A 1,153,433-nucleotide genomic window follows, 5' to 3' on the forward strand; every position below is an offset into this window, starting at 1 on the left:
TAAACCAAGACAAGTACTGCAATCAATTTTCTAAACAGGGAAGATCATTCTTAAAGCATACCACAGCAATAACACAGGCGCAACTATTCCCAGAAAACTCAGCGACATCCAGGAGTCATCTCAGAGTGAGGCTAAGCTTAGTTAAAAAATGAAAATGGGCATGGCCAAGATGGTTGCGGTATTGGAGCACCTTTCTGCAGCTCCACTGTCCATTTCTGCCAGCTCCCTGCCCTACTAGCAGCAGCAAGCAACTATCCTGCCCTCTTTAACTCACTGACTGTGGAGGGCACTAGGGGTGCAAAACTGAAAGAGAGAGCAAAGCAAAAGCCCTATGCACCCTGGGTAATGAGCCTTTGCCTAATGTAGAGAGAGCCACTGCCAGGGGATATAGTCGGACTGAGCCCTGAGAAGAGCCGGACTAGACCTGACTCACCCCAAAGTTTTGCCCTGAGACCTGCAGTAGATAGACAGCTTCCCTCCCAGAGTGTTCAGGGGTTCTCACATCCAATGATTTCTGGGCTAAATCACAGAGGGGCCAGCACTCACCAGTAGAGGACTTTGTGGATCCTGATACACATTTAATCCATTTGCAATGGGGATCCTATCACCAGAAGATAGCCCAGACGTCTACCACACCTGACAGCATCTGTGGGGCACATCAAAGTGAAAATGGAAACACAGCAGGCTAAAAAAGACCCCACCCTCAAAGACATGTTATGTAAAGCGTCCTAAAAAAAAACAGACACAAGAAGATAACCCTCACCTAGAGACCGAACGACCCCCAACATGCAACCCTAAGGTCAGATCATGCGGAATCCGAGGTACCAATGACTCGTAAATTTGTTGAGATGCTATTTGGTCAACTCAGGGTTAACATTGCATCTCTCCGAGATGACATTGCAACTGAACTTAAAGAAGTTAAAAGATGTGGTGGAGCCATGTCACCGGGTGGCCACCATGGAAACCACCAGAGATGCTAATGAAGAAGAGCTTGACTAATATATATTGGAACAACTGGAACTCAGAGCCCATAACATGGAATTACAGATCCACTGGGAGGATCTAGAAAATCGGTCAAGCAGGTCTCCAATAATAGTATCAAAGGCGACTCTCTTCTGGCTGACTCTGGTGATCTCGAAGTGTACATGCATCGCCTCTTCTGCTATATACTCCCAGAACTGGAAAGGACAGACATTGTTCTCGACCGCCCTCACAGAGTGGGGTGGTCACCCACAGTATCCGGCACTACAGAAGACATTCTTACCTGTGTTCACCATTATTGGCAGAAAGAAGCCATCGTGGTGGTGGTGCATGACCCTTTCACATTTGATGGAGTACAAATATGGCTCTACCAAGACCTTTCTTCCATCACACTTTTTCTCATGATTTCACTCAGTCAAGCCCACCACCATATTCCTCCATTTGCACGGTACCAAATAGACGTTGGGTCAACTCTTCTGCAAGATCTTTGTGTGGAACAATGAAACCCACATGATTCATACTATCAACGAGACCAGAGATATTCTGGGTTTAAACAAGCCCATAATAGAAGCGCCCCAACATGATCAACCCTGAGAAATGGCATCCAGACAACTAGGAGTCAAACAGGATTGTCACACTTTCAGGTGAAACCCATGCAAGTCAACAACAGACGAAAGCCAACTATAGGGTTCAGCACTCCTGCAGCAACTACAACATCATGATTCAAAGCACACTCAGAACTCGGACTGATTAGTCAGTCACCTTGCCCAATATGCCTCAGAAGGTCGGGTGGCTCACCTGAGCAAAAACTACGGTTGTATTTGAAAGTCCTGGGGCATAGACATTCTTCCACTCTATGTATCAATGGAACTGCAGAGCTCTCCACATAAATGCCATTCCTGACCTACTACCATACCCCGAAGCCACAGACTCCCACTAAGAACAGGGATCGCTCCCATGGAGGGAGTAGTTGAGTTCTATGTTCTCCCACCAGTTATTTCCTCTTCTCCACCATCAAACAGACCCCTAGATACACTCCTCACCACACAACCCAATGGGGCAACAACACACAGCACGTTACTGTCCCTCCCTCACCCTCAAATTGGGCAGCCGAACACACCACTACATATAAGGGTAAGATATTGGGCCTTAATGTCTGAGACCTAAATGCTCCTGCAAAACATCTGATGATTCTATCCTTGATATGATATTCTGATTGCTACATTTGTCATCTCAAGAGACACACCTCATGAAGAAAGCCTGGTTGTGTGTGAAGTTCCATTGGTTCGCGAAACAATGCTTCTCCTCAGGACCAAACAAGAGTGTGCGAGTGGCCAATTTGCTGGCTACTAAATTCCAGGAACAAGTCACACGGACACAACCTGCACTGCCCGGGACACTGCTGTCACTCCTAGCTCTTCCCCCAAAGGAGGCTCCAATATCTATCACTCCAGCTCTTCCCCCAAAGGAGGCTCCAATATCTATCACAAGACTTTCCTGCTCGAAATACCTCCAAGTTCTGCGTCTAATGAAACAGGAGCCCACACGTGACCACCGAGATGGAAAGAGACTTTCGTATGCCTGACGGTCCACTTAACCATGCTTAGTGACACTGAGCAATTAACAGCTGTTTCCCTTAAGTGGCGGATACCACTTTTCTCTCTGTTTGGGCTTTCCCTATGTTATCCCACTCCCATCCTTCTAGTTTTGTGGAGATAATTAATCCCTCTTCAGACCACCCTTTTACCCTAATTAACCCCTCCATTTTATGTGCCTCACCGGCTTATGGATGTAGGTATGAGTTTTTGACTAAACCGCATAAATAAAAAGATTTGCACTATAAAATAAATCACAAAGGTCCATACACTAAATTCGAAACAAGTAAAAAAATAGATACATCATGCATCTTCCAGGCACAGGACAACAGCATGAAGTGTTAGATCACTATAGATAAAGGAACAGTAGGAATTAGTCCTGAAGTGACTAGTTTAAGAATAAAACTTTACCACTTCACCCATATAAAAACCAGAAAAAAAGGAAACATAATCAGCCATTGATGGAGAGGAGGGTTTTCCGTAAATAAACCTGCTCGGATTAAACCTCCCATTGTGGGAAAATCCTTACCAAAGTTTTGAAAATAACCGAAAAAGTGTTTGCTAATTTAGTTTGGAGAACGAAAAATAAGAAAGGGGATAAAGACAATGGGTTTAAATAGGCCATAAATGATTCCTGCATGGAAAGTCAGCAAAAGAAAGGGCAAAATGATATTTTTCATGAGAAAATGTGAAATGAGAAACATGTTCTTTTATGGTTTTATTGAGCAATATTAATTACATAGAATAATAGTTTTAAATGATTGCATTTTAATAGACTAATGAAATATTGAAATGAAAAATGAAATGGAGCTTTTATTTTGAGGAAATAACCGAATCTGTTTGTTTCTCCTAGAGAAAACTGCACGTTTTACAAAAAAGACCTCCAGCTGACTTTAGGGTGAATTTGCTTTAAAACTTAGAAATGCAGAAAAATGTGCTTTATTCTTTACAAATGACTATTGCCTGAAGCAAAATATTAGTTTTGTGGACAACTGTGTTAAGAAATGTTACAAACTTTGTTTGAATGTCTGCCTGTCGAGGAAGAACAACAATTTGATTTCCTCTGCTGAAGGTTGATTATGACAGCATGAATCTAAACAAAGAACTTTTGAGAGAAAAGAGCAACAGAAGTGGTGTGACTTGACACCCTATGCTTCTAGACCAATGAGGGAGGGACTTTTCCACATTTTGTTACCAAAAAGTAGAGATGGACTTTAATTTTAGGGTATAACTATTAATGATAGATTCCATGTTTGGTAAGAACGTGGTGAGAGAGACTGAGAGACATTCATGTGAGCTGTTTCTCTGAGATCCTTTAGCTGATGCTGTCTGTAAGCTGACTTCTTATCTTTTTTCTCCTCATACCTTATGAGGATTGCCCCTGCTTTCCCTTCCGGCTGGAGGGTTAGAATTTTCAACTATTAGCACACTGTGCTATAGATTATTTAGGTTCATATGAGATTCTATAATTGCATTGATCTTATGAAAATGCTCTTTTGTCTCTTACTCAATTCTCAACTCATGCTCCTTAAATGAGATGCGATTGTGAATTACTGATTTGTGTTCTCTTGTGTGATGATTCTAATTCGATACTGTGCCTGTGTTTGACCATTTCATATGCTTTACAAAGAATAATAGATTAAAGCAAAGTAACAGAGAAACTGAGTCTGTCATTATTAAATATTGTAAGTAATGAGATCTATTATAGTTGTATATAGTGTGGTTTGAAAAATATTCCCTTTGTTCTAAGTCCTCATGAGGGGGATATTCATTTTGATATTTTGCCACATCCCTGCCAAATCTCCAACCTGTCGGAGGACCTGATGTTGATATGGGCCAAAATTCAGTCTTATGTATTAGAGATTTATAGGCTGATTCAGCCTGTGGTGTAAAAATTACACACTCTGCAATAATTAGCCAAACCCCATTTTTCCACTGTGCCACATGCTATCGCTATGAACCACTGTGCTACAGTTTCCCAAAGCGACAGGCCAGGTACACTGAGCTGTGAAGTAGGAGTTACTGATGCAATCCCTATAGAAAGGATGGAGTTAATTCATCTTGGAACAAGAAGTGCCAAAAAGTATGACAAATAGTCTCTGTGTGTCAGTCACCAGGAGCCGCCTGACCTAACAGCAGGAACGTTGATTATCAGCACTGGTGGACAGGCAACCATCCAGATGTTAAAGTAAAAACGTCCACATATTTGATGCCAACCCCACTTCACACACTCACACACATTTGCATGCAGAAACATGAGCACAGGTGCTTATCACACCACTCCTTACTGATTAACTTAATCTAGTAGATAATTAAGTGAAAAGGTGGCAGGATCAATTACTATTTTAAATAGGAAAATAATCCATCTCGCTACCAGCTCATGGCAACAACAGACTCTGTGGTAATTCCAGGAGAGGAGTACATGCCATGTGCAGGATTCTACCACAGAGACAACAAAGAAGACAGACTACACAAATACAAACTTCAGAAAGGCCACAATCGTTTCAGTGATCTATCAAGGTATAAGGAAGACTCACTACATGATAAGCACCACTCCATTGCCATACTGGAGACTACCTCTGTTGAACAGGCTTTCACTAAGCAATAACAAGAGCACACAATCCTCAGCCCAAAACAGAATCTACATGTAGACAAGGTAAAATCAACTGATTACGAAATGATACAAGGGGACATCTTGCTCTAGTGATGGGAATGTTTAGGCCCTTTTAAAGGGTTTCCAAAATACATGTGTGTGCCTTTGTACAGGTCTGAACAATCCTGAGTTACGTATGACAAACTACTCACGGGCACAAAGAGTACCTGGAGTGGACGCCTTCAATGATACCCTGTTTGAAAGAATGATGTATCCACTGTCCAACTTAGAGCAGGCTGCAAAATCACCTGAATGTCAATTGGTGACTGTAAAAGATGTCTGCTGGTTCCTAGCCTGACTGTCCTAGTCTGCCCAGAAAACACCATCCTACTGCACTAAACCAGTGATGGCCAATCCCATCGCTGCAATCACATCCTCTTTACATTTTACCTGGCGCGGTCTTTACTCTCATAACACCTTGAGTTCAGTTTCACTGTGGGGACTGTAATTTGACTTCTTCCTAAAACTGTGTACATGTCTGCATAGGGGCTTAACATTTGACCAGTCTGAAGGAATGAATCCACTCTGTTTACCTCGGTAGCCTGGAAACGGCATGTATACTCCCTCTCACTGCTCCACGGTGAAGTGTGGAATTAAGGCCTGACATTATCTTTGATGAAACCGCAACCAGAGCAAGTCTTAAGGAATTGATAAGAAAAGTGGCACTCAAAAGAGACGTATATTTTTCACAACAAACTGTAAGAGATAGCATGGGAGGGAACAAGATAGGGGCTGTTTCTTTAAGAGAGTGACAAACCATTGGACCAATGCTAATATACAACTCTAGATACATGAATCTATAGAGTGTTAAGGAGTACTAAGATAGGGCCTCATTCAAGAAAAGCCTGGACAAATCACAGTCCTACCTAAAAGAAGATTTGAATGTTGAAGTGCAACCTGAAGCACCAATAACTCTTCGGCTCCTATGACGACTGAGGTGCCTCCATGGAAGGACACTGTCCATTCGATAATAGTTTTATTCAGTCCTGCTCCCTGTGGGAGCTCCCTACTCCACCTGTAGGTTCTTCACCTTACCCTCTTTATACATGCTGGCATGCTTGCTTGATTGCCTGCATTGGCATTGAAAGGCCACATGACTAATAATAAGCCACCTCCTAGTGCCTAGAAGTTCTTCCTCTGGCTTGAGATCTGTCATTGTGGCCTAGGTGGAGTCAGTGCAGAGTTTGACCCAGACAGAGATACCCTGTCTCCCTCAGTGTTTGCATTTCTCAGAAAGAAATCTTGCAGCATGGCCTTCGAAGTGAAACACCAGAGAAAATGAAAGATAACCTAGACTGCAGTTGTGTAAAGCCTTTTCCTCCACACACATTTCTTTCAACTGAGATTCTGATTCAGAGCTCCGCCCATTTGTGTTCACATCCACACTGGACATGTTCCATCTGACAGCCCTGGCATCTTGGACCAAAATAAAAAAACAAACGAAGTTCCCAAATCCCATTCACACTCCATGGTGTGAAGCCATGCTTCATATAGATGTAATGATGTGCTGCTGTTGACGTATCACCCTTGCTAACACACATAAAGCCCCGTAAAACACCAGGGTCTGCGTTCCTGGCATCGAAAGGACATTAAACTAGCCAATAAAAGCAGAAAAAGGTGTTGCAATGCACTGCAGATCTTATGTGCTGCGCATTTATAGAAGTCTTGATGCCAACATCAGCACCTGAAGTGTTCATGGAGGAAAGCTTTGAAGCCCCCAAATCTCGGCTCCTATTTAAAATGTACATTGATCCACTACAACGCGAATTTCTTTATTCCATGCAAGGTTGTAATTCTGTAGTGTACATTGTATTATTTTCCTAAGATGTACCCATGCAACTGTTTCGTAATAAACACGAAGTCCCAGATTTCCTTTCACACACTGGCACTAATCCTTTCACTCGCCCATGAGCCTCCATATGAAAGATTTCTTGTATCTGTAAGCTGCTGTGTTTATGGATTTTGTTCAACACAGAGTTTGTGAGCCATGCTCTATTGTTCAATTTAAAGAATAAATGCCAGAGGAAGAAAAGCGTAAAACATCATAGCTTTAGTAGGCTTCAAACATTAATTGTAAGTGGAATATTTGGCATGTGTCATGTGTTTCATATCAGGAATCGTTTTGAAACTTGAGCTGTCACTGCAGCCATTCATAGCAATCATAAAAACTGGGCTGGTGTGTGTAGATATGGGTTGAATATCTCAAATGGGTACGTACATCTCCCGAAATATGTCAATGTTCATAGGTAGCTAAAGTTAAAACAGCTGCAAAACGATGTTCTTATAGAAAGTTTGTATCTGCAAATATAACACTCTAAAACTGTTTTAAACATGTAAGAGAAGTCGATAAGGACGCGAAGGAACAAGCTTTATGGAGCAGTGTGGAAAAAGGTTATATCTAGGGGATTGGTGTGCCTTCCACCGCAGCGCATACTTTTTGGTTTTTTTTTTTTACATCTTATGAGGGCCCGTAAACTTGCACCAACCCCCGAGATTTGTAGTGGAAACATCTCTGCCTGCTATGACGTCAGTATTGTTAACAAGCGCACCGGCTTGTGCGCCCAGGTCTACGGGAGGATGCACGCACACTCTTTGTGGTTTCGATCAAACGATGGAAACGCTCCCGAGACTGCTTGCAACAGACATATTAATAAAGCATTCATATCACAAATGTGTTTATTCGCTAATTATTCGGCAGTCTTCCTCTATTAATCGAATCTAGTCGAAGTAGACGGTATCTGTCAAAAAGGCACATTTAGAATTCTTAAGTTGCCTAAAGTAAAACGTGAATAGAAAAGTGCCCACTTTAAAACCCTATTTCAGTTTCATCTTCATTATGGATGATTTGCAATATGAATCCAATGATGCTCAGCTTTAGGGGCATATTATCAGGAAACGGCGTTAAAATTATCGCCGCTTTTTAGCGGTAGACAACTGCCACTAAACCGACGATAATGGGCTTGATAATATGCCTTTGAGAATTCCCATAGAAGCCCATGTTCTGGTGTGAACATGGGCTTTTATTGGAATTCTCTGCGGCATATTATCAAGCCCTTTATCGCAGCTTTAGCAGCAGTTTTCTGCCGCTAAAGCGGCAATAATTTTAACGCTGTTTCTTGATAATATGCCCCTCACTCCTCTTCTTCTCATTCATGACCTTTCTCCCTATTCTTATCTTTGCACAGCCCAGGAGCATTTTGGTCTCACTGTGTTTTCATTGATGGCATGCATCCTTCACTGTTGAAATCAGACATTGCACTGCAGTGCACCTAATCTGTGGGACTATTTCCTATCCTTCTGTATATCACTATGGTCCCTCTTGCTTCCTTCTCCCCAATGCCTCTAGGTATAAAAAAAAATTCCCTACCCCCAGCATCCAATTGTCCCCCACCTCTTCCTTGCGCGCTCATAGCGCCATCCTTGCGACACCATGGATGCGTCTTATTTACTGTACGATGCTCCATGTTGTAAAGATTTACTAATATGTCAGTATTCCTGACGTATTAGTAGGTGCAAAATTGATGCATTGCTGGAGTGTGTCTGAAAAGAGGCACAACTCCAGCAATGTGTCCTTTAATAGGGGCCTGTGTCAGACTTAAGCCTGCTCTGAATCAGGCATATGGATTTGACAGAGTGGCGCCCTAGAAGTGTTGCAGTGATCCACTTCTACAACCCTTTTTTTGCGTGGGAATGCCCACCCTGGATAGATTATACCTGACGCAGGTATATGGTAGCGCAGGGGTTTACAAAGTGACGCAACTGCTCAGATGCATCACTTTGTAAATATGTCGCAGTGTGGAACATATTTTAGGCCACCAGGCCGTCACAAAAAGTGACGCACCGGCGGTGCAAGGGACTCATAAATAGGCCCCTAAGGAGCACCCCATCTAGGGAGTTGAAGTGTTGAAAGCTCGGCGTTGTGGTACGCTATGTTTTAGAAAGCCATAAGAACTGCGATACAAACTCAAATGTTAGATTTCCCTGACCCAAGGCTGCACCTTGCTGAGACATTTTCTTAGTATATATTTCAGTGCTTGCCTTCATTAGGTGATACGCAGTGGGTTGAAGGGGGTCTGCAACCTTTTGTACTGTGCTACTTTCTATTTCTCCACAGAACAAAATTTTTCCTCGCTTCTGATTGCACATGTTCCAAATACCACCAACCCACAGCAGAAGATGCAGCCTAAATGACGAGAAGGGAAGAGACTTCGGGCCCGATTCACAGAACTAACTTAAGACAAAATCCTAAACTTACTACTTTTGGTATTCACAGAAGGCATTTAGTAGTAGTAAAGTTAGGATTTTGTCTTAAGTTTGACTTAAGACAAACTTAAAACAGACTTAAGACAAACTTAAGACAGACTTAAGACAGACATAAGACAAACTTAAGACAAACTTAAGACAGGCCTAAAACAGACTTAAGACAGACTTAAGTTAGGATTTTGTCTTAAGTTTGTCTTAAGTCTGTCTTAAGTTTGTTTTACGTCAAATTTAAGACAAAATCCTAACTTTACTACTACTAAATGCCTTCTGTGAATACCAAAATTAGTAAGTTTAGGATTTTGCCTTAAGTTACTTCTGTGAATCGGCCCCTTCCATCCTCTGTGGTAGTGGAATCCGTGGGGAGCACCGGTGTGTGGCGCTCACTTGACCAGAAATTTGCATGCACCCTATTAATAAGTAATGTGTGGTTTATTTAATTTAATGTAAAACTATTGCCGACAAGTAACGTCACAGCAGAGTGGGGTGGGATGTAACAATATATTTCTAGCACACAGTGTTAAATCATCTATTATAGGCGCTTGAAGTTGGCTTGCTACATTAGTCACTACAACAATTCTCTAATGATATAATGTTGGTAAACAAAAGAACGGTGTTTATGAAGTGCTTGCTATACCTGATGTTCAGTTAAGGATATTTTGATCTTTTTTTGCGGCCCAGAAAAGCCAAAAGAAGTTGAAAGCAAGGATTCAGTAGTCCCTGCACAATGTTTAAACTATTGCTTCAAGCTACTGAGCCTCGGAAGGAGTTTTAAAGTGATGACATTTCTCCCTTGGTAACAACCTCCTTCCAAAAATGAAACAAGCCGTCTGTGAAAAGAAACATTGACAATGCCAATAATGCCATGGATCTACTGGTTTTTCCAGTGCTTGATCATAGGGTGGAAAGATGCTTTTTACACCACATAATTTTCCGACTGTAGGAGGAATGTCTGGACACGCCTCTGTTAGATGTATCTTTGTCATTAATAGAAAGTAAGTCCAGTACCAGTGACGTCTTGCAGATATCCGCAGATAACACAGCCAACTCGAGCAGAAATAAAAAGAAAAAGTAAGTCAAGCGTCACAGGATATATATAAACTAATAGATTAGTTAACGCAGGAGGGTGGTGATTTCTAGCAAACACTTTCAGGGCTTAAACTCCCCCCTCCCTCCAACTAAACATACTTTGAGGTACCTTACTAAACGTCTCTCGGGTCAAGTCAGTTATTAAAAAATCCTGATGGCCGAGAGTCCTGAGAGGGATGAAGATTCATTCTGGGCAAGACAGTCTTCCAATTACCCCATCCCCATGTCAGTTTTACCTATAAAGGGGCATATTATCAAGGACAGCGTTAAAATTATCGCCGGTTTAGCAGCAGAAAACTGCCGCTAAAGCGGCGATAATGGGCTTGATAATATGCCCTAGAGAATTCCAATAGAAACCCATGTTCACACCAGAACATGGACTTCTATTGGAATTATCAAGGGCATATTATCAATCCCATTATCGCCGCTTTAGCTGCATTTTTCTGCAGCTAAACCGGCGATAATTTTTAATGCCGTCCTTGATAATATGCCCCTTAGTCTTTGCTTTTCGAGTTCACAGACCTTTGGCTGTGATGACCATAGTTGGTTGTCTCTAGACATGAGCAAAATAAGAAATTGCAGAACAATAGTTTGGTGAAGCCACCAAAAGTGGTCCTCAGAGCTATTTTCTCTGAATGCTGTGCCGAGAGAGAGAGAGAGAGAGAGAGAGAGAGAGAGAGAGAGTGTGTGAGTATTTGGAGTTATGGTTTACCACAAGGCAATAGATCTGCCCTAGATGCTGTCACTTCACAGCTTAAAGTCTAAGAAAAAGAGAAAAAGATAAGTGCTGTTGAACCAACCACAAAGCACAAAACATCTTCTAACATTTTTTCCCACGGTAGATGGTATTCCTGCTCATGATGTTAATAACAATATGTGCTTATCTGTGGGGAGATAGGAATGAGAAATGAGTGTGGAGTAGAAGTGTAGTTGTAAAATAGAGGGATTCTGTTTCGTACTTGGCATTACATTGGGACTTCCAGGAACAGATCATTGTGCATTGTGGAGAGGATACCTTCACTAAAAGTTAGACTGAGGCATGATTCAGTTCCACCTCCAGAAAGAGCCTTTGCCACACATGTCCTGGAATATATCTCCTTTCCCCATCTGCTCTCATCATGTCTTTTTTGTTTTAGGGCTTCCATGGTTTCTACCTCTTCTCCCAACGCATTGACGAGGTCTGCCCTTGCCTGCCATATGGCTGCCGTCTTAGTTCCATTGAGAGTGTTTGGAGGCAGACCATGTAGTTAATGACTAGTAATTAGCAACAACAATGGTAATTACAAAGTCTATCTCCCCCCCAATAAAGTTATTGGGACTGGCTGTGTTATAGAGGCTGGAACAGTAGTATAGCCTTCTGAAAGTCACACATACCGAAGGGAAGAGGAGAGAGGCTAGCGTGTGGTGTGTTAATGTATGTCCAGTATGTCTGATTGACGTAAGATGAATGATGTTTGCATATACATTCCATTCCAAGTTTTCCATACTTGAGTTGGAGATCTCTGCCAGTCATAAAGTTACTAGCAGTTTCTTTAAGGGTGTAATTAATTTTTAAGAGTCTTCACCGCCTTAGATATGTGGAAGAAAACACATAAATCATATCACTACTCTTAATTTTTACCTACAATCAGTGAATACCATTGAAGCAGAGATCTCCGCCCAGGTGAAAGTAGATCTCCGTACATAGGCTTCCCTCTGTGATTTCTAACCATAGACTCAATTGATTTACCTCTACATTTTACCATCATATTTAGCTATAGCGTTTGCTTAGTGTGACAGGCTATCAAATCTGTAAATGCTATTGTGACTGTCAAGCTTCATTAACAGGTCCTGTAGAAGTTTACACCTCACTATGTCTCAACCAGAGAGAGCCCTTCACTCAGTGACTGTCCGTCAAATCAGCCAATACTCTTTAAAGAGGCTGAAAAACAGAGGCAGTTTACCTGATGTTTAAGAACCTAGACTCTGGAAGGAATGCACCCGGCCCGAAATTGTGGTCAGGTTCCAGGAAAGAAATGAAATTATTATTATTATTATTATTATTATTATTATTATTATTATTAGGACTTGTATCGCGCAACGAATCATCCATGCAGGGATCTCTCGGCGCTTTTGGTGGCACAGTGCTAGCGGCTATGACAGAGTTACGGCTTTAGAACAGCCACGTTTTTAACAGCTTCTTGAATCGTCCCAGACTGGAGCAGGCACGCAGCTCATCAGGCAGACGGTTCCAGTGAAGAGGGGCTAGATATGAAAATACGCGTCCTCCCATTTTGGCCTTCCTGATTTTACATGAGAGAAGCAGATTCCAATTGCTAGATCTTAGTGAGCGTGCAGGTATATAGACTATTATTTTTGTCCTTAAATAGAGCGGGCCTGTCCCCTGCCGTTCTCTAAACACCATCACCAGGAGTTTAAACACTGCTCTCTTCCTCATAGGCAACCAGTGCAGCTGTTGCAAAAAGAGAGCAGGAGGGGTTCTCCCTGGTTTGTTAAGGACCAGTCATGCCGCTGTATTTTGCACTACTTGTAGTCTCACCGCTAGGTCCTTCCTGATTCCTACTAGTAGCGCATTGCCATAATCTATTCTACTGACTAGTAAAGCCTGTACTAAGGTCTTTCTGGCCTCCACAGTGATCCATGGGAAGATCTTCCTCAGCATCCATATGATACCAAAGCAGGTTCATGATACTAATTTCACCAGTTCCGATGGCCACCAGTCAGAGGACCATATCTCCGTAGCCTTCCCAAACAGGAGGATCTCCATTTTATTGGAGTTTAACTGCAAGAAATTCTCGCTCATCCAGGTAGCGATTTTCAACATACAGGCCTTAAGCTTAGCTCTCGTTTCCGCTGGGTCCGTCTAGATGGGGATTATCACCTGCGTGTGATCCGCATACGAGATTGTCTCAAAGCCACAGGATTTAATGATGGTGGCCAGCGGAGCCATACAGATGTTGAATAAGGTGGGACTTAAGATAGAGGCCAGCTGGACGCCCTTGTCTACTGCCGTAGTCTGAGAGACAAATGTGTCTAATTGGACACATTGAGTTCTGTTGTTAAGAAAGCTGCATGTGAACTATTCATACTTGTTAACTGAAGTGAACTGAGAAGAGTGATCACGGCTGGAGAATGTAAAACATTTTCATGATTATCTGCCTAAAACTAATGTCGCAATGCTTCTATCTTGCTATATTTTTCATCCCACTATCATTTTATAAATTCTCATAGCAAACAAACAAATAAATGAATACATAAATACACACATGAATGAATCAATTAATAAATAAATAATGTAATGAATAAATGATCTGCTATCTTTCCGGGGACTGAGCTGATTGGTCTACACCTCAAGCAGAATAGTCCAATGATATATGGGCAATGCAGGTTAAGGCAGTAGTCAATTACCTTTTTTATCACTACACAGTGACGGTGAACAAGAAGCTTTCAGAGCTCATTCAAGGGAAAGACATCTGTTGGCCTACATGGTAAAGGTTTTGTTGTCGATTGCTTTGGGTAGAGTGTCGAGGAGAGAAAAGGGCACCACTCTTCTATCAATACTTCAACAAAAACTTAAAATATGTTTGTCAAAGGTTCCCCATTGGTCTACAAACTGAGTGCAACAGATAGACCTTAAACAGACAGGAAGAACTGAAGGAGGATAGGAAATGAGTTGGCTCTAGAATAGCTTTCTGAGGCCGGAACAAATTACTTGACCCACAAGCAGCATCAGGCCACCATTCTTTACTTGGCTCTATGTGTATCAGCAATATCAGGCTGTCTATCACAAAAGCAGAATGGGTTCTAAAAACATCTGCCTGGACTGCAGCTATGATATGAACCACATTAAAAATGTCACCCAAGATCAGTCTAATGGAAAACAACAGATCAGGTCTGAATGCTGAGCAATAAGGCACAAGTACCCATAGTTATCAAAGTTGTAGCAAACATGGCCCAACCAGGTACCATATGTCTAACTCTATAGGTTGCTATACAAAATAAGAAAAGGAATGGAGGTGAATGTAGTAGTGGCTTTAATGGACTCGGGCCATATGCAACTTTACAGTTGGGAACTGGTACTGAGGCTAGGCATCACCACGCAATGAAAGGAAGCTGTTGACCAGATACAAGTTGTGATTCTGACAAGCCTTATGTCTTGTCTATTTACACATTTAACAGATCCTTTGGTTATGACATTTTTGGGCATCATTTCAACATCATTGAGGCCCCAAAACTTTAGCTCATGCTGGATTTTTCCTGGCCTAATCCGAACATCAATGGGAAGTAGGGCTTTTTAACCATGTCTTCTTTGTACGGTTTGATGTGCATTCAGATTTCAGTGGATATAGACACCCCATATTTGCAACGTCACCTTAACAGTACATATAGAGCAAGATGTGCTGTTGGCCATGGTCACTAAGGTCTAGCATATCTATTTGGATGCCATATAACTGCTACATTAATTTGGTTCCAGAAGCATTCATAAATACATTCTGACAGAGAGTGCTATCTGGATATGTGCCTGGCCAACGGCTTCTTATAGGTTTCATAATCAGCAGCAATGTCAGTAACCTTCTTTATGCCCAAGAACGTAGGAGAGTGAAGGAAATATATAGATTACTGTGTCCTCCATCGTATTATATTGAGAGTACCTTTGCCTTTCCTGAAAAAATGATTAACTTCTGACATGCTTTTGCAACATGTACATTCTATGTGGAAGCCAAAGCCTCAACCCTGGCTTTTGGGAGATTTTGTCTCAGAGGCACCCGTTCATCGGACAACTGCATCCAGTAGGGTAATTTAGGTGATCCTGCATGATTAAGTAAAGGTATGTGTGCATCTGGATCCAGCTAGGACCAGCATCAGTGAAAAGCCATACCACCAAAGGAGGCTGGTCCTGTCCATGCAGTGACTACCTAAGAAGGCATTTAATTTCACATATGACTATAACTTTGATGTCCACTCAGAAGCAGTGAGAACATTGGATGTCATAGGATTTGGTTGCAAACCTTACAAACTCTGTAGACCAATATTTATCAAATGTGATATATGCACATGGACCAAAGGTGATAATACCCCGTGGCATAGTAACAAATCCATTGGGTTCCTTAGAGCTCAGCCTATTCTGCCCTATGTTTCATGTACCATTTGTTCTGAGCTTATTTTAGATTTACCCTTAAGCCATGGTTACAACACCATCAACACAAACAGTGGTTGTGTGCTTACATTAGCGGCTTGCAGGGAATGAGGGTGGAGGGATGGGGGGACAAAATATTTAAAAATACCACTTATCTCTTCCACCGGCCACATCTCTCCTCTGCTTCTCCTGTGAGTCCCGGAACCTGTAAACATTCAGGCTCCCCATAGCCAATCACAGTGCAGCAATGCAGCTTTGTGATTGGCTCCCCTAAGCCAATCACGATGCTGCAATGCAGCGTTGTGAATGGTCTGAGCGCTGTAGTTCGGAGCTCAGATGCCGACTGGGGACCTGGTCATGTCCTCCACCAGGCTGTGTAATGTAGCCTGGTGGGGAACATGCAAAGTGTGCATGACTGTTTGGCCAGGCCAAGACGGCCGGCTAAGCAGTCATGCCCACTTGGAGTGGGCAAACCACTCCTCCCCCTGTGACTCTAGCCCTGACCCTGCCCTTAACCTGAGAAAAATAAAATGATAATGACTACGCTATTATCATTTAAATTTTCCTGCTCAAAGAGCGACGCCTCTCCACCTTTGCGGAGGAGCCGCCACTGTGTCCTTATCGTCTTAGCACGAGTATTGCAATTCTCCACATTGTGAAAAATAGTGGTTGCTATCAATTACTGATCACTCACAGAGTGCATAGTGTGTCCAGTGAGAGCTCTGGGCTGCATATGCATTTCAAATTTAAAACTGTTGTGCTTTATTTGACTTCCACAATTACATTGGTTATAGTTTTACAGCGCACATATTTACATGTTTTAAAGTGCTATTGAGTGCTGATCTTTTTATTAAAAAGAATATCTCTGACTGGATATTCCAACTACCTTCGCTCTCATGACTGCTAGAGCTAGGCTGTCCCAGCAAATTGGGGAAACTATTTGGCAATCGGTCGGCTTCACAATAGTGTCAGCTCACCACTGTCACCATCTGTTGGTAAGGCAGACATCTTTGTGTGTATACCATTTGATGCATTTGTTGCAATGAATTGACCAATATACAAGTATCAGATATGCTCACAGGACCTGGAGGAACTCAACAGTGGGTAGATAGCTAAAGGTGGATACTGTGTAGTGTTTGCTTTCAAAATGGATAATCGATTCAAAAGCATCTGGACCCCAAATGACCATTCTAAGGAAACACCAACAGATATTCAGTACAGTCTGCTTTGAAAACATGTCTTCGACTAACTCTGCAAAATACAAAAGGGTTGAAATTAGATTGCCATTCATTGTAAATAACACACGTACAAATACATTCCCAAATCTATATATGGATTGTGGAAATGTGAAGCTGTGGCATAAAGGGTAAAAAAGAATGAGTGTACACCACATACTCCTCACTGGGATCTGTAGGTACTGTTCTTGACCGTTTTCAAGTACTCATGTCACTCCTTTTAATTGATCTGCTCTATGAAGACTGAAGGGATAGCTTTGCATTTGTTTATAATATCATTTATATAGCACAAAGCTGGGTGGGAAACAATGGAGCCCTGTACCTATATAAGGGGTCTCAGAGATAGCTAAATGTTGAGCACCTTAAATGCGGATTTACACATTTGAATTAGCTTACATTCCAATATACATATTTACAATTTAAGGCATATAGGGCCCAATTCACAGAACTAACTTAAGACAAAATCCTAAACTTACTTCCAGTTTGGTATTCACAGAAGGCACTTACTCATTTTGGTATTCACAGAAGACACTTACTCATTTCGGTATTCACAGAAGTTAGGAGTCCTAACTTTAGGACTCCTAAATGCCTTCTGTGAATACCGAAAGTCTTAAAATTAGGATTTTTCTCAGTTTAGTAGTAGTATAGTTAGGACTCCTATCTTTAGGACTCCTAAATGCCTTCTGTGAATACCGAAAGTCTTAAAATTAGGATTTTTCTCAATTTAGTAGTCCTAAGTTTAGGACTCCTAAATTTAGGACTCCAAAATGCCTTCTGTGAATACCGAAAGCCTTAAAATTAGGATTTTTCTCAGTTTAGCAGTCCTAAGGTTAGGACTCCTAACTTTACAACTACTAAACTGAGAAAAATCCTAATTTTAAGGCTTTCGGTATTCACAGAAGGCATTTAGGAGTCCTAAAGTTAGGAGTCCTAAATTTAGGACTACTAAATTGAGAAAAATCCTAATTTTAAGACTTTCGGTATTCACAGAAGGCATTTAGGAGTCCTAAAATTAGGAGTCCTAAATTTAGGACTACTAAATTGAGACAAATCCTAATTTTAAGACTTTCGGTATTCACAGAAGGCATTTAGGAGTCCTAAAGTTAGGAGTCCTAACTATACTACTACTACTGAACTGAGAAAAATCCTAATTTTAGGACTTTTGGTATTCTCAGAAGGCATTTAGGAGTCCTAAAGTTAGGACTCCTAACTTCTGTGAATACCGAAATGAGTAAGTGCCTTCTGTGAATACCAAAATGAGTAAGTGCCTTCTGTGAATACCAAAATGGTAGTAAGTTTAGGATTTTGTCTTAAGTTAGTTCTGTGAATCGGGCCCTCAGAGAATAAATGTTTGCCCAGTATTACAAAGGCATGGGCTGAATCTACTTTTACCATGTACCTTGCACAAAAATCTTTATTTCCTCAGGTTTACCTAGGACCAGGAGGTAAACGGAGCTTAAGAGGTTTGTGGTGCAATGAAGTGGTTTTGTTTGTAAGGTCACACATATTTTTCCATGTCTAGATAGATGTTAGAAGATTCTGGATTGTTGTTGTTTTCCATACACCACTGAAGTACACTTCCATATTCTCTAGAAAGTTATTAGCGAAACAAAGATATGCATTGAGTTTTCTTTCCCTGTTTTGAAACAGTACATCTTCCAAAACACATAAACCAATTTTTTTTAACAGAAGTGATTAGGGTTGTGACACTTACAATTTCTCTTTTTTGTTGTTAGTCTAGCACTTATGGTAATATGAATCAATGTGTAATTTTCTGTGGTCTGATGAGGAGGGACAGCTACTGTGAATTTTATTAAAGTCTGAAAAGCACTCAAAACATTTGCCTGTTCAGACTCTGAGCATTGTTTTTTGTGAATCGTGATTTTTGTGACCAGCTGGCTATTATTTAATTAAACTCTTTGTCTGTAATGAGTGATTACTTTAAATCATTTACAAGAAGGAACATCTATAATGCAGCATAAAAACCAAAATTCAAGTATTGTGATTTTAAAACCAGTTAATGAAAATCGATGCAAAAGCTGTATATAAAATAATTTTAAGACAATATAAAAGAACATGACATTTAAGACCCAATCAAAATTGGCTGCTTATATGTGTGTGCAAAGGCATGCTATGTTCATTAAACTCATTACTCGTGCTAAAACAATTTTATTGCATTTAACTCACAGTTTGGTGTATTGGGTCAGTATGTAGTCTACTGACATTAGAGCGGTGATTTTGCTCACTGGTGTTTAGAATTTCAACTCTCTGTGTGCTGGGGATGGTTTATATAAAATCTAATCAGAAATGGCCTTTGAATTGATGAGCTGCGTTAACCCAGCTCTGGTAATCGCAGACATTTTCCAGGGAAGGCAGGCGTGGAGCATGGGCTGTATATTCCAAGTGAGTCTATCAGTACTGAGAATCTCTGTCTGCTGCAGCAAATGGAGAGGTCTGCAGGTTTTCCTTTGAAATACATATTTGAAATATAAAATACCTCGAACATAAACAGTAGCAACCTTTCTTGGAGAGAGATGAAAAGGCCCAAAGTCTGTATGCGTCACGTGCCAGGGTTGTGGTTACATTCTGGATTGCACTGTGAACCCCTCGAGGGTAAGCATCAGAGTAACTGGTAAACCAGGAGACGAAGGGCGGGATCGCGAGGCTTGCGGGCCGCGGTATCGAAAGTGCAACGCATATGGGGGGTGGGGGGGGGGGGAGGGGTTGGTCTACAGTCAAGCCAACCTTCATAAATCTGGGCCTCCTGCACTTTTCTAATTCATTTTCAGAACACATTCAGTTTGTATGAGAGGTCCTCATTTGCTGTTCAAGTGTTTCCAGCACATTCACAGCAGCCTGCTCTCCCCATGAATGCAGTGCTAAATCCGACCTATCAATATATTTTATGTATGGCAAATAGGGAAGGTGAATAAGACATAAAATAACAACTTTGTTAACCACAGGACCATTTTTGAATGTGTATATTGTCTTTGAAAAAGAGAGATGTGGGGGGGGGGGGGGTTGGGTGGCTATATATATAGCTTAACTACTGTTTCCTTATGCCAGTAATCAATTTTCACTAGTTACCTTCATTTAGAGACCCAGGCAATCTCAGGTGATGTAGTCTTCGCTGCATTGAGTATACATTCACCAGTGTGTGAATATTCGCTATGCCTCTACATAAAGAGTGAAAAAGTACAATGGCCTGATGTAGGGTTTTGGTGGATATAGTTTAGGAAATAACGCCAGAATGAAGCAATGGTGGTTATGAGAGAGAATTTATTATGATGAGCATGCAAAAAATCAGTGCAGTAGAGAGCAGAGCACATGTAGATGTAGGGATCTTGCTGTGTTGAGGGAGGTTTCATGAATATGGTCACCACCAAACCCTTGGTGCAGTGAGTCATTAAATATATCAAGAATATTGTATTCTATGCCAGGATGGGACAGATGGCACTGCCCTTGCCCTTTTTAGATATATTATCTGGACGGAACAGGACTATAATCTTCAGGGTTCAATTAAGCACAGTCTAGTCTAAATAAAATTGAGAATCATGATGATTGTTCACTGAATGTTCAGAAACTGTCCACCAACTCTAAGGTAGCAGGTTAAATTCTAACTCTCTCAGCCACAGAGAGGCTCTTGGCTTTGGAAATAATTAAGCTGAAGTTGGAGCCTTTTAAATGTGTAGATCTGGAGCAGTTCTGTATCAAACCAGCATTGGAGAGATTATAAACTTGTAACTTGCATTCAGATCAGAGGGTTACTGTGGTCCAAGAAAGCACTGTGTTGGAAAAGTAAGATGTGTATTGACTTGGTGATTGCAGTATTCCACAAAGTGCTTGTTGTTGCTGAGGAAGGGTGGTGGATGGTATATGATATTTGCTAGGGTGACAGTAAAGGGGGAGGTTTTATTCTCAACCACAAGGCATTGAAATGAAGTAAAGGTTTGGGACTACTCATTTGCCCTTTTGGAGTCTTAGACGTGTCAAAGATTGGATCAGTAGGACGTTCTGAAGGAGTTTTAAGGGATGAGATATCCTCTACATTTATGTAACATACCTCAACCCTATCACGGACAGCCAAGTGTGTTTCTCTATTCCTATTAGGCCACGAAGATTAGCAGGAAGATGGTATATTGGAATCAGCTGTGTTTAATGGTTAATATACACAAAGGATCAGACGGTGGCTGTGTAGGTTTACACTAGCTCCAGCTTAAGAGAGAGTTCCAGAGGAGAGGAGCCTATCCATATTTATTCTTATGGGGCATGTAATGTTAGGGGTGGATATTAGTAGTAGGTTCATCTATATTTAATACTTGGTGTGTGGAAGGGGTTGACAGAATTTGAACAGGGATTTACTAGCTCCAACTTCAGAGAAGGCAGAAGAGTGAGGCATGGTGGTCTTCCAACTGCCCTATTATCCAAAGGCAGTCTGGCCGCACTAGGACCACTGCAACTGCCAGGGATCAGAGATCCCTGGCAGTGGTGTGGAGGTCTTGAGGCGGCAATATGCTTGAGCATATTACGAGTTTCCTCACGCCACACTTTTCATGGCAGTGTGACCGCCATGAAAAGTCTGGGCGGTGAGGAAACAAAGGGGGACCTACAGGGCCCCCTTGTGCCTCTGTGCCATGGGCTGCATGCAGGAGGCACATGCTGTGCCCCCCTGTGTGCATGTACCACCCCATACCTGCTCGACATGGACTGCAGCGGTCTATGCCGTGCAGGTACAGATTTTAACACTCCCATTGCTGTGCCTATTTCATATGCACCACCATGGGAACGCCAAAAGACCACCGGCCAGACAGGAAAAAACTCCTAATCTGCCGGGAGGATCAACCATGGGAAGTGATGCGAAATTCCACTCCTGCACCGCCAAACTCATAATGAAGACCTTAATCATTAAGTTAACTCTGCATTTGAGTTTTCTACCATTCAAAAGCATTCAGAAACATCATTTCATTCTCTTGTTACAATATTGAGTTGACATGGACTTTTATTGAAGATTTAAATACCTCAGTTCTTCACTTCTGTGCCCTGGGTCATAAATCTGACTCCAGCACTGCTCATTATCAACCCCTGCAATCTGCAGCCTGAGCCTAATAATTTAAAATAAACACAGCCTTCCTTTAACTTTAAAAGGAAAATGTGACCATGTGTCTATTTAAAAAGGAACTCACGGCTATAAGCTACTCTGAAGGTGTCTGTAAGTTACTGGTACTTTGCGTTCCACCAGTTGAAGGCACCTACCGTAGACTCTAAATGGGGATTTAAATTAATCTACTCTGGTGTTTACAAACACAGAGAGAGATTTAAAAAACATATTTTACCTGTTGGTCCTATCTATGAAGAGCCATTAAAAATAGAGGGCCCGATTCACAGAACTAACTTAAGACAAAATCCTAAACTTACTACTTTTGGTATTCACAGAAGTTAGGATTTTGTCTTAAGTTTGTTTTAAGACTAACTTAAGACAGACTTAAGACAGTCTTAAGACAGACTTAAGACAGACTTAAGTTAGGATTTTGTCTTAAGTTTGTCTTAAGTCTGTCTTAAGACAAACTTAAGACAAAATCCTAACTTCTGTGAATACCAAAAGTAGTAAGTTTAGGATTTTGTCGTAAGTTAGTTCTGTGAATCGGCCCCCTTGTTCCCATTTTTTGTAAACTTGTAGCGTTCTGTGTGGTGCAGACGTTCCACAGAGCAATTGCTTAAAAATGTTTTACAAGGATTCCATGTTCCTATAGGTGAAATCTCAGGCACACTCCTGGGCTTTTCATGGGAGTATTTTTTGTTGTATCCCATCAGTAAGTGTGAGCAGATCACAGGTCAGCTGTCCTGCTCCGGTTATTCTTTATAATCTCACTATGCTTTGACAGGCATGCTTGGGGAGAGCTACTTTGGATGTAAAATTAGTGCTTTTTTGGAATTCATTACCCTCTGCAATTCAGGGCACTGCAGTTTTAGACGGGCTGTTATGACCTGGCTCTTTAAGAGAGGTTACATGTGATCCTTTCATTTTATATAGCTGGTTCACTGGGAGTCCCATCCTGCACTTTGACGTAACCTATGGGCAGAGCAGTACACAATTCCCAGATAAGATGACATAAAATAGGATGAAATAACATAATATAAAATAACATAAGAACACGTTTTATTTACTGAGATGTTGTCTTCTACAGAATAGTTTCCTAGTCAACCTTCCATTCTGTAATATTTTTCTAACTTGCAAGAATTGATTTTACAGATTTTTAGATACCCTTAAGTAGAATTGACTGTGTTTAATTTTTACTCATTGTAGTATACATCAGCTAATGATATATATTCTGTTTGTGCCAATTAGGGCTTTGGCATGTGCAGCAAATGAAACTAAATAATTCCCTAACATGACATTTTGTTCTGTTTGTGTAAAAAAAGCCTTAGTAGATAATAATTCAAAGATGATAATTCAAAGCAAAAAAGAGTAAGGTGTGGTAGCCTGCTTAAACTCTTAGGGGCATATTCTCAAGGACTCACCGCCGATTTAGTGGCACTTTTCCACCACGAAAGAGGCAATAGATTTATCGCCCTATTCACAAGCCTGTGCTAACAGCCGACATCGTCAGTTTACCTGTGATAGCTGCCTCTAAAAACAGCGACAACTGACACTAATCATATGCAGAGTAGGCGTTCCCGACCAAAAACTCACGATAACACCAGTTTGCGATATTCTCAACGACCAGCCAGATCGGCGATGTGGTCCAAAAACAAGCGATATTGCACATTAGTAGCAGGGACTTAAGACCTGCTTTTTTCTGGTCTTAAGTAGGACAAAAACCTGCAGTAGAAAGGAAGCCCAGCCCAGAGCCACATCTGAAGACCAACAGATGCCATGGAGCTACTAATCATGCAGCTTGGAGACCCAAGAGGGCCACAAGACCCACCGCCACTAGCAGGACCACCCCCCCGGACTACCACTGAGGCAGCGCAGAACAAGACAGCGGACCTTCCGAAAACGCACCAGCCTCAGAGACTTAACACCAGAGGATGTCATTGCCCACTACAGGCTCAAAAGGACAACCATCCTCCACATCCTGACCCACATTGCCCACAGGCTGACGGTACCAACACAGCAGCCAACCAACATCCATACGCAGACAAAGCTGCTGGCTGTGCTGCACTTGTTGGCCTCTGGTACCTTCCAACCAACAACTGCCAGAGTCGGAGGAGTCTCACAGCCAGCCCTATCAAAGTTCCTCACACCTGTCTTGGATGCCATCATCAGCTTGATTCCCCAGCACCTTCCCTTCCCCCAAACTGCACAGGAACAGCTGGAGACCAAGCAAGGCTTCTACGCCATAGCTGGCTTACCTCACATGTTGAGGGCAATTGACTGCACACATGTCCTACTTGAGCCCCCTGCCGACAATGCACATAATTACCGCAACAGAAAGCACACGCATTCCATCAATGTGCACGCAGTAGTGGACTACGGGGGACTTTTCACCAATGTCGTCGCCAACTTCCCAGGCAGTGTGCATGATTCCTACATCTTACGACAGTCCATCATCAACCAGCGCTTTCAGGATGGCACCTATGGAAATGGACTGCTCGTTGGTAAGTACCAACGGAACACACCACACACCTCAACTCCACAATCATACAACTCACAACTGTGGGAATGCACATGTAACAAAATCACATACAACATGCCAAACAACATGCCCACCTACCAGACACGACAACACAAGTAACTGTGGTAACAGGGGCCAGACATGTAGACAACCCTTCCACAAAGGCAAGGCCCCTCTGCCACACAATTGCAGAATGTAGGGAGAGGTGGGAACCAAGAATGTATGAAAGAGGCAAGTGACCCATGAATAAGAATGTGCACGATGCCAAGTGTGGCGGTGATGTGGGGGACAGTCTTGAGTATGCAGAGCACAGACATGTCCATGTGGACATATACTGCTGGTGTCTGTAGTGCTGTGGACAGTGAATGCAACCATGTTACATCAGGCAGTGGGGAAGACCTTGGCCATGTAGCTATGTCACCCCCCTTGCAAGCATAAGCGTAGTGGGCTGGGCCGGCATACGCCAGTCCAACATAGGAGTGTGAATAAATAGCCCAGTGCTCTGGACATGGTTCACTTCCGGGATGGCCACCAAAGTAACTACGGCGTGTGTCTCTGTGTTCGCCATATCCTTCCCATAGGCCTACGCACACGTGGCCGACCACCTTCAACAGACAAATCTACAGCGGCAACGAGGTGGCTACATCAAACGCCACCCGGCGCACATCTCATCATCGCCAGCAGGGGCTTGTCTGCCAGGGCAGCGCCCCTCACCCTGCCACGATGCCGCCACCGTGATCAGAGGTGCCTGCGCGTTCCTGTGCACTTACTGCACCCCAGCCCGCTGGTCCCCAGACCCGTCTGGCGCCCAGCGGTGATTGCCTGCGCACCCAGGCCTCACTGCTCACCTGCCGCCATGGCGTGTCTCCAAGAGGAGCCACCACGTGCAGGTGCAATCTTCAAGCCCGAGGCCCTTGAACTTGGCAGCCTCCTCTGCCAATCAATGGATTCCGCGCAACAGGCCCCCAGCGCACCCAGCGGCACCGCACCGTGGAGTTCTGTGTCTGCTGACTACTCCCTTCGACCTAGACTGCGGTCCAGCAGGTCTCAGTCAAATCCATTCCAGTCTGGCCCAACAGGCCTACTGCATCATCGCAGGCTGCACACCCGCTCAGCTCTTCAGGTGGGTCTAACTCAGTGCACCACAAGTCATCGCCACATGGCGGTAGGCCCATGCCAGACGCAGTGCCTCAGGTGCCACTACCTCAGTTCACAGCAAGTCACCGTCCAGCTTCCAGGCCACTGCATCATCGCAGGCTGCACACCCGCTCAGCCCTTCGGGTGGGACTAGTTTAGTGCACCACAAGTCATCATCCCGTGGGGCTACCCCACAAGACCACCTCCAGCAGCCAACAGCATGTCCTCGGTAACGCCACTGGAGCCCTTCACAGTCACGGGGCCACCCCCGTCCCAGGCAGGCTGCTGGAAAGCCTGGGTGGATCGTCTGGAGACGTGTTCCGAAGTGGATGACATCCCAGCGCCGCGGCGGCGGCCCACTGGTAGACGTGTGAGGAGTGTGAAAAAATGGCCCGGGGCTCTGGGCATGGTTCAGTTCTGGGCTCAGGGTGTAGTTCAGTTCATGCTGGCCAAAACATGTGACTATGGCGTGTGTCTCTGTTGTAGTGTCTGCGCCACCCGGCACTTAATCGACAATGTTGCAATGTAGCATGCACCCGGAGGGCAGGCTCACCGGAATGGATAAATAAAGGAGCACTAGACCGCTTGGGGTCTTGGCTCATACATGCCAACTGTTGTGTGTGTTCTTCATTGCCGCAGCATAAGCCAAAGGCCTAGCCTCAATTGCAGAACGAGTTCAGCCAGGCCTGAACTCCACATCTGTGTCTGCCCTATTCTTACCATAGGCTTACATACACGTGGCCGCCCACCTTCAACGGCCAACATTACAGTGTTGTTGTCAGGCTTGCGGACATGCGCAGACAGGCATGACAATGGTGTGCCTTAGGAGTGCAAGTGATGCACCATGCAGTGCACACAAGTAAATAGACTCGGGGGGAGGGAGGAGCAGCTGTCAGGCTACGTAATACACATTGATCCCGCAGGTTTGCCAGAAGCAATACATGGCAAACATGAATCCCAAAGTCACACAAATCACACTCCACACAACTTGTGAGTCTGCCAACACAGCATGCAGAACCACCAATTTACACTAATCTCACTTACCTCTCACAGGTGATCAAGGATATGCACTCTGCCCGTGGAGGATGACATCCTTCCGAGCCCCGAACCCCCCGGGTCAGAGGCAGTACAATGTGGCCCACAAACGCACCAGGGGCATTGTTGAGCGCACATTTGGAGTGTTGAAGTCACGTTTGTAGTGCCTGGACATCACAGGTGGAAGACTCCTGTACAGCCCAGAAATAGTGTGCAAGATGAACATTGCATGTTGTGTATTGCACAACATATGTGTACTCACCAATGCTCCATGGATCCAAGTGCCAGATGCACCGGACGATGATGAGGAAGATGAGGCAGGTGGACCACAGCCCACTGCAGCTGCTGCAGGAATAGCCCAAAGGAACACAATCATTAACAATTTCTTCGCATGAGCACGTCACATTGTGACTGTCCCTAGCAATCATGGAACAGTACAAAATAACCACATGAACAGCGTGTGCAAATAAATTAATTGCAACACACATTCCCTGTGTGCATGTCAGTCCTCTGCATTAGCACATCACTCTGACAAGTGTCAGTGCAACATTAAGTGCTAACAATCTCACAAATAGCAAATAGATGGTGGGGAAGTCACCTCTGTGCCGAGAGGCTGTTTAGGGTGTCACGTATTCAAAATGCCATTTCAGGGTGTCAAATGTGGTACGTAATCTCACTAATCAGCGTATCACATGTGTACAAAAACATGGACATAAGGGGGATGACGTCAGGGGGTAGTTTGTGCACGTGAATGAGTCAGAGTGTTACCTGCTCCTTTACGGATGTCATGTGGTACACACTCAGCCACTTCAGTGTGGTGGCGTGCACCATGTCATGATAATTGGACTGCAGCCATGCTAATCGTCATGCAGTGTCACTTGCATTGTCAGTGTATCTCATGGACCCGCAGCTTTGCTGGGTTCAGCACATGTGCATGGGTTTGTTGTGAGATTAGTGATGTGTGGGGAGGGCCCCCTCTGGGCACATTGTCAATGGGGGCTCACTTGCTGTTTCTATGTGTGCTGCAATATGCCAAGGAGATCAGGGACATGATCTATAGTCATTGTGGGTGTGCACTGTGCTATACTTAATTGTGCATGTGTGTCATTGTGCCCATCTCCCCCCGTCCCCCAAGTCCCTGGTCGTTACTCACCCTGTTGCTGTTGGGTCAGGTCATGCTGAGCAGTGTCCGGTCCCCCAACTCCTGCCACCGTCTCCCCACTGATGACTGTGGACACCATTTCCTCCATCTCATCCAGCTCCTGCTGTGGCGCTGTCCTCCCACATTCAGTCTGCATCTCTGCTTTCCGGTTGTTAGCAAGTTTCAGTTTGGTTTTGCGCTTCACATCATTCCAGCGCTTCTTGGCACTTCACTCCGATTGCATTCACCTTGGCCAAGATGGACTGCCATATTGCATTTGTAGTTACCAATGACACAGTGGAGGTGATGAACAGTTGTTGGTGGTGTTCTATCACCTCCGTAATCAGATTCTTGTTTTCCTGCGGACTGAATTGTGGGTTCCTCTTCTTCTTCTCCTTGCCCTTCTCCTTCCCCGAGGTCCCTGACTGGCCGCCGCGGGGTTTGTGGCGTTCTGGTTGGCCTCTGTAGTTGCTCCAGCTTCCTCCATGGTGCTTCTCAGTTGTTTGGGTTTTGTTTTTATTTCTTTTAATTTTCCAGCTTTTATGGTGATTTTTCCCGCCTGACTTGGGAATAGCAAGCCTCGCGCTGCTTATCGCTGTCATTTTTATCGCTGTTGGGCCCATCGCATCTTTTTTCATGTTTGGGTTTCCTTTTTTATCGGCGTCTCGGTAATTTTAACGTGGACATTTGATGCGTTATTGGGGACCTATCGCCTGTTGCCAGCGTGTTGAGAATACGCCGTTAACACGGCATTTGTTTCCCGCGATAGACAGCGTTATGTAAAGTTGCTTTAACCTAGGTTGGCGATAATTATCGCCCATTCTTGAGAATATCCCCCTTATTCTTTCACGTCTATGGGTAACCCTGTGCTATTTTAATACCTTAATGGTTACAGAATCCCGGAAAAGTGTGAGTAAAAATCTGGTCATTTTGCATACCCATATTTCAAAACGCAAAAAGAACATTTGACCATTTGGCTTAAAAAAATATGCAGAGCTCCTACAAAATGCCTTACGTCTGTGGATTCCTTTCTCTCTGAAAATCATCTACTTTCATTAAAATGAGTTACCGACTGCAGACAGGCAGCCTATTCACATTTATCTGTTAAGATCGGTATATTTCATTAAAATGAATTATAGAATGAACGCATGGATTTTCTTTTCAATTAACTATATACGAGAACAACCATTCCATTTCTTTTTATGCTCGAATTTAGAAACAGAGGCTCCATCTACGTGTTCTAAATGTATTTCAATGAGGTCATATCATGAAAAATAGCAGTAAACTATCAGCAAAGTAAAACTGAACTCTCTTTTGTGGAAAAAAAGACTTGCTATTCCAGTATAGCATAATTGACCTATAATGAGATGAATACATTGGCGACTGTAGAGATGCTGACTAATTATTTATTTTTTTTAAACATTTTTTAAATTTGGAAAATACTAACCGAGTAGTTCCCCTCTGCATGCTGTGCCAGTCTCCAAGAGCAATTACTTTGAAATGACTTGTATTCACGTTTTTACAAATACATTTTAGACAAGAGCGTGCACTTAAAGCTTTCAATTTGAAATGTGTAAATGAGTGTAGTGAGGATTTCAGAAATGGGTGAGTGTTTGCCCTGGCGTTAGCATTTCCCAGACCCAATTGAAACCTCTGATTGTGTGCCCGCAGCTTAAGTCTAAATACAAACAGAAGCTGGCTAAGCATAACTTGTAGGGATAAGCATATCATTGAATAGTCTACGAGAACTGGAGCTAGAGGGGTGTTATGGGAAGAATCTATGAAATGCTGCTTCTGTGACATTCAACCTGTGGGTGTCACGTGCATCTCATATTTGTGTCCCCTATGTAACCGATGGATCGGCCAGTCCACTAGATAGAAAGCCCTGGGAAATAGTATTTCCTTCCGTACAGCTGGTTTCGTTGTTTTTGCAGCACAGTCTGCACTTATCAGACTTGTACATAATTATGTCAACATGCCATGTTTACGAAAGCATAGAGTTAAGCACTATTACTGCACATTTGTCTTCTACGCGTAGGGAAATCTGAGTCGAGTTCTCTGCACATGTAGATTTCTGCCTCAGTGTTATTCTCCAGTTCTGGGCAGAGATTTCTGCCCAGTAGTAGGATCACATTTCCAATGTTTTACATGATGAGCTGAAGACAGTTACTACTAAATATATGACTGAAATGTACTACCAATAACTTCACAACTGGATTTTACGCCTACGCCTGTGAACATAGTTCTTGGTAGCAGAGGTCTCCACCTATGCTATATAGAGCTACAAACTAATAAATAGTGACAGACACCTGATTGACCCTAGCAACACCTAAAAAAAGCTCAGAACCTGGATTTTAACTTGTTTCCCTTAGACTCTGTCCAAGCGAAACCAACAGTAGCAAAAACATGCTACAGTTGCCTAAAGTAATTTTTTTAGATGATTTTATTTGAGTTTTTTATACTTTTTAAAACTATTCTAATAATGTGATTTATATGGTTATCTGCAATGTCTAAAGTTATAGGTGCATTTTTATTTATGTTTTGTGCTAGTAGTGTTATTCCCTGCCTTCATTGATTTGTATGTGTTTGCATTGTCATATGTGGGAGTGGACATATGTGATGTGTCGCTTACTTCAAGACTTGACTCGAGTAGATTTAACCCTGTTTAGGTTATAGTACTAGTGAAGTAGATGTGGAGTAGCTTTACTGAATAGCAACTGATTTACCTTTTGTACGTGTGATTTTGTATTTACATGTCCATTCTTGAGCCCTCCTCATTTTTCCCTCCCATTTAGTAGCAGATACTCTATGTTATCCAGGCATCTTCCATTGCCCCTCCCACATTTATACCAAAAACGTAGACCAAGGTGGGTGGATGGTGGGGAAATCAAAATGTAAGAGATAAGATAAAATAAAAGACAAGGTAAGATAAAAGAGGTGAAGGTGATGATCTGAGAACCCAATTCACAAAAGCACCCATGAGTAGGTGACATAGGGGCATATTATCAAGCACGGCGTTAAAATTATCTAAAGCGGCGATAATGTGCTTGATAATATGCCCTGGAGAAATTCCAATAGAAGCCCATGTTGACACCAGAACATGGGCTTCTATGGGAATTCTCAAAGGCATATTACCAACCCCATTGTCGCCGCTTTAGCGGCCGTTTTCTGCCGCTAAAGCGGCGATAATTTTATCGCCGTTTCTTGATAATATGCCCCATAGTTTGTTGTACGTCTTCGTATACTCATAAATGTCTTAATGAATTGGCCACAAAATGTCTAACCTCAACTTCGAAAACTACAATTACATTAAGATCTATCTGAATTTGTTTTTGCATTCAGAAATTATTCTTTTTATAGCATTTTTTATTTGAGGAGAATTTAAACCAAAAAACACATGCTTTCAACAAAAACAAAAAAACTTTTCAATCATCAGCCATAATTATTATGGATTACAAATCACAGAAGGGGTACAATTATGGACCATAGCTAACTATTATTTCTAATCAAAATAAATAACTTCCAAAAAAGAAAATCAATCAATCAATCAGGGGTTTATAAAGCACGCTACACATCCGTGAGGGTCTCAAGGCGCTGCGGGGGGGAGGGAAGCTCCGGATCAGTCGAAGAGCCAGTTCTTGAGGTCCTTCCTGAAGGTGCGCAGGGTTTGCGAGCGTCTGATGTTAACGGGGAGCTCGTTCCAGGTCTTGGCTGTGATGTAGGAGAAAGCTCTCCTACCTGTTCTGCTTCTGTGGATGTGGGGACCTCTGCAAGAGCGAGGTCGGCGGAGTGGAGGTTCCTCTTGGGTATGTGGAAGGATAGTCTCTTGTTGATGTATTTGGGACCGATGTTGTTGAGGGCTTTGTAGGCATGGGTGAGGAGTTTGAAGGTGACCCTCTTCTCAACAGGGAGCCAGTGGAGGTCTCGATGGTGTCGGGTCATGTGTTCGTGGCATGGGGTCCTGAGGACGAGTCTGGCGGCGGCATTTTGGATGGTCTGGAGTCTGTGTAGGAGAGATCTGTTAATTCCGGCGTATAGGGTGTTGCCGTAGTCCAGTCTGCTGGTTATGAGTGCGTGGGTGACAGTCTTTCTGCAGTCGGGGGGATCCATTTGAAGGTCTTGCGGAGGATGCGCAGGCAGTTGAAGCTAGTGGAAGCGACGGCGTTGACCTGGCGGTTCATGGAGAGGGAGGAGTCGAGGAGGATACCAAGGTTGCGTGCGTGGTCTGTAAGGGTGGGTGGGTTTCCTAAGGCGGAGGGCCACCAAAAGTTGTCCCAGGCAGAGTTGCAAGGTCCGAGGACGATGACCTCAGTTTTTTCAGAGTTGAGCTTGAGGCATACCCTCCTGGAAGCAGAGTCTGGTGTCTACAGGGTTCTTCGTGAGTGAGAGGATGAGTTGGGTGTTGTCTGCATAGGATATGATGCTGAGTCCATGCTGTCTGACGATGGCGGCGAGGGGGGCCTACTTAAGTGTAGAAGATCTAAAGAACAAAAATTCATTACTAAGGCTCCTTAAGAATATAGTAATGTGCATATGCAGACTAGAGTAGAATAATATTCATTATTACGGTTCTTGATAATATAATAAAGTGCATAGACAGATTAAATTGAAACCGGATACCAATATCCCTGATGATCATGTTACATAATGAAATGCAAATGACCTCAGCAATAAAGTGCAATAAGACAGCAATAATTTTCAATAACAATTAATTGGGTCATCCACTCAACCCTGTGGCATAGTAGAAAAATACTGTAACCCAGCCCTTGAAGACATGGAGCAAGATGCACCTCAAGGGTATCTTAAACTATCCTGAAACAGAGAGCTCTGACTTTCAATTAGATTGAGATAGTGCCAAGAGGCATTGAATCTCTTTAAGGCCCCTACCATCTTTGCATAGGCTTCCTCAAACTGCATTGTTCTCATTATTTTATTCAGCCATTCTTGATATGCTGGGATCCTGCAGGTTCGCCGCAATTGCAGAACCAGAGAGCGGGCCATAGTAAAAACAACTGATAAGAACCTCTGTCCTGATTTTGCTATGATTGAGGATTGACCTTTCTTTAAAAGACCATAAAGTAGAAAGACAGGCTCCAAATCAATTGTTAACTCCAGGGCCAAGCTTAAAACAGAAGACAGTTGCTGTCAAAAGGAAATTAACATACGGCAAGAGTAAAACGTGTGAAGAAACCCCCCCTTTGCCCTGGTGCTTCCAACAAAAACAACAGTTACCAAGCGATGGAAACATTCTGTTCAGAGCTGCTGGAATGTAGTAGGCCATACAAAGAGAAAGGAACAACATCCGTTTGAAGTTAGCTGCACTTCAACGACTTATGGACTAAGAATTATATGGTCTGCCAATCCTCCTCTGAAAAATGGTAATGTGTTTTTAACCGGATTTTATCTGAAAATTCTTAATCACGTTCTGTTGCACCCCTAAATTCCGTAATAGCTTATACCAGTTCCCTATCCTAACCATCTTCGACTCAAAAAAAGCACGAAGTGTAGGATGAATATCAAGGCTAGGATCCAAGTGTTGAGCCCTGATAAAGGATGTGATCTGATGATAACCCAGGAAAAGCCGCTGCCCGAGTTCACCAAACCAAGTAGAAATCTCCTGCCATGTCATCCATCTGCCCTGAAGGAAAAAAATGGCAGCTGCCTAAATCTGAGAAGACATAATTAGCATGATATGTGCTCAAAAGTCTGACACTTAAATCTAGCTAAACCTTATATCTTTTTTGGGGGAAATTTGGGAACCTTAATCAAAACTGGCAGTTGAGTTCTGGCATCCTGCATCATTTTAGCCAAAAGAAAACATCCATTGTGCCTCTGCCATCCAAGACCCTTGCGTACAACTCAAAAAGGGCTGTCCGGTAGTAGCTTTGAAAACGGGAACAATCCAGCCCTCCTTGTAAGGTATTCAGCTGGAGGGTGATGTATTTAACCCTAGATGCTTTACTGTTCCAGATGAACTGCCTAAAAAGTACATCCAATTCAACAAAATAACTTCTATTTACATTATTGAGAAACAACTACAGTGGGATAAGAGATATCTTTATAAGAACCACCCTGCCCACCAGGGTCAAGGAGAGCAGTCCCTTTGTTTTGTAAAACATTGGGAGGTAATTTAGTTGAAAAATCTTGGAATAATCATCAGTGAAGAATACCCCCCAGATATCGAATCAGAGTCTGGGCTCTGACCTGTAGATGCAAAAGGCCGGGAGTGCATCAACAGGAGAATTGAAAAGCAGAACCTACGTTTTCTTTGAATTGATCTTGTAACCCCTGATATCTTTTAAATCAATCAAATTCATCAACAAACTACTGAATATTGCCCTTTTCTGGCTTCAGATACATAATAACATAATCTTCAAACATATTAAGCTTGGTCATACCCAGGAGAGGGGCCTCAATAGCCTGGGAAGCCTTAATCCTAATAGCAAATTCAGAATTCATTCTGAAGTTTTGACAGAAAGAAGCAAGCTGATCCACAGCCCTTATGGAGTATTCAGGGATTCTCACTATCCTTATGAACAAAAGAGGTACTTTACCAGAGCTATAATGTATTCTCTAAAAACGCAGCTGTATAAAACAAATGCTAAACAAAATAATCCAGGTATATCAGGCAATCCAAAGCAATGATTTGTTTAGGCTTTGGCAAATGATTATGGCAAGCACAATGGTACATGAATCTGAAAATTGTGAAATAATACTGCAATTGGGAAGTGCAGTAGGTACAAAAAATTAAATGGGTGCAATTCGGTTTACATTACTATAATTGAATGAGGCAATACATTCTGCATCATGCAGATAAAGAGGAAATTGCCTCTTAAGATTGTTTTGTGAAGGAAGGTAACCTTTCTACAGAAAAGCAATCCTGCTCTTAGTGCAGGCACTCTTGCACCATTGTTTTAAGTGTGGCCAGCTCTGGAGCTAGGCAGCCTCAAGTATGCCAGCATAGGTAGAGAGATGAAGAGCATCATATTTTAGTAGATATGGAGCTCTGCAGGTCCCCACCATTCATGCAACACAGCACAGCAACTTACCTTGCTGCACTGTGTTGTAAGAACTTTTAGTAACTATGCCTCTAAATTTTCTGCCTATGGATGTCCCTTATGCAGGAGGACATTGTGTGCAAGATCATCTTGAGGGAAGCCACTGCAACCACTGTCCTTTGATAGGCCGGTAGGTTTGTTCAAGACATCTCAATATGAGTATTGTGGTCAGCACCCAGGGCCTTGGGTGAAGACAGTAGAGCTTGGGAGCAGTGGCGGCTCCTCCGCTAAGGTGGAGGAGTGTCACCCCACTGCTTTTAAGCAGCGTCACTAAAGGAAAAATAAAATGATAATAACTCTAAGTTATTATAATTTAATGTTTTCCTTGTTGCAGCAGGTTTGTGGGTGGGACGGGGCATGGCTGCTCTGCTGACAGAGTAGGGTAGGGGAAGAGTGGCTTGCACTTCCTAAAGTGCGCATGAATGTTTGACCGGACCTCTGGGGCCGACCAAATATTCATGCGCACTTTGCATGTTCTGCACCCAGGCTGCATTACAGCACGGGTGGAGTACATGCCCAAGACTCCATTCCGCGGATGAGCGCTGAACAATGGCGCTCAGACCAATCGCAATGCTGCATTGCAGCACTGAGATTGGCTATGGGGAACTTTGTTGCTTACCAATCACAACTCTGCATTGCAGCGCTGTGATTGGCTCAGGGGAGCCTGGGTGCTTCCTGGGTTCTCTGTTCCGGAGATGACAATGGAGAGAGGGGCGAGACCGGCGAGATGGTACTTTTTTTATTCTTTACCCCCTCTCCCGGCTCCCCCTGTGCCCCGCCCCCGATCTGTGCCAGCCGCCTCTGCTTGGGAGCAGCAGAGATGAGTCCAGGGGACAGGTGGGTGATAATTCACCAGCCAGGGCCAGGAACAGTAAACTGGAAACTGCTGCTGCAACAAAAGGGAGCTGGAATTGTACCATTAACAAGAAAGCGAGCTTTACATTTTGTCAAAGTTGCAAATTTTATTTTTAGCAAAATCCAAGTTTGACACAAAGCTAAGAAGAGCTCCACCTTTGGCAATTGGTGACAAACTAATAATACATTTAATTACAGATGAAAGTAATGACGCACCATTTATGTCTCATGTGAAAGAAAAAAATCTGCTGTTTAATAACACATTTTCTACCTAATCTGCCATCTTCATGAGGTAGTTATATCAACACTTTCGACAATTAAGTGCAGCCTACATTTTCCAGTTTCTGAAAGCCAAACGGCTATCTTGAAGTAGTTAAATAGGTGTCAGATCTGAGAAAAAATAACAAAAGCCAGAGTGGTTGAAAACTTCAAAGTGTGACCTTATCGAATAGCTGGAGGAAATGGCGAGACGTTCATTGTGCTATCTCAATAAATCAGCAAAACTGACAGCACAATTCATAGAGGCTGTCACCTCATCGGTTCTTTGAAAGAGGACGTTGCTTGCTTTCACATTTCATTATTTCTGATTTGTTGAAAGATGATCACAGTGCACCCAAGACATGCCTGACCCATCTCTGCTCTTGAAGTCGCTGAGCTGTAACTCATTTATCACACTCCATGCAGACAACTTCAAGTGCTCCCAAGTGCAGAGCAAGGTAGAGGGAGAACTGTGAATACCTGGTGATCTTAGCACTAGAAAGATCATAAGAAATGATTGCATTTATATCCAACCTTCTCAACTGACCTTTCACTGAGAAACACAAAAATGCCTCATCTTTCCAGTCCTGTGTAATCATTTTTAAAGTGTTAAATATTGAAACAAGGTGTTATCATTCCTACTATAGACATTATTAAAGTAACAATCCAAGTTTTCGCATCTTCGCCCACAAATACTATATTTTATTATATGCTATGAAGGGGAAAAAAAATAATGTTTGTACGATTAGAATTATTTTTAAAAAATTATTGCATGTCTTCTAATGGAATCAGTTCCCCAGGCCCTCAAATGAGCTATCATGAAACTTCCCCTAAAGAACCAAGCTGGGGCATGAGGGACGTTCGGTTATACAAGTGTGGTTACAAGAGCTTCTCTGTGGTCCTGAAACATTTTAGTTGGGCGGACGGCTAGTTGTATCTACTCAGTAAAACAGTAGTAGTGAGCAGTCCCCTGTGGCTGATGACTGAATCAGTCAAATTATTTTAAGTGGATGTGCGGATTTGTGCAATCAGCAAATTCACAAAGGGATTTTCCGGCGGCGCAAGGGCCCTCATTAATGAGGCCCCTTGCGCTGACGGAATGTCACTTTTTGTGACGTTCCTTGGTGCAGGAGTCTGCTCCATATTTACGTGGAAGCCCTAAGCCACTTTATTTGGCTTAATACTGTCTTATATAAATATGGCTCTCTTTAACACAGTTTCCTGCCTTAAAGGGGTGTGGAATGGGTGGTGCCGGGGGTGTTCCCAGCAACATCCATGGCTTTTTGACACTGCCCCAGATTTATGAGAAATCGTAAATCTGAGGCAGCACCAAAAACTGACGCCTCCCCACAGGAGGCGTAAGGGAGGCACAATAAGGAGAAATATCTTTATTTCTCCTCTTATCTTTATTCCTCCTTGATTTTCATTTTTGTATGTGTGCTGCATTCTGCAGCACACATCGAAAGAGGAAAAAGCCTCTTCTGATTGTTATTTGGGCAGGAACGTTTCCCTTCCTGCACAGAAATAATCATCCCTGCAATGCAGGCACCCTTGCACCATGGTGCAAAGGTGCCTGCGTTGGCGCACGGCAGCCCATTATGCACCAACGCAGGGGAAAAGGGCAGGTATGCGCCGTATCTGATAAATACGGCGCATTCCTGCCCTTTTCTTTTACCGTAGGGCAGCGAAGCAGGAAGGCCTTAGGCACTGCCCTACGGTAAAACCTCATGAATGAGGCCCTCAATACAATGGGATTCATCACCATATTTTAAAGCACATAGGGCCTGATGTATCAATGGGCGTTACCCATTCTGTGTTTATGTGAAAATGTGTTGATAAATCAGGCCCATAGTTCGTACATTTTTGATAACTACACAATATGTTTTTAAATGAAAATCTGAAGAAGAGCTCATCAAGTCATCAAATATGTTGATTTGCGTTTCCCAAAGCACCTCCTCAAAACCAATAGGGCCCAGGTTGTATAACTTTTATAATGTTGACATATACAAAGTTGGTGAAGTTCGATACTGACATTTTTTTTTAAACTTCGGCAGATTAGTAGCTTCGCAAATTGTGAATTAAAAAGTGGATAACAATGTTATAAAATACTCAGGAATCCTAAGCGATGTTGTGCGGGTAAGGACAAGCACTGTGACTTCAAGGCTTTCAGAATCTGGTGCCATCTCGGCCAAAGATGGCTTCTTTCATACGCATGCGGACAGTGTGTGTAATAGTGAGGTATCTCTGTTTCACAGAATAATGCACCACAAATGCTTGGCCCCCAAATCATGTACTCACTTGCTCCAGTCTGTAATTTTTGCACATGCAATGCATGAGTAGCTTGGGTCACTCGAAATCTGTGTGCTTGGCAGCCTTAATGATAATCTACTCTTACCAATAATTAATTCAGCCTGGAAGCAAAACGTAAGGTATCGCTGATGCCAAATAAATATTCAGTACTTGATGTTGCTGCTGTTCCATCCTACTTTTTATGTTTACCATTATGCAATAAATTGTCTTTGGAGGTATTCCCCACAAAGATAAAAGAAAGCATATTCTGAATTAGTTCACGTGCACATTTTGCAATATTTGCATAGCATGTGAATGGATATTTTATGCATCTGCATCTGACACAAAAATGTGTTAAGCACCCGGAAAACTGTGCACCACGGGTGGTATGGAAAAGCAATGATCATCAAAGTATGTTGCTTTATGCAAGTAAAGAAACCACTTAAGTCACAGATCCTGCACCCTGACTGCCTTGAAGCTGCTATCGATGGCATTTTGCATTTCAATGTCATTTTTTAAACAGAATCTGCTGAAACAAAGTGCATATCTAGCCCAGGGTTAGTTTGGTTTTCTATGGTTTTGTTTGCTGAGCTGGATAGCTATTATGAGCCCTGCATTCTTTGTTGTCTTGTGGGGTAATCTGAATGTGTATTAAAGTGGTAGAGTGTAGTACTTTAGTTCAGTGAAGATGTAGATGAGAACCTCTTACACAGGCCAATGCCTGTGATGTCACATTAGAAAATTGAAGTTGATAAAATTACTATTTTCCAAGGTGAGAAAAAAGATACCGTGAGCTGTGGAGAGACCCAAAAAGGTTGAAACGAAAAGTTGTCAGAAGAATCTTCAGAGGAGATAATTTTACAGGAATGAAGGACAAGGTAATAAATTATTTATCTGAGACCCCTCCTTCGCTTGATTATCATGGTCCCAACGCCAAAACGTAAGAACCACTCCTTGGAGTATTGAAGCACTGTTGACAATAGGTCAATGTCAGGATGACTAGCAATGGAATCATCCACTACCATGGAAAATGGGAATTGAACACTTTAGTAAAATAGGAATAGAACACTTTAGTAAAGAGTTCTTCTGGATGACCCTCTTGTACAAAACACAGTCATGGAAACTGTAGACTAGACCTCTGGAGACTGGGAGACACAGTGACGCAGGGCTAGCCCTACATTCACGGCATCATTTTTAGATTACACAAGGCGGGGCAGTTTACAACTTCATGGCTAGGGGAGGTAGCTTCACTGTAATAAGCTGTTGTACTGTGTGCCTGGGAGCAGATGGTTCGCTCTTCCGATTCGAATTAGTCTGCACCCATTTGCCTACCTTCAATTAGTTTTGCTCGGTCTTCTGGTTCCCATGACTTGTATTGCTTTCTAATGAGAGTACCAGAACACTTCCTTGGTTGATGGAAATCTAGTGTCTTTCCTTGTGACATCATATCTTCAAATATTCTGCTTATCTTAATTGTAGTTCGATTCTGGGGCTGAATTCTGGAAGCCCAGGATTAACCACAGCTCACGTTCTTGAACTGTTGGTACTTGTTTATCTGTATCTACCCATCAGGGGCGTAGCTTAGGACTGTGCTACACCCCCCTATTAAATGTATTTTGTGATAAAGTGTTGGGTTAAGGGGCTTTCAGTCGGGTATGGTGAGGTGTTTGTCGGATTTCACCATGAAGTTTTATACACATAGACCAAAACGAATACACACTCCCTCTTTCTGTCTGGAAAGAATGAACAAATGTTGGTTATTTTACTAAGTAATGTGCTTTCTCTCACTTAGTACCCCTAATATTCCTCCCTTATCCCCCTTTCCGCTGCCCCTTAAGCCCCCCTTGTGTGCCCTACTTGTTGTATAATGTATTTTAACATTATGTGCCAGAGTGATGGTTGAGAAATCTGAAGCGCACCCCATCCCCCCCCCCCAATCTTACTGACCAAGCTACGCCCCTGCTATCCATATTTTTGAGCTCTTGTGGCTGGTATTGCTAATTCAATACACTGCTATATTTGTATTTACATGAACATATGACACTCCCATGTGTCAATCGCCTGGCTCCCCAGAAAGATGCACTACCAGTCCAATATCAGACGCCTAACCAAAGGTTCCAGAAAAAGAACCAGTTGTCTTTTTCTTTTTCTTTCCCCTTACCCTTTCTGTAGCCTTTTTACCCCAAAGTGCACACTGGGGGCTGTTGCAACAAGAGTTGACTATCTTAGAGAGAGTGGAGTTGCATTGAAGTGCGGCTCGTCTTTGGTTTAATGCAACAGTAAATGTTTCTGGGTGAATTCTGTGGATCCTAATAAGTGTCAATATCTCATAAGCCTCCCCCTTGTTGACTGTGACTTCCAGCAGACATGATAGATGGACAAGTGTGTCAATGAAGGCTGAGTTCTTCCTGCTAGGTATCAGTATACCACAGCATCTGATGCAGAGACATGGCTGAAGCAACAAATAGTCTCTTCCATAACCGACAATGGTGTAAAAGGGTCTCCCACTGTTTAGTAAGGTGCAGATTAGAAAGCATCAATAGATAAAGGATTCTATAATGTCCTACATAGCACTGTTGCTAGAAGAAATACTCGGGGAAAGCTGAAGACACTGAATAGAGGCACCATCACTGAGGGATGTTTAGAATAATGCTGCCCTCATTAGAGTAAAGGAAATCTAATGATGACAAAGGACAGAACCCAGCCTGGGTTCCAGGAGTTTTTGCTGTCACAGAACTTTGCACCAGGGTGCAGTGAGAGATCTGGGATTTGGTGGAGAGAAATCCTGGGCATAGAGTCTAAATCAGGCTCAGGGAAACAAACTGTGTTCAGTTCCAAGCAGCATTTAAAAATCCCCAAGTGGCATTTCCCAATCCTGTGCATGAGAGGCAAACCCTGAGAGTGAAAGATCCTGTCGAGACAAAATTAAATGGATGAATTACAACCTGTCACCATAGACCCAGTGCCAAACAAAACGTCTGGTGTCAAGATTTCAAATCAGGTAACATCAGTCCACCATAATAGTGACATTAGCGTATGCATAGGACTGTGTATCACAGGGAATAATATGCATAACATTTCACTTTAAAGCACAGAGACTTCTCAATGGGAACACTTGCATGTAGGATTAAATCTGTCACAGCTTTAACCACAAACCACCGGGGACAGATCACAATCTTTGGAGACATTTCACAAAAGCTTTAATGAGTGCAGGAAGGAGTACTATAGGAGTCATCTTTTATGTACTCCTCCATCCCCCATTAGTAAATGTGCATTGGAAGCACTGTGCTTTTTATTTGTACTAATGGTATATGAATATTCCCTGAATATTTCCAGTTGAGTTCCACTTTCAATGTTTTAGGGCAGAGTCAAGAAAGTATGTAGGAGGATGTAAAAGAGTTTTACAGGAGTGCTACTTTTCGTACTCCAAAATGCCCTTGTGATTACTTACTATGTGTTCTGTCACACACAGTCCATTGATCAAGTCCAAAAATGAGGCATGAGACTAAAGCTGCTGCGGTTAGCTGTGTAAAAATGTACATAGGACATTTTCCTATGGAAACATGGGAAGACCACTTCCTGGGTGTAGTTGGTCTACAAGAGTGGTGTCTTGTTAAGCATAATAATGGAACAGAAAATCCTATCATTGGATTTCTATTGCAGACAGCTCACACAGCACTGTAGCAAAAGGGTGTTGTAAGATCTGCACACTGATACGTATGGTGGCGTCTTTATTTTCTTCCAGTCCTTGCATTCTCAGAGGCAGGGCCAGGATGATTCTGAAAAATAGTGTCAATTTGAGAATCAACTATCTCTCAAAACAGTATCCACACCTTCAGAAACACTCTGTAGTGACCAATCAACATTGTCATGTAGAGAGCGTAACTGGTCGGCTGTGATGAAGCAACATTGCTCTATGTTGTGAGAAATATCTACTGGAAAACAAAATAAGAAATTCTTTTTCATTTTTTTATTTAATATATTTAATGACTTTTCACCCTTGTGATTATACAAAGCATTAACATTAATAGGCAAAACCAGCAGAGACATATCCCAATTCATCAATATAAGCATATTGAGTAAAAATCATGATACTGAATATTACATATTTTAGCAAACATATTATCTCTTCTCCTGAGCCCTCATTAATAACAGACCAAGGTACCAACTAATCCTGAAACATATAGAGATATATCTCTATACAGCGCATAAAGTGCTAAGTGCAAATACATCCGCATAATATCTAAAAAACCCATATCATTAAAGATCTGTAACAGATTTATACCAAGAGAACTATTTTCTTTACATTTGTTAAAGTGCCATATGAAAGTGTGAGTGCCTGGAAGAAGACGAAGAAAGAGAATACCCAAAATAGGGAATCTAAAAATATATGTATATTAAACAATGAATACATTTAGTGGAACATGCTAATATCTAATACCCCATACAGCTCACAATAGGCTAGCCTAGAACCCACGTACATTTCAGCCTCTTAATAAACTTTTAAATTCTCCATCCACTTGGTAACTGTAGGCCAGAACCAATCCCCCCAGAATTTCTTCTTAAGGCCCTTAATGTTAATTAAACTATTTTCAATATTATATATTGCCATACATCTGGATCTCCACAGTGCAAATGTAGGAGGCTCTGGTTTCAGCCAATCTGACGCAATGCACAGTGGTGCTACAGCTGTAGCAATAAAAATCAAATATGATTCTTTCTTTACTATCACATTATTTTCTGTGCTATTTACCAACCCTAATAGCATCATTGAAGAAGTAAGACAAATCTGCCTTTTGGTGACATGGCTTATAAATTCCTCCATCTCATGTAGCAGGGATTTTAACTTCGGACATGAAAAGAACATATGTACAATATCTGCCTGATCTGAGCCACACCCCCTTCCCACTTGGAAATTTTAGCCAGGACGTAATATAGGTTGAAAATTGTCTTAAAATACTGTCTCCTCAGACTTGTAGTTAAATACACCTTGTCACAACTGTTACAAAGACTCTTGGAGGCATACCCAATCCTTTTCGAGCTGTTTCCAATTCTTGCTTTTATAAGCATCTCTCCTGTCTTGCTGATATCCTTCATTGTGCTGCCTTACCGATCCAACACCCAGCCCCTGTGTTCCCCCCACCTTCTTTGTCCCCCTCAGGATCCCCATCCTCCCTCTGTCTGTAGCTCCCCCTCTGCCCCTTACTACTCCTAGAGGCTAAAGGACCGAGTAGGTCCCTTCGCGATGGTGTGCACTCCCCCCATCCGCGACCCCCTAACTTAGTTTAGCTTATTCCCCCCCAAAGAAAGAGAAACCTCCCCATTCCCTAACACTAAAACCACATCCATTACAAACCACAGAGACGAAGTAATGTCATCTCATTCTGACATGTTAATAGTTCATCTAGTTCATCCAAGGATCAACATCTCCAAAAATTCCATTGTCTTGATTTCCGACGTAAATAAGTAAGACTTATCTTTAAAAATCGCTTTCAGGTTAGCCGGATTTAATAAAAAGGCTTGAGCCCTTTTGGATTGACACAGTGGTATCAACTGTCGGAGTCACCATCTCCTTTACATCATGAAGTGGCAATCATCCGGCCTGACAAAAAAATCATGCCTCTTGCAGACCTTTTCCAATCCGGACAAGCCAGATCATAGAGAGCCTGACGAAGCAAGAAATTGCCTAGACAGATCAGTACTGCCCTCAGTTTCAGAGCTCCTTGCTCACCACTAGTTTTGTTTAAATCGGAATGTATCCGCTCTCTGCACTTCCACATCCCTGTTCCAATTGGAGAGCACTGAAAAGGCTTCTTTAAAACGCTACACAATAAACCTATGGGCATCCACACCCTTCAACTCTTCCAGAATGCCCAAAACTCTCACGTTATTCTGCTGCAGTCTGTTTTCAAAGTCCTTGAGTTTCCATTGTGTGTCATTAACTTGAGTTTCCGACATTCTATTTGCTTCCTTCTGTGCTACTAGGTCACTTTCTATTGTTGACATTCTGTTCTCTGTCTCTCCAATTCTTTCCACAATTTCTGTACATGATTTTGCAACTCACACAATGACACCCTGCATTTTTCAACATGCAGATTGCATTTTCTGACTCTCTGCTCTTGTCTCATCCTGATGTATCATAATACTTTGATAGATTGTATTTAACAAAATTATCATGAGAGATCTCCCTCCCATCTAAAGACGTTGCCTACAAACTAGGAGTTCAAGCGTAATCCCAAAGTAGCTTCTTCGCCTGTCAACTGGCTTCATCCTGTTGTACTTCCATCTTTTTCCCCTTCTTAATAGTGCCTGCCGTAACCAAGCCTATTGAACCTATTTGAGGGGTTTGTCTTTCTTCCACTATTCACATCACTCAATATGCTGCCCAGTAAACTCTCCCTGGTAGGCTGACCTAATGAGTCTGACTCTTCTTCCCCAGAGATGCTCGACTAGTCAGATAGCGAAAAAAAATTATCTCCTGAGTTCACTTCTGCCTGCTCAGTTACAACCTGATGTTGTTCTGCCTCATCTGTAGTTTATTTCTTAGTAATGGTGATTCTGCTCTTTATACTCTGGAGAGTGATGTTAGCACTTTTAGTCTACAGAGCCCGCCCCCCCCAGACCATCATCGCCTTACTCAGTAACCTCCTCTCCCAACATAGTCATTTGGGGGGCATGCAATATCATGGGTAATCCTACTGTAGCAGAAATATTAGTCTCAACGTCAGCACCCCTCCTTGCTGTTTCCTCACCCATTAACTGATTTTTATTTAGTACTCACGTCCTGTGCAATTCCAGTTTGAGGCTCTGAGGCTCCATTATTTAGTGACACTTCAGGGGTTCCAATAGGAGCTTTGACTATGACGTCTTCATTGGGTAGAGATTTCTTTTAAAACTTCGCCATCGAGTTTGCAGAGTTTGCAACAACAAGCTTTTTTATATCCCCTGACTTTGCAGGCATCTTTGAGACGCAGTCATCTCCAACTTTCTTCACCTCGGTTTGCCCTGATTGTCAAAATCCTGCCTCTGCACCTGACCGGCGCTGTGAGTCCCCAGGGCATTCGAGGTCTTGGGAGGCATTTCAGCAGCTCCACGCACAGAGTGACGCCCGGCCTTCAGAGACACCCAGCAAACTGCTCCAAGAACCAGCAGCCAGGCAGCGTGTTCCACCAGCGTCATACCCCTCACCGTCCGCTGCCTTACCTCCCATGAGAAATACAGCGGCCCAGCCTCCCAGAATCCTTCGGCCCTGTCAGTGTGCAAGGATGGGTAGGCCCTCCGATAGAAGCCCAGAAAGGGACGAGCACAGAACAACCAGGTTCACACAGCCGTCATCTTGTCCTATCGCATTATATTATTTGTCAAAGGCTGCCCTGTATTCAAATTTTAAAAGCCTGGGAAAATGTTTTTGCTTGGTAACTAAATTTGTCTTTTTACCATTGTCTCTTACTGCATTATTTAGATGTGGCCTCCTAACCCAGACATAATATTCTTTTGGTACTTAACGCGGTAAAGAGGTTGCCAACTTAAAAGGGTCTGACATAAAATGCTACAACATATCCCCTTATGATCTCACAAGTATAGGAAGAACTTTAAGCCTTATTTTTCACTTCTCTAATATCTTTCAAACGGATCACAGCAGCACAGCAGTGCCGAGTGTGGCCTTCCACAGAGCTTCATGTTTGACCCTTACTTCAGTCTGCGCCACACCTGCCCGTTATCATTGAACATTACCAGACCTGTCACTCCTGGGCCAGATGTGACGCACATTAACAATGCAACAACATCAAACAACACGCGCCTCCGGTTGTTGCCCTCATCCTGCACGGCGGAGAGCACGTGAAACAGGATATTTATCGCCAGGAGAAGGCTCCAAGCCTTTCAGCGCAAAGCTCGGGGAAAAAAAAGTATCACTCACCCCTGTTCAGACGTTCCCAGCTGAGCCAGAAAGCACGGCCCGGGCCGGCACTTGCTGCTGTGTGCCGCTGCTGTGACGTTCCCGGCGCACGTGCTTGCATAACTGCGCATTAATAAACTCAACTCAGGAAGGAGGGCACCTAGGCCGATCGCTTTGAAGAAAGTTCAACCTAGTCGGTGGAAAGGCGATGGAAATAACGGGTTTTTGGTAGAAGGACCGGAAAGGCATTTCTGAAATGAAACGTCCTCCGCTGATGTGAACGGAAGCGTGTGTCATACAAACCTGTCACTCGGGCATGCCCTGGCCTGGGAGTCCGGGGCTAGGCTCGCACTTTTAAAACTCATTGGTCCGTGGACTGCTTTTCAATGCACCTTACTGCTGCCTCCTTGCTCGAGTCCCGGACTTCAGCATGCTCTTCAGCCCTGTTCCTTTTCTTTCATTTATTATCATAGCAGTGACTAGAAACCTGTCTTAAGCTTTAGGAATTCAGTAATGTATTAATTAATTTGTTATATTCAACATGGATTCGTAGCTGCCAAGTTTCCAGGTCCATGCATGACTGGCTTCTCAGCAGCACAAGGTTTTTGTTGGCCTTCCGGGGCCTGCACTCCTGATTTTACAATGAGACAATTAAGACTGCACGTTTTAGAATGTGAGAACACAAAGGCGGCATAGAGGAGCCTGCTATGCATGGGCATAGGAAACTTGGCAATGATGGCAGGATTGTGACCAATCAGTGCACCTGAATTCCTGGAAACGGCATATGACACCTTATGTTGTTGTGTTACACATCCATTACAGATATATTTCATAAAACTGGGAGCAAACTGATTACTCGACCTGTGGAACCAGTGAGCGGCTCGACGCTAGAGTGGTTTGACTTTGAACATACGCTCCTGAAGAAGGTATTATCTTGCGCATTACTACAAAGAAACACGCTTGTGAAGAGTGACGAACACCTAAAAACATTAGAAAAAACGTGTGAGATGCTCATCAGATCAAAAAAAAAAAGCCCAATAACAAATGAATGCATGGCGTCTGCTGAAAATTGTGAACAGAGAGAAAAATACAAAATTCTAGGACCTGGTTAGATTGGGGTGCGAGGGCTAAAAAATAACTTGGCAACGGGGATTAAATGACGGGGATTAACTGCACCTATCGGACGAATCTTTTTGTCTCCTTGTGCCAACAAAAAAAAAACATTAAAGTTGTGGACATGGCAGACAGAGATATGTATGCCTTAGCTTAGACCATCCAAACTCGAATTCTGCATTCAAGCAAGACAGTCTCACATGAAAAGCATTACTCTTGTTTCATTTGACCCCTGCTCTGAACCACCGAAATTTCCGGAAGAAGAACTATATGGGGCGATCCTAAGAAAGAAACCCAAGAAGGAACCAGGCCAGAATGAGGTGCCCTCTGTTCAAAGACAAGGGGATACTTTCTGACTTCCAAGTAGGTTTCTGGAAGAGACTGATAGCAGTTGACCAGGCTATGAGACGTTACCCAAATGTGTGACCTACACTCTAATAAAGAAGTCCTCCTTATTTGTGGTCAGTTTTAAATCAGCGTTTGACTCAGGGACAGGAATTTACTGAGGGTCATCTTACGAGTACTGGGAAACTAACATCTGCCACGTGGAATTTATACCATAGGAACAGAGCAAGAGTTTGTTATGACACCAGAGGCAAGTACACCCCAAGATAAATATTGAACAAATAGTTAAACAAAGCTGTGCACTTGCAGCCCATCTTTCAACCATTTTATCAAAGACATCGGCAAAAAACATATTGACCTGGATCTTGATGTCCTTAAATTAGGTGGATAGAAGATGCACATATTACTATTCGCCGATAACAGTCTGTGAGAAATTGGGTTGTGGTTCAGGAGGTGGGAGCCCATCTCAGGGAACAGCCACAATCCTTGTCAGAGTGAACCACAAAAGTCACTGAATTACCCTGTACCTTACCATGTGGTCTCTTGGCACCAAAGCAGTCAGGATTAACTTAAGAGGCAATGCGTAAAGTATTTATGCAGCACACAAAAAGTAATAAAGTGAAAACACAAGACAAGAAGATCCTGCATGAATTTAGAAAAATAGAGTAAAATGTAATAAATTATTTTCCACCAAAATGACACAATTCCAATCTGTTGAATCAGGGATATGCAATTTCAAAGATTTAAGTTAAATATAGCTCTTTAAACCACAAAGTGCCACTCACAGTGATCTGGTCGCGCGAGACCAGGTGAAAGCCACAAGTTCAGGCTGACAGGGATGGAGCATGGGCCGGATACGCGGACCAGGTTAGTATCACTGAAAACATGACCTTTTAAAGTTCAGTCCGAAGAGGTCCACTTGCGGTGGAGGAAGCCATGAAGAGTAGGGAGAGCGTCATGGATAGTTGTCTGTGTAGCATGAAGACCAGCCTGGGCATTGCGGATGGTAGTCGCTCTAGCGCAAAGATCCTGTTGGGCATCAAAGAGGGTTGTTGCTGAAGCTTTGCTTTGGTGGTCGCCACGGGCTGTTGATGCTGTAGCTGAAGTCAGATCTTCCAATGAAATGAAATGAAATGAAATGAAATGAAATGAAAACAATATTTAATAAAGCGCACTGCTACCAAGCGGTTTCCTGGCGCTGGGGGACCTGGGTCAGAACTCACAGAGGGAGACACAGGGGACCTAAGAGGGAAAAGCCAAAGAGAAGAGAAAAGTTTTTAAGGCTTTACGGAAATGGCTGAAAATAGGAATGGAGCGAAGATGAAGTGGAAGACTATTCCAGAACTGGGGAGCTAAGACGGAAAGACGAGTTCCCCCGGATCTGGACTTGCGGAAGCGGGGGATGTGAAGGAGAGAGAGAGAGGAAGAGCGGAGAGTGCGACTAGGAGCATAGGAAGAAATAAGGGAGGTGATATAAGCAGGGGCAGAACGGGAGTGGGCGCGAAAGGCAAAGCAAGCAAGTTTGAAGAGGGATCTGAAGCGAATGGGGAGCCAGTGAAGGGATTTCAAAACCGGGGTGATGTGAGAGAATTTGGGAAGGGAGAGAATGAGACGGGCAGCCTGATTTTGAATGGCCTGTAAACGTCGGGATTCGTGGGAGGGGATACCCACGTACAGGCCATTGCCATAGTCGAGGCGTGAGATGACTAAAGCCAAGACTATGGATTTAAGCGCGTCGGTGGTGAAAAAGCGTGATATTTTCCGAATAAGACGGAGGGAAAGGAAACATGAAGACACAACAGAGCTGATCTGGCTGTGCATGGTTAAGTCAGAGCTGACTTTGATACCAAGGGTACGGACAGAAGAAGAGGGCGTGGGGGGGGGGCCAAAAGAGGGGGGCCAATGTGCAGGGGACCAAGGGTTAGAGGGACCACCCGTGAGGACAAGTTCCGTCTTATCGGGGTTGAGCTTAAGATGGTTGGCGCTCATCCATTCCGAAATAAAGATAAGGGTGGAACTGAACTTGGGAATAGAATCAGGAGAAGAAGACAGATCAAAGACAAGCTGGAGATCATCTGCGTAATTGTATACAGAGATCCCCTGCTTGAGAAGAGAAGAAACAAGGGGACAGATATACAGGTTAAAGAGGAGAGGGGAAAGAGAGGAACCCTGAGGAACACCACAAGTGACCGAGCAGGAAGGGGCAGAGAAACCGGAAAGATGAACAGCCTGATGCCTATCCTGGAGAAAGGATGCAAGCCAGGAAAGGGCCACACCCCGAATGCCCGCTGCGCAGACACGGTCAAGAAGAATGGAATGATCGACCGTGTCAAACGCAGCGGACAAGTCGAGAAGCACCAAGGCTTGGGGAAGATTAACGTCTGCCTTGCCCTTGAGTTCATCTAAGACCGCTAGAACCACCGCTTCTGTAGAATGGCCAGGGCGGAAGCCCGCCTGATGGGAGGCTAAAAGGCCATTATCCTCAATGTATGAGGAGAGGCAGGAGGTGACGTGGGTCTCTAAGATTTTACCCAGGTAGGGAAGAAGGGAAATGGGACGGAAATTAACTGGGAGGGAAGGATCTAGACCAGGTTTTTTTAGAATAGGAAAGACAACAGCAGATTTAAAGGAAGAAGGGACAGCACCAAAAGCCAGTGAGGAGTTGAGAAAAGAGAGGGGGGGACCAGGACAGTTAGTGAAGAGGATTTTGAGGATCCGTGCAGGAACACCGTCCAAAGGAGAACCAGATTTAACTTTAGACAGGTAGTTGTGAAACAAGTCAAGGGAGATAGGGGGGAAAATGTCGAAGGAAGAAGAAGGGAGGGTAGCAGAGCTGGTGAGGGTAGGCTGAGGCACAGTAGGAATGTCGGCTTTAATTTTCGCAATCTTGTCAATAAAAAAGTTATTAAGTGACAGACAAAAGGATTGGGAGGGAACCAGGCTGGGGGTGGAGCGATCAGAAGTAGCATGATTGCGAACCAAAGAGAAGATTTCACGAGGTTTATTCACGGAGAGCGATACTCTCTCCGTGAAGTAAGAAGATTTGGCATTAAGGACTGCTTTTTTGTAGTTGGTAAGGAGTTGTCTGTACTGAGCTCGCAAAGGAGGGGAATACTGACGTCTCCAAAGGCGTTCCGCCCGTCTGAGGTCAAGTTTTAGTGCCTTGAGCTCAGTGGAGAACCATTTGTGCGCGTCGTGTGGACGAACCGCTTTGATCTTTTTAAGCGGGGCCACACGGTCACACGAAGCAGCAAGCCATGTACTTATGGCTTTGGCCTGAGATTCAAGGGGGAGACAAGTGAGATCAGGAGCAGAGGATACCAGAGAGAGTGAAAGGGAATCAAGATCGGTATGGTTCCAGTTGCGGGCTAAAAGGTTTTTAGGGGGAGAGGGTTTGACAACCATACCTAAGTGAACAGAAAAGGAAATAATAGAGTGATCAGACCAGATACAGGGAGAGATGGAGGGAGGTAAAGCAAGGGGGCAAGAAGACCAAATTTGGTCAAGTATATGACCATGCACATGGGTCGGGACTGTAACATAAGAGGTAAGATTCAGACATTGAAGAGTGGCAGAGAAGTCTTTTGAAGAGAGGTCTTCCTTAGGGTCTCCTGGCCAGAAGTTGAAATCTCCAAGAAGGAGCACAGAGGAGTTGTTGACCACAAGAGTGGCCAGCAACTCCTGGATGGAGGCTACAAAGGAAGGCATCGATTGAGGGGGGCGATAGACAAGAACCACAGTGAGGGGAGAAGGAAGGTTGAGGGAGCGGGCCACCAAGTAGTCCACGTTAGGAATGAGGGGGTAAGGGAGGAGCTGAAATTTAAGTGACGACCGGACAATCATCGCCACCCCCCCGCCGACCTTGCCATCCGGGCGGTCAGCTCGGAGAGCATAGTAGGTGTCAGGGAGGATGGCTAGCAGATCAGGAAGGGAGTCAGAAGTGAACCAGGTTTCGGTCAGAAATAAAAAGTCTGGAAAATCAGTGGTTAGAAGATTAAAAAGAGCTATCTGGTGTTTAACTGCGGACCGGGTGTTAAGTAGGTAGGCAGAAGCAACCGTAGGGGCCAGAGGGGAACAAGTAACCGGGGGAGAAATAGGGGGGGGAGGAGGGGAATCGGGAAAAACAAGAGTCGGGCTGAGTAAAGAAGAAGAAAGAATACCAAGTGATTGTAGGTGATGGAGGGGGAGAGGGGTAGGAGAGGAAAAGACCGATAATGCATTGAGTTGGGCAGCAGTGTAGACCAGGCGTGAAGCAGAGTGGGTGGCCCCTGGTCCCGGCCCGTCGCGGACGGGTGCAGACGGGCTTAACTTAGGCGCAACTTCGGCGCGCCTTCGTCGCGCCCGCTGCGCCCGCCCGCTGCGCCGTCGGAAGACAGGAACAGTTATATGGGGACGACACATGGAGGGGGAGGGACAAAGGGCGTGGCAGGAGGGAGGAGCCAAAAGCGCTGCAGCGCCGAGAACAGACCCGCCCAAGATGGAGGAGCCGCCCGTCCCCTCCGAGAGTCAGCGAGGAGGGGGCGATCAGCGGCGGCGGTCTGGTCTCTGGTCGCGTGCAGGGCGGAGACAGCCAGGAGGGATCCAAGCGCCGGGATCGGGGCGCAGTGCAGGTGAGTAAGTGGGTGATTTAAAAAAGCAAAACAAAGTTGCTTTGAAAGTCTCGTTGCTCCCGGAGTCGCCTCGGGAGATCGCAGCAGGTCGGAGAGCCCAGGTGAGTGAGCTCCTTAAGAGCTAAACCAAGGGGGAGGAGCCAAAAGCGCTGCAGCGCCGAGAACAGACCCGCCCAAGATGGAGGAGCCGCCCGTCCCCTCCGAGAGTCAGCGAGGAGGGGGCGATCAGCGGCGGCGGTCTGGTCTCTGGTCGCGTGCAGGGCGGAGACAGCCAGGAGGGATCCAAGCGCCGGGATCGGGGCGCAGTGCAGGTGAGTAAGTGGGTGATTTAAAAAAGCAAAACAAAGTTGCTTTGAAAGTCTCGTTGCTCCCGGAGTCGCCTCGGGAGATCGCAGCAGGTCGGAGAGCCCAGGTGAGTGAGCTCCTTAAGAGCTAAACCAAGGGGGAGGAGCCAAAAGCGCTGCAGCGCCGAGAACAGACCCGCCCAAGATGGAGGAGCCGCCCGTCCCCTCCGAGAGTCAGCGAGGAGGGGGCGATCAGCGGCGGCGGTCTGGTCTCTGGTCGCGTGCAGGGCGGAGACAGCCAGGAGGGATCCAAGCGCCGGGATCGGGGCGCAGTGCAGGTGAGTAAGTGGGTGATTTAAAAAAGCAAAACAAAGTTGCTTTGAAAGTCTCGTTGCTCCCGGAGTCGCCTCGGGAGATCGCAGCAGGTCCATTGCCAGTGGTCACTGGTAGTTGCTGTATTTATTTATTTATTATTTATTTTGCGATTTGTAAAGCGCCTGGTGACCCGTAGGCATCCCCGCGCTGTAAATCTGTGGAGACCGAGAGAGGGGGAGAGGGGAAAAACTATTTGGGGAAAAGGAAGGTTTTTAGTTTTTTTCGAAAGAGGGCGTGACAGGGTTCCATGCGCAAACTGCGTGGAAGTGAGTTCCATCCTGCGGAAGCTTTGACCGAGAAGCGTCGACCACCGGTGCGAGCCTTCCTGAACTTAGGGACCGTGGCCAGATGTTCGCCGTCAGAGCGAAGGGGTCTGGGGGCTTTGTAGGGGATGACCATGTCTTTCAGGGCGGCTGGGCCAACACCGTTGACGAGTTTATGGGTGGTGCACAGGGCCTTAAACTCCACTCTCTGGCGAACAGGAAGCCAGTGTAGAGCCATAAGAGCAGGCCTGGCTGAGGCTCTGGGTGGAAGGTTCATAATGAGCCTCGCCGCCGCATTTTGGGTGCGTTGGAGTTTTGCCAAGGTGAATTCAGGTGCGCCGAGGTAGACGGCGTTGCTATAGTCGAGCCGGGCTAAGATGAGCCCCTGAACCAGTAGTTTCCTGGATAGGGGGGGGGGGGTGGGAGGATCTTGCGAATAGATCGCAGGAGGCCAAAGCATGTTCCAGCTGTTTTGGCTGCCTGAGTCTTCATAGTGAGGTCAGGTTCCAGCCATACTCCTAGTGTTTTAATTTCTTTTTTTGGTGTAGGGATGTCACCAAAAGCGTCCGGCCAGACTGATGTTGGGATCGAAGTCCATTTATTGCCCAAGAGCATGATTTCGGTTTTTGCACCATTCAGCTTCAGGGAGGAATCGCACATCCAGGTGTGAATATCCTGGAGACAGTTCAATAGGCTGTCTGGGTGGTTATCCAGGTGGGAAAGAGAGACAACGAGTTGAGTGTCATCTGCATAATTTACTATTTTTATCCCGTACGGGGTCACGACATCTTCAAGGGGGGCCATGTAAACATTAAACAGGGTGGGACTAAGCGATGACCCCTGGGGAACACCACTCGTGAGTGGTAGTGGGTCCGAACGTGAGTTGCCGTCCCACACCTGAAATGAACGGCCGGATAAGAAGGAGTCGAACCATGCGCGTGCAGTTCCCACAATTCCTGCCCTGGCCAGGCGATGTAGAAGGACACGGTGGTTCACCGTATCGAAGGCGGCACTGAGATCCAGGAGGATCACTGCCACTGATCCTCCTGAATCCAGGATACACCTTGCCTCCTCGATGACGGAGAGGAGGGCAGTGTCCGTGCCATGGCCGGGACGGAATTCTGTTTGGGATGGACGTAGAAGTTTGTTCGCCTCAAGGAATTGGGATAATTGCGCATTCACTAATTTCTCAGCCATCTTGCTGATACATGGAAGAAGCGAGATGGGTCTGTAGTTGGCCAAGTCGTCCGGGTTCAGTTGGGGCTTTTTCAGCAGAGCCTTGACAACATCATTCTTCCAGTTGGGAGGCACCGTGCCTTGGAAGAGAGAGGTATTGATGAGATCCCTGATGGTGGGGGCTAAGCTGGGAGACACGGTTTTTAAGACTCTAACCGGGGCCGGGTCAAGGGGGGATCCGCTTTTCATTTTGGCCAAAGTGGAAATTACATCGGTAAGGGAAACTGCTCTAAAAGTGGACAGCAGTGGGCTGTTAGTGCATGCCTCTATATCCGTGTGATTATGTGGGCTGGTAGTTGGAAGGGAGTCCAGTATCCGTTAGATTTTGGAGTCGAAATAGGTGGCCAGGTCCTTACTTCTATCCGGAGGGGGGGAGTGAGAAGAGGGTGCCATTGGGATATTGAGTAGTTCTTTAACTATAAGGTATGATTCTTTTGACGAATTAGTGGCATTTTTTATTCTATTGTCATAGAATACGGCTTTAGCTAGCTTTAGGGCAGATTTGTAGCGTCTTACCGAGCTGTGGTACATGTCCTTATTACTATGGAGCCAGTCTTTTCTCCACAGTCTCTCAGCCTTTTTACACTCTTTGCGGAGAGCTCTGAGTTCAGTGTTGTACCATGGGGCATGGCCCCTTATCCTATTTTTGTTCTCACGTTGTTTTATGGGAATAATACTATCGAGGGAAGAAGAGATCCAATCTCTAAACTGAATATCAGCGGTGGAAGGATCATCCGTGAGAGTGGGGGTCGTGGAGTCCAGGGCTTTGGACCAGTCCTCCGCTGAGAGTCTGGCCCACGATCTGTCCCTAGTGTAAGTAGTAGGCTTTTGGGGTTTCCTAAATGCCCCTGGTAGGTGTGTCGTGACCAGGAAATGGTCCGTCCACGGGAGTGTTAGGGCATTTATGAATTGGAGAGAAGGAATGTTGGAAAACACTGGATCAAGCAAGTGCCCTTTCGTATGCGTGGCTCCGGTATTGGCAAGGAGGAGGCCATGGGCCGCCAGGTCGCAGATTAGGTCGGATGCCCCTGTGTCTAGTGGGTCATCGAAGTGTATGTTTAGGTCTCCTGTTATTAAGAAGTTGGGTGTCAGATGGGCCGAGGATGAGACGGCTTCCAGAAGGGCGGCAGAAAAGGGGCCGAAATGCCCGGGGGGCCGATACACCAGGAGGCCTGACAGGGAGCTAGTCGGGGATAGCTGGATCGTGAAGAGGCAGCTTTCTGACTCCTGGCTCTGAATCTCACTGGTTCGACAGGCGAAGTGGTCCCGATAGATGATGGCTAGTCCACCTCCTCTACCTAAGGGGCGGGGTTGGGACATAATAAGGAAGCCCGGGGGTAAAGCCAAAACTATGTCCGAGTTAGAATGCCCAGTGATCCACGTTTCGGTAAGGAAAAGTATGTCCAGATCAAGGTCGACAATAAGATGATTAATGAGCAGGGCGTGCTTGGGAAGCGATCTGCAATTAAGTGTCGATATTTTAAGGCCTGGGGGTGGAACAGAAAGTTTGTGAAGGAGTAGCTTTTCTGGTTTACAGATATTACAGCTAGTAAAATGACCATTGGGATCGTGCATTACGTGACATGTGCTGTATTTAGTGGGTCTGAGACTAAGAAGATCTCGACGAGAGTAGCTTACTCTTGTGGCGGTAGGGTCCGGCATAGAGTCTGGCCCTAGGCCCGGTCGTGCGCGGACGGGCGCAGGCGGGCTTGCCTTAGGCGCGCCTTCGGCGCGCAGACGGCGCTCCCGCTGCGCTCGTCCGCTGCGCTGGTATGGCCGACACATTTGAGGAGGAGGGGGATGGGCGTGGCCTCGCAGTGGGCGTGTCTACCCTTCGAGCCGCGATGGCGGGTGGAGGGGAGTTTCCATGTCTCAGCGGTCAATCGGCTGTATCAGGGGGATTTCAGGAAGCCTGCTAGGCGCTAGTAGCGAGCGCTTTAGGTGCAGGTGAGTGAGTTTTAAAAACAGTGAAAGTGATAAGCTTTTTTTTAAAAACACAGAAATACAAACAATCCTCCGGCTTCCGCCTCAGAGGTTGACAAGATTGTAGCAGCGCTAGTGATCAGCGGTTATATACTACAATGAGTGAGCGTGGCCTCGAAGTGGGCGTGTCTACCCTTCGAGCCACGATGGCGGGTGGAGGGGAGTTTCCCTGTCTCAGCGGTCAATCGGCTGTGTCAGGGGGATTTCAGGAAGCCTGCTAGGCGCTAGTAGCGAGCGCTTTAGGTGCAGGTGAGTGAGTTTTAAAAACAGTGAAAGTGATAAGCTTTTTTTTAAAAACACAGAAATACAAACAATCCTCCGGCTTCCGCCTCAGAGGTCGACAAGATTGCATGAAGATTCAAGTCCACTGGAGCTTCGTGTTTGTGATCGGTGTGGAAAGCAAGATCTTGGGGCAAATGAGCCTGTTCGAGGCCGTGAAGAGCACAAACTTCAGAATTTCTTTGTTTCTTTTAGGAGGAGCTCTACTGATGCCAAAGAAGGGTCCAGGACCTGAGGAGCACATCTTGAGGACCTAGAACTCACTTCAGCAGAGGCCAGCAGGGCTCAGGCAGGTGCAGTTGTAGGTTCAAGCAGGTCCAGTACAGCAGGTCAGCTGGGCATTTACAGGAAGGCATCTGGAGCATGTTGCGTCCTTGTAACTAAGAACAGGAGGTCAGTTAGCTTACCATTGGAATCAATTGTTGGGCGTTTACAGGGAGGAAACTGGAGCATGTTGCATCCTTGTAACTAAGAACAGGAGGTCAGTTAGCTGACCATTGGAATCAATTCAGCCTGGGATCAATGGTGCAGGTCTAGTCTTTCTCCTCAGACAGCAGGACAGGCCTCAAGCAGCAGGGTAGACCTCTGGCAGCAAGGAAGTCCTTCCTCTGTACTATCTACATGTCCAGGAGTGGACTGAAGAGTGGGTCTGAGAGTCCCCTTTTTATACCTGGTGCCCACATTGAAGTGGAAGAAAATGCCTGCATTTTCCACCTGCAGAGGTGTCTAAAATGTCCTGCCTCCCTGTCCTGATCCCAGTCTGTCTGCAGGCACAATAGGCTAGGGAAATGTCCTTTGTGTGGGAGCTAAGGAATTGTCTCTGAAGTGCAACTGTACCAGGTGACAGCTCCAGGCCCTTATCAAGTCAGGATTGCCCATCCTGCCAACACCCAGACCCTCTATTGTGTGGCTGTTTGAGTCTAATACACAAAGACCAACTGCCAACTACACATAGTCATGTGACCCAGGAACAGGCTGCAGGCACCAAATGGTAAAGGCATGAAAATGACAACATTCTAAACGTGGCATTTTCAGAATTACAATCCGGCTTTACCTTTAAAGAGGATTTCACAATGCAATTCCTTAGACACCAAGCTTGATATTCCTACCTATTGCCAACCAAAAGGTATCACTTATTCATTGTAATAAGGTAAAACAATGTGTAGGATTTGCAATAGTGAAAAATGAATTTGGGAGCTTTTCACCACCAGGACAAGTAAAAGTGCATGTCCAACTTTTTAAAAACAGTGCACCCTAACCTATCTTTGGTTAGGGCCTACCATATGGGTGACTTATATGTATTAAAAATAGGTTTAGGCCTGGCAGAATGTTTAGTATATCAGGTCGAAATGGCAGTTTAAACCTGCACATAGAGTTGCAACGGCAGGCCTGAGACAGGTGTAAAAAGGCTATTCAAATGGGTGGCATAATAAGTGTTGTAGGGCCACTAGTAGTATTTAATTTACCGGCCCTGGGTACATGTAGTACAACTTTATTAGGGCATTACAAGTAAATTAAACATGCCAATTGGGTGTAAGCCAATTTTACCGTGTTTCTAGGAAAGAGCACACACACTTTAGGACTGGTTAGCAGTGGTAAAGTGCACTACTGTCCAATTCCCAGTGGGTGTGCTCTGACCCTACAAAATATAGAAATTGTCTAATCCCTGATTGGATTATTTAGTTTTACTCTAAGGCCATAGCATATGGTGCTGAAATATACCCATGAGATGAAAAGTAAAATGTCATCCATGGACTTCAGCATTTATTGTGCCATCCGCTGGTGTGTTCCAAAAAAAAACATAGCTTCAGGCCTATCATTGTAGCCTGACAGCTGCAGTGGAAAACCTGCATTTCAGACTGTTAAAACAACCATTTTTTCAAATTTAGAAACTCCCTTATAAATATTACTAAGTCAGCCCTAAGCACTGCTCAATTGGAGAAAGAATTTCTGCCGGTGCCACAAACTCTGCTCAAAAGCCAGCGTCCGGCACTGTTATATGTCAGCACAACCAATACCCAGGCTACTAGTCTTGAATCAACTTCAGGCATTTTTAATCCACTGCCATACATTCCCTACACCTTTATCTCACTATTGGGGGTTCCTGGTTTGTCCCTTTATGACAGTCTTTTGTCTTTCTCTTTCTCCATCTTTTTGTTTTGTGTGTTTTTCCCTCTATTGCTCTTGGTAAATGTCTGAAAAGGAAAAATAAGAGCCAGTCCCCATAAATGAGTGGTGGTGGCCCCCACCAGCAACCACTGGCTCAAATTAAGCACTAGCCCTATGTAAGCTTTGTAGCCTACAAATTAAGGTGCATGGTATTTAAAAGTGGGACATGTAAAACAGTAATGTTATCATGTCTGTGCACTGAAATTGGTCTAAAATCTATTTTCACTGTGGTAGGCCTATCTGTTCTATGCAGAAAACCGGAATACAGATTAAAATACTAATACTGCTATCTTGGAGTGCCACAAGCTATAACAATAATAAAATCTATATTTTTTAATAATTATTAAAAAGCCAATTTAATGATAAAATCTGATTTTTAATAAATATTATGGCTAAGTAACTTTTAGAAAGTTTCCTTTTACCTTCTTAACCTGTCAGAAGACTAATTATCATAAGCCTCAGCCAGCTCCTTGTGCTCAAGCTCAGGAATAGGTGTGAAATGCCTCTCAGGAGAAAACAGCAGACTGACTTGAATGGTGAGGGATGACACCTCTAAACTCAACAAAATATTCAGAGTAAGGGCTACGGTCATGCTATTGACACCACACTCAAATCCTGCCTGACAGGTCTCTTGATCCTCATATACCATTTGGGCTGAGAGTGTCTAAGTGCTCCCCCTGAGGTCCTCAGGGATTTTGAAGTGTACTGTTGTGCTGTTTGGGCAACAAAAGAAGTTGTGGAGCTTCAAAATATTTGTTCCAGAGCTTCAGGAGGACTGTACACGAAACGTATTTGACCGGCAGTTTCACAGAGTCAGATTGAATTTCAGGTTTGTCCTGCACAGTGAAGAGCTTTTCTTCAGAAAATCGAAAAAGTCCCTTTTCAGATTGTGACTTAGAAACGTTTTTGAGTTTTCCTACTTTTAGGCCCTAGCAGTTCCAATCTCCATAGTGCATCCTACCCGCACTCCATTTCGGTCAGCCTTAAACATTGTCTAGGTCTCAGTCTACCACTATCATTGACAACCATTGGTGCTTTTAGAGCTATTTACACTTAAAACTTAAAAAAATACTATCTCCGGTTCCCCTTATTGGATTTTTCTTGTTCTGGTGTCATTTTACTAATTGCATTTCTCTCTATTTTTTTAATTTGATTCTAGTATGTTTTTGCATTTTAACTTCTAAATGCTTTACATATTTTCTCTATGTTCAGCCTGTCTGCTCTGTGTGACAGCTAACAGGGGTTAAGATAATATTAATAATAATAATAATAATAATAATAATATAGCTGAGGTTTAAATTACTAAAACACTTTCTCTGGACCTAACAAGATAGTGACTGTATTACTTGTGGTGGAGACCCATCCATCCTAACTAATAAACCACTTTCTTACACAGCTGACTATCACTTTTCTATACTATAATTTAGCAATTTCAGAGTTCCAGTAGTTGTATTTTGTATTCTGACAAATAAATCCTGAAATCCATACAGCATGTTGCTTTATATTGAAGAATGCTGTATTTAGGAACCCATATACAGGTGGTAGAAAAATATAGGGACAGATTTATATCGGACTTGCGCCACTTTTACGCCGCCGTTGCGTCACTTTTGTGACGCAGCGGCGGCGTAAACCCTGCGCCATGTTGCGCCCCATTTACAACGTGACGCATCTAGGGAGATGCGTCACGTTGTAAAGCTTGCGCCACATGTGGGCGTACCTGCACAGGGGGGGGGCGTTCCGGCGCAGGAACGCCTCCTAAAAGTGGCTGAGTGAAATCTACAAGATTTCACTCAGTCACTTTTGAGCCCATGCTGCGTCAAAACCCTGCGCCTGCTTGAAGCAGGCGTAAGGATTGACGCAGCATTGTAACCATAGGGCCCCCCAGAGCATTGCTGGAGCTGCGTCGCGCTTGTGACGCAACTCCAGCAATGCGCCACTTTTACGGCACAGATGCGTCACGCATCTGTGCCGTTTTTGCCCCATGGTGCGCCGCATTGTAAATGCGGCGCATCCATGGTGGCGGAGCTGTGGCGCACAATAACTGGCGCATCCCTGCTGATATGCAGGGATGCGCCAGTCGTCATAAATCTGCCCCATATTTTTCATATTAAAAGTTTTGTGTTTATATCAACATAAACAATAAAGGTAACACGCAAAAGTACTGATTGTGTATTATTCACATTTAGATTGACTGCAGCTAATGTAGACCTGTGTTTTAAATGGCTTACAACTGGATGCCATCTTGCATCACAAAAAATATCTTTCTTTTTTTTAAGAGAAGCTGTGTCTGCATTAACAACGTAAGTGTGACCTTGTTCCTCTTCTCATGTGAAATATTTTTATTTTGCACAATAACTGTAGAATTTCCTAAGAAGCTGCCACTGGATGAGCTTGGTAAGATGCATTTCATTCTGTTGCTGATAACTGTTAGTTTGAGGGATGCTTTGAGTAGCTTAATTGTATATGAGCTTGAGAAAATAAAGAGTCTTTGTTATTTGTGTTTGCCTTAACTTGATTGGCTCCTTCTTTGGGAACCATGTGTAGGTGTGTCAAATGTTAGAATTTGTGATTTAAACTGATATGGTGTAGATGAGAATCAGAATCCCTATTTTCCGACATACTAGCAGAACCTTTCCATGACTTAGCAGAGTAGGGTGCTCTGTTTATGAAGGAACTGAATTTATTTCCTTTTCATAGACAGCTTTATCATAGTTTGTCTTTGCTTTCATGACTTTTGAACTCTTTTAAACTGTATATTGACTAATCTATTCATGTATTGTTTATTGATTTATCAGTAATTTGATGATTTGAATTTGTAACTTTGCTAGTCATTTAATAAACCTTTATTGCTTGAAACATAACCATTCTCTGTCTTCCTTGTAGAGCCTAATGTGTTTCATGTTATTGAAATGCATTGAATTTTGATGATAAGCCTCAGTTGGAAACAAATATATATCCAACAGCGCTTCATGGACTCAGAATTTGCACCAGAATTTACACTAGAAAGCGCTCCAGCACAGGTACAGGATAAAAACACAGATAGCAGGTATAAAGCCCTGCATTGTGTTTTGATTAGGTCACTCTAGTTGTTCAGTTCAGCACCAGGGAGAATCTGTTCATGGTTGCTAAGGGATGACTTGAGCAGAATCAAAGAAAAAGACAATGGGCATGATTACGATGGCCATCACGTGAGTGTCCGAACACCATTGCCGCAGGAATGGAACCACCCAACATGTAGTCTGCATGTCCACCGGCCAAATTACGATGCGGCCGCCATATAGGTGGTCAGAAAAATGCTTTTTTCATTGTGGCTTGTGCAGTGGTCCAAAAAAGGACCGCAGCACAAGCCACAATGAAAAAAGGAATTTTTAAACATCCATGCACTGTTTGGTAGGCATCATGTGGTGCCTGGCACACCATGCATGGATGTTTGGGGGGTCGCCTCATGTGCCCCGTGGTCGATTAGCCGAGGCCCACAGGGCATGGGGGCCCTGCTAGTGGCCCCCAAAGTCTCTTTCCTTCTGCCTTTACATTAAAGGCAGAGAAAAAGGGAGATTGTGATCCCACAGCAGTGCTTCTGCAGGCACCACCACCATTGTAGAGATTACGGTCCGACCGATGCCCTGACAGTCTCCTTGTCGGAGCCATTGGTCTGTCCCTCTGACCGCTGTGCTCTGACCGACCACATCATAATGCGGTGGTCGGACCGCTATCCTGCCTGCCGGCTGGACCGTCACCGATGGCCTGTCGGTGGCCGTCCACCCGACATCCTAATCGGGGCCATTGTCTCCAATGAAGCCTTATCTGTATTTTGTCAATGAAAAAGTTGTACATTTCCAGCAAATGTAAGATAAGAATTGCAAGCGTTTTATATCCGAGAAAATTGGAAGAACTACTAGCTCACCACGGAAGAGAATTTCAAGCATCATTATACTGGCAAATGGCATGAGGCTAATGCAAAATGTACAGACTCCCTAAATGTGCTTGTTTATAATGTAGGGCAGAGGAGACCGTGAAGGTATTTAGAGTGCATTGCATGTTAAAAGTCTCTTTAATATAGTCAGGAGCAGATAAACACCAACATAAAAAAAGTACTGTATAGGTAATGTAAACGGAGGCAACAAAATAAATACGCATATATTTTAACTACAATTATACCATTTGATGGAATTAATTCAGAATTTACAGATATAAATGTGTTGGGCCTCTATGTCTGTCATGATTAAGAGATGAGAAGACAGAGAATACTGAAGGGATGGAGGGAAGCTAGCATTTAAACAAAGAGCTTGTTATGTACTATGGTTCATGTGGCTTCTGAATTGCAGAAAGGCCATATACGTCTGGCCCGAAGGATTGTGACAAAGTTGCGAGAATCCATATTCGGAAGACAGCAGTTACTCCAAATGCATATCTTACGCAGAGGGTAGAATGGCCTTACAAGAGGAGATAAAATGCAATCAAGTAGACTTGGGGATATGAAGAAAAGGGTGGAAGCAGAAGCACAACACAATATTGAGAGGGGGGACAGGGAGCAAATTAGAAAGGAGTAGGTCCAGTACCGGTGCTCCGAAGGATATACGTTATACTCAGTGCGAGGTAGCCGTTCCTATAAGAAGATGATAGACAACCTATTCTGGTTGGTTAGCGGTGTTGATGTGGTCTCCAGAAGTAGACTAAGTCGGGTCTAAATGAGGATAGGGGGATTCCTCCTTTTGGAATTAGTGACCTCACACACTCTTGCGAGTGTCTTGCTTCATCATTGGGCTTAGCTTCTCATGGGGTGGCACTGCTGTCCCCCACGGGCCCCGCTGAAGGGCTCTTTGTCAGCGTTCTTTTGAAGGAGGTGCCACAGTTGAGCATGTGGGTCTATCTAAATGAGTGAGTGAATAAAATTACCTTCACGGTACCCAGAAACAAGTTTTAATCAAGGGTCCGGAAGATAAGGTTAAAAGACAACGGAAAGGAGACTATCCTTAAGGCAAATGTTGCGGAGGGACAAGTATATTCCTGCTGCTCTCAATCTGAAAAAGTGAGTAAAAAGTGCAATTTGGTCAACATGTTTTGCGCATTGTGTGGGTACTTAGTGGATCCAAGTACGCTTCGTCAGGAAAGAAGAGACATGGGATTCAGGGAAAGACACCCTATAGTCCCACCATTCATACACTGAGGTGTAGTGCGTCTTAGAGCTATGAGGAACGTCTTAATCGTGTTCCTTAATCCTGACCTGCTGGAGAAACAGAGAGGAGACACACAAAGAACAAGACAAAAAAATTGTAAAAACATTGCAAACATTCGCGCATTCGCTAAAGGTAGAATGCTTTCATGGTATTTCACATAGCCATATAGATTATCTGGCATGCTCAGTGTGGCATGCCTTAATAGTCATGCTCTAGCATTTGTATGCGTGGCAGAAAACAAAACGCAAGTACGACTGGTGCAAATGAATTCCCACAGGCAGGGTGTCACCTACAGCTGACAACGTCATAGATGACTCATTTTTACATGCATGTATCGAAAGTGAATAACCCAGGATTTGTGCTCGAAGTCTAAAGTATCAGGTGGCAATAAATACGAAAAATAGGCAACAGTGCCTATGTGCTCGTGTCAGTCCATTAGCCAAATCAGCAAAGATGAGACTATTGTATCAATCAAGTGAGTCTTTTGAATGGTAAAACCAGTGAGCCGCTTTTTATGCAAACAATAAATGTAAAAAAACAGTGGTTGACCGCCTACCCCTCTAGTCGAAGGATTGCTCTCACCGGCAACCATTGCGGTCATAAAGAGAGAGTTCTGTGGGTGTGGTAAGGAGAATAAAAAATTGCGTAAGCTCGTGGTATCTTGAGTACCATCTTTTTAAGCAAGTACTTGTGTCCATTATGGAGAGCAGCCGGAGTATACTTATATTAAGCCTCTTCACTTACAGCCTGTGTCCTGCCCTGCCGTTCGTAGTAGCTGGTAACGTTTAGTGAGCCTGCACACTTAGTTATAGCGTGTTTACCTCTGGGTATCGGGGGTTGGGTGTGGGCATATGCCATGAAATGGCAGGACGGTGAAGCGTCTTGATAGTCATGTAATAGTGGTAGCCATATTGTAGAGGGTGGTTTTGGTGATAGTACCACAAACCACCTCAGAATGTACAGTGAGAGTGCCCTCATGGTGGTAAAGCGTTTCGCTCATTTATTAGGGTTGTGATTGCTAGTAATCACGGTAAATACCTATAATGGTGAATTCATCCCCTTTTTTGAATTTGGGGGCCCAAATGATAATACATAAATATATATAAATAAATGGTGGGTGAACAGCCCGGGGTATCGTATGAGTCAAAGCGATTCTCACTGAGATGGAAGATCGCTAGTAAATAAATGGCAAACCCTGTGGGCGATCACACAGATTGTTGTGTGGGCACAAACATTCATTTGAAAAAGGGAAAGGGAACATCTTTTTTTGCAACAGTTTCATCATGGGACAGTGGTGTCTGTATCGCGCTCGGGAGGCAGCTGTACAGATGCCCATTATGTTAGCTGCACATCTTGTCGCAAGCACCCTTGTTCATGTGAGCCCATGAGTGTGGGGATCCCAACATCTGTAATGTAGTGATGTCGAATTAATTGAAAATAAAGCCTGGCGATTTTGAGTCTTATCATGTCGGGCTGGTACTCGATAGTACATAACTGGCCATGAGGTGGATACATTATTTGTCTGACAGATATGGTAATGCTATTTTCTGCTATTATCCCCTAATGAGTCATATGATTTATGACATCAATTCCGCCCATGGTATCTCATCATTCAGGCCCCCTCTATTGCTTTTTAACCGAAAAACCCACCGTTGTTGTTACCTGAATAGTGTGTTAGTAGCCCAGTGTGGATTTGATTCTATGATTGTCCACATCAGGCTGTCAGGGGGGTGTTTTTTCTCAAGAAAATGACTTAGTAGTCTGGTACTGGTTTTTCTGCAACGTATAGTGCTTTTGTGTTCTTCTATACAAATCTTACCGGGTCTGGTAGTCATCCCCACATCCCTCATCTCGCAGGGGCAGGTGATAAGGTATATGCAATTTTTGTTATTGCAGTTCGTATGGCGTTTCTGATGTCAAAGTCTGGTCAGACCTAGGTCTATCTGTTTGGATGTTGTTGTCATGGGACACACGGGGCAGGTACCGCAGGGGTGGTGTCCTTCTACGGGTGGTAGAGCCCATAAGGTTGGCTGTTTGGGGATGGTCGGTTTAGGACGTGTGTGGACCAAAATGTCATTTAAATTCAGAGTGCGTCTAAATGCAAAGAGAGAGGGTGGGCCTGGGGTAACCTCCCTGTTTCTAGGATCCTCCAGTGTTTCCTGATGACTTTTTGAATCCTGTTAGAGTTAGGAGTGAACGTTGTTACGCAGGTAAGTGACTCTGTCTCTGGCTTTTCCTTCACCTCCAAAAGTGCCTCCCTATGATTATCTCTAGCCCTTTTGTGTGCCTGTAGAATGATCTTCTTTGGGTAATGTCGTACTGCCAAGTTATCTCGCTGAGTGTATTGCAGTTTCTGCAGAGTCGCAAAAAGTTGCCCACCAGGAGATTGTTCCTTAGTGCCTTCGGGTGGTGGCTCTCATACATAAGGAGACTGTTCCTATCTGTAGGTGTTTTGTAAGTCATAGTCAATAGTACCCTATCCTGTAAGGAGATGAGGAGGTCTAGGAAAGGGGTGCTTTCCTGTGATCTGGTGCCTGTCAACTTCAGATAGGGGTCTAAGGTATTTATCCAATCACAGAAAGTTTTGCACTGTTCTCCATCCCCTCTCCAGAAGAGAAGGATGTGGTAGATGTATCATCGCCACATCAAAATGTTGATTTTGTGTGGATTGTTCTCCCCTAGAATGAATTTTTCTTCAAAATTGGCTATGTATAGGCAGGCCAGGCTCAGCGCGAAGGTGCTCCCCATGCTGGTGCCTTGTATCTGGTGGTATAACTGCATGTGGAAGGCAAAATAGTTTTCTTTCAAGGCTATGGAAGCACAGTCACAGATGAATGAGATGGGTGTCTTGTAGGGCCAAGGGTTAGTGCTTTGTAATATTGTTTCCAATACTTCTAGTGTGAAGTCTTGGGGAATGTTTGTGTAGAGCACCTCTATGTCTAAGGGCACTAGGAAGTCGATTGTTTCTGGTCCTGGGAAATTTGCAATGGATTTAAAACCTCTGTGGTGTCCCTGAGATAGGTACGTGTCTTGTGACTAGAGGACGGGGGAAAAAGTCGCAGAACTTGCTCAGTGGTTCCAGCAGCGAGACGATGCCAGATACAATGGGGCGTCCTGGAGGTGGGTTCGTCCCCTTATGGATCTTTGGTAACATGTAGAAATAAGGGGTCCGAGGGTCATCATTGATCAAAAAGGCAGCTTCTTGCGAGGAAATCCATCCTTCGGTCTCTGCTTCAGATACAAGGCTCTTGATCCTCGTCGTCAGATGAGCTGATGGATCTTCATCAATGTGACAATAGTATTTCTTATCCGTCAGTTGGCGGAGGCACTCCGCATCATATGTGCCCACATCCTGGATAACTATGGCACCGCCTTTGTCGGCTGGTTTGAGGATGATGGTGGGATCTTCAGTGATAGTTTTCAGTAAATTCCTTTCTTCTCTCGACATATTATCGAAAGGGCGCTTGCTCGTGATATCCAGGACATCCTTCAGGATGGCTTGCTCAAAGGTGAGTACCTCGTTTGGTGTAATGGCGGCTGTAGGTGTGAACTTGGGTTTCTTCCTGAGACCTGTCCCAGTGGTGGGGTTCTCCAGTTTGTCTTGGAAAAAGGCCTTCAGTCTCACCTTCCGGATTAATTGGTGGAGTTCCTGGTGAAGTCTGAAGAAGTCCTCAGAGGGGGTCGATACAAAACCCAGGCCTTTCTCCAAGAGCCTGTCTCACCCTCGATCAGAGGTCTAGAGGACAAATTCACCACTAGTGTTTTTGCCCTGACGTTTTGCTCCGTAGGGTCATCGGTTCCGGATCTTGCCAATGGACGTTCTTGGGCCCTCCTCTTGTTCTGCCTCTTGCTTTGCCCCTCCCTCTGTTGAAAAAAGGGGTGTTCGGAAATTGTTAGTATTGAGGTGTCTGAAGAAGATGTCCTGGTGGCATATTCCACATTGGGTGGGGTCCCATCCACTGTCCTGGGTACATTGGTGGTTGAAATGGAAGCGATGGGAAATTCTGAAATAGAGGTGGCGGTTGTTGTCACTGACCTCCTCTGGATTGTGATGTATAATTCCTGCCTTCATAGCTGGAGTCGCTGCTTGTCAACCCTGACCTCTTGGAATGATTGCTGCTGCCCTCATCAGATGCCGTCTCATAATTCTGAAAGACGTAATCGTCTTTCGTGAGCAGATAGACTTTCTCTTGATCAAAGCGTTTAACATCCTTCTGGAGTCTAGTGATCTTCTGTTTAGTTAAGAACTCCTTTTGGTCATTCATTTCCTCATTTATCTCTGCCAGTCATGACTTAAATGCTGAGATAGAGATGCCTGTTTTTAGCCCATTTTCAGCTTAGGTGATCTGAATCAGAAGTTCATCTGATAAACGTTTGGCTGTGTTGATGATTAATACGAGCCAATCTCGTGTGCATTTCCAGGCTATTTTTGACCATTCCCTGCAAAAGGTCAGATATTCTAAAAATATCCTTGGTGTCAAAGTAAGCAGGAGGCCATTGGGTGCTATATTGGCCCTAAGGTTCTCTGTCATGATTATCCCATGTAGGGCTGTCTTAATCTGCTGCTTTCTAAGGGCTTGTAGTGCTCGCCAGTCATCAGTTTTACTGCCTGTTGCTGCGCTACCGTCCCCTGCTAGGAGTGAAGGTGCCCTCAAAATTTCCGCCACTGTTTCATCATCGAAGCTAAGGCCTGGGTTATCCATTCTATGAAACAGAGATGTGCCTGAGTGATACCCACTAAGAAGGATGTAGGGGTATGTGTTTTTGTGGTGGAGAGAGAAGTTAAAGAGGAAAATAGAGATAGATAATGTCCCATGGCTGGCTGCCGTACAGAATCGCAACACAATATTGAGAGGGGGGACAGCGAGCAAATTAGAAAGGAGTAGGTCCAGTACCGATGCTCCCAAGGATATATGTTATACTCACTGCGAGTATCACTGTAGGAACATGTTGACCAAATTGCACTTTTTACTCACTATTTTGGATTGAGAGCAGTAGGAATATTCTTGTCCCTCCGCTACATTTGCCTTAAAGATAGTCTCCTCTCTGTTGTCTTTTGACCTTATCTTCCGGACCCTTGATTAAAACTTGTTTCTGGGTACCGTGAAGGTAATTTTATTCACTCACTCATTTAGATAGACCCACATGCACAACTGTGACACCTCCTTCAAAAGAACTCCGACAAAGAGCCCTCTTGCAGGGCCTGTGGGGGACAGCAGCACCACCCCCACAAAGAGCTAAGCCCAATAAAGAGTCAAGACACTTTGCAGCAGAGCAGCACAGCAGTCCTTCTTCTGAGTCTTCTACAGGTCCAGACGTGATCTGAAGAGTTGGGTCTGAAGAAGGTCCACTACTTATATCTGGTGCCCAGTTTGAAGTGGGAGGAGCCCTCCCTATACAAAGAAATTTGCTGCCACTCTGCCCTCCCTAAGCTTCTCTGGGGTTACAGAAGGCTAGTGCGAAACCCTTTGTGAGTGTGCTAAGGCAAAGCCTTTGTGATGTGCAAATGTGATAGCTCCTCCACTTCTGGGTGATGCATCACTTTGCTACAGTGATGCCTCACCTCCTTTGTGCAACGGATCATCCCCCGAGCGCCAATGTGCCAACAACCTTCAAAGCAGTAAGGAACCAACGCATCTCATGCCTTCGCAATGCCTCACCTCCTCTGCACATCAGACCGTCTTTGACTTTTGATGCATTCAAGGTACTGTACCGGGGTCTGTGTGACTTGTGTAGCCGGCTCACGCTCCATCATAGTTGGACTGTCCTAATCAAGCATGACTAGATAGCCTCAGTTGAAGTTATTGTTTTCTAAGCACTGCATTTTGATTTAATCTGAAAAAAATATCTTTACCTGTGTATTTGGATTTTCATCATCTTGGTCTAGTTTTATTGCGATAAATATAGGCTATTTTTATAAACTGGTGTGGAGTACTTTTGTGGTGTCTTCAGTGGGTTACTGAGTGTGTGTTTACACAAATACTTTACACATTGCCTCTTTTGTTTAGCCTATCTGCTCTGAGCCAAGTTACCAGAGGGTGAGCACAGGTAAACTTAGTGTGTACAACACTTACCTTGACTAGAGTAAGGGTCCCTACTTGCAACTAGAGACCCCGTTTCTAAAACTGGGTGTTTATAAGTGCGTGTGAGACCACATGCGGTAGGCCTTTACACTATTTGCAGCAGGAAGAGACTGATGAGTGTTTTGTTCTGGTGGAGAAGACGTTATAACACGGTTAAAAACCAATTTGCATACCGAGCAGTGGTAGTGACCAGGATTACTGTTAAAATCATGGCAATTACAAGAAGCATGCTCGCTGTCATTGTAAAGTTCAAGGAGAGCTTACCTTGAGTATCAAAATAGAGAAACTGCCAGTGGTCCTGGTGCAGGGCCCATTCTTGCCACTGCAGGTGCAGACAGTTCTGCCTTTGGCACGCCACTGGCACGTCGCTGCATGGAGGCACTACAGGGTCCTTTAGAAGGGCTGATATCAAGGGGGACAGGGCATGGCCAAGCTTCTGAGGTGCAATGAGATGCTTCAGAGGATATCTAAAACAGGGAGGAGAAAGAACCAGACCAAACGGGGTCCAGCAACCCCCTTCCCACAAAACAGACTCCCCTGCAGGTGAGAAATACTGTTAACTTAAAGCAAATTAACACAAAAAGGGAGAAACAGAACGAAAAGCATAACACCATTAAAACAAGGTGATAACGCCTTACCACATAGCGCAAATACTTAGGAGCCAGGCACCTCCTAATATGGCCACTGTGAGATCCTACAAGGAAAATCACTTGCAGTGAATGTGGGTTGTAGTTGGAATGCTCTGCGGATGAGCTAAATGGTCCTTTAAAAGGCCCGGCATCAAGGAGGGGTGTGGCCAAGCTTCTGAGGTGCAATGAGATACTTTGAAGGATATCTAAAACAGGGACGAGAAAGAAACAGACCAAACTGGGGTCTGCAACCCCCTTCCCAACAAACAGGCTCTCCTGAAGGTGAAAAATACTGGTAACTGAAAAGCAAACTAATATAAAAGGGAGAGACAGAACGAAAAGCATAAAACCATTAAAACAAGACAATAAAGTCTTTCCACACTGCGCAAATACTGAGGAGCCAGGCATCTCAATATAGCCCCTGCAAGAGCCTACAAGGATTGTAGGTTGTGGTCGGAACCTCTGGATGTGGGTAGTGGTTGGAACCTGTGGATACCTGCTGTTTGTAAATGAGACACTTTAAAATGGGAGAAAATGTGCATGATGAGTTTTATGGAATCCACATCAACATAAAGTTAACTTTTCAGTTTAATGTTCTCCCATTTCAAAAGGTTGCATTTACTCAGCAGGCATCTTGCTCCCAGTGACTGATAGACACTGTGTCATATTTATAACTGAAAAATTACAGCCATTGTTTTAAGTAGGAGAAATTTAAAGTACAGAAAAATGTTCCACATTATGAAACATTTTTACACAACATTTTTCAGCACTTTAAATTTGTCCCATTTAAAAAAATGGGTGTATGTTTGAGTCATACATGTAACAGTGCCACATATTGCGAAAGGTATGTCCTATGCCACCAATGCATACAACACAGATTCTCATTCACCAATACACATATATCTCATTCATACGCACACATGTTCATAATCCCCCAAAGACCACGCTCTCACTGACACACATGGCAATCCTCTGTTAGTGGCACTAGTCAAAGTATTTTGCTCAAAATCTAGGGCCCGATTCACAGAACTAACTTAAGACAAGATCCTAAACTTACTACCATTTTGGTATTTACAGAAGGCACTTACTCATTTTGGTATTCACAGAAGGAACTTACTCAGCAATGAGTAAGTTCCTTCTGTGAATTACCAAAATGAGTAAGTTACTCAAAATGAGAGAGTTACTAAAAATTAGTAAGTTACTCATTTTGGTATTCACAGAAGGCACTTACTCATCAATGAGTAAGTGCCTTCTGTGAATACCAAAATGAGTAAGTTACTCAAAATGAGTAAGTTACTCATTTTGGTATTCACAGAAGGCACTTACTCATCGATGAGTGCCTTCTGTGAATACCAAAATGAGCAAGTGCCTTCTGTGAATACCAAAATGGTAGTAAGTTTAGGATTTTGTCTTAAGTTAGTTCTGTGAATCGGGCCCCTTGTCTTTGGCTCCCTAGACGTTAGGCTCAGATTAGATGAATCTTGGTGTGGGGTTTTCTGTTAATATTGCCCAAGCGCTTGTCCTTCAGTAGCTCAGAATGATTTTCTCTGATCAGAAGTAGCTCTCACTCTAGAAAAGGTTTGAGACCCCTGGTTTAAGGTATACAATGTTTCTATTTAGCTTATAGTTTTAAATACTTCTAGTAACAGCATGCTTATTTCCTGTATATACTTTTCTGAAGACTCTCTTTAGTAATTATACTGAAGATAGCTTTATTGCTATTGCATCTCGGGTTCAGAAGCACTTTCAAAAACCATTTAACAACTATATAACAAATAAAGAAACTAATCTTATATTTCTTTGTACCTAAGCCAAAGTACACCTTTGCCTGCTTTGTTTTTGTTCCTACAGCAATGGTTCAGAAGATTTTATTCTTGCCTATTTGCACAGCTATCACATGATATTGCATATTACTGCTTTATTTCCCTCACTGCCTGCTCTTCTCTTGATATTGTCGTTTTATTGTCCTGTTCATAATGTACATCTGAAGCCTCAACTAAGTAGCATTCAGACTCTTGCATTGGCCTAGGTTGTAATCAACACAAATTTCAAATTTAAAAAACAAATGCTATTGACAGCAAGCCCTAGACATGAAAAATGTGTTGGGATACTCAATTTCAATTACACTTACTGGCAAAAGTAAATCATCTTGGGTTATCTGACAAAATATCGCTGACACAAATAACTGTGAAAAAACATTCTACAAATATTGTGTGAGGTCTCAAATGTTGACTACAGTTTGTTTCTAAAATCAGAAGTGTTGAAAACTAAAATAATGAAAACCGCGAGAGTGTTGAAAAAAGGGTAAATAAATCAAAATATAACTATTAAACACTATGGGCCCGATTCACAGAACTAATTTAAGACAAAATCCTAAACTTACTACCATTTTGATATTCACAGAAGGCACTTACTCATTTTGGTATTCGCAGAAGGCACTTACTCATTTCGGTATTCACAAAAGTTAGGAGTCCTAACTTTAGGACTCCTAAATGCCTTCTGTGAATACCGAAAGTCTTAAAATTAGGATTTTTCTCAGTTTAGTAGTAGTATAGTTAGGAGTCCTAATTTTAGGACTCGTAAATGCCTTCTGTGAATACCCAAAGTCTTAAAATTAGGATTTTTCTCAATTTAGTAGTAGTAAAGTTAGGACTCCTAACTTTAGGACTCTTAAATGCCTTCTGTGAATCCCGAAAGCCTTAAAATTAGGATTTTTCTCAGTTTAGTAGTAGTATAGTTAGGAGTCCTAACTTTAGGACTCCTAATCTGAGAAAAATCCTAATTTTAAGGCTTTCGGTATTCACAGAAGGCATTTAGGAGTCCTAAAGTTAGGACTCCTAACTTCTGTGAATACCGAAGTGAGTAAGTGTCTTCTGTGAATACCAAAATGAGTAAGTGCCTTCTGTGAATACGAAAATGGTAGTAAGTTTAGGATTTTGTCTTAAGTTAGTTCTGTGAATCGGGCCCTATATTAACTTTAAACATTGTATTATATTAAAACCTCTATTAATATAAAAATTTCATAAAAATGTACACCTTACACATATAATATGAAAGTATATGCTACAAAATATTAGCATGAAAATAAGAAATATATACAATACGAAATAAAATGTGTACTAAAATAAAATAATATAACAATGCTTATAAAAATGTATTATAATAGCACTAGACATTAAAGATTTTAAGAAATGTATACATTCACAAAATAGGAACTAAATAAAAATAAAAGACAAAAATATATGTATATATAAAAATACTTAAAAACTCAAAGAAAAAATAGACTTTGAGTGATAGAATTCACTACTGCCACTGCAATGTGACCAACAGTAGGAAAATTGTTTTACTTTGAAGGTGTCAGATATATTATTCACACTCCAACCTAAAAACATTAGGGAAAGTGTTGGACTTTGGAGGGGTTGAATTTACTATTCTCTCTCCAACCTAAGCAGTGAAAAGGAAATTGTTTGACTTTGGGGAGGGGTGGGTGGGTTGGAATTACTGTTACCACTCCTGCCAAGCAACAGTACAGAAAGTGTTGGACTTTGGAGAGGATGTATTTATTATTTCCGTTCCAACCTAAGCAACAGTATGGAAAGTGTTGGACTTTGGAGGGGTCAGATTTACTATTCCCACTCCAAACTAAACAGCAGCATAGAGAAAACTTGACTTTGAAGGGGTTGGATTTACTATTCACTCCAACCTAAGCAACAGTAGGGAAAGCATTGTACTTTGAAGGGTCAGATTTACTATTCCATCTCCCTTATTATGGAATCAAATGGGAAAGTGTTGGGATTTGGAGTAGTCTGAGTTACAATTCCCACTCAAGTCTAAGCAAGAAAAGGGAACATGTTGGACTTTGGAGGCGTTAGATTTACTATTTCTTCTCCAGCCTAAGCAATGGTAGCAAAAAAGTTGGACTTTGCAGGGTTCATATTTGCTATTTCCATTCCAAAATTAAACACAAAAATGTAAACTGTATAACTACCTAGATATATATAAAAAATAATTTCAACTAATATATATATTTTTTTTAAATTGAAATTATATACATTATTAACAATTTTAAAAAAGTAAGCAATTTACATATTATTATTAGTTAACTTATTTTAAAAATAACGTTTAGAAAATTATTAAAAAAATAAAAAATATCAGAAACATGGTAGGAGGGCAATTTTGCCCTGAGCAAAGGTGAACAACTGATAGCAGCAGGTACCTACACGTGTCATAATTTAACAAATTCTCAAAAATCTCATAAGCACCCATGTTAACAAATTAACATTTTTCAACAGTGATTCTTTTGTGTTCCATCATTGAGCAGATCACCAGGAGGGACAGTGCTTGAGTGCTGCACAAGCATTTGTTGCCTTTACATGGGCACTATTTATTAACTCTATTTTTGGGACAACTGTGACTAAATTGTTAGAGATAATACTCTAGGACTCCAATGAGCATCATACTTTGAACTATTCAGATATTTCAAACCACATTTCACCAAATCAAGAATATTCAAAATAAGCTGAACTGGGCTCAATGAAAACTTTATACAGTAGAAATGTATCTGCAAAACATGTAGTGGCTGTGGTTCTGCTCAATAATGGAATACAAATTAACTAAATCCTAATCTGAAAGTATCCACTATCACTTCCATTTCATATCAGGCAGTTGAAATTTATATATTGGCAATGTAATGTGAAGCATATTTTTATAGTTTTTACACTATATGGGACACTATTATGTATGATATAATAAATGTTTTGTAAATACATTTGATGTTTCAAGTGTGATATGTTGTTATAAACATTGTATCAATCGGGAGCGCTAGGTGGCGCCTGACCGTCATGGAAGCCTTTCACTGAGGCTCCCGGCATCGGTCCCCGCAAATCCTGCGGACTGAACTGCCCTGGCCGGCTCGCTCGGAGTGCGGGGGCCTGTGAAGCTGCCCTGCTGCCCCACACTGAATCCTGGGGCGCTGCGGGCATTGGGAGCCTGCCTAGCCGTCGCGGAACCGGACCGACGGCGGAAAGTGGCGGCTGTGGAGCCGCGGCTCGGGCGATCTGGGAAATTTAGCCCGCGGCGCCCACGAGGGGCGCAGGCCTGATCCTGCTGAAGTTGAAGATGCGGCGGCCGCGGGGCTGCCGCGGGTGCTCCTGGCGCTGGCCGGTTGCTGCCCTGCTCCGCTGATGATATCCGGAGCCCCGGGAGTGCTGAGACGAACCCCCCCAAGCGGCACAGAGCGGCAAATCAGGCAGTGAGTGCGGCTGGCTGCGACCGCTTCACCGGGGCAACTGTGGGGTTGGCTGTGAAGGGGAGTCCCCCCCCCATCGGACCGTGTGTCGGCGGTCGGGGGGCCCGGGCCCCCAGCCCCCCCCTTCTCCCTCCCCTCTCCTCCTGGCTGCAGCGCGGAACCAGCGCCATCGGCCCAAGACTGACTGCGGACTCCGGGTGCAGGGGGGCCTTCCCTGATTCGGGCCGCATATCGGCGGCCGGGGGGTGTGTGTGCTGTCCCCCCCTCTCCCCCCCTCTCCATCGCTTGGGCTCCCGGCTGAGGACCCCGACGAGTGGCACCGTGCCCCCCCCCTGGGGACCGCGGGGCGACTGAACTGGCGAACTGTCCCCTTGGAGAGGTGGGCTGCGACGGAGGTTGCGGCCTTGCGACTACCGGCTGGGGGGGCCCGAGTGGTGGACCAGTGGCCTGGAACTGGGAACTACATTGCTGGACCTCGCTTTGTTGAGGGGAGCCTGCGGGCGCCCCTGCGACCAGGGGTTGGACGGGCGGTCCCGCTGAGATGCCCGGCGGGGCTTGACCATTGAGGCTGGTGCTACCCAGCCGTTTCCAGCCACGGGACCTCCCGGCCGGGCCTCCTGCTGGTCCCGCGGCAGCCCGACCGCCCGTTGCAGTCCCGCAGGTGTATCGCCCGCCCGTTGCCCTCCTCCGCTGACGGCCGCCCCAGAAATGGGTAAGGACAGGGCCGCCAAGCCGGCGTCCGGGGCCACCCAAACCAGGATGGACAAATTCACGACCTCCGACAAGGGGCCCGGCGCCACGGGCGAACAGGTCCCGGCCCCCGCTGCAGACCTAGCTGCCATCCTGAAGGCCATCAACTCATCCCGCGCCTCACTCGAGGGCATGGTGGGAGAGGTCAAAGTGGACGTCGCTCTTCTCCGGCAGGATCTGAGGAATGCCACCGCCTGCATTTCGGAAGCCGAGTCCCGGATATCCACGGCTGAGGATGACATCCGCCATCTACAAGATCAGGTTCGGGAGCTGACCACCCACTCTAAGGAGTTACACCGCCGGGTCGAGGATGCAGAAAACCGCGCTCGGCGCAGCAACCTGCGCTTAGTGGGATTCCCGGAGGGAGTTGAATCGGGCCGGGCGGACGACTTCATGGAGCGCTGGTTCCGGTCCTGGATGCCGGCGGACAGCCTGTCGGCCTCGTTCGTGGTGAAGAGAGCCCACCGCTCCCTGGCCCCCAGGCCCCCCGGGGCACCACCCCGGCCATTCATCCTCAAGCTCCTAAATTTCCGTGACCGAGATGCCATTCTCCGCGAAGCCCGGCGCACGGACGCCCTCCACTACCAGAACCACAAAATCATGGTATTCCCGGACTACACCCGCGAAGTCCAAGAGCTGCGTCGCTCCTACACTGAAGTGAAACAAAAGCTGCGCTCCCTGGGACTCCAATACCAGCTCCAGTTCCCGGCCCGCCTCCGGGTCGTCTTCCAGCAAAAGACTCTTTTCTTCGATACCCCGCGGGCGGCCTGGACCTGGTTGACGGAGGACCACCCCCTGCAACGCTCTGGGCGCGGATCGCCTCCGGGTGCGCGGGGAGACGGGGGAGACCCCGGACATCGAAGACCCGTCGGCGGCATCGCACATTACCCCGGGAGCGCACAGCGGGGGAGGCGATCACCACGCGCTCTGGGGGACGGACACACCAGGGATCGAGAACCTCCTCTGCCTCCTCGGCCGCACACGCCAGTCCCGTGGCGGATGGGCGGCGGGCCGCGTCACCCCGGCTCACGGGCCCTGCAACCCACCCGGCCGAGTTGGTGGACACTTCGGACCTCTCTCGCAGCCCTAACATTTGACTTTCTTTGCCTCTTTTTGGGGAGGGGGGTGGGAGGTGCCTGGGCGGGGGGTGGAATGCTCCGTTGTCAGTGTTGCTCTTGGCCAGGGCAGGTAAATCAGGCTTGATTTTGATGTATCAGGGGTCCACTAGCGCTCAAGCCCAAGCGTTTTAGTTTGGTAGTTCTTCCATTTGGTTCGGGCGACAGATGCTTCCGTTTTCGAAGTATAGGGTGGGGGGTGGGGGGTTGGGGTTGGTTTGGGGTTGTTTCTTCCTCGTTGGGGAGATTTTGTTGGTGGGGGATGACTCCCTCTTATTTGTTGTGCTAAGGTATCATGTACTGCTTGTCCTCCTCTCTCACCCGATGCTCCGCTGTCCTTCCTCTCTAGGAGCCTGCTCAGAAGCGCCTCCACTGGCCCCCTCTTCTGTCCTCGACTATGGATGACCCACCTGTCCCTAGGGCCGCCATGCGCATACTTTCCTGGAACATCAATGGTCTTCTGGACCGTTTCAAACGCATGGCGGTCCTCAAATATGCACAACGTGCAGAGATCGATGTGCTCCTCCTCCAGGAGACTCACCTGTTGGGTAACAACTGCCCCTTCCTTGGCCGTTACGGTTATGACAGGGTATGGCATTCAGGTTTTGCACGGGGATCCCGGGGGGTGGCCATATTGCTTCGCAAGTCCTTCCCCTTTGTCCTGACCCGGGTGCTATTGGACCCCCAGGGTATGGTAGTGGTGGTATGTGGCACTCTGGAGGGGCGACCCCTTACCCTGATGTCCCTCTACGCGGCGCCGTCCCTCCTGCCGTCGGCCCTCTCCCACGCAGCGGGTGTCCTCCCGACACTCCCCGCGGGTGCCCTCATTCTCGGCGGGGACTTCAACGCTGTCTACTCGCCCCACCTGGATTCGACGGGTCCGGTCTCCTTGACCCGCGTCGCCCATGCAAAACAGCTCTCATCCTGGGCGGAATCACAGGGCCTCTGCGATGTCTGGAGGATCTGGCACCCGCAGACGCGCCAATACACCCACACGTCGGCGGCCCATCACTCCCATGCCCGGATCGACCTCATCTTCGTACCCTCCACCGATTGCGTGGGGGTGCGGGACGTACGCATTCTCCCGAGGGGCCTTTCGGACCACTCGCCAGTGCTCCTTGCTCTCGGCCCCCCCCCCTCTCTGCCCGTCCGATGTGGCGTTTGAACGCCTGGTTCCTCCACGACAAGGCTTTTCGGAAGGCGGTCGGGGGCGAGATAGCCGACTACTACTCTCATAATGAGGGCTCTGTCATCTCCCCTGCCGTCCTGTGGGAGGCCGGCAAGGCGACTGTTCGGGGTGCCGCTAAAGGGCTTCTGCAACGCCAACGGCGGGCTCAATCCCAGAAGCTCGCGGAATGCGAGGCCCATGCCTTGGAACTGGAGCGTAGTCTGGGGGACTTAGATGATGCCGCACGGTCTCGTCGCTTGGCCTTCCTGCGGGAAGAAATTCGCCTACACTCCCTGGAGGCGGCGAAGATTCTATGGCGCTCCTCGATGGCCCGGGTGTACGGTTGGGGAGACAAAAACGGCACTCTTCTCCACCGCCTGGCGACCTATCCCCGGGCGGGCAGGATCATTTCAGCCATCGCGGACCCTGCTGGTGGCGTCCACACGGCCTCGGTGGCGATAGCCCAGGCGTTCGCTGCCTATTATTCCCAGCTGTACCGTCTCCGGCCGTCCACGCTCTCCCTAGAGGAGTTGCTGGGGACGGGCGGGGCGATGCTTGCGCGGCTGCAGCCTGAGGTTTCTGAGACCCTTGATTCGCGGATCGAGCTGCAGGAGATTGAGGAGGCGATCGGCTGCCTGGCACCTGGGAAGACCCCGGGACCCGACGGGTTCCCCCAGGAGTACTACGCTCACTATCGTGAGACTCTGGCCCGAGGCTTCGGGACCTCTTTGCGGCCGTGGTGGAGACGGGTTCGTTCCGGCCCGAAACGGACACAGCAACCATAGTTGCCCTCCCCAAGACACAGCCTCCCTCGCGGTCCTGCTCCGACTACCGGCCGATATCCCTTATTAACACCGAACTCAAAATCTATGCCACGGTCCTGGCACAGCGGTTACGCCCATCGCTCGCCTCCCTGGTCCACCCGGATCAATGTGGCTTTATGCCGGAGCGGGGGACCAGACACTGCCTGCGGCGCCTCCACCTCGCGATGGCGCACCGCGGCCGCCTTTCCCCCTATCTGGCCCTCCTCTTGGTCGACTTTGAAAAGGCCTTCAATTCCGTGGGATGGGCGTACTTAGGTGACGTCCTGGAGCGTATGGGCTTCGGTCCCCGGTTCCGTGCCATGGTCATGGTCCTATATGCGCACCCGCGGGCCCATGTGTTGGTCAATGGGGCTCTATCTCGCCCGTTTCCCATAGGTCGGGGGACGCGCCAGGGATGTCCGCTCTCGCCCCTCCTTTTCGCTCTGGCGATGGAACCCCTGGCGGTGCTGATCCGCGCGGATCCTGTTCTTCGCGGATGGGAATGGCCAGATGTGGCCCCCGACAAGATCGCCCTATACGCGGACGATGTCCTCCTCTATCTTTCGGACCCAGCGACCTCGGGACCCCAGGTCCGCCGGATCCTCCATCGGTTTGGCCAAGCGTCGGGTCTTCATCTGAACCCCAAAAAATCCGTTCTAGTCCCGCTACACCCGTCGCGGGAATGTTTCGACTGGCAATCGGATATTCCCCTCCGGAGACTCTCCTTTAAGTACCTGGGGATTTGGGTCACCCTCCTCCCGGAACTCTGCTGGGCCCTCAATGTGGCTCCAGTAGTCAACAAAACCAGATCAGATATGCTCCGGTGGCAGTCCCTCCCATTGAATCCGCTAGGGAGAGTCGCTCTATATAAGATGATGATCCTCCCCAAGTTTCTTTACATGCTACAAAACACTCCATGCCCTTTTCCGCGCCCGTGGTTCCGAGAATTGGATAAAATGGTGACCAAATTCCTCTGGGGCGGCGGTAGGCCTCGGCTGGCCTTGGATCGATGCAGGGTCCCCTCCTATGACGGCGGCCTGAGCATGACTAACCTCTATCTTTATTATCTGGCCACCCAGTTACTGGTGATCCATGACTGGTTCTCGGGGGGCTGGGGCGACCCGGCTTATCGACTCGAGGTGCGCTGCCTCGGGTTCTCCTCCATCCAAAACATGCTCTATGGCACAACGGTCCCCCTGTCACTCCCCGACGTCGTGCGGGCTTCCTTTCTCGCGTGGCGCGCGGCCCTGCGGCACACTAGATGGTCGGGGACGTCCACGCAACTCACTCCGCTTTGGCACGGGACATGGCTGCGGGAGGTGGTGGGACTGGCGGGCTTTCGGCAGTGGGATCTTCTTGGTATCTCCTGTCTGGGCGATTTATGGCGTGGGAGCCGCATGTGTTCCTTCCAGGAGCTTCAGACCCGCTTCTCGCTGCAGCCCTCCCACTTCTACCGCTACCTTCAATTGCGCCACGCGGTCCGGGCTCACGTCCCTCTAGACTCCAGACTGCCTTCCCATAGCCCACCTGAGGCTCAGGTGATGTTGGGGTATCTGGGGAAGGGGGGTATATCCCGCATTTATAAATCCCTGATCAACAATACCCCGGTGGACTGGAGCGGGCTCAAACAGCGATGGGAGGCCTGGGTGGGACCCCTGGATGAGGCGGACTGGAGGGACGCCCTTATGGGCCCTCGGTCGCTTACCACCTCCGCTAGGCTGCGGCTCATCCAAATCTATTACCTCCACACTGCCTATCTGACTCCGGACCGCCTGTATCGGGCGGGCCTCCGTGTGGACGCATCCTGCACTCGTTGTGGGGTGGCTCCGGCGGATTTTTTCCACATGGTGTGGTCTTGTTCCCGTCTAGAGGACTACTGGGCAGCGATCGAAGCCGAGCTAGCGGAGGTCCTGGGATGGGAGGTTCCCCACGAGCCTAGAATGGCCCTGCTGGGCATCATGGACGGGATGGACGGGTCCCGTAACGAGAAGTACTTCCTCGCCACTGCCCTTATGGTGGCTAAGAGAGATATAGCGGCAGTGTGGTCACAGCCGGACCCGCCCAGAGTGGCTACCTGGAGTAGAGGGGTGGATTGGTGTGCGGCCCAGGAGCGGTCGTTATATGCTGCACGGGGCTGCCCCAAAAAATTCCGCAAGATATGGGGGAAATGGCTGGGGGGCCTGGTTTGAAGGGTGGGGGCGCAGAGGGTGGGGACGGAGGATGGGGGAGGGTGGGAGGGTCTTTGCAACTGTTTATTGATGCTTCCCCGATTGAAGTTACTGATGCCTTGTTCAATGCACTGCTGTATATCATTCTTGATACTGTTCTTTATGCCGCAAAACACAATAAAAATTTGTTTATCAAAAAAAAAACATTGTATCAATCAATCAATATTTATAAAGTGTGGCTAATCACCCGAGAGGGTCCCGAGGCGCTGGTGTTGCTAACTGCTACGTGCTGTCCTGCTCATTCGATCAGCCAGGTCTTGAGTCCTTTCCTGAATTCCTGGAGCAATGAGGCAGTCCTGAGGTGTAGGGGAAGATTGTTCCAAGTTTTTGCCGCCAGATGTGAGAATGAACGTCCCCCTCTGTTGCTACGGCAGATCCAGGGTGTGTCCTCAAGGAAGGGGGGGGCACATCGCAGGTGTCTGGTCAGTTGATAGAAGGTCATGGGTTTCTTGATGTATGCTTGTCCTTCATTGTGTAGGGATTTGTATGCATGGGTCAACATTCGAATATGCACAAACACTGTCAGTATACAAGAAACTGGTTATAGAGGAAAAAAGTAAATATTTTACAACAAAAATCTTGGAGGCTAAGAATTCCTGCAAGAAGCTTTTTGCTACAGTAAAAAAACGACTCAATCTAAAAGCCAAAATTCGAACGGCTAGTAGCCCTGAATTCTGCAATATACTGGGACAGTTTTTCATAAATAAAGTTGAGACAGTGTACAAAACCTTCAAGGATAGCACACACTCCTCCTCTAAGCTTAATAAGTTAGGGTCAGATACCTGCACATTCGGTACAGGTTTCTCCTTTCCTTCTCCCATGGTGGAACAGATTATTCAAGTGGTGTAGACAACTAAGTCAGGAGCCCCGTCAGATCCTTGTCCCCCTAAAGTTTTCCATTTATTCCCAGAATTACTAAGTGAACAATTAAGTCTAGTGTTAACTGAGATGATTCAGTCAGGCCTTTTCCCAGATGCCTGGAAAACAGCCTCAGTCCTGCCTCTGTTAAAAAAAACTAACCTTGAACCTAAGGAGCCCAGTAGCTACCATCCGATTTCTAGGATTCCTTTCCCGTCTAAGGTACTGGAGAAATTGCTTAATACACAGCTTACAACTTTTATCTCCGCTGGGGACCTCCTGGACCATTCACAATATGGTTTCAGGGAAGGTCACGGAACAGAGACTGTTCTGGTCATGGTGGCAGAGGAACTCAGGATAATACTGGATGCAGGGGGGAAGGCCACCTTGATTTTGTTAGATCTATGGCAGCCTTCGACTCAGTGAACCATGAAATACTAACTGGCAGACTAGCGGAGCTGGGGATTCAAGATACCACCCTCACTCTACTGTCATCCTACCTAACCGATAGAACTTTGTCAGTAAAACTGGGAGACTCAGCTTCCAAGTCCTTCAGACTGCCGTGTGGTGTGCTACAAGGCTCCTCATTGAGCCCCACACTTTTTAATATTCATGTGGCTCCTTTAGCCTCGATCATTAGGCAGTGTGGTTTTTCGGTGGTCTCCTATGCTGATGACATCCAGGTGGTGGTATCAGTCTCAAATAACGTGAAGGAGACAGCTGATCGTTTTAATTACTACATGACTCAGGTAAACACATGGATGCAGACCAACTGCCTGAAATTGAAAAGTGAAAAAAACTGAAGTCATGTTGCTAGGATTTCAATTCTTCCTTTTGGTCTCCTAGATGGTGGCCTGCCTATCTGGGCCAATGCCCAATCCCAGTCCCTAAGGTTAAGAACCTAGGTGTTGTCTTTGATGACAAATTGACATTTGATAGTCAGATCAAAAAGCTTTCCTCCACCATTTGGCGTATTTTAAAGACGATCAGGAAAATCAGTCCATTCATCCCCCCCGATGCATTAAAAACACTTGTTACAGCCTTGGCCCTCTCCAGACTGGACTGTGGCAATGCCCGATATTTGGGGATCCAATCCCAGTATTTACTAAAACTGCAGCAATTGCAGAATGCTGCAGCCAGATTAATACTGGATATCCCCAAATATGAGCCAGTCTCCCACAGATTAAGAGCCCTCCACTGGCTTCCAGTGGACAAGAGGATTACATTCAATTACAATGCCTTGCCTTTAAAGCTCTACATGGTAAAGGGCCACAGTATCTGTGGACGCACTTGAAATGGTATGTGCCAGCCAGAAATTTAAGATCAACCCATTTAAAACTGCTACAAACACACAAGTTCAAGCAGGTACGCTGGGGGGGGAAAGAAGTTTCCTACTAGGGACAGCTAAAACTTGGAACCTCCTTCCAATCTCAATAAAGAGCAGCACTTTGCATATGTCTTTTAGAAGAGCGCTGAAAACCTTGCTCTTCTCCAACCTATTCAGCCTGAACCTCATATCAGCATCACTCGGTCTTGCCAACTCTAGCTCCAAGATGCCCTTGGGCATTCGTGCGCTATACAAATTTATTAATCAAATAAAATCAAATATTGAACTGGCACCTCTTCTGTATTGAGGTGCAGTATGATGTGGGTTCATCTGGGGAGGTCGAGGATGAGTCTTGCCACTGAGTTTTGTATTGTTTGTAGTCACTTCAGGAGAACTGTGGCGATTCCTATATAGAGTATGTACCCTTAGTCTAGTCAGCTGGTGACAAGAGCCTGTGTAATGGTCCTTCTGGTGTTTACTACGAGCCACCTGAAAACCTTTCAGAACAAGTGTAGGGTATCGAAGCAGGCGGATGAGACTGTGCTTGCCTGTTTGTTTATAGATAGCTTGCTGTCCAAGATGATAGTGAGGTTGCAGGTGTGGACTGTTGGGGTGGGGGATAGGCTGAGCCCAGCAGGCCACCATGTGTTGTTCCATGGCAAGGAATTGCTCCCAAAGATGAGGACTTCCGTCTTCTCCCAGTTGAGCTTGAGAGAGTTGTCCTTCATCGAGTTGTAGAAATTCATCATTCATCTGTGAAAGTTGGTTCTGGTGGTTGAGGATGTCTTTTGACAGCTAGAGGGTGAGCTGGGTGTAGGAGATTATGTTGAGTCCTTGTGATCTCAAAGTGTAGGCCAGGGGGGTCATGTATGTGTTGAAGAGGACAGGGCTGAGGGATGATCTTTGGTAGACCTTGAAGTGATTGGTGGGAGATGGATTTTCTGGGTTCTTCCAGTGTGGTATGAGGTGATCTATTTGAGGGTATCCCCCTGGATTCTGATGTGTTGAAGTCTGTTGATCAAGATATGATGGGAGATGGGTGGAGGTGGCTGCCAGGTCCTGGAGGATGAGGGCTGCTGTTTTGTTGTGGTCCAGCAGTGCCCTGATGTCATTGTGGATGTGATTAGGGCTGTCTCAGTGCTGTGGTTGGCTCGAAATACAGATTGAGAGGGGTCTAGGAGGTTGTTATGTTCCAGGTATTTGGTGACTTGCTGGCAGATTGCCTTCTCAAAAACCTTCACTGGAAAGGGGAGCAGGGAGATGTGTTGGTAGTTCTTCGATTCTGCTGGGTCGGCAGATGTTTTTTTCAGACGGGCTCACTTCAGCATGTTTCCAGTCCTCAGGGAAGGAGGCTGAGGTGATGGAGGGGTACAGGACTTTTTTGAGCTTGTCGCCAATCGTTTTGACCCGAGGTTGATGATGTGATGGGGACACGGGTCTGTGGGTGCTCCTGAGAGCACAGAGTTCATGATGGCGATTCTGGCTTGCATTGGGAGAGGGCCCCAATGCGTGAGCCGGTGTTCGGGATTTGTGTGCATGGGTATGAGCAGGCTGATACTGTTAGTGGCGAGGGGTTGGGGCTTGAAGTTTATGTAAGTGACTGAGATCTTGTCATGGAAGAAGTCTGCAAGCATGTCACACAGTTCTTTGAAGGGGCAATGCCGAACTCGGTGGCTGTGGGGTTGGAGAACTCCTTCACGATGGTGAATAGCTCCTTGCTTGTGGTTTGTTTTGGCTGCTATGTGCTATAATCTATTGTTGTTGTTGTACATCTTTCTCATTACTGTCCTGTCCCTTGCTGCTCAGCCATGAGTGATGTCACTTGGAATGTTGGTGTGTGGGACTGGAGGAGTTGGCAGTTGGAAGAGATGGGCTGAGCAGCAGGGAGGCTGCTCCTGGTGGGGCTCATATAGGATCTTAGCAGAGGCCTTTCTGGTGTCTTACTTGGACTTTGTAACTTATGGAATAAACCTTTAACCTGTTCTAAGCCACCTGTCTACGAGACATCCTTGATTATTACACTGGCGACGATTTGGTGGAACTAACGCGTGTGCTGGATTATGCTTTATGAAGCTTAAAGGAACTTCAAGAGAAATTGCGTGTTTTGTGGAAGCTGACACTCAAGAGCCCCACCAGTGACCACTCCATCGGTCGCCCTAATATGTGAGTGCCAGTTTATTTTGGAACTTTATGTAAAGAGCCTACATGTTGAGGGAGGATGGCTGTGGATACCTTTTCATGCCCTGCTGTCCTTTAAGAGTTCGCAGTAGTAACAAGTGTTTGGAAATTGGCACCTGCGATGCATGCTGGGCCAGCAACCCTGTGATCTGTAACTATTAGAAAAACAGAGACTATTATTTCTTTTAAACCTGGAGAGAGGCTGCTGAGGTGAAAGGAAATCGGCACCACACACGCTAAGGAATTAGCAGCTGCGACATGTGCTGTAAGCTGTAATGATTTTACACTGGCAGCGTGTGTTTTAGTATACTGGGAGGATCTTTTGCGCACAAAAGAGGACTGTTGTGGTGTTGGGTGCGACCTGTTTCAAGCGTTGCTGTGGAGAGACTGACTAACTTTAATGCGAGTCTTTCTACTGACACTCCTTTGTCGGGGGCATAAGTCGAGCCCCAAGGAGTGTTTGCCTGAACTTTGATGTCATTGAGCACAGAGCGCTGGCAGCATTGGCAACTTGGATGACTTTGGGGATGTAAAGATCGGTTTTTGATGCCGTTTAATTTGAGTTGAACTTGGACAGGATTGTAGCCGTTACGAGCGCGCAGACCTCTTTCATTTAAATGAAAATAGAGCACGAGCGCTTACCTGTTCTGTACACGCGCGGCTTCTGATGATCACGTCTTTACTGGTTTTCTGCCCTGCGTCTACACGTTTGAATGCACGAACGTGCCGGCAACCACCCGGCTTACCGTTGTATTGCGTGCCACCATTTTGTACAAGCTACTGCTTTGCCAATCGAGCATCGTTTTCTCGGTGCAGTTAGGGATTTTCGAGCAGCGTTCCAGCCTTGCCAACCACGTTTCTTCAGTGTCCGATTATGGAGTGCATGCGCGGTGCACACCTTCGTTTCCATAGCTGATCTCTGCTCTGTTGGAGCACTTGCGCATGTGTAGGGAAAGAGGTGTTCACTTTTGTTAAAGCTGCAGATCTTTGTCAACTGTCAACTACGTTTTTTTTAATGGGAACTTTCTAGTCATGTGTCTTGAAACACACGGAGGACACTGGATCTTGCCTGCAGTTTGGGTGGTTATGAATGGTAGTGCGCATCTTGGACGAAGACAAGGACAAGGACTTCACTTTGGGTGAGGACTTCGGGTGAGAGATCGCTCACCGGAGTCAAGAATTTCTTGTTTACTTCTTCACATTGCTTCTATTATTATGCATGCCCTTGTTTTTGTGTGTGTGTGCTCTTGACAGTGTTTTGGTCTTATTCGTGATTGGGCAACCTCTACTACTGCACTGTGTACCCTTCTTCACTGCACTGTGTACCCTTCATGCTTTGGTTTGGTGATTGAATTCACTCATGGGGGAGTTGTATGGGCGGTGAGTGTCCCAATTATGTTCCACAGGGTGGTGTACATCCTGTCACGTGCTGGTTGTGGAGCGGTAAATGCCTGTTCTGGATCTTGGGGGGATGTTTCCCTATTACTGTGATTTGAGTCATGGAGTACATTGGGGAGGTTCCCTATTACAGAGTCTTTGGGAGGTGTTTTTCCCCTATAGGGTGACGTAGTTCCCCTATTTCTGAGGTTATGGGAGGTGTTTTCCCCTATAGGGAGGTGTTTTCCCCTATTTCTGTGTTTGGTATCATAGGGAGGTTTATTTTCCCTATTTCGGAGACTTTTGGGAGGTGTTTTTCCCCTATAGGGTGATGTTGTTCCCCTATTACAGTGTTGGAGTTCATAGGGAGGTGCGTTTCCCTATTTCAATGTTCTTTGTGTCTAAGGGAGGTGTTTTCCCCTATAGGGAGATGTTGTTCCCCTATTACAGTGTTGGAGTTCATAGGGAGGTGCGTTTCCCTATTTCAATGTTCTTTGTGTCTAAGGGAGGTGTTTTCCCCTATAGGGAGGTGTTTCCCCTATTACAGTGTTGGAGTTCATAGGGAGGTGCGTTTCCCTATTTCAATGTTATATGTGTCTAAGGGAGGTGTTTTCCCCTATAGGGAGGTGTTTTCCCCTATTACTGTGTTGGAGTTCATAGGGAGGTGCGTTTCCCTATTTCAATGTTATATGTTCTAGTGTGTACCATCTAATTTGTTTCTCTGGGGAGGGGGATGGTGTTCATCATTCTTTTGTTATTGTTATTTTCTTGCGACTATTTGCTGATTTGATGTATAATTATTTGCTTAATGTTCTTCCTTTTTGATTTTGTGCTATCTTGATTCAATGCATATCTTTTGCTTGTTTTTCTAAGGAAGGGAGATGTGCTATAATCTATTGTTGTTGTTGTACATCTTTCTCATTACTGTCCTGTCCCTTGCTGCTCAGCCATGAGTGATGTCACTTGGAATGTTGGTGTGTGGGACTGGAGGAGTTGGCAGTTGGAAGAGATGGGCTGAGCAGCAGGGAGGCTGCTCCTGGTGGGGCTCAGATAGGATCTTAGCAGAGGCCTTTCTGGTGTCTTACTTGGACTTTGTAACTTATGGAATAAACCTTTAACCTGTTCTAAGCCACCTGTCTACGAGACATCCTTGATTATTACACTATGCTAGGGTGTTCTTATTTTCTTTCAAGAGGAGGTGGTAGTGTTTGAATGCTGTCTTGAAGGTGGTGCGGTCTCTTGTCTCTTTGCTGGTGCTACTCCCTTTCTAGTTGTCAGCAGTTGCATTTGGTGGATTTAAGCTCCAGGGTTAACCAGCTGTCCCTTCTGGTAGATCCTTTGGATTTGGCTGGCTTGGTGGGGGTGATTTAGTCGGTGCATTCTGTGATCCACTGGGCAAAATTCTGCGCAGCCTTTTCTGAGTTGGATGTTGTCTCTGGGAGGTTGGAGTTCACAGTGTTGTTCCCCTGATATATTTGTCTATTTTCTGTGAATGGAGCTGGGTGCATGGTGCCAGTGTTGTTCGGTCCTGAGTTGGTGAAGTGGACGCTGTAATGTTTGGTCCAGGTGAGCTGTCAAGGAATGCATGCCTAATTTGGGATATATAGCCACAATCCATGTATGGTGGTAGTAATTACATTATGTGACCCCTTCCCCATGGGTTTGCCATGTAAGGCCGTCATTACAAGTAGCAGCGAATGGCAGCAAATATTTCATATATAAAACTATCTGCAGCCACTGTGGCGGGGGTGGTATCTATGCCATACTAATGCACTGACTCTCAGCCATTCCATCTAAAAGAGTCTGGTTTAGAGGTGGGAAGGAGTGGAATATCAGCAAGCAAGATGGATCTTCTGTCCATCATCCTCTACAACACCCTAATGGGAGTGTGATGGAAGGCAGTGAGTGGAATGGTAAAAGCCAAAGTTACAATCAGGATTCCCCATTTTGTGGCCTTGACAGGATCAGTGTGTTACTGACCACCCAATCTAGTGTGACCTATCTCACACCATTTCCAATAGTGGGTACTCTGTCCATGAACAACATGTAAGACTATTGCCACCATAATTTTTCCTTGAAGCAACTCCAAAGGTGGGGTAGGAAGTTACTTTGAGGGAAAATACCTGTCAAGGCAGGAGAAAAGGCTAAGCTTTTGAGACAGGCTGCTGCTGATGTGATTGAGACCATGTCCTAACAAGATCAGGGATTTGGCAGCCAATATGAAGAATGCTAAATAAAGTTGCAAATAGGTCCCTAAAACTTGATCTGTAGAGTTGAATTGCAATGAAAATCTTCTATTTGTTAAATCTTGAGGCTACATCATTGTTGGAGTTTCATCTACAAAAGGCATAATATAGTGACGTAAATATTGCAAGAGGATTCTACTTCATATTTACTATTTGCTCCAGATATTTGAGGATTTTCCACTCCCAGGGGACTTTACATCTGGCCCCTTAGATGTTTTTTCAAAGATCTATATCTTGAGCGTTTAAAAAAAAAAACTAATGCAAATTTAGACCACACCCTGCCGGATGTCTACATAAAGCACTCCAAAGGCAAGTGCATGTGATCAACATTGCAGACAGCTGAGGAAATCACCTTTGAAGTGGGGGAAATGAAGGAGAATTCAACTACTGTTTCTGTAGCATATCACTAACAGTATGCTTGAACACAGAGCAATTTAAAACACAAATACAGACAGTGCTGTCCCTTTCCAAGCCTAACAGTTACAGAGGAAATCATCATACTTAAACACACCAATATTGAACTCCTGGCTCACTACAATTTATTTTCTAAAGAGCCATGTTTTCAATATCATATGCCAAGGGCACTTACCACAACCTTAATGAATGGACATCTAATTTCACAACCAGGCAAGATGTCAGTTCCCATCACCCTTACTTTGACATAGCAAATCTATGTTGTTTTCTGAATGTTTTATGTATGAGCTACTTTGATTTATGAATGTGATTGCTCTCTTGTGGAATCATTTAGAACATTCCAAATAACTGGGTCTCAGACCTCATGCATTAATGATAATCTCAATTCATTGGCTTCCACGCTTCACTTGCTTCTTATCCTACACGAGCTATAGCTAGATGACGACATCTAAATCAAATACCACATGCCTCAGCATTTTAAGCCACACAATGTATTTTAAGGGTTTGTGGTGGCATGCTTGTTATAAGTAGCATTGGAAAATGCTCTAACACTTAAATTTCAACAATCACTGAGTAATATCGTTTTCCAGCTCTAAAGAAAAGTAGCCCGGTGCCTGGGTAGGAAACCTTCTAGAAGCATTGCTTTTTTTTCATTGATGATTAGGTTTGTTTTCAAAATCCACAAAGCTGATTTAAATGTTTGTGTCACAGTATACCATGAAAGAGGCATGTCTGACACAAACAGACACAATGCACCCTACTGCAATCAATGGGAAGTCCCTACGGCAACTACAAAGTTGCACCTGTCCTGGGGGCAGTGCGTTAGTAAAAGATGTAGTGGTTGCTTGAAGCAGCTGCTCCATTTTACTGTGAAGGTGGCACCTGCTTGCACTTCAAAGGGCGATGCCTGGTGGGGTCTTGGGACCCCATTCACTACCTCCAAAACCCTACTTTCAGGAGCTGCACTAATAAGCCCCTCCTATTTGTGGTACACTGCCTGTGCACCTCCTGAAGACCTCTTTGCCACTGCACCTGCGCCCCTAATATGGCATGGGAGCAGAGGTAAAGTGTTTCCCTCAATTGTCTGGTGCAGCGTGCACATGCAAATTAGGGAAAGCCCACTTAAGATAGCAACGGCTCTGTGAGAAATTGGGTTGTTGGTTGACTGGCGTGTGAGCCCTGGTCAAGCAACAGCCACTGTGCCTTCAGGGTGAAGCACAAAAAGTCACTAAATTAGATTGTTCTTAACCCTGGGTAGCTTAACACAAAAATCAGTCAGGTTTAAGTTATAGGCAATGTGTAAAGTATTTATGCAGCACACAAACAGTAATAGCATGAAATCACAGCATAAGAAAACTCCCAAATCAATTTAGAAAAATAGAGTACATTTTAATAAATTATTTGACACCAAAATAAAAACATTTCAATCTTTAGAACCGGAGTTATGATTTTTTAAAGTTTTAAGTGAAATCTAGTGCCTAAAGATAAAAGCCCCAACCATGGGCATATGGGTGCGTGAGACCGTGTCAAATTCAGAAGTAAAGGTCGTCTGCGATGGAGCACGGTTTGGATACAAGAATTGGAGTGGGCCCGGCAGCAATTCCCTTTAGACTTAAACGTTTTTGGGAGGAAAAATGTCTGAGAAGGTAGAATTACAGCAGGGCAAGGCTGAAGGAGTGTCGAAGAGAAAGCGTTGTATCGGAGAGCCATGGAATTAAGCCACACTGAAAATGTTTACCTTCGGACTTTGCCACTGAGTTGAAAATCTCTAGTAAGACGAAGCAGAAGGAGGTAGCCGAAGACAATTTGACAAGGCATGATATACCTTTGGAGAAGGACCACTGAAATGAATTTGCTGCTGAGGAGAAGAATGTAGTGGGAGAAGCTGCAAAGTCAATCTGACGGTGATACATCTGGGGCAGGTTTGCCCCGGTTTCCGTCTTGTTTTTCAGAGCACTTTTTGGCTACATTATGCCTAAGTCCTCAGTTTTGTAAAATGGCCATCTGGGCACCGTTAAGACCACATGCAAGGGTTAAGGAGTGGATATAGACCTCTAGGGGGTTTAGGACTCACTCAGGCTCAGTCCAGATTTGGGTTCAAGATGGTGGGGGCCTGTTATGCCCCTGTGGCTCTGAACAGGAGGTCAGCAAACTGGCTCATGGATACACTTCTGGCAGTGTGTGAGTCTCTCAGTGGATCTGTGAATGGGTGTGTGAGTGTCTGAGAGGATCTGTGAGTGGTTGTGTGAGTATCTGAGTGGGTCTGTGAGTGGGTGTGTATGTCTCTGAGTGGGTCTGTGAGTGGGGGCAAGAGTGACTGGGTGGGTCTGTGAGTGGGTGTATGAGTCTCTGAGTGGGTGTGTGAGTCTCTGAGTGGGTCTGTGAGTGTGTGTGAGTCTCTCAGTGGGTCTGCAAGTGGGTGCATGAATGCTTGAATAGATCTTTGAGTGGGTGCATGAGCGTCTGAGTGGGGCTGTCAGTGGGTGCAAGACTCTGAGTGGGTCTGTCAGTGTGTACTTGAGTGTGTGAGTAGGCACGGTTACAAACAAAATGGGTTTTACGATTAAATAAAACCATTCTCAGTACAAAAACAAAGAAAGTATACTTACAAAAACATTCGCTACTGGAAGTGTACATAGACTCTTCTATGTGACCTCTCACAAGGAGTGGTGAGAGCAGCCCTTCACAAGAGTCGATGCCCCCTCACCTGCCAGGTAAGATGCGCTGATGCTATTCCATAGTATTCAAGTGCAGCCTTGTGCACCGCACAGCACACAGAGACTTCTCTTTGGAATGACAATTCTCTTTACCACCAACAAGTCATAGACACTCACCGCTAACAGTCATGTGGGTCCTCCAAAGGAAAATAATGAATGATCCATTCCAAAAGTATTGCTCCTTTCATTCATTGAGTGCAGTATAGTAATACTTAGAATATGTGTATGCATATGGTATTAAAGCAGGGGACACCGTCATTGACAACACTGAAAGGTATAAACAAAAAATGTCCATTTGTGGTAGCAATTACCTCCCATTTCTTCAGATCACCTTACTAAATGGGCAACCCTTCAACGTTTGGAAAAATGTGTTGTGTGCTCGACTCGTTTTGGGTGAGCTATCTTGCCCTAGTGCCAAGAAGCCCTTAGGTACGTGGGGCTTATACATACTTACACTCACTCCTTTCATGCAGTTAGCTACTATTCATCTCAAACTTAACTCCAGAGTTGCAGTCACGAAAATAATAGAAAAACAAGACAAATAGCTACAATATTTGTCACATTCATCTGGCTGTATCTATGTAGACAATTGTAATTATAGAACCCTGTTGCTGCAGTTTTAATTTTTCATAACAGTAACTCTAAGGCCGGCTAATCTAATTCTGTTTAACCAATTAGGACCATAAACACAAGGCGCTAATTTTTCGTCATTAGACAGTGTAGCATCAGAGCTGCCAGTTAGAGGGTCAATATTGATAGGGGATAAAGGGGACTATCTTTGGCTAGGGTGGTGTTTGTTCGATGTTACCTCCCCTACAGCTCCCCAACAGAGTTTACTGGTTGCTTGTTTACGGCTATTAGAAACATATAGGGCTCTGTGCAATGTATCCTACATACACTGCTGAGACTTTGGGTGACAACATAACCTCTCTCCCCCCTGAACATTTGCGCAATTATTTGCAGAGGTAAATGGGTAGCTTTGCACATTGTACAATATTGCACTCATTAGGTGTGGTCTGAGTTGAGTCTGCTCGCTATTGTTAAACAGATGTGCAAACTGACTTGGGACCCCTTCAACATTTGGGCCACTGTCTTGCTTATAGCGTTTTGAGTGCAAGTTTGCAGTCACTTGCAGGCACAACGCTGTCTTCTCGGGTGACTCTCGTATTCAAGTGTTTAGGAACACCAGTATTGGAAAACAAGCCATACATTTGCCGGCCTTTTTAACGTCAGTGATGTGTACAGCAGTTGCATGGTCTGGCAGCTGTGCGCGGCTGAGAGTGTGCTGAGCTACACAGCCCCAGTTGGAGGGGGAAACCGAAAGTGAAAGCACAGATGCTGCTTAAAACATGAGCACAGACCCTCACACACTCTAGACAACAGAGTGAACGGTCGCTATCTGGCAACCACTCAGCACTGTACCCTGCGCTACACCAGATGGTGCCCACACAAACAATTTTGCCCTGGGGAGGTGGTGGTCCCCAGGCCTGGGGAGGTCCACGCAGCCCACCCCATAATACAATAATAAGCCTGGGGAGATGGTGGTCCACAGCACAATACTAAGCCCTAGGAGGCGGGCTCAGTGCACCCATCCTTTTTTTAAAAAAAGCCTGCATGCCACAGTACCTGGCCCACTCAGGGGCTACAATGTAAACAAGATCAGGAGTCCATACTTAATTTCTTTTTTTTGTTGAATTTTCACAGGCATTGTGGATCCAAAAATAAATGCTTTTTGACTCTACCAAGGTCCTAGGCAGACCTCGTGGCCAGAACTGGAGGGTCAGGGTATTTTCTTTTTTTCAAATGTTTTTTCGGAGACTCGACTGAAGTTGAGTACCAAGATGGATGCCAACACTTCCTCATTAAAGTGTTGGCAGCTAATCAAATCTTAGCATGAGATTGGAAGGGTTCATGGAACCTTCGCCCCTCAAGATATACAAATTTGAAGTTTATTTAATATCTCCAAAACTACCAAATGCATTTACACTAAATAACAAGACCAAAAACTTCCTTTTGCCAAATATGGTGCAATTCTGTCCAGGAGTTCGGGCTGTCGTCCTCTTACAAATCCCAATGGGAATTAACATTTGAAAAACACTTTTTTTAACCCCCTTTTTCTTGAACCCGCTTGACAGATCGCCCCTAAACTTCCCAAGTACAACACGAATCACCAGCATACTTTTTTGGGAACAGTAGTCAAAAATATATGTAAATTTACATACCTGAATGCGTGTCCACATTCTTAAAGATACCCTGGCGATTGTTAGTACCTGCAACATTATATTGAACCTTATCTCAAAAGCCAACATTCGATGCTTGGAAATAAATACTTATCTTCAATTATACAAAATGTTGTGCATCTATCCCAACTGTAAAACTTCGTAAAATATTTAGAGTGCCGAGTCAGTTGCTATGGCAATTAATCAACCTTAGCCCGCTGGTCTGTATCTATGGTGTGGGTTTCTTGTTCTGTTAATTCTCATCTCACAAGAACACTTTTGCCAATGCTGCAAAAGAACATCTGTCTTTTTATAGGGCTGCTGTATGGCATCTGTAAGCTCGTATCTATCTGATTCTTTATTGTATGATTCAAGCAAACAGCATCCTTCACGATGAGTTCACAGCCACATGTGGCCACATTGTTATGTTCTGCATTGTCCACATCACCGGTGAATTTTAATTACGATACATTTCAAGGGACGGCAGAAACTGTATCAAGTTTAGGGAATAAATGCCAGATCTATTTCGAACTTATTCAGTTATCCTCTTATATGAAAAATAAAACATAATTGGCTAACTAGACGAGCAACGTCCCATAGCTCTTTCATCATGAAGCAATCTGCAATAAGCAACTTCTGTGCCAGCACATCCATTTTCTCTAGAAAAGAACTGATGCTCTATTCACTGGTTTGATCAAGAGCCATTGTTATTAGGGACTTGACAGACGCTGAGCAGCACTCACAAAATGCATCAGTATGTCGAGCCATGATTTGATCATTAGAAGCCATATTGGATCCGGCTCCTAAAGTTTAAAATGACATAAATGGTCTTTTGTATGCTCATTGCTTCAGAATACGATAATCTTGCTAGGTCCTTAAATGTCCAGCATAATATTCTTTTTTTAAACATGATTTTATTTAAAACGGTAAAACATATGGGAGGATAAAACAGTACATGTGTCCCTCGTGGAAGTATCCATAAAGGCAATATACCCCCTGTTCCATTGCATTCAATATATCCAGCATATTATTAAGAAACTGTGGGGCAGATTTACAAGCCCCTTGCCCCACTTTTGCATCACTTTTACCATAGAAAAGTGACGCAAAAGTGGCGCAAGGGGCTTGTGACACTTTTGTGAGGCAGCGGCGGCGTAAACAATGCGCCACTATGCGACATATTTACAACGTGATGCATCTAGTGAGATGCGTCACGTTGTAAAGCCCTGCGCTACATTATACCTGCGTCAGGTATAATGTATGCAGGGTGGGCGTTCCCTCGCAAGGAAGCCCCATAAAAGTGACGCAGTGAAATCTACAAGATTTCACTTCGTCACTTTTACGTCCCCGCAGCATCAGATCCTTAAGCCTGCTTGAAGCAGGCGTAAGGAGGGATGCAGCATATAAGGTATGGGGCACCCCTGAGCAGTGCTGGAGTTGCGTTGCGCTTGCGACACATCTCCAGCACTGTGTCACCCTTACGGCGACAGATGCGTCACGCATCTGTCTAACCGTGCGCCATGGTGCGCCGTATTGTAAATGCGGTGCATCCATGGTGCCGCAAGGGGGTTTTTGAGTCACACAAAATAACTGGCGCATCCCTGCTAATATGCAGGGATGCACCAGTTATTGTAAATCTGCCCCTGTGAGTTCCATTTTAAGAGAGACTTACCAGAACTATCCCAGTGGCATTGCACCAATATCCCACCAGAAAAGTGCTAGAGGTAATATGAGGAGATGAACCGAAAGCCTCTGTTTTGTGAACAATAGCTACCTTCACACATATGTTGTGCTACAAGACTTTGTTAAGCTGGTTCGAATATGGTTGCCTGGGACACACTGACATGTCATGAGCACCACTGCACTCCGGCAGAGGCTCAGAGACCTAGAGAGACCAGACAGAATACCCTTCCTGCATCCTTCTGTTGTGGAATACTCATTCCATGTACTCCTTTGCAAAGTAGGGATAAAGTAGTGCTATACCCCAACAAATAACCTCTTGACTCAAATGCCACGGAGTGCAAAGGGTCTTGATGTGCGGCCTACAACTTTGCTTAAGTGTTCGCCATAGCATGATGAGCAGTCATAGCTTAGCCTATTGCCAACAAACTCTGTAAGGTACAACGACGATTCCCTTGTCTTCATTCACCTATGCGTTCCATCGGTTTTTCATGAACATGAAGAGCTAACGCAAAACCTTGCAAGCAGCGCCCTGTTGGGTACTCGTTCACCTTTGTGATGCCTATGGTTCTGTCCTTGGTGAGCCCCGTAGCCAAAATGGTGCTGGGTGACTTTTGTGCAAAAATGCTCCTGTTTCATCATGTTGCTGGACATCTGTGGAGCTCCTCTAGGTGACATCCTGTTTCTCCTTTAATGGCAATACTTGACCTTCACCTGCACAATCCTGCTGCGGCATTGTGCTTGGACACAAAGGCCCGCATGCATCAAGCTAATTTGTGATCGCAAACGCTGTGAATCGCTAAAAAAGGCCATTTGCGATCACAAAATTGCTTGTTCCTATGCATAAAGCCAAATTGCAGAATATCACAACTTTTCACTAAATTTGCGATTACCTAAATACTGAATCTGTATAGCGATTCCTTAGTAGGTAATCGCTAATAAGAAATCGCAAAATCCAATGCAACAACAATTCGCAAATACAGAATCAGTTAAAATTCGCTATTTGCATTTCTTAAATAAGAACAAATCCTATCAGGTGGTAAACATTTCACATTAAAAAAATCAGGTGTTAAACATCAGCAAACTACTTAAACAGTCCTAGAATGCATCAGAATGTTTCACAATGGCAGCGCTCTTCCTCATGGCGAGAAGGATGAGGCTAAAAGCAGCAGCACAGAGAAGAAGGAGGATACAGGATAGTGCGACACTTTGCTAGGGCAGACGGAGGAAGAGATTTATGATAAATATAGGCTGAATGCTGCCACAATTTTAGATCTCATTGCTGAGTTAGACCCAATACTGCAGCGTCAGACTCACAGGACACATGCCATCCCCACCCATGTGCAAGTCCTGTGTTCACTGCATCTCCTAGCTTCAGGGACCTTCCAGGGAGTAATTGATGCAGCTGGAGGTTTCTCTGAAAGAGCCCTATCACGCTTTTTTAAGTCTTTCCTAAATGCAATGTTGCAGAGGATACACCACCACATTAGGTTCCCCTACAACACCACAGGAATTGCTGCAAACTAAATTAGATTTTTATCAGGTTGCACAATTTCAACATGTCATTGGTTAAATTGATGAGACGCATGTACCCATATGTCCCCCCTCAGTGAATGAGTATATCTACCGAAACCGGAAATCTTACCATTCACTGAACATTCAAGTAATCTTCAACTCAAAAACAATAATCAAAGACATAGTGGCTAGTTACCCTGGCAGTGCACGTGACTCCTATATCTTCCGGCATAGTGGCATACACAGACGTCTACTTGCCGGTCAATTTGGAGAAGGATATTTTCTGGCTAAACAGATATAATACTGTCTTGCACACCTGTCCGCCATGGTGACACATAGCAGTGACTAATGTATATTTATTTTTAACATCCTGTAGGTGTTAGCGCATACGCTGTGAGGCCTTTCATCCTCACTCCATATCTGAACCCTTCTGCACCAATGGAGCAGCGATACAATGAGGCACACATCTCTACACGCAATGTGATTGAAAGGACATTTGGTATACTTAAATTAAGGTTTTGCGTCCTCCACAAAACCAGTGGTGCTTTACAGTATAGGCCGGAGACTTGCTCTAAAATAGTCGCCACATGTGCAATATTGCACAACATAGCCACTAATAGGGGCATTCCCCTGGAAGACTCTGATAGCGAGGCTGAACTAGACATACAGCCAAGACAACCACCCCAAGGGGCATGCAGTCCAAATGCAGCAGAGGGGAGACAGAGACGGGCAGAAATCACGCAAAATTACTTTTAAGGTAGGTAATCACAAACCAACACAGTATTTGCTCAAAGGTTTATTGTGAGAATTCTGTGGTTGTGTTAATACACACATACCATGTGCAGACACGTGCAGTGTGGGTACAGACAATTAAATGTCATTGCCTTGGCACATGACCTTAAGTGTGAACTATTTACAAGATTCTGGTTACCGCACCAGAATTGAACCTGTCCAAATGTGTATTTCTTCCTGCCATGCACTCCTGTGGCCCTTTCAGTAGGCTCAGCTATAGCCCTAACTGAGCCTTCTGTGCCTGCGTAACTCCTGGTACTGGCCTCCTGGTATGTGTCACAGGTTCCAGTAGGCTGCTAAGGCTGGAGGCCTTCTCACTGTCCCCCTGCATGCACGTAGTTTCCACTAGCTGCTGCAGTCTGGAGTTGTTTCACTGCATTGGTGACCTGGATGAGGCCCGTGGCTACATCCCAGCAGCAGTGGCGCATCTCCACCTGCATGCTGACAGCACGCCTGGAAAGCTGAGCTGTAGTAGTACTCAGCCTATGTATTGCTCTGGTGTAACTGTGCATGCGCCCCATTGAATTGTGATGCCTCCTGCCATGTGAGGCATGCTCAGCCTGGATGACCCTGCACATATCTTGTATGGCTGTTGCAACACTGTCTAGTTTTTCGGTTTTCGCCCTGTGCCCTTCAACTACCGCAGTTGTTAGCTCTCTCAGGCAGTCTTGTATGTCCCCCATGTGTGTTGCCATTGTCCCCAGTTGGCCCTGCATGATCCTCATATACCTTCCTTGCAGGTGCTGGACCCTCAGCATCTTGGCCTCAAGCCCACTGCAGGCAGGTGCACCATTGTCCTCCGCAGACGACAGGATTGCCCTGGGCCTTTGCCTGCGGAACTGCATGGAACAGCACCGCATTGTTACCTCTGGTGGTGGTGGTGTTGTATGGGCAAGCTGCTGTGTGGGAGCTCCTTTTTGGCTGTCTTCATCACTCTCCAATTCAGCCAGTGGTTGGACTATTCGCCTGCGCCGATTGGGAGCAGGCATGGGTGAGGATGCTAGCAGTTCTGGTCCCTCATCAGGCTGTTGCATTGGCCCCTCTGACTGGTGGTCGTCAGCCACGTCACTGTCCTGTGCTGCATCTGTGATTTTAAACAGTGCAAGTTCAGTTACTTTTTTGTTTGCACGTTTGTAACATAGCGCATGCAAAAGTGTAATAAATTAACTTATGTAATGTACAAAGTCTACTTTAGTCACTTCCTTGCTGTACTCTGCTGCAGTAAAGCTGTTTTTGTCCCACCATGCATTGCAGTTACATTGGTCTGTATACAACTCCCACAATGCATTTGGGTGTTGCAAGTAAAAGGTGGACTGGACCCAGGTGTGCTACACTACGCAGGGTATGCATTTGGGGCTGTTTTAGTTACATTTGACATTGAAATATGTTTAGCTGTGGTCTTACTGTGGGAGGTACCCGCATGTTCAGAGGTGTTGATCTATGTAATCCCAACAACTTCCCTGGCTGCAGTGTGGATTCCACCATGTCTTCCAATGGGATGCTTGGTCGTTAGTTAGATGGTCCCCCTCCAGTTGTTTTAGCAGCAGCTAGCCTTTCAGCCACCGTATCTTTAGCTGGCTGCGCAGGTTGTACCATCTTTTGCGCAGGTCTGAGATTGCACACTGTGTTACCCCCACATAATTGACCTTGGCTTGGTTTTCCAGATAAAACTTTTCTTTTGACGGACTCAGCAACCTGTAGAGATGGTTTCCCAAATAGCCGGTCATGGTTCAACACCACTTCCTCAGTGAGGATTTCAAGTTGCCTTTCACTGAATTGTATCTTTCTCTTCCGGCCTTCTCCTTTATTTTTCTCTATTTTCTGTGGCCATGCTGTTGTTTCCTCACAGCTTCTGCTCAAAAAATAGTTTCTTCCAGATGAGCGCCACCGGTCTTCCTCCTCCTCAGACTCTCCCTGTGAACAGGTGTGTGCATTCAGCGAATCACTTCATGGTTGTGATGTCATCACAATGCAGCAATATGGGTAAATCGCAATTAGCGATTCTGTAATTGCGAAATTGCTATTACCGATTCGATAAACAGGAAATTGCTATTGATGATAGCGATTTTTACCAATTCGCAAACCTTTACCGATTTTATTGATGCATTGAGTTTAGCGATTTCGTAATAGCGATTTCTTATTAATCGCTATTAAGGAATCTCTAAATCTGTTTTTGATGTATGTGCTCCATAATTTGTTGCAGAAGTTGTTCCATATGGTGGCTTCTGGAAGCCTTTCCGATTGACTGCATCTGTTTGGTAAGGAAAGCGCTTAACATGAGCTGGTAGTTGCAGGTGGGGCCCACCGGCACTCGTTTGTGGGTACTGGCACCAATTTTTCCTCAACAGACTTTGATCCAGACCTCAAGAGAAAAAGACAAAGTAGAAAGAGAAAGACAGAAAATCTATTCCAAAGAGAGATAGAAGTGATGAAAGAGAGCCTGCAATTGTGAGATAAAGATGCAGGGAGAGTCTGCTGGTTGGCTAAAGAAGCATGAGATGGAATCACGATTATTCAGTCTTGTCATTCTGCATCCTGACCTTTGATAGAGCCGGCTGTAGGCTTCTTAAAAGTTTAAGGACCAGCACGTATTCTTTCACAAATTACACTGGTTGAGGATGACTAGTTCTTCTCTGGGAAGCCTGACATATTGCAAGTTCTTAATTCTCTGTGCCTGATATAGATTTTGTGTGCAATCACTCATTTGTTATTGCCAGTGGAGCTGACACCACTAATGTTAGCTTTTGTGATAGTGATGACTTGAGTTTACCTCCGCATGGACACTGTAGTTGGGCTTTTAGCTATTGTACTGTTCTTTGATGTTCTGAGTGCAGTGGCAGCATAGGGAATTTCACCTCTTTCAATCAAAAGGGTCCCTAGATCCAGGGGGCTTCTCCATGATCAAGAGATCTTGGAGCCTGCAGCTTGCACGAGAGGCAAGCTGGGAGCATTCACCTTATACCTTGTTCACTACCCCAGTTGCACACACTGTACTAGTGAATTGTTAGTTATTTTGGTTATTCTGTTATAGCAATATTTATTCAGTGTGACAGTTTTTTATTGCTATTTTCGTGGTGAACATATGCCATTGGGGGCACATGAATCGATATGAAATAAGCCCAATTTTTCCTTCAGCCAGCACTGTCTGGGTGTTTGAGATTTTCAGTTACTTTGAGTATCCTATTCTGATCTGGGCCTTTACTTCTTCCTGAGGTGTCTCACTTTATGAGTTTTTTTGGGAGACCTCCCCATGATAATGCTGCATTTTAAATAATTAGCAAGGGGAGGAGCCAAGCACTGGACCAAGATGGCCACGTGAAACCTCGGCTCCGCCACTACCATCCCCTAATCCTAATATCCGACAAATTATCCTGCCTTTGAGGATCGGCAACCACGAGTGAGGAGAGAGCAGTGCCGATTGCTGAAATTCCGGTTTCCAAACATCGCCGTAAACCTAAGCTACGTACCCCGCATAATTGGGCCTGGTCACGGGAGTGCAGCCGGGGACTGGATTGCTGCAATAGCCGACCGGAAGTGTACCGACATCGACGGACTAGACCGGAGGTCATCGGTAGCGCTGGAATCGCTGCCCGACATCTGGTCAAGCCCCTGTGGTGCCACGAGAGAGACACCCCACCCGCACTTGCGCCCGCTTCCCTCGGGGGGACAGGTGTGGAGAGAGGCTCCGGAGACGCCGCATCGCCAGCACTGGTGGCGCTACTTTGAGGAGGCCGGAGCGCTGCGGGACCACAGGCGGAGCGGGGGTGAGTTATGTTATGTTATGTTATATTATTTACTTTTATTACGCGCACAGATACTCGAAGGAGTGTCCCGGCGCGGTTCAGGGCAGGACAGAATTAAGACCCAAACCTAAGAGAAGAGATAAGTTTTTAGCAGTTTCTTAAAAACCCCAGTATCTTCAACAATTCGGAGAGAGAGGGGGAGCGCATTCCAGGTCCGAGCAGCAAACACAACCAGGGAAGCGCCTTCATAAGCCTGAGAGAGGACGACCTCAAGTGACGCCCCGGTATGTAAAAAGAGAACCGTTTTTGAAGGTAGCCCGGCCCCCGACCGTGCAGGGCGCGGTGAGCAAGGGTTAGAGATTTGAAAGCTATCCGGGCCCTAACCGGTAGCCAGTGAAGGGAGCGACGGTAACCATGAACACTCTGCCTGTGACCCAGCCCACCCAGCATGCGGACAGCCGCATTCTGGGTGACTTGAAGTTTATTGAGTGCATAAGCTGGGAGCCCAGCATAGAGGGCATTGGCATAGTCCAAACGAGACAGAATAAGAGCCCGGACCACAGATTCCCTAGCCGCTTGAGGCAGCAGCGGAAGGAATCTTCTCAAAATTTTGAGGAGACCGAAGCAACAACCTGTTAGACGAGTAACCTGGCTAGAAAAGGAAAGATTACTGTCAAAATAGATGCCAAGGTTCTTTGCGGTCTGACTGTTTGAAACAGGTAGTGGGAACTCAGGAGGCCAGATGGACTCTTTGAATCCTGAGGAGAAGTCACCAAACATCAAAACCTTGGATTTATCCTCATTGCATTTTAAATGTGCCGACGCCATCCATTCAAAGACCGAGGAAAGGCACCTCTGCACATGGACCACCGAGGAGCCCTGTTTGTCCCAAGTGAACAGAAGTTGCGTATCGTCGGCGTAGGCAATGACCTTAGCCCCCAACCCCTCTGCTAGAGAGACCAGAGGAGTAAGATAGATATTGAACAGGAGGGGGCTAAGGGACGAACTCTGGGGAACACCTGTGCCAACTTGAAGAGGAGATGAGGCCGCCGGGGGTATCCAGACTTGCTGGTAGCGGCCATCCAGAAAGGATTTAATCCAGCCCCAAACCGCGCCCGACACACCAATCTTCGAGAGTCTGTCAAGCAGCAGTGAGTGGGGGACAGTATCAAAAGCCGCCGACAGGTCAAGTAGCACAAGGGCAGCCTTCCCGCCGGCGTCTAGACACTCCCGTATGGCTTCAGAGATTTCCAGAAGAGCACCTTCCGTACTGAAGGAGGGGCGGAAACCCGATTGGGCAGGGTGAAGAAGATCCGCACTCTCAACAAACTCCGACAGCTGTCTATCTTCTCACAGACCTTAGACAAGCTGGGGAGAAGAGAAATGGGTCTGTAATTACCCGGCACTGAAGGATCGAGAGTCGATTTCTTCAGTAGGGGGAGTATTTTGGCCTGCTTCCAAGAGCTAGGAACCCTGCCATCCTGCAGGGATAAGTTAATAATAAAATTAACTTCCTCATTCACTGTTTCTGCCACCGAAGCCAGGAGTCTTGCAGAGCAAGGATCGTCCGGAGAACCAGACTTCAGACCCTGAAGAATTCTCAGAGTGCACGACAGATCCACCGGAGAGAAATTAGACAGGGAATGAATGGTAGGCAGTACAGCAGGAGTGGTATGAGAGGAGACAGAAGGACCCAAGGGCCCAGTAGAAGCAGGCGGGGCAGAAAAGCTGCCCTGTATCTTTAGAATCTTGTCCCGGAAGAATATAGAGAGCGTCTCGCACCAAGCAGTGGTTGCTGGTAGGATGCAGCTCTGCGCCGCAGGGGACAGAAAACTTTGGACGATAGAAAAAATTTATTTCGAGTTATTCTTGGCTTGATCAATCCAAGTGGCGAAGAAAGCCCTTTTGGCAGAGGAGATTGCCTTATAGTAGGTTTTTTGACCCAACCTAAGCTGCCTCTTTGCTGACGGGCAGTAGTTACTAAGACGCCAGGAGCACTCCAATTTCTTACAGCCCTGTTTGAGGAGACGCAGATCCTCCGTAAACCAAGGCTTGGAGGGAGATGCCCTTGACTGTCTAGCCGAGGTAGGTATGGCAATGGCTGACCAAGAGCCCAGAAGCCAGCTGGAAAAGGCAGCAAGACACTGATCAAGGTCTTGTGACAGAAGCGGCCTATTGGCCGCCAGCGCCCTGGCAAAAAGTAGGGGGTCAACCTTCTTAAACGCTGGTTTGTGACTGACCATTGTACTGACACCGGGCGGGGTCACTACCCATGAAAAGGGAATTAGATAATGATCAGACCAAGGGACAGGGAGTGGAGCTTTGACAGAGATAGGGAAGTTGGAAAAGATAGGATCAAGAATATGGCCACGAAGATGAGTAGCCTGGTCGACCCATTGAGAGAGCTGCGCAGATTGGCAAATATCAAGAAAATCACGTGTGTCCTTTGAGTTATTTTGGTCAAGATGAATATTGATATTGCCTAGAATCACATAGTGGGAAAACTGTAGGGCTCTCATGGAGACCGCCTCCACACAGGCCTGAAGGAAAGCATGGGCTACTCCCGGCGGACGATAAATCAAGGACCCACCAAGAGAAAAATGGGCCGAGCAGCGGATATTAAAATCCAGAACTTCACAACCCTCCCACGTCCTGAGAGAGCACTTATCCAGCGCCCATGTCTCTTTAAAAATAACAGCCAACCCCCCACCTCTCCCTGTAGTCCGATCTAATCTGCTGATTTTGTACCCCAAAGGGATGGCCAAGGTGGCGATTGGGTCAGAGGAATTGTCAAGCCAGGTCTCCGTGACAAATAAAAAGTCCAAAGCTTTATCGTCCAGTAGCTCAAACACCTCTGAGTGGTGCTTTTTCAGAGAGCGCACATTGAGTAGCGCCGCCGAAATAACAGGGGAGTTAGATATTTTAGTGTCAGCAGCGACACCCAACTCAAGGCGAAAGCCACAAGCCCCACACACAAAGTCTCGAGTTCCAAACAGGTTAAGAAACAAATGCGGGTTACAGGACGAACTCCGCATCTGGATAAGACACTCACGTGAGTAGGACCGGTGGCGAGAATCAACCTCCCTGAAATGGGCAGCATAACTGGCCCCGGCTCCCGTCGGGCTGCTGACGGGCGCAGACGGGCTTGCCTAAGGCGCGCCTTCGGCGCGCCAGCGGCGCACCCGCTGCGCTCGTCCGCTGCGCGAACGTGAAGCGTGCATTTAAATAGAGCCGGTGGTGGGGAGACTAGAGTGCCTTCAAAACAAAATGGCGCCTAGTTCTGTCCCAGTGGAAGTGAGGAAGCTCACCAGCAGCGAGGAATACGAGTTTAAAGTGCCCCAGACTGTATTTCTATCACAAGTGTGCAAATGTGCAAATTACAACTTAACACAGTTAAAACACCAATAAAAATGAGCAAGCATATGAAACACGATAAAAAAGCAGCAGAACAGCGATTTGTTTTGGCAGGTGAGCAAAATTCTATCAGCCCTTAAGAACCTGCGAACGTGCAGCGTGCATTTAAATAGAGCCGGTGGTGGGGAGACTAGAGCGCCTTCAAAACAAAATGGCGCCTAGTTCTGTCCCAGCGGAAGTGAGTGACTCTGGGTCCCCCCTCCCCCCCGGCAAGACTGATAATCTGTAGTGCGGCCACGATCAGAGGCCTTCCTGTGTCCCGAGGTGCCGGCTGACCGGCAGCTATTGCTTAAGAGATCAACCCAATAATCGGCAACATGTTCCCTCAGGGCTGATACCTTGCTGTAGAAATGTTTTAAAGAAATCTAAATGAAGCACATTTTCTGTGCTGGCCAATACTTTGTCTACAGTACCACATTGCGTAGCCTCGGAGGGAGGTGCTAAAGTTGAGGGGCGGCTGGGACGTGAACCGTGAAACTTAAGCTGGCGGACCCCTACCTTACACAGGAGTTGTGGCCCCCAGGACCCCCCCCGCCTCCACATTGGCATTGCCCAGAATTATCTACCCGGAGCCTGCGGGCTGGGATTGGGGTAGCTGCAGCAGAGATCTGGGCTCAGCCAGAGGGTTCGGGGTGAACAAAGGACCCCCATCTTACATGGCCATCGGCAAAGGACTTGGGCCTCCCGCATATTGTCGAGCTGACTGATCCTGCCAGTCAGGTCGCCGCACGGAGGGCCTCCCTCATTATCGCTGGCATTCAGCCGTCGTGGCAAGATACTTACGCAGGTGCCACTGGAATACTTAGCGTTCCAGCCTACAAATGGTGAACACATCAGACGCAGATAAGACCCAGCCTAGGATGACCAAGAGTATGAGACTGGTCCAGACTAACAAATTGGATCGTTATACCCAGCCCAAGGGTTCGCCGATGGATACCCACCACGCTCCTACGGTAGGGGGAGATTCTGCGAGCCCCACGTCAGAACTGACATTATATGATGTAATGGCGGCCATAGACGGGGTCAAGTTGTCACTAGGGAACAAGCTGAAGTTACTGGAAAATAAACTGGACATGGTCTCCATTGAGGTGAACCTTATCCGAGCGGACCTTACAAAGGTCAATGAAAAAGTGAAATCCCTGGACATAAAGACAGCCAGTCTTACAGACGATGTGTCGAAGCTACAGCAGGAAGTACGCAACCTCAAATTCTCCTGTGATACGGCCGAACGGAAGTTGGACGACTATGAAGGGAAATCAAGACGCAACAACATTCTCATCCTGGGAGTGCCCGAAAAATCAGAAGGGCCAGCCCCATATCTCTTCATAGAGGAACTTATCTTAACACATCTTAAACCAAAGGGCCTAGGTAAATTCTTCACTATTGAACGCGCACATAGGGTCCCAGGAGGGTGACCAAAGCCATCGCACTATGATTGCACGGGTCCTAAACTTCAGGGACAGAGACGCTATCCTACAAGCTGCCCGAGCGGCGCCCCCATTGCGCTATGAGAATGCTACACTCTCCTTCTTCCCCGACTTCATGCAGTTGGTGCAGTAACAACGCAGGAACTTCCTCGCCGTCAGAAAGAAACTCAGAGACAAAGGTCTTAAGTACGCCATGATGTTTGCGGCGCGTTTGCGGGTTGAGATGGGGGGAGGGTGTGGTTTTTTGACAATCCCAAAGTGGCATCTGACTGGCTGGACAGCCGTCCTCCCAGTGAGTTTGAGACACGTGACCAAGGCGGAGACCAAGCGACACCGGACCGCGATTGAGGTTCAGCGACCAGGCCTGCAGACAGTATGAACATGGTCAGGTACAGGGGTCAGGATCCCCACGGTTGAACATAAAGTCTCAACATGTTATGGTACTTTAGACTTGCATTTTCAGATCCTCAGGGGATAATTAATATGGGTGGAGAAGGGATTGGGGACGGAGGGTGGGAGCGCAGGCATTCCTCCTCTTTACTACCTTTATTTATCTATTAGTATAAGTGTGTAGGGCGACAGGCACTCTGCCAGTCTGTTATGAGCAGATACCGCAAGCAGGGGTGCAGGGAGGGGGGGAAGTTGGGAAGGGTATGTATTGGTTTTTAATTTTGTAGTTGAATTGTTTGCTGTTTTGATTTTTTCGACACCATCAATGATACCAGCAGCGTTAGAGTGACTCATACAGAGACATAATGATGAGCGGTGAACAGGTATCAGGGGTTAGTTTACTCAGTTGGAATGTGAATGGACTGGGGTACAAAATAAAGAGAGGTATGGTCAACCAGTTTATTAGACAACACGCCCCTGACGTGATCCTCCTACAAGAAACACACCTTATTGGAAACAAATGCATGGCCTTACATAGAGGAGGGTATAAGCTTGTGGCACACGCAGGCTTAACCTCTGGATCACGAGGGGTAGGAATACTAATCAAAAACTCATTCCCTTTCACAATACAGGTCACATGGCCCGAAAAAAGGGGTAGATATATAGGGGTCTTGGGCCAGTGGGAAGGGAAGACAGCCACATTTGTCTCAGTATACGTACCACCTGGTCTACAAACCGAAACGTTCAAAGACATGGGCTCGAGTTTCTTGTCATTTCCACTGGGAATCCTGATCTTTGGTGGTGACTTCAATGCAGTGATGGCCGGAGACCTTGACCGACATCTGCCACGTGCAATTAGACCCGCTCAGAAGTGGCTGCCTGACTTTTTAGGTACAGTGGGGATGGTAGACGGCTGGCGAATACATAACGCAGATAAAATACAATTCACCCATGTATCTGGTGCACATCAAAGTTTGTCACGAATAGACTATATCCTTGTCCCGGCGGCACAGGCTCATGCTATCCGCGAAATGCATCATCTGGGACGGGGCATCTCCGATCACTCCCCTGTGTGGCTGAGAATGGACTTTGAACACCGTAGCATTGGCAGGGTAGCCCCTATTAATCCGTGGTATTTGAAAGACCCGGCTACCCGGAAAATTATCGGCAAAGCCACTGATAATTACTTTCAAGAAAATGAGGGTACGGTTGATTCCGCACAGAGTCTATGGGATGCATATAAAAGAGTTATTCGGGGTGAAACCCTCTCGCTGATAGCGGGGAAAAAGCGGGAAAGGCATGCAGAACTTGAAAGAGCAGAGGAGGACGTGATAAAGTCAGAAGAGGACTTAGCCCAAGCAGTGACCCCAGAAGGACTTCATCTCCTGAGGTTACGGCAAGATAAGTTCAACAGTATTTACGGCAAGATGAGTTCAACATTACTGCCAGAGATAGAGCCTAAGCGCAGAGTAGAGAGGTCCAGGGCAGAATCTATGAACAAGGGGACAAGGCAGGTAAGCTGATAGCATGGCTAGATAGGCGGGAATGGGCTTCAAGACTGGTGCCTGAGATACAGGGGAAAGACTCCAGTCCCATAACAGACCCGCAGGCCGAAGCAGACACGTTTGCAGACTATTTTAGCACAGTGTATAGTACGAACGGCAAGTTCTCCGAAGTAGAAAATAGCGAGATGCTAAGAAATATTAGACTTCCCACGCTCTCAGACGAAAACAGGGACTAGCTGGAGTCGCCGCTGACAGATGATGAGGTGGCGCAGGCGATCAGGGGTGTAAATTCAGGCAAGGCCACGGGGCCCAACGGAATACCCATTGAACTGTATAAACTCAGGCCTAATAAACTTGCCCCCTACTTCCGTTCCATGTTGGAGGAGAGTAGAAAGAAGGGACTGCTCCCATATGACCAACGGGTGGCTAACATTGTAGTCATCTATAAGGAAGGTAAACTCAGAACCAGCTGCGCCTCCTACAGGCCCATATCACTCCTAAATGTGGAGCCCAAAGAACTAGCAAAATTACTAGCGACTCGGCTGATTAAAGTCATCAACACTCTAGTCCACCCAGATCAGTCGAGCTTTATGCCCCATCATAATACGGCGCTTAACCTGCGTAGACTGCATGGAGTACTGAGTAGAACACCCACCATACTGGAACCGGCAGCTCTATTATCCTTAGACGCCACTATGGCATTCAACTTGGTTGAGTGGCCCTATCTCTTTGCAGTACTGGACAGACTGGGATTTGGCCCAGATTTTACAGGTTGGATTCGCCTCCTGTACTCCAGCCTGACGGCTCGGGTGGTAGTAAACAATCGTAAATCCCCAGACTTCCAACTGAGCAGGGGCACTAGGCAGGGATGCCCCCTGTCTCCGCTCCTCTTTGCACTGGCATTGGAGCCACTGGCAGCCTGGGTCAGGCAAGACATATCCATCCGTGGAATGCGATGGTCACAGGACTGGGAGGACAAGGCCTCCCTATATGCAGACGACATTATTCTTTACTTAACTAACCCAAGAGCGTCACTGATCTGCCTCCTAGATGTGCTGGCGACATTCGGAAGATACTCCGGATTCGCTATCAACTGGTCCAAATCAGTAATTTACGTCCTTCTGGGCGACCCACCTGTCATACCACGACGTTGCCCGATTCAGATCGCATCTGACGGTTTCCGATATCTCGGTATATATGTGTCACTGGATTCGAAACTTCGCTTCACCCGGAACCTAGAACCACCCTTACAAAGACTTAAGAAAGATGTAGCACACTGGAGATCCCTTCCTCTTTCCATGTTAGGTAGGGCGGTCCTTTTTAAGATGATGGCTTTGCCTCGTTTCTTACACGCGCTCCAGAATGCAATAGACCCGGTTCCAGCGTCCTATTTCAGAGAGATTGAGAGTCTCCAGAGGCAGCTCCTCTGGGATGGCAGGCCCCGAATGGCATTCTCAAAGTTGACTCTTAATTGGTACGATGGGGTAATAGGTCTTCCCGACCTAAAGAAATATTATTGGGCATCTCAACTTGCAGCTATATACCATGGTATCTGCGGTCATCCGGATGATCCCGGATGCGCCATGGATAGGTGGCTACTCCCAGGGGGAGACTATACCAGGGCGTTATATGCCAAATCCCGTAGATTCCCACTGACGGGTCCAACAGCACATGCCGTCCAGATTTGGCATACAGTCAATAGGCACCTGAAATGGGAGAGTAAACTTTCTCTAGCCACACCACTGTGGAGCTTGGAGAAACTGGGGAACTCTGGAAATCCAGAGGTTTTGACAAATGGGACCTTATAGGGATCTCGCAAATCAAAGATATCTGTATGAAGGAACAGTTCAGCCTTTTGCATCGCTTAAAATACAGTACAGCTTAGCAGACACCGAATATTACCGTTACCTCCAAGTCCACCATGCGTTACTCACTCAGATCCCTAGGGATATGACACTGCCAGAGGACTCCCACGGGAGGATAGGGTGCTGGACGGACATCTCCCAGAGAAGACCATCTCCCTAATATATAGGAAGTTGATCAACAATATGGAAGATCCATTACTGACCCTTAAGGGAAAATGGAATATTGACGGGTTAGAACTTGACGAGGAGGACTGGCAGGAGGCGATTTCTTTCCCATGAGTGGTCGCAAATTGCAATCCAGGCCAGGCTGAGACTAGTGCAGCTTAAAATGCTGCATAGGACCTATGTAACGGGACCCTGCCTGGTTTGAATACGACAGACAGAAAGCGGAGAGTGCAGAAGGGGATGTGGGGAACTGGGAACATTCATCCACATACTGTGGCATTGTCACCAGATACAATCGTATTGGAGGGACATACATCACATGCTGCGGACAGTATTAGGGGTGGACATGCCGCCAGAAGCGCGAAGGTGCATACTGAATGTCTGGGAACCCACGGATCTTAACACCTACACTACGCAATGGGCAACATTGGCGTACATGAAAGCAAAAAGGAAAATCACGCAGCTCTTGGGCGCTAGTCAGCCGCCTCAGGTGGGGAGGTGGAAGGAAGATCTAGACTGGTGCATGTACCGGGAAAAATCAGTCTACGTGGTGAGAGGTTGCCCTGGGAAATGGAATAAGTTATAGGGAGCTTGGAACTGCTACAGAGGCAACATCTGTCCCCCGCCTGCTCGGCAGAATGACACAGACAATCACGGAACCCCTTGATTTACGCAACATGATATCTGTAATGTAATTTGGAATGTGTATAATATCACTGAGAAATGATACAGTCGCCTGATTGTAATTAATTGATGTGTTTTGGTCGAACTGTTCAAATAAAAAGAAATATTAAAAAAAGAAAAAAAAATAGCAAACATATTTGGATCCATGCTCAGCTATGATGGACAGGGATACAAGTGTTGCCCTGAGTTAATCAAGGAAGTATCTTGTTGTAGGGCTTGCTGGGTCACACTGGGGCATTCCTCTTTCTGTGATGCCTGCACTTTAAGTGGCCAGCCGGGGTATATTGAGACACTCTAGGTTTTCATAATGACCAATTTAAAGGTGCATTGGGTGTGCAGTTGTTGCATGAGAATCTGTTGGTAATTATGCTTAGATTCGGTTCAGATATGCTGTCCATCATGTTTGCTGCCCCCAATTCTTTTTCTGTCTGAGCATGCTGTGTTCTCATTCATAAAGTGGTGAATTGTTGAAGGGGCACTTGCTCGGTTTTGCTCGGTGTCAAGCCTCTAGTCTGCACACATTGCAATTTATCCAGTTGCGCTACTGCATCTATTTGGCAGTTCTTTACAGTGTCATCACGAGCAGCTCCTGTTGGCAGTGTGTTTGAGCTGCGCTGGAGCTTTCTTTCTCTGACCACGGAATGTTCACCTGCATATGACGAGAGGTGTTGTCACATTGGGAATTTTTTGACTATGTTCATTGCAATTCCACTTGCTACTGGTATGCACACATTGCACTTAATCCTATTGTCTTTTTGCAGTTTTACAGGAGTTGTTTTCAGGGAAGTCGCAAGGCTGCCTTTGTGCCCGGACAATGATTGGGGAGGACAAAGTAAGATGATGGTTGAAATCTGTAAGTACTTAGGCGACACTATCTAATCATCTGTTACGCATGTTCCTGGGGACTGCAGTGGGTATCGGACCCCTCTCTCAAAGCGCTAAGAGACCTGATGGTGATTATGCGCTATAGAAGTAGCAGTTAACATCAACATTAACATTCAGTGGTAGGTTGCAGGTTTATCTGTTCAATACTCACATTTATGTGTGTTGGCCTAGCATGCAGGATCAACAGTGAGATGGTGGTGTATATGCTCTTCCACTGCTGTGTGTGTGTTTGTGTGTGTTTTTGAGTCATACATGAGTTCTTGCTCATATTTTTTCTCAGAACTGTTTTGATTATATCATATTCTTCAGTTTTCTCCAGTATGTGGGCTACGTACAGCAGTCTGACTGAGATTTTCTGCCTTTGGTGCCTTATGCATGTGTCCACATGAATGTCCGCATCAATGGCTTTCTCTCTTTTATTAAACAAACATGCTGTAGTGTGATTTTTTGGCATTGCTTCCGACATTGCATTCTGATGATACTATGTGCATACGTGCGTGCGTTTGTGAGTGTGTGTGTGCGCATTGACTTTCTTTGCCTGTTGTATTTTGTTTCCCAGAACATATTGTAGTGTCATGAGACTATGTGTGCTAGGACCCTTGCAGTTCTGGGCAGACTCAACAGAAGAATTACATAACTTGTTGGGAGGTGTAAAGGTGTGGTTATTAATGGCTATGATGTAATGAGAGTGCAGTGTGTGATTGTATGATGAGGAATAAAGACGTTTGTTACAGAGCTCCGTTTGTGGCATATTCATTTGCATGCTCCAGGGCTGAACAGGAAGCTACATCTGGTGATGAGAGTGGGATACATACTTCAAAGAAACGAGACTGTTCTACCTGAGATTTTGCAATGGTACAGCAAACTGCTTGTGCTTGCCACGTGCACTCCAAGTCAATGCAAAGAAGTTTGAAATGGGTGTATGCAGAGTCGAAGCTCTTCTCCAGCTTAGTCTTGGCCATTGAAGAAATTGAAGGCCCTACAGAGGAGCACACTTGAAAAGCCCACCAGATGCTGCTGGTATGGCTGAAAAAAGATATTGTGCTGCACCATAACACAGTTTAATCATCAATATGAAGCGAAACCCTAAAGGCAGCCACAACCAGGTACTATGCAAAAATCAAAAGGCGGTGATGACCAAGTGCAAGAAACAAAAAACCTTACTTCCTCATAAGAAAGAAGATGGTGCCTTACAACCTTCGATCGAGCAAGATGACCCAAGTGCAAGAACACCATTGCTTGCAAAAGTGCCAGGTACGGGTAAATAGCAACCATTGTCCAAACAGCATATACTCTCGATGGCAGTAGAAAAGAGCGTGAAATATGATGCAGCTGTGTTCCTAAAACAACCACCACCTTACGATATGGCCAGGAAGAAGGATATTGGCTCCAGGTGGACTGCATAGATCAAGTCGGTCGATGACTTGATAGATGCCCTAGAAGAAATAGATGATTAGAAAATCATTACGTCTTTAAAGAACCTTGCTTGTGATGGAATAAAAGAAGTGCTGAAGAAAATCTTGCAGACTGATGCAATATCACACCCGTCAGATCAAAAAAGCATTGGGAACCAAGTTCAATCTGATGCCAAATGTTGACTATGAAAGGTATATTTTCAATCATGAGAGACAGCAAGCTTGGGAAACAATGTATGAGTTTGTTGAGACACTTTAGTGAATGCAATGATGACTAAGCCACGCACCTTACAGCCATCAATGGTTGTCTTTCAGTCTCATTAGAAGACGCATGTTGAGAAAGACAATCATTTTGGAGAAAGTGCTAATGACTGCGAGGGCAGAAGAACAAGCAGATCAACAGGCCACTGATATGGAAGCTAGAATGGTGCAAGGTGAATCAATATTGATCATGATAAGCAGGCACCAGGTAGATGCACGCAAGTCGACATCTACAGAAAAGAAAAAGTTGTGTTTCTAATGTGGGTTTTTATTTCCCCATTAAGGTAAACGTCAACCATGGGATAGACATGCAAAGGCTGTGGGAAAGAAAAAGACTTTGTAATTTTCTGCAAAATGAAAGAGAAACCAAATGCATCACAGCGAGAAGAGAAAATGTGCGACAGAAGGTTCCAGAACCATTCTGGCCACATCCACAAGGCCAAAAAGCAACATCGGTTATGACAGGTAGAAACCAGACAAAGTCGATCATCATCAGGTTCATTATACAAAGGCTCTTCAATGTCATTATCAAGCACCAGTGAATAAGGTGGAAGGTATTGACCGAGGAACAACAGGCACATGTAGGTTTGGCTGTTTGCAAGGAAGAAAATAGACAAAAGCAAACCACCAAACTAAACAACTGATTTGCTTTGGACAATGCCTCAAAATTACAATAAAATGCAATTGTTGCCCCACACCTCTATCATATACAGTGGTGCAACAGTTAACATCATGCCAGTTGAGAAATTCATAGCCTGTCTTATGTGCCATGCCTCAACCTGTCAAACATGAAGGCTTACATGTGGGCTACTTCTAAATCTTTGCAGAGTCAAGGGTCATTCACAGCAACAATGCGACATGAAGCAGTATCAGTGCAAGCGCCAATTTATTTTCTTCAAGGAAATTTGTCCAGTACATGCCTACACAGTTTTGCCACTGCTGCTGACATGGGACTGATATCTCTCAATTTCAACCTCCACACTCAATATGAAATTGTGAGTTAGTTCCTGCCATTGTTTCATGGCCTAGGAAGGCTTAAGGCAATGAAAGTGCAACTTCATATTAATGAGGACATTCGCCCTGTTGCCCAGTGGCATCGCAGAGACGCTTTTCACTTCTAAGAAGCCGTTGAGAAAGAACTAGAAACACTATTGAAGCAGGACATTATTGAGCGCACAAGCAGTCCTACGCCATGGGTCATGCCCATAGAGGTGGTGCCAAAAAAGGACAGTGTAGGTGCAGTGGGCATCTGTGTTGATTTGCGCCAACCTAAAAAAGCAATCGTGAGAGAAAGACATCCTAGTCCACACAGAATGGACATGATCATGCAACTGAACGGTGGCAAATTCTTCTCCCATCTTGATCTGAACAAAGGATACCATCAACTCAAGTTGGAAGAGAACTGTAGGTACATCACTACTTTTTCGACTCATTTTTGTTCAGATACAAAAGGTTTAGTTTTGGAGAACCATCAGCTGCAGAAATATTTCAGGATGTTATACATCGAATTATTCAACCAGTCATGCATGCTTTTAATTACAGTGATGACATACTGGTATTTGGAGCAACACAAAAGGAGCATGACAAGGCTTGTACACAAGTGTGCCAGTTACTTGTTACTGCAGGTTTCAATCTGAAAGCAGCAAAGTGTGAGTTTCACAAGACCAGACTAAAATTATTTGTGCACATATTCTCTGATGGGGGAATGACTTCTGAACCAGATAAAGTGCAAGCACTGTCAGCTGCTTGCCCCCCACAAGATGTCACCATGCTGCAAGCCATCTTAGGCATGGCCAGTTATTGCTCAAGTTACATTTGTGGCTTTGCTACTGTGACTGTCCCATTCAGAGACTTGAAAAAATGAAATGTCCCTTTCCAATAGTCTGCTGCATGTGATCAAAGTTTCAAAAGAATAAAACATGCAATTGAGAATGCAACCGAGATGGTCTATTTTGACCTCAAGTTACCTACTGAGATCACAGTAGATGCGAGCCTGGCGGGGCTGGGGAAAATCTTTGCTCAACATAATGGTCATCCGAATGCTCAGAGACACATTGTGGCTTATGCCAGTCGAAGCCTGTCTGACACAGAACAAGCCTAGTCGCAGCCGTACAATGAGAGTCTGGCTTTAGTGTGGGCCTGTGAACATTTTCATGTGTTTCTATACAGTAAATGTTTCACTATCATAACAGAATGCCAAGGTTTACTCACCATTTTTGGAAACCCGAAAGCCACGATGCCCCAATGCAGTGAGAGGTGGGGGTTGCAACTTCAACAGTATGACTATACAATTGTACACACAAGCCGGGTAAAGATCAGAACCCTGCTGATTACTTTTCACGAGTATGCTACAGCTTCACAGTTTGACATCCAAAATGGCTGAGGAATACATGAACTTAATTGTGAGGTCCAGCACACCAGCAGCCCCATCCATTGAACAGATTATTGCTGCTACTAATGCTGATAAGAACGTGCTTATCCTCAAGGACATAATTTCACTTATATCCTGGAAGACGAGTGTCTGGCCTTTTGCTGATGATGCTAAATTAAAAAAATTGCACAGGATGAACTGTCTGTGACCAGGGAAGGTGTTGTATTGAGAGGCTGGAGAATTGTCATGCCTGAGAGCTTAAGACAGCAAGTCATTTAACTAGCCCATGAAGGACATCGTGGCATTGTGGCCACCAAAAGAACCCTAAGAGATCGAGTGTTGTTCCCAGGCCTAGAGGAGCAAGTGGCACAAGAACTAACAGAGGGCCATCCTTGCAACTGCCTTTCCTCTAAAGTAATGCAGCATCATTTGACAATGCTTGGGAAAGAGTTGCAGTTGATTTCTTTGGGCCCTTAGGAAACGGACATCACCTTTAGTAGTCATTCTTGAGTATTCCTGCTTTCCTTTAGTAGAAGAGTTATCATCAACAATCTATGACAAGGTCATCGAGCGGCTGGATGATATCTTTGCAGTGTGGGGTAGCTCTGCCAATCTCAAATCTGACAATGGTCCACCATTCAATAGCAGAGAATTCAAAGAGTTTCTAGTCAGACTAAATGCCAAGCATCAAAAGAGTACACCTCTGTGGCCCAAAGCCAATGGTGTTGTGGAATGATTCATTGCCTCCCTCAAAAGAGTAATTCAATGAGTATAAATGGAGGAAATAAAGTTAGGTGTGGGGTGTGGTCTGGCCACGCAGGAAGATGGCCGCCTGAACGCCGAGCCCTGCTGTGGGTGGAACTCCGGACAGAGGCGACGCTCTCCACAACGTGCCTAGGATACCGGTGCCGACGAATTTGATCAGCGGAATGTGGCGGCAGTGGCTGGGCTGATTTTTACGAGTCTCTGTACTCGCTAAGTGCCCATATTTAGTACCGCGGTCTTCTCCACACAAGACGCTCACTCGGCCTTTCATGTCAGCTGAATCCCTGGCTCTTGCGTAGCTGGTGCGCGCCATTTTCTCTTCATTAGGAGCCCTTCTCACCATGAGTACAGCTGAAAGCACGGCACGCTCTTTGGCTCCCGTTCCTCACCGCATCCTGGTAAGGCCTCTTCACAGATTTATTTGCACATTATTGTGCTGCTCATGGCCAGCTACCACATGCCTTTCTGGAAGCTTTCATACATTACTTCTTGCCAGTAACTTTAAACATGGATCATTTTCTTCAATGTGCACGCCTTTCTTTAGCTTGTATACATCATTTTAAATAAATGCTCCTCCTGCATTATTTTATTAACTGTGCTACTCATGGTGCCTCCTGAAGTGACTCACTAATTTCAAATGCCACCAACTCCTATCCTGAGGTGTCTTTTTTTTCAGCTATTTACAATCAAATTTTTGTGACGTATTTTTCATATTGTCTTCTCATGTGGTTTCTTCTAATACAATGCGCAACATACTGTCAGCCATTCGGTACCTACAAAGTGAAGATACGCTGATTTTGCATATACGCTCTACCCCTGTCGCTGAGAAGCTCTGGGGATTTTTCCTCTTTCAGGAAGGAACTAAAAACATATCTTTTCCCTAGGTCAGATTAATTCCTTGTTATTGTTTCGTGTGTTGTCAGTATAATGTCTAAGCGCCAGGATACCCTTCGGGTGACAGTCTGCGCTATACAAATACGCGATACATACATACATACATACATACAGTTACCCTTGCCTGTGATTTCCAGGATTTTCTGAATTTGTCACAGATTACTGTCTCATTAATGTTATCTTCCTGACTTCTTTCAAATACACATACTTAATTTGTCAGACTTCTTCACTGTTATAATCCAGATGAGAGATCTCGTGCTACTACTATTAATATTATATTAACCTCTTCAGTGCCCATGACGAGATAGTCTCGTCATGGAGCACGGTTGCGCTGTGCCCATGACGAGACTATCTCGTCATGAACCCCGCCCGCTAATGTAACGCCCGGCACAGGGCGGGGAAAGGGCGGGGCACTGAAGGGGTTAATATACAACAGGCAATCTCCAAAATGCCTAATAATAAGAGTCAAAGCAAAACTCCCAAGCAACCCCTCTTTGCAGAAGTTCTTAAACAATCGCAAAGTGTTGCAACAAAAGCCTCAGCCTCATCTATGTCTAATCCGTCTTTGGCCACCTCCTCTGCAGTGTCAGGAGAAACTATGGATTGTATTTTACAAGAAATATCAAATATCAGTTGTCGTTTGACAGATATGGACATTAATATTTCCTCTCTTGCCGCAGAGGCCAAATCCATCCGAGCAGAGATTGTACAATTTAACACTAAGGGGTCGATTCCGATCCTGTATTTTTTTTTTTCGTACGACTCGTATCTGTAATTTTTTCCGTACGAATCGTACAAGTTCCGTCCGACCCGTGAAGTACGATTCGTACGGGAAAAATACATACGGATCGGCCCGATCCGTACAAATCGGATTGGGAAAAGTTGTACGAGACGGACCCGGACACTTTTCCGTACAAATCGTAAAAATACAGTCCGACCGTACAAGTACGATCTGGACCGGCTTTCCGATTTCCGATCCGTACGGAAAACGTCCCCTACACGGGGAATAACTTTACCCGCTACGAAGCGAACTTTGTACGACTCGTATCCCGGGAAAAGTTGTTCCCGGGGTGCGAGTCATACAGGGGTACGAGTCATACAGGCACCCCCATGCATATGTATGCACCTTAAAACAACATCGCGTATGTATGCACTGTACATACGCAATGTTGGTGTACGCACCGTGCATACACATTGTTGGTGTACGCACGATCAATACGCAATGTTGGGGTACGCACCGTACATACACAACGTATGGCGGTGTATGCCTGTGCGACTCGTACCCCTGTACGAGTCGCACCCCTGGGAACGTGTCGGAGTACGACTCGTACCGCGGAGAACGTCGCGTATGACCGAGTCAGACACAAAAAAAACAGACGCAAATACAACGAAACAAGTCGTACTGAACCACGGACACTGTAAAACAACACAAGGAGGGTCTATTCAACTCGCACAACACCACAAAACACGTCTACAGTGCACAAAACATGGAAATGACTGACCTGGCCACATCCAAACAGGCAAACAGAGGGGCAAACTCACAACCACCTCTTATAACACACCCACCAAAAATTCAAACTGAGGCCCACCCACAAATGGACCAATAAAAAGGGCCCACACACTCAAACCATGAGCCTTTGCAACAGACTCACTGCAGCTAGAGAGCACCCACCAACAACTGCATCCATCCACCTTAACATATACACCTTCACACAACCTCCTTCACACATACCCCCTCTTCACATTCCGACCCACACCTTCACATTCAGTCCCACACACCCACAACCATCCACACCCTCACCCCACACCATGCCCACAGACAAGAATCCAAAGTTCAAAAGGGAGGAGCTGGAGATCCTTGTCAATGAAGTCATCAGAGTCGAGCCACAGCTGTTTGGAACATTGGTCAGACAGACCAGCGTAGGCGAAAAATCACACCTGTGGCAGAGGATCGTCGATAGGGTGAATGCTGTTGCACCCATCAGAAGGACCAGGACTGAATGCCAAGCCAGGTGGTACGATCTGCGGAGGTCAGTCAAGCGAAAAATGAATGACGACTACGCCCAGAGCAACATCACTGGAGGTGGTGGGCCCCGCAGACAAGTACATTTCCATCCCTGGGAGGAGAAGGTGATGGCCCTGCTTCCGCCGGTGGGAGTACATGGACTTCAAGGACTTCCAGAGCCTGGTGAGTACACAAACAACTTATGTAACATGGGGGTAATGGCATCCACACCCCAACTACACAAAATGCACACAACTACCCCCAAGCCCTCACCGGCCAGAACCACAGTAAAAAACAACGCTAATGCCACTAACATGTGTATGCCCCATTGAGAAAGCAAGGCCATGCTATGTCCCATGCTACACGAAGCACTAACCCAAGAATGGATGTCCGGTATGCTGGGAGGGTGGGTGTCACAAAACGCATTGTTGAACTCCAAATCAGACACAATTGCCCTCATCCCATATGGCCCAGGTACATACCCATGCACCATGTGCAATGCACAGGGACTGGGAGAGTACTGACAAGATAGCTGACACTTGGCCCTGATGTAGGCAGCACATGGCCCTCCTGTGACCAGTGCAAACACAAACACCAAGACAACAAGGTCAGATATCTAGGACAGGAACTCACACTCACTGTCATGGCAGCATGCTCCATGGGGGGACAGCTACATCACCTGGGAGCCCCAGTGCCAAATCACACTACACCCACCAGCAGGCCCTGTCACACACACCCCTTACACAAGCAGACAGCCCCGGGACAGGCAATGAATGTACCCACTGTCACAATGGACACGTAACACATCAAGACCAATACATAGCCGAAAACGCATCCAAGCCAAAAATCTACATGTCAAAGACTCAGGAGAACATATCAATCTGTCCCCCGCAACATACCCATCCACAAGTGAACAGTGAGGAGAATGCTAGGCACATACAACTACCTGGAGGAACACTGCCAACTTGAATGTGTATGAAACATGGATGTTGCATGAAACAGCATTAACATTGTCTGTCTCTCACACACAGGGCAACGTGATGAATCTCCCCCCAACAATGGGGGTGAAGAATCACAGTCCCAGGCTCGGGAGGAACCTGATCCCACTGGCAGCGGCGCCTCTCAACACTCCGCGGATGACCCCGACCGACCTGGACCCTCTGTTGTCCAAGCCCCTGCAGCACCTGATTCAGGAACATCTGTGCCAACCACCACCCCCATTCCTGCCACATCCCAGGAGGCACCGAGGAGCCGTGCCCGCAGTGAAGAACTGAGCCAGTCTGACCAGGAGGGAGAAGGTGCGCCGGGCACCCAGGAGGAGGCAGACAACACCGCCACTGCCATCCTTCAGGTGTCCCGTAGACCCGATGTGCCAACAACGGCAGCCCAGGCTCGTGTTGGCAGGGGTGGTGGGAGTGTAGGCAGGCAGAGGCGAGAACCTGACCAGCCAGCTGAAGGGACCGGTATGTCACACATAGACAACATCATGGACGCATACCGGCGTGACACCAGGGAGTTCAGCCAGGTAGTGGGAACCCTCACAGAGATAAAGGGGACCATCACAGAGATGAAGAACCAGCAGGCCGAGCAACACGCCAGTCAACAAGAACACCAAGGACGGATAGAGGCAAGACTGGTTGAGCTCCTGGCGGTGCAAAGGGACATAAGCCATTCACTCCGTCAGATCGCCGACAACATGGGCAACCCTCCCTGTGCCACCAGACGAAGACCATCAGCAGCCACAGGGAGGGAGGAGGAGGAGGATTCGTCCGACGGAGCGTCCCAAGCATCGTCAAGGCCTGCATCTGAGGGTCCCCCGAGGAAGGTGGGTCATCCACGGAAAAGACCGTGAGAGGCAGCGGCCCATCCACATCTCCCAGGTCACCTGGCCTGGCACCTGGCCTTCGTGTGCGACAGCATCACCTCATTGACTTACATTATCTGCCACATGGACTTGCTGGTCACAGTCTGACCAATGATGCCAAACACTGTGGTCTGGACTCTGGTGACTTCAAATGCCAAGGATCCCATCTCCCCCTGTGAACTTTGGATTCTATGGTCCCTGTATTGCACCTTTTTCTTTGCACAAATCACGCCCCGACCTATAATACAAAAAAGAATGTTGCAGTCATTTAGCATGAGTCCACAACATACGTGTGCGGATATGTCAAAGTATGCCTGAGTGTGGAACTAACTCCAGCCATCCATACACTGGAATCTGAGTCCGCTCGAGGACACACATGGGTCACAATGTACCATCAAATACAGACATGGAGCCCAATACTCACCCGTGATGGCCTCAAGCTGCTGAGGGGGGCTTGCAATACTGCTCGGACAGACCAATTTGGAAGAGTATCATGAAGGCGTAGAGGTCATGGGTCATGTGGAGGTGCCCGGGGAGGGAGTCCCAGGTCTGTGTGGCGTGGTGGGAGAACTATCTCCTGCATGCAGTTGTTCTGTGGATGTGATGAATGGTGGCCAAGGCAAGGTTGGCTGCACGGAGTTGGGCCAATGTGGTGTTGGATGACAGACGTCCAAGGTCGGTTTTGGGTCTGGGGTTGTGGACTGCCTCCTGAGTGTGGTTGAGGAGTCTGAAGGTGATCCTGCAGCAGACAGTGAGCCATTGTAGCTATCTCAGGTGGACAGTGATGTGGCTGGGGCGGGGGATGTTGAAGATGAGGTGTGCGGATGCACCCTGGATGTGGACCAGTTCTCCTGCAGTTTTGCTGTTGTTCCTCCATAGAGGGCGGTGATGTAGTTGACCCGGCTGGTGTCATGGACCTGGGGGACGGTCTGTCTTGCCTTGGAGTGGATCTATCTGTGGATCATTTGCAGCATGCGGAGGGTGTTGCAGCATGAGGTACAGATGGTGTTGAGTTGCATGGTAATTGTGAGCGATGAGTCCATGATGAACACCAGCTTGCGTGCGTGGCCACTGGGTGCTGGTGCGGTGCCCAGGCCGGTGGGACACAAGGAGTTGACCCAGCCATAAGGGGACAATCCTCAGATGATGACCTCAGTCCTGTCCAACTCCAGCCTCAGGTGGCTGATGTTCAGCCATTCGTCAACGGATCACATGACTTCTTGAAGGTTGGATCTGGCAATGGCTGGGTCTTTGTTGAGGGTGAGGAGCAGCTGGGTGTCAATGGCATACAAGATGATGATGAGGTCGTGTGCGCATGTGATGGTGGAGAGGGTGGTCATGGAGACATTGAAGAGCGTGACGCTGAGAGATGAGCCCTGGGGCATGGGCCAGATGACCCCAGTGTACTACATGCTGAAGGGTGGAGGCCGACTCCCTGGGCCTTGCTGGTGAGCTACTTGTTGATTTAATCCTGGGCCCTCCTCTGGATACCAGTGTTGGAGATGTGTGAGCTGACAGTGTGGTAGCACATGGTGTAGAATGCCATTGAGAGGTCAAGGGGGGTGGTCTCACCATTGTTGAGCAGGGCAAAGTTGTCGTTGGTGGTGGCAATGATGACAGTTGCAGTGGTGTGATTACTGTGGAAGATGGTCTGGTGCCGGTTGCCTGGAGCTGTTTGCGTGGAGGAAGTTTGTCAGTTGCTCGTTGAGTGTCTTCCTGATGACATTTGCTGGGTAGGGAAGCAGGGTGATGTTCCAGGAGATCCTGCGGTACTGCCGTCCGTTGTTTAAGAAGGGCCTGGGTCTCTGCATGCCTCCAGCTCCCATGGAATGTGGCAAACTCAAAGGAGACAATCATGACATGCTGGACGTGGGCTTCAAGGATGGGGAATGATGTGGTTGAGATGTTGTGTGGGAAGGGGCCTGATGGAGAGCCAGAGTGGATTGTGCACATGAGCCAGGTGGTGTATTTGCTGCTGACGGGAGTCCAGAACCTGAGGGGGGTTTGTCCCACGGATAATAGTGCTGTTTGCCTCTGTGTGCCAAGGCTGTTGTGTATGTCCATGAGCTTGCAGTGGTAGAAAGTTGCAAGGGATTTCATCTGCCTTGCAAGGGTGGGGTGTCTTTTGGATGGAGAGCTGCTGTCAGTTCACTCACAATGCTGATGAGCTCCTTGATGTCGTGTGTTTTGGTGCCTCGGCCCTATCTGAAGGATCTCCACTTGTCCTTGCTGATGATATGGTGATGGCTGTGTGTTGCGTTTTCCAGGGCTGTAAGGTAACTGATGGTTCTTTGTGTTGCAAGGTTTGCACAAGAGTACGGCTAGATCTGTATGAGTCCAGTAGGTCTGCCTTGTCCCAGGTTGCTTAACTGTTGTTGTGCTTCACAGGAAAGTTCGTCAATGTGGCAAGATTGTTGGATCAGTTGCTGATCCAGTGTGTGAGGTTGCAGGGTGTGGCGGTGGTGTTGGTTCGAGTGTCCCACACAGCTTGTCTGTGGTGACTTACATAAAGCATCTTTGGGGGATCGGTAGCGGGGTGTGGGGCAGTGTGTTGCTTGTCGGAAACGTGGATGCAAATGTTGATGGACCAATGATGGATGGTGGTGTGGTTCTCCTCCAGCAAGAAGTTACTGGCCCCCGGCCACATGTAGCCTGTGGAGGTGAGGGCGTGCATGCAGATGTACTTGTTGATGGCTTAGCCGAATTGTGGATGTAGGCCTGGAGATCTGTAGATGAGTGTTACTCTGAGGGTTGCCAGGGGGTTGGTGCGAAACAGGATTTGTGACTCTGAGGGTGTACTTGTGAATAAATTGCAATTCATCCTCCGGGATTGTTGGTGCTGTCCCTGCGGTTGATCTTCTATCCGTCTGAGATGGCAATGAAGAAGTTGTGTGCTGCTTTTATCCAGGTTACTGTCATGAAGGTGATGTGTGGGGCTGTTGTGTTGAGGAGGTAACAGAGTCCAATGGCGTGCTGGTGGACGGAGCAGGTGTGGAGTAGGAAGCACATGACCTGGTTGTTCTGACAGGGTCTGGTAGGCGGGGCAGCGCTGTGTAGGCAGTTGGAGTTGCACACTCAGCATGCGAAGGTGTCGTGTGTACGCTTAGGGGTTGCCTGATAGCAGGCAGTTGATTGTCTGGTGGACATTGCTTGGAGGGTGGCTGCAGCCTGAGCCTGTTGTGTGACGTGGGTCATGCAAGGACCAGAGGGTCGTGCACTGTGCACTTTGCAGGCGCAGCCGGTCCTGCCTTTGGCACGGCGTTGGTGCAACAGTGGCACAGACAAGCTGCTGGCTGCATTAGGAATGGGTGGAGGGGGGAAGGGAGGAGCATTTTGGAGGCGTGTGGGTTGCAGAATCAGGGCACTCGGTGGGGCGGTGCCGCAGGTGAGGCAGCAGCAGGCAGAAGGGGTGAGAAACTAGGCAAAAAGTACCACACAAAGACAAGGAGGTCAGAAATGCACAGTGCAACAGATGTATATAAAGGAAGGAGTGTCAGGTTACTCATGGGTCACTCCGAGAAAATGTATGAACAATCACCAAAAATGACGGCCACAGGATCAGGCAACAAAATGCGGAGCTGCGCACAGGAGACACACCGTCAGCAGGCGTTGACGTCCCGTTGTGGGGAGCAACCTGCACAAATACATACACAACCAGGTACTTCATGCACAATAGAGATTATTAGCCATGAAGAACTGCAAGCATGTTGCCGAAGTACACATACACTCATATGCTCATTCTTTGACAATTATGCCATAGATGACGCATGCAAACTGGCAAGAGATCTGCAGTGACAGAGATGAGGCACTTTGGATTGTGGTGAACACCTTTATTACACAAACTCACACAAAGGGAAATGCATCCATATGAACAGACTAACAGGTCAGTTGACATAACATGTGGGACATACGCTGGACCCCCCCTTCACAACACGGATGTTGTAAATCCCAATGAACTGGCACACAAGTTAAGGGGATGAGCCAAACACATCCTGCTGCACACGGAGAGGCTGCAATTCCCAATAGATCCTGTTGTTGTGATGTCCCACACTATGTCCACCCGTAGCATCCGCAGTGTTTCAGAGGCAAGGTTTACACACATTGATGCCTTCATCAGACTCCACACTCCACTACTGATGACTGTCAAGAAGGGTGACTATCATGTCATGGGAGTGATGCTACATGTTATATGCTCCATGGTGAGAAGACATGTATGCATGGTACCACAACATGCACAGAAGCAGTCCCCACACATTCCCAACCCGTACCACCACAAAAAAGCCTTGCTGCAATCCTTACCCAAATTTCCACATGGAACGCTGATTCAGCACACGTTGCAATCTCATGAGGAATAGCAGGAGTACAAAGATGACACGAGCAGACAACAGGCGCAAAAACCTGGGAATGACAGACACACTAGAAGTCACTTAAAACAATTCTCGCCGCACACGTGGTCATTTACGAAACATGAACAATGTTGGACACATGCAAATTTCAAAGAAAGTCTCTCCGCAAAACTGTGTGGCATGACATCATCACTCGAGTGACACATCAGAACACACATCAAAGTCACTTTGCATTCAGTCAGCTGGACACACACATTGCAACACATGCCACTCAATGCTACAAGCTTGCACACTCATACCCAGTGACTCACCATTATGAGAAGAAGTTGTGTATGAGCTGACTCCGGATATCCTCCTCCTTCTCATCACTTGCCTCGTGACCAAGCCCTTGATCCTCCACGGGTGGATGTTCCTGCTCATCCAGATCCAGGATGAGTGGCACTGCCTTCTCAACTGCCATGTTGTGCAGCATGCAGCACATGATGAAGATTTTGCAGACCTTCTCCGGTGCATATGGGAGGGACCCGCCTGTCTTGTCAAGGCACCGGAATCGGCTCTTCAGGAGGCCAAACGTCCTCTCAATCACTCGCCTGGTCTGCCCGTGTGCATTGTTGTACCGGTGATATGCAGCTATTTTTGGGTTGTGGAGAGGTGTCAGTAGCCATGGCATGTTGGAATATCCAGAGTCCCCTACATGGAAACATCATGTAAATAAGTGGGTCAAGAGATGCCGTAAGAGCCAAAGATACCGGAACACACAGGACAAACAGTATACCCACCAACAAGACATGCTCGTTCGTTGTGCAGCCGCAGCATCATTTGTGGCACCCTGCTACGCCTCATGATGTAGGCACCGTGTGCTGATCCTGGAAAACGTACACAGACATGGGAAATCAGCATGTTAGCAAGACACACCACAAGGGCATTTATTGAGTGGTAATGTTTTCGGTTGCGATAGGCATGCTCCTGTGCCTGTGGTGGTACCAAAGCCACATGTGTCCCATAAATGGACCCAATGACATGGGGCATCCTTCCCAGGGCATAGAAATTGCCCTTGACATCTGTCAACTCCTCAGGAGTAGGAAATTTGATGAATTCATCAAGGTGCTCCAACATGGCTGCCAAAACATCACGCCAGACACAGCTGAACATTGTCTGTGACATCCCAACATCAGCTATGGTCAATTGAAACGTACCTGTGGCAAAAAAATGTAGGGCTGCCATCACCTTCATCTTGGGGGTCAGCACAGTAGGATACCTGTGTCGCGGTTGGAGGTGTGGTGCCAGCTTGTTAGTCAAGTCTTTAATCAACTGTCGAGTGAATCTGTAACGTCGGATGCAGGTACGTTCCCTCATGGCAGCCAAGTCTGGCATTGGTCTTGGGACAGGCGGTGCCCTGCAGGACATTGTTTGGAATAATGAAGATTGAGAGTCTGCCAACATCAATGTCAATGAACATAGCACATGCGAAACTGCTACTAAACATCAGGTAACTATGGAGTCTGGTGTATGCAATACATCCAGGACACATATGCCAGCTTGCTGGCACTCCTACGAAAAGCCAGATATACCTGTTGATTGTCAAGTCTACATGACATGCCCTGAAATGAGCTGGGGGCCAGTCTGAGTGAACAGCCAGAGATATCACGGAGTGACACACATCCACATAGCTGCATTGGAAGGATGTCATCTCATCCAGACAGCTGACTGCAAGGCACACACACAGGTCACATGGAATGTCAAATGTACATATCAAACACATAGCAATGAAGGGGTACACGTGATAACCAAAAAACACAGCCACTGAGACGACGCAGACATGTATGCCTGGGAAAATATGATGTCCGATGCACAAAGACCCTACAGCCGTGGGAATCCACATGTGGCATGGTGTGCGTAGATGTGTGCCATGCCTATCTCCACACAGACCCATGTTGGATGGACCAACAGCAGATGCAGTTGACGGAACACTAACAGCAAGCTCATGGGAACACATGACACACACCTGACATAGTCACATAGGGGCACGCTGATTGTGACATGTCAGTTGATAGAGTGTCCCTCTCCCTGGCATCAGGAGACAGGTGCGGGTGTTGATGACTGTGCCATCTCACTGCTGCTGTGCATGACACAGTTGGACTACAGACACACATGTGGCAAGTGTCAAGGTGATGTGTGCCATATAGTTCCCCATCACACATGACATGTGTCCACAGGTCATCACACATCAATTGTGCAAATAGATGAGATGACCTGTGCAATATCTCTGGCTGCCACACCTAGGGCCTGCACATGAAAGTATGCAATGACAAGTACTTGATGGACATCCTTGTGCGACTCGTAGCCCTCCATTCCTGGCATGTGTACGCCCCGTATCACCATTGTAAGCATGTGAAACACACCGTCCCCACGCATTCATTGCGTGTGTATGCATCATATCACTATTGTACTGGTGCCGTACGGGTACGTGTGAAATGCACTGTCCCCCCGCCTTCATTGCGTGTGTATGCATCGTATAACTATTGTACTGGTGCCGTACGGTACGTGTGAAACGCACCGTCCCCCCGCATTCATTGCATGTGTACGCATCGTCGTACGGGTACGTGTGAAACGCACCGTCCCCCTGCATTCATTGCGTGTGTACGCATCGTATCACTATTGTACTGGTGCCGTATGGGTACGTGTGAAACGCACCGTCCCCTCGCCTTCATTGCATGTGTACGCATCGTCGTACGGGTACATGTGAAACGCACCGTCCCCCAACCTTCATTGCGTGTGTACGCATCGTATCACTATTGTACTGGTGCCATACGGGTACGTGTGAAATGCACCGTACCCCCCGCATTCATTGCGTGCGTACGCATCGTATCACTATTGTACTGGTGCCATACGGGTACGTGTGAAACGCACCGTACACGTCCACTTCCGTTGTTGCGGTACGCAGGGGTTGCTGGACACGCCCCCCCAAGTGACCAGACCCTGGTGGTAATGTATGGGCTCCATATTATAGGTTTGGCTTTGGGTATGGGGTATGTTTCCTGGCCCTCACCCCCACCCTAGCCCCTCGGTGTTGTTCTCACCTTCTGCGGAGTGTACGTCGGTTTCGGTGCACCAGGTCGTAGGCTAAGAGGACCGGGATGACACGTACGATGGGGTTCATGGCGTGTACATCGCGTACCGGGGCTCCGTTTGTAGGACTCTGCTTTTACGGCTGTTTTTGGCTCCCGTAAGAAAAAAGCCGTACAGAGTGCCGTAGGGATGAATCGTACTTGGCAGGGCCGGAAACCGCTGCTTAAATACGTACGGACATCGCGTACAGGCTGTTCCGGATCCGATTCGTTGTTGTTTTTTTACCCGTACGGTCTTTTGCACGATTCGTACAGAAAGGGGCTTTCTGTATGAATCGTACTTCCTAGGTTGTAAGGAAAGTTTACCGGGTACAAGTCGTACGGAGAAAACGCTCCATACAACAATTCGTACAGCCTTTTTACAGGATTGGAATCGACCCCTAAGACGGATGAACTAGACCAACGCTTATCAGTGGAAGAATCCAAACTTAACTCCACATAAAGCAAAGATCAGGATCTCTTGCTTCTTCGCAGTAAGTTAGTTGATTTAGAAGACCGTAGCCAAAGAGACAATGTCCGTTTTTTTGGGTTTCCTGAAAAGGTCAGAATGCCAGACTCTTCTTATATAATGTTCTTCCCAAGTTCCTGGGCATCTCCTTCAGTCCACCGCTTGAAATTCAGCATGCTCACCGAATCAGTGCTCCACGTACTGATTCAGATTCTCAACCTCTCATTGCTTTCTTCTTGAGGCCTGAGCAAGTACGACAAATATTAATGGCAGCACGCACACAAGGTTCATATATCTAGTCTGGCCATGAAATCCGCATTGCAGCTGACTTTTCGCGAGAAACTAATGAAAGGACAAAGGCTTTCCTATCCATGAGGCCACAGTTGCGGAAAATGGACATCAAATATGGCTTGTTTGACCCTGCACGTTTTTGCATCACCAAAAATGGCGAATCCAAAGACTTTTACAATCCTGAAGACTTACAACACTTTCTAGATGCACAACGCATTCAGGACATGGACGTACAATATACCCCCATTGAACAGTCTTCCCATGGTTCTCAACATTCTCCTCAACTATCAAAATACCCGGCGACATAACACTAGTGAAGTTCATCATCGAGGCAGAGACATTGAACGATCAATCCGTAGTCATGAAGACAAAATCTCTGCCCTTCAGTCAGTATCTACCTTCACGCAAGATCTGCATAGAAAAATCCAGATCTCCCCTAAAATCTGCTTCAGATGGAGAATGAGCTTCCTATTATTTATATTTTGCTACAATTATGATTGATGGTTCATATTCTCTTTGCAGCCTTTTTTTTCTAGCTCTTCACTTCAGAGTTTACCTCATGTAGCGGATTTGTTTTCTGCCTTATTCACATAACTGTTTCTCAACTTAGTATGGTTACAGGTTTACTTATATATGTCATTTATTGCAATGTACTATCAGATTTTACCTAAGGTAAGATCTATTCTACTTGATATTCAGTAATCTGATTTATTGTTTAACTTTCAACATGCAATTTATCTACTCCTCTTTATGTTTTAGAATCATAGGGATTTTACTATATCCTTTCACGTTTTATTAGTTTTGATCTTTCCCTTTTTATAAGAAAATATTAAATAGGTTATTATAATATATTAGATAATATTTCTATTTATTAATGTATTTGTCCGTCCTATTATTTATTTAATAATATTTATATTTACATTTGTATCTAAATTTATACTATTATTCTTAACACAATGCGTATTTATTATCTACTGTATCTTATTTATAGTTATACATCATTACTCACTTTTTTCCATACTCTGTGCTTCTGTTATTTGATTATTGAATTTATATATATCTGGTGTCTCACTATCTATCCTGTCTGGCAATTCTTCTTCTTCACTTCTTTCACCCATTTTTCTATTTCTATTTATTTCTAAGTTTATATTATTATTCTTAATCCAAACATATTTATTGCTTGTGGTATCATATTTATCGTTGTAAATTATTAGTCAATTGTTTGACATTCTCTGTTTGTACTTTTACATTAATAAGCTCATGCATCTTTCTAATGTATATTTATATATTCTATTAGCACTTGTCCTCTTCTTTTACAGATGCTTTCCCTTCACTATATTCAATACTATTTATTATCTACTGGCGGTCACCAGTAGATAGTTATAGTTAGGACCTATTTTCCATAGGAAATCCGCAACATTCTATTCCCAATAAGTCTGGCGCCGGTTGATGAATCCTCGCGAAATTTTCCAAACTTTTGGCCAGCTCCGCTCCTACCCTAGACGTTTCGTGGTGATTCGTCAAGTGGGGGCCGAGAAAAAAGGGGGGGCCCAAAACGCGTTTTTCCCATGCAATTTCCCATAGGATCTGTTGTCGCAGCTACAGCCCGAACCGCTGAACGGAATGACACCAAATTTGGCAAAGAGGTAGTCCTCAGTTCAGACTTGTGCCTTTTGCATAAATGGTGTGAATCCGGTCAGCAGTTCCTGAGAAAATTAGAGTTAAAAGTACATATATATCTATGGCCGGGGAGGATCCGCACACCCTACCCACACCGTAAGCGCACCCTACTAGAACCGAGCGCGCACCCTCCCGATCGCGTGCTGAATGCTAATTGGCTGTCGAGTGTCTGTCTACATTCGAAACCAGGAACTGTTGGTGGCCATTTTCTGCCTCGGTAGAAGCGAGGCTGAAGAAGCAAGGGGAATAAGTGTGTAAAACATAAAAAGGGGGCAGAGTGGAAATACTCTGACCCTCTAGAGGTGCTTAGGGGGTCCCAGAAGGACCCCCTGGGGCCCCCTTTTTTTTTTTACGGCAAAATGCGGACGGTGCGCACATCCTATCGCGTTTGGTGCACGGATCCTCTCGCGTTGGGTGCGTGGAGCCAAGGAATTTTTTTTTTTAAAAAGACAAGAAATCATTGCTACACTGAAAGGTAGGGTGTATATTTCTGTTTTTTAAAGGTATGATTCTTATTGGTTAACAAAAACTGATTTTAAGGAACATTAAATATGATAAGCTGATATGTTGAAAAGTCAAGCACACTTGCTGTCTTGTTTAGCAACACTGTGTGCTGAACTTGTGACCTGTGTGCTTAGTGCAGAGTTCTATGACCTGTTTCTATGGTAACAGGCAGAAGGCAGAACCACTGTGAGAGAAGCATTTGGTAACATCGTGTATTTGCTGACAGATAACTGTTTTAAACCCTGTCTTGTTGTCAAGTTTTAGTAGCATTAGAAGGCAGTTTTTGCTTATGGTTTGATTAAATGAGTCAGGCTTTGACACAAAAGTGCAGTCCTGAAATATGTAGATTTTGTGCAGTTCCATTACCACTTCCACTGTAGTGAATGATTTTTGGTAAACTCCTAGGTATAGTGGTTGTTGTCTAGAATCACACTGTGAGTCTATGTGCATTTTGGAACCACTGTGAGAGAAGCATTTGGTAACATTGTATATTTGGTGACAGATAACTATTTTAAAACCTGTCATGTTGTCAAGTTTTAGTAGCATTAGAAGCCAGTCTTTGCTTATGCATTGATAAAATGAGTCATGCTTTGACACTAATGTGCTGTACTTTAATATGTAGATTGTGTGTAGTCTTCTTACCCCTTGCACAGTAGTGAATGAGTTTTGGTAAGCTGCTAGGGATACTGTTGCTTGTCTAGAATCACACTGTGAGTCTGTGTGCATTTGGGAACCACTGTGAGAGAAGCATTTGGTAACATAGTGTATTTGCTGACAGATAATTGTTTTGAAACCTGTCTTGTTGTCAAGTTTTAGTAGCATTAGAAGCCAGTTTTTGCTTATGCTTTGATTAAATGAGTCAGGCTTTGACACAAAAGTGCAGTCCTGAAATATGTAGATTGTGTGCAGATCCCTTATCACTCCCACAGTAGTGAATGATTTTTGGTAAACTCCTAGGTATAGTGGTTTTTGTCTAGAATCACACTGTGAGTCTGTGTGCATTTGGGAACCACTGTGAGAGAAGCATTTGGTAACATCGTGTATTTTCTGGCAGATAACTCTTTTAAAACCTGTCATGTTGTCAAGTTTTAGTAGCATTAGAAGCCAGTCTTTGCTTATGCGTTGATTAAATGAGTCATGCTTTGACACTAATGTGCTGTACTTAAATATGTAGATTGTGTGCAGTACCCTTACCTCTTCTAGACTAGTGAATGAGTTTTGGTAAACTCCTAGGATAGTGTTGCTTGTCTAAATTCACACTGTGAGTCTGTGTGCATTTGGGTAAGGATTGTGATAGAAGCATTTGGTAACATCGTGTATTTGCTGACAGATAACTGTTTTAAAACCGGTCATGTTGTCAAGTTTTAGTAGCTTTAGAAGCTATTCTTTGCTTATGCATTGATAAAATGAGTCAGGGTACCATTCTCTTCACTGTGCCAGAACTGAAAATGTAAAAGTTTTACCCAGGCACTGTCCTAGCAGTAGTCTGATGATTCAGTCAGTTTCCAAGTACTCATGTTGTGAACCATACATTACCACATAGACTGCTTCAAATGTCTATGCAGTATGCATGCAGTTTTCTAACATACTATACACTTGTCTTTCACATCTTCAATTCCCTAGTCAGTATCCATACAGTCCAGCAAACATCCTGTCACTCCCTTTGCACTCCTCTAGTGACCCATTCAGTACCAAGTACTAATCCATTTACTGTGTCAAAAGCCAACGACTTATAAATTCACCCAGGCACTCTGCTGTACTCTAATCATTCCGTCAGTTCCCAAGTACTCATGCAGTGAGCCAGGCCTTAGAACATAGACTGCTTCAAATGCCTATTCACTATGCATGCAGTCATCTAACCACCTACACAGTTGTCTTTCACACCTTCAATTCCCCAGTCAGTATTCATACACTTCTAGCAAACACCCTGTTAGTAACCCAGTGTGTCTCCTTTTAGTACTGTAATCATTCAGTCAGTTAGCATGTAGTCTTTTAGTGAGGTAGGCTTTAGGGCATGAACTGCTTCAAAGTAGTATGCACTATGCATGTAGTGTTTTAACCATCGTCACACTTGTGGTTCAGGGCTATAGTTTCTTAGTCAGTTTTTCTATAAAATGTGTTTGTACAGTAATGGAATAGTATACATTTGAAAGTTATTAATATACATTTATTTGTGATTCTTTTTTACAGATACAGAACAGGAGTGTTTCTCATCCGTTTGCACTCTTCTCGTGCAAGATTGTTTGGATGAAGGGTCCTTAGGTATTTCATCATACTTGCTGTGCCGTACGAGTATTTCTTGTTAGGATACCCTTGCAACAGAACTCTTTTGCAAATCTTGCACGTGACCAAGGTGGCATTGCCCCTCGGGAAAAGTAAAAAATTTCCACACCACTGAAGAAAAACGTTGTGGGCGTGGTGCGTCCTCCAAAAATTCATCCTTAGATTCGGTGAATATTTTAAAGCGACAACATTTACAGTTTTTGTAAGTTAAACTTATACATTTTCTAGCCGTAAGCATTTTATATATCTGTGATTTGTATCTTGTGGTATTTTTGCTGGGAATAGCATGTTGTTTTTTTTTTAACAATCTTTCTGATTGTTTTTTTTTTTGCCCGCTGTCAAGTGATGAGTGCGATTGAAATCACTATTTTTAGTGAAATTCAATATATTCTGAGAACAGCAAAAAAGGCAAACAAATTACTTTGTGGAAATGATGCTGTGTTGTAAAAAATGTATTATTACATGTTATAATTTATTTTTCCTTTCCTTTCACAGATCCAAATTTAAAAATAAGCAATTTAGATTGCAATGAAAATCTGAAAAAAATGTATACCATTTTTTATTGCTATTACTGTGAAGGTAAGTTTAACTAAGTCTCAATATGCAGAATGAGGAGGTCTGCAAGAAGCTACAAAGTTGAAACACGTTTCTAAAAACACTCTGTTTATACTTATGTAGTTTTGAAATCTGACCATAATCAGATATCATGTGACGTGCAAAAAAAGAGATTTGAGGGGTTCATAATATTTCCCATTGTAGCTATTGAAGGACCGCAATCATTTCAATAATTCTTCCTTGAACATTTTTGCAGACAAAACTCTGTGCTTACCTTCTATCATTCGCAAGGAATTTTAAAACTGGAAATATGTCACTTTTTGTAACATAGTTATTGCGCAAGACACTCTTTCATATTTACAAAGAGAGGAAAAGGCACTCTGTGCATTTTTTATGCTCCATGTAAATACAACCTCATTATGCACACCAGTTTGCGTTGAAAGGGTGTTCTATAAGTGTTGTTGTGCATGATTGCACTGAATACTCATAGAACAAGACTCATGTCTAGATTTGTCAGAAATCATAAATCTCGATATGTGTGTAAATGCTGCACCATTCTAAAATTGGTGTAGGAAAGCACAACAAGGAGAATTGTTTTCATTTCTCCACATTTTAATATCTTCAATGCATGCTACAATGCTCAGCATATATTGAAGGAGAAAAATGCCTTTACTGATTGTTTTTGTGCAGGAAGGTGTGTCTTCCTGCATAAAAACAAACAGCTCATGACACAGATATCCTTGCACTATGGTGCAAGGGTGCCTGTGTCACCACATGGCTGCAGTTTAAGCAGCCGTGCAGAGAGAAGCATAGATTTGCAACATATTTATGTACATATGTTGCATCCCTATGCTTCGGAAGTACTACAGCACACTGTAGTTAAAGAGGTTACTGTGTGATGCTGCAGCACTTCCTCATAGTTCTGCACTTATACAGTCACCATACGCTCCTAATGCATTCATTCACTCAATTACGTACTACACATAAATTCATCTAAACTTTCACACACTAACAAAGAAATGTAGCTCCTTTTTAAACCAGGAAAGTTAGTTCTTACAAGAACTTTTTTTTTCTTCTTTCTTCTTTTATATTTTTTGGGGGGTTTTCTGAACAATTTTTAATTTTTTGGGGTTTTTCTGCAAAAAAAAAACAAAAAACAAAACAGGAGGAACCAAACAATGAACTTCAGGGAACAATAAAAAAACAAAACAAAAACTAGGAAATGTGACTTTCTTGCCGGCGGCAGATCGGATCGATCGACTGCTCACCGTAACACAAAGTCGCATTGCACTTAGTGCAGAGCACTTTAAATATTGAAATTGAGGACGGATGTCCAAGTTTTGGGCTGATGGATGCACTCTTGAGATGCTCGGCTGCGATGAGGTGGAAGGAGCAGGAGTGTTTCTCATCCGTTTGCACTGTTCTCGTGCAAGATTGTTCGGATGATGAGTCCTTACGTGCTTCATCATACTCGCCGTGCCGCACAAGTATTTCTTGTTAGGATCCCCTCGCGACAGCACTCTTTTGCAAATCTTGCACGTGACCAAGGTGGCATTGGTCTTTGTTTGGCCCTCGGGAAAAGTAAAAAATGTCCACACCACAGAGGAAAAACATGGTGTGGGTGGTGCCTCCTCAAAAATTCATCCTCAGATGAATGAGGAGATGCAGGTGATACCTGCTGCCCTGAAGCCATTTTTAGTTGGAAAAAGTTAGAGATAAGTGTAAACTTAGTCTAAAAAATCTTCTTCTCTGCAAAGAGATGCTCCTCCAAAGAAGGTGAAAGAAGAATGATTGAATTGGGTGGGGTCTTTCAATAGTTAGAACAGGAAGTGTAATGAAACAATCAAATCTCTTTTTTTGCAGGTCACATGGGATCCGCGCACCGTGCGCTTACGCATCATGCAACCAGCGCGCATCCGCGAAATTCAATTAAAAAAAAATATAGGATTACATGTAAAAATATATTACTTTTAAGACTAGTTTAGAGTTTGTCTTCAATTAATATTCACATGAAATACATATATATGTTTTTTTAAATGTTATATATTTCGTGGGATCCGCGCACCTACCGCGTCATAGACGCAGATGACGCATCGCGGAACCGCGTAAACGTTGCGTTATATACATCGAATGTGTCGCGTATAGGGTGGGAGTCGCGTATCGGTCGCATTGCGATCGCGCACTAAACACGTACCCAACACATACCATGCGCGGATGCTAACGCGTAGGGATTGAGAACGGTGCGCATAGGGTGCGCGGATCCAAAAACATGGAAAAAAATATATAAAATAAAGTTTTAAACATATAGTTAAAAAAATATTTTGAAAAATATAAAAAAATATGTTTGAAAACCCCATTAAATTCAAATATTATTTTTTAATTTTTAAAAGAATTAATTGAAAAAATAAGTTTAAAACATGGTGATAAAAAAGTATTTTAAAAAAAACATAATTAATGAAATTGACACACTGAATTTGAAAAATATAGAAATCCAATCAAAATCATTAAACATGATATCTTTAGAGATAAGTTATAGATAGGAATTAACATTTAAAAAACCTTTCAAATTCACTGAAAAAACCATAGTTTTCATGCATGTTATAGTTAGGAATTGGCATTTAAAAAAACCTTAGAAATTCACTGAAAAAAAGCTGGACATTTCCCTCGTACAAAACCCTAGAAATTCCCCTGTTATAGTTAGTTCAGCTAACTATAACTCGCGCCCCCGCAATGCACTGCTGATGACGTCACATATTACATCACTCATGGCATGGTCAGTGACATCACTGATGACATCACTGATTACATCTCAAATGACATCACTGATGACATCACTGATGACGTCAACCATGTGATAAATTAGTGCATCTTTTCACACCCTAATATAACCTTTGATACACCGACTTAAAATTTCAGATGGCCATTTTGAAAACCATAGATACTCCAATACCAATAACTACATACCCACTCATTGACTCTTAGGTCTACATACACCTCCACTCACTCACCTGTACAGTCACTCATACTTACAGTCACTCCATACAAGACTATCATATGCATTTATACACCTATATAGACACTCACATACCGCCAATCATCCATTGAAGTACTGACACACCTAGTCAGTTGGGCAAATAATTAAACACAGTCCAATTTACTAACCTATACCGTTAAACACACTCAAGTTCACTTACTCATAAAAATACTAACAAATTCTGACACTCTTATACAATTACTAATACAAGCACACACTCATCCATACAGCCACTCCCGCAATCACACTCTCACATATAGATAGTTATATACTCTTACACACATATACACTGCATTTCACATATGTAGTTACTGACACATGTACAACTGAGATATACATTCAATCACTAACACACTCATACATACACTCACCCAACCATACAGTCCATCACAGTTGCACTCTTAAAACCATGCACCCATAGAATCACCCACTCACACATCTAGGCACAGAGTCACACACACCCTACCCACACAAACACTCAGGCACCCATACAGATACTCAGACAACCAATCAATAACCCATATAGACACTCATATAGCTATTCACAAAACCATGCAGCCACTTGTACACCAACACACAGACACATACAGACATTCACACAGTTTAGTCACTAGTCTGCAGTAAGATACATTTAATGACTCACTTATAGAGTCAGTTACGCACCTAGAAAATCACCCATTCACCCATTCACACACTTATACACCCACTCATTCTTCCATAGGCCTTTCACTATAAATATATAAAACATATTTAAACTTTTCAGAAAAACCCACATTCACTGGATGATGTCATCAGTGATGTCATCAGTGATGTCATTTGAGATGTCATCAGTGATGTCATGAGTGATGTCACTGAACATGTCATGAGTGATGTAATATGTGACATCATCAGCAGTGCATTGCGGGGGCGCGAGTTATAGTTTGCTGAACTAACTATAACAGGGGAATTTCTAGGGTTTTGTACGAGGGAAATGTCCAGCTAACTATAACACCCCTGAAACCTATGGTTTTTTCAGTGAATATATATATTTGTATTTACTTTTCTCTTACTATCTTTAATATTTATATATTTACTGTTCAATATATGCTATTCCCAGTTGCCAATATTTAGTAACTTGTTTTATATTATTGATCATATTTAGATAATATTGAACTCTATGTATTCTGTCAATCTTTGTCTCTTCCTTTCAGCAATCATTCTTATACATGCTTGGCTCTTTACATCTTCTTTACACACACTTGGCTCTTTAGATCTTTACTTTATTTTTCTATACAATCCTCATTGAGTCTCAACCCTCCTGATGGGGTTCTTACCCATGGTGGTGAGCCCAGACCCGCGGCTAACGTTTTAAATTTCTTGTTTTTCTTTACACTTTCCATTTTCAAATTCCTTTCTGTTTATCTGTCTTATTTCTGTCATCTTTCTCTTTGAAATTTTCTTCTACTAAATCTTATTATTTAACAAGTTATTTTAATAGTATTCTCTTATCTTCCTTTTCCCCCACAACACACTATACTATTTATCTTGACTATTGCTTCTTTCTTCTTGACTGTTCCCTAATACCAACATTATTTCATTTTGACATTACTTCAGCATGACGAGCACTCACCCTCTGTGTACCATTACATGGAATGTCCATGGCCTCCCCCACCACATTAAAAGGAAGAAAGTACTCTCTTATCTCCAATCCAAACACGTAGATGTGGCTCTATTACAAGAAACTCATTTAGATACGCTAGAATCTGATAAACTCTGCAGGGACTGGGTGGGAAAGGTCATCCACAGCAGCATCCGCAAAGGTGATCCCACAGATGCTAGTCCGATCCGCAAATGTGGAGTTGCAATCCTTATTCGCAAATCACTTCCAGTCATGGTATCCAAAACATGGTCAGATCCTGATGGCAGCTATGTGTTTGCTAAAATGCGTATTGGGAATTCTTACATCTACCTAGGATCAGTTTACGCTCCGACTGGATCTAAAAAATCATTCTTCCTCCAGTTGAACCATCTCCTAACAGAGATTGATGCCTCACAATATCTCATTGGTGGGGACTGGAATCTGGTACGAGGCACAATTCTAGACAAAAAAGGCTTGTTAGATAAAGGAAATGCAGCAGATAGAGATTAGATGATATGATTTCAGGCAATGGATTAGTTGATCATTGGCGTCTTAGTCATCCAACAGACACAGAATACACACTCTTTTCTCCCACCCATGGCACATTTTCTCGCTTAGATTACTTTATGACATCACATGAGGCGGTTCAATTGGTCACAGAGTCTCACATCTTAGAAGCAGCTTTGTCCGATCACTCCCCTGTCCTTCTGTCTCTTGAACTAGGACATTCTCGGCCAGGGCGCAAACCATGGCCTATGAACATACACCGGCAAAGGACTCCCAAGGATATACTTCAACTGCAATCTCATCTACAAGATTACCTTTCCATTAATTAGGGCTCTGTAACTTCCAATAGGATTATGTGGGCTGCGACTAAAACCACTATTAGAGGTCAGTTAATGCGTGATGCAGCACTCGCTAATAAGCAGAATGCTGCGTGACAAATAGAGCTAGAACATGACATTCAATCTTATTCTTGCATATACACATCATCTCCAACCTTGCAGAATCGAAATTTAATGGAGCAAGCACATATGGCTTTAAACAGCCTGTTTACCTCCAAAGCTGCACATGCTCTGCAGAGAATGAAGGGGTGACATTACGAACAGGGAGAAAAGGCAGGGAGATTGTTAGCTGCACAATTACGTCAGAGGGAGGCAGCCATGGCCATTCCAGCTATTCGATCAGCACAAGGTGACATACTCATGAGACCTCAAGAGATCTTCAACGAATTAGCCTCTTTTTACCAATCCCTTTATACTCCAGGCACCAAATAGATCTAGATAAGATGTCTTCTTTCCTCGCAGGAGTGACCCTTCCCCACCTCTCTGATGAGGGTAGAGCCCTACTAGAAGGTGGAATTACCAAGGATGAAATTTCTAGAGCCATTACTGCCCTACCTCACCACAAGGCTCCCGGGGAAGATGGATTTCCTGCTGAATTCTACCAATGGGCAGGGCACAATATTATTGATACATTACATGCTGCATTTCAGGAGGCAGATAGTGAATCCTCATTGGATCCTCTTTCTAACAAGGCAGTCATCGGCGTGTACCCAAACCTGGTAAAGATTCTCTGCTATGCAGTAGTTATCGTCCCATATCGTTATTAAACTGTGATATCAAAATATTAGGCAGCATCCTAGCAACCCGCCTCCGTTAAGTTTTACCCTCTCTGATACACCACACCCAAGTGGGCTTTGTCCCGGGAAGTTCCTCTCGACATCATCTACGTATATTAGCCCATACATTGTGGTCTGCTAGACACCTCTCAGAGGATGCTTTAGCCCTCTCACTTGACGCAGAAAAAGCGTTTGATCGCATTGAATGGGAGTACCTTTTTACAATAATGCAACGTTTTGGGTTAGGCGATTAATTTATAACTAAAGTACGTTTATTATATGACAATCCTTCTGCTCAAGTGAATTGCAGTGGTTTTCTAACTGAAACATTTTCGATTCAGAGTGGAACGCGCCAGGGTTGCCCTCTACTCCCCCTTCTTTTTCTTTTAGCAATGGAGCCATTAGCTGCCACAATTCGTCAATATGCTGAAATCGCAGGTGTTCCCCTTCCAATTGGACACTCTAAAATCTACTTATATGCAGATGGTATCCTACTTACTCTTAAAAATCTTCCTCGTTCTCTTCCATCCCACTTCGAATCATTGATGACTTATCTTCGTTCTCAGGTTATAAAATTTACTGGGACAAGACTGAGGCACTACCCATCTCTAATGTAACTATGATGGCAGCTATATGGCTTTCCTTTTCATTGGCAGTCTTCATGCCTTAAGTGTCTAGGAACGTTAGTCAATATGGGCATGGATAACATGGTTACAGGCAATTTAGCGCCTTTGCTTTCTCTAATACAGCGTGACTTTGACAAATGGAAGGCTGTGGGGCTATCTCTTTGGGGAAGAGTCCAAGCTATTAAAATAGTTACTCTTCTGCGTTTCATATATATTTTAGCTCCCTCTTCAGATCCCTTTATCTACGCTTCGATCAATAGATTCCAAGATCAAGACTTTTATATGGGGTTCAGCTAGGCCTCGCCTTGCAATGGCAAAATTAAAAGCCCATTAATTATATGGAGGAATGGGTCTCCCATGGATGTATGACGTTACAACGCATACATTTACATCGCGGTACATTACATCGCGGTTTTTACAACGCAAGTCGTTACAACGACTTGCGTTGGAGGGCGCTGGACTTAGGAGTAGTATAATTTACTATTCCAACTCCAGTCTACGTACAGTAGGGAAGGTGTTGGATAGTAAATTATACTATTCCTTGTCCTAGAGCGCCATCTAGCGCAAGTCATTGTAACGACTTGCGTAGTAAAAACCGCGATGTAATGGCATCGCGTTGTAAAAGTTGCGTCGTAAAGGTTGTTTACTGTCTCCCATCCATTGAACACTATTCCCTCCCATTGCACATCTCCCAATTCTCTTATTTTTTACCAGGAATCAAAGACATTCAAAATGGGTTTATATAGAGCGCCATCTTTTATCCATGGATTCAGGTCTCTCTCTTCTATATGGCAGCGGCACTAGTCGTTCTGATCCCAAAAACCAAATTTTATCAGCTATGCATAAATCTTGGCAAAGAGGACATTGTTTGTTAGATTCAAACTCACGTATTCACATCAAGGCTCCCCTGTGGAATAATTCGGGCATACGAATTAATGGTCGTACATTATCTTAGCCTTTGTGTCTAGCAGCGGGCATCCACTCTCCAGATCAACTTCTTCATAATGGCGATTTGAAACCCTTCTCACAATTAAGGGAGGAATTTAATCTCCCTTTACAACATTCTTTTAAATACCTCCAACTCCAACAATGTTTGAAAAAACATTTAGGGTCACCCCCTTGGCTGCTTCAAATGTCTCCAATCTTATCCTATTTAACCATATGGGGAGGCATAAAGGAGTGACTTCTGGCCTTTATAAAACCTTTACGCTTCACCTTTTCCCACAAACCCTCTCTCATAGTCTTCAACTTAAATGACAATCCCGTTTATCAATCCCTTATACAGCTACTAAATGGGAACAGATACTGGAGGGTTTGCATAAAGGAGTCCGTGAAGCTAGACTTAAATTTTGTCTGTTTAAAATTCTCCATGATTGGCATTGGTCACCGGTCAAATTGCATAAAGCTGGTTTACTTTCGCACATTGATTGTTGGAGTTGTTCCATTTCTGGTTGTGACACAACTCATATTATTTGCGAATCCCCAAAAATACAACCTTTTTAGAATTACGTTGGTAAAACCTTACATTTTACAATGCTCCTATACCTACCATTCACATCTGCTAACATTCTTTTACATGATTTATGTTACTCTCCAAAACTTTCTAAACCACAACTTTGTCTCTTCCACACTGCTTTGGCTACAGCCAAAATTTGTATCTTACGTCATTGGAAGTCATTTCCACCCTCACAGGAAGAATGGTTAGTGGCAATGATACAGACAGCTTCATTGGAAGTCATCATCTCCACCCTCACAGGAAGAATGGTTAGTGGCAATGATACAGACAGCTTCACATGAACGAACAATCTATAGCATTCAGGATCAAGCTGATATGTTTCTCCAGACCTGGTCTCCTTTTCTAAAAGCCAAAGTTGATGATATTGATGACACTGACAACTCCTCTGTTTCGCCTAATCCACCCAGTCCAATAGACTAATTCATTGCTTTACATCTTTGTACATTAAGTTTTTCCCATTATTATTCGCTTTATTTCTTTCTTTTTCACATATTCTTTTATCATACTTTTCCTTCCTTTCTGTTCTTTTTCTCTTCTTCTTCGGACTCTGGCTTCACTTCTTCACATTATTCTTTAAGTTTTCTATTTTCTTCTTATCTTCTTTTCTTTCCTTTTTCCCTCCCTTACATTTTTCCAAATTTATTGTATCCTAAACTTTTGTGAGGTGAGTATTTTCTATAATAACTCATCACTATTATTATTATGATGGTCTCATGTATAGTCATTATCTCATTTATATTTGATCTATATATAGTTCATCAGTTAAATATGCTTTATCAATTTCATATTTATGTCATTTTTCACTATTTATCTATTTATTTATTTAATTATCTATTTACAATATGCCTATTTATATATTCCATATTTATATGTTAATTTTCATCAGCAAATGCTATTTATCCAATGTTACACTTCATTTTTATATTATTTCTAAAGTATTTATTATCAATTTATTGTTGTTCCTTCATCTTGGTTATTACCATGTATTTTATTGTAAAACTCAATTAAACATTTCAACACAAAAAGAAATCAAGTCAGGTCAGGCCCTGTATCAAGCCCTCCATGCTTATCGGTCAACTCTTCACTCCACAACTGGTGAGAGTCCTGCCACCTTTCTATTTGGGAGAGCCATCGGAACCAAACTGCCACAGTGGACAGTAGACCAATCCTTGAATACTGATGAGGTTCATGTCTCAAATACTTGTCAATAATGCAAGATGAAAACATATGCCTATTGTACTTGAAGAGATCAGGAAACAGTCTTCGATGAAGGTGCCTTTTTCCTGGTCAAGCAAAAACGAATACGGAAAACAGGATACTGTTTGCTGTCGATTCTCTGAGGGTTGTGATGAGCAAAGGACATATGGTGACGGCACATCATCCTGGAAAGTCCATCACATGGGACTTGTCACACTTTAAGCATCTATTTCGATGTTTGTCAACTCCTGCAATCATGAATGAGGCGATCCCGCCTAACAGTCCAGATCAAGCACCAGAACCTGTATCATTGGTGCACAATAAGAGTGTATCTCAACCATCTCATACCACTCAATCTGGTGCGAGCGCCTCAACAACTTATTGAAGAAATATAATGTGACTCATGTTTGTAGTTTTTATTTAACAAAGGGAGAGATGTCGTGTATGTGCGCTAGGACCCTTGAAGTTCTGGACGGACGCAACAGAGGAATTACGTAACTTGCTGGGAGATGTTAAGGTGTCGTTATTAACAGTTATGACATATTGAGAGGGTAGTGTGTGATCGTATGCTGAGGAATAATAACGTCTGTTACAGAGCTCCATGTGTGGCATATTTATTCGTATCCTTCCAGACTAGGGAAGACGCTACACACATGATCATGTTGGTGTGTGTATGCCCATACATGGTGAGAGTTGTGTGGGCATACTGCCCTTGTTTTAAATGTTGTTTAGTACTTTGTTTGATGTTTGCATGGGTCTTGCCAACATTGGTTTGCTTCATTACCAAAACTGTGTTTTTCTACTATAGCAGTTATTTTACTGTGATTATCTTCTACTAGCCTTTCTGAAATGTTTTCAAATTTTAGGGAGATATATGAATTTATTTAGATTTTGAGAGGGAAACAGGAATCACATGAATACATACTAATGGTGCACATCTGAGACGCTTGTTTTTGTAAGTTGAAAAAGGTTTTAAAATAATACAAGATAAAAAATCAGCAAAAATCAAATTTGTTTGAAATAATCTGTCTCCATTTTGTTTTCATTGCAAGAGGAATCACCAGCAAATTTGTGGTAAATTTTTATTGCCCACAATGTTTTGTGAATGCGGCAAACTTGACAACCTCGTGAAGTTACGAATTATGTCACTTTCACAAACATTTGACACAAGATTACTATTTTGGACATATATGAAGCATGCCTTTGTTCTGGTAATTTGACCAGCATTTCAAATTTGATTCTGGAAGTTTTCTTATTTATTTTATTAAAGGTTGATTTATAGCATAAACCTAGCCCCCGGCAGAGGCTTAAAGTTGTATATCAATCAATCAATCAATCATCGTACTTATAAAGCGCGCTACTTACCCGTGAGGGTCTCAAGGTGCTGAGGGGGGGTGCCGCTACTGTTCGAAGAGCCAGGTCTTGAGAAGTCTTCTAAAGGTGAGCAGGTCTTGGGTCTGTTGTAGGTGGGTAGGGAGGGTGTTCCAAGTTTTGGCGGCGAGGAAGGAGAAGGATCTGCTGCCAGAGGTCGTTCATTGGAGGCGGGGGACGGCGGCGAGGGCGAGGCTGGTGGAGCAGAGCTGGCGGGTGGGGTGTAGAAGCTGAGTCTGCTGTTGAGGTAGGCTGGTCCGGTGTTGTGGAGTGCTTTGTGAGCGTGAGTGAGCATCTTGAAGGTGATCCTCTTGTCGACGGGGAGCCAGTGTAGGTCTCTCAGGTGGGAGATGATGTGGCTGCGGCGGGGGACGTTGAGGATCAGTCGGGCGGAGGCATGTTGGATGCGTTGCAGTCGTCGCAGGTGTTTGGCCGGGATTCCTGCGTAGAGTGCGTTGCTGTAGTCCAACCTGCTGCTGATGAGGGCCTGTGTCACCGTTCTTCTTGTCTCGGTGGGGATTAACTTGTAGATCCTGCGGAGCATGCGGACGGTGTTGTAGCAGGAGGAGGAGACGGTGTTGACCTGTTTCGACATGGAGAAGGAGGAGTCGAGGATGATTCCTAGGTTATGTGTGTGGTCGGTGGGTGTCGGTGCTGTTCCCAGCGTGGTCAGCCACCAGGAGTCGTCCCAGGCTGAGGGGGTGGATCCGAGGATGAGGACCTCCGTCTTGTCCGAGTTCAGCTTCAGTCGGCTGCCTCTCATCCATTCGGCGACGGCCTTCATTCCCTCGTGGAGGTTGGTTTTGGCAGTGTGCGGGTCCTTGGTGAGGAAGAGGATGAGCTGGGTGTCGTCGGCGTAGGAGATGATGTTGAGGTCGTGCTGGCGGACGACATGAGCGAGGGGGGCCATGTAGACGTTGAACAGCATCGGGCTGAGGGATGAGCCCTGGGGTACGCCGCAGATGTCGGTGGCTTCGGAGCAGAAGGGGGGAGGCGGACGCTCTGGGTTCTGCCGGAGAGGAAGGATGTGGTCCAGTCCAGGGCCTTCTCTTGGATTCCGGCTTCTTGGAGGCGTGTCTTTAGTGTGCGGTGGCAGACCATGTCGAAGGCGGCTGACAGGTCCAGGAGGATGAGGGCTGATGTTTCGCTGTTGTCTTGTTGGATCCTGAAGTCGTCTGTGGCTGCGATGAGGGCTGTCTCGGTGGTGTGGTTTTTTCGGAATCCGGACTGGGATGGGTCTAGAATGTTGTTGTCCTCGAGGTAGCGGGCCAGTTGCGTGTTGATGATTTTCTCGATGACCTTCGCCGGGAATGGGAGCAGGGAGATGGGCCGGAAATTCTTGAGGTCCTTGAGGTCCGCCTTGGGCTTCTTGAGAAGGGCGTTAATTTCGGCGTGCTTCCAGCTTTCCGGGAATGTAGCTGTCTCGAAGGAGATGTTGATTACTTTCCGTAGTTGGGGTGCGATGGCTGTGTCTGCTTTGTTGAATATGTGGTGTGGGCAGGGGTCTGACGGTGATCCTGACTGGATAGAGTTCATGATCTTGCGAGTTTCGTCATTGTAGATGTTGGTCCAGGAGGTCAGGCGGTTGATGTGGATGGTGTTCGTAGGGGGGGTGGAGTCTGACGATTTCGAGGTGGTTGTGGTGGTGTTGAAGCTGTCGTGGATGTCAGAGATCTTGCAGTGGAAGAAGGTCGCCAGCGAGTAACACAGTTCTTGTGAGGGCGGGATGTCGTTGGCGTTGGCGCTGGGGTTGGAGAGTTCCTTCACGATGCTGAAGGGCTCTTTGCTGTTGTGTGTGTTGTTGTTCAGGCGGGCTTTGAAGGAGGACCTCTTGGCTAATCTGATGAGATAGTGATGTCTGCGGGTGGCATCCTTGTGGGCTGCGTGGCTGTCCGGTGTTCGTTTGTGGAGCCATTTCTTCTCCAATTTCCGGCATGGTCGTTTGGAAGTCTGTAGTTCTTCAGTGAACCAGGTGGCTTTCTTGCTGGTGCAGCTGTTGGAGGGTTTCTTGAGCAGGGCGAGGGTGTTGGTGCAGTCGTTGATCCACTGTCTGAGGTTGCAGGCGGCAGCGCCTGGGTTGGTGAGGTCGGTGGGTGGGTTCTGGGCGAGGGTGGTGGCCAGCTGGTCTTCGGTGACTTTGTTCCAGCAGTGGCAGGGCAGCTGTTGGGTGTGGTGGTGCGTGGTGGGTTTCTTGTATGTGAAATGGATGCAGCGGTGATCCGTCCAGTGGAGTTCGGTGGTGTGGTCGAAGGAGACGTGGTTGCTTGTGGAGAAGATGGGGTCAAGCGTGTGGCCGGCGGCGTGGGTGGGAGTGGTGACGAGTTGTTTGAGGCCGAGATTGGCGAGGTTGTCGATCAGGGTGGCGGAGTTGGCGTTGTTGTTGTTCTCGAGGTGGAAGTTCAGGTCCCCGAGGAGGATGTAGTCCGTGGGGGCGAGTGCATGGGTGCTGACGAGGTCGGCGATGGAGTGGCTGAACTGTGGTTGGGGTCCTGGAGGTCTGTAGACTAGTGTTCCTCTGAGGGTGGTGTTGGGGTCGGTGTGGGAACCAGACTACGAAAACTGGGAAGTTTGTTTGAGAAATTGGGTATGTCACAGGAAAGGCTTATTTTCTTGCTTTTTTCTCCTTTGTGAACCTCAACAGGTTTTTGCTGTGAGTGATGCAGTTGTCATCAGAGAGCGAGGGTTCTTCAGAAAGATAGTTCACTTTGTGGGTATGTGTGATCTTGTAAATGATATAGAGTGATTTTAACTTGGTGTATGTTGAGAGAGGTCATTGAAGATCCTTGAAAGTTTAGGTTGATGTGCTTATAATTGAGTTGGCCAGTGGTGAGCATGGCAGACGAATGGGTGATTGCTAAGGAGGAGGTGATAATGGAGGATTGGAAAGAGGTAAGTTACTTACATCAATGTGAGGATTGATAAGTGCTTGTACTGTAATTGAACTGAAAGGTGTGGTTTGGAAGGAGTTTTAGAATCTTTGCAAGGGTACCAAGATACAGGTATCAAGCCATCCTTGCTGTCTCCCTAGTATGTTCTTTAAAATAAAGGCAGGCATCCCTGTAGTTGGTCAGAGACTTGGAATTGGTGTAGTGATAGGGGCACCGCTAGATTCATATGAATAAATATTTATATATTTAACAGCTGGAGCTTGCATGGATGAGGTGCTGTGGGTGGATAACTAGATACACTAAACAGGTGCATGGATTGATGAGTGGAAACAAACTTTGCAGTGCTGCATATAAAAAAGTAGAATTTCAAATGAATGTCCTCTTTTGCTTGTCTAAAAGGGAGAGGGGCAAATTGTATAGTCTGTCATTTGAAATTTTGCACTGTCAAAAGATGGAGCAAGCTGTTTTCACTACATTGTTTAGTGTGTACATAGTTTACACAGCATCGGTCATATTTACAAGCCCCTAGCGTCATCACAATGTCACTTTTAGTGGAAGTTGTGGTGATAGGGGCTTTGCCCTATTTACAAGGCAGTGTTAAGCCATTTAATGTGGATTAAAGCTGCCGTAAATAAGGCACCGTTTCACACTGTACTTAGCGTGAAAGTGGAGAGCAATGGGTGTTGTGGTGGGCGTTCCACCACAACACCCATTGATTTTGACGCTGCCCCCTATTTACAAGGGTGGTGTAAGTAGGAGGCAGCGCCAATATTAAACAGGTCTTAAATTAAACAGGCGAAACGAGGAGAAATGCTTGAGGAGAAATGCTTTATTTCTCCTCCTTTTTGCTGTTTCCATGTGTGCTGCTTTGTGCAGCATGCATGGAAACAGCAAAACGCCAATGACTGTTTATGTTCTGGAAGGTCTCCCTTCTTACACATAAACAATCATTACAAAAACTACCATTTTGTAACTTCTATGTGTGCTGCATTAACCAGCGCACATAAAAGTTACAAAACGCCATTTAAAGATTGTTTATGTACATGAAGGGAGACCTTCCAGCACATAAACCATTTTCTCCTCAATGCAAACACCCTTGCACTATGGCGCTAGGCAGATAAATTTAGTGCCAGTGGTGGGAAAAACGCAAGGCCGCACCATATTCTGGTAATTATGGTGCATTTCTGCATTTCTAAAGTGACAGTAGGTGTTGTTAGCCTTCTTGGCTTAACGACATGCTTCGCCACTTTGGTGCCGATTCCGATACGGGTCTGAAAGCTCTCCGACCGAGCCGGATCCGGAGTGTTTTCCGACCGAGCCGGAGTCCTGCAGTCCGACCAAGCGAGTATGATGTGGCCCTATGCTGCCGGACTCGGTTCGGTCGGACTCCCTTAGGAGTCAAAGGGAGCCGGTCGTACGGCGCGTACATGGGCTCCCATTGACTGAATGGGTACGTCTTGAGAAAGGGCGCCCACTACAGTGGGTATGCGTCGGTGCCATCCACACCATACATGCCTGTGTTGGGGGGGCCCTTGGGTCTCCCCTGTGTCTGGGTCGTAGGGCTGCGGGTGACAGGGGGTCTGACATGGACCCCCAAAGGCAACCACCCAGGCGTTTTGTGAGCCGGACACTACGGCTCGCACAGGCTGTCCGACGCGTGCATCGTACTGACTTGGTCTTAAATCGCATCCATTGCACGCCACAGATAGCTTATGACCGAGACGTACGGAGCGGTTCGGACCCGGAAACGACTAGGTCGGTGAATTTCACGTGGCTCGCATCGTACTTGCTTGCACGTACAGCTGTACGAGTCGGGCGGAAAACACGCGTACGGCTCGTAGTTTTTCCGGCCGGATCGCGTTCGGTGCCCTTCCGACCCGGATCGGAATCGGCCCCTTAGTTGTAAATATGCCCCTATGTGCTTATTGAGTTTACATAGTATTACATGTTGAAAAACATTTTCCATTTTTCAAATATAAAAGTTGAGGTAAGGTTTCTGGCAGCACAATCTATTTTTTTCATTTGTCTAGCAGAATAGTCAAAATTAACATGCTCTGTTTTCTCACATAAACAAATTATTTGTAAAAATAAAATATTTGTTAACCACAAATACATGTAAAGAATGTGCTGTATATGTTTATTTATAAGTTTGCAATAACAGTGCACTATTGATAACAAATATGTATTATTTCACTATACAGCTAAAGCCTGAATATAATATTCAATGAGAGAGCCCGGTAAAAATTATCAATGGCTTTCATAATATTCTATTGGTTAGTTTTAACGCCATCTACCAAAGGTGTTCTGTAAACTGATCTACTGATATGCAATGTTTTCCATGAAAAAAAAAATGTATTCTAATATTATCCAGCAATAATGTCATCCCTAAAAACGGGTAAGATCTAAAACATATTGTTAGGGAAACCTTCAGGGTTGAGTGAGAAGAACGCCCAACTGATAGACATTTCAAAGGATACTGCAAAATCAGCGGCGTGATACCACCTGCAAACTTCCCTGTTTGCACAGGGTGGCCGGGAGTACTGCAGAAAAGCTGGCAGTTAATACTTCGAATAGCAAGTCACACAAGAAACCTCAGGACACGAGGCCCCCAGGACACATCACATCAAATAGAAGGAAAGATGAAGAATCAAAAATACATGAAATTATGTCGGTCCCCATCTCGCCCCACTGCGGTCTATTGGTAAAAGGAGCAGAAGCGAGGAATCCAAGTTAATCATTGTCACTAAGATGGCCCGTTAGAGATCCCTCAGCAGCACGGGAGTCTTTTGCTCTTTTCCCACCAACATGCTTGGCAAACTTCAAGGCGGATTTCGCATCTGTGAAATAGTGAGCAGTGCCATCATGTGAAACCTTCAACTTAGCGGGATATAGCAGGGAGTAAGGAATCTGTGCCTGCATGAGAATACGCTTGGTGGGGAGGAATTCTCGATGTGTCGCTTGCACTGCTGGGGTGAAGTCGGGATAAAATGAGATGGTGTTGCCTTTATGCGAGATTTGGCCTTTTTCTCTAGCCAAGCGCAAAATGAGATCCCTGTCCTGATAGTTCAACAACGTTGCTAGGATTGGTCTGAGAGTCGCGCCAACAGGAGGTTTCGGCCCCAGAGATCTATGCGCTCTCTCCACCACAAACACTGATGACAAATGAGGATCGAAGAGCTCGTGCAGTAGATCTGACACGAAGGTCTCCATTTTGGAAATGGCGATGGTTTTCGGGATACCTGTAATGCAGAGATTTTTCTTCCTAGACCTTGCCTCCAAATCAGCATTCTTGGCCCTGATGATTCCCAGCAGTTTATCCATATGTAACAATTGCTCTTTTGTGTCCACCTGAAATTCATGGAATTCCGTTTGCCGATTCTCAAGGACATCCAGTCGGGTTTCATGTGTCACCACTTGTATCTTGACAGATTCCAGTTGCGCAGTTAAAGTTTCCAATTTAGTGTCTATGTTGCGCAGGCTGGAGCGCATCTCCAACATAAGGGTGCGTAGATCTTCCCCATGATCTTCCGTCAACGATTCATGTTGACCGTACCCCTGAGCATCCGAGTCGGGTTCCATGTGCCTCGTGGAGCATTTGTTCTCAAAGGTCAATTTAGGCTGCTTGGCATCTTGCTTGCCCATTTTGACAGCCACAGGTAAGTTCCACAAAACAAGGCGATGGTCGCACTCTGGTTAGTTCAACATCGCGAATCACAGCCGGATGTAGTGCTACGGAATTGACCCAGGACACCGTGCCCTCCGGACCGCCAATGTAGCTCCACACCCCACAACGCCCGTCAGGGGCCTCCGAGGGCAGGACAGGAGAAGCACCCCAGGTGGAACGGATCCGGGCCAAGCCTCACAGCAGCCAGCTGAGGTGAAACGCAAAATGCGCAGTGGACAGGGCAGGGATCTAAGCTCCTAGGAAGCGCAATTTACTGGGAACGCCGCTCTGTGTCACCATGCTGGGCTCTTCCCACCTCTCCAGCTTCGCGCACTGGCGCTCTGTAGTACAGCAACTCCTTAGTATACGTGCAATCTGCAACGATGACAAATGCGTCTCACAAGCCTCGGCAGTGTCAGTCGCACCCAAGCCACGGCCGCCAAGATCGTGATTCCAAAATGGTGGATGGGCCCAACAGTGGGGACAATGAGCACAGAGGGTCTCTGTGAAAGTGGGTGGTACACCACGCAGGATTCACCCCTCTTCTGTATGCTCCCTGCAGTTTTGCACTCACCCACAGGTCCACTGCATCCCCACAAGCAGCAGCGAGAGCAACGCGACACAGATGCTCCGGCCGTCCAGCCGCACACAACCTCCAGCTGACGATATCCCGATCTCAAAATGGCAGCCACGGCCATTGGGATAGTGAGCTCTGGGTCCCTGCACACACCACCCCACGACCCTCAGGCACACTGCAGCTCACCGCATCAAAGTATGCTCTGGCAATGTGTCGAATCTGCTGGAGAAATGTAGCCAGGAATATCGCAGCAACACAGCCAGAATATGGCCCGATGCCCATCAGCAGCCACAGGCTCGATTTCCAGAGTTACCCGGCCGCTGTGGGAGGGTAGGTTCGTCAGACCTCCCGCGGCTCTGCAGATTGCCGTCCAGCTCGGTCCTGAAGCATGCCCAAGCCGCAGGAGCACCAGCAATTGGATCCCGTCAAGCTCTGCCACCCGAGGAGCGTTAGTAGGTGCTGCAGCAGCTCTCTTTTTCCAGGATTGTTGAAGGATTTTGCCCCGGCCGGCGGATGTCGCTCACAGAGTGGCCATTCCGCAGCACAGCAAACCACGCCCCCCTTAAACAACAGGGTTCAGATGCACAATAGTTGGCACTATTATTTACACGTTAGTATGAAAATATTCTTTACCACTTCACATGAGTCTAATGATTAGGTCACACCCATTTCCTTTCTGTCAGGAAAGTTGCCAATGATTACAGAACAAGCAAACTGGTGAGTACCAACCAGTAGCTCCATAGGTGGTGCTTACATGAGGCACTTTCAAAGTTTTCTCACACTTTTTCTCTTTTGGTGGGGTGAGATCTGTTGGAGATGGTTAATTTTTATGGTTTAAATCTTTTTAATGAAACAACTGCCAATGGAGTTATCTGATACGCGGAAGTCAGAGCACTACATGTGGGTTACGCAGAGCCCAGGAGCATGCAATTGGCACATACAATAGCATAGAAAATCAAAAAGTAGTCAACAATAACAACCTCACCTCCCTCCCAAAAGAGAGGAAAAGAAGGGAAAAAGGAAAAGAAAAAAGAGCCCCACTCACCTACACCCTGTCCACTACAGACTGAATATCACTACTCGACGTAAGGTGGCACCATTAAGGCCGATCCTGCTGGATAGTCATATCTAGAGGGGCTAGCCGTATGAGGCAGACAAATCTGGGGCATGTTAACTCCCGGAATTCTTGGGCTAGGAGAGTCAGGAATGGCTGCCTGAGCTCACTAAATGTCGAACCCTTCCCTGCCAGAGTAAGCAAAATCTTCTACATCCCCAGTATGTGCCACATCCGCTGGAGCCAACCTGTGTGTGTGGGGATCCGAGTGGACCTCCAGTGTGTGAGTATATTTTGAGTCGCCATACCCAGTGACATCGCTATGTGTCACCCTCTCCTAGACTTTAAGGGATATGTAAGTGGATTCGGAACACCTAGGAGGACATAGGTGGGGAACCCGCGGAGTTCCATATCAAGGTGCTCGTCATTGTCGTCTAGGATTTGAGACCAATTGTGTTGTAAGTGCTCACACTTCAGAGAAGATGGACTAATGTTCCTTTCTTCCCACATCTCCCCCAACAGTCTGGACTTTGTGTGTGGTCAGCCTGGTGAAGTCGCTCAGGAGTGTAATACCAGTAGTACACTAGTTTGGTTATAGTTTCAGTGAGGCCCGTGTGGCTCGCGGGGTGACGTGCCCTGTAGCAAGGCCCCCTCCCAATCTTTGGTGCTTAGATCTCGGCTGAGATCCTTCTCCCAGCGCACACGGCCAGCGTGGTATGCGTGTGTGTGTCGTGAAAAAAGCATTTTGTATAGATCCGAGATCAGTTTCTTATCGGAGGGCCATCGTTCGTAAGGGGTGAGATGTCTTTGCACCTGAGGGTTGATGTCCAGATGCAGAGCCCAATGTCGCAGCTGTAAATAATAAAACCTTTCTGACTCAGGAAGGTCATAGTCAGATTGTAGCTGAGTGAAGGGGATAATGCCATTTGCATCAAATAATTTACCCAATGCGCGGCACCCTGCTGCCCTTCACATCGAAAAGGACGTCTCGCCCACACCAGGACTGAAGTCGGAATTGTCAAAGAGTGATGTGAGAGGGGAGGGGGAAGTCGTCAAGCCGTGCCTCCTGTTAGTCTGGTCCCATATAGATAGTTTGGGGCATGTGACTTGTGAGGCATAGAGGTTGGGTGGTCTCTACGATCTCCTAAGGAAGAGGATCTTCATAAGAGGAGTGCCCGCGACAGCACAGTCCTGGAAGAGCCAATGCGTCTCCGATGCAGTGCAACTCCACTCGACCAAGTGCCGTTATTATGCAGCTTTGTAGCAGAGTGTAATATCCGGGATACCGAGGCCACCTTCATTGGGTGGTAAAGTGCAAACGACCCTCTTCAGTCTCGGTTTGCGACCCTGCCAGATGAAAAGAGAGAGCTCCGATTGTACCCAGCTTAACCAACCGGTGGGGGGGCTGCAAAGGAAGTGTCTGGAAGAGGTACAGGATTGTAGGGAGTATTGTCATTTTGATGGCAGCTATATGCCCTAGCCAAGAAATAGGGTAGTGTTTCCAGCTCTGCAAGTCCATGCGGATTTGAGTGTGTAATTTAGCATAGTTGACCGCCGTCATAACCTGTAACATAGGAGCCAAATGGATCCTCAAGTAAGGGACCATCCCATCAGACCATTGTATAGGGTGCCGACTTTGGAGCGACGCCAACGTCTGAGGCGAAAGTGAGAGATTCAAAGCAGTGGATTTTGCAATAATCACTTTGAACCCAGAGGCCCTCACGAAGGAGTCTAACTCCCCCAAGACGGCAGTCACTGGGTTTGATAGGCTGACGAGAATGACGTCTGTGTACAGACTAATAGTGTGTACGTCGCCCCGAAGCGGATACCCGTGAATTTTGGGTGCTCCTGAACTCTCCGCGCCATTGGCTCCATATACATGGTGAAGAGCAAGGCCGACAAAGGACACCCCTGCTGTGTGCCTCTACTAACGGGGAATGGAGCTGAGGTGTGGCCATTGACCCTTACCGAAGCTGTAGGAGAGCGGTAGCAGTTGAGAATATGCGTCCTCATCTTTAAACCTAAGCCTATGCGAATCATCACTCATTCTTAGTAGGGCCAATGAATGCGATTGAACGCCTTTTCGGCATCAATAGTGAGTACCATGTAATCCCCTGGAATGCGCAATGCCTTTTCTATGGAATGCAGAACCCTCTTGGTCTTATCACTGGTCTGCCATTGAGGAATGAACCTCGCCTGGTCAGGGTCTATTAGCCCCGGCATATAGGGTGCCAGCTGAGCCACCAGAATCCCGGTGTAGAGCTTAAAATCAATGTTTAGTAGGGAAATAGACCTATAAGCCCCACAGCTAGTCTTGTCTTTGGTTTAGTGATGACTACAATCGCAGCCTCCAGTATTGACGGAGGGGATCACACCTAAAGTCGCAAAGGAGTTAAATAGCCTGATAAGTAGTGGGACCAGCGTGGAGCAGAATTGTTTGTAAAAGGCTGCTGTGTAGCCATCTGGGCCAGGGGATTTACCTATTTGCAAGGCGGCACGGGGTCCTCAGTGCTAGGCTCAGCAGATTGCGTCTCCTCATGCGTTTGTGGGGCTTGGCCGCTCCACGCTCCACCACAGTTTCGGGACTTGAAGACGCCCTCTGGACATGCCCCGGGTCGCTAGGGGCAACGCTGCGACCATTCACCCTTTTTCTGCACGTTTGAAGGTGGTAGACGGCCTAGGGCCAGTGCTTCAGCAGACGGCCGGCGGGAGAGACGGAAGGACGAGTACTATCTCACCGCCACCTTGGCCACGCCCCGATGGTTAATTTTTAAATGAGGAACACCTAGAGGTAGGCATTACTAGATAATTCAGCATAGCCTTACCTGTGGAGTATCTAAATGCCCATCATATATAACTTATAGAGAATATGATGTGTTCCAGATAACCAGGTTATTTGTGTAGGATTTAAAGGTGTGACAACTGGCCCTTTGTTAAGGAACCGGCATTGAAATAAGCTAAATGCTGAAACGTGTCTGCCTGGTCACAATGAATTACAGCTTTGTGCCTTTAAGAGTGCTTCGAATTTTGTTTCCACATTTCTCTTGTGAAGGTCACATTCACCACGGAGGCACCCGTCCAAAAGCTGTTCAGCAGTATTAGTGACATTTGGATATGTATATATATCACACAATATATATTGCATACATGAAAAAAGGATAATAAAACTGAAAGATTACTGACAAAATTTAAATACATCTCTGTGTAGTCTTTTTTCTTTCTACAGATTTCACCTAATGTTTCATTGAAATAAAGTGCTTAAATGTCTTATATAAAGTGTAATGACATTACAACAATTAGCTCAGTTCACAATCCATCATTTCCAAAAATGGCATCCATGATTTGATACATCATACCATTTCTCACACATTTCTCTAGTTACAATTCTGTTACCTCTCCATGATATTTGGAATTTATTTCTTCACACCATGTATACCTTAACATCTATTCTTAGAGCCCAAGTGAGTAACATTATCAGATGGGCATCAGAAATCGTAGCTTTTAATTCATAATTTTTATGATGTTCAATTATTTACCAGAGTCTCACAAAATACAACGAGAAGGATAACCCCACAAAATCTATAATTCTATTACATTATGTACTAGTCTGGCCAATATCTCCTTATTTAATTTATGAAACCATTTTGTCCTATTTCTTCTTCAGCACTTTGTGTCCCTCAGCAATTGTTGCCTAAGTGGACAGGTGTTTGAAACAACACTGATTAATCTTGGGCAACCCCTCTTCCCTAGAGAACTTATCATGTGAGACCAAAAGAAAAATCTACCACAATAGAAAAGAGTACATAAAGGAAAATCAGTATAAAAACAATTCTCAACAAAAGGTCTCCCTTCATCAGTGACTTGCGGAAAGGAACCACTTACTAAATACTCATTTTGCTATACTCCTAGATGTACCGCTAATTACTCACTCATGTTAAGGCTACCTGGTTCTATGATTTCAAAGTTAATTATATATTCAGACTCCAGTCTACGAAGACTTAAACATTGGGCACTCCCTCTCAGATGTTTCCTGACTTTATCCAAACCATAATATCTCATGAGCATCCAGTGTCCCTGATATCTCTCCTGAAAGTGACAGGCAACTGTATACTTGGGGACATTGTTTTTGATGGCCCTCACATGTTCTAGAATATGCTTCTTGACTTGAAAAAAAGTGCTGTCAATATATTTCCCAAACTGTATTCCAAACAGAGGTTCGTGAGCTAAAATAACAAACTACAATAAAATATAGACAGAAGGAAATTGAGCAAAAGAAAGAGAAAAACCAGTGTTGACTAAATTTCACAATAACCATGAACCACAATTATCTCAAAGGATAATATTTAATGTAGGTTCAATTAAATAAAAAAAGAACAAAATGTTGATGGCGCTCATACAGTTCCACAAACAATGATAAAAGTGTGAACACTGACAAGTGTAAACTGAACAAACAGTGGCAGAGAAAAAACATAACAAAACAACAAAGATACAATATCACAATTGTGTCCTCTCTTATTTAGGCCACGTTTTAAGCGTCGACGCCGTTTCGACCCACGGGTATTTTTGGGGTCATCTTCAGGACAGAGACTTCAAATATAAGAGCGTCCACTTTCTTTTCTACAAAAATGAAATATATACATGGGTTTGCAATAGATAATGTAAAATTATGCTCAGCACCGAATGTGTGACAAAAAGGTCAGAATTGGTGATTAAAAAAGAAGAACTGTAAAAGGAAACCAAAAAAAACAAAAATTCCAGAGATGGTGAAATAAGTCCGAAAACTGTGAGTGGAATGACAATATTATAAAAGAGGCTAAACAATCACCTCAATGGATCTCCACAATGTACCCGAAGGAGGTGTATTGGGCAATAATGCCAGAATTTAGGGGGAGATCCAAACTGTCAAGAAATAAAATACTTGCATAAATGCAAAAATAGCAAAGAGCTTAAGATGAATTCTCGCCTTGATTTAGGATTAAAAAATGGGAAACCCACATACCTGTCGGTATGCCAAAGGCAGTCACAAGACGTTACTTAAACATAAATCAAAGGGGATGAGCCGACTAGGGTTATGGGATCCGAAAGAGTATCCAGATAATGGTATAACCAACTATCTTGTGGCAGAATCACGGTAGAGGTGAACAATTCAATTACTGCAGAGAAATAAATAATAAAGCAATCAAAGGAAATTCTCTGAGACAAATGTTCACTCCCAATCAATAAACAATGAGCAAAATGAAATCCTCATATCGGAATGGCACCCCTTGTTGTATTTCCTATGGCAGAGACTCTCAATACAATATACAACATAGTCTGTTTTCCAAGAGATATATTTCCTGATTTCGTGGGGTTTGTTTCAGAATGAGAAATCATAGAATCTTCTGCTTGAACTGTATTTGCACGCTTTGCAACTATTACAGGGAAGGAAACCCATGAGTTGTTTGCCTAGCCTTGGGCTCTGCGTTCTCACCTGAAAATGGCCTCGAAATGCTATATCTTTGGTGTTTGCGCTTCTGCGGTATGTGATACTCGGTGTTTCCCCTATGTATGTGCCTTAATTCTCTCTTCACTATTAAGGAATTCCCAGTTCCTTGCTAAAATGTTGATTACCTTTTCATATTCGGTATTGAAGGTCGTAATGACCCTAATTTTATTTGAATTTCCCTCCCCTTCTTCTAAGGAATTATCTTCTGACTTCCAGGTCCATACAATAGTCCCTCTCTGTCAATCACTTGAATACTTTCTATTGCCTTCATAAGAATATTACTTGAATATCCCATGGCCTAAACCTTTCTACCAGGTCCCTTAGCCTCTATGAACTTCTGATTTGTGCTACAATTTCGTTTCAGTCTCACCAGTTTCCCATGGGGGATATTTCACTTCATGTGACTCAGATGGCTACTAGAAGTATGCAATACTGAGTTCCCTGCTGTTTCCTTCATATAGAGGGAAGTGGTTAATCTATCTCTCTCTACCTCTATGTGAATATCAAGTAAATCAATCATTGTCTTGCTGAAGGACATTGTAAAACTTTAAATTGAGGTTGTTTTTGTTTAGACAATCTAGGAGATTGCGGTTCCTCATCTGTTCTCTCCCAGATCGAAAAAAGGTCATACATGTAGCCACATTACTTTTTTCTTGGAACCCATGCCTCCCGGGGACCATGGACACGTGTTCATCCCACCAGCCCATAACCAAATTGGCATAGCTGGGGTGAAAATAGGTGCCAATGGAAGTCCCATGGATCTGTATATACATGACTCCATTGCATAGATAAACATTTTTTTATCCAGACAAAATGTTGTCATATCAATCAGCATCTTATTGTGCTCCAACAAGTTCAACGGTCTTGCTCTCAAACAGTGTTCTACTGCCTTTAATCAATCCTTATGTTGGATTCTCGTGTACAGCGATTGCATATCTAGAGTCACCAATGTATAAGTTGACTTCCAGGGTAGATCGTTGATTTAGTTCGGAAAGTCTGTGTTGCCCATAGATATGATGGTAGTGTCTCTAAAAATGGGAATAAGAAATGATCAATGTAAATCAATTTCCTTTCCAATCACGGATACAATTGGCCGCCCTAGTGGTCTTTCGGAAGCAAACATAAAGTAGGGACAATTGGAGGACCTTTCTTAAAAACTGATATTCTTCATATTCAAGTATTCCATCATCCTTCCAAGTCAACAACATGTCATGACATTTTTTAATAAGTTTCTTATGATAGTTCCTTTCTACCAACTGATAACAGGTATTTTTCTCTAGTTGTCATTGAGCTTCCTCTATATACAGCTGCCTGCTCCAAAGTACTACATTGCATCCCTTATCAGATGGTCTGATGACACAATCATCTCTCACATCCAACTGTCGTAGGGGTTTAAATTGGGACCAAGTCAAATTCCATTGTTGTTTCTGTCATTTAAATGTTTGTCTCCGAAGGTGTTTTAACTGTTTAATAGATATTTCCTGGAATACATTGATTGCATCATGGGATAGCGTTAAAACATAACTGGATTTAGGATTAACATCTGTTTTGCTACTAAAGTTTGTTCTTAGGCCCATTTCATTGAGGGTCCTGATCATTTGTTTAGTGCATCCAAATCTAAATTCTCCATTGTGTTGCTATCCATGTTCATGTCATTCATATATATATATATTTCAAGAAAGCAGCTGAAGTGAGCGGCAAATTTGTTTTGAAAATGTTGTGAAGATTTATCAAATGGCACCAAAGTTATTGGCAAATCAAAAAACGCTTTTCATATGGAAACTAGGTCCTAACTATTACAACCTACTGACAGCTGTGTTACATTTACTATTCCCACTTCAGTCTGTACAACAGTAGGAAAAGCATTGGACTTTGAAGGTGTAAGATTTACTTTTACTACTCCATTCCGTGTGACAGTAGAGAAAGTGTTGGACATCGGAGGGGTTAAATTTACTATTCCCACTCCAGTTTGTGCAACAGTAGGGTAACCATTGGACTTCGGTGGGGTTACATTTACTATTCCCACTCCAGTCTGTGCAACAATAGGGAAAGTATTGGACTTTGGAGGGGTAAGATTTACTATTCCCACTCCAGTCTGTGCAACAGTAGAGAATGTATTGGACTTCGGAGGGGTAACAATTACTATTCCCACTCCATTCTGTGCAAAACTAGGGAAAGCATTGGACTTCTGAGGACTTATATTTACTTGTCTAAGCAACAGTAGAGAAAGTACTTCACTTCAAAACAGTACATATTTGAATAACCTTATTAATTTGGAACAAATACAAAACTTTTAATATGAATATTATCAATTAACCACCCAAAAAGTTATATAAATAAAAAATCAAAACACAATTAAACAATTTACATATTTATTAAACAATTCAATAATGAATTATCAATTTAAAAGAAAAAGTTATTTATTTATTACTTAAATAACTTCCCACACTACACCCTTACAAACATGGAAGCCCATACTTAAAATATAATAAAAAAATAAGCATATACAATTTACATAATTGATAATCCATTAATTAGCAATTAGTAATTGTTTGTTAATTAATTATTGCTTAATTATGGTCCCACCTTATACCCCTACCCCAACAACCCTAGCAACCTGCAACTAAAATATAACTAAAATAAAATACATAATGTACATGATTAATTATCAATCAAATAATAATTAATAAATAATTAATTGTCAGTTAATTATAACTTAACTAACTTCCCACCATATATCCCTACATACCCAACAATCCACACCTTAAATATAACTAAAATTTAAAGTCATTATATAATTTACATAAGTAATAATCCACTAAATAATTAATAATATATTAATAAATAATAATTAATTACATCTTAATTAACTACTAGCAACCCACTGCAACACTATATATTAATATTAGTAATTATATAAAAAATTATATATCACTTAAAATTGCAAACTATATTCACAAATAGTATTAACATTTATACAAAGAATAAAAACACATACAATTAGTATAACAATATTTTTTACAACTATATTATTGAAAACGGTATTTGCAACAACAATATTCTTAACAATGATATTGTTTACCTGAAAAAAAAGATTATCTTGACAACGCTATTTCTGCCCAACAATATTTTTGTATCACTATATTCCTTTCCGATATTTCTGTCTCCCGATATTCACAACTATATATTTTGTCCAAATACCAATCTACCAGCGATATTAGAAAGGGAGTAGTCACTGAAAAGAGACGAGGCAGCCTCCTAAGAAAGAATACAGTGGCCCAACAAAATAAAGGTCGGCAAGATGCTAAGCAAATTAAGGTGTAGGTGCACTGGTGACAAATGGCTTGCTGGCCACCCTCCTCCCAGTCTGGGAGCCGATCTTAATGTCCATCTATGCAGGTTGTTTCTGCACAGGGATGGTACCTGGAAGCTGGTGTAGGTCTATTTTGGTACCAAAACACAAGAAGGGAAGCCTGGACACCTGGGAAATTATCACATGATAGCAATATTAGATGTTGAGGGGAAATGCTGTGCCTGGCTAGTAAATGAGGAGCTGGAAGCATGGGCCACTGAGAAACAGCTGATGCCATGGTTCCAATCAAGACACAGCGCCATCGAGGATAATTTGCTCACTACGTCTTGTTTTATAGATAATGCCTCTCGACCAAAATCTATGCCTCTCTATGCAACCTTCCTTGACTTTACGAAGGCCTTTGACAATGTACTAGGAGGCACGTTATGGGCAAAATTAAACAGCCGGGGGATTCCCCCCAGCTATTTAAAGCAATTGAGTTACTGTACTGCGAGACATGGGTGAAGAATAAATTATCAACAAAATTGCTACAGATAAAGCCCTTAAACAAGGACGTATTATTGTGCCTCTGCGATTTAATCTCTATATGATAGACTTGGAAAGTAATCTGGTCAGTCCCAGGTCGAGCCTCACAGCACTTAGCAACCCGAAAAGTCCACATTTTTCAATATGCTGATTACAAGGTTATCCTAGATCATACTTGCATAGGCTGACAGCGATAACCTAACACCCTTCCCTGCTATTTTACAGAGAATGCCATCATGATCAACCTAATCAAACCAAAAATATGATGTTTGGTAGGAAACTGATAAAAAGGGCCAGTCACATTAAAGGATCACACCTACAGTGGGTGAAAAGCTTTAAAAACCTGTGAAAGTACATGGACAGAAGGAGCAGCAGAGAGGTACAAGAAGAAGCTTTAAAGACAGTGACTAAGCACATGATGTGCAAAATGTGGTGTCTAAAAAAGAACTTGGCTTGCCTAAATCTTGGAGCACTATTAACAGTCGTCAAACATAAAAGGATGCCCGCACTCTCATATAGAGCCGTAATGTTTAAAGACCAACTATTTGACTTCCTGGATAAAGAGCAATTTGTGGAATATTGTCACCTGTTTCCCGGATTGCATCAGTCAAGTACAAATTAGACTGGAAAGTTCGGGCTGGACTGTTCCCATGGGGAACAAGGTCACGGCTGATTTGCAAATGGCTGGGTTCAAAGTGGAATGGCGTGGCAAGCAAAATAATGATGGATTAAACCCAGATCTGTGGGTGAATGTTTGACAATGTTTAACATTCAGTCCATCATCTTTTTGTGTTGCATTTTCACCCTAAGTGGGAAAGGTATGCCCAGATGTGGGTTCCGTGTTCGCTGCACCACTGGTTTCAAGCTAGCCTGACAGATGAGGGCGAAGCCCCAAAACCGGTCCCAGGATGCTTGTTTTCCGGTTCAGGTAGGACGTGGCCTGGCAGTTTGGGCTGAACTGTTCCCATGGGGAACAGGGTCAAGGCTGATTTGCATATGGCTGGGTCCTAACTGGACTGGGGTGGCAAGCACAATACCAATGGATTAAACTCAGATCTGTGACTCGGGGTGAATGTTTGAAAATGTTCAACATTCCGTCTATCATCTGTTTAGGTTGCGTTTTCACCCTAAGTGGGAAGGGTATGCCCAGACGTGTGTACCGTGCTTGCTACACCACCAGTTTCAAGCTAGCCTGGTGTGGCAAGCAAAATAAGGTTGGATTAAACCCAGATCTGTGACTGGGGGTGAATGTTTGACAATGTTCAACATTCCGTCCATCATCTTTTTGTGTTGCATTTTCACCCTAAGTGGGAAAGGTATGCCCAGATGTGGGTTCTGTGCTCGCTACGCCACTGGTTTCAAGGAAGCCTGGCTGACGAGAGGTCATGCCTCGAAACCGGTCCCAGGATGTTTGTTTTCTGGTCCATGGAAGACCTGGCCAGGCAGTTCGGCCTGGACTGTTCCCACGGGAACGGGGTCAAGGCTCATTTGCATATGCCTGGGTCCAAACAGGCATGGCGTGGTGAGCAAAGTAACAATGGATTAAACCCAGATCTGTAACTAGGGACGAATGTTTGACAATGTTCAACATTCTGTCCATCATCTTTTTGTGTGAAATTTAACCTCCCCAAAACAGGATTTGGTTTTACACGCCAAATTCATATTGCATTACTTAAAATTATAGTCAGCAAAAATCAGTACAATGAAACAACTCTTGAGGAAGAAATTACAGGAGCTGAACTCTGAATGGAGATCTCTTTAAACAAAGTCTATCAAAATTGTGAAAGCAGAAAATCTCCTCAAAGCAAATCTACTGAGTGAAGTTATAGCAAAACTGATACTGAAGGAAGCAAAAATTATATTGGTGGATCAAAGTTTGCGGAAGTTAAAGTAACAAGGCACACAGCAGTTGGGAAGCAGAGGTCTACACTTCAGACTCCTTGACAGCCCATTTGAATCTGCCTCTCCACAACATGGCAAAGTATGAACTTGTGAGGCTGCATTGTTATGTTATGTTAATCAGAACTTTTAGAGCGCTTGTTCACCAACAGGTTTCTTGGCGCTGGAATTTCCATTTGGGGTTACTAGTTAGAAAGGTCCAGGTCTAGCTATAGGCTTGGGTGAAGAGCCAAGTCTTCAGCATCTTCCTAAAGTGAAGGAGGTCTGACTCTAGTCTCCGTGGGGGTGGCAGAGCATTCCAGAATTTGGATCCTCGTATTGAGAAGCGTGATCCTCCTATTCAATTGCGTCTAAAGTCCGGTACCTCCAATAGATTCATGTGCATGGATCTTAAGGTGCGCTGGGGGGGTGTACCTTTGGATTTTTGAGGATATGTACTTGTGGCCAGTCCCGTGTAAAGCTTTAACCAGAATGCAGCCAGTTTTAAACATGGCGCGCTGCTCCACTGGGAGCCAGTGCAGCTCTTTGAGCAGTGGTTTGATACCACTAAGATGTTACTGGTATGGACGCCGGAAAGGAGAAACGTGCCACCAATGTAGACTGTGTGCTAACTCTGAGGAATCCCTGCTGCATGTAATGTGCATTTGCGAAAGGCTAAAAACCCTGAGGCATTATTAGTTACATCAAATTTTCTGACTTCTGAATATCAGATCATACATTCTCTGTTTAAAAGGAGAATGGTGTCAGCACTAAAGGCCGTTTTCTACGATTAATGAAAATGGTTGTAGTACATCATCAACAGGCAGCAAATACAGTCCTGTAACATAAGTTACCTTAACAAGCCTAAAAGATCTAAGAAGATAGAAACTAAGAAATACTGATACTGGATCTCATCCTGGTGTGCTAAGCACTTTTCTTTGTAAACAGCTAGAGACTGTTGTTTTGGGACTGCATACGCGCTTGGGGGGGGGGGCAAATGCAATAATGGTAATTATACAATCTTAAGTAACAGTCATATCAGATGGTTGGTTTTTTAAATTGGGTTTTTAATGTCTTTTAAATGCAAAGTCTGGGATCTGCCCTGCATTATTAAGTTTCTCAGGCGAGGAAGGGTTATGTGCATCAAGGTCAACATGTCCCATACCCTGGATGGCCAGTTCTTCGCAGACCTTGAGGAGATTCGGTGTCACAAAGGAAATGTAGAAACAACATTTAAAGATAGGGCACATAGGTTTTTCTGATTATTTGGGGGTGGGTTTGGGAGGGATGTGAGGTTTTGGATGGGAATGTGTTTGATGTAGTGATTTTAACTATTCAAACATTTTTAATATATTTGAATTTCCAGTGAACAATGGTTTAGCATGGTTCACCAATTAATTTCATTTATTTGTGCTTTGATTAAAACATATTTCTGTAAGAAAGAGAGCAGCAAAAATTGTTCTCTCCTCTTTCACAAGCACACTGTTTCTCTAATGTGGCAGCTGTTTATGCTGTTGAGAATTTAATTTTTTTTCCAGCATTTTTGTATTCAATACACAAAATGCATGCTTATGTTGGCATTATTATTATGCAATTCATGTTGCAACAGAAGTGAACAAATTCAGGCAAACTGTTTTATAGGTTAGACACTAAGGGGCCAATTATAATGTCGGTTGGAAAGGCTCTTAATTGTATTCGGTTTGTCCGACTCCGATTCGGAACCTGCTTTTCCGACCGACTCGGGCACATTTACAAATTACCGGGTACGATGGGTCAGACTTTGTGACTCGGTTCCGAATAGCATTCGCAGTAACTGAGTCAGTCGAAGCCGACTCATACAGGTCTACAGACCTTGTTTCCGAACGAGCGATTACGATGTCGGATTCGGACAGCCTTTCTGAACCGGTTGTTCCAACATGGATCGGCTGCCGGAATCTGACTTTAGGGGCCCGTAGCAGGCCCCCCTTCATCCAGGGGTCTCCAAATGGGGCCCATAGAGGTACCCCTGGGTCCCCCTTTCCAAGCATGCACACTGTGGCAGGCACCATCAGGTGCCCGCCACAGGATGCACGATTTTCCGCAAGCATCCCTTTCTTCAATGGGAGCCAGTGTTGTTGGTCAGAACACAGGCTCCCATTGAAGTCAATGGAAGTCCGACCGAACGTTGTTCGGAACCATCGTAATCAGTCGGTGGGACTCCCTGAATCCGAATCGATCGGAAACCATTCCGAGACCGATTCGGTCAGAATGCTTTTCGACCAACATCTCAATCAGCCCTTAAATGTGTTTCTAAAAAACAGTCTACTGTTAATTCTGCCATTAGGCCTTCTTACAGTTAAATCATTTTACAAATAGTTTTCACTCTGAAAAGAAACAAAGTGAAATAATTAAGCCCATCAAATTGTGCTAAGTAAATTGTACAACACTCTTCATTCTTAATTTGTAATTGAATCAGTGTTGGGCCCAAAGCTCTTTTCTGATACCTGCTGCCAATACTTTTAAATGTTGGCACACCGAAAACCAAGGCTGCAGAAGTCTTGAATTGACCTCATAACTCTTCCATCCACTATCAGACACGCTCTACTCCTTTATCTCACTCGTGCAGGTTCTCGCTTTCTCCCTTTGCTATGGTTTTTCCTTCTTTCTCTCCCTACTTCATTCCCCTTTGTGTGGTTTTCGCATTCTTACTTGCGGTCAATGTCTGATGAGAAAAAATAAGTGCTGGTCCCCAAAAGGAGTACCGGTGGACCCCAACAGCAACCACCGACTCAAATTAAGAACTGAAGAGCAATAATTAGCAATTACAGTTATTTCCCAACTCCTTCATGCTGACCAACCAGCAGCAGCTAATTTCAATGCATTTATTATTGAACACAAAAAGCAATCAACATTAGTGATTAGATGCAGCCGCGGCTCGTCCATATGGGCAAATGGGCCACACACCCTCAACTTTTCCAGAGAAGAAGAGTGTCTGTCAGGCTGAGCAATCGTCAGCCTGAAATACACTCTGCTTGTTCAGGTCAGGCAGCCAGGAGCTAGACATCCCCTAAATGCACAGGCTCTGGCTGCCTGAGCTGAACTTTGCCAGGCTGAGGATTTCACAGCCCTGTGGGCGTGACCTTCTCAGCCTTTCAAAAGTGCCTCAAGGCCATCCCTCTCATGATTAGGGAAAGTGTCACTGATTGCCTCAGACCTGGGCACTTTGGTTTTAAGCCCTGAAGTGCCCTGGGCTGAGTGTCAATCAGTGACACCTCGTCACAGAGTGCGGTGCGGTCAACACTGTCATTGACCCTCTCCTACTCTGTGACGAGTGAGGGACTGTTGCCTTCCCTCATTGGCTGACCTAAGGTCAACCAAGGAGGTAAGGCAGCAATCCTAACCCTCATGTGACGTACGAGGCATTCCACTCAAGGGCTGCAGGACAGGAAAGTTTTATGTTTTTTAATGTTTGCTTGGAATATGAGTGCGCTGTGAACTTTCAATGAAAAACAGAAGTATATAAGTTGTTGAATATAGTGCAGCATCTCTTCCGGGACTGGTATGTTACTGCCAATATCATTTAATTTTGTCATTCAACCTACTTGATGAAGTGCACGTGATATTAATTCCAGCTTTCTACGTGCATTACCTCGACCCAAGGGGAAATGTTTAAAAGCAATGCTATTTGCAAACATCCTTGATTTGGGACCAGTGTTTTCCTTCCAGCTGAATCCCACTGTATTAGCTCATTGCTCTAGATGAGGCCCAAAGATTTGTGCAGTTTATTTATATTATAAGCATATTGATTACCTGACAGATGAATGAAATGCATTCGTTGAAATTTAATTGACCATATTTTATTGCCGCAGTGTTGCTCACTGAAGGGATTAATGACAAATTATGACACATTTTCCCCACTGGACACATAGAGATCTTGAGCATTAATCTTTCCAAATTAACCCAAAAGGAATTTTGAGCCTCACAGTGCCCTACAGCAGTGATGTTATACAGTTTCACCTGTACCGGCCACACAGACATGAACATGTTGTGCTCGTCCTGGAAACATCACTACTTTGCTGTCAGTTTTTGGACCCTGCTGGTATTTTATGGAACAACAGAAGCGATTTCCTCTTTCATTTCTTTGGAAACTGTTGTCATTTCGAGGGCAAAGGATGTCAAGATCGTTGGGCGCTGATGCATTCTCCCAGCACAGAGGAACAGCTTTCTTCAGCCCCGCTTCTCTCAATAAAAATAGATATTGGTTACTCACAAATGCAGAAAATGTATTCTGTGTCTCAGACACTGAGTGCCTGAGACGGCCGGACATTTTAAATACACTGTAAAGGAATGGTATATTTCAGTAGTGTGAGTTTTTACAGGATTCCTATGTATAAGGAACATAAGAATGAATGCAGGAAAAATGTGCCTGCGAAAGTTTACTTATATAATGCTAATCTATATCAAAATTAGACAAAATTAACCCTTACATCACCTGAGCCTAATTCGCGCATATCATGAAATATGTAGACAAGTGAAGTAGCTGCCTGGTACATGACTTTATTAAAAGATAGAGGGGAAATAAGACAGTGCAAGACATAGGGGCATATTATCAAGCCAGGCGATAACATTATCGCCGCTTTAGCGGCAGAAAACTGCCGCTAAAACGGCGATAATGGGCTTGATAATATGCTCTATGGAATTCCAACTGAAGCCCATGTGAGACGTCTTTCACATCTAACATGGGCTTCAATTGGAATTCTCTGCGGCATATTATCAAGCCCAATATCGCCGTTTTAGCGGACGTTTTCTGCCGCTAAAGCGGCGATACTTTTATCGCCTGGCTTGATAGTATGCCCCAAGGTGTTGTGAGGCTCTCACTTCTAATTTGATGCACAAATAGACGTGCAAATGTGCTTTACTACTTTTGGAAAGTGCATGTTCCTTGGAACACGGTGATACTTTTTGAACACTATAATTTAAGAATAACCTGGAAAGTTGAGACGCCATTAGTTTTAGCACATATGCATAGGCTGTCATAAGAAGGGAGTGCCAGTGGGCTGAAAGCAAAAAATAACAGATCGGATCCGAGCTGAGCCGCTGCCTGTGAATCATCCCTGGAGGGCCGCGGTAGAGGACTGTTAATCATGCTCCCCTGGGAGCTGCCGCAGCCACCTCTGTTGGCCATAAAAACATAGTAAATCCATCCCAGGGATCCAGTGGCAGGGAGAGTAAGCACATCTGCAGATAGTTTTTGTCTTCCTTTCTTTTTCACTTTCAGGTTATGAGAAATGCTACCTATGAAAATGTCACTTTCATTAGCAGGGAAGAAGTATACAAAAACATATCTCCCCCATGAAGCCTGCACAGAAAACTCTGTTAGAGGGAGACTGGGAAGTGGGGAAAAAGACGCTCAGCAGTACAGGATAATTTACATTTCTGGAAGGAGTGAAGACATCATTTGTAAAATATTCACCCCTCTGTGGTCTGGTGACCTTCTCTCCAAGAATAACAGGGTTCTGACTAGACATGCATTACATCACTGCGGACATGTACCACGACCATGCTGTATAAATCAACATCCACAGATCCAGATCTAGAAGGCTTCAGAAATGGGACGTAACTCAAGGGTTACGCTGACCCGAGCAACAACAAACACTGAAACAAGCACAAGGAAGTTACATTTCACAAAATACAGCAGCCCCTGAACAAAGAGCCCTCGTAAGGATCTGACTTGCAAGCCAACACTTCTAGAATATATTATATCAAATAACTGACTTTGAAATCCCCAAAGTAAACTTTCCTACTATAAAGGTGAAAAAATTAACATTTTGGGGATAATTATGATGACGGAAGGACTACCACCGCCATCACCATGCTCATTACGACCGACAAATTAGGATGGCGGTGGGGATCGCGGCGGACGCAAATTCCGTTTGCTGCTTTTCCCTTGGAGGCAATCGCACCGATTGCCTGGTGGACGGTGCAGGACCCCTGAAATGGTGGCGGTGTCTAGCAGGCACCGTCCACCAGATGAGGATGTGGGTTCAGGATTCAGGAAGGCCTTTCCATGGTGGCGATGCCGCCATGGAAAGGCTGGCGGGGATTGGGTTTGGTGGCCCGTTTGGGGACACCCCCTGCATTTCCATGCACCAAGTGGCAGGCACCACGTGGTGCCTGCCAAGCGGTGCAGGGAAATGCGGTGCAAGCCCTTTAAACATTACGGACAGTGCTGCAGCCAGCAGCACTGCCCGCAATGTTAAAAGCACAGGATGCGCCCACCAGTATGGCAGGCGCATACTAATCGCAGTGGTGGGACCGCCGCATGTCTGGCGGCCAGTCCAAAACATCGCTACGGCGCCATCGTAATCAGCCCCTTTGTTCCAAACTAGGTGCTGCATTTTATATTATTAATTTCAGTTAATACTGAAAGTCCAGTGGAGTAGTCTGTAAGGTAGAAGTACATCACCTTAAGTTAGTCTGATGACATTATTTCCACACTAGTGCAGGCCAAGCAGCATGTAATGTGTAAGCAGGGCAAACAGAAAGCTATATGGTGCTTATTTACAAGCCCCTTGCACCGCCGGCGCGTCACGTCACGTCACGCACCGGCAGCGGAACCTGCTGCGTAATATATTCAAGCACACGTTAAGCCACCCTGCCTGGCTTTACATGTGCTCGTAACTATCGCTCCTTTTCATGTTAGGGGCGTAACATGGGTGTTGCTGTGGGTGTTCCCACGCAACACCCTTGTCCACTGATACATTTACCAGATTTGCGAGCAATCAGAAACCTGGAAATGCATCAGAATGCTACACCACCCCAGGAGTGCCGTTGAGAGATGCAACAAGAAGAAATGTTTTCATTTCTCCCTGTTGTATTCCTATTTCAATGCATGCTGCATTCTACAGCATGCATTGAAGGGAGGAAATCACCTCAATTGATTGTTTTTGTGCAGGAAGTTGCCCCTTTCTGCACAAAAGCAATCTCACCACGAAGCAGGTATGCTTGCACCACGGTGCAAGGGTGCCAGAGCTGGCGCATGGCAGCAGTTTGTGTGCCAGAGCAGGGAAAAGCACAGAGATGCGACATATTGTTGTAAATATGTCACATCCCTGTGCCTCGAAACTAATGCAGTACTGCACAGCAAAATGACTTGCGGCACTGCGCTGCATTTGTTTCTTGTAAATAGGGCCCTATGTTTCCTCCATGACGATTAAACACTTGCATGATAAAATGTTAATCAAGCATTTGTTCATGTGTCAGTCAGTGATATGTTTCTATCGTGCAATCTTTTTACAGATTACACACTAGATATTTGTATTATCAATGCTTTTCTAGTGCTTTCGTAACACTATACAATAATATATTGCAAAAAGTGTAATTTTGTTCTATCATATATAAGAAAACCTCAGTTTGTAACCCTAAGGGTCTGATTACAAGTGTGCTGTAAAATATCCTTTCACGTAGGAACCACTATTGAAACTGACATACACAGTATTAGCAGGATGATTAATGATCACATCCTTCCTTAAACTTCGACAGGTCATACCTGCTGAAATTTAACAAGGTGAACAGGCCTGTTATTTACTGAGACATGCTGATTGTGGTGCATTAAGCAATAGGCAATAGTGATCACATCTGATAAATTTCAAACATCTGGGTCGGAGTTTATGGAAGGCAATAATTATTGCACCCGACACAAGCCACTTATAATTATTTCGTTAGTGTCTACTTTCACATATCAATTCAAGACTGACTCATATCAGAAAACAGAATATCAGGGAATCGATTGATATCCACCCAGCAATTATTATCCAGTTACATTTTAGATCAACAACTATAAAACAAAATTTCCTGAGGACTGCTTGGTTCTCTAACTAATCTCACTCATTGTCTTCATCAGGAGGTTTAAGCACTCCAGTTGGGTGGCAAAGTCTCTCCACGTCTGAATTTCACACTGAACATTGGGCATTCTGAATGACCTACAAAACGTTTTGGCCACGAGTACATCTCTAGAGGCAATTTGGTCACTCAGGCCCCTAATTATCATGGGTTTGTGTCTTGCTTGTGCCACTTAAGAGGGTGCAAGAGTGACCCAAACCTTGAATGATATTTACCAAGCCACGCAGGCACACCTTGTGTGGCCCTGCGTGGCTTGGTAAATGTGGAGTATGCCTCGCTGCTTTGCGTTACTTTGTCCCAGGGAGGCATTACATAGGTGGAGCTTGGGTGTTCCCACACACCCAACCATGTATTTTGGCACATTTCCAGGTTTCTTCTTTTCACAAAAGGAGAGTGAGAGAAAAAGCAAACCAGTTGCGCTCTCCCAAGGAATCTTTTTATCACTAAAGGCAACTGTTATTTAACTGATATCCCACAAGGGTATACAGTTATACCGAGAAGCCCGTTGTTGTATCACCAGACCTCTGGATATCTTATATATTGAGGTATTCACTTAGTCGGGTAGAATATCCAAGATATTGAAGAAGACGCCTCACTCACTAATAGTGACATGCTTCATCATAGGCGTTTTCTCCACACCCAGATAAGGTGGTACTATCTGGGCGGACTCAACCAAAGGTGTTTTAGGAGTTCTTATATAAGATAATAACTGGTTAAGCAGGGAACCAGATGTTGTGATATATTAAAAATACCTACAGGTATACCCCGCTCAAATATTTTATTATTGGGGTACTTGTGGTATCATTAAAATCATGTCCTGGGGTTCTTTTGAAAATAATTTTTCAAATGTACCCTCATTAAAGTGCCAACATGTTTCGGCCCACGTTGCTAGCCCTATTGGGTCTGGGGCCTTCGTCAGGGCTTTGTTGTTCTGTTCCTTACTTTAAGGTCCCTGCCTTGTGTTTACACAATTATTTCATGCATACCAATCATGAGGCTTAATGCACTCACCTAAACTCTTGCACCCAATCTCCAGTAGATTTTCTACTGGTTGATGCTAATTAGCATCATGCCGGTCTAGTGTGTCACGGTAGCGTCCTGTAGTCACACATTCATCAAGGATCTGCCACCGCATATAAACCTGCTAGACACACCGCCTGCCGTCGGGCGTCTAAACGTCTAGCAGGTTTATACGCGGTGGCGGATCCTTGACGAATGTGTGACTACAGGACGCTACCGTGACACACTAGACCGGCATGATGCTAATTAGCATCAACCAGTAGAAAATCTACTGGAGATCGGGTGCAAGAGTTTAGGTGAGTGCATTAAGCCTCATGATTGGTATGCATGAAATAATTGTGTAAACACAAGGCAGAAACCTGCATTGGAACCATCATACACCGTACCAAACACGAAGATTAACTGGGAACATTAGGTTGAGGTAAAGAGGCGGGGAGGAGGGAAGCAGCTAGGGAATACATTTGTACAGGAGGGTAGAACATCTGGTAGAATTATAGTCCCGAAGAGGTCAGAAGAGGAAACGGTTCCCAGGTCACAGGATATCATATTTTAAGATATGGGCAAATCCTAACCCTAAAGTCGGAAATTATATTATTTCCCAGTGCTGTACCTCTTGACTGTGAATACAAAGAAAATAGAATCCTTTATGTTTAAACCTTGCTGTAGTCTCCTTCATATTGCACCATTTGTAGAGAAAGGTATTTTAGGTTATCTGGTGTACAAGATTGTGTAGAGTCAGATAAAATTATTTGAAAGAGTTACTGCTTATTTGTAAACTGTAAAATGTCACAGTTTTATTATCAGCCTTCATCTGACTTCTGGAAACTAGTTAAGATGTATTCTTGCTACAGTACATTTGTATTTATTGTACAACATCATTGTACTTAGATACAAAATAAGTTGTGTCTTACAGCATAGAAACCATTAGCAGGTTGAGCTTTGAATTTAATGGAATAGACACCATGGTGAATATCTTGTGATAATTAAAATAAAAAAATCCCTTATATAGATCTTTATACCACTGTTTCGCTGCTGTTAAGCACTATTTATAAGAGGTGAGACAATTCCTCAATGTATTGGTTCTCAGAACCACATTCAGAGAGATACAAGGCAAGCAGGAGCTACTGGGCCCAACGATGGTGGTTGTGGCCTTTTACTTTCAATGTTTCGGGTCCGAACCTACTATGGGTCCTTAGCAACTGGACCAAGTAGCCCTCCAACACTTGACTTTCAGTGGTAGCATGGGTCGAGCAGTCCAAGGATTCTTGGGGGAAAGTAGGCACAAGGAGAACACAGGCTTAAGACTCAAAATGCAGACAGCAACCCCCATAAATGAATATCCAGCCAGATACTAGCTTTTATGATAAAAAAAAGGATTCATATATGAGAACAAAGTGAAATACGACCTACACAAACGATAAACACACCCATCCTAAGGCTGGGACTCTACTGTTGTGGGGTCAGAGTCCGGAGTACCACTTCCCTGTCCACTGGCAGTAATTATTTCCTATTTATGATAGGCAACATTCAGGTTACGCCACTCTACAAGTTTGAGCCTTCAAATTTCTACTATGTCTTTTTAGAATTCAAATTGTGCATGATCATTATGAGGCAGAGCAAGTTCCTCTGGTCTCTCTGGACAGGGGATCATTCTTACCCACTCCCCGGCGGAATTCAGCACTCCAACATTTTGGTATACTAGAGTGTATGTCAGTGTTGAGTGGTAGTTGCATTGCTGCAAGCCAGGTGGCTGGTATTTTGCAGTGATCCTTCGGATGATATGGCAAGTTCCTTTAATTTAGCTGGATGTCATGTGCAGTCACTCGTCTTTTAATGCTTCAGTCAGGGCTCTGGACGCATGGGTCTGAATCTGCTGGTTCCTCTTGGTCACATGATACGCCTGCCGACTGCCCTTGTTCTTGACATATGGTGCACTTGGGCTACGGTCCTAGCTGTTTATGGTGGCTTTATCTGGCATACAGCTTCATAACCTGTAGTCTGCACATGAGCAACGGTCCAATTACTGCAACAGCAGCTTTCTTCACATCAGCACCTTCTGGCATATGGGGTCATGACTTTAGTTTGCACATGGGCAATGGCCCGATCTGTGCAATAGTCACTTTCACTCTTTCCCCAGTTCATTAAGGTGATCCACTCACCAGGATCCCCCACTGGACTTGGCTCCATCAAGGCCTCTTCCTCACAGAGTACTCTTGTCTCTGCTGGCAGGTACTGGTACTCCAGGTTTTAGGGCATGTGGTCTTGATTTCCCTGGGTGATAGCCCCTCAACCAGCTGAGAGACTGGCAGACTTTAATCTCCAGCCCTGGTCACACAAGGCAGAGCTCTTGCTGTGCTCCTTCACAGCAAAGTACAGCCCAAGCTAGCAGCTTGACGTTTGACAATTTAGGAGCTTCCAGCTCCTCTCTTTAAATTCATTTCCAGACACAAATGTGATTTAGGGTTTCATGTCTCATGTACAGAAGGCTCCAGCTTTGAAGTGCCAACTCCTCTGTCCTGTCTGTTGCCCAGGAAGCAGTCTGCTACAGCTTGAGCAAATCCAACTCAGATATTCCCACAACACAGGCCATAGGAGTTACTTGTGGATCCGACCTAAATGTCAGCCTCACTGATAACTGCCTCACAAAAGGTTAAAAGGCACCCAGCACTACTCTTTAGTATTCCCTTTTCCACCTCATTACCTTTCTGAGATGTGCCCAAGACCCACTGACAAGTGATCTTTACAGGATCAAGGAGACCTTATGAAGTGCACAAGAGAGTCTGGCTCGCCCATTCTCCACCCAGCTCTCAGGAATGTACAATTCCACAAATCTGTCTGGGGTGGGGTCCTCCACATGCCTTCCTCACAGGCTTCCATGTATTGTACCAATCAAAGCATACATCACTGCATGCACACACACACACTGCATAGCTCTACATGCTAACACCATGTAGTCTGTGGGAGAGTTAAGCACACAGCAGCAGAACGTTACATAAATTGGCCGGTATGCCCCACACCAGATATGCAGTTTAAAAGGCCTATTCACACTACAGATCGTTACTTCTAAAACACGGTCTGCTGCCACCAGCCACCTGTGTGCTTGTGCTACTTAACTCTTTATTATGGCAGTAGCCCTTTACCACTTATAAGGGTTTTGGGCCCCGGTCCCAGTTTAAGGAAGATCGCAATCCGTGAGGCAGGTCTAGGTCATGGCACACACCCATGATCTGTGTTCACTCAAGACCAAAACCAAGACCAAAAACCAGCACCAGGGATCCAGATATCATTGTAGCCGGGGCACTCATGGCAGGGGTGCATATCTGTCACCATGCAAAGGACCTTTTTGTCCCAGCAATGGTACTCTATTTGTTGACTGTGGAATAATGGAAGGCTAAGACTAAGGCTTTGCAGAAAACGGGCACACAATTTGCAGATGGATGCCCCCTTTAGTCTGACATTGTCTTGGATCTTTAAATCAAGCTTCTAGCATGGGCGTAACACAGGCCCCTATAACCCCCGCGGTGCGGGGGGGCCAAGCTGCAGGGGGCCCCTCAGCACTGTACTCAGGCGTGAGAGCTCTGGATTAAACCTGTAGCCGGGCCCCTCTGTCTACCTTGCAGGGGGGCCCCCTCAACTTTTGTTATGCCACTGGCTTCTAGACACATCATAATACTATATTGACATATATGCATTTTGTTGTTTAGCGCCTGGAGTGGGTGCCACAGTAGCAACATAATATCTTCATATGTGTTTAATGTCTTATTTTACCAAACACATATCAACATATATTTTATCATTTTGAAGGAGTCTCTGTGAGTGTATTTTGTTACCTTATAGAGAAATGTATATTTCTCCTGATAAAAAGATCCTTTAGGGTATGATTCATATTATTTTCCTGATTCAAGGAGTCTGATTTTCAAAGGTTCATTATTTTATGTTGATACCTTTGTTTTAAGCCTATTTAAATAGACTACGTAATCAGGATGCCAAACGTACTTATTAAAATGAACAGAACAAAAACATGAACCTGGTTGAAACTTAAAAAACTGCAGCTCAAAACACTACACAGTGGATCAATAGGTAGCTGAAGATACGCAGCTGAATACTATACGATTTTGAACTTACCTCTACCGCATTCAGGCTCACTTATGCTTGTTCCAGTTCTGGATGTCTGCCAGAAACCCAGCTCGTCCTACCATCCAGTGCATGGTGAGTGCTTGTCAGGCTGGCAGATTTCAGCCTCACAGAAACTCATCACGCCTCAATTAGGCTTCTAGGTACTTTACATGTGCTTATGCACAGGCACTAAGCACCCAGGGTTTGCAGTGTTGATGATCTCAAAGCCCTGAGGGCAGTGACATCATCCGCCCAGCAAAATCCTGCCAGGATACTCCCCCAATAACAACTGGGCACCTCACTTAAAAAAGGCAGCCCTGGGAGCTTTAGATTTCAGCCCTGAAATATCGATTCCTGTCAGTCAGTGAAGTCTCACATCACCCTTTCTCAACTCGTCAGCACTGGTGGGGAGAGCAAGTCTCAATGATATCTCCCCAGTCTGTGACAAGTCAGGAAAGGTTCTCCTCTCATTGGCTAATGCTTGTCAACATTAGCCAATCAGAGGAGGCAGTGGGGCTTTCGCATTTCTATTGCCTTTGGCTGCCTGAAGCATCCAGCTCCCTCTGGGGCCATCTTCCTTCTCCCTCCCACCACCTGCTGTTCCAGCCTTTCCATCACGTACGCCAGTTAAGTACCTAATGAATGTTTGGGTGGTATGTCCGTTTGCATGAGTGTAGTTGCGCACTTCTGCTTGGGAATGGGGAGTGTGAGTATATGTTTGCGTATGGGTGGGTGTGAAAATGTGCGTGCTTGTGGACGCAAGTATATGAACATATGTGTCACCCCACAACTTCCAGAATTAAGCAGCAGCCACTGCGTTAACCTCAAGCTAAATCCTAAAAGAATAGATGTGTTCTTTTCTCCTCTGATTCAAAACTAACTGTCTGACATCACCCTATAATAATCCTAACCTGTTATTCATGTTTGATGTTCAGTCAGCCTTTTACGAATTGAACCTCTGAAAGAAGACAGAGCAATTTATTATACCAACTTCCACTTAAATTACCAGATTTATAAAGCAAGGCTTACCACCTGTGATGGTATCCAGGCACTGTCCATGGGCATAGGGGGATTAAACGATTTGCCCAGAATCACAGGATGTTGAGTCCACGCTGAGACTCGAACCAGGATCCGTAGCTCCCAAGGCAGCAATTCTGACCGCTGCCCCAAGGGCAGGACTGGGAACACAAACCAGCCCTGAAAATTCAGGCAGACCTGCCCTGGGGGTGTAGGGAGGAGCTGATATTGCAGCACTGCTGCAAAACCGCCCCCCCCTTAATAAAAACGGCCCCATACCGCTCCAAAACTGGCCCCCACCTTTCCAGCCCAACGGGAAAAAGCTTGATGTCTGCTACGGCCAGTCCTGCCCTGGCAGCACCACATCCTCTCCCTATCACAGCAGGTTCTTTTGCTGCCCCACAACAACGCAGGCATCGCAGACACTGCCCCAAACAACTATGCAGAAGGGGGTCTTCCAGACTGATGCTCACCTAAACATTGTTCAAAGAAATTCTAATCACATCAGTTCACTGTAAGAGATGTGCATTTCCTCCTACACCTAGTTTAAAACGGAATGTAACATTGATGAATTAATTTCAATTTCAGGAAAAATTTAAAACATTCTTGTTCTTGCAATTCTTTCCACATTCGCAGCCTGGCGCTTCTGCTGGATGGTCACACGTACAATGTATTCACCCTCTATAAGTAGTACCTGCCAAATATATTTCAACACTTCATCAAGCTCAGTGGAAAGTAAATGACTTTAGGGTGTTCTTCTCTTGCTATATATTAGTGTTGCATTAGGGATAAATTGTAAACTTGACATAGTACATCTCTGGAGTGTAGTTGTGTCGTGGTTTGCAAAGTACATTTTGCCATACTATTGCCAAGCAAAATGTTATTCTGCATTTGCTAAATGGAGTAAATAATTGTTAAAAAACATAGGGGCATGTAAGCAGCCTCATTGTTCTGTGCACATTTGGCTAACATTGAGCCAGAAGTACAAATCCCTTTTGTTATCACAAAGCCTGTGATTCACAAACTGACTTAGTTTGTAACTTAAAAAAGATCTTTTTTTCAATATACAAATTTCGTACAGGAGGGAACACTTTCTAAATTCCGGATAGAGGTTGCAGTCACAAACCATGGATCAGTTAACCACCATCGAATTATGCACTAACTCATTGGGAATTATGTTGACAGACTCACGGGTACAGGCAATGTTTTCTCCCCATCCCCTTGCCCACCCGCCCCTTTTTTTTTTATTGTATAAAACAAAGCAGTGCAATTCCAGCATTGATTACCTGTACATACATTCCAAACATACATTATAAATGCTAATTTGATCAACAGAAGACAACCGAGTAATACATTATGCACAATAACCAAGAAATCATAAATTAGAGAGAAGCCTAATATGACACATAATTGTTTAGGCTTGGCTTAAGGAGGAAATTTCAGTTTGTGAAAAGCATGCAATACAGGAGGAAAAATGGCCTCAGATCCTTTTCCCTTTGTTTCTGCCTTTTCAGCCTCTACTTTAATAAAGTGCCTTTTTTAAATTAAATATGTGTAAAAATCGTCCCTTCCACTGCTGGAAGGTTGGAGGTTGAGGATCAAGCCAAGCTGAAGCAACACATAACGTAAGTACTGCCATAGCTATAAAAATTAGTTCTTCCCCTTCATTGTCTGCTGAGTCATATACCCCTAATAACATCAACTGTGGTGTCCAAGGGACATCAACATTAAGAATCTGTTGTAAAAAACTTGTAATTTCACGACCGATAGATTCTATACAGGTACAAGTGGCAAAGATATGCACTAAATCAACCCCAAATATTGAGCATCTGAAACAAGAGGTCCCCTCAGTACGACCCCATTTAACACTTTTCGCAGGTGTGATATATAAATCGAATAAGGTCTTAAAATGTTGAGCCTGCGGATTGGCAGAGCACAGTACAGTGTCCCACAGTTCTAATGATCTCATAAAGCAAGAATGCTCGACTCCCAAACTATCCTGTTATTTCAGACTATGTTTATTCAAATCATCTGGCACACCTTCCTGCAAACATCTATATATTTGTGTAATTGAGAGTCTGGTATTACTAGTTAGTAATTCCATCAAAGGTACTTGTACAAACCCTGCCACACCTCCTGCTTTTTAAAGCATAAAATCTCTCAACTGTAAAAATAAAAAAAAATCCCGGAGGCCAACACCAAACCTTTCTCTAACTACTTCAAATGATGTTATGTGATCCCCAGCTAATAGATCCCCTATCCTGTATATACCGCTCTAACCCCACCTTGCCAGACATGTATCTTGTAATGCCCTGAGCAATTGGTCATTCCCGATTCTCGAAGAATACCGATTGAACCTACCTACCCCGAGTTTCTTCCTTATGCCTACCAGTTGCGGAAGGCAGCAATCAATACCTTGAAGCGCGTTTTCTTAAAGTAACTCGCTTCATAAAATTTCAGGAGACAACCATTAGCCCGAGTGCCTATCAGTAGTTCATATATCATTGGTACTTGTCCAGGATCCCCCCTGTCCATTTCCTTGACTCCAAAGAGAGGCCAGTAGTATTGTAATGAAGCCGCTAAATAGTATAGCTTAAAAGACGGGAGCCCCCATCCTCCTCTATCCCTGGGAAGGGAGCGGTATATATTCACTCTCCTAGTCCTCTGATAGCACCAAATAAACCTAGCGACCTCCTTCTCTATTTGCTTAAACCAAAAATGATGAATTTCCAAAGGAATTGCACGAAAAATATACAAAAGTTTTGGCAGGATCATCATTTTAATGAGATTACATCTCCCTACTATTGACAGTTTCAGATTGTCCCAACGTTGAAGATCGTTTTTAATTTTCCCCATTATAGGGGTGATATTTAAGTCCACTATATCATCAACATTAGCCATGATGGTTATGCCTAGGTAAACCGCTTTTTCAACAGTTCTATCCTCCATACCTGTAACAAACCTATTTGTCACGATCTGCAGTTTAGCTTTATTTAATAAAAAGCCCTATTGGGTCCCAAAGCTTTTAGCAATACTTTCAACCGTTGTCATTGCGCGGTCTGGGTCAGATGGAATGATAGCCACGTCATCAGCGTAAGCCAATAGCTTGGTGTCACCGCCTTGCAGACTGACCGGAATAATTTCTGAGAAGGCCTCCAGATGCCTAATAAGGGGGTCTAGATAAAGGGCAAACAATAAGGGGGAAGCAGGACAGCCCTGTCTTGTTCTCCTGCTGATTGAGAAATGAGCCATCTCTACCCCCATAATTCGTAATCTTGCTACAGGGTTAGCGTATAAGACCAGTATTGCTTTCACAAATAGTTCCCCTAGGCCGCAAGCCTTAAGGGTCTGCCATAATAATTTCCATGACACCCTGTTGAAGGCCTTCTCTGCATCTAAAAAAGCTACCCCATAGGTTTAGCAGCGATCTCAGTAGCATCAAAGAGAGTAATTAACCTCCTAACATGATCTACAGTCCCTCTTCCTTGTATAAAAACGTGCAGCCATACTGAAACAAGATGGTGCATCACAGAGTTCAGACGTGAGGCAAAAATCTTAGAATAAAGCTTAGCATCGCTATTTAACAGCGTTATAGGCCTATATGTGCCTAAGTGTGTTGGATCTTTACATTTTTTAGAAAGATGACGCTGTTCGCAATACCCCAAGAACCCGGTGGTGTGGCCCCTTCCTTGATCTCCTGAAATAAACTAAGCATAGGAAGATATATCTCACAGACAAAAACTTTGTAAAACTCTATAGGAATGCAGTCAGTTCCCGATGCCTTGCCCGTTGGGAGGGCTTGTAAGGCATTATATAACTCCTGCTGTGTAATTTCTGCCCCAAGCCGGGCAGCCTCCTCCTGTGGGACCCTTCCAGTTGGTTCAAACTCCTGTACTTCCAGATTTGATAAGTGACCTTCACCAGATGAAACTGAATACAGGTCTTCATAAAATTCTCTAAAAGCCTTTCTAATCTCAGCAGGCTTTGTCACGACTTTACTTTCTAATCCGGTCTATATTTCCTGCTGAAGCCTGCTGTCTAGTCCTGATTGCCAGTAATCTGCCCACCGTCTCGCTATAGTCATAGCAATCCTGCTGCTTAGCTCAATATTTTCTTGCAAGTCTCTCAGTATTAAAATTGTTCAGGCAGGCTTTAGTGATGTTAATAGAACTCAGGATTCTTGACACTTCCCCACCACATGACACAGTACTAATCAATTTTGTTTCTAGTCGGGCAAGCTTTTGATAAAACAGTTTGATCTGTTCTGCCTCTTTTTTTCGCTCACTCAAACAGTATTGCAAGATCTCACCTCTCGCTGCCGCTTTAAAAGCATCCCAGACCATACCTGGAGGGGCACTACCACTATTATTATAAAAACACTCCCTGATCCAGTCCTTCATATATCCAATACATTTTTGATCTGTGAGCAAAGCCCTCTCAAAAGTCCATCTAGAATATTTCTTTCATATGCCTTTTACTGAAACCTCTAGGACTATCGGGTTATGATTGGACATAACTCTGGGGAAGAGTTGAATTCATGCCTCTTTGAGTATACATGGCGAGGTTAAAAAATAGTCCAGTCTAGCAAACTTGCCATGTGGGGCTGAATAAAAAGTATAACTGGGCTCAGGAGCTCTAAGTTTAGGCCAAACATCTACCAAACCGATATCCATTACAAGATTTTTAAGCACCCTCATCGAATATGGCTTCCGCCCTTTACTAGTGGTCCTGCCTGTTCCCAGAGTGTCTCTGGACCCATTGAGATTCAGGTCCGCACACACCACAAACGGGGCTGGCCAAGATGGTAATTCATTGGCCAAAAAACAGAGTAGCCCTGGGTCATCTAAAACAGGAGCGTAAACTGTACATAATGTAAAAGAACCAGTTATATGCTTAAATTCCAATAATACCCATCTACCATTCATATCGACCGCTTTCCTGCCAGGGTTAATAACACTGCCTTTAATAAGAACTGCAACTCCCTTAGTCTTCACATCTTGTGTAGTGCATGCTGCTACCTTCAGCCCCAGGGAATTAAGTAAGTTGCTATCGTTCCTGGCAATGTGAGTCTCCTGCAGACAATAGATTTCTGCCTTTAATACCTTGAGATCTTCATGTATCCTCCTCCTCTTGGCCCCATCATTGAGCCCACATATGTTAATAGATGCAATACGAACTTTAGCCATGGTTCCCCATAAAAATTGCTTCCAGCTGTTCTACCATATCTGAATTAATACACATATTGTACTGTTCCTGCAAACCTTATTGAATAGCCTTCCTACCGAACTGCTCTCTGACCGTTAGTAACCTTATTAAATAATACCCATAATATACTTCTCTCTTCCGCTGCAATTTACACTTCACGTTGTCACCATACCCCCCTGTCCTATCCCCCCGCCACCCTTTCTCCACCCCCCTCCCCTACCTCTAGAGACAGCCAGACGAAGAAAGGTCTGCGTGATGGAGACAGGAAAAAAACATCACAGCGCTCCTCCCCCAAAGCTCCCTCCGCACTTTATTAAACCCAAAGTGTCGATAAGAGAAAAGGAGGGAAGAGAGAGAAACAAAGGGGAGAAAAAGAAACACATGGTGGGTGAAATGCATATATAACCTTTTACTAATGTCAGGAAGAAAAAGAAAAAAAAACATTTTCATATAAATTAACCCCACAGTTACATTGAAACCTCAGACATTTCTTTTATCTGACCGGATTTGATCTAGGTACTCTCTAGCTTGAATTTCTGAGGTGAAAAAGTTAACCTCCCCTCTTACGATTGTCTTCAGTCTAGCAGGGAAGAGTAAAAAGGCCTCAAACCCAGCATCCTGAAAGGGCTTGATCATTTGCCGGAGTTGCCATCTACGCTCTACGGTAACATGACAAAAATCTGGGCGTACAAAAAAAGAGGACTCTTTATGTTGCCGTCTGGCCTCGGGTCGGGCTTTTTCAAAAATAGCCTGTCTAAGCATGTAATTACCAAAAAAGACTAATATGGCCCTTGGTTGGGTTGTGTCTCTGCCAGAGTTTATATGTGTGGTGAAGGGGGACCTGTGGACCCTCTGGACGGACTTCCAGCTCCCATTTCCACCCTGTAAGCTCAGGGAAGGATTCTTTAAGGAGATTTGAAATGAAGGAACGTATGTCCTCCCTTTCCAGGCCTTCTTTTATCCCTAAGAAGCGGAGGTTATTCCTCCTCATACGGTTCTCCATATCCTCAAGCTTCTACATAGCATCGGTGAGGTGAGCATCATGGGTTTTAGTATCCTCTTTAATGTCAGACAACTCCTTTTCGACCACCATTGTTCTCTCTTCCAGAAAGGTCATCCGCTCGCCAATCTCCACACAGGTTTTTCCGACTTTACGTATCGCCCCCTCTGTTTTTTTAGAAGCCTGCCTTGCTTTTTTTCCATCAGCCCGAGTCTCAGCACGATGTTCTGTTATAGTATCCAATATCATACTCAATGCAGAATTCATATCTGTTATCCCCTTTGCCTGAGATGCACCAGTGGGAGATTACGTCTGTTCAGTTGTCGAAGCCATTGGGCTGGTTATCCTTGTGTGTGAGTAGTCCCACTTCAAACCTGAGCGCCTTCCTTTATTTTTCTGGATCTCAATACACCCTTCACCCCCCTTAAGATTCGTCCGAGATTTCTGTCGCTTCTGTGCTATTTCTGGTGCTTCAAAAAAGCTGGAGCCGGACGAAGACAAGCTATCGTCAAGTTTACTGTGGTCTGATTCGGTTACACCTGATAGTGACTCCTCAGTAAGGGAATAAAACGTATCTGTTCCATCAGAGATTATATCTCCTGCTGCCTGAAACAGATCTTCGGGACCTATAACAGCTCCCATCCCCCGGAAGCCTCGTCAATTGTTGGCCCACAGGTTTGGGGGTCAGTCATAGCCTCATTATCATCCTTTCTGCTGTCGCCAGGTTCTGTGTCTTTTTCTGTTTCTTTTCCTGTTTCTCTTTCCTTACGAACATCTTTATTATTCCTGGAAATCTCATCCTGTGTTTCCACGTATACAAAGTTTTCACCCATAACATCCACCGGATCTCTGCTCAGATTGTGGACAGCCATTTCTGAGGCTAAATTGTACAGGGGTTCTATTATATGCTCCAGAATACCATCTCCAGGTTTTTTTAAGAATTCGGTAATAGCAGGTTGAGGTGGTATAGAAAGTGTATTTATCTTGTCCCCTACAGAGGCAGCCCCCCCTTCTTCGGAAGCTTTTGTATTCATCCCTTTCCACCACGCAACACGCTGTCTGAATCCTCCGTCTCCCAACCCCTCCACTCTCTGCTTGTTTTTTGACGTTGCGAGGCTCATTTGGTTTGCCTGCCAAAGCACAAGTGCTTTAGGGGGAGTCCAGACTGTTATCTTGGGGCAGATGTATTTGTGGTGAATTTTGCCGCTTCCTTCATTTGCTTTGCCGATTTGGGTGGCATCCTCTCAAACACCAAATTATATCTTGTTATGATGCAGGAGTTCTATAGAGACAGCCTATGTTCCACTTTGACTGCAATTCTTGCCAGCGCCCACCAGGTGGAGCACACTGATCTTGCTGCTCTCACCAGCCTCTCACTGCCGCCCTTACCGCCTCTATGCACGCAGAAGTCCGTTATCCCAGCTGGTGTTGCAGTCCCAAATCACCTACTCAGTTCCAGTCCCAGCCAGGACATCCGTGTAAGCTCTGAGCGCCGACGAGGCAGCTCCAGACAGAATCACCAAGTCCGCAAAGCCCAGGTGAGTGCACTCGATTATGCTCGACAGCACGCGGAACACAAAGCGCGGAGCGGGGAGAGGAGCTGCTGCTGCAGTGATCACGCTGCAGCCATCTTGCCTAAAAAAAGACAAAAACCCCGCCCCTGATGTCTTCCCAAACAAGAAAAAAGCATTGGCAAAGCCTAAAGCTATGGAATTGGCCGCAACTCTTTTGGCAAATCTTGTTTTGTTTTGGTATGGTTTTTGCAAAATGTATTGTTTGGGAAGCTGCCGAGCCATCATCAGTCTAAACAAAAACATTGGTGATGTTTTGTTCTAAAAATTGCCATAGTACTCCCTGGCACTATAGAGAACTACTTTGCGTTTTGATGTAGTCCTTGTGAAAGGGCAGCAAGTCGGAACTCATAGTGAAGTCAGCCAATGGCTGAAATGGGCTGATACATTGCCTTTTGATGTATGCTTGAGTGGGTGGATGAAAACTTAAGCTAAAACTCCTAAAGGTAACTATGTTATACACATAATTTTAGTAAAAGAAAAAGGTCTCAGCAAAAAGTCTCGTCTCGCCTAACACAGACTTAAAAAGCCACTCGGTCTGGCATTAGCTGCCAGACTCTTGCCTTTGGGTAGGAAAGAAAGAAAAGAAAGAAAGAAAGAAAGAAAGAAAGAAAGAAAGAAAGAAAGAAAGAAAGAAAGAAAGAAAGAAAGAAGAGGAAGGTCAGAAAGAAAAAGAAAAGATTCAAAAATTTAAAGGGGGAAGAAACAAGGATAGAAAGAAAGAGAGGGAGAGTAAGGCATGAAAGAAAGAAAGAAAATAGTGGAAGAATGGCTCAAAAGAAAGGAAGGAAGGGGAGGAAGGCAAGAAAGAAAGAAAGAAAGAAAGAAAGAAAGAAAGAAAGAAAGAAAGAAAGAAAGGAAGAAAAAAGAGGGAATGAAAGAAAATAGAAAGAAGGAAAGAAAAAAAGGAAAGAAGAAAAAGAAAGAAAGAAGAAAGAGGAGAAAGAAAGAAAGGCAGGGCTGTAAAGATAGAGCATACATTCAGTGTTCATGTGAGCTCCTGGTATGGTGTGAAAAAGTAGCAGCTAGATAAGAAAAGGCTACTTCAAAAGGAATTTTCATCATATTTGGCAAGAGATAGGACCTGAAAAGCTGGAATTTGCCCTCTACATCTATATAGTAGAAAGTGTCCCGCTATAAAATCAGGTTCTACAATCAAAGGCAACCCTAAAGTAGTAATAGAGTAAAATCAAAAACACAGATGGGAACTACCTTGTGTGGGGATGTAGTCCATGTGAAGGGGATAAATGTGGTCACTCAAAGTGAATTAGGCCTGTTGCTGAGGTATGCTGATCCATTGCCCCATGCTGTATACTGTACTGAGAGGAAGCTAAATGTGAATGATACAAGATCAAACCAATGGATGAAGAGAAGTGGCTAAAAGCCTCTTTATGTACGAATGCTATACATAAACCTTTAGTAAAATAAAAAAGATCTTGGCTAACCTCATACTCAAATATGTTTTGTTTTTAAGCAGTTCATTTCCCTGCACATGGGCTAAAAATAGTTTTCTGCTTGGAACTGCAAATTCAGAGACGGAGATCTGTTGTTTCATACAGCCTTTCAGTCAATCACAGGAGGTTGGAAATTGTGACCTGTGAAATACATTTTCTTTACCCAGATCTCTTTCAAACCCATCTGAATATACAATTTGCAATGTGACTTATTCATACATAGGTTGCCTCACAAAACTGCATTCCTGTTCAGTGTTTAATTTCCAAACTCTAGCTTGCTAATAGGGATAGTACATCTTACCCAAAACGATACCGTATACAAGCTCAGGCATGTAGTTTCACTCACCAACTTAACACTCATCCGATCAGAACCATGGTGCACATTTTAGTACACCTTTTCTAGATATCTCTGACTCCTTCCATTTTCTGGTATATAGGTTTAGTTGCAAAAACATTTATAAAATTCCTGTTGTATACAAAATTACTTATGTTTACAAATGCACCATGGACCTTGTTGTTGCTGTTTAATGCAATTCATTGGTTTCAATTCATTTTTATTGAAGAAAAATAAATTCCCTTGCCTTTTTAGAGTTTACATACAAGATTGCAGCAGTATTGGACACTCTTGGTTGCAAATACACATAAATCTACATACATACATACATACATATGCCTACATACATACATAGATACATACATACATATATAAACTTAACATACAAAAGAGTGACAGTTTACTCGGTCCCGTTCAGCCATTTGCTGTTAGCGTTTTAGAGATGTTGCCTTTGGCTGGGTGGGATATCCTTAAAAACAAACAACAAATAATAAAGTGATTGAAAGAATGCTTCAATTAATCCAGCCACTGGCGATCACACGGAACTATAGTGTAGTTCCTACATCGCTGATAGGCTCTGCGCATTGGAATAATATACACTATAGATTTGACATAGGACTGAGGTCAGTATGTCTCTATCGAGTACAGTAAACTTAATTACTTGTGTGTGCCAGCTAACTCAGAGGTCACTAGAAACTTCTTGAATATACAAGAAGGTATTCGTTTTTGACAACCTCATAAACATGATAACTTTGTTTCCCTTAGAGTCGGAACAATCTCAGAACCGTGGAAACAATAGATAACAGTTTCACTGTCAATTGTGCATGCTTCGTTTCTACAGAATTGCACAGAAATAGAGAGACGGGCGTTTCAATAAAAAAGGGTTTATTGAACAGTCTTATTTCTCATGCAAGAGATAAGAACTGCTACAATCGAAAGACAGGCTGTAAAGTACAATATGTACAGAGTTAGCAGTAAGATAAAATAATACTGCAATTGCATGGTTTGTAGTTATGCCATATATTAATTAAAATACATACATAAATAACACAGGCTAAAATGTGGATACTCATCTGGTGCTTCTAAATAGTTCTACCCCAGTGTACCTAACCTAAGTGAGGATGAGGTAAGAAGTAGGTGCTGGTTTCTAAAGTATAGCTAGCTGTAGCTGTAGTTTTTTCAAGAGTTTCCAAAAATGTCTCTAAGTTCTAGTCTGCTCCATACCTTAGAATGTACGAGGTTGGAATCTCTTTCTGGGACTCGATATCTAACACCCCGCAAAGGGAGTCAGAAACGCTGGAGCTGGATTCTCTGCCAGGAGGATGACAGCGTCTGGTCAGTGCATCAGGCTGGAACTTGATCTCCTTCCGAACTTGCTGTGGCGAACCGCAAGTAGGCAGTCGAGCTGGACCGTACCGGTACCGTGGTTTGCCAGGGCAAGTGCAGGTATTTATACCGTGAAGGTGTTTAGGAATACCTGTATTGACGTAAAAGTCGGGCATCGTAACATCATGAATGAACCCCTAAGGAATAGATGTTCATGCATAATAAATGAGTTCATGGAGAAATCAATATCCAAGCAAGGGAAATTCCTAAAGGCTTAAGAGTCTGGTTTTCCAAGAACTCGTTGTGATGTGGATTGACGGATTGTAGGAGACCATGCCTGTATTTGGATAGCATGGACAATGCCTAAATAAGCGCTGGATTTTCTATGCCTAAATTAGGGCAATATGAATTGTACCTATATAAGGGCATAAATCGGGAAACCTATATACAGAATCTAAATCTACACACAACACCCACTCCAGTTTCGTATGAACGACATTACTAAATCCTAAACATACTAAACATGTCTAAAAGAGAATATCGCATGATAATCGAAAACTTGCTAAAACATATCTAAAAACATATGTCCTAAAAATGCATTACAAACCCATTGCTATGCATAAGGTGCTGTACATATTAAAAGCAATGTTTCATTCTTAGTATATGCGTGCATTGAAAATGCCAACAAGAATGAACCAGAAATATATCAATTGTTGATGTGACAAGGTGGCATAATGTCCCTGGAGGTTTTTCAAAGAATTCTGTTCTCTATGAATAGTTCTACTATAAGCAAATTACTGTGCCAAAAAATGAAACAATTAAAATTTGGAGAGAAAAAATTAATCATAGGAAAAAAGTTCCAAAGTTAGTCCCTTGTCAGAAAAGAATGAAGGCCAAATTCAGAGTCTCATTGGAACACTGTGTGCCTGAATCAAAAGTCAGTGTGTGGATCTGGAGAAAACATGAAATCTTCTAATCCTGTAGACAAAAAGTCGTCCACCGTTGTAGGTGAAAGTTGGAATACCTCGTGTAGAAGATTAACTGCACATAGATGCGAACTATCGCCTTCAGCATTGGTTGCATCAGCAATGTTTGAATCGGATGTTACCTGCCTGCCTGTTGTTTCCCCCGTACCTCAGCAGTAGCAATTTGAGTCTGTAAGATCTCAATGAATGCCGTCATCAGGATTGGTAGCCACTGGGGACAACACAGAGCATGGGCCGTTACCGGGTCCAGCAGAGTATCGATATCCGTAGGCATGACAGATGGGAGTGTTAGACAGATGTCTAGCATGCATTCTTCACTGCAGAGCAGGCAGCATAGAACAGGTAAGATGCAATCTTGCCAGATTGGTCTAAATGACTGAAAACATGTGGTGTTTAATTCTCGAAGACGAGGTAAACCCAAAATTTGCAGTCACAACACTTCATCTCCAAAAGAGCTCTCTCCATGGTGAGTTGGGTGTCGATGGTGAGTTGGCTTGCCATATCGTAGCAGTAGGAGCAAAAATAGGATCCCTGCAACGAGTGCTAAAAGGAGCAGCAGTCTGCCAAACACAGAGTGCACAAAGTTTGGAAAAATTCCGAGGACTGCCTGAAAAGGTGCTAACAGTCCCGCACACACGTTCTTAAATGCATGTATAATACCGATCATATCAGACATGTTTAAGATACAACCTAACATTTCTGAGAAATGTACAGGGCAGTTTGTATACAAAAGGGTATGTATCTCCGCAGAAGTCCTTGCAACTTGTAGATCATAGGTTTCTTTGACCGAGGTCAGTGGCACTGTTTCCTGTAAAAGAATGGCCTTCATTCTGCTTAGAGTATCAATTTGTATAGAAGAGATGTTCAGTGAAGGCCACAAAGGCGACTCCCTGACTGTGTCTATTTGTGGAAACAGAACTTGCATTCAGAAAGTGACCCTGGATGTAACCATAACTAGATATGGAATACCTGGCAACATGCCACAGCAGCTGAGATCATTCAACATAATGTAACTCCCTTGAGAAAGTTGGCCAAAAATTGGATTAATCACTGCAGCCGGTGAACTTTGCAGGTGACAGGATAAGTTTGTAGTGGAACCATCACAGGCCCCGTGTAAGTTAATACCCTGACAAAGGAGAGAACTGCTTAGTGTGTGTTCACAGTTTTCACCGTTAAGAAACACTTCACGTTCCCCACTCCAACATCTAAGTGTGTAAGGTAAATCCCAGGATGTCTTGATGTATCCTTTACCCAACATTTCATATTTGCCAACTGGTATATGTTTTAGGCAATATTGAAAATGGAAAGTTGTAACAGGCAGAGTGATTTTACCATGTATGATCCACTCAGTAGCTGGTTTTTCTGCCACTGTGAATGGTAATTTTTCCAGTTTTTCAATGCTCAGCATAGTGTAGTCTGCTCCCCTTTGTGCCAGTCTGATCTGTTTATCAGTGAGATTGAATTCTGAAAACAGTGACGTAGTGTGATTAAACGCCAAGGCACATAGCCTGCACGCAAGTTTTGTAGCATCCAGCCTAATAGCATGATAGAACGTAGCTGAGACTGACCATGTTGCAACATGACCAAGTCTTGTTCCATGATGTCTATGACAGAAGACACAATGCTGTCCAATGAATATATTCTGAACGACAGAGTTGTTAACCCATTGTCTACTACAGAGAGACTTTTCTCTAAATTAATACGATCAATTTCTCGTAATCGTTCTGCAGTCTCTGCTTGGGTAACCTTCCATGCTTCATTATAAGCAGCGTAGATACCAGCATATATGAAACGTTTTTGATGCAGTTTTCTTAGTCCTAGCAAGAATTCCCTAAGGTCTGTGCCTTCTTGAAGGAAAGTTAAGTGTTCTTTTACATCCTTCAGTGTAGCTTTCTGTAGCCAATCAAGGCAAAGTTTCCCTACACTGTATGTTGTTACTACCCCTGGATGCTGTCTTTGAACATAGTGTGGGTCTGGCCTATTGATAGTGAAACCCAGTGTTTTGTTCAGGAATCGATCTTGACAGTTATCCGTGTCTGTGGGCCAGAGCAACCATTTTTTCCATTTTGGATCTGATCTGTTGTGATGCAAAATATTATGTACGTCGACCTACCCCCGTGTAGTGCTATTACTTGCAGTTATAGGTATGGTCGGTGTGTTCATGTCTTTGATCTTGGCTAATCCAAGGCAAGACGTTTTTTGGACAGTGTCATTCAAAAACATAATTTGCTCAGGGATGATACAGGCTCTAAATAAAGCTTCTACCCCCGTACTTGCCAATCTTTTGTACCCCAGACAGTTTTTGTCTCAATGTTATCTTTCCGAAAGTCAAAACCTTGTCTAGACAGTTGGGCAATAAAGGCTGCAGAATAAATCTGTTTTGTGTTAGTTAACATATTTTTCGTTCCTGTCTTGTTCACATTTTTAAAGTAAAACGTTTCTGGATTAGACAAATTGTAGCCTGAAAAATATGGAAATTTCATTGCAAAACTTTTTGAACTACCCTTTGGAGGTGTAGGACAATGTTCCCATTGGTTATATATAAATAAATTTCTAGGTGTCCCAGATTTATGCACGAAATGATGACCATAGTGGTTATAACAATACATTTGTTCATAGTCTGATGAACCCTCTAAATATTCATGATTTGTGAATACAGTAGACATCTCTAGATCAGACATCATGTTATTAACAGTCTCGAAGTCCTGATCATCAGAAAAGGTACTAGAGGTAATAAAGTCACTTAAAAAAATCTTAAATAAATGTGGAATCTTCAAAAGCTCCGATGGGCCAAAAATGTCATGTTCAGTTTTATCCCAAACTATACCCTCTGGTATAGGAACGGCTGTGATATTCACTGCTGACAAGTCTCTTGCTTCATGATGGGATGAATTGTGTGGCTGGAAAAGTAAGTTCACTCTTTTACTTGCTGTGTCCATTTGAAGATATCTTCCATTTATGAGCATACCCAGAGTTATTACCAGAGCTAACCAAAGTAGAAAGAAGAATATTCCCAAAACAATCAATAGTTCAATCCATGGTGAAACCAGATAAGTCTTTTTCAGGAGATGAATAAAGTATGTTGCTTGTTCTTTGAAAGTTCTTTGTGCTGGTGTCGTTTCAGGTTCGCTGGGATCCTCAGAAAACGTATCAAAGTTCATGAAATAGCCAGAGGCAGTTCTGTCAATGGTTGGAATTGCATCAGCATTTGTTGAATTCACTGGAACCAGTTGATCACTTGTTACTTCGTTGTAGACGTGTATCAGGACGAACTGTTATTTGGGTTTCAAGAGGGACAAGTTCCATAGCTTTGTTGCTTAGTCCTTCATTTCTCACTGCAGAATCTTCAAAGGTGATGAATCTCTCAGTTTGAACCTCTTGGATTGCAGCTAGAGGAGTGCGGCTGCTACATTGGTGGAGTTCACTTGGCCTACTGCTTAGTATCGGCCACATAGTGTGGTTTGATCAGGTCGATGGACACAAATCTTTTCTCCTTTTTACCAGCAAGGGGCGGCAGTAGTACTGTTCTTGATCCATGGATTGCTAGGACAGGTACTGGTTGTCTGTAAGAAGGCCCAAATTCCTTCTTGTCCGCGATCTTTCTCTGACTAGATCACCAAGCTTTAGGATCCAGACAGGTCTTGCTGGGACAGCTGGTTTTTCCCCAGTGATGGTTGGCTTCAGGAGCACGTTGCTTTGTTTCGTTCTTAGTTCATTTAAATCCTGTAAAACAGCCAAACAATCTTTGATATCAAATTTCTTATTTTCCACCACTGTGCCTTGCATATCAAGGTCCGGTACCAAAATTCTAGTTCCAAATAGAACTTCATATGGAGTGACACACCCTAGAGAACTTCTTGGCAAGTTATTAAGTGCGCGCTGGACTCCATAAAGGTGTTTGGCCCACCCATCACCCAAACCTAATACCCTAGCTGTTATAGACTGCTTTATGTCCCGGTTTTTTCTTTCCACAACAGAATTTCCCTCAGGATGGAATGAAGAAGAATACCGCAATGCTACGCCCAAACTGGCCATGGCTTCTTTGTAAGATCGAGAGCTAAACGCAGGACCCAGGTCAGAATGTAGTGTGCCAATTGCGTATGTGCCGATAAAGACTCGCAAATCTTTTATAACAGTTCGATCGTCAGCCGAGCGCTGATGCCACACCCATAGGAACCTTGATTTAGTGTTCATGGGATTGCATTTGCCCAAGAGGACGCCTGCACAGAGATAGTCTAATACTGTCTAATAATGGTGTCTGAACTGGGCTGGCTATGTTGTAGTCCGGTATCTGGCGGCGTTCTGTACTACGATCTCTATTGCAGTCTATGCAGTTATTGATGAAGATATGAATCAGTGTATAATATTCATTGTAAGATTGAACACAGTAAAAAGAATCGCACACTATGAGTGTGGGGAATTCCCGATCCGTGTTTTCAAGTGCCATCTTGAATGCCTGTAGTTCAGCTCACTAGAGATTGCCTTTTTGTGACCATTTGTCTGAATTTGCCATCGCGCATACGACCTTTAACGATCGCTCATGCTGCACTGTAAACTTGTTTACTCTCCGTAGCGGGTTGTGCAGATCAGTCAGTATAAATTATAAATTCGTACTGATCAAGAGGGAGAATTTCAATAGGCAGAAGACATTCGTGTTCGTATTGCAGCAATGCTTGTGTTTTTAAATAAGGATCAAAAACATATTCAACATCAGTTGCAGCAAGTGAATTAACCCATTGTATCCATCTCGGATGTAAAGCTTTTGCATTCGGAATGCTAGCTTTAGTAACTGTCTCTAAGGCTGGTACAGGAGTCACGACCTTAATGCGTTTCCCCTGTGCTAGGGCTCTTTCTTTTGCTACAGCGGTTTGAACTGCTGTCAGAATCTTTTCTGTAGAAGTGAATTTCATTTCTGCTTGTGTATACAAGTGTGATTTGTATGCAATTGGTACTTTTTCACGTCCACTAAAAGTTAAGTAGGTGAATTCGCATTGACCCGAAATGATTCGGATCACTAAGTTGCGTACGTTTACGCGTGTTTGCAAGTGTTTAGTTGCTAACATGTCTGTTTGACGTGAACGCAGAATTTCTGTGTGTTCTTGTGTCCAAGTTATGGCTTTGAAATCTGGTTTGATTAATTTGTAGAGAGGTTTAACCCTCTCTGCGTAGTTTAGAATGTATGTTCTTCCAAAATTCAGTAAACCTAGAATCGACTAAGTTTTTCAGCGTTTTTGGAGGTTCGAGCAGCGCACACTTTTCTAAAAAGTTGGCTGCCAGGCTTTTGCCTTCAATTGAAAATCCATATCCTAGGAAAAGGACGTCAGAGGCGAACCCCAATATAATGGTGTTCACCCTGTTCAAGTGTCTGTCCAGGTCATCGTCTGTCAGATAGATACCATCGGCATATGACAATGCCTCGTCATCATAAATTTGTAGTAACACTGTTACCCATGCTGAGAATAACCCCGGGCTGTTTTTGAACCCCTGTGGCAGTCGACAAAATTGACACTGAGTCCCCATTATTGAGAAAGCGGTCAAATATCTACTTTCAGATGCAATATTTTGACAAAAGAAACCATTTGAAATGTCTAATGTGGTTTTGTACTTTTTACGCACAATGTTATTCATTAATGCTGTACTGTGTGCATTTTGCACTGCAAACGTTTTACAACATGAGTTTAGGTGTCTGTAATCCAAAACTAGACGATATGTATTGTCTGGTTTGGAAACAGGAAACAAAGGATTGTTCATTGATGAGGTGCATGTTTCAATCACCCCCTGGTACTCAAGTTGATCTAAGATCTCCCTGACTTGTTTTTTAGCTTCTTGCTTAATTGGATACTGCCTTTGTGCAGTTGGTTGATTTTTTAACTGGATTTTGTGGTGAGGTGAGTCCTCATCCCATCCTACATGATTTTTGTATAATGCTAGGGTTTGGGCCACTGCCCATTTCCTGGCATGAGTATATTTTAAATGAACTGGAACTTGGTTAGAGAAGGCTGGCATAATGATGTCTTCACCATGTGGGCACTTCCTGACAAATTCTGGTGGCCAGTCTTGTTCTGCTAGAAGTATATCATAACCCTTTGAAAGTCGCTCCCAAAAGAGTGCTTTAACTTTTCTTGGTGTGTCTCCCTCCATCCCGAGTGTTATTTCATATAACCTATGCAGAGAACTAACCCTGGTGTCTGCAGTTTCAACTTCAATGTCCTCATTCATGTCCACTGTCTCCAGAAGCCCCTTCAGGTTCTGGCGAGCTACTGTAACTTCTGCTGCACTGTCCAACATTGTCTGAGCCCATTCTCCGTTCTTGAGTTGGGTTCTCAGAATCCTCGGCATGTCTGATCTTCAGACCTGCTACCTTCTTCTTGGAGAATTTAGGTTTTTGTTTGTTTTTCTGAATGTGTTGATCGTCTTTGGACTTCACGCGTTCTTCTTTGTTCTCTGACCGTCTTCTTTAGGATGTCTGTGATGATATATGAAAGGTGCGAGAGGAAAGTGTATCAGTATCTTGATACCTGTCAGGTTTTCTCAAATTATCCCTATTCCTGAGGTTATACCTCCTTTCAGAGGGCTCCTTTTGAGGAGACCTACCTCGGGATTGAGAATCTTTTTCTTTTGAATGTTGTTTGTTATTTTCCCACTTCTTTTTAGAATGGGTAGGATTGTTTTTAGTAAAGCCCTTTTCAGGACTTTCAGACAGTTGTGGTTTAACTAGTTTCCCTCCCAAACTGTCTCGGCCTAATTCTTCATAGGATTTTTCAATTATTCTGGCTAGTCCTTGTGGTTATACTGTTACATCAATGTCCCTTAATTTCTGGCAGATTACCACTGATGCTGCTTCTCCTTTAATATTAGATAATATTATTGTTGAGACCTGGTCGAAATTTTTAAGTAACTTCATACCTAAATTCAGAGCAGGCTCTGCCCCGTATTCGTTTTGAATCTGTTTCAGGACATCAGGTATTACCACCATGGACGGAACACCATGTGTTTTTGTGTAGATTGCAGCAAAGATGGTGCCCCAAGTGGTGCAGTCTTCCAGATGTGGTGTGATCCCCATCGGTAAACAGATTGTTAGAATTCTGTGTTTCTCATAAGGGCTAGTATTAGGAAATACTGCTTCGATTTGAGTAATTTTTTTAGCTATATAGAACGGAATTTGTTCACATTTTGTGGGCATTTTACCCATAACTGCGTGTAAAGTCTGTGGAGTGATTTTTAGTGTATTTCCCTGATGAGGGGCTGGATTTTGAATGGTTAATGGTGGTTGGACTGTGAAAGTCTGCATGACATATTGAACTAATTGTCTGTAGATTTTGATTAGCTCCTTGATTTGAGCTAGTAATTCTACGTCTGACATTTCTTCAATGTCTGGATGAGGTGTGTAGCCGGCTAAAATCGGCCATGTTGCTCCTGGTCTACCTAGTGGACCGAGCATGGTAATGTGATTGTAATGTTTTAGGGCACCTTTAAACCAGAGCTCATGCTCCTGGTATGTGAGTGGAATTTCAATATCCTCGAGAGGAATATATTCCTCAGGTGGTTCATCTTCTTTGTAGAAGTGAAACAAGTGTGTTACTGGATTTGATTCTGGGAATACTATCCATGAATAGAATACCTCTGTCTGGTGAGATTCATGTGCCTCTATAACAAAAACTGCTCTACCACCTCTTGGTGTTAGGCCATGTTTTATAAGTTTTAGAGTGATGGCTCCCCTTAAATTTGGATGGATGTTTATAGCATCCTCGTCAATTTTTTGAAAACCTGTACGATTAAAAGCTGCTGCAACTTGGTCGTCTACAGCCCCACCGGTCACGGTGTTTGTGCTGTTTTCGGTCATTGTTTAATGAAAGTTTCAGAGAAAGTTTCAAGGGAACAAAGATAAGGTGCACAATATTTTGGAACACTGTATCCTTCAACGTTGAACAAATCAAACAGCTAATACATAGGATTTTCGTCCTACTCAGCTTTGGCGGATACTATCCCTACCCACTCCAGACGTCTTATGGAGTATTATGAGTAGGGGTCTCTGAGAAAAGCACGACTGAGTTACTCCAGTATCTAGCGTTAAATTAGTGCCTTACCAAACCGTTGTGCACCATGTAGTGTTGTTCCTATATCCCTGATAGGCTCTGTGCATTGGAATAATATACACTATAGATTTGACATAGGACTGAGGTCGGTATGCCTCTATCGAGTACATTAAACTTAATTACTTGTGTGTGCCAGCTAACTCAGAGGTCACTAGACACTTCTCGAATATACTAAGCCTGGGCAAAGCACTACGCTACGCTCGCGTAGTTTGCCAAGTTCGCGCTACTTCGCACTACGCGAACTGCACGTAGCACAGTGCGAATACGCGTAGCGTAGTGTTGCGTAGTGCTGCGGTCATTTTTTGCTTGCTCGCGGGCCTCAACGTCAAGTTGGTGACCGCGAGCAAGCAAAATGACATCCCGGCGTGACTTTTTCCTTGTTCGCGATCAGCAACATCAAGTTGGCGATCGCGAGCATGGAAAATAAACCTCCCGGCGAGATTCCAAACGCGAGGAGGTCAGGTTTCTCATTGCGAGTGGTCGCGTATGCTCGCGATGAGAAACTACCAGTTCGCGTTGAGAAAGCTGCCGCTTGAGTAAAAATCTACTCGAGCAGCAGAAAACTACAGCTCGCACTGTGCAAGATGCCATTTTCAATGATTGCACAGTGCCGGTTGCTTGTCCGCACTGTGCAATCATTGAAAACGACATCTGGCACAGTGCGAACAAGGTACTACGCAGTTCGCGAAGTGCTACGCGTAGCTCGCGTAGTGCGAACTGCACTTTGCGTAGCTTCGCGAAGTGCTACTTCGCGAAATACGCCCAGGGTTAGAATATACAAGAAGGGATTCGTTTCTGACAACCGCATAAACATGACAACTTTGTTTCCATTAGAGTCGGAACAATCTCAGAACCGTGGAAACAATAGATTGAACAGTCTTATTTCTCATGCAAGAGATATGAACTGCTACAATCGTAAGACAGGCTGCGAAGTACAATATGTACAGAGATAGCAGTAAGATAAAATAATACTGCAATAGCATGGTTTGTAGCTATGATATATATTAATTAAAATACATACATAAATAACACAGGCTAAAATGTGGATACTCATCTGGTGCTTCCAAATAGTTCTACCCCAGTGTACCTAACCTAAGTGTAGTACGAGGTAAGAAGTAGGTGCTGGTTTCTAAAGTATAGCTAGCTATAGCTATAGTTTTGCCAAGAGTTGCCAAAAGTTTCTTTAAGTTCTAGTCTGCTCCATACCTTAGAATGTGCGAGGTTGGAATCTCTTTCCGGGACTTGATATCTAACACCCCGCAAGGGGAGTCAGAAACACTGAAGCTGGATTCTCTGCGAGGAGGATGACCGCGTCTGGTCAGTGCATCAGGCTGGAACTCGATCTCCTTCCGAACTTGCCGTGGTGAATCGCAAGTAGGCAGTCGAGCTGGACCGTACCGGAACCGTGGTTTGCCAGGGCAAGTGCAGGTATATTTATACCTTGAAGGTGTTTAGGAATGCCTGTATTGACGTAAAAGTCGGGCATCGGAATGTCATGAATGAACCCCTAAGGAATAGATGTTCATGCATAATAAATGAGTTCTTGGAGAAATCAATATCCAAGCAAGAGACATTCCTAAAGGCTTAAGAGTCTTGTTTTCCAAGAACTCGTTGTGACGTGGATTGATGGATGTAGGAGACCATGTCTGTATTTGGATAGCATGGACAATGCATAAATAAGGGCTGTATTTGCTATGCCTAAATAAGGGCAATATGAATTGTACCTATATAAGGGCATAAATCGGGAAACCTATGTACGGAATCTATATCTACACACAACAGAACCACATTCCAGTCAGTCGTTTTTCACCACTAGGCCATTCTGTACCTACACCAGCCATTTAAGTCATGTCATTTCATGGATGGCCGCATGGGATTTTAAGTAGTACCCTATAGTAACCTTCTCCACTGTTCTACCGCCCTGTGATTAGCTCAATGTCCTGTCCTGCCCTATATACCAGAGGTCTTCAAACTGTGGGGCGCGACCCCCTGGGGGTCGTTGCTATGTTCCTTAGGGGGGCGCAAATGGCTTTGTAAATTCTTGTAAATGAAGATGGCCTGGAAGTGTAACTTTCTTTATTTATCGTGTTTCCAGGCTATCTTCATTTACAACCAGCAGGAAAAGGGCATATCAAATGATGGCAACTGTTATTCTTGGTGCTATGGTGGCTGGTTCAAAGATGTGGCTAGGTGGCTATAAAGGAAAAGAACAACATTTCCTGTAAGTATTTTGTTGATTTTTCACATATAGCTAGCTGCATTTAAATTAATGCACATACCATAGATGAAAAATAAATTCAAATTAAAGTAATCTCTGGGAACGTTTTCTTTAATGTTATCAAACCTCAATTCATGAATGCGATCACTACAGTTGTCTATGAAACCAGAGAATCACACAATTGAATCCTGCTTGGCATAGTGTGGAATCCTGACTTTTGTATTTATAATGCTGTGAAGTCCCTGCCGGTAACATCAAGCACTTTGAATATGCAAGTCATGGTTTTAAAATTGTATTATACACTGTTTAAGCAAGGCTGCTGGAATTATGCGGCGGGAATGATGAAATTATGTAGTAGGGTTGACTAAATTATGCTGCGGAAAAAAAAGCCAACACATGCGGCTTAACGCAGTACTTTTTGTGATAGTGTTTCTTCATTATTTTATCAATTTTACACATGCCAGCACTGAGTGGGTAAATGTTTCACCTCAATATTGCCAGATTAGAAACAAATTCAGCAATAAGCAACAGAAAGCTGATTGTCAACCTTTGCTATGTGCCTTCCACGTCATGGCAACATGTGCTGTTGCCTTTTTAGTAACTTTTGATCCATTTGAGCTAGAAACCTATTTTTGTTTCTTAAAACCTGTAGAGTATGCAGCAGATGGTGAATTATGTGGCATGTGGATTTTCAATGGATATCACTACCATTAGTGCAGCAGGCTCAGTGGCACTAGGGCTGTGCACCCCAATTTTGCCCGTGTTACTAGCAAAATGGTGGATGGGAACCCTTTTATCCTGGTAAGCATTAGGGCCCTAATTACCCTTGCTGGTGCAAGATGTTGGATATACTCCCTTTTCTTTTTAACACAAAGGGGCAGACAACCTGCTTTGGACCTCACGTCTAGGAGTGATGGACCAGTGGAGAGATGGGGCAGAGTAGTAGGTATCATTTGTGCCGCAGATGCAGTGGCAGGGGGCACCAGGTGTGTGAGGCATCAAATAAATGCAAATTAGTATTATTTTACTGTCTTTTCTTGATTATGTTGGAGCCCACCATTGTTACTATTATGTTGTCTGTGTGGCTTTGGGCCTTGGATCAATGGACGAAGAGAAGGGACAATTTAATCAAGGAAGACACATTAGCTTAGGCCTCAGAGAGATGACAGAGTGGGTAAAGGGGCAAGATTGAGGACCATTTTTTCAATAAGGGGCAGAGAAGACCGCCACTTCACAAGGCAGTTGATCTCCTTACTAAAGCACATGCAATGGCCCTCAGGCCCAGGGGTGAGAGGCCCACTGCAAAACAATTATGACAGCCTTCATTTATAAAAGATGCTCTTAGGCTTTTCTTCCTGGCACTAGAGGTGAGGGCACCCTTGCTGCAAAGTGCTGGACAACATGCCAGAGCTCATTTTATTCTGAAAGGGACAGAGAATCTGTTCTAAGATTCTAATGATGGCCATGCATGGAAGGGAAGAGGTGAAAGAGGCAGAGCACACAGTCTGCTACTCAAGGCTGCAGCTGTCATTAATGCAACAGGTACAGTTGCATTGGGTCTCAGGAGTGTGAGGAGCTCACAACACCCCAAGTATCAGGAGTTGTGTTATTGCTTGATATACTTGCTCTTTTACATGGGTCACATTTAGGGGCCGATTACGATGTCGGTTGGAAAGGCTCTGAATCGGATTTGGGTCTGCTGAATCCGATTCGGAACCCATCTTTCAGACCGATTTGGAAAGCTTTCCGACTGACCGATTACGATAGTCGGAAATCGTTTGGACTTTCCGAGTCGGTTCTGACTTGGTTCCAAATGGCATATGGAGAAACGGAGTCTGTCAGAGGCGACTTGTACAGGTCTACGGACCACATTTCTGACTGAGTGATTACGATGTCGGATTCGTACAGCCTTTCCGAATCGGTTGTTCTGACAGGGATTGGCTGTCAGAATCTGACTTTGAGGGCCAGTAACAGGCCCTCCTTCTACCAGAGCCTTCATAATTGGGCTGATGGGGGTACCCAGGGACCCCCCTTCCAACCATGCACAGTGTGGAAGGCACCAAAGTGTGCCCGCCACAGGGTGCACAATTGTCCTCAGCCACCCCTTTCTTCCATGGGAGCCTGTGTATTCGGTCGAACCACAGGCTCCCATTGAAGTCAATGGGAGTCCAACCAAATCATATTTGGAAGCCTTGTAATCGGTCCGTTGGACTCCCTGAATCAGATTCAGTCAAAAACCATTCTGAGACTGATTGGTCATAATGCTCTCTGACTGCCTTGGTAATCGGCCCCTGAGTGTGGATTATCGGTTACAGAAAAAGTACTCCTGAAATGGTAATCCCACCCCCTGCACTCGTCTTGGATCTTTCCACTCCCCCAAGTACTGACAAAGTTTTGGTGGGGGGCCCGATCTGAAAACATTTTGCTCAGGGCGCGAGGGGGGCTCACAGCAAAAACCTCTCCAATGCAGAATGTGGCCAATCACTATTTGCTGCCCCCCGGCGCCATCCACTATGTTGCTTTTTCTTCTGCTTTACCAATACTTGTTAAAATGTTTCACAACCATTGGAAAAGCCAAACCATTCCAAACTGCACACTGTGCATGTGTGCATACATGACAGACACTGTGTCATGAAGTCTCAAAATCCATGACAAACCTCATTAAAAGTTGGCTACTGTGCATGCATGTACATTCACGGTGGTCATCTTGGCATGAAGTTTCAAAAAGCACATTCACAGTGTCCATCTTGAAATGGAGTTTAAAGAAAAATAATAAACGTGTAAATTTAAAGAATTGGGAGCATGGGATGTGGTCTGAGAATATGTATTCATAAATATGATAGTAAAAAGATAAGAATTGTTGAAGGTGTATTCAGTTGCCTGCTGCTCCCTATTTGTATTTATGTATTTTGCAAGCAAATAAAGTACCAGTAAGGCACTGATGCCTATGTGTTCTTCTTCAATAGCTCCAAGTATGGGACGAGTATGGGATCTTGATTCCACTGTTTCTTCTCCGATTACCAAGTGCAAGCTCGGCTGCTGAAAAGGCGACCAGTGGCATCAATGAAAAAGTGCTTCGCCCCCGCATCTCTTCCGAGCTTTTCCGTAGTGTAGGTTGCAGTCTGCAAGACAGAGGCTCCTAAGTTGGATGAGAAAGCAACTTATTTTTATATGGATTGATGGAAACCAGCTTTGGCATGTGTCCCTTCCAAGCAGGCTTCTAATTACATGAGTGAGCACTCCTGCACTTAAAAGCCCTGAGTGTCAGCACATCCTTATATTAAGGTGTGCCTATGTGTCATCAGTGCAAAAAGGTGAATATACATCAACAAACATCCTTAGCACAGGCAAAAGACAAGTACTCGAATCGGTTTGAAGAACTTTACTTGCAGTGTTTGGGGTAAGATGTGCTAATTGCAGTGGTACACAGAGATTGTGGTACTGTAGAACCTCATTATTGGAGGACTGGGAGCAGCTGGCGAGTTTAGACTTTATACTTTAAAAAACAAAGAGCATGGCAATATATATATATATATATAAGTATATATATATATACACACATATGTAGATATAACACCATAAAAAACGTATTACGAAAAACGAAGTAATGCAAAATTGTTTACATAAAACTTACTTTGAAAATTGAAACAAAAAATGTATATGAAAGCAATCAGAAGAACGAAATAAAAATATTTGACCCCAAGAGGTACAATTCACTATTCTCCATCCATATTGAGCAATAGCAGGGAAAGTGTTATCTTTCAGGGTTCAAATTTAATAATCCCCCTTCAACTAAGAAAAAGTAGGGAAAATATTGGATTGTGGACGCATAAAATTTAACATTCCTACTACAATTTGAAGAAAGGTTTGGAAAATGTAGGTGATGAGAAGGGTCACATTTCCTATTCCCACTGAAAAGTATGCAAAAGTAGAGAAAGTATTGGACTTTGGAGAGTTAGAGTTAATCTTCCCACTCCAACATACGCAAAAGTAGGGAAAGTGTTGAATTTTTGAGCATTCTGACTTACTACTCCCACTCTAACGTAATCAACAGTAGGGACGTTTTTGGGCTTTGGTGGGATCAGATTTACTATTCTCACTCTAATCTGAGCAACAGTAGGAACAGTGTGAGACTGTGGAGGGATCAAATTTACTATTGCCAATCCAATCTGAGCAACAGTACAGATGTGTTGGAGAAAGCATAGAAAACACATTTAAAAGAATGCATTTAGGACCACATGTACGTTCGTTAGAATTTGCTAGCTCCTAATTGTGATTCATGTGAATCGCAATAAGGAAATCGCACTTTCAAATGTACGAAACTCAAGTGGGTTACAAATAGACCTACCTCATTAATATTCATGAGATAGGTTGCAATTTGAGACCCATTGGGAATCGCTAAAAACACAGGGATGGTGCCCTGCTGGGGACAGTAGACCACCATTGTCTGTGTTTGCTTTTAAATAAAGCAATGTTTGTTTTTAGATGCAGCCTGTTTTCCTTAAAGGAAAATGGGCTGGGTTTCAAAAAGAAAAATAATTCATTTCAGTTTCATTTGAAAAATGTTTTGCATGCATTCCCAAAGAGGAAGGGGTCCCTGTGGACCTCTTCCCATTTGTGAATGGATTACCAACCAATTGCATATGGTGGTAAAAAAGCAAATGTTTTGCGACCGCATTTCAGTCGCAAAACATTTGTATATGGCACAGTGAGTCGATATTAGGAAGGGATGTCCTTAACACGCCCCTTCTAATACCTGATCACAAAACCCAAATTGTGGTTTAGGCTTTGTATGCCAAAAAATCTTTTTGAATAGGCAAACGGTTTGTGACTATGAAAAAGGTTTGCACATGTGGCCCATAGTCAGAAAATGTTTAAAAAATAAGGTGAAATTAAAAAATATATTTATTAAAAATAAATTGCACAAATATTTCAAAATATTTTAAATACGTACACTTCCCAACCTACTACCTTAAGATATAAGCACCAATTAAATAAAAAAAATATATATCAAGAATGAAAAATTATTAATTAAATGAATGATTAAATTAAATAAATTAAAATCATTAATAAATATAAAATTAAGTACATTTAATAATTAAACAAACTGCTCAATCAATTCACCAATTTTCAAAATAAACAATAATTAAAATATCAATTAATCAATTAATGTATGCACATTATTACAAATAACAAATACATTGCATAAAAAGGTATTTATTATCCATAGTAAAACAAATATTTTTCTAATGCTACAAGTGTATAATATTAAAATATTCTGAAGTATGAAAACAAAAAGAGGAGGACTGTGTTGAGAAATATATTACTGCATTACAAAAACTTAGTAGTAGCTAAAAAAAACATTCCCTAGTTTGTATTGAAGTGATTAGCAAAGAGAATAAAAATGCCCATCAGAGAAAATTAGCAACCTGCATAGGTGGTTGAAAAGAAATAAGTAACCACCAGTTAAAAAGTAGCAACACATTTAATAGAGCATGCTTCTGGTGAGGAGAAAAAGGACACTTGGCAAAAAAGAATGAATTTCCTGAGATAAAAGCCACATGCAAGATTTGCAAAAGGAGGGGAGACAATGGCAAGTGTTCTTGTAGTTCACAGGCAAACAGAAGAGTTAATAATCCTAATGATGTATTTGTTCATCATGATGGAGTAGTGAAGTTCAGCAAGCCAAATCAGGTAGTAAGGATAGGTGGAGAGCAAGAATCCTGTTTGATTTGGAGCATGACACACACTTGTAGTGTACACATGTTTCTGGGAGAAGACTGGAATGAAGGTGAAGGTGATTTCACCTGCAGTTTACCACATAAGCCCAGGTGCACCACACATCAATTTCAATACAACTAGAGCAATTATATAGTCCGTATCCAATACTGAGGCTTAAAAAAAAAAAAATCTTTTTTATTCCAATTTCAGTAGTTTTAAAACGAAGTCAAAAACATGATTTTTCAAAATGATACAGCCTTTTTCACACTGATACTGCCGACGTGTTTCGTCCTTATACAGGACTTTTCAGGGCACCGAAAAATTAAATGGATCAATCTCATCAAGAGGGAAGCCAATGAGTAGCCGGATCCATAGCCTATGGGTCGTTCCCCATCACGGTTATTCAATATAAAATATGCACACCGACTTCATCATAACCATGAAGAGATAAGAGGATCTGCTAATCCAGGATAACAGGTAGGTCCAATACTAAGACGCAGATGACCAAAATAATGTATAAAAGGGGATCACATCCAAAATGGTCGATATTACAATTAAATATTAGCCAAGAGTACAGGTTCCTTGTCGTGAAGGGAATCTGCCAAGAGTATAAAAGGAGGCCACGGATTGGGCAAGCATCAACACAAGGCTGTTATAAGCCTAAATAATGTCGACCTATGGAGTTACATGAAGCATCGTGCCGTAGGCCACAACAAGGTTAGAGGATGGTCCAAACTGCATCACTTCAAATAAAATGTTGCGTAAATAATCAAGGAACCAATGGCCGAAATGAGGCTGTCGTGGTATCGCCAAATGCCAAGCGCCACGGCAGAAGAGACGTAGGAAAACCCCAGGAAAGCACCTGCATTATGAGGTAAAACTTGTAGGGCTCTATGAAATAATTATACAGCTCAAGAGAAGGAACAAAAAAATCTCAGTTTTTGTCCTGACAAATGGAAACTCTACGCTCAGTTTGCCACACCAAACGTTAATAGGAATCACCCTCAATCCTACGGCAAAACCACAGATATAGCTGCATTCCATAAATCTCCAAGGGGCAAACTTTACAAGGAAAATTCCTCTGGTATTCAAAAACAGTTTGGGGTGTCTCTAGGGTTATGTTCATGAAATTAAACTAAAGGGGGGAGACACACCAACCATCAGTAAAGTGACAAACTTTCCATTGAATGTGAGGCGCAGGCTGAAAGTAGAACTAGATAAGCTATATAGGGTAGATATAATGGAGTGAGTAGAGGCCATTGAATGGCTAGCATCTCTAATTGGGGCCCATAAGCTAGGGGGCAATATCAGACTCTGCATAGACCTTAGATGGTAAACAAGAATGTCATAGACTGATACACCCTTCCAACAAATCTAATGGTGATAATAACTTTACTGAGAGGAACCCAAGTCTTTACAACTCTAGAATTGATGTGCATTTACTACCAGATTTTAACACATGAAAAATCAAGGGCCTGGATAGCGTCATTGACCCATTTGGCACATAAGGGTTTATAAGTGTACCATTTAGCTTGATAACAGGGCGTCCATATTCCAAAGAATCTTGGAGATTTACTATTAGGACATTGAGAAAGTCCAAATGATCCAGGATGATGTGCTCATAGCGGGGAAATACGAAGGAGAATATGATCGGAAAATGAGAGTAAGAATAGATATTTACAAAGATGTGGACTGACATCAAAGGCAAAGAACTGCTGTTTTACCAAAGACAGGATGAATATTTAGGGCATTTGATCGAGGGTGAAGGAATTAAGCCCAAGGAGTGTCAGATTTCTTCAGTTGATAAGCTAGTCCCAGGAATAACAAGGAGCGTTTTACTTTTATGGGATGAGCATGTTTATAGCAGATTAGTGAAAGATTTCACAGCTGAAACAGCAAACATGAAACTTCTGTTTTAGAAATGGGTACAGTTTGTATGGTACAAAGACTGTGAGAATGAATTTATTAACAGCAAAAATTCAAAATTTAAGAAATGCACCCAGACTGCAGTCTTTTGCCCCAGTAAACAAGGACAACCGATGCCAGAAACAGGAGACTGAGGACATGAAAATATATGACATGACAAATGGATGTTAACAAAAAGAAGAATCAGTGCAAGAGATGCAGAGAGATGAGGTGCTGACAGGGGTGAGGAAGGTTATAGAGGATGGATTGGCTAGACATTTTAAGATGAGTACAAGGTTGGAAGGATCTCAGTTATTTCCAGGTTAAATAAACCCAGACATGAACATAAGCAGAGTTCTTACATCAAGTCTAAAGTCTGAAATACCAGATAATGAGGAGCAGTTAACCTTAAGGGAAATTAAGGATTTTTAAAGTGATGAGGAACTGAGCACAAACAACTGGGTCTCTCTAATTCAGAAAAGAACAGAATGGTAGAGAGGTTCAACTTTACTCTCAAGAAGAGAATCCTGCTGGCAAAATACAATGGAATGTGTTGGAAGTCAATACAATAAACTCTGGCCATACAGAGTAACACCTCACAGAATCAGACCCCATTCAAACTATTCAAATGCAGAAGGCCTAATTGTTCCATTTCTCCAGTGTGAAGAGTAAAATAAAAGTTGACAACTGAGGGGAATTGAATTAGCATGGATAGCAAGAGAAATAAATAGGCAGAAAGAGAGGAAGTTTTCACTCATGCAAGGCCGGACAGTGGTAAAGGCAGCCAGCGATGAAGTAGATCAAATAGAGGCACCAGTGGTTCATACGCATTTCTCCAAATTGACACAACCTTTGCAAAAAAGAGAAGTCCAGGGCAATACTGCGAAGACTCGGAATGAAAGGATCTGAAATCTTAGTGGGGTGGAGAAGAGGAAATTGGATGGATGGAGATTAAGAAATGTACAATGGGGAGAAGGACTCATCAAGGAGAACTCATACAAGATCTAAGTACCTGGTTAATTATGTAAGTTGACCAGTGTATGCCCATGGGTAGGTCCATTTCCTTTCCAAGGAACCTATTTGACGCCATGGATTTATAGTGTTAAAATGTAACAAACATATAGGTTCCTATTACGATGTTGGGTGGACTTGCGACCGCCCTACACCGTCTCGGAAAGTGGACTGACCAACCTCCGGTCGGTGGTCCAGACCGCCTGATTAGGATGCGACCGAACACTGTTCGGTTGCATTGCGATATTTTCCTATGGGAGCATGTGTTACGGCCATAAACTGGCCGTAGAACATGCTCCCATAGGGAAAAGGGAGGTAGTGTTAATCCCTGCAACCCGTAGCAGGCATCTTGAGGTGCCTGCCACGGGGTGCAGGGATTAATAACTCGGCCCCAACCAGATGTCACAAAGGAAAAAGGGCCCAGCTGGGGGCCTCAAATACGCTCTCCGACAGGTTTTCCATGTCGAAAAGGCTGGCATGGAAACCCTGCTGAAAACTGTGCATCGTAATCCGGATGGCGTAAACCGCCATCCATTTGGATTCTGGACCGATTCTGTCTGGCCGGCAGCCTCAATGAGCCCACTGGAAGCCAGCTGGAATGACAGGCTAGTTACAATTCTGACTAAATCAAAATCAGCCAGTCAGAACTGAAACTGACGATGTTGGTCGGATGCCTCATGACTAAGGGTGGGCGGAATTTGCTTAGTCGCGTTACGCAAAGTTCCGCGAAACAGTAAAAAATCTCAGCGAGCACGCGGAAATTCCACAAACACGCTGAATATCTCGCGGGGAAATATCTCGCTAATGGGCAGGGCCATCTTGTTTTTCACTAGTCCCACCTATTTGCGATGCTTATTTCCTGTTCCGGGTCGCGTATTGCGTGCTCCCGCCCGTTCGCGATGAGTATTTTCAGTTCGGGAACGCGTATTACGTGTTCGCGATGCTTTTTGCGTGCTTGCTGGGGAAATATCACACGAACTTGCCCATGCGGACGCAATGGGCGTGGCCATCTTGTTTTTCACTCTATTACTATGCTTCTGGGCCTGCTTTTCTATCCTCCCTCTATCTTTGCAATCCTTTGTTTCTGTACACTTTTTTAATATCTTTCTTATTATCTATCTCTCTTTTTTCCTGATTCTATATTTTGACTTTTTTCTACTTTTTGTGACTTTTTTACGACTTTTTCTCTCTTTTTCTATAACTTGCTTTTTTCATTTCTTTTACTTACTTTTCGAATTCCTCCCTTTTCTTTTCCGCCCCAGAGTCCCAGAACCATGGACAAGGGTGTGGGTAAACCGAAGGGCAAAGGCAAGGTTGCTGGTGCTCACAGCCGCAGCCGCGACCGCCTTCCCTGCGGAATGCGGCGCCCACACGGGGTGCAGGCACAGGCCTTATTTAGTGAGGGGGATGTGGCAGCACTTGTTTTTTTGTACAGCGCCACCTCCCCTTAACCCTGGCAGCAGACAGCAGGCCTGGGTCCGGGTACGGGCTCCGGGAGCATCGCCAGCGGTGGGGAAAGGTGCGCCGGGCAGTGTTTCGCTGCTCTAGGTCAGGCGCACCCCTAAACAGCTGATGCACCTGTGGCCCGATATCTTGGACCGGGAGCAGGACCTGCTGGACCGGCTAGGAGTGGAGGTCCCGGGGATTGGTGAGTAGCTATTTAATGTTACTACTTTGTGTCCTTCTGCTCTGTGTTATATATTGCGAATATATTTTTTTCCCAAACAGCAAGAATGCTGCTGTTTAAAATGCAGGTAAATTAGCTCGGCGCTACTAATCTTACTTGTTTGCAAATTTGCGCTCGCTTACCATGATTATGTAATAGTTTACTTTAGAGAACTTAAGTTAGGTAATGCTAGAGATTCTCTTGTCCTTCCTTTGTCCTCCTGCCACGAAGAAGAGATAGTGGTGGATTGATAGGTTTAGTTACTTATTCGTAGGTAAATTTTTAGTGGTCTGCTTGACGCATCCTCTGTCATGTCACCTGTTGCTGAGTGCTGCTTACCCCAGTCCTTAGTAGAACCTTTTGTAGTTTGTTTAGTGAGTGGTAATAGGCTTATCACTAACAGAACATCAGCAGCAACCAACCAAGAATTTGGTGTATGCTAAAAGGTATGCATGTGTCCCCAATCTATTCATTTTTGAAGAAATAAATAAATGGAAATTCAGACTTAGTGAACAATTGGCCCGTCTGGAATAGGTGGGCTAGGTCAGGTGGTACTTAGGCTTAGGCTTAGTTAGTATTCTGGAATCACTGGATTAGTGTTAATAAATAATAACAAGACGGACCATGAATCCCGCAATACTAGTGGACCAGATTAGATAGGTCAATTTTATTGCAATTGTTGTTTCCATAAATGTTTTTGGGAGCGTTTTTTAAAATATTGTATTTGTTTCACACCAATCATCCATGTTTGTCTCTTTCTTTCTTACATCTTTCATGACCAGCACCCATGGGCAAAAAGACGGGGTCGGAGTCAGCGGGACCGGGAGCTGGAGAAGATGCCTCCCAGGGCCATGGACGCTCCTCTACCAAGGGCTAGGCTGCTGGCCCCTCTAAGTCCTCCTGTTGTTAATATTAAAAATTATACTTCCCTAACGTTTACTGCACCTTATTTTTTCCAAACTATTATTTCGATTTCCTAATTTTATTTTTTCCAAAACCATTTTCGATCTAGACAATCAGTTTCTAAATTCTTGTTATCCCTGCCTCTAACTGCCTCTGCTATGACTCTCTGTACTACTACTGTTAGTCTGTCTGTAGCTAAGCTTGCCCAGGTGACCGACTAGCTATAGTGTCTCCTTAGCCCCCCGAACCCTCCGAAGATAGTGATATCCAATGATTAGACAACCCACAACATAACACTACACTCCCGACCTCCCACACTCGTTTAAGTCCACAACAAATACCACAGAGTCTATGTACGTTTAAAAGGTTTATTTTCAACTAACAACAAGCTCTGTCCGTTGTTCTATAATGCAGTGTACGAGCCAGCACCAACAGCAAAATGCATAAGATTAAAATTTAAAACAATACACATTGTTACAACTACAAGTCCATAGAAGAAAAAAGGGGAAATCAATCATGATGATAACTGAACAGTGGTGGAAGAACCACCCTCCCCTATAAAATTATAAATGAAGATCTCGGAGCCAATTCTGGGGGACCCCTCACCTTGGAAGAATCTAGAAGTACTGGTTACATCATAAGCTCTGCAAAGCTCTGGTTCGTAGAAGGAAATCTTCTGTCTGTTATGAGAAATATGGTGCGCGTTAGTATTGCAAGCATTTCTCAGTTGTGCCAAAAGTGTAGCATGTTATGGCTAAGCAATACGGACTGACCACTAAAACTCCATAACAAAGTGACTTGTTTTTGCGACCTTGTACTCAGCGCTCAGACAGTAGCAGTACAATGTGAGCTCATGTCGGCTCAAAGGCATCTTACACAACAAGCTAAGAGGTAACTTGCACAAAAATAAAAGACACAAAGCTAAAATGGTTGCATGACTCAGGCTAACTTAGCAAAGACTAGAATGACCCTAGGGACCATGACACTACTAGTGTCTACTGTACTACTGTAAATAAAACTAACGTGTGTCTGCGTCATGACTCGAGTATGTTGGTCTTGGGCGAAAGCTGACTGAGCTTGCATGCCCGCTACAACAAGGTTACGTAATTTCACTAAACAAGAGAGAAGAAGAAGACTGGTGTACTGTGTACTTGAGTCCATAGTGCTAGTATAATGTATATATAAACTCCCATAAATGTTAGAGGCCAAGGAAGTGAGAGGATAGATACATACCACAAATGTTATGTACTGTGCTTGCTAGTGCTACTGTGCCACTATGTGAATTAATTTTGTGTTACTGTTTTGCTAAGAGTATTTGTTACAACAATAGTATTTTTTTCTTTCTTGATATAGCTCCTCCTTCCCAAGCAAAACTAACCAGGAAGGAGTTGGCAGCCATGGCCCAGCGCCAGAAGCTGGAGGCCATCTGCAAAGAATACTGGTGGCTGGTGGTTCTGGTGGAGGAGGAGGAGGAGGAGGAGGTGGCAGCAGCTGCAGCCTCCTCTAATGCCCCGGGCCCCAGCCAGGCCCCTCCAGTGTTACGGCGCCGCCATCTGCCAATCGCCCGCACTTCGATATCTAGCGCTGCTGCCCCCCCCTGTGAATGCAATTGTCGCGCATTGAAGTGCCGTGTGGCCCGCCTAGTGGAGAAAATTAAGGTCCTGGAGAGGCGAGCCCGTCGATGATTTGTGAACTTGTGACCCTGTTGGACTGACTCTTTTTTATTGCTTCTTTTAGTGGGTGGGAATTGGGCATTGGGGTTTATATTTATAATGGACATGGACATGGTTTGACTTTTTGGTTTCGGACATTGGTTGGGGTTAGGGAGAGGGGTGGGTCAGGTGTTGTTTTTAGGATTTTATACATAGTTTATTTTTGTTAGGGGATTAAACTATATTTATACTTTACATATGATGTTGTTAATGTTTTGTGGGTGGGGTTACAGTTTTACGTCACACTGCTTTCTTATCTGCTGCAGGGCAGGGCCACAGCCAGTGTTTGATTTAAATAATCGTCTGACTTTGTAAGACACAAACAGATAGATGTGGTACCCCTCACTGAGTAACTTGTCCTACTAGTACTGTCAGTCTCTCCTCCTAGTCTATGCATTCTGCAACTGGACTCAAGGGGTGTGCGAACTAATGAAAACATTTCCATTATTAATTATTCCTCCCTCAAACTTCTACTCTTACCTGTGCTTGATGTTTAACTTAGGCACAGCGATGGCTGCATTGGTGATGATAATGGTTTGCTTTCCCAACATGCCATGGTTGTGGTGTTAGTAGTAGACACTGACCGTAGCATTTGCAAAAAAAGAAAATGAGAGTCGGTTGCCTGAGAGAGACTGTGGGAGGGGTAGTAGAACGAAGTACAGTGCAGACATCACTGCCAAACAATAATATACAAAAATAAAATAAAACATAATGGTGGGGGGGATAGCCCTTGTACAACCAGTTACAAATTGTAGTTGTGTCGAGTCACTCGACTAGGGCTACACTTGACACAAGCGTAACCTTTAGTGCTGTGTAGGAGGATGACAAATCCAATCCATGCTGGCAATTAATGATGATGGATTAGTTTCCTTTGGGAAAAAAAATTACCTTGCAAATACACTGACCATGGGTGGGCAAGCAGAAGAAGATCCTCGCCCTGCCTTGAAATTGAATTAGTGTTGCTTTCGCCACATCCGCCCCAGCAAGCGTGTGATCAATTATTGGTTTACATTCAATTTAGTCACACCTCAATAAATCACACAGCCCGGGCGAAGAGGGTTAGGGTTTGATGAATGGTTGGGAAGGGGGTTTTGGGGAAAGATTTGACAGAGAAAAACACTACGCATGGACAAACAACAAAACACAATCTTGGCAGACGACCATATCCATAAATCTGTTAAGGGAGAAAAAGGAAATGCATGCATGATGATGATATTGATAACTTGATGGTTAATGATAAGTAGTACTTACTAACTACTACTAGACAGTCAGACAGTAGTACACAGCAGCAGTATATTATGCAATGTGGCTGTGTCTTGCCTGTCTGCCCTCAGAGAGACCCAAATTACATACAGTTTCTGTTCTGTTGTACCGGGTTTACTTTTAAAGATAGCAAAGAAAATTAAAAAACAGCTATAAGGATGAATTATAAGAAGCAGAGAGCAAACATTAATAATAACAACACACAGTCGTAATGATTGAGGATAAAAAATGAATCGAATTATTTAAAAGATGAAGAATGTTGATACTGTTACTGTATGATGTTATCCTGGTCAAATTGGGGAGTTGCATCTCGGCATTCCTCTTGGTCCTCCCTTTCATGGACACTCTGTCCATCAATCTTGGGTGACTCCACTGCCTGCCTGGTGTATGTGGATTGGTAAAGTAAATGTGAGTTGTTTTTCCCAGTATAGCACAGGGTAAGGTCCGGCCTGTAATTGTAGATGGAAAAACAAAAGGGATATTGAAAAATCAAGGAGAAAATTAATACATAAATTACGGTAGAGAGTAACAAGAACACTTTCAGTGGTGGCATGGATAAGATACATCATGTCTACTCTGTTTCCAGCATTAACCTACAACAACAACAACAGGACAGAGCAGGCCCACGGCACCCGTGACCCATACTCCATTTAGCGTACATTTTTTGACAGAGGCAGACAAAGCACATACACAGCAACATAGCATCTTACAAATTAAGTGACTAAATCAATGCACCGCTGTCAGTCATACCACTACGCTTGACTCTACTCCACCACTACACAGACATGTAGGTCTGCTGTGGTTGTTGTTGACTTGTTTACCTTTTATGCCACTCATGAAACGCCCTGACTTATTCCATCAATTCTCTCTGATCCTACTGAGTGACTGCGAAGATATTATGTCACTGTGGTCATCATCATGGTGTTGTCCAACTCAGTGTGCAGTGTACAGAGTGAGTCAACAGTCCATATTCAAAATGCAATGGATTGGCCTGCAGTAGAAGTACAATTTTTATATTAAAAAACAAGAAGGGAAACATTGACTTGAGTTACTTTTAGTGTAGATTAAATAATAGTACACAATGAATTCACTTCATGCACAACAAACAACAACAACACAAATCACTCAGTCAGCGTCCAATGCATGCCATCATTCATTACCTGTTTCTTCTCATCTTAAGTTAATAAGGGGCAGTCTCTCTCGGCTCGGAAAGGAGGATAGCTATAGTAGTCATCTCATGTTCCACTTCTTTTGGAGGAACTCAACGAGGCAACATTTTCTTTTTTCTTCTATTGTACATCCAATCATCATCTGGCTATAGGGAAATGGATTTAGATCGAGTCAGGAGGATGGAGAAGCAGGACTCGGAGGAGTGGACTTCAGTGAAATACAGACAGCTGCAACTGCAATATGGCAATAAAAAGACTACAAAACGGTGGAGATGGATTTGTTGTGATTCGAAGTTTCTAACCAGAAAGACACCACACACAAATAAAAGTAAATAAGGGAGGAAGAAAGTAAGAGGTTCAAGCCTAGTTGTCAGGGAAGTATAGCTTGTCCTCAAACTCTGGGGGTTCAACCAGAAGTAGGTAATCATTATCTAACACACTACTTCCGTCACCTAAGTTGCTGTCCTCATCTTCCTGTGTTGATTTATGTATTGCGTAATTTGGTGGTATAAAGTGCAGATTCATTTTGATCATGGTTAACCTCTCCACGTTTTTTGGGCGAGAGACTGGTTCTTTTCACTGTTACAATGGCACCAGCAGCACTGAAAACACGTTCAGAAGAGACACTTGCGACAGGGCAAGCCAGATAGTTTATCGCCAGCCTGCTCAGCACTGGCCATTGGTTCCTTTTCCCATACCAGTACCGCAATGGGTTTTGATCAATGTAGACCTCTATTGGGTCATCCAGATAAGCCTGGACCATCTGCTCAATGTTCAGGGGTGCTACAGTTTCTGTGGCCTCTTTTTTCTTTGCATCAGCACTGGACCTAGGAAGTCCTTGCTGTAAATACCAATCCTGTGCAGATTTTACTGGGGCTGATGATCCGGTTCTTGCTGTTGTTGTCGATAGTGTTGGTGACCGCTCTGAGCCAAACGCACTGCCCTCAGGCCCTGAAGTGGAACTTGACGCCGGATGCCCTGCTGCAGTACTTGTTGTGGGTTTGAGTAGCGGGCCTTTAATTGCCAACCGTTCATTTTCAAAGTGACTGGCTACCTCAGCTATCCAACTTTTGTACCGGGCAACGGCCACTTCTAAAAAAGAATTTAATGTCTTACTGTTCAGTGCCGATTTATACCGTGGATCCAGAATTGTGGCACAAATGTAATGTTGTTCTGACACAAGCTTAGTTTGCACCCTTGTATATTCAGCTAAGTGACGGGATATGCTCTCCACCAACTCATATGCTTTTTTTCCTCCACACCTCTGTACGCTTCAGGCACCTCCTTCAGTTGTTGCTGTAGCATGTGCAACAATGGGATAGCTTGGCCCATAGTACAGTCCTCCTTGCTGACTTCACGTGTTAAGACCTCGAAAGGAAGAAGCATCTCTGTGAGGCATTTAACTAGGCACCATTGGTCCATCTGAAGGGTCATGCCTTTCGCAGTAGCATACCCTCTTTGCATGACATATTCACTGATTGGTCTGTACTGCTCAAACAGACGGTCAAGAATGTAATAAGTTGAGTTCCAACGTGTTGCCACCTCCTGGATGAGTGCTTTGACTGGCATTCTATACTCACGTTGAATGATCCTCAGCTGATTCCGGGTTTTAAAAGAATGGCTGAAATGTGTACATATTCTTTGGCAGGTGGTCAGTAAGTTGTTGATTATGGCTTCTTTTTTCAGAAAGTCTTGAACAATAATGTTAATGCAGTGCGCCAAACATGGGACCCTGAAATAGGCACCATCCTCCATGGCCTTAAGTACATTACTTCCATTCTCGGTGGCAACAAAACCAATGCTAAGTCCTCTTGGGCGCAGCCATTCAAAGACCTTGCTGTTAAACTCTTCCAAAATGTTTGCAGCAGTATGAGATTTCTCCATGGCGAACATGGCTACAGTTGCATGTTTCCGAATAGCATTAAAAATCTCAGCAGTGTCAACAAGACCTGCTTCAGATATCTTTTCTCTAACCCCCACAAAAGAGATCCAGTGTGCAGTGATGCACATGTAATCAGTGGCTTGGCAACTGGTCCACATGTCTGTCTGTTGTCAGGTGGATATTGTGAACAGCACTCTGTTGCAAAGCTTGTCCATGCAATTCCAGCACATCGTGATGTAGTGCTGGAACAGCAACCCTGGCGAAACAGGACCGGCTGGGATCCTTCCATTTAGGGCAGATGGCTGATACAAATTCAAGGAAACCCACCCCTCCCACAAAAAAAGGGAGAATGTCCAGCGCTAACATTTTAGCCAGCTTCGCATTGTACCAAACATGCCGTTGGGTGGTTGTGTTCGTACTTCCCCTCCGACCTAAGCATGCTGTCAATGGTAGGCTGGAATATTTTTCTTTGTGGTGCAGCTGTCTTCTTGAACCCAGTTAGGCTCAACAATGCACTTTTTTTCATTGCAATACTCTGTTGCCTTGGTGTCTCAGTCCGACTCTTACTACGGTGCCACTGAAATGTTGCTGAGGATGTGGGCGGTACCACTACACTGCTGGGGACAGGGCTAGAAATGTTTCCCTCTTGTTCACCTTCCACCGCGATCATATCTTCTTCTACTTCTTCATCCCCACCAACAGCTATGGGTGCAGTTTTACTTTTTTGTTAGTGAAGTAGGTGAGCCTCCCACTGGATGATGTGGTGTTTTATGAGATGACTTTTCAAATAATAACCCTTAATATGAATAAGCAAGATATGTATGTATTGATTAATTTCCATAACAACGTACAGAAGGAATATCTGGTGGATGTACTAAAACAACTTAGAAATGTTTTGCTAGAAATCCAGAATAACTGTATTCAAAACATACTATTTGTGTGTGGGGGGGGACTTTAATTTATCCCTATGTGAAAAAAAATGATACTTTAACATGTGGCCTAATTGACGAGAACAACAGTAACCTACCCCATTTTCCCCATACAATTAATGGTGATTGTCTAAATGAGACGTTATTTGTTTTGGAAATTGGCTTTGCGAATTAACTGTCCTTCCCACCAATCCCATTTAGTCAGACTTTTAATGGCAGAGGAGCAAGCACCTTTATAGATTTCATCTTATTATCCAATTGGTACGCCTCCCGCCTGCTGCATTTTTGTACTCATAAAAACGCTATCAGCGACCATTTTCCAATAAGCGTGTCACTGTCCTGTCTGTACAAGATTAGCAGAAGTAAGAGTAAGAGGATGTATGGGTTAAAAAATGTGGAAATTGATAAAACAAACAGGTATTCCTTAAAATGGAATCAAGTTGAACCACAGGAGTTTACTAAAGTAGTGGTCAAAAAATCTTTAACCTGCATTATGAAGTGTTTAGATCCCTTAACTCCATATCATGAAGTCTTAAGAAGCTATGGGGAGATAACTAACGAACTTAAGGAAACCCTGAGAATCCAACTAAAACATAGGAAAGATAAGTGCAAGGGATGGTTCAATAAGAACTGTATAAAAGCATATGCTGATCTAAAATTAGCACTACAGAAAAAGGATAGGGATAGATTGGAGGTCAGACAGCTCAGAAAGGCATACAACCAGGCAGTGAAACTAAGAAAAAGTGAACTAAAAAAAGAAATTTGGGAGGAGCTACATAAAAGCTGTATTAACAAAGATAGCACCACATTTTGGCGAATGGTTAAATTCCCTTTTCTCATAGCAGCTGAGGAAACACTGTCAATAGAAATTGCTATAGACGAAAGACACTGGGTGGAACATTTTTCCCAGATCTTTGGTCTGGATATTGAGGAGAATCCCACGATGGAAGGCAAGGCTAACATCAGTTCCAGTGCCAGTTTGATAGATTTCCCTATAGCCCTTGACGTCACCTTAACAGAGGTCGAGCTCGCCCTTAAGGCCAGTAAAGGGAGAAAGGCTCCAGGACCCGATGGGGTCCCAGTCGATCTCTTTAGATACAACACTGATCTATGAACCCCAATACTAACGAGGGTGTTAGAATCTTCCTGTACAATCGGGCTTATTGAATCATGGTCGGAGTCTATTTTGGTCCCGATATTCAAGAAGGGAGACCGACAGAACCCGGCCTGTTACCGCCCCATTTGATTGTTAGATTCATTGGGCAAAGTGGCAGGCCGTATAGTCCTAAACCGTCTCCAACAGTGGGCAGAGGACAATAATGTACTGTCTGATCTCCAGTTTGGATTTAGGGATGGATTGGGTACCATCGAGCAAGGCCTTAACCTGATTCTCCTCATGGGAAAATATGTAAATGCAAAAGGGGGAAAATTGTACATGGCTTTCGTCGATCTAACAGCCATATTCGACTGTGTAAGCCATGTCAAACTATGGAGGACTCTGGAAGTAATGTGAGTGGAGACCCCCATAATTAACTTCTTAAGAGAACTCTATGGAAACGCGACTGCCAGGGTGCGGTTTGGCAAAAATGGGGAGTATACGGGCCGTTCAAAGTAGAGAGGGGGGTTAGGCAGGGTTGCGTGCTGGCACCCTTCCTTTTTACACTTTATATAAACGGTCTGGAACAAGCTATGTTGGAAGGGTGTCAGAATGTACCACTTTTGCAAAAACGCCCAATACCTGCCCTACTCTAAGCGGACGACGCCGTAATTATGGCTCGGACATCGATAGGGTTACAACGCGCCCTCAATATTTACCATAAATACATGGTAAACTTAGGATTAAAAATAAACATCAAGAAAACTTTTGTAATGAGCTGTATAACAGGTGGTAATAAGCAGAAGGATATCGTCATTGAAAATACAAGGGTGGAGTTTACCAAAAGTTATCCTTACTTCGGTATCTTAATTGAAAATAAAGGCTTATGGCGCCACGCCATAAAAGTCAAGAAGTTATTATTTATGAGGACAACGACAGCTTTGGTTAATTTCTCACAGAGGTTGGGCAAGAGACCCCCGATGGAGATGCTCCAAATATATCAAGCTAAATGTGTCAGTACAGCGATATACGGGGCAGGAGTTTGGGGATATGGAGCTGTGGACGAACTTCAGAAAGTTGAGAATGCCTTCTTAAGGTATTTATTGGCAGTCCCACAAGGCACCTCAACGTTTTTGTGCCACATGGAACTGTGAGTACCCTATGTCACAGACACAATAAAAGTTCAACCGGTTCTATTATGGCACAGTATTTGGTCATGTCCAAAAACATCTTTTAACCGGATGGTGTTGAAAGATCTCTTAGGCCTTGAGAATTTTCTTAAGATTGGGTGGCTCAAGTATGTAAAACATTTCCTGTCGGATTTGGAGCTATTAAATTATTATAAAAGTCCTATTTTGTTAGCTCAAATCCCAAGGAAAACTTTTAAAAAACAATGCATGAGTCACATGGAGGAGCTTAGATTTGCCGTAGAGGCAACCAAGCGAACAGTACAAAATAATTTATTGATGCAAACTAACCTTAGCATTCAACCCTACCTAACATTTATTTTAAGCGGGCATGATAGATTCGTGCTAACATGCTTTAGGCTAAATGTATTTCATCGCTTGGTCAGCTTCCCAAAAATGAACGATTGGGCCAAAGATTTACCAAATTGCCCCTGTGACGAGGTATCACCCCAAACGTCGATGCATGTGGTCCTGTTCTGTAAATATTATAAAGAACTAAGAAAAAAATGGATCAAACCTATTTTACAAATCTGGGTCATGAGACAACGCCGCCCAGCCTATCTTGCATTGCAATGTTTAGACGCAGAATGCTTTACGAGAAATATTGCACAATTTTTGAAAACTAGCATTAGGCACAGAAAATATCTTTGAAAAATGTTTTTTACTATGAAATTTGTATAATGAATACGTTTTTTTATCTTTTATTAGATTTACTTAAAACTTCCTGCTGGCTCATGGTGCTCAATAAGGAAATTATGGATTTGCTTATTGTATTGTATTTTTAAATTCTAACGTATAATGAGATTGGAAAATTGTTTTTAATTATTGTTTTAAATTGTACTTTTATGGTTTTTCTCTACCATCACATGAAAACCAAATAAAGATAATTTTGATTGATTTGATTCAGATGACTTGTTTGGCTTCTGGTACGATAGTTTGCACCAAGCTTACCCCGCCTAACAGCTTGTCGACAAATTGAGCATATAGCAATGTTCTCCTCCGTACTGCTAGCCGAAAAGAAGTCCCAAACTGGGGAGGTGTACTTTCTGGTGCTGTTAGAGGTGCCACTTTCAATGCCAGATGAACTGGAGGGTGGGCGTGGAATTTGACTCTGTGCACTTACAGTACCATTACCTACTGAGGTGGTGGTTGAGCTTGATGTAGGTCCCTGCCGGGCCTTAGCAAGTGCAAATATGGAAGCTGGAGGTGTTGTTACCTGTTTTTGTGGTACCCGTGCTACATCCCTTGCAGCGATTTTGGATAGGGTAGTAATGTTGGTCTCCATCTCCTCTGGGCTGGGAGTGGTGTTCATGATTACTGGCTTGTCATCATCATCATCCCCCTCTTCTACATCTGCCTCCATAACTCTAAGGCCTTCTGGAACCTTCCTTTTCACTAGCCTTGTCTTGTGGCGTGCATCACTCTCAGACTGAGCTGGTGGATTCCAAGTGGCATCTAGATCATCAGAAGCAGGGCTTGAAGAAGAAGATGGACTAACCCTCCTTTTCCTTGCTGGGGATCTGGAAGACAATGGATCTTCTGAAAGAGTGGCTTGCTTCTCTTCATCTGCAGGAAGCTCGATTTCCTGAAGTGCCCCTACTTCAGAAGGAACAACTACTTTTGTGGGCTGTTGTTGCGGCTGTTGTTGCGGCTGTTGTGGCGGCTGTTGTGGTGGCAGTTGTGGCGGCTGTTGTTGCGGCTGTTGTTGCCCACTTATCTGCTGAGTTTCCACCTTCGTTGATTGGGTACTACTTTGCGATAATGAAATTTCAACATCATTGCTCGTTAGCAGACTGGCTACCTCTGCGACACTCATGGACACTAGGTTGGTGGGGTGGGCCCGCGGATGCGGAGGTGCTGCTCCCAGCTTGGTCTCCAGACACCGCTGCTGCAGGCGTACTTTTTTGTTTCCCAAAAAACTTCGTGGGTGCCACTTCCTTCTTCTGTTCCTTCTTCTCACTGGCAACTTTCTTGGTACTGGAGGACCTGGTAACTTTCTTTGGGGCTATGTCATTCAGATGTCAGCAGGACGCTGTTGCACCAGTTGCAGAGATGTCTATGGCCACACGCCATGTGACGTTGTGCGCAGCAGGACTTCTGTCTGGCAGTACAACGGGTGACGATTACACCTCCTCCTCTGTATTTTTGTGCACCTAAAAGCAAAGAAGCCAGGAGAAGAACATCAGTGAAATGTTGCATTTGTTGTTGTGGTTCAATTACTACTAGCACAAACAAACAAATATAATATATAACTTAGTATGTGGTGGTCACACATGTTAGTGTTATATTATTAAATGTTATTAACTCTATAGCCATTTGTGAGACTTTGACAACAAGGGATTTCATGGTATACTGTGTACACTCAGGAAGGATAGGAAAGAAGAAGAACTAAAACAAAAAGTGGAACCTGTTTGTTTGGCATTAAATTATTTGCTCATCACGTCATTGAGGGAACTGCAGCTGGCAAAGGGGATGGATGTAAGCAGTAAGCCAAGAGGAGCATAGGTAAGACATGCAGTCATATATGGCAAAAGCAGCACACTACTAAAGTACCACCACAAAATGGCCACCAGCCACATGGACACTCACAGTCACAAGCAACAATCAGGAGGCCTGGAAAACAATGAACTGAAAAAGGCCTGTAATAGCCAAGCAAAGGAGGCATGCTAAACAACACAGCTTTAATGCACAAATGCAAAAACAAAAATCCACAGAGCTAAACAAGGTGTGCAAGGTACACAACACAACACACCACACATACACAACAAAGGCATTTATTTAACACACACCCAAAAACTGAAATACCCTCAAAAATACACATTTTGCAATTCAATCCAATGCCATCCATGCCCTAAATGATGTTTAAAATAAATTCAACATACACCAAAGGAACAGTTGTTTTATCATGCACCCACCATGACTAGCTCTGGGCCTACTGGCTACCCAAAATATATTTTTTTTTAAATGCTGAAAAGTACCAAAATTGTAGTTGCAGCAACTGCAATGACCCAATCACACAAACAACAACACCAACGTACTTGTAAAATCTCAAATCCAAAAGTCCTCAAATCCAATGATATATGATGCAGCAGACACAAAGAGTGATCCTTCCAGCTCCAAATCCAAATGAAAAATGAACAGGAGATGGACAAAGCACTGGGAGGAGCCTGCTGGGCAGGAACAGTAAGTTGGAAAATCTGTGGCACTACCTTCCTCTCCCAAAAAAAGTGTTTTTAAAAAAAGGACTGCTTGCACAAAAAAGTACAACCAAATGTCAATCTGAGGAGTTTTTTTCATCTAAATCATCATTTTAGAGAAGGTTTTATGCTGCTCGAGACATTATTCTTCTCAAGATTGCAAATTTTGGGTGTTCTGCATCGCGAGCTTCACCAAACTGCCCCCAGATGTCCGATGGTGCATCCGAATGACGTGTTTGCGAACGCATACTCTCGCTGTGTCCGTTGGCACAGCGAATGACGCGGGATAGCGCAGCCGGCTACCAAAATTGCGTGCACAAAAAACGCATTTTTAAAGCGCGAACAAGGCAATAATTCAGCAACGCCGCGGATCGTGGAATTTTTGGTAATTCCGCGTTCTCCGCGGAACGCGAAATTGCCAAAAATCCGCCAATTCCGCAAGCGGAGCGGATTTTACCGCCCAGGGTTACTTATGACTGACATTGTAATTGGCCTCTTAGTGTGGCAGTTTAATTCGTAAGGCTATATATGAATATATTCTCAAAGTATCTATATGCTGTTTGGTAAAAAAAAAGGGAGATATGTGATATTTACTGTTTCCAAGGAACCTATTTGATTCCATATATATAAATTGTTAAAATTTAACGAACAAATAGTGTGGTAGTTTAATTCTTGAGACTATATATTCATATATTCTCAAAGCAGCTTTACGTTCTTTGGTAAAAAAGGGATATATTTGATATCTATTGTTCCAGTAAAGGAAACATGGATTGTGAGGTGAGAATATGTATTCTTGAAAAGAGCAGTTTGAGGAAGAGAATCTATAAAGGTGGATCCAGTTCCCTGCTGCTCCTTATATACATGTGGATTGTCAGTAAAAAAATGACTTGTAATCCATTGATGCACATGCGATCTTCTTCAAAACTCTATTACAAGATGGCAAATCCAATTGGTCAGAACCTGATATTAGTTTTATTCTCGAACTTGTGATAAGAGTTACTAAACATCTGTTGGCAGGGAGTTTCAAAGAGGAGATCATAAAAGGTGAAATTATCAGAACTTGGAGGCTGCCCAGAGCAGCACAGATGCCATAGAAGATTATAGCAATAGTTAATTATGTAGGTTGTTCCTGGTGGTGGGAACTGGTACTCATTTTTAAGGACTGAGACATAATTTTAATCTTTAAACTCTGAAGAGGAGCATGAGAAACATAAAATATAGATAAAGAAGAGGGAAGTACAGATGGTGAAATCATGGCAAGGGGAGAAAGCAGGATTGAGAAAAACCATGCTAGGTCTAAGTTTAGGAAACGGGAAATGGTGATTTTTTTTATATAGCGCGAACTTGACCCGAATCAGGTATCAGAGCACTTTACATAGCACCAGTTACGTTACATGAGAACACAAATTCATTTTTGTTAGGCACGGAGAGATTAAGTGATTTGCCCAGAATCACAGGATGTTCAGCGTCATTGCCGAGACTTGAACCCCGTTCCCCAGAATCGAGGTCGACCGCCCTAGCCGTTAGGCCAACTCCTCCCCCTATAGTGGAAGTAAGAAATGTGAAGTGGAATCAAAACTAGGAGTCCTTGCTATTCAGCCATTGGCATTTGGCAGCATCGGTGGTCAATCAATCAATCAATCAATCAAACAATCAAAAAGTCTATAAAGCCATCAATCAATTAATCAATCAGGGTTTATAAAGCACAGCTAATCACCCGATAGGGTATCCAGGCGCTTGCAGGTCCTGGAGGCTTATTTGAACAGTCAGGTCTTGAGGGCCATTCGGAATTCTGGAAGTGAGGTGATGGTCCGAAAGTGCGTAAGGAGGCTGTTCCAGGGATTTTCTATGATGTGGGAGAAGGAGCGTTCTCCACTTCTGCTTTAGTAGATTTGGGAAGTTTGGGCAAATGAAAGGGAGGCAGAGTGTTGACGGGTCCATGGTAGTGTGGATCCTTGTGTGCATAGGTTCTCAGCTTGAATTGACATCTCTTCTGTATGGGGAGCCAGCGGAGATGCCTAAGGTGGGGTGTGATGTAGGTTCATCAGGGATGGTCGAGTATGAGTCTGGCTGCAACGTTCTGTATGGCCTGAAGTCTGTGTAGGATGTGTGCATTGATTCCTATGTAGAGGGCGTTGCTGTAGTCCAGTCGGCTGGTGATGAGGGACTGTGTCACAGTGCGTCTTGTGTGTAGGGCTGTTCACTTGAAGATCTTACGTAGCATTTGTGTAGCGAGGGGGAGCAGGCAGAGAAGACAGTGTTGATCTGTGATTTCATGGTGAGCTTGTTGATGATGATTCTGAGGTTTCTGGTGTGGTCGGAGGGAGTGGCTGCGGGTCCTAGGTCTAATTGGCTGACAGGAGGCGTTATATGTGTTGCTGCTTTTGCCAAAGATCAGTACTTCCGTCTTGCCTGTGCTCAGCTGCAGGCAGTTGTTCTTCATTCAGTCGGCGACGTTTGTTATGCATCTATGGAAGTTGGTTCTGGTGGTGGTGGAGTCATATATGAGTTAAAGAGGGTGGGAATGAGGAATGAACCTTGGGGGGCATCGAGGGTGATCTCCTTGGGTTCAGAGGTGAAAGTGGGAGGTGGATCTCTGGGTTCTTCTGGTGAGGAAGGAGGTGAATAATCTGAGCGGGTCCCCTTGGATGCCAAATTGGTAGAGTCTTTTAATCAGCGTGTGGTGGGATATGGTGTCGAAGGCTGCCGAGAGGTGGAGGAAGATCAAAGTTGCCGTTTCACTTCGGTCGAGGAGGATTCTTGGTAAGGAATCTTTTTGAATCCTGAATTTCTGTGGCCTAGATCCTAATATAGGCTGTTAATGATGACTGCAGTCTGGGGTGTCATATAACCCATAAGAATATTAATTGTCTAAAAGTTTCATGTTTTATGCATCTTTGGTGTTTTTTCGATGCAGCCAGTAGTGCTTTTGTATCATGATTAGGTGAATAGATGTTTCCTTGAAATATCTGCATATTTTTATGAATTTAAATGTGAGTTATGGATGTGGATTGAAGTGCTAAAGATGTCCTTTGTCTGGGTATCTCCTCAATTAGTGCCTTTGCATCCAGTATTGTACATTTTTCACTAATGTTCTCTTTTGAGAAGCATGTTTCTGAGCCTGTGATTTTGAGAAGCTTTCATGGGATCGTTTTGCTGAGTTAAAATGTTGTAAAACTGGAAAGTTATTATTTTTTTCTATAAAATTTAGGAACCGTCACCTCTGTTCCTATTTTGTGAGGTTTGTGCGCATTTTAAATGTGCATACTTATGTGTAAGTGTCTGCAAGATTCTGTGTTCTGTAGTCCTGGAGTCTGAAGATATTTGTCCATTACCATCTCTTCTTTGCTGCAAATGTCCCATGGATACTGATTGCAACACAGCTGCTGGCATACTCTTAGTTATTTGCACTAACATCCCTTTCCTGGAAGATTGATGTATACACCTGGTGTGTTAAATATAGTTGTGATGTTGAATTTGTTTTAGTTATTATTAATTTTTATTTTCCAGCATTTTATATTGCATATTTTGCAGATCCCCTCAAATGGTTAAAGATCTAAGAGAGACGGGAAAATCTAACCTGTGGGGAAATAAACAGATTTTCACACGCTTGTGGATAGGGAGAAAATCTTCAATGTCGGGTGGATACTAGGAGAGAGCGCTCTGGTTCGAGGCACCTCAATAAATTTCTTGCTACAAAAATTGGAGATCTTGAAGGATGTAGCACCAACCCGGTTCTTATTAGAAGGTCTGCTGTGTTTAGGTAAATTAGTTTCGTAAGATAGTTTAGGGCATTTCTGTGAAAAGACTTGTGGAAGGATGAGATGGGGGACTTTGAACTACCATTTCTATGTGTCTAGGAGCCAGTGCCATTGTTTTGTATTCATTGTAGGGCCAGTTTTTATTAATCTTGTGTTCAGAAACTAAAGATGAACCTTGCAACAAGCTTTTGAATACCTGGATATTTTCGAATTTTTGTACAATTACATTCTACTTAAATATTATTGTAGTGCGATGAGAAGTGTATTTCTGTTTGTGGAACTAATCTGTAGTAAATGCAGGAGAGAGGTTTTGTTGCATGGAATTTCCCGGAGATGTTGGCACATTGATTTTGGCATCAGCTGATATGGGGATCCAAGTTCCTTTTAATTTTTTTAAAACTTTTTTTTGCATAATGCTCAGGCAGAGAAAAACAATATTATAGAAAATGATTTGAATTAAGGGGCGTCTGCTAGAACATCTATTTGTTAAGATTTCTGCTTTTACAACATTGAAAGAATCATATTGGCACTCATCCAAGGGAAGGGGGGGTTCTATATGCTGGTCTGTGCTGTCTCCAAGAAGTCGCACACTGAGCTGAGTATCATCATTGTGAATAAACACAACATCAGAAGTCCAAAACACTTCTCCAGTGTGTACCTGTAAAACAGAATGGCACCTCGATGAACAATACATTTTAGCAGAGTTGAATGATCTGAGAGGTCTTCTGCATTGTATGGAAGTGGAGCTAAAACTCAGACCATCTCTTACCATGAACGACACTCTAGACAGAGACTGTAAATGGTGAAGAAAAACCTTGTGGCTCAGATTGTTGCCTAATGTCGAACAAAAGAGTAACATTCAGAATGCAAATCCATTGTGACAGTGAGACTTCACATGTAGTTTAAAATGGAAATTTTGCCAAGAATTGCGAATTATGCTAACGATCACGAAAAGCATTTCATTATTGGAGAAAGGAATGCTAGTGAAGTGTGTCTCTTTATGTGATTACATGTCAATCTAGCCTAAAATGCAATCTGGTAGGGTTTGTAGGGCCGGGTCTGACGGGTCATTGTGTGGGAATTTTTTTGGGTGGTTTTGTGACTTTTTTGTGGTCTGGTAGACCAGTTGTTACTGTTGACCCTTCCTACCATTATCGGCTGCAAGCGCAAATGTCACACCTTGAAAAATACCGATACAGTGTGTCTTTAGGTTAAAACTGCCCCAATTTTTAGGTCTCGGCTGTCGAAAGCAGCACATGCGCTGCTCTCGGCATGCGAGAACTTCTTGGAATCAATACAGATTCCAAAGCTCTCGGAGGCGGAGTTGAAGCCCCGCCCATCTTCCTCATTGGCTGGCTTCATCCTGCATGCAAAACGGAGGCTCAGGATTGAGAAGGAGGCTGTTTAGTCCCGCCCTGTTGCCGCCTTGTCTCCTTTTAGCCCCGCCCACCGGGATTGGATCTCTCACTCACGGCCTCACACACGCTCCTTCATTAGCTGGGATGCACTATGTTTCAATTTGGTGCCGCTGCACAATGCGACGCTTTGTCCACTCTCGCTTCGCTCTGCTGCAACAGACTCATACATATTTAATAACAAGCTGGCGGGTAATGTGAATAATGGAACAACTTCCATCACTTTCACTCAGCGCCCAAGCCAGGGAAGCCTGAAATAGTGCGCTCTATGCAATCTGGTGTCTCACAACACAACTTTACCCAAGAATGCAAAGCTACGGAAGCAGACTCTTCGGAAAACAAGATTAGAAAAGCAATGCATTGGTAAAAGCAAGAAAAAAAGAAAAATATGTTTGTGCGATGTTGCATCAGATTGGCAAACTGCCAGTGCTTACGCCGAAAAAGTAGGTTGCTGAACTCAAATAGGGCGCCGATTTACAGTGGTGAAGATATAACACAAGTACTGCTACATTTGTACGAAATTAGCTGAAATTCATTTACCTGTCAAGAGTTTTTCATTTCTTTGCTACTTTACCCCCTATTTGTTGCAGAAAAATGTACCCAAGCTCAGCACTCTAGCCGTAATACCATTCTATAAATGCGTTTAAAATGGCTATGAGGCACAGTAATAACAAAAATACTAAGAATTTGTTTTCATGGTGCTATACTGCCATTCTTTGGTTTCTATGCACTATAAATATATTTTTTTACTATTCCCGGTTTCATAGTACCCATAAGGTGCCATGGAGGCCACTAACAGGATATTGTGTGTGAAAAAATGCTGAAATTATCTTTCCATGGACGAGCAAAGCCTGCTGCAGCTCCGGAGGTAGAGCGGGGAGCCACTGTCCTCTTTCACCTGGATCATCGCTCATGCCCCCCTCCCTCCCCCCGCTGAGCCGTGGAACCAAGGGGCCACGGGCTTCTGCAAGAGGGCCTTGAGGGGTTAGGAAGCACCCATCGGCCAAGCGTTTCGGTAGCGCCGCATTCACTAATTCATTGGTCTCTTGGCGCTAGCGGGCAGATTGTTGCGTTCAGTTTCAGGGTGATTTCCGATAGAAGGGTATCTGGTATGCGGGTATCGGAGAGGGGAGCTATTTTGTGTTTTTTTTTGCTATGGGTGTATCATAAGGGAGGAAGAGTTCTAGACCACCCCCTTACCGGTGTAATGCAACAGTGTGGCAGTTGTGGGAATTCTAGCAGGCCTTTGTGTGGGTGAGAGGTATTGTGTTATTTCCTACCCTGAAATATCACATCACATCCAGTACTCCATAGTAGAGAGTTTATTTTATATTGTCAATGTCTCTCCCCTCTCTCTCTCTCTCTCTCTCTCTCTCTCTCACACACTCAGTGTCTCTCCCACTCACTCTTTCAGACACTCTCTCTCTCTTGCTCATTCACTCTCTCTCTCTCTCACTCATTCACTCTAGTCCACTCTTCCCACTCACCTCTCTCTCTCTCACTCTTTGCCACTTTCTCACTCCCTCTATCCCACTCACCCCCTCTTTCTCTCTCACACATACCCTCTCACACTCTCTCTTTCTCACTCTCTCCCACTTTGTCTCTCACTCTCCCACTCACCCTCTCTCTCCCACTCACTCTCTCTCCCACTTACTCTGTCTCACTTTCACACTCTCTCTCACACACACTCTCTCTCACACTCGCTCTCTTTCTCTCTTTTACACTCTCTCTTTCACTCTCTCTCACTTTCTAACACCATCTCTCCCTCTCTCTCTCACTCGCTCTCACTCACTCACCCTCTCTCACTCACTCTCTCTCCCACTCACTTTCTCACACTCTCTTGCCTACTCTCTCACACTCACTCACTCACTCACTCACTCACTCACTCACTCACTCTCTCTCTTCTCTCACTCTCTCTCTCACTCTCCCTCACTCTCTCTCTCTCTTCTCTCACTCTCTCTCTCTCAGTCACCTCTCTCACTCTTTCACACTCTTTCACACTCTCTCACTCACTCTCTCCCACTGACCCCCTCTCTCTCTCATTCTCTCACCCCCTCTCCCTCTCTCTCTCTCTCTCACACACACACCTCACTCTCACACTCTCACACTCTCTCACTCTCTCTGTCTCCCACGCACCCTCTCTCTCTTTCTGTGTCTCTATCACTCTCTCATACTCTGTCTCTCACTCATTCTCTCTCACTCTCTCTTCCTCTCACTCTCTCACGCTCTCTTCCACTCACTCTCACTCTCTCTCACTTTCTCACACTCTCTCACTGTCTCACTCACTCTCTCTCTTTCTCTCTCTCCCCCTCACTGTCACACTCTCTCCTCTCACACTTGCTCTCTTTCTCTCTCTCCCACTCTCTCTCTCTCCCACTTTCACACACCCTCTCCCTCTCTCTCATTTACTGACCCTCTCTCATTCACCCACTCTCTCACAATGTCTCTCTCTTTCTCACTCTCCCTCCCTCATTTTAACACTCACTCTCACTCTTTCACACTCGCTTGTTGGTTTACTTTGAGGGTGCGATGCACACTGAGAACCTCGGCACAGTGGTTGTTACTTACGGAATTTGGTCGTTTGCCATCTTGTACCAGGAGGTAGACCATTCCCACATACAAGCGGGGAAGCAATGACCCCATTGTAGGCCTTCATTTGTAAAACTGACCCGTGAATAAATGCAGGTGATGCTCTGAGCTGCCCTGCTGAAGGATCTCTGGGGCCTCCTTGCTGCCATGTAGACACCGGCGTGCCCTTGGCGTGCCAAAAGCAACTGCTTAGGAAACGGTGTTTATGGTTAGCCGATCAGAAATTAAGCCAAGGCACCACAGAACTATTCAAATAATGCGTGGTTTTTATACCGGACTCCACATACCGTATGCCTCTTTGCACTTAATAAACGTGAATGTTGGCCCAGGTAATAGTACTTGTTTTGTCGACCTCCGAAGGAAGAATTGAAATATTTGCTCTGTTAGGATTCCCATCTGTGATTGCAGCGCTCGGTGGGGACCGGATCAGGTTCTTCCCGATTTGATGTGGGTTTCAGTGTACTTAGTAGTATGACATCTCATTGCCAGCATAGAGTATCAGTGGAGGAATGCATAATTGTTAAAGAATTTTTTTTTAAAGACAAAAAGCGAGTCGTTTCACTTATAGATCTCAGGTTTTGAATTAAAATCTACAGTGGCATTGTAGTGTCTGAGGGCCTACGGCTCCACTGACAGGTTGATAGCTATGGCAATACTCTGGTATTAAAATAAGAAGAAAATACATCACATTTTGTTTTTCTAAATCAAAAAGCAAGTTCCTTTTGTATTTTATGTCGGATTACTTTATTGGCATTTTAAAACATACTACATTATACAGTGCAGTACCTGCAGTAAGGAGTCTCTTGGCAACAAGAATATGCCGATATTTTAAATGCAATAGGACTTGCCTTTCATTAAGTTAAAGCCATTTGCTTTGTTATACAATACCATTAGCAAAGTAAATGGCTTTAACTTAATCAAAGGCAAGACCTATTGCATTTTCAATGCTTGTTTAATGTGGGACACTTTTCTTAGCATTCTGATTCGCTAAAGGGGGCCACTTTTATTTGTGTGCCGGGCCTATTTTTTGCCCCAGTCAAACCCTAGGTGATAACGATGTGTATCAAAAGATATTTTCTGAAGCCACTTTCACTTTCTGCTTTATGGATTTTAATCATGGATTTGTAGCCATCATGAGTAAAAAGCTTAATTTGTGGTCTGAGTGTGCTATATAACCAAGTCTCTCTGAAATTAAGGATGGTGCATACTTGATTTATGAGTAAGACATAAATCAGTTTAGCTATGATACTTAACTCAATACGTGTTTTGGTGGTCCCGGGAAAAAGTGCAATATAAAGGTTGTGAAAGATGTGAGTGGCTAAGGTGAAGGCAAACTTGTGAGAAGCGACTATTTACAATAGGTCGATGAATTTACATTAGGATGGTTGAACATGTTCAAGAATTCACAAGTATTTGTTTCTGCATAATTCCTATTGATCGCAGTCCACTGGATACAGTGGAGGGTTATGACTGGCAGGCTACAGACTATAAGCACAATACCCAAACAGAACAATATAATTTGAGATATTCCTCCTCAGTGCCTTGTGGTTTCTCTTTTTGGATAACACAGCACTGCTTTTTCACTGCATCCATAAGTATGGTATTTTACTTTGACTACCTTATGATGTATGTGAGTGTGTTATCGTCAATTTGTGCATAGCACTGGAGAGTACAAACTATTATTCAGTGCATTTACCCAAGTAGGCATTGATGAGGTTGATGTCTCTGTCAATGAATGAATTCATATTACTTTAATGACTGGTTCAACCTTGTACATACCTATCGCTGTTTAAGCCTCTTTCTCTCTTTTTTGACTCGATTACCTCAAATCAAATCAAAACAAAGCTTTATTCGATTTCTGTTTAGAGAATCATAAAATCACACATAAATTCAATAGACATCATTTCATTACATCACAAATTGTCTTGACAAATGAGGTCACTTGTTTGCACCCCCTTTACATAATTAAATTGTTGGACAATTTGACTGTCACATTACAATTGATTCCCTACATTTTACTACACTTTTTAAAAATATTAATAAAATCCACGTTATATATTCATTTTCTAAAAACTGTAACACTAAAAAGGCAGGACGACACAGTCTAAAACCAATCTTTTTTGAAAGTGGTAAAATCCTTTTTTTTCTTTGTGCATTATAAAATTTACAAAAAAGAACAGGTGGAGTGGAGTTTGCTCTGAACAATCATCACAGGGGCATAGTTGCATAACTCTTGTCCAATCATTCATGTTTGGGAAACTGGCTATTCTGTGTAGTATCCCAAATCTAAATCTTGTCAGTAGTAGTCTGTTGGAAGTACCACAGACGAGAGTAAGATACGGTTGAATGCTGTGAGTGATTAGGATCGTTTGATTATACAACACTGTAGGCTTTGATATTTCTTCTGTTAATCTAAGTGATTCAAGTAGGGACATGCCTTTTGCTTTCAAGATTCTTCTTGTCGATCTACTAATTTTGCTTGGCTCATTATAAAACTCTGAGTGGCCTAAATCATGCATAAGGTCCCGCACATACTTTAGCCATGTAATTTGTAAAACACCTTCCTAATTAAAAACATCTTTTAAAATTTCCCAATTAAGGTTGGTTTCTGCAGATGTCAATATCCTGTGCCATAACACGATTGATTCCACTTTAATAAGTTCTGCGATGTTTGGGACCCCCAATTCAGAATGACAGACATATGAGGAGGTACTGCCCGGGTCTGTCAACATATATCTTAAAAACACATTTTCAATGACTTGTAAAGATTAAAAATCATTATGTCCCCATACCCCTACACCATACATTGCCGTCGAAACACACTTGGCCCTGTAGATCTGTAATAGTTCTGGAGGAGGCCTCCTGCCCAGTTTTTTCGAAAAATTAACTAGGGCGGGAGTAGTTTTCATAAAAGCAAGTTTTCTGGCTTGCACCGCTTGAGTCCATGTAGCATTATGGTTGAATAAGATGCCCAGGTAACTAAATCTATTTATAAAATCTTTTTTTTGTTTATCAATATACATATCTCTGCATTTATGGCTACTAGAGCCGCATCTCATAACAAAGGTTTTTGTTGTATTTACCCACAGCCCCAAGTCATGCATAAAAGCCACACAACTATTTAATATTCTTTGTAGGCCCACTTGGGTGCAAGACATAAGAGCGGCGTCATCCGCATACAGTAATGCAGGTATGGGCAGTCCTTCTTTTTGGGGGAGATCTTGGCATGTATTCGTCATCGCTTGGCCCAACCCATTTATATAAAGATTAAAAAGGAAGGGGGGCCAGCACGCAACCTTGCTTTACACCCTTGTTAATTTGAAAGAGAACTGTACATTCTCCGTTTGCACCGTATCACACCCTAGCCTTAGCGTTCATGTACAGTTGTCTTAAAAAGAGGATGATGATGGGCTCAACTCCTAATTCCTGAAGGACCCTCCACAGCTTGTCATGCCTCACGCAGTCAAAGGCTGCAGTGAGGTCAACAAAGGCTACGAACAACCTGCCCTTCATTGCAAGGGTATACTTCCCTATGATAATATTCAGGTTTAAACTTTGTTCAACAGTTCCTAGCCCCTTGCAAAAGCCAAACTATAATTCAGAAATAATCTTATTTTCCTCAGCCCAATCCTGTAGTCTTTCAAGCACAAATATGCCCGAATACTTTCGCCAGCGAATCTAACAGCGATATTGGTCGATAACAGGCAGGATCTTGATGATTTCCTTCTTTAAAAATAGGTACTAAAATTGATTCATACCACGTCTCTATAATCTGGAAAGCGCAATTTGCTGTAATTACCTAAGTTAACAGCGGGCCCCATAGCGCTATGTTATTTTTAAATCAGTTTACAGGGATCCCATCTGGCCCAGAGGCCTTCCCACCCATACTTGCTATGATTGCCCGATCGATTGACTTCATCCAGGGTTACCTAGAGGTCGATTGGGATTGTTAATGGTGCCATATCCTCGTCACCTGATGGTTGAGTTTCTAAAATATTAGCACTCTCACTACTGTTAAATGTATTTGAGAGGTGCTCTACCCAATGCTCCTCTGTTATTGCAATTTCAATGGATGGAGCATCCCCTGTTCCAGGAAAGGGGTCTTCACAGCCCTCCAGAGGACCGCACCATCTTTAGACACCAAGGCCTCGTACAGCACCGTCCAAAGCTGGCCTCTCAAGCTCCGCCTTGCGTAGCTTAAGTGCATTTTTATAGGCCCTCCTTGTCTGTCTTATGTCAAGCAGATTTCTAGGGATTTTATAGGTTTCATATTTTAGCTTGGCATAAGCCAGTGTACACTTTGTGTCAAACCACCCTTTTGTGTTCCTGTTAGGGTTTCTATTTTGTAAAAATAAGGCCTCTCTTATAGATCCTGTAATATGCTGGAAAGAGGTCAAAACTACATCATGTGTGGCGTTATCATCTAGACTGGCCGCAATGGCAGATTTACTCCTAATCACAACTTTCTTTGTAATTTCTCGGGGATCCACCCTCGACCAGTGCAGGGAATTACCGTTCATTCTATTTATTGATAACTTTGAGGAAAGTGAGTGTGAGAGGGAAACACTCTGTGGAAAATGATCACTCAAAGTGATGTCCTGAGTTTCAAATGACTTCACTAAGTTTGAGTATCTATTTGATATCAGAATGTTATCTATTATTGTAAAACATCCTCTGCCATTAAAGGTATTTTTAAAGGGAGCAGGTGTAACACATATCTCATCAGCAAAACCAAGGTTGTGTTAAAAGCTTCCCCGTATTGTGAATGTGGGAAGTGGGTGTCACTATTCCCCTTTTAGGTTGTAAGACCGCATACTTCCCTCCCGTTGTTTGGACACAGTGCAGTGTTAAAATCGCACATCCCCTTACCTTTCACTTTGGATAGACTTCAGATCATTGTCTAGTATTTTCAGGATCCTCCCAATCTGATCAGGCAGGGCATCAATACAACACAATGCTTGTTATCAATATACAATATCATCACTTGGTAATATAATTCAACACATTTCAATTCTATTTTTCTTACATTTACCATGTTGGATATATAAATAGACAAGCCCCCCTTTGCCTTCCTATGGCTCCCTGCCACAGCCGCAGTGTAAAAAGTTCAGTAACCATTAATATGGACAGCCTCCCTTACCTACCAATCTGCACATCTATTGGCCTGGAAGTCATGACTGTCAGCATTTAGAATCACTCAAAAATCAAACAAATTTTAGTTTTATTCATATTTAAAGATAAATACAGATTGTAAAATAGATAGTTTTCTGTCTGTTTTTAACTGTAAAAATAGAAAACTGGAAGCCTTAATTATTATACATCTGGAATTGTATGCAGAAAGTATCAAATTCTGCATGTAATTCTCCATTATCCAAGTGACAACTTGGAACAGAATGTATTTGCCACACGAGGTAACTACTGAACCCCATTACGGCCAACTCATCATAATCAAGGCTTAAGTAGGTGTACTTGGCAGTAATTGATACATGGTTCACAAATCCCTAATAAATACAAATTGTTTGGGTGAACTTGGCATTTAGGAAATTGAATGCACTTGCAAATGTACATGAATTGAAAGGTGGATAAAGCAGGAGGCCCTTCGATTTCTCAGAATATTGCAGAGCCCTGGGCACTACGTATGTCTAAAGCCATATATTTGCTCTCATAATAGATGAGATAAAGTACTTCCTGCTGTACATTATAAAGATATTGCAAGTCACCAAGGAGTTCAATGACCATTTAGGGGAAAATAACCAAAGGCCAAGTTCCGTTATAAAGTTATGGAACGCCAAGTTGACTTTTAATATCCTGATCATGTGGTGCAGGGAGTACCTTTTTTTCCTAATAATGTATGGTCACACCATCACCTTCCCACAAACCACTTAAATCCTTAAAGTGTAGCTTTTTCATATGAAAGTGAGAGCATGTTTGCAAATACGAAGTCTCTAGAATCTCTAATGCAGAATTAAACACATCAAAAAGTTTTTGTTGCAAAAAGGTGTAAGAAGTTAAATGCAAGTTATTTATTTTAAAAAAAGATGCAGTAGAAACTTGCAGAAAGATTCCAACTTTTCTAAAAAATAAACATGTTGCCATAAATATCTCCATGCTTCTTGTCAGTGTACAGGTAGGAAAACACAGTGGAAGAAAGAAAAGCAACCTTCAATTTTTATTCTTTAAACAGCTGCTTGAACTATGCTCCTTGACCTGACCTGCCTTTCCCCTCTGCTGCTGACTCTGGCAGCAGGAATTGTAAAGTCAAAACTCAACTTGAGTAAATTATTATTGTTATGTTCTGACATAATTTCTTTATAATAGGGTAACTGAGTGTGTCACAAGTTACCTACTATAAAGAAATAAAAGACATGTTTTTATGGAGGGATTGCAGAATCCCATGTATTATATGGGAAATCATTTTTGTCAGTCTCTAATTTTTTCTCTGGAATGGATTTTGTATCACATTCCTTCTGAAAGGGGTCATCATCACTTACTGCTCTTTCAATAAAAAAATTCCTTCTGTCATTAATAAGCCTTATGTAAAAGAATCGTAACAACAGTATTGAAATTAAATATAAAAAGACTACAGTTAGGATCTATGGTAATTCAAAGTTGCTTTGTACAGGCTGTCGCTATCTGCACTTCCATGCTCTGGTTCTGAAGTGACGATTGGAGTCGATGCATCGATGTTTTGAATGCAGCACCACTATCACTTTCAAGGGTCCAGGACTAGGTTTGGCACCACTTGGCAGGTGGAAACTTACAGCAGAGTAGCACAGGTGCTGGTAGCAAGATGCATGTGAAGTCTTTGATGGCCCTGAGATTTCCAACAGGAGGCAAGCCCTTGGAGAAACTTAAGAAAGCAGGATGCAGAGAGCAAAGTGCAGTCCTCTCACTCCCAGGCAAGAAGTAGCAGACAGCAGACCAACACAGCAAAGCAAGCAGAAAAGTGGCAGTCCCTCCTAGCAGTCAACAGCTTTTCTTCCTGGCAGAATGTCCTCAGACGAGAAGTGTTTCTCTACTGTTATGTTGTCAGAGGTCCAATACATATACCCATTTTGGCCTTTAGAGTAGGGAGACTTCAAAGAAAGGTCTTTGTAATGCACAAGACCCTGCCCTTCCTGGCCATGACTCCAGACACACTACAGCGGGTATGCAGTTCTTTATGTGGGGACAGGCACAGCCCTACTCAGGTACAAGTGTCAACTCCTACCACCCCTTTAGCACAGGAAGACAAATCAGCCTGGCGATGGGCCATCGGGATATGCATGGCACACCTTAGCTCACTTTTGTGTGACTGTCTAGAGTGAATTCACAACTGTCATCCAACCCAGATGTGTATTCTAGGGACAGACAGAGGCACTGAATGGTTAAGGTGAGGAAATGCCAACTGTCTAAAAAGGGCCTTTTCAGACCTACAATTTAAAAAGTAACTTCACTAAAAGATGCTTTTTTAAATTGTGAGTCCAGGGACACCAAACTCTGATTTTCTATCATCTCCCAAATGGAAGATAACTGTGTGAAACGTTACAGGGCAGCTCCAATGCTAACCTATGGGAGAGATGCGCCTTGTTGTCGTGAAAAGAGAATTTAGCATTTTTTCACCACCAGGACATGTAACACTTAAAAGCACAAATCCCAACTTTTAAAAACCCAGCACCCAGCCACTGGGGCTACCTAGGGACTACCTTAGGGGTACCTTACATGTAGTAAAAGGGAAGGTTTGGGGCCAGGCAAGTAGATGACTTGCCGGGTCGACATGGTAGTTAAAAACTGTGCACGCAAGCTCTGCATTGGCAGGACTGAGACACGTTTGGAGGGCTACTTGTGTGGGTGGCACAATCAGTGCTGCAGGCCCACTAGTACAAAAAGAATAATTGATGGACGGAATGCTGAACAATGTCAAACATTCACCACCAGTACAAAGATCTGGGCCTAAATGCATCATTTATCTGCTCACCATGCCATTCCAGTTTGGAATCAGCCACATGCAAATCAATCTTAACACTGGAACTAAACTGGGGAGGCATGGCAAGCATAAAAACGATGGATCAAACCCAGATTCGTGACTGGGGTGAATGTTTCATTTGTTCAGCATTCCGTCTATCATCTGTTCTTTTTGCTTTTGCTGCCCTAAGTGGGAAGGATATGCCAAGATTTGGGTTCCAGGCTCACTGTGCCTCTGGATTCAAGCTAGCCTGGGTGATGAGTGGTGATACCCGAAACCGGTCCCAGGATGTTTGTTCCCGGTCCAGGGAGGACCTGGCCTTGCAGCTCAGGTTGGACTGTTCCCAAGGGGAGCAGGGTCAAGACTGATTTGCATATGGTGGGGTCAAAACTGAGTGTAGTGTGGGGATAATAAAAATGGAATAAACCCAGTTCTGTGACTGAGGGTGAATGATTGTTTTTTTCACCATTCCACCCATTCTTTTTTGTTTTTGTCACCCTAAGTGGGAAGGGCATGCCCAGATGCAGTAGCAGCCCGTGCAGGTAAGTGCGGTGAGGCAGGGTGGAGCAGGGTAGGGGTGGAGGGTGAAAGTGACAAAAGACAGGATAGGGAATGTATAATAAATAAATAAATAAATAAAACACTTACCTTGTGCTCGCCGCATCGTCGACTTTTAGACCACTGTATGAGGTCGGCCCACAATGGAGATATTTGATTTTTGCCCCTCGGCTTCTTCTATAAACCTTTGCCCCCTCTTGTGGATTGGTGTTCTGGCAGGAAAGAGTTACCTAGATCAATGGCATCAAGTTCAGGGGCGGCGGGTTTGTATTGCCACTTACATGCATCCCATCTAACTCTCAGCAACAGGTTTGAGCCCCTGTCTGGTTTGGAAGTACAGAATTGAGTGGGTCAGGAGGTGCTTCCACCTTTTTCACAACCTTCCCCTAGTTTATCTAACTCCATCGCCGACTTTTAGACCACTGTATGAGGTCGGCCCACAATGGAGATATTTGATTTTTGCCCCTCGGCTTCTTCTATAAACCTTTGCCCCCTCTTGTGGATTGGTGTTCTGGCAGGAAAGAGTTACCTAGATCAATGGCATCAAGTTCAGGGGCGGCGGGTTTGTATTGCCACTTACATGCATCCCATCTAACTCTCAGCAACAGGTTTGAGCCCCTGTCTGGTTTGGAAGTACAGAATTGAGTGGGTCAGAAGGTTCTTCCACCTTTTTCACAACCTTCCCCTAGTTTATCTAACTCCATCGACATAGATGACAACTTATTTAAGGTTCTGAGTTGTAATATCGCTGGCATTAAAGGGAAGTTGGGAAATAGTGAGTGTGCTGAATTCCTTACCCGAAAAAACAAAATTATTTGTCTCCAAGAGACATGCATCCAGAAGGATTCCTTGTTTTAAATAGTTATGCCACATTTATGTCCCCTAATCTGCCTTCTCATCATGGAAAATCCAAGGGCGGGCTTGTTACCTTTATCAGAACTAGTCTCACTTGTAATATCAAGGCAATTGATAGCCCCTTTCAGTCTATTTTAGGTATCCTCCTGACTTTTTCTAACGATTTGAGGTTTTTAGTGATCAATTTTTATCTTTCTCCTCAGGGAGAGCCTATTCTGATAAGGGAGCTTACCCACTTTCTTATCTTATATGATGCTTGGTTTCCTAGCTTTACAGTGTACATTTTGATTGCTTTCTTTATGGAGATTTGTCTTTCAACGACATCCCTGTAACAGGTGATCAGACTCATCTAAAGCATACACCTGTGGGGGAGACACTTAAGAACTTGTTTGTAGAATACTCCGAGGTGAATCTTCTCAATTGCTGAGACACCTGCTCATCTGTGCAGGCACCACCGGTCAAAGGGTCTGATATTCATTCTTCTATAATTGATGATATATTTGTCTTGAATTGCTTATTTAGTTCCTTAGTTGACTTTCAAATCTTTTGGCTTATCTTAAGTGGCCAAAACCCTGTATTGGCTACATTTAGTTGAACTTCTGACAAGGCAGGGTTGGTTGTTCCCTTCCAGTAACCTGTTTATCCGGTAACACAGGGTCACAGTGGGCAAAGGTGGTTCCCTATGATTTTTATCTTTCCTTGCCCTCTTCCTGTGGTCAGGATGTTAGCATCTGTCTGTATGAGGGGGCCTCACCAACTTATATTTTGAAAGCTTTTAATGACGTCGCTGAGCATATCAAAATTTACCTTACAGCCTCCGCAAGAGCTCACCCAGTATCACTGACTAAATGGTTTGATAGGGCTTGTTATAAGTCTCAGAGTTGCCTTTTGGCTACACTGCATAGACAACCATATGATGTGGAGGAAATTAAGAGGGCCAGGTCTGCATGTCATGCTGCCTGTTGTAAGAGGAAGAAGTCTCTAAAGGGGGAGTTGTGGGACAAGTTATTGGGCTTGAGCCCTGCGTGAGAGCACAGCGTTTTGGAGGGTGGTCAATCACCCTATTTTCTCTTCTGACATGGTTAGTGGGTAGGCTCTGACTATTTCCCCTCAGACATGGTCGGAACACTTTGAGGCAATCTCTGAATTAGAATCTGGTCATCAGGATGTGCCTAGGGATTAGGAGATTGCAGGCCTTTGCCTGCATCTTGAGGAGGTTAAAAAGCTATCTCGTCCCTGTGAGAAGGCAAGACCCCAGTGTTTAACTACATTTCGGTAGACTCATTTAAGACACAGGTGGATCTTTAGGCCCTCCTGCTGACTCAACACTTCAATGCAGCTTTAAGAGGGGGGATCCTCTCTAGCTTGAAATATTCTGTTATGGTTCCGATTTTTAAAAGGAGTAATAGACCTGACCCTGCTTGCTATCACCCCATTTCATTGGTGGTTAGCGAGGTTAAAGTTCTAGGCAAGGGCCTGCTGGACCGCTTGTGCACTTTGGCATCTGATAGGAACATTCTCTCCAAAGTCCAATATGGATTTCAGACAGAGAGAGGCACAGTGGACCAGTCACCAAATTTGTATCTGTTGATCACCAAGTCCACTGGGGCAAGGGAGGGGCCAGTCCATTTGCCTCCATGGACCTAAGCTTGGCCTTTGACAGAGTCAATAGTTCTAAGCTCTGGGCCACGCTTAGGCCCATGGGGTCGATCCACCCCTGCTGTCCTTCATGCTTTTATCCATGAAGGATTACCTGCCTCCGTTAGATATGGGTCAGAAGGGGAATGTACCCTGCCCTTGGAGTTGAAGAGAGGGGTGCGTCAGGGATGCATCTTGGCACCTTCCCTCTTTGATTTTTATATCAGTTGCTTGGAGTTGGCCCTGTTGGATTAGGGGGTTGATGAGCCAACTGTGGGTGGGTGTCGTCTGCCTGTTCTTTTATAAGCAGATGACGCTGTCCTTATGGCCCGTACAGCCAAAGGCCTCCAGCATTTATTAGATCTTTTTGTCACATACATGGATGGCCTTGACCTCACGACCAATTACGCCAAGTCACACATTATGGTGGTGAGCCTAGGAACACCAAAACAGACATTTTACAGTGTAGGGCCATCTTTTCAGCAGGGTTGATAATTGTTCTTACCTGGGGATACTTCTGGATTCCCGTCTTTCCTGGAAACCCCTTTTAAAGAAAAATTCTTCCAGATTTAAAGAGGTGGTTAGTTAGGTTGGCATCTTAGCTAAACGTTTGGGTCGACCAACGTTAAGGCGATGATTAAAGTCTTTAGGGGCAAGTATGTGCTGTCAGCATGTTATGGTTGTGAAATTCGGGGCCATGTTTCTGCATCCCAGCTTCAGGTGGTTGAAAATTCATTTTTGAGAAGCCTGCTTAAAGTACCAGCTAGCACTGCTTCAGACATTCTGCAAGAGGAAGTGGGCATGGGATGTATTTCAGACTTGATTAGATTTTGCGCTTAGCTATTCTCGCTGTATATTTGTGTAAAGGAGTACCAATCTCTTAATAGGATCACTATACAAGACTGTTTGGCCCTTGATGGTAGGTTGAACATGCCCTGGTTTCCCTATGTTAGGCGGGTGTTTAAGTCATTTGGTCGCCCTGTGTTGTTTACGCTCCCAGACGTTATAGTTAGGAGGGACATTCCATGGATCAAACAGGCCTTTTATGACATGGTGGCGGCAGATCGAGAGGCTAGGACCTTTTTGAAGCGCTCTGTTCATCATTTTGTAATGATAACGTCAGTTCCTGGGGGGGAACCATATTTGGCTTTGGAGATGTCTAATTTCCATCGCAGAATGTTAACTTAACCCCTTCAGCGCGACGCGGATTACCGCGCCGTGCTGAAGGTTCGTTGCGCGGGTGGGGTTGTGACGGAGCGGTTCTGTCATCCGCACAGCGCGACCGATGCGCACGACAGAACCGCTCCGTCATGCGCATCGAAAGGGTTAATTTAAATTTAATCATTTTTTGTCAACTCTTCTTGCCCTAAGAATCTTGGTGTAAAGTTTCAGAACCCTCAGCCTATATTTGCGACAACATCTCCGTTCCTGACACATTTCATATCGTCATGGTCTGTCCAATTTTTAGCCATTTTAGGCATGGATTTATTCGCCCACTCCTCCTATCCATGAATTTTACACAAGTGAGACCTGCCTTTCTTTTCTTGCAGCTGCTAAAATCCCCCACCATTTGCTTTTATCTGATTTGTTTTTTATCTGGGGTCATTCAGGGGCTAAGATTTCCATTGACTTTTGGTGTTTTATGCTGTGTTTAATAAGTCAGTTATTTACTCTTCAGCTGACTTCTAATGTTTTTATTAATGTTTTTGTGTTTTTTTTAGATGGTTTTTATGCATCTGAAGTTTTGGAACTTGCTGCTACGAGTTTTTATTATTTTTTATATTGTGTGCTTTTATGATTTTCTTGAAAAATTAAATAGAGTTATTCAATTCAATTCTATGACTGGACATGAGAAGGTGCAGTTATTGTGGATCCCACGAGTGACTGGGATGAGGCTACAAGCACGACTGTACCCTTTGTGTGTTCGTTTCTTTGGAAGAGCGCCTGTAAGTTCAGTAAATAGGCATTTAAACATTACAACCACCTTACAAGAAATTTGCATATCTTGCAATAAGTGCATATTAAGTTGCCTTTCATCGGGAAAATAATCTATTGGTGCCTTGATGTAAGATGAGGATCTAAGACTTTGCACTTAGTAACCCAGCATTCTGTCACTGTTTCTCTCATTTTTGTTCCATCTATGTGAGGTACTTTTTGAAGGCATTACCCAAAACACACACACAGTGCCCTGTGCAGCTCTGGGTTCATTCAAACCCCTGATGGTAACTGCCTTCATATAATGTATTTATTTATTTACAAATAACACGTGAACTCTGAATGGCCACAAAAGAAACTGCGAGGCATAATTAAGTATTTTCGTGAAGTATAACCTGAAGAAGTGTGTTATTTCCTAAAAAGAAGGAGGTTAGGATTTAGTTATATGTAGTCCAGAATAAAGTTCCGCACTCCAGGAGCTAGGCATGGGAATGCATGTTTTGTTTTTGTTCTTTTTTGGCTTTGAAATTTCAAGAATCAGACAATCTCTGTCTTGCTCCCTCTCCATCTCTCTCTACCTCTTGTTTTTCATTGACTGTCCATGAGTTTCTGTTCATTCTTAAGAAGTAGCGACTGAAGACGCTTTAGGGAAGGGGGAAATATGATCAGGTTTGTTCTTGTCTGTAACTAGGCGAGCAGCCTCGTGTAATTAGGCTCAAAGAGGTGCAGTGTTAGATTTTACAAGTTCTGCTAGAATGCCATTCCCTCCAACTAGATGAGTAAGTTTCAGAGCCTGCATAGCTAAACTAAAGTCTGTGGGGGGATAGTATGTTTTAGTTTTCTGAGCGGGTGGAGTTGATAGGATGTTGATATAGTTGAATTAGCATTGTGGTCATCTTAGAGTGATGTTCGTGTCAAACATGTAGCCAGTTGACTCTTCACATGGAGCAAGGAATGGGTAGATCCCTAAAGGATGAAGAGCGGCCAGCAAATTCTGGAGAGGGAGAGGTTTTTTAGTCGAGAATAAGGTAGGAGAAACAATTTGGCCTTTTGAGGGTTCAGTTCAAGTGAGAGTGATCGCATCCACTTTTCTAGGTTAGAGTGGGAGGGCTTTAGAAGTAAAATGTTGGATAGGTCAGACAGTTGTGTATGCATCCTTTATGCAAAATACTGCAATCAACTTTACAATAGCCACTCAAAACTTTCTTAATTTTCAAGAGAAATTGAATGCTGAAAAAACAAAATATTTCACATAACTGTCCAATCAAGACACTGTGCTCCCTCTCGAGTCTGCCCAAAGAATACAGACCGCACTTCTTCACTACTCTCAACCCCACAGCACAATCCATCCACTTCCATCTCAGATACCAACTCTCCCATTCCTGTCTCAACAAACTCTGCATACTGCTTTCCCTTCTCTAGAAAAGGAATTTCCCATACTTTCCACTTTAAAAATTGAACTTGCCTATACATTAACCAGCAACCTATAACTACTCATTAGCAAGCCTACCAATTCATATGCATCCAAATCAAACACACTACATCTATTGCCTGGTCTAGTACAGCCACCTCAATATGGAACAATAACTGTTTAGTATCATGCCACCTATCATGTACTGCACACACCAACATCTTACCTCTTCACCCGATCTAACACCATTATGCAATGAAGAATCTAACACACAACTAACATGATTAGCAACATTAATTTCACTCAGGCTAATTCCCAACCCATTCCCACCAGCAGCAACATGCAATTTATCCACAAGCTGAAGACACAACAAGGACAAGAAGCATCAAAGGCACTGCAAAAGATTCTCTTGTTTTATCACACTCACATTTCACAAAACAACCATCTCAGACGCACTTGCACTCATCTCCAAGATATACCTTTCTTTCTTTCTTTGATCTTTATTTCGACTTCATAGAGTTCTAAAAGAAATACAGTACAAATACAAACAAAATATTACATAATAAGAAAACATCTTTAGTTAAAAATGGATACATCATTTACAGAAGTATTTGCCGCATATGAGAACTTCATATAATGCAATTAAAATTTCAATTCGTCAGAAAAGTTCTTCTAATGTTCCATACAGCCGCTAAATACTTACTGACAGCAAATACAGTAAGAGGGGATAAATCAGATTTCAACAGTCGGTAGGCATCCAAATGGTGCCTAAAACCCCAATTTCTGCAGATGGGAGTAATCCACTTTTTCCTAGATTTCGCGTAAGATGGACAAAAAAACATTAAATGAATGTCATTCTCCGGCTCGTTGGTACAAGCTGGACAGTTTTTTAAAGTGGGCGGGTGCCATTTACTGGTAAGGGCTCTAATTGGCAATGCATTGTGTCTCCATTGGAGAAATAGTTTTCTGAGACCAGTGGGGTTAATATCATCCAAAACTGTCTCCAGCTTATAGTAATCCTTCATTGTTAAGAAGGTGTTAGACATTGGCCCCAGTGTATCACTTACTAAAGAAGCAGTCAAATTGCTGTCGTAATATATTGCAACCAAATCTTTACGGGATATAGTACTGCAGGCCTCTTGCGGATTTGTCCACAGGGCCAATAGACCCAACCCCGATAATTCGTCCTTTATGTACTTGAGCCATGGAATATTGCGTAAGGCTGAGTGTTGGTATAGTTCCATAAATTCAGACCTGTAACTCCAAAGTTCAGGGGTTGTCAAAAGTTGCCTCCAGAAAGTTAGGGGCTTCACACCTAATTCCTCCTTTATTGATTTCAATCCCATGTCAAGCCTAAGGGGGAGAAGTGGTGTGCTCGATGGTAGAGCGGCCAAGTTCCGTAGGAACTTGTTTTCCGTGGCGACAATTTCAGGGGCGCATTTGTTGCCCCACAGTTCACCACCATATGTTACAGCCCCACGCGCCTGTATTTTATAAATTTCAAGTGACGGACCAATGGGATGTGTCATGGATTCATTCCATAAATTCAGGATACCCCCCACCTTTTGAGTTAGCTTTAAATTTGATTTTGTCTGATGATGGGACCATGTCAACTTTTCATTCAGGGTCTGTCCCAAGTACTCGAAAGTATGGACTCTCTCAAGACTAATACCATTGATAATCGGGTTGGGTCGAGAAGACCTGGGGGTTTGAAGATCATGAATTTTGTCTTGGCCGTGTTGATCTCTAGCCCCCGGTCAGCACAAAAAGAGGCGAAACCATCCAGGACTCTTTGGACCCCCATAGGAGTCTTAGCAAGAAGCAAGGTATCGTCAGCAAACATGATAGCTGAGATGCCTATACCAGCGAGTCGTGGGGCGTCTCTATTTGGTACATCGTTCAGATGGGAAATGAGGCCATTTACATAGAGGCAAAACAGGGTCGGAGCCAGAACGCACCCCTGCCTTACCCCTCTTTCAACAGGAAAACTAGATGATAAGCCGCCTTCTCTTCCACATCTGACCCTTGCAAAATTATTAGTGTGGAGACGCACTATAATCTGCAAAAGAGGACCTGGGAGGCCTAATTCCTGTAACACAGTCCAGAGTTTTGTGCGTGGGACCAAGTCGAAGGCCGCACGTAGGTCAACAAAGACAGTGTAAATGGATCCCCCCTCCACCTTGACTGTCTTCCAGAAGAGCATGCATAATCTAAAAATCTGGTCAGTTGTTGAAACGCTCTTTCTGAATCCAGCCTGATAGTGGCTCAGAATCTCAGAATCCTCCATCGAGTCCACAATGCGATCTAAAATCAGCCTTGAAAAGAGTTTCTGAGCAACATCTATCAGACTGATAGGCCTATAATTACCAGGGAGCAGAGGGGACCCTTTTTTAAAAATAGGCACAACTTCTGCGCCCAGCCATGTAGAAGGAACTGGCATACCCCCAAGGATTGCATTAAATAATGTTGTGAGGTATGGTGCCCAGACTCTGGGTTCGTGTTTGTACAAATCGCCAGTGACCCCATCCAAGCCCGGTGCTTTGCCCGCAGGAAGCGTAGATATAGCAAGTTGAACCTCGCTCAAGGTGAAATTAACCTGCTCTTGGCCAACAGCGACGGACGGAAGAGCCTCGAATACAGGGGAGACCCCCCTATAGAGAGTACTGAAGTGTTCTTCCCAAATTTCAGAAGCAATATTTGGTTTTACTGCTGCGTCAGGTTCGGCTGTGCCAGTAGACACAATCAGCCAGAATCTCTGTGAGTCTCTGGAATGAAGGGCCGAAGTTAGCCTGACCCAATTTTCAGAAGCCCACTCTAGTTTAGCATGATGTATAAGGAACCTGTAAATCCATCTTTTATGTTGGATATCCTCCCTACAAGCTTTCTTTTTTATTGCATCCAACAAATCACTCTTGGCCGATCTACATGCCCTGTTATACCATAGGGGCCGACTACTGGTCCTTTTCATACAGGGGACAGTTGGGTTGAATATACCAAATAAGGTAGAAAATAATTCTTTATTAACCTTGGCCAATTTTCCACAGTAATCAGGGAAGGAGTGCTGCTCCGTAAGTTTTACTACATCATCCAGTGCTAGGCCGACCGTCGCATAGACTTGAGATAGTTCTCCTTGATTGCCAGTCAATTTAACCCATTTAATTCTACGTTTATTGTTAGTCAAAGTAGCTCTGTTTGATGCCTCCAAATTGGGTAGTGTCAATGAATCACCAGGACACAAACCCGATAAAGAAACATCCAATATCAGGGGATTATGATCACTCTCCCCCCTAGAGACCACCTGAAAATCAGATACTCTGTTCCACTCCTTACACTGGACAAAAATATAGTCAAGTCTAGCCTCCCTCCCCGGCTTATTAAACGTGGGCCTTGGGGGATTATCCGAAATTGTTCGTCCATTACAGGCCCTGATCGAATGGGCCATCGTCAAGGAAGTGATTTGAACAGCCAGGGGGGCCCAGGACCTGACCATTGGGCCGGCGACCTGTGGGATGTTCCAAATTTCATCCTCCTCTTGATTTATTTGGTCCACCAACCCCTGGGGTGGTTCAAAATGAGAATTGAGATCGCCGGCTATAAGAAGCATTGTACCCTCAGGGATCATGGTTAAGACATTAGATAAAACATCAATCACCCGAGATTCCGCACATAGATTCACGGGCCTAGCATACACATTGATCACCGCTAACTTGGTACCTAAGCGCCAGTCCAATAACAAGCAAAGAATGTCCTCAGACCCGGTTTCTAAGATCGTAGCACTGCAGCCCAAGTGAGTGGCGACCCAAATAGTTAGACCTCCTGAGGGACGGCCTCTGCCTCCCCACACAGCCGGAATTGTAAAAGAGGCAAAGCCCACTCGATGGTATTCTTGCCTTGCCCATGTCTCTTGGAAACAGCATATGTGGTGGAGGTCTATAAAAGATCCCCATAAAGGGCAATCAAGCTTACTAGCTAGACCGGCTATGTTCCACGAGAGAACTTTGTGTGTAGGTGGACAATTTATAATAGCATCAGAGTTTTTACACGCAGATGGTTCACACAAATTCAACGAAGCAGTAGAAGGAGCAGCAGAAAGGGCAAGGCAAGGAGACTGCTGTTTGGAAAATGACAGTGCCTCAATAGGGAAATTGGGAGTGGCGTCCCCCCACTCAGTCAGTCGACCTCTTCAAGACAGGCATACCTATTATTGCACAGATAATCGCCACGTAAGGGCACACCAAGACGAATGTGCCTCTGTCTTCCTCTAAACGAGCTGGATCCAACCCTAGTCCAGTTTCCATCCATCTCAGCCTGAGGAAAGATATTAATTGGAGGGTAGAAAAAGGACAGTGGTAAGGGTTTAATAGAAGTGACACCAGTATTACCGGGCCAGTTACAGATATAAGATGCAATCTGAGGATTGCTAAAGTTCACCAAGATACAGTCACCCTTAGTTTTCTTTATAGTACTTCCCAACCATGGAACCCTCCTAACCATTAGAACCTCAGAACTAATATTTGGGGGAAGAGGCCTATGCGTGTTGAGCCAGCTAGTCACTTTGTTTTTAAGAGAGGCATAGGTTTCTGACTCGGGGTTAGTGAGCTCTGGAACACCACTTAGGATTATAACGTAGGGTGCAGCTTTGGGGGGAAGATTAATTACATTTTTCCAATTTACACTAGCCGCATCTAAATGGGTGCGGTCACCTGGGTCCCTAGAAGTTCGCCCTACTTCTATTTGGTTTAAATTAGGTGCTCCAGTAGGGTTCCTGGTTGGAATTGGTGATTGACTTTGAGCAGATAGAGGGATAGAGGAAATGGGAAGGGAGGAATTGGATGTGAGTGGTGAGATTCTAGGTGGGAGGGGATCCGTTCTGGGAGGGAGGTTTGTCGTGGCTACAGGTGTGGGAAAAGAAGGGGGTTGAAAATCACTCGTGCTCGTCACGGGTGCATTATGAGTTTTACCACTACTCCCTAGTGGGTTACCTGAGGCAGAAATAGCCCTTTCTATTTCTTTGAGCCTTAGATCAATAGCATCAAACCTAGCCAGCAAACGAGTTAAAAATCCCTTAAGAACATTATTTAGAGTATCTATAAAACGGGCGTTCCCCCCATCAGGCCCTTCATCCCGATCTGAGGCTAGTGGGAGAGGCTCGGGTTGGAAAGAGATTAACACTGGGGATGAGTTGGATGTCACCCTAATATCTGGAGCTGGCCTAGTGAGGGTTGTGATGAGTGTGTTTGGGATGTTATTATGAGAGCAATCCAATCTGGCTTTTTTCCCTCGTTTGGAGTTCCCCTCACGTTTTCTTTTGGGGACTGCACCCTGATGTGGCGGATGAGCAGAGGTCAAGCTTGGGTCGGATAATATTTCGTGCGAGGATGGGGGTATGCACTCAGGAATAGATTGAAGTGTATCTCTGCATGAAGAAGTACTAGACCTAAGGTCTTGTAAAACAGATTCAATTGTTTGATCGATACTGTCCATGAGAGCTACGTGTGAGTCATCCAGATTGGAAGGAGACCTAACAGATGCTAGTAAACCAAGCGAAGACCTCCTAGTACTAGTAATCCTGTCAGATAGGCGCCTTTCTAACATGTTCAGCTCGCCTTGTACAACGGAATTCGCCCTAATAATAAAACTGTCCAAAGTACCAGATACGAAAGGTTGTACTCTTGTGAGTTTGCTTCGGGTATCCATATTAACAGTCTTCTGGCGACACACCAACAGCAATGTTAGAGAGCCAAGAGACGGGGCCCGGTCCGGGCTTGGCCGTGCTTGAACGGGCTTAAACGGGCCCGCCCTTTGCCCGGGCTTCGCCCCGGTCTGCGCCCCGCTCGCGTCCCGCGATGATAGGCGTGACTTATGTAACGGGAGAAGGTGGGGCCGGGAAGAGGAACCAGGTGCGGTGTGCGAGTACCTGGCAAGGCACCCTGGTCCTCGCAGTCCCAGCGACGATGGCAGCCTTTGGGGTTGAGTAGCGCTATGAAGATTGTCCCAGCAGCTCCTCCAGGGCGAAAAACAGCTTAAAAGGATTTAAAAGTAAAGGCACCACAATCACCACAATCACCTCACCTAACCCTTTTAAACTACTCAAAGAATATTTGTCCAGGAAAGTGACTTCTTAGTCAAATGGATTGCACTACAAACCTCGCCTCTGCATCATTAATTTAGGCAGATATCACCCATTCCAGCACACTTTGCACACTCCAACCTACTCAGCTACCTCACTTCCAACTGCACCAAACTCAAATCATACCTCAAACACCTCCTGCGCCTGGCACTCTTGTTCCTCCACACACCATCTTTTCTATATAAACTGTCTGGAGATTAAGGCATGATCAATGTGCAAGAACAGATAAAATATATTTGTCCTAGTAACTGACAACCAAACAGACCTATTTTTTGTTACTGTAACATGTCTGGGAAATGATATGGCACTAGTATTCCATGGGACAATCCAACCAGAATATCAAAGCCATATGCAGAGTCAACAAGGCAAATCTGTAATAGGCCTAGCAATGATATTCATGGAATCAACCACCAAAATCGAAGACGTGCCTACCGGGATATGAATCAGTACCCATTGCAAAACATACATTGGGCATGGTGTTCAGCAATCCACAATGTATCAAAATCAAAGAGATTGACACTGACCTCTGTTCAATGCAGCGGTCACCACCTCATTAGTTTCATTCATGTGATTCCATAAAAGACCTGGGGCAAGCCTCCTTCAATCTCAACAATCTACATGCAATGGAAAAAAACTAAACATTCAAGTACTGGAAGGTCACCTGAGAGCAATTCCAAACCCTGAACAAAAAAATGTTGTAGAAAAATTGTGATTGGATAACACAGGCATTTGTCACCATTAATGAACTGCAAAATAAAGAATAAAAAACCCAACTATGAAATGCCAATGGTACAAATACAAAAGTTTACTAAGCAAACTACCCCTCCAAAATCCCAACAACTTTTATAATACCAGTATCAAAAAAGCAAAATGATGTTACTATTCAAACATTGCACTACTCAAAAGTAAATGAAGTCCACAAAATCAGAATTACACAGCCCAAAATGAACCGCTGTGACTACGCATTAAAGCAAAATGTATATGCAGATCACTTTGTCATCAAACTCAAATCATTAGCTCTCTGGCTCTGAAACAAGACAAATCGCCATCAAGCCAAACTACAGAAGAATCACACCAAGGAGAACGTCCACAATATTAAATTCCAAGAATTCCATGACCTGGTGAAAGTCATTAGGCCTGCCAGCTGACCCTTAGTCCCATGCCCACCAAAAACATTCAAAAGGTTCTACTACCCATTATGTCAACTTTCATCATGACATTGAAATTTGTAACAAGTGGAATATTACTTTAAATTATTCCATTACTATTTCTCCTGGATAAATTATAACAATCAATTTTTGTACATAAACAGGCTTGTTCATGGAAAATGTAGTTTCGCCTACACAAGTGACAAATAGCTTTTGCCAACTGTTCAAGGTGGTTAAATTATTTTCTTTAATATTTAATATGCCCCACTTGTTCACATTAAGCACCAATCCCGATGGGGGCACTTTGGGTTAAAGTAATGAATATATTAAAGTTGGGTTCCACTTTGCAAGCTATTTTTCCTTGTCAGGTGTCATTTTAGTGGTTTAGGGTATTCACTGAAGGCCTACACTTTAGTAATATATGTGTTGGTGTAAATACACATTTGCAGCCCACATGCAAGATTATTTCCCATGCCACTGGTCCACTTCCCGCACAATCTTTCCATGGCCTTATTGGAAAGTTAAATAACCAATTGGGTGTAACCATTCAAATGTACAGGTTTACGGGCATAGAACATGCACTCTGACACTGAATGGCAATGTCACAGTGAGCAGCATCATCACACCAGCAAAAAAGGTACTATAAAAAAGCTAAATGCATGGAGAGACTGTGCACAAAAAACAAATTGTTGCACATCTTTTAACAGCATTATAAATGAATCTAGCAAAGGTCTTAATTAATGATTTGCATGGAGCTGGGTGGGTGCAAATTCCACACTTGTATCTAATGCTATCTTGCAGTAGCACCCCTCCAGTACTGCATGCATTTATGAGCTCAGACCAGTAGAATAGGGAATAACTGGGTCATGTTCGCTCTATACAAAACTTTATAAATAAATAAATAAACTTTGTGAACCCTAATTTACTGGCCAATTTATAGGACAGTATTACTTTTCCATGGGGTTTAATGCACACATTTGCCACATGCCCTCAGTGGGTGGTCAATGTGTGGTGGGCGGTGGAAGGCACAGAGTTGAGGAATGAGGTGGGGAGGGTGATAAGGGGAGAATGTGGGCTGGCAGGTTATTCCATGTTCCTCCTATGCATGGCCTGAGGATTGGATGGGACCATGGAAGCCGTTTGGGCTGTATGCAGACATCTCCTGAGGCTTGAGCCGGGAGATCGAGGCTGCCGCGCTGTGCGAGGTGTATTGTGTATTATCATTACGAATTTAGGTGGCATTTTATCTGTTTTATTTAGAATCTTAACTTGTTTTAACCTATTCCTCCTGTTGAATTCCATGCTGAATATACCTTAAATACATCTAATTTTAAAGCACTTTGCACTTTGGGGCGATTCTTACCGTTCATTTCTCCCTGCACACGACTCCCTGCATTGTGGTCTGCATTTCCCTGCCCGCCCGCCCGCCATCTTGGTGGTAATACGAGGAGCAGTCTAGCGTCTGCTCCTCGCACACTATTTAGTGGGCCATGGCGCAAGCGCGCAGCGGATGCACGCAGCGGGCGCGCCAAAGGCGCGCCAAAGGCAAGCCCGTCTGCGCCCGTCCGCGCCGGGACGCCGCCAGGCGCCTGGGACCCTGCCTCTGTTACAGACAACCCTAGTAAGTGTATATTAGTACTTAGTGGCGCTGCTCTTAGATCCATCTGTGCTAGGTCACCGGCAACTAGCTTGTCCTGCCACAACACGGTACCCCATCCTCTTGAAGGACCCTTTTCCTGCATACACTGCAGATTTCAGAGTAACTGGGAAGCGGAGACCCCTGGAAATACTCCCCCAGGACATATCCCTGGGCAGTATTATACCAGGCCCCCTGTGTTCCCAGACACAAGCAGGATCAGTAATAGTTATACACCGCCCCCTAACAACTTTCGGCTCAACCACTGGAAGGGCTTTCTAAGTAACGTGAGATCGCTCCCTAAACACTCATCTGAGATATGGGATTTACTCACGACTGACATGCCTGATGTGGGTTTCTTGACTGAAACCTGGCTGAAACCCACCAGTGGTCCAGACATTAAGATTGCTATTCCTGATGGTTACAGGATTCTGCGCCTCGACAGGCCGCTGAAAACCGGGGGGGGGGGTTGCAATTCTTCATAATGATCGCGTAAAACTTTCTATCTTAGATCAACGCACCAATACCCAAATTGAAATTTTGATCTTTAAGATGGAAATGGTCACCCATGACTCTTGGAGGGGGGCATTGGTCTATCGCCCTCCTGGCCCTATAAAGGACTTTTCCGCTCAATTAATGGAATTAATTGCCCCCCATATGATTGCGACGGAGAATTTCCTATTATTAGGCGATTTTAATATACATAGTGAGAATCTTTTGCTGCCCGAAATAGCAGCCTTTATTTCTGACATGGCTACCCTGCACCTTATTAAAAAAAACGAGGGTCCCACACATACGGCCGGGCATACCATAGACATTATTTTTTCTAATTCAGACCGGCTTATTTGTAAAACCCCTCGCTCATTGTGCTGGACCGACCATGCCCTTATCAATTTTCACGTGCAGCACCCCCCTACGTCTTCTACTACGGCAGCACACATTCAATTTCCCTATAGACAATGGTCTAAAATCAACCCGGAGTCCTTTGCATTAGTCTTTACACCTCCTAGGTTTCCTCCGACCAATAATACAGAAGATAATCTTACTCTTTTTAACACCACTGTTTTATTGGCTATCAACTCAATCGCCCCTGAAAAAATTTGCTCTAAAGCCCCCAGGAATAATTTGGCGGTGTGGTGCACCCCAGAATTGCGTACAACGAAAAGTAAATGCAAAAATCTTGAAAGAAAGTGGCGACGCACCAACTTAGACAATGACAAAGCAAATTTTAGAGCAGCGTTATCGCTCTATCACAAAGAAATTAAACAAGCACGCAGAATATATATAGCTGCGCAACTAAGGTTAGCAGGTAATGCGCCGAAAATCCTTCACCAAATCTTGCAAGACTTCACTTGCCCTAAAGCCTGTGATCTGGACAACTTGCATTCCCAATCTCTTTGTAATAAAATTAGCTCCTTTCTCATTCAAAAAATTGACACCATCTATGATAAATTTGCTAATATCTGTCACTCCTCAATGTCTGATGACATTGTAAAATCCTATACCGTCAACCCCTCACCTCTGCTATCCTTTCCCCCCTCCTACGGGAGGAGAACACTACATTATTACGCAATGTCACATCTGGCTCTCCCGTAGATGTTATGCCTGCAAGATTAGGAGCGTCTCTTGCGCACGCACTTGCGGACTCTGCCACCACGCTGTTTAACTCCTCTTTAAGTAAGGGGTTAGTTCCCCTTTCTTGGAAAGCTGCACAGGTTATACCACTTCGTAAAAACAACAAGCTTCCCATGGATGATCTCGCCAACCTTCGCCCTATCTCCCTCCTCCCCTATTTGAGCAAGGTCCTCGAGAAATATGTGAATAAACACATCTCGAACCATATCGAAACAACTGGCTACCTGGATCCGTCACAATCAGGATTCCGTGCAAATTATAGCACTGAGACTGCCTTGGTTGCTGTAACCGACTGTATTAGATGGACGTTAGATCAGGGACAATCTGCCATCTTGGTCCTCCTAGATCTCTCTGCCGCGTTCGATACGGTCGACCATCGGACCTTGCTCGAAAGATTAAGAGGGGCAGGACTAGGAGGTATGGCGTTTAGCTGGGTAACCAGCTTCCTTACTGACCGTACACAAACCTTGAACCTTGGCCCTTTTCGCTCTACCACCGAGTGCTTGACCAAGGGTGTGCCACAGGGCTCATGTTTGAGCCCTACGCTGTTCAATATCTATGTGGCCCCCCTTGCCTCTCTTCTAAGATCTCTTGGGTTCATCCCCATATCTTACGCGGATGACACTCAACTTATTTTCCCATTTGATAAATCCTCACCGACTGCTCAAACCTGTTTTTCCCAAGGTATGTTGGCCATCTCGGAGTGGATGAGCAGTAATTTCTTACAGCTGAATGCCAGTAAAATAGAGATCATTCTTTATGGAGACGCCACCATCTTGTGGTCACCAACCTGGTAGCCTACTGAGTTGGGGCCCGTTCCATCGCCTAAGCTCACAGTAAAAAATCTTGGCGTTCGCTTCGATCAGGCCTTGTCCATGAAGGATCATGTCTCTTACACCGTCAGCACATGTTTCTTCACTCTGCGCCTTCTGAAGAAAGCTTTGCCATATCTTCCAGACCTTTTCCGTAGGACACTGGTCCAGGCCCTGGTATTAAACAAGCTGGATTACTGTAATGCACTAATGGTCGCTGCTAACGAATCTGCTTTTAACCGTCTGCAAGTGGTGCAAAACACCGCAGCACGACTGGTCACCAAAGCTCCAAGCAGATCTGCCTCTATCCCGTTGCTTCGGCAACTGCATTGGTTACCAGTGAGGAAACGAGTCAAGTTCAAACTTTGCTGCCTGACCCACAAAGCATTGTGGGGTCCCGGCCCTTCTTATCTGACTGAAAGGATCCACCTGTACATCCCCAACCGCGATCTGAGGTCTGGATCTAAATCGCTGTTACTCATTCCGAGGATTAAGAGAACGCGACTGGGAGGCAGATCTTTCTCCTACCAAGCTCCTTTGGTATGGAATCAACTGCCCCTCCCGCTCAGACAGTGTTCCGACTATCTTGGGTTCAGAAAGATTCTTAAGACCACTCTCTTCTCGGAATGATAATACCTCATCACATTAGCACAGGGTGGCCAGCGCTGAGAGACCCCTTCGGGGGTGATTCACGCGCTTTATAAACTATTTAACATAACATAACATAACATATCCCATGGTGATTTTACATGGCCAGGGTTGCAGTTGGCAAAATTAGGTCTTTTGTTCCTGCGCCCAGTAAATGGGGGTGCACCCGGCACATCTGGGCGCAGAGACACCGGAACGCAAACAATTGTGGAGAGCAGAAATCAACATGGATATCCCACTCGGCACACTTTGTAAGCCGGCCAAAGTGTGATGTTCTAACTATCGTGGTGCTGCAAGCATGCCCAAGGCAATAAAGCCTTCTGTGCTTGACTGGTTACACAAGTCCAAAATAAACTAAACTAATTCATAATGTCCACTACACACATATTTGAAAAAATCGAGGATGACAGAAAGAATCAGGTTCACTAGTGCTGTTAATCTTCAAATATCAAACTAACTACATCAACTCAATTGACACACGAATGCAAGTTGACTGTGTGGGGCCCCAGAGTTTGAATATTTTACGAGATTTTCATTGAAACTCCTTAAATATTTTGGAAGGCGTTTAATACAAAGCTTGATAATAGTTTTCACATGGAGCAAAAAAAGCAAAATGAAAAATCTTGGCATGTATTACAACCTTCGCTCATCTCCAAAGCGTTTTGGGGGCTTTGGGGGCTGTCAGTCTGTTCATATTTATCGTAATTTGTGTCCTCTGTGACTGTATTAGGACTACAGATGTGTTTCAAGGCTACGAGAGCAACTTCGGTCCATATTTTAATTTCTTTTCCATTTAAATGCATGAGTATTGGATTTCATTCAGGCCTGTGCCATTAATAATCAGCAGCCAGCTTGTAATTCAGGCTGCCCGGTGCATTCAAAGGCTGTCCGCTTCAGCCCTGTAAAGCCCGCGTGAGATTTCCAGGCTGCCAACAATAGCTGCCCAATTAGCATGTGTATGGACCCAGACATTGCAGCCAGCTGACACGGGAGATGCCTGGCCGTGGCAGGACTTTATATTGCACTGCTCGTGTGGAGTCCAGGAGCCCTATAAAAATTCCAACAAAAGATTCCATTTTAAACTTTCTTTGGTGGGGCATGGTATGTGGCCTATAGGGCGGTAGCAGTGTAGCATTATATTGCACCAATGAACGTTCCATACTTCGAACGAATGCTTCTCTCACAGACCATGAGGCACTGTATGGAAAAACTGCTCACAAAAGCCTGTATGGTGAAAATAGCAATTTGCACAGGTCCAGGAGTAGAAAAATGTTAAGAAAAGAAAGACGAACCAAAATAACAGAGTTGGGTTACATAAACTACTAAAATGGTGGTAAATTGTAAAGATGTGCTATTTACCGGTGCCTATCGTCAGTGATACTATGCTCTATTTTTCTACAGAGGCCTCTATTTAGGTTGTATCGGATTTTGAGAATAGCTGTGCCCCACAATAGTTTGTGTAAGGATCTATATTAGCTAATGTGTGAAGTTTACCTCACATGGTAATGACAGTATGATTAAGTCCGAACCTTCTCAATAAATTTCAGCAGGTCAAGCCTGTGCAAATTTACTGGGGAAAAACTGCCCAGTTAATACCAGGGCATGCAGATTTTGGTGCCGTAAACAATAAATACTCCATATTATGTCACAAGTTTTGGGCAAAATTTAGAACAGGTACTATTCAATACACCCAATAAATTCCGTAACTTACAGTTTCAATATTTATTGGGCATAATAAATATTGCATCCTAGACCGGGTAAATACTAATCGAGACAAAAGTGTGCTATTGTGTATAAAAAAAATGGTGCTTTTATTCGTTCAAACTCTGACCTTACTACTCCTAAACTGAGAAAAATCCTAACTTTAAGACTTTCGGTATTCACAGAAGGCATATAGGAGTCCTAAAGTTAGGACTCCTAACTTCTGTGAATACCGAAATGAGTAAGTGCCTTCTCCGAATACCAAAATGAGTAAGTGCCTTCTCCGAATACCAAAATGAGTAAGTGCCTTCTGTGAATACCAAAATGGTAGTAAGTTTAGGATTTTGTTTTAAGTTAGTTCTGTGAATTGGGCCCATAGATCAGAGAAATACACATAGAGGCTCATGTTGAGCTAACACCACAGCCTTCTCTGTTGTGGGGAATATACCACTGTGCCCAAATATAAATTTTACTAGGTGCGGGAATGCACCCGATAAAAAAAGAATTACAAACCACATGTAGGACCCAGTGAATGTGCCCTAAATGTTATTCCCACTTCTGAGACTGAAAACGTGTGATCTTAGACAAATGAGAGGAAATGCCAGCTGGAATCTTCATCTTCAGCCCCAGTATCTACCTCACTAATCATCTCGCATTTTATGTGAAGGCTCTACGTTAATACTGTCGACGAAACACGTGTTGGCTGAACTATTTCATATTGGCTGTGTAAATTCTACTATGGCTGGATTATAACTTATTGTCTGTGGGAATTTTACTACTGATTTCATGTCAAGATATATGAACAACATTTCCTTTGGCTTGAACTGATTAATTGGATTAAAGTGTATCAGCTATTGGATGAAATATTTGACTTTGTTCAACTAGAGTGTGCTCAGATTATCTGTATATTACTGTTAGTACATAGATTGGTTTGTCAAGTATCATACTGGTCACAAATTTTGACCAGTAGTTTATGACCACATCTGGACAGTAGCAGCTGCTACTGGACCTGGGTGGTGGGGCGGGTGGGGGTGGGGAAGAGGGAGAGATGACTTTTTTTTTTAAACCACTTACCAGTAAGGGCCGGCCGCTGCCTCTCCTCCGTCCTCCGTCCTCTTCCTTCTCTTCCTGCAGTTTCGTCCGGCAGCAGGAAACACCGGGGTTCCCAAGCTCCCCATATCCAATCAAAAGGCTGCAATGCAGGGGCGTAACACAGGCCCCTGCATCCCCCGCGGTGCTGGGGGGCCACCGAACTGCAGGGGGCCCCCTCAGCACAGTACTCAGGCCTGAGCCTCCCGATTAATTCGGGAGCAGGGGCCCCTCCGTGCACATACACTTTCGTTACACCACTGCTGCAATGCAGCATTGTGATTGGTCTGAGCACAGTGGTTCGGCACTCAGACAGGGAATGAGAGGCTTTGCATATTCCTCACCAAGCTGTGTATGCAGCCTGGTGGGGAAGATGCAAAGGGCGCAGGGCTGTTTTGCCAGCCCAAGAGGGCCGGCCAATGAGTTGTGCGCACTTAGGGAGTGTAAACCACTCCTCCCCCTGCTCTGGCCAGCCCCGCCCGGCCCTGAGAGCCACTGATGAAATATGAAAACTAAAATGATAATATCAGTAGTTATTATCATTGTATTTTTCCTTTTGTTCAGTGGGGGGATGCTCTCCCGCCGTAAGGAAGGAGCTGCCACTGCGTCTGGCCCTAAAATCCATCTGTAACTGGTCAGCAGGAATCTCCGTCAGGTTTCAATGCTGTGGTAATTTCCCAAAACATTTTATTTATACTTTTGTTTTTCAACAACACGCTTGTGATCAAGTTGCTTTCTGCACACGATTCATCTAGATGCAAATCATCGCTCATATCAAGTCTTCACTTTGTCTCTGAGTGATAAAAAGAGCTAGAACTCGAGTCATTTCTTTTGAAAGGATCAGTGTCAACACTGCACTTATGCCAGGAATGGTTCCGCTTTAAGCAGTCAAAGCCCTGGCCTGCTTTAAATGCTGGGGAAGTATTCGAGAATTCACTCTGCACTTGGAGGGGCTGGCAGCGCCTCAGAGCAGCTGCACACATTACTAACCCCAAATAAGCCAGTGTATAGCGCAGGCTGAAATAATAAACTGTCTTCAGTGACTCCATTCACAGGCGACATCATTAATGAGTTTGATTTAAGCGCGCGGTATTTTGTTATGCTAATGGCGCGCGGCTCTATAGGACTGCACTCCGCAAACAGCCTGGGATGTTTATGGCTTCGGACCAGGTTGTTTGGTGGACTTTGCTATTTTCTCACCAAAGATGATTTCTCTGTGCGTCAGTGCCATTTCTTATAAACTCTGCCTCTTCGAAAGGCGCTGTAACGCGCCTATAGTACAATAACACACACAGACACCCTCTCCTGTGGCTGCACAAGGCTGGGAAAGTGAAATACTTTATATCCTGCTCCTGTAAGCAGTTGACACGCAGCAGCGGGGTCACTTGACAGGAAATAGCTTCTCCCTGAGTGGAACTGTTCCACAATTGCTTTCTTTTCATTGCTCAGCCTATAGCGAGCAAGTGAGCTGTGCCCACTAATTTCTAAAACTAGTAAGTGTGAATTCCTCAAAGGAGTGGACTGCTATCTGCGTCCATTTTGAGAGCACTCCCGGGCCCTTCCAAGTTGGCAAACTTCCGCTATCGGGTATGCTTTGCAGGTGCGGTTTGTCAAGCTTGTCTTTTGATTACTACGGATTATTTTTAGTGAACAAAATAAATCACATTTTTTCTCCATGCTTAAGAAAGAGGCATTCCTGTCCCATGGCTCAGTGGTACTCATATTAGCACTCTCATGAGGATTAACTGCCTTTTGAGGTTCAGATTGGGGCCTGCAGATCTTAACAGCAAACCTTCAAATCATATGTGATTACACTGACTCTCTTTCTGTCTCTGTTTACCACTGAATGGAAGAAATTCGGAAACAAATAAGAACATGGGTGGGCAACGGAAATCAAAATGCATTAGCCATTTAACAGCTTCCAACCAGCAATAATAGTCACAGTGCAATCCGCGACAATGTAGTGTAGTGAGAGTTTACGAGAGTGACTGAAAAGGCGCGCACAAACAATCAATTCCCCGTGTTCCACACTGGCTTATGCATGGTGTCAGTCTGGATAGGGTTTGCATCTTAAACCAAATAGAGTTTGTTTGACTGGATATCTGAACTTCCATGAGACGTAGGACTATATAGGGGCCTATAAAGATCTTGAAGGAGTAGATGGAATCTGGGACTTTTCATTGTTTCCGTTCCTGTATTTCAAATTTGATTGCTGTTCTATCTGTTTCCTCACTCATTTGCCTTAAGTGCACAGTACTGTATAATATTACTCACTTTAAAAGGTTGCATTGTTTGTACTCATTTCACATCTTGTTTACCATACCTATTGTGATCACAGTTTTTCGACTTAAACACATACACACACACAGCACCCCACTTTCCCTTTGCTGTTTTTGCTGCATGTGGGTGCCTATAAGCAAGTCAGACGTACACACTTGTGCCACCAAACAGTTACCAATGCAGCGGCACAGCTCATAACAACTACACACACATCCAACAAAGAAAAGAAACAGAGTACCTTGCTTACATCAAACAGAGCACTGAATGTCTGAGAGATATACAGGTGGCTATCACCATGCTCAGGTCCTACTATGACATTCCACAAATCAACATCCAATCATGCACACTGCGCAGAACTACCAACATACATTCAACAAAGCCCACGTATGCTACATGGTCAACTATTACTATATCCAACAGCACTTGCCATCAAGAATCAGCACGTGCACATGCACGCAAATGCGCATACACCAGCCGCGGTCCGTGCAGGTAAGCGTGGTAGGGCGGGGCAGTGTGGGAGGGAGGTGAGTCGACAGGCGATGGAATAGGGAGAATTAAATAAATAAATAAATTCTATTCCATCTTCTGTCGACATCCTCCCGCCGCACCCCGCTGCCCCGCCACGCTTATCTGCATGGACCACTGCTGACATACACGGACACAGATAGACACAGACGCACACACACATTTACTTGCTGGTCACAGGGCATGTCAATTGACCTATAGGAAGTCTAAGCAAGTGACAAAGCTCTCTGCCCCAAACACTTGAACACCAGACTCACACAGTGTTCAATGATTAAGACCCAACCACCACACAAAGAATATAAATAAAAAGCACGCTCCACCAAGAAACACTACAAGGATCTCTCTCCACTGGGCAATGGACATGCCTATCTATGTGCATAATGAGCAAACAACAGAAAAGATCATACATCAACAGGTCAATGGATAAGCCATAGCAACCGCGATGAGAATATAACCAGTGCCAAAACACACCCTCAAAAGCTCAATCAGACTCTAATCAGTGATGGTACGCAGAAACCATTGGGAAGCTAAAGGCCACCCCCATGTCAACATGTCAGGTATACAAATGCTGATAACATGGTATAACTTGTTAAGTAAAACTTAACATGTCCAAATTGTACATGAAGGACGAGACTCAAGAATCCGTGTTTAGTATATCACTTGGATATTAAATGTCAGACACAGGTAATTTACTTTCCAAAGTCTTAGAGAGCTAAAATGACAGTGATCTTTGCCATGTACCCCTGGAAAAAGGGGAAATCTTTTCTGATGCCCATACAAAGTGCAGAGTGACATCTGGTTGCAATGAAACTGCTTCATCTTGATGGACAAGTTCACAGGGACCAATTTAGAGTTTGGCCTGGGTCCCGGTGTCTGTCAGCGTGGTAGAGGATATTATGTACACCACACTGGATAGAGTCTGTCCACCATATTTAGAGACCACCGTTACTGTGGGTCCCCTAAAGACACTGGAATTCTGGTGCTTGGCTGCCACGTTTCAGGTAGCTGTGCATCAAACGTGTCTTTCAAAAATAAATTCCAAAAGTGGGGGTTTGTTTTCGAAACTAAAAAACTGATGACCCCCACACCCTGGGAGTTTTCTTCCAAGGTGTGCGAGTCGTTTTTTTTCTGTGCAGTACCACCATGTTTTTATGGCAGTAACAGACAGAAAAAACCATCAGATCATTAGCTCTAAATAGAGTGGGTGGTCTAACGTTCTTAGTCTGACGGATCCTACTGTCATCCTGTTGGAGTAAAATTTATGACGGCAGATCCAGTAGGGGCACTGCTGTTGGAAATATGATGGTCTACCCGACTTTAAATATATCAGGTGGATTGAGGGTGTGGTGGACTGAGTACTATAATACATTTGTGATAGAGTACCATGTTGTGCTAAACTCTAAAGTGGATGCATAATCAGCAAAGAGACGAAAAATAATACAAAATATAAAAATAATATCACAATATATTCACTGTTCTAAACAGGTTGCATGTATTCATTCTCATGGGTAACTTTTTTTTGCTCTTCATATTAAAATACCAGTAAATAAAAATCTGTGATTCATGGCTCAAGTGACATCACCCACATCTGACTTTTAATAATAAGGTCAATTCAGAAGATCTATACACTCTCTTCAACGAATTAGCAGCACAAAATATGTTTAATATCTCAAAGCATTTCAAACATACCATTTAAAAATTAAACTGTACTTACAACAGTCACCTGGTCAAAAGAAACATTTTTGATAAGCTTCATAACCCAAATATGTAATTAAATAAGGCCTCCACCAAACTTCACATGTCGAGTAGAAAAGGAGAGAATGGATGGAAAGAGGCAGAGAGAGGAAGGAAGAGGGCTGGTTTGAACATTTTTGGCAGGGGTGCTTTTGGTTCCCTGTCCAACTTTGACGTTTGTATCTTTAGAACAATCTTTTACTCAAAATCCATAATTATTTCCTTCGATCCTCAGACCAGCGCCTACCCTCTTTACCTCATATCAGTCGACCAGGACTTCTTGACCCAAGACTGGGCAACTAAACATTCCAAAGTGTCGTCCACTTGGCCTCCAATGCTGATTTAAGACAACAAGTAGATGTGTGAAGAATTCTATAGGTTTTAACATGTATTTGAGCTTTAATGTTCTGCAAAATATTTGTGCTTTACCTACGATTGTGTTCGCACTGTGAGTGATGTTTGTCACAATTAGATGTCGCCGGCTGCTGATGCGAGTGTCAGTGTGCTACTGATGGAAAATGAGAGGCGTATATGCCAGTAGTAACCTGTGGATGAGTCAGACTCTGCATCTAGCTGCATCTGAAACAGACGATAACTCTTCTGCGACAAAATCTTACTTTTTTAGGAATCATTACATACACAGGAAAAGTAACTGTACCTGTCCCTTGTCCTACTTTTTTAGGAAACATCAGAAACACAGGAAAAGTAACTTTACCTGTCCTATGTGTCAAGGATGTTATTGTAGGTCACATTAGACCAGTGTTTCTTAACCTGTGGTACGAGGACACCTGGGGATCCGCAAGGCCTAATCACGAGTGCACAACTGTTTCACAAATTTAAATAATACTAAAATTCATAAATTGATAAACTATATACAAATAAAGAAGCAACATTTAAAATGTGAAGCATTTTTTATATCTGATTGTGAATTAAACAAAATACTTCAATGTTTGAGCATTTTTTGGTGCATACAGTTTTTTTATTTTTGTGTATTGTTGTGAGGTTCAAATCACAGAAATTGCTTTGATGGAGGATCCCTAGCAGATTCCAGTAATGATTCAGCGGGGGTCTCTGGATTCCAGTAATGATTCAGTGGGGGTCTCTGGATTCCAATAATGATTCAGTGGGGGTCTCTGGAATCCAGTAATGATTCAGCGGGGGTCCGCCGCTTTAGCCCACTTTCTTCCATCATGCGGAGTACCTGCAGGATGTGCTACAACTGTTCATGGGAGGGTGTACCACAGTGGTGTTGCAGATGCTTCACCCGAATCACATCAACTTTTATGTTGAGGTTGGGCTCAGGAAGAAGGGTTACATCCTTCTGTTTTAACAATCTCAGTGTCAGACATATCTTGCTGCTGCAGCTTGCATTGTTCTGGTAAATAACGTTTTTCCTATGAGAAGTGTTAATATTCACCCATTAGCTATGGGAGGCTGGCATTCACATTAGAAAAGCTATCTATGAGATACCACCCATGGGGTGGTTAAACCCTTGATTGACAACAAGAAAAAAAGTCAGAAAGTCAGGAACGAGATTTTTTTCTTCTGCTAAGTGGTGCCATCAGCCATTCACGGGTTTCAGCCAATAGAATGTTGCATTGTGGAGCTTGGAGTTTTGTTTTTAACCAGGCTATTATGGACTCAGAACTCAAGCATGCAAAGTGCCATTGGCTAAAATGCTTGAATTGGCCTAAGTTGTTATACATGACATTGAGCCCTGTGGCTGCTATATCTGAAACCTTAACAACATTGTCTAATACATTTCAAAAATAGCTTATTTCATGCTTCAAACCAAAAGTAAATTATGTTCAGATGTTTTGTGAGAGCTAACTCTTTTATTGACATCACGCATTAAAAAAAAACATTGGCAAAGGAATTTTTTTTATCTTTTGTGTAGTGGAAAGTTATATACCAAGCTTCAAAGCATAAAAAGGTACAACATGGTTAGTAGCAACACACCCTTACCTACCTCAAAATATAAGTAAAGACAAGTGGCAGTAGCAGGATGAACAGCACAGGCTTCTCTACCGCATACCCACCAGATGCAAGACAAGTAGCTAACACACTCAAGAGGGAGGGAGAGCAGTGAAGGACTGTTGTACACTCCATAAATAACGCAACGCTCCTGGGAGAAAATATAATCAATGCATGTACTCAAGTAGGATGTAAACCCACACCTGCCTAGTGTAGATCCTTCATCAGTGGGTTCCACTTCTAACACTGGGATGCATCTATGACTACTAATACTCACTGGTTGTACAGTCTTCTAGCTTTGGGTTGCCTAGCGGTGAGAATACCCCTAAGGTTGATATTTATTTTCCCACTTTGTTAAACTCTCAGACCTAGATTGAAATAGTGTGTGAGTGACCTAAAAAGGATTTTACTAATGATAGTCTGCTAGAAAATTAACATTAAAAGATTCTGCTTCTCTTTTTTTCCTACATGTTTCGGTATTTTAATATGCCCCTATAGGGTAAGGTGCCATCATTAGAACCATTAGTTTCTGTAACTCAGTCAAATATTGTGAAACAGTGCATGGTTCATAGGGCATGTTATGTTAGTGCATTTAATATACCATTTTATATGAGATAAGACAGAACAAAAGCAGTGGAAACACCCTTTTTCATAAAACAGGTACATCTAGTGCAGAAACATTGGAAGCTACCCTTCTTCAAAGGACAGGTACAGCTAGGACAGCAGCACAAACTTTAATTCACAAGAAATGTGCAAATCGGCCAGCAGCAGGCTAAGCTTTGCTTTGTCACAGAACAGGTATGCCGTAACAAGAGCAAAGCTAGCTTTCCTCTCTCAAAGAAGGCAGCAGGCGCAATCTTCAATTTTTCACAAAACAGATTCAGGATGGAAGACTAGCACAAGCTTTCAACACTCGCAGAACATGGACTGTTGAGGAATGAGTAACATGGAGGTTACAGACGGGTCTTAGGAGCCAGTCTGTGGCGTACTAGTGAGACATGTTGTTCATGCTGATTCTTTGATTCTCAACATATTGAGTAGTAAACATAAACCAGTAAGAAATTATTATTTGATGAAGCCAAGCCAAAACTGAAGTGACTATATCATACGGAAGCAAGCCTCTTCAAAAAGGTCTTGAATGTGTTTGCACTAGGCACATGGTCCTACTGAAAATGTTGCACCTGTTAAAAATATTTAGGGGTACTGATACAGTGGACAGCTAGCAGTATGAAGGAAGAGGTCACTAGGAAGGAGTTACTTTGTGTTTTTAGACTGTGGGTCACTGTTTTTAGACTCTGACCCACATTATCTTAATATGCTGAGTAACTTCAATGCACATTTGATTTTCTCTAAGTAGTTTCAAGTAACAAGATGAAACAAGAGAGTTGTGTCTATGGCTTGGTGAGAGAAGGTTTTGTACCTAAGGATGAAAACTTGCCTTTTTTTATATGCTATAGCTGATAAATAGTGAAGGCACTGTGCATATGGTGAGAACTAGTGTGTGTGTATTTATTAATCTTGCTGTTTTGACTTCAGCTTGTCCCGGGTCCAGTAGAGATTCAATAAGTGTGACGTTTTGTCTGCTTTTACTGATCTGTACCCAGCATCTGATCTATTGGGCGTTTTTTCCTGATACCGAGGTTGCAAATTAGAAGTTGACAAGGCTTCACAAGGATTAGTCAAGGCGAGCAGAGAAAAAGAAATGAAGATTGATAGATGTAAACATTAGGAGTTTAGCCCATCTTGAAAAAGGAATCTGTCTTCATCCGCAAACAGTCCTTATTAGTGGATTGCTCCCTTTCCTGCACAGCTCAGCCTGGTTACAAATGATAGAACCTTTGGTGTAGCACTCTCTTTTAGGTAAATCAAAAGACAAATAAGTCCTGAGTCTGATTACAAAGTGGATTCAATTGTCCACAACATTCCCATCTGAAAAACATCTCAAGTTGAAATCTTCTTTTCTCATGAACAGAAGGAGTCCAGAAAGTTTGTTCATTCCATTGTTGATTTATTGGTTGTGTGATTCAGCAAACATAAGCCGACACGTGTTTCGTCTTAATCAAGCAGACTTTTTCAAGGCAATTAAAAAATTCTGGTTTTCTAAGGAATCCCTGGCCTTTCGGTACTGCTAACCCGATACATCAAATTCCCAAAGTGGCGAGCGTTTTTAAATATGTAAAAACTCCAACTCATAGATCCTAAAAAAACATGTTTGTAAGTCTGTTATTGAGTCCTTTAACACCTGGCATAAAATCCATACACGCACAAGAAATGTAGTTGTAGGCACAGCGCTGAGTAAGAGTCCTTGATAAGCCTCCTCTCCGACTAGAGCTTTTACAATCATACCATGACGCGAATCAAAACGGTCAGCCTGGTAGCTGCTGCCCACGTTGCTGCTGCTGACCCTCTGGTAAGGAGTTTGAGGCCCTCCTCCAACCATAGGCTCCCACCTGCACCTCATCCCTGGTCATCTAGTGGTAGAGCGTCACTGCACTGCTGCTGGGCTGCCTTCTGTCTCTCTTTTTCTTCTTTTTTCTGCCTTTTGCTACTTTTTGTGATCTGCCTTTTTTGCATTTTCTGATCCTTTTTCTCTCCCTCTTGCACTTTTCTTTTCTCCTTTGCTTTGCCGCTCTTTCCCCTATCGCTGCAATCCCCCATGGCCCCATCCCCCTCCAATGACTTTTTCCCGTTCCCCACATTTCCCGCCTCCCAGCTGTCCAGCCCCCCGCACACTACTTAATGAGGCCACTGCGAGCTAAAGCCAAGCCCATCTGCACCCGTCCATGCATGGCCGCAACCACTGACACTAACCCTGGTTCTCATACCTTCCACTGATACGAAGCCAGCACCCTTCTCACCCTCAACACAGGATGCCACCCTGGCTGCCACCTCGCACCACCGAAGGACACCCAAGGATCCTTCAACTGCTGAAACTGCAGCTACACCCTCACTCACCTCCACACTCCAGCTCCTCTCGCCGCCTAGCCGACCAACAGTGCACCCGACCAACTCAGCTGCATCCTCAACATGTGCTCCCTAAACAAACACACCACAGAAATGTGGGACCTCCTCGACTCCGTCTCTCCATGCATCGCCTTCCTCACGGAAACCTGGACTAAACCCATCTCTGGCCTGGAAATCGCAACCGCCGTCCCCAATGGCTACAAAATCACCTGCAAGCTCCGTGCCGACCGACCAGGAGGAAGCATCGCCTTCATCCACAAGAACACCCGCTGAATACCCATTCGGACGACCCAACGACAACCATGGAACACCTACACTTCCAGATCCAGACCGACTCCAATTCTATCCTCAATGGCACCCTCATCGACAGGCCTCCTGGCCCCGCCTGCCCTTCACATATGCCACCGTCAACTTCATCGCACCCCAGGCTCTTGCATCCACCGATTACATCCTACTTGGCGACCTTAACATTTACCTGGACAACCCCAGTAACCGGAACACCGCATCCCTTTTGGAGAACCTCGCCAATATCAGACTCAAGCAGCCAGTCACCATTCCGACCCTCGCAGCGAGACATACGCCTACCACCACACCACTGAGCTTCTCTGGACCGACCGACACTGCGGGCACATCGCCTTCACCACAACCACCGTACACCACTGCCCTCACCGCCCCCCTATCATAGCTGGAACAAGGTCAACAAAGAACATCTCACTGCCTTTCCCAGGATTACCACATCGCCAACATCAGCCAATGCTTGCACCTCAGCATGCAACCTCCACTGATGGATCTCCAACTGCGCCAACACTCTGGCACCACTCAAGAAGGCCCCCAGCAAGAAACTCTCCAAAAAAGCAAGCTGGTTCACTCCCGCACTCCAAGAATCCAGACGCAACTGTAGGGGAATCAAGAAGAGATGGAGGAACAACAAAACCCTGGAAACCCACTCAACCATCAAAACCGCCATCACCGCACACCACCTCCCCAAAACCACAAAGAAAACAGCCCTCCAAGACCGAATTAATGCCAATGCACACAACAGCAAAGAACTCTTTGCCATCATCAAGGAGTTTGCCAGGCCCAATAGTGAGAGCACAAACGTCTCACCCTCCCCATACCTCTGCAATAAATTCTGCACCTTCTTTCACCACAATATCAGGCAGATCTATGACAATTTTGACACCCAAGACCCTCCCACCATGCCCGACGCCACCGCACCCCAACAGATCCTGATCAACTGGACTGTGCTCACCACAGATGATACACTCAAGACCATGAAGAGTATCCATTCGGGAGCCCTCTTGGACCCTTGCCCGTACCACATCTTCCATATAGCAGCCACCCCTATTGCTCCAACGCTACGCCACACCATCAACTGCTCCATCGAGATCGCCACCTTCCCCAATGACTGAAAACACGCCAAGATCAACCCCCTGCTGAAGAAGCCATCCGCTGACCTGACAGACCTCAAGAACTTCAGACTCATCTCTCTGCTCCCCTTCCCAACCAAGGTCATCAAGGAGGCCATCAACGCCCAACTCTCTGAGTTCATCAAAGTGAACCACATCCTGGACATCTCCCAATGCGGCTTCCAAAGTAAATACAACACCGAGACTGAACTCCTTGCCACCACCGACCACATCCGCTTCCTCCTTGACCGGGGCGGTTCCGCAGCCCTCCTGCTGGACCTCTCGGCCACCTTCGATATCATCTCCCACTGCACCCTAATCACGAGACTCCACATCGCCGGCATCTGCAGCAAGGCCCTGCACTGGATCCACCCCTTTCTCACCAGACAGACACAGAAAGTGAGACTACCTTGATTCCCGTCAGAACCCACAGAGATCAACTGCGAAGTGCCCCAGGGCTCCTCCCTGAGCCCCAGCCTTGTCAACGTCTACATGGCCCCCCTCGCTGCCATTGTAAGGAACCATGGACTCAACATCGTCTCCTACACCAATGACACCCAGCTGATCCTCTCCCTCACCAACAAACCCACAGGCACCAAAATCCACTTCCACAGTGGGATGAAGGCAATGGCCACCTAGATGAAAGATAGTTGCCTCAAACCCAAATCTACTCATCTTGGAACCCCCCCCCCTCAACTTGGGATGACTCCTGGTGTACCACTGCATTGGGAACCCCCTCCACCCCCACAGACCACACACGTAACCTCGGCATCATACTGGACTCCTTGCTCACAAAGAAAATGCCAAATCAATGCTGTATCCTCATTATGCTTCCACACGCTCCACCTTCTTTGAAAGACATTCTGATGGATCCCCACCAAATCCAGAAAGACGGTCATCCACACACTCATCACCAGCAGACTCAACTATGGTAAGGCACTCTACACCGGCGTGCTCCCAGAAACTGCTCAGAAAACGACAGAACGTTCAAAATACTGCAGCGAGACTGGTCCGCAACATCCCCAGCCACAGCCACATCACCGAACACCTGCAAGAACTACACTGGCTCCAAGTCAACGGAAGAATCACCTTCAAGCTCCTCACACATGCCTACAAAGCCCTCCACAACACAGGACTAGTATATCTGAAACACTGCCTCCACGTAGCCACCAGACACCTTCAGTCCACCCAACTGGCCCTGGCCACTGTCCCACTGATCCACAAGACCAGAACCGGAGGAAGCTCCTTCTCCTACCTCACTGCCAAGACCTGGAACACCCTGCCTCCCCACTCAGGCAATCTGTGTCGCTAACCCAATTCAGAGGGATCTCAATACTTGGCTTTTCTACTGAACCCCTGCGCCCAGACGGATCAGCAGCCTCCCTCAGCACCTTGAGACCCTTACAGGTGAGTAGCCATGTTATAGAAGCCCCTGATTGATTGAAGCCCTGATTGTAATTATTGCCTTGTAATTGCAGGGTGAAGTAGAGGGGAAAAAGAGAAGGGTTGGGGCTGGGCAAAGGGGAATCTGCGGATGATACATATAGTGTGACACTGAGGTAGCCTTTAATTAATTCTCCATGCAGTATTTGAAGACACCATAACATTTCATATTCAACTTTCACAATACATATTTTTAAAGCAGAACTGAAACCTGATCAGTGCCAATGAGCAATCTTGGCCTGACATGGGACCTGAGATCGAAATGCATTAAAATCAAGTATGGGAACTGTGATGCTGCATGCAATGGGGGAGGGGTGAGTGAACATAGTGGCAGGGTCAAAGGCAGAACTAAATAAACAATATATTCTGTAACTTTTTTTTAGCCTTTCACCTTCAGATAACTATATATAAAATGCAGTGGAGAATAGAGACTTGTGTATGCTTAGTGCTACGAGGTCCCGGTCTTTGACAGAAAGCACTATGAATATGTAAGTCATTATTTTATACTTGCATTACACTCATTATAAGATAGGCTGCTTCAAAATTCCCCAAAAGGTTTAAGATAAACAAGTGCTTCTGATAGAGCATGGATGTTATCTTTCGTCTATCTCTATGAATTCACCCTAGAAAAATTATTTGTGACATTTATTTTCGAACACGACAATTGTGTGTTGGTTACCACGTTTAAGAAAACACACACATGAAATTTAATTTAGGTACTGCATCGTAAAAGCAAGCAGAATGTTAGATGTAGGATTGTGATGACATTTAACTCTAGACAAACTAAAGTGAAGTTTAACAAATGTATTGATACATTTTTCTTTACGCATAAATGAATGTAATAAACAAACGACAACATAGAAAACTCGTTGAAAAGAATAAAAAACTGTAATGTGTTATGAACATGGTTGTTAACATTAAAACGTGTAATAACTAACTCTGACAATCAAGAGAAAATAGATGCTATAATGTTTGCGTTATGAAAAAGTTTATTCTAAATGTGATTTTAAATCTTGGGTGATGTATTAACCTATTATGTAAAAATGGAAATTGACAAATAGAATGAGAAATGGAAATGAAGAGTGAACATTTTTTTTAGGGGTACTTTATACTTACATGATGTAGATGTGAATCATTAATTTGCCCAGCTGGAGAACTAATGCATGGTTATCAATAACATGAATTTCATATTTTAGAATAAATTCATTGTGCACAAACTGTGTTTCATGAAGGTCTCAAAACTTTCTTTTCTTCCCTAGCATGAACTTATGAACTGAAAAGTCTGAAGCCTATGGAAACCTTTTGTAAAGTTTCTACTTGTGCTCTGATACTCAATAATTTCTTTCACGTTTGTATCTCACTTGACTGGACTTGCAACAACATTGTTACTTCCTAGAGCATATGCTTGGGAAAGAACTGACAAAGGATGAGAGCATGGACTCATCTATTTCCTAAATGGCACAACCAATCGCATGACTAAAGTACAGTGTTCTTAAGGAAATGCAAAGTAATGGATTACTTAATTCTTCCGGATTTGCATACTTTTTACCCACTACACCATTTCATCCTACTGAAACTGACCAATAGGACAGAGTGGTCTGACCAAATTGGGTATGTCAAGGGTGTAAACCAGGAATCGATGGAGTATAATTGCCCAAAGTGCAGACAGGGGCGGTTCTTATATTGTCCACCTTCTCAACCCACCTTGTGGTACAGAGACTGATAATTTGAACTTCCAGAATGAATTACTGCGTTTGCTGCCGGCTGGTATGCTTGCCTAGTGGAATCTTTCCGGCAGGAAGGTTTCCGACAACAGCTGTGGCATTGACGCTGAAGTGCAGACAGGTGCAGTCAAATTCTGTCCATGAATTATAATTGGTCATTTGGCGATCACTGAACTTTCGTCTTCAGGGTTTGTATGAGGGATGTTTGCTTTAAAAGGACTCATTTCTTATGATACAATAAACCTCAGCTGAGGAGCATAACTCCCTTCAAACTGAATTTCACAGCTTTGCTAATGCTTATTAAATCCTTTCAAGTCGTAAATTAGATTGGCATGCAAATTATTTAAATTTGATAAAGATATCAACTGAGATAAACTACTCTGCTGATTCTGTTTCATTCATTTGTTGTGGTCAATTTATCTGTTTCCAAGTTTACTGAACTAAAGCTAGTTTTAGGCTGAGAAAACCCCTTCAGTAATGAATGAAGGCTAACAATTATCTTATTCCAGGTTCTTTTATGATAATTGTTCATCCCCAAATATTCTAGTCCCTTTCAGCACAGAACAAGAGCCAAACGAGGACCTAGTGAGATTAATGTGGTAGCTGAGGTTATTCTGTGATAAACATCTTCATCATTTGAAATAAAAATTCATGAGGCCCAATAGGTTTACACTACAACACTTCCAAAATATAGATTTTAGTAATACCCAGTCCGTAGGTAGTGCAATTCTACTTTTGCAACTGTCTTTTAAAAGCACTCACTTTACAGCTCAGCCAGTTACTCCCTTGCAGTACTACTGAAAAAGAATAAATTTGTGCTAATGAAAAGACATATACATTTGCATTCTGTTCAGGGTGATTACATCATCATTTATTCAATCCAATACTGCTGTTTCGTTTCCAAAATACCTTTGGAACAGGTGTGGTTTTGATCTTTTCATTTTCAGCACAGTTCACTATGTCTCCTTTGTATACAAGAGAACATTGTTAATAGTTGAATTGACTTCAAAGGGGTAGCTTTAAAAAAAGCTTGAAAGGCATTTAGGAAAATTGGAAATGTTTCCAGTTTGACTTAGAAAAAATGGCGTCTTAATTTCATGGGGTCGCCATCACTCGATGGAACGGGTTTGACGTGCAAGAAGTGTTCCAGACTGCCGTCAAAGAGCTCGGTGAAGGCCGGGCACGCTGTGAGCAACAGAGGCCCTCTCAGCACCTTCAGATGCGGAACACGATGTGAAACATGCTGCTCGGCGCCCGGTAGGGACCCAGCGCTTTCCCCCGTGTTCTCTTTCAAGTTTTAATTGTATGCATGCAGCGCAGAGGAAACTGTTGGCAAGGCGGCCCCTGCTCCCGACCCGGTTTTAATTACACTGGGCGTGTTTTAGCAGGCACGTCTCATTTCGGCACCGACAGAGGGCTGTTGCAGGTGCACATAATCGGCAATCATGACCACTTTTTGAAGTGATGCATTATTCCTGCGGAGTCCTGTTACCCAAGGGGCGCGGGAAATTGGCAAAGTCCTTTAAGGAGCTCCTTAAAACTACCAACCATTTTGTCTTGCAAAAAAGCTATTTATTTGTTGCACCCAGTACGAAGTAAAGTGCGCTTTGTTTTACTCAAGGGGTTAGGACGAGAACGATTTGACGTGTCAGAGGCAACATTGGTAGGTAGATGGGTGTCTGAGACCGAGGCAAAAAGTGTACACAAAATAGAAAAAATAAAAAAAATAAAAGTATGCGCAAGCGGAGTGACGCACTGTATGAATACACTTGTAATGAGAACGACTGAAACACATCTATGTTGCATTTTTTTCGTTTGGCACAGTGGCAGCTTATCACACTAACTGAAAACTATTCAAGTGGTTTAACAGAATGCAATTTGCATCCTTGCTTTGCCGAATAAATCCTAATATTGCTTTGCATGCATGTTGATGTGTTCAATTGGTGCAAGGATGCAGTATAAAATCATAAACCTAAATCTAGTGCGTAATTTGTAAACGAATTTGTCCTGGGACCCACATTTTTCTTAAAAACACACCGGAGCCTCTGCTGAGTGTCGTAGGTTCCTTTCGATCCCTACTTTTTCCCCTTACCACTTTTTTTCAGTCTTTTTCTTCCTCCTTCTTTCATCCTTTGCTGCTTTTCTCTCTCTTGTTTTAGGTCAAAGTCTGATGATTAAAAATGAGTCCCAGACCCCCAAAAGGGTGCCAGTGGGCTTCACCTGAATCCCCCTGCTCAAAATATGCACTGCATAAATGAGTGCACCGCCATCTTTGCATCTCCGTTGCCCAACATAAAAAGATGCAGCTGCTGTTCTCGTTGAGATCCTTTTATCATTTCAGTAGCAGTAACATGTCTATCTGGAAGTCTGTCTCTGAGCGGGGATGAATGGTGCCTGTTGACTGCCATTTACTAAAAAGCATGAACCTGGCAGGCAGAGAACTAGATTGTGATGGCTGCTAGTGGTCCTGTGAGACTGCTACTCAGATGGGTGTGGGAGTGCTGACTTCTAGTGTGTGAGGCGTGTAAGAAAGTGCCTGATAGTGTGTGTGTGAGGACAGAGAGTTCTCCCGGTATTTAGGGTGTTTGGGTTTTTTCACTATAAGGGCTATTATACCAGGTCCATTTGTGTTTTACCTGAGCCCATGGCTGAACATATACTATGTACTTATTTATTGACAGACAAGTCTTACTCTTGAATGAATGCACAGGAGTCAGTTTGAAGTGGAGTCCACTTTGTCTGCCTGTGAGCAATGATGCAGAACAAAGATTGGGGGTGGTTGGTGAATGACCCAGGTGGTTAACCAGTGACTGTTGGCAATCCACCCCTCCCCCCAACCTCTGCTGCATGGATCACTGCATGGATCACTGAACCTCACATCATCAGTGCAACTGGTTGTGTTTACTGGCATCACCAAGAACCAGTTACACCAGTGAACAGTCTCAGCACCACCCCCGCATGAGCCCTAAATGCTTGCAGATCCTGCCACTCTGCTCCAGGACTCTTTCTCTGGCTTCACATGAAGAACTATGAAGCAGTTTAAAGCAGCTGCTTACCAGGCTAATGCTGGTCTCACTGCACTAAACCCAAAGCTACTCCAACTCCCCTTTGTGTACTCTCACACAGTGCACATGTGCAGCAAAATGCTTTCAAGAACAGGGGACATGTGCAGCACCATTAGCTTAGCAGGACTTCTCGGTTCACCACCACAAATGATCACTCTACTGCTCATGTGCCAAAATGGATGTTTATTCACTAAAGAGTCCCACAAAAGCTAAACCAGCATGGCACAGAATACTCTCCAATCACTTTGTAAGCGACGTATCTCTCCTCAATGCGCTGCCCTTCTTTTCAAATTTCCTGCAGGGAGTGACTGGCGATACCCTCCCTCCATGAGGTTACCCATAATAGATGTGCTGCCCACTGCTTCCCCCCTGCCATAGCCCTGGAACAGTGTCAGGATATGAAAGTAAGGAGACTCTCCCCTTTCCAATGGTACCCTTCCCTAGTGGATCCCTGCTTGGGGATTGCTGCAAGAGGGCGTTCCCCTAGATGGGATCCACCACTAGACACCAGCGAGGGAGGACTGGCCCCTTGGACAAGAGTCTGTGCTCCCCCTTACTTTCTGTGGCATAAATTCAGTATTTCTGCCCTCCCGGGGGGAAGAAAGCACACTATGCTCCAGGGATTATTATTTATTTTTTAATATGTAGCGGGGGGTGATGGACAAAATGGGCATGCCAATGCCCCTACCCCCCAAACAAAAAAGGGACAGTCTTTTTGCTCCCTGGGGGCAGTTCAGGGTTATTAATCACGATCTGCCCCCCAGAAGTGCAGAAATCCCAGCAGACACCATTTTATATAAAAGAGGGGTGAGGGCTGTGTAAAATGGGCATGGCCATGCACCCACCCCTCATAAATGGGGACTGAAGTCTTTCTGCTTCCCCAACAGGGCAGGTGAGTCAATAGCTTCTGATCTGCCCCTCAGGGGACAGAAAGCCTATTAGGCACCGGGGATTATCTTTTTTCTTAGTGAAGGAGTGGGCTCCCCAGAATGGGAATGCCAATGCCCCCCCAAAAGGGACTATTACTTTTTGCCCCTGGGGGCATATGGGTGCAATAGCTCCCGATCTGCCCCCCTGGGGGTCAGAAAAGCCCACCAGGCACTATTTTTATTCTTAGTGTAGGGGTGGGGGCTACCTAGAATGGGCATGCTAATGCCCCCACTTTCCCCCCGAAAATGGGCACAGTCTTTCTGCCCCCAGGGAGATATGGGTGCAATAACCCCAATCTTCCCTCCCAGGGGGTCCAAAAGCCCACTAGGCACCAGGGACTATTTTTTTCTTTGTGCAGGGTTGGGGGCTGCCCTAAAGGGGCATGCCAGTGCCACACCCCAAAACAAATGGGCATAGTCTTTCGGCCCACCGTGGGCAAATTCTGGTTATTATACCAGATCTGTCCCCCGGGTGGGGGCAGAAAGCCCACTAGGCCCCATTGATATGTTATTGGGCATGTCAGGAAGTGGCCCCATAGTCCAGGGTCACTCCTATTTTATTAGGCACACATTTTAGCCGTTTCTGCCCCTCTTGGCGGCAGATCAGTGATATTTGTAGGCTCACTGCCCCAAGGGGGCAGAAACCACTAGATAACAGGGAAAGTTTTGTGAATGTGTGCGAACTGGAGTTCGGCTGACGATCTGCATATACTGACTTTTGGCTGGCTATGGGTGTATTGGCAATTTGCTGGCGGTGTGTATGGACTTCCGATTGGCTGGCGGTGTGTGTGGACTAGAGCTTGGTGATGGTGTGTATAGACTGGTGCTTGCCTGGAGATGTGCATGGACTGGTGCTTGGCTGGTGGTATGCATGGACTTGTGCTTGGCTGGCAGTGTGCGAGGATTTGCTTTGTCTGCCGTTGTGCGTGGATGGCACTTGGCTGGCAATGTGCGTGAACTGGCACTTGGCTGTCAATGTGTGTGGACTGTCGCTTGGATGGTGGTGTGGCTTCCATGGATCTCCCAACACTGTCTTACCCAGAATCCTCTGCAAACCTCAACTTTAACTAAAAAGTCACAGTTTCCTCACATGTCTGTATGGGAAAGTTGAATGATCACAGCACAGGCACAAATTTCTTACCACCCCTTGATCTCCTGATAAAAATGATACCTCACTTGTGTGGGTTCCCAAAATCCACTTTCACTCCGCAGATTGCAACATTACCTCCGGAAGTTGTCACTTTCGAACAGACAGTCATTCATGATTTTGAGAATCTGCAGAGGCAGGCAACAGGACCCTTCATAAATCTGAGTAACATGGAAAAATATGCATTGAGACAACTAAAGGAAAATTAATAAATCATCATCAAACCAGCCGACAAAGGGGGAGCCATCATCATCTTGAACAAGACTACATACACGGATGAATGCAGGCATCTTCTTTCAGATGAAAGAAACTACAGGATCCTGGGGAAGGACCCTACGGTTGACATTGCTAATGAAATTGTGACCCTTCTGGAGGAGAGCGTAGCCAATAACTGGATCTCCAAACACGAGGCGGATTATCTGATCAGAGACCAACCAACAACAACGTATTTTTGCATATTGCGCAAGATACACAAACCCACACTGTAAGAAAGTGGCTTTGTATATACTGTTCCCAAATAGGCACAGAGTCCACAGTCCCCAGAGGTTTGGCAGAGGCTAAAGTTAGATATTACCTTACTCTCTAAAGTGGTAGCTTGGTCGAGCCGTACGGCAGTATCAGAGGACAGTGTAAAACACTTGTTGTACACACTCAGTCAGCAAATGGTCCCACACACTCAAGACCTGAACTCTAGGCCAATGGTTTGTATATAAAAATATATAGTAGTTTTATTTTAGAACCAACAATAGATATCAAAATATACTTTCTCAGAATGAGATGTTTTAGTTAAATACTTTTCAATAGGCAATAGACTTTTGAATGCAATAGTTACAGTTGTTGCAATAGGCAACACAATTTCAAACACAATAATACATTGAGCACAAAGGGAATGTCTAGTTAAATGCAATAGATTACTTTTTGGATTACTTTTCTTACCACAGGACTGGATCCTAGATTCAGTCCTGGGACATCACCTTTAAACAGTTGAGTTAAACGTTTTGGTTACAGTCGTGATTTTTAAGGAATATTATTGTATTTTAAAAGTTGACACTTAGAAACTTTTTCACATAGAATCACCAATGTTATCCTATGGGAGGAAATTCACTTAGCAGGTAACTGGGGCATCTTCTGTAAACAGTTGAAAGAATGGCTTTTTTTTTATACAGGCGATTTTTAACGAATATTTGTAAGTTCGCAAAATCGACACTTAGAAGAATTTCTGGCAAAAACCAGGCAATGTTATCCTATGGAGGAGAATCAAGTTATTGGTAAGTACGGTTGTAATTACTTTGCAGCGTCAGTGCTGGGCACCAAAGATCCAGTACTGGGATCACTCCTGATAACAGGTGAGTAAATTTGTTTTCGTAATTCGGCTGATTTTATATGAATATTTTAAAGTTTCAAAACTCGACACACAAGAATTTCCAAGTGAAACCAGTCAATGTGACCCTATAAAAGAAAAGTGAGTTATCGGCTTATAGGTAAGTACTCGACTGGCAGAGTTAAAGTTCTGGGGATAGACTCAGGGGTCTCCCAGGGTTGGGTAAGTACAGTTGTTACACCCTCAGCGGCACAGGTGCAGCTTGGTGCAGAGTGAGTTAGGCCCAATGTTATCCTATGGGAGGCAGGGGGCCTTTGGTTGGTGGCTGCTGGCTAGCAGGGCACGCGGCTGCGGGAGCTGGGCTCCTGGTCACTTGCTCAGGGCAAATGGGGAAGTAGAGTTTGCACTGCCAAGGGCACTCGGGAGGCTGGGTGCAGGGTGCTTTTGAGCCGTCTGGCGCTCAATGGATTTCAATGGAGAAGCTCAAGAACGAACAAAGGCTGCAAGCTCGGGGACGAAGATTCTTCAGGTGCGACCACCACTTCGAGAGGTAAGTTGGGTAGTTGGAGGATAGGTAGGCACCCAGGAGTTGGGTACAGGGGGCCGCAGGGCGCCGGGTGCAGGGGTGCCTTTTGGCGTCGGGAAATCTTACCCTCAGCTGGTCGCGGTTCGAGGGGTCCCTGGTTCTGAGGCTGCAGGCGTCGTCAGGAGCTTCGAGGTGGGTCCTTGGGTGCTGGATTCAGGGTCACAGTCACCGGGGGGACGTCCTCGTGGTCTTTGTTCACTCCAGCACAGGCCAGGCTTGGCGGGTGCAGAGTGTGCAGGGTTCGCGGTTCCTGGCTGATGCCAGGGGCTTGTTACTTGCTTTGAGCAGTACCACTGCTCGTGGGAGTCCCAGGTAGTTAGAGTCACAAGGCAGTCAGGTCCTCCGGGGTTTTTGTGGTTGCAGACCACTGGAGACGCTGGGGTTTAGCAGGAGCAGGTTCGAGGGTCGACAGGCCTGTAGGGCTGGGGCCAAATCAGTTGGTGTCTTCTTCTTGTTAGCATCTGCACAGCAGGTCTTCTTGCTTCTTGATCTTCTTTCTTGTTTTGGAATCTGGATCTGAGGAAGGAAGGTTCAGGGTGCCCCTAAATACTAAATTTAGGGGCGTTACAGGTAGGTAAAGGGCAGGGATCAATGGGTTCCATCCCTGGGGTGGGTACACTCCCTACCCTGCCACTCTCCTCTGGGAGGGGGGTTGTAGTCTAGTCCTGATTGGGCAGGGCTTCCCATCTTCAAGATGGCAAGAGCCCGGAGATGTGTTTCACCTCGTCTCCCCACCTGAGGCGTGGGGTTGGCAGAGGCTGGCACACCCCCTTTCCTTCGTTGGGGTTTCCGGCCAGTCTTCCCGCCAGAGTGCGGGTCAGAACCGGTAGGGGCCAGTTGCTGAGTACAGCAAGTGGCGTGGAGAAGCTCACAAAGGCGCCATGCCTTTGAAGCTTCTCCTGCCCATCCTGGGGGAGGAGACCTAGCACCTTGCCCAGGATGTGCATTGTTGAAGGCCCAGGAGAGGGGATGGCTCTCTGCCCAGGGGTCCAGCAACATGTCTGCTGTGTGGCAGCCTAGGCAGTCTCTCAGACAAGACGTGGAATGTAGGTTAGGTTCAGGGGGCATCTCTAAGATGCCCTCTGTCGTGCATTGTACATTAAATCCCACACTGGCATCAGTGCGGGTTTAATGTGCTGAGAGGTTTGATATCAAACATCTCAGTCTTCAGTGTAGCCATCATGGTGCTGTGGAGTTCGTGTTGACGATCTCCCAGCACCATATACTCTTAAATGGCAGCACTGCACTTACAGTGCCCAGGAATGGACCTGGGTACTGTAGGGGCACAGGGCTCATGCACCTGTACCCACACCACTGGCATAGGGCACACAGCTAGAAGGGTGGCTGATGTATGTCAGGGCAGCGTGTGTTGTGGGCATGGCACACAGGGATGTGTGCCATGTCGACTCTCTGTTTAGTTCTGTACCCAGACACTCAGCCTGCAAGGGCAGTGTGTGTGTGTGTCAGGGTACAGGGCCTCTAAGGGTTGCACAATAAGTGCTGCAGCCCTAAGGTGCCTTCTCTGGTCACAAGGCCCTCGGTACCTAGTGTACCATTTACCAGGGGCTGACATGTGGCCAGAGATGCCAATTGGGTTTAGGCTTCAACACAGTTTTAGGGAAGGAACATAGGCCCTGGGTACCCGATTGGCAGGAGCCCAGGGCACACTCAGTCAAAGTACATCAGCAATTCAGCAAAAAGTGGGGACATACCATGCAAGAAAGATGGCACTTTCTCACACACACGTCCCCCCCAGGCAGGGCGATAGTGTCAGGGATCGGCTCCATATTGCAACCCCCTCACAGTTTTGGGATCATCTCCTGAAACTACTCATACAGAAATTTCCAGCTTATCTTCAGGACACACGGGACATCCTAAACTTGATAAAAGAGATTGAGTTTGACCCCAACGGTGGACCTAGAGGCACTGTACACAAATATACCACAAAGAGAAACCCTGCGGGTCTTGGAAGATATCCTGTTTGAAGTGGAATGGCCGTACCAGACCCCCAGAGCCGTCATCCTCAATCTGGCAGAGATTGCATTAACAAGGAACTTCTTCGAGTTTGATGGGACGTTGTACTTACAAACCCATGGGACTTCCATGGGAGGTACGTTAACCCTGAATCTGGCTGGACTATACGTTGGGTCTTTTGAGAAAACAATGATCTTCAATGAAAGGAGTCACTGGTCACACAACATTAGGCTATGGCAGAGATTCATAGATGATGTGCTGGTGATATGGAGTGGGGACGAACATTCAGTCACCTCATTCCTGGAATGGCTCAACAACTAGATCTTCTATTACATTTCACGTCCACAATCTCCACAACGAAATTACCATTTCTGGATCTGGTCATAGAACCCAGAAACAGGAAGCTCTCAACCAGGGTCTACCATAAACCAACGGATAAAAACTCACTGCCGGCCTTTGATAGCTTCTATCCAAAACCCCTTATTGAAAACCTCCCGGTAGGGCAATTCTTTAGACTCAGACGCAACTGCACAGACCGGATGTCCTTTAACGAAGAAGCGGGCTTCTTAACGAAGAAACTGTACCAGGGAGGATACCCAAAATGGGCAATCGGAAAGGCCAAAAACAGAGCAGCCAATACCAACAGGGATAATCTTCTTGAAAAGGTGGAAAAACCTACAAAGAATAAACCAGTATGTGTCACTACCTTTAATACTGCCTCGCACCACATCAAACAACTCATATTAAAAAATTGGTGCATACTTAACGAATTGCAACTCTGAATGGGTCATTAACCTGATTACATGCCCATGTAAAAAACAATACATAGGCATGACTACCAGAAAAGTCAAGACAAGCATAATGGAACATAGGAGCACAATTAGGTGCCAGAAATCAAACACACGATTGACAACACATTACTTGGAGCAGCATCACACCACAGATGACATAGCTTGGACTGTGATTGAAAAACCTAGACTTGATTTAAACCAATGCGACAAAATGAGGGCACTATTGCCTAGGGAGCATAAGTGGGTCTATAGACTCAAAAGCCACATCATGGGGCTAAATGATGACATACCCTGAAATGCCCTAAATAGTTTAAACTCTCACTATTAAAATTCCACCCCAGGGGGGCACATACTGGGTACGTTACAGATTTAATGTGGCATTTTATTATTCACACACCATTACCTACACTCGTGGGAGCCCTACATCCACTTTACATACTTATTAGTTTAGTGGATTAACGGACAATGTCTCCACATATACACATATATATATACTGATAGACCCCTGCGTTTATATCCATACACAATTAAGAGGGAAATGTAGCCCTTATAAACAATGACGGAATATGAGCGTCTAGTGGTCTACGACAGTACCCAAAATAACAATCACTATGTGTTTCAAAACATCACCTGTAATATAAATATAAAACTATTAAGGGGAAATGGCTCTGAGTGACTAGACAGGAATATGCACGAAACTATAATGAAGGATATGTGTGCAGAATAAAAAATGCCTGTTTTATTGATTGGAAGAAAAAAAGCTGGAATACAAACTCTAGTTCCTATGGACATGCATAGATGCTAACATGCCCATGCGTGTAGATTACGCAGTGAGCCACGCCCCCACACATGACGGGAAGTACAGTTGAGAAAAAGAAGCTCGCCCGCCCGCGATCGCCGGTAATCTACACTGCTGAATCGGGGAATCCTTGGGCAAAGCACCTACCTTGAGGAATTAAGGAGCAGGGGGGAGGGGCCCAGGAACATTGACGGATACCTGGGTCCGGTAGGCTTCCACTTAAAATGCACCCCTGCAAAATCCTTGAGGGTACCGAAGAGTGTTGCACACTGGCATGATCGAGCAAGGGTGAAATAAAACAAATACAGGCACCTTAATAGCATGATATGTGACCGAATAATGCTTAACTCTTCGGAGCATGATATGTAGTAATGTGTCCATGGACATCTAGGTCCCTTCTCTCACATTCCACGATCAGTGTACTTACTCAATAGGGTTCCTAGTAGCAATCTGAAATACATTAATCGACCGGGTCCGACTCAAAAGTACAATTTGAGGAATGGCTTTTTAACCATTGGATTTTTTGTTCTTTTACCTGTTTCCGCTAGTTTTTGACTATAGGGGGGCTCTCTCTCGTTCACACCAGTTTTGGCTTATTTGTTTATGAAACTCGGTGAGTTGAACGTTCTACTTCAGAGTGTGGATGAGTGAAGCTGATATGATAAGTACTCCTGTCCAGCAACGTATAACTACCTGCGGTTATATATTTATAAGGTAGACTTACCATATGTATGATTGCATTGCCAGAGTATGGACAAGCATGGAGAGTATAGGACAAACAATGGCCATACGGTATTCACTCTGTGGTACAAGCGAGCGAAAACTAGCACTGTGAGTATAAATGGTTGAAATTCCACGTGCGAGTAATTAGTCTCTGGCTTGTTCTCTTCCTTTCCTGTACAATGAGAGCAAGTTACGTAGGGGCACCCTTGCCTTGGGAAGGACTCGTTCCAAGAAATACCACATCTGGGTATTTAGGGATATATAACTCCACTGGAATCAAAAAAGGTCCTGACAAATGCCGGTGTGACCTATAACTGCTGGCACATACACAACAGAAACATGTTGATGATTTGGCAGCAAGGAGAGGTGTAGGAATTCCTTACTCTTTCCTGTCACCACCATGCTTTACTTTCTTTATCCTGGCTGGAGGGTCCAAAATAAAATTTTGAGCTGTGACACTTCCGAGCTAGTTTTAACTTGCACTGCACTTTATTTTCGGTGATCCCATCATAATTTGGCATTATATGTTTGTACATCTTACATGTGTGTATTGTCTTCCCCTCCCTTTTGCTCCACCCCAGGCATTGATCTGCGCAGGGGTATGTGGTAGCAAAGCCCGATGATGAAGCATTTCACAACTCTGTGAGTGAGGGCAGTATTTTCACACTGTGCACGTGCCTCCACCGATATTTCTCCTCGTTTTTATACTCTCTACTCCTCTTTGTGTGTATATGTCCAAAGCAGAGTCAGCCTAAAAACATATTTTAAAAATCTGCCCTAATGGACACATTGTGGTGCCCCTTAAATCTCTACATGATTTTGGGCTCTTCCCTGTCACAGGCACTTGGCCCACCCACATAAATGAGGTATCAGGTTTATCAGGAGACCGTGGGAAATGCTGGGCAATAGGAAATTTGTGCCGGCACATTGATCCCACACAGAAATGTGAAGAAAATGTGATGTTTTTAGCTAAATTTGAGGTTTGCAGAGGATTCTGGGTAAGAAAATGTTGGGGAATCTGCACAAGCTACACCCTACTCGACTCTCCTGAGAGTCTGGTTTTCATAAATGTCTTGGTTTGGTAGATTTCCCTAGATGGCCACCAACTCCAGGAACAAAAACCCAGGTGCCCCCCTATTGATCACAAAACAACCTCTTTTTCCAAAGGGGGCTCCTGCGTTTTGGTCCTGGACGCGGTGGCGAGGACTTTTCCCAGGATTTTGTAGTCAGTCCCAAGAATGGCAATGAGTCAGTAGGATTCTAGGAGTGTAGGATCCCTGTCTGATTTGGTGCTAGAAAGCAGGAGAGATATCTGTAGTGATTTCAGAAGCACACCGGTGTGGTGGACAGCTTAGAACATCTCCGTGAGACGGTGTGCTAAGAGCAAGGAGAAAGAGGCACAGTACTCCAGGGGTAGTCTTTCAAGGCTGGGGTGTTTTGTTATGAGTTCCATCGTGGATCGTTTGTGCTACCCCAGGTGTTGTAATGGGGGTATCCAAGGCTAAACTGGTGGTGGCGGGGATGAATGGGAGGGTCACTTCTACCAAAATGGCACTCGTTGCTCTCGGTGAGACATCTGAGGGAATTTCCATAGCATCTCATCCTGGGATCGGATTACGGTAGCTGAGCATTAGCGGATTTCCTTAATTGGGCCAGCAGTGACTTCCTGCCGGATTAGCCAGTCGAGTAATCACCCGGATTTATCTCCTTCTATGTGCACTTTGGCTGCATGGGCCATGAAGTTGAACCATCTTAGGTGTTTGAGAAGAGTGGTATAGGTGGTTTTCGCTGCTATGTAGGCTGGGGTAACCGCAGGATCATGGTCAGCCCTCTTCCCCAGGTCAGCAATATGACATTCAGTCTCCGCTATCTACCTACCTAGTATCCTTAAAACTCCCACTATCTCCTGTATACAGGCTCACCTCCCCACTGCCTTGAAACCATCCCACTCTAATGTGCTAGTGGTGGCTGTATTATAGTTTTCAGTGAAAAAATGCAGAATGTGTGTCTCCTGCAATGCATGGAAGTCTGGATAATCCTGGCAGTCATGGGTTAGGCGCCACGTCATAGTCGGGGGATGCGGTGGAAGCCATCTCAGGTCCACCATGTGGGCGTCATTGTTTGAGACAATACGCCCGAGGTAATCCGAGTGTCGTATGAGGGGTATCACAATGTTAGAGCACAGGAAATGGTCCAGTCGGATTAACAGATTATGGAGTATAGACTGGAAAGAGTAGAGTTTAGCTGTGTAATGCAGTGATCTCCAAGCGTCTACTAGGACGATGTGCCCAACTTTGGAGTCAGTCAGCCTGTGCATGGGGGGAGCGTGACAACAGGGGTTAGATCTGTCCATACCTGGGTCTAGCACACAGTTATGATCGCCTCCAAGGATCCATGGTACCTGAGTTTTGTGGGCTATTTCAACAGAGAGAGCATCCCAGATGGTCCTCTGCTCTGTTTTGGGTGTGTAGATGCTACCTGTGAGTATGGGTCAGCCATCCAGGTGTACACAATAGCACCAGTTTCCTGAAAGGGGACGCTAATTCTGATCCATATCAGGGCTCCACTTGCATATGCGAAGTAGGTTGTAGCATGTACTGTGCCCCACCATAGTTTACATAGTTGCTCCAGTTCTTTGTCTGTCATGTGAGATACCTGTCGAATGACTATGTGAGCCTGTTGACTCTTGACATACTAGAAGACTGTGTACCATTTTCTGGCTGTGTACACTCTTTGCACATTTAGGGAAAGGAATCTAATGTCAGTTTTTGGGGCCATGACGTTGGTGATAAGTTATGCCAAAGGGGTGCTTTAGAAAAGCATGCACGGGGACCCCCACACCATTCAGATTGACCAGCTCAAGCCATGCTAAGTGTATAAGGTATGACTGCCTCAGTTAAGTGTGAGGGAGAAGGGGGAGGTAAATGAACTAGGCAAAATGTGGGGGAAACAACATGAAGAGCCTACCACAACCAGTAATACGCCCAAACTAAGAATAGTTAAAATCAATTTTTAAAATTATGAGGGGCGTGACCTAGTCCAAAGTGGTGGCATAGCATCCAACGTGCCCTGTGTATCAAAAAAGGAAGTGTGGCAGACCCAGCAAGGCTAGAAGTAGTTTAAGAAAGTAACCGTAGATTGATCAGTGGGCCTGATAGGTGTGTTGTGGCAGGGTACTATAGGTGTAGTGGAAGTCATTAGGACGGACGCAACTGCAGCAGGGTGGATGGGTGCCAGGATCATGCTGGTGCCTGCGCGCATGGGGACTTGTATGTTTCACTGAGCGCTATAAGAATCTGTGTATGAATGCAGGGGTGCATAGTGCAGGTTAGAGATATGTAGTGTCTGAAGTAGGTGGGGGCAGAGAAAAATCAGACAAGGTTATCTGCTGGTTGTGGGGTCACCAGTGGGAGAGTCTGTGATTTTTAGTGTGTAACATCGGAAGCAATGGATTCATCTTTGGACAAAGGGATGAGCGGGCCGTTCTCATTGTCTGTAGCCACTGCAGCAGTTCCCTAATTGGCTGCTGCTTGTAAGGTTCCCCTACAGTCCTCAATGATCTGTTCAAGAGTGGGGGAAGAGGTCATAAAGGGACGGGGAGCAATTTCCACACATGCCCTGCCCCTGCAGTGCCAACGCTAGCATGGTGGGTTTGGGGAGGACCAAATTGTTTCTTACAAAGGCCTCCATTGTATTGTTCTGCTCATTCACAGACGTCTTTAGGATCTGTGAAGAATGTGGAGGTCGAATTCGAGATGATCTTAAGGCAAGCAGGGAATAGCAGTGAGCACTGGACTCCCAGCTGGCATAGGTGGAATTTGACTTCTGTGAAGGAGGCTCAATGGCGATGTACTTTGCGCACGTAGTCCAGGAACAGCATAGCTTAGCACGGTCGGACCAGATGTGCCCTCTTTATAGAGTAAAGAGGGGTGAATTACATTGGTCCGGTGAATGCCTTAACCCAAGATTCCAGGTAGGAGAGGGGGTCTTGTCCCTCCACTCCCTCCTGCAGGCCCAAAATTTGCAGTTAATTCTTCAAGATTATCCCTCTGTGTCCTCCACCCGGTTTTCAAGTTGCTGGACTCTGGCCAGTAAGCCATGGATCACCGCTTGGTTGTCTGTCACCAAAGGTTGCAAGGTAAACAGGGTCTATTCTCCATCAGGCACCTTAACTGCTAGCTTGCGATGGTTGTCAAACAAGAACTTCAGGCTCATATTTACAAGAAACTGGCAGAGCGCAGTGTTACACCAAAGTTGGTAATGCCATGCTCTGACAGTTTCAAAATGCAGGGACGTGCCTTATTCACAAGAATTCGGCACCCCCTGCCTTACCGCTACTGCAAAAAAATCTGCCTAGCACCAGCGCAGGCACACTAGCGCCATTTTGCTAGGGTGCCTGCGATGCATGGGTAATTGTTTATGTGCAGGACACCTTCCTACACATAAACAATCTTTACAGGAGATTTGCACTTTCTATGTGTGCTGCAGAATGCAGCGCACATGGATAGAGCAAAATACTAGGGGAAATAAAACATTTCTCCTCATATCGTCTGTTTAATACCAGGTATTCCCTGGCGGTATTTTTGGTGCTGATCCATACCTTGTAAATATGGGGCAGCTTTAAAAATCAACGGGTGTTGCGGTGGAAAACCACTGCAACACCCATGGTACACCCCTTTCACTCTAAGTTTTGTGTGAATAGGGGCATTATTTACAAGGCGGCGTTAAGCTACGTTAAGTGGCTTAACGCCGCCTTGTAAATAAGGCAAAGGAGTTATCGCCACCAGAACGTTGGAAAAAGTGACGCTCTGGTGGCATTAAATCCTTGTAAATATTCCCCTCAGCTTGCCAGTCAGTGTTCCAAATCTGGTTTCCATATAGACCCTGGAGTGTTCAATGGCTGCCAATACCTTATTGAGCTTGTCTGTTATGGAGAGAGACGGGGTGGCTCCCGGTAGTTGAATGTCCAGTATGATGACGGGTGGAATGGCTGTGGGCAGTGGCTCAGGCATGGGACAGCACAGCCAACCCATTGTCTATGTTGTTGTAAGGTGTGTGAATTGGCCAGCGAGTCAAGGAAGGCCACAGAGAGTTTTTGGAGGGAGAACCGGAACCTCTCCGGTAGGCCCGGTATCTTGCTTTAATTTCCCAATTTGGCTGCAGAGAAGGGGAGGTCTCCCCATCGTACTGTCGAGCTGGGGGTAGTCAGACGAGCTGTCCCGTGCAAAGGACCGTTTCTCAGATGAGGGAGGATTGAGAGAGCTGCAACTCCCTCGACTGGTCATTGATTCTCTGGCTTCTCTACAGGCATCCATCAGATGTACAGGATAAGGTCAGTGTCGATCAATGGCCCATAGCACAGTCCCCCACACACTCAAATCTGGGCACACCAACGTGGGGGGAAGGGGTACAAAGATGCATAGACGAGAGCAGTCTCAGGCTGCCCCAGGTTGCCTCTGCATGTGAGGCAGTGATACAACACATGGCACCCCATTGAGACCCAGTTCACGCAGGAGAGGGGTTGGGGAGGGAGATTCCAAGAGGTTAAAGCCAGCTGCTAAACTGGGGACTGGGCGAAGTTCAAGTGTAAGTGTCTGCAGGCCTATTTCTCACTGGGGCCAGTTATGGAGGTATGCAGACCTTCAATTGGGAGCTGAATACCCTGCAGGGGCCGGTCGCTTCAGCCATGTGCTTCAGGTCTGCAGGATGGCACCGGGGAGCACCGTCATCTGCTCCGCACCTCCTGTGTCCTACGGAACTTGCTGGCAAGAGAGCAACAAGTAGGGCTGGGGAGAGGCAGACACGTTCTGTTCTGATAAGAGTTCAGGTCCCCAGGCCTGGCTCCATCCGACACATGCTAGCCGCTCAGCACGTGACCTGGTTGGGAACAGCATGTGGCTCACCTCGCAGGAGCCAGTCTCCAGACTACATGTGCGGTGGTGTGACGTGGCGGGTCAGGTCCAGTGTGCAGTGAAGGAGTCCAGGGTTTGTCCTTGGACTCCACGTTAGCCACAGTGCTCCAGCGTGGGTAGGACAGCAGCAGACCCTGAGAAAGCTGGGAGACATCTGGATATGGGACAGCAGGCCCCAGTATTGAGGGGCGGCCAGCGGCCGTCAGAGGACGCCGATAGGGCCAGGATAATTTCAGATTTGTGCTGGTTGGCAGGTGGAGTGCTGTTGAGACACGTCCTCCATCTTGGCTGTCTTGCCAATGCCCCCATAAAATTGCCAAAAACAGGAAACTTACACAAAAGTATAAGTTTACCTTTGTGAATCAATCCGCATTTGAGAGATGTGGCCTTCAGAAGTGGAAACAATATTTCAGGTGATGCGTCCAGAACTGGTGTTGAATTTGAGATAAGGTCTGAGAAAAGAACACCATACTCCAGATATGATCTCTAAAAGTAACATGAATACTTCGGGTAAGGCATCAACAACTTGTTAAATTATTGTAAGTATTCACACCACAAAACACTCCAAATGGCACCTCTTGTACTGAGTACAAAGGCCTTGAATACCAGTGCAAGGTATTTAACCATTATTTATCACAAGAGATACATATTAATAGCTGGAGGATCATTATCAGCTAACATCTATTACACATTTTCATTCCGAAAATAGGAACAATGAGACTATAGTCTCTCCAGGCAACCCTTGTCCAACTTTGTTTCCTTCCATAGGCAAATTACTAAGAAAACTGATCTTTACTTTTGCATAAAAGACCATGCTCCTATACCTTAAGCAAAATGGCTTCAGATTGGGCTATAGCACTAAAATGGTAGTGGGATCTTTGCTGCATGATCTTTGCAGGCTGTTCGATAGTGGTGCTGTTGGAATACTGCCATCAATAGATTTGTCAGTTTAACACAATTGATCATACTGAAAATTGATCAGGAACAAAAGAGTAGAATAGACAGTTTTTTTCAGATCATTTTTAGGTGTTAAACATCAGTCAGTTACTGTGCTTCTATTTACATCACAGTCCGGAAAGCTCATATTTAGTGGCCCGGAGGGATATATTGTTCCCATACCTTACATGCATCTTCTGAAAACACTGCTGTATCTTGCAGGGGTCTAATTTTACATGTATGCTGATGACATACAGCTGCACATTGGACAGTCACTAAGCCTAGAGACTAAGGGGAGGGCAAACCCAGGTACATTTTACTCTAGTCTACTGCCTTTTCCTCTCCAGGTGGTGGAGGTCCAGTCATTTTATCTAACTCAATTTGTCTAAAACAGGCTGACTGATGACCACCTAGGATGGTTGTCAACCTTTATTTTACAGGTTATTAGATCTGGAGTCATTACATTGCGGTCACTACTTAGGGAGTATCTATATCGCAACTTGTCTGATAAGCCAAATGGATCCCCAATCTGCTCTGAGTACCATCTGCCCGTCATGCCTGCAGGCAGAAGAATCTTTGGTTCATTCTATCTTCCTCTGCCCTGACTATGTTCAGCCCAGAAAAACATGGATTATTCTAATTACTAAACAGCTCAGTTGTGGACAGCTTCATGTAGCCCTTAGGCTCCTTCGCTCAGAGCATATTCTGTCAGTCATTTGCCCAGTTGCTAAATTCCAACACTGGAGCTAGAGCATTAGAAGTAAAACGCCAGGGTGATCTCTTTTTACTAGGTAATCCTCCGAGCGTAGGTTTACTCCCTCTAGATTGCTTATTTTCTGTGTGAATTGTTAAGGATTCCACATTATTTGTACTGTATTCTTAACAATGTTATCCTGGTTTTCTTGTATTTTAAGCATTTGCTTTGTTTTTACCTACAGCTATTAGTCTGTCTTGCAATAGCACTTTTTTAAAAAACTTTTGCCATATGGTGCCTAGCAAATACACTCACTTATGCCGAAATCGTGGAAAGCCCTTTGGCTCTTCTGGTAGGGTTGCAAGGGCCTTAATCATGTGATTGCTTTCTATCTATAATTTTCCTTGAATTGTCTTCATATAGTGTGGATAGCTGATAACTATGTGTGCATATATAGCTGTTTATTTTAATATATGTTACATCTTATTATCATGTAGTGACTGCAACCTTTCGCAAAGAGCACACGGGCACAGACCACAGCAGCAGGTGAAATCCAGAGTTTATTTACAAGCCAAGAATGGTCCACATGACGCGTTTCGGCCGCCGACCTGCGGTCTTGATCACATAAACACGCTACGTGCAAGTAGCAACTTAAATAGGCAGGTAAGTGAAAGGTGTTGCAATGTGTAGTAAAACATAAAAAGTAAAAGTGCTTTACGGTAATGTAATAGTATATAAACAGTGACAGTGCACTGTTTACTGTAATTGTACTGTAATTTTATGACAGTTTTGAGGCAGTGACTGTCTAGATTACTGGTTTGCCGTGATGCCAGGAGTAGTAAACCAAAGGCTGGCTGCTTCGTTGCCCTTAGAAATGGTAGAGTTATGTGGTATGGTCCCTGGATATAGAGGAGAACAGACTCACTGAGACAGCGGATAGAAGTGAGAGCAGACTCACGGAGACAACGTGGTGTAGAAAAGAAAAAGAAATAGTGAAAGGTAGGATAAGTTTTTTGAAAAAAGATAATGGTGAATATCGCTCGTATAATAAATGCAGTATGATGTGCACTCCTAGTTGGCAGTGCGCTTCTGAGACCCACAGTGGTAAATGTCAGATGCCCGATATCTGCGTATTACGTAACCATAAAGGATAGGGCATTTGAACACAGATGTCTCGGCACCCCAGGCAAACTCGGTGATATGGACTGCTATGAGCGAGGAAGGAAAAAAGTTTAAGATAGCAAGTGTGTTGAAGTAACATAGATAAAAGTAGCAGCACGATATTTTGGGTCTCTGAATGAATACCGTAATCGTATCTGGTTATCCGTCGCTACAGAGTCCATCCATATATCGGCTTATAAACAATTCTAAGGTACGTCTGCCTAACATTTAGTCTGTTCCTGAACCTTAGTCTAGAGGCGGCTGAGTTTTTATATATTTCTTATTTACCTACTTAAACATTTATTTATTTGTTCCTAGGTTCGGGGGTTATCACTTTAGGTATCCTCTTATCTTTAAGCAAACCACCGCAACTGTATCTGGTTATCTGACGCTACAGAATCTCTAAACATACCGAAACGCATCGAAATTTTTCCTCCATGTAAGTGGATTGGTAGATATAATTGTGACATCTCACATTAAGCTAAACATTTTCACCATATCAACTATTCAGAGTATTTGGTTTCATCCTTTTCATCTCTTTTGGAATTTTCAGTACCAATGTTCATCCCTGCTGATATTCCACATTGGAAAACTGTTGGGTGATTTCACGTAATCTTATAAACATAAAATCACCGGAGGCAAAGAACGTTCACCCAACAGTAAGTGCATTTCATTGCTTATATATCCCCCATCTCTTTTCGTTATTAGACACATCATTGGGTATTTTTACCTTATCTAATTATCTATATCGCTTATGCAGTAAGCTTTCCTTGTACCTGCTCTATCCTACTACCCTATCGGAGAAAACTAGATTCAAAGTTCCATTACAAAGTCCTAATCAAATAAGTGAGTAAAATGACACTGCACTATTGGTCGCTATGTGCTTGTTGAGACGGGGTTTTTGAGACTTTCAATTTGACCTGCATAAGATATAAGTAATGTATATATCGTTGGTGTGTTGTTGTGTGTTGTCTTTTGATGTAGTAAATGGCCATTGCTTTTTCAATTTGACAATTATGTATTAACTTATGTCTTTAAAAAAATTAAATAATATGATGATTTTCCTTATGTCTTCTTCATTTGTATTAATAAGCAGTATATGGCACTAACCGTAATAAATGTTCTTTATGTACTATATGTATATATGTATATAATTTTATATAGTTGTCTATAAAATTGTAAAAAAGAGTATAAATATCTATAACCTAGGTGTATATGTATTATAATGATAAAAAAGTAACCCCTACTGCATATTTTGTTTATATATCTCATACAGCTTTAAGCAATAGACGGTTTCCTGACGAAGGCTGTATAGCCGAAACGCGCGTAGTGTTCCATCTACCGCCTTGCTTGTTCTTCATCTACCGCACTGCTCCGATCAACCTTATACCTATATTGTTTATATAATTGCCCAAACAATATGTACTGTATGTAAAATAGTAACAAAAATGAATGATGGATAAAAAATGAAAAGATCAATATTAAATATATTTTTTCATAATCAATACGTGTGTGTGTAAGAAAATATTTCATTTTCGTATCACTTTTCGATAGTTTATGGTCAGTTCTTTACTATACACCTAGTTATGTACATTCACTTGCTATAATCATTTATCTAAATAGCTCTTCTCCCTACATATAGCAAGTCTATTAGTCTAGTAGGGGTCCCCTTTTTTCCAAATAGTAAATCTCGTAGCCTGTCTATGAGGGAAGTTCTATGTTTGTCTCTAGAATTCTTATGTTAGTTATCTGTATCGAGTTGCGGTTAGTACCTATACTTGCCATCTAATTGTTGTGCCATATGTGGTTTGTCACCAATTGATATCTGTCAATATAAAGAATTTAGGTCATAGATATCTGTTATATACACTTTTTGTAGCACGTCTAGTTGCATTATATATTTCACTTTATATGTTATATCTTTGATTTATGGTATTATTTTTGTTGTTTATTTAGGTTTTTTTTAAAGTCTCTTTACTCTTATCTACTTGCTGGTACCTACCCTGCAGGTAATTTTTGCCACTCTTCAAACTAACATGTCTAATCTGAAAACCTTCGGGTTTTCTGATGATGACTTTGTATCTATGGTAGGAGCCGCCATTAATTTTGATAACAGACCCTTGTCTAATTCTAACCATAATGATGATCTTCAAAAATTGCTTGCACTTAAAAAGAAAACTAAAAGGATTGAACTCCATGGCCAATTTATGTTAGAATATTTACGGGCTGGAATTATTCCAACCGGACTACAGATCAAGAACGTCCCAGGTCTGTTTGTCCAAATTAAAGAATTTCTGGAAAAATGGTCCCTCATTGCCAACCGATGCTCAAGGGATCTGATGATGCTAATAGTCGAGACGGCTAAGGAAATATTTTTACAGTTACTTAACGAAATATCAGAACTAAGAATAAAATTAAATCCACAACAGCGATTGAGGATGCTAAAAAGAAACTTGAGGAACTGGATGCTGAATTAAGTTCTTATAACGATTACCTTCTGAAGCGTAAAACAGACAAGCTAAAAAAAGATGTGAGGAATTTTAACAAAGAATACATATATCCATATCTTGCAGATGGCTATTATTCCCAATTAGATTTGTCCGGACCAGATGTTAATCCCTATCAACAACAGTATAGATCATTCAACAAAAAAGTCACCAATTTCTCGGACACAACAGACTCTGATAGTGAGGGTATAATATCGCCATCTGAAAATAGAGGTAATAGCTATAGTCCACGATATAATCAAGGTTATCGCACTTTTTTAGGGAGACGAAACCAGAGCAGAGGCAATTGGCGCCCCCGATATCAGCCGCACTACCAACAACAGTATCAACCTCCACAACAATATCAACAACAGTATCAACCTTGTGTACAATACCAGACACCATTTCGTGGCCATCAACCAGCGAACCAGAACCAATACCTAGAAACCCGGAACGCTCGGTATTGGAAACAATGAAAGATATCCCCATCTTTAACTTAAGTACCAGTACCCTTAGCCAAGCATCCTATACTCTCTTATCTAAAGGATTATCGTTTGTGCCACATTCAGGCCTTAACAAATTTGAGCTTTTCAATGACTTAATGTCTTTCTTTCGAAAAATTTGTCTAAAATGTTTTTTTTCAAACACAGAAATTGCGGTTTTTGACATTAACCGTTCAGGACTGGCGCCGAAATCAACATTCACCCCCACTCTAGAACAGATTGCCCCAGAGGTGAGCATTTTTGAGCAAGTAGTTTTTAACAAACTCACTACTGCTACCAAATATGTTCCTAGAACACCCTATAACATCTCAGTTGTAGAATATGAAGCCCTCAATTTGTTAAAAAACTCCCCTGAAATAACGATTAAAAGCTGTGATAAGGGAGGAGGGATAGTTATACTAGACACAGCTAAGTACACTGACAAAATTGAGGATATGCTCATGGACAATAGGTTTTACACCAAAATAACAAGAAATCCTACTCAAACGGTAAAGAATAAAATCTATAAATTAACTGCAAGAGCCTTACAACATGGTCACATCTGTGAAAAAGAGTTTCACTATCTCAATATAAACAACCCTAGAATGGCTAGTCTTTATGGTACCCCCAAGGTACACAAGAATGAGGTGGATCCCCCGTTTCGGCCAATTGTCACCTCAATTGGATCCATCACTGAGCCTATTTCTAAATATTTAGATGCAATTCTACGACCATCTATACATAAAATTCCTGGATATGTTCTAGATACCCGCCAGATAATCAATCTCATGGAAGGCACTCCGTTCAATTCTAAAAGACAATGGCTTGTCACATTAGATGTGGAAAGTTTGTATACAAACATACCATGTGATGGAGCTATTGAAGCTGTTGAATGGTTTATTGATCTTTATGACATCGAATGCAATACAGAGTTCATCATCAATTGCCTTAAAATCATCCTCCATGAAAATACCTTTGAATTTCAAGGCGAGCTATATAGACAAATAAAAGGAGTAAGTATGGGCGCATCTTGCGCCCCTACAATAGCTAACATTTATATGTCTAAATTCGAACAACAATTTATTTTTAATGAAGTAGCGCCTTTCTTTGAATCTATATTACACTGGTCTCGGTATATAGATGATATTGTGTTCATATGGGATGACAATGAAGACACTTTGGTTGAATTCATCACATGGTTGAACCTTTGTGACCCTAATCTCAAATTTTCATCCCATGTCAGCAATACTCATGTAGAGTTTTTGGACATTCTTATTAAGCATGATCATGGCCAGCTATATGTAGATTTGTTTGTAAAACCCACTGCTCGCAATACTTTGTTGCATTACCAAAGCTTTCATCCAACCAAACAGAAAAGTAGCATCCCCTTTGGCCAGTTCTTTCGCCTTAGGCGCAACTGTACTAAAGTAGAGGATTACGATGTAAAAGCAACTGAAATGAAAAGGAAGTTCCTTGATAGAGGTTACCCTCACAGAACCATACGAGAATCCTATAAACGTGCTAGGTTTTATGATCGCCAGCACTTGCTGCAAGACAATAGTCGAAAAAAAGAAGCAAATCTGGTATTTGTAACACGACATTCACTACTAAATGAGCAGATCCGCCAAATCATTTGCTCTAACTGGTATCTGCTCAACATTAATAAAACTAAAGCTGATATAGTGGAAAAACCTCTTTTTGCCTACCGAAAAAATAAAAATCTCAAAGATCTTATTGTAAGATCTCGCATGCCCATTAAGAAACAGCCAATACAGAGAAGTATTGATGACATGCTACCTATTCAGGGCAACTACAAATGTGGTACATGTATAGTGTGCCCTTTTGCAATTGAATCCAAAGAACTCCTTTTCAATGAACGAAACATCATAGTTAAGGGAATGTACAATTGTAAAACTAAAAACATCATCTACTTACTAATATGCCCATGCAACAAAGGCTATGTGGGTGAGACCTCCAGATCTCTTAACACCAGACTGACTGAACATAGATCTGCAATCAGAAACAAAAAAATAACCTCTCCTATGGTTGTGCATTTTCTAGAGAATAACCACAATGCGGATAATATTCGTTGGTTTATCTTGGAAAAAATCATAAATAAAGAAGGACTTTGCTCGGAAAAAATCAGAAAAAAACGTGAAGTTTTTTGGATATTCTATCTGGACACAGTCAAAAAGGGACTGAATTTGGAGATACCGTGGGATCAGGCTATCATCTAAACATAGGCTCTGGCCCTTTATAGATATCGTCTTGGTCATAGTATCTATGCTGGCTTACTTTTCTACTATAGCAGGCGTTTGCTTACATCGCCTTTAGGGTTTTCTTGAGTCAATGGGTCTCTGAATTCCTACTGAAAGCTCTGATAAACATTTTTTCTTCTTTTTATTCTTTCTCCCCTTTTTTTCTAGATGCTACCAATACTAACCGATACCTGATAGTAAGCAATTTGCTTATTTTGGCTACATGTGGTCCGACATTATTAAAACTATCTTCTTACATTGGGCTAGGTTTTGCTCCATGTTAATATGGCGCTGTGTTTTGTAAAACATTTGTCTGTTTCGATTGTGGCTGGTATGAGTATTATACCTATCTATATTTGGAGACTTCAACAGTGGCTCTATGTATACCTCCTTACCTTTATATTTATATCTATCTAGTGCCTATTTGATCCCACTTGATTCTTTTGTGGGCCGTATCTTATATATCTGTTCCTGTTTTATTCACTAACTAACGCCTATATCTTCTCTACGTGACACCGTATGTCCGTTTTCTGTTTCCATTACCCAGTCCAGTGGATACGGTCTACCCCTCTGGACTCTATGGTATCTCTGTTGTTTTTGGCGCGTGATTTAAACTTAGACGCCTATAAAAGACTTTTACATAACCTCACCTTCTAGTAGAGAATTTCTCTCATACTGAGCGGCGCTGTCCGTATATCAACTCGGAATCTACTTGAGGTACGTTTGCTTAATACAGAATTTAGCTATATCTCCAGAATAGATACGGCCCACTCCCATACCCATTTACTTATATATATATTATGTTTTTATGTTTTTGAATTCAGGCGGCAATATTTGCATTATCCTGCTCTTCGCCTATAAAAAGAACCGCATTTGACCGGCCACCGCTACAGAGCCCTGAATCTTATCAGTACTCTCTATATATTGGCCCATAAACAATTCTAAGGTACGTCTGCCTAACATTTAGTTTGTTTCTAAACCTTAGTCAAGAGACGGCTGAGTTTATATATTTTTCATTTACTTACTTAAACATCCATTTGTTTCTAGGTTTGGGGGCTATCATTATATGTATCCTCCTTTCTTTAAACCAACTACCGTAATCGTATCTGGTTATCCGTCGCTACAGAGTCCATCCATATATCGGCTTATAAACAATTCTAAGGTACGTCTGCCTAACATTTAGTCTGTTCCTGAACCTTAGTCTAGAGGCGGCTGAGTTTTTATATATTTCTTATTTACCTACTTAAACATTTATTTATTTGTTCCTAGGGTCGGGGGTTATCACTTTAGGTATCCTCTTATCTTTAAGCAAACCACCGCAACTGTATCTGGTTATCTGACGCTACAGAATCTCTAAACATACCGAAACGCATCGAAATTTTTCTTCCATGTAAGTGGATTGGTAGATATAATTGTGACATCTCACATTAAGCTAAACATTTTCACCATATCAACTATTCAGAGTATTTGGTTTCATCCTTTTCATCTCTTTTGGAATTTTCAGTACCAATGTTCATCCCTGCTGATATTCCACATTGGAAAACTGTTGGGTGATTTCACGTAATCTTATAAACATAAGATCACCGGCAGCAAAGAACGTTCACCCAACAGTAAGTGCATTTCATTGCTTATATATCCCCCATCTCTTTTCGTTATTAGACACATCATTGGGTATTTTTACCTTATCTAATTATCTATATTTCTCTATATGTCTTTATCTATCGCTTATGCAGTAAGCTTTCCTTGTACCTGCTCTATCCTACTACCCTATCGGAGAAAACTAGATTCGAAGTTCCATTACAAAGTCCTATACTCTAATCAAATAAGTGAGTAAAATGACACTGCACTATTGGTCGCTATGTGCTTGTTGAGACGGGGTTTTTGAGACTTTCAATTTGACCTGCATAAGATATAAGTAATGTATATATCGTTGGTGTGTTGTTGTGTGTTGTCTTTTGATGTAGTAAATGGCCATTGCTTTTTCAATTTGACAATTATGTATTAACTTATGTCTTTAAAAAAACTAAATAATATGATGATTTTCCTTATGTCTTCTTCATTTGTATTAATAAGCAGTATATGGCACTAACCGTAATAAATGTTCTTTATGTACTATATGTATATATGTATATAATTTTATATAGTTGTCTATAAAATTGTAAAAAAGAGTACAAATATCTATAACCTAGGTGTATATGTATTATAATGATAAAAAAGTAACCCCTACTGCATATTTTGTTTATATATCTCATACAGCTTTAAGCAATAGACGGTTTCCTGACGAAGGCTGTATAGCCGAAACGCGCGTAGTGTTCCATCTACAGCCTTGCTTGTTCTTCATCTACCGCACTGCTCCGATCAACCCTATACCTATATTGTTTATATAATTGCCCAAACAATATGTACTGTATGTAAAATAGTAACAAAAATGAATGATGGATAAAAAATGAAAAAATCAATATTAAATATATTTTTTCATAATCAATACCTGTGTGTGTAAGAAAATATTTCATTTTCGTATCACTTTTCGATAGTTTATGGTCAGTTCTTTACTATACACCTAGTTATGTACATTCACTTGCTATAATCATTTATCTAAATAGCTCTTCTCCCTACATATAGCAAGTCTATTAGTCTAGTAGGGGTCCCCTTTTTTCCAAATAGTGAATACCGCATAGTGAAATGTGAGCCAAGATGAAGGGCTGTGTTGGGAAAACCGATAGGTGTCCTAATGGGGTAGTTTAAATACTATGCAGCCAAGACGTGCCTCTTTGATTACCGTAAGAAATTGTGCGTGAATAAGTAAAAAGATGGTGCAACATATTATGGTGTGACATATAAGTGTGATGCGAAGTGTTCGAAGGTATATATATCATAAAATAAAAATAGAACATGTAATCGAGTTCAAAATTGAACATCGTTCAGAAACCCAGTTGGATTTCTAAATAGAAAATAAACTAGTGTAAAAGATTGCACCGCTAGGTTCGAATAGTGTCAGCATAATGCTTAAGAAGACATGACTCCATAGTGGAGGGGAAAGTCAAAACACAGGTGCGTTGAATAGTCGGAGGTAGGACAGACAGAACATGGATAGATAAAGAAAAACGAGATAGAGAAATATTGAAAATATGGTAAAAAACAGAGTACAGTAGTGGAAATAATGACTGTCAGTAGATTATCTGGTGACAAATGATATAAAAATCATAGTGGAGCAGGACACCTATAGTTAGAGAGGGGAGCAAAGGGGCACCTTATGCAGATGGTGTAGCATATAGCAGAGCAAAGTACATAGACAGAGATAACTGAAGACATTTCAAAGATAATTGTACAGGTCATCACTACTATTCAATCCATAAGGAACCTTGGTGTCGAGCTCAAGGATGTATCGACTTTCAAGTTGTCTCAATTTCTTTTCTCGGTTACCTCCGCGTCTAAGGGTTGGCATATTGTCTATCACAAAATACTGTAGGTGATCAAGGTTGTTGTTGTGTTTCTCTCTGAAATGTCTAGCCACAGGATAGTTAGGGTCGCTAATAACAATCGCTCTAAGATGTTGTAGAATCCTAACATGTACTTGGAGCTTGGTACTGCCTACATAAATAAGATTGCAGCTACATCGGAGGATGTAGACAGCGAAGTCAGTTCTACAAGTGTACTTATGTTGTAAGGTGATAGGCTTATTACAAAATTTGGCAGTGACTTGGGTAGTGTTGACGCCAAATTTGCAGGCTCTACATGAATTACACTTGTGGAAGCCCTTAACGTCAGAGAGCCAGTTAGATTTAATCCTGACCTCTGGGCTACTCCTGACAAGAGCATCTCTCATAGAGAATGCTTTGCGGTATGTGACAGTAGGTCTGTTGGCAATCATAGGGCCCAGAACTGGATCAGTTTTGACAATGCAGCAAAGTCGGTTAACTATGGGCTTAATTGCTTGTTCCTATCTGCTGTATGTGATAATTAAATGGGTGTCTACAGTGCCCTTACCGTCATCATCAGTATTGACATAGTTGCTGTCTGGATCAGTGATAAGGTTGGGAGCCAAGAGTGTGATTCTGGGTATTGCATTGGCCCTGGTTCTGGCTTTGTGGAGTAATGCTGGGCTGTAGCCCCTAGCTACAAAACGAGCGTGTGTCTCATCCTGATAGAACCTAAGGTCACATTCTGTGCTGCAGATTCTCCTCAACCGAAGCATCTCCCCATAAGGTATGCTAGCTATGAGATGTTTGGGGTGATAGCTAGTGGCATGGAGTGTGGAGTTGCCTGCGGTGAAGTTTAGAATGTATTTCACCATTCTCAATGTACACAGTAACATCAAGGAAATCTATTGCACTGGCGCTGATGTTGGCATTGAATTCTAGGTTAACGATGTTGCAGTTAATGGATTTGACAAACTCTTGGGCACTCTCAATGGAACCATTCCATACAACAAAAGCATCGTCAATGTAGCGGAGCCAACTAACAATACTGGTTCTCCATGCTTCCTTGTGGTCGACCATGAGTACCTGTTCCTCCCACCAACCTACGTGCAAACACGCATAGCTGGGAGAGAAACAGGCACCCATGGCAACACCACGCATTTGTTGGTATACAGTTCTGTCAAACATAAAATAATTATTGTTCAGGCACCATTCGATCATGAACAATAGTAGATCATTGTGACGGTGGTGTTTAATGGGGGGTCACTGTAAAAAATATTCACATGCCTATAGTCCATCACAATGGTTAATACTTGTGTACAGGGATGTAATATCCATAGATATTAAGATGAAGTTATGAGACCACTGTATGCCCATAATTTTGTTGAGAAAGTCACTCGTATCACGCAGGTATGAAGGCAATGCTATCACAAGATCTTGTAAAAAGAAATCTACGTATCTGAACATGTTCTCACAAAAGCTATTACATGCTGAAATGATGGAGCGCACAGGTATGGGTGAGGTGCCTTTGTGGACTTTCGGTAGAAAGTAAAGAACAGGCATAGTTGGGGTCTCATGGTGGAGAAAGGAGAATTCATCTTTACTAATCAGCCCCTCCATCTTATAGCTGTGGAGTTTCTTTTTAAGTGTGGCTCTGCTTTTATTGTATTCCAATAAAGTACTTTCTTTGTAGCATGTGATGTCACTGAGGTGTCTTTGTGCTTCAACGAGGTACTGTTGTTTTGGCCACAAGACAATGTTGCCTCCTTTGTCGGATTTATTCACGATTATTTGGTTGTTGTTAAGTAGCTTTGTGATGAGGCCAAATAAGTGTCTATTCCGGTTGTTAGAACTTTTGTGTTTGCTTTTGTGACGACATTGTTGAAAGTATCAATCGCATCCTTTGGCATCATAGGTGTAAATGTGGAAGGGGGCTTGAATGGAATGGTTATCATGGCAGCAGTGTTTACTCCTTCATCACGCAGGAGCTGGGTGGTAGTAACAGGAGAATGTACAGATTCCAATTCACTCATAGTTCTGATAGTATCAATGTCAGAGACGATGAGGTTGCTGCATGTGTTAGTTGTGGCAGGCGTGACAGTGGTTAGAGCAGTGTTGGCGTGCTTGGTCTTAAAGAATTTGATCAACTTGAGTTTTCTTATGAATTTGTAGATATCTACAGATGTCTTGCTGTAGTTGAAACTACTTTCCACACAGTATGTAAGACCCAAAGAGAGGAGCTGAGTCTCTGCTTTCGTGAGAACAGTGTCGGTCAAATTGATGACTGTATTAGCATTGTCCTTCATTATCGCCGCCAGTTGTTCTGTCTCATGTTGCTGTTTGGCCTTGGATCTTTTTTGTTTCCTCCTTTCACGCCTTCTTCTGTTGTGCCTGTGTCTTGTTTCTTTTGCGGTCGCGGGCGCAGTGTTTGGCGCCGATCCAGTCTTAAAAAATCAAGCTCTTCGGCTAAAGAGAAATTATTGGCGGTTGTTTGTCCGTGAGTTGGTGGTTCACGTCCATCCTCTGAGTCAGTACCACTGCCCATTGCAGAGCTCAGATCGGACAAAGATGAGGCATCTTTCATCACGTTACTGGCTTGTGCCTCGTGCATGGATGCAGTAGGTTTATTGATCCATAGGCGTTTTGCAGTGTCAAACTTACGCGCAAAAGTGAAGATTTGCCTGGTCTCATAATCTGATTTGTCCCGGGCAAACCTAAACGCTTTTCTTGTTTTGATATTTTCTTCTTGTTTCTTTAGTCTTGCAGTGATTTCATCGCGTCCCTTAGTACTAAGGTATTGATGATTGGATTTGTCATATATATTACCTACTGGCGGTCGCCAGTAGGTAGTTATAGTTAGGACCAAGTTTCCATAGGAAAAATATTTTTTGTTTTGCTTATAACTTTGTCGTTGTTTGATGAATCTTCATGACATTTTCCAAACTAATTCTTTGTTCATATCAGCTCCTATGTTGGAAGTTTGGGGATGATTCATTCAGGGGGGGCCGAGAAAAAAGGGGGGTCCTAAAACGTGGTTTCTCCATGCAATTTCCATATGAAACTTTAGGCAAGGCTACAGGTCGACGTGTGAATGGAATTACCCCAAATTTGGTCTTGGTCTAGAAAGCACGCTTTTGTTTATTTGGTGTAAATCCGTTCAGGAGTTTTTGAGAAATATCGAAATTTACAGATATCGATACAAGCGGTTGCAACTAGGAAGTGTTGGCAGCCATTTTGTGATTCCGTTGAAGCGAGTAAGGGGAAAAATAGGGCGAAAAGAGTAGGAAAGAGGAGGCTAGGAGCGCTGTGAGCTCTGTGGTGTGGTTAGGGTGTGCTACACAGGGAGTGTGAAGCGATGTATTCACCCCTACTGGTGTGAAAGTGCTGTTTTGCCCAGAGTGAGATGATGCTGAGGTGAGGTGCCAGTACACTCGGGGATGAAACCGTGAGCTGATTGCTGTAAACTGATGTGCTCTGGGTGCTGTAGGATACTGGCCGCTGTAGCATAGCTGTGCAAGTGGTGTTAGTATGGGTTTAGAGTTTAGCGGTGTGAGCTCTGTGGGGTGGTTAGGGGGTGCTATACAGGGAGTGTGAAGTGAAGCATTCACCTCTAGCAGTGTGAAAGTGCTGTTTTGACCAAAGTGAGATGGTGCTGAGGTGAGGTGCCAGTACACACGGGGATGAAACCATGAGCTGAGTGCTGTAAATGGATGTGCTCTGGGTGCTGTAGCATACTGGCCACTGTAGCATAGCTGTGCAAGTGGTATTAGTATGGGTTTAGACCATAGCGGTAGTGGGAAGCAAACTACTCACCCCTACCGGTCTGAAGACTCAAATGGAGTGTTTTAGCAAGCAGGAATAAAGAAATAATCGTGAAAATATAATGCAGAATCTTGCAATGCCACAGAAGCCAAATGGTGAAATCAGGTGCGTTTAAGAAAGTGGCTGTGTGGGATAAAGCGATGGAGTCTGCAAGTTATATAAAAAGTGTCTTTATTTAAGTGCCATAAATGGACCCACTGGTGCAAGAGCTAAGGCATCCAGCTGAGGCAAACTACAACAGCTTCTGCTGTATTCAAAGCTAAGCTTCTGCATCAGTCAATTCCACATTACATGTTACAGTTCCATGTGACATAAACAACACCTATTAGACATGAATGACTGTAAATTGTAGAATGAAAATAAAGGTAGGATACGTTTACCACACTGTGCCAACCAGTTCCAAAAACAATGCTGTGTTTTTTTATCTTGATCGCCAGTTCGTGAGCAGAGGCTGAGAATGAGATAATTTGTGTGAAAGGGCTTTGTGGCTAAGAGGCAGGCAGAGAGATGTGTGTACAAAGAATAGATATGGTTTCAAAATGGATGTTGGGTTTAGGCTAATTTAGCAAGTAAGTAGTGTATTTACATAGGCCATACTTCATCCATCCCTGGTTAGTGTGGAGACGTAAGTGCCAATAATGAAAACAGAGTTCAAATGCCTAACCATACTTAAAAAGTTATTATATGACAATAGTTCAATTGAAGTGTATTAAAAAATTTAATAGGAAAAAGTCAAAAAAGTTGGAAAAAATCAATCAAAGAATAAAGTGAATTTCTTACAAGTCTTGGAGATTGCAGTCCAGAAGTTCTTCAGCGGCTTGAGATGCGTAATATTCCAAGAGGCGATTGTTGCCATCGTGTGAGAAAAGCAAAGCAATCCAATTCATATCCTCAAAGGGACAGTAATGTTCCTCAAATGTTGGAGCGGCAATTTGAATTGGCAGGCAATCTGCGATGTTGTCAAAGGTCACACGTTGCAGGAGATCTTTCGCGGCTGCGCAGAAATCCCATTCCGCCAGGATACCTTTTTGCGTTGCATCCGCCATTGCTCCACTGGTCGAACAATCAAGTTAATGATTTTCAAGATACTCCATTACGTGCTGGATATTGGGAGCGTTTGCTGGGATGTTGGCAAGGCATAGATCCATTCGCCAGTTGATTGGGCAAGTTTTGCAATAAGAGGATGGTTGCACGCAGATTGTATATGTGTAAATAAATGTCATGTTGTAGCTGGCTTCGATAATAGATAGAGGCAGGCAGCCGAAAAGTTGTTAAATTTTTCACGGTTTAGATGCAGCTTCGCGTAGAGGCGTATTCTCTCAGACATGCTTGTTACCACAGGGAGCGTAGCCATTTTTAACAAGCTATAATAGTAGTAGGATGGCCGCAAACAGAGCGATAATTATGGGCACTGTTGCTGTTATTCCAGAGATGATCGAATTAATGAAGTGTGCCAGACCTTAAATGTCAAATGTGTTGAAAATTGTGTAACAATTCACAAAGTGTAATGGGAGGTTCGTATTTAAAAGAGAGTGTATTTTACTTGAAGTTCGTGCTATCTGCATTCGATAAATTACTTTTGGAGAAGTGAGGGACACTTCTGTTTGAAACAAAAGCGCTTTCAGTTTGCTCCGTTTAATAAAATCTGTTTTCAAAGTAGGTATTGAAGTCAAGTTGATCTTTGGGAGTTACTTTGTGTGGGTGGGACTAGAGATTGCCAGAGGAAGTTATCCGGTTTGAAACAGTAAGGACATACGGTATGCCAGCTCACATTGCGTATCAGTCCATGTTATTAAGAACCAGATAACTGCCGTTAGAAAGCTGTGTGAACGTTGGTCTGATTGTGGGAGTTGGCGTGCACTTAAGAAAGCACGCAAGATTGGGGGCTGTAAGCTAAGAAGCGTCGTGCAGTTGGACATTCTTGCATAGTAATGAATGATTGCCATTGTGGTCCCACTTTTCACCTGTGAGAAAAACTTTGGTATCCTCTTTAAGACAGCGATATGTAAATGGCAGAAACCACTGGTCATGAATAAACGCGCTACCTTATATAATCACATACAACATGGCAAACAATATGTACAGCTAGCAGACACAACAACACTACGTACTGTGGGAACCGTGGCTAGCCATGTACACAAACCAAACATAGCACCTCTGCCACACAATGTATAATGTGGGGAGAAATGGGAGCAAAGTATGTGCGAAGGTGGCAAGTGATTCTCGATGATAAAAGTATACAATGCAAAGTGTTGAGGGGATGTGCCGGACAGACTTGAGTATGCAGAGCACAGACATGTACATGTCAACATACACTGATGGTCTATTGAGTGAAGTGGACAGTGGACGCAACCATGATAGTACAGTCAGTAGGGAAGATTATGAAAACATAACATGTACGTGTCCCCTCCCCCCCCAAATCTTTAGCGTAGTGGGCTGGCTCGGCGAACGCAAGGCTAGCGTAGGGGTATGAATAAAAGGCACGTCTGGGTGTGGTTCTCTTCCGGAATGCTGAACATGTCTGTCAGGTCTGCGCAGCCTACACTGCCACAAGGCTGATGCTGTGAGCGAAGGTGGCTGCGGGAATAATGCTCTCAGCCTGCTGCTACCCAGAAACCGTCATGGCCGCTGCGACGCACATATGCCCCACAGTTCACCTTTCGACACCGTCGTATGTGAAAGAGGGCCCATCATGTGCTGGCGGAAGTTCCTAGGCCAAGGTCTGGGAGCTGGGAAGGTTTCTGAGATCAACGCTGGCTACCGCGACACAGGCAGACAGCGCCCATCCTGAGGCCCAGCACCGTGGAGTGCTCTGTATACTACTAACACATGTACCAACAGTGGAAAGGTGTCTTGATCCCACAATGGACGATGTTAGAACTGCATCTGAGAGTGCAGATGAAGGTACTCCTTTCGACCAGCTGTAACCAACTCTAGGTCCCAACAGTGGAACGGTGTCTTGATCCCACAGTGGACGATGTTAGAACTACATCTGAGAGTGGAGATGAAGGTACTCCCTTCGACCAGGTGCAAGCATCTCTAGGTCCCAACAGTAGAATGGTGTCTTGATCCCAGAATGGACGATGTCCGATATTACCTGCTGCTTGGTCTTCACAGAACTCCCTCCGTTGAGGTGAATCAGACTCTGTGCATCCGTAGCTAAGTGCTGCACATGATCATTGGCCTTGGCTGACTGCAGTCGCTGGAGTATACCACGGTACAGCAGGTCTGAAGAGTGAAACGGGGTCTTGATTCCACAATGTACGAGGTTAGAACTGCATCTGAGAGTGGAGATGAAGGTACTCCCTTCTAACAGGTGCAACCAACTCTACGTCCCAACAGTGGAACGGTGTCTTGATCCAAAAATGGACGATGTACGATATTACGTGCTGCTTGATTTTCACAGAACTCCCTCCGCTGAGGTGCATCAGACTCTGTGCTTCCGTAGCTAACTGCTGCACATGATTATTGGGCTTTGCTGACTGCAGTCGGTGGAGTACACCGTGGTACAGCAGGTCGGAACAGTGAAACGGGGTCTTGATTCTGTGATTGAGGATGTCAGAAGTTAAAGTTTAGGATGATTTGTGTGTACCCCCTCCAATCAGGTGCAACCAACTGCGTGCTTCCGAATCCAATGGCACGTGGCAGTGAGGCATTAATGACCACTGCCTCTGGCCTACACTGCGGTCAGCAGGGTTCACAATTCAGATTGAGTGGTGATTGTTGAATTACAGAATCCAGTAGGCAACTAACTACAATTTCTATTGAAATATACACAATAGCCTTTTAGTATTCTTGCTTGAAGAAGTTTTTTAAGATGACTTATAGGTCTAGTACAATGACCAAATTCTTCTTGGTAGTGGTAAAGAACACTAAATAACAGTGTACACAGTGGACAGCAGAGATCGCAATTCGAATTGTTTTGATTTATTTATTGCAGAGTTTTGTGTAATTTATGTTGTATTTTGTGAAGAGGACGTGAGAAAAAGTACTCATGGAAGACTGTGCTCACTACTGCCTTCAATTTACACTGCAGACAGCCGTGTTCACAATTCAGATTGAGTCGCTATTTTAGATGATGCAGTCCTGTAGGCAAAAGACATTGCTCCAGTGCGCTCTGTCCGCACCACGCATACGCATCATCACAGGGTCCGCATACGGTTTTTGTTGCTTCGCGTATGGCAAACTGGGCAGCTCAAGTCAACGCCACGTGGCTGTGGGTCCTTGCTGACTGCTCTCTGGCCTACACTGCAGACAGCAGTGTTTACAATTCTGATTGAATCGCTATTGCAGATGATGTAGTGTTGTAGGCAACAGACATTGCTCCAGTGCGTTCTGTCCTCCCCATGCATACGCATCATCACAGGGTCCACACGCTGTTTTTGTTGCTTCGGTAACGGCAATCAGGACAGGTCAAGTCAACGTCACGTGGCTGTGGGCCCTTGCTGACCGCTCTCTGGCCTACACTGCAGACAGAAGTGTTTACAATTCAGATCGAGTCGCTATTGCAGATGATGTAGTGTTGTAGGCAAAAGACATTGCTCCTAGTACGGCCCGCCGGCAGCACGCATCATCGCTGGCTGTGCACATGCTGAATGCTTTTGATGTGGCTATCTGAGTGCACTAGAACTGATGGACCCTTTATGATACAATCTTTTTGTGTATTATTTCAGATCTACTGCCTGTTTCTTAGTATACCACAAGTTATGGTTCTTTTACGATAGAATCTTTTCTGTATTATTTCACATCTAGTGTCTCTACCTTACTGCAGCACAAACTATTGACCCTTTTATTATTGAATCTCTGTGTGTGATCCGATGATTACTGTTGTAGTTGATGCTAGCAGCAACCATTCCCTGAGGGCTGGTTCACACTCACCCCACATGCATCCAGCACAGACGTCACTGGATATGTGACCCTGGTAATAAAAAAAAGAGTCGAGCGCATGTGCCCGTACCCACTTCGACTATCTATCTGTATCCGTGTGTTCATTATCTATGCATGATACTGCCCCTGGGCCGTACCACATTACATTGTGCTGTGGACAGCGTATGCAACATGTTACCTCTGGCAGTGGGGAAAAGTTCTGTTATGTAGCTTTTAGATGCATGGCTATCACAGGTGGAAGGCTACTTTACAGAGCATGAATATTGATGAAGATGATGGTTGCATGTTGTGTGTAGTGTCAGATATGTGTACATAGCAAAAAGTTTTCAAAAAAGCTCTGTAAGCAGAAGAGGAGTCTCTCATCAAACGCTGTAGAGAGAATGGCTAAAATGGGTGGGGTCCTCCAACTGTTACAATGGGAAATGTTATGAACCAATCAAATGCTTTTCTTTAAGGTCACATGGCAATCGCGCACCGAGCTCGTAAGGAGGCCGCAACCTACACGATTCTGAAAATAATACCATAATATAAGTTTATTACAGTTAGAAATAAATAAATGTTTAAAATATTTTAGATTATCGCTTGTTCTCATATACACTTTCAACTTATTTAGCTATAGTTTTGACACGAAAACAAAATGAGGGAATGGCATTCCCGGCACGACACCATACATCTATGACGTAACACAGGGCCTGGCAGTGTGCACTCGATGCATACACAACGCGCAGCGGGCGTGACCCCATACGTACCCACCGGATACCAAAGTAGCAGCTGGCGCGACCAAATACATATATGATGTTACACGGGACGCAGTGCCATGAACCCGTCGGATACGAAATGTGCATCCTTTACAAGTTTAGCAATATGGCGGATAGGATTCGCGTGCTGATGGAGCTTGGTACACTACCGGTACAGGACTTCAGTTTGCTTTAGAAAAGAAAAAAAACGATATCCATACTTTTTTTTGAAGATGTAAAACATTACATATTTTTCACACAAAAAAAGGATAATAGAGTTCCAAAATATTACAAAGAAAATAGAAAAAATGTAGGTTTTATAGATAATAAAATATGAAATTAACATTTAAAAAACCTTTGAAATTCACTGAAAAAACCATAGGTTTTACAGATGTTATAGTTAGGAATTAGCATATAAAAAACCTTAGAAATTCACTGAAAAAAACATAGGTTTCAGGGACGTTATAGTTAGTTGGACATTTGACTCATATAAAACCAGAGAAATTCGCTAGTTATAGTTAGTTGATCTAACTATAACGCGCGCGCCCGCAATGCACTGGTGATGACGTCACATATTACATCACTCATGACATGGTCAGTGACATCCCTGATGACATCACTGATGACATCTTGAATGACATCACTGATGACATCACTGATGACATCATCCACGTGAAAATCTGATGCACCTCATCAGACCCTAATATATTAGTTGATACACCCACTGTAAAATAGAGACTACAATTTACAAAACCATGAACACACCAATACCAGTTAGTACATATCCACTCACTAATTCCTAGGTCTACACACACATCCATTCATTCACCCATACAGTCACTCATACATACAGTCAGCCATCAATACAGCATTATCATATCCAGTCACATATCTATACAGACACTCATACACCGCCTCTCAATGATAGAGTTATTCACACATGTAGTCAGTAATGGAAATAATCAATCACAGTTTTATTTACTCACCTGTACAGTTACGCATATACCACCTCATTTATTTAAACATATACTAACACATACTTCCACTCTAATACAAGCACACACTGATCCATACAGGCACTCTCACAATCACTCAGTCTCACATATAGTCATTTATACACTCCAACACTAATATATACTGCCTTTCACATATGCAGTTACTTGCACATGTACCACTGAGGCATCCATTCACTCACCAATACACTCATACACACACTCACCAAGCCATACAACCCTTCACAGATATAGACTTGAACACATATACCCAGTGAATTATCCACTCACACATCTATGCACAGAGTCACACCCCCACCCATCCACACAGACACTCAGGCACCCATACAGATACTCAGACAACCAATCAATACCCATATAGATCCTCATTTAACTGCTAACCAACGCACGCAATCGCTTACCCACCAGCTGACAACCTAAACTGTGTGAATGTCTGTATCAGTCGCTAACACGTGCATTAAGTAAGACACAATTAATCACTCAGTTATACAGTTAGTTACACACCTGCTTAATCATCCATCCTGACTCTTATACACTCATTTATTCTTCAAAACGCCTTGACATATGTATATATAAAACATATTTACATTTTATAGAAACACATAGTCACTGGATGATGTCATCAGTGATGTCATTTGAGATGTCATGAGTGATGTCATCAGTGTTGTCACTTACCATGTCATGAGTGTTGTAATATGTAAAGTCATCACCAGTGCATTGCGGGCGCACGAGTTATAGTTAGCTCAACTAACTATAACGGGCGAATTTCTCTGGTTTTATATGAGTCAAATGTCCAACTAACTATAACGTCCCTGAAACCTATAGTTTTTTCAGTGAATTTCTAAGGTTTTTTAAATGCTAATTCCTAACTATAATGTCTGTAAAACCTATGGTTTTTTCAGTGAATACATATATATCCATATTTCACTGTGGCTGTTGCCAATGTGTATTTATATGTGAATCAGAGTTTCCATAACAAGAGCGTTTTTTGATTGGCTAATAACTTTGGCACCGTTTGACGAATTTTCATGCAACTTAAAAAAAAATGTATCGACCTCAGCTCCTTTCTGTAACGTTTTGGGATGATCCATCCTGAGGGGTCTGAGAAGAGGGAGGGGTCCCCAAACACATTTTCCCCATGCAGTTTCCTAAAGAAAAATTGAACATTGATAATTTGGCAAATTTATCATTACCTTCTATATGATGTCAACAATGCCATTCAAATATCAAGAATCACATCAGTAAATACTAAATATAAAAATATGGGAAGCTGTATGGGTGGAAAGTTCTGGACTTACGGCGCTACAGTTGTTAGGGCCCAATTTTATATGTGGCACAATCCTCGTAAATGGCTTCACCCAAGAGTCATTGAAAAGGTAAGGTTAGGAAACGGTGGAGGGTGGTGCCTTCTTAATTGGTCCACGTCAGTGGATAATCAACATCAAGAACATTGCTCAGAATGAAATTACTTGTGTTGTTTTTATTTCTGGCAGACAAAACAGGTATAAATTGTGAGAGGAAAAGCAACAAGCCGACACGTGTTTCGCCCTAGTGGCCCATTGGCCTTGGGCTTTTTCAAGGCGGTTTTCAGTAAATAACAAGGTCTTCCTGCGGATGAAATAGATGAGTCTCTGCGGTCTCAGGGAAATCGGAGGAATGAGCTGTCAGAAAGGTTCCTTTCTGACAGCTCATTCCTCCGATTTCCCTGAGACCGCAGAGACTCATCTATTTCATCCGCAGGAAGACCTTGTTATTTACTGAAAACCGCCTTGAAAAAGCCCAAGGCCAATGGGCCACTAGGGCGAAACACGTGTCGGCTTGTTGCTTTTCCTCTAACAATTTATACCTGTTTTGTCTGCCAGAAATAAAAACAACACAAGTAATTTCATTCTGAGCAATGTTCTTGATGTTGATTATCCACTGACGTGGACCAATTAAGAAGGCACCACCCTCCACCGTTTCCTAACTAAATATAAAAAGAAAGGAGTTTTGCTCTTTACTTAACCTCAAAGAAATAACCTGGATGTTATTTTGAAGATAATATATACACTGTTTCTGACTAACCTATACCCTTACATACAGTTCAATATGATGTGTGAACCTACCTTATGGTTTCATCTGATAATGACTCTTACTAATTTGTGTTAATAAATCTTCGGATATTTAATATGCACCAATGTGTGCAATAGACTTAGTTGGAGTCGATGCTTGACATCTACAGTGTCATATCAATGTAAACTGGTTTTCAAGACAAGTTGCATATGTATTCTTTATTCACTTGGGCAATGTCAATATGGCGCTTATTTGTGTTTTAACTAATCCCAATTTGCAGAGAATTAATTTTTTTAAGACCTATAATCAAATGTATTACACTGATATGTACTATACTTTATTATTATCTATTTGAAACATAATAATTTCAAGATGACTCCAGTAGTCCAACTGTAGTTGAAATAATCTGCCACATTGTGTCTGTTGTTTATGTTTTTATGTCAAATCTAATAGTGATGCACTTTAAATTGAATGAATTTTATATGACTGACACTCGTGCCAAAGGCATTTACCGAAACGTTCGGTGTAGGGTGTTCTTCCTACTCATTGAATTTCTTGCATAAACAATATTGTGAGTGTGCTGCTGTTGGATGCTTGGTACCCACTGTGGCCCTTCTGTGTGGTACCATGGTTCCAATTTGGTTTAGCAATACAGAATAGCTTAAAAAAAAGTTTGAAGCATCTGGTCATAGATCAGGCCTAGAAGCCAACCGCCATTGTGCAGGCTATAGGTTGTGAGCAGTGGGGGTTGACTGCCTGCAGTGGGTTAGGTGCAGGTCCAACCCCCTGATGGTTACCACTGATGGCTTTGTGCCACTGAGTGGGGGTTGGCTGTCCACAGTAGAATGAGTGGGGGTTGGCTTTCTGATGATGGTTGTGTGTAGGCTGCCTACAAACATCCGGAACAGGACCTGCACCCTGTACCAGACCTCCACTTGTGACCTCCAATCTGCCATAGACGGCCAACCCACAACTGCGATGGCCTTTTGCCATGCACAGTGGGGAAGTTGGGGTTGGGGGGACCTGCGGCCATACCCCTTCTGTTCATGGCCATTGGCCGTGCACAGCTGGAGTTCAGCCACCTGCAGGATTTTGGATGCATGTCACCTACAGAGATTGAGTCCCGGGCCTGGCACGAGGCCAAGCAGTGGAGGCAAACTCCCGCAGCCCACAACTGAATGCTCTGTACAGTCGGGGGACTGGCAACAGCGTGTTGGGCAGGTCATCAGAGAGCACATGCTCAATTTAGAATTAGATCAAAACCTACAGAAATGTAATAATAATAATAATAAAGATACTTGTAGAATGCACAGCTACCCCAGATGGGGTGTCCCGGCGCTAGTGTGGACAGTAGGGATAGTGGTCAGTATACCTTTAGTCATTAAGGCTAAAGAGCCAGGTTTTCAAGGCCTTTTTAAATTCCTGTTCGAACTGCAATGGGCGCAATTGAAGAGGTAGGTTATTCCAGCATTTAGAGGTCCCCACCTCGAATGTCCTTCCCCTCATTCTGGCTTTTGTGAATCGGGTGGTTGTAAGGTATCGTTTATAGTTAGACCTAAGAGATCTGTTCTGCTGGTAAGGAGGAAGTCTCCGCCTCAAGTAGTTGTGCTCCCTACCTTGGAATGCCCGAAAGGCCAACATAAGGGTCTTAAATTCGATGCGCTTGTCCACAGGTACCCAATGCAGCTGTCTCAGGTACGGGGAAATACGTTTGCAAAGAGGGATGGAATTAACCGCCCAGGCCTAGTAAACATCAGTTGAGTGTCGTCGGCATAAGATATCACCTTGATCCCAGTGTCAGCGATAAGCTCCGCAAGCGGAGTCAAATAGATGTTGAAAAGTAGCAGGCTCAAGGCCAATCCCTGTGGTACCCCCACTTTAATGGTTTCGCGGGGGAGGTGAAAGGATGGATCGAGACCTGTGGTTCCTGGCCATGTAGGTGAGACGCGATCCAGTCATGTGCTGTCCCCTGGATGCCAACTAGCTTAAGGCGATCCAGTAAGATGGAATGGGACACCGTGTCAAATGCTGCTGACAGGTCGAGAAGCACCAACATGACCGCACAGCCCCCATCCACTGTCCATCGAATGGCATCTGCCATCTCAATCAGCACTGTTTCTGTACTGAAGCCAGGGTGGAAGCCGGACTGGGATTCATGCAGTACACCAATGGACTCAATAACAGCTGCCAGCTGCTGGTGAGCTAGCTTCTCTAATACTTTAGCAGGTCAGCATTGACTTTCTTTAAGATCCCCTGTCTAAGCGAAGAATTCCAGATGGAGTTCAGAGGGGGGCTGAGCAACTCAGCCAAGGCACAATATTGTTTCGCTGGCCAGGGATCACCAGGTGACCCGGATTTGCATTTCTTGAGTTCCCCCAAGGAAACATCTAACGAGATAGTTGCAAATTCCGAGAACACTGACTGAGTGTCACAAGGGCTACTAAAAGTGAGGGTGTGCTACTGGGAAAGTTGCATAAATCTGGAATATTTTCTCCTCAAAGAACTCCGAAATCTTATTACAAAACTCCTGTGAAGGGGTAATAGAATGTGTGAGTGCTGTTGGTTTAGTGAAGGACTTCACAACCTTAAAAACCTCTCCGGAAGAGTTCTTAGCGCTGGCAATACGTTCAGTAAAAAAATCTCTTTTTGCTCCGATGAGAAGTTTACGATACTCTTTAAGTGCTGCTCGATAATATATTTTATCCTCCTGAGAGTACATTAATCTCCATTTGCTCTCCAGTCTTTTACATTCACTTTTTTTGGCTCTGACATTCGCTGAGAACCAAGGGGAGGTTCTTGCGGAGATAACAGGCCTCCGGGGTGCAATAAAATCAAGAGCGTCACTGACCCAGGCATTAAGGTTCATCATGCTGTTATAGAGATTATTAGATGAGGAAGGCTCAGAGTCTTTCAGGAGTGGGGTAAGGGACTCTAAGATGACCCTACTCCAATTCCTTTTTAAGTCATTCGGCCGGGATGTGACCCTTAGCTCACCAATCAGGTGTACCTGAAAAGGGATCAGGAAATGCTCCGACCAAATGACCGGCTCAGGGGTATGAACAGAGATGTCTGGTATATTCGAACAAATCAGGTCTAATATATGACCAGCTTTATGGGTAGGGGACGAGACTAGTTGGATCAAATTGCAGCCTGCAAGTGCTGAATCAAAATTTATTTTGCAAGATGGATTGTCCACATGGAGGTTAAGATTGCCCAGGATGTTGAAATTAGAATAGCGCATGCTAGCCTGTGCAATATGATCAACTAGGGTGAGGGAAGAGCTATGACAGCAATTCGGGGGTCTATAGAGGAGGAGCCCCAAGTAGGAGATTGAGACGGACAATTTGATTCAAAAGGGGAGACCTTCAATGCTGCCTATCTGGTCAAATTTGGAAGTCGCGATCTCCCAAGTATCTTTATGGATAATCGCTAGCCCTCCACCTGGTCTATTGTCATGTCTATTAGCGCAGACTATGCCATAGCCCTGGAGGATAGCTAATGCTACCGCTGGATTCGAATCATCCCGAAGCCATGTCTCGGTCAGGAACATAAGGTCCCAGTTGTTATCTTCTAGACACTGATGAATGTCTAAGGTGTGTTTTCGCTGAGATCTGCAATTAATAAGACAAGCTTTTAAATTAACGGACCTGGGAGGCCATGGGTGAATTGCACGTAGGACCTTGTCCTGCCTGTAGTCAGATCTGGAGTTAAGGCAGAGCTTGCATGAGGGGCAAGAGTAGCTCTCATCAAGGTTCCATAGCACAGGAAATATCAGATTCTGGCAAGTGGGTAGCCTGAGGGACAGGAGGTCATCACGAGTCCAACAGAGTGTATGACCCCCAGAATTTTGGGCAGCATGACTGGCCCTGGCTGCTGTCTGGGCACGGATGGGTGCAGACGGGCTTGCCTTTGGCACGCATCTGCCCACGCATCGGTGCCATTAGCCCCTAAAGTAGGCAGGCTCTAATGACAGACTCGGGAGACTAGAACATCAGCCTAGTAAGATGATGGCACTAAGAGGCCCGCAGGAAGTGAGGGGAATCGGGTGGATCTCGCCCTGGCCAGACAGACACCCTCCACACAAACAGCACAGACATCTGCGGTGGACCGAGGAGCAGCCGGCGAGTGCACAATAAACGGAAGAATTTAAGAAGCCAAGTAAGTCAATTACACTTTTAAAATCAGGGTTAAAACAATTCGAATCACATTTCTACTAAGTGCTCAGCGATTGTCTAAATTGAAAATAGTGAATAAAATTAAGCACAATGCAGAGCGTAACAAGAGAATAGCGAGTTAGGGCAGCACCTCTCACCATGTGTGCTTGCCACTAAATCAATGTCAGCTGTGCGTCGGGGGCATCAGCCCCTAAAGTCGGCAGGCCATAATGACAGACTCGGGAGACTAGAACGTCAACCTAGCAGGATGGCAGAACTAAGAGGCCCGCAGAAGTAAGGGGAATCGGGTGGATCACCCCCTGGCCAGTCTGATACCTTCCACACAAACAGCACAGACAGCTGCGGTGGATCGAGGAGCAGGAGGCGAGTGCACAATAAACGAAAGAATTTAAGAAGCCAAGTAAGTCAATTACACTTTCAAAATCAGGGTTAAAAGAATTTGAATCAAATTTCTACTAAGTGCTCAGCGATTGTCTAAAGTGCAAATAGTGATTAAAATTAAGTACAATGCAGAGCGTAACAAGAGAATAGCGCGGTATGGCAGCACCTCTCACCATGTGTGCTTGCACTGAAAAATCAAAGGTTAAGGGTAACATTATATTTAACTGTGCTTATAAGAGCCTAACAGGCATATGCTAAAATAAGAATATGATTAAAAAAACTGAAATTCAGGTTTAATCTATAAACAATGTAATTAAAACTTAACTTATAACAAAGAACAGTTTACCCCACACCCTAGAGCATTTACAGTAGATCATTTCATCGCTACATGTAGCACATCCTCGTCTTCCCAGTCGCACTGCACCAGCCCGTCCATCCAAGTCAGCAATGTGTAATGTATACCTACATTCCCTCATCCTCCAGGGTTCAATGTTCACAGTTTTCAGTTTGTGCAACATGGTGCTTGGGGGCTGAGAGTGCATCCGTATAGTGAGCAGGAAGGCATCAGGCGAGGGAGAGAAGGAGTATGATGTGTCATGAGAGATAGAGGGAGTGGATACGGTACGTTGAGAGGGGAAAGATGGAAGTGGAAAAGGGAGCAAGAGAAATAGTGCTTCTGCTATAGACTTGTTTAGGCTATCTTAGAAGAGAGCTATATGTCCCCCCGGGTGTGTATGGCAGGTTATCTACTCTTGCCTAGTCATTGTCATACACAGGTTTGTCCATCTGTGCTTCCAAGCGAGTCGCCAAGCTGTGCGGAAGTCTTCCAGTATGGCGTCCCATGCTGCCGCTAATGGCTATTTTCGCAACCCCGTGGCATATTCTCTGCACAGCGCCACACTTTCCGCCTGTGCCCAGCATAACAGGGTTTGGTACCAGGCTGTTGCTACTGGAGGGGTAGGAGACGTCCAAAGGCACGTAAGCAGATGCTTGGCGTCTATGAGGGCCAAGTCTATGTACCTAGAAGTCACTTTAATCCCACTGGACCTTGGGTAAAGTTTCAGAATGCACACTACCCATGTCCAGTCTAAAGTACGTTCCGTGCACTGAGTTAAACAACTGGTGACTGGACCCCAATATGTTTGACTAGCATGTCCAATAGGTCTGCTCCAGTCTCATAGCATCTCGCGCACCCAGCATCTGTGCGAGCAAAATATCGATTTATACGTTCCAGTGTCAGATAGGCTCTGTGGATGATTTAATATTGCATGAGCCGAAATCTGGCATTACGTGGAATACGCGTAGGGCTCTCGAGTATATTGCCCCATACCCAGTCTGTGACGAGCCGCCATAAGTCTGTGTCCCAGTGGGCTCGTAGGGAAAGTAATTGCGGTGCTGTATGTATTCTGAGAGATTCCGCTAACCACTTGGTTAAATGGCGGCCTGAGCTCAGCTCATGTAGGTATTGTATGGTTAGGTGGGTGATACGTTCCTGTGCCGTATCACTGTGGCATATAATAAAAACTGACCCTGCGGTAGGTCCAAGCTTTCGGCTAGGTCTGCGAATGGGACGGTTGGCCATTGGTATACAGATCGCCCAACGTCTGAATACCGGCCTCTTGCCAAAGCACCAGCTCTGCACCTGTTTTTGCTTTATGCTTCCTGGGTGTACCCAATATAGGGAGTGATGGTGCATGTGGCACTACATGACGCGTAATGCGGAGGCAGCGGCGATAGCACTGGTATGCAACCCAGACCAGCAGCTGTGTAGGCGTACTGCCCGCCTGACCCGGATGGAACAACTTACGGTTTGGGAATGAGTGAGCCCGGGCATCAGTGCTGCTGTGTCTTCAAGTTGGCACACCCTGAGCCAGCGAGCCATCCACTGAAGTTTCGCAGCTAGATAAAAGTGCTCCATATTGGGTAAAGAGAGACCTCCCTGGGTGGTCAGCGGGTACATTTTAGCTATTGAAACTGCTGCACGAACCATGCCACATGAATTTCCGCAGGTCTGATTAAAAAAGATATTTAAAACGGCGGCTTAAGATGTAATGGTAAGTTAGTAAAATAATAAAGAAGGCGTGGTAGGACCACCATTTTTACCAGCGCAATCCTGCCCATAGCCGCCAACGGCACGGTGGTTCAGAAGGACATCTGTGCCCTGCCCTCACTGCTGTGGCTATTTATATTTAATCCAAACAGTGGTTCAAGAACCAATTAACTTACAAAAATACAATAATCACAAAGAGTTACACATTATAATCAGACAACCAAATCAATAAGAATCAAAAGTGAAAGAAAGAGAAAAAAAAAGAAAGAGAACAAGAGGGACCCATATACATATAGTTATCAAAAATACAAATTTATTACAGTTAATACATGTTCAAAGCACTGGCGCTCTATACAATATGCTGGTACAGAAAAATAATAGATATTTATAAACCAAAACAAGTGGCAGACAAAAAATACTTCACACAAAAGGAACAACATAGAACAAAATAATGTGTCCTCTATTAATTTTCAGGTCACATATGCGTCAACGGCGTTTCAACCGCTTTATAAATATGCGGTCATCATTAGGACAAAGGAAGATCAACAGAGCGTCCAAAATTCTGTGTAAAAAGGAAATCTATAAATATATATACCCATAGGTCACATGTTAAAAGTAAGCTTCTTTCATTAGAACAGGAAAAAAGAAAAAGAAGGAAAAATAAAGAAAAAAGAAAAGGAAGACGAACCATTTATGACATCCCAAGTGAAAAGAAATATTGGACGGTCAACACCTAAGTGCCTCAAACAAAAAATTATTTATAGAGATAATATATACCTAATTCTCAAAGCACTCCGACGTTTTATTATTTTCAGCGTTCGGATAGCGTTCCAAAAGATATATATACACTGCAATTTAGAAGATACAACAATTACACACTCCAGGAAATTGAAAAAAAGGAGCAATGGTACTGAGTTAGGGGACACTTACTAAAGATAAATGATGTCGGAACCTGGTATAATTATACCACGGGAAGGGGGTTTTTCCAACGCACTATGTCTGTTGTACAAATATTAACAGATCGTACCTCACTGTTGATAAATAAACCACCAATATAATTGCGTCACCGTTTGGCTGAAAAAGGAAAATATTTGAAAAGGCAAGGTGTCCGGTAAAACAATACAGTTACATTTCTTTACAATATCACACAAGGGTAGTGATGGTTTCCGACAGTCGCACATCAAATTCTATAGTTTGTGTAGTATGCGTTTTGTTGGACTGTTGTAATAAAAAGAAGTTTGAATTCCCCACACGTTTTCTCAAGTGATGTTCTCTTTTTTTAAATGAAGTGTACTTTTTCCTTGCTCTTTTGCTTATGAGACAAAATAAGGAAATTATTGACCTTCTTACTGAAATTACTATATGTTAACTGTTAGAATGCCGAGGTACAATTTTCTTTAAAACAGTTACATTTCTATTTGCAATTGTATCAGTAACAATGTATTGCCATTTTAATGGACAGTATGCAACTATACAAATTGTGACTAACCTTAGCCATAACAGTTTTGTCGCACATACGTACAAAGAGCATTTGATCCACAGCAATAGTTAAAAACAAAGCTGTTCGGATACTAAAGTCCAGATTATTTTCTTGATTCAACCCCCACAAGAATATATCTAAAGAGAGCAGATGATTCAGACCAGACAGGGACGAAAATCAATTTTGTATGGAGCTTCACTAGTGGTGATCACTAGCGAAATCCGTCTTCCATATACCAGTTTTACAAAAAGCTACCTCCCAGTCCTTAGAAAGTTAAGGTAAGTTTGGATACAAACACGCACTAACTTCCTGATTTTGTAAGCGTGGATGCGGATGCTGCACGTAAGTTGTCGCTCCGAATATTTCGTAACGCGCGAGACAAATTTTTGTATATAGACTGTTTAGGATGTGAGCTCTGAATTAGATCACGGCATGGTGCCTTAATTTTTTACAGCATGGTGCATAAGGATCCCGAGAAACCGGATTGCTTTGGTCTGCCAGTGTACAGCTCTACCATGAATGACTAGTTGCGGGTCAGGAGTAGATTCTATGAATGGATATAGGCAAGACTTTTCCCAATTCACCCCAGTCCTGAAACTGAGGCGAACTCGAGCAGTATAGCCTCAATTGTCCGTCATGACTGCCCCCCGAATCTGAGATATATCAACAGGTCGTCTGCGTATAAGAAGACCGCATGCATGCCGTCTCCCAATGGGATTCCCCAATCAGCCTGCGTGTTACGAAGCGCCACCGCCAGCGGCTCAATGGCAAGCGCGAATTACGGGGGGAGAGTGGGCAGCCCTGTCTCATGCTGCGCTCTATGGGAACCCGCTCTGACAGGTATGGGCCTGTCTTGCCCCTGGCTGTGGGCCGTGTGTAGAGTAGTTTAACGAGGCCCAGAAATACCTCCCCCAATCCATATCTGTGCAGCCTAGCAAATAGAAACTCCCACTCTAGGGTGTCAAACGCCTTCTCCAGGTCTAGCACAAGGCATCCAGCATGTGCCCAGCTATCCCCAGAGTAGCATGCCACACGGACGAAACGTCGCAAATTTAATGATGTACTGTGTACTGGGACGAAACCATTTTGGTCTGTATGTACTAGCTGAGGCACCAACGGGGCCAATCTGTTTACTAGTATTTTAGCTAGCAGCTTATAATCGGTGTTAAGTAACGCCAGCGGGCGATATGAACCTATTAGCTCCAGATTCCTGTGGGGTTTGGGCATGGACACCAGCAGGGATTTGCATAGCGTTTCCGGGAGTGTGACCACTTACTCTGCATTTTGATACACTGCGAGAAGCCGCTGCGCCAGAGTCTGTTGAGCTAAAGAACGGTGATGGATTAAACCCAGATCAGTTGACTGGGGGTGAGTGCTTGCAATGTTCAACACTCCGTCCATCATTTCTTTTGGTTTTTGCTTTGTTCGCCATAAGTTGGCAGGGTATGCTCAGACGTGAGTCCCTTGCTCACTTTGCCACTGGATTCAAGCAAGCCTGGCTGAAGACGGCTGAAATGCCAGAAACCGGTCCTTGGAAGCTTGTTTCCGTTCCAGGGAAGACATGGCTTGGCAGTTCGGGCTGGACTGTTCCCATGAGGCACAGGGTCAGACTGATTTGCATATGGCCATGTCTGAACTGGGGTGGCAGAGTGGGCTAAAAAACAGTGATGGATTAAACCCAGATCAGTTGACTGGGGGTGAGTGCTTGCAATGTTCAACACTCCGTCCATCATTTCCTTTGGTTTTGCAGAGTCTGTTGGTAGGCCTTATAGTATTTGGCCGGGTAGCCGTCCGGGTCCGGTGCTTTACCTGTAGCTAACAAGCTTATAGCACTATGCACTTCTAACAGTGTGAGCGGCTCGCTTAGTTCACTTCTTTGCCCTGCTGTGATCTGGCACAATGGCAAGGGAGCAAGGAAGGTTTCTATGTCCGTTAATGTTGCACAGCTTACCGATTGGTACACTCTGGGGTAATGTGTGGTGAATTCCCCTTGAATTTCATGCTGCGTAGCAAGCATTGCCCCCACCGCTGAGCGCAGCAGCACGGGTGTCGGTGCACTCTTCAGCCGGATCAAGTGGGCCAGTAATCTGCCTGCTCTGTCTGCCGCCGCATGTGTGTGTGCAGCATACGACTCCTAATTCAAGCAACGCAGTCGCTCTATCACCTCAGCGTGCTTAGCAGGCTGCTCTTCAATTCCCTGGTGTGCGTCATTACCCTACGCTAATTCAGCATCAAGCCGGGTCAAGGTTTCCTCATTGCGCTTCACTTCCTCATCCAGCTGTTTCCTGATGCACCAGCTCAACCCCATACAACACCCTCTGACCACTGCCTTGCCTGCGTCCCACAGTGTACCTACATCTGCGACTGACCCCTCATTACGCTCTAAGTATGTTTCTATCACTTCAGTTACGGCTAATCTAAATGGTGGGTCCTCCAGTGCCAGAGGTTGAAGTCTCCACAGACGAGTAATGGCTCCCCCATCCTCGCTTCACAGTGTCATCACATGTGGGCTGTGATCAGATTGCATCTTGCTGCGGTAGTCCCCAGTGAGACACTTTGTTACTAGCAGCATGCTTGCAACAAAACGATCGATACGCACATGAAGCCTGTGTGGAGGTGAGAAATGCGAGTACCCCCGTGACTGTGGGTGAAGAGTTCTCCATACATCCAATAAACCCCAACTCTGTAGCCACTCTTCTAAGTTGCTAGCGTTGGCTTTTGCACCCGTCTGCAGCAGTGGCGGGAATGACCTGTCTAGTGTTATGTCCAAGACCGAATTAAAGTCACCTCCCAGCAGCCAGGGTATGTGACACCAGCGTGAGAGTAGGTCTGTCAACATCTGCCAAAAAGCCCCTGTTCTCTGTTCGGAGCATAACTGGATTCTAACACTACGTGTTCCCCATTTAGGTGGCCCTTTGCGAGCTCAAACCTACCACATGGATCTATATAAGTCTCTTGACACAAATTGGGTACCTGGCCATATCCGTATCAGGGATTCCCCTGGCATAGGCCAAGTAGCCAGTTGCTAATATTTGGCCTCTCTTGCAATCTGTGAATATCCAGCTGTGAGAGGTGAGTTTCTTGTAGGAGTACCACATGGGCGGCATGTGCTCCATGTCTGCGGGCTGGTGTGTGTAGCCCCCTAACATTCCATGTAATTACGTTTGTGGGAGGTCGTGTTGAGGGAGTGATGATTGCTCGGGCTGGTGGCGGTTCCAAGAGTGCAGCGGCGACATATGTAACATCTCGCAAGTACAAGATGTAGCTGCAATGTCCATGCATGTAGTGATTGGAGAACTCGAACAGGGAACTTGGGGGGAACCCCCTATGTGGTTCAACTGAGGTAGAGCAGATAGACAACGTGTGTCCACCCAAACTATCAAAAACGTCATATGGCAACTCACGGCAATGCTCGCCGTTTTAATCCTACCAAGAGGTGGGGTGGGCTGAGCTGGCAGGGAGTGGGATGGTGGCGCTGGATCCGCCCTACACGCATTAGTGTGTGCACTGAGCTGCATTGCACATCATGTATCAGTAATCTGCAGTCTAGGGTTCCCGCATATCCATGCAGGTCTAACCAAACATTCTAGTACATGTAATGCCATAAGGCAGACTATGTGCAAACCGTATGTGTAGCATTCGTGTCCCATAACTATGTATATTCGCAATCTAATACTTGCGCGACCATGCACTTCTTTACGCTGTTACATTAAATCACCCGCAGTCTGAGGCGTTACTACTGGAAGTGCCTGTGAGTCCTCATGAGTCGGCCACACAGCGTGTGCACTGTCATCATTTAAGGATTGTTCAGAAGAGGCATCAGCATCCCTGCTACTCCGTCGATCTCTCAAGTCTGCCACTGCCTGCAGTGCGTCTCTCCTCTCCCGGAGTACCTGCTCATGATAGGGTGCAGCCGCTGATTGTATCACTCGTAGCCAACGCCTGGCGGCTTCTCCGAGTACCCCTCCGCGAGCCTGTTCCGCCTTGTTTTTTAGGTCAGCAAGGTGTGATGCCCTTTAGACTCGAGCCACTCCCATGCATCTTCTGCTGTGCTGAAGAAATGTGTGGAGCCAATTGTGACCATTTGCAGCCGTGCCGGAAACACAAGGGAGTATTTCAGATTTAAGTCCCGCATTTGTCGCTTGAGGAAGGCACTCCACTGTCGTTTCACACCAAAGGCATAGTCTGGGAAGAAGAATACCTGCGAATTGCTCACCTTTATCGCTTCCATTTTCTTGGCCTCCTGCAGTACAGTGTCTCTTTCCTTAAAGTTCATGAGGCGAATTAGGAAAGGTCTCAGCCCAGCACCCGGCAGCATCTGGCCCGATGGCACCCTGTGTGCCCTCTCCACCACAAAAAAAGGAGAGAGCACATCTTCAGGCAGCAATGGTTTCAGCCAGGCTTCAGTGTACATCGCTGTGTCTTCACCTTCTGTGTCCTCTGGCAGACCCACCATGCGCACATTGTTTTGCTGTGGTCGGCCCTCTGCGTCGTCCTTTCTGCGCTCCAGGGAGTGGAATTTAGCCATGAGGGCACGCACTTCTGCGGACACCTCTGTGGCCACCAGGGCAACCTCTGTCATCTTCTTCTCCAGTTCCTGAACCCTCCCAGTCAGCTTTCTGTGATCAGCATGTAGGAGCATAAAATCCAACGTTACCTTGTCAATGCGGCCTTCGAGAGATGTGCGGGTTTGCGTTCACTGATCTGTGTCACTGCTTGAAGCACAGAGTCTATCTTTGATTCCAGACTGATGGCTCTGGAGGCGCCCGGTATTTCGGATTCTTGGTCTGACGGAGCTGGGTTCAATGCTGAATGTGTGGGGGCATTCCCCATTCCTGTGCGCTGTCTGCCCATTTTACTGAGATTATAATGTCTCTTGTGTGGGGAATAGGACAGTTTCTTATGTCTTTCTCGCCTGGCCACACTTCGAAAACATGTCATCTGCTCGTCTTGACGGGCTAACGCGCAACAGGTGCTACCCTACTTGTTCGCTCGTCTGATCCGGCCCCGTCCGCAGGCCAGGTCTGTCCGTTCACTCCACCAGGCAATGATGAGAAGGCTGCTTGTGACCCCTGTATTATGTCCCAGAGTGCGGCCGCGTGTTCTGCATTATACTGTGCTTTTATCAGGTCTGAGGACAAATCAGTGCCTGGATGGGAGGGCCTAATATCTAGGCCATTCATTGTCCAGCAAACTGAAGGTGTATGACCTCACCCCTGGCTCTGATGCAGTCCCTAGGGAAGTATACACTCCTGTTGCATATTTCTCGGGGCCCCTCCCATCGTCCTCACAATGCGCGCTTCTTCCTGTTATGACGCTTGTCACACAGCCGCAGGGCACAGAGCTACAACGGTCCGCAGCCAGGCATCAGAGAATCTCAATGCCACGTTGCGTACTCTCCCAGTGCCCAGATTATATGGGGGGGCTTCAACATGCCTTCAAGGGCAGTGTACTATTATCTAACTTGTCCATTCCTGCCCTAGGTGCTCACTCACCTGCGGTGCGCAGCATAGTCTGGGTCCTCGATGCCAATGGGGCCCTCGCTCGCTTTCTTTAGTTCTGCCGCGCCTCCCTGATGAAAAGAGTACAGGCCCCAACAACGCCCTCCACCACAGGCACAGCAGGCACTAGCAATGCGCCCAGCGGGTGAAATCGCATCAGACAGCGATCTGTCGAGGACCGGCGTGGCTCTTCACGCCGGCACAGCACTTGATCAGCACCAGGCAGGGGCCGCCCCACACACCCCTCCACTCGCTTCCTAGACCAGTCACAGGCCACTGCGCACTCGTCCACTGCTCACAGCCTCCTCCCAGCAGTTCCAGACTGCTGCCTTTATTCGGGGGTTATCGCTAGGAAGCGGGGCTCAGCCGATCATCTGCACCACCCGAGGACGCTTTGCTCTGCTTCAGGGCCTTGCGGCCGCTCTCAGCCGGGCATGCCATAATTGGCTCCCGTAGCGCTTAGTGCTAACCTTCGCTCCTCACTCCAGATCTGAGGATCTCCTCACATGCCAAGCATCACCGCAATTCAGCCATCCACAGACCGGCTGTATCATTGTCTCAGTGATCCACCGCCCGAGTCGCCGCAGAGCTCCCGTCCCAATGGTGCTGTCTCTGCGCAGGTGGCCAATCCGCGGCAAATACGGCACTCGGGGGTCCTGAACGTTTCTGCATACGCCCATGTTTGCACCCTCGCTCTAGTGGGCTGCCGCAGTAGACTCGATGGTGCAGCCACGCGCAGTATAATTGCTGGATCTGTGGATCGCGTGACAGAGCCTCGGTAGAGTGCGTCCGCCATCTTGGCCAGCTAGCCACACCCCATTATTTCATAAACTCTTATACATCATTTTTTAAAAGAAAGTAGGTAGCAAAGGACATATAGGCATAAACAGCACAGTATAACTCTGCGTATACATGTAGGTGCACTGAATGGAACAGCAGACACCCTGGAGCAAAGTTTGGTTGCACATGATGAAAATGATGTGGTACACAGTTTATATACCAGTAAAGTTATGGGAGCAGGAAATACTTCAGGTTAGGTAAAGGCTGAGTGTACCTGGTGTTCATTGCAGGGCATGTTTTTAAGTCGGTTTTTGCATAAAGCCAAAACCTACTGCAAAAAATCTGTGACAATACCCTAAACATCTGTTTACAATAGATTTTAATCCAGGGTTTGTCTGGACACATGTCCATGTTAAATAGTTGTTATTCAGTGCTATAAACAAGTTTTGAGAAATTGCATATTTAAAAGGTGTAGTTAATTTTCTGAATTTCACTGAGGATTTTGAAGCAGTGCTCATTGTTAAATAATGTAAAATGTAGCCCCCCCCCCCCACATAGAGATGGTTTCACTCACAAATTAACTGTAGGTATGGCTCTAAGTTTGTACGCCAGTCTGCTAATCTCAGGAATGTGTCTGGTGTATTTTACAGAACCTCTGAGGATTGCCAATAGGGTCTGGGTGAAGATGTCCAACGCATACCTGTCAACCTGTGGACTCAATATTGCGGGCAATATCATGTCTTTAAGAGGGTGTTCCCATTAAGGGGACTAGAGAACAAACATGTTTCTTTGCATGGTTTTCAAGGTTTAAGAAGTGGGTGACCCCATTAAAGTCTTTTAAGACTTTTTTTTCTTAGTCGGGTAAATACCGGTAACGAGTTTAACATTCACCAAGTGTGAGTGAGTTTAGACATATGTTATGTGTCCTGAATGTTGCTAAAGGTTATGTCCATTATCATTTGCCTGATGATAGAGAAGTAGGCAGAGGTGTAACTTGTTGAATTACTTGCAGTTCACTCCAACTATGGGACAATGTCACAATCATTGGATGTCATCTTGTTTTGGTGTTCTTTATAGCGCAACATGCAGCGGTGTAAAAAAACACCTTTTCCACACGGTTCCGCTGTGCAAAATGAATTGCCTATGAAATATGAATTTCTCCACCATAATTAAAACAGCCCCAAACCACTCAAGACCTTCAGCATTGCCAGCGTTACAAGAATTATGCAGCATAGAGGACCAAACGATATGGCAAGTTTATTTAATTCATGCGGCATGATATGTAAAAAAAAGTCAAAAGTAACTTTATTCGGTCTGAATAAGACCAATAAAGTACAAGAACCATAAAAAATACAAACAATGATCAGCACAAAAAATAAAAGCATTCCAAGAAATATAACGATGACCGCTTATATATATAGAAACATAAAAATCCATATAGCATTCCCAATACATTATCAATGATCAGCTTGCATACATAAAAATAAGTAAAAAAGCAATACAAATTCCTACAACACATTTACATTTTTCGAAAAAAACACTAATGAAATGCACATCCTCAATCGACTTCTTCCTAAAGATGGCTGAAAATCATTTAAGCAAAATCACTCCCCTCATCAAACGACTTTCTTACCCTCAAAGGTGAGGGAAGTGAGCAAGCTATAATATCCATAGAATATGCATCCAGGAACGAATGTAGGTTCATTAAGGTAGGCTTTACTGGAAAATAGTGTAAAGTTTTCAATAATGGAAGTAAAAATACCCGTCAAGGAGGTCTCATAAAAACCACAAAAAAATTACAAAGTGCAATAGCTCCTGAGGGGAAAAGTTATTACAAGTACAGGGGCATTTTGTACACCAGGCATCAGGTTTGGGAAAGGCTAATAATGTATGGAACTGGCCAAACCTGAGTCTAGTAAGGAGAAATCTATGATGAACATTAACAGTGGTTAGCAAATACGGCTCAATGGCAGGACCTGTTTTGACCAGTGCATGACCACGAACCATGGGTTTTTCCAGCTAAATGGCTTGCCTTTCGAATGACCTCCACTGCAAAAAGTTGTCCCTGGTCCAGTCAATGTCAGATTGAGTCAAAGGGGCAAAGTGCAATAAAGTCCAAAAGATAGGGTAACCCAAGTTCCTCGTGGACAATAAAAACAGAAGTAGAGGACTGTACCACCAGTAGGTGCTACAAAAACCATTTTCGACTACTTGGAGGTCCCTCAGATTGACATAACCCCATACATTGCTAGCATAAGTAGCTACTGGGACAGATTTGTCCTGATAAATCTTAATTAGGGTAATCAGTGACTTGTTGCCAATTATGATGGAGAAAGAGAAGAATGCGGCTAACGTTTTTGAGGGAGGTAATCTCTTAGCTTTAAGTTAGCGGGGTCCAATATGTAAATTATTTGGCACATTCTCAATCAGTTTTATTACTATTCATTAGAGATGGACATTTTGGAGAAATCTCAAAAATTTACAAATTAGATGGCAAATTCAGTAAATCCATACCTATCCCCTAAATGATGTTGCCACAGAATTACCTAAATCCACTCCATATCCCATTGTTTTATTAGAAATGCATTCAAGAAAGGTGAACAAAGCTTAAACATTCTGTTGGAAAACGAGGCAGTATCTGTGAGACCTGCACAAATAACATGACTACATTTGTCCTTCACTGGCAACCAAACACCCCATTGTAGCGCTTGACTCTCAGAGGGTAGTGTTGCAGAGCAGTCTAAGGCTTACTCAAGGGAGGTGGTGTGGGCTAGTAATCGCCATTTACCAGTACGCAGAAATAACACTCAATAATTGATTGTCCAGTCTGTACTTTGCTTTATGAAAGGAAGAGTACATTTATTAAACACACACACTACTCAATACTATGCAACAATTTACAAATATACATAAGCTGTTGGAATTACTTTGTGACATTGCATAACATTCCCACCCCTCCATCAGGGGGGGTAGGGCCAAGTGCCACCACTCCCATGTATGCAGATCATCTTGCTCCCTAATGCAGTGGGTTGAACATAACCTCGAGTGAGGGCCTTGCCCACTGGCTCCATCCCAGTGGAGACCTACCCCCTTTATCTCAACAAGCATTTAAAATGGGCACACCGGCCCTGGTGCCAACCCTGACTGAGCATCTCATACTGACCATACAGTATACACCTCTACATTTTAGGGGCTAACAGCCTGAGTTGTTCTTCACCTAACGCAGCAGCAAGAATACATGTTTAAGCATCACTTAAAATGACAGTACCTTTCATAGCTGTTATCCATTATAATGCATTGCAATTAATGCCCCTGAAAGGCATCACAGTTATAATCACATAATTAAGCATATACATCCAGACTCCCTAGCAGAAATGCCCAGCATCTAATCCCATGTTGCTTATGACTTCACATTACACATGTGACTTTCAGTCCCTCAAAAGAAGTAACATTATGTAAATGCGCTTCTCGTGCAATTGCACCTCTTCATCTCTAGGGGATGCCCTTCTCCAGACATCCCCAGCTCAGCCTTTCATACCTTGGTGCAATCCCAAACACCCCCCCAGCTGAAGAACAAAAGTTCCATCCACTGGATGCTGTTGACGCCTAGTTGAACCCTTGAGGGGTTATTTCTTTTTAAGTCTCCCAGAGACTTAGGGAGGGACTCAACATCTTCGTGCTGGGGGAGTCTGCGTTGCTCCTGCAGCTCCCCCTGCACCTTTTTAGGCATTTAGAGGTGATCCTGTCCTCCTGTGGCCACCACAAACCGAAATACGGGTACGTTTTCCAGCAGGCCTGTCCAGGCACTGCAAAGCATTATGGGGCGCTCTTCCCCCATCTCCTGCATTTTTGATGAGCGGCTCTCCCGCTGCTTCAGGGAGAGCCGTGCTGCCAGCTATGGTGACCCTGCGCCGCATTAGTCCCTCGTTGGAGGTCCGGTACCACCTGGACCCCGTGCCTGTAGGTACTTCTTGCGTGGCACGGGGAGCCCACCCCCAGCCGCTCCTGCTGCTCCTCCGGGGGCCCGGTCCCACCTGAGCAACCCGCTTTTCTAGATCGTTGGGGAGCTGCTCGGGAAGCCTCCCCTTGGCGGCTCCCGTCGGCTCCCCGACTGGCCAGCACCCTCGTGTGCTGCCGCGGGAGCTGACCCCTCTTGTCATGCTCCTGTACTCACTATGCGGAAGACGAAGACGCGAAGGTCGATTCCTCCCGTTCCGTCGCCACAAAGGCAAAAAGACTACAATTCCCAGAGGCAGAGCCGTCTCCGGGGGGGCAGGACTCTGCGGCGTCGGAAGCACATAAAAACACTTCCGGGACCTAGGAACGGCGCTTGACAATCCGTTCCGGACCCTGGCTTCAAGCGGACGCTTTCTTTCCCGCAAACGACGGTGTGAGGAAGCGAACATCGGATATCTGTTCCCGTTATCCCGTGAGGACTTCAAAAGAGCGGAGGGATTCCAACTGGGACCTCCGATTTTCCAGTCTCGTTCTGTTCCCGTTATCCCGTGAGGACTTCAAAAGAGCGGAGGGATTCCAACTGGGACCTCCGATTTTCCAGTCTCGTTCTGTTCCCGTTATCCCGTGAGGACTTCAAAAGAGCGGAGGGCTCCCTTCCCCCCGGAGCCTCCGATTTCCTTCATTTGGCAATCCCTACTGTTCCAGTGGAGACGTGAGTACAAATGGGAATCCCGTGTCTTCCTTAGACCTCCCAGACCCTGATATTATCCCCGAGTTCAGAGCAAATCCCCGCAGAGATACTCTGCTCTGCCCTATTGTTTATGTTCCCGAGTTCAGCACTTTCGGCCGGCTTCCTAAACATTGGGGAAGTTGGGGCGAACTAATTGCCGGTCCCTGTGACTTCAACAGAGACGACATACAGAGGAGCCACTCGAGACTGTGTCTGGGAAACAGGTGCGCGGAAGGGTTATCCCTTTCAGGTACGTTACTGTCAAGAGGGAAATAGAGAAGGAAGGGTGCCTTCCCCCTTCACTAATTGTGAGTTTCCTCTTGTTCTTTCAGGCAGTTGCAGCGCCTCCCCGACCAGACCCCCTGCCCCGAGACCCTAAAGACCAAGGTGCTGTTCCTTGTCCCCCGGGCGCGTTCCCTCAGAGCTGTAAAATCATTACACTTTGGGGTGAAGGTATTCGGGGGCGAAGGAATACTATTCTTCACGACATCGTCCCTGCTGGCTGCTACGCAGAGGTTAGTGGGCTGTATATATTCTTTGTTGGCCTGCTGACATCCTGACAGATTGTCAAGCCCAAGAAAGACGCCCAGCCCGGACGATGGACACCAATGTCGTGATGTCCTCGTTGTTGGATAGTCTAACCGCTCTCCAACAAGAGGTACAAACTTCACGGTTAGAAAATCAAGAAGTACGTAAGGAAGTGAATTCCTTACGTAGGGAAGTCGCTGGATTATCCCGTAGGGGTCCAAGTTCCTACATCAGGGAGGCAACCTTACCACCCCCTTCTCAGTCGACCCGATTCCCTTCCGTAGGTGATTCCCGAGGGGGTGGCTTCACAGCCTCCCCTAGTCCCCCATCAACCTCCGAAACTGCTCCAGCAATCCATGTGATCCAAACGCTCAGTATACCCTTAGCGCCACCAGAACGCTTCTATGGAGAACCGAAAAAGTTCGAAACGTTCCTCAATCAGTGCCGTCTGCACTTCTTATGCAAACCGACAGTCTTTCAAGAGGACTCGGCCAAAACCGCCTTCATGATGTCCTACATGGGAGGAAATGCGGCGAGTTGGACGATACCCCTAATGGAACGAAACGACCCAGTCTTGCATCATTTTGGGGATTTTTGTGTGGAGCTGAGGAAACTGTTTGACAGGAAGTCCCATATGATGTCCCTGGACCGCGAACTCCTTACCCTGCGACAGGGGACACAGGACCTCTTAACATACATTACTTTGTTTAACAGGTTAGTGGTTGAAACGGATTGGCCACCAGAGAAACGAATCTCCCTTTTTTACCAGGGGTTAAGAGGAGAATTAAAAGACGTTTTGGCACAGGTGGTTCAATTGCCTTCCACGTGCGAAGAACTAATAGATCTAACAGTCCAATTAGATCACCGACTGCTGGAGAGAAAAGGGGATCGGAGTCGCGGGGAGATGCGTCCCTTCGTTCCACGCCCTAGAAACACCTTGGAAGAACGCCCCAAAGGAACCGACGGACCCGAACCAATGCAAATAGGGGGAATCAGAGGTCCCTTAACGACCGAAGAGAGAGACAAACGGAGAAAATTGAAACTCTGTTTGTATTGCGGCAAAGGAGGACACTTTATACGTGAATGCCACGCACGAGCTCAACTACCCGAACGAAGCAGCTCCCCAAGGTCCGTTGCATCCATGGAAATCCCAGAGCCATCGGAAAACTAGCAAACCCGAGCCAGCCAGAGATCTCTGGGTCGGGTTCTTCACAGTTACCGATCTCATCCCTCATAGCAAACACTCTCCAACCTGCAGTAGCACATCTGTATGTAGGAGTTTCCCTGTGGATTATAGGGTCAAAACCTGTGAAAGTAGAGGCCTTAATTGACTCCGGGGCATCAGGAAACTACATGGACCAAACCTATGCAAAACACCTTGGAGTAACAAGTGAACGTAAGAAGATCCCTGACAACGTGAGAGCTGTGGATGGCTCCAAATTGACATCCGGACCTGTTGTAAGCCATACACCTCGCCTGCTGATGAAAGTCGGGAAGGAACATTATGAACGCATCTCTTTTGATCTCATTGATGCCCCCCAGTTTCGGCTCATACTAGGTATACCGTGGCTTACGCTGCACGACCCCAAGATTAGCTGGGCCGATCGCACGGTCTCTCTAAATTCCCAATATTGCAGGGTACACTGCACCGAAGAGAATTCGGAACCAGAGACCAACACCACGTCCATCGCAGTATTGGTGGCCCTCGCTTGTAGCCCATCACCCCCAGCAAAAACCAGCAGGCTACCCGAGGCCTATCAGCAGTATCAGTCTCTCTTCAACAAACAGAAGGCCACACAACTGCCTCCGCACCGGACCCACGATTGCAGGATTGACTTAATTCCCGGAGCCGACATTCCGTGCAGTCGTGTTTACGCCTTGACTGAGCCAGAAACGCTATACCTAAAGAAGTATTTAGAAGAAAACCTGGCTTCTGGATTCATCTCACACTCTTCCTCACCAGCCTCGTCCCCTCTTTTCTTCATTCCAAAGAAGGATTGTGCCGAATTGCGGACTTGCATTGACTACCGCGCGTTAAATCGAGTCACAATAAAAAACCGATACCCTCTCCCTCTGATTCCGGTTCTCTTGGACCAACTGAAAGGGGCCCGCGTGTTCACTAAATTAGACTTGAGGGGTGCATACCATCTCGTCAGGGTTAAGAGCGGAGACGAGTGGAAGACCGCCTTCAGAACGAAATTCGGGCTGTTTGAGTACCGAGTGATGCCGTTTGGGCTCTGTAACGCCCCAGCAGCATTTCAATATTTCATGGACGAGGTGTTGAGAGGCCTTCTGGAAGTCTGTTGCGTGGTGTACATAGATGACATCCTCATCTACTCTCCCTGTCTAGCTGAACACATTAAGCATGTAACAGCCGTCTTGGAAAGACTTAAACAACATTCCCTATACGCCAAGCTGGAAAAATGTTTGTTCCATGTCCCTGAAGTAGCCTTCCTCGGCTATGTGATTAATGCGGAGGGTTTTCAGATGGATGACACTAAGGTAGAGGCGATCACCCGCTGGAAAACACCTCAGCATGTCAAAGCAGTCCAAAGTTTCTTGGGATTCGCGAATTATTACAGGCGTTTTATTAAAGATTTCTCCAAGGTGATCCAACCCATAACACAATTGCTCAGAAAACATGCCCCATTTGTGTGGGGAGTGGAGGCCGAAAATTCATTTCGGGACTTGAAAGCCAGATTTACTCAGGCCCCCATTCTGCGACATCCTGATTCTTCTCTCCCATTTGTGGTAGAAACAGACGCGTCCCAGTACGCCCTAGGAGGGGTGTTATCCCAGCGACACCCTCAAACTGGACAGTTACACCCAGTGGCCTATTTCTCCAAAAGACTGACAGCCAGTGAACTGAATTATTCTATATCAGATAAAGAATTACTCGCCATCAAACGGGCTTGTGAAGAATGGCGCCATTATCTCTTGGGGGCCCAGCATACTATCGAGATATACACTGATCATCGAAATCTGTTGTTCCTTAAGACAGCGAGAGCTCTTACACCCCGCCAGCTTCGCTGGACCTTATTTTTTGCTGATTATGATTTTGTTATCAAATATAGACCTGGCTCCCAAAATGGGAAAGCAGATGCGCTCTCTCGTTTTGGAGACCTTGAGAGACAGGGGGACCTGGAAACGCAGGAACCACCCTTGATCCTAGCGGAAGGTACCATAGCGGACTCCCCCCTAGCAGTACTAACCTCCCAGAACTTTCTCGAGGAAGTTAAAGCGGCCCTGGCAGCCATGGATGAACGGGGTTGGATTCAGGAGGAACCCGAACACAGAGTCATAAATGAAGATTTATGGTACCACTCACACGTACTATACGTACCCACGACCGGTCTACAGAAACAGGTCATGGCCTGGGCCCACGATACAGCGTTAGGAGGACACGTGGGAACCTCAAAAACCGTTGCCAGTATCGAACGCTCCTTCTGGTGGCCGACGGTAAAGAAAGATACCAAAGAATACGTTAGTGGGTGTTCAATATGTGCCCAAGGAAAAGTGATACACCTGAAACCAGTGGGACTCCTACACCCTTTACCGATCCCTCCCAGGCCATGGCACACAGTCTCAATGGATTTTATCGTGGAAATGCCCCCCTGCAATGGATACACGGTAGTGCTGGTGGTGGTGGACCATTTAACAAAAATGGGGCACTTCATACCCTTGAAAGGGCTCCCTACTTCCTCCGAATTGGCTTTTGTTTTCCTTCAGCATGTCGTGCGACTCCATGGCATACCCAACGTTCTAATCACAGACAGGGGATCCCAATTCACCTCTAGGTTTTGGAGAGAGTTATGCAAAGTCCTGGATATCGATGCCAGGCTCTCTACCAGTTTCCATCCTCAATCTGATGGAAAAACCGAACGCCTCAATCAGACAGTGGAACAATACCTTCGTTGTTTTTCCCTTCAGAGTGCGACCAGCTGGAAGACCCTTCTCTGGACGGCAGAGTTTGCGTACAACAACTCAGAGCATTCGACATTGGGATGTTCTCCGTTCTTCTGTTTGTACGGATACCACCCCAACATGCTCTCCTTCGATTGGCCGATCCAAACACCAGTCCCTAGCATACAAGAACATCACACACATCTGCGCACCGTGTTACAAGAATCGAAACAACACCTAAAGACGGCACAGGAAGCTCAAAAGAGATTTGCCGATCGCAAAAGAACAAAAGAACCCGAATATCAGGTGGGGGACAGGGTCTGGCTGGCTACAAAGAACTTACATTTAAAAGGGGCCAACAAATTTAAACCAAAGTACATAGGTCCTTATAACATAGTTGAAGTAATCAACCCTGTACCCATGAAACTATCCTTACCCCCGTCATGGAGAATACACCCAGTATTTCACGTATCCTTGCTCCAACCATGCCCTACTCACATTCGATTGCCAGAACGACCCCCCCGATTGCAATCGAAGGACAAGAGGAATACGAGGTGAAAGAAATCCTAGACTCAAGACTGATAAGGGGTAGGATTCAGTACTTGGTAGACTGGAAAGGGTATGGGGTGGAGGATAGAACCTGGGAACCGGTACAGAACCTTAATTGCCCTGATCTCGTAGAGAAATTCCATGACACCCATCCAGGTAAACCAGGACGACCGCCGAGACGACGTTCCTTAAGAGGGGGTTCTGTCATGCTCCTGTACTCACTATGCGGAAGACGAAGACGCGAAGGTCGATTCCTCCCGTTCCGTCGCCACAAAGGCAAAAAGACTACAATTCCCAGAGGCAGAGCCGTCTCCGGGGGGGCAGGACTCTGCGGCATCGGAAGCACATAAAAACACTTCCGGGACCTAGGAACGGCGCTTGACAATCCGTTCCGGACCCTGGCTTCAAGCGGACGCTTTCTTTCACGCAAACGACGGTGTGAGGAAGCGAACATCGGATATCTGTTCCCGTTATCCCGTGAGGACTTCAAAAGAGCGGAGGGATTCCAACTGGGACCTCCGATTTTCCAGTCTCGTTCTGTTCCCGTTATCCCGTGAGGACTTCAAAAGAGCGGAGGGATTCCAACTGGGACCTCCGATTTTCCAGTCTCGTTCTGTTCCCGTTATCCAGTGAGGACTTCAAAAGAGCGGAGGGATCCCTTCCCCCCGGAGCCTCCGATTTCCTTCATTTGGCAATCCCTACTGTTCCAGTGGAGACGTGAGTACAAATGGGAATCCCGTGTCTTCCTTAGACCTCCCAGACCCTGATACTATCCCCGAGTTCAGAGCAAATCCCCGCAGAGATACTCTGCTCTGCCCTATTGTTTATGTTCCCGAGTTCAGCACTTTCGGCCGGCTTCCTAAACATTGGGGAAGTTGGGGCGAACTAATTGCCGGTCCCTGTGACTTCAACAGAGACGACATACAGAGGAGCCACTCGAGACTGTGTCTGGGAAACAGGTGCGCGGAAGGGTTATCCCTTTCAGGTACGTTACTGTCAAGAGGGAAATAGAGAAGGAAGGGTGCCTTCCCCCTTCACTAATTGTGAGTTTCCTCTTGTTCTTTCAGGCAGTTGCAGCACCTCCCCGACCAGACCCCCTGCCCCGAGACCCTAAAGACCAAGGTGCTGTTCCTTGTCCCCCGGGCGCGTTCCCTCAGAGCTGTAAAATCATTACACTTTGGGGTGAAGGTATTCGGGGGCGAAGGAATACTATTCTTCACGACATCGTCCCTGCTGGCTGCTACGCAGAGGTTAGTGGGCTGTATATATTCTTTGTTGGCCTGCTGACATCCTGACACCTCTGTTCTGGTCTGCCTGCTTCATCGGGAAGACACGAGGCTGCCTCCGGTCTGACGGGACCTCGGGGGAGTGCAACGGCACTCCCCCTGCCTTTCTCCTGACACGGGGGAGTGCGGTGGCACTCCCCCACCTCGCGGTCCACTTCGGGGCCCGGAGTAGGGATCCCGGGCCCCAGGGCATCTTTGCGGAAAGCGCAACGGCACTGCATGACTTGGCTTCTTCATGGGGGGTACGGCAGCGCTCCCCAACTTCAGCGGATCCAGGGTTGGGGGTCCTGGGCCCCTCTCCCCATTCACAAGGAGGTTGCAATGGCACTCCCCTGTCTCCAGTTTCGTTGGGGGCCAGGGTGGGCTCCTGGCACCCCGCGTGGGCATTTTCACGGGGAGCGCGACGGCGCTCCCTGACTTAACTTCTCTTAGGGGCAGCCCTGGGACCTGACCCACCCTGGGGACCCAGTCAAGATCGACAGCGGAGCCCCACATGCTTCGTCATCGGTCCAGCCAGAGGTTAAAGGTTGCCTACCTTCTGGGGGCCTTATCTCAACTTCCAGGGGATTAATTCTCACCAGCTTGGCCTCTTCTTGCTCCTGGTGGCGCGCCCCAGTCACTTGGAGCACCTTCCTTCGCCCTCTTGGTCCCAAGGAGGGTGAACTCACCAGGGAGCTGTCTTCACTGGCTCCCTGCACCAGCCTTTCTCATGGCTCTCCTCCTAGGCCTCTCTTCTCCTTGCGCAGAGGCCCAGGCTTCTGTCCACTGATCCTGGACTCCCCTTTTGGCTCAATTCAGGGTCCTGGGACAGTCAGGGGGATCTTCCCTCCAACTGCCCATGGTGCCAGGCTCCAGCACCAGTCTTCCTCAGCAGAACGCACCCCAGTGAGAGCTCCTCTTCCTGTGCAAGACATTTTAGAGGGGGTTGGCAGGGGGCTCCGCTACCCTCTCCTGCAGCGACACATCACTCTCTGCCCCTGCTCCCTCCTTCCTGCCCAGGCCTCTGGGATAGTTCAAAATGGTGTCGTTCAGGGGTCTCCTGCCACATGGTCTCTGAAAAGCCCCCCTCCCCCCTTGCTGCCTTCTCTCTAGAGCAGCTTGATGCCTGGCATCAGGTGACAGCTGCTAATGAATAACCTGCAGCTCCACCTACCTTCTTCCCTTCTCGGAGAGGGGACCTTTGCCCCTGGAATACTTGCAGTGAAGGGCTAGGCCTCTGATGCTACAGCTTGTGGAGGAAGATCATTATTCCAGCCTGGCAGGGTCACACCCAGCCAGACTCTGGTTATGAGCTGAGTCAGAGGAATATGGCAGTTCTGGAAGATCCATTAGCAGTACAGATATGGCTTTAGACTCAGCAGAATACTTCTCACATAATTTACAGTGTACTTTGGTGCGTGTCTGGAATTTGTAGGCCCTAGAGAAGTGAAACTACCCCATGTAATCACCATATTCATAGGAGAATAATGGAGTGTTCCTTCAGTGAAAACAGTAAAGCACACTGACTTTCCTTTTCATGTTTCTTCCCATAGTAGAAAGCCTGTTCCATGTCACCACCCAGCCCTGCATAATTCCTGCCACACCATTCTATCTGTACCTGCACCTGGGCTGCGCACGCCAGGAATCTCCACCTCGCAGCCCCTACATGTGTGCACAGGAATGTACACATGTGTCTGCTTGTAACCAGCCCGATGCCCCTTACTCCGGCTGCAGCGCAGCGGCCTACTCTCACCAGGGGGACACGGGTAAAATGAGTTCACTGTGGGTGAGTCCCCACTCATGAGGCTCTCCCACAATAACAGCTCAACAATTAGTTGTTCAAAAAGCAAAAAATCTGAACAGCTAGGATGGCCAGAACCACCGTCGAACACATTCTAATTCCAATGAGTGCTGATTTTTCTCTGGACTTAAAAACCCTCCAGTTTTCTCAAGTCAATTGCAGCAAAATGATCATACAATATGAAAATACTTAACAGCTACCAAGTATAACATTGTCATTTCAGGATTCTGGTACACTATGGGATTGCCATCTCTCTTTACACTCCTGTAAATATTCAACAGTGTTTCCATCTGGTACAAAATGAGGCTGCATGTTTGATAACATGACTTTCTCGATAAGAGCATTTTACTACTCTTCTTGAGGATCTATTCTGGCTACCAACATATAGTAGGGTGTTTGTAGGTCCTGTCTATGACCAATATAATAATTGTTTTAGCTGCCAAATTTAAGTGTCACTCTCCTGGACTGGGTCCATGATCAGCTCATCGGTCTTCCGCTCCAGGACCTTAAATCCAGAATTGTAACCTTAACTGAGTAGTACTTTTCCCTTGAGGCTGAAAGAGGTTTAAGCTCTCTTTCCCTTATTTAGCTGTATTCAGCCTATTTTATTAACTCTTCACGTTTTAGTTCACTTGGGCCCAAATTGTCAAAGCTGACAGCCAACGCAGCACTGCACCCAAAGATGCTGCGCTGCGATGTGTGAAAGGGAGGGAGCAGGAGAGGGCCATATTCACATAGAAATGACTCTCTCGTCTCCCTAGTGCTGGTGCTGAGTTCTGCCACCTATACACCATAGAGCTAGGGTGTGTGGTGAGCCCAGCATAGTTTTTTTACAGGAAGGGTATCCTTCCAGTACAAAATACTATGCTTAGACAAGTGAAAAATATTTTCCTACTTTGTATGTACATTGCAGCACACATGCTAAGTCGGAAAAGCACGGAGAAATGAAAACATTACTCTGTTTAATGCCTGCTTTTCAGTGGCACTACATTTTGGCATTAAACCCTTTCTACTGATGGTTGAGGATAGGATTTAGCATAAAAAAACATAGGTGGTAGCCTATGTACCACCCATGTTGAAGAACCAGAACCTTTTGGGCCTGGCGGCGCAGGGTACGCCTTAATCTCCGGGGTTCTCCTGCTCAGCTACACAGAGACACGGGACACTCTGTTAGGCGTTAGAAGATCGGATTTATTAGCTGCAGCTAGTACAGTTATCCCAGAAGTACACAAGGTAGGTTCTCAGGAGACTGCCACTTCACTCCGTGGCGCACAATCTTATATAGCACATACGTGAAATATACATTAACCAAATACACACCCAGAACATATAAGAAAGAGCCAATAAGAAAAGTTGGAAAACAGGACAGAACCAATAGAAAAGGTTTGAAAACAAAGTGTCAGATTACTCGAAGAAACCTCTCCCCCAACTGTGTTTGTCACCCCTCCCTCAAACTAATTCATTAACAGATCTGCAAGTGGCGAGATACGTTTGTGTGTGTTGGAGGACAGTTGTGATATGAGAGAATGCTAGCAGAAGACAGCGAAGGCCAGACGATAAGATAAAGTCAGAAAAGAATAGTGTGAACCAACAGATAGTTGAGACGGGGATTAAAAAAAACAGACAGGGATTAGTGTTCTCGGCCAGTGCTAACACCAGCTTTGTAAATAGAGGCAGAAGGCTTAGTCCGACACGAAGCTGCAGGAAAAGCAGAATAGACTTTGTTCGCCGTGCTGCCTGAGTGAGGGCAACACAAAATGGCGGCGGAGCACAAAATGGCGGGTCGATTCGATCACGATCGAAAATCGAATTTTCTCAGACCCTCCTTTTGCCAGAACTCAGGCAAGATAGACTCATGTTAATCTGAGTCAATGTCGATGGCCATGAGGTCATCGAGCTGTTGCTGTAGCATCATTCTTATATTTTCTGTTCTTTGCGGTTTGGGTTTAGGGATGCACATAGTAGCACATAGGTCGCAAATGGCGGGACCACAGTGCATACAAAGGCAACAGGAGAAAATAATGGTCAAAACTATTCCAAGGAATGTCAATACTTTCCAACCCCATTTGGACAGTAGTCCCCAAAACCACTCCAATAATGACCAATCTCCTTCGTCCTGATGAATCGACTCAGAGATTATATGTAACTTAGAGATAGCTTGGTATACTGTCGGAGCGTCATCAGGTATGAAAATACAGCAACTTGACCCGATCAATTTGCACACTCCACCACGATCCGCGAGAACAAAATCCAAGGCAACTCGGTTTTGTAAAGTCATAAGACGATCCGCCTGTAGTTCTGCTGTGATATTACTTAAGGCTCCTACAGTGATGTCTATTGTTGTTTCTACGACACAAACCAGTTGCCTTATATTTCTGCTGTTGGCCATTGGACCCCAGAAAGGAAGAAATCCTTTGAGGAAATCTCCTCCCTCTTGTCCTGCTGTGTCTTTGGAATCAATAATCCCTCTGCCATATCTGTTTCGATGATAGTTTGCAGAAGCGGTGTATGTAGGGGGAAGAAGGAAAGCTATGTAACAGGTACCAGAAAAACCCGTTGGCAACCACGTGTAAGCCCTATTGTAGCAGATAAAATACGTGCCTTGAGATGGCACTAGAGGCGGCAAGTTCTGAGAGGAGTAGACGTATGTGTGGGAACAGTTGTTCCTTTGTATGGTGTCAGAAGACTGACCATTTATTTGCAGACAGAAATTTCCCTGATGTGGTATAGTCCAAATCGGTGAAGATTTTCCTTTTTTAACTTTATCACTAAGGCTAGTGACATAATGAGTGACGTTCCAGTTAGTGTACGCTTTTCTTTCGTCAACTGAGATCTTACTATTCTCCATGATTTTAGCCACAGCTACCATTCCCTTTATCAATGAGCTATGACTAAAATCTGGACCACCCATAAATGAACTAACGGATCGTCTGAATTTGCTTTGATAAGCGTTGGAGAAGATAACAAAATAAGCCCAAGCACAGCCCTTATAAGAAAACGGGAGAACTAAATATGACATTCCTTTTTCTGTGGTATGTGGCATAAGTCCACACACCCAACAATCAGTCGTATTGATCACTAATCGATGTTGATGTAATAACTGGACAAAGGAATTATTATAATATTCAGTTCTTCTAATGAGTTCATGTTGAGGAAGGGTATGAAATAGATGTGGAGAGACAGTAGAAGAAGATGAAGAGGTAGAAGGAGAGACAACTTTTTGCTGCAGAGCATAAATAATCCAACCTATAAACGCCAAAAGGATACACAATAATATAATAATACATAAGGTTATACTAAAACGACTGTACATTAATTTACAGGATTCTTTTTTCATTTAATCCTTTCTCTCTCTTTTGCCTAGTGTAGTTTCCATCTTTCTAATGGATGCTCACAGCAATCTTCCTCAATCACTTAATTATGATTATCTGCCGTCCTATGACACTGCAAGTCCTGCAGGCCTATTGCCACTACTCAGGTCACAATCAAGACTCCTACTGTGACCCTGCAACCGGGATAGAATATTACACAGGAGAGAGAAAAATCTTAAGTGTTCTTTGGTCTAGGTCTCAGATTATAATGTTCTTTATCAGGTACAGTTTGGTCTCGGAACAATGTTCGTGGATTTGTCGTATTCAAGCGACGATGTGGTGTTATCGCTTCCTGAAGAATGTCGTCGTCCTCTTTCTCAGACAATGTTCCATTCAGGCGTGCATCGCTAAAAGGTACGAATCGTGGAACCTTCTCACTCTCAAAATCACCAATGCCCCTACGCACCCATTGATCGAAGGGTAGAGGCAAAGGCACTTTCTTACAATGCACGCCGTGAATCCAATTTTTCTTTCCTTCGACTTTGACTGCTGTTCTCGTTACTAAAAGCACTAAACGAGGCTCCCTCCACCTGGGCTCCAAATTCTTCGTCCTTTGGAAATTCTTTATACAGACCCAATCACCTGGTCGGATGGAATGACCTGGGTCTGTGGAAGCCTCCGGTAAAGCACTCTGAACCTGTTGATGGAGAACACGCAATTTAGTTGTAAGTTCATGCAAGTAATCAATCAACATTGGATATGGTAAGTCTGAGTATTTCTTAGGGCAAGGGACTCCCCATATGTTAGCTGGGCGCCCAAAGACCACTTCGTAAGGGCTAAGTCCCAAACGAGAGTGTACAGCAGTTCTGGTGGACAGGAGAGCCAGTGGTAAAGCATCGTGCCAGTTAAGTCCTGTACTAGCCTGCACTATAGCTAGTTTGAGCTTCAAAGTTCCGTTGTAGCATTCCACTAAACCTGCTGACTGTGGATGGTTTGCCGCATGGAACTTTTGCTTGATACCAAGACCCGCACAAACTTTTTGCATGACTTGGCCCACAAATTCACTCCCATTGTCACTCCAGACAATGCGCGGCAAACCAAACCTAGGGAAAAATTCTTTCAGTAGAATTTTGGCTGTGGATAAGGCTGTATTATCTTTTAGAGGGTATGCTTCTATCCATCTAGAAAAGGCGCATACTACCACCAGAACATATTTGAGATTGTTGCATCGTTCCATGTGAATGTAGTCGATCTGCAACACCTCAAATGGATATGTCGGAGGAGCAAAGTGACCCGCTGGAGTTGGGGTTCCCTTTCCTGGGTTGTACATCAAACAAACAATACAATGTTTCACTACATTGTCTGCGCATTTTGGGATTCCTTCATTTTGCCACACTGGAGCCAGAAGCTTGCATATACCTTTCGCACTTAAGTGAGCTGGACCATGTGCCATAGTAACAACTGGGAGTACATAGGCATCTGGTAACAGCCAACGTTGGTGTTCAAATAGTTCCACCCAACAACCCATCTCATCTAACATTCCCGTACTTTCTTTCCACTTACTTAATTCTTTCTCTGTAGCCTCTTTCTGAATCGACTTTACACTTTCTACTGTATTCTCATACATTCCTCTTTCTCTGATCCAATTCGCAGGACCCGCCACATACATTTGACTTGCAGCGTCTCTCGCTGTCTTTTTCGCTACTTCATCTGCAAATGCATTTCCTTGGCCAACATCATCTGTAATCTTTTTGTGTGCACTACACTTCACAATTGCTATTTGGGTGGGCAAAGCAAGTGACTCAAGAAGATTAGCCACCAACTGACCATGTTGTATTTTAGTGCCATGTGAAGTAAGGAATCCCATCTCTTTCCAAAGACGCCCAAAATTGAACGCTACACCAAAGGCGTATTGACTGTCGGTGTAGACGTTCACTCTTTTCCCTTTTGACAATACACATGCTCTCGTTAAAGCTATCAGTTCCGCTGCTTGAGCTGAGTTGTGTCTGATGCGTGCTGTTTCCACAACTGTCTGTAAAGTAGTTACAGCATAGGCTGAAACTGTATCTCCATTAGGCATTATAAAACAAGAACCATCTACCCGTAGAATTCCATCCGGATTCTCTAGCGGCGTGTCTTTCAAATCAATTCTTCCTTTTGTCTCTTCCTCAGTTCGGAGGAAACAGTCATGTTGCTCCTCAACACCTTTCTCATCTGGAAGGGGCAACAGAGTAGCTGGATTTAGGGTATGACATCGTTTGATGTGTACGTGACTAGCTAAAAGCGTCAGCTCGTATCCAGTTAAACGAGCACTCGTAAGGTGTTGCGTTTTTGTTCTGTTTAGTAAAGTATCCACTGCATGTGGTACCATGACAATGAGAGTGTTATCTAGCACCACTCCAGCAGACTGTCAAATAGAAATTGCTGCTGCTGCTGTCGCTTTGAGACAACTAGGCAATGCTTTAGCTACGGGATCTAACGTAGCCGAAAAATAGGCACATGGCCGCTGTTTGTCTCCAAATTGCTGTCTTAAAACTCGCAACGCACAACCCTCTCTCTCATGGACATAGAGCGTGAAAGGCTTACTGTAATCAGGAGTACCTAGTACAGGAGCGGAACACAGAGCAGTACATAAATCAGTAAAACTCCTTTGGCACTCATCAGTCCAAGCAAGAGGCTGAGGTGTATCTTTCAAAGTGAGTGCCAACAAAGGCTTGGCCAACAGAGAGAAGTTAGGGATCCACTGCCTACAATAGGAAGTAATACCCAGAAAGGCACGTACCTCCCTTTGTGTGGATGGCACAGACATTTGAGTAATCGCCTGAATTCGTTCTGGGGTTAATTGTCGTACCTCCTTTGATAGGAGATGACCCAAGTAGGTAACCTCTCGACGGACATATTGCAGTTTGGAAGGTGAAACATTATGATTCAGTTTAAACGTAACAATGCTACAGTCACATTTTTGCAAATATCTTCTGAATCAGCAGCGATCAACAAGTCATCCATGTATTGTATAAGAGCAGCACCAGACGGCAAATGAAAAGTATCAAGATGACATTTTAAAGCTTGGCTGTAAATGGAGGGACTTTCACAATAGCCCTGAGGAGCGCGCTTGAACCGGAAGCTCCGGCCTCCAAGAGAGAAGCCAAAAATGTCCCTACTCTCTTCTGCAATGGGAATGCTAAAGAAGGCATTCTTGAGATCGATAACAGAAAACCAAGTCGCTGTAGAAGGTATCATTGTCAACAGAGCAGTGATATCTGGAACAACAGGAAATTGTGGTACAACAATTTTGTTTACTTCTCGAAGATCAATTACGAAACGATATACAGGTGGCTGAGAAGGATCAGTGCGTTTAAGAACAGGAAGAATAGGACTATTACATGTGTTTCCTCTCGTTTCTTCAACCACACCCTTCAGAATCAAATCATGAATGATTTCCAAAAGCGCTTTTTCACCTTCATTGGAAATTCTATACTGCGGAATACGCGGCAGTTCAACATTAGGCTTGAGAGTGACAACATAAGGTGGAATTTCAAGACAACCCACATCATTCGGACCCGTGGCCCAAAGCGTTGCCCGAAGAGGAAGCAATTCAGGTGGAAACTGATCTTTGGACAAATACATTGGAGAAATCAGTTTCTGTCCTAAAGTAAGAAGTACACCAGAAGGAGAACAATATATTGTGGCATGCATACTTTTCAATAGGTCCAGACCCAACAGATTCTCACCGCAACCATTCGTCAAAAGAAGTGGCGCTTCCAAATCATAAGTGCCAATTAAAATAGGCAAAGGGCAAGAAACCGGATTACGAACAGGGGCGCCAGAAAATCCTACAGATACATTCGTTAAGCCAGACAAAGGTGCCCCAGGGAGTTTAGAATGAATGATAGAACTTCTCATCGCCCCAGTATCTAGAAGAAATGGCTCTAAAATACCCATTGTAGTGACATTAACATAAGGTCCATTCTGATCTACTGGAACCGACACAACTCCCTTACTTTTTCCATGGCTGTCCTAGTTAGCATGAAGACTGTCATTCTCACTTTCAATATAATGGTCTTCATTGTAGTACTGTGTAGACCTAACATTTTGCTGATCAAAGTAATTCATGGAATTGTGAGGAGGAAGGGCACGTTGTTCTTGAGTCAACACACCTCGACCTCTACCTCTATTTGCTGACTGGAGGCCAGCACGACCTCGTGGAGCACATAATGCTCCATTGCGCTGCAATAAAACCGGACAACTATTCTTAAAATGACCTTCTTCTCTACAATAGGCACATTGATTAGGTCCTAACAAAGGTCGCGGAATGTATGGCTCAGGTTTTTGATACAACCTCTGAAACTGCGGAGGTTGTTGAATCTGAGGCTGAGCATAACGAGGAGGATAAGCTTGTTGCAAGAGAACCTTCGTTTTTAATTCTTTCGTCTTTTTCTCTTGCTTTTCTTTTTCTTCTTTATCTCTGTTTTCATAATATTGTGCAGTAGCCAATATCTAGGCAGAAGAAGAAACAGCCCATGAACTTTCAGAATCTTTCAATTTGTGTGACAGCTCGGGAAGCAAATTAAATACAAATTTGTCCACAAATAATCGCTGTCCACCCTCTGTAGCCATATCTTGACCACTGTGGTCAATAAATGTCTCCTCGAAATGAGTAAAGAAATCAGAGACACTTTCATCTTTCTTTTGTTTGCATGCCGCTAATTTATCCCTATTAACTCTCAATGCAGGCATCATCGTTTTCATTAATGTAATAATCCTACCAGGGAGTTCTGAAATCAAAGCATCAGGCTTCGCACCACCCACTTGGTTTCTATCTGTGGCAGTTATAACATCCCAATTAGCACCTAATTCTTGTGCGTGATTCTCCTTACGAATCCTAGCCCATAATGTCTGTGGGACTACATTTCCCATCAACATATCGATATCAGCTAGATTCATGATACAAGCGTCAACTGTCTGTGATAATTCTTTATAATAACCCACAGGATTTTTACGAGTATCTGGTAGTCTGCTTAAGGGCCAAAACTTCAGATCTCTTCCAGGGGACATGTACCCATATACGTTGAAAATGAGCGGGAAAAACTGGATTATTACCTACTGCTGCAACCTCTTCCTTCCATACTGGAGGAACCTCTCTCATGGGATAATTTTTCAGTGTCAGTCTAACCGATGGATCGGAATAAAGGAAAGTCTGAGAGGACAATAAGTTTCTAAAGGAAATAAGTGTCCTTACAGCGTTTTCAACTTTGGAACCCACAATAAGTCCTTTATCAAAGTCAGCCTGAACATCTAACAGACCCTGTGGAACCGAATTCAAATTCATATCCTCCCATTCTTTAATGAGAGTATCACACATTACATCGAAAACATATTTTTGCGTGGGTGCATTCCATTGTGAGAAGGTAGGCATAATATCGAGCACACTATATTGGGGACCCTTTTTGATCCATTTATGTGCGAGAGAGTCCAACCTTTCTCGTTCTTCAGAATCTGGGAACTGACTACGAGATTGTCTTCGAGCAAAAGCCAGAGACACATTTAAAGCTTCAAAGAAAGGAGATAGAATACCAGTGACAGTGTCCGTGAGACGCTTACGCATAGACAGAGAATTGGACATAAGAATAGGAGACAAGGTATTAGGCGAACTAACAGAAGGAGAACCGATAATTGCAGGAGGTGCAGAAGGCAAAAGTGGTCGAAGATCAGGTGATGAGGGCAAAGAAGTCGAAGTTAATGGTAAAACTGGCAGAGGCGGTAATACTGGAGGAGGCAAATGCGGAAGAGCCGGAGCAGGCTAGAGTGCTAACATTCAGAATTTATGGCAAATGTGTGACATATCTGAATACCCTCTGGATGGAATCAAAGTAAAAAACTGAAAGCATTTCCTACTGAGGAGACTGCAGTAAATGAGTAAATTAGGAAACTTCATAACAAATAAATCTCCCAAGATGGCCACCAGACACAAAAGAGCCTAAATGCAGCACAAATATCACCCAGATGTAGCCCACATGTAGCCCAATGACAGAAGTGTGCAAAACACTTATTTTTTGTGTATTTGCAGTTTTATATAGTGCAGACTTGTCAGGTATTGGAGTGCTTTACATGAACATTGGTTACATCACACAAGATCAAATTCATTTTGGTCGTAGACATGGGGAGATTAAGTGATTTGACCAGAATCACAGAATGTTGAGCTGAAGCAGAAACTCCAACCTGGTTCCCCAGTTGCAAAGTCTGCAGCTCTGGAAGTAACACCACACCCTCTCCCCTTGGATGCAACATTTAATCAAGTGGTCAACTGGATAAAAAAACTAAGATTACAAATAATTTAAAAGTTCTTTGTCGCTATTTGAAAACTCAGAAAATATGTCCACATTTTAGTTTTTTAGAGCACTAACCATAATTTTGATGCAAATAAGACCCTCTCATATATGTAATTTCTAAAGGAAATGCTCTAGGCATTACAGTTTTGATTACATCAAGATGACGTCAGGCATTTCACACTTTTGTAATAAATATAGAATTTTAGCAATCTAGTTGTTCATTGGGATACTGTTGAGAGGCAGAGGCCAGGGGCACAGACTCTGAAAATTGAAGGCAGGTAGGAGAGTGCAGAGGCAACAATTTGACCACACTAGGCAGGCAGGAAGGGCAGTGGCAGCACAACAGACTATGGAGGGCAGTGGAAAGGGGGGCAGGGGCAACAAACCAACAATACAGGACTGGCAAGAGAGGCTGTGGCAATATAATAGACCATTGTGGGCAGAAGGAAGAGGCAGTGGTCATACAACCATACATGCCAACAGACCCGTTTCAGCCAGGAAACGTCCAATGTTTTTAAGCTCAAATGGGCTTTACTTGATCTGTTTCCTGTCTACAATCTTCTCTTTTTCAATGTAACTCAAAGGGGAAAATCAATACCCCAGTTTTATTTTAAAATCTCCCTCTTACCAAGTTCAAAATGTTCACAAGTATGGTACATTGGATCATGGTAGGCAGGAGGAATTGGGGTAGGGACATGGACTCGGATAACAGAGGACAGGAGGGACATTGAGAGGTGCACCAAACTGACCCTACTGGGCAGGCATCAGGGTTTGCAGCAGCACAATACACCACACAGGGCACAACAATCCATAGAAAGCAATAGGGAGGGGACAGGACCATGCACATGGACAACAGACAACAGAGGGGAAAGAGGCAATGGTAGCTAGCTGACCATAATGGACAGACAGGAGAGAAAGCTGCAGCATAACAGACCATAAAGGGTAGGAGGGACGGATCAGGGGCATTACAATGGAACCGACAAGCCAGGAGGGAGGGAATAGGGGTCTGCACATGGAAACAGAGGGCTGGGGGCAAGGGGGCAGGTCAGGAGCAGCAAGATGACCATGGAGGTCAGGCAGGATGGGCATTAGAAACAAGACACACCATGGAGAGCAACAGTGAGACTATGATGGCATACACACAGACCATGGAGGGAAGGTGGGGGGGTCAGGAGCAGCTAGCTGACCACACAGGGAAGGTGGGAGGGGCCATGGCAGCACAGAAGACCATGCATGGCAAGCGGGAGAGTTAGCGGCAGCACAATGGCTATGATGGGCAAGAAGGAGGGTGCAGGGGCATGCACAAAGGACCATGGAGGATAGAAGGGAGGGTCAGGACCTGGGCACAGACAAGAGAGTTCAGGGGAAGGGGCGTCACAACAGACCGCGCGGGGCAGGCAGGAGGAGCAGTTGCAGCACAACAGACCAGGGAGGGCAGAAGGGTGTGGCAGTAAAATAGACCATGGAGGACAGGAGGAAGGGGATAGGGGCATGGCATGTGGACAGGCAGGGTGGAGGTGGCAGGGACAGGTTACAGTCATCTGACAATGCTAGGCAGGTGGTAGGGGAGTGGCAGCTCAACAGAACACTCAGAGTAGATAGGAGTGGCAGGTCCATGGAACATGGTGGTTAAAAAGGATGGAACAGGGGCATGCACAAAGACATCGGAGGGCAGGGGGAAGGAGAATAGGGGCAGCAAGCAAAGCACAAAGGCTAAGCAGGAGGTCAATGATGGGCCATAGAATTGGGCTAAGGAGGGCAGGATGAGTGGACTAGTACATCATGCTAAATGCAGGGCAGTGGCAGCACATCAGACCATGCATGGCAGGAGGGAGGAGGCTAGTCCATGGATTCAGACAACAGAGGATAGGGAGGAGGTGGATGGGGCAGCAAGCTAACTGTTCATAGAAGGTGGGTATTAGGAACTTTATTGTTTTTAAAATGTGTGTCAGTGCGAACTACTTAAAATATGAACAAGTATGCAGCATAATCTCACTTTTCTTCAGGAAGAAGAGGACGTTTGGGACTGTGACTCCGGGCTCACTTGGCAGAAACATCCTGACCCTCCACCCCCCATCGCAAAATGTAATGCCCGTGAATAGGGTAGATGGACGCAGTGTTATATAGAACTTAGTCCTGAGAGCACAATTGAAAATGAAAACTAGATATAGTATATGGTATAAACTATGCACCAAAAAGTGTGATATAAGATGAACCGGGGCGTGAAATATAATATGCAATACATTGTGCGCAATGACCGATTCATTGGAGAGGGCGAGATAGCACAGGCACTAGCGCTTGCTATGTGATATGCGCCTTGGAGTGTAATATGCACAGGGCAGTGTTGTGTAACCTAAGTAGTCTCTAAAGTTGTAATATAAAATATGTGCTGGTTAGTGTAACATTGCATATGCACTGTGACACTGATATGGATCCCAGATTGTAATATGTATGGCATAGCGCTGTGCTTTATAACATAGGCATCGAGGAAGGCACGTTAGATGGGGCAATATAACTAAGCCTGGGCAAAGCACTACGCTACGCTCGCGTAGTTTGCGAAGTTCGCGCTACTTCGCACTACGCGAACTGCACGTAGCACAGTGCGAACACGCGTAGCGTAGTGTTGCGTAGTGCTGCGGTCATTTTTTGCTTGTTCGCGGTCCTCAACGTCAAGTTGGCGACCGCGAGCAAGCAAAATGACATCCCGGCGAGACTTTTTCCTTGTTCGCGATCAGCAACTGCAAGTTGGCGATCGCGAGCATGGAAAATAAACCTACCGGCGAGATTCCCAACGCGAGGAGGTCAGGTTTCTCATTGCGAGTGGTCGTGTATGCTCGCGACCGCTCGCGATGAGAAACTACCAGTTCGCGTTGAGAAAGCTGAAGCTCGAGTAAAAATCTACTCGAGCAGCAGAAAACTACAGCTCGCACTGTGCAAGATGCCATTTTCAATGATTGCACAGTGCCGGTTGCTTGTCCGCACTGTGCATCATTGAAAACGACATCTGGCACAGTGCGAACAAGGTACTACGCAGTTCGCGAAGTGCTATGCGTAGCTCGCGTAGTGCGAACTTCACTTTGCGTAGCTTCGCGAAGTGCTACTTCGCGAACTACGCCCAGGCCTAAATATAACCCGTGCGAAGGCAAGTGTGGCATGACATATTCACGGGGTGGTGTTACAGTGCACATGGGCTAGAGAGTGTCATAGCATACGCACTAGCTGGTGGAATACAACACAGAGGTGTGTGGCACTCGGCGGGCACTGGTGGGTGTAACACAGCATTGGGCTCAGCCAGGAGCACGCTGTGACTCTTAAGTGAGGTTTGTCTCCTTTCCAGAGAGTAAAATAAAAAGTATTACATATCCGGTGGTGGATGTGTGTTTTATTAACCGTGAGGGGGTTTCTTGCATAGTTTGGTCGAATTTTTGTCGAATCCCCTTTGAATGGCTTGGTGTCCATGTGTATTAAATGTGCCCGTCAATAGCTACCCATGTTTGTATAAATAAACGACAAGGGTGTCTACTTGGAGAGTACCCACCAGCGGGGGCGCCGGGATTAGGCACGGTAGGGTGTCAGACATGTCAGAGCTTCACTAGCGGTGTGAATACATTCTACGTGGATTCATTGTATGCATAGTCGCCTTTTAATGAATATCACGCAAATCGTCATGGTGATAGGTACATACGGTTTGTCCAGCATGTCCTAGGTGTTTCTATAAATATATATAATTTTTGTTAAATAAAAAACAAAGGCCGGCCCCGGGGGATGGGGTCCCCGGGGCCATAAGTGGCCTGAGGTGGGGGGCAACACAGCCCCCCTCCTAAAGAATAAAAAAATTAAAAAAAGGCCATGACCTGGGGGTTGGGGTCCCCGGGGCCGATTAAGGCCTTGGGAGGGCCAAACTAATTTTTTTCAACAAAAAAAATTAGGGTGCAGGCCCTGGGGGATGGGGTCCCCAGGGCTAATAAATTAGAAAAAGAAAGGGGGCCACACAGCCCTCCTTCTTAAAAATAAATAAATAAAAGACCGGCATCACGCCGGAGGCCACGCCCCCTCCTTGTAGCACTCTGCAAACGCGCCGACTGGCCAGTTGTAAGTTGAGGAATTAATTCCCCTTCAATACTGAGGGTCCCTGAGGGCCAACTAGCCCAACAGGTATCTCCAGTATGCGCCAGGAAGCTGCGTTGCAGACAGGTGTTCTGAGGCCACGCCCCTTTTTACACCTCCATGCAACGCAGCTCTGTGGCGCTTACTGGAGGTACCTAGTGGGCTAGTTTGGCCCTAGGGACCCTTAGGATTCAAGGGGACTTAATCTCTCAACTCAGAACGCCTAGAGGCCCTGTGGCGCGTTTTTAAGTTGGAGAAATAATTCCCTTTCAATCCTGAAAGACCCTGGGGTCCAACTAGCCCACCAGGTGCTTCCAGTAAGCACCACTGCTCTGCGTTGCAGAGAGGTGGTGCAGGCCGTGCCACTTTCTACACCTCTCTGCAACGCAGCTCTGTGGCGCTTACTGAACGTACCTAGTGGTCTAGTTGGACCCTAGGGACCCTCAGGATTCAAGGGGACTTAATCTCCCAACTTAAAACGGCTACAGGGGGTGTTTACACAGTGGGCGAGGGAGGCGACAGGGCATGAGGTGACGTGTTCAAACACGCCCTGTGGTGCGTTTTAAGAGGTAGTTTTAATCCCCTGCCCTATTATATACTAGGGGCTTACAGAGGAGGTCATGCTAATCACAGGGGGACCCCAACACATAGTGTGCCCTAGTGTATGTAGGTGTTTTCACTGTATTCTGAGTGTATTTTAACATAGCACTGGCTCTAGGACTGGTTAGTCAGACTCAGTTACCACCAGTATCCGTCTGAAATAGTTGAGGGTACAGGATGATTTTGCAACAAGGCTTGTTTCTGCTCTTCTGTTTGTTCTTTCTGCACGTTATACTTCTTCCTGCACTTTTCTTCGTCTTTGAGGACTTCTGTTGCTTCTTTCTGCATTTCTTTTTTTTCTTTCTGTGTGTTTTTCCTTCTTTCTTCACTTATCTTATCTCTGTAGGCATAGCTAGAAATTAGCATTTAAAAAACCTTTGAAATTCACTGAAAAAAACATAGGTTTCAGGCACGTTATAGCTAGGAATTAGCATTTAAAAAACCTTAGAAATTCACTGAAAAAACCATAGGTTTCAGGGGCGTTATAGTTAGCTGGACTTTTCACTCGTACAAAACCATAGAAATTCCCCCGTTATAGTTAGTTCAGCTAACTATAACTCGCGCGCCCGCAATGCACTGCTGATGACGTCACATATTACATCACTCCTGACATGGTCAGTGACATCACTCATGACATCACTGATGACATCACTGATGACATCATCCTTGTGATAGAGTGGCAGACCTCCTCTCCCCCTAATATAACCTTTGATACATTCAAAAATAGAAATTAAAATTTTCAAAACAATGGACATACCAATACCAGTTACAACAACCTATTCAGTAATTGTAAGATCCACATCCACATCCACTCATTCACCAACAGTCCTATACAGTCACTCATACATGTACTCACTCATCATATGTACTCATACACCTATACATCCTGTTACACTACGCCACTCATCCATAAAGTTACTCACACACATAGTGACTCATGCTAATAAAGAATCAAACATCCGTTTACCTGCATATACAGTTATACACACACCACCACACTTACTTCTACAGAAACTTACACATACTTAGTCTTTTTAACAATCACTTCTAGAAACACATACTTATTCATACAGGAACTCTTTCAATCTCTCACTCTCACATATACTCACTTATATACACCAATGGTCACATATACTAGTTTAAAACATATGTAGTTACTCATAGAGACACTATTGAGACAGTCATTCAGTCACTAACACACCCATGCACACACTCATCCACCCATACAGTCCTGCACACATGCTGTCTTCAACACATACAAACAGTGAGTCACTCATCCATGCACCTATGCACTACGTAATACCCCCCACCGAACCATACAGACATCAGACACTTATACTGATACTCAAAAAAACAACTAATAACCTATATAGACACTCATGTAGCTACTCACCAACCCATGCAGCCACTTATACACAAAGTGAGAGACTGATACAGATATTTACATATTTAAACATTACTCACTAAGCCATGTATTCACTAAGATATACTTAATCGGTCAGTTATACAATCAATTTTTCAAAAACAAATCATCCATTTAGACACTTATATACCCATTTATTCTTCCATCGACCTTGAGATATACATATATAAAACATATGTCATTTTCAGAAAAACACACATTCACTGGATGATGTCATCAGTGATGTCATCAGTGATGTCATTTGAGATGTCATCAGTGATGTCATGAGTGATGTCACTGACCATGTCATGAGTGATGTAATATGTGACGTCATCAGCAGTGCATTGCGGGCGCGCGAGTTATAGTTAGCTGAACTAACTATAACGGGGAAATTTCTATGGTTTTGTACGAGTGAAAAGTCCAGCTAACTATAACGCCCCTGAAACCTATGTTTTTTTCAGTGAATATATATATATATATATATCTATATCAACTCCTCTTTTCCTCGGAACAGCCGCCGCTCTCCAAATCAACGGGTGCGTCGTCGAAAGGGACCACCCAGGAAAGGTCCGTAATATTTTCTCTTTCTTCCTCACAACGACAAAGATTGACGACGCTGTGTTCTGACCAATTATTTTTATTGGGACAGCTTGGAAGGACGCGTTTCGCCTGCACAGCAGGCTTGTTCACCAATAGTTTTACCATTTCAAAATCGGCCATTTTAAACCACAGTACATAGAGACATAATCACGTGATACAACTACACTTGCAGTGTGTTGAACAAAAGACTAGTAGTTCTTACATATCGAGCGCTTCAAGTTTCAATTGATCGTTACATGAACAAATTAATACATGTAATTTGTGCATTGGTTAGGTGATTACTTATACATCAACAATGCGCAAGTTTGAAATGGAGAATAAATCGCAAAACGAACTACTGTAATTCATTTTTTCGTTTCAATAAAGCTTTATGTAACCGCATGAGTTACACGCATTCTATCTTGCTGGATAACGTTAGCATAAAAACACTTCTACCCTAGTGGGTAACATTTTGCTGAAACAGGTCAGAACATTTGAACCCTAGTGGGTATACCATATTCAATTATCTAAAAAAAACGTCAATAAGATCGTTGTTACTGTCACGCAACAGAAATATCATTCAGTCTGTTAATTTAATTTAGCCCCTGTGGGCATAAACCCATTTCTTGTGAGGTTTCTGCACTGTTTATATCAGAGCAACTTATGTCCAATTTCACCATGAGTGTCTTTTCTTAATTAAATCAGAATAAAATCTGCTCATAATAACACTGTATTGTTGATGCTGTACCTACCCTAACCTCGACAGAATTCTAGTCACAAATCGGCCTGAATAGCCCATTGTAGCACGTAAATTATTCAGATCCTACTACTAGCCTGAATGTATGTAGTCCCCCGTGAAAGAAAATGTGCAAAATTATAAAATAAAATTGAAAAACTTAAGAAAAATAGTTAAAACCAGAAATTAAAAGAGGTTTTAGCATGAATTATTCTCACATGATTGACAACTTCTGTGCCCACTAATATACAAGTGTGTTATCAGATCCTCTTCCATATTTAAGCCCATAGGGACTTTCGTATTCAGTTCTATAATATAGTGCGATTCTAATTTCCTGAGCTTTCTTTCTCGGTTTCCGCCTCTGATATTAGGAGGCACGCAATCTATCACAAAATAACTTAACACTTGTGCATTTTTAGCATGGTGAAGATCAAAATGCCGTGCTACTGGATATGACTTGTCACCATTCCTAATAGCTCTCAGGTGTTGTAGGATTCTAACATGTGCTGGGTGAATTGTACTGCCCACGTATTGCAGACCACATGGGCACTGCAACACGTAGACAGCATATTCTGTCTTACAAGATAACAGACCTTTGATCTTTTTCTCTCTTTTAGAGAGTCCAGGTTTGTAGGAAAAAGTGTTTTTCCCATGGCTGCATGCTTTGCATTTTGTGCATTTAAGAAACCCTTCTTTCCTTCTTAACCATGCATACATCTTTACATTTTGTTGTTGTGGAATCATGTTACTGACTAGCATCTGTTTGAAAGACCGAGCTCTTCTAAAGGTGATTGCAGGTCTTTTTTGTACTAGCTTGCCTAACACTGTGTCATTCCTGATAAGGTGCCAGTGCTTGTTAAGAATATTTCTTACTTGACCATGTTGTCGGTTGAAGGAGGTAATCATTCTTATTTCATTATTCTGTGTTCTGCTTCTCTTGATCTTACTCTGGCTATCGTGAAACAGAATGTCCTCCCTTGTCCTCTTTTTTGCCTTTACAATAGAAGCTTGGATGTATATCTATATATCTATATCTCTATATATTCACTGAAAAAAACATAGGTTTCATGCACATTATAGTTAGGAATTGGCATTTAAAAAACCTTAGAAATTCACTGAAAAAACCATAGGTTTCAGGGGCGTTATAGTTAGCTGGACATATCCCTCATACAAAACCCTAGAAATTACCCCGTTATAGTTAGTTCAGCTAACTATAACTCGTGCCCCCGCAATGCACTGCTGAGGACTTCACATATTACATCACTCATGACATGGTCAGTGACATCACTCATGACATCACTGATGACATCTAAAATGTTACAAATAGTTACATATTTCTGTTTTAAAATTGCTTCCGAATGATAGAAGGTAAGCACAGAGTTTTGTCTGCAAAGATGCTCAAAGAAAAATGACTGAAATGATTGCGGTCCTTCAATAGGTACAATGGGAAATATCATGAACCACTCAAATCTGTTTTTTTGGAGGTCACATGATATCCGATAACAGAGAGATTTCAAAACTACATAAGTATAAACAGAGTGTTTTTAAAAACGTGTTCAATCTTTGTAGGTTCTGGCAGATCTGCCCATTCTGCATATTAATACTTAGTTAAACTTACCTTCACAGTAATAGAAATTAAAAATGGTATGCATTTTTTTCTGAATTTTTTTTTGCAATGTAAATTGATGTAAATTGCTTATTTTAGAATTAGGATCTGTGAAAGAAAAAATAGTTATAACATGTAATAATACATTTTTTACAACACAGCATAATTTCAACAAAGTAATTTGTTTGCCTTTTTTGCTGTTCTCAGAATATATTGAATTTCACTAGAAATAGTGATTTCAATCGTACTCATCACTTAACAGCGGGCAAAAAAAACAATCCAAAAGATTGTTTATAAAAAAACAACATGCTATTCTCAGTAAAATACCACAAAATACAAATCCCACATATATGAAATGCTTATGGCTAACAACATTTTATAACTTTAACTTATAAAAACTGTAAATGTTGTCGCTTAAAAATATTCACCGAGTCAATGAGCACAAAAAAGTCCATAATTCAAACATATACCTTTCCTTGAGGCCAAATGGTATTTTTGCACTCCTTTTTATGTAATTTGTCCAATGGTAGTCCTATTACATTATAATAATAAATTCCTCAGAGAGTGAATTATCTTCCTAAAACTTTGGCTTTAAAAATATTAGGTAGGAATTTGGTAATTCCCTAGGCAAATGTTGTTTGAAAACCAACTGGGAATCATTATAAAGGGTCTAGCCTTTGTCACATTTTAGATAGGCAGTGTAATGTCCAGATGTGGTGGAAGGACCATCATGGATAATTATTGCAATTGCTACAAAAGTCCTTCCTGATATTGATAGTTGTGTTGCTACAAATTGCTTTATTAAAGTATCCAATTTTCTTCCATCAGCTGTACAACGTTGCATCATTAAAATTATGTATTGTCCATATTTTGTTAAAAATAATGTGGATAACATTTCTGATTTACATTGGCTACACTCCATGTTTTGATTTGCACCTTTAACTACTTTATTGAAAGACACTGATTTACAGTCCGGTAATGTTAAATACAGAAATCTTTCAGTGTCTACATTAGTGGTACATGTATACATGCAATTTTCACAATGATGTTCCCAATTGTAAGAAAAGCCAAAAATATTTTCTATTTCTACACCTTCATTTTCAAAAATGGTAAGCATATACATTAAAAATTCCTGAGCATCTTGTTGGATATTTTGTGTAAATTGTGTAGAGCCAGAACACACATCCAAATGATTACAAACATCTGAAACTGTATTTTACCTGTATCTGTTGTCAATTTTTCATAAACAGAATGCAACAGAGAACAAAATCTTTTTTGCCGATTCTGCATAATTTGTTCTTGCAAACCTTCAAGATAAAAAACAACATTGACCACCACATCAGCATAGCAGTTGACCCCTGAATTATTTCCAAACTGATAACCAACAATCTCTTCAACAGTGTCCGATTTCCTTTTACTTGCAATCACAACATTATCTTGTTCTTTTCCCTTCTCGACACCTTCAGAACAGATATTCTCAAACCTTCTTTTTTGACCAACCACACGCTTTTCAAATACAGGATATTGACCTAAATTTGGAGCATACACCCTTCTTAACCTATTATACTCTTTTACACAGTTTGCATCTGCAGTAACATTTGTCTCATCAAAATCAATCAAAAACAAACCAGATAATGTTCTGACTCGTGACAAAGCAACATATGCCATACCCTCTTTAAATACAGTAGATCCAATGTTCACCAATGCACTGTCTACACTTAATCCTTGAGATTTATGAATAGTCACTGCATATGTCAGAGAAAATGGAAATTGTTTCAAACGGACATATAAATCTTTAACAAGCAAAAAACAAACTGAACAACGACCAATTTCTTTAACTTCTTCAATCTGATCAAATTTAATTTTTAAAAATTCAATTCCTTCTTTTTTCTGATAATTAACAAAATCCACCACTTTACCCATTGCGCCAATTACTAAACCTTTTTCTACATCCAAATTATGCCTTAAAATTACCCGACAGTTTACCCACGCATATAGTGTCTTTTCTAAAAGAGCTGTTTTAGATATTTTTTTTTCTAAAGAATCCAGTTTTGTTTTCAACTTCCCGTCAAAATAGTAGTGATTCCTTCATGCTCTATTTTATCGATGGCTTCCATTTTTATAATTTCTTCATTTTCCAGTTTCAATAGTTCTTCGTTGAATATGGAACACTCGCGCAGTGTTGGCATTAAGCAGATCACTGATTTATTTTCAGCAATTTTCATGTACACTTTTGCAGGAACTACATTTTCATTTGGAAACACATTGCAAAGTAATCGACTCTCCAAAGCTTGTTTGCCATGTTTTGTAAGAATTACAATTCTTATATCTTGAAGAATACTTCCATATTCAGCATCATTTGCCTGTCGCATATTTGTTGTCAGTTCTTTGTATTCAAAATTACTCCAAATGTTCACATTACCAACACTACCAAGAGACTTTCTGGTATCTTCATGTGCAAGTGTTTTAAATACCGGTTGTCCTTTTACCGGAGTCAGTTGCAGTAGATCTCCAAAAACTAAGATGTGTTTTCCTCCAAATAACACGTCATACTCTGTTTTAAGACTTTGCTGCATTCTTAAATGCACAAAGGCAAGCATCAAGTTTGAGACCATGCTCACCTCATCAATAAGGAGAAGTTTCATTTTCTTCAGGACTCTTGAAACTTCACAACAAGCTTCTCCAGATAGCTTGTGGTATTCCAATTTGTTCTCATGCTCTACTGGTAGCATTAGTAAACGATGTAAAGTAATTCCTTTAATGTTATGTGCTTCCAACCCAGTTGGAGCAGTGACAACACAAGACAAATGTGACTCACTTGTTTTCTGCAGATAACTTGTAATTACTTTAATTAAGAAACTTTTTCCTGTTCCAGCTTGACCACTCACATACATTCGGATAGGTTGAAATGATGTACATGAGCACCCTTTCTTTTCATGAAGTAATCCATGGTCAATCTGCTCTTTCACTTGTTGATATATTTGTTTCTGTTCAACATTTAGTTGTTCTTCCAAGTTTCCTAACTGTATTACATCTTCTTGAGCTTGATACATTACTGTGTCCACCTCATTCATGGCAGTTGCTGCTTCATTTTCAACAATTGGTTGTCCAAGTGGATCTTGACTCAGTGCAGCAGAACTTTGACTGTTTTGAGAACTGTCTTTAGCAATCTCAGCTGCAATTGTAGCTTCTTGATCGATTTCATCATTCAACATTTTCACATAATTTGCAAAAGCACTGCATTGTATGCTATCTTTACAAGCATTAAATGAATCTTCATAGCTCTGAAAATCTCCAAGTAATTCCAGTTCTGAATGCCATGGTTTGAACATTTGCAAAAGGGCTAAATAGTAAAATTCCCTTTTATCAGCAGTGTCGCAACTCAGCTTCCTGTGATTAATTACATTTCCTTTCCTTTGTTTCACCAAACATCCCTCGGAACCAATCACTGCATATTTTCCATCATTGATGTTCTCTGTAGTATTCCGTTTAAAAGTGTAGTTTTGCAGCACTTCATAGAGACACATGTTCTCAAGATGATGACTTCTGTTTGGGTAATATGTGTCCAACATATTCGTTTTCAAAATATATGTACTTTCTGGTTCTTTTTCTGCTAAATATTCACTTTCTTGAACAGATTTCAGTACCCGATTTCGCATTCCTGCAAGACCTAGACTCACCCAAATGATTCTTCTACTTTTGGAATATAGACTTGCAGATGATAACCGACCTGAACATTCATATGTCAACGAATCCCCAGCACTCGTATTAATCAAAGTTTCAATACAGTTATGACGTGTAAGTCAGAAACAACAATAGCAATAAAATTCTTGTGCGAGGTTTAGTTTTCCTTGTTCTTTATTTTCAAGGCGACATCCTAGTCACAGCCAACACGTGTTTCGTCGTATAGGGGCATTGACCCACAACTTCCTCAAGGCTGTGTAAATTAAAAGACAATACATACCGTAAGGTATTATCAACTTCTAAAAGATAGATCATATCAGCTGGCATTGTGCATTACCTCTTAAGTTGTTACACAGAGGATTCCCATGCAGTGAACCAGTTCTACAAGATTACAAGAACAGGAATCTATTGTCAAATCCGAAGTGAGTAGACGCAAAATTGGATACATACAGGTAAACATATGGAAAGAAGTGTACTCAGGTAAAGAGATCGAAAAAGAAAAATTATTTTTTATTTAAAGTTAGGTATCCAATAGAGCTAGCGACCAAAAGAAAATGGAGAGAAACGGAAGGGCGTGCAGAAAACGACGTGATCAGGTCTTGTCTAATAATAGAATCGATTGCTGTGGTGCTGGTCGTGTCTCACGTGAAAGTGACTGAGTAAAATTGCAATCAATGTATCAACAAAAAACGTGATCCGGTCCCGCCTGGTGAGAAATTCAGTTGCTCGGGTGCTAGTTGTGATTTTCGTGAAGGTGACGAGGTGTTGAGCAACACCGCATGCCCATAATAGTGAGTCGACTCCTAACGAGGACATAAGTCAAGAATATTTACCTATTTTCTATTCAATTGGTACTTCTAGATAGGGAAACATAATCAAAGCGCAAGTACATTAGTGGTCTATTATGCGAACTATATAATGTTATCTTAGGTATGAGTCCATAATTTGAACCTACTTAATATGTGGTTATAATTCCAGACCACATAGGGGTCAAATCCACGACTGGAACATTCAAAATTTCTTGGTTCCTTAGTCAGTCAAGCGTAAGTATTGCGCTGATCTGAAAAGAGTAAATGCGCCGATCAGTGCTGCTTGGCTAAGAATATATATTCAGAATTATCTCAACATCTGATACTGTTATATCACAGTTAAATGCCAAAGATATCACAGTAAGCTCACAAATATCTATCCTCAAAAGTAGTCCACAGTCACCCGATCCCAACCTGGTTCAGCGTGTTATATTGTTAACGTTCCAAGGAAAAAAAATTTCGGCTGAATTCTTACTATCTATCAAATTCTCCCTGTTTCGGTATTTGTCAAATAAACTCAAGGTCTCCGATCCCTAACATTATCTGTGAACACACCCTTTCACGTAAAACGTCTTGCGTCTTAACAATAGAAATAGAAACAAGACTTTCCTTGGAACGTTAACAATATAACACGCTGAACCAGGTTGGGATCGGGTGACAGTGGACTACTTTTGAGGATAGATATTTGTGAGCTTACTGTGATATCTTTGGCATTTAACTGTGATATAACAGTATCAGATGTTGAGATAATTCTGAATATATATTCTTAGCCAAGCAGCACTGATCGGCGCATTTACTCTTTTCAGCTCAGCGCAATACTTACGCTTGACTGACTAAGGAACCAAGAAATTTTGAATGTTCCAGTCGTGGATTTGACCCCTATGTGGTCTGGAATTATAACCACATATTAAGTAGGTTCAAATTATGGACTCATACCTAAGATAACATTATATAGTTCGCATAATAGACCACTAATGTACTTGCGCTTTGATTATGTTTCCCTATCTAGAAGTACCAATTGAATAGAAAATAGGTAAATATTCTTGACTTATGTCCTCGTTAGGAGTCGACTCACTATTATGGGCATGCGGTGTTGCTCAACACCTCGTCACCTTCACGAAAATCACAACTAGCACCCGAGCAACTGAATTTCTCACCAGGCGGGACCGGATCACGTTTTTTGTTGATACATTGATTGCAATTTTACTCAGTCACTTTCACGTGAGACACGACCAGCACCACAGCAATCGATTCTATTATTAGACAAGACCTGATCACGTCGTTTTCTGCACGCCCTTCCGTTTCTCTCCATTTTCTTTTGGTCGCTAGCTCTATTGGATACCTAACTTTAAATAAAAAATAATTTTTCTTTTTCGATCTCTTTACCTGAGTACACTTCTTTCCATATGTTTACCTGTATGTATCCAATTTTGCGTCTACTCACTTCGGATTTGACAATAGATTCCTGTTCTTGTAATCTTGTAGAACTGGTTCACTGCATGGGAATCCTCTGTGTAACAACTTAAGAGGTAATGCACAATGCCAGCTGATATGATCTATCTTTTAGAAGTTGATAATACCTTACGGTATGTATTGTCTTTTAATTTACACAGCCTTGAGGAAGTCGTGGGTCAATGCCCCTATACGACGAAACACGTGTTGGCTGTGACTAGGATGTCGCCTTGAAAATAAAGAACAAGGAAAACTAAACCTCGCACAAGAATTTTATTGCTATTGTTGTTTCTGACTTACACGTCATAACTGTATTGAAACTTTGATTAATACGAGTGCTGGGGATTCGTTGAACTGTGACGTAGAGCTTTTGCTCTTCTGTGTAGAGTTAGTGGTTTCTCTATACCTTACAGCACCGTCAGATTAAATGTATGATAATTTACAAATGTGAATTTCCCTTTGAGCGCCTGGGACACCTATGATCAATACCACTATCTTTAACTAACTGAACATTCATATGCTCCAATTTCACGATGCGATAACATCTTCAAACTGAAACTGTATAATTTCTTACTTAGCGTCTTCTCGTAAGAAATCTCTTCCAACATTTCTTTCAATTCAGTCTTTTCTGATTTAGTAATATAGGACGTTACATATTGAGCAACAGCAATGGAATTGTCCGCAACATACTGAATATCCATGTTAGCGTTCCACATGGATAAAATAACTGGATTGTAGCCATTTATGTATTTTGATTCTTCGCTTCTTCTTAAGTTGTAGGTATTTTTCGGAGACTCTCTTGTGATGGCATGTCGCATAGCTGACATAAAACTGTTCACTCTTCCTTTGGATAATACAGGACGTGGAAATCCAAAACGACATTTGGTATAGAACTTATCCTTTGACTTGTAGTTTCGTCGACATTATTTTCAACACCTATGGCTTTGGAATCGTAAGACTTGTTGTTTTAAGTTTTTATCTTCTCTGCACATGTGGCATAATCTTCAATGAAAGACAAAACAGTTTCATCTGAATCTGTTCCAAATTTGGGGGCGTGCTTGATCCATAACAACATATGTATATGAGGAGCACCTCTTGCTTGATACTCCTTTCTCCAAAAGAAATCCACAACTTCTCCAAGAGGAGGATTCTTTTTATGTCTTTCATCTTTATTGCAGATGAAAGACATCATAGCTTCAAATCTATGATTGAAATATTTGCATACATTAACAGGATCCAAAGAGCGCAATTCTCCAGGTATCTTGTATTCAATATTTTTTATATTGGAATTTGCCTCTCGAAGAAATTCAAGTAAATCATCCCGAGCATACTCAGCACAGCTTAATGTAACAAGCCATGTAGGAGTTCCCAAGTTCTGTAGCATACATTTCAGTTCTCCATGTCGACGGTACCAATATTCATTAGTCCCACGCTGACATGCCATCAGATTAGTCAACTGAGATTCTAAATGATCATCTCTCTGATGCACTTTATCCATAAAATCCTTTGCAGTTACATTTTGAAGATGCATTCCAGTTTTTAAAATGTGATTTACTGCATATGGAAGTCCAGACAAGTCACTTTCAAACAGAGATGAAACATATAAGGGATACATTGTCGAAATCTTGGATCTTCTGCATATAATCTTGTTGTCCGATCTTCAGATGCAGGAATCTGCACAGGACGTTCATCATATCGTCCACCTTTTCCTGTTGGAAACAACTGCGGGAAACAAGGAGCTTCCAAGCTCTCTTCCCATACACTCACGGGAGTTCCTTGTGCTTTCTTCATCTGAACAGATCAATAGCGTTTCCCATAACTTCTTTAGAATGAAGAGGATGTATGCTGAAATGTTCATAAATTTCTTCTTCTTTTGACTTATCCACTTTTTCAAGTTGCCCAGTTGGTATTCCTGTGTCTTCTAGTATTTCTTCTTCATCTTCATCCATATAAATGGCTTCATACCATTTATTATTTTTTTTCAAATACAAATTTGCTCTTTGTACTTTTCGTACATCCACCAGCTCCTGCCAAATGTTCTTATTCTTTGTAGGTACACCATTAACCAGAATAACTAATGGTTCAGTTTCCAAAGTATCTGCATCAAGGAGGTAATTTACCAGTTTTTGGCTCCATACGCACTATGGTCTGAAACGGATGGACACATTGAATGAGTATAGACTCATACGTATTTAAATCAGAAAGTTCTGGAGGAATATCAACAAATTCTAAATTATTATGTACAGCTCTAGCTGGCACTCTATTTTCTTCTAAATTGTTATAACAGTATTTACAAATACGCTGATCTTCACCCAAATCAAAACAATTTTCCAGAAATATATATGTTGCAAAATCTTTCCACTCATAATTATCTTCATTTTCACTTTTTTATAGAGATCAACATTCCTTGTTTGAATTTTATAATGGCTTCTCCGGCAACAAATACAAGTAATATTTGATCTTTCATAAGAGATAATAGTAAATTTTGTCATTTCATCTTCAAAAATTTTACTAACAGTGAGTTCTACATTCTCTTCCACATTTTCATCAATCACTGTGTCATTTTCTACATTTTCTTGCTCTGGACCAAAGTAACAAAACTGAATTTCATCAGTAACCTTCACTACATCTGATACAGATCCACGGAACAGAGCATTATTCAACTCATTTAACTTTAGTGCTGGACTTTTAGCAAAATACAATGTTCTCACAAACTTTCTCATTTCAGTATGATGAACATCCAGCATCCTAAAATGGTGAAAAACACTTTGACACACTTTCCTAGATAGACAAGCCAGAGAATGTCCTTGCAAACCAGTATTCTCTCTCACTCTGCATGGATCTAGTCTTTGAAGCACCTTAATCTTCTGTTTAACACTCTTTTTACTATATTCTCTTAGAAAGTCACGTAATTTATCAATAGATTCCTGATGCACAGTACAAATACTACTACAATTCCAAGTGTACACTGGGGCTTTAGGACGTCTCCCCATAACCTCATCAGCCATCACTTGTTCCTCATTTCTTGGAACCATTTTCTCCTTTTCCATTACACACCCATCCTTACACATCTTAGATCAATGTTCCAATGCCCAAATTGAGATCATGATCTTTAAGATGGATACGGTCACCCAAGATTCGTGGAGGGGGGCATTGGTATATCGCCCTCCTGGTCCTACAAAGGATTTCTCCACCCAATTAATGGAATTAATTGCCCCCCATATGATTGCGACGGAGAATTTTCTATTACTAGGCGATTTTAATATACATTGTGATAATCTTTTGCTGCCCGAAGTAGCAGCCTTTACTTCTGACATGGCTACCCTTCACCTCATCAAAAAGAACGAGGGTCCCACACACACGGCCGGCCATACTCTAGATATTATTTTCTCCAACTCAGACCGGCTTATTTGTAAATCCCCCCGTCCTTTGTGCTGGTCCGACCATGCCCTTATTAATTTCCAAGTGGAGCACCCCCCTACACCTTCTATCCTGGCAACACATATTCAATTCCCCTATAGACAATGGTCTAAAATTAACTCGGAGTCTTTTGCATCAGCCTTCACACCTCCTAGGCTCTCTCCGATTAACAACATAGAAGACAATCTCACTCTTTTTAACACCTCTGTTTTATCGGCTATTAACTCAATCGCCCCTGTAAAGACTTGTTCGAAAGCCCCCAGGAATAATTTGGCGGTGTGGTTCACCCCGGAATTGCGTTTAACGAAAAGCAAATGCAAAAACCTCGAAAGAAAGTGGCGTTGCACCAACTTAGACACTGATAAAGCAAATTTTAGAGCAGCTTTATCACTTTATCATAAAGAAATTAAACTTGCACGCAGATTATATATAGCCACGCAATTGAGACTAGCAGGCAATGCGCCGAAAATTCTTCATCAAATCTTGAAAGACTTCACCTGCCCTAAAGCCTGTGATCTGGACAATTTGCACTCCCAAGCTCTCTGCAATAAAATTAGTCTTTTTCTCATCCAAAAAATCGACACTATCTATGATAAATTGGCCAGTACTGGCCACTCCTCAATGTTGGATGACACTGTTAAACCTTTTACTGTCAATCCCCCACCTCTGATGTCTTTCCCCCTTATCCTACGGGAGGAGGCAACTACTTTATTACATAATGTCACATCGGGCTCCCCCGTAGATGTTATGCTTGCAAGACTGGGGGCTTCTCTTGCGGCCGCACTTGTGGACTCTGCTACCATGCTGTTTAATTCCTCTCTAAGTTCGGGCCTAGTCCCCCTTTCTTGGAAAGCTGCACAGGTTATACCCCCACGGAAAAATAACAAGCTTCCTATGAACGATCTCGCCAACCTTCGCCCTATCTCCCTTCTCCCATATCTGAGCAAGGTTCTTGAGAAATATGTGAATAAACACATCTCTATCCATATTGAAACAACAGGCTACCTGGATCCGTCACAATCAGGATTCCGTGCAAATTACTGCACTGAGACGGCCTTGGTTGCTGTAACCGACTGTATCAGACGCACGTTAGATCAGGGACAATCTGCCATCTTGGTCCTTTTAGATCTTTCTGCTGCGTTTGATACGGTCAACCATCAAACCCTGCTCAAAAGATTAAGAGAAGCAGGATTAGGAGGTACGGCGCTTACCTGGATTACCAGTTTTCTTACTGACCGTACACAAACCCTGAACCTCGGTCCCTTTCACTCCGCCACCAAGTGTTTGACCAAGGGTGTGCCACAGGGCTCTTGTTTGAGCCCTACACTGTTTAATATCTACGTGGCCCCCCTTGCCCCTCTTTTAAGATCTCTTGGGTTCATCCCCATTTCCTATGCGGATGACACTCAACTTATCTTTCCTTTTGATAAAACTTCTCCTTCTGCTCAAACCCGTTTTTCCCAAGGCATGCTGATCATCTCGGAATGGATGTGTAGTAACTTTTTACAGCTGAATGCCAATAAAACTGAAATCGTCCTCTTTGGAGATGCCACTATTTTATGGTCTCCAAACTGGTGGCCTATTGAGCTGGGGCCCGCCCCATTACCTAAGGTCACAGTGAAAAATTTGGGCGTCCGCCTTGATCAGGCCATGTCCATGAAGGATCATGTCTCTTACACCGTCAGTACATGTTTTTTTACTCTGCGTCTTTTGAAGAAAGCCTTGCCATACCTCCCTGATTTTTTCCGCAGGACACTGATCCAGGCCCTGGTACTAAACAAACTTGATTATTGTAACTCACTAATGGTCGCTTCAAATGAATCTGCTCTCAGCCGTCTACAAGTGGTGCAAAATACCGCAGCACGACTGGTTACTAAAGCTCCCAGCAGATCAACATCTACCCCGCTACTACGGCAACTGCATTGGTTACCAGTGAAGAAAAGAGTCAAGTTTAAACTGTGCTGTCTGACCCACAAAGCACTGTGGGGCCCCGGCACTTCATACCTGACTGAAAGGCTCCATTGGTACATCCCCAACCGAGATCTAAGGTCTGGTTCTAAATCGCTGCTAACCGTCCCGAGGATTAAGAGATCGCGTTTGGGCGGTAGATCTTTTTCCTACCAAGCCCCTTCGGTATGGAATCAACTTCCCCTTTCACTCAGACAATGCTCTGACTATCTTGAGTTTAGAAAGTCTCTGAAAACCACTCTCTTCTCGGAACAATAATACCTCAGCACACCAGCTCAGGGTGGCAAGCGCTGAGAGACCCCTTCTGGGGTGATTCATGCGCTTTATAAACTATATAACATAACATAACATCCTTAACTTCATATGCTCTACGTTCATCTTATCGTCCACCTTTTCCTGTTGGAAACAACTGCGGAAAACAACGAGCTTCCAAGCTCTCTTCCCATACACTCATGGGACTTCCTGTTGCTTTTTTCATTTGGAACAACTCAATCGTATTCCCCATCACCTCTTTGGAATGAAGTGGATGTACACTGAAATGTTCATAGATTTCTTCACATCTGGACATGTCCACTTTTTCTATTTGTCCACCTAATGTTTCAGTATCTTCTGCTAAATCTATTTCATCTTCTCCTACAAACCCATTTCTATAGTACTCATTATTTTTTAACAGATACAATGATGCCTTTTGCACTTTTCTAACATCCACTAACTCTTGGCAGACTTTCTTATTCTTAGTAGGAACACCATTAACTAGAATGACTAGTGGCTCATTTTCTGCATGGCCTACACCAATAGTTTCAATATTTTTCCTTAAATCTAACAGTAAATACACAACTCTTCCTTTCAATCCTCTTTGCAACTCTGATGGAGGTAATTTACGTGTTTTAGGCTCCATACGAACAATAGCCTGAAATGGGTGAACACATTGAATGAGAATAGACTCATACGTATTTAAATCTATCAGCTCTGGAGGAATAGCAACCAACTCTAGATTATTATGAACAGCTCTAGCAGGCATTTTATTCTCATCTAATTTGTTATAACAATATTTGCAAATACGCTGCTCAGATCCCAAATCAAAACAATCCTCTACCAACAAATAAGTTGCAAATTCCATCCACTTATCATTATCTTCTATTTCACTTTTTAAATACAGATTGACACCCCTAGTCTGATTTTTATAATGACTTCGCCGACAACAAATACAAGAAACATTTGGTCTTTCACCTGAAATTACCTTAAACTTTGTGATTTCATCCTCAAAATTTTTTGTAATTACGGGTTCTACATTGTCATCAACATTTTGTTCTACTAATGTGTCAGTTTCTGCACTCTCGTGCTGAGGACCTTAGTAACAAAACTCAATATCATCACAAACCTTCTTCACATCTGATACTGACCCACGCAAAAGAGCACTACTCAACTCATTTAACTTTATTGCTGGACTTTTTGCATAATACAATCTTCTCACTAACTTCCGCATTTGAGTATGATGTACTGCCAGCATCCTGAAATGGTGAAAAACACTTTGACAAACTTTCCTAGAAAGACAAGCCAAAGAATGACCTTGCAAACCAGTATTTTTTCTCACTTTGCACGGGTCTAGTCCGTATAACACCTTAATCTTTTGTTTAACACTTTTTTTACTATATGCTCGTAAAAAAGGACATAATTTATCAATAGATTCCTGTCGTACACTACAAATACTACTGCAATCCCAAGTGTACACAGGTGTTTAGGACGTCTCCCTAGAACTTCATCAGTTATCACTTCTTCTGCATTTCTTTCAACCATTTTCTCTTTCTCAATTGGACAACCATCTCTAACCTCATAACCTCTACCACTGGTGTCTACTGCATACAATATTATTTTGCACTGTAAATAACTCTCTTCATGAAAGAAAGGCTCTGAACTGGAACTGGGTTTCCATTCTTCCAAAAAAAATCACAATTATTTTTTCTATTAATTACTCTTTTCCTCCTACTTTTGGCCTTCATTAAATGGATTGGTTTATCTAGTGATCGAATTCTGTTTAATACTAAAATGAATAGTTTCCATTTTACTTCAAAAGCCTTTTCAACAATGTTTTCAATATGCTTCTTCTTTTTATAAAATAGGACTCGCTTTTTATATTTCTTCACATCTTTCAGCAAATTATGTACTACTCTCTTGTAAAATATTTTTTTGCGTAATTCCTTATACTGATTTTGCCTTCTTTTACCATACTTTGTCTCCTTTGACTGACCATTTGCTTTCTTGATTTTCCTCTTATTTTGATTTTTTTTCTAGTTGAAGCATTCTCAGAGGTTTCAGCATTCTGTACATTCTGTTTGATCCTACAAACATTTTTAATAAATTGCTTTGTGATCTTACCAGAAGATTTTTTCTTTTTAGCCACATTATCTTGTACATTCAACACTTGTGGTTGATGTTTCTTCAAGTAATTCTCCTGTCCCTGTTCTTTTCTTTTACTGGCATGATTTCTCTATTTTAACGTTGAAAAACAGTATCTGTAAAAAGAATCACAAATAAATGTATATTAATAACTTTCAAATTTATACTATTCTATTACTGTAAAAACACATTTTATATAAAAACTGACTAAGAAACTATAGCCCTGAAGCACAAGTGTGACGATGGCTAAAACACTACATGCATAGTGCATACTACTTTGAAGTAGTTCATGCCCTAAATCCTACCTCACTAAAAGACTACATGCTAACTGACTGAATGATTATAGTACTATAAGGAGACACAATGGGTGAGTGACAGGGTGTTTCCTAGAAGTGTATGAATACTGACATTGATATTGATGGTGTGAAAGACAAGTGTGTAGGTGATTAGAGACCTACATGCATAGTGGACACGTGTTTGAATCCATCCATATGATAAGGCCTGTCTCAGTCCAATAGTACTTGGATACTGACTGAATATTTTGAGTATTGCAAGGAGAGTGCCAGGGTGAATTTATAAGTATTTGTATTTTGGTGCAGTAAATACATTAGTACATGGTGCTGAATAAGTCACTGGAGAAGTATAAGGGGAGTGACAGAGTGTTTTCGGGAACCGTATGAATACTGTCTGGGATATTGAAGTTGTGAAAGACAAGTATGTAGGTGGCTAGAGACCTACATGCATACTGGATAGACGTTTGAAACAGTCCATAGAGTAACACTTGGATCACTGCAAAACTACCTGGAAGTGTATGAATACTGACTTGGGAATTGAAGGTGTGAAAGACAAGTTTGTAGGTGGTTACAGGACTGCATGCATAGTGAATAGGTGTTTGAAGCAGTCCATGTGCTAAGGCCTGGCTCACTGCATGAGTACTTGGGTACTGACTGAATGATTAGAGTACTGCAAGGAGAGTGACTGGGTGAATTTATAAGTGGTTGGCTTTTGGCACAGTGAATGGATTAGTACATGGTGCTGAATGGGTCACTGGAGGAATGCAAGGGGAATGATAGGGTGTTTGCTGGAGTGTATGTATAATGACAGGGGAATTGAAGGTGTGAAAGACAAGTATGTAGGTGGTTGGAGGACTGCATGCATAGTGAATAGGCGTTTGAAGTAGTCCATGTGCTAAGGCCTTGCTCACTGCATGAGTACTTGGGTACTGACTGAATCATTAGAGTACTGCAAGGAGAGTGCCTGGGTGAATTTATAAGTGGTTTGCTTTTGGCGCAGTGAATGGATTAGTACATGGTGCTGAATTGGTCACTGGAGGAGTGCAAGGGGAATGATAGGGTGTTTGCTGGAGTGTATGTATACTGACTGGGGAATTGAAGGTGTGAAAGACAAGTGTGTAGGTGGTTAGAGGACTGCATGCATAGTGCATAGGCATTTGAAGCAGTCCATGTGCTAAGGCCGGGCTCACTGCATGAGTACTTGGGTACAGACTGAATGATTAGAGTACTACAAGGAGAGTTCCTGGGTGAATTTATAGGTGTTTGGGTTTTGGTACAGTGAATAGATTAGTCCATGGTGCTGAATGGGTCACTAGAGGACTGCAAAGGGAGTGACAGGGTGTTTGCTGGAAGTGTATGAATACTGACTGGGCAATTGAAGGTGTGAAAGACAAGTATGTAGGTGGTTAGAGGACTGCACGCATAGTGAATATGCGTTTGAAGCAGTCCATGTGCTAAGGCCTGGCTCACTGCATGAGTACTTGGGTACTGACTGAATGATTAGAGTACTGCAAGGAGAGTGCCTGGGTGAATATATAAGTGGTTGGCTTTTGGCGCAGTGAATGGATTAGTACATGGTGCTGAATGGGTCACTAGAGGAGTACATGGGGAGTGACAGAGTGTTTGCGCGAACTGTATGAATACTGTCTGGGATATTGAAGGTGTGAAAGACAAGTATGTAGGTGGCTAGAGACCTACATGCATAGTGGATAGACGTTTGAAACAGTCCATAAAGTAACACTTGGATCACTGCAAAACTACCTGAGTACTGACTGGATCATTAGAGTACTACAAAAAGATTGACTGGGTGAATCTTTTTAAGATTTTGGATTCTAGTGCAGTAAATAGATTAGTACTTACTGCCAAATGAGTCAGTGGAGGTGTGCAATTAAAGTGACAGAGTGTTTATTGGAGTTTATAGATACTGACAGAGAAATTGAAGGTCTGAAAGACAATTGTGTTGGTAGTTAGAGGCCTCCATGCATAGTGAAAACACGTTTGAATCAATTCATGTGCTAAGGCCTTCCTCACTCCATTAGTACTTAGGTACTGACTGAATGATTACACTATTGCAAGAAGCGTACCTGGGTGAATTTATAAGTGTTTCAGTTTTGGCACAGTGAATGCATTACTACATGGTGCTGAATAAGTCACTGGAACAGTGCAAGGGGTGTGACAGGATGTTTGCTGGCAGTACATGGATACTGACTGGGGAATTGAAGCTGTTAAAGACAAGTGTATGCATTACTACATGGTGCTGAATAAGTCACTGGAACGGTGCAAGGGGAGTGACAGGATGTTTGCTGGAAGTACATGGATACTGACTGGGGAATTGAAGCTGTTAAAGACAAGTGTATAGTATGTTAGAAGACTGCATGCATACTGCATAGACATTTGAAGCAGTCTATGTGGTAATGCACGGTTCACTACATGAGTACCTGGAAACTGTCTGAATCATTAGACTACTGCTAGGAGAGTGCCTGGGTAAAACTTTTAAGTTTTTCAGTTTTGGCGCAGTGAACAGATTAGTACATGGTACTGGATCAATCACTGGATGAGTGCAAGATGAGTCACAGGATGTTTATTGAAGTATATAGATACTGACTAGTTAATTAAAGAAGTGAAAGACAAGTGTGTAGGTGACTAGAGGCCTGTATGCATACTGGATAGGGGTTTGAAGCAGTCCATGTTGTAAGGCCTGGCTCGCTGCATGAGTACTTGGATACTGACTGAATGATTAGAGTACTGCAAAGAGAGTGCCTGGGTGAATTTATAAGTGTTTGGGTTTTGGCGCAGTGAATGGATTAGTACATGGTGCTGAATGGGTCACTAGAGGAGTACATGGGGAGTGACAGGGTGTTTGCTGGAAGTGTATGGATACTGACTGTGGAATTAAAGGTGTGAAAGAGAACTGTGTAGATGGTTAGAGAACTGCATGCATAGTGGATAAGCATTTGAATCAATGCATGTGCTAAGGCCTGCCTCACTCCGTTACTACTTGAATATTAACTGAATGTTTACAGTATTGCAAGGACAGTTCCTGGGTGAATACATAAGCAATGAATGCCTTCTAATTCTACCAAAACTTGAGAACAGGAACGTTTATAAGCAGTTATGCGTATTCAAAGATATGAAGTACTCAAATGCTTCTCTCACGGTGGTTCCCAAATGCATACAGACTCACAGTGTGATTCTAGACAATTAACACTATCCCTAGGAGTTTACCAAAACTCATTCACTACTGTGGAAGGGGTAAGGGGACTGCACACAATCTACATATTTCAGTACTGCACTTTAGTATCAAAGCCTGACTCCTTTTATGAATGCTTAAGCAAAGACTGGCTTCTAATGCTACCAAAACTTGACAACACGACAGGTTTTAAAACAGTTATCTGTCAGCAAATACATGATGTTACCAAATGCTTCTCTCACAGTGGTTCCCAAATGCACACAGACTCACAGTGTGATTCTAGACAACCAACACTATCCCTAGGAGTTTACCAAAACTCATTCACTACTGTGGAAGGGGTAAGGGGACTGCACACAATCTACATATTTCAGGACTGCACTTTAGTGTCAAAGCCTGACTCATTTAATCAAAGCATAAGCAAAGACTGGCTTCTAACGCTACTAAAACTTGACAACACGACAGGTTTTAAAACAGTTATCTGTCAGCAAATACACAATGTTACCAAATGCTTCACTCACAATCCTTACCCAAATGCACACAGACTCACAGTGTGATTTTAAACAAGCAACACTATCCTAGGAGTTTACTAAAACTCATTCACTAGTCTGGAAGGGGTAAGGGTACTGCACACAATCTACATATTAAAGTACTGCACTTTAGTGTCAAAGCCTGACTCATTTTATCAATGCATAAGCAAAGACTGGCTTCTAATGCTACTAAAACTTGACAACATGACAGGTTTAAAGCAGTTATCTGTCAGCAAATACACGATGTTACCAAATGCTTCTTTCACAGTGGTTCCCAAATGGCGACAGACTCACAGTGTGATTCTAGACAAGCAACACTATCCCTAGGAGTTTACCAAAACTCATTCACTACTGTGGAAGGGGGAAGGGGACTGCACACAATCTACATATTTCAGTACTGCACTTTAGTGTCAAAGCCTGACTCATTTTATCAATGCATAAGCAAAGACTGGCTTCTAATGCTACTTAACCTTGGCAACATGACAGGTTTTAAAACAGTTATCTGTCAGCAAATACACAATGTTACCAACTACTTCTCTCACAGTGGTTCCCAAATGCACACAGACTCACGGTGTGATTCTAGACAAGCAACACTATCCCTAGCAGCTTACAAAAACTCATTCACTACTGTGCAAGGGGTAAGGAGACTACACACAATCTACATATTAAAGTACAGCACATTAGTGTCAAAGCATGACTTATTTTATCAATGCATATGCAAAGACTGGCTTCTAATGCTACTACAACTTGACAACATGACAGGTTTTAAAACAGTTATCTGTCAGCAAATACACGATGTTACCAAATGCTTCTCTCACAGTGGTTCCCAAATGCACACATACTCACTGTGTGATTCTAGACAAACAACACTATCCCTTGCACTATACCAAAACACATTTCTTCATCTAGAAGGAGTACTACATTTTAGTATAGAAACATAACTCATTTCACAAATTCATAAACAATGACTGGTTTCTAATTCTACCAAAATATAAAAACAGCACAGTTATCTGTCTGCAACCACATTAAAAACACAAATGCTTATCACAGAATGGTTTCTACATGCACACACACTGTCAATAAGATTGTAGAGAAAAAAAGTACTCCCTACACTTTAGCAGGAGAAATACATTAGTCTGATTAAAATCAAAATAGTCTACATACATCCCCTCACAATTAAATAACTCACCTTTCAAGTTGTTTTGTAGATTAAAAAGTATATCAGTCACACACTAGATATTAGTCACACACCAGATTTTCTTATACAGAATCTCTGCACTGTGCACCTCTCTGCAAAAACAAAGAATGGCAAAGTTTCCCTTTCATTTTCCACACATATACATGTAAACATCAAATCACAATCCTTCACACATGAGTTCAAAAGCAAACACACATTTCTATTGGTTAAACATTTCAACCCTTTACAAATGAAATACATTTCAACCCTTCCCCCAATCTGCCTTCTGCCTGTTACCATAGAAACAGGTCATGGAACACTGTACTGAGCACACAGGTCACAAGTTCAGCACACAATGTTGCTAAACAAGACAGCAAGTGTGCTTGACTTTTCAACATATCAGCTTATCATATATAATGTTCCTTACAATCAGTTTTTGTTAACCAATAAGAATCATGCGTTTAAAAAACAGAAATATACACCCTACCTTTCAGTGTAGAAAGTTGTCATACAACCAATGATTTCTTGTCTTTTTTCAATTTTTTTTCCTTGGATCCGCGCACCCAACGCGAGAGGATCTGTGCACCAAACGCGATAGGATGCGCGCACTCTGCGCGCATTTCGCCGTTTAAAAAAAAAAAAAAAAAGGGGGCCCCAGGGGGTCCTTCTGGGACCCCCTAAGCACCTCTAGAGGGTCAGAGTATTTCCACTCTGCCCCCTTTATATGTTTTACACACTTATTCCCCTTGCTTCTTCAGCCTTGCTTCTACCGAGGTAGAAAATGGCCGCCAACAGTTCCTGGTTTCGAATGTAGACAGCCAATTAGCATTCAGCGCGTGATCGGGAGGGTGCGCGCTAGATTCGGGGAGGGTGTGCTTACGGTGCGGGTAGGGTCTGCGGATCCTCCCCGGCCATAGATATCATTAACTTTTTTAACCTAATTTTCTCAGGAACTAATGAACAGATTCACACCATTTATGCAAAAGTCACAAGTCTGAACTGAGGACTACCTCTTTGCCAAATTTGGTGTCATTCCGTTCAGCGGTTCGGGCTGTAGCTGCGACAACAGATCAATACCATTGCTTTCAAGGTTTTACTAGCTGTGCAACATAGAAATGCATGATGGGACCATTTTTTTTAAACGAACTTAAGGGCTTAACTCTTAGTAGCACAGCTAGTAAAACCTTGAAAGCAATGGTATTTGCAGGCTCTACTCTGGTGTGACTTCAATGAGAAATTTGAGTTGTGCAGCAAGTTTTGAATATAAATGTTATTCTCCCACATTCGAGTGAAAACCCAGTGATTGTGGAACATAGTGCATCTTCTATTTTTATTATTTTGGTAACGCTTTAAAGGAAGCACCAATATGGCGCAAAACAGGTGGAAGAAGGCAGTGAGACTGCCGAAATGCGTCCCTGTGGTTTTTTGTGTTTAATGTAACCATGCAATAAACGGAAGAATACCTGTGATCACGAGTGCCGGGTCTTCAATCATAGAAGATTGGGGAATTGTTTGTTCCATATATATATATAAATTCACTGAAAAAACCACAGGTTTCACACATGTTATAGTTAGCTGGACATTTCACTCGTAAAAAACCATTGAAATTCCCCCGTTATAGTTAGTTCAGCTAACTATAACTCACGCGACCGCAATCTACTGCTGATGACGTCACATATTACATCACTGTATTCACTAAGATACTGTTAATAAGTCAGTTATACAATTAATTTTACAAAAAAAAAACATCCATTTAGACACTTATTTACCCATTTATTCTTCCATTAACCTTTAGATATACATATATAAAAAATATTTATTTTTCAGAAAGACACATATTCACTGGATGATGTCATCAGTGATGTCATCAGTGATGTCATTTGAGATGTCATCAGTGATGTCATGAGTGATGTCACTGACCATGTCATGAGTGATGTAATATGTGACGTCATCAGTAGTGGATTGCGGTCGCGCGAGTTATAGTTAGCTGAACTAACTATAACGGGGGAATTTCAATGGTGTTTTACGAGTGAAATGTCCAGCTAACTATAACGTGTGAAACCTATGGTTTTTTCAGTGAATTTGCAAGGTTTTTTAAATGCTAATTCCTAACTATAACGTGTGTGAAACCTATGGTTTTTTAAGTGAATTTGCAAGGTTTTTTAAATGCTAATTTCTAACTATAACGTGTGTGAAACCTATGTTTTTTTTAGTGAATTTGTAAGGTTTTTTAAATGCTAATTTATGTATGTATTATTATATTTTTTATATATTTATTTTACTATAAACTACCTATGTATATAGTTATAGATTGACTGTATCCTTTAATATGGAATGGCTCAGCTCTTTTATTTTGAATTTGGATAAAGTTGAACAGCATAGTTAATATCTTCTTTAAACTTATAAACAGTTTAAAATGTTTTGTTTTTTTTTAAGGAATTTTCACGGTGCGCGCACCGTGCGCCCACCGTGCGCGCACCCCGCGACTTTTTGAAAAAAAATAAAATGTTTTTTTCACCCTTTGGGGTCCTTCAGGGACCCCCTGACAAAGGCTAGGGGGTCAGGAACTCTCTACCCTGCCCCCTTTTCACGTTCTCCACCTTTCTTTTTCACTGTCACACACAAAATGGCATCCGACACTTCCTGATTTCGACCGATTGGAATGTTGACTGGCATCTCACCACCAATCAGAATTACGCTCGCGGACATTTGGTGCGCACATTTAGATATTTATGTACTTTTAACTGCAATTTTCTCAGGAACTACTGAACAGTTTGACACCATATATGCAAAAGGCACATGCCTGACCTGAGGACTACCTCTTTGCCAAATTTCATGTAATTCTGTTCAGCCGTTCGGGCTGTACCTTCGACTAAAGGTTCTATGGGAAAATGCATGGGGAAAACACGTTTTGGGACCCCCCTTTTTTCTCAGCCCCCGCTTGATGAATCACCCCGAGATGTTTGTGAAGACTCGGCTTTAAAATAAATTAACAACTTTTGTGCCTGACTTTGGATCTGCGTGGTTTCTGCTTTCCGTGGATACGGATTTTTTTGAGACTGCAAGCATGGGATATATATATATATATATAGAAAAAAGAAGTTGCCTCCAAGATGAAGCCACACTACGGTGAGTAAGGTCCTTTATTTGTGGAATACAGGACAAATAGACCAGCTGCTCCTTTGCATGTATCACAAGCCAAACGCGTTTCGAGCGTGGAACGCTCTTGATCACTGGCAAAAGGGGAAAGGCAGCAATCGCACCACATGCGTGAATTTAAATGTCCCGCCTCTGTGGGCGTCCACGCAAAGAATGATGGTAGTTGTAGTGCATGCTAAAAATGTTAAATGTTACCCCCAGTGGGTTGCATGCCTCGCCCCCAAATGTTCAAATTGTTTTACCCAAGTGGGCTGCGCCGAAGCTGTCCGGGCCATCATCCTGTCCATACAGCATCCACAAAGCGGACTCGCCGTCCCCACAGCGTCTCTTTATCCTTGTCGCTGCAGGCCCGCCATGATAGCAGTGGGGCTCCATCGCGGCGGGGCACGCCGCATTCACATAGAAAAAAGAAGTTGCCTCCAAGATGAAGCCACACTACGGTGAGTAAGGTCCTTTATTTGTGGAATACAGGACAAACAGACCAGCTGCTCCTTTGCATGTATCACAAGCCAAACGCGTTTCGAGCGTGGAACGCTCTTGATCACTGGCAAAAGGGAAAAGGCAGCAATCGCACCACCTGCATGAATTTAAATGTCCCGCCTCTGTGGGCGTCCACGCAAAGAATGATGGTAGTTGTAGTGCATGCTAAAAATGTTAAATGTTACCCCCAGTGGGTTGCATGCCTCGCCCCCAAATGTTCAAATTGTTTTACCCAAGTGGGCTGCGCCGAAGCTGTCCGGGCCATCATCCCGTCCATACAGCATCCACAAAGCGGACTCGCCGTCCCCACAGCGTCTGTTTATCCTTGTCGCTGCAGGCCCGCCATGATAGCAGTGGGGCTCCATCGCGGCGGGGCACGCCGCATTCACATAGAAAAAAGAAGTTGCCTCCAAGATGAAGCCACACTACGGTGAGTAAGGTCCTTTATTTGTGGAATACAGGACAAACAGACCAGCTGCTCCTTTGCATGCCTCGCCCCCAAATGTTCAAATTGTTTTACCCAAGTGGGCTGCGCCACTGCTATCATGGCGGGCCTGCAGCGACAAGGATAAAGAGACGCTGTGGGGACGGCGAGTCCGCTTTGTGGATGCTGTATGGACGGGATGATGGCCCGGACAGCTTCGGCGCAGCCCACTTGGGTAAAACAATTTGAACATTTGGGGGCGAGGCATGCAACCCACTGGGGGTAACATTTAACATTTTTAGCATGCACTACAACTACCATCATTCTTTGCGTGGACGCCCACAGAGGCGGGACATTTAAATTCACGCAGGTGGTGCGATTGCTGCCTTTCCCCTTTTGCCAGTGATCAAGAGCGTTCCACGCTCGAAACGCGTTTGGCTTGTGATACATGCAAAGGAGCAGCTGGTCTGTTTGTCCTGTATTCCACAAATAAAGGACCTTACTCACCGTAGTGTGGCTTCATCTTGGAGGCAACTTCTTTTTTCTATATATATATATATATATATATATATATATATATATATATATATATATATATATATATTTCCCCAAAAGCTGCTCCTTTCTCTGCTCACAACGCTTTGACGGTGCGAACAGTGGAGACAGCAGAGCCAGCCGTTATTGCATTATTTCCAGTGTTTCCTTTTCAGAAAGATTTCCATACGCACTCACCAGTAGTTGTATATACCAATTTAAGATTTTATTCAGGCAATGGCATTTCCTGACAATTTCATAACCCTCCGCATTTCGGTCTGTCCACAGAACCTGTTCACGGGTAGTAAAGCGTTTCAACCATTAGATATATATATGTATTCACTGATAAAATCAAAGGTTAAAGACGCATTTTTACGTGTGACAAAAAGATATGGAAAACAAACCATTAGAAATTGACTGAAAAACCAAAGGTTAGGTGAATATGTTAGTGACATTATTAATGTTTTGAAGTAGAAAAAAACACAGAAATTCACCAGTTATAGTTAGCAGAGCTAACTATAACTTGCGCCCTGCCTATGACCTCCCATATTACATCACTCCTGACATTTTCTAGGACATTATTGATGGCATAACTGATGACATCATCCAATGAGTGTATTAGTTTGTTGTATAATTTGCATAGTAAAGTGTAGCTACCATATTACTTTTCTACATAATTTTGTATGTACTGCCTGTGTCTAGCTAATGGTTTTAAGTGTTTACAATAAGCATGTGCTCCTAATGCATCATAGGTGTGTAGCGGTCTGTTACATTTGCTCCCGGGGTGGCGACTAATGTTACTGTAATGTGAATTTATGTTTCTGGACACTGATGGGCATTAGCGAGGGAAGGGTTCTTTCCTCCTCTTCTAGGCCCTTCCAGCTGGTTTCTCCCCCTACAGATTTTTTGCAGTGTTGGCAGGCAATTGGACCCAGTGACAAAGCTGGAAATACTGATGGTGAGATCTATCAGGAACAGCAAATTTGAATTTGCACTGCTCTAAGGGCTTGATGGCCAACCCAGGGAATAGGTCCTGCAATGTCCTACAGTTGCCATTTTCTCACTCCTGAAAAGAGCCTGGTTAGAGGGCAGGTGTACAGTCCAGGTTCTAAGCTATCGGGGTGTTTGGGGAGGGAAAGGAGGGGAGACCTCTACTGATCGTCAGTCTGTTCCTGAACTCAAGGACTGTGTAGGTGGGGGTTGCTAGGTATGCACTGCATGGGCGATGTTGTCATGGGAGCCACGCCAGGTCGCACAGTGGTCTACAGGCCAAATGCAGCCAGTGCTCTTTACTTTTCCTGACCAACCATTTGAAGATGAAGTACAGATGAGCAGCACAATATTAATCCAGAAGAGTAGGGCATGCAAAGCCCCCATGATTCAGAAGCAGCATCAGTAAATTGTTCAAAATGGGGGGGTTGCTTCCCCTACCAATAAAGTATCAGAGATTCCTCTGCATTGACTTAATGTTGTCTGTTGGGATAGGTGTAGGGAGGGACTGGAAGAGATTCATCGATCTCAGGAGAACATTCATCTTCATCATGTTTATATGATCCAACCAGGAAATATGGAGGGGCTTCCATCTCTGAAGGTCCTCCAGGATAGCCCTGAGAAGCAGCGGTTAATTGGCTCGGTACCAAGTCTGCAGGGAACAAGTAATGGTGAGGCTGAGGTATTGTATGTAGCGGGTCACCCACTGGAAGGGAACAAGCTCTGCCAGGTGCAGAACCTGCTGTGGTGGGATGGTCAAGTTAAGTATGTGGGATTTAGTCATATTAATCTTATAGCCGGAGACTGTTTCAAACACATGCAGTCTCTGGAACACTGCAGGGAGAGACGTTTCTGGCTCTGTTTGTGCCAGCAGCAAGTCAGCAGAAAATAATTGGGTCTTATGCTGCTGTCCTACAAGGGAAATGCCAGCTAGCTTGCCTTAGGTTGAAGCCCAGGGGTTCAACCACAAGGGTGAAAATCAGAGGGGACAGGAGACACCCCTGCCAGGTGTCCCTGTGTAGGGCAAAGTATTGAGTGACCTGACCTTTCACTCGGATGGTAGCTGTGAGGGCAACATTAGGGGCTATGATTTTACTAATCAGACCTATCTTATGGAGAACTGCACATAGGCATGCCCAGCTGACCCGGTCAAATGCCTTCTTCACATCGAAGGAGAGAAGGCAGGCTGGGATGTCATGAAGCTGGATTTTCCCATTAGGGCAAGACACCTGTTGTTGTCAGCACCCTGTCTTTGTTTGATAAAGCCTACCCGGTCAGGGTCTATCAGCCCCGGCAGCAGGGTCTCTAGATGGTTAGTCAGAATTTTGGTGTAAATATTGCCATCTGTTTTCAATAATGTGATTGGCCGATAGGAGGCACAAAGAGTAAAATCTTTACCTGGCTTGGGGATGAGCATTATCTCAGCTGCAGACATCATCAGCGTAAGGCCGGTGGCGTGTGTAAAGGAATTGTAGAACTCAAGCAGGTGCTCACTCATGTGGGGAAGAAAAGCTTGTAAAAGGAGACCAGTAGACCATCCAGACCAGGGGTATTTCCCTCTGGGAGACCCTTAAGGTCACAACTCAGCTCTATGACTGAAGAATAGGTTTCAAAATCCTGAGCAATATGGGGGTTCAAGGGGGGCAAGGGACAATCGTGGGGATAAGAATCAATGGCAACTGAATTGTCCCCCTAAGTGGAATAGAGACTCTGATAAAAACCAGAATTGCCTCCTGTTTACTGGCTCCTTGATGGCCCAAGTGGAGTTCCCCGCCTGCAGTTTGGAGATGTGGGAATGGATTTATTGCATTTATAGCCTGCGGGTCAAGAGGGTGCCCACCTTGCCGCCCCCCTCATAATATTTTTATTTAGGTGCCAATAGGCATCTTTCCACTTTGATAGCCCGGTGTGCCCTCAGTTGGCTTTTCAGCATTTAGTACCTGCCACGGGGTGCTGTTTATCCGAATGCTCCAAGGAGAAGATTTTCTCTGTGAGATGGACTTCAAACAAGGGAATCTCCTGCATTCTAACCAAAGATATGGAGGGCATGACACTCCTGATAGTCACCTTAAAACCACCGCAAATCATATAGGGGGAGTATTCCACAAGGCACTGAGTTCAAAGTATTTGGTGATTCCCTCATTAATATAGGCATTATCTACCGGGATGCGCAGGAGCTGGGGGTGCAAGTGCCTGCCTGGGGACCTCATGTAAAAACCTTGGGCGGGGTCCATACAAGTTTGACATGGGTTTGGTCTGAGATAGAAATGTCTGAAATCTGAGATGACTCAAGGCCCCTTAGGAATATGCAATATGCAATTAATGCGGGAATAGGACAGGTGTACGTGTGAATAAAAGTCCCTTGCATTCGGATGTGAGTATCGTCATGCGTCCACCAAGCCCCTGTCAGCAAGTTCCCTTTTTAGCTGTCCAGACATGGCTCTCGTGCCCTGAAAGTGTGACATGTTCCTGTTTAATGTGGGATCCCAAACTGGGTTAAAAACCTGTCCCACTATAAGGACTCCTCTAGCAGAGCTTAGTTGGTCCTTGAGTACCGCTTGATTTTGGCATATAAGTTGAGGAGGTTCAAGACGGATTTCCCCCTCTGAACTGTCAGAGTTGAGAACTGTCTTCCCGTATTCCTGGAAGTCTTCAGCAGCTTGGAGTAGACACCTTTCTTAAAGAGGATAGCAACCCACGCAGTTTTAGATTTGGCATATGACCAGTGTCAGCAGGGGTATTGGGGTTAGGCCATGCGGTGGCCGTCTTCCCTATGCAGGTGCGATTCCTATAAAAAAATAATATCAGAGTCCTGCTAGAGGAGGTAACGCCAGATTTGTTTTCACTTGCTGGAGGAATACAGCCCTCTAGAGTTTAATGACAGAAGCATTACATTGGTCAGGGACCCCATGGCCTGCAGGAGTTGGGTGGTGCAGTCTAAAGGCAGTGTGAATCCCCACAGATCTGGGCTAGAGAGCAGCCTAGCACCCAATCCCCACCCTTGTGATCTCAAGAGGTGCACAGTTAGAAGAAGGGATAAAGAAAGGATTAAACCAGGGTAAAACAAGTGGGCCAACAGGGCCCAATGTAATGGACTTCTCCATCACTAGAAAAATGCCAAAACCCATACATCCATATAGAGGCATCACCCTTGACAGAGCAAAGTCCAGTAATGACAGGGAAGGTGGTGACTGGGACAGTGACTCAGCTGCCAACCCCTGTGGAACAGAGTGTTGTAGTTGATATCAGCTGATACTAACAATGAATTTTACAGTGTAGGAAGCATACACAACCATCTGGCTCCGAGTCAGTGTGCACTGCAATGATAAAGGAAGCAAGATTAACAGGCTGCAACATCCCATGTGTTCACTGTTTTTAAAACCATCGGAAGCCCAGCATTTAGCTTATGTCTTTCATGGAGGCCTGTGAGTGTTCCTTTTTCATGTTGTGCAGATGCAAGATAATATCTTCTTTGGTGGCATGTGGGGCTTTGGAGTTGTGACCTCAGACTGCATCCCAGACAGGACGCCAACCATCTGGCCTCTCAGGTGCGGGGGGAGTGCTCCCGGCCAGATGATCCGTCAGGCATACCGAACAGATATTTAGCCTCCACCAGCAATCTGAACAGTCACTGCTGCTGATTCCATTGAAAATGGGGTGGACCTATTTGTACTTGAGCCGCAGGTCACATAGCTTCTCAGTCACCTGCTTGAAGTCTCTCCTCTTCTTGAGCATCAGTGGAGAGAGGTCCTGGAAGACTGCATGGTGTGGCCATGGAAGATGATGTCAGCCTTCCCTCGCACGGCCCTCAGGTTGGCATCCTTATCCTTGGAGAAGTGGACCCTGGTGAGAATGTCGGGTGCTCTATCTGAGCAGCCAGCTAGAGCTGTGGTACTGTGTGCCCTGTCCACTATAAGTGGCTGATACTCCAGCCCCGTCGGTGGGCCCGAAGCAAGTATCTGGGGAAAGTCATAATGTCTCACCCCTCCAATCCCTGTGGACCCCACGGTTGTGGATATTGGTGCGGTGGCAGCGATTCTTGATGTCCTTGTGCTTGGCCTGTAGTTCTATCTGTTGTTCTTCCTGACTGACCATGTGGTGCCAGAGTATTTCCAGATCCTCCACTTGCAAGTCTATTGTTCATATCAGATCATTTACTCTCACGCCCAAGGAGGTGTTGTTTGTGCAAAGTTCCTGAATGCATCTTTTAATGATGCATTCAATTTCTAGGATTCTAATAGTAAGCCAATCAGAGCAATCGCAAAACTTGCGGGAGCCCTCGCTCTTGCGAAAGCATGAAGGCTCATGGAAAAAAATGGGTTCCATTTTTTATTTTTCGCTCTTGCAGGGCACTCTCAGGACTGTTGCCAGCCCAACTGCCAAAATATACACTTATTTTTACCGTTAATATCTCGAAAACTGCAGAACAGAATTACACCAAATCACAAAAAGCACAATTTGCAAACCAAAACCCAGCTTCCTGCCAAATTAGGTGCAATTACGTTCATCAGTTTTTGCTGTCGCCTCGTCTAAAGAACTCTGTGGAAAATACATGGGGATTTTGTGCTTTGGTATCCCCCATTTTCTCATCACTCGCAGGAAGGATCACCCCAAAACCTTCCAGGAAAGTCGGGTCAATGACATTTTTTTTTTTAGAAAGTTTCTTGAAGATTCGTCAAATGGGGCCACAGTTATTAGCAAACTAAAAGACGCTCTATCTATGGAGTATAGTTTTTTTAACAAACCAAAATGTAAAGAAGAAACATCAGAGGCACAAGGCGGCACATCATAGCATGACCCTGGTTCATGTTCTAAAGTGGTTACAAATAGTTATATAGCTGTTAGTTTGCACAGATAACTCAATGGTTATGTATCAACATTATTCTCAATGGAACATTGACTAATCAGTGGTCACGGGGTACATAGTAGAACAAGCGATAGCATAGCAGCTCAAAGGTGTCTGAGGTTTGAAGCTGCCACAAGAATATCCTGGTCAGTAATATGGCGGACAGTATTGGTTGGATTTAACTATGTCTGTTGCCGTCTGTGGTGAGCCTAAACTGTGCATGATGAAATATTGCCCTGCTGCAGCTGTTTGTGTGTCTGTAGGGGTATGTTTGCACTTGGGCTTCCTTTAATACACAAGTGGGCAATGGGTGTGGGTTTGTTGTTTCTTGCACTCTAACTGCTCTGTGTGCGTGGCCATGGCTTACAATGCTGCTCGTGTTCTACTGGACATCTACTGTGTGTTTGCAGTAAAGCTGGCACTGATGCCTTTTAGATTGTAACTGTGTTGTGTTTGTGTGTGAAAGAAAAATTACATACTTCTGCTCATATGTTGCACCTATTTTACGTTCTCTGGGGCAGATTTACAAGCCCCTTGCGTCACTTTCCCCATGTTAAAAGTGACGCAAAAGTAGCGCAAGGGGCTTGTAAATCTGCCCCTCTTTGTTTTTTGTCCAAATATGAATTTTGTATTTTGTTAAATCTATTATGAAACATGTAGTGCTTTTAATAGACTTTCTGCACATTCTGAACATGGTAAATAAGAGCTTTATCTGTTTAGCTGGATACAGAGCGGTACAAAGGTGATCTGAGATGAGATAACGTGGTAAGACAGAATTGTAAGTATAATATTGCTTTAAATATTGATAATATATGTAGAGCGTGTCACAGGGGACGTGGGCGGGTAGTTTGATTTAATGAAGCGGATTTTAGTTGATGAAGTAGAATGTGCCTGAATTAAATGAAAGAAGAGCTGACACCTAGACGGAAATGTCCACAAGTGGGGCCTTTCAGTTTGAAGGACGTGAACTTTTAGTTGGATAATGGTGCTTTGGGGAATGCGAGGGATTTAACAATGGGAGAGCAACTTGCACATGATGATATATGCGGCAAAATTAGTTGGGATGCATAAGGCTAGACAGTTTCATAAGTGACTTTGCATTACTGGGTGACACTATTTACTGTGCCCTGCGTTTTACAGACAGCAAAGTGTTTGATGGCACAGGTGTCAGATGGTTGAAATTTTAAGGATAAATATAGTGAGAGGGGCCTCGTTCATGATGTCCTCATATGGTAATAATGTATGACATGGCGGTCTCCAGAGTTAACTGTTCCAGTAGTCGAGTGGCTCATTACCAATGTGCTGACCAAGGACTCGGTCATATAGAAGACATAGAGACGGCATATCTTAATGTATAGCATTTGGAATTAGGGTACAGAGTAAAAGATATATGATTAAGATCCACGTTGACGTATTCGTAAGAAGGAAATAAGAGAAAGAGTAGGGTAAAAGCAGCAAAGCAGGGAAATAAAAAGTTGTATTTGTTGAAGAGTTCAGCATTAGAGAGTGGCTGCCATCCTGTTGTGCCTTGCCTGTGTTCCAGGGGGAAGGAATGAAAGCATCACAGGTGCTTCAAATGCAGCACAGAGATTAAAGAAAATGAGAAAGGAAGAGAGGTGCTTTCGATAGGATGAGTTGAGAAAGTTGAAAAGGTGGGTAAGATCAGTTTAACTTAAGGAGAATTTGCAAAAGACGGATTCCAGTGAGTTTAGAAGGTTTTAAGAGAAGAGTTAATACCTCCGATGACTGAGCCCTTTTTATTCTAAGTTTTAGTGATGAAAGTTGGGACACTGGGTAACAGTAGAGCGGGAAAAGAGATCAGCAGTCAGCTTTAGTAGTAGAGACAGGATGGCCACAGATCTGAATGTTCTAGATTGATTTCAGATAGATGTGAGTACTTGAAGAGGGAGGCAAGGAGGAGCTGGACTTTACAGAATGGGAAAATTAATTTAACAGTTTAGAAAATGTAAGGGCTGTAAAAGGAACAAAATTAGCTAGTACTGTAGAGTATGGTGATTTGCTCAACAGTATTGCACGGTAGAACGCCTCAAAACGGGCTGTTTTGGAGACAGTGTCTCTGGGAGAAATTGGATACCTTGATACACATGCAGAGTGTGTTTTCTGGTGATCAATTAATTTAGGGAACAGTAAGTGGCAACATGAGGTTAGTGGGTTTAGTCGTATTAGTACTGGTAGAGAATGAAGGCAATGGAGCAAGATAGCTTCTAAGGATGAGATATGAGAGAGGAGGTTAGGCTATATGTTGATTTGGATGAGTAAAAGAAAGCACACTAACAGGACCCTGATGAACCCCCAGGTTCAACTGTGTGCCACACTTATGTTATACATGTAAGTGCATGAACATGAGCATTTTGGGGGTATGGATAGCCAGTGTGATCTAACGCTTATGGTGAGGGGAAGAGGGGATGAGGGCGACATCAATGTTGATGTGATCAAAAGAAGTGTTGTCAGGGTGTGAAGTGAAATGGTTAAGAATTTACTTTAGGAGGTCTCGGATTGAGTTACAGAAGATGTTATACTTGGAGTTAGGCATGATATAAGATGGACTGAGAGGGAGGGTATATGTTAGAAAACTAAGAAAATCGTGTAAATTACCAAGAGCATGAGTGGACCGTTTTACATATGTGGAAGTGTCAGGGGTTCTAATTAGCTTGGATGAAAGCAATAGATTATTGTATTTTTGTAAGTCCAAATTGTAATTTCTGGGAACCATAAGATGGAAGGAGGAGGGGAGTAACTCAAAGATGTAAGTGACATCTTTAAAGAATGTATTAATGATGGTTAAGGTTGAGTTAAGGACCACGATAGAAACTAAAGATGAGCATTATTTAATTACTATTTTAGTTAAATATTTATTAGTGATTTTGTGTAGCTCAGTACCTATACCACTTTAGAGCCCTGGAAGGGGAATAAAATGTTCCCAACTCTATCGGGCAAAGTTGAAGAAAGTTAATGGAATACAAGCAGAATGTAACTCAAAGGGTGAAAACCAAGTGGAAAATTGCTCATTAGATCTCAAGGTGAATGAAGCCAAAGGAATCATTCCGTTCCAGTTCTTGGGATCGTCCTACAGTATCTTGATAAGAATGTTTTTGATACTGTGATTCTATCTTTCAACCAACCCATATGTCCGGCGGTGGTAGGCAGAGCTTATTATATTTTTCACCCCTATCTCTCTATGGTTCTCTGGCTTGAGGTTTGAAACAAATGGAGTTCCATGGCCAATAATCTTTCCTTGGGTAATGCCACTCCTGAACAAAATGGTTCTTGGAGGATTCATTTACTAAAACAAGTAGATATTTATGCCCTTAAGACGAGGGTAAGGGGGATCTATCTAGTCCAACTCCACTCATTGAAAAGGTACCCCCATAACAGGTAATGGAAGTTGATGGACAGTAGGAATTTTGCCCGACTTAAAGCCTTGACACAGAGCACAACCTCCAATATATTGTCTAAAGTGGGCCTGAATTCCACCCTAAAGATTTTTTCCAGAATATACTGTTCTGTTTTCTCTCTATCCATATAGCCTCCTCCTGCATGCACTTTTGCTTGATCTAGAATTGCTGTTTAAATGGAATAGGCACTAACAATTGTTCTCCAGCTTTTGCTCTGTCAATTATATATACTAAACAATTCGTAAGTGAGGCCCTTCCCAATTTGGGTCATCTTGATCCTTGGTTCCCATTATAGCTTGACTTAAAATACAGTCCTATCTTTGAGCAGCTTGCAAATCTCTGTCTGCCTTCTAATGGTGGGTGTACAGAATCTTTTGGAATAAGAGGGGATCACCCATTCTTGTGACCACTCACAAGAATGGGTGATCCCATGTGCTTATTAGGGTGGGCGGAACTCACAGAGTGTTATTCTGCGGAATTCTGCGGAGTTCCATGAAAACTCTATGAGATTCCTAGGAATTCCACAAATGGGTGGAAATCGGCACGGCATGCTGCTTGTGCTGATTTTTAGTGCCAGGAGCATGTTCCTCACTGAAAAATCAACGCGAATGGCACCACGCAGTGTGCCAGACAGGGACTGCACCTCGAGTTGGTTTCGCTGCCACTCAAACACATTTTCTACTTGAGCGCCAGCTTTCGCACTAAGAGAGGTCGTGCCCAACTGCAACAGCCTGAGTTGGGAAAATCTCACTGGCTGCCATCCTATGGCCTGAACATCACACTAGCAAGTGCCAATTCTTGCTCATGCTTGCCAACTTACCGTTGGCGAGCTGTGCATGAGAAAAAAGTCTGCCATGCAGCGATTGGCGGAATTTGGGCGGAATTCCGCATAGAGTGGCCAAAACATCCCCAACTCTGAATTTATGACCTACATTCTTAGGGACAGGGATTTCAAATGCCTCTTTGAAAAAAGGAGGCTTCATCCACCATTCCCATTAGTGCCAGATTTGATACTTAGTTGTAGTTAAGTTGTGAAATATGAATTATCAATGGCAATAATTACTTCTTCCAGAGCAGTTTGAATCAGTTCTACCTGAGCACTTTCTACATGTTTTCCTGTATCTATAGATACCACTGAAATAGTGTATTTTTTCCTATCAATGTGAAAGCATGTGAGCAAGACTCCTAGTTAATTTTTCCTCTGATAAGACTTATCAATCTTTTGTAGACCACAGTCTCCTTAAATCTAACAGGGGGATTACTGTTACCTCATTGAATTTAATTTTCTTCTTCAGTGGCCCAATATCCCCTTTTGAAGAAGAATGTGTTATTCTTAGTTGATCCAAAGTCCACGGGCTCTGTTTACTTGGACAGAACCTAGCAATAAGTTGCCAATTACCACATGCAAAGCATCAGGGTGCCAAGCAGGACGTATACCGAGTTGGTATGAAACTCAAAATATTTTTCCAGTTTCTCTTACGCTCCCTAGAAGAAACTTCATATTTATTGGCAGATTTAGGATTCCCATATTCCTGAAACACCCATGTTGTATTTGTCAAAGCTTTAGTGACTGGTAAAGGTTTGGCACCCGAGGCAATATCTATAGCGTTACTGAGTTACAACTTCATTCGCTTTTTGATCCCTTTCTGTGTCTCAATGGACAAACAATCAATGAACTGTTATAAAATAGCCTTGTCAAAAATATTTCAATTATGACTATATTTGGCAACAACCACATTTCTCCTAGATCCCTCAACCTCAAGTAAAGGGCACAGGGATTCTACCCTGAATTCTACTTCACCCTCTTAAACCTAACTAAATGAGCCTCTTCATCCAGCCTAATCACTCTAAGAGAACTTTCTTTACATCTTTGTAAGACTGTATGGTCCTGGCAGGGTGATAGGTCTCCGCTGTTAGCCTGCTGCCATAAAGCCTTAATACGAAGGAGAGGTGTGCGAAGGAGAGGTGTGCCTGGGGATGCCGGAAAGGATCATCATGTTGAAAGTTAGCACCTTTCTAATAGGAAGAAGGAATTTAGTGGAAACCCACCAGTAGTGTGTTGCAATGGTTATGTTTATTGCAAACAAGTGTTGACATCAGTGGCTGGACTGTGTGGGTGAAAATGTTTGGGATTTATTTTAAATTTATTTTGTACTTGATACCTAAATGCTTGAATAAAACAGTCACATTCTTTGTCTGTAATACCAAGTACTGTTAGAGTAAACTACAAAAAGGGGTGGGGCACAGTGCCAAGCTGCATAGGAACTGAAGAGTATGAGGACATTTGGGATGAGGTTTGCTTGGGTAGAATAATGAAGCTGGCCACGTGAGAGAAGGCAGTTCATCCAGAGATACAAAAAGAATAGCTGAGAGAAAAAAGGCAGTAGTTTGTGGGTGGTGCGAGAGGGAGGCAGCTGTGCACCAGACCTTCAAGATATTTTGCAAAGATGGGGAGCTGTGAGAAGGGATAGTTGTAGGGAGGGAAGGGTCAGCAGTGTTTTTAGTAGAGATAAGACCATTCCAGATTTAAAGCACAGTAGGTATGTGCCTGAAGTGAGACAGTAGTTAAAAAGCAAGGCCAGGAAAGACATGCTGCAGGAGGTGTAGGTCAGGGTTTTAGTGCATCAAAAGCGGAATTGTTCTGGATTAATATTGCAATTAATTTAATCGGAGATGAAGGGGAGAAGACAGTACCTTTGGATTCGTGAGAGGGGATGGCAGAGGGAGAGCAAAGACAGAGCTGCGAGGATTGTAGAATGGGTAGTTCTACTGCTTGTAATCTTTGATGGAATGATGCATTGTGGCTGCAGATGAGAGGGAAGACTTGGCAAGAGATCTATAGGGAGAGGGAAGAAGTATGTTGAAAGTACAGTTAAGTTGCTGAGAATTTGAACATAATGAGGAGATAGGCCCTGGAAGTAGGACATTTTATTTGTTCCGTGGCAGAATTAATGATAGTATAACATTGCTTCTAGGTGTCAGTTCTTTTGGTTTTATACCACTTGCGTTTTCATTAAACAGATGATGGGAGCGATCAACGGGTGTGGGAAGCCGACTGCTGGGATGAAGGTATAGTAAGGAATACACACAAAATAACGTCTTGCTTTCATAAAATGTGTTAAGGAAATGCAATTAGAATTGCTTGCATCCACAGTTATTTATTGCATTACTTAAGCTTTATAAATCAACATTGTATGCAGCTTTTGGTAGGGAGGGGGGCAACCCAAACCAAGACCAATTTTTTCTGTGTGTAAAAGGTCGCTTTATTGAAACAGGTGCACATCACAATTTATTAACACTGGCAACTGCCTTTCAAAACTAAAACCTCACAATACATAAATTACCTGACCCCTTGTCCCCCCCCCACCCCTATGATCCCCACATCAAATCCCCCACCCTGCCAAATACAAAATACCATTACATAACAATAATATTACACAATATTACACAATATAGCATTTACAAATCCTAACCTCCCATGACCCAAACCCCTACCTGCCTTTGTGCAACTGTAACTAACAAACTTCTAATCTAATCTTAGCCTACCTGGTTACCCTTTCCCTGCTCCTGTTCACAAACTACCCACACTTAACTAAAAACTACAGCCAATCTTGGCCAACTTTCAACAACCCCGCCAGCCCCTGTTCCAAGCAACAAATATACAACAAATCAAGCCCCTATGAACCTGTTCCAATAACCACCTCTGGTAAAAAACCCAAAACGGGATAAAAACACCCCCAAAAACTAGGGAGGGAGGGTGGGGGAAAAAACCTAAGCTGCACAGCGCTCCCAGTCACCAGGTTACCAAACCTAAAATGGTGGCTGGGAAAGCGCGAAAAACCCATATATACTTTTGGGCTATAATTCAAAATTGGGCTAATCCCAATGTAGCCCAAAGTATCCCAAAATGTCCGCTCCCTGGCCAGCCCCTTCCCTCCCAATCTGCCCGGGGGGCAGACCTCGTGGTGCACGGCTGCCACCCAAACCCCCCTTGGAAGGGAGGGGGGCAAGCCAAACCGAGAACAGTTTTTTGTGTGTGTAAAAGGCCGCTTTATTGAAATAGGTGTATATCACAATTTATTAACACTGGCAACTGCCTTACAAAAATAAAACCTCACTATACATAAATTACCTGGCCCCTCGTTCCCCCCACCCCTACGATCCCCACATCAAATCCCCCACCCTGCCAAATACAAAATAACACTACATAACAATAATATTACACAATCTTACACAATATAGTATTTACAAATCCTAACCTCCCATGACCCAAACCCCTTCCTGCCTTTGTGCAGCTGTAACTACCAAACCTCTAATCTAAACTTAGCCTACCTGGTTACCCTTTCCCTGCTCCTGTTCACAAACAACCCACACTTAACTAAAAACTACAGCCAATCTTGGCCAACTTTCAACAACCCCGCCACCCAGGAAAAGGCGGGAGGGTAGGTGGAAAAGCTGCAACCCCATTTTCCTGCCCCCCCTGCCTCCTAGGTCTGACCCCCTTAGCATCTGTGCACACCCAACAATCTGGCCAGGACTTCCCTAAGCTCTAGTAAGTACAAATCCATGCCCAGCCTGGATAAATGAACAGCATCCCCCCTGAACAAATCCGGTTTACCATACTTGATGTCCCTGTGAGTGATCCCAAAAAAACCCTAACGGGCGACAAAAGTGCATCATTTCTGTGTTGAGCTTCCTTTTGGCCTTGTCCACCTTCCCCGGATTTACCGCTCTTCTCCAGACCCTACGAGGAACAAATTCTGTCCAAAGGACAGCACAACCAGACCACTGTCACCTGATCAAAGTCAAATCACGTTTCATGCATCTCATCAATGCCAAACCAGTTTCCTTCACCATGTCATTCTCCCCGATATGAATGACCAACACGTCTGGGCACCTACCATCCACCAAAATCCCATTTAAAACCTGTAGCAACTCCTTCCATTGCATACCCCCCTTTCCCCTCCAACAAACTTTAAACATTTCTTTATTAAAACCAAGGTTTTCCCCAAAATAGCTGGCACAGGCCTGGACCAGTGCCCACTTCACAAAGGAATGTCCAACAATCCAGGGGACCCAATGCGAGGGGACCCATCACGAACCTGAAACGAGAAACATGAATGAACAAAGGGAAAACAACATAACCGCGCTACAACACCCCAGATGCGCTGCGCACATAACGCTGGAAGCAGTCAGAGGACGACCTACCCAACTTCATGATGTCCCCAAGCCCCCAACCTTGATTGCTCGCTTCTGATGCTGCCCCAATCCGAAATGAATGCGTCCCAAAACCTTTCCCCTCAATCCCCATCCCGGCCAGCGCCTTCCTCAACACAGCCAAAAGCTGGGAAGCTTTCACACCCCGCCCGTCTGCATGTCTGAAAAATAACCCAATCGTATCTGGGGCCAAGGACCTCCACCTCGCTCCCCACCTGCAGGGGCAAGTCAGCTGTAGATCGGCAGCTTGCAAAGAAACCCATTTACCCCCTCCCCTCACCTCTGATCCGTCTTAGATTTCCTAAGCCAAATGCAGATCATATCCCTGCAAAAGGACACCTCACTCCATAACAGCCCCTCGTCAGATTTTGATCCTAACAGTTCAGAGACCCGAAAGGCCCCAAAGAACATCCATGACATCAACGTGGAGAAAAGACAAACTTCCATACAGTCTTTTAATATCCCAGGCAAAATCAGAATAACCCTCTCCAAAGGATCCCAAGACAGGAGGTTACTTACCCTGGATGCACGGCCACATTCACAAGCCCACCCTTCTAGCATGCGCTTCCCAATTTCTCCCACGGATGGCACATAACCCCACAATAATTTCCCAGCAAAAGTAAGTCCCCTCTCAATCAGATCCAGAATAAACTGAATCACGACTTCCCATCGGAGCGCTGGTGAGTCCCGTCGCTTAGCACCTGAGTGCAAAAATTCCTCCCATGCTGTCCTGTACGCTGCTTTCGTGGATTGTGCAAGAGAACCTAAAACCAGCTGCAACATCCTGTGTTGCCTATGTACCACAAATGCTGCGGCATGCTGGTCGGGGTCCTGTCAGCGTCCTTAGCTAGCCCACAGAATCTCCCCCACTGTGAATGAGACAAAGCATCCGCTATGTCATTGTCCACACCTGGCACATGCACTGCACAAAAGGCAATATCATGCCATAAGCAGCCCAACACAAACACCCTCAGCAATTTCAAGACTTGTTTATCCCTGGCAGACTGGCGGTTCACAATTTCCACTACTGCCATGTTGTCAATTCTGAAAGTTACCTTTTTGTGTGCCAGCTGCTCACCCCATAGAGTGACTGCAACCACCAGAGGGAAGAATTCCAGAAAGGCTATGCTTCTGCCCCCCACCCACTCTGGAGGCCACTGCTCCGCACACCATTTCCCTTGCCAGTACAATCCAAAGCCCTTTCTCCCTGCTGCATCAGAAAATACTTGCATATCCAAAACCATGTCACCCTCCAGCATCAAGGGGATGCCATTGAAGTTCTGTAAGAAAAACTGCCACATTCTCAAATCTTCTCTCACCCCCGCCGACAGACACACATGATGATAAGGAGGTCTCTGTCCTGCTAGTGCCCTGCCCAGTCACCTACAAAAACGCCTCCCTACTCTCACCACTCTACAAGCAAAGTTAAGGTGGTCCAATAGCACCTGAATCTTCTTTACAGTGACCGTACGTTTCGACAACATTGTCGCCAGCAGCCCCAACATTTCCTGCTTTTTGTCTGCCGGAAGATGTGCCTCCATCAATTGAGAGTCCAACTCAATGCCCAAAAAGGACAGAGCCATGCAGGGCCCCATAGTTTTTTCCGGTGCCAACGGCACGCCCAGTTCCCTCATGATCTCATTGAAACTGTCCAGCACTGTGGTGGATATTTGAGGTGACTGGCGATATAAGTAAGATGTATGGCAGTGCGATTTCAATTTTGCCTAAGATGTTAATTATGTGTTTTTCCTTGATATGTTGGTGGTATACTCCATATAATTTTTTTTCCAAGGTATATATATGTATATATGATGTTTCACTTATTTTAATATGTTTAAATGGCAAATCGTAAACTGACTTGTGCAACCTGGAATATTTGTGGGTTAAATGATCCTAAGAAGCGTAGGATCTTTTATAAGTTGATTCAGGCTATGCAAGTGGATTTGATCTGCCTGCAAGAAACTCATATTTCTTGGGCCAATCGGCACTGTCTTAAGTTTTTGGGCTATGATTTAGTGGCTACTACTAGACAAACTTCCACTACTAGGGGCGTTGCTATCATTTCAAAAGCAGGGGTTGCCCAACTTAAGAGAACTAAACAAGATAACACAGGTAGATGGTTAATTGCTGAATTGCTCATCAATAATTCTTTACTTTCGATTTGTTCAATATATGCTTCCAATTTGGATGATCCACAGACTTTGATAGATTTAAACGTAGAACTAGCTAATTGGCCGCACCCGCTAATCTTCTGTGGTGATTTTAATATTAATATCCCTAGCGGGCTAGACATCACTAAATCAACCGATTATATCGGTAGGAAACCTCAGGTCTATAAAGCACTTCGTATATTATTACTCGAACATGGTTTAGTAGATATATGGCATGTTAGCAACTCAGCCCTTAACGGGTTTACTTTTTATTCAATACCTCATCAAAAACTGGTTCGTATAGATTATGTCTTTGCCTCTGTTGAAGTTTTGAAATCTATTAAGGTATGGCTTGACCCACGGACTATATCCGATCATAATTCCATAATTTTTAGTTTTCCTTGGAACCGACCTCCGCATCATATTAGACCTTGGACTTTTGATAGGAAGCTACTGTTGGATAAACTATATCAGGAACGGATGTCAGCCTGGATTCCAGACTTTTTTTCAATCAATAGCTATTCAGCATCTGTAGGCCTAGTCTGGGATACCTTTAAAGCTGCCCTGCGCGGGGAAACTAAGAGTATTGCGTCCTATCGATGGCAAACTGAACAGCAAAATCTTAAAAATAGAGTTTTAGCACTTCAACAAGCCGAGCTAGACCTAAGCACCAGCATCCGTATTGGTGGAGATCTAACCACTTGTCAGAAAGCGGTCTCTCTTGCCAAGGCTAATCTCCTTGATCCTCTATATGCTGATATAGCTACCAAGTACTTTCAATTTCGTACATCAATGTATGAGTTTGGTGAAGCGTCAGGCAAGGTCTTGGCAAAAAGAGTACAACAAAGGGCAATAGCTAGCCAAATAATAAAGGTTAAAGATCGATTTGGTATTCTACAAGATTCACCTAATGGTGTGTTAAGCACCTTTGTGGATTTTTATTCAACTCTATATACTGAGGAACCAAATATTTTTCAGCAGCAACAAAGGCAGCTGGACCATTTCTTAAAATCCCTTGATACTCGGAAGACCTCTCCCGATCAGAATTTAACCTTGGCCGAACCTATAAGTTGGGAAGAAATTGAAGCTGCCATCAAATCTCTGTCTTCTGGCAAAGCGGCAGGACCTGATCTCATACATCTTGAATTTTATAAAACTTTTTCACATCTATTTAAACAGCAGATGCTTGAAGTTTTTCAGCTCGCTCAGAGGGGGGTCATACCTGAGACCTGGCGACAATCGACCATTGTATTATTCAAAAAGAAAGGAAAAGATGAACTAAATCCAGCATCATACCGGCCCATAGCATTAATCAACACCGACAGTAAAATTTATTCTAGGGTTTTAGCATTTCGTCTTGTTCAAATTATCTCTCCGTTAGTTTCCATCCGTCAGCATGGCTTTATTCAGGGTAGAGACACTACCGATCATATCAAGCGGGTTATTGCACTTTTAGATTGGGCTCAGATTACAAAATCTCCCCTGGGTGTGATCCTGTTGGACGCCGAGAAGGCGTTCGACAGGGTCTCCTGGGGCTATCTCTGGGCCGTTCTTCATTGGAAAGGGATACCGCCTGAATTTATTTTAGCCTTGCAAACGTTATATATTTCCCCAATTGCTAAAATCCGTATTTCAGGAGAGGAATCAAGCTATTTTCCTATTACCCGTGGCACCAGACAAGGGTGCCCTTGTTCCCCTCTCCTTTTCGCTCTATATATCGATCCTTTTTTATCCCTGATAGAAAGAGCACAAAACATCTCTCCAATTACTGTTCATGGAATTGAGTATAAAACACTGGCATATGCTGACGATATAGTAGTGTTAACAAATAATATTACTGTTTCCTTTCCGGCATTGGAGATTTTAGCAGTCCAATTTGGCTCAATCTCTGGCTATAAGTTAAATATCACAAAAACTCAAATCTTGCAATCGTCAGCTATGCCAATAACAACCGCTTCTATTGCTTCACAAGCGACATATTTAGGTATTCAGATCTCGGCGGATGTTGGTCAAATTTCAGATTTACCTATTCTTCCATTATCGATCAGCTCCATAACAAACTAGAACGGCTGAACCACCTCCATCTCTCCTTATTCGGGCGCTGTAATGTTCTTAAAATGTTGGTACTTCCAAAATTCTTATATCTATTCAGGTCTATCCCGCTATTAGTTCCTAACTCTACTTTAATAAAAGCACAAAGAATTTGCCAGAGGTTTTTATGGGCATACCGTAAGCCACGACGAGCTGCTAAATGGACTTATCTCCCGCAAGAACGCGGGGGCTGGTCAGTTCCAAATCTTACTTACTATTATTGGGCTGCGATGATCCAACATTTCGCTTTTCCACTATTTGGTAAGAAGGTGGTATTACCACAATTTTTGGCTCCTTCAATATATTCAATTTCATTAGGCAATGCTACACAAGGGATATTAACACGTATTTTAGAACCAAGCTACTTTAAAAAAACGAGGTTCAAGGTAGCATGGGCCTTGTTTATGATCTGGCAAAAAATTCGTCGTCTTTTTTCTAATTACAAAATTAATTTTCATACACCATTGAATGCGTCCGGGCTCCCTCCAGTGATATTTCAAGATTCAATAACTGCTATCTGGGCCTTGCAAGGCCTTACTGATATAGGCGACTTAGCCGACTCTGGTATGCTAGCATCTTTCTCCTTCTTGCAACACAAATTTGATTTGCAATCTAACCAGTTTTTTAAATATCTTCAAATCAGAAGTTTTCTCGATAAAAAACTCCTAGAAAATCCAGTATTGTTTGAGAAGATTTTGATATTTGAATTGGTTCAAAAAAAAGCTAAAATTGGTATATTGTATCAAACTTTGTTGTCCCGACTACCAGATGATCTCTTGGATTTTAATAATAAATGGGCGGTCAAATTTGGGATACCTACTATAGATCTAAAGGTACCACTTATGTTAGCTAAGACGGTTTTTGTCTCTGGTACTCTCCGTACCCAAAGTTATATGGCTATGTTTAATCTTTATTATACCCCAGCTAAATTAGCCAGATGGGGGATTGCCCCTGCGGCCATAAGTTCATCATGTGCAAGATGCAAATTCCCATCTGCGGATTCTCTTCACATGTTTTTTGACTGCCCTGAATTATCTCTCTTTATCAATCAAATTGAAATGTTTCTCACACAGATAACCCAATCTTCAATTAAAATCTCTGCTGAAATGGTGATTACAGGCTATCAATATGCTATGGATACTTGATGAATACAAGCCCCAGCTAGGCCCGCAAGAGACAAGGGTTCGCTCTTCTGTAACGAAATCTATAAGGAAGTTGGCACGGAAACTGCAAAGTACAAAAACAACGTTTATTAACCCTTAAGGGTGGTCCTACAATCCACACAACACTCTTCAGTATTGCAAGGAGTAGCACACAGAACATTCGTACACAGTCCCCTTTTATACACAACAGAGGGGCTCATAAGTGGGTGGATACCACATGAGGTTGAAGAACATTACCATTTAGGGTCATTCTCGATACTGAATCAATACATGGGCGGAGCCAACACGTTCTTTGGGCCCGCGAAAACACATGGTCAAGCAAAGCTAATTATAACAGATGTGGTCAAGTCTGGGCATGCGCCAGACGGACAAGAGAGAGCTATTTATAAACTGTTGCTAGGCAGATTACAAGAGCAACTAACACAGAGGTCGGACTCTCCTCGTGGTGAACACATGGCAGCATGTCAATACAAAATGGAGTCCGGACTTCGGCCAACATAATGAGGAAAACATGAACAAAGGGAAGCATTAATGTTTTCAGTAAATGCTTAATCACATTCTGCCTTAATTTACAACAGACGACCCTTTCAGCATTTACGGAAGACATCCGGTTTCCAAGAATAATCATCATATATATCAATTATCATCATTCCTTTAACCTCTTTAGCTAGACCCTTCTGGCGGGCAACATCGGCAATAGTTTTCTTATCTGGAATGCAGAATGAAATGCATACGGAACAGCACAATGGTCCACATTGAATACACATACAGAGAAAGAACAGAATTGCTATAATAATGCAGAGGCCAGTTAAGACCTTCCATCCCCAGGCAGTAACCAACGCCCAAAACCATCCAGAAAAGGACCAAGTGCCGTTTTCTGTGTGGATTTCAGCTGCTATTTTATGCAGCTTATTAATGGCGTTATAAACGGATGGCGTATGATCAGGAATGAACACACAGCAGCTACTTCCAATAATTTTACAGGCTCCTCCTCGATCAGCTAGCATTACATCCAATACCATACGGTTCTGCAATGCAACAATTCTGGTAATCTGTAATTCTTCCGTAAGATTCCCAAGAGCAGCAGCAGTCTGATTAGTCACAGCTTCTACCACTCTTGTTAATCTTCGGATCTTCCTACTATTCAAAGCAGCTCCAACAAAAAAGAACAATCCTAAATTAAAATCAATATACTGTTGCAAGCTGGTATCTGTTTGATCCACCTCATCAATTGATAGAGTACGTTTATATCTATTTACAGTCACATTATTCAACAGTTTTAAATCCTTATGATATGACGCAGGTGCTAAGAATACAGGAGGTAATAGGAATGATACATAGCATACCCCAGACCACCCAGCCGGCAAACGGTGATAACCTTTATTTCCACATACAAAGTAGGTATTATGGGACGCTAAGAAGGTGCTGTTGTTTAACCCATCGATGTTTAGTACGGTTATACAATCACTGACACCCACAGGAATAAAACCCACACTCTGGACACACAGGTCCGCTTGGGCTTGTGCTACTTGGATTACGAATTTGTCCTTCCCCTCAGTGTCTCTGGTGTTTGTGAAGATATAGGGGATGGATTCATTGTCCGGTCGGTACTCTTCCCATTCCCAAATTGTCCCATTCGCTTGTGGATATCCATTCTTGTCCTGATGGCATTCTTTATTAAGTCTAAAAAGCAATCGTCCCACTGTCGGTTTCCGAGTGGCAAACAACAAAGTGTACCAAGCTCTACAAGAGCCATTGTGAGAGAAAGGAAGTGGTATGAATGGCGTACCTCCTTTCTTCTGATGGGCTGGCATCATCCCACATATCCAACAGTTCGTAGCGTTTGTAGCAACGTGGGTGTGATGCAGCATCTGAATGAAAGTGTTATTCAAATAGGATTGTCGATGCTTCATCTCTTGATATGGCAATGTATAAAAGTAGTGCTCCGCAGGCACTGGAGTCGTCAACACAAGCGTCTTTCGAGCAGGAGTTGCCTCCTCCACAAACCATGTGGTTATACCAACGATGGCTACTGTTAGCATGAACCCCAATGCACAAAGAATTTTCTTCTTCTCCATGTCAAAGGAAACAATACCCTGATATCTTCCTGAAACTAAAAAGGTCTGTCAGAACTCTTCCCCTTGGGCAGCGGTTGATTTCTTCACCAGCGGGCCAAGACGGGTGTCGCTACACTAATGCAGGGCTGATCCCCCCCCCTTGCCTCATCGGCTCTCCGTTTCACTAACCCAAGGGCCGTTCTGACAGTATGTCCCGGTACTGGAAATCTCACTTCCTTGGTCGCAGATGATATCGCCTTCCTCCAGAAGTCGTGTGGTCCGAAAAGAGCTCCTCAGTGTCGTTTGGCTCTGCAGCACGGCCTGTCTCTGCTGCTAGGATGTCTCGTTGATCGGTCAGCACGGCAGACTCCACCAATCCGGGCGGTACCTTTCGACAGTGCAAGGAATGGATCCAATTCTTCCTGTTCGAGACTCGCACAGCCGTCCTCGTTGCAAGAAGGACTTGCTCAGGTCCGACCCATCTCGGCTCCAAACTGTTCGATCTGTCGAAAACCTTTATCATCACATGATCTCCAGGCCGGAGACCATGTCCTTCGCCAGTAGACCGATCAGGGAGCGCCTCTCGGACCTGTTGATGAATAGAAACCAAGTTATCCGTTAATTGTGCCAGGTAATCACTCATCATCACACAAGGTACATCATACACAGCCTTAGGCCTTGGTGGACCCCAAATATTCATTGGGCGTCCAAATACTATCTCATAGGGTGTAAGGCCGGTTCGAGAGTGTGGCACCGACCTAATTGACAATAACGCCAGTGGCAAGGCGTCTGGCCAAGTCAAAGATGTTGAAGCTTGAATTTTGGCGATCTTAAGCTTCAGTGTACCATTATACTTCTCGACTAGTCCTGCAGACTGGGGGTGGAACACGGCGTGGAACTTCTGGGTGATGCCTAGGCCCTTCAAGACATACTTTATAACATCCGCTACAAAGTGAGGGCCATTATCACTCCACAAAAGTCTACAGACGCCGTATCGGGGGAAGAACTCTTTCAGCAATAGCTTCGCTGTAGTCATTGCAGTATTGTCTTTCGCAGGGTACGCCTCAACCCATTTACTGAAGGCGCAAACCACTACTAGAACATACTTCAAATTGTTACAGCGCTCAAGCTGGATGTAATCCATCTGCAGAACCTCAAAGGGTGCAGTGGGCGTCGCAAATCCTCCTGCTGGAGTTCGCGTGCCTTTCCCTGGGTTATACTTCAGACAGATCATACAGGTCTGCACCACCCTCTTTGCTGTGCTAGCAATCTCTGGATGCTCCCAGACTTGGGTAAGCAATTTCACAATTGCGGAAGCTCCAACATGTGCTAGCCCATGTGCCATCTGGACCATAGGTTGTACAAAAGCCGTGGGTAATTTCCATCTATCCATCTGCTTATTTCTCCAGCAACCCTCGTCATCCAGTTCTCCTTCGCTAGCCCATTGTTCCCGCTCTTTGTCAGAAGCGGTCTTTTGTATTTCTCGCACTTCCTCCTTCGCATCATGCCATCTCTCCACCTGTGACTTCACTACATACATGGCAGTAGTACCGGGCTGCATCGCAGTCTCCCGTGCTACTCGATCCGCTAACGCATTCCCTTCTCCAACCTTATCAACCACTTTCCTATGGGCGCTACACTTAACAATGGCGATTTTCTTTGGGTATGTCAATGCAGTTAAAAGGTTGTGGACTAACTCCCCATGCATTATCTGCACCCCATGTGACGTTAGAAACCCTCTCTCCTTCCAGAGTAGGCCGAAATCGTGCGCTACTCCGAAGGCATAGCGGCTGTCTGTGTAAACATTCACACACAATCCTGTACTGAGCTCACACGCTCGTGTTAACGCTATCAGTTCCGCTGCTTGAGCTGATTTCTGTGGTATGCGTGCTGTCTCCACTATCGTCTGTAACGTGGTAATTGCATACGCTGCTGAAGTCGTACCATCTGGTAGCTTCAGGCATGACCCGTCTACCCACAACTCTCCATCTACCTCTGAAAAGGGCGTATCCTGGAGATCAATACGACCCTTTGTTTGTTCCTCAGTCACAAGAATACAATCATGCGCTTTCTGTGCCTCAGGCTGGGTCTCGGGATATGGCAACAATGTGGCCGGGTTTAATGTCACGCACCTCTTTAACGTAATATGAGGAGCCAAAAGCGTCAGCTCATATCCCGTTAAACGGGCACTGGTCAAATGCTGCGTCTTTGTTTGATTAAGCAGGGCATCCACAGCATGGGGAACTAACACCAACAATTTATGGGACAACACAATTCCTTCACTTTGGCGTATTGACACAGCTGTCGCCGCTACCGAGCGAAAACACCCTGGTAATGCTCGGGCGACAGGATCAAGCACAGCCGAAAAGTATGCACAAGGGCGCTGCTTGTCGCCGTGCATCTGCACTAAAACTGACAATGCACATCCATCTTTCTCATGCACATACAACGAAAAGGGTTTTGCATAATCAGGGGTCCCTAACACTGGTGCTGAACAAAGGGCCTGTCGCAGTTGCTGAAAAGCAGCATCACACTCATCTGACCAAGGGATTGGGATAGGCGTGTCTTTTGTCAAAAGAGCTAGTAATGGCTTAGCTATGTGTGAAAACCCCAATATCCACTGCCTACAAAAAGAAACAAGACCCAAAAATGCACGCACATCCTTCTGCGTGGATGGCCTTGGTGTGTCCAAAATTACTTGGATACGATCTGGTGTGAGTGCACGCCCCTCCTTAGACAAAAGGTGACCCAAATAAGTCACCTTTGGTCTACAGAATTGCAACTTCTTCCTAGAGACCTTGTGATTGTGGAATGCTAAAAAGGAAAGTAAGGCTATCGTGCTTTTCTCGCACAACTCCAGGGTGTCAGCCGCCAACAGGATGTCATCGACATATTGAATGAGGGCGACCCCCTCGAGTAAGGCAAATGAATCCAACTGTCGCTTCAAGGCCTGACTATAAATACTAGGGCTTTCTGTATAGCCTTGGGGAATTCTACAAAAACGATAAGATCTATTGTTTAATGTGAATCCAAAAAGAAATCGGCTATCAGGGTGAATGGGAATAGAAAAGAAGGCATTTTTCAAATCAATCACTGAGAACATGGTCGCCGTAGGCGGGACCAAAGTAAGCAACGTCGTGATATCAGAAACCACCGGGTACTGAGGTATCACGATCTTGTTTACCTCCCTCAAATCAATTATGAACCGATAGACCTTTGCATCCGTGTCTTTTTTCAGAATAGGGAGAATCGGACTGTTACAGATATTATAGGGAACTTCTTCCACTACTCCTACTGCGATCAGGTCTTGCACAATCTGTATGAGAGCTTCCTCGCCCTCCTGGGAAATACGATACTGTGGGAGGCGCGGTAGTACCGCCCCCTCCTGGACACTAATGTGGACCGGAGGAATCACCATTTGTCCCACATCTGTGTCCGAAGTCGCCCATAAAGCTCGGGGGAGGGTAGCCAACAACGCATCCTCTGATATCGTACACATCCGCCCAGACCGGGGATAGTTGTCATTTAAAATCACCCTCACACCCTCAGGGGAACAGCGGATTGTAGCCCTAAAGTACTTTAACATATCAAGGCCCATAATGTTATCCGGTGTGTACGGAGCAAGCAGAAACGGGCAGGGCGCAGAAAAACAATCAACTTTAAATGCAAGGGGCTGTGAAAGAGGGCTTCGGGAGAGTGTACCGTCAAACCCTACCGATGTAACTATTGAGCCGGATGGGGGAGCCCCCGGAACCAAGTACCTAGACAATGCACTACGTGTCGCTCCTGTATCCACTAGGAACTGATCAGTAGAACCTAAAACCTCAGCCGATACATAAGGACCCGTCTGATCGACCGGCACCTCAACTGATTCGGACCTCCATCCTACGCATTCCTATGCATGCTGAGAATCATGATATCCCGATCGATCGATGTCCGATACATGATACTGGTGCTGGCGATCGAAAACGTTTGAGCTATCTCGGTGCTGTCCGGCAGTATCGAAACGGGCATTATCGTTGGAATTCCCTCTAAAGTTCGAGAAGCCCCCTCTACCTCTCGGGCCACCCGGAGTGTGCCCCTGACGCGAAGCACGCAACGCTGGGCAATCCCTGGCCCAATGGCCCAACTGCTTGCAATACGCACACTGGTTCCTATTCAAATCAGATCGGCCCGAAGGGGGACCATAAGATCCGCCCCTTCCTCTACTATTATTACCCCGGCGGGGCGGGCCATATACTTGTGCTAACATCACTTTAGTTTTGAGATCTTTTGATTTCTTCTCCTCCTGGCCCTTCGCCTCGTGCTCCTGACGCTCATAATACTGGGCGATGGTCAGAAGGGCCGTCGGTGTTGCGGAGGACCAAGAACTCTCACTCGCTTTTAACCGGGCCGCAACTGCCGGCAGCAGATTAGCCACATATTTGTCCGCGAAAAGGTGGCGGCCCGTGTCGTCAGTAAGCGACTGGCCACTAAAATCATGAAACGTCTCCTCAAAGCGCGTAAAGAAGTCCGCAACTGACTCGTCAACTTTCTGTTTACACGCAGCTAACATATTCCAATCAATCTTTTTAGGTTGGATAATCGTCTTCAACTTAGCCACAATAGCCGCAGGGAGATCTAAAATATTCTGGGGTGGTTTCTGTGCGGGCTTCCGTTCCCTATCCTCATCCTCAAGGTCAGACCACCGGGCCTTGAAGGCAACCGCATCATCTACCTTTCGGACAGAGCGCCACGTATCCGGCGGTAGGATAAGGCCAAAGAACAAGTCTATATCCGCTAAGGTCATAATGCAAGAATTCAAGGCCCCCTCGACTTCTTCATAGAAGGCCGCTGGATTCTTGCGGGGGTCAGGCAGCGCATTTTTTAATGCCATAACATCGGCCCTATGCCATGGAGTATAAACCCAATTATACACAAAATATCCCCTAGCATCGACAGAATTAATATCCGAGCTAGTCCCTGCTCCTTTGGGAGGAACATACAAAGGCGCCGCCTCTCGCATTGGTTTAACATGCACTATGTCATCCTTATCTGACTGGGAGGCGGATGGGTGGCCCCCTGCTGCAGACGAATCCGACTGCTTCTCCTCCTCCGTTTGTTGACGTGCTTTCTCTCTAAGGGCCAGCACCTCGTCCCGTAAAGCGAACAGCCGCCGAGCCGCCTCAGGAGCCTTAGGGGGAGAAAAAACACCATTACGTAATGCTCCGGCATCCGAAGACACTTCGTCAGGCTCAAGGACACTAGAATATTTTCGGAAAGCAGCAATTACTTCATCCGCGAAATGAGACAGAAAATACACCCTCTCTCTATCTTGCCACGACCCCCAAGTATGGAACAACTCATCCTTAGACATTTTGCCCTTAAGTGCACGGAGGGAAAGTTTCCGAAGATCAGCCATGTGCTCGGTCGATAACATGGACCGCGTGTCGACCTTACCCGAAGCCGGGCCAGAATCTTGCGGCCGCGGAGCAGATGCGCCAACATAAGGGGGCGGAGAGCGATCTAGTAAATAAAAATCGTCATCAGGATTATTAAGGACAGGATAAAGCGGCTGACGAACAACATATTGACCCGACACTTGTAGCCTACGCTCTTTCTCTTGTCTGTCCGTTTGCTCTTTGTCCTCCCGACGCTTCGCTTCCTGCGCTCGCACATGATCATTCTTTCGTTGCTCCTTATCAAACAGCGCTTTCTCACGTTTCTCTCGCTCACGCACTTCCTTCACCCATAATCGCACACACTCAAACATATCCTGACGAGCACGTCGCTTACACATACACTGTTCCACATACTCAATCTTACGTATATCAAACGATCCATACAAAGGCCATCGCAACTCAGGATCCTTCCTCGTATATTTCCTCCATAACGTGCTGTACATTATGGAAGAAAGACCATGCTTCACGTACATATCCCTATTAGGAGTCCCCTCTGGGGGAGCTGGAGCAGATTCCTCGAGGTTCAACCGGTTTCCAAGACAGCAGCACCACTTACGAAGTGCGCTAAAAGCAGGCATGCTAGGAATAATGCAAAATATGCAGTATTATCAAGAAAAAAAATGGCACTTAATCGTTGCGCCGTTCAAAGTTTACCCAGCTCCGGAGAAATTTCTCCACATTACCTGCCTATATGTGTTGCAACGCATATATTTTCACAAAGACAAATTCAAAATATGACTAGTCACCATCAATCAAACTCAAATAGCCAGACCAGGCTTCAAAACTCGGAGCAAGTACCGTACAACGGTTCTTACCAATCAAGAGTCCAGGTTCCAACTGCCAAGCTCCACAATCGCCCAAACGGCTCTCACGGCAGGACCGACAGAAGAGGTCTCAGTCGATGACCGGCGCCACCCAGACGGTCAGCTCGGAAGGGAAGGAAGAAAAACCTCGGGATGCCAGGGCTAAGACGCCGCTGGCAGTGATCACGTCCCCGGCCAAACTCCTCACCTTCGTCGCGACCAGTCCTTCGAGCATCCGAGTCGCCGATGAGCCCCACGTGACGGGCGCCAATTGATGAATACAAGCCCCAGCTAGGCCCGCAAGAGACAAGGGTTCGCTCTTCTGTAACGAAATCTATAAGGAAGTTGGCACGGAAACTGCAAAGTACAAAAACAACGTTTATTAACCCTTAAGGGTGGTCCTACAATCCACACAACACTCTTCAGTATTGCAAGGAGTAGCACACAGAACATTCGTACACAGTCCCCTTTTATACACAACAGAGGGGCTCATAAGTGGGTGGATACCACATGAGGTTGAAGAACATTACCATTTAGGGTCATTCTCGATACTGAATCAATACATGGGCGGAGCCAACACGCTCTTTGGGCCCGCGAAAACACATGGTCAAGCAAAGCTAATTATAACAGATGTGGTCAAGTCTGGGCATGCGCCAGACGGACAAGAGAGAGCTATTTATAAACTGTTGCTAGGCAGATTACAAGAGCAACTAACACAGAGGTCGGACTCTCCTCGTGGTGAACACATGGCAGCATGTCAATACAAAATGGAGTCCGGACTTCGGCCAACATAATGAGGAAAACATGAACAAAGGGAAGCATTAATGTTTTCAGTAAATGCTTAATCACATTCTGCCTTAATTTACAACATACTACCAGATCAAGACATCTTCATTCTTTTCTGTTTATTGCAATGGCAATGTTTAGACTCTGTATTACTTCTATTTGGATCAACCCTCAACCTCCTACTTTCTTTCACTGGCAGGCTAGGATGTTGGCTTGGTTTAAACTAGAAACTGCTATACGTAAGTTTCAGGGAAGGAGAAGACGTTTAATTGCTGCTAAAAATTGGGCCCCATTTCAGGATTGGTTAGCAAATTAATAAGGTGTTTTTTATCATCAACTGTCATGTATCTCCTTTTTTTTTGCTGTTGTTTATCTTTAATGTATTGTATTTGTATCTGTATTTGTTTCTATGAAGCATAAATCGCCAATCCCTTTTCCACCACTGCAAAAATGAAAAATAAAATTAAAAAAAAAAAAAAAGAAACTGTCCAGCGCTTTCTGGCAGTCCGTGGAGTCTGAGGTGCCCATAAAGAAAAAGTCATCCAGGTAGTGTGTTCCTCCTTGGTGACCCGTCCCTTCCGAAAACAACGATTGCAGGAATGTGCTGAAGCATTCAAAAAGTGCGCAAGACATAGAACAGCCCATCGGTAATGCTTTGTCCACATACCACTGACAATTGAAATGGATACCCAGAAGGTCCCAATCATCTGGATGGACTGGAAGCAGCCGGAAAGCTGATTTTATGTCACACTTTGCCATCATCGCCGTTGCGCCCGTGGTCAATACCAGTGACATGGCCACGTCAACTGATGAGTAGGACACAGTGGCCTCACGTTCGTCGATGAAATCATTCACCGAACCCCCCTCGGGCCACAACAAATGTTGTATTAGGCAGAACTGTCCTTGTTCTTTCTTCGGCACTACTCCTATGGGTGACACAATCACATTTTTGAGAGGCCAATCCTCAAAGGGTCCCGCCATGAGGCACTCGCGCACCTCTTTATCAAGTTTCTCCTGTACTATGTCCTGGTGTTCCTTTGCTGACTTCAAATTGTCCGCCCACCTTCTTGTCCTAGGTCCGGCGTACCCCAGTCGGAAACCCTCCAGAAACCCCACCCGCAATCGTTCTGCAGCCTATACGTCATTATAGTCCTGCAGGGCTGCAATCAGGTTGTCAATTCTAACTGGAGTACGAGCCTTTTGGCCCAGGCCCCTTAGCCCCTCTCCCTCCCGCGAGCGGTTGCTGCTGCTGACTCCCTAACTTAAACCCCCATGCCTGCCACTGCTGGTTCCCCTGTTGCTGCCCCTGTCCTCCCCCCAACAATTGACCAACAGATGCCTGCCTCCACACTCTGAGCAGTCATGCCTACACCTGCAGTACTCCCGAGTGCACAAACCCTTGTAGTCCCAGCAAGCCCCTTTTGAACCCGCTTGTCCTCTTCCTGCTCCTCCCACCCCTCCCCGGGTGGGGCGCCCCTGAAAGGGCCGATATATGAGCGGGAGACCGCTAGCCGTGAAGATGATTTGCTCTGACCCAGCTAACCCCATCGTGTGTTGCCGTAAGTCTGTGTCCAGCTCACCTCATTTGGCCTCCAGGTCCCACGCCATGCGTGCCCAAAACACCTCATCATACTGTGCCCATGCATAACCGCCCCCAGTAATCTGGGCCTTCCTAATCACGTCCATGTACTTAAAAATGTACTTTCGGCCTTTTGGCCAACCCAAATTCCTTCTCTTTAGACCCCTCTTTGGCCCTAACTTCTCTGTGAAGGAATTTAAGCATCTCAACATATTCCCCCTTCCATATACGTAACTTAATGGCCAGCATTAAATGTGCGCCCAATGGCTTTGTGACACCAATGTAAGGCAACCATTTTATTTTTAACTCTTTACTCTCCAATTTTGTCTCCGTTTCCCCGTCGGTAACTCAACCGTCACCTTCTTGTCAGGCTCGCTGTCGCCAGTGCTCCTGGACGCCTTACCTGCGCCCTCTTCTGACCCCTTACCTGGGTCATCCATCCCTACTCCCACATCCACCACATACGCACCCTTCTTCAACCTACAAGCTACCCCCCTCCCTGTCAGCCTCATCCACACCCACCGACATCATTACAGGACGCAATCGCGCCGCCTGTTTACCTGGCGCCAAGGATTCCGCCCGTCACTCCACTGTGCGTCCCGACAAAGAGGCCGACCTCTCCTCCCAGCACGATGTCTGACCCGTGGGCTTCGCCTGGAGTCGTGACACCTGAAAAACACTATGCACAGCATTACTCGGCCCCCCTCACCCTCTCCTTCCAAGTCCCTCAACTCTCCCTCCTCCATGCTATCTTCCTCATAGTCCAGTTCCTCCTACCTGGAACCACCGGCTTTCATAGCCGGGGGTGCAGACTACACCCTCCTAGAAATACACATAAGATTTTCCTCATCGCTCCTCCTTCTGTGATGCCCCCCGGACCATGGAGGCCCAGTGGGTGGTGAGGCCGGCGAGCCCGCCTTTGGCCTATGTATGCCAGCCACGACGGGATCCCCCGCCGATACTGGGTACGCCGCGTGAGGCTCCACCCTCCCTTCTTCTCAGTGCCAACAGGCTGCTCCCAGCCCTACCAAGTCTGGCACCCCACGTGGCTCGGCCGCCTGAAAAAGAAAAGGATGGTCTGGTGTGCCGGGCCTACCTCTCTTCTCCCTCCCATCCCAACTCCGCCTGCTGCCTGTCCCTAACGTGCTAGCCACCAACACCCGCCCCACCACGCTAAGATCCACCACCTCCTCACGTTCCCCAAAATCCCCCTCCCCGTCACTCCACTCCAAACCAGCCGCCCCCTGCCTACCAGCCCAACTCGGCCCTGCCTCCTCATGTAGACGTCCCTCCCTCGACTCCCCTATCATCCCCCCCACCAGCTCCACTTGACAGAAACCCCTCATCTTCACCCCCGGAGCAGGTGACGCAGCCCTCCTGCGGCACCCCTCCAACCAGCCCTCCCCATGCGCACCCCCTCTTCCGCCCATGAAGCGAAAATGTGCAGGCCCTCCCAATCTTTTTCACTCCCCTCTGACTCCAACAACAAGGGGGAAACCCCCCTTCCCAACAGCCCAACCAGTACTCCCCCTGCTACCTCTCCCACCTGCCCCATCCCCAAACCACCTCCCGTGCCCCCCCAAGCACCCACCCCATCCTCCGTCCCCCTACCCAAATCCCCAGACAGCACCTCCTGCCCAGCCTGCAAAGACCCCCCTTCCGCCTTAACAGAGCCTTTTAGGGCTTGTGTGTCCTTAGGCACCACCCCAGCCGCTCTGTGCTCTGCCCAGATGCCAGAAACTCCTCCTTCACCTCCCAGTCAAATCCATCGCCCTGCGCTCAACTGTCAACGCAGGGACTTTGCCCCCATGCGCAGATGCGACTTTCTGTGGCTGGTCCACCTCCCCTCTCTACTCTGGGCTGCTCTCCTTTCCAACTGAGATCTCGGCGGTGAGGCGTGGGATGCACTCCCACGCCGGGACCTTCCGCCCGATGCTCGAGATGTCCCTGCCCCTCCCATGCCCAGACACACCCCCCGGGGCCACGCTCTGCATCTCGGCGCTGCCCCACTTCTGCACACCGTCATCATCACCCAGGGGTGCTCTCCTTGCATACGAGCGGCCCCCACCGGCTGGAGACCTCAGCGGGGAGACGCGAGACGCGCTCCCCCGCCGGGCCCCACCGCCCTTCCCCACAGATGACCCCAGCCCCCCCTTGATACCCCACGAGCTATACCCACCCGACGGGGCCGCGCTCACGCCATCCATGCGGCCCCTAAGACTCACCTTGCCTCTCGCTGCTTTCCGGGGGGGCAAACAAGCTGCGACGGTGGCCGCCACCCCGGCGGACGCGCGCCTCACTGGGCACGCACCACCCGAGGCCTCCGGCATCAGCAGGTACAGCCGGCCGACCTCACTAAGTAAACGGACCGCCTCGAGCACACGGAAATCCTCACCAGCCATCATCGCTAACCCCAAACCTCGCCTAAAGCTATGGAAGCTATACACACAAACCCACCTCTACTAGGCCCTGACAAAAACCTAAGCTGCGCAGCGCTCCCAGCCAACAGGTCATTAAACCTAAAATGGTGGCTGGGAAAGCGCGAAAAACCCCTATATACTTTTGGGCTATTATTCAAAATTGGGCTACAATTGGGCTAATCCCAATGTAGTCCAAAGTATCCCAAAATGCCCGCTCCCTGGCCAGCCCCCCCCCCTCCCCCTCCCAATCTACCCAGAGGGCAGACATCGCAGTGCTCGACTGCCCCCCAAACCCCCCATCTAAATATGTTTAAATGCATTGCTCCATAGTGCCATATTTAGGAGCAAAATAAGGGCAGAAATCTGCATTTCCACCAAAATTTGTTTTTGCATTTTTTTCCTATTTACCAACATTCCAGTAGTATGCATGGAAAGATGTGGCAGGTACATGTTTCGAGGCATACTACTGGAAATGTCATGTGACTATTGCTGGGGACTCCTATCCCTGCTGTCTCCTCTGCAAACACATGCGTTATTTTTTCTATGCAAGTCAAATATTTTCCTCATGGAGAAAACTCTTTCACTGCTCCCTATTAAATCAGTTCCCCTTCCCATTCGGGAAGCGGAGTTACTTTAGCCCTTGGCTGGAGCAAAATCCCAGACCACTTTCAAAGGGTTAGAAGTAGACTCTGGGAGTGTCCACGAGCTCACAGGTGTGTGGGTATTCCCAAATTTCCGGGGCAAACCATACCTTTGAACGTCCACTTCCCCACCCCTTGAGTGGGCTTTAATAATGTATTAATGCAGATTTGTCCGCATTCATGACAGAGAAATCTGCAGTATTAACTTCATTTAGGTCCACCCAGAATCCCTTTGTAAAATACAGGCAGATGTAAATAAGATATTTTCTGCAGCGAACTTGCCAGAAAATGCCATACATTTATACATTTGTAAGAAGGTCCCATGTGGTTTATATTTTGGATTAATTGCTGTTAACTATGGCTTATGTATGATGATTTGACTGAGATCAATGCGTTCAATTCAAACTGAGCCGAAGATAATTATTCGTAAAATAATTGTTTTGCTTTTTCTGCACATTAAATTGTAATCACAACTTTCTGTTCTTCTAAAAAAGTTAAAAAATGTAGTTTAAAAATACACGTACTCTGGTGTCTATGTATGTGAAGTTAACTTGTATTACACACACACACAATTAATATTATATACAAAGATCAGCAAAAAAGAAATGTCAAACATTTTCACCTGTTAGACCTAATATTGGTAAACAATGAACTGCAGAGTTCTGATGTACTAAATGGTGTCATTTTCACTAACCTTTGGACTAGGCAATCTTGTCTCCTTGCACTGCAAATTCTATTCATGGGGAGTTGAGGTCAGAAATTTATTCTTGAAGTGAAATTGTACGTAACAGTTAATAAATGCATATTTTTTAAAAAAAAGGTTCACTTAGAGTGTTACTGAGAATATCAAGAGTTTAAACTTAAATCTTAGGTTCCACTTCAAAAATGCACAATATATTTTTCAATTTAATATGCATCAACCAATGCCAGTAAGTTGATGTCTTCTCATTTGCAGTACAGTTAATCATGACTTGGCGGTCGCCATCCAGAGAAACCTACATTACTGCATGTCACAAAAATAAATATCTTCTGGCAGAGGCAGAAGAATGAAAACCAAAGAGAGCAGTAATTTATAACACAAAGGGAAATATGTATTTATCCTAATTTACAACCAAGTTGGACAGGATAAGACCACACAATACTTATTTTTTGTAGGAACACAGGTTTCCTAAGAATAATGTGTTTCGTTCATTAACGGAGTCGATTTGCTGATTTTAGCAACAGGATTTCTTGTTAATTAAGGTAAACACACCACCAGAAATGTCTCAGCCATGGCACAACTTCCAACTGCCTTGGATCCTCACACAGCATAGGCAAGGCATATTCTATATTGCATACCCAGTATTCTAAGAGCTCTATTATGAGTTTGGACATCTGATAAACTGCCAAACTCATGGTGGCGGTGTGACTACAGCCGCACCGGTAGTCCGACTGCCCTATAACAAGTAGGGAGGTCGGACAGCCATGGGACTGCCGTTGCCACTAGGGATCCACTGTGGCCCCACCAAGCATATTACAAGTTTCCTCTCTGCCATGGTTTTCATGGCGGTGAGCCCGCCATGAAAACTGTGGCGGAGAGGGAACAAAGGGGGCCTCCTGTTGCCTCTCCACCAATGGATGCATGTAGGGGGGAAATAATGTGCCCCCCTGTCTGCATGCACCCCCAGTTCCTGCAGGGCATGGACTTGACAGTCCATACCCTGCAGGAACTTGCTTTGACGTTTCCATTGCGGTAGCTTTTTTGTAGGCACTGCCGTGGGGCCACCAAAGAACCACCCACCAGTGATGGGCTTGGCAGTGTGGGAGTGGGGCGGTCTGGCTTCCTCACCGCCAAACTCATATTAATGCCCTTAGACTAATTAAAAAAGAAAAAAGTATTTAGAGGGTGTACTAAAGTGTGGACCATAACACATAACCCCCGCTCATTAACAAAAAAGTAGCTTAAACGTAGGGCACCATAATTTACAGGCAGTTGATTTTTCATTGAAATGGGAAGTAAACGGGCACAGACACTTAGGGCAAAATTCACAAAGGTAAACTTAGACTTTAAGGTTAATTATAGAACTAAAGCCTAAGGGCCCAATTCACAAAGGAAAACTTAAAATTGAAGTCTAAGGGGCATATTTGTATTGTGTAGGGCAGCCCGGCAAGCCTTCTAGCTGCGCTGCCCTCTGTCAGAAAGAGGCAGGAATGTACCATATCTGCAAGATACAGCGCATTCCTGTCCTTTCTACCGGCGCACAACCTGAAGTCAAGTGCCAATGCAGGCAACCTTGCACGCACCATGGTGCAATGTTGTCTGTGTTGTTGGCATGATTGTTTTTATGCAGGAAGAGACACCTGGTCAGTGGTCCCCTTGACCCTAGACGCCGAGAAGGCATTTGATTCCTTGTAGGCGTTTGATTCCTAGGAATGGCCCTACATACTGTCCATCCTTGGCAAGATGGGTTTTGTTCCAAACTTCCTAGTGGGAGGTAACCTTGATTGTGACCAGGGCTACCCCTTCAGGTGGGAGACTGAGGTTTTCCAATACCTAACACCGAACCGAGAACTGTTCCTCCAGCAATTCTTGCTGACGCTCCTATAGGCCTATCGGAGTGATGTGGAGAGGTGGAGGAGGCTTCCGCTCTCTCTGCTAGGATGAGTGGTCCTCTATAAAATTATTTATCTACCCAATTTATTGAATGCTCTGCAAAACACCCCATTTATGGTCCTAGATAAATTCTTCTAAACTATGTAGGAGATCATGAGAGCGTTGTTGTGTGACAGGATGTACCCAGCATTGCCTTGCCACTCTTGACTAGGTGTCCATCAGATGGGGGAATTTGCCTGCCCAATCTCTGTCTTTATTATTGGGTCATGCAGCTGTTGGTGATAAATGGCTGGGCCTTTTTGATGCAAAATGAACATCCCCTGAAGGCAGACAGGAGAGTGATGGAATTGGATTCTTATGTTTGGAGACTATATGGGGGTGGGGGGGTTTCTCCCTGCCCTGTCCGACAGCAGTGGTAGTGCGGGCATGGAAAAGTGGGCCTCGGAGAGTGGGATGGCAGAGGAAACTGACACTGGAAACTCCTCGTTGGGATTCAGATCTTTTGAGTGAATTGCGAAGAGTGGAGGGCCATAAGAGGTGGAACCTGCTTCGAATTTACAAACTTGAGGATGTCTGAATAGATGGTGAGCCAATCTCATTTACTGACCAACAGGAGGAATATGAATTAACAGGAAGTCATCTCCTGAGGTGTCAGAAAATGAGATATATTGTGGGTATATGCGAAGCCCTCAAAGAGGGAGTGCTGGAGGAATCCCTACTAGACTACAAGGTGCTGCGCCTTCCAATGTTGACCCATGCGTTAGCCCAGATTTATTCTACGCTGCTTCACAATAGCCTCCCACCACTTGGCTTCCTATGGGAGAAATGTGAATGAAACCTGGGTGGCTTGAAGATGATGATTATTGAGGGGTGGCATGCAGATATCTGGGAAGGTAGTGATCGGGGCAGATTTTCAGTTAATCCAAATAAAACTCTTTCATAGGGCATATTATACTTCAAGGACCCGGCTCTTCCAGATGGCAAGGACAGTCGACAATTGTTGTCTGTGAGGCTGCTGATTCATATGATTTGGGAGTGCCCAGAGGCTAGTGGATACTGGGAAAGAATAGGTAATAGATTATCGGACGTGTTAGATTGTAAAATGCAGCTCAAACTTCAAATGCTCACCATGGATATCCCTAGGTCGCGATGCATTTCTTTCAGTAATGTGGCCATGGTGATGGTGCAAAGAGACCTTATTAAATACTGAGGGGCAAGGTTGATGCCAACCATGCAGCAATGAGACTAAGACATGGATGGTGTAAGGGGGCAGAGAGGTTGGTGTATTGAGGAAGGGGTTGTTAATGTAAATTTGACAAAATATGGGGCCCAAGGATGGTCCCCCCAGGACAATGCAGGAACCGGTCCTAGGGGGTGGCAGTCCCCAGGGCGATCCATGGCTCCAGAAGATGGCAGCGAGGAGGTCGTGGGCCCCAAGACCTGGGAGGGGTCCCTAGGCCTCCCAAGTGTAAATTCAGTTTGGCCCAGGGGATGTGGTGGTCCCGTGGGCCATTGAGGGTCTGAGAACCTCCTATTTATAATACATTAGCCCTGGAGAGCTGGTGGTCTCCGAGGCATGGGGAGAACAGAGAGGGCCCCCCAATTTCTTTTTGGCATTGCCAAGTAGAGGTGGTGGTCATCGAGGCCTTGAGGGGTGAGAGAGTCCCCCCATTTTAAATAAATAAGGGAGGTGGTTGTCCCCTGGGCATAAATAAGCCTCAGGAGGGGAGGGGAGGCTCGTGCACCTCTTCTTTATTAGTAACATACCCCCAGGACCTAGCCTGCTCAGGGTCAATTACTAAGAAAAGTTCAGACGTCCCTAATTTTGGGGCCCTGTGGGTCAGGGTATTTCTACTCTGCCCCCTTTTCTTTTTTCAAAACTTTTTTTCTGGGACTAGGCTCAAGCCGAGTCTCATGAAGCCTCCCAACACATACTGGTTTGAAGTGTTGGCAGTCAGTCAGGTTTGAACAAGGGGACTATCGGATCCTCTGAGGCTCTGCGTCCCTATATACACAAATTTGGATTTCAGTTAATAACTCTGCTCTGCAACTACTAACCAGATTTACACTAAATCACAAAAGGGCACTTCACTTGACCAACATCTACCTTCCTGCTAAATATGGGGGTAAATCCGTACAGCAGTTCGGGCTGTAGCCATGTCTAAATGTCTTGAGGGAATTAACATGGGAAATTTTTTGGGGGGGAAATTTTGTTACGATTCGTCAAACAACACCAAAGATACAGGTAAGTCAAAAAAAGCTTTTCCTATGGAAACTTAGTCCTAACTATAACTATCTACATATAGGGCATTTAACCCGAGACACTGGCACTTGGACACAAACTGGCATACAGACATTGCCATTGGCAATTGGACACAGATGCTGATATAGGGACAATGATTCCGTAGCAATTACACTGACATATTGGAAAACAGATTCACTGACAATGGAAACAGGACACACTCACTCAAAGCTAAGGACATGTGGGGAGATTGACTCAGTGAATAGGTTACTGACTTGGGAATGCTATCAAAGAGAGGTGGACACTCAAATAGAGGCCGGTACAGATGGGACACTATCATTCTGGTGCAGGCTCACTAACATTGATGACTCAGACCTTGGTATCGCCGTAGAGGTTTATCAATCATATCATGCGTAGTATTTATGTGCTAACCTTGCTGGGCAGCAATGGAATGTAGAACAGAGGGTGTGTGCCCTATCAAACTATTTATGATCATTGACAAGAAGCAGGTTATGTCTGGTCTTATTGTAAGGTAGGAACTTAACTTTGAAGTGGTGGGTAGTCAATTTATTTCGTAGTTGTAGGAGGGCAGGGATCATTCTGATGTTGGTTGCTCTGTTGTTCTAGCTCCTGTGAGCAGAGATGAAGAAGGCCTTCTACCTTTTCCATCTTGCATTTATTAAATTCTTGTCTGGTAATATCTTAGCTCCTTGTTTGGTGCTTTCATCCTCAGGTAGTACTTTTCTCAACATGGTATGTGGGAGTGTTGCTTCTGATAGTTGTCTACATAATGTAGCTGGTCTTGAAATCATGTGGGCTTGGATGGAGAGTTGGTGTAGTGCCTTCAAATTTGTGGAAATCTGGTGAAACGTCCTCAAACTTTAATGATATGTGCAGCAGCACGTATGAACCTTTTAGGACTCTAGAGCCTAGAGTCCATCCAGGTGGGATAGGGCCATATTTCACAGCATTGAACTGCATACTGACCATCTCCAGCTCTGTCAGATTCCTGGAGATTACTCTTGACTGCCACCTAAGCATGAAAGCCATATCAATGCTTCTGGAAAAAGTGCTTTCTATCCACTGAAAAACCTTGCAAAAGTTAAACGCTTTATCCCCATCGAAGACTGAAAGACAGCTGTGCAATTGCTAGTCCTACCCAAGCGGATTTAAGGAAACGCGATGATCGCGGATGCCCCAAAATCTTATCTAATCCCATTGAAAACTACTCTCCACGCTTTGGCCAGACTTATATCGGGGCAAAAGCTCTTTGACCACATCACTCCTACCCTCAAGCAAATCAACTGGCTGCCAATAGAGGCAAGGGCCATTTTAAAAACTGCCTGCATATATCACAAAGCACTCTGCACTGAAAAACCAATCTACCTCACAAATAAATTATCAAAAGCCAGTCAAAATAGAATCCTACGAAGCTCAAACAGTCTACTCCTGATCCCACCAAAACCAACTGCGGGTACTGGACTTTGCAACCTCAAAGGTAATCGGTGCAACAACATCACAAGGAAACCTGTGCATCTAATTTCACTGTCCTCTATGTAGGAAGTTGCCTTGAATTGGAGATGTTAGTGAGTTCCCCATGTAAGAAGAGGTCAAAGTGGAATAGGAGGCATCCTGTAATTCATTTTCAAGTTGTCAATGTGGGATACAATCTTGTTTATCTACTCTGAAAATAAATTATTGATAGCGTTGCATTTGTCAATTGATTTAAGGGTGGCAGAAGATGGAAGCTAATTAATCAAGTTTTTGATATATTTAAAGAGCCATTTGTTTCTATTCGCTGCTTTGCTAATGGTACACCTGTAGAAGGTGGCTTTGGTGATGATGATCTATATGCCGAGTATAGTTCTTTGATTTGGAGGAGGTTTTGGAGGGCCATTATCAGACTCCATTTTTTTCTCTTGTCTGCATACGATAAATATTTTTTGGGGGGTAGCAATGTGCTGATGGTTGAGGTTTCCTGGATAGCATTTCCATGAGTTTTCTACATTCTACATACATTGTCATTTCAGTTTCGCATGTGTCTAGCAGAGTGTTGACATCTGATGTGGCAGTTGGAAATTCTACAGGTTATCACGTTCTTCCACAAAGGTGAGCATGGCCAGGTCTTTTTTTGGGAATGGACTTCATCTTTTACACTTATCAGTTGCTTGTAGTGCTTTTGTGTTGATGGATGATTCAGAATGGGATGGCAAAGTGACCTGCCCTGTCTCTCAGAATTGGGATCTTGCATTGAATTGATGGTGCAGCAGTCAGAATGACATGAGAGTGTTGACTTTGATATGTGAGAGGGTTTACTGAGGTTCTGCTTGATGTCTAGATTACTGAAGAGTGTGAAGAGACTTTTAATTACCTTCATGCCATATTTACTAAGAAGGTTAAGTCTCCAGGAAAGGTGTTGGGAGTGATTTCAATGGAGTCAGAAGCTATTTCCGCTTTAAATCAGATGAAAGGAGGCTGTCCGAGAAGGTGATACTGAGAAGATGATACTAAGAAGTAGCAGGTGAAGAAGTCAAATGATGAGTCCAACTCTTTGCATGCGGGTGCAGACTATTTGTTGTATTTTGTAACCTTAGGGGACGAGGATGTTACGTATGTTCATGGAAGTGGGATGGAGCCACATTTCTGTGATAAAGATTGCACCTAAGTTGCATTGTGTGGTGAGCTAATATATTATGGGAGCATGAATGATTGCACAGTGTGTCTTTATGAGAATGTGTTGGCATTTTATTATGGGTGGAGGGATGTTTCTTTTGGTGAGGGTGATGAGGTTCTTTATTGATGCTTTGCAGATGTGCTATGAATAAATGTGTGGACTGGTTGTGAGTGCAAGTATAGGATAAGGTGAAGTGCAAGTGTAGCCCCTAATGATAAAGGCTGCCTGAGGGATGGAAATTTTGGCATAATCCCTCCTTGGTCTGAACAGGCCCTAAAAGGTGATGTGCTTCGCTTTTTACACCCTTAATTGAGGATGCATTTAAGGTGGGATGGTGCAAGAACTGAACAAAGCAGTGGAGTCATGTGTCATACCACAGTTATGCATAGGGTTTTTAGAGTATGCTTTCTGGTCCTGTGGAACAGTGATGTGATGGCACTATTTCAGCTGGCGTGAGGTGGGAAACACAGGAAGCACCACAGGTTGGCTTGTAGTTTCACTGCTGTGCATGGATGCTCATGGGTCTCTCAGGAAAACGACATCCCTCTGTCTCCAAGATCCCTTTTATTTTATTGTTAATAGTGGGTCTGTGACCCCTAAAACATACTCCCCCGGCTATAGGCCTAAATACATTCCTAGTTCTCGTCATACAGATTTGGTTAATCACACAGCCACAGCCTTGTTAGATTTCTTAAGTGAGTTTATATCTATCTTTTTGATTTGTTGGCATCCTTCAACACAGTCAAACAAGAACAATTATGGATTCATTTACAACTTGGTGCAACATTAAAATGGGCATAAATGTTTTATGTGTCAATTTCAGACCAATACTCCTCAAGCCACCAAGATTAGCTTGTTTTTGGCATTAGCTGTGCTCTTCACAGTGGCCATTCTATTACTATCTGTCCACGGTGATAGTTCTATGAGGAATTGAACAAACAGTATTGTTACAGCTCAATGTAATCCTTGCTTCAACAACGACAGGGATATGATGATGAACTAGATGCAGAAACGTAAGTGCCATCCATCATTTAAGAGTCCGGTGTGGAACAAAAGACAAACATATGTATATCATCTGTTTGATCATGTGCAAATGTAGGACAAAGTTCATAGAATATAGGATTAAACCTCTTTAGATTGAGAAAAGTATGATGCAGTTGTTAACACATCTTGAGTACTTTATTATGCCAAATAAAATAATCATTATGAAACAACCTACCACGACATATCATATATCATAATTGGGAAGACCTAAAAGGAAAACAAAATATTGCTCTAATGAAACAATGATACATTTTAGAACAAAGTAGTGTACTTCATTTGATAATAATAAAATAATGCACACCTATGAAGCCAATCAAGTCTTTACTCAAATAATTCATAAATACTTAAAGGAGATATCAAAAATAGTTACTGATTTGGAAAAATGGTCATAGCAGCAAAACACTGAACTAATATGATTAGCATTTTTCCTGATATATCAATATTTCATGCAATGCAGCAAGACATTTTGCTGCGTTGCATGAAAGGGAAGGGCAGTAATGCCCCATATTTAAAATTACATGGGGAATTCCAGCCCTCTCCTTGCGCTGGCACACTTTTGGCTGCCTAGCGCTAAAGCAGACACCCTTGCACCAGAGTGCAAGGGTGCCTGCATTGCAGGCAGTATTGTGTTTGTGCAGGAAGAGGCACCTTCCTGCACAAAAACAATCCTCTTAGGCTTTTTCCTCTTTCTATGTATGCTGCAGAATACAGCACTTGTAAAAAAAAGGAAACAATGTGGAGAAATAAAGATATTTCTCCCCGTTACACCTCCCCTAGGAAGGCATAGCATTTTGACGCATTCCCAGGTCTACCACTCATGGTAAATCTGTGAATGCACCAGAAATTCATGGGTGGATGCATGGTAACACCCACACTCCACACATGGAACACCTCCCTGGGGCAGGGAAAGGCAAGGCAGCAACTTGTGCTGCCTTGCGTTACTCCAGATTGACCAAGCACTGCAGGACCACACAAGGTGGCCTTATGTAACTTGGTAAATCTGACTTTAGTGCTGTGTGGCCCTTGCATTACCTTGGGCAAAGGTTGAAGCAACACTTTCATAAATCTGGCCCTATATTTCTACAGCAGAGCTGACGCTTAATGCAGGTCTGAGGAAAAACAGATTAGCAAGGTTGAACATTTAGTAACTCATGGTTTATCAGATTTATTGAGGGTATAGTGTTGCAAATTATTTTAAAGATGATTACCTATGTTTCTATTGCTGCACGGATGATGAAAGCAGGCAGAAGATTCACTTCAGATTGACTTCATTTGATAAAACTAAACGATGCTCTCACTGAACCTATGCAGAATAAAATATTAAATTATTGAAGCTAAAACTCTGTTGCCATCAGCCATTTTGCCTTTTGCCTAGAAGATAAACAAACTCCATTTTGTAGTGGCTTAACTAGTTTAGTAGTACTACAATAGTAGTACAACTAACCATTACAATATGTTATTCATAAACCTATGAGTATAAATCTCGATCTCGACCTCTCCTATCTTGTCTATGTGAAGATTCTCACACATGCAAGTTTGCTTCCTAGTAGTCAATGTGGGAAGGACAAAGGGGAGTAATTGAAAAATAGGGCATATGTATTACAAAATAGTGGGGTTTAGGGAGAAATAAATGGGGGCTGAGGGATGGTTAAGTGGGGATTAAGGGAGGATTGTGCACCCACCCACAAAACAGGAAGCTCATTCCTATTCACAAACTGTACTTCTAAAAATACTACAGCCAAAAAGGAAACATAAGGGTAGAAAAAGGAAGCTTAGCACCACACATAGCCAACCACTGATATTTCAACACCCTCCCATAGAAAATCATGGAGGTAGGGGCTTCAAGTAAAAGCCCATAGGAAATATGGCTAAATTAAATAAAAATATTTGAAATACCTAAAAGTATTAATAAATAGAATTTAATGTTGAAAAAAATGCATAATTTAATTAAAAATTAAAATATTTTTTATTTGAATTGAGTTGAATGGAATAATTCAAAAGAACTGAGCATTTTTGTCAAATCTTCAAAAGTTGAATCGGGCTATTCATAAAAAAAATAAGATACTTATTCAATTTTAAAGTCATAACTATTTAATTTTTAATTTAATGTTTTAACAGTAAAACAACTACATACATGTTTAATTTTAAACTAAAAATAATTTATTGTATTTAATATTATTCCCTAAGGGGTGTTATATTAAGTCCCTGCCTAAATTATTTTCCATTGGAGTGGGTTGCAGTACCTGTGAGTGGCCATGTGTGGTGCCTTATATACTCCAGTCCTGAGCTAGATTAGATGTTTTACTTGTTTTGGACATTTTTGTCTGTAGTAACATTAGAAGTGCAGTTTGTGAATAGCAATTGGCTTACTGGGTGGGTGTCTATATTTGCATTTCCTCCCTAAACCACTCCATATCCCTCTCTATACCCACACATTTAAAAGTGTTCCCCATTTTTTAGCCACTCCCCTGTACCTCCCACATTTACTGCCAAAATGTATACTTATGTGTGCAGAGACCTCCGCACACATGGTGGGAATCTGCACACACAGAAATGATAGGGGTGGTGGAACCATAGGTCTCCACACATAGGTTAATGCATAGCATTTTGTAGTATGTGAGTAATACTACTATATAACCAATCAAGAAAGGGGAGACAGAGGTCAGGAAACAGAGGACTTGGCTTCCTGTGTTTACTTTATCAAACAAATATTGTCCGTCTGTGCTATTCAGACTATCTTTCCACTCTTTCCCTTGATGGCATGCTTCATCATCAGGCTCTTCCTGTCCCGCTGTGGAACACAGCTTCCTGCGACCAACAGAGACGTGGGAGCACTTTAAGTCAAATACTATGAAGAGTTAGGTGGGATAAGAGTGTGAGGGTCTTATCTAGAGGTAAAAATACCTGGCTAAGTAGGGACAAAAGTTGTATTCGGAACTTGTGCTCCTATGGTTAAAGGGGAAATTGAGAGGCATACGTTTATGTGTGGGTATCTCAAGGTCTACATGTTCCAAGCCTTAACCCCAAGGCTTTTTGTCAGCACCACAAAGATGATACCTGTTACCAATCCTAGTTATTGGTGACTCAAAACTTGATCTCCTAATAGATATCAAGACAAAATCAAGGTATAATACAATACCCAATCCGTAGTGTTCTTTTTGTTCGATCTGGAAAGATACGAGAGAAAGGTTATTCTGTCCAGAAACAATACTTGGAACTTATTTAAAAAAATTGAACACATCACCATTTGTGTAAACATGTGATACATTTTTCTCTTATAATCATGGATTTCTTATTTAGCTTTGTCGTATTGTAAGAAACAGTGTCTGTGATACCCATAATCAGGTCCGTGAAAAAGAGACAAACTGGATAATACAAAACATTTAACATAAAAACACACTCAGTTGCATCTGATTTTATTATGCCAGCAGCAATGTGCCATTGTACAGATTAGAGTTTTCATGTCTGCGGTTACAATGAGTTCTGAAAAGTCCTCCACCCTAGGGCTCAGAGCCGTTCAGTGTTGGATTTTGCATTCACAGTATTAATAATTATCCCTAGAATGTGGGGTTTTCAGGTTTAAACCTATAATAACTGATAAAATCCCACCGGAAGGGAAATAGCCCTCACCAGTATAAACACATAAACACTGAAAAAAAACCTGCACAACCACAAACTAAATGCTATTCAAAGAAAGGAAAAGGAGAATGAAAGAGAGAGTGGAAGAGTAATTTGTATTTCTTCCCGAATGGGCCAATACAATGTAACTTTGTTATATAAGGTAGCAGTAATAAAGATTGGGTTAACATTCTGTTTGAGTTTTGTTGTTTTTAGTAGGTCACTAAAATATTGTTTCTTCTTCCTCTTTTTAGTTTTGTGGTCTTTGGTCTAAAGATGCAGGAGTTAGAAGCATGTTTTAGGTGTTGTTTATTTATTTTATAAACTGTAGTGAATCAGGAAATATGAAAATCATATTTGATTTCTTGGCTACGTTTGAGTGTTTCACTGATAGGAAAAATGTAGGTTTCATAAGAATCTTTCCCAACATTTACCCCCAGTGAGTCAGTATTGATAGTCGGTGAATTGCCAAACACCCCAGGCTTTAAACATTCAATGCAAGGTATAGTGACAGGTATATGTGAAAAGAGTGCAGTCACAAAGCATCTGGGATACTGGTGAAAACATGAGACCAGACTTTTGGAAAACATGGAACGCAGTGAGTGGCTGCAAAAAGTTCTTACTAAGTTCAACAAAGAGTGATTTTGTTTGTATTTGCAGTGATTCAGCAAAGTTGTGTGATGACTTGTTAAAATCGATACGTGAGCTGAAGTGCTTCCCTGTAAGAGATCCTTGCCACTTGTTAGATGGTATGCTGAAAGCATCTTTGCAATCTTCAGAGTTAATGACGAATGCTATTGACTTTTTAATCCATTCTGGTGCACTGTTTTGTTATGCATGGAAACTAAAACGAAAATGTTTCTCATTTTGTTCTTTGTGTAGCATCAAAGAAAGAGTCATCCAAACTGTGTCACTTAGCTGGTGGTTCTCAGTCCTAGAGGCCATGAGTACAAGGTAACCATGTGGCAACTGTTTACAGAACGTTTGCTGAGTGATGATGCCAAATGCAAGAAATGTGAGGATCTTTGGTCACATATCGATAGTGATTTGAAAAAAGTACACTCTACTGCATTCTTAGGTTTTTACAGGAAAGCATAACTGCTGTAATGGACATAATAAAAAAAAACTAGTCTGAAAACACCCTTGTCTACCAAGTGTTCAGCATAATTGGTGTAAATTTGAAACATCTCCTTGAGAGTAGGCTGGGCGACAATTTTTGTGACTTTGGCACTGCAACATATTCCATGTTAGAATGCTTGCCACTTGGTAAGCTAAGAAATGTTGAGGAGCAATTCAGGAACTTTTACTTTACAATGTATGAGAAATGGCCCTTCACCAACAATGGCATTTGAAGTCAATGAAGCCTCACTGTGGTACTCTGCACAAGTTATAGATCCCATCCGTAAAAGGAAATTTTCTCCAGAGTTTCAAGAATTCTGCCTCTTTTTTGACCGCTTCAATAACTCTGAGGGCATATACGCCCAGTTCAGCGCATGTGTTGCAAAACCTGTAGCAGAGAATCACAGTCTTCAGATGCACCAGTATTATCAGTGGCCAGAGTTAGCAAATTGTATACTGGCTCTTTTGGCGTTGCCTTTCTCAAGTCCCAATGTTGAGAGGGCTTTTTCACAGATAAACATTTACAACGGAAGGAAAGAGCGAGTGTGCATGACCAAAGACACACTGAAGAAGTATTTTTTTGGTGTACTACGATAAGTTTAATTTGCAAAAATGTGTTTGGACTTCATTTATACTGTACGTACACTGTCTATATAATACCATGCGCTATCAGTGCAGAAAGCAAGCCATAATAAAAGCAAAAAGTTCCATAAACAACGGGAAAACACTGTTTCTGTTGTTTTTAATGGTGCAAAAATGCGTAACCACTGATAACCACTGTTTTTTAAGGTATTAAAATCACTTGAAAACACTGGGAAAAAAAAAAGAATTTACCAAAAATCGAAACTGAAAACAGGAAAGCCTAATTATACCGTACAATTCTTTGCTACCGATTCTTATAAAGTTAACTACAGATAGCAAAGTTTGAGGAAACCAGTGAAGTGCAGTGCGGAAGAAATAAATTAGATAAGATAGGAGGTTCTTGGAGGGTAAGGATTCTGTGAGCAATGCACAATATCCTTAAAGTGGATTCTCTTGTCTACCGGAAGCCAGTGTTGTTTAGAGCTGAATTTTGAACCTGAGCAGAATTTAGGGAGTGCGAACAGAGTCGGCACCGCTGCATTTTAAGCCCTCCAAAGTCGCTGGATCCCCAATTTGTTAGCGCCCAGATACAAAAGAATTGCAATAATTCGGTCTGTAGAGTATCGTGGACTGTATGATGATCTGGCGCGTTTGTGGGTCGGAGAACCCAAGTAGGGGTTTCAATATTTGTAGAAGCCCAAAACAGACACCCGCAACTGATTTTCTCTGTGCTTCATAGGACAATGCACTGTCTACCTAGAAACCCAGATTTTTACAACCTCCTTGGGCAGGGGGACTGACCCTAGTGAGGGGGGCCACCACTGATCGCCCCATATGTGAGTATCTTTTCCTAGGAGGAGAATCTCTGATTTGTTGGCGTTAAGCTGCAGACAGTTGGCCGACATCCAGTCCGCAATCGCCATCATATCATCACAGAACTTAGTCAAACATTGGATAGAGTTGTTGGAAAAAGAGACCACGAGTTGGGTGTCATCAGCATAGGATACTAATGACAGCCCCCTATCTTTCGCTACCACCGCAAGAGGTTTATGTTAATGTTAAATATCGTCGGGCTCCGTGCCAAACCCTGGGGAACTCCGTAATGTATGGTGTGAACCTGGGAACAATAGGGGGGGCACCAACCTGAAAAGACCTCCCAGAGAGAAATGACCTGAACCAGGATAAGGCAAGACCACCAACACCTTTCTCCTACAAGCTCCACAACAGGATCTCAGGAGATACTGTGTCAAAAGTGGTGCTTAGATTTAAAAGGATCAGGGCTGAGGTGTTGCCCTCATCTAACAAGCCTTACAAATGTTCAGTGACTGCCTACATGGCGGATTCAGCACTGTGATGAGACCTAAACCCATTCTGAGAAAAGTCCAGAATACCATTGGACTCCACAAATTTAGTTAAAATGGAGTTGATGTAAGATTATACTCAAATGAGCCTTTGAAGTGGGGGAAACTTCAAAGATTGGTTTTGAAGTCCTTTGCTTGGGGTCAGGACACTACTCTTGGAAGTAAGTGTGAGTCTCTTCCGCCCTTCCTCCCCAGGAAGGGCTATCAGAATACAGATGTATTTAGATTGGTACTCAGCCACACCTATCCTTCCTGTGTTTGTGACTGTCTGGAGGGAATGCACAAAGTATAACTGTCATCCAGACGTCTATTGGAAACAGGCTGCAAGGCAAACAGAGCAGTAAGAGCAGAGAAATGCCCACTTGCTAAAAGTTGTATTTCTAAAATAGTGATATTAAATCCAACTTTACCAGTAAAGAGAATTGATCATTACTATTCCAACTGAATGTAACATGATGCAGCTACTCCTTTCTAATCAGAAATTACAGCTTAAAGTTATTTTAAGAAATCCCCAATGTTAGCCTATGAGAGGAGTAGGCCTCACAGTACTCTGCTAGGGGCTTATAAGTACATTAAATATGCTAATTGTGTATAAGCCAATGTTACCATGTTTTAGGGAGGGAGCACATGCACTTTAGCAATAGTTAGCAGTGGTAAAGTGCACAGAGTCCTAAAACCAGCCAAAATTAGCCCAGAAAAATAGTAGGAAAAAGGCAAAAATGTTGGGGTGATCCTTCAAAAAAAGCCATTTGCAACAGATTGATATTTCAAGTGTGGTGTCTCTGGACTCACAATTTAAAATCACAACTTATGGTAAAATTGGATTTTAAGTTGCAAGTCTGAAAATACCACTTTTAGAAAGTTGGTGTTTTCTTACTTTAATCATTCTGTGCCTCTGCCTGTCTCTGAAAACACATCTGGGGTGGGTGACAGCTGGGCTTTGCACATTTCTCTATGCAGGCACACATGAAAGGAGCTAAGGTGTATCTGATGGGCCATTAACATCCTAAAGGGTCATCTTGGGCAGGATGGGAGGGAGGAGCTGACACTTGCATCTGAATGGGCTGTGCCTGTCACCAGACAAAGAGCTGCATACCACTTGCTATTGGGTCTGGAGCAAGGACAAGAAGGGCAGAGACTTTGTGCACTTCAAAGGCCTCTTTTTCAAGTCTCTTCTACTTCAAAGGCAAAACTGGGTATAAGTACTGGCCCCCTGACACCACCAGCTCAGTACACTTCTAGACATGAGGACATTCTTCCAGAGCTCTGCTGGACTCTGCCAACTGTGAGTCCTGCCCTGCCAAGTGGTGCCAATCCACTCCTGGGTCCTTGGAAGTGGGTTACCTATCTGGCTTCTGCTAAAATCCACACATCGCTGTTCTTGTGCTGGCTAGAAACGACACATCTCACCTTGACGCCGACGCATTGCACTGCCGCCAAAGACATCTTATGGGCTGTTTGTCTCAACAACGAGGCATTGTCTTCATTGAGAAGGATTCGATGATGACACATCTCTGACTGTGCGGCTAATAACCAACATATTACCTGCATCTGAAGGGATCAACACCGATGCATCACCTTCTCTGCTCCTCACATCGGGTCTTTGATGTTGACGCATTCTTCCATTCATGGTGCTTTTCAGTGCGACAAGGTTAGTTCCTATATCCAACCCGTGCTCCATCGCGATCGTACTGAACTTTCAGATTTGAGATGGTGAAGCTCGACCATATAGCCCACTTTTGTTTCTAAGCACCATATTTCAAGATATTCTTTAGAAATTGATAACTCCGGTTCTACCGATCAGATTTCTGTCGTTTTGGTCTTCTGTTGTTCATTAAATTAAGCTCTATTTTTCTAAACAGGTGTGGTTTTCTTTTGTGTGGCGTTTTCACAGTTTAACTGTTTGACATGTTGAGCAAATACTTTACAGATTGTCTCTCAAGTTAAGCCTGATTGCTCTGTGCCAAGCAACTAGAGGGTGGGCACAGTTGAATTTAGAGTGTGTATCTGAATTACCCTGACTAGGATTGTGGTTTCTGCTTGGACAGGGTGCATGCCTCTGCCAATCAGTATAACCAATTTCTAAAATTAGTGATCAGTGGTGAGGATATGACTTGTGTTGGGAAGTTCCTTACAGTAATTAGGTGTACACTACCTTCCATACTTAAGACCAATTCAAATCAAATACTCTTTATTGCCATTTTTTTCCTACCCTTCCTGATTGACATTTTCAATGTTTCTATTCTACCAGATTGCCATTTATGCTTTCCCCTAAAATCATGTCTCTGATTGGAGGTCCTACATCTGCACCTTCAAAAATGGATTTTGTGCTGACCAAGCAGGAGAGCTATACTGTGGCAGAGCTCAAGGATTTCTGTAAGGGGTTTGAGCTATCTACTAAGGGCTTCACCGGGAAGGTGGAGCCGCAACATGCACTATTGGCTTAGGTAGAATTATGTGATGCAGCAGCTGTATCTCCAGAGTGGAAGGTTGAGATAATGGATGTTCATGAGGGGCAGGACCAGGATTCACTGGAGAATCTGGGAAGGCCTGTTGGATAGAAGGCCAACACCCTGCAAGGAGCAGTGGTTCACCCAGGGCAGGGATCAGTATATCACCCAAGGCCTTGTCCCCAGAGCATCTGGAGGACATGAGAGAGGAGAGAAATTTGAAATTGGAGCTGGCCAAGCTCAAATTGGAGAAAGAGAAGGCTGTTGGAGCCTTAGAGGAGGAAAGAGTGGACTTTGGGGAGTAGAAAATCATGTTGGCTAATGAACTGCATCTAAAGAAGTCCAGCAGTGACGGTGGCAGCAATTCTTCAGTGCCCTTGAGAGGAGGATCCACATGCCCAAAAGGCTGCCATTTGATTTTGTGGCGGGAGACGACATAGACAAATGATTTGAGGCCTATGAATTTGCTTTACAGATGCACAAGGTCCCTAAGGAGGAGTGGGGAGCTAGTCTGTGGAGACATTTCCATAGTGAGGGGAGGGACACTTCACTGGCCTTACTGGGGAGTGACAGAATGAGGTATATCTCCTTGAAGGTTTAACCCCAGGAAAGTGCAGGCAGGCATTCAGAAGTGGTCCCAACAGACCTGAGTGGATAGTGTGCATTTCTTTTGCAAGGCACTAGATGGTTGGGTGAAAGGCAGTGAGATAACGATTAACAGGGGCTGCATAATTTGATTGCACAAGAGCACATTTTCAGTCTTTGCATTCCAGATCTGCACCAACACCTTGTTGATAGTAGGTTGGCTGACCCAAGGGGTCTTGCTAAGGAGGCAGGGGGCTGGGTCAGCCCCAGGGTCCACAAGAAGGTATCTGGGGGGATCACCCCAAGGATGGGCAGGTTCCTCACCAGAAAGGAGGGGCAAACACAAATGAGAGTAGTTCTGTAAAGGGTCCCAAACTAATTCTGTGGGTCAGGGATCTTATCCCCCTGCTGAGAAGAAGAAGAAATTGTTCTCTGACAGAAGGCACCCACGAAATGCTTTGATTGTCAGCAGAGAGGACACTTTATTAGAAATGCCAAGTGTCCCAAGCAGGCACAGTCCCCCACCAGTGGGCAGTCACTGGGGTTGGCCAGTGTAGCACTTGGGGAGGAGACTGTCCCAGATAGTTTGGGAGACAGCATAGAGGTTACCCTAGTCTCCCTGGGTGACAGAGAGATGCTGCAGATAACCCACATGCCTGACAATACTAGGAAGTACAATCAGTGGGTCACCATCAATGGCCAGAGAGTGGAGTCTCTGAAAGACACAGGAGCCAGCCTGACCACTGTCAGGTGTCATCTGGTCTCTTAAGAGCAGAGAGTCCCTAATGTGTTTCACCAAGTTGTTGCTGGTCATAGCTGTGAGAGCCACTAACCAGTGGCTCTGGTTCGCTTTCAATGGTGGGTGGGTCCCCAGGTTCCTTGAGGGTTGCTGTGAGTCCGTCCATGCCTGTTGATGCCTGCTTGGCAATGATATGTAGCATACTGTCTGGAAAGAGGTGGAGCTCAGCTCACATTTGGAGATAATAGGGTTGAATGAGTGGGTGTGCCTGACTAAATAGTCCATATCTGCTAGAGGTGGTAGTCAAGAGGACCTGGATCGTGGAAGAATGGCTAGATACCTTCCAAAAAGGACATGGGAATCCTGCTCCTGTGACTCACAAGGACCAGGGGGAGGTTGAATCTGAGTGGGATGTCCGCTACCTACAGGGGAGGATATGGCCAATCTGCACAACCTGCCTGAGCTGTCCAACTGGCAACAGGAAGGGGTCCCACCAGGGAGTAGTTCTGCAAGGCATCAACTTAATTTCTCATTACATCAAGGCCATGTGGAAGGAGAGTGGGGTAACCTGCAAGTTCTCCACACCTTACCACCCCAAACCAATGGATTTGTTGAAAGGTTCAACCGAACCCTCAAAGGCATTATTATGGGTCTACCTGAACCTATGAGGTGTAAGTGGGATGTCCTCCTGCTATGTCTTTTGTTTGCGTACAGTGAGGTTCTGCAAAAGTGGGCAGGCTTCAGCCACTTTGAATATCAGTATAGGCACTGTCATGCCATACACCTGGCTCTGTCCAATTGACATCAGGAAGGGGTCCCACCAGGGAGGAGATCTGCAAGGTACAGAGGGAATCCCCTTCTCTTGCGGGTCTGTGGCAACAGGCTGAGATCCAGGCAACTGGTGACACCACCGGCAAGCACCTTATTCACTGTGAATGGTCTCCTTCATAGTGAGCCTAAGGCTTCGGAGCCTGGTACAACACATGCGTTGGTGGACCCCGAGTACTTCAGGACCTTCCTAATGGGTCTATCTCATTATTTGCCACTGGCAGATCATTTGGGGCAAGACAAGTTGTTTGACAGGCCTGCCATCCACTTTTATTAGCCTTAGATGAGGAAGGCCTCAGATTCGCACTGCAGGTCCTGCCCTTCCTTCCAGATAAGTGTAAGACAGGGGGGAGGAGGACAAGGCCCCCCACAATTGTTTACTTTCATTAACACTCCCTTTGAGAGGGTGGGCATGATTGGGAATCTAGACCCCAAAACAGCCATTTGCAATAGAAGTGTTCTGGTCTTGGTGGACCATGCCACCTGGTACCCGGAAGCTATTCTTCTGAGGACAGTGACTGCACCAGTCATGGCCAGGGCACTGATGAGGACCTTTCCCATGTGGGTTTCCTCAAGAAGGTGGTATCTGACCGGGGTACCAAATTCATGTCTGATTACATCAAGGCCATGTAGAAGAAGTGTGGAGTAAACAAGATCTCCTCTCCTTGCCACCCCCAAACCAATGGGTTAGTTGAAAGGTTCAACTAAACCCTCAAAGGCATGATTATGGGTCTATCTGAACCCATTGTATTGTATTGTATACAGATTTATATAGCGCGGAGAAACTGTAACCCTACGTGTATCCAGGCGCTCTGACCAGGTGAGATGTTAATTGCACGGAGAGGCATAGTCAGGGGCTTCATGCTGCTGGGAAAAGCCAGGTCTTAAGGCTCCTTCTGAATTCTGTCAATGACTGCGTCTGTCTGAGAGTGGGTGGAAGTGCATTCCAACTTTGAGCTCCGACCACCCTAAATGCCCTCCCTCCCAGTCTGGCCCGTCTGAAGCTGGGCTGTGCCAGCAGGTTGGCCATGGATGACCTCAGTTGCCTTACGGGGGAGTACCAAGTGAATCTTTCCTGGAGTGGAATCGGGCCTGTTCCATGAATTGCCTTGTGCACCAGGCACAGAGATTTAAAAAGGACCCTCTCTCTGACGGGTAACCAGTGTAATTCTCTTAGTGCCTGGGTGGAAGATGAGTCGAACTTGCGACCAAGTACCAGCTTAGCAGCAGCTGACTGAACTCTCTGTAGCCCCTGCAGAATGTATTGGGGGGCTCCGAGGTACAGAGAGTTACCGTAATCCAGTCTGCTGAGGATAATGCTTCTAACGACCGTGTTACGGGAGTCTGCAGGCAGCAGCGGAAGAACACGGCGTAGAAGTCGCAGCAGGCCAAAGCAGGTGCTGGAAGTTTTACTAGCTTGTGAAACCAGCTGGAGGTTATTATCGAATAGAACCCCCAGATTCCGTACAGTGCTGGCTGGCGTCAGTGGAGCTGAGTCCGGGGCAAGCCTGAAATCCACTGGAAGATGTTGGATCTGTTTCGTTGGTGCAAAGAGCAGCAGTTCAGTTTTGTCTCCGTTGAACTGCAGGCAGTTTCTCCGTAACCAGTCCGTGGTCTGCCTCATGCAGCTTTGGAACTGCTCCAGAGAAACCGCCTGTTTACCTTCCAGGGAGAAAGCCAATTGGGTGTCATCCGCATAGTTAATCAGCTTCACCCCGTACGCTTTAATGATGGAAAATAGCGGTTGTAAATATATATTAAACAGGATGGGGCTGATGCTGGAGCCTTGTGGGACTCCAAAATCCACAGGTCCCATAGTCACTTTTTGATGCCTTCCCATTAAGTAGGAGCGAAGCCACTGTAGTGCCTGGCCTCCCACCCCGACCTCCGACAACCGTCCCAGCAGCGTATCATGACTCACGGTATCGAAAGCGGCTGACAGGTCTAGGAGCACCAGAACAGCGGTGTTCCCTGTGTCAGCTCGCATTCGCATCGAGTCCAGCATGGTGACTAATGCGGACTCGGTTCCGTGGCATGGGCGGAAGCCGAACTGGTCCTTGTCCAGCAGGCTGTTGGCTCCAAGATAACTCGAGAGGGATCTGCTCACCGCCTTCTCCAAGATGAGAGCATAATTGGGACGTCCTCCTGCCATGTCTTTTATTTGCATATAGGGAGGTACTGCAGAAGGGGGTTGGCTTCAGCCTCTTTGAATTTCAGAATAGGCACTGTAATTGCATTCAACTGGCTCTTGTGCTCAGAGACAATGCTGTTTCTCCTATCTCTCCTAGGATGGTGTCTGATCACGCAATTGTAACTGTGAATAAACTGCTGCCCCAGAAGGGGAGGGGGTTGGGACAAAATAACAGACTTGCATGCTTTCGAGCTCAAACACCATCTTCTTGGAGTTATACGTATGTCTCTTCTCAGTCCTGGAGAGCATCATAATGATATGTGGGTAATGTAGTGTGCTGTGAGCTGAACTGCAAATATAAGTAGAGACGTTATTCAATAAATTAGTAGATGTGAAATACTGCCTCCCTCCTTTGACAATAGTCACTTACACGATTATGAATCTATTGCTGAATAGACTTCCAATAAGCAACTGTTGCCCTTGGAGTTGCAGCACTCCTGGCAGAAGCTATATCGTGTTTTTACATCACACACTAAGGTACACCTTGTTTGTTCAACAGTAGGATCAAGGTGTACAAGAGTGTGCTTTTTGAATTCACTGACTACAGCACAATAAGGGATGGCCATAAGAATGTCACTGGGCGCTAATACCAAGGCCTTGGGATGTACGGTAAATAATACACATAATGTCTCAATAAATTTGTGCTATTTTCTGATTTTCAGCATCATAAAAAGAAGTATTTCCGTTTGTGCACTAGCCTTAAGGATGGTACATAACCATGTTTTCTCCTTTTAGGTGCGACGTTGCAAGGATAGTGTTCACAGGCATCTCTGGATTCCCAGGGGAGAAGCTGTCTGTAGCATTGGAGATTCGCAGGAGAGCTGTGAAGCGTTGTAAGTATGGAGTTTGCTGCATCGCTGGATTTACATGGGAGAAGATGTCTGCAGCATTGAAGATTCACAGGAGAGCCGCACTGCAGAAGAAGCTCGGCCAGGTTGTGGAGATGTTCAGATGAACGGGATCGCTGAAAGGGATCCGTCCTCTTCAACCAGTGGGTAAGCCGGGCACTGCCTCATGGTTTGAGTGTGGTATAAATACAGTTTCAAATCCTGATGACTCAGCCCGAATATCCCCATAGTCATGGGTCTATGAGTCAGCCCAAATATCCCCATAGTCATGTACCCATAAGTCAGCCCAAATATCACCATAGTCATGATGAGTCAGCCTGAAGGCCCCAGATGATGTTACTGTTTGTACTTTGTGTTTAATGACTCAGTGGCCTATGGCCCCAGGGGATAATTACCATGCAAAGAACGTTGTCATGTCTACGGGGCAAAGAGGCCCATGAACAGCCAGGGAGGCATTGAGACGTGTGCTCGATCCCACAATTTCCCCAGACACAAGGTACAGAAGGAGTAAGAGAAAAAGGAGGTCATGGTCACAACAGGCACCCTGTGAGAGGGCCTCTCAGTTTGGTGAAGGAGGGCTGGGAGCAAACTCCCAGGAGAGCCGGCGGGATGTGGTCAGCTACATGCTGGTCCTTCGCAACCAAACAATCCGCTTCCAGAAACTCACCCAGGAGAATCCGGAAGCTAGCCAGGAGGACATGAACTTCTAGTATGGCCAGAATGCCACTGTGGTAGAGTTTCAGCCTGGCCAAAAAGTGTGGTGATGGAGCCCTAAGCTCTGTAAGATGGCTAGTCTGGGCCCTATGAGGTGAAGGAGCGAAAGAGCGATGTCACCTACCTGGTGGACCTCAAGACTTCTAGGAACCCCTTGAGGGTCCTGCATGTTAATCACCTCAAGCCCCACTTTGAACAGTCTGAGGTTATCATGTTCCTGGTTACAGATTATCGGTGGAAGAGGAGAGCAAACCTCTCCCCAACCTCCTGTCTTCCAAGGAGCAGGATATGTCAGTGGAGGGTGTCAGCCTCTCACCTACACTTACCTTAGAAGAACAGAGAGACTGCTGCCAGTTACTGGGGCAGTTTGCTTCTTTATTCTCCCTTACCCCAGGATTCACTAGATGGTGTACTCGTGATACTGGGGACAGCTCACCTGTGAAGAACAAAATTAACAGGTAGTCTGTTAAGATGAGAGCCAGCATTAGGAAGTAGGTACCTAATGCTCAAGGCCGCTGAATTTCCCAAGGATTTATTGTTCAAACAGATGCCGCAGAGCAGGGTGTAGAGGCCATGCTCTCAAAGATAAATAAAGAGGGCCTGGATCTACCTGTAGCCTTGATCAGTAGGAGGCTACTTCCCAGGGAAATGATGTGAAGCAGAATAGAAAGGGAAGCCTTTGCTGTGGTCTAGATGAGAAGACGCTATGGCCATACCTGTTTGTCACTCACTTCTGGGTTCAGACAGACCACAGGCCCCTCAGATGGCTAATGCAAAGGAAAGTTGAGAATCCCAAATTGTTGAGGTGGTCCATCTCCTTACAGGGAATGGACTTTACAGTGGAACACTGTCCTGGAACAGACCACACTTATGCTGATGGTCTCTCCATGTCTTTCCACCTTAGAGAAGAGAACTCCCAAGGGGGTGGGTAGCACTCCCAAAAGGGTGGGTAGCTTGCCTCACTTTTTGATTATGGGGCCATGTTAGAAGTGGCTTTATTGGTGTTGTTTCCCCTGAATTTTTGCCCTCTGTTCTCCTGTAATTGCTAAATTATTTTTTTCTGGCTTTAGGACTCTGCCCACTTTACCACTGCTGACCAGTGTTAAAGTACATGTGCTCTTTCCCTAAAACATGGTAACTTTGAGCTTATCCACAATTGGCATATGTGTTTTACTTATAAGTTACTAGTCTCAAAGTGGGAGTCGGCTTTTGAAAAATAAAAAAAACTAATGGCCTCACACCCTGGGAGTTATCTCCCAGGTTGTTGGGGTCATTTTATTTCAGTTCCCTACTGACAGGTTTTTTCCTGGTAGTGATGACAGGAAAAAAAAAATTCTTGCAGCACACTCTAAATAGGACAGATAGTGTAAAGTCCTTCCACCTCTTCCACCAAAGGTCCCTCCTCCATCCGGCCATCAGGAGAAAGTACTCCATTGATGGAGGCACCAATTGTGGCTCCAGTGACAGAATACATTTGGTCTGCACATCTCTAAATGAGGTGGGCAGACTGTCAGTTTGGGGGTCAGTGTACCATCGCCTTTTTGAAGGTGTACCCAGTCTGCCAAACTCTGAATGGTCTACAGCAGCCCTTGCTGGACTCTCCTAGACAGGAGTTGGCATTACAAGAGCTAGATATTCCACATAATTCTCACATGTGGGCACCCCACTACTACAGTCTCCTAGAGACCAAGGGAGCATTGACCATATATGGGTGGAGGGGGTCTAGGGCAGGCCTGTTTCATGAGAGGGAGGCTTTTTTCAACAGTAGGTGACTGTGAGACTTGGCCAAGAATCTATTGAGTGACCATTTGCCCATAGCTAAGCATCATCCTGCATCCCAGACAACCAGATTCAACAACAGAATGACATCCTGCAGAGAGTTAAATTGCCAAATATGGAGGAGTTGAGTTAAAACAACTAAGAATGGTGCAGTGACCAACTGCAGCTTTTAAGAACTCTTGAAACAGAGTGGATGCAATGCCAGCTGTAAAACAGCAGATACATCTTTTGAATATGTCCACCTCATGCTAAATCCCCCACCCCAAGGTTCATCAGGTGAGGTGTGACATGATAGGACTATCTCACAGAATCATTTTGAAGTGATGACCCCCTCCTGCTTAACTCTCACAGACTTTGTTATTCCACAGCAGAGATCTGAAGCTCCAATGCACCCCCTCAGTTCGCTTGAGCATGGATCTCAGTCATTTAGAAGTCCAAGGACTGTTCCTGCCGCAAGACTCTAGTGTTTTCAGCCAGTTGCATAAAAAAACCTAAGGGGATCCCCTGCAAGGTAAGGTGAGGGTACTCCATTATTCATTCCCTGACTGCCTTGCTGCTTCTGAGTGTTTGTATTTGTTTACAGTTGGCCAGCCCAAGAAGAATTATTTATGGTGACCAGTGTGGGTAGTCCCGGCACAGCTGGGGCTGCCAGTGCCTCCATTACACCCCTGTTTTCAACACTCCATTCCCCTTTTGAAGCTCTTTTGATGGGTCCTACCTGCCTGACTCTCGTATCATCATACAGTGCGAAGGGAGTGTGCTGCAGTCTAAAAATTTCCCATTGTGCCTATGGGTCAGATGTCATTTCAGATGTGATTACTGAGGATGCTTTATAGGCCTGAGGCTGACTATTGTTTGGAAAATTAATGTATCATTTGCTCTACTTTTCTATGGCTTCCTATTTACTGTTGCACTGGTACTAGAGATGTATAGGGCCAAAGTAGAAAGTGCAGCATTAGATGGGGCAGACCTATGGGGCTATTGTAAAGCTGCCTCTTAATACAAGAGAGGCAAACTTAGAGAGGACAATGTGCGCTACCGTTGGACCTATCCCTTTGGGCTCAGCTTCGAATGGAAAAATAAAAGACACCATATCACGGACTTGGGAGAAGGGCTGCGTATCCTGGACCTCCCGTCGGCACCGGAGGAGGGGGGTGGCCCGGGGCCGTCCGGAACAGTGGCGGCCGGCTCGCAGGGGGAGCAGTGGCGCAGGGCGCAACGCCAGCGAGGAGGTCCTCACCGTGAGTAATGGTCGCGAGGTGGAAGTCCGGGACTCTCCGGGATGCAGTTCTAGAGCCGCCGCGGGGGGCCCTCAGGCCGGGAGGGCCCCGGGAGCCCGAGCGGCGCAGCCAGGTGGCTGGCAACGAGTCTGTGCCGGCCCAGCGGAGAAGGAGGCAGCAATCTCCGCAGAGACATTGCGGCTACATAGACACTGAGGTTTTTGTTTTTCTCTATGAGCCCTTTGTTTGGCCCACATGTTGTTGATGCTCTGCCGGTTGCGGAGCAAGTTGATGAGGTTAGGAGTTCGATGGGGCGGGGTCTTGGTTACTTTCCCTGGAATTACCCCGGGTATGTGGGGTTCCATGGTTGGGTGCTTGTGGGGGGGGGGATACGGGAGGGGGGGGGGTGCGAGGGGGTCGGGTGGGGGGGAGAGGGTACCAGAGGTAGGCTGCAACGAAGTCGTGGGGGGAGACCGGGGAGAGACAGTGAGAAGTTAGGAAGGGGTCCCGGGGGGGGTGGAGGACAGGCGCTGAGGTCTTGCATCGGCGGATCTTACAACACGGGGTGGAGAGGGGGGTCTACACTTACTTAAGATGGTGACGTGGGCTACATGGAACGTGAAAGGCCTGAACTCGCCCCAGAAGAGGCAGCAGGTCCTGAAGTACATCGTGGATAGGCAGGTCAAGGTAGTTGCGCTGCAGGAAACGCACCTTACAAGGGAGGATGTGGGTAGACTCAAGCATAGGGCTTTCCCACAGATTTTTCACTCAGCGGCCGCCACCAAACATAATGGAGTGGCGATATTGTTCCACAGCTCGATGCCCTTCCAGGTAGCGGACTCACAGAGAGATAAGGAGGGGAGATGGCTCATGCTCAAGGGGCGGCTTCAGGGCCAACTGTGCACCATCGCGGTCGTGTATGCTCCGAACACGGGACAGGTGGTGTTCACAGCACGCATGTTGGGGTCCCTGGGCGGGTTCGCAGAGGGCCCCATCATTCTGTTGGGGGACTTTAATTGCCTGTGGGATGGTGCCCTGGACGGTTCTCACGTGGCGGGGGCGAGATCATCAGTATTCTCCAAACGAGTCAAGGACCGCTTCGATTCACTCGGGCTGCGGGATGGGTGGCGGGCTCTTCATGAGACGGCAAAAGACTACACTTTCTACTCCCATGTCCACCGAACCTACACTAGAATAGACTACATCTTCATTAGTCAGGCATTAGTGGGGAAGGCGACGGGGGTGCAGATTCTCCCCCTTTCGGTCTCAGACCACGGGATGGTCTTGTTGGAGCTTCAGTGGGGGGAGCGGAGTCGTGGCAGATGGTACTTTCCGGGGGCCCTCCTGCGCGACCAAGTGCGGAGAGTGGAACTGACCGCGGCCATAGGGGAATACTTCCAGGACAACCCACCTGCCGACACCTCGCATCAAAATACTTGGGACGCCTTCAAGGCGGTGCTGAGGGGCAAATGTATCCAATTACAGGCGTCGCTGCGGCGACAACAAGCATTGGAACGGGAGACACTGGAGGAGGAACTCAAGGGGTTGGAGGGTAGGCACAAAGATAAACCCACTCGCGATCTGCAGCGGCAACTCACGGCGGTGAGGGGTAAATTGCGGGCGATTTATAGCGCCAGGGCAGAATATACCTTACTGAGGCTGCGCCGCGCGGGGTATGAACAGGGGGACAAGGTGGGTTCTCAGTTGGCCCGAAAGCTCCGCATTCAGCGGGCAAAATCCTATGTGGAAGGCATTCGGGTCGGGCCAGACCGAGTCACGCACGAGGAGGCGGCGAAGACCAGAGCCTTTAGGGATTTCTATGGTGAGCTGTATGGGGGGAACCCGCTGGCGCACGACGCGCAAACGGCTTATCTCGATGGGGTGGAATGCCCCCAGCTGTCGGCGCTGGATCGGGACAGGCTGGACGAACCTATCTCCGTGGAGGAGGTGCGAAGTGCCATAAAGCGTCTCAAGCTCCACAAGGCACCTGGGCCCGACGGCTATACCGCCCACTTTTACAAACACTTTGTAGATGAGCTCGCCCCGCATCTGACGGCTTTATTTCGAGCGGTGGCGAAGGAGGCGAGAGTGTCCCAATCAATGGCAGAGGCGGTGATCACGGTCCTGCCTAAACCGGGCAAGGACCCTCTGGTGTGTGCATCATACCGCCCCATAGCACTTCTGAACCTAGATGCTAAGCTTTACTCCATGATCCTAGCTAGCCGCCTGGATGACCTGCTGCCCCGATTGATCCATCCGGATCAGTCGGGCTTCATTAAAGGGCGTCAGACGCACGATAATATACGGCGTACCATCCACCTTGTCGAGAAATCATCCAGATTTAAGATTCCAGCGGTGCTAGTGGGTTTGGACGCTGAAAAAGCGTTCGACCGCGTAGATTGGCCCTTCCTCTTCTTAACCCTGCGAAAATTTGGATTCGGGGACGCTTTCATGGAGATGGTGCGAGCCAACTACAGCCATCCCTCCGCGAGAGTGGTGGTCAACGGGACACCCTCCGCGCCCTTCCAGCTGGCTAGAGGTACTAGACAGGGGTGCCCGCTGTCCCCTCTGCTTTTCGCCCTCAGCATAGAGCCACTAGCCATCCGGGTGAGGGAGAATGCTTCCATTAAAGGGATCCGATTTGGAGGGGAGGACCACAAAATCTCCCTCTTCGCGGATGATATTCTGCTGACTCTGGGGGAGCCGCATGTCTCTCTACCCGCGGTGCAGGAGGAATTGAGAGACTTTGAGAGAGTGGCAGGGTTCAAGGTCAACATGACCAAATCCTACATACTCAATCTCACACTCTCGAGAGCGGAGGTGGCCTCGCTCAAGTCCCAGACGACGCTCTCATGGGCCCAACACTCACTACAATATCTAGGGGTGCAGCTGACACCGACGGTTTCGGGACTATATGGGGCCAACTACGCCTCAGTATTGCCACACTTGCGGCAGGAGTTGCGGAGGTGGACGCCCTTATACATATCTTGGCTGGGGCGAATCAATGCGGTAAAGATGATGGTACTGCCCCGGATCCTTTACTTGTTTCAGGCCTTGCCGATCCCGCTGGAGAAGGCATTCCTTCCGCAGCTGAAGACGTTGATTACTCAGTTTGTATGGCAGGGAGGGAGGGCCAGGCTCCCTTTCACGGTGCTTCGGAAACGCAGGGCGGATGGAGGGATGGGGCTGCCGGACTTTGAGCTATACTATCAAGCGGCCCAATTGCGGGTCGTGCTGGAATGGACGGTGCGGGAATCGGAGAAGCATTGGCTTCATATGGACCGTGCGATAGCCGGCAGGTCCATCTGGGACCTGCTGTGGAAACCAAGGGGAGATAGACCGCCGAATGCATATCTTAGCACGCCAACGCGCACTACATTGGAGGTTTGGGATAGAGTCACGCGGAGGGAGGGGTGGACGACATTCCCTTCACCTTACACCCCGATACACTTCAATCCGGCCTTCGCCCCAGCCAGAGAGGAGGGTCCCTTTGATGGGTGGCGAGAGGGAGGGTGTCTAAAGCTGGCGGATCTTTTCGATAAGGGGGAGTTCCGCTCGTTCCAGGACTGTAAGAGTGAATTTGGGGTCCCCAACAGTGAGCAGTTCCATTATTTGCAGCTCAAACACTGGGCCACGGCGCCGCAGTACAGGGAGGCGGGCTGCCGGAGCCTTACGGATGTGGAGAAACTGGTATTGTCACGGGCGGGCTCAATGAAGGGGGCGATTTCGTCTCTATATGAGATACTGCTGACTACACTACACACACCCAGGGCCAGGCATATGGAATTTTGGGAGCGTCTCCTGGGGAGGGAGGTCACTGAGGATGAGTGGAGGGGCCTGTGGCGGGACATTCCTAGGCATAACTTGTCGGTAGGCTTGAGGGAAGCTCACTACAAGACCATCTTTGATTGGTACCTATACCCCACTAAATTGGCTAGGATCTTCCCGGGGACCTCTGCACTCTGCTGGCGGGGATGCGGTCTCCTCGGGGATTTCAAACATATCTGGTGGGACTGCCCTAGTATTCAACCTTTCTGGGCTGAAATTTTAGCGCAGATTAAAGAGATTTTGGGCTTTGAACCGCCCGGGGACCTTGCTCATGTCATCCTGGGTCTTCGGGGAGAGGACTGGGAGGAAGTGTCCAGGGGGGATAAAGCTATATGGTGGCTCTGCGTGGGGGCAGCTAAACTCACGGTGGCAGCGGCATGGAAGAGACAGGCTGCTCCCGCTCTGTCCCTGTGGCATGCCCGCCTGTGGCGCTTGCTTTCGATGGAGCGCTTGGCGCTGTGCTTTGGGGATGATCCCACGGCCTTTGAGGAGTCTTGGGGATCGTTACTGGCCTTCTTGTCTAGAGGCCTCCCGTCAGCCGTCATCCCGCCCGCGTGGCGGAAGATGCGTCTCTTCCGGACCTGGCTCTCCACAGACTGAAGCGGTCTCTCCTTCTTTGTCTTTTCGGACGCTATGCAGCAGCCTATGGGGGGGGGGCGGTGGGAGGGGGGTAGTGGGGGGGGTGGGGGGTGGGACGGGATACCGGAGGAGTCTGAGGAGGGGTTCCACTGGGTCGCACACGGAGCATCTGAACCACCTATGGGGAATTCTGTAGAGCCTTAGGGCCGGGGGAATCCCGACAGTTATTTGTTATTGTATGACTATGCATGTGCAATGCTACTGTTGTTCTGAAAATCAATAAAAACGATTGCTATAAAAAAACTACATGGTGTCAGTCTGTAACCCTCTACCCAGGAGACTGAGGAGCATATATTATTTTTCTGCATCGCATATTGTAAAACAAAGTCCAAGAAGATTATTCCTCTCTGTAAACTTCTAGGGATGAAAGATCACCATAGTGCCATCAAGATCTGTAAAACAGACACTACTCCCAGTGTTATCTTATATGTCGCTGAAGTTTTGGAGTCAGCTTGGCGAATCAGAGGGAACTTTTTTACTTAGTAATCTGATTCTGAGTTCTCTCTTATATTCTATTTAATGTCTCATAAAGTTTCCCTTACCATATCCCCTATCAGAAGATAACTACTATTTGTCTACACTGCATACTATGGTTTACCGTAGAATTAATTATGACAATTTCATTCTCGCTAGCAGGAGAGCGTGTAACAAGAAGCCAGAAGTAAAGGAGACTATCTGCTGTTCTTCTGTTTCAAAGGAGTAGCACTTGGTTCAGGTGCAGGGAGACAAGACAGGTTGGTACTGGCTGAGGTCATGATATGGACTCACTAGCCAGTGCCACAATTGGTTTCTGTCAGGTATGCTCTTACTCCTTTAACCTTGTGTGCTGTGGTTTTGCAAGCACCTCCATATCTTCCTCTGTATATGATTCATGGAGACTGATGTTTTTGGATCTACAAGTGTGCACTGGATCATTATCTGCCTTGGATTTTGCGGTTCTCAACCCATCAGCTAATGGTCTCCATTCTCAAGCCAGGGGTTATTCATCTTCCCTTGTATGATTGTCCTTTGTTGGAAAACATGGCTAACACTTTTCTGTCATCTGGACACATAGATCACAATCAAATTTAGTGCTATGGTAGAAGCTAATTGTTAGAATGCTCACATTCCAAGCACACACTATTACACTAAATATAGTAGCATATACGTCTAGTTATAAATTAGATCTTTATTGATATGTGCAGGCAACAGTGCAAGATATTTTCACATTCATGAGGCATTGGCCATATGCTTCCTGCAAAGATCTTATGTGCAATTGAGTCAAGTATGGATAGATTCACTTCTAGGATTGCATCTGGAGGCAAAACAGTATGCATTACATGAAGATTAATACAATACTGGATGTCCCACTTGATCTTTCCAACATTTCAAGTCGTCACCAGGGTCCAGACACTCATTTCAACATACAAATGAGAGTACGTCCTATAGTGACATGTATAAAAAGTTTCTTGTTGGTAACTCAATCATATTTGTCTATGCAGTCAAGAATGGCAATGTTTGAGATAGCTAACCAGAGCTCTAGAAATGAAAGATGCTGCGATGAGCGGTTAATCTTTTGGACTGTAAAGCAAGAAAATACAAAGCCCTGAAAGTCTGTTGTCCATTGTACCCTCTCCTATGTACTACTGCTACTTAAATGAATAAAAACATTTTACAAAAAAACAAATGAAAGAAGCTATTCAAATCATTAAATATTATTATGCTTCCCATACTCGATAGTTTACCCTTTAGAGTGTTTATGGTAAAATCTGCACTGCTTCAGGTACGTATGGTATGTATGATTACAATTCTAACTAACTAAAGGACTCAGATGGTCAGACATAGCACACTCCTTGATTATAGCATGTGTTCCAAACATCTATGGATACAAATTTCTTATTGACTATTGGCAACATACTTATCCCTGATGTAAGCTTTAAAATACTGTTAATTTTTTTAGAATGTCCCTCTTAGTTTGACTATAAGTAAACATGTGCTTGATCAGAGTCCTCAATATCACAATTTCTAAATCCTAAAGAGTACTATGTATGTCGTGACACAGATCATTGATGGTCTGGATATTGTACTGTACATATAGTGTTCCTTTGATAAAACTCTAACATTGCACATCTAAAGTTTATGCACCAATAGTTAGAGGGTTAAGTGAAAAATAGGTCAGCTGTAGGAATCTTCGATGTAAATAATAGCCCTCACCTGGCAGCTGCCCTTAAATCAACTGCAAAAAGAACAATTGATAGACGGAATGCTAAAACACTATCAAACATTCACCCCCAGTACAGAGATCTAGACCTAAATCCATCTTCTTTTGCACACCCTGTCATTACAGTTCAGGCCCAACCATATGCAAATCAGTCTTGACTCTGTTCACAATGGGTACAGTCTAGTCCGAGCTGCCAGGCCAGGTTCTCCCTGGACTGGAAAAAAAGTAACCTGGGACTGGTTTCAGGGTACCACCCCTCATCAGCCAGGCCAGCTTCACTCCAGTGGCAGGGTGAGCATGGGACTCGCGTCTGGGCATTCCCTTCCAACTTAGGGCTACAAATGCAAAAGAACAATTGATGGACATGGGTCCCTTGCACGCAGTGCCACTGGATTCAAGCTAGCCCGGCTGATGAGAGGTGATACACAGAAACCGGTACGAGGATGCTTGTTTTCGGTCCTGGAGGACCTGGCCTGGCAGTTCGGGCTGGACTGTCCCCATGAAGAGCAGGGTCAAGACTGATTTGCATATGGCTGGGTCCAAACAGGGGTGGCATAGTGAGCAAAAGAACAATGGATTAAACCCAGATCTCTTGACTGGGGGTGAGTGGTTGAAATGTTTCAGCACACTGCCCATCATTTTGTTGTGTTTGCCCTTATATCAACAGTTATTCCAGCTGGTTCAGACTTGTCACAGTCAACACTCGTGCAGTGGGGAGGGATGGGAGTGCCCCTTCAGCTGTTGTGACCTCTCTTATACGTCTGGAGTACCAATAGAGTTCTTCCAAGCACTCCCTATTATGCCAGCCTGCTATGTTAGTAGTCTCCCCTGTAGTGCACTCCCTGTATATGTCCTGACAGGTTTCCATCTTGGCCCTTGTGCTCAGATGCTGCTCTGCAGGTCCATAAAGCTGTTGGCATTAGAAGATTACTGCCTCCTCAGCAATCTCCGTTCCATCTACCATAAAGTTTAGGTCCACTAACCATGCTCTTCAGGTTGTTTTTAATTAACAGGTGCGACAGCAGCACCAAGATAGATGTGAATGCAGTTTATTGTAGAATGGATGTAGTGTTTTCCACTTCCACATTTAAGGTTATGCACCTGCCACATACTTTCTGAGACATAAATTAGGTGTATGCAACATAACATTGAGCTTTTAGGAATTATGTGTCACAGTGATCAGGACATGCATGCTACATGCCATATATGATCAACATCAAGAAACTCACAACCTGTGACTTATTCAAGACCGTTGCAACAACATGTTAAAGAAACCAATTTGGAACACATAGGTTTATATTTATTTACATGATTTGTTTTATGCTACACAACAAATACATAACCACTAGTAAGATATCTCTAGAGATTTTTGTAGAAGATATATTTTTCTGGTGCATGAATGTTAGAATATATTTGAGATGCTGTTAGACAAATAACAATGTACTGCCAAAGTAAGATATCTATATGTAATACAAACTTTGTATACTGCACTTGGTCACCTACCTAAGATATTCCCAGCATAAGTTAAATATATTTCTTTAAGTATTGATGGATAAAACAGATATGTAAGCAAATTATAATGTGTAAATGTGCACTACAATATGCAAACAATGATGTTTCAGACTGATTGATGGTGTGATATAGATATGAAAATGTACTATTTGACACAACGTTACCAGATCAGCGTGACAGACTGGATAAAATCCGGAATCAGAAGAGAAATGAGTAAAGCAGCGGGTGGCTGATGTCTACCAACCCACCCAAAACCCTGTCACTGCTAGAGAAACTGTATTAGGGTGGAGCAAGGGATTGAGGTCAGTATTCATGCCCCCATGCAGGTTGATTATTGTCTAGTACACTGCAACAGTACTTTAGTACAATCTGGAACACAATTTCTCCGAAGTACAAGAGCATCCTCCAAGTGTGACTGAGGTAAACTGAATATCTTGACAAGGATGCTCCATGTTTGTGTGGGTGCTCTATTGTACCTTGTTTGGGGTGCAGTGTTTAGCAGATGGTAAAGAATCAGGAAATGTAGAGGAGGAGGATAAGCAAGCCCCTGTGTGAAATGGTAGGCCAACGATTCCACCTTGGTCCCCCGGAAATGTGACGTGAAGAATGCTTACTGGGGTGGAAATGAGCATTAGGGCTTAGGGGAAGCACATTCTAGACATCATGGCTCAAAAGCTAGATCATTCCCTGAAAGGCTACCTTGATTTCATAGAACATACGAGGGATAGAAAATTGTATATCCAGTTCAGGTTTGGTACCCTGCCCCTGAATGATTTTACCAGCAAATGGAATTGTAGAAACAAGGTTGCTCTTAGCTGCCCTGACTGTAAAAATCAACAAGAGACCCTAGCTCAGGTAATGTTCGCCTGCCCATTATGCGTGATGCCAAGGAAAAATTGGCTTACTCCAATCTGCAAGCTACTGGGAACTGACAATTATAGAATTGCACTGAGGATCTTGAAGTGCGATGCCAGGCTACTGTTTGCTTGTGCGGTAGCAAAGTTCTTGGCCAAATGTGGACATTAGAGGCAGAGTCCAGAGGGTGAATATTAAGCGAATCCTCAACCAAATTAGTTAGGTTTTAGTTTTTCACACTTTTAAAGAAGGTGACATTTGTGGTTGTACAAGATGTATTTTGTATCCTCTTTATTTCAATGTTGTTAGTTTGGTTTTATCATGTTTTATTGCAGTTGATGAATTGTATACACTGATGCACTTTACCATAGTTTTATCATTTCCACATTGCATCTATTATTCCTGCTTTTTATAATTCAAATTACCAGATGGTACGGGAGAAAAGAAGTCAAGGTAAACAATCACTGATTGTATTTAATTGTAAATAGATTTATTGCACAACTGCGCACTTTATCTAACGCTATCAACCGAATATTGTTGTCATCTATTTTATTGGCTGTCATTAGGTTGATGCATAAATTGTACATATCATAAGATTGCTAAGAGAGAATGTAGAAATGGCAGAATTTGTCAAATATTGTTGTACATCTTTATGTCTTTACCAGGCTTCTGATTAGGACTCGCATTTTATTGTATCACGCCAATATCATTGGCATATTGTAAGCAAACATTTATGACTCGTTGTCAAAATAAAGTAATTGAACATTCATTGGTATAAGTGTGCTACAAAGTACAACTTATGTGTAACATGTTAAACATGCATTTCACTATGTGTGTCTGCACCTGAATAAAATGTGTGTGGAAATGTTTTTTACACTGATTGACATGCACAATGTTAAGAGAAACATGACAGCAGATACTCACCAAGCAGCCACAAGGGCCCATTGTCACCAGCAACCTGGCTTTACTAAATTTGCAGACTGGTGAATGTGTTGCACCATGGAAGTTTGAATGCATAGGCTGTACACCATATATGTTTGTATATATATGTTTGTAGTATTCCCTGGCCTCACAGACAATTTACACATCATTAGAGCCATTGGTATTGATTATGACACATATGCGCAGTAATCCGGGGGGGCTGTAGTGTGACAAAAGTGTCATCAACAGAACAAAACACTCATGTGGAAATGAGCTTCAATATAAAACTGCTGTGCCACACAACGCCTTTTATTGCAGTGTGTGCAACGTGATGTTGTCTGCTGCATTAAGTTGTGTAGGCGCTGCAGGTTTTGTGGACGCACCAGAATCAGATGAGCTGAGAGACTACTCCGATAAAATCCAGAAATCCTGTTTAAAGCAATCAAGTGTGACAAAAAGGTTTACAGAGAACACCTTGACATGGGAAATGAAGTGTGAGAGCTGCAGTCAGTGATGAGAGCTCCAATCTCCTTTTCCCACCATGTCTCACACATCTTTATCAGCCAAGACAAACAGAATGATTCCTCTTCTGACTAACCTCCTTGTACTTGTCAGATTATTTAGGGTGGTTTCTTTTTTGTGCATTAATAATGAAGGTTATTATGCATTGTTACATTTGATTCTATATATGCAGGCTGAATTAACAGGATTATAGTTGAAACACATGTTATATGATGCATAGAAGTGTGTTTATTAATGTGTTTTAGTTCTGTCACGTCCACTGTTAGACACCATCCTAGACAAAATGGATGCCAACTCTGTCACTCACTCCTGCTTTCCCCCTTGCATTTTCCCCAAGTTACATAGAGCACGGTCAAGCTAACATGTAGTGATTTATTTCCACTGTTATGATTACAATGCTTTCATTCAACTTTCAATCAACTTTTCACTCTTCTCTATGACTTGAAACATTATCAATGTTCCTTCTGCTGCCTTCTGTTATGAAACCTAGTCTATTCATTCACTGAAAGTCTTATTGTTTAAATGTTTCATATTAGTTAGAACATTTCCGTATGGTATTAACATAGAGAGTGGTGAATATTTTTTTTAGAAATGGGATAGTTCTTATGTGTTAAGGTAATGACGTATATTTTTCTAATGGTGTAACTTGCTATAGAAATTATAATTTTGCTTAGACCATGATTTTAAAGTTTTCCTAATTTGTTATGAATGAATTGTTTATAAGAACACCTTGATTTTGTAGGTGAGCTAGAAGACTTTCCTGTTCTACTAGGGATGTTGTTCACCTTCCTTTTTGGTTAGAATAGTTTCTGACTTTCCATACTCTTTATTACTTTGCACCCGAGGGCTTTTACAGCATTAATTCTGTGACAAATATCTTTTAATTTTGCAATAAAATGTGTTAACTTTTTATTGATCCAGAACTCAATTATTGGGTGGGCCCATTACTTACTTGAACTGCATTTCCCTAAAAACTGATATTTGAAGGTGCCATAACATGCAAATTAATCTGTGGGAGAACCAGATGAGGTAAAATTTAGGGTGTCTAAACTGTGCAATGTCCAAAGTTTGGGGTATGGTTTTGCTCCCTTTAACTCACTTTCTAGTTTATGATGATCAGAGCCATGGTGGTATAGTCTATCCCTGGTGTGTCGGAAAGAAAGCATTGGTTGTGGATGGCTTTCTATTGAACTCCAGTGAATTGTAATTAGTTACTTGCAGTATATGTCACAGCTACTATCCACGTGAGCCTTGGTGTCCTGCACCAGACCACATTAATGACCCAACCCCTTCTTAATTGTAGTTGATCTCCCATCATGGTGGCTTCAGCGTCTTTCTGCACAGCCAGCAAAATACAGCATCTGGTCCCCAGAGTCAGAGGGCATTGGTAGCGGCTCTGGATTTGGCAGCAGTGTTGATGTGACATTGCTGCATATTTGGAGCTTTTTTGAAGAGCCGTTGGCCACAGGAATGCAGCAGACGTGATTGGCAGTTTAGAGGGACTGGACTGTTCTGGAGGGGGAAGACGCTTGAGGCAGGCATGTGACTATATCACTCATATCATCGCCGAAAACAATTAGAGTGCTGAGGTTTTGGAATAGCGCCAAGCAGAAACATCCAGAATCATTTACAATCCTTGACATCTCATGGTTTACAGAATGCATGGGAGCTGGAGAACCTGCTGAAATAGAAAGGAAACATCAGCTTACTAGACAAGACAACTGCTTTTTCAAGTCAGACACACTGCAGCTTGCACCGTTTTCCCCCGTGTCACAGTATGCCTGCCAGAGGAGGACAACCATAGAAAATCACAACAGGGCTTTCACGCAGGGGATCTACTACAGAGGGGCCATCTGAGATCTGGGGCACCTAATAATCAGTCCCTCAGCTTCCTCATCTCAAAGTGGGAGGTGGAGTCAGCCCTCCCGGTGCCATAAAAGCATCACCACACTACTGTTGAGCGGGATCTACAGCAGAGGGACCGTCCGAGGCCCAGGCACCTACTACCTATGTTAAGCAAATGTCTGGGGTGGGACTTGGTCCCTCAGCTTCCTCATCTCAATGAGGGAGGTGGAGTCAGCAATCCCAGCACCATAAAAGCATCATCGCAAAGCCCTGGCCCAGGACGGGCAGGGCCACCCCCCCTTGGTTTGCTGGGAAGGAATTCTGGAACTCTTAACTCGTGCACCTGAAACCCACCCTTGAGGTCTGTGAAGATTGTTTTATTTTCTTTGCATAGATCTGGCTACAGCTGCTGACTTTTCTTTTTAGATATCACCACCCTGGAACACTGACTCTTTCGACCCTTTTCTGGGAATGGCGCAAACTACCATCTTGACCTTCTGTTGACTGTGTAAGGTTTACATTTATACTAGGATTGTTCATAGAAAGGTCCTGATTGTGGTGAAAAGGAAACACCCGTGCGGGGCCGCGGCCAAATTCCCTAACAAAACTCGAGTTTCCTCCTCTATTTTTAACTACATTACTGGTGCTATGGGGGTGTTTGAAAAGCAGATTATGAGTGCTGAGGAGTCCTTAACTAGTTGTACTGTTGAAAATTCCAGAACGGTTCCAATTATTGCAGGGCCCAACCCTATTTCCAACCTAATTCCTAATCATGGTAGTTTAAGCAGCAGGGGGCAGTTGGATGGCATGGAACTGGATGACAGTGCTGCCAAATCTCCCTCCTCATGCTTGCTAGTCGCTCAACCCTGAGAAAATGCCTTAAAACACCATCCAGCAACCTGACTCAGATCCTTCCAGATCCCCGGGAGGAGGGAGTGGGGTGGATGGAGCCCCAAAGAAAAGCAATCCCCAGATCCGAACAACATCCAAGAAGCCCACTAAAGCATCAGTTAACAATCCGTTCACACAACACTCCTCTCTGGCAGCCTCAGTGCAAGCTCTCATAGACATGGTTAGGCTCTCATTTAGTGTTCTTACTGAGAGATTAAAAGTCATTGAAACCACTGTTAAGCTTGTATAAACCTGCTGGGGAAGGTGCACGTGCCATTTGAATGTCATCCCCCAGTGAGGAACAACACAGTACCCTCACATCACATAGTAGGTCCCAACCTTTTTTGCCCAGCCCAATGAGAACAACTTCAACCACTTCCAGTTTCAATTGGCGCTCCCATTGTACCCTCACCCTATAACATCGTGACCGGCTGCAGTCCTAACCCTGCTCCTTTGTCCCAACAGGTCTTATCACCCTTAGTAATCAATCTCCCATGACACAGGACATCCCATAGAATCCACCTTTAGCCAATAACGTTAATAATGATGTACCAAGTTCTTTCCTAATTTCGAAATCTGAGCGCTTGGAGCTTCCTCCTGCAGCTACAGTTTACGTGGTAATCCTAGCTAATGTCCCCTCCGCTTCTACCTTTGCTCATGAGTCCTGGGTTTCTCTCAGGAATAAACCTTTAAATTGGCTAAATTCGAGGGTGGGGCTGGGTGGAGCACTCTTTGCAGGTCTTAAGATGATAGGGAAAATCAAATGGGTTGGCTTTGGGTGCAAATTATTCCAGGGCGATTGTGTGGTATTTTCTTTCAAATCTCCTAAATTAGTTGAGACCATCCTAGAGAGAGCCAGCTCTCCTTCCTTGACTGCAAAACAAAATGCAGTTTTACCCCTTGGCTTCTTTTACCAGCCTCCCGTCTCTCAACATATTTTCCATCAGCCAGCCCACCTCAACGAGGCGCAGTTATCTGCTCCCTTATTTCCCATTGCAACGTTCAACAGGTTTGATTGCCTGTCTACTCTCAATGTTGTGGATTGACTGATGGCCCATATGAAGCATAACAAGGGTCCTCGTATTAGAATCTTTACCCTACCCGAGCTTAATCTTGGTTCTCATCCAGAAACAAATGGCTGAATGTGATTCCTCTTCTTTACAGCCCAGCCCTCATAGATGTGATGTGGTCATGGGTGGGGCATACCATTATGGTCGGAGCCCTAAGGGGTGTTGTTGGACCTCCCCCCTGGGCTGTGTTCAGGTGGTCACTTTCGTGACAATTGGAGGTGGGACTATTTTGAAATAAAGCGGCCTGGTGCAGAAACCAGGGTGAACAGAGTAACCTACAAGTGCTGGTCATTACTTATTTGTTGATCCTTGGATGCAGCATTTTGGCGACGAAGCGGGTGGTTCCTGCACTGTTGCGGACGGTGTGGAGTACGCCACAAGGGTTTTCCGGTCCCTGCGGTGGCATCCGGGTGCCGGCTTCTCCGTTGTTGGTGGTCCTGGTGCTTCGCGGCTGATCTTTGAGGCTTGATCGGGCCCCGTTTGTTCCTGAGGGCGTGGCCTGCCATTTTGGTGACTCACAGCTGCTCTCTGCTGCCTGGTCAGCCCCATGTGTTCCTGGGGGCGTGGCCTGCGGTGTTGGTGAGTCCTGCAGTGAGATAGCGGCCTGGCAGGGAGCAGCTCACATTGCTGGTGGGCATAGGAGTGCTCTGAGGGCCATTTCCTCTTGCTGAGGGGGCCGTGGAGCATTTTGCCTGCATACAGTTCCCTCTTGATGGGGGGAGTTGATCGTTTCTTCTGTGCAATTTCGACTGCCTGGAGTTTCCTCTTGCTGGGGGAAGTGGAGCATTTCGCCTCGACATTTCGACTGCCTGGAGGTTCCTCTTGCTGGGGGGCACATGGAGCATTTTCGCCCACCTGGAGCTAGTGCTTGCCTCACTTTATGTTGCTGGATTTTGGATTTTGTCTTTGGTCAGGCAAGTTTTGCTGTTTTTGGTCCAGGGATTGCACCTGTCTGGTGTGGCCGGGACTGTGTTGGACTTTGAAGGGTGGCTTTTGCTTGTCGTGATTGTTCCGCTCTCCTGCTATGTCGTCCATTCCCCCTGTGGAACCATTTCTGCTGGATGGTCCTCCGTCAGCTCAGGCTGCGCGGTGGAAGGACTGGGTGGATCATTTGGAGACTTACTTTGCTGCCATTGACCTAGAGGAGGAACAACTGCTTCCTAGGCTGTTGCATTTAGGGGGACCGGCTATTCACCTCTTGGGTAGGTCGGTGGTTGAAGGGGGGCCACCACATACATATGGTACTTTGAAACAAGCCCTTACCGCCCATTTTGAGCCGCTGGCTCTCAGCACCGCCCGCCACAATGCCAAGAAGGCATGTAGTGCAGTTCCATGTACCGTGCGGTGCCTGCCATGTTGTGAATGGAACTGCAGGGGGGTACCATAGGTACCCCCCATGTGCACCCCCCACCCCCCAGAATCCCTGGGGGCCCGCTACGGGCCCCCAAAGGCAAAAACCGCTTGTCTTTCCATGGGGGCGTTGCCGCCACAGAAAGGCACTTCCCCACCTGCACAGTAAAATGGATGGCGGTGTCTACCAGACACCGCCACCATATAAACTGCGTTTCTGCCCGGTAGGCAATCGGACGGATTACCTATCTGCGGAAAACCGGCGGACGGTCTTCCCGTCTGCCGGGGTCCCCCCCGCCATGGTAATGTGGTGGGGGGATATTTTCAGCGGGCGGAGGTTTTTGGCGGGCGGATCGCCACCGCCATACGGGTGGTGGCGATCCGCCCGTTATCCTAATTAGCCCCATCGTTTTTATTAATTATATTTATTATTTAATTTATTTTAAATTATTTTTAAAACATTTTTTTTTAAACGACATTTTGAACAACGAAATTTTAAACAATGCTATTTTGGTTATGATATTTTTGTACTTACCTTTGTAGAGCTAGGATGTTGATATTCTTGTCATCGATATTCTGTACACGATATTTGTGTACCTCGATATTCCTGTCATCTATATTCTGTCAATGATCCTCATAACTGGATCTGCAATCCTATGAAATGCCCATGTAACAATGTATCCGTGCAGAGTACTATTCATATTCTTTTTTTCTGTAAATTTTACTCAGACCTGAGAAAATGTTTTATTAAACCTCTATTAAAACCGCTTGGTTTTACACAATTACAATTATATTCTTATCATTCATATTTAAAGTAGGCTTAGACCATGTTAAGTATTATATTGGATGGGTGTACTGTGAATGTAGCTTTGGATTATCTACTAATTTGGTGCTTTACAACACAAAGAGCTTTTTATCATGAAGATGCATGATCGCTTACAAGTTGTGAGGACTGTTCTTGTCCTTCCCCATGTCTTCTATGTGTGGTTATATTATTATTTGTTGGCGTTTGTCGCTTTCCATTGTAGTTCCAATGTGCAGCCTATGAGTGGTATGTGATGGCCCACCATATGTGATTTAAATGGGGGAGCTGTGTGACTGAAGGAATGGCACCAAAATATTGACGCTTTAATATTGAGCTGTTACAATATCCATTCCATTCCATATCTTTATTTCAGTCAGCTGGACCATAAACGTACATAGACATAAAATATACTCCTGGAAGGGTATATACACAACTGGACCCTAAATAGTACATAACTTAAAAATTAGTTCGCATAAAAATGTGTATGCTAAAAAGTGGCCCGATAGGTAACTATACAGTTTGGCAAATTTGACAACAATAAAGTGCATCTTAGAATTTACAAGGAGGTAAGTCCAGACAAATCATATCTCAACCCTTCCAGATCAAACTGCCTGGAAATCACTTCGAACAAAGCATCTGAACTGGACTATAGTCACAATTAAAAACTTATTTCATCACAAAGTATTGTCATTAAAACTTTTAGAAAGATAAGTAATTAATACAAAAGTGTTAAACAAATGTAAACAGTTCAGGTGATGGCAGGTTTAAGAACATCCAACGTGTACGCCACATTGAAGTTAAAAAATGAGATACAGCAAAGATAATAAGGGCGTGAGTGTCGGACTTTAGGACTCTAAATGCCTCTACACAATACACAGAACCTAAATTCCTGCTGAGTTGGATGAGCCAGTGCTGTCTAGCTAATTTATAACCAGGAGAAAAAAAAACATGTAGCTCTGACTCTGCCTTATAATTACACGCAGGGCACACTCGGGGTAGAGTTTCAGACCATTTGTTAGAGAAGGCATGGAGCGGTAGGGTCCCAAATCTAAACTGTACATATAATTTCCTCATCAGAGTTAGTTGGATGTCTTCCAGGAAGGATTCTTTACTGTACTCATCCTTGAATTTAGAAAATTCGGCTTTCAAATGTCTTAACGCCGAACTTTCCTGGATATAAGCAAATTTGTACCTCCTATAAGATTTTACCAGTTCTGACCGCGAAATTAAGGGACATGATTCTTCAGGATTGCTCCATAGGCCCGATTTGCCCAACCTTTGGCAAACATCCTTTATATGTACAAAGCAAGGTATTTTGCTAACACCCGAGAAACACAATAGCTCCTTAAGCTCTGATTGATAAATGGCCAGTATCCCATAATCTACGCCAAAACATTATGGGTCTAATGCCGATCTCTTCCCCAATAGGCCTAATTCCCAAATCCAGGCGTAGAGAGGTGAGGGGAGTACTAAGGGGTAGACCTAACATCTGCCTCATAAAGTTGTTCTCTACCTAGCTCAGGCTATTAGCGGAGCAATGACCCCATAGTTCTGCCCCATACATTGTGGCACCCCTTGCTCGTATTTTATAAATCTCTGCTATTGGCTCGGCTGGTTTATAGGTGGAAGTGCTGTACAGTTTTGCAATCCCCCCAACAGTCTGAGCGAGCTTAAGGCTTGCTTTAGCCACTTGCGGCCCCCACTCCAGGTTTTCTGTCAGTGTGATGCCTAAATAATCAAAAACTGACACTCTTTCAAGCATGGTGCCATTCAAACAGGAGTTGGAGCAAGACTTGTTAGCTGGATTGAAGACCATGAATTTGATCTCCTGTGTGTTAGTCTCCAACCCCTTGTTTTTACAGAAGGCAACGAAGTTGTCAAGAATCCGCTGGATACCAATAGGCGACTTGGAAAGTAAAAGAGTGTCATCAGCAAACATCATTGCTGGGACCTTACTAGGTGCAATCTTGGGGGCATCATTGTCCTTTACCTTGCTAAGTTGGCCAACCAATGCATTGATGAATAGGCAAAATAGAGTAGGTGCAAGCACACACCCCTGCCGTACTCCTTTATTGACCGGAAAGTGAGGGGTTAGTTCACCACATTTTCCGTACCTCACTTCAGCAAAATTGCCTTTGTGCAATCTCATCAGGATGCTAAGGAGGTAGGGGGGATCCCCAGATATCTCAGTACACCCCCTAATTTGACCCTAGGCACCAAATCAAAAGCCGTCTTCAGATTCACATATATTAGGTAGAGGCTGCCACCCCCTATTGTCACCGTTTTCCAAAATAAAAGTTGGAGTCTGAATATTTGGTCGAAGGTAGAAGTGTTTTTTCTGAATCCGGCTTGATATGAGCTCAAGATCTCTGGTTCTTCCATCCACACCTGAAGGTGGTCAAGGAGTACCCCTGCAAAAGATTTCTGGGTGACATTGATCAAACTGATTGGCCTATAGTTTGTAGGCAGAAGGGGTGAACCCTTTTTGAGCACTGGGACAATTTCTGCCCCAACCCAAGTTTCAGGGATCACCTTACCTTTCAAGATGGCATTGAAGACTGCCCATAGATAGGGTCCCCATATTTTTGTTTCCGCCCGAAAGAGATCCCCTGGTAATTTATTCAATCGCAGTGCTTTACCAAAGGGAAGCTTGCTTACTGCATTTAGTACTTCAGTCATGGTGATCCCAGGGGCCTATCAACTACAGGATATCGATTATCACTATATCATGAAGGCATGTATGATTATGTTAGTGTAGATTTACGATTCTTAACTCCACATCTACTTACATTCGAGATATTCTTACACACAACTGCAGCTAAGCAAGTGGACACACCAAAGGCATATCCAAATTGCACCATCCACACCAAACCACTGCCAACTGTTTGAAAAGTTGCTCCCTACATTGATAGAAATCCCTTATTCACTCAAACAGCAACATGTTTTGCTAAACTCTTATTCTGATCTTTTTCAGACCAATAGACTACCACTTCAAAAGGTACAACTCTCTACTGTGCTCCTGTTTCTGTTAGTCTTCAATCTCTTCAAACAAACACACGTTCAGTGACGGAAGCACTGCCACTCAATTACAGACAATGTGCTGGACTTAGTTTGTAAACCAGACACCTGGGAACCAGAAGACTGTGCCCTAATACTTACAGATTTAATACCTAAAATATTTTTCCCAGGTTGGGAAAATTGCTCTCATGGGGGTGTAGCGGCTATGTGATGATTTGCGCTGGAAGTAATGTAAATAGATTCTCCTATTAAAACTTTCAATTAAATAGTTATTCTCTTACCTATAGGCTCGTACACATGAGTTATTATATTGGCCTCCCAATTCTATGTCTCATCAAGTTAAATCATGGAAATATGTTCTTGTAGGAGATCTAACTCCCTGACTTGATTCTCCCACCGAGACAATTGAAATATTTCTGACTAATCTACACTGGCACAGTATTGTCAGAACCATCATCCCACCCATTTTGCGGGACAATTATTCAACTTTATTTTTGCATAAGCAAGATTATTCATGTAGATAACCCTTCTCACTCATATGGTTTTATCATTAGAAAATATCTTTTAGAATACTTTAAGACATTTTAGGGTCCTTGAGTGACAATCACATAAAGTTTTAAAGTAAAAGCTTGTCAGGAAGTAGAAACAATTGAACAACTCCCAGTTTCACCAGTCTCAAACAAACTAATTAAACAAGCTAAATGATAATCCAGGGGCTACTGCTTATTTTCACTTTTCTCAATATCATGATCCTTTGAATCATCCTGTTTTAGATCAGCTTCATCCTATACTATCAAGTTTTCCAACCTAGTCCTGAAAGAACTCCAGCAATGTATGGTTTTCACAATAGTTAACTTGATTGAAGTTTGAGGTTTGCAGACAGGAGCGGGTGTGGAAAAAAGGTTACTCTACGCAAAAGAATATTTTTCTTCTCATAAGGAAGCAAAAAAAAAACACCTACAACAGCAGAGTTCAAATAGAACGACGTCTTCAGCCTGGGTTCAGACTTCTACTGCTATTAAATTCCACAAACATATATACAACTTTTCAAAGACTTATTTGATGCCCTGTCTTTGTATCTTTCTAAAGGTGAACAGCAGACGAAAATACCTACCCCTCTTACTATGGAATTTAGACTGAATATGGGAAACAGAAATATAATGGACCAAAATTTTGTGTCAAGAATATCAAGGTCTCAGATATTGTGGAGTTAAGTTTCTGTGGGTAAGCAAAGTTTGACTATATATAACTCCACATATATGTAACTTGACAATATATATATCTTCAAGGTATGTAGATGTGGAGTTAAGAATTGTAAATCTATACTTACCTATTTGCACTTACCTTCTTGATATTTTGGTCCTCGATATTTTTTACACGATATTCTGCCTACACTATATTTTTGGTTCCGATAATCTGTCAGCAATCGCATATAAGGTTGAAGGTGGATGGAAGCGGTGTTGAACGTCTGAAATATCTCTATATTTCAGGAGCTTTTGTCAACATCGACCACCACCTCCTCTAGTAATACTGGACGATATTGGCTGCTGTGGCAAAGCTTTAGAATGGTTGACATATTTTTCCATAGATATATCAATTGGCTACAGTGATATAATCTTTGTTCTCAGCGGGAGAGCACAAGTGATGATTTCTGCAAGAAGTCCTACTTTCATTTCTTCTACTTAAGATTGATATGCAGTCACTGGCGTGGTTCCGGTGCTTGCTTAGCATATGTTTCTCTTTGTACGGAGTTGATGTTTAGTCTACTCTGAGCGGAATATCAGTCCGCCCTCCTCAGAACCTGTGTGTCATTTGTGCACTGGTGGATGTTAGTAAGTTTCTTGAACTCTAATCCTTTAAACACATAAGTCTTACTCTTGGACACTTCTTATCCCTTGCTGTCTTCCATTATATGGCCCAGTACTGTGGTCCCACATCCTGTCTATCTAAATCTGTCCAAAGCCTGGGAATTCATATGGACAATAAATTATCACTGGAATCCGAGACTACCACTACATTCATGTCTTGCTTGTAGCAGCTGAAAATTCCTTGTCAAAATCTACCATTTCTTGATTCCTATTACTACGTATTAGTGGCAAACGCATTAGTCCAGTCAAAGAGAGATTGTGGAAACAGTGCTGATTAGGGTACACTAGTTAAAGTGCTTGATTGTTTTCAATTGTCTAAAGCGTCGCAACGTGGATAGTGGGAGGCCAGCAAAACATGGGAACAGTTTCCTCACTCCAGGGGATACCCTGGCTTCTGGTGCGTGAAAAAATATGTTTCAAATCTGAAATAATTGTCCACAAGGCAATTTACAAGAACCCTCTGCTTTCTGGGCGAACACACAAATGTCATGTCCTGAATTGCTCTCTTAAATTGGAAATATGTGGCTTCTGCAAGCTCCAGCTACACACCTCAGGAGATGGGACTTTTTGCTTCAGCAGCCATGTTGTTGAATTCCTTACCTTTTCAACTCCGGTCTCAGCCCTCCCACACGGTATTCGGAAAGCATCTAAAAACCTGGCTGCACACTTTGTGATCTGTTTTTATAACTTTTAATGGGGAACAAATATCACTGGTGCTGCACCGCAAAAAAACATTTGGCAATGGTGCGCTTAACCAATAATTTATAACATTAAGAGGAAATTCAAGGCTGGATGGCCGTCCCTTTGAGCAGGATCGGTCGGATTCGAGTACGACTAGCGCAGGTGTGTTGCGTTCGCGTGTATGCGTGTACGTCCGTGTATATCTGATCTTCGTTGCGAGTATTATGCTTGGACGGCATATTGACTGCTATGGACATAGGCTATACATGCGTTTACGATTCTGGATCGATATTTGTGATTTCGAAAACATTCTGAATGCCGATCGTAGTTTACGTACGACTTGCGGAAATGTTCTGTTTTTATTAGAAATATACCACAGTGAACATTTTCAGAAAAAAGACAGAAGATTATCTTTAAGAACAAGTAGATTGGGGGAAAAGTGAAAAGTTTTGCGTCGACATTTTGAGCAGCAACGGATATTTTCTTTAGAACACAGCTTTTATTACCACAGTGAGTGAGATTCAGGGAACTGTAATAACGGACAGACAAGAAAGAGCTGGGAGAGTAGGGAGTCGGGAGTCGGGAAGTAAACGGAGTTACTCTGAAGACGTCATGCAGTGAAGTAGTGTAAACACACCGTAGCGCCGTGTGGACGGAATCTGCTGTGCGCGCGCAGATCTGTCGCCAGCTCTCCATCTGTACGGAGCCTGAAGAATGTGTCTCCAGACAGAGGCATCACTCCAGTGTTACCGCTCGCGACTTCTACTGACACAAAATACAGACAAATGGATTCCCAGGTTCAGATTCATTGCTCTACTGAGACTTCACAAGAACTAAGAATAAAATGGCTCAGATTTGCAGACAGATGCACACATTTGTCTTCAATCTTCATCATAGTAAGTACGAAATGGCGGCGCAAGGCAGTATTCAGAGGGACCAGGGCTCGAGTCGGGGTACCACGCGGGTGGGTGGCGTCTCCCCACTTATTTTACCGGGAGCTCGATAACTGGAGCAAATGGAGCCCCACATTCACTCTTTGGCCTCTCTAGTGCGAGATCGGAGCTCATTCAGAACGCTGCTCACGCGCTGGCTTCTCTGATGCAGTCACATCTAAGGGGTCAGCGAGGGGAGGCAATGAGTCTGATGGTGCAAGCCACCTTTCGTGACGTCACTTCTTGTCGTGACGTGAGCGTCCCCCACTTCTTTTTTTAGGACTTGTACCCTGAGAGGGACCAAAGAACTCTGAAGAGTAAGACCGTTTACCGACCCAGAACAGTTTCACACTTTGTCTGCTCATGCGGATTGCGTATCGGCAACCATTTTTGGTGCTCTGAATTGCTCCGAAACACTATTTAACATAGTCAAGAAGCTTTCAGGCTCCGACACTCAATCTAGGCCTCCTTAGTTAAATAATTGTCAATGTGAAGATCTGGCTAATTTCTTTCTCCAGAAAGTAGAGAAAATATAGTCTGAAATAGAGATTGCAGCTTAATAGTTCCCCTCCATTGCAAATTGCTAATTCCCCCCAACCAGCATCCACACTGTTTTTAATTGACAATACCTACCTTGATCAAGATAGGGTGCCTTCTGTACCCACAACCTAACTGGATACATGGCCTCTATTAGACATGGACTCTTTTAAACGTCTTTTAGACAGTGTTAAATCAGGTTCTCCCAGGGACCCTCTCCCGATCTCTGTGCTCAAGCAGCTTGAGCCGCCATCATTGCTGGTAATTATGGACCTCCTGAATGCCTCCTTACAGGAAGCAATAGTTCCACCAGAGTGGAAGCATGCTATGGTGCTCCTCCTTCTGAAGAAGGCTAATGCGGACCCTGATTTGCCCTCCAATTACCAGCCTTATTTCTCTGTTACCGGCTTTTTCAAAGATTTTAGAGAAGCACATTTACTCACAGCTGTCTAATTTTGTAGAGTCACAAAAATTTCTTCATCCATCCCAATCGGGCTTCAGAGCCGGATTTTCAACTGAAACAACTCTCCTCGGAGTCACGGAAAGACTGCATCGCCACCTAGATTCTGGAGATATGGTGGCTCTTATATTGCTTGATTTAAGCGCAGCATTCGACACGGTGTCTCACACCGTGTTAATGAAAACCTTAAGATCATTGGGCATTTGTGGTTCAGCTCTCAATTGGCTTATTTCATTTCTTGCCAATCGGACCTTCCAAGTCTTTTCTCCACCAGCCAGTTCCGATACCCATTCTTCACCCTATAGGGTACCTCAGGGCTCCATTCTCAGCCCTCTATTATTCAATCTATATGTCAGAACTTTGGCTGATGTTGCTGAAGAAGCTGGGCTGTCCTTGTTCTCTTATGCGGACAACACCAAGATTATCTTCTCTCTTTCAGTAGAGCTCAAAGGAGAGAAGGCCGGGTCTTGGTTTTGGGGAAAACAAGGTTCTCTGGGGCCCCCAGCACTGGCCTAGTGAGATGGGTGCTTTTCCTCAGCCCTCCCACCAAGTTCGTAACTTGGATGTCATCATCGATGATTCACTAACTATGCAAAAATCAAGCTGTTAAGGTAGATGCCACATGTTTTACCATCTTGAAATGGCTAAAAACGATTATTTGGACGCTGCCGGAGCATACCCAGAGAACAGTAGTCCAGGCGTTTGTCACCTCTAGACTGGACTACGGTAACATTCTTTATCTGGGGACCAATAAGGAGGTGACTCGTAGGCTGCAGATGGTTCAGAACTCTGCCGCAAGATTGCTTTGCCAGGTTTCTAGAGCCATCTCTGTTTCCGGTCACCTGCAGGACCTGTACTGGCTTACGGTAGAGAACCAAATTAAGTTCAAAGCCTTGAGCTATATGTTCAAAATCAAAATAGGTGTTGCCCCCCAGTATCTGCAGTCCTTGGTTTATCCCTATGTGCCTTCTCGTTGTCTTCGCTCATCCACCCAAGGGAAATTTTCTGTGCCCAGAGTCAGACTGACCCGATGGGCGGCCGATCGTTCGCATATCTTGGTCCCTCCTTATGGAATTCCCTCTCTACATCAATTCGGAATAAAACGGTGTATGTCCAAGTCCGCAAATCTTTAAAAACTTGGCATTTTACCCAATAATCATTAAGCTGGTATCTGTTCCTTGGTCTGGTCGGTGCCGGGAAACCCTTTTTGGGTAGCTGTTGCACCTTATAAATTAAATGAATAATAATAATAATAATATACAACCCATACAAAGGTGCAAACACATATTTCTTCATTCTTTTTCCTTTGTCCCATTGCACCAGTATGTCTGCTCGTACAGACTGGATTTAAGATACGCATAGTGTACATTCCCTTAAGAATGTATTTGGAAACCATTTTCTTCGAATAAATCAAGGTATATTCCCTGCAACCTTCTATGTGAATGTAATTTATGCAAGTTGATGTATTCTGAATCCAAAATATATGTTCATAATAAGAACAGTTAAGATTCACACCAGAGCCCGTGTTACAATAAGGCCGCTAAGAAATTGGGTTATTGGTTGAGAGGTGTGGAAACCTCACGCACGCAACAACAATCCTTGTCATGTAGAATCACAAAAAGTCCCTAAATTAACCTGTGCCTATCCACCGGGTACCTTGGCACAAAGCATTCAGGCTTAACATAGTGGCATTGTATGTAGTATTTACGCAGCACACAGTAATTTAGAGAAAACACAGGAAAAATCCCAAACCAAATTTGAAAAATAGAGTACATTTTAATAAATAAAATGATATCAGAATGCCAAAAATTCAATCAGTCGAACCAGAGCACAGGTCAGTTACAGGGACTAGGTTAGTCCAGTTGAAAAGTTGCCTTCTAAGTTTGGCGCAAAGAGTTCAGTTCAGGGGGGAGCAGGCCGCAAATCAAAGGCTGAGTGTTGAGGATGGTCTACACTGTAGAGTGAAGAGCAGGTCGGGTGTCACAGACATTCAGCGATGAGGCACTAAGAGTTGGTTGGGCATCGCGTATGTTCATATCTGCATTTTCACTTTGGCTGTTGTCGCTGGCTGCCATTGCTGTAGCATCAAATGTAGCTCTCAAATTTCTAGTCATCATTAGTGGTCGCTGTTGGTACGAAGAGCAGGTCTCACGAGGCTGTTTGTAGTCATGAGGAGCCCAAACTGTAGGATTTTCACATTTTCTTGCAGAGGAGTGCTCACTGATACCAGGCAAGGGTCCAGGACACCTCTTGGGGATCATGAACTCACTCCAGCAGAGGACAGCAGAACACAGGCAGGTCCAGTTCCAGGTCCAGGCAGGTCCAGTTGCAGCAGGTCAGCTGGGCAGCTGCAGGGAGGCCTCTGAAGCTTGATGTGTCCTAGTAGCGCACAGAGCAGATCAGTCAACTGACCCTTGGAGTCACTCTGGGTAGCCTGGGATAAATTCAAGCAGGTCCAATCTCCCTTCTCAGACAGCAAAGCAGTCCATCAAGCAGCATGGCAGTCCTCTGACAGTAGGACAGACCTTCTTCTGCAATTTCCACAGGTCCAGTAGTGATCTAGAGAGTAGTTCTGGAGGTCCAGTATGTATATCTGCGGCCAGCCTTTGCATGGGGGCACTCCTTGTCCTACCCCACATCTGGTTCTGGATAGTTCTTCCCTTTACCCTGTCAAGGCTCAAACCTGTCTGGGGTCTGGTGTCAGATTCCTTTTGAGTGCAGGAGGCAATTCCCTTTGAAGTGTAAGTGGGATACAATCCCTCTCAGTCATCCTGTCAGGATGACCCATCCTGTCCACGCCTGAGCCCCCTTTGTGTGCTTGCCTGGAAGCAATACACAAACCCCAAGAGCAGAGCCATTCACAGTCATGTGAGCCAGGACTCTGGCAGAAGACACAAATGATTGAGAGAAAAAGATGTCAACTTTCTAAAAATAGCATTTTCAGAATTGTGACTAAAGATCTGACTTTACTGATATAGAGGATTTTAAATTGATTCATATGAGGTTAAACAGTAAATTTATATCTGCTCACGATCCAAAGTTAGCACATATTAAACGTAATAAGGTAACTCAATGTTAGTCAATGGGAGAGATAGTCTTTACTACAGAGGAAAACAGCTTTAGGAGTTTTTCACTGCCAGTACTAGTGAACCTTAAGCACACATCCTACCTTTTAAATGCAATGCATTCAGCCCTTTGAGCTTGTAGAGTCTACCTTAGGGGTGATATATAAGTAATAAAAAGGAAGATTTAGCTATGGACATCATTTGGGGGTAGTCAGGGGTCACAGCTGTAACCTCTATCTTGCTCCCTGCTACTCCTGGCACTTCCTATGCAACCCCTGCCCTCAGAGGAGGCAAACATTTTGTCCCCTCTGAGACCATGGGTCACAAAGGAAGTGCCAGGAGTAGCAGGGGGCAAGCTAGAGGTCACAGCTGTGACCCCTGACTACCCCCAAATGATGTCCATGGATTTAGGCTTTGCAAAAAGTTTTCTTTTTCCAGGTCTAAATGGCATTTTAAAACTGCACTACAGGCTGCAGTGGAAGGCCTGAGATATGTTTTAAAAGCCTACTTTAGTGGGTGGCACAATGAGTGCTTTAGGGCCACTAGTAGCATTTAATTTACAGACCCTGGGCACATGTAGTACCATTTTCTTGTGCCTTGTTATGTTATGTTATGTGTAATTTTTTTGTAAACTGCTCAAATCCCCCAGGGGCATCTCGGCGCTAACTAGGGGATTGCCCTGAGAGATTGAAATAGGCCGGTATAATTTCGGTCTCTTTGTCAGAAGAGAAAAGCTTTCAGCTGTTTGCTTAAAATGCTGTAGCTTGGGATTTTGCGTAAAGAGGGAGGGAGCTCATTCCAATATCTTGGCGCAAGATATGAGAAGCCTCTACCACCCGTACGGACGAGGCAAATTCGAGGGACCTGGAGGAGATCCTGAGTAGAAGATCTAAGATTCGTACAAGGGGAATATTTTAATAACTTTTTCCGCAAATATAGGGGACCTCTTCCGTTCAGTGCGTTATGTAAGGCGGCAAATCTTAAAAAAGGATCTCTTCTTCACTGACAGCCAATGTAATTCCCTTAGCAAAGGAGCTGAAGATGAGCCTGAAGGACGATTTAAGATCATCCTTGCTGCAGCGTTTTGTACTACTTGGAGTTTGGCCAAAAGTGTCTCTACCACTTCAGCCAACAAAGCATTGCCATAGTCGAGGCGACTAATTACCATCTTCTGGACAACTGTTCTGCAGTGGGGGGTAGGCAAATAAGGAAGAATTTTCCTAAGAAGCCGGAGACCATAGTAACACGAACTTGTGGTAGTCACGATGTGATCCTTCATAGTCAGGACCCGGTCCAATTTTAGACCCAGATTTTTTACTGACTGTTTGGGGGAGGGGGCCAGGCCCAACTGAGCGGGCCACCAATCCTCCGACCAAATGTCCATGGCTTTACCCATTAACATGACCTCAGTTTTTTCCGGATTCAACTGGAGACAATTTGCTGTCATCCATTTGGAGATGGCAAGCATACCGGTAGCGAAACGGATTTTGTCGAGCTCTGGGTTTGGTCCGATGGTAAACATAAACTGCGTATCATCAGCATACAAGATGATCTCAAAACCCAGCCACTCGACTAGCCCTGCCAACGGAGCCATGTATAAGTTGAAAAGAGTTGGGCTTAAGCAGGAGCCCTGCGGAACACCCTTGTCAAAGTGCATTTTTGCCGAGGTGTAGGGACCCATCATGATCGTTTGCGTTCTCTCAGACAGAAAGTGCTCAAGCCACTTAAAAGCAACCCCCTTGATGCCACAAGAAAGAAATCTCTCCGTCAGCATTGAATGTGAAATGGTGTCAAATGCCGCAGAGAGATCTCGGAGGATCAGGATTGCTGAGCCTCCTGCATCTATAGTCTGTCTGAGAGAGTCGGTCACGGCTAGTATAGCGGTCTCCGTGCTAAAACCTGGCCGGAAACCCGACTGCGAGGGATCCAGGAGATGATTATCCTCCAAGTAAGAACTTAATTGTCGGTTAATGATACCTTCCAATATTTTGCCCAACAATGGTAGCAAAGAAATAGGACAGTAATTACCAAGAATTGAAGGATCAGCCGTAGTTTTTTTTTAAATTAGGCGAACAAATGCTTCCTTCCACATTGCTGGAATAATGCCAGTGTGGATCGAATGATTAAATATATCTCGAATTACCGGGGCGCAACTTGTGGCTAGGAGTGCCATTATTTTTGGAGGGCAGAGATCTGACGGTGACCCAGATTTGGCGGCAGCAAGACCTTTAATGACCACCTCCATTGTAATCAATTCAAAACTATTTAGGGAACAGACTACCGTCTTATTTTGCTCCTCAGAGATAGTAGAGTATGCAGCGTCATGAGGAACTGATGGAGGAAAGCTCTCATAAATTTTTGATATTTTTCATGAAAATAAGATGCCAAGGAATTACATAAATCCTGAGATTCAATAGGCGCCTGACTGCAAACTTTCGGAGTTACAAAATCCCGTACTATACCAAACAATGTTTTTGAAGAGTTACTAGCATTTTCTATATGGCTAATAATAAACCGGCGTCTAGTCTCTTTTAAGTTAAGATGGTATTTGGATAGAGCCTGTCTATAGAAAAGTCTGTTTTGGAGAGTCTTGCTAGAGCGTCATGTTCTTTCCAGACGCCTGCAGCTAGCTTTTTCCACTTTAAGTTCCACCGTATACCACGGGGTGGAAGGTCGCCGTTGAATAGAACTCTGTTTCTTTTTTGGGATAACAGCATCTAGGGCGGTTTCTAAGGCAGTATTAAAAGCCTCCAGTATTTGTATTCTTCCATAGAGTAAGTTACCGAAGCTGGGGAAAAACCTTGTTGAATGCCTCTAAGGAGAGATTGCGCCAAGTCCTGTTCTGTACAGGATTTTGTCTAATAGGGCATTTAGAGCTCTTCTGACACTACTGCTTGGTATAGATCGAGATCATAGAGTGACCTGTCCAAGAAAGGGGGTCTGGAGGGTCACATCTCAACTGGTCTGTGTTAGAAAAGACCAGATCTAATAGGTGACCTGCTCTATGAGTGGCGCCTTCAACCCTTTGGGTAAGTCCCATTAATTCAAGGGAGGCAAGAAGTTTCTTGACCTTGGAATCAGTCGAATTCTCTCCATGGAAGTTAAAATCTCCAAGCAGGAGAAATGTATTTGAGGCGAGTACACACAAAGCAAGATGTTCCACCAGATGACATATACATTTGGCTCTGGGACCTGGGGGACGATAAACTAAGGCGCCATACCAACTGTCAGAGGCGGATGAGGAGACTTTAAAAATTCCTAATTCTAAACAGTCATTGCTGACTGTAGAAACCCAATTCACGGCCAGATGATTTTTAAAAGCCATGGCAATACCTCCACCTGTTTTGGTCTCTCTATCCAAGTGGATACATTTATAATTATCTGGTATGGCCAGGGTAATCATGGGATGGTTAGAGGAACACAGCCATGTTTCGGTGAAAAAACAGACCGCAGGGTCATGCGAGACAATCATGTCCCATATTTCCAATGGGTGTTTAGCAAGGGATCTAACATTGCACAAAATGTATTTCTGACTCATGGTGGCTGGCTCTAATATTATCCCAGGGGTTTGAAGATCCCCTACCAATGTTGACGTTTGAAATTTACAGTGGTTGCAGGTTACAGTTCACATAAGAGAGATTATTAATTTCTGCCAAAGTTTTAATTTCGATTAAAGATTCAGATGAATAGTATATGGGGGCTATATAGTGAATGTTTACCCTAGAAGATCCAGCGTCTCTGGCCTCTGGTCTCGTTTGGGCGTGGATGGGCGCAGATGGGCTTGCCTTTGGCGCGCATTCGGCGTGCCCGCTGCACGCGTCATCTGCGTGTGCACGATTGCATTCTCTTTAATAGAGCCCGAGGAGCAAACACTAGAGCGCTAATCGCGCTGCCCCCCAAGATGTCTACCTGCTCCTGCAGTGGCGTGAAGGAGTATGGTCCCTCCAATAACCCAGCACCTACTCGGCTGAGAGATTGTCAGGGAATGAAGAATGTCAAAACAGTGCAGGTTTGAATTGTACAAGTAAATTTAAAAACTCAAAGTGCAGTGTGAGTTAAAAGAAATCTCTGCTCCCGCCTTCCAGCTTCTGCCTCAGGAGACAATTACCCGATGCTTACAAGTAGATTTATTGCGCCAATTTGGTGTAGGCCAATTTGACCATGTCTGATGGAAAGAGCGCAAGCACTGTAGCACTGGTTAGCAGTGGTGAAGAGTTCTAAAGACAACAAAAACAAAATCAGCAAAACAGGAGGAATGAAGGCAAAACGTCCGGTTGAATACTATGCCAGGATGTCAGGTGTAACAGCCACTATGTATAACTGCCTTACAGCCACACCACAAGAGGGTACAAAAGAGCTTTATATTTCAGCAAATGTCACTCTGCTAGGCAGTGTAGTGTTCAAGTGGCAAACCTTCCCCTCCCGAGCCTGAAAAGGCCCTGGGGAGCCCACCCCTGGGGCTTTATCCTTTAAGGGACGGAGGTCACGCAGCCCTCGAGCTATTAATGGCCCCAGGAAGCCGTTCCACAAGGTGAATTCTGCAGCTTTGTCCTGGGGTGCCCACCCCAGGACATAGTGGTTTCCTTGCCTGCAGCCATGGAAACCTGGGTTTGCTCTCACTTGGTGGGAGCATTTTTAAACCTCCTACTGAGTGGGAACAAACACCAAGTATGCTCCCAGCATGCGGCAGCTTAAAAAATGCTTTCAGCCACTGAAAGCAGACTTTAGATCTGTTTCCCTGTCCGCAGTGATGCAGGCAGGAAACATCTATATGTTTCTCCTGCCTACAGGGAGCAGCATTAGTAGCTGCTCCCTGTGGGCTGGAGCAATGCTGCCTCCCTCTGGGTGCAGGGAGACGTCTTGGGCAGGGGGGCCTTAGGGCTCCTCCCACAGCCCCAAAAACAGTGTGGTGGGTGCCCTGGGTAGGCACCGGGGCACCCACCCTCTCTTGAATTGGGTCCCAGGGGATAAAGTCCCCGAGGCCGAAATCAGCTCAGGAATAGTGCCCCATGCCCTCTTCCTCTTTAAAACTTTACTGGGCCCCGGTGCTGAAATCGGCGTGGGGAGGGGGCAGCACAATTTTCATAATGCTGTCGGGCCCCAGGGGGATGGGATCCCCAGGGCCAAAATTGGCTCAGGGGGAAGGCTACTTACCCCGACCTGTTTAAAATTCTACTGGGACCCGTGGGTGGGATCCCTTCATAATGCTGCGGTGCCCCAGGCGACGAGGTCCCAGTGGCTGAAATCAGTCCTGTCCCCTCCCCTTCAAAATTGCGCCGGGCCCAATGAGGATGGAGTCGCCATGGCCAAAATCAGTTCAGGGAGGGAGGCTGCATGGTGCCCCTCTTCTTTAATTAAAAGAATATCCCTGGAGAATGGGGTCTCAAGGGATAGGTGTTGTAAATAAAACAGCGATATGATTAAGCATTCACTGAAGCCATGTGCTGTTCATGTTTGAATTATGTTTTCTGCTTTATATTGACTAATATTCAGACTCCATTCTGCTTAGCCCTCCGCCATTTTGTATGGCCATGAAACCGCGTGCTCTGCACGAGAAGAGTCTTACCTCTTCATTAGTCACTCCCGAGATCTGCCTAGCAACAGTCTATAAATAACTCCTTTGTGCGTTTAGTACATGCTCAGAACTGACCACATCTGTCACTAATTAGGCTTTGCTTGAATGTGTTTTCGCGGGTCTCAGGAACCGTTAACTCCACCCATGTATTGATCATGCACTGAAAATGTCCATATAAGACCATAAATCTTGCTTCATGTTGTATCCGCCTACTTATGAGCCCCTCTATTATGTATAAAAGGGGACCATGTGCACAAATTCTTTGTGCTACTCTGTGCAATACTGTAGAGTGTTGCGTAGATTGTAGGACCACCTTTTAAGGTTAATAAACTTTGTCTTTGTATTTGCAGTTTCCGTGCCAACTTCCTTCTAGTACTTCGTACACAGAAGGGTGAACCCTTTGTACTTGCGGGCCTAGCTGGGGCCTGTGCTCATCAATTGGCGCCCGTCACGTGGGGCTCATCGGTGACTCGGACGCTCGAAGGACTGGTCGTGACGAAGGAGTGGGACCTTGCCAGGGACGTGATCACTGCCAGCGGCGTCTTTAGTCCTGGCATCCTGAGGCTTTCTTCCTTCCCTTCCGAGCTGATCATCTGGGTGGCGCCGGTCCTTGACTGAGACCCCTTCTGTCGGTTTTGCCGTGCAATAGCCGTTTGGGCGGATTTGGAACTTGGCAGTTGGAATCTGGACGCTCTTGATTGGTAAGAACCGTTGTACGGTACTTGCTGCGAGCTTTTGAAGCCTGGGTTGGCAAGGCAGTTTTAGGATACGCTTGTTGTGGCTATTTGATTTGATTTGTGATGACCGGTCATATTTTGAAATAAGTAATGTGAAAATATATGCGTTGCAACACATATAGGCAGGTAATGTTGAGATATTTCTCCAGGGTTGTTTGAATTTGAGCGGCGCAACGTTTAAGTGCCATTTTTTGATAATATTGCATATTTTGCACTATTCTTGAACATGCCTGCTTTGAGCGCACTCCGTAAGTGGTGCTGCTGTTTTGGAAACTGGTTAAGTCTTGAGGAATCTGAACCAGCCCCCCCAGAGGGGACTCCTAATAGGGACATGTACGTGAAACACGATCTTTCCCCTATAATGTACAGCACATTGTGGAGGAATTATACCAAGAAGGATCCTGAGTTGCGATGGCCTTTGTATGGATCGTTTGATATGTGTAAGATTGAGTATGTGGAGCAGTGTATATGTAAGCGGCGTGCGAGACAAGACATGTTTGAATGTATACGATTGTGGGTGAAAGAAGTGCGTGAGCACGAGAAATGTGAAAAAGCGCTGATTGAAAAAGAACAACGGAAAAATGACCATGTGAAAGCACAGGAAGCGAAAAAGCGTGAGGAAAAAGAACTGGCGGAAAAACAGGAGAAAGAGCACAGGTTGCAAATATCGGGTCAATATGCTGTTCGGCAGCCTCTTTATCCTGTCCTTACTAATCTTGAAGATGATTTTTCTCTATTAGATCGTTATGGTGGCCCGTCCGCTCCGGGAGTCAAGGATTCTGGATTGCTCCAGGAGAAGGTAGACACGCGGTCCATGTTATCAACTGATCGCATGGGTGAGCTTCGGAAAGTTTCTTTTCGTGCGCTTAAAAATAAACTATCTTTCGCTGAATTATTGTCGTCTTTGGAAGGATGGCAGGATAGGGAAAAGTTATACTTTGTTGAAACTTTTTCTGATGAAGTGGTTACTGATTTTCGGAAATACTTTTCGGAAATGTTTTTGAGCCTGATGATATAGTATTAGATTCTAAAGCATTACGTAACGGTGTCCTTTCTCCCTCTAAGGTACCCGATGCGGTTCGACGGCTGTTTGCGTTACGGGACGCGATGTTTCAACTCAAAGAAAAAGCGCGCCAAAAGAAAGAGGAGGAGGAGCAATCGAATCCGAATGCAGGCGGAAATCAGTCGTCTATCTTTCATTCAGATAAGATCGAACTAGTGCATGCTAAGCCGATGCGAGAGGCAGCGCCTCTGTATGTTCCTCCTAAGGGAGCGGGAAATAGTTCGGATATGTCTTCCCCCGATGCTAGAGGCTATTTTGTGTACAATTGGGTTCATACTCCTTGGCATAGGGCTGATGTTATGGCATTGAAGAATGCACTACCCGATCCCCGAAAGAATCCAGCCGCCTTTTATGAGGAAGTTGAAGGGGCTTTAAATTCTTGTACAATGACCCTAGCAGATATAGATTTGTTCTTTGGGCTCATTTTACCACCGGATATGTGGCGATATGTACGAAAAGTAGATGATCTAGGCAAGATGGCGCCTGACTAAGCAGCACCCGAGAACGCTCCCTATGCTGGGAAAAGGGAATCGGTGTAATTGGAAAAAGAGGCGATGTATCGGGGCTAAAATACCTCATGGAGACGGCGTCTAGCAACAGTGATTTTGTTTCCGTCGCCGAGGAGCTGATTCGTGGACTGTTAGCGGCGGCGGCGACGATTTTGGTGGAGTTACGAGACTGGGAGGTCAGACTGAGAGATAGCTTGAGCTTGAGCTCGGGAGACGCCGTCAATCGGACGCGCGTGGGAGGCAGAGCTTGCTACGCTAGTGAAGTATGCAGCGGCAAGAAACGGAGCACTGCTGAAAGTCGCAGGACTGTAAACGGAGCAGGAAGAAATCGGCAGGGCTGTTGGTGGAGAGTGCCATCGAGAGAGGGGCTCGCAGACGGATACATCGAGCAGGACGCTCTGTCTGCTCCCACCTCGGATTTGCAAGTCAAGAACTGTGACAAACAGCACACACAGGATGGCACCGAAAATAACGCGAGGAGGAAAAGGAAAAACTACTGAAGCAGAGCAGATGCATATTAAACATTCCGTTTCCCAGAAGGACACTATTGAAGATGCCCAGAATATCTCAGGTGAGAGTGGGGTTGTGGAAGTTGTATTGTATATTGTATTGTATATTGCTTTTATATAGCGCGGCTGTCACCCAACGGGTATCCTGGCGCTTGGAGACAAGATGATGGAGAGTGCCATCGAGAGAGGGGCTCTCGATGGCACTAAGTTAATATGGGGACTCGGAGCAATGTCAGGGGGAAGAAAATTAGAGTGCCAGGCTCAGAGACCCTGATAAGTGCTATTAATGTGGCCAACCATGGAGTAAACACAGGAGGCACTAAATCTATAACGGGGTATTTTTCCCCTGTTAATCAAGACCCAGTGAACAAAATAACTGAAGCAGTCAATCCAGAGAGGGCAACAGACAAAATGGTCAAAACAGTGCTGGGACGGGAGAAGAGGAAGGAAAAAAACGTTGTCGCCTGCAAGGAAAAGGGCAACACACAGGAGAATCCAAGTAGGGCTCCCGAGGTGCAGGATATTAACTTTGAGCTGCAAAGGGGGGAGACTATGAGGTTTGAAGTCGAGGTCGTCGAAGAGCCTGAAGATGGTCGCGGTGAGGGGAGAACAGAGAATAGTCTAGCGACTCTCATAGACCAGTCAAAGGAACAAAGCAGTTACTCAGAGGCTGAGGTCGGGGCACCTGGATCAATAACAACAAGTCTGAAAAGCATACCAGGGAATATGAGCCTAGATCCAATTCTAACTGTGGCTTTAACTCACGAGACTGCTGTATGCAGCGACCCCTGTGGTACCGAGGAGAACCCAGATGTAACCGATAACTTCTTTTCCGTCACTGATGGGTCTGAGGATACTCCCTCTGAGGCAGAAGGGAGCGACGAAGAGATCTCCATAGATGCTAGCTCCGGTCTCAGTTCAGCAAGTAGCAAAGACTCTCTCAAGGAAAGAGATACAGCTATCAAAAGGAAGAGGCTGTCAGGACGACAGAGAGCCACGCAGTCACAGGAAAAAACACTAGGAGCTCAAAGACGATGCAGTGGAGGCGATAGCGCAACTAATCTAAAATGGGACTATTCAGACACCCAAGGGAATTACTCGGAACCGGGGATGCAGATGGCTCACGGAGAATCAGAAACGGGAGTGCCTCCTCTACAGCTAATACTGAACTCGATAAAAGACCTCCAAGAGGCAACGAAAGCTGAGGGGAGGAAAAATCGACTTGTAACCAGGAACCTAGAGAAATCAATAAAAAAAATCGCTAAAGTCTGTACAGACACAAAGACGAGGGTATCTCATTTAGAGGAGCGTACCAGCAACCTGGAAGATCAACAACTGAAAGAGATAACTAAGACAAAAGAACATGAGCATCGATTGTCAGATATCCAATGGAAGCTGGAAGATTTAGAGAATCGCCAGCGACGGAACAATCTCAGAGTCCTGGGTATAGAAGAAGGAAAGGAAGGGGAAGACGTGAGAGCTTATGTAATAAAATTGTTGAAAGGAGCTCTCCCAGAATTAAGCCTTTGGGATTGGGAGAAGGAAGTTCAGAGAGTGCATCGATTTCCGTTAATGATGAAGAAGAAAGAGAAACTGGGACAGAATCAGGAAAAGGTTCAGGGGGCAAGTGCACAGAGAGTACAAAGACCCAGGGCCATATTGATATACTTTGGAAACTTCTTATTAAGGGAAGAAGTGTATGCTAAAGCTCGCCCCAATTCTAAACGTCAGTTTGAAGGCCAATCCTTCTTCACAACTCCAGACTATTGCCATATAACAGTGGAAAGGAGATGGAGATTAAGAGAGCTGATAGATCCATGCCATCAGATGGGGCTGCAGGCCAATCTGATGAATCCAGCAAAATTGAAGATTATACATAAAGACACTGTCAGAGTGTTTACTTCCGAAATACAGGCAAAGGCTTACCTGGAAATATTGAAAAAGGACAGTACCACTGCATGAACAACAGCCTGAGCGAGTTTTTTTTTTTTTGGGGCACTGTCAATAAGTAGAGATATTTAGATATATAGATATATATAGACACTGGTTACATGCATTGACATTGGGAAATGCGGGGCACAATGATTGAACGTCTGGATGCCATTATGATATGATATGATATGAGACACCGGTCCAACAAAAAAAAAAAATGTATGCATAGGGAGGCTGAAGGTCAGACTCCATCACAGAGACCATCGGTCTACTTGCCTTAGTAGGGGGGGGGGGGATGGGAGGAGCCACCTCCCGGGGGGGAGCTGGGGGAGGGGGGTTGGGGGGTTGGGGCTTGGGGAAGGACACCGGGGGGAAAAAGAGAAAAATCGTCATCATTGCAAAGAAAACATACAGGAGGAAAGAGAAGGAATTCAGCAGGAAGGTGGGGGGGTAAAAAAAAGGACACAATACATTTTTATGCGGGTAATCACAATTAATATATGTGGTTTGAATGATGCCAGAAAGCGGATAGAGTTCACAGAGTATTTAAAGTTAACACAAGCTGATATCGTATGCATACAAGAGACCCAAATTGAGGCATCTCGAAAATACCTGTTAGAGCAGCTTGGTTATCAGCTTTTAATATATACAACACAAGGGTCTAGGACGCGGGGAGTGGCCGTGCTTGCACGGGGTGGCCTGGTGACAGTAAAAAAACAGAAAGCAGATTCTTACGGCCGATGGATTATAATGGAATGTGGGGTGCGGCGTTTCGGTTTCACGCTTTGCTCCATCTACGCCCCAATAATTGATGACTCAGAGGTTCTTGACCATATTAACGAACAATTAACAAATTGGCCCTTGCCTATCATAGTCTGTGGAGATCTAAATATAAATGGTCTAAACGGACTATGGAAAAATGATCCAGTCAGGTTCACAGGTCGAAAGAAGAAGCTTCATAAAGCATTAATACAGATGATGCAGGATAATGGGCTGACTGATATATGGGAACAACAAAGGGATGGGGGAAGGGGAAGGGGGAGCACTTATTACTCTGCACCACATAAATCCTTGGCTAGATTGGACTATTTTTTGGTATCTTCTGCACTGTTGTCAATTTCTAAAGTCAAAAAATTACCGCGGGTGGTGTCAGATCATAGCCCTTTGATACTTGATATAGATATCCCAAACCAACAAAAGGAGAGATCTAGCTGGACTTTCGAGAGAGCCTTGCTGTATGACCCTAAGTATATAACCTGGATGGATAGCTGGCTAAAGGATTACTTAAATATTAATAGAGGATCTGCGCCCCCTAGAATTGTATGGGATGCTATGAAGGCTGGCATAAGGGGAGAGACAATTAGTTATTCGCTAAAACGAAATAAGACAGAGAAAGAGGAAATGGAGGGTAGACAAAGTACAGTGGCCGCTATTGAAGAGGAATTTATAAAAGTAATAGAAGCTAAACAAGAGACTGTAGAAGTATTACAACGGTTGGCTATGGCAAAGGCAGCTGTGGGTGAGTTATTAGCAAATAAATCGGCAGGGAAATATATGGCGTGGAAACAGGATCAATATGAATACAGCGAACAGATAGAGCGTATTCTAGCCATCAGGACTCGACAGGCAGCCACAAAGGGGATTATCTTACAGATAAACTCTGAAATGGGAGTTGTCGCCACAACGCCAAAAGAGATTTGCGCTATTTTTCAAGAATTCTATCAAAACTTGTATAATCCAGAAAATGGTGCCGTAGGTGGTGAAATCGAGAGATACTTAGAGAGTGCGCAAGTAGAGAAACTAACAAATGCGGATAGAGTGATGACGGACTCCAACTTTTCGTTAGATGAACTAAGAGAGGCAATCAAAGATCTACCAGCCGGGAAAGCGGTGGGTCCCGACTCTATACCACTTGAATTCTATAAAAAATTTCTCTCCAGTATTGAAGAGGATCTTTATCGATTAATGGTCGATACGCAAAGAGGGGGGACTCCTCCTGAGTCCTGGAGAGAGGCAACCATGGTGGTATTTCTGAAAAAGATAAAAAATCCAACTGACCCCGGGTCATACAGGCCCATAAGCGTGATGAATAGCGATACTAAGATCTACTCTAAGATGCTAGCCAATCGTCTAAGTGCTTTTATTGGCAAGATCATTTCCCCTCGCCAGCATGGGTTTATCCCAGGTAGGGGTACAGCGGATCATATTCGCAGAGTTTGTACTCTGTTTGATGGGACGGCAGCTTCACGAGACCCTATGGCTTTAATCTTATTAGATGCAGAAAAAGCATCTGAATTTTGCAGGTAGAATTTCCACCCCACAAGAACTTATCTTAGGGACCGCTTCGGGAGACCATCTATGGCGTTTGACCTACGACTGTCACTTTAAAAAGGTTCGGTTCAAAACCCTTAAAGGAATCTACACAGTATGGTGTAACGTACGTAAATTATTCGGGATTGGTAGATTTTCATACTACACTACAATCGATGGTAATCAAAACCTCCCCACAATTTTTACAGATTCATGTATGAAACGTTGGGTTACATCAGGAATTATAAAACTTGGTTTACTCTTTAATACATCTGGGCTTAATACATTCAAAACACTAAAGAACAAATTCCAATTAGACCATCGTGATTTTTATAAATATTTGCAGGTTAGAGATTTTTTGATGAAAAAAGGGGGCGGTAATTCAGCTTTCCAGACAATACCAATTATAGATACCATTATAAAGAATAATATAATTAAAATTGGTGAAATATACAATAATTTAATCACTAATCTGCCTGATGATCTTGACAAACATTTTCAGATTTGGCAGGATAAATTAGATATTTCCAACAACTCAATTCGGATGGCATTCAATCTTTCGCAATCAATTTTAATTTCAACAAAATTACAGGCTCAATATTACAAGACTTTCTTTCAGCTATATTACACCCCTAAAAAAATATCAAAATGGAGTCATGGAAAGGGGACGAAATGTCCAAGATGTGCGTTTCTCGAAGCGGACCTAATACATATGTTTGCTACTTGTAATGAACTCTCTGCTATTAGACAGGATATCTCGATCTTCCTTTAAAAAATTATTAAAAAAGATATTGAAATAACAACCGCAGAAATAGTTTTGGGCGTCGTGGAGGATTCCCGACCGATTAGAACAAGGGGATTTATATTTCTTTCAATGTCAATATTGAGAATTTGTCTTGCATCGGCCTGGTTAGATCCACAACCACCCTCATTCCATCAATGGCGGGCTCGCCTACTTGCTACTTATAGCTTTGAAATTGCAATCTATAAATGTAAGGGTTTGAATAAAAAAAAGAAAGGTCTAGCTATTTGGGATCCACTAAGAACCTGGATTCAAGATGCTGTATAACTAAGATCAAATGAATATGTATTTATTTCTGTAAAAATGTATGTATATGCAAACCAACCGTAAAGCCTGTAACCTGTCTGGTGGGGGGTGGGGGTCTAGGGTCATGTCTTAAAAACTCAATAAAGATTGTTAAAAAAAAAAAAGGAAGATAGCTTATTAGAAATCCAGATCCCCTTATTAGTTGGAGGAGATTCTACTATTGTCTTCGATAATGAGAAAGATAAGATGGCTAAATTCAACTATGCAAATTCTCCTAAAATTAGCCATAAAGTAAAAGATCTAAATTTAGTCAACATCTGGCATAGAAAGTGTAAAGCACACAAAGGATTTACATTTTATAGTAAAAAATATGGGTATCAATCCTGCATCAAATATCTTCTAGATGAAGGCATGATAGATATGGTGAAGTCAGTCATTCATCTTCCAGTTTTACTGTTGGATCACTCCACTGTGGATTTAATCTTGGTGTTTCCCAACAGAATAGGAAGGAAGAGGTGGGTGTTGAACAATGTCCTGTTGCTAGAAGAGCGTATACGCAGGTAACTGGCTGATAAAACTAAGGAGATATTTTATTTAAATAGAGGATCAGCCAGATGTCAGGTGGTCTGGGATGCATATAAGGCTTATAAAAAAAAAAATAAAAAAAAAGATGCAGAAAAAGCATTCGATAGGGTCTCGTGGGGCTTCCTCTGGGCGGCTCTAGGAAAGGTAAACATAGGGGATGTTTGTATTGGGGCACTGAGAGCTCTATATCTGAACCCTACGATAAGATTGAGGATTATGGGGGAGCAGAGTGGGGTTATAAAAATTGGACGGGGTACTAGACAAGGATGCCCATGTTCCCCACTACTCTTCGCATTTTACATAGATGGGTTTATAAGAAAGATAGAGTCAAATAGAAATATTATGCCTGTTGTCCTGAACGGACATGAAACGAAAATCTTAGGGTACGCGGATGATTTAGCTGTAATATCTGCGGATCCGGCGACAGCTCTACCAGAGATAGAACGAGAGGCAATAGCCTATGGGGCGCTCTCAGGGTATAAACTAAATGAGAGTAAAACACAAATAGGAGTTAATAAAAAGGTAAGGATGGTAGATAAAAGAATAACAGATTCAGCCAGCCAACTTAGGGATAATAATAACCTCCGACCTTTCAAAGATAGTGGAAATAAACTTGGGACCGGTAATTAAAAAGGCTAAGTGGGATCTAGATAGATTAAATAATTTATATTTAACAACAATAGGTCGATGTAATTAAATAAAAATGATTTTCCTGCCTAAAATACTATATTTGTTTCGCACTATTCCGCTGAAATTCAATAATAACTGGCTCAGTGAAATAGAAGGACTTACAAATTATTTTATATGGGCTAAAGGTAAAACACGGCGAGCACTGAAATTTCTGTCATTACCAAGAGAGCGAGGGGGTTTAGCGGCACCGGACTACAGGGCATACTATTGGGCAACCGTCCTACAATACACCATTGGGCTAGTGGGTGGAAATACAGAGGATCGATGGAGAGTGGGGGAGAGCGTTCCTGATATATATGAGTTATTGATTAAGGATTCTAACAAATGGCTCCTTACATTCAACGAAGGCAGTTATTATAAGAAAGTTAAGTTCAAGACAGTGGGCGCAGCAATGGCAATATGGTCAATTGTAAGGAAGAGAATGCAAATTGGGAGGATGAATTATTATACTCCGTTATTTAATAATCAGTCGTTACCAATGGTATTCCATGATCCGGTTATGAAGCGTTGGGATATGAAGGGGATAAAAACAATAGGAGACTTGGTGGGAACAACGGGACTTATAACATTTGAGCAAGCATACCAGTTATATAATTTAGACCGCAGGGATTTTTTCAAATATTTACAGATAAGATCGGTCCTGTCAAAGAAACAGGGAGGGGATACTAATTATAAAAGAGTCGAAATTATGGAAGTTCTCAGGGATAATAAAGGCTGTTCAATCTCCCAGGTTTATGGAGAATTGATCAGGTATAAGGAGGACGATTGTGGAAAAGTGATCGATAAATGGAATAATAAGCTGACCTTAACTGGCAATGAGGTTGAAAAAGCGATTAAACTATCAAACTCAGTGCTAAGAGTTGCTACTTTACAAACTCAACAATACAAGACCTTGTATGAGCTATATTATACACCATATAGAATTGCTCAGTGGGGGGGAACAACGGGAGTGGTCTGTCCCAGATGCCGAGCAGCATAGGCGGATACCATTCACATGCTTTCCCCTTGCCCCGCCTTGGATCTATTTAAGAACACAATAGAGCAATTTCTGGATCGTGCTCTCTGGATTAAAATAAGTATAACTAATGAAGTTATGATTCTGGGAGTAACTAGGGATGGTATAGAATTACCTCATCATGAGTTCATTTATATAGCTATGACCCTATGTAGACTATGTGTTGCAGCGATGTGGAAAGACCCTAACCCGCCAACATTCCAACAATGGATGGCACGATTATTAGCGATATATGTATTAGAAAAAGCATTGAATGATAAAAAAGGATGGAAGATACAGCAGATGGGGAAACGGATATGGACTCCAATTTCCGATTGGAAAGATAGACTTGAAAACGACTGAAATAATCCCTTTTTTTTTGTGTATCCATAATGCCACAATCTGGATAAAAGTTACTATATTACTATAGATTTGATTATGTTTTAATCCCGTTTATCTTCGTATGTGCCACTCCGCTCTTTCTGCTGATTTTGTTGTATAACTGGCTGGATGGAATTTGCCTAATGAAATTTCTGAATTGATTTTCTTTTGCAATGACGAATAAAAAAAAAAAAAAAAAAAAAAAGAAAAGTAGATGATCTAGCTGTTTTGAAGGCGAAATGGTCTGACATAGAAGATGAGGATAGAGAGAGAAAACCCGCGCAAAAGCCGCCCCAGATTATTTTAGATCTCCCAGCTGCTATTTTGACTAAGTTAAAAACGATTATCCCCCCTAAAAAGATTGATTGGAATATGTTAGCCTCATGCAAACAGAAGGTTGATGAATCAGTTTCTGATTTCTTTACGCGATTTGAGGAAACATTTCATGATTTTAGCGGTCAGTCACTTACGGATGATACGGGTCGACATCTTTTTGTTGATAAATATGTGTCGAATTTATTGCCAGGAGTAGCAGCTCGATTAAAAGCGAGTGAAAGCTCTTGGACAACATCGTCTCCGGCATCCCTCCTGACGATGGCTCAGTATTACGAGCGTCAGGAACAAGAAGCGAAGGGTAACGAAGAGAAAAAGTCGAAAGATTTAAAAACAAAGGTGATGTTAGCGCAAGTGTATGGTCCGCCTCGCCGGGGTGCTGAGAGAGGTGGAAGAGGATTTTATGGTCCCCCTTTTGGTCGCCCAGATGTAACTAAGGATCAATGTACGTATTGCAAACAGTGGGTCATTGGGCCAGGGATTGTCCGGTATTACATGCACAGCGCCAGGGGCGTGGCCAGGGGCCGATGAGAGGTAGAGGAGGTTTTTCGGGCCCTAGAGGACATTCAAATGATCGTGCTCGATTTGATTCTAATATGCGGCCACGTGATGGGCCTAATGTGTTTGATCGACGAAACCAGTATCAAATGTCCGATTATGAACGCCCTGGGTACCACGATTCACAACATGCATAGGATTGCGTAGGATGGGGGGAGGAATCAGTTGAAGTGCCAGTAGATCAGAGGGGTCCTTATGTTACAGCACATGTTTTGGGTTCTACTGATCGGTTTCTGGTTGATACAGGAGCTACTTGTAGCGCTCTGTCCAAACAATTGGTTCTGAGGGCTCCCTTGTCTGGCTTAACGGTTACATCGATAGGGTTCGATGGCACACCTTCACTTAGACCATTATCACAACCTCTTGCATTTCATGTTAATAAGTTTTCTACACCCTGTCCGTTTTTGATTTCCCCGAACACGCCTGATAACATTGTGGGTCTGGATATGCTCAAACATTTCAGAGCCACAATCCGTTGCTCCCCTGAAGGAGTGCGTGTGATTTTAAACAATAACTATCCAATGACAGGAAGGATGTGTGTGGTTGCAGAGGATACCGCATTGGCTTCTCTACCCCGCACTCTGTGGGCCACCTCGGATACTGATGTGGGACGGATGGTTATCCCCCCGGTACACATTAGTGTAAAGGAGGGAGCTGTGTTACCACACCTACCTCAATATCGCATTTCGCAGGAGAGGAGGAGGCACTCACGCAGATAGTGCAGGATCTCATTAAGGTGGGGGTAGTGGAGGAAGTTCCATACAATGTCTGCAATAGTCCTATCCTTCCGATTTTGAAGAAAGACACTGATACTAGGATTTATCGTTTTATTATTGATTTGAGGGAGGTGAATAAGATAGTGATACCTCAATACCCAGTGGTTTCTGACATCACAACATTGCTTACTTTGGTCCCGCCAACGGCGACCACGTTCTCTGTTATTGATTTGAAAAATGCTTTCTTTTTGATTCCTATTCATCCTGATAGCCTATACCTTTTCGGCTACACTTTGAATAATCGTTCATATCGATTTTGTAGAGTTCCTCAAGGCTACACAGAAAGTCCTAGCATTTACAGTCAAGCATTGAAACAACAGTTGGATTCCTCTGTTTTACCTGAAGGGGTGGCCCTCATACAATATGTCGATGACATCTTGTTGGCGGCCGATACTCCTGAGCAATGTGAGAAGTGCACGTTATCTTTGCTTTCTTTTTTGGCATCGCACAATCATAAAGTATCGAAGAAAAAATTACAATTCTGTAGACCAAAGGTGACCTACCTAGGTCACCTTTTGTCTAAGGAGGGTCGTGCACTCACATTAGATCGCATTCAAGCAATTTTGGACACACCAGTACCTTCCACACAGAAGGACGTGCGTGCATTTTTGGGCCTCACTTCTTTTTGTAGGCAATGGATACTGGGTTTTTCACACATAGTTAAACCGCTGTTGGCACTTTTGACGAAAGACACTCCAATTCCCCTTCTCTGGTCAGACGAGTGTGGAAATGCTTTTCAACAATTACGACAAGCCCTTTGTTCAGCACCAGTGTTAGGCACCCCTGATTATATGAAGCCCTTTACATTGTATGTACATGAAAGAGATGGATGTGCGTTATCGGTTTTAGTACAGATGCATGGCGACAAGCAGCGCCCTTGTGCATATTTCTCGGCAGTACTTGATCCTGTTGCCCGAGCGTTGCCTGGTTGTTTTCGCTCGGTTGCGGCGACAGCTGTGTCAATACGCCAAAGCGAAGGAATTGTGTTATCTCATAAGCTATTGGTGCTGGTCCCCCATGCTGTTGATGCCCTGTTGAATCAGACAAAGACGCAGCACTTAACTAGTGCTCGTCTAACAGGATATGGGCTGATGCTGTTGGCTCCTCATATTACATTGAAGAGATGCGCAACACTAAACCCAGCCACATTGCTGCCATTTCCGGAGACTCAGCCTGAGGCACAAGAAGCACATGATTGCATCTTTGTAACTGAGGAACAGACAAAGGGTCGTATTGATCTCCAGGATACGCCCTTTACAGATGTAGATGGAGAACTGTGGGTGGATGGGTCGTGCCTGAAGCTACCAGATGGTACGACTTCAGCGGCATATGCAATCACCACGTTACAAACAGTAGTGGAGACAGCACGCATACCACAGAAATCAGCTCAAGTAGCGGAACTGATAGCATTAACACGAGCATGTGAGCTTAGTGCAGGATTGCGTGTGAATGTCTATACAGATAGCCGCTATGCCTTCGGGGTAGCGCATGACTTTGGCCTACTCTGGAAGGAGAGAGGGTTTCTAACGTCACATGGAGCACAGATAATGTATGGAGAGTTCGTTCATAACCTCTTGACTGCATTAACATATCCAAAGAAGATTGCCAGAGTTAAATGCAATGCACATAAAAAGGTGATAGATAAAGTGGGAGAAGGGAATGCTCTGGCAGATCGAGTAGCACGAGACACTGCGATGCAGCCTGACTCCACTGCAATGTATGTTGTGAAGTTGCAGGCAGAAAGATGGCACGATGCTAGGAGAGAAGTGTTAGAGATACAGAGGACAGCTTCCGATAAAGAACGGGAGCAATGGTCTAATGACGGAGAATTGGACGATGAAGGTTGTTGGAGAAATAAGCAGATGGATAAATGGAAGTTACCCATAGCTTTTGTACAACCTATGGTTCAGATGGCACATGGGCTAGCTCATGTTGGAGCTTCCGCAATTGTAAAATTGCTCACACAAGTTTGGGAGCATCCAGAGATTGCTAGCACGGCAAAGAGAGTGGTGCAGACTTGTATGATTTGCCTAAAGTACAATCCAGGAAAAGGGACACGAACATCAGCAGGAGGATTTGCAACACCCACTGCACCTTTTGAAGTTTTGCAAATGGATTATATTCAGCTTGAACGCTGTAATAATCTGAAGTATGTCCTAGTAGTGGTTTGCACCTTCAGCAAATGGATTGAGGCATACCCTACGAAAGACAATACTGCAATTACTACAGCCAAGGTGTTCTTGAAGGAGTTCTTCCCTCGATATGGTGTTTGTAGATTGTTGTGGAGTGATAACGGACCTCATTTTATAGCGGACGTTATCAAGTATGTCCTGAAAGGATTGGGAATCACACAGAAATTCCACGCAGTGTTTCACCCTCAGTCTGCGGGATTGGTTGAGAAGTACAACGGCACTCTGATGCTTAAGATAGCGAAAATACAAGCTTCCACTTCTCTGACTTGGCCGGATGCTTCACCTCTGCCATTATTGTCAATAAGATCAGTACCGCATTCTCGAACCGGTCTCACGCCATATGAGATCGTGTTTGGACGTCCGATGAACATTTGGGGCCCACTGAAACCAAAGTCCGTGTATGATGTACCTTGTGTAATGATGAGTGATTATCTGGCACAGTTAACCGATAAGTTGGTCTCTATTCATCAACAGGTTCGAGAAGCGCTCCCTGACCAGTCCACAGGTGAAGGCCATGATCTCCGGCCCGGAGATTTTGTTTTGATGAAATCGTTTGAGAGGACGAGCAGCCTAGAGCCGAGGTGGTGCGGTCCTGAGCAGGTCTTGCTTGCAACGAGAACGGCTGTACGGGTCTCCAACCGCAAAAATTGGATCTACTCTATACATTGTCGTAGAGTGCCACCCAGATTGGTGAAGCCTGCTGTATTGACCGACCATCGAGAAATCCTGACTGCGAAGAAAGGCCGTGCTGTGGAACCAGAGGACACTGAGGAGCTCTTCCCGGACCAAGCGACCCCTGGAGTAAGAAGATATTATCTCAGACCGAGGAAGTGAATTTTTGAGTATCGGAATACGTTGTCAGAGCAGCCCCTGGGTTAGTGAAACGGAGAGCCGATGAGGCAAGGGGGGGGATCAGCCCTGCATTAGTGTAGCGACACCCGTCTTGGCCCGATGGTGAAGAAATCAACCGCTGCCTAGGGGGAAGAGTTCTGACAACCTTTTTAGTTTCAGGAAGATATTGACATTTGTTTGAAAATAGAGAAGAAGAACATTTTTTGGCCGATAGGTTTCATTGTTGCTATGGCAATTGCTGCTACAACCACGTGGTTTGTTGAGGATGTAATTCCTGCCCGTGAGTTGCTTGTTGTGTCTACTCCAGTGCCTGAGGAGCACTACTTCTACACCCTTCCATACCAAGAATTGAAGCATCGCCAGTCCTATCTGAATAATACTTTCATCCAGATGCTGCATCATACCCACGTTGCTACAAATGCTACAAACTGTTGGATATGTGGTATGATGCCAGCCCATCAGAAGAAAGGGGGAACACCATTTATACCTCTCCCTTTCTCCCATAACGGCTCTTGTAGAGCATGGTACACTTTGCTTTTTGCCACACTAAAACCTACAGTGGGACGATTACTCTTCAGACTTAACAAAGAGTGTCATCAGGATAAAGAAGGCCTCAATAGACTCCAGAATAACTGTACATCCTCAGTTGGTGATCTTCGGAGTCTTAGACGGGGTCTCCAGCTCAGCGAAGAAGCTAGTATTTTACGCTATACTACTGGCTAGAAGGGAGATATGCAGAAAGTGGAAGGATCCTTTACCTCCCTCTATCAATGATTGGTACGCCTCTACCCTGCATGTTTCTAAGCTGGATTTGGCTAGAGCTGGGAATCCAGACAAAAGATCATTTTGGTATCTTCTTAAATGGGATCAGTGAGACTCTGGGGTTTTTTTTTGTGGTTTTTTTTCCCCAGGTCCAATGATTAAGCCATTTATCCAACCGCTTGGCATAAGCGGTACTTTGATTCCCTTTTTTCAGCACTTGGGTAGCACCCTAGCTGAACTTCTGAGGTTATGGTTTGGCGGTCGCTGGTATGGCAAGCTCTTTTGCTGTGGGATGAGGCCCCGGCTCCATGACTATCCCTCCCAGTTGGTATGAACTGTGTCAGCATATTGCTTGTAATCCGATTGATTGCGCACTTATAACCTTGGTGGCATATGAGGACAAATTCTTTTTTTTTTTTTAAATAAGTAAAAAAAAAAAAGGATAAAGAAGGCTACCCACAAGCCAATGGAACAATATGGGAATGGGAAGAATATCGACCAGACAATGAATCGACTCCCTACATCTTTACAAATACTAGAGACACTAATGGGAACGAGAAATTTGTAATTTCAGTGGCACAAGCCCAAGCGGACCTGTGTGTCCAAAGCGTTGGTTATATTCCTGTTGGTGTCAGTGATTGCATTGTTGTACTAAATATAGACGGATTAAATAACAGTACATTTCTGGCCTCCCACAATACCTATTTTGTGTGTGGTAATAAAGGTTACTATCGTTTGTCTGCCGGTTGGTCCGGGGTATGTTATGTGGCATTTTTATTACCCCCTGTATTCTTAGCACCTGCGTCTTATCATAAAGACTTGAAGTTATTAAACAATGTAACCGTAAATAGGTATAAACGCACTCTATCTGTTGATGACATTGACCAGACGGATACCAGTTTGCAACAGTATATTGATTTTAATCTAGGACTGTTTTTCTTTGTTGGAGCTGCCCTGAATAGTAGGAAGGTTCGACGATTAACTAGGGTTGTAGAGGCTGTGACGAATCAAACTGCTGCTGCTCTCGGGAACATTACGGAAGAATTGCAGATCACTAGAATTGTTACATTACAGAATCGTATGGTATTAGATGTTATGTTAGCAGATAGACGTGGAGCATGTAGAATTATAGGAAGTAGTTGTTGTGTGTTCATCCCTGATCACACACCATCAGTTTATAAAGCTATTAATAAATTGCATAAAATTGCTGCTGACATTCAAACAGAAAATGGCACTTGGACCTTTTCTGGATGGTTTTGGACCTTAATTACTACATGGGGATGGAAAGTTCTTACTGGTCTATGTATTATTGTAGCAATTTTGTTCACATGTTGTATGTGTATTCAATGTGGTCCTATGATATGTTCCCTATGTGTTTCATTCTGTATCCCCAATAAGAAAGCTGTTGCCGATGCCGCCTATCAAAAGAGTATAAACAAAGAAATAACTGAGATGATGAGAATCGATATAAATGATGATTATCTTGATTATCCTAGCAAGCCGAATGTCTTCAGCAAATGCTGAAAGGGTCGTCTGTTGTAAATAAAACAGCGATATGATTAAGCATTCACTGAAGACATCTGCTGTTCATGTCTGAATTACGTTTTCTGCTTTATATTGACTAATATTCAGACTCCATTCTGCTTAGCCCTCCGCCATTTTGTATGGCCATGAAACCGCGTGCTCTGCATGAGAAGAGTCTTACCTCTTCATTAGTCACTCCCGAGATCTGCCTAGCAACAGTCTATAAATAACTCCTTTGTGCGTTTAGTGCATGCTCAGAACTGACCACATCTGTCACTAATTAGGCTTTGCTTGAATGTGTTTTCGCGGGTCTCAGGAACCGTTAACTCCACCCATGTATTGATCATGCACTGAACATGTCCATATAAGACCATAAATCTTGCTTCATGTTGTATCCGCCTACTTATGAGCCCCTCTATTATGTATAAAAGGGACCATGTGCACAAATTCTTTGTGCTACTCTGTGCAATCCTGTAGAGTGTTGCGTACATTGTAGGACCACCTTTGAAGGTTAATAAACTTTGTCTTTGTATTTGCAGTTTCCGTGCCAACTTCCTTCTAGTACTTCGTACACAGAAGGGCGAACCCTTTGTACTTGCAGGCCTAGCTGGGGCCTGTACTCATCATAGGGCCTATGGCCACCCCCCACTGCGCATTAGCGCACTACTGAAGGTCATGCACAGTGTGGGGTTGGCTGTATGGTGGGGTGGTGGCTGCAGGGGCCTGGCCACAGGCCGGGCCTTCAGCTGTGCGGGGCATGGGGGCACATTTACATATGGTAATTAAGTATTACTGTACGTTAAAACACACCAGAAATTCACTGAAAAAACAAAGGTTAAAGTAACAGTATAGTTAGGTGTGATCAAAAGACCTGTTTTAATTTTTTTTTAAAACCTCAAAAGTTTACTGAAAAAACAAAGGTAAATGTAACGTTATAGTTAGGTGAATTTGTCAGTGACAAAATTAACATTTTGAATGAAAAAAACACAAAAATTCATCAGTTACACTTAGCAGCGCTAACTGTAACTTGAGTCCCTCCATAAACTCCTTATGACCTCACATATCACATCACTCATGACATGTCCCGCAACATAATATATAACATCACTGATGTAATCTCAAATGACATCATTGATGTCATCATTGATTTATACGTATATATATGTTATATATATATAACCTACTGGCAGTTGCCAGTAGGTAGTAATAGTTAGGACCTAGTTTCCACAGGAAAAGCATTTTTGACATGCTTATAACTTTGCTGCCATTTGACAAATCATCATGAAAAATTACGCAAAAAGTGGCATGGAATGTCCAGTTCTGCATTGAAAGTTTCAGAGTGATCTGTCAAGCAGGGTCTGGCAAAAGAGGGGGGTGGGTCAAAAGTTGTGTGTATCCCATGCAATTACCCATAGGAATTTTGAACATGACTACAGCCCGAACTACTGGATGAAATTACATCAAATTTGGCAAAGAGGTAGCTCTTGGTCCAGAAAGAGCCCTTTTTGTGATTTGGTGAAATCCGTTCAGTAGTTATAGAGTTATTAAAGGAAATTGTATATCTAGGGTCGTGGACCCTCCGCAGATCCCCTGAGGTATATCTGCAAAGTCGCGCCCCACCAGCAACGCCATGATTGACTGACCACAACCTGACCTGGAAGGCTGTGGCTGCCATTTTAAATATCGGGAAACAGTCCTGGGGACTTAAAATATCTCTGGAAAACAATTAAAGGGGCAGGGTATGGGTACGCTGACCCAATGGGTGTGTGAGAGGGACCTATGTTGGGTACTAAATTGAGTTATATCAATGGTTTTGCCATTTCTGAAACCCGTGGATACCTCGCAAGGCACGGTGTGGACCCCCAGTATAAATCTGTGATGGATCCGTGAATAAAAAAAACATTTTTTGACCTATTCAGACACCCTCACAGGTACTCTGGCACCTATTTTCAGACCCATACAGGCAGTCACTCAACCGTTCACAGACCTATGTAGGCATTCACACCCCCATGCAGGCACTCCCAGACCTATTCCCAGACCCACATAGGCACTTGCACACCCACTCACAGACCTATGCAGGCATTGACACACACACACTCACAGACCCTTGTAGGCACTCATAGACCCACTCACATACCCATGTTGGGTACTCACATACACACTCAAACCCACACAGGCACTCACACACCCACTCGCAGACTCACACACCCACAAACAGACCCACACAAACACTCAGACACCCACTCAGACACACGCAACCACTCACAGACCCACACAGACACTCACATATCCATTCACAGACCAACTCATGCATTTACACACTCAGTGAGAGCCCCACAAAGGATCTCACACACCCACTCACAGACCCACACAGACACTCTCACAGGTACCTGCAGACCCACACAGGAACTCACACATCCACACAGATACTCACACACTCACTCACAGACCATTCATAGACAAACAGATACTCACACATTCACTCACAGAGCCACACAGGCACTCACACAGCCACTCAGACTAACACAGGCACTCACACAGGCCCTTAGAGACCTTCACAGGAACTCACACATCCACACAGTCACATATTCACTCACAGACCCACTCAGGCACTCAAACAGCCACCCACAGACCTACATTGGTACTCACACACCCACTCACAGACCTATACAGACATAGGCATGCCCACTCCGAGACCCATCCAGGCACTCACAGAATCACTTGCATACCCACATAGCCACTCACACACCCACTCACTGACCCACACAGGCACTCACACACCCACTCACAGTTGTGTGCTGGAACTTTTAAACCCACTCAGAGTCCTACACAGGCAGTCATATACCTACTCACAGACCCATCAAGGCACTCATAGACCCACTCACAGACCCATGCAGTCACTCAAACACCCATTCACAGACCCACTCAGGCACTCACACACCTACTGACAGACCTACATAGCCACTCACACACCCACCACAGACCCACCCAGGCACTCTTACACTCACCTACTCACAGACCCACACAGCCACTCACACACCCACACAACCACTCACACATCTACTCACAGACCCATGCAGGCACTGACAGACCCATTCATAGACCAACACAGGCACTCACAGAGCCAGTCACAGACCCATGAAGGTACTCATACACCCTTTTAAAAACCCATGTATTTACTCATAGGGCCACTCGCCTACTGACAGAGCCATGCAGGCACTCGCACACCCACTCAGAAATCTATGCAGGTACTGACAGACACACACATACCTACACAGGTACTCACAGACCTATGCAGGTACTCATATACCCACTCACAGATCCATGCATCCACTTACACATCCACCTACAGACCCATAGAGGTGCACACAACCACTCACAGAGCTATGCAGGCACTAACAGACCCACTCACAGATCCACACAGAAACTCACATGCCCACTTACACACCCACAAAACCACTCGCACACCCATTCATAGACCCAGTCAGACACTTATACAGCCACTCATACACCCTCTCAGAGACTTATTCACACACTCATACATGCACTCACAGACCCACACAGATACTCACACACTCACTCATAGATGCACACAAGCACTCATACCCACTCACAGATTCACACAGGCACTCACAGAACCACTCACAGACCCATTTAGACAGTTATACACCCACTTACAAACTACAAACCCACACCGTCACTCACAGACCCACTCATGACCCATGTACCCACTCACACAGCCACTCACACACCCACTCAGAACCCCACAGACACTCACTTACCCACTTATACAACCATACACCAACTTACACACCAACTCACAGACCCATAGAGCCACTCATACATCCACTCACAGACCTGTACAGCCACTAACATACCTCTTACAAAGGTTACAGGTTGCATTAACGGAATAAAATTAAACAAACCGTAGAAATTCACTAAAAAGAAAATGATTACAGGGATGTTATAGTTAAGAAATAACATTAACAAATGTAGAAATTCACTGAAAATATTAAAGGTTACAGGGATGTTATAACTAGGAAATATAATTTTAAAAACCTCAGAAATTCACTTAAATGACCAAAGGTTACAGGACCATTATAGTTAGGCTCAGATTTCACTCGTACAAAACCACAGAAATTCAGCATTTATAGGTAACTGAGCTAACTATAACTTATGCCCTCGCAATGCACTGCTTATGACCTCACATATTACATCACTCATGAAATTGTCAGTGACATCACTGATGACATCTCAAATTATATCACTGATACACTCTCCATATAACATTTTTTGTTTCAGTGAATATACATATAAAGGGCAAAGTTTAACTTATTGTTAAAAAACCTCTGACATGCATAAAAAAGTAATGCTTACAAAGCAAAATAAAAAAACACTGAAGTTTGCTTCTTAAGTTTAGGCAAACTAAATATAACGTGTCCTCTATCATGCACTATTTCTGATTTCAGATATGACACCCCTCATGACATGTTAAATTACATAGCTGATTATATTACTGATAACACCATTCATGAAATTATTAAAATGTTTTTATTAATATGGTTGATGAAACTGTTAAACTGTAATTTTAATTGATATGAGTTATATTTTGTTCATAATGAGTTGTTTTAGATCTACTATTTTTGGGACAGTATTTTTAGGTGTATAGAATAGGTTTGTATTGATTATTTGTGTTATTTTGCAAAAATAATGGTGGCTTGTCTGTGCCATACAAATAGTTGAATGTTTGTTTATTGGTTACATACATATATGTTGTATTATATGTGATTACAAACAGTTGTGTTGGTGTGGTGATATATATTTTATCGTGTATTACATGGTGATATAGTGGATAATGATATATCTGTTCATGCCTATTGTAGTAGGGCTGAATAGGTTTTTCTTTGTTTCTGTATTTAAAATATATGTTGTTTGTTTTGCATGTTAGCAAGTAAGAGAGAGTGAAAGAAAGAGCAAAAATGAAGTGAGTGAGCGAATAAAATATTGAGTGTGAGTATGTAAAAGGAAGGAAGTACATGAGTGAGAGGGAGGGAGTGAGTTGGTACATTGAAAGTAAAAAACAATAGATCAGAGAGGGGGGAGTTAAGGTGAGAGCATGTGAGGGAGGGTGTGAAAGACAGTGAGTGCATGAGAGAGAATGACTCAAAAGTGAGTGAGACACTAAAATTAGATCTGGTGTATAAAAAGTGAGTGAGCATGAGTGAAAGTGGGTAAGGAAAGGTTTGGTAGTCAGTGAGTGAAAATAAGTGAGGGAGTGAGAGAGACTAAGTGGATGAGTGCAATAATTATATAAAGAGTGAGTGAGAGACAGTGAGTTAAAGTGAAGGAAGGTGTGAGTGAGGCAGTGTATGAGGGAGTGGATGAGTGAGAAAGTGAGTTAAAGTCTGGGTAAGAGCAAGTTAGTTAAGAGTAAGTGAGATTAAACAAGAACAACAAAAAGAAGGGAGTCAATCAGTGAAATGATCCGTAAATAAACCAGGGGTGAGTGGGTGTGCATGAAAAAGAGACAGACTGTACAGTGAATGAAATTAAAGGAGGGCATCAGAAAGGCGGTGATCGAGAGATGCAGTATGAGATACTGTATAAATGATTGAAACTGAGTGAGAGGGGTGATTAAAGCGGGAGTGACAGTGAGTAGAAATAAGGTAGTCAGTACCTGAAAGGATGGAACCAGGAACATTTTAAATTAAGAGAGAGGGAGTTAAGAGATGAGTGTTAAAGTGAGAGAGACAGTGACTGAAACAGTGAGAAGCATGAGGGTATGGGTAATTTGTGTGGCACAGGGAATGCGTGAGAGAGTAGGTGAGTGAGAAAGTGAGTGAGAGTGATTAAGCATAAGGGAATCAGTGAATGAAAGGGTATATATACAAAAATGACAGCGAGAGTGAGTGGATGAGCCAGTAATTAAGAGTGATTGAAAGAATGAAAGACAGGGAGGGAGAGGAGGTGAGTAAGAATAAGTCAGATAGTGAATGTGTGTTTGTGTCTATCTGTCTGACAATGTGGACAGAAATAAATTTGTTAGAATGGTTGCCCTAATAGAACAGAATTACTTTTTTTGTACCCGCTCAGGTCACATTTTGACTTTCAAAACCAAGCTGGGCCCCAGGTCATCTCTAGCTCAGCTCTTTCCTTGGAGAAAGGTTTTGAAGTATTCTAATGAAAACCATAGTAAGTACATTCTGTCACAGGTGACTCTTCCTTCTCTCTGTGAGGTGAACTCAGCCTCATTATGGAATGGTACTTTCATATAAGTATCCTGGGTCAGGCTGTAATATCCACTTAGAGATTTGATTTTTTGAAGTTGTTGTTGTAAACAAAGATATTGGTCGAACTTGGCATAACTTTAATGCCATTATCCAGTAGTAAAAGATCCCTCCCTAATGCACACCTGATCAGAGTAAAGTTAGTTTCTAGGTAGGTCAAACGTTCAGCATGCATATCCTGTTCTTCAACATCTGCAACTTTTAAGTCATTGGTAGCTCTTGTTATCATCTTATCAGTTTGAACCGATTACTTTCCATACTATGCTTTGCACTGTATTGTGATTAGTTGTAAAAATGGAAAGGTAAGGTTATTTTTTTCCACAAGAAATAGAGCCATAATGTATTGTCTACATATTACTGTACATATATTAATAACTTACCTATTTGTTGTGCATAAAGGATAGCAACCTTTCATAAAAAATATAACGTATCCTGTCAGATTGCTACTTGTATTCAAATCACTGATTTATTGTAAAGACTTCTCATTCTACATTTCATTCTCTGAGGCTGACAAGGAGTCCAGAGCATCAGCGCTATTGGGTACAGGCCTCAAGGTATTTCAGAATTTGTACAGTTGATGTGGATATGGGCATGTCTCACATGGACGTTACATACATTGGTATCTGTGGAAATAGCTTCAACGTTTACTTTTGATGGAAAGCATTTCAACATATGTAGAACCTCCCATAGTGATTTTGCATTAAGGAGACAACAAATTAGGCACTATCACAGGAGTTTCTTTATCTGTTAAAGTATTTGGTTCGACATACCTAGAATATTGCAAAAAGATAAAATACATTTCAAAGCAGAATGCATTAGAATATTCCTGAACACCTTCAATGAAAATATCCTATTTTACCCATAAGCCATCAGAAAACACATTATGAAGCTAGTGGATCTTTTCGGTGCCTCATTTCCTTTGTAACAGTTGTTTTCTATTTAAAAAAATGAGGTATTTTTGGAATCAGGAATCCTCGGTGAAACCAGGCTAAAATCTCATTATTCGCCCACCACTTTGGTGTGTTCCCTGGGCGTTTTGAGTTTCACTTTAATGATTTGAAGTTCACAAATTTTGTCTGTAGGTATATATTTCATTGTATTCACATATTTTATCAACTGGTATCTGTATCTCACTAGTCATTGAGCCCAACTCTCGTTAGTTGCCTTTTTGTATTGTACGGTTACTGTTTCTTCATATCAATGTTAATTTTCCTCTTTGTACAGTGCTCTGATACCCGTCTGGGTGTTGTTCGCGCTTTATAAAACTTTTCAAATAAAATAAATAAACCCCCACTGTGCATGGCCTCAGCAGAGGTTAGCCTCAGAGCTTAGCCTTTGTCCTGACTGTATACCCAACCTGCCGTGACCAATCAACCACCGCAGGGACCAAGCTGGTCCGAACTCATGTTGAACATTATTTGGGGTCCGCGGATCTGGTTTCAGATCAACAGAACTCAACTTATAAGCCAACATGGGTCCTTTAAGCTTGCAGTGGGCTCACAGTCCTTTGGCCATGAAGTTTGGGCTGGGTTCCCACTTGCCAGCTACAATTTGCGACTACTGTGGCACTGCTCTTGGAACTTTGAATACTGATACAGGGATCTTCAAACTCAATGGCAAAATCTAAATGTTTTTAGCTTTATCCATAGACAGGTGCCTTTTGGCCATATCCACATAGGCATGGGGAATAGGGCATACTCACCCTACCCACTTGAGTGACCTTTCAATTTTCTTTCCAAAACAGGGGGACAAAATCCCCATGTCCTGTAATGATGGATGCAACATTTTTCCTCCAAGTTGCAGGCAACCAATCAGAATGTTCCAGTCTTGCAGGTTCAACTGTGGATCTGCAAACCTGAAATGGTAAAGAAAGCTTCCTCTGCCAATCAGATCTGGGTATTTTATTTAATATTGGAATCCACAGAGATAGGCATAATAATCATGAATTAAATGTCCAGATATCACTCAAATTTCACCTCCCCATGCACAGCCCATAAGAGTAAGAAGAAAATAAAAGAGGGCGGAAGCACACTGCCTCACATCCCATCACTTCGTTCACCCCAATGCATCATAATAAAAGCAGTTATGTGTTGGTTGCACTATTAAGAGTGAAAGACTAAAGACTATCACTGAAGTAGGTGTTATCATGCACTGCATTTACCATGTTGCATTGGGGAGAACTGAGTGATAGGAAGTGAGGCAGTGAGCTCCCACCCTCGTTTGGTTTTCTAATAAGGTGTACTTTCTTTATCACATGCACCAAGATAGAAAATTGCTTTGCTTACTCATGTTTTCAAGTTAAACCTTGTTTCTGGGGTAAGGTTTATTCTTCTTGATCATGTGGTGGAGGTAGAAATGTAATGCGATGTCAGCCTATTAAGGGAGTTTTGGCTGGTGTCCTTGTGTGAAATGAAAATAAAACATAGAACTTTAAACCTTATTATTTCTGCCAGTGACCAATTGAAAACTAATGAATTTCTTTGAGAGGTAGTTGATGTGCAAATTTTTTCTCAGTAATAGATCTAGGGGCCTATTAGGATGGCACTGGGACCGGCCGCCAGTGGTGCAGCGGTCTCGCACTGGCAATTAGGATGCCACCGCCACCGTGGCATCCCCAATTCCCAGCATTGTGCCGGGCGGTGCTCACAGCACCGCCCGTCACAATGCTGGGAAAGCACGTTGTGTATTGGCATGCACAAGGTGACAGGCACGGCGCGGTGCCCACCATTTTGTTCGTGCCAATGCAGAGGGGTAACCTAGGTACCCCCCATGTGCACCCCTACCCCCCAACTACCTGGGGGCCCGCTACAGGCCCCCATAGGCAAAGACTGCATGCCTTTCCATGGCAGCAACGCCGCCATGGAAAGGCACATCTACGCCTGCATGCTAATATGGATGGCGTTTTCTTGCAGATACCACCACCATATTAGACCCCTTTTCCGCCTGGTCTCCTGTGAGACCGGCGGGCAACTGGTGGATGGTCTTTCTGTCCGCCGGGCCCCCCCCCCTGCCATCCTAATATGGCAGGGGGGAAATGGGAAGCGGGCGGAGAATAATGGCGGGTGGATCCCCACCACCATACGGGCGGTGGCGATCCACTCGCCATTATAATAGACCCCCTAATGTAGTTGCTTGGGTCTTTAGTTCCTGGAATTTAAAACATTTCTTGGCACTCTAGAGTAGAATACTGTGCAGTAGTTTAGTACGGGCAGTATCAAATGCTGTGGTATGTTCAATGCTGCATTTTAACTAAAGATGCAGTAAGTTCATTCTTTACATCAGGAGTTAGAGATTGGTATTCTCTACAACCAAGTATTTTGCAGTTTGTTCTGGGACTAGTGCAGCACCCATTTGGCTGGGCCATATGAATATATTAATCAAGTCAATGTTTCCTCCATTATTAGTATGTAAGTCTCCTGATCATTAAAAATCACTTACATCAAGAAATGGAAAGGTTTAGAAAGAATCCAATACCTCCACTTTTTGGAGAAAATCTAGGTGAACTGTGGAATGCAGAATGGCTGCAACGGTGGCCATGTCATTTGGTATGATTCATCTGGCTGATGCACCTGTGCCCAGTGAGTGGTACAGAGAGTTGTGCAGTATCTCGAGAACCCCCAAAAGAATGTGCTGTTCTCTACTAAAGAAAAACAACTAGCCCAAAACACGTGTCTATGGATACATGGCACTGGCTTCAACAACAAGGATGTAAAACTAAAGACTCTCACTGAAGTAAGTGACATATTGCACTGCATTTACCATAATGCATTGGGGCATACTGAGTGCTGCTATGTGAGGCATTGTGCTCCCACACTCTTTTTGTTTGAAAAGGATCCCTTGAGCTAATGAGCTGACAAATTCTGTCTGACGCACCTGCATACAGTGAGTGATAGAGAGACCTGATAAGACATTGGGCAGCATTTCCAGCACCTCAAAAACGATGTGCTGCTCTGTACTGAAGTAGGACAAATATCCTTAAACACATGTCTAGCAATACACAGCACTGGTTGTACCAACAAGGGTGAAAAACTGAAGACTATCACTGAAGAAAGTGTTATCATTTACATTCATTAACCGTAATGCAATGCAGCGTACCGAGTGCAGGGATGTGAGGCAGTGTGCTCATACCCTCTTTTTGTTTGAAAAGACTCCCGTGAGCTAATAGCTGACAAGCTCTGGTAGATGCACCTGTGCCCAGTGTGTGGTACGGAGACCTCAGAAGGCCTTGGGCAGCATTTCCAGCACCCCCAAAATGATGTGTCGCTATCTACTGAAGAAGGCCAACTATCCTGAAAGACGTGTCTAGAGTTAAACAGCGCTGGCTGCACCAATTAATATAATCCTATTCCATAAAACTCACTTGTAAGTAAATGCTCAAAACCAGGTGTATCATCCCTAGTTAGGCTAGCGGTCTGGGACCCACTCAATTACAACACAAAGTCTAACTAGAGAAGATACACCTGGTTTTGAGCATTTGCTTACAAGTGAGTTTTACGGAAAAGGATTTTATTATTTGGGGTCATGAAAATTGATTTTCTACCAACAGTAAGAAATGTGGAGTGTCTTAATCTATCATGGTAAACTGATCTGTATTGTAGGAATCTATTTAAAGTCACATTTTTTGTTTCTTACCAAAATTGTGTCTTCAATATGTATAAGTGCATTTTAGGAATATTCATTATAGATATCCGATCCTTTATGAATATACATATGATCCATTGGTGTAGGTGGAGTCACGGTCTATTTGTAGTGATTATTTGTTGATTAATGTATGAAAATGATTTAGGAGATTTAGATTGAAAACATCTATATTTAAAGCAAAAATCTGATCAAATTTTTTTTGTATGTGTTTTAATCTTTTCAGCCCTGGCCAAGTCCGTTTAGGACGAAACGCGTTGGCTGAGCTGAATTCATGTTTACAACTACAACAAGAATAGAAATAAATCATGATTTTTCCATGAAGATTCTGTGGCTACTGTGTATTACTAATTTTCACTTCCGTAATTCCGGGTTGGATCATTTATATGCTTGGTCTATATTAATTATGATGTCTGTGCATCATCAATGATGGAAATGTGAAATTTCTAAAAAAGAGTAATGATATTTTCAATGATAACACATGTGTAGATAATAGACACTCCTGTCCTGTATGTACTAAGATGTTTCATCCAAGCTCATATAGATGAAGCACCAAGTGTCAATATTTGAGGAATCAAATATTTTATTAAATAATTATCAAACAATTCCATGATCATCGATTAAAGCATCTCATTATATCCTGATACATTTCAGACAGGGCCCTTCTTGAGGGGGTATATATATATTCTAAAAAGTAAAAAGTAAACTTAATCAACCACATAGCTTTTTCAAGTATAGAATTAGAGTACTTTTGCATGCAAAGTTCATTGTGCTGTGAAAACAACTTTATTATTTTTTCTTTTTTGTTATAAAGGTTGTGTCAGTCATGAAGCGGCCAAAAAGGAGATAATGATGTGGCGTCTGAGATCGGTAGTCAAGTTGGGATGCCCTATGTCACAAAGGGCAAAGTGTTGTCCAATGGAGGTGATTAGTGTCATGCTGGTAACAATAAAACGGTAATAATATAACCTAACCCCAGAGGCAGGGTACGAGATAGGGATCCCAGAGACAAAATCCCTCATCCCACCCCTTCCCACTCTAACCCCCAAATTAGGTTGAGCTACAGAACCCCCTTCACCCAAGGAACCCAAACTTGGAGAAAATGGAACTGGAATGGGAATTGTCCCTTCAGGGTGTGAGGGCTCAGTCAGTTACCCCCATGCTGTTTCGGCAGGGTGGCCGACTGTTAGAGATCACAGAGGGAGGCAAAGCTTGATAAAAATGCATAATAGCAGTGTGCATAAATAGGAGCTTGCAAGGCAGTTGGGCATGGTAAAAGTTTAGAACCAAGTGCCACTATGAAATGAATCAAGGCGAGCAGAAATCAGTCATTTTCACTTGTCCAGCTGTCTTCGGATATAGTGCGGCGACTCAGTGGGAGGGATTTCTGCAGCTGTTTGGCAAAAGTGAGGGCGGCCTTCGGATCCATGAAGAATTTGGGTTTGTCACCAGAGTCAATGCGGAGCTTAGCAGGGTACATCAGGGCATAGGTGATGTGTAGTTGCTGTAGAATGCGTTTGACAGGAAGATTGTCCCTGGGAGCCGCCTGTACGGATAGGCCAAAATCAGGGTAAAAGGACCGAGCATTGTCCTGGTGGCTGACCTCCCCCAAATCTCTGGCCCTTTGGAGGATGGAGTCACGGTCCCGGTAATTTAATAAGTGGGTGATTATGGGTCTTGCAGGGGCACCAGGAGGAGGGCGTAGGCCAAGAGACCTGTATGCCCATTTAATGATCAAGTGATCAGACAGGACTGGGCTAAAGAGTTTACGAAGCATGGATTCGGGACCATTCTCTTGGTCCCGGTAGATTCCGGTAGGCCAAGGACATGTATGTTGTATATTCGGGAGCGCGCCTCGAGGTCTTTGTTCTTGGCGCATATAATATCACGGTCCTTGTCAATTTTGAGGAGCCTCTATTTGCTTTCAGCACCTACGTTGTCAGCCTCAGAGACCCTGGCCTCGAGCTGGACAATGCGGGTAACGTGGGAGTCGACCTGCTGCTTGACCTGATCTAGACGTGATGTAAGAAGATCAATTTTGGCGTCTATGGATTTCAGGCTAGATTTAACAACAAGTAGTATGACACGGAGGCTATCGTCTTGTTCACCCCGGAAGATCCATCTGGGTGGATTGTTTGCCGCATCAGAGGGCAGCTCACCACATTTGCCTGCCCCGACCGGTGAATGTCAGGTTGGGTTGCCTGGTGTCCGTTTTCTCCATCACAATCCAGTGAGGCGGTCAAGTGTGAAGTCAAGAATGTTGCGGTAGCGCCCTGGGGGATCCCGGGACATCAGGACAGGTCAGGCCTAGTGCGTGTCTGTGGGGCCGGCCCGGTATCCCAAAGCGAGCCAGAAAGGAAGTGGGTAGGCCGCAGAAGGGTGACAGAAGCAAGCCCTCTACAGAGGCTCACGGCATGAGGGGGCTCCCAGGCCGTCCAAAGCAGCAAAGGAGAGCCACGGGTGCCACCAGAGGCAAGCAGAAGATTACGCCGGCCCAGGCAGAGATGCGTAGGCCCACACCAGAGTGAGCCAGGTAGCCATCAATGGAGCCAAGGAGGATGTAATCCAGCATACCAGGCACAAGCAGGAATCCAGGTGGAGTGGTGTAGGTCGGGAGACCCCAGAAATGAAAGCTGGAAGGAGGGCAGGGCCCCCAGGCAAGCCCAGGCAGTCTTCAGGTGAGCATGTGTGGGGGCAGGCACAGGCAGACGGGGGTACATCCAGGGGCATCCAGCCCCCGATCGCGGCAGACCAGTGTGTAGGAAGCGTGGCAGGTGGGCCTAGCAGTGCGCAGCGCCAGCCTAGGGCACAGAACTCAGGGCCAAGCCTCTGCAGGCAAGGACGCCGCTGCAACACTAGTCCATGCTCGGAGTGGAAAGGGAGCCGGAGCCCCGTCAGTCTGCAGGAGGAGCACCACAGAATCAACATGCCGCAGCCCTAACTTGGTGTAACGGAAGTCTCTGTAATCCTGCTGCCCTCCAAAGCCGGTCGGGTAGCCATCAGGGGTGATCTCCCCGCACGTGAAGGATCTGGAAGGCTGGGGTCCACAGCTAGGCCGCACCGCCTGGGAGCCAGGCCCTCCACTCCACCCGGCGGTCGCGGCGCCCACGGAGCAGGCAGGGGTAGCCAATACCACTGGAAAGCAGGGTGCCGCCCTGTCAGGTGCAGGAAAACTCTAGGGAATCACCGCACAAAGCCAGCCACAAGCGGGATCCCGCAATACCGACACAGGCCGATGCAGCCGTCTGAGCTTAAGAGAGCGTGTCTGAGGCCTGCTAGCACCCCGCCCTATATCGACCTTGCCACAGGTGTTCGGGCCCAGCGAAGCCCTGCCGAGTATTTTAGGGGCCAGGTTCTCAATTTAGGGGACAGTAGCTTCCCTCTGAAGGTGGATGATGGCAGATGTTACGGGCTCGGCCGGCAGAGCTCGCTCAATGCGCAGCCATCTTGCCGCTGGCGAGACCACACCTACATGCTGTGAAAATAACTTATGTGTATACTATACATTCATAGTTGTCTAACTACAAGAGTCATATACAGACAAATACGATAAGTGCATCACAGGCATCCAGTTCTGTTACGTGAAAAAAAAAGCAGGAATCAATTACATTGTACCTACTGTCGATTATTCTGCAGTAATCGATGTGGTGTGCCAAAAAGCCTCTGCTATGAGTTAAGCAACCATGTTAACAAAAGTGTTGTGAAAACAACCTACATCTATGTCTCTGTCACACAGTAAGAGACTGTATCTATTGCAAAAGAATCATAGGTGCTATAAACTATCATTAAATAATGTCAATATAGTGTTTATACCAAATGTATGCCAAACAATGAGCCTGCTGAGCGTGAAGAGAGCCAGTTGTAGCAGAAATTCGAGGAATCGTCTGTACTGGAGGTACAATCATTTTAAGTGCTAAGAAAAGGATAAGCCATATTTACATCATTGTAAGTGAGGGCTACACGGGGTAACTATATCTGAAAAATGAGCATTTGCCGGTATGGCAGGCACATGATTATACCTTTATGTAGAGTAAATTCGTGGTGTGAATAGAACGATTGGTCAGCCAAAGGGTATCTTGTTGGAACCTGCATTATGGCCCAATGTGGATTGTCAAATTAAAATTTTAAAAACTGTTTCTCTGAGGTATGTTCACGGGTTTCATTAAAGGCAGCCATACGCAAATGAGCCATTCTGTGGGGACTGGGTGGGCATGTGTTGCTTCACAAACGTAAAGTGATCAGTAACGCTATCTGATTCCTTGGTAGTCTGTCTTCATACATGCCAATAGACACAATTCAGGGGGGAGTCTCCCATTTATTGGAGCCGAAAATAGCTTCATTTTGTCTGTCTCCTGCCTAAGGTTGCCTCGACTTCAATAGAACTCAAAGGGGGAAATACATTCTCCCGATTATTTTTTACAGATCTCCCACTTACCTCTCCTAAAATGTTGGCATGTATGCTTGTCTGCAAAAGGTAAAAATCCTCAGCGTCCTCCATCTACTAAGAGTGTCTGCAAAATAACAAGGTAACATGACTAACTAATTGTAGATGTTGTCCAAGCAAAAATCACATGACTGTCTTCAACATAAATATTATCATTTGCATCAAAAGGATAAATGTTTCAAGAGCCCACATGGCGTATGCAGATCGAGTACCTCACCCCAGAGCTTGCAGTTAAACCACGCGGTAAAACTTTATCAGCATCTGAAGCAGCCACCATCTTACTTGTCATTATATAAACCACCAGTAAGCCCATAGAAAGGGGACTACAGTGTACAATCGTTAAGTGCATTTCATCTGCTCATTGTCAAAATAATGTAACTAACTTCAACAGAAAAATGGTTATTGGCATAAAAAATCGAATCTTTCAGTGTTTGAAAAGTTTGCACACAAAAGCCCAGTGAAATCAAATGCCACATCCTGGAATCCGCAGTCAAACCGCGTCATGAATCTTTTGGCATCTAGTATGGCCATCATCTTGACTGCCCTTATTTGCTGCATAAATCAGTCCCTGTAAAAGGGACTACATTATACAAAAGTTGTAATTCATGGCATCTTAACACAATTGAATGGTAAAGCTCGAAAACATTTGAAAGTGAGAGCTTGTTAATCAGGGAAATTAAAAAAAATGTTTCTAACCCCTTGGAGAAATATAGTGAATGCCATGTAGTAAATGAAACTACACACTGTTAATTCTGTCCATCCAATGTCGAGTTCGTGAAATGGGGGACTCACCATTATTTTTATAAAAAGTGAATACTGGATCTAAGAAAGGGAAATATCGAAACATGAACCTGTTGATTTGCAGGGTCATGGACTTTAAAAAGAGTAAAAATAAAAGTTCAGGAAGATAGAATTTACTCATGAAGTGTATAAATTGGAATCCATATTGGTGTATATATTGTTACCCACACGATCTAATCATGTGAGTAATGATGAATATAACATGGCTGTATTGACATGGACTATAATACAATGAAGTACAATATGACAGTGTCCCCGTCTAATATCAATCCAGTATAACTGTGATATATGAACGAATACCCTTAAAGATAAAAACTAAATTCCAGGCAGTCATTGAGACTTTTAGGTATTGAAGAGTCTACGGGCAGATTTACAAGCCCCTTGCACCTCCTTACGCCGCCATTGCATCATTGTTTTTGACGCAATGCCGGCACAAACAATGCGGCCAAGTTACGACGTGGCGCATCTAGGGAGATGCGTCACGTTGGAATGCCCAGCGTCACATTATACCTGCGCCAGGTATAATGTATGCAGGGTGGGCGTTCCCACGCAAACAGCCATGTAGAACTGACGCAGTGAAATTTACAACATTCCACTACGTCACTCTATGCCTTCACTGCGTCAAAATCCCTACGCCTGCTCATACCAGGCGTAAGGAATGACGCAGGGATTTTTGTATGGGACTCACCTATATGTTGTGGCACATTGCTGGAGTTGCGTCACTTTCATGAGCAACTCCAACAATGCGTCACTTTTGTGCCAACAGATGCATCAGTATTTGTGACTCATCTGTTAATCCTTGCGCCATGGAGCACTGTATTGTAAATACAGCGCATCCATGGTGGCGCAAGGACATTTGGCACTGGCGTAAGGAAACCTGTAAAACTTGAATTGTTGTAAATTCCTTCTGTTGTCAATTCCCTTTATCATTAGGACCAATTGAAGTACTGTAAATCACAGTTGACTGATGTTATGTCCTTGTAAATGAAAGTGCACCGCAACCACCGATTTATAATTCTTCATGTGGAAGTTGCTTTTGTGATCGGTTATTCGTGTTGAAATTTTCCGTTCTGTCTTTTTGTGAAAACAAGGTGGGCATCCTCAAACCTTTTTCTTCTATATTTTAAATCTAACATGTTTCCTATGTTTTTCCTACGTTCTAGTACTTGCCTGGAAAGTAATGGTCCTGGCAATGTAGTAACTTTCAAAGTAAATGCTCCAAAATCTGCAATGTATTGACTGAGATGCAAAGCTAGCACACAACCCCCCTCATCCGTCCATGTTCTGTCAGCTATCCTTCATGCCACTCCTACTTCTCCATGTTCCCTTAAGGGCCACTTTATCCAACTACGGGGCATATCATCAAGGCCATGCAATAAAATTATCACCACTTTAGCGTCCGTTTTCAGACGGAAAGCGGCGATAATTTTATCACCTTATCAGCAGGGTCACGCTATCGCGTGAATCCTTGCATTATCGCCCTTTCCACCAACGCCCATCTCCGTATCTCTAATGAGATGCAAAGTGGGCGTTCCACCCCAAGATAACGGGAGAAATGTCGTTAAGTGACATTTCTCCTATTATCTAGCCACACGCTAACCTGCAGAGCGACAAGAAAAGTAGAGATAACCTCGGTTATCACTATTTCCTAACGCATGCTTTTCAACTGACTTAGCCATGATATCCTATGGAAGGTGGATATCATGGCTAAGTCTGCCTTGCCCTATCAGCAAGCTTTCGCCAAATGTTGTGCGATTATCGCTTGATTTCCAGCGATAATCGCACAGTTGGCAGCTTGCGGGTTGAATTTTATCGCTTTGTAGATAAGCGTTGCTGATAGCACTCTATCTCCGAGATAAAATTCAGCGTTGGCCGGCGATAATTATCCTCACGCTAAGAGCGCTGAGCGATAATTATTGCCTGGCCTTGATGATATGCCCCATAAGTCTTGTGAAGGTATAAAAGCAGTGTGAACCTCCTGTGCCTCACTCCCCCGATCTGTAACATGCTCTTTCCACAAGCACACTTCACGTAAGCTTAGAGCATCGGCACAAACTGACACCTCACCCCGAGTCATCTTTATCCTCGTTATAGTAGAGATGATCCATGTGTTTGCATATAAGTTTTTGTCCAGAACAGAATGCATAGAACAATGAAGAAGAAACAGTTGAATGCACTTTTAACATCCCTGTAAATTGTACATTAGTCTCATGTTCAATAACTCTTCATAGAGTTCATTGCTTGTAGATGCATTGTGGCCATAACTGAATTATGGTCTTGCTGTCGATGAACAAGAAGGATAATTCTAGTGTGTCTAGGCAGGTTTTTTTTAGGTACTCTTATATTGTATTTCTTTTTTCATTTTTTGTACCATTTTTTATTCATTTTTCAAAATTAAAATCATCATAACAACAAGAACAAATCATGCCCATATCTTATCAAGACACAAATGTATATCAGAACATGTAACATACAATGCAGCAATAACTCAACCTACAGCAGAGCCCGTCTATGCCAAGTTAGTCCACATGAACCAGACTACTGGACCAAGCCTCCCACCACCAGATGCGAGATGAAGAAGTCCACCAATCTGTACATAACCACATACCACTTGCTATTTCACATCTCAACACAAATTTGTGAACATTACTCCAGAACCACAACATAACATGTACTCTAACTAACAAACAACAGCCAATGTGCACTGACTGGCAGGAGAACTGTCCCTTCTGCACAACCTTATTGAATATAGATTTTTTACTCTCCTTTCCTGTCTAGGCAAACTTGACCAGTCCCACTTGCACTTCCAGTTTGCAAAATTATCACAACTCAGAACAATCACAAATGTAGTACACGTTTGTGGGTGTTTACTGACTTTTGCATTGCCACCCGCCGGAACTAGAACACACAAATTTGTGACCCTAACTCTAAATTTGTGAAAGCTGAAAATCCACCATGCGAGCAGATTGCTCCCAAACAACGATATCCTTTGAGAATGCAAACTTACCATAAAAGTTATTTTGTGTCATCGGGTTGTGGTATGTGCATTTTGACAGTATTTATTTGCCCACCAAAGTACAACTTAGGAGCCCAACATTGTTATGATTCAAAGATATAGCTCCTAGATGGGGAGATAGAGAGCAAAAGAATGAGACAGAGAAAGAGAATGTATACGCCATTCAGTGAAAAATAATATTCTTGGGTTAGTAAGTAGGTGCTACGCACCTGAATATGATAACAATGAGATGCCTCTTGTACCTGCATAATTCAATTATATGAGACATCCTTTTCAGAGATTTATATACGATCTAAGGAAGTGGTTTGGTAGAGCACAAAAGTAGGTTATCAAAAGTAGCAAGTTCGTATGGGCAAATGACTAGCCTTCTAGGCACCCATTGCAAAATGAACTTTGCAAAAATAGCATATTTTCACTGACTACTAGAAAGACATATTCAGGCCAAACCCATTGTTTTCTTATAACAGAAGAGAGACACACACCGGTGAATGAAAATAGTGCACCAAGTACAGCTGTAGTGAATTTCCAGTAGGGAGAGTTAGTCTCACAACTCGTGAAGCTTGGTTTCCACAAAAATGGCACATTTTCCAAGCAAGTATTATACCTGGCATATGATTAGACAAATTACCCTAGCAAGTATTATACTTGGCACATGAAGCAGAAGGGCCTGATTTAGAATAGAATGATAAAGTAAAAAATCTCTGGATTTAGTACTCCCTCTTGAAATCATAGAATTTTCTATTATCACCTGACTGTTAGTTAGGTCCTAAGACTCCATCCATGATTACAAGTTGCACAGTGCAACTGTGTAAAACGGGGTGCAAAGCGCAGTACATCTAATTATCATTACTGTGCAGTAGCTCCATTCCGGTACTGTGTAATTATGAGTTAAACCTCTCGGAATGTGTATAACTGTGCAGACAAAGAGGGACTGTGGAATTCTGCCCAGAATTCCCTGTTCGGTTTTAATGCACATATTCAACACCTGCTTTGAGCAGGTGTTGATTGTGCACTGGGGGTCCTGCAAAGGACAGGGGCAGAGAGATGGAAAGGCAGGGGAGGCAATGAGAAGATTTGTTCTGGCAGGAGGAACACTGAATGCTCCCCGTTTTCCATAGAAAAAGTACGACAAAGTAAAGTATGAGGCTAGTTTGGTGCTGCAGCCAAAGCCTCATTCAATTTTACAGGCCAGAATTACTGGTCAGTATTATTGGGCCCAGTTATCTTGCACCCGGAAAAAACAGGTGCTGGAACACCGGGCCAGTCTTGATCACAGGCAGCAGTATTCCACCCAGGGACAAGACTTCGCCTGACTCATAAGCAGGACCTTAGTAGTCGAACACAAGGAAATGATTGGAGCAAGAAGTTCACTGGGCCAAGCATAGAATAATATTTCTGAAAGGAGACCTGTGCCCACACGGTGTGACCACTAAGACAGTAGGGCTATAGGCAACAACCGATGTAAAGATGTCCTGCATGGACTTAACAGAATTTTTCATGTGTCTCCAAAATAGACAACCAAATATCTCAAGAAATTTAGGAGTAAATTTTAGACATTTATGGAAGATTTAAAATGTATGCAGAAAAAGAGTGTAATGATGCTTATGTATGTATTGGTATAAAGATTAATTAAGTATTTGTATGTATTGGTATGACTGCTAATCCATACATATGCCTCATTAAACTGCTCTTGTTTGTGTGGTAATAATGTAGTGATGGATATACGTGGGGATCTTGGGCCTTCTCTAGATGGTGTACATCATTTGTAGGATTTACACCTTTTGGACTGAACAATAACAGTGCATTTCATATATCTACATTAATTGCAATTAGCCACCTAACTGCTGGGCCTTTTACCCCACCAGTGCTAAGCCCTTTTTTGGCTATTTAGGGTGGTTTGTGCTTAGGGCTCTATAACTTTTTTCCACATGAGGTATCCATGTCAAAATTGCATCCTTCTTTTCAAATATCCTGGGGATACTAAATGTACCCAGGATTTGTGTATTTCCCTGGAGGCCCTTTGAGAAAATAGGTAAAATATAGCTAAATTTGTATTTTTGCTGAAAAAATAGGAAAAAAGTGCTCTGGATAAAAGTGCCTGGGTTTTTTCCCTAAAAAATGACATGAATGAATGGTTTGCTGTGCTAAAGTCACCATCTTCCCAGCTTTCAGGGACATGCAGGGCTGAATAAAAACAACTCCCCCCCCCCCCGCCCCAGTTTTGTCATTTTCCAAAGAGGTAGACCATTTTTCCTATTTTCTGTGCTTTTAATCTACTTCCAGTTTGTAGCGGTAACCAGTTTGAACACCATGGGTGTTCCAGGAAAGCTATAGATATCTGCAAAAGTAGAAAACATTCCCAAAGGGCCATAAGTGTAGATCCCTCAAGCTTTTCTCGAAGCAACTAACTGTTGAAATAAAGAAATATTAAAAATGAGCAGGAAAAAATACCCATTTGTGGCAAGGTTTTCATCTGTAAATTTTTACCACGCTGGCTGATTTACAAAAGCATTATATTATTATGTGCGCTCGATGCTTCTAGTTGCGTGGATAGATAGGCTGTGCAGGTTCATCAAGAATCCAAGGTCCTTTGAGCAAACAACTGAGCTGCACCGTACAATGGATTTTCATTGTGTGCCGAGTATAGACCAATTCATATGCTGAAATATGTAGAGTGAAAATTGGATCTCAAGGAAACCTATGTATTTCTGAAATAGGCACCAGATTTGGAGCTTAGGAGGAGTGGTTATTTGCACATCTCTGAATTTGTGGCTACCCGTGCTCGCATATGATTCAGAGGGTATTTTTCAAAATGTCTTCTTTCTTACACGCTGGCTTACATGTGGATGGCACAAACACAGTAAAATCCAATTGATAATAACAAATGCTCTACTAATATATGCTCCCACATGTCTTCCAATAAAAATGGTACCTCATTTGTGTGGGTAGGCCTAGTGCCCGCGACGTGAAACACCCCAAAAAGCAACATGGATACAGCACATTTTCCACTTAAAACTGACCATTTGTTTGCAAAGTGGGTAGCTGTGGATTTTAAGCCCTAGCTCAGATGGCACCCAGAGAAAGCTACTAAAATTGCACTTTTTTAAAAACAAGACACCTGGGGAATCCAACGTGGGGTGACTTGCATAGCTGTCACTATGTGTTTTTTACCCAGAACCCCCTGCAAACCTCAAACTTTGACTAGAAAAACAATTTCTGGAATCTGCGGGGAGCCACAAACTTCTTTCCACCCAGCATTCCCCCAAGTCTCCCGATAAAAGTAGTACCTCACTTGTGTGGGTAAGCCTAGTTCCCACTACAAGAAATATTTGTCTAATCAAAACGGACCATTTTTTTGCAAAGTGGGTAGCTATGAGTTTTGGGCCCTAGCTTAACCAGCACCTTGGGAAACCTTGTGAACTTGCACATTCTTGACAACTAGGGGAGTCCAGGGATGTATGTCTTGCATGGCTTTCTCTAGGTAATTTTACCCATAAGCCCTTGGAAATGTCAAACATCTGTAATAAATACCCATTTTTCTCACATTCCTGTGACAAAAAAATTCTGGAATCTGCAGGGAGCTTCAAATTTCCTACCACCTGAGATCCAACATGTCTCCAATAAACACAGAACCCCACTACTGTGCATGGCCCCAGAGTCCACAACTCAAAAGGCCCTAAAGCGCTACACTGATAGAGAAGCAATAGGGGTAACTGTGATATTAGGGGCCATGCTGTGATGGCACCCATGCAAACCACAGACATTTTTTGAAACTAGACAACCAGGGGAGTCTAGGATGGTGTGTCTTGCATGGATCCCATGAGGTTTTCTAACTACAGTCCCCTGCAAATGTCAAACTTTACCTGAAATCATTAATTTCCCTTAAGTTTATTTTGATGGAAACTTCTGTAATGCGCAGCAATTCATAAAATTCCTATCACCTAGCATTGCCCTACTTGTGCAATAAAAATGCGACAGGAACAAATCAAATCAAGGTCAATGGTAGCCCTTGCGAAGGGACTCTCATTGACCCTGGTTTGATCAGTTTCTGTCACAGGTAATAAGCCCAACCACACAAGAGGGACAGCGTTTTTATTGGCACAAGTGGGGCATGCTGGGTGTAAAATTTTTGTGGGTTCCTGCAGATTCCGATAGTTTCCATCGCAGAAAAGAAAGGAAAATGCATGATTGAAGGCAAGGTTTGAGTTTTGCAGAGCATTGTGGGTAGGACAACCTTGTGGGATGCATGCACGGCACACCGTCCTTGAATCCCCCGGTGTGTTCTAAAAAATGTCTGTGATTGGTAGGTTTCCATGGGTGGTGGCCAAGCACGTCTCCAAATCCAGCACCTACCCCTATTGCTGATCTTTACACGTAGAGCTATGGGGCATTTATGTCAAGGTGTCTTGGCCCACCCACACAAGTGTGGTACCATTTTTATTGGGAGACATGGGGGAATGCTGTGTGATAATAAGTTTGTCACTCCCCACAGATTATAGAAATTTTCCTGACAGAAATGTACATAAAATGTCTGCTTTTGGTCAAAGTTTGAGGTTGCAGGGTGTTGTGGGTAAGAAAATGGTGTGGAATCCATGGGAAGCACACCACCTTGGAAACCCCCAGATGTCTTGTTTTCAAAACTGTCTGGGTCTGGTCGGTTCTTCTAGGTGGCAGCCTACCCAAGCTCAAACAGAATCAAATGTCCTCTAACTTGCCATTGGGATGGGATGCTTTAGTCTGCGAAGGAGAAGAAAGACTGGTGAGGGTCTAGGTGTGAGGGTGGGATCAGATGTCAGAATACGCCAGACCCACCGCATTATTTTATTGAAACATATAGAGTCCTGCCATACAGTGGGCTTTCTGCCCCCCTAGGGGCAAATTGGGGGCACAAATCCTGTCTGCCCCAAGCAGGAAGAAAGGCTGGTCTGTTCCTTTTATGGTGAGGGTGTGGCCAATGCTAAAGTGCAACAGCTGCACATTTTTGTTTTGCCCCAAGGCAAAATCCCTGGTGTCAGGTGGATTTTCTACCCCAGGGCCAAGTTTGGAGCAACCTCCCCAATTGGGACAAGCCTCCTATTTGCCTCCAGCCGGGAGGAAGAAAGACACTATTGACCCCACTGGGGTAGAGTATGGCTCGATGCCAGGGTGGACTGCTGTATTCCTATGTTTGGTTTGGTGTCATTTTAAAATCTCTGGTGTTTAGTGGGCTTTCAGCCCCCCGTGGGGGCAAATTGTTGGTGAGTACTCTCTCCACCCCCAGGAGGTTCAGAATGTCTATTGGTCCTCCAGGTGAATGCAAGCATGGACCCATGCCCAAGGAGGGGCAGCTTACCCCAAAACAATATTGCCTGAATACAGTCCCTAGTGTCTAGTGCGCTCTGCCCCCGGGGGGCATATTGGGGGTTATCACCCAAACCGTCTCCCCTAGGGAGGGGAAGAAAGATTGTCTACTCTGTTCTGTTGGGAAGAATAGCCATGCCAATCCCACTCCTATATTTTTCATATAAAAAGTCTTTCCTTGGTGTCTAGTGGGCTTGCAGCCCCCTGGGGGCAGATTGGGGGTAATCACCCCCTTACACTCCCCAGGGAGTGCAGAAAGACTGATGCCCCATTTAGTTGGGGTGGGGACATCGCCATGCCCATTGAGGTCAGCCCCCACATCTAAATTTATTTAAAAAAAACATCTTTCCCTGGTGCCTAGTGTGCCTTCTGCCCTCCAGGGAGCAGATCAGGGGTAGCTACCCTATCCACCCGCTGTGGGGGCAGAAAGGTCTGGGCAATTAAATGTGCTGGGGAGCACAATCCCTTGGCTAAGGGGCCGCTTCCCCATTCCTAGTGGCTAATGGATGGATCCCTGTTTAGGGACTGTTCTCCTGTGACAATCTTTAATAACGGATACACTGGTCAGATTCTCCCCTTTCCAATTATACCTCTCCCTTAGGAATTGGTGCTAAGGGGGATGAGATATGCCCTGAGCACTGATTCAGTGAAAGTGACCCCATCGGCTTGTTTCACTTTCACTTTCCTGTAATTATATCAGTGCGCTGATCTCCATTCCTAAAAGAAAAACAATCAGGCTGCTCGGGAGGCTCTTCCCTAGCAGCCTGATGTAAAAAATAAATAAAGGACTCACTATGGGGCCTTTAACTACATTTCCAGTGTCGGCCAATGGCTAATAGATGCACTACGGGGTAGTGTGGCCATTGGCCATTGGCCGACGGCTGCACTAATAGGGTTAAAGCCGATTAAGTGTTCTCCTCCTAATCAATTTTCTGGACTAGAACTAAGGGCTCCAGTCCCCACTATATCAGATCTCTTCTCTAATGTCTCATCAGGGAAATGTATCAATGTTTTTAATCCCTATTGAAAGCTCAATTAACCAAACTGAATACTCAGTACAACTCTTTTCCCCTAGAAAGAAGAGGGATGGGTCATATGTTACCAGTTCAAGAGCGAAAATCCTTTTTGAGGCTTTTCTAAAGGCTGAAGGATCGGACAGGACACTGAGATCTAATTCCAGACTGTTCCGGAGGTTATTGCAAAATCACCATGATAGTTTTTCCTCCATGTTTGCATTGCTTGAAATCTTGAAGTCTTGGTCTAATGTCAAAGGATTTAGTGCTTGAGTAACAATTAATCAAACTTGCTTAAAAGATTATGGTTTTGGTGGAAGACACTAATTGAAAGCCCTTCTGAATAAATTGATACTGCAATTTGAAATCCACTGTGGCCACTCATTTTTTAGAGAAACAACACAACATCTCGCAACTGAAATTTATGGTTCTGGAAACTGTGATGAAAACAGAGGGCAGAGACAATGACACCTTCCTACTGCAACGTGAAAACCACTGGATTTACAAACTGGACTCTCTGAAACCGAAGGGTCTCAATGACCGCTTGGAATTCGCCTGCTATTTATAAATATAAACTCTTGCATGTGCATGCTTGCAACCTTTCTTTTGATTTATTTTTCCCCACACGTTATCATTTTCTCATACACCTTTTTCGCAGTTTGTTTTCATCACATTCTGTTTCTTTTTCATCTGTAAAGCACGATGGGATTATGTTTACCCAATCCATTAATTTTTTCACTCACACCGTCCCCGCGTTAACACATCCAACATGGCGTCGTCTTTTCCCCACTAGTTCCAAATGGCTACGCAGTCTAACAAGCGCCCATCACTTCCTGTTTGCACCGGTTTCCTTTTATACGCGCTGCATGTTGAGCGGCTCCACACGCATTTTGTGACCGTAGACCGGCACTGCTGTCTCACAGCCTGAACCGCTGATTCTTCATTTCGAGGTAAATGTTTGATTCGAATAGGAGCACTTGCGCGTTTAATTCTTCGCATGCTAGTTCACACTTCATCAACTCAGTAACGTTACTCTTTTCACTTTTCCGCTTGGAGTGTGATTCATGATTTATTTTCACATGGCGCTAAGTAGTTGTAAATACCTATTTTTTGTCCGTCCCCCCGCATTTTTACCGAGCACCAAAAGTAGCTTTATCTGGGTTTACCTTCTCTGCCATTGTTGGCAACACAGGTTCTTTGTTTTCCCATCACTACGATTCAAGCTTCACACGGCATGTTTTTTGTGTTTAATTAAGTATTGCAGCGCAAGACAATGTGATAATAACAGTATCTAGATACCGTTTGTTTAACGTTTTGGCAGGGTCCTTCATTGACTTTTGTTTTATGGCGCAATCACTCATTGAAACTGTTTAGTTATATACATGTATCTTTTCGTTTAGATTCCCCTGATGAAGGGCCAAATGGGCCCGAAATGCATTGGGAACATGGCTATCAGATGATATGGAATACATACAATATCATTATCATTGCATTTCAAGTGCATGGAGCATTTTTTGGATCAATCAGTGATTAATAAATACTTCGATTTCAAACATCTACCACCTCTTCATTCAACGTCATATCTAGATGGTGTAAAAACGCTATAAGCTTTCGCTTGCCGAGGTGTGCCCAGAGGGACGTTGCCTGCGTTCAGCCAACGCATGAGAATCTAAATTGATACTGCCTCATAAGTGTCAAGCACTCCTACTCCATTTGAGACATCCCTGGGAAGTAGGATTCTAGAAAGTGATATGTTCATTAGACTAAGCTGAAGAATGTAGCAACAGCTTGTCTTTTTTCAAGGTAGCAATTGGGGTTAATATAAGAATTAAGCCTTTTGATTTTAGACTATAATCTTGATCAATAAAAAATATTATTCTTTTAGACTGAGTTCTTTTCAACTTAGCTTAATGCAGGAATATGTATCTGATTTTCTGCACCATTAGGAAACAAATATTAGATATCTTGCTCTTACTGCTCAGGGAAATCAGGAGTGGATGGAAAATATCTTTAGAAGATATAGGAGATTGCAGACTGTGTGGATATCAAACAGAATCCGGACCATATTCTGTGCCTATTTCGGCTCTTAAAATTATCAACATTTCTTGTTATGAGACACATTTAACCATGCTTGTATTGGAACTGTAACAAAAGTTGTGTTTTTAACAATTCTCTTGAAGAACTTTGCACTGTTGTTCAACTCTTTAATATTGCAGTTTCATGTTTAAGTGATAGCTTAGAACCAATAGCATGCTTGTGGGCTGTCTGTACAGGGATGAGTTTTGAACTAACTGTTGTAATTATAGTTAAATCTTTTTATATATTTTGTAGAAAATTGGTTTATTAGTTGAGAGGGGTTTAGAGCTCCACTCAAATAAGATACACTGTTCTTGTCAGGGTGAATCACAAAAGTCACTATATAAACATTTGCTAAGCACTAACAGCTTGGCACAAAAGCAGTCAGGCTTAACTTAATGGTAATGTGTAAAGTATTTATACATCTATCAAACTGTAACAAAGTGAAAACACAACACAAAGAAAATCCTAACCAACAAAATTGTGTTAGTTGTAATAAATAAAATGACACTCAAATGTCACATATCCAATTAGTAAAAATGGAATTATGTGTACTTCTCACGGTTAACTGATCATTCTGTACCAGGGTAAAGTCACAAGTTCAGGCCAACAGTGATGGTGCAAGGGCCAGATACAGGGACTAGATTCATCCCCATTTAGAGTTTACCTTCTCGAGTCCAAGTGAGGAGCTGCAGGTGGAGGCCCTTTATGCGCAGGAGGAGCAGGTCCGGTATGCCTGACGGTTGCTGTCATGGCATGAAGAGCTAGTCGTCACTGAAGCTTTGAGGTTGCAGTCGACAAGGACTGTCCCTGCTGATGTGGACTGTCATGGCTGACGTAAACAGCATTCGTTACTGCACATTTGCATTTGTGAGTTGTCACAGATGATCATTGTTTGACATGAGCAATCCGCTTCAAGGTCACGCAGCTCCAAAACCTCTGGATTTTCACCTATAGTTTGGAGGAGTGCACTCTGATGCCAGTCAAGGGTAAAGGACCCTGAGGGCACCTCTTGGGGATCAGGACTCACTCCAACAGAGGCCACAGTAGGGCTCAGGCAGGTCCAGTTGATGTTGGTCAGCAGGGCAGTTGCAGGGACACCTCTGGAAGCTTATTGTGTTTCTGTACCTCAAACAGGAGGTCAGCCAACCAACCCTTGAAGTCACTTCTGGGGAGCCTAGACTTAAGGCAAAGAAGTCCAGTCTTCCTTTTTCAGGCATCATAACAGTCCTTCTGACTCTTCTTCCACAAATGTAGGGGTGTTCTCATGAGAGGTTATGAAGGTGCCACTTGTATCCCCAGTGACAGCCTGTGGGTTTTGAGCCAAATTTTCTAGGGTAACAAAGGGCAGGCAGGCCTAGGTGTGAGCTACATTTGTCAGTGGTAGGCAGCTCTTAGAAGTCAGGAAGGGGTGGACTTAGCACTGAAGTTACCCTTTGAAACTCAAGAAACCCCTGTACAACCCCCGGGACATGCTGCACAGGAGTGGAACAGAGGGTGGTTTGTTGGGACAGACAGAGTCCCCCTGCTTGTGTCCTAACTGGGAACACTCAAAGGTATTGGAAACAATAATAATAATTCATATTTGTAAAGCGCAAACATATCATCCCTTAAGGTTTAAAGACAATGTTGGCCGTCGAGGAGATTAAGTGAGCTATTGTCCAGAGTCAAATGATGCTGAGGTGAGCTGCTGCCGGGGATCGAACCGTGAGCCCCATGCTCCAAAGTCAGCCACTCTGGCTGCTGTCCCACACCTCTCTCACCGCCATAGGTCCCATCTTACTCTGGGACTTCTTTGTGTCACCCTGGACCTCCCACTCACTCTGGTGGGCTGACCTGAACCACCCTTCTGGAGTCACTCCCAGGGATCTTCTTGTAGACCCTGGCGCAGATATAGCTATCTGTCTCCTTGGTGAGCTACCTAGGAACAGTTAGCCTGCTATAAATTAGGTGTTGGCGGAGCTCTGGAAAACAACTACTGAACAAAACGGGAGCTAGTACAAAGTCAAACAAATTGGTGATGCACCTTTGGTGAATCTATAGGCAGGTAGGGCCCGGTATTCTCTTGTTTCTTGGGCATTTTTTCAGAAAGGTTTTCTAAGTTCAATGTTTATGGATTAGGCAGGAGCAGCACCTCTAACACTACCCTAAAGGGCCCTGAGGGCACCACTTGTGGGGGTAAGGACTCACTCCAGCAGAGGGCTGTTACAGAGATCAACATATCTGGATCTTGTTATGGCCTTGTAGCTCACACAGAAGTTCAGCCAACTAGCCCTTGGAGTCACTTCTGGTAGCTCTGGGTTCAAGGAGATGGCTCAGTTTTACTTGAAGAAGCAAGTCTGGCCTTAGAGTACCAGGGCAGTCCTCTGGTAAAAGCAGTACAGTCATCTGGGGGTCTAGCTAGTCCATCTCAAGTCTTCCACAGATCCAGGACTAGGCTGAAGACGTTTTCTGGAAACCAATATGTATACCTAGTACCAGCCTTTTTAGTGCAGGGCTTCCCTATACTACCCCCACATCTGGTTCTGTAAAGTTCTTTCCTTCACCTGTCAAGGCTTCACGAAGTCTGGGGTGATATTGTCAGGTTCCTTTGAGACCCTTTGAGGTGCAAGTAGGACAGGGAACAGCTTTGCCCCTAGCCATCCTGGCAGGAAGGTCCATCCTGCCTACACCAAGTCCCCTCTGTCTCACTATCTGGCAGGAATACACAAACCTCAACAGCAGAGTCATTCACAGTCATTACACCCAGGACACTGACAGCAGGCACCAAATGTTTAGGACAAGAAATTGGCAACATTCTAAAAGTGTCAAACGTGATGGGGAGTGATCTTGTTAAGGGAGGACGGGGCAGGATCGATAAACAGTTGATATACCAAAAGTACCCCCATACAATGAAGTTATTCAAGAGTTACTCAAGCTGCATTACCATTCCGCGCCTGCTCTTACACACACGTTACCTATTATTCAAAAAGTTATCTGTACCTGCGTTAAAATATATACAGAATACATTTAAGTTAAGACATAATAGATAAGACATGATCAAAACCCAAAAAGCATTGTAGACAAAAGATGTTCTTTTTTGTGAACCTATAGTCTGTTCACATTTGGCATGTTTACTTTTATAGTAGTTGTGGTGTATTCACATTAAGACAAAAAAGAAAATGGTTGGCCCCACAAATAAACCGATGACATTGTGGTAAATAAAAATTCCTTTACCGGGACTGAATTTGATACAGAAACATTATAAAATAGCTCAGTAAAATGAGAGGCAGAATCCGTGATATTAGAGTTTCGGAATGGGCTTTATTCCAATAAACGATTATAATCGGATGCCTCAAGTTCCATCACCACGGGGGTTCAGGAAGTGAAGTACATACTTTATTGACAAGAAGTAACTTTTATAGTCCATACATTATAATGAAGTGAATACAGTAGGCGTAACAATTGATAAGGACATTGACGTTTGGTCTGCATAACCGAAAATGGGTGTAATAATGAGTAAAAAGGAACATGATTGGTTGTGATGTCATGTATAGGTGGATCTATAAGATAATACTTGGCATGGATGCGCGCGCAGCAGTATGACGTGTAATTGACGTGTAACTAGGGGGTGACGGGGACTTGACATTTAGCTCTATATGTGGAGACGAGAAGTCTGGGGGGTCAAGTCAACCTAATCCCAAATCATATCTAACATCCTATGTTTAAAGAACTATGTTATCCATAAAAGAAGGACTCTCGGACAGAATCTATTCTATACTGACTGTGCGTGCGTGTACAAGCGTCTAAGTGTCTACACTGAATGCGAGGGGGTAGGAATATTCCATGGTAACAGGGCTATGAATTACTTGCATGAGGACAGAGAAGTTGGGCCTTTTTGCTTGGTAACTGGAAGAATGTTTACTTAAACTACTAGGCAGGAATGCATCGGCTGAGGGGGAAGCAGATAATTCGAAGGTGAAATACGGTTTCTTGGCAGGCAGGCAAAACTGGCCGAGGCAGGCACCGTTAGCCGCACAGGGAGTAGGACAAAGTTCATGGATACAGATGCGAGCTCAAGCTGAAGCTGTCAGAGGCAGAGAGCAGGGAAAGGCTTGAGGACAGAATCGGGCCTACTCGCCTGAACTGTAAAAATGGAGTAACTGAGCCATATAAAGTCGGTGGCCTTTCATACTTAGGAAGCGAATATCCAGCCCATTCATGGCGGATCTGACAGAGGACATGTTGACGGTGGACGCACATGTGTTTGCGTCATCAAAACTGGAACTGGAGGGAACATACATGTACTTGTGACATGCACATAGAACCGTTGGGGTCCAAGATAGGGGACATAACTGACCAGAAAAATCCATATTTCCACATTCCCTCCTTGTCCCCTACTTGCCCTTCAAGAGATATCAATCTTCATCAATCCATTGATCTGTTCATATAGCATCATTTGTTCTTCTTTCTTCTTCCGTGATCTTGAATGAAATCTTGGTGGTGGAATACACGATGTGGCACACAGACCACAAATTGCTGGTCCACATTGTAGACATAGACAGCAACTGAATAGTATGAGAAGGCCAATACCTAGGAAGGATAAAACTCTCCATCCCCAGGCTGATACCGCATTCCAAAACCAACTGGACCAAGTCCAAGTGCCTGGGTTCTGGTGTATCTGGCTTACAATCTTATGAAGGCGAGTGATGGCTTTATATACAGATGGCGAATTTTCTGGTATGAATACGCAGCAGCTTGATCCGATGACCCTACAAGCTCCGCCCCTATCAGCCAGGATGACGTCAAGGACAAGACGATTTTGAAGCACAACAATCCGCATAGCAGACTGCTCTTCCGTTAAATTGCCTAAGGCGGAAATAGTCTCATTCACTACTGCTTCAAGGGTTCTAGTTAATCTACGTATCAGCTTACTATTAGTAACAGTACCTATATAGGGAAAGATGCCTTTATTAAAATCTACATACTTGTCCCATGCCGTCTCAGTGTAATCGACAATGGGGAGATCTCTCCGTTCTCTGTTGTGTACTAAATGAATATTTCTGTAATAATCAGGAGGAGCTAGGAAAACAGGTGGCAAAAGGAATGCTATGTAGCAGGTACCATCCCAATCTAGAGGTAGACGCATATATGCAGTCTGACCACATATAAAGTAGGAGTGGCGAGAAGCTCTAAATGAAGATCTTCCTTGATCACTGAATTCTACCATAGTAGTGCATTTACTATGGCCCATATGTATGGAACCAACCTTTCTTACACATAATTCACCCCTCGCTGGGAATACTGACATGGTGGGTAAGACTAGTTCAATTTCAGATACGACATTTAGAATCATGAGATTAGGTGTAAAATTACCTAATCCATATACTTCATTTTCTAGATCAGTTCCTGTTCTTTTGGGGCGACCCTCCCTGTCAGGGTAACAGACCTTGAGTAAAGCTAGGTTCAGATTTCCCCATACCCAATGATCTTGGTAAACTGCTGTGTCTGAGTCTATGGAATTAATTAAGCTAAACCATGCTCCACAGGAGCCATTATGTGTAAATGGATGTGGAAAGAAAGGCAGGACTCCTTCATAATTCTGATAGGGAGGGAGTCGGCCACACACCCAACAATTGGTGGCATTACTAGTCTGATGGGAATGATGTAACATACTAATGAAAGTGTTATTGCGCAGCGCAAGTCTATAAGACAATTCATGCGGAGGTAAGTCACTAAAAGAATGTTCAGCAGCAACATTATAAACATGCCTAGAAATAGGGTAATATATGTGCAACAACATACTTGTAATAATCATTAAAAGACTCAATAAAAACAAAATTAATAATGTCACTATGCAGTGGCTACGCAATGATTTACAATACGCCTGTCGTTTCAACATTTTTCGGGTATTTTCTCTACTCAGGTCCAAGGGATACATGTCAGAGACAATTCAACCGCTTCACCTTGGAGAGGACTTAAACAATCAAATTGCTCGACTGGTTGGGCCTAAGCTTTAGTTTGTAATTTTCAGATTTGTTAGGTTCAACAAAAGGGAGTTTTGTATCAGTCTGTGAGGGAGTGCAGGGCACAATGTCTATATCCGAAGATAGTCCATGAAATTTCTTGATGTGGCTTGAATGAATCCAGCCCTTGCGGCCCTCGATCTTCACGGCTGTTCTTGTGGTCAACAGGACCAACTTGGGTGCTTTCCACCTGGGCTCCAGCTGAGTCTTTCGGTCGAAATTCCTCACAAAGACAAGATTACCCGGAACAACGTCATGGGGTTTCACCTCAGTGTTGTCGGGAAAGGCTGCAGCTACCTGTGAACGAGAAGATTGTAGTGCAGACATCAAGGAAGCCAAGTAATCTGTCAGCATATTACAGTCAATATCGGTTATTTTACGTGGTATAGGCGTCCCCCACATATTCGGTGGTCTACCGAAGATCACCTCATACGGGGATAGCCCTGTTCGTGAATGTGCTACCATTCTCATGTAAAAGAGTGCAACTGGTAACGCTACTACCCAGTCGACACCTTTCTCTCTGCATATTTTGGACATTCTAATTTTCAGTATCTGGTTATGTCTTTCTACGAGACCTGCTGCCTCGGGGTGTCGGACACAGTGGAATTTCCACTGATATCCTAACAGGAGTGAAACGTGTTTCATTAATTCGGATGAGAACGGCTGGCCGTTATCTGAGTAAACAGCACGTGGTAAACCGTATCGTGGGAAGAATTCTCGAACCAACTGTTTGGCAGTAGTCGGGGCAGTGTAATCTGAAACCGGGTATGCCTCCGTCCAACGGGACAGAGCGCAAACAACTACGAGAACATATTTGAATCCTCTGCATCGTTCCATCTGGATATAATCCATCTGGAGTACTTCAAAAGGATGATTAGGAGTATGAAATCCACCCTGTTCTACGGGAACGCTTTTTCCTGGGTTGAACTGACAACAGATCATACAGGTACGGACCTTTTGTTTTGCTGCTGCTCGTAAATGTTTATTGAACCAAATGTGTTGAATGCTGTCTAGCATAGCTTTTTCTCCTAAATGTGCTGGACTATGTATAGTGTTAATTATGACTTGGACCATTGAATCAGGAAGGAACCATACAGACCTTTCCTTCATCATCCATCCTTGGTCCGTTTGGATCCCTCCTAATTCAGTCCATTTCTTTATTTCGTCTGGTGTAGCATGTGTCTGTATGTCAATTACGTCAAGAGTAGGATCTTTAACTGTCATACAATGTGTCGGTGTCGGGACTATTGTCTTTGTCATGTCGGGGGTTTGAGTTTGAGCAGTCAGTTTAGCTGTTCTGTCGGCTAGATCATTGCCTTGGGAAATGATATCAGTAACCTTCGTATGAGCCTTACATTTCATAATTGATATTTCAGTGGGTAGATGTATTGCATCTAATAATGCATGAATGAGGGGTCCGTGCTGAATGTGGGCACCGTGGGAAGTTAAATAACCTCTCTCTCGCCACAGCACGCCGAAGTCGTGTACAACTCCGAATGCATAACGTGAGTCAGTGTATATGTTGACTTTTTTATTCATGGCTTGAATACAGGCTTGTGTCAGAGCGATAAGTTCTGCGGCTTGAGCTGACAAAGTGTTTATGCGATTAGTTTCAATGACTTCAGTATCTGTTGTGACTGCGTAAGCGGCTACTAACTCTCCTGTACTTGTTCTCATGCATGAACCATCTACATACAAGGTCAGGTCTGGATCTGGCAATGGGACATCGGTTAAGTCTTGTCTGGGTTTTGTTGTTATTGTAATAACTTCAATACAGTCATGGGCTAGTGGGTCTGTTCCGACTACTGGTAAAAGTGTGGCAGGATTCAATGTGTTACAGCGTCTGATTTCTATATGTGGCTGAAACAATGTAAGCTCGTATCCTGTAAGTCGCGCTACAGTCAAGTGTTGTGTTTGCGTTCTATTTACAAGAACCTCTACTGCATGTGGTACTTGAACTGTCAATGGATGTCCTAACACTATGGCATCGCTTTGTCTGATTGCTAAAGCTGTTGCTGCTACTGATTTTAGGCATGCAGGCAAAGCCTGAGCTACGGGATCTAATGTACTAGAAAAATAAGCACATGGTTTGTGTGCTCCTGCTTGTTCCTGTGTGAGTACTGACAAGGCCGTACCTTCGCGTTCTGTAACAAAGAGTGTAAACTGTTTTCTGTAACATGGCGTTGCTAAAACGGGTGCTTGACATAAAGCTTTCTTTAAGCTTTCAAAAGCTTGTGTGTGTTCCTGAGTCCAAGGGAGAACAGTCGGTGTGGCTGCCTCCTGTGTTGTCAATTGAATGAGTGGTTTTGCTAGAAATGCATACTGAGGGATCCACTGTCTACAATATGAAGTGAGGCCTATGAAAGCCCGCACCTCCTTCTGTGTCTTGGGTATTGACATGTTAGCAATTAACTGAATGCGGTCGGGTGTAAGCTGCCTTCCCTCCTTGGACAGCGAGTGACCAAGATAAATAACTCGCTGGACACAGAATTGCAGCTTAGAAGGGGACACCTTGTGCCCCTTTTCGGCTAGAAATTGTAAAACTGTCAGTGATGCTTTCTCACATTCGGGTTCGCTTCTAGCGGTGATCAGCAGATCATCGACATATTGAAGCAGGGCAGTGTTAACTGGCATGTGTATACTGTCAAGTTCTCGTTTCAGTGCTTGGCTATAGATGCTGGGGCTTTCTGTAAATCCTTGAGGTGCGCGGGAGAATTTAAAGCTACGCCCATTTAAACTAAATCCGAACAAATATTGGCTTTCCGGATCTATTGGGACACTGAAAAAGGCATTCTTGAGATCAATTACAGTAAAGAATGTTGCTTCGGAATCAATAGCTGTCAATAATGACGAGATATCTGGAACCACAGGAAATTGTGGCACAATGCATTTGTTTAACTCGCGCAGATCAATAACCAATCGGTATACTGGCGGAGCTGTAGGATCTGTTCGTTTAAGAATCGGAATTATTGGTGAATTACATACATTGGAGTCTGTTTCTACAACTACTCCTTGGGCAATAAGCTCTTCAATTATTTGTAGTAAAGCCACTACAGCATCTGGTGGTAACTTGTATTGTCGCATTCGTGGTAGCACCACTCCTGCCTTTAGTGTGACTCGATATGGTGTAATACTCATGCAACCGACATCAGTAGGGCCTTGTGCCCATAGATGTGTAGGTAAAGTCTGCAGTCGGGGATCCATGTCTCTAGATACATAGTGACCTTTAAAATCACGTAAAAACAACCTTACTCCTTCCGGAGAACAACATATTATGGCTCCTAGAGCTTTCAACGTTTTTATTCCTAACAGATTTTCTGGGCATGATTTAGTAAGCAATAAATCTGTAGTTCGGGTCAGAGGTCCTATCGTAAGTGGAAGAGGCTGTGACACTTCATTAACAATAGGTTTTCCTGAAAAACCAAGGGAAATATTCTGTGAGCCTGAGAGGGGTGCCCCTGGAACTTCACTACGTTTTATGGTCGTTCGACTTGCCCCTGTATCGAGTAGAAATTTTCTATCTTGGCCTAATAATTCACTATGTACATAAGGTCCTTCTTGGTCTACTGGGATTTCAATAAGGGGTAAGTCAACTTCCCTCTCTAGGCTTGTTCATGCGTAACGCTGATACTCGGGATATTCATACTGTGCGGTCTGATACATTTGTCGTGTTGTTGTCTGTGTGGCAGCAGCAGGCAACGGTGGTGCAGCTGGCACAAACTGTATTGGCTGTTGTGCGGCTGGCATGGCCTGGGCATGCTGCGTAGCTCCTTGTTCATTCTGATCTTGTCTTAGTGGCCGTGATCTTTCTTGTGTTTTACCTATGGCGATATTATGTTTTAGCACTGGACAATCGTGTACGTAATGACCTGGCTTTTTACAATAATTGCATGTCCCTTTTACAGGTCCTGCTGAATCGGAATGTGTCATACCCTTTTTATGTCCTTCAGCTGGAACTGTCTGGGAAACTAGCATTTTCATTTTCGTGTCTTTCATGCGTCTGTGTTCATGTTCTTGTTCCTCTTTAATTCTATTGTGGTGGTACTGTAACATTTGTAACATTTGTGTTGGAGTGTTACCTTGCCAGGTACTCTCGAATTTTAATACTCTATTCTTTACTGGGGGCAGGGCATTTTCCACTAATTTTGTTACAAACAGATGCGGGTATGATTCGCTACTTGCTTTTATGCCACTATTTATACCAAAACATTTCTCGAATCGGGCATAGTAATCGCTAGTGTCTTCATCTTGCTTCTGTTTACAGGCTGAAATTGTACCCCAATCTTCCTTTTTCGTAGTTAATAAACGTGGCAGTACCTGTACTAGTAGACCTGGTAGTGCTTTAGTTTTGTCCCCAAGCCCCGAACCTGGACCTCGGGCCCTTTCTTCTGCTTCTAATGCTGACCATTCTATCTTTTGATCACCTACCTCCCACTCTTTTTCCTTGAGTTTCTCATAAATGCCAGCAGGCATCAACACCTTTAATATTGTCATAACGTCGGGGTAGGTATACTCTCCCATGAGTAACATGTCTTTGATTTCTCGGTGAAAACCCGCTGGGTCTTTGTCATGACTGGGTACTACTTTCTTCATTTCCAACAATTCTATTTTCGATATAGGCGTATATACAAATACACGTTTAAACTCATTGTCCTCGCCTTTTATTGGGTGTACTTCTCGTAAGGGATTCTGTCTATCCAGGTGATACGTCGTTCTTTCCTTGACAGGCAATGAGACATGCTCTGAGCATACAAAAAGAATATACTGCTTTCTAGATACTAGAATTTCTTTAATTAATTTGGTACCTGGACCTCTCCATTTCTTCATAAGCAATTCAGTCAATATGTCAGGTAAGGGACCAGGGTCCGAATGCTGACTCTGATATAGTATAATGAGTTGTTGAATCATATAAATCCCAGCTAACCTTTGTTCATCTGGGGTAAGATTCAAAAATGTGCGTACTACTGTATCATCACTATATTTTCCGGGACTGTCCACCCAATGGACAGCTGCCCTGGCTAAATCTTGTTCATCCATAGAATCGAGAAAATGATAACCCCTTCGTTCTCGGAGTAGTTTGTCGGCGGTTTGGAACGAATGCTCGTTAGACCTTATATTAATTATAGGTATTTGAAAATTCCTGTTATTATCTGGACATATCGGATGTATTGAGTCAGTATGATATCTAGTCTGATTCCTATTACAAGATCTTCCTCTACCTACATAGGCTATGGTGTCTGACTGTCCGGCGGGCAGTCCTGACCCTTCTTCCTCGCTTTGCTCGAACTCGTCTGTCTCTAATCTCTCTTCGTGTAGGCGTTCTATTTCTTTACGGATCTTTCGGCACATGGCTATTATACAATTTTGCTTATCGTGTCTCCCTTCTGATATATTCTGGCTCCATTTTGTAAGAATTTTCATTGCTTCCGGATCTACCCCCGGTCGGTCTTGATTTCTGATCACACAGTTTATGAGGAAACGTAACAGTTCCCCCTGTATCTCTACTTTCTGGTATTCCATAGCTCTGTAAATACATTCTGGATCTCGCCCTGTTTGAACAAAATGATATATTTTATCTAGATGCGTAGTCATTCCTGGTAGCTTCGCTAAATACCCTGCGGCTCGTCTGATACGTAATGATGCCAGGATCATTTCGTCCTCTTTGCCGAGCACCGGGTCATATCTACAATCTATAAGAAGTTCCTTAAGCGTACGATCACTTACGAATTTGGGTGTACGTGAATGCGCTGACTCTTGAAAAATAAGTTTATTTATTCTAGGTGGCGTAGAAAAAATATTGGTAGCACCTCCCGTGGCCCCGTCTGGGGCGTCGGGTGTGAAAGGATTCGTCGAACGTGACACAGCAACTATAGGTGTGGACTCAGCCATAGAAGTACTTGTAGAAACAGATGCAGAAACAGATGTGCTTGCCGGAACTTGTGACTCGATTTGTTGCTGCAGGGATACGGGTGCTGGATCTTGGTGTTGGACCTCCCTGGTATGCGGTCTACGTGGGGCGGAATTAGCATACTCGGGAGCTGCGTCATCTAAATATGAGGAAAGAAAAACATCTTCTGCGGTTCTAGGATGCCCCTTAGGATGTACCTTGATTGGGAATAATGGGGTTGGCAAGTCTTTTAGTATTTCTGGAGTAGCCTTAGGTAATCCTTCGGCCAGAAGGGGATACATACCATTCATAAGGGCATTTCTTTGTCTGTCTACTTGTTCTGATTTCACTCGGATACCTTCCTCAATTAATAGATTCTCTCGAACTTTATTGGAATTCTCTTTACTCTTCTCTTCCTGTCTACGTGCTTTTTCTGTTCGTCTATGTGATTCTTTACGCCATAATTCAACGGCGTCTTTCTGTGACTGTCTGACTTTTCTTTTCCATAACTCTTCCTCGACTTTCATGATGCACTCTGCATCCCAGGTCCCCGCTGTGGGCCACCTCTGACTTTCTGGTAATCCCTTGGTATAGTCTACCCATAAATCAAGAAATAATATAGCGTCTAAGCCATGTTTGTGATACATAAAGTGCCCTGGAGTGTCCCTAGGAGGAATAGGGACGGCTTCTTCGAGAACCCCTTTTCTGGTAGTGATCTGTCTTAATTTCGAAAAGAGCGGCATATTGAGAACTGACCTTATACTTGATTTTGACCTGATACTTGAATTTGAACAGACTTAATACAATAAACACGATAATGAACAGTCATTCATACCACGATATACAGAACATACTTAAACACTTTAAACATTTAACATTAAACCTTTAACTGAAACAACAATGATGATCGTCTGCATAACTAATCACCAAGCTTAATTCTCGACAATAACTAGACAATAACTAGACACTTCGGAATACTTCAGAATACTTGATATACTGCTAAACAGTACAGATACACTGCTAAAACAGTGCAGACCGGATTTGTGTACCCAAACCCGTCTTGACCGGCACAACCTATGTGCACGTCAGAAATGCCTCCCCAGCAATGGTACTCACCGGGTAGCTTCGGAAACGGAAGGCCTCAGTAACTTGAACTTGAACCGGACCGGACTCGACTCGACTCGACTCGTCGGACACTGGGCTTGACTTCGGACTGGTGGGTCTCTGTATACCTCGGATCTTGCTCTCTCAGCTAGGCTCTGGTCGGGATACTTCGCACTTCTCACCGCCTCGTCTGGGTGTTGATCGCAGTCTCAGTCGCCCCCGCTTGACCGGAGGGAGATACAGGAAATCCTGCTGGTACGCGTTATTGTCCGTCCAGCTGTGGCAGGAGACCGGGCCTGCAACGCACCGCCGGCGCGTGAGATGAGAAAGTGTCCCTGTTCGGGCGCCATCATGTGGTAAATAAAAATTCCTTTACCGGGACTGAGTTTGATACAGAAACATTATAAAATAGCTCAGTAAAATGAGAGGCAGAATCCGTGATATTAGAGTTTCGGAATGGGCTTTATTCCAATAAACGATTATAATCGGATGCCTCAAGTTCCATCACCACGGGGGTTCAGGAAGTGAAGTACATACTTTATTGACAAGAAGTAACTTTTATAGTCCATACATTATAATGAAGTGAATACAGTAGGCGTAACAATTGATAAGGACATTGACGTTTGGTCTGCGTAACCGAAAATGGGTGTAATAATGAGTAAAAAGGAACATGATTGGTTGTGATGTCATGTATAGGTGGATCTATAAGATAATACTTGGCATGGATGCGCGCGCAGCAGTATGACGTGTAATTGACGTGTAACTAGGGGGTGACGGGGACTTGACATTTAGCTCTATATGTGGAGACGAGAAGTCTGGGGGGTCAAGTCAACCTAATCCCAAATCATATCTAACATCCTATGTTTAAAGAACTATGTTATCCATAAAAGAAGGACTCTCGGACAGAATCTATTCTATACTGACTGTGCGTGCGTGTACAAGCGTCTAAGTGTCTACACTGAATGCGAGGGGGTAGGAATATTCCATGGTAACAGGGCTATGAATTACTTGCATGAGGACAGAGAAGTTGGGCCTTTTTGCTTGGTAACTGGAAGAATGTTTACTTAAACTACTAGGCAGGAATGCATCGGCTGAGGGGGAAGCAGATAATTCGAAGGTGAAATACGGTTTCTTGGCAGGCAGGCAAAACTGGCCGAGGCAGGCACCGTTAGCCGCACAGGGAGTAGGACAAAGATCATGGATACAGATGCGAGCTCAAGCTGAAGCTGTCAGAGGCAGAGAGCAGGGAAAGGCTTGAGGACAGAATCGGGCCTACTCGCCTGAACTGTAAAAATGGAGTAACTGAGCCATATAAAGTCGGTGGCCTTTCATACTTAGGAAGCGAATATCCAGCCCATTCATGGCGGATCTGACAGAGGACATGTTGACGGTGGACGCACATGTGTTTGCGTCATCAAAACTGGAACTGGAGGGAACATACATGTACTTGTGACATGCACATAGAACCGTTGGGGTCCAAGATAGGGGACATAACTGACCAGAAAAATCCATATTTCCACAACATAACAATCAAACACATACATTACATATTCGCATTATTCGCCTATATCAATATCAACAAAAACAAGTGGACAGTATAAATATTAGCAGCAGAGGAGATAGATCAATGTTCTCCTCATGCATTTTTGCAAGTACAGCAGGGGGCCCAATGTGGTTGTGTCAAAATGTTTCACTCTTAGTTGGGTAAGAGTCTTTAATCCTCTTGATTACGGTTGTTTGGCTTTCATTGACCCTTGTGTGTGGGGGGGGCTCAAAACACACTTTGTTACACTGACGCATTTCGACCTTCTCTGTGGGCCTGATATTCAGTTAGCAAAGGTCTTCTTCAGGGCTTAAGAAATGTCATGATGGACACTACACATAAAACAAAAGACAAGAGCCATAAATCACACCTTCACGGGGAAGCCTCTTTCTCATGACACCTTAATTTTCTGATGAATAGCCCTAGACAATTACGTACCCTATCCTTTAAAGTAATCGTCCCCAGCTGAGATGGCTTCAATCTGTAATCTGTAGCATGTGGGTGGTGAACTCTGCCGCTTGCAAATGGCTTCTAGATAAATGGCAAAAGGGAACCTCTGGGCACACGATTAGTTTTAGCCATCTGTTTTTATGACACAAGTAAAGTTGCAAGGGGTTGGGTTGCCTTACTTTTGGGAGACAGTTTACTCACTCCTTTAGCTTGGATTGTTAAAGGGTCCTGGCACGGAGACAGACACAGTGGACCCATGCAGAATCACGCTGTGAGGTTCAGTCTCTACAAATACAATGGGTATTGCATATTCAATCATAGTTGCATCTAGTGGGGGCAAAAATGTATATGGCACAAAGGTTTGAGGACATATTTCTTGATATCCTACCTTATACACAGAGCATAGAGTTGGCTGTCTGAAATGCAGGCTCCTGGTATTCAATGTGGGGCTTGGATGTGGCCTATGCGCATGGGAGAAAGTAAGGAAAGTGGAGAGATTACCAAAGTAGATTATCCCTCTCTGTAGGGGGTGCTCATGAGTGCGCTAACATGCGGAGTGTAGAGCTAAATACCTTGAATGTGAATTCCTTGTTCGTAGCGGCATGGATTGCACTTGACAGGTTAGCTTGCAAGCTGGATGTCAATTTATTCTTGTATTTGACCGCTCCCTGAACATGAGATCCACACTGCACAGGAGCTTCAGAATTGCATAGGGGCTTCTGACACCACAGGGGGCATGGAGAACTACAGCTCCCCTACACCTGTAGAACCACAGCATCTATTCTGGCCACAAGTAGTCAAATACAAGAGGAAATTGACATCCAAGATAAAGGGGATGTAATAAAACACGTTTTGTCCATGCCATTTTCCATTGGGATTTTGAACACAATTACAGCCAGAAAGCTGGATCTTGGTCCAGAACGAACCATTGTGTAATTTGGTGCAAATCCATATCCTTTTTTAGGTATTGAAATGTTTTGTTGCATTCTTCTGTCCAATCAAATTTATTTTTTAGTTTAAGGAGTTGTCTCAAAACGTGCGTTTTGTGTGAGAAATTCCGCATGAACTTGGCGTAGAATTCCACCATACCCAAAAAGGATTGCAATTCGTCCTTATTTTTTGGTACAGGAGATTCCTTTATAGCCTGAATGAGTTCCTTTTTAGGGCTGATTCCATCACCAGTTATTTGGTGGCCCAGATAATTTACAGAATTGCTTGCAAATTTACATTTGGAGTGCTCAGCTGTCAACCCTTTTTCATTCAAAATTTCTAGAACTTGTTTGACCTTTTTGTCGTGCTCATCCCTCGTTCTGCCCATGACAAGGATGTCGTCCTGGAAGAGTAGAATGTCTGTAACCCTCTCAAAGATGTTATGCATTAGCCTTTGAAACATTGCAGCCGCTGAAGCAAGACCGAAAGGCACTCGTGTGAAATGGAAACATCCATAAGGTGTGATAAAAGTGGTCAGCTTCTTGCTGTCCCGATGGAGGGGTACCTGGTGATAAGCGGACTTTAAGTCAATGGCGGAGAACCACCTGATGCCCTTAGCTGTGGCTAGCATCTCATTAATTTTAGGGAGTGGGTACTGCTCCACAACTATATTTTGATTTAAGTCCCTCAGGTCGACACAAAGCCTCAACTTGCCGTTGGGCCGCTTGGCAATGACAAGTGATGCGACCCATTCAAATGCTTCTACTCTTTCTATGATTCCATCTTCAAGAAGCTTGCCAAGTTGAGCTTTAACTTCATCTCTTATGGTGAATGGAATGTTTCTTGCCTTGTGTTCAATTTGATTTTGTGCTGGTAACCTTTAAGTGCACCTACGGCCCCACTAAATACTCTTGGGTATTTGTCTAGCAACGTCTTGGCATAGTCTTTGTTTTCCTCCACACTCAACACTGGGTCCGCTTTGCTTGGTCTACGATAATACCTAGGTTGCTCTGGTCCATCCATCCTAGCACCGATGGTCCAACCATGGACATGTAAAGTTTTTCTTCGGACTCTCTCCCTTTGTATATAAAAGTAAGTTTTCTGTAGCCACAAACATCAATGGGCTCTCCAGTGAAAGATTTTATTATAATGTCTGGTTTTTCAAGTTGTTCACCAATTCTGTATTTGAACTTCTCTTTCCATACTCTTTCATTTACCATAGTATACGGTGAACCAGAGTCTGCTACTATGCTTATGTTCACACCATCTATTCTCATGTTGCATAATGGTTTCCTAGTTTTAGTTTTGTTTTTTTCTGTGACTCGATCAACTTGTTATTCTTCTATATTCAGCACAAACATATTTATATTGTCGTCATCAGATGCGTGCTGATTGCTTTCCTCTACTTCTTACACTATTTTTACTTGTCGTGACTTACGTTTGTTACACGCCTTGTAAAAATGCCCTTTAACGCCACAATATGAACACTTTACTTCTTGTGCGGGGCATTTTAAATCATTAGCCATGTGTGATGTGCTTCCACACCTGTAACAGTGCCCCCAGTTCTTTTGTATGTCAGTTTGGTAGTCTTCCTGTTCCAGTTCTGTCTTTGGTTTTGCTTAAGATCACACACTTTGCTTATGGCTTCTACCTCCTTTTTCTCTTTGTTTTCAGTTAGAACTGCTTTAGCACAACGTCCTGTTAGCTCGGCTTTTCTTGCTATGTCAATGATGTTTTGCAGGGGATATTCACCTTTTGCCCACAAATTATCTTGGATGTTTTCGTTGGATTCCTGCATCACTATTTGATCTCTTATAAACTCGTCATGGAGGTCTCCAAAGCGACAATTTGTAGCTAGATTTTTGAGCGCAGACACAAAGTCATCTATAGATTCTTCCTTACCCTGTTTACGATGGAAAAATTTATATCTATCAACCCCTACACAGACTGTAGGTTTGTAGTATGTATTGAGGTCATCTATTGCTCCTTCATTTTCAGCTCTTATATTTTTGTTTATCGAATTGTAAACCTTTCATCCACCTGCGCCTAAACAATGCATTAACATTTTATATTTTTTTTCTGCCATTACTTCTTCATCTTCTTCTAAAGTTGAAATGTAATTGAGGAAATACTCCCTCCATTCCTCCTATTTTAGTGTTGGTTCACCACCACCACGAAGGAAAGTTTCTGGGGGCGACAAGTTCCATATGCAGCCTGATGCCATACTGTTGTGAGTGATGAGAAATACAGGGGTGGACCAATATAATTGTTTTCTAGCATGCAAATTGCCTTTGAATGTGGTACACTTTTTTTTTTCAATCACTATTTTGTTTGCTCAAATTTTTTTTTATGTTTTATCTCTATTTATCAATCTATAAAAAGTTACGTAGTGTCACAATGTTTTCCTTATCCTAACATGCTGAATGCACTTTAAAAAAAAAAATGTAATATCAATTTGAACTCTGAATTTCTGACATGTAACACCTTAAACGTTGTGGAAGGCGAGGAGCTGTATAGTCACTTTACGCTATGTAAATGCGTTTACTTTTCTGAGCAGCAGTACTTGCTTACACTTGTTTTCTGCATATAGAATATTTTAACACAATTCTTATTATACAATAGGTATTCAGTTTACACGTGCTCACCGCTTGGTGGTGTGTTTCTTGTAGCCTTGTATTATCTTCTGTTATTTTTGTTTTGTGAAAGCTGCTTACGTTTCAAACTCGTTCCTAAGCTCTGCTACGTCTGAATTGTAATAATCCGTTTATGCTGATCAAAAGATGGCGCTAGTGTACGTATGCACGTAAGCTAGTCTGCAGATTTACTTTTCCTCAAAGATGGCTGCTTGACATTCAGGTTGTGCGTCTACGTCGCTGACGATGTCTCTCAGCTGGTTGTGACGTAGGCTGGAGTTTTTCGTTACGGCGGTTGACGGAGGTGAACTAAGCTCCTCCCATGGGTAGCTTTCACCCTGTACCAAACACTTTGTGGATTGATGACCTCATGTGGACATCCATCCAGACACAGGTGGGTAAGCCCCTGTTGTGTAAGGTGTTCAACCTGTGTACAACTCTTCACGGAGAAACTATCACTCTAAACTTCCAAGCCCTATTAGGTGACCAAGCCGCTACTATGCAAAGCTGCTGCCCTGTACCTAACTCTTCGCGGATAGCTGACCTCTTGTGAGTAGTAAACCAGACATGGGTGGAAAATTATCTGATGCAAACAATCTTCACCATGTTCACAACACTTCAACAGAGAGTCCACTCTCTCTTTACATTCCAGGCTCTCACAGGGTGAAGCCCCTGCTATGCACAGCCTTCACTCTGTATCTAACACTTTGTGGATAGTTGACTTCTTGTGGGCAATCAAGCACACGTGTGTGCTGGTGCCTGGTACTTAGAGTCTTCACTCCTATGCACAAGTTCTTTTGCCGAGCCCTGTTCCTGCAGACGCTGATGCCCCTTTAGGAGACCAAGTACCTACTACATACAACCTTTCCCTGTAGCAAAGCTTTTGCAGATAGCCAAACCTTTTTGGGAAATTAATGTGACACGTGTTGAAAAGTCTCTACTGCGCAGTCTTTGCCCTGTGCACAGACATTCATGGAGAGCTCACTATCCTTAAGACACCAAGACCCATTAGGAAACCAAAGCAGTAAAGAGGCTATAGAAAATTAGGTCTAATCGTACTATTGTAGTGTTTTCAAAGTGTGCAAGATGTGCAAATATTGTGTAAAAATTATTTTTGATAATTAACGTTTTATTGATGCATAGAGTTGTAATCGATGAACTAACGAGGTTGCACATGAAATGAGTTACCTAGGTGAAGTAGAAGTGTAAATAATTCTATAAATAGTTATGCCACATTTTCTTGTAATAAGCAATTTTTGTTTTAATGGATGCAGTGTCTAGTGTACTATTCAACTTCTCCTGCTCGTTCCCTTCTCCCAATCAGTATCCATCTGCAAAGCTATGTCTTCCCTTGTTTTCGCAACACAACAAGTTGATGGTGTCAATATATTAGTGTTATATAACATTTCTTAGAAAATGTGTATTGGGGGAATGAAGCTTCCATCATGTACCCAAAGTATCATTTTCATGGACCTGTGCTGAAAGTTCTTCTGAAGACATGATGGTGCTAGATCTATGAGCCTTTTTTTTGGCAATCTTTCATTTTGTGCTGATTATCTCCAGAGAACAGCTGCAGTGAAAGTAGGAGAAAGATTTCTCTTACCTTAAGAAATGGGTTGGTATTAAATAATTGCATAGCTTTTAATGATTACATTGTTGTTTCTGATATGCCAAATGCGACCCTAACCATGGTCATACCATGCTGAATTTGCAGAATCGTATAATAGCTTGTGTGATTTGCCTATAAAACGTTTAGGTTAGATTCTGTTTTTCGATGGGCTGCCTTTTCTTTTAACCTCAAAGACACCTTGCCATGTTCCTATTTTGCTGTCAGTGCTCTTTAAAGTTTGAGAGTTTACATTGTTGCTTAGATTCTGTCTAACTAGGGATGTTACTGATTTATGATTTTGCATGTATCTGTACTTCTGTAATTAGGCCTTCATTGCAATTCATACATTTTACTCTGTGCTGTATTGCAACTATTCTGTAATAGTACACTTTTTGCTCTACTTGTGATATCGAACTGAGTCCTTTATGCTTTTAATATTTTGTTCTGTTTAACTCTGATAAATTCTGTGTCACTGATGAGAAGTGCAGTCTGCAACTGCTAGACCAACTGGAGACACTGGAGATGAATTATTTTGGTAACAAATTGAGGTGATTAAATATTGAGGTTCAGGTCATTATTGGGGTATGAATCCCAGAGTATCTCACTGAATACTTTCCTGTATATAAACATATACCAAACTGTCACATTCATTGGATTATACCATGAGCTATGTCATCAACTCCGTCAATTGAGATGTCATCAATGATGTTATCAATTGTGTCACTGAACATATCATGAGTGGTGATGTAATATGTGAGGTCATAAGCAGTTCATGACGGGGATGCAAGTTTCAGTTATTTGCTGTTACAGTCTGTGAGATGAACACGAGTCTTCAAAATGTCATGTTTTGTACAAAGAACTTATTTTCGTCCGCTGTTAGCACCCACCTAAAAATGAAGTTAAAATAGGGCAAGTGACAAATTTTTATTGGACGCCTCCGAGTAAGTGGATGTAGTGCCAGGGAAAGGTAGGCCTCAGCAGAGGCACAACGGGCAAACTGCTGCTGGCGACGGCAAGTATCAGCACATATGCTTTTCATAAAACATCTCTGCTCACTTATTACACTTCACTAACACTATGCGTGCTTTGGCAGCGCCACTGGTGTGGGAAACAGCTCCTCTCTACTGGCCAATGTTTTACAAATTGTTAGTGACCTTCTGTTTCAACTCCAGCCACCCTGCATTCGTAAGGATCATTCATTTTACTGTATTAGACTAACATAGGGCGTCATTTGACAAAGCAGTATTCAATCAAAGAAATATTTCAGACTGGGCAAACACAACAGAGAACAGTTGTATATACGAACAGACTGTTATCACATGCCAGCTTGTGCCATTATCAAGGACCAGAGGTGACGTTCAACCGATAAGACATCTTTATTTGGGGGAGGAACAGGCAGTCACCGATTGAGTTTAACATTTCACTGGTTCCGATATAGTTCTGTGGGATATCTGGTTGTTGGTATTAGAAACAGTTATAAAGACCTAATAGTAATAGAATCAGTAGTAAAAACAGTAATCATTGTAATTATTATAGTACTGAGCCTGCTATTTTTATTAGTGTGATTATTATCATGATTATTATTATTTATTATTATCATTATTAATAATAATAATAATAACAATAAGACCAACAATAATAACAATAGCAACTATAATAATAACAATAACAATAATAATATTAAGAAGAAAGTGGTCCTAAAATTAGAGTTCATTTTCGGTTTAAAATAAAATGTAACCTTTATGCCTATGAACGATCAGCTATTAAATTGAAGTTGCAAAAATAAATATTTCAATAAATATTCAAAAAGTTATCTACCTATAAACAGGCTTTCAAAGATGTAGTTATTGTTTAATTACTTTTATTGTTTCCTCTCTCTCTTGATTCTCTCCATGCTGAAAAGAGGATAAAGGATAACCAACAGGATTGTTAATGTTATTATGATACATGCTTTTAACAATGATTGATTAGATACTTTTGAACTGCGAACCATCGATCACTATGTAGACATGCGTAACTTAAAGTATACTTTTACTCCTTTGTTCTGTGTCTTTTGTTTATTTTGTGTTTGAAAAAAACAATATAATTATTGAAATAAAAAAAATATATATGTTCCGACCAGACCAACGACAAATCACTCTTAATCACATGGCTTAGGGAAAAACGATGCACAGTCTAAATTAAGGCTGACATAAACCATGAGTCTTGGATTTTCTTTAAGGTACACAACTACTACACATTTTTCGCAGTTTTTTTAAAACCTAGCCCTGCTCTAGACCCAAACAATACTGGCATTTGATTAAGGTGATAGTTTTTATGCCACACAATTCACAAAGCTACCTCTGCATTTTATCAAAGTGGTTACAGTTCCTTCTTAAATCTAGGATTGGGTTCCCGGAGACTTTGCTCACATTTTCTTAGATAAAGCATTCCCTACCTTTACTCTGGATGCATAGAACAAAATGAATGAAATCTGCCTGTCAAGCTAGAACTTTCATCCTCAGTGAGCTCCCGCAACACTTAGTCAGACAGGCCCTCTTGCGGTTAATCAAACTTTTCTCTAAAGATAACTTTTAGCTTTTCAGTAAAGGGACTGACAGCTCCTAGAGAATTGCTGATGGCTGTATAACTGGTCACAAAGATACAGATGTACTCATTTCTATATCGTAGCCATCACAGGGATGGTGGCCTGCCAGGGTCAGCAGACCACCATGTCTGTGATTTCTCTTAACTAAAGTAAACTTTTTTAATGTAGACAATTTTCCACCACTAATGTAGACAACAGGAATTCTTTCTTGAAAGTGGGGGACCTCCTCCATAACCAATAAACGTTATCTTCTATGCAGGCCAGGCTCAAAATGCAGGTTCTAATTCCAGTTGGAAAGCACAACAGCCAGTAGCAGCTGGTATTGATCGGGGGAGGCGGGGCAGGCTGGGGGGTGGGATTTAAATGAAAAAAGAAAAAAAATTACCTTCTTATCGCTCTCCCGCTCTCTCCCACATCTTCTCAGTCTCTCCAGGACCAGAAAAGGATGCTGCCAGGCTTCCTCCTCATAGCCAATCACAACACTACAATGCAGCATTGTCATTGGTCTGAGCACCATGGATCAGCGCTCTGCCAGGGAATAGGGGACTGGGCATGTTCTCCACACAGGCTGTAATTCAGCCTACATGGGTAGCATGCGAAGTGCGCATGACTGTTTGACCGGCCCGAGAGGGCCGGACAAGTAGTCATTGCACACGAGGAGTGGGCAAACCACTCCTCCTCTGCTCTCAGAGCAGAGCATACTGCCTGCCCTGCAAAGGTGCACAGCAGGAACAAATACAATAATAATAACCTCGAGTTATTATCATTTAGCCCAAGACCCACCACTGACAACAGCTCATCAAAGACTGAATGGGCCTGGAAGACAGTCAGAAGGCTAGCAGACATAAGTGAGGTCTCCTAACCTTTTCTGAGGCATTCATTCATGAAGCAAAAGTCAGAACTCCTCAGGTGCTTTTTATTATGGACAGGGCTAGCTTTAAATCTGATGGTACCAATGAGACAATCATGCTTGGTGTCCCCCCATGACTATGATGCAGGGGAAATGCATGAGAATTGTTTTCTTTTTCATACGTAATAACATCCCTTACTTCATTAACATATACTCAAACTATCAGGCCCAAAACCCATCCATCGAAATCCCCAGTTGTCTTCACTTCTCATTTGCATCACCCCAGAAAGCTGCTACCATTACCATTTCTTAGGTCCTCCGATGGATCTTGTGTTAAGGTATAAGTGACTAAAATATTCGGGGAATGATCAATTATCCTATGAGGACCTGAAATAGATAATTGTTAACTTTAAACTAATGACTCAACATAACTTAGCACCTTTATCAGCCATGAGTATAGATTCTTTCAGACAAAGAATATCACCAAAAGAATGAGACAGAATTGATAAAGATAATTCCGGAAAAATATTTATCTAATGCCTCAAGAATGCAGGAGTGACACAAACCCAGTTAATGATCAGATTTTATAATCAGGATAATGCAAAGAAGACCACACAATACATGAAATTACAGGTTCAGAGGTGCTCATACAAATCAATCAATGTTGTTTTTCGGAATCTGTCCTCAAGGAAATTAGTTCAAGTCCGCTAGGAAGCATCGACCTTGCCACGTCAGGAGTCAGATAACCTCTGAGCCATAAGGTTAGTTTCCTGCACACCAGCCGCGGTCGGTAGTAGGAATAACTGCAGGGCGGTGACGTGGGGAGAGGGAGGAGCAGGGTGGGGGTAGGAAACTATGTATTACGGAGGTTTACAGGGAAGTTAACATATAAATTAATAAAACGAATTTCGTTGCGTGCACTGCATCGCATTTGGCGATGCAGTGCACGCAACGAAATTCGCTTTACTAATTTATATGTTAACTTACCTGTAAACCTCCATAATCCATAGTTTACTACCCCCCTCCCTGCCCCTCCCCCTCCGCATGTCACCGCCCTGCAGTTACTCCTACTACCGACCGCGGCTGCTGCACACGCTTGCCAGTCGGCAATGGCACAGGAGTCTCAGTTCGCTAGAGTTCAGTTCGTTAGAGTCTATTCCACCTCAACTGCGTGGAAAGGGGCAAGGATAGAGCAATTTATGATAGCAGCATGCCAGTCAGGCAAAGTAAGGAAAATCCGCCAGCCAGCATGCGAGTCCTCCTTAATTTGGGCAATTATAGTCCTATACGTTCAAGTTCAAACCCCTTTAAGTATCGCTTTCATAAGTCCATGGGGTTTCATTGGTCGTACACGATGAGCTGTTATGTGGTGATCGGTAAATTATACAAATCCGGAAGAATCAAGTAATCCCATTCTCACGTTTTTCTTTAGGCTCATTATTTTCCATTTGGTTAATGCCCGGTAACATTCTCGGAAGTAGGCAGTACCTTTAGTCATCTGTCATCAATCCATTCCCAAGCGCATTTCTCTGGGATGTTTCAAGACTTTGCTACAATTTCTATCGAATATGCTTCAAGTGTGAAGTGAAACTATTGAAACTAGAACGCATGGAAACTGTACAGAAAGTTCTCATTGGACTTGGGTGACAGCTTTTACATGATTTAAGACTAGCTAAGGAAAGTAAGGGTTAGTGGCCTAAACAGTGAACAGGTAAATTTCGAGAATTTGTCTTTATTTAAAACATCATACATTTCTAAAAGCTTCAGTTTGTCAAATTAATCAAATGCATGGTTCCACATTAAATTCATGTCAGTATTAGGTACTATTACATTTTTTCTTTCTTTCAAGTAGTATGTCAGTAATTTCTTTACGTTGCCATGTAAGCTTATTTCAAACAGTTACCTAAAAATGCGTATTCTTTTATGCTCGTTACAGTAAAACCTTCCACAAATTTATATCAATTCTCGGTGAAATGCATTCTTTACATATAGTTAAGGTCAATACACATGTGCTGATGTAGTAGAATGAAATGCGTTGTTTCATTTGCACACTAATATGGTGACAATATATGTTTCTCAAGCTAACAGTTTGTTTTTCTCCATCTTTTCTCATAAAATACATAAATGCTTCATTATAACATTATCTTTTTCGTACCATATTTTCTCATTGCTGCCTAATTATTTTATTCTAGCAGTCTGCATGCTTTTATGATGCAGTATCTAAGACACGACTGTGTAGGTGAAATTTCATCCAATAGGCAAACTTTTATCATTTATTTTGTCCTATCCAGTCAATAAGTGTGGTAAAATAATTTCGCATGTAGGTATTGGTGAAAATGGATTGTATGATAACATTTACAGTCCATCAACCACCTCCTTGGATTCCCTCATGACCACTAGGCAAAAGTGCCCCTTATCTCTCCATAGCTCCTCTCTCACATTCATTTCATCTATTTTAAAGCACTAGTAAAGGCTGACTTTATTAATAAGAATGTTTATCTACCCAAACAAACACTTTTCAGCAACATTAAGAATAGATAATGAAAGACTGGAGGCGTACTAACCTATTTTATGCAGTTTCCAGGCAGCTCTTTGATGACAGTTAGTAACAGTCACTGTTTTATATTAGTGTTGTATCTTATGAAGTGAGGTAACTAAAGGATCTCTGTGACAAAAGCAGTAATACACTCAGCTATCCACATAAAATATAGATCTGCCCGGTACGCGTTCTTTACAGCAGGCATATTAACTCTCTGCGCTATTTTATGGCGAGTCAAAACTGCCCCTAGACAAAACACTCTGATCTCTATCTCTAGCAGGAACATTAATCACAGGAGTTATCTTGACATTTTTAATGCTACCTGAAAACTGGTTGCGCAAAGAACTCTGCTGAAGGTGTTTTTAAATGGTAAGTTTTTGCTTAACACAGTACCCCTCCTTGAGGTCAGCAACCCCTCCCCCGGTCAGCGCACAATGTGGCCGCACCAGTCTCCCTGTCCTAAAGCCGGCCCTGATTATGGAGAGTAAGAAGAAATATGTGTCTCACTTATTCAAGCTTGTATAAAACAGAAGGGGCCCAGCAGCTCATTATAAAAGGGCTAGATGGAATGTATTGCAATCCTATCACTGAACTTATTTCTCTCTGTCCATTACACCTTTTCCCCAGAATATGGCAAACTACATGTACAAAAACTGAATACATTTAGGTTTATGTCAACAAATCTCATAGACATTTTCCTGTCCCAACAAAGACAGACTTCCCATATTCAAATAATCAAATACATTTCACGCCTCACGAGACCAAGAGGTAGGAACTCCGAAAGCTAATGGAGAAAGAGGGACTGAATGGCAACGTTTTTCTGTGAGTGGTTGGATCTTAAGACAGCCATAACTGTGAATTAGTATTGGACGTTTAGGCCTGAAGCACAAAACATTTCTCTGTGTATGTATGTTATGCTTCTGGAAAACCATGGGCAAGTAACTCAAAGTTCTGTAGTAAGGCACAACTGCCAACAGAAAAAAACGTTTCCGAATCAAACCCAGACATTCTGTAATAATTCACATACAAGACATGGAGTAAGACACACATACTTACAAAAAAGGGTTAGTTAATCTATCCCAAAGAGTCTTGCAACGTTCCCATTGAAAATTCAGAGAAGTGTTATTGTTACTTAACACTTCACAGTTCTTTAAAACGTCCTGGCAGAGCCTCAGAATCACCTCCCGCTAATCTTTGGTTGGATTGCTAGTGAACCCAAGCAGGCGGCTGCCAGTAAGAATAGGTCTTTATATTCTGTAATGAGATTCTCCTTTTGTTTTTGTTATATAGTTTTTATTGATATAAAAAGAACGTACCAGAATAACCATAGCATAAGATGAGGGAGTATCATAGTAAGAAACATTATAAATATCAATCTAACAATAGTAATAAACACGTTTTAACAAAATGTCAAAAATACATTAGTAAATAATGATCTTATGCAGTAAGATAAATAAAAAAACTTATAGGTACATGTAAAAACAAGTAGTGATATATATATACTTTTAAAAAAGGATAGAGAGGGGAAAATAAGGGAAGGAAAAAGAAAAAAAGGGGGGAGGATGGTAAGGCTAATTAGTGTAAAGAAGGGTGAGAGGATAAGAAAGAGATCAAATGGAGCCATAATAAGTCAGCTTTCATTTTTTGAGATAGCGTTAGCGCAGAAACAGTAGAAATACTATGTTCATTATAAATAAGGTTCCACCATATTAATGTACATAGTTTAGTATTATCTTTTCAGCAAGTTAAAATAACTTTAAAAGCAAGAGCAATAAAGAGATCAAATAGTTTCAGCTTTAAGGAGGTATCACAAAAACCATCAGACAAGGAACCAAGAAAAACATTTTGAATTGATAATGGTATAGAGCATTGAAACACCTAAGATAGCGTAGACCAAATAGAGATCCAAAATTTAAGAACATTATGGCAGTAATAAATTAAATGTAACAATGTGCCTTCCGAGGAGATACAGGACCAGCAAAGGGGGGAGGAAATGGGATTAATCTTATAAATAAAGACGGATGTACGGACTGCTCTGTTGTATAGGAAAAATAGGGATTGAGTGATGTTAGCAGCTCTAGACGTGGTAGAGATTTTATACCATAGTTTGTCCCATCTTTGAGTCAAGAGGATTAACGGGAGGTCCTGTTCTCAACCTAATTCTACTGATGTTTTCTGTCTATCAATTACGGAGGTAGTTAAGAGTTTATAAATAAAAGAAGCTTTAGGACAAAGTTTAGAGGAGATATTGTATAAAGGGGAGTAAATGGAGTAGAGCCATCAGGAAAATCATTAAGTGAGAGAAACGATGTAGGTTCAATTGCTAATTGTGAGTATTGGGAAATATATGATGAGGGTAGGTTATAACGTTCTTGTAGTGTAGTAAAAGGTATGACAGAATTTTGGAGTATCATTTGGTGAACATGCAAAATACCCTTTTCTTTCCAATGTTTGAAATAAAAAGATTTGTGGCGGAACTTAATGAATTTGTTGTACCAGATGGAAGAGGCAAGGAAAGCTTGATAAAAGTTAGCCCCATCAGTGAATGACTGTAACAAGTGTTGAGAATATTTTTAAATGAGATACTTGGAAATAAAAGTACAATTGGACATAAAACAAATGTCCATAAATGAAAACTCATGAAACAAGGAGCAGTCACATGTAATCCAGGGAGATATCGGTAAATCATCATATTGTTTATTTAGGGCATAAAATTGTCTAATTAAAATGCAGTATGATATAATTTAAAATTGGGGGAGAGCACAATTTAGTGCAAGGGGAGTTAATTTGGTTAAAATAGTAATTTGGAATTTTAAAGGGTAGCATAGAAAGCAAGAATAGGATGAGAGGGACAATCATCATTTTAACCATGTCGAGTCTACCCCACCAGGATAGAAAAAGAGGGGACCAAGAGGAGAATAGGTTTTGAATCTTAAGTTTTAATGCCCCAAAGTTATGGGGAAGAGTTTGAGGAATGGTAGGAGAAAACCAAACACCTAGGTATTTGAGTTTAGACGGACACCACTTAAAGTTAGTATCCGAAAACATGTGTTGGTAGCATAAAGGGTTTAAAGGTAAAATCTCAGTTTTAGAAAGGTTCAACTTATATCCAGATATTTTAGAGTACAGATCAATTTCCTGTAGAAAGGGGGGAAGGGAGGTGATAGGTTTTGAAAGATAGATTAATATATCATCTGCATAAGCGGGTATCTTAATTTCATGTGAATTGTGTTGGAAACCTGTTATGTGGGGATTATGACGAATGCATTCAAGAAAAGGTTCAAGGCATAGAAGAAACAAAAGTGGGGAGAGGGGGCAACCTTGTCTACTGCCTCTGCACAGGTTAAAGTATGGAGATAAAAAAACATTGACAGAGACACAAGCACGGGGTTCTGAATATAATAACTTAACAAATGAATACATTTGGGACCAAATCCAAACCAATGAAGAGTTTTGAACATAAATTGCCAGTTTATACGGTCCAAAGCTTTCTCAGCATCCAAGGATAGTGCAGCAAGAGGGTCAGGATATTTTTTCCCTAATGTAAGAATGTTAGAGAACATTCTTGCATTGTCAGAAGCGAGCCTACCTTTAATAAAGCCAGACTGATCAGTTTTAATGAGCAGGGGTATAACATGATCAAGTCTGGAGGCAAGAATTTTCGAATTGTTTTGCAATCATAGTTAATTAATGAGATTGGCCGATAATTTTGACAGAGGCTGTGATCTTTATCAGGTTTGGGAATAATTACAATAAGAGCATCTAAAAAGGAGCCTTCAGGTTTGGAATTTGAGATAAAAGAGGAGAAAAGCTCAAGTAAAAGAGGAGTAAAAGTGGATGAAAAAGAAGAAATAAGTTCAATCGAGAAGCCGTCAGGACCAGGGGTCTTGGGGGCATTTTATCAAGCACGGGGTTAAAATTATCGCCGCTTTATCGGCAGAAAACTGCCGCTAAAGCGGCGATAATGGGCTTGATAATATGCCACAGAGAATTCCAATAGAAGCCCATGTTGACACCAGAACATGGGCTTCTATGGGAATTCTCACGGGCATATTATCAAGCCCATTATCGCCGCTTTAGCGGCAGTTTTCTGCTGCCAAAGCAGCGCTAATTTTAACGCCGTTTCTTGATAATATGCCCCAAGGCTCTTTTTATGAGATTCTCCTTCTAATCTCTTTTGTACAATATTACCCTCTTCTACATGTTGTTCAAAATTAGATAAACGTATCTGGATAATTCTATAACCCTTGTTAGCTGTTAGAAAAACAGACAATATATAGTGGTCGAGTCATACAAGTAACTTTACAAAAGCAATAAGTTACATCAACTGGTCACCCACAAAAAAACACAGCAAGCATGTAGACAATATTTATATCTACAAGAGGATGCAACTGGGCCCAAGATGCCTTTGTTTCTTATCTGCTTCTGCAGCCATGTTAGTAATGTTTCCTTAAGTTTGTGATGTATCCTTTTCGACCCCCATGAAGCCAGTGCAAGGATTGCAACTATTGCATAATACAATCATGGTTTATAGACCCTTAATATAGTATCAAGACTGATGCATTGGGAAGTTTCTGGCTCATTATGCCCAGCTAAGTCAAATTATACTCTCTTTCATACTAGGTGATTTGTTTGTTTGGAACTTTGCATGCACAATGTTAAAAATACAAGAGGCCTAATCACAAACTGTGCTTTTTAGCCTGTTTAGTAGTACTACAGTAGTATTACTCACATATTTCAGAATCTATTCAGAAATCTACATACTGAGACCTCTGCCTCTCCTGTCGTTTCTATGCTGTGCTCACTGCCCCGGTTGCGGATGCCTCCGCACATGTAGGTATATATTTTATTAGTGAATCTGGGAGGAACCTCGGGAAGCGATTTGAAAATGGGGCATACCTATTACAAAATGGGACAGAATTTTGGATGGCTGATGAGGGGCTTAGCAAGGGGTAAGGAGGGTTTTAGGGAGGCACATGCAAATACAAACACCCTCCTACAAAACAGTAAGCACAATAATATTCACAGACTGCATTTCTAAGTTTACTACAGCCGGAAAGGACTCAAACAGTTGTATATTATACTCCAGCCCAGCCTTGAACTAGTCCAGCAACACACATGGCACACACAGGTACTACAGCACACTCCCATAAAAATATACATACATAGATACACACACACACACACACACACATGCACAGTCAGTAGTAAATATGTTCAATAGTTTTAGAGATATTAAAGGAAATCCAAATTTGTATATCTGGGCAGAGCCCAAGCACAGATCTCATAGTGAGATCTGATTGGCTGTCAGCACTTCAACCAGGAAGTACTGGCAGCCATCTTGGGACCAATATACATGATAGCACCCCATTGAAATGCATTGTAGTGAATGGTAGGTTTGAGGGTCACAAAAAGGAGAGCGTATAAAGGGTGATAACAGAATTTAGTCACAATATAAATCATTTGTTGATGGGACCATATTAATTTTAGGAAATGTGTTGTGTGCTAAGAAGATTTTACCCTATGAAAAACACTTCTACTGGGATTTCATGAATCATATTTGAGAGAAAACTGTTTTCTCATGATTTTTCCATATAGGTTATGGAAGGTGCACAAGGAGCTACATTGAGAGCATATTTTCTGTAAATTCACACTATCTTTCTCAGTCATATGAGAATGAAGTCTGACATTCTTAGGAAAAATGTACCTCCAACAGGAGCAGCATGCCAGTTGGTTCCCTTGTGTTCTACTGCAGCCTCCCAGAGTATTCTAAAGAACAACTCGAGCACTAACAGTCTTACTTATGGCAAAAGTATTGCACACCTGAAACCTTCTTGATTGAATCAAACTGTTAAAACTTAAAAACATTTAATTCAAAAAGGAAGAAAATAAGGGAGTTCATTTTTTCATATAAATTATGGTTAGTGCTGTAGAAAGAAAAATTAAAATACGTTTTAAGTGAGTTCTCAAATATCTTCCTCTTCTATTTCATTAACACATTCTGACATGCAGACTGAAACATGCACTTTCAACACCAGCAGCAGACTACCAGTTAACTCCCTGGTGATCAGCAACTCTACAATAGTGTTCGTTAGAGCAACTAGAGTGGCACACATAACGGTATCTTGATGGATTTAAGTTGAAAACTGAAAGCATTTTCTAATGAGGATACTGCAGTAAATGAGAAAATTAGGGAGCTTCATAACAAATAAGTCTTTCAAGATGGCCACCAGAGAAAAAAGAGCCGAAATGTAGCATAAATATCACCCAAATGTAGCACAAGTATACCCAAGAATTTTGTTGTTTTTTGCACTTTTATATAGTGCAGACTTGACCCGAAGATATTGGAGTGCTTTACATGAGCATCAGTTACATTACTCAAGGACACACTCATTTTGGTTTTAGGCATGGGGTGATTAGGTGATTTGCCCAGAATCACAGGATGCCGAGCTGACACCAAAACTTGAACCTGGTTCCCCAGTTGCAAAGTCTGCAGATCTGGCCGTAACGCCACATCCCCTGTGTAACATATAATCAAGTGATCAACTGTTTAAATAAACATAAAGATAGCAAATAATAAAGTGCTTTGTCGCTATTTGGGAACTCAGAAAATATGTCCACAGTTTAGTTTTTTATCGCGCTAACCATAATTTCTATGGGAATAAGACCCTCTCATTTTTATAATTTCTAAAGGAAATGCTTTAGGCATTACAGTTTTGATTACATCAAGATGGCGTCAGGTGTGCCACACTTTTGTAATGAATCTAAAATCTTAGCAACCTAGTTGTTTATTAGAATACTCTGGGGGGGCAGAGGTCAGGGGCATGGACTCGGATAATTGAGGACAGGGAGGTGGGTGCAAAGGCAACAAGTTGACCATGCTGGGCAGGCTGGAGGGGCAGTGGCAGTACAGCGGACCACGGAGGGCAGAGAAAAAGTGGGCAACAAACCGACCACACAGTACAGGCAAGAAAGGCTGTGGCAATATAACAGACCATTGAGGGCAGAAGGAAGAGGCAGTGGCAGTACACCATACATGCCCGATTCAGGCAGGAGACTTCTTATATTTTTAAGCCCAAAAGAGCTTTCTTTTATAAGTCTCCTGCTTAAAATCTCCTCATTTCCAATGTAAGTCAAGGTGTAAATTCAATTCCACTGGATTTTTTTTCAAATTCTCCCTCTTCTCAAGTTCAAACGGTTGGCACGTGTGGTAAATTGGATCACGGAGGGCAGGAGGAATGAGGTAGGGACATTGACTCAGGTAACAGAGGGCAGGATGGAGATGGGCAGGCATCAGGGTTTGCAGCAGCACAATATACCACATAGGGCAAGTGGGATGGCAGTGCAGCACAACAGACCATGACAAGTAATAAAGAGGGGACAGGACAGGGCCATGCACCTGGACAACAGAGAACAGAGGGGAAAAAGGCAAGGGCAGCAAGCTGACCATACAGGACAGACAAGAGAGATAGTTGCGGCATAATGGACCATTAAGGGCAGAAGGGAGGTGGCAGGAGCACGACAACAGACCAGACAAGGAAGGAGGGAGTGGATCGGGGCCTGCACATGGAAAATGGAGTGCAGGAGGCAAGGGTGCAGGGCAGGAGCAGTAAGCGACAATGGAGGGCATGCAAGATGGGCACTGGAAGCACAACACACCATGGAGGGTAACATTGAAACTCTAATGGCATACACACAGACAACAGAGGGAAGGTGGTAGGGGGCTAGGGGCAGCAAGCTGACAACAGTTGGCAGGTGGGAGTGTTCTGGCAGCACAGAAGACCAAGCATGGCAAGCGGAGGGTTAGTGACAGCACAACAGCCATATTGGGCAAGAGGGAGGCAGCTGTGGCATGCACAAAGCACCATGAAGCACAGAAGGGATGGGTAGAGGCTTGAGGATGGTCACAGACAAGAGAGGGCAAGGAAAGGGACTTTACAACAGACCATGCGAGGCATGCAGGAGGAGCAGTTGCAGTACAACAGAGCATGTAGGGCTGAGGGGGTAGCAGCAAACTGGACCATGGAGGACAGGAGGGAAGGGATAGTGGCATGGAACGTGGACATGCAGGGTGGAGGTGACAGGGACAGGCAGCAGCCATCTGACCATGCTAGGCAGATGGGAGGGACAGTGACAGCTCAACAGAACCTCAGGGTAGATAAGAAGGGCAGACACAGGTCCATGAAACATGGTGGCCAAAAAGGAGAGAGCATGGGTATGCACACAGACATTGGGGAGCAGTGGGGAGGGGGGCAGGGGTAGAAAGCTAAGCGCAGAGGCTAAGCAGGAGGGTGATGATGGGGCATAACATTGGGCAAAGGAGGGCAGGAAGCGTGGGCAAGGATATCAAGCTAAATGGAGGGCAGTGCCAGCACATTGGGCCATGCAGGGGAGGGGGCTGTTGCATGGACTCGGACAACAGAGGGTAGGGAGGAAGTGGATAGGGAAGCAAGCTAACTGTTCAGGGCAGGCGAGAAGGGCAGTGACAGAACAATGGCCACACATGGCTGTAATGAGAAAGCAGGGGCATTCACTTGGACAATGGATGGCAAGGAGGAAGGGGCAGGAGCAGCAAGATTCGGGGGAGGCAGCACAATGGCAGGCCAGGCCCTGAGTCCAACACCCCTCACCATCAGTGATGTCATCTGAGATGCCATCAGTGATGTCACTGACCATGTCATGAGTAATGTAATATATGAGGTCATAAGCAGTGCATTGCACAGCTGTAAGTTATGTTTAGCTCAGGTAACTATAACTGCTGGATTTCACTGGTTTTAAATGAGTGAAATCTGAGCCTAACTATAAAGTCCCTGTAACCTTTGTTTTTTTCAGTCCATTTCTATGTTTTTTTTAAATCTATTTCCTAACTATAACGTTCCTGTAACCTTTGATTTTCAGGGAATTTCTATGTTTTTTTAAATCTTATTTCCTAACTGTAACCTGTACACTTTGAGAGTGAGTGTGTGAGTGGCTGTGTAGGTCTGTGAGTGGGTGTGTGAGTGCCTTGGTGGGTCTGTGACTGGGTCTGTGAGTGGCTCTTTGGGTCTGTGAGTGGGTGTATGAGTGTCTGTGTGGGTATGTGAGTGGGTGGGCGAGTGCATACGTGGGCCTGTGAGTGGATGTGTGAGTGGCGCTATGGGTCTGTTAGTGGGTGTGAGACTGCCTGTGTGCATCTGTGAGTGAGTGTGTGAGTGCATGGCTGTGGGGGTCTGTGCTACACAACTGTATACCACCACACTTTACGCCACTACACTGTATGTCACTGCAATGTACGCCACTCTACTGTATCTGACTTCAGTGTACGCCACTCCACTGTATGCGACTTTACTCTACGCCACTTCACTGTATGCCATTCCACTGTACACCACTCCTATCTACATAATTCCACTTTTATACATCTACCACAGGGCCGCCGCCGCCATCGCACCCAAACTAGGACATACCATCAATGCATCCTTCGAAGCGGGCAGAGGTCAAACCCCTCCTTAGGAAGCCCACTGCCGACCCGACAGATCTAAAAGACTAGTCCCATCTCTCGCCTCCCCTTCACTGCCAAAGTCACTGAGAATCTCGTAAACACCCAGCTGACAGCCTTCATTGAAGAGAACTCCATCCTAGACGCCTCCCAGTCCGGCTTCCGCAGCAACCACAGCACCGAGACCGCCCTTCTCGCTGCCACCGATGACATCCGCATGCTACTCAACCAGGGGCACACCGTGGCCTTCATCCTACTAGACCTCTCTGCAGCTTTCGACACTGTCTCACATCACACCCTCGCTGCCAGACTCCACGACACTGGGATACGTGGAACCGCCCTCTCTTGGATCCGATCCTTTTCTCTGGCAGAACCCAGAGAATCAGACTCCCTCCGTTCCTCTCTGAAACCACAGAGATCAACTGCAGAGTACCCCAAGGATCATCACTCAGCCCCACGCTTTTCAACATCTACATGGCCACCATCGTCAGACAGCACGGGCTCAGAATAGTATCATACACGACGATACCCAGCTCATCCTCTTTCTCACCAAGAACCCCGAAGACACCAGACTCTGCTTCCAGCCAGGAATGAGGGACATCGCTGCCTGGATGAAAAGCAATTGCCTGAAGCTCAACTCAGAGAAGACCGAGGTCCTCATTCTCGGACCCTACACCTCCACCTGGGACAACACCTGGTGGCCCTCCGCCCTCAGGAGCCTGCCCACCCCAAAAGACCACGCAACGAACCTCTGCATCATCCTCGACTCCTCCCTCACCATGACCCACCAGATCAACTCCGTCACCTCCACCAGCTTCAACTGCCTCCGGATCCTCTGTAAGACCTTCAAATGGATGCCCCTAAATGCAGAAGAACCATCACCCACGCTCTCATGAGCAGTAGACTGGACTACAGCAATGCCCTCTACGCCGGAATCAACATAACTCTCCTTCACAAGCTCCAAACCACAGCCAGACTCATCCTTGGAATCCATGGCATGAACACATAACCTAACACCTACAAGACCTCCACTGGCTCCCCATCGAGAAGAGAGTAACCTTCAAACTGCTCACCCACACCTACAAATCCCTCCACAACATCGGACCCAAATACCTCAACGAGAAAGTCTCCTTCTACGTACCCAAGAGGAACATGTTTTGTGTGAATATATATTTATATATACATATATACATATATAGTTAAGTGTAAAATGTTATATTCAAAAACGTATTCACATTTTTGTTTAAAAATAATTAATCTTTTGCACTTTTAATAGGAAGCTAAAATTAATTAAACCCTATTACACAAATACATTTAAATATAATGGTGCCGATTACGATCCGGTAAAAAATTTCCCCGTGCGACTCGTATCCGGTCTTTTTACCGTACGAATCGTACAAGTGCCGTACGAACTGGCAATCACGATTCGCATGGTAAAAAGTCCATACGAACCGCATTGGGAATCATTCCCCACACGTCCTCGGGTCGGAAAATGTGTCCGACACGTCCTCGTACGATTTACCGTACAAATGTGAAAGGTAAAGTCCGACCGAGGAATCACGATCCATCCCGTGCGTCCGAGGTTACAACCGGATGGAAAAAACACCGTCCGCACCGAACTCCCATAGCAACCATGGAGACGTGCCCGCATACGCGCCGACCCCCCCCCAGCCCCCGTAGGTATGCGCCGTACCCCCCCAGCCCCCGCATGTATGCGCCAACCCCCCCCCAGCCCCGCATGTATGCGCCAACCCCCCCCAGCCCCCGCATGTACGCGCCGACCCCCCCCCAGCCCCCGCATGTACTCGCCAACCCCCCCCCAGCCCCCGCATGTACGCGCCGACCCCCCCCAGCCCCCGTAGGTACGCGCCAACCCCCCCCAGCCCCCGTAGGTACGCGCCGACCCCCCCAGCCCCCGTAGGTACGCGCCAACCCCCCCCCAGCCCCCGTAGGTACGCGCCAACCCCCCCCAGCCCCCGTACGTACGCGCCGAACCCCCCTGTATGTACACCCATGTACGTTCGAGTCGAACCCCCCCGTGTACGTTCGAGTCGAACCCCCCGTGTACGTTCGAGTTGAACCCCCCCCGTGTACGTTCGAGTCGAACCCCCCGTGTACGTTCGAGTCGTACCCCCACCCGTGTATGTACGGTGCGTACCCCCAGCGCTATGCGGGGGGTTCGACTCGAACGTACATGGGTGTACATACAGGGGGGTTCGGCGCGTACGTACGGGGGCGGGGGGGGTCGGCGCGTACCTACGGGGGCTGGGGGGGGTCGGCACGTACCTACGGGGGCTGGGGGGGGGTCGGTGCGTACCGGGCCACCTACTCTGGTCGATTCGCGCCGTAGTTCGCTTTTCCGGCACTTTTTGGGTGCCGTGAAAATATTGCCGTCCGGACTGCTGTCGGTTCGAATCGTAATTCCCGGGTCGTGAAACGCTGCCTGAAAGCGTCCCGACGTCACGTCGCAGCATTCCCGGATCACATTCGTATGTATATTTTCGTCGGTCGGTGTTTTTTACGATTCGTACGGAAATGGTGTTTCCGTGCGAATCGTAATTCCATGTTTGTAAAGTTTTACGACCGGGTACGAGTCGGACGGGGAAAACGCTCCGACCGACGGTTCGTACCCGGTTTTTACCGGATCGTAATCGGCACCAATGTATTAAATATGATTACATTATAGTGAGGGTGGTATTTTTTAAAATAATGGTTAAATATTGATAAATTACTAACTTTTAAATAAATGTTATATAGTATTTAATTATGTATTTATTAACTAAATATTGGGCTGTATCTTCTTTTTTATCTGTAGGTTAATAATACATATTTTAAGTTTCAATTTCAATTTTGTTCTCAGTTTGAATTCGATAATTCATCGACAAATACAAAAGTAAAAAACATAATACATAAATAAAAGTACATTTTACAAAACAAGCTATGGTTTGGTGACGTTCATCAATAACTAATGAAGCAATACAAGGCTTTTTAAATGACAAAATATAAAAAGTTAAGGGAAGCAATAACCTTCAGAAATCGTTCATAATACAATTTGACAGTGTACAAATAAACATGTCCTACATTCAATAGGACATGGTGCCAAAAATCTATGCTAAGTAACCCCGGGCGTAGCACTACGCTTCGCCCACGTAGTGTACGTAGCGCTGCCTGCTTCGCACTTTCCGAAGTAGGCGAAGCAGGGCAGCGCTACGCACACGCCGAGGGCGAAGCGTAGCTGCTTGCCACCCGCCACCCACCTCCCGCCTGCCCTCCTTTTAATAATATAAGCAATGAAAAATAAATTAAAGTAAGTCGACTTACCCGTAAGCGCGGCGTCTCCGGGGCTCCCTCTTTCTGTTTCTAATTTCTTCTGGCAAATGCGCATGCGCGGACACCCGCGCATGCGCATTTCTCGTGAGAAATGCGCATGCGCGGGCGTCGGCGCATGCGCATTTGCCAGAAGAAATTAGAAACAGAAAGAGGGAGCCCCGGAGACGCCGCGCTTACGGGTAAGTCGACTTACTTTAATTTATTTTTCATTGCGTATATTATTTAAAAGAAGGGCGGGCGGGAGGTGGGTGGCACGTAGTGGGGCTACGCGAAGCGCGTAGTGTGCGTAGATTTGGGCACACTACGTGCTGCTTCACGTAGCCCCACTACGCCCACTACGCCCACCCTTAATGCTAAGCCCTTAGGCCTCTAATCTATCAACCACACAGACATAATAAATGTGTCTACTGCGAACACCACAATTGCCCTTGTATCACTTTAGTATATTTGCAGTGACTTGATGCTGTCAGACAGCCCCAAAGACCAAAACAAAGGTGCTATCTGCCTAGATCTAGGCCTGGAGTATTCCCTACAGAAAAATAGAAAATGCTCGTCTGATTTGGCTGTTAAACAACAAACTGGTCAGAGATTCGATTTGTCGGTCTACGTGTAGCAGGAGAATATGTGACTTTCCAAGGGGAGAACACCATATCAAAACAGCAACAAAAAGGGAGCGTACCCAGTTCGGATGGATATAATCAAGGACTTCCTCAAATTTAAAAACATTATGCATAGGAAAAACATTAGGGCCTGATTACGACTTTGGCGGTGCTGTGAAGCTTTGTGTCGACACAGCACTGCTAAAGCTGCGCAAAGACCACCCGCCTGATTATGAGTTGAACTTGTGCAGATGGATGGTACTTTTGCCATTCCCATGGTGGTGCCCTGCAAAAGGGCACCACAATGGGAATAGCAAAAATGTTCCAGCAGGGCATGGACATGTTGGGCTCCCCTGAATGCATCCCTATAGCGGGGGTCCTGTAGGGCTCCCTCTTTTCCCAACAGTCATACTTTTTGTGGTGGGCTCATCGCCATGAAAAGGCTGGTGGTGGAGGAACTCGAAATATACTCAGTGGGACTGCACCAGTCCAGCTCAGCATATTGTATTGCTCCTCTACTGCGCCATGGCCAAGGAACAGCAGTTCCCGGGCGCAGCTGGTGGTTCACTGCTGGAGTGATGCAGAAAGTCGTAAGCCGGCAGTCAGACCACTGCCACCCTGAGTCTGGTGGACCATGGACCACCAGACTCGTAATCAGCCCATTAGTTTTCCAGCCTATAGAAGCTGAGGTCTCACTATATGTTATAAAGTTCACCCATTGTACCTATTTGGTAATGCCTTTGGCAATGCTATTGATGGCTAAAGTGTTCTTTCCAAAAACGTCTCAACCTCAAGCTGGTAAACATCTGTTTCATGTGTGGCAAGAAAATAATTTTTATGTGACTTCTGCAAAGCTAACATCTCATGTAACGCTTCTCTATATGGTTCTAGGACCTCAACGGACCACACACTAAGCCAATGCATCAAAGGGACTCATATTGCCTCCTCTATAATGGGCTTGAGGGCAAAATTCAGACTGAGCAGCAAAAGAGGAGTCCTGCACTTCAGGCTGGCAATAGTGCTTATGAAGTTGGTTTCACCCGGCCAAGCGGAGAAGTTTTGTAATGGCCCCACAACTCACCCCCATACAACATAGTGCTCATGACCCAGGCATTGTAAATCTGGATTGCAGGGGACATCGCGTGATATGGAGCCCATCTGGCACACCTTGCAATAGCAGAAACTCTATGGTTAATTAAAGAACAGCTCTTTTAAATTTGAGGACTCCATGAATCGTTGCTCGATAGTCTAAACCTGAGGTAGTTGCATTCCTTTACTTTCTCTAGTAGGGTGCCACCTAGTCTAATAATAGTACCCGGCCTCTTCTTGTTGGAGTAACCTATGGACTTACAACCTGATTCACAAAGGTAAACTGACACTTTTTTGTAAGTTTACTCTTTTTTGGTATTTACAAATAAACATTTTAAGAGTAACTTTATGACTGAAGAGAGTCTACAGTCGGGGTGGAAAACTCCACACATAAAAAGGTAGGAAAGGCCTATGAGTGCTGAGTTCACCGCCCTGACTGTGGAGTTTCTGCAGTCATAAAGTTACTACTAATTCATTTGTTTGTGAATACAGAAAAAGAGTAAACTTGCACAAAAGTGTAATTTTACCATTGTGAATCAGGCCTATTGACTTTTGGGCATTTTCCTTATGCCCAAGTTTAGGTCCCCTGAGATAATGATGTTGTGGGTAGCCACATGCGAGGATAGCATCTCGTCTAGCTTGGTGAGAGTTCTTGATCCTTCCCGTCTGCTTGTGCTTCTGTTATAGATGTTATTTAATCGAATGGCAGCACCAATTGATTGCTTTAGAACAAGCCTCTGGATATCTGTTGAGGGTAATGACAGCTCTAGAATAGTACAATCTAATGTGATGTTCATCCAGACTAATAAGCCTCCCGAGGGGGAGACATCCTTTACAACGCAGGCATTACAACGCAATGCCTTTACAACGCAGCTATTACAACACACACACCCTTACATCGCATGCTTTTACAACGCATGCTATTACAACGCATATACAATTACAGCGCATGCTATTACAACGCATTGGTAAGTATGGTATGGTAAGTGTTTGTTTTACTTGTTGTTAATGTTTGTTTAATAATATAAAAAATATGAATTAATATATACACATATTAATAATAGGTATTAATATTGTTATTAAATAATTAATATTTATGTAAAAAAATTACTAAAAAATTCATGGGAAAGGCTTATTTTTAGGTAACTTAATACTCAGGTATTAATATTAATATTACATTGTTTATATTTATTTAAAAAATAATACTCAAACATGTATGGGGAAGTATTATTTATTGGTAATTTAATACTCGGGTATTAATAGGTATACTATACTTTAATAATTGACTAAAAAGTTAATATTAAACTATTAATAATAATAATAATATTAAAAAATGTATATGTAGTGGAAAATGGATGTTATTGGGTAATTTAATATTTGGCTATTCATAATTATATTACAAGATTACAAATGTTATACATTTTAATAATTAGGAATGCTTAAAAAACATTTTGTGGTGGTTAAATATTATGATGGGCAAGACTTATTTTTTTTTTTAAATGATTACGTAAATATAAATAATGTAAAGTAGTATTAAGATATTAGAATAAGTACTAGAGTATTTTAAGTAATTTAATAATTAAACGTTTTAATAAACCATAATATTGTTATAGGGTTATTGTAATATATTAATAATTTAAAGTTAATCAAAAAGTAAAAATGATATATATTAAGGTGTAATTAAGTAAAATATTATTTCGCATTTTGATTTTTTTAGATAACAAATATTAATAAATAAATACAATACATGTAATTAATTAGTAACATATTTATAATAATATTTTTTAACATCTTTTATTGAACAAAAAATTACAAATACATTAGAGTACAAACATAACTATTTAAAAAAATTGTATTTTATTATGTACAGTTACATTCATAACACTTTTCAAATTTTTCACACACTTTTACATTGAAGTCAATCGGAGAGAATGTTCTTTTTTTCATTTTCACCGAACGAAGTGACGTAGACGTGTAAATGTGAGTTTCATCATACGGAGATCGTCACGGGAGAGAACAGAAGCAAGGGAGAGTTACGTTAAGGTAAGACAAAATTACATTATTAAAATTCTTAGTGTATTGGTAATGTTTATTGTAAGGAGGGAGGAGGAAGGTACATAGATGTAGATAATGTGTTTTAGGTGTTTTTGATGTGTGTTAACCAACTATTTCCTCCATTACATGTTGCAGTAGCAGGCCCACATCGGGTCTCTTATTTTTTTAAACAATTTTTTTTAATAAAGTGGTTAATAATATATATATTAAACACTTAACTAAACAAAAGTGTTTTGAAAGGTGTACTTTCTTCTTTTTGCGATACGATATTTTTAAAAAAAAGATACTTTTTTCGTCGGTGCGGTTAGCTTTGTTTATAATGCGTTTAAAAGTAAAAGATTTACTGTTTGACAAGTTATTAGTTTTAAACTCATCTAGGTTTGTATTTAGGAATTTTGGATGTGCTAATTCATTTTCAAAAGGATTTTCTTGCAAGATGCATTGCTTCATAGGAACTTGTAGCATTTCTTATATATAAAAACAAATACTTTTCGGGATTTTTTTCTTGGGTGTGTTCTTATTGGATTTCTACAGATATCCAGATGGTATTCTATTTAGAGGAGACTTGGATTGCAATTTTGGAATTTGTTGCATTTTTAAAAAATATATATTTTTTTTTTCTGGATTTTTTTTTTGGGCTGCGTTTTTTTAAAATATGCATCGTTTTTTGGGTGCATATTAAAAATGTTTTCATCGGGTTATGGATTTTACCAATAGATTATTTATTAGTTGCTATGGATTTTCTACAAAATAAAAGATTCTTGGTGAACTAATGAATGGAGCGTAAGTCCAAGAGTTGAAGAAAGAAAACATCAGAAGGTAAGGAGACACGACTTTTGTTATTATTTTAAAAATGTTTGGAAACAATCAATTGAATTAGTAGTATTTGTTTTAGGGTAAAACAGACAAGAAAAAAGAAAGTGTGTTTTAAAAATGGAGGATGTGTGCAATATTATCAAGAGAGTCTGAAGCCACTGTCAACGTAAACTGCTAAATTACACCCAATAGTCTTCAGACTACCTGTTAATGATTGCGACATTCTAATTTCTTGGAAACTTTGCTCCTTCTTCAACATTTCCAAGAAATGATAGAAATTAGGATGAGGTTTGCCAATTGATTTATTGAAGGAGTTGTGCCATCCCCCCATGGCATTGTTTGTTTTTGCTCCTCCCTCGAAGCAGTTTGAGTAGCAGTTCCACCACTCCACATGGAAATGTGGCCTCCTCCTGTGACCCGACCTGCTTAGATGGCCAATCCATGTGTCTTCAGAAAAATTTAGAATAGGTGTCAATTTATCTTCGATTGATGTAAAATATTCAGAATCTGTAATTGTAGTGTAGTATTCGTCTACATGGTCGGGAGGAACAAAGCAAAGGGCAGTTGGTTTCTTTAGTTCAAACTGTAGTTTGCCATCTGATATATAATCCTCAATTGAGGATGATTTTTGAATTTTTTGCCAATATGCCTGTGAAAAGTGAAAAAAACATCCTTGAATTTGGGTATTCGTGTACGTTTTGGTTATAGTATTAATCATAGTTAATTCAAAGTCAATTAGTACTTTTCTAGGACTTTTGTTTGATGTTTTAGATTTTATCACTGACAATAATTCAGTGTATGTTGAGGATTGTTTATCAGGTAGTAAACTGCAAACTAAGGGAACTACTGTATTGTTAATGCATGTGTGAATAGTGTATATTTGGGTGAATGGATGGGGAGTGCTTTTAAACGTTCCATCCATCATCCAAATATCACTGTTTTCTAGCCTTACAAGATAACGGGGTGTGCTAAAGATTAGTATTATCTTCTGAGGGTTTTTGTTGTCATGCAAAAGGAAAGGTTCATTAGAAACAGTCATAGAGAGTTCAGGTTGAATTATTATGTCTGAGTAGGTTTGTGGTGTTACTCTTTGTGGGTTACTTGTCTGTTTTTGATGTTGAATAATTCTTCGCAAATTAGGTATGATGGACATACTACTTGTGGAGGTATGTGTTGGGATACCTCCCTTAAAACAGCACCACATGTTTAATTGGAGGTGGATGCAATATCTTTAATCTTATTAATAGTTTCTCTAACTTCAATCTCCATTGCAGAGGCAGAGTGGTTATGGTCTGTGGTTCTTAAAACAGTGTCACCAAGAGCACCCGCTCTGCCTGTGCAATGGGTTGAGTAGAATTGCACACACCTCCAATGACACCTGGGCTCAGATAGTCTCTCCTTACAATAAACCTACCCACTATGATTAAGCAGTTTGTTTCCTCTTTTTGAATTGATGTATTTAGCTTCTGTGGAACAGGCCGACATTTTCTGTTCTGAAAATATTTTTTTTTTATTTTTTTAATAATTTATTGTGTATACCTGTTTAGAGGGGAATATTATAGTATATTTTGGGGCCAATTCCGATCCTGGAAAAACGCTGTACAAATCGTGGTATGGAGCGTTTTCCCCATACAACTCATACTTGTAAGGATTCCCCTACAACCTAGGAAGTACGATCCGTACAAATAGACGCACTCCATACAAACTGTAAAAAAGACCATACAACTCGTATATACAAGCGATTCCGATTCGGATTGCCCTGTACGCGACGTTCACATGTATTCCCGGCAGCAATTTACAACCCGTCAAGTACGATTCGTACAAACGGCACTCCGTACGGCTCTTTTTTTACAGGAGCCAAAAAGTGCCGGGAAAACATGGTACGCCCCGAAAACAGTACGAGAAGGACCCCCATGTACGCATCGTACACCCCATGAATACAGAGGTACGGTGCATATGTACGGTGCGTACCGATGACAAGGAAAGTGGGGTACGGTGCGTATATACACGCTGAAGGGGTACTGGTCATGTATGCACCGTACAAGCACCGTACCCCAAAATCGCTTGTGTACGCACCGTACCCCAAAAGTGCGTATGTACGGTGCGGACCCCAAAATCGCGTATGTACATGCGCGATGTTGGGGTACGCTCCATACACACGCCTTGCATGTGGGGGGACCCCTGTATGCCTCATACCCCTATACAAGCCATACCCCGGTATGAGTCGTACCCCCAGAACGAGTCATACCAGGGTACGAGGCGTATAGGGTTTCGCTTTCTTAGCCCAGTACGAGTCATTCCCCGTATACAGGCCATTTTCCATACAAATCGCATGCTGACAACTCGGTACGAATCGTACTTGATGGGTTGTACAGCCTTTTTACAAATTGTATGGTCTTTTTTACAAGTCCGTGTCGTACAGCTTTTCCCGATCCGATTTGTAAGGATCGGGCCGATCTGTATGTATTTTTCCCATACGAATCGTACGGGGGTACGCACCGTACATACGGGGGGGTAGGGGTATGTACCGTACATACGGGGGTGGGGGTACGCACCATACATACGGGGGTTACGCACCATACATACGGGGGGTACGCACCGTACATACGAGGGGTGGGGGTACGCACCGTACATATGGGGGGTGGGGGCACGCACCATACATACGGGGCATGGGGGTACGCACCGTACATACGGGGGGTGGGAGTACGCACCGTATAAACGGGGGGTGGGGGTACGCATCGTACATACGGGGGTGGAGGTATGGTGCGTACAGGTATGGGTGCTGGGGTATGGTGCGTACATGGGGGGGTGCTGGGGTACAGTGCGGATGTACGCGGGAGGGGTGGGAGGCTGGGGGGGTCATATGACTCATACCCCTCACCCAGGTGTGCCCGGGGTAGGGGTGGTACACAGTTCGCTCCGTACGGGACGGTTTACATGCGGTTGTATATTCGGACGGAGCGTTTTACATGCGTTTGTATATTCGGACGGACGGTACGGATCGTACTTGTGCGCTCGGCTTCAGTTTTACGAATCGTGCGTAAAACTGTCCAGGGACGTGTCGTAGACTTTTCCCGATGTCATTCGTATGTATTTTCCACGTACAAATCGTACTTGCCCGTTTGTACGGGACTTGTACAATTCGTACGTAAAAAAATACAGATACGATTCGTACGGGAATTTTTTTTACCGGATCGGAATCGCCACCTTAATGTGTTTTAATAGATATATATAATTTAAATAAAGTTTACTAGGGAGAGAAACATGGTTAAGTATTTGCATTGTTTTTTGTTTTTTGAAATCTTACCTTTATAAAAAAATATTTAGGTTGTTCGTTTTTTTGGGATATGACCTTGAGTTGTAGTGTGGTCTGAAAAAGTAGAAAGAAAATTATTGTTAGGAAACAGGTTAATGTTTTGTATTTTTAAAAACATTTTCAATTTTCTGGCTATATTTTTTTAGTAAAGTTTAAAAAATTTATTTACCTGCAAAATGTATTTTTCTGTGGGAGAAGATATTTTTATTGAATTAGAATAATATTAGTAAAAACTTTATTGAAATATTTTATTGATGTGAAAATTACCTTGTTATGTTTTTCTTTTTGATGTACATTGAAAGATTTGAAAGCTGAAAGAAAAAATATTTGAACATTGTTTAGAAAATGTAATGAGGATGTTATTTTATTTGGTTCATTTGTGCTCGCATACTATATCAATTGTTTACTTCTTTTTGGTGTAAATATTTGAGGAAATGACCTTGCAATATGCTTTTCAGAACGTTTTCGGTATACATATATTTTCAGTCCAAATATTGCTGTTATTCTGTAGCTGGCTATAGTAGCAATCTGTTGATATATTAAAAAGTAGAATAAATATTTTAAAGTTTGTGATAATATTTATAACCTAATAAAAAACAACAAGCATGTTTTACTGAGATAAGCGGATGTTGGAGTAGGATTCGTAATTTAGTTTTCATCAATATCCAGCATTTTCACTGAGGCAGGCACCCTTTAGATTAGGAAAAGTAATTTTAGCCTCATCACTCTTTAGTACTCTTTGTGAAGTATGCACCCCTTGGGGTAGGAATAGTAATTTGAACCCCATCACTATCCAGCACTCTCTTTGAGGTATGCATCCCTTGGAGTTGGAATAGTAACTTAAACACCACTACTATCCAGATTTTTCCCTGAGCCAGGCACCTTTTGGAGTAGGAATAGTAATTTGAACTCAATCACTATCCAGCACTTTCTCTGATGTATGTAACCTTTGGAGTTTGAATAGTTATTTTAACCTTGCCACTATCCAGCATTTTCTCTGAGGTAAGCACCCTTTGGAGTAGGAATAGTAATTTAAACCCTATTACTATGCAGCATTTTCTATGAGTTAAACACCCTTTGGAGTCGGAATACTTATTTAAACCTCACCACTATCCAGCTTTTATCCTGGGGCAAGCTCACTTTGGAGTTGGAATAGTAATTTAAATGCCATTGCTGCAGCGTGGAAAGTCAAATTCCCCCTTCGTCACAGACCAAACATCGCAATGACACCCTCACTCAAATACATTCATTGGTGGGGCACATAACACCAATACTCACACTAACCAAATCTGTTTCTCTAGAGGGATAAGTTTCCAAACGCTGACATGAAAGGAATATCTTTTTACCTAAAACCCTAATGCGCATTGAATACTTTTATAAACTTTTAACCTCGTGATATTCCCCTCATTTGGTGATGAATCAGTTAGTTGTTTTTTTTGATTTAGTGATTCAATTCATTTATCTATACTCTTCTCTTATTCTAGTTTCTTCAAATAATCGACACAACACGTTTGTCAATTAATCAAAACATCGTTTATCTAATTGAATTGCAAATTGTTAGAAAATCATCGTCCACACCGCAGAACATCATATTTACCTAATCTGGCTATAAGTCATCCTCTAAGTCAGTCAAGTCGTGGAAAATCTTTAAATTCATCAAAGTCAGGCCGCGATTCAGTCTCTCAAAGATTCAGGATAACAGCTGTCCAGCAGAGTCACCATCCTCTCCGTCAGCATGACGTCAGGAAATGAAAGTTCGCTCAAAAAAAGGACTCTCTAATTCGCTTTGTCTACCTACTTTTATAATGTAACAAAAATCAGTTTTTAGAAGGTCCTGATTGGTGGATTTGGGATCACTCGGTAAAGTTCTCACATAGTCCGTAAGATTAAGTCATCGCACTTGCTGGTTTTGGTTTTAAAGACAGTCCATTGTTGAGGTCCTGGCGAAGCTCCCAGGGTGTCCTTGGTGGGTACATCTTCTCCTGGGGTCAGGACGAGGCCATTGTTGCTGGCGGTGATGCATGCGCACTTCACCCAAAACCTCGTGAGACAGCAGCAGTCACGTCGTACGTCTCAGTCAGCCATCTTTATGAAGCCCCAAATGGTCAACTTAAGCAAAACAAACACAAAACGTAATTGAAACATTGAAATGGCTAATAAAATGTTAAACCCTCACTAATTCCCTTATGTGTAAGTAATTATCTAGCATAATAGCAACATTCAAAGTGTTTATATTCACCCAGTGATGTCATCTGGTGCAACTTACAAATACATCACAAAAGCAACATATATCATGCAATATTCTAATTTTCTACCATTAGTATGCGTACATATATTAATATACAATTAGTTTAGCCATGCAAAATGCAAATCCCATGTGTAATTCTTTTGTTAATATAATTGGTGAGTTTTCACTTCAAACGAATTAATAATATTACTATTAGTTGATTATTCAGATTAATATAAACATGCAGAATGGGGGGGTATACAAAATTTTGTACTACCCGCTCCAGCACCATCACTATCAAGCATTTTCTCTGAGGCTAGCACCCTTTGGAGTTGGAATAGTTATTTAAACATCATCATTATCCAGCATTTATTCTGAGGCAAGCAACATTTGTAGTTGGAATAGTTATTTTAACACCAGCACTATCCACTATTTTTTTTAGAGGTAGCATTTCTTGGAGTTGGAATAGTAATTTAAACTTTAACACTATCCAGTCTTTTTTCTAATGTAAGCACCCTTTGGAGTTGGAATAGTAATGTTAATACCACCACTATCCAGCTTTTTTTCCCTGAGACAAACACCATTTGGAGTAGGAATAGTAATTTAAATCCCACCACTATCCAGCATTTTTTAGAGGCAAGCAACCCTGGGAGTTGGAATAGTAATTTGAACCTCACCACTATCCAGCATTTTCCCTGAAGCAAGTACCCTTTGGAGTTGGAATAGTATATGAAACATTATCACGATTAAGCATTTTTTCAGGTGCAAGGATCTTTTGGAGTTGAAATAGTAATTTAAACACTATCACTACCCAGCATTTTCCCTGAAGCAAGTACCCTTTGGAGTTGGAATAGTATATTAAACATTATCACGATTAAGCATTTTTTCAGTTGCAAGGATCTTTTGGAGTTGAAATAATAATTTGAACACTATCACTATCAGGCATTTTCTTAGAGGCCAGCACCAATTGGAATAGTAATTTAAACTTCACCACTATCCAGTATTTGTCCTGAGGCAAGCACTCCTCTGAGTTGGAATAGTAATTTTAACACCAGCAGTAATTAGTATTTTCTTAGAGGCAAGCACTTTTTGGAGTTGGAATAGTAATTTAAACCTTAACACTATGCAGCATTTTCCCTGAAGTAAGAACACTTTGGAGTTGGAATAGTATATTAAACATTATCACTATTAAGCATTTTCTCTGAGGCTAGCACCTCTTGGATTTGGAATAGTAATTTAAAGCTCACCATTATCCAGCTTTTTCTCTGAAGCAAGCAGCCTTTGGAGTTGGATAGTATATTAAACATTATCACTATTAAGCATTTTCTCAGAGGCAAGTACCCCTTGGATTTGGAATAGTAATTTAAAGCTCACCATTATCCAGCTTTTTCTCTGAAGCAAGCAGCCTTTGGAGTTGGATAGTATATTAAACATTATCACTATTAAGCATTTTCTCAGAGGTAAGCACCCTTTGGAGTTGGAATAGTAATTTAAATACCACCATTACCTAGCATTTTCCCTGAGGCAAGCACCCTTTGGAGTGGGAATATTAATTTAAACCCCAATATTATTTAGTATTTTCACTGATGAAAACACACCTTGCATTTGGAATAGTAATTTAAATACTACTGCTATCCAGCATTTTTACTGAGGTAAGCACTCTTTGAGTTGGAATAGCAATTTAAACCCCAATATTATTTAGCATTTTTTGAGATGGAAACACCTCTTGCATTTGGAATACTAATTTAAACGTCACCACTATTGAGCATATTTCGTGAGTGAAGCAGTCTTCAGGGTTGGAATAGATATTCAAACTTAATATTATTTTGCAATTTCTCTGATGCAAGCAACCTTTGTATTTGTAATACTAATTTAAACACAATTTTTATCAAGCATTATTACTGAGGTAAGCACTCTTTGGAGTTGGAATAGTAATTTTAATAATAGCACTATTCAGCTTTTTCCGTTAGGTAAGTAAATCTTGCTGTTGGGATATTAATTTTAAGTCGTACTATATAATATTTTCCCTGAGGAAAACATCCGTTGTATTTAGAATAGTATTTTTAAACTTAATACTAATAATCATTTTACTTGAGGAAGCCTTCTTTCTACTTGGTATAGTTATTGTAAACCCACCACTATACATTTATTTAAAAACGGTAAAAAAAATGTATATAGTTATATTTACTCACTTTATATATATTGTATTTTCTAATCTTTTGTAGAAGTTTGAAAAGTTTCCCAACAAATTGAAAAAAATTAAAGTGCTATCTTTTAGTATATGCGCGTTTGCATTAATTTGTAAATATTTAAACATTTCTACAGTTTTTACTTACTTGGGGCCCGATTAGGATGGCGGTCGGAAATACCTCCTGACCACCACGGTAGCGAGAAAAGACCGCCCGCATGGATGCAACATAATCGCCAGTCGAATTGCGATGCTCAGTGGTCGAAACCCGACCACGGTGGTACGATCGTGGGCTTTAACATTGCGGTGGTTGCTGCTGCCAACAGCACCGCCGCGATGTCCAAAATGGCATGTCCTGCATTTCCATGCACTACGTGACAGACACTACACAGTGCCTGCCACCTGGTACAGGGAAATGGTGGGGGTACCATGGGTACCCCCAATGCACCCACACCCCCAACACATTGAGGGCCTGCAAAGGGCCCCCAAAGACATTCTCCACCTGCCTTTCCGTGGCGGTCCCATCGCTGTGGAAAGGCTGGCTGCTTAGCATCCTAATCTGGCGGACAGAAAAAGCTTGGCTCCGCCACCATTTTAGAGGTGCTGATCGTTCCTCCCGGCAATCGCAACGATTACCTGTGGCGGTTCCGTGGCGGACGGTCTTTCCCACCGCCGCAGTCGCAAACTCCATACTAATCTGGCGGTCAGGGAATCGCGGTCGGCGGGGGGAAAGTTTGCACCTGCCGGACCAGCGGGCTCTTGGTTTTTTAGATGGGTCGCTTCGAGGTTTATATTTTTCCGTATCAAAACGTGTGTGCAGTCTCTGGTAATCAGGTAACTACAGTCTTTAAAATGGTGGACGGCTCTTTTTATACGTTTTGTGGTGTTGAAAGTTACTTGGAATGAAAATATGTTTTGTGCATGTTTATACGTTGTGTTTTTTAATGCTGTGTGAGAATGTAAAAAATTATTTTGTTATGTTGGTGTTCGTAACTTTTTTTTAATGTACGTTATAACCTCCGTTTTGGCTATTTCCGGGTCAAAGTAATTTAATTGAAAGATTTGTAGGACTTTTGTTTTTGTGCACTTTAAAATGGTGAATTTCTTGTTTATATTTGTATTAGTTTTGTGTTATTGTGTATTTATTATGTTACATAAAAAAAAATAATAATGGTAGATACTTTGGTAAAATCAAGTGTATTAATGGTCGCTTTTTTGGCTTCTGTTTATATTGGGAAAAAATTAATTATTAATGAAATGTTTATTATAATCAAATTGTCCTATATACATTATTTAAAATGTTGTTTAATTTTTCATAATTTTTCAACATGTGTTTTATATATTTGGCTTATATTTAGTAAAATTATATAAAAAAATAATTATGGGGTGTGGCTTGGGCACGCATGGAGTGAGACATGTGTTTTCAAGTCCCCGCTCCGGCGCTTTCTGCATAAGCTATTTTCCTGCCTGCCGAGATTCCCAGTTGTGAGGCTGAGCCCTGTCCAACTTGGGGACCCCCGCTGCTGTAATTTGCTGGTGTGAGTGCTCTCCGGGGAGCCCCCTGACCGGAGATCTTGGCTGGCGTAGATCTGCCCCGCTCCCGCAGCCATGTTATCTGCAGGCCGCGTGGAAGTCACAGGCGAGATCTGCCGCTCTGCCTCGATGCAGGGACCCAACGCTTGTCCCCTGGGGAGCTCCGGAGGTCTTGCCTTGATCCCGCACCGCTTGGGAGACGGTGGGTGGCTGCCGCTCCTCATCAGCAATTGGACCTTCATGGGAGATGGAGGGGGAGTTATCCTGCTGGGCCTTGCTACACGAAGGGGCGGCACTGTCATCAGGCCCCGACGGCTGAGGAGACACTGCTGCGCCGCGCTGCGGTGAAAGGTACCGGGACGGGGGTTGTCGTTGTCGGCCTGAGTGGCCCAGGAGGCTCCCACTGCATTCCTCGGACCTGCCGCCATTTTGCCTTTCCTTGCGGCCTGCGCTCCCACGTCCCTGAGGTTTGTGTCTTTCCTTGCTGTTGGACCCTTGCCCAGGATGGACGACATGTCTGCGGACTAGCGCTCTGGCCCCTCCTCTCCGTTTGCATGCTTTGGTGCCTCCTGCCTTCTAGGCCCCACAGGGATACATACCCACTCCCTGTGGCCCTTGGAGAACCAGGGTCACTGCGAGGGCCTGCTCTGGATCCAGTGCATTGGTGATTCCTCCCACTGACTTTCTCCTTAGCCCCTGGTTGGACCGACTAGCCTTGCTGCAGCCTGGTGATGTCCTCGCAGCTTTGGGCCTATATTCTGCCTGGGGAGTGTTTTCTGCTCTGCCTGCCCCCCTGTCACCTCCCACCGACTTCCGAGGTTGATGTTGTTTGTCCTGGGTCATTATTCAGCTGGTCTTTTGCACCGGTGCACTGTTAGCCCTTGGCCTCGTCCTGGGAGCCAGAGACCGCACGGCCTTGGTGTTTGAGCCCTTTATTGACTGACTGGCCCCTATCGGGTCCTCACTTGCCCACTCCCTGATTTGCTTGTGCATTATGCCTTGAGTCAAGGCCACCAGTTTCCTTGTTTATTGCAGAGATGCCTCCTACACATAGGAACACTAAGGACTCTGACGCTGCAGCCTCCCGGGAGAATCCGGTGACCTCCTTATGGTCCAAGATGCTACCCACCACGCAAGATGATTCTGCTTCTTCTTTGATGTCCTCTGGGATGCCTTCCTCTGGGGTGCCCATCACCCAGGCATGTATGTCGACGTTTCTTCAAGAGATCAAGGCCGAGATTGGCTCCCTCTTCCAGGACTTCAAGACTGGGCTGCAAGACATCCGCAGGGAAGTCACTGAAATTGGTGATAGGGTTGATGGCCTCGAGCGTACCGTGGATGCTAGGACGGAGGACATAGATGGTCTCTGGAAGAAAGTGACTGAACTCGAGGACCAAAACATCACCCTCAAGCTGAAGCAGGAGGACTTGGAGAACCGCAGTAGGTGGAATAACCTCCGCATCTGAGGCGTTCCACTGGGAGCAGAAGGGTCGAACATATTGTCGTATACTGTGGACCTCCTCCATGCCATTCAGGAGGGAGAGGGCTCTTCACCGCCTATGCTCGATAGGGCCCATCGACTGCCTGCTCCTCGCAATCGTCCTGGCTTTGTCCCAGACATCATTACAAGGGTCCACTTTTTTGCTGAGAAGGAAGCTATCCTCCATAAGGTACAGGGAGTCCAAACGATCTCTTACAATGGTCTTTCGATCCAAATCTTCCAGGACCTCGCCCCCTCAACGCTTCAGCGTAGGAAGAGCTTCAAGACAGTGACGGACAAACTGAGAGAGCTTGAGGTTAAATACCAGTGGGGACACCCTTTCCCCTTGCTGTTCTCTTGGGAGGGTAGACGACAGAGTGTTCGGTCCCTGCAGGAGGCGCAGAGTCTTCTCCGTCTTCTTGTTGACTCGGAGAGCAATGAACATCCGCCCCCTGCCACACGCCCTATGGGTCCTCTTCGGCCAGAATGGTCAACCATGCCTGCTCCTCAGTCTAGGCGCCTCTCCAGGGACCTTGATTCTACACAAGCAGGAGGCCATCAACCAGGTGCGGTCTCTGAGTGCCTCTCCGTCCCTTACGAACTAGCTGCCTCCAACGATGTGGTATCTCTGACTGTGCCTACGCCTAGTGCCTTCTCCTCCAGACTTCTCAGCTGGGTCCCAGTGACTAGACCTTGGTGTGCTTCTTTTTTCCTCATCCATGCATGGGAGGCTGCTGGCGGAGGCTCTCCGCTTCCTGTGTGTCCGACACCCCCCTCTTTGGAGTCCTATAGGAGAGTGACTTCTCTGGGATGGTCCACCTTCAGGATCCTGGACTGTCCCGAATAGACTCTATGTTGCCGTGGCCCGGTTGGCCTGTTCATCTTTTATGCCTTTCCTTTTTTTTTCTCTAATGTTTATTCTTTGTTATTTCTTTTGGCTGTTTTCTCTGGATGCGCCATCCCTGATTTCTCACTGGCAATGCTGTGCTTGGCTTGCAGGAGGAGTCTATCGGCTTTGGATTGGATGGGCTTTTATTTGTATGCCTGCTGTAGGTTGGCTGCGGCTGCTCTCGCCCCACTGCTTCCATCCCTTCTCTGCGTGCCTGGGGGAGGCCCAAGGTCCCCTCAGGACTAGGGTCTTTCTCCTTTACCTCCTTGGGTTTGCTTCTACCTGGGCTCCGATCTCACCTTTTCCTGTGCATTGCTAGCTCTGGGGCGTGCTCTACCCTCTCTCTCACTCTATGACCCGCACCGTCACTTTCCTCTCCCTTAATGTAAAGGGCCTTAACTCTCCCTCTAAGCGTCACCAGGTTTGGCGTTATCTCTCCCAACATGATCCTGATGTGGTCTTTCTTCAGGAGACCCACTTGCTCTCCGCTGACACGCACCTCATGTCCCACCACAAATATCCCACCCAATTTTAGGCGAGTTCCCCTACCAAGACTGGGGGGGTGGCGCTTCTTTTTAAGTCTGGTTGGCGAGCAACCTCCTCCCAATGCACAGCTGACAAAAATGGGAGATTTCTCAAAATTGAAATGGCTTGGGGCCAGGGCTCTTGCACCTTTATTAATATATATGCCTCTAATCAGAATCAGGATATTTACTTGTGACAGCAGTTAGGGGCATTACTTTGTGCGGTCTCTACCCCGATTGTCCTTGGTGGCGATTTTAACTTAGTTTGGGAGCCTGAATGGGATCGTACGGCACAGGCACGCCACGTCTCGGGGGCAATGTCATCGCAATTGAAGAAAACCATTACTGACCTTGGCTTGGTTGATGCCTGGCGACATCTCCACCCTGATTCCTGTGATTACTCTTTCTATTCCCATGTTCACCGTTCGTATTCGCGGATTGATTATTTCTTTCTCTCACTTCCCTTGGTTCGTGACCTTGGCTCGGCGAGTATTTCGGACATCTCAATTTCTGACCATGCCCATGTTTTACTTTCGATCCAGCTCCCTGCGTTTCACGCTGATCCACTCCCGTGGTGGCGTTTCCCCCCCCCCCAGGCCCTCCGTGTTCCGGTAGATGTGGCAGATATCCGCAAGGAGGTCGAATCTTTTTTTGCGTTTAATACCCTCGACGGTACGTCTGGGGCTGTTCGCTGGGATGCTTTCAAGGCTAAAGATCTTGAGCGTGCGGATCATGCTACTCCCTCTCATGCTATTAAATGTCGTCTGACTGCCCTGCGAGGCCAGCTTCGCCTACATCGTACTAATAAGGCTGAACGGCCACTTGTTAACCTTAAGCAGACATTCTACATAGGCGGTGATAAGGTTGGAGCGTGTTTGGCGCGCCGGTTATGAGCCCAGATTGCTCGTTCTCATGTCCCCAAGCTCAAGCGCCCTGATGGATCCTGGGCCACTTCGGAGAAGGACAAGGGCTGTACCCTTATGGCCTTCTATGAGGATCTCTATGCTCATGCTCCTTGCTCCCCGGAGGCGGCTGAGAGTTTTCTGGATGCGTGCCCCTGGGATCCTATTGACCCTTATTTTAAGAGGATGCTTGATGAACCTATCTCTCAGGACGAGCTTGCCAAGGCTCTGAAGCAGCTCCAGACGGGCAAGATGCCGGGTCCTAACGGTCTTCCGCTTAATTTTTATCGGGTCTTTTATCTGCAGCTACTGGACCATCTACTCCATCTCTTTAATAATTTTACGGATAGTACGGGACTTTCTCCCACGATGAGTGAAGCAGAGATTGTCCTGGTCCCTAAGCCCGGAAAGGATCCGACCCTGGCAGCTTCCTTCCGCCCCATTGCCTTGCTAAATACAGACGCCAAACTATTCACAAAAATTCTAGCAAACCAGTTGGAGCCCCATTTACCGGGACTTATTGACACTGGCCAGGTAGGTTTCATCTGGCATCGATAGGGCGCTGATAATATCCGACGTATTGCCCACCTAGTGGAAAAATCGCACATCAGAGCCATCCCTGCCTGTTTAATTTCCCTTGACACCGAGAAGGCGTTCGACCATGTGGACTGGGGCTACCTGTGAGCGGTCCTTCAGAAGATTGGTCTGGGACCGGGCTTTATCCCTAAACTGGTGGCCTCCTATGCCAAGCCTACTACTCGTATACGATTCAATGGCTCTACCATCCCCCTATTTCTATTTCCCGGGGCACGAGGCAGGGGTGCCCGCTGTCTCCCCTTCTTTTTGCGCTTGCTGTTGAACCCTTGGCTATTGCCATCCGACAACATCGGGACATTCACGGCATTCGTATGGCTGGGGTGGAACATAAGGCTTCTCTTTTTGCTGACGACCTGTTGCTATCTCTCTCCTCTCTGATGTCTTCCCTACCTGCTGTGGCTGAGCTCTTGGGCTCCTTTGAGGCTGCGTCGGGCTACCGCATCAACTTGGAGAAATCCCACGCTCTTAATCTTCCGCTACCTTCATCGGAGGTCCAGGGCTTACGGGACCTGCTCCCCGTACAATGGACTGATGAGTCGATTCGATATCTGGGTTTGGACTTAACCACTACATTCTCTACTTGGACCTCCTCAAATTGACCTTGTTTCCGCAACTTTGTTTCGGGAGGAGATGCGACGATGGGAGGGACTTCCCTTGGCATGGTTGGGTCGTCTTCATGCTGTTAAGATGTATCTTCTGCCCAAAATTCTGTACCTGTTTCAGTCTCTCCCCACCCCTATACCACACGCGGATATTCAAGCCCTCCAACGGGACATTACTAAGTTCATCTGGGGGAAATCGCGTCCCCGCTTCTACCACAGGATACTCCTCCTCCCCAGATCTCGGGGTGGGTTGGCCTGTCCTAATTTACTGGAATATTACTGGGCCTGCCATCTCCTTTTTATTTCAGAGTTGATTGACCCTGAAAGCGAGAAGCATTGGTTTCATATGGACCGGGCGGTGGCTTGTAGACCGCTCTGGGACCTCGCTTGGCTTTCGCGTGCAGCGCGCCCACGCAGTGCCTATTTGGCGAAGCCGACGAGAACGGTTTTAGAGATATGTGATTGACTGGCGCTTACTCAGGGTCTCACGGCTTTTCCCTCCCCCAACACACTGTTCACGCGCAATCCGCCGTTTCCTCCCGCTCTTCAGCCCAGTTCCTTTGAGGCTTGGACCGTAGAAGGTTGCCGTGTCCTCCAGGACTTTATCCAGGGTTCAACTCTTCGCTCTTTTGATCAATGTAAACAGTTTTTCAGTCTAACTGACAAAGAGCATCTACAGTATTGCCAAGTACGCCATTGGCTGTCATCTCCCAAATATGTCTGGGAAGTGACTCGGCGTCTCACCCCCTTTGAATCCCTGGTCCGCAGATTCGACAGCTCTAAGGGCCTCATCTCCAGAACCTATTCGGTTCTTCAGCACTCTGGACATCTTCCACTCCATGGTTACCAAACTCGCGGGGCCGCTGACTTAGATGCTGATGTCACCCCGGAGGAATGGGACCACTTATGGGCAGACATCCCTAAGGTATACCGTAGCATTCCTCAGCACGAATATGCCTATAAACTGATGACACAGTGGTAATATACTCCTGCTCGCCTGCATCAGATGTTCCCGGGCACTTTCCCGACCTGTTGGAGATGCAAGTCTGATAGAGTGGATTTTTTACATATCTGGTGGTCTTGCTCGGAGCCTACTGTGTTTTGGAAGAAGGTCCTCAGCCATATCAAAGAGGTGGTGGGTTACCCGCTCCCTGCTACCCCATCTGTAGTACTCCTGGGCATTCGGCCCAACACGCTAAAGGCCATGACCTCGGCCCATTGGCATCTCATTCTACATCTATTGGGTGCAGCGCGACAGACCATTGCTTCATGCTGGAAACGGCCCCACTCTCCGCCTATTGCTGCATGGTTTCTCTGACTGTGGGACGTTCTCTCCCAAGAATTGCTTACCGCTAACCTTGCTCACACTGATACACGCTTTGACTGCATTTGGCATCCTCTCATGCACCACCTTACTAAGCTTGAACACTTCCGTCTTAAGCCTCCCAGACTACAATTGTTTGATGACCATTTGGAGCCTTATTCTAGAGATGGACGGCCAGAACCCTTGGAGTAGTCCACACTGCCTGCTGGATGGGCCTCCTGACTCCTAGAATTCCCATCCTTCATTCTAGCACTTGCCATTGATCCCTCCAACTCCCCCTTTTGGCGCATCCACTCCCCCTCATCTCTCTTTCTTCTTTTGATTTCACTATGTCTTTTTTCTATTTTGCCTTTGCCCTTTCTCTTCTCTTTCCTTTTCATCTTTCTTTTACTTTTTTCTTTTTTTTTTCTTTTGATTGTTACAGGTTTATGTGTTGATTGCTACAAATTGTGATGGTGCTGATGCACTTAGTTCTATGCCTTGTGAGGGGGCGGGGACGCTGATTCACATGCAATTACTACTTTGGATCCCTTCTTCACATTCCCGCATATTGCCGGGATCCTTTTAGGATGGCCAAGCTCCTTCATACTAGGCCCTGAGCCCTTGTCCCCCTCCATGGCCTTTACCTGGGGACTATAAGACAACCCCCTCTTAAGAATGACTTTCTAGTCCTGGACTCTGGCTTTGCTTCACCTACTTATGTGATACTGCTTTTTGTATTTTCTGCTCCATCTTCTGTATGTTGGAGTCCTATACTCGGGGGTCCTGTTTCTCCTGCTGTGTATCTGATATCCCCTTGCCCCTCCCCTTCGATTTTGGTGGCATTTGTTGTCTTGCATATGCTTTGGTCAAACAAACAGATATTAAACAAAAAAAACTATTTTATTGTTTAATAAAAAAATACTCGAGTATTAATGTTAGTACTCTAGTACTAATTTTAATGTTTGGTGCTTTTATTACATACCATGTAATAAAACAGTATCTGTTAAATATTTTTTTTGACATACTCAAATTATTGTTAATATATTTTTTATGATATAAATATTAACATGAATATTATTTTTAGTACTCGATTATTAATTCGTATACTCATGTGCTAATTTGAAATACCCATGTTTTAATACACTTTGCCACCCAAAACCCCTATTTTTCCTGCATCGCGCTCCAGGGGTTTATTATACAAATTTTTAAAAAAGCATTGTAAAAGTGTGTGTTGTATTAGTATGCACTGTAATGGATCATTCAATGCATTATCCTACTTTTGCATTGTAATGATATGCGTTGTAAAAACATGAGATGTGATGTTAGTTGCGTTGTAAAAGCTGTGTTGTAAAACCATGCGTTGTATTTGTTTGCGTTGTAACGTCATATATTCCCTGAGGGTCTCCCTGCAGGCGAACTTATAGCTGGATCAAAGAAGCTTTCATAGCTGTTCCTGTAAATATTTTCCACGACCCACAAATCTTGTTGCAACCCCTTCTCTTATAAGGGCTTTTGGGTTGTAGACAATATAGTCCCCACACACCACAGCAAGTTCAGCATCCCCCACCACGGGGGGGGTCAAGTACTTAAGGGCTCTTGGATTGTGGGCGATGTAGTCCCCAAACACACCACAGCACTACCAGCATCCCACGTCATGGGGTTGGGGGGGGGGGGTTCAAGCACTTTAGTAGCCTGAATTGTGTTTAAGCCCCTTCTCCTCCTCCTCTAAGGGCTCTCTGGGTTTCTGTCTTGGTAATGCCGACTTCCTCTGTATCGAGTGGTGCCAGGAAGAGGAAGTCAGCTATATTTAGTGTAGTTTTCTTACATTGATTCTAGCTAGGTAGAACCATTTAGGAGATGTTCATCTCACTCATTATAGACTGAGACGAGGAAGACGGATTACGAGGCAATGCCCGATGATATAAAAGGTCACTCTGTTATGGCACTCCTAATCTTTCCGATTGTATGTTTTTTTAAATAAAGGGCAGCATTGGAGAGCAAACCCAGCTGGCCAATGAATATTTTAGTGTGAAATGGATGTTTTGAAATCCCCTAAATCTTCAAGTATATAGACCTGCTCTTTTGACTCTAACAACTGTAAGCTCTTTGACCAAGCCTTCCAGAGTGTGAAATATACCCCCACAGCTGCCAAAAAAGACATTTTGATGGGTGGTTAGCTTTGCATATAGAACTGTCCTGAAGGTGTTGCAGGAGTCAGTCAACTCTAACACTCTACCAACGTCACTGGCACACCTGGACCAATCTCTAAACTTCCCATCCCCACCAAAGCAATTTAGATGAGATACTGGGAACCACATTCATCAGTAGGAATGTTACCAGGAATCTAGCGTGATTTCCTATCTGCCATCTTAAAGACAGTCATCCTAATATAATGTCCCTTGCACTTTACAGATGACTAAAGGCTAGAAGCTTCCCAAGCCCTGACATACCTAATGTTGCATCCTTTAATGATAATAAGACAGAACATTAAATTGACAGGAAGGTGGAATCTGCGTCTTCACAAAATCTTTGTTGGGAGAGCCTTTAAACACTAACACCCTCATTTAAGCTTTGGCCATCATATCGCAAGTTCAACTAACAGTATTGCCCATTTGATGTTTCCAGTTCCACATGAGCAGATAATTTCAGGGTGTGATATCTCACAATTCCACATCTTTTGATCATCCTGAAAATGTGTTGTGAATTCCAAAGACTGTGCTTATCAGTGGTAAGACTGCAGAGATGCCGTCAACATGTCCTACAAGTCTCTATCTTACGTACAACTGAGTGATATGTGGCCTCACTCTATGATAATGTAGTCACCTGGCTAACTTCACTCGTGCCGGACCAAAGTTAGTGATTTAGCCAGTATGCCAATGCACCTTAACTACTGTCTACCTGAAAAGAAGTGGAATAGCTATCACTAGTGCAGCTTGTGCAGTGACGCTAGGACCCAGGGTTGAGAGGGGCCTATTTCACCCCAATTAAATAATGACAGTTTTTTACCACAAAAGCAGGGCACGAAGACCTGAATTCCATTGTTTTCATTTTGGCCCATAGTGACCTGGCTATGCCACCACTGTAAAGTTTCCCTATGTGAATCGTAAGCTTTGTTCTTCAGAAAACAATGCCCTCCTTTTGCCCTTTGGTCGCAACCTTCAGGTATTGTTGTATATGCTATTTCCTAGTGTACTGCTTTTTCCTCAGATAGCACACTGGTAAACCTCTGGGTCTGTATCATCTATCAAGCTCACGGTTCATGTTGGTGCCACTGCACACCATTAAAACAGGTGCACCGGGTGCAAACATGAACAGTGTACTGGATTACAATGAATGAGCTGCCCTCAGGTCAGCCGTGAACTTGGAGCTGCTTGAAGGCAGCGCATTCAGTGAAATACTGAGGGGATGCTTTAATCAGCTGCTCTGTTTTTCACTGTGCAGGTGGCACTCAGCTGCACTTTAGAGCGGAGACAAAGGTTGCCCTGCAGGCAGGTGCAGTGAGTGATTCCACACACTTACAGGGAGATGTCTAGGGGGCCCAGGGAACCCCCTTTGTCCCCTCCAGAGGGTTACCCTTAGGAGTTGCACTGACAGTACGCCACGATTTTGTGGCACATTGTCAGTGCGGCTCCTGGTGGCTTCTTTGCCTTTGCGCCCACATCCATAATACGGTGCGGACGCAGAGGCATGAGATTCTCTCATTTGCATGCAGCCACTTCCCATTCAAATGGGGGAATACCCTCTTTAGATAGCACTGGTGCTACATGTGCGCCAGCACTAGAAGTATTTCAGAAGGGGCGGCACAAGTGTCTGTTGCCCCTTCTGTAATACTAAAGTGCCCTGGGGGTGAACAAAGCAGGTGCACATGCCTGTTGGGCTCCCAGCGAACTTTATGTAACACAGCCCCTAATGTCTAACATTGAATAGCCTGTAGTATGCAGAGTCAATACCCACAGGCATCTTCATGTTTCTTAAAATGTTTGTCTTTCCTATAATATGGTGCAAAGTCCTGAGTGCTATAGTAAAACGGGCTTTGTTTCTTATCATTAAGTTTGAAAATAATACAAACTTTCTCTTTTACTGATTCATGTTTGGCACTAACGCTGCCCACTTTGTGCTACCCCCCTCAGCCCCATAGTAATGTATGCCACAGAAGCAAAGTTCAATGGTTGTTCTTTATGAATGGACACTTTTGGATTTGAGTTGAGCAGAGACTCTTGGAAGAAGCAGCGCAGATACTGTGTTAAGACTATCTACTGTTCAGAAAGAAATTAAAAACCGCCTCGTTCCCTAGATACTGACCCTACTACTGATTAGTCTTAGAGTTTCTGCACCACATTGCACTCAGTCCTAGCACCGTGATGTCCCTCGGGATGAATGTTGTGCTTTACAAATACCCAAAAATACAAAATACAAACTGGAGATTGGGGCTGAGTGCAAGGTCCAGAATCCTACCAACTTTTCCAATTTGACGTGTGGGATACTGCTCACTTCAGGAAATCAGCTACTCATGGCTCTTACGGAGCACCAGTTTGTCTTCTAGGATCCCTCGAAGAAGGCAAAGTCCCCTTGACTAAAAGTCCGGGACTAATTGAACAGGTTATACATGATGTGATGATATGGGACCACAGATAATATGTTCTGATAGTAGCAAACGCTCACTGCGGCTACCTCAGACCTGACAAACTGAAGATGCGGTCCCACTTCACCCTAAATCAATTTCATGAAGCCATAAATAAGCAGATTGAGGAAAATGTGCAGTGAAAATGTAAATTAAAGAACCAGCATTTCTCCTCCTATTGTGCTCATGTGTTTGACATTTTTAAACACATTTGCCCCCCCTCCCGGTCTGCCATCATTGAGGAAGTGTTTAGAATCCACCTCATGTTTTCCCCTTGTTCACCACAATTTCAAAGAGTTCAAATGAGGGTGCAAGCCACAATGCTGTCATCCATATACATTGATACCTGCTTTTCCTTGATTGTAGATCAGCGTGATTTTGGCTCCACCATTACACGTCACAGAAGTGCAATATTTGCGTGCCTCAGCACCATATATTTTGTGTTCCTAACTTTATTAATGACAAAAGAAGTATTCGATAACATTACTGAACTGCATTTACTGTAGAAACTAGCGATTAATATCTGTTTAACTTAACCATATCCAAGGTGTAGTTCTCATACCTGTTAACACTTATGTCTCAAGTTATTTTACATATATTTGAAGATGTATTTCAAAATATAAGCAAGAACTCATTCACCTAAGTTGCATTTACAGTGCTGCATTTATTTTAAAGTTATACGTGCACAAATAATGAAGTAATTGAAGTTCACATTTTAGTGTTTAACAAAGCTAATTTACCTAGGCCTGAATCTGAAATGCATCCGGTTGCCTTGCATGTTCTCTCCTCTGCAGATGCAGTTTAAAGGCTTTATTAGGCAGAGGAATGAATACCATGTATTAGTGATAGTGAGGCCTGAGAAGAAAATCCTAGGGAGAGACTTGAAAAGCTAACCAGCTGGAGAAGGTGTCTAGTCATCATACAGCAGCAATGGTGTTTTATCAAAGGTTGTGTGAATGTCCAGGTTTTGTGAGATGGGAAAATATGAAGATGTTGCCACTGTGCACAGTAAGTGCTATTTCATTGGTTCTTGGAAAGGTGGCGTAAGGATCGAATGTTTGAGAATGTATCTGTGTGCTTTAGTATACACTGTTAGAGTTTGAAGAGATTCCTTTTAGACTTAGGGCCTCATTACAATGCAGGTCGGACTGGCTTCCATGGCATCGCATACTTTGACCCACGGCTGAACGACTGCCTACTCTGACAGCCTTTCTCCAACCATCTAGATAGCATTTGGAGAAAAGCAGCATCCATAGGGCAGTGCAGGGATCTCCCGCCACCGTCCGGATTACGATGTGGGTATATTTTGAGTCTGGTGCTTAATTTGCACCAGTGGATACAGGCGATGGGTACCACTTTGAAACAGTACAAGAGAGAAAGGTAGACAAGGTGGAAAGAAGAAGGAAGAAAAAGCTAGTAATAAAGTGAAAAAGGAGAAAGCAGGGGTGAAAATGACCTGTGAGATAATGAGATAGGTAATGTAAGGTGGCGGTAGAAGGAGTCATAAGGCAGAATCCACAGTATGCAGCCTTAGCATTCGCATTTGACATTGCTGTTAGTAGGTTCCTAAAAAAATGTGTGCGCTCTTGCACTCATTTGTTAAATGCAAATAGAAATTAAATATAAACTAAGGGGCCGATTACGATGTTGGTTGGAAAGGCTTAGAACAGCATTCAATTAGTCCGAATCTGATTCGGAAGCCTTGTTTCCGACCGACTCGGAAACATTTCTGACCAACTGATTAATATGGTTGGAAACCATTCTGACTGTCCGACTTGGTTCTGACCCACGTTCGAATGACATTTAAAGACATCGAGTTGGTCGGAGCCGACTCGTGCGTCTCTACAGGCTGGGTTTCCAACCGAGCGATTACGATGTCAGATTCGGTCAGCCTTTCGGAATCGGTCTGACCGTCACGGATCAGCTGTCGGAATCTGACTTTGGGGGCCCATAGCAGGCCCCATTTCAGCCAGCGGCTTCTGGTTGGGGCCCGTGGGGTTACCTATGGGTCTTTCCCTCTTTCCAACCATGCACAGTGTGGCAGGCACCATGGGGTGCCCGCCACAGGGTATGAGGTTTTACGTAACTACCATTTTTCAATGGGAGCCTGTGTAGTCAGTCGGAACACAGGCTCCCATTGAAGTCAATGGGAGTACGACGGATGATGTTCAGAAACATCATAATCGGTAAGTCAGACTCCCCGAACCCGAGTCGGTCGGAAAACAATCCGACAAGGAGTCGGTCAGAATGCTTTCTGACCGACATCGTAATCGGCCCTTAAGTACTGTATGAAGCCTGGGTGTGGTTTCTGTTCTAAAGAATGAACTCAGAAAGATCTGCTTGTTTTGCATTATTTTCATTTTACCTTTTTTGCTGAACGCTACAACCATGTGTGTCCTTTCAAGCAGCCGCATAACTCTTCCAGCTACACACATTTTTTTAAGTACACTTTTATTACTTTTTCAGATGCCTAAAGGCTTCAGCATGTTATATACAATACTTCAAAATTACTACTCACATCTTGCCCCCCTGGTAGTTTTTGTTGTTCCTTATTGCGAAAATACAAAGAACATGACATATGCAGATGATTGTACTTATATCAGTAGTTGTATATTGTCTTTTTCCCCTCCAGGCTCATATTTTCCATCATCCTTATGGAGTTCTGCGTATAGAACAGCATTTGTAATATATCAGTGACAGTCTATCCCCAATAATTAAACCAGACACCCAACCCCAACTGCAAATAACCATAAACCTGGTATAGACTTCTTAGAGGAATTACTCTGAGATACGTAGGGAGTGTGAGCGGTATTCCTCCAAACCTGAATTTGAGAATATGTATCTCTTCACTCTTCGTCTGACTTAGTGTAACAATATGGGACCCTGGGAACCTTCACTGTTATATCATAGCTCTGGATCCCTAGTATGGAGCAGGGTCCAGCAACGGGTAGCTATGTGTGAGTTGAGGCCCTCCTCCTTTGTTAACTTTAATTTGCACTGATGAGGTAAGAATAACCTCCCAGGCTCTAGAGATGTCCATTTTGCCTCTCCCTATCTTGGCCTCTTTGACTAGGACTAAGCCTTCATACTCACACCATCTCAAAATGTTTTGCTTCTAGGCTTCTTATTTAGGCCCCTGAACAACCTTCCACTTCATCACAACCTGTCTTTTAGCTAACACCAGTGCAAAATTAATGGATTTGCCCATTGCTTCATATTCTTCAAGTGGGGTTATATGGCCAGTACATATGTCTCAGGGCAAATTGTGATATGTCTGTCTGTCACATCCTTAATGTAAAGTACAACATCCTTCTAATAGTTTATAAGCCTTGGATCATGTGATAATGGTCAGACACTTCATCTCCACATCTAGGGAATTGAAATTATGCACGAGAACAATATTTGTTAATCTTACTTAGAGGGGCACACACTGCACATTTGAAGGGACTTCCTATCCCAGGAGACCGCTGCAAGAGGAAGGGGTGTTGCCAGAGAGGCACCCTAGTGCTATAAAGCACGACTTCACCACCGCTGCGCGGGCTGCGCACTGCACATTTGAAGGGCCTACCCGTCCCAGGAAACTGCTGCAAGAGAAGGAGGCATGGCCAGAGAGGCCCCTTATTGCTACAAAGCATGACTTAACCACCTCTGCAAAGGACGCACACTGCATATTTGAAGGGGCTACCTGTCCCAGGAGATCAATGCAAGAGGAGGGGCCAGAGAAACCCCTTATCGCTAAAAAGCACGACTTCACCACTGCTGCGAAGGATGCCCAGGTGACTGCTGCAACAGGAGGGGGTGTGGCCCGAAAAGCCCCTTAGTGCTATAAAGCACGACTTTCATACCACTGAGCATGACACGCATTGGACATTTGTAGGGACTACCTGACCCAGGAGACAGATGCAAGAAGAGAGAGCGTGGCCAATGAATCCCCTTAGCGTTATAAAAGCACAACTTCACCACCGCTGCGTAGGACGCACACTGCACAGTTGAAGTGACTTCTATCCCAGGAACTGCTGCAGCAGGAGGGGGCATGGCCAGAGAAGCTCCTTAGTGCTATAAAGCATGACTTCCACGTGGCAGCATAGGACAAGTGCTGCCCTTTTGAAGGGACTAATTGTCAAAGAGGACTGATGCAAAAGGAGTGGGCTGGCCGGAGAAGCCCCTTTGCGCTATACAGTGTGACTTCACCACCGCTTTGCAGGTTGTGCACTGCATATTTGAAGGTACTACCTGTCTCATGAGACTGCTGCAAGAGGAGGGGGTGCAGCCAAAGAAGTCCCTAAGCACTATAAAGTGCAACTTCGCCTCTGCTGCATGGGGCACCCATGGGCCAGGCACGGGCAAGGCTCAGGCCAAGGGTGGGCCCGTCAATGCCAGATGGAGCCCGGAGGAGGGTGAGCTAGGCCACCTCTCCTGGTCCCACCATCAAGGTGCTCTGTGTGTGTCCGTTTTGTTAGACCCCTCTAGCTCCTGCACCTCTCTCAATCAAATCACTTTAACTTGTAGTTGGTGGGGGGCAGAGCCAAGATGGCGGAGTGAGCAGACGTCCTGCTCGTAGGCTCCCACTTCGGATCCACAAAGCACCGGCCGGCAGGCCGTCTAAAGCACCGACGACACCTCGGCGTCAGCTGCCAGAGCCTCGGAGACGGGAGAGTCCGCGGTGGGGGCTGAAGCGGCGGCCGAGGCCCTTTATCTGCATGCACGTGGGCTGTTCGGAGAGAGGTGGCACCTGGGCCGCACCGGAGTGTCCGGAGCCTGGGGTCGCGGAGCGGCCCGCCGAGCTGGGGTTCGGCCCTCTGTCCCCAGAAACCACGGTGGCTGCGGGAAGACGCTCTCGGGGGTATCGGCGCCGACAGTACCAGCACGATGTGGCGGCGGAGCCCGAGGCGATGCTGGGGAAGGACCTAGCCCGCCATCTTGGGGAGTACGAGGAGCGCCGTCGGGGCCGTCTCGGAGGTGCCTGGAGCCCAGCGGAGTTCGCGAGGATCGCCAAGGGCCCGAGAGGAAGAAGTGCCGGGGTCGGACTTGCGGCAGGGTGGTGCGGTGACGGTGCATGGAGGTCTGAGGTGCGGAGGGGGAGCCCAGATTGGAGCTGCGATGGAGGGCGGCCTGCCGAGCCTGAGGAGCGGCTGGCTGGCCGGGACGCATGCTCCTGCCTTGTTGGAAGCTGCTGGTGAGACTCGCCGCTGCCAAAGTGGCTGCGCAGTTGAGGAGGTGGTAGAGTCTGCTGTGTGGATGCACCTTGGCTGGCGGTGAGAGGTTGTGGAGCCTGGGGCCCAGATTTCTTCCGGGCGAATGAGCGGGTGAGGAGCGGCGTCGGAGGCTGGAATAGCCTGCTGTCTCTGCGGCCAGTGCGGCGGCTGTGGGGCTTGCACACTCTCCTTTCCCCCCCGGTGGTTGGGCAACTGTTTGAATACTGGGCGCCATTGATTGAGGTCTCTGCTGCTGAGTGATCAGTGGTCCGCTGGGGGGGGAGCGCTGTGGCCGCGCTCCAGCGTTGCTGTGTCTGGAGGAGGCATCCCGGTTGGCCTGGAGGTCAGTGGCAGCAATGATTGGCAGTGCACCCGCAACGACTTGCCTGGAATGATGAGGAGGCACTCTCCCGGATCTATGTCACTGGCGCTGTAGGAGGGCCACGGTTCTGCCCCTAGGAGAGTGGGTGGCCGATCCGAGCAGAGCGGCTGAGGTGTAGGAGACTGGGGACACCGAGCCTCGAGTGCGAGCGGCCCGTCAGAGAGGCTTGCGGGGAGGCTAGAGAGCTGAAGTTTCGCGGCCCCAGCTAAGTGGCTCCTCGGGGACGTGCCCCCCCGGCTGAGTGCTGGTGGGAGAGGACAGGAAATTTGCGCGCACCTCCTCAGGCCCATTGAGAGGTACCATGTCCCACCACAAGAAGCGTCAAGATAAGACCCTCAAAGACCTGTTCTCTAAGACGGCAACGGGACAGACGGCCTCTAATATGGAGACAGATGCCACAGGAAAGGGCTCGCCAGGAGCAGGGGGTATGGAACCCATCACCAAGGACTTCCTGGAGTCGATGTTCTCCGCGCTGCGAGATTACATCTACACGCTTAAGCAGGAGTTCACGTTGGAACTTAAGGAGATGCGTGTTGACATAGATGGTATCGGAGAGCGGGTTGCTGACCTGGAGGGTAAGAGTGATGGGAAGGACGTAGAAATAGCGACCCTCCAGCAGGAGATCATTAGGCTACATGATCAACAGGTTGATCTCCAGACGCACCTGGAAGACCTGGAAAATCGTTCCCGTCGCCATAACATCCGGATCAGGGGGGTTACCATGGACATCGCCTCGAAGGACCTTTTTACCTATACGAGGGAACTCTTCAATCATATCCTAGGGCGCCCCCCAGAGACAGACCTGTGCATACATCGGGCGCATAGGGTGGGCCCTCCCAGGGCGCTGTCGGCTCCCCCGTCGGACATTCTGGTATGCGTGCAAGACTTCCGCACCAAGGAACTGATAATGCAAAAAGCTTGTCAAGTGCACCCCCTTCAGTTCCGTGATCAGCGACCGGTGCTGTACCAAGATCTGTCTGCTCTCACACTGCAGAAGAGGCGCCTCTTCCGGCCTATCACTGCGCACCTGCGGCAGCTCAACATTCCATATAGCTGGGAACACCCCTTTCGCCTAGTATTCCGCAAGGATGATAAACTGTATCAGCTGCGTTCTCTGTCTGAAGCCAGCAAGTTATTAGGGGTGGAACTCCCGGAGGAGGAGGGGGACTCCAGGCCTGGACCGGAGGACACTGGGCCCCACTGGCGGCAACAGGGTTGTAAGCGCCGCCTCAGGAAACCACAGATGGCGGAGATCGCAAAGGGCCGACAGGCGGCATTGGAGGCGGTGACCGCGGACCTCTCTGGCTCGCCTCCTGGCTAACCTTGAACGCTATGCTGTCACGGGTGTTTTCGTCTCCGAGATTGAGTTCCTTAGCGGGGGCAGGGCTCCCTTTCACTATTGGTGAATTACCCCAATGACTTTTCACCTATCACCGACGAGTGATGGACTACATGTTCTTAATTCTTCTATTCGACAGTTCTATTGTTTGGGGATGTTTGGGGAGAGCTGGGGAGGGTTTGTAGTGCTCCACGTGCACCTTCCTTTTGAGGTTTGTCCATCCCCCGGCGACCTCGCTCATTTAGGCTGTTCACACACCAGACACTCCGCAACTGCGCTGTCAGACCCGCCCCTACTGCAGGATTCCTCATTCACTACATGTCATGCCCCCTACCTCACTTAGGATTCTGACCCTGAATGTACGGGGTCTTAACAACCCAGTAAAGAGTAGGGCGATTCTTTCATGCTTGGAGAACTCGCAAGCAGATTTATGCCTTCTACAGGAAACTCACCTATTGGCACGCGACTGTCATCGGATGAGATCGCGCAAGTTCCCCACCCAGTTCTTCTCTTCTGGGCCCACGAAAACGGTGGGGGTGGCAATCCTAGTGGCTCAGAGGTTCCGGGGTGAAGTTTTGCACAAGGTGACGGAGATTAAGGGGCGGCTGCTGACATACCGCTTCGCACTGGGGGGAATGACGTTTACTATTTGTTCCCTGTATGCTCCTAACGAGGGTCCGGAACGATTCTTACATACCGCCATCACAGAAGCCACGGCTACACACGACCGCAATATCATCATAGGGGGCGACCTTAACCTAGTTTTTGATAACGTGCAGGATAGATCTGCTCAACGCACTCACCAGGCTGGGGCCTGGTCCACGGAGGGACGGGCGAGGTTGCGGGACCTGGGACTGTGCGACCTTTGGCGCAGCCTCCACCCCCAAGAACGGGAATACTCATTTTACTCCAACGCACACAAGACATATGCCCGATTAGATCACTTCCTGGTAACTGCTCCGATACGGGAGCTCACGACCGCGATTGACATCGGGGTGGCCTCCCTGTCAGACCATGCTGCGGTGCTGGCAACTTTTGCCCTCCCACCCACGGCACAACGGAATAGAGTGTGGCGTCTTAGAGAGGCCCTCCTATACCGAGAGGATGTGGTTAAACGCATTCAACACGCTATTCGCGATTATCTTGCCCATAATGCGAATTCAGACACCATGCTCGCCACACAGTGGGCTGCCTTAAAGGCGGTTATTCAGGGAGAGTTCATCTCAATTGCGGCGGCAGACAATAGGGAACGAGGGATCAAAAGGGAATAGCTTACGCAGCAGGTCCGCGAGTTGGAACAGATGCACCGGCGGACGGGAGCCCCAAGAGTGTGGCGGCGACTTAAAGCCGCTCGTCAACAGTTATTAGCGTTAGATCAAGATAGGGCAGAATATGCGGCATTGAGACTGCGGTATGCCTACTATGCGGGGGGGAGACAGGTGTGGACACCTCCTGGCACATAAACTGAGAGAGGTTCGCCAGCGTAACGGGGTCAAGGCGGTCGAGCGAGAGGACGGCACTAGCGCTACGGAGGATGGAGCTATATCAGAGACGTTCCGGGATTTTTATGCCACTCTCTATGCAGGGGCCCCATTGGAGCGCACAGATGGAGCGGCTTTTTTGGACTCGGTCACCCTGCCGGTCCTGACCGGAGAACAGGCCGAGCACCTTGAAAGCGCTATCCAGTTAGATGAGGTCGTAACCGCCATTTCTCGTCTAAAGCTTGGGAAGGCCCCCGGCCCGGACGGCTTTCCCGCACCGTTTTATAAGAAGTTTTGCTCCCTACTCGCCCCGCTCCTTGCCCGGTTGTTCAATTCCTTCGATGTCCAGGGGGCGCTTCCGAGCGACCTCCTGGAGGCCTCTATAGCAGTCATCCCCAAACCCGGGAAAGATAGCACGCGCTGCGAAGCCTACCGTCCAATTTCCTTACTTAACATAGACTTTAAACTCTATACAGGTATACTGGCAGCTCGTCTCAGCCCCCACATGCCATGCCTCATTGACCCGGATCAGGCAGGTTTCATCCCTGACCGCCAAACATCGGATAACGGGTCCTACACCTTATTGAAAAGGCCACCCGGGTCCCCGGGGAATTTATGATGCTGGCCATCGATGCTGAAAAGGCATTTGATCGAGTGCATTGGCCTTACCTGGAACAGGTGCTCGAGAGAGCAGGGATGGGTGAGCTGTTCCGCACGTTCATCCTCAATTGCTATCAGTACCCTACGGCTACAGTCCGGGTGAATGGCCATACGTCCTCTCGCTTCCGTATTGAACGCGGCACGAGGCAGGCGTGTCCGCTATCCCCCCTCCTCTTTGCCCTCTATATGGAGCCTTTGGCTCAGAAGCTGCGACAGAACCCGGGAATCACAGGAGTAAAATTTGGGGGTTTTGTCCACACGATCAGCCTCTACGCTGACGATGTGTTAATCACATTGGCGGACCCGGCATCTGCTCTTCCGGCTTGCTGGGCGGATATGGAGGCCTTCGCTCGCGCGGCCGGATTCAAAGTGAATGCGGGGAAATCCCTAGCTCTAGACCTCTCGTTGTCACGCCCCACCAGGGAATATTTGCCGAATCTGCTCCCCATTTGTTGGGCGACAGACACCGTACCGTACCTAGGGATTCAACTAGCCCCCTCTCTCCCCCAGGTGGTTCATACTAATTATTCATTGCTGCGCGACAGAGTCCGACGCGAGCTCGATCGGTGGCGGCACTATCCCCTCTCTTGGTTAGGTAGGGTGGCGGCAGTCAAGATGACCATTCTCCCGCAGATCCTCTATCTTTTCCGCACTATACCTCTCCGACCGCCTGTCGGATGGATCTCGAAAATGCAGGCTGATCTAGCCCGGTTTAAATGGAACGGCCGGAAACCGCGGATGCGTCGAGCACTGGTGTCGTTGGCGCCGGAGGGTGGAGGTCTCGGGGTTCCTGATCTCAGACTCTACTTTCAGGCTGCTCAATTGCGCTACCTAGTAGAGTGGAGCAGATGGGAATCGGAGAAGCACTGGTTGTTTCAGGACCAAGCGGTGGCGGCGAGGCCCCTGCAAGAGATTCCCTTCCTGCGCAAACCTCATAGGCCCCCTAACCTGTACGCCTCTTATATTACACGAGATCCCCTGGAAGTGTGGGATGCCACTAATCTTACCCATGACTTCACGACTTTCCCGTCTCCGCTCACACCGTTGATTGGCAATCCTGACTTTACTCCGGGGATGGAGGACACCGCTTACGCGGGCTGGAAGATGTCCGGTTGTCGATCCCTGTTTCATGTTTATGGGGCAGAGGGGGTAAATTCCTTCACTCAGATGCAGAGAGACTTAGGGCTCCCGGAGACAGAGAGGTTACGGTATCTGCAAGTGAGGCACTGGGCGCTTCAGCCACAAGTACGCTCTGGGGCTAGTACTCCCACAATCCTAGCAGAGACTGGTGGGAACGGGAATTGGGCAGAACATTGAACCATAAAGAGTGGGAGGGTATTTATTATAGGGCTAGACATTCTGCATATCATATGGGGCTCACGGAGACGCTTACTAAGATTGTCACATATTGGTATTACACTCCGGAGCGCCTGCATGCGATGGACAGTTCTCGTGAGGCGGAATGCTGGAGGGGTTGCGGCCAGGTGGGTAACCTGGTTCACCTGCTCTGGGAATGTCCGCGCATTCGGTCCTATTGGACCCAGGTGCTGGACGAAGTGGACAAGTGCTTTGGAGACTGAAATACCACGCTTCCCAGCCTATGTACTACTGGGTCTTCCCAACCCCCTGACGTATCCGCTACGGTCTCGTAGGGGCAGACTGATGGCCATTGCTATTGGGTCAGCGACGCAAAACATTCTTGCACATTGGCGCACGCCGCAGAGTCCCGCCTTCACCGGCTGGCTACACCGCTTGTGGTATGTTCTGGGTATGGAGAAACTGGCACTGACTATGGTCAAGAGGGGGATATGTATGGTGAATTGTGGCAGCCCTTCTTGACACTCTTGGCTACTGAGTTTACGGAGATCACGTGCCCTCGATATCTTCGGCTGCTGCGCATCACAGAGGTCCCGGGGGAGGGTAGCCGATAGGAACACAAGGGGTTCAACAAGACTTTGAGAAGGACGTGGAGCACGGGGAGGGGGAGGGATGAGGGTAAGGGAATGGACCCCCTTTTTTTGGTTTTTTTGGGTATGGGGGAGTTTTGGTTTTCCCCTGATTTATTTTAATTTCGACAGTTATCTCCCCTTTTTTGTTACGGTCATTCTTTGAATAAGCGCGCGCTGCTTGGATGGTGCTTTATGTAATTCCCCCATGGATATATCACGGCAGTGACTGATGATCTTTATGAGCATGTCCGTTTGTTAGAAATATGTGAATTAATATTAATAAAAACATTTAAACCATAACTTGTAGTTGGTTGCTTTATCCTGGTTTTTCAATGCTGCTCTCTATAAGTTATCATGGGAAAGAAGAAAATTGCTGGGGGCAGTTCGGATCCACACTCCCATCGACAAGCATCTTTAATGATCGCATGCTTGTAAGGACCATGGGGGTCCCAATACTGAAAGCTGAGAGGAGGCTTTCATTGAGTAGGAGAATGGGGCTCCAGTTCTGTTAGGAGGAGTTTGCAGATTCCGTCCTTGGATTGGATCTGGCAGCTAGTCCTCTTCAAAATGCCCCCAGGATGCCCTTTGACATTGCATACATTCTTGATGTATCCATCACTGAGCCCAGTTTGATGCATGATCAGTCTCCCACCGTTTTTCTGAAGCCAAAGCAAGGCTCACGTAGCAGATAAAAAGCTCCATCAAATAAGAACACTCAGGTAACTCAGACAGCTCAAACTTCGCCTGCAGGGACAGCCTCGTCTGCTACTCTGCCCCCACTCCCACCCTTACCACGCTTTCAGTAGAAGCCCCAGAGCCCACTTTATTGGATCAACTCAGCGTGGATCGATTTTTGGAAATTTGTTGTCACAATATTAGGAACTGCTTTGCGCTGAACTTTCCCCACTTAGGCAGTGGCTTATTAAAACGGTAAGGTTAATTGAGACATTCTCTAGGCGACATGACCAAGCTGAATCAATTAGCTCTGTGTCAAACACAGACAAACCTTTCACTCCCCCATTGCCTTGCACTTTTTAAACTTTATATGTTGTAAGAGCAATCGAGAAGCCTCACTCGGGTCAGCCTAATGTTTCCACCCCAATCTGTGTCTGGGGCTAATATTTCATCCGGGTCATGTTTTCCCCCTCTTGAAGTGGCCACCTCACATGTGAACAAGGGCAGACTATTGATAAGTCATCGCCTGAAGAGGCCATCTCGCTACAAGTCACATCTGACCCAGCAACAATCACTTTACCCACTGCTGCGTGTAGTCGCGGCCGGCATTAGTCACGGGTGGGGAGGCGTGCTGGGAAGGTTGCGCGAGGGGTTACATTTAATAATAAATAAAAAAGCATACCTATCTGCCGGCCAGGGCCCACTTTTGCTCGGCTCATGCTCCTGCAGCTCTGTGATTGAGGGGACGCCCCCCAGCAAGGGGCTACCGGGGAGGGTATTTTCTCCATGTAGGCTGCATTGCAGCCTGCATTGAGAAAGGTCAGAGTGCGTATGACTGGTTTGGGCCAACCAAACAGTCATTGCTCCCTCAGGGGTGAGCACACCACTCCTCCCCTACCAAGCCCTGCTTGCAGAGCAGTCCCATCCACCAGCCCGCCTGCAACCAAACCCTTCAGATTTCTCGCAGTGTGAAGAGCAGAAACATAAAATGGTAGCTATTACCAATTTATGTTTCTGCTTCGCGCACTCCGAATAAAGCAGTGGGGTGACTCTCCTCTGCCCTAGTGGAGGAGCACCCCTGGGTGCGTGCTCATATGTAGCCATTCTCATTGGAGTTCCTCCGTTGAGAAGTAGACAGGTAGAGACTAGTAAAGAGCTCAGCAATTAATTCTTAGACTGTCTTGCACGCAACATAGAATTTCCTTTCCCGTGAGCTAAGGATATTCTGATGGAATGGAGGGTTGGATGGATTGGACCCAGTCCTGTTGTTTCAATGGGAACAATGTTATTATAAACTTAAACTCTCCATCCCTAGTTCAGAGACTCCTGTTTGGTTTGGTTAGCAATGAGACTGTTGGAGCAGCATCACTATGGTACCACTGTGTTTTTCCTACAGACCCCCTGCACTGCCCCAGCAGCTGCGTTACAACCAGTTCTCTAACACGTTTAAAAATAACAATGAGGGTTTGTGAGCACGTGGGGCTGATTAACTAACATTTTGTGCTAGGTTTGCATTATAAAAGTTATGCAAACAAGCACAAAGTGTTTTTTTATAATTTGCCTTCAATAGCAAAGCTTGTTTTGCGCTGGAAATTGTCAAAAAGTCAATTGCATCAAGGGGATAGATATTACATGGGCGTTCCCATGCAACCACCCACCCTTTTGACGCTCTCTATCAAAAATGTGAGGCAGGCTTTGCATAAAAAAATAAAACGTTTTGAAACCAAAATCTTTTCGGATTTTGCCTGTTTCTACACTGTCCAGCACGCATAAAAAGTCGGAAAAGTCTTAAAAGTTGTATAGGTATAGTATTGAGCCCTGGAAGGGAATTCTTCATGTAAAAAACATAGGGGCCTAATACGATGGCGGGCGGACACAGCATCGGGTCATGCGGACCGGCCGCCCATGTCGCGGCGGTCCCACCATACACATTAGGATGCGCCCGCCACACTGGCAGGCGCATATTGCAATTTTAACATTGCAGCGGGCAGTGCTGTAAGCAGCACCCGCTGCAATGTCAAAAATGCATGTTGTGCATTTGCATGCACAACGTGACAGGCACTGCGCGGTGCCTGCCACCTTGTGCATGCAAATGCAGGGGGGGTACCATAGGTACCCCCCATATGCACACCACACCCCCAAACACCCTGGGGGCCTGCTACAGGCCCCCAACAGCAAACACTGCGCGGACCCCCCAGCCATCCTAATGCGGCAGGGGGTCATTCATGGCAGGATGGTGGGCAGATCGCCCCCGCTGGGCTGGCGGTGGCTACTGCCGGCCCTGCGGGGGTGATCCGCCCGCCATTGTAATCGGCCCCCTATTATCTACTCTTGCACTCACAGTTGCACTATGCCACAAAGGTTTGTGAGTGGCGCACAGATGCAAAATTCTGCGTCAGCGCTAGCGAGAGGGGAGGAGAGAGCCATATCTCTGTAGATATGGCACTTTCCTGCGCCCTCCCTGTCTTGCAACACAGCGCAGCATTTTTGGTTGCTGCAGGACATTGGGTGACACTTTAGAGAACCAGCCACTTAGTGCAGTATTATCATCTGTTCGGACTACCACTCCCCAGTTCTGTTTGAGGGATCTGGCTCCTAGAATCCTCTCGATTGTTTTGATGTTGTGTCAAACATGAAATGACTCTCTGAAAGCACCCATGCTGGTGACCATAAACTGTTGCATACACCCCACAGCATTGTTAACTCCCCCGGATGACAGATTACTGTCAAAAAGACCCAAGAACGCCAGCTTGGGGAGCTCCTTCAAATTGCGGGGCTGGAACTTTGCTTGATTGAAGAATAAGGTTAATGATCCAGCCTGGTTACATTAAGTTGCTAGCTATGTCTTTGCTGTAATACAAGAAACTTGAGAAACCATTGACTCTTCCTGTCGTGGCTTTATATGTTATTCCTGTCCAGAACTCCCTCCTTATGTGGCAGATCCAAGGGTGGTCTCCCTGTCTGAATTAACACTAATCTGACAATGAAAGTTTCAGCGTTGGACACTGGAAATCCAGCTTTTATTACCTTGCTTATTAGGGACGAACTCAGCTGCTTTTATTTTTATTTGATTAAATTTTTACAATAATGATTTTCTAACTCCTATATGTAATCATTTTAAACACCTGTTCATTGTTTTAGATTATTTAAAGCCAATTGGATCTAGTAAACTGAAACAACTCAATTACCTCCTCTGCTGGGATTTTAATGCAAAATTGAAGATTAATTATAAAATCCAGAGTTTGGACCATTAGCTACCACAGCAGGGAAGATCTTTTGATAGAGAGGAGGAACTGGGGAGGCATCTGGCTGAACACAATCTTGTTAACCTAGTAGAGTTGTTCTGTGGAGATAATACGCTTCTGCCCTCTCTTAGGGGGTAGAGGCAGGTTTCAGTTATAGATTATATTGTCTACACACGTAATATCTCAACATGGTTTTCACAGGCCGTAATCCTTTCTGTGGAATAGAGTGATCACAGTGCCTTGTATCTTGAAGGATACATCTCAGTTCATCAAATGTCCATTCCTGAGGTATAGATCCCCATAAATTAGCAGCCACGGCCCGTATAGGGCGCACTACCGGGGCAGTGACGTGGGGCGGGGGGTTGCAAAATGCGGCATACGGCCGATTTCAGGTAAGTTATGGAAAAAAACAAACCGAATATTGTTGCGCGCGCTTCACCGCCAAATGCGATGCAGCGCGCGCAACAAAACATTTTTTTCGTATCTTACCTGAAATCGGCCGTATATGCCGCATTTTGCAACACCCCCCCACCCTGTCCCTCCCCCACCCCACGTAACCGCCCCGGTAGCACGCCCTATACGGGCCGTGGCTGTAAATCAGCATACCAGCGATGGTTTAAGGCTTGTATGGCATTTGAAGAAATGTGAGGGGCAATACTAGCCATGTTGCTGTAGCCCCACCTTGTGACTTTTATGCTTTGTCTGTCTGATATTGTGACGGGGGACCAAGAAGAGACGTAACACGGGGTCCGGGTAGTTGAGGTTTTATTGCCGTTAGCTTGTGTTTTGTCCTGATAGTCAGTCTTTCACGGGCAAACCGGGCGGGATCCGTGATGAGATGAGGGTCGAGGTCTTGGGGCTGTCTTCTCCCACGGAGGTGTTCCGGTTTCTCGTCTCTCAAGGTCCGCTCTCGCCGGTCCCCAGAAGGAAAGAGAAGGGGCTTATTAGGCTTTGTATATTTGAAATTGTACCTAACACCAGGGGAGTGAGGGTCCACCTTGTGATAGCCACAAACAATAGACTCCAGTGATCGAAACCGTGAGGGGGGGTTAAACGCAAATAAGGTCTAGGGAGATACGCTGCAGTCGCCGACTACTGTGGACGATCCCGCCTCCCCATCCAGCCCGCTACCCGGTTCCGTACCTGTCCTAGCCACGCTCCTCCCCCGGGAACGTGGCAGGGCACTTCGCCGGATCCGTATCCTGCGGTCCTCTCCACCTCCGTCCTCCTGCTGTACTCCGGTTGGTTCTGCTGCTCCTCGCTCTCCTTCTCGCCGTGCTCCTTGCTCTCTGCGACTCCAACACTCCTCCTGGGTTCGCCGTCCGCCGACTTCCTGGTTCCACCCACGTTTGTAGGACCTCGCGTCGTGACGTCCTCGCAGGGCGGTCCTTGTGAATCTGGGTACTCCCAGTTAAAGGGCCCGGCACCCATCCGGAAAAGCTGATCCTCGGCTGCCGAATCCCACTCATCCTGCGGACAGGGAAGAAGGTTAGAGACCCGTGTCAGCGGGGTCCACCAATCAGTGTCTTCAGTAGCCCCCTGGGTAGTACTCGGAGTCCCGTCACAGATATGCAGAGTGAAAAAATGATCACTCATTTCAATTCTTTAAATGTGAACATCAGGCAATTATTGCTACAGCCAGAAAGGAGCGGGCAGGAGATGCCCCATTGGTTTGATAGCCACTGCTCCTTAGCCCATTCTAGGTTATGGAAGGCCCTCTCTGCTGATCCTAAAGATCCCATTGAGGTGTGGGAAACCCACAATGTGTATAGACATGTCATGAGGTCAAGGAAGAAGGACTTGATCAGCAGAGATTGGAACCTATTGGAAAGTGCATCATCCTCTAAGAATAGAATGAATTTCTGAGAAATTGTAAATAAGATTTAACAAAGGGAAGCACCACCAAACCCCCTTTAAACTGTAACGTTCCCGGGAGGAATGGGTCTCACACTGTAAGAGTATCTATTACCTAGTGGAAGAAGAGAGCCTAAGGAGCAGTTAAGAGTCAAAGTATCCAATCCATCCCCATGATAATTACTCTATAGGAAGTTACCCTTGCTATCAGACAAAGCCCCGGGCCCAAATGGGGTCCCTGTGGACTTAATTAAGTGCAATACAGATTTATGAGGGCCCCTGATAATTAACGTTTTTAACAACTCATTGTGCAGTGAGATCCCTGAGTCCTGGTCACTTTCCATTATAGTGCCATTCTTCAAAAAATGAGATCGCAGTTCACCTGAGTGCTAGCGCCCCATCTCTCTTATATGCAGCTCAGTTAAGATCATTAAGTGGTGATATTTAATCATTTAACCCCTTCGCTGCTGCGGACATTCCGCTGCAGCGCTGGGGGGGGCAGGGGGGCAGCGCGGCGGGCCTGTGCTCATGACGGAGCCGCTCCGTCATGAGCCACAGTTGAGCTGTGCTCATGACGGAACGGTTCCGTCATGACTCCGCCCATTTGCGTTGTCGCCCCGCACAGGCGGGGAAACAGCGCCGCGCAGGCGGAGCGGCCGCCGGCAGGATTGTCATGACGGAACCGTTCCGTCATGAGCACACGACAACCGTGGCTCATGACGGAACGGTTCCGTCATGAGCAGGGAAGGGGTTAAGATCATGGGAGTCCGCTAACAACATTTTGTGCCCCTATCTGTTTGGGCTTCACTAGGGCCTGGGCATAGTGGAATAGTGCTTAAACTTGAATTTGCTCATTGCCAAATACACCAGTGCAAAGCGCTGTCCACTGTACCTGGCCTTTATGGATTTGTCAACCACCTCTGATTGCATCAACAGAACAAAGCTCTGTTTGATGTTGCTAGATTTAGGGGTGGGGGTGGTGTTAGTGAACATCATGCACTCTCTGCATGAGAACCTGCCAATGAGTATCAGGTATGGCATGACAGGTGAATTGTCTGATATATGTTTCCTTGCTCGTGGGATGCGCCAAGGCTGTATCCTGGCCCAACTTCACTTTTTCTGCAGCAGTCAAGCCCACCACTTGCATTGAGAGATGGAGCATGGACAATGACACTTTATATTTTCCCTTGCATCAAATTGTTACTGACATCAGTGTACCCATTTCATAAAAATAATCTGTTGAAATTGCAGTGTTGCAAAATAATACAAGAGCAATGGGAGTGACACCATGTTTTAAATAAACTGTACAAAATAATGCTGGATAGAATGCCTGAATTAATCTCAGCCACTGGTAATTACAAAGGGCCGCATCCCAATGCATCGCTATTTTGCACACCATGCCACCTCAGTTTGGACCCAGTCATATGCACATCAGTCTTCTTGACCCTGCTCCAATGGGAACTGTCCAGCCCGAACTGTCAGGCTATGTCCTCCCTGAACCAGAACACAAGCAACCCAGGACATGTTTGCTTCCTAGTTATGGCTTATTGGCAAGCTATAGCTTGATTCCAGTGACACAGTGTGCCAGGGACCCACGTCTGGGCATACCCATTCCACTTTGTATGAGACTCTAAATTATACAAAAAAAGTAATGGATAGAATGCTTGAATTAATCTTACTCATTGCTAATTAATCGGGCCGCATCCCAATTCATTGTTATTTTGCACACTATGCACCCACAGTTAGGATATTTGTTAGGCGCATTGAATAATCCAAAGTACTTCAGTACGGTTCACTCCTTTCATTTGAAATATAGAACTCTTATGTATAAACAATATATTCTTTGTCACTAAACAATACATTCATCCTGGTAATGAAACAGGAAGCAAATTTCCATGGTTACAACATAAAGATAACATAGTATCACTCTATAGTGTAGAGGGTGGAGCTTGGCGTTGGTCTTGCATTACTTTTTTACCGCAGACCCGATGCAAGTAAAGTTTAATGGTGGGATTTCCAATCCAACACAAATCATGATTTGCGTTGGATTGTAACCCAGAGTAACACAGTGCAACACAATGTGCTGCATGGGTGGTGCATGGACGTTCCAATACAACCACCCATAAGTTTTGACACAAATCCCTATTACAAACACTTCTAGACAGTGATTAGCACCAAAATCCTGCACTAGGTTATTATTTACAATCTACACATGTAAGCATAGACCTCTTACCCAGCTTCAGCTGCAACAAGAGAAACGTTTCTTCAGTTAAGGCCATACAAATAAAGTGCCATGGGGTCCCATTCCCCTAAAACTGAGAAAGGGCCTAGTAAATCCTGTAAAGGGATACTCCATGAGTGAAATTTGATTTGCAGGTTTGCACAGAGCCTGAGGCTATGTCTCCTTTTGGCACCTGCTCTTCAGATTCCAAGATTCACACACTCTCAACAATCCAAATGATAGTCACTATTAGTTTAGTCAGCACACAGCCTCTACACACCTCCCTTAAATAATACACAATGGATGATAATAGCGTGCTGTATAATACATAATGCAGCCTGATATTCACTTTAAAATATAGATTGGCTGATTAAAGTCAAATGAAGGTAACAGTGCATAGCATGATCTTCACCAGGGTACCTTTACAACACCTCAAATGACCTAAACCAGCATGAAAAAGTTCATAACTACGACATAAATGATATGAATGAGAAGTGGCAATTCACATTTGCCAAAATGTAAATTTACATCGTTAAATTTATTTATCTCACCAGTAATATTTCACCAATATGATGCACTTTTATTTGAGCATACATTTGCTTGAAGGGGCCAGAAGTGGGTTCTCTGGGATGAGAATGGCTTGCAAAATAGATGAACACCCTCAATCTTGTAAAGTGTTGGGTTGTCACAAAGAGTTGCTAGCTATCTTACCCAGTAGCGGCGGGTGGTGGGAGTGCTGCGGGGCGGAGGGGCAGGGCGGGGGTGGAGCAGGGTGGGGGTTAGTAAACTATGGAATATGGCCCAACTGAGGTAAGTAAACAAATAAATAAATAAAACAAATTTCATTGTGCGCGCTGAATTGCCAAATGCGATGCAGTGCCAACCACCAAATTTGTTTTATTTATTTATTTGTTTACTTACCTCTGTTGGGCCGTATTCCTTAGTTTACTACCCCCCACCCTGCTCCATCCCCACCCCGCCTCACCGCCCCGCAGCACTCCCACCACCAGCCGCTACTGATCTTCCCCCTTGATTCATTTGGAGAATTACTCTGTTAAATATGTAGCCAAAGGAAGAACCATGCGGTAAAACTTTTACAATTGGTGGGTTACACAGAAAGAGGTTTCTCTCTGAGTAATTCTACTCATGCAAAAATGAAATTCATAAAAGAATTCCAGGAGTACTCCTGAGAAAACTGCAACAGTCACAGCTTTCACAGAGAAGTTTCTGGAAAAGTTTATGAATTCTAAAAAACTAAGACATTTACTTCTGACATAGGAGTAGGCCTCTGGGAGTCAGTCTGGAATGGTCTTATGATTTGAGTCCTGTTTGTTTAGTCATCTCAGGGCCCTCCACTGGCTCCCCATTCAGAAAAGATGCCTCTTCAAGCTCCTCAAACATGCCTACAAAGCCCTCCACAATACTGAACCCCCCTACATCAACAACGCCCTGACCTTCCACCGACCGACCAGAGAGCTCCGCTCCTTCAGACTCTCCCATGTCCCATGTATCTATTGCAGCCGATGTGAGATGCGATCCTTCTCCTACCTCGCAGCCAAGTCCTGGAATGACCTCCCCAAGCCACCTGCGTACGCCCCATCTCTGAAGGAATTCAGGAAGCTGGTGAAGACCTGGTTCTTTGACCTCCACCTCTCTCCGACCCAGGATCACTCACACCTCACGGTGCCTGGAGACCCCTGGGGGTGACAAGCCACATTAAACTACCCCCGCTGAATAATTAATTTTTGCTTATAACATAATAAAAGATGAATTGGAAAAAGAATATTTTCCGAATTTGTACTTGTCTTTACAGATGTTTTCTTTTTTTTTTTTTGCTTTATTATACATAATATATAATGGTGAAAGTGCTGTACAAAGCATAAAAAGAAAAACAGCACAAGAAATAATGAAATAGGGAGAGAAAAAACAGTAGTCACTTGATCATGGTTGGTTGAATTATTTGAGGACATGGGTCTTCAGAAAACGTTTAAATGTTGGTTGAGTTCATTAGCCCATGATGTCAAACGAGAGCTAATTCCACATTTCTAATAAGACAAAAGAATATGTGAGAACGAGAGAAAAAGGATAGAGGGTGCTAAGCAGCAAAACAAAAAAATAAAAGAAAGGGTAAATAAGAAAAATCATACACATAAATCGGAAGGTCAAAGGAGTGCTCACATTTAAAGTCTACACAGGGAAAAGGAAAATGAATTAAAAGGTTGGGATAGCCTGTGAAGTCGAGCTAGGTAAGGAGGAAGGAGTCAGGAGGGCTTGACAGAAACGGAGAAATAGAAGATTAACACAAGAGTTTTCAACAATCTGGAGTGGTGCAGTAACATTTTTAGGAAGACCAAAGTAAAAAGTGAAATATTAACTAAGACAGGAAAAAAATCAACTTTAGGGTAGTTGTTTCACATAAGCAGAAGGAAGTGTTTTGATTTTTACAAATGGTATAGAAGGGAAAACGATACATTTTGGAGCCAGAGGCGGTACACTGTCTCTAGACTCACCCTAATGAGTTCTTTCCACCAACTTTTAGGAGTGATGATGGGGCCTTTGGAAAGTAGACGCTATGAGCAGATTTGTATGGTGTAAGTAAAGCATGAGGTCTGTGCCATGGATTGAACTGATATGCTGCACCAGAGAGACCTATAATTTATCTATTAGCGCTATCTCGCAGATGAAAGAATTCAGCTAGAAACGAAATAAGAGAGCTGTACCAAAGAGGAAGGGTAAGCAAACAATTAAGGTATGTCCCTCTATTCTTCTCTTCATCCACTTTCAACCACTTTTCCTTCTTCTTTTTCTAATACTCATCTCAATCACTCCATGTTTCTGGTGTCTTCCTCGCCTTCATCAGAATCCTCTTGTTCGTTTCTTTCTTTTTTATTGCACTCCCTCAATCTTTCTTATCCCTTCCCCTCTTTCTATATCTTTATCCTTTCTGTCTCATTACTTTCTCCAAATCTCGTTCTTGCACCATCCCTCAAAGCCAGCATAGTGTCCTTCTTGGCCAGTCCACTATAACTCTTCGGCTTAAGTTGTGCTATGGAGTTTCCTCCTTCCTGAAATCCACAGGGTATAGATTTCATTTCACCACATATTACACTGTATGACACTACTTGCACAAGTCTCGCATTTACAAAAGTGTTAGTGCATTGGCTAGTTGTTTGACCCTCACAAACCACTGCAAGTAACTGAGTGCCCTCTGATAGCATGACTGAACTCTTTGTTCTTGGCAAATAGCTCCACTTCGAAACTATTCCAGTGTTCATTCTATTGGCTTCTGCTGTGAAAAGACTGCCAGCCTGTCACACGTGTCTGCTGTGGGCCTCCACACGTGGGAATTTGATAAAGTTAGTTTGGCCTGTGACCAACTCCAGCTTTGAGCGCGGGCCTCCAGATGTGCCCTGACCCTGTGCACACAGGGCCACTTTAATATATGTATTTATAATTGCACCATCAATTACCGAAGCCTTGTTACAATAGACCACCCCATAGCTGTGATGATAAACACCAGATTCCTGCTTGGGAACCTACCACCCTTTCACCATTTGCGCAATTGATAAATGTTCAACGTGTAAAACGTAATCACTTTACGCAAGCGTCACCCGAGTTACAAATGAGAGTGTGCAATTAGCAGGCGGGCTGCTCATATTTCTCTGCGCCTCCAGGAAATAAACTGTTCAGCTTTAAACCTTGGAACTGAGGCGCCAAGATAAGCCATTGGGGTCACATTCATTGCTTATACCCATTGACACTTGTCGCTTTTTCATCCTGTTTTTCCCAAAAGGAGGTGTATGGGATTTGCACAGCTGTACAAATCAGCGCTTGGCTAGCGGTACCCTGGCCCCATGTCACGAGGCTGATTTGCATCCAGCCATGGCTTTTCAGCCAACAGCACTAATCACGAAGTGACCTGTCGGCGGATACTCTGGAGCGGGTGGTGCGCCTGCAGGGGTCTGAGCAGGATGCCTCTTGTCAGCCCTGTAAACTGTGAACTTGAGCCGGGTAGAACTGCCCCTGGGTGGCCAGCGTTTGTTTACGTGGGGGGCGCAGAAGAAATAGCCGGTGACGCAAGGCGTAATACTCAATTCCTCTTCAGAAAGATGTTTACATGCAAGCAGTGAGACAAACACGTAAGAGTAAAATCGGAGGTTGAAAAGCGGGTCTAATTCAGCATGGGCAAGCATTAACGCCTTTAATGCAGGTGGACGACCGAACATCAATCAGTTAAGGTCACTGGCAAGCAGGCGGGCAACTAGAGCCAAATTTCGGGGGGGGCTGAAAAAGATTTCGGGGGGGGCTAAGTCTTCCAGCCATATGCAGAGTGGCTGTAAGAATGGGCGAAAACGCAACAAAAGCCTCATTAACGTGTAAATGGTCTTTTAAAGACCCGTGAACTTCGTGAAGTACTCAGGTGCGGCTGTAATTAGACGGACGCCAGCCCGCGAGACTGTCTCAGCCGGGCTGACACACATGACTGGGGGGGCTGAAGCCCGGTGAGCCCAATGGGTGTTGCGCGCCTGCTGGCAAGCAGACAACCTGCCCACATTCACAACTGAACGGTGGAAAGCGCAGATCCAGCATGTGTAGATTTTTGGCTGATAAAACAGGACTAGCTGAAAGCCACCCACCCACAGGACCTGGGCCAATCCACTGGCTTGTAGTGTGTCGGTGCTGCGGTGCATACTGCGCTTTGGAGCCTCTAGCCGCTTAAGTCATTTTTGCTTTTAATTTAACCAGTGCAAGAATGATTAAGGCGTGATTTCAAGAAAACTAATTTTCTCTTGGTTATAGCTCCTTCATTTCAGCAACGTAAAAGAGCTCTGAATTGACCAAAATGTATCAAGCAGCGCTATATAAATCTAGGCAGAGAGGCAAAACATACCCAGTTGGCCCTTGGAAGACCATTCGCGAGAGACGAGTAATGCGGCAACGTGTGTGACATTCCAAAAACTGACTTTCAGCCAAAGAAAAACGATCTGCTGAGTAGATAACGCAGGACAGCTTGTTTTATGCTGCATTTACGTCGACGCAAACAGTTTAATGCGTCCTTTCAAGACAATCGGCAATTTCCCAGAAGTGATCGGAAGTTGTTAAGGGGAGACGCTCTGGAATACAAATAATAGTTTGCTAACCCGAGAGACCCCCTCCCTCGGTATCATTAGGAGCACGTGGAGACCTTTCCTCCTTCCATCCGCCTCTCATGCAGTTCTGAGTGAAAGTCCTGCCGCTCCCTGGCAGGTACAATGAGTGATGGTGACCAGCTGGAAGAGGCAAGCCTGCCCTGGAAAGAATGACCCACAGGCTGTTGTTGCTAAAGAAATTGCGGGCAGATGTTGTTGTCATCCACGGTAATACAATTTGCATTCTATTTACCAGAGTCAGGGAAAGCTCTCGGCTCTACCCTGACAGCGCGCGCTGAGTCCCCCCAATTATTATAAGTGGATAATGCATTCATTCCCTTTCCTCGATGCATGGAATGCCCTGTCAGCATCGCGCAACAACAACAATGTATGGCATAGAGGCGTGTTCCATACCTCTACAAGAATAAAGAAAGCTGTATCTTCCAAACAGTCGTTCTATTTAGCATCGCTTATGTGGCACAGGCAGAGTTCCATGGAACATCAAGCATTGGCAAAGTCTCGCCTTTGGGACCTGTTGGTTTTGCCACCATTTTAGCAATATGTTACTGTGTGTGTGTTCATTCCATATTGTACATAAGTAAAGTTTTTACATTTGTTAACATTTGTAATCTATTTTTGCTTTAGGACAATTTTGTATTGTATTTCTAATTTACTGTAATAAGTATTGACAAAGTCAAGAGGTCCTGGCTATAGAAGGCTGAGCTGTGGGGCTTTCCAGTGCTTGGATTGTACATGTGAGGTGATTCAAGTTCAAGTTCAAAAGCTTTATTCGGTATGTAAAATACAACCATATAAGCAGAACAAAACACATAAAAAAATACATAACATCCAATTAGTACCTTATACACTGGACATGACTGAGAAGAATATGTAAACATTGTTAAAGTGCATAATGCTAATTTATCCACGAAGCATATACGTTACATTTTTAACAAAGTGCGTGTTCCATATAAGTGTCTAGTATGTGCAAATGTGCAAAAGATGCAAAGCCTAAAAACAAATCCAAAATACATCATTCAGAATTCATTTGAGCTACAAGATGCATAAAAAGAAAAGAAAAGTCTGGGCGATACCTAAGTGTACAAAATACATAACAAAGTTTGACTAATCGGTACAGACTATGGACTTCCTTATATTTATGCATTTGAGCACATACGATGCCATAAAAAAACAGGTATCAGGACTTTCCAGAGTTGTTAAAAACTTCATTGCTGATTTAGTAGAACGTATCTTGTGTTTTAAAAGGATAGGTTTTAAATAAAATTTCCTAAAATAACAATAAAATTTACAAAACAATAAAAAATGACAGCAGCTTTGTTTTGAAATATTATCACAAGGACACAGCATACTAGATTTGATCTTCATATCCGGGAATGAGACTAAAAGATGCACAATCCCTAACCTTAGACGGGTTAGGACAAATCTATGGAAGTTATAAGTCACAGTCGTGAGATATGTCTGAAAACCTCTCCTTAAGTCCAAATCAAGGTAGGAAGCAACAGTTGTTAAGCTACTGGACTGATTCTCTCTGGCAGCATTCTTATGTGCCAGGAACCTCAATTTTATGTCTTTTTTAGGTATCAGTACAGCTGCTTCAGGGTTCAGACGAATGTTACAATCAAACAGAAGGTCAAACCAGTAGTAAATATATCTCAGCCATGGTATCCGAGACGAATAATCAAGTTTCATACAATCCTTGATGATTGTTTGTGTAAATACCGTCTCAGTTTTGGACCAAATAGAGCGCCAAAGTAACAATGGACGTAGAGCAGCTAGGTCCATGATAAAGTCAATACCGGCTTCCATATGGGTTAAGATATTGGGAACTGAGGAGGGGGCACATAACAATTTCTTCAAAAATTTATTCTCATCATTCTGTAAATTATTAACAGGATGATGTCCCCATACTCCTGCCCCATATAAGGCAGATGAAATACACCTAGCTTTATAAATGGCCAGCATGTCTTTCGTTCTCCTTTGCCCTAATTTGGCTGCAAATCTAAAAATACTACTGGTATTTCTATTCATCTTTAACCTCACATTCTCATCCTCATTATTCCATTTCCCATCCCCGGAGAATGTTATCCCCAAATAACAGAAACTGTTGACCGGTTGTATCTTAATTTTATCGATAAAGAAGGAGGAATTAGATTTCACCCTCTTTCCACAGGTCATAACAAAAGTCTTAGTTTTATTAATTATCAGTTTCCTGTCTTTGGTGAATAACGCAAATCTATCTATTAAGCGTTGGAGGCCATTCTGTGTTCGTGATAAAAGAACCGCATCATCTGCGTATAATAAAATAGGAGTAACGCTTCCATCAATCACAGGGGCGTCTGAAGGCAATTTACTTAAAATTGAATCAATTTCATTTATAAATAGGGAAAATAAAAACGGTGCCAGGACGCATCCCTGGCGAATACCTCTTGCAACTTTAAAAAAGGGCGTACATTCTCCCATAGGACCATAACGTACTTTGCATGAAAGTCCGGAGTATAACCGAGCCAGAAAGTATACACACTCTTTAGGGGCACCTAGATCTAGCAAAGTGTCCCATAAGATGTTGTGATCTACAAGATCAAAGGCGCTGCTTAGGTCTGCGAAACAAAGGAACAGATTGCCATCCTTAGCAACAGTGTATTTATGTATAAGGAGGTCTAAATTAACACACTGCTCCAGCGTCCCCAGACCTTTCCTGAATCCGTATTGTGCCTTTGAAATGATCGAATTGTCGATGGCCCAAGTCTCAAGTTTTTTTAAAATTATTCTGCTCATAATTTTTATAGATGCATCTAATAGTGAAATGGGACGATAATTACTTGCCTCAGACCTGGATCCCTTCTTAAAAAGGGGAATGATTATTGACTGGCCCCAGGAAATTGGCATCTGTCCCTCCACTGTTGCATTGAATAACCTGGTTAGAATGGGGGCCCACAAGTGAATCTCGGACTTATATAAATCCAGCGGGACCCCATCTGGGCCAGGAGCCTTGCCACCTTTGCTGTTGCTTAGACCCTCATAGACCTCGTCCAGGCCAATAGTCAGGGGCAATCTTGGCCAGGTAAACTCATTGCCCTGATGGGAATCTAAAATTAACCTATCCGGGTTAAAAATATTAAAAAAATTATGCATCCATGTTTTACAATCAACGTGAGAAGTTATTTCAGGCACAGTGTCATTTTTTAAGAAAGGACTATTTATAGTGTTCCAGTATAATTTACTATCATTTGTTTCGGCCGCAAGACTGAGATTAATCCAGGCCTCCTCTTGGAGAGCTTTTTTCCTCTTGATAAGTGATATTTTATAGACAGCACGACAATTTTTAATTGCTGTGCTGTTGCGAGGTTTGAAGCTCAACGCTTGTTTTAATGCGTGGAGAGCCTGAGTACAACTTGTATCAAACCAACCAGTCTTGATTTCTTTTTTCCTTTTATATGGTTTTGTAAGTAGATTGTCAATGGTTTCATTAATTGTACACAAGTGGTCGAGTACAACATGTGGATGTACCTCATCGCCAATGCAATAATTTACTTCCATGTTGCATTTGCTTAAGACCTCCTCCAGTAATTCGTGTGGAACGACCGTTGTCCATTTAATCCTGAACCCATTAGGTCTTACTGCCTCGATGTTATTAAGACAATTGTTGGCATCCATATTTTTGTGACCCCAACTATGCAGTGATAAAGAGATACTGTTGTGATCACTTAAAATTTGCTCGTTGACATGCAAGTTGGAGTATGCACAATCATTAGACAGTAAAATATGGTCAATATATGAGTTAGCTCCTCTGCCAGTAAAAGTTGGACAGATTTCGTTATTACTATTTCTCGTACAACTTAACATATCCAAATCCAACTTGGCTAGCATCATATTTAGAGCAGTACCATACGCGCAATGTGGGAAATGTAAACAGTTGTTTTCCTCCGTATTACCAGATTCCCTTCTTAATCCACATGAATTACTCGAGGCAAAAGGACAAGGGCTTATATTAAAATCACCCACCCAAAGGACAATCGACTGATGGCCTGAAACTGCCTGAGTCCTCACAATTTCATTTTCTAGCTGAATCAGAATTTTACCTCTGTCAGCAGTGAATACATTATTATAAAAATTTATCAGCAACAAATCCTTCCCTGTATCAAACTCTAGACATAATACCTGAGAATAAACATCCACTGAAACACAACTTTTGGTTTTACAGGAGTTTAGTTTGGTTGATATTAAAATCACGAGACCACCTTTGGCTCTTCCAGCGGTCGAGCTCACTGCATTCAAGCTATATGCTGAGTATCCCTCAATAAAGATAGGTTCCTCGCACCAAGTCTCCTGAAGACATATTATATCGTACCCTTTATCAATAAAATCCCTCCAAAAAGGGGAATCTAATTTCCTTTTCAAACCTGCAATATTCCACGTAACAACGTGGTAACCTGTGTTGGAATCACAGTTTGACACTATATAATCATTTGCTCGTTCTACAAGGCAGGGTTCTGGAATTAAAAGGGGGTCTGCAGCGGAGGGCAAGGTTGCAATCTTTGTCCGTTTAGTTCCTGAGCACACCATAACGGCATCCGCTTGATTAGTTTCAAATGGAGAGTGCGAAAAAGCAGTCGCCACTATATTAGGCTGCTCACTGGTGGCCTGTTTATCGTTCGACTTCCTGATATTATTAAAGTCAGTCGTTTTCCTCCAACGACGACAAGGCAGAAAAATGGTTAAAAAGGGGGAGGGTGTAATCCCTCGGCCTACAGAATGGCTCATTTCCATATATATCCCCTCTATTACAAAGCATCGGGACTCTCGGTAGCAAGTTAGGAGGATAACCAACCCCCCCTCTAATTAGACCAGCTGCATAGTGCTCAATCTGTTGATTCTGTGGTAATTGCTGGCAGTTCAAATAACTATAAAAATAACCCAAAGGTTTAGCAGAGACTGAATTAACTTGGTTGGGTAAGGAGGCGGCTTTTAGGAGGACAGTTGCCGCATGCTGTGGGTATTTAAAATTAACTATAATACAGTCCCCTCTGGTAGTTTTCCTGCCTTCCCCTATCCAGCCAACTCTGCGAGTAGACAAAATATCTTTAGAAAATGCCAGCGGAAAACCACAGTTTTTGTTGAGCCAGGCAAGGGACTTATTTTTTAACGAATCATGAGTTTCCTGCCTGGAATTAAGTATACTTGAGTCGACCTCAGGGACATTAATCAAAACCACTGCATAAGGTGCACACTGTGGTGGGAGATTAACGATATGATTTCTCTTGTGGTTAATAAAACCAGCATCTCCATCAGCTACAGGTTTTTGTACATTCTGTGGGCGCGCACATACAGGAAGAGATGTGCTTGATAATGGAACTAATGAGGAAGAGGAAGGTACTGCTGTTGCAGTGGGTGGTGCATTTACAGACGGACTTAACTGCGTGCTGTCCCCCAAATTCGCAGAGACTCCCTTACTATAGATACTAGACGAAGGTCCCAAGGCACCATCCATAGAACTGTGAACCCCAGGGGCCGGAACGGGCAATTTGGTGTTTACCAAAGGTCGATTTTCATAAGAGGCCAAGAGACCCTTTAAACAAACTACTTCTGCAGAGACTGAATTTAACTTTACTAGCAGGGGGCTAATTAGGGCCTCTAGTTTTGACTCGATGATAGATACCAAATGGCCTATTGAGGCTGTATGAAGAAAAACCCCCTCAGCTTTATCATTGGTCCCCAGTATATCTTTTAACGAGTCAGATGTAGCCACCCTGCTCAGTTGGGTTGTACCCTGCTTTTTGGATTTGTAAGACACCACCCTCTTCGCTGGGGCTTTCCTACATGCCCGCACTTTCCTCAGCAAGGGGGAAGGAGTTGGGGTGATTTTGGAACAAGAAGCTGTGGTCTGTGAGGGGGTAGAATCATTTAAAAAGGTAGATTCATCAATGCTTTCAACATTAACCACATCAGGGGGTACATCGACCATTAATTCTGCAGTCTCAATGTCTGTATTACCCCTACAACTTTCTAAAGTAGATGTTTCAGTGTTAAGTGCTGATGTATCCACTGATGGTACTTCTAAGCTTGATCTGCCCAATGAGAGTCTCCGTTCTTTGTTGATCTTATTGACAACTTTTACCATATAATTATCCATGGTCCTCTTTTCTCCTGTACCAGACTGGTTAGTAGACTTGGGCTTCGGCATCATTACATTAAATCCAATAGCCTGTAACACAGGTATACGCGTAGAACAATACACTTACAGGTCCGTGGTGTCTGTAGATGATCAAGGGTCCGTGGCCCTGCCCTGCCTCTTCCTGCCCCGGACGGCCACAGACGGCCCGCCCTCTGCCCGGGCTCAGCCCGGCGACGCCCGCGCGCATCCCGCGACGCGGGGGGAACCTCTGCTGAAGTAGCGCCTCCGGGCGCGCTTTCCGGCGGATGTGGGCGGGTCACTGGAGGGCTGTTGGGGACTGTAGTCCTCCTCCACAGCGGCCTCGGTGTAGTGGGAGGCGGCGAGGGAGACTACCTGCGACTCTCTGTCCCCCAGCCCTGGAGCCAGGAAAGAACTGTTGCGTGGCGCTGTGTTGGCTGCTCAAGGTACGATCCCCCCGCTCCACCGGGGGAACCTTTGCTGAAGTAGCGCCTCCGGGCGCGCTTTCTGGCGGATGTGGGCGGGTCACTGGAGGGCTGCTGGGGACTGTAGTCCTCCTCCACAGCGGCCTCGGTGTAGTGGGAGGCGGCGAGGGAGACTACCTGCGACTCTCTGTCCCCCAGCCCTGGAGCCAGGAAAGAACTGTTGCGTGGCGCTGTGTTGGCTGCTCAAGGTACGATCCCCCCACTCCACCGGGGGAACCTCTGCTGAAGTAGCGCCTCCGGGCGCGCTTTCCGGCGGATGTGGGCGGGTCACTGGAGGGCTGCTGGGGACTGTAGTCCTCCTCCACAGCGGCCTCGGTGTAGTGGGAGGCGGCGAGGGAGACTACCTGCGACTCTCTGTCCCCCAGCCCTGGAGCCAGGAAAGAACTGTTGCGTGGCGCTGTGTTGGCTGCTCAAGGAACGATCCCCCCACTCCACCGGGGGAACCTCTGCTGAAGTAGCGCCTCCGGGCGCGCTTTCCGGCGGATGTGGGCGGGTCACTGGAGGGCTGCTGGGGACTGTAGTCCTCCTCCACAGCGGCCTCGGTGTAGTGGGAGGCGGCGAGGGAGACTACCTGCGACTCTCTGTCCCCCAGCCCTGGAGCCAGGAAAGAACTGTTGCGTGGCGCTGTGTTGGCTGCTCAAGGTGATTCAAATGTAGACGTCCAGGTGAATTCTGGTTGTGGACAGAAGGGGACAGCACAGTTCACCCCTTAGCATTATGGCAAATGCAGTTCATTTTAAATGCTTTCTTGAGTTTTTGCTGAAGTGCTTCACCAAAGTTGGTGCAGGTTAGTGCTGTCAATCTCTAGACATGTGTTTCTGGATATTATCCTTCATCAGTAGAGATAAAAACAAAATTTATCTGGGGTTGCTGAGCAAACTGCCACAATCCTTTCAGGTCTTAGTACCTCTCACAGGCGCACAGGTGCATCTCCAAAAGCTCGTCAACTCAATGGCTCAAGGGAGCGTTTACAAACAGAAGGGGAATGAGAGCACACTGCTTCACCTCCCAGCACAGTTCACCCCTTAGCATTATGGTAAATGCAGTTCATTCTGGTTGTGGGGCATGATTGAGAGCCCTGGAACAATGGCGGGATGCAGTGTGACTCAGTAAGATATAATAGTGTTCAGTGTATATCGTCACCTGATCCATGGCCTCCCTCCAGTGTGCGCACAGTGATGGTCATAACCACAAAAAGTGCGGCGAGGATCGACTATAGAAAGGTTTCTATTCTATTCCCCTAGTCTCAATCTTTTGTCCCAGGCGATCAACCAATATTAAGATATTGGATTAGGTGGTCTCACCCACATAATGCGGTATGCTTCATCATTGGCCACCTCATCCCATCCTGGTAAGATGGTACTAACAAGGCAGACTCAACCCCAGACTGGTTCTTAAGATACATTAATTCTCTGGATGAAACCGGGATCCAGTTGCTCAAAAAAATACCTTAAGGTATACCACAAGTGAATCCTTTATTGGGTGGAACCTTAAGTATTATTAAAAATACTATGATATATAGTCAGTGATGCTTTTGGGTAGACTTTCAAGGGCTTTCTTGAAGTGTGCCAACATGTTTTTGCAAAACCCTAGCCATAAATTCTTCTTAGGCATTCTTCAGGGCTCTAGAAGGATCCGAATTCTATACTTTTTGTAAGCAGTGCTTTAAATGGGAAAAAATAAATGTAGGTACTCATTAAATCGAGCTAGGGGCGTGGCTAGTGGGTGGGGTTAGAGGTGGGGCGTGACATGATGATACTAGGACATTTCTATAGAGTATTCATTTTGCCCGTGCATTTCCTTTGATAGTAGCTTCAAACTTCCCATATATGCAGATTAACAGCTGCATATGATGATAAAGAGTGGTGTGAATACCTGCTGGGAGCAGGCCCTAAATCATAATAGAAGGAGCTTTTAAATCAATACATTCAAGCCATCAACCGCACTTTTCACTGATGACATCACTGATGACATCATCCAGTGAATGTGTGTATTTCTGAAAATTATATATGTTTAATATATGTATATCTCAAGGTCAATGAAAGAAAAAAAGGGTATATAAGTGTCTAAATGGATGCTTTGTTTTTGAAAAATGTATTGTGTATCTGACTGATTAAGTGTATCATACTGAATACATGGCTTACTGAGTAATGTTTAAATATGAAAATATCTGTATCAGTCTCTCACTTTGTGTATAAGTGGCTGCATGGGTTGGTGAGTAGCTTCTTGGGTGTCTATATAGGTTATTAGTTGTTTTTTTGAGTATCAGTCTGAGTGTCTGTATGGTTCGGTGGGGGGTATTACCTAGTGCATAGGTGCATGAATGAGTGACTCACTCTTTGTATGTGTTGAAGACAGCATGTGTGCAGGACTGTATGGGTGGATGAGTGTGTGGATGGGTGTGTTAGTGAGTGAATGACTGTCTCAATAGTGTCTTTATGAGTAACTACATATCTATTAAACTAGTATATGTGACTATTGGTGTATATAAGTGAGTATATGTGAGAGTGAGAGATTGAAAGAGTTCCTGTATGAATAAGTATGTGTTTCTATAAGTGATTGTTTATAAGACTAAGTATGTGTAATTTTCCGTAGAAGTAAGTGTGGTGGTGTGTGTATAACTGTATAAGCTAATAAATGTATGTTTGTTTCTTTATTAGCATGAGTGAGTATGTGTGAGTAACTCTATGGATGAGTGACATTGTGTAACAGGATGTATAGGTGTATGAGTACATATGATGAGTGAGTGCATGTATGAGTGACTGTATAGGACTGTTGGTGAATGAGTGGATGTGTATGTGGTTCTTAGAATTACTTAAGAGGTTCTTGTGACTGGTATTGGTATGTCCATTGTTTTAAAAATGTTAGTCTCTATTTTTGAATGTGTGTATCAAAGGATATATTAGGGGAAGAGGAGGTCTGCCACTCTATCACAAGGAAGATGTCATCAGTGATGTCATCAGTGATGTCATTTGAGATGTCATCAGTGATGTCATGAGTGATGTCAGTGACCATGTCATGAGTGATGTAATATGTGACGTCATCCGTAGTGCATTGCGGGCGCGCGAGTTATAGTTAGCTGAACTAACTATAACGGGGGAATTTCATTGGTTTTTTACGAGTGAAATGTCCAGCTAACTATAACATGTGTGAAACCTTTGGTTTTTTCATTAAATTTGCAAGGTTTTTTAAATGCTAATTCCTAACTATAACGTGTGTGAAACCCATGTTTTTTTCAGTGAATTTGCAAGGTTTTTTAAATGCTAATTCCTAACTATAACGTGTGTGAAACCCATGGTTTTTTCAGTGAATTTGCAAGGTTTTTTAAATGCTAATTCTTTTTTTTTTTTTTTTTTTTCAATTTTTTTAACATATTTTTATTTTAATTTTCTATCCTTTTTTAAAGACTATGGTTACATTTTAAAAATTCTACAATATATTTTTTTTTACCATTTTTTTAAATTAAACAGGTAAGATTTATTAGTATAACATAGTGTTTTTTTTTCCCCTTTTTTTTTTTTAATTATTTTTTTAACGTGCGCGTACGGTAAGCGCACGTTGTGCTTTCATTACGTTAGATTTCTATGCTGTTTGCGTTCGTTTACGCAATTTGCGTAGACGTACGTCACGCGCGCGCAGCGCGTAACGCGTACGCTACACGCGCATGTTACGCGGAAGTGAAGGGGCGTGCCTGTTTTGCGCATGCTCGCGTGCGCGTGTCTTTTTTACACGCATGCGTACTTTTACCGTAAGCGCACCGTAAGCGTAACGTACGCGCACGGTGGGTCATGTGATCATGAAACACAACTTTTGATTGGTTGAAACTACTTTCAGTTCTAGAACTCTCCTACACCACACCCATTCCCCTCATTTCTGCTTGTGATCCCTTAGGAGAAGGAGCTGAGTTGTCTTTGTGATACGATGGCAGAACAGCAGAACTCTTCTGAGAGTGAGGCTAGCAGCACTACCTTGAGGCAGAGAAGGAGGAAACAAAAGAGCTCTTTTATATGGGAGTATTTTTCTTTTCCAGAGGACAAGAAAAAGGTAAATGCACCCTTAGTGACTTGTAAGCTTTGTGGCCGTGTACTTTCAAGAGGGAATCCCAACAAGAAGTATTCCTTCGGGAATCACACCATGTTGAGACACCTTCAAGATGTACACGGTAGGACACATGCTCGACATACTGAAGGTAACCCTTCAGTAAGTCAACCAAGCACATCCACAGCAGCTCAGCCTGGTCCATCATCTGCAGGGCCGAGTCCATCTTCGGCAGGTCAGCTGAGCCCTTCATCTGTGGGGGGAGCATCTCCTTTTTCTCGTCCTCTGGAAATCAACCATCGGTTTGCGAGGGTTTTAGTTCGGTGCGCCACTTGTCATGATCTAATTGCTCATAGGGAGACCAGTGTTGCCCTAGTGAACAATTTAATAGATCAGCACATTTGTCGTAACGACTAATATTCCCATTCTTTCTTTCCTCTGTCCCTGCATGAACACAACAGCTCTTTTAAGAGCCAACCTTACCTTTCAACTTTTTTTTATATATTTTTTTAAACTTTTTTTTATTTATTTTTTACCGTACGCGTACGGTACGCGTAATTATTATTTTTTTTTTTAAAAAACACTAAAAATCAATTATCACATTACAAGGTCCTTGAGAGACTACAATGATAAACTGAAAATGTGATTGTGGAGAAGTGGAAAAAAGGGACCATGAAATTTTTGACTTACCATACCCACTCAAAAAATTATTTATTAATTAAAATTTAATTTTAATTGCTTTAAAAATGGTTCAAGTTTTTGAAAATTTTCTATCTCAATCTGAAAAAAAAGAAAAAAGTATTAATATTTAATAAACATTTTATAATACAGTACACATATTTACATATTTTCCCCAAAAATGTTTTGCCTTTTTTTTGCTGTTTTCAGAATATATTGCATTTCACTATAAATTGTGAAAGCAATTGCATTCATCATTTAACAGCGGGCAAAAAAAAAATAACAATCTCAAAGATTGTTTTAAAAAAGCCCAGAATCTCTTTTAACTTAAACATAACATTATAGAAATGCATAATATTCTTAAAAAATATCATCTAATATCAATACTTATTTCTTTAAAATACCGTCTGACATTTTTGTTTCAGAAGTATAATCCCAAAAATATTATATCTCAAATAACTCCACAATACATGTGGTTCCATTTCCTTTAGGCCAAATAGTAATTTTAAAATTCTTTTTTGATTAAATTTCCAATGTTAATCCAATAAAATTCCAAAGTTTAAATTGTACAGATCTCACTGATTCTCTGTAATTTTGGTTTCCGAAAGATTAATTAATAATTAAATAAGTCCACAATACAATTGTTTACCTTTCCTCATGGCCAAATAGTAATTTTAAAAATCTTTTTTGAATAAATTTCCAATGGCAATCCAATAACATTCCAAAATTTAAATTGTGCAGATGTTACCGATTTTGTCTAAATTTTTGGTTTTCCAAAGTTTCATTAAAAATTTAAAAAGTCCACATTGCAATTGGTTACCTTTCCATTAGGCCAAATGATAATTTGTAAAATCATTTTTTTTGAAAATTCCAATGGTAATCCAATAAAATGGTAAAATTGTTTTGTACAGATCTTGCCAAGTCTCTCTAAAATTTTGGTTTCAGGAAGATTAGATAGGAATTTGCTAAATCAAAAGGCAAACGTTGCTTGAAAATCAATTTTGAATCATTACACAGTGTCCAGCCTTTTTCACATTTAAGATAAACTGTGTAATGTCCAGACGTAACAGTAGGTCCTTCATGGAAAATTATTGCAACTGTTACAAAAGTTTTTCCTGAAATTGATAATTGCTGTCCTGTAAACTTCTTTATTAAAGTATCTAATTTTGACCCATCAGCTTTACATCGTTGCATCATTAAAATTACATATTGTCCGTATTCCTTTAAAATTAACGTTGAAAACATTTCAGATTTACACTCACTGCATTCCATGCTATGATTAGCATCTTTAACTAATTTAGCAAAAGTGACTGTTTTACTGTCTGGCAATGTTAAATAAATAAACCTTTCAGAATCAACATTAGAGCCACATATATTATAACAGTTTTCACAACTATGTTCCCATTTATAAGAGAGACCAAACAAATTTTCAATGTGAACCCCTTCTTCTTCCAGTACCTGAAGAAAAAACATCAAGAATTCCTGTGCGTCTTGCTGTACATTTTGAGAAAACTGTGTTCGTCCTGAACATACATCTAAAAGTTTTCTAATTTCAGTAGCACTTTCTATTTGAGTTTTATCATTACTCAGCTTTTGAAAAAGGAGACTCAACTCAGAACAGAATCTTTTTCCCTGATTTACTATTATCTGCTCTTGCACACTTTCCAGATAAAATGCAACATTCAGCACTACATTAGCGTAGCAGTTGACACCAGAGCTATTTTCAAAATGACATCCTACAACCTCTTCTTCATTTTCCTTTTTCTTTTTGCTTGCAATTACATCACTTCTCTTTTTTTTCCTCCTCTCTACATCTTCATTACAGATATTCTCATTTCTCCTTTTACGAGAAACTACACGTTTCTCCAACACAGGATACTGACCTAAATGAGGAGCATAGGTTCTTCTTAATCTATTATACTCCTTTACACAATTTGTATCAGCACTAACTTTTGAGTCATCAAAGTCTATCATGAATAAACCAGATAATGTTTTCACTCGTGACAAAGCTACATAAGCCATACCTTCTTTGAACACAGTTGAACCAATGTTCACAAAAGCACAATCTACAGTCAGTCCTTGAGACTTGTGAATAGTTACAGCATATGCTAGAGAAAACGGAAACTGCTTCCTACGTACATATAAGTCTTTCACAAGCATGAAACGAACTGAACAACGACAAATATCTTTAACTTCTTCTATCTGATCAAATTTAATTTTTAAACATTCATTTCCATCTTTTTTCTGATAATTAATAAAACCCACAACTCTTCCCATAGCTCCATTAACTAAACCTTTTTCAACATCCAAATTTCTCCTTAAAAATACTCTACAGTTCATGCAAACATATAGATTTTTTTCTAATCCAGCTGTTTTGGAAATGTTCTTCTCTAGTGAATCCAATTTATTTTTCAGTGTGCCTGTTAATGTGATAGTAATTCTTCCATCCTCAATTTTGTCCACTGCTTCCAATTTCCTGATATCTTCCTTTTCCAATTTTAAAAGCTCCTCATTGAATATTGAGCATTCACGTAGAGTTGGCATTAAGCAGATGACACTTTTCTTTTCTGCAATGTTCTTGTATATCTTCTCTGCAACTATTTCTTCCTTTGGAAATAAATTATGTAGCAGCCGACTCTGTAATGCTTTTTTGCCAACTTCTGTGAGTAGTCCAATCCTGATATCTTTCAGAATACTTCCATATTCTTCATCGTTTGCTTGCCTCATATTAGTAGTAAGTTCCTTGTACTCAAAGAAGGACCAAATATTTGCATTACCGATGCTTCCCAATGACTTCTTTGTGTCTTCATGTGTCACAGTATTAAACACTGGTTGTCCTTTAACTGGAGTAAGCTGTAGAAGATTCCCAAAAACTATGACATGTTTTCCACCAAATAACATGTCATAGTCTGTCCTTAGAATTTGCTGCATTCTTAAATGCACAAAGGCAAGCATTAAGTTTGATACCATGCTCACCTCATCAATAATGAGAACTTGCATCTTTTTCAATACTCTTGAAACTTCCAAGCATGCTTCTCCAGTTAGCTTGTTGTATTGTATTTTGTTCTCATGCTCCACTGGTAACATTAGCAAACGATGTAAGGTAATTCCTTTTATGTTATATGCTGCTAACCCAGTTGGAGCAGTAACCACACAAGACAAAGTAGAATCCGTTTTTAATTGTGCAAAAGTTGGTCGCACACTGCTCGTCACACCAGCAAGTTGCCCCAAAGGACTGTGGTAAATGTAGTGGCGACGGCGGGTACGCCTATGCCACGATGTGTAAAAAGAACAGTATGTGTTGCGTTAGCCATCCCTGGACACGTGTTTCGAGGTAGTTGCCTCTCGTCAGCAGGGAGCAGGTCAGTGTAAAGGGGTGCCGTGTGGACTGCCAAAATGTAATTAAAAACAGGTCAAGTACCTCTCATGGCGCGCAGGTGCAGATCCAAGGCTCGTCAGCCCGTTAGCTCAAGGGAGCCGTAATAAATTGTGCAAAAGTTGGTCGCACACTGCTCGTCACACCAGCAAGTTGCCCCAAAGGACTGTGGTAAATGTAGTGGCGACGGCGGGTACGCCTATGCCACGATGTGTAAAAAGAACAGTATGTGTTGCGTTAGCCATCCCTGGACACGTGTTTCGAGGTAGTTGCCTCTCGTCAGCAGGGAGCAGGTCAGTGTAAAGGGGTGCCGTGTGGACTGCCAAAATGTAATTAAAAACAGGTCAAGTACCTCTCATGGCGCGCAGGTGCAGATCCAAGGCTCGTCAGCCCGTTAGCTCAAGGGAGCCGTAATAAATTGTGCAAAAGTTGGTCGCACACTGCTCGTCACACCAGCAAGTTGCCCCAAAGGACTGTGGTAAATGTAGTGGCGACGGCGGGTACGCCTATGCCACGATGTGTAAAAAGAACAGTATGTGTTGCGTTAGCCATCCCTGGACACGTGTTTCGAGGTAGTTGCCTCTCGTCAGCAGGGAGCAGGTCAGTGTAAAGGGGTGCCGTGTGGACTGCCAAAATGTAATTAAAAACAGGTCAAGTACCTCTCATGGCGCGCAGGTGCAGATCCAAGGCTCGTCAGCCCGTTAGCTCAAGGGAGCCGTAATAAATTGTGCAAAAGTTGGTCGCACACTGCTCGTCACACCAGCAAGTTGCCCCAAAGGACTGTGGTAAATGTAGTGGCGACGGCGGGTACGCCTATGCCACGATGTGTAAAAAGAACAGTATGTGTTGCGTTAGCCATCCCTGGACACGTGTTTCGAGGTAGTTGCCTCTCGTCAGCAGGGAGCAGGTCAGTGTAAAGGGGTGCCGTGTGGACTGCCAAAATGTAATTAAAAACAGGTCAAGTACCTCTCATGGCGCGCAGGTGCAGATCCAAGGCTCGTCAGCCCGTTAGCTCAAGGGAGCCGTAATAAATTGTGCAAAAGTTGGTCGCACACTGCTCGTCACACCAGCAAGTTGCCCCAAAGGACTGTGGTAAATGTAGTGGCGACGGCGGGTACGCCTATGCCACGATGTGTAAAAAGAACAGTATGTGTTGCGTTAGCCATCCCTGGACACGTGTTTCGAGGTAGTTGCCTCTCGTCAGCAGGGAGCAGGTCAGTGTAAAGGGGTGCCGTGTGGACTGCCAAAATGTAATTAAAAACAGGTCAAGTACCTCTCATGGCGCGCAGGTGCAGATCCAAGGCTCGTCAGCCCGTTAGCTCAAGGGAGCCGTAATAAATTGTGCAAAAGTTGGTCGCACACTGCTCGTCACACCAGCAAGTCGCCCCAAAGGACTGTGGTAAATGTAGTGGCGACGGCGGGTACGCCTATGCCACGATGTGTAAAAAGAACAGTATGTGTTGCGTTAGCCATCCCTGGACACGTGTTTCGAGGTAGTTGCCTCTCGTCAGCAGGGAGCAGGTCAGTGTAAAGGGGTGCCGTGTGGACTGCCAAAATGTAATTAAAAACAGGTCAAGTACCTCTCATGGCGCGCAGGTGCAGATCCAAGGCTCGTCAGCCCGTTAGCTCAAGGGAGCCGTAATAAATTGTGCAAAAGTTGGTCGCACACTGCTCGTCACACCAGCAAGTTGCCCCAAAGGACTGTGGTAAATGTAGTGGCGACGGCGGGTACGCCTATGCCACGATGTGTAAAAAGAACAGTATGTGTTGCGTTAGCCATCCCTGGACACGTGTTTCGAGGTAGTTGCCTCTCGTCAGCAGGGAGCAGGTCAGTGTAAAGGGGTGCCGTGTGGACTGCCAAAATGTAATTAAAAACAGGTCAAGTACCTCTCATGGCGCGCAGGTGCAGATCCAAGGCTCGTCAGCCCGTTAGCTCAAGGGAGCCGTAATAAATTGTGCAAAAGTTGGTCGCACACTGCTCGTCACACCAGCAAGTTGCCCCAAAGGACTGTGGTAAATGTAGTGGCGACGGCGGGTACGCCTATGCCACGATGTGTAAAAAGAACAGTATGTGTTGCGTTAGCCATCCCTGGACACGTGTTTCGAGGTAGTTGCCTCTCGTCAGCAGGGAGCAGGTCAGTGTAAAGGGGTGCCGTGTGGACTGCCAAAATGTAATTAAAAACAGGTCAAGTACCTCTCATGGCGCGCAGGTGCAGATCCAAGGCTCGTCAGCCCGTTAGCTCAAGGGAGCCGTAATAAATTGTGCAAAAGTTGGTCGCACACTGCTCGTCACACCAGCAAGTTGCCCCAAAGGACTGTGGTAAATGTAGTGGCGACGGCGGGTACGCCTATGCCACGATGTGTAAAAAGAACAGTATGTGTTGCGTTAGCCATCCCTGGACACGTGTTTCGAGGTAGTTGCCTCTCGTCAGCAGGGAGCAGGTCAGTGTAAAGGGGTGCCGTGTGGACTGCCAAAATGTAATTAAAAACAGGTCAAGTACCTCTCATGGCGCGCAGGTGCAGATCCAAGGCTCGTCAGCCCGTTAGCTCAAGGGAGCCGTAATAAATTGTGCAAAAGTTGGTCGCACACTGCTCGTCACACCAGCAAGTTGCCCCAAAGGACTGTGGTAAATGTAGTGGCGACGGCGGGTACGCCTATGCCACGATGTGTAAAAAGAACAGTATGTGTTGCGTTAGCCATCCCTGGACACGTGTTTCGAGGTAGTTGCCTCTCGTCAGCAGGGAGCAGGTCAGTGTAAAGGGGTGCCGTGTGGACTGCCAAAATGTAATTAAAAACAGGTCAAGTACCTCTCATGGCGCGCAGGTGCAGATCCAAGGCTCGTCAGCCCGTTAGCTCAAGGGAGCCGTAATAAATTGTGCAAAAGTTGGTCGCACACTGCTCGTCACACCAGCAAGTTGCCCCAAAGGACTGTGGTAAATGTAGTGGCGACGGCGGGTACGCCTATGCCACGATGTGTAAAAAGAACAGTATGTGTTGCGTTAGCCATCCCTGGACACGTGTTTCGAGGTAGTTGCCTCTCGTCAGCAGGGAGCAGGTCAGTGTAAAGGGGTGCCGTGTGGACTGCCAAAATGTAATTAAAAACAGGTCAAGTACCTCTCATGGCGCGCAGGTGCAGATCCAAGGCTCGTCAGCCCGTTAGCTCAAGGGAGCCGTAATAAATTGTGCAAAAGCTGGTCGCACACTGCTCGTCACACCAGCAAGTTGCCCCAAAGGACTGTGGTAAATGTAGTGGCGACGGCGGGTACGCCTATGCCACGATGTGTAAAAAGAACAGTATGTGTTGCGTTAGCCATCCCTGGACACGTGTTTCGAGGTAGTTGCCTCTCGTCAGCAGGGAGCAGGTCAGTGTAAAGGGGTGCCGTGTGGACTGCCAAAATGTAATTAAAAACAGGTCAAGTACCTCTCATGGCGCGCAGGTGCAGATCCAAGGCTCGTCAGCCCGTTAGCTCAAGGGAGCCGTAATAAATTGTGCAAAAGTTGGTCGCACACTGCTCGTCACACCAGCAAGTTGCCCCAAAGGACTGTGGTAAATGTAGTGGCGACGGCGGGTACGCCTATGCCACGATGTGTAAAAAGAACAGTATGTGTTGCGTTAGCCATCCCTGGACACGTGTTTCGAGGTAGTTGCCTCTCGTCAGCAGGGAGCAGGTCAGTGTAAAGGGGTGCCGTGTGGACTGCCAAAATGTAATTAAAAACAGGTCAAGTACCTCTCATGGCGCGCAGGTGCAGATCCAAGGCTCGTCAGCCCGTTAGCTCAAGGGAGCCGTAATAATTTGTGGAAAAGGTGGTCGCACACTGCTCGTCACACCAGCAAGTTGCCCCAAAGGACTGTGGTAAATGTAGTGGCGACGGCGGGTACGCCTATGCCACGATGTGTAAAAAGAACAGTATGTGTTGCGTTAGCCATCCTTGGACACGTGTTTCGAGGTAGTTGCCTCTCGTCAGCAGGGAGCAGGTCAGTGTAAAGGGGTGCCGTGTGGACTGCCAAAATGTAATTAAAAACAGGTCAAGTACCTCTCATGGCGCGCAGGTGCAGATCCAAGGCTCGTCAGCCCGTTAGCTCAAGGGAGCCGTAATAAATTGTGCAAAAGTTGGTCGCACACTGCTCGTCACACCAGCAAGTTGCCCCAAAGGACTGTGGTAAATGTAGTGGCGACGGCGGGTACGCCTATGCCACGATGTGTAAAAAGAACAGTATGTGTTGCGTTAGCCATCCCTGGACACGTGTTTCGAGGTAGTTGCCTCTCGTCAGCAGGGAGCAGGTCAGTGTAAAGGGGTGCCGTGTGGACTGCCAAAATGTAATTAAAAACAGGTCAAGTACCTCTCATGGCGCGCAGGTGCAGATCCAAGGCTCGTCAGCCCGTTAGCTCAAGGGAGCCGTAATAAATTGTGCAAAAGTTGGTCGCACACTGCTCGTCACACCAGCAAGTTGCCCCAAAGGACTGTGGTAAATGTAGTGGCGACGGCGGGTACGCCTATGCCACGATGTGTAAAAAGAACAGTATGTGTTGCGTTAGCCATCCCTGGACACGTGTTTCGAGGTAGTTGCCTCTCGTCAGCAGGGAGCAGGTCAGTGTAAAGGGGTGCCGTGTGGACTGCCAAAATGTAATTAAAAACAGGTCAAGTACCTCTCATGGCGCGCAGGTGCAGATCCAAGGCTCGTCAGCCCGTTAGCTCAAGGGAGCCGTAATAAATTGTGCAAAAGTTGGTCGCACACTGCTCGTCACACCAGCAAGTTGCCCCAAAGGACTGTGGTAAATGTAGTGGCGACAGTGCGACCAACCTTTGCACAATTTATTACGGCTCCCTTGAGCCAACGGGCTGACGAGCCTTGGATCTGCACCTGCGCGCCATGAGAGGTACTTGACCTGTTTTAATTACATTTTGGCAGTCCACACGGCACCCCTTTACATTGACCTGCTCCCTGCTGACGAGAGGCAACTACCTCGAAACACGTGTCCAGGGATGGCTAACGCAACACATACTGTTCTTTTATACATCGTGGCATAGGCGTACCCGCCGTCGCCATTACATTTACCACAGTCCTTTGGGGCAACTTGCTGGTGTGACGAGCAGTGTGCGACCAACCTTTGCACAATTTATTACGGCTCCCTTGAGCCAACGGGCTGACGAGCCTTGGATCTGCACCTGCGCGCCATGAGAGGTACTTGACCTGTTTTAATTACATTTTGGCAGTCCACACGGCACCCCTTTACATTGACCTGCTCCCTGCTGACGAGAGGCAACTACCTCGAAACACGTGTCCAGGGATGGCTAACGCAACACATACTGTTCTTTTATACATCGAGGCATAGGCGTACCCGCCGTCGCCATTACATTTACCACAGTCCTTTGGGGCAACTTGCTGGTGTGACGAGCAGTGTGCGACCAACCTTTGCACAATTTATTACGGCTCCCTTGAGCCAACGGGCTGACGAGCCTTGGATCTGCACCTGCGCGACATGAGAGGTACTTGACCTGTTTTAATTACATTTTGGCAGTCCACACGGCACCCCTTTACATTGACCTGCTCCCTGCTGACGAGAGGCAACTACCTCGAAACACGTGTCCAGGGATGGCTAACGCAACACATACTGTTCTTTTATACATCGTGGCATAGGCGTACCCGCCGTCGCCATTACATTTACCACAGTCCTTTGGGGCAACTTGCTGGTGTGACGAGCAGTGTGCGACCAACCTTTGCACAATTTATTACGGCTCCCTTGAGCCAACGGGCTGACGAGCCTTGGATCTGCACCTGCGCGCCATGAGAGGTACTTGACCTGTTTTAATTACATTTTGGCAGTCCACACGGCACCCCTTTACATTGACCTGCTCCCTGCTGACGAGAGGCAACTACCTCGAAACACGTGTCCAGGGATGGCTAACGCAACACATACTGTTCTTTTATACATCGTGGCATAGGCGTACCCGCCGTCGCCATTACATTTACCACAGTCCTTTGGGGCAACTTGCTGGTGTGACGAGCAGTGTGCGACCAACCTTTGCACAATTTATTACGGCTCCCTTGAGCCAACGGGCTGACGAGCCTTGGATCTGCACCTGCGCGCCATGAGAGGTACTTGACCTGTTTTAATTACATTTTGGCAGTCCACACGGCACCCCTTTACATTGACCTGCTCCCTGCTGACGAGAGGCAACTACCTCGAAACACGTGTCCAGGGATGGCTAACGCAACACATACTGTTCTTTTATACATCGTGGCATAGGCGTACCCGCTGTCGCCATTACATTTACCACAGTCCTTTGGGGCAACTTGCTGGTGTGACGAGCAGTGTGCGACCAACCTTTGCACAATTTATTACGGCTCCCTTGAGCCAACGGGCTGACGAGCCTTGGATCTGCACCTGCGCGCCATGAGAGGTACTTGACCTGTTTTAATTACATTTTGGCAGTCCACACGGCACCCCTTTACATTGACCTGCTCCCTGCTGACGAGAGGCAACTACCTCGAAACACGTGTCCAGGGATGGCTAACGCAACACATACTGTTCTTTTATACATCGTGGCATAGGCGTACCCGCCGTCGCCATTACATTTACCACAGTCCTTTGGGGCAACTTGCTGGTGTGACGAGCAGTGTGCGACCAACCTTTGCACAATTTATTACGGCTCCCTTGAGCCAACGGGCTGACGAGCCTTAGATCTGCACCTGCGCGCCATGAGAGGTACTTGACCTGTTTTAATTACATTTTGGCAGTCCACACGGCACCCCTTTACATTGACCTGCTCCCTGCTGACGAGAGGCAACTACCTCGAAACACGTGTCCAGGGATGGCTAACGCAACACATACTGTTCTTTTATACATCGTGGCATAGGCGTACCCGCCGTCGCCATTACATTTACCACAGTCCTTTGGGGCAACTTGCTGGTGTGACGAGCAGTGTGCGACCAACCTTTGCACAATTTATTACGGCTCCCTTGAGCCAACGGGCTGACGAGCCTTGGATCTGCACCTGCGCGCCATGAGAGGTACTTGACCTGTTTTAATTACATTTTGGCAGTCCACACGGCACCCCTTTACATTGACCTGCTCCCTGCTGACGAGAGGCAACTACCTCGAAACACGTGTCCAGGGATGGCTAACGCAACACATACTGTTCTTTTATACATCGTGGCATAGGCGTACCCGCCGTCGCCATTACATTTACCACAGTCCTTTGGGGCAACTTGCTGGTGTGACGAGCAGTGTGCGACCAACCTTTGCACAATTTATTACGGCTCCCTTGAGCCAACGGGCTGACGAGCCTTGGATCTGCACCTGCGCGCCATGAGAGGTACTTGACCTGTTTTAATTACATTTTGGCAGTCCACACGGCACCCCTTTACATTGACCTGCTCCCTGCTGACGAGAGGCAACTACCTCGAAACACGTGTCCAGGGATGGCTAACGCAACACATACTGTTCTTTTATACATCGTGGCATAGGCGTACCCGCCGTCGCCATTACATTTACCACAGTCCTTTGGGGCAACTTGCTGGTGTGACGAGCAGTGTGCGACCAACCTTTGCACAATTTATTACGGCTCCCTTGAGCCAACGGGCTGACGAGCCTTGGATCTGCACCTGCGCGCCATGAGAGGTACTTGACCTGTTTTAATTACATTTTGGCAGTCCACACGGCACCCCTTTACATTGACCTGCTCCCTGCTGACGAGAGGCAACTACCTCGAAACACGTGTCCAGGGATGGCTAACGCAACACATACTGTTCTTTTATACATCGTGGCATAGGCGTACCCGCCGTCGCCATTACATTTACCACAGTCCTTTGGGGCAACTTGCTGGTGTGACGAGCAGTGTGCGACCAACCTTTGCACAATAGAATCCGTTTTTTGCTGTAGGTAGCTTCTGATGACTTTTATTAGGAAACTTTTTCCAGTTCCAGCTTGTCCGCTTACATACATCCTGATTGGATGAAATGATGTGCATGAGCACTCTTTTTTTTCATGTAGAAATCCGTGATCAATTTTGTTTCTGATCTCTTCATAAATTTGTTGCTGCTCTTCGTTCAGTTGTCTTTCCAAATTTTGTAAGTCTATAAATTCTTCTTGAGCTTGATTCATAGCCGTTTCCACTTCATTCATGGCTATTGATGCTTCATTTTCAACGATTGGTTGTCCTAGGGGATCTTGACTGAGTGTTCCTGAACTTTGGCTGTCCTGAGAACTGTCTCTAGCTACTTCTGCTGCAATTGTAGTTTCCTGTTCAATTTCTTCATTTAACATTTGCAGATAAGTTGTGAATGTATTGCATTGTATGCTGTCTTTGCAAGCATTAAATGAATCTTCATAGCTTTGAAATTCTCCCAGTAGTTCATCCTCTGAACGCCATGGTTTAAACAGCTGTAAAAGAGCCAAGTAGTAAAATTCCTTTTTGTCAGTAGTGTCGCAACTCAGCTTCCTGTGATTTATCAAACTTCCTTTTGTTTGCTTCACCAAACATCCTTCCTCACCAATGACTTGATATTTTCCATTGTTGATGTCTTCTGCGGCTTTCCGTGAATAAATGTAGTTCTGCAGCACTTCATAGAGACACATGTTCTCCAGATGATGACTTCTTTTTGGATAATATGTGTCCAACATGTTTGATTTCAAAATATCTGTACTTTCTGGGTCATTCTCGGCCAAATATTCAATTTCTCCAACAGATTTCAGTACCCGATTTCTCATTGCTGCAAGGCCTAAACTTGCCCAAATTATTCTTCTTGATTTCGAGTAGAGACTTGCAGAAGATAACCTATCTGAACATTCGTAGGATCCAATTTCTCGATGCGATAACATCTTTAAACTGAAACTGTACAGCTTCTTACTGACAGTCTTCTCGTGAGAAATCTCTTCCCACATTTCTTTCAATTCAGTTTTTTCAGATTTAATAATGTAAGACGTTACATATCGAGCAACAGCAATGGAATTGTCAGCTACATACTGTATATCCATGTTAGCATTCCACATGGATAAAATGACTGGGTTGTAGTCATTTATATTTTTTGATTCTTCTTTTCTTTTTAGGTTGTAGGTATTCTTAGGTGATTTTCTTGTGATAGTATGTCTCACAGATGACATAAAACTGTTTACTCTTCCATTTGAAAGAACAGGTCTAGGAAATCCAAATCGACATTTAGTGTAGTATTTATCTTTGCTCTTGTATTTCCGTCGACAGTATTTTCCACACCGATGACTTTGGAAACGTAAAACTTGCTCCTTTAACTTTTTCTCTTCTGTGCTTTTTGGTATAGCACATGTTGCATATTCTTCAATGTAAGATAACACTGCTTCATCAGTATCTGTTCCAAACTTTGGGGCATCCTTGATCCACAACAGCATATGAATATGAGGAGCACCTCTTGCCTGGTACTCTTTTCTCCAAAAGAAATCCACTACTTCTCCTAGAGGTGGATTTTTTTTATTGCAGATGAAGGACATCATAGCCTCAAATCTATGATTGAAATATCTGCAAACATTAACCGGATCCAATGAGCACAGTTCTCCTGCTGTCTTGTATTCGATGTTTTTAATGTTTGAATTTGCCTCTCGTAGAAAATCCAGTAAATCATCCCAAGCGTACTCAGCACAGCTTAGGGTAAGGAACCATGTTGGTGTTCCTAAATTTCGTAACATGCATTTTAATTCACCATGGCGTCGGTACCAATATTCATTTGTCCCACGCTGACAAGCCATCAGATTGATCAGTTGTGTTTCCAAATGATCATCTCGGTGCTGCACTTTCTCCATAAAATCCTTAGCAGACACATTTTGTAAATGTACTACACTTTTTAAAATGTGATTTACTGCATAAGATAGTGCAGACAAGTCGCTTTCAAATAAAATATGGAACAAATAAGGAATACTTTGTCGAAATCTGGGATCTTCAGCATATAGTCTTGTAGTCCGATACTCAGAAGCTGGAATCTGTTCTGGACGTTCATCGTATCGTCCTCCTTTTCCTTTAGGAAACAGCTGGGGAAAACATCGAGCTTCCAAGCTCTCCTCCCATACACTCACGGGAGTTCCTTTTGCTTTCTTCATCTGAAACAGATCAATATTGTCTCCCATAACTTCTTTTGAATGAAGAGGATGTATGCTAAAATGTTCATAAATTTCTTCTTCCTTTGACTTGTCCACTTTTTCAATTTGTCCAGTTGATGTTTCTGTGTCTTCTTGTAAATCTTCTTCTTCTTCTTCTTCTTCTATATAAATTGATTCATACCATTTGTTATTCCTTTTCAAATACAAATTTGCTCTTTGTACTTTCCGTACATCTACCAGCTCCTGCCAAATCTTCTTATTCTTTGTAGGTACACCATCAACCAGAATAACTAATGGTTCAGTTTCCAAAGTATCCGCATCAATAGTTTCCATATTTTTTTTCAAATCCAAGGGCAAATACACCACTCTACCTTTTAAACCTCTCAGTAAATCTGAAGGAGGTAATTTACCAGTTTTGGGCTCCATACGTACTATGGTCTGGAACGGATGAACACATTGAATAAGTATAGAATCATATGTATTTAATTCAGAAAGTTCAGCAGGAATAGCATCCAATTCTAAATTATTATGTACAGCTCTGGTCGGCATTCTATTTTCCTCTAACTTGTTGTAACAGTATTTACAAATACGCTGATCTTCACCCAATTCAAAACAATTTTCTAGAAATATGTATGTGGCAAAATCTTTCCACTTATAATTATCTTCATTTTCACTCTTTCTGTAGAGATCAACATTCCTAGTTTGTTTTCTATAATGAGTTCTGCGGCAACAAATACAAGTAATATTTGGTCTTTCATTAGAGATTTTTTCAAATTTTGTTATGTGATCATTAAATGTCTTACTTACAGAGGGTTCTACATTCTCTTCCACTTCTTCCTCATTTACTGTGTCCTTTTCTGCACTGTTTTGTTCAGGACCAAAGTAACAAAACTGAATTTCATCAACAACCTTCTCTACATCTGATACCGATCCACGGAACAGAGCCCTATTCAATTCATCTAACTTTATTGCTGGACTTTTAGCAAAATACAACCGTCTCACAAACTTTCTCATTTCAGTATGATGAACAGCCAGCATCCTAAAATGATGGAAAACACTATTACACACTTTTCTAGATAGACAAGCCAGAGAATGACCCTGCAAACCAGTATTCTCTCTCACTCTGCATGGATCTAGACTTTGAAGCACCTTAATCTTCTGTTTTACACTTTTTTTACTATATTCTCTTAGAAACTCACGAAATTTATCAATAGATTCCTGACGCACAGTGCAAATACTACTACAATTCCAAGTGTACACCGGGGCTTTAGGACGTCTCCCCATAGCCTCATCCGCCATCACTTGTACCTCATCTCTTGGAACCATTATCTCCTTCTCCATTATGCAACCATTTTTCACTTCATAAGCACGACCTCTGGTGTCAACTGCATGCAGCAAACTATTACTTTGAAAATAACTCTCTTCATTAAAAAAAGGTTCACTACTTGAACTATGCATCCATTTTCCTAAAAACACTTTACAAAAGTTTGTTCTGTTCACTACTCTTTTCCTTTTGCTTTGTGATTTCAGTACATTAACCATTTTATCTAATGTACGCATCCTATTCAAAATTAAAATGAATAGTTTCCTTTTTAATTCTAATGCCTTTGCTGCAATGGCTTCAATTTCTTTTTTTCTCTTGTAATATTTTGCCTTTTGCTTATATTTCTTCACATCCTTTATCAAATTGGACATAACTCTTCTCTGAAACATTTTTCTACGTATCTCTTTAAACGCTGTTTTTCTGTTTAAGTTAATCTTTATTGTTGCAGAAGGTATATTTGCATTAACTAAATTCTCAATTTTTTCCTGTTTTTTTCTATTGAAAACATTCTTTCCAGTACAGACATTTTGTACATTTTTCCTTTTTTTGAAGATGTTCTTTAAAAAATCTTTTGTCTGCTTACCAGAAGATTTGATCTTTTTCCCAACATGAGCATCTCCAACTAACTTAGGTCCTCCAGTTGTCTTCAAATATAGTTTTTTTTGTGGTCTTTCTTTAGTCTGGATTTTGTAGGCATCTTAAATTTTGTTCACTGCTCTTCAGCAATACCTGAAAAAAACTAAAAAAAAATTCCTTTATTTTATTTAAATATATTACTACATTTTTATGATCTTTTCAAATCTTAAAATGCTATGTACCCCTTTCCTACAAGTGAAAATCACAATAACACCATCACAAATTAAATATCTAAAAACAATTCCTGTGTGCACACAGAGTCATGGTTTGAAATTAGGCAGAAAACTACATTTCTTTGCCAATTGCAAAGCATACTTTCTACTACTTTTTTGGCAAGTGATAAGTACTTTTACAGTCTGACACATTTTGAATCCACTTTTCAGATTCTGAAAACAGCACATGTCCAAACAGCTTTTTCAGACCAGTAACATGTGTAACCTGGGTGACTGACTACACTCCAGCAAGGGCAACCAGCCTTAGTGATGCTGAATGTATTTGCATTACTGATTAAAACCTCAAACCCCACTCGGTTGTGAATACTGTGCTTGATTCCACAGGATAAGCAGCTGGTTGTGTGCTAAGAGTCTGCTTCTGCATAAAAAAATAACACCCCCTTTCCATCTAATGCAAATGTAAAATCACCAGAGCAATACCAAACAGCTTTCTCTGACCAGCAACATGTGTAACCTGGGTGACTGACTACACTCCAGCAAGGGCAACCAGCGTTAGTGATGCTGAATATATTTGCATTACTAAGTGCAACCTCAAACCCCACTCGGATGTGAATACTGTGCATGATTCCACAGGATAAGCAGCTGGGTGTGTGCTAAGAGTCTGCTTCTGCATAAAAAAATAGCTCCCCCTTTACATCTATTGCAAATGTAAAATCACCAGAGCAATACCAAACACCTTTCTGAGACCAGCAACATGTGTAACCTGGGTGACTGACTACACTCCAGCAAGGGCAACCAGCCTTACTGATGCTGAATGTATTTGCATTACTGACTGAAACCTCAAACCCCACTCGGTTGTCATTACTATGCATGATTCCACAGGATAAGCAGCTGGCTGTGTGCTAAGAGTCTGCTTCTGCACAAAAAAATGGCTCCCCCTTTACATCTAATGCAAATGTAAATTCACCAAAGCAATACGCAATAAATCTCTGCCTGTAATTCCTATTTGCACACAGAGTCATGTTTTCATATTAGTCACAAAACGAAATTTATTTGCCAATTTGAAAGCACACTTACTACTCTTTTTTTTGGCAAGTGATAAACACTTTTACAGACTGACACATTTTGAATCCACTTTTCAGATTCTTAAAAAAGCACATGTCCAAACTGCTTTTTCAGACCAGCACCATGTGTAACCTGGGTGACTGACTACACTCCAGCAAGGGCAACCAGCCTTAGTGATGCTGAATGTATTTGCATTACTAACTGAAACCTCAAACCCCACTCGGTTGTGAATACTATCCATGATTCCACAGGATAACCAGCTGGCTGTGTGCTAAGAGTCTGCTTCTGCATAAAAAAAAACTCCCCCTTTCCATCTAATGCAAATGTAAAATCACCAGAGCAATACCAAACAGCTTTCTGAGACCAGCAACATGTGTAACCTGGGTGACTCACTACACTCCAGCAAGGGCAACCAGCCTCACTGATGCTGAATGTATTTGCATTACTGAGTGCAACCTCAAACCCTTAAAGTATTCCTTATTTTTACCAGTACACCTTAATTTTTCGTGAAAACATAGTCCATATTATTTTACATGTTCCTCACATTTAAATTTCTCCCAAAACAGAAAATAATAAACACAACTTCAACAAAATGAATTCCAATTCTATTATTCATTTCTTAATTTACCATATACATCCCCTCTCAAACTCTAAACTCACCTTTAAAATTAGTTAATTGTAAAAGAAATGTGGCACTCAAACAGCAGATTATCAGAGCCAGGATCTCTGTTCTGTACACCTCTCTCCTCTCAGCAGAACCAGATAATCGCAAACTTTCCCTCTCTTTTTCCACACATATACATGTTAATTTCAAATCTCAGTGCTTCCCCCTTTTTTTCAAATGTAATCACACATTTCTATTGGTTGAAAACCAACCCTTTTCCAAAAGTACCCTTCCCCCAACTTGACTTCTGCCTAGTACCCTTCCCCAACTTGACTTCTGCCTGCTACCATAGCAACAGCTCATGGAACACTGCTGTGTGGAGTTAGGTCAGAAGTTCGCCACACAATGTTTCATTTCCAAAGAGCAGGAGTGCTTGACTTTTCAAACCTAACAGCAAATCCATAGTACTGTTCTTTGGTAACACATTTTTCTGTACCAATACAAAACATGCTTCTATAAATTTACACATACAGCCTAGTTTTTATTCTAGAATGGTATGAAACAGCCAATCAGTTCTTTTTTTTATAAAAAAAATATGTATGCCTCCATTTCCAAACTGTCTTTCATTTCTTTTTACCATTCTACTGAATTACACCTCCTGAGTGCATCCAGTTCTCCTTTGAAGATGTTCACAGTGTGGATTGTAGGGCACAGCTATGTCTTCTGGAGTGAAAAGTATGCAGAGAAAACAGATATGGTGAGAGACCTTGCTTTGCCAAATGTAGACATTAAATGGATTGGTCAGAGAGGGTTAAAGTGGCACCAATTGATGCCATTGGTGAAATCCTTCATGCAAATCCAACACCCTGACCTCATAATAGTGCACTGTGGTGGCAATGACCTAGGCACTTTGACTGGGGTAGGTCTGGAAATGCTTATGAAGGAGACCTTTGCACAACTGTTTTCACTTTTCCCTAAAACTGCCTTTGTGTTTTCTAACATATGCCAAAGGCAAAAATGGAACTGGTCCAATAATTTTTGTCCACAGATTGACAAAGCAAGAAAGCACGTCAACAAATCTGTTTCTGCTTTCCTCCGTGACTATGGTATGGGTTCCATTTACCACAACAACTTGCGTTACGACATGCAAGACATTTATAGAGGAGATGGTGTACACTTCACTGATGAAGGGAACAGAGTCTTCCACTAGAACCTTAGACTCTGCATCGGTACTTACTTGTAGGTACCAATAAAAAATCACTTCATAAACACAACGGCTCTTTTTAGAGCCCCCTAATATCTAAACACTTAAATCTGCATTTCATTTCATTTTTTTTTTTTTTTTTACCGTACGCGTACGGTGAGCTTACCGTACGCGTACCCCGCGATTTTTTTTAAAATCAATAAATGTTTTCTTTGTACTTTTCTGTCCTTCTTTGACCCCCTTACAAATGTTAGGGGGTCTGTAACTCTCTTCCTTGCCCCCTTTTCAAGTTATCACCCTTTTTTTTCTGAGTGAAATACACAAAATGGCGGCCGCCGCCTCCTGGTTTCGACCGATTCGAATGTTTACTAAGATCTAAGAGCCAATCAGAATCGCGCTCGCGCACGTCACCGTACGCGTACGGTAAGCGCACCGTAAGCGCACCGTAAGCTGGCTCAGATATATATATTGATTTAAAGGCTATTTTCTCAGAATCTACTGAACAGATTTACACCAAACCTACAAAAGGCACTTCCTTGACCTGAGGACTACCTCTCTGCCAAATTTCAAGTAATTCTGTTCAGCCGTTCGGGCTGTAGCTGTGTCTAAAGGTCCTATGGAAAAATGCATGGGAAAAACGCGTTTTGGGGCCCCCCTTTTATCTCAGCCCCCGCTTGACGAATCCCCCCGAGACTTTCAGGGTAGGAGCGTAGCGTAGCGCCCCACCTATTTTGAAAATTTCGCGAGGATTCGTCGACCGGCGCCAAAGTTATTCCAAATAGAATGTTGCGGATTTCCTATGGAAACAGGGTCCTAACTATAACTACCTACTGGCGACCGCCAGTAGGTAATATATATATATATATATATATATATATATATATATATATATATATATATATATATATATATATATATATATATATATATATATATATATATATATATATATATATATATATATACATTATCTACTGGCGGTCGCCAGTAGATAGTTATAGTTAGGACTGTGTTTCCATAGGAATATATACATATATATATATATATCCAGTAAAGATGCACCCCTGTCGGAAAGCGTAGCCCTCCGAGGGGTGGTACAGCGCCGGTGGAGTAACCCGGTAATAAAATCCTTACGAAACGGAGTTCCAACTGTGCTCTCAGGTCAAGGAAAAAGACACCACACCGTCCAAGTTGCTTCAAGGGGGTTTATTGCTTCATAAACCCATTGTGACGCGTTTCACCCTCAACGGGCTTGCTCACACACCGTTATGCTACCGGACCATCGTATACATACATTATTCGTACAACCATGGACATGAAAAGAGGACTATTGCAAAGGTTTTTCAGCGCCATGTTGGAACAGTGAAAACTTCTCAGATAACAGTATTTTCTGGGCGCCATTACAAAACGGTAAAAACAAAACGTGTACTATGGCAAAGCACTTATTTTTGAATGAAACATCCGTAACTCGCTCCTAGTGAGCTTGGTACTGGGACATGGCTAACCGGCTTATACAAACAAGTTTAATAAACATTGGATAAACATTAGAAGCACCCCCGGGACTGATTTTGTGCCGTGTGGTTAATTCTCCACAATTATTCTCTATGCTTAAGTAGCGTTCCGCGTTCTAATGTCGTGAGTCATATTTTGGAGCGCATCTGTGTACGATCTGTATTACTCCTTAATGGTACAACAAATTCCCATAGTGAATACCGTTCGTGTTAGTGATATATGTGTGGCTAATGCCGGAACATTTGGCTATAATATACTTCCACCCACATGTAAGTTAAATCTTATGTTGCTGGGTGTCCTTGTGTATTACTAATTGGTCGTTCAATCTCTTGTGTCACAGATCTTACTGATGTATAACTGGAAGCAAGAAAATAAACAGCCTATCACACTTGCCCTGTCCAGCTGTCTCTATTTAGTCCAGATGTAAAAATTACATTAAATTGTATTGCAACATATTGGTCCACTGGTGCATCCTTAACCAAAATGGATGAGGAGATGGCCATACACCTACATGGGGATAAAAGGGACAACAAATTTCCATCCACAAATAGGACGTTAACACGATCACATTTGAGAACAAATAGGACGTTAACACGATCACATTTGAGAACAGAATGGATACTCCAAGGAGGGTGGTCCATGAGGGAGGGTGTATTGAGGCCCAGCAAGGACAACGATGAACTGTTTATATAACGAATGATTTGTATTCTGATTGTCTGTTGAATGTCTATTGTAGTTTGAGTCAACTGACCCTGTGTTTCTCTTTTACAGGAAGAAAGGAAGGGACTATGTCTCGGGCCCGCGACACAGGATCCCTACCCTTTTCTTCCCATGCTGCTCTCCAAGGGACAGATAAGATCAATTCTATTTTAACTTCATTATTGAGACACTTTTGAATTTGTTTTGATTTTGGTTAAGGATGCACCAGTGGACCAATATGTTGCAATACAATTTAATGTAATTTTTACATCTGGACTAAATAGAGACAAATGCAAGGTAATCGGTACAGCTGGACAGGGCAAGTGTGATAGGCTGTTTATTTTCTTGCTTCCAGTTATACATCAGTAAGATCTGTGACACAAGAGATTGAACGACCAATTAGTAATACACAAGGACACCCAGCAACATAAGATTTAACTTACATGTGGGTGGAAGTATATTATAGCCAAATGTTCCGGCATTAGCCACACATATATCACTAACACGAACGGTATTCACTATGGGAATTTGTTGTACCATTAAGGAGTAATACAGATCGTACACAGATGCGCTCCAAAATATGACTCACGACATTAGAACGCGGAACGCTACTTAAGCATAGAGAATAATTGTGGAGAATTAACCACACGGCACAAAATCAGTCCCGGGGGTGCTTCTAATGTTTATCCAATGTTTATTAAACTTGTTTGTATAAGCCGGTTAGCCATGTCCCAGTACCAAGCTCACTAGGAGCGAGTTACGGATGTTTCATTCAAAAATAAGTGCTTTGCCATAGTACACGTTTTGTTTTTACCGTTTTGTAATGGCGCCCAGAAAATACTGTTATCTGAGAAGTTTTCACTGTTCCAACATGGCGCTGAAAAACCTTTGCAATAGTCCTCTTTTCATGTCCATGGTTGTACGAATAATGTATGTATACGATGGTCCGGTAGCATAACGGTGTGTGAGCAAGCCCGTTGAGGGTGAAACGCGTCACAATGGGTTTATGAAGCAATAAACCCCCTTGAAGCAACTTGGACGGTGTGGTGTCTTTTTCCTTGACCTGAGAGCACAGTTGGAACTCCGTTTCGTAAGGATATATATATATATATATATATATATCCACTTCGTTTACCCACACAGGTTTCCTCGCGCACTCCCAGAAGGACAAACAGCTTCACCAATGATCGTTTTTTATAATTCCTTTACTTTCAGCATGCCAGATACAAAAAGACAAACTCTACGCGTTTCAGTCTCAGCAGAGACCTTGCTCACGAGTCTAGCGGTTGCTCAAAGGTAGTCAGGATTTTTAAACATACAAACAAATCAATTAGTGACATCACTTCCTGAGACAGTGCTGCTTGGCATTCTGGTCATTGTAGTGCCCAATACATTTTCTGACAAAACCCGACATTTTCCAATCCAAATGAAGTTCGTTTTCAACAAAAATAGGAATGAAAAACCCATTCCGTAGGCCTATGCACCTTTCTGTACATTTCAGGTCATTAAAACCATGCAATGTTATGATAACTATGATAGACATTTATATAGCTTAGTCTACGGTAATGTTAACAAGGTCTGGTCACCATTTGATTATTCACTTTCTACTAAACATAGTAGTAAACCACAGATTTCTATTAAAGTGAGTCATAATGTTACACCCTGGTGATCTTATATTAAGGATTGGAACTGTTGATTTTGAACATAAATCAAGCCCTCTAGTGGGCAGTATTCTACAACTTGTGATATGAAGGCACTGTCTCTCATCGTGAAAAAGGAACAAAAAAATGTGAGACATACATTAATGTAATAAACCTAAAAGTGTAAAAATGTAGGGGGCCAATGTCAGTGTCCTTGGTCAATTCTGACCCTTTCCTTGATAATTTTGGATGGCATAATTAAAGATGGTAATGAAGTTCCTCATCCTGATTTAAACCAAAAGGAGTCAGAGTCCTGAAATTCAAAATGTGTTTAGATTCTTTTTGCCGAAGGGTTTTCTCTCGGTCTCCTCCCCGTGGATGTATTCCTACGGATTCCACTGCATAGAATTTCAAGTCCTTCCATCTTCCTCCATGCTCCTTCTCCATGTGCTTTGCGACAGCATTGCTCCTGTCAGTGTTGACAGTGGCACGAACATGTTCCAAGATACGTTTTTTCAGTTCGCACTTGGTGCTTCCAACGTACTTTAGGGGGCAGGGACATTCGATGATGTATATGACGAATTGGCTTTTGCAATTGATTAGTTGTTGAATTCTCCATTTGCGTTTATTAGCCATCACCAACTCCTTGGTATTCTGAGCAATGGGGCATACCTTACAGCTCGTACATTTATAGAATCCTTTAGGTTTTAACCAGGTTTCTTTTTTGTTCTGTTGTTTGAAGTGGCTGTGGATCAATTGATCCCTAAGGTTTCTGGTTCGTCTGTAGGTAATGTTGGGATGATCACCTACAATTGATGACATTGTTGGATCCATGTGTAAGATGTGCCAATTTTTGCGTAGTATTTTCATCACCTGTTGGTTTCCTGTTGAGTGGGTAGTTATGAATCGTATTTGATTTTCTTCATTTGTTTTAGCTTCTTTGTCCTTTAGCAAATCTGTTCTGTTGATAGTTGCCGTTCGTTGTAAAGACATCTGGATGGTTTTGGAGCTGTAATTTCTTCTTTTGAAGCGTGTTATTGCCTGATTACGGTGTTTGAACCACTCTTCATCCCTGGAGCATATCCTTTTGATCCTGAGAAATTCCCCATAAGGGATGTTTTGTATCAGACTTTTTTGATGGAAGGATTCTGCATGCAGTACTGCATTTGTTGCGGTGTCTTTGCGATGTAGAGTTGTGTGTACAGTGTTGTCTACAATGTAAATTACAGTGTCCAGAAACACCACTTTTTCGTCACTGATATTGTATGTGAATTTCAATTTGAAGTTGGAGTTGTTCAAGATTTCGAAATATTCTGCAAACTCGCTATTTGTTCCATCCCAGATGATCAATAGGTCGTCTATATACCTAAACCAAGCTATGGTTTTATTCACATAGGTGTCGTTCTCTTGGCTCCATGCCCATGCTTTTTCCCATACGCCCATAGTCAAACAGGCATACGATGGGCTAAATGAAAAACCCATAGCTGTCCCTTTTACTTGGCGGTAGATCTCCTCGCCGAACATGAATGTATTTTGTTCAAGGCATAGCTGTATCATTTGTAATAACATCTCGTTATGGTCAGAGAATTGTATGTTTCTTTCAGCCAGGAATTGTTTACATGCCTTTAATCCAATGTCATTCTGAATGTTTGAGTACAATGATATTACATCCATTGTTACTAATTTGTAGGACGCTTGCCATGGGGTGTTTTGTAGGTGTCTTAACAAATCTCCTGTGTCTTGTAGGTAAGAAGATAACCCCTTCACATATGGTAGTAGGAAAACATCCAGGAAATTGGCCATTGGTTCGAGTAGAGCTCCTTTTGCTGAAATTATAGGCCTTCCCGGTGGTTTCGTCGGATGTTTGTGGATTTTTGGAAGAAAGTATATTGTAGCCATTTTGGGGTGTTCCATTTTCAGATATTTTACTTCTTCCTCATTCAATAGATTTTGTTTGCTCCACAGATCCAATTTCAAATCTAATTCCTCCTTCCATCTTTTGGTGGGGTTGGTTTTCAATTTCTCATAATATTCTTTGTTTTCCAATTGTGAATATGCTTCTTTAACATATGCTTCTTTCTGTAGGATGATGACGTTACCTCCTTTATCTGCCATCTTTATTTCAATTGTATCATCATTTTTTAGATCAGTTAAGGCATTACGTTCTTCATGTGAGAGATTGTCTAGTTTCTTGGAGTGGTTAATTTTGTAAAGGTCTTTGATAACACACTCATGAAATAAATCAATTTTGTTGCCTTGTGGTAGTTGTGGATAGAATTTAGACTTCGGTTTTTTGCTGCTGCAGCCAGCTCCCAATTGGTTACAGTAGGTTCGTACGTCACCTTTCTCATGTTCAGGATTTTTGTCTAGTTCCATCAGAGTAACAAAGTTTTCTGCATCTTGTGCCAGCAGTTCCATTTCTGGTATTTGGGTGATCTTTCGATGTTTATCCAGACCAGGGTTTTCAACAAACAATTTTGCTAGTTTAATTTTGCGAACGTATTTATATAGATCAATTCTTGTTTCAGCTATATCAATGCCGGTGGTGGGACAGAAATTCAAACCGCGTTGGAGAAGTTTTATTTCCATTTCGGTCAGTGTCTTTTTGGAGAGGTTGATTACTTGTAGTTCTTGATTCTCACTTGCGACGACTTCTTGTGAGTCTGTTAATTCCATTTCTGTCGCATGCTCCTCGTCATTGTTCCCACTCGAGTAGTGCTTGAATTTGTGTTTCCGCTTTCCTCTTCTTGTGCGTTTCTGCGGGCACCTCCACGTCCTCTGCCCCTTCCCCGGGTGTTGATTGATGGTGTTCCCACGTTCTTTTCCCAGTTCTTTTGCTGTAAAGCCAGCCTCATTTCTCCTAAAAAAGAACACTTAGGTTTTGTAGTGCTTGGCTCCCCTTCTACATCGCTCACATCCGTTGAGGTTAATGAGGAAAGGCTGCTGGCGTTTGTGGCCATATCCCATCTATCTTGTTCTTTGAACCGATCATACTTTCTAGCATAAGTAAAGATGCGTCCTTCTAAATAATCCTCTTTGTCTCTTTGAAACTTAGATTGTTTTCTTGCTCTCACAGTTATTTCATGTTTTTCGATGTAGTGACTCAGTTCTTCCTTAAATTTTGCCAAGTCTGCATTCAGTTCCACTGTTGTTAATTCTTTTTCCAATTCCCTTAGCTGGTTGGTAGTTTTATCCAGCGCAATTTGGATATGCCTCACGAGAATTTCCATTAATCCCAGGGATGAGTTAAGGATGTATTCGCCCCATTCCTTGAGTAGTTCATTACTTGTGTCTACATGATTGGGCATTAATCCAATGCGCAGTCCCCGTGGTACTCTTTTCACCTCCAGATATTTCTTTAGGGACGCCACTTCCCACCATTTATTGATTTCCTTTTTTGACAACTTCTCCCATGTACGTAGTTTGTTTTTGATGTCAATTTTATTTGAGCTGCCTGTTGCTCCAGTTTCAGCATTCGTTGTCTTTTCTTGATCGAAAAATGTATCTATCAGGGCATTTCTATTGGCCTCCCTTTTATCCATATTGTACTGGCACTTTCCTTTATGCTGATGATTTATATTAATACGATCTTGACCAATTCCATTTTATGTCCCCTCTGTCTCTTTGCAAATGTTAACCCAATTAGCAATGATGAGAAAAACAGTTCCCCGAGTATTTTACTCGTATATTATCAATGGGCAATATGCAAATCTGAGACCAACCGGCTTCTCATTCAAGTTGGATACAATGTATCACACAATTCAATGTGCGCGCAGCTCGCTTACCGATTGAAGAAGACAGGAATACACGTTCCCCTCCGAGTTCGCGTCTCCCGTTCTATCTCCGCTCAGCCTGGCTTCGCTCGTGATGATCGTTATGTTCAAAATCAACAGTTCCAATCCTTAATATAAGATCACCAGGGTGTAACATTATGACTCACTTTAATAGAAATCTGTGGTTTACTACTATGTTTAGTAGAAAGTGAATAATCAAATGGTGACCAGACCTTGTTAACATTACCGTAGACTAAGCTATATAAATGTCTATCATAGTTATCATAACATTGCATGGTTTTAATGACCTGAAATGTACAGAAAGGTGCATAGGCCTACGGAATGGGTTTTTCATTCCTATTTTTGTTGAAAACGAACTTCATTTGGATTGGAAAATGTCGGGTTTTGTCAGAAAATGTATTGGGCACTACAATGACCAGAATGCCAAGCAGCACTGTCTCAGGAAGTGATGTCACTAATTGATTTGTTTGTATGTTTAAAAATCCTGACTACCTTTGAGCAACCGCTAGACTCGTGAGCAAGGTCTCTGCTGAGACTGAAACGCGTAGAGTTTGTCTTTTTGTATCTGGCATGCTGAAAGTAAAGGAATTATAAAAAACGATCATTGGTGAAGCTGTTTGTCCTTCTGGGAGTGCGCGAGGAAACCTGTGTGGGTAAACGAAGTGGATATTACAACGGCTTAACCCTGCCGTACCTCGAACGCACCACCGCAGAGCGCCCATGATTCCTGAAGTGGGTTGTGTTGGAAAAGAATATATATATATATATATATATTCCAGATTCCAAAAGTAAAGCGCGCTCTCAGTTTAGGGTATATCAACAGCGATCTTTATTCAGACGTTACGCGTTTCGAGAGTAAACTCCCTTGATCACACGTCGAGCGCTTGTGACCCTGTGCATTACATACAAATCATTACATCGACATAAACAGAGGACTCACAATAAATTACTACCTCAGTGTGCGAGTAGCCGCCATATTGGAACATGTCATATTCACTCCATATAACTGTTCAAAGCCTTCAATATCGACAGATTTCTGTTTATGTCGATGTAATGATTTGTATGTAATGCACAGGGTCACAAGCGCTCGACGTGTGATCAAGGGAGTTTACTCTCGAAACGCGTAACGTCTGAATAAAGATCGCTGTTGATATACCCTAAACTGAGAGCGCGCTTTACTTTTGGAATCTGGAATATATATATATATATGTATATATATATATATTCCTATGGAAACACAGTCCTAACTATAACTATCTACTGGCGACCGCCAGTAGATAATGTATGTATATATATATATATATATATATATATATATATATATATATATATATATATATATATATATATATATATATATATATATATATATATATATATATATATATATATATATATATATATATATATATATATATTCACTTAAAAAACCATAGGTTTCACACATGTTATAGTTAGCTGGACATTTCACTCATAAAAAACCAATGAAATTCCCCCGTTATAGTTACTGCAGGCAACTATAACTCACGCGACCGTAATCCTCTGCTGATGCTAATACTGTATTTAGACACTTATTTACCCATGTCTTCTTCCATTAATCTTTAGCTATACATATATTACAAATATTTATTTTTCAGAAAGACACATATGTCATCAGTGATGTAATATCTGACGTCATCAGCAGAGGATTGCGGTCGCGTGAGTTATAGTTGCCTGCAGTAACTATAACGGGGGAATTTCATTGGTTTTTTATGAGTGAAATGTCCAGCTAACTATAACGTGTGAAACCTATGGTTTTTTAAGTGAATTTGCAAGGTTTTTTAAATGCTAATTCCTAACTATAACGTGTGTGAAACCTATGGTTTTTTCAGTGAATTTGTACGGTTTTTTAAATGCTAATTTATTTATGTATTATTTTTTTTATATATTTATTTTACAATAAACTACGTATTAAAAATTTCATTTTTTTTGGGGGGGGTTTTCACCCTGCAAATTATTATTTTTTTTTTGTAAAAATTTTTTTTTTTTTGTGTTTTTCAGGGTGCGCGCACTGTGCGCGCACCCCCGCGATTTAAAAAAAAAATAAAAATTTTTTTTTGCCTTTGGGGTCCTTCAGGGACCCCCTGACAAAGGCTAGGGGGTCAGGAACTCTCTACCCTGCCCCCTTTTCACGTTCGCCACCTTCCTTTTTCACTCTCGCACTGAAAACAAACAAAATGGCGGCCGACACTTCCTGATTTCGACCGATTCGAACGTTGACTAACATGTAACCACCAATCAGAATTACGCTCGCGCACGTTAGGGTGCTCGCACGGTGCTCGCACGGTGCGCGCACCCTGCGCGCATATAGATATATATATGCTTTTAAATGCTATTTTCTCCGGAAATACTGAACAGATTTACACCAGACCTGCAAAAGGCACTTCCTTGACCTAATGGCTACCTCTCTGCCAAATTTCAAGTAATTCTGTTCAGCCGTTCGGGCTGTAGCTGTGTCTAAAGGTCCTATGGAAAAATGCATGGGAAAAACGCGTTTTGGGACCCCCCTTTTATCTCAGCCCCCGCTTGACGAATCCCCCCGAGACTTTCAGAGTAGGAGCGGAGCGGAGCGCCCCACCTATTTTGAAAAATTTGCGAGGATTCGTCGACCGGCGCCAAAGTTATTCAAAATAGAATGTTGCGGATTTCCTATGGAAACGTGGTCCTAACTATAACTACCTACTGGCGACCGCCAGTAGGTAATATATATATATATATATATATATATATATATATATATATATATATCTAGGTACCTTTGATTGCACAGTGTGTGTTAGTGTTTGCAGTGTCACTCCCATCACATGTGCCTTTTTATTAAACTAAACTAAACTGAGAGCGCGCTTTACTTTTGGAATCTGGAATCGAAATTACGCCGGCTGTGGCTCTACCGGCCCCGCGCGCCACCAGACAATGGGCGGATATCCCAGGAGGAGCTGAACTTGTGGAAAATATATATATATATATATATATATATATATATATATATATTCACTGAAAAAACCATAGGTTTCACACACGTTATAGTTAGGAATTAGCATTTAAAAAACCTTGCAAATTCACTTAAAAAAACCATAGGTTTCACACATGTTATAGTTAGCTGGACATTTCACTCGTGAAAAACCATTGAAATTCCCCCGTTATAGTTAGTGCAGGCAACTATAACTCACGCGACCGCAATCCTCTGCTGATGACGTCAGATATTACATCACTGTATTTAGACACTGATTTACCCATGTCTTCTTCCATTAATTTTTAGCTATACATATATTACAAATATTTTTTTTTCAGAAAGACACATATGTCATCAGTGATGTAATATCTGACGTCATCAGCAGAGGATTGCGGTCGCGTGAGTTATAGTTGCCTGCACTAACTATAATGGGGGAATTTCAATGGTTTTTCATGAGTGAAATGTCCAGCTAACTATAACATGTGTGAAACCTATGGTTTTTTAAGTGAATTTGCAAGGTTTTTTAAATGCTAATTCCTAACTATAACGTGTGTGAAACCTATGGTTTTTTCAGTGAATTTGTACGTTTTTTTAAATGCTAAGTTATGTATTTATTCTATTTTTTTTTTAAGGTTTTTCACCGTGCGCGCGCCCACATTACGCAGTTCGCGGAATTTTTCCGTTTCTACCGTACGCGCATGCTACGCGTACTCCGCGATTTTTCGCAAAAAAATTAAAGGAAATTTTGGCCCTTGGGGGTCCTTCTGGGACCCCCTGACTAAGGCTAGGGGGTCAGGAACTGTCCACCCTGCCCCCTTTTCACGTTCTCCACCTTTGTTTTTCACCCCCTCAGACTGCGAGAGACAAAATGGCGGCCGACACTTCCTGGTTTCGACCGATTCAAATGTTTACTAAGATCTAACAACCAATCAGAATCGCGCTCGCGCACGGCAGCGTGCGCATACGGTAAGTTTTACCGTACGCGCACGGTGCGCGCTTATAGATATAAATATGCTTTTAAATGCTATTTTCTCAGGAAATACTGAACAGATTTACACCAGACCTGCAAAAGGCACATCCCTGACCTGAGGACTACCTCTATGCCAAATTTCAAGTAATTCTGTTCAGCCGTTCGGGCTGTAGCTTGGACTAAAGGTCCTATGGAAAAATGCATGGGGAAAACGCGTTTTGGGACCCCCCTTTTTCTCAGCCCCCGCTTGACGAATCCCCCCGAGACTTTCAGGGAAGGAGCGGAGCGCCCCACCTATTTTGAAAATTTCGCGAGGATTCGTCAATCGGCGCCAAAGTTATTCCAAATAGAATGTTGCGGATTTCCTATGGAAACACGATCCTAACGACCGCCAGTAGATTATATATATATATATATATATATATATATATATATATATATATATATATATATATATATATATATATATATATATATATATATGTGTGTGTGTGTGTTCTACTGCCTAACCCTATTTGGGATATTCTTATACACCACGCTCTCAAGATGAGTGCTGATTTAATATAACACTGGTGAAGCAGGAAGAAGGAACAATCACTTTACTCCTTTGCTGCACTTACTCTGCAGCGTCTCTTGGAGGGCAAGAGCATAGCTGATTTTAAGTGTCAGAGGGGAGAGTTGTGCACTTAAGTGATTGAAAGCAAGGCCTGGCCTCCTCAATGTGATACCGCAGGCCGAGCTTGTAGGTCTTGGGCCTCTTTGTGCCACCAAGACTCTTTAGAATTGGAGCTGCAGCATTTGTTCCCCAGCAAAGTAGATTCAAAAGTAGTGCAGGTCATGTACTCTCCGGTGATGCTGATCCACGTATCTTCAGCTTCTCTGGGAGCGAAGTGCAAAATAATAAACATGGGTCAGAGACAACAATGAGGGATAAAGCAAGATAGTAATCACAGCGGGTGGGGAAGCAACGCAGAGGGTAGGATGGAAGCAACAAATGGGAGAGGGAGGCAACTTGGAGGAAGTAGAGAGGGAAGCATACTAACTGGAAGATGGAAGAGCAATGTGGAGGGAAGATGAAAAGTAAATGGGCGACTGAGCAATGAGTGCGGGCAGGGGAGAAGCATTCGGGCAAGACACAGAGTGCAACATGGAGCGCGGAGGGGGAAGAGAAGCATACTAGGGAGACAGCTAGAAAACACATTCACTCTCTGTAGTGCTAAAACAGAAAGAAACAAAGTAGTGCCGGATAAATGAGCAGTGGAAGGACACAAGTAATGCATCCATGCTCAAACACAAGAGGAGGAAGGAAGGCCAACAAAAGCTAATGAATAAGAAGCAAGTAAAGACAGTGACAATAAAGGCAACCAATGGTAAGCAATGGGTGGGCTCTAAGCCCACTGGAAGTTAACCATATGTCTCACACCCGACATTGCATGGGCTATCTAGAAGAAAATAACTAAAAAAGATGATAATATTTGAATATTTTCAGTAAAGGCTCCATATGTTTGCCTGAGACAACACTGGCTACCCTTCTTTGGAAGTTCACAGGTTGTACCATTAGCTGGAGTGCATGAAGAACATGGCATAGTTCCAACTTTATCATTCAGGAAGCCACCTCACTAGATGCAAACAGTTATAGCAACATAGCATAATGATAGGTTTTATTTAGGGTGGTTGAGGATTCAGAAAAAGATTTAAGTCAAGCTGTACAATTTCAGGCTTGGAGGCCAATCCAGATTCACCTTGACTCACAAAAATGTGCCTCAGCACAGCACAATTCACCTACATTCATAGCCGCTCCTCTCTCAACCAAGTGGACTTTCCAGGAGTTATGAATGAAAAGACAAGACACTGTTAGGCAGTAGCTCACTGACGTGCATGGGTGGCCCCAAGCTGCCCTAGAAAGAAAATCACATTGTGAAGCAGCATCTTCAGCCTCAACAATATAGAATCAGGGAGTAGGGCCTCATTGCTAAACAAACTGCATTAGCACAGTTACGCTGTTTTCTCAAAGAAGAGGAGTCCACAAACTGGGAATGGCATCCAGTTTCAGCTAACACCATGACAGAGGACTCCAAATAGACCACAAACATCACATCCTTGTCAGTTCTGGAACAGCACCATGTGCCGCAGGAACATTAAACAAGTAATGTGGTAATCATAAGCGTACCCATCAAAACAACCTTAAACATTCGTGATTTCATTATAAACATTTTGGGAGCATTTCTCTTGTTGAAGCCGCCTGAAGGCATATTTGCAAGGGAGGTTATTATTTAAATAAAAAGACTTGGGGGCATATTATCCAGGACAGCGTTAAAATTATTGCTGCTTTAGCTAAAGCGGCGATAATGGGCTTAATAATATGCCGCAGAGAATTCCATTAGAAGCCCATGTTCACACCAGAACATGGGCTTCTATTGGAATTCTCTGTGGCATATTATCAAGCCCATTATCCCCGCTTTTAGCGGCAGTTTCCTGCCGCTAAAGCGGCGATAATTTTAACGCTGTCCTTGATAATATGCCCCTTGAATAGCTGCATGTTGGCCTCTTAAGGTGTGATGATTGGGTGTTTCCTCTTCAGTTCTTTACACTGATGGAACAGACCACCCTTAAATCCACTATCAGATATAAGAATAATTAAAGGGCAACTAGTGCCCAGCAAAAGTTTTATCTTCTTAAGATAACAGCCAAAGGGTACCAGGAAGGGTAAGCAGGGCAAAATGGGACAACAGGGATTGACCATCCGTCTGTTCGTGCCCGTGCCAAAAGATACCCATCAAGAAACCAATTCAGATTTCACACAGAGGCTACACATAGAATCTAGTAGTAACCCTGAACTTAGAAATATTAGTTCTTTTCAAGCCAATGCTGCAGAAGTAGGTTTGCTTCTGAGCCTATGAGTGCCCTACCACAAATGTAATCTAAGTTGGCAACAAAACTGAAAAGATTGGCCTCTAAAATTCTAAATGTGAAAATGGGCTCGGTGTGAAACAACAGAAGAAGTTATTTAAATGAAAGAATGTTATCACTTTGAGAAGCTAGTGCAATTGTAAAAAGTACTGTTGCTCTGAATTACCGAAGTTCGCAGCTTCACATACCACTACATGAAATAAAGATTCTAAACAATTTTGTCGTGTTGGCAGTGCTCTGAATGTGCGCAAATAAGGACTTTAAAAGGCCAAAATCAGTGAAGCAGACTAGGCTGCTGTCTTTAAGGAAAACTTTATTGACCCAAACATTTATGAAAAATACACACATGTTCCATGCATTGAAGCAAGTGCGTCAAAGTTCCTGTCAGAAGAAATGGCACAGATATCGCATTGGATCTCTTCTCTCTTAAAGAAAATAAAGAACCGAGTCAGGTGTGTATAAATGGAAAACCAGCAGAGACCCCCAAATGAGATCTACCAATCTCCAAGGGGCATATTATCAAGGACGGTGTTAAAATTATCGCCGGTTTAGCGGCAGAAAACTGCAGCTAAAGGGGTGATAATGGACTTGATAATATGCCCTGGAGAATTCCAATAGAAGCCCATGTTCGCACCGGAACAAACAAAGTCCAACACAGTTAGCCCAATCCTATTACTCTATGCATACGTGACTTCGACTGTAAAATCTGCAATGAGAACATCCTGAAGAAACGTTAATCCTGGCTAGATATTAGCTAGAGACTGGATTTCTGAATAGTGTTGAGACTGGTTTTTGCCTAGGGCTTTCCACCATGGATCAGGTTGCCCTCTTACTCAACATAGTCTAAAGGTAGAGCGCACTAGGAGCATATCTTTCATTTAATGTTTCTATGAGGTTGTGGCGTTTAACATTGTAAGAGAGAAAAGCTCTCCCAATTCTCTTGGGGCGCATGGTTCCAAACATGCATGTGGAGGGTCATATTTAATTTGCACACAATTGATATACTGGAATCATCCTAAAGTGTCCCTTCAGAACCAAAGATATTTGACATTTAAACAAAATAGCATGCAAATTGTGATGTAAAAGACACTATTTGGCCTTATTTATAGGTCTGGCGTCTAGACAGCTTTAGCTATTTCGCCAGCCTTTTGTTAAACAAAAAAAAACATATTCACATTACATAATAGATTTAGAGAAGATTTGGTTAGACCACCTTCGGTCACTTGAAGCAATACTGGCATGTTGGATCAGCCCACCAGTACATCATATGAGGCAGCCCCTTCACCTCTTGGATTTTGTGTCACTGTCAATCACATTTTGGATCAACCTGCTGATGGGGGAACAGCCATTACAACGCGGTTTTTACCACGCGCAGATTTTACATCGCATGCGTTACAACGCATGCGATGTCACAATGCAACGCCATTACAACGCAAGTCTTTACATCGACTTGCGCTAGATGGCCTGCTAACATTACAAATAGTGTAGTTTACTATCCCAACACCTTCCCTACTGTTAAGTGGACTGGAGTTGGAATAGTAAATTACACTTTTCTAATGTTAGCACGCCATCTAGCGCAAGTCGATGTAAAGACTTGCGTTGTAATGGCATAGCGTTGTAACATCGCATGCGTTGTAACGCATGTGATGTAACTGCACGCGTTGTAATGACACGCATTGTAATGTCATACATCCTGCTGATGGCACTTTGGTGTTTAGCCTGTCAGAAAAATTATGTGATGGCATTTTACTATTAAAGCCTGTGCCTGACGGCAGCAGCAGCAATTAGCAAAGAAGTGTGTCTGCTGCCAGCACCAATGTGCATTGCATACTACTGGCTCACCCTTTATTGAAACAAACAAACAGAATTGGAGAGAGGGACCCCCACAGCAAGGAGACAAGGCACCGTTTTACACAGCAAAAATTGGGTTTTCCCTTGGGAAGTACAACACCATAAGAACATACAACATTCAGTCTTACCACAGCAAGAGCTGGTCACCCGTATGTTATGTTGACCCTAACTACAGTCAATTCAATTCAATTCAATATTTATTAAAGATTTGGATCTCCAATGAGGTCCACATAAAAAATGTACATTCAAATTTTTACGTAAAATATAATAAAACATAAGGACAATTAATTTCTCAGACCATTATAGATTATTGAAAGCCTTCATAGCAGGTCTTAGATTTTCCCTTACATACCATAAGTGGATATTGTCATTTACCCTAAAGAGCAAGACGACTAAGGTTCTCAACAATAAAACCAATTGGCTCATGGGCAACAATAGAGACCCAAAAGACCTCTACCAAAGCAAGTGGCATAAGTTTAGGTCCATACTAAACATTAGCAGCTTCGTATAATAATCAGTATAGGATAATGTACATCACATCAGTACTTGATAGAAGACAAAAAAGTATTCTAAAACAATCAGCGTAATCGGATAAACAATACATTTTCCTTTTACAACGCATAACAGCTTTGGCAGAAAATTGAGTTTGGGATTAGCAGCAAGAGAATTGGAGTAACAAAGCATATCCAAAATTATACAAAGAGCAGTTAAGTAGCAGCCAGATCATGTACAAAATACAATCCAAAATCCAGCTTCGGCAGAAAGTTGAGTTTGAAATTAGCAGCAAGAGAATGGGAGTAACAAAGCATATCCCAACTTGTGCAAAGAGCAGTTGAGTAGCAGCCAGTTTACGTGCAAAATACAATCCAAAATCCAGCTTCAATAGAAAATGGAGTTTGAAATTAGCAACAAGAGAGTGGGAGAAACAAAACATATCCCAATTGTGCAAAGAGCAGTTGAGTAGCAGCCAATACATGTGCAAAATACAATCCGAAAAAGGAGAGAATATTGACTCCATAAAAGGACGACAGGCACGGGGGTTAACAGCCCATTTAATGGAATATATAAAAAATTAAAATATATACATAAACTCCTTAAAAAAGTTGAATAGTTTTACACAGACTGCTTCGTTCTACAGTATAGAAAGACACTAAGCCATAAAGTGGTATTTTCAAAACTCTTCTGTTACTTAATTAATGATCATATATTTAAAATACATATACTGTGTGAAACGGTCTGGCCCATATGGTCTAGATCTGTACTAGAGTCACAATCGATGGTTCTTTTTTACAGCATGAAAGTGTAAAGGGGAGAAAAGTTGTTAAGCGATCAGTCAATTAACCAATCATTCTCTTGGATAAATAATAACTACAGACAACTACGTAAGGTTAGTTGATTTGTTACAAAGCCAAAAATAACTGGACCTAAAGACACCTCAGGACAAGGGTATAGAAATACATTGGAGTTAGCATGAAGCCAAATCTTTGTATCCAGTTTAGACGATGCAACATAAGCAATACAGTTAGTTCAAGAAGTAGGATGCAAAAGATCATAAAGCATGAGTCCAAATTTCCCTGCAGCGAGGGTTAGTGAGTGAAATTCATTAAATCTATCCCTACTCTAACTCTAAAGTGACATCTCTTTTTAAGCATTTTCAAATAGAAGGATAAAATGGTGTCAGCATGTGGACTATTCCAAAGAAGCTTCTCTACGATCAATGTGTCATGTAGCATAAAGCTACAGAGACAGAGCTTCTTCTAAGATGCTCTCTCTCTGAAGGCAAAGAAGAATTGGGCTCTCTCCCTACTCCCAACAGCACATAATTCGTAGGTAACGTTCTCAAAATTCATTGCAAATTATGCCATCTGCACTGGGTACGATCCTGACGGTGTTTTTCCATGGGACAACAGTGTTCTTTCCTTGCTACATTTTGTCCTTGGTTCCCAGGTCTTCTCCTGTGTGAAGCACAACAACTTTCCCTTATTGAGTCAAGCCACACAATTGTATCTTCTTCTCACCTTGCCTAATAGTAAAACAAAGACACTAGTCTAACTAGCAAAAGCGCTTCTTTCACCTGCAGCACAAAACTTGAGAGAGAACAATTTCACATCACATATGAAATTCAAACTTGTTAATTCTAAAGTGAGAGTTTCCAGGGAACTACATTTTAGGCCTACATAATTTAGCTAGTATAAGAAAATGTTGTGTGAGCTTTACGAATTTGCATGGAAAAATAGGACACTTCCAATTAATGTATTTACCTACGTGTAAAACGACACAATTAATAACCACTTTTAGTACATGAATGGGGTCCCTGTTGACATGTTTAAATTCAATGTTCCCTTGTGGGGGCCCATTTTAACTCAGGTCATTAATGCCAGCATAAAGTCCCTTTTTCCCCAGACTTGGGTGCAATCAATAATAATCCCAATCTTTAAAAAGGGTGATCGACAAGAGCCAGGGTGTTACAGACCAATCCCCCTCCTAGATTCCATGGTCAAAGTGATAGGGAGGGTCATCCTGGAGCGCCTCCTAGACTGGGCAGAGGATAGTCAGATAATATCAGACTTGCAGTATGGATTTTGTGCTGGCCTTGGTACAATTGAACAGAGCTTAAACTTGTCAATTTTGGTTGGCAAGTATACCAGAGTAAAAAAGAAGTCTTTTTTTGGCCTTCGTGGACCTTACCGCGGCCTTTGATTCAGTTAGACATAATAGGCAGTGGGAGGTCCTCGAGACAGTAGGGATTGACCCACAAATTATCATGTTCTTAAGGCGGCTGTATAACGGAGCTACTGCAAGTGTCTGGTATGGCCTGAAGGGCAAATGTACTCAACCATTTCCCATTAGGAGAGGGGTCAGACAAGGCCGTGTCCTGGCCCCTTTTCTTTTTAATCTTTATGCAAACAGATTAGAAGAAGCTTCACGCCTGCAGGGCAAAGACTTTCCCCAAGTAGGTGGCCGGCCTATTCCCACACTTCTTTATGCGGATGATGCCATATTGATGGCACGTACCCAAAACGGCCTCCAGAGAGTTCTGTATAGCTTTAGTGTATTTATGAAGGACCTAGGTCTTAAAACAAACATAGCTAAGACTTATGTCATGAGATGTAGGCAAGGGACTCAGAAGACTCAAGAAATGTATATAGACGGGAAGAAGTTATTATCAACAAAAATGTTTTCCTACTCAGGTATACTTTTTAACCAGCGTGACTCATGGGCTGCTAATCTATCTGCAAAAAAATTGGCATTTTCTAGATCCACATCAGCTCTAGTAACTTTTGCCAAAAAACTAGGCAGGAAACCACTCCCAGAACTGTTACAAATATATAAAGCAAAATGTATTACCATGGCAACCTACGGGGCTGGGGTGTGGGGTTTCGCAGATGCTACCCTGTTACAAACAGTTGAAAATACCCTTTTAAGTCATATTCTTTCTGAACCCCCTAGTACTTCCTCATTTATCTGCCACGAAGAGTTGGGTTTTCATTACATAGCTGATCTTGTAAAATTAGAACCAATACTCTTGTGGCATAGAGTATGGTGTAAGGATCAGACAAAATTAAATAGGGAGATCCTAAATGATACCTTGAGGCTAGAGGGGGCTTTATCGATTCCCTGGATTAAATTCGTCCATGACTTTAAGAAATGACCTGGGTCACCCAGAATATTTTTTTAATTCTACATTTATGATGGATATCCCAAGAAAGATTTTTTAAAAAGAGGGCCTTCAGTTACTGGAAACTACTAGAAAATGGTAGGGGAAACATAAAAAAAAATTACGGTGAGGCGACATCAGCTGTTACGTACAACCTTGGCGATGGAGCCTCACCTATCATTCGTACCTGGAAACTTTGATAGATTCCTTTTAACTAGGCTCTGACTGGGTAATATACATAGACCAGTGTCTTTGCCGCAAATGAACGACTGGTCGCGCGATTTATCATGATGCCCTTGTGACAACATTTCTGATCAGTCGACTATGCATCTAGTTCTGTTTTGCAAATTTTATGTAGAGCCAAGGAGAGTATGGATTATTTCACTTTAAAAAAATCTAGGGCTTAGGCAGTGCCGACCAGATATGTTTTTACTCCAGCTATTGGAAAATGAGCATATAGCATGGAGATTAGCAAAGTTTTTAAAAAAGGTGCTTCAAATTAGGAAATGCATTACCATGGAGCTGTAATTGTCGCACCATGTTTTAATTGAAAATCAATTGTATTTTTATCCCACATATAGTTGCAAATTTTATAAAATGTAATTTTTATAATCATTATGTGCTATTATGTATGTCTTAAAAAGCAGCCGAATAAAGCTTTCCTTGACTTGACATGAATTTCTCACGTTAATGTCTTCTGCTAGTTACGTTCACTTTCTACATTAATTCTCCATGTTATCTTTAAATTGCAATAATACAGCACAATTCATTTTAGCACGTTTCACAATTCTAACACTTGGGTGCCGATTCCGATCCGGCAAAAAAAAATTGCGTACGACTCGTATCCGTATATTTTCACGTACGAATCGTACAAGTACCGTACAAACTGCGAAGTACGATTCGTACGTGAAAAATACATATGAATTGCATCGGGAAAATGGTCCGAGAGGGAGCCGGAAATTTTAACGGCCGAATAGCGTCGGGAAAAGTGTCCGATAGGGAGCCGGACATTTTTACGTGCAAATCGTAAAACAGAAGTCCGAGCGCGCAAGTACGGTCCGTACAGCCCGTCCGAATACACAACCGCATGTAAAAGGCATCGTACGAAGCGAACGCTGTAGCACACATGTACACGGGTAAACATGTGCCCGGATACGAGTCGTACAGCCCCCCTTCACCCCGCACATGTCAGCACCGTACCGCCGTATGTCAGCACCGTACCACCCCTCCGCACCGCACCCCAACACCGTAGCACAGCCCCGCACCTGTACGCGCCGCACCCCAGGCCCGTCTCCCAGCCCCGCACCTGTACGCCCCGTACCCCAGGACCGTACCCCAGCCCCCCACCTGTAAGCGCCGTACCCCAACACCTTAGCCCAGCCACTTACCTCTACGCACCATACCCCAACACCGTAGCACAGCACCGTACCTGTACGCACCGTACCACAACACCCTAGCACATCCCTGCACCTGTACGCACCGTACCCCAACACCGTAGCACAGCCCCGCACCTGTACGCACCATAACCAAACATCCTAGCATATCCCCGCACCTGTACGCACTGTACCCCAACACCGTAGCACATCCCCGCACCAGTACGCACCGTACCCCGACACCGTAGCACAGCCCCGCACCTGTACGCACCATACCCCAACACCGTAGCACAGCCCCGCACCTGTACGCACCGTACCCCAACACCGTACCACAGCCCCCCACATGTAAGCGACGCACCCTCGGCTTGTACCCCAGCCCCGTACCTGTACGCACCGTACCCCAACACCGTACCCCAGCACCCTCACCCAGCATCGCGTATGTACAGACCTTACCTACGCGAAAAAGACACGTACAGAACCAGGACACTATAAAACAGCACAAGGAGGGTCAATTTGACTCGCACAACACCATAAAACACGTCAACATGACAAAATACATCTCTATGACTGACCTGGCACATCCAAACAGGCAAACAGAGGCCCTAAATCACAACCAACTCTTATAACACACCCACCACAAATTCAAACCCAGCCAAACCCACAAATGGACCGATCAAAAGGGCCCACACACACAACCCATGAGCCTTTGCAACAGACCCACTGCTGACAGACCCCACAGACAAACAACTGCACCTTACTTACACCTTAACTACACCTTAACTTACACACCTTCACACAACCTCATTCACAAACACCCCCTCTTCACATTCACACACACACCGTCACATTCACACCCACACACCCACAACAATCCACACCCACACCCCACACCATGCCCACAGACAAGAATCCAAAGTTCACAAGGGCGGAGCTGGACCTCCTCATCAACTAAGTCATCAGAGTCGAGCCACAGCTGTTTGGAACATTGGTCAGACAGACCAGCATAGCCCAAAAAACAAGCCTGTGGCAGAGGATTGTTGATAAGGTGAATGCTGTTGCGCCCATCCGAAGGACCAGGCATGAATGCCAAGCCAGGTGGTACGATCTGCGCAGGGCAGTCAAGAGGAAAATGAACGAGGAATACGCCCAGAGTAACATCACTGGAGGTGGGCTGCCCCGCAAACCCGTACATTACCATCCCTGGGAGTGTTAAATGGTAGCGGCAGTCGTAGTCGATAACCTTTCAAGTATTGCCCGGCGGTAATCGTCTCTTATACCATTCGATGCTAAACCAATAAAGAGGCAGGCGCCGGAGACTGGAAGGCAGGAAACAACGTTTTATTCCGTCGGAGTGGAACACATCAGATCAGACAGCGAGGTATCGTCACGAGGTGCTCTAACTGCATCTCTGAGGCCTGGCCTCTTATACACAGGTTTATGACTTTATTGCAGGTTTATCATACATGGCACATTTTTGAGATCGCTTTGCTACATGAAAGAACATCCTCAGAATCCCCACTTCAAGCTCGTTCCCACACATATCTACAGTGGAAGTCCCCACCCCATCCACAGTAGGAGATGGCTATCACACAGCTGGACATTCCGCCAATTCCCGGGGGTGTGTGCGACCGGTCGGGTCTCAGGGGGTGGGGGGCCTTGATCTACTGTAATCCCTTTGATGTGGGGTGTTTCCCTTACAGTAGGGGCAATAAACTGCATCCGGAGGGCTAGGTGATGGCCTGGGATCGGTTCGGACAATGGGGCGCAGAGGAAGGGGGTTATCAAAGAGATGCATGATCATGTATGGGATGTCGGTCAGGCGTGGGATGTGGTTCCATGGCAGGGTCGCGCAGAAGGAGAGGGTTTATGGCCCGTGTATGAGAGAGCGGGGGTGGCCGGCGCGCGGGGGAATGCTTGCAGCACCAGGGGGACGCGCTGGCGATCGGCAATGAGCAGGGAGAGACCAGGGTGCCTAAAATGGCTGCCGTGCGCTTTCCTGTGTGTCGCGCTGGAGAGAGACAAGATGGCGCAGATAATGTTCAGTTCGCAAGCTAAATTTCCACAGTCCTCCCTTTTAACATATCTCGCCAGCTTGTTTAGTTCGGATCTATCCCCATAATACTACGAACTTCCACCTCATACAAAGCTTTCATTCGCTCCGCTTCAAAGTTCAAAGTCTTAGGGCAGATGCAGTTCATAAAAAGCGAACATAAAGGTGGCAGACACTGAATCCCCAAGCAACATCCACATAGTATCACAATTGGTATTAGGATAAATGAAAACAGCCTCCATCCCCAACTTCTAATAGTGTCCCAAAACCAACTTCCCAGTGACCATTCTTCTTGCTCCTGATGAACCTCTGCGGAAAGTCTGTGGAGGTGTTCAATTGCTTTGTAGACTGAGGGTGAGTTATCCGGTACGTAGGTACAACAGCTGGACCCAATGATGCGGCATGCTCCTCCACGATCAGCCAGAACCACATCTAGAACGAGGCGGTTCTGAAGAGCCACCAGGCTGACGGCCTGAAGCTCGGCGGTGTTGTTGGCGAGGATGCCAGCCGTAATGTTCATCGCCGTTTCGACTGCCTGGGTTAAGTGGCGGATGGCACGGCTGTTTGCCATTGGACCCCAGAGTGGAACAAGACCTTTTACTGCGTCCATGAACTGTGCTCCGGTGGAGTCGGCTTGCGCAATGTCTTTGGCACGTTTCTGTCGGTGATGGTTTGCTGGAGTCACATATGTCGGAGGAAGGACAAAAGCGATGTAGCAGGTGCCTCCCCAACCTTTCGGAAGCCAGGTGTAGGCCTTAGTACCACAGACGAAGTACATATTCGGGGAGGCAACAAAGGAGGGTGGATCAACTGAGTCCAATGTTCGGGTGATGAGGCAGGAGCTGTGGCCCACCAGCTGTGCCCCCAGGCCTTCGAGGCACACAAGTCCAGTGATGTTGATGACGGATAGGGCCACTGTTAGGGTGGCGGCCGTTCGTTTCCGGAGGTAAGAGAAGGTGGGTCTGGCTGGGTTGTTAAACACCTGCATTTCAACTCGTTCTTTGGCAGGGATGTCCATGTGAAAGGAAGTGTTTGATCTCAGAGGACAGAAGGGGGCAGAAGTTTTTCCAGTTTTGTTCAGCCAGAACCCATGGTAGAAGTGTGACACAGTTTTGCCGGAAGTGGCATTGTCCTTGTAGCTTTCCTGCAGGAGGATTAGCCAGGCGAGGCAGGAACCATGGACCGAAAAAGGTGAAGGGATGAAAGGGATAGAGTGTCCGGTGGCATGTGGTAGCCATCCACAGATCCAGCAATTAGTGGCATTGGAGGCAAGATTGTGTTGGTGGAGCAACTGCACAAAAGAGTTATTCCAGAACTCCTTACGCCTTTCTCGGATTTGGGGTGAAAGTGAGATCAGATGGTGTTCTTTCATGGTGGTAGGTGGAACGGTGGTCAGCAATATCTTATGGGCGGGTGCGCTCTCCTCCATGATCCAGAAGGTGACCATGAGGAGAAGGCAAAAGAGAAGGGTAATGAAAAGTGCAATAGTCTTTGAGCTGTGCATTTTGTCAGTCTTTGGGATTTTGTAGTGGATCTTTGGACGTCCGGTTGCTTCCATCATCTTCATGTTGGATGCTTCCATCACCTTCAAGGGACTTGGTAGCGGGCAGAACCACAGACTTTGTTTAGTTTCTCTCCTGGTGGCCTTTGAGGTGGCTAGGCAACCGCTCTTGAGATTTCAACTTAGTTTTTGGTCTGCTTAGCCGAAGTTCCCTCCTTTCGTCGTAGGTTATACCCTTCTTTGGATGGGACAGTGGGATCGGGATATTTCGTTAATTCAAGTGTCTCTGTATCCGGGCAGTGGCTCAGGGATGGTCGGTCTTTGTCCAGTAGTTCCTCTTGGGCGGTGATGTTGTCCGTGGTCGTCAGGGTCGATGATACCTTCTTGCAGTGGTGTGCATGCAGCCAATTGCGCTTCCCCTCCACTCGAAGAGCTGTTCGGGTGGTGATCAGGACTTGCAGAGGGCCCGTCCACCGGGGCTCCAGACTCTTGGTGCGCTGGAAGTTACGCACTAAGACAAAGTCACCCGGTTGGATGTCGTGCCCGGGGCCTCTGGAAACGTCGGGAATGGCTTGCAGCACCTGCTGATGGATAACAGACAACGTTTTAGTTAGGTTGTACAAATAGTCAGACATGAGGACGTCCGGGACGTCGTGGATGGATGTTGGTTTCGGTGCAGTCCAAAGGTTCATGGGCCGCCCGAAGACGACCTCGTAGGGGGTTAAGTGGTGTTTGGTGGGGGAGGAACGCATTGATAGCAATGCTAGCGGGAGAGCGTCTGGCCATTTCAGTCCTGTGGTGGCAACTATTTTTGCTATCTTAAGCTTCAATGTGGCATTATGTCGCTCAACCAAGCCTGCAGATTGGGGATGGAAGACCGCATGGAATTTCTGTTTTACACCCAGCCCCTTTAAGATGAGTTGGATAACCTTGGCTACAAAGTGGGGGCCGTTGTCGCTCCACAAAATTCGACAAAGGCCGTACCGGGGGAAGAATTCTTTCAGTAGTACTTTTGCGGTAGTCATAGCGGTGTTGTCGCGGGTTGGGTAGGCTTCCACCCACTTGCTGAAGGCGCACACAACGACAAGTACGTACTTCAAACCTTGGCACCTTTCTAACTGGACGTAGTCCATTTGTAGGACTTCAAAGGGGTGATTGGGAACCCCAAACCCTCCCCGGGGTACAGCAGTTCCTTTCCCAGGGTTGTGCTGGAGGCAGACCAGGCATTGTTGGACCAGACGTTTGGCTGAGTCTGAGATTTTGTCGTTGTGCCAGACTTTGGAGATGAGTTCGATCATGGGAGCAGACCCTATGTGTGTGGGGGAGTGTGCCATGGTCAGCATGGGGATCAAGTATGAGTCAGGTAGCAACCATTTGTTCGAGTCTTTAGTTCACCAGCAACCGTCATCGTCCTTCAATCCCACCCGGGCCCATTCAGTTAATTTGTGTGGTGAGCTGGCTAATTGGATGTCCCTAATCGTTTCCCTAGCATCCTTCCATTTCTCAGTTTGTGACCTGGTTACGTACATACGGGTCGTGGACCTATTCTCGGCTGTGGTTCGGGCAGTAATGTCAGCTAGTGCATTTCCCTGTCCTATAATGTCTGTCACTTTCTTGTGTGCCTGGCATTTGATCACAGCCAGCCGTGTGGGGAGGAGGACTGCTTCGGTCAGGGCAGAGACTAGATCTCCATGCAGGATGGGTGTGCCATGGGAAGTCAAGAATCCCCTCTCCTTCCAAAGGAGCCCAAAGTGGTGAACTACCCCGAAGGCGTATTGGCTGTCTGTGTAAATGTTTGCGGTTGTCCCTGCTGCCAGGATGCATGCTCGTGTGAGAGCAATCAGTTCAGCCGCCTGTGCGGATCGCTGTGTGATGCGGGCTGTCTCAACAACTGTTCGGGCTGTGGTGACTGCATAGGCAGCGGAAGTGGTGCCATCGGGGAGCTTGATGCATGAGCCATCCACCCATAGTTCTCCGTCAGGGTCCGGGAAGGCAGTATCTCGAAGGTCAACCCTACTCTTGGTCTGTTCGTCGGTGAGAGTCACGCAGTCATGTATGGGGGCGCATTGGGGTCAGTGTCAGGGAGAGGTAGTAGAGTGGCTGGATTCAGAGTGGTGCATCGTTTCAATGTGATGTGGGGTGCAAGCAGAGTCAGTTCATAGCCAGTCAGTCGTGCGCTAGTCAGGTGTTGAGTCTTGGTCTGGTTCAGGAGGGTGTCAACCGCATGGGGTACCAATACAGTGAGGGGGTTCGAGAGCACGATCCCCTCACTTTGCCGGATAGAGACAGCAGCGGCGGCTACTGCTCGAAGGCAGGCGGGCAATGCTCTGGCTACAGGGTCAAGAGTGGCAGAGAAGTAGGCACAAGGGCGTTGTTTAGGGCCTATGGACTGGGTTAGGAGTAGGACAGACAACGCGCATCCCTCCCTTTCGTGGGTGTAGAGGGAGAAAGGTTTAGTGTAGTCTGGGGTTCCTAGGACTGGGGCCGAGCAGAGGGCGTCTCGTAATTCTTTGAAGGAGGATTGGCATTCGGGTGTCCAGGGGAGGGGGAAGGGGACATCTTTAGCCAACAGGGAAAGCAGAGGTTTTACAATAAGACTGAAGTTTGGCAACCATTGTCGACAAAAGGAGGTGAGGCCTACTAGAGACCGCACTTGCTTCTGAGTTTTGGGAACAGGGGTTTCTAGGATGGTCTGAATTCGGTCAGGGTAAGTTTCCTCCCATCCTTGGATAGGAGGTGGCCTAGGTATGTCACTTGGGGTTGGCAGAACTGTAACTTCTTCCTGGAGACCTTGTGACCGTTCTCCGCGAGGAAGTGGAGGAGGTGAAGGGTGGCCGTGACAGCAAGTGGGGTGGTGTCGGCCGCCAAAAGAATGTCGTCGACGTACTGTATTAACACCACTCCATCGGGTAATTGGACTGTATCTAGTTGTCTCTTGAGGGCTTGGCTATAAATGCTGGGACTCTCAGTGTAGCCTTGGGGTGCCCTACAGAATCTGTACGACCGGGCTTTCAAAGTGAAGCCGAACAGGTAGCGGCTGTCTGGGTGGATGGGGATGGAGAAGAATGCGTTCTTGAGATCAATAACAGTAAAGGTGGTGGCAGTGGACGGAATTAGGGTGAGGATGGTGGTGATGTCTGAGACCACGGGGTACTGAGGTATGACTACTTTGTTAACTTCTCGTAAGTCAACAATGAAGCGGTATGCTTTCTCATCTCCCTCGCCTTGCTTCTTTACAATGGGTAGGATAGGGCTGTTGCAAACATTACTGACTACTTCTTCCACTACTCTTGCATTGACTAGGGACTGGATGATTTCCACCAATGCCTTCTCACCTTCGGGCGATATTCGATACTGTGGAAGCTTTGGTAGCACTGCGTCCGGTCGGACGGTTATGTGTACTGGGTCGATCACCATGCGCCCTACATCTGAGTCGGTTTTAGCCCATAGATGTGAGGGTAACGTGTCAAGTAGGGACAGGTTAGCATCAGTTATAGAGAGCATACGTCGTGTGTGACAAGGTCTGAACAGATCTGGGTTATCGTGCAGGATGACTCGAACTCCGTCTGGGGAACATCTGATGGTAGCTCAGAAATGTTTTAGCAAATCGAGTCCCATAATAGCATCGGGGGTGTTGGAGGAGAGCAGAAAGGTCGTGTCAGTGGCGTTATCTTCTAAGTCAAAGGAGATTGGTGCTGATAAGGGGTTAGTGGAGGGCGTTCCATCGAAGCCTATTGAGGTTACGTGTGAGCCAGACAAGGGTGCCCTAGGAATCAGTCGTTTAGATAACGCACTACGTGTCGGCCCAGTATCTACCAGGAATGGAGACTTTGTGCCCAAGACCTTAGCAGTGACGTAAGGACCTTGCTGGTCAACACGGAGTTCGACTGGATCCCTCCCTTGCCCCTGGAGGTCCTATGCGAAGTCATGGGTGCTTTCGTAGTCGGACTGCTGACACTGGTTTTGTCGGGGGCGATCAAAGGTGTTTGGTCTGCCTGGCCTGTCGTTTATGGCGTCGTTCGTGTACCCTCGTCCCTGTCCTCTATTTCTGGGGTCATATGCTGTGTCTCTGGGGTCCCTATTTTTGTTCATTTCCAGAAGGACCGGGCACTGGGATTTCCAGTGTCCGAACCCTCTACAGAACGCACATTGGTTCCCATCTAAGTCTCTCCGTCCATTGTAGGGTTCAGGTGTATGGTCTCTAGGGGGTAGCTTTCTAGAGGCGGTTGGTTGGTAATTCCCTTTTGGGGGTTCCCTTCCTATGGTCAACCCTTGCAACTGTGCTATCATTACCCTCTCCTTCAGTTCCTTTTTCTTCCTCTCTGACGCCCTATCGTTCTCATTCTTTTGGTTTTCGTAGTATTGGGCCATATGGAGGATTGCTGCGGGTTTGGAGGCTGCCCAACTACTCTCGCTGGTCTGTAGCTTCTGGGAGACTTCTTGTGACAGACCCTTCACATAATTCTGGACAAAGAGGTGATGTCCGGTTGCGGTGGTCATGTCCTGGCCACTATAATCGGAAAACACGGTCTCGAATCGAGAGAAGTATTCAGACACATCCTCCTGGGGTTTCTGGCGACAAGCCGTCACTATCGACCAGTCTACCTTTCTTTCTGGGATTAGAGTCTTCAACTTCTGTACAATCTTGTCTGGGAGCTCCAATATGGCTTTCGGGGGTTTCTGTCCCGGTTCTCGCTGTTTGTCTATGGTATCAAGTTGTACCCAAGTATATCCGAACGGCTCAGCGTGGTCAACTTTCCGGATTTGCTTCCACACATCAGCCGGCAGACATAACCCAAAGAACAAGTCGATATCTGCTAAGGTCATTATTGTTGAACCTAAGGCTGTACCTAGTTCGGTGTAGAAGGCAGTCGGGTTCTTTCTTAAGTCGGGTAGGGTTTTTCTAAAGGTCAAAATGTCTTGTCGGTCCCATGGCTGGTAGACCCAATTATATACAACCCTTCCCTTCGCATCTTGGTGGTTGATGTCGTCATGTGTTCCCTGACCTCGTGGGGGGACCCAGTAGGGGGCGGCCTCTTTGATGGGCATCATGGTATCAGCCCTTCCTGCCTGGGGCTTAGTCGCTATGGGGGTTTCTGCTTTGGTTGTCTGTCTGTGCTCTTTAAGGTGCCGGTAGACCTCGAGTGTACGAGTGAAGAGGTCCGTCACATCGCCCTCTCCTTCTTCCCCAATGTCTACCTTCCTATATAGGGCCGCTAAGCCTTCGGGACCTTTATCGTGGTACCTATCCTCATATGTATTCAGGGCGTGATAACAAAGTCGTACGACAAAGTGTCGTCTGCGGTTGTCGGCATACGAGTTATACACGTCTGTTATATACTCCTCACTTTCCTTTCGCTCCACCAGTGTCCTTACTATCTTGTCGATTCCTGCTCGTTCATCCTTTGTTAGTCGATTCATTCTGGTGGGATCTTTCTTTCTCATCTCAGGGTCATCCAACGTTATTGCCAACGTTGTGTTCAGTACAAGAGGCTCGGCCGGTGCGGAGGCCGTGAGGACCGAGGCCCCTGTACTGCTTTCGCTTGTGTTTGGGGTTGTGGGTGTTGCACTACCGGTTGGGAGGGTGCGTATGGAGGGGGCATGTAAATGATCGGGGGACCTAATAGCAATTCGTCATTCGTTCGTTGCTTAGAAGACAACTCAGGGTAGAGCATAGAGGGGGTCCTAACAGGGTACTGGCCTGATGTTTCAGGCTCCTGTCTTAGTTTAGCTTCCCTTCTCTCCTTTATTTCTTCTTCTAACTTTCTAGCGGCAAGGTGAGCTGCCTTTCGTAATTCCTTTTCTGCTTTTACTTCTTCCCTCTTTTTCCGTTGTGTTGCTTCTTTGCGCCACATGCCGATACTGTCAAGCATAGTAGGCGTCGTTTTATTACTACGCAGAGCTATTTCTAGCATTTCTATTTTATGGTCGTCGAAGGATCCCATCAGTGGCCACTGACTCTCGGGGTCCTTCTTTGTATATTTATGCCATAGCTTGCTATAAGCTACGGCGACTAGTCCATATTTAGTGAACATGTCCTTATTAGGGGTGCCCTCCAGTGGAGCCGGGTGGTCCACCTCTAATAAGCGGTCCGGGCAGAACCAACTACCAATCAGTGGGGAGAAGATAGGCATGACGGGTTACAACGGGGACAAAAGTCAGCACTACCTATCTTTTCACTGCTTGCAAAGACTAGATAGAATATCTCTATTCCTCGTTATTTGTAAGCAGAGAATACCTCCAAAGAACCAATATCGAACAACTAGTGTTCGGACAATCAATCAATCAATGGTGAGAAAGAGATAGGCACGACGGGTTACAATGGGGACAAAAGTCTGCGTTACCTACCCTTCAATATTTGCAAAGACTAGACAGAATATTTCTATTCTACGTTATTTGCAAACAGAGAATATCTCAAAGAGCACTATCCTTCAAAACAATCAATATTCGGACAATCAATCAGTGGGGAGATAAAAATAGGCACGACGGGTTACAATGGGGACAAAAGTCTGCGTTACCTACCCTTCACTATCTGCAAAGGGAGAGAGAGAGTATTTCTACTCCTCCCCGTTTGTAGACAGCGAATATCTCAAAGAGAACAATCAATAAGCAATACTAGTATTTTCAATCAATCAATCAATCGTTTCGCAATTTGTCGTGTTTCACCACCTTACCCGGACCGCGTGGACAGTTTCTCGTCTTCCGCCTCCAGCGCCCGATCGTCCTCTACTCTCCGTATTTGCCGCGGCACTCCTGATGGTTCCCAGTCAGGACCGTAGATCACTCGAGAGAGGTCTGCTCGGAACCAGTGAAGTTCGGATGATCGGCTGCCAGACGAGGGTCTATCGGGCAGGAGCTCTCCCGATCGTTGCAGTCGTTCACTCTGTCGTCGGGACCTCTCCCACTGGATCCACGTGTCGCTGATGGGCCCCACGCTTGGGACGCCAATTGTTAAATGGTAGCGGCAGTCGTAGTCGATAACCTTTCAAGTATTGCCCGGCGGTAATCGCCTCTTATACCATTCGATGCTAAACCAATAAAGAGGCAGGCGCCGGAGACTGGAAGGCAGGAAACAAAGTTTTATTCTGTCGGAGTGGAACACATCAGATCAGACAGCGAGGTATCGTCACGAGGTGCTCTAACTGCATCTCTGAGGCCTGGCCTCTTATACACAGGTTTATGACTTTATTGCAGGTTTATCATACATGGCACATTTTTGAGATCGCTTTGATACATGAAAGAACATCCTCAGAATCCCCACTTCAAGCTCGTTCCCACACATATCTACAGTGAAAGTCCCCACCCCACCCACAGTAGGAGATGGCTATCACACAGCTGGACATTCCGCCAATTCCCGGGGGTGTGTGTGACCGGTCGGGTCTCAGGGGGTGGGGGGCCTTGATCTACTGTAATCCCTTTGATGTGGGGTGTTTCCCTTACAGTAGGGGCAATAAACTGCATCCGCAGGGCTAGGTGATGGCCTGGGATCGGTTCGGACAATGGGGCGTAGAGGAAGGGGGTTATCAAAGAGATGCATGATCATGTATGGGATGTCGGTCAGGCGTGGGATGTGGTTCCATGGCAGGGTCGCGCAGAAGGAGAGGGTTTATGGCCCGTGTATGAGAGAGCGGGGGTGGCCGGCGCACGGGGGAATGCTTGCAGCGCCAGGGGGACGCGCTGGCGATCGGCAATGAGCAGGGAGAGACCAGGGTGCCTAAAATGGCTGCCGTGCGCTTTCCTGTGTGTCGCGCTGGGGAGAGACAAGATGGCGCAGATAATGTTCAGTTCGCAAGCTAAATTTCCACAGGAGGAGAAGGTGATGGCCATGCTTCCGCCGGTGGGAGTACATGGAGTCGAAGGAGTCGCAGAGCCTGGTGAGTACACAAACAACTCACGTAACATGGGGGGAATGCCATCCACACCACAAACACACCAAATGCACGCAACATCCCCCAAGCCCTCACCGCACACAACCACACTAAAAAACCACGCTCTTGCCACTAACATCTCCATGCCCCATTCACAAATAAAGGCAATGCCATGTCCCAGGACACACCAACCACAAACCCAAGACTGGATGTCCAGGATGCTGGGAGGGTGGGGCTCACACAACACATTGTGCAACTCAGAAGCAGACACCAATGCCCTCAGCCCATATGGCCTTGGTACATACCCATGCACCATGCCCAATGCACAGGGACTGGCAAAGTACTGACAAGGTAGCTGACACTTGGCCCTGCTGTATGCAGCACAAGGCCCTCCTGTGACCACTATACACTCAAACACCAACCCCACAAGCTCAGATATCTAGCACAGGAACTCACACTCACTGTCATGCCAGCATGCACCATGAGGGGACAGACATATCACCTGGGAGACCCAATGACAAATCACACTACACACAACAGCAGGCCCGGTCACACCCCCCCCTCACACAAGCACACACCCCCGGGGCAGGCAACGGATCTACCCACTCCCACAATGGACATGTGACACTACAAGACCAATCCATAGCCAAATAAGCATCCTAGCCCAAAATCTACTGGTCAAACACTCAGGAGAACATATCAATCTGTCCCCCGCAACATACCCATCCCCAAGTGTACATTGAGACGAATGCTAGGCACATCCAACTAACTGGGGGAACTGTGACAACTTGAATATGTATGAAACATGGATGTGGCATGAAACAGCATTAACATTGTCTCTCTCTCACACACAGGGCAACGTCATCGACCTCCCCCCAACAATGAGGGGAAACAAATTCAGAGTCCCAGGCTCAGCATGAAGATGATCCCACCGGCAGCGACGACTCTCACCACTCCGTGGATGACCCCGACCAACCTGGCCCCTCTGGTGCCCAAGCCCCTGCAGCACCTGCGTCAGGTACATCTGTGCCAACCCCCACCCCCATTCCTGCCACATCCCAGGAGACACCCAGGAGCCCTGCTCGCACTGAACAACACAGCCAGTCTGACCAGGAGGGACATGGTTCTCCGGGCACCCAGGAGGAGGCAGACAACCCAGCTAATGCCATCCCTCAGGGGTCCCGTAGACCCGATGTTCCCACAACGGCAGGCCAGGCTCGTGTGGGCAGGGGTGGTGGGAGTGGAGGCAGGCGAAGGCGAGAACCTGACCAGGCAGCTGAGGGAACCGGTATGTCACACATACGCCATATCCTGGACACATACCAGCGTGACACCAGGGGCATCACCCAGGTAGTGTCGAGCCTCACAGAGATGAAGGGGACCCTCAACGAGATGAAGAACCTGCAGGCCGAGCAACATGCCAGTCAAAAACAACAACAAGGACGGATGGAGGCAAGACTGACTGAGCTCCTGGCGGTGCAAATGGACATGAGCCGTTCACTCCATCGGATCGCTGACAACATGGGCAACCCTCCCTGTGCCACCAGGCGAAGACCACCACCAGCCACAGGGAGGGAGGAGGAGGAGGATTCGTCCGACGGAGCATCACAGACATCGTCAAGGCCTGTATCTGAGGGTCCCCCCAGGAAGGTGGGTCGTCCACGGAAAAGACTGTGAGAGTCAGCGGACCATCCACATCTCCCAGGTCACCTGGCCTGGCACCTGGCCCTCTGGCGCAGCAGCACCACCTCACCCAATGACATTCTCTGCCACATGGACTTGCTGGTCACAGTCTGACCAATGATGACCAACACTGTGGTCTGGACTCTGATGACTCCAACTGACAAGGATGCCATCTCCCCCTGTGAACTTTGGATTCTATGCACCCGGTAGAGCACCTTACTTCATCTACCAAAAGACTTACCCCACCAAAAATAAATACTTTATTTTGTCATGAGATGTTGCTGTCATTTGGCATTATTCCCCAACATATGTGTGTGTAAATGTCAAACTATGCCTGAATGTTGAACTAACTCCACACATCCATACCCTGGGATGGGAGTCTGGTACAGGAGACACATGGGTCACAATGTATCATTCAATGCAGACATAGAGCACAATACTCACCTGTGATGGCCTCAAGCTGCTGAGGGGGTGCATGTAATACTGTGCCGACAGACCTATTTGGAAGAGTATCATTAAGGCGTAGAGGTCATGCCTCATTCGGAGGTTCCCGGGGAGGGAGTCCCAGGTATGTGTTCCCAGGTGGGAGAACTATATCCTGCATGCTGGAGTACGGTGGATCTGAAGAATAGTGGCCAGGTCAAGGTTGGATGCACGGAGATGGCACTACGGGTTCTCGGATGACAGTGGTACAAGGTTGGTGTTGGGTCGGGGTTGTGGCCTGCCTCCTGAGTGTGGATGAGGAGTCTGAAGGTCATCCTGCAGCACACAGTGATCCATGGCAGCTATCTCTGCTGGACGGTGATGTGGCTGGGGCGCGGGATGTTGCAGCTGAGGTGTGCAGATGCAGCCTGGATGTGGACAAGTGTCCTGGGAGTCTGGATGTGGCTGCCCCGTAGAGGGCAGGGCAGTATTTGACACAGATGTTGTCGTGGACCTGGGGGATGGTCCGTCTTTCCTTGGAGTGGATCTATCTGGAGATCATGTGCATAATGCAGAGGGTGTTGCAGTCTGAGGCACAGATGCCGGTGATTACCATGGCAAATGTGAGCAAGCAATCCATGATGCACACCATCTTGTGTGCATGGACACTGGGTGCTTGTGCTTCTGCGGGTGGGACACAAGCAGTTGACCCAGCTGTAAGGGGACAATCCTCAGATGTTGACCTCAGTCCTGTACAAGTCCAGCCTCAGGTGACTGCTGTTCTGCCATTCATCAATGGATCTCATGCAATCTAGAATATTGGAACTGGCAATGTCTGCGTCCTTGGTGAGGGTGAGGAGCACCTGGCTGTCAATAGCATACGAGTTGATGATGAGGTTGTGTGCGCATGTGATGGTGGAGAGGGGGGCCCTGGACACATTGTAGATTGACACGCTGAGAGATGAAACCTGTGCCATGTGCCTCACAACGACAGCATACTACATGCAGAAGCCTTGAGTCCCACTCCCATGGCCTTGCCGGGGTACAGAGCCGGTGGGGAATAGGAGGGACATGACCTGGTGGGTGTGACAGGGCCTGGAAGGCGTGGCAGCGCTGTGTAGGTAGTCGGAGTTGCACACTCATCATGCAAAGGTGTTGTGTGTGCGCTTATTGTATGCCTGAGAGCTGGCGGCAGATGTGTGGATGGACATTGCTTGGAGGGTGGTTGCAACATCAGACTGTAGTGTGATGTGGGTCATGCAAGGACATGAGGCTCATGCAATGTGTTGCATGTGCAGACGCTCCAGCCTTTGGCACCGCGTGGCCGCAACTGTGGCACAGACAAGCTGATGACAGCCAAATGAATGGGTTGATGGAGGAAGGGAGGAGCATCTTTGATGTGTGTGTGCAGTGGCTGCAACAGCAGGCGGCATGTCCTGGGAACTATGCCACAATTTCCACACAAAGACTAGGATGTCAGAAAGGACTACTGCAACAGGTGTATGTCAAGGAAGGAGTGACCGGTTTTCAATGGCACACCCAGAGACAAAGGATGCACAATCATCAATGATGACTGACAAGAGCCAGGGTGTTACAGACCAATCCCCCTCCTAGATTCCATGGTCAAAGTGATAGGGAGGGTCATCCTGGAGCGCCTCCTAGACTGGGCAGAGGATAGTCAGATAATATCAGACTTGCAGTATGGATTTTGTGCTGGCCTTGGTACAATTGAACAGAGCTTAAACTTGTAAATTTTGGTTGGCAAGTATACCAGAGTAAAAAAAGGAAGTCTTTTTTTGGCCTTCGTGGACCTTACCGCGGCCTTTGATTCAGTTAGACATAATAGGCTGTGGGAGGTCCTCGAGACAGTAGGGATTGACCCACAAATTATCATGTTCTTAAGGCGGCTGTATAACGGAGCTACTGCAAGTGTCTGGTATGGCCTGAAGGGCAAATGTACTCAGCCATTTCCCATTAGGAGAGGGGTCGGACAAGGCCGTGTCCTGGCCCCTTTTCTTTTTAATCTTTATGTAAACGGATTAGAAGAAGCTTCACGCCTGCAGGGCAAAGACTTTCCCCAAGTAGGTGGCCGGCCTATTCCCACACTTCTTTATGCGGATGATGCCATATTGATGGCATGTACCCAAAACGGCCTCCAGAGAGTTCTGGATAGCTTTAGTGTATTTATGAAGGACCTAGGTCTTAAAACAAACATAGCTAAGACTTATGTCATGAGATGTAGGCAAGGGACTCAGAAGACTCGAGAAATGTATATAGACGGGAAGAAGTTATTATCAACAAAAATGTTTTCCTACTCAGGTATACTTTTTAACCAGCGTGACTCATGGGCTGCTAATCTATCTGCAAAAAAATTGGCGTTTTCTAGATCCACATCAGCTCTAGTAACTTTTGCCAAAAAACTAGGCAGGAAATCACTCCCAGAACTGTTACAAATATATAAAGCAAAATGTATTACCATGGCAACCTACGGGGCTGGGATGTGGGGTTTCGCAGATGCTACCCCGTTACAAACAGTTGAAAATACCCTTTTAAGTCATATTCTATCTGAACCCCCTAGTACTTCCTCATTTATCTGCCACAAAGAGTTGGGTTTTCATTACATAGCTGATCTTGTAAAATTAGAACCAATACTCTTGTGGCATAGAGTATGGTGTAAGGATCAGACAAAATTAAATAGGGAGATCCTAAATGATACCTTGAGGCTAGAGGGGGCTTTATCGATTCCCTGGATTAAATTCGTCCATGACTTTAAGAAATGACCTGGGTCACCCAGAATATTTTTTTAATTCTACATCTATGATGGATATCCCAAGAAAGATTTTTAAAAAAGAGGGCCTTCAGTTACTGGAAACTACTAGAATGGTAGGGGAAACATAAAAAAACATTACGGCGAGGCGACATCAGCTGTTACGTACAACCTTGGCGATGGAGCCTCACCTATCATTCGTACCTGGAAACTTTGATAGATTCCTTTTAACTAGGCTCTGACTGGGTAATATACATAGACTAGTGTCTTTGCCGCAAATGAACGACTGGTCGCGCGATTTATCATGATGCCCTTGTGACAACATTTCTGATCAGTCTACTATGCATGTAGTCCTGTTTTGCAAATTTTATGTAGAGCCAAGGAAAGTCTGGATTATTCCACTTTAAAAAAATCTAGGGCTGAGGCAGTGCCGACCAGCTATGTTTTTACTTCAGCTATTGGAAAATGAGCATATAGCATGGAGATTAGCAAAGCTTTTAAAAAAGGTGCTTCAAATTAGGAAATACATTACCATGGAGCTGTAATTGTCGCATCATGTTTTAGTTGAAAATGAATTGTATTTTTATCCGACATATAGTTGCAAATTTTATGAAATGTAATTTTTATAATCATTATGTGCTTTCATGTCTGTCTTAAAAAGCAGCCGAATAAAGCTTTCCTTGACTTGACATGAATTTCTCACGTTAATGTCTTCCGCTAGTTACGTTCACTTTCTACATTAATTCTCCATGTTATCTTTAAATTGCTATAATACAGCACATTTCATTTTAGCACGTTTCACAATTCTAACACTTGGGTGCCGATTCCGATCCGGATAAAAAAAATTGCGTACGACTCGTATCCGTATATTTTCACGTACGAATCGTACAAATACCGTACAAACTGCGAAGTACGATTCGTACGTGAAAAATACATACGAATTGCGTCAGGAAAATGGTCCGAGAGGGAGCCGGAAATTTTTACGGCCGAATAGCGTCGGGAAAAGTGTCCGATAGGGAGCCGGACATTTTTACGTGCAAATCGTAAAACAGAAGTCCGAGCGCGCAAGTACGATCCGTACCGCCGTCCGAATACACAACCGCATGTAAAAGGCCCCGTATGGAGCAAACGCTGTAGCACACATGTACACGGGTAAACTTGTGCCCGGATACGAGTCGTACAGCCCCCCTTCCCCCCGCACATATCAGCACCGTACCCCCCCTCCGCACCATACCCCAACACTGTAGCACAGCCTCGCACCTGTACGCGCCGCACCCCAGGCCCGTCTCCCAGCCCCGCACCTGTACGCCCCGTACCCCAGGACCGTACCCCAGCCCCCCACCTGTACGTGCCGCACCCCAGGCCCGTCTCCCAGGCCCGTACCTGTACGCACCGTACCCCAACACCGTAGCCCAGCCCCGTACCTCTACGCACCGTACCCCAACACTGTAGCACAGCCCCGCACCTGTACGCACCGTACCCCAACACCCTAGCACATCCCCGCACCAGTACACACCGTACCCCAACACCCTAGCACATCCCCGCACCAGTACGCACCATACCCCAGCACCGTAGCACAGCCCCGCACCTGTACGCACCGTACCCCAACACCGTAGCACAGCCCAGCACCTGTATGCACCGTACCCCAACACCATAGCAAAGCCCCCCACCTGTACGCGACGCACCCCAGGCTCGTACCCCAGCCCCGTATCTGTACGCACCGTACCCCAACACCGTACCCCAGCACCCTCACCCAGCATCGCGTATGTACGGACCTTACCTACGCGAAAAAGATATGTACAGAACCAGGACACTGTAAAACAGCATAAGGAGGGTCAATTCGACTCGCACAACACCACAAAACATGTCAACATGACAAAAGACATCTCTATGACTGACCTGGCATATCCAAACAGGCAAACAGAGGCCCTAAATCACAACCACCTCTTATAACACACCCACCACAAATTCAAACCCAGCCACACCCACAAATGGACCAATAAAAAGGGCCCACACACACAACCCATGAGCCTTTGCAACAGAGCCACTGCTGACAGACCCCACAAACAACTGCACCTTACTTACACCTTAACTACACCTTAACTTACACACCTTCACACAACCTCATTCACAAACACCCCCTCTTCACATTCACACACACACGGTCACATTCACACCCACACACCCACAACCATCCACACCCACACCCCACACCATGCCCACAGACAAGAATCCAAAGTTCACAAGGGCGGAGCTGGACCTCATCGTCAACGAAGTCATCAGAGTCGAGCCACAGCTGTTTGAAACATTGGTCAGACAGACCAGCATAGCCCAAAAAACAAGCCTGTGGCAGAGGATTGTCGATAAGGTGTCGATAAGGTGAATGCTGTTGCGCCCATCCGAAGGACCAGGCATGAATGCCAAGCCAGGTGGTACGATCTGCGCAGGGGAGTCAAGAGGAAAATGAACGAGGAATACGCCCAGAGTAACATCACTGGAGGTGGGCTGCCCCGCAAACCCGTACATTACCATCCCTGGGAGGAGAAGGTGATGGCCATGCTTCCGCCGGTGGGAGTACACGGAGTTGAAGGAGGCACAGAGCCTGATGAGTACACAAACAACTCACGTAACATGGGGGAATGCCATCCACACCACAAACACACCAAATGCATGCAACTTCCCCCAAGCCCTCACCGCACACAACCACACTCAAAAACCACGCTCATGCCACTTACATCTCCATGCCCCATTCACAAATAAAGGCAATGCCATGTCCCAGGCCACACCAACCACAAACTTAAGACTGGATGTCCGGGATGCTGGGAGGGTGGGGCTCACACAACACATTGTGCAACTCAGAAGCAGACACCAATGCCCTCAGCCCATATGGCCTAGGCACATACCCATGCACCATGCCCAATGCACAGGGACTGGCAAAGTACTGACAAGGTAGCTGACACTTGGCCCTGCTGTATGCAGCACAAGGCCCTCCTGTGACCACTGTACACTCAAACACCAACCCCACAAGCTCAGATATCTAGCACAGGAACTCACACTCACTGTCATGCCAGCATGCACCATGAGGGGACAGACACATCACCTGGGAGACCCAATGACAAATCACACTACACACAACAGCAGGCCCGGTCACACACCCCCCTCACACAAGCACACACCCCCGGGGCAGGCAACGGATCTACCCACTCCCACAATGGACATGTGACACTACAAGACCAATCCATAGCCAAATAAGCATCCTAGCCCAAAATCTACTGGTCAAACACTCAGGAGAACATATCAATCTGTCCCCCGCAACATACCCAAACCCAAGTGTACATTGAGACGAATGCTAGGCACATCCAACTACCTGGGGGAACGGTGACAACTTGAATATGTATGAAACATGGATGTGGCATGAAACAGCATTAACATTGTCTCTCTCTCACGCACAGGGCAACATCATCGACCTCCCCCCAACAATGGGGGGGAACAATCACAGTCCCAGGCTCAGCGTGAAGATGATCCCACCGGCAGCGACGACTCTCACCACTCCGTGGATGACCCCGAACAACCTAGCCCCTCTGGTGCCCAAGCCCCTGCAGCACCTGCGTCAGGTACATCTGTGCCAACCCCCACCCCCATTCCTGCCACATCCCAGGAGACACCCAGAAGCCCTTCTCGCACTGAACAACACAGCCAGTCTGACCAGGAGGGACAAGGTTCTCCGGGCACCCAGGAGGAGGCAGACAACCCAGCTAATGCCATCCCTCAGGGGTCCCGTAGACCCGATGTTCCCACAACGGCAGGCCAGGCTCGTTTGGGCAGGGGTGGTGGGAGTGGAGGCAGGCGGAGGCGAGAACCTGACCAGGCAGCTGAGGGAACCGGTATGTCACACATACGCCACATCCTGGACACATACCGGCGTGACACCAGGGGCATCAGCCAGGTAGTGTCGCGCCTCACAGAGATGAAGGGGACCCTCGACGAGATGAAGAACCTGCAGGGCGAGCAACATGCCAGTCAACAACAACACCAAGGACGGATGGAGGCAAGACTGGCTGAGCTCCTGGCGGTGCAAACGGACATGAGCCGTTCACTCCGTCGGATCGCCGACAACATGGGCAACCCTCCCTGTGCCACCAGGCGAAAACCAACACCAGCCACAGGGAGGGAGGAGGAGGAGGATTCGGTTGACGGAGCATCACAGACATCATCAAAGCCTGCCTCCGAGGGTCCCCCCAGGAAGGTGGGTCGTCCACGGAAAAGACTGTGAGAGTCAGCGGATGATCCACATCTCCCAGGTCACCTGGCCTGGCACCTGGCCCTCTGGCGCAACAGCACCACCTCACCCAATGACATTCTCTGCCACATGGACTTGCTGGTCACAGTCTGACCAATGATGACCAACACTGTGGTCTGGACTCTGATGACTTCAACTGACAAGGATACCATCTCCCCCTGTGAACTTTGGATTCTATGCACCCGGTAGAGCACCTTACTTCATCTACCAAAAGACTTACCCCACCAAAAATTAATACTTTATTTTGTCATGAGATGTTGCTGTCATTTGGCATTATTCCCCAACATATGTATGTGTAAATGTCAAACTATGCCTGAGTGTTGAACTAACTCCACACATCCATACCCTGGGATCGGAGTCTGGTACAGGAGACACATGGGTCACAATGTATCATTCAATGAAGACATGAGCACAATACTCACCTGTGATGGCCTCAAGCTGCTGAGGGGGTGCATGCAATACTGTGCCGACAGACCTATTTGGAGTATCATTAAGGCGTAGAGGTCATGCCTCATTTGGAGGTTCCCGGGGAGGGAGTCCCAGGTATGTGTTCCCAGGTGGGAGAACTATGTCCTGCATGCTGGAGTACGGTGGATCTAAAGAATGGTGGCCAGGTCAAGGTTGGATGCATGGAGATGGCACTACGGGTTCTCGGATGACAGTGGTACAAGGTTGGTGTTGGGTCGGGGTTGTGGCCTGCCTCCTTAGTGTGGGTGGGGAGTCTGAAGGTCATCCTGCAGCACACAGTGATCCATTGCAGCTATCTCTGCTGGACGGTGATGTGGCTGGGGCGCGGGATGTTGCAGCTGAGGTGTGCAGATGCAGCCTGGATGTGGACAAGTGTCCTGGGAGTTTGGATGTGGCTGCCCCATAGAGAGCAGGGCAGTATTTGACACGGATGTTGTCGTGGACCTGGGGGATGGTCCGTCTTTCCTTGGAGGGGATCTATCTGGAGATCATGTGCATAATGCAGAGGGTGTTGCAGTCTGAGGCACAGATGCCGGTGATTACCATGGTAAATGTGAGCAAGCAATCCATGATGCACACAATCTTGTGTACATGGACACTGGGTGCTTGTGCGGGGCTTCTGCGGGTGGGAGACAAGCAGTTGACCCAGCTGTAAGGGGACAATCCCCAGATGTTGACCTCAGTCCTGTACAAGTCCAGCCTCAGGTGGCTGCTGTTCTGCCATTCATCAATGGATCTCATGCAATCTAGAATATTGGAACTGGCAATGTCTGTGTCCTTGGTGAGGGTGAGGAGCACCTGGCTGTCAATGGCATACGAGTTGATGATGAGGTTGTGTGCGCATATGATGGTGGAGAGGGGGGTCCTGGACACATTGTAGATTGACACGCTGAGAGATGATACCTGTCCAATGTGCCTCACAACGACAGCATACTACATGCAGAAGCCTCGAGGCCCACTCCCATGGCCTTGCCGGGGTACAGAGCCGGTGGGGAGTAGGAGGGACATGACCTGGTGGGTGTGACAAGGCCTGTAAGGCGTGGCAGCGCTGTGTAGGCAGTCGGAGTTGCACACTCATCATGCAAAGGTGTCGTGTGTGCGCTTAGTGTATGCCTGAGAGCTGGCGGCAGATGTGTGGATGGACATTGCTTGGAGGGGGGCTGCAACATCAGACTGTAGTGTGATGTGGGTCATGCAAGGACATGAGGCTCGTGCAATGTGCACATTGCATGTGCAGATGGTCCAGCCTTTGGCACCGCGTGGCCGCAACTGTGGCACAGACAAGCTGATGACAGCCAAATGAATGGGTTGATGGAGGAAGGGAGGAGCATCTTTGATGTGTGTGTGCAGTGGCTGCAACAGCAGGCGGCATGTCCTGGGGACTATGCCACAATTTCCACACAAAGACTAGGATGTCAGAAAGGACTACTGCAACAGGTGTTTGTCAAGGAAGGAGTGACCGGTTTTCCATGGCACACCCAGAGACAAAGGATGCACAATCCCCAAAAATGACTGACACCGGATCTTGAAACTGAAGGTCAAGCTGCGCACAGGAAACACACCCCAGAAGGTGTTGACTGCCCGTTGTGGGGAGCAACATACCAAAACACATACACAGCCAAGGACTTCATGCACAATAGAGAATCAAATACAGCATGCAGGTTGCTAATCTACACATAGACTCATATGCACAGTCCTTGACAACCATGCCAGAGATGGCGCATGCACAGTGGCAAGAGGCCTGCATTGACAGAGATGAGGCACCTTGGAGGCTGAGGAACACCTTTATTACTCAGGCTCACACCTTTGGAAATGCCTCAATATTAACAGACTCACAGGTCTTTTGGATTAACATGTGGGACCTACACTGGACACCCCCTTCGCACCACAGATGCTGTAAATCCATGGGAGTGGCACAAAAGTGAAGGGGGTGAGCCAAACATCCCCTGCTGCACTCGGAGAGGCTGCAATTCCCCATTGAGCCTCTTATGGGGATGTCCCGCAATATGTCCACCCGTAGCCTCCCGTATGTTTCCGAGGGAAGTTGTACACACATTGATGCCTTCATCAAAAACCACAATCCCATAACAGATGACTGTCACAAAGTGTGACTATCAATTCATGTGAGTCATGCTACATGTCATGTGCCCCATGGTGAGTCGACATGTATGCATAGTAACAAAACCTGCACAGGAGCAGTGCCCACACATTACAAACAAATACCACACCAAAAAAGCCTTGCTGCAATCCTTACCCAAAGGAGACTTTTCACCATGTCCGTGCATGTAACGCTGATTCAGCACACGTTGCATTACTCATGAGGAATAGCAGGAGCACAACGATGCCACGAGCAGACAGCATGCGCAACTACCTGGGGATAAGAGACACACAAGAAGTCAGGAAAAACATAGTCATCCACATGCATGGTCATGTACTCTACATGAATAAGGTTGACACCATGCTAGTTGTCAATTGAGTGTGTCAGCTAAAATGTGTGGAATGACATCAGCACTCGAGTGACACATCAGCACACACCTCAAAGTCACTTAGCATACAGTCAGCTGGACACACACATTGCAACACATGCCACACAAGGCTCTAAGCGTGCACACTCAGACCCAGGGACTCCCCATTATGAGAAGAAGTTGCGTATGAGCTGACTCCGGATGTCCTCCTCCTCCTCCTCCTCCTCCTCCTCACTTGCCTCGTGACCAAGGCCGTCATCCTCCACGGGTGGATGTTCCTGCTCATCGGGATCCAGGATGAGTGGCACAGCTTTCTCCACTGCCATGTTGTGCAGCATGCAGCACACGAGGAAGATTTTGCAGACCTTCACCGGTGCATATGGGAGGGACCCGCCGGTCTTGTGGAGGCAACGGAATCGGCTCTTCAGGAGGCCAAACATCCTCTCAATCACTCGCCTGGTCTGCCCATGGGCGTTGTTGTAACGGTGATGTGCAGCTGTTATCGGGTTGCAGAGAGGCATCACCAGCCATGGCATGTTGGGATAGCCAGAGTCCCCTACATGGAAACATCGTGTAAAGAAGTGGGTCAGGAGATGCCGTCACATACTAAGATACCGCTGAATACTGGACAAACAGAGTCTACCCACCAACCAGACATGCTCGTTCGTTGTGCAGCTGCAGCATCATTTCTGGCACCCTGCTACGCCTCATGATGTAGGCATCGTGTGCTGACCCTGGAAAACGTGCACAGACATGGGAAATCAGCATGTTAGCAAGACACACCACAAGGGCATTAATGGAGTGATAATGTTTACGGTTTCTATAGGCTATCTCCTGTGCCTGTGGTGCTACCAAAGCCACATGTGTCCCATCAATGGACCCAATTACATGGGGCATCCCTCCCAGGGCATAGAACTCACCCTTGATACCTGTCAACTGCTCACGAGTTGGAAAATGGATGAATTCATCCAGGTGCTCCAACATGGCTTCTAAAACATCATGCAGGACACGGCTGAACATGGTCTGGGAAATGCCACCCACATCAGCTATGGTGAATTGAAACGTACCGGTGGCAAAGAAATGTAGGGTTGACATCACCTTCATCTTGGGGGTCAGCGCAGTCGGATAACTGTGTCGCGGTTGGAGGTGTGGTGCCAGCCTGTTTGTCAGGTCCTCAATTAACTGTTGGGGGAATCTGTAGCGGCGTATGCAGTCACGTTCCCTCATGGCAGCCAAGTCTGGCATTGGTCGGGGGAGAGGCGGTGCCCTGCAGAAAAATGGAAGGAATAACCAAGATTGAGTACGCCACATAGTGCCCCATCACACATCACATGTGTACACAGGTCATCACACAACTATTGGGTTAAAACATAAGGAGACATGTGCCACTTCACTGCCTGACACACCTAGGCCCTACACATGAAGGACTGCACTGACAATGACTTGATGTCCATCCTTGTGCGAGTCAGACACCTCCATTCCTTTCCTGTGCGCCTCCTATCACCAGTGTAAGCTGTGAAACGCACCGTACACACGCTCTGAGGGCGTGTGTACAGTCGTATCACTATTTGGGGTTTGGGTAGGAGTACGCGTGTGTGTATGGACCGTACACATGTATGTGTACACACTGGTCCTATCCCTATGGGAGTGTCGCCGTAGGCGTACGCCATAGAGATACGGCCCGTACACGCGTGTGTAGGGCCCGTAGGACTATGGTAGTGTTGGCGTAGGCATACGCCATAGTGCTACGGGCCGTACCCACGTGTGTACGGCCCGTAGCACTATGGTGTACGCCTACGCCAACACTACCATAGTGCTACGGGCCGTACACGCGCGGGTACCACCCGTAGCACATTGGCGCGGCCCGTAGCACTATGGTGTACACCTACGCCAACACTACCATAGTGCTGCGGGCCCTACACACGCGGGTACGGCCCGTAGCACTATGGTAGTGTTGCCGTAGGCATACACCATAGTGCTACGGGCCGTACCCACGTGTGTACGGCCCGTAGCACTATGGTAGTGTTGGCGTAGGCGTATGCCATAGTGCTACAGGCCGTACACACGTAGTCCTGAGGCGATTCAGTGTTCCCCCCGTGTGACAGGTGACTGTACCCACAGATGTGTGTGAGTTGAGTGGAGCTGTGGTGAGAGTGTCCAAATGATCTGGACATTGATGTGTGTGAATGTTCCTTGTCATGTGAGTGAGTGTCTATGTGGAGTGTTGCACCACAGCTGCATGGAGGAGGCAACAGCTCTACCCATCTGATGTGAGAAGTGATCCGTGCTGTGTGTCTGACTTGCTGGGCTAGCCCCACGCCTGTGACACCCCCCAGGCAAGTGGCACATGTGCAGAGTGAGGTTTGTATCGGCTGTTTCCACTGGCAGGTGAATGATCTGTGCCTGTGTGTGTCTGTGTAGTCTGCTGATGTTGGGTCAGTGGCCTGGGGCATGTGACTGCTTGGAGGTGGTGGCCATCAGCTTTGTGTTGCTTGTGATGTATAGTGTGTGCCATGATCAGGGAGTGTGTCACACCCCTCATGCCACCTGTGTACTTCCAATGCCATGTAGTGCATTGGGCCTTACACAGAGGCCAATGTCCCTATGACAAAGGTGCTATTACTTTGCAGCATACTATGCCCTGTTCAACAAATCAAAGATGTTCTAATGTGTGTCTTTGTGACATGGAGCAGGTGTAGTGATCTATTCTCACTTTGGCATCCTCACAGGTAACCACCTACGAGAAGGGGAAGATATGGAAGCGGGCCGTCAGGGCCGTGATCTCCATGGAGGGTCGCAGTCGGCGCCTGGCACAGGTGAGGAAATGCTGGCAGGACATCCGGTGCTGGACCAGGAGGATCGCCCGGGTCCTGCTGGGGGATTCACCAGAAGGCAAGAACCGCAGGTGCTGGCGCCTGACCCACCAAATGAAGCGTGTCCTGGCGGTGGTCTTCCCTGACATGGATAGGCGGTTACAGGCGAAGCAGCAGCAGCAAGGGGGTAGGTACATGTGTGTTTGTTGTGTGTCAACAGCTTTGGGAAGTGCTCAGTCGCATGGATACACTGCTAGGGTTAATATGTGCATTGCATTTTCTGTTCCCCAAAGTCATCCGCTGCTGTTCTTCCTCCTTTCCCCTCCTTGACATGTGTTCCCTGGTCTGTGTGTAATCACTATTGCACATGGTCATCTAGGCTGGCAGTTAATCCAATTGCACATTGCTGTCTGCATCATGTGGGGGTGGGGTCGGAGACATGTGTTGTTACCTTGCCTGTGCCCTGTCCTGTTCAGTCATTTGGGAGTCGATATCAGTTGGCACTGATGCTGAGTCTCAACATAGGAGTGTGAGTGTTCAAATGAACAGACTTGCAGCATGCATGACCGATGTTGTGGCCTCAGACATGATGTGCATGAGTGGGAGATATGCATAGTGCCGGGACGGTAGCTCATGTTACAGTCAGATAATTCCAGGACCATGGAGCAGTGTGCCCACTACAGTACCCTAAGACACCCTTGCCTCTGTATCATGTGTGTCATCCAACACTGTGCCCATTCTCAATGTGTTCAGCATAGTTTTGCCTCTGTGGCATTGTTCCCTGGCCTCATTTGTGTTTATCTAAAGCGTGCTACGTGTGCCCATTGTACAGGCTGACCCCATTTTGCTTCTGCATCCTCACACTGGCCAGTGCCTGTGTGTCTATGTACAACAATCTGTTGAGGTCTTTTGTCACAAATATGTGTTGGCAGCCTCACGAGGTGATGTGGAGTACATTTAGGATTTCCTGATGCACTTTTTAGTAAACCCAGATTGAGAGGTGTCACTTCTTGAACGGTCTCAATCACATTATCTCAGGTATGGGGTGTTTTTGCGGGCAAGGACTACATGTCCAAACCTCATGGCTCCTTGCCAGGTCTGACCAGTGTGTGATGATTGTCTGGACAGGCACTCAACGTGCAGTGACCCAGGCATGTTGTGCAGGGTGTCATGTTTGTGCTTTGCAGCATGTGTCACAAGTTAAAAATCATGTTTCCTGCTCATCCATTATTGGCACGGGTGTGTGCTCCAGATGCTATGTGGTTTGGTCTGTGTGTGCTGACATCTGTGTGGACATTCTTCGTTCACATCAGGGTGTCTCCTCAGTGCAGGTGCTCCTTATTCCAACACAATTTCAGGGCTATTTGCTAATGCATTGTCCTGTGTCTGGACATGTGTGCCACTCCACATGACAGGTAGTGTGTCAGATGTGTTGCCAACTGTGTCATCATGGTACAGATGGACATGTGACAGGTGGCATGTTTTAAGTTGTTATTCAAGAAGTCATGTGCCCTGGCACTCACTACACTTGTCAACATGTCCCAATAGTTTATATGCTTCACTTTGATTTTTGGGAAGGACAATGATGTGCCTGCATGACAGGTGTCTCCCAGGGGAGTGCACAAGTACCACTTTTACACTTTTGTGGAACACGCTGGCACAATTAGAACATGGGCACATTTCTGTCCAAAATTTGTTTAGGAATTATACATATCCATGTTCCAACAGTGTGTTAGCATTTGGGTTAGTCCTTGGTTGTTGCTGATGCCAACTTACCGGTGTCAAGTCATTCCGACCACCGTGGTGCCATGTATATGTACTTCCTGATACCACATTTCTTCTTAACATTGGCTTCTTGGCATTAGGCGGGCAGCTCATACAATGTCTGTGTAAATGTAGTTTTGTGTGCACCTCCTTGTGTGACTTCTGATATTCATGCACATGTGTGTTCTGTTCCACAGGTGGGACATTTACACATTCCAAATATGTCAATTGTGTAAAGTTTTGTGCTTCCCAATGGATCAGATAGTATTACTTTTGCTTTTCTACAGTACTCACAGGTCTATGAGTGTGGGGACCCCTTCAGCATTGGCGTCGTTATTTGGCATTGGGTGCACCAATACTATTTCGTTCACAGTGACCAGGAGGTGGCATGCCGTCATGGTCTGCCTGTGCTCCACTGTTCACAGACACTAGCTTCTCTGTATAATTGGATATCCAGTTATTTGCTGTGGTGTCCTGATTTTCATTATTTCAGAGGGCATGTTGGGTGAACCAACTGGGGAGTGCAGGGCTTACATATGTGCTGGGTATTCTAGATGTTCAAATGAAAAAAGTCAGTGACCTGGAGCACACTCTAATTTTTTCTTTTTAACACACCTTGAGTTTTCATCTAGTTTGGCATGCAGCACTCCATAAGTGCCCCGTTCCATGGCACATTACTTAATGAATCCAATAATGTGACTTGCAAAGTACGAGTCAGCCGAGTTGCACAGCCACATGTACATAGGTATTGTAATTAATCCACCTGATCCATTGTGTATTCAATTTCATCCATATTTTATTCACTTGATTTGTCTTAATCTTAGTGTCACGTCAACGGTTACAAAATTCGACATTTTTGTGCTTGTTAATTACATCATGATTGCCCATCCAGGCCTATCATACAGCAGTTTGCGAATTTTGTTGACTCTCCAAGAATCCAAACATCACACCCAATGCATTTCGGCTCCTTAGCCTTCGTCAGGGGTATCTATGGTTTAAAAATGATTGACAGCCACAAATTGTTTCACATCCCACGTAACATAAAATTAAACTTGAATCTGTGCCCCCCCCCGTTTTTTTCGGTAACTAAACAATCCCAATATCCCAAAACCATCCCTTGCCTTACATCGCTCATTTACTTATTAAACAAGTGTTTACACGAACTCACACACCCATGATGCAAACGCTGTTTACACAACCCAAATTTTTGCCCAGCTGCCTGTGCTTTTACCTCTGTGTTAAAAAAAAAATACGGTTTCACACTACCCAAATCCACGAATTAAATCCCATTACAAAAATAATATATTATGAACCACCCATGCCTTCTCTCCTACTGTTCAATATAACCAACTAAATTCCCTCTGCTTACCTAATCTGAATCTTTTGCACGTAACTCCTCCCGTGCTCATTTAATCTCCGTGTGATTCAACCTCCCGCTAACACAATTTAAACACAGAGGTTACATGGGATGTGAAACAAATTGTGGCTGACAATCATTTTTAAACCATAGATACCCCTGACGAAGGCTAAGGAGCCGAAATGCATTGGGTGTGATGTTTGGATTCTTGGAGAGTCAACAAAATTCGCAAACTGCTGTATGATAGGCCTGGATGGGCAATCCTGATGTAAATAACAAGCACAAGAATGTCGAATTTTGTAACCGTTGACGTGACACTAAGATTAAGACAAATCAAGTGAATAAAATATGGATGAAATTGAATACACAATGGATCAGGTGGATTAATTACAATACCTATGTACATGCGGCTGTGCAACTCGGCTGACTCGTACTTTGCAAGTCACATTATTGGATTTATTCTAGATGTTCCTCATGATGCTTTTCATGATATGCACTGTGACCTATTTAGTTTGGACTCATGTGTCAGATGTACACAGGTGACTGATTATTTCCTGTCTCTTCACCTTGCCCACAGCATCATCGGGGGCCACCGAGGGAGACACCTGCATGGACGTGGCGGAGAGATCCAGCACCAGTGCCACCACTCCTGGCGAGTCGGCAGCATCAAGTGGCACGGAGGGCGAGGGGAGTGCGGCGGAGGACCTGGGTAGTACCACCACCGACTACGACGCAGACGGGTCCGAGGCTGAACTCCCTGAGGGGGCGGAGTCTGCTCCAACAGCTGGCAGCAGCACTACAACTGTCACCGCCCCCTCCATTCCCATCACCGCCCTCCCAGTTGCTCGGGTCCCTTCTGTCCGTGTAGGGCAACAACGTGTCTCCTTCATGCCAGGCACCGCACCCCCTGCCCCTGTCTCCCCTGCTGCCCTCACTGCCGAGTCTGTGGACATTCAGCGGCAGTTGCAGGTTGGGCAGACATCGATCCTGACTGTCCTCCATGGCCACACCAGACTGCTGACACAGATGGTGTCGTACATGGAGGGCATGTCATCAGCGATGTCTGACCAACGGATGTTGCTGAGGTCCATGGACTCGTCACTGACGGCAGCAGTGAGTGTCCTGCAGCGCTTGCTCCCCCACCTACCCCTGCGCCATCCACACTTCCCACTCCCATTCCTGTCCCAAGCACACACACACCTTCCCAGGCAGGCACCACACCAGACACAGGCAGCACACCAACAGGGAAGGGCAAGCGCACACCTCCTGTCACGCACACTCAGGGGGAAGAAGGCACACCCAATGGGTCTAGGGCACTCAGGCAGACACGCAGCCACAGTCGGAGTCCGCATGCCTCACTCCCCAGTCCCTCCAATGTCACTCCCCTCGGCTCCCCTGCCCCACAGTCTGAGAAGGAGACCTACTTGGCTGTGCTGGGCCTCAGCCCCACTGTTTCACCTGCGCGCAAACGGGCAAGGCACTCCACGGGTAGGGGAGTTGAGTCCCCCCCGTCTACCACCTCCCCCAGTAGCGCTGCAACCCATCCCTCCGACCCCCCCCCCCCTTGGGGCCTGTGGTTTCTTCGGGTGCAGGGGAGACGCTGCAAGAGCTTGCGGACTTGTGCAGCGCAATACTGACCTCCACCCTTGGCGCTGCCCCACCCCCTGTGGTGGAGTCGTCCGTCCCTGCACCCCCAACACCTGTCCTACCCCCTCCTGTCCCTGCGTGCCTGGTCCTTCCCCACATGATGCCCCCACCTCAGTCGATCAACCAGAGGTATTTAATGTGCAGGCAAGCTAGGGGAGTGGCCATGTGTTCCCCCCCCAGGACTTCGTGTCTGGACTGGCCTATGGCCTTTGTAAATAGTGTCCTTTTCTACTTTTTGTTTTCATGCTGAAAAAAGCATTTTGTTTCTTTGCACACGATTGCTTTTCAGGTATTGATGTTGGTGCTGATGCTCCATGAGTTGGGGTGGTGATCATGTGTTGGGTATCTGGGAAATGTAGTAGTCTGCTGCTCATGGGGTGGACCCTGGTATCTGTGTGGCATCACAAGGTCTCTGCAATGATTCTTTGGTTGTGTATGCTCTTTGTGTTTTGAGACATTGTCCCAAGGAGTGTTCCTTCCTCTGTGGCACCTGACATCTTCCCTGCAGGGAGTTGCACCATTGTTGTGCTGACCTGTGTCTACATTCCCGTGGTGGCTGATGGATCCCTCCAACTATGTCCATGCCTGCTCAGCAATGTGTCCGGCTGCATCATCTGTGCCATCCTTGGTAGTCGCTGTACTTGTGTATAGAGTATGTTGCCATGCCTCCATGGGAAAATGGTCCCTTTTCCGCACTATGCATGTGTGTACTCCCAGCCTAGCACACATATGGTACTTGTTCTGCAGGGTATTTGGTCACCTGACTGACAATTGTAGGCATTGTATCTGTGGGAAGTCCACCCTATTCCTTTCATGGGAGACAACAGCTTGGTGGCTGTGCCAGCACCTGTACATTCCTATCAGTCCTGGAATGTGCGTGACAGTGTGTGTTCCCTTTGGCTCTCTTAGTTTAGTGGGTTTCACATAACTATACAGTCTTGTGACATGATCTCAGTGTGTGTATTGTGAGGCATCCGCCAGGGGTGGGTATGCATGTGTCATTTGTCATCGCACCCACATGTGGTGTGTCATGCAGTGGGGGAATGACATCCATCCTCATGGGAGTGGGACACTGCTGTCAGTGATGTGTTGATATGGCACTCTCAAAATAGTCGCACATTGGGGATGCGTTCATGGACCCATGGAGTTGTGGTCATCTGAGGATGATGCACCCACCCCTCATATGTCTGGGCACTGCTGGGAGGCCTCTGCACCCACCCCTCATATGTCTGGGCACTGCTGGGAGGCCTCTGCACCCACCCCTCATATGTCTGGGCACTGCTGGGAGGCCTCTGCACCCACCCCTCATATGTCTGGGCACTGCTGGGAGTCCTCTGCACCCACCCCTCATATGTCTGGGCACTGCTGGGAGTGATATGCACCCACCCCTCATATGTCTGGGCACTGCTGGGAGTGATATGCACCCACCCCTCATATGTCTGGGCACTGCTGGGAGGCCTCTGCACCCACTCCTCATATGTCTGGGCACTGCTGGGAGTCCTCTGCACCCACCCCTCATATGTCTGGGCACTGCTGGGAGGCCTCTGCACCCACCCCTCATATGCCTGGGCACTGCTGGGAGTGATAAGCACCCACCCCTCATATGTCTGGGCACTGCTGGGAGTCCTCTGCACCCACCCCTCATATGTCTGGGCACTGCTGGGAGGCCTCTGCACCCACCCCTCATATGTCTGGGCACTGCTGGGAGTGATATGCACCCACCCCTCATATGTCTGGGCACTGCTGGGAGGCCTCTGCACCCACCCCTCATATGTCTGGGCACTGCTGGGAGTGATATGCACCTACCCCTCATATGTCTGGGCACTGCTGGGAGGCCTCTGCACCCACCCATCATATGTCTGGGCACTGCTGGGAGGCCTCTGCACCCACCCCTCATATGTCTGGGCACTGCTGGGAGGCCTATGCACCCACCCCTCATATGTCTGGCACTGCTGGGAGTGATATGCACCCACCCCTCATATGTCTGGGCACTGCTGGGAGGCCTCTGCACCCACCCCTCATATGTCTGAGCACTGCTGGGAGGCCTCTGCACCCACCCCTCATATGTCTGGGCACGGCTGGGAGGCCTCTGCACCCACCCCTCATATGTCTGGGCACTGGAGGCCTCTGCACCCACCCCTCATATGTCTGGGCACTGCTGGGAGTGATATGCACCCACCCCTCATATGTCTGGGCACTGCTGGGAGGCCTCTGCACCCTCCCCCATGTCTCTGTCCACTGCTGGGGCTCCTGGGCACCCACCCCCATGTCTCTGTCCACTACTGGGAGTCCTCTGCAGCCATCAATTTCAGGGTCTATGGGACCCAACCTCCACGCACTGTTGCTCTCTGGTATCAAATACCTTAATTCTTTTCAACATATATACATATTAATCTTGTAAAGATCTGGACTTCAAATTACCTGAAAAAAGTTGGTCATTACCTTGTTGCAGATTCATCTCAATTTTATTCATTGGATGTCCAAAATGTTCATTTTGTTGATTCTGATTGGAGAAATTATAATTCAGTACATTTATCTGATTGCCCAATGCATTTCGAGCCAGGACGGCTCTTCTTCAGGGGCTCAATCTCTAAGACATAAACAACAACAAAATTTTTTTTTAACTTTACAATGATGCGAGAGCGTCATATTGCCTGTATGGTAGAAATGAACATTCATAGTTTATTTTGTACTTCAAAATCTTGTGTGGTCACAATAGAAGAAATTAAACCTGGTACAACCACCACCAGAAAAGTGACTTAGTTGAGAGTGAGGAGGTGTGATGTGGGAATGAATCTGTCGAGTAAAGTAAAAAACGAGCGAATGAAGAGAAAAACGGGGTAAAATAAAACGTGTACCTTGATCTTGGGTGTAGACTAGATTCAAGATAGAATGGGTTACGCTTTCTGAAAGACAGAAACTCCAGTCAGTGAAAAATGAATCTTAGCGCAATCTCAGTTTAGTTCAAAAGAGAGAATGGCTAGCGCGACATATACGCGATCTTACCGGTAGCGAGTCAACACTTTTCCCGGTCGCTATTCGAAGTAATGGTGAAACGAAAAGACGGAAGGTCCATTCGAAGGTATTCGTCGTACTCAAATCCCAAGGTGGATGTGTATAAATGAGCATCTGGGTTAACAAACGAGAATACGAATATCTCGCGATGTGTTAGAGGGTAGAGACTGACATAGGGTTGCGGTTGGAAACAGAGTGGCCATCTTGAGATGGGATACTACAGGGTAAAAGGATTATATATGTGGTCTTCTAAAGGAAATCTTGATCAATAAAGATACGGTCGAAAGATTCTGGAAAATAGATACAAGGGTGTGTATTTCCAGGGAAAAAAACTGGCGTGGTGTTACAAATAGGAAACGTGTGTATATGTGGGTGGGATCCCAGGTTGGTTGATAACTGCCAATGCAATGTTTACATCTACATGTAAAAGAAACCGCGTTCAGTGGTCATGCAGTGCCATCATAATAACAGTGAATAGAATACAGGTTCATAAATAACAAGCGTATTCTATCTTATCATTAATTCCCTTGTCAATCAGGGTATCAAGACGTTTGATCCAATAGGTCTCTCTTTGTAAAAGACTTCTGGTGAGATCTGTGTCTGGGGGTTGTACCACCCTTTCTGGTACAGAGAACTTGAGTTGGGCAATGCTGTGTTTCTCCTCATTCCAATGTGTGGCTAAACTGCTGTTTTTGTTCTGTGTCCTTATTGTACTTTTATGCCCTGATATTCGCACTTTTATTTTTCGCTCAGTTTTTCCAACGTATAGTTTTCCGCATGGGCACTTGATATAGTAAACGAGTCTGCTTGAGTTACAATCAGAGTTGTGATAAAGTTTGATCTTTTCTCCCGCAAGTGGATGATGTAGTATGTTCCCAGCTATGACGTTGTTGCATTGGACGCAGTTCTGACATCTGCTCATTCCTTTATAGTTGGTGATGCGTTGCTTGGTGGGTGTATTAATAATTTCTTTGATATTTTTAGATCGCTTGTAAGCAAACATGGGTGGATCTTTGAAGATGTTGTTGAAATCCGGTTCATTCTGTAGCATTTCCCATCGTTTAGTGATGATTTTTTTCACTTTCCCGGAGACAGTAGAATACTTAGAAACAAATACTTGTCGTGATGTCTGTTTGCGAGGTAGAAGTTGTAGTAAACTTTCTCTGGTGTGTTTAGAAGTGCGTTGTTTCGCTTGTTCTATCACTTCTTCAGGATATCCTCTTTTCAAATACATCTGTTGTTGATGTAGAGAATATTTTTCTGTATCCTCTGATTTCGAACAAATCCTTTTGATCCGTAGAAATTGTGAGAGTGGTAAATTTTGTTTTAAACTGTTGGGATGAAAGCGCTGAAAATGAAGCGCACTGTTGACATCAGTTTCTTTCTTAAATACCTCAGTATTAATCCGCCCGTTTTCTTTCGTGAGGGTCACGTCAAGATAAGAAATGTTGGTGGGGTTAATTGAATGAGTAAACTGGATGTGCTCATCTATTTGATTCAGGTTCTTGATCTTGTCTTCAAGTAATTCCTGGGTGTTTATCCAGAGAATTAATATATCATCAATAAACCTGCAGTATAGCAGCGAGTTGCTGGTCCATTCAATGTCATTGTATATGTGATCTGATTCAAATTTGGCCATAAAAGTGTTGGCATACGCCGGTGCCCCGGCAAAGGCCATAGAGGTTCCTTGTTGTTGCAAAAATAAGCTGTCGTTCCAGTAAAAATAGCTGTGATATAGACAGAAGTGTAAAAGTTCAAGAATGAAAACTTTATCCGCTCTGAGTGAGGATTGGCGCAGTAGAGCCCACTCTACTGACTCCATGCCAGCTATATGTGGTATAGAGGTGTACAATGATTTAACATCAATAGTGCAGAACATCATGTCTTCTGTAGGTGTTACCATCTCTAGTTTTTGTAAGAAGTCTTTCGTATCTTTTATGTATGAATGCCATCCTTGAACAAAAGGTTGTAAGAAATAGTCTATATAATGACCGAGAGGTTCGAAAATGGTACCACATCCTGTCACAATAGGTCGCATGGGTGGGTTGAGTAGATTTTTGTGGATCTTCGGTAGCATGTATAGTGTGGGTTTCCGAGGATATTCCACTGTGAGATATTGTTTAGTTGCGTTACTTATCCATCCCATCTCAAAAGCATGTTCTAAAATACTTTCTATGGTGGTTTTTAGGTCTATTATAGGGTCTTGATCAAGCTTCAAGTATGTTTGAGAGTCTGACACATGTTCTTGGACTGCGCTGACATAAAAGGAGCGGTCCATTATGACGATGGCGCCTCCTTTATCAGCTCTCTGAATCTGTATTTCAGTGTTGTTCTGAATTGACTTTAATGTGTAGGTTTCATGTTTAGTTAGGTTATTTCTCTTGGATTTGTTGAAATGCATTTGTTGTAAATCTTTTCTCACTAGATTGTCAAATGAGTCCAATATTTTATGAGAGACTGGTGCTTGATATTTAGATTTGGGTCAGAATTCCAAAAATTCTTTGGCCTCTTCTTCTTTCTTGGAAGGTAATACATTTGTGAAAAAATGTCTCAGTCGCAATATTCTGATGAATTTAAAGAGAGCTAGTTCACATTCAAGTAAGTTGGTATTGTAAGTGGGAACGAATCCTAATCCTTTATTTAGTATTTGAATTTGTGATGTGGTGAATTCTTTGGATGAAATATTCACTACTAGGTTTGCTTCTGACTCCGTGTTCGTCCTTGTTTTGTGATGGCTTCTCCTGGTTTTACGCTTTTTGATGGACCTGGTGGTTGATTGGAATCTTGATCCCTGGTTAAAAAATGTATAGAGCTTGGTGTTGCTGATTGTTCAGTGTCGTCTTTGGTAGAATCTGAACTTGTTAATTGACTTTTTGATGATGGTCTGGTCGTTGCTGTATCAGTATCTGTGACTATGCTTTCATCTGAAGAGGTGGTGGTCATTGGTTTTTTGGTGTATGGTCGCCGTTGTGCATAGACGTCTGCCCAGGTATAAACTTCGTTGAGTTTATAATCCAACGTGTCTCTCTTAAATTTTCGTAATTTTCCTTCCTGGATTTCTTTGGTGTATTTATCAAGTCTGTTGTTAATTTCTTCCAGTGCTTGTTTTAATTCATCTTCTTTCATTCGTGTGGATAGGTTTTGTTTGATCTCTCCTATTTCGTTGGCTAGTTCGTTGATGTCTTTTGACAATTCTTCTACTAGCAGTAAAATGAGGTCTAGTGAACATTTGTTTAAATTTGAGTACCACCGCTCCATAAAATCTTTGTTCAGATGAAACCTGAATAACATGGGTTTGATAGACATTCTCAATCCTCTTGGTATCCTTTTTGCTCGGTGGTACTGTATTAGGGTGGATGCATGAAGACGCTGGTTCATTTCTCTTTTGACTGAGTACTCGAGTTGTTTTAATTGTTGAATGATGGTATTCCCTTGCAAATCTGACGCTTTTACATCTTGTATAAGTGCATAAATTTCGGATGCTTGTTCAGTTGTGTAGGCTAGAGTGCTAGCTCTGTTCTCCGTTAAACTTGAGATTGTGTCGAATGACATGGTTTGGGTGCTCTCTTCCAAGTGACTGTAAATCTGAAACAACAATATTGGTGGGAGAGGCACTCGCTTTTTTTGTTTGAATTTAGAAACAATCAACGTTATTCTTTTTTATATCTTCAATCTCATTGAATTAAGCGTGCTGTAGAGGAGGCATGCAACAGTCAAGAATGCCAATATACACATCAATTTCAGGGTCTATGGGACCCAACCTCCACGCACTGTTGCTCTCTGGTATCAAATACCTTAATTCTTTTCAACATATGTACATATTAATCTTGTAAAGATCTGGACTTCAAATTAACTGAAAAAAGTTAGTCAGTACTTTGTTGCAGATTCATCTCAATTTTATTCATTGGATGTCCAAAATGTTAATTTTGTTGATTCTGATTGGAGAAATTATAATTCAATACATTTATCTGATTGCCCAATGCATTTCGAGCCAGGACGGCTCTTCTTCAGGGGCTCAATCTCTATGACATAAACAACAACAAAATTGTTTTTTAACTTTACAATGATGCGAGAGCGTCATATTGCCTGTATGGTAGAAATGAACATTCATAGTTTATTTTGTACTTCAAAATCTTGTGTGGTCACAATAGAAGAAATGAAACATGGTACAACCACCACCAGAAAAGTGACTTAGTTGAGAGTGAGGAGGTGTGATGTGGGAATGAATCTGTCGAGTAAAGTAAAAAACGAGCGAATGAAGAGAAAAACGGGGTAAAATAAAACGTGTACCTTGATCTTGGGTGTAGACTAGATTCAAGATAGAATGGGTAACGCTTTCTGAAAGACAGAAACTCCAGTCAGTGAAAAATGAATCTTAGCGCAATCTCAGTTTAGTTCAAAATAGAGAATGGCTAGCGTGACATATACGCGATCTTACCGGTAGCGAGTCAACACTTTTCCCGGTCGCTATTCGAAGTAATGGCGAAACGAAAAGACGGAAGGTCCATTCAAAGGTATTCGTCGTACTCAAATCCCAAGGTGGATGTGTATAAATGAGCATCTGGGTTAACAAACGAGAATACGAATATCTCGCGATGTGTTAGAGGGTAGAGACTGACATAGGGTTGCGGTTGGAAACAGAGTCGCCATCTTGAGATGGGATACTACAGGGTAAAAGGATTTCTAAAGGAAATCTTCATCAATAAAGATACGGTCGAAAGATTCTGGAAAATAGATACAAGGGTGTGTATTTCCAGGGGAAAAAACTGGTGTGGTGTTACTAATAGGAAACGTGTGTATATGTGGGTGGGATCCCAGGTTGGTTGATAACTGCCAATGCAATGTTTACATCTACATGTAAAAGAAACCGCGTTCACTGGTCATGCAGTGCCATCATAATAACAGTGAATAGAATACAGGTTCATAAATAACAAGCGTAATCTATCTTATCATTAATTCCCTTGTCAATCAGGGTATCAAGACGTTTGATCCAATAGGTCTCTCTTTGTAAAAGACTTCTGGTGAGATCTGTGTCTGGGGGTTGTACCACCCTTTCTAGTACAGAGAACTTGAGTTGGGCAATGCTGTGTTTCTCCTCATTCCAATGTGTGGCTAAACTGCTGTTTTTGTTCTGTGTCCTTATTGTACTTTTATGCTCTGATATTCGCACTTTTATTTTTCGCTCAGTTTTTCCAACGTATAGTTTTCCGCATGGGCACTTGATATAGTAAACGAGTCTGCTTGAGTTACAATCAGAGTTGTGATAAAGTTTGATCTTTTCTCCCGTAAGTGGATGATGTAGTATGTTCCCAGCTATGACGTTGTTGCATTGGACGCAGTTCTGACATCTGCTCATTCCTTTAAAGTTGGTGATGCGTTGCTTGGTGGGTGTAATAATAATTTCTTTGATATTTTTAGATCGCTTGTAAGCAAACATGGGTGGATCTTTGAAGATGTTGTTGAAATCCGGTTCATTCTGTAGCATTTCCCATCGTTTAGTGATGATTTTTTTCACTTTCCCGGAGACAGTAGAATACTTAGAAACAAATACTTGTCGTGATGTCTGTTTGCGAGGTAGAAGTTGTAGTAAACTTTCTCTGGTGTGTTTAGAAGTGCGTTGTTTCGCTTGTTCTATCACTTCTTCAGGATATCCTCTTTTCAAATACATCTGTTGTTGATGTAGAGAATATTTTTCTGTATCCTCTGATTTCGAACAAATCCTTTTGATCCGTAGAAATTGTGAGAGTGGTAAATTTTGTTTTAAACTGTTGGGATGAAAGCTCTGAAAATGAAGCGCACTGTTGACATCTGTTTCTTTCTTAAATACCTCATTTTTAATCCGCCCGTTTTCTTTCGTGAGGGTCACGTCAAGATAAGAAATGTTGGTGGGGTTGATTGAATGAGTAAATTGGATGTGCTCATCTATTTGATTCAGGTTCTTGATCTTGTCTTCAAGTAATTCCTGGGTGTTTATCCAGAGAATTAATATATCATCAATAAACCTGCAGTATAGCAGCGAGTTGCTGGTCCATTCAATGTCATTGTATATGTGATCTGATTCGAATTTGGCCATTGACCTATTGTGACAGGATGTGGTACCATTTTCGAACCTCTCGGTCATTATATAGACTATTTCTTACAACCTTTTGTTCAAGGATGGCATTCATACATAAAAGATACGAAAGACTTCTTACAAAAACTAGAGATGGTAACACCTACAGAAGACATGATGTTCTGCACTATTGATGTTAAATCATTGTATACCTCTATACCACATATAGCTGGCATGGAGTCAGTAGAGTGGGCTCTACTGCGCCAATCCTCACTCAGAGCGGATAAAGTTTTCATTTTTGAACTTTTACACTTCTGTCTATATCACAGCTATTTTTACTGGAACGACAGCTTCTTTTTGCAACAACAAGGAACCTCTATGGGCTTTGCCGGGGCACCGGCGTATGCCAACACTTTTATGGCCAAATTCGAATCAGATCACATATACAATGACATTGAATGGACCAGCAACTCGCTGCTATACTGCAGGTTTATTGATGATATATTAATTCTCTGGATAAACACCCAGGAATTACTTGAAGACAAGATCAAGAACCTGAATCAAATAGATGAGCACATCCAGTTTACTCATTCAATCAACCCCACCAACATTTCTTATCTTGACGTGACCCTCACGAAAGAAAGGGGCGGATTAAAACTGAGGTATTTAAGAAAGAAACTGATGTCAACAGTGCGCTTCATTTTCAGAGCTTTCATCCCAACAGTTTAAAACAAAATTTACCACTCTCACAATTTCTACGGATCAAAAGGATTCGTTCGAAATCAGAGGATACAGAAAAATATTCTCTACATCAACAACAGATGTATTTGAAAAGAGGATATCCTGAAGAAGTGATAGAACAAGCGAAACAACGCACTTCTAAACACACCAGAGAAAGTTTACTACAACTTCAACCTCGCAAACAGACATCACGACAAGTATTTGTTTCTAAGTATTCTACTGTCTCCGGGAAAGTGAAAAAAATCATCACTAAACGATGGGAAATGCTACAGAATGAACCGGATTTCAACAACATCTTCAAAGATCCACCCATGTTTGCTTACAAGCGATCTAAAAATATCAAAGAAATTATTAATACACCCACCAAGCAACGCATCACCAACTATAAAGGAATGAGCAGATGTCAGAACTGCATCCAATGCAACAACGTCATAGCTGGGAACATACTACATCATCCACTTACGGGAGAAAAGATCAAACTTTATCACAACTCTGATTGTAAATCAAGCAGACTCGTTTACTATATCAAGTGTCCATGCGGAAAACTATACGTTGAAAAAACTGAGCGAAAAATAAAAGTGCGAATATCAGAGCATAAAAGTACAATAAGGACACAGAACAAAAACAGCAGTTTAGCCACACATCGGAATGAGGAGAAACACAGCATTGCCCAACTCAAGTTCTCTGTACTAGAAAGGGTGGTACAACCCCCAGACACAGATCTCACCAGAAGTCTTTTACAAAGAGAGACCTATTGGATCAAACGTCTTGATACCCTGATTGACAAGGGAATTAATGATAAGATAGATTACGCTTGTTATTTATGAACCTGTATTCTATTCACTGTTATTATGATGGCACTGTATGACCAGTGAACGCGGTTTCTTTTACATGTAGATGTAAACATTGCATTGGCAGTTATCAACCAACCTGGGATCCCACCCACATATACACACGTTTCCTATTAGTAACACCACACCAGTTTTTTTCCCTGGAAATACACACCCTTGTATCTATTTTCTAGAATCTTTCAACCGTATCTTTATTGATCAAGATTTCCTTTAGAAGATCACATATATAATCCTTTTACCCTGTAGTATCCCATCTCAAGATGGCGACTCTGTTTCCAACCGCAACCCTATGTCAGTCTCTACCCTCTAACACATCGCAAGATATTCGTATTCTCATTTGTTAACCCAGATGCTCATTTATACACATCCACCTTGGGATTTGAGTACGACGAATACCTTCGAATGGACCTTCCGTCTTTTCGTTTCGCCATTACTTCGAATAGCGACCGGGAAAAGTGTTGACTCCCTACCGGTAAGATCGCGTATATGTCGCGCTAGCCATTCTCTATTTTGAACTAAACTGAGATTGCGCTAAGATTCATTTTTCACTGACTGGAGTTTCTGTCTTTCAGAAAGCGTAACCCATTCTATCTTGAATCTAGTCTACACCCAAGATCTAGGTACACGTTTTATTTTACCCCGTTTTTCTCTTCATTCGCTCGTTTTTTACTTTACTCGACCGATTTATTTCCACATCACACTTCCTCACTCTCAACTAAGTCACTTTTCTGGTGGTGGTTGTACCAGGTTTCATTTCTTCTATTGTGACCACACAAGATTTTGAAGTACAAAATAAACTATGAATGTTCATTTCTACCATACAGGCAATATGACGCTCTCGCATCATTGTAAAGTTAAAAAAAAATGTTGTTGTTGTTTATGTCTTAGAGATTGAGCCCCTGAAGAAGAGCCGTCCTGGCTCGAAATGCATTGGGCAATCAGATAAATGTATTGAATTATAATTTCTCCAATCAGAGTCAACAAAATGAACATTTTGGACATCCAATGAATAAAATTGAGATGAATCTGCAACAAAGTACTGACTAACTTTTTTTTAGTTAATTTGAAGTCCAGATCTTTACAAGATTAATATGTACATATGTTGAAAATAATTAAGGTATTTGATACCAGAGTGCAACAGTGCGTGGAGGTTGGGTCCCATAGACCCTGAAATTGATGTGTATATTGGCATTCTTGACTGTTGCATGCCTCCTCTACAGCACGCTTAATTCAATGAGATTGAAGATATAAAAAAGAATAACGTTGATTGTTTCTAAATTCAAACAAAAAAAGCGAGTGCCTCTCCCACCAATATTGTTAGTCCTCTGCAGCCACCCAAACACCCACCCGCCCCCTTGGCGCAGTACACTGCTGTCCTGTGCATACATACACACCAATATACTGCTTATATGCTGCACCAGGCCCTATGCCAACATTCGTGGCGTGTGTATACCTTGTATCCATTCTGTACTGGTGCCGTAGGTGTACAGGTGGGACGGACCCTGACCCCGCATTCATATGGTGTACGAGCCGTACCCACGCTGTGGGGGCGTGGGTACGGCCCGGACCACCATTGTTGTGGTGATGGAGGTGTACGTGCCGTACCCACGCTGTGGGGGCGTGGGTACGGCCCGTACCACCATTGTTGTGGTGATGGAGGTGTACACGCCGTACCCACGCTGTGGCAGCGTGGGTACGGCCCGTACCACCATTGGAGTGGTGATGGAGGTGTACGCGCCGTACCCACGCTCTGAGGGCGTGGGTACGGCGCGTACCCCTCCATCACCACAACAATGGTGCTACGGACCGTACCCACGTCCCCACAGCGTGGGTACAGCGCGTACACCTCCATCACCACTCCAATGGAGGTACAGGCCACACCCATGCCCCCACAGCGTGGGTATGGTCCGTACCACCATTGTCGTGGTGACGGGTGCGCGTCCACATCCACTTCCGTTGTGACGGTACGAAGGGAGTGGTGGGCACGCCCCCCCCGAAGTGACCAGAGCCAGGAGGTCATGTATGTACAGGACATATTTACAATTTAACTTGGGTGGGGGTTATGTTTCCTGCCCATGCCCCCCCCTTTGCCCCTGGGTGTTGTTCTAACCTTCTGCAGCGTCTGCGTGGGTTTCTGTGCACCAGGTCGTAGGCTAGGAGGACCGGAATGACACGTAGGATGGGGTCCATGGCTGTCCGTCGCATACCGGTGGTCCTTCTTCGCTTCGTCCTCAATTTCCCGGCAGTTTTTGGCTGGCGTAAAAAATGGTCCGTGCGGAGTGACGTAGGCATGAATCGTACTTGCTGGTCCGTAAAACGCTGCCTGACTCCGTCCGGACGTCACGTACGCGATGTCCCGGATCGGAATTGTGGGTATTTGTTCGCCGCACGTACTTTTGTACGAATCGTACGGAAATGGTATTTCTGTACGATTCGTACTTGCTGGTTTGTAAGGAGGATTTCCCGGGTACGAGTCGTATGGAGAAAACGCTCCGTGCGACCATTCGTACCCGGGTTTTACAGGATCGGAATCGGCACCTTGATGTTAATACAACAAAGGATCATATGCGGGCGCGATTAACACATGATTTTTAATGCACCCCTACAAATAAAGTGTGTTTTCCGCTACATCAGTTGGCACTCTAAAAATGAATATATCACTTTCCAAAGTTAGAAACAGTTCCTACTTCTGAGAAGTACTATGTTAAAAAAATTGATTCCTTCTTTACACAATATGACACAAATAAACTAATACAATCCGTAAAACATAGAAACAGATTCAACACAGGGAGAAACACAAAAAGACAAAACCAATGGTCTATTCAATATTAATGTTAACATTAAACACAATACTTGATCTAAAAATCATCAGTAGTCATATAAGATATGTTTACAGATTCAGTCTTTTTTGACTTCGTCAATGCATTTCGGTGGATTTTATGATTTGTACCCCCTTCTGCAAGACAACATATATATTCTCCCACATAAAATACGGATAACTAAAACAAGTCAGAGAAGCAAGGTTCCTATTTGGGACCAGTATATTGCTACTAGTGTTCCAACAGGACTCTCTCTTTTGATGATTCTGAAAATTCAGAAACAAAGCCCCTTCATACGATAAGTCTGTTTCAATCCTTCATACCCTGCACCAGTGGCGAAGGATTGAAACAGAGTTATCATATGAAAGGGCTCGTTGCTGATTTTTCAGAACCTTCAAAAGAGGGAATCCTGTTGGAACGCTAGTAGCAATATACAAGTCCCTTGCTTCTCTCAGTGACTGGTTTTAATTATCTTTATTTCATGTCGGAGAATATATATATTGTCTTGAAGAAGGTTGCAAAAATTATAAGCTCCACTGAAAGGCGTCAATGAAGTAAAAAATGACTGAATCAGTAAACATATCTGATATGACTACTGATGATTTCTAGATCAAGTATCATGAATAATGTTGACCCAGAAAGGCTATAATGCCATGGAAGGGCAATGATGACTTACATTTCAGTAACTGGTTTTGTGTTTTAAATGTGTGTGATCTGGTTGTAATTAAGATTATTCGCCGTTACACGGTTCAGTAATATTGAATAGACCATTGGGGTTGTCTTTTTGTGTTTCTCCCTGTGTTAAAACTGTTTCTATATTTTACAGATTCTATTTGCGTCTTATTGTGGAAAGAAAGAATTGAATTTTCTAAGATAGCACTTCTCAGAAGTAGGAACTGTTTTTAACTTTCGAAGGTGATATAATATTTATTACTGTGCCACATTGGGTGCATTTTGAATATGTGATCATTATTAAAATAACAGAAGAGTTTTAAAAATGCCCCTTTATGGCCTAGTGCCTTTCTATATTGCAGTGGTACTGAGGTTTGGGTCAACATATCATATGGGTGACCAGGTCTTGCTGGGGTAAGATTGAATGTGGTATGTACTTATGATGCTGTACTTCCCAAGGGGAAATCACGTTTTTACAGTCACCTGTTTTTAATTCAAGCCCAAGTATTCGTGGGATAGCCCTGAGGGTTTGATGCAGAGGCCTTCATTTATTATGATTGGTATCACTTCAGCAGCAGACACCACTCTAATTCCTATTATGGGTGATAGGGAGGTACCCAATCTAAGGCAGTACCATAGTTTTATTAGTTCTATCTGGAGACTAGGGACCTAACAGATGGATTCCAAATAATGTGTTTGTTTGGATGCTTTTATTTAAACTTATGTAATCTCACTGGTTCATGTACTAAAGTAAACCAGTCTGAATTTTTTATTTTAAATATCCTGTGTAGTGCCAATTTATCTATGTATTATGACCCAGTCGCCGCCTGGCCTGATGATCTGGGAACACTGTCTTAAGTATCAAAGGAAATAAGAAACCTCGGAATTACCATGGACTCCAATCTATCAATGAATGCCCAAGTGGACAAACTAGCAAGATTGAGCTTCTTTACTATAAAAACTCTGCAACACATCTTCCCCCACCTGAGATTTACACACAAGGTCCAGGCTACCATCTCTCTTGTACTGTCTAAACTCGATTACACCAAAAGCCTCTACCACGGATCATCTCATAACTATGAGAAGACTACAATGGATTTAGAGCTCTGCTGCCAGACTACTCCTACATGTAAAGGCATAAGCCCAAATCTCTCCTGCATTGAAGACCCTACATTGTTTACAAGTTGCCAGAAGATTCACATTCAAGCTGCTTTGTATCAGCCATGAAGCAATACATTGACCAGGGCCGCTCTCCATCAGGAATAAAGTCACCAAATGCATTCAACAAATGAACCTCTGCTCTAGATTGGCACCTCACCTCAAAATCCCACCACACAAGAAAAAAAACATAGGTGGCACATCCTTCTCTGTTCAAGCAGCCAAACTATGGACTCTTTAACCCCAAACATAAGATGTACTGATACCTATCTTATGAACACTACTCAAGAGTTGGCTCTTCCCCACATTACCACTGTACTCAAACGTGAATATACAGCACATACCTGTGTATAAAGGCATTTAATTGGATTATATGTATGTATCTAGTTAAGTGTATTCCTTTGTATAAATGTGTATAATAATGTTTATATATATATATTTATGTACTTATGTATCTTTATATTTATTACTTTACTCCAATGCACTACCCTATATCTCACCCTATACCTCACTCAATATATCCTCTTCCTCCACTCACTGACTCATCCCAAAACTCATTCAACTACTAACGCCACTGCACTACCCTATTTCTTATCCTATAACTCTCTCAATATATCCTCTACCTCCACTCATTCCAAACTCAATTCTACTACTATGATCCCAAAAATAACCCTTTCTTGACTGTTCCTGTCTCTACTGCTCCTTGCATCATCTCAAACCCCTTTTACTATTCAGATCTCCGGAACAAACCTTTTTAAACCCTTTCCTCATAGATCCCTCTAGACTCATCAGATACCTCATCTTCCCCCTAATCCACTTCTAGAGACTCTTCTCCCTTCCATTTCTCCTTTACTCATCCCAAACCACCTCCTACTGCGATGATCACCAAATAAACACTTCCTAGACCCTTCCAACTAACAGACTCACATGTCCACCACTCAAATTAATTTCCCATTTCCCTATACAAATTCACCAATAATCCTTTTTGGTATCCAGAGTAGCGTGCTACTCACTGAAAAGCACTTTGTCGCCTCATCTGGGGTAGTAAGTGCTATATAAATGCAATTAGAATTTAACTTTGTATGTGTATGCTTTCATTATTCTTGCTATCAATTAAGTTTCTCTGCAAGTGTTTTTATTTTGATTGTACATTGTTTTCCTTCATGCTTTGTAGATGTTGGCATGACTCCATTTAAGGATAACTGTCTCCATGAAATGTAGTTAAGCTTTGGCCCACAGTGTCACTGAGATTCTGAGATGAGTTTGCTTGGCATGCATTTTGTGGGTCTTTCGCTGGTGAGACCTTTGTTCAGCTTTGATTAATTGCTATCAATTAATTGCTATAGATGGGCAGATAATCGCACAGCGAAAACATGTTCCATGCATGTTGATATTGGAGATGAAATACGTAAATGCAAGTACGACTGAATATAGCCATATCATGAGTGGGCAGCCCACACCGTGATTGGTTATTCATTTTACCATCCGCATTTGCTTTGAAGAAAATATAAATCTCAAAAGGAATATCAAATGTAGACTACAGCTGATACTTGTCTTTATGATTTTAGCAGCTGAATGTGCACATTTCTCAATAGAACTAGTCTATATGTCTGTGAATTATTATTATGTTTTGGTATTTTGTGAACTACTTTTATCTTGGCCGGCCTTGCAAATCGCCGACCAATTTGACAGGAGTGTCAAATTAATCTTTTTACTTTTCAAATTTTTGGGGGTAATTTAAATATATTACACTTCGTCTCAGAATAAAGACATGGTGAATGCACACGCTGTTAGCTGCCAAGTATAAATGCCTGGATAATACATGTATGGATTGGATTCCTGGGTCTTCTTGGCACACAGGACCAGTGCCTCTTTTTGGTAGGTGGTAGATCAGCTTGCGTCAGTTGAAAAACATTATAAAGCTGGTGATGCGGTGCACTGAACATTAAATAATGACATTTCTTCTGCCTGACACATTGTCATTGGAAACATATGCATTAAAAACCACAAACAGACATCGTGTGGAATCGCCTACTCCAACTGATGGTACAGCATGGCGTTGGCGTATCACGGTCCAGCTTAAAGTTTCTCTAAACACTGATAACAGACTGATAGAGCAGTCTACTAGTGTAAGCACGCTTAGAACACGCACTTACTCACCAGGAACAGCTGCTAAATGTTTGACAATTTTTCCTGCACAGTTAGGATACAGATTTGGCAGCACACCACTTGGTCACTGGTGCCATTCGCATCGCTCACACATCTAGTGTCACTCACACCAATAATAATGCTCATGTTACGCATATAGCAGCACGCTCATTGGCTACATCGCACACTAACAAACCATAGCAGTCCAGTCACATGCTTTTTAGGTCTCGCCTGACCCAGCTCATGCGCTGGTCTGGCAAGACTTTTTGTGAGGGCTCAAAAAATGCTACCATGGCCAGCCTAGAGCTACAGTGCATGTGCGCGGGCACGTGCTCAGGAGCAGAGGCTGGCAAACCTCGTCATGCTCATTAAGCGCCCACGATCACTTCCACTTTCACCCTCGATCACTTTTGCAGTGCCCCTTTGATGTTCTCGTTCAAAGAACATCAAACATCATGTTGTTGTGTTAATGCTTTGCTGCGGCCGTTTTACTTACAATGTGCTTTCTCTTTCCACAAACTCGATGTTTTGTTCCTTTATTTTGAGAAGCTTTTAGTATTACTGTTTTGTGACTTAAAGAACATTAAGGAAATGTTACTGTGACACTGGACAACGTTCACAGTGTTTATTTCTGATCGCAGCGGCTGCTTCATGTCCGTTGCACCATTCAGGGAGTCCTTTCGTTGGCGCTTTCATGAGGACATGATGAGGAAGCTGGAAACTTTTGGCACATTCTCTTTAACAGCACAGCATGTTGGTGACTGGTTAATCGATTAGACCTATATAGTGCTTTAGATCTCAAAGCGCTATGGTGGGTGCAGCAGTTACAACTCATGAAATATGGGGTGCAACTCACAAGGAGGGGGCAGGTTTGAGTGCACATTGGCTGCAATCAAACTCTTAAGATGATGGGCTGTGTGTATCCATTATCAGCACTCAGTCTTCGCTAAGTGATCTTGCTTGTTTTGTTGTTGTGTTAATGCTTTGCTGCGCCAGTTTGACTTACAACGTGCTTTCTCTTTCCACAAACTCGATTTTTTTGAGATGTTTTAGTGTTACTGTCACACACACAATCACAACCACACACACAACCACAACCACACACACAACCACACGCACAACCACACAACCACACACACACACACAACCACACACAACCACACATACAACCACACACACACAATCACACACAACCATAGCTACAAACACACACACAACCACACACATGCACACAACCACACACACACACACACAACCACACCCACAACCACACACACACAAACACACAACCACACACACACAACCACACACAACCCAACACACAACCCCAGACAGAACCCCACACACAACTACACACACAACCACACACACACACACACAACCACACACACAACCGCACACACAACCACACGTGCAACCACACAACCACACCCACAACCACACACATAACCACACACAACCAAACAACCACACACAACCAAACACACAACCACAACCACACACACAACCACACACACAACCACACACAACCACACCCAACCACTCACAACCACAACCACACACACAACCACACACACAACCACAATCACACACACACAACCACACACATACAACCACACCTACAACCACACACATACAACCACAACCACACACAACCACACCCACAACCACACACAACCACACCCACACACAACCACACACACACAACCACAACCACACACACAACCATAACCACACACACAACCACAACCACACACACAAACACACACACAACACACACAACCACACACACAACACACACAACCACACACACAACCACACACACACAACCACACAACCACACACACACACAAAAACATACACACAACCACACACAACCACACACACAACCACACCCACAACCACACACACAACCAGACACAACCACACACACAACCACACACACACAACCACACACAACCATACACACACCAACAACCACACACACAACCACACCCAACACAGATGTTTTTAGTATTACTGTCACACACACAATCACAACCACACACACAAAACCACAACCACACACACAACCACACACACACACAACCAAACACACACACAACCACACACAACCACAACCACACACACAACAATACACAACCACACACAACCACACACACAGCCACAACCATACATACATCCACACACACAACCACACACACACACAACCACACACACACATGCACACACACAACCACACACACAACCACACACATAACCACACACACACACAACCACACACACACAACCACACACCCAACCACACACAAACACACACAACCACACATCCACACACACACCCACAACCATACCCACACCCACAACTGCACCCACACACAAACACAGACACAACCACACACACAACCACAACCACACACACAACCACACACACAACCACACACACACAACCACAACCATACACACAACCACACACACACAACCCCACCCAACCGCACACACACAACCACACACACAACACACACAACCACAACCACAACCACACACACACAACCACACACAACCACACATCCACACACACACCCACAACCATACCCACAACCGCACCCGCACACAACCACAAACACACACACAATCACACACAACCATAGCTACAAACACACACACAACCACACACATGCACACAACCACACACACACACACACACACAACCACACCCACAACCACACACACACAAACACACAACCACACACACACAACCACACACAACCCAACACACAACCCCAGACAGAACCCCACACACAACTACACACACAACCACACACACACACACACAACCACAACCACACACACAACCGCACACACAACCACACGCGCAACCACACAACCACACCCACAACCACACACATAACCACAACCACACACACAACCACACACACAACCACACACAACCACACCCAACCACTCACAACCACAACCACACACACAACCACACACACAACCACAATCACACACACAACCACACACATACAACCACACCTACAACCACACACATACAACCACAACCACACACAACCACACCCACAACCACACACAACCACACCCACACACAACCACACACACAACCACAACCACACACACAACCATAACCACACACACAACCACAACCACACACACAACCACACACACAAACACACACAACCACACACACAACACACACAACCACACACACAACCACACACACACACAACCACACAACCACACACACAAAAACATACACACAACCACACACAACCACACACACAACCACACCCACAACCACACACACAACCAGACACAACCACACACACAACCACACACACACAACCACACACAACCATACACACACCAACAACCACACACACAACCACACCCAACACAGATGTTTTTAGTATTACTGTCACACACACAATCACAACCACACACACAAAACCACAACCACACACACAACCACACACACACACAACCAAACACACACACAACCACACACAACCACACACAACCACAACCACACACACAACAACACACAACCACACACAACCACACACACAGCCACAACCACACATACATCCACACACACAACCACACACACACACAACCACACACACATGCACACACACAACCACACACACAACCACACACATAACCACACACACACAACCACACACACACAACCACACACCCAACCACACACAAACACACACAACCACACATCCACACACACACCCACAACCATACCCACACCCACAACTGCACCCACACACAAACACAGACACAACCACACACACAACCACAACCACACACACAACCACACACACAACCACACACACACAACCACAACCATACACACAACCACACACACACAACCCCACCCAACCGCACACACACAACCACACACACAACACACACAACCACAACCACACACACACAACCACACACAACCACACATCCACACACACACCCACAACCATACCCACAACCGCACCCGCACACAACCACAAACACTCACACAACCACACACACACACACACAGCCACACACACAACCACACACAACCACACCAAGCATTGGCATAGCCAATAGGTCTCGCCTTAGGGACCTTTAAGTGTTTAGCCACGCAACAGTTGATGTGGTTGCACCAAGGATATTGTGCTGCATAACTAAATACTTAGAAGGTCCCAAAAGCGAGACCTATTGGCTATGCCAATGCTTGTTGATATTGCTTTCTATCAGGTCGGTAGGAGGGGCACCCTTGTGTGCTTGTTTACTCTCTCTCTCTCTTGCATTTTGCTTATTTTGCAATAGCGTGTTCATGATGCCACAGACGTTTTGTATAGTATTGTCCAATTAATTGTCCCTAGGCACTTCTTTAGAGCTCTCTTCTGGCAGCCTTCACAACCTCAGCCACAGGAGAGATAACAAATGCATGGCAAAGGTGTTTTAACAATCAGAAATAAAACTTGTTTAAATGTCGCTTATTCTGTCTTTGTCAGTTCTTCTCAGGCCACATTAACCTCTGGCCCTCCTGTACTTACTCAGGCATCCTGGTCTGTAGACCACCAGGCCCCTGCTCTATGTTCCTAGAGGCACTGCCTGATACTTTAGCGAGCCTGTCACTAGCGAAAAATTCCATTACTCTGTTAGGGGATTTTAATCTCCACTTTGAAGTACTGGATGCCCCCTCCACCAAGAGACTTCAAGATGATCTGAAGGCACTTCATTTAACCCAACTGGTCTCTGCACCCACTCATGTAAAAGGACACATATTAGACCCCCAAGTCACGGTATCAGCTGTCATCCCAGTTCCCTGGTCCGGACACTGTCTTATTCGGTTCGGGCTGTCCAAACCTACCAGACAGACTATAGGCAAGGTTGAGTCCACTATAACTAGGAGTTGGTCAGAGTTCGACGTAGATCTCTGGTCAAATGCCCTGAAGCACAAACTGCCCAATCTGAACGGCAGCCCAGAAATGGACTTTAAGCAATGGGAAAAGTGGATCAGCCAGTCACGGAAGACCTGTGCCCCTCTGAAAAATACGCCCAAACATAAACACCAGATCAGAAAAGCCCCATGGTTCAATGAACATTTGCTTTCATTAAAGAGGCACTGTACAAGATTAGAAAGGGACTGGAGAAAGGAGTTCAACCCTGACAAAAAAATTCATGATAAAATCTCGATCAGGTGCTATCACAAAGAATTAAAATTGGCACAAGCTAAATTTTACGAGAAGAAAATTAACCAGGCACTCAACTCCCCAAGGAAATTATTCAGAGTAGTCAAAAATGTGACCACCCCCAAAGAAACTAACGGCTCCCCCAAAGGTCTCAATTGAAAGAAGCAACCAAATAGCATCCTTCTTTCATATGAAAGTTACAGACATCTATGAACGCAACTCAGTATGCCCAAGAAGAACCCCTCATGGCCCGTGACCCAGCTTCTGCCCCTAGTCTAACACAATCCCCTGGACTGGAGGAGGAAGCTACCCAAGCTGCTCAAATATGGCTCCCCATTAGACTTTGCACCTCTGCAAACCATTCTCAAGGTGATGGATGTCATTCTCCCCCCCCTCCCCCAGTGAAGATCCTTAATAAGTCACTCGAACCAGGGTCGGTCCCCCGAGACTGGAAGCATGCTATAATAGAACCAATTTAAACAAAAATCCCACCTAGACCCTGACATACTGGGCAACCTACGACCCATATCACTTCTCCCTCTCCTTGGCAAACTCCTGGAAAGGCATGTCAACCAGATTTTGATCAACTATCTGGAGGAGAACAAGCTTCTCCATCCCACACAGATGGGTTTCCGCACCCTTCACAGCACCATAGCAGCGCTACTGGCAGTCACAGAGGAACTTAAAGCCATACTAGACAATGGAGGGTCAGCCGCTATCATATTGCTCAATCTTAGTGCGGCTTTTGATACCGTGAATCACGCCATGCTAAAAAACAGATTGAGGGAAATAGGCATCCGGGACAAAGCCATGGAGTGGCTATGCTCCTTTCTGGATGACCGGTCGCTTCAAGTGATGGAACAGGACTATCTCTCGGACAGCCGACCTACAAAATTTGGAGTGCCTCAGGGTTCTTCCCTCAGCCCTACCCTATATAATATATACTTTAGATAGCTCGCCACCATCATGCAGGAGTTTGGCATCCTAGGCGTATCGTATGCTGACGACACCCAGTTGATAGTTTCTCTGTTCCAAGACCACAACCAAGGTAACTCCCTACTGGGTCCCTGCCTCAATAAACTTGCCCACTGGATGTCAAACAGTTACCTAAAACTTAATGGCGAAAAGACCGAACTCATGATTCTAGGCAACAGGGCCATCCCCAAGCCATTGAATAACTGGCTGCACTGTATGGGAGACTCACCGTTCCCTAAACCGGTGGTAAAAAACTTAGGCATCTGGTTTGATAGCTCACTCTCAATGAACCAACAGGCAAACAAATTGTCTGGTATCTGCTTCAGACTTCTGAGAATGTTCAGAAAGATCCTGGAACTTATCCCGGAGCAGCTCAGGAAAACTGTCCTGCAGTCTTTGATAGTCTCTCGTTTGGACTATGGGAATTCTCTTTACTTGGGCTCACCTTAATATGTGATCAAGAGGCTCAGACGGTGCAGAATGAGGCAGCTAGGCTCCTGTTTAAAATCCATAGACACACGTCTGCAAGAGAATCCCTGAAACAACTACACTGGCTACCACTTTGCATCGCCCACAGGGTAATAAACAATAAAGGCCCAGAAAAACTCAGACATCTGATCTCTACATATGCCTGCATCAGGCCACTAAGGTCCTCCCTTTCACACCTCCTCAGCACCACCATAATTAAAAAATCCAGATGGGGAGGCAGATCTTTCTCACACCTGATCCAAAAATTGTAGAATGAGCTACCTCTTGACCTAAGAGGGCCGCAAAGTAAACTGGCATTCAGGAAAAAGCTGAAGACCTGGCTATTCCCGTTAAACTACTAATGAGATTTGTCGCTCTCATCGTCAGCGCGGGGAAGCCTTTGGGTAGCCATGCACTATATAAATCCAAATCAAATCAAGAGGTGGAGGCTGACCATGATAGTTCACCCATAACATACACAAGATAGGTGTTTAATTAGTGCGCTGTTTCACAGATTATTTTCTGTAGTGGTTTTTAAAAAGCATTTTCATGTTAATGGAATAGAATAGAGCAATAATCATGAAACCACTGAACTAGGAAGCACTCCCTCTCGCATTCACACAATCATTCACTTTTTTTGCATTCACCAAACCACTCAATGCCCACTTTCACGGGCTTCCCTATCCATAAAACCGCATACAAACACACAAAAAAACTTGTCCTTTAATTACTAAAGACTTGCACTACTAAAATGTCAGGCCTATTGGCTTCGCCAATGCTTTTTTTCAAATTGTTCTGATGGCAAAAACACCCCAGACACCCGATAATCTCTCTGAATACTTTGATGCAGAATACATGAATATTTCCCCTCCTACCCCCACTCGAAAAGATTTCTAGCTCCGCCTGCAAAACTCAATCACAGCACTATAACTTTGGTGATACCAACACCTTTTAATTTGAATACATTTCTATGTATAATATACTTACGTAAAATACCTTTTGATTTTACTAGAATTCTATATATAACATACTTACTTAAAGGGGCTTTCAGCCACCTCTCTTAATCCATTGGTCTTTTGTTCTGTCATTCACATTTTGCTTCCATCAACTACAGTATACAGCATGGGACAATGGTCAAGCCTACTTCAGCCACTGGCTAACTGCACTTTGAGTGACAGCATTTCTCTCTTTCACAACCTGAACATCGGCACATGAAGTATTTAACTTCAGTGCCAGTGTTTGTGGTTTTACTTTATGTTTTTTTTTTTTTAGAGTTTTAAATAGCGCGAACTAGACCCGAGAAATTGGGTATCAGAGAGCTTTACATAAGCACCAGTTTCCTTACAGATGGACACATTCATTTTTGTTAGGCACGGGGAGATTAAGTGATTTGCCCAGAATCACAGGATGCTGAGCGTCATTGCCGAGACTCGAAACCGGTTCCCTTGCTCTGAAGTCGACTGCTCTAGCCGTAAGGCTACATCCTCTCCCTGAATTGCTCAGTTTTGCCTTTGTGTTTACAGCCTGATGTGATAGCAGGATGCTAACAGACTTGCGCAAAGGGCACATTCCAGCTTTATCAGTCCCTGTCTCTGATAATGCTGTTGTAAATTCATTTTCAGTGGCCTTTCTTCATCTGACTTCTGCTGTTTCACAGTGATACCAAAGGGGATACCAGATATTGTCCATTTCAAAATGTTCTTTAGAAGGTAACCCTCTTTTAAATATGCATGCAATGAAGAGCATTTATAGTTTCACTTGTGTGTGTCATGCAGGTATGTATTTTAGTTGAAGACTATGTAGTGACAACGCCGGAGCCAAGGTAAGTTAAGATGTTTATTTGTAGGCTACATAGTTGTGGAGCAGGAAACAGACGCTCCACCGGTTTCAAAGCAGCCCCAACTGAACTCTGCCAATTCAACTTCAAACACTCTAAGAACATAACATTAATCACCAGGCAGCATAGAACACAGGTGAGGAATATCATAGAAACATTCTAAAACAAGTAAGATACAAGATTAGATACAGGATTAGATACTAGATACCTTCCCTCCTTCATATTAAAAAAAAAGGAGGAAAGAAAAATAAATAAAAATAAAATTAATTAATTAATCTTCAAACCTCCTTGGAGTGACATGAACCCTCGAACTCCTTCTAAAACCAGCCTGCAAATCCCCAGAACTTATACACATCATTAACAACAGTTTTATCAGTACAAATTTTGGTAGTAGAACGCACTTTAACAATCTTGGCAAGATTCCACCAATGCCCACCCGAGACTTGAACAGCATTGTGTCCGATCTTCACAGCTTTGACAGGTTTGCCAAACTTACTACCTCCTTTTTTACATGGATTGAAGACTTTATCCTGACAAAATCACCCACTTCTGATGGAACAGTCTTCACATTTTTTTTGCTCAAACCAGGTTTTAAGCTTACTTTGAGACTCAGACATATTAAATCTGTCAATCTCCATAAGTTTGTTTAAATCAGCCTCGGATTTGAGCCATTTATTCATGCAACCAGGTCTGAAACTTGTATTAGCTTTGCTTCCCTAAAGCAATTCAAATGGTGAGACTCCAGTAGAAGAATGAGGAGTGGTCCTTTAAAACTACAGCGTGCTGTGTAAAGATTTCATGATGTCATGGTTTCCAGATCTTGCCCACCTGATGCAATCTCCCACCACATGATTCATCCTCTCAACGAGGCCATTAGTTTGAAGGGGGTATAAAGAGCTGTTGGAGTGTTTAATTTCACAAGAAGCAAGAAAACTTTCAGCTTCCCCACTCACAAATTGAGACCCATTGTCAGAGACCAGTGTTTCAGGGAAACCTTCTCTCAAAAATTTAAGAGACCAACAACAGAAGAAGCATTTGCCTCCTCCACAAGCTTGATTTCTGGCCACCTTGAGGTATAATCCATGAGTACAAGGTTAAATCTGAGACCACCAGACAAATTATCAAAAGGACCCATGACATCAATGCCCACTTTAATCCAAGGTCCAAATGGAAACTAAATGGGCAAAATAGGGGGGCACAGTCTTAAGAACTTTGTCAGTAGCACCACACACACAGCAGTTAGACACCAACTCTGTGACTTCTCCATCCATTCTTGGCCACCAAAAACTTTGCTGAATGCGACGCTTAGTAAGGGTAATCCCTAAATGCCCCTCATGAGCATTTCTGATGATCTCTTGTCTTACAGAATGAGGGGGAACACGTTTATTACACCTTACCAATAGACCATCCTCAATAGACAACTCCTCCGCAACTTTACAAAAGTGTTGAGGAAGTGGAGACAAAACTTTTTCCCTGGGCCAGCCATTATGTACAAGCTCACAAGCTTGTTACAGTACAGTATTGTTTTCTAAAGCATTTCTCCATACAGCTTCTGATCCCAACACAGGAATGGGTAAATCTAGACCAGCCACAAAACAGTCATCACAGTCCTCTTCACACAACTCACTGAAGACAACTTCCTCACACTCATCTTTCTTTTGAGGAAAACGAGAAAGAAAATCAGCCCTTCCATTCTTACCACCAGAAATGTGAGTAACATCAAAGCCATATTGCAATAACCTGGAAACCATTCTCAAAATCCTTGGTGTGCAACACTTGTTAACACCAGCACTGAGAATGGAAACTAAAGGCTTGTGGTCAGTTTGCAACATGAAACATTTTCCCCAAATATGTGAGCGGAACTTTTCAATAGCCGATAAACAGGCCAGGAGCTACTTTTCAATAACCAAATAGTGCACTTCAGCGTCTTTCAAAACCCTAGATGCAAAAGCAACAGTGTCTTCACACTCATGATGTTCTTGAGTAAGAATAGCACCAAGACCAACCTATCTTGCATCAACAGTAAGGCAGCAAGATAAGTCAGGGTCAAAGGGTTTGACAGCATTGCTCCTGCTCAGCAATGATTTAATAAGTTCAAAAGCTGAAGCGCACTCATCTGATCACATGAATTTAAAACCCTTTTTTAACAAGTTACTAATGGGTTGGACTATGGTAGCAAAATTAGGAATAAAGCCGGAATAGTATTCACATAGACCAAGGAGAGACTTAACACCAACCTTGTCTATGGGAGCAGAAGCATTGACGATAGCTTCTACTAAACCATGTCTGGGTTTAACACCCTCTTGGGTAAGTAGATGACCTAAGTATTTAACTTCAGGACAAAAAAACTTACATTTCTCAGACTTTAAAACAACTCCTTTTTCTTCAAATCGTTTGAGAACCTTATATACGGTTGCATCGTGTGAACAAGCATCTTTGGCAAAAATCAAAACATCGTCCTGAAAAACAAGCACTCCATCTATATCTTTCAATAAATCTTGCATTACTCTCTGGAAAACAGAGGCAGCGGACGCCGAGCCAAACAGTATCCGGCGGTATTGAAATGTTCCAAGAGGGCAAATAAAAGCCATAAGGTATTGTGACTCAGGATGGAGTTCAATCTGATGATAAGCGAGGCTAGATCTAATTTTGAGAAAAACTTTGCACCTTTGGAACATGCAAATAGGTCATTGATCTTTAACAAAGGATGAGAATCAACCCAAATCTCTTTGTTCAACAATCTTAAATCCACACAGACCCTAAGTTAGCCACATCGCTTGCAAGCCACAACTAAGGGGGACAACCACAAAGAAGATTCAGTGGGTTCAATAATTACCTTATCACAAAGACCTTTAAGTTCCTTATCGAGATCTTCTCTGACACTGAATGGAACACCTTTAAGTTTGTGCTTCATGGGGATAGCATTATCTTTGACAATAATTTTTGTCTGAATCCATGAATCTTACCCAATTTATCCCCAAAGACAGAAGGAAAAGAATTCTTCCATTTTTTACCATTGTCTCTACAGCTAGCAATAGAAATTTGTTCTTTGGCACCTGGCCTTAGAATAATACCAAAAAGTCCTTGGTGAAGCCACCCCAGTATGTTGAGCCCCTTGACAACCACGTAAACTTTCCCTCTTATCTTCTTACCCTTAAACTTCCTATCATCTTAAAAAAAGCTGATAACTCAATGCGCCGTCCTTCATATGAAACCAGGCATCGATCATGGGTTTAAAGAATCTTGTTGCCCCACAGTTCATCAAACAGTTGTTGGATGATCATAGGGATCTTAGCTTCTGAATCAGCTAATAATTTAAGTGTTTTGGACGCCACCTTGACTTCGGCAACAGGATCAACACATTTAGAAGGATCGCAAGTGAGGGATGTGTTACCATCACCCTGACAACATGCAGGACTGTCAAAGACTACAGAGACCACCTCAGATTTGGAATCTTCCTCAGATTCTACTGCACAGACATCAGACTTCTTTGATTTTTTTAGTTTGAGGCACACTTTAGCAGTGTCCAACTTTCTTACAATAATTGCACATGACATTCGATGCTGGACAACGTCCACCTTTGGGATGTGGAGAATTTCCACAACACATACAAACATTAGTGTTAGGAACATTAGAGATACTAGACCCGAAACTATTGGGAGCACTGCTGCCACCATGTACACTCTTTTGCTTAGGTTTGGCGACAGTGACGGCACCAACAGGTTCTAGAGTCTTTTCCTCAAGTTCTTTTAGAGAGACAATAGAAATGTCAATGCTTTTTGTGACCTTAATGGTTTCCTCAAGTGATGGATTACCCATTACTAAAAGTTTTTGTCTGATTTGTTTGTCTTTACACTGACAAACAAATTGATCACGAATAAGTTGGTCTGTGAAACCTTCAAACAAACACACTGCCGCCAACCTCTTTAAGACCGATATACATGCATCTACATCCTCGCCATCATTTTGATTTCTCTTGAAAAATTTGTGACAAAGCACCATAAGGCTAGGTTGTTTATCAAATCTATTTTTTAGTTTGATGAAAGCCTCTTGATATTCATCAATATTGTCACCATCAACCCTGGAAATGTCTGGAAGATATTGATCTGCCTTCAAAACCAAGAGTGTAAAAGGGGACATTTCTTCCTAGCAAAATCTGGATGCTCCAATGGCACCTAAATAGGTCTCAAATGCATCCAACCATACTTCCCTTCGTACTGGTGGTTCACCAGGATTGTCAAGAAAAGATTGCGGAGGCGTAACAGCTTGCATGATGACAAATAAAGAATTAATAAATATAAGAAAACTGAATAAGCAAAGATGTGAGAAAAGCAAAATGATGTAATTGTCCAGTCTTGTCAGATAAATAACAGCTGATATAATGAAGCCATGCGTGTTGGTGGAACTGCTTGAGCAAGACAAGCTGTGTGAAAGTGTGGGTGTAACTTAGACACAAAAAAAACCTTCCAGATTGCAGGTACTGCTAGCAGGTATTACCAGTTAAAAGAAACCGTGTGTATTGGTGACGTATGCAGAAATAATGCAAATAATAAAGAAATACCCTTCCAAAATAAAGTGAGACATAAGATCTCAAAGCCGTGCGCATCGGTGAAATTGCTTAAAATAAATCTGGGGTATAGACAGTTAAAGCACAGAGCCGTGCGCATCGGTGAAGATGCGCTGATGATAAATTCTTGAAGCAGGCATATGCTGAAATAGGTTCCTTTAAACAACGTTGACTTAAATGCTGAATAAATATGCTGTGTGTATCGGCAAAATACATATAAAGAAGCATGTATTCAAAATGTAGAAAGACGGTCAAACAATGCGTGTAGCGTTGCTAGGAAAGAACATGAGAGCAGTAATGACGCATTAGTGCTATCATCCAATGTGATGATTTAATAATTTAATGGTCGCACATGAACAAAGGCAGAGACTGGGCTGGCCATGACTTGTTGGCCGCACATGAGCAAAGACTGAAACTGAGGTGGAAACAACGAGCAGGATACAGATGGGTTTCTGGGGTTGGCTGAACGCTTGATAGTGCCAGATAGTGCTGATGTCATTGTTGTATTTTAGTTCATGTCCCTTTAAGTGCATGCACCTTGTTTATATGTGGCATGCGCTTAGTTATCATTTACAATGCATTCCATGTTCTACTGTGGAAATGTTTGTCTGTGTCCAGTGATAGTTGAGTTGTACAGGAAGCCTTCAGCTGGAAGGACATACTGCCGTGCTGTATTTAAATAAACTTCTTGAAGATTTACCTCATCTCTCATTTTAATATTGGCGACGAGTTAGAAACCTCTCCTGTCAGTAGCAGCTCCTGTCAGTAGCAGCACGGGAACGGAGAGATAAAGAACCCAGAAGCAAGATTTTATTTTTAACTTCAAATTTTTTTTTTTTAAAGAAATGGACTAAAACGAGGAAAGAAGGATTCATCGTATTTTTGTAAGCAGTCTACATTTGGGAAAAGAGGAATTCATTTTTTTTAAGAAGAACCATTGCGGAAAATTACGAAAGAAAATACGTTTTTGGATCAAAATAAAGAGTACCGGGAATCCACAGAACTCGGAGGAAGAGCTTTTGCCGTATCCTAGCACCGCTGAGGAGAACGCGGCGAAGGAAGGTGCATGCTCCAGAAACCAACGAGATGATCATCATGAGTGCAGAATCGGCGTCAACGTCAAGACGGACTCTGATGTAGAGAGCGTCGTGGGAGCCAGCGCCGTTGCTTAGTTACCGTTTAGAAGGAAGGAGAGTCAGTGCGCAATACGTGTGGTGACGCGTAGCGCGTTTTGGCAGCCATTGTTGGGTTGCTAAGGAACAGTCACACGCAACGAGCGCAGAAGAAGGCACTGCGCGATCGGGAATTAAAGTGAAGGAAAGTTAATATACATAAGCAAAAGAGGAAACGAGTAAAAAAAAAGAAGGAAAAGGTGGGAACAAAAGTTTTATTCTTGTCATTACATGTTTTTTTTATTTTTCGAACTTTACGTTATTTTGGCTTCTGAGTAAGATTTTGTGTAAAGTTTTGGGCAAGAAACTGTATACACATCTTATTGGTGAGGACAGTTGGAGAAACAGTTTAAAGAAGAACACAGGGAAATACCAATTTAAAAAATTTAAAAAAAAGAAGGAAGAAACACAGAGTCATTTGACATGAATCTGCTGAAAAAGGAGTAGAGATTTTACACATTTTTATTTGAAAGAGAAGACATATATATATATTTTTTTTTCTCTTTCTCTTATTTCGCTATTATCTTTCAAATAGATTCTCAAGGAGAACTTACAAAAGAAATAGCAGTCAATTTTAGTGAAGAAACTTAATAACACTTAAGGAAGCATGCAGTTTGACCCACCAGGAAATTTTTTACAGAATAAGGGGGATCCACCTTTGCCATGGACAAGGTGGAAAGAAGAGTTTTTAACGTATATGAAAGTGATAGATGGGGAGCGAATGGGAGCAGAAAGGAAAAAAAAGCATTTTACTGCACTGTTTAGGATTAGGCCTGGGCAAAATTTCCGTTCCGTTCGCGGAATTTGCGATAATTTGGCCTTTCCGCGTTCCGCGGAGAGCGCGGAAATGTCAAAATTTCCGCATTCCGCAGCTTTGCGATAATTTGGTTCTTGCTCGCGCTGTAAAATAATACATTCTCGTGCGCGCGCGATCGCCTTACCTGAATCCCCGCGTTCGCCGACAAGTTTTCCCGATCCGGTCGCGTTCTCCATGAGATGTTGTATTGTTTTAGCCATTTGCGCTGTCTCGCGACAGTTCGCGTCCGCAGTGACGTCATGCGTCGCGCGATCACGTCTTTTTTCTCGCGATCATGCACCGCGAGACAACTGAAAACAAGATGGCCGCGCCCGCAAGCAACCACATGGGTAAGTTGGCGACCCGCAACCATGCAGAAAATCTCGCGAACATGCCGGAAAAAAACTTCCGCATCTTCGCGATATTTCCGCTTGTTTGCGGAGATTTTTAACATTTTCGCGATAATTTGCGAAAGTCGCTTTCGCCAATTCCGCCCACCCCAATTTAGGATCAGAAGGTCAAGACATTTTCAGAGCCCTACCACAAATTACACCAGAATTAGGAGAAGAGAACTTGAATGTGTATAACAAAGCTTTACAAAGACTTGAAAAGCGGTTCAAACCAACTACCAGCATTGCTTTGAACAGATTTAGGTTCTACACAAGGGCACAGAAGGAGGATGAATCGTTTGATGACTTTTTGACTGCATTAAGATCTTTATGTGTTCATTGTAAATTCGGTATGATGGCTGATGAAATGATTAGGGATCAGATTATTGTGCATGTGAGGAACAAAAAAGAACAAGAGAACTTATGGGTGATCCAAGTTTGTCTGAAGCAATAGCTAATGCAAAAGCCGTAGAACAATCTGAGAGCTGGATGCAAACAATTAGACAAAGTACGAAGAAGAATGAGAGTGTGGAAGAGGTGTGTGTTATAAAGAATAATACGGGTAGTAGTACACAAGCACAAAGCAGCAAGCCGGATGTCAGCCAAAAGAGGCCTATAAGCAACAGATACAGCACTGGAAATGTGTCTTGAAGTAGTGGGAACCTGGGAGGTCAAAGTGTGTGTTTCAGATGTGGGAGTAAAACATATATATCGTCTTTCACAGGTTGTCCTGCCATTAATAGACAATGCAGGAAGTGCGGAAGGTTTGGTCATTTTAGTAATGTATGCAGAGAAAACAGAAGGAATAATTCTTCCACCTCTAATTCAGAATCAATCTCGACAGTTAGTGGGAAAGAATTAGTTCACAATGAAGTTGGAAGGGAAGAAAATGTTGAAAATTCCGAGTATGAGAGAGGATTTGTTGTATCCATTGTTAGTAGGGGTGTGAGTGAGGGCAAGGAGAAATTATTGGAGTCTCCTAAATGTACGGTTATGGTGTTCGGCGTGGAATTACAACTCATGGCTGATTCAGGGTCACCATGGATAATAATTTCAAAAGAATATTTTGAAGAAAAATTGAATGAAGTGTGTAAAGGGAAGAAATTACATGCTAGTGATGTCATTGCAGAAAGTTTTGATGGAACAAGAATTGACATGGAAGGATATTTCAGTGTCACCTTGTGGTTCAAAGAAAGGTGTGCAGAGATAAAATTGTACATTGCTGTAAAAGGCGTAAATGTGCTAGGATGGCGCGATCAATGGAAGCTGGGGATCATTTTAAACCCACGAGCTTCAGAACCAGTCATTTTAGGGGATTATTTTCCAAAAGTGAAAGTGGCTGTTTTAGATCCTAATGACAGAGTGAAGAACTTAGTCAATAAGTATAGAAATGTTTTCAGTGATAAGTTAGGAAGATTCAAGGGTTTTGAACATAAAATTATTCTAAAAGTAAATGCACACCCAGTTGTACAAACATTGAGAGGTGTCCCTATCAATGTGAGATAAGAACTCAGGGATAAGTTGAAAGAACTCACTAATGAAGGAATTATTGAAGAAATTGAGTCGTCTGAATGGGTTTCACCCATAGTTTTACTACGCAAGGCTGATAAGAATTCGGACCTCAGAGCTTTAAACTCAAATATTGTGGTTGATTGTCATCCTCTTCCAAATATGAATGAAGTCGTATCTATGTTGGAAGGAGCAAAGGTTTTTTCTACACTAGACCTAAGGTCTGCGTATCATCAGATCAGTTTGTCTGAAGAGTCATAAAACTTGACGGCATTCATAACTCCTCAAGGCCTGTATCGCTACACTAGGATGCCGTTTGGTTTGGCATCTGCCGCATCTGTATTTCAAAGGGTTATGTTTAAAATTTTCAGAGATGTTGATCATTTTGTTAAGTGTTTTCAAGATGACATCTTAATCTTTTCAAAAAATGAGGAAGAACACAATGTACATCTCAAAGAGGTTTGTGGTAGGTTAGAAAAGAATGGTCTCACGCTCAAGGAAAACAAATGCAAGTTGTATAGGAAGTCTGTAGAGTATTTAGGTCACACCCTGTCTGGTGATGGTGTTGTTCCAAAGAAATCTAATGTGGATGCCATCATCAATGCCCCAGCCCCTACAAACAAGGAACAATTGTTGAGTTTTGCAGCGATGTATGAGTACTATAGTAAATTTGCCAATAATTTTGCGTGCAAAATGGAGCCTTTGAGAGAGTTACTTAGAAAGAACGCAAATTACATTTGGAGCAGTAGTCAACAGAAGGCTTTTGAAAATATTAAACAAGATATTGTGCGTGCTCCCACTTTGAAACCGTTTTGCTTAAAAAAAGAGGGCATTATCACAGTTGATGCAAGCCTATATGGTGTTGGTGGTGTACTTTCCCAGAAATATGGTAGAGAAGAATGGAATGTGGCTTTTGCTTCAAGAACGCTCAATGAGACAGAGAGAAAATATGCTGTAATTGAAAGAGAATTACTCGCCTGTGGTTGGGCCATCGAGCATTTCAAGTTATATGTATGGGGTAGCAAGTTCACGTTAAGAACAGATCACAAACATTTAGTCAAAATTCTTTCATCCGGTGGAGGATGGAACTCTACTGCTAGAATTGCTAGACTTTCTTCTAGACTTCAAGAATATAATTTTAAAGTGGAATACGTTCCAGGGAAGAGAAATGTAACAGCTGATTTTCTTTCAAGATTACCATGTGTTCAAAGTGAAGTGAATGTTGTTAAAGAAACTGATTTTGTACTTAACATTAGCGACATTATTCCTGCACAATTTCAGGAGATTAGTGAAGCACTTTGGGGAGAGTGCGTCAAAAAGGACAAGGACTGGGTAGAAAGTAAAAAATACGTGATGGAAGGATGGCCAAAAGAACATCAAATTAGACCTGAGTTATTACCTTTGTTCAAGGTCACAGGGGAACTAGAATTTGAAGGGGATTTTCTTTTTAAGAATTGTAAATGCATTCCTCCTAAAGGAATGCAAGATGTTATCCTTAAAATAGCTCATAAGACACATCCAGGGATTTCATCAATGAAACGTCTAATTAGGAATTTTTTTGGGTGGCCTGGCATTGACAAATTTATTGATAGGGAAGTCAGGGAATTTGATTTGTGTGTTTCTAGTGAAAGGATGCTCAGTGTTAAGATTCCTCCTCTAAGAATGGTTGAATGGCAAAAATTAGCATTTGATATTTCTGGTCCTTTGAATATGCTGCCAGAAAGGTTTAGATTTGCATTAGTGTTAGTAGATTACCATTCAAAGTGGCAAGAAGTAAAATTTGTAAATAAAATCACAACGGAAGTTGTTTTAAATTTTTTTAAGAGAGATTTTTGCACGCGAAGGTTGTCCGTCGTATCTCGTCACTGACAATGGCGTACAATTTACTTCTTCAGAGATGAAAAACTTTGTGAATGAATGTGGCATTAAACATGTTTTCACGTCTCTTTATGGGCCTCATGAAAATGGCCAGGTAGGTTCAATAGAGTTTTGAAGGATTACATAGTGGAGTCTTTAAAATTTGGGGAGGACTGGTTGAGTAGAGTTAGGGAGAAGTTATGGTTATATAGAATTACTCCTCATGCTACAACTGAAGTAAGCCCTTTCAAACTATTGAAAGGAAGAGAGCCAGACTCTAAGATTTGCCCCTGGTGGTTTCGACAGAAGTGTGTCAAGCAACATATGAGCTGTGAATGTGTTAAGTTCATTGCTTCTAAAGTGGGGATCAAACAACAGAAAACTTGTACTTGGTTTGATATAAAGTGGAAAACTTGTGTACCATCTTTTAATGTTGGAGATTGGGTTAGAATCTTAAAGCCTGGAATCATCAGTAAGGGCACTAGCAGATTTGGTAAGCCCATTCAAATTAAGAGCGTTTTTAGGAACTCTGTTGCCACTCAAGATGGCAAGGTTTGGAACGTTAGAAGGGTGGCAAAGTTTCCAGTCAATATGCAGAGCAATTTCCCTGCAAACCTTTCTAATGAGTCTGACCATATTAATGAAGATAATGTTGGTATCTCTGGTGAACCAAGCAAGTCGAATAAAAACATTTCTAATTGTCCTAAGGTTAGAACTTCTAACCGTGTAAAATATTTCCCAAAAAAGTTGAATGACTATGTTTAGTTTGTATTTTTCAGTTTGTATTTTTTTTAGTTATATTTGTGTATTTATTTATTTATTTTGTTGTTTGTTCTTGTTTTTATTTAAATGAGGGAGATGTGTTGTATTTTAGTTCATGTCCCTTTAAGTGCATGCACCTTGTTTATATGTGGCATGCGCTTAGTTATCATTTACAATGCATTCCATGTTCTACTGTGGAACTGTTTGTCTGTGTCCAGTGATAGTTGATGTTGGAAACGGCCCTTTTTGCAGGGTTATCCCCAAACCTTTTGCTTCTTCCTCCTTTATTTTTTCTGACCCATGGTTGTTGGCAATAGGACTCTGGGCACTTTACCACTGCTGATCAGTGCTAAAGTGCATATGCTCTCTGTATAAATTGTCATATTGATTGGTTATCCATGATTGGTATATTTGTTTCACCTGTTAGCCCCTAGTAAAGTGCACTGAGTGTGCCAGGGCTGGTGATTCAAATGCTACTAGTGGGCTGCAGCACTGATTGTGCCACCCACAGGAGTAGCGCTAAAATGATGCCTTAGGCCTGCTTGCAGTGCCTATGTGCAGTCCAGGACTGCCATGTCGACCTGGCCAGTGCACCCACTGACCAGGCCTTATCCTTCCCTTTCTGTACATGTCAGGCATCCCTATGGTGGCCCTAGGTACCCCCCTGGGCTGGGTGCAGTGTATCTGAAAGGTAGGGCATGTACTGAGGTGTGTAACATGCCCTGGTAGTGAATTACAGCCATTTTCGTTTTTCACTGCTGAGAGGCTATCTTGCCCATAGGATAGAATGGGGAAGGCTGTTTACATGCCTATCTTCCCATAAGGGCAAGATAGAAAATCCAAGTTTGGTATCTCTGTGTTCAGAATTTAATTATACATCTTTTTAGCAAGATGGTTTTTAAATTCACTGTGTGAGAATAGCACTTTTTAGAAAGTAGCTATTCTCCTGTTTAACCGTCCTGTGTGCCTGTGTGCTGGTTGGCTGACTGGTGTCATGTGATGGGCTAGGTGGCTCCAGGAGCCTAGATGAGTCAGCAGCAGGGTGAATAGGGAGATCTGCTTTAGATGGGTTGGAGGAGTAGTCCCTGGGTTTGAATAGGGCTGCCCCTGACAAACACAATGCTGGCTCCACCCCCTGCTGGCCAGGCTGAGGACTCTGCCTCTGCTGGCACAAAGAAGGCTCCACCTCCTGCTGAGCGTCTAACGACCCTGCCCCTCACTCTGAAAGGAACCAGGTGCTCCAGAGCAGAGCACACCCAGGAACCGGTTTGAGCAGGGGAATCCCCCCACTGGAACAAAGAGAGACAAAGACTTGGAGGGGTATAAGAAGAGGACCCCAGACACCTAAAACTTTAGATCACTTTGGAACTAAGAAGAAACCTCTGCCAAGGAGAAAGCTGAAAAGGACTGAAGAGGAGAAGACTGCCTGCTTGCTGTTTTGCTTTGCTGCCAAGGAGAGGGGAAGGACTTTGCTGTGTCCCCTTTTTTTGATTCTGATCTCCAAGGGCCTGAGAAGAACTGGCTCCCTGTTAAGAAGTCCCAGGAACAAAAGGACTTCACCACCAGCTCCCCTGGAACTCTGCTGAGGGAGTTCTGACCTGCCTTGGAGTGCTTGCCCAGTCTGGGGGCCTCAGGAGGTCGTTTTGCTGTGTTTTGGGAGCTGGGAAGCAGAAGCGTGAAAAGAGTAACTGGTACCCAACGCATCATCCGATTGCGTGTCGCAAGAACGAGAGTGCGAGGAAAATTTCATCGCGGCACCTTCGCAACACGCAGGGTCCTAGCATCGCCGAGTGCGTCGAGCATCGTCCCGAAGCGTGAAGATTCCTGACATTGCGAGGGTCGTCGCAGAACCAGTTTGCGAGCCGCACCACTGCCGGTGCGTGAAAGTCTCCAGTCATCGTGTGCGTCGATGCAGAGTTCCGTTCCGTGGCGGATCGAGAGTTGCGGCGCCGGAAGTCAACGCTGTGCCACATCGAAGCGTGTCGCATCGAACCTGTGCGTGAAGCTTCCCCCTAAGAAACCTACGAAACGAAAGCCAAAGTCATCGCATCCTCCCCCTACAGATCGGAGCTGGCGCATCCACCTCTGCTGCGTGAAGCAGGGCTGCTGCAAAGCCTCCCCAGGATCTCAGGAGTGTCGCATCGCCTTTGCCATCTTCCTTGTTATAGCTTTTGGGAACCTTATCGCAACTACAGGTACTGTTGGGCACGAAAGTGTCGCATTTTGTGCATTGAGAGTCGCATTGTGCAGGACACTGACTTTTACATCCTGGAGTACTTTCTGCAAACTCTTGAACTATCTTTAAAGTAACATTTTTGAATTATATGTTGGTTTGTCTGTAGTATTTGGTCTTGTGAAGTTTTTAGTAAAGATACCTTATTTTTCTAAAACTGGTGTGGAGTAAATCTGTGGTGTTTTCACTGTGTTACTGTGAGTGTTGGTACAAATACTTTACACATTGCCTTTGATAGCCTAGACTGCTCAGGCCAAGCTACTTAGAGGGTGAGCAGGGGTTATCTTAACAGTGTATCCCCCTTTCCCTGACTAGAAGCAAGGGTCCCTACTTGGACAGTGGTACCTACCCTGCCAACTAGAGACCCCCAGATCTAACAGTTGAGTTGTACTGGAAGCCTTCAGCTGGAAGGACATACTGCCGTACTGTATTTAAATAAACTTCTTGAAGATTTACCTCATCTCTCATTTTAATAGTCATCCAGAAAGGCAGCGTCCGTGAAGCGGAAGACTCAAAAACCAAACAGCACGTCAAGGGTTCTTCTGTGTAACCAGATCGTTGCCAACAATTTGTAGTGACCACGCTGGAGCCAAGGTAAGTTAAGATGTTTATTTGTAGGCCACACGGTTGTGGAGCAAGAACCAGACGCTCCACCGGTTTCAAAGCAGCCCCAACTGAACTCTGCCAATTCAACTTAAAAAATTCTAAAAACATAACATTCATCACCAGGCAGCATAGAACATAGGTGAGGAATGTCATAGAAACATTCTAAAACAAGTAAGATACAAAATTAGATACAGGATTAGATACTACAGACTACAATTATACTTGTAAATTAATTGAGTCGGTTTGTCATGCTGATATGGCTTTCTAGTATGCTTTCTGTGCTCTTATATGTCGTTCTTTTATAGACATTCAACAATTTTACTACTAATTAAAGCTGTGTTGTTTATGCTAAGTATCTATCATCCTGTCTGCCTACCTGTCTGTCTGTCTGTCTAGCTATCTATCTTCACAACTCTATCTATGTAACCGTATCTGTCTGTCTATATCTGTCTCTTAGCAGCTCTATCTATATTTATTTTAGGAACCCTATCTATCTTTAATCTATATTTTCAGCCCTATAATGGCTTTGGAAATCTATCTATATCTGTCCTTGCAAATATATTTCTCTATCTGTCTGTGTTTGCAGCCCTCTCTGTCGGTCTAAATGCAAGCCTCTCTGTCAGTCTATAATAAAGATTTACAAAAAACATTTTTAAAAAAAGCATTTGCAAAGGCTGGGACTGACATCCAACACCAGACCGATTGGCTTTTTTAGGTCTGGGGTTAGCCAAGACGTTTTGATTTTACTAAAATTATGTGTATAACATAGCAATAGGGGGTTTCTTCACCCACTCCAGCTTGCATCATGGGGCAATGGGTCGGTCCACTTCAGCCAGTGACTAACTCCATTTTGCTTTTTTGAGGTCCCAAAAGTATTTTTGCCTTTACCCAATATGTATATATTTAGATTGATGAGGTTTCGGCAGTTTTGCATGTTTTGCAAAAACCCTGAGAGAACAAAATAAGAATTGTCAAAACGCTGGCTGACAGCACCAGATTTATTGGCTTTGCCCAAGCTTGTTTTAGAAATGCCACATTCTTAACCCTCATTATGAAGATGCTTCTAGTAATGTAAAACACTTGGCAGTCCTGAGCAGGATACCTGTGGCAACTGTAAGGTCCTCAGTGGTGATTTTATTGTGCAAGGATGGCTGGACTCTTAATAACAAACACACTGTTACCTTTTCTTACTGTAAGATAAGGTCTTTTTTTCTTTAAATTTGTAGTAAAATTTTGCATTATGAAACGTGTTCTCAGTTATTACAATGTTTATATGGAGTACTGATTTGCCACTTAACCAATCCCAGCAAAGGCCAGTGAAACCTATTCAAACAGAGATTTTCTGACCTAGTTTCAGGGATTCATATAGTGCTCTTAGAGCTCGTATAATTATCACCGATACTGACAACTACCTGCCTGTTATCTTTCTTCCAGACCCGTCGCGAGCTGAGACAATGTTCCCTTCTTCCTGGAAACACTGGCAGCCCATTGTGAGCGTGCACAGGCCGCTGCAGACTTTTAATCATGCTGTTCGGAGTGACAGGCCTGACATTTCACGTGAATGACTGCACCCTGGCAGAAATTAGATAATGGCTCATAACAAATTAAACAATATCTACTGCTCCTGGTCCCAACTGCCGTGGAAAAGCAGCGTTTCTCATTCGAAAGGCATCAAACCGGACAGCTACTCAGTGGGTGCAAATTTTGAACAAATAATACATGCTATAGCTATCTTATGTCCATGGCAGGGATTTAAGAAGTTTGAAACTATATAAAGTTCAATGACATCGGCTTTGCACAGGACATGACCCTTGACCCGGTGTTTCTGCCTAATTGTTTTAGTGAAAGGCTTGTTTTTAGCCGAAGTTCCTCTTTCCGTGTCTCCCATTATGACTCGGCTTAATAATTCCTTCTTCGCAAACAGCATGTACACGAGGTCCTGGTGGAATATGAATATCAGCAGCAAATGGGCACGTTTCATGTGTTGCCTGCCTCCAACAGGCCTCGAAATGGTTGGCGCACGTGGAAATGAATGTAAGCACTCTCATTTTTGAAAGCTAAAATATGCATTAACGAATCAATTTCCCAAAGAGTTTGATAATTTTTTTTTTTTAATGATCGCCTGAGTTTGCCGAGGGCAGATTCGAATTACCCATACAGGACCTTGTCGTCCTGAGTTGTCTTATGAAAAAAAGATTTCATTCCCCATTCGTTTTGCTGTATTATGTTTTTTTTGTATCTGAAAGGTGACATCCCAAGATCTTTTAGGACAGAACATGTATGTAAGATTATCAGGTATGTAAACCACGTGCATTTTGGCATTTTCATTGGTGGTGGTGGGGGGTGTAGGAGGGGTTTACACCATTAACTTCCTGTTTGTGTTTGTTTTCCGTAACATTTCTTATCATGCCGGACACATCTTTAACTGAGATTAAATTGAGATTCTGTTCTTTCAGACACTGGTAATATGGCTTTAATTTAAATGATTCAGTGCCAGAAGGGGTCACTAAGTTAAGAAAGACTAGTCTTCATATATAAGTATTAATTTAGTACTCCTGCACTGCTCACGTCACTATACATTAATAACTCCATCTGAAAGCTTATCTGCAAGACTGTAGTATGGCTAAAAATACCAATAAATTTATGATGGGAAACCAAGACTTTAAGAGTTCATCAACCTGAAGCCCCCTTGACTGCTGCAAGCCACTAGGACCACCGTTCTGTTTTTCTCGAATTCTGCTTCCTAGTCACTCATAACCAGCTCACAAAGAATTGTTCTGTTCAAAATGCCAATGGCGATCTAATATGCATCACCTTCTGGTAAGATACTAAAGTTAAACGGAATACTTAAGGGGGTACATCGCCGGCTACCAAAGTGTACATTTTACCATGACTACAGCAACCAGAACTCATGTTTGATCTAACACTATTCTTAAATTGGTTCCCAGATCTGAATTTTAACCCAATTCTCCCCCTCTCATGCCATGTCCAATCACTGTGAGTTAAGTTCTTTCTTGAGCCAACCCTCATGGTGCCCTGAACACATTTCATCAAAGGTGAACTAGACCCGCAGTTTGAAACAAGAGACGTGGTGTGATGTGACTCGATGTGACATGATGTTGTCAGCATTTGTATTTCCAAGCCCCTAGAGCCACAGGAACGTCACTTTTAGTGAAGTTCCTGTAGCGATATGTGCTCGCCCTATTTACAAATCAGCATGAAGCCACTTAACATGGCTTAATGCTGCCTTGTAAATAAGGCACCCTTTCACGCTGTACTTAGAGTGAAACGGGAGGGCAATGGGTGTTGAAGTGGGCGTTCCACCGCAGCAACCATTGATTTTGATGTTGCTCTCTATTTACAAGGCCAGCGTAAATAGGAGGCAGCGCCAACATTAAAACCAGGGAAAGCCTGGTCTTAAACAGGCGAATTTTTTTTTTTTGCTGTTTCCATGTAAATTGCATTGTGCAGCACACATAGAAACAGCAAAAGGCCATTGATTGTTTATGTGCAGGAAGTAGACCCTTCCTGCACATAATCTTTAAAAAGAATGACATTTGGTAACTTCTATATGTGCTGCATAAGCAGCACACATGGAAGTGACAAAACTTCATTTAAAGAAGGGACACCTTCCTGCACATAAACAATCTTCCCTTCAACGCAGACACCCTTGCATTATGGTGAAAGGGTGCCTGCATTTGTTCTCGCTTGCTAAATTTAGTGACAGCGCAGGGGGAAATGCAGGGCTGCATCATAATGTTGTACATAAAGTGCAGCCCTGCGTTTCAGAAGTGGCAGGGCGTGGCGTTAAGCCAAGGAGGCTAACGCTACTCTCCCCCACCTTATTGTAAATATGCCCCATACTGTCTCTGAAATAGTCTTAAAGCTCTTTCCTCAGTTTGCTGACTTTCCGCATGGTCCCAGTTTTACCATTCCAGACTGGATTCCTGTCAATTATTTTAGTTGTCAACCCACCCCTCTCATAGGATCTCATCTTTTTTGGGAGTATTCCCTATAAAATGTCAACATGGAAAAAGACTCTTAATACTACAATTGGAGGAAGTTAATTTGATGGCACGTCGGGCCAGAAATGTTGCTGTAAAGGGTACGCACTGAATGTTCCGCTTGCAAATGGATTAATTTGGACATTTACTTTTAAAGTTACCCGGGCAAAGAGGCTAAAGAATTTAGCCATGAAATTTAATTTAAGCTGTGCAATACAACAGAATGTTAGCTGCAGACATGTTTTTGCATACAACATTGCCAACCAAACAGCTACAATTTGCGAATCAAACATCAAATTACTACAGCACCTGTAAAAGCTACATGATATTTACAAGAGACTGTGACAAAATATTTACAAATGTATAATGAGGATTGATCAACTTTTGGGATTTTTGTTACTTTGTTTTAGATATGTCCTTGTGTTTTTTACTTGATTTGAAAGAGTAAACACCAATACAGTCTTTTGGATAATATGGGCTCCACATTCAATCGGCATATCCTTGCAGCAGTAACTAGACAGAAATCTTGATGCTGATGGCCATGATTTCTTAGTCATGCTATCATTGCTCACAGAAAGTGCCCATCTTTGACAATGAGCTGTTCCCTAGGGCCCCAAGACAAAACAAGCATTGACATAGCCAATAGGTCTCACCTTTGGGAGCTTATAAGTATTTAGTGAGAGATAAGAGGGTTAGTGAGAGGGAGAGATGAGGGGGGTGGGAGTGGGAGGGAGAGATGGGAGGGGGAGTGGGAGGGGGAGGGAGAGATGAGGGGGAGTGGGAGGGAGAGATGAGAGGGGTAGTGGGAGTGTGAGGCAGAGATAAGAGGGGTAGTGGGAGGGAGAGATGAGGGGGGAGTGGGAGTGGGAAGGAGAGATGAGAGGGGTAGTGGGAGTGAGAGTGGGATGGAGAGATGAGGGGGGAGTGACAGGGAGAGATGAGAGGGGTAGTGGGAGTGTGAGTGTGAGGGAGAGATAAGAGGGGTCGTGGGAGTGAGAGATGAGGGGGGAGCGGAAGGGAGAGATGGGGAAGTGGGAGGGAGAGGGGTAGTGTGAGTGTGAGGCAGAGATAAGAGGGGTAGTGGTAGGAGAGATGGGGGATTGGGAGAGAGAGATGAGAGGGGTATTGGGAGTGTGAGGGAGAGATGATTGGGTTGGTGAATGTGCGAGGGAGAGATGTATTTTATTGTAAACAAGCAGTGACGTTACGAAAGAGAACTAATATCCTCACCAAATGCACCCAGATGTACCATACTACCACAAATGAATGTGTAATGAAACCGGTGCTCATGTAAAGAGCTCCAGAAGCTACGGGTCCAAATTGCGCTGTATAAAACTCCTAAAAAAAGAATGTTACCATGGAACCGGTGCTCGTGTTAAGCGCTCCATAACACAGTGACTGCATCAGGCACACAGGAAGAATGTGACAGAAACAAGCTGCAGGCACACAGAAACAGCTGCAGCACTATCTGCATGGAGTAAACACGTAGTGAAACAGCAGCAATGCTAGCGACACCTCGTGTGCATAACACAGTGACTGCATCAGGCACACAGAAGCAAAGTGACAGCACCAACGCCACCTGCATCAGCTGCAGACACTGAGATTAAGAGTACTGCCTGCTACAAGCATAGAGTTATACTGTGAGAGTAGAAGCTTTGTCTGAAAAACGTATATTCTTCATGAGCTGGTGTCTGGAATGGACCAATGGGGACGCAGAGCTTACATGTCCCTGTCCTAGGAATGGTTACCTATCTTCTTTCTTGGGATGGAGGTTTTCCTACGTAGTTTAAAAAAAGCAGATTTTAAAACTAATTGTAGAAGGAGGCAGACAGCCTCCAAGTAAAGTTGTTTTATATATGTTCTCTCCAGGTCTGGCAAATACTGCCGGCAAGTGTACTCATAAAGTGACCTTTAAAACCATTTTACATGTCACAAATGCAACATGCCAAGTCTGCATTAAAGTGTAGCATTTCTCACAACGTTTCTGATGGATATCTTGCAAAGTTATCCTTTAGCCTCGAGGTCTGGCCAGTGCACTGTTAGGGGTGATGGGGGCGGGGTGGCGGAGGTGGGCAATTGGGAGGGTGAGCCAGCGGTGGGCACTGCACGGGAGATTGGGGAGATGAGATATGGGCAAGCTGACAAAAAAATGTGTAATGAAACCGGTGCTCATGTAAAGCGTCGAGATCCCTTTGTATAAAGCAAAAGAGGAGGGGGATATTAATACAGAGCGGAACGAGGTCTCGAACTCGGAATGGTGGTGGGGCGGGCAAGTGGGAGGGGTGAGATGGTGTTGGTACGGCACAGGAGATCCGGGAAATCGGGGAGATGAGTCATCCGTAAGATGACCAAACAAGGAATGCGCGTGAGAGAGAGGGGGAGCAGGAGGTGAGCCCGGGAGTGGTGGGTGCTCAAGCATTCTGCTCATTTTCAAGCACTGCACTCGTGCTCTGGCATGCCCCTGCTCGCTCCCGCAAGGTGGATGCTGCCACAAGCATGAGTGTGTGCTTGAAAATGAGCAGAGCGATGGCTAAAAGCCCTCTATGCAGCGCATGCGCGCTGCGTATGCAAGACCTAAAAATGAAGACTAGTTTTCTCAGCCTAAATGTTTATTTTTTATTATTGTTACTATTTGCAGGTCGTTTTGTTTGTTCTCATGAAAACACACTAGAAACCTGCTTGTATTTTTTTAGAATTAACCACATGACCCTATTTGAAACTTTTGAGCATAAGTGTAAAAATGTGTGATTTGCTGTCATTTGATGAGCTTGCTTCATTCACCTATGCTAGGAGGAACTCTGGCCTGTTGACTGTGAGTCACTGACTCTCAAATTTTCTGTTGTTAATAAACTCCTTCAGATTGTGATATTCTCTTTTGCAGAACCTGGTACATAGGCCAGGATTCACCTATATTGGTCTGGGCCCGGTGACCAGAGCTTCACCGGACTCCACAAGACAGCCCCAGGGGACAGTGCTAAGGTAGAGTTCTGCATAGGGGATTTGATTGAAGAATGACTCTGTGCTCCGGTAACCAGTGAGTTCAGACAGTGCCAGCACAATCCACATTTTAATAAATGTTAAGTTTGCTTGTGTTTAATGACCATGAAAAGGCATGCTATGATTCAAATCAAGATTTAAAAGTGTGCATGAAATCCACGGTATAAGGAGAGGACACTCTAGAATGTGCAGGGAAGGGCAGAAGTTGCCTAGGACCCCTAGAAGATGGATGTGCGAATTAAGGAGGTACACTGATCTAGCCACTGCAGAATCTCTGGGCACCACAACTGGAGGTCTCTGAAAGCAAAGGTATCTGCAGAGATGTGAGAATATTGTTTCCTACATTTTCTACCAGACTAGATAGGAAGAAGCATTAATCCTACCCATGGCCTTCTTATCCTTCTATCCCAATGCCTCCATGGGATGGGCAGTTTCACAAGGCCTGCAGACGCCTAAAATATTACTACGCTGTGAATGAAGGCATAGTAAGGAATACGGGGGTAGAAAATTAAAAACGGAATTAAGCTCCGCCCAGTGGGATTCCTGCTATGTTTTCAAATCCCACATCCTGGGAAAAAATTCTACGGGTGCTCTGCTTGTAGCACCTGGGAACACAGCAGTGCCAGTCGACAGGCCTATGGTAGGGGTACAAGCAGGTATCAAGCTGACAAGCACGGAAAGTGGCAACATGGTGAAAGAAAGAATGCTGGAGGGTAGTGGGGCAAGTGTGAGAGGAGTGAGATGGAAGGATGACACAGTAACACTCTACTAACCACCCCCAGACAGAGGGAATGGGGCAGAATAGGGGACAGAATGAATTGAATGGACAGCGTGGACAGAGAGGAGTGAGGCCTAGAAGGAGCTATTGACAGGAAAGATAAGAGTGTTCCCTGCCTAGTGGCATCTCATGCTACAGATATGGCCAGCTGGGACACTGGAAATGAGATTGCCTAAACTTCCTCTGGGTTCACATGGAAAGAATGAGAAACTTACTTCTGAATCAAATTGATGCCAAACTTTTTAGAACAGCCTGAGAAGAACCGATTGATCAGTGAATGATTTAATTCCTGTAGATTAAAAAGGAACATACTTACATTGCGTTATTAATAGAAAGCCCACCTCATGTCTCATTGATATTGATGATAGCCGATGAACTTTGAAAACTTCAGATTTTCCCACTGTACCCCATTCAAGGAAACAAACAGTGATGGTGCTGCAATTTCTAATACATTCCTTATTGCTTTACTGATCATGTGCCCATCAATGAAGGTCTAATCACTGGCCTACATGGATGCATTTAGTGTCTTAACTGACTCACCAGTCTCCCCTGGAGGCAAATGCTGTTTTAGCAGTGCATTGTGAAAATAACAATCCATGTGACTCCGATGATTCTGTGAAAACCTCACCTCAATCAATATCATGTGTGCTAGAGTACGAGTCTCATAGAATTTGTAGCAAACTAATCATGTGGTTTGTGTCTTAGCTTCAGGACTAGTTAATTTATGTTAATCTCATTGAAGAAGTTTCCTCACATAACACAATGCCCATTTCTCAATGCAGCAATGGCATGGAACTGCCCAGTCATTTTTGCTGTACTAAAAGAAAAGGATTTGGTATCTCTTCATATAGCATCTGCGTGATGTAATACTGGGGTATTACCATGTTTTTCTATTGTACCAAATCCCTCTACAATACTAATAAGGATTGTAGCCACAGTTACATGAGTCTGTGTTGTGGATTAGAGTTCTTCCTTTTTATCCATACCTATAGAATTTAACAGCCAGTTTCTCACTGTATTCTCATTCTCGAGGGATCAACTCATGTGGTCAAGATTGCTTCAAGGATGGGGGCGTGGCTTGGCGCCTGACTCGAATGGCGGCGTCACTGTAACGCTCTACGAGGCCGACGTGACAACCACATTCTGCGGTGTCCTTCGATGAATTGGTGAGCGGTTTCGGACGTCGGAGGATATGCTGACATGCACGTTCCGTTTCCCAAAACCTTTTGAGTCCTGTGGCACGAGGAATTTCTTGTTCAACTCCCGGCACTGCAATACCGTGGACCGCGGTCGCCATCTTGTTTCTGCTGTGTTTTCCCTGAGGGAAAATCCCGGTGAGGAGATGTCACGCACCCAGGCACACTGAGATTCCTTTCTTCAGTTGATTGTTTCAATACTTTGAATTCTGAGGTCTCACCACTTATGGAGCCCCCCGCTGGATTTTCATTTATATGAGGTACTCTGTTTGTCTTTTTGCTTTGTCCATGATGTCTCTTGGAAGCTCATTTGCTGTGGAGCCCTGATATCTTCACAGATGCTACAATTTCTTTAAAATTGGAGATGAGATTTATTATTATGAATGTTTGTTAAGCATTGACATCCCAATATTGCCATTGAATCTGCCAGAGCCTTAGTCTTGCCAACTGATATATTGAAGTGCGCTTCGTTTGCTCTGTCTTCGGATCCTGTGAAAGCTTAAGATCATAAAGTAACAAAGCTTCCGCTATATAATCCAAGCTGTTTTACACACTTCATTAACAGGGAGAGTGATGCAATTGAGGACTATCCTTGACTGCTGATACATTTTAGAGGAGCTGTACGTGCTTCAACTTTTTATATATGAGAGCTGACGTGACAGTCTGTGTGCATGACCTTCCTCATTGCCTAGCCTTTTTCTGGTGACTACGTTGCTCGAACTGTATTTCCTTTGCAGCTCAATCAGCTATACCTCCTCATAGGAGGTAGTTTTGACCTCATTGGCTCACAGTACTACTAAGCTTCTTCTTTGCATCATCTCGCATATGGAAAGACTTAAAAGGTTGGGATCCTCTACACCACACATAAAACACACGTTTATCAAAAATTCTAGAATCTTTTCTGAATTCTCTAAGATGGAGGAGTCACTGGTGCCTGTTTCCAAGACAGTATCTCCTTCGATTGCAGGCACTTCTACGGCTGGCAAAGTTACTTTTAAAAGACTGAAAAAAAAGACTGATAAAAGACCCGCCTTCTCCACGAAAGCCTCTTCTCCTGTATCTTTGGATATATTATTGGAACAGATACGGGCACTTCACCCCTTTATGGAAGATACTTCTACTAAACTGCAATTCCTGATGGAAAACTGGTCTCAGATGAATGAATGTCTCACTACAGTAGAACAAGATATCTGTTCCCTTAACCACACCCATGAGAAGGTTACTACGCTTCAGTCTCAGGTTTCATCGTTGAAGCAACAGGTCGAGGATTTAGAAAACCAAAATAGACTAAATAATCTTCGCATTTATGGTCTGCCGGAGGCCTCAGAGGGACCGGATCCCATTTCTTTTTTCAAAACCTTTCTTCCTAAAATATTGCACCTACCTGAAGTGACTTCGCTCAACATTCAGAGTGCTCATAGACTTGGTCACCAACGTGCTGATACCTCCTCTTCACGGAGACCAAGAGGGGTCATCATGTATTTTCTAGAATATACAGATCTTCTCAAGGTGCTTTCAGCAGCCAGGTCTGTTCAACATGTTTCATGATCTGGGTCTACATTATTTTTTGCTCAGGATTATGCTAATTCCACAGCAAATAGGCACAAGGAATTTTTGAACATGAGACCTGCCTTACGCGAGATGGGTGCTAGATATGTCCTTTTTTACCCTTACCTCTTCAAGGTTACATATAATAACAAAACGACGACCTATGATGATCCCGTCAAATTGAAAAGTTTCATCAATTTCTCCATATCTGACTCTATGGACTTTTCCGGAGCTTCATCTTCTCTAGCTGTTTGATTTATCATATACCCTCATCTTATTGATTTGCTGTGGTTTTGAAGTACTGGGTATTTTAGTCCCAGCGGTGCAGGGGCACACACCCTATGACTTCTGGGTTTCACCCTGTTCCGGACCTACAGAAACACAGAGTCTTCTGGGTGAAGTCAAAGAATCGTTTATTGGCTGCAGACCAATGACAGGTATCCTAGAAGTACAACAGCGTGTATGTTCTCAGGAGACTGCTGAAAATCATAGGAACGGACTTCATCTTAAATTCGCTTTTCCTTGCCTCAAGCATACATTCCTAGGTTTTATGATACGGCAATATACAAGTGTACATTACAAAGAAAAGGCAGAGTCATGATGACCATCCCACATTCCAGTTCGGCCAGCCCACAATGATTTACACAGTAAGATTCAGATCCCACGTTTGAAGTAAATAGACCCCCCAATAAACATGAGCATCTCCTGTTTTGGGAAACAAGTCATAAAGCAAGAACAAGCAGGTGTGGAAGAGATTAGCCGGGGGATTGTGTAGAATGAAAGGGTTTTATGACGGGTCAAGCCCTGATACGAATCACAGGTGGACGGAGGAAGGGGAGCTCGTGAGACCGGTTTGACCCGGGGCAGCAGAGCCAGCTGCCCAGGTCACAGAGAAGTCAGAGGGAAAGCCCGTGCACTGTGAGGCCCGTATTAACTCCATCATAGCCTATGTGAGGGCAATGACAAGATGGCCACTGCTTCCAAAATGGAACCCGCGTAGTTGAGCAGAATACGTGTACACAGTGCATTCGTAGCTAGAACGGCACATAAAGCACTCGTACGTGCCGCATTTACCATTTGCGGTTCGCTAATACCAAAATAGACAGAGGTAGGGCCCTGTCCCCTACGCGGTTCCGAATATCAAAGTACGACAGACCCTCCTTTTGCCCTTACATAGGCAATCACTATACTCATCTTAATCCGAGTCTAGGTCAATGTTCACGAAGTCATGGAGATGTTGCTGTAGCATCATCCTATTACTTAGTTCGTCCCTCGATACAGGTTTCCTTACACATAAGGTAGCACAGAGGCCACATATCGTAGGAGCACACTGTATGCATAGACAGAACAGGAAAAGAATGGCTAAGATCATTCCAATGACCATCAGAACTTTCCAACCCCAGGCAGATATCATTTCCCAGAACCATCCCATCAGTGACCAATCTCCCTTATCCACGTGTATGGCTTCAGATATTTTATGGAGTTTGGAGATGGCTTGATACACTGTTGGAGCATTATCTGGTATGAAAATGCAGCAACTGGATTGGATGACCTTGCATACCCCACCGCGGTCTGCAAGAATAACGTCTAGGACCATGCGGTTCTGCAAAGTCATAAGGCGATCCGCTTGGAGCTCAGCTGTCAAATTACTAAGGGCACCAGCCGTTACATTGACGGTGGATTCAACCACACGAGTCAGCTGTCTCAGGTTCCTACTATTGACCATAGGTCCCCAAAACGGCAGGAAACCCAGGAAAAAGTCTCCTGCTTCCTGACCGGCAGTGTCCTCCTTACTAATCACACCTCTCACAACTCTGGTCTTGTGATAGTCAGAGGCGGCAGTAAATGTCGGCGGTAGCAAGTTCGCAATATAACATGTGCCCGAGAAATCAGGGGGCAACCACGTATATGCTCGGTCATGACAGATGAAATATGTGCCCTTAGCAGCCAAAAACGCAGGGGAAAACTGTGACGGGAAAGTGTACGTTTCAGTACAGTCACTTCTTCCCAGTTGAGCCCTAGGGTTCTGACCATTACCCTGTAAGCAGAACCGACCCATGTGGGGTACGACCCAGATTGGAGATGAGATTTTTCGCTGTCTTTCACCCAGACTGATACTATACCCCGTCGCGTTCCATCCTACATAAGGTCTCAGCTCTTCTTTGGGAATGGACGAGTATGCATTAATATCCCTACTCATATCGGCAACTCCTTTCATCAAAGCCTTATTATTGGTGATGGGTCTGATAGAACGCGGTGGGCGAGGGGAGTATGTATCTAGAGCGTAGAGAAACATGGTTTGGAATGCCCATGACGATCCATTGTAACTGTACGGTAGCACCAGGTAGGGAATACCCTTGTTAATGGTATGTGGCATTAACCCACAGACCCAGCAATTGGTCGTATTCATTACCAGTTGGTGCTGGTGCAAGAGTTGGATAAACGAGTTATTTACGAACTCTGATCGTCTGGTCTGTTCGTGCTCAGGCAAAGGGTGAAAAGAGTGAGAGGGGGCAGTAGAAAGAGATATAGGCTGTTGAGTGGGTGCAATGGGTTTTTGAGCAGAGAAAAGCACACATCCTACAATAAACATCATGATACTACACAGTGTAAAAAAGCACAAAAAGACAAAACATTTACTTTTTATAATTCTACACATCCTTGTTTGAAAGTTCATTTCCTCAATCGGTCTCTCCATCCTACAAAACTCCATCCTCTACTCGGGCCGCTCGCGGTGGATGAGTTTCTTCTGCTAAGGAGTACGCCTGTCAGTCCAGGGAAACGCCCTAGACCAACCAGAACCGTTGACCTAGCGTCTTCGGCCTGTACCCCAAAGTCTTGGCACCGCGACCCTGCGGCAGAACCCGGATGGTGGTTCGAAAAACAAAAATCAAGAAAGTCCTTCAGATGGGAGAGCAAAAAATGTCAAAAGGGAAATAATGAGGAAATCTTTATTTGTCCATGGGCCTAGGTCTCAAGTTATAGCGGAGACGGCCAGGTGCTGTTTGGTCTTGAAACAAAAGTTCAGGCTCAGTGGTGTCCAGTCGATTTGATGGCGGCACAGCTTCCTGCAGAATATTGTCACTTTCTTGGACTGAAGCTGTGTCTCTTAAGCGTGCGTCACTGAATGGTACGAAGCGAGGTACAATGTCTGTCTCTGAGTCGGCGATACCCTCCTTGACCCACTGGTCATATGGCAGAGGCAAGGGAACTACCTTGCAGTGAGTACCATGAATCCAGTGCTTCTTCCCTTTCACTCGCACTGCTGATCTTGTCGAAAGAAGAACAAGATGGGGGCCGATCCAGCGAGGTTCGTCGTTGCCCTTACGCTGGAAATTCCGGACCAGGACCCACGTACCAGGGTTGATAGGGTGTCCAGGAGGTTCAGAGGCTTGGGGAAGAGTATCATGTACCTGTTGGTGCAAAACACGCAGTTTAACAGTCAAATCATACAGGTAATCGAGCAGTACTGGATGCTCAATTTCACTGAACTTCGTAGGCCTTGGCACACCCCATACGTTGGCCGGGCGGCCAAAGACTACTTCATAAGGACTAAGTCCTACTCGTGAGTGTATCGTCATTCTGGTGGACAAGAGTGCTAGAGGCAGAGCGTCAGGCCATTTAAGACCAGTGCTCGCCTGGATTTTGGCTAACTTGAGCTTTAAGGCTCCATTGTAGCGTTCAACTAGTCCAGCTGATTGGGGGTGATTTGCAGCGTGGAATTTCTGCCTTATGCCTAAACCTTCACATACATTCTTCATCACTTTACCCACAAACTCACTACCATTATCACACCATACCATTCTCGGCATCCCAAACCTAGGGAAAAACTCCTTCACAAGGGCTTTGGCTGTGGATAGGGCAGTGTTATCTTTCAGAGGATAAGCCTCAATCCATTTTGAGAAAGCACAAACAACCACCAATACATATTTCAGGTTGTTGCATCTTTCCATGTGAATAAAGTCCAGCTGCAAAACTTCAAATGGACATGATGGGGGTGCAAAGTGACCGGCCGGAGTTGGGGTTCCCCTACCAGGGTTGTACTTCAAGCATACTATGCAATTCTTGACCACATTCTCTGCACACTTGGGAATCCCAACATTCTGCCATACTGGAGCCAACAACTTACAGATACCTTTCGTACTGATATGTGCCATTCCATGTGCCATAGTAACCACTGGAAGCACATATGCATCAGGCAACAACCATCGTCTATGTTCTGTCAGGTCAATCCAACAACCATTCTCATCCAACTTACCCATACTCTCTCTCCACTCGCTTAACTCTTCTTCTGTAGCTTCAGCCTGAAGCGACTTCACACTCTCTATAGTGTTCTCATACATTCCCACATCATTAACCCATCTTGCGGGGCCTGCAACATACATTCTAGTCTTCACATTCTGTGCTGTCTCTCTCGCGGTCTCATCAGCGAACGCATTCCCACGTCCAACATCATCTGTGACTTTCCTATGCGCACTGCATTTCATGATCGCAACTTGCAAAGGTAGGGTCAGTGACTCAAGGAGATCATTCACCAACTTGCCATTCTGAATTTTAGCTCCATGCGACGTCAGGAACCCACGCTCTTTCCACAAACGCCCAAAATTATGAGCCACGCCAAAGGCGTACTGGCTATCTGTGTATATGTTCACTCTCATTCCTTCAGACAACACACATGCTCTCGTGAGGGCGATCAATTCTGCTGCTTGGGCCGAATTATGTGGCACTCGTGCAGTTTCCACGACCGTGTGTAAAGTCGTGATAGCATATGCAGCAGTCGTGTCACCATTAGGGAGCTTGAAACATGACCCATCTACCCATAAAGTGCCATCACATTCAGTCAGGGGAGTATCTTTGAGATCTACTCTCCCTTTCGTCTCTTCTTCTGTCCTGAACAGACAGTCATGTTGCTCAATCTCATCTGAGTCTGCTGGAATCGGCAATAATGTGGCTGGATTCAGCGTATTGCATCTCTTTATGTGTATGTGATTAGCTAACAGTGTGAGTTCATACCCTGATAATCGCGCACTAGTCAAGTGTTGTGTCTTGGTTCTATTTAATAATGTGTCTACAGCGTGTGGAACCATGACAATCAATGTATTGTCCATTACCAGACCAGCAGATTGTCGGATAGACATCGCTGCAGCAGCTGTCGCTCTCAGACAGCTTGGCAATGCCCTTGCTACAGGGTCCAAGGTGGATGAAAAATACGCGCATGGGCGCGGTCTGTCGCCAAAAGGCTGTGTTAACACTGACAACGCACATCCATCTTTCTCGTGAACATACAATGTAAAAGGCTTGCTATAGTCAGGAGTGCCCAACACAGGAGCTGAACATAATGCATTGCGTAATTCCACAAAACTTTTCTGACACTCTTCAGACCATGGGATAGGATTCGGTGTGTCTTTGCATGTTAATGCTAATAAAGGTTTTGCCAACAAAGAAAAACTAGGGATCCAATGCCTACAGTATGAGGTGATTCCTAAGAAAGCACGCACTTCTCTCTGTGTCTTTGGCACACTCAACTGTGCAATGGCTTGAATTCTTTCTGGGGTCAGTCTCCTTCCCTCCTTCGATAAGAGATGACCTAAGTAGGTCACTTCTTGTCGACAATATTGCAGCTTAGAGAGAGACACTTTGTGATGGTAAGCGGATAAATGGCGCAACAGTGACAATGTGGCTCCTTTACAGATCTTTTCAGTATCCGCAGCGATCAGTAAATCGTCCACGTACTGGATCAGGATAGCGCCACTAGGTAAAACAAGTGCATCAAGCTGCGCTTTCAAAGCTTGACTGTATATGGATGGACTCTCGCAGTAGCCTTGGGGAGCGCGTTTGAAGCGGAAGCTTCGGCCTCCCAGACTAAAACCAAAGATGTCTCTGCTCTCTTCTGCAATTGGGATACTAAAGAAAGCATTCTTTAAATCAATCACTGAAAACCATGCAGCAGAGGCTGGAATCATCGTTAACAAGGCAGTTATATCAGGGACAACCGGAAACTGAGGCACAACAATCTTATTAACCTCTCTAAGATCAATCACAAATCTGTAAACAGGTGGCTGTGAAGGGTCCGTTCGTTTTAAGACAGGTAAAATCGGACTATTGCAAACGTTGCCTCTTGTCTCTTCAATCACACCCTTATTAATCAAGTCGCTGACAATGTCTAACAATGCTTTCTGCCCTTCATTAGAGATCTTGTACTGGGGAATACGTGGCAGTCTGACATTAGCCTTTAAAGTCACCACATATGGTGGTATTTCCAAGAGGCCCACATCATTAGGACCAGTAGCCCAAAGGGCATCCGGAAGGGATGACAATTCAGGTGGCATCGTGTTTTTAGACAAATACATTGGAGAAATCACTTTCTTGCCTAATGTAAGTTGTACTCCTGAAGGAGAACAATACAGTGTAGCATGCAATCTTTTCAACAAATCTAATCCCAGCAAATTCTCACCACAACCTGTTGTCAGGATCAGGGGCGCTTTCAGCTCGCAAGGTCCAACGGAAAGTGACATGGGACTGGAAATCGGGTTCCTAACCGGGGCGCCAGAAAAACCTACTGAAACATTTATATCGCCAGACAAAGGTGCGCCAGGGAGTTTTGAATGCATGATTGAACTCTTTGCAGCACCAGTGTCTAGCAGAAAAGGCTCCGTTACATTTGCTGTAGTCACCTCAACATACGGTCCACTCTGATCCACTGGCACTGAAACAACTCCCTCTCTCTGTCTATGGCTATCCTAGTAATCATTATTCTCTGCATCACCATCTTCTGCATAATAATCATTATTGTAATACTGAGCCGTATTACTAGTCGCATTAGCTTGCTGATCAAAACTATTAATGGCGCTTTGGGGCGGAAGAGGACGCGCGTTTTGGGGAACACTCCCACGCCCTCTGCCTCTAGGAGCTTGCTGACCACCTCTACCTCTTGCGCCATACGCATTACCGTTCCGTTGCATTAATTTAGGACAACTATATTTAAAATGACCTTCCTCTTTGCAGTATGAACATTGGTTGGGACCTACAGGGACACGTGGTTGATAATACCCATTCATTTGCTGATTAGTCTGAAACTGTTGGGGTTGGTGATAGACACCTTGGGGTTGTCTATAATTATTAAGGCCGCCACGTGGTGGATAGGCCTGCTGTAAAAGGACCTTTGTCTTTAGTTCCTTCGTTTTCTTCTCCGTTCTATCTTTCTCGTCCTTATCTCTGTTCTCATAATACTGTGCAGTAGCCAGTATTTGCGCTGAAGAAGAAACAGCCCAAGAACTTTCTGAATCTTTTAACTTTTTACACAGGTCAGGAAGTAAATTCTGCACAAACTTATCCACAAACAACCGTTGGCCACCCTCAGTACTCATATCTTGCCCACTGTGGTCAATAAACGTTTCCTCAAACCTAGTAAAGAAGTCTGACACTGTCTCATCTTTCTTTTGTTTACATGCAGATAACTTGTCCCAATTTACGCGCATCGCAGGCATTATTGTCTTCATATACGTGATGATTCTACCAGGCAATTCAGCTACTAAAGGTTCTGGTTTCGCACCACCCGTCTGTCTAGCATCAGCAGCAACAATGTTAGCCCAGGTATCCCCTAGTTCTGCATTGTGATCTACATTACGAATTGATCCCCATAGAGGCTGTGGAACAACATTACCAAACAACATGTCTATGTCGGCCAGATTCATAATGCATGACCCTGCCGTCTGTGACAACTCTTTATAATAACCTGCTGGGTTTTTACGGGGATCAGGCAATGTCTGCTTAAGTGCTAACACCTCAGAGCGCTTCCATGGAACATGCACCCAAACACGTTGGAAATGCGCTGGCACAGCGGGGTTACCACCGACAGCTGCAACCGCTTCCTTCCATACCGGGGGAACTTCTCTCATAGGGTATTGTCGCGCTTTTGCCTTTTTCCCCACAAGGACCTCTTGTTCAAACAATGACTGTTGGCAATCGTCATTCCTTAAGGACAATACAACCGCAACTGCTTTATCTACTTCGCGGTCCACAATTATACCAGTTCCAAAATCAAACCTCACTCTACACAACTCCTGCGGGTTCGGATTTCTACCACTATCCTCCAATTCTTCACAGAGAATTTCGCACATTTTCTCGAATACATATCTCTGTTTCGGGGCATCCCATTGATGGAAAGTGTTAACAACCGATTCCACATCATACAGTGAAGGAAAAACGATCCATCTACGCGCCATGTGATCTATTACCTTTTTCTCATCGGGGTTAGGCAATTGGCTGCGCAACTGCTTACGCTGTACACCAGGAGTTTCACCAGATGACCCAAAGAGAGGCGACATTAATGTAGTAACCACATTGGCTAAACGCTGTCGCGCTGAAGGAGAAGCTGAGGCGAGAACAGGGGGAAAAACAGAGGGAAGAAAAGAGGATGTAGAGACAGGTACTGGAGTGGTAGAAGGAAGAGCGTTAGGGGAGGAAGTTACTGAATTAAGCAAAGTCGCAGGAAGTGCGGGGGTAGTTGGAAGCACTACCGGAGGCGCTTGAGAGGACTGCGCTACAGGAATAGGAACTGGTTGCAAAGCAACTGGCGGTTGCGGCAAGGCTTGCAGTATATGCACTGGAGGTGGCATATTTACAAGCTGGGGAGGCGCCGTGGCAGTTTGAGCATACGGGGGTGGCGAACTCAACAAATGCGACATTAAGGGATCTTTCTCCTTTTCTTCTGACTCATCCTGCTTAGAATGTGGCAAAGCTGGGTAACATTTGTCAATCCCTAACTTACGCTGCCTGTGCAATTGCTCATTCATTTGCTCCTCTTCATTATCTTTAAATTGTACAGCTGCTTGCATTACTGACATACCTCTCTCTCTCTTATTCTTTTTCGCTAGCTTAATTTCCTTCTGTTTGGCTTCCTTTCGCCATAAGCGGAAAGAGTCAAACATCGCCGGCCGGGCTTTCTTCTTAAACAATTTAATTTCCAGATTATCTAAAATATCGGTATCAAAACTACCATTTTGGGGCCATTTTAAAACACCGTCTTTCCTGGTGTAGTGGATCCACACTTCGTTATATGCAATGGGGCCTAAGCCATGTTTCACATAGAGCTCATAAGTTGGAGTTCCAACCGGAGGAACCGGACAAGATTCTTTCAGCTGGAAATCTTTTCCACAACCCAAACAGAATAATCTACCAAATAGTCCAGAACCAGGCATCTTCGCTCACTAGTCTAGATCCAAACGTCAAAGGATTATCGATTACGATATTCTCGTGAATACACGAGTCCTCTGGCTTTGGGGTTTGCAAACACCAAATCACCAATTACCAAATCAAATCAAACGATCCCGAGGGATACCAAAACAAATGGGAGACGCTCCACTTATACTTAACTGAATATTGCTGATCGATGACGTCACCAGAAGACTCTCTCGATTGTTTCGCTCTCTCAAACTCGTCAAGGGTCCAAAACAGGTCGATTAATCAGGGCAGCAGTCCTTCGTAGCCGTCGGGACGCGGAGAACCTCGCAGAAAAGACTTTCGGACCACGTCGACATGCAGGGGTCGATGAAGTGGCGGCCTTCCTCCGGAATTTCCACACGAAGCTCCTCACGAACCTCTGGCTTGGACTGGTACCGCTGAAATCGGCCCGAGTTGGGCGCCAAACTGAAGTACTGGGTATTTTAGTCCCAGCGGTGCAGGGGCACACACCCTATGACTTCTGGGTTTCACCCTGTTCCGGACCTACAGAAACACAGAGTCTTTGTCAAGAATTCCTGTCATACAAGGGAAACACGCCCTTATGTAAACAGGAGAGCTGTTACATAACTCAAGGAAAACACGCCCTTATGTAAACAGGAGAGCTGTTACATAACTCAAGGGAAACACGCCCTTATGTAAACAGGAGAGCTGTTACATAACTCAAGGAAACACGCCCTTATGTAATCAGGAGAGCTGTTACATAACTCAAGGAAAACACGCCCTATAAAGGGAGGAACCGGGAGGTACAACGCTGTCGGATATTGTGTTCACACCGACGTACCTGCTTCGTGAAGAGCAGTGTTCCGGAGTGGTGCTCCAGTAAGGCAAGAACGGAGGTAGGTCGAGTCGTTACTCCCTGGGCCGTGTCTTGCCCCATCGTCACCTGTGAAGGACCCGGAAGCTCTACCGGTCAACCATTGAGCTTCGCTTTTTGACTCGGCTGAGTCCAAGCGCAGTGGCGCTTTTGCTGGTTGGAGTCGTAACTCCCAGCCCGACCAGAGACACAGGGACTGCCAGCTGTAACGCACACCAGGAGGTGTTTGCCGCGTTACAGACTCGGAAGTCCACAGGATCGATCGAGCGGCTGCTCTCGGTTCAGTCTTCTTGCTTGTGATTGGGGTATCGGTGACGCATCACCAGGAGGTGACTCCGCGTCCCGGTGCAGTCTGAGGAAGAGGTTGAGCGGCTGCTCCCTTCAGGTAGAGACCCCGGCTGGGTGTTTCCCTGACTCCTCGATTCTCCCCAACACTCTTCGTGCCCCTCACAGCCTACCGATTGGCATTGTCGGCCATTTCATTTCTGCCCTCTGTTGGCATACGCCGGGACCGGCGTATATGCAGAGGACGGTTAGGACCATCCGTGCTGTGGGCTGGTAACGTACTTAGCCTGGAGGATTCCAGTGACTATAACTTGTTTATTCTTTGTATTATATTTGCCTTCATTAAAACAACTAACCCTTCACTAGTGGTTGCGTCCTCATTGTCGTGTCTGTTAAACGATCCTGAGACGTTCAGGGCGTTACAGTCTTCTGGGTGAAGTCAAAGAATCGTTTATTGGCTGCAGACCAATGACAGGTATCCTAGAAGTACAACAGCGTGTATGTTCTCAGGAGACTGCTGAAAATCATAGGAACGGACTTCATCTTAAATTCGCTTTTCCTTGCCTCAAGCATACATTCCTAGGTTTTATGATACGGCAATATACAAGTGTACATTACAAAGAAAAGGCAGAGTCATGATGACCATCCCACATTCCAGTTCGGCCAGCCCACAATGATTTACACAGTAAGATTCAGATCCCACGTTTGAAGTAAATAGACCCCCCAATAAACATGAGCATCTCCTGTTTTGGGAAACAAGTCATAAAGCAAGAACAAGCAGGTGTGGAAGAGATTAGCCGGGGGATTGTGTAGAATGAAAGGGTTTTATGACGGGTCAAGCCCTGATACGAATCACAGGTGGACGGAGGAAGGGGAGCTCGTGAGACCGGTTTGACCCGGGGCAGCAGAGCCAGCTGCCCAGGTCACAGAGAAGTCAGAGGGAAAGCCCGTGCACTGTGAGGCCCGTATTAACTCCATCATAGCCTATGTGAGGGCAATGACAAGATGGCCACTGCTTCCAAAATGGAACCCGCGTAGTTGAGCAGAATACGTGTACACAGTGCATTCGTAGCTAGAACGGCACATAAAGCACTCGTACGTGCCGCATTTACCATTTGCGGTTCGCTAATACCAAAATAGACAGAGGTAGGGCCCTGTCCCCTACGCGGTTCCGAATATCAAAGTACGACAGTTTGCTCTTGAGACCGTCTCTAAGGGCTATAGATGTTGGATTTGATCTCTTCCGTCCCTGCTTTTTCAGGGTCACTTACAACATCATGCTGACGACCTTGCTGTTAACTTGCAAAGTTTCATTATTCTTAATAGAGCTGACTATATGGACTCTTTTGGAGTTTCTTTTTTCCAGGTTGTTTAATTGGTCATCTTGTTTATTATAAGGAAATCTCTTCTAGGTTTTATGTTTTTAGACTTTAGCGTCTAATACTTCCATTTTTATTATCTGTTAAATCATTTGTTTCATTTGCTCTTGTTATGATAGTATTTCTATATTATGTTTTTCTTTTCCTTTGTAACGATGGCTATTGTTGTCTTTTTTTTCTTTTTTCCCCTTCTTCCCTACAGGTCCTTTGATGTATGCACTCATTATTCATCATTACCTTATATGAGTTGCTGTGGTTTGTTCTCATCCTCATTTCGTTGAGTGTAGACATGCCATTCGTTCCTTGTGGCTTCACCTCCCCCCACTCCTTTGTGATGACTCTTGAATTAGGTATGTTGTATCTTTTTCATTGTCAGTCTTTTTTTCCCTCCTTCTTCTATTATTCTTGTTTTCTATTCTTGCGTTACTTCTTATTTTTACACTTCTTTTTTCTGTCTTTTTCTCCCTCTCTGGTTTTATCTTTATGTTCTTCCATGTATAGCTACTTTCCCTGGTCCTCCTTTTATATTCTCTTTCTTACTTTCTTGATCTTCCTCCTTTTTTTCCATACTTCTTTTTCCCTTTTTCTTCTCATTGTCTTTCACTTTTCTATCTAAGTATATCATCTGTTACTCTTCTTGGTTTCTTATCTTAAGCTCACTTTTATATCTACTGTTCTCAATTTTTCTTTATCACGATATTTTATGCTTTTATGGTTGGAATGTTACTGATCTTACTTTTTATGATTCGAAGGTCATTGTGGGCCTTTTTCTCTTTGTTCAATTATTGTCGTTTTTATGTCTTTGAAACTTATATCAAGGAATGTCAGAGGTCTGAATTCTCCCATCAAAAGACAACATGTTTTAACGCATTAATCTAAATTGGGAGCGAACATTGTATTTTTTCAGGAATCTCATTTGAATGCTATAGAATCTTTGAAGTTGAAGAAAAGTTGGGTCGGAAATGTATTTTCCTCTCCAGGTGATAGTAAACGTAATGGAGTTATTACTCTCTGTCATAAATCATTAAACATTAACTTGCTTTCTCAACAGTCTGATGAGGATGGCAGGTGGTTATATACTAAATTGCAAGTTGGGGGTGTTCCGTTATCTTTGTTCAATGTTTATGCTCCCACTAACGGAGACCCTTTCTTTTGGTCTTCTTTGTCTCAGCAAATTTCCTCATGTATTGTAATTTTATCCTCGCTGGTGATTGCAACCAAGTGATGGATCCCTTCATAGATCGAACTCACTAGTATCTTTTAAACCTCATAAAACTTATAAACTATTCATTCAGAACATTCAACAATATAAACTCATAAATGCATGGAGAATTTGTAATCCCACTACTAAAGAATTTAAGTTTTTTTCCCCAGCCCACCAAACTCAATCCAGGTTGGATTATTTTTTTATATCTCACAATTTATCCCAAACTCTAAGAAGTGCTGAAATTGACTCTATTCTGATCTCAGATCATTCTCCCATTTCTATTCAATTGGAAATAGTTTCAAAGTCTAATTTACCAAGAAGATGGCGATTTAATAATTCACTTCTTTTAGATCCAAATTTCCACTCCTCTTTTATTTCCTTTTTTTAATGAATATTTTTCTATAAACCAAACTGATACTCTTCATTTTTCCGTAATCAGGGACGCATTTAAAACAGCTGCCAGAGACTTCATCATTGGTTTTGTCTCCAAAAAACGTAAAAATGCCCGTAAGGTTACCAGTGATCTTTTGGCTGAGATAAAGAATTTGGAATATTCCCATTTCTCCTCCAAATCCCAAAATTGTCGTTCTCAAATTATTAAGGCAAAATTTAAATTTAACAAAGAATCTACAGATAAAGCCTCATTATATCTGCTGAAATCAAGCGCAAAGTTCTATGGTGGTCAAAACAAGGCTGGCAAACTTTTGGCAAATTACTTAAAAACTAAACAAAATAAGCTTGATATTGATGCTATTTACGATGAACATAACACATTGCGCACTAAAGAGCTACTTGTTGCCTTACAATCACTTAGCAAGGACAAAGCTTCGGGACCTGATGGGTTTACAGTTGAATTTTTTTAACCACTTTGCTCCTATTCTTCTTCCTAAACTACTTAATCTTCTTAATCTTTACACACAGTCAGGAGAATCTTCAGGATCATTTTTAGAAGCTCTAGTATGTTTAATACCTAAAGATGGGAGAGATTTGAAATATTGTAAGAACTACAGACCCATCTCTCTTGTAAATATTGATTATAACATTTTCTCTAAAGCCCTAGCTTTTCATCTTGACTCCTTCCTCCCCCAATTGTTTGGAGCGGAACAATCGGGTTTTCTTAAAGGCCGTCTCCTTTCTGACAATACCCGATTGTTCTTTGATATTTTATCAAAAGCTTCACATTTTCCTCACCCATTAGCTGCAATAACACTGGACACCGAGAAGGCGTTCGATCGAGTAAATTGGTCGTACCTCTTTCAAACATTGAAATGGTTTGGCTTTGGCCCCAAAATCATTTCTCTGATTTCTATCTTATATTCCAATCCACGAGCAGCAGTTTTTGTGAATGGTACTTCATCTCCCTATTTTGAACTAAAAAGGCGGGTACGTCAGGGTTGTCCATTATCCCTGTTCCTCTTTAATCTAGCCCTGGAACCCTTTTTGTCGAGGATTCGTCAAAATGCCAATATAAAAGGATTTGTAACCACAGACACCCAATTTAAGTTAGCAGCTTATGCTGACGACATTTTATCATTTCTTTCCGAACCTCAATCTTCTCTTCCCGCCTTCTTACAGGAAGTAGAATTATTTGCCTCTGTCTCTGGTTATAGGCTCAATCAGGTTAAATGTGAAATCTTGCCTCTAACCAAATATACATTCAAGGAAGATTTTAGTTCCTCCAACTTTGCTTGGAACCCACGCCATATTAAATATTTGGGCCTTTACTTTACCCCGTTGATTTCGACAACGGTATCTCTTTGCATGGAGAAATGTTTAGATAAAATTACCTCTCTGACCACTAAATGGCACCCTTTATATTTTTCATGGTGTGGTCGTCTAGATACTATTAAAATGATGCTAGCTCCATTAATTTTATTCACCATTTCAAATATCCCCGTCCCCATTCCTTTAAAATTCTTTTCAAAATTAACTCTATATCCTTCTTATGGAACAAGAAATCCCCTCGTATGTCCTTGCTGCAACTAATAAAATCTAAAGTAGAAGGTGGGGTTAATTATCTCCACTTATCATAGATCCTTCCTGCTTCGCCAAGCTTCCAGATGGCTTTCTGATTCTTCAATGGAATGTCCTTTGTGGGTTAGACTCGAGCGTTCCTTTCTTTCCCCCTTTTCTTTTAAGGAATTTCTCTCATTTACCCGTAGACCACCATCTTTTTCCACTCCTATTCTCAAGTACACTTGTAAACTTCTGGGGTTTTCTCCATCCCCATCTCCCACCGATCTAGACTCCTTCTTTAACTCTTCTTTGTGGCACAATATATCAATTTAAATTGGTGGAAAACCTTTTTATTGGAAATCTTGGAGAAATAAAGGCTTAATTTGGACACATCAATTATTTTTTCAAAGTAAAATCTTATCCTTTTCTGATGCCAGTCAACTTTTTAACTTACCTCCTTCCTTTCAACCCAAATACAATCTACTTTCACAAGCTCTTTCAAATGCATATACTCAAATCCTAATTCATCCGAAAACTCCCCCGGTCAATAGTTTGTTTGCCTTTCTATTATCTATTCCTAAAGCTTCTAATATTTATATACACACACAATCCTCGCAGCTCGTCAGAGCAAAATCTAATGTTGAACTTTCTTGGGAAAAGGATCTTGGGATTGATTGGCCATCTTCTCTATGGAACAAAATATGTTCCAAAATTAGGAAAACTTCTTGTGCGGCAAATGTTACTCAAACATTATTCTTTTTATACAACAGACTTTTGTTACACCCAGTTGTTCTACATAAGTGACATGTCACAAAACCAGACACCTGTTGGTCCTGCTCCTCTCCACTAGCTGACTTAAAACACTTGCTTTTCACTTGTCCACACAAGACATCTGTTTGGACACAAATTAACTCTATCCTCAATTCTAACTTTCCTTTTTCTATCACGCACATATTTTTAGGTAGTTTATCTCCTATCTGGGAAGATCATACTTCTAATACAAAAAATGTAGACTTATTGTTGGCGATTGCCTTTCATTAGATCACTAAAAATTGGAAAGATTTTACGCATCTGTCCTTCCAAGCTTGGTGGTACGCGGTGTGTTATCATCATCGATTAGATACAGCTTGTATTCATCCCATCCATCTAGCCATGAAATGCCTTAATGTTTGGTCACCTGTTACATCATTTATTGATTCCATTGGTAAATGCTATTTTTCTTGATCTCCTGCTCAGCAAGAAGTTGCCCGACCTCCATGAAATTCCACATCATGGATATTAAAATTATATAGTACGTTGTTATATTCTGCCTAATACTATGGGGCCTATTAGGATGGCGGGCGGACCCTAGTGGTGCTGGGACCGGCCACCAGTGGTGCGGCGGTCCCACATTGGCAATTAGGATGCCACCGCCACCGTGGTGGTGGCATCCCCCATCCACATCATTGTTTCGGGCGGTGCACACAGCACCGCCCGCTACAATTCTGTGGCTGCACACTGTGCATGTGCATGCACAACGTAGCAGGCACCGCGCGGTGCCTGCCACGTTGTGCATGCAAATGCAGGTGCCCCCCACCACCCCAACATCCTGGGGGCCCGCAACAGGCCCCCAACTATAACAACCGCACGGAAAGGCTGAATCCCGCATGCATAGTAATATGGATGGCGGTGTCTAGCTGACACCGCCACCATATTCAACCCTTTTCCGCCCGGTCGACTCATCGACCGGGCGGAAAAGCGGCGGACGGTCTCCCTGTCCGCCGCGGTACCCCCCACCATCATAATATGGCGGGGGGGAAATGGGAGGCGGGCGGGAGTTAATGTCGGGCGGATCGCCACCTCCATGCGGGCAGTGGCGATCCGCCCGACATTGTAATAGACTCCTATTTTGTTATATGGTTGTTAACTGCAATGCATTGTTGTATAGTTATATTTATATTTTTCTACTTATTCATTCCATCCTAGTTATGCTTATTTAATATTTAAAAAAAAAAATTCTCCCTCCTTCTTTTTCTTTCTTTTTGTTTCCTTGCTCTCCTCATATTATATTGTACTGTATCATTTGTTTTTTCAATAAACTTACTTTTTGAAACTAAAAAAGATTGCTTCAAGGATTACAGAATCACCTTCTGTCTTTTTCAGGTGTACAAAAAAGATCTGGACAACCTCAGCGTTCTTGGAGCATCCACTTTGGCTGAGTATGTTGATGATTTATTGGCTGGATACTTTCTATGCCTGCTCAATGAATTTGCTGTAAAGGTGCATATAGCTTATAAAGTTAAATTGAAGTTTTGTTTACCCTGTGCATGATATCTAGATCATTACATCTCAGCTGAGGAATGACATTTGCCTATCGATTGCTTCAAAGACACCCGTTAGCCACCCTGTATTGTTTCCAAGGTACATACTCTTCTGGGAATGTTGAGTGTAGGTAATCTACCTTTTCTTCTTTGTCACCACACCTGATTTTTTGCCTTTTGCGGGATCCTGTTTTTGCTGGCTTTAGACCTCAGTACACTTTAGCCCTGCTAAACCAATAGTAAAGTGCCAGTGCTCTCCCTTTAGACATGGCTGAATTGGCATACTCCTATATGCCATGTTTAGCTTGCATATAAGTCCCTAGTATATAATACAAAGTCCCGAGTATACGGTACAAAGTGTGCCCAGGTACTCGAAGTTGAATGCCATTAGTGGACTGCAGCACCTATTGTGCAATTCAGTACAGCGGCCGTGCAAACCTAGATTCATGCCTACCAATGTAGCTTGACTGTAGCAGTATAAGAACTGGAATTGAACCTGTCAAAATAAACTTTTGACAGGTTAAAACCTCACTCTTAAATATTATTGTCACCCCATGTGTAGGCATTGTAGCCCACAAGACTATTTAAAACTGGGACATGCAGAAATTTAAAGTTAACATGTCCTTACAGTGACCAGCATCCAAAAGCTGTTTTTACTGTAGGAAGACTGACTGACCCATAGAGAATAATAGAGTGTGGATCCATTGCCACGGGAGTGAGACGAGCTAGAAAAGTAACTAAACAACTATTTCCAGTAGTTACTAAATATCTCATTCAATGGTGAAACTGGATTTTTTTCACAAATCAATTATAGGTCATTTTTAGAAAGTTACATTTTTCCTGCCTTAAGTTCCTGGAGGCTCATTTGAATTTGCTCTCTAATTTCTTCCAGCCAGTGATTGGTATTTGATTAGGTGTGAAAAAGGTGTGAAATGCCTCCCAGTAGCAAACAACAGTTTGACCTGAATGGGCAGAGATGATTTCTCTGAACTTTACAGAATATGCAGGGAGGGGGCTGAGTTCCCCTTTTTTACAGCGGAGACTCAAGCCCTCCCTGAATGGTCTTCTGAGCAGCATGGAAAGGGAGAGAACAGGATGCCAAGATAATTCTTGTGCATCCACTACTTGGATGCTTACAAACCCTGCTTTGTCTGTATCTGGGAGTTACATATAACATTGGGGCACACTTTAAAGGAAGGGAACAGGATTACAAGACAATTCTTGTATATACACTGCCTGGTTGCTGAAGAACCCTGTCTTTGTCCTACCAGAGACTTCTATCTCTGGATTTTTTGTGAGTACAGTGGCTGCTTCAAACTAGATTTTAGTGCTAGATGTGTGAGGACACTAGGATTACCATAGTACACAATTCACACACTCCTCTGCTGACCAGTGGCAAGTAGAACTGGGCTGGATCCTACTGGTGGGTTCGCCTGACACCCTATGAGTCTATAAGTGACTTCCACGAAGTCCTGAGCAGCATTTGAAGTGCACTTCTGTGGAGGAGTGGGAGTGAAAGGACTAATAGCCTGATTTTGACTTTCAAGTCACAAAAAGCTTGGAAAATATCCACAGTAGGGAACCAGATGCTACAGGGCCTCAAGGGTGAGCTGGCCTAAAGACAGAACCTGCTACACACAATAAAGCCACCCTAGTGATTTTATTAAAACATTTTCTAATCTACCACATTATGTAATATATTAATTTTGTACCAGCTTGCTCCTAGACATACACAAACTTGTGATGGGATGCCCTCACACTCCACCAGATGGCATGCTTCATCATAGATCTCCTCACACTCTTCAAAAACCTGGTTTGATGAAGAGTGGGCCTACGCCCTTGTGGGAAATTGCTTCTTTTGACATGGTTAGCTCCCACTTTTTGCTTGAAGCCTGATGTGATTTCCAACTGTAAGTGCACTGGGCCCCTCCTATCCAGGTTCCAAGTGCCAGATCTCTTTCCCAAAACTGTACCACAGTTGGCACAACTTTAGCAACCCCTAGTTAATGGTACCCCTGGCACCTAGGGCATTGGGACAGAAAAGGATCCTCTGGGGCTGCAAATTGTGCCACCCCATGGATCCCTCACCAAGACTATGCAAACTGCCATTGCAGGCTTCATGTCTTGGTGCAGAGAAAACTGGGGGTCAACACGGCACACAGCCCTGCGTGCCATTCCCTCATACACTGCATGAGGTATAGGTAAGTCATCTATACTGCAGGCCTTACAGCACTATATCCCATTTGTGGACCTATCTGCATGAGCAGAGAGGACCCTGCAATACCTGACCCATTCTTGGATATTGTAAGTGAACAGGGAAGCCATAAAGAGTACATGGGCGAAAAGGAGGATTTCGATACATTGGGGGGCAAGCGGTATCCAAATAGTAAACAGTGGCTCCAGGATATGGCATACTGTAGAGACACTTTGAAGACATATGAAGAGGAACTCCCAACTAGATCTCGGCCAAGAGACTACTGGACAACTCTAACAGACTACCTTCAAGTTCATCAAACTGCAATGACAACATCTAATGAGTGAGATATTGTAACTCAGTTGTACACATGATAAGACCTTGAAATGTAATGTACTGATCATCACTGTGATATTACGCGCAATATTATTGTAAACCTGTATATTTTTTCCATTCCTTTTTGTGTAAGGATTATATGAACATAATAAAAACCTTATTTAAAAAAACAAAGAGTACATGGCCTGGATACTGGTCATTACAAGTTTCCTAGCTCCAAAATAGCTTCACTGTACCCTAAGATGTTTGGTAACAAAAATCTTGTCTTCATAAATTCTCACTGATGCCAGTGTTGGATGTATTAATAAGTGCACACAGGAAACCCTTTAGAGGGTCCCCTGAAAACCTACCAAGCACTGATATGGTCTCTGACTAGTTATAGCCAGCCTGCCACCACCAGACGTTTCTGACCTCATGGGGTAAGAGCCCACGCTCTCAGAGGCCTGAAACAAATCCTGCTCTGTACGAGATGTATCACACCTCTTCACACCTCTTCCAGACCAGAATGGTCTTCCAGAGCGGAAGCTTCAAAGGCCATGCTCCCTTTGAAATGTAACCCAGACTTCCCAAGATAGCGGGGATGCCAACCCCTGTGTCCTGCTCCACATTTTGGCAGGATGACAGGCAGGACAATTAGTTAGAACAGGAGGAGTGTCCACATTCATCCAGCACCACCCCTAAGGTGTGGCAGCGACGTAGACACTACTTTTGAAAATCCACCATCTTGAGATGGTAGGAAAAAACCTATCAGGGCTAGGGTAGTGCCTCTTCCCACAGAAAGAGGTCACTTAGAGGGTGTGGACACTCGTTAAAGCTAGGTAGCCCAAAGGCTACTACCTGGCTCCCCCTTTAACACCCCTACATTTTTTATTTAGGTGGCATCCCTGGACCTTGAATTTTAGATTCAACGGACACAAAGAAGAAACAGACCAAGAAGAGCTACTACCCGAGAAATGAAGCCCTGCTGCAGAAAATTTGTCGCCAAACCCTGCCTGCTGCCTTAAAGACTCGACAATTGTGGTGTACTACCTCGCCTTGCCACCGTGGGGACTCCAAGAATCCTGGAGTGCCTCCAGTCATCAACAAATTACCAAAGAACCTCCCTAGGGGTAGACGCTCTGCTCCCCTGTGACAGCAGACACCGAACCGCAGACTCCAGACTCACCAACTTGCTGCTCCCAGGCAACTCCGACGCAGCACCCAGAACAAAAGTAATCAGCTCTGAAGCATCAGCTCTTTCCCCCTACCAAGTTGAAGGACACCAGGACCTACCGGAGCCGTGCCACACCAATACCAGGCAACCTGCACTGAGACGAAGTGTCCCCTCTGGACTCAAACTGCCCAGGAAGCAGCACTCTTCGAGAGACGTTGAGACCACTGAGACCTACGTTGTGAGTGGCCCAGCTGTCCCGAAATCGCCTCTCCATGTTGCCTGCTGCTGACCGCGAGAACCTCTTGATGGATGCTGCCCAGCTGATGTATCTTCTCTGCACCCGGCCCAACCAATCAACACCAGAAATGACTATCCAGTTGTGCTCCCATGGTCTTGAGGCCCTTTTGACCTGCTCTCTCGAGTGGGCCCCCTCTGACTTACCTATAAGTTCCGTAGTGCAGTGTGTTCTCAAGTGGCCTCCTCTCCCGTAGTGCACCAGATATCAGCGTCTTCAGCACCCTGATCCCGGCCAAATCCAGGACTCTACCAAGAATTCGCTGGTGGAACATTGGACCTGGTCTCAATAACTACTGATATCCGAGAGGTGAACCTTGAAAGTTGACTGTACAATTTTGTATGCATTTCTGTCTTTTTCCCTATTGAGTTCAATGGTATGTAATTGCACACAAATGTGATTGATTTTGCGAACTCTAAAAATTCATAACTTTAAAAGTGCTTACTGTAAAACAAAGTTATTAGTGTGAAAAATTATATAAAAATTGATATCACTTTTGCAAATTGGTCAGATTTATTTTTGAGTGTGTGTCTCATTTATTGCATCTGTGAATACAACAAATGCTTAGCACTACCCTCTGATAAGCTTATCTGCTTGCCGACACCACCACAAATTTCACGTTAGTATCATCTACCTTTGCCTCTGTAAACCAATAAGGGGCTCACTGTACTCTCTGCATAGTGTACTTCGTTTTGGTACACTAAATAGAGAGCCAGCTGCCTACACCCTGAAATCAGGGAGGCACTTATGACTAAATGCAGATCCTTGAGAAATGTATACTTAAAGAACAATGTGGCAATCCGGTCTGACTTTTATGCTATATTGGATACCACCTGGTATTAAAAAACTAAATGTGGAAAACAGGGGATCTAGTACACCAGCCCCATTAAACCGTCAACATGTTTCTAGTGGCTCAACAGAGTCAAAATCACTTGCCTGGATGGAAATCGGATCCTCTGGTAGTATATGTACAATGTACATGCCACGATGTTGGTGGCCTAATCCTTGCTGCCACCCTATGTTCCTAGATCCAGGGGCATAACACAGGCCCCCGCAGCCCCAGCGGTGCAGGGGGGCCCCCAGGAACCCTTGATCTGGAGGGGGCCCCCCATCCACTTCCCAAGCCTTCTCTCAAAGGCTGGAAAAAAAAACAGACAGCTGCTGTCTGGCTGAAGCGGTGAAGCCTGCTGAAGGGGATGGGATATGTCAGCACAGTGAAACACTCAAAACAAACTTGCTAAATGAATTAATGTTGGCAGAGGAGGCCCCCCGGGAAAACGCTCCTCCATGTCTCTTTGTGTCACTGAGGAGGGAAATATCTGCAGAGCCCAGGGTGAGAGAGGGTAAAGACAACACAGGAAAGGAGAAAGACAAACTAAAAATAGTGGACACTTAAAAGGCACAGGTGAGAGGGGGAAAGAGAGAGAGAGAGAGAAGTGCGAGAATCAGTGTGAGGTAACAAACAACAGGTTTCATACAGAGACAGTTGGAGACATGGGAGAATTGAGAAAAAGGCAGATGAGAGACGAGACAGGTGTGAGATAGAAATAGGCGAGAGACAGCTGCCAGAGAAGTAGAGTAGAGAGGTGATAAATAAGGAGGCAGGTGAGAAACAAACAGGGTAGAGAGACAGAGAAGAGGCAGGTGTGTGAGTGATAGGTAAAACACCATGGGGATCGATAGTGGAGAGGCCAGAAAAAAGGTACAAAAGAGACTGTGGGAAGAAAAGAAACAGTTGAGAGAAAGAAAGAGAAGCAGAGAGTGAGTGAGATGGTGATTGGTAAAGAGACAGCAATGTTATAAAGGACAACTGAGGATAACAGTGTGGAGGAGACAAATGTGAGAGAGATAGCAGACAAGTGAGCGACAGATATAGATAGAATGGGAGAGAAGTGATAGAGCTAAAACAGTAAGAAAGAAAGACAGTTGAGAAAGAGACAGGTAGTGTTTTGTCCTCATATGTTTGATCAGTATAAAAAATGGAGAAAGAAGAGATTACCGACTTATTTTCCTTACTGCCCAGACAGAGTGATACCCGCTCTCTCCACTTAGGAGGGGATGGAAACCATCACGGGATCCTTCTCTTCAAGGACGACTTTACTCTTTTCTACTGTATTACAGGTTCTTACTTAGATTCTCTTTCTAGGTTCACCAATCTGTCTTGGCTATTCTCGTAGATTTTTGAGAACGTCCTGTATTTACTGATGCTTAATCATTGGATTAATAGTAATACATTTTACCGATTAAGAGATTAGATAAAGAAAAAAGAGAAGAAAAAAAAAAAGCAATACTCATATTTATGTAACGGGGTCCCAATATTACTTCAATAAGATTCAGAGAGTACGTTTTTTAGATTAAGTTAATTCCCAAGAGTATTAGGTAAACGTACGAAGAGGAAGAAGAGATTTAATTATAACGAAAGGCAAACCCTCTCGACCCAGTCATCCCATATGCACCAGTGCTTCATTCTCTTATTGGAGCGTATTGCTCTGTCCGTTTTAGCTATTCTGTGGATCGAATTTATCCATTCAGATTCTAAAGGTGGAATAGGTAAGATCCCCTTAAAACATAATACATACCTCTCTACGTGCAAATAGGATTAAATAGGATTAAAATGAATATAAGGGCCTTATGATGTTTAGGTATGTTGCCATCATATTCCTCTTCCGGTATCACCCCAAATATTACTAGTGCCAGACTCACCTTCACTTCTTGACCCACCATTTCTGACAAGATTTTGCCCACTTTCTGCCAAAAGATTTGGATGGAGGGACACCACCAGAACATATGCGTTTCATCTGCTTTGGATTCACCGCACTTTTGGCAATTCCTCACCGTTTGCTGGCCCATCTTTGCCAATCTTCTGGGCGTCCAGTAGGCCTTATGAATAGGAAAAAGGTGGTTTCTCTTTAAAGGTGCAGATTTCACACAATACCACAAAAAAGATGTAGATACTTGCCATAGTGCTTCTAAATCATACTCCGGTAGTTCCCTCCTCCACGTCTCTGCAAGCCATGTACTAGCGTCTTCTGAAGATTGAACCAATAACCAGTACCATGTCGAGACCTCTTTCTGCAATCCAGGACGCAGTGCTATTTTAGCCTCATTTAGATCGTTTTTTTTCCCGCCCTGTCTCAGAGTCTTTGCCCAGCTTAGTAACTGGCAGTATTTAAAGCGGGAGACTGCACCTTCTGTGATCTCTTGAAAGTCTTTCCAAGATTTTAACTGGGTCCCTTCCAATAGATGGCCCCATCTGCAAATTCCCTTTTCTCTTATCGGGGTTGCTAAAGAGTCGTGCAAACAAGCGGGGGTTCCTGGAGATCTCCAAATTGGCGCATTGTGGCTATAATATGGAATCTGTAGCATCTTCCTGATTTGATACCACAGTTTACAGGCCCAATAAAGAGACTTTAGCCTGATTTTTAAAAATATTTGGGGTCTCCTAACTTATAGAGAAAGTGGTTAGATAAATCTGGTGGACCGTATGTCAAGGCGCGAAACACAGGGGTGATATTGTTGGATTCCTTTAGTAGCTGTCTAAAAAATTTCAGATGAAAGGCACTCTGGTATTGAAGGAGATCTGGGCTTGCTATGCCCCCATTTTCCTTTTTTCCCCTACATTTCCTCCATGCAATCCTAGGTCTTTTCGTCCCCCAGATAAAGCTGGAGAAGGTTCCTTGTACTTTTTTAATCTATTCAATTTTGAATTCCAATGGAATTGTATTAAAATTAAATGTGTATTTGGGTAAAATAGACATCTTTAACACATTTGATTTGCCCAGAAAAGAAAAGGGTAAAGACTCCCACTGCTGCAGTTGTTTCTTGACTTTTAAAATGACTGAGTCAAAATTCACCTTTGCCAAAGTTTCCAAATCATGAACCACTTCGATCCCTAAATATCTGATCTTGTTTTTAATGAGCTTACTCTGGGAACTGGTATTCCACTGCATGATCTCTATTTTAGAGGGGTTTACCGCGTATCCTGACAATTTACCAAAATGATCTAGAGTTTCCCAAATAACAGATATTACAGGATCAAAATGTGTTGTGAAGATCATTAAGTCATCGGCATAAAGCCCTATCTTTTTTCCCAGTCATTACATGTAAACGGGTGTATATTTTTACATGCTCTTAACTTAATGGCCAGTGGCTCAATGTATATGTTAAACAAAATAGGAGAAAGTGGGCAGCCCTGTCTGGACCCTCTTCTTATTTGTACTTTTTCAGAAAGGGATCCATTTACTAATATCCAGGCCATAGGACCTCTGTACAGAGCCTTAATTGCTGATCCGAATACCTCCGCCAAATTAAAGCACTGAATTGCTTCATAAAGGAAGGGCCAGCTGACCCTGTCGAAAGCTTTCGCAGCATCGCAGGTTATTATAGATAAGGGTCTTTTGTATTCTATGGCAAGATCCACTGCTCCAATCAGCTCATGGGTTAAATCCTCTAAGTGCCTCCCCTTCATAAATCCCTTCTGATCGCTATGGATAATTGAACCAACCATTCGCTCCAACCTTTTATTCAGAATCTGTGTGTATATTTTGTAATCACTGTTGAGCAATGATATGGGCCTATATGATTCACATACTCTGGGGTTCTTATTAGGTTTAAGAAGGATAATTATGGTTGCCAAATCCCGGGGGGGGGGGGTTGTCTTGTTTTAGAATGTATACTGAGTTAAAAAGATCCAGCAAAATCAGGGCTAGCTCTTCCCTCAGCAGGACATACAACTCATTGAGGATAGCATCAGGGCCAGCGGCCTTGCCCTTTTTCAGGTTCTTAATAGGGCTGTGAACCTCTTCTAAAGTTATAGGGGCCGATAGTTCTTCTCTACTTTCATTATTTATCAGCGGGAGTTCAATGTCACTGAAAAAAGCAGCTGTCTGATCTTTATTTTGAATTAAGTCCTCTGTATAGAGTTCTTGAAAGAACCGAACAAATTCCTGCTCTATGGCTCTGTCCTCAGTGATGACATCACCGCAGCTTGATTTTTCAGGTCCTTGATATTATTCCTGGTTCGATTTGTTTTGACCTTCCAGGCCAAGAGCTGGCCGCTGCCCTCCCCGTATTCGTAATTGGCTAGTCTGCTCGCTTCCCATTTCTTTTTCACCCTAAGTTCTAAGTAATCTGCTAGTTTTGTCTTGGCCTTGACTAAGTCTGCTTCTAACAGAGGTTTTATATTAGCTTCCAAAGTTTGGGTTAGATTTCCTTGAATTTCTTTTATCTGATCTTCTAAAGAAGTAAGGGGCAGATTTATGAGCCCTTGCGCCACTTTTCCTCACTTTTAACATGGGAAAAGTGACGCAAAAGTGGCGCAAGGGGCTCATAAATCTGCCCCTAAGTTCTTTCTTCCTTTTCTTGTTTGCCATAGCATTTTGGCTAATGAGGATACCTCTGAGGACACCACGGGGCAACATGGCGGCCGCGAAGCAGACGCGGTCACAAGCTCTCAAAACCCTGATGGGAAGACACGGCATGATCCGCGCTAACGGTGCCCGTTGAAGCGAGACTTATTGTTTGTGGTCATTTGGTGGCCCTTCTGGGCTCTTGGAGGACCTGCTTTCTTGGGAGTTTCACTTTCTTTTCACCGCGGTTCTCTGTTGGCAGTCGGCGGCTCTAGGTGGTGGTTCCTGGCAGCCTGAGCTCACAGCACTGGGAGGAGTCTTGGGTGAGGCGGCAGCGCGGCTCAGCTGGAGACGCCACGCTGTGGCAAGAATTGGCTTCCCGCGAGGAGGCAGCGGGGGGCTCTCTGTTTGCTCTGCCAGCCCTGAAATTCCTTGCACAACAGAGAAAATCACTCTGTGTATACGAAGGGACGCTAGGAAACCCCCACATATGAATGTGGTAAGGAGAAGGGGGAGAGTACCGCAGGAAGAGTGTCGTGACCTGGAGGTGAGTCCTGAACCGATAGTAATCCCCTGTGCACTTAAAGGGAAAAAAGGGAAGCAGAACAGTGATCTAAAGCCAGAGGAGGAAATAAACAGGTATACTTTATGAAATAGAAGGGTGTGGAGGAAAGAAGATCTGGAGAGCTCCTCATTTAAAAACACACACACTAATGCTCAAATAACAGCCACACTTCCTCTTAGTCAACCAGCTCAACCAGATCAAATAAAACAGGCAGTCCCCTGCGTAAAGCAACTGAAAGTGGTAAAGTTGAGCAGTAAGGGGGCAGAAGCCACAAACCCCCAGTCAAGCATAAAGAAACAGTTAAGGAAGAAACCAGGAAAGATAAAAGTTACCCCCTCACTCCGCTCATATTTTAAAGTAAAAGAACAGGTTACAACAGTTACGGCAGAGACTTGTACCTCACTTGCAGAATCTCACCCAGAGAATATAAATACAAAAGCCAGGATGGCTTGCGGTCTTAAGGAGCCTATCTCAAAACAGTTTCCAGTAAAAAATAGGTATGACCCTCTGCTCTGTATGGAAGAAAGTGACAGTTCCTCCCCAGTTGACGACATCGATAATCATAACCCTTTAATTGCTTCTGAGAAATTAACAGCCACGGCCACTCTCTCGCCAGTTAGCAAAGAATCGAACTCGGCAGAGCTTGAAAATACCATGGCAGCAATGCTAACAGAGCCGAGAGAGAGGTTTGCAACCTCCGAGCTTAATCAACATAAAATACAAGGATATTGTGAGAATATGGAGGAAAAAATTAACAGCTTAGTAGATAGGGTAGGGGTGATGGAAACGAAACAAAACAAGATTTCAATCAAAGTGGCTTTAAACCAAGAAGAGATTCTGAAACTCAAGAAAAATTAAAGAGACCTTAGAGATAAGCTGGAGTCCTTAGAAAATAACGCTAGAAGAAACAATATCAGAATTTTAAATGTTCCAGAGAGAAAGGAAGGAGGTGATATTAAGACTTATGTGATCACCCTTCTGAAAGAGCACATCCCGAACTTAGATTCTGATATTTTATAACAAGATGCGCAGAGAGTACACCGTGACCCCTTTGTGGCGCGCCCTGGAAGGAAAACAGCGAGGAGGATCTTGGTTAATTTTAAAACATACTCATTAAAAGAAACCATTCTCACAGCAGCTTTAAAAGTAGGAACATACAAAAAGGATGATTGGTCCTTTCGTATCCGATCAGATGTCTCACGAGAAACCTTAGATAGACAGTGGGAACTAGGGAATTAAAGACCTAAGAGATTTAGGCGCAACGGCAAATATAAGTTTCTCCGCCACATTGAAGGTCATGAGTAATAATAAAATGCATACTTTTTGAAACCCAGAAGATGTAAAAACCTTTATTGAACAGATCAGGGCACAGTCCTTATAGTATAAAATAGTCATCTCATCAACGGGTGAGAGAGCTCATAGGAGGTGTAAATATACCTCGTGATAACAGGGAGGGTTCCCCTGGGAGGGAGGAGTGAGTCACTTGTAAAAATGTAGAGAAGTATTTAAGATACATTGGGTGTGGGAGCATATGGGAGAAAATTCAAACAAAAATATGTCCTACAATGTTTGATCCAGCTGATGTGGTTTTTCTTTCGTATTTTATTTATCTTAGATTATTTGGGTTACCACCTGGTTGGGAGAGTCAAATTTTATATGCTACAGTCAATATATAGCAATAAGGCCTCTTTTAATATATGATGGCAGGGTCAGATAATATTAACTCTTTAAGAGTCTTATCATGGAATGTGATTGGCCTGAGAGTGACTCCAAGGAGGAACAAAATACTGGAATATTTGAAGTTGAGGGAGGCTGATGTTATATTTATTCAAGAATCTCATTCGTTAAAAGAGGAATGGCTTGATATTCTTAAATCACAAACATGGGAAGAGCACTGTTTTTGTACATCGCAAACAGTTACAGTAAAGGGGTTGGTATAATATTTAAAAAGCCGCTCAATGCTCTATAGCCGAAGTTAAAGTTGACCCTCAAGGTAGGTGGGTGATTGTTAGGGCTGGAGTTCAGGGCACATGGTTAATTTTTGTATCATATTACGGCCCTAACCTGGATGACCCTCTCCCTCTTTGCCCTTTAATGCTTCAATTACTCGAATTTAATGATGCAATCATTATAGGAGGCGACTTTAATGTTATTCTCGATTTAGACAAAGACACGACCTCAAAAAAACTCAATGCGTCAACTTCGAAAATGAGAACTGCTCTGAAATCTATAATTCGGGATCTTAGCCTAGTAGATATTTGGAGCTTAAAAGGCGCAGGAGGGGGGGGGGGCGTCAAGTAATTCTATAGGAAATTTTACATTTCATAATAAAAAATATGGGCATCGATCTAGGATCGATTTTTTCTTGCCATCTAGCACTATCAGTAGTTCCGTCAAGAAGATTGCCCATATACCGGAACACCTATCAGATCACTCTGCTATTTTTGAAAGTTCAAGGTCGCTAGCAAACCACTAGAGCAGCGCTGGACATTAAATCGATCTCTTCTTCTTGAGCCTTTAATAGTCGAGAATGTGACAAAACTAACAAAAGAGTTTTTTCTTTTTAATCTTCATACGGCCCCTATAAATAAGGTTTGGAACACGTATAAAGCATACCTCAGAGGAGACAGGTAGTTTTTCGGAGGGAGATAATTTAAACACAGATGGAAAGAGAGATTTGTGTGAGAGAGGTGATAAAAACATAGAGGAACATGAGAAATAGACAGCTTACAGGACACACAGAGGGAGGCATGGGAGAGGGAGAAGGGCTGGGAGGGGAAGAAAGGTGAGCGAGATAGAGTGGGTGATTAAGAGAGAGAAGTGAAAAAATGGCTGCACAGTAGAAGAGACAGAGATAGGGAGGAGACAGGTATTTGAGAGAGATGAAGAGAGGTGAAAGACAATTGAGATAGGTAAAAAGGGTGGCAGATGAGAGAGGTTATAAAGAGACAGCCAAGAAAGCAATAGCCTCGAAAGAGCAGAAGTCACAAAAGAGAGGGATGAGAAATAGACATACAGGTTAGAGAGAGAGGTAAGAAAGGGACAAGCTAAAAGAGGTGATTAAGCTATAGACATGTGAGAGTGGGGCAGTGCAGAGAGAGAAAGAGGGGAGAATTGATGGTGGACATGATCAAGAGACAGGTGACAAACAGTGGGTAGAAAGAGTAGGGTAAATCATGAGACAGATACAGATGAGAAAGAACTGAGAGAGAGGCAGAGAGAATGTGGAGATAAGAGAGAGCATGGTGATACAGAGACAGGTTAGAAAGAGAGCAGAGGGGGTGGGTAGAGATAGCTAGTTGATAAAGGGACAGGCATGATATGAAGAGACAGGTATGGACAGGATGTAGAAAAGAGGTATTTAAATTATAATTATGTGAGTGAGAGATAGCTGAGCAAGAGTGGGGAGAAGGGTGAAAGAGGTAATAAAGAGACATATATGTAATCAAGAAACAACTGATAGGGAAAAGTAGCTGTGATGATAAAGAGACATGAGAAAGGGGGAGTGAGAGAGGAAAACAGGTGGCACAGAGACAAGCAATATGGAATGGGTAAAAGACAGACAACCCAGTGGAGGGGAGATGACAACAAAAGCATGGTAGAGAGGGCAGAGGAGAGAAGTGAGATAAAAGACAGAGAAAGAGAGGGGAGAACCATAGGGCAGGGAAGATGTGAAGGAGAGAGTAAAAAGAGAAGGCCATATGAGGTAGAATATTAGTAGGAGAAGACAAAGATGGGTAGAATAGCTACGGGAAGGGGAAACTTGCAGAGGAGTACAACACAAAGGAGAAATGTAAGCATGTCTATCACAAATATAGATTAACATTCTAGTGTTATATCATGGAGAATATGTATGTATTTAGAGTGTTGGCCATTGTACAAAGAACAGCATCACCCAGTAGAGCAGTAACTAGCTATACCTGTTCTAGAAATGGTTGCTTTTTAACAGTTTCTCAGTTGCCTAGTTATTGTAACATAAGGAAACCACAAATATGATAAAGAAGGCTCCACTGGAAGGACTTTTATAGTATCTCAGAGAGATAGGTCTCATTGGAGCTGAATATCTCAAATGTCTTCTGGGGCAGTATCTTCTAATGACTTTTTAAGACACAAATCGCCTTTGTTATAAATAGCTCAATGGGCCAGACATTGTACCTTTAATTCTATGGAGTACAACATAATGTGGTTTCTTCACTCTGTAAATCAATCACATAGCTTGATCTTGCGCCATCTGGAACATGTAAATCTGTCTAGTAGTTATCTTGACATGAAGGACGTTGTTATAGGCCATACAAAATAAAATGATAACCCTCATAAATGCAGATCTTTTCATTGAGCCCAAGAATGGAAGAAGATTTGTGGCCAGTCTGGACTAAACCTTTCACTTCTGTCCTAATTATGGGAACTAAAAAGTGTTGATGGTCAGTATAGACTCTCAGGTTTTTAACGGTAGAGCTGGTTCATGGTGCTGCTGTAAGGAATTCTGGCCAAGAAAACAGAGATTTCAATGGATTAGCCACTCCATTTTGTGATATTTCATTTTTTCCACCACTGAAAGTTGATTCACTTGCTCTTATCCCCACTAGAAGCTATTATTTGGTCTCTCTCTATTGTCAGACTTGAGGAGATAGAATACAACAACCGACACTCTAAAATGGTGCATACCTCCTGATTTAAAAGAAGAGACAGAACCAAGCCTCAGGATAATGGCAGTCTAATTTCTGCCTTTCAAGATTGTGTCTTCGAACTTGCCACTGCAAATGGTTCTGGAGTGAAATGGGAATCAGCAGTAGAATTGACCAGCTGTAGACTAGACAGAGATGGCAGAGAAACCAGAAGCCTGGAGTGATGCACTGCTAGTTGAAATTCTGATCTGAAAATGCCTGGTAATAAAGGTATCTGTCTGACCTGGGTTAAGTATAGTAGGCAAGTAGAAAAGTTGCACAGTGGCATTGAAAAGGCAAAGAGGGTCATTTGGAACTGAAAGACTGTAGGAAATCTGGAAGAGTGAGAGAGTACATGCTAAGGGGTAGGAAAGGAGAAGAACGTGGAGCAGCGGTGAGCAGGAGGATGCATAGATGAGCTGGCGAGGTTCTGTACTGCAACGAAACGCTGTGGAACACTAACAGTTGAAGTTAAACTCCTTTTAAGTGTACTGCTAGTTGAGCATGTTCAAGTGATCAGAGTTTTCTTAAAGACATTTGCTGTATTCCGTTTACTGACAAGAAGGCATGTGCAAAACAACAGCTAATTCTGTGCTTGGTGTGGTTGCTGATGAAGGCTCTTGGATGAAGGCAATGATTATGTGATTAAATGTTGCCATCGAGAGGACACAATCTCTGTGAGCCTGTAAGAATGTGGGAACAGAGCCTGGCAACTACCTTTCCTCCAGTTGATCCCTTATTTGGGTGTCATCTATTTAGTGCTGAAAGTCCAGTCCAGTTGAAAGTACAGCCATATATCCTTTAAAAAAACAATGGATAAACTGGGGAACCCTGTGGCAGCTGAAGAATAAAGCTCCCTCGCCATGGAATAATTATCTTAATCGCAACACCTGGTCTAAAGCTGTTTACAGACAAGCTTTGTACCTCAAATCTGTGGGGGACAGTTTTTCCTTTCCAGAAGAAGAGATGGATCTATTGTGGCATAGGACACGGACAGGTTCAATCAAAAAAATTACTGTCTCTGTACCATGCCCCAGTAGAAACCCTAATTAACATTTACTGTGTAAGTAAAACTTACAAACATGCTGTTGGATCATTTCATGTACCACTCCCTCCGACACTTCGTCAATACCGGCAAATAAGAACTTGTCTAAAATTGGCAGTCATCCTTGGGAAGACCTCCTTTTTTAAGATGGGGAGTCACAGCAGCTGTTTTAATCTATTGTGAGACCACACCCTCTTGCCATAACAGAGACAGATACCACAACATACTGCTGTGCAGTGACCCAACAGTGCCTCACCCAGTTAGATATGGAGAAAAAGTTAGAATTCCTGACTAGAGAATATTCATATTTTGTGCTGGATGATAATGATCTTGTGTTGAAAGGCAAGAGTCCCAGTTGGTCATCAAACTCTGTGAAGGCAATGCCATCAGGAAGAGGCCTGAAAGATGAGTAAGCTAACTGAACCTCCCCTAGAAGCTTGATGTTATGGATTCTATTATTGTAGTTATATAATACATATGTTTGCCTTTTCTAGTTCCTAATGGAGCTGTAGATGCTTCCTACAGCAAGCCTTGTCTTCCTCAAATTCTCTCTTCCTCCACCTTCTTTCTGCTGTTCTACACATCTGCCTTTGGCGATAAATGGTCAAACTAGACCAGTGTTTAAACTTATGCCTATTAGATAGATTGGATGCCTCGGACAGAGGCACCAACATCTTCAAATGTGTGTTTATTGCTTAATAAAAGCCTCAAATTCTGCCTACCATATCTCCAAATCCTGAAACAAAGTATTTAGCTTGTCAGTGCTCAGTGCTTCGTGCTTTTGGCGTTTGCACTACATAAGGCTCCTGATTGAATGATTTTCATTCTTGTATCAAGTTGTATGTTTTCCGGCTCTGCCATTTCCTCACTTAAATAAAAGATCTTTTTAAATCTTTGGAAGTTCCTCTCTGCCAACACAAGCATTGCATACACTAAGAACAATAGTAATTTGTCAAAGATGCCTCTCTTTCTTGTATCAGTAACATACCTACTCCCCAGTTTACCACCCAGTCTGGTTGATGCTATTAAGTGTGTGCAGCCTATCAGCCTTTTTTCACTTGAGGTACATAACAGTCTCAATCCACAGCCTTCATATTTGTGTCATCTGGGAATAGTTCTGCTGAAAGTGTCTATATGTTGTGCGGTTCTGAAAGGCCTTGCACAGGTGATTGGTGAGGGACATAGATTGCATGTAGGTGAGCAGGGCCCCTTCATCACACCTTGCAGGGGGACCCCCTAAGGTTTTGTTACGCCACTTCCTAGAACCGTTCATAGGAGCCAGTACTATTAGAAGACATGTGAGGAATGCACCCTGGTGTAAGTGTGACTACAGGGGGTTCCTGAGCCCTTCCTCCATGGGGTTCAGCTGACCCTTAATTAGCATACCTAGGGACCTAGAACATAAGGTGGCAACAAGGGTTAGTCCACCTGTTGGTGTTTGAGGACATCTCGTCACATGTGTGTGTATGTCTTGGAACAGGCTGATATAGCATGAATATATCACATATGATAAATTAGAAAATGTTTTAAGAAAATCATTCGGGGGCTTTATAGTGTGTAACTGATATAGACTTTGGCAGATGGGATACTCGTCGCAAACATGCCGGATATCCTGTCTGCCTTATTGCAAATGCCATAGGATGTAATTTAATTGTAAAATGGCGGATGGGAAATTTGTCATATTTGTAATGGAGCATCCCATCCGCCGAAGTATAAATCAGATTCTAAGCCAGATGGTAAAATCTTTAACCAGGACAAGCCTGGTTGTTCTATCTGACCGCGATCCATCACGGTTAGTCTCTTATTGCCCCTAGATTGCGGTCTACCTCAATCATTTCAATCTGCAGTTCCTTTATTGTATTTTTGCAATTGGAATATTATTTTGTTTATTACATTTTACTCTATTTTTCTCATTTGGTTTGGGATTTTTACTATTTTGCAGTTTGACTCTTTTACTGCCTTGGTACTGCATAAATGATTTACTCATTGCCATATGTTAAGCCTGTCTGCTCTGTGCCATTGCAACCAGGGCGTTGAGCTCAGGTTAAATTAGTGATTTTGAGTGTTCACCCTGATAAGGGTTTCAATTGTTCCTTGACCCGGGTAGTCACTCTCCCCAAATTCTAATCCAAGTGCTTATATTGCGCTTTTGCAGGCAGTGTTTTTTTTGGTTATGCTAATATTGTCAAATCTTTGCAAGATTTCATTAAGAAAGATAGCGGTGAACCATTGACTTGGTCCAAGGAGGGAGAGCAAGCCTTTGAATCTTTGAAAAATCCTTTCTACTGTACACCTTTGTTAGGATTAGTTGATTATAATAATTCTTGTGCCATGTGAAGGAGGGTTTTGCTCTGTCAGTTTTGGTGCATGACACAGGGACAAAAAGACACTATTTCCTTACTATTCATCTGCACTTAATGATGTTGCAGTAGAACCGCCTGCATGTCTACACACAGTGGCTGCCACTGCCCACTTAATTGAGATGTCAAAAACATTGTACATGAGTCCCCCCCACTCCTGTTGTACCCCATGCTTTTACAAGATTACATTTAACAACTAAAGCTCAGCATCAGTCCATGTTTAAGTTGTTGAGATATGAACTACTGCTATTCTCTGCTTCTCATGTTATACATACTAGACAATTGCTTGTGTAGAATCTTGCTTCATTGTTTCCTACTGCTTTCAGTCGAGAACCATGACTGCTTGTTCACTACTGCCAACCTAACCAAACCTCACACTGATGTCACAGATTAACGCTTGCCAGATTGTAGTTTTGTATATTAGGTTGATGCTTCTTGATTTAGAAACAATAAAGGACAATGTATAAACTTATGAAGTTATTGAGGGTCATCTCCTCATGTACTTAAGTAGCTGAGCCGATAGCCCTCACTTGTGCTTGTAACCTAGCTGCACAGAAATCTGTAACCATTTTCATGGACTCAAAGGACACATTCACGGTTACTCACAGCTTTCGACTTGGCTTTTATCTAAAGACTCTTCCTGATGCTTTCCAGTTGCCATCTACAGTAGCTATTGTTAAATATACTGCTCACCAAAACACTCAGGATGAAATACAAAGGTGATATTTGTGCTCATGGAAGCATGAAGGTTGTTCCATGCCACAAACCTGAGCTCACTCTGTATGTGTCCAAAATCACTGACTCCCTCAAGCCCCCTTAAGGGCTCTTGTTGAATTACAAAAATGTGCGCAAACAATGAAGAGTGCACCTGGTTAAAACATCATTGAAAGATAGACTCGGATAGAGTATGGAGAATTAAATGGAAACAGGGAAGAGTAATTGCTCCCAGAGTGGTACTCTCAAATTTAGTTCAATATATATGGTATTGCTCATCGATAGTAGAGATGGCTTAATTCATGCTGCAAGGAGCCCCTGGTTGTAGGACTATTTCTCCATTACCCCGCGGTACTGTCGTACATGTACTACTTGCCAAGTCTGCAGTCATGGGGATTCACTGCACTCGGGGCATAATCTCCACAATGAGAATTCTCACTGCGGAGATTCTGCACTGAGTTCGGTGACTCCCCCACAACTGCGGGGCCTCCATCATAAGTGCGGAGGCCCTTTGTGAATCTGGCCCCTGTGTCTTCATTTTAACTCTCTCAGTAAAGGAATGATGATGTGACTTTAGATTACTGCAAGCAATTGATTCGCTGTTTCAGCAGGCTTTTGCTCTCATGTATAAGCTTTACTGCTCATCAGCTGATGGGTGCCCACTACGATCTGCAGCTTGGTGATGGGGTCCACATCAATGTCCACTAGCAAATGTCTGTGGTCCAGCCCTAGTGGAGGTGCCCTTACCATGTCCTTCTCATCATGTATATTAAGTGCAGAGGACTGCCTGGCGGAACCTGTGTATCACACTGCAACCCAACCTCCAACCCTAGAGTCATCAGACCTGCAACTAGAAATGCTGCTGCATCCCAAAATGCTCCTGCAACCCGAAGGCCTTTTGTTTGAGTTACCATTGGCAACCAGTAATTTTAGAGGGGAAGGGGCAGACGGGAAACACGCACACATACACACTCACCCCCATGCATTCACACATGCGCTTGCACACACATACACACATCCATTCACAACACTCATTATCAAATATTCAAACATACACACACACATCAAACTTTTTTTTTTAAATCACATTTACCTGTAGCTCCGCCTCTGAGGTCCCAGGAGGGACTGCTGCCTTCCCTCATTCGGGTAATGAGGGAAGGCAGCAGTCCCTAAGTCATCACAGAGTGTGATCGGGTCAGTGAGACTGCTGACCCCACCCCTCTCTGTGACGACGTGTTACTGATTGACACTCCACCCTGGGCGCTTCAGGGCTTAAAACTGAAGCACCCAGGTGCTAGTCAATGATTGACGCTACCCCTCGTCACTGAGGGGGAGGACCTCATGAACCTTTGCTGAGCTGAGGAGGTCAAGCCCCAGAAGTTGTGACATCCTCAGCCCAGCAAAGTTCAGCTCTGGCAGCCAGGAGCCTGTGCATTTAAGGCATGTCTAGCCCTGGCTGACTGACCTGAAAGAAGAGTGTCTGTCTGGCCAACCTTTGCTCAGCCTGTCAGACACTCTTCTTTAGCGGCTAAAGGTGAGGGGGCATGTTCCCTCAGCCCCAGTGGACTGGCCGCAGCTGCTTATTACCATGCTGTACAGATATTAGGATACATCCCATCCTCCTCCTCATGGCTATGGCTTATGATCTCAGTTTTAGGAACCATCTCAGCTACCTGATCTCTCTTTGGCTAGCCCTGATCACTACAAGCCTGTCTGCTAGCTCATTGTGTGGCTGTGTCTGGAGAGCATGAGTGGCGCTTGAAGAAATCATCTGCTCTGAGCCTGCTGCTGACTTCTGGGACAAGCGTGCCATCTACACAGATCTCACTTTCCTGCAGTTTCTGGAGCAGGACAAGCTTGAAATCAAACTCTCTTCATGCGGGGTATGTGCTCACCTGCCCACAGACTTGAACAGAGGAATGCCTGTCGTATACCGTTTTTACACACACATAGGTATTATATTTCTAGATAGGACAATTGCATCACCCTCATTTTACTTTCGATCCAGGATTTGCTTTTGAATGCTCAACAGTATTTGCCCCTCTGTCCATCTCTGTGATAATGTTTATGGATTGGCTTGTGAAATTGAAAGCAGCAGTTGCTTTGTGGGACAAAGAAAGTGTGATATACCCCTTCCCACATTAACTGAATCAGTCTGTTCTGTCACTCATTTTCAACTTTCTTCAAGAAAACACTGTCAGTGGCACACCTGTCAGTCTGGGACTTTGTATGTTTAAGGGATAGATATCTGATGCCTAGCAATATAAAGACAAGTCTAAGTCTCGTAATCCTGTTTATGTTGTGCCTGCCATTAGACACTCTGCAACGAATCTCCCTTACTTACAGAAGAGACACTCCAGAAGTATGCCAAGTTGGAAAAATGTAAGAGTAAGTAGCAAACTTAACTCCTGCTACTTTAGGTTTGATCTCTAAACAAACCCAATGGACTGTGCCTCTTGATTACATCCTGGTTGCAAAAGATGGAATTTGTCCACTTGTAAGTGCAAAATTCTGCATTTTCATCTTGAATATTTCTCTAGGGATGCATGAACCCTTTGATCCTGTATGCAAAAGTTTAGATTGCCCTCCAGTGACATGCAGTAGTTCCAAGGATGCGATGGGATCCGGGTGGGTAGGGTTTGAAATTCAACTACATGATTTTGTGTCCATTGCCATTGTCAATACATGACCCGGTACACCCTGAACGGTGATGTAAAGTGTTTAAAATGATGATCTGCTTGTCTAGCATTCAATTATAGGCACTACTGTGATGGTCATCATTCTCCTGCAATATCGTCTATTTTGCTATAATGAAAATTTGATAAAGCTTGTGTAAGAAAAATGTAGCCAAATGTTTAAAGGGATTATACACTTTTGACGATGGGATAAAATTTGGCAAGTTTGTTCTTTGTAAAAAAGCATTTTTGGAGGCTGGGGAAAAGAAGATTCTTAAGATTATATTAGCCATTTTCATTGTTCTTTTTCTGGTTTATATCTGTGTCCAAGTCTGCGCTTACTCCATCTCACTCCGGGCATATCATCAAGGCGGCGCTATGAAATTATCGCCGCTTTTGCGTCCGTTTTCGGGCAAAAAGCGGCGATAATTTCATCGCCTTATCAGCAAAGAAACGCTATCGCGTGAATTGCTGACTTAGCACCCGTAAAACAACAACGCCCAGCTTTGCATCGCTAATGAGATGCAAAGTGGGCGTTCCTTCCGAAAATAACTGGAGAAATGTCGCTAACCGACATTTCTCCAATTATCAATGGGCACGCTGACAAGCATAGCGATAAGAAAAGTAGTGCTAACCGCGGTTATCGCTACTTTCCTTACGCCTGCTTTTAGTTTGACTGAGCCATGATATCCAAGGGAAGGTGGATATCATGGTTTACTCTGCCGTGCCCTATCAACAACGTAGCGCCAAACGTTGTGCGATTATAGCTGGAATCCCAGCGATAATTGCACATTTGGCAGCTAACTCGGTCATTTTTATTGCTCTGAAGATAAGCGTCGCTGATAGCGCGCTATCTCCGCGATAAAAACAAGCGATAGCCGGCGATAATTATCTTAGCGCTAAGTGCGCTTAGCCATAATTATCGCCGGTTGTTGATGATATGCCCCTAAATGCTTTGCTACTTTCAATTCTTACCCTGGGAAGGCCCTAAATAAGGATGATGGTCTTTAGACTATTATCAAAATAATACAGATCAGGAAGCGACTAATGAGTTATGAAATTTTCAAGATTATGCAAATAAATAACATGAGTATTGAGAATACATAAAATTGTATTAGCATAACTAATTTGCTTCAGCCATTTTGTCTTACTCAAGCTAACACTTCTCACAGGAAGTGTCTGTCTCTGATGCAAAGCCATTCCCACCTCTTGGCTACCTTAGAGCGAAAACAAAGACTAGCTTTCTCAGTTGAATAGTTTGTGTATTTCACTTGTTCTTATGAGGTCAGATTATACATCTGCTTGTATCTTTTAAGAATTAATCATATGACACTGTTCCAGATTTATATTCACTAATGTATAAATCTGTGCTTTGCTGTCGCTCGAGGAGCTTGCTCTATTCATCAGTGCTAGGGGGAACTCTGGTCAGTTGGCTCTGGGATTCAAAGACTATTAATTTTTATTTTGTTGATACACTCTTATAGACTTTGATTGGCATGTGAAAAGGTTTTCTTTAACAATGTTAAGAATTTTTGATCCCTGACAGACTCCATAGAACAGTGACATAAGTGCTTGGGTGGGTGATAGAATTCATGATGTAGAATGTTCAGTTAACGGTTACATGCTGAGGATTAAAGACATGTAAAACCAAGCTCTGTGTGCAGCATTATCATTTGCATGTACCCGGGCCGCAGAGGATGCTACATTTGGTGACAAGATAGGGCATTAAGTAAACCCCGTGAACCGAAGAACCAAGAGTGCTCTCCTGTAGAGTTTCCCGTGGTCCAGCAACCTGCTTGTGTGGGCCATGTGTGCCTCAGTCGAAGTGAAAAATCAATGGGTGGTGTAAGTGAAGTCGTAGCACCACTTCATTCAGTGCAAGACCGGTGAAGGAAGTGGAGGCCTTACAGAAGGTTTGTTTGTCGTTGTCTAGAAATTTGTTAGTAAAGTCAAGACAAGAGATACTGTGCCACAGCCTAACACAGAACTGTCATTCATACAGCATGACAACATTAAAGGGACAGACAACCAGGTACAGAAAGTGCAACAAGCAGCAACAGCCAGGTGTGAGGATACGATCACGCTTACCAAAATCTGAGTAAAGTGAGTAATCAAGTAAAAGCATTTGGGCAAAGCAACCCAAGTAGAAGACTAAGGGTTGTGAATATGGACCTGTTGACCCCTACGGCAGAAACCACAAAACATGCCAGGTGCGTTCCGCATGACTTGACAGTCTTTAAAAAGTTGAAAGACTCCAGTGGCAGCTCAAAAAAAAGCTATACAAGTTCAGATTTGGCCATAACAATCCTGAAACCAGCACATTAGTAGGACTTACAGATGGTATGAATGATGCAAGTTCAGGTGAACAGCATATACTCTTGTCAGTAAGTGCCAAAACTGGTTATGATGCTGCTGCATTCCTGAAACCACTGCTTACATTAGATATATCCGAGAAACTAAATATTGGCACATGATGGACTGACTGGATTAAAGCGTTTGATGATTTCATTGATTCACCGGAAGAAGCAAATGACAAAAAGATCATGAAATATCTAAAGAATTTGGCGGGTGAAGGAGTAAAAGAAGTGATAAAGAAAATGCCTCACAATGGTGAAGTGTCATACCATCAAATCAAAGAGGTGCTAAACACCAAGTTCAATCAAATGCCAAATTTCAATTGCGAAAAATATATTTTCTTTCAGACAAGAAAGACTGCAAGTTGGTGAAATGATCCATGAGTTTGTAGAAAGACTAGATATGCTCATCAAACACTGCAGATTCATTAGGTTTAATGATGAAGAAGCTACTTAACTAAGAATCATAGATGGTTGCCTTTCTGATTCCTTCAGATGATGAATGATGAGAAAAACGCTGAGCCTCAAGTGAGTGCTAATGGCTGCCAGAGCTAAGAAACATGCTGACAAACAAGCCGTTGACATGGAGGTCGGAGGAGCCCAAAGAGAGTCAGTCATGAATGTGACAAGCAAGCAGAGATCTAAAGCTAAGGGACATAAAGGGATGTCTCCAAAGAACAAGTTGTGTTTCCAATGTGGATTTTCCTTTTCACGTGAAGGTAAATATCCCACCATTGGACAGATATGCAAAGGCTGCGGGAAAGAGAACCATTTTATAATGGTTTGTAAAGAGAGGAAAAGATCAAGTGTGTAATGTGAAGAAAACAAAATAGAGGCAAGATCATGTGCATCACGTCGAGAAAACAAAATTTATGCCAGAAAGCTCCAGCGACATTCTAATTACGTTCACAAAACCAGGCGGCAACATTGGTTGAGGCAAGTAGAAACTGAACGACGTTGATTGTCACCTAATTCCTTGTCTAAACGTTTGTGACTGTCATTGTCTAACGACAGAGAGAAAGATGAGTGTGCAATGTCAATGTTGACCACTGGATCACTTGTGCATGTTGGATGAGCTTCTTTCAATGAAGAATGCTGGTGAAAGCAAGGTCAACAAGAGAAACTGTGAAATTCATTTGGACGCTCTCCCATAATCAGACTGAAAGTGAATGGTTACTCCATACTGTTTGTCATTGATAGTGGTGTGTGAATAAACATTATGCAAGCGAAAAAATACAATGTTACCTGGCATTGAGAGGTGGGGGCTGAGATTGCATTAATGTGTGCATCATCCAGGAAATTATCAAAACCCCTCTGACTACTTCTCACATGTACAAATACAGTGTCATGGCACTGCTTCTAAAGCGGCTTATGCTATTGTTAACTCCATCGTGAAATACAGTACATCTGCTGCCCTATCGATGGAACAAATCATTACTACCACGAGCACTGGCAAAGATTTGCTAATACTCAACGACGTTATTACACATCAATAGTGCTAAACACATTCTCAACCTCTTCATGATAACCTTGAATACCAGAAATTCAAAATATGTAGGAAGAACTTTCAGTTACCCCAGAAAGCATCACCATACGAGGATTGAGAATTGTCATGCCTGAGAGTCGTAGGCAGCAGCTTATTGAACTGGCCCATCAGGGACATTGCGGAGTTGTTGCTACTAAACACGCTCTATGGGACTGAGGGCCTCATGTAGGTAGCATACCAGTTACCACTTCTTAAATACCGAGCCGTACCGAATCGGTATTTAAGAAGTGGTAACTCGTATGTAGGTAATGAGTCGGTAATTTTTACCGATTCGTTACAATTCGGTAATTACCGAATCGGTATTTACCGATTCGGTAATGAGGCATACTTTCCCATTGAGGGGGAGGTATGCCTCATTACCGAATCGGTAAATACCGATTCGGTAATTGTGGAGAACATGCAAGGGTGGCAGGGTGTCACATTGACACCCTGTTGCACCCCTGATTCGGCCATGTGTGCACATGTGGCATACATACATGCCCTTAGGGCATGTATGTATGCCACATTGCACACTGCTACGCGCTCCAAAATGCATACACACATACATTAATTATTTACCACCAACTATAAGTTGGTGGTAAATACCGACTCATAAACACACCCACACACTCCCCCTACATATCATTTCTGGAATCGGAATTTACCGATTCGGTAAAATTACCGAATCGGTAAAATTACCACATCGGTAACGTTACCGATTCGGTAATTTTACCGATTCGGTAGTTTTACTGAATCGGTAAATTCCGATTCCAGAAATTGACCCCCTACATACCAATAGCCAAAATACCGGTCGGTAACGGTATAATTACCGAAAATCGGCCGTTACCGACCGGTATTTGGCTACCTACATGAGGCCCTGAGTGTGGTTCCCTGCTCTTGATGAAAAAGTTGGAAAAGAGTTCAGGGTGTGCCATTTGTGCTACTGCTAGTCATCCAAAACCACCCCACATCTGTTAAACATATCTGCATGGGAGAGGATTGAAATTGATTTCTTTGGACCACTTGACAGTGGACATCATCTGCTAGTGATAGTGAATATTCCCATTTTCCTTGTGGAAGATCTGTTGTCAACTATGCATGACAGTCATTGAGGAATTAGAAAGTATTTTTGCATCATGGAGTGTTCTTCGATTTTGAAATCTGATAATGGTCCGCCTTTCAATAGTCGAGAATTTAAAGATTTTCTCAATCATCTGAATGTCAAGCATCAGAAAAAGCACACCTCTTTGGCCACAGGTGAATGGTGTTGTTGAGAGATTTATGAGCACCCTCAAGAGGACTGTTCAGCGCGCTGTGCTGGAACAGCTAGAACTCAAATCAGTTCTTCTGTCTAATCTTCATGCATGCAGATCAGCTCCCCATTCTACCATGGGTGAAAGCCCTGCCACCTTGATGTTTGGGAGAGCCATAGGCACCAAGATGCCACAAAAATCCACTGAGAGATTTCTTGACAATGATAAACTGTGCATTATTGATTTGTCAAACAAACGCAAAATGAATACCTATACAGACAGATACCACGGTGCTTGGAGCATTGAGTACAAAAGAAGAGACCAAATCATTGTCAGGCAGAAACAGAAATGCAAGTCTGATGCACCTTTTGATGCTGACCCACTGAGGGTTGTGACTAGTAAAGGACATATGGGGACTGCTCACTGTCCTGGAAGGTCCATTATGCAAGACTCTTTGCATTTCAAGCACCTGCCTTAACATTCACCAGCTCCAAATGTCAGAAGTGAGACTTAGCCACCTGAGAGCCTGGCGAGCCCAACAACTGTTCCATTCTCTTTGCCACCAGTGGCAGTCATGGACACTTCTTTTTTCTCTCTGCAACCTCACATGACTAGATCTGGATGATTCATTCAAGAACCACAACGGGTTATTGAAGAGTTGTAAGGTAGAAATGTATTATTTGTAGTACTGTTTTTTTCACAAAGGGGAAGATGTAGTGTCTGGTGAGTTAGGGATGATCTTGGTCCCTGATGGATTCCATAGAAGTGTGACGTAAGTGCTTGGGTGTGGGTGATAGAATTCATGATGTAGAATGTTCAGTGTTAGACGCTGAGGAATAAAGATGTGTGATACCAAGCTCTGTGTAAGGCGTGATTATTTGCCTGTACCTGGGCTAGAGAGGAGACTACAACAATATGTCGAGAATGAGAAAACCTTATGCCAGAGTCACCATTATTCCACCGATGGCGTCCAGTGTGTCAAGCATAGCCACAATATGTCAACTGTAGGCCAGTATGACACCAAGGAGAGTCACAATATTTACAAAAATGCTCTCAATGTTTCAAGAACAGACAAAATTATGCCATGGATAGTCACAGCTATGTCTACAAGGTGCACAATGTGTGAAGAATGGACACCATTATTTAAATTAATCCCTCACAAACACACAACTCTATTCACAAAAAAGATTACACATGTGCAGTGCTTTATTTGAGCTGGTGGTTGCAGATGGGGCTCACCATCACTCATTTTTGGGATCAGTGCATTTTGTTCCTCAACAAACTTTTATTCAGAGCAAGAGAGAGAAAACCAAATATGTGCACCTTGACAATATGTATACATATCATCAAGGTCTGTAGATGTGGAGTTAGGAATAGCAAATCTATACTTCCTCTATATGCACTTACCCTTCAGTATTTTGATCTTTGATATTTTGTCCACGATCTTCTTGTACCACAATATTCATAGCCTCGATATTCAGTAGTACAGTATTTTCATACTAACAATGCTTACTCTCACAAAAGCCAATATGTACGGCCTTGTTATCCTCTTACCTTCCATCAGTGGAAGACCTGCTAGCATTTATCCTCCGTTGTCATGTTCTGGATGTAGATACACTGGAGCACCTCAGTAGCAGTGAGAGAAAGAACCTTTCATGACTGGAAGTTTATGCTTGTTCTACTTAGACCCTTGCCACCTCTGCTCATGAATAAGATTGACAGGCACTCTTGTCTATAAGCAAAGCATAGAGTGATCAGGTGTGATCTTTGTGTGAAGGCTGGTGTAGACATCGCTGTTTGTTCAAGTAAGGCTGCTGGCTTTGTTTTACATCCACATCATAGCTGGAAAATGATAGGCCCCACCCATCACTCTAGAATGGGCAAGCCACAAGTGATATGGAAAGGAACTCTTGTTGAATCTAGCAACACAGTATTTTTTTTTAATATTGTTTATTTAGTGGTACATTTTCATTTAATCAAAATTATTCTACCAGTTTCCTGCTATACTTAGATAGAAAAGTCCAATCCGCAATATCATGGAAGCCATCAAGGTCCCGTTGTTTTTCACAATTATGAAAATGGTTGCTGGATCCAAGTCTGTTTATAGTGCTACAAGGCTACCATTATCCTCCCCTTTCTTAACAGCTACTTGTGATCCCTAATGGACCCATTCAGAGACCAATGACTGAGTGTTCTTTCTTATGTGAATGACATTCATCGTTATCTAGATTTCAACACTACACAGACATAGTTCCCCTCTGTATGGATTTGGTCACAGGTCAGATTCTAGCAGGCGGTTCAAAGATTAAAGTTGCTAAAAAGGAGTGAATGTTTTTGGGACTTCCTCATCTGATCAATACCCTGTCAATTCCTCCACCTACTTACTTCACTTGAAAGTCTACTATGTCTACTGTGCTATTTTATAACACACTAAGGCACAAATAACCCGAGTCATACAAAGGTCCTATTGAAATAAACAGCATTTTATGGCCTTTCTGAACACAGCAAGACAGGACAATTAGTGTAATCCAGCTGGTAAAGATTCTACAACGTAGGGGTCTAGCACAGAAAATTGCCTCTTTTTGCCGGGTTAGAACAGCTATTGTGAGCTGCTTGTGGCTTACATGGTCCTAGCAGCATGGCCTTTGTGCCAAAAAGGTCAAGAATATAGGTCTCACCAGGGAGCAGACTTCACGCTAATCAATGTGTTGGTCCAAAGTTCATAGACATACCAATACAGTATTGTGTCGTTCTATTTTGTTTATCTCTTCTCAGAGCTCCAGGCGGCAACAGGTCATTTATCATTTTTAGCTTGACTTTGGGTGCACATTAACACTTCCCCAGGGTCATACTGCTTACACCTACATAAATAGCAGTCAACAACTCTTCATGTCTGTTTCTGTTTCTTGTTGGCCAAGGTGTGCGCCCAAGCCAGGCAGAACCCACCACTCTAGTCAGGGTAAGTCAGATACACACTAAAGATAACCTGTGCTCATCCTCTTGTAGCTTGGCGCAGAGCAGGCAGGCAGGCAGGCATGCTTATCTACAGAGGCAATGTGTAAAGCTTTTGTGCAACACACTCACACTGTAACACAATGAATACAGAAATAGATGACTATATTGTAAACACATTAAGGCCAAAATGATAGAAATACACTGTATACTTTTCAAGATATGCACTTTTCAGATTAGCACCCTCTGGATTGTGGAACACAAGGTCAGAATGATGGAAATCACTAAGTACCTTTTCACTATTCTCACATTACATCCATAGAGGCAGGCGAAGCGCCGTCACAACTATTAGGGGATTTACGAGAGTCCCCCTAGTGCAATTGCAATGATCCTGGTTGCCCCTCCCCCTGGGGGCCCTATGTAGGTGTTATATGGCCCTTAGGGACATTGTCGACATTGCTAGGTTAGCATGAGCTTGGCTGCTATGATGCTGCTTTTGCGCACATTACTAAATCACTTTGTTTTTGCAAGTCTCTGTTTGTGCCTTTCACGTGAGAAAGGGCTGTCTTTCGCAGTCTCTGCCTTTCCTGGAGTATAGTCTGCACACGATGTGCAAGGTCGATAAACAATGCCCCTTGTTATTCTGTTCTGGTCAGTCCCTAGCACCTAGACATAACATGCTACACAAAGCTGCAGTAATGAAGACTCGTGCTTTGATATTACGTTGTTGCATGCTGTTTTTACACACTAGAAAGCCGTTCCATGGAGAAGTGCTCCGCTGTTCCTATGATGTAAACCTTACATTCAGGCTTTGAGGTAAGGGGTCTGCTGCCAAAGCCCAGAGATCTTCCTTTATATATAAAATAAACTTCTTCTAGTCAAGGGGAGGGTGATTAGGCCTATTTGCCTTCTTTTCCACAGTCTTTATATAATGACTTCTCCCTTTGTATTCTATGGAATTGTCACAATGCTAACTGTGCTGAGTTTATGCATTTTGCTGCTGGTAGTGGCTTGTATACTGTATTGTTTGAACTTTGTTCACTGACTGCTAATTCTTATTATGGACAAGTATGAGTGAGTTAGCGAAAGAGTACGTCTTGCTCTTGGGATTCCTGAGAGAGTCGGGAGTGTTGTGTTCTGCGTTGTCTTAACATTTGTAGCTTTGTGATATTTGGAGGAGAACGAATGAGACACTATAGCTAGTCGGTATTGGGATTTTGGGCACTAACGTGGTAGTTTGGTACACCCCTATACACTGAGGTCCTGTTTTCCTGCACATAGTTCTGTGTATGTGCAGAATCCCTGCAACAGAGGCCCGACTCTGAACAAGGAATGCTCCCAAATTACAGTGTGTCCAGATTCCTCCAGGGCCACTCAGACTGTGACTTCTACTGCAACGAGAGCCACGCATGGACCCCTTGGGACTGGGTGCCAGAAAAGGTTCCAGCTACCCGCAGCCCGGCGGCAGGGACGACATGGGTCTAAGGACCCAGACACAGTACCTTTTGTGCCTCAGTGAAGAGGAGGTGTCATGTGTCCCAGTTAGGCCTAGAGGGATACAGTGCCATTTTTACATGTACCCTGGTTTCTTCCTAAAGTTACCTTCACTCTCCCACAGTGACTGTTACCACACATTTGCAACTATGACAGTGCAGATTAATTTCTAGGAAACTATACTTGCTTACAAACCAACTTCGCAAGAACACTATCACGATACCTTGACACATCATGTACAAGGTTAGTACATAAGGCAACAGAGCTATCCATTACACTTAAACAATGGTGGTCTGACCGAAATCTCGGCCCAAGGCAAAGATGGATTTTGTTATAAATAAACATCCATTTCCAGATGCTGGCAGAGTAGCGCTTTGCTGTCATTGGCAAGGTTTGTACATGCTTATGCTTCGGACTAGCAGTCTGCTGACATCTCTACGAGGGATGACCAGCTTCTGACCACGATGAGGACCTACATTTTTTCCCTTCAGGTAACGGGGGTTGGATCATCCAGTACAGGGATCCTTGGTAGAACACACACACCCTAGATACTTAGGTTAGGGGATGCATAGTAGGAGTACACCAGATTTCTATATTGTTTTACATGCTTGCATTTATACATTGTTTTAGCACAATGGTGGAACTTTTCATTCTGTTCACAGTCCTAATACTTTTTTATTTTTTTTATTTTGTTTTTTGCTTTTTGAAAACCTTTATTGAGGATTCAACACATGTTGCATTACAATCTGTCAACGAGGCATAGACAAAATCACAGTACAGAACCGTTACATACACATTGAAACTAAGCATGATGACATCACCAAAGAATCACATAGCAAGAGAAGATTGGCGCTGAACGAAAATGAAACTCCCAGTGCGGCCGAAATGTGTACTAAAGTTAGTGCGTAGTGTCGCGTGGGCGCGGGAACAGCAAAATCGTGGAAGCTAACTGGCCGCGCTGTCCACGAAAGACATGGCCCTCCCAATAAGCTTGTTGGGCCGTGGGGTGGATGGGGTGTCTTGGCGTTGTAGGTAGGAGATGAGAGGGCCCCAGATATCAGGTGACTGGGTGTGAGTGTTTGATTGGTTCTGATGCTCCGTCCATCACCACCCCCTTTTGTACCGCTTTGTTCGCCATAAGTTGGCAGGGTATGCTCAGACGTGAGTCCCTTGCTCACTTTGCCACTGGATTCAAGCAAGCCTGGCTGAAGACGGCTGAAATGCCAGAAACCGGTCCTAGGAAGCTTGTTTCCGGTCCAGGGAAGTCATGGCTTGGCAGTTCGGGCTGGACTGTTCCCATGAGGCACAGGGTCAGACTGATTTGCATATGGCCATGTCTGAACTGGGGTGGCAGAGTGGGCTAAAGAACGGTGATGGATCAAACCCAGATCTGTTGACTGGGTGTGAGTGTTTGATTGGTTCTGATGCTCCGTCCATCACCACCCCCTTTTGTACGGCTAGCAGCCAGCATCAGTTCCCAGAATTCCCCCAGTAGCGTCTGACAATGGGCGGAGTCCTCCAGCCAGGCTCGGACCTTGGGAGCAGGTCTCCGTCCCCAGTGCAAGGACACCCCGCGCCGGGCAAGAACTAATAGCATGGCAATCAGTTTGCGACTCATGTTTGAAAATTGTTTCACGTAGCCCAGGAGGCACACGAGGGGGTCTGGGGCGATTTGTATGGAGGTGATCTCAGTGATGGCAGTGCAAACGGCCTGCCAGTAGGTGGAAACATCAGGGCACAGCCAGGCTAGGTAAGGAAAATCAGCCGCGGGGGAGGAGCACCGCAAATATCTGTCGCTATCGATGAGACATTCTGTGCAGTGTTGCGGGTGTGCGGTATAATCTATGCAAGTATTTGAAGTGAATGAGCCGCAATCGATAGTTGGGAGACAGGCGTGTAGTCTGGTTGCAGCAGTATAACCAATCGTCCTGAGATAGGTCCGTGCCCAGGTCCGAGCTCCAGGCAAAATGGGCGCGTTCAGTGGTGACGAGGTAAGCAGCAAATGAGAGGCCATATATCCTAGTAAGCATTTTACGTGGGGAGCTGGAAGCGTAAACCAAATTGAGGCCAGCCAGCGCAGGAGGGGGCTGAGGGAATATGGAGTGATTTTCTCGGCAGGAGGCCCTAATTTGTTAATATAGCAGCATATACAATGGGCCGGCCTCGCCATCGAGGGTGAGAAAGGTATTGTCAGGGTAAAGGTCCACCAGCGTAACGAGACCCATACGCGCAGCGCGCTTCTCCATGCCAGCAGTTTGCAAGGGAGGAAATACTGGGTTACAGGTCCAGCGCTGGTTCTCCACTGTGTCAATCTCACCATGAGGGGGTTTAGGAGGAGCAAATAGAGCAGTTTGTAGCGGCCAAGGAGCAGCGAGATCAGCTTCCACCGCGACATGTGGTTGAAATGGCATGGGATGCAGCCAGAAGTGAAGGAAGCTGGCCTGGGCGCTAAGCACGTACAACTTGAAGTCTGGGGCACCCATGCCACCCCGGGATAAAGGGAACGTGAGAATGTCGTACGGAATCCTGGGCTGCCGACCGGCCCACACGAGTGTGATGATAAGAGATCACAATTTACGAAAGAAGTGCACAGTGAGAGGGATTGGAACATTGAGAAAGAGGTATAAGAATATTTGGAAGTACCACCATCTTGGTGATGGCAATTCGCCCCGCCAACGACAGGCGAAGTTTCTGCCAGAGTTGAATCTTGGTGTCCAACCAATCCATAGCCCGGCCGAAGTTAGCCTTCCATAGCTGGTCCAGGTCCCTGCTGAGCCAGATGCCCAGATATCTGGAGGGACACGAGACCAAGACTATGGGATACTCAGAGGCAAAGGGGGTGCTGGCATCTGTGAGAGGAAAAAGAATGGATTTGCTCCAGTTTACCTGTATGCCGGACAAGCCCCCACACCGCACAACCTCCCTGATCATGGGGGCGAGATTTTCTCGTGGATTGCGGACATACAAGGTTACATCGTCTGCGTACATGGAGATGACCAAGGCCCGAGGTGCGAAGCCAATGCCCCTTTGGGTGTGATGTTGTCTGAGCCAAGCAACAAGAGGCTTCATGGCAATAGCGAAAAGCATGGGGGAGAGGGGGCATCCCTGCCTAGTGCCCCTCGCAATGGGGAATTGGCTCTGTGATCTGACCGTTAATCCGCATGTGGGCGGTAGGCAAGGTGTATAAAAGCTGGACCTTGGGTACGAAGACCGGACTGAAACCCAGGCAGGGTAGAAGGTAAAGAAGAAAGGGCCATTCAAGTGTGTCGAAGCCCTTGGTGGCGTCCAATAGAGCGGCCACGGCTGGTAAGAAGGGATTTATCTGATGGAGGTCGGGAAATATAGTCCGTAGGTTGTGCGAAGTGGCGCGCCCGGTAATGAAGCCGGACTGGTCCAGACAAGCAATTAGTGGCATGAGAGGAAGAAGGCGCGAAGCCAGCAATTTAGCAAAAACGTTGTTATCTGTATTGATGAGGGATAGGGGGCGATAGGAGTCACATAGTTCGGGGGATATATCGGCCTCTAAATGAAGTGTAAGCAAGGCCTCGCAGAGAGTGGGGGGAAAGCAGCCGCTTTCAAACGATTCAAATGTGGAACAAGGAGGGGCGCAAACAGCTTATAAGAGGAAGCAGGAAGGCCATCGGAGCCAGGGGCCTTATCCCAGGGAGACCGCAGATGACAGCCAAAATCACTTCTTTAGAGAACAGTTTGTCAAGGAATTCCCAGTGCCTATAGCCCAGCCACAGGAGCTCGATAGTCTCGAAATATTGATAGAGAACTTCACGAGAGGGAGCCTTTCCAGCAGCATAGAGTTGTGAGTGAAAGGCAGTAAGCCTGGCAACCACCTCAACAGGGTAGGTCGTCCTGTCCGGATCTTGGAGTGCTGTGACATAGGAGGCAGTGTGTGGATGGCACAGAAGGTTGGCAAGGGTTTTCCCAGGGTGGTCACCCTCGCCGTAGCGACGTACTCTAGCCTCCATACCCAGGAATGAAATCTCTCTGTTAGCTTTGTCCTGGAATTCAGTGAGTTTGCCTCTGATCTGAGCCAGGATTTCTGGTTTAGGGTTCTGGGACTGCTGGGAGTCGAGAGCCTTGATTTCCCTCTCAAAATGCTCCAGGACACTCCGAATGGAGCGAAGCACTCCAGAGTGCTTGGAAATACACTCGCCCCGAATCACTGCTTTAAAACCCTCCCAGAGCGTCGAGGGGGAATCAACCTCACGGTCCTAGTACTTCTTATAACTTTCATTTACTTCTGTCTATTGATCATTGCAGAACATATAGTTTATGCAAGAATCACGTTGGTTCAATAAATGTTCAAAAAGGCACGCTGTGTATTCTTTGTATATTTCTCTGATAGAAAGAGAGCACAAGTGACTAATCTAAAAGGTTCTAGATCCATTACCATGATTCCCAGTGTGGTTAGGGTTGTCATGTTCAGTGGTTGCCAGAACAATTTGCTACCTGCCTAGGGCTAGGGGACTTATGGTGGCATTGTTTGCTTGCTGGCCTATAGGACTGCATATCCTGAGGGGGTGCATGGAATCAGCCTGGCACCATCCCGACGGTTATGCTGTCCACAAACACGCAGTTCCTACCATAAAGTCCATGGCAGAGGCAATGCATCGAGGGGCCTTTCAGGCAGTTCTGAAATTATTGGGGCAGACTCAGCAGTCTGTTGGGAGCCCCAGAAACACTGCCGTGGTCATTCCTATCTCGGTCTGGGCTCCGCCTGCTGGGGTTTCGAGGATCAATAGGAACAATAGCTGCTATTGTACCATGTGGGTTTCAGCTCACAGAGGGGGCGTTTTGAGGCAGCACAGATTCTCTATGGAGTCTCCCTGTTACCTTGGCAATGCATTTGTAAAATGAAGGCAGCTGACACCAGTAAGGGAACATGCTGATCCCTGGAGGAATGATGTAGACTCTGCAAACACTGCCCGGGCAGCGCAAATCCAGCAAAGCAAGTGTCAATTCTTCGTGAGGCACTTGACCTTTGCAAGGGAGGATGCGTTTGATTTTGACATAAACGGTTTATCAACGACATGCTGATCAAACTAAAGCCCCACTGCCAGACTCACCAGTTGCAGAGTCCCACGGCAGGGGCAGGAAGGCAGGAGTCTTTGATGGCTCTGAGAATCCAAAAGAACACTGGGCAAGCCTACAAGCCCTGGGAGAACACTTAAGGGCACAAAAGCAATTTATCAGCAGGTCAGCTCATCTAGACAAGTTGCAAAGTGGCATCCCTCCTGCAGCACAGCAATCAGCAGGCCAACACAGCAAAACAGTTAGCAAGAATGGTAGTTCCTCCTGGCACCACAGCAATCCTCCTGGCAATACATCTGGTTGCAAGTCCCACACAGCGTTTGATCAAATTGAAGTGCACAAAGGTCCTTTTTAGCCCAACCCTTTCTCCAGACTATCAGTAGGGGGTGCATCAGACCTTTGTGTGAGGCCAGGACACAACCTAATCAAATGTAAGTGTGAACCACCTCTCCCTCTCCCTGCCTAGGAAGACTGTCAGTATGCAGTTTTGAATGCAGATGTATCCCCTGTCACACCCAGCCCTTCCCGTGTTGTGGCTGTCTGGAGAGAATGCACAAAGTGTAGCTGTCACCCAGTCCAGATGTGTATTGGTGACAGGCTGCATAGCACAAAGAGTTATAAGCGCAGAGAAATGGAAACTTTCTAAAAGTGGTATTTCTAAAATAGTAATATGATATCCAACCTCACCAGTAGGTAGGATTTATCACTACCTTTCTAGGCATACCAAACATGGCAAATAAAGGAATTACCACTTAAAAGTATGTAAGGGAATTCTGACCACAGCCGGACTGAGAACGCAAACCAGCCCTGGCAATAAAGTCAGACTGCCCCAGGATGGCGAGGGAAGCAGGGGTGGTGGTGGGAAACACTGCTGCTGCTTTTGTTATTTTATTAAAGGGGGCGATATTGCAGCACTGCTGCAAAACCAGCCCCCAGTAACAAAAAAACAGCCCCCATCGCTCCTAAACTGGACCCCACCCTTCCGGCCCACCAGGAAAACACCCGGAACCCGCTACGGCCAGTCCGGCCCTGGTTTAGACTCGCTAAAGTTAGAGTTAGGCTGTGCAGTGGGCCGGAATCGCTAGGACAGAAAGACTGATTCCAGCAGTTAATCCCTCCCCTGTAACGTCCAGTTAAAGCATTGCCAGTGCCAACGTCAATGGGAGGAAATTTGCAAAACCGGTTACAGGTACTGGTTTTACTGGATGAACATCCAGATGCGGCTCAGCATCCTCTTTGGAATTACAGATCCTTTTCTGTTCTCATATATCACCTGCCAGCAGGTGGTAAATGGGAGTAGGTGGATTGCTGTGGGTGGGGGCGACAATAGCGGAGCAGGTAGAGCGTCTAGGGGAGTGTAGGCTGGAGGCAGAAGGGGACCAGGCTTCACTTGTACCTTCAGCCGACTTTTCCTACAAGTAACATTGGACCAGATGTTCAAGCTCACAGTAAATCACATCAGAACTCTTAGCTCAGGCGACGGGATATCCTGTCAAGGAATAGTGTTTTTCTCGATTCATAATAGTTCCTCAAGAGGTGATATGTTTGGACCACTTACAGCGTTTCTTCTTGTTTAGTTTAATAATTCAGTTCACAGCACGTTGTTCAATGAGTGTTACAAATATTGTAAATAAACACAGCCCAAGACATTCTCCTATACTATAGGCATGGCCACTGGAAGTATGCAATCATGCGGCCATGGCGTTTTCCTCATATTTATGGATTTTCCGCACTTGCCACATAATCTATCATCTGCTGCAAAACGTTGTCATTTTACCCAAAAATACGTTGTTTCTGGCTCAAATGGATCAGAAGTTACTAAAACTGGCACCACATGTATGACCACGTAGTGGCAGATCCTTTGTAACGCAGGTTGCTCTATTGCTGTATTTGGGTGTTAAACTGATATTAATGAGGTAAAATCTTTGGCCAATCAGTGGTAAAGTGTAAAAATGATAAAATAGTGAAGTAATGCTGCTCCAAAATGTGCCGCATTAGGCCATGTATTTTTGCTTTTTTTGCCACATAATTTAGCAACCTCTGCCTGATCATTTGGACCTTCCTTGTCGCATAATTCCAGTCTCCCAGATGATGGGTGAGCGACCAAAATGAACAGAAAGCTAATTTGGTTAGTTAGAATAACACCCCTTTACAAATAGTTAGGTTTATATTTGCTACACTCTACAGAGTTTACAATTTGATTATTTATATTTTATGTAGACTTTGCTATTATAGTTCGATTTTTGAAGGTTCGTCTTATTGTCTTTTAGCAACGTGGCCTTGGAAGACACTGAGCATTGGATACGACTTCAAAACGTACTCGAGATAAGGCTTCTCTGATAAGTTATTTCTGTTGGCAGCTCAAGTTTAAAAAATGATTGTCAATGGAATGTTGAAAATACAACTTGAAGTTATCAGGCTCTGGCAGGTTTAAAGAAATCTGTACCACATGTTGGAAGAGATGGGCTCTATCAAAGCACAGTGCATGGAATCTTTCCACAAGTATCAAAGAAATCCATAAGTATGCTGCTGATTCAAAAGTGAGGAATGGATACTCTCTTTCTATCGCATGCATCTTTCTTTGACAAATTACACCAAGATCTGGTGATTAAAATCTCAGTGCTATGTTTATGTAAAACAATAAAGAGGAACAGATATTTCACAAGAGGGTAGGCCTACTTGCAGGTTAAATGCTAATATTCTAAAGCAAGGTACACGCAAACAAAAACACAGTTAATGGAATATGAAAGTTGAAAGAGATTGATTTAAAATAAGGATATTTCTGCCTTAAGCTAATTCGCTGACTTTTTCCCCGGCATATGTTCTAGCAGCCATCATATCAAAAATAAAAATAAAGGGTAAAAGGGGAGGAGGGAAGGATATGGTCCTCCCAGCACATTCGGGCATGTCCTATCACATAGGTCCTGTGTGCTGTCCTTGTGCTTTGCATTCCCATTGCTACAAAAGGAACTCTGCAGGCAAAGATGCTCATTCACCAAAATACCAGGGGTTGTGGAAATGACATCGTACCATTTGACCGTTCAGTGGAAAGACAGGAAGTGACATCACAGGCCATTTGATCCCCCCAGTGACACTAGTGAAAGTGACATTGTATAATGAAACACCAAACCAAACAAACAAACCTTATTCGGTTTTCACATATGAAACCATAAAAGTACTCTACAAAACCACACATGGTATAAAAAGTATAAAATATTTATACATGCGTCACATAGGGGACAGAGGTACCCTAAAAATCTCATACAGTACAAGTGACAAATTATTAAGTGCATATATCCTAGATCATAAAAATGAAAAGACAGTTAAAAAGATAATTCCAAGACTATATATATCGTCAGGATTGCTAGAGTAAAAGAAACATACCTTAAAACTACAATCATTTAATCGAGGCATGCTCCAAGCTTCACTGCAGATTTTAGGAAATTGAGGACAAAGAAAAAAGAATGTCCATACAACAACTGTAGGTGAATAAATGCTGGACACACCTGCTTGAACTTCAACCTCCTTAAAGTAGGAATAATAAAGGTTTTTCCACAGGGGGATTAAACATAAAATGTCCTCATTCACCTCAGTGTTAGCTCAGATAGCCGCTGTTAGATTTCGATTTGTCTGGTGCTGGTTTCTTCCTTGTTCCGAGCGGGCTGAGGACCCTCGACTTAAACCGGCATGAAAACAATCCAGATACTGTCCTGGAATGTCAATTGCTTGCGCGTGAGGTCCAGAAGGGCTAAAATCTTGTAATATCTAAAAGATTCCCCCGTGCAGGTCATTGTTCTCCTGGAAACCCATCTTCTTAAGGAAGAGACTAACGAAATTTTTCAAAACAAAAAATGGGTTGACTCTTTCATGTGCTCGAACCAGACCGCTAACATCAGGGGGCTACTATGGTCCAAATCAATCTGACCCTTCTTTTCTTAAAACCATCTTCTCTTATCTCCTAGACTACCCAGACCCGGTTATTATGGCCAGGGATTTTAATATCATTCTTAAACCCAAACTTGATAAATCTGCAAGTAGTAGAGCCATCGTTCCTTCTAAGTCACAGGTGTATTTGCAGACAATGATGGCGCAAACCGGTCTTTGTGACATCTGGAGAGAAAGATCGAGACAGCAGCTAGGTGTATCATACTGCAATAGCAAGTATCGACATAAGTCAAGAATTGACTACATTTTGGTTAGTTAATATCTAAGGGTAAGGTTTAGGACATAGGATATCTGACTTCCCACCTTTTGGACTACTCAGGGATATTATTGGATCTTGATTGGGTGCAGGCCCAGCATCCCAGAGCTTCGTCTTTTGATCGAACTTTACTTCTTGAGGAGGCAGAGATGTCCTTCCTGTCCCAGGAGACCGAATATTTTTTTAAGGTAAATTTAGACTCAGCTACAGCCACCATGGTCTGGTACACCCTTATGGCTTTTCTAAGGAATCTAATTATGAGTAGGGTGAGTTTTAGAAACAAAAAATATAGAGGGGAGATCGCACTTAAGGAGGCAGAAATGAAGGCAGTGGAGTTAGATCTCACAGTGTTTTTTTTTTTGGAAAGGCAGCAAGAGGACCTGAATAAACTCAGCAAACTAAGGGAGCAGCCGGATACCATTCTTCAAATAAGGCTTATGCATAGATGGGAGGCAAGCAATATCGCCCATTTTGAGTATGGGGAAGGGGTAGGCAAGCTTTTGGCATGGAAAGCCAAGTCTGACAGGCTTCGCAATCAGATTAAAGAAATTGTTGCAGACGGCGGAGTAACTGTTTTTTCTTCGGATGAAGAGATAGGCAGCGCCTTTTTTGATTTTTTTCAAGAACTCTACCAAGAAGATCGAGCAGTAGACAAGGTCAAGGACTGGTTGGATAGGTCTACGCTCATGCTCTTGAGTTCTAAACAGCAGGAAGAAATAGAGCAGGACATCACGCAGGAAGAAGTGAGGAAGGTCCTCGCTATTTGTGAGAGAGGGAAGGCTGCAGGTCCCGATGAGCTCCCAGCTGAGCTCTATAGGTCTTTGGGTGAAGTGATAATCCCGGTTTTGACACAACTATTTAATGAGATCGTATCAGACGGCCTCAAGCTCCCAGGGTCTTGGAGTGATGCTACAATTTTGAAACCTAGTAAAAATGCAGCGAGCTGTGGGTCCTATAGGCCCATCTTGCTGTTGAACGTGGATTATAAAATCTTTGCCGGGATCCTGGCGGCCAGGCTGGGCCTCGTGGCCGGTGATATCCTTCATCCTGATCAGAAGGGGTTCGGTAAGGGAAGGTATCCATTGGACCCTACTTACGATTTTATCGGAGCAATAGATATTGCCTCCACCTATTTACACCCTTTCGCTGTCATGACACTCTATGCCACTAAGGCTTTCGACAGGGTCAATTGGGTCTATCTATCAGAAACCATGGGGAAATTTAATTTGGACAGGAAGTTCTGTCGAACCATTCAGTTGATTTACCAAGAGCCGTCAGCCAGACTTCTGGTTAATGGCAACCTGACCAGACCTTTTAAGATTACTAGGGGGACTAGGCAGGGCTGCCCACTCTCCTTTTCGATCTGTACAACGAGCCTTTTGCTCAGCGGCTCTGGGAGGAACTTAGCATTGCGCCATTTAAACACGGTGAGTCGGAGAGGAAGGTGGCCCTGTATGCAGATGATATCTTGATTCTCTCTGCAGATTTAGCTATGACTTTCCCTGCTGTAATCCGATTGGCACAGGATTTCGGGCAGTTTTCGGGGTATGAGGTGAATGCCGGGAAGACTGAGGTCATGAAGTGGAATCTTGAGGGGTGCCAGCACCAGGCCAATCCTAGCATGCGATACCTGGGGGTCAGAATAGTCCAGGATAGGTCAACTTAGAGGTAGTGTCAAGGGAGTGCCAGAAACAGATGAAATCTTGGGTCCATCTTCCGTTAACCACTCTTGGGAGGGTTAATTTGGTTAAGAATGGTGGTTCTCCCTAAGATAACCTTCCTTTTTAATTGCATTCCCCTGCACTGTGACAAACCGGCTATTGATAAACTTCAGCAGGCCATCAACTCTATCGTCTGGGTATATAGATCTACTAGAATCGCCTGGAAGAAGCTGAGGGGTAGGAGAGAGAAAGGTGGTCTGGCCCTCCCTGACTTGCAATACTATGCTTGGGATATACAGGAAATCCTGCAGGTACGCGTTTTTGTCCGTTCAGCTGTGGCAGGAGACCGGGCCTGCAACGCACCTCCGGCGCGTGAGATGAGAAAGTGTCCCTGTTCGGGCGCCAATTTATGTGGTAAATATTTTATTACCGGTACTATTTTTTATGCGGTAAAGTCTAGTAAGAATAACTCAGTATAAATAAAAGGCAGAATCCGTGGTATTAGAGGTTCTGAAAGGCTTTATTCCTCTATAAAGGAATTATGGTTCGAACCATAGGCATCAAATTCCATCACCACGAGGGTTCAGGAAGGGAAGGCAATACATTATTGACAAGTAATGATATTTATATGAAAAGTATTACATTAAGACAGATGCAAGAGGCGTAACAGCTGATAATACAGATAATGATACACATACGTAATGAAAAAAGGCGTAAACATAGGCGTAACTAAATACGTCATTAAACATGATGTCACAAGTGGGTGGATCCATAAGAGAATCCTGCAATGTCAGCAGAAATACTTGGCAGAGATGCACGCGCAGCCGCATGACGTGTGATTGACGTGCAACTAGAGGGTGAAGGAGACTTGACATTTAGCTCTACATGTGGAGACAGAAGTCTGAGGGGTCATGTCAACCTAATCCCAAATCATATCTAATATCTTATGTTTAAAGAACACCTTGTGGATTGTAGATACGATCCAGTGCCAGGTAAACAGGACAGATTGCTACTATCATCACTACGTATACGACGAGCTACATTGTATTTAATGACGATACCAGGAATGGTTGAACACCTAGACAATATATATCACTTTGTCCAAACAGGGCGAGGCCCAGAAAGTATTAACGAAGCTATGGAATACCAGAAAGTGGATGTACAAAGACAACTACTACGTTTTTTCATAAACTGCGTGATCAGGAACCAAGACAGGCCTGAGGCAGATCATGATACCATGCAAAAACTTGCCAAATGGGGTCAGAACATATCAGACGAGAAACATGATAGACAGGCGTGTATAATCGCCATGTATCGAAAGATCCGCAAGGAAGTAGAACGAATACATAAAGAAAGACGAGAAGCAGACAGAATTGAATCAGAGGGAGAGGAGGAGCAAGAATCAGAACAATTAGATACGATAGCTTACGTAGGTAGAGGAAGACCCCATAATAATACTAGAGGCTTTAATGATCCGATACGTCCGATACGTCCAGAATGTAACAGACATTTTCAAGCCCCTATGTTAAATACAAGGTCCCCTGAACACCTATTCCAAGCCGCTGATAAATTACTCCGAGATCGAAGGGGGTACCATATGCTCGATTCCATGGATGAACAAGAATTAGCCAGGTCAGCAGTACAATGGGCTGACAGTCCCAGCAAATACAGTGATGATGCACTAGCACACACGTTTCTGAATCTTGCCCCAGACGAACAGCGTTTAGCTAGTATATACATGATTCAACACCTCCTTATATTATATAAAAGCCAACACTCCGATCCTGGACCCTTACCTGACATATTGACAGAACTACTCACGGATAAATGGAGAGGGTCAGGTACTGATTTGATTAAAGAAATTCTAGAATTTCGAAACCAGTATATAGTTTCCGCATTCCCAGAACACGTTCCAAATCCCACTATGGGAAGAAAAATGTATCACATAGATAGACAGAATCCGTTACGCGAAGTACACCCAATCAGAGGTGAAGATAATAACTTTACACGCGTGTTTGTGTACACGCCTATAACTAAAATTGAATTATTAGAAATGAAGAAAGTAGTACCCAGCCATGACAAGGATCCAGCAGGTTTCCACCGTGAGATAAAAGACATGTTGCTCATGGGAGAGTATACCTACCCCGACATTATGAAAATATTGAAAGTGTTAATGCCTGCCGGTGTTTATGAGAAACTCAAAGAAAAGGAATGGGAGGTGGGAGACCAAAAGATAGGTTGGACAGCATTAGAAAACGAAGAAAAGGCCCGAGCTGCAGGATCAGGGCTTGGGGAAAAGACTACAGCACTACCAGGATTACTAGTACAGGTACTGCCACGTTTATTAACTACGAAAAAGGAGGACTGGGGTGCAATCTCAGCCTGTAAACAAAAGCAAGATGAAGACACTAGTGATTTCTATTCGCGATTTGAAAAATGTTTTGGTATCAATAGTGGCATAAAAGCAAGTAGCGAGTCATATCCACATCTGTTTGTGACAAAATTAGTTGAAAATTCCCTGCCGCAAGTTAAGAATAGAGTATTGAAATTTGAGAGTACCTGGCAAGGTAACACCCCGTCACAGATGTTACAGATGTTACTATATCACCACAATAGAATTAGAGAAGAACAAGAACATGAACAAAGACGTATGAAAGATACGAAAATGAAAATGCTTGTTGCCCAGTCAGTTCCAGCTGATGGTCATAAAAAAGGTGATTCCGCAGGTCCGACGAAAGGGACATGCAACTATTGTAAGCAACAAGGTCATTATATACACGATTGTCCAGTTCTGAAACATAATATCGCCACGGGTAGAACACAGGAAAGACCACGTCCACCTAGACAGGATCAGAATCAACAACAAATCCCTCAGCATGCACAACCTAGGTCAGCTCCGCAACAACTAGCTCCGCAACAGGCAGCTCTACAACAGACCGTAGCACCACCACAAGCGCAGCCTATTGCTGCCACACAAGCAACAACGCAACAGATGTACCAGTATGCACAAAATGACTATCCCGATTATCAGCGATACACATGAAATAGCCTAGAGAGGGAAGTTGGCTTACCCCTTATCGAGGTTCCTGTAGATCAAGAGGGACCTTATGTACATAGTGAACTATTAGGGGAAGACAGAAAGTTTTTACTTGATACAGGGGCAAGCAGAACAACTATACGACGCAGTGAAGTTCCAGGGGCACCCCTCTCAGGCTCACAGAATATTTCCCTTGGATTCTCAGGAAAGCCTATCATTAATGAAGTAACGCAACCCCTTCCACTTACGGTTGGTCCATTGACACGAACCACAGATTTATTGCTTACTAAATCATGTCCAGAAAACTTGTTAGGTATAAAAACATTGAAAGCTCTAGGAGCTATAATATGTTGTTCTCCGGAAGGAGTACGATTATTTTTACGTGATTTCAAAGGTCACTACGTGTCCAGAGACATGGATCACCGGCTGCAGAATTTACCTACACATCTATGGGCACAAGGCCCAACTGATGTTGGTTGCATGAACATTACACCATATCGAGTCACACTAAAAACAGGAGTAGTACTACCACGAATGCGACAATACAAGTTACCACCAGATGCTGTTGTGGCTTTGCTGCAAATCATTGACGAGCTCATTGCACAAGGAGTGGTTGTAGAAACCGACTCCAATGTATGTAATTCCCCGATAATTCCGATTCTTAAAAGAACGGATCCAAAAGCATCACCAGTATATCGATTAGTTATTGATCTGCGCGAATTAAATAAATGTATTGTACCACAATACCCTGTGGTCCCAGATATCTCTTCATTACTAACAGCTATTGACTCAGAAGCAACGTTCTTCACTGTAATTGATCTCAAGAATGCCTTCTTTAGCGTCCCAATAGATCCGGAAAGTCAATATTTGTTCGGATTCAGTTTGAATGGACGAAGTTTTAAATTCACACGCGCACCTCAAGGATTTACAGAAAGCCCCAGCATCTATAGCCAAGCACTGAAACGAGAACTTGACAGTATCCACATGCCAGTTAACACTGCCTTGCTTCAATATGTCGATGATCTGCTGATCACCTCCCGAAGCGAACCTGAATGTGAAAAAGCGTCACTGACGGTTTTAAGATTTCTGGCCGACAAGGGGCACAAGGTGTCCCCTTCTAAGCTGCAATTCTGTGTCCAGCAAGTTGTTTACCTTGGGCACTCGCTGTCCAAGGAGGGAAGACAGCTTACACCCGACCGCATCCAGTTAATTGCTAACATGTCACCACCAAAGACACAAAAGGAGGTGCGGGCTTTTATAGGTCTCACTTCATACTGTAGGCAGTGGATCCCTCAATATGCATTTCTAGCAAAACCACTCATCCAGTTGACAACACAGGAGGCAGCCACATCGACTGTCCTCCCTTGGACTCAAGAACATACACATGCCTTTGAAAGCCTAAAGAAAGCTTTATGCCAAGCACCTGTTTTAGCAACACCATGTTACAGTAAGCCTTTTACACTCTTTTTTACAGAACGCAAAGGTACTGCCTTGTCAGTACTCACTCAGGAACAAGCAGGATCACACAAACCATGTGCTTATTTCTCTAGTACATTAGATCCAGTAGCTCAGGCTCTTCCTGCGTGCCTGAAATCAGTGGCAGCAACAGCTTTAGCAATCAGACAAAGCGATGCCATAGTGTTAGGACATCAATTGACAGTACAAGTACCACACGCAGTAGAGGTTCTCTTGAACCGCACACAAACACAACACTTGACTATAGCAAGACTCACCGGTTATGAATTAACATTGTTTCAGCCACATATAGAAATCAGACGTTGTAATACGTTAAATCCTGCCACACTTTTGCCCGTAAATGGAACAGATCCATTAGCACATGATTGTATTGAAGTCATTACTATCACGACGAAACCCAGACAAGACTTGACAGACATCCCTTTATCAGATCCAGACCTGACATTGTATGTAGATGGTTCATGTATGAGAACAAGTACAGGAGAGTTAGTGGCCGCTTACGCAGTCACAACAGACACTGAAGTCATTGAAACAAATTGTATTAACACTTTGTCAGCTCAAGCAGCAGAGCTCATCGCTCTGACACAAGCCTGTATTCAAGCCAAAAATAAGAAAGTCAACATATACACAGATTCACGTTATGCATTCGGAGTCGTCCATGACTTCGGCGTACTGTGGCGAGAGAGAGGTTATTTAACTTCTCATGGTGCCCACATCCAACACGGACCCCTCATTCAAGCCCTATTAGACGCGATTCATCTACCTATTGCAATATCGATTATGAAATGCAAAGCCCATACAAAAGTTACCGATATCATTTCTCAGGGTAATGACCTAGCTGACAGAACAGCTAAACAGACTGCTCAGAATCAGACCCATACAACTGACACGACAAAGACAATAGTTCCGACACCAACACATTGCATGACAGTTAAGGATCCCGCCCTTGATGTAATTGACATACAGACACATGCTACACCAGAAGAAATAAAGAAATGGACTGAATTAGGAGGGATCCAAACGGATCAAGGATGGATGACGAAGGAAAAATCTATATGGTTTCTTCCCGACTCCATGGTTCAAGTCATCATTAACACAATACATAGTCCAGCGCACCTAGGAGAAAAAGCTATGCTAGACAGTATTCAACACATTTGGTTCAACAAACACTTGCGAGCAGCAGCCAAACAGAAAGTACGTACCTGTATGATATGTTGTCAGTTTAATCCAGGTAAAAGCATCCCCGTAGAGCAGGGTGGATTTCAACCTCCCGATCATGCTTTTGAAGTCCTCCAGATGGATTATATCCAGATGGAACGATGTCGAGGATTCAAATATGTTCTCGTAGTTGTCTGTGCTCTTTCCCGTTGGACAGAAGCCTACCCGGTTTCAGATTACACTGCCCCGACTACTGCCAAACAGCTAGTTCGAGAATTCTTCCCACGATTCGGTTTACCATGTGTCGTGTACTCAGATAACGGCCAGCCATTCTCATCTGAACTAATGAAACACGTTTCACTTCTGTTAGGTTACCAATGGAAATTCCACTGTGTTCGACATCCCGAGGCAGCAGGTCTTGTGGAACGTCATAATCAAACTCTGAAAATTAGATTGTCCAAAATGTGTAGAGAAAAAGGTGTCGATTGGATAGTAGCCTTACCAGTTGCGCTCTTTTATATGAGAATGGTAGCACATTCTCGAACAGGGCTATCCCCGTACGAGGTGATCTTCGGTAGACCACCAAATATGTGGGGGACGCCTATACCTCGCAAAATCACTGATGTTGACTGTAATATGCTGACAGACTACCTGGCTTCCTTGATGTCTGCACTACAATCTTGTCGTTCACAGGTAGCTGCAGCTTTTCCCGATAACACTGAGGTGAAGCCCCATGACGTGGTTCCAGGTGATCTGGTTCTTGTGAGGAACTTCGACCGGAAGACCCAGTTGGAGCCCAGGTGGAAATCGCCCAAACTCGTCTTGCTGACAACAAGGACAGCCGTGAAGGTTGAGGGACGTAAAGGGTGGTTACACTCGAGTCATATCAAGAAATTTTATGGACTACCGTCCGATGTGAACACTCAGCCCTGCATTCCCTCACAGACAGACTCAAAGCTCCCCTTGGTTGAACAGACAAAAAATGAACTCTATAAACTGAAATTAAGGTCTAGCAAGTCAGACAATTTGATTGTTTAAGTCCTCTCCAAGGTGAATCGGTTGAATTTGTCTCTGACATGTATCCTCTAGACCGAAATAGAGAGAGAAATAGACAGATAAAGCTTAAAAAACATGCGTACTGTAAATCGCTTCGTAGTCACTGCACAGTTACATTATTAATTTTGTTTTTTCTAAGTCTTTTGATCATCATTTCTAGTGTATTGTTACATATGTATTACCCTATTTCTAAGCATGCTTACAATGTTACCGCAGAACATTCTTTTAGCGAATTACCTCCGCATGAGTTGTCTTATAGATTTGCGCTGCGCAACAACACTTTCATTAGTATGTTACATCATTCCCATCAGACCAGCAATGCTACAAATTGTTGGATATGTGGCCGACTCCCTCCCTATCAGAACTATAAGGGAGTTTTGCCCCTCTTTCCGTATCCGTTCACACACAATGGCTCCTGTGGAGCATGGTTTAGTTTGATTAATTCCCTAGATTCAAATCCCGTAGTTTATCAAGACAACTGGGTATGGGGAAACCTGAACCTAGTTTTGCTTAAAGTCTGCTACCCTAACAAGGAGGGACTTCCCAAAAGAACAGGAACTGATCTAGAAAATGAAGTATATGGATTAGGTAATTTTACACTTAACCTCCTGATTCTGAATGTTGAATCCGAAGCTACGCCAATCTTATCCGTTATGTCAGTATTCCCAGTTAAAGGGGAATTATGTGTAAGAAAGAATGGTTCCATACACATGGGCCATAGTAAATGCACCACTGTAATAAAATTCAGTGATCAAGGCAAGTCTACATTTAGAGCTTCCCGTCATTCCTACTTCATATGTGGCCAGACCGCATATATACGTCTACCTCTAGATTGGGATGGTACCTGTTACATAGCATTCCTTCTGCCACCTGTTTTCCTAGCCCCTCCTGATTATCACAGAAATACCCATTTAGTACACAATAGACAGCAGAGAGATCTCCCGATTGTCGATTACACTGAAACGGCATGGGAACAATACACAGATTTCAATAAAGGTTTCTTTCCCTATATAGGTACAGTCACTAATAGTAAGCTGATACGTAGATTAACTAGAACCCTTGAAGCAGTAGTGAACGAGACTACCTCCGCCTTAGGAAATTTAACAGAAGAGCAGTCTGCGATGCGGATTGTTGTGCTTCAAAATCGTCTTGTCCTTGACGTCATCCTGGCCGATAGGGGCGGAGCTTGTAGGGTCATCGGATCAAGTTGCTGTGTTTTCATACCAGAAAACTCGCCGTCAGTATATAAAGCCATAACTCGCCTTCATAAGATTATAAGCCAGATACACCAGAGTCCAGGCACCTGGACTTGGTTCGGTTGGTTCTGGAGCGTGTTGTCAGCCTGGGGATGGAGGATCCTATCCTTCCTAGGTATTGGCTTTCTCATACTATTCAGTTGCTGCTTATGTCTACAATGTGGGCCAGCGATTTGTGGTCTGTGTGCCACATCGTGTATCCCGCATCCAAGTTTTCGTTCAAGATCCCGGAAGAAGAAAGAAGAACAAATGATGCTATATGACCAGATCGATGGATTGATGAAGATCGATATCTCCTGAGGGTCCGTAGGGGACAAGGAGGGAATGAGGAAATATGAATTTTGTGATCAGTTATGTCCCCTATCGTAGACCCCAACGGCTCCATGTGCATGTTACAAGTACATGTATGTTCCCTCCAGTTCCAGTTATGAAGACGCAAATACATGTGCGTCCACCGTCAACATGTCCTCTTTCAGATCCGCCATGAATGGGTCAGATATTCCATTCCTAAGTATGAAAGGCCACCGACTTTATGTGGTTCACTTTCCACATTTTACAGATTCAGGTGAGTAGGCCCTGAATTCTGCCATCAAGCCTTTTCCTGCCTTCTGCCTCTGAAAGCTCCAGTCCGAACCTGCATCTGTATCCATGAACTTTGTCCTACTCCCTGCGCGGCTAACGGTGCCTGATCCAGCCTGTTGCCTGCCAAAAACTGTATTTCACCTGCAAGATTATCTGCTCCGCTCCTCATCCGATGCATTCCTGTCTAGTAGTTTAGGTAAACATTCTTCCAGCTACCGTGCAAAGGGCCAGGCCTCACTGTCCTCATGCAAGTAATTCATAGCCCCTGTTACCATGGAAGATTCCTGCCCCCTCGCATCTCATGTAGACATTTAGACGCTTGTACACACACTAACAGTCAGTATAGAATAGATTCCGTCCGAGAGACCTTTCCTTTTGGATAATACAGTTCTTTAAACATAAGATATTAGATATGATTTGGGATTAGGTTGACATGACCCCTCAGACTTCTGTCTCCACATGTAGAGCTAAATGTCAAGTCTCCTTCACCCTCTAGTTGCACGTCAATCACACGTCATGCGGCTGCGCGTGCATCTCTGCCAAGTATTTCTGCTGACATTGCAGGATTCTCTTATGGATCCACCCACTTGTGACATCATGTTTAATGACGTATTTAGTTACGCCTATGTTTACGCCTTTTTTCATTACGTATGTGTATCATTATCTGTATTATCAGCTGTTACGCCTCTTGCATCTGTCTTAATGTAATACTTTTCATATAAATATCATTACTTGTCAATAATGTATTGCCTTCCCTTCCTGAACCCTCGTGGTGATGGAATTTGATGCCTATGGTTCGAACCATAATTCCTTTATAGAGGAATAAAGCCTTTCAGAACCTCTAATTCTGCCTCTTATTTATACTGAGTTATTCTTACTAGACTTTACCGCATAAAAAATAGTACCGGTAATAAAATATTTACCACAATGCTGTCAAAAATTCCAGTAAGCACTGGGGCGGGAGCCATGTTCTTGGCTATGCTAAATGGGGCCAGCTTACCTGAGGAGGGCTTTCTGTTTAAATTTGGGGAACCAAAATTCTTCAAAAAGGTTAAGCTTAAAGTTCTCCAGGCAATGGCCAGAAAGTGGGCCAGTCTTAAGTGCCTCGCCAGCCTTAACTATTTTTCTAGTCTAGCCCCTCTCTGGGATTCACCGGGTACACAGGAGTGCTTAAGGGATAGACTGGCATTACCCCTTAGAGAAGCTGGTTTGATGGTTTGGGGGGACTTGGCCTATGAAGGTACACTCATTTCATGGGTACAACTTAGTGAAAGAGTCGGAGTCGGTCTCTCAAGGTTTAAGTATATTCAGCTGCGGAGCTAGGCTCAAACCCAGCAAACTTTGAAAACTATCATAGGCAGTGGCAATACCTTGGAACACCAGTTAGTGGCTAGGCCAGCTAGGAGGAGGGAGGTCTCGTTTTGGTATTGGACCATTGAGGAGGCTGTGGATGGTGATTTTAAACTGGCTGAAGAACTGTCAGGTGAAGCTTTACCAAATGAACCGTGGGAGTATCTGTGGCAAACTTCTTTCAAGATCCTTTTTGATATTGTAAAACCAGCTTGGCTGAAGAGAAACCACCTGTTCACTGAACACAGGGCCTCTTTATCTCCACTTGAGGCTGACTAAAATCTCGAGGGGTTCTCCAGTCAGTTGTGGGAAGTGTGACCTGGCTGGAGCTTCGGTTGTACACATGTTTAAGGACTGTCCTGCTATAGCAGTTTTTCGGGAAGGAGTTGGAAAGTCTCTGGTTGATATTATGGGCCTCCCAATCCAAATAAATTTGGCCTTGATAATTTTTGGTTTCTCTAACCAAGTTACAGGACCAGCCAGATCCTTCCTATTTTATGCTATATTGTTAGCTAGGAGGCAAATATGTAAGCGATGGATAGAACCCACTCCCCCCTCGCACTCTGACTAGCTTGCTTCGCTTTTTGAGACATCTAAGATGGGCTTGTCTAGAGCTTGCAGCAGGAAAAAGACAGCATTCTGGAACTTGTTGCTAAAATGGTCTGGGGCCTAATCTCCATGGAGATTTATAAATAACCAAACATCTATATAATAATCAGTCCTATGATTATGTCTCTATGGTACTCTTTGGACTTTGTTGGGCATGCCCAGGAATTTCATTGGCCAACGACGATAGTCACCAGGCTCATTCGAGCCCTGTCGAAGAGTGACCTCTCCCCCTTTCCGGCGTTAGTGACATTCGAGCCTGTCATAGTACCTGGAGGCGGGTGTTCCCCGTGGCTCCAATTCAAAGCCTACTTTTCCCAGAATATCGGGTACTGGTACAGACGGCTTGTTTGTTCAGTGGGGTCGGAGGCGAATGAGGACAAAAAAAATAAATACAAAAATAAAAGTTTTTCAGGGGGTTGTATAATGGTTACAAAATATTAAAAAATGAAGCATGTCCTGTGGAGACTCACATTCGCAGCCACAGGGTTCTAAAATCTGACCTCTACTACTCCCCCGTGGCAGGGCCAACAGGAGGTGAAACAGATCGAATCGGAACCTGGTCAATAAAAAACGTTCATCGTTGCTAAAAGGTCCCAGGAGACATGGCTCAGTCATAGGTGTTGTTTTCAAAATTAAAAATTTACGGACACTGGGTTTCCTCAATATCCAACTCTTCCCTCTCCATTTCCTTAGGCTGCAAAAATACTCCTTGACCCACCCCCGATCATTCTTAGTCCCCAATTCTGGGTTTGTAAATAGTTCAACTCTTCCCAAGCTTTCGAAGCTGCTTTTGATATATCTGAGCCATGGAATATAATGGGCATAATCAAGGGACATACACTCAAGATCAAGCGACTCAAGGTCGATCCTTCATTCAGCCAAATCTTTAGCCAAAATAATAATGGGTGTAAAGCCAATAAAATAAATCACAGAGATAGGGTACCCCCAGTTCTTCATGTACCACCATATTCGATGTTCCCAGGGGACACCAAACAGGTGCTTCAAGAATGAGTTTTCAGCTACTTGTACCTCATTCATGGGGACGTAACTCCATATTTCGCTGCTGTAAGCGACTTTAGCAACACACTAGGGGGCAGATTTATGTTTTACTTGCGCCACTTTTGCGCCGCCGTTGCGTCACTTTTGTGACGCAGCAGCGGCGCAAATCCTGCGCCATGGTGCGGGGTATTTACAACGTGACGCATCTGAGAGATGCGTCACGTTGTAAAGCCCTGCGCCACATGTAGGCGTTCCAGGGCAGGTGGGGGCGTTCCGGCGCAGGAACGCCTCCTAAAAGTGGCTGAGTGAAATCTACAAGATTTCACTCAGTCACTTTTAGGCCCATGCTGCGTCAAAACCCTGCGCCTGCTTGAAGCAGGCGTAAGGATTGACGCAGCATTGTACAGATATGGCCCCCCAGAACATTGCTGGAGCTGCGTCGCGCTTGCGACGCAACTCCAGCAATGCGCCACTTTTACGGCACAGATGCGTCACGCATCTGTGCCGTTTTTGCCCCATGGTGCGCCGCATTATAAATGCGGCGCATCCATGGTGGCGCAGCTGTGGCGCATAATAACTGGCGCATCCCTGCTGATATGCAGGGATGCGCCGGTTATCATAAATCTGCCCCTAGGCCTGGTATATCTTTAGAAGTGTGGCAATCGGTCTCCTACCTAGTTTAGAGGCAAAGTTTAAAACAGCCGTATTTGCATGCACTAGATCTCCCCTTTTCCTCTGTTTCAATGGGCCCCATTTAATTTTCTCATCCATTAGGACCCGAAGGTGCGAGAAGGCATCAGTGTGGGGAACTTTTGCAGAACCTACCATAAATTGAAAAGGCTTTCCCGGGCAAAGGTCCCGCCTGCATCACAAAGGATTTGGAGTCGTTTATAGACAGGTCCCGATTTGCCATAAAAGAGGAGAAGGAGTCAAGCAGTATTTGTAACCCCCTAGCGGTCCTAGATAAAAGGACCACATCATCTGCATATAATAAGACAGGCAGACCATGTCTGCCTACCTGCGGGTAGTCAACCTTGGCTCTGTTAAAACTTTATCCAAATTATTATTGTATAACTTAAACAGAAAGGGGGCTAAAATACACCCCTGAGGTACTCCTCTTCTTATTGCAAAATTGCGGGAAACCCTTAGATCTTGTGAAAATCTAACCTGCGCCTTGGTTGATCGGTGAAGGTCTTCCAGAAAAAGAACGATGTTATCATCTACTCCAATAGCCAACATGACACAATCACTTGACCACAATGTGGTGATGTGCAGTGAAACCACATTTCTGTAGACACAATGGCACATCGCAATTTTCAGTTTTTGTCACATGCTAAACCTCACAAGTATGAATATCTCTCAGTAGACAATTGCAAACCCCATCATAAAAATAGAAACACACATTTTTCATGCAAAATGTATCCCTTTGAACAACTGATATAATTCGAAAATCATGTGAACAAGTTAAACTAAATGTGCATAATATACTTTATGCCAAAAGGACAGGTTTGACAACAGCTATCATTTCTCACTAAATGACTATAACAAGCAGAAAACTAAACCTCAGCCCTGAGCACAATGGCAATAACGCTGGAGGTCGGTGTAAATGCATGTGACATAGAAGTGACGACATATTTTCCTGCACCCAAAGATATGACCAATCAACCATACACCCCTCCCTATAGATTTTGCAAGCAGTCATATAATTTGTGAATAAGTCACTGTGCACATTTCACAGCTCACTATTTAAAATGATGTGCCCCTCTGGGGTCTAAGTGAAATAAAAGTATATTGTGGTGCCCAAGGAAATGCAAAAAGCCAGTCAGTCAAAGGCTTTTATTATCGGTAAAAAAACATAAAAAGACATATATACAAACTTACAATAAAAAAAAGCACAGTTATAACTAAAAACAAATATATTTAAAAGATCATTCATTGTGGTCCTGACACATAAGAAGTTCATAACAAAATCAAAAAAGGATCGTAAAATTTCTTTAGATACATTAAAAAGGGCACAGCACTCCTAATGGTCAATCCCTAACTATAATATATATAGAAGACCACATTCATTACAGTGTTTAAACTACTGCAGGAACAATAGTTTGTGGACTTTCAGATTTTAATTTTTTACACCTCGAGTGCCACATAGACAAAAGAAATCTAGCAGTCGCAAACACTATCAGGGGGGTGGTATCATATTTGAGAATTCTAAATACCTCCCTGTAGTCCTTAAGCCCCCTAGACTTACAAAGTTGAATGATGCATTTTGCTCTTGCCTTGCCGTAAAAGGGGCAGAAGAGCAGGACATGAAAATCTGTCTCTCTGCTACACGCACAACCTGGGCAGGAACACATGGTATATAGGGCGTTTGACCACTTATGTGTTACACCCCTAAGAGGCAATGAACCATGTCTAAACTGAATCAGTAGTTTCTTGGCCAGGGGAGGCTGGATATCATCCAAAAATTTCTCAAAATGAGGATGGACTTTGATATCCAAAAAGGTGTCAGTCAGCCTACCCGTGGAAGAGTTTGTTGTTATATATTCCATACGGTAGCGCTTGAAAGCCACACTCAGAAATTTCTTGGAGTACAGGGCACAGGTCTCCTCGGGGACGACCACATGTCCCCCCTACCTAGAGCATAACAAAGTTGCTTGATGTAGTTTAGCCATGGAATTTTACCCTTGCTCCCCCTGGACAAAAGGTCCCCTAGGTCCTCCCTGTAGCTGGAGTGCTCAGGGGTCGACCATAAGCATCTCCAATACAGGAGGGGGCGATTTGAGACAATCTCCTGAATGGGAACCAAGCCCAGATCCAACCGAAGGGGGGTCAGGGGGGTACTCATAGGGAGTCTCAAAAGGCGCCTAATAAAACTATTCTCAGTGAGAGATAGGGGGGCAGCACTGACATGACCCCATAACTCTGCACCGTAAAGTGCTCCCCCTCTCGCCTGGGTTTTATAAATTTCCATGGGCGGACTCAACAGCTTAGAAGAGGTGTCATTAAAAACCTTTAGAATACCGCCAGTTGATTGGGCCAGCTTCAGGTTAGCCTTAACGATAAGAGATCCCCAATCCATTCGATCATTTAATGTGACCCCCAAATAATCGAAGGTGGACACTCGGTCCAAAGCAGTTCCATCCAAGTGAGGGAGGGGACAATTGGCTAAATTCATGTTATAAACCATAAACTTGGTTTTAGAAAGGTTAATCTCCAAGTTCCTCAGTCTACAAAAGGAGCAAAAAGCCTCTAATGTGCGCAGTATACCTGTAGATGATTTTGACAATAAGAGGGTATCATCAGCGAACATTAGGGCAGGTATCTTCCGCCCCGCTAAACTTGGAGAGTCCAGATCTCTTGCTCCATATAGGTGGTCTATCAACCCGTTTAGGAAGAGCGAGAAGAGCGTGGGGGCCAAAACGCACCCCTTCCTTACTCCCTTTTCCACCGGGAACGGAGCCGACAGCTCCCCACACCTCCCAAATCTCACCCTTGCGTATGTACCTTGGTGCATACGATTAAATAGAAGGCACAGGTAGGCCGTAGCACCCATCTCCAACAGGATTGCCCAGAGTTTATCCCTTTCGACCAGGTCAAATGCGGACCGAAGGTCCACAAAAATCAGATACAAGCTACCTGCCCCAATAGTGACCATCTTCCAGTAGACCAACTGTAATCTGAACAGTTGGTCAATGGTGGAAACTTTTGCACGAAAGCCCGTTCGAAGGGAGGTTAGGATGTGATGTTCGTCCATCCAGCTCTGCAACCTTGATAAAAGAAAGCGGGCAAATAATTTCTGGAGGACGTCAATCAAACTAAGGGGGCGGTAGTTAGCTGGGTCGAGAGGGGAAGCTTTTTAGTGAATTGGGATAATTTCGGCTCCCAGCCAAGTGGAGGGGATCTCCAAGCCCTGTAGAATGACATTAAAATAAACCCAAATATAAGGGGCCCAGACCTTTTGTTCACTAAGATATAAATCGCCAGGGATCCTATCGAGGCCTGGAGCTTTCCCTAGAGTCAAACTTTTGAGGGCCACCTGAACTTCAAGGAGGGAGCAGGGTGGGCAAACAAGGCGCCAGGCCTCCAAGTGTACTGGTTCACAAATGCTTGTTTGAGTCACTGGATCTACTCGAGATTCAGAGTTACTGAGTGAATAAAGAGGTTTGAAGTGATCCAGCCAAACCTCTTCGCTAAGGTTAGGTGTGATGGCAGACAACCCTTCAGCCGACCCCACTTGGACAAAGTTCCAAAAGGACCTAAAGTCTCGAGCTTCCAGGGCTGCTTTAATACTTTCCCACCTTGAGGCCTCCCTCTCAAACCTGGCCTCCTTGATCAAAGTTTTGTAGATTTCCCTGGCATTTCTAATGCTTGACTGGGACCCCGATTTTACCTCCTTAAGCAGGGTATTTTTTGCCAACCTACAGTTTTTATTAAACCAGTGATCACGCTTCTTTACCCTTTGCCTTTTAATATCAGTGGTATAAAAATAACCGGTCAGGGAGCCAAGAAGCTTCTTGTGAATGCACTGCAAACCCTGGAGATGGAAATGGGGGGGATCGCCATTAGAGCTCAAGAGGTGAAGAACCACTGTTAGAGAGTGTACAACATGACACTATAGTTCCGCTAACTTGTCAGGTGCTAACGCGATCTTCGCCCACCTAATTCGTCTACCACCTGCCGCTATAACCAAGTTCGAGTTACTGGTAATCTCAGCACCCCCAAATTCGTTACGGTGGCCCAGAGTATTCAAAAATTCTATTGACAATAAGTTATGGTCACTATCATCCCTTTGGATGACAGAAAAAGCTCTCAATCTGGCCCAGAATTCTACATTTACCAGGATATAATCTATAGTCGTGCTTTTGCCTGGTCTGTTAAAAGTGCTTAAACCCGGAACATCTGAGAGGAGTCTGCCATTACAAGCCCTTAGAGAATGTAAAACAACCAACTTGTTGATCGCAAGGGCCAAAGGCAGTAAGCGCTTTTCTGGGTAAATAGTGCAGTCCGGGATCAGCCAATTTTCATCCTCGTCCGAGGTTACCGAGGGGATCCCCATAAGCGGTTCAAAGTGGCAGTTGAGATCGGCACCAATGATTTTATGATACGACGAGGGGAAAGAATGAAGGAGAACCTCTAGGGCATCCAAAATTGATAAACCTAACTGTTGCGGTTGGGGACGTAAATAAATGTTGATCACTGCCAGTGATAAACCATCCTGAAAATTAAGTATAATACATGGGATGTCCGGGCAATGAGAGTCTATTTTCTTAGCAGAACAACCTAAATGGGAAGCAACCCAAATGCATAAGCCCCTGAGGGTCTTCCCCTGGGTCCCTGCACTGCTGGAGAATAAAAAGACGCATATCCTACCCTCACAGCGCAGATAATAACCAGGTCTCTTGGAACAGACATAAGTCGTAACTATCTATCAGCTCTCCCCATTCCGGATTATGCAGCTTAGACCCTATCCCAGCTGTGTTCCAAGACCAGATTAGTGGTCTACATGGCACCACGTGGACAGGGGAATCCTCGAGGGGTGGGAACACGCTAGGAGGTGGAGGTGCTATGTGTATACAAGTCTCCAACTCCTTTTCACCTCCTGTTAGGCCAAAATTTTGGGAAGATGGGGGTATAATTACACTACCCACCTTCGTTCTAGCAACCTGCTCAAGGGGTCCCTCCTCTATACTCAAACCCTCCACAGCGTGACTCCCAGACCGCTTCGGGGACCGTTCCGTCTGCACGCGATGGTGATAATGGTCAATCTATGTTGCTCAATGCACTGTATCTATTGCCCACTGAGATGTTGTAGTCGAATTCATTGCCACCATGATGAGGGCGAGATGATGGTGGCCTTCCCAATATAAGGAATCGAGAATAGAAATACCCCAGGTGACAAGTGTTAATAGTGCCCCTCTTAAAAGGCCCTCCATTAGCTAATATGTGTCCAGCTACTCTAGGATCCCTAAAGTTGATAATTACACAATCGCCACAAATATCTTTGGGTCTAGTCCCCAGCCAACTGACTCTTCGCACAAATAGGATCTCCCCCTGACCGGCTCCCATTAAAGGTCTATGTCTGCTTAGCCAGAAGATGGTTTTATTCTTTAACTCGGGGAAAGTTTCCCCTCGATCACTATCCAGTGGAGGTACTCCAGTGAGCACCACCACATACGGCGACGCTTCTGGGGGTAACTGGGGGCGAGGAGGAGATTTTGATGTTCCGTTTACATCAGATTTCCGGGGAGGGTTATGTAAAGGCCTACCCGAATCTGGGCTCTGAATACCGGGAATTTTTGGAATAGAAAGTAAACCAGGCTGTTTCACACCCGATACGGCTGAAGACAAATTAGAGCCAGTGGTTAGACCAAGGTCAGTCGGGACTACTGTAGGATTCGGTATATTTTGAGGGGCCAAATCGTGTGTGCGGATGTCAGGGCAAATACTTGCACATTGGATTAGGACTTTAATAGCAGACTTGGTTACTCCTGCAGCCCCTATAATAACGAGATTCCCCATCGAAGGGCTTGACTGTGATCTCCCTAGGCCTTTATTGTTTATCAATGAGACTAGTTTATCAATCCTAGAAGTCAAAGATTTAAAATGGGTGTTGATAAGCTGTTCTATATGTGTCTGGAGATCAATTATTAGATGAGTAGCCCAAACAGGGGGTCCTATGATAGGAGATGGAGGGCCCAGGTCGGACTGCACATAAACAGGTGTTGATGCTGATCTCAGCCGGCTTTTTAGTTCTTGCATGGGGCTTGTGGGCCTTTATACATGCCGGGGGAGATGGAGACAGGGCAACCTCTATTAAAACATTTTCGTCAGGCTCAGTCTGAGCACAAGGAAAATCAGAAAAAGAAGGTATGAGGAATGACGTAAATTCAGCGGGGTTAGCTGTGGCTATGGAGCAATTACCCACAGATATAAGAGGGGGCATAGCGGGGGTAATTGAAAGACACCTTTCAGTATTTTCTATGGCTGTTGCCACTACCCCTATTGTTTTTTGAAGCATTTTATCAATGGCTGTAAGGGTCGGAAATGGTTGGGTCGTTGCCGCTAATTGTCTAGTCATTGGGTGGGCGGCAAAGGGCTTACTATTTTTGCCCTTGCTGCTCATTGTGGAGGCTTAGACAAGACTATCTACCAATAATAATAAAATCTCATGCACAGGTTAAACTAATCGTTTAAGATAAACAGAATAAGAGATAATAACAAAATATGGCCCCACAGAAACACTTCTAATAGTGACAGGCAAGTATTGGGGCAAGCTTTGACTGATTACAATGTATTGTAACGGTTACCACTTATGTGGAAGTTCCATAACTCAATTAGTCTCCTCCAGGGGGGCCTAGAGGGGTGGCCCGGCCCAGCCTCCTGCAGCTCCAGACGGCCACAGATGGACCCGCCCTTGTCCCGCTTCTCCCGGCGCGTCCCGCGCGCGTCCTGCGGGACGAAGATCCAAACAGTCCTTTATGCGCCACTTGGCGCTTACGGATGGCATTTGCGGCATCCTCACCGCAGTCAGGGTTGATGGGAGATGTAGTCCCAGTGTGGCGGGGCCAAGCCCGGCCAAGCAAAGCGACGGAGCAAAGCCCGGCCAGGAATTCAGCCCCAAGCAGGAAGCATCTACAGGTGTGCCAGGTTTCACGGGTGGAGACTCAGCGGAGTCAAACCCGGCCAAGCAGAGCGGCGGAGCAGAGCCCGGCCAGCAGTTCAGCCCCAAACAGGATAGAGGTGTCAAAAAGCTAAAAAGGGACTCCAAATGACCAAGGGCCATATTATCAAGGAACGGCGATAACATTATCGCCGCTTTAGCGGCAGGAAACTGCCGCTAAAGCGCCGATAATTGGCTTGATAATATGCCCTTGTGAATTCCCATGGAAGCCCATGTTCCGGTGTGAACCTGGGCTTCTATGGGAATTCACAAGGGCATATTATCAAGCCCATTATCGGCGTTCCTTGACAATATGGCCCAACGTGCTCTCCTCTACTGACAGGGACGCTGAATAAAAAGCACTGACAAATGGACTGGCGTTGACTGCCAGGTTTTTGCCTTTATCAATGCTTCTTTCATTTGCCATCATATTTATAAAACATTGTGAGAACTGCCAGTATCTCTCAAATAGTAGAAAAATAATGGAAAAACCAAAACGTTTTTTTACCTCAAAAATCACACATTGCCGTAGTAGTGCCTGGCACAGAAGAGAACGGCTTTCTGTCTAGAGTGGCTGCTTGTGAAACAACAGAACTTTGCAGTTAGAGAAGGTTCTGTCCTTGGACAGCGTATTGTCTCTCTGTCCACTTTTCCTTTGTTTTCTAATATTTCTGTTCTTGGCCTAACTCGCATGCCCGTGCTGACGACTTCCAAAATGTATTCTTTTTTCCTTCCTGCTCCGTAACACTTCTGGAACTGATCCGGTCCTGTCTATCTGGTAATGAGGCTGATAGGACAGTCCACTTACTAAACTTGATTCTAACAAGCCTAGGGCTTTGTTTTTTCCTGATCACTTCTCCTTGCTCACGCCACCTTTTATCTTTTTCCAACCTTCAGTCATTATTTTTCGTCATCTGCCTTTAGCATTGTCTTCAACTTCTTCCTTAACTCCAGCCCTCATATTGCCTCTTTTCTCAAATCATGTCACTGTGACCTTTTCAATATCTGCAAAATGAAATCTCGTATTCCCTTTTCTTCTCCTAAATTACTAATTCAACATGCGATATCCTGCTTCAGCTACTGCTCTTTTCTGTGTGTGGGTTTGACTAAGCACCTTATTATTCCTCTTTAGTCTATCCGGAATGCTTGTGTCCACCTATTTTCGCTTCCACCTCGTTCTTCTACCTCATCTTACTTGCAACAACTGCACAGATTACCCTTTTCGTTACAGAACATATTTTATCTTCTATGTATTGTCCTGCTTCTGCATGAAGTTTGTGTGTTACTTCTCACTTTCATTCAAGTTACTGGCTCTTTTACTGAGTGATCAGCTTCCTTTATCTGTAAAATCTGTCCCTCCTTTGTAATCATTTTAAGCTTTGTTAAAAAAATATCTGGCCCACAAGTACTATGGTTTAGAATCGTGGTTGCATCGCTTTTTTCGGGCGGCACGGAAGCAAAATCATTTTTGGCATTTACCAAGCCACGCACAGCCACTTAGCGTGGTTTAATAAATACAAACTAACGTAAGGCAGTGCATAGCTCTGCCTTGTGTTACTTTGCACAGGGCAGGTGCTACATGGGTGGACATGGGCGTTCCAATGCAACCATCCATGTATTTTGAGAAAAACCCAGATTTATAAAGAATTGTGAACCTGGCTTTGCATCAAAATGGTGCACTTCCTGATAGAGGCATAACAAGGAGAAATATCTTTATTTCTCTGTTGTATTCTCTGTTGGTATTTCCCTAGCTTGGAATGGTCTTGTCTTTGGGTTCTAAGTTCTGGCGGTGAGGTTCGGAGGTTCGGCAGTTGTGCTGAGACCTCCGGAGCTGACCGTCACGGTTTCTCTTACCTGTGTGCTTTGGCGAATAAAGAACCGTCTGCATTCACACCAAATCCTCGTACTCCTCTTCATTTATGGTGTTGACTACAATACTACATTTTGGCGATGATCGGGACTTCGCCGAGCACCTTCACAGCAGTCCGCCTTCATCATCATCAATTTGGTATTCTCCTCGCTGACGAAAAACAATGTGAAAAGCGACGAATAGGAAGATCCCTACAGGTCATATTTTGTCTCTTCACCCGCTTTATTAGCTGAAGATTCATCTGGTTGACCAACTGCCTTGTCTTGAGCGCTAGCGCGAGCATTCTGACATGCGCGCTTAGTAGAATCCTCACTTCACTTCTACGTCAGCATTCACGTTGAGGTCACGTTACGTAAGTTTACGTGCTTCCATTTTGAAATTAATCTTCATTGTGGATCTCAGTGCGGTGACGCGCACACCAATCCTTATGATTTAAAACTGCACTTTCACTAAAAGTTTGTGTATTATACTTTTACCGATTTAAATCAATTTCCTCATCAGCGCGGTGACGCGCACACCACACCATTTGATTCAGAGCATTTTGAGAGGAATTTCTCTCTCACGTTTGTAGCGTATAGTGAGTTTCTGCTTTATTGGTGATGCGCACACGTTAAAGGTACAGTCTGAAGATTTTGCTACTTTATAAATCTGTTCATTATTCCTTGACAAATGACGGTGATGTGCACACCTTAACAACTTCTTAAAGTTTTGTCCAGTCTAAAGTGTTTTCACTGTGACGTGCACACATTCATTCTGCACATCCTGTAAACATCTGCTATTCCTTACATTTCAATTCCTTTGAAGTTTACTGATGGCCACCATGCAAAATATTTCTTGCCCTCCTCATTTTCTAGCTGAACCAGGAATAATTAAAATAAAATGGAAACAATGGTTTAAAGGTTTTGCAAGTTATATCATAGCCTCGGATGGTACAAAGTTTGATCCTGTCAGGAAATTAGCACTGTTGTACAATAATTTAGGTTCTGAAGGTCAACGTATATTTGATCATTTACCTGTTATTAATCGAACTAATGAGAGTGATTGGGACGTCTATAAAGAAGCTGTTTGTAGACTCTCTAATCATTTTAAAGATGAAACAAGTGTCGTAGTTGAAAGGCATAAGTTTTATACCAGACGCCAACTTGAATTAGAAACAATTGACACTTTCTTAACTGAATTAAGAGTCCTAATAGCCACATGTGAGTTTGATGGAAGTATTGATTCTTATTTAAGAGATCAATTAGTCGTTAACTGTTTCAATAAAAAGGTACAAGAAAGACTCCTCTGTTGTAGGAATCCCTCTTTAGAAGAAACGTTAGATTTGGCTAGAGGCATTGAGAGGTCAGTTGTTGCACAGAAGGAGTTAAACAAAAATAAAAATGAAACTTCCATTGAACCTGTGATGGCTATAGGCACTAAACCCAAAGGTTATAATAATTCCAAAACTCAAGATGTAAAGAAACAGAATGTTTGTTATAGATGTGGGTCCGCTTCTCATCGGGCCAATGCAAAAAATTGTCCAGCTTTGGGCAAACTTTGTGTTAATTGCAACAAAGTTGGACAATTTTCAAGGATGTGTAAAGTGCCTCGTAAAATTGCTTTTCTTGAAACTGTTGAAAATGTAGTTCAAGTTCCTGATTCCAATGTCTGTGCCATCAAATGTACAAAACAAATTGTTCTAGCAATTGATTCTGAAGCCACTGATGGTGGTCCTTTGTGTGACATTTCTATAAGGGATATTAATTTACAAGTGACTGTAGATTCTGGGTCTCCAGTTACTTTCATTACTGATGATCTATTCTTTAAACATTGGAAACACTTACATCTTAATCCTCCGGATATTCGTACCATTGCCTTTGGGGGACATAACATCGAGCTGTTAGGTTTTTTCTCTGATAATATCAATTTCAAGGACTGTTAGACCTGGCATCTTTGGCGTGGTTACCCCTGACTTTTTGCCTCTACCTCCTGTATTTTTGATGCTATGCTGGATTTCGTTTTTGCTGGTTTAGATGCTTTGGGCACTTTGCCACTGCTGATCAGTGTCAAAGTGCAAGTGCTCCCTTGGTAAATTGTTATATTGATTGGTTATCCATGATTGGTATATTTGTTTCACCTGTTAGCCCTTAGTAAAGTGCACTGCGTGTGCCAGGGCTGGTGATTCAAATGCTACTAGTGGGCTGCAGCACTGATTGTGCCACCCACAGGAGTAGCGCTAAAATGATGTCTTAGGCCTGCTTGCAGTGCCTATGTGCAGTCCAGGACTGCCATGTCGACCTGGCCAGTGCACCCACTGACCAGGCCTTATCCTTCCCTTTCTGTACATGTAAGGCATTCCTATGGTGGCCCTAGGTACCCCCCTGGGCTGGGTGCAGTGTATCTGAAAGGTAGGGCATGTACTGAGGTGTGTAACATGCCCTGGTAGTGAATTACAGCCATTTTCGTTTTTCACTGCTGAGAGGCTATCTTGCCCATAGGATAGAATGGGGAAGGCTGTTTACATGCCTATCTTCCCATAAGGGCAAGATAGAAAATCCAAGTTTGGTATCTCTGTGTTCAGAATTTAATTATACATCTTTTTAGCAAGATGGTTTTTAAATTCACTGTGTGAGAATAGCACTTTTTAGAAAGTAGCTATTCTCCTGTTTAACCTTCCTGTGTGCCTGTGTGCTGGTTGGCTGAAGGGTGTCATGTGATGGGCCAGGTGGCTCCAGGAGCCTGGATGAGTCAGCAGCAGGGTGAATAGGGAGATCTGCTTTAGATGGGTGGGAGGAGTAGTCCCTGGGTTTGAATAGGGCTGTCCCTGCCAAACACAAAGCTGGCTCCACCCCCTGCTGGCCAGGCTGAGGACTCTGCCTCTGCTGGCACAAAGAAGGCTCCACCTCCTGCTGAGCGTCTAACGACCCTGCCCCTCACTCTGAAAGGAACCAGGTGCTCCAGAGCAGAGCACACCCAGGAACCGGTTTGAGCAGGGGAATCCCCCCACTGGAACAAAGAGAGACAAAGGCTTGAAGGCGTATAAGAAGAGGACCCCAGACACCTAAACTTTAGATCACTTTGGAACTAAGAAGAAACCTCTGCCAAGGAGAAAGCTGAAAAGGACTGAAGAGGAGAAGACTGCCTGCTTGCTATTTTGCTTTGCTGCCAAGGAGAGGGGAAGGACTTTGCTGTGTCCCCTTCTTTTGATTCTGATCTCCAAAGGCCTGAGAAGAGCTGGCTCCCTGTTAAGAAGTCCCAGGAACAAAAGGACTTCACCACCAGCTCCCCTGGAACTCTGCTGAGAGAGTTCTGACCTGCCTTGGAGTGCTTGCCCAGCCTTGGGGCCTCAGGAGGTCGTTTTGCTGTGTTTGGGAGCTGGGAAGCAGAAGCGTGAACAAGAGTGACTGGTACCCAACGCATCATCCGATTGCGTGTCGCAAGACGAGAGTGCGAGGAAAATTTCATCGTGGCACCATCGCAACACGCAGGGTCCCCGCATCGCCGAGTGCGTCGAGCATCGTCCCGAAGCGTGAAGCTTCCTGCCATTGCGAGGGTTGTCGCAGAACCAGTTTGCGAGCCGCACCACTGCCGGTGCGTGGAAAGTCTCCAGTCAGCGGGTGCGTCGACGCAGAGTCCCGTTCCGTGGCGCATCGAGAGTTGCGGCGCCGGACGGCAACGCTGTGCCACGCATCACACCACATCGAAGAGTGTCGCATCGAACCTGTGCGTGAAGCTTCCCCCTAAGAAACCTACGCAACGAAGGCCAAAGTCATCGCATCCTCCCCTTACAGATCGGAGCCGGCGCATCCACCACTGCTGCGTGAAGCAGGGCTGCTGCAAAGCCTCCCCAGGATCTCAGGAGTATCGCATCGCCTTTGCAAGCTTCCTTGTTATAGCTTTTGGGAACCTTATCGCAACTACAGGTACTGTTGGGCACGAAAGTGTCGCATTTTGTGCGTTGAGAGTCGCATTGTGAAGGACACTGACTTTTACATCCTGGAGTACTTTCTGCAAGCTTGAACTATCTTTAAAGTAACCTGTTGAATTATATGTTGGTTTGTCTGTAGTATTTGGTGAAGTTTTTAGTAAAGATACATTATTTTTTTTCTAAAACTGGTGTGGAGTAAATCTGTGGTGTTTTCACTGTGTTACTGTGAGTGATGGTACAAATACTTTACACATTGCCTTTGATAGCCTAGACTGCTCAGGCCAAGCTACCTAGAGGGTGAGCAGGGGTTATCTTAGCAGTGTATCCCCCTTTCCCTGACTAGAAGCAAGGGTCCCTACTTGGACAGTGGTACCTACCCTGCCAACTAGAGACCCCCAGATCTAACATTGGTGGTCAGCGGTGAGGATTGAACTTGTATTTGTACTTGACCCACAGTAATTGGTGTACATCACTAGGAGTGCAGACCAATAGACAACCACATACTATATTTTTGATTCTATTTTTGAGTAACTCTTCAAGAGCATCATGTCTCAGGTGGCAACAAGTGAGAAGGCAGAAGTGGAGTTTTCCCTTGCGGATTTGTATTCGTACGGAGTGGTAGCACTCAAGCAATTCTGCAAAGACCGTGGTTGCCCCTTTAAAAGCGGAGCTAGAAAAGATGAGCTCCAAAAAGTCTTGAAGGCCTGGTGGGAGGCCCAAGAGGAGGATGATGCAGATGAACAGGATGGTTTTGTTCCCCAAGATCTTCCCGTGGGCAGAACAGTCTCAAGGGCTGGCAGCTCCCATTCCAGTAGGGGGCTCACTCCAGAGGAGCTGGAGGAGAATCAAAGGGTGAGAGACCATGAAATGGAAATGATGAAAATGAAAATGAAGCAATTGGAAGTAGAGAAGGACAAGGCGGCGGAGGAGAGCAAGAATGCCCGTGCCTTGGAAGAGAAGAAATTGCTTCTGGCTCATGAAGTGAGCATGAGAGAACTGGACATCAAGGCCAAGCAGGTGGAGTCCGGTTCAAATGGTGGCAGCACACAGCCAGTGCAGGGGGGTAAAGTATATATCCCCAAGGATTTAGTACAGAATTACAATAGGAGTGAGGATACCTATGCATGGTTTACATCATATGAAATTGCATTGAGAATGAATGGTGTGCCTGAACAGCATTGGGGGGCGGGCCTGTGGAAACATTTTGAGGCTTCTGGGAGGAGTACTCTAGAGCCCTTAGAATTAGCAGGTACCATGACCTATCCCAATATGAAGGAGGCCTTATGTCTCAGGTATGGACTTACTCCAGAGCAGTATAGACTACAGTTTAGGAATTCCAAGAAGAAAGAGTCTGAGACTTGGATGGAGTGTGTGAATCTGTACTCGCGGGCACTGGAAGGTTGGATGAAGGGCAGCAAGGTAACTGATTATAAGGGGTTGTTACATTTAATTAGTTGGGAGCACTTGAGTAGTCTATGTGTTCCAGAGCTGCGCCAGCATCTTTGAGATAGCAAGTTGACGGACCCCATTGAGCTTGCTAAGGAGGCGGACCGCTGGACCAGTACCAGGGTCCACAGAGGAATTGTGGGTACCGTTGCCAAAGGTGGGCAGGGTCCCCAGCAGAAGAGTGGGGGGGACAAGGGAAACCAAAAGGAGTTCTCTCAAGGGCCCCAAAACAGTTCCCAGGGTAACCAGTCCCAGCCCCCCAAGTCAAAACCCAAATCAACCTGGCCCCCTAAGGGCAGGTCGGATAACAAGGGTCCCATTAGGTGTTATCACTGTCAGGAATTGGGTCACAAGTCTCCTGTGTGTCCCAAGAAATCCCAGGCACCCTCTGGTGTTCCAACCCCGGGTATAGCTAGTGTAGCTTTTGGTGGGGATTTAATTTCTAGCGATTTGGAGGGATTAGCAGTTATGTCCCTTGTCTCTTTAGGAGACACAGAGATGGTCCAGGAAACCCCTGTCCCTGATAACACTAAGAAGTACAGGCAGTGGGTGACCATCAATGGGAGGAGGGTGGAGGCTCTCAGGGACACTGGAGCCAGTGTGACTACGGTCAGGTGTCAGTGGGTCCCTGAGGAGCTGATCATTCCAGACGTACTTCACCCAGTAGTGTCAGCTGACAACTCTGTGCGCCTTTGCAAGGTAGCACATGTTCCCTTTGAGTGGGGGGGGGGTCTCAGGTCCTCTCAGAGTTGTTGTGAGTCCATCCATGCCAGTAGACTGTCTGCTAGGTAATGACCTGGAGAGTTCCCCATGGAAGGAGGTAGAACGCCAGGCTCATTTGGAGATGTTGGGTTTGCCTGAGTGGGTCTGTGTGACCACTCGGTCCATGGCAGCCAGACAGGGTTGTGAAGCAGACCTGGAGCCTGAAACAGTGGCCCAGGTCCCTGCCAGAAAGAGGAAGGGCAAGGGGCATGGTACGTCCACCCCCGCTGTTCCCACGGTCCAGGAAGGAGCAGAACCTACGGGGGATGCCCTGGAGCCTACAGGGGAACAGGTCACTGAGCTGGGAGACATACCTGAGCTGACCCATTGGCAGCAAGAGGGTGGTCCCTCCAGAGAGGAGTTCTGCCGTGCGCAGAAGACATGCCCTACTCTTGAAGGTCTGCGGCACCAGGCTGCAGACCAGGCAGCAGGTGCTGATCCGAAGAACTTTTTTCTCTACTGGGAGAATGACTTGTTGTACAGTGAGCCTAGGTTTGCTGAGCCCAGTGGATCACGTACCCTGGTGGTACCCGCAGGGTTCAGAGACTTCCTACTGGGTCTGGCTCACGACGTGCCGCTTGCAGGACATCTTGGGCAGGACAAGACCCGACAAAGGCTTGCCACCCACTTTTACTGGCCCGGGATGAAGACGGACGTCGCTTCCTTTTGTAAATCATGCCAGACTTGCCAGGCAAGTGGCAAGGCTGGAGGAAAATGCAAAGGCCCTCTCCAGCCTTTTCCGGTAGTGAGCACCCCTTTCGAGCGGGTGGGAATAGATATTGTGGGGCCACTGGACCCCAGGACCGCCTTAGGCAACAGGTTCATCCTGGTCCTGGTGGATCATGCCACCCGGTACCCGGAGGCTATCCCTCTCAGGACAACCACAGCCCCGGTGGTGGGCCGTGCGTTGATGGGGATCTTTTCCGGTGTGGGTTTCCCCAAAGAGGTGGTATCTGACCGGGGTACCAACTTCATCTCCAGGTATATGAAGTCTCTGTGGGAGGAGTGTGGGGTAACTTATAAGTTCACCACTCCTTACCACCCTCAAGGAAATGGGTTGGTTGAAAGGTTCAACCGGACCCTGAAAGGCATGATCATGGGGCTGACGGAGCCCATGAGACGGAAGTGGGACGTCTTTTTGCCATGCCTATTATTTGCCTACAGGGAGGTACCACAAAAGTCTCTGGGGTTCAGTCCCTTTGAGCTTTTGTACGGGCACCCTGTTAGAGGACCTCTCAGTCTGGTGAAGGAGGGTTGGGAGAAATCCCCTGGGAAAACCCCCCAGGATGTGTTCAGCTATGTGCTGGCCATCCGCAACCAGACACAGCGCTTCCGGGCCCTCGCTCAGGCGAACCTGGAAGCCAGCCAGGATGAGATGAAGAGGTGGTATGACCAGCATACCACTCTGCTGGAATTTCAACCTGGGCAGATGGTGTGGGTGATGGCGCCAGTGGAGCCTTGCTCGCTCCAAGACAAGTGGACTGGGCCATATGAGGTGGTGGAGCGCAAGAGTGAGGTGACCTACCTGGTCAACTTGCGATCTCCCAGGAACCCCATGAGGGTCCTACACGTGAACAGCCTCAAACCCCATTTTGAGAGGTCTGAAATAACAATGCTACTTGCTACAGATGCAGGGATGGAGGAGGATAGCGATCCTCTTCCTGACCTCCTGGCAGCTAAGGAGCAAGATGGGTCAGTGGATGGAGTGGTCCTCTCGCCCACCCTGACCCCAGAACAGCAGAGGGACTGTCGCCATGTGTTGGGTCAGTTTGCATCTCTGTTCTCCCTGACCCCCGGTATCACCAACTGGTGTGTCCATGACGTGGACACGGGAGATAGCATGCCTGTGAAACAGAAGTTTTACCGGGTGGCTGACAAGGTCAGGGCCAGCATCAAGAAGGAGGTTTCTAAGATGTTGGAGCTAGGGGTGATTGAGCCCTCCAGCAGCCCCTGGGCTAGCCCAGTGGTACTTGTACCGAAAGCTGCTGCGCCAGGTGCCACTCCAGAACTTAGGTTTTGTGTGGACTACCGTGGGCTCAATGCTGTCACGAAGACTGACGCACACCCCATCCCCAGAACTGATGAGCTCATGGATCGGTTGGGAGCTGCCAACTACCTCAGTACGTTTGATTTAACTTCTGGGTACTGGCAGATTGCCTTAACTGATGGGGCCAAGGAGAGGTCTGTGTTTCCAACGCCAGAGGGGCACTTCCAGTTCCGTGTCATGCCCTTTGGGTTGAAGAACGCCCCTGCCACATTCCAGAGACTGGTCAACCAGGTACTGTCCGGGCTGGAGCAATTCAGCGCCGCATATCTGGATGACATTGCTGTGTTCAGCTCCACTTGGGAAGAACACTTGCAACACCTCTGCACAGTGTTGAAGGCTCTGCATAGTGCAGGCCTCACTATCAAGGCCAGTAAGTGCCAGATAGGGCAGGGTTCGGTGGTGTATTTGGGACACCAGGTAGGAAGCGGCCAGGTGGCACCCCTACAAGCCAAGATAGATACCATCCGGGCTTGGGAACCCCCCAAAACCCAGACAGCGGTGAGAGCCTTCTTAGGACTCACCGGGTACTATCGCCGTTTTGTCAAGGGGTATGGCACCATTGTTGCTCCCTTGACAGAACTAACTTCCAAGAAGTTACCGAAGAAAGTGATTTGGACCAGTGCCTGCCAAGAAGCTTTTGATGCCCTGAAGGAGGCCATGTGTACAGCACCTGTACTTAAGGCGCCTGACTTCTCCAAGGAATTCATAGTGCAGACAGACGCTTCTGAGCATGGAGTGGGAGCGGTGCTCTCACAACTAAATGATGAGGACTTGGACCAACCTGTAGCTTTCATTAGTAGGAGGCTACTTCCCAGGGAACAGAGGTGGAGTGCGATTGAAAGGGAAGCTTTTGCTGTGGTCTGGGCGCTGAAGAAGCTGAGACCCTACTTGTTTGGGACTCACTTCCGGGTTCAGACGGACCACAGGCCCCTCAGATGGTTGATGCAGATGAGGGGTGAGAATCCTAAGCTGTTGAGGTGGTCCATTTCCCTACAGGGGATGGACTTTACGGTGGAACACCGCCCCGGTACAGAACACGCCAACGCTGATGGTCTGTCCAGGTTTTTCCGCCTTAGCGATGAGAACTCCCAAGAGGGTGGGTAGTTCTCCCCACTTTCAGCTGGAGGGGACACGTGTTAGACCTGGCATCTTTGGCGTGGTTACCCCTGACTTTTTGCCTCTACCTCCTGTATTTTTGATGCTATGCTGGATTTCGTTTTTGCTGGTTTAGATGCTTTGGGCACTTTGCCACTGCTGATCAGTAACAAAGTGCAAGTGCTCCCTTGGTAAATTGTTATATTGATTGGTTATCCATGATTGGTATATTTGTTTCACCTGTTAGCCCCTAGTAAAGTGCACTGCGTGTGCCAGGGCTGGTGATTCAAATGCTACTAGTGGGCTGCAGCACTGATTGTGCCACCCACAGGAGTAGCGCTAAAATGATGTCTTAGGCCTGCTTGCAGTGCCTATGTGCAGTCCAGGACTGCCATGTCGACCTGGCCAGTGCACCCACTGACCAGGCCTTATCCTTCCCTTTCTGTACATGTAAGGCATCCCTATGGTGGCCCTAGGTACCCCCCTGGGCTGGGTGCAGTGTATCTGAAAGGTAGGGCATGTACTGAGGTGTGTAACATGCCCTGGTAGTGAATTACAGCCATTTTCGTTTTTCACTGCTGAGAGGCTATCTTGCCCATAGGATAGAATGGGGAAGGCTGTTTACATGCCTATCTTCCCATAAGGGCAAGATAGAAAATCCAAGTTTGGTATCTCTGTGTTCAGAATTTAATTATACATCTTTTTAGCAAGATGGTTTTTAAATTCACTGTGTGAGAATAGCACTTTTTAGAAAGTAGCTATTCTCCTGTTTAACCTTCCTGTGTGCCTGTGTGCTGGTTGGCTGAAGGGTGTCATGTGATGGGCCAGGTGGCTCCAGGAGCCTGGATGAGTCAGCAGCAGGGTGAATAGGGAGATCTGCTTTAGATGGGTGGGAGGAGTAGTCCCTGGGTTTGAATAGGGCTGTCCCTGCCAAACACAAAGCTGGCTCCACCCCCTGCTGGCCAGGCTGAGGACTCTGCCTCTGCTGGCACAAAGAAGGCTCCACCTCCTGCTGAGCGTCTAACGACCCTGCCCCTCACTCTGAAAGGAACCAGGTGCTCCAGAGCAGAGCACACCCAGGAACCGGTTTGAGCAGGGGAATCCCCCCACTGGAACAAAGAGAGACAAAGGCTTGGAGGGGTATAAGAAGAGGACCCCAGACACCTAAACTTTAGATCACTTTGGAACTAAGAAGAAACCTCTGCCAAGGAGAAAGCTGAAAAGGACTGAAGAGGAGAAGACTGCCTGCTTGCTGTTTTGCTTTGCTGCCAAGGAGAGGGGAAGGACTTTGCTGTGTCCCCTTCTTTTGATTCTGATCTCCAAGGGCCTGAGAAGAGCTGGCTCCCTGTTAAGAAGTCCCAGGAACAAAAGGACTTCACCACCAGCTCCCCTGGAACTCTGCTGAGAGAGTTCTGACCTGCCTTGGAGTGCTTGCCCAGCCTTGGGGCCTCAGGAGGTCGTTTTGCTGTGTTTGGGAGCTGGGAAGCAGAAGCGTGAACAAGTGTCGCAAGACGAGAGTGCGAGGAAAATTTCATCGCGGCACCATCGCAACACGCAGGGTCCCCGCATCGCCGAGTGCGTCGAGCATCGTCCCGAAGCGTGAAGCTTCCTGCCATTGCGAGGGTTGTCGCAGAACCAGTTTGCGAGCCGCACCACTGCCGGTGCGTGGAAAGTCTCCAGTCAGCGGGTGCGTTGACGCAGAGTCCCGTTCCGTGGCGCATCGAGAGTTGCGGCGACGGACGGCAACGCTGCGCCACGCATCGCACCACATCGAAGAGTGTCGCATCGAACCTGTGCGTGAAGCTTCCCCCTAAGAAACCTACGCAACGAAGGCCAAAGTCATCGCATCCTCCCCTTACAGATCGGAGCCGGCGCATCCACCTCTGCTGCGTGAAGCAGGGCTGCTGCAAAGCCTCCCCAGGATCTCAGGAGTATCGCATCGCCTTTGCAAGCTTCCTTGTTATAGCTTTTGGGAACCTTATCGCAACTACAGGTACTGTTGGGCACGAAAGTGTCGCATTTTGTGCGTTGAGAGTCGCATTGTGCAGGACACTGACTTTTACATCCTGGAGTACTTTCTGCAAGCTTGAACTATCTTTAAAGTAACCTGTTGAATTATATGTTGGTTTGTCTGTAGTATTTGGTCTTGTGAAGTTTTTAGTAAAGATACATTATTTTTTTCTAAAACTGGTGTGGAGTAAATCTGTGGTGTTTTCACTGTGTTACTGGGAGTGATGGTACACATACTTTACACATTGCCTTTGATAGCCTAGACTGCTCAGGCCAAGCTACCTAGAGGGTGAGCAAGGGTTATCTTAACAGTGTATCCCCCTTTCCCTGACTAGAAGCAAGGGTCCCTACTTGGACAGTGGTACCTACCCTGCCAACTAGAGACCCCCAGATCTAACAAGGACAGAGTAATTTTCACCAAAATTTACGTAGCAAAGAAAGGATATAATATCCTAGGATGGAGAGACCAAGGGAAATTTGGAATGATTCTTAGACCTGACACCTCTTGTCCTATTTCCCTGGTTGATATTCCCAATTCAAATATAGAACTTCAACAGTTATTGTCTGATCGTCACTCTCTTTTTCAGGAAAGACTTGGCTTGGTGCATAATTTTGAACATAAAATTTTATTAAAGAAGGATGCGATACCAGTTATTCATAAAGTACGAAATGTTCCTCTATCAATTAGAGTTCAACTAAAACTACATTTGGAAAAATTAGTTTCTGTGAAAGTTATTGAACCAATCGACTCTTCAGAGTGGATTTCAACGATTGTCGTAGCCAAGAAAAAGGATTCTAATGATATCAGACTCTGCATTGATTTGAGATCTTTGAATAAGAACATTTTAATTGACTGTTATCCACTTCCAAAGATACAAGAAATGTTAGCTCGTTTAGGTGATGCAAAATTCTTTTCATGTAGTGATCTTAGATCCGCATACCACCAAGTAGAGCTTGCTGTTGAATCACGTTTCCTTACTGCATTTAACACCTCTTTTGGTGCTTTTCAATTTTTGAGAATGCCTTTTGGCCTTGCTTCGGCCGCTTCGATGTTTCAAAAATTGATGTTCAAACTTTTTGGTGAATCAAAAAATGTGTTGGCATATCAAGATGATATACTCATCTTTTCGAAAACATCTTACAAACATATTCAAATTTTGAGTGATGTTTTGAACACTCTTGAAAGTAATGGGTTTACTGTAAAAAAGGAAAAGTGTAGATTTCTTCTCAATAATATTGATTACTTAGGTCACCATATTTCAGATATTGGCATTCAACCCAAGTCTGATCTGGTTAAAGCAATAATGGACAGTCCTGCTCCAATCAATAAGGATCAATTTCGATCTTTTCTTGGACTGCGCGAATATTATTCGCGTTTTATTGACAGCTTTTCCTTACAAACTGAACCATTGAGGAAACTACTTAGGAAAGATGTAGAATTCATTTGGAGTGAAGTTCAACCGGGGGGTGGGTTTTGGGGGGCACTTCGGGGGGGTAATATCCACAGCAACAAAAACGATGAATGTCAACAATGTAGAGAAATAGATTCAGTATTTTTGTTTGACCTACATCATGGCATCTTACTTAGCAGGGCTGCCAGTATTGGATTATCTATGGTAGATAATGGTTTCTAAATTGATTAAATATGTTCATTAAACACCTCAGGTCTAAATAATTTTAATAAAAGACAGAGGGTAGCTGCCGAACTCCGAATCATTCAACCAGATCTGGTGTGCCTCCAGAAAACGCACATACCTTGGAGTAAACGGCACAATTTAAGGGAATTAGGGTTCTCACTTGTTGTGGCTTCTAAACAATCATCGATGATACGCAGAGTGGCGATACTAGCTAAACCCACGCTCCAGGTATCTGGTCGCTATTTAGCACACAAATTCGGCCGTTGGGCTATAGTCGAGGTTGGCTATGAAAACCGCAAATATACAGGGCCCGATTCACAGAACTAACTTAAGACAAAATCCTAAACTTACTACCATTTTTGTATTCACAGAAGGCACTTACTCATTTTGGTATTCACAGAAGGCACTTACTCATTTCGGTATTCACAGAAGTTAGGAGTCCTAACTTTAGGACTCCTAAATGCCTTCTGTGAATACCGAAAGTCTTAAAATTAGGATTTTTCTCAGTTTAGTAGTAGTACAGTTAGGACTCCTAACTTTAGGACTCCTAAATGCCTTCTGTGAATACCGAAAGTCTTAAAATTAGGATTTTTCTCAATTTAGTAGTCCTAAGTTTAGGACTCCTAACTTGAGGACTCCTAAATGCCTTCTGTGAATACCGAAAGTCTTAAAATTAGGATTTTTCTCAGTTTAGTAGTAGTATAGTTAGGACTCCTAACTTTAGGACTCCTAAATGCCTTCTGTGAATACCGAAAGTCTTAAAATTAGGATTTTTCTCAATTTAGTAGTCCTAAGTTTAGACTTAGGACTACTAAATTGATGTTCAATCTATTCTTACAGTTGACGCAAGTGGTGATGGTCTAGGTGCTGCCCTTACACAATTGGTTGATGGTACTGAACACACAATAGGATTCGCTTCCAGGTCAATCTCTCAATCTGAACGTAATTACAGTACGATAGAAAGAGAAGCGTTAGCCTGTGTTTGGGCTGTCAGACATTTTGAAACCTTTCTTTGGGGGAGGAAGTTCCTCTTGATAACCGATCATAAACCTCTTGTTTTTCTTTTGTCTAAGATTGATCATGATTAACGTAGCCCCAGATTAGTTAGGTTGCTTTAAAAAAAATTCAAGTTTAATTTTTCCATTAAGCACATTCCTGGAGGGAAAAATACACGTGCTGATTTCCTCTCTAAATGTCCTTTGTTTGATGAGAGTCCATCCACCTTTGTTGATGATAGCGAATATGTAGTGTGGTTAGTAGATGGTTTGGTGGTGTTGGAAGGGGCTATTACTTATTCTGAATGGATTCAATGCTCTAAATCAGACAATCTGCAGTGTACAATTAAAAACTGTATTGTCAATGGTTGGCCACATGAAAGAACGTTATGTGAAGGTCTGCGATCCTTTCACAAAGTGAAAGAGGATCTCATCATTGAAGGTGATATTGTTTTAAGAGGTAATCGTCTAATTCCTCCTGTGAAACTCAGACTTAGATTAATCAATTTTGCTCACCAGGGTTGGTATGACAGGTACTAAAAAACGCTTAAGACTATTTTATTGGTGGCCTGGGATGGACTTTGAGGTTGAAAATTTTGTTGGCCATTGTACCAGTTGTTCTATGTCTGACAAGTCTTTAAAAGTGTGGAACACACCTCTCCACCCTGTTGATTTTCCTGATGGTCCATGGGAAAAGTTAGGCATTGATTTTATTGGTCCCATGTATAATCTTCACTCTAATCTAAGATACGCCTTGGTTGGGTGGACTATTTTTCATAATGGGTAGAGTGCAAATTTCTTCCCCAACCCTCTACCTTAGGTCTAATTGATTTACTCAATGATTTATTTCGACGCGAAGGAATCCCTAAAAGTTTAGTCTCGGACAACGGTGTCCAGTTTAAATCTCAAATTGTTTCACATTTTCTGGAAAATTTAGGGATTAAACATTTGACTGTTGCCCCTTACAGCCCACAAGGTAATGGGATGGTTGAGAGGGTCAACAATATGATTAAAGAAACTATCCAACTTGCGTCCTTTCAAGGTGAGATCATTCATGAAGCGATTCAGGAAAGACTTTGGAGTTATCATAATACTCCACATTCTGTCACAGGGATTCCACCTTTCGTTCTTCTCAAAGGGCGCAATGGGTCGTCCAAACTCTCTCCTTTTTGGGTACTTGAACATACCAACTCTGCTTGTACTATACCAGACATTAAACAAGTATGTTCTTCTGTAGAAAAAGCTCAAGGTAAAATGAAATCGATTTATGATGCAAACAAAAAAGTGACAGATCTTCATTTTTTTGATTGGAGATTTGGTCAAGGTTAGGAGACCTGTTGGTTCACAAAACAGTAAGTCTAAGTTCTTTCCCACAACTCGCATTGTCAAAGTCTCCAAACATGCAGTTTTAGTTGAAAATGGAAAATGGTGGAGCAAAAGGAATGTGGTTTTGGTAAAGAATGATGTTCATGTTAATTCTGGTTGTGAAAATTATCCAAATGAACATTTTTCTTCCATCCTTCATTTTTCCAATTCTAATCATTCTTTTCTTCCTGGTAATACAGATTGTAATGATAATGCTGTTTCACAGGATATTGTTAATGATGAGCAGTCTGTTGTGAATACTGCTTCTGATGTGTCTCTTCCGGAAAGAAGGGGGAGTTCGGAAGTTTCCTCTTCAGTTCATGATACTACTAAGAGGAAGCACAAGAATCACTCGTGTTCCTCATTATTTGAAAGACTACGTATTACACTGATCTCTTATCCTTTTTTCGTCTTTGGTTTTCTTTTGTTTTAATTTTCTTTTTTGATTTTTACCTTCATTCTGAGTTATTTCTTTTTGGTGTTTAAGAGGGAAGATGTGTTATACTCTCTGTTGGTATTTCCCTAACTTGGAATGGTCTTGTTTTCTTTGGGTTCTAAGTTCATGCGGTGAGGTTCGGATGTTCAGCAGTTGTGCTGAGACCTCCGGAGCTGACTGCCACGGTTTCTCTTACCTGGGACCTTTGGCAAATAAAGAACCGTCTGCATTCACACCAAATCCTCGTACTCCCATTCATTTATGGTGTTGACCACGATACTACATTCTCCTCATTACTTCTTCTTCCCATGTGAAGAAAGAATATGCCTCAAAGAATAGTTTTTGTGTAGCAAAATGCCTCTTCCTGCACAAAAATAATCCTGCCCATTATGCAGGCACCCTTGCACAAGATGCAAGAGTGCCTACGTTGGCACTAGGCAGCACACAGAACTCCAGATCAAGGAGAGAGCAGAACAGCTCCATATCTTTGTAAACATGGAGCATTTCTGCTCTGCCCCTTTTGTGCAACACAGAGCAGCAAATTCCTTTGCTGCGCTGAGTTGTCCGAAATAATGGCAAATTGTATTGAGGGTGGCAATATTATATGGGATGACTTGGAGGCCTTACCATGCAATATTAACATGATACCCAAAAGTGAACCTTGGGTTCATATTAGTAATCCTTATCTTAGTCCTGGTAGAGTGGCAAAGAGCAGACAGGCTTACCAAGAGGAGAATGTGTAAAGCATTTTACGGTACCAACATTGATGATAAGTAATTGACATGACTCAAAAGAAATCTGACTATAAAAAAAGAGCTTATTGTTATATAACTTTAGACACCAGAATGAAGTATGTACAGTTTGTATAACCAGAGTTATTGAATTGACAATGATAATAAAATCAATAATTTGCAGAGCTGTCAAACTTTATCATTGCAGTCAATGCAAAAAACACAAGGTGATACTGGGTCACTTGCAGGGTGAGTTTCATGGAACCCACCTTGAGTTAAGGTCCTGTGGATCCAGAGGCCAAGCTTAGACACTCAGAAAATGTTTTCCTTTCCCAGGGAGGCCGGGTGCAGAGGTGACTTTGATATCCTTCGTGCTGAATGAATAGACACGGGTGCTAAAAAGCAGTTCTTTGCAAAATGGTACTTGCAGGTCGAATCCACAAGAGTCCCTTGGAGGTGAAACTTGGACCAAGGATCACCAGGCAGAACAACTCTGCCTAGCTTGGGCGTCTTGGGTACAAAGGTGTACTTGGCTATCTGTGTTGCTGAACATGACTGCAGGAGCTGCGTTTAGCAGGCATGCCAATGCAAACAGGTTTGGGATGCAATTACTTGACAACTGCGCCCCAGAAGGAGAGAGTTGATGGAACAAGGAATTCCTTCTTCTTGGAGAACAGAGTAGAGTAGTCAGTTGTTATTAATACCACCAACAAACCTTGGCCAAACCAAAAGCCGCATCTTGGGAACACTGTAGGAGGCTGAGATTTGCTGAGGTTATGGACTACACTTCCCAGAAAGCACCTGCCAGTTTCTTTTGGGCTGATCCTCGATGGAGCCCGACAGACAGTCCTTCTTTGGATCTTGGAAGTGCAGTTTGTGCCTGTCGACTACAGGGGACTAGTACCTCTAGTCCTGGGGAGTCCTGGTGAGGTCTTGGGTTTGCAGAAGGGTTCACTTTCCTTTTGGAACCGGTCTCTGGTCGTGGACGAGGCATAATCCAGTGGGTGCAAGGGAATGCCACAGGTGCAGTACTTTGCGCCTGTTCTTTGTGGAGTTTTGCATCGTGATGACACATGTCTCTTCTTTGTCGTCTTCTTCTTCAGAGCAGATCTGGAGTTCTGGTGTCAAGGCTGCACCTTAGATCCTGTATTTAGGGAGTGTTTGAGGGTGTATGGGCTAGTAGCCAAAGGGCTACTAGTCCCATGATTAATCTGCCCCTGAGGTGACCACGTCTGAGGGGTGTATGTCACCAACCTACCCAGAACCCACTATTTTTGGGACTTTTCAAGATAGCACGAGCATCTTCCTCTGTACAGACCCAGTAGCCTGCCCTAGAGGTGTGGTTAGCTTTTGGGGATTGTTCGCCTCTTGTATGCCTAATTTCCCACCTTCTCATAAATATTTATTATGTGGTGAGAAAACAAGATGTCAAGATATTCAATTACTTATGGGATGAGTGAGCAAACTTTAACCACTGGTGATTCTCCTTCCACTAGTGAGATAAGCGGTATGTTACTACACTCCACCACTCTGCCGCATTCTATATGGTTTCAGCGAGACCCCTGTGCACACATCAAGCCCTTCCTCTGTCGGTCAATCACGGAGTTTACACATTATCCTGCCTGCTGGTGCATAGGTTGAGTCTCCCAGTGAGCTCCAGGAAGTTGTAGGTGATGGTTTATTCTGTTACAACTGTGACACTGAAGCGGCAGATATGCTAAAATAAATCATATTCAACCTCAATTCCATCTGTCCTCTGATGTATTATTAAACACAGGAATAGAACATTCTCCAATGATAATTTCTGGCAAGAACGCCAATAGCCCGTCCCAGTCTGTGCTCCACAACTAGGTCTGGGCGGAGTTCGAAGTGACAAAAAAACTCCACCACCCTACGCAATGTCCCCTACGCGGAGTCCCGTGAGTGGTGGAGTGAGTTACCTTGCGCCGTTCGTGCTGATTTTTAGTAGGAGGTCTTTGTCCTGCACTGTAAAATCAGAGCGAACGGCATCACGTGCAGCGCAAGAGGGCGCTGCTCTTTCTGCTGCTAGAGTAGAGGTTCTACTCAAGCTTCAGCTTCCCCAACACAAATGGGTTTCTCAACGGGAGTGGTAGCAACCATCAGCAACCGCCCATGTTGAGAAATCTCACTGGGAAGTTGTCTGTGTTTGACTTTCCTCACTTGTGCTTGCCAACTTACCATTGGCAAGTGTGGAAAAAACTCCGCTCTGCTATGCGGAGCGGAGTTTTTCAGAACTCCATGAACTCCGCAGAGCCCGTATTTAAAAAAACTCTGCAAACTCCACGAACGGAGTGGAGTTCACCGCCCAGGCCTATCCACAACCAACTGTGCTCATCACCCCTTTTGTATTTGTCCTTAAATTGAAGTAGTGCTGAGGGTCATAAATCACCTGTGCCGCTCTCCTGTTGCTGCAATAAACACTTACATACACCAAATCAAAAAGGGGTTTGCAAAGTGTTTCATGTCAAGTATTCATGGGCAGCGCTGCTTGTTATTCCTCCCATCCTTAGTATGGCTATTGTGATACTATAGACACGCACAAAGACACGCAGATACATACACACCATTGCAGACACACATAACTCTCAGAGACACGTGTCTACTGTTATTACACAACCACTAGTGTAAACTCTTCCTCTGTGTTTGGGAATGATTTCAGGGCCGCTAATGGCTTGCACGTGATGAAATATCTGATGTTAGAAACTTGCGACTAAGTAAAGTGGTTTCTGTTGAAAAATCTCTTCTCATCCTCTTCAGGGGTAATCAGCTCTATGATGGCTTATCTATCTAACTATATTACTTACTGGCGGTCTCCAGTCGGTAGTTATAGTTAGGGCCATGCTTCCATAGGAAAAGCGATTTTTGACTTGCCTATACCTTTGGCGCCGGTTGATGAATCTTCACAACATTTTCTAAAATAAGTATGCCAGGAATATTAGTTGTGCATGGAAAGTTTCAGGGTGATCTGTCGGGGTGGGGCTGAGAAAAATAGGGGATCAAAAAAGTGCATGTTAATTCCCATAGAGTCTTTAGACATGCCTGCAACCTGCACTGCTGGACGGAATTACATTGAATTTGGCAGAAAGGTAGCTTTTGGTTCGCAGATCATGCTTTCAATTATTTGGTGTAAATCGGTTTTGTCATTTTCAAGAAATGAAAGGAAATCCAAATTTGTAGAACTACGATCACGGAGCCTTCGCGAATAGTGACAAGCTCTTGCAGAGATCTGCAGAGCTCTGATTGTTTGCAACACCTCTACCAGAAAGTGTTGGCAGCCATCTTAGGACTTAGCTTCAGCAGAGTGCTCCCCCCAAAAACACAAAAAAATAGAAAAGGGCGCTGGGTACAAATACCCTAACCCCATAGCACATGCACCCCAGGATTCATGGCAAAATGTGCAAAATATTTGCGCATATTGCAGTGAACTAAAGAAAAATAAGTGCAGTCTCTTATGCATGTTTTTAATTTCACCCCCTGATGGGCCAGGTCCCGGGGGCATGCAGAGATTTATTAAAAAGTGGAGGGAGGCATGGGGTCCATCCCCAAGGGCTTATTTATGCCCCAGGGACCACCACCTCCCGAGGCGCATTTAATAATAATCAGGGACCTCGCAGAACCCCCTAGACTCCTGGGACCACGACCTCCCCGGGCTGCCTTTCCTTTCCAACTTAAAGTGTGGAATAGTAAATCTCTTCTCGGCCTCTTCAGGGGTATTCAGCGCTATGTAAATGGCTTAGCTATCTAACTATATTACCTACTGGCATATGCCAGTAGGTAGTTATAGTTAGGATCATGCTTCCACAAGCGTTTTATGACTTGCCTATATCTTTGGTGCCGGTTGATGAATCTTCACCCAAAAATAAGCGCAGTCCAGAAGGCAAGTCCCGATGTCAAAGTACTTCTCTGTATATACTTATGCAATTTTTCAGAGATACTAACTGGGCCTGTTTGATAGAAGGCTCAGTGAGTTAGGCAGTTTTAAAACATACTTTTTGACTTAGCAGCTAATGTAGCTCCTTCATAGCTGCAGAGGTTGAATCATATTTTATAATGTAGAGGCCCAATTCTGTACACATTGAAGTCTTCTAGTGTATTAGTAGCTAGTTCAAGGTATAAGATGTTAGCACAATTGCTTGGATTATTAAATGGTGGCTCCACTTAAGGAGCAATGGGAGTCCTTTTTGTAACAATTTTCGAAAAAGAAAGTAGGGCACTGATACTTGAGAAACCTGTTTATTTATAATCAAATCAGAGTCTTTAATAAATTCACAGATTTTTTGCTGTGAAGACCAGTTGAGGTGCCTCTTCCAAATATACCGGCCATCAGTTTGGGGCCGTAGTAATGTGTAAGGGACCAAAACACAAGAATTCGGTTTTGTCATATCTACATATACATTTCTTAACTACCTGCATACAGTTTACAGAAGTTTTTGGCTGAAGCTAATTCATCAGCAATCTATATAAATGTCTGTGTATCACCTGCATACAACATCAGTGACAGTCCAAAGTTCCAAATCAGTTTTGCCAGAGGGGAAACATAAAGATTAAATAAAGTTGGGCTTAGGATCGGGCCTTGTGGCACTCCATATGTTAAGGTTCTCTGTTTAGAGCAATAGGGGTCCATCCTAACAGACTTAGTGGAGTTTGTGAGAAATTAGGGAAAGCGAGCCAAGACATTTTCTCTAATTCCCAAATCTTTTCATCTAGTTAATAATCTAGTTAAAAATGTAGGATGAGATACTATATCAAATGCAGCACTAAGATCTAACAGGACTAGTTCGGCATAAGACCCTTGTCCAATAGAATCATTATATCGTCTAACACTGTTACAAAGGCAGTCTTGAGTACAGTGTATGGTCCTAAACAAAACCTGAGTTTTATCCAGTAACTTATTGCTACCCAAGTATTTAACCAATTCGCTGTTAATTGCCTTTTCAAGTATTTTTTCAGGGAATGATAGACATGAGATGAGTAATTAGAGACCAATTCCTGGTCTAAATTTGTTTTTTTAGACTAGATGGCGAATTTGAGCTTCCTTCCATGTTTGGAGATAGATGGCCGTGGTTATTACTTGATTACCAATAGCAGCCCATTCCCTGCCAAAGTGGGGGGGGGGGGGGGGACAGGCCGGAGGAGGGAGGTGCGGAGGAGGGAGGAGGAGGTAGGGAGGGTATGGTACAAAAAATAATAACAATAAAAGTAAAAATAAACTTAACTTAATGCCAATAGTGGCCCGTCTCCTGTCAAAGTGGGAGGGGGGGACTGGGCCGGAATAGAGAAGTGGGTTTGGGTACAAAAAAAAATCAACAAAAAAACTTACGTTAATGCTTCCACCGCCACAATCTCCCGCGCATCGATCTTCTTGCTTCTGGCTCTGGGGCTGGGCACAGGCTCCCAGCCTTCCCTGCGGCCAATCCTGAAGCTACTTTCAGATGAGAGCAGCTACAAAATTGGCCTGAGCATCGGCAACTTGCGCTCCCAGGCAGACTGGGAGCCTGTGCCTTTTCTCTCTAGCCCCAGCAACACAGCAGAGGCTGGGGAGAGCTTCATTGCGCATGAGGGGTGTGGCCGGCCTGAGACGGCTGTCCAAACACCTCATGCACAGTGAAGGGAGTGCCCACCACTCCACCACCAGCAGTCTCATCCCCTGGACCCGTCCCCAAGACTCGTCAGAGTCTTGGGGCGGGTCCAGGGGTTTAAAACAAAACAATAATAAAACAGGTTTAAAACCCATTTTATTATTGTTTTACGTACTGGTGGTGGCAGAGGGGGCGGCGCTCCTCTGCCCTAATGAAGCATCCATCGCTGTTGATTACATAGATTCGTTAAATCTGGAGCCAATAAGGCCACTTCCATATGAAAGCAAGCAGGGGGGCAAGCATCTAGTGGAGAACTGGACTTAGTTTCCAGAATCATGGTGTGTACTGTTTACCGAGAGAGTGGCTTTAAATCCCTCGGTGGAATAACAAGCTTCCCCTGAGTTTGTTCACTCCTGGTAAAGTTAATACTGATCGCAGGTTCGGTGTCTGCAAAGGTACTGAAATGCAAACTTCTTAGAAGCTTAAATGCTTCCCTGACCAGGTTTTCTGCTGGGTGAATTTTTTCAGCAAAATTGTTTTTTTCACTTATATTCATGGTCACTTTTATCTTTTAGTTCAAGTTTATGCACAGCTTTCTCATTCACTAAACCTGTTTTTCTCCAGACTCTCTCTAGTCTTTTTACAGCATCTTATAGCTATGGCTAATTCACTGGGAAACTGCAGTGTACAGGGATCTTTTCTTCTCGAGCTTTTTGTTGTAACAGGTGCAATGGTGTCTAATGCTTAAAATCCACCGTTCATTGGGAAACATCCCTGTCAGGAATACCAATAGGGAGAGGGGAGTTTTTAAGCGCTTCTGTCAGGGTTGATATAGGTAATTTGGCACATGTTCTGCCAGTCTTCAACCTTAATCTCTGCTGTGCCCTGGAATAATTAAGGACACATATTAAATAGAATTCCATGATAGTCTGGCCAAATACATTTTATTTGTGAACTTATATTATTTCATTGGTGGAAAAAAATGAAGGGGCAGATTTACAAACCCACTTTTGCATCATTTTTGACATGGGAAAAGTGACGCAAAAGTGGCGCAAGGAGCTTGTAAATCTGCCCCGAGGTCTATAGTATGTCCTTTTTCATGAGCGGGCAAGCACACCAAATTGCTCCACATTTGAGAGAGTGCTCCAATCTAGCGTCCCTCCCCACACACATTTATCATCCCGTTTTATGTCAGATTCTCCTAACACACAAAACATGCCGGAGGTCATGGAACTTGAGACAGTTAGATCAGCTATTGCCGAGCTGAAGCCACTGCTGTAACCTGGGGGTGATATACCAGCAACAATGGCAACCCTAGGTTCTGGGAGAATGTTATTGTGATCAGAAGAGTTTCTGCCAGTGTAAACGGAGGTTTGCACAATTTTCATAGTGGGATGGTTTCTTTATTTATTACCACCCATTGTTGTACCTCTCCTGATTATACTGTATAACACCGGAATAGCCTTAAGTTCATTTTGCCCGGACATCTCAGTTAGCCATGTTTCTGTTAAATAAAGTAAGTGCAGATTTTCAGAATGTAAAAAGTAAGGCGATATCATCTGCATGTTTGCTGAGTGATTAATATTTTAAGAGCATGACCTTTAGATTTTTTTGGGGGTCTTGTAATTCTTTATTAACATTTTGAAAAAGATTACATCTTGAAAACAACAACATCATCTTCACACTTCCAATGGCCAGTGAACAGTTTAACAAGAAAGTTGTGCGACGTGTGCCTCTTAAGGGCTGAGAAAGGCATATATTGGTATATATTGGAGGGAAGGGTGGGGTGGTATGGTATAGGGGATCCCATGATCCGATAGGCATGCCGGTGGTAGCGGATCTAGTGTTGGCATAATGCGTGGGGCCCTAGGCGATGATTCTGATCATCAAATTGGGTTTTGCGCCTGTACCGGGTGCCGTCTATTAATCGGCCACATTCACTTGCGACTCTGGGGGAGTGTTCTCTCTATTCCTGGGGGCAGCTGCTATGCTTGTTGGGGAAGGAGGACTGAAATTCCCAGGAGAAGGGATATTATGCACCTCCTACTGCGGGTTCACTTCTCGGCATCTATGTGGAGCGTGGTCGCAATGTGGCCGAGTTGCTGTATTGCTGCGCTGTAGAGGCAGGAGGGGAAGGGACATGGGAGGGAGGGGGCAAGGGAAAATGGATTGGGTGGGGGAGCTGGGAGGGAGAAGAAAAGGCCTGCGGGAGATGGAAAGGATCATCAGAATACACAGCTGAGGGCACAAGGCGGCTGTAGATGTCGAGGATGTATAATGGGTTGTGTAAAGTAGACCTGGTGCTTCCATTTGAGGGAGAGGGAGGGGGTTTGAGGTACATGTAAAGCCGCACAAGCAATGATGGGGACTAGTGGGGAGGAGGGTGACCTCTTAAGCGTGGGGTATTGCTCTTGTTTTGAATTAGGCGGCATCAGCTGATGTCGTTGCTGCTGCATTAGTCGGGATGTCGGCTGTGAGGTTCTTATTAGCGTTTCTCTCCACACGCAGTACAGGTGCCCATATCTGAAGGAACAGGTCAGCCTGGTCCTGTAGGTTGTAAATGACTCACTCATGGGAGGCTGTGTGCATCATGGCAACCAACCGTTCCTCTTGCGATGGTGGGGTCGGTAATCTCCACTGTCGCAGTATGCATATTTTGGCTGTGGCTAGTGCTGTGTGAAGGAGGCGGCATTGTGGCTTTGAAAGCTCTGGATAGTGTCGCAGATCATGGAGGAGAATAGTGGAGGTTGTAAGTGGGAGGTGAAGAGTCATTGTGGTGCGTAGAACCCGGCCCACGTAGGCCCAGAAGGGTTGCACCATCAGGCATTCTCATATAATGTGGGTCGTGTCGCAGATGGTGTTAGAGCATCTCCAGCAGTTAGCATGTGGGAGCAACCCTGCCCTGTGCAGTTTTGCCTGTAACCAGTGCCAGCCATGGAGGATTTTGAATAAACATAACTTCAGTCTTGCTTCCTGGATGCCACCGGTCCAGGTCATCTAGATTCTCTACCCACTCATCGTCCTCATTGGAGACTGATAGCCGGGTTTGCCATCTGGTGGAGAGGTCCTGTGACAAAGGCTGCGAAAAGAGATGTGATGTGAGTACTCAGACGTAACCCCCTTGTGTTTTCCCAACGTGTACAGATACGATACTACTGGCGAGCCCTGTAGCAACCAAGGACGCTGTCCCAAACTTTTTTTCAGGCAGTGCCAAAGTTGCATGTACCTCAAGAATCGCTGTACCGTGAGGCCAAACACCTCCCTTAATGGTGCGAATGTTTTGACGTCACCGTGGTGAAGGAGCTGGTCCAGGGTGTGGATGCCTGCTGCCCTCCATAAGGGCCAGGACAATGTTTGTCTATTACTGCGTATGCCTGTATTACCCCACAAGGGGGCTTTCTTATGGATTCATGGATTCAAACCCTACAGTAGGTGCGCCCATTGCCGGGTCTTGCGCATAGCTGATAGTATCGAATTGGTGGGGTCGTGGCGGCTTGTTCCTGTCCTATATTGGGCTGAGAAGCCCCTGCCTCTTTGGACAGCAGGTGCTTTTCTATGTGTACCCATTGAGGGACATCGGGGGTTCCTAATAGCATATATGAAACTTGGAAAACTGCACCGTGAGGGTGAAGTGTTCTACCGATGGGAGCCTCAGTCGTCCATAAGAGCGATGTGCTGTCAGTTTCACCATGGCCAGACAGCCCTTGCTGAACCCCACACAAAGTATTTTATCTTAGAGTCTATTAAGCTTAATGTGGACAGGGGGACTTGAAGTGGGAGCATGCCAAGGGTGTATAGAAGCGCGGGAGGGTGACCATTCTCACGGCTTGTACTCAACCGTACAAGGAGAGCCCGAGCACCTCCTATTTTTAAAAGTCGCGTTGCTTCTAGGTGTCAGGGGGCTTAATTTATCTGCACCCATCCTTTCCATCCCCTTGTTCACCAAAACACCCAGGTATTTAAGTTGCGAGGGTTGCCAGTGGAAGGGGAACCCGTGTATGGCCACTTTTGTGGTTCCATCTGAGATGGGCAGTGCTTCGCTTTTGTCCCAGTTTATTTTGTACATGGAAAAGGAGAAACCATCTGTAATTTGGAGCAGGGACGGCAGGGAGTGGGGAAGATCCGTGAGTGTAAGCAGGATGTCATCTGCGTACAGGTAAAGTTTAGAATGTTCCATTGGGAGGTTTATGCCATTGACTTTGGCCGCTTGGTGTATTGTGGCTGCTAGGGGCTCCATAGCCAAAAGGAAGAGGAGTGGAGTTAGGGGGCACCCCTTAAATGTTCTCCTGCGGCTAGGGTACAGGTCCAATACAAAGCCCCCCCAGTTTACTTGTGCGGTGGGTTTATCATATAACAGTCGAACTTTGGCTATGAACTGGTTCCCTAGTCCGAATTGTTCCAGTACTTTAAAAAGGTATTCCCATTTGATGCGATTAAAAGCCTTCTTCACGTCGAGTGATAATGCCAGTGTGTCATTTGGAAGGCATTTGGCAGATCCCAATGTGTGGGTTAAAGTGTGCAAGTGGCTCCTAGAGGAGTGTTTTGGTACAAATCCCACTTGCGTATGGTGGATCAGGGAAGGCAGGACTTTGCATTGATGGGAGGCCAGGATGCTGGCCAGTATTTTGATATTGCAGTTTAACAACAAGATAGGTTGCTAACTGCCGCAAAGAAGGCGGTATTTCACAGGCTTGTGTAAGACGGCAATCACTGCTTTTTTAGAGAGTAGTCCTAATGAGGGATCTCGTTCCGCCTCTTGGAATGCGGCATGCAGAGTGTCAATTACCTCCTCTCCTGCCCATCGGTAAAATTCAGCTGGGAAGCCGTCTTCCCCCGGGGCCGTGTGCTAGGGTAGGTTAGCTATCTCGCGCAAGATCTTCTCCCTACTGATCTTACCTTCAAGAAGTTCTCTGCCTTCATTCGAGAGGCGGGGAAGGTACGCCCCTGTGAGGAAGTGTTGGACTTGGCCCTTTTTGCAGGGTCATCCCTAAACATTTTGCCTTTCTCCTAGCCTTTTTTCTGACATGGTGTTGGTGGTTTTAGGCCTCTGGGCACTTTAGCACTGCTGTCGAGTGTAAACTGCTTGCGCTCTCTATGTTAAATATGATAAGGATTGGTCTACACCTGTTTAGGCCTATTTAATTTACCTGTCAGTCCCTTGTAAAGTGGTATCTCATATACCCAAGGCTGGTAAATTAAATGCTACTGGTGGGCTTGCAGTGCTGATTGCACCACCAACCAAAGTAGCCTTTCAAACCTATCTCAGGCCTCTGCCACTGCAGGGCCTGTGCGCGCAGTGTTACTGCAGCTGTGATGTGGCACCTAAAGTGTGCGCCATGTCCATGACGCCCCTTTTACTACATGTCAGTCACCCCTAAGGTAGGCCCTAGCTAGCCCTATGGCGTAGGGTGCATTGTAGGTAAAAGATAGAACATGTACCTTAAGTGTGTGAGATGTCCTGGTAGTGACAGACAGCCATTTTGTTTTCTCACTACTGCTCTCCCATAGGAATGCATTGAAGGTTCCCTGATAAGTGTTTCAGTGGTAATTTCTGATATGATAGATGCAGCGTGGTCAAGTTTGGTATGTTTGGAATAGTGATAATAAATGCTACGCAATGGTGTGCACAGATCTATTATAACTCTTTTAGAAATACCACTTTTAGAAGTTAGCATTTCTGTGTGCTATGTGTCTACCTGCCTGATGTGAATTGCATGTCTGGCTTTTGAGTGACAGGGGCTGGGAGGTGTGTGTGGCTCCAGGAGGGTCAGGTTGAGTCAGCGCTAGGCTGTATGGGACATCTGCATTTGGAGTGGTGGGAGGGCAAGTCCCTGAATAGGATGGTGCCTGCCCTAGTGAATGCTGGATCCGCCCCCCTATGGTGTGTCTGATGACGAGCCCCCACCTGAGAAAGGAGGGTGTGAGCACTGTGCACAAAGTGCTTCAACACCCCACCCCAGAACCAGTTGGGACTGGTTCCCTCAAGCCCGGTGCTTTGCAGAACAAAGAGAATCGTGGTATAAATGTAGGGGCTGTGACCTCATGAAAGGTGTGCTGTTCCTGGACCTTTGGGGGGCTTGCTGCTGCTGGGGCCCAGAAGGAACCACCATGGGGGCTTGCCTCCCTGCTGGAGGACCTTGTGTGCTGCCTCCCTGGGCCCAGCTATGCCCCATGATGCCTGAAGGACTTTTTGCGCCCCTGAGCGCTTTTCTTTTCATTTTCCAGGTCCTTAAGGGCTCCTAGAGCCTGGGGAGCGCTATATTTTAATCTGCCAAACAAGAGGAGCGCCTGCCCTCTGAATCGCTGGGCCGCAGAGGCGTCCTGATGGAATCCTGGTGTGGGGATTCCCCTGCACGACGCAGGGTTCGAACAGGAGCCCACCCCGCTTATGCATTTATTTCGGCGGGTGCCTACCCCGCGTCTCCGCTATTTGAAATATGTGGGTGCCCACCCCACCTTGATTATTGAAGTGACGAGCGGGTGCCCACCCTCCATTGCCGCCAAGACCCAAAGGGGGATCACCGCTGCGTCCCAGCCCGAGAAGTAGCCGCCACCACTGGCCCGAACAGGAAGTCAGGCAAGGCTGTACATTTCAAGGGGCGGGTCTTCCATGGGGAAAGGGAAGCCCCGCGTGACTTGAATAGCCTTCCGGAGCCTCGCGGGCTCTACGCCTGAGCCCCTTGTCCCCAGGAGAGGGGCCGGGTGAAGAGGAGTAGTTGCGGCCATGGAGAGAACAGAGCTCCCCTGTGTAAGGGAGAGCCCCGCGTGCTGCCGCATTTGGTGATTACGGTGGAGGGGGGCCGGGGGCACATTGTCGGTGACTGCCCCCTGCCGCATTTGAGGAGAGCTGCCCCAAGGAAGGTCGACCGGAGGAGCAAAGAGAGGAGACAGAGTCCCCAGCAGAGAGCCCGGTGAGTGGAGCTGGCTGGGGGGGGGCAAGATCGAGGCACAGTGCCCGTGTCTCTTCAAGTTGGATATTTCCAACAGCTGCCCCGCCTGCTAGTGGGCAGCTGCATTGATGGGGGAGAAGTTTATTTAGAAGAGCCCGCTTTACTTGCCACACAGCTGCACAGCCGTTGCGGGCAGCTGCACCGAGGGGCCCAATTGATGGTAGAAGTCCCCATTGGGGGACTCAAGAGGCACAGTGGTGCCAGGGCTCATTTTCACAGCTGCCCCGCCGGACAGTGGGCAGCTGCAAGTGGGACAGGAGAGGCACAGTGAGTGCCAGGGCCTACAGTGATCTTCGCAGCTGCACCGCCATTAGCGGCAGCTGCTATGTTTAGGCCACTGCATTGCGCACTTTTTTATTATTGTTGCATTGGCAGCTGAGCCCTGACTTTGCTGGACATAGGGCAGAGAAAAGGCCAGTTGGCCAGGGGTCAGTTTATGGTTGGTAGGACGCAAGACCCTAAATGTGATTTATTGCCCCATGTCATTTATGGTGATGGTGTATGTATAATGTGATTTATGCACTGTGAGTTATGCCTAATGTGACTTATGCTTGTGATGCCTATGACATAATGTGTTTATGTTTAGGATGTTTAGGTATACTGTGTTCATGCTAGTGAGGCCTAGTGCGTAGTGTGTTTATGCTAATGAAGTTTGGGCCTAATGTGATTTATTGCCTTATTTCAGGTTATGATATTTCAGGATGGTGTCTAATGCTAATGTGATAATGCTTAGGTCATTATTGTACCAGTAGTTACTGGTTGTGTTTTTTATTCATTTACCTGTTCTGATGGTTCTGACCACGGCCCGATTGGCCTGGTCCTGTATATAATCCCCTGTGAATATTGCCCGTGCCAGTTGGCACAGTGTAAATGTGTGATTATGTTTCTAATGTGTACTAAGGCTATTTTTGATATAACCTTGTGTGGAGATTCTTTTGTGGTGTGCCTAGTGTGTTGCTGCTGTGTGTGTGTTGCGCAAACACTTTACACATTGCCTCCGAGACAAGCCTGACTGCTCGTGCCAAGCTACCAAGGGGGTGAGCAGGGGTTATCATCAGTATGTAACTCCCATGCCCTGACTACAGTGGTGGTTTCTGCCTGGCTTTGGCACAAGACTTAGCCAACCAGAAATCCCATTTCTAACAGGAAGGCAACCATCTTGTCCTCATCAGCCTGTGTACCTAGGGTGGAGAGGGTGGCAAACCGCATTTCACCATATTAGGGGACTTCAACTTTCATCTAGACGATATTACATCTAAAGATACTATATCTTTGATAGATCCTCTAGAGGTTTGCGGTTTTACCCAGTTGGTCAGGGAACCCACACATAGAGCAGGTCATACGCTGGACGGAATTTTTACCAATGACTCCCGGATTATGACAGGTCCACCGGAGCAGCTAGTCTGGACTGATCACCTAGCAGTACCTATTGTACTTACTATCTCTAGTAAACAGCTCCCTAGGAGGGAGGCCCCTTCAAGAGAATGTAAACGAAACTATAAAAATATTTCTAATGAATCCCTGGCCCCGTTTTTCTGAACCTTTTCTCTGACTTCTGACCCAGAAAAGGCAGCCACAGATCTAGCCAATTGCATACAGGGGGCCGTGGATGCTTTAGCTCCGGCCACCCCTAGGTATGATGCGAGGCGCAAACCCTCTGCTCCGTGGTTTGGGGATCAACTTAGGCTCATGAGACAAGGATGTAGAAGACAGGAAAGACAGTGGAGGAGGACATGGGATACTAAGGATAGACAGCTGTATAAAAGTTCCCTAAAAATTTATAAAACCTCTGTTATCAAAACTAAACAAGATCACTTCTCCAACATTACTACATCCTTGACATCATCGAGGGAACTCTTCAAAATTGTGGATTCCCTCTGCTCACTACAGACACCTGATCCGGTTATAGGCTCCCAGGAGCTCTGTGATAATATTTCCAGCTTTTTCCATACAAAAATTGTAGACATCTCCATGCAATTGGAAATACAGATGAAGCGGCTGGGACCACATATAGCCATGGATCTGTCAATTCTAGAAACATGGTCAAAGGATCCGGATAAGAATTTTAATAATTTCCCTCCTGTCACTTTGGAAAATCTTAACCTCCTTTTGAATAGGACGAAGTCCTCCTCTCCCTTGGACCCATGTCCGCTCAAAACTCTGAAGGAAGGTAGGGACACCTTTCTTCCCTACATCTTGGAGATTATGAATAGTGCTCTACAGCACGGTGTATTTCCCTCGGCTTGGAAGAGGGCCATTGTCAGGCCACTATTGAAGAAACCCTCTTTGGATCCAGAAGTGTTAAAAAACTTTAGACCAATTTCCCTTCTACCTGCCCCAGCCAAAATGTTTGAGATGCATCTGAACCATCATCTGTCTGCATTCTTGGACTCCTCTGGTTTCCTTGATCAGACTCAACATGGTTTTAGAAAACTTTACAGCACTGAGTCTGCACTCATTGTTGTGACCAACAATATTAGGATGAATGTAGATAAAGGACAGACCACGATGCTGGTCTTACTGGATCTGACTGCTGCATTCGACACTCTTTCGCCCTCAGTCTTAACATCTCGACTGAGGGAGCTGGGGGTGGAGGGGCCCGCCCTTGACCTTCTATCCTCCTTTTTTGAGCTCAGGGAACAGAGGGTCAAAATGGGTAAATACCTCTCCCCTGTAAAGTCTTTGCAATTTGGGGTGCCACAAGGGTCAGCCCTAAGTCCGACCCTATTCAACATCTATGTGGCCCCACTTGCTAGACTAGTAAGATCTCAGGGCATGGAGGTAGTGTCGTATGCAGATGACACTCAGATCATGGTGTCCCTGTCACGGTCTGTCAGCACCACATCGTTCAGTTTCAGGAATTTTATGCAATCGGTTGCCGACTGGATGACCCTCAATTCCCTGAAGCTGAATGGCGATAAGACCGAGGTGCTGATTTTCGGAAAGGACAGGGACGCCTGGTCGAGTGAATGGTGGCCGACATCACTGGGGACCTGTCCGATCCCTTCAAAGTCGGCAAGAAATTTGGGGGTCATCTTTGATGTTGAGCTGGCCATGAATCTACAGATTAACAGAACGGTAGCTACCTGCTGGGGAGTCCTAAAAATCCTTCGTAGAATAGCTCATTACTTATCACCACAGGCAAGAAAACAAACAGTCGTAGCATTGGTTGGATCTCTCCTAGATTATTGTAATGCTCTATATACTGAGATTAACAAGGGATTGTTACTTCGTTTGCAGGTAACACAGAATGCAGCAGCGAGATTTGTTCTGGACCTTCCCTGTTCTGCCTCTGCCACATTAGCAAGGAAGAATCTCCATTGGCTGCCTATTGAGCAACGTATCTCTTTTAAAATCATCTGCTTAGTCCATAAGGCCCTTACTGCAGGATCGGCCGATGGACTGGGATCTTTACTCTTTAAGTATGCACCCAGCAGATGTCTTAGATCTTCTCAACAGAACCTCCTTGTTATCCCCTTCATTAAGAAGACAAGATGGGGAGGTAGAGCCTTTGCTTCAGTGGCCCCCCGACTATGGAATGTTCTTCCTTCTGAACTCAAGGCTCTATCATCCTTGCCCCTCTTTAAGAGAGCTCTTAAGACCTGGTTTTTCGGGAAAGCCTATTACTAAGCTGTGCACGGTGATTCAATTATATTATGTTAGGTGCCTTGATGCCCTTTGGGCTGAGTTTGCGCGATATAAATTTATTTTCATTTAATTTCATTTCATTTCACTTGTGAATGAAGCAAATTCACTCACAATATCCTGGGGTCGGGTGAGCGTGGATCCTCTGATTGAGCGTATGGCCGGTATGGCCATAGCAGCTTCTCTTTGGCGTAACTATGCCACCAGCAGCCTCCCTGTTTTTTCTCCCTGCTCGTAGTGTCTCCCTTTAATTCTTTGTACGCCCTACTGTGCCTTGGATGTGAAAAGGTTGTTCAGCACCAAGCAGGCCTACTCCAAAGATTTATGGTGCTCTAGGGTTGGCTTTGCGTGTATAAGTGGGTATACGAAGCAATGTTCCAGCTCCTTCTGTCAGGCAGCATTTTGCCTATCGGCTTGAGCTGCATGCTGCATAAGTTGGCTTTTGCTGCAGCCCAGAGAGTCCTAACAAGGTCCAAGGACATTTGATTGGTGGAGAGGTAGTCCTGAAGGTGTGCTCATAGTTGGGATTTACGCTTAGGGGTCCAGTGGCGCTGAATGTTCATGCACCAGGGCTGGCGTCCCGCCATGGCCAGTCCTATTTCCAGTGATAAAAGGACCATAGAGTGGTCAGAGCGTGCTGCATGTAGGATGTGGGACTCCTGGACCAGCTGTACCGCTCTTTGGGAGACTAGGAATTAATCTAAGCTAGAGAGTGTGCCATGAGTAGGGGAGGTAAATGCGTATTATGTTTTGTCCAGGACTGGATCTCTCACCAGGTTCCAATCCCTACCTATAAGGTACTGAGAGGCACCTATTTCCACTGGTAAGCAGTTCAGTTGGAGAAGGAACGATTTTTTCATACCCGTCAGGGCATAGACTGATCCCACGCAGACATGAGCTTTCCCTATTCAGAGCTTGGTGAATGCATATCGTCCCTCTGGGTACGTCCATGTCTTTGACACTGTGGCCGGACGAGATTTGCGGATGAGAATCGCAACCCTCATTTGAAGATGGTGCCCATGTCCTTGGTTCCCGCCCACTGAACACTGCTGTGAATCACCTTTCCCACCTAGTCCCTGCGCAACTTGTCAGACTCCAGTGTATCTAGGTGTGTTTACAGGAGTAATGCCACATCCACCCACTTTGACTTGAGATAAGAGAGTACTTTTTTCCTTTTGATGTAGTGCGTGAGTCCATGGACATTCCATGTTATTGTGCATAGAGGATGCGTGTTTTCCGTGCTGCGGAGGCCAAATGGGGGGGAACCCTTGTCAAGCGGACCCTGAAACTGTGTTTAGAGGTCTTCAGTGGTGTGGGGGGTGCATGAGGTTTTGCCGGTTCTGCAAGGGAGGAGGAGGGGAGAGGGTAGCGGGTAAGAAAAGGTATGTGGGGCGATAGGGGAGAGGGTCCCTGGCACACGGAAGAGGTATTACCACCCAGTTGGGTGGTCGATGCCGGCGGTGGTGGTGAAGAGGTCCCGGAGGTAGGCCATGTGATGAGTGATGTGGCTTCCTTGGGGGAGAGCACAGAAGAGGGGGGTGGTGGTGATGGTAATAGAGCAGCAACTATGAATGGGGACTGTAGGCTGCCGTGCAGCAGTGCTCGGAATCCTAAACTTTTAACCACTGGTCTGGTCTCATTGGAGCACTGCTGCGAGGGGTGTTGCATCAAGAGGGCAGGGTGATAACTAGGGCAAAACGGAAAAGTATCTGTGTCCAGCGGGGTGTGTGCATTATTGGTTACTGGTTTGGGGAGGCCCGTCATGGTGTAGCATGGTAATATATGGTAGCATATTGGTCACACCTGAGAGTACAAGGAAGGGTTGCATGCATGCTGCAGGTAGGGTTGGTTTAGTGGCAGTGACGTTAATTGCATCAGTTGCGTTATACATAACAAACATAGCAAAGTCCATATGGGCCATATCTGTGGATAACATATACTGTGTACATCCCTGGTCAGGCTTTTAACATAGCTAGCGCAATTAGCACAGTATGTATAACACATTAAATATAACACATTAAATATAAGTATAATGGGTGCGATACTCAGCTGTCTAGAGTCTGGGTGTCTTCTTTCCTCTCATCGGATTGTCTGCACCCCACTCTGTCTCTGGTGTTGGTGTTGGTGGCCCTGGCTATAATCACGGTAATGTTCCTAACTATAGCTGTAACTGTAACCGTAGTTGGACCTTCTTTAGTCTCATTCTGCATCTGATGCATGCTTTAAGCAGGAGCGGGAATTGTCCCTGTGTTGTTCCTGCGTGATATCAATCACTGTTTGAAGGGCCGAGGCGTTGTCTTCATGAGTGCAGGCGAATCATTCAAGTTCTCTGCCATGGTACCGGCAACCACTGGTGTTTCATAGCTTGTTGCCTGGCGTCTATTTGGAAAGTCCAGGGCTGGGTTGTGGCTGTTCCGTCGAGGTATGGTGCGTATCCATATCCTGTGGTCTCATGTGGTCCAGGAAATGCTGTAGGTCTCGGGGTTATAGAAGTCCTTTGAGTCCCCATTCTTGGAGATGCGGGACGGGCGGGCTTGAATAGGCCATATTTGATTTCCATTTGTCGCAGATGGGATCTCATAGAGAGGAATGCTTTTCGACGGTCGTTGATCTCCCTGGAGGAATCAGCTGCCATGTGGATGTCCTGCCCATCATATCATATGGACCGTGTGCTCAGGCTGCAGCAAGAAACTGCCTTGCCTGTTTTTGCCTTAGAAAGCAGGTGATGAGGGGTCGCAGGTGTGTTGCAGAGTTTTTGCGTGGAGGGTGATGCGATGTGTGCGCTGTATTTCTAGTGGTGGATCAAAGGCAATGCCAACTAGTGTCGGAAGGATGTCATGCAGGAATGTTCTGGCATTCTGATCTTCACCTTTTTCCCGGAATCCAAAAATGCGGACGTTGTCCCTCCTGTCTGCGTGCTTCCAGGTCGAACGGCTTGCTGTTGAGGAATAGGAGCTCCTAATCCCTGCCTTGCACTGAGTCAAGGAGGCTCTCCACCACTGTTAGCCACTGTTCCAGCCCTTCTGCTCTTGTGTGGAACCCTACGATGTCCGCCCTGATTGACTTGGTCTCTGCTGCCAGAGAGGAAATGTTAGCGTCCATACCTTCTACTCGTCGGCTGACAAACGAGATTTCCTGCAGGATTAGCTCTGAGCGTAGTTTGCGGAGTTTACTACGCGGATTTCCGCGAAGTTACAAAAAAACTCTGCAAAGTTCTGCAAGTAGCGGAGTGCAGTGCGAACTGCAGTTTGTGCTGGAATTCCTGGCACTTGAGTAGAAATTCTACCCGAGAGGCAGCTCGCGCTTGAAAACTTACGGTAAATTCGCGAGCGGGGAAAAAACCCTGCTGCACATCACGAAGTGGAGTTTTCTGCACTTTGCGAGCTGTGCGGAGTGCGGAGGGCAGAAAACTCCGCAAACTCTGCGAACGGAGCAAAGTTCACCGCCCAGGCCTATGTAGAATACGGTCCATGGTCTCACCTTGTAAGGGGGCTGTAGTGGTTGCAGTGGCTTGAGGCAGGCTGCTTGCAGGAAGGGTAATGCCTTTTGTAGACTTACGGCGTGGTTGTTTGAGCGCTTCTACAAAAAGGAGTTGTTTGGAGGACTTGCTCCCGTGCTTATTACTGGACATTCTCTCTTAGACCCAGGGTGGTGCACTGTGACAGCGCAGAGGCATGTTCCTTCACTCCCTTGTTTTGGACCAACCGTGTTTGAGGTCTGTAGGTAGCCCGGGCGTATGCAGCAAACCCCTGCGTGGACCTGTCCTCTATCTCGGTCGCACTGGGACTCGGGGTGGGTGGTATTGTGACAGTGATACACCTTTTCTGCCGTTTTTTCTATCCGTTGTCCTTGTGGCTCATTCCTGCCTCAGATGCCCCTACCTCGTGTCTTGGCACCCTCCGCTGCGGGTGTTTTGTCTTCGGCCTAATGGGGGTGGGGAGTAGAGTTGTGTTCTTGATTCCCCCTTTCTGGTTAGTATTTCTGCAATGATGCCTGATAGCGTGCCGGCTGGGACGGAGCCTTATGATCGCCGGTGGTGCCGCTGTGCTGTGCAATGGGCTTTGAGTCCAGTGGGGGGTTGAGTGTCTGGTCATGTGGGGGCATCCGGAGGGTTTCTGGTCCTTGTGCCTGGGGCACCTTGGACTTCACAGCCTTGAGTGCTGACTTAGTCTTGTCTTATAGAGTATGCTGGGCGGTGAATGATGAGCCGAGTGGATCTGGCAACTGGGCATGCAAGAGCCTTATTTACTGGCATCACCTGCCTTGTTCCGGCTGTCAATCTGGTTTGCATTTAGAACCTGGGAAAACAAGCGTGCATATGTTATTGCCCCCTGAGTTTGTGAAGGAGTCAACCTAGAGGCCTCCGCTTGCCTTTGCAGCTATCAGGTGGTCCAAGCAGTGAAATGACCACTTGCTTGGGGGGCAAGGTCCGTTGTCAATATTAGGGCACTCCTGTGTGCCTGCCGGGTGCTGCTGTTACTCCAGGGTGGTGAACACTCTACAAAAGTGTGGGAGGCAAAGACTGTGCAGGCCAAGGTGTTCAGATGAGCCTCCAGGCCCGACTCCCCCGCATGCTGCAGGCCTCTCAGGAAGCCTGGGTCTGCACGCTAACGTGTTGAGTGAGACACTTGGGAACCTGGAGCTCGATGCTGCTGCTTGCTTCCCCGGTAGTTATTCCCGGGGTCACCACTATTATGTCCGCTATGGTCATGAGGTAATCTATAAGCGTGGGAGGCAGCTGGTTCGGAGGATGAGGCATGTTGCCGCATAGGGGTCTTCAGTCTCCGGATCCTGGTTTCTTTGGGGTCGCCGACAGCGAAAGCAAGGGGGAAGACGTTGCCTCCTCACTGTGTTCCACCGACGCACCCGGGTGACAGGTAATCTCCACAGGTGCAAATGCGGAAGGTGTGGGCCTCTGAGATACTCCAGAGCCGAGGCTGCAGAGGTGCCTCATAGCCCCGCGTCTGTTTACTTTTCTCCGGCCGTTTTCTCATTAGTATGGTACTTATTTTTAGCAGAACCTTGGCCAGACATGTCTGGAGTCCTTGATGTCATGAGGGACGTCGATGCTGCGACCCGAGCCACGCTAGGAGGCCTGCCGCCTCCGTCCAGAGCCCGTCCCACAGCGGAGCTCTCGGTTCATGCGGCCATTTTCCCTTGTGGCCATACCACGCCCACTGCCCTTTAGATTTTTAATGGGCATGAACAGCTAGCTCATCCAAGCCTCCTCATAAGATGGCATCTGACACAAAAAAAAAATAGAAAACTAAAGGCAGAGAGTAGACTAAGCAATCAGATGAAAAGGAGTTGAATGTATGGAAAGTCGGGTCTTATAGCTGCACTCCCTCTCCCTTTCCTTGGTGATCTGGCAGAATACTAGGCCGTGGTATTCACTTTACCAAGGGTGACTAGAAATTTGTTTCTGCTGACCATTACCAGAGGTTGCCCAGGAATTTGGCTCTCTGAAACAAATCTTCTTTTGACGCGAAAAGGTTTGGTCTTCAAACTAGTATCATGAATGCATGTGTGAAGGATGCATAGTTCATAAGTCTATCTATTTCATTGCACATTTATGGTGACACAGCGAAAGAACACATTTGCAGGGCCTCTGCATTAAGGCTGTGGGACGTTGGCAGAAAAAAAAGGAGCCATGCATTGTTCATGTGCAGCATATGTGTAGATGCTCATTTAGGCCCTTATTTACAGGAATCTTGTGTAGGCCAGTGGAGCAAGTCACCTTGTGGTCCTGCCCTAAGCCAAAATGAAAGGGTAGGAATGCTGCATCAGCAAATGTACCTTATTTCTGCAATACAGTGCATTCCTGTTCTTTCTCCCTGAGCTGGCACCATTTTGTCTGCCTAGCGCTAGCGCAGGCTGCCTATGTTGTCGGCAGGAGTGTTTTTGTGCAGAAAGGGGCACCTTCCTGCACAGAAACAATCCTAAGAGGTGTGTTCCTCATTCGAGGAAAGAACAAGGAATTTCTCCTTGTTATGCCTCACCTCAGGAGGCGTAAGGATTTGGTGCTTTCCAGGTTTGCATGCTCTTGTAAATCTGGGGCAGTGTCAAAATCCATGGGTGTTGTGTGAGAAAACCCACGCCAGCACCCATGTAACACCTACCGAATGCAAAAAAAGGCATTGCAGCGTTTGCATCCCTTGGCTTACTCCATATCTATGAGACCACTCAAGGCCATGCATACTGGCTCTGCATAGCCTCACAGATATGAGTTTGTAATCTGTGCAGCCGGAGCGTCACATAAAGTGATGCTTCGGCAGCACAGGGGGCTTGTACATAAGCCCGTTAGTATTTATTTTCTCACCTAGTTCACCTACAACTGCTTAAAGCTGTCTATGTCCTCATGTTACATGTTCTCCCTGCCAAATATTGGCATAATTCTATTTTCCAGCGACATACAGTCAACTTCACCATAGATATCTTAAAATGACAAACCCTCTTGACCTGTGTCCCACCACAGCTAGCTATATACAATGCTTCTTTTAGAAAAATTGCTTCTACCAATAATAAAATAAATAAGGTCAATATGTCTTCCCTGTGCACGCTTATACGCGCGCATACACACACGCACCCACACACACAAAAATACATACACACACTGTGTGCCCAGGCACTCATTATCTCATCTCATCTCTTTTATACATATCCCCCCATCCCTTCCCTGTCAGGTAATCTTCGGACCTTGTCTTGGTTGCCTTTAACTGTTGAGCTTTCTCCTGGATATTTGTCAGCAGAGCTCTTAATCATTAAACCCTTGATTACACAGAATTAGAACAGATACTAACAGTGTGTTTTGCTGGTCTTTGCCTTCGTTTTATCACTACATTTGATAACGGCAGGGGTTAATACACAATGGACTTAATCCGTTTTTCTGTGCTCATTGTAAGGTTCTTTCTCATTTTAATTCCCTAAGGATGCTATTAGAAGTCACATTTGCCCTGCAGCCTTGCAAACCGTTTGCCATTCCATTAGTCATTATGCTACTGTATCGCATCTGCTTTTTATTGTTTCCATTTTTCATTACATCTGCGTTCCTAATCCTATGCCTGATTTTGCGCTGTGGGAGGCAAGCAAATGATTTTGTGGGAGTTAGCTTCTTTTTTCCAAACAGTAGAACACATATGACAGTACTAATTGGCGCTTCCTCACTAACAATTCCTACACCGCGTATATCTACAAAAAATGTTCATGCTGAATTAAAAACATACTCCATTTACCTTATTTCACCACAACGTCCCTTTCATCCAGGAGAATATATAGCGATTGCCTATTTCTAATAGCATAGATGTTGCCACTGCAAAAGAGATGCAAAACCGAGCTCTTATTCAGTATCCTATGAAGTATCTATGCCCTACATTACCCAAGTGGGCTAACAGTCACGGCCGGCATTAATCGCGACTGGGAGGTTGGGGCGTGTCACTCGGGAGGGTGGCGTGGGGGGTTAATAAATAAAATATATGTACCTGTCTGTGGGTCCTGCGTTTTCCTGCTGTCCTGCCTCCCTCAGGAACACGAAGCAGGCAGCCTCCATCCCCTCCCCTAAGCCAATCACAATGCTGCAATGGAAGCATTGTGAGGGGTCCGGACGCCGACCAGCCACGCGCCTATGGGGAGGCCATTTTCTGCATGTAGGCTGCATGCAGCCTCCATGGAGAAAAGGCAGTGTGTGCATGACAGGTTTGGTCGGCCCCAGAGGGCTGAACAAACAGTCAGCGCCCTCAGAGGCAAGCCACGTCTCCCCTGCCCTAGAGAAGACCCACCCACCTGCCCACCCTCAACTAAACCTTTCTGCATTCTCGCAGTGCAAGAAGCAGAAACATAAAATGGTAGTTCAGGTGAGGAGGCCCCCACTGTTCTGGCTCACTCTGCTTGGAAAGGCTTTTGTCTTTCGGAATCATATAATTAGAAGAATTAAAACAATCGCTACTTTTTCCACACATGCTTTTGAAGTATTACTGTCATCCAAAAAAGGGCAAAAATACCCGACATATAAAAAACTAAAGATTATCTAACCAACAAGCAATTCATTTTCCAAACCTCTGGGCGGTTTTGCTGACCAAAATGCCTGTATATCTCCTGTTTCTTCCTCTAAATTTCGCAGATGGCTTCACTCTTTATTTCTTAACCTTAGAATTTACAAATTTTCCTACCTGAGTTTACAGACTGCAAAGAGCCAGGTAATTGTACTTTGGGCGGCCTTAGCATTGGTGGCACCCAGTGCAACAATCTTTGATGCCACCCCTAGGGCCTCGGTGACATCCTCCACAGATCACCTCACTACCACCCTCCAACGGTGCCCTTCATATTGCCTTAGTCCATCTCTCAAATGAATGTAATTCTTTTAATAGCACTACTTCTATCAATGTATTGTTTCAGAGTACTTTATATCACTCACACATATTATGTAGAGACAATGAATGAATGTGTAAATCAAAGTACAGGAAATGTTCCATTAAACAATAAGGGCCACACAGTTCAGTAGTCACGACACCTATACTGGTTTGCATTATATGTTAAAAGTGCTTCAGTTGGAGAAACGTTGGGGCATATATATTTTTTTTTTTTAGTTAAATAATTTTTATTAGAAACAAGGAAAACACAGGATTACAAATATGAATTAAATCGATAGCAATCAAAATATGAGCATACAGGCATAAGAAAATAATAGCTGCACAATAGGTGAGTTATACAAAAAGGGTTACAGAAAATGTAAACAATTTCAGTAATGTGCCTAAGAATGGAAACAGTTAAAAAATAAAAAAGAGAAAGCATACCAAAGAAGATAAAGATAAAATTATTATACTACAGTGGTATACAAAAAGGCCTGTGTAAATGTTAGAATGAATATAATACTTAAAATAAAGTATATTTTTAATAGCGGGAGGAGAAAAGGAAAAAGAAAAAGCAGGAAGAAAAGAAACGAAAAGAATAAGAGAAAGAAAGGAAAGAGAGGATGAAAGGGAGGACAAAATAGAAAAAATTGAAAGAGATTATAATGATGTTGATAGAAAAGTCGTAAAGGGTATCCATAGTAAGTCAGATTTAATTTGCAGGTGGATGGAAGATTGAGGAATAGAGGCAATTCTATGTTCATCACATATATAATTCCACCAATGCAAAAAGGATAGCTTAGAATTATCTTTCCAACATGTTAGTATAACTTTAAAAGCCACAGCAAGAAATAAATCGAATAAAGGAGATGCGGGGGAAACTAGAGCAAAGTCAGGCGACGTAGTGCCTAAAAAGACATTAAGCATATTAAATTGTAATTTGTGAGAAAAAATCAGTGAACATTTTGACCAGATATCATCCCAAAACACATACACCTTAGGGCAATAGAACAATAGATGTAATAAAGAACCTTCAGCATTAAGACAAGACCAACAGGAGGATGTGACAGAGTGGTTGAATTTATGTAACATAAGGGGAGTAATGACAACTCTATTATAAATAAAGTATAAAGACTGTGTGAGATTAGCAGCTTTGGACGTCTTGAATAGTTTCTGCCAAAACGTATCCCATTGCGATGTGGACAGTGTTACAGATAAGTCCTGTTCCCACTCAAGTTCAACCTTAGATTTATTCCGTGTGCCAACAGGGGTAGATAAAGATTTATAGATAAAGGAGGCATTAGGAATAGTATCAGTAGAGACTTGATATAGTGAAGAGTCAGGAAGAAAGGAAGTAGGAGCTGGCAGAGAGAGGAATTTCTGTATACACCCCTGTAGTATTGAAGCTAAAGTATCATATTGCTGAATACAAGAATCAGGTAATTGAAAAGACTCTTGCAACTGATGGAATTAAAGGATCACATTATTAACAAACATTTGGTGTACATACATAAGGCCCTTTTCTTTCCATTGTTTGTAGTAGAATGATTTGTGACGGAACTTAATGTATTTATTGAACCACAGCGATGACGCAAGGAATGATTGATAGTCATCCAAATTCTTAAAGAAAAGTGTATGTAGCAAAACTTGAAAATGTTTCAGAATAGGATATTTGGAAATAAAGGTACAATTAGTCATGTGAATAACCTCACGCATTGAAAAATCATTTAACAGTGAACATTCAACAGTAACCCATGAAGGTTTAGATAATTCCTGATAATCTTTAGACAGAGCATAAAATGGACGAATCAAAAAAGCATTGTGATACAAATGAAAATCAGGGAATCCAACACCCCCCTCATTTTTAGGACGAATCAGTTTAGACAAGGCAATACGGGCATGTTTTTATTCCATAGAAATTTAGTGCATAACGAATTAATCTGAGAGAAATAATATTTAGGAATTTTAAATGGTAACATAGACAGTATAAACAAAATCTGGGGGACAATCATCATTTTAATTGTATCAAGTCTGCCCCACCACGAAAGGAACAATGGAGACCAGAGGCTTAACAAAGTAGTAATTTTAAGTTTTAAGGCAGAAAAGTTATGGGATAATGTGTCCCGAACGTTGGAGGGAAACCATATGCCAAGATATTTAATTTTTTTGGGGACACCACGTGAAGTTAGATGATTCAAACATATACCTATAACAAGAAGGGTTTAAAGGTAAAGTCTCAGTTTTGGAAAAGTTTAATTTATAGCCTGAAACCTTAGCGAATGATGAGATTTCCTGCAAAAAGGGGGGTAAGGAAGATACAGGATTGGACATATAATTAAGAACATCATCAGCATACGCAGATAATTTAATTTGGTGGGTCTTGAGACTAAAACCAGTAATGAGAGGATTGCTTCTAATACGTTCCAGAAATGGTTCTAAGCATAGCAGGAAAAGCAATGGTGAAAGGGGGCAACCCTGACGTGTACCTCTTTGAAGGGAGAAATAGGGAGAAAAGAGGCCATTAACAAAAATACATGCTTTTGGATTAGTATATAGTAACTTAACATATGATATAAACTTCGGACCAAAGCCAAACCATTGTAATGTATGTATCAAGAACTCCCAATTAACACGGTCGAAGGCTTTCTCTGCATCCAAAGACAGAGCAGCTAGTGGGGAAGGATATTTTTTACTAAGAGCAAGAATGTTAGAAAACATTCTGGCATTGTCGGAAGCCAGACGACCTTTGACAAAACCAACTTGGTCTGGGTTAATGAGTATAGGGATAATTTTCTCTAAGCGAGAAGCCAATATTTTTGCAAAAATTTTACAATCATAATTAATTGATGAAATAGGACGAAAATGTTTGCAATAAGAGGGGTCTTTATCTGGTTTGGGGATTACAATAATAAGGGCTTCCAAAAAAGAGCCACAGGCTTGGGAGTTGGATATAAAAGAATTAAAAAATTCTAATAATTTGGGAGCAAAAATTGAGGAGAAAGCAGAGAATAGTTCAATTGAAAATCCATCGGGCCAGGAGCCTTCGCTTTTTTCAAAGATTTACAAGCATCAGTTAATTCTTGTAGGGAAATGTCTTCTTCAAGAGGTTTAAAAATATCCTGGGAAGTTTTGGGGTTGGGGATATCACGGAAAAAAGAGTTAAAGTCATCGTCAGAGGGCTTGATAGTTTCTGTATATAATAAATTGTAGTATGATTGAAATGTGGAAATAATGTCAGAGTCAGACGAAAGAAGAGTATTGCTTAATTCTGAATGAATGGGGCCAATCACTTTACGTTCTGATTTAATTTTTAGATAATTTGCTAGCATTTTCCCAGCTTTGTTTTGGCCCCCATGATATTTCGACTTAATCTTAAGGAGGATGTTACAGGCATCCTTAGTGACTATTTTATTTAGGGTGGATTTAGCTTTGATTAGTTCTTGTAAAGAAGAGGGAGATTCAGACGTGTAATAATTATGTTCTAACGTTTTTAGAAGAGTCAGGGTTCTTTATATTTAGTGTGTAATAACTTTTTCTTCTTTGAGGAATAAGCAATAGTGAATGCTCTAAAAGATGCTTTAAAAGCATCCCAATTGTTGTGTAAGGAGGTGTCTATAGAATTATTAAAAGTAAAGAATTCCTTAATAAACGAGGATGCTTCTTGAATAAAGGTACGGTCTGATAAAAGGAAATTATTGAAACGCCATCTGCCTTGTTTACATGTGGTGAGCGATAGGTCAATAAGAGTGGAGACAGGAGCATGGTCAGATATAAAGATAGACCCAATGTCAGAGAATTGGAGACATGGTAGCAGTGATTTGGAGACTAGGATATAATCAATACGGGATCTGGTATGGTGTACAGGTGAGAAGAAAGTAAATTCAGAGGTGTCTGGGTTACACGTTTTCCATGTATCAAACAATGGACGGGAGGAGATGGCTGACTGAAATGATTTGTGGGATTTGTCAGGTTTAAACTTACATTTGGATTGCCTAACAGTAAATGGATCTAACCAATTATTAAAATCACCACCAAGCACAATATTAGAATTAGAGAGTGACAATAGTTTCAGCTTTATGGATTGCCAAAATTCAAAATCTGGCTTAACTGTTAAAAGGTAGCGGCAGTTGCAGTCGATAACCTTTCGAGTATTGCCCGGCGGTAATCGTCTCTCATACCATTCGATAATTAACCAACAAAGAGGCAGGCGCCGGAGACTGGAAGGCAGGAAACCAAGGTTTATTCTCTCCGGAGGAGAACACATCAGATCAGACAGCAAGGTATCGTCACGAGGTGCTCTAACCACATCTCTGAGGCCTGGCCTCTTATACACAGGTTTATGACTTTATTGCAGGTTTATCATACATGGCACATTCTTGAGATCGCTTTGATACATGAAAGAACATCCTCAGAATCCCCACTTCAAGCTCGTTCCCACACATATCTACAGTGGAAGTCCCCACCCCACCCACAGTAGGAGATGGCTATCACACAGCTGGACATTCTGCAAATTCCCGGGGGTGTGTGCGACCGGTCGGGTCTCAGGGGGTGGGGGGCCTTGATCTACTGTAATCCCTTTGATGTGGGGTGTTTCCCTTACAGTAGGGGCAATAAACTGCATCCGCAGGGCTAGGTGATGGCCTGGGATCGGTTCGGACAATTGGGCGCAGAGGAAGGGGGTTATCAAAGAGATGCATGACCATGTATGGGATGTCGGTCAGGCGTGGGATGTGGTTCCATGGCAGGGTCGCGCAGAAGGAGAGGGTTTATGGCCCGTGTATGAGAGAGCGGGGGTGGCCGGCGCACGGGGGAATGCTCGCAGCGCCAGGGGGACGCGCTGGCGATCGGCAATGAGCAGGGAGAGAGACCAGGGTGCCTAAAATGGCTGCTGTGCGCTTTCCTGTGTGTTGCGCTGGGGAGAGACAAGATGGCGCAGATAATGTTCAGTTACGAACTAAATTTCCACAGTCCTCCCTTTTAACATATCTCGCCAGCTTGTATAGTTCGGATCTATCCCCATAATGCCACGAGCTTCTACCTTGTATAAAGCTTTCATATGTTCCGCTTCAAAGTTCCGAGTTTTAGGGCGGACAGGAATAACCTGACACATTTGTACATAATTACATGTAGTTGATGGGATAGGCGAGGAGGCGGTGCATACAAAATTACATCAGCTGCGTCACATGTCAGACCCGGAGATAGGAGGAGGGAAGCTTGCTTGAGCACAAACATAATACCGTAAAGTAAAAATGTTTCTGGCAAAACAAGGAATATTTCGTATATTACTTAAGGCCCAGACTTCGTGTGGATCAAAAATAGTCAGCATAGTCATGTGCACGGCTGGTGTTATACAAGTGTCATTATACAAAGTTAGAGTTTCTTAACTATCAGTGTACAGTTGGAAGTGACTGATGCAATATCACGAAAACTCTATTGGAAGATAGTCAATATGAAAGCGGTTGGGAGAGGAATTCAACTTAACATGAGTTACAGTCAGGGAAGGGAGTTCTTCTTTCCAGTGTCCTATTATAACGAGCCATCACTGGTAAGCTCTTATTGTTCTTCTTCTTTTGTTGGCACTGTTGAGCACCGGCGGTGGAGCTAAGGTCTAGCTCAAATCCAAGTTTTCACGTAGCAGGGTGTGACCATTCGTTGTTCTCGGATCACAGTCCTGTTCCCTAACTCATCTTATCATAGGTACCTTGAGACGGGGTACCCGCATTTTGTTCTTCTGTTGTCAAGTCAAATCCAAAATCCCATATAAAAGAGAGGGGGGGGTGGGGCGTGCTTTGGGATGCCGAGGGAAGAGGGGGTGGAGTGGGATCGGATCAAAAAGCGGACCAAGGAGAGCAGAATCTTTCAGCACTGGGCCCATCAATCGGGCCCGACGGGTTGGGACTTCAGGCACGCTGGTCAGCGAGCAGGGGGCCTCGAGATAGCCCTTCGTTCTATCGCTTTTCATGCTGATAATGGTGCCTCGTCTCACGCCCTTTTTCTTCGTGGTTCCCCCTTGGTCGATGCCATAGGTGTTCCATGATCCGCAGCCAGGTTGTGCGTCACGTCCGACCCCTCTCTTCCGATGACTGCATGTTATCTTTGAATGAGTACAAGAAACAAAATCTTAGAGAGCTGGCAGGAAAGACATTTACGTGCTTCATTCTCTCTCCCAACCACCGAGTAGTCGGGGAAATGTTTTATCGGTCGCTCTATGATGGATGTCTATTAACTCTTATATCGGTGTATGTTACTAACTTATTAATCATTGCTGTGGTGCATGTTTTTGTGCGTGTTCCTGCAAATTTCCATCGTCTGGCCTGCTAGGCGTCTATTCCTGTACTTTATAATCGTTGCAGGAGGCCTGACATCTGTCAACTTTCTGGTCTATCAAAGTTCGAACCGGCTTCACCGGTAGAAACTCGTTCTTCTAACACAAGCTCTGTTAATTCACATTTTTCTCCGACGACCGCTAAGTTTATGAAAAAGTGCGAGGTGCTACTGTCATGGGTTCACAAATATCTATTTCGGGGAGGGAAACAAGCTAAAGACAATAGGTAACCCTCATTAGTTTAGGCAATGTGTCTTCAGAGAATAAAGTCATCAGCTGTATTGTTCAAAATACCCTGGGATGGCCAGTACGGAACTGGGGCTATTCTGGGAGGACGGGGTGTTTAGACGTTCCAGTTCTGAGCAATAGGCAGGGCGACTCTGAGCGGTGGAGGGGTGTCGTTCAGGAGCTTTAAAACGAAAACCACTGACATATAGTCCCCGTGGTGAGGGCCAGATTGGGAGACATCAGTCGTTGTACCTGTCCTTTCTTTCTCAACCAGTGAAGTTCAACATTTTACAGAAAGGAGAGGTAGTAATGTGGTAAAATACGGTTGTTTTGCTTCTGTCAATTTGTTTGAACACTGTCGTGTTTGAGGCCAATTATACACATACTGAGGAGGTATAGTGTCGTTAATTTATTCAAAAATAAAGAGGGCAAGAGAGCCTTCAGCGAGGGAGGGAGAGAGAGTAAGAGAGAGAGAGAGAGAGAGAGAGAGAGAGAGAGAGAGAGAGAGAGAGAGAGGAGAGAGAGAGAGAGAGAGAGAGAGAGAGAGAGAGAGAGAGAGAGAGAGAGAGAGAGAGAGAGAGAGAGAGAGACGTGCGCATCAAGTAGGCTATTTGGCATACGTACGACACAAAACGAGAGAGAGAGAAAGACATGTGTACGATAATAGGCTACTTGGTGCACACACAACATGGAGTAGCACGGGTCAGTTCTATGTAAGAAAACACAAGCGGGGGAAAGACATAAATTCGGTGATCACGTACACACAAATACCGGATAGGGCGTGACAGTACATACATCAAGCGCAGAAACTTAAGACAAAGACACAGAGCTACGTTGAGTATGGGGACCTCTCCTTTCCTGTCCTCTTTCCTATGCACGCTGCGTATTTTCAGTATTTTTCGTAATTTATTTTGGGGGGGGGGTGTCGGACCTTTTACTCCCCTCCCTTTGATCGATAGACAAGCACTTCAATCATACGATGACGTTCTCTTCCAGCGATCCAAGCATATGAAATGCATACACATTCATACCGTATAATCATCGCACACACGCACAGTCATACCATACAGTTTTTCACGTTCCCAATGGTGGTCTGCACTTCGCGCACTATCCCACAACGTTTGTCTATGTTTTTCCCTATATTGAGCACGGTGCGGTCCATGTCCACTCCATTCTTCAGTCGAAACTCCGTTGTGACCTATAGAGAGGAAAAAGAGGGGGGGGGATGTGCAGCATTCAAAGTACGTTAGCGCGCGTAGACACGAAAAAGTTCTACTTACCACGTACCAGGCTAGTTGCAGGGGCGGGTAATACCACAGACCTACTATATCCTTCCCTTCGACTATACAAGACGCTCCATTTTATTCGTCTCCTAAATTCGGGTTCCCTTGTCGTGCATTTGTTTCTCAATTGGTCACATATTATAAGGTAAGGTACCGTACCTTGTATTCGGCAGATACCTTAAGCTATAGTAAACCATTTTCTAACAAGTCTGAAAAAAAGACAGGCGTGATGGGTACAAATTTTATTAATTCAAAATTCAGGCAAAAAGAAAAAAAGGGTCTGCATTATCAGCCTTCTATTGCTTGGGAGTAACAGTCATTAAAAACCTCTACCAACCTAGATGATTTGTTATGACGCTGATTCCGTAATTCCTTCAAAGAGCCTTTTATTTAAAACAATGTCAGTATACAAATACGGGCCTACAACCGTTACAGGCCGGCCACGGTGTGAGAGGCGTCGAGTATCATGAGCAACACTACCTTAACATGAAAAAAATAAAAATGACAATAAAATGGGAAATGCCAGTATTAATAAGGTTGTTTGTATGCTCGATCAGTACCCTCCCCGTCCCTCCGCCCATCATGTGTGAAAACATCGCGTTCATATCCTTTTAACATAAATGTCAAATAACTGAAACGCCATAAGGAGTTGTAGGCCCTTCCTACATCGGCGCCATTTTGGGGCGAGGTCGGGCGGGTCCAGCGTACAGTCTAAGTCCTTCCGCTAACTAGCTGCCAGACCAGAATCCCTTTCGGCAGTTCAAGAACTTTCGTTAGAGCCAACGGAAAGAACAGACAGCATGAATCGTGATTCGGGGGTGGGGCAGCACAGTTTTTGTTCCTACCGGGTCATGTTGAGGTTCCACCGGAACTGATCCGAGCGGCTAGGCTACAGTGTCTCTTGATAATTCAAACAGAAGCTTGCGTCAGCATGGCGTCACCACGGTCTCACAGCAATGCCATGATCCATTCTCAGGGCGGGACAGCAGGCGGGTCTCGCTGCCGACGCCTTGAATCAGTCTCTCTCAGGGCACCAAAGGGACGCAAGATGGCTGCCGCCCGGGGCAAAGACAAGTTAATGTGGAATGATCGAGCAATAGCGGAGGTTGCCCTCACCGGAAGTCCACGGGAGTCGAAGGCCAATGACTCCCGCAGAATCTGCAAAGCTGAGAGGGTGTTTTCAAGGGTGTGGCCCATGCCCGAGCAGGCAAGCTTCCGAGTTCCGAGGCAGCCCAGAGCCATCTTTTAGTGGACCAGGCCTGAATCTGAAGAGCCGACCGCCATTTCGAGAGTCCAGTGGCAGCAGCAGCAGCAGCTCTTCGGTACAGCCACCGGGGTGGGTCTCTCCGACCACTTGGCTGCGGGGGCCCACTTCTTGCGTCGAACGCTGATGGCAATCTTCGTGCAGAAAGGAACCCGCGCCTGGGTGGTTGTCCGATAAGCGAGACGTAAATGGTTCCCCTGCTGCAGCTGGCTGGTGAGTGCAAGGGCGGCTACTCAGCTGGACGGCGAGTGAAACGGCAGGGGTGCCTTCTCGGCTGGTGAGCCTCCACCTGGGGAGGCGGGGGAGGCCCGTTCGCGTCGCTTCCCCCCCGACAGGGCACCCTTCGTTGCCGATCTGTGCAGCAGAAGAGAATGGCAAGACCAGTACAAAGACCCGCTAGACTCCTCTTCGGCGCCGCCAGGGTCCCAGCGCTGCGTGTATCCTCCGGCCTATTCGCACAAACGTCCGCCACTGATGTCGATGTATTTTGCATGGCTTTTATAGCCCAAAGCCGACTAAAAGGACCGCCCAAAACAAGCCAATGTTGCTACTTTGAGGAAGGAGGTCGAGGACTGTGTCACTCGGACGTGTATGCTTTGGGATGGAGGTTGCGGCAGGCTGTCATGTAAATAATTGTTAAAAAAATGTGTTTTAACGTGTTCACCCTGTCGGAATGTTGTTATACCTATAAGTTATTAAAATGTTTTAATCATACTACTTTGTTGGAGGGTTGTACATATTTGCAATCTGGTAACGAGCACAAGGATGTTACTGCGTAATCGGAAAATGACATAGCCCAATTGTGCGTGATCTAGCCCAGTTCGGTGACGTCGATGGTGGGTATCAGCAGGCTTCCGGTTGTGCAGGATTTTGTCGTGTTTACTGGGCAGGGTGGGTGGTAGGGCAGATATGTTTAGGCAGCGAGAGCGATGGAGCTGAGCTACCTCGTGGCCATCTTGACCGTGAGCTTGGCTCCTTCCCCTAGTTTCATATTTTTCGCAAAGGGCTATTTCCTAGTGTTTCTTAAAAGAAAAAGGATCCCATCAGTGGTCTACTGGTTTTCGGAGTCCTTCCTTGTATATTTATGCCATAGTTTGCTATAAGCTATAGCGACTAGTCCATATTTAGTGAACATGTCCTTATTAGGGGTGCCTTCCAGTGAAGCCGGATGGTTCACCTCTAATAAGCGGTCCGGGCAGAACCAACTACCAATCAGTGGGGAGAAGACAGGCATGACGGGTTACAACGGGGACAAAAGTCTGCACTACCTATCTTTTCACTGCTTGCAAAGACTAGACAGAATATCTCTGTTCCACGTTATTTGTAAGCAGAGAATACCTCCAAAGAACCAATATCGAACAACCAGTGTTCGGACAATCAATCAGTGGGGAGATGAAAATAGGCACAACGGGTTACAATGGGGACAAAAGTCTGCGTTACCTACCCTTCACTATTTGCAAAGACTAGACAGAATATTTCTATTCTACGTTATTTGCAAACAGAGAATATCTCAAAGAGCACTATTCTTCAAAACAATCAATGTTCGGACAATCAATCAGTGGGGAGATGAAAATAGGCACGACGGGTTAAAATGGGGACAAAAGTCTGCATTACCTACCCTTCACTATCTGCAAAGGAAGAGAGAGTATTTCTACTCCTCCCCGTTTGTAGACAGCGAATATCTCAAAGAGAACAATCAATAAGCAATACTAGTATTTTCAATCAATCAATCAATCGTTTCGCAATTTGTCGTGTTTCACGACCTTACCCGGACCGCATGGACAGTTTCTCGTCTCCCGCCTCCAGCGCCCGATCGTCCTCTACTCTCCGTATTTTCCGCGGCACTCCTGATGGTTCCCAGTCAGGACCGTAGATCACTCGAGAGAGGTCTGTTCGGAACTAGTGAAGTTCGGATGATCGGCTGCCAGACGAGGGTCTATCGGGCAGGAGCTCTTTCCGATCGTTGCAGTCGTTCACTCTGTCGTCGGGACCTCTCCCACTGGATCCACGTGTCGCTGATGGGCCCCACGCTTGGGACGCCAATTGTTAAAAGGTAGCGGCAGTTGCAGTCGATAACCTTTCGAGTATTGCCCGGCGGTAATCGTCTCTCATACCATTCGATAATTAACCAACAAAGAGGCAGGCGCCGGAGACTGGAAGGCAGGAAACCAAGGTTTATTCTCTCCGGAGGAGAACACATGAGATCAGACAGCAAGGTATCATCACGAGGTGCTCTAACCACATCTCTGAGGCCTGGCCTCTTATACACAGGTTTATGACTTTATTGCAGGTTTATCATACATGGCACATTCTTGAGATCGCTTTGATACATGAAAGAACATCCTCAGAATCCCCACTTCAAGCTCGTTCCCACACATATCTACAGTGGAAGTCCCCACCCCACCCACAGTAGGAGATGGCTATCACACAGCTGGACATTCCGCAAATTCCCGGGGGTGTGTGCGACCGGTCGGGTCTCAGGGGGTGGGGGGCCTTGATCTACTGTAAACACTTTGATGTGGGGTGTTTCCCTTACAGTAGGGGCAATAAACTGCATCCGCAGGGCTAGGTGATGGCCTGGGATCGGTTCGGACAATTGGGCGCAGAGGAAGGGGGTTATCAAAGAGATGCATGACCATGTATGGGATGTCGGTCAGGCGTGGGATGTGATTCCATGGCAGGGTCGTGCAGAAGGAGAGGGTTTATGGCCCGTGTATGAGAGAGCAGGGGTGGCCGGCGCGCGGGGGAATGCTCGCAGCGCCAGGGGGACGCGCTGGCGATCGGCAATGAGCAGGGAGAGAGACCAGGGTGCCTAAAATGGCTGCTGTGCGCTTTCCTGTGTGTCGCGCTGGGGAGAGACAAGATGGCGCAGATAATGTTCAGTTACAAACTAAATTTCCACATAACAGGACCATAAATATTGAAAAAAGTTATTTGTCTTTTATTTATGATAGTCTCTGCCAACACCCAACGACCCTTCGGGTCACAATCTGATGATACAATCTGTGCATTAATAGATTTATGGAACAATATGGCGACACCACCATGACTATCAGTAGCAGGAGAAAAAACAACTTGATTAACCCAATGGCGTTTAAGTTTAAGGGATTCTTTGTCATTACAATGGGTTTCCTGTAAAAAAGCAATCTGGGTATTAAGTTTAGCCAGGTGAGACAATACCTTTTGACGCTTGACGGGGTTACCAAGACCACGAACATTCCACGAAGTCACATTAACCATAACTCAGGATGAAGGTGATCATGAGGGAATAGGAGCACGGAACTGCAGAACTGACAAGAAACAAGAAGGAAAGATATTGTTCAATATATAAAGAGAAAGATCTATTATCAACAACAAAACAAGTACAGAAAAACAGACTTAACAATGAGGAAGGACAATAAAAAAAGAAGAGAAAAACAAGAGAAAAAGAAAGGAGAAGTAAAAGAGGGAAGTAGAGACATGTAAACAGATCAAGGGATAACATTCGGATCTGTAAAGAACGAAGAAAAGTCGAAGAAAAAGAGGAACGTAGTGACGCCAGAGGACACGGACCACACTAATAGATAAAGAGGAATAAAGAGAGAAAGAACCTCATTAATATTAATAATTATAAACCAACTGCAAGATATTGAGTGAACCAATTAATAGAGTACAAGGTGACAATCCAGAAAAAGAAAATAATACAAAAGAAGAAAAAAGTCAAGGGTTAGTATCCATTCCATGTGACGGGAGGCTTCGAAGAAAGAGTTTAAGTTTTTCCGGATCGTCAAAAGAACATGACCGACCCTCATGTGTAATTTTACAAAGACAAGGATGGAGGATTCCATATTGTATGTTGAGACGTCTCATCTGTGGACGCAAAGGAAGAAATTCTTTGCGACGAGCATTGGTTGCGTTGGAAATATCTTGCGATATGAAGAGAGTATGATCTGACCAGATAAGACGCCTTTTAAGTCTAACAGCCTTCAATATAAGCATTAGGTCAGTAAATTCAAGAAAGAGCATAATAATTCCACGTGGTTTATTAGCGGCAGGATTTAGATGACCTAAACGGTGAGCTCTTTGAATGTTAAGAGGACCTGTTAACGTTGGTAGATCAAGGAGCTCTGGAAGAAATTTCTGCAGGAAGGACACCATGTCAGACCCTTCAATATTTTCCGGAAGACCATAAAGGCGAAGGTTATTTCTTCGATTACCATTTTCAAGGTCATCAGTATGAATTTTAAGTTTATGAATTTCCTGTTCCAGAAGTGGAATTTTCGTGGAAGCATCCTGCAAATCACTAACCCGCTGCTCCAGATCAAAAACTTTACTTTCCATGACGATCCATCTTTCCTCAATCTGCTTCAACTTTTCATTAGTAGTTACCATGAAGGGTTGAAGACCACGAACTTCATCAAGAATAGAGTCCAAAACAGGATTTTGAGAAGAAAGGATAGGAGAAGGCGGGTCGTTTTTATGCCGTTTAGGTTTTGTACCAGACGTGGAAGGTTTGGTAAAATGTGCGTCAGTAGACATTGTGTTCAACAGAAGTATGTAGCCACCAGTTATCAAAGAAAAAAGTTCTAAAGTATCCGAAGCACAGAAGTAGGACTTCGAAAATTGAACAATAAACAAAATTTTAGTGGCTATCAAAAGGTGTGGAGGCTGATTCCTGGCACTAGAAAGCTGTGAGGCTTCAAAAAAGGGCGGGCAAAGCCCTAGGCTACAATGTAAAGCATATCAGTGTGTCAGGGCTGTTGACGCACAGGTCATGACCATCCAATAGACATTACTCATTCAGTCAGTGAGGACTGGGGGCTGTTATATCCACTGTCATCATGAAGGTAGAGGAAAAAAAAGAATAAGGTGAGGCGGCAAAGGGATGGCTCATGCTATGCCATATGGTAAATTCTCAGGAGCATAAAGAGCGATAAAAATAAGCAAAGCAACTTACAGCGCTGAGGAGATGAATAAAATTGGCATTTCAGCAGTGTAAGAACAAGCGCGAGCTCCGCGATCCAAAATGGCGGCCGCTCGCGTCTTTGTGAGGCGAAATAACCGCCGGGACAAAAAGGAAGAAATCCTTCGTAAAAGGCAACGGGAAAGCGGTATCCAGGATCACCGCAACTTCAGCGCCAGGAAACCATCCCTCGTCGTCGGCAGAAGAGGCATACGAGGTTCCAAAATAGTGTCGGAGTCCCGCGACGCAGCGGAGCTCACATGAAGTCCGCCATTTCCTGCGGCGCGCAAGCCACGCCCCCCTGGGGCATATTTTTTAATTAAGTGTTCACGCACAGCACATTACCCAAAGTTGCTGTACTGTGTTACCTGAAAATCAGAGAGTATAACTGCGCCATCTCCTCTGGGATATGGTGCTGTTGCTCTTTACCCAAGTGCTGGCTCACCTTAGGCTGCCTTGTGCCAACACAATAGTGCAAGGGTGTGTACGTGATGTAAAGCATAGGTTTTGTACTTGAAGGGTACCATTCGGTTTTATACTGGAAGGGCACCAGTCCAGGACACAATTCTATGCTTTGGCAAGGTTGAATATTCTAACACTTTGTATGTGTGGTGAGCAATTATGCCTGTTTTGCGGAGGTGTAATGTTTTGACACACGTCTATCTCTATCAATGACGTAGCTAGGGATTAGCATCAAAATCCATGGGTGATTTCATAAGAATGTCAATGTACCATTCATGGTATATCCCCTTGACACAAAGTAGGTCAAAGTATAGCATAGTGTTACTTAACATTAATTTAGGGCTACTTTGCAACACAATTCAGTGTATGCCTGAAAGAAAATCCCAAAACAACACTTCGCACTTTTATTATGCAAATATGACGCAAAGTGTTAGTAAATCTGCCCCACGAGCTCAGGATGTAAATGTAACACATTGGTTGATGTTATATATGCTAAAAAAAAAGATACTTCTACTCAAAGGATCCTGTTTTAGCAAACCTAAGAATGTTGAAAAATTGAGAAAACAGCAAATAGGTTCCTGCGCTATGCTTTGCAGTTTGCATGCAGCACTTAGATGCAAGGTCATAGGTCACTTTGCTATATTAGAAGGATGGTAACTTATGAAGTGCAAGTAACAGGATGATGTCTGTGACACAAGCAGTAGCCCACTGAGGTATCTACAAAAATACAAATCTGTGATATTCATGCTGCACGTTGTGCTTTGTATCAGGAACAAAAGCCATATATGCTACTTTAGCAAAGGTCTAAACTATCACTAGACAAATCACAGAACTTTCCGACAAGTGCATTAAAGATTTAGCATGCTGTTGTTATTACCCCTTAAAAAATGTAGCACGCGCAAATATCTCTGCAGGCTGCTCGTAACTCTCCTGCCATTCGATGGTACCTCAACCCAAACAGTTCCAACACTGCTCCATTCTTGACTGCCCATCGCCTCTCTGCATTTCTTGTGCAGTACCTGGGACAGGAAGTGGGGTCCTTTGTCCTGGATGGATTACATCCTGCAGTGTAATAGTGTCCTGCTCGCGAAATGTGTAAATTGCACTTGAAGGAGTGTGAAATAATCAAATAGATTTACCGTTCAACCATGTAAAAGTTCAATTTACACGTTGCATATCACACTTTTTTAGTGAATCAATCCAATTTTTCCCAAGTTTAAAGGAGAAAAGTAAAAATATTTTGCTGCAGCACTCCTGCTATTTATTCAACTGGCAGAATGCAAGCCAACAAAGGGGGCAGGAATGGCTGCAGTATCATCTCTGCTTTTTTTTGCACCAAGACCAGCTTAGAAGCAGAAAGGTGAACAATTGTATTGGACCCATTTGTGAATTAGGGACGCTATCAGAACGAACTTCACATTCAATATACCCATATTTGTTCATAATGCATAATATGTCAGCCTCTGCTACATTATGAAAGCCCATTTTCTAGTGAGTACTTACAAGTACGTTTGTGACTTTATTGACATTGGTTTAATTACACATAAGTTTATTTTCAACCAGGCAGATGTAAAAGATGTGAACATTTCCTTTGTGGATAGTCACCCAAATACTCGCCATTTTATAGTTTTTTCCGCCCTCTTGCCTACAAGGGGCCTCATTTACAAAATGTTGATGCATGGCAGTGCAGCAAGCCTTCCTGCTGCGCTGCGTCAAAATAAAAGGGCAGAAATCCACTGTATCTACAAGATATGAGGCATTCCTGTCCTTCTCAACTGTGCGGGCGCACAAAATGCAGCTGCGCGTCAGCGCAGACACCCTTGCATCATTTTGCAAGAGTGCCTGCGCTACGGTGATGGTTGTGTTTTTTGCAGGAAGGGACTCCTTCCTGCACATAAACAATAATTAATGACATTTTGCTCCTGCTATGTGTGCTGCAGTGTGCAACCCGCATACAAAAAGGAAAAAACTAGGCAAAATAAAAGTAATTCTGCTCATTGCACCTCCTCACGCCACCCCATGGGACTCTGAGGCATTCCCAGATTTACAAAATGTTGTAAATCTGGAAATGCATCAAGTTCCATGGATGTTGCATTGGAACACCCACAGCAACACCCCTGGAACACCCATTTCATGCAGTTATGCGTGAAAGGGAAACATATTTACAAGGCCATGAAAAGTCACGCAAGGTGTCTTTACATGTCCTTTTATACTTGGGGCAGCCCATTGCCCTGCCAGTGCGTCAATAAAAGTGACATACTGGCGGCGCAATGGGCTTGTAAATAAGCCCCTCTATTGTTGAAGGAAAAAGGAGTCCATGGATATGAGAATGTTTCATTGTCTGCCAGACACTAGAAGACTCGAGGGGCTGGACCCATTAAATATTGGCAGTAGCAGAAACTATGCTTTGATATATTAGACAAAAATTAAGCAATGTATTTGTAAAGGTCCCAAACTGATTGGTATGTCACAGTTGGTCAAGCACCAGGCATCTCTCGGACAGCTTGCTGATTAGCTGCAACAATATTGCAGTTTAACACAGTATGCATAGTATTTTGATCAACACTAAGTACATTTACATTTAGAGACCTGGTCAAATGTATTATTGCTCTGTCATAAGTGATTTACAAAACATAACCTGGGAGAGACTAAATAACGGTTACTGATGGAATGTAGGCCAATCAATAACGGAAATAGTATATGTTGGGAAAGAAATGTCCCCTTCATGGTAAACAAAGATGTATACCTGCCCTGAGTGTACAACTGCATGTGAAACTGTTAGCCTCACATTTTTTTGGCCCTGAACCCACGCTAATCTAATGCGGACTGTAGGAATGTGAGTTATTATGCAGTGAGGCTGAGTAGGCTTTACTATACAATACCTTCACATTACCCCAAAGAGGTCCTTTGGATTCACTCTAATAAATCCGTAACTCATTCCTGCTATTGTGGCACAGAGCAGTCAGGCTTTACCAGAGGAAGATGTGTTAAACCAACATGGATGGAAAGTAATTGATACGACTCAAAAGAAATCCGACAACAATTTATAAAAATAAAGCAGATTTCTATATAAATTTAGACACCAAAACAAAGACAATCAAATAAGTATAACTGATGTTATAGATTGTAATAGTAAAAATAAATCAGTGCATTTAACTCTTGCAAAACGGTAACATTTTGGTCATCTGGAAAACACGCTAGTGATACTCGGTCACTTGGAGGTTGAGTCTAGTGGAAACCACTGAGGGGTAAGGTGATGTGGTTTCCAGTACCAGGCCCCGACGTTCAGTTGAATTTTACCTGGCTCACAGGGCCTGGGTGCAGAGTTGTCCTGGCTGTCTCTGGTACTGAACTCAAGAGCTGTGGGTGCTGGCTCTGCTGCATGGACAGGGCTTGTGAGGAAAGGGATGCAACATCTCGACAAAGGGGCCACTGAGGCAGTGGGTTGAAGATGCTGCGGGATTCTCTAGAGTTCTGCGGCAAAAAATGATGTACGGAATGCTTAATGAATCAAACATTCACCTCCAGTCAAGGGATCTGGGTTAAATCCATTGTTCTTTTGCTCACTACACTAACCCAGTTTGGACCCAGCCATATGCAAATCAGACTTGACCCTGCACTTCATGGGAACAGTCCAGCCTGAACTGCCAAGCCGGGTCCTCCCTGGGGTAGCGTAGTGAGCAAAAGAACAATGGATTTAACCCAGTTCTCTTGAGTGGGGGAGAATGTTTGATTTATTTAGCATTACATCCATCATTTGTTGTCTCAGAACCTGTTGCCCTAAGTGGGATGGGTATGCATAGACGTGGGTTCCTTGCTTGCTGTGCCACTGAAGTCAGGCTAGCCTGGCTGATGAGGCGTGATATACCCCGAAACCGGCCCCAGGATGCTTGTTTCCGGTCCACAGAGGACCCAGCGTTGTAGTTCGGGCTGGACTGTTCCCATGAGGAGCAGAGTCAAGACTGATTTGCTTATTGCTGGGTCCAAACTGGGGTGCCGTAGTGAGCAAAAGAACCATGTATTTAACCCAGATGTCTTGACTGGGGGAGAATGTTTGATTTATTCAGCATTCCGTCCATCATTTGTTGTCACAGCATGTGAAATTCCCTACAGGCACAGTGTCGAACAAAGGGAGTGGTAGCCTGACTGTCCACCAACAAGCCGGGAAAAACAGTAGCCACCTGAAACTTACTGGAGATCAGGACTACATTTCCCACAATGCACTATAACATTTACTGCTCAGTGATCCCTTGAAGGACCCAATGGCCAGTAAGTCTTTGGTTCCCAGGAGAGCGTTTGGATGCAGGGGACTAGTACATCTTTTCTAAAGAAAGTTCTAGAGTTGGCTTTAGGAGTTCTAGAGTTGGCTTTAGCTTGCAAAGAGGATCCTCTGACCGTTGGAGTGGATCTCAGGTCCAGTAGGAGTCTTGGTTGTTCCGTTGCAGGGTGGTTGCCACAGGTGCAGATTATCATACTTTTGCTATGTACAGGTCTTGAAGTTGCAGTCACAGGTCTCGTCTTTGTCCTTAGTTGCAGTTCAAGTAGATCTGAGGTTTTGGTGCCAGGGTGTCCTAGGGATATTAGGGGTGTGGCTGCAAGTAGCCAATGAGCTACTAAATCCCAGCAGCTAATCTGCCCCTGAGGTGACCACATCAGGGAGTGTGTTCCACCTTTTCTACCCAGAACCCTCTATTCTGCCTCCTATAAAATGACAGAACACTTCCTTGGCTGTACAGGCCAGTCAGGAGGAATACACCCTCAGAAGCCTAACCACACCCCTTGGGTGGGCTAGCCTTCTAAGGGTGTATGCCTCCTGACAACCTAATTTTCCCTCCTGCCCAGGTGCAAATGTGCCTGTGGCGGGGGTTGTCTGTTTCCTCCTTTGGGAGGCAGCCTGGTTGCATATCAGAGGCGGTGCCACTTCACAAGCCATCCTGCCAGAGAGAGAGGCAAATTCTGGGAGTGTCCACACCTCCTGGCTGGGGATCAGATTCCTGTCTTGGTGGCAGCAACTGCAGGCTGTCAGCCAGGGCACAGGAAAGGTTTGGGCAACCAGGCAGACAGCCTCTCAGGTAGCACCTGATTGCATGCTACATCAAATCCGACATGGTAAACATGTTAGGTATGACGAGGCAAGTTATTTGAAAACAAACATGGTACCTTTCAGTGGAACTATTATGAAGCTGGCAACTCCTGAGTGCCCTGGTTCCAGCCTATGTTAGCCTGTGCCTCCCTGAAAACCTTGGGAAGCCCTTAATGGAAAGATGATACTATAGGGTCAAATAAAATTGCACTTATATGCCCACACCTTTAATATAATGCATATGCCTCCTGGGCTCAGGAGGCGTACCTTAGGAGTGACTGGCATATATTTAAAATAGTGCTTTGCCCTTGCCACTCATGGTGATGGTAAAGTCAAGTTTGAACAGTTTGCACTATTCATGCAGTCTGCAAAGGCAGGACTGCTGTCATCTGTTTACCAGGGTCACTCAGGGTGGCACAACCAGTGTTTCAGGCCGTGGTGACCCATTTAACTCCTATGCCCTGGGGACCACTGGTACCACTTGCCAGGGATGTATAAGGGGGTTAAGCATTGCCAATTGGAGATATTAATTCACATGCATCATATTTTAGGGAGAGAGCACTAGCACTGATCGCACGCTCCTGTGCACTTTCAGAGTCATAACCATCAGCATTGTGGGGGTAACCAGACAAAAAGGGCACTTTTCTACACAGGCACAGAAAGTTAGGCCTGTGCATGCGAGGTTCAGAACACATTCTGTGAGATGGGGGAGTACCAAGCATCCCTCATAACTGGCATGGACTACTGTGTATGTCCTTGGTTAGTCACATAAAGTTGTAGTCGTAGCATACAGAGTTTTGTGAATTTTAAGGGATAGACCAGAACTTTTTTCTGTGTAAGAAGAGAGTGTAATTTACTAACCCCTTCATGTAACTTTTTCAAGTATGAGCCCAAGACCTTTGTGCTGACATTTCCTGCAACTGTCAAGTGAGTGTATGTGTAGTGGGTGTGGTTTCAGTGGTCCTGGAATGCAGATTGTGAGTATGGAGAACATTAAAATTAGCACTTTTGAGTTTGCAAAAGGCCCAATTCTGCGAATCAGGGTGTTTGAGACTTCAAAAACTCTTTATACATCTGGCCTTTTGTACCCAAGAAGTCCTGAAAAGGACTGTATACTCTTGTTCCCAATATTAAAAAAGGTGATCTTTTTTACAGTTTTATTTCTTTGAAAAGGGGAAGATAAGACGGGCAACATCTTGCCTACCAATGGCCAATCAAAAACTGCCTCTCTGTACAGAGTACTAAAAAGAAGTACACTATGTGGAGAGTGCAAGAGATCCCCAAAAGGCAGGTAGAGGCAAACGTAAATAATACTAACTCTCTTTTTGTGGTAGTGTGGGCGAGCAGTTAGGCTTCTCAGAGGAAAGTGTTAAGCATTTGTTGTACTAACAGAGGCAAGAAATGAGAACGGACTCAAGAATAAATCTGAGACCAATATTTAAAATTAACATCTATCAGTTCTGAGGTAAGTACTTTTGGAGTTACGATTTATCAAAGTTCAGAAAATATATCACTTCTATGAACAATTGCACACCCTAGGAAACAATGGGGAAAAAGCAGAAAAATGCTTACAAATTCAGGCAATGCTTTCACGAATGTCATCTTCTCGTTTTAGTTCAATGTGTGGACCAGGCTCAAAGTTCCAGCAGGAGAAATTCAGGAGCATCCCAGATCAGCCGGGAGCAGAAGTGCTGAGGTCTTGGAAGCTGGTGCGCAAAGACAGACGGGGCCACTTGAAAAAGCACTATACAGAGGGATTTACAGGTAAGTTAATGAGTCTTCTTAGTGGGAGGAAGTTGCAAGGTCGTCATGTGTCTTGAGGTTCACGCAGTCAGGAGCAGGTAACTTGGAGTGGGAATCTCAGGACAGCTGGGCCACTCAGGAAGTGGGTCTCAAGTGTTTCAATGTCCCTCGATAGGTGCTTGCTTCTGGTGCTTCTGGAGTCCGGTGTGGACCCTTCTTCTTGATTTTTGCTGTTGGCGGTCCAGTACCTTGGGTGTTGGTTCAACATGGTTCCCATAAGTCCTGGTGCTTCCAAATTTGAAGGGGAGGCAGATCTGACCCTCCGGAGCTGTTGTACCTCTTCTTGCTTTGGTGCTGCATCAAGGTCGTTAGTGAGCAGCAAGTCGACAAACCTGACTTCAAGGGATCAGTGTTTTTGCGGTGCGCAGGGTTGTGATACCTTCCCTCCAAAGTGATTTTTGAAGGCTGGAGGTGGTCTGAGATTCCTGGATTCATTTCAGGTTTCAGGACGACACAGCAGCAGCAGTTGGTGAGCCCTAGGACAGCAGAGAGGTTTCAGCACCTTTTTCTTCTGCAGCAAGGCTATAGTTCTCAATCTGTGGGTCTTCTTTGTCCATTGAATCTGATGCTCAGGTCTTGGGGTGCCAACTAATACTGAATTTAGGGATGTTACAAGGGGAGACAGGTAGTAGCTAATGGGCTGCTTACCTTTAGGGTACCACGCCCTCTTGTGACCACTTCCTTTGGAAAGAGGCACTACCGTAGCCCTGATTGGAGGGTTCTCCACCATTCCAAGATGGTGGAATCTCAGGAGAGGGGTTCACATTGCCTGCCCCGCCCTAGGGGTGATGTAGGCTAACTGGGGACCCTCCTCCTCATTTAACTAATTTTCCCACCTTTCCTCCTGCCAAACGTGGAGCAGGAAAGGGAGCTTGGCCTCCCCCACTATCTGGAGTTTCCTGGTTTGGATTTTAAAGGCAGCATTGCCTTTGAAGTCTCTCATCCAGGAAGACCATCCTGCCTGAACGAGCTGTGAAGCACCTCCACCCAGAGCAGGCTTTGTCTCTGTCCTCTGAGAGCGCTGGCTCTCACCCCATAAGGTCAGAAACATGTCTGGTAGTGGCAGGCTGGAAAAAACAAGTCAGGAGCCACAGCAGTGCTTGGTAGGTTTTCAGGGGACCCTTCAAAAGGGTGTCCTGTGTGAATTTATTAATAGATCCATCACTGGCATCAGTGAGGATTTATTAAGACAAGTATTTGGTACCAAACATCTCAGAAATAAGCAAAACCATCATGGAGCTAGGAAACTCATATCGACTTTTCGGATTTCTCTGCATCAAGACATGCAGCCTGCAATAGCAGAGTGCATTGCCTTAGTGAAGGGGCCCTGGGGAGGCACAATCAGGGCTGCAGCCCCAGAGGACCATCCTCATTACCCATGCCCTTATGTACCATTTATTGGGGACTTACAATAGCCAGTGAAGTGGTGCCAACAGTGGCACAGTTTGGGGAAAGAGATCTGGCACTAGGGACCTGGTTATCAGGAGTCCAGTGCACGTACAGTTGGACAATACATCAGCCATCAGGCAAAAAGTTTGGGATAACCATGTCAAAAGAGGCACTTTCCTACAGTAATGCACTCTGAAAGCCAGAAATGTGTAGACAAGGAAAAAGGATTTGGACAAAAAGCATAACACTTTAATTAGTAGTCTGACCCAATCCTGCACAAAGGAAATAGGCAAATGGGGGGCAAGGAACGGAACTTACCTGTGTTAACTTCATTGGGAACAAATAACTTTTGAAATCTTAAAAAGCTCAATCCAGTGCACAATCAACTTCTCAGGAATTAACATGTAGTCACCTCCTATAATGGGGTTAATCCATTCCCTGTATCATGAAATGGACAGACGTATAAAAAAACACCGATCCACACTGCAGGTTGAAACTAAAAGACACAAAATGAAAATGACCAGCAGAGGAAAGTACAAAATAAACTACATACCTTAAAGCCTGTTTCCGTATGTCTGCAAATAATCTTATAAAATAACATTTATGGGTGCAGAGGCTCTTGGGAAGTACAAAGGCATGTGATTGCCCCAACACTAAGCATGCTAGAAAACAAGGGGTATGTACCCTTACCACCCATATCCAAAAGAAATCCCCCCTGCTACACAGTTTGTCTAAAATCAAGTCAAGTAAAGTCAAGAGAGCAAACCTTATCTTTATGGTTTGATCTTTGAAATACTGCTCTCTCTAAAATACTGATAACAGATGCCATAATCATGATCATTGATGTGATAGGACATTTTGACATAAAGCAGAACATAGCTTGTTCCAGAACATCTGCAGGCAAGTTTGCGCCAGGTGAAAACCAGGACCATTTGTGTAGATCTGTCTTTGGTATGTGTTGCTTCCTTTCATGAGCCCGACTCCAGACATTCCACCAATTCCAATTCTAAATCATAATAGTTTATTGCTATTTTGGAATTCTTCCATAACAGTTGCTGTAGTCTGAATTGTTATCTGCAAGAATGACCTTTTAAGGAACTCTGTGGGCAATTATAACTTAGAACATTGTGTGCTTTTTGGACTATTCTTGTAGTAGTCCATGTGGAAGGATTTGTGAATAAATAATAGTTGGTGTAGTGATGGGTCAGTCATTTTGTCCTGTTGAAATTCGTTATCTACATATTATACATTGTTCACCTCTGTTGTATCATTCTTTCTTGCTCAGTGTAGGTAAAGTACTTTTCATACCATTAGATAATTCTCTACATACAGAAAGAGTAAATGAAAGTGTAATGATGTTACCTGTGCATGGGATCTCTGTGTTTCGATGTGTCCCATATACACGTATGCCATGAGGAGGTAAAATACTATGCCTTCAAATTTGGATTCATGCTAGTCTTGTAATAAGCTGCTCAACCAATCTCAATCAACTTTAGAATCTATATGACCTAAGTTCAACTCCTTCCCGGTCTTCACACTATCAACCAGAGGAAAGTAGCCGATATATGTCTTCCTATTACCTACCAATAGCACAATGCAGATGAGTGTATGTCTTCCTATCACCTACCATTAGCATAATGCAGATAAGCAATTGATCATAGCAAACAACATTGTTAGGAAAGGTGGCACTCACTTTTTCATGTTCCTTCCTTTACTGCTCATCAATGGATAGCAGCTCTGTACGTTTTGGCCCATACGTATCATTTTTTCATTCAGAGCAACTCAGCAAGTCACCTTGCTGCTCTGCGTAAAAGGGCAAGAATGTGCTGTATTTACCATTATAGAGCACATTCCTGTCCTTTCCTAGTGCTGGTTCACTTTTGGCTGCCTAGCGCCAATGCAGGCATTCTTGCATCATTGTGCAGAAGTGCCTGCATTGAAGGCAGGATTGGTTTTGTGCAGGAAGGAACACCTTCCTGCACAAAACCAATCCTGAGAGGCATTTTCCTATTTTTATGTGTGCTTCAGAATGCAGCACATGTAGAAAGAGGAATAAACAAGGAGAAATTAAGATATTTTTCCTTGTTACACCTCCCCTGGGAAGACGAAGCATTTTGACATATTCCCAGATCTACCACTGATGATAAAACTGGAAATGAACCAAAGTCCATAGGTGGATGTGTGCACTCACCTATGCTCCACCCATGGAATGCCTCCCTGGGGCAGAGTAATGCAAAGCAGTGATTTGTGCTGCCTTGCGTTACTCAAGACTTATCAAGTCTTGTTGCTTGAAAGATCTGACTCAGGTTTCGAATTGCCATTGCGCCCCTTTGCATGGGGCAAGAGCGACGCAATACAATGATAAATCTGTCACTTTGTGTCTAGACAATCACCTTTGAAGTTCTCAAGTACTTAATTGATGTAATAGGAAATCTTCACACTTCTGCAAAACCATACTTATACCAGGAAACTATGTACTCCTACACATACTAATCGTCTCTGTTATCACACAACTTTAAAACACATCCCAAGTGTATAGTTCAAACACATAAATAGAACATGTCTTTAAAGTAGCCCAGTAGATTAAAACTGGTTGGCTACAAATGCAACTCTAATTTTATAGCCATACTTTGGGTTGCAATAGCACCGAGTGAGGGTTTATGAGGATCATTAAGTTTTTGTCAAATGGCTGTATCATTGCAGGTAAGATACTGATGTGTTAATGTGCATGTCATGGTGGTAGTGTCGCTATCTGTACGTGCCTGCATTGGCACAGAGGTGAGATAAAAAATAGCGTGCCAGCCGTTCTGCTACTAGGTGCATCTAGAATTGACTCGGGCCATGCACTTCTGTACCATAAACAAACGCCAGATGCAGCAGGTGTAATAATACAAATCTTTTTTGAATTCCTGACATATGTAAATGTAGCTATTTTCAGCTAGAAATGTATGTTCAAAGCAGAAAATATCTTTGTGAACTGGACTGAAGGGATGTTTTTCCTACTAAATGTATTACATTTATTAAACATTACCAAGTAAGCACACAAATGCTATTAACTTGTATTGTTCATGGTTAGAATGATCATAGCAAATATAGTAAACAACACCACAGAAACCTAGGGTCTAGACAAAACGAGCACTAGAGAGAACAGTAGAGCAAATTAATGACGTCAGAAGATGTCTCATAACGTGAAAAAGAAATCCCATCAGCCACCAAAGTAGCATGTATCATCATTTGGGATCCATTTGTAGTTGCAAAGCCCTAAGGCAACCATGGGCTGCGCACTTAGTGAGTGAAGGACTCACAAGTCCTGCAAAAATATAATCAGAGCAAGAGTAATTGTTTAGTAACATAAATCCCTATAGTATGATACTGCAAATAATTTTGGGGGTGATGGCTGCAGTGCAAGTGAGAATTGTGCAAATACTAAAATTGTCTACCGGGGCAGTAAAACCATTTTAATAAACACTGTCCGGGTGACAAGATTAAAAAGCCAGTGCAAATGCAGTTTGAAATAATAACTGCTAAAGTCCAAAAAATAAGGTCTACATGTTTCAGACCTTAGATCAACCTTGATCCAGGCTTTCGTCAGGACCTAAAAAACGTTTGCTACTGCAATCAATGTGTAAGTGACAAAACCAAAGAATGAACGAAGATGGTTATTATAATACCACCTATATTACCCCGGAATTTCCAGAAACTCTCGGAAACTTTTCACAGGAGTATCGACCCAAGTCCCGTCTGAGTACGGGAGCTCTCCTCACCTCACCTTGCATCCGCTCAGGAAAATGAGGCCCCGCTCTGTCCGTCGGTACCTCTTCTCATTCACAGAGCTGGATGGGAAGGATTTGAAACCACTGGGTCTTAAAATATTTTTCCCTTGGACCCTCTGTTCTAATGTTTTGTTGTTAACATAGAAAATATAGCCCTGTGTTTAAAATGGAGAACTTTGGTTGCCTCTTGCATCAGAACAAATTAATTTTTATTTCTAGGCAAGCTGAATTTCAATGCTGTTGGACATGGAGTTCTGCTTCTTACTTTCTCCTGAGATGAAATTTTCTCTTTTCTGTAATCATTGCAGAATATTCTAATTGCTATCCAATTGAATCCAAGACAGCACCTACAGAGTACAGGCTGGTCCAAAGTATCTCATTTTATTGCAGAAAAATATCAGTTTTAAGGACGCTAAGAGAAGCTCTATTGTGGAGGATCCTGAGGAACAAATAAGCTGAAGATTATATATTTTCACTTTAGCCTGATTGGATTGTTTTATGGGAACTATATGCAGGTGTAGCAAATGCTAGAATTGTAGGATTTAAGGAACTGCAGAGTAGGTTCCAGGTTAAAACATATATAGAATGCTTACTGAGCAAACGTTTTCCAGACTTTGACTAGAGCAGAGCAGAAGTGGAGATTAAGGCACTCTCCTTATGGGAGAACAGTTTTTACTTATCTGTTCCTTTGAAGAAACTTTATGATAATTTGTCCGCTTCATTATATGTCATTCAGTGATTTGAACTTCATATTATTTAATGCATTCATATATTCATTATTGATTTACTGATTTGACTAACTTGATGAATGATTTAGCCTTTTGTAACATTTTAACCTTTAATAAACCTTTGTAGTTTGAAAAAATAGCCAATCTTTGTCTTCTTTGTGGAGTCTAATGTGCTTCCCATTTTTTTTACTGTATTGATTTGTTGACCAGCCTCAGTTTCAAATTTCAGCTTAATAGCTTCATGGGCCCCAAACTAGCACACAGAAAAGCGGTAATAGGACCGACAGATGTTAATACTGTATTCAACAATTACCTGGAAGAATCTTTGAGTCAAAGTAGGCAAAGTACTGTGTGCCCTCAGGCTTGTTAAATTTATTAGTTGAAATTGATACTGACACCTTGGTTTTGATAGTGGGTGGGGATCGATGATTCCTTATCACAGCAGATTTCCATTAAAAAGGAATTATTTAACATGTATGAAGTGAATTAAGTGGACCTTGTTACATACTTCAATAAAAAGAAATACGTTTGCCTAAATTGGGGGAGGGGGCATGCGAACAATGCTTTCTTGATGGGTGTAACATACTGGTTTCCAACCACATGTGACTTACTTGCTGCCTCTTCAGCTTTGTGATGAAATTACGAATCATGGGTCGTATGAGGGGACAAAAAATTACTTTTTTGGGAAAGTCGCTATCAAGAACCAATCGATGACGCATAGTTGACAGCAGAAGGTTATGTGATCGTTTCCTTTTTGAGCTTGTATTTTCTTTTTTATTACTTCAAGGGCAATAGCTGAAAGATGGCTCTCTAAATAAAACCTAGCACCTGTATCGAGGTGATCAGAAAGCATTAAATATTGCTCTGCTCAATTTGACTTTGTACATTTGAAGAACAAACCCTCAGTCTCTATATTTTTGCATCAGGCCTCAAACTTTGGACCATGCAATTACTTATCTATTTTGACATGCTTAAGACCGAGGTGTATGATTAGGAAGAATTACTTTAGTCAATAAACAGCATGAGAAGTTAATGGGGTATAATTACATTTTCTGTAAGGTTATCATCTTAGTCACTACTTTAAACAATTAACAGTGGAAATATGTATACACTTTATTTGGAATTTGCTGCACACATCTTATGTGAATGTGATTTTTTTATTTGTGCAATACTGTATATTCTTGGCCTAAGACTGTAAATGAATGGTAAGACATCCGATGAATTGGCTCAAATCTGTAAATGCAGGATTCCACACCAATATGTGTCTGAATTTTTCAATAATTCAATTGCTATTACTCAGGGGTGTTAGATGGGTTCTGTTAATAGAGTCATAATTGATAGTAATTGGTGCTGTCTTTCAGTTCAGTGTTTCTCAAACTGTGGGCAGACACCCAGTGGTGGGTTGTGAGCTGATTTTTTGGTTGGCTGCAAAAGTGCAAGCAATAAATAAACCTTACATTTCTGTATTTATCTTGTCTGTTGCTGTGCTTCAAAAACAGTGGGCAAATGTCAGGCTATGTCTGGCAAAATGCTGCTTTTTAGGTCTCGCACCTAGCGTTGCAGCGTGCAGCGTTGCTCACGCAGCAAGAGATTTATTGGGGTAGAGGGATTTTAGGAGAAGGACTTTTGCTCCCGCCCATGCTTTCTATTGGGCAGCGTCAAAAGCTCTGCCTTGTCATTGGTGTTCAGCGGTTTTTGTTACCGCCCTGTGTTTTTTTTCGACACGCCCTTGGGACAGCGAGTCTACGACGTGTCTTGCTCACGTTGCCTGCACGCGCCAGACGGCTCTCTGATTGGTTGGCGATTAGCAAATCAGCATTGTGATAGGTGGACCTTTTCAACCAATCAGAGAGCCTACTGGCGCATGCAGGCAGCGTGAGCAAGATACGCTGTAGACTCGATGTCCCATGGGCTCTTTGATTGGGCATCAATTAGCATGTTACAGGCCGCAGCACATGGAGATGAAGGCAAACATGGCCCAGACCTGGGGCCCAAGGACTGGCTTTGGATTCCAACATGCGGGGCGGGCCTGGCTCCTCGCGTGGGGATATTTGCACCCGATCTTGTGGTAGGTTTCTGCGGGTTCTTTGATCCGACTCCCGTAGGTGCCTAGTACCCCCCCAGCACACCCCAAGTTCAGCTGGATGTATTCCCACACTGCTGACATGCTCTCCTTGGTGAAGAGCCCTTAGGCTGCGCACCAAAGTTAAGTAAAGCAGCCTTTCCCCCCGGGACCTCCGGTAGGCATGTGTCCCACCTCCAGAAGTACACCCCTCCCCGGACAGCTGAGTGTGGTGTCCGCCTGTCCCGTCTCCTCTTTTGAGGAGTTCCTCTGCATGCTGTGTGCTCAGTGCAGCGGCCAGCACTACACTCCCTCCCGAAACTGTTCCTCCGCTTCCCCACTCTGTCCAGTTGTGCTTCTAACACTCCATTCTGACCCTCAGCACAGTTCTCGTTCGTGGTTTTCCCGTCTCTGTCACCCTTTGTCTAGTCTAGCCCCATTTCTTATTCGCTCACCCAATGTCCCTTCACTGTTATTTCTATTTCCACCCACTCTATTTTCTTTTTTTATTATATTTATTTTGCCGTTGTATATAGCGCCAACTTGGCCCAAGGGTATTGAAGCGTTTTACATGAGCAGTAGTTACATTATGAGGTCACAGAACACTGCCTGAGTCCCACGTGGAACTACGCGCCTCATGAGGATACACAGAACATGCTCAGGGGACAGAGGGTTAGAGAGCAGTGGGCAGAGCAGCGGCTTAACGAAAGGTGAGGGAGCTCCCCACTTGTTTATTTCAGGGATGGGTGGAGGCTGCAAAACAAAAGCGGGGAAAGGACGCTTTTTAGTTGTAATAATTTTATTAATGAAGTACATATTCCGAAAATTATTTTTATGGCTTTTGCTTCCGCTCGTATTGTGTTGAAATGCACGTTCATGTGCGAGTGTGTTCCGTGCACTGGAAGCCCTGTGAAGGCTGTAGTTGGCGGACGCCCGTGCTTGCGTGTTGGTTTCTTGATGGCTATCCGTCATCTTTTCTGTGCGGGTCTGTCAGTGAGACGGCGCATTGCCACAAGACACAGGGAAAACACAGGGCTTCCCGCCTCCCCCCACACTAAAGCTATGCACCACACACTCTTTATTGTCCGTGCATGAATTACAAACGCAGAGCTCCAGTGAAATGGGGGTTTATAAGGCAAACCGTTCAGCTCCCCTTGCTGGCTGTGCCGCTCAGAGACTCATTTCTGCTTGAGTCAAACAGAAAAAAAGCTGCGCAAGCGTTGGACGAGCCTACAAAACACTATCACACACTTGCAAAACCCTTCAAATGCATTTTTTTATATTGCCCTTCTACTAAAAATTGGTTCGACCTTTCTATCGTAAAAGCATCCATCTAAAACATTGCTTTTTATTTCTGTTAATACATGTGCACCTATGCACGAAGTGATGAAAATTCATCTAAAAGAAGAATCAACACGACAGTAGAATGCAGTATGGTTCGATACACTGTACACACTGCCATGGGTTTTTTTTTTTTTATGTTTGAAATGCTTTATTTGAAGAGAAACATAGCGAACGACAAATACAGGTCCTATTAAGAGCATTGTCATACAAAGTCAAAAGGAGAGAAAAAATATTACAGGGTCATTATAAGCTCAAAAACCTTAGGGACCTGAGGAAACAATACGAAAAGCATTTTATAAAATTTTAAAGGGAACCGAAAGGAAAAAGAAAGAGGGGGAAAAGGAGAGAAAAGGGGGAGGAGAAAGGAAAGAAGGGAAAAGAAAGGAAAGGGGAGATATGAGGCGTCTTAGTGAAGAGTAAATGGTATAGTCGGACAGAAGATAGATAAGATAGAGAGAACAGATAAGGCAAGAGTAGGGAATATTTGAAAGGCAGGGAATAAGAATGTAAATATAATTAAGGTAAAGAGAATAGAGAAGAAGAAAGAAAGAGGAAGGGTAGAGCCGGTGTGCTTCATGGGGGTTTGAAGTTCTCAGAGGATAAAGGAGAAACAGACTTCGAGTTTAGAGCCTTAGAATCAAGATAAGTTGTGAGAGGCAACCAGAATAGATCTCTGTTGAGAGTAGGAGTGGAGGCAGCAGCGAAGCGAACATCAAGCCTGTGATAGTGACAGAGGGAGTTACACCAACATTGTATCGTGAGTTTAGAAAGATCCTTCCAGTTGGAAGTAATGTGCTGGAAAGCCAGAGCCAACATGAGATCTAATAGGCCTGAGGAACTAGAAGGAATGTCAAGAGCGTCAGAGATACTACCTAAGAAAAGAAGAGGAATAGAATACGGAATAGAGATAGAGAAGAAGCGAGAGACATAAGACCACACCTGATCCCAAAGTGCTAGAGCAGAAGGGCACAGAAAAAGTAAATGATACAGATCAGCATTAGGGGCAGAGCAGGTCCAACAGGTAGAGTCTTTATCAGGAGAGAAGCGAGAAATAGAGAGGGGAGAGAGATAAAGTCTATGATATAGAAAGAACATAGACTGAGTTAGAGAGGCAGAACGGGAGATTTTCAAGGATCTTACCCAGACCTTGTCCCAAACAACTATAGACCATTCACAGCCCATATCAAGTTCCCAAGCAATTTCCAATTTGGATTTTGGACGAGTCGGATTGGGGGAAGAGAAAAACTTATAAATAAGAGAGGCTTTGGGAAGAGCAGAGAGAATCTGAAGAAGCGAGGACTGGGAAACAGAAGAGGGTGACAAGGGGAGAGAGTAGTAGACCTCAAGTATAATGGCCATTAGGACAGAGAATCTATGGAAGAAAGACTGAGGACAGTGAAACAAGAGTCGGAACCGAGGAAAAGAACACGGGAGAAAGCCATCAAAAAGCTGGTTAACCCATATCAGCCCTTTAGATCTCCACGCAGTCCAGCAAATAGGGCGATTATGGAGGAGAATAAGTGAGTTGTACCAAATCGGGGAGGCCAAAAAAGATTCGCGAGAGATCGGGTCCGAGCGGACTAGAGCATGTAGCAGAGAGGTAGTATGTTTAAACAGGGGTAGAGGGGTGGTTAAATTCTTAGCAGTGAAGTGTACAACTTCAGAAAGGGAAAAAGGAGAGAGGAGTGAACGTTCAATGGAGAGCCAAAGAGGAGCTAGAGGGGAAGGCGTGAGCACCAGCCAATTAGAAGCCTGACGGAGAGAAAAGGATTTATGGTAGAGACGGAAATCTGGAAAGTTGACTCCGCCGTTAGCCTTTGGTTTACGAAGGACAGTAAGCGCAATTCTCGATTTTTTATTATTCCAAAGAAACTTAGAGAGACAGGAATCTATGCGTTTGAAATGGACATCAGGGATATGAACGGGGAGCATGGAAAGAATGTATATGAGAATGGGAGAGATCATCATTTTGATCGAATCTAGCCGACCCCACCAGGAGAGAAAAAGGGGATTCCAAGAAGAGAGCAACTTATCTATACGGGATACTACGGTAGTGAAGTTGAGCCGAATAGACGAAGAAATGGAGTTGGAGAACCAGATTCCAAGGTATTTAATTTTAGAGGGATTCCATGCAAACCCGGTAGCTGAAAACTGGTGAGGGAGACAAAATTTAGTAAGAGGGAGAATCTCAGTTTTATCGGAATTGATCTTGTAACCAGAAACTTGAGAAAAGGAGTTAAACTCAATTAATAAGGCCGGAATGGATTGGTCAGGATCGGAAATAAACAAAAGAATGTCATCTGCATACGCAGAGAGTTTCAAGTGGGTTTTACCATAAGGAAAGCCAGAAATAGAAATGTTGTTTCTAATGGACGAGAGAAACGGCTCTAAAGCCAGAACAAAAAGTAAAGGGGAGAGAGGACAGCCCTGGCGGACACCACGCTGCAAAGGAAAGTAAGAGGACGTTCGGCCGTTAACTAGTACAGACGCCTTAGGAGAGGAATAAAGTAGAGAAACAAGAGAGATAAAATTAGGGCCAAAGCCGTGCCAACGAAGGGAGGCGAACATAAAGGACCAATCTACTCTATCAAAAGCCTTCTCGGCATCCACTGATATAGCAGCTAGAGAGGAGTTAAGAGAAGGTACTTTGTTGAGAACATTAAGAAAAAGACGGGAGTTATCTGAGGTAAGTCTACCCTTTACGAAACCGCATTGTTCCTTACCGATAAGGTGTGGGAGGAAAGAATCTAAACGTCGGGCAAGAAGTTTAGCAAATAATTTATAATCTACATTAACGAGGGATATTGGGCGATAGTTCTTACAGAATTGCGGGTCACGACCATCTTTGGGTATTAAGCAGATGGTAGCCTCGTGAAAGGTACCAGAAGCCGTGCCGGAGGTGAAGAAGGATTGAAAAAGAGAGAGAAGTTTGGGAAGCAAAAGATCTGAAAAATGTAGATAAAATTCCACAGAAAAACCATCCGGACCCGGAGATTTACCCTTGGTTAGAGATGTTACGGCATTGTCCAATTCGGTGAGAGAGAGGTCAAGCTCAAGATCAGGGAAATTAAGATGAGAGGTAGAGGGGGCAGGAATTTTGTCCAAGTAGGATTGAATGAGAGTAGCCGAAGGGGGGGATTCAGGGGTATAAAGAGATTGGTAGAACTGCTGGAATTGGGCGAGTATATCCTCTTCCTTGTGGAGGAGACGATTATCGTTGGAGTATATTGAATCAATCAGGTTACGCTCCTTGCGGGACTTAAGATAGTTGGCCAAAAGCTTACCTGACCTGTTACGACCTCCGTAGTAGCGGGCGCTGCTGCGGAGAAGCAATGAGGACGCATTGTCAGTAGAAATTTTGTTGAACTCGAGTTTGGCACGTATAAGGTCTGGTACAACAGTTGGAGTAGAAGAAGTGTAAAATTTATGTTCTAAGGATTTGATATGAGAGAGAAGGTCTTTTTGTTTCTTAAGATAAGATTTCTTTTTCTTTGAGACAAAGTCAATCACAAAACCGCGAGCCGTAGCCTTGAAAGAGTCCCAAATAACATGAGGGGGTAGAGAAGGATCAGAATTAAGCAGGAAAAATTCTGTGACAAAGGAAAGGAAGGAAGAAGAAAAAAGGGGGTCTAGGAGGAGAGAGTTATTAAAGCACCAGCGGGAGGATTTGGGGTGAGGGGGAAGAAGATCAAAAACGGTGACAATAGGAGCATGGTCTGAGATAACTATCGGCTCTATAGATGAGGAAAGAAGATTTTGAGAGAGAGATTGAGAGAGGAATATATAGTCAATCCGGGAGAAGGAGGCATGAGGGGGTGAGAAGAACGAGTAGTCTAAAGAGTCAGGATGGAACAGTCTCCAAGAGTCAAGAAGGTGAGATTTGGAAATAGTGTCAAGGAATTGTGTATGTGATTTGTGGGGGGTGAAGCGGGCAGAGGATTTGCGATCAAGAAACGGATCAACAATTTGATTACAATCCCCCCCTAGAATGAACAAAGAATCACTGTGTTGGAAACATTTAGAAGTTATTAGAGGCCAAAAATTACAATCAGGGTGAGTGGGGCCATATACATTAAAAACAGTCAAGGAAACAGAATTAATTAACAACTTAGCTAAGACCCAACGACCCTCAGTGTCATTTTCTTGAAAGAGAACTTTACATTTCAACTTCTTGTGACACAAAATGGCCACACCATTCTTTTTGTTAGAGGTAGGAGAAAATAAAACCGTTCCCACCCAACCTCTTTTTAACTTAAGAGACTCCGCCTCAGAGAGATGAGTCTCTTGCAAAAGAACCAAGTCAGGGGTATAAGAGGCTAGATGGGAAAGCACTCTCTGCCGCTTAATAGGGCTAATAAAACCTTTCACATTCCATGAAATAACTTTAAATTAAATCACAATAAAGTGTGTCAGGAACAGAGAAAAAAGGAGTAAAACCAAAAAACGCCACAAAGAAGAATAGCGAACAGAGGAAAGACAAGAGCAAGACAAAAGAAAGTCGAAGAACATGGCGAGAAAGAGAGCAAGAAGAGAGGAAAGGAAGGAGAGGGGCGAGAAAAAGGAGAAGAAGAAGATACAGTACATATCCAAAACGGACGACTGAAGGAAACATACCTGAAGGGGGAAGGGAGATGAGAAGATGACGACGATGGGGTGTGGGAGGATTCGACAAGAACAGCCCTCCGAGCCGGAGAGCAACAACTCACCGCAACAGGACGGATTATGAGGAAGACGGACTAAATGGTATGGAGAGGATTACACGAGGGTTGGTCAAACAGAGAATCTGGGGAAGGAAAAAGAAACATGTTATGCAGGGATCATGGGAAGGTAAACAGTACACAAACAAACAATTAAATGCAAAAACAGAAACCCCAAACGACAACAGTTATGTAATCACATCAGATAAAAGGAGGATCAACTAGGAAGGGAAAAACTCCAGCAAGAACCTGTAAGGAAAAAAGACCAATCAAGTAAATAATCAACCAGTAGGAGGATTGGATGTGTCCATGCCAGCATTAGTCTGAGTGTGGATGAATTTCTTGAGCTCAGCCGGGTCTTGAAAAGTCCAAGTATTGTTCTGGTGAGTTACCTTGAAAGTACAGGGGTGAAAAAGGCCATACCTAGCACCCATAGAACGTAGGGGAGCGCGAAGAGACAGAAATTCTTTTCTTCTAGCAGCAGTGGCACCAGAGACATCCTGAGAGAGATAGACTCTCTGACCCATCCAGGAAATTTGGCGTTTCGCTCGAGCTGTGGAGAGGATCAGGAGGAGGTCAGTAAATTTAAGAAAGAGGATAATGACCCCCCGCGGTTTGGTGGAGGAGGAGGAACGAGGACCAAGTCTGTGGGCTCGTTGGATGCTAAGAGAGGTGGTAGCAGGAAGGTCTAACAGCTTCAGGAGAAAAGAAGAGAAGAACGTGACAGGATCATCCCCCTCCAAAGATTCCGGTAGGCCATAAACGCGCAGGTTATTCCTCCTGTTCCTGTTCTCCAAATCCTCAGTATGCTGCTGAAGGGCAAGAAGAGACTTCTCCAAAGAGGAAATGCGATGGGAATTTGACTGAATATCTGGAACCTGCTGCTCCACAGAAGAAACACGGGCCTCCATAGTTGACCATTTGTCCTCAAAAAGCTGCATCTTAGCGTTAGTCTCCTCCACGAATGGGCGCAAGGCGCGAATCTCCTCAAGTATCAACTCCATAGAGATAGGGGGTGGAGATGACTCAGGAGGAGGAGGAGAGGCGTCCGGCTTCATGCGCTTAGGTAAGGAGGCAGGAGGAGAAGACTTACTGGAAGAAGATTGTGCTGAAGAAGAGCGGGAGGGACCTGCTGTCGCCATTTGCTCTGTGGAAGGAGACTGAGGAGAAGGGCCTGATGGTGAGGAGGAGGCAGAGGAAGGCAGAGCCTTCGAAGGCACAAAGACAAACTTCGGATTGCGAAGTTTGCCCATAGAAGCTGGAGACGTGCCAATGATAGTGAGCGAAAGTCAAATAAGCAGGCCAACACAAACAATCTGGGTTCAGAGGCAGGGGTTATCAATGTGCCTACATGACCAGACCAGAACCAAATAGCCCAGCGATTATCCGAAGTGATAGAGGAGACTTGGAAAGGTCACTGAAAAACTCCGGGGTTGAAAATGATGCGAGCGAATATTAGGAGGTGTTTCCACACATAGTAAGCAATTAAATATGGATGTCCAATACCACGTTTAGTACCACATAAGGCTTGGCAGAGGTATCCTCAAGATTACATGTAAGTCATAGAGAAAGAGCCCCTGGTTTAAAATCCATCTCCAAGCGTCACAAAAAGCGTAGAAAAATAAGTGAAGTCATTCTCTGAAGGATTAAAGTAGACATGTAATCATGTAATCCTCGGGGAACAGCTCAAAACCACAGAGATATTCACCTACCAGGGAAGTTGCAATGAGCTCTTCACACAGCTGCTCCTTGAGAAGCGATTAGGAAGTAGGAGTTACTCCACATTGTCCTGGAAAGCAGAGCGCGTCTGAAAGCAGGAAAAAAAAAAAACAAAAAAAAAAAAAAACTGCTGTTCCAGGTGCGCGCGCTGGTTACAGACGAGCGCTGCTGAGGAGACAAAATGGCGGGCGTTCTGAGGAGCGCATTCAACGCGACGAAGATAGCGTGTTTTGAACGCAAGAGGGATCACCCTTGGCTCCCCAGGTGCACATCCTGTTCTGCAAGCTGGACCGTCTCTGCGGCGCTGAGAAAAGAGGCTGGAAACTGGTATAATCAATCCGGGTCCATCCCGGTGCGGCGGAGCTCCGGAACTCGGCGGCCATCTTAATCGGCGTCCAAGCCACGCCCCCCCTGCCATGGGTTTTTTAATATTGCACAATGCATAGAGTGGCTGGCAGCCATATGGTTGGGTTAATCTGCTGCCTGTCATGCATGGGCGTGAGGCAGGCGAAGGGGAGTCATAAACCAGGTGACAGCGGCACTAGGAAGCAGCACTGTGACACCTAAACATGGAGGCTAATCACTGGTTTTAATCTGGCTGTCCAAAAACCGGTTCCCTTCCCAGATGTCACGAGGCCCCGCTGTCTCCCAGCAGATTCTGAGCGTACACTGCATCGAGGTGCCGCACCAATTTTCTGCTATTTGTGAATTAATTTGGGACTGCAGAGATACTGAACGCTGTGTTCGGAAGGGACCGCTTCTCCTACGAAAGGGTGGCACACGAAAAAGTAGGGGAAGAACTACTGCACGTTGTATTTGCTCATGTTTCTTGGAGCAAAACTGTTAATGAAAGTAGTTGGGTGTCCGATTGCAGCATGTTACAGTGCCCGCCTCCTCGCTGCTGCCTGCAATGGGTATGGTCTTCAAGTCAGTAATCCTGTTTCTGTAACGTTTCATTAAAATGCCACCCCCGTTATGTTGCACCCTTTGCGTAGTTCCCAGGCAGAGTAGGAAGACGCTACCAGCAATCCAGAAGGAAGCAGCTGCTGTCCAGTTTCGAAACTAAGAATAAACACAGGCAGCCTCACTGTGATGCAGGCGTTTGTTTACACGCGTCACTGAGGAGAGGACCTGTCATCCCTCACTGCTCAATTCTCACAGTTTTAATTCTTGCTAATAAAACCCACCCCTCTGTCAGCCAAAGATACTTTTGGCCAAGCAGAGAATTGTATAAAAAAGGACTCTCATAAAGCCATTTTATCATCATCTGTGCTTTTTGGTGACACAGTGGCTAATTTTTTATTGAAATGAGATTTGCTCCCCCATCCTCTGTTTTGATAGTAAAAAAACAACCATTAATTAAGGTACAGAGGGCCCCTCACAGACCTCATGGTTTTGGTGCCACTGCGCCTGCTGCACTGGTAATATCTACACCCCTTTGCTCATGGCACCTGACGCAGCTATAGAATTGTTGCAAAATGTTTAAGATGCGATTGTCAGATATTCCTTTTTATGACGGGCACATGCTGATGAGCTTTGCGGGGGTCAACAGAGGTTAAAGGATATTGTCATTTACAACGCCATTACTTGATTATTGCTTCAGGAAGGGGAAAATAAAAAACAATAACATTTTCAATGCCAATAGGTCAAAACAATGTCATTGCAAGACCTATTGCATTGTAAATGCTTGTTTACTATGGGGATTGATGTTTACAAACTTCTCTCACTTTGCAGTCAGAGAAAGAAAATTAAAGGTTTTTTTTTGTAAATTCTTTTTATTGGCATTTGTTATTACAGTCGTTCAGCATATGCATTTTGTACGCATGAAAATTGTACATGTGCAGCTATTATCATTATAGACATTTACATTTGCGTCATTTCGCGTAGATGCTGTATGTGCTGTAGCAGGTGTTTGCCAAAAAGAAAACCAGGGGGGGGAGAACCAAACTAGGGGTCGTCATGCGATTCTAGGTGGTTGGGCCAGACAGATGTTATGATTTCACGGGTATCTACGTGGCGGCACAGCTGCATCTCGCTAAGGAGGATATGGGTGTGCGGGCGGGTGCAGGGGATAGGTCAGTGTGTCGGGTTAGTGGGAGCAGAAGATTAGCGGGCCCTAGGGAGGCGTGAGTAATCGGGAGGGGTCCCCTGCCATGTGGGCATGCACAGTAGGTAGCTGTGTGGTGTCGGGGATTGCCGCGCCTGTGATCGGGTCATCCTGGGACCGGGACTGTTTGAATTGGTGTAGCAGGAGCGCCCATTCCAGGGAAATTGGGATTTTACGTATACCTTTAGCTTCCTCCTCGCGCACTGCGTCCTCCTCAGCTGTAGCCCATTTGAGTACCGCCCCCACCCATGCTGCGATCGGGGGGCCCGAAGGGGAACGCCAGTGCATAGTTAGGCAGCGTTTAGCCAGTAGGTGGGCTAGGGAGACAAAGCGTATGGGTATTTTGTGACGTTTCCTCCGTCCGATTATGCCTAACGCACAACACTCCCATGTGGTTAAGTGGGTGAGTCCGGTGAGGTCTCGAAGCGCCGTGTGAATAGACGACCAATAGGCTTGGATACCCTGGCAGGCCCAAAACATATGGTAAAACTCTGGTGCTGTCACCCGGCCCGCAGCAGTGTATGTTTCGGATGTGTACCTATCTGCCGTCCAGTAGGAAAGCCACTGAAGCTGCACCACCAGAAAATAGGCTTCGAATGATGGAGCGCCGAGGCCTCCCTGTGTCGTGGGTAGTTTTAATTTTGCCAGCGCAATCCTGTGCCGTCCTTTACCCCATATTAGGGAGCTAAGGAGTGAGTACAAATCTTTAAAATAGGATCGGTGCGGGATTACTGGGAGGTTGGTAAAGTAATAAAGCAGTCGTGGGACCAGTATCATTTTTGCTAGAGCTACTGACCGATCGGGGCCAGTGGGAGACTCCGCCAGAACCCAATTGTGGATCGTATACTGGCGAGTACCCTACGATGATTGCCCTCGAAGATGTCGGTGGGGGAGTGGTATAAGCAGATCCCAAGATATCGGGGGGCTTCCGCGGTCCAACTTATTTTCTGGTCGCCAATCCAAATTTCCTGGGGGGGGCGCTCGGGTGTAGGGGGTACACCATAGATTTGTTCCAGTTCACTTTCAGGCCTGAGGCGTTGGCAAATTCTGTCAAGGCGGTCTCGAGTAGGGTGAGAGCCGCTGTCATGTCGCGTACATAGATAAGAAGGTCGTCAGCATACATAGATACACAATGCGTGGTATCTGCGAGTGGGATGCCCCAGCCTTTTCCCTCCCGGCGGAGACGGATAGCTAAAGATTCAACAGCGAGCGCGAATAATAGGGGTGAGAGGGGGCAACCTTGTTGTGTGCCCCTATGTATCGCGAATTCCGGGGAGATGTAGCGTCCAAGGCGGACCCGGGAGGTAAGTTTGATATATCCAAGGCGGGTGTAAGCTATGAGAGTGGGGCCAAGTCCAGCACGTCTGAGGACTGGGAAAAGGAACTGCCATGTTAGAGTATCAAAAGCCTTTTCGAGGTCCAAGACCAGACACGCCGCCCGGGGAAAGCGGTCGCCAATCTGATCCTGGATATGAAAAAGACGGCGTATGCTCTGAGAAGTATTCCTGCCCGGGACGAATCCGCACTGGTCTGGATGCACTAGTGGGCGTGTCATTTGGGAGTATCTATCCGATCTGGGCAGTTCGCCGGATTGTAGTGCTGTGTCCAGCACTGTCGATAAGCGGGGAGTCAGTTGGGAGGCAAAGGTGGCGTAGTATTCGAGTGGAAACCCGTCCAAACCTGGGGCTTTGTTGCGGGCTAGGGCTCGTATAGCGTGTGTAATCTCAGTGGTTCGCATCCAGATCTGTCTTATCTGCGTCAGATATCTGGGGGAGGGGGAGGGGGTCTAGGAAGTGGTTAACTGTCTCCAGTTCCAGTGATAGGGGGTTACTGTAGACTGCCGAGTAATGTTGGTGGAATGCCTGGAGGATCTCGTCCTAAGATTGTACCAGGGTGCCGTGAGGATTTCTTATTGCAGTGATGGGCCGCACCTCCGTGTCTTGTTTAGCTAGCCACGCTAACAGTGTGCCTGTTTTGTCGCGGTCTTTATGCATTCGGGTCGCATAGGCCCGAAAGTTGTGACGCCGAAGGTCCGCACATGCTGCCTGGTACTCTGATTTGGCGTGGGCGATTTGTGTCGCCGCTGCCGCTGACTGGTCGGCGGCATTAGTGGCAGTAGCTAGCCGCTTTTCCACTTTGTCTAGGGCCTGCTCCAGGGTACGCTTCGCCCCGGCTCTCTGTTTAATACATTCCCCACGGGCCACCACCTTAAAGCTGTCCCACTCAATTAGGATTGATGATGCAGTCCCCGTATCGCGTGTAAAGTATTCTTGAATGCTACGTTGTTGCTCGTGCGTGAAGACTTGGTCCGTCAGGCAGTCTCGTGATAAGCACCATGTGGGGACAGGGGGATGTGGGGGTCTCCACTGAAGGCTTAAGAGATGTGCATCATGATCTGAGACGACCCTGCCTAGATAATCTGAGTGACATATTTGCGGGAGAAGTATTGCCGTACATAGGAAACGGTCGAGCCGGACTCGTAGGTTGTGGGGGATGGAATGGAAGGAGTATATGCGTGTTTGGGGGTGGTGCAGACTCCATGCATCCATGAGCGACCAGTGTGCGACCCATGCCTTGAATCGCTCAATTTGCCTGTGAGTGGGGGAGTGTGGGAGCGGGTGGTGGGAACAATCCAGTCCTGGGTCCAGGATACAATTGTAGTCCCCCCCTAGTATCCAGGGTACATGTCTGAATTGGGCTAGGGTTTTCGTGAGTCGGTCACAAAATTTGTCCTGGTCAACGTTCGGGGCATACACACTTCCCAGAAGGACAGCCTGACCATCCCTCTAGTAGGGCGAATCTGCCCTCCCCGTCCACCACCCGTCTGAGCTCCTGGAACGGGGTCCCTGGGTGGACCCAGATCAGCGCCCCGCGGGCAAATGATGAGTAGGTCGTAGCACATATGAGGCCGCGCCATTTTGCGTGTAGCTTGCCTGCTTCAGTTAAGTCAAAGTGGGTTTCCTGTAAGAAAAGGATGGACGCTTTCTGCCACTTCGCGTAGGCATAGATCGTGTAACGCTTACGTGGGGTGTGTAGACCACGTGGGGGAACAGCCATTACAACGCAGTTTTTACCACGCAGTGCAGTTACATCGCATGCGTTACAACGCATGCGATGTTACAACGCTATGCTATTACAACGCAAGTATGTACATCGACTTGCGCTAGATGGCGTGCTAACATTACAAATAGTGTAGTTTACTATCCCAACACCTTCCCTACTGTTAAGTGGACTGGAGTTGGAATAGTAAATTACACTTTTTTAATGTTAGCCCGCCATCTAGCGCAAGTCGATGTAAAGACTTGCGTTGGAATGGCATAGCGTTGTAGCATCGCATGCGTTGTAACGCATGCGATGTAACTGCACGCGTGGTAAAAACCCGCGTTGTAATGTCATACATCCGACCACGTGTATTCAGTGTGAGTATGTTAATGTCTGCGTTTTTCGTCAACGTCGCCATGAGCCATTTATGTTTTGTGTGGGTTGGGTGAGGCGCCCACTAGATAGGTCATTAAGTGGTCTCCTAGGGATGCGCTGCACCTGGGGAGAGGAGGTGAATGGTGAGCCTGGCCGCTCAGGTGTTCTACGGTGTGGAGTTCCATGACGGAACAGGACTTGTATGAACTGGGATGTAAACAACGTGTAGGGGTTCGGGAAACAGTCCCAATACAAAGGACTCATCGTTCGGGAAACGGTGTGTCCAAACTTCCTCCCGTAACACTGGGGGGGATAACTGCTCTATATGATAGGGGGTGGCGACATGCAAGTGCGAGGCCGCACGCTAAACGGGCATGCAGAAGGTTCACTGCGCATCACTTACAGGGTATCAAACACTACTCTCTTGGCAGTGGGCATGTAATGGACATTGCTCATAAGGATACAGTTTGGCAGTCTGTATTACTGGACTGTTTCAAAATGAGAGAGGAGAGGCTTGTCCATCCAATAGTCCGTCTGCCGTTTGTGGAGTGGCGTAGGGGGGTGCCACTGAGTCAACCCCCGAGGTGGTGTCATCGCTGTTGTTTTCACCTTCCGATGAGAAGAGATGCGGGGGCCGATCTATGGGTTCCGAGCGCTGAGTGGAGCGTAGGTCAATTGCTGATTGCAAAGCTTCGCGCCTCTCCTTCATGATCTGTTCTAGATCAGGCGAGTCGTGGGTGCCAATCACCGTTTTCGTCTCGGTGTTGCGGAGTTTCATGGGGCGTGTTCTAGCACGGAAAGTTTTGAGAGGTGAGCCACGTTGGGGGTGAGTGCTGGGTGCCCGCGTACAGTGTTGGTCTGCCCAGTCATGTGCGGCCTCTGCGGTCGTGAAAAAAAAGGAGGAGCCATTGTGGAGGATCTTGAGGCGGGCCTGGAAGAGCAGAGCATATTTTATGTTATTTTCACGCAGTCTCCGTTTTACGTCCAGGAAGGATGATCTTTGCTGCTGCGCTGCTCGGGCATAGTCCGGGAAGATCATTATCTGGCTGTTCTCTACCCGTAGTGGCGCCGCTAGTCGCGCCGCCCGGAGAACTGCATCGCGGTCCCGGAAGTGTAGGAATTTAGCTAACAGCAGCCTGGGGGCTGCCCCAGGTGGGGGTTTTCGGGGGGCACCCTGTGGGCTCGTTCAATTGAGAAGAACGCTCTTCGGTCTGATGTTAGGGTGAAGGATTTAGGCCATGTGTCCATATAGTCTATGGGGAGTGCTCCCTCGACTCCCTCCGGTAGTCCCAGAACTCGGATGTTAAAGCATGGCGAGCGGCCTTCCAAGTCCTGTGCACGCTCTTCCACAGCTGCATTTCCTCCAGCGCCCGTTCCTCTGTTCTCACCCGATCAGCAAGTTTGCGGTGATCGTCTCGGAGGAGATTGACGTCTGTCGCCAATGTACCGAGTCTTTCTTCCATAGATAACCGGGACAGTTCAATGGCGGCGAGGACTTTGTCCAGTTTGTCTGAGATTAATAGGTCCGGTGAAGGTGCTGTACTGGGGGACCAATTTGAGGCTTCCGGCATATTTTCCGGGGCAGTTTCCGGTACGGCGTTGTGCTGTGCAGGCTTTGGTTTCCCCATCTTCGCCCTATGTGGTGGGGGGGCATTGCTGTTGGATGGGTCTTGCAAGTCCTTAGAGGTGCAGTGAGTCTGTGAATAAGAGAAGCGGGGCCCTGCAGTGTTGGTGGATGGCAGGAGCGCGTCACCGAAAGGAGATAGTCCTCGCTGGTATTTCGGTTCCCACACTCCGTCATGGAGTCCAAGCTGTGGATGGTGTAGGCCGGTCCGGGCGTAGAGATCGCCTATGTCAGGTGTGGGGAGTTGTGGGCGATTTGCTCCGAATGTTAGGCCGCCCTCGTGACAGCACGTGCTCTCGGTGGTATGAGTGGAGGGTCACATGTGTCGCCCCAGTGGGTTGAGGGCTCGCCCCTTGCAGGTTGAGGTGCTATCGCTGCAGTCGGTGTACGATCAGGGCCTTCGCTGGGGGTTTGCTATGGAGTCAGGTATCATGCATGCGGCCATATTAAAGTCAGGCAAAGTCCGTTTTCGGGTGGTTGAAGGGTCCGGGATCAAGTCGCCCCTGCTGAAAGTCGTGGTCCCCTCCTGACCCCACTATGCGCCAGCTACGCCAGGTACCTGGTGTGTCCTGTGAGGGGTTCAGAGCCCACTACCATCTCATGCCGGGTGCTGGCACTCTCCGGTATTGTGATCTGTCACGCTGGCCCTCACCGATCCCCGGCGTCCCTTGAGGCCCTGGGGGGGTTCACTGGTGGTCCGCTGTGTCCAGATGGTGGGTCGGACCAGGCGCGGTGTATCAGCTCCCCTGGTTGCTTCCGGAGGGGCTGTCGCTGCGGTCGCCACGGGATCAGGGCCCTTGCCGAGGGTGTTCGGTGGAGTCAAGCGTTATACAGGCGGCCACGTGGAGGTCAGGCATGGTCCGATGCGGATAGTGGGGAGGCTCCCGGATCACGTCGCCCCTGCCAATATTCGTTGCTTCCCCGTGGTCCCCCTATGAGCGAGCTGCGCTGGGTACCTGGGATGTCCAGTGGGGGGGGTCGAGGCCCACTTCAAGCTTGCGCCGGATGCACGGTGTTCAAAATGGTGGGTGGATCAAGGACTCTGGCAATCGCCTGCACTGTGGCTTTCTGTGTAGTCCTTCGCCGGTTCGCTGCAGGTCCACGGCGTCCGGATGTCGAGTCGGGCTGGGCACGGTGTGTTAGTGTCCCTGGGCCTCTCCTCGCACTGCGGCTGGGTTCGCTCAGAGGACTCCCGACGCCATTTTAAGATCCGGGGTGCGGCACGGGTGGTTCCGTATAAAGAAGCCCTGCTCAGGAGTTGTGAGTGTCTTCGGGCCTCCGCATGCACCGCACCTCCATGTGGACAGGTTCCGATGTTTCTGGGTCCATTTGTCGATCTCGGTGACCCTCGAGATTAGATTTTAGAGGCGCCCGAGCACGGAGCCTCAGCAATGCACGTCTGCCATCGTGGCTTGCGTAGCCACGCCCTGAAAGAAAATTAAAGTTTACGTGAAAATCTGGCTGGGGTACAGAGAATTCGAAAGGAAAGGCTGTGGGACATCATTTTTGTTTGTAACACACAACAAAATGTAAATACCTGTAAATGAACTGTACACTTTCAGCAGTTAGGTAAGTAAAAATCAAGCATTTTTTTGTAATTCAGAAGTGTGATGAAAACAAAGATAAAAATTCGCTGAAACCCGATTCCCTTACATTATGATTTGTGTCCTATATAATTTTATCATTAAAACTGGAAGTTGGTGCAAATTTAGGACCTGATTTAAAATGTGGCAGATGTGGTACTTCATCACAAACATGACAGATATCAGGTCGCCCATATTACAAGTTTCATAGGATATAATGAAATTGTAATGCGGCTGACTGCACATCTGTGACATTTTTAACAGAGTACTCTGGTTCGCCAAACTCTAAACCAGACCCTCAATAGCCATTCCAATGGGAAATGTGCTGTCTGTAAATGACAGTGCTCTACCACAAGATGCTTTCTTTACATTAAAATTCACCTGCCTCATGTCCATTAAGCGCTAGGTGTGTTGCAAAAGTTTGTCATCATAGCGAAATGTGAAAACTGAAACTGAAAAAATGAACAGGCTTTATGTCCTTGATACGTTCCACATTGTCAGTAAGGTGTGTAAATATTAAGGAGACATATATAATAACATTTTGAATGAATGAGAAAATTCTAGCATGTCATATAATACTTTTCAAATTCTGCAACAAAAGCCTAAACTCCTTTTACAACATTGCAACCAAACTTCCAGTGTTCTAAACCCCTTCCTTTGCAATTCCGGTGTTTTACAGACAATCAATTACAGCCTTCAAATATTTCATTTTTTTTACTACTTGCCGCTTTTAAGGTGATCCAAATTATTAAATTGTTTGATTTACAAATTAAAAAAATGCAACTCTTCATAATCTTACATCTAACAGTCATTTCCAAATGCAGCAATAATGCTGTCGCAATATAGCTTGTGCAACCTGGACTTACCTGCCTTGCAATAGCTAAGCTCAAGGGGCTGTGCAAACATCCAGGTTGAGAAAAGAATGAAGACAGGAGCAGAAAGTTTCTTCTGAAAATAATATGCTCCAAATCATATCTATTTGAGTTACATTAAACTGTAAACCTGGTGCTTTTATGTAAATACCACGTTCATAATTGACGTCCTTTTTCACATTTGTATGACATCGTAACCACTGGCATCTGTCCTATGAACATGCTGGCTTGGACATGGTGTAAAGGTCTATAAAACAGCGGTTTCCCCACCACACCGATAGGGGCTGGATCAAGAAGTGTGTGCTTGTTGCATATTTTTTGAATTATGGGAATGGGGGAAGGACATTAACAATAAGATGATACAAAGTACTGCCACTGGCAGTATACAATACCAACCAAACATGATGGATTCATGACGCAGGCGCAAACGCTGTGTTTGAATCACACTCAAGCGTCAGGATCCATTCTAAAAGAGGGAATCAAATTGCCTCAGGCAGTGAGGGTGAGAATGTTTCCTCACCTGCCTATGTCTCCTCCAGCAGCCAGGGCCTCTGCGGATCCGCTGCTGAAAGAGGATTTCCCTGAGTGTTGGCAGCAGCATAGAGAACTGGTGGCAGAATGGTGCTGACGCTCCATTCTCACATTGAGTGGGGAGCGGATGGCTGTGGGCTGGGACTGGAGCTGGATGGAAGGCTCAGAGACTGGCTGGCGAGGATAGAAGGACACAAGGTATTTGATTTAATATTTGGGACAGTGAGGATGTTGCCTGTGTGAAGGGGTGAAGAAGCGAAGATGCATGGTATTTTTTAAAATATTTGGGTGGAATGAATGGAGGGTGCTATGGAGAGTAGATGGAGTATGAAGTAAGGCTAGCCAAAAGGGTGATGGGAAAGGTGGCCAACTATCAGGTATAAACATATTTTGAGGTCTCGCTGAGCCCCAGCGCTTGCGCTGGCTCGAAGAGACATTTTGTATGTGGGATTTTCAAAGTGCTGCTGGCTGGCCTAACGCTTGCGTTCACGCGATCGTGCACGCGCGCAGCTGGCCGCCAGCAGCACTTTGAAAATTTGTGTGCGTCATCGCGATCACTTTCGCTTTCAGAGCGATCGCGATGACGCACACGCACACACAACTCCCGCTTCTCCCCCTCCCCCACCACATTTTGCGTCTCCGGCCGCTCCTTTATTATTTTGTCCTATTGAGGAAACTGACGGTATCCGCTGCAATGAGGACGTATATTGCTCAGAAAAATAGGCTTACTGTTTCAAGATGAGAATAGATTTTTCATTATGCTTGTTTTTGCGCCTTCACGTTGAGTTTGGCTTTCGCTTGGTTTCGCTGTCCCAAAAAAGGTAAACAAAACATTTTTCAGCAGGATTTATTTTCTTATTCATGGTGGGCGTTATTTTCTCAGTTTGTATTTGTTTAGTCATACCAGGGCATGTGCACTGCTGTCCCTGAAGCGTGTCTTTTCTTCAGTCTTGACAGCAGCTATTACAGAGTCACACTGGCAAAGACAATCTTGTGATAAGAAGCTGTGACTAGTTATGATATACTAGTAATAATAGACGCATTATAATGAACTTGACGGGCTTCTTTCTTGCGAGCGTTAGCCCATCAGCTGGAAACATGCTGTAATGACGTTGGAGGGGGAATTTTCGAGAGACCCAGTTACCAGAATTTTTTTTTTATATACTCTGCTGCATTACATCTATGCCCGAAATTGCGGAGTTATACGACAGTTCTACTGGGCAGATGCTGAAATGACCACTGACAGCAGCAATGTTACCACCAGTTATTTCTCACCTGAATCGTTGGCAGCTATGGGAACGTCCCCGCAGTCATTTACAAAATATTTATGGGTACCTTTTAAACAGGAGATTTAAGTTGAAAGTGGCAGCAAAAAAAAGTGCACATGCACTAACACTTCGTGTGGCAAGGCTTGGTGCAACCAAAACCATCTGTCTGTTGTCCCCATACAGCTTGTATTTACACGCTGAAAACGAGGGCAGGCGAGTGGGAATTTTAATCTCTGCTTTAAATACTGCGGGAAATTCATTATTGCGCATAGCGTTTCTAAACAGACACACGTGTGTGCTATCTTTGAGGACTTCCTTCGATGTGAAATGTTGCTGGTGGGGACTTGCTGTAGTGTGTTTAGCACCCATGCACGGCAGTCCTCATACATTGCCATTAACACTTAGGCAGGCCTAAAATAATTCAGCGGCGCGGGAAACAACGTTTGAACCGGACTAGGAAAGGTAGAAGCAGCTTGAAGTGCACATAAGTAGGAGGTGCTTTAGTTCTTTGGTCTTTTTCGGCCAATTACATGGATAGACAGTTTCAAGTCCTGCTGTTTTTAGTGTCCATTTCCAACTCCGTGGCTTGTTTTGCATTTTAAAATCTTCCAAACTACTTCTATGAAAGTTTTAAAGCCCTTCCATTTCATTTTTTTTTTTTAATCTTTGGTGCAATGTTAACAAGTCTGTTATCGTTTCCACCTCTCAGGTGTTATATACATCTTCTTTTTTGTTGTAATTTAAAAAAAAAAAATCTGAAGCTTTGGATATTGAAAGTTGTTGTCTCCACCATTTTCTCAGCCAGGAGTGATGGGAAATGGTAAGAATAGCTGAAGTAGAGAAGCTGTCGGATTTTAAAAATATGTTTTGGATTTGCGTCATCTAGTAAGAAACGTCCATGGTGATTTTATTTCGAGCTCACGAGGCTTACACTTTACTTATTGATTAGTTTGCTTTGAAATGGTCGAAATCTCATTTACTACCGGATTTCTGCGAAGTATAAATGATGCCCCAGTTTTAGTCATTTTTATCAAAAACAATATTTGATTTATAATTTTTAAAAGCAAAACATTTGTTGTTCTTGGGTGTATGGGTCATTTTAAAAACGCCTTCGCTCACGGACAACCGCTTCTCTACTCAATTGCATAGGCAACTCGACCCCTGCGAACTGGGGTTGTCTTAATCTCATGTCTTCTGAGCAGGGATGTTTTCCTCTTTAACATAGTAGGGTCAGCCTCCCAGGGCCTACATTAAGGATGATACGGTGCCCTCCCATTGGAATGAAGAGTAGAGTCTTTTGTTCTCTCCCCCTGGAAATATGCCAAATCTGCAGTTCCAGCTCCAGTTCCACCCTCTTTTAAACACTCGGTTAGCCTGCAATCTGACAACACCCAGCACTGCTTCATAGCTCTGACGTTGTCAGATTGGAATGTATTACAATGGTATACAGCAACCATGCGGCGGCTGCATAGAAAGAACTATAGCAGTGGTGGTCATTGGCCCTGTGCTTGTATTGTAAGAGAGGATCTGTTTAAGTCTTCCGTCAGTTATTCGTATCCAAGAGAGGAAGGTTAGCTTGTATACATGTTGGACCTCAAGTAAGGCGGAGCAATAGTATATTGGCATTGTTTCAGAAAGTTAGTTTTGCTATTTTCTGAAAGTAACGAAGATTACTGTTTGTCTGCCTCTAGTTATAAAACGCTCATTCTGCTATTGGTTTGGCTGTGCAGTGCCATATATAAAACTGTTATGGATTGATTCTTGAATCCACAGATTGTGAAGCAATCACTGCCCTGGAGTCCAAGTACATTCATGGTCTCATGATCGTCATGTGAGCAGAATATTTTGACCTCCGGTGATCCTTTCTTCTATGCTGTATCCTCCTCAATGTTAGCTTTTTTTTAGGTCTCGCCTACGCAGCGCGCATGCACTTCATAGGAGGGGACCTTTTGGAATCGATCAGCATTTTGGCCAAAAAACGTACACATTTTGCATTGCTTTCTATTGCAACGCGTGCAAGTTTGGCGTTCCCTTCCACCACCACCACCACCACGTCCACCACCACATCCACCGTCTCCACCACCCCCACCGTGTCCATCCACCGTGTCCATCCACCGCCATCACTGCGTCCACCGCCATCACCGGATCCACCGCCATCACCACGTCCACTGCCATCACCACGTCCACCGCCACATCCACCGTCACATCCACCACCACGTCCTCCACCACACCACACCACGTCCTCCACTCCACCACGTCCTCCACCACCACCACGTCCTCCACCACCACGTCCTCCACCACCACCATGTCCTCCACCACCACCACGTCCTCCACCACCACCATGTCCACCACCACCACCACGTCCACCACCACGTCCACCACCACCACCACGTCCTCCACCACCATGTCCTCGTCCACCACATCCATCCCCACCACGTCCCCCACACCACGTCCACCCCCACCTCGTCCTCCACCACCACCCACCGTCCTCCACCACCACCCCCCCTCCACGTTCTCCACCACCACCCCCCCCTCCACATCCTCCACCGCCACCCCCCTCCATGTCCTCCACCCCCACCACCACGTCCTCCACCACCACCACCACGTCCTCCACCACCACCACGTCCACTATGTCCACCACTGCCACGTCCCCACCCTGTCCACCACCGCCCTGTCCTCCACCCTGTCCTCCACCCCGTCCTCCACCACATCCTCCACCACGTCCTCCACCTCCACCATGTCCACCACCACCCCATCCTCCACTGCCGCCCCATCCTCCACCGCCGCCCCGTCCTCCACCGCCCACCCCGTCCTCCACCCCATCCTCCACCTCGTCCACCACCACGTCCTCCACCACGTTCTCCACCACGTCCTCCACCACGTCCTCCACCACCGCCATGTCCACCTCCACCACCGCGTCCACCTCCACCGCCGCGTCCACCTCCACCGCCACGTTCACCGCCACTGCCGCGTCCACTGCCGCGTCCACCACCACGTCCACCACCGCGTCCAGGTCCACCTCCGCCACGTCCACCTCCGCCGCGTCCTCCACCGCTGCCGCCACGTCCTTCACCATTGCCGTCACATCCTCCATCGTTGCCGCCACATCCTCCACCATTGCCGCCACGTCCTCCACCGCCGCTGCCACGTCCTCCACCGCCGCCGCCACGTCCTCCACCACCGCCACGTCCTCCACCACCGCCGCCACGTCCTCCACCACCGCCGCCACGTCCTCCACCACCGCCGCCACGTCCTCCACCACGTCCTCCTCCACCACATCCTCCCCCACCCCGTCCTCCACCACGTCCTCCCCCACCCCATCCTCCACCACGTCCTCCCCCATCCCGTCTGCACCCACCTGTGACAGGTAAAGCGTCACTGGAGGGCAGGGGTAATAGGAGTGTCAACCACGGCTGTACATGGGACATTTTAAGATGCATTGGGTGCGAGAAGACGGGAATAGGGGTTAGAAGTATTCCACCAGACCTAAGATCCATTTTTGAAGAGGCGGAGCATCTCAACCTCACAGTGGCATAACTGCACAAGCTACTCACTCAAAACAAGCATTGGCATAGCCAATAGGTCTTGCCTTTGGGACCTTATAAGTCTTTAGCCATGCAACACTTGATGTTGTTGCACCAAGGATATTGTGCTGGATAACGAAACACTTATAAGGTCCCAAAGGCGAGACCTATTGGCTATGCCAATGCTTGTTGCCACTTGATGCTAGCATGGCACTCCTGTTCCAGAGGTTTCAGATTCATTGGAGAGGCCCTTCCCTTGACCTTAGTGTTTCATGCCCCTGACAATCATACAGTGTACACTTTTTATGATAGTGCTTTATTATTTCTTTTAAAATAATTGATTAGTATTGGGTTCAGTTCCACGGGGATCAGGTTCCACTGCTAGGGCCCTTACGCTACGAAGGTGATGCACCCTAAGAAGAGAGTCTTCGAACTGTGTGGAGGGTAAACTACCATTACAACGCGACTTCTACTTCGACTTACCTTTACCACGCATCTTTTTCTTCGCAGGGTCTCTTTATTACGCATGCTTTTACATTGCATGCTTCTAATACCGTTACAACGCAAATACCGTTACAACGGAAATGCAGGTAAGTAATACGGGCATATTATCAAGAATCGGCGTTAAAATTATCCCCTTGAGAATTCCCATAGAAGCCCATGTTCTGGTGTCAACATGGGCTTCTATTGGAATTCTCTGCAGCATATTATCAAGCCCATTATCGCAGTTTTCTGCCGCTAAAGCGGCGATAATTTTAACGCCGTACTTGATAATATGCCTCTTAATCTTTATGAGTACCCGAGTATTTTTTGCATTAATGTAGTTGGACATTACACGAGTATATTAATTTAGTCGGAGAGTACCAGAGTATTATTAGATGATTATTTTAGCCATTTTACTTTTTTAAAGACGTAAAAAATAAAAAATGACCGAATATGAAATGAGTATGAAATTTAATATAAATGTATTACGAAATTTAGATAAATGGTAGGAGAAGGGAGGGAGGTTAGTTGGATTTGAGACGAAAAGTAAATTAAAGTGAGAGACCATCAGTCCTTGGTAATTTACCAGATGCTGGTGCAGTGTTAGCTGCTCACATCTCCTGGACCTCGATTGGAGCTACAAGGTCTGCCCACGCATGTGGGATGAGCCTGGGGAGCTGTACGGGGTCCATGAATGCCTCCAGGGGTTGGGCCTCCAGTGCGGGCGGTACAGATAAGTATAATTAGCCATGAAGGACTAAGTAAACTATTATTATGTGAAATGAAAAAAAAAGAAAAGACAAGGAATAGTGCAGAGTGTAGAGTGCAGAGAGAAAGCAAAAGGGAAAAAAAGATTCTAGTCAATATACACCATACAACACAAATTGCACATTTACTCAGTGTCGAAGTGTGCATTTAAATGCTTTAAATTAAACTGATGGCAATGTAAAGCTTCTACCATGAGAAAAGTCTCCGCAAATATTTTTCACTCCCGTAGCTTACTAAGAGGTGAATAACTAAATGGGAGGGGATGGTATGATACTGAGAAATGAAAAAAAGATTAAATTGATAAATCTGTAATTGTGGAATGTTCGCTTTCATTAGAGAGAGGGAGAAGCGAAAGGAAATGAAGAAAGATTACATTTGATGCAGGAAGAATAGATTTAAATTTAAAACGCATGTTGATTACAAGCAAATAAGTATAATATGCACATTTTAAACTCACACAAAATGATAATATATTTAAAGTAAATTGACTAATAAAGTTGTAGAGTAAAAAAAGATGATTCCGAAAAGGGTTAGAAATGGCTTACATGGTGAAAATTGTCAGTTTTCATGAAAAAAAAGAATGGAGGCGCAAGAACGTGAATCGGAGGATCAGCGCGCATAAAAATGCGTTGTAATTGTATGCGCTGTTTTGAAATACGAAGTAAAAGCATTTTTAATGCATTTCTATAGATTTGCGTAGTAGCGGTATGCGAAAAAAAAATCGCTTTGTAATGGTATTTGCTAACTTTACTATTGTAAAACCATGCGAAGTAATGCTTATCGTTGTAACGTCATATATTCGTGTGGAGTGATCTGCATGTTATTAATGACACACTTGCCCATCCATGTTAAAATAGTTGTCCACGACCCAAATGATATTAGCGTTTCTCTTTATAAGAGGGTTCCAATGAATGCTAAAACATTGGGTGTGCAATAATTACTTTACATTGCTATAATATTTAAAAAGGGGTTGGTAGCAACAGTCTTCACGATACTGCCAGCCCAACCCTCAGGATCTCCAAGCAGGAGACATTAACTCCCATATCTACAGTTAGCAAACTATTCATGTTAGAAATGGGATTTTTGGTCAGCCAAGGCATGTGCCAATGTCGGGCAGAAACCACCACTCTAGTCAGGATAAGGGAGTTACACTCCTAAAATAACCCCTGATCACCCCCTTGGTAGCTTGGCACAAGCAGTCAGCCTTATCTTAGAGGCAGTGTGTAAAGCATTTGCACATAACCAACAGTAATACAGTGTAAACACTACAAAAGGACACCAAACCAGTTTAGAAAAATATCCAATATTTTTATATACTTAAGACAAGACCAAAAACGATAACAATCCACAATACAGTACTTAAAAATCTCCAGTTATAAAATATGCTTAAAAAAATATTTCCTTTATGTTGATAGCTTCGTCCGGTGCTATCACGACGTTGTGAGCAAAGAAATCCAAACAGTTCTGGCTGACCGCGGTGTCGTGGGCTAGCTACGGTGTCGAGAAGACCCGCAAACAGTAACTTTTAGAAATTCAGGGCGTCGGCGACCTCTCGTTGAGCTTCCGAAAGCACGGCGTCTGCAGGTGTCGGTTCCGGAGGTCGGTGCAAGAGTCGTCGGGGCCCTCGAAGTCACACGCGTTGCAGATCGATCTCCTCTCTGTTGATGTCAGGAGCACAGGCATCGGCAGGCATTGGGTGCTGCGGTGCGAAGTGCAGCAGTGTGGCATGCGGTGCCCTCAGGCCGCGGTGCGAGTTGTGGCTTGTTGGCGGCGTCAGATGGCATCGGTGAGGCCAGGGTCGTGGTGCGAAGTGAATGCGGTGCTCGTCGCGGTGCTGGCAGGTCGCGATGCAAGCAGCGGCGGCGTCATTGCTGAAGCACCGTCGTCGGCTGATGAACTGGAGTCGATGGTGCCGGTGTCGATAGGCCAAGGCTGCAGTGCGGGATGAAAGAGGTGCGTCGTGTAACTTTACGAGCGGTGCCCTCGAACCATGGTGCAAGCAGCGGCGTCGATTTTGGCATGGAGCGGCATCGTCGGGGTTACCAAGATGTTGTCATGAAGCGAGGCGGTGCGAAGTGTGTTGCCCACAGGTCATGGTGTGAGCACCGGCTCGGTGGCAGCGTCAGCAGGCGTCGTCAGTGAGACCAGGGACACGGTGCGGCATTGTGGCAGTGCCCTCTGCGCTGCCTTCAGGACACGAAGTCAGCAGCGGCGTCGTGGACATCATCAGGTTGCTTTTCTTCTGTTGCAGCACAAAACACACAGTCCCCAGTGCTGAGGGCAGAAGAGCTTGAAGTCTTTGCTGTTCCTGAGACTTCTTGAACAGGGGCCAAGCTCCACCTCAAGCCCTTTGAGAAATACACAAAGTAGATTGCAGAAAGTTCAGTCCAGTCCTTTCACTGCCCAAGACAGAAGCAGCCACTGCAGGCCAACGCAGCAAAGCACGCAGCAAAGTGGTAGTTCCTCCTCACAGCTTCTCCGGTACTTCTTCTTGGCAGTCTTCTTGGTCCAAAAGAGTTCTAAAGTTCAGAGGTCTCGGCCCCAATATTTATATCCCAAAATCATTTGATCTCTTAGGCAGAGAGTGTCAGTGCCCACTAGATCACTATAAGTACTCCTGTAGTAGACCAGTCAGGAATTATTATCTATCGCTAACTACAACGGATCAGAATGATGGTATGCCCTATCTGAAGTATATAACACCACCTAAGTGTGGGGAAGGAAGCAAGTCCTTTTGTTATTATATTCCCTCACACACCCTATTGGTGTCATGCTTCATCATCGGGACACCCCGACGCCTAAAAGTCAGGGTGGGCTCAACCAATATTTAAGGGAGCACTTACTGAGATGATATTTGGCCAAGGGGTTAAAGATTAAAAATCGGTGTCAGACCCCAGTATCCCTTTATTCTTGGGTCTGGCACTGATAGTAAAAACAAAAGAAGTGGGTATCCAGGGATATTATGGTCCTAGGACCCTGAAAGAAGTTGCCGAATGGATGAAACAAAGCCGTCTGAAACTGAACTCAGACAAAACTGAAGTCCTCATCTTAGGTACATCCCCCTCTGCATGGGACGATTCCTGGTGGCCTGAAGCCCTCGGAAAAGCACCCATCCCGACAGACCATGCACGGAACCTAGGCGTCATCCTGGATTCTTCACTCTCAATGAACAGACAAGTCAGCGCCGTATCCTCTTCCTGCTTCAACATTCTTCGCATGCTCAGAAAAACATTTCGCTGGATCCCCCTCGAAACAAGGAAAACAGTTACCCACGCTCTTGTCACGAGCCGACTGGACTACGGAAACACCCTCTACGCGGGTACTACCGCAAAGCTCCAGAAGAAACTCCAACGAATCCAAAACGCATCAGCCAGGCTCATATTAGACATCCCTCGCAACGAACACATCTCTGATCACCTTAAAGACCTCCACTGGCTACCCGTCAATAAGAGGATCACCTTCCGACTGCTTACCCACGCACACAAATCACTCTACGACATCGGACCAGATTGCCTCAACTCTCGACTGTCCTTCTACACCCCCTCCCGCCAACTACGATCTTCCAGCCAAGCCCTCGCCACTATACCTCGCATCAACAAGACCACCATGGGAGGCAGATCCTTTGCATACCTGGCTGCTAAAACATGGAACTCACTCCCCGCCTACCTTCGCCTCACCCAGAACCACCTAGCGTTCAGAAAGCAGCTTAAAACGTGGATATTTGACAAATAACCCTCCTCCCCTTCCTAAGCGCCTTGAAACCCTCTGGGTACGTAGTGCGCTATACAAATTCTATGACTTGACTTGACTTGACTATTGCCAACATGTTTCTGTCCTTATTGCCCCATGAAGGGTGCACGGACATTCTTCAGGGTGTATACCCCCTGGAAAGTTTAAGAAAGTACAAGGGAAGTTCCCTATACTATTGTGCAGTAAGGGCAGATAGCTGCTCCTTAATTCTATCGTTCTGTTAATAAATTCACTCCATCTGTGAAGAATAGAAGTGAAGACAGAAAACATACATAGCGCGTCAATTCCGTTTTGCAAAGGAACACACCAAATATATGTGCTTATCTCTGTGCTTTCCACATCATCATACGTGAAACCAGAAAATAAAATGTGCGCGTGATTAAGGCATAACCACTCGTATAAGTGACACACAACATTGTGGCGTGTAAATGCTTGGGTGGCGGTGATTTACCGCATCCTATTTTCACACATTCATTTGTGCGTAATTATAAGACATCAGTCTTACCAGTCGGGCTCACAACAAATAAACACGAGTTTAAAAACAAATCCTTCCCTAATTCATTCTTATAAGGTGAATACGCATTTCCACTCCAACATATCTCACACAGTGTCCCTTACCCCAGTTAAGGAGAGGAAAAACCTCATGTGTACTCCCTCATAGAGTTCCTCTCGGCCCCTTGCCCAACTAGGAATTCCCCCTAGTAAGGTATGTGTATTATATTAGTGTCAGTGCCCAGCCAGAACCAGTTCTGCTTTCTCTGGTGTGACTTCCTGGTAGGAGGTGGAGACGGCATGGTCAGAGGCAGACCAAGCCATTTGAGGTGCAAGGAAATCTCCTCCCCCTTCCCCAGTTGCAGCCCAGGCCTATTCAACCCTTTCCTGACCCACCTAGACTATCTGGAGCCACTCCTGCTCCCCAGCCTTCTGTCATCCAAAACCCAGACAGACAATCCACATTCCAGCATAGGCACACGGGATGACTGAGCAAGAAAATACCTACTTTCTAAAAGTGGTATTTTCAAACACAGAATGTAAAAATCACCTTTACGAAAAGATGCACCTCTAGATTCTGAGTTCAGGCATACTAAACTTTATTTTCCTACCTAATTCCCCGGGCCAGTTATGTTTATAAGATGTTATAAACAAACTCCCCATTCTGTACTATGGTGAACAGGTAACCTTGCAATGGCGAAAAAAGAAATTGGCCGTAATTCGCTATCAGGACATGCCACACACACCAGGGCATGTCCTAACTTTCACATACACTGTACCCGGCCCACAGGGGTACCTTGGCTACCTTAGGGGTGGCTGACATGTAAGAAAAGGGAAGGTGAGGGACTGGCAAGTGGGTGCACTGGCCAAGTCGACATGGCAGTTACAAACTGTGCACAGACTCCGCAATGGCGGGTCTGGGTTACCTTTTCAGGACTACTCACGTGGGTGGCACAATCAGTGCTGCAGGCCCACTAGTAGCATTTGATTCACAGGCCCTGGCATACTCAGTGCACATTACTAGGGACATTACAAGTAAATCAAATATCTAATCATGGAAACACCAATCCATAACACAATTTACCACAGGAGCACTTGCACTTTACCACTGATCAGCAGTGAGAAAAGTGTGCAGACACACTACACCAGCAAAAACAGGGTCAAAACCGGGAGGTCAGAAAGCAAAAACTCAGGGGAAACACACCAAAAGATGCCAGGTCTAACAATTTACCACAGATGTGCTTGTTGGTAAATCTAGCCCTTAGTTGACATACATGAACACAAAATGCCTATACTTAAACAGACAGCAATCACACATGATAAGATCTGTTTCTGTACCTCTGAAATCCAACACATCCCATCCAGCAATCACCACATTCAATCATGTACCTCACAGGTTATAGTGAGACAGAAGCCATTTGCCTCTTGACCCCCTGAGGTGGAGTGAGGTGGGGGGGGGAAAGTTACCTGCCTCTTTAGCCACTGACTGCTTAGCTGTCTGGGCTGGCTATCTGGCAGACGGGAAGAGGCTTATGTTACTGCAAACTAGCAGCTATTCTGTGAAGTTACAGTTACAAAATGAACAGTCCAGTCAGGTATAGGTTTGTGACAGTGTGAATGGGATCCACTTCTGGGTATACCCATCCAACTTAGGGTCTTGCACTGATGAGCCCTATAAAGGGCGACACCTGGCTAGGCAATTTGGAACAGACAGTTCCCATTTGAGCAGGGTCAGGACTGTTTTGCATATAGCTGGGTCCAAACTGAGGTGGCATTGTTCGCAAAAAATAAGATGGACTGGGATGTGGCCCAAGTAACTACCATTGGCTAAAATTAATTCAATCATTCCATCCATTACGTTATTGTACACTTCAATGTAATCTAGCAAAGGCATACTTCAACATAAATTTTGCTTGCTATGACATTTACATGTGAGAGTACAAGGAAGTCGTTGTGGTGTGAAGGAGACATATGAATGTCATTAATCTACTCTCATAAAAATGTTCTTCCATTGGGAGAACTGACAGAAACACTGGCCATGTTTTCCTTCCTGTTGCAGTTACCATTTCCTATTACACAGAAAAGTTACGGGCTTTTCCTCTGTTGCTTGACGTGCAGGAGGGGAGAATGATGCTGATATCTTTTGCAGATGGTAGTACTTCGGCTGAGGGAATTGCAAAGCAGTTTATGGCCTGCAGACCTAGTCGTGGTGAATGCATTTTTAGGTAAAAATAGCTGTTGGCAAAGCCAATATGTCTGGTGTTGGATGGCAGCCTTTTGGCTTTGTCAAAGCTTGTTTTATATGTTTTTTGCGAAATGTTATTGTTGAGGGACCTGCCTGAGCATCAGCAAACTAAAAAAATATGTTTTGGTCTGAAAAAGCACACATTGCCATTGTTGAAACCATTTAAGGGAACAACTTTGCGTGTGCATGTGCTCCTGTGAAGGGCCAGAGTGCTTCACATTGAAATTAACCAATCACCGAACTAGGCTGTTCTTCTTCCCCATGCTATATGGTGTTGTGAGTGGAAGAAAAATGTGAATGACACAATGACAGACCAGTGGGTGAAGAGGGCTGGCTGAAAGCACCCAGGAAGTTGGTATATGATACTAATACATTTTGCAAAACCAAAAGTTTTTGGCACCAGAACTAAAAGGGATGGTAGTGCAGCAGCCCAGGGTATGGAGGGGACACGCAGCCTGTGCCCGCGGCTCTAATAAATTGATAAATTAATGTGTCCACTGTTTCCTTGTAAAATTAGGAAGACAGTCTCTTACAGAAAGGTTCAAAGAAACATAGTTGATAGCCCAAACCCCAGTCACCGGTGTTTGGTGACCACCAAAAAACAACATTAACTGATTGAGGTAAAATACACACAGCTTAATGCAGCAACTAAGCACACAGCGTAAAGCTGTAGCTATGATAGGGCAAACAGAACAAGTAAACAATTACTTTTATTAACAGAAGTCTCCGATTTGTGCTGTCGCAATTAGGGAAATACTTAAAAAGCATGAATACGCTTTAATAAACGACAAGTTTTATATTAAAGTAATGAAAAAATATCGTTCTTTATTCAGAATAATTTCGTGCACTTATATTGCTGCAACTTATTTTCGTACTATAAATACATCTTTCGCTTAATTTGTTTTATGAGCATTTCGAAGACGCTGCAGTAAAGTGGATTTTAATGGTGTGTATATCTTCTTAAAGACTTCTGTGCCTTTAAACTCCCCACACGTGACTTTTTAAGTGACTGGACGAAAATATTTTTTGATAGCTTTTCCAGGGCCTATCTGTATGTTGAAAAACAAGACAACTACAATTAACGTACAAGTTAGATAACCAGTATGCCCTCGATGCAATGAACCAGATGTAACTCGCAACTATGTTATTTAATTTAAATTTATGTTTACTCCTGTGAAAATGTTTGAGATGAAACACCATCTATAATAAACAAGCACATCTGTTATCTAACATGTTATAGAGTGCTGTCTAGAAGAGCGGATTACAGCTTGTGTCGCCTTCACGTGACAATGTTTGTGCAGTTGGGGTGAGTGAGGTGATCTATGCGGTCATATATGTAAGCCACTATAAACTCAACCTAGCAGATATCTTTCATACAAGACTCATATTTGCAATGCAAGTTGCTATTTTTAGGTCTTGTCTGCACTGTGAATATGCTGTCGCTACAAGTCGTATTATTTGCTATAAAGGGCCTAGAGGCAGCCCATTGCTTACAGTTCGTTAACTTCATTGTCACTCTTATCTGCTGATTCCTAATTGGACAGTTCTTCCTGGTGTCACTTAGTGTTATTTCTTTTGGAGCATGGCACAAGTACTGATTGATTTAGTTCTATTGCTGTCCTTCTCTTGCCTCGGTCTGTGAGTGCATATGTGGGCTTGTGTACCCGTGCGCATTTGTGTATGAATAGAGGTTACGTTATGTGTTTATGTGTGCTTATGTGTGTGCACATGTGTCGCCTTCAAATTTCCATTGAAAGTAAAGGTGCCCACTCTCGGGGGGTGCACCTTTACAACATCTGTATGAAGGCCATAGTTGTTATTTTGATTTCCTCTGCATACCTTATGCAGATAGCACTTGGGTCAATGGACACTTTGTCTTCTCTAGAACATGTCCCTCGCTAACACAACTCTCCTTGTGACCTAATTCTAACACACAACTCTAGTCACCCAGCTGCAATACACGGTTGTATGACGGAACCACGCATGCCATTACAACACATGCCTTAACAATGCGGTCATAACAGCAACCGTGTCTTTACCATGCATGCCTTTACAACGAAAAAGTAAGTATTTAGCAAGTATAAAACTATATATATATGTATATATATCAGCAAAATGTCCCGCTCCTTCAAAGATACAAGCAGGCACCGGCAACCAGGAAACAGTGAGGTATTTACTTTTAGGCAGAGATGAACGCTGGTCGACGCACTTCGGTGGACACAGCCACCTTGTTTACATAGCGCAGCCGCCATTGACAAGCCTTTAAGTACAACTTGAGTTGCCAAATTGAAAGGTGGCCACAGAAAACATACTGTGCTTCCCACAAACATAGAAAGTGACGAAGGCTTTCAAAAATTATAAAGACAAAATGTAAAATATAACATGGTAAAACGCGAAAAATGCCCACATGATACCTGGAATTAATGGCATTCACAGAACCAAATGTCAATGGACATTAACAATTACAAATCAAATTACACAAAGTAAATGGATTTTCGAGCAAGGCGTTGACAATGGTGTGTATCAAAATATAAATACATACAATCTAACCCACACCTTGCCTCTGAATATCAAAATAGATAACATAATAGGCGGCACCTCCTCAACCTAGGTCCCATGTGAGATGTAAATACCCACATTAGACATTATATGACAAAGTGGTGAAAGAAGCTTAAAGTTGGAAGGTACACCCCACATATCCTATGTGGATAAACATTCAGACTTCATCCCCATTTGGGCACAGACCACCTGTGTCAGAAGTAAGCTAGCTGGCTGTAACTCAACATGTCATGGACAAGTGTCCCAATGATGCTAACAGTTACCATGCCATATAGAAGAGACCAAGGACATGTCAACTAAGATTCCAAGAGATCTCTAGTTAAAAAGCGTGAATATAAGTGCATAACATTTGTGTAGAATTGCAAAGCCCGCTCAAGTGAGCAAACAATAAACAGTGAAAGTGACCTGCAGAATAATTCTGCATGCGGCTAACACTAGAACTGGGCTGAAGGCATGCGGGAAGGATTCCCCACATGAATGTGGGTAAGTAATGTCACAGATGAATGTACATTTCTTCATCTGAGTTGAGACCGTGAGGGATATTACTATTCAGCAGAATGATATAACGTGACTCAAGTCTGCATAGTTTAAGCCCTCTGTTTCCGCCCCTGATGTGACTGGGGACAGAATCTATGACAAAATACCTCAGGTCAGCAATGTTGCCCCCATGGTATTTATTGATGTGTCGTGCAACTGGGTATGTTTTGTCATCCTTGTTGATCGCACGGAGATGTTGAAGGTTCCTGAAATTAACCATCTGCTTGGTGCTGCCTACATATATCTTTGGACATGAGCATTGTAACACGTACACTACGAAGTGACTCCGACAGTTGTAGGACTGTTTTATCTTGTGAGAAATGTTACGCAGTGGGCTGGAGATTTCACTAGTGTTAAGGCTAATGATGCACACCTTACATTTGTGATGCTTGTGGAACCCAGGAGATGTGGATAACCATGAACCCGATCTGACTATTTCCGGGATACTTGTACACAGTTCACCCCTCATAGATTTAGCCCGCCTGAAACAGAGGAGAGGGTATTTAGGCATGGATGACCCAATGATCGGATCTCTGCGTATCAGAGACCAGTGCAAGTAAAGGATATTTCTTACCCTTTGCAGGTATGTGTTGTATCCCGTGATCATTCTCACAGTGCCTTAAATGTCTTTCTTGCATCGATCCCCCTGTTTGAACAGCAGTGTTTCCCTTGGTATAGCCTTTACCTTGGTCTGTGTATTTCTCAATAGGACTGGGCTGTAGCCTCTGGCTTGGAACCTAAGATCCAAGTCCGTTTGAACTTCCCTCGAGGAGTGAGATTTGCTGCAATTGCGTTTCATGCGCAAATTTTCAACATAAGGAATACTTTGCCTCAATTTTTGAGAATGAAAAACTTTGCGCATGAAGGATGGAGTTTCCAGCAGCCTCCTTACGGAAAGTCTTGGTGTGTATGCGATTATTATGTACATAGACTTTCAGGTCAAGAATTCAACCTGGCTTGTACAGATATTGCTGGTGAACGATAGGTTGAGTTCACTGATATTGAGATGATCAACAAAGTCCCTTGCCAGGGTACCCCTCCATAGTACGAAGCGGTTGTCAAAGTACCGTGACCAAAGAACAATGTTGTCCATCCATTCATCAGCAAATTCTGTGGTGAGCACTTGCTCCTCCCACCGCCCCATATGAAAATTAGCATAGCAGGGGCCGAAGCAAATGCCCATCGCAGTTCCCTGTATCTGTTTGTACAGTTGCTTGTCAAACAGAAAGAAGTTGTTCTGTAAGCACCACTCCATCATTTGAAGTAGCATCACGGTATGTTGGTATGCACTGATTGGTCTGTCCCCTAAGAAATACTTGGCATCCCTTGGTCCCTGTTTGTGTCTGATACTGGTATACAGGGATGAAAAGACATATGTTTCATCCCAGGCTATGTCATAGATTTTCTTAAGTAAGTGTCCAGTATCCGTAATAAATGATGGAAGGTTCCTGACGTGCTCCTGAAGAAAGTGGGCAATGTACCTTAAGGTGGTTTCAAACAGCCCCCTTAAGGCAGATATGATAGGTCTCCCTGGGGGATTGGTGGCGTGCTTATGAATTTTCAGGATAAGGTAGAGGACTGGGATGACCGGGTGTTCTACCTTTAGGAATATGAATTCCTCAATGGTAAGCCAGTTCAGTGTGGAACCCCTCCTTGATCAAAATGAAGCTGTTGGGGGACATTCAGCTGTAACAGCTCCTATCATTGAGTTGTAAGTATGCTTCAGCTTTATACAGAGACAGGGACCACAACTGATTCAGGTCCTGGAGAAGTTCCAAATCCTCCACTGCGAGGTTACTGGACATAGAAGTGGGCTCAATCTGTTCATCAGATCTTCTGGTGGGAGAATGATAGTATTTTTGCAGCTTGAGCTCCCTCACGTACTTAAACAGGTCGATTTCTGTCTGAACAAAATGAAAATTGGTAGGTTTTCAAAATGACAGGCCTAATGCAAGGATTTGCTTCTCTTTTTTTTGCAGAGTTTTATATAGCGCGAACTTGACCCGAATCCGAATCGGGTATCAGAGCACTTTACATAGCACCAGTTACGTTACATAAGGACACACATTCATTTTTTGTTAGGCAAATTTTGTTTCTTTGCTTGTTGACTCCATTGCAGAAAGAATTATTACTGTCTTGGTGTCTACCATATTCATTTCCTGCTGCAGGTCTGTCTTTGTGCAGGCTGCTGTTCTGTGCCTGCTCCTTCTGTTTTTCCTCTGCCTCTTCCTTTGGGATTTCCAATTTTGTCTTTTTTTAAAGGTCGAGGTCTTAAATTCAATGTCCGATCCAGTTCTTCAGTGATAGTTGGCGGATCCCCGCTGGGGCCCTTCTCTGGATCTGTTTCCACCTCAGAACTTAAGTCGGAATTACTTGTAGCAGGTTGTTTCTGCTGTGCCTGTTGAGACTTGTCAGACAGCTGCTGGTGTCTGATATTATTGAATCTACGCGCAAAAGGTAGATTTGTCCCCTTTGGTAGTCTAACTTGTCTCTGAGGAACTTAGTTGACTTACGTGTTTTGATCAATTGTTCATGTTTGTGTAGCCTGCTTGTCATGTCCTTTTCAAATTTAGTTATTTCTTCCTTATCTGGATGCTGATTGATTGCAGTTTGCTATATGTCAATTGAGACCAGAATTTTGTCTCTGTAGCTTTGTGCATATTTAATTAGGATTTGCTGCATTCTCCTTGCTGATTCCGAATTATTTTCTGCTTATTCTTTGAGTATGTCTTTATCAGGATTTTCATACATTGGCGCAATCAATATGCACAGTCCTCGAGGGATGCAACCAACTTCAAGGTATTTTGATAATGATTTATGCTCCCACCACTTAGTTATCTCATCGCGGCGTAGTTTTTCAGGTTCCCTTAATTGATTCCAGAGACTCGCTTCTGGTGTCTCTGGCCTCGCACTGAGCTTACTAAAGCTGCATCCCACGGTCTTAAGTTCCTCATCAAACATAATATCTGCGGCATCCTCCCGCTCCTTCAGCCAGTCCGACGACATGCCTGCCAAGTATCACAAACTATATATATATCCAACAACCGTGCCGTCTCCTCTGTCTCCGTAAAACAACACACCACAGCCCCAAATGTTTTTAAGCAGGTTTATTAGTCAATGAAACTCCACGCGTTTCGGAGAACAAGTCTCCTTTATCGAGCAATACGACGTAGAAAGTCGACTTAAGATGAACAAAATGTTTGTATCTTATGAGTATTGGTATGTCTACTACATTTGCCTGATCATAAATTATAACCAATATGACAGTAATATTGAGTTTGTAAATGAAAAGTCTGCAATGGTTTTCTGTGAATTGGGAAGTCTGTTTACACTGTTTATTACACCAATACATCATGTGATGTTTATTTAAATCACAGGGCGCTGCAACTTTGTTACTCATGATCAAGGAGACTTGTTCTCCGAAACGCATTGAGTTGCATTGACTATTAAACCTGCTTAAAAGCATTTGGGGCCGTGGTGTGTTGTTTTACTGAGATGAAGGAGTTGACACGGTTTTTGGATTCCGAGGGGTTCTCCACCCCAGCACGGCCTGCCATCACTAAGCGGCTTGGGTCCAGTGCAATCAAAAGTTACTATATATATATTACCGTTCCACTTCCTCATGTAATTGGGGACTCTTCGTAGCGGTGCACGTCAGGGTCCGAGGCGTCCCTGTATTTACTTCCAAACCACCATGTACATAAATGCACACGCGCACTCTCTCCGCCAAAAAATTATCACATACTCAGAAGCGCTTGGGAATCCTTTTTATTTTCATGGCACCAAGCCGAGAAAAACCCAACGCGTTTCGGCATCAACACGCCTTGCTCACGGGTGAATTCAATGTGTTCCACTATAAACATATATACACATTTTATCACGTACAACGTGACCTCACAGTAAATACAAAAAATTGACAAATAGTGAAAGTGTAGCAGCAATCAGTGGAGAAACATCGGCCATTTTGTAGTATGTTCATGAATCCATTATTAATACTTTCAGTATTCTAAATGCTAGATCACTCCTGATTTTCTCAAACAAAAAATTATTAAGCTGATGTAAAACGATCCACGATACCCTTAAAACATCTAATGGAAAATTATTATGACATCTGTGACAAATACAGTTTACATTAGTAGTCAATTCGTATTGCACTTCCCAATACTATTCACTGAGAGTTGATAACAACAATCAGGACCATTTCGCCCCCGATTTTTTAAAATAATCATTTAAACAAAACCTTTAATGAAACACCAATATGTTAATCAATTAAACTTCACGCTACTCTATGTTAGTCACATGACGGGTATTATATATCTATTTCATGTCATTTACTTTCAATATTGCGAAAACATAATCTGCCAAGTGGCTTCTAATTTAATTATCACTCTACAAATATACCTATACTCATGCTTAGGTACATAGATACATTTATCCCAAGTGGGACCAAAAGGTGATAAGCAAAATGACCTAACGCGACAGAGAAGAGAGAAACAGGGGGAAAGACATAAAGAAAGGAAAGGAATTTATAAAAATGTCAATCACTATAACACCCAAGTGGGCATAATATCCAATCATAATACACTAATAAAAGTAATTCCCGGATTTATTCTTTCCTCATAATTATCCGAAGCATCTCAAACCCAAACGATTTTCTTCATCAAATATATCTTTCATCATAATACACAATCGAAAAAGATCTTCATACTGTATCCATATCACTACTGTCTCATCACCTAGAACTTCATATGTTTAGGCCTATTCTACCCAAATAAAATTTGCTTCGCTAAACAATACAAATGTGTCAAATCTAAAGTGAAAGTGCAAGTTAAAAACTGTTAAAGTTAAAAAACACTATTTTCAGATGCAGACTGCACATAATCGTAATCTCTAGGATCACTATTTCGAAAGGAGATAAACAGAGCAGTCGCGCTGGGGCCGCGGATTCTGCCAAGAAATTTTTAAAAAACAAGGCATTTTGTTTGAAAAAGCCCCCGGGTGGATCAGGTCCCAGGGGTACTCGCAGCCCTGGGGACTGCCACCTCCCCGGGCAACAAATTTAAATTAGTGGGGGGGCCTTGCGGGACCCCCCAAAGCTCTTGGGACCGCCACCTCCCCAGTGCTATCAATAAAAATGTGTGTGGGGGAGCTCATATCCACCCACACTGCCCCGGGGACCACCACCTCCCCGGGGCACTTAATATTTAAATTTGGGGGTCAGTTATGGACCCCAGTGCCCCGGGGATCACCACATTCCTGGGGCTTTAGATATTTTGGGAGGGGGGCCGCGCGACCCCCCTCCTGGAGCTCTTGATGGCCCTGGGGACCACTACCCCCCAGGGCCGGCTCCTGCAGTGTCCTGGGGTGCCCACCCCCGGGACACAGCTGTTTGCTATGGTAGGGTGGGAGCACGGTTCCCACCCTACCATATCAAACTCTGCTTTGGATTTTGGAAGCAGGAGCATGGAAACCTGTTGTCTGTTTCAAAATCCAAAGCAGCATTGCTTTTCTACATGGGGAGCTGCATGTCAGCAGTTCTCCGTGTGGAAAAGCAATGCCGGTTCCTGCAGGAGGCGGGGAACCGGCGGGACCGTGGGGGCATTGGGGCTCCCCCAAGGTCCCCAACGAAGAGGCCAGGCCCTGGGGGATGGGGTCCCCGGGGCCAGAAGTGGCCTGGGAGGGGGGCCATGCGGGCCTCCTCCCATTTGTTGTTTAAAAAAAATGTACATGGAGCCGGGGGATGGGGTCCCGAGGCGAATGTAAATTAGTGAACGTGGACGTTTCCATTTTAAAAAAATGGAGTCGTGACCCGAGCACAGCTCTCAGCACGGCCCCTGTGTGAGCGCGATGGGTGCGCGGCACCCAGCGCGGCCCCCCCTGTGATCGTGATGGATGCGCAGCTTTCAGTGCGGCCCCCCGTGTACATGCGATAGGTGCGCGGCTCTCAGCGCAGCCCCCCGTGTGAACGGGATGGGTGCGCGACTTCTGTATAATATTGAAAAAAAAAGAATGAATATAGTTTTCCTAACTAAAAATTATTCACAATTTTTTTTAGATATATATGTATATATATAGAAAATTTTAAAAAAATCATAGGATTGAGGTACATTAGAGTTACAAATTTTCATTTAAAAAACCTTTGAAAATCACTGAAAAAACCATAGGTTTCAGGCACGTTATAGTTAGAAATTAGCATTTAAAAAACCATAGAAACTCACTGAAAAAACCATAGGTTTCAGGCACGTTATAGTTAGAAATGAGCATTTAAAACACCATAGAAATTCACTGAAAAAAACATAGGTGTCAGGAACGTTATACTTAGTTGGACATTTCACTTGTGCAAAACCATAGAAATTCCGGTATTATAGTTAGTTCAGCTAATTATAACTCGCGCCCCCGCAATGCACTGCTGATGACGTCACATATTACATAACTCATGATATGGTCAGTGACATCATTGTTGACATCACTGATGACATCTCAAATAACATCACTGATGACATCACTGATTACATAATCCAAGTGAAAATCTGATGCACCTCCTCTCACCTGAATATAACCTTTGATATACCAACTCTAATATACAGACTACTGTTTTGGAAACAATAGACACATCAATTCCAGTTACTAAATACGCACTGACTGATTCCTAGGTCTACACACATATCCACTTATTCACCCATACAGTCACTCATACTTGCAGTCACTCATCAATACAACACTATCATATGCACTTATACACCTATACAGACACTCACACACCGCCACATATCCAGAGTTGCTCACACACCTAGTCAGTCATGCAAAGAATCAATTATACTTCCATTTACTCACCTATACAATTATATAGACACCACCTGACTTATTCATACAGATACTAACACGTAATTACTCTCTTATAGAATCACTGATACAAATACACACTTATCCATGCAGCCACTGTCACAATCACTGACTCTCACATATAGTTATTTATATACACCGTCACTCACATATACTGCCTTTTACATATATAGTCACTTGCACATGTACCACTGAGACATCCATTCACACACCAACATACACATACACACACTCACCCACCCATACATCTGTTTTCACATGCACTCTTGAACACATATACCCAGTGAATCAACCACACACACAACTATGGACACACTCACACCCACCACCCACACACACACACTCAGGCAGCCATACAAATACTCAGGCAGCCAATCAATAACCCATATAGACACTGATGCAGCTACTCACTAACCCATGCAGCAGCTTACACATCAAGAGACAGAGTGATACACACTTTCACACATTTTAGTCACTAACCCATGCATTCACTAAGACAGATTTAATCACTCACTTATACAGTCAGTCACACACCTACTAAATCCTTCGTCCAGACACTTATACACCCACTCATTCTTCAATACACCTTCACATATATATAAAATATATTTAAACTTTATAGAAACACACAGTCACTGGAAGATGTCATCAGTGATGTCATTTGAGAAATCATCAGTGATGTCATCAGTGATGTCACTGACCATGTCATGAATGATGTTATATGTGACGTCATCAGCAGTGCATTGCGGGGGCGCGAGTTATAGTTATCTGAACTAACTATAACTCCGGAATTTCTATGGTTTTGTATGAGTGAAATGTCCAACTAACTATAACGTTTCTGAAACCTATGGTTTTTTCAGTGAATATATATATAAAATGAAATCCCAAAGTATCCCATCCACAGCGGTGCAACACCAGGGCACAAACTCCGGAAGCAGGGATGTAGATAAGTTTCTTTATTTACACATCAAGGTCCAAATGGCGCGTTTCGGCTACCAGACATGCGGCCTTGATCACATAACGTGCTGCTAGTGAATGGGTGCAATATACACAGGTGTGAGTAGTAGTATGTTTTCTATGTTGACCACATGAATAGGCTTTTTACTACATTTGGCGGACTTTTACTGGAGCTCAACTTTACGGCTGGTAGTAAGTCACCGAGTGCTTTACACAACTCAACTCAACTCTACAAACATAATAAACAGACTCCTAACTTGAAGACAGACTGAGCCATTAATACGGTAATCATATATTTAAACACATGTTAAACCTTTAAAGTGGTTTAAAAAATGAATGTAAATGTTCCCATGGTGCGCCAAAGTGTTTTGTAGAAAAATGAAAGATGTAACATTGTGACAGTTAGCCCGCGCGAATACGGGCCTGATTGGCCAAGGAGAGACTTGCGATAGAAATCCGGAACTGCAGGATGGGGCAAGTCTGACTATGTCTGAAAGTAAATAAAACTGTAAATAGCTTGAATACTTATTCGGAATGGTAAGTCCGTTCGCTTGAGAGCGGACAGTGTGCAAGTGGAGAAAGCAAGCATGCGCACTGAGGAGTCCGCGGATGCCTATATAGTGGTTTAAAAAGGAATGAAATCTACTAATTTCGAAACAGTGCCTAAGTAAGAAATGTGAGAGGTGCGGGGAGTGACTCAGGGAATGTGGAGCAATAAGTGTGTGTTTAGTGAACATTAAATTGAGTGACAACAGTACCAGAGATACTATTGTATGCTCACATGTGCTGTATATACAGTGCACGTAAAATGTGTCGGAAATAAGAATATATATATATATGTGTGTACATTCGTTATGGACATACATATGTTACGTACTGGCGGTTAGTAGGTAGTTGTAGTTAAGCCTTAGTGTTGTGATCTTATGTACACTACATGCCAGCATGACATCACTGGAATGTAGAATGTTGTAATGTTCATTGTAATCAGTAGATTCTATCTTTGTCAGTTACCTGAAGGACTGCTTAGGCTGTGGTTATTAAATACAGATCTTGAAGTATTTCTGTCTCCTGAATCTACTTATGAATATACTTCACTACAATTTGGCGCCGATTTAGCGACAGCCAAGAACCTACGTTTAAAAAAAGCTCTGCCACTCTAAATGAGAAGGAATTTGAGTGCTGTTTGGAAAAACAATGACGTTCTCGAGACGAGATACAGGCCTGTATAATTTTCAAGACTGTCTTTGCTTAAGCGCTGCGATATCTATGGCTTTCATCTAGTTGTCAGTATCGTACGAGGGAATTACACTATCGCGCTTTGTTTTTAAAAAAACTGTACCTGTGAGAAGAAGCGTTTGGAAGTTATGCTGAAGATTGAATGTATATCGAATTCCACAATCAGACATCGCATAATTTAAACAAGCGTGTGCCCAAGAGATAATAACATTTTGGATGTGACTTTGTCAGTAACAAAACAAAGAAAACAGCTCGAGAGCTTTGCACGTGGTCCTGCTCGTTAGAAGTTGCCTTCTGACATGAACGCACTGCGCGTGCTGCCTTTCACAAAGCGCGTGATCTTTCCCAAGCGTGCGACATAAAGTAAACCAAGCATGATACAAAGACAGTTTAGCGCGAAACAAAGACAGTTTTAAAGCGTTTCACCTTCTCTGTTGTCAGCTGTCATACAGCACGTCTTCTTTGGCAATTAGGGTGATTTTCGTCATTTCACATATTCTCTTCTAGTAGAGACGTCCTTCCTGTCGAGCGGAATTCGGATTGTGACATGCATTACGTGTGTGCATAAAGGTAGTCCCGGTTTCAGCAAATCAACTAAAGCGTCAACCTTCTTTTCTAATAGAAGGTTTCAGGAAGTAACTTTTCTACGGAAATCAACACTCAACTTGTGGATTTTGGAGTCCAATCTAGTGCAAGCACAAGGAATAAAATAAAACCTCTTTAAAAATAAAACAAACTGTGGAAATGTAAGAAGTGAAAGAAGAAGTTAAATTAATTTATACAAGTTTGTTTTGGCACACACCAGTGATGTGCACACACAGTCCAAGGTAACAACCCGGCAAAGTGGAGTATCAATTACGCAGTCCCAAGTTACGGTTCATTACAGATGAACTTCCACGTCCGTGATGTGCACACGTTGTCATTACAGATGAACTTGCACGTCCCTGATGTGCACATGTTGTCAAAATTAGCTATTTCTTAAGAATTGTTGCGTTACAAGACTTACGTTTAATTTACACCTGCATTTTGTGTTTATTTATTTATTTATTTGTGTTGTTAAAAGGGGAATAACATGGCGAATATGCAAAATGTAAGTACCCCTCCTCCTTTTCTTCAAACTCCTGGAGATCCTCCTGTACCTTGGATAATGTCAGGTACGTCAGTTTCTATTAATCTTCAAATAACACTGGAGCAGAATGTTGCTAATTTCCCAATGCCCCCGTCGGAACGTCTCTGCGAGATCTTTACTACTCTCAGCAGGTAAGTGTCAACGGGCGAAAGGGGATTGGGAAAGAGAAGAGACAGCCCTGGATATCTTCATTTTCTTAGTAGGTAGCAATTCTGTAACAATTAACATTCAGTCAATTCTTTAGATTTAAACTCTTAAAACTTACTGTATTTTTTAAATAAGTTAGCTTGTCTTACCAGGATGTATTCAGGGCCAAACCTTTCTTCTATGTTTCTCAGTTGTGTGAGTGTATAACAACTGGTTCGCTCTGGCTCACGCTAACCCTCTCTTCTTCTTCTCTTCTTACAGGAGTCAAGGAAGGTGTCGCTAGTCTTGGAACAGAATTATAAAGGTAAGTGTCGTGAATTCTTAATTATCTTAACTAATTTTATTGTTATGTAGAAGATAACTTACTACGTTCTTTTGCCTGAGCACTGTGTATATACTTCTTTGAATTTTCCAGGAACTGAGGTGTATTTATTATACCTTTCTCTTAATCCTGAAGAGTAAGTATTAAATCTAAACTGAGTTGAATGAAAACTCGCTCATTCTAAACTAATCAAGAAGTCGCTAAGAACCCTTATTAACCTTGAACTCGATTTGGTCACTACATGCACAATTACTCGGACGCTACTTAGACTGAGAAGGGAAATATTAAATGATGACAGCGCGAGGAAGGTTTGCGCTCGTTCTATTTTAAACTAGGAAATCTCTATGAGTTCTATTTTTTCTGCGGAGTTTTGTATTCTCTATGATGCGCATGCACAGCTCGCTATGCTTTCTAAGAGATAGTGTTCTGACCTTTCTCACTTTTCAGTCAGAAAATAGTTTTTTGGTAACGCTATACTTCGCACAGGCGCCCGTAATTTCCTGAGACACTACACTATATAAACTAACCTGAAGGAGAAGGAGTTTGGTGACCGTCGAAGTTTAACACGATGAAAACCTCGACGCGACCTACCCTAGCTTCCACGACGGTGAGGTAAGTGTTGTCCCGATTAATTCTCTAGTGAAGTGCGCTCGAGAATGTTGGCAGGCGCGCTTCACCTGCTTCGTTAGAACTCAGTGAAGACTAGAACGCTGACCCTTGAACGCGTCCGCGGCCATGTGAGAAATCCAGCGGCGCCAACACATTCGCCAGCCGAGGGCCCCATGAATTCCCTTACTAGGTTTAGCAGAGGAAATGGCATAGATAGTAGTAGGTTCAGGATTGCGCGGAGGAAACCTCCCGTGAACCCTGACAGATAAATTGGTACAGGGCTTTTACCAAGTATTTAGGAGCCATCGGAGGTAATAGGTATCGACCAGAACGTAAGAGATTTTTATTAGAACACAATTTAGGTTTTGAAGGGCAATCTATTTATGAACATCTTCCGCCCTATCCCATTCAGCAAGATCAAGAAGAATTAGATGAATATGAATTGGCTGTTAAAAAATTAGAGAAGAAGTTTGATGTACAACCAAGTCTTATTGTTAACAGGCATAAGTTCTTCACTAGACAGCAGCAATAAGATGAATCTATCGATACCTATGTCGCTGTTTTATACATGTTAGCTGCAGAATGTGAGTTTGAAAATTTCACTGATCAACTTATACGTGATCAGATAGTGGTACGTTGTTGGGACAAAAAGATACAAGAAAAACCTCTCACTATGAGAAATCCAAATTTATCAGAAACAATTGATATAGTAATAGGTATTGAAGTCTCGCATAATGCTTTAAAGGAACTCACTTGTAAAGAAAATAGTGGTGTGTCTGTGGTGAATGACAATACAGTAGCAAAACAAAACACTAATTTTAAGAAAAATGCTAAGAAGAAAGAATACAAAGGTGGATTTTTCTCACAGAAAAACATCTGTTTTAGGTGTGTTTACGCTAATCATGGACCAAATGGTCGGCCGTGTCCAGCTAAATATGTAAAATGTAAGCTTTGTGGGAAAATTGGCCATTTCGCAATGTTTGCCAGACGTCCAAGGAAAAAATAAACACCATTCCTGATGGAGATGTGTGTGATAGTACAGATGACGAACAAAATTATGTGAGAGTTGTGAGAGATATGATCGTTGTTGTACAAGATGATGAATGTAATTGTGTAGACCCTTATTAAGATATTGAAGTCAATGGTAACATTTTGAGACTTCTTATTGATTCTGGTGCCAGAATGACTATGGTGACTGATGAACTGTTTGCAGAGATCTGGGGCAAATGAGAGTTATTTCCACCTGACAGGAATCCTGTAACCTACGATGGGAGAAAGATTGAATTGTCTGGTTATTTTGAATGTCAACTCAAATTTAAAACCCAAACCATTTTTGGAAAAGGGTATGTATCTAAAAAAGACCTTAACATTCTTGGCTGGTACCACCAAGGTCTTTTTGGAATGACTATCAGACCTGTTAAAGATGTTCAGGTTTCCTTGGTAACTGACTGTGAAGGAAACAGTAGTTTAGTTTATACGGTTGAAAACAGTACCAAGTGGTTTGACAAATTTCCCACTGTATTTCATGACAAACTGGGTAGGATAAAAGGGCTCAAGCACAGAATTACGGTATGGAACGACGTCATACCTGTGAAACACAAGTTGAGAAATGTACCTTTCAGTGCGCGCGATGACTTAGAAAAAATTCTCAAAAAAATGTGCAATGAAGGTGTGATAGAACCCATTGAGACTTCTTTATGTTTATCTCCATTGGTTATTACTAGGAAGAAGAATGGGCAACTGAGAGTCTGTGTTGACCTCAGAAGCCTCAACAAGGCCATTTGGATCGATTCTCATCCTCTACCTAGAAAAATGACATCATCAGTACATTCTCAGGTGCTAAATTTTTCTCTAAGATCAATGTAGCATCTGCTTATCATCAGATAGTACTTGATGAGTCATCATGTCACTTTACTGCTTTTGTGTCGCCAATGGGTACTTTTCAGTTCAAAAGGATGCCTTTTGGTCTTGCGGCAGCTGTTTTTTAACGAGTTTTAGAAAATGTTTTGGAAGGAATCAAAGGCATAGTAACATTCCAAGATGAAGTTTTAATTGCAGGTAAAAATTTGTATTTATTGAATATCTGGGTCATGTAATTTCTGAGAAGGGAGTTGAGCCCAGACCTGGATTAGTAGGTGCAATTGTTAAAGCTCCCATTCCCAAAAACAAAGAAAATGTTGCTTCATTTTTAGGGCTTTGTGAATTTTATTCCAAGTTCATTCAACATTTTTCTGAGAAAACTGCTATGCTAAGAGAACTGCGGAAGGAAGAAAAAAAATTGTCTGGGGGAAAAAAATTGTCAAGAAGAATTTGAGGGGTTGAAAAATGAAATTGTTTCTGCTGGTGTCCTTGCTCCTTTTGATTCTGGTAAGGAGTGCATTATTACAGTTGATGCAAGCAATGATGGTTTGGGAGCCACCATTGCTCAGATGAAGGGAGGAAATTAAGTGACTATTGGTTTTGCTTCTAGGTTGCTTAGATCTAATGAAAAAAAAAATTCTGTCATTGAGAATGAGCTTTTGAGTTGTTGTTGGGCAGTAGAACGATTTAAATGTTTTATTTGGGGCAGAAAATGTGTTCTCAAGACCGATCATAAACCCTTGGTTAGTATTTTGAGTGGTTCTACTATCAAAGATCACATGCCAAGAATAGCAAGATTAAGTACAAAACTTTTACAGTATAATTTCAATGTTGAACATATCCCAGGTAGAAAGAACATCCGTGCGGATTATTTGTCTCGCTTACCTTTAAGTTTCACTGATTACCCTGACAATTACGATGAAAATGATGAAGAATGTTTAATTGCTAGTGTTGATGTTTGTCACGACACCACTTTCACTGAACAGGAATGGAATTCTGAATCTTTATAAGATGTTGAACTGGAAAATGTAAGAAAATATGTAATGAATGCATGGCCTAAAGAAAAAGCTTTACCTCAAAATCTTCAAGCTTACTTTAAAGTCGCAGATGAATTGTTAATTGAAGAAAATGATATGTTGGTAAGGGGGGATGGATTTGGATATAATTACTAGTGTTCGTGCATGTGTTATTTGTGCCACCAGTGATAAAAGTCTTAAAACTCAAGCTGTACCACTTCAGCCTGTAGAATTACCTGAAACTGTATGGTCAAAACTTGCTATTGATTTCATCTGCCCTTTTGCTATTTTACCACGTAAATTTAAATTTGCCATTGTGGTGGTTGACTACTATAGTAAATGGTGGGAAGTTACTTTTGTTGAAGAACCAAACACGATTGGTGTTATCAAATTTTTGAAAAGCTTGTTCTTGAGGGAAGATTTTCCAAAATAAATCGTTTCCGTCAATGGTGTTCAGTTTCTTTCCAAAGAAATGAAAAGATTCCTTGAGTCCAAGGCCATTAAACACAAATGTGTTGCTTTATATCATCCTCAAGCAAATGGCCTAGTTGAAAAAATGAACCACACATTGGTTGAGTGTATTCAATGGGCTGTGCAAAACAAAATAGATTTGTACAAAGCTGTCAAAGAAATGTTGTGGTCACATAGGTCATGTCCAAATGCTGTTTCTGGTTTATCACCGTTTGAAATTCTGAGGGGTCGTCCTCCTGCTTCCAGATTATGTCCTGCTTGGTTGAGAGAGTGTCAGACCAAGAGTGATCACATGTCAAATATAGACCAAGTGGTAAGGCCTAAAGTTGTAGAATTTCAAGAAAGAATGAAAAATCAATATGACAATTTACATAGAGTTAAACACACTGAAAGAGATCTACATGTGGGTGATTGGGTTCGTGTTAAAGACCCCAGTCATGTTCCCAAAGGGATGTCTAAGTTTAAACCTCCTGTCAGAATTGTAGTTGTGACTAGGAAGGCAGTGAGAACAAGCAGGAATGAATGGTGGAATAAAGGAAGAGTGGTGAGAGTACATCCTCATGATGTTCATCCTCGTAATCTTTCTGTTCCATTTAATTCGTCTTCGCAAGCTCATGCTGTTCCTCCTCCGTCTTCTCATTCCTCTGTTAATGATGCTAAATCGATACATTCTTTCCAAACTATGTCTAAACGGAGGACCAGTGGTCGCACTATTGTTAAACCAGTAAGGTTTCGCAATTGAATTTTCTTTACTTTTCATATTTAAGTATGTTTGAGTATTGGAGTATGCTCTATCTTGTACTATCATTTCTGTTATTTGTTTACAGTAAAGACAGGGAGATATTGTTGTGATCTTATGTACACTGCCAGCATGACATCACTGTAAATTGTAAATTGATACTTGTATAGCGCACTACTCACCCGCAAGGGTCTCAAGGCGCTTGTACGAATACCGCTGTGGAACCCATCCTGGCTTTCCCTGTGAGGCGACCACTCCTGGGCACCCCCAAGGTGGAGGCCAGGCATCCTTAGCGTTGTGGGGGCCGTTGTGGAGATTAAGCAAGCTATTGCCCAGAGTTGCAGAGTGGGACTCCATGATTGGAATGGCACAGAGGCGAGAATTATCATGTCCGTGGAATTTTTGAGCCCAAGACCCGCCAAGGCGGGGAATTGAACCCTGGTCCCGGGCTAGACCTCTGCATCAGGGTCTGCCGCTCTAATCATTGAGCCACACTTCTCCACTGGAATGTAGAATGTTGTAATGTTCCTTGTAATCAGTAGATTCTATCTTTTTCAGTTACATGAAGGACTGCTTAGGCTGTGGTTAGTAAATACAGAGCTTGAAGTATTTCTGTCTCCTGAATCTACTTATGAATATACTTCACTACACATACGTTATGTACATACATATGTTATGTACTGGTGGTTAGTAGGTAGTTATAGTTAGGCCTTAGTTTCCATAGGGAAAGCAATTTCTTTCAACTTGCCTATATCGTTGACGCCGGTTGACGAATCTTCATGATTTTTTTTTAAATGGCAATTTGCCAGAATCCATGCTCCTTTTTCCACCACTCCTGGTGCACTACTGGTTGGGGAATGAAGTGCACTTTACTTCTGAGGGTTATTGGGAGCCAACTACCCCTCCTTTTACCTCCAGTATATCCCACACAGCAGGATTGCTGAAAGATTGTCTGTGACCACACCCACTGTGTCCACCACTCTTCAAACACACCTCCTGGCACACTACTAGATGGGGAATGAAGAGCCCATGGCTGCTGAGGGACCTTGGGGGCGAACAACCCCCCCTGTTACCTCCAGTAAGCTGAAATGCCAGAAACCGGTCCTAGGAAGTGCTTGCAATGTTCAACACTCCGTCCATCATTTCCTTTGGTTTTTGCTTTGTTCGCCATAAGTTGGCAGGGTATGCTCAGACGTGAGTCCCTTGCTCACTTTGCCACTGGATTCAAGCAAGCCTGGCTGAAGACGGCTGAAATGCCAGAAACCGGTCCTAGGAAGCTTGTTTCCGGTCCAGGGAAGACATTGCTTGGCAGTTCGGGCTGGACTGTTCCCATGAGGCACAGGGTCAGACTGATTTGCATATGGCCATGTCTGAACTGGGGTGGCAGAGTGGGCTAAAGAACGGTGATGGATTAAACCCAGATCAGTTGACTGGGGGTGAGTGCTTGCAATGTTCAACACTCCGTCCATCATTTCCTTTGGTTTTTGCTTTGTTCGCCATAAGTTGGCAGGGTATGCTCAGACGTGAGTCCCTTGCTCACTTTGCCACTGGATTCAAGCAAGCCTGGCTGAAGACGGCTGAAATGCCAGAAACCGGTCCTAGGAAGCTTGTTTCCGGTCCAGGGAAGACATTGCTTGGCAGTTCGGGCTGGACTGTTCCCATGAGGCACAGGGTCAGACTGATTTGCATATGGCCATGTCTGAACTGGGGTGGCAGAGTGGGCTAAAGAACGGTGATGGATTAAACCCAGATCAGTTGACTGGGGGTGAGTGCTTGCAATGTTCAACACTCCGTCCATCATTTCCTTTGGTTTTTACCTCCAGTAAGCCATACACAGCGGGATTGCTAAGAGGTCTTCAGAGGCCATGCCCCCTTTCTCCAGCACTCTGCAAACGCGCCTCCTGGCACACTACTGGTTGTAGGATGAAGTCCTCTGGGATGCTGAGGGACATTGGGGGCAAATAAGCCCTCCTAGTACCTCTAGTAAGTCCTACACAGCAGAGTTCCCGCGAGCGGGTTGGAGGCACTGCCCACTTTCTCCACCACTATGCAAACGCAACTACAAGCATTTGCAATGCAATAGGTGTTGCATTAACAAGAGTTTAAGTTATTGGCAATGCAATAGCTTAAACACTCGCTAATGCAAGACCTATTGCATTGCAAATATTTGTTTAATCACTAGCACCCGTGCAGCGCTTTCACATTCATGAAGGCCACGCCCCTTTCTTTAGACAATCGGCGTCTAAAGAAAGGGGCATGTCTAACATTAAAATGAAACCGCAGCATGGGGGCTTTGACAAAAAAAGCATCTGTTTGTCAAGTTGACAAACAGATGGGTTTTTTTGGGGTAAAAGTGCCCATGTTTGCTTTTACTTTAATGTCAGCCATGTTCCTTTCGTTAGACGCAGCTCGTGAAGAATGAAAGGGGCGCTGCCTTTATGATTGTGAAAGCGCTGCATCGCCGCTAGTAAACAAAATATATAAGTGTGGCCGCTAAATAAGGACAGTGCTAAAATAAACACCACTGCTATAGTTAAAGCAGACCGCCATTAGTAAAAATGTAAATAAAAGTGGGCGGCGTGCTGTGAGGTAGTGGGCAGAATAGGGGTAGAGCACTAAATAAAATAGTGCTCACCAACTTATAAAGCAGCCCATGTAACAACACCAGTAATAGGCCCAGCCGTTATGGGAGGTAACAAATGCAGACAAGGTGGTACCAAGGAGGGACTAACAAGGCTAATACCGACTCTGAAGCCAGCGTTTACGAAGGACAATGACAAAAGCCAATAAAAAATGTGGGCGGAGAGTGGGCGGGGCTTCAAAGCCATACTCCACTACTGCATGGCACTGTCCAGGCTCGACCTAAATAAAAAGAGTTTCATTCAATGAAAACATTTTATTGTCCGTGAGGAGACTCAAGACCAAAGGAGCCTGCTTTTAGGTCATCACATTTAGTCTACTGGACAGTAACAAGGTGTCAGGGATAGAATCTGTAGTACAGAAATCCAAAACGATGCAGAACATACCATCAACAGTCGAGAAGACTGCTACCACTGCGGAACAATTATATACACAAAAAGCATTGTATTCACAGGATGTCTTTGAGCAGAACAGCACGGATAATGCTACAGTTTAGATGAAGCATGTTGTATAGCATGTGGAATAGTCAAGTGACATAGTGGCTATTCTTGTAGTGGCAAAAACATCCACTGCAAAAAGAAAATCTAGATGTACCTCGCATTGCGAATCATTACCCATCAATGTTTAGTTGTGAATTATACCATTATTTACTCACATTTCCAGGGATCTGAACTTCCTATTATAGAAGGGGCACATTCACAAGAGTAAAAGCATGGGCAAAGCACTGCAGTATTATAAATGACTAGAATCTCTATTTGTATCACCATAAATTGTTAATCTTGAGGACTACTAAATCAGGACCCGTATCTTTAATTAATGCACATAAACTGGATGCTTAAACTGGACCCAACGTGTTTTGAGATCAATTATGGTACGATAAGAGGCTATAGACTAGAGTTGCAAACATCCAATTTGCCGATAAAATAGGTGGTAGGTGCTGTTACATTGCGCTGTGCCTTCCTTTTGAAATCCATCAGGAAACTAGCATGCCTTCTACCATAAGAAACTCTTGAATCTGTGATAGTGGCCACCATCCTGCCAAAATTAGACTATTCTAATTGTACCTAGTGTTCCTGTCACAGCCGCAAATCTTCAAGTCATTGAAAATCTGACAGTTCATCTCATTCCTCAACTGCCAAGGAAGGCTCATGTGTCTCCGGCACTAAAACCACTTCATTTGCTACTTAGAAGACAGAGTTCAGCTCAGGTTGTGCTGCTACACTGAAAGCCTGTCACTACCTGACTTCTCAATTCCTTAATAATAAAATTAGGAAATATGTGGCAGGATATGTACTGAGGAAAATGGCCTAAATCTTCTAGTCAGTCTGAAATACAGAAGGCAAGAATAGGAGGACAGAGTTTTTCGGTAATGGCCCCCACACTCTGGAATTCCTTTCCACTGCACTTGCCTTCGGAAAATAACCACAATCAATTCAGAAGGCACTTGAAAACCAGGCTCTTTAGGCAGCCTTTTATGGATTAAATCTCAGCCCAGACTTTAGTGACCTGGTAAGTCTCCTCCTTTCCAGTCAATAGCACCGTGAAACTGATGATGATGATGTGGTTTACTAAAGGAACATTAACATAACTGTAGATGCTATGAGGTCTATAATAGCTAGGGGAATAACATATTACCGATAGTCCATCTAAGAAGTTGCAAGCTCCAAACGTAGCAGGAATTCCAAACACCAGGTACAGATCTGTGTGCAGATGTACCCATCCCCAGGCCAGACAATTTATAGACGAAGGGACAAAATGTACAGATTTTGGAGCTATCAGAATGTCTAACAAGTGGCCTGCCTGCTCTTCAAGTGGTGTATCTCACTGTTCCTTCATTTCTCAATCACCATTTACCATGGCATTCTGTGTGTTTGTTTGCGCAGAGTCCAATAATGAAGCAAACTTTAATAGAAAGGTTATTTAAATGTTTGTGTTTTTAAGTGTTTTCCATGAATAGTTCCATTGCCCAAAAGCTATCTTAAGTCCAAATCCTATGCAGTAGCTTTTAGATCCTCTCCCAGAAGCACTGATGGATGGCATTAGTTTCTTGCAAGCAATTTAAAGAGTACCCTATTGCTCTTTTTTGCAACACAAATTTAAATAATTTTAGTAAAAACTAAAGTCTTTTAGAGCAGGCACATATAGGACAAGGTGATGCTAATACTATTATATAATTTGTGTTTATATGCTTTGTAACGCTATCCAGGTCCAGGAGTGCAAGCGTGAACAAGAGGTGACTGTAGAGTAGATGAAAACACATCACATACATTATAGTGCAGATAGAAGCCATTGTCACAGATGTAGGGACGGCACCAAGAAAAAAACAAATAACCGGTACGGAGGAGTTGAGAGTGATCTCAAAATCCAGGACAAGGAAGTGAAACAATAGCTCAGTAACGACTCAAGAAGCAGCTTGAAAGAACGTCCTGGAATGGGATACTAGAGCACCTCATAGATGTCTGCCAATATTTATGGATTTTTCGGTCTCTCTTCTAAAGGGTCACAAACTGCCCTAATTGTGCAGATGGAGCAGCAACACTCACTGGATATATTCATATTAAACACTGTGGACCAAAGAGCACGGCCAAAAGCAGGAAGTCAAGAAAACGACAAGCACACCCCAGTTCAATGCTGTTCTTTCCAAAACCCAATATTATCAGACATTTAAGTCAGCCATTCATTTCTGGGCCTTAAGTTATGTTTAAGCTAGAAACTATGGGGCAGACTTACAAGCCCCTTGCGCCACTTTTGCGTCACCTTTAACATGGGAAAAGTGACGCAAAAGTGGCACAAGGGGCTTGTAAATCTGCTCCTATTATTGTTGGCAGACTATGAAAATAGCAAAGTATGCACCAACATAGGTGCTAGATAATGTACAATAAAATAACATATTAGCACATGGATTAAAACCTACTAATGGTTTCTGGCAGTCAACCTATTATAAGGGATCACTTTTCTCGTTTTACATTGGATGATATATTTTTTGGGGGGGAGTTTTATGTAGCGTGAACTTGACCTAATGGTATCCGGTATCAGAGCGCTTTACATGAGCATCAGTTTCGTTAAGTGCATGGACGCACACACATACACAAACACACATACACAAATCTGTGAATAGTGTTTCTTCCCACTCATTTCACATGCCCTTCACCTCTCCCTGTGGTTTACTGTGCCACGAGCCCTCTTTTTGTCGCTAGCAGGCACTATACACTACATGCCGTAAGGAATGTAATCTCCCTCTGTGATGTTGTACAAGTTTCTTAAGCTCAAACCAGGGAACTGAATCTGCTCCAGGATGCTGAACAACACTTTCTTAGCCTTTGGCTAGGTTCTGGCGCAGCCCCTGCAGCAGCGGCTCAGAGGCTCCGCGCATGTCCTCAGGGTTCTGGCTTTAGCAGGACAGGGGCACCGGATTTCCGCCTGGGCCTTGTGGGCCTTGAGCACAGTTTGCGCCTCGGCCACAGATGGCAGAACCAAAGTAAAGCACGACAGGAAACAAAAAGATAGAGCCATGTGACAATCAAGTAAAGGGGCCAGTAGCCATGGGAGGATAAAAATGAAGACATAGCTGTCATAAGGCGGGACTAAGAGGGCTATTAAGCAATCAGAGGCCAGCATTTAGGATGGGCAAAGACGCAAGCCAACGGAAAATGTGGGTGGGGATGACCTCCGTACAGTACCTACCCCAGATCGCCAGAGTAGAAATTTACTGAAAAAAACAAAAGGTTACAGGGATGTTATAGTTAGGAATTAGCATTTAAAAAGCCGTAGAAATTCACTGAAATAAACAGGTGCAGGGGTGTTATAGTTAGGAAATTTAATTTCTTCAAAACATAAAAATTCATTGAAAAAAACAAAGGTTATAGGGTTAAAGTTAGGCTCAGGATTAACTTGTACAAAACCAGTGAAATTCAGCAGTTATAGTTAGCTGAGATAACTATAACACGTGCCCCCTCAATGCACTGCTTATGACCTGATATATTACATCAATCATGACATAGTCAGTGACATCACTGATGACATCTCCATTAACATCGCTGATGGCAGAATCAAGTGAGTGTAAGTGTTTATACGAGTTTATGGGTGTAAACATTTTTTACTAACTTACTACAGAAGTTAAATTAGTATACTAGGTGCACTACTAGTGAGTGATACTACTTCTAACATAGATTATGTGAGCTGCTGTGTGACTGTATCCTTGTGTGTATGGGTGTGTAAGTGGCTGTATAGGTGTATAAGCTGGTGTGTGAGTAGTTGGGTGGGTGAGTGAGATGCAATGGGAGTGGCTGTAAGGATGAGTGAATGGGTGTGTCAGTGGCTATATGGGTGAGTGAGTGGCAGTATGAGTGGCTCTATGGGTGGGTAAGTGGGTGTATAGTGACTGTGTGGGTGAGTGAGTGGGTGTCTGAATGGCTGTATGAGTGAGTGATATGGTGTGTGCGCAGCTGTATGGGTGAGTGAGTGGTTGTTTGAGTGAGTGTTTGGTTAAGTGAGCTGGTGTATGAATAGCTGTACTGGAGAGTAAGGGTCTACCTGAATGGCTGTATGGGTGAGTAGTGAGCAGATATGTGAATAACAGGTAAATAGGTAAATAAGTGGGTTTGTGAGTAGCAGTATAGATGAGTGTGTGGTATGTAACTGGCTTAACAGGTGAGTAACTGTGTGTATGAGTGGCTGTATGGGTGAGTGAATGATTGTGTAAGTTCTGAATGAGTAAGTAGGTGTGTGAGTGCCTTTATAGAGGAGTGAGTGGGTATGTGAGTAAAAGTATGGATCTGTGAATGGGTATGTGAGGGGTTATGTGGGTGTGTGAGTGTGTGGGTGAGAGGTTCTGCAGATGATGTCATCAGTGATGTCATCAGTGATGGCATCAATGATGTCACTGACCATGTCATGAGTGATGTAATATGTGAGGTCCTAAGCAGTGCATTACGGGGGTAAGTTATAGTTAGCTCAAATAACTATAGCTGCTGAATTTCAGTGGTTTTGTACAAGTGAAATCTGAGCCTAACCCTAACATCCCTGTAACCTTTGTTTTTTTAAGTGAATTTGATGTTTTTTTAACTGGTAGTCACACTTGTACAGTAAAGAAGATAGGGGTGGGGCCTCCGACCAGCTCTCAGGAATCCTGCTGTGTTGGACTTACTGGAGGTAATCGGAGGGCATCTTGGCCCCCCAAGAACCCTCAGCATCCAAGAAGACGTCTCACCCCAATAAGTAATGTGCCAGGAGGCACGTTTGTGGAGTGGTTGTGGGAGAGGCCATGGCCTATGAAGTCCTCTCAGCAATCGTGCTCTGTGGGACTTACTGGAGGTAACATTAGGGCTCGTTGACCCACAAGGACCCTCTGGAACCAAGAGGACTTCATACCCTAACCAGCAGTGCGCTAGGAGGCATGTTTACAGAGTGGTGGAGAAAGGGGGCAGGGCCTTCGGCGACTTGCCAGTAATTTTTTTATGTTTAAAAAAAATATATATTAGTGGAGGGGGCCACGTGTCCCCATCCCTGGGCCATTTTCTACCCCACAGGATCCCATCCCCTGGGCCGAGGCCTTTTTTCAATGGGGGGGATGAGGTCCCCTCACCCGCCAATTTCAGCCCACAGGTACTCCAACCCCAAGACCCAACCTTTTCCTTTTTATAAATAAAAGGTAGGGGTTTGATTTTGGCCCCGGGACCAAGCCTTTTTATTTTTTTAACAATATAATGGGGGGGGTTTGTGGCCACCCTCCTGTGCCCATTTCAGGCCCAAGGACACCACTCTCCAGGGCCCAGCCTCAATTGTGAGTGCCCTGGTTCCACCACAGCACCCACTCGCCACTAATGGAGCCGCGGGGGAATCTGAAGGCCCCCATGATCCCTACCAGCTCTCCACCTCAGTCGGGAGCCAGCACTGCTTTTACACTTAGGGAGTTGCTAAACATGCTACTCCCTGTGTGTATAAGCAATTGTGCTCCGCTTTCAGCAAGTGAGAGCCTCTTTAATGCTCTTGCTTGCTGTAAGTGGGGCACAGTTTGCTATGGCTTGGCAGGAGCGGTTAAGCTCCTGCCAAGCCATAGGAAACAGCTATGTCCCAGGGGTGGGCACCCCGCAACATAGCAGGAGCTGGCCCAGGAGTGTGGCGGTCTCCAGGGCCATCTATAGCTCCAAGGGGGGGGGGGGGTGGCCCCCCTCCTTGTATTTTGCTCTGGGGAGCTTGTGGTCCCCGGGACACCTGCATTCATTTTGGCCAAATCTCTGGGATGTGCAGTATTTTTTTGACTTGCCTACATCTTTGACATGGCTTGACGAACCTTCACAACATATTCCAAAAAAAGTGTCAAGGTGAGTCTTGTTGTGCATGGAAAGTTTCTGGGTGAACCATCAAGTGGGGGCAGAGAAAAATGGGGTCAAAAAGGTACGATATCCCATATTAAGTCCCATAGGAGCTTTGAACACGACTATAGCCCGAAGTGCTGGACGAAATTACACCACGTTTGCCAGGAAGGCAGATTTTGGTTCACAGATCAAGCTTTCTGTTATTTGTTGTAAATCCATTCCGTAGTTGTAGAGAAATTCAGGGAAAAGCAAATAAGAATATCTGGGTGGAGCCTAAGCACAGATCCCATGGTGAGATCTGATTGGCTGTCAGCGCTTCAACCAGAAAGCAGTCATCTTGGGACCGAGATACATGATAGCATCCTGTTGAAATGCATTGTAGTAAACTGCAGGTTATAAGGGTCACAGAAATGAGAAATCATTTGTTGATGGTGCCATACTCATTTTAGGAATTAAGGTGTGTTTTCAGGTGAGTTTACCCTGTGAAAAAGCCTTCTGCTGGGACTACATCAATCCTGTTAGAGTGAAAACTGTTTTCTCATGATTTTCCCATAGAGGTTATAAAATGTGATCCAAAAGCTAAAAAGACAGCATACTAAGGGGTATATTTACAAGCAGGCGATAAAAAATTATCGCCGCTTTGGCGGCCGACTTCGGCCGAAAAGCGGCGATAATTTTATCGCCTAATTACCAAGGTCACGCTAACGCGTGAAACCTTGCTTTAGCGTCAGGATTCCTAACGCCCAGCTTTGCATCTCTAATGAGATGCAAAGTGGGCGGTCCTGACCTAACATGACAGGAGAAATGTCGCTAAGCGACATTTCTCCTATCATCAAGCCCCACGCTATGAAGCATAGCGTCAGGAAAAGTAGCGATAACCCCTGTTATCGCTACTGTCCTTACACCTGCTTCAGGACTGACTTAGCCATTAATATCCTATGGAAGGTGGATATCATGGCTAAGTTTGCGAGTCCCTATCAGCAAGCTAATGCCACATTGCTTGAGATTATCGCTGGGTTTCCAGCGATAATCTCACGTTAGGCAGTTAGCGTGAGGATTTTTATCACTGAGGAGATAAGCAGTGCTAATGGCACGCTATCTCAGAGATATAAATCCACGTTACCCGCCGATAATTATCCTCACGCTAAGAGCGCTGAGCGATAATTATCGCTGAGTGTTGCTGATATGCCCCCATGTTTCTGAGCCATATGAGATTAAAGTCTCACATTCTCAGTAAAACATGTATTGTCAACAGGAACAGCCTGCCAGTTGATTCCCCTGTGTTCTACTGCAGCCTCCTAGAGAGTTCTAAAGAACAACCAGAGTGCCAACAGTGCCATCACTGACGCCCAGCACACCACCACCAGGCAGCAGGTCTCCTCCCACCGCAGCTGGAGCAAGGTCACCCAAACTAAGTGGCCACAGAATCTCACCAACTCCCAACCCAAGGCCTCAGCATACCTGGCCAGGTCTAAACTGGGGTGGCATGGTGAGCAAAATAATGATGAATTCAACCCAGATCTCTTACTGGGGGGTGAATGTTTTGATTTGTTCTGCATTCCGTCCCTCAATTGTGTGTCTTTTGCTTTCTCGCCCTAAGTGCGCCAGGTATGCCCAGACGTGAGTCCTGGGCTCACTGTGCCACTGGAATCAAGCTATCCTGGCTGAAAAGGGGTGAAACCCCGAAACTGGTCCTAGGATGCTTGTTTCCGGTCCAGGGAAGACCTGGCTTGGCAGTTCGGGCTGGACTGTTCCCATGAGGCACAGGGTCAAGACTGATTTGCATATGGCCAGGTCTAAACTGGGGTGGCATGGTGAGCAAAAGAATGATGGATTTAACCCAGATCTCTTGACTGGGGCTGAATGTTTTGATTCGTTCTACATTCCATCCATCAATTGTATGTCTTTTGCTTTCTCACCCTAAGTGCGTCAGGCATGTCCAGACGTGGGTCCTGGGCTCACTGTGCCACTGGAATCAAGCTATCCTGGCTGAAGAGGGGTGAAACCCCGAAACTGGTCCTAGGATGCTTGTTTCCTGTCCAGGGAGGATCTGGCTTGGCAGTTTGGGCTGGACTGTTCCCATGAGGCACAGGGTCAAGACTGATTTGCATCTGGACAGGTCTAAACTGGGGTGGCATGGTGAGCAAAAGAATGATAGATTTAACCCAGATCTCTTGACTGGGGGTGAATGTTTTGATTCCTTCAGCATTCCATCCATCAATTGTGTGTCTTTCGCTTTCTCGCCCTAAGTGCGTCTGGTATGCCCAGACGTGGGCCCTGGGCTCACTGTGCCACTGGAATCAAGCTATCCTGGCCGAAGAGGGGTGAAACCCCGAAACTAGTCCTAGGATGCTTGTTTCCGGTCCAGGGAGGACCTGGCTTGGCAGTTCGGGCTGGACTGTTCCTGTGAGGCACAGGGTCAAGACTGATTTGCATATGGCCAGGTCTAAACTGGGGTGGCATGGTGAGCAAAAGAATGATGGATTTAACCCAGATCCCTTGACTGGGGGTGAATGTTTTGATTCGTTCTGCATTCCGTCCATCAATTGTGTGTCTTTTGCTTTCTCGCCCTAAGTGCGCCAGGTATGCCAGACGTGGGTCCTGGGCTCACTGTGCCACGGGAATCAAGCTATCCTGGCTGAAGAGGGGTGAAACCCCGAAACCGGTCCTAGGATGCTTTTTTCCGGTCCAGGGAGGACCTGGCTTGGCAGTTCGGGGTGGACTGTTCCCATGAGGCACAGGGTCAAGACTGATTTGCATATGGCCAGGTCTAAACTGGGGTGGCATGGTGAGAAAAAGAATGATGGATTTAACCCAGATGTCTTGACTGGGGGTGAATGTTTTGATTCGTTCTGCATTCCGTCCATCAATTGTGTGTCTTTTGGTTTCTACAGGCAGCTTCAGTTGCTGAATGGGGCATCTGGCTGGGCCAATTGTGCTAGTTGTAGCCTGGCTCTCACTTGGATTCACTCTGTGGTGTGAAGAGTCTCTTTGTTCGATCCCCCGTTTGGGCCTATGGGGACCTCTTACCCTTCCTGTTCCTTCTACCTGCTGATCATTCCTCAAAAGGCCAGCTGTCATCTTATCTGGTTTGTAACAGTATTGGATTTGAGCTACATCCACAGCCTTCGGTCTTGTCACTAGGTTCACCTCTCTGTTCCTACAGCTTCTGGTTCACTGGTCCCATATTGTTCAATTCAGCCTTGGGCAATTTAGTGATTGTCATTGTCGTGGGGCTTCCTATGACTTCAACTTGGCCTTGGTCTTTGTGAGGCAGTAGTGTCCTTTAACAGTTTCCAGGAGTTTTGTGTTCATGATCTGTACTGCTGGCTGTTTGTTCTTGAAGCTCCATCTAGATGATCTTGTCTGGGCATTCAGGCTCCTCTTGGTATGGTGAATGGAGGTCGTGCTTGTTACAGCCTCCAAGGGCAAGGCCGGAGACATATAACACAGATGTGTGGGTGGTGGCCCAATAATTTACAGGTAGTATTCATGTTTCTATATTTTTAAAGATCTTGATTACTTAATTCTCCACTTAAAAATGTAGTGTGAGAAATGTACATACTTATTTCATTTGATTGTATCCCTATGTATTCAATATTTTGGATCTTGTATTAGAGCACATTAACTGCTTTCATGTGGTTCCTACTAATCCGTGGGATCTGCGCATTTGTTGGACGACATAAACTATGGCTTTAGTGTCTAGACTGATTCCGGACACCCCTGCAGGATATGTTGGTCGATAGACCACCGTAGTGCCACCGTAAGCCCCCTTAACCTTCCCAGGGAACAAATGTTTTCTGGCAACCACTGAACATGACAACCCTGACCCCTCAGGGATCATGGAATTACTGCAGAACCTTTCGCTCAGTCACTCGTGCTCTCTTATTCCCAGAAAGGTATACACGGAATACACATGGGACGTTTTCTATAAGTTTTCTTGAACCAACGTTATCATTGTATAAAATATGTGTGCTGCAATGATCAATAGACAGAAGCAGATAAAAGTGATAACAAGCACCAAAAGCGTAAATAGTAGATATAGTTCTCCCATGGTGCTGACAGTGTACATATGCAGGCATATAAAACAAGGCAGTAATCATGTGTGCTCCTACCATGCGAACCCTACTCTAAGTGTACCTCAAATGTGTGTAGGTGTGGAGCCAAGAATCACCCAAAGGAACGATCCAAGCCCATTACCTCATGGGATAGAATGAAGGGCCCCATCTTGGCCACGAACTGGACACCCCTCATGAGACGTCTGACCCGTGCATGGTGATTTCTCAGCATGCAGGGACCCTTGGTGTCAGCTGAAGTGCCTCCTCTGCTAATCTATTGAGATGCTCATCTTTTATAATAGAAAGCAGCCTTGCAATGTTTGTATAGATTAGTGATGTAATGGATATGTAAATAGCCCTGTCACCCCATGGATGAAGATAGAGATAACATTTGTACATAGTGCGAAAAAGAGGCCTTGTACATGATGTTCAGGGCATTGTGATAATGTTGTGCGACAATAGATATGTAAATAAGTTAAGTTCCAGGGAAACTAGCCCAACATTGTTGTGCACACAAATATGTGCAAAAGGTCACAGCTGAAATGGTATTGAGAGGACAATGTAAGACATAAGCTGCTTCGCTACATGGGTCTAACCCGGGAATATAACACTGCACATCTGCCATGAAATTGTAAACCCACATTTGAACTGACTGCCAGGTAAAGAATTCAATTTTTTCAGTATACAGTTAGTGAAAAAGTAATTTTTGCACTGGTCATGGGCGAAAATACCAAAACTGCCCAGCAAAATTGTAACTCGCCTAGAACCAGTGAAAAAACTTGCCTGCCAATGAATATATTTCTGTAAAATTACACCTGGGGCCAAATCAAGAACAATGTACGGCTGTGCAAACCATTTTTGCACACCTCTGTTTGCACAGGTACAACCACATTTCTGTCATTTTCATGAATGCTGATTAATTTGAATGTGTCACCTTTACAGATTAGTGCTGATGCCCATATTATATTCTTATCAGCTAGTGCACATTTGAGAAAGTTGTTCCTGAGAAAATGGCCAGAAACCACTGACAATGTTCTATGTTTTCAGTTAGGGACAACTTGAAGTTATAAAGTGTGCACTTGCTGAAGAAAAATGTAACCTGCAAATTTGAGGCATTGCCTCAAGCTAGTCCTCTTTTCATATGGCATATCAAGGACACAGATTCACAAAGCTAAGTTACACTTTTGAGTAAGTTTGCACTTTGTAGTAAGTTTAGCACTTTCAGTATTCCCAAACTTAGGGGCCGATTCACAGAACTAATCTGAGATAAAATCCTAAACTTACTACTTTTGGTATTCACAGAATGCATTTAGTAGTAGTAAAGTTAGGACTCCTAACTTTACTACAACTAAACTGAGACAAAATCCTAACTTTACGACTTTCGGTATTCACAAAAGGCATTTAGTAGTAGTAAAGTTAGGAATCCCAACTTTACTACTACTAAGTGCCTTCTGTGAATACCAAAAGTAGTACGTTTAGGATTTTATCTCAGATTAGTTCTGTGAATCGGCCCCTTAGAGTGTACATTTACTACAAAAATGTAAGTTAAATGTCTCCACCCTGAGTATTGCAATTGACTTACTCTTGTGTGGGTGGGTGATTTTTCACCCTAAACCCTCTTGACCCTCCCTAAACCCATCTACTCCTCCATAGTCCCATTCCTTTTAGTAGTAAATCGGCCCCTTGTCCCAATAGGACTGCTGTGTCCCTCCCGCATTTACTACTAAAATATATACTTACATGTGCAGACACTGCAGTTGGGCCGGAGAACACATATAAGTATAGGCAAAACATATACTTTGTTGTAAGTTTTGTATTTAAAAAAAAATGTGCCACACAGTGCAGTCTGTGAGCCAGGCCCACAGTATGTAATCCGTCATACTCAGCAAATTCTGGCAGACGTTCAACGCCATATTTGTCACAATTACGACACTTGCTCACACGTAAACGTGCAGTTTTTAATAAATTATTTCAGTAACTCAAAAAGCGCTCAACGTGAAATTATACAACTTTTTTTATATATGGTTAGACAGAAATACTTTGGTCGCCTGTCCGCTGTCAGAAGCCCCCCGCTGGTGATGATAACATGCAGAGGAAATCAGCGCCATGATGACATTGGCAACTGTGTGGCTTGCAGTGGGCTCTGCTATGGAACCGTATGGAAGGCTTACAACGTCTTCCCATAATTCCATTCCTGGACTGTGTGTAAAACTCAGCGAGCAGCCTTTCAGTGGGCGATTACAGCATTACTTCTTTGCAGAGAGCATATAGGGTATGTTTTAGGGGGGAAATGCTCGTCCTACTCTTGGAACAAACCGGCTGTACTGACTATTACACGAATATACATAACAAATGGATACAATCGAGCTCACCGCCATCGTAAAAGATTTATCAGCAGAACGGATTTAATGCAACAAGGATTTTTGCTTGCTGAGAGGTCGCCTCTCCAAGCACGGATAAGCCACCCTAATGTGCTTTCCTTGCCTGTGCGTAAAACTCATTATGCTCTGCATGGTGAAACCCTAAATGCTCTTTGGGGGTTTCCTGTGCAAGAGATTGGCACTTATTCTCTCTCCGTTTGACTCGAATGGAAATGTTTTGTTTAGGACATTAAGCTAGTGGCTGCAGTTGCTGCCCAATGCACATAAAAGCATGCGGCTGGCGAGGAATGTGCAAATATGAGCTTCATCTCAGGCTGGAGGGAGAAAGACGTCACATTTCCTGCATCCAGGCTGAGATGGCTGGCGAGTTCTTGTGTGGCTTTGTAATAACAAGGCGGTGCTTTGTGATTGAAGTAGCTTAAGTTGATTATTGCTGGGGTATTTTATGTCGAGCTCATAAATTGTGCAAAACATGTACTATACCAGTGCTGCATATTGTTGTTTTTTCCCCCCAGGGTCATTTTACGCTCTATTCCAAGTACCACTGCTCAAACTAAGGCATAGCGTGATCCCCATGCATTCAGAATGAGTCCTTTAGAATTCAGACTAAAACCTATTACATCACCCACCTTGTAGCGCACTTCACCAAAGTGTCAAGTTGGGGGTATCGGGGGGAGGGGGGGGTACAGGGGCAAACCAGGGTATTATGGCCTAGGGGAACCACGTTACATACAGACACATGGAGGCTATGCAGTAGTTAAGTGCAATCAACAACAAGCGCTGGTTGCACATCTATTCATTTATCTCGATGAGGTCCCAGCGCATGAATTCTTTCCTGCTCTCCAAATCCACCATCCACTAGGGGCATGTTTTTTTTTAACCAGGACATGTTTCGCGATATCAGTCGCTCTCCTCTTTTGACGGTGATCATTGTTCCTTTTACTTCTACCACTTCCCAGGGTTCTCTTTCCAATGGTGTTCAAAACTTCTACCCCGGGTGTCTGTCTCTGACTATTACCTGGTCTCCTGGGCAGATTTCAACTTCCTGAGCTCTCCTGCCCTGACTGGGTTTGTCATTGTTCCTTTTCCTCTTGGCCCCCTTCATCAACAGTTCACTTGGCGAACAATAAGTGGTGCTATGGGGTGTTTGTCTATATGCTCTTAGGAATTGATGAAGACAGCCATCCAATTCAACCTGTTGGTCTACACCAATCCGTAATGCTTTATTGAGAGCTTGCATGAACCTTTCATCCTCCCCATTGACTTGAGGCCACCGGGGGGCCACTCTCCTATGTTTGCTGTTACCATGGTGCAGATAATCTCAGAACTCCTGACCGTGATCCCCGGGCTGTTGTCTGTTCGGATTTCATCAGGCAGTTCTAGAAGAGCGAATGTTTTTCCAGGACAGGTTTGACACACTTAAAAGCCGTTGATCGCACAACTTCCAATTGGGAAACTTTGAGTAACTGTCAGTCATGACGAGCGTCAGGTGTCCGTCGGGAAAACTCCTGTATTGCATAATTATGGACAACCAAGGTCGGATGCTGGAGGCCTCTGTGATTATTGTTCGGATTGGCGGCTTACCTCGGGTGATTAGGCAGGAGTGGCAGCCTCTCACCAGTTCTTCAATCATCTGCTCTACACCAGGAAACCACCCTTTGGCCCTTGACCTCGCTTTTGTTTTGGCTAGAACTTGGTGACCTTGATGGACCCCTTCCGCCATCCTCCTCCATCGACTGGGGTATCACAATTTGGGTTCCCCTTAGGACTAATCCTTCCTCACTTTCGCTGTGCTCATCCCGGCACTTCCAGATACTTGTCATTGTCTCCCTTTTCTCATTAGTCAGCTTCCACACACCATCTAGGAAATTCTTCCGGTGATGCTCGCGCAGGCCTTATTTAACTGCATTCAGACAATCATCTTCTTTAGTGGTCTCAGCTATTTCGGCCAGGGACAGTACTCTCGGGCAAGCCAACTAAGTGATCAGTCTCACAAAATCCTCTGCCCCTCGATCAACCTCTTGCTGACTTCAGGGGTCTGCTGCTATGGGATGGCGTGACAGGTAGTCTGCCGGGTTGTTGATTCCAGGGCCATACACCACTTCAAAGTCGTGGTGCTGGAGCTGCACTGCCCATCTTTCAATTCATTGAGGGCCATTTCTCGCTTTCTCACCAAACAGCGGCACCAATGGCTTGTGATCAGTGATCTCCCTGAATTTGTGCCCACAGAGATATATGTTGAAATGTTGCCACACTCATCTTTATTGCCAGTGCTTCTCTTTCTAACTGTGCGTACCTGGTTTTGACTGCCATTAAGGCCTTGCTTGCATACGCAATGGGCACCCATTGTTTTTGCTCATCCTGTTGAATGAGTACAGCTCCAAGCCCAATGAGACTGGCATCCACTATGAGCTCTGTGGGGCTCCCTGGCTTGAAGTAGGCCACCGTCGCTCCCTTCAGTATTGCCCCTTTTCACCTCCTGGAATGCTTTCAATGCCACACTCGACCCTAGCCACTTGGTGTCCTTCTTTGTGAGAGCCCTCAGAGGCTCTGAGATTGTCGCGAGATGAGGTACAAATCTTCCGCAATAATTAGCCATGCCTAGGAAGCTTCTCATCTCCTTCTGGTTTTGTGGAATGGTAGCCACTCTGATGGCGTCGACCTTCCGGGGCCCACCTGAAGGACCTCTTTGGAGAACTTGTACCCAAAAAACTCTACCTCATTCGTTTAGAATGCACACTTGTCACAGTGTAGGTTTAATTCTTGTTCCACCAGTCTCTGAAGGTCACCCTTAAGTGCTCATGGTGTTCCTCCAATAGTGTCGAGGATATTTACTGATGCTCCTGTTTCTATAAGGGCGGTCACTTGATTGTCTCCAATCTGTATTTGGCACATCGGCGGGAGCCGTTTCTTTTGGTCGGTCCGCCTTTGTGAAAGAGATGGTGAAGACCTCTTCATCGTCATCTTCTTCTTGTAATTGCATCTGCTGGCACAGGGTATCCAGGGTCTCCATAGCCTCTGCCCCCCAAACCACCTGTCTGACTTGTCCAAATTTCTTGCTCTTCCCTCCTGTGGTGGCTGTTCGTACTGCACTCTGGCACACCTTAGCGAAGTGTCCTAGTTTTCCACACTTCAGGCATGGTTTTCCATAGGCTATGCATCCCTGTGTCGGATGACTCTCCAACCCACAGTTGCCCCACCCCCGCCCTCCTTGGTGAGTTCTGGTAGGTCCTCTACCACTTCCTGACCCTCTCCTGATAGCCTCCACCTTTTCTTCATTGCCTGTGATTGGGCTCGTTGAAGGGAACCCTGATGTCCTGTGTGCCAGCACCAACTCCATTTCACCCACTCGGGCGCCGATAGCTCGTGAGATCTGCCTAATATTAGTATCTCATCCAATGTAATACCGAGTCGTCGTAATAAGTTTCTGCAGTTCACTATCTGCACCCCAGGATAAACTGTGCCTTGATTTCAAGTTGCTTGTCAATAGTTGTCCAGTAGCTCGCCAATTTGCGTAGCCTTGCAAAAAAACATATAAAGGGTATTCCCCTCATGCTGCCTCACTTGTCTCAGTTTGAAATGTTCGTAGTTGGGATTTAACTGGGGGACAAAATGCTGGTTGATTGCCCTTACTGCCGCCTCATAATCATTCAGGTCTCCGGTGCTAGGCAGGTGCTGAAAAAGTTCATACAGTTCATCGCCTCCCATGTGTAGCATTGTCAACCTTTTAACTGCTCCATTTGTTTCCCATGCAACATGGAAGTCGTTTTCCAGACTGCCGATCCACTTCCGCCACCGTAATGCCTCCGTAGCCGGGTCCGCCAACTGATGGGATGGGAGCAGTGCTCCGTTGCTCCCCCTTCACCCTCATTGGCTTGCACAGACATCACTTCAACACCTTCTGTGAGATACCTTCTCCTTAATGGTCATCTTGCTGTTGTTGTTTCTGGCTGTCCAGTGTGCCCTTCCCTTGGCGCACTGCTACGCTCCCTTTCTACACCCACATGCCAACCAGCTGTGTGCCTGTTCCTGCAACGCTTTGCCCTGAGCATTGTGCAGAACGATTAAAATCAGTGTCTTTATTCTTTATCTATCTATCTTTTAATTTGTTTTCTTAGGAATGGTATCTTACTTCACCCTTGAGGTTCAGTGTTAGTGTCTTTGTATCTGGACTGCACTCTGTGCAAGACTCCTTATCCTTATGACTTTGTCTTTTCTTGCTGCCCCTCCTGTATTTTTTCAATCTAAGGTCGTCTGTGTGTCTCCTCACATGTTTCCTTCTTGTGCCGTCTATTTATTTATTTATGTTCTGCTTGTTCACCCTCGCGCTTCCCCCTTCTCACCACTTGGGGGAGCCTTGTTCCTCTGACCAGCCTACTCTGGCTTCACCCCAGCCGATATACACGCCTTCCACTTCACACGCTGGGCTCTTCACCAGCTCTCCAGCCAGCTGCCACGATGCACGCTGCAAGGCCTCTCCTTCTCCGGCTCTTCTCGCCAGCTGAGCCAAGCTCACGCTGGAGCTGCCAGACCTTGATGGGCAGGATGGAGACTCTCCCACGTCGCTGCACTTCACGTCACCAACACTCCTCTCGGGGCTCCTTCTCACGCCGATACCCAACCAGTGATTGTGAGTACTCCGCTCTCTCGTTTTTTGATGCGGTTAGCAGCCACCGCTCCTGGGCAGTCCACGCAGTAGGCTCAGACTGCCTCGACGCCAATGTCGTGTTGGGGGTCTTGAGGATACGGGGTAAACCATGGGATTATGGCCTAGGGGTACTTCGTTACATACAGACACATGGAGGCTCTGCAGTAGTTAAGTGCAATCAACTAGGAGCCCTGGTTGCACGTTTATTTATACCCTCCGCACCGTGCCCGGCCCAGAAGGTTGTGAGTGGTTACAAAGTATAGCAGTGGCCGGATGGCTCACTATTCAAAGTAAGGGCCTGACTTAAAGATTGTTGGATGGCTTTATCCAGAGATCACTTACAGCCCAGCAATGATCTCTATGCATTCACAAGAGCGGCTGCCACAGTTACTCTTGTGAATGCACTGAACATTTGCTGAGCATCTGCTGTGTTTCAGGTGGCTGCTCCAAAAAGATTATTTTTAAAAGAACTAAACTCCTTAATTAAGTGTTTGGTTTGAAAAAAAAATAACTAAAGACCTTAACATTACAGGAACTTTCTCCCAGCTGTGAGGATCATTAGTATTTCTTTTTTTATTCGGGTATGCCAGGTTATTCCTGGCCTTCCTGAACTGGAAAAAAGAAAATCAGCCCACCTGTTCTAAATTGGGCAGGCCGTCTAATGTTCTTACCCTAACAGTCACTATTCTGTAAGGCTGTTGGAGCAGGTTACTGGTCACAGAGACAGCAGGGGCACCACAATTGGAAACCTTACAGTTATCTGAATCGAGCAGGTGGATCGAGAGTTTGATGGCCATGGTACTTTATCACATTTGGGCCCTATATCTAAACAAGCATAGCTAAGCACAGCGCATACCACATAGTGGCATTGAGACTCACACCTTAGGTTGTCCATCATACACTGTTCCTTAAGGAGAGCATCTTACAGACGTGAAGCCTAAATATGTGGGTGGAGGGTAAAGGGTAGGTGAAGAGTATTTTAGACATCAGCATAATGCTAGAAATTATGCTTCCAGATGAATATGCTCTTGAAATAAATAAATATAGCGTTTAGCACATCAATGGATTTGGTTGATCGGGTTTACAACTGGACTCTAGAAAAAAAACACCGAGGGGCATATCTACAAGGCGACGACATAAAATTATCGCAGCTTTTGTGGCGTTTTCGGCCGAAAAACAGCGAGAATTTTATCATTAGCAAGGTCACGCTATCGCGTGAAACCTTGCCTTAGCGCCTGAATTCCTAACGCCCATCTTTGCATCTCTAATGAGATGCAAAGTGGGCGTTCCTCCCAGGATAACGGGAGAAATGTCGCTAGGCGTCATTTCTCCTATTATCAAGCCTCACGCAAAGCAGCATAGCGACAAGAAAAGTAGAGATAACCTCTGTTATCGCTACTTTCCTTACGCCTGCTTTGAAACGGACTTAGCCATGATATCCTATTGAAGGTGGATATCATGGCTAAGTATGTGAGTCCCTATCAGCAAGCTATCGCCAAACTTTGTGGGATTATCGCTGGGTTTCCAGCGATAATCTCACGTTTGGTAGTTAGCGCTAGAATTTTTATCGCTTTGGAGATAAGCGTTGCTAATAGCACGCTATCTCAGCGATAAAAATCCACGCTAGCCGGCGATAATTATCCTAGCGCTAAGTGCGCTTAGCGATAATTATCGCCGGTTGTTGCTAATATGACCCAAGAAATTGTCGAAATTGACTGCAAAACAGGTAGGCATTCTCTCAGGATGGCAACAAAAGACGAGAGCAATGTAAAAAATATTGGGACCTATTCACAAAGGTAAACCTGCATGTAAATATAGGTTAATGACTAAACGTGCCATTTTTATGCCTGTCAGTAATTCACAAAGGGATTCCTGGTAGACATAAACCAGTGTACGAGGAGGGAGATCCCCGCAACGAGAGCAGAGATCTCCAACTCCTTAAATCCTGCTCAACGAGTGAGACTTGGATATTTCAACGCGTGATTTGCCTTGGAAGTTTGTGAACACCCACAAACTCATACGTTTGTGTGCATCCCTAAACTCGTCTTCTTCTCCTTTGTATTCTGGAAAGTATCTTAATGGGGGTAACTTCCAGATTTGCTGGACTTATAGGGTAAGGGCTTTAGCCACATGGACAAATATTTTCCTTGAGGACAAGACAATGTGCATTTGGAATGAGGACCACATTCCTTTTATGTGGTGTCCTCTGCTACAGGGAACTCTGTACAGCAAGAATATGAGTCTTCATTGACAATCGAATGAAATTCCCAGGAGTACACATGGGACCCTGTGTCTGGTGCAGCTTTCCAGGCATATTCCTGGAAATGTTTGTGACTAGAAAACAGTAGAAAAAGTAAGTCGAGTTCAGTTGGAGGCAGACATTTCTGTTTTACTGTTCCTATTTTTTCAATACCCCCAGCCCAATTGGGTTCTATTCTCTTACAGTCAAAATGTGAAACTGATATGATGATTTATTCATGTATACGTTTGCAATGAATTTACTCTACTAACAAAATGTGCATTATGTTTTTTTCTGATTATAAATTCAAGGGCTCAGATCACGACTCAGATTATTCATAATATGCAAGAAACATGCATAAAGGTGGGAAATAAGAAAATCATTAACATTATATATATTTAACACAAGTGATTAAACACGTTAATCAGAAAGGAGCAAAACATTCACTAAATCTTCAAACCAAAATGCAATGGCAGCTGATTCACTAAAAAGAGAGCACTTGTACAAACGCATGTCCATCCCATAATTTATCAATCCCAAACAAAAAGGGAACTATGAAAACAGTGCAAATGGCAGTACAAAAGTTGGAAATACAAGAGCCTGATTCATGTAGTGTTTCTCAAGGGAACCTGATCAGGCAGAGTAGATGAAAGGAAGGGATTTTTCATGATACACTACTATTATTTTCCTATAAAAATTAAGATATATCTGCTGCCTTACCAACATAGAATTCTGCCGATATTTTTCCCTGAAGTTAGGAAATAGGGCATATATCATGGTACGTGTTCAGAATTTTCACAACTGGACCCAAAATCTACTTCTTCATGACTGATCTAACCTTGGTCAAATGATTATTTACCTGCACTTGATTGTGTCTTCTTTTTTTCTCTTAAATATCAGTCATGATTAAGGCCACCCATTAGATGCAGGCATCAGGCCATTTGAAACAGTCATACACAAAACCTTTTCAACCAAATCATGCCAACTGGGAGGGATCACCCACCTTGGAATCCTGCCTTGCAGGGAGAGTCAATGAGAAGTTAACTCATTCCAGTCCATGTGATGTGAAACCTTGGTACCCCACTAAATTGTAACCTGACACTCCAATAGCAGAGGTAAGCCACTTATGAAACCTGCTTTTATTACCAGAGGATCAGGTGTAGTGTGTTTCCTTTGCTCTCTTTTTCAAAAAGAGTTTGGGTACCAGTGCTTTTGTCAAGATAGGATTAGATTTTTGTAACTCAGCTCGCATAGTCCTATCCAAGAAATGACTGCTCAAGAATCATTATTTCAAATGTTGCTGTCTTGAATTGGACACTTGCTCTCCTGTCACCAAAAAAAGCCAACCTCATCGATTGAATATTTGCAAGAGAAGTCATTGAAATCACCCTATATTATAAACCACATCTTTGATGACTGTCTTCCTATATTTCTTAGCAGGAAACTTATTAAAAAGAAAGCCTTGTATTCTGCATCCCGCTTCCTCCTTTGTTATCCGCACGTTCTAACTCCAGAAATGTAAGGCACTTCCTCTGAGTCTAAGATGCTAGTATGTGGAATAGTTTGCCTGTTTCATGTAGAGACAACCAAACTCAACACCACCAGGCCCAACACCACCAGCAACCTGGAACTGGCCATCCAGAATTTCTCCAACTGGATCTCCAACTGTGCCAACACAGTCGCCCCCATGAAACCATCCAACATCAGCTGATCCAACAAGCATGTCAGCAGGTTCACCCCTGAACTCTGGTCCATCAAACAAAAATTCAAGCAACTGGAAAGATTATGGTGCTCCAACAGGCATCCCCCAGACCTCACCACCTTCAAATCAGCCCTCCGAAAATACTAACATCACCTCAAAGAAGCCAAGAAGGATGCCCTAACAAACCACATTGAAGCAAGCGCCAATCACAGCAAGGAATTCTTCAGCATCATCAGAGAGTCCTCGTGCCCTTCAGCCATACAGAACACGATCCTCCCCCTCCCAAGCTCTCTGCGGCACCCTGGCGGACCACTTCTTCAACAAGATATAGACATCTACTGCAACTTTGACCCTCAACACACTGGCTTTGGCCACCTCCTGACGCCAACTAATGCCAGCCACTGTGACCTGCTCACCTCATGAAAGCCGCACACTATGCCGAACACCACAGCCATCATGACCTCGATTCACTCCAGAGCACTGACTGCCCCCACCATGTCGTCATCCTGGAACAGAAAGAAACCAGCAGTGCACTCACTGACATCCTTAACGCATCCATCACCACGGCCACACTCCCCAACGCATTGAAACACTCAGATGTTAAACCCCTGCAGTAGAAGCTCACCGCCGACCCCAGCGAACTCAAGAATTGCCACCCCATCTCGCTGCTTCCTTTCCCAGCCAAAGGCCTGGAGAAAGCCATCAATCACCAGCTCCGATGCACCTGGAAGGAAACAACCTACTCGACACCTCCCAACCCAGAATCTGCGCTAACCACAGCACCGTGAGCGCCCTGATACCAGCAACCGATAACATCAAAACCCTCCTCGACGGAGGTGAGACAGCAACCCTGATCCTCCTTGACCTCTCAGCAGCATTTGACACGGTATCCCACCATGCCCTCATCAGAAGACTCCACCACATTGGCATCCAGGGAGATGCCCTCTAGTGGATAGCCTCCAAACCCACTGGATGCACTCAGAGAATCAGCCTACTTCCCCTCACCAGGGAGGACCTAGCTTGGCAGTTCGGGCTGGACTGTTCCCATGAGGCACAGGGTCGAGACTGATTTGCATATGGCTGGGTTCAAACTGGAATGGCATGGTGAGCAAAAAAACGATGGATTTAGGCCCAGATCTCTGTACTGGGGGGAATGTATGACATTGTTCTGCATTCTGTCCATCAACTGTTATTTTTGCATTTGTCACCCCGAGTGGGATGGGTATGCTCAGACGTGAGTTCCGTACTCTCCGTGCCACTGGAATCAAGCTATCCTGGCAGAAGAGGGGTGAAACCCCGAAACCGGTCCTAGGATGCTTGGTTCTAGACCAGGGAGGACCTAGCTTGGCAGTTCGGGCTGGACTGTTCCCATGAGGCACAGGGTCAAGACTGATTTGCATTTGGCTGGGTTCAAACTGGAATGGCATGGTGAGCAAAAAAACGATGGATTTAGGCCCAGATCTCTGTACTGGGGGGAATGTATGACATTGGTCTGCATTCTGTCCATCAACTGTTGTTTTTGCATTTGTCACCCCGAGTGGGACGGGTATGCTCAGACGTGAGTCCCATGCTCTCCATGCCCCTGGAATCAAGCTATCCTGGCTGAAGAGGGGTGAAACCCCGTAACCGGTCCTAGGATGCTTGGTTCCAGACCAGGGTGGACCTGGCTTGGCAGTTCGGGCTGGACTGTTCCCATGAGGCACAGGGTCAAGACTGATTTGCATATGGCTGGGTTCAAACTGGAATGGCATGGTGAGCAAAGAAACGAAGGATTTAGGCCCAGATCTGTGTACTGGGGTGAATGTATGTCATTGTTCTGCATTTTGTCCATCAACTGTTGTTTTTGCATTTGTCACCCCGAGTGGGACGGGTATGCTCAGACGTGAGTTCCGTGCTCTCCGTGCCACTGGAATCAAGCTATCCTGGCTGAAGAGGGGTGAAACCCCGAAACCGGTCCTAGGATGCTTGGTTCCAGACCAGGGAGGACCTAGCTTGGCAGTTTGGGCTGGACTGTTCCCATAACGCACAGGGTCAAGACTGATTTGCATATGGCTGGGTTTAAACTGGAATGGCATGGTGATCAAAAAACGGATGGATTAAGGCCCAGATCTCTGTACTGGGGAGAATGTATGACATTGTTCTGCATTCTGTCCATCAACTGTTGTTTTGGCATTTGTCACCCCGAGTGGGACGGGTATGCTCAGATGTGAGTCCCATGCTCTCCATGCCCCTGGAATCAAGCTATCCTGGTTGAAGAGGGGTGAAACCCCGAAACCGGTCCTAGGATGCTTGGTTCCAGTCCAGGGTGGACCTGGCTTGGCAGTTCGGGCTGGACTGTTCCCATGAGGCACAGGGTCAAGACTGATTTGCATATGGCTGGGTTTAAACTGGAATGGCATGGTGATCAAAAAACTGATGGATTTAGGCCCAGATCTCTGTACTGGAGTGAATGTATGACATTGTTCTGCATTCTGTCCATCAACTGTTGTTTTTGCATTTGTCACCCCGAGTGGGGCGGGTATGCTCAGACGTGAGTCCCATGCTCTCCATGCCACTGGAATCATGCTATCCTGGCTGAAGAGGGGTGGAACCCCGAAACCGGTCCTAGGATGCTTGGTTCCAGTCCAGGGAGGAACTGGCATGGCAGTTCGGGCTGGACTGTTCCCATGAGGCACAGGGTCAAGACTGATTTGCATGTGGCTGGGTTCAAACTGGAATGGCATGGTGAGCAAAAAAACGATGGATTTAGGCCCAGATCTGTGTACTGGGGTGAATGTATGACATTGTTCTGCATTCTGTCCATCAACTGTTGTTTTTGTGTTTGGAAAACCAGTACCCACTGGTGCAGCCCCCCGGCAGATGGCTAGTGTAGCCCTGGGTGAGGAGATGGGTGCCCAAGGTGGGTGGGGTCCCGCAGAGATGTCCCTTGTCTCATTAGGAGACTGTGAGGTGGTCCCCAGGATCCAGCTGCCTGATAACACTAAAAAATACAGGCAGTGGGTGACCATCAATGGCCATAGAGTGGAGGCTCTTAAAGATACAGGAGCCAGTGTGACAGCTGTCTAGTATCACCTGGTGTCTCAAGAGCAGGTTGTCCCTGGAGCATTCTACCCAGTTTTTACCGCTGACAACACAGAGAGTCACTGCAAGGTGGCTCAGGTTCCCTTTGAGTGGGGGGGGGGTCTCTGTTACTCTTCAGGTAGCTGTGAGGCCCGCCATGCCTGTTGACTGTTTGTTAGGGAATGACTTGGATAGCTCACCTTGGGCGAAGGTGCAGCGGAGTGCCCATTTAGAAATGTTGGGTTTGCCTGACTGGGCGTGTGTGACCACCTGGTCAATGGCAGCGAGTAAAGTTGCTCAAGAGGACCTGGAGCCTGAGAGGGAGGCCCAGGTACCTTCCGTCAAGAGTAGAGGCAGGTGGTATGGGAAACCGCCCCCGAAGTTCTCACGGGCCAGGAGGGAGCAGACCCTGAAGGGGATGCCCTGGAGCCTACAGGGGAACAGGTAGCCGAACTGGGGGACCTGCCTGAGCTGACCCATTGGCAGCAAGAAGGAGGCCCCTCTTGGGAGGAATTATGCAAGGAGCAGAAAGAATGCTCTTCTCTTGTGGGTCTGCGGCAACAGGCTGCAGACCAGGCAGCAGGTGATCAGTCGGGGTCACATTGGATCTACTGAGAGAATGATCTACTGTATACAGAGCCTAAGGTTGCTGAGCCTGGGTCAGCCCGTGTGCTGGTGGTACCCCAGCGCTTCAGAGCCTTCCTACTGGGGCTGGCTCATGATGTTCCATTGGCAGGACATTTGGGGCAGGACAAGACCTTTGAAAGGCTTGTCACCCATTTTTATTGGCTCCAAATGCGCAGGAGTTCAGACACTCACTGCAGGACATGTCAGACTTGCCAGGCAAGTGGTAAGAGTGGGAGGAAGGGCAAGGCTCCTCTCCAGCCCTTCCCTGTAGTCAGCACCCCCTTTGAACGGGTGGGTATTGACATTGTGGGGCCACTGGACCCCAAAACAGCCAGGGGCAACAGGTTCATCCTGGTCTTGGTGGACCATGCCACCCGGTACCCGGAAGCCATACCTCTGAGGACAGTGACGGCCCCCGTGGTGGGACGAGCACTGATGGGAATTTTCTCCAGAGTGGGATTCCCTCGCGAGGTAGTGTCTGACCGGGAGACCAACTTCATTTCCAAGTATATGAAGTCCCTGTGGCAGGAGTGCGGTGTAACCTATAAGTTCACCACTCCTTACCAACCCCAAGGAAACTGGTTGGTTGAGAGATTCAACCGAACCCTTAAAGGCATGATAATGGGTCTTGAGGAACCCATGAGGCATAAGTGGGACGTCCTCATACCATGCCTGCTCTTTGCTTACCGTGAGGTGCCACAAAAATCTCTAGGGTTCAGTCCCTTAAAGCTTCTCTATGAACACCCCGTGAGAGGACCTCTAAGTCTGGTCAAAGAAGGTTGGGAGCAATCTCCCAGGAAACCTCCCCAGGATGTATATAGCTACATGCTGGCCTTTAGGAACCAGACTAGGCGTTTCAGACAACTTGATGAGGCGAATTTGGAAGCCAGCCAGGAGGAGATGAAGCGGTGGTACGCCCAGAATGCCACTCTGGTTGAGCTTCAGCCTGGACAGAAGGTGTGGGTCATGGCCCCAGTGGAGCCCTGTGCGCTCCAGGATAAGTGGACCGGCCCCTTTGAGGTTGTGGAGCGCCAGAGTCCGGTTACCTACTTGGTGGACTTGCGGTCTCCCAGGAACCCCTTGAGGGTCCTGCATGTCAACCGCTTAAAGCCCCACTTGGAGAGGTCCCAAGTGGGCATCCTCTTCGCCACAGATGCTGGGATGGAGGAGGAGACCCAGCCTCTACCTGACCTCCTGTCAGCCAGAGAGCAAGATGGGTCAGTGTGTGGTGTCAACCTCTCTTCCACTCTGACCCCTGAGCAACAGAATGGCTGCCACCAGTTCCTGGGACACTTTTCTGATCTGTTCTCCCTGGTTCCTGGTGTCACTCATTGGTGAGTCCATGAGGTGGACACTGGGGATAGTACACCTGTGAGGCACAAGGCCTACAGAGTGACTGACAGGGTAAGGGCTTGCATCAAGGGGGAGGTCTCCAAGATGCTTGCGCTAGGGGTAATTGAGTCCTCTAGCAGTCCTTGGGCCAGCCCAGTGGTCTTGGTCCCAAAGGCTGCCGCGCCAGGTGCCACACCCGAACTCCAGTTCTGTGTGGACTACCGAGGCCTCAATGCAGTCACCAGGACTGATGCACACCCCATCCCCAGAGCTGATGAGCTCATAGATCAGCTAGAGGCTGCACGGTACGTCAGTACGGTTGACTTAACGTCTGGGTACTGGCAGATCACCTTGACCGATGGGGCAAAGGAGAGGTCAGCATTCTCCACACCAGATGGGCACTACCAGTTCCGGGTGATGCCCTTTGGGATGAAGAATGCACCTGCCACCTTTCAGAGGTTGGTCAACCAGGTGTTGGCTGGACTGTACTCGTTCAGTGCTGCCTACCCGGATGACATCGCAGTGTTCAGCGCCAGTTGGGAAGAGCATCTGCGCCACCTCTGGGAAGTGTTGATGGCGCTGCGGAGGGCAGGCCTCACGATCAAGGCGAGTAAGTGCCAGATCAGGCAGGGTTCCGTGGTGTATTGGGACACCAGGTAGGGAGCGGCCAGGTGGCGCTCCTGCAGCCCAAGATTGAAACCATCCTGGCTTGGGAGCCGCCCAAAACCCAGACAGAGGTCAGAGCCTTCTTAGGACTCACGGGTTACTACAGGAGGTTTGTCAATGGGTTTGGCAACATTGTTGCACCCTTGACAGTGCTGACTTCCAGGAAGCAGCCAAAGAAAGTGATTTGGACTGACACCTGTCAGAAAGCTTTTGAGGCCTTAAAAGGTGCTATGTGCACAGCGCCCGTGGTCTTGGCACCCAACTTCTCCAAGGAGTTCATAGTGCAAACAGACACTTCAGAGCATGGTGTGGGGGCTGTTCTATCACAGATGAATGAGGAGGGCCTAGATCAACCTGTAGCCTTCATCAGTAGGAGGTTACTTCCAAGGGAACAGAGGTGGAGTGCTATTGAGCGTGAGGCTTTTGCTGTGGTCTGGGCACTGAAGAAGCTGAGACCATACCTGTTTGGGACTCGCTTCCCGGTTCAGACAGACCAGAGGCCCCTCAGGTGGTTGATGCAGATGAGGGGTGAGAATCCAAAGCTGTTGAGGTGGTCCATTTCCCTACAGGAGGTAGGATAGTTCTCCCCACATTTCAGCTGGAGGGGACACGTGTTAGACCTGGCACATTGGCGTTGGTCACCCTTCCATTTTTTGCTGTTGCCTCATGTGTTTTTGCTGGTGTTAGTTGCTCAGGGCACTGTGCCACTGCTGTCCAGTGCCACAGTGCAAGTGCTCCCTATTGTAAATTGATGTATGATTTGTGATTCCATGATTGGTTGGTTTGGTTTACTTGTCAGACCCTAGTACAGTGCACCAGGAGTGCCCAGGGCTTGTAAATTCAAATACTGCTGGTGGGCTTGCAGCACTGGTTGTGCCACCCACAGAAGCAGCCTGTAAAAGTGTGTCTAAGGTCTGCCATTGCAGAACCTGCATGCCGTCTGGTACTGGCATGCTGACTGGGCAAGTGCACCCACTTGCCAGTCCCTAAACCTTCCCTTTTCTTCATATCAGACACCCCTATGGTAGGCCCAAGGGCAGGGTGCATTGTAAGGATAAGGTAGGACATGTCCTGGTGTGTGTGGCATGTTCTAACAGTGAATTACAGCCATTTTCGTTTTCACTATTGCAAGGCTACCTGTTCTCCATAGGCCAGAATGGGCAGTTTGGTTATTACATCTTATAATCCTAACTGACTCAGGGAACATGGTAGAAATTCAAATTTAGTGTGCCTGAACACAGAATGATAAAATACATCTTTTAGTGAAGTTGGTTTTGACATTCTGTGTTTGAAAATACCACTTTTAGAAAGTAGGCATTTTCTTGTCTAACCTGCCTCTGCTAGGCTGTGTATTCCTTGTCTGGAGTTTGAGTGACAGGGCTGGGGTATTCCAGGAGGCAGGGTGAGGTGTCCCAGTGGTGAATAGAGAGATCTGCATCTAGATGGGTGGGAGGAGTTGCACCTGGGACCTGAATAGGGCTGTGCCTTCCCTCCACAATGCTGGCTCCACCTCCTGTGGTGCGTCTGATGTCTCTGCCCTGCACTCTGAAAGGAAAGAAAGAGTCAGGTAAACAAAGTGGTCCAGGACTGACCAGAACTGGTTTGAACAAGGCAAAGGCCCCTCTGCCCTCAGAGGACAAAGGATTTTGGGGTATAAGTATTGGGACCCTGATCCCAAGAATTTAGATCACTTTGGGAAACAAGAAGAAACTCTGCTGAGGAGAGGAACCAAGAACAAACTGAGGAGAGACTATCCCTGAAACTGGGGGATTGGCCTGCAGGGGTTGCCTACTGCCAAAGAGAGGAGGAAGGAACTTTGTGTGTACTTTTGCTCAACTTGTGAAGGATCTCCAAGGGCTTGGAAAAGAGCTTGCCTCCTGCTGAAGTCTCAGGAACAACAGACTTCACCCCCCCCCCAGCTCCCTAGAGTTCTTTGGAAGTGCCTGCTGCTGTTGTTGGGCCTTCTGAGGGACTGCGTGTCGCAAGGAGCTGGGAGCGCAACTCAAGAAGAAATAGCGTGCCGCCGTCTGAGCTGTTGCCATCACTTCGCATAAAGTGTGTCGCCGCTGCAGCTGTTGCATCGAGTGGAAGCGGCTCGCATCATCCAGGAAGTGTCTCGCAACGCCGAAGAAGCGTGTCGCCATCGCAGCCATCGTAGCTGACGCATTGCACTGCATCAAGAGAAGAGTCTCGCATCGAGGAAGAAGTGTGTCGCCATCGCAACTATCGTAGTTGTCGTATTGCACCGCATCAAGAAAAGCACCTTGCATCCACGGAGAAGCGTGCCGCCGTCGGAGCTGTTGTCATCGCATCGCGTAAAGGGGTGTCGTCGCTGCAGCATTGCATCGAGTGGAAGCGTCTTGTAACGTCGGAGAAGAGTGTCGCTGCCAAGGCCGCTGTCGTCTTATCGCGTAAAGTGTGTCGCCGCTGCAGCTGACGCATCGAATCGAGTCTTCTCGCAACATCGGAGAAGCGTGCCGCATCTGGAAGATCTTCACGTCTGTATTTCTTTGCACCAAAATCTTCAACGCATCAACATTGTTGCAACACTTTCGTTTGCCCTGCGTGTCCCATCTAAAAGGTACAGTGACTTAAAGTGTCGCATTTAAGAACTAAAGAGAACTAAGCAAAATTCTACCATCTAAAGTAACAGTATTGTGTATGTTTGTCGTTTAATGGTCTTGTGGTAAATCTATATAAAGAATACTTATTTTTTATATAAATCCGGTGTGGTGTCCATCTGTAGTGTTGTCACTTGATTACTGTATGTGTTCACAAATGCGTTACACACTGCCTCTGAGATAAGCCTGTCTGCTCGTGCCCAGCTACCAAGGGGGTGAGCAGGGGTTATTTTAGGAGTGTACCCCTTTACCCTGACTAGAGGCGAGGGTCCCTATTTGTCACAAGTGCATACCTGTGCCAACTATAGACCCCCAAGTCTAACACTGGACCAACAACATTTCGGGTCAACCTACGAATGACGTATCAACTTTCCATGAATGTATATCAGAATGCCCAAGCACCCCTCAATGACACCAAACAGAGGAAAATCAACAAGCATGCCAGCTGGTACACTGATGATCTCAGAGAATCCAAACACTACTACAAACAAATGGAAAGTAAATGGAGAACCTGCCGTGACACAACCGCCAGAAACACATACAATGCCATGCTCAAATGCTACCACAACCAAATCAGAGAAACAAGAAAAAAAGCCAGGGCACTGAGGCTAGAGACCCACACCAAAACTGCACATAACTTTCACCATCATCAAAGAATTCACCAGCCCCGGAACAACAACCATCACCATCACACCTTTTCAAGAACTCTGTCTCAACCTCTTCAATTTCTTCCACAACAAAATCACAAAGATCTCCAGCAACTTCAGCCTCCAACCTAACCTGAAAGCCATCATCGTCTAAGTACCCAACACCACAATCAATGACAATCACCTAAGTGACTGGAAATCACTCACCAATGAGGACTCTGCCATAATTATGAAATCTGAGCCCCCACATACCCATGACCCCACCACATCAACAAAAAGCTCCACAATCACATCCATCATCAACACATCTATCAAATGTGAAACCTTCATGGTCAACGTGAAGCATGCAGAAGTTAATGTCCTCCTGAAGAAAACATCAGCCAACATGAGCGACCTCAGCAACTGCTGACCAATCTCACTACTGCCTTTTCATGCCAATGTGATGGAGAAGGTGATGAACAAACAACTCCCTAAACACCTACAACATCAACAACTACCGGACAAAACGCAATCAGGTATCTGCAGCAACCACAGGACAGAAACCACCCTCATTGCGTCCACTGACAACATCTGGACCATCGTCGGCACAGCAACATCAGAGCTCACATTCTGCTCGATCTCTCCACAGCTTTCGACACCGTCAATCACTACACAATCGTCTCAATGCTACACCACACTGGAATACAAGGGCCAGTGGTTGGCCTCCTCCCTTACACAGACCCTGCAGGATTTTGCATTTTACTGATTTGCAAAAAAATAACAAAATTAGCAGTTTTGTCAAAAGCCTGCTCTTTTTACAAAAGAGACTGTGAAATTTGAAGAATGTGACCTCCTTCTTCTATTGGTACAGTGGATTTCAACTAGGACACTAAAAGAAGAGTCTCACAGAAGGCAGGTGAGGTGTTTTTTGTTAATTTAGCCCTAATATGCCTGCTGATACCCATTCTTCGTTTGGAGCTCCTGACTCACACCTGCTGCCCCCTGACCAGAAGAGAGGAGATTCCAGTTCCTGCATCCCCAGAGGAGAGAAGGCTTGCACTGTTGTGTGCACTTTGGAGACCGAGACACTGAAGATCAGGTAGGGTACCCCAGTATCCCAGCATTTGGCGGTATTGTGCATCCAGTTCCTCAGTCTAGGCACCTTAGGGGCCCCAGGTGGAGAACGGGAAGGGTTCTTGGGCTGGGTGTGAAGGCAGTATGGGGTCAAACGGAGTGGGGGGGTCAAAAAAAGTTTTTAAAAAAACAAGCCTGCCACCCATAGGGGCATGCGGTGGGCCCAGGGTGGCAATTTTTTTCATGAACATTTAGGCCTGCTGCCCATGAAGCATGCAGCAAGCCCATGGGGGATAACTGTTCTAAAATTAAATTATAGGCCTGCCACCCATGGGGTACGTGGCAGGCCCAGTGAGGCACATATTTTTTTAATTAAAATTTCAGATCTGCAACCCATGGGGCACAAGGAAGACCCAGGGGGCAAATAGTTTATTATTAAACTTCAGACCCGCCACCCATGAGGCACAAGGGGGGCCAGTGGTGCAATTCATCTTAAAAGAAGTGCCCACCACCCATGGGGCATGCGGCCAGCCCAGGGGGGCAATTTTTTCTTTTAAAAGTTTGGGCCTGCCCCCTACAGGGCATGCCGCAGGCCCAAGGGGGCTATTCATTTTATTAAATGTAGGGCCCGCCGCCTATGAGGCATGAAGTCGGTCCAGGGGGGGGCAAATATTTTTATATTACATTTTGAGCACACAGGGCACGCGGTGGGCCCAAGGGGGGAATTCATTTTAATAAATTTTTGGCCCGCCAACCAAGGGTCACTCAGCAGGCCCAGGGGAAAATTATTCAATTACATTTCAGGCCGCCACTCCCGGGGCTCACAGTGGGCCCTAGTGGGGCATATTTATTTTAATTACATTTCGGGCCACTGCCCAGGGGCATGAGGCAGGCTGAGGAGGAGCAAATCTTTTTAATTACATTTAGAGCCCGCCTCCCACTGGGGATAAAGTGATCCCAGGAGGCAATTCATTTGAATAAATTTGGGGCCTGCAGCACATGGGGCTCGCAGCGGGCCCGGGGGCAATTTTGTAAATTACATTTTGGGCCCGCCACTCACGGGTCATGCGGCGGGCCTTGGAGGACAATTAATCTTATTAAATTTGGAGTCTGTCGCCTATGGGGCATACGGTGGGACCAGGTGGGAAAATATTTTTTTATTAAATTTAAGGCCTGTCACTCATGGTGCAAATATTTTGTATTAGCTTTCGGCCCCACATTGCGGGGCCAGGGGCAATATTTTATTAAAGGGGCATGCCATCCATGGGGCACGGTGGGCCCTGGGAGCCAATAGTGAATGCCTAGGCCAGCCACCCATGAGCATGCGGCTGGCCATGAGCATGTGGCTAACCAAGGGAGCAATATTTTAATTTAGGAGCCCATCACCCAAGTGCCAGTCCAGGGGTGTGGGGTCCAGTTGTTTTAGGATGCAGTGGTGGTGGTAGAGGCTGGTGTTTGGCAGCAGGAACAGTGGTAAGGTAGTGGTCGGTTTGTTGGGGTGGGGGTGGCAGGGTAGAGACCAGAGTTTTGGCAGAAGCAGACAGGGTAGCGTGGTGGTGTTTCAGGGGTAGAAGGCAGTGTTTTGGTGTAGGGTGACATGGAAAAGAGCTAGTCTGTTCTAACTCTTTTTTGTTCTTTATTAGAGTTTCAAAGGGAAGAATCTGCTAGTACAAGAGCTGTTGGGCTGTCTGGCAACTACAATATTTGAGCTGTGGTTTACCAAACCTTTCCCAACCCTTGCTCTTTTCTCTCCTTCCTCCACCCCTGGATGACCTATTCTTTGGAACATTCCAAGGGAGCTTATTTAGAACGTTGAACAGTCTTTCAGATCTGCCCTGCATGGTGAGACTGAAGACACCGTTTATGAAGGACTGATGATACTGCTATTGTATACTGAATAAAGTATCTTAACTTGTACTCTGGATATCTGTTCTCTTCAATGGCGACAAGGATGGGATGCTGTGCAGGGGGCAGCGAGATATCTTCACCAATGTAGAGTTCCTCTCACCAATTTCCCATAAAAAAGTGTTGCAACGCTTATCTGGTGTCTATTCTCATGAATCTCCTGGCGCTCCTAGTATTGAATTGATTCAGAAGGTGTTTTTTAATTGAGTTTCTGAACTCCCCAGCAATAACCATTTGCACTCACATTCTGTATTGAATAGTGCTGGGCACTCTGCTTACATAGTGGCTGTTGACGTGTGCTGCAGTTGCCACATTTGTCTCACTCGTGCCTGTGGAAGCGATGCTGCCTTCCTATACAACTTCCTATCACAGCTACTGTCGCATTGCACCTCAGTGTGTACGCTCTTGTCTGCATTGAGTACATCTGCCAATCTAGCAGACGGGACTACTGATGTGCTGGCCCCGCGATTATGGTGGTGCTGCTAAGATTTCTGTGGCACTGCTCGGAGGTTTCTCATCAATTGTGATCCTGTGAAACATGGCTACCAAAGCTTCAAACGTTCCATAGCTGCTTGTGCGCATAGCCTTCTCTTTTAACTTTTCCGAGTGCATCTTTGGCTCTTACTGCGATCTGCCACCAGCGGTTTCGTCTGACTAAGCCGCCATGACTGTGATCTCCGTTTTTACAGCCTTTGCATACCACCTCTCCTGGTCCTACTTTTTGCCAGATCCCTTGATTCTGCTGCACCTACCTTCGTGGCAAACCACTGTAACAGTGGTTGCCGCCTCTCTCAAACTTGATGAGCCTGCTTGCTCAGAACTAAGGGTGAGATCAGTTTCCTGCCACTGAGCTGCCTCTCCTCTTAACTCTCCCAGACATGTAATCTGTCTGGGACAAGTACAGAAAGAGGACTAAATAGTTACATCATTAACTGAAGTAGATGAGAATTTAACATTTTATTTTATTGAATGGTCTACGTTTATGAAAATTCTTTAAAGGTATTGTGTATAAATAAGATTTCTAGTTTTCCATTTTCACTGATTCTTTCAGATAAATACAGACAGAAAGCAGTCTATGTCCTGTCTGTATTTATTTTTTAAAGCGGAAAAATACAGAAATGTTTGATTCTTGTGAGTGATTCTCCTTGTTGTTCTTCATAAATTCAGGACCAACTGCTATGCGGATAAACAACCAGGGGACTTAAAAACAGGGTGAGATTCACTTAAATACAGAGTTATGTTAACATATATTTGTATATAATGCTAATATTTAACTGTCGGTATAGTGCTTTGTTATAATTGGCTTCTTAATTTGTTAAAACACGACAGGCATCAAATTATGAGTCCATGTTTATCAGTTAAATAAAGGTGGAAATATACAATTTCACCACTGAATTTCTTCTCAAAACATAAAATAAATATGGATAAATACCAATAAAAGACCAAAAAAGAAATAGGGATAAATACAGAAAGATATGCTAACAAAATAAATACTATAAAACCGGGAGCCCGATGTATAAACAAATAGATTCTAAGTTACTTACATGTTACTTAGATATTAACACTGCAAAAGCCATATTTTGGACATACATATTCTGTTTATCCTCACACATCTCCTTTAAATAGGCAAGTTTTCACATAGTTAACTTAAATTGTTTGTTATTTCTCTTACCTTTTCAAAGATTGTATTCTACCTAATTTATTGGATTCAACTGTAGTAGACTTTACAAACCTTCCATGGCCGCAACTAGCATAAATTACCCCCCGTCTTTCCTAAATGACTTAGGGGAACCAGAACTGCCATGGGAAAGATGGGTTAAAATATTTGAAACTTATCTGATTGCAATAGGAGGGGAAATGTATAGTCCAATAAGGAAACAACATGTTTAACTGCCCAATATAGGTATACATGATAAAAAACATTTCTGAAAATCTCACTGAATACACTATTGAAGAAGTGAGAGAAGGAGGGGAAATCCAAGAGAATGTATATCGAATTATACTGAAGAAATTAGGACATTATTTTAAGGAAAATTTTAATGTGATCTTTGAAAGGCATAATTTTTTAGCCGGATAAAAGGACAAAATTAGAAAGTAGCCTATAATATTGCAGTACAGTCACTTGTGACTTTGGACCACTTACTGACTCCCTAATATGGGAACAAGTCGTCAGATGGACTAACAACCCTAAGGTTGAGAAGAAAATGCTAGCAGTGAATCCCAATCTACAATAAGTCATAGATAATGCCAGGGGAATAGAGCATAAACACATGTATATAAAACAGGTTAAAGATGTAATACTCAATTAGTCCATTGATGTTAACAATGTAGTTGAACCTGATGAAATTTACAAAGTGGAAAATCTGCAATTACAGACACCTAACAACCTTTTTTTGTGTGGGTCCTGGGCTCACTGTGCCCCTGCATTCAAGCTATCGTGGCTGATGAGGGGTGGAACCAAGAAACCGGTCCTAGGATGCTTGTTTCCGGTCCACAGAGGATCTGGCTTGACAGTTCGGGCTGGACTGTTCCCATGAGCCACAGGGTCAAGTCTGATTTGCATATGGCCAGGTCTAAATTGGGGTGGCATGGTGAGCAAAAGAATGATGGATTTAACACAGATCTCTTGACTGGTGGTGAATATTTGGATTTTTTCTGCATTCAGTCCATCAATTGTGTGTCTTTTGCTTTCCCGCCCTAAGTGCGCCGGGTATGCCCAGGTGTGGGTCCTGGGCTCACTGCGCCACCGGATTCAAGCTATCCTGGCTGATAAGGGGTGAAACCCTGAAACCGGTCCTAGGATGCCTGTTTCCGGTCCAGGGAAGACCTAGCTTGGCAGTTCGGGCTGGACTGTTACCATGAGGCACAGGGTCAAGACTAATTTGCAAATGGCCACGCCTAAACTGGGGTGCCATGGTGAGCAAAAGAATGATGGATTTAGCCCAGATCTCTTGACTGGGGGTGAGTGTTTTGATTTGTTCTGCATTCCGCCCATCAATTGTGTGCCTTTTACTTTCTAAAAGTGGCATTTTGAAACACACAATTTAAAAACCATCTTTACTAAAGGATGTGTTATTAAATTGTGAGTTCAGAGAGCCTAAATTGTATCTTGACCCAATGGGAAGTTATACTTGTAAGATGTTACAAAGTATCTCCCATTCTATCTTATGGGGCAGATAGCCTATCAATAGTGAAAAACGAAATTGGCAGTATTTCACAATCAGGACATGTCACACACACCGGTACATGTCCCACCTTTCACATACAATGCATCCTGCCCATGGGGTTACCTTGGGCCTATCATAGGTGTGCCTTACATGTAAGAAAAGAGAAGGTTAGGGCCTGGCAAGTGGGTGCACTTGCCGGGTCGACATGGCAGTTTAAAACTGCTCGCAGACACTACAGTGGCATGTCTGAGCTCCCTTTTTAGGACTACTCATGTGGGTGGCACAATCAGTGCTACAGGCACACTGGTAGCATTTGATTTACAGGCCCTGTCACACTTAGTGCACATTCCTAGCGACTTATCAGTAAATCAAATATGCCAATCAGGGAGAACCAATTGCAATAACAATTTACACTGGGAGCACTTGCATTTTAACACTGATCAGCAGTGGCAAAATGCCAAAAGCATCTAAGCCAGCAAAAAATAAAATCCAGCACAGCATCAAAAATACAGGAGGTAGAGGCAAAAAGTCAGGGGAAACCACGCCAAAGATGCCAAGTCTAACAAGGGGTGATTGGAAAGATAGAAGCTCCAAATGGCTAGCTCCTTTCGTTATTGCTACCAAGAACAATTCTAAAGATATTCAGTTTTGTGTTGATTTAAGAGACCTTAATTCAAACATCTGGGTAGATAGACATCATCTACCAAGGATAAATTAAAAGTTTAGTCTTATACATAGTGTTAATATTTTAGTGTACTTGATCTCTCCGCCACTTTCCTCCAAGTGGCACTCCACAATGATTCCAAACCCCTTACATCTTTCACTTTCCTCTTTGGGGCTTACCGTTACTGCAGAATGCTATTCTGCTTGGCATCGGCCACAGCCGTATTCCAAAGGGCGATGAAACGCATCTTGAAGAATTGCCATGGAATTGTGTGCTTTAAGGATGACATTTTAATATACAGATCCTCATAAAAAGAACACAGCAAAAAATTCTGAGAGGTTCTGACTAAACTCAAATTGGCTGGATTGACCATAAAAACCGGGAAATGATAAACAGGAATGACCACCGTTGATTACCTAGGCCACATCATATCCAATGAAAGATATCAAACCTAAATTTAACTTGATGATTCCATAAGAAATACTCCATACCCATTCAATAAAGAGGAATTGAAATCATTTGTGGGATTAGCTGAATGCATGTCATTTCAGATGCAGTACATCCTTTACGTTTGCTACTTTAAAAGGCACCACATCTGATTGGAACAATGCATACACTAAGGCTTTCATAAGAATTAAAGGAGCAATTATAAATGCACGCAACATTGTAAAATGTAATGTGAACCACAAAGCCATTTTAACAACTGATGCTATTAATAAAAGTCTTGGGCCACTCTATCCCATATGGTAGAAGGTACAGAGAACATAATAGCTTTTGCATCCATTGCACCTGATCTGAACGTAGCTGCTCCACAGTGGAAAAGGAAGTGCTGGCTTCTTTCTGGGGCATCAACCATTTCAAAATCTATATGGGAGGTCTACCATTCCTGCTAAGGACTGATTACAAACTATTAATTCCTGGATTATCTACCAAGACATTTGAAAAAACACCTTCCGAATATCTTGACGAGTTTTAGGTCTACAAGGGTACAATTTCTAAATTGAATATGTACCAGGAGCAAAGAATCTACCAGCCGATTGCTGATATAGATGACCAATTTACTATTTACTCATTTGGGGTATTATCAACTGATGAAACTGTTTTGTCTATCATGGTCCCTGAAATTTTGAGAAAAGAATGGGAAGACGGAATGAGAAGTGACGAAACCCTGTTATTAGTTGAAGGCATTTTTTACAAGGATTGCCAGAAAAATGCAGAGCATTAGCTGACCACATACAACCGCATTGAAGTGTAAGAAATGAATTGTCCATTCAAGGAAAATATATTTTGAAAGCAAGTAGAATCGTACCTCCAAAAAACTTGAAAAAATGCATTGTTGATATTTCCCAGGAAGGTCATTTGGGAAGGAACCTGACTAAAATTAAAATCAGAGCAGAGTATTGGTTAGTGGAAAACAAGGTAAGAGATTGCTATGCAAGTGAGAAGAGTGACAAAGCCAAAATGATGCATAATGCTCCACTCTCCCCCATTGAAGTTCCATCCAAACCCTGGGACATATTGGGATTGGATGTAAAAGGCCCCAGTAATCTACCTGAAGCATTTCACAAGTTCATTTTTGTCCTTTTTGATTATCACTCACATTGGTTCATTGCCACATTTGTGAGCAACGCAAAAAATAATTCCCTTATGGAATTCAAAATAGACACATTTTCCCTAGAAGGTATCCCAAGCACAATCATAACAGACAATGGGGTACAATTTGTGTCTGAAGAAACTAGACCATTTTGAAAGAGATTTTAAAGAGACTGTCTATCAATCACATAAGAACCCCACTCTACTGTCCCAAAGATAATGGGTTGGTAGAAAGAACAATCAAAATGATAAAATAATTCATTCAACAAGCTCATACTACAGGCAAATCAATTCAGAAAACACTACTTGATTTGTCATGGTCATACCACGCGTCAGCTAATCCAGTAACGGGGATTTCTCTTTCCACAACCCTATAAGTATCTAAACTCACTCCTAATTGGTTGAATGGAGGGCAGCCAGTAGGGGTTGATAGAGATGCTGTCGTCAAATCAGTTTGTGCCCATCAGGACAAGTACAAGTCCTGGTACGATAAGTAGTGGTAAAAGTTCCTTCCTCGAACAAATTGTACAGTTTTTCTCAACAATTAAAGATTTGTAAAGTAAAGCAAAACATAGTAATCTTGGATGATGGGGAAATGTGGCGCATGAACTAAATAGCTAAGTGCACGCAGATTCCCATCACAATTGTTTCTCCACAGTCTGAACATGATCAAAATAATGTTGAAGCATCTAAAATCAGGAGCAACACCAGGAACACACGACCACCCACAGATCATAAACAGGAGATTAGCCCTTTGCCTGCATTATATTTTACTGTGAAACTATTGTAGTTCTGATAAATGTTGAACTCTTCTCTCAGATTTTGTTGGTTTCAAGATGTTCACCTATTAGATTATGACAAATAATGTACAATATTATCTTTGCAAACTTTTCTAGCTATTCTCAGCCTATTTTGGATGGTGCATTGATTCCTATCCTGCATGAGTTATCATATTCTCCTCTTTTCTTTCGAGGGAGGGAGATATGTTGTGGTTTACCTAGCCTTTCCCATCCCTTACCGTTTTCTCTCCTTCCCTCCACCCCTGTATTACATCTATTTTTGGAACATTCCAAGGGAGCTTGTTTAGAATGATGAAAAGTCTGTCAGATCTGCCCTACGTGGTGAGACTGCAAACACGTTTATGAAGGTCTGAAGATACTGCTCTTGTATACTGAATAAAGTATCTTAACTTATACTATGGATATCTCTTCTCTTCAATGTGTTTTCTGTTGCCTGGTTCAGATCAGTCTTGGATTGTGTATACTTTTGTTGAGGCAATGCATGCACTAAAGCGCAGAACCTTGAGGGCTGGATCCATATTTTTGAAGTCCTACTTTCAATGGGTGGGTGGAAGGCGGGTAGCCCCACAGAGTTTTCATCATGTCTGGCCCGATTCACAGAACTAACTTAAGACAAAATCCTAAACTTACTACCATTTTGGTATTCACAGAAGGCACTTACTCATTTTGGTATTCACAGAAAGTAGTAAAGTTAGAACTTTACTCAGTTTAGGAGTACTAAAGTTAGAACTTTAATACTCCTAAACTGAGAAAAATCCTAACTTTAAGACTTTCGGTATTCACAGAAGGCATTTAGGAGTCCCAAAGTTAGGAGTCCTAACTTTACTACTCCTAAACTGAGAAAAATCCTAACTTTAAGACTTTCAGTATTCACAGAAGGCATTTAGGAGTCCTAAAATTAGGACTCCTAACTTCTGTGAATAACAAAATGAGTAAGTGCCTTCTGTGGATACCAAAATGAGCAAGTGCCTTCTGTTAATACCAAAATGGTAGTAAGTTTAGGATTTTGTCTTAAATTAGTTCTGTGAATCGGGCCCGTCTATCATATCTATCCTAGACAGTCCTTGCAAGTGTGGAGGTGAACCTCTTTTCATAGGAGTAGTCCAAAGTCAACTCATGGTTTTGTGGTGGAGTTCTATTTTTTCTTGTGTTTTGTTTCTACAGCTTATTACACTCTTCAGGGTTTTTGTGTAAATATCATTTATAGCATTTGGCAAAAAAGTATTCCAAATTTAAAACAAATTTGGGGGAGGGGGATTGTGATTTTGAGCCCATGCATTCATGTTTTAACCTTTTTCCATGTTGAGGTCTTATGCCTCCACTGCATTCCTGTTTAAACTGTGTTTATATTTTTTTCCTTCCAATACCTGGAATTGATATGGTTTTGTGTTTTTCTTCTCAGTGGATTGTTTTAAATCTGAATTGGTGGGTCTGTTACAAACTTTTCCATATTTTTCATTCCTTGGAGCCACAAGTGTTGCACAGCTCCTGGTTTTCAGTGTTAATTTTTTGTTGAGGGTGGTTTGAAGCAGCTTTAGGATTTTCCATAAGCACCTTTACTCTGCCTTTTCCCTAACCTTGTTGGATTACTGTAAAGCAATACATCTTTCTCTTAAGCATTATTGCCTGATCTTATTCTTTTTCCCCTGACTGCAAAAGGCTTATGTGCTCCTATATTTAAACTCTGCTTGTACAAATTTGTTTAAAAAGGTTTTAGGTTTCCCTTTCTTTGCAGGCTCATCCTTCCCTTTTTTGTCCATTCTCTGCGTCCATGCTAAGTCATTTGAAAAAATGTAACGTTTTTCATTGTGGTTCCCTTTCAGTTGCCTTTATCATTTTGTTAGTTGCAGGCACTTTAAAGCAGACTTGGTTGCTATTTAAAATCATTTTTCCATATATTTTTTTACATTGCGTTAGCTCAACTTCATTTGAGTACTTTTGTTTTCCATTGCCATTGTGTTTTACAGATTTTTCCTTCATTTTCTTTAAATGCAAGTGCTTTAGAACAGAGTTTAGTGCATTTGGAATTCACAGTGTCCTCAACTTTTCTTACAATTGTTTTCGGAACACATCAAATAACACCAATTATATTTCCAATGTCAGTCCAGTGACTGCACCAGACATCCAAAAGATGTGTCAAACTTGCCTAGCGGGACCAAAAAAATGTGCCATCTCGATGAAATGGACGTGGTTGCTTATTGAAATATTTTTTCCATACATTTTTTATGCTGTCCAAACCCTCCAAAAACCCTACTGTCCTCCACAGACAACTCAAACTTGCTTAGAGGGACTAAACAAGTGTGCCATCTCACTGCAAAGGCCTTCTGCCTTCCTGTATGTATTTAAACTCCGAGGGGCAGATTTACAAGAAAGTGACGCATCTGTAGAGATGCGTCACTTTCCCTGCGCCACCATGCAAAACCCTTGCGTCATCATGGATACGCCGTATTCACAATGCGGCGCACCATGGCGCAAAGATTGACAGATGCGTCAGAAATTCTGACGCATCTGTTGATTGAAAAGTCACGCATTGCTGGAGTTGTGTCGCAAGCACGGCGCAACTCCAGCAATGCGTGTTGCGGCCTATTCCCAATACACTGTGTCACTCCTTACGCCTGCTTCAAGCAGTCGTAAGTTTTGACGTAGTGGCGTCCTAAAAGTCACGCAGTGAAATCATGTAGGTTTCACTGCGTCACTTTTACGAGGATTTTCTGCATGGGAACGCCTACCCTGCATACATTATACCTGACACAGGTATGATGTCACGCAGGGCTTTACAATGTGACGCATCTCCCTAGATGCGTCACGTTGTAAATGGGCCGCAACTTTTACGCTGCCGATGCATCGCAAAAGTGACGCAACAACAGCGCAAAAGTGACGCACATGTATGCAACCACGCTTCAAAATGTTTCAAGCTCTTCTTTCTTTGCAATTGAACGTGCTGTTTTTACCCTGAGTTTGCTCAACTCCATTGAGGACTGTCATTTTCCATTGTGGTTTTGTTTCAAAGAGTTTTCTTTTTGTTCTTTATGTGGAAGTGCTTTAGAACAGAGTTCAGTGTACTTTGTAATCAGGTATCCCTACATTGTCTTAACTTTCTGTTTCTGCCTCTTTTCCTTTAGATTACATGAAATTACATCAAATATACTTGCAGGTGAGTCAAGTGACTGCGCCCACTCCCCAAAGATGACTCATACCTACCTAGAAGGCTCAAACAAGTGTGCCACTTCACTGTCAGAACTTTTGGCATTCTAGGGGACATGAGTCGTCAAACCAAAAGCAAGATGGAGAAGTTTATGCAGCCTGTGTAGGCTGTGATGAATGGATCACACCTGGCTACCCATATAACAGCAGCAGATCAGGCCAGAAAGTACAATGACCTGATGCATGCTGACGGTGGAGTACTGTTTTGCTCTGTGTGCAATGTGTTGGTGGACCATGTCCAAAAGAACACAATGGATTTGCATGTGTGACCCAAAAACACTTGAAGCTCTACAATGCTGCTTCAGACCCGCACTCTTCACCGAAACGTGCCCGTCTTCTGACTGATTACCCACATTTAAAAAAGAGTACAGCTGCCAGTGCCTCAAATCATGAAATAATAAGTGAGTGGGTCAATGTCTGTAAGCACTGAACATTACAGTGAGCAAAAATGACCACCCTGTGTTGCACATGTTTTCCACGAGTGAGTATGGAGTAGTGGAGCGATACCTGGAAGTCATCAGCTTCAAGAACGTTATGTCCCAGAGAGATATGTAGGAGCTAAGGATGATCTGAAAAAAACAATTGCAAGATCAGAAGATCAGTGCTGCATTAGATGAAATATCTGATGTCGAAGGACGGTGTGTGTTGAATGTTTTATTTGCAGTGGTCTCTTCACAGGGTGATCGTCAAATCCACAACCACCTAGCAGACACGGTGTTCCTCTTGAAGTGCAACCACGGGACTGTAGCACAAGCAGTTGTGAGGGTTCTCACAGATAACAACATAGCATTTCAGAATGTTATTTCTTTTAATACAGACAATGTGGTCTACATGCTTAAGGCATACAACACTGTGTTGAGAAATCTATATATAAACTCAATGCATATCACCTGCTTGGCACACATGATGAAGCTTGCTGCGGAGTCGTTGTGGAAGCCTTTGTTTGGAGCTAAAGTCGTTTTTGCTGTACTTCTCACAAATCTTCTACATGAGTGGTAGCAGAAAGAGAAGATACCTTCAACACCTTGCTGAGAACCATCGGATGAAACCATGGATGGCACCTGTCCCGAGCACTTTAGCTGACAGTCTTGGTTTTCTGTTGTCGAGTACCACTGCAAGCACTTTGATGCCTATGCTGGGTTTGTTGAGTCAGAGGTGCACAGGATTCTGAGCAGTGACAACAAAAACTGTATTTAAGTTCAATTGGACATTGTGGCAGAAAAATGTCAAAACATTTTAAGTCTGATGGATTTATTCTAGAGTCAGACACAAGTGACAATGAAGGTGTATGATTATCTAGAGTCACTGCAACCATTCCTAGAGACCTCTGCAGAGGCTGAATTGACTCTGGCGCAGAAAAAACAGAGAACAGCCCAAATGAGCATTTGAAAATGACATTGAAAAGGTAGACAAGTCCATGAGGGAGGCCCAACTAGACATTGGATTCTTGAAACAAGTATGCACTTTCAATCCTGCATGACTCTGCACCCTATCCAAGGACAAGAATGCATATTCGGCTATCCCTGCTTTGAGTGAGGTTCCTGATCAGCAGCTTCACCTCTGCTTTGAACATGTTGACCGAGAAGCAGTACAGGCATCAGTTTCAGGGGTGATTGATACTGACCTCTTTTGGCATTGGAAAGGTGACAGCATTCTAGTTCTTTCACCGCTGGCAGCTGTGTACAAGGAGCATTCTAGTCCTTTCACAGCTGGCAGCTGCGTACAAGGACTGTGTGACCAGCTCTGCAGATGCTGAAAAAAGCAACAACCTTTACAATTTATTTTTTGTCAGCCAGACATCTGTCCCTCTCAGAAAAATCTATTGAGGCATTATGGTTTTTACATTATAATAAGCAGCAGTATATCAAGCTAGATTTGGGCTGCTCCATAGAATTTCAAATACATGGCCAAGATTAAAACCTAAATAAAACAAGCACACAGGTTCTGTGGGTCTAATTCATTAATTTGCAGGTTTATGTCAGTACAGTTCAATTCTCTTTATTCGGATACAAACATATCCATAAAAGAGGCAGGCACATACAATAAATAAATACATTCACAATTGTAAAACTGTTAAAAACAAACCCTTGATTCTACAATACAGTACAGATTATAAAGTGCAATTAGACAGAGTTTATTGAGATGCAGGCTCTAACTGCAATTTTCAGAAAGGTGCGCACACAAATTATTACCTCATCCTCTCCCAATGTGAGGAGAGGTTTGTAGGCATCTCTAAAATCGATGTGTGATCTTTTTGTTTTTAAACGGAGCAGGAATGATTTGGTATATTGTTCATATAATTTACAGAAAAATAAGAAATCTCATAGAGTTTGATCCGAGTGCCCATTACATGGACAAGGAATAAAATTAAGATTTGCTTGGAAGCCCAGAGGAAAGCATAGTAGATATTTGACAGTGCCTGGTCTTAGGCGGAACAGGAGGCCACGCTCATATCGGCCCATAGATTTAGTCAGATAGCCGGGCAAATGTTGATCATTCTCAATGTTCATGTACACAACTATGCTAGATTTACAAGACAGTGTAACCAGTATTTCCTCGTTATAGTACCTATACAGGGCCACCCTCAACTCCTTTTTATTTACAGTATCTGAATTGTTGGGGTTATCTAAAACATTTCCACAGCTAATCCTGCATAAACTGGATCTCACCTCTGCTAACCATGGAAAGTCCATACCTTACTCACATTTGAGACAATCAGCTATGATATCTCTACTAAGGGACGCTACCTTGTTTTTCCATATGGTTAACCAAAATAGAGCAGGACGCGCTCTAATATAATCTTCGATATGTAATGGCACCCAAGAGCTTGCGACAGAACCTATTCTCCTCAAGCTGGATATTAAGACATTTAGCAATGCCTCAAACCTCGCACCATAGGTTGCTTTACACTGATTTGAAAAAAACATGTTAAATTACCCCCCTCTCCTCCTGGGTTAAGGCAAACCAAGTACTGTGTTAACTGACCCAGAAAACTTAGTCCTGCAATAAGCAGTATGGTCTGTCCATAGACCATTAGTAACAAAAACTAAACCCAAAAAGTGATTGTATTAAACTCTGATCGATGACATGGAGGACATTCAGCGCATGCTTCCTTGGTCAACAGGCTCTTATAAAAGATCTTTTTTAATTAGTACACCATTCAATTTCAATTCAATTTCTTTCGATCTTCCGAAGACAGATCATAAAAGGTACACATAGTGACAAACAACATTATAATCAAAACTCATTAAAGAAATTACAGTCACATATTCCATTTTAAATAAGTAAAACTTGAGGCAAAGAAAATAATTTGACCATAGCTAAAGTGGCAGTGCAATTAAAATAGATCCATAGTTAGCTCCGAGTATTAGACGTTAGCATTTTTATTAAATATTAAAATCAGTCTTAGAAAAAGTAATAAAATTAGAAGCAACTATAGGCATTTAAGCAGCAATACAAAAACAATAAATACAGGGGCTACTAAAGTACTTTGGTATTAAAACAACATGCTCCTTCTCATTGTTAAAGTGCACTTCAAAAAGCTCGCAACAGCAAAGCAAACATCATAGGCATTAAGTTGCAAAAGATAATACAAGGCCGCTTTGTACTTGGAAAATTTGTATCTGCACAAAAGCGGTAGTATACATTTCCTAGTAAATGGAAGATAACATTGACCAAAAAAAAACAAAATGTAAAATAGTTTGGCTCGAATGTTCATCACAAGGGCAGGTGGTAATAGTTTCAGGAGAATACTGGCCCAGAGGGAATCATATCAGCCAGCGAAATGACCCCAGCCTAAATCTAGTCAGCAAATTCCTTTCATAAACATTAGTTATTAGTACACAAAGCGAGGGGGGCACTAAAATCAACAAAATCTCGTACTAGTAAGTGCAGGGCTTTGGGGTGCAGCTCATTAGGACTGCATAGTCAGCGATAATAAGGATGGGAGTATAAGCCTGTTAATTCTTGAAACATCATTAGTGAGTGTTGCTAATAACTTATGTAAATTGTTGATATATAAGATAAAAAGTAAGGGGGCCAGGACAAAGCCCTGCCTTACCCCTCTAAAAACATCAATATCATTGGAGACTTCCCCCTGTATATTAATTCTAATTCTAACTTTCATATTTCGATGTAAATATGCTAAGAATTGCACTATTGTCTCACCCATTCTGGTTTCCAGCAGGACAGACCATAACTGTTAACAAAATCAAATGTAGAGGTCAAATCCATAAACGCCAGGTATATTGGTGAACGCTGGGAAATTGTATATTTCCCGATTATCAAATTTTAATTAAAGCACTGTTCTACTGTTTCTAAAACCCTGTTGGCAGGGATGCAGAATGGTGTTCTCCTCTGCCCAATCTTTGATCTTATTGTATAAAACCCTACCCAGTATTTTCAGTGTCGTTTCTATAAGGGAAATAGGCCTATAGCAACTTGGTAAAGAACGATCACCCTTTTTAAAAATTGGTACAATAATAGAAGCCGACCATGTGCTTTGCAGCAGGATTTGGGTAAATGTTTAAAAAACATTAGGTAGGAGGGGGGGCCAGATATCAGGAATGTGTTTAATGAGATTTATCGCCACCCCATCTGGTCCCAGGGCCTTATTACCTATGCTCTGAGTTATAGCTTGCTCCACTTCTAAAAGAGAAATTACGACTCCCTTAGGATTCTGCAGCTCAGGCATTTCTTAATCATGTGATTGGGCTGTGTATATTGCTGAGAAGTGTGTCTCCTAAGCCTCACTAGTTATATTACAGCTTATCTGTGAGAGAACTTAGCCTATCGCCCACATTTCTTTTGTGGCAGTCCAAACGAGTTTGCCATTACTTTGGCACACAGTATTGGCAAGCGAATCCTGATGGGAGACCAATATCTCTTTCCTCCTTGATGAGATCACCATCCTATATTTTTACCTCAACATTTGCACTGTCTGTGGACACCTTGGCTTTGCCATCAGGGAACTACGCAACTGTTGGTTTACAGCTGAGCATTCATGATGAAACCATCTAAGAGTGCGTGGTAAGGAATGACCAGTTTTCATAAGCTCAGTGCTGATGGTCAAACAAAGATTAGAAAATGCAATGAACACATCAGGATTTGACTCAGCCGATGTGAAACAAACCTCAAACAATGCAAGATTCTCCGTTACCACTTTGTTGAATATTCGCTCATGGTCAACCCCTCGCCACACCTATCAAAGATTATCTGTGGAAGATTCCAGATTCCTTGAGCAACACTATTTTGTATGCAGGCTTAGGCGACAGTTTAAGAGCCACTTCTGTTGGGTTATGGTCATTATGCAGTGTCGCAATGACTTTGCCATACAATAGAAGATCCTCTAGGTTGGGGGAAATTAAGATATAATCAATTGTTGTAGCACAGCCCCTTCCTCTAAACGTCGGGAGCAATACATCATTACTAACAACAGCGGCAGTATCCATGACATTGCTCAAATTTTGGATTAGCTTATGTTCCATTAACTCTATGCCCCTGTTACAAGTTGGGGTTATACTGGGGTTTCTAATACGTGCATCCTTTACTGCCAGTTTAGCATTAAAATCGCCACCCAGACAAATACCTGCTGTATTATCAAAATCCTTCAAATTTCTTAGGGCAGTGGTATAATCAAAATGATTAATAAAATTAATGTTAGGTTTGTTATAGAAATCATTATTATAAACATTTCTCAAATATAGTGTCATGCCTCTTTTATATCTTAAAACTTGGAAATTATCATCATGGGTAGGGATGATTTTAGTACAACCCCCTGCAGTAATGTTCACTTATGTTGCCAAGCCACCAGTGGGTCGTCGCATTTTGGGTAATAAGGCAAGAATGTTATAACACTCACACCCTTCAAGGTGGATATATTTCTAGTGTCCCAGTTTCCTGAAACATTAGGATGTCATATTGCCTAAGCAGCTGAACCCTGTTTCTGACACATATGTAGACCTTGACTAAAAACAAATTGTCGCAATTTTAAATGAACAAAATTCACATAGGTCTTCTCATTGGAAAGAATTACAAGTATTCTCTACAACATACATACAAATCCATAAGTGACGATGGCACAGTGCTCAAGATGAAAGTAATGTGAACATAAATACTACATGATACATAAAGTATATAGACCTGGCAGCATAAACATTGTACATAATGCCTTGGTGTAAACTCTCATGTTCTAATATACCTTGTAAAAATAGAATCTCTTTGTTTGGTGCTGAAAGAACAGCAAAATATAGTGCCACAAAAATGCCACAAAATGTCCATATTTGTTCTAAAAACTTTGATTTTGCTGCCGTAAAATTGGCTACTCTATGCTGCAATATCCTAGGGGGGTGGGTCTGCTTAAAGGCAGAACAATGAAGGTCAGGGTCCCACCATACACCTCAAAACCTAAGAAACTCATCTGCAGAGTCTCACAAGGGTCATCTCTCAGCCCAACACTCTTCGATGTCTACATGGCACCCCTCACAAGCATCATCAGAGCCCATGGATTTAAAACCATAGCCTACGTCAATGACATGCAGCTCAACTTATCCCTGACAAACAACGGTAACACCACCATAAACAACTTCATAAACTGCATGCCCAGCGTGACATACTGGATGAAACAGAACTGTCTGAAGCACAACACAGACAAAACGGAAATATTGATCTTCGGAAACAAGAGCTCACCCTGGGACTCCTTCTGGAGGCCAGTGGAAAAGGACCCACGCCAATCCCATCGGAGCAAGCCAAGCACCTAAAACTCATCCTGGACAATAACGCACCATGGCACCTCAGGTAAACACTGTCACCACCTCTTGTTTCCTCATTCTACGAATGCTACGTAAGATCTTTAAGTGGCTGCCCCTAACCACCAGACACACCGTCACTCAAGCCCTCATCATGAGCAGGCTGAACTAGGGCAACACTCTCTACACCAAAATCACAACCGACCTCACACACAGATACCAGACCATTCAGAACACTGCAGCCAGACTCATCTTTGACCTCCTTTGCCACATCCACATTTTGCATCACCTCAGAACACCCCACTGGCTCCCCATCCAGAAACACTGCCAATACAAGCTGCTCACCCACACATTCAAGGCCTTCCACAACATTGGACATGCCACCTCAACCACTTCCTACTCTTCTACCAACCCACCAGACAACTGGGATCTACGTCTCTCTCTTACAAATATCCCTCGCATCCACAGAAGCAGAGCTGAAGGTCATCCTTTTTCCTACTTCACTGCCAAGACCTGGAATGACCTCCCTCAACACATCAGGACCTCCTCTTCACTACTCGACTTGTGCCAGAAGCTGAAGTCCTGGCTCTTCAACTGACCCCGCAAATCTCCTTCGGATGAGACACACCAACTCTTGCTCGACCTACACATCTGTGTGCTCAACAAATATATATAACATAGTGTAGCATAGCATAACATAACATAACATACCATAACATAACATAGCATAGCATAGCATAACATAACTTAACATAACATAATAATTTTACCTGAACAAAATCTGATTTATGCAACATGGTATAATGGCGTAATCTAGGGCATTAAGCGTTATAACTGTAACATTAAATTAGGCAATCTAATTGAGATTGCATGGTGTAAAGAACATTTCGGCCGTGTTTACCATATTTCAGCATTCCTTGAGATAAAACTTCCGAGTTATACTTCACCAGCATAAGGTCATCAGTCCCGCAGGAGGATATGGCTCCTTGATAATTAAGGGTGCAGTCCGGTTTCCCAATTAATTCGGGTTTTCTTATCACCCTAATCACCGCACACAAGCAAATCAGATGCAGGTTGTCTAGTGGTCTTTAATTCTATTACCAATGATTTTGAAGCTAATGGCTCAATGCTCACAGGGAGGTGGCTGGTATGGGGTGTAGGGGGTGGGTGGACAGGTTATAACAGATTTAAATGACACATCTTTCTCCTTCCCGATCTCGGACAGCCTCTGGAGTTTCTGACAGTTTGCATAAGCTTCCTCCAGGTCCAAGCTCACTCTGAATTTTGAATAATTTTCAGCTAAAATATATTATTTTTTTATGCTAACATGATTTCTGTGTAGCGCTTAATATCGCAGTTTTTTTTCTATTTCTAAGTGCATAAATTAAGAAATGACACGCAGATTGCAAAATATGTGAGTAGATGAAAAAAGAAGATAACAAGGCTAAAAATAGAATGTTCCTATACCTAAACTAGTGAAAAGTGATTAACTTAGTGCAGCTAAAACGTGAATCACATTGTCAGGTTGACCAGTTCCAGTTGTTCTCTAATTGATCGTCTTTCAGAGATAGGTTCTCTCACGTGGCAATGAGCTGCAGCCAGGTTGCAATGAATTCTCGACTTTCATGAGCTGCAGCAGAGGGGAACTCTTGTAGTCGTGTAGGTGCCCTAACAATACTTTCCCTGGCTGGCGTCTATTAGTTCCTGTCACCAGTATGTACAAAATAATTTTCAGATGTAGGTTGTCAGGGGCCAATGCCTCCAGAAATTGCAAATTCCTGCAGAGTGTTTGTCTCAAAGTCAACAACAGTGAATTCGATTTGGAGTCTATCGGTGTTTTTACCATGCAGATGATGGTGGGCTGCACAGAATGTTGTAAGGCGTCTTGCACGGAAACATACGACTTGGGTTGAATAATACTGAGAGGCCTGGTCATCATACAGCTGCCCTGCACTGCCTCTCACGGTTAGCACAGGGTACCTTGGTTATTATATAGCATTTCCCACTGCCCTTCTGCCATTTCTAAGCGCTATAATAGATAATATATAACCCAATATAAAGCCCATAAACATGGTACGATGGCATCGGAGTCATGTCGCAAGTTTCTACCCCGTTCCTGGTGAGAAGATCAAGTAATTGCCCCGTCCTGATCACCCCTGCCTTTATAGTCAGTGTGCTAAACACGCGTTGCTTCCGCAGCGCGCCCAGAACTTCCTAATCAAAGGCGGACCGAGATAGCCCTGCTTCTCATAATAACAGTACGAAAGCCTGGATCATATCTGATACCGCGGGTTGGAACAGCGAAATCCCCATGAAATTGATGTACTGTGTCATGTTGATGCTGTCAGAGGATATGGAATAAAATGTTCCAGTGCAGCCGCATCTGGCAGCGAGTCATTTTCCATCGAGTTAGATCATCTTGTGTTTGGCGCTGCAGACGTGTCCTCTTCCGTCATAACACGCGTAGACTGCCTGTGCGTGCATGGCGTGTCCCCGTGCAGATGACGCCCCTATGCGCCCTGCTTCTACAAAAGACAAGGATCCGCGCACCATCATGCCACAGATACTAACTCAAGGACTCTTTTGGAACGGTGCTTTAAAGGACAGAGGGTTCGGACCAGGACAGAATGCTCCTTTATTTATAAGCAGGGCGAGCGAGCGATGATGGCGATACATTTGACAGGTTTTAGTCCATAAGTGAAATATGTATTCTATTACTGTCAAGGATAGCTCATAGTTTGATGTTGACGTGTTTCCAACATGTTTTCCTGATTTTCAAGAATGGAATTAAGTGTGAAGTTTACAAGCCACATATTAATGATGCACTTTATTGCCCCACGCTTGCTTTATTGGCGCATAAAACAATAAAATTCCACTTATCGATTGCGATCTTTATTGACAAGATGCCTTGGAAAGCTTCGTAGGAAAAAACTAGTGCCTTTTATTTTAGCCTTGCATCGAACAAGCAGATCTTGTCTTTGGGTCGTGCAATAGTAATGGACTCTTGGGCAATCATATTATTTCTCATTTGAGGGCACCAACACTATTGCATGTCAGTTTGAAAGCAACACACCCTTTGTGCCTTTCAGCCTTCCAAACCTGCTCCTTGTAGTTGTAGGTCCAGGTACATTGTGACACAGTAACCAACACAATAAAGGTTGCCTGGTGGCTTTTTATTCTATAGGAAGGCACTGCAACTATATTTGTTACACGCAAGTCACAGTTCAAACAATGAAGACAAAACAAACCACAACGGGGCATATATACTAGAAAATGTTGGGGCACCGCCAAATTTGGCGGTGCCGCACTCTGACATTTTCAAAAAGCAGGGATGCGCCATATTTGATACAATACGACGCACCCCTATATTTTCCCTAGCTCTGGTGCTAAAATGAGCTGCCTGGCGCCAACGTAGGCACTCGTGCACCAAAGTCAAGGGTCCCCACGTTGAAGGGAATGATTGTTTATGTGCAGGAAGGTGGCCCTTCCTGCACATAAACAATCCATCATGGCTATTTGTTACTTCTATGTACTCTGCAATCTGCAGCACATATAGAAGCAGCAAATCGTCATTATTTATTGATTGTTTATGGGCAGGAAGGAACACCTTCCTGCACATAAACAATGATTACTGTCTTTTTGCTCTTCTATGTGTGCTACAGAATGCAGCCCACATAGAACAAGCTTTTGCAATGCAATAGGTCTCGCATTTACGCGAGTTTGAGCTATTCACATTGCAAATAACAATGCCTTTTATTTGTGTTTTCGTTTTTCAAACATAAATAAAAGGCCTCGTCATTTACAATGCCAATAGCTTAAACTCGCGTAAATGCGAGACCTATTGCATTGCAAATGCTTGTTAATTAAAGTGTGGTGTGTGTGGTGTGCAGGCGTGCAACACCCAATGGGCTCACCGGGCTTCAGCTCCCCCCCCCCCCGTCGTGTGAGACAGCCCGGCTGAGACAGCCTCGCGGGCTGGCGTCCATCTAATTGCAGCAGCACCAGAGCACTTCACGGGTCTTAATGAGGCTTTTGTTGTGTTTTCACCCCTTCTTACAGCCATTCTGCCCATGGCTGGAAGTCTTAGACCCCGAAATCTGTGTGTGTGGTGTGTAGTGTGTAGTGTGTGTGTAGTGTGTAGTGTGGAGTGTGTAGTGTGTGTAGTGTGTAGTGTGTGTGTAGTGTGCTGGGAGGACAGAAGCAGAAAACGTGCTGAAAACATCGCTGGGGAAAGTGCTGGTCACGGTTTTCCAACAAAACATTGATTTTTAAATGAATACTGAGTTATAGCTCAGCGTCACAGGGGAGCAGTTACAGTACATCACCCCACCATTACATTTGTGTTAACCTAATACACTTACGCCCATGCTGCTGATATCAAATAAACACCGTGCACAACGTGACGAACCTGCCTGCTCCCGTTTCACAAGTGCCTGGGGGTCTCCAAGCTGAGCGCTTCGGCCAAGCTTCGTTTACACCTCTTCAGCTGCCACGTTTCTTGGGCCTTCAGGGTGGAGAGTCCGAGGCAAGTCTCCTCTCCTAAGGATGCCTCACTCTGCTTGGCAGCAGTTTCAAATGCTTGTTAAAACGTATGCCCAATGTACCACGCATGTCTGGTGTGATAGTGAGTCTCTGGTAAACTAGGCGATAATTTGCTTCAATAGTAACTACTGGGATATTATTTGATTGGCTGAGAGATTTCCTTCACGTTACAAAAAGCACTATCAAATTCGACGTGATTTATAATGGTGACCTTCCCACTGTTACCTGTGTGGTAATTTAAACAACGTATTTTATTTATTTAGCTGCCGCGTTTTTAATAACGAAAACACGAAATACCAGTTAATTGTAAGTGGGAGTTGTAGTCTTGTTCCCTGCAAGTGGACGCCACTAACGCCCTGGACAGCAATTTGTTTCAAAAAGAGAGTGCATGCACAGAATTACCCGATTTTAAAACTTTCTGCCCGCCTCTGTGCACTTCCCATCACGTCCTGAACTCTTGTAAAAAAAATGTTTGCTGTGTGCAGTTTTATATAGCACGAACTCAACCCAAAGGAACCGGAGCGTGTTCCATAAGCACCGGTTGCATTACAAACGAACGCGTTTTTTTTAAGGCACGAGTGATTTGCCCAGAATCAAAGAATGCTTGAGCTGGTTCTCTAGATTCAAGGCCAGCAGCTCTAGCCGTTAGGCCACACCAAGCCCCTTTGAGTTTTTTCTAGCTATGTTTGCCTTCGCTCTATTACGCGCACGCTGCTCTCTACAGCGCTCCGGCGCTTATGCTGGGCGGGGTCTGTGCAGTGGGTAGACCCCAACAAACAAACTTTGAATAACAAAAGCCATTTGCCTTTCGAAATGTCACCTCAGACAGGATTCAAACGACAGCGAGACGTCTGTAGGAGGGTTGGGGGCCGTGGGGCTCGCACCACCATAAATGTGAGGGTTAGGTGAGTGAAAGGGGGGCTGCGAGATGCAGTAAACACCCAAAATGTGCAGTTTTTGTATCACACACGTTTTGAAGCTAGGTTGCAACCCCGCAATCAACCCCGCAAGCACACATACAAGGAAAGAGCGAAAGGAGCTGTAAGGGGGGATGGACGGGACAGAGACAGATCCCCCTCCCCCGGAATTCCCTGGAGTGTAAGAGAATTTTCTCAACCGGATAAATATTTTCCCGGGGAAGAAACACAAAGTTACGTGGGCAAATGCACATTATGCAAAATGCCAGAGTGGCACTGTAAGTTACTTTTTTTTTTAGAGCAAAATGCATTCTTGCTCATTTTGGCCGCAGGAGAGCGCTTCGAAAACAAAAATGGCACACTGTCGCATGCGATGCGAACAGCATCTTATCTCAATTACATGATGTGGAGTAAGTACGAGCCTCCAGGTCGGTTTAGCAGCCGGTGATTATCGGTAAGTCACTTCATCTCCTGGTGCCTACCAAAACAAGTGACGAAAAGGGAGGAGGGAGAAGCAGAGCATATGGTGAGCACTTTGGCCGCTTTGATGTCCTCAGTGGCCGCGCGGCTCACTGAGGACATCAAAGCGGCCGCGAAAGTGATCAGGCAGTGCTTTTCAGGCTGCCAAATGGTGCGCACGCCTGGCGCACATGCACTGTATTTGGAGGCCTGAAAAGCACTGTTTGCACTTCCAGATCCCCCTTTTACAAAAGCTCTCGCGAGAGCAGCGCTAAAGCGCTGTCTCAGGCGAGACCTAAAAAACAAAAATGAGGAGAAAAAAAAATAATTTCTCCTTGTGCTCCATTCTAACGGCTACTCTTGCATTGGCATTAGTTTTTGGAGCTGCCACAGATTTACACCTCCTTGTAAATCTGGGGCACGTCAAAAAGCGATGGGTGTTGTGGTGGAACATCCACAGCAACAGCCATTGCACGCCCCTTTGCCACAGAGGACTGCAGTGGAAGGGGGCATATTTACAAGGTAGCGTTAAGCCATGCTAAGTGGCTTTGAGCCACCTTGTAAATATTGAAAATGGTACTACACCATTGGAGTGTCAAAAAAATTACACTCCCGTGGCGATAGGGGCTTGCAAATATGCCCACGGTTCTAGCACATTCTGGAGCTGAAAGAATACCCCACTGGTTTTAACACTTAGTTGCAAAGAAGCTTTAACCATATGTCCAGTGTTAAATTTGTGAAAGATAAACTGCCGGTGCTCGAACATCGGCAAGCTGTAGGCCAAGGCTGATAGTCTTAAACCCACCTAATGCCTCTTTAATCCAAGACCTGACAGTCCCTCTCTGTTTATTTCACTCTTGCAGGTTCCAGTATTATCCCTTTGTGACGGTTTTTCAGTCTTTGTCTTCATCCATCTTTCAGATTTGTGTATTTTTCCCTCTTTTGCGCTCGCTAAATATCTGATGGGGAAAATAAGCGCCAAACCCCAAAACTAAGTGCCCCCCAAGCGGCAGCCACGGCTCAAATTCAGAACTGCAAATGTCTACAAACCCATAGCCCATATTATCCTGCGATAAAGAATTTTAAACTAGCAAAGTGCCTTTCAGTCTACTTTGTTGATTTCAGAGTTTCACAAATATTGATGTTTCTTAAGGGGAATGCATTCAGCGAACAAAAAGGGCCAAACATGCATTGCAACAATAAAATGAGGCCTGTTAGACATTTACCAAAGTGCCAGCAGTAAATGAAACCAAGCCCCAATTTGACTTCATTTGTGCATCCGAAGTTACAGAGGCTGTCAAAGTCACCTAAACAAACCTATTCACCTAAATACGAATACAAAAGGTTTTGCTTTTGTTTTGCAAAATGGATGTTGTAGAGAAAATGGAATAGTCGGTGCCTCATTACAAGCACTGCTTGATGTTTGGTGCTGGAAGGAGGAAGATACCCAACAGATCAACACTACTAGGCCATTGAAGGAAGTCCAAAGTTACAGTTTGTCATTCTCAAGGCTGATGTGATGCAAGCCTTAGATGACGGCTCTACCTGTAAATTGCTCTTTTCCCTCAGAAACATGGCGATGGCCTGTAAGTCTGCAGAGTGCCGAGAAAACAGAGAAGTCTAACCGACAGGACTAGAGGCAAATCAAAGGACAACCTTTTACTGGCTTCTTTTGACCCAGTGATGTCAATGGGGCCCTGCTGACCACTGTGTAGTGGCTTCTGCATGAGCCCAGGCTGTGGGGATACCTAATGCCTAGAAGCCTGTCCTTAGGGCTGTAGGAGTGAGAAAAAGATACTTTTCCTAAAGATGGAGGAAAGTGGGAATTAGTAATTAGCACCCAGCTGCTCGAAACCACTGCAGCTGCAGACGCTTTCATGGCCAGACTAGGGACTACACGTACTACTCATTTGCACACAAATATTATGCCAGATTGGATTATCTACTAGTCAACCCGGACCTCATCCCTGGTGTGCAGAATGTCACCATTGAGCCCAGATCCCGTTCCGACCCTGCAGCGGTAGTAATTACAATAGAGATCCCTAAACGCAACCCAAACACGAGATCCTGGCACTTACGGGATAATCTCTGTCAGCGCCTTCAAAACATACAACAGATTTCACCCACCATAGAAATCTACTTAGCCACAAACGACACCCCGGGTATGTCCATTTCGATTCTCTGGGACGACCTAAAAGCGGTGGTGAGGGGGAAATTAATTGCGATCCCGGCAGCCGAAAATAAATCCTGTCAGGACAAACGCCATCATCTCTCCGCTCAGGTTGCAGAGCTCGAGCACATCCATAAAAGGACGGGTGCTCCTAGGGTATGGATGCAGCTGGAAGCCGCCAGAGCCCTTCTGGCCAGCCTGGACACAGATAGAGCAGAATATTCTGCAATCTGTTTTAAACACCGATTCTATGTGGGGGGGGGGGGGCAGGTGTGGGCACCTCCTTGCTAATAGACTACGAGTCAAAAGACAGGAACACAGAATCCAAGAGGTCTTAGACTCTAAAGGTCAAATTTAGACAGAGGATCCCCACATCGAGGAGACCTTCCGAGAATATTATCAAGAACTTTATAAAGCTCAGGACCTTCCGTTGGAAAACATTCAGGCCTATTTGGGGGACGTGCACACATCTGTCCTCACAGCGGATCAGAGGGATGATCTAGACAGGCCAATCCAAATTGAGGAAGTCATATCCGGCATCACCCGCTTACAACCTTTCAAATCCCCTGGACCAGACGGCTTCCCAGCCATATTTTACAAGACCTTCTACAAAATCGCACCCATCCTCACCCGGTTATTTAATGAACTGGGGAGATCAGTAGCCCAAAAGCTAGGTGAAAGACCTTGAAGAGGCTCACAAGCACTCAGGTTCCCATAAAGTGAGGAGGTAACAATTGCTGGCCAGAAAACAGCTCAAAGCACTAGATATGGATAAAGCAAGGCATGCTCTTCTCCACACTAAGCAGAAGTACCATACCGGAGGCAATAAAGCTGGTCAATGGCTCACCTACCGACTGAGGGACTAAACACACAGAAATAGAATAACATAGATCCATGGCCGCTGGGGCAGCACTCACACAACAAAATAGACATAGCACAGGTGTTTGTGCATTTCTATGCTGAGAAATACTCTGTGGACATGTTAAACTTTGCTGGAGCCTACCTATCTAAAGCGCACTCCGTACATCGACCAGTGAGGGATACAAGAAAAGGACATTCAGGAGAATGAAGTCTTCTCAGCCATAGCTCAGCTACAGACCGGCAAGACTCCAGGGCAAGACGGATTCCCGCCTGGCTTTTACAAGACATTCACTGCCCAGCTAGCATCTATCCTTAACCATCTATTCAACTCTTTCAGGGACATCAGTACTCTCAAAGATACCATGAGGGAAGGAGTCATCCCTGTGATTCCCAAGCGTGGGAGAGATCCCAACTTCTAGGGCGTCAGCACTCACAAAGATACGATGAGATAAGCAGTCATCACTGTGATTCCCAAGCGTGGGAGAGGTGCCGCTCTGTGCTATTCTTATCCGCCTATATTATTGCTGAATATTGACTCCAAGCTTTTCACTGGTGAATTTGCAGCCCATCTTAACCCATATATGCAAGGAATGGTCGACCAAGCCGGATTTATACCAGAGAGAAGCTGCAGAGACAACATTAAAAGGATGCTGCACCTCATGGATAATGTATGCCGCTCCCGGACCTCAGGGTTACTTACGTCAATCGAAGTAGAAAATGTATTTGATACCATGCACTGTCCCTTCCTTTGGCTAGTCCCGGACGGGGCGGCCCTGGGTAGCCAATCCCAGGAGTGGGTGTGGTGCAGCTGCATCAAACCCATAGCTCAGGTGCGAGTTAACAGGCTGACTCCACAAGCCTACAGCATAGCCAGGGGCACGCAGCAGGGTAGCCCCCTATCACCGCTTCTGTTCAGCCTATATATGGAGCCCCTTGGTGTTATGGATACGAGCGCATATTTAAATTAAAGGCATCTCCGTTGGCCGCCAAGAGCACAAAATAGCACTATATGTGGATGATGTTATGGTAGCTCTTGCCCAACCTCGCACCTCCTTGCCATCATTCCTGCATGAGCTGGAAGCATTTGGAAGAGTATGCAGCTTCGAAGTTAATATACAGAAGTCACAGGCCCTCAACCTCGCAGTCCCACAGAGCTAAAGAGCCAGAGTGGCACACCTCTTCCAGTTCCCATGGATGACTCAGTGGGTGCCATAACTAGGCTTAAAAACATGCCTCTCCATAGAGAAAACAGCAGAAATCAACTACACTGAATTGCTGACTACAACTCACTCTGAGCTACAAAACTGGAAAAGCAGGAGCATTTCCTTGCTGGATATAACAGCAGTGATAGAAATGACCCTCCTCAAAATCCTTTATATAATGCAGACCCTTCCACTGGAGCCACCTCTGCATGCGCTAGGCAAATTGCAATATTTGATTAAGACCTATAGTTGGGACGGCAAGAAGCCGTGCATAGCTGGGAAGCAGGCCTAATTATTAAACACAGAGAAGGACCTGGGCATTGCCCACTTAGTCCATTATCACCAGGCAAGCTAACTGCAATACTTGGTAAATGGAGCAGTCCCCTCATGGAAAAACACTGGTACTTTTTCAAGCTATTGCCATAGTCCACTTATGAAAAATTCTCAAATAACACTGCCCATCTGGGGTCTATATATTGTATGTTATGCTGGTGACATTTGGGAACTGGGAAACAGTTGGCCTGGCTCAAAAATTATCCACACACATCCATCCATAATTACGGATCATAGGCAACCCTGATTTCCTCCCCACCATCCAAGGCCCTACATTTCTCCTGTGGCAGGAGGCTAACTGCAAAAGAATTGGGGGCATTTTCAACCACCTATGTCTCATGGACTTTGCACAAATTCAATCCAGTTATGACATACCAGAAAGTGAGAAGTAACTCTACCCTACTATTAAAAATTGGGCTACCCACCCACTAGTTCGCTCCCCATGCTAGGTGACCACTTATTCACTTGGGGGCATATGTATCAAGCCCTTTTCACGTTTGCAAACGGGCCGGCCCATTTGCGAACGGGAAAAGGCCTTTTGGGATGTATCATCCCAAAAGGGAATCGCAAATTAGAGAATCGCAAAATTTGCCATTCTCTATTTTGCGATTGCATTTAAGGAATCGCAAACTGCGATTCTTTAAATGCAATGTATGAAGCACAGAAAAAGTGTGATTTGGCCTTAAGGAATCGCAAATTACAACCAACTTCAAGTTGGTGGTAATTTGCAATTTCTTTGAAAAATGCACTTCTTTGCATTTTCCAAAGTGCTATGTGGCACACATACATGCCCTTAGGGCATATATGTGTGCCAAATGTGCACACATACATATTTCAGGGGGGCAACAGGGTGTCCTTTTGACACCGTGGCACCCTTGAAATTGCATTCTTATTTTGTGATTCCCTAATTGCGAATCGCAACTTGAGAATGTTTTCCCATTCATTCCTATGGGCCTCCTGGACCATAGGAATGAAAGGGAAGGTATTCCTTAATTGCGATTCACAATTTGCAAATTGCAATTAAGGAATGCCAAGGAATCGCAAATTATTTGTGAATTTTTTATTACACCCCTTTTTGAGATTCTCAAATAGCGATTCCCTAAAAATCGCTATTTGAGAATCGCAATAACGGTATTTGATACATATGCCCCTTGGAGAAATGGCTCCTCAATTGCTACAATGAAAAAGACCTTCTCTCGAACATATATATACATTTTGAACAAGCCCATTGATTCTAATAAATCCCTGACTCAGTGAAGGTTAGCAACCGATTTAGACCACTTTTTTACCCCTAAGGAATGGGCCAACATTCTTTATAGGACCCCCACCTCCTCCTTTAGCACTGCTGGTAAAGAAACTATGCTCAAACTAACCCACTACTGGTATTACACCCCAGCCAGGCTGGCTAAAGAGAAACCTAACGCTGATGATGGTTGTTGGCGTAATTGTGGCCATGACGCATGGCACTTTGACCCACCTCCTTTAGAGCTGTCACAAACTTAAAAGATACTGGGAAGATGTGCTTAAAGATATCAACGAGATATGCACAACACATATACCCAACCTTCCCAATTATGTATTCCTGCGCTTACAATGCACTGGCATACCTGTTGCACATTAGCATTGTGGGCAGCTGTTAGAAATGGGAGTCTCTAGTTGGCAGAGGTAAGTAACTCGTCCAAGTAGGGACCCTTCCTTCCAGTCAGGATAAGGGAGTTAAACTCCTAAGATAACCCCTGCTCACCCCCATGGTAGCTTGGCATGAGCAGTCAGGCTTATCTTAGAGGCAGTGTGTAAAGCATTTGCACATAACCAACAGTAATATAGTGTAAGCACTACAAAAGGACACCACACCAGTTTAGAAAACTATCCAATATTTTTCTATACTTAAGACAAGACCAAAAACAATAAAAATCCACAATACAATACTAAGAAATCTTCAATTATCAAAATAACACTGAAATACAGTTCCTTGAAGTCAATAGCTCCCGCCGGGGCTATCACGGCGTCGTGAACAAACAAATCCAAACAGTTCTGGCTGACAGCAGCATCGCAGGCCAACTACGGTGTTGGGAAGACCCGCAAAACAGTACCTTTAGAAATGCAGGGTGTCGGCGGCCTCTTGTTGAGCTCTGAAACCATGGCGTCTGCAGGCGTCTGTTCCGGAGGTCATGCAGGAGTCGTCGGGCCCTTGAAGTCACTCGCGTTGGAGATCAAACTCCTTGCGGTTGAAGTCAGGAAAGCTGGAGTTGGCAGGCGTCGGGTGCTGCGGTGCAAAGTGCAGCGGTGCAAAGTGCAATGCCCTCAGGTTACGTGCAAGCAGAGGCTCGGTGGTGGTGTCAGATGGCGTCGTCGGTGAGACCAGGGTCGCGTGCGAAGTGATGCGGTGCTCGTCTCGATGCTGGCAGGTCACGGTGCAGGTAGCATCGTCGTCGTTGCTGAAGCACTGTCGTCAGCTGACGAACTAGAGTCGATGATGCCAGCATCGATAGGCCAAGGCAGCGGTGCAGGATGTGGACAGTGCGCTATGTAACTTACGAGCGATGCCTTCGAACCACGGTGCAAGCAGCGGTGGAGATGCTGGCGTGAAGCAGCAGCGTCGGGGATACAAAGGCGGCATCGTGAAGCGAAGTGGTGCAGAGTGTGGTGCCCACAGGTTGCAGTGTTAGCAGCAGCTCAGTGGCGGCATCAGATGGTGTCGTTGGTGAGACCTGGGTTGCGGTGCAGCGGTGTGGCGTTGTGGTGGTGCCCTCTGCGGTGCCTGAAGGACACGGAGTTGGCAGCGGTGTCATAGACAGCGTTGGGTTGTTTTTCTTCTGTTGCAGCACAGAAAACACAGTCCCCAGTGCTGATGGCAGAAGTCTTTGCTGTTCTTGAGACTTCTTGAACAGGGGACAAGCTCTACCTCAAGCCCTTGGAGATACTGAAAGAAAGAAGTTGTAGAAAGTTCAGTCCAGTTCTTTTACTGCCCAAAACAGAAGCAGCCACTGCAGGCCAACACAGCAAAGCACACAGCAAAGTGGTAGTCTCTCCCCACAGCTTCTCCAGCTCTTCTTCTTGGCAGTCTTCTTGGTTCCAAAAGAGTTCTAAAGTTTAGGGGTTTGAGCTCCACTTTTTATAGCCCAAAATCCATTGTCCTCTCGGGCAGAGAGGGTCTGTGCTTAGTCCAAACCAGTTTGGTCCTCTCTGGCCCAGCTTCCCAGCAGGTGTGGAGACAGCATTGCCCAAGGTAGAAAGGGCCTATTCTGGTGTAAGGGAAATCTCCTCCCACCACTCTAAATGCAGACTGGGCCTATTCAGGTGCTAGGGACAACTCCTTCCACTACTCTCAATGCAGCCCAGGTCTATTCAGCCCAGCCCTGACCCATCTAGACTCTCTGGTGCCACTGCTCCTCCCCAGCCCCTGTCACTCCAAAGCCAGACAGTCAATACACATCCTAGCAAAGGCACACAGGATGGCTAAGCAAGAAAATACTTTCTAAAAGTGGTATTTTCAAACACAGAATGTAAAAATCACCTTTACTAAAAGATACATCTTTAGATTCTGAGTTGAGGCATACAAAACTGTATTTCTCTACCTTGTTCCCAGGGCCAGTTATGTTTAAAAGATGTTATAAACAAACTCCCCATTCTGTCCTATGGGAACAGGTAGCTTTGCAATAGTGAAAAACGAAATTGGCAGTAATTCACTATCAGAACATGCCACACACACCAGGGCATGTCCTACCTTTCACATACACTTCACCCTGCCCACAGGGGTACCTTGGGCCTACCTTAAGGTGACTGACATGTAAGAAAAGGGAAGGTTAGGGCATGGCAAGTACACTTGCCAAGTCGACATGGCAGTCCCAGGCTGCACACAGGCTCTGCAGTGGCAGGCCAAAGTTACATTTACAGGCTGTTTGTGTGGGTGGCACAATGCAGTGCTGCAGCCCACTAGTAGCATTTGATTTACAGGCCCTGGCTCACTCAGTGCACTTTACTAGGGACTGACAAGTAAATCAAATATGCCAATCATGGAAACACCAATTCATAACACAATTTATTCAGAGAGAAAATGCACTATAGCACTGACCAGCAGTGATAAAGTGCCCAGAGTCCTAAAAACAACAAAGACAGGTCAGGAAAAAATACGAGGAAGATGCAAAAAAAAAGTTTAAGCATAACCCTGCAAAAAGGGCCATTTCCAACCCAACCCCCTTCCAGCCTAAAGCCAGGTTAGACCAATCCATACCTCTATGGGCTTCCCTGCTTGGAGCGATAGAACATGGAACCTGGGCCGCAAAAGCAGGGGTTTATTCCTGTTCTACGCCTTCCTGAAGCCAGTTGGATCCCTCTAACCATACTCATACATGTGTGTTTGTGAAGGACATCTAACATGGGCTTCAATTGGAATTCCATAGAGCAGATTATCAAGCCCATTATCGCAGTTTTAGAGGCAGTTTTCTGCCGCTAAAGCAGTGATAATTTTATCGCCTGGCTTGATAATATGCCCCTATGTTAAAATCAACTTAAACAAAATTTCGATAACTGTGCATTTTTGATTCCCAGCCCAACCAGGCGTCAGTACCACTGGAAATGTTTATACAAAAACAGATGCTAACATGAACAGACAAACGTATCCACAGCAGACTTAGATAATAATCTCATTGTAGACATGGTGCATGTCAACAATGAGTATAAGGGGTGAGAGAATCTAGGAGCAAAAGATGACCAGGCAAACATTTTTGCATATATTAAAAAAAAATGGAAAAGACTAAGAAAATCCAATATGGAAAATCGAAGCGTAGCAGATCAATCTCGAAGGTTTCATCAGCTATTCATTCCATAGAACAGCAATTTCCGCTCAACTCATAAAGCCAAAAAGAATTCTCAAACCTACTTAAAGCCAATAATTGTGGATAAAAAATAGCTGTAACAGCACTGACTCAAACTAGCATGGTAAGTACTGATAGGCCAACAGTTGACGGCTGGTGACATTCTAAAGTGGTGAGGCGTAAAACAATAGCTGTATTGCAATGTTGCAAGCGAGCGTAGCGAGTGAGCCCGAACCACCTATGGGGGTTGAAAAAAGAGTGGGCAAATGGTGCATTTTCAAGCAAATATGAGATAGCAGGAAGGTTAATAAAGCAATTGTGAATCAGATGCTCCTTAATTAACATTCTACACAAAACATGAAGAACACATTTATTGATTGTGCCCTGGGCCTGAACGCACTTCAGCCCAGCAGATACAGGTCAGGCAGGCTGAGCCTAGAAAACACCAGTCTCAGCAAAAGATTGTGAGTCAAACTCGGTGCTTATACTGTCACTGCCCTGAATTTGAATGTATCATTGAGCATATCAACCGGGTACTGCCCTGACTCTGCATGTAAACGGTGTATGTGTGAATTTAAAGGTACAGACCAGTTTCACCAGCACTGCCTCTGTAGACATGCCAACAGGGCGGACTGTATTGCTCCGTATTGTTTAGCAGGCCTCTCCTTTACAAACATCAGTATTTCACTTTCTCTAACTTACTTTGGCTGGTACCTGCTTCTTCCAGTTCTTCCTTGCATCTATTAAGTTCCCACTCTCTGCCCAGTAGCGCACCAAGGCTGCAAGGAAGGAAATTGGGCTCACCATCCAGTGGTTTTGCGTAATGGAAAAACAGCCACTAATTGAGGTAAAGTGTCCCCCTCACGCCGCCGGGCCTCAGCGCCACTGACCCTGCTGCATTATGGATGGCTGCGCCCCTGTCTCCGCTGCTCTGGTTTATCCCTCCTGTCTCTCTTTCTCTCTGTCTCTTCTTCCCACTCTCAGCGTCCACAGCACGGTGCTGGTTAAATGTGCTGGGCCTTTATTTCAGGATGGCAGGCCCCTTGTTCAGCTGCTTAAAAATCACCTGCTGCCGCGAGCTCTGACCCTAAATAAACCAAACCTGCGGAGACAGATGCAGAGACAGAGCGGCACAATGGCGCAGGGCTATACAGATGCTATACACCGTGTCGGATCTATGCATTGAGAGACCCTTGCAGAAAGCGTACCCGGAAGTCCGTGTTTTGCCCCTGACTGTGCGCACTAAAAGTCACCTCATCCCGTTCCGGAACTCTCTCACCTTCCACCCATCACACACAGGGGGACTGAGTGCCACCCCAGCGTGCAGGATCAAAAATGCATCGCAGGCCTCCACCGGCCCGAAAGGTAATGCAAGGGGGCATTTCTCACTCACAAATAACACAAAATGCTAGACCTGGATATAACATAATAGTGTGGAATATTGTGAATTATAGAGCATTTCGCACAATTTTTGGCAAGGTAATCACATGAGTTCCTACCAGGTTTAGAACTGTGGATTTCCAGTGTTCTTTACTGCAAATATGAGAGTCATTCCTCAAAGAGTGTGGAATTACAGAATACACTAGGCCCTATACCACTAACACGAACACCGCCCCAGTGCGCACGTCTGTCTACACAATATTCCACAAGAACAACAGAAGGTCACCTCACACAACCCTGTATGGCCGCGGCTGCACTGTTCTGAGCATTCAGTGACAGCCCCGTCCATCAAGATTTTTGACAGGGCAATCCACGGACGCCACCTCCAACTCCTTACAGATGTGCATCTGGAAGCCCAGAGCTAGAAACAAAGAAAAGCGCACCTCTCCGAACTGTTGTGAAATATGGATCTCCCTGTGTAACTGGAGCGGCGGATAAAGGCACTCAGATAAAGCACGACTGAGGAATGGTCACTCGGGGGTGGGGACAGGACAGGTGGCACTTCAAATACTCACGGGGGTGGCGCACCGGGTGGGACCCAGGGGGGTTAAAAATAACATTAAAAAACCCTTAAACTTACCTGACAGGGCGGGTATGCGGCGCCTCTGCTGTCTGCTCCTGGGCCGGGGTCCGGTGCGTTGGCGCCTTCAACGTCTTCTGCGTGAGTAGCTGGCAGTGGCAACCCCTCTGAGCCAATCCAGATGCTGCTCAGGCAGTGCCAGGATTGGCTGAGGGCAGGGATACTCCCTGCCCATTAGGAGACCGGGCACTGCGCAGGAAGCAACCCTCGGTCTCCTAAGGGGAAGGCTAGTGCGCATGTTCGGGCTGATCGTAAAAGTGATCAGCACAAAAACGAACAGGCGCACTATTGTGCAGTCACTCAACCCTGAGAGTGCTGCCACAGCCCCACCCCCTTCAGCGTCCGTGTTCTACTTCTGACGCTAATTCCAATCAGAAGTCCTGATTGCTGCAATTAGTGTCAGAAGTAGAACGATTTCTAAATGGGGCCGTGGCATTAGTGTGGCAATGCCCCAATGCCCCTAATGGACGCACCACCAAGGCCAATGAAAACAAGCATTTGCAATGCAATAGGTCTCGCATTTGTGAGAGTTTGAGCTATTGGCATTGTAAATGACCACGCCTTTTTTATTTATGTGTTGGTTTTTAAAACATAAATAAAAGACATTTCATTTACAATACCAATACCTTAAACTCTCGCAAATGAGAGACCTATTGCATTGTAAATGCTTGTTAATAGTGCTTGCTATCATCGATGTTGTCATCCAGAAGCTCTCTAAATAAAAAGTGTTTTTATTTCCCAACTCTTTGGTGGTTGGGTTTTTGCCAACATAAGGATGACAAGCAGAGGCAGCCCAATTTTATGCGACACAAAAACACACTGTTGGGACGGGCAAGTGAAGCATCTGAAGCAAATGATGCAGAGAATTGTGACAGATCCACAAAGTAAACATAACACGGTAGGGGAAAGTGCACAAACAGATGCCCTTAACAGAATTTGAGCTTCGGCTGTAATCATTAGCAAATCACTATCTAGTAATTAAAAATAATTAAACAGCGATCTCAGAGGGGCGGTGGGGGGAGAGAAATAAAAAAGAAACACAGTTGGGATGGGCAAGTGAAGCATCTGAAACAAATGATTCAGAGAATCGGGCCGGAGCCACAAATTAAACATAACACGGGAGAGGGAAGTGCTAAAACGGACGCCCTTAACAGGTTTGGAGCCTCGGTGTTGGCTGTAATTATTAGCAAATCACTCTCTATTAATTACAAATGAATAAATAAACAGCGATCTCTGAGGGGCAGTGGGGAGAGACAAATAAAACAATTAAAAACAAAACACACAGTTGGGACGAGCAAGTGTAGCATCTGAAACAAATGATGCAGAGAATCGTGCCGGAGCCACAATGTACACATAACACAGGAGGGAGAAGTGCAAGAACAGACGCCTTTAACAGGGTTCGAGCCTCGACATCGGCTGTAATAATTAGCAAATCACTATCTAGTAATGAAAAATAAATAAATAATCCGCGATCTCGGAGGGGCGGTGGCGAGAGACAAATAGTTAAAAATAAATAAACAGCGATCTTTGAGTGGCGGTGGGGAGAGACAGATAAAACAATTTACAAAAACACACTGTTGGGGCGGGCAAGTGTAGCATCTGAAACAAATGATTCAGAGAATCGCGCACGAGCCACACACAGCCAAAGTGGAGAACGAAAGTCCGATCGGCTGTAATTATTGGCAAATCACTATCTAGTAATTAAAAATAAATAAATAAACCGCGATCTCGGAGGTGCGGTGGAGAGAGACAAATAATTAAAAAGAAATAAACAGCGATCTTTGAGTGGCGGTGGGGAGAGACAGATAAAACAATTTGAAAAAACACACTGTTGGGGCGGGCAAGTGTAGCATCTGAAACAAATGATGCAGAGAATCGTGCACGAGCCACACACAGCCAAAGTGGAGAACGAAAGTCCGATCGGCTGTAATTATTAGCAAATCACTATCTAGTAATTAAAAATAAATAAATAAACCGCGATCTCGGAGGGGCGGTGGCGAGAGACAAATAATTAAAAATGAATAAACAGCGATCTTTGAGTGGCAGTGGGGAGAGACAGATAAAACAATTTTAAAAAACACACTGATGGGGCGGGCAAGTGTAGCATCTGAAACAAATGATGCAGAGAATCGCGCGTGAGCCACACACAGCCAAAGTGGAGAACGAAAGTCCAAGATAGCAGCGCCATTTAGAAGAACAAGCAGGAAGTGGGATAAGGGAGGGGGTGGCAAATGGTGTGCACTTTCTCGGCCGCTTTGATGTTCTCAGTGGCCGCGCGGCTCACTGAGAACATCAAAGCGGCCGGGAAAGTGACCAGGCAGGCTGCCAAATGGTGCGCGCGCCCGGCGCACATGCACTGTAGTTGGCGGCCTGAAAGCACTGGTTTCCACTTCCAAATCCCCCTTTTACAAAAGCTCTCGCGAGAGCAGCGCTAAAGCGCTGGCTCAGGCGAGACCTAATAAAAGAATTCCTGGAAAATAACCAGGAAACAGTAAACAAACCCAACCAAACGTATGTTGCACAACTTAGAAGTAAAAATAAAGAACAATTTGAATTAAATCCAACCAATTCTTTGACAGTTCCTTTATTTTCTCAAATGAGCACAAATCCAAATAATGATGCATTCCACCTCAAGTTAGATCCAAAGATGAAAATCATTATGTTCAAATTTAGACAAATCAAATCTCCCCCACAAGACAGCTCATAAATTCGGTGGGCTCTCAAATAAAACCTGATCCCATGATGCCAAGGGAAAGTGGGGGGAGAAATGTAAAGCAGCTCTCACAAAATCTGGTCATAAACATAAATGATATCGATCACACAGCTGAAAAATGTGCAGAAACAGCAGATGGGGCAGAACTTGCCAGATGCATGCCAGATGTATGGTGCAGAGAGATTTTAATAATGCAATGAAAGAAAATAACACAGTAGAAAGTCACACACAAACTAGTGTAAAAGAACTAGAAACCAGTAATTTGTCTATTTTACTAACTCCACAGTATACTTGAAGACGCCCACAATACTACCTAAATTGAGGCAACAATCTTAAATGACTAAAAATACTCTCTAATCATCACATGTTCTCTAACTCGTCAATAATTAATATAGGCACCATAATTAAATTCCACCCCTACCTGCTGAGACACAGGAATCAAGGAAAATCACATTAAGTAATAATGAAATGGTACAATATATAATGAATTAACAGAAAACATTTGCCAATTAGGGAATTACAATTTCAACACATAAACCAGAGTGATATCGCATGATCTTCAAGCTAGCACATGACCATTTGGATTCTATGCAATGGTCCACTGGTGTAACACAATATGCTGTACCAAAGACAGAGGGAAAATACATAAGAGCTTCAAATAAATTGGATTTAAGATAATAAAAGCAGATATTTTGCAGAAGGCTGGGAATCGCAAATTCTCAAACCTGTGTTAGGTTCCAAATCATCTAGATACAGAGGGGCAGATTTACTAAGCTTTTGCGCCATTTTTGAGTCACAAAAGTGACGCAAAGTGACACAATATCTTTTTTTTGTAATTTTCTATCCAGTCCTAAACTAGCACTGGAAATAGCGTAAAAGTGGTGCGAAGCAGCGCATTGCACTGCTTCGCGTTACTTTGCGCCACAGGGGCGTATCAAGGGTGGTGCATGGGCGTTCCTGTGCAACCACCCAAGGTATCGGATGCTAAACCCAATTTACTAAAACATTGGATTGGGTTTCGCGTGAGAAAACTGTGTCCTTTTCAACTAGGCGCAAGGAAGGAGAAATGCTTTTATTTCTCCTTCCTTTTCTGACTTTGCATGCATGCTGCACTGTGCAGCAAGCATACAAAGTGGGAAAAGCTTTCCTTTGTTTTGAGCACAGTATTTTGTACAGGAAGGGTACCCTTCCTGTACAAAACCTATGCTGGACTCATGCACACACCCTAGCGCTGCGGCACAAAGGTGTGTGAATGGCGCTCGGCAGCTGTAATCAGCCCCGGCGCCAGGGAAAGGGGAGAGGAAAGCCATGTCGTTGAAGATATGGCGCTCCCCTGCTCCCTCCGTCGCGCAGCCCCCGCGAGGCTGCGCTGCGTTGCTCAACTTTTTTTGTAAATCTCCCCCACAATTTGTAATTTCCGATTAACATTACGAATTTGGTGTACCTCGTCTTATAGGACCAAAACTGCAAAAATTCCTCATCAAAATTGGACCTGGCTGCGAGCAGTGCTAGGGAAAAAGGGGGCAATGCTACCTTTTAGGCCAAATTTCACGCATAGCTCCTAAAAGTCACATGTCATGAAATGTCAGTCCGACTACCCTCGCAAAATAGACACATTGAAAATTTGTGCATTGAATGTAGCAGGATGGAGTCAATAACATGACCAAGACAATGCAATACGTTTATCTCTGTCTTTGAACATATGTCGGGAAGAGACCTGGAAATGTGTTTCCCTGCAGGGATATGAAACTTTTCACAGGCCAGCAGTTAAAATTTTAGCAATTGAGAGGCCAGCAGGGGCATGGTTGCTTTTGTGACAACTAAACTAAATGAAATTCTTAGAGAGTGGGCAGCAACATTTCTTGGTTGGTGTCAATCAATCAATCATAGCATTTGTAAAGCGCACTACTTACTGGTGAGGGTCTCAAGGTGCTTGGGGGTGGGGAATGTTGCTACTGCTCGAAAAGCCCGGTCTTGAGGAGTCTTCTGAAGGTCAGCAGGTCTTGGGTCTGCCGCTGGTGGATGGGGAGGGTGTTACAGGTCTTGGCGGCGAGGTGGGAGAACGATCTGCTGCCGGAGGTCGTTCTTCAGATGCGGGGGACTGTGGCGAGGGCGAGGTCGGCAGAGCAGAGTTGGCGGGTGGGGGTGTAGAAGCTGAGTCGTCTGTTGAGGTACGCTGGTAAGGAGTTGTGGAGTGCCTTGTGTGCGTGGGTGAGGAGCTTGAAGTTTATCCTCTTGTTGATGGGGAGCCAGTGCAGGTTGTGATTCAAACTGCAACTTCTGAAGAAATTACACTTTGCTTTACAGATTTGCTAATATTTAATATATACCTCCAGCCTGGATCAGCCCAATGAAGGTCAAATGAAATTAAGTGTAACTATCTTATTTTTAATTTATTTTTTTTAAACTCTGTTTTATTGACTTTTTAGGTTACATGTATATGAAAAGCCATGCATTTCTGTAATGAGCTATGCGTCAGATCACATATCAGCAAGGAAAACACAATTCTGATGCTTGAAGCGAGAACATTTCAATGGTCTATAGGATAGTCTTTGCACCAGGATGCGGACGAGTCCCGTGGTTGGCTTATTACGTGGTCACAACATTAAGTGTAACTATCTTATAACGGTGTTAGCTCTAGGGGCTACCTATGGCATTATACTAACAGGGAATTTTAATCGAAATTAAATGCAGTTCAATTTAAATTGAAAAAAGAATGGACACATGAACTAATTGTGGAATATTCCCAATGAGCCTTACTTTGCCCAAAGAAGAAATTTAGTGAGCATTCATGTATTTGATGCACTACATTTAATGTTGATGAAAGCACTAAATGGACATCTTGTGACAGATAGACCAACACCTTTCATGTTTACTGCTAGGAGAAGGAAGTCTGAGTTGGGCTACACCATTGTCTCAATTGATCAAACTGTTTCAAGTTTTTAAAACTGAATAGCTATTAGAGAGTGACCACCTTCCACAAAGAACGAGCTTATGCACCAAAGAGAAAACCCCATGTACTAAAAATATAGTCAGTGGCGGCTCCTCCGCTAAGGTGGAGGAGCGTCGCCCCACTGCTCTCTGAGCAGTTAAAAGAGGAAAAATAAAATGATAATAGCGCAATGTTATTATAATTTTATTTTTCTGTACTTCCTCAGTTCTGAGTGTGGGGCTGGGCTGGGCCGTGCTGAGCAGGGTAAGGAGTGGCGGGCACTCTCTAAGTGCGCATGATGGTTTGGACGGCTGCTTTGGGCGAGGTAAACAGTCATGCACACTTTGCATGTTCTTCACCCGGGTGTATTGCACAGCCTGGCTGGAGAACATGCACAGGTTCATGGTCCCCATCTGAGTGCCAAACCATGGTGCTCAGACCAATCATGATGCTGCTGTCATGGTGACAACAGCGTTGTGATTTGCTTAGGGGAGCTTGTGTGCTTCCTACTTTGGACCGGTAGTCAGAAGGGATGAGGAGAAGCAGCGACCGTACCCAGGTAGGTGATTTACATTTTTTTTCATTCCTTAATCCCCCAATCCCCCAGCCCCACCTTGCCCCGCCCCCCCCGTTTAAAGGCAAAGAAAGCAAAATGGTCCTCCAATGTAGAAGTAAAATTTGAGGACTGGGTTATAACCACTGCACCAAAAATGTCTTGATTTTTGATAACCAACTCCAAAAACGACAACACCCTACAATCACATCAGCTGGGGTCAGTGCACTAATACAAAATAATCAATCCTGCAATCAACTCTACAGAGGTCTCTATCAATCATCTTAATGAATTCAAACTCATGATTCAATGCAAAATTGAGATAAGAAAAAAGGAAATTATCTAGTAATATCTGATTGACGTCAAAAACCAATAAGAGGGAGAGGCTGATACATGAAATTAAGCAACAATGCTGCAATATTATCTTGAGTCAAAAGAGCAACTAAAAACAATGGGTGTTTCTTTACAAACCAGCCTTTCTCAAAATATCAGTGAATTCTGGCGGTGAGAAAATAGAATTACAAATGCAGGTAGTACCCCAATGTGCAAAACCATAAATGGTTCAGACTGGGAGACCAATGGAAAAGTTGTATATGTAGCAGAAGGTCCGAAATTAAAAGATGACACAATACTGGGTTGTTCTTCAATCACACCTGACAAATCTACAGCACAAAGCAGGAAAATCATACAATATGACATGTTACTGTCATTTGAAAATTCACAAACAACTATTGTACATAGTAACAAAAGCAGAATCGACATGGCACCAGGGCTGAATGAGCTGCCAACAGCACTGTTCAAAATCAAACCAGCTTGAGCCAATAAGAAAAATATTTGACAACTGATACACTACTTCTACCATTCCGATAGCATGGCAACTATTTTATCTATACACAATACATAAAAAAAGGAAATAAATTGGTACCAGCAAACTACAGGCTTAAAGCTCTCCTGGATGTTGACTCCAAATCCTGTGCTTCCCTGATACTCGAAGATCGGCACATCACACAGAAAAATGATTCCTTGATTTGCAACTGGTTTCAGAGTGGAAAGAGAAACTCTAGACATCACTGTAACACTATCCTTACTGTCCTATAGGAATCTGGCTAAAGATGATAATCTTTATGCATGTTTTACATATCTCAAGAAATGTTCAAGAAAATAAATAGAGGCCTACTCTGGGGAAAAATGTGTATAAATCTTTTTATTTGGGACAGGGATAAACACGCTAGAATTAATACAGACATGTGTGCCCGAGCTTTTGCACTGTGTTAGAATCCGGGTTCTCTGGTTGGCACAGGTAGGTACTTGTGACAAGCAGGGAACCTTTCCTCTAGTCAGGGTAAGGGGTTACACTCCTAAAAGAACCCCTGCTCACCCACTAGGTAGCTTGGCGCGAGCAGACAAGGCTTATCTCAGAGCGTTATAGGTTAAGCATTTGTGAACACATACAGTAACCCAGTGACAACACTACAAATGGACACCACACAGGTAGGTATATTAAAAATAAGGATTCTTTATATAGGATTATCACAAGACCATTAAACGATTAAAAAATACACAATACGGTTGCCTAGTTGGTAAAAGGTTGCTTAGTTTCTCTCAAGTTCTTAAATGCGATACTTTAAGTCAATGTACCTTAGATGCGACACGCAGGGCAACGAAAGTGTTGCAGCGATGCAGATGCGTTGAAGTTCTTGGTGCAAAAGAAATAAAGACGGGATCTTCCAGATGCGTGACGCTTCTCCGAGGTTGCGAGAAGGCCCAACTCGATGCGTCAGCTACAGCGGCGTCACCTTTGACGAGATGCGACGACAGCGGCCTTGGCAGCGGCACTCTTCTCCGACGTTGCGAGAGGCTTCCGCTCGATGCGATGCTGCAGCGGCGACACCCCTTCTGCGAGGTGCGGCAACCGCGGCTCCGACGGCGGCACGCTTCTCCGTGGATGCGAGACACTTCCGGACGATGCGAGACGCTTCCGCTCGATGCGATGCTGCAGCGGCGATACTCTCTGCGAGATGCGACGGCAACAGCTCCGACGGTGATACGCTTCTCTCCCTTGCGTCGCGCTTCCAGCTCCTTGCGACACGCAGTCCCTCAGAAGGCCCCATAACAGCAGCAGGCACTTCCAAAAGACTTTGGGGAGCTGGGGATGAAGTCCACTGGTCCTGGGACTTCGTTCAGGGGGCAAGCTCAGTTCAAGCCCTTGGAGATCTTTAAGCACAAGTTGAAATAAAAGTCTTTGTAGTCTTTTCTCCTCTCCTTCAGCAGCAAGGCAACCACTGCAGGCCAATCCCCCAGGTCAGGGACAGTTACTCCTCCTACAGCTTTTCCAGTTCCTTCTCTTCTGGCAGAGGTTCTTCTTGTTTCAGCTGGATCTGATCTAATTTCTTGGGAGCAGGGTCCCAATACTTATACCCCTAATTCCTTTGTTCCTCTGGGGTAGAGGGGCCTTTGCCCAGTCCAAACCAGTTCTTGAGCACTCTGTTGACATGACTCTGCCTTTCTATTCAGGGTGCAGGGCAGAGACATCAGCCGCTCCGCAGGAGGCAGCGCCAGCATTGTGGTAGCAGAGCACAACCCTATTCAGAGCCCAGGTGTACTCCTCCCACCCATCTGACTGCCAATCTTCCTATTCACCACCAGGCTACCTAGCCCTGCCCCTCTGGGTTTCCCCAGCCCTGTCACTCACACAACCAGACAGGCAGATACACATCATAGCAGAGGCGGGCTGAAATGGTCAGGCAAGCAAATACCAACTTTCTAAAAGTGGTATTTGCAAACACAGAATATTAAAATAAACTTTACTAAAAGATGTATTTTATTTTTCTGAGTTCAGGCATACTAAACTCGAATTTCTACCATGTTCCCTGGGTCTGTTAGGATCATAGAATGTAACAATTCTGACAGCCCATTCTGGCCTATGGAGAACAGGTAGCCTTACAATAGTGAAAAACGAAAATGGCAGTAATTCACTATTAGGACATGCCACACACATCAGGGCTTGTCCTACCTTATGCTTACAATGCACCCTGCCCTTGGGCCTACCATAGGGGTGACTAATATGAAGTTAAGGGAAGGTTTAGGGACTGGGAAGTGGGTGCACTTACCCAGTCAGCATGACAGTACCACACTGCACGCAGGTTCTGCAGTGGCAGACCCTAGACACACTTTACTAGGCCGCTTCTGTGGGTGGCACAACCAGTGCTGCAAGCCCACCAGCAGCATTTGTATTTACAAGCCCTGGGCACTCCTGGTGCACTTTACTGGGGTCTGACAGTAAACCAAATAAGCCAATCATGGAATCCAACCAACATAAACATTTTAAATAGGGAGCACTTGCACTGTGGCACTGGTTGGCAGTGGCACAGTGCCCTGAGCAGCTAACACCAGCAAAAACATATGAGGCACAACGACAAAAATGTGGAAGGGAGACTCACGCCAAGGTGCCAGGTCTAACACGTGTCCCCTCCAGCTGAAAAGTGGGGAGAACTACCCTACCCCAGGGAGTTCCTCATCACTAAGGCGGAAAAATCTGGACAGACCGTCCGCATTGGCGTGATCTGTACCAGGGCGATGTTCCACCGTGAAATCCATACCCTGTAGGGAAATGGACCACCTCAACAGCTTTGGATTCTCACCCCTCATATGCATCAACCATCTGAGGGGCCTGTGGTCTGTCTGAACCCGGAAGTGAGACCCAAACAGGTAGGGTCTTAGCTTCTTCAGCGCCCAGACCACAGCAAATGCCTCACGCTCAATAGCACTCCATCTCTGTTTCCGTGGTAGTAACCTCCTGCTAATAAAGGCTACAGGTTGATCTAGGCCCTCCTCATTAATCTGTGAAAGAACAGCCCCCACACCATGCTCTGAAGCGTCTGTCTGGACGATAAACTCTTTGGAGGAGTTGGGAGCCAAGAGCACGGGCGCCGTGCACATAGCAGCTTTCAGGGCCTCAAAAGATTTCTGACAGGTGTCAGTCCAGATCACCTTCCTGGGCTGCTTCCTTGAAGTCAGTGCTGTCAAGGGGGCAACGATGTTGCCATACCCCTTGACAAACCTCCTGTAGTACCCGGTGAGACCTAGGAAGGCTCTCACCTCTGTCTGGGTTTTGGGCGACTCCCAATTCAGGATGGTTTCTATCTTGGGTTGAAGGGGTGCCACCTGGCCACTCCCAACTTGGTGTCCCAAGTACACCACTGAACCCTGCCCGATCTGGCACTTACTCGCCTTGATCGTGAGGCCTGCCCTCCCAGAGGTGGTGCAGGTGTTCCTCCCACGTGGAGCTAAACACTGCGATGTCATCCAGGTAGGCGGCACTGAACGAATCCAGCCCAACCAACACCCGGTTGACCAACCTCTGGAAGGTGGCAGGGGCATTTTTCATCCCAAAGGGCATAACCCGGAACTGGTAATGCCCATCAGGGGTGGAAAATGCTGACCTCTCTTTGGCCCCCTCGGTTAAGGCGATCTGCCAATACCCAGACGTTAAATCAAACGTACTGAGGTAGTTGGCAGCCCCTAGCCGATCTATGAGCTCATCAGCTCTGGGGATGGGGTGTGCGTCAGTCCTAGTGACCGAATTGAGTCCTCTGTAGTCCACACAGAACCGGAGTTCGGGTGTGGCTCCCGGCGCGGCAGCCTTTGGGACCAAGACCACTGGGCTGGCCCAAGGACTGCTTGAAGACTCAATTACCCCAAGGGCAAACATCTTGGAGACCTCCTCCTTGATGCAGGCCCTTAGCCTGTCAGTCACCCTGTAGGCCTTGTGCCTCACAGGTGTACTATCCCCAGTGTCCACATCATGGACGCACCACTCAGTGACACCGGGAACCAGGGAAAACAGGTCAGAAAATTGTCCCAGCAGCTGGCGACAATCATTCTGTTGCTCAGGGGTCAGGGTGGAAGAGAGGATGACACCATCCACTGACCCATCTTGCTCTTTGACTGACAGAAGGTCAGGAAGAGGCTCGGTCTCCTCCTCCATCCCAGCATCTGTTGCTAAGAGCATGCCCACTTGGGACCTCTCCAAGTGGGGCTTGAGGCGGTTGACATGTAGGACCCTTAAGGGGTTCCTAGGAGACTTCAGGTCCACCAAGTAGGTAACAGGACTCTTGCGCTCCACAACCTCAAAGGGACCGGTCCACTTATCCTGGAGCGCACAGGGCTCCACGGGGGCCAAGACCCATACTTTCAGCCCAGGCTGAAGCTCTACCAGAGTGGCATTCCGGTCGTACCACCGCTTCATCTCTTCCTGGCTGGCTTCCAGGTTTGCCTCAGCAAGTTCCCTGAAACGCCTAGTCTGGTTTCTGAAGGCCAGCATGTAACTATATACATTCTGGGGAGGTTTCCTGGGAGATTGCTCCCAGCCTTCCTTTACCAGACTTAGAGGTCCTCTCACTGGGTGTCCGTACAGCAGCTCAAAGGGACTGAACCCCAGAGACTTCTGTGGCACCTCCCTGTAAGCAAAGAGAAGGCACGGTAAGAGGACATCCCACTTACGCCTCATGGGTTCCTCAAGACCCATTATCATGCCCTTTAGGGTTCGGTTGAATCTCTCAACCAACCCGTTTCCATGGGGGTGGTAAGGTGTGGTGAACTTGTAGGTTACACCACACTCTTGCCAAAGGGACTTCATATATTTAGATATGAAGTTGGTACCTCGGTCAGACACCACCTCTAGAGGGAATCCCACTCGGGAGAAAATTCCCATCAGCGCACGTCCCACCACGGGGGCCGTCACTGTCCTCAGAGGTATGGCTTCCGGGTACCAGGTGGCATGGTCCACCAGGACCAGGATGAACCTATTGCCCATCGCTGTCCTAGGGTCCAGTGGCCCTACGATGTCAATCCCCACTCGCTGGAATGGGGTACCGACCACAGGGAAGGGTTGGAGTGGAGCCTTCTGCTTCCTTCCACTCTTCCCACTTGCCTGGCAAGTTTGACATGTTCTGCAGTGAGTATCTGAACTCCTGCGCATTTGGGGCCAAAAGAAGTGGGTGACAAGCCTTTCAAAGGTCTTGTTCTGCCCCAAATGTCCTGCTAATGGCACATCGTGAGCCAGCCCCAGTAGGAAGGCTCTGAAGCGCTGGGGTACCACCAGCACACGGGCTGACCCAGGCTCAGCAACCTTAGGCTCAGAATACAGGAGGTCGTTCTCCCAGTAAATGAAGTGTGTTCCAGACTGGTCACCGTTGGCCTGGTCTGCAGCCTGCTGCCGCATACCCACAAGAGAAGGGCATTCTTTCTGCTCCCTGCAGAATTCTTCCCTGGAGGGTCCTCCTTCCTGCTGCCAATGGGTCAGCTCAGGCAGGTCCCCCAGTTCAGCTATCTGTTCCCCTGTAGGTTCCAGGGCATCCCCCTCAAGGTCTGCTCCCTCCTGGACCGTGGGAACTTCAGGAGCTGGTTTCCCGCGCCCCCTGCTCCTTCTCTTTAAGGCCGGTCCCTGGGCCTCCCTCTCAGGCTCCAGGACCTCTTGAGTACCCCTACTGGCTGCCATGGACCGTGTGGTGACACACGCCCAATCCGGCATACCCAACATCTCCAGGTGAGCACTCCACTCCACCTTAGCCCAAGGTGAGCTCTCCAAGTCGTTCCCTAACAGACAGTCAACAGGCATGGCGGGCCTCACAGCTACCTGAAGAGTACCAGAGACCCCCCCACTGAAAGGGAACCTGAGCCACTGGGCAGTGACTCTCGGTGTTGTCAGCGGCAACAACCGGATAGAATGCTCCTGGGACAACCTGCTCTTGAGACACCAGGTGGCGCTTGACAGCCGTCACACTGGCTCCTGTATCTCTGAGAGCTTCAACCCTATGGCCATTTATGGTCACCCACTGCCTGTATTTTTTAGTGTTCTCAGGCAGCTGGGTTTGGGGGACCACTTCACAGTCTCCTAATGAGACAAGGGACATCTCTGAGGGACCCCACCCACCTTGGACATTCACCTCCTCCCCCAGGGCTACACTAGTCACCTGCCGGGATGGAGCACCAGTGGGTGCGGGTTTACCAAACAATGGACACTTCACATCAGAGGCAAAATGACCCAGGTTACCACACTTGTAACATCTGATGGGCCCCTTCTGAACAGGTGTACCTGTCGGGGCCCCGGTCTGCTTCTGGGGTGGGGGAGGCTGAGAACCTTTCCCTTGGTTCCCTTGGGGATTACTTTGGGGCCCCTTCTGGAACTCCCTCTGTTTACCCTTGTCCCCCCTCTCTTCTGCTGGGGACCCTGCCCACCTTTGGCGGAATCTCCCACTTGACCCTTGTTGACCCTGGTACTGACCCAGCGGTCCGCCTCCTCAGCAAGCTTCCTAGGGTTAGTCAGCCTACTATCAATCAGGTGCTGGTGTAGCTCAGGAAAACAATTACTAGACAAGTGCTCCCATGCCATTAAATCAAGAAGCCCTTGAAAATCATTAACTTTGCTACCCTTCACCCAACCATCCAGTGCTCTGCAAAAAAAAGTCACATACTCAACATACGTACTGTTTGGAATCTTAGTGCAACCCCTGAACCTTTGTCTATACAACTCAGGGGTCAACCCATACCTAGACATCAAAGCAGCCTTCATATGGGGATAGGAATTATAATCATCTGAAGGCAAATCCAGCAGTGTATCCCGCCCCTCACTAAGGAACCGTCCCCACAACCCCGCTCGCCAATCTTTCTCAGGGATCCGGTGGGAAGACATGGCTACCTCATAGGCCTTCAACCACTGCCCTATGTCATCATTTTTAAAAAATTCCTTGACTACATCTTTGGGTATGTACACTCTAGACTCTACCTGCACTGGGGGTGTGCTGCCACCAGAGGGAGTGCTTCCCAAGCCCTGGGCTTTCAAATCCAGCTCCCTCATTATTCTGTCATGCTCCATTTGGATTTTTTTCTCTTCCATTAGCATTTTTCTCTCTTCCATTTCCATTCTTTTTTGTTCCATGGCTAACTGCCCATTTAGTTTGGCCATCTCTATTTCATGAGCTCTGGTGTCTTTCCTGTCTGCCAACTCCTCTGGAGATAAACTTTTGTCAGAGACACTGCTACCTGCAGGGGAAGGGCTTCTCCTTCCTCTTGAACCCACTGGCTCCTCTGCATTCTCATCATCACTGGCATTCCTTGCTTCTACCCAGGCCCTCAGCGCCATGTAGAACCCTGTTTTGTTTTTACATCCAGTTGTAGCAACATTAAACTTTTTGCAAAAGAATTTCAGCTGTGATAATGTGTAGCTGTCTAGATTCTCTTCTTCCCATTTAAATTCAGTATCCACAGAGACTATGGATGATGCTTTCTCCACCATGGTTAAGCTTGGCAGTACTCAAAAATAGACAGTCCAAAAAAAAGAAATCTACCAACAAGTATTGGTTGCGTTTAAGGTCTGCACTCACTAAGTAGTGTTCACCAATCACTGTACATGAGTCACAAATGCAAATACAGAATCCCACCGCTGCCACCAATGTTAGAATCCGGGTTCTCTGGTTGGCACAGGTAGGTACTTGTGACAAGCAGGGAACCTTTCCTCTAGTCAGGGTAAGGGGTTACACTCCTAAAATAACCCCTGCTCACCCTCTAGGTAGCTTGGCGAGAGCAGACAAGGCTTATCTCAGAGCGTTATAGGTTAAGCATTTGTGAACACATACAGTAACCCAGTGACAACACTACAAATGGACACCACACAGGTAGGTATATTAAAAATAAGGATTCTTTATATAGGATTATCACAAGACCATTAAACGATTAAAAAATACACAATACGGTTGCCTAGTTGGTAAAAGGTTGCTTAGTTTCTCTCAAGTTCTTAAATGCGACACTTTAAGTCAATGTACCTTAGATGCGACACGCACTGCAACGAAAGTGTTGCAGCGATGCAGATGCGTTGAAGTTCTTGGTGCAAAAGAAATAAAGACGGGATCTTCCAGATGCGTGACGCTTCTCCGAGGTTGCGAGAAGGCCCGACTCGATGCGTCAGCTACAGCGGCGTCACCTTTGATGAGATGCGACGACAGCGGCCTTGGCAGCGGCACTCTTCTCCGACGTTGCGAGAGGCTTCCGCTCGATGCGATGCTGCAGCGGCGACACCCCTTCTGCGAGGTGCGGCAACCGCAGCTCCGACGGCGGCACGCTTCTCCGTGGATGCGAGACACTTCCGGACGATGCGAGACGCTTCCGCTCGATGCGATGCTGCAGCGGCGATACTCTCTGCGAGATGCGACGGCAACAGCTCCGACGGCGATACGCTTCTCTCCCTTGCGTTGCGCTTCCAGCTCCTTGTGACACGCAGTCCCTCAGAAGGCCCCACAACAGCAGCAGGCACTTCCAAAAGACTTTGGGGAGCTGGGGATGAAGTCCACTGGTCCTGGGACTTCGTTCAGGGGGCAAGCTCAGTTGAAGCCCTTGGAGATCTTTAAGCACAAGTTGAAATAAAAGTCTTTGTAGTCTTTTCTCCTCTCCTTCAGCAGCAAGGCAACCACTGCAGGCCAATCCCCCAGGTCAGGGACAGTTACTCCTCCTACAGCTTTTCCAGTTCCTTCTCTTCTGGCAGAGGTTCTTCTTGTTTCAGCAGGATCTGATCTAATTTCTTGGGAGCAGGGTCCCAATACTTATACCCCTAATTCCTTTGTTCCTCTGGGGTAGAGGGGCCTTTGCCCAGTCCAAACCAGTTCTTGAGCACTCTGTTGACATGACTCTGCCTTTCTATTCAGGGTGCAGGGCAGAGACATCAGCCGCTCCGCAGGAGGCGGCGCCAGCATTGTGGTAGCAGAGCACAACCCTATTCAGAGCCCAGATGTACTCCTCCCACCCATCTGACTGCCAATCTTCCTATTCACCACCAGGCTACCTAGCCCTGCCCCTCTGGGTTTCCCCAGCCCTGTCACTCACACAACCAGACAGGCAGATACACATCATAGCAGAGGCGGGCTGAAATGGTCAGGCAAGCAAATACCAACTTTCTAAAAGTGGTATTTGCAAACACAGAATATTAAAATAAACTTTACTAAAAGATGTATTTTATTTTTCTGAGTTCAGGCATACTAAACTCGAATTTCTACCATGTTCCCTGGGTCTGTTAGGATCATAGAATGTAACAATTCTGACAGCCCATTCTGGCCTATGGAGAACAGGTAGCCTTACAATAGTGAAAAACGAAAATGGCAGTAATTCACTATTAGGACATGCCACACACATCAGGGCTTGTCCTACATTATGCTTACAATGCACCCTGCCCTTGGGCCTACCATAGGGGTGACTAATATGAAGTTAAGGGAAGGTTTAGGGACTGGGAAGTGGGTGCACTTACCCAGTCAGCATGACAGTACCACACTGCACGCAGGTTCTGCAGTGGCAGACCCTAGACACACTTTACTAGGCCGCTTCTGTGGGTGGCACAACCAGTGCTGCAAGCCCACCAGCAGCATTTGTATTTACAAGCCCTGGGCACTCCTGGTGCACTTTACTGGGGTCTGACAGTAAACCAAATAAGCCAATCATGGAATCCAACCAACATAAACATTTTAAATAGGGAGCACTTGCACTGTGGCACTGGTTGGCAGTGGCACAGTGCCCTGAGCAGCTAACACCAGCAAAAACATATGAGGCACAACGACAAAAATGTGGAAGGGAGACTCACGCCAAGGTGCCAGCTCTAACACATTGGCACAAACTTAACAATATATCTGAGACCATAGCGTTATTACAAACAATTTACATTGGGTCCACTTATGACCGGCCATCCTGGATCAGCACCTCGCCTTGGCTGCGGGGATCACATATTCCTTCCTTGTATTCATTCCATTTCCCCCAAATATGTGTCCATTTGGTGGGACACCCCCTGGAGTCGTATGCAGTCTTCTCCGTGGGGAAAATTGATCAGGTGAGGAACTCAAATAAAATATTACAATCAATAATTTCATTATATTCCAACAACTGGATCCAAGTTAAACTGGGGGCTGATGGGACTTTGAGGGGCAAAATATTTCTAAACAAAGGCTTTAAAAAAGGCTGTATTTTGGCCTCAGCTGTATTTAATTTACATGTGGCAGATATTGAAGAGACTATATGTAATCCAAGAGTGTGTTGAATGGGCATCCAGTACGAGTGATTCAGTTTGCAAACAGAGGCATTACACAGGCCCCTGTACCCTTTTGATGCATGGAGCCCCCCAAACTTTCCGGCGGCCCCCATTGAATTCAAGGCCAATTAACAACTGGGAGATGTGGGAAAGTCAGGGGCCCCTCATTGCATTATGCAGTGGGGGCCCATCCTTTTGTTTTACCCCTCTGCTAGTAGATGACAAAGGGCCTGCTTTAGAGTGCAGTGGAAATGGTATCCCATCGTGATGACCAAGTACTCTTTCCACTGAACTGAAGGTCCTCCCGACTCATTTAGACATGGGTGGCCCGCCAATTTGTCAGCAGCAGAGACAGCTCAGCCTCCACTGCTTACACACACCTGTAACAGCCCAACAGAGTAAGAGCATTCTGAGCTTTTGCCATTTGTCCGCCCGCAATATTTAGAGTAGGAGAACAAATAGCAGGTTTTTTCATTTGCTTACCACTATCCAAAAGGTGCCAGTAAGTGAAAGTAAAAATGTTTTAAATACCCCCAAGTCGTGGGAGAAAACTCCTATGTTGAGGGCGGTCATTGCTTTTTTATTTTCAAAAAGAAAATCCTGCTTTGGGATTTTCTTTTTGAAAAGAAAAAAAAAAGAAATTTAAAGTGTTCTGTATGGCTGTTATCAGAGCCATATGGCAAATGTTCAATACATTGACAGGAAACGCCATGACAATAGTTCCTGTCAATGTAAGAGATGTGTGATGGGGAAGTGTTATCTCTAAATTTGGAGTGTGGTAACTCAGGGGCATATTATCAAGCACGGCGTTAAAATTATCGCCGCTTTAGCGGCAGGAATCTGCTGCTAAAGCGGCTATAATTGGCTTGATAATATGCCCCTCAGTCAGGGGGACTAAGCAAAATAGTCCGCTGCCCTCGCACATTAACCATTCTCTCAATCAGTCCCATAGGCATTCTACATTACACCTCTATTGGTCTACAACACACCTTAAATAAATTTAAAGTATAATGTGAAACTAACAAATTAGAAGCAAATCAGGAAGAGACCAAAGTGCAGATATTTTCAGGGCACTGCAGTGTCAACTCCACTTGGAAATTGAGCAGCAACAGATCCATTTTGCCATATAATACAAGCTACCTGACAATGTAACCTGAACATTCAAGCACTAGAAAATAAGGCAGTATCGCCAAAATTTGTATTCACAAAACAATCAAAAACAATGGAAAGACCTTGACTAATGGCACTACTCAAAGCAAAAATGGCAACATTTCTCGTGTCTCTAAGCTATCGATTCTAAGCCTTCCCTCGAAATCTCAACTGCTGGCTTAACCACGCCCAGAGAAAACTTTATAAATCAGTTTTCAGGCTTCTAAATTCAACCAACCAGGATCAGATACGTCAAAAGGGAAATCAGGTGTAAAGGGTTTCTAGAAGCGCACATAAAGTATTCACACTAAAGTAAATCAATAAAGCATATTTTGTACGGTGCAGCCAAAAAGAGAGGAAACACTCTGACCTCTTAAGTTAAATCCAAGGATTAGTAAGATAATTACAGTTTTTTCGGAGCACACGTCAATCAATCAAAACAAATTGTTACAGAATAATACACATGAAAATAATTAATTTCTTGTTCTTCTTCCTTTAATATTCATAGGTCTTCTCATTCTTTAGTTTTCTGAGCCTTATGTCAGAACCATGCCTGAGCCAGCGCGTTTCGTCGAAAATGGCATTAAGCCTACGACTTTTTCAAGGCTAAAAATAACATGAGAATCATACTTTAAATTAAAACATGTATACAAACAAATTGAGAAAACCCAAAACACTTACACCCAGTGCAAAGGGCTAATCAAGAGAGTTCATTGGTGACAATACAACGTATAAAAACTCAAGTAAGAGTATAATATTGTTGCATCGGCAAAATAATTTCATAAACAAATCATCAACATAATGTACATGTAATCCATCACGTCACAACCCTTATTCTACACGTGGTCTGATTGCATCTAGTGGGAGCGTGACAGATCAAAAAATCCCAAGAGTCCAATGGTGAGTATTATATGTATAAAACCCATTGTGTCAGTCACACTCAGTTTTCAAGATATAAGGTACCTGTTTAATTCCTATTTGTAATTGGATCTGTAAATATCAGAGAAGGAAATTATTTAAGACAAGGCAATGGTCTTAATCAGTTTGGTGTCTTATTTGGTCAGGAAATACACACATTATCATCTTGTATCTTACCTTGATAAAGGTAATTGAAATCCATTAGTGAGTCCACAGGATAAAATTAAGTTTTCCCAAGTTTATATAGTTAAATTTTAACTTCCTCAACAATGCTCAGTCCAATCTGTAAGAATACGGAAATACACAAATCTGTGTTAGCCACCGGTACCACAGTGTCTCATATCAGAAATGAAAAGTCAAGAATTAGCCTGACAACATTAAATATGCATCTCGACAGTACCAGAACCTATCATTTCGCATGCTAATACTACCCAAAACAAATAAGTAAAACACAATAAACCTTCTCACACCAAATTGCATTATACTACTCTATACACTGATGAAAAACGACAAAGTGGCCACTTCGTATTATTAAATCATTCCGTAACCAAATATAAGTTTATGGTTATCGACTAACATGGAAAGAAACTACAAAGTCTATTTATTCAAAACGATTCATTTTAGTTGCACAGAAAATTCCCAATTATCATACCTCCGTGGTCTTCCCACTTTCAACAAATCACGGCGTCCATTACCGTCGTGTTAACGTGACCCAATAAGGTACACGAGATTCCACACCTAGAGTGGCAAGAAATAAATTCTAAGTATACACAACACACCGCAAACGTCCCATTAGTATTTGGAACAGCAACAATCGTAACACGTACCTTCAATTCTCTGTGTATCTCCCGATTACAGGCTACCGCCATCACTTCCTGGTTCTTCCTTCAAATAACCTTATCAGAACACAAAAGAAGGACTATCCCGTGTTATGGCACAATCCGCTCCATCTTAAGATGGGAAGTCCAACTCATTCATTTAAGGGGCCTCACCCCTTAACCGATTACAATACTATTATATGATGTTACTGAATTCTAACAATTTAATCAATAAAGTACATATATAATTATGTCAAAATAAACTTATATCACCAAAAGGTAATGAACATTATTTTAAATAGGGGTTTATTATCGAAATATAAACAGCAATTACTACTTGAAATCACCCCATTTTAAAAGTGGGAAATCAAATCATATATGTTACAACTCTATCTCCAAGTCTTGCACAAATTACCAGTAAGGTAAGTAATAAAGTCTATTGCTTACAACTTATATTTAAATCACTCAGGGCCACTTACCAAAACAATGAAGAAAAATTATTTTATCATCATATAAATGATAAAGTCAATCAGATTTATAAAAGATACCAAAATAAGACCACGCCCAACGATGCTATTATACCAACATCATACCTGCCAATTGAGAATTACAGCTCGAGATCGGAAATTCAATATGTAGTTTAAAAGGCCACCAGAAATACTACGAATGTATTAGTCCAGTACTTAATCCCCCAAGAAATATTGTAATTCCTGGTCAAAATTAAGACCGTCCTCTACGGCCCTCAGACCCATAATCCATTTTGCCTCTGTCCTACGTAATTTCAATTCCCTATTACCACCCCGTGGGTCCAGTTTTACATATTCAATAACAAAAAATACAAAAGTTTTGTTAGGACCCTGTGCCTTACAACTGTGTACATGTTCAGCTATTGGGTATCGAGAATCATTATTTTTAATTGCTCGTAAATGTTCAGCAACACGTTCTTTCAACGCTCTAATGGTACTTCCCACATAGATCTTGGCACATTTACACTCAATAATATATACAACATACTTAGTGCTGCAAGTGATATTCGTTGTTTTAGTAAATGTTCTACTGTCATTAACCTGAAAATCACGTATCTTGTCCTTGCCACATCTACACATTCCGCAATGACCACACTTATAAAAGCCCTTAGAATACTGTGTTAGCCAGGACTCCGATTGTCTGTCCATAGGATAACTGGGGCTCAATAAAGAGCCAAGACTTTTACCTCTTCGATAAGTAATCTGTGGTTGTTCACTTAGACAATCTGCTAAAGTTTTATCCAATTTCAAGATATGCCAATGTTTGTACATGCTTTTCCTGAGTGAGGCACTTACATGGGTGAAGTCCGTTATTAACCTAATAGGTTGTGCTTTTGGTACAATATCCTTCACAGATTTCAGCGTGGATATGCGTTTCATCTTTAACACCCTTTGTTTGGCCAGATAAAGATCATGTTGATTGTAACCTCTCTGGAGGAATCTTTTCTCCATATCACATATACAAGATCTAAAATGTAAGTCATCACTACAATTCCGTCTTGCCCTTACCATTTCTCCGAAGGGAATTGCTTTCAATTGATGTCTGGGATGAGCACTTTTAGCGTGCAAGATGGCATTACAGGAGGTGGGTTTCCGATATAAGTCACTCTGAATACAATTGTTGCTAATGTATAGTTTCACATCTAGAAATATCACACTAGTAGCACTAAACTGAGTAGTAAATTTAATGTTCATCTCATTGTTATTTAAATATTCAACAAATTCCTGTAGTAATGATTCAGTTCCATTCCATATCATGAGGCAGTCGTCAATGAACCTTCCTCAATACAGAATATGTCCATTCCAACGACTCCCCGATGGCCCCCACACGATCGCCTCCTCCAGCCAGCCCATAAAGAGATTGGCGTAGGCCGGTGAAAACCTGGAGCCCATCGCCACACCTTGGGTTTGTTTAAACCATTCATTCTTAAATAAAAAATAGTTATTTGTAAGTATTAATTCTGTCATGGCCAGTATCATTTGCGTATGTTCCCACTGAGTAGCAGGCCTCTTGGATAGGAAATGATTCAATGCTTTCATGCCCAATTCATTTTTAATGCTGGTATAAAGTGATACCACATCTAGAGTCACTAATATCATCCCTGGGTCCCATGTGAAGCCACTTAATATATTAAGAATATGTCGTGTGTCTTTAATATATGATGGTAAGTTAACAACTATGGGTTGTAGAAATATATCCACAAATTGTGAAAGACGTTCGGTTGGTCCCCCTATTCCTGATACTATTGGTCTTCCCGGTGGAAATGGAAGATCTTTGTGGATTTTCGGCAGTGTATATAGACAAGGATACCGAGGACGATTTACTTTAAGATATAAGAACTCATCCTCGTCTAACAAGCCAATATCAGACCAAGTCTTCAAACAAGCATTAATGGTATTTGTAAGTGCATACATAGGATTATAGGGTACTCTTTCATAACAAAGTTTGTTGTTCAATTGAGAATATACCTCTTGTTCATAGTCAACTCTATTCATTAGCACTATGTTTCCACCTTTGTCTGCTTTGCGTATAATCAATTCAGTATTTGTCAAAAGTGAATTTAATGCATGTCTTTCTTCAGTATCAGATTATCTTTAATAAAATTCATAGCTGGCATTTTCTTCATACTTAGATCAATATCTCTAATGACCAAATTATGAAAAATTTCTATATTGTTTCCACTCACTAAATATGGGGACCACTTAGACTTGCTCTTAAGTCCACTAGATATAGTCAAATCTGTTCTGATGTCCAAATCTCTCAAAACCTTAGAGATAGTCACAGGATCTTCTTCTAACTCCGTTATTGATAGTAATGTAACGGTATCTTGGATATCCTCAATTGTTAAATTAGACACAGGACTTGATATTTCAGATGCTAACCCTTTATTAGGTTTAGGATTGGATGCAAAATACTTTTTCAATTTAACACGTCTAATGAACCTGAAAAGATCAATCTTACTGTCACATACGTCTCCTTTGTAAATAGGACAGAATCCAAAGCCCATTTTAAGTAAAGAAATCATATCACTAGATAATACAATATCAGATAGATTTACTACCTCCAATTCTTCTGAATTTACATTAATCATTTCTTGTTCCAAGATCGCGTTTTCAGGCCCGCTGTGTCTCCACCTGTTACCTCCTTTCTTTCCCCTTCTCGTGTATTTCTGGTGCCTGTCCTTGTTGCTAGTTCTCTGTTTCCCCTCTTTATGCGATTCACTTCTTGTAAAAAAGAAGAGTTCCCCAATGGTTGTAATTGTCTGACCAGCGAACCAGATACATTTTCTGTATCACTACCACAGGTCACCACTGAACTTAAAGAAGCATTGCTAGAACTAGTGGATACAGGTTCCACTGTAGATTTGTTCTTATCCACTTGTATGAGATAATCGTACTTTTTATCAAATGTAAAGACTCTCCCACTATTATAATCAACCTCGTCACGTTTTAATTTTCGGGCTTTTCTCTGTCTTATGTCATTTTCGTGGTTTGATAAAACACCCTTCAGGATTTCAAAATTTTTAAGAGTGGGTTCAGGTAGGCTAAGACCTGAAATCTCCGTCTCTAACTGTGCAATCTCAATTTGTAATTTCTTTACTTTACGCTCCGCATTTTCTATCAAGATCTCCATCAATTTCATTGAGCTTGATGTTAACTCTTTCTCCCAGATCTCCAAAAGATCCTCGTCCAGATCATCATATGTGGGTATTATCTGCAAGCGGAGACCCCTAGGAATTCTATTTAATTTCACATACTGCTTCAAGGTTGCTCCGTCCCACCATTTGGACATCTCAGAACATTTTAATCTTTCTAACCTGATTAATTTATCGCGTAATCCTTCATTCTTCTGTTGGTTGCTACCCTTTACTGCTTCCGTAATTGTACTCCCTTTGCAGAGGTTATCAAAAAGCTCCGCTGCGAGCCTATCTCTGTCCAAATTATCACTCATCCTGATGTACTGTGACTATTTAGTGCCTTCAGTGCTGCCTACCCTAGTAAAAGTCAAAAGGGAAATTGGGTGTAAAGGGTTTCTAGAAGCGCACATAAAGTATTCACACTAAAGTAAATCAATAAAGCATATTTTGTACGGTGCATCCAAAAAGAGAGGAAACACCCTGACCTCTTAAGTTAAATCCAAGGATTAGTAAAATAATTACAGTTTTTTCGGAGCACACGTCAATCAATCAAAACAAATTGTTACAGAATAATACACATGAAAAGAATTAATTTCTCGTTCTTCTTCCTTTAATATTCATAGGTCTTCTCATTCTTTAGTTTTCTGAGCCGTATGTCTGAACCATGCCTGAGCCAACGCGTTTCGCCGAAAATGGCATTAAGCCTACGACTTTTTCAAGGCTAAAAATAACATGAGAATCATACTTTAAATTAACACATGTATACAAACAAATTGAGAAAACCCAAAACACTTACACCCAGTGCAAAGGGCTAATCAAGAGAGTTCATTGGTGACAATACAACATATAAAAACTCAAGTAAGAGTATAATATTGTTGCATCAGCAAAATAATTTCATAAACAAATCATCAACATAATGTACATGTAATCCATCACGTCACAACCCTTATTATATACGTAGTCTGATTGCATCTAGTGGGAGCGTGACAGATCAAAAAATCCCAAGAGTCCAATGGTGAGTATTATATGTATAAAACCCATTGTGTCAGTCACACTCAGTTTTCAAGATATAAGGTACCTGTTCAATTCCTATTTGTAATTGGATCTGTAAATATCAGAGAAGGAAATTATTTAAGACAAGGCAATGGTCTTAATCAGTTTGGTGTCTTATTTGGTCAGGAAATACACACATTATCATCTTGTATCTTACCTTGATAAAGGTAATTGAAATCCACTAGTGAGTCCACAGGATAAAATTAAGTTTTCCCAAGTTTATATAGTTAAATTTTAACTTCCTCAACAATGCTCAGTCCAATCTGTAAGAATACGGAAATACACAAATCTGTGTTAGCCACCGGTACCACAGTGTCTCATATCAGAAATTAAAAGTCAAGAATTAGCCTGACAACATTAAATATGCATCTCGACAGTACCAGAACCTATCATTTCGCATGCTAATACTACCCAAAACAAATAAGTAAAACACAATAAACCTTCTCACACCAAATTGCATTATACTACGTTATACACTGATGAAAAACGACAAAGTGGCCACTTCGTATTATTAAATCATTCCGTAACCAAATATAAGTTTATGGTTATCGACTAACATGGAAAGAAACTACAAAGCCTATTCATTCAAAACGATTCATTTTAGTTGCACGGAAAATTCCCAATTATCATACCTCCGTGGTCTTCCCACGTTCAACAAATCACGGCGTCCATTACCGTCGTGTTAACGTGACCCAATAAGGTACACGAGATTCCGCACCTAGAGTGGCAAGAAATAAATTCTAAGTATACACAACACACCGCAAACGTCCCATTAGTATTTGGAACAGCAACAATCGTAACACGTACCTTTAATTCTCTGTGTATCTCCCGATTACAGGCTACCGCCATCACTTCCTGGTTCTTCCTTCAAATAACCTTATCAGAACACAAAAGAAGGACTATCCCGTGTTATGGCACAATCCGCTCCATCTTAAGATGGGAAGTCCAACTCATTCATTTAAGGGGCCTCACCCCTTAACCGATTACAATACTATTATATAATGTTACTGAATTCTAACAATTTAATCAATAAAGTACATATATAATTATGTCAAAATAAACTTATATCACCAAAAGGTAATGAACATTATTTTAAATAGGGGTTTATTATCGAAATATAAACAGCAATTACTACTTGAAATCACCCCATTTTAAAAGTGGGAAATCAAATCATATATGTTACAACTCTATCTCCAAGTCTTGCACAAATTACCAGTAAGGTAAGTAATAAAGTATATTGCTTACAACTTATATTTAAATCACTCAGGGCCACTTACCAAAACAATGAAGAAAAATTATTTTATCATCATATAAATGATAAAGTCAATCAGATTTATAAAAGATACCAAAATAAGACCACGCCCAACGATGCTATTATACCAACATCATACCTGCCAATTGAGAATTACAGCTCGAGATCGGAAATTCAATATGTAGTTTAAAAGGCCACCAGAAATACTACGAATTTATTAGTCCAGTACTTAATCCCCCAAGAAATATTGTAATTCCTGGTCAAAATTAAGACCGTCCTCTACGGCCCTCAGACGCATAATCCATTTTGCCTCTGTCCTACGTAATTTCAATTCCCTATTACCACCCCGTGGGTCCAGTTTTACATATTCAATACCAAAAAATACAAAAGTTTTGTTAGGACCCTGTGCCTTACAACTGTGTACATGTTCAGCTATTGGGTATCGAGACTCATTATTTTTAATTGCTCGTAAATGTTCAGCAACACGTTCTTTCAACGCTCTAATGGTACTTCCCACATAGATCTTGGCACATTTACACTCAATAATATATACAACATACTTAGTGCTGCAAGTGATATTCGTTGTTATAGTAAATGTTCTACTGTCATTAACCTGAAAATCACGTATCTTGTCCTTGGCACATCTACACATTCCGCAATGACCACACTTATAAAAGCCCTTAGAATACTGTGTTAGCCAGGACTCCGATTGTCTGTCCATGGGATAACTGGGGCTCAATGAAGAGCCAAGACTTTTACCTCTTCGATAAGTAATTCGTGGTTGTTCACTTAGACAATCTGCTAAAGTTTTATCCAATTTCAAGATATGCCAATGTTTGTACATGCTTTTCCTGAGTGAGGCACTTACAGGGGTGAAGTCCGTTATTAACCTAATAGGTTGTGCTTTTGGTACAATATCCTTCACAGATTTCAGCGTGGATATGCGTTTCATCTTTAACACCCTTTGTTTGGCCATATATATATCATGTTGATTGTAACCTCTCTGGAGGAATCTTTTCTCCATATCACATATACAAGATCTAAAATGTAAGTCATCACTACAATTCCGTCTTGCCCTTACCATTTCTCCGAAGGGAATTGCTTTCAATTGATGTCTGGGATGAGCACTTTTAGCGTGCAAGATGGCATTACAGGAGGTGGGTTTCCGATATAAGTCACTCTGAATACAATTGTTGCTAATGTATAGTTTCACATCTAGAAATATCACACTAGTAGCACTAAACTGAGTAGTAAATTTAATGTTCATCTCATTGTTATTTAAATAATCAACAAATTCCTGTAGTAATGATTCAGTTTCATTCCATATCATGAGGCAGTCGTCAATGAACCTTCCCCAATACAGAATATGTCCATTCCAACGACTCCCCGATGGCCCCCAGACGATCACCTCCTCCAGCCAGCCCATAAAGAGATTGGTGTAGGCCGGTGAAAACCTGGAGCCCATCGCCACACCTTGGGTTTGTTCAAACCATTCATTCTTAAATAAAAAATAGTTATTTGTAAGTATTAATTCTGTCATGGCCAGTATTATTTGCGTATGTTCCCACTGAGTAGCAGGCCTCTTGGATAGGAAATGATTCAATGCTTTCATGCCCAATTCATTTTTAATGCTGGTATATAGTGATACCACATCTAGAGTCACTAATATCATCCCTGGGTCCCATGTGAAGCCACTTAATATATTAAGAATATGTCGTGTGTCTTTAATATATGATGGTAAGTTAACAACTATGGGTTGTAGAAATATATCCACAAATTGTGAAAGACGTTCGGTTGGTCCCCCTATTCCTGATACTATTGGTCTTCCCGGTGGAAATGGAAGATCTTTGTGGATTTTCGGCAGTGTATATAGACAAGGATACCGAGGACGATTTACTTTAAGATATAAGAACTCATCCTCGTCTAATAAGCCAATATCAGACCAAGTCTTCAAACAAGCATTAATGGTATTTGTAAGTGCATACATAGGATTATAGGGTACTCTTTCATAACAAAGTTTGTTGTTCAATTGAGAATATACCTCTTGTTCATAGTCAACTCTATTCATTAGCACTATGTTTCCACCTTTGTCTGCTTTGCGTATAATCAATTCAGTATTTGTCAAAAGTGAATTTAATGCATGTCTTTCTTCAGTATCAGATTATCTTTAATAAAATTCATAGCTGGCATTTTCTTCATACTTAGATCAATATCTCTAATGACCAAATTATGAAAAATTTCTATATTGTTTCCACTCACTAAATTTGGGGACCACTTAGACTTGCTCTTAAGTCCACTAGATATAGTCAAATCTGTTCTGATGTCCAAATCTCTCAAAACCTTAGAGATAGTCACAGGATCTTCTTCTAATTCCGTTATTGATAGTAATGTAACGGTATCTTGGATATCCTCAATTGTTAAATTAGACACAGGACTTGATATTTCAGATGCTAACCCTTTATTAGGTTTAGGATTGGATGCAAAATACTTTTTCAATTTAAGACGTCTAATGAACCTGAAAAGATCAATCTTAATGTCACATACGTCTCCTTTGTAAATAGGACAGAATCCCAAGCCCTTTTTAAGTAAAGAAATCATATCACTAGATAATACAATATCAGATAGATTCACTACCTCCAATTCTTCTGAATTTACATTAATCATTTCTTGTTCCAAGATCATGTTTTCATGCCCGCTCTGTCTCCTCCTGTTACCTCCTTTCTTTCCCCTTCTCGTGTATTTCCGGTGCCTGTCCTTGTTGCTAGTTCTCTGTTTCCCCTCTTTATGCGATTCACTTCTTGTAAAAAAGAAGAGTTCCCCAATGGTTGTAATTGTCTGACCAGCGAACCAGATACATTTTCTGTATCACTACCACTGGTCACCACTGAACTTAAAGAAGCATTGCTAGAACTGGTGGATACAGGTTCCACTGTAGATTTGTTCTTATCCACTTGTATGAGATAATCGTACTTTTTAGCAAATTTAAAGACTCTCCCACTACAATAATCAACCTCGTCATGTTTTAATTTTCGGGCTTTTCTCTGTCTTATGTCATTTTGGTGGTTTGATAAAACACCCTTCAGGATTTCATAATTTTTAAGAGTGGGTTCAGGTAGGTTAAGACCTGAAATCTCCGTCTCTAACTGTGCAATCTCAATTTGTAATTTCTTTACTTTACGCTCCGCATTTTCTATCAAGATCTCCATCAATTTCATTGAGCTTGATGTTAACTCTTTCTCCCAGATCTCCAAAAGATCCTCGTCCAGATCATCATATGTGGGTATTATCTGCGAGCGGAGACCCCTAGGAATTCTATTTAATTTCACATACTGCTTCAAAGTTGCTCCATCCCACCATTTGGACATCTCAGAACATTTTAATCTTTCTAACCTGATAAATTTATCGCGTAATCCTTCATTCTTCTGTTGGTTGCTACCCTTTACTGCTTCCGTAATTGTACTCCCTTTGCAGAGGTTATCAAAAAGCTCCGCTGCCAGCCTATCTCTGTCCAAATTATCACTCATCCTGATGTACTGTGACTATTTAGTGCCTTCAGTGCTGCCTACCCTAGTAAAAGTCAAAAGGGAAATTGGGTGTAAAGGGTTTCTAGAAGCGCACATAAAGTATTCACACTAAAGTAAATCAATAAAGCATATTTTGTACGGTGCATCCAAAAAGAGAGGAAACACCCTGACCTCCCAAGTTAAATCCAAGGATTAATAAAATAATTACAGTTTTTTCGGAGCACACGTCAATCAATCAAAACAAATTGTTACAGAATAATACACATGAAAAGAATTAATTTCTTGTTCTTCTTCCTTTAATATTCATAGGTCTTCTCATTCTTTAGTTTTCTGAGCCTTATGTCTGAACCATGCCTGAGCCAATGCGTTTCGTCGAAAATGGCATTAAGCCTACGACTTTTTCAAGGCTAAAAATAACATGAGAATCATACTTTAAATTAACACATGTATACAAACAAATTGAGAAAACCCAAAACACTTACACCCAGTGCAAAGGGCTAATCAAGAGAGTTCATTGGTGACAATACAACATATAAAAACTCAAGTAAGAGTATAATATTGTTGCATCAGCAAAATAATTTCATAAACAAATCATCAACATAATGTACATGTAATCCAGCACGTCACAACCCTTATTATATACGTAGTCTGATTGCATCTAGTGGGAGCGTGACAGATCAAAAAATCCCAAGAGTCCAATGGTGAGTATTATATGTATAAAACCCATTGTGTCAGTCGCACTCAGTTTTCAAGATATAAGGTACCTGTTTAATTCCTATTTGTAATTGGATCTGTAAATATCAGAGAAGGAAATTATTTAAGACAAGGCAATGGTCTTAATCAGTTTGGTGTCTTATTTGGTCAGGAAATACACACATTATCATCTTGTATCTTACCTTGATAAAGGTAATTGAAATCCACTAGTGAGTCCACAGGATAAAATTAAGTTTTCCCAAGTTTATATAGTTAAATTTTAACTTCCTCAACAATGCTCAGTCCAATCTGTAAGAATACGGAAATACACAAATCTGTGTTAGCCAACGGTACCACAGTGTCTCATATCAGAAAATAAATGTCAAGAATTAGCCTGACAACATTAAATATGCATTGGTCTGATATTGGCTTATTAGACGAGGATGAGTTCTTATATCTTAAAGTAAATCGTCCTCGGTATCCTTGTCTATATACACTGCAAAAAATCCACAAAGATCTTCCATTTCCACCGGGAAGACTAATAGTATCAGGAATAGGGGGACCAACCGAACGTCTTTCACAATTTGTGGATATATTTCTACAACCCATAGTTGTTAACTTACCATCATATATTAAAGACACACAACATATTCTTAATATATTAAGTGGCTTCACATGGGACCCAGGGATGATATTAATGACTCTAGATGTGGTATCACTTTATACCAGCATTAAAAATGAATTGGGCATGAAAGCATTGAATCATTTCCTATCCAAGAGGCCTGCTACTCAGTGGGAACATACGCAAATGATACTGGCCATGACAGAATTAATACTTACAAATAACTATTTTTTATTTAAGGATGAATGGTTTAAACAAACCCAAGGTGTGGCGATGGGCTCCAGGTTTTCACCGGCCTACGCCAATCTCTTTATGGGCTGGCTGGAGGAGGTGATCATCTAGGGGCCATCGGGGAGTCGTTGGAATGGACATATTCTGTACTGGGGAAGGTTCATTGACGACTGCCTCATGATATGGAATGGAACTGAATCATTACTACAGGAATTTGTTGAATATTTAAATAACAATGAGATGAACATTAAATTTACTACTCAGTTTAGTGCTACTAGTGTGATATTTCTAGATGTGAAACTATACATTAGCAACAATTGTATTCAGAGTGACTTATATCGGAAACCCACCTCCTGTAATGCCATCTTGCATGCTAAAAGTGCTCATCCCAGACATCAATTGAAAGCAATTCCCTTCGGAGAAATGGTAAGGGCAAGACGGAATTGTAGTGATGACTTACATTTTAGATCTTGTATATGTGATATGGAGAAAAGATTCCTCCAGAGAGGTTACAATCAACATGATATATATCTGGCCAAACAAAGGGTGTTAAAGATGAAACGCATATCCACGCTGAAATCTGTGAAGGATATTGTACCAAAAGCACAACTTATTAGGTTAATAACGGACTTCACCCCTGTAAGTGCCTCACTCAGGAAAAGCATGTACAAACATTGGCATATCTTGAAATTGGATAAAACTTTAGCAGATTATCTAAGTGAACAACCACAAATTACTTATCGAAGAGGTAAAAGTCTTGGCTCTTTATTGAGCCCCAGTTATCCTATGGACAGACAATCGGAGTCCTGGCTAGCACAGTATTCTAAGGGCTTTTATAAGTGTGGTCATTGCGGAATGTGTAGATGTTCCAAGGACAAGATACGTGATTTTCAGGTTAATGACAGTAGAACATTTACTATAACAACGAATATCACTTGCAGCACGAAGTATGTTGTATATATTATTGAGTGTAAATATGCCAAGATCTATGTGGGAAGTACCATTAGAGCGTTGAAAGAACGTGTTGCTGAACATTTACGAGCAATTAAAAATAATGATTCTCGATACCCAATAGTTGAACATGTACACAGTTGTAAGGCACAGGGTCCTAACAAAACTTTTGTATTTTTTGGTATTGAATATGTAAAACTGGACCCACGGGGTGGTAATAGGGAATTGAAATTACGTAGGACAGAGGCAAAATGGATTATGCGTCTGAGGGCCGTAGAGGACGGTCTTAATTTTGACCAGGAATTACAATATTTCTTGGGGGATTAAGTACTGGACTAATACATTCGTAGTATTTCTGGTGGCCTTTTAAACTACATATTGAATTTCCGATCTCGAGCTGTAATTCTCAATTGGCAGGTATGATGTTGGTATAATAGCATCGTTGGGCGTGGTCTTATTTTGGTATCTTTTATAAATCTGATTGACTTTATCATTTATATGATGATAAAATAATTTTTCTTCATTGTTTTGGTAAGTGGCCCTGAGTGATTTAAATATAAGTTGTAAGCAATAGACTTTATTACTTACCTTACTGGTAATTTGTGCAAGACTTGGAGATAGAGTTGTAACATATATGATTTGATTTCCCACTTTTAAAATGGGGTGATTTCAAGTAGTAATTGCTGTTTATATTTCGATAATAAACCCCTATTTAAAATAATGTTCATTACCTTTTGGTGATATAAGTTTATTTTGACATAATTATATACGTACTTTATTGATTAAATTGTTAGAATTCAGTAACATCATATAATAGTATTGTAATCGGTTAAGGGGTGAGGCCCCTTAAATGAATGAGTTGGACTTCCCATCTTAAGATGGAGCGGATTGTGCCATAACACGGGATAGTCCTTCTTTTGTGTTCTGATAAGGTTATTTGAAGGAAGAACCAGGAAGTGATGGCGGTAGCCTGTAATCGGGAGATACACAGAGAATTGAAGGTACGTGTTACGATTGTTGCTGTTCCAAATACTAATGGGACGTTTGCGGTGTGTTGTGTATACTTAGAATTTATTTCCTGCCACTCTAGGTGCGGAATCTCTTGTACCGTATTGGGTCACGTTAACACGACGGTAATGGACGCCGTGATTTGTTGAACGTGGGAAGACCACGGAGATATGATCATTGGGAATTTTCTGTGCAACTAAAATGAATTGTTTTGAATAAATAGACTTTGTAGTTTCTTTCCATGTTAGTCGATAACCATAAACCTATATTTGGTTACGGAATGATTTAATAATACGAAGTGGCCACTTTGTCGTTTTTCATCAGTGTATAACGTAGTATAATGCAATTTGGTGTGAGAAGGTTTATTGTGTTTTACTTATTTGTTTTGGGTAGTATTAGCATGCGAAATGATAGGTTCTGGTACTGTCGAGATGCATGTTTAATGTTGTCAGGCTAATTCTTGACTTTTAATTTCTGATATGAGACACTGTGGTACCGGTGGCTAACACAGATTTGTGTATTTCCGTATTCTTACAGATTGGACTGAGCATTGTTGAGGAAGTTAAAATTTAACTATATAAACTTGGGAAAACTTAATTTTATCCTGTGGTCTCACTAGTGGATTTCAATTACCTTTATCAAGGTAAGAATCAGATACAAGATGATAATGTGTGAATTTCCTGACCAAATAAGACACCAAACTGATTAAGACCATTGCCTTGTCTTAAATAATTTCCTTCTCTGATATTTACAGATCCAATTACAAATAGGAATTAAACAGGTACCTTATATCTTGAAAACTGAGTGTGACTGACACAATGGGTTTTATACATATAATACTCACCATTGGACTCTTGGGATTTTTTGATCTGTCACGCTCCCACTAGATGCAATCAGACTACGTATATAATAAGGGTTGTGACGTGATGGATTACATGTACATTATGTTGATGATTTGTTTATGAAATTATTTTGCTGATGCAACAATATTATACTCTTACTTGAGTTTTTATACGTTGTATTGTCACCAATGAACTCTCTTGATTAGCCCTTTGCACTGGGTGTAAGTGTTTTGGGTTTTCTCAATTTGTTTGTATACATGTGTTAATTTAAAGTATGATTCTCATGTTATTTTTAGCCTTGAAAAAGTTGTAGGCTTAATGCCATTTTCGACGAAACGCGTTGGCTCAGGCATGGTTCAGACATAAGGCTCAGAAAACTAAAGAATGAGAAGACCTATGAATATTAAAGGAAGAAGAACAAGAAATTAATTCTTTTCATGTGTATTATTCTGTAACAATTTGTTTTGATTGATTGATGTGTGCTCCGAAAAACCTGTAATTATCTTACTAATCCTTGGATTTAACTTGGGAGGTCAGGGTGTTTCCTCTCTTTTTGGATGCACCGTACAAAATATGCTTTATTGATTTACTTTAGTGTGAATACTTTATGTGCGCTTCTAGAAACCCTTTACACCCAATTTCCCTTTTGACTTTTACTAGGGTAGGCAGCACTGAAGGCACTAAATAGTCACAGTACATCAGGATGAGTGATAATTTGGACAGAGATAGGCTCGCAGCGGAGCTTTTTGATAACCTCTGCAAAGGGAGTACAATTACGGAAGCAGTAAAGGGTAGCAACCAACAGAAGAGTGAAGGATTACGCGATGAATTTATCAGGTTAGAAAGATTAAAATGTTCTGAGATGTCCAAATGGTGGGACGGAGCAACTTTGAAGCAGTATGTGAAATTAAATAGAATTCCTAGGGGTCTCCGCTCGCAGATAATACCCACATATGATGATCTGGACGAGGATCTTTTGGAGATCTGGGAGAAAGAGTTAACATCAAGCTCAATGAAATTGATGGAGATCTTGATAGAAAATGCGGAGCGTAAAGTAAAGAAATTACAAATTGAGATTGCACAGTTAGAGACGGAGATTTCAGGTCTTAACCTACCTGAACCCACTCTTAAAAATTATGAAATCCTGAAGGGTGTTTTATCAAACCACCAAAATGACATAAGACAGAGAAAAGCCCGAAAATTAAAACGTGACGAGGTTGATTATAATAGAGGGAGAATCTTTACATTTGCTAAAAAGTACGATTATCTCATACAAGTGGATAAGAACAAATCTACAGTGGAACCTGTATCCACTAGTTCTAGCAATGCTTCTTTAAGTTCAGTGGTGACCAGTGGTAGTTATACAGAAAATGTATCTGGTTCGCTGGTCAGACAATTACAACCATTGGGGAAATCTTCTTTTTTACAAGAAGTGAATCGCATAAAGAGGGGAAACAGAGAACTAGCATCAAGGACAGGCACCGGAAATACACAAGAAGGGGAAAGAAAGGAGGTAACAGGAGGAGACAGAGCGGGCATGAAAACGCGATCTTGGAACAAGAAATGATTAATGTAAATTCAGAAGAATTGGAGGTAGTGAATCTATCTGATATTGTATTATCTAGTGATATGATTTCTTTACTTAAAAAGGGCTTGGGATTCTGTCCTATTTACAAAGGAGACGTATGTGACATTAAGATTGATCTTTTCAGGTTCATTAGACGTCTTAAATTGAAAAAGTATTTTGCATCCAATCCTAAACCTAATAAAGGGTTAGCATCTGAAATATCAAGTCCTGTGTCTAATTTAACAATTGAGGATATCCAAGATACCATTACATTACTATCAATAACGGAGTTAGAAGAAGATCCTGTTACTATCTCTAAGGTTTTGAGAGATTTGGACATCAGAACAGATTTGACTATACCTAGTGGACTTAAGAGCAAGTCTAAGTGGTCCCCAAATTTAGTGAGTGGAAACAATATAGAAATTTTTCATAATTTGGTTATTAGAGATATTGATCTAAGTATGAAGAAAATGCCAGCTATGAATTTTATTAAAGATAATCTGATACTGAAGAAAGACATGCATTAAATTCACTTTTGACAAATACTGAATTGATTATACGCAAAGCAGACAAAGGTGGAAACATAGTGCTAATGAATAGAGTTGACTATGAACAAGAGGTATATTCTCAATTGAACAACAAACTTTGTTATGAAAGAGTACCCTATAATCCTATGTATGCACTTACAAATACCATTAATGCTTATTTGAAGACTTGGTCTGATATTGGCTTATTAGACGAGGATGAGTTCTTATATCTTAAAGTAAATCGTCCTCGGTATCCTTGTCTATATACACTGCCGAAAATCCACAAAGATCTTCCATTTTCACCGGGAAGACCAATAGTATCAGGATTAGGGGGACCAACTGAACGTCTTTCACAATTTGTGGATATATTTCTACAACCCATAGTTGTTAACTTACCATCATATATTAAAGACACACGACATATTCTTAATATATTAAGTGGCTTCACATGGGACCCAGGGATGATATTAATAACTCTAGATGTGGTATCACTTTATACCAGCATTAAAAATGAATTGGGCATGAAAGCATTGAATCATTTCCTATCCAAGAGGCCTGTTACTCACTGGGAACATACGCAAATGATACTGGCCATGACAGAATTAATACTTACAAATAACTATTTTTTATTTAAGGATGAATGGTTTAAACAAACCCAAGGTGTGGCGATGGGCTCCAGGTTTTCACCGGCCTACGCCAATCTCTTTATGGGCTGGCTGGAGGAGGTGATCGTCTAGGGGCCATCGGGGAGTCGTTGGAATGGACATATTCTGTACTGGGGAAGGTTCATTGACGACTGCCTCATGATATGGAATGGAACTGAATCATTACTACAGGAATTTGTTGAGTATTTAAATAACAATGAGATGAACATTAAATTTACTACTCAGTTTAGTGCTACTAGTGTGATATTTCTAGATGTGAAACTATACATTAGCAACAATTGTATTCAGAGTGACTTATATCGGAAACCCACCTCCTGTAATGCCATCTTGCACGCTAAAAGTGCTCATCCCAGACATCAATTGAAAGCAATTCCCTTCGGAGAAATGGTAAGGGCAAGACAGAATTGTAGTGATGACTTACATTTTAGATCTTGTATATGTGATATGGAGAAAAGATTCCTCCAGAGAGGTTACAATCAACATGATATATATCTGGCCAAACAAAGGGTGTTAAAGATGAAACGCATATCCACGCTGAAATCTGTGAAGGATATTGTACCAAAAGCACAACCTATTAGGTTAATAACGGACTTCACCCCTGTAAGTGCCTCACTCAGGAAAAGCATGTACAAACATTGGCATATCTTGAAATTGGATAAAACTTTAGCAGATTATCTAAGTGAACAACCACAAATTACTTATCGAAGAGGTAAAAGTCTTGGCTCTTTATTGAGCCCCAGTTATCCTATGGACAGACAATCGGAGTCCTGGCTAACACAGTATTCTAAGGGCTTTTATAAGTGTGGTCATTGCGGAATGTGTAGATGTTCCAAGGACAAGATACGTGATTTTCAGGTTAATGACAGTAGAACATTTACTATAACAACGAATATCACTTGCAGCACTAAGTATGTTGTATATATTATTGAGTGTAAATATGCCAAGATCTATGTGGGAAGTACCATTAGAGCGTTGAAAGAACGTGTTGCTGAACATTTACGAGCAATTAAAAATAATGATTCTCGATACCCAATAGCTGAACATGTACACAGTTGTAAGGCACAGGGTCCTAACAAAACTTTTGTATTTTTTGGTATTGAATATGTAAAACTGGACCCACGGGGTGGTAATAGGGAATTGAAATTACGTAGGACAGAGGCAAAATGGATTATGCGTCTGAGGGCCGTAGAGGACGGTCTTAATTTTGACCAGGAATTACAATATTTCTTGGGGGATTAAGTACTGGACTAATACATTCGTAGTATTTCTGGTGGCCTTTTAAACTACATATTGAATTTCCGATCTCGAGCTGTAATTCTCAATTGGCAGGTATGATGTTGGTATAATAGCATCGTTGGGCGTGGTCTTATTTTGGTATCTTTTATAAATCTGATTGACTTTATCATTTATATGATGATAAAATAATTTTTCTTCATTGTTTTGGTAAGTGGCCCTGAGTGATTTAAATATAAGTTGTAAGCAATAGACTTTATTACTTACCTTACTGGTAATTTGTGCAAGACTTGGAGATAGAGTTGTAACATATATGATTTGATTTCCCACTTTTAAAATGGGGTGATTTCAAGTAGTAATTGCTGTTTATATTTCGATAATAAACCCCTATTTAAAATAATGTTCATTACCTTTTGGTGATATAAGTTTATTTTGACATAATTATATACGTACTTTATTGATTAAATTGTTAGAATTCAGTAACATCATATAATAGTATTGTAATCGGTTAAGGGGTGAGGCCCCTTAAATGAATGAGTTGGACTTCCCATCTTAAGATGGAGCGGATTGTGCCATAACACGGGATAGTCCTTCTTTTGTGTTCTGATAAGGTTATTTGAAGGAAGAACCAGGAAGTGATGGCGGTAGCCTGTAATCGGGAGATACACAGAGAATTGAAGGTACGTGTTACGATTGTTGCTGTTCCAAATACTAATGGGACGTTTGCGGTGTGTTGTGTATACTTAGAATTTATTTCCTGCCACTCTAGGTGCGGAATCTCTTGTACCGTATTGGGTCACGTTAACACGACGGTAATGGACGCCGTGATTTGTTGAACGTGGGAAGACCACGGAGGTATGATCATTGGGAATTTTCTGTGCAACTAAAATGAATTGTTTTGAATAAATAGACTTTGTAGTTTCTTTCCATGTTAGTCGATAACCATAAACCTATATTTGGTTACGGAATGATTTAATAATACGAAGTGGCCACTTTGTCGTTTTTCATCAGTGTATAACGTAGTATAATGCAATTTGGTGTGAGAAGGTTTATTGTGTTTTACTTATTTGTTTTGGGTAGTATTAGCATGCGAAATGATAGGTTCTGGTACTGTCGAGATGCATGTTTAATGTTGTCAGGCTAATTCTTGACTTTTAATTTCTGATATGAGACACTGTGGTACCGGTGGCTAACACAGATTTGTGTATTTCCGTATTCTTACAGATTGGACTGAGCATTGTTGAGGAAGTTAAAATTTAACTATATAAACTTGGGAAAACTTAATTTTATCCTGTGGTCTCACTAGTGGATTTCAATTACCTTTATCAAGGTAAGAATCAGATACAAGATGATAATGTGTGAATTTCCTGACCAAATAAGACACCAAACTGATTAAGACCATTGCCTTGTCTTAAATAATTTCCTTCTCTGATATTTACAGATCCAATTACAAATAGGAATTAAACAGGTACCTTATATCTTGAAAACTGAGTGTGACTGACACAATGGGTTTTATACATATAATACTCACCATTGGACTCTTGGGATTTTTTGATCTGTCACGCTCCCACTAGATGCAATCAGACTACGTATATAATAAGGGTTGTGACGTGATGGATTACATGTACATTATGTTGATGATTTGTTTATGAAATTATTTTGCTGATGCAACAATATTATACTCTTACTTGAGTTTTTATACGTTGTATTGTCACCAATGAACTCTCTTGATTAGCCCTTTGCACTGGGTGTAAGTGTTTTGGGTTTTCTCAATTTGTTTGTATACATGTGTTAATTTAAAGTATGATTCTCATGTTATTTTTAGCCTTGAAAAAGTTGTAGGCTTAATGCCATTTTCGACGAAACGCGTTGGCTCAGGCATGGTTCAGACATAAGGCTCAGAAAACTAAAGAATGAGAAGACCTATGAATATTAAAGGAAGAAGAACAAGAAATTAATTATTTTCATGTGTATTATTCTGTAACAATTTGTTTTGATTGATTGATGTGTGCTCCGAAAAACCTGTAATTATCTTACTAATCCTTGGATTTAACTTGGGAGGTCAGGGTGTTTCCTCTCTTTTTGGATGCACCGTACAAAATATGCTTTATTGATTTACTTTAGTGTGAATACTTTATGTGCGCTTCTAGAAACCCTTTACACCCAATTTCCCTTTTGACTTTTACTAGGGTAGGCAGCACTGAAGGCACTAAATAGTCACAGTACATCAGGAGGAGTGATGATTTGGACAGAGATAGGCTCGCAGCGGAGCTTTTTGATAACCTCTGCAAAGGGAGTACAATTACGGAAGCAGTAAAGGGTAGCAACCAACAGAAGAATGAAGGATTACGTGATAAATTTATCAGGTTAGAAAGATTAAAATTTTCTGAGATGTCCAAATGGTGGGACGGAGCAACTTTGAAGCAGTATGTGAAATTAAATAGAATTCCTAGGGGTCTCCGCTCGCAGATAATACCCACATATGATGATCTGGACGAGGATCTTTTGGAGATCTGGGAGAAAGAGTTAACATCAAGCTCAATGAAATTGATGGAGATCTTGATAGAAAATGCGCAGCGTAAAGTAAAGAAATTACAAATTGAGATTGCACAGTTAGAGACGGAGATTTCAGGTCTTAACCTACCTGAACCCACTCTTAAAAATTATGAAATCCTGAAGGGTGTTTTATCAAACCACCAAAATGACATAAGACAGAGAAAAGCCCGAAAATTAAAACGTGACGAGGTTGATTATAATAGTGGGAGAATCTTTACATTTGCTAAAAAGTACGATTATCTCATACAAGTGGATAAGAACAAATCTACAGTGGAACCTGTATCCACTAGTTCTAGCAATGCTTCTTTAAGTTCAGTGGTGACCAGTGGTAGTTATACAGAAAATGTATCTGGTTCGCTGGTCAGACAATTACAACCATTGGGGAACTCTTCTTTTTTACAAGAAGTGAATCGCATAAAGAGGGGAAACAGAGAACTAGCAACAAGGACAGGCACCGGAAATACACAAGAAGGGGAAAGAAAGGAGGTAACAGGAGGAGACAGAGCGGGCATGAAAACGCGATCTTGGAACAAGAAATGATTAATGTAAATTCAGAAGAATTGGAGGTAGTGAATCTATCTGATATTGTATTATCTAGTGATATGATTTCTTTACTTAAAAAGGGCTTGGGATTCTGTCCTATTTACAAAGGAGACGTATGTGACATTAAGATTGATCTTTTCAGGTTCATTAGACATCTTAAATTGAAAAAGTATTTTGCATCCAATCCTAAACCTAATAAAGGGTTAGCATCTGAAATATCAAGTCCTGTGTCTAATTTAACAATTGAGGATATCCAAGATACCGTTACATTTCTATCAATAACGGAGTTAGAAGAAGATCCTGTGACTATCTCTAAGGTTTTGAGAGGTTTGGACATCAGAACAGATTTGACTATACCTAATGTACTTAAGAGCAAGTCTAAGTGGTCCCCAAATTTAGTGAGTGGAAACAATATACACATTTTTCATAATTTGGTCATTAGAGATATTGATCTAAGTATGAAGAAAATGCCAGCTATGAATTTTATTAAAGATAATCTGATACTGAAGAAAGACATGCATTAAATTCACTTTTGACAAATACTGAATTGATTATACGCAAAGCAGACAAAGGTGGAAACATAGTGCTAATGAATAGAGTTGACTATGAACAAGAGGTATATTCTCAATTGAACAACAAACTTTGTTATGAAAGAGTACCCTATAATCCTATGTATGCACTTACAAATACCATTAATGCTTGTTTGAAGACTTGGTCTGATATTGGCTTATTAGACGAGGATGAGTTCTTATATCTTAAAGTAAATCGTCCTCGGTATCCTTGTCTATATACACTGCCGAAAATCCACAAAGATCTTCCATTTTCACCGGGAAGACCAATAGTATCAGGATTAGGGGGACCAACCGAACGTCTTTCACAATTTGTGGATATATTTCTACAACCCATAGTTGTTAACTTACCATCATATATTAAAGACACACGACATATTCTTAATATATTAAGTGACTTCACATGGGACCCAGGGATGATATTAGTGACTCTAGATGTGGTATCACTTTATACCAGCATTAAAAATGAATTGGGCATGAAAGCATTGAATCATTTCCTATCCAAGAGGCCTGCTACTCAGTGGGAACATACGCAAATGATACTGGCCATGACAGAATTAATACTTACAAATAACTATTTTTTATTGAAGGATGAATGGTTTAAACAAACCCAAGGTGTGGCGATGGGCTCCAGGCTTTCACCGGCCTACGCCAATCTCTTTATGGGCTGGCTGGAGGAGGTGATCGTCTGGGGGCCATCGGGGAGTCGTTGGAATGGACATATTCTGTATTGGGGAAGGTTCATTGACGACTGCCTCATGATATGGAATGGAACTGAATCATTACTACAGGAATTTGTTGATTTATTTAAATAACAATGAGATGAACATTAAATTTACTACTCAGTTTAGTGCTACTAGTGTGATATTTCTAGATGTGAAACTATACATTAGCAACAGTTGTATTCAGAGTGACTTATATCAGAAACCCACCTCCTGTAATGCCATCTTGCACGCTAAAAGTGCTCATCCCAGACATCAATTGAAAGCAATTCCCTTCGGAGAAATGGTAAGGGCAAGACGGAATTGTAGTGATGACTTACATTTTAGATCTTGTATATGTGATATGGAGAAAAGATTCCTTCAGAGAGGTTACAATCAACATGATATATATCTGGCCAAACAAAGGGTGTTAAAGATGAAACGCATATCCACGCTGAAATCTGTGAAGGATATTGTACCAAAAGCACAACCTATTAGGTTAATAACGGACTTCACCCCTGTAAGTGCCTCACTCAGGAAAAGCATGTACAAACATTGGCATATCTTGAAATTGGATAAAACTTTAGCAGATTGTCTAAGTGAACAACCACAAATTACTTATCGAAGAGGTAAAAGTCTTGGCTCTTTATTGAGCCCCAGTTATCCTATGGACAGACAATCGGAGTCCTGGCTAACACAGTATTCTAAGGGCTTTTATAAGTGTGGTCATTGCGGAATGTGTAGATGTGCCAAGGACAAGATACGTGATTTTCAGGTGAATGACAGTAGAACATTTACTATAACAACGAATATCACTTGCAGCGCTAAGTATGTTGTATATATTATTGAGTGTAAATGTGCCAAGATCTATGTGGGAAGTACCATTAGAGCGTTGAAAGAACGTGTTGCTGAACATTTTCGAGCAATTAAAAATAATGATTCTCGATACCCAATAGCTGAACATGTACACAGTTGTAAGGCACAGGGTCCTAACAAAACTTTTGTATTTTTTGGTTTTGAATATGTAAAACTGGACCCACGGGGTGGTAATAGGGAATTGAAATTACGTAGGACAGAGGCAAAATGGATTATGCGTCTGAGGGCCGTAGAGGACGGTTTTAATTTTGACCAGGAATTACAATATTTCTTGGGGGATTAAGTACTGGACTAATAAATTCGTAGTATTTCTGGTGGCCTTTTAAACTACATATTGAATTTCCGATCTCGAGCTGTAATTCTCAATTGGCAGGTATGATGTTGGTATAATAGCATCGTTGGGCGTGGTCTTATTTTGGTATCTTTTATAAATCTGATTGACTTTATCATTTATATGATGATTAAGTGGCAATTAATTAGTAAATCAAGGGAAACAAATCTGAAAACCTTTAGATTCAAGGCGCATAGAAAGCTAGTCATTGGGAGCTATGAGGTAATCAAGCCCCAGCCATGTTTTCACCTTGCTTACACATGGGAGGCAAAAAGTCAGCACACACTCATCCGGTTTATGCTATTCGATGCAGAAGATGCAGTATGATTTTGGAGGTTAAAAATCTGACATGCCATTTTTGTAACTATAAAAAGAGTCGCTTGCTCGTGTTCTGTGCTGCTGTCTGGCTTTTTTTCATTAGCCAGAAAAGATTTGTAATACAAATGTTTCAGCAGTTACGAAGTTGTAAAGCTGCAATCCTTATGTGTTTTAATGGCACAGAATGCACTTTAATAAGCAGTTTTGTGCAATTTATGAATGTGGTTTTTAAAACATTGGATACATTTTATGGAACGGATTGAGGACGATCGGTTATACTGAATGGTTTTAATTAATTATCAATAAAAATGTTTTTACTTCCTCTTCGGTAACCATTCCCTGGATTTTTCGGGGTCAGGCTTTCTTTCTCCTGACCTCAAAAAGATGGAATGACCTTCCTATTTCCATTACTCAGGAAACATGTTTTACACTCTACAAAACAAAATGGAGAACTTGGCTTTTCTAAGCATTCATTTGCAGTTTGTGGCATTCGTTGACGGACATTCTCAGTGCCAAGATGCCTTCTTTGGGTAGCAAAGAGCTCTATAAATTATATATTGTAATAATAATGTGGAATCTCTTGGCTACTTTTTGATATGGTTGACCATGTTGCCATTTTGACATTTCTGTCCTGTGGAACTGAAGGACTATGCTCTGAGAGTTTCACCACAGTGTTTTTGTAAGAGAGTGTTTGTTAATTGTCCCTCTCCTTTGACAGGCTCATCCTTTCTTTTAATTGAACAATGAGGTAGCTCTACACTACAACACTCTTGACATATTACCAGCAGCACCGTTCTCTCACTTCTCTGAACGTGCTTAAATTTAATATTTACATTTGTGCTTTAAGACCATCATTCTATGTATGCCCACAACATGCCAGGAAATACCATTCAGACAGGGCCAGCACTATGGTGTGCCAAAATGCCGTGAACTAGTACCAGAATGCAGATGTTGGTGTAATACCAGGAGGGGGCACCACTGTGCTACAGGTGGTCTCTATGTGCTAATAATTACCGCCACAGTGTAGTAGTCAACATTATGCCAGGGTTGGGAACCTTTCTGCAAAGGATTCTCACAATGTGCCAAGACTTGCTACTAAATTGCCTTGATTTGATTGGCACCTTTATACCACAATGCTGTTAAGAATTACCACCATTCTGCATTGGGAAGAAGAATGCCAGAGACAGGAATCCTCACTCCATGGATATTTTGATGCGAGTACCTGCCTGTCGGCTGAACGCAGATCTATGATATCGGTATATAGTGTCACAAACATCATTATCGAGTATTAAGATATACTGATGTATACGTCTTCAAAGAAGTTCGATCTGAGATGCTACTACCGAGGGATGCAGTACCCAATGTTAAAAATGTATTGTATATAACCTAATACCTATATGCACCAAAACATGATAGGTGTATATATTATTGATGCCTCAACCATCTATAACTATTGGCGGCCAGTTATAATATATGATTTAGCTCCCTGAGACAAAAAGATCAGTTTAACGTTGAATCGACACACAACTACTAGAATACTGTGATCATATTTGGAGCCTTCTATCTATACACAAATTCTCAGGATTTTGCACCTTAATAGTTTTCTATTATTTAATATCTTGCTTGGAAGTTCGCTACCACTCATTCAACTAAGTTCGTATGTTATGAATTATATTGCAATAGACGGTCACCTGATGAAGGCAGAATTGCCGCAACGAGTGTAGCTCACATCTACCGCATTGCCTGTATCAACTGTTCATCGACTCACTTTCATCTGTTCGAATTGTGGAATTGTTAAATGAATATGATGACCTACTTCAGTACAATTATTTTATATGTTATCTTTTGTTAATATTTATTGCCACTGCACATTTTTCTCAATTAAATGATTTAAAATGAATTTATAAAAACAACAAATGGAAATTGAAAAACAAATAAAACTATATATTTTTTCATAATAATGATGTATTCTTGATTTATGTATTACATATAACTGGTGGTTACATTCAGCATATACCTAGAATATGTTGACATTTGATATTGAAGCTTGCTATAGTTTTCTTTATCTAATGTCAATAATTACCACCATTAAGCCCAGCCCACTCCAATTTGTGCTGAGCACTAACAAACATGAGAACAATATGCCTAGATTTATCACCAAAGTGCTAGGACTGATGTTAATCAACGTGAGGGCATCTTTGTACCAAAGATGCTGAAATGGTACCAGAACATTGTGTTTTAAAATTGTGCTACCCAGATATTTGCAGCAACAATACTGATGAACAACATATTAACAAGATAACTATATAGATATGAGATATTGGATTATTTGTTGGGGGGTATGAAACCCTTCTCAAGCAACAACCTCAATCCTCGCTAGGATGAACCACAAAAAAGTCACTATATTAACCTGTGTTTAGCCTTCTGGTCGCTTGCAATAAAAGCAGTCGGATTTAACTTAGAGGAATGTGTAAAGAAATTATTCAGCACTCAAACAGTAATAAAATGAAAAAACAACACAAGGAAGATCTCACACCAATCTAGGAAAATAGAGTCATCTTTAATAAATAAAGTGATACCAAAACAACAAAAATCCAGCAATCCAATGAGTAGAAGAAGTTATGCAGTTTCAAAAATTTCAGGGAAAATAGTGCTAAAATTCAAATGGCGCCAATTACGGTTATCTGGTTGTGTTGACCGGGACAAGGTTGCAAGTTCAGGCAGACCGTGATGGAGCACAGGATGGGCACTAGACAAAGTTTGTCCTGCTGAGATAGTACCTTGTGTCCTTGGAACCAAGATGTAAAGTGCGCGTTGGCGTGTGCCGCACTTTGTTGAGGAACAATCGAGCAGGAACAGCGATGCATGGTCCTCCGTCGAGATGTATCACACTGGGTCAGTGCTGTCAGCTGCGATGCTGGCATCTAGACGTGTTGCACGACTTCTGGTCAATTAAGCCACCAGTCCAGGGCTGCATTTAGGGTGACCAACTGGCAGGATGGCAAATTCTGGACAGTGACAGTAAAAATTCAGGGCAAATGGTTAAAAATCAGGACAAAAATTCATGACTAAAGGTTATTTTTAGGGAAACATCTGAGAACGTTGGACAATTATGAAATGGACATCTGACAGAAGCACAAGCCAAAATAGATTTATGTTCTTTAGTTTGTATGACACATTGGAGTGCTGAGCAAACATTCACAAATAGCTAAACAGATTGAAACTAGTAAACATATACACTCCAAGCAGAAATTCACAGCCAACATATGAGGCAGATTTCACAATTCCACCCCCTTACCATGAATAATAGTGCCAAGAGCATTGCTCTGTTGCTGAACATGGGCTTATAGTTCACAGGCAGTAGCACTACTAGAGATTGTGAAATAGAGAGGAAAATGATGGTGAGAAAGGAGAGAGAGCTATACCCTGAGAACGAGAGACAGAAGGTTGGAACAGTGTGAGTGATATAGTAAGAGATGAGGAAAGCAAACAAGGGCCTGCCAGTTGATAGAAAGAACAGATGGTGAAAAGAGAAATGAGGACAACAGTAGAAGATGGAGTCGAGAAAAGAGAAAAAGCTGCTGAAGAGCTTTTACCTCAGGGTCTGGGGCAATCCACAGGCTGCAGAAATGATAGCTACTCCCCTGACAGGGCTGGCTGTAGTGTTGGTGGTAGATGGGGTGAGAATATTTGTTGTTGCCCCCCTCCAGACCTCCTTCTCCAAGGATTGAATATGTAGCACCCTCCAATGGTGTCCCTCTTCTCTACATAGACCCGCTCTCATGTGTAGTTAATTTATTTTACACTACTGCTCATTCCAGGTATGTGAGGTACAGTAGGTGTTGGAGAGCATTATATCACAAACATATTATATAGACACAATGGCTTGTGTAAGTGTGTAAACCAATCTATAGGAAATGTAACTTGAGTCCAGGGCCACTGGAATTATTCAATTGTCCGGCTTCTCTGATTTTCATATAATTATAGATTTGCAGCATTTCCCACATAATCCATCATGTTCCACATATTCTGCAGATTTTAGCTCAAATGATACAAAAATTAATAAAAACGCAGAAACACATTTTTCCCTGCAGTGGAAGGCCCTTTGCAAAGAGTGACTGGTCACCTTTCTGTTGCTTATTGCTATATTTGAATGTTAAACTGGTACTAATGAGTTGCAAGCTATGCCCAGATAGTGTTAACAAGTTTAAAAATTGCAAAATAATTAAGTAATACTGTTACAAAATGTGCTGCATTACGCCACATAATTTGCCTTTTCTTGCTGCATGATTTACTCTACCCTGCCGCATAATTTGGCTCTCCGTGGATAAATAATTCCAGTGACCCTGCTTAAGACGATGTGGGCTACAAAGTGTAGGAGCCACATGTCATTCATACTGGTAGGCATTATATGTTTAGACTGCTAAGACTAGAGAAATACAAACTCTGGATTTAAAACATTACATACTGGTTGGGGCTGTGTTTACTGATAATTAATTATTAATATCCAAAGGAACCCTTTTTATCAACCTTAGAATAATGAAAGATTAGAGAAAAACAATAAGGCTGTACACCCGTGTTTTGCAGTTTCGATGCTGCTTTTTTTACACATTAATCCCCAGAGTTAAACTGACGTTTTTTGTCTATAGATTATTGGCAAACAGAGGGTCTGAAGTCTGTGCCTTTAACCCAGTAAGAAGTGTCAAAATGCATCCCTTTCCAAATGTTCTTGTTCTAACCATTTTGTGACTGCGTCCTGTTACCTAGGTCACATGACTAGGTCCAGTTGGCCTTTGTCTATTCCTCCTAGACAGTCACACAATAGAGGGTCTGGTTGTTGGGAGGATGGGCCATCCTACTGGGATGAGGGGCAGAGCTGTGCACAGTCCCACTCGCACTTCAAAGACCCTGCCTCAGCTCACACATAAAGAACTTCACACTAGTTTATTGTGACTGTAGACAGACTGTTAACCATTTTGGAATTCTAGTAGCATGTGATCGTCCTTGGCACTTCTAAGGAGGACTTTTAGCAGGGTGCCCCAGTGATATATGCAGAATTTGTCTAAGAGTCTCGGGATACGCATAGGACAACATGTTGTTCATGTTTCAGGCATGAAGAGAAATACAAAGGAGTCTCATATATAATCTAAGTGTCCCTAGGACAGGGACATTTGCAATAAAATATCTCCACGCAATATATACAATCGCCCATTGACCAACCATAGCATAAGCCCTATATCGTGTGGTACTGAAGAAGGTGGATTGGAATAATTTTTCACCCACTGAAATGTGCGTTGACTGCTTTTATGAGAGACCCTGCCCGCATCACAACAATGGCAGAAATTGAAATCTTTTCCCCATTGTAGCGCTTGGTAAATGTGGGGTGTAGCTGAGATTAGTATGAGTAGAATATATGAGAGGATGTATTTTCTGGGAACGAATTAGTGAGTGGAGTGAGGGATGTGGAGAAAACAATCATATATGCTATCTTATTGCAATACTGTATTTTAAAAAAAGCCTTATGGAAAATATATAAAAGCTTTGCAAAAATATAAGAAAGTAAAGATTTAATGGTCAAGAGAATTAAAAATAATTTTGTGGACAACATTTTTAAATGAGTTGTAGTATTCATTTACCAATGTCAAAAATAAATAAGAAAATAAAAAATATGCAAATGTATTAAATATAATTGGTTGTAATCTGTTTTCAGTCAGTCCACTGTGCACTTTGAGCTGTAACTGTAGAAATACAGGTAGCATGGGATATTGTGCTTTGCCTTGCTTTTGTCCTTCACTCTTTTCCCAGACCTAGAATGAAAAATGTAGGGGGTACCACATTCTCACATGATGCAGAAAGACTGTGACTAGGGGAGGGACACAAGAAACTTCTGTGGGGGAAAATCCCAGAAGTTTCTTCCACTTCAAAGCTGGCACCAGATATAGAAGTAGGGCCCTCAGATCCACTCTTTAACATTGTCTTGAGCCCGTGGATCCTACAGAAGAATGACTACCCTGCTGCCATAGGACTGGCCTGCTGCCTGAGGACTGACCTGATGTCGGAGGCTACCTTAAGTGAGTTCTGTTCAGAGCTACAGGGACATAACAAGCTCCAGAGGTCTCCCTGCAACTGTCCATCTGACCTGCTATAATCGAATCTGCAACTGGACCTGCCTAAGCCCTGCTGGCCTCTGCAAGAGTGTGTCTCTGATCACCAAAAGGCACCTCTCTAGGTCCTGGTCCCTTGGTTGGTATCAGAGTGCACCCCTCCTCTGAGTAAAGAGAAATCCTGAAGTTTTGGGCTCGTCGTGACCGTTGGATGCGCCTGTTGTGCCGATATCTTGCTGCCAGTAATGACCGCTAACGCAAAGCAACTGTGGAGTCAACTCTTTGTGCTACAGCTACTGCCAACGACGACCAGCAATGCAAGATCTGCACTTGGCGATACAGCTTTGACAGCCTGCGGTTACTGGCAACGCAAAGATCCAGCAATGACCGTCTGCGACGCCCGGCGATGACCATCCATTACCGCTCTCCCTGCGGCCTCCTCCAAAATTGACTGGACTCTTCACACTGGACTTTAATAAGGTAACTGTTTCAGCTGGACTAACCTAGTCCCTATATCCGGCCTGTGCTTCATCGTGGACAGCCTTAACTTGTGACTTACAACCTGTCTCGCACAACCAGATAACTATACTTACCCTAAATCTTTGAAATTGCGTATCTTGAGTTCTACTGATCGGATTTTGTCATTTTGCTGTCAAATAATTTATTAAAATACAGTCTATTTTTCCAAGTTGGGTGGGATTTTTCTTTGTTTTTTTTCACTTTATTACTGTTTAAGTGCTGCAGAAATACTTTGCATATTCCCTCTAAGTTAAGCCTGGCTGCTTTTGTGCCAAGCTACCAGACCGTTAAGCACAGGATAATTTACTGACTCTTTGTAGTTCACCCAGACAAGGATTCCGACTGTTGCTTGAGTAGGATATCACCCCCTCAACCAACAAGCCAATTTCTCACAAGGTCCTACCCTAGGGGTGAAATATATATTAAAAAAGGTTTAGGCCTGGCAATGGTTTATTTTGCTGGGTCGTATTGGTAGTTTAACACTGCACACAGGCTGCAATGGCAGGCCTGAAGCATGTTTAGAAAGGCTACTTCAGTGGGTGGGACGATGTTTTCTGCAGACCTACTAGTAGCATTTTAATTACATGCCCTTGGGAACATTTAGTACCACTTTACTAGGAACTTATATTTCATCAAATGTGCATTTGGGTGTAATCCCCTCTTATCAAAAAGCTTTATTTCGACAGTTTATCATAAAAGCACATAAATACAACACATATCACTCAACATAATAAATAGATAACACATAATACATTACAATTGCAAGATAAAAAATAATTAACTTCCATATACTGTCATGTATCTAAAAAACCTTAGGAACAGTTAGAAGAAGAGAGACAGCACAGTGAAGCAGATCATATTTAAAAAGTACATCTTAGGATTAGGTTGCAGCAATAGTTTTGATTAAAGTGCGAGTGCGTATGATCCAGGACCAGCCCAGGAATTTGGCAACCGCTATAGCTATACTAGGACTACAATCAGACCCTAGGATTCTCAGCGCAACAGCACATCTCCGGGCACCCAACAAAATACAAATCGGCTTCAGCCATCTCCACCGTGGGGCCGCACATAACGGACAAACAAAAAATACGCGGGGAATGGTCCCAGCCACTGCCATACAGCAGTGGCATTTATCATCAGTTATAGAAGCCCATTTACAGGTAAAGGTCTTGATGGGTAGACTACCTCTCCTGAACTGAATATAAAGTTTTCGGTCAAAGGGCCTCTCGATCAAATCCCAGTAGGCCTCACACACTGACCACGATTTAGAATCCCCTCTTATCATGTTTAGAGGAGAGAGTGTTATATTCCCAAGTTAGGCCCATGTAGCGATGCAGTTTAGGGCATATTATCAAGACAGGCAATAAAATTATTGCCGCTTTCGCGGCAGAAAACTGCCGCTAAAACGGTGATAATGGGCTTGATAATATGCTCTATGGAATTCCAATTGAAGCTCAGGTTAGATGTCCTTCACATCTAACATGGGCTTCAATTGGAATTCCATAGAGCATATTATCAAGCCCATTATCGCCGTAAAGCAGCGATAATTTTATCGCCTGTCTTGATAATATGCCCCTTATTTCTTACATTGTCCTCACAAATAGCATTTTCAGCTGGGAACTTTTGCACATATTTGCATGCATGACAATGTTAGATTACTTTCCCTGAAACTAAAATTGTTTTCCCATCTAGCTTCGCACAACATTATCACAACACTCTGAACATCATGTACAAGGTATTTTTTGTACTATGTACAAATTTCATCACTATCAACATCCACGGGGTGACAGGGCTCTCTACATATCGATAACATCGCTAATCTATACACACATCGCAAGGCTGTTTTCTATTATAAAAGGTGAGCATCCCCGATAGATTGGCAGAGGAGGCACTTCCATTGACACTGAGGTTCTTGCATGCTGAGAAATCACCACGCAGCAGTCTGTCATTTCGGGTGGGTGTCCGGTTTGTGACCAAGACAGGGCTCTTCACTCTATCCCATTAAGTAATGGGGTTGGTTCTACCCTTGGAGGGATTCTTGGCTTTATACATACACACTATCTAGGGACACTTAAAGTAGGGTTCGCATCATGGGAGTACGCAAGATTAATGACTTTTTTTATATGCCTGCATATATATATAGTTATAGCACCTTGGTAGAACTATATCTACTATTTACGCTTTTGGTGCTTGTAATTACGTTTATCTGCTTTTGTTTAATAATCATTGCAGCACACATGTTTTATGCTAGAATAACGTTGGTTCAATAAATATTATTAAAAATACCTCACTGTGTATTCTCTTTATACTTCTCTGAGAACACGTGAGCACGAGTGACTGGGCAAAAGGTTCTGCACTGTTTTTACGATCCCTGAGGGGTCAAGTTTGTAATGTTCAGTGGTTGCCAGTAAACCATTTGCTCCCTGATAGGTTAGGGGGCTTACGGTGGCACAGTGAGGTAGCTGGTCTCTAAGCCAACATATCCTTCGGGGGTGTCCGGAATCAGTCGAGGCACCAAGCCCTTAGTTTATGCTGTGCAAACATTGTGCAGATCCTACTGATTAGTAGGAATTACACGACAAGAGTACAAGCACTTTAGCACTGGTTAGAAGCGGTTAAGTGCACAGTCCTAAAGGCCAACAAAAACAGGGTCAGAAAATAGGAGGGGTGAAGGCAAAATGTTTGGGGGGTAACCCTGCACACAGGGCCAAGTTCAACAATCGATAGGTTTGGATTTACTATACTTAACTATATATATACATATCTGGACAATTTATATATCTTCAATATATGTAGAGTTCGGAGAGAAAATTTTTAAATCTATACTTTATTATCCATACTTGCCGTGCCAATATTTTGGTAGTCTATATTTTTGCAACAATAGTTTGGTAGCTGGGTCTTTATACATTCAAATTCTTACATGCAATCAAGATGCTCACAATGTGGCAAGAATTGCCAACATTCTGCCAGGACCACTACTAAAGCATGCCCCTAATTATCATCATTAAGGTCACCTGTGTTTGACACCATCCAACCTAAGATGCCAACAATATGGAAAGTATTTCCACCAATCTGTTAGGACTTGCATGGAAGGCCACAATCTGCCAGGAAGTAACATCATTCTGGCTGAACCAGAACTTTACTAGGGGTCAGTTACCTTCTTTGGATACCCACCATGCCAGGTCCAGCATTGTACCAAGGGTGGGCTTGAATGCTCACAAGTTACTAAGAATTAACACTGTTATGCCAGGGCCAGCATTTTTGCCAATGTTTGGCATTAGGCTCAATACTCATACACAATCATACCTGCAATGACACACATGCAACATTCAGGACATTTTTTTATGTTGTACGGTTCCTACTTTCTCAGTAAGACTGCGTGTTTAGGAAAACATAAGCTTCAAAACGATGTGGGACTGAGTCCACTCATACCGTCAGAATATATTGACTTAATTGCTGGCTAGCTCACAGTGCACAATCTGGGCCCTTAACTGACAGGGGACCAAATGATATCTGCAACTTCAGAACATGACAACCATAATTCCCCCAAGGAAATTGTGGACACAAATCTTACCATTTCATTTGTAACTCAGGCATGCCCAAAGAAGTAGAGAAGAAATACACAATTGGTGTTTCAAATATTTATTAAGGCAACTGGAATATTGTGAAATATATGTGTGCTGCAATGATTAATAGAATTAAGCAAACTAAAGTCACCAGTATGACAAGAATGGTAAACAAGATATATAATTAAACCATTGTACATTTGCATTAGATTATATGAATAAATATAATTGTACTCTTACCTAGCTGTGCCTATCCTAATAATTATAGGCGTGCTAATCTTCCAGATCCCCAAGAGTGGTCTAACTCTCCATTCGCCTGTGTGCGTGTACCATCGGACAGCCAGGTCTCGAGTAGAGAAGGCCACCGTCCTTCACAGGATAGGGATGGAATTAAGGTGAGCTAAAATTCAGACAGAGAGTGGCCACAATAATCCTGTCTAAATGCTCCTCTGCCTAAGCATAGGCTTATGCAGATTATATATTAAATTGAACAATGCATTCAGTGCCTGAGCTCCAGACTGGCCGCATCATGTTTTTTCTACCCACTCAGGGCTGTCGCCTTACAGACATCAGTTGATAACATTGGGGCATATTTACAAGTTTCCTAACACCACCGGAGTATCACTTTTTTTGACGCTCCGGTGGCGTGGCACCATTTTCCATATTTACAAGGTGGAGCTAAGACACTTAGGGTGACTTAATGCCACATTGCAAATTATATCCCTTTCTGCTTCTGTACTCTGCGGCAAAAGGGTGTGCACTGGGTGTTGCTGTGGGCATTCCACTGCAACACCCATTGCTTTTTGAGGCTGCCTCAGATTTACAAGGAGGTGTAATTCTGTGGCAGTGCCAAAAACTAAGGCCATGCAAGAGCGGGCGTTAGAATGGATGGTGCATGAGGAGAAATGCTTTAATTTCTCCTAATTTTTGGTATTACTATGTCTGCTGCATTCTGCAGCAGACATAGAAAGAGCACAAAAACATAGGTGTACCGTCCTGCTCATGAACAATCAATAAATAATGACAGTTTGCAACTTCTTAGTGCGCTGCAGAATGCAGCACACATAGAAGTAATAAAAAGCCATTATGGATTGTTTATGTGCAGGAAGGGACACCTTCCAGCACATAAAAAATCATTCCCTGGAATGCAGGCACCCTTGCACTGTGGTGCAAGGGTGCCTGCATTGGTGCTAGGCAGCTAATTTCAGCACCAACTCTTGGGAAAACACAGGGGTGCACTGTATTTTTGTAAATACGGTGTGTTAGACCTGGCACCTTGGTGTGAGTCTCCCTTCCACTTTTTGTCGCTGTGCCTTATGTGTTTTGCTGGTGTTGGCTGCTCAGAGCACTGTGCCACTGCCAACCAGTGCCACAGTGCAAGTGCTCCCTATTTAAAATGTATATGTTGGTTGGATTCCATGATTGGCTTATTAGGTTTACTGTCAGACCCCGGTAAAGTGCACCAGAAGTGCCCAGGGCTTGTAAATACAAAAGCTGCTGGTGGGCTTGCAGCACTGGTTGTGCCACCCACAGAAGCGGCCTAGTAAAATGTGTCTAAGGTCTGCCATTGCAGAACCTGCGTGCAGTCTGGTACTGTCATGCTGACTGGGCAAGTGCACCCACTTCCCAGTCCCTAAACCTTCCCTTAACTTCATATTAGTCACCCCTATGGTAGGCCCAAGGGCAGGGTGCATTGTAAGCATAAGGTAGGACAAGCCCTGATGTGTGTGGCATGTCCTAATAGTGAATTACAGCCATTTTCTTTTTTCACTATTGCAAAGCTACCTGTTCCCATAGGCAAGAATGGGCTGTTAGAATTGTTACATCCTATGACCCAGGGAACATGGTAGGAAATCGAGTTTAGTATGCCTGAACTCAGAATAATAAAATACATCTTTCAGTAAAGTTTATTCTAATATTCTGTGTTTGCAAATACTACTTTTAGAAAGTTGGTATTTGCTTGCCTAACCATTTCAGCCCGCCTCTGCTATGATGTGTATCTGCCTGTCTGGTTTGTGTGAGTGACAGGGCTGGGGAAACCCAGAGGGGCAGGGCTAGGTAGCCTGGTGGTGAATAGAGAGATTGACATCCAGATGGGTGGGAGGAGTGCACCTGGACTCTGAATAGGGCTGTGCTCTGCCACCACAATGCTGGCTCCACCTCCTGTGGAGCGGCTGATGTCTCTGCCCTGCACCCTGAATAGAAAGGCAGAGTCATGTCAACAAAGTGCTCAAGGACTGGTTTGGACTGGGCAAAGGCCCCTCTACCCCAGAGGAACAAAGGAATTAGGGGTATAAGTATTGGGACCCTGCTCCCAAGAAATTAGATCCTGCTTGACAAGAAGAACCTCTGCCTGAGGAGAAGGAACTGGGAAAGCTGTAAGGAGGAGTACTGTCCCTGACCTGGGGGGTTTGGCCTGCAGTGGTTGCCTTGCTGCTGGAAGGAGAGGAGAAAGACTACAAAGACTTTATTTCAACTTGTGCTTAAAAGATCTCCAAGAGCTTGTGCTGAGCTTGCCCCCTGAACGAAGTTCCAGGACCAGTGGACTTCACCCCCCAGCTCCCCAGAGTTCTTTGGAAGTGCCTGCTGCTGTTGTTGGGCCTTCTGAGGGGCTGCGTGTCGCAAGGAGCTGGAAGCGCGACTCAAGAAGGAGAAGCGTGCTGCCGTCGGAGCTGTTGTCGTCGCATCTCGCAAAGGGTGTCGCAAAGGGTGTCGCCGCTGCAGCATCGCATCGAGCGGAAGCGTCTCTCATCATTCCGGAAGTGTCTCACAACGCCAAAGAAGCGTGTCGCCATCGCAGCCATCGTAGCTGACGCATTGCACCGCATCAAGAAGAGTCTCGCATTGAGGAAGAAGCGTGTCGCCATCGCAGCCATCGTAGTTGTCGCATTGCACCGCATCAAGAAAAGCGCCTCACATCCACGGAGAAGCGTGCCGCCGTCGGAGCTGCTGTCAGAGCATCGCGTAAAGGGGTGACGCCGCTGCAGCATCGCATCGAGTGGAAGCGTCTCGCAAACGTCGGAGAAGAGTGCCGCTGCCAAGGCCGCTGTCATCGCATCGCGTAAAGGGGTGACGCCGCTGCAGCCGACGCATCGGGACGAGTCTTCTTGCAACATTGGAGAAGCGTAACGCATCTGGAAGATCTTCACGTCTTTATTTCTTTGCACCAAAAACTTAATCGCATCAGCATCGTTGCAACACTTTCATTGCCCTGCGTGTCGCATCAAGGTACATTGACTTAAAGTGTCGCATTTAAGAACTTAAGAGAACTAAGCAAACTTCTACCATCTAAAGTAACAGTATTGTGTATTTTTGTCGTTTAATGGTCTTGTGGTAACTCTATATAAAGAATCCTTATTTTTAATATAAAAACCTGTGTGGTGTTCATTTGTAGTGTTGTCACTTGGTTACTGTATGTGTTCACAAATGCTTAACCTATAACGCTCTGAGATAAGCCTTGTCTGCTCGCGCCAAGCTACCTAGAGGGTGAGCAGGGGTTATTTTAGGAGTGTAACCCCTTACCCTGACTAGAGGAAAGGTTCCCTGTGTGTCACAAGTACCTACCTGTGCCAACCAGAGAACCCGGATTCTAACACGGTGCATCTCTGCATTTTGAGAATATCGGAGCGCAGTGCTGCCAAATTTAGCACAGGTCCATGCGACAACATTTTCAAGTTAATATGCCCCATAGTTTGTGCAGTGTCCTGGGGACCTTATACAGAGTGTTCTAAGAGACGATAATCTACCTACAAAGAAATGTACTTTAAGCAATTATTTTCTGAGTATGCAGATGTGCAAGCAAAATGTGTTATGAAGGTCACTGTTTGAAAAGATGTCAACCTTAACAGTGAATATGTAAAATGGAAGTGTTTGTGTCCAGGGCCTGTGCAACTGCACAACACCCACTCCTTGTCTGTAAGGTGACTAATATAAACCAACACAATATATCTTATAAAACTTACGGCATAAAAATATATGTATCACTTTAACAATAAAGGCCTACAGAAAGCCACATTGCTAAAAGCCAATAAAAATATGCACGTCATTTCTGTATTAAAAACAAACAAATTTGCTTTTTTAAAAATGTTGAATTAAAAAGTGCTTCAACTTCATGATTGTTCAAAAGTTCTGAGAGTCAGTAAGAACACTACTGTTCCCAGCATCCGCAGATGATGTTTCCATTGGCACCCCAGAGACAAGTTCCAATAGACAAACATGGTCATGTCTAACCCACACAGCAGCTGCTGAAGGTGTTGCAGCCAGTAGTGTTCCGGATGATGAGAAGTCAGGTTCCTCATCTGCGGATGGCTCATAATATGCATTCTGTAAAAAAGATAATCTCCCAGGACATTCTTGCAGGTGGATTTTTAACTGACACATCAGCAACTCTACATCCGTAGATTGGACCAGTTGTTTAACCAGGCATAAATCCATTGCACACTCGAAGGTGAGCAATATGCAGCTGAACACGGGCCGTACACAATGTAACCATATAGGTCGAAAGAACAGAGATCAATTCTCGTTCAGTTCCTGCAACAAGGGTGCGTCAAAATACAGTATCATTCTATCCCGACACAGCAGCACATGCGGAAGTTCCATTCTCATTTGGCCATGAGGTAGAACACTCATTGCAGAACAGCAAAAATGGAACCAAAATGCCATCAATCAGAAATAGGACAAGTGGCAAACCTCTGAACATGCTTGACACAATGGAGTGTATCAAAGATGGAATTATTCTGAAGATAGTCTGGAACGTACTGACAAACCTAGACTCTATATTTTTTTGCTACTGCTGCATTATTAGATGCATTAAATATGCAGTGCACAAGTTCTCCAAAATGTTGTGGGAGGTTGGTGCATAGTAGCTGTTGAGCGTGGCCCTTTTTGCATGGTCATTCCTGAACTTTTTGCCTTCCTCCTGGTATTTTTTCTGACCTTGAGTTGGTGGTTTTAGCACTCTGGGCACTTTATCACTGCTGTCCAGTGTAAAGTGCATGTACTCTCTACAGTAAACGTGGTAAGATTGGTCTACACCGGTTTGGCGTATTTAATTTACCTCTCAGTCCCTTGTAAAGTGGTATCTCATATACCCAGGGCCTGCAAATTAAACGCTGCTGGTGGGCTTGCAGCTCTGCTTGTGCCACCCGCCAAAGTAGCCTTTAAAACCTGTCTCAGGCCTCTGCCATTGTAGGACCTGCGCGCACAGTTTACTGCTGCTGTGACGTGGCACATAAAGTGGGTGCCCCATCTGTGACTCCCCTTTTACTACATGTCAGTCACCCCTAAGGTAGGCCCTAGTTAGCCCCATGGGCAGAGTGTGGTGTAGGTAAAAGGTAAGACATGTGCCTTAACTGTGTGGCATATCCTGGTAGTGACAAACAGCCATCTTGGTTTCTCACTACTGTGAGGCTGCCCTCTCATAGGAATGCATTTGGGACTCCCTGATATGTGTTTCAGTGGTAATTCCTGGTATGAGAGGAGTAGCGTGATCAAGTTTGGTATGTTTGGAATAGTGGTAATAAATGCGACGTAATAGTGTTCGCAGATTTATTATCATTATTTTAGAAATGCCACTTTTAGAAGTGGGCATTTCTGTGTGCTATGTGTCTTTGTGCCTGCCTGCTGTGTATTGCATCTGGCAGGGGCAGGGGAGGTGCAGTGGCTCCAGAGGGGCTGGATGAGTCAGCACTAGAATGAATAGGCCAATCTGCATTTGGAGTGGTGGGAGGAGTAGCAATTGGCACTGAATGGGACTGTGCCTGCCTTCCACAATGCTGGCTCCGCCCCCCTGTGGTGTGTCTGGGAACAGAACCTACACTCCCTGGAGTGAAGCTGAGGGTGGGAGCCACAGGGGAGCCCTCCTGCCACTTGTAGCCAGTAGGGGAACGGAGTGGATCCTCGACGTAGGACTCCAATCTCCCGCATGTTTCGGGTGCGTTACTGGCCCCATCATAGCTGTTGGGTTGCTTGCTGTTCAGGTGCATTGTTGTTTGGGGCCACTCGGGGTAAAACCTCGCCCGAGGACCCCACTTTTCACATTGAGCAAATGAGACCCCGATGGGGATCGGAGAATCCCGCATTGTTGCTGGTAGGTGGGCAAGTAGCCACAAGGCCTACCAGGAGGGTATGCAGAGATACCGCACCCTGTGTGGTGGGGATGATACCAGGAGGATATCCCTGGGATATGTACAATTTACAAGCGTCTATGCACTGCATTTCTGCTGATTATACTCTGCAACCTATGCTAAGCACTGCTGCTGATTGTGTTTATGCCATACTGTATAGGGTTATTGTCTTGCTGATGTGGTTATAATGTGTGGCATAAGGTGCAGTCATGTTTATCCCTAAGAGGGGCATGATGGGTGATGCTCTGGTGCACTGTTACTGAATCTGGGTAGGCATAAGGGGCTATGCTGAATACCACTATATGATGTATGCATAATATATGCTACACGTGCCAACCTTTGAGGTTTTATGCCTAAGGTTTTTTGCTAAGTGCACCCTTACCAGTATATACTAGTTGTTTTCACTACCTGTAAGTTGTGATATGATTACAGTGGCCCGATTGGCCCTGTAATGTATATAATCCCCTGTAAAGTAATACGTGGTGCCAGGTGGCACAGTGTATATTTGTGATTGTGTTCTAATGTGTTTTATGAGTAATACAAAGGCTATATAGTTTTATATAACCTTGTGTGGAGTTTCTCTTGTGGTGCACTACGTCGCTGCTGTGTGAGTGTGTTGCGCAAACACTTTACACATTGCCTCTGGGATAAGCCTGACTGCTCTTCCAAGCTACCAAGGGGGTGAGCAGGGGTTATCTTCGGTGTGTAACTCCCTTGTCCTGACAAGAGTGGTGGATTCTGCCTGGTTTAGGCATATGCCCTAGCCAACCAGCAATCCCATTTCTAACAGTAGCGATTGTTTTTCAGTAGAAGGCACTGTAACTTGGAGATCAACGTCTCTCCTGCAGATGTTAACAAAACTTCTTTCTAAAACAATAAGGCTTTCAGTCAGCTTAAACCATCAATGTTCACAGCAGAAATAGCATTTTAAGGCCAAATTGTCACTCCCTTATCTGTGTGGGCTGGTGCAAATAAAACATTGCCAAAACGTGTCACAATCCTGAAACAGTAACCACATAGGGCACTCCTGGTTTTATCCCACATCAGCCTTGGTTTTTCAACATCAAATAACTTCCATTGGAAAGCCGCAAATTTCAGCAGCTGGAGAACCCTTGAGACAACAGGCTATGTTCGCTTTGGACCCATTAGGAGCCCCAAGAAGTGTCAACTCCCTGCAAACTAATGAATGGCGGACAGTGTTCTTACAGTCGGTACCACTGAGAAATACATCGGATTCCCCATTTCCACACCTGATCTTGAAAGGTAGGACCCATTTCTCATACGCAAATCCCTCCCCTAACGCCTCGTATCTGCCAACCTGAAAATGTTTCAAACAGCTCGTGAAGTGAATGTTGGTATCAGTAGAGATACAAAGCCATAGTGGAACGTAACTTCTCAAAATGCTCTATGTGTAAAATGTTGTATGCCGTGTCTTTCTTAGTCATTGTTTTCTGCTCCTTGGTCAAATCATAGGTCAAAATGTATCTGTAATGTTCAAATCCCACCATGGCATGTAACCACTGCATAGAGTTTCCAATGTCCAGCTCAATAACATAATAGATCGGAGCTGGCTCTGTCTATTTTGTAAGAGGACATGTCATTCTGTATTATGTAAATAGCTGATGGCACAATGTTACTCAAAGAATAAATTCTACTGAACAATGTAGTCATACCATTGTCTATGACTGCTAATGCTTTTACCAAATTAACTCTGTCAACCTCATGAATCAGTTCAGCAGCTTCCTGCTGGGAAACTTTCCAAACCTCATTGTATCCTGCATATAAGAAATCCTTAAGGTGTGGCTTTCTAAGACCTAACAAAAAATCATGGAAATCCATGTTACCAGAAAGGAGAGACAAGTGTGTCTTCACTTCATCTAATGTTGAGTGTCAAAAACAATCATGGCATATCTTCCTCACGCTATAAGTTGTTACTACCCCCAAGTGTTGTGTCTGCACATAACGAGGGTCAGGTCTTTATTCTAAAGCCCTTCTTGATGTTCAGTAAACATTCAAGGCACCGATTGGGGTTTAATGGATACAGTAACCACCCCTCAGGACCGGAATATGAAGAATAGTATGTGCCATTCTGAAGCATGCTTTGAATTCTTACTCCATGTGGCTTGTAAAGTGCTGCCAATTATCTAAAAGTGCAAATGTGGAAATGTTTGGTGTTTTCAAGTCTTTTATCTTGGCTAGGCCCAGACAAGACGTTTGCTGCACTATTTTGTTCAGGAATATTTTCTGTCTTGGTATTAGACATGCTCTACCCAAAGCCTCATTAAATTGAACTTGCCAGCCTTTTGTTCCTGAAACAGGTTTTAAGTCAACATTGTCTTTCCAAAAGCTAAACCCTTGTATTGACAACTGGGAAATAAAAGAAGCCAAATATATCATTTCGGTATCCGTTACCATATTTTTCTTTGCCAGAGAAGGAACGAGTTTATAATACTAAGACACTGGGTCTACAGGGTTGTTGCTAGAAAATTATGCAGGCTTCTTGGTGTATATTTTTGAACTGCTCACTGGCGATGTAGGGCAATGTTCCTAATGTTTATAAACAATTACTGTACTTGGAATACTAGCTCTGTGTAAGAAGAGGTGCGCATAGTGGTGAAAACAATACATATATTTATTCTCAATGATGATGATGAATGAGGCTTCAATACCTCAACTACAGGTTCAACCGCAGAGCATTCTGGGAGATTTAAGAGTAAAAAGAACACAGTTACAAAGCCGATACAAATTGAAAGCGATGCCAATGAAATTCAAATATAAATCCATGGTGGAACAAAACATATTATTTTGAGCCAAATTATGTTGGACAGGTTCCATGCTACCTGGCTAATGGATCCAAAGAAAAGGGATCACATTTCATGAAATAGCCAAAAGCAGATTCTGCAAAACAGGGACATCATGCAGATTATTGAACTTCTAGTTGACTCCAAAGGTGAAACATAGTAAACAACTTCACTGCTAACATTTGTTGATTAATTTTGAGGAGTTGCATATGAACCTTGAATGTTTTTAGTTGATGTAACTGGAAGGAGCATAACTTCAGTATCAGATGTCCCAAACCTGGGTTTAGTAACTTCAACGGTTAGTCAAAGCTTGTAATGGGATGCCCTGTATGGAGTGAGAAGATGCGCGAAACTACTCAGGATCCCTTCTGGCCTACTGTTTAGGACTGGCTACATGGCGTGGTTTGATAAGATCTATTGACACAAACATTTTCTTTTTACGACCACCAAGAGGCAGCAAAAGTACAGTTCTGGTATCTTTAACCGCCAGTACAGACACAGGAGCTCTGTATGATGGGCCAAATTCTTTTATGTCCACAATCTTCTCTCAGACACGATCCCTGATCTCTGGAATTCAGCCAGGAGTTGCTGGTTGCAGCTGCACTTCCCCAGTGGCAGAACGTTTCTTCAATTCATTGCTGCTGTTGTCCTCACAGAAGTCATACAGTTCCTGTAAGACAGCTAAACATTCATTGATATCAAAAGACATTTTTGCTGCCACTGGGGCAGGATTTTCTAGATCAGGTACACACGTCGGGACCCCAAACAGGAACTCATAGGGAATCCAGCCACCCAAGGACCTTCTTGACAGATTACTTAAAGCTCTCTGTAACCCCATATAGGTGATGCATCTAACTGCAACCTGTACATAATACCCTAGCTGTTAAAGACTGCATTAAGTCACAGTTCTTCATCTCCACAACAGAATTTCCCTCAAGATGGTATGGGGAGGAGTGCTGCACAGTTACACCCAATGTTTCCATGGCATCCCGGTAATCATTAGGGGCAAATGTGGGTCTGTGGTCAGAATGCAATGCAGCTACTGCATATTCCCCGATAAAAACGTTCAAATCTTTTATAACAGTTTGAACTTTAGCCGATTGCTCTGGCCATAACCATAGGAGTAGAGAGCAGGAATCCACTGCTATTAATATGTATTTATGTCATCTGTCACTGGACAACGGCCCCCAGTGGTCCAAATAAATGCAGGCAAGAGGCTTGTTAGAAATTAAGAGAGGTGTGTGTGGTTGACGTGCTACGGTGGAAACTTTAATTTGCTGACAGGCGTCACATTTAAGGACTTAGGAGCTTATTTATGATAGGCTTGCGCCCCAGGAACGTCACTTTTTATGTTGCTCTGGAGCCACAAGTAGTTCCATCATATCTATGAGGCCACGCAAAGCCACACTGCATGGCTTTGCATGGCCTCATAGATATGGAAAAAGGCAAAGCAGCACAAGTCTCTGCGTTGCCTTACTCTGTGTCAAGGAGGCATACCATAGGCATTGCGGTTGGTTTTCCCACACAACACTCGAGGATTTTGATACTGCCCCGATTTACTTAATCACATAAACCTGGGGCAGTGCCAACCTATAAACTATTGTAGCCTTTTTACTGTGGTTGGTGATTGTAAAAGTGTGCACTTCTCTAAGAAGTGTGGCGCTAAGCTTTTGCCTTCATTTGATAACGTGTATCCCAAGAACAGGTCACTGAGATAGGAAATGTTAGATTTTCTGAAACTGAATTTGTATCCAACCATAGAAAATCCCAGGATTATGCAATCTATTCTGACCAGATAGGCCTCTAAGTCGTCATCTGTAAGGTATATGTCATTATCATAGGAGAATGCTTCATTGTCCAATTTGTGTAACAGTTCTTCTACACAGACTGAGAACAAACACCGGCTGTTCTTGTACCCTTGTATCAAACCTCAGAATCTTTTTTGTGCGTATAGGGTGGTAAATGTTGTCAAGTACCTGCTTCCGGGTACTTTGCTTTGGCAGAGAAAAATCATTTGATATGTCTAATCTGGATTTATGTTTTTTGCGTACTATGTTATTTATTAGTGCTGTGCTGTCCACACTTTGTACTGTAAATATGCGACGGTAACTGTTTAAGTGTCCATAGTCTAAGACTAATCTGTATGAGTGATATGGTTTTGCTACTGGAAACAAGGGATTGTTGATTGGTGATTTAAAATGCTCGATTATGCATTGATAATCACGTTGTGTTGATATTTCTCTAACTGCTTATTTAGTCTCATGTTTAATGGGGTTCTGAGGTTGCACTTGTGGACTGGACTTTATTGGAATTATATGATAAGGCAAATCCTTATCCTAGCCAACATGATTGCAATATAATGCCGGGACTTGTGCAAGAGCCCACTCCTTGGAATATGCACGTTTAATTGATTCTGGATCCAGACAGGAGAAAGCTGGAGTTAGCACAGTTTCCTCTCATGTTGCTTCTGGTGGCCAATCTTTTACAGCCAAGAGTATGTCATATCCAAATGTCTGGTTCTCCCAAAAGAGAACCTTAATTGTGCATTCTTTCTCACCCTCAGTTTGGAGATGCAAATCAAATGATCAGCCTGGAGAGCTGAGTCTCTGATCTGGTGTTTCCACCCGAAGGCAAACTGTCGCTACCTCTGCTCACTGTCTAGTAGAGTCAGAGCCCACTCCATGTTCAAGAGAAAAGCCCTCTGTATTCGTGGAATGTCTAACCAAAATACATGCCACCTTCTTCTTTTTGAATTGAGGCTTTTGTTGCGGAGGCTTTTCTTTCTTTTTTACAATGAAGTCTGAAGAGTGTTGTGACTCCTTCTTTGGTTCCAGGCACTCCTCTGACCTGCACTCTGATTGTCCACCTCTCACCAACTGTTTTACAGATAACTCCTGAAAGGAACAAGAAGGATGTTTATCACTGTACTGATACCTCTCAGGCTTTTTAAGTATATCACGGTTGGGCAGATTATGGCACTTTTCAGAGGACTCCTGTGGAGGAGACGCACCAGTGGTTTACATTTTTCCTTATTGTTTTTCTCATTATCCAAGTGGTTTTTAGAAGACTCAGGTGTCTGTTTGGAGTTATCCTTTTCAGAATTAGCTTTAATTTGTGGCTTATTAGGTTTGGCTCCTAAACTATCTTAAACTATAGATGTATCGGATTTTGCAATATTTTTTGTTGTTCTCACTCATGATCCGCTACTGGAACTTGTGCAACACATTGGCGAACTGCCAGTGCTGCTGCTTACCCTTTAATATTATTTAAAATCATTAAGGAGAACGTGGCAAAGTGGTCCAGCAATTTCATCTTAAAATCCAGGGCCGGGCCTACTTTGTATTAATTTTGAATATGTTTTAGCACATCAGGTAAAACAGTAATTTGATAGTGGACCATGTGTTGTGGCATACACCACAGCGATCAATCTGCCCCATGTGGCACAATCTTGTACCTGAGGATACATTCCTAAAGGTAGGCATATTGTGAGGAATCTATGTTTTTCCTGACGCCTCGTATCAAGCTGATTTGTTTTTGTGTAATCCAGAACGGAATTTCCTCCCGTCCAGTGGGAATCTTTCCCATTATTGAATTAATAGTTACTGGACTAATTGTCTACATTGTTAAATGCGAGTGTGCAGCCTGAGCATTCCTCGCCGGGTCAGTGCCATTTTTCGAGTGACATGCTGCACCATACTTCTGTATTACCTAACTAGACCTGTGCATAGTACACAAAGTTCTATTGCGTTTAGGTGTGCTATGTGTGGATACGGTGTGTAGATAGCCAAGATGGGTCATGTTGCCCCTTCCTTGCTGAGAGGACCCCAGGCTGACATTTGCTGTGGTATGTGGGAGGGTGTCTTGGAACCACTATGCATGAAATGAAAAGAGAGTGGTATTTCTAGATCGATATAAGCTGCCTAATTGTTGGGAACTGTTTGTCCAGTGTATTCATGAAACTGTCTAGATTGGCTGTTAATTGCTGGAAATTTTACCCATGAATAGAATACCTTTTTTTGTATACTCTTCGTAAGCCCCTACCACAAAGATTACGTCTCCACCTGTAGCTTGGAGCCCATGATGTAGTAACATTTGTGTTACAGCTTGTCTACTATTTACTAGGATGTTTATTTGTTGCATGTTAGCCATGTTAATTTATGGAATTTAGTGAAGGTAACTATAGTGCAGTGATACTTTAAAAAGTTCAAGCTTAAACAATCTAAAGTCAAAAATAGGGGTTCCTTATTTAGCTGAGGAGGATGTATTCCTAACACCATGGACGTTTCCAGTTAATTGGTGAGTCGGGTCTTTGGCACACTGAATAAAACTACTCAGGAGACCCAATTAAATAAGTATCCAACCTAGAACATTGGTGGCGCCATGTCATATGGTTCCTACTTTCTCAGTAAGACTGTGCGTTTAGGCAACTAAAGCTTCAAAACTATGTGTAACTGAGTCCACGCATACCATCAGAATATGTTGACTTAATTCCTGATTAGCTCACAGTGTGCCATCTAGGCCCCTAAATTGACACTGCACTGTGTGTTCAACCTCAGAGCATTCCCCAAAGGATATTGTGGAAACAAATCTTACCCCTTCATTTGTAACTCAGGCATGCTCAGATAGATACGCAAGAAATACACAAGTAGCATTTCAAATATTTATTGAGACAACTGGAACGTTTTCTAATATATATGGGGCCTATTCACAGAACTAATCTGAGACAAAATCCTAAACTTACTACTTTTGGTATTCATAGAAGACATTTAGTAGTAGTAAAGTTAGGATTTTGTCTTAAGTTTGGATTTTGTCTTAAGTTAAACTTAAGTTAAACTTAAATTTGTCTTAAGTTTTGGTCTTAAGACAAAATCCTAATTTAAGACAAAATCCTAACTTAAGACACAATCCTAATTTTACTACTGCTTTCTGTGAATACCAAAAGTAGTAAGTTTTCGATTTTGTCTCGGTCTAGGTCCACTCTCTCCCCTCAGCTCTGCTGTGCCGTCTTTTGCCTTCAGACCCCGACCTCCTCCTTGGGAGGTTCGAGGCTGCTGTCTGCTCCTGCGCCTGCTGCCCGCTACAACTGAGACCAGCCTGACTGCAACCACCGCAACCTTTCTCAGTCGTTTATTTTCTTAATTTTTCCCTGTTGTGCCACTGTTATTGTGCCCATCTGTGTCTTGCTCTAATTCCACCACTGTTTCAATTTTCTCAAGCCTTCCTGTTCCTTTCGCCTTTTGCCGCTACTGCCCTTGCGGCCCTTCCCCCCGGAATTCCCCTCTGGAATTCCACTGCTACCACCTCCCAGCCTCTCCTCCCTCCCACCTCTCCTACTTAATGGCGGACGCTGCACAATCATGCAGGGGACGCGCTCAGTGGGCGCGCTGCCAGTGCGCCGAAGGCTCACCAGAGGCAAGCCTGTCTGCGCCTGTCCACGACCTGACCGCGGCCAACACTAGGAACCGTGGACCTCCCACTACCCATCACTACAACACCACCACCCTCCTCTCACTCAACTCCTGAAGACTTAGAGAATGCCAACAGGCCTCGCCGAACACGACCCACGGCCAGTTCTCCCGCCTCCACTGCCGCCAGGCCCTCACTGTCACCCCGGCCTCCAACACCGCGGACGTCAGCACCGGCGACACCCTAAAATTTATCCTCCTCAACGTATGCTCCGTACACAAACACGCCATGGAAATCTGGAACCTACTCGACTCTCTCTCGCCCGACATCGCCTTCTTCACAGAGACCTGGACCAACACATCCTTCGCCCCGACATCAGCACCGCCATCCCAGACGGATACAAGATCCAGAGGAAAGACTGCCCCAACCACCCAAGAGGGGGTCTCACTATCGCCCACAAGAGCCCCCTCTGCCTCACCACCTCCAGTGAAACCTTCCCCTCCGCCGAACACCTGCACTTCCAGATCCAGACCACCCCCAAAGCCACACTCCGAGGAACCCTCATCTACAGACCCCCCGGCCCCCAAACACCCTTCGCCACCACCATCACCGACTTCATTGCACCCCAAACCATCACCTCAACAAACAACATACTCATTGGAGACCAGAACTTCCACCTCGACAACCCCAGCGACCCCAACTCCATTATCCTTCGTGATAACCTTGCCAGCATCAGACTTAAACAACTAGTCAACACACCGACCCACAGAGCAGGACATACCCTCAACCCCATCTTTGTGGCAGGAAACAGAGTCCAATTCAGCCACACAACGCAGCCGCCATGAACCGACCACCACTGCATACACTTTGCCATCAACAAACCCAAGGCACCCAAACCAGCCCCACGCCCACCATGAAGGAACTGGAGCAAGGTAGCAAGGTACCGACGAGCAACTTAACTCCATCCTCACCCAAGACAATCACACCTAGGCCCCAGACGCAAACGATGCAGCCAGAGAACTCCACACCTGGATCTCCGACTGCGCAGACGAGCTCGCCCCGCTATGCAACCCCGACAGACAACGCCTCAGGAAATCCGCCTGGTTCACCACCGCTCTCCAAGAAGCTGACGCAACTGCAGATGCCTGGAGAAGAACTGTAGAAACACCAAGACAAACGAAAACCACACCACCTACAAGGACGCCATGACGGACTACCACAACCAGATCAGAGCCACCAAGAGAAACTTCATCCACAACAAAATCCTGGCCAACTCCACCAACTCCAAGGAACTTTTCAGTGTTGTTCAAGAATTCGCCAACCCACGCAGCGAAGCCACAGACATCACTCCATCCCAAGACCTCTGCGACAAGCTTGGAACCTATTTCCACCTCAAGATCAAAAACCACTACGACAACTTCATCAGCCATCCACCAGGCGCCACAGATGGCCCTCCGCCCTCCAGAAACAACAGCTAGCCCACCATATCCAACTGGACAGTGATCACGGATGAAGAGACCGCCTTGACCATGAAAAGCATCCACTTAGGGGCCCCCACCAACCCCTGCCACACTCACTCTACCAGAGAGCTGCGGCCGCTATCGGCTCAAACTACAATGCACCATCAACATCACCTTCAAAACAGACACCTTCTCAGATGACTGGAAGTGTGCAGAACTCAGACCTCTGCTCAAGAAGCCCACAGCTGACCCCACTGACTTCAAGAACTATCAGTCCATCTCTCTCCTCCCTTTCGCAGCCAAAGTTGCAGAGAAAACAGTCAATAGGAAACTGACACGATTCATTGAAGAGAACGCCGTCCTCGACCCGTCCCAATCCGGATTCCGAAGCAACCACAGCACAGAAACCACCCTATTATCCGCCACAGATGACATCCGCACCCTCCTGGACCAAGGCCACTCTGCTGCCCTCATCCTACTTGACCTATCAGCAGCCTTCGACACCGTCTCCCACCACATACTAGTCGCAGACTACACGACGCAAGCATACAAGGAACAGCCCTGGACTGGATACGATCATTCCTCACCGGAAGAAGCCAAAGGATCAGACTCCCACCCTTCCTTTCCAACCCCACGAAAATCACCTGCGGAGTCCCACAGGGTTCATCCCTGAGCCCCACCCTCTTCAACATCTACATGGCCCCCCTCGCAGCCATCGTGCGAAAACACGGCCTCAACATCGTATCCTACGCCTGTGGAAATATGGATTTTTCTGGTCAGTTATGTCCCCTATCTTGGACCCCAACAGTTCTATGTGCATGTCACAAGTACCTGTGTGTTCCCTCCAGTTCCAGTTATAAAGACGCAAACACATGTGCGTCCACCATCAACATGTCCTCTGTCAGATCCGCCATGAATAGGCCGGATATTCCATTCCTAAATATGAAAGGCCACCGGCTTTATATGGTTCACTTATGCCACTTTACAGTCCAGGCAAGTAGGCCCTGATTCTGTCATCAAAACTCCTCTTGCCTTCTGCCTCTGAAAGCTCCAGTCCGAGCCTGCATCTGTGACCATGAACTTTGTCTCATTCTCTGCGCGGCTCACGAAGCCTGACATCAGCCTATTCTCTGCCAAGAACTGTATTTCACCTTCGAATTATCTGCTTCCCCCTCAGCCGATGCATTGCTGCCTAGTAGCTTAAGTAAACATTCTTCCAGTTACCGAGCAAAAGGCCGGCTTCTCTGTCCTCATGCAAGTAATTCATAGCCTTGTTACCATGGAATATTCCTACCCCCTCGCATTTAGTGTAGACACTTAGACGCTTGTACATGCACGCACAGTCAGTATAGAATAGATTCTGTCCGAGAGTCCTTCTTTTATGGATAACATAGTTCTTTAAACATAGGATGTTAGATATGATTTGGGATTAGGTTGACTTGACCCCCCAGACTTCTTGTCTCCACATGTAGAGCTAAATGTCAAGTCCCCTTCACCCCCTAGTTACACGTCAATTACACGTCAGACTGCTGCGCGCGCATCCATGCCAAGTATTATCTTATAGATCCACCTATACATGACATCACAACAAATTATGTTCCTTTTTTCGCCTTATTACACCCATTTCTGGTTACGCAGAACAACTCGTCATTTTCCTTATCAATTGTTACGCCTACTGCATTTACTTCATTGTCATGTATGTACTATAAAAGTCATTTCTTGTCAATAAAGTGTGTGCTTCACTTCCTGAACCTTCGTGGTGACGGAACATTGGGAGCAACCGATTATAATCGAATTAATGGAATAAAGCCCATTCCGAACCTCTAATACCACGGATTCTGCCTCTCATTTTATTGAGCTATTTTACTATGTTCCTGTATCAAATTCAGTCCCGGTAAAGGAGAAATATTTACCACATGATGGCGCCCGAACAGGGACACTTTCTCATCTCACGCGCCGGCGGTGCGTTGCAGGCCCGGTCTCCTGCCACAGCTGGACGGACAATAACGCGTACCAGCAGGATTTCCTGTATCTCCCTCCGGTCAAGCGGGGGCGACTGAGACTGCGATCAACACCCAGACGAGGCGGTGAGAAGTGCGAAGTATCCCGACCAGAGCCTAGCTGAGAGAGCAAGATCCGAGGTATACAGAGACCCACCAGTCCGAAGTCAAGCCCAGTGTCCGACGAGTCGAGTCGAGTCGAGTCCAGTCCGGTTCAAGTTCAAGTTACTGAGGCCTTCCGTTTCCGAAGCTACCCGGTGAGTACCATTGCTGGGGAGGCATTTCTGACGTGCACATAGGTTGTGCCGGTCAAGACGGGTTTGGGTACACAAATCCGGTCTGCACTGTTTTAGCAGTGTATCTGTACTGTTTAGCAGTATATCAAGTATTCCGAAGTATTCCGAAGTGTCTAGTTATTGTCTAGTTATTGTCGAGAATTAAGCTTGGTCATTAGTTATGCAGACGATCATCATTGTTGTTTCAGTTAAAGGTTTAATGTTTAATGTTTAAAGTGTTTAAGTATGTTCTGTATATCGTAGTATGAATGACTGTTCATTATCGTGTTTATTGTATTAAGTCTGTTCAAATTCAAGTATCAGGTCAAAATCAAGTATAAGGTCAGTTCTCAATATGCCGCTCTTTTCGAAATTAAGACAGATCACTACCAGAAAAGGGGTTCTCGAAGAAGCCGTCCCTATTCCTCCTAGGGACACTCCAGGGCACTTTATGTATCACAAACATGGCTTAGACGCTATATTATTTCTTGATTTATGGGTAGACTATACCAAGGGATTACCAGAAAGTCAGAGGTGGCCCACAGCGGGGACCTGGGATGCAGAGTGCATCATGAAAGTCGAGGAAGAGTTATGGAAAAGGAAAGTCAGACAGTCACAGAAAGACGCCGTTGAATTATGGCGTAAAGAATCACATAGACGAACAGAAAAAGCACGTAGACAGGAAGAGAAGAGTAAAGAGAATTCCAATAAAGTTCGAGAGAATCTATTAATTGAGGAAGGTATCCGAGTGAAATCAGAACAAGTAGACAGACAAAGAAATGCCCTTATGAATGGTATGTATCCCCTTCTGGCCGAAGGATTACCTAAGGCTACTCCAGAAACACCAAAAGACTTGCCAACCCCATTGTTCCCAATAAAGGTACATCCTAAGGGGCATCCTAGAACCGCAGAAGATGTTTTTCTTTCCTCATATTTAGATGACGCAGCTCCCGAGTATGCTAATTCCGCCCCACATAGACCGCATACCAGGGAGGTTCAACGCCAAGATCCAGTGCCCGTATCCCTACAGCAACAAATCGAGTCACAAGTTCCGGCAAGCACATCTGTTTCTGTATCCGCTCCTACAGCTACTTCTATGGCTGTGTCCACACCTGTAGTTGCTGTGTCACGTTCGACGAATCCTTTTACACCCGACGCCCCAGATGGGGCCGCGGGAGGAGCTACCAATATCTTTTCTACGCCACCCAGAATAAATAAACTTACTTTTCAAGAGTCAGCGCATTCACGTACACCCAAACTCCTTAGTGCCCGTGCGCTTAAGGAACTTCTTATAGATTGTAGATATGACCCGGTGCCTGGAAAGGAGGACGAAATGACCCTAGCATCATTGCGTATCAGACGAGCCGCAGTGTATTTAGCGAAGTTACCAGGAATGACTGCGCATCTAGATAATATATATCATTTTGTCCAAACAGGGCGAGATCCAGAATGTATTTACAGAGCTATGGAATACCAGAAAGTAGAGATACAGGGGGAACTGTTACGTTTCCTCATAAACTGTGTGATCAGAAATCAAGACCGACCGGGGGTAGACCCGGAAGCAATGAAAATTCTTACAAGATGGAGCCAGAATATATCAGAAGGGAGACATGATAAACAAAATTGTATAATAGCCATGTGCCGAAAGATCCGTAAAGAAATAGAACGCCTACACGAAGAGCGATTAGAGGTAGACGAGTTCGAACAAAACGAGGAAGAAGGGTCAGGACTGCCCACAGGACAGTCGGACACCATAGCCTATGTAGGTAGAGGAAGATCTTGTAATAGGAATCAGACTAGATATCATACTGACTCAATACATCCGATATGTCCAGATAATAACAGGAATTTTCAAATACCTATATTTAATATAAGGTCTAACGAGCATTCGTTCCAAACCGCCGACAAACTACTCCGAGAACGAAGGGGTTATCATTTCCTCGATTCTATGGATGAACAAGATTTAGCCAGGGCAGCTGTCCATTGGGTGGACAGTCCCGGAAAATATAGTGATGATACAGTAGTACGCACATTTTTTAATCTTACCCCAGATGAACAAAGGTTAGCTGGGATTTATATGATTCAACAACTCATTATACTATATCGGAGTCAGCATTCGGACCCTGGTCCCTTGCCTGACATACTGACTGAATTACTTATGAATAAATGGAGAGGTCCAGGTACTGAATTAATTAAAGAAAATTCTAGAATCAAGAAAGCAGTATATTCTTTTTGTATGTTCAGAACATGTTCCATTGTCCGTCAAGGAAAGAACTACGTATCACATAGATAGACAGAATCCCTTACGAGAAGTGCACCCAATAAAGGGTGAGGACAATCAGTTTAAACGCGTATTTGTATATACGCCCATATCGAAAATAGAATTGTTACAAATGAAGAAAGTGGTACCCAGTCATGACAAAGACCCAGCGGGTTTTCACCGAGAAATTAAAGATATGTTACTCATGGGAGAGTATACCTACCCCGACATTATGACAATATTAAAGGTATTGATGCCTGCTGGCATTTATGAAAAACTCAAGGAAAAAGAGTGGGAGGTAGGAGACCAAAAGATAGAATGGTCAGTGTTAGAAGCTGAAGAAAAGGCCCGAACTGCAGGAGCAGGGCTTGGGGACAAAACTAAGGCATTACCAGGATTACTAGTACAGGTACTGCCGCGTTTATTAACTACGAAAAAGGAAGATTGGGGTACAATTTCAGCCTGTAAGCAGAAGCAAGATGAAGACACTAGTGATTACTATGCCCGATTTGAAAAATGTTTTGGTATAAATAGTGGCATAAAAGCAAGTAGCGAATCATACCCACATCTGTTTGTAACAAAATTAGTAGAAAATGCTCTGCCCCCCGTAAAGAATAGAGTATTAAAATTCGAGAGTACCTGGCAAGGTAACACTCCATCACAAATGTTACAAATGTTACAGTACCATCACAATAGAATTAGAGAGGAACAAGAACATGAACACAGACGCATGAAAGACACGAAAATGAAAATGTTAGTTTCCCAGACAGTTCCAGCTGAAGGGCATAAAAGGGGTATGACACATTCCGATTCAGCAGGACCTGTAAAAGGGACATGCAATTATTGTAAAAAGCCAGGCCATTACGTACACGATTGTCCAGTTTTAAAACATAATATCGCCATAGGTAAAACACAAGAAAGATCACGGCCACTAAGACAAGATCAGAATGAACAAGGAGCTACGCAGCATGCCCAGGCCATGCCAGCCGCACAACAGCCAATACAGTTTGTGCCAGCTGCACCACCGTTGCCCGTTGCTGCCACACAAACAACAACACGACAAATGTATCAGACCGCACAGTATGAATATCCCGAGTATCAGCGTTACGCATGAACAAGCCTAGAGAGGGAAGTTGACTTACCCCTTATTGAAATCCCAGTAGACCAAGAAGGACCTTATGTACATAGTGAATTATTAGGCCAAGATAGAAAATTTCTACTCGATACAGGGGCAAGTCGAACGACCATAAAACGTAGTGAAGTTCCAGGGGCACCCCTCTCAGGCTCACAGAATATTTCCCTTGGTTTTTCAGGAAAACCTATGGTTAATGAAGTGTCACAACCTCTGCCACTTACGATAGGACCTTTGACCCGAACTACAGATTTATTGCTTACTAAATCATGTCCAGAAAATCTATTAGGAATAAAAACGTTAAAAGCTCTAGGAGCTATAATATGTTGTTCTCCGGAAGGAGTAAGATTGTTTTTACGTGATTTTAAAGGTCACTATGTGTCTAGAGACATGGATCCCCGATTACAGATTTTACCTACACGTCTATGGGCACAAGGCCCTACTGATGTTGGATGCATGAATATTACACCATATCGAGTCACATTAAAGGCAGGAGTGGTGCTACCACGAATGCGACAATACAAGTTACCACCAGATGCTGTAGTGGCTTTACTACAAATCATTGACGAGCTCATTGCCCAAGGAGTAGTTGTGGAAACAGACTCCAATATATGTAATTCACCGATAATACCGATTCTTAAACGAACAGATCCGAAGGCCCCGCCAGTATATCGATTGGTTATTGATCTGCGCGAGTTAAACAAATGCATTGTGCCACAATTCCCTGTGGTCCCAGATATCTCGTCATTACTGACAGCTATTGATTCCGAAGCGACATTCTTCACTGTAATCGATCTCAAGAATGCCTTTTTCAGCGTCCCAATAGATCCGGAAAGCCAATATTTGTTCGGATTTAGTTTAAATGGGCGTAGCTTTAAATTCACCCGCGCACCTCAAGGATTTACAGAAAGCCCCAGCATCTATAGCCAAGCACTGAAACGAGAACTTGACAGTATCCACATGCCAGTTAACACTGCTCTGCTTCAATACGTCGATGATCTGCTGATCACCGCCCGAAGCGAGCTCAAATGTGAAAAAGCATCACTGACAGTTTTACAATTTCTAGCCGAAAAGGGGCCCAAGGTGTCCCCTTCTAAGCTGCAATTCTGTGTCCAGCGAGTTGTTTATCTTGGACACTCGCTGGACAAGGAGGGAAGGCAGCTTACACCCGACCGCATTCAGTTGATAGCTAACATGCCAATACCCAAGACACAAAAGGAGGTGCGGGCTTTCATAGGCCTCACTTCATACTGTAGACAGTGGATCCCGCAATATGCATTTCTAGCAAAACCACTCATTCAGTTGACAACCCAGGAGGCAGCCACATCGACTGTTCTCCCTTGGACTCAAGAACATACACAAGCTTTTGAAAGCCTAAAGAAAACTTTATGTCAAGCACCTGTTTTAGCAACACCATGTTACAGAAAACAGTTTACACTCTTTGTTACAGAACGCGAAGGTACTGCTTTGTCAGTACTCACACAGGATCAAGCAGGAGCACACAAACCATGTGCTTATTTCTCTAGTACATTAGATCCCGTAGCTCAGGCTTTGCCTGCATGCCTAAAATCAGTAGCAGCAACAGCTTTAGCAATCAGACAAAGCGATGCCATAGTGTTAGGACATCAATTGACAGTTCAAGTACCACACGCAGTAGAGGTTCTTGTAAATAGAACACAAACACAACACTTGACCATAGCACGACTTACAGGGTATGAACTTACATTGTTTCAGCCACATATAGAAATAAGACGCTGTAACACATTGAATCCTGCCACACTTTTGCCAGTAACCGGAACAGACCCACTAGCCCATGACTGTATTGAAGTTATTACTGTAACGACAAAACCCAGACAAGACTTGACCGATGTTCCATTGTCAGATCCAGACTTGACATTTTATGTAGATGGTTCATGTATGAGAACAAGTACAGGAGAATTAGTGGCCGCTTATGCAGTCACAACAGATACTGAAGTCATTGAAACTAATCGTATAAATACTTTGTCAGCTCAAGCCGCAGAGCTCATCGCTCTGACACAAGCCTGTATTCAAGCCACGAATAAAAAAGTCAACATATACACTGATTCACGTTATGCATTCGGAGTTGTACATGACTTCGGCGTGCTGTGGCGAGAGAGAGGTTATTTAACTTCCCACGGTGCCCACATTCAGCACGGACCCCTCATTCATGCCTTATTAGATGCAATACATCTACCTACTGCAATATCAATTATGAAATGTAAAGCTCATACGAAAGTTACTGATATCATTTCCCAAGGCAATGATCTAGCCGACAGAACGGCTAAACAGACTGCTCAAACTCAAACTCCCGACATGACAAAGACAATAGTCCCGATGCCGACACATTGTATGACAGTTAAAGATCCTACTCTTGACGTAATTGACATACAGACACATGCTACACCAGACGAAATAAAGAAATGGACTGAATTAGGAGGGATCCAAACGGACCAAGGATGGATGATGAAGGAAAAGTCTGTATGGTTCCTTCCTGATTCAATGGTCCAAGTTATAATTAACACTATACATAGTCCGGCACATCTAGGAGAAAAAGCTATGCTAGACAGCATTCAACACATTTGGTTTAATAAACATTTACGAGCAGCAGCCAAACAAAGGGTCCGTACCTGTATGATCTGTTGCCAGTTCAACCCAGGAAAAAGTGTTCCCGTAGAACAGGGTGGATTTCATCCTCCTGATCACCCTTTTGAAGTCCTACAGATGGATTATATCCAGATGGAACGATGTCGAGGATTCAAATATGTTCTCGTAGTTGTCTGCGCTCTGTCCCGTTGGACAGAGGCGTACCCGGTTTCAGATTACACTGCCCCGACTACTGCCAAACAGTTGGTTCGAGAATTCTTCCCACGATACGGTTTACCACGTGTTGTTCACTCAGATAACGGCCAGCCGTTCTCATCCGAATTAATGAAACACGTTTCACTTCTGTTAGGTTATCAGTGGAAATTCCACTGTGTCCGACACCCCGAAGCAGCAGGTCTCGTAGAAAGACATAACCAGATACTGAAAATCAGAATGTCCAAAATATGCAGAGAAAAAGGTATCGACTGGGTAGTAGCGTTACCCGTTGCACTCTTTTACATGAGAATGGTAGCACATTCACGAACAGGGCTATCCCCGTATGAGGTGATCTTCGGTAGACCACCAAATATGTGGGGGACGCCTATACCACGCAAAATAACTGATATTGACTGTAATATGCTGACAGATTACTTGGCTTCCTTGATGTCTGCACTACAATCTTGTCGTTCACAGGTAGCTGCAGCCTTTCCTGACAACACTGAGGTGAAACCCCATGACGTAGTTCCGGGGGATCTCGTCTTTGTGAGGAATTTCGACCGAAAGACTCAGCTGGAGCCCAGGTGGAAGACACCCAAGTTGGTTCTGCTGACCACAAGAACAGCCGTGAAGATCGAGGGCCGCAAGGGCTGGATTCATTCAAGCCATATCAAAAAATTTCATGGACAATCCTCGGATATAGACATTGTGCCCTGCACTCCCTCACAGACTGATTCAAAACTTCCTTTGGTGGAAAAAACTGAAAGCGAACTTTACAAAGTTAAGTTAAGGCCTAGGACGTCAGACGGTTTGATTGTTTAAGTCCTCTCCTAGGTGAAGCGGTTGAATCTGTCTCTGACATGTATCCTCTAGACCTGAATCATGAACAGTCACGGAAAATGATGAAACGACAGGCGTATTGTAAATCACTGCGTAGCCATTGTATAGGGACATTATTAATTTTGTTTTCCTTAAGTCTTTTAATAATTATTACCAGTATGTTGTTGCACATATATTACCCTATTGCCAGAAATGTTCACAATGTTATTGCAGAACATTCTTTTAGTGACTTACCCCCGCATGAATTGTCCTATAGACTTGCGCTGCGCAATAACACTTTCATTAGTATGTTACATCATTCCCATCAGACTAGTAATGCTACTAATTGTTGGGTGTGTGGCCGACTCCCTCCCTATCAGAATTATGAAGGAGTCCTGCCATTCTTTCCACACCCATTTACACACAATGGCTCCTTTGGAGCATGGTTCAGTTTAATCAATTCCATAGACTCAGACACAGCAGTTTACCAAGATCATTGGATATGGGGAAACCTGAACCTAGCTTTACTCAAGGTCTGTTACCCTGACAAGGAGGGTCGCCCCAAAAGAACAGGAACTGATCTAGAAAATGAAGTATATGGATTAGGTAATTTTACACCTAATCTCATGATTCTAAATGTCGTATCTGAAATTGAACTAGTCTTACCCACCATGTCAGTATTCCCAGCGAGGGGTGAATTATGTGTAAGAAAGGTTGGTTCCATACATATGGGCCATAGTAAATGCACTACTATAGTAGAATTCAGTGATCAAGGAAAATCTTCATTTAGAGCTTCTCGCCACTCCTACTTTATATGTGGTCAGACTGCATATATGCGTCTACCTCTAGATTGGGATGGTACCTGCTACATAGCATTCCTTTTGCCACCTGTTTTCCTAGCTCCTCCTGATTATTATAGAAATATTCATTTAGTACACAATAGAGAGCGGAGAGATCTCCCAATTGTCGATTATACTGAGACGGCATGGGACAAGTATGTAGACTTCAATAAAGGCATCTTTCCCTATATAGGTACAGTTACCAATAGTAAGCTGATACGTAGATTAACTAGAACCCTTGAAGCAGTAGTGAATGAAACTATTTCCGCCTTAGGCAATTTAACAGAAGAGCAGTCTGCTATGCGGATTGTTGTGCTTCAAAATCGTCTTGTCCTTGACGTCATCCTGGCTGATAGAGGCGGAGCTTGTAGGGTCATCGGATCAAGCTGCTGCGTATTCATACCAGAAAATTCGCCATCTGTATATAAAGCTATAACTCGCCTTCACAAGATTGTAAGCCAGATGCACCAGAACCCAGGCACTTGGACTTGGTCCAGTTGGTTTTGGAATGTGATATCAGCCTGGGGATGGAGAGTTCTATCCTTCCTAGGTATTGGCCTTCTCCTACTATTCAGTTGCTGTCTATGTCTACAATGTGGACCAGCGATCTGTGGTCTGTGTGCCACATCGTGTATTCCACCACCAAGATTTCATTCGTCACGGAAGAAGAAAGAAGAACAAATGATGCTATATGAACAGATCAATGGATTAATGAAGATTGATATCTCTTAACGGGCAAGTAGGGGACAAGGAGGGAATGTGGAAATATGGATTTTTCTGGTCAGTTATGTCCCCTATCTTGGACCCCAACAGTTCTATGTGCATGTCACAAGTACCTGTGTGTTCCCTCCAGTTCCAGTTATAAAGACGCAAACACATGTGCGTCCACCGTCAACATGTCCTCTGTCAGATCCGCCATGAATAGGCCGGATATTCCATTCCTAAATATGAAAGGCCACCGGCTTTATATGGTTCACTTATGCCACTTTACAGTCCAGGCAAGTAGGCCCTGATTCTGTCATCAAAACTCCTCTTGCCTTCTGCCTCTGAAAGCTCCAGTCCGAGCCTGCATCTGTGACCATGAACTTTGTCTCATTCTCTGCGCGGCTCACGAAGCCTGACATCAGCCTATTCTCTGCCAAGAACTGTATTTCACCTTCGAATTATCTGCTTCCCCCTCAGCCGATGCATTCCTGCCTAGTAGCTTAAGTAAACATTCTTCCAGTTACCGAGCAAAAGGCCGGCTTCTCTGTCCTCATGCAAGTAATTCATAGCCTTGTTACCATGGAATATTCCTACCCCCTCGCATTTAGTGTAGACACTTAGACGCTTGTACATGCACGCACAGTCAGTATAGAATAGATTCTGTCCGAGAGTCCTTCTTTTATGGATAACATAGTTCTTTAAACATAGGATGTTAGATATGATTTGGGATTAGGTTGACTTGACCCCCCAGACTTCTTGTCTCCACATGTAGAGCTAAATGTCAAGTCCCCTTCACCCCCTAGTTACACGTCAATTACACGTCAGACTGCTGCGCGCGCATCCATGCCAAGTATTATCTTATAGATCCACCTATACATGACATCACAACCAATTATGTTCCTTTTTTCGCCTTATTACACCCATTTCTGGTTACGCAGAACAACTCGTCATTTTCCTTATCAATTGTTACGCCTACTGCATTTACTTCATTGTCATGTATGTACTATAAAAGTCATTTCTTGTCAATAAAGTGTGTGCTTCACTTCCTGAACCTTCGTGGTGACGGAACATTGGGAGCAACCGATTATAATCGAATTAATGGAATAAAGCCCATTCCGAACCTCTAATACCACGGATTCTGCCTCTCATTTTATTGAGCTATTTTACTATGTTCCTGTATCAAATTCAGTCCCGGTAAAGGAGAAATATTTACCACACGCCGATGACACCCGGCTCATCCTCTCCCTCACCAAAGACCCCACCACTGCCAAACTCAACTTCCAGAAAGGAATGCAAGATGTCGCAGTCTGGATGACCAACAGCTGCCTGAAGCTCAACGCCGAGAAGACAGATGTCCTCGTCCTCAGCATCACCCCTTCTGCATGGGATAGCACCTGGTGGCCGACCGCCCTTGGAAGCTCACCTATCCCCTCAGACCACGCCAAGAACCTCGGCATCGTACTCGACTCATCACTCACCATGAACCGAGAGGTCAATGCCGTCACCTCCAACTGCTTCAACACCCTCCGCATCCTCCGAAAGACCTTCAAGTGGATCCCCCCTGAGTCAAGGAAGACAGTCACTCACGCACTCATCACCAGCAGACTGCACTGTGGAAACACACTCTACGCCGGCATCAACAAGTCCCTACACTGCAAACTCCAGACAATACAGAACACCACCTCCAGACTGGTCCTCGGCATCCCCCGACACGAACACATCAGTCAACCCCTACGAAGTCTCCACTGGCTCTCCGTGGAGAAAAGAGTCACTTTCATAATCCTCACTCACGCCTACAAATGCCTACACAACAACGGACCCAAATACCCGAACAACAGAATCAACTTCCACGTACCCAAAAGAAACCTCCGATCTTCCAGCCTTGCACTGGCTGAAACCCCGCGCATCCACAGAGCAAGCAGAAGATTCTTCTCTCACCTTGCAGCCAAGACCTGGAACGAGCTACCGGCAGACATCAGACACGCCCCTTCCCTGAACACCTTCAGGAAGACCCTCAAAACCTGGCTCTTCAGCTAAACAGATCTGCGGACCATCCCCCTCAGCGCCTTGAGACCCTCACGGGTGAGTAGAGTGCTTACAATTCCCTGATTGATTGATTGATTGATTAGTTCTGTGAATCGGCCCCTATGTGTTGCCATGATTAATAGAATTAAGCAAAGCAATGCCACCAGCATGACAGGAATGATGAACAGGATAAATATTTCAACCATTGCACAATTGCTTTTGATTATATAAACACACATAATTGTATTCCCACCTAGCTTTGCCTATTATCATATGTATAGGTGTGCTAATCTGCTAGATCCCCCAGAGTGGTCTAACTCTCCATTCACCTGTGTGTGTGTGTGTTTGTGTGTGTGTGCATCATCTCACAGGCACGTCTGGTGTAGAGCAGGCCTCAATTCTTCTCAGGATAGGGATGGAATCCAGCTGGGCTAGAATTCAGGCACAGAGGAACCACAACAATCCTGTTGAAATGCTCCTCTGCCTATGCAAGGGCTCATGCAGTTTATATATTAAACTAAACCCATATATTTAGTGCCTGAGCTCTAGACTGGCCGCATCTTGTTTATTCTACCCACCCAGGTTTGTCGCCTAACAGACAACAATCCATAGCATAGTTTGCACAGAGTACCAGGGACCTTGTACAGAGCATTCTATGAGACGATAATGTGCCTACGAAGAAATGTAGATCTAAGCAATTGTTTTCTGAGTATGCTGATGTGCAAACAAAATGTGTTACAAAGGTCACTGTTTTAAAGGAATTCAACTCTAAATGTGAATACGTAAAACGGAAGTATTTGTTGCCATGGCCTATGCAACTACACTGGCATTCAAATCCCTGAATCATTCTGGTGTCCTGACTCCTGCTTTGAGCTGCCACTTTGATACCCAGGATTTCCCGCATGTTAAGGCGGTCAAAGCCTTTCTGCTGCTTTGTTCCAGAATCGCAGAGGGTGGGCAGTTCTAGGTTGGTCCTCCCAGGAGGAAGAAAGAGAGTGGGTGGGTTTGCTCTGCATTTTTGGATCTGGGTAAAGTGTTGGATTATTCATGGCAATACACTCTTGATGTAGGAGGTGGGAGTGGTGTGTGGTGGGTGGTATTGTAGTGTAATTGGCGGTTCTTCTGTCTCTCTTGGGGCATCTCTCTGGACTCCAGGGGATTGGCAGGTTGATCAGTCCTCTCTCATTGTGAAAGAGGAAGGGGCAACGTTGCTTGTAGTTGATTTGTTTTGGAATTTGATACACCACTGATTAGCAGTTTACAATATCTTTGGAGTGAAGACCGAGGCTCTACATAAACTCTGGGTACCAAGGGATGGGCAATTCAGGAAAACTGCTTCTTGGTCTGAGAAGAGGGAGTGAGGTGGAATTGCAGTACAACTGGTGGCTCTGGCCAATGAGGTATGGACAGGTAAGAGGACACCTGTCAGATTATATAATTCAATCAAAAATCACAAAAGGGCTTTATGCTTCAATGGTTACTCTTGCATCTTTCCTCAGAAGCTCTGACAGTATATCTTTCTTTGGGAAAAATAGTTTTGTTCAAACTGTAATGCTCTCTTCAGGAGTAGTGTGTGATGTGCAATTTTCTTTTATAACAAGAGTTACACTTATGCTGGCGCTGCCGTGTCAATCATTAGTGACACCATGCATGTGCTCATCTGTTCGCCTCATGGGACATCAAGTGACACCTTGCCTGGCTGGACTCGGTTCCATCCTCACCATCCCTCTCGCTTCGATATTAACCTGCCCTCGTTCCTGTTTTATTCGGATTTGTTACAAAAGTCCGCTCCTTCTTTCTGTTCTACTTACTTCAATCTTCAGCAAAATATTTAAAAAATCGGAAAACTTAGTGGACGGTCATGAAATGTTAGGTCTCTGTGGTCCCTGTGGCTCGAGATTCACTGATCTCATACAACTTCGCAAAGTGACTGCATGCTTGGTGTTCTTTTACAGTTTAATCCGATTCAGCCGAACCGAATTTTATTTTATTTTTTAAGGAAAAGACAAATATGCAGTCTTAACATTCGTAGTACAGTGAGCGATAGAAGATTTTTTTGAAGAAGAAAAGCAAAACCCCAAGCAATAAAAACCAAAACCAAATGAAAAGGTAAATACAGTGGTAAAGTTTGTGAACATCTGTGGTATATTGGTTATTCAAGACATCCAATTCTATTTAAAATAATAAAAGGCACAAACAATCTTCTATCACTCACAGCACTATGAATGTTAAGACTTCATATTTGTCTTTTCTTAAATAAAAAAATGCTTCAGCTGAATCGGATTAAACCGCAAGATACTGGCTAGTCCTTCTTTAATGTCTACATTGATTAAGTCAAGATAGAAACCATTTAAACATTGGTATGGATTCAGTCTACACGGAAAATTCTATGTCATTAAAATGCTCTCTTTAAATGTGCTCCATGTGAATACTTGTTCCAAGGTCTCTTGATACCCTTGTTGACAGGGACATTAGGGTCGCTCTTGTTTTTGTTGAACTGATGTTATTTTAGGGCCTTGCCTTACATCTAGCCATGGAGACCCCACAATTTCACGTTACACCACAGATTATGAACTAAAAAACATCTCAACTAAAAATCCTTCTATATGCACTAGAACTACTTGAACGATTCCCTCTTCTGCCATTCACTACAGTTGTGTCCACAATTGAGTCACTTAGCCCCTCAGGCTGTGTGCAATGCTGTGAAATAGTACACATTTATCTTTCATAGGCAAAGGCCTTTGCACATACAGGACCTTTCAACACATAGGCCCTGCTGTACCTCAAGGCACAAATGGAGAACAGCCCTGGGCAGACACAGGAGGCGCTGACCGAGATGAAATGTGACTCACGAACTGTGAAATGTCTGAGGTTCATAGGCATGCAACCCTGGACACGTAAAAGGTGACCAATAACGCTGGATACACTGTACCTGCAAAGAAAGCAGCACTCTGCCTTTGTATACGAAGGGCTTTGTAAGAAGAAATTAACTAGCAGCAGCTGAGAACATTTTCTTCCAGACAGATGACACAGCAGAGGTGTCTCAGTCTGATGAAAAAAAAAATCTGCACAATTCACGGAACCGACCCATAGATGGAAATGTTGACAGGGCTCACATTTGACTGAAGAGTATCTGGTCATGCGTTAAAAACCTGGGTGATGTCATCCTATTCCAGGTGCTGGTGGTTCTTTAGCTCAATATATCTGTCAAAGGAACTTTCTATTGTTTAGCATTTTAAAGCATCAACGTGTTTTATTATTGTTATAGACTTAGGAACTAGGCTGGAAACTGCATCAGAACAAGAGAATGGACTTTTTGAACTGTGGGAAGTGCGAACACGAGCAAAGAATTAGAACTAGACAATAAAAAAATATTTCTGTACGTGTGATAGTACACACTATGTGGTATTATATTTTGTTTTTACTATGTATGCCTCATATAACTAGCTGTTATGTTGCAGTTGTGTTTAGGTGTTTTATGGAGCACCGACGTGCCACCTTGCAGCCGCTCGGCGCACTATGTACCAGTTTCAAAGGCCCATGTGACAATTGGCCCTGTTGCTCAGTAGGTCAACCGAGTGACTCGCTGATTTGTGTCATGTTTAGCCTTGAAATAGCAGGCTCTTCTGGAATCTGTGCAAGGGTACGCAGGTCCTTACTTTGTTTTGGAGAGCTAATGGTCCAGCTATTGGCTACATGGTCATCAAATCCTTCCTCGAAGAGGTCTCTATGGGAATTTTAACTGAAAAGAATCTGCAGATTTCTAAAACTGCTATGGAGGAGGCTTTTGATCTAACCACTCCAGAAAGAAGAGCTTAGTAGGAGACACAAAATAGCTTCTTTTTTTAAAAAATAAAGAAAAAGGGAAGCCCCCTTCTCATCGCAGATTCAACAACATTATGGGGCCTATCACATAGGTTAACTTTGTTAGCTTTGGAAATGCTAATTTAAGACATAGGTTCAGATTGCTAACCAATTTTTTGTGACTGCCGGTATTTCCTGCCCTTGGTGCTAGGTTTAGGCAGTGCCTCATGCAATCACCTTTGACCACCACCACATTATGAAAGCAGGCTTCTGGGTTGTTCATGCTTTTTGTTGTGTGGCATTTTATTGTGGTGGTGATGTGTTCTGATATATTTTTGCTCTTCTGATTTTTTGCTGCATGATTGCGATGTAATGATGTTATTGTGTTATGCACTGGTTGTTCTGTTCTGTTTCTGCCGTTACATTGAAATAGTGTTATATTGGTTTGTGAATGTTATTGTTATAGGTTCCATCCTGAGCCCTCTTCTGTTTAACATTGATATGCAACCTCTCGCACAGCTGGCTAGGGGGAGAGGATTGTCACTGGTGTCATACGCCGATGACACCCATTTGGTGATCGCTTTCTCTCAGGAAAACAATGTCAGCCTAGGAAGGTTTAAGGAAGATCTGGTAGAGGTTGCAGGCTGGATGGCAACTAATTGCCTGCAACTGAATGCCAGTAAATCCGAGGTGCTGTTATTTGGGAAAGACCGAGACCTGTGGTCCGAGCAGTGTTGGCCAGACAGCCTTAAACCGGCCCCTGTGCCTAAAGAGGCAGTCAAGAACTTGGGGGTCTGGGTCGACAGCGGGCTTACTTTTGACACACAAGCTAAAGCCGTGGCTGGGACATGTTTTGGCCTACTGCATGGCCTGAAGCCTTTACTCGTTTTTTTCCCCCCTAGGGTACGTCAGACCATTATCCAGGCGACAATTCTGTCTAGGCTGGATTATGGTACCTCATTGTATCTTGGGGCCAACAAGTCTTGTGTTAGGCGCTTGCAGAGGATCCAGAATGCGGCGGCTCGCATTCTGGTGGCACTGCCGAGATCTGGTTCTGTTTCCCATGTCCTGCCCAAGTTACATTGGTTGCCTGTTGAGAAACGAATCCAGTTTAAAACTCTTTGCGTTTCGCATAAGATTCTTACTCAACAGGCTCCCTTGGGTCTGTCTAATTTGCTTCAGTTTTATGTGCCGCGGGGGTCTCTTAGATCGGCCGACCAGGGGTTAGCAAGTGTCCCCCGTGTGGTGAGAGAGAGGTCTGGGGGCCGCTCGTTCCGTTGTCTTGCGGCACAACTCTGGAATCTGCTTCCTGTTTCGATCAGAGAGATCCAGAGTAATTTGGTTTTCCGAAAAGCTATCAAGACCTGGCTTTTCCCGACTCACGTATAACTGCTTTCCCGCCAGCCACCCTCACTGTCCTTGGTTGCGCTGGGATGCCCGATTGTTGGGGCAGCTATGCGCCATACTAATCCGACAAATAATAATAATGATAATTGTATTAAGTTCTGTTGTTTACATTAGCTATATCAACAAAAGTTGCTACATTTCCATCCAAAAGCAGCACACGGCTTTCTAGCTTCCATGACATGCAATCTTTACTATTGCATCACGTGGCAAAACAGCACCTCTCCAGCCTTCGAACAGGTTAAGATACCAGTCAGCCCAACACTACGGAAGAGGGCTGGATCACATTAAATGAGCATTGGAAGGGCTAACTTGATACCAGTCTCTGCCACAGTTTGGGACTTGCCAATTTATCATGAATGTGCATAAGTCAAGTTCGGCAAAAGCAGGTAAGGTTGTCACTGGGGGGGTGTGACTGGTGCTCATGCAATAGGCAGTGGTTTTTATCTAAATAACTAATAGCTTGTCAAGGGGGGGCGCTCACACCTCTGCATGTCTCTGAAAGACCCTCCTCTACTTGCTTGTCAATGGCACATGCTGCTACCTCCAGCCAACCTGAAAATCACGACCTAGATCACAGAACACATGCAGGGACCTCACTATGACATTCATGCGGTCCTATAAATGGTAGCAAAACATTTTAGCATACAGCAGAAAAATGCTAGATAAATGGGGACTCCAGGGTCAATCATTTACAACTGATCCGTCTGAAAATGTCTCAATTCCCTAATGTAATTTAATTACCTAATGTCTTACCTGTACTACGCTAATTAATCAATTAAATCTGCTTTCATTGAAAAGTGCGTACTTCAGATAAGACGTGCTTTTTGATGTAGAACTGCAAAAAATATCCCTAAACCTATTCTATGAGGAGTGTGAAATAGCAGCAAAGTTCCCATCTTTGCAACGGGGAATTCTGACTTCCCAACTTACCCACAATGAGTGATCTGGAGTATGCACTTATATTCCTCCAACCACACTTTGGTTATCTCTCAGATTGAGCATCCTTAGCATATTGGTAAGTCCATTTATTAAGTGATGTATAATAACTAAACTTCAAACATATAGAACTCTCCCCAGGGAAAGGTAAATCAGTAATACAACACCAGCATTTTATTTAGTTTTGAGTCTTTTTGAAACTTAATCTGGTGAGTATTTTACACTAATCGCAATGAAGGCAAATGATACTGTTTTGCATCAAAGCTCCCTCTCCAATCACGTTTCGATTGTATGCTTGTCTGCACCCTGCACAGTGTTCCCCTGACTTTTAGTTAGTTTCGCTCTATACATATACCACATACACACATACAATACCTTATGCAGAAAATAAACAGCTAACACTGACATAACCTTTTAGGCATTATTACATGCATGGAACGGGTGATTGAGACATTTTGCACCAGTGGCTCGGAATTCTGCACCGTTATTTGGGCCAACATGTAGTATTATGGATGGTTAACAGTGAATTACAGGGATGTTTTGTCATGGAGGGGTTCTGCTCAAACTGTCAATGATGTCATTCAGATTGGTCCAAACCTGACACTCAACTTACTCAATTAATACTTAGACATACATTGTCGAGCAATGGACCAGGGTCAAAAAATAACATGGTTAGCTTTTATCGGGAATAATTTAAAACATCTTAATGAGGATAGGAGACTATGGGAGGTTCCAGAGAATGTTGTGCGATTTTAAAAAAAGTCATTAAAACAGTACATCTTAGACAAGGGCGCTCGAGAAAGTGAAAGGAGAAAGGAGAAACATGACAAAATGTACGGTGAAGAATTATATATTGCATTTCAGACATCCAGGACTACAGAAATACATTAGTTCGGTCCCAAATATCCCTCATAGATTTTTTCTAACCAGATTGCATCTTTTAATAATTTACCAGTTGGTTACCTTCCCCGAATGGGAAAACCTGGGTCTCCAGTGATGTTAAATGCCAAACAATCAACACTGCATTCAACTCTCTTTTGTAGATTTTATCTTGATTTTAGGAAAAAGTTTCTGAAACCATTGATCTTGCGAGTGAGGCTGTATCATTATTAGGAGTCGTTTAAATGTTTCCTGGACATGAAGGATATGCCTTAGCTAACTATTTTGCCAATGTAATAGCTCTAAGGAAAAGGCTGTCAAAGCTAGACATGGCATATCATTAGAATGATAAATGTTTCACCCCTCTCCCTCACGTAATGCCTTTATTGTGTAAGAAATTAGGAAACTTTATTTAATATAATATGTGTATTATTTTATAGAAGAACTTTGTTAACTTAACACTGTTTTCTGGTTTTAAGATGTATTTATCATAAGTCTACTTCAAGATAAAATGGAGTTTTAAAAGATTTATTTTATTGATTATGACAATATATAATGATTGTGTGCTTGTATCCTTTAATTATTTATTAACCAAATAAAGAATTTGAATTTGATGTAATTCAGAATCCATTGGTGAAAAACAACCCTGTATTTCACTTTTGATCCATCTATAATTTTATTATATATATGCCCCCAAAATAATCTGTCTCTGCTTTCCATTGCTGTTCAGGGGCAGAGAAGTAATGGGGGAACCATAGATAATATGGTCTCACCTACCTACCCTAAAGGTATAAAAGAGTATTTGGCCTTGCGCCACCTACCACCCTCTACGTTCCCTTCCCTCCCAAAGCTGTGCATCCTGCTCTCCACTAATGCTCAGGCACATTCTCAACAGCCCAGTCAAAGCAGCCTGAAATTTTATTTTGGCATCGCAACAGTGGTTAACAATCAGAATCAGAATAAAACTATTCGGGTGCAAAAGCAACCATGAAAGTACACATTCTAAAAATAAAAACAAAATATATATGTATTCCTTTAGATGCAAAATACAGTACAATGCAGTAAAACACATGTATGTGCAAATACGTAGGTATAGAACGGTAATACATTTATTCAAAGTGCATCGTTCTTCGTGACCACAGCGCTGCGCTCAGAAAAGAGCCGAATTGAAAACAAGACTCTTTATCAATCAGTTATTTTAAAAAAAAATGTATTTATTTTATCTTGAAGGTTTCATATAGCGCGAACAAGACTCTTGCGAGTAACAGAGCGCTTTTCAAGTCATAAGAGGAAAGCCAGAACTAAACATAACAAGATCTATGTGAAAGAGTTATACAAATCTCAAAGTCGTAAAGAGTAAGCTAACAGAAGGTTGACTAAGGAGCGTAAATACAGCATACGAAAAACAAAATACAGTAAACAGTTATAGAGTTCACGTGAATTTAGCCATGAGGATCGCTTTCACTTCTGTTTTTAATGCGGCAGAGGAAGGGTTCATTCTTGTTTCACTGGGCAAGGCATTCCAGATCCTAGGAGCCATACCAGAAAAGGATCGGTTATAGTTTTTTGGGGGCAAATCGTTGTGGTTTCAGAAGAAGAGTCTTGGCACTCCTGGAGGCTCTGATACCCGAAGAGAGCACCAGTTTCTGAGCTAGGTAGTGGGGGGCGTTTTGGTAGAGGGCCTTGTGTGTCATACAAGCGATTTTCAAATGGATTCTGGCCTCAAACGGAAGCCAGTTGAGGGCTCTCAAGTCTGGGGAAATGTGGGAGTTTCTCTTTGAACCCGTGATGAGACTCGCAGCTGAGTTGATCGTGGCTCTTAGCGGGGCTGTCGATGCCCTTGAGAGGCCGCATAGGGTTACCGCCCATATTCCACGCAAGGGATTACTAGGGCTTGAACCGCTAGTTTGAAATTGTGGGCAGGTAGAAAGGGTTTCAGTTTTCGTAGAGTCTTCAGTTGGAAGTTAGCTCCTTTTGTGGAGGCGTTGATATGTTTCTGCATCTGTAGGTTACCGTCAAGCGTAACCCCTAGCGATTTCGCTGAGTCTATGACAAGAGGTTGTCCATTAAGAGCTGTTAAGTGCTTCATCCAGTCAAGTATAATGGGAGTTTTGTTGGGGGGAGCGATTAAGAGGAATTCAGTTTTGAGGGAGTTTAGTTTCAGATGGTTTTCGGCCAGCCAAGTTTGGGTTTTTTGTAGCGTGGAGTTGAGCGGTTTGATGTCATCAAGTGAGTGGATCTTGATGTAGATTTGGGTGTCGTCAGCGTACATGTGGAAGTGAATTTTGGCGAGGCTGAGAAGATCGGTAAGTGGTTTCATAAAGAAGTTGAAAAGGGTGGGAGAGAGGGAGGAGCCTTGTGGAACTCCTAAAGTGACTGGCATGGGGTTGGACAGGGTTTGGTTGACCATGAATCTTTGGGATCTATTTTGGAGGAAAGAAGTGAACTAGTTAAATACAGTTCCAGATATTCCCATTCTGTGTTTCAGGAGTTTGAGCAGGTTGCCGTGTTTGACAGTGTCAAAGGCTGAAGACAGGTCGAGTAGAATAAGTAGACAGGCTTCGTTTTGGTCTAGGATTTTTAGCGCGTCGTCTGGTATATGTGTCATGGCAGATTCAGTGCTATGATCTGCTCTGAAGCCTGATTGAAATTGGTTAAGTAGGTTGAATTGAACAATGTGACTGTTCAGCTGTGTGTTAACGCATTTTTCCAGGAGTTTCGCTAGCATTGGAATGTTAGAAATCGGGCGATAGTTATTTAGGTCCAAGGGGTCAGCTGTTGGTTTCTTTAGGATCGGTGAGACCTGACCTGATTTCAGGCTGTCTGGGATGGATCCTTGAAGAAGGGACGTATTAATGATCTTGGTCCAGAGGGGTAGTACTAGAGGAATGAAGTCTTTTAGGTAATTAACTGGGAGCGGGTCTATGAAATGATTGGAGGGTTTCAGAGAGGTTAGCGCCATTAATATGTTATCTTCACTGTAGGTGTTGAAGTGGGACAAGGTTGCGTTGTTTTTTAGTTTAAATTTTGAGAGGTAATTAGCTTGGGCAACAGCCAGGGGCAGTGATGGGTTCTTTTTCAATTCTGAGACGGCTAGGAGGTCTTTGAGTAGATCTGATTTAATGGATTCCGTCTTAGAAGCGAAGAAGGAGGCAAATTCATCACAATTGGGTAGAGAAGGTGGGATAGAATTAGGGAGACTTGGTAGGCTCTTGGTCTGAGCTTTGATAAGATCGAATAGCTTTTTGGGGCAGTTCTTGCCTAGGTGTAGTTGAGACCTGAAGAAGACGGTTTTAGTTTTTCTGATCTTCCTAAAGTAAGCGTTTCTGGAGATTCTGAGAAGCTTGAGGTGGTCAATTGAGGGGGCAGTTCTCCAGCGACGTTCCATTACTCTAAGAGAGCGTCTGTCTTCATTTAGTCTCCCATCAAACCATGGTTTTGATTCTTTTGTAGAAGTTCTTTTCAGTTGAAGCAGGGCAATTTTGTCAAGTAGGTTGTTCATGGAGTGAAAGTAGTGATTGGTCAGCCCCTGTACATCAGCGTGGTCTTCGGGGGGGACAAAGATGGTTTGAATTAGCTGATGCTATAAGGTAAGAGCCGACGTTTTTCAGGTTTCTCTTCCAGGTCTTAGTTCTCAGGGGTTGTGTTGGGAGTCGTTTAATCGTTTCCAAGACTTGGAATGTAATAACATGATGGTCAGACCAGTCGCAGGGGAGAATCAAGTCGAGCTGAGTGGCGTCAACTTTGGAGATTATTAGGTCGAGAGTTGCACCTTTGTCGTGTGTAGGGCTGTTACATATTTGGTTAAGATTAAGGTCAGCGAGGAAAGCTTTGAGGCTGTTTACCCCTGGGTCGTTCTGGTCATCCCAGTGCAGATTGAAGATCCCCAAGAAAATTAGCTTATTTTGTTGGCTGTCATTTGATGCAAGAATGTCCATGAAGTGTTCTATGAATGTGAGGTTGTCTCCAAGAGGGTGGTAGAAAGTGTGTAGAGAACATATTTGTTTGTTGTTGTTGGCGATGTTTAAGCATAGATATTCGCAAGAGGGTAAAGCGGGGGCATTGGAGTTGGACACTGTTAGGCTGATCTGGTGTATGCAGGCTATCCCACCGCCTGGCCTGTCCGTTCTGTCTAGTCTGGTGATGTCATAGTTAGGGGGTAACAGGATGTCCATGATGGGGGTAGATGTTTCCTTTAACCAGGTTTCCATCAGGATCAGAATGTCTGGTTTGTTAGTAATAAGTAGGTCAGCTATATCAGCTGCATGTCTAGAAGCGGATCTGCAGTTCAGGAGGATACAGCTTAGAATCTGCTTGATGGATACTGTGGATGGTTTGGTTGTGAGGGGGATTCTAGTGAGGTTATTTTCAACAGTACCTCTGGGGTTGTGTCTGGTGGGTCTGTATGTGTTGGTAGGGATAGATTGTATTCGGGAGTCTGTAAGCGCATTAGCTGGAAGACCAGCACTATGTGGAGGGTGAGGTAACTCGTAAGAGCGAAGGATGGCCCTTAATTCTAAGTCAGATAGAGGGTTTAACAGCCTGATTGGGTGTGATATGTCATTAGGGTGCGTAACAGTGCTCCAACTTGGAGACCCCTGAGCCTGGGAGCTTGCAAGATGATGATGGGTGCGACTAAAGGTCTTGGGGAGTGTGGAAGAACTGAATTCCTGTGTATAGCGTGTGGGCCTGGATTGTTGTACAATAAAGTTGTGTAGTGTTCGGATGTCCGAATTGATTTGTTGGAGGGCTGAAAATAACTTGTCAAGATTCGGGACAGGTGTGATAGTTTCCTTTTTGGAAGGGTGGACCGTGGGGGTATGCAGGGTAGTAGCCTCTTCAGTGTCCTTTGAGGGGTAGTCGAGGTTGGGGACAATGCATTTTGCTCTATCTGAGTGGGTGTCAGTGGGGAGGGGGAGTGAAGAAGTCGAAAGAGGAGGGGAGTGAGAGATGGCTATGCCCGGATTAGTAGGGGTATAGGTGGGGCTGACATGCAGATGGAAGGTGCTGGGAGTAGAGGAGAGGGGGAGGGTGGGAGAGGTAGAGCAAGGTGAGGGGTTTGAGAGATGGTAATGCCGGAATCTGTGAGGGTGTAGGTGGGGCTGATGGAAGGTGTTGGGTGTGATGGTGAGGAGGAGGGTGAGGGAGGTGTTGCAAGGTGGAGATGGATAGTGAGAGGATTGGTAGAGATATGGTGTAAGGTGGTTAAAAGGTGGAGTGCGTTGTTAGGTGAGGTGTCGTAGAGGTCTAGAGTTAAAGTAGGAATCGATGGGGACAGCTGGGCATTCTGACTTACTTCGGGATCCGGATGGGAGGTGAAAAAATCTGAACAATTGGATGGAGAGGAGGGGTGTGTTAGAGTGACTCCCTCCTTGATGAGTGGAAAAATGTGATCAATCAAGTTGAGGTTATGGTCAGTTGATAGGATGAGGATGATACCATTATGATATATATTGACGGTGGCTGCTGCATTAAAGAATAGGGAGGGTAGGATAGATAGTGTGAATCCGTGCGCAGTTTTCTTCATGAGAGAGACCCTAAAGAGAGCGAGAAAGGCTCTTCTCCATTGAGCTCTTCTTTTAGTGTAAAAGATAATGTCGTTCTTAATGAGCCCTTTGTTCATTGAGAAGTATGGGTCAGCTATAGGGGTTTCAGGATGAGCTTTTAATAAGTTATGTTTGAAACCTTCTGCTGCTTTTTTTGAAAGGTTAGGGGGGTAAGTGATGGAGTAGGTGAAGTTACCGGTGCGTTCCATAATGTAGGTGACACGGGGGAAAGACAGAAGGGGAGATGTCAGAGCAATATGTTGCCCTAAAGGGGAAGAGTGTAACAAGGTTGTGAGAGTTGCTGCCCTATAGATAGAGAGAGACAATGTTGTGAGAAAGAGAAGTCAGACCAAGATTGCTGCTTTGTTAACTGACTAGTGTGGATCTAGCAAGGAAGGCCTCTTTCTGTTTCAGATTAAAGAATATCATGGGAGGAGTCCTTTTTCTTTGTTAACCTGTTGCAGCCATTTTGTGTTATCTGTAGAGTAGGGAAGAGAGACCTCTTTCTATTTCTGTTGAAGTATCTCAATGGAGGCAGCCCTCTTTCTATGTTAACTTGTTGTGGCCATTTTGTGTTATCTGTATAGCTAGCATGAAAGTCCTCTTTCTATTTCTGTTAAAGTATCTCAATGGAGGCAGTCCTTTTTCTATGTTAACCTGTTGCGGCCATTTTGTGTGCTGTGTGAAGGTAAACAGAGATCTTTCCCTATCCTGGATTTCTAGATCATGGCAGGGAATCCTAGAATTATATCCGTCAGGATGAAGTGAGTCTATTTGCCTTCGGACATGAATAGAGCACGTGGTCCCTAGAGATGGCTTGGCAAGGTGGCAGCATAAGAGCTTGTCTCGATACTGCAAAAGCCCAAATTGGTGAAGTAGAGCTCAGACAGAACCTGTTGAGCTCAATGGGATCTTCGCATTAAAGGGGGCCCATTGTCATCTGTTCCACGCTTCATACATAGGAATACGAGGGAGGGAGAGTGGGAGGGGTCGTTCAGACCACACTGTTCGCGCTGAAGGGAACAGGGGAGGGGGTTGCGGTTATTGCAAGAAATAGAAAGCTGGGCTACATTGCCTAAGATTCTGGAACTTCATAAAAGGAATTATAAACTGTTTGGCATACGTTTTATAAAATTCACAGAAAAAAAAGTTAAATCCAACATTGTCTGCCCGGATCTACCATTCCTGGGGCCTCGGCTAGGGCCTAGATTCTTTTGAAAGCCCAGCGGAAAACAGAGTAGACCCTAGTGTATCTGCCCTGAAATGAAATAATAAGGATCTACCAGTGCCCACATGCACTACACAAAGAATTGGTAGTTGAGCTATCAATACTGAGGTGCAGGGAAGGTGCAACAGTGGCCTTTAACATGTCCATATTTAGTCTTCGGGACTGAGCTTGATGAGTTAACAATTGCACATGCCTTTTATTTCAATTGCCACTAGAGCCAGGCTCAGAAACAGCGTGAGACATACCAATCTACTGAAAAGTTTTCTTCACTTACGCAATCCACAGAATAGTATGGCCTTTCTCACAAAGAAGACAATCATTAATATTATCTCCAGTGAGAGATGCCTCCTAATTTCTCCAGATAGATAACCACAAGAGTGGGGTGCGAACATTAATGAGATCCCCCATATAAGTCAGACCCAGCTGCTCATTACAAATAAAATTAGCGGAGGATAAAGGGGCAGACAGGGCTTTTCTGTAAAGGAATTTCCCTCCACCTGAATGGCTTCAGAATTTGCAATGCCCCAAATCTCTGCCTCGTATGTTGCAATGGAACACACTGAGTCACATAGATCTTTAGTAACAGAAAGAAGTGCTCTCCACCCAGGGAGCTTAGGTAGACTGAGAAGGGAGCCAACTGCCCAGGATAGCTACAATTAGTAATATTAGGCGCCCATGAGCCAGCTGCATCAAAAGGGACCCCATAATATTTGGGCAGAGGACGTAGCCTAACGGCTACGGCGGGCAACCTCAAATCTGGGGAACCAGTTTTGAGTCTCATCCTGTGAATCTGGGCTAATCACGTAATCTCCCCGCGCCTAACAAAAATGAATGTGTTCTCATGTAACGCAACTGGCGCTCATGTAAAGTGCTCTGATATCTGATACCTTCGGGTTAAGTTCACACTATAGAAAACTGTGTAAAAAATAAAAATAAAATAAATATGAAAAAGTGCTTATGCTTTCTAAACAATTTGATCCAACAGCAAAAGTTGAAAGCTGAATACTCTTGGGGCCACAAGCCATAATATTTGACTTTGAAAAATTTGTTTGCAAGTCAGGAACAGCCATACATTGGACAAATGAGTGCACTAATTGGAGCAGAGCTTTTGGGGTGCGAGCCACCAGCACTGCTTCATCAGCATATAGCAATATAGGGAGTAAAGCACCGTGCACCTTTGGCACATCGGAGTGACACTGGATAAAAACGGGCTAAGCTCATTAATACACATATTCTCGTGCAAATATGCTATAAAGTGTACAAGTGCTTCATCCATTCCTTTAAAAAGAAGTTGCAATAGTTTTGGATGATTTACACAATCAAACGCTGAAGATAAGTCCATAAATGCAAGATACAACAGTGCTTGAATGGCTATTGTGTACATGCCTATAATTAGGTTTAAATTCAGGCATTGCTCAATTATACCTACTCGGCTTTTGAATGCTTACTGGCAGTGATGTAAGATTGCCTTTTGTATCGCCTATTCCATAGCTTGGTCTGGTGGCTCAGTGGACTAATGCATCCACTGCAGGGGCCTGTGTTCAACCTCATGGTCACAGGTTCAAATCCTGGGGGTCCACTCAGCCTTTCATCCATTTGTGGGCGATAAAATGAGTACCATTGAGTTGGGTAACAATATACATCTGTTATTCTGCGCCAAGATACCTAGTTGCTGGGGTGAACATGCGCTTTACAAATACACATGTTATGTTATAATCCTTTTGTATAAGACTCTACCTAGTATTTTAACAGTTGTGTCAATAAGTGAAATGTGATAATAGCAACTGGACTGTGACCAGTCACCTTTCTTGAATATTGGGACAAAAGTTGAAATAGCAAAAGAACTCAGTACCAGCAAGTGAGCAAGATTATTGGAGACATTGGTTATTAGAGGAGCCCATAATTCGATTTTGTATTTTATCAAATCAATAGGGACTCTGTCCGGGCCAGGGGCCTTTCCACTAACATCCTGTTAGATAGAGTCGACAACTTCATTTAAGGTGACCCAAATGCCCTGATAGTTACTAACATTCAAGCTAGGCTGAGTAATTGTTGTTGTAGCAGAATATATTTTAGAGAAGTGTGCCTCCAATGCCTCACTAGTAATGTGGCATCCAATTGAGTCACAGTTTGATTGATAGTTCTCATGGCAGCAACTGCAGTCCAGAACGATTTACTATCCTTCCTGGATGCTGCTTGGGCAAGTGCATCCTACTGTTGTGTAATGACCTCATTCCATCTCTTTGTTGTTACTGCTTTATAGTACCTATGTTAGGCAGTATCGTTGGAGGATCCCTGGGGTTAGCAGCAAGTGCCCTGCATAATAACCGATTGGCTGCTGAACAGTCATGATTAAACTATTTTGGTGCAGTGTGTGCAGATCTGAGAGGTTTAATATTTGAACAAAGGGTAACAAAAGAACAGGCTATCGCCTTGTTTGCTACCTCATCAGTCAGGCAGCTCATAACCAGCACTTGATTCTTTTTTATTACATTTTCGAAGAATTGAGCCGGATTCTGGAGTTTCCAGAATAATCTAAGGTTATGTGAGGATGGCTGCAGTTTGTTGATCCCATCATCAACATTATTTTTGACCCTCGAAGATACAGCCAGAGCTGCGTCAGCCTACCACTGAAATCACCTGTAAGGCACAGATACACCTGGTGTCCCCTTTCAGTGTCTTTACCTAGGAGTGAGTCAATGTATTCAAACAAAACAGGGAAACTCATGTTTGGAGTATATCATGAAATCATTGTTGTAAAAGTTGACCAAATATAGACTCATATCCCCCTAAAAAAGCACAGCATAGAAAATATTTGGCATGGTGAGCAAAAAAATGATGGATTTAGGCCCAGATCTCTGTACTGGGGTGAATGTATGACATTGTTCTGCATATTGTCCATCAACTGTTGTTTTTGCATTTGTCACCCTGAGTGGGATGGGTATGCCCAGACATGGGTCCCATGTGCTCCATGCTGCTGGAAACAAGTTATCCTGGCTCAAGAGAGGTGATATCCCAATACCGGTCCTAGGATGCTTGTTTCCAGTCCAGGGAGGACCTGGCTTGGCAGTTCGGGCTGGACTGTTCCCATGAGGCACAGGGTCAAGACTGATTTGCATATGGCTGGGTTCAAACTGGAATGGCATGGTGAGGAAAAAAATGATGGACTTACGCCCAGTTCTCTGTACTGGGGTGAATGTATGACATTGTTCTGCATTTTGTCCATCAACTGTTGTTTTTGCATTTGTCACCCCGAGTGGGATGGGTATGCCCAGACCTGGGTCCCATGCTCTCCATGCCACTGGAAACAAGCCATACTGGGAGAAGAGGGGTGAAACCCCGAAACTGGTCCTAGGATGCTTGTTTCCAGTCCAGGAAGGACCTGGCTTGGCAGTTCGGTCTGGACTGTTCCCATGAGACACAGGGTCAAGACTGATTTGCATATGGCTGGGTTCAAACTGGAATGGCATGGTGAGCAAAAAAATGATGGATTGCTTGTTTTCAGTGGCATGGAGAGCATGGGACCCACGTCTGGGCATACCCATCCCACTCGGGTGACAAATGCAAAAACAACAGTTGATGGACAAAATGCAGAACGCCATACATTCACCCCAGTGCAGAGATCTGAGCCTAAATCCATCGTTTTTATTGCTCACTATGCCATTCCAGTTTGAACCCAGCCATATGCAAATCAGTCTTGAGCCTGTGCCTCATGGGAACAGTCCAGCCTGACTGAACTGCCAAGCCAGGTCCCTCCTGGACTGGAAACAAGCATCCTAGGACCGGGGTGAGTGCTTGCATTGTTCAACACTCCGTCCATCATCCCCTTTGGTTTTGCACAATATGCTCTTATATTGTCTGTGTTTATATGAGTTCCTGACCCACAAATGTTCATTAAGTTGGAGATTGAGTCAACATTGGTGCCAAAACAAAAGGCACCTATAACTGGCTCAGAAGGTGGCTGTCCACAAGAGCTGGCTGGGGCAAGGGCAGGAGCAGGGGTGAGGGGAAGGGGCAGGGGCAATTACAGTTTGCTTGACTATTTCTGAAAAAGTATTATGCCCTGCAGTTTCATGGCACACGCAACATTGAATATCAGTGTTAATGTTTGGGTGGGAGCTGTTCCTGCTTGCAGTGTTTAATCACAGATTGGACAAATCTGCCAGTTGATTCTCTATGGAGACCAAATGCTCAGTGATGGGCCCCAAATGTTCCTGCAGCATAGCGGAAATGTTTTTACACCGTTCCTCAATGCACGGCAAACTCAGGTTGGATTTGGCACCTATCTTAGCAGGCTATGGCTGTGTCTGAAGCCAAGACAAACACCAGCTGTTCTTTTCTGTTTAACCGCTAGTTCTTGAGGTTCTTGAGGTGACTGAATGATCATGCGACTAGGTGGCACCAAGAGATTATCCAGTGATACATAGAGAAAATGGCCTCCCTAGGGGTGCAGGGCTGGGCGCTGGCCGAGACTCCGCACCAATCACAACGCTTCCATTGCAGCGTTGTGATTGGCTTACAGGAGGGGAGGGAGCATGCCTGTTCCTGTTCAGGAGCAGGAAAACGCGGACTCGGCCAGGGAGCAGAGGCAGCGCGGGACTGGTCAGGTAAGTTTTATTTTTACCCCAATTGTGGTAACCCCCACGTGCTAACCCCCACGCGACCCCACCTGCAAGAATTGCAGGCTGCGACTGAGCTAGGAACTGAAACAATGAACAGATTGAGTGTGACCTTGTATCTGGGTCCAAAGACTCAATGGCAGCATTGACTTAGTATGAAACAGGACCAAGATACCAAAACCTAGAAGATTACATCAACTGAATGTGAGTTAGTCCCCGGATCGAGATAGTTAAAATTACACATAAGCTACCCTCAGGGTCCAGAGACTTGAATATGACACTAGGTCAGAGCTATTCTGAGGACTTTAAGTGATATCTGTGTCATATGAGCCAAAATAAGGACCTAGACACTGGAAGATTACACTGAGTATAAAATAACTCCCGTATGCAGGCACTGGAAGACTGAAAATGTCGAAGACTCAGAGATAAGGAAATTACAGTAAATGAAGGTGACCTAGCCTCATGATCCAGACACCAGAAGGTGACAGTAGACAAGTACTCATTAGCCCCAAGAACCATAGAGAAGAAGATTGCACTAACTGAGTTAAAGGTAGCCCAAGGATCATAAAATTGGAAGCTGACCCTAGTTGAATATGAGTTATCCCTTTCATCGCAACACTGGGATGTCATATGTAGGGTCATACTCAGGACTGGACTTGCGATTCTGCCATTACAATATTTTCACAGTGGGCTGCAGACTAACCAGCAGCTTAAGGAGCTGAATAGACTGTCCTCACACAAAAAATGAAAGCCCAAATAGCCCATTCCTACTCATTGCCTCCTGCAAAATGGGGCTGGCGTGGACATTTTTACTGAGGGTGATTCTGGATTTACAGTCTGGCCCAGGACATACTAACTGAGCATTTGCTGAAACTAAGACCTGTGGATTGGATGAAGGAATATTTTGAAAAAGCTCTTAAATATCTGTTCAAGGAATTTAGAAAACTATAACTTTTAGACACTATGGGGTAATTTGACATTCCACCATTCTAGAAAAGATACACGAAGGACAGAAACGCCCATTTCAGATCTAATCTATTGGTCTAACAATACTTTCTCCAACAGCTGTATCTCACATTTTCACTGTTAGACATTTTAGCCGCATGTGCATTGACTTTATCTTTAATATATTAATCTGGGTCTTCGGCACATGGTTTTATTCCGAGGAGCACCACTCTAAACGAAAAAGGAGGAATTTCTCATTCGAGACAGGCTATGAATCAGGGAGTCAGATGGGATTTTGTTCTCAGTAATTACTTGTGGAGCAGGATTTTCTTCAAATAATCCTGCCAAAAAACTGGAAGGATTACTCGCAGTTGCTAAAATGCACCTTTTAACTCTCATAACAAGCTAATATCTGATTAACTAAACATTTACAATGCTAGTTTAAAAAAGCAGAGTGTGTAACAGTTGTTGGCAAATTTAAGTCACAACTGTATGCCTGGATCATTTTTACCTCTGCTCTGTGGTTTTGGATTACCGTACATTACACTGCTAATCTGAGCATTTTAAGTTACATAATAACTTATTTACTTTGAGACCCGGTGAACATTCAAAATAGGTCCTCTGAATTCTACTTCATGCTGGGATTACAAAACTACAATAAGTGTATTTTTTGTATTTTACTTTTTTTACTGATGTTGGCCCCAATAAGGAATTGAAGCAGTGTTATAATTGGAGTTCCTACAACCCAATGTGATGGCAACCATTTTATCAACTTCAGGAATATAAATGGCTGCGAGGACAACCTGACCTGATAGGATTTCATTCAATCAACTTCAGATAGAACAGGCATCTCGGTAGTAGGTGCATTAAAATTTCAGACTATAATTGGTCATGCGACAGTGCAGGTAAAGTTAGCTGTCATACAGAACTGGCTTAACTTCTGTTTGTCCAGTGTTGTTTCGGTATTTGCTAATTTTTCTGTCTGTTGTGTTTGATTTACATTGTCCTTTCCTGCCTCTTTTACTTTGTTGCCCTATCGTTTCTATTATTCTAATTATTCACTGTGGTAACACTAGCAGAACTCCATCTCCGACTACTATGTCTTCCTAAAATGGCCTTCCAGCTTCTGGAACATTGACATCCTACATCACACACATGGTGATGTGACATGTAATAAGGCCGCTGATTCAATCAATAATGTAATTTGCGATGCCAATGTGAGCTCATAAGCAGTGTAATGCAAAGATGGGAGTTAAGATGAACACCTAACTTAACTGTGGAATTACAGTTGCATTTAGGTTTTGGGTCATGAAGACAACTCATACACCAGGGCTGCTGTTCTCTATAGCACATTTATGAATACCGGATAAGGCAGACTAGGTCAGCTGACAGCTTTTTTGGTATCCCTTTCAAATTTGTAAATGGGACACTGGAATTTCTGCCAGCTTTCATGGTCCTCCCGCTCCTCAATATGGCTGCTTAACAAAAAGAGCCTGGACAGATTAATTCAGACGTGGTCAACACTGAAGGAGTCTGGCTTCCCACTTTCCTTCTCCCACTTTCATAATGAAGGACCAGGGTAGATGACAGAAACCCTAGAATCTGAGAGAGACAGGAAGGAGCAGGAAATGGGGAAAGATGTTCACTTTGTTGCCCGTAGGGCAAAGAGGAGAGTGAAGATGAGTATATGGAAGCTGATTCAGCAAAATGCCAGTGGCAGCACCCATACTTTGACATCGTAGGAAGTGACTTCATATGACCTTTGAGTGGGACATTAAAAATTCCATAGTGATTGCTCAACTAATACATTAACACTACAGTTAATAACACAAACAAAGTGCTATTTTTGATACCATCTATATTTTGATTAAGATGCTGACATCATATGCCAGGGAAACATTATGCTTTTCCTTTTGTTAAAAGTGGAGGATATAGTTTCACAAAGTATGGAATTACACTAGGAGCCAACATTATTTCTACCACAAATGGTCATGATGTAATGGTTCTTTGTTACTGGCTTACAGTATTCCTTTTCATCGTTAGAATGTTTGATTTATGACCATGAGAAAGACACTGTCACTTTACAAAGGTGAATGTTTTGTTCAGATAATTTTTACGTGTTCACAATAATGAGAAATGAAAAATTGTTTAACAATGTGTGTTTTTATTTCACATTGTTCATTCAAAAGATTGCAAACTACTCTGCTGAATTTACTTAATTTATGGAAGTGGATTCAACTTTGAGCAGCAAAAAGATAACAGTGCTCATCACTGATTACATTCTGCTCTTGGACTGCTTTTGCCACCTCTGAGGCCAAGGGTCTCAAAGGTAGTGCCAGGAGTTGCAAGTCGTTAGCCAGATCAGTAGCCATCTCTAGTCTTTTAGGTGGAGTGTGGGAGGTAAACCTAGGAAGGGACAGCAAACACCCCATTCCTCAGCATGTAGGAAATGCTTGAGTGATTTACATATAGCCCCTCATGGGCACTAGGATGGGTGAAATAGTTAAAAATGTTCTCCTCAAGCCGGTGGGTGACACAACCCTCCCCATTAACTGGATTTGGGATAGGGTTCATAGGTTTCAGGGACGTTATAGTTAGAAACTAGCATTTTAAGTGATTTTGAATTTTTATTAATTTTTAGTAGTCATTTGTAGTGTTGTAGCAGGTTGTGTTTGCAGGGGGATAGGGTAGGGAGTTATTCAAGTAATAAATCATTAAGAATGATTTCATTAATTTTATTTCATCACAAGATTAGTATTTATTACATAAATTAGGTAATACTGTTTTACTTTCATTTTATGCTATTTGCGATGTATAAAGTTTGTAGGGGTATAGGCTGGGAAGTTAGTTCAATAAAAATTATTTAACAGTTAACTATTAATTTTTAAATATTCAATTGATTTTTAACTATGCAATTTATGGAATACTTTTTAAATGACTTATCTCCTAATTGCAGACTTATATGTTTGTAGGGGTGTAGGGTGAGAAGTTAAATAATAAATAATGGAATACTGATTTTATTTATATTTTAGTTACAGGATTCTAGGTTTGTAGGGATGCTGTGTGGGAGGTTAATTAAGTAACACTTAATTAACTAGAATTGGTGAATTAATTAATTAATTGAATTTGAGTATGTAAAATTGTGGCATACTTATCTAATTTCATTTTATAAGCTATATTTTAAAAACAATTAATAACATGTATTCAAACAATAGTAACACACAATTAATACATCAACTAAAACACAGTATATAAATTAAAACAACAATATTTCCAACCATTATGTTATTGAAAACAATATTAAAATCATTAATATTATTTACAACAATATTGTGTACCTCTAAAACACGATATTCTTATCAACAATATTTGTGCATCACAATATTTGTGTTTCACGATATTTAACTTCTGATATTTCCATGTCACAATATTTTTACAAAGATAATTTGTTTAAACAAAGAGGTCGCTCAGGGCTAATCTCTCAGTCCCACTTTTTCATTCCTTACATCTACCCACTTGCTGATCTAATCCATTCTTTTGGGCCTTGGTTTATATGGTATGATGAAGGCTCCCAGATACTTATGTCTTCGGTTAGGACAATGCCTGTCAATCAACATCTAAATTTCATTATTGCATGTGCAATGTGGTTGAGAGCATGGGAAGTAACTTCCTCAGCCTCAACAATGACAAAGCAGGTCTTAATAAACTAAAGTCACACTTTTCAACGAGCCTTGTCTGAAAACTTCTGGCTTACTCAGTTCGGTTAGAACCCAGCCCTAGCCTTATTCATATTTAGAATGTATTTTTTAACAAGATTTGTTTTTGAGACTCTGGTTAGGAATTTTTCTTTACTTGTTTTCTACTTTTTAAACTCTTGTGAAACATATTGCAATGTCTATCTCTCCAGACATCTAGCCATCAGTTTAAGTCTATAAGATTATTGCAACTGTATTCTATTTGGTTCCCTATCATACATCACTGAACTCCTTCAGCATATTCTAAACTCAGCAACCTGCCTCGCCCTTGACCTCTGCAAACATCGGCTTTAATAGCACTGAACTCTCCACTGGCTTCCTGTCACCAAACGTATCATATATACAAATCTTTTGTTATGGTCTTCAGGGCCTCCCATCACTTTGGAGATACCTACCATCAACAAAAGTTTCATCATCAGCCTGCTGCACTCTCCATTCATTATCGGCATTCTCCTAGTGATTCCAGGTTTCCTTGTGCGTGGTCCTGCGGCCATCCTTTCTCCATCATATGGGCTAAGTTGTGGATATCCCTCCATGACTACCTACGAGCCCACAACCAGCTTCTGCCATTTCATCAAACTGTAAAAACCTGCTTTTCTCTAGCTCATGCCTTTCACCACCCCAGGTTTCCTTAGCTGTGCAGTTCTAGGGCCAGGACATCTTTGAAGTAATTGCACACTATACATATACCTCACATATAATAATATCCACTGAAAAACCCATAGGTTTCAGGGAGTTAGATGAGCTAACTATAACTCGCGCCCCCGCTATGCACTGCTGATGACATCACATATTACATCACTCATGACATGGTCAGTGACATCACTGATGACATCACTGATGACATCTCAAATGACATCACTGATGACATCACTGATGACATCATCCAGTGATAGTGTGTTTCTAAAGAGTTTACATATGTTTTATACATATATATGCCAAGGTATACTGAAGAATGAGTGGGTATATGAGTGTCTGAATGAATGATTTAATAGGTGCATGACTGACTGTATAAGTGAGTGATTAAACGTGTCTTACTAATACATGGGTGACAGACTAATCTGTATGAATGTCTGTATCAGTCTGTCAGTTGGTATGTAAGTGGCAGCTTGGGTTGGTGATAAGCTATATGAGTATCTATATATGGCTTTTTGATTTGTTGTCTGAGTACGTAAATGGGTGTCTTAGAGTCTGTGTGGGTGGGTGGCGTGTGTGTGACTCCCTGTATGGATATGTGAGTGGGTGATTCACTGGGTGTATGGGTTCAAGAGTGTATCTTTGAGGGGCTATATGGGTGGGTGAATGTGTGTATAGCTGTGTTGGTGAGTGAATGGATGTCTCAGTGGTACATGTGTGAGTAACTACATATGTAAAAGGTAGTATATGTGAGTGTTAGAGTATATAAATGGTTATATGTGAGAGTGAGTGATTGTGACTGTAGCTGTATGGATGAGTGTGTGCTTGTGTTACAGGTTGATGCTGGCCATACCACCCTACTTATCCTCCTGGACCTGATGGCAGCCTTTGATACGATCTCTCCTTGTAGACTGGTTGGCAGGCTTCGGGAAATTGGGATAGAGGACTCTGCACTCAATCTGCTTTCATCGTGCCTCTTGAATCGCTCACAAAGAGTTAAGATGGACCAATTTCTTTCTGCCCCTAAACAATTGTTTTGTGGAGTCCCCCAGGGATCCTCATTGAGTCCTACCCTCTATAATATCTATGTAGCCCCGCTCGCCACCGTGGTAAGGTCTTTTGGCCTAGAAGTGCTTTCCTACGCTGATGACACTCAGATTTTGATTTCCATCACTGAGAGTGTCTCAGACTCAGCAGTAAATTTTAAAAACTGCATGCGGGCGGAGGCTGCATGGATGGTTGAGAACAACTTAAGACTCAATGGGGATAAAACGGAGGTCCGAATTTTCAGAGACAAGATGGATATCTGGTCAGAGGCTTGGTGGCCTGACTCTCTTGGATCTTGCCCCAGCCCCGGTCTTAGTGCCAAGATTTTAGGCATTATTGTGGACTCCTCTCTTTCCCTGGGCTCACAAATAAATAGAACTGTCTCTGCCTGTTTTGGGATGATACTGACTCTCAGGAAGATCTTCTGTTTTCTCTCCCTTCCATCACGGAAACAGGCTGTGGTGGCCCTTGTGGTATCTAGGTTAGACTAATGCAATGCCCTTCACTTAGGGATAAACAAGGGACTTCTTCATCGACTTCAATTGCTGCAGAATGCCGCCACTAGGCTGGTGATGGGTCTCCCTAAATTCCACTCAGTTTCAGCTACCATCAGAAGCCTGCACTGGCTCCCGTTGGGGAGGAGAATTGTGTTTAAAGCCTTATGTCTGGTTCACAAGGCCATCCACAATAGGGGGTCAGAAGGCATCAACAAAATGTTTCAAATATATCTTCCTGGCAATGACTTGAGATCTGCAAGCAAGAACCGGGTAATAGTTCCCAGGGTTAGGAAAGCCAGGTTGGGGTGAGGGCTTTCTCATTGATAGGGGCTAATCTGTTAAATTCCCTTCCTTCCCCAATTTCCACTCTGGAAACCCATTCCTCATTTCGTAAGTCTTTGAAGACCTGGCTTTTCACCTGTCCTAGACATCTCTTACTCTGATCTCTTTCCGCAGCGCCTTGATGCCCCTGGGCTAAGTTCGTGCTCTACAAAACTTATATTCATTCATTCATTCTTGTGTTAGTGATTGCAGAAGAGAGTAAGTATGTGTTAGTATCTGTATGAATAAGTGAGGTGCTGTGTGTATAACTGTGTAGGGGAGTGAATGGGAGTGTGATTGGTTCTTTGCATTACTGACTAACTGTGTGAATAACTCTGGGTGAGTGGTGGCATGTGAGTGTCTGTATGGGTGTATGAGTAAATATGATAGTAGCTGTATTGACGTGTGACTGCATTTATGAGTGACTGTATGGATGAGGGTGTAGATGTGTGTGTAGAGCTATAAATCAGTGAGTGGGTATGTAGTAACTGGTATTGGTGTGTCTATGCCTTTGAGAATGGCAGTCTGTATTTCAGAGTGGATGTACTAAACGTTATATTAGGCTGTGAGGAGGTGCATCAGATTTTTACGTGGATGATGTCATCAGTGATGTCATTTGAGATTTCATCAGTGATGTCACTGACCATGTCATGAGTGATGTAATTTGTGACATCATCAGCAGTGCATTGCGGGGTCACGAGTTATACTTAGCTCAACTAACTATAACGGCCGAATTTCTCTGGTTTTGTACGAGTGAAATGTCCAACTAACTATAAAGTTCCTGAAACCTATGGTTTTTTTCAGTGAATTTTCAAGTTTTTTAAATGCTAATTTCTAACTATAACATCCCTGAAACCTATGTTTTTTTCAGTGAATTTCAAAGGTATTTTAAATGCTAATTTCTAACTATAATGTCCCTGAAACCTGTGGTTTTTTTCAGTGAATTTCAAAGGTTTTTTAAATGATAATTTCTATCTATAACGTCCCTGAAACCTATGGATTTTTCAGTGAATTTCAAAGGTTTTTTAAATGATAATTTTTAACTATAAATTTCCTGAAACCTATGTTTTTTTCAGCGAATTTCTAAGGTTTTTTAAATGCTAATTTCTAACTATGCCTACATAGGTAGGGCATGTGCAGAAAGAAGGAAAAAAGTCATCCTGTGCCCGGGGCACCCCCCAGCTTTTGCTGACTGGTACTGGACAAGTGTGTTGGTAATGCTTGGTTCATTGCATGAGTGCATGGGTAGTGCCTGAGTGATTGCATGAGTGCATGGGTAATGCCTGGGTAATTTTATAACTACATGAGTAGTGCCTGGGTGATGTACAAAGGTAGTCCGTGGTGATTTTGTAAGTGCTTGGATATTAGCAGAATGTTTACATGAGTGCATGGGTAGTGCCTGGTGATTATAGGAACGCATGGGTAATGCCTGGGTGATTGCATGAGTGCATGGGTACTGCCTGATTGATTAAAGAAGTGCATGAGTAGTGCCTGGGTGATTGCATGAGTGCATGGGTAGTCCCTGGATGATTGGAGGAGTACAAGCAAAGTGCATGGGGATTTTTAAGTGCATACTAATGACTGAGTGATTGCAGGAGTGCATGGGTAGTACATGGGTGATTGGAGCAGTGAATGGATAGTGCCTGGGTTATTCCATGAGCCGATGAGTACTGCCTGAATGATTGGAAGAGTGCATGGGTAGTACCTGGGTGATTTTGAAAATGCTTAGTTACTGCTTGGATGATTGCATGAGTGCAGAGGTAAGGTATGCATGACTGGAAGACTGCATGGGTAATGCTTGATTGATTGTATTAGTTTATCAGTAATGCCTGGATGATTGCATGAGTGGATGGGTAGCACCTGAATGATTGTGAGATTGCAAGGGTAGTGTATGGTGATTTTATAAGTGCTTCAGTATTGGTGGAATGTTTGGATAACTGTATGGCTAGTAGCTGGGTGAACGCAGGAGTGCATGGGTAGTGCACAGGTGAATAGAGCACTGTGTGGGTAGTCCCTGAGATATTACATCAGTGCATGAATCGTGTCTGGCTGATTGGAAGAGTGCTTTTGTAATTCCTGGGTGTTTTTGTAAGTGCATGGGTAATGCCTAGGTGATTGCATGAGTTTATGGGTAATACCTGGATGATTGCATGAGTGTATGGGTTGTGCCTGGGTGATTGCATGAGTGCATGGGTAGTGCATGAGTGATTGTGTGAGTGCATAGGTAATGCTTGGGTGAGTGCATAAGTGCATGACTAGTGCCGTGGTGATTGGAGGAGTGCATGTCTACTGTCTTGTTAATTCAAGGAGTGAATAAGCAGTGTCTGGGTGATTAGAAGAATACATGGGTAGTGCCTGGTTGATTGGAGCAGTGCATGAGTAGTGCCTGAGTTATTGCATGAGTGGATGAGTAGTGCCTGAGTGATCGGAGCAGTGCATGGGTAGTGCTTGGGTGATTTTGTAACTGCTTGGTTAATGTCTTGGTGATTGCATGAGTATGGAGGTAATGTATAGAAGATTGGAAGAGTACATGAGTAATGCTTGACTGATTGCATTAGTTTATGGCTAATGTCTGGATGATTGCATGAGTGCATGGGTTGTGTCAAGGTGATTGCAAGAGTGGAAGAGTAGTGTGTGGTGATTTTATAAGTGCTTGGGTATTGGTGGAATGCTTGGATAAGTCTATGGTTACTGGCTGGTTGATTGCAGGAGTGCATAGGTTATTGCAGCAGTGCATAGGTAGAGCCTGTGTAATTGTATCAGTGGATGAGTAGTGCCTGGGTGATTGGAAGAATGCTTTCATAATGCCTCGTTAATTTTGTAAGTGCATGTGTAATGCTTGGGTGATTACATGAGTTTATAGGTAATACCTGAATGATTGCATGAGTATATAAGTAGTGCCTGGGTGATTGCATGAAGGCATGGGTAGTGCCTGTGTGATTGGAAGAGTGCATGGGTACTGCCTGCGTGATTTTATAAGTGCTTGGGTAGTGGCAGAGTGATTGCATGAGTGCTTGGATAATAGCCGGGTGATTTTAGGATTGCATGGTTACTGCTCGGGTGATTGCATGAGTGCATGGGTAATGTCTGGGTGATTGGAAGACTACATTTCTAATGCTTGACTGATTGCATTAGTTTATGGGTATTGCCTAGATTATTGTATGAGTGCATGGTTAGTATCTGGGTGATTGCATGAGTGCATGAGTACTGCCAGGGGCATTGGAGGAGTGCAAGGATAGTGCATGGTGATTTTATAACTGCATGAGTATTCACGGAGTGATTGGATAAGTGCATAGCTATTGATTGGTAGCTGAGCGCTAGAACACATGGTCTCTGCAGCAGGCTCTCTTCACACTGAGCTGTCTGTCCATGTGGGCTTGTGCCTTAGCATCATTATACTCACAGGTTTGTGTGTTGTGTGTTATAAAAGAGAAACAGCATATTCCCTAACAAGTCTATTACACAGCACGCCCAAGGAGCAAGTGCTAATGATTAAGTGCGCACTGGTAGACCCTGACGCAAAATAAGCAGTAGTTTAAAGTCTAAAATTGCCAAACTGATGTAGCAGCATGGTTACCTGCTCCTAAAACATGAAAGGCTGAGCACTACAACACGTGGTCTCTGCAGAAGGCTCTCTTCACACTGAGCTGTCCGTCCATATGGGCATGTGCCTTAGCATCATTACACTCGCCAGTTTGGGTGTTGTGTGTTATAAGAGAGAAACAGCATATTCCCTAACGAGTCTGTTACACAGCATGCCCAAAGAGCAAGTGCTAATGATTAAGTGCCCATGTGCGCACTGGTAGACCCTGGAGCAAATTAAGCAGTAGTTTAAAGTCTAAAATTGCTAAACTGATGTAGCAGCATGGTTGCCTGCTCCTCAAAGATGAAAGGCTGAGCGCTAGAACACGTGGTCTCTGCAGCAGGCTCTCTTCACACTGAGCTGTACATCCACGTGGGCTTGTGCCTTAGCATCATTATATCATCAGTTTGTGTGTTGTGTGTTATAAAAGAGAAACAGCATATTCCCTAACGGGTCTGTTACACAGCACGCCCAAAGAGCAAGTGCTCATGATTAAGTGCCCATGTGAGCACTGGTAGATCCCGGCACAAATTAAGCCGTAGTTTAAAGTCTAAAATTGCCAAGCTGATGTAGCAGCATCTTTAATTTTAGAGGGGGCCACTTGGCCCCCCTCCTCAGGCTACTATTGGCCCCAGAGACCCTATCCCCCAGGGCCCAGCCATTTAAAAAATAAATAAATAAAGGGATGGGGCCGCGTGGCTCCGCTTCCCTAGGCCACTTCTGGCTCCGCGGACCCCTTCCCCTGGGGCCTGACCACCCTTTATTTTTAATTTTGGAGTGGGGCCTCCTGGCCCCCCTCCTCAGGCCACTATTGGCCCTGGGGACCCCATCCCCCGGGGCCAGGCCATTTTTAAAAAATAAATAAAGGGGAGAGGGGCCCTGTGGCCCGCCTCCCGGGCCAACTCTGACGCCAGGGACCACACTCCTGGTCTGGTGTTGCTGTTAGGGACTGTGGGGGGAGCCCTAATGTCCCCATGGTCCCAGCCGGCTCCCCACCTCCTGCGGGAGCCGGCATTGCTTTTCCACAAGGGGAGCTGCTAACATGCAGCTCCCCTTGTGCAAAAGCAATTCTGCTTTGGTTTTTGGAAGCGAGAGCAGGTTTCCTACTCTTGCTTCCAAAAACCGAAGCAGAGTTTGCTATGACATGGCAGGAGCCGTGCTCCCACCCCGTCACAGCAAATGGCAATGTCCCGGGGGTGGGCAACCCGGGACATTGCAGCAGCCGGCCCTGGGGAGTGGCGGTCCCCAGGGCCAACAAGGGCTCCTGGAGGGGGGCTGTGCAGCCCCCCTCCCCACATTTCTAAAGCCCCAGGGAGGTGGTGGTCCTGGGGTCTGGGGGTCCGTAACAGACCCCCGTATTTAAATATAGAATGCCCTGGGGAGGTGGCAGTCCTCGGGGCTTGGGGGGGCCTGCGAGGCCTCCCTGCCCTTATTGATTTCAAGCCCCGGGGAGATGGCAGTCACGGGGCTGCAGGGGCCGTGTGCCCCATGAAGAAATTAGAAAGGCTTGGGGAGATGGCGGTCCCCACGGGCCCCTGCTATATAAATCCAGGGGGGCAAAGTCCCGGGGGCTTTTAATAACAAAGTGCGGGAGCCCGCGCTTCGTTTTTTAAAATTTCCAGATGGATTTGCGCACCGTTGCGACCCCGCCAGAAAATTAACAAAAAAAATGCTTTTTTTGGGATGAGCAGGCCTGGGGGGTCAGGGTGTTCCTACCCTGCCCCCTTTTTTTGTTTTTCAATGTTTCTTTTACCTTTTTCCCTCTCCCTCAGTCCGAGGCACAAGATGGCTGCCAACACTTCCTGGTTTGAAGAGTTGGCAGCCAATCTGAGGCAAGCTCGGGAGGGCTCAGCCAATCAGATCTCCTAATTCTCAAATATCGATATCTGTAAATCTTTAAATATCTCAAAAACTACTGAACGTAATTACACCATTCAGAAAACAAAGCATGTTTTCTGGACCAAGAGCTATCTCTCTGCCAAATTTGGTGTAATTCCGTTCAGCACAGGAGCTTACCTGAGTGAACAATTAGTTTTGAAAAATTAGTGAAGATTCGTCAAACGGCGCCAAAGTTATTGACAAATCAAAAAACGCTTTTCCAATGGAAACTAGGTGTATCTAGGTGTACATAAATACACAAAACAAAGGTTACAAAGACGTTATAGTTAGGTTCAGATTTTAGTCGTACAAAACCAGTGAAATTTGGCAGTTATAGTTACCTGAGCTAACTATAACTTATGCCACCACAATGCACTGCTTATTACCTCACATATTAAATCACTGATGACATAGTCAGTGACATCACTGATGAAACCTGAAATGTCATCCCTGATAACATCACTGGTGGCATCATCAAGTGAGTGGAATTGTTTTTAAGAGTTTATGGGTGTTAAACACATATACTAACCTACTTCAAAAGTTAAATTAGTATACTAGGTGCACTACTACTGATTGATACTACATATCTCACGTGAGTGGCTGTGTGACCGGATGCATCCTTTTGTGTATGGGTATGTGAGTGGCTGTATGGGTGTATAAGTGGTGTTGTGAGTAGCTGTGTGGTGAGTGAGATGCTGTGTGAGAAGCTGTATTGGTGAGTGAGTTGGTGTGTCAGTGGCTCTATGGGTGAGTGAGTGGCGATTTGAGTGGCTCTATAGGTGGGTAGTTAGATAAGTTGGTATGTAGTGACTGTGTGAGTGAGTGAGAGAGTGGGTGTCTGAATGGCTGTATGAGTGAGTGAGTGTGTGTGTAAGTGGCTGTGTGGGTGTTTGCTTAACTGAGTTGGTGTGTGAGTAGCTGTATTGGAGAGTTAGGGGGCCATTGTGATGGCAGGTGGATCACCACCGCCTGGCCGGTGGTGGCGATCCGCCCGCCATCACAACATCATTTACCCCCACCACATTACCATTGCGGGGGGGTCCAACGCGGATGGAAAGTCCGTCCGCCGCTTTTCCGCCATTTGGATAATCGTTACGATTGCCGGCCGGGTAGAACTGGGGCATGATATGGTGGCGGTGCTATGATGGCGGTTTTTCAGGGCCTTTCCATAGCAGCGATGCTTCCATGGAAAGGCTGGCAGGAATTGCTTTGGGGGCCCGTTGCGGGCCCCCAGGGATGTGGGGGGCTGCACTACCTACATTGCCATGCTCAAGGTGGCAGGCACCGCGCGGTGCCTGCCACGTTGTGCATGGCAATGCATGACATGCCTCTTTGGCAGAAGCACCCACCGCAATGTCAAAGATATGGACTGCGACACCTACAGTGGCGGTCGCATCCTAATTTGCGGTGTGGGACCACTGCACAGCTGGCAGCCGGTCCCAACACCGCTAGGGTGGCATCCTAATGGGGCACTAAGTGTCTGTGTGAATGTCTCTATGGGTGAGTGAGTGGATGTGTAAGTGTTTGTATGGCTGTGTGAATGGGTATGTAAGTGGTTTTGTGAGTGTGCAAGTACTTGTATGGGTGGGTGAGTGGCTGTGTTCAGCGGCTGTATGGTGAGTGAGTCGGTGTGTAAGTGACTATGCATGTAAATACGTGGGTTTTCGAGTCACTATATGGGTGAGTGTGTGGCTATATGACTGTCTGTACTGGTGAGTGATTGGTTGTGTGAATGGTTGTATGGGTGAGTGAATGGTTATATGAGTAGCTGTACAAGTGAGTGAGTGGGTATGTGAGTGACTCTATGGAGGAGTGAATGGGTGTGAGTACAGGTATGGGTCTGTGAATGCCTGTGTGAGTGGTTGTGTGGGTATGTGAATAGGCATATGGGAGGTTGTATGGGTATGAGTGGGTGTGTCAGTGGTTCTGTAGATGATGTCATTTGAGAGGTCACGACCATGTCATGAGTGATGTAATATGTAATGTAATAAACAGTGCATTGCGGGGGATTACTTATAGTTAGCTCAGGTAACTAGAACACCTGATGTTCACTGGTTTTAAACAAGTGAAATCTGAGCCTAACTATAACGTCCCTGTAACCTTTGGTTTTTCCAGTGAATTTCTAAGGTTTTTTAATTCTATTTCCTAACTATAATGTCCCTGAAACCTTTGTTTTTAAGTGAATTTCTAAGGTTTTTTAACCAATAGTCATGTTTGCAAGAGTGGTGGATAAAGGGGGGGGGCTCAATCAGCACTCTGGAATCCTACTTTGTCTGTCTGACTGGAGGTAACAGAAGGGCTTATGGGCCCACAAGAACCCTCAGCATTCAAAAGGACTTCATCCCCCAACCAGCAGTGCAGGCAGGAGGCGCATTTGCATAGTGGTGGAAAAATGGGGCATGGCATCTGAAGTCCTCTCAGCAATTGTGCTCTGTGGAACTTACTGGAGGGAACAGGAGGGCTTGTTGGCCCCCAAGGATCCTCTGGAGCCAAGGGGACATCATCCCTCAACCAGAAGTGCACCAGGAGGCCTGTTTACAGAGTGGTTGAGAAAGGGGGTGAGGCTTCAGCAACTTTCAGTTGTTTTTTTTTCCAATTCTTTTTAGGGAGGGGATCCATGTGGCCCCTTTTCCACGGTCTTTTTTAAATGGGAGATGGGGGCAGTGCAGCCCCCTTCCTGGGCTTATTTTGGCCCCATGGCCCTCATACTCCAGGGCCCAGCCTTTTAAAAAACAGTTTTTAATACATTTAAAGAGAGGAAGGCTGAGTTCAGCCCTGGGGGCCCCATCCCCCAGGGGCCCCCACACAGCAATGTTGGGGACCACCCGGGGATCCTCAAGGCCCCCGCAGTCCCTGCCAGCTCCCCACCTCCTGCGAGAGACGGTATTGCTTTTACACATAGGAAGCTGCTGAACGTGCCTCTCCCTCTGTGTAAAAGCAATTGTGCTCCACGTCTAGCAAGCGAGAACACTTTTTAAGCTAGCTATAAGGGGAGCACAGTTTGCTATGGCTTGGCAGGAGCGGTAAAGCTCCCACCAAGCCATAGCAAATAGCTATGTCCCGGGGTTGGGCTCCTTGGGACATAGCAGGAGCAGTCCCTGGGGGTGGTGGTCTCCAGGGCTATCTTTGGGTCCAGGAAGGGGGTCAAACGGCCCAGCTCCAATCTTTACTTTAGGCCTGGGGAGGTGGTTCTCCCTGGCGGTCTACACTGGACCCCCTACATTATATTATTTGAGCCCTGGGGAGTTGGCGGTCCCCGGGGCTGCAGGGAGCCACAAAGGCCCCCTGCATTCCTATGCTAATTGCCCCAGGGAGGTGGCGGGGCCAGGACCCCTGCATTAATATCACATTTAGCCCTAGGGAGGTGGCAGTCCCCATGGATGCGTGGACCCCGCATTCATATCATATTTATTTTCAGCGAGGTGGGGGTTTACAGGGTTGTGGGGGGCTGCACAGGACCCTCACATTAATACAACATTTGCCCTGGGGAGGTGGTGGTCCCCAGGGCACGGGGTTGCCCAGCAGGCAACCCCAGCATAAATTATTAGAAATGCCCGAGGGAGGTAGCTGTCCCCAAGGCTTTAGGGCTCCTAGGAGGGGGGCCCATGCGCCCACTCCTGCATATATTTGATGCTTCACTGACTGAATATCGATGTCAAAAATATTGATGTTCTAAATATTGAAAAAAATATATTGAATACAAAAATATCGACTCCTATACCTAAACAGGTAAGTACAAAAATATCGAATCAAAAATATCAATGTAAAAAACTATAGATGTAAAAAATATAGATGTAAAAAATATTGATTTAAATATATATATTATAAAATAAAATAATATATATTAAATATTAATATTAATTTTAACGAAATAAATTAAATGTAATATACATTTAGACAAAATATAACATAACTTAATTAAAAAAATAAACACTCAAACATAATAATTTATACACATATATATATTTATTTCAAAATAATTAAAAGCGAACACGCACACAATGACAGGAAACAAAGCCTCTGTGGCAAAGTTCCTTATTATGCAGACATCCCAATGCTTCTAGATACTTCAGTGGCCTTCTCCCTATGCATTTCGGAGCTTCGTTCTCCTTGATCACAGGACAGCTGATTTATGAGCAGATGCACTCAAGTGAGTCTCATTTTAAGCTGTTACCGCCCTCTGGTGGGCTTTTGTTCTTCAAATGCTTGATGCGACTCGTAGTGCTAAAATAATACCCACAATGGGTTCTGCTTTAAAATCCGTTCTTGTAAAACTCTCGATAGATCCTCCGGTCACTTGGGGCATATCAAATAGCAAAACCTGTCATTCCGCAACGATGTCAGTGAAACTGGCACCTACGTCCATTTTTATCTTCCGGCGGTGCTGTCTTCCAGGACCGCTTTTCTGGACAATCTTGGACGATATATCTATATATCTATATATATTACCTACTGGCAGTCGCCAGTAGGTAGTTATAGTTAGGACCTATTTTCCATAGGAAATCCGCAACATTCTATTTGGAATAACGTTGGCGCCGATTGACGAATCTTCGCAAAATTTTCCAGACTTTTGGCCAGCTCTGGTCCGCTCCTATCCTGAAAATATCACGGTGATTCCTCAAGCGGGGGCCGAGAAAAAAGGGGGGTCCCAAAACGCATTTTCCCCATGCATTTTCCCATAGGACCTGTTGACGCAGCTACAGCCCAAACTGCTGAACAGAATTACACCAAATTTGGCACAGAGGTAGTCCTCAGTTCAGACTCATGTCTTTTGCTTAAATGGTGTAAATCTGTTTAGTAGTTCCTGAGAAAATTAGAGTTAAAAAGAGAGATATATCTGGGCGGAGCCTAACCACACATCTCATCGTGAGATCTGATTGGCTGTCAGTACTTCATCCAAGAAGTGTTGGCAGCCATCTTGGGGCCAATATACATGATAGCACCTCATTAAAAAGCATTGCAGTTACTAGAAGGTTTTAAGACTTTAGTTACATTATAAATCATTTGTTGATGGTACCATACTCATTTTAGGAATTGTGGTGTGTTCTAAGGTGATTTTACCATGTGAAAAAGCCTTCTGCTGTGATATCATGAATCATGTTTGAGAGAAAACTATTTTCTCATGCTTTTCCCACAGAGGTTTGGAAGGTGATCTATAAGCTAAACAGAGAGCATAATTTCTGTAAATTCACATTATCTTTCTCAGTCATGTGAGAATGAAGTCTGACATTCTCAGTAAAACATGTACATCCAACAACGGCAGAGACTGTCAGTTGATTCCTTTGTGTTCTACTGCAGCTTCCCAGAGTGTTCTAAAGAACAACTAGAGCGCTAACAGTCCCACTTATGACAAACATATTGCACAACTGAAGCCATCTTGATTGGAATAAAGTGGTAACTCTTAAAACATTTAATTTAAAAAGGAACAAAATGAAGGGGGTTCTTTTTGCCATAGAAAGTATGATTAGTGCTGCAGAAAGAAAAATTAGGGCACATTTTGAGTAACTTCTCAAATCCTCTTCTATTTCATTAAAATAATTCTGACATGCAGACTGAAACATGCACTTTCAATACCAGCAGCAGACTTCCCTGGTGAGCAGTAGCTTTACTACAGTGATCTAATAAGCAACTAGAGTGCTAGCATTCTGAATTTATGGCAAATGTGTGACACATCTGAATGCCTTCTTGACGGAATCAAAGTAAAAAACTGAAAGTATTTCCTACTGAGGAGACTTTAGTAAATGAGGAAATTAGGAAACTTCATAACAAATAAGTCTCCCAAAATGGCCACCAGAGAGAAAAGAGCCCAAATGTAGCCCAAATATCACCCAGATGTAGCCCAAGTATAACCCAATGACAGAATGTCCCAGAGTGTTCTAACTAACAACTAGAGCGCTAACAGTCTTACTTATGACAAAAGTATGGCACACCTGAAGCCATCTTGATTGGAATAAAGTGGTAACACTTAAAACGTTTAATTTACAAAGGAACAAAATGAGGGGGTTCATTTTGCCATAGAAATTATGATTAGTGCTGCAGAAAGAAAAATTAGGGCTCATTTTGACTTCTCAAATCCTCTTTTATTTCATAAAAAGATTCTGACATGCAGACTGAAACATGCACTTTGAATACCAGCAGCAGACTTCTCTGGTGAACAGTAGCTTTACTACAGTGATCTAATGAGCAACTAGAGTGCTAACATTCAGAATTTATGGCAAATGTGTGACACATCTGAATGCCTTCTTGATGGAACCAAAGTAAAAAACTGAAAGTATTTCCTACTGAGGAGACTGCAGTAAATGAGGAAATTAGGAAACTTCATAACAAATACATCTCCCAAGATGGCCACCAGAGACAAAAGAGCCCAAATGTAGCCCAAATATCACCCAGATTTAGCCCAAGTATAGCCCAATGACAGAATGTCCCAGAGTGTTCTTACGAACAACTAGAGCGCTAACAGTCTTACTTATGACAAAAGTATGGCACACCTGAAGCCATCTTGATTGGAATAAAGTGGTAACACTTAAAACATTTAATTTACAAAGGAACAAAATGAGGGGGTTCATTTTGCCATAGAAATTATGATTAGTGCTGCAGAAAGATACATTAAGGCACATTTTGACTTCTCATATCCTCTTCTATTTCATAAAAAAATTCTGACATGCAGACTGAAACATGCACTTTGAATACCAGCAGCAGACTTCCCTGGTGAGCAGTAGCTTTACTACAGTAATCTAATGAGCAACTAGAGTGCTAACATTCAGAAAATTATGGCACATGTGTGACACATCTGAATGCCTTCTTGATGGAACCAAAATAAAAAACTGAAAGTATTTCCTACTGAGGAGACTGCAGTAAATGAGGAAATTAGGAAACTTCATAACAAATAAATCTCCCAAGATGGCCACGAGAGACAAAAGAGCCCAAATGCAGCACAAATATCACCCAGATGTAGCCCAATGACAGAAGTGTGCAAAACACTTATTTTTTGTGTATTTGCAGTTTTATATAGCGCAGACTTGTCAGGTATTGGAGTGCTTCACATGAGCATTGGTTACATCACACAAGATCAAATTAATTTTGGTTGTAGACATGGGGAGATTAAGGGGCATATCAACAAGCAAGCGATAAAAAATTATCGCCGCTTTTGCGGCCGTTTTCGGCCGAAAAGCGGCGATAATTTTATCGCCTAATCAGCAAGGTCATGCTAACGCGTGAAACCTTGCTTTAGCGTCAGGATTCCTAACGCCCAGCTTTGCATCTCTAATGAGATGCAAAGTGGGCGTTCCTGACCTGGCATGACAGGAGAAATGTCGCTAGCGACATTTCTCCTATCAGCAAGACTAACGCTATGAAGCATAGCGTCAGGAAAAGTAGCGATAACCCCTGTTATCGCTACTTTCCTTACGCCTGCTTCAGAACTGACTTGGCCATGATATCCTATGAAAGGTGGATATCATGGCTAAGTTTGTGAGTCCCTATCAACTAGCTAACGTGAGATTATCGCTGGGTTTCCAGCGATAATCTCACGTTAGCCAGTTAGCGCTAGGATTTTTATCGCTGATGAGATAGGCGTTTCTAATAGCACGCTATCTCAGCGATAAAAATCGGCGCTAGCCGGCGATAATTATCCGAGCGCTAAGTGCGCTCAGCGATAATTATCGCCGGTTGTTGTTGCTATGCCCCTAAATGATTTGACCAGAATCACAGAATGTTGAGCTGAAGCAGAAACTCCAACCTGGTTCCCCAGTTGCAAAGTCTGCAGCTCTGGAAGTAACACCACATCCTCTCCCCTAGGTGCAACATTTAATCAAGTTGTCAACTGGATAAAAAAAACATAAAAATTACAAATAATTTAAAAGTTCTTTGTCGCTATTTGAAAACTCAGAAAATATGTCCTCATTTTAGTTTTTTAGAGCACTAACCATAATTTTGATGCAAATAAGACCCTCTCATACATGTAATTTCTAAAGGAAATGCTCTAGGTATTACAGTTTTGATTACATCAAGATGACGTCAGGCGTTCCACACTTTTGTAATAAATATTGAATGTTAGCAATCTAGTTGTTCATTGGGATACTGTTGAGAGGCAGAGGCCAGGGGCACGGACTCTGAAAATTAAAGGCAGGTAGGAGAGTGCAGAGGCAACAACTTGACCACACTGGGCAGGCAGGAAGGGTAGTGGCAGCACAACAGACTATGGAGGGCAGTGGAAAGGGGGGCAGGGGCAACAAACCAACAATACAGGACTGGCAAGAGAGGCTGTGGCAATATAATAGACCATTGTGGGCAGAAGGAAGAGGCAGTGGTAGTACAACCATACATGCCAACAGACCCGTTTCAGCCAGGAAAACTCCAATGTTTTTAAGCTCAAATGGGCTTTATTTGATCTGTCTCCTGTCTACAATCTCCTCTTTTTCAATGTAACTCAAAGGGGAAAATCAATACCCCAGTTTTTTTTCAAAATCTCCCTCTTACCAAGTTCAAAATGTTCGCAAGTATGGTACATTGGATCATGGTAGGCAGGAGGTATTGGGGTAGGGACATGGACTCGGATAACAGAGGACAGGAGGGACATGGAGAGGTGCACCAAACTGACCCTACAGGGCAGGCATCAGGGTGTGCAGCAGCACAATACACCACACAGGGCATGCGGGACGGGAGGGCAGCACAACAATCCATAGAAAGCAATAGGGAGGGGACAGGACCATGCACATGGACAACAGAGAACAGAGGGGAAAGAGGCAATGGTAGCTAGCTGACCATAATGGACAGACAGGAGAGAAAGCTGCAGCATAACAGACCATAAAGGACAGGAGGGACGGATCAGGGGCATTACAATGGAACAGACAAGCCAGGAGGGAGGGAATAGGGGTCTGCACATGGAAACAGAGGGCTGGGGGCAAGGGGGCAGGGCAGGAGCAGCAAGATGACCATGGAGGTCAGGCGGGATTGGCACTAGAAACAAGACACACCATGGAGAGCAACAATGAGACAATGATGGCATACACACAGACCATGGAGGGAAGGTGGGAGGGGGTCAGGGGCAGATAGCTGACCACACAGAGAAGCTGGGAGGGGCCATGGCAGCACAGAAGACCATGCATGGCAAGCGGGAGGGTTAGTGGCAGCACAATGGCTATGATGGGCAAGAAGGAGGGTGCAGGGGCATGCACAAAGGACCATGGAGGATAGAAGGGAGGGTCAGGACCTGGGCACAGACAAGAGAGTTCAGGGGAAGGGGCCTCACAACAGACCGCGTGGGGCAGGCAGGAGGAGCAGTTGCAGCACAACAGACCAGGGAGGGCAGAAGGGTGTGGCAGTAAAATGAACCATGGAGGACAGGAGGAAGGGGATAGGGGCATGGCATGTGGACATACAGGGTGGAGGTGGCAGGGACAGGTTACAGTCATCTGACAATGCTAGGCAGGTGGGAGGGGAGTGGCAGCTCAACAGAACACTCAGAGTAGATAGGAGTGGCAGGTCCATGGAACATGGTGGGCAAAAAGGATGGAGCAGGGGCATGCATAAAGACATCGGAGGGCAGGGGGAAGGAGAATAGGGGCAGCAAGCTAAGCACAGAGGCTAAGCAGGAGGTCAATGATGGGCCATAGAATTGGGCAATGGAGGGCAGGAGGAGTGGACTGGTACATCATGCTAAATAGAGGGCAGTGGCAGCACATCAGACCATGCATGGCAGGAGGGAGGAGGCTAGTCCATGGATTCAGACAACAGAGGATAGGGAGGAGGTGGATGGGGCAGCAAGCTGACTGTTCAGAGAAGATGGGTATTAGGAACTTTATTGTTTTTAAAATGTGTGTCTGTGCGAACTACTTAAAATATGAACAAGTATGCAGCATAATCTCACTTTTATTCAGGAAGAAGAGGACGTTTGTGACTGTGACTCCGGGCTCACTTGGCAGAAACACCCCCTGACCCTCCACCCCCCATCGCAAAATGTAATGCCCGTGAAAAGGGTAGGTGGACGCAGTGTTATATAGAATATAGTCCTGAGAGCACGATTGAAAATGAAAACTAGATATAGTATATGGTATAAACTATGCACCAAAAAGTGTGATATAAGATGAACCGGGGCGTGAAATATAATATGCAATACATTGTGTGCAATGACAGATTCATTGGAGAGCGCGAGATAGCACAGGCACTAGCGCGTGCTATGTGATATGCGTCTTGGAGTGTAATATGCACAGGGCAGTGTTGTGTAACCTAACTAGTCTCTAAAGTTGTAATATAAAATATGTGCTCCGGAGTGTGATGCTGCATATGCCATGTGACAAAGATATGGATCCCAGATTGTAATATGTATGGCTTAGCGCTGTGCGTTATAACATAGGCATCGAGGAAGGCACGTTAGATGGGGCAATATAACCCGTGCAAAGTGTGGCATGACATATTCACAGGGTGGTGTTACAGTGCACATGGGCTAGAGAGTGGCATAGCATACGCACTAGCTGGTGGAATACAACACAGAGGTGTGTGGCACTCGGCGGGCACTGGTGGGTGTAACACAGCATTGGGCTCAGCCAGGAGCACGCTGTGACTCTCAAGTGAGGTTCGTCTCCTTTCCAGAGAGTAAAATAAAAAGTATTACACATCCGGCGGTGGATGTGTGTTTTATTAACCGTGAGGGGGGTTTCTTGCATAGTTTGGTCGAATTTTTGTCAAATCCCCTTTGAATGGCTTGGTGTGCGTGTGTATTAAATTTGCCCGTCAATAGCTCCCCATGTTTGTATAAATAAACAACAAGGGTGTCTACTTGGAGAGAATCCACCGGCGGGGGCGCCGGGATTAGGCACGGTAGGGCGTCAGACACGTCAGAGCTTCACTAGCGGTGTAAATACATTCCACGTGGATTCATTGTATGCATAGTCGCCTTTTAATGAATATCACGCAAATCGTCATGGTGATAGGTACATACGGTTTGTCCAGCATGTCCTAGGTGTTTCTATAAATATATATATTTTTTAAATAATAAAAACAAAGGCCGGCCCCCGGGGATGGGGTGTCAGGGACCAAAAGTGGCCTGAGGAGGGGGGCAACGCAGCCCCCCTCCTAAAGAATAAAAAACAAAAAATGGCCATGACCCGGGGGTTGGGGTCCCCGGGGCCGATTAAGGCCTTGGGAGGGCCAAAATAATTTTTTTCAACAAAAATAATTAGGGTGCAGGCCCTGGGAGATGGGGTCCCCAGGGCCAATAAATTAGAAAAAGAAGGGGGGCCGCACAGCCCTCCTTCTTAAAAAAATAAAATAAATAAAAGACCGGCATCGCGCCGAAAGGCCACGTCCCCTCCTTGCTGCACTCTGCAAACGCGCCCCCTGGCCAGTTGTAAGTTGGGGAATTAATTCCCCTTCAATACTGAGGGTCCCTGAGAGCCAACGAGCCCAACAGGTATCTATGCGCCAGGGACCTGCGTTGCAGAAAGGTGTTCTGAGGCCACTCCCCTTTTAACACCTCTATGCAACGCAGCTCTGTGGCGCTTACTGGAGGTACCTAGTGGGCTAGTTTGACCCTAGGGACCCTTAGGATTCAAGGGGACTTAATCTCTCAACTTAGAACGGCCACAGGGCACGTTTACACAGTGGAGAATGGAGGGGACGGGGCCTGAGGTGACATGTGAAATAATTCCCTTTCAATCCTGAGGGACCCTGGGGGCCAACTAGCCCACCAGGTGCTTCCAGTAAGCGCCACTGCTCTGCGTTGCAGAGAGGTGGTGCAGGCCGTGCCCCTTTTTACACCTCTCTACAATGGCACTTACTGGACGTACCTAGTGGGCTATTTTGCCTCTGGGGACCCTCATGATTCAAGGGGACTTAATCTCCCAACTTAAAAAACGGCCACTGGACGTGTTTACACAGTGGGGAAGGGAGGGGACGGGGCCTGAGGTGACGTGTGCAAACACGCCCTATGGCGCGTTTTAAGTTGGGGAAATAATTCCCCATCAATCCTGAGGGCCCCTGGGGGCTAACTAGCCCACCAGGTGCTTCCAGTAAGCGCCACTGAGCTGCGTTGCAGAGAGGTGGTCCAGGCCATGCCACTTTTTACACATCTCTGCAACGCAGCTCTGTGGCGCTTACTGGAGGTACCTAGTGGGCTAGTTGGACCCTAGGGACCCTCAGGATTCAAATGAACTTAATCTCCCAACTAGAAACGGCCGCAGGGCGTGTTTACACAGTGGTGAAGGGAGAGGACGGGGCCTGAGTTAACGTGTGCAAACAAGCCCTGTGGTGCGTTTTAAGTTGGGGAAATAATTCCCCTTCAATCCTGAGTAACCCTGGGGGCCAACTAGCCCACCAGGTGCTTCCAGTAAGCGCCACTACGCTGCGTTGCAGAGAGGTGGTCTAGGACGTGCCCCTTTTTACATCTCTCTGCAACGCAGCTCTGTGGTGCTTACTGGAGGTACCTAGTGGTCTAGTTGGACCCTCAGGATTCAAGGCGAATTAATTTCCCAACTTAAAATGGCCACAGGGCGTGTTTATACAGTGGGGAAGGGAGGGGACGGGGCCTGAGGTGACGTGTGCAAATACGGCCTGTGGCGCGTTTTAAGAGGTAGTTTTAATCCCCTGCCCTATTATATACTAGGGTCTTACAGAGGAGGTCATGCTAATCACAGGGAGGACCCCAATGCATAGTGTTCCCTAGTGTATGTAGGTGTTTTTACTGTATTCTGAGTGTCTTTTAACATAGCACTGGCTCTAGGACTGGTTAGTCAGACTCAGTTACCACCAGTATCCTTTTGAAAAAGTTGTGGGTACAGGATGATTTTGCAACAAGGCTTCTTTCTGCTCTTCTGTTTGTTCTTTCTGCACGTTATCCTTCTTCCTGCACTTTTCCTCGTCTTTGAGGACTTCTGTTGCTTCTTTCTGCATTTCTTTTTTTTCTGTGCGTTGTTTCTTCTTTCTTCACATGTCCTATCTCTGTAGGCATAGTTAGAAATTAGCATTTAAAAAACCTTTGAAATTCACTGAAAAAACCATAGGTTTCAGGGGCGTTATAGTTAGCTGGACTTTTCACTCGTACAAAACCATTGAAATTCCCCCGTTATAGTTAGTTCAGCTAACTATAACTCGCACACCCGCAATGCACTGCTGATGACGTCACATATTACATCACTCATGACATGGTCAGTGACATCACTCATGACATCACTGATGACATCTCAAATGACATCACTGATGACATCATCCAGTGAATGTGTGTTTTTCTGAAAATTACATATGTTTTATATACGTATATGTCAAGGTCGATGGAAGAATAAATGGGTATATAAGTGTCTAAATGGATGATTTGTTTTTGAAAAATTAATTGTATAACTGACTGATTAAGTGTTTCGACCGGGTTTCCCCGGGCTTGATCACATGACGTGCCATTTCCCAATAACATCATTATATGGCGACACCTTGAGAGCAGTCCATCCCACTCGCATAATGAAGCTGAACAACAGACTACTGCTCAGTCACATCAGTATAACTTATATTACATGGTAACATTGTCTGCTTACTCATATAAATAAATAAATATATGTACTTAAATATAAATAATTACATTTTACAATGCAATAAATACATATATATAAAAACACTACCGATAATAACAATACAAAACATAGCATATTCCAATACAGGGCAAGTGCCCAATACTGCGGTAGTATCAGTTACCATCAATCCAACATGACACACAAGGCCAAATTTAATATTGCCCTGATGGCAGATATACCTGTTGATCGAATAAAGTGCATAGTGCAAATTATGTGCAAAAAGTGCTTGTGCTTAAAAAGGTGCTCGTGATGAAAGTAAATACGGGCCAACTATTTACTCATAGTTGATCCAATTGCTAAAAATATATAATAATAAGCGTGAAAGGGTGGCTGGACAATTGCTCAGACCCACCCTGATTCCATACTTGTAAAGTGCCAATGTGAGTGTGAGTGTGTGTGTGTGGGTGTGTGTGCGTGTGTGTGTGTGTGTGTGTGTGTGTGTGTGTGTGTGTGTGTGTGTGTGTATATATATATATATATATACACATACATATATGGTGAAATCCTTACATTTAGAAAATATTTTCTTTTGTTGATCTTGTTATTAAGGTATTTTGTATGCTTATGAGATTATGGCATGCTGTAAAGCAGAAATAAAATAATATATTTCTAGAAAGTAACCATGTATATTTTAAAATGCGACTCTTTCCTGGAAATGTCAAGGAAATGTAGGCACTATACGGTTGTGTCGACAGTTTAGCTGTTATGTGTGCGGGGGCCCACAGCACGCAGGCAGCACATTGGATCTCGCACTTCTGTCATAGCGAATGTAATGCCTTTGCCTAAGCGCGTGTAGTGGCACATGGCTGCTGTTAAATAATCTCGCTGGTCTGCTGAGTATTTGGCCATTCTCTGTTGCTGTGTACGCAGATTAACACCAGAGATGCTGGCGGGGGCTTGAAGGGAAATCGGGCTGTGAGTGATCGCGCCAATGGGCAGATCTCACCAGTCATTTCCCAAAGCCTCCCATGAGCAATCAGGCCATTACAATAAATGATGGACTTGATTTTAGGCAGCCATTTTAGGAGATTAGGATACCACGATTGAGGCAAATGGTATTTTCAAATGACAGATTGGGAAATTGAGAGAGTTAAAAATAGGTGTGGTTGATTTTATTATACGATCGGTTAACAGACGTCTGTTAGTTCATCATTGTGTAGGAAAGGCAGTAGAGGTGTATTGTTTATAAAGTGGTATTGTTGCAGTAGGAATATGTGGGAGTATATATATCTCTACATTCCTTTGAAAATTTACTCATTTTGGAGGTTCATTGATTTTGGAGCATTTGGTTAGAAGCTTTTTTTTACCTTCATAGTCTAGTTAGGAGAATTATTGGAAATGGTGGAAACTAGTGGTCAATGTGGTAAGGAAGTGCCTTTTGAGGACAATATAAGCAGTATGTTATAAACATTTTCTAATTATCCAGATTCCAGAATTGAGAAGAAATTTGAGACTTTGTTGCAGAGTAAGAGTTTATTGTCTGAAGGGGAAAAAGTTTGGTTGGCTGTGAAGGTTCACAGGGTAAGAACGGTGGAAAAGTAAGTAGAAAACTGAAGCATATTGAATCTAATGTAGGCATTCAAAGAAGAGAAAATGTATTGAGTCAAGTTGTTGATTTTGTGTTCGCACAAAGCATGGTTGTGTCGATTACACACATGGGGACCAGCAGAAGGGTCCAGAGAAGTATGAGAAATGTTTTAAGTGTACTTGAAAACATTCAGTTGTTCATTGCGACAAATCTTGAGAGAGCGCAGAAGTGGAATTAGGCTAGTCATCAGACTTTGATTCTGATAAGGAGGACAGGAATGTGAGGCAAAGATCAGGTCAGTATGAGAGCACTATAAGCGGAGATGAAGGGGTTCTGACAGACACCTTAGTGGAGTTCATGTTAGATACCATATTGTTAAAACATCCGCTCTCCCCAGAATGGGACCCGCAGCACATGTTGCTGATTATGTACAGACTTGGTGAGGAAACATATTCCAAACTACATAAGGTTACATCTAAGATCCAAATGTCCAAAGCCAAATTTTGAAAATAAAGTTATATTGATGCCTGACTGGCATGCAAAGATTTTAGAGTTCATTTGCAAATGGGTACGAGATGCCAGGAAGGGATTGAATAAAGGCCATAGGATGTGCCAAGACTGGTTGATGGACCTTACGGGCCATTGACAATGATCTTTGATATGGCGAAGGAGACATATTTGAAGAAGGAGAGTATTAATGTTGAGGAGTTAAAAGAGTGGATACAGAGAGTAGTTTGTCTTTTAGGCAATGCAAAAATTGCCATATCAGTGGAATAGGGGAAAACCATTTTACTAAATATTGATCCAAAATTGGTAGAGGTAGCCAACAAGGAGACAGGGCAAGCTGCTAATAGATTGGTATTTGGAGATGTCTTTATTTTATTTATTTGTTGTTTAAATTTGTTTATTTTTATCATACTTTTTTTGTGAAAATGTTCATAACGATTCAATATATATGCCACATATCACATTTTAGAAGCAAAGCATTGCAGAACAGATCAGTACTATTGTGGTGCATTACATCATAATTAACAGTTTTAAACTTCCAGTATAGAATGCAATTGCATAACAGAGTTACTTGGTGCTTGATACTAACTACGTTCAACAAAACAACAAAATCGAATAGCTTGCACTCCATCTACCATGAATCATCCATATTATACATATACAGCAACTTTTATTAGCACCTCGAGCATTGCCGCATGCCCCCGCGCCACCCCTAGCCACCCGCTCCGTCGCGTGTAGTGTGCTCTGTGAGTTCCCATGTCTGCCAACGCTCAGTTTGGAGATGCCTTTATAAAAGAGATGATGAAATATATGGGAGATTTTGGTTCTCTACAGAAGTCTCAACGAGATATATAAAAAGTGTTTGCCTGGTGTGTGTTTGGTTGGACCGGGCGAACAAGCGGTTGGTTCTCCAGCCAGGGTCAAGGCAATACAAGACCCTAATTTTCTAAAGGTTTTAGGCCCAACATTTGTCAGACGTTATACCAAACAGGAGGGATTTACCTTCAAAAAGCAAAGCTCAAGAAGGAGAGGAAACCGAGGAGCGTGTCTCACCAGGGTGTCAGGTAAGACCCTATTACTACCCCATTAAAACTGGGTGGTGGCTTGAGCAGTGTTTCAGCGAATTGTCTTGGGTAACAGGGTAACCTTGGGTGCTGGAAATGGTGCAAGGTTATCACATAGACTTTGTGGAGGAACCAGTACAGCTACATCTCCTGGGAATGATAAGGGTCAGTACAGAACTTTCACATTTGGTGAACAAGGAGGTTCAAGAAGTGATGGCAAAGGGAGCTCAAGTGGAGGCAAGAGAAAAACTAAAGGGATTTTTAAACAATATATTTCTAGTAGAGAAATAAGACAAGGGAATGAGGCTTGTGATAAACCTGAGGAATTTGAACTATTGGGTGCAGTATTACCATTTCAAGATGGAAGGTAGGCATTTGCTAAGGGATATACTGTAAACAAGTTAACAAGATTAGATTTAAAAGATGCTTACTTGACAATTCCAATATGGGAACCCAATCAGAAGTTTCTACAATTCAGTTAGAGGTGCAAAAATATGGAAGTTTGTCGGCCTGGCGTTCGGTCTATCTTCAGCCCCTTGGTGTTTCACCAAGGTTCTTCGGCCGGTGGTAACGCTTTTAGGACAACGTGATGAGCATCTAATTATACATCTGGACGACATTCTGTTTATGGATCAGGAGAGGACAAAGATGCTGGCGGACACAAATATGGCAGTGTCCTTGTTGGAGGAACAGGGGTTTGTTGTCAACAGACAGAAATCTTCTACGATTCAAGCTATATTTCAGGACCTTCGAATTTTCGCTCACTTCAGAGATTGAAGGCAAAACATTTGAGAGAGGGTTTGAGATATTCAGAGGAAATTGTGCTTATTAAGGAAGACAGGGAGGAACTTGGTTGGTGGTTAAGGAATATGGAGTCATGGAATGAGAGAGCTATTTTTAGAGCGAATCCAAAGATGATGATAGAATCAAGCAGTATGTGGAGCACCTTGTGGTGTGGTTTCAGCAGGAGGAATATGGTCAGAAGAGGAGAGTAGGTTACACGTAAATTGCTTGGAACTTCTGGCAGGGTCCTTTGCAATTAGGAGTTTTACGAAGGACAAGGCAAAGTGTTTGGTTCATTTGCAGATGGACAATGTCTCTGCAGTAAGATATGTGAAGAAGCTCGGTGGTCCGTAGTCAAATATTTTGCCAGATTTCACAAAGGTGTCATGGGAGTATTGCTTGTGACAGAACATTTTAGTGCATGTGGAACACAAACCAAGGTTGAGCAATGTGGAGGCAGATTGGATCTCAAGGAATTACAGGGATTCGAATGATTGGACTCAGAACAGAACAGTTTTTCTTGAGATTGATTGAGCTTTGGGCCCATTTCATATGGACTTGTTTTTTCGACCAGGTTGAATACTCAGTTGAAGATGTTTTACAGTTGATGTCCAGACCCAGAGTCAGGGGGGATAGATGCATCCAGAAAGAATTGGAGTGGTCTCAGAGCATGTGCTCCTCCCCACCATTTCTATGATAAGTCATGTAACCTTGATGGTACGCAAGTGGAAGGAGACAGTTGTGTAAGTAATACCTCTTTGGAAGTCTAAGGTTTGGTATCCAATACGTCTGCAGATGTTGGTGGATTTTCCAATCCTGTTGCCGATGTTTCTGGAACTGTTGGTAGGTCCAACAGGAGAGTTGCATAATTTGGTATTGGAAGGACAGTTGAGGCTAATGGCATGGACATTTCCAGGCAAGTCTGGGAGGTGCCAGGTCTTTCACAGGGCGCAACAGATCTTATTAATGAGTCCTGGGTGGCAGGTAATCAGAAGATTTATAGGTTGGCATGGCAAAATGTGTTTGCTGGTGTGTGGAGAGGGGTTTTGATCCCATTTCAGTGTATGTTGTAAAGGGAGTGAATTATTTATCTGAAATGTTTGAGAAGGGATTGTCTTATAGAACAAATAATGTTCATCAATCAGCTATTGCCACTGGTAATGTTTTAATTATTGGCATACGGTAGGTCAAGATGTTCTGGTAAAGAGATAAATGAGGAGTAAAACGATTTAAAAAACCACTGGTTTCAAGGTATAACTCTGCTTGGCATGTGACTAAGGTGTTGAAATGAAGGTGTAATCTCAGAAGTTAACAATTTTGTTATGTATAATATCATTTAGAAGAGTATCAGATGTTAGCCCGCTAGAGATTTCGAACAGGATTTGTTCACCTGAAAAAGTGTGCTTTTAGCTAAATAAAAAGACAAAAACCAATTCAGTGTCAATGTTTTATCCATTTTTTGATGCACATGAAAATTTGTAAGTGGTACGTTGTGTCAAGGAGTATGTGAGAAGAACATTTCAGACAAGATCGGTGCATGTGAAACAATTGTTCATTTCCTTTAGGCAACCTCATAAAGCAGTGTCAACTCCAACTCTTGAGAGATGGGTGAAAGAGGTGATGAGTAACTCAGGTGTGGATGTTATCTTGTTTAGAGCACATTCTGTCAGGAGTGCATCTGCTTTGCAAGCTCTTTTGCTGGGATGTGCATTGCAAGGCATTTTGAGGTGTGCAGATTGATCAAATTATGACGTTTTTCGAAGATTTTATTTCAAGCCTGTTGAGAATGCAGCATGTTGTGTACTAAAAAAGCTTTGAACTTGCAATAGTGTTAGCCTCTGGTCTTGCCATAAAATGTAGATTTGTTTCCAGCTTTGATGGTCAGGAAATCTGGATTTTATTAAACACACGGAGGCTAATGTTATTCCCACCATGTTACCCAACCCTGCTTTCAATTTGATGTGTTTATATTGTAGCTTGTGGTCAACAATAAAGGAAGCAGATGGAGAAATTGGTATCATCATATGATGTGTATTCTACTTTGAAATTCATGGATGCAAAATATGGACTAAGTTTTGTGGACTTTTGTTAAGTTTTGAAATGTTGGAAACTGTGTTTAATTATTGATACATTATGATGTAGTCAGCTAAAACATAAAGGAGATGGCTGCGGGTTCTAGCCTGCTTTAATGTTGGAATTTTGATGTTAGTGTTCTAAATTCTTTAAAGAGGCTGTTGAGTGGTGGCGGCAATAAAGAAGATTGCAATAACATTAGACTCCTTGCTTTAATAAACTCAATTTTTTCTGACCATCAAAACTGAGGGAAATCTACATTATGCTGATATTGTTTAAAAAAAACAATTGAAAAGATAGGACTTTCAAATGACTTATATTGGTGTCTTCACCACCATACACACAAGTCTAACATAATGGTATCTATTTGCTAGCATGTGTTCATCTGACCAAATGAAGCAGTCAAACACTAATTCAGTAAAACACATTCAAATGCAACAAAGCCAGGAAGGTTCATGGATTGTATATGTCAGGTCAACTCTCATGTGACTGTATATATTGAATGCCCAGGAAGGGTGACACTGTATTAGTATAAAGTCACTGTGATAGGTTATCGCCATGGTGCACCAATCTTCATTCTACACCCAAAGGGGAAGGAAATAATGACATCATTCTTTACTTACATCCACAGTTATATAGTATGGTGTACGCTGTCTCAGATAAATGTATCTTAAGGTGCTACCATCATGCTGATGACATAAACATCAGTTGTTCCCCGTCTAACAGTGAAACAAGTTTATCTGTCTTCCCATACCTGGATCAGTCAGTCAGTCAATATATCTTTATTTCGGCTTAAGCCATAAAAGAGACATCAATATACAAAATCCATTTTACAAGTCATTAAATAAAAAAACAAGTTAAAAAAATTTACAAGTTTTAAGAATAAGTAAAAAATTATTTCTCTTTCAGAAGATTTGCCCTGATGCACCACATGCGATATAAAAATCTGGATACTGCATAGACAATAGAAAGATCAGTGTTTGTTTTTAGCAGTCTGTAAACTTCCATACAACGTGAATGTTGCGTCGCGTCGCTGCAATGATCACCACACAGCCAGGTCAGGTTCTATGTTTTATTATATATATAGTTGGCAGCCAGCATGCTGCACGTCCTGTCTCGGTCCCTGCTTCCTGTGTTCTGCCCCTCACCCTCGCTGACCGGAACTGGTGTCCCGTGACCTCTCCTGCCCTCTGCCCTCGTCTGGGTCCTAGTGCCCCATCTCTCAGGACACTACATCTCCCCACTTTTGTCACAAAGACATTACGACAGTAGCATTAGTTAGTAATCAAAATGGGACAGTTTCCTTTTTTTTTTTTACAGTCTGTTGCAAGATGTGAAAATGTCGATCGATTTGACCCGTGAGATGCTGCCTAGAGCGGCATCTCACATTTCTTCTATTAGTCTCTTTGGTCTCACAATGTCTCTTCTTGGTCTCTCCACCTGTCCTTGGCCCTCCTTTGGCCTGGTCGCTTCTGCGGCACCTGCTCCGTTGCACTCCCTTGTTGTTGTTGTCCCTTCGATGCCTGTCACGTGCTCTTCGTCTTTTTCTTCTTTCAAGCCTTTGAAATGTGAGCTGTTCCTTGTTATTCACCTGCTGTCTGATTCTGCTGTTATCATTGTTCCTTTCGCTTGTGTTATCGTCAACGGGTCTTGGGCAAATGCACTGTCTGACTTCCGTTGTTGTCTCTGTCGTACTATTACAGTATCTCCTTCATGGAGGTGTGATTTGATGGCATGTGGTCTTCCATCAGCATATTCTTTCATTTTCTTCTTGGCCGCCTCATCTTTTGCTGCCATGCTCTCGTACCCTGGCGCGGCCAGTCCTTCTACCTGCGGCAGCCTTGTTCTGCTTGTCCTCCCTAGTACTAACTCCGCCGGGCATTTCCCTGTAGACCCATGAGGCGTGTTTCTGTAGTCCCTCAGTATTTGGCATAGTGCTTGGCCTAGGGAAATCTGTGACAGCTTCGCCCTCTGAACTGCCTTCTTGATGTTTCCCATGAACCTTTCGACCATGCCGTTTGCTTGCGGCCATAGTGGTGTTACCTTTCTGTGCTGTATTCCGAGGTAGGCCATGAACCTTCGGAATCCCTCTCCTGAGAACGGAGGACCATTATTAGTTTTCAATGTCTCTGGCGAGCCCCAGGCTGCGAATATGTCATCCAGAACAGGTAACGTTGCGGCTGCTGACGTTGAGGAGACTGATCTCACAATGGGGAATCTGGAGTATTCATCTATTATGACCAGTAGGTAAGTTCCCGCGTCTAGAGGTCCAAAAAAATCGGCAGCCATTGTTGTCCATACAGCTCTTGGAAGTTCCAACATTTGTAGTGGTTCTTGTCTTGCAGGCGAACCTGTTGTTTGACAGAGGTGACAGGCCGCAATCGTATCTTCGACTAGACGATCTAACCCGGGAACCAAACCTTTTCTCTCAGCAGTTTTTTTGTTGCCACAATGCCCCTGTGTGACTCGTGTGCAATGCTGACCACTGGGCGTCGTAGTGAGCTTGGAATGACTATCCTGGTGCCCCTCATTACAATTCCACTATTTGTCTCCGAGAGCTCCCCGCTTATTTTCTGTAGAGCCAGCATCTCCTCCTTTTTTACTCCTCCCTTCCATGTGCAGTTGTTGTTTATATGTCTCCATCTTTGCTGTCTCCTCGTTTCTCTGGCCGCTCGGAGCGTGTCATCTTTTTCCGTTTCTCTCTCTATCTCTGTTAGAGTTACTGGTGCAGGCGTGCTTTGCTTTAGCACGAAATTTAAGTATTCTTCTGCCATTGAGGCCTTTTTTTCTGCATGCGGTAGCGGATGCCGTGACATGTAGTCTGCTGGATTATGCTCTTTCCCAGGTTTGTGGACAATTTTGAAGTCGTAATCCATTAGTCAGATGCCCCAGCGCTCGATGCGGGGCGGCATCTTTGCTGCTGGGTTGCCATAGATTATTACTAGTGCTTGGTGATCTGTGATGATGGTGAACGGCTTCCCATACACAAACATGTGGTAATGCTCGCATGCCCATACCACCGCCAAGCTTTCTTTCTCTGGCTGGGAGTACGCCTTCTCAATGTCTGTCAAGCTTTTGCTGGCATATGAGACAATCTTCCTTGGTGACTCCTTTCCCGGCAGGTGTTGTGCTAATATTGCACCTAACCCCACTGGGCTGGCATCGACCGTCAGCTCGGTGCAGAACAGAGGGTCGAAGTATGCGAGGTGCTCCACAGTCATCACGGCCTTCCTGATCTCTTCGAACGATTCATTGCATTGTTGAGACCAGACAAATTTCTGGCCTTGTTTCGTTAATTCTCTCAGCGGCGTGCTCACCGTGGCAAAGTCTTGTATGTATCTGGCACAGTAGCTTGCCAGGCCTAGGAATGATCTTATTTCTGCCACATCTGACGGTGGCTTTGTATTCTTCAGCGTCTCCACTTTGCTGGGATCAGGCCTCATCCCTTTTTCCGAGAATATGTGCCCGAAGAAGATCAGTTCTGTTCTCTCTAGCTCTCACTTTTCTCCATTTAGTGTTAGTCCAGCCTGCTTTAGTTGTTTGCACACTTGCCTTAGGGCGCTGTCATGTTCTCCGTCCAATTTCCCAAACACTAGGATGTCGTCACTGTAGTTGAAGCTGTTGTGCACTGGTCGTATCACCTGTCTTATTGTCTCCTGAAATATTTTGGCCGCTGACGAGATACCAAAACTGAGCCGTTTGTATCTGAATAGTCCTAGGTGTGTGGAGAATGTCATTATGTACCTCGACTGTGGGTCCAGCTCTAGTTGGTGATACCCTTTGCACAGATCTAGCTTTGAGAATCGGCACGCCCCTGTCAGCCGGCTGATCATGTCGTTCAGATGAGGTCCTGGATGACGTTCCCTCGATATTGCAGTGTTCGGTATTCTCATGTCCACACAGATCCGTATTTTGGACGTATTTTTCTTCGGGACTGCCACAATCGGTGATACCCACGGTGTCGGCCCGTCTGCAGGCTCAATTATGTCTTTCTGCAGTAGGTTGTTTATTTCTTCTTCCACTTGCGGTTGTAGGTGAATCGGCACTCTCCTGTGATGCTGTGCCACTGGTCTCACCGCTTCATTTATGTGTAGGGTAACCTGTTTGTCTTTTAGCTTCCCCAGTCCCTGCAGTATTTCTTGATATTCTTGCAGTGTGTTCTCTTTTTCTGTCATGTGATATGTCATCGGCAACAGCCCCATGACTTGTGCCGTGACGTTGCTCAGCGGCAGGGTGCTGGGATGTCCCCTTTCAGCATGTGTATCTCTTCTTGACATGTCATGTCCTGATATGTTAACGTTTCAGTGAACTTGCCCATGTTTTCGACTGGTGTCTTTGATCCCCACGTGAACACATCTACTTTTGATGGCGACAACGTTGGCTTTATCCTCATCTTCATGTACTCTGACATGCACATTATGTTGCATGTGGCACCACTGTCTAACACAAATTTTGTTCTGTGGCGCCCGACGTCGATGTCTACTGTGGCCGTCTTTTTTATTTGCTGTTTCTCCACCAGCTGGATGTGTTCCTGCTGTCTTCCTTCTTTTGGTGTGTCGGACATGAGGTATAGCCGTGCTTCTCTCCCAGCCATCGTCTGTTCATCCGACTCTTCCGACGAGCCTCTCTCTGCTGTCTCCATGTGTCTGGCGTGTCTGGTGCCTGTTGTCCCTGGTCTTGCTGTTCGTCCCCTCTCGTTCCTGAATTGCCGGCTCATGCAGGTGCTTGCGAAGTGGTTGTCCCTGTTGCATTTTCTGCATTTCTGGCCCATTGCTGGGCAGGTGCCAACGTGTGGGAAATCAAAGCCGCATCTGTAGCATGTGACCGCTTGTTTCCTGGGAAGTTGTTGCTCCCTGTTGTCGTTCCTTTTGAAATGTTCCGTCATCCGGTGTGCC

Source organism: Triturus cristatus, chromosome 2_2, assembly GCF_964204655.1.
Source record: "Triturus cristatus chromosome 2_2, aTriCri1.1, whole genome shotgun sequence".
Classification (NCBI taxonomy): domain Eukaryota; kingdom Metazoa; phylum Chordata; class Amphibia; order Caudata; family Salamandridae; genus Triturus; species Triturus cristatus.